This window comes from Chiloscyllium punctatum, chromosome 19 (genome assembly GCF_047496795.1).
Source record: "Chiloscyllium punctatum isolate Juve2018m chromosome 19, sChiPun1.3, whole genome shotgun sequence".
Taxonomy (NCBI): domain Eukaryota; kingdom Metazoa; phylum Chordata; class Chondrichthyes; order Orectolobiformes; family Hemiscylliidae; genus Chiloscyllium; species Chiloscyllium punctatum.
Window position 1 is genome coordinate 42,629,665 of NC_092757.1, and position 1,082,352 is coordinate 43,712,016.

General features: G+C 42.5%; 3 protein-coding genes and 2 long non-coding RNA genes across 20 annotated transcripts; 3 read left to right on the plus strand and 2 right to left on the minus strand.

The window, feature by feature from the left end:
* Positions 1 to 69,953: 69,953 nt before the first annotated feature.
* LOC140491293 (uncharacterized) lies at positions 69,954 to 102,248 on the minus strand. The gene is made up of 4 exons (XR_011963274.1): positions 102,027 to 102,248; positions 97,933 to 98,071; positions 85,755 to 85,851; positions 69,954 to 71,204 (listed from the first exon to the last, which is right to left on the minus strand). It is a non-coding gene; the product is annotated as an uncharacterized lncRNA (long non-coding RNA).
* A 195-nt stretch (positions 102,249 to 102,443) lies between these two features.
* On the plus strand, positions 102,444 to 720,615 carry LOC140491292 (protein CASP-like). 7 transcript variants are annotated; one of them, XM_072589273.1, is made up of 24 exons: positions 102,444 to 102,593; positions 244,007 to 244,117; positions 357,599 to 357,646; positions 399,396 to 399,474; positions 421,096 to 421,233; positions 448,687 to 448,810; positions 455,153 to 455,229; positions 465,540 to 465,606; positions 532,584 to 532,632; positions 533,700 to 533,804; positions 543,183 to 543,371; positions 543,923 to 543,981; positions 552,433 to 552,481; positions 556,333 to 556,429; positions 557,088 to 557,759; positions 567,166 to 567,231; positions 579,805 to 579,906; positions 581,526 to 582,334; positions 584,229 to 584,315; positions 585,140 to 585,305; positions 618,058 to 618,354; positions 643,341 to 643,529; positions 658,611 to 658,875; positions 670,445 to 682,536. In XM_072589273.1, exons 1-24 carry the CDS (start codon positions 102,531 to 102,533, stop codon positions 671,229 to 671,231), a joined length of 4,695 nt encoding a protein of 1,564 aa, XP_072445374.1. In that variant the 5' UTR covers positions 102,444 to 102,530; the 3' UTR covers positions 671,232 to 682,536. The 7 variants fall into 7 exon arrangements, with proteins under 7 accessions (XP_072445374.1, XP_072445377.1, XP_072445379.1 ...); XM_072589276.1 differs by having other exon boundaries at positions 557,235 to 557,759; XM_072589278.1 differs by lacking the exons at positions 557,088 to 557,759; positions 567,166 to 567,231; positions 579,805 to 579,906; ... (5 more) ...; positions 658,611 to 658,875; positions 670,445 to 682,536 and adding exons at positions 690,023 to 690,159; positions 693,061 to 693,124; positions 694,113 to 694,225; ... (4 more) ...; positions 715,231 to 715,295; positions 719,425 to 720,615.
* An 85,783-nt stretch (positions 720,616 to 806,398) lies between these two features.
* LOC140491294 (SH2B adapter protein 2) lies at positions 806,399 to 931,736 on the plus strand. 8 transcript variants are annotated; one of them, XR_011963275.1, is made up of 13 exons: positions 806,399 to 807,097; positions 813,603 to 813,725; positions 820,732 to 820,859; positions 825,579 to 825,692; positions 841,108 to 841,970; positions 875,432 to 875,533; positions 890,426 to 890,517; positions 899,157 to 899,263; positions 900,449 to 900,613; positions 904,709 to 904,902; positions 909,083 to 909,260; positions 912,312 to 912,420; positions 930,344 to 930,373. XR_011963275.1 is itself a non-coding variant. In XM_072589280.1 (12 exons), exons 5-12 carry the CDS (start codon positions 841,134 to 841,136, stop codon positions 930,652 to 930,654), a joined length of 1,986 nt encoding a protein of 661 aa, XP_072445381.1. In that variant the 5' UTR covers positions 806,401 to 807,097; positions 813,603 to 813,725; positions 820,732 to 820,859; positions 825,579 to 825,692; positions 841,108 to 841,133; the 3' UTR covers positions 930,655 to 931,735. The 8 variants fall into 8 exon arrangements, 7 of the variants coding, with proteins under 7 accessions (XP_072445381.1, XP_072445384.1, XP_072445383.1 ...); XM_072589280.1 differs by lacking the exon at positions 912,312 to 912,420 and having other exon boundaries at positions 806,401 to 807,097; positions 930,344 to 931,735; XM_072589283.1 differs by lacking the exon at positions 912,312 to 912,420 and having other exon boundaries at positions 806,401 to 806,902; positions 930,344 to 931,735.
* LOC140491297 (uncharacterized) lies at positions 890,417 to 985,509 on the minus strand. Of its 3 annotated transcripts, XR_011963278.1 has the most exons (5): positions 985,381 to 985,508; positions 939,316 to 939,760; positions 936,957 to 937,500; positions 891,052 to 891,295; positions 890,417 to 890,563 (listed from the first exon to the last, which is right to left on the minus strand). It is a non-coding gene; the product is annotated as an uncharacterized lncRNA (long non-coding RNA). The 3 variants fall into 3 exon arrangements; XR_011963277.1 differs by lacking the exons at positions 890,417 to 890,563; positions 891,052 to 891,295 and adding an exon at positions 934,166 to 934,242 and having other exon boundaries at positions 985,381 to 985,509; XR_011963276.1 differs by lacking the exons at positions 890,417 to 890,563; positions 891,052 to 891,295 and having other exon boundaries at positions 934,959 to 937,500.
* prkrip1 (PRKR interacting protein 1) lies at positions 985,386 to 999,124 on the plus strand. The gene is made up of 6 exons (XM_072589288.1): positions 985,386 to 985,664; positions 986,595 to 986,673; positions 991,044 to 991,144; positions 994,978 to 995,063; positions 995,763 to 995,830; positions 998,665 to 999,124. The coding sequence occupies exons 1-6, from the start codon at positions 985,401 to 985,403 to the stop codon at positions 998,757 to 998,759; spliced, it is 693 nt and encodes a 230-aa protein (XP_072445389.1). The 5' UTR covers positions 985,386 to 985,400; the 3' UTR covers positions 998,760 to 999,124.
* Positions 999,125 to 1,082,352: the final 83,228 nt, after the last annotated feature.

Genomic DNA, 1,082,352 nt, shown 5'->3' on the forward strand with positions numbered 1-1,082,352 from the left:
ATAGAAGGATGGGTTAGTAAATTTCAGATGACACTAAGATCGGCAGAGTTGTGGATAGTGCCGAAGGATGTTGTGGGTTACAGAAGGACATAGATAAGATGCAGAGCTGGGCTGAGAAGTAGCAAATAGAGTTTAATGCGGAAAAGTGTGAGGTAGTTCACATTGGAAGAAGTAACAGGAATGCAGAGTACTGAGCTAAGGGTAAAATTCTTGACAGTGTCGATGAAAAAAGAGATCTTGGTGTCCAGGTGCATAAATCCCTGAAAGTTGCCACCCAAGTTGATAGATTAGAGTGGTGCTGGAAATGCACAGCAGGTCAGGCAGCATCCGAGGAGCAGGGAAATCGACATTTTGGGCAAAAGCCCTTCACCAGGAATCCTGATGAAGGGCTTTTGCCTGAAACATTGATTTTCCTGCTCCTTGGATACTGCCTGATCTGCTGTGATTTTCCAGCACCACTCTAATCTTGACTCTGACCTCCAGCTTCTGCAGTCCTCACTTTCACCCAGGTTGATAGTGTTGTTAAGAAGGCATATGGTGTGTTGGTAGGGGGATTGAGTTTAAGAACCACGAGGTCATGCTTCAGCTGTACAAGACACTGGTAAGGTGTACCTAGAGTATTGCGTACAGCTCTGGTCACCGCATTATAGGAACGATGTGGAAGCTTTCAGAGGAGATTTACTAGAATGTTGTCTGGTATGGAAGAAAGTTCTTCCATGGAAAAGCTGAGGGAACTCGGGCTGTTTTCCTTGGAGAGAAGAAGGTGACTTCATCGAGACATATAAGATAATCGCGGGTTAGGTAGGGTTGACAGTGTGTGCCTTTTTCCTCAGATGGTGATGGCTAGCATGAGGAGACATAACTTTAAATTGAGGGGTGATAGATATAGGACAGATAATGGGGTGTAGGAGGGATGTGGAATGGCCAGCCTACAACAGTAATAGACTCGCTGACATTAAGGGCATTTAAATGGGCATTGCACATATACATGGATCATAATGGAACGGTATAGGTTAGATGGGCATCAGATTCATTTCAAAGGCTGGCACAACATTTGAGGGCTGTAATGTTCTATGTTCTATAACTGCAGATGCTGTAAATCTGAAATATAAACAGAAATATAAACAGAAGTTACTGGTAAAACTCAGCAGGTCTGGCAGCATCGCTGATGAGAAATCAGAGTTAACATTTTGTGTCCAGTGACCCTTTCTCAGAATTGAAATGTTAACTTGGATTTCTTTTTGCAGATGCTGCCAGACATTCTGAGCTTTTCCAACAACTTCTGTTTTTCGTCTTTTGTCTTAGTGAGGCATGTCCGCCCCATGCGTATAGTGTTGGTTTTCAGGAAATGTTGAACTGCTCTTTTACACTTGCTATTGTGTTGCCGTGACTGTTTGGTTTTCAGTTGTCTGAGCTTGAACGTTGCAAGGACCTGTCTGTCAGCAGAATTGTCTCAGTGTATGGATATGCCTTGGCCCAAGTAATCCCAGCATACCAGGCTTTTTTTTTGTTATTTTCCATGCCCTGTTTGTTTCAGGTTTTTTCCTTTTTTTGAATGACTTTTATTTTACTTGAGCAGTCGCAGGCCACTACATCATTGATGGGGAGTTGGGGGATTACATCAAACATGTCCTTGTCAATGATTTGTATCACACTCTCAGAGGTCTTTGAAGTGTTCTCTCCAGTAGAGGCTGATGTTTTTTCTGTCTCTCTAAAAGGATGCCATCCTTACTCCTCTTCAGGCTGAAGCCAATAATATTGGGTCCATACATTGCCTTAGTGGGAAGGAAGAAACCCCAGGTTGTCCTGGTTGTCAGCATGGAGTTGCAGCTCCTTCGCTTTCTCAGTCCTTGATTTCCTCATTCTTCTTTGTTCTTCTGCCTTTGCTGTTGAAGGAGTTCTGCTCCTTGCCTCGCTATGATGTCCTTTTGCCAGGCATGGAGAGTGTTCCTCTTCTTGTCGATGAGATCTTAGATGATGTGGTCATTCTTGAACCAGTCTTGGTGTTTCCTGATTTGGAGATGCCGGTGTTGGGCTGGGGTGGACAAAGTTAAAAATCACACAACACCAGGCTATAGTCCAACAGGTTTATTAGGAAGCACTAGCTTTTGGAGTGCTGCTCCTGGTTGTAACAGCCACCTGATGAAGGAGCAACGCTCCAAATGCTAGTGCTTCCAAATAAACCTGTTGGACTATAGCCTGGTGTTGTGTGATTTTTAACTTGGTGTTTCCCAGTCTTGAGGTTGATTATTTCTTCACTGAGATAATGGCTATCTTCAGCTCTTTTCAGATTTCCTCCACTCCATTAAAATGAACTCTTTGGAGATTTTTGTGAAGACTTTGATTGTTCGCTAACTGGGCTTTTTTTCTGAACTGCTTCAAGTGGCATTTGGTGAACATTGATAAGCAGCTGAGCCAATGGTCCAGTCACCAGTTATCTGCACCAGTCAGGGTTTTGGTAATGACCTCATCCTTGTGATTTTGGAATCAATGATGATGTAGTTGATCATGTGCCAATGCTTTGACTGTGGATGCCTCCAAGAAATCTTGAATTTGTCTTTTTAGTGGATCAGTGTGTTACTAATAACTAGCTAGTGTTCCACATGTTTCATGAGCAGGATAATCCCATTGATATTGCAATTGCCAACTCCTTCATTTCCAATAGTTCCTTTCCAGACTTGGGCATCCTTTGCAACCCTGGCATTGAAGATTCTTAAGGGATGTTGGTGAGGTTGGTGTCTAGGGTGAAGTAGTAGCCTTTTTTGGACTCACTCATGGCATCAGGGTTGGATGCACAGGCTCTCAGGATCATTGCCTGCTGGCTCATGGCAAGTTGTAGACAGAGTCATGAGGTGATTGTTGGTGCTGACAGGGAGCTCTGAGAGTTAGTTATTAAGTTTGTTCTTGATGGTGAATCCAATTCCGCTCATCCTGAGCTGATCCTAGGGATTTCCTCTTCAGAAGAGGGTGTGACCAACACCTTCCCCAGCTGCCCTTCGAGTCTCGTGCAGGACAGTGATATCGATGAAGTGCCTGAGTTCACAGGCAACAAGTGCAGTGCTTCATTCTGGTGATTGTGTTGCTGGTTCATGTAAAAGAACAAGCAAATCCCTCTCTGTTGTACATTGTATGAAGGTCCATGAGGGTTCATTCTTACAGGGAATGGGAAAACATTCCAGGTTCAGAGATCGAGGTTGACTTTGGTTTTCAGATTACAGGTAGGCGAGGTCAGTGGATGTGGTTTTCCAGCCAGGTTTGTGATGGAACAGACTATTTTTAGGGCACCATTCCTAGTTCCTTCCCACTGCGGGGTGAACACAGTGAATTCTGAAGATGGCTGCACGGTCATGAAGACAGCTGACAAAATACTCTCCAGCTCATAAAGTGAAAGTGAATCGACTGAGTTAAACTAACATCACCTGCACACTGGTCAGAAGCTGGCATCTTCCAGATCTCTCAATCCTCTCTCTCTTGCCAAAGGGTTGTGTTGTGCATAGAGGGGCTTTGAATTCCTTGATGCAGAAGCTTTGAGTGGGACATCTTTTAATGTGGGAATGCTGTTGACATCAGCAGACACACTATCCCTGTCCAGATTCCAGTGACAAGGAAACCTCGATGAGCAGGGTGTGCAGAGTGAACTCTGAAGATGGCTGCACAGTTGTGAAGAAAGCTGACAAAATACTCTCCTTGTTCATAATCAGAGAGGCAGACATCACCACCTACATGCCAGTCAGAAGCTGGCATCTTCCAAATCTCTTAATCCTGCCCCTCTGGCCAGGTGGTATTATCACTAGATTATTAATCTGGAGACCAAGGTAACATCCTGGGGACTCGAGTTCGAATCCTGCCATGGCAGGTGGTGGAATTTGAATTCAATAAAATTTTTGAATTTTAATTAGCCTTTATTGTCACATGCACTTGAACGAGTGCAGTAAAAGTTTGTAATGTGGCGATTTTCTGCCATCTTAGGTACAGGATACCTCAGTACAGAATATTTACATAAGTATTATAGACTTGAGATAATCATAAATAAAAGTTCAACATGAGAATAAAGCAGGCTAGCATGAAGCCTTATAGTGCCAGGGACCAGGTTTGATTCCTGCCTCAGGCGACTGTCTGTGTGGAGTTTGCATATTGGGAGTTTGTATGGGTTTCCTCCGAGTGCTCCAGTTTCCTTCCACAGTCCAAATGCTATGCAGGTTAAGTGGATTGGCCATGCTAAATTACCCATGGTGATCAGGGATGTGTAGGTTAGGTGCATTAGCCAGGGGAAGTGCAGGGATACAGGGATAGGGTAGGGGGATGGATTGGGTGGGTTGCTCTTCAAAAGTTCAGTGTGCTCTTGTTAAGCCAAATGGCATATTTCCACACTGTAGGGGTTCTATTAAAAAAAGGTTTTCTTTTTAAAAAGCACTTGAATTTTAGTCTTTTAACCAAGTCTGTGCCAGCCTTAAGTCTCGAGAACACACTGGGATTCAAACTTCAAGGCCTCATTTCCAAACCCCAAGGCACTTACGTGGACCCCCAGCCTCCACACTTGCCGTGTGTAATGACGGTAAGGTGTGTGTAATAGCACAATGTGACTTCATGTAATCAGTGCATCTTCACTTTATGACTTTGTGTTTGTGTGATCGCATTGTTAACTGTATGTAGTCACATGCCAAACTGTACATGTGTCGACACTACAAAAAAAGTTTGTATAATCAAATGGTAAACTATAGTCTGTAATGATGCCATGAAAAGTGTTTGTAGTCATGCTAAGCTGTGCGTGTGATAACACTTCAACTATGTGTGCTATCACACAGTAAACTGGCTGTGTGTAATTTCATTGACTGCATGTCTAATCATTCCAGAAACACTGTGTGTAATTACACTAAAACTGTGTTTGTAATCATACTATAAATTGTATGTAATTACTGCTTTAAAAGAAGTGTATGCTTAATCACACTGTCTAATCACTTCCATGTCTTTAATCTGTCTGTAAACTGTGAATGTAATCACAGTGACTGAGTGTGTCATCACACTGCAAACTGTTTGCAAATACTTGTGAACTGTATCTGAAATCACACTGTAAACTGTATGTGGATAATCACAGCAATTGCTTATGTGTAATCACATTGAACTGTCTATGAGGTCCCCTGTAATTGTTGACTACTTTGATCCCTATCCATAATCCACAACACTTCATAGCTAGGAATGTTTAGTACCCATTTCTGCCTGGTGTGAGTCAGGTTCCTGTTATTGCCATTACGACAACATATTAGCACTCTGTGACTCTCTGTGCGTGCAACTCCCCAATCTTGTGTATTCCTCGATGCTCTCAATTGCATTTCCTATCTGACACTTCTCATGAACCCCTGGATATGTTTACCCTCCCTTTCCATTTCAGGAGAATATACCTGGCTGTACCCAAAACTATTTTCACTTTGAAGTTGGTCCATCATACAGTTACAGTTTTTCCCACCAACCTTTGACTCCAGTCTATTCAACCCAGCTCTGTTCTTGCCCTAGTGATGATCTCCCATTTTTAATAAATCTCACATTGGATTGTCCATTGTCCTTCTTGCCTGTCCACTGTCATCCTAAAACGTGTGATACAATGATCCCTGTTCACTAAACATTCCCAAATGATATTCGATTCAATCTATCCACCTCATTCTCAGGTTTGGGAGTACCTTCTTTCTTATTGGACTGGACTCATTCTGCTAATGGAAATTCTCCTTAACACAATCTCAGAACACTTGCACCTCTGAGGGGCTAGAAGGTTGGGTGAGCAAGTTTGCAGATGATACGAAAGTCGGTGGAGTTGTTGACAGTGAGGAAGGATGTGTCAGGTTACAGCGGGATATAGATAAGCTGCAGAGCTGGGCAGAAAGGTGGCAAATGGAGTTCAATGTGGGTAAGTGTGAGGTGATTCACTTTGGTATGAGTAACAAAAAGATGGGGTACTGGGCTAATGGTCGGATACTTGGTAGTGTGGATGAGCAGAGGGATCTTGGTGTCCATGTACACAGATCTCTGAAAGTTGCCACCCAGGTAAATAGTGCTGTGAAGAAGGCATATGGCGTACTGGCTTTTATTGGTAGAGGAATTGAGTTCCGGAGTCCTGAGGTCATGTTACAGTTGTATAACACTCTGGTGCGGCCGCATCTGGAGTATTGTGTGCAGTTTTGGTCGCCATACTATATGAAGGATGTGGAGGCACTGGAAACGGGTGCAGAAGAGGTTTACCAGGATGTTGCCTGGTATGGTAGGAAGATCGTATGAGGAAAGGCTGAGGCACTTGGGGCTGTTTTCATTGGAGAAAAGAAGGTTTAGGGGTGACTTGATAGAGGTATACAAGATGATTAGGGGTTTAGATAGGGTTGACCATGAGAACCTTTTTCCACATATGGAGTCAGCTATTACAAGGGGGCATAGCTTTAAATTAAGGGGGGGTAGATATAGGACAGATGTTAGGGGTAGATTCTTTACTCAGCGATTCGTGAGTTCATGGAATGCCCTGCCAGTAGCAGTGGTGGACTCTCCCTCTTTATGGGCATTTAAACGGGCATTGGATAGGCATATGGAGGATAGTGGGCTAGTGTAGGTTAGGTGGGCTTGGATCGGCGCAACATCGAGGGCCAAAGGGCCTGTACTGCGCTGTATTTTTCTATGTTCTATGTTCTCTGTCCTTAGCACCACCATAACCCTTGTCTTTATTTGGTTAATTAAACTCCCCCATTATTAATACCCAAAAATTAAACTCCCCTTTATTAATATCCTATAATTAAAACCCCTCATTATTAATACCCTATAATCAAACCCCTCATTCTTAATACCCTATAATTAAACTCCCCATTATTAATATATAATTAAACGCACCTATTATTAATATTCTGTAATTAAACCCCTCATTATTAATACCCTATAATTAAACTCCCTATTATTAATATATAATTAAACGCATCCATTATTAATACTCTGTAATTAAACCCCCCATTATTAATATCCTATAATTAAACTCCCCATTATTAATATATAATTAAACACATCCATTACTCCGTAACTAAACCCCCATTATTAATACCCTATAATGCTTACATTTCTTTGTAGATTTGATCCACTAGTTCATTCCTACCAGTTGTGATAGTCTACTCACCACCTTTTTGATTCTGTAGCTCTAGCCAAATTCTGTCTCTGAACCCTCTTTCTTCACAATAACACAACCCCTCCTCTTTTTCTTCCTTTCCAATCTTTCCTGAACACCCAGCAATCAGGGAGATTTATCATTCAGTACTGCCCTTCCTATGGCAGGTCTCTGTTACTGCCACTGAATTATCATCATCCCACAAGACACCAAGCTGTGCCTGGAATTCCCCAGTTGTATTAACTATAGTCTGTATATGCATGTAGTGTGGCACTGATTTACAAAGTTTTAATTCCTCCCTTACTCTGACTCCACCCCGTTAACTCGCTGTTCTCAATTCTAGCGCTAGCTGCCTCTCCCAGCATTTTGTGCTCCCTGGTAGTATTCTCTCTTGGTCTCCCAACACCTCTGTTGATTTAATTTAAACTCTCCTCAACAGCACTAGCGAAGTGCCCCAAGGATATAATCCATCCAGCTTGCCCAGGTGCCATCTCATTCATAGCCAGCCCCAGTATCACTTTCTAACATGTTACACGAGATAGTCTTAGAATCCCTGTAATGTGGAAACAGGCCATTCGGCCCAACAAGTCCACACTGACCCTCCGCAGAGTATCCTACCCAGACCCATTCCCCTACGCTCTCACCCCTGAACACTATGGGCAATTTAGCATGGCCAATTCACCTAACGTGCATATATTTGGACTGTGGGAGGAAACTAGAGTACCTGGAGGAGACCCACACAGACACGGGGAGAATGTGCAAACTCCATGCAGACAGCCACCCAAGGCTGGAATCAAACCCTGGTCCTTGGCACTGTGAGGCAGCAGTGCTAACCACTGGGCCACCATGCCGCCCCACAGAATTCTTTGGAATACAAATCCCTCCCTCCTTCATTAGTTTTCCAGCCACACATCCATCTGCCTTATCCTACTACTTCTGTACTTGCTTACATGTGGCCTTGCATTAATCTCCAGATTACCCCCATTTTCTACCAGCTCCCTAAATTCTGATTGCAGTACCATCAGGGAACTGAGTACAAGATTTGGGATGTCTTGTTGCGGCTTTATAAAACTTTGGTTAGGCCACGCTTAGAGTACTACATTCAATTCTGGTTGCCACATTACAGTAAGGATGTGGAGACTTTGGAGAGGGTGCAGAAGAGGTTTCACCAGGATGCTGCCTGGATTACAGGGTATGAGCTACAGGGAGAGGATAGAAGAACTCGAGTGTTTTCTCTGGAGTGGCAGGTTCTGAGGGGAGACTTGAAGGAAGTTTATAAAATTATGAGATACATAGATAGGGTTGATGGTCAGAATCTTTTACGCAGAGTTGAAATGTCTAATACCAGGGGACATGCATTTCAGGTGAGAGGGGGCAAGTTCAAAGGAGATGTGAGGGGCAAGTGTTTTACCCAGAGACTGGTAGGAGTCTGGAACATGCTGTCAGGGGTGGTGATGTAGGCAGATACAATAGGGGCGTTTAAGAGACTTTTAAGATAAGCACGTGAATATGTAAGGAATGGAGTGATATGGACCAAGCTCAGGCAGAAGGGACTGGTTTAATTTGGCATCATGTTTGGCTCAACATTGTGGGCTGAAGGGCCTGTTCCTAAGCTGTATTGCTCTTTGTTCTATGTTCTATGTCCCAAGTCTTTCTGCCTGTTGATGTTGTTACAACATGGACCACAACCTCCTTCTGATCTCACTCCCACAGAAGAATGTCCAGCAGCCATCCCGAAACCCTGCTCATCGTGAGGATCCACCAGCAAACCCAAGTCACAGCCTCTTGAAACCAAAGTGTCAGGAACGGAGCTGATGACTCATCTGCATGGTCCTCACCCAGCAGCCTCCTCAGACACGCTGCTGTGTGTTAGTATCAACAGGACTGACTCCTGTCTGGGTGACCATACTGCAGCTGATTTTGAGAAACATAATCATGTTTTACTGGCTGTTGACAAGTCAACATGATTGAGAGCTGTATGACAGCTGACTTGCTACTATTTAGCTGTAATTCTGTTAAGTTAGATGGTACTTATGCCCAAGTTAATGGTGAGTGATGATCAGTGACAGTGTCAGCAAGAAGAATTCACCCGTACAAATCCTAGCAAGACAACCCTTAGCTTTGCCGCATTGAAGTAGGCTGTGAACTTCCATCGGATTTGCCCCACTTCAGAATACTGTACATCTGGGAAAGAAATCCCCATTGACAAAGTTCCAACCTGCTCATTTTACTGGATAATTATTTATCAGAAGTAAGTTTCTGTTTCAGACTGCAGATTTATTTGGACGGTTTATATTGGTTTCACTGTAGTGTTGCACTGAAGAAAATAAATTGTCATAATAAGGAGGCAGAACAGATTGTGGAAGGATTGGCATTAGAAAAATGAATAACCAACAGAGGATGAAAATTACAGGTTTATCCAAAAGCATCTGAAACTGCAAACTCAACACTTGAGCACTGGGGAGGGTAGTAATCCTCAGAAACAGGAGGGTTTAGAGCAGGAGAAGGTAACACTGTAATTTTGGTGATGGCAGCTCTCCTCCACTCCACATTTTCAACTGCAGCTCTGACAGAGGTGACCTGGATACTGGTGAGAATCTTGCTCATTGAAGTTGCTTTGAGTTTGAATATGGATGGACCCCAGAGCAGATAACTATCGTGTGTTTTTAAATTGCTTTGAAGACTTATCGAAAGTAACACGACCAAAATGGGTCCCTGGGCCACACACAGGTGACCTGTGAGTTAGGTGAGTTAGGCTGTCACTGGCCAATGTGAATAGAACCTGCTGGAGCCTCAGTGCCTTCAGAACATGTCTGGGACAATGGCCTAGTGAATAATTCTCCTTCCCACTCAGAGAACTTCAACCAGATAAGGAAGGAGTTAAAATATGTCTGACAACCTATCAAAGGAGGGAGAGCACCCTCATTCACAGCAATGACTGTGTAGTGATGGGATCAACAGTCAGGTCAGAGACATATGGGAGAGAGGGGTGTACAGGAAATGGGCTGTGCGTGGAAGAGGAATGTATGTGGGAGCGGGGAGTACGGGGGAGAGAGAGGTGTCCAGAGAGAAGGATGTAGGCGAGAGGGCTGTACATGGGAGAGGGATGTGTCGGGCAGGGGTGTATGGGAGACAGAGGTGTGCAGGGGAAATGGGTGTACAGGGAAGATTGACATCTACAATTTCCCAATAGAATGCCAGCTACCTGTTAAATTCTGTGGCCACTCGGTAACAGATCCTGCAGAATTCACCATTTAGGCCAACACTTTACCTCCAAATGTCTGAGTAATGGATTCAGGAATCTGCTGCTCACTGACTTGTGTTATATCGGTGAATAATCCCAGCGCAAATACTGGGAACCTTCCCTGAGCCTGGTCTACCTCAACCAGGGTCTCATTGACTGATCTATCATTGAGAATACAAGCACTGTCAAAACAACCAGGAGTTTTGATAAAGTCAGAGCAAGATCCATCCCTCAGTCTGCAGCTGGTGTGAATCCACAAGAAGATATTTGTGTAGATCTGCCTCAGATTCCCTGGAAATTCACACTGAGAAAGCATGCTTATTTGAACTGACAATAAAATACAGACAAGAACTGTCAAAGCAAATATAGCCTTTTGCACATTCAATGTTAGTTTGGAAACAAAAAGGAGTAAGTTTGCCCACCAACTGAAAGTCTATAAAGTAACAGTCCTCCCACCCTGTTCTACATATGAGAAACTTGGACCAGTGACAAAGCAAGAACCTCAATCATTTTCACCTCACCTGCCTTCAGAAGCTTCTGAAAATTAGCCAGAAGGAATAGAAGCTGAGGTGCTCACCCAAGTTAAAATGCCAAGCAACTGCAACCAATTGAGATAGTCACAACTGAGTTGGGCTGGCTACGCGGCCAGAACTCTGACATCTACTTACCAAAGCCATCTTCTACAGAAAGTTCAAGACTGGGATGCACCCTCATGGCAGTAAAAGGAAATCTACCTCACTTAGCAGTTTTGATATTCACTTTGAATCCTGAGAGAAGCTGGTGCACTGTCTTTTGAAAATAAGCGTGTATCAGAAACAAAATGAAAATACAAGGAGAATGAATCCCAAACTAGCACCTTGTTCAAAACTCTACCACATGGTGTTTTCTGTCTAGTTTTCAGTACAATCATCTGGGCACAGACTGACCTCAGCAATCACCTTGGTACCAGTCAGAATCTTAGGGCACAGACTGACCTCAGCAATCACCTAGATAGCTATCAGAACTATCCACACTGAAGAATGAAGAGCAATCCAATATCCAAGACTGTTTTTACTCCATAAAGCCAAGTTCAGGGAACCCCTCTAGCTTACCCAGCCTGTGAGAAATCCATCAATGAGGTGGAGGATACTACAAAAACAGCCCAATGACCACCAGGTATCTCACTGAGCCAGCCCATGGAATAGTGAAGACATTTGGACAAATCTGAAAGAGCCAGTGAGTTGCCCAGGATGTAAGTGTGTCAGCCAGTGTGTAAGAGTGCTCAAAGTTCATGCAGGTCATCACATATTAATGGGTAAGGATTATACTGAGGAACACATCAGTAGATAAGGACTGTTCCTTGTCCTTTTCCAGAGTTTATTTAAACCTTACAATGCTATAATCACTGTTCCCTTCTGACATTTGATCTGCAGAGCCTATCTTATTCTCCAGAAGCAGGCCAGCAATGATTTCTTCCTCATTTTCTTGAACACACTTCAGAAACCCTTCTCCATCTTTTCCCTTTACCCCAGTCCAGATTGGGATAATTAAAGTCACTCATTATAACTACTCACTAGTTTTTATAACTCTATAATTTCAGTGGGAACTTGTTTCTCCTATCTTTCCACTATTTGGTGGCCTATTGAATGGATTTTGTGGTCTTCATTCTTAACTCCTTAACTAGTCATTCTTATCTGTTCTGACCTACACGTAACTCCAGGCCCAGAGTAATATGGGTGACGGATGTAGGTTTGCTCGCTGAGCTGGAAGATTCGTTTTTATACGTTTTGTCACCATACTAGGTAACATCTTCAGTGAGCCTCCGGTAACTTTGAAGATGTTACCTAGTATGGTGATGAAACGTCTGAAAGTGAACCTTCCAGCTCAGCGAGCAACCTACATCCAAAACCTCAACCTGAGCTACAAATCTTCTCAAAACTTGCAAATGTGGGTGACTCTTAACCACCCTCTGAAATGGTTCATGGGCAATTAATAATTGGTAATAAATGATGTGAAATCAAAGAATCAATTAGATTGTAACATTAATGCAAACATGTTGCTGTTTTCGTTTGGAAATTCATTTGGATTACAGTCTTTAGATGGTCAACGTTATGGAGGGGTGGTTATTAACAATTTTTCTTATAATTATATTATCAACTTTGCTCTTGTAAGGCTGTCCTTGTATTCCAGAGGTGTTTTCTTTTCCTTTGTCATGGATAGAACACAGAGGTGAATTACTCTTCTGTCAGTTACAAGGCGCTTTCAATTTTGTTTATTTCCTTTTAAAAATCAGCAGTGGTGTGTTTCCCCAAACCCTGCAGCAAAGTCATATTTTTAAAATGACACACTGAATTTAAAGGTTGAAATAAAAAGGATGGTTTATGCAAATAGATAGGAGTCAGCCTTGGTAGTTGCATTTACTTTTCGATGCAAAGCTGTGTTGATCCATCTGTATTTGGGATTAGTTATGTCATGATATGATGAATTAGTTGCCTGACAGATCATTCCTGAGTAGCAAGTCTTGCTTCCAGGAGCTCAGGAACAATTCTTACAATGACAGGACCTGAGACCAAATTATAGTGTAGGACTCTTATACTTTAACCATCCCTCCCGGCTTCCCTTTTAATCTCCAGAAACACTCCACTTTATCACTGTGAGAATGCACTGGTCACTGGGTGTGTGGGATGGATTTTTCAAACCTTCGATTCCCTTCCAGGGTGTAGCTCTGTGTTGACTCAGCTCTCCCCTGTTATTGTCCCAGTAATTTGAGGGGTCACTCTGTGTCATTTGGCTCACGAGGAAGGTCAATCCGACCAGCAGCAACCTCAGCCCATCTCACTGTGAGGACTCTGTGCTCCCCAGTGCACCCTCAGACTGGAGAGTAGGCAACATATAAATTCCTCCAGCAATATCAATCTTGTATTCCATTTTAGTGTGCTGTATTTTTACAGAGTGGTTCGAAAGTTGTTTTATCCTTTCCAACTTGTGGTAACTCTGTTTAGGCTCCCCAGGAGCATGCTGGGATTCCTCTGGAACTACCTCACAGCCATGAGGAGGCCAGTTTTGGTCTGGTCATAATTTGTATCTGTCTGTGGGGTCAGTGTGGAGCAGACCTCTGGGACCTTCCCTATCAGCTGCCATTGAATCACAAGGTGCTCTTCCTCCCTGATGTTACATCCCACCCTCCTCCCAAATTAGTTTCAATCCTCTCCATTTGCAAAGTCCTCTGAGAGGTCATTGAAGCCAGCTCTGTTATGGGTCAACTCCCCTGTACAGGTTCCATCTCCCTCAGACCCATTCACAATATCCCAGCAATCTAAAGCCCTCCACCCTGCACCATCTTTCCAGCCATGCTTTCATCTGCACAATCCTGCCCCTCTATATTCACTGTATAAGGAAACTGGAGTTATCTGGAGATTACTACCTTTTGATGTCCATCATCTTTGCATCTTTCCTCATTCACCAAACTCTACCACATTCCTGTTTCTACTGACATTGACTAAGACTGCTGGCTGCTCACCGTCCATTCCCCACCCCCTACATGCCCCTGCCTCCACCCCCCCATACCATTTTGAAGCTACAGAAATAGCTGCCTGTTCCCCTCAATATTGAATCACCTACTGCTTTCCCGAACTTCCTCCCTCACTCCCCATTGTACAGCTGAGCCAACCTTAATGGCATTGGTCCCATTCCTGATGAAGGGCTTCTGCCCAAAACATTGATTCTCCTGCTCCTCGGACGCTGTCTGAACTGCTGTGCTTTCCCAGCAAAATATTCCCAGCATTGGTGTCCATCTCCAGTCGAAGCAACACCCTTATCACAGGCAGTGAGACAGCTACACTAAGGAGACTCCTGTGCTACTTACCTGGTCCTCTGTCACTATCTGGATGTTAGCCAGTCCTCTCTGCCTTTACACATATAAACTGTGGGGGGGTGGGGGGAGGTTGGTGATGATGACTATCTTCAGAAACATACTGTTCATGCAGCTCTCAGCCACACAGTGCACTTAAGCCACAAAATCTGGAATTTTATCTCCTCTGGCTGAAGACATGAAACGTGTCCTGGGGTTCCCACGGCTGTGTTTTACAGGGCTGAGGGGGTCTGCCATGCTTCCAATTATTACTCAATTACAAGAAATAAATTTAAAACTTAAATAGACACTCATCAGCTCCTTACCAAACGCCCTCCTTCCCCTTTGCTGATATCAGTTAATCTATAGGTAAATCAACTTCAGTGTTTCTAATTCATTCATAATATTCAAATACCTCAAATTCTAATGTAATTAAATATTAGGTACGCTTCAATATTACCAAGGCTCTTCATTTAGTTCTAACTTTATCCCGTCGATCTGATTAATTAAATACTTATCCAAGGTAGTGTATAAAGTACAAGTTAAAGTTTAAGATTTTATCAAATGAGCTTAGGTTTAATTTCTGTACAATTTAATAAATTTATCTTACTTCATGGGTTGATTTAAGTTAAATTAAATTACTGCTTACCTGTAGACTTTCTCCCTCGTGGCTTCTTATGCTGTGAAGTCATTATGGAATGCATTTTCACCTGCTCCTTTCACAGCAAGAGAGAGACAGATACATTCAGCACTTTCTCAGCCTCATTCTTTCTCTCTGTTCCACTGAATTTGCTCCAGGTCTCACCCTCTCAGACCCCTCCACTCCCTGTCTCACCCTCTCAGACCCCTCTACTCCCTGTCTCACCCTCTCCAACCCCTCCACCCCCTGACTCACCCTCTCAGATCCCTCCACTCCCTGTCTCACCCTCTCCGGCCCCTCCACTCCCTGTCTGACCCTCTCAGATCCCTCCACTCCCTGTCTCACTCTCTCCGGCCCCTCCACTCCCTGTCTGACCCTCTCAGACCCCTCCACTCCCTGTCTCACTCTCTCAGACCCCTCCACTCCCTGTCTCACCCTCTCCGGCCCCTCCACTCCCTGCCTCACTCTCTCAGACCCCTCCACTCCCTGTCTCACCCTCTCCGGCCCCTCCACTCCCTGCCTCACTCTCTCAGACCCCTCCTCACTGCTTGCGTTCCTACGTTGCATTATTCACTGTCTCTTTGACTAAATCAAGGATAGAAAGAGCGAGGCTTAATATGCAAATTCATTTCTCTCACCAACTTGAAAAGACCCTGTGTATTCTTACTCTTTGCTTGCTAACTAATTGTCTACCCATACTGATATGTCACCACGAATTCCACAAATCCAGACTTTCTATATCGGCATATTGTATTGCACTTTATCAAATGCCTTTTTAAATTCTAAATGTTGCTGCCCCTTTCTCTACCCAATTAGTAACATTCTGAAAAAAAAGTTGTCAAACAGTATTTCCCTTCGTAAAACCATATTGACTTGTTCTGATCAGAATGTGAGTCTGGTTATTTGTCATTCTTTAATGTTACTGATTTATTCATTACTTTTGTTTTGCAGATGTTACTGACTCAATCTTGGATTTCTTGCTGTTTTTGACCATGGTGTTGGGCAAAGTGCACTACCATTGAGTCATGAAACTGCCATCGCTGTACACAGGCCAAAGACACACAACATGGTTTGTTACCCGTGCCACGTGATAGAGAGTCGAGGAATAGGGAGAGAGAACAGTTAAATGCGTGGCTACAGGGATGGTGCAGGAGGGAGGGATTTCGGTACTTGGATAACTGGGGTTCTTTCTGGGGAAGGTGGGACCTCTATAAACAGGATGGTCTGCACCTGAACCTGAGGGGCACCAGTATCCTTGGGGGGAGGTTTGCTAGTGCTCTTGGGGGGGGGTTTAAACTAACTCTGCAGGGGCATGGGAACCCAGACTGTAGCTTTAGGGTGCAGGACCTGGAGTGTAGGGAGGTTAGGAATATGGCATCAATCTTAAAGGAGGGTGCCTGTAAACAGAAGAGTGGCTTGAAGTGTGTATACTTTAATGCCAGAAGTATACGAAATAAGGTAGGTGAACTTGCAGCGTGGGTTGGTACCTGGGACTTCGATGTTGTGGCTATTACGGAGACGTGGCTAGATCAGGGACAGGATTGGCTGTTGCAGGTTCCAGGGTTTAAATGTTTTAGTAGGGTCAGAGGTGGGGGTAAAAGAGGGGGGGGTGGCTTTGCTTGTCAAAGATAGTATTACAGCGGTGGAAAGGAAGATGGACGAAGATTTGCCATCTGAGGTAGTTTGGGTTGGGGTTAGGAATAGGAGAGGTGAGGTCACCCTGTTAGGAGTCTTTTACAGGCCTCCTAATAGTCCTCGAATCGTTGAAGAAAGGATTGCGAAGATGATTCAGGAGAAGAGTGACAGTAATAGGGTGATTGTTATGGGAGACTTTAACTTTCCTGATATTGATTGGGAAAGCTATAGCTCAAGTTCGTTAGATGGGTCAGTGTTTGTGCAATGTGTGCAGGAGAGTTTCCTGACACAATATGTAGATAAGCCAACAAGAGGTGAGGGCATACTGGATTTGGTTCTGGGTAACGAACCAGGCCAGGTATTAGCACTAGAGGTAGGTGAGCACTTTGGGGACAGTGACCACAATTCGGTGATTTTTACTCTAGTGATAGAGAGGGATAAGTGTGTACTACAGGGCAAGAGTTATAGCTGGGGGCAGGGAAATTATGATGCGGTGAGGCATGACTTAGGATGTGTGGATTGGAAAAGTAGATTCCAAGGCAAGAGCGTAATTGATATGTGGAACTTGTTCAAGGAGCAACTATTGAGTGTCCTTGATAAGTACGTACCTATCAGGCAGGGAGGAAAGGGTCGTGTGAGGGAGCCGTGGTTTAATAAGGAGTTGGAATCCCTTGTTAAATGGAAGAGGGCGGCCTTTGTAAAGATGAGGCGTGAAGGTTCAATAGGGGCGATTGAGAGTTATAAGGTAGCCCGGAAGGACCTGAAGAGAGAGCTAAGAGCAGCAAGGAGGGGACATGAAAGGTCCTTAGTTGGTAGGATTAGGGAAAACCCTAAGGCTTTCTATAGGTATGTTAGGAATAAAAGAATGACTAGGGAAGGAGTAGGTCCAATCAAGGATAGTAATGGGAAGTTGCGTGTGGAGGCTGAAGAGATTGGGGAGGCGCTGAATGAATACTTTTCGTCAGTATTCACTCAGGAACAGGACATTGTTGTCGATATGAATACTGAGGCACAAATAAGTAGAATGGATGGCTTTGAGATATGTAGAGAAGAGGTGTTGGAAATTCTGGCAAGGGTGAAAATAGATAAGTCCTCTGGGCCTGATGGCATTTATCCTAGGATTCTCTGGGAAGCAAGGGAGGAGATTGCAGAGCCATTGACCTTGATTTTTGTGTCCTCTTTGTCGACAGGAGTAGTGCCAGAGGACTGGAGGCTAGCAAACGTGGTTCCCCTGTTCAAGAAGGGGAGTAGGGATAATCCTAGTAACTATAGGCCAGTGAGTCTCACTTCTGTTGTGGGCAAAGTCTTAGAGAGAATTGTAAGGGATAGGATTTATGCACATCTGGATAAGAATGATGTGATCAAGGATAGTCAGCATGGTTTTGTGAAGGGCAGGTCGTGCCTCACAAACCTTATTGAATTCTTTGAGAAGGTGACTAAGGAGGTAGATGAGGGGAAAGCGGTAGATGTGGTATATATGGATTTTAGTAAGGCGTTTGATAAGGTCCCCCATGGTAGGCTACTGCAGAAAATATAGAGATATGGCATTGAGGGTGAGTTGGAGGTTTGGATTAGGAATTGGCTCTCTGGAAGAAGACAGAGGATAGTAGTTGATGGCAAAGGTTCATCTTGGAGTGCCGTCACTAGCGGTGTTCCACAAGGATCTGTTTTGGGACCATTGCTGTTTGTCATTTTTATAAATGACCTGGAGGAAGGGTTAGAAGGTTGGGTGAGCAAGTTTGCGGATGATACGAAAGTCGGAGGAGTTGTAGACAGTGAGGAAGGATGTGTCAGGTTACAGCGGGATATAGATAAGCTGCAGAGCTGGGCAGAAAGGTGGCAAATGGAGTTCAATGTAGCTAAGTGTGAAGTGATTCACTTTGGTAAGAGTAATAAAAAGATGGATTACTGGGCTAATGGTAGACTACTTGGTAGTGTGGAAGAGCAGAGGGATCTTGGTGTCCATGTACACAGATCTCTGAAACTTGCCACCCAGGTAAATAGTGCAGTGAAGAAGGCATATGGCGTACTGGCTTTTATTGGTAGAGGAATTGAGTTCCGGAGTCCTGAGGTCATGCTGCAGTTGTATAAGACTCTGGTGCGGCCGCATCTGGAATATTGTGTGCAGTTTTGGTCGCCATACTATAGGAAGGATGTGGAGGCACTGGAATGGGTGCAGAGGAAGTTTACCAGGATGTTGCCTGGTATGGTAGGAAGATCGTATGAGGAAAGGCTGAGGCACTTGGGGTTGTTTTCATTGGAGAAAAGAAGGTTTAGGGGTGACTTGATAGAGGTGTACAAGATGATTAGGGGGTTAGATAGGGTTGACAGTGAGAACCTTTTTCCACGTATGGAGTCAGCTATTACAAGGGGGCATAGCTTTAAATTAAGGGGGGGTAGATATAGGACTGATGTTAGGGGTAGGTTCTTCACTCAGCGAGTCGTAAGTTCATGGAATGCCCTGCCAGTAGCAGTGGTGGACTCTCCCTCTTTATGGGTATTTAAGCGGGCATTGGATAGGTATTTGGAGGATAGTGGGTTAGTGTAGGTTAGGTGGGCTTTGATCGGCGCAACATCGAGGGCCGAAGGGCCTGTACTGCGCTGTATTCTTCTATGTTCTATGAGGAGTCTACATCCTGCCCCAGGCCTGCCCCATCTTACCTCAGTCCCTGTGCTTGCTGGGGCCCAAGGTTTTGGGTCTAGATGACACTTCAGATTTCCTCCAGTAGAGTGGTTTACCTGATACACTAATGTTGTCCATCACAGGAACTGGGCACAGATATTGAATTGAAAAATCCATCAGATATTTATTGCATTGTACAATAAGCATTACTTTCCTTAGGCATACCTGAAAATGAAGCCCTCGTGAACATACCACAAGGACTACCTGAGGTCAAACAGCAGTACTGATAAATGCAAATGATATGCAGAGTTAAGTCTAAGCTCTGTAGTCCTGCCACATCTAGTCGTGAACGGTGATGGACAATTAAACAACTCACTGGAGGAGGAGGGTCCACAAATATCCCTATCCTCAATGATGGAAGAGCCCAGCACAACAGGGCAAACAAAAAATCAGAACCGTTCACACTAATTTTCAGCAAGCACAAGTAGTTCTGGGATAACGCGCGTTTCGGCAGCGTGATTAAGCTCCAGAGTTAGGGAACTGTATTTTCAAGAACGCTGTCCTCCATTGGCAATAGTGCGATTCCTGTTTGTGTACTTTGTTCTACACATGCGTGAATGTGCGTGACAAAGTCTTTATGCTGTTCTGCGCATGTGCGATGTCAGCACCAGTCTTCGTGCCAATCTGCTCATGCACCAATGTCAGTTGCCAACAGAGCAGCTTTCTGTGCAAGATACTGTATTGACAGCAGCTTTCTTACATTATTTAATGGACTCTGCTAAATTTACTTTTATTTCATTAATAAATATAATTTCACCCTTCATTCAGACTGGGGTATACATTGTGTGAGACCTTTGGGTGATAGTTGAGTAATTGTGAGTGATATTCTTTGCTGGTCTGTCCCACTTTTCCCATAGGTCCCATTATTTCCATGAAGTGATTTTCTATTAAACGAGCTGTTGCTGGAATGCAACTATGGTATTATAGGAGAACTATCTGACTCGGATAGTCTGACTCAGCCTCCTCCAGTGATCCCCAACATTACATTTAGTAGTCTTCAGCCAATTTGATTTGATATCAAGAGTTCTCTGAAAGTACTGAATAAAGGAAAGGCTATGGGTCCTGACAACATTCCATCAATAATACCTGTGCTCCTGAACTCACTGCTCCTCTCGCCAAGCTGTTGCAACACTGACAATGTGGAAAATAGCCCAGGTATGTCCTGTACACAAAAAGCAGGACCAAATCCAACCCAGCCAATTACTGCGCCATCAGTCTTCTCTTGATCATCAGTAAAGTGATGGAAGTATTAGCAACAGTGCTACCCAGCAGCACTTGCTCAGGAAAAACTTTCTCAGTGAGTCTGGTTTGGGTTCTGCGAGGATCACTCAGCTCCTGAATCACAGCCCTAGTTCAAACATGGACAAAAGAGCTGAATTCCAGTGATGGGGTGAGAGTGACTACCTCGGATATCAAGGCTGTATTTGACTGAATGCAGCTTGAAGGAGCCCTAGTAAACTGGAATGAAGGAGTATCTGGGGTAAAATCGCCACTGTTCCAAGACATACCTAGCACATGGGAAGATGGTTGTGGTTGTTGCAGGGCAGTTATAGAGTCATAGAGATATACAGTATGGAAACAGACCCTTCAGTTCAACTCATCCATTCCAACCAGATATCCTTAATAAATTTCAGTTCCAAGACATCTCTCCAGGAGATCTACAGACTCTCTTGAGAATTAATTACTGCAATTGAGGCATGATCTCAACGGAGTTCTGGTAGTTCGTCAAGTGAAATATTGATCTAAAGCTAATCAAAGATTGTCACACGTAATTTGTTTCTCATTGATCTGTGATCAGGATGTTGGTCTCATGTGGTAGACAAGTGTGCTAAGGTGTTCTAAGTTTGATATAGAGTCCAAGCCAGAAGATTCTTAAAATCTTAACAATTGTATTTTCCACCTTTGAAACTTTGTTGATTTGTGAATTGGATGTAAACTCTTGAATTTTTTGATGATATGTGAATGATGAGTGTTTTTTTTTCATGACTTGGATGATCATTGTTGGGTTTTGATCTCCTTCTACTCTCGTCAGTTTTGTTATCTTGCAGTCTTCTTAGACACTTAATTTGTCACCGCATTTTTGTTGTTTTAAAGATTGTTGCTGTAGTACTGAAAAACTTATATGCCGTTTCATTCTAAGGTTGTGTTATCCTTTACAAATATGGAGATGGTCAAGACTATCAAGTTCCTAGGAGTGACAATCACCAACAATCTGCCCTAGAGATTCACATTGATATGACAGTCAAGTAAACACTGAATGGATCTCTCAAATTTCAAATCTAATGTTGATCTTGCTTTTTGTGCACCTTCTCTGCTGCTATAACTTTGTTCAATCACCCGATGATCTATGTATGTTATTATATGCTTGTACTGCATGCGCAAAATTTTTTCACTGTACCAGTATGTGACAATAATAAATCAAATCAAATCAAATCAATATGGCTTCTTCATAGAGATGAATGAAAGTTGTCCTTTTCCAAGATGGCTGAAGGATTTTCCAATGGTTACATATGTTAACCGTACAGAGCCTGTGCTCTATTCCTTGTGAAATTGTACATGCACATGACCATGAAAGGGGAAGGGGTAGAAGAAGGACTGAGCCGAGGTAGGGGGGACAATAGGTCAGTGGGGGGGAGAACAAAAGAACTCCCAACCCCAGTTCATTCTCTCCTGCCCTACTTTAATCCAGTCCATTCTCTCTTGTTCAATCATTGATTATACAGTCATCCTCTGTCTGGAGGATTAGTAAGGTTAAGTTGTTTTATTTTAATCTCTTTTGGCCCCCTTTAGGGAACTGGAGCTGGAGTTCGATGAACTTTGGATCATTTAGAAGGCTGAGGGGGTGATGGAGGGGTATTATAAGGAGGTAGTCACCTCCAAGTTACAGGATAAAGGTAGCTGGGTGACCATCAGGAGAGGGAAAGGGAATGGGCAGTCAATGCAGGGATCCCCTGTGGCCATTCCCCTCAAATAAGTATACCGTTTTGGATACTGTTGAGGGGGGAGGGGGAGCTTACCAGGAGAAAGCCACAGTGGTAAGGTCTCTGACACTGAGCCTGGCTCTGTGGCTCAAAAGTGAAGGGGTTAGAATAAGAGAGCGATAGTGACAGGAGATTCAATGGTTAAAGGAACAGACAGGAGATTCTGTGGTTGCCAACGAGACTCCCAGATGGTATTTTGCCTCTTGGGTGCCAAGGTCAGAGATGTCTCAGATTGAGTCCACAGGACTCTTAAGGGGGAGGGTGAGCAGCTAGAAGTCGTGGTACACATCAGTACCAATGATACAGGTAGGGAAAAGGATGTGGACCTGAAAAATGAACATAGGGAATTAGGTTGGAAGCTAAAAGACAGGACGAGCACAGTAGTAATCTCAGGATTGCTACCAGTGCCATGGGCTAGTGAGGCTAGGAATAGACAGTGAGTGCAGCTAAACACGTGGCTGCTGGGCTGATGTAGGAGGGAGGGCTTCAGATACATGGATAAAAGGGTTACCTTCTGGGGAGGATGGGACCTGTACAAGGAGGACAGGTTGCACCTGAACTGGAGGGGCACCAATATCCTGGGAGGGAGGTTTGATAGAGCTCTTTGGGAGGGTTCAAAATCATTTAGCAAGGCCTTGGGAATCAGAGCTATGGATCAGAGGATGGGGTAACTGGTGAACAGGCAGATACGAAGTGCAGAGAGTCTGTGAGGAAAGATAGACAATTAATAGGGCAAAGTTGCAGTCAGTGTGATAAGTTGAATTTGTCTATTTTAACGCAAGAAGTATCAGGAATAAGGGTGACGAACTTGGAGCATGGATCAGTACTTGGAACTGTGATGTTGTGGCCAATACGGAGACTTGGATATCACAGCGGCAGGATTGGCTGTTGGATGTTTGGAGTTTAGATGTTTCAAAAGGAATGGGGGGGAGGTAAAAGAGTTGGGGGAGTGGCATTGCTAATCAGAGATTGTATCACAGTTGGAGAGAGGGAGGTGGTACGAGGAGGGTTTCTCTACAGAGTCAGTATGGGTGGAAGTCAGAAACAGGAAAGGAGCAGCACTGTCTTGGGAGCTTTCTATATACCGCCCCAATAGCAACAGAGACACAGAGGAGCAGATTGGAGTCAGATTTTGGAAAGGTACAGAAACAACAGGGTTGTTGTCATGGGTGACTTCAACGTTCCTAATATTGATTGGAACCTCCTGAGTGCAAATCGTTTGTCAGATATGTCCAGGAAGGATTCCTGACTCAATATGTAGATAGGCCTACTAGAGGCCATATTTGAATTTTGTGCTTGGCAATGAATCAGGTCAGGTGTCAGATGTCTCAGTGGGAAAGCATTTCAGTGATTGTGGTCACAACTCCCTGACTTTTACTATAGTCATGGAGAGGAATAGGAGCAGATAGTATGGGAAATTATTCAATTGAAGGAGGGGGAATTGCAAAGCTATTAGGCAGGAACTGGGGCACCTAAATTGGGAACAGATGTTCTCAGGGAAATGCACGACAGAAATGTGGAGGTTTTTAGATTACTTACAGTGTGGAAACAGGCCTTTCGGCCCAACAAGTCCACACCGACCTGCTGAAGCGCAACCCACCCAGACCCATTCCCCTACACCTAACACTACAGGCAATTTAGCATGGCAATTCACCTAACCTGCACATTTTTGGATTGCGGGAGAAAACCGGAGCACCTGGAGGAAACCCACGCAGACACAGGGAGAATGTGCAAACTCCACACAGAGAATCGCCTGAGGCGGGAATTGAACTCGGGTCTCTGGAGCTGTGAGGCAGCAGTGCTAACCACTGTGCCACCATGCCACACCTTTTCAAAATCTGCCTCCCAATCTGCTCCTCCATAGAGAAACCCTCCTTGCCCACCTCCCTCTCTGCAGCTGTGATATTAACCCTGGTTAGGGAACACTTGCTGAGAGTGCTGGATAGGTTTGTCCCACTGAGGCAAGGAAGAGATGGTCGGATGAATGAACCTTGGATGACAAGTGATGTGGAACATCTAGTCAAGAGGAAGAAGGAAGCTTACTTAAGGTTGAGAAAGCAAGGATCAGACAGAGCTGTAGAGGGTTACAAGGTAGCCACGAAGGAACTGAAGAATGGACTTAGGAGAGTGAGAAAAAGCCTTGGCAGGTAGGATTAAGGAAAACCCCAAGGTGTTCTACTCTTATGTGAGGAACAAGAGGGTGGCCAGAGTGAGGGTAGGGCTGATAAGGGATAGTGGACGGAACTTGTGCCTGAAGTCGGAGGAGGTAGGGGAGGTCCTTAATGAATACGTTGCTTCAGTATTAACTAATGAGAGGGACCTTGTCGTTTGTGAGGACAGCGTGAAACAGGCTGATATACTCAAACAGGTTAATGTTAAGAAGGAGGCATTACTGGAAATTTTGAAAAACATGAGGATAGATAAGTCCCCTAGGCCCGACAGAATATACCCTGGTTACTACAGGAAGTAATGGAAGAGATTTCAGCACCTTTGGTGATGATCTTTGTGTCCTCATTGGCCACTGGAGTAATACCAGATGATTGAAGGGTGGCAAATGTTATTCCCCTGTTCAAGAAAGGAAATAGGGATAACCCTGGGAATTTTCAACCAGTCAGTCTTATGGCAGTGGTAGGCAAATTATTGAAGAGACGTCTGAGAGGTGGGATTTATGATTATTTGGAAAAGCATAGTTTGATTAGAGATAGTCAGCATGGCTTTGTGAGGGACAGGTCATGCCTCACAAACCTTACTGAATTCTTTGACAGTGTGACAAAACACATTGATGAAGGTAGAGCAGTGGATGTGGTGCACATGGATTTTAGCAAGGTGTTTGATAAGGTTCCCCATGATAGGCCCATTCAGAAAGTAGGGAGGCATGGGATACAGGGAAATTTGTCTGTCTGGATACAGAGTTGGCTGGCCCATAGAAGACAGAAGGTGGTAATAGATGGAAAATATTCAGCCTGAAGCTCAGTGATCTGTGGTGTTCTGCAGGGATCAGTTATGGGACCTCTGCTCTTTGTGATTTTTACAAATGACTTGGATGAGGAAGTGGAAGGGTGAGTTGGTAAGTTTGCTGAAGACACAAAGTTTGGTGGAGTTGTGGATAGTATGGAGGGCTGTTGTAGGTTGCAACAGGACATTGACAGGATGCAGAGCTGGGATGAGAAGTGACAGATGACGTTCAACCTCAAAAAGTGTGAAGTGATTCATTTTGGAAGGTGGAATTTGAATGTCGATTACAGGTTAAAGACAGGATTCTTGGCAGTGTGGAGGAACGGGGGATCTTGGGGTTCATGTCCATAGGTCCCTCAACGTTTCCAACCAAATTGATGGGGTTGTTAAGAAGATGTACGTTGTGTTGGTTTTCATTAGCAGAGGGATTGAGTTTAAGAACTGTAAGATTATACTGCAGCTCTATAAAGCCCTGGTTAGACCACACTTGGAATATTGTGTTCAGTTCTGGTCACCTCATTATAGGAAGCTTTAGAGAGGGTGTAGAGGAGATTTACCAGGATGCTGCCCGAACTAGAGAGGAGGAGTTATGAAGAAAGGTTGAGGGAGCTAGGGCTTTTCTCATTGGAGCGAAGAAGGATGAGAGGGGGACTTGATCGTGGTGTATAAGATGATGAGAGACACAGACAGGGTGGATAGCCAGAGACTTTTTCCCAGGGCAGAAATTGCTATGATGAGGGGGCATAATTGTAAGGTGATCGGAGGAAGGTTTAGGAGAAATGTCAGAGGTAGGTTCTTTACACAGAGAGTGATGGGTGGGTGGAATGTACTGCCAGTGACGGTAGTAGAGTCAGACACATTAGGGACTTTGAAGCGAATCTTGAATAGGCACTGGGTGATAGTGAAATGTATAGTATATAGGTTAGTTTGATCTTGGAGTCGGATAAAAGGTTGGCACAACATCGACAGCCAAAGGGCCTAAACTGTGCTGTACTGTTCCATGTTCTATGTTCTATTGGAGAAACTGGATTTGATCATTTTCAGATAGAAGCACACACTACATATATTTGGCTTAAAAAGCTGCCTAGCAACAGCTTTTCACTTTGGAGTTGCACACAGAGGTGAGGGGGAGGCCAGTCGCATCAGACATCTGGAAAGTCTGCCAGCCAAAACAGGTCTGTCCCTCTGTCCGTCACCGTCTGTTAGGGAAGAAAACCAGCACTCAAAGATTCTGAATAGAAGAACCTCAAACACAAATATCACCCAGGCCCAACTGACCATCTATCAAACTGTGGATCTTCCACAGGCAACAGCAGCGTGATATATTGTTGCAATCTAAAAGCACTGAAAGAAAGCCATCACATTCCTCCTCTTGTGATTTGAACACCCGATCCACAAGATTTATTTCTTTTTGCTAATGTTTTCCTCCCATGATATTTCTGCAGAACTGTTCGTTCTATTTGTGAATGAATATATGTGTGTTTGGATTTAAATGAATATTGTTTAAGTTTACATAGTAGTAGCTAATAATCCATTTTGTCATTTGTTAAATAATAAGTTTGTTTATAATAAATGTATTTTTGTGTTCTTATGTATTGGTGAAACCTGTTCTGAGTTTCTTTTATTCTCAATAATGGTCATAGTTAGCAAATCCTGTGCATTCAGCTGATCATTTAAGTATTTGTGATGACTCACAGAACACTAGGCTATGATTTCCAGCTTACTCCTCCCATCAGGGTCATGACAAAAGTTAAGGGGCATTATGTGGGAGATGCAGAATCATTGAATGCAGCCAACATGAAATTATACATGGAGTAAGATTGATTGGTAAAGGATAAAAGAGAAGATACCAGTTTCTCATGCTGTAAAATACAATGGCATTGGAAACAGCTCAAACTAACCTGCAGGTGGAGGGGGTGATGCTGATTGATTTATATCCCTGGGCTAAGGCTCAGGCAAAGGAAATAAAGATTGAACTTCCAGCAACTGCCAGACAGACAGCATAAATGGCTGACAATTATGAGCTGATCTTTTTCCCATTTGTCCCAGAAACCCAAGAAGTATAGAAGGTGGGAGAGTGAAAGAGAGGGAGGGAGTCAGGGTAAAGAAAGAAAAGCTGGGAATGTCTCCAGAAGAGACATTTTTCAAACCTGAAGAGAAGGTGCTGAGAACTTAAGTAAGAGACCTCGACCTAAATGTGCTGGACTTTGCTGGAATGCTGGAAACCCTGAAATGCAATGGTATTTGAGAGTACGACTGAAAAAGGAACTCAGAAGGAAACAGCTAAGGAGCAAACTTTAATTATAACCAGGAGACCAGGGGTAAATGTCGTTGAGTGCAGTGTAATTGCTGCTCCATGAGTGCTTGAGAGGTGAATAAGAAATATAAAAGATTTTTGCTCAAAGGATAGGTAGCTCCTTGTCTTTAACTGATACAGCTAAACACATAGCTATATGAAGGAGCTACTCAAACACTTTGTCAGAGAAGAACACAGTTTTACCTCCAGAGCGTGTCATGAAAGGCAAAGCTTTAAGAAACAGGTGGAGAGAATGGAGCAAAGGTTCCAGTTCCTTTGTTCAAAGTACACTTAAAATGTGGCATATTGTTCACATATTGACTGTGAACTGATTTGATTCACTCCTCGGTAATGATTTGGCCAGAGTGAAAGCTATTGTTTCATCTCTAATTTTGGAAAGTTCGCGTGAGGCTAAAGAGGTGGAACAATTACAGGAACATTTTCCGGATATTTTTCCACCATGTGTGGAGACCAGACTTAGACATCACGCCTAAACAAAGTCCATCAACAGAGGTCACTATGATACTGCAATCAAGTGTAAAGAGTAGCCAAAACTTTCTTCAAGGTTGACAATAATTCAAAGGTATTTTACTTATTCACTCGGAGAAGATTGTCATCACTGGCCGGACCAGCATTCATTGTTGTCCTTGAGCAGGCGGTGGTGAGGCCCCTTCTTGAACCACTGCAGTCCATGTGCTGTAGGTAGACCCACAATGCCCTGAGGGAGAGCACTCCAGGATTTTGACCCAGCGATAGTGAAGGAATGGTGATATATTTCCAAGTCAGGATGGTAGGTGGCGGAGTACCCATACATCTGCTGCCCTTGTCCTTCTACATGGAAGTGGTCATCAGTTTGGAAGGTGTTGTCTAAGGATCCTTGTTGAATTTCTGCAGTGCATCTAGTAGATAGTACATACTGCTGCTACTGAGTGTTGGTGGTGGAGGGAGTGGGTGTATGCTTGGTATAACTTCTTCAATTGAGGCTCAGAAATCAGATCTGGAGTTAAGCAAGCTACCATAAGCTGTGTTAAATAGTTCTAGACTGTAATTATACTAGAAATAAAGCTCTGATGAGGAAGTGGAGACATCCTTATAAACCTGAAGACAAGGAGTGAACAATTGTTCATCAGAACGTAAAACTGTCCAACTACCAAAAGAATATATTGCAAGTAACATATGAAATTCCTGTGGCAGGAATGTGGAATATGGAAAACTCAACCATCAATAAAAAAGCATTCAAGCTGACCAAGACTTCATAAGGTATTTGTGCATTTCTGTAAAACATGTTGTGCATGTCAGATAGTGGGAAATCCAACTTTTCAGGTAAACCTAACTTTCCTCTTCCCCTTGCTTCCAAGGGAATAAATCTGCTCTCCACATCCAGTATTTTGCCTCTTTCTTCATGTACTCAATCTGGATCTAATCCCTTAGCTGCTAGTGAACATTTCTCCCGGTTTTGCTACCTTCTTTAAAGCTGTTTTCATATAAATGGCTGTCAAAGACTTTGTTTAGACTTAGAGTTACTTGTGATGATTTTATTCCACAAGATTCTGTGGGCCGCACAATGGCACAATGGTTAGCACTGCTGCCTCACAGTGCTTGAGACCTGTGTTCAATTCCTGCCCCAGGTGACTGACTGTGTGGAGTTTGCACATTCTCCCCGTGTCTGCATGGGTTTCCTCCCACAATCCAAAAATGTGCAGGTTAGGTAAATTGGCCATGCTAAATTGCCCGTAGTGTTAGGGGAATGGGTCTGGGTGGGTTGTGGGTTGGTGTGGACTCAATGGGCCGAAGGGCCTGTTTCCACACTGTAAGTAATCTAATTGTAAATTCTCCTGTTTAAATATTTTCTCTTATCAGCTGTTGTCTTCACAGAGACTAAGAGCATCTTGTGTCTTTTGCAGTTGCTGGCTATTTCTAAAGCTATAGTTTGAAAAGTTGGTCTCCTGAATTTTCTTGTCTTCAGACAATCTCAGGCTCTTCAGTGATCTTCACAACTGGCACAGTTCCTAGGGAGTATATCCGTGTTGTCACCACCTTTTGGATTTGAGGTAGACATTTTGAGGAGAAAGCAAGTTAAGGACAATTTATATTTTATGTTAATTTATATTTTAAATTAACAACATTTTTGAAACTTCATACTAAATACTGTTGTACATGGTAATCATATATTGGGTTCTGATGCATAGTTACATTAAGCACTGACTAATCTATCTTCATTGAGTGCTTATGTCCATCTAGAAAATTACGTGTTCGAATGTGCTTCTACCAGTGTTCTTTACAGATTATTCTAACTCCATCTATACTGTGGTATTTACACCCATTGATGTGCAGCTACATGACATCACAGCAAAGTTGTTCCAAGGTTCAAATGCCCTGACACAGTAATTATCCCTGATGCTTTCTCAGGTTTTACATGTTCATCCATAGTGTCTGAATCTTTTCTGCAGAGATTTCCCTGCATAATCAGAGGAAACACCATTTCTTTAGATTAAGCTAAGCATTCACTGCTTGAGTTTTTGACATCACTTGCTGTTCCAGACCCAGTCCCAGAAATACATTGCCCAGACAGAGCTGGAGCAGCTCAGGGAGACTCCAAGGGCTTCTGTGCAGAAAATCAGGGAAGCACTGGAGGGAGAATCCAGTGAGATCCAGGAAGAGGCGACATCAGGGAAAGTGAGAAGGAAAAATGGAATCGGATCAAGGGAAGCAGGTGGTTGATGGAAGATATGGTGTGCCACAAGGATCCGTTTTGGGACCACTGCTGTTTGTCATTTTTATAAATGACTTGGACGCATTTAAACAGTCCTTGGATAAGCATATGGATGATGATGGGATAGTGTAGGGGGTTGGGCTTAGGTTAGTTCACAGTTTGGCACAAAATTGAGGGCCAAAGGGCCTGCTCTGCCCTGTATTGTTCTATGTTTTACAAAACTTTGCAGGGGAGGGAGAGCAAGATTGGGAATAACCTGAGGAAGAGTGGACATCAGGAAACCAGGAGTGGGAGGGAATGGTGACAGATAAAGAGAATAGAGCCATTAACTGGATGGGTTGATGAGGCACCCATACACAGGAATCAAGAAAGTCAAAAGGGAGGTGTACAAGTTTGTACTCCTGCTATAATATCTGCACACTGCCCGTTAAATAGTCACCTCAGTCCATCATATTTTAGCTGGGATTAAGAAAATCAGTGGCACAATATTGTTGATGTTAACTAATGTGTGGAATGCAGTCACATTTTGTCTGTTATCATGAGATTGTCATAATTGTTTTGGCTGGTTTCTGATTAAATAAGGTTTGAGTGCAGTGATATTCCACTTGATGCCATTTGGTGACAATGGTGCTTTGTCTACCACGTGGGATATCAGTTTCTAGTTACGTGATTGTTCATGAGGGCAAGTGATGCCAATAACAACTGAATGATTATATTTGAGTGCAAATGAAAATTGTTGATAGCAAATTATGTTGAAGCATGTAAAACAATTTCTGATAGGCATTAGTGAGTGAATTGTTTCATGGTGCAGAAAAGGGATCCATTACCAGGAGATTTCTGTCAGAAAAGACTGATGCTGATCACAAACCCACTTAAAGAGAGTTTACTTTGGATAAGTTAAAGCTGCTTCGCTTACATTTCATTTTCAGCTCCCACACTCAAAACAAAGATTCAGAAAGGAGAAGTATCAAGCAGGAGTGTCAGGAAGCAGGAGAGTTGGTGGGAGCAAAAATCAGCAAGACCGTGGATTAGGAACATGAGAGGCCATTCCAAAATGGCATTCCTCAGGTCACGTAACATGAGACCAGACTAGCAATGAAATAATTTTAAGCAAACCTTATAATGCAAACTGGAACAGGTCCTATTAACTAACTGACATGAAATTGAAACAATAAGACCATAAGACTATAAGAAACAAGAGCAGAAATAGATCATTCAGCCCTTTGAGTCTGCTCTGCAATATCATGACAACATGGCTAATCTGATAATGCCTCAACTCCACTTCCCTGCCATTTCCCCACAACACTTGATTCCTTTACTGATTAAAACTCTGTCTATCTCAATATTGAATATATTTAATGATCCAGACTCTGCAGCAAGTAATTCCACAGACTTACTCTCCTCTGAGAGAAGAAATTCCTCCTTAATTCCTCCTTAAATTCCTTCTCATTCCTTACGTGTTCAATCCCTGAAATTATACCCTGTCATCTTACAATCCTACAAGAGGAAACAATCTTTCCACATCTACCCTGTCAAGTCCCCTCAGAATCTTGTATGTTCCAAATAAGTCACCCCTCCTTCTTCTAAATTTCACTGTGTACAGGCCCAACGTACCCAACCTCTCCTCTTCCTCTATACCGGTATCAGGAGAAAGGGAACACTGCAGATGCTGGAGATTAGAGTTGAGAGTGTAGTGCTGGAAAAGCACAGCAGGTCAGGCAGCATCTGAGGAGCAGGAGAAGCAAGGTTTTGGGAAAAAAGCCCTTCATCAGGAATTCTTCATTTTTCCCGATTTGTCAACAGAGTTTTTTGATGCTGTTTAATGAGCTTCACTTTGCAATACGCTAGACTTTTTTGAAGCAATATTTTATTTACACCATCAATGACATGAACTCCAATGTGCATGTTCAGGAATGAATCCTTTAAATCTCCGCCAAGTCTTTCATCCTTTTGTATGAGATATTACATATAATCCAAGCATGGTTTTTTTAGCCTTTGCTCCTGAAAATCCATTACTACAGGAGGAGAAAGATATGGATTGGAGTATCTGAATCATGTCAGCTGCATGTTGTTACTATCCTCTACCTCAACCCACACTCTTTGCCACACGTTCCCTCATTCCCCAGACACCAACTCAGGCTTTCAGCCAAGCAGCAATGAGAGGTTGAAGGATTGGTGTATGGAGTGGCTGAGAATGTGTCCCTTTTGAAGCAAAGAGTCTGAGAGAAACTTGTATAGGCTTTTCCTAAACAGAATGTTTGAAGAATTATCCAGCAAGTACATGGAAATGTCATTCCCTTGTAGCCACCTACTGGAATCTTCTCTTTCAAAGAAGGTCAGGGGAATTCTAAATGTCTTAGCCAATGTTTTTCCTTCAATGAACATCACTTGATGATTTGGTCATTTCTCTTATGCCTGTTTTTTTACAAACTTTTTTTGTTCACAAATAGGCTACTGTGTCTCCTCCATTAGTTTCACTTCAGAAATACTCGAACACAATTCAGGACATCCTATAGCCCTGACAGCCACTGGAGAAATGCAAGCTAATTGTTTCTGTTCTGCCAGTCACAGCACAGGTAGGTGACCGCTTCTCTGGGTTAAGTCAGGGAGAGTTACTAAATCGACGTTTCGGGCAAAAGCCCTTCATCAGGAATAGAGGCAGGGTGCCTGCAGAGTGGAGAGATAAATGAGAGGGGGGTGGGGATGGGGAGAAAGTAGCTCTATTAATCACCTCCATCCCCACCCCCATGTACTCTGTGCTACTTTCTCCCCATCCCCACCCCCCTCTCATTTATCTCTCCACTGTGCAGGCACCCTGCCTCTATTCCTGATGAAGGGCTTTTGCCCAAAATGTTGATTTTCCTACTCCTCGGATGCTGCCTAATCTGCTGTGCTTTTCCAGCACCACTCTAATCTAGACTCTGGTTTCCAGCATCTGCAGTCCTCACTTTTTCCCAGGGAGAGTTGCTGTCTCCACTTACTCAGTGACAGGGATGGCAGCATGAAGGCACAAGGGGGCAGCACAGAACAAGCCTTTGTCAAAGTTGCTGCATGTGACTCGGCCAGAACCACCAATTCCAGTTTGTCTTTAGCAAGCTCAGACATCTCAGCCTTCCAAATATGGCAAGTTCACCAGTCTGTGAGCAGAATCACTGTCCCCACCCTTTCAGATAGCAGCTGCTGCTGATGCTGCCATGGCCAATTCCACCTCCTGTGAACACATCTCTTTCTTTCAATCAGAATACTGTGGATGCTGCAACACTGAGTAAATTTAAGGAGGAGATAGACAGACTTTTAATGAGTAATGGGTTGAAGAGTTGTGGGGAGCAGACGGGAAAGTGGAGTTGAGGTCACAATGACGTCAGACATGATTGTATCAAATAGCAGAACAGACTCGAGAGGCTGAATTCCCTACTCCTTCTCCTAGTCCCATGTTCTTATGTTCTTTACTTGACCTCTGACGGTCCTCTTTCCCCTCGCACCATTCCTTTCTCTAGGTTAATCTCCGCTGCTTTACAGATCATCTGGATGTGACATACAAGCGAGGGAAGCAAGAACAGAAATTGCTGGAAAATCTCAGCAGGCCTGGCAGCATCTGTGGAGAGAAAGCAGAGTTAACGTTTCAGTTCCACAGAAGTTCCGAAGAAGGGTCACTGAACTTGAAACATTAACTCCAATTTGTCTCTACAGATGCTGCCAGACTTGCTGAGATTTTCCAGCAACTTCTGTTTTTGTCACTGATGTCCAGCATCTGCAGTTGTTTTGTTTTTTTTGTTTACCAAGGAAAGCAGATGCTTTTGCACATATACTGTTGAGAGCAGCATTCCTGGTGAAGAACGTGGAAGATGCTATAACAGAGTGTGAAAACTTTCAGACTTAATGTGAAGCAGCAACCCTTCATGCTCTGAAAGTCATCAAGACCAGCAGAGACACTGAATATAACAGACACCTTGCTCAAATCAAGCAAACTGTCCAACAAGATGGAAATCTCCAACTGTTGCAAGAAATAATAATGAAAGGATGACCAAAGAGCATCAAGAAGGAACCCATTGCTGTAGAGCATGTAGAGATGAACTGACAGTCCTAGGTGCCCTATTGTACAAGGAAAACAGAGTCACTATCCCTTTGGGATTGGGAGCAGTGATGCTAAGATACATCAATGCAAATCATTAAGTAGTTGAATCAGGTCTAAGAAAGGTAAGAGGTGTGCTGCACGGGCCAAACATGAGCAACAAAATTAAGGGGCACGTCAGCCAGTGGCAGTGTTTGTAATGTGCACTGAGCAACACAAACTATAGAGTCACTGGTGATCAGATAAGGCTGGATCTCCTCATATTTATATGAACTGATTATCTTGTCACAACAGATGACTATTCTGATTCCTGGAACATGAAGTAGAAGACTTCAAGGACTACTGCTGAGGTTGCTGCTTGTTTAAAAGCACACTTCCGCTGTTACAGTATTCCAGCTTTGCTGCAAAGTCATAGAAGTCTCCAACACAGAAAAGGACCTTCAAGCCCATTGAGTTTGTGTCAGTGAAAAACAGCCATCTATTCTAATTCCCATCTCCAGCACTTGGCCAATAACCTTACATGCCTTGGCATTGCACATCGATATGTTTCTTCAATGCGATGAGGGTTTCTTCTTCCACCACCCTCACAGACAGTGAGTTCTAGATTCCCACCACTCTCTGGGTGAAAAGGTTTATCCTCACATTCCCTCTTGCTCCTTACCTTAAGTATCTGCTCCTCCTGATCATGAATCCCTTCATCAAGGGGAAAACTGTCTTCCTGCCTATTATGTTCCAGATTATTTTATCTCAATTATGTTTTCCCACAGTCTCTTTTGCTCTAAGGGAAATAACCCCAGTCTGTTCAATCTGTCTTTATAACTGAAACTCTTCAGCCCAGGCAACATCTTAGTAAATCTCCTCTGCATCCTCTCAGAGTGCTATTGCATCTCTAAATGTGAATAAGAACAGCAATTCTCTCCCAATAGCTAAAAAACTACTGAAGTCAGAAGTATAATAGGCATGAATGACAAAAAAATTAAGCTGAAATAGCAGAAAGCCGAATTTCAATTTGACGAGACTGTTAAACCATTGATTGGAGAGCAAATCAGGGTACAAACATTCAACAATCTCAACATTCAACAATCTCTGTTCTTGGTCGGGAGTGGGGCCACTATTTTAAGTCAGGAGCAGGTCCTGAGATACTATTCTCAGTTCGGAGTGGAGTCACTGTTCTGAGTTCGGGTTGGGGTCACTGTTCTGAGTTCGGGTTGGGGTCACTGTTCTCAGTTGGGGGTGGAGTCATTGTTCACATTCGTGTGTGGGGCCACTGTTCCCATCAGGGTGGAGTCCAGCCAGAGATGCTCCCATCCTGTAAACAAGTTGTTTAAAATGACATGTCAAATGGAGGTGCAGCTGCCTAGATAAATCAGGGCTATATTACATCTCTTTGTGTCATCTCCAGTTATTACACTGTGTTGGCAATTATTCTGGATGATTGCTGTGCTCAGAGTGTTCTGCTATTGTAATGTTTGTATGTAACATTACAAAGGTTACACATCGTGTACCTAGGACAAGAAACATTTTCAGGTCCTCTCGAAGAGCCTCACTTTATTATTGTCAGATCTCATCCCATGTCTCCCTCTCCTGGGAAAGACAGAAACACAGCTCTGCTGGCAGATCATGAGTTCTCTATTTAAAAAAAAACTCTTGCCTCACAAATCAGCCAATCCCCAGGGCCATGCCCTTATTTTCAGTTGTTTCTATTTTAACATTTTTACCTGCTGTTTTTTTCTTTATTTTGTCACCACATGACTCAGGGATGTTGGTTTCTGAATCTGGTTTCTGAATGGATCTTGAACATGGCGAGGCAATGGGAAGGAGGTCTGAGGGAATGTGCAGATGAACAGCTAAGCAACAGCAAGTGAAAGACAATGTGCTCTCTCATCATGTATGATGTGTTCACTCCACCATGAGATTGAGTCCTGGATGTGATATCCTGAATAAGTAAGGAAGTGATTTTAGGTGAAGAGGTAGAAGCAGAATGAAATGTAGCTTAAGCTAGGTCTGACCACATATCGCACTGCTACAAATGTGAGGTTTATGGATTGCTCCATTCCTACACTGTGTCTTTAATTTAGATTAAATTGAAAGTGGGTCACATGTGAGCCAGGTTCAGAACATGAGATTACATCAGAACCCAACTGGGGTGCCTGGGGTACCAGAGAGCTCTTTGAACTTGGGTACAGGGCAAGGAGCATGGCCAACATGTTCCAGACAGGGGCAAGGGCAGGGTCAGGGGCAGTGACAGGGAACACGGTGCTCTGGTTGGGCCAGGCACAGTACAGAGCATGTGATTTCTAATCCTGGTTCTGCATGTGACTTGTTTTAACAATGGATAGACAGGCAAGTGTTGAGAATGTTCATTTTTTTCCCCTTTCATTAATAGGATGTGGGCATTGCTGGTTGGACCAGCACTTATTGTCCATCCTTAATTGCTCACTTAAGACTCAACCACACATTGATGTGAGTGTGGAGTTACACAAAGGTCAGAGCAGGTAAGACTGTCAGATTTCCTTCCTTAAAGGATATTAGTGAACCAGATGGGTTTTCCCCCTGACAGTCGACAATGGTTTCATGGTCATCTTTAAACTCTTATTTCCAGATTATTATTGAATTCAAATTCCAGCATCTGCCATGGCAGGATTTGAACCCAGGTCCCAAGAACATTACTTGGTACTCTGGATTAATAGTCTAGTGATAGGCCATCACCGAGCCACAGAATAAATAATTATGTTTTAAATTAGTTACTTGGTTCCAAGAAGAATTGTCAATGAGCACTTTTACTTGGATACAACTTCCAGATGGCCTCCTTCTTTAAGGACCACAATTTCCCCTCCCACATGGTCAATGAGCCCTCCAGAGTATCTCATCCACTTTCTGCCCCTCTGTCCTTGAACCCCACCCCTCCAACTGCAACAAGGACAGAACTCCCCTGGTCCTCACCTTCCACCCCACCAATCTCCGGATACATCGCATCATCCTCTGCCATTTCCGTCACCTACAAACAGACTCCACCACCGGAGACATATTTCCCTCCCCACCCCTATCTGCTTTCCGTAAAGATCGTTCATTCTGCGACTCTCTTGTCAGGTCCACACCCCACACCAACCTCCCTTCCCGACATCTTCTCCTGCCACCTCAGGAATTGCAAAACCTACGCCCACACCACCCCACTTACCTCCATCCCAGGCCCCAAAGGAGCCTTCCACATCCATCAGAGTTTTACCTGCACTTCCACACGTCATTTACTGTATCCGTTGCTCCCAATGTGGTCTCCTCTACATTGGGGAGTCAGGACGCCTACTTGCAGAGCGCTTCAGAGAACATCTCCGGGATACCCGCGCACATCATCCCAACCGCCCTGTGGCTGAACACTTCAACTCCCCCTCCCACTCCGCCAAGGACATGCAGGTCCTGGGCCTCCTCCATCGCCACACCCGAACCACCTGATGCCTGGAGGAAGAATGCTCATCTTCTGCCTTGGGACCCTCAACAACACAGCATCAATGTGGATTTCAACAGTTTACTCATTTCCCCTACCCCCACTTTATCCCAGATCCAACCTTCCAGCTCAGCACCATCCTCATGACCTGTCCTACCTGTCCATCTTCCTTCCCACCTATCCACTCCATCCTCTCCGCCCTATCATCATTACCCCCCCACCTCCATTTACTTATTGCACTCCCAGCTTCCTTCCCACCAGCCCCACCTCCCTCTCATGTATCTCTCAGGCTCCCTGGCCCACAAGCCTCATTCCTAATGAAGGGTTCTTGTCCGAAACATCGATTCTCCTGTTCCTCAGATGCTGCCTGACCACACTCAGCACCAGACACCTGACTCTGATCTCCTGCATCTGTAGTCCTCACTTTCTCCAATTTATTCTGTATTCTGCTTTCTTTTGTTTGTGTTTCATTCGATACTGTGTAAATAAATTCTGTTTTTCATAAACTGAGTGGATGGGCCAACTGCATCCCCCCTGGAATATCCAGCTAATACCTATTTAAAACAGCCAGCAAAGTTAGTGTCTTGGATGCCTTCTTGAGATGTTTTTAGGGGGTCTGACCTGGTCCAGGACAAACTGTTTAAGATAATGAGAGACATGGATAGGTTGAGTGCACTCAGTCTTTTTCCCAGGGTTGGGAAATCGAGGGATAGAGAGCATCAGCTTAAGGTTGGAGAGGAAAGAATAAAAGGGAACCTGAGGGACAACCTTTTTACACAGAGGGTGGTACGCATATGGAATGAGCTGCCAGTGGAAGTGGTTGAGATGGATACATTAATAACATTTAAAAGGCATTTGGACAAATATTTACGAACGAGAGGGACCGTATTGTTGAAGAGGAGAGTGTGAAACGGACTGATAAGCTAGAAGAGATGCCTGTTAGGAAGGAAGATGTGTTGGACATTTTGAACAACTTGAGGATAGACAAGTCCCCCGGGCCTGACGGGATATATCCTAGGATTATGTGGGAAGCAAGAGAGGAAATTGCAGTACCGTTGGCAATGATCTTCTCGTCTTCACTGGCAACTGGGGTGGTACCAGGGGACTGGAGAGTAGCGAATGTTGTGCCCCTGTTCAAAAAAGGGAATAGGGATAACCCCGGGAATTACAGGCCAGTTAGTCTTACTTCTGTGGTAGGCAAAGTAATGGAAAGGGTACTGAGGGATAGGATTTACGAGTATCTGGAAAGACACTGCTTGATTAGGGACAGCCAGCACGGATTTGTGAAGGGTAGGTCTTGCCTTACAAGTCTTATTGAATTCTTCGAGGAGGTGACCAAGCATGTGGATGAGGGTAGAGCAGTGGATGTAGTGTACATGGATTTTAGTAAGGCATTTGATAAGGTTCCCCATGGTAGGCTTCTGTGGAAAGTCAGGAGGCATGGGATAGAGGGAAATTTGGCCAATTGGATAGAAAACTGGCTAACCGGTCGAAGTCAGAGAGTGGTGGTAGATGGTAAATATTCAGCATGGAGTCCAGTTACAAGTGGAGTTCCGCAGGGATCAGTACTGGGTCCTCTGCTGTTTGTAATTTTTATTAATGACTTCGAGGAGGGAGTCGAAGGGTGGGTCAGTAAATTTGCAGATGATACAAAGATAGGTGGAGTTGTGGACAGTGAGGAGGGCTGTTGTCGGCTGCAGAGGGACTTAGATATGATGCAGAGCTGGGCTGAGGAGTGGCAGATGGAGTTCAACCCTGCCAAGTGTGAGGTTGTCCATTTTGGAAGAACAAATAAGAATGCGGAATACAGGGTTAATGGTAGGGTTCTTGGTCAGGTGGAGGAACAGAGGGATCTTGGGGTCTATGTACATAGATCTTTGAAGGTTGCCACTCAGGTGGATAGAGTTTGTAAGAAGGCCTATGGAGTATTATCGTTCATTAGCAGAGGGATTGAATTCAAGAGTCGTGAGGTGATGTTGCAGCTGTACAGGACTTTGGTTAGGCCACATTTGGAGTACTGTGTGCAGTTCTGGTCGCCTCACTTTAGGAAAGATGTGGAAGCTTTGGAGAGGGTGCAGAGAAGATTTACCAGGATGTTGCCTGGAATGGAGAGTAGGTCGTACGAGGATAGGTTGAGAGTTCTCGGCCTTTTCTCGTTGGAACAGCGAAGGATGAGGGGTGACTTGATAGAGGTTTATAAGATGATCAGAGGAATAGATAGAGTAGACAGTCAGAAACTTTTTCCCCGGGTACAACAGAGTGTTACAAGGGGACATAAATTTAAGGTGAAGGGTGGAAGGTATAGGGGAGATGTCAGGGGTGGGTTCTTTACCCAGAGAGTGGTGGGGGCATGGAATGCGCTGCCCGAGGGAGTGGTAGAGTCAGATTCATTGGCGACCTTTAAGCGGCATTTGGATAGGTACATGGATGGGTGCTTAATCTAGGATAGAAGTTCGGCACAACATCGTGGGCCGAAGGGCCTGTTCTGTGCTGTATTGTTCTATGTTCTATGTTCTACATGGATAGGAAAGGTTTAGAAGGATATGGGCCAAGTGCAGGGAAATGGGATTAGTATTGACGGACATTTTGGTCACATGGACCAGTTTGGGCTAAAGGGCCTGTGTCCCTGCTGTAGGATTCTAGGACCCTATGACTCAATCCCCTCCAATCCTTCCACCTTTACCACACATCTATGTCTCTGAGTATTGACATCCTACTAAAAGATTAGGTTCTCCTTATTCACTCTATCTAGCAGCCTCATAAGTTTATATTCCTTAATTAAACCGCATTTGTTTCCTCTGTTGCAAGGAAAACAAGCCCAGTGTAGCCGATACAAAATTCGCCATTCCTGGCAAGATTCTCACAAATCTCTTTGTCAATGTCTCTAACGCAATCACATATTTCCTGCAATGAGATGACCAGAACTGCACAAAGTAATTTGTGAGCTAACTAATAGTTCTTACAGCTCTGGGAATAACCTCCATGTTGTGTTCAATTGTTCAATGTTTGTCTATGTGTATCTGCTGACTGTTCTTTCTGCTGTGTGCTGTTCATCAGCCTGTGGGTACGATGACAGAGGAAGAGAAACTGAAAACAGGGTTGGAATATGTGGGTGCTGCTGTCATTTTAAAAGTTTAATTTGTAATTAAATCCTGTCCACATATTGTGTGTTAACTCTGCCTATCCCCAGGTGTAAATAACAATCCCCTTCACTATTATAACCTATGCCCCTGCAAATGGGGGAAAATATCCATGTGAAATCGTGTTTCATTGTTTTTCTACTTTTTAGTAAGAAAGACTGTAATGTTGAACTTTTAAACTTTTGCTTTCATTATTTTTCTGCTTTGTAACTAGGCTTCTGTACCTTAGGTATCTTTGTACCGAAGATGGCATCATAAGTGGTGACTTGTAAACTTTTCACCATACTCATGTGTCAATAGATGTAACTTAATTCAGATCATTTCTCAACCACCTTAACTACCTGTCCCACAACCTTCAGGAATTTGAGGACAAGCACTTCAATGTCTTTCTGTTCCTCTACACTTCTCGGTGCACTACCATTTATTATTTGTTCTTTTGCTTGTTCGATCTCCCAAATACATTGCCTCCTGATCTGGATGAATTCCATTTGCCACATTTCTGCTGACCTGACTCATCTTTTGTTATTTATCTATATCAATAATTTTCTTCCTCACTATTAATCACGCTTCCAATTTTGGTTTCACCTGCAAAGTTCCTCAATATACACCTTATAGTTAACATCAAGTCATCAACATATACCACATTTAGCAAGAGACCCAGTACTGAACGGCACAGTGGCTCAGTGGTTAGCACTGCTGCCTCACAGTGCCAGGGACCTGGGTTTGAGTCCAGCCTCGGGTGACTGTCTGTGTGGAGTTTGCACATTCTCCCCATGTCTGCATGGGTTTCCTTCCACAATCCAAAGATGTGCAGGTCGGGTGAATTGGCCAGACTAAATTGCCTATCGTGTAAGGTGCATTAGTTAGGGGAATGGGTCTGGATGGGTTACTGTTCAGAGGGTTGGTGTGGACCTGTTGGGCTGAACAGCCTGTTTCCATACTTTAGGGAGTTTAATTGGAAATAGCCATTTATTCAAATATCCTTTGTTTCCCAGCCCTGAGACAATTTTGGATCTGAATTAATATTTGGGCTTGAATCCATGAGCTTTTACTTTCATGACCAGCCTGTTATCTAAGGGCTGGTCTAAAGTCTTGTTAAAATCCATGTAAATTACATTAATCTCTTCATCAAAATAATCAACCATTTTAGGCAGAGTCAAAAAGTGTGGTGCTGGAAAAGCATGACAATGCCTTAACAAATGCATGCTGTAGATTATTAATTGATTATTTTTTAAACTAAGTTGTATTCTTTTCCTCAAACTTTTTTTCATTTCATCCACTATTGTGTTTTCTAAAATTCATTCACGAAGTGAGACCATTGCTGCTACCATTGTAAATGTACCTAAAATTCCATTAGGGAAGGAGTTCCAGGATTTTGACCTTGTGTCAGGATGTTGTGTGACATAGAGAGGAGCTTGTCAGTGAAAGCGATTCCATGTGCTTGCACTAAAACCCTTCCCCCCCTCATTCTACAAGTGGTAGAGGTCATGAGTTTGGAAGACTGTGAAAGGAATCTTTGTGAGTTGTTGCAATACTCTGTCCCTGTGCACTAGGGTGTAGGTTAAGCTGGTTGGCCTGGAATTACTCAAATGATCTCTTCCTCCTTCTCTAAGCAGCCTTCCTCTTACAACAACTGCAACAAGAGAAGAGATTGCCTAACAATGACCAAAGGTATTTCATCCTTGCTCTCTTAGTAGCTTGGGGTACACTTAATCTGGACCAGGAGACTTTTCCATTTTCAAAGGATCTAAACTCTTTGATATTTCCTCTCTCACTATCTCTAATCCAACCAAAGTCTCACACTGCTCCCCTTTAACAAGAGTTTCTGCATTGGTTCCCCTATTTTTGTAAAGTGGACACAAAGTATTAATTCCAAAACATGCCCATACCTTTCACTTCTACCCCCAGCGTTAGTTCTCTGTCTCTTACTTTAAATAATTTAAGGAGTAAAAGGATAACTAGAGTCATAGAGTCCAAGAAAACTACAGCTCAGAAAAAGGACCTTCAGCCTATTGTGCCCATGCTGGTCAAAAGTAATCACCTAACTATTCTAATCCCATTCTCCTGCACTCAACCCATAGCCCTTGTTTACTTTGGCATCATAAGTGCACATCTAAATCCTTCTTAAATGTGGTGAGGGTCTCTGCCTTGACCACTTTTACAGGCAGTGAGTTGCTGATTCCCACCGCCCTCTGGGTGAAAACATTCTTCTTCATATCTCCTTTAAAACTTCTGCCCCTTATCTGAAACCTTTGTTCCCTCCATCAAAGGGAAAATTTTCTTCTTGTCTACCCTGTCTATGCCCCTCATCTCAATCATGAGTCCTCTCAATATCCCCACTGCTCAAAGAAAAGCAACCTCAGTCTGTCCAATCTCACTCTCCAGACAAGGGGACATCCTGGCAAATCTTCTCTACACCCTCACCAGCAGAGTCACATCCCTCCTGCAATGTGGATCTCAGAAGAGCACACAATACTCCATAGAGTCAGCGTCATAGAGATGTACAGCACAGAAACAGACCCTTCAGTCCAACTTATCCATGCTGACCAGATATCCCAACCCAATCTAGTCCCACCTACCAGCACTTGGCCCATATCCCTCCAAACCCTTTTTATTCATATATCCATCTAGATGCTTTTTAAATGTTATAATTGTACCAGCCTCCACCACTTCCTCTGGCAGCTCATTCCATAAACATAAAAAGACCCTCTGCATGAAAAAGTTGCCCCTTAGGTCTCTTTTATATCTTTCTCCTCTCATCCTAAACATATGCCCTCTAATTCTGGACTCCCTCACCTCAGGGAAAAGACATTATCTATTTACCCTATCCATGCCCCTCATAATTTTGTAAACCTCTATAAGGTCACCCCTTTGCCTCCGACGCTCCAGGGAAAACAGTCCCAGCCTGTTCAGCCTCTCCCTGTAGCTCAGATCCTCCAACCCGGGCAACATCCTTGTAAATCTTTTCTGAACCCTTTCAAGTTTCACAACATCCTTCCAAAAGGAAGGAGACCAGCATTCACACACTATTCCAAAAGCGTCCTAACCAATGTCCTGTACAGCCGCAACATGCCCTCCAAATTCCTATACTCAGTGCTCTGACTAATAAAGGAAAGCATACCAAATGCCTTCTTGACTATCCTATCTACCTGCTTTTCTACTTTCAGCAGATGAACCTGCACTTCAAGGTCTCTTTGTTCTGCAACACTCCCTAGGACCTTACCATTATGTATATAAGTCCTGCTAAGATTTGCTTTCCAAAAATGCAGTACCTCACATTTATCTGAATTAGATTAGATTAGATTCCCTACAGTGTGGAAACAGGCCCTTTGGCCCAACCAGTCCACACTGACCCTCCGAAGAGTAACCCAACCAGACCCATCTCCCTCCAACTAATGTACCTAACACTATGGACAATTTAGAATGGCCAATTCACCTGACCTTTACGTCTTTGGACTGTGGGAGGAAAACCCAGAGGAAACCCACGCAGACAAGGGGAGAATGTGCAAACTCTACAGAGACAGTCGCTCAAGGCTGGAATCGAACCCGGGTCCCTGGCGCTGTGAGGCAAAAGTGCTAACCACTGAGCCGCCCTTCTATACCACCCTTAAACCCCATCTGCTACCCCTCAGCCTATTGGTCCATCTGATCAAGATCCCACTGTAATCCAGATCTTTCCCACTTTCATTTTTAATTTCATTTTGGCATTTTTTAACTTCTAGCCTCTCTGCAAAATTGAGCTCCTGATGTCTATAAGACATAATCTTCTTTTTATTGTGTGTTTTTGACATCCAGGAGAGTTTAGATTTGTAAATCTTTGTTGGAATATATTTGTTTTGACCCGTGTCTATCTCGTCTTTGAGTTTTTCCCACTGCTCTTCTATTTAGCTTCAACTAATGTTTGAACTCCACTTTTACCAAGTCACACCCTGGCTGAGCAATCCTGACCTTTTCCCAATTTAAAACATTTACTCCTTATCTATCTTTGGTCCTTTCTGTTAATACTCTAAATGAAATTGAAACATATATTACTGCTTCCTCGCTGAAACCCCTTCCATTTGCCCAGCTTCCTTTCCTCATGTTAGTCAGGAGCTGAGCTTTTCTTTATTGTTTTTGCTCTCTAAAGTATTTTAAGAATGCTGTGCTCTCTGTATCTTTTACACTGATGTTATGTACAAGTAATTGAAATCCTTGTCCTATTTTTTTCTGCATTGCTCAGCAATTAGTCCACACATTTCCTCTTTTAGATTCCTGACACTGTTTGAAAGTATCCTGCCAACACTGCTTATTCCTTCTTTGTTGTTCAGTTCAACACAAATTGTCTCTTTTCCTTATTCACTCATGGAATATGGATGTCAGTGGCTGGCCAGCATTTATTGCCCATTCCCAGTCGCTGTTGAGAAGGTGATGATGAGCTGCCTTCTTGAACCACTGCAGCCCATGTGCTGTAGGTTGATCTATAATGCTCTTAGGGAGGGAATTCCAGGATTTTGACCCAGCAACAGTAAAGGAGTGGCAATATATTTCCATGTCTGGATGGTGAGTGGTTTGGAGGGGTACTTGCAGGTGGTGGTATTCCCATGAGTCTGCTGCCCATGTCCTTCTAGATGGAAATGGGTGTGTGTTTGGAAAGTACAGTCTGAGGATCTTTCTGGATTTCTGTAGTGTATCTTGTCGATAGTAGGCACTGCTGCTACTGAGCACCGGTGGTGGAGAGAGTGGATTCTTGTGGATATAATTCCAATCAAGCGGGTTGCTTTGTCCTGGATGATGTCAAGCTTCTTAACAGTTGGAACTGCACCCATTCAGGCAAGTGGGGAGTAATCCTTCACATTCCTGACTTGTACTTTGTAGATGGTGGACAGGCTTTGAGGAGTCAAGAGGTGAGTTACTTGCCACAGTTTTCCGAGCCTCTGACCTGTTCTTGTAGCCACTGCGTTTACGTAGTTAATCAAGTTGTGTTTCTGGTCAATGGTAATGGTCAGGATGTTAATGGTGGGGACATAATGATGGTAACACCATTGAATGTCAAGGGACAGAGGTTAAATTATCTCTTATTGGAGGTGGTCATTGCCTGGCATTTGTGTGGAATGAATGTTATTTGCCACATGTCATCCCAAGTCTCTGTAATATCCATATCTTGTTGCATTTGAACATGGATCTGAAGAGTGACAAATGGCTGTGTAAACACTGTGCAATCATCGGTGAACATCCTCATTTCTGACCTTACGATGGAGAAGGGTCAATGATGAAGGAGCCTGAAGATGGTTGGGCCAAGATCACTACCCTGAGGAACTCCTGCAGAGATGTCCTGGAGCTGAGATGACTGATGTCCAACAACCATAACCATTTTCCTTTGTGCCAGGTGTGACACCAACCAGTGGACAGTTTTCTTCTGAAACCTATTGATTTCAGTTTTACTAGGACTCCTTGATGCCATATTCAATTGAATGCAGCCTTGGTGTGGAGGGCTTTCGTTCTCACCTCACCTCTGGAATTCAGCTCTTTTGTCCATGTTTGTACCAAGGCTGAAATGAGGTCAGGAGCTGAGTGGCCCTAGTGGAACCCAAACTGGACATCACTGAGCAGGTTATTATTGCACAGCTGCTGCTTGTTAGCACTGTTGATGATCCCTTCCATCACTTTACTGATGATCAAGTGTAGACTGGTGGGGTGGGAATTGGCTCGGTTAGCTTTCTCCAGCTTTTTGTATACAGGACTTACCTGAGAAATTTTCCATGTTGTGAGGTAGATGTCAGGTATGTAACTGTACTGGAAGAGCTTGTCTAGGGCAGTAACAAGTTCAGGAGCACAAGCCTTCAGTCCTATTGTTGGAATGTTGTCAAGGTCCACAGCCTTTGTGGTATCCAGTGCCTCCAACTGTTTCTTGATATCACGTGAGTGAATTGAATTGGTTGAAGACTGATATCTGTGATGCTGGGGACCTCTGGAGGAGGCTGAAGTGGACTATCCATTCGACACTTCTGACTGAAGATTGTTGCAAATTCTTCAATCTTTTGCATTGATGTGTTGGGCTCTTCCATCATTGAAGATGGAGTTATTTGTGAAGACTCCTCCTCCAATGAGTTGTTTTTCATTGTCCACCATTCATGACTGGATGTGGTAGGCTTGCAGAACCCAGATCTGATCTGTCAGTTGTAGAATCACTTACTGCTTATGCCATTTGGCATGCAAGTAGTCCTGTTTTATGACTTCACCAGGTTGATGCCTCATTTTTAGGTATGACTGGTCAACATTCTCCTGTCACGTTGACCTGCCACTTCATTGAACCACGGTCGATCCTCTGAATTTATGGTCATGTTTGAGTGGGGGATATACCAGACCGTAAGGTTGCAGATTGTGTTTGATTGTAATTCTACATCTTGACATGGCCCACAGTGCCTCATGCCTTGAGTTGCTAGATCTGTTTGAAGTCTGTGCCATTTAGCAGAGTGATAGTGTCACATAACAAGATGAAAGGTATTCTCAATGTGAAGGTAGGATTTTGTCTCCACAAGGATTGTGCATTGATCACTCTTCCCAATACTGTCATGGGCAATTTGATAAGGATGAGGTCAAGTATGCTGATCCCTCGATTCCCACACCACCTGCCACAGATCCATTCTAGCAGCTATGTCCTTGAGGACCCGACCAGCTCAACCAGCAGCACTGCTGCTGAGCCACCCTTGGTAGTGGACATTAAAATCCACCACCCAGAATACATTTTGCAGCCTTGCTACCCTCAGGGCTTCCTCCAAGGGTTGTTCAACATGGAGGAGTGTGAATTCATCAGTTGAAGGAGGACACGTGGTAATCAGCAGGAGGTTTTCTTGCCCATGGGATCTGAGTCAAATGAAATGTGATGATTGCTCCGGCATATCATCTTTCCTCACATCTGTGATAGTCTCTTTAACCTAGCTGAAAACCTAGTTACCAGGAATTAGTCATGTTTGTATATTTATGTTTAATATATTGACATTTCCATCTTAAAAGTAAGACATCATAACTCTTAAACTTCTTAAACCCTGGTTCTAATCCATCCTCTCAGAATTCAACCTATCAAGCCCCCTCAGGATCCTATATGTTTCAGTAAGATCACTTCCCAATCTTCTACACACCTTTCGATTCGCACTCAACCTATTCAACCAAACTTAGAGCCATAGAATCATAGAGTCCTACAGCACAGGCAGGCCCTTTGGCCCAAACTGGTCTGTGCCGACCAAATTGTCCATCCATGTAACCCCAATTCCCTGCACTTGGTCAATATCCTTCTCGACCTTTCCTATCTGTCTATTTCTCCAAATGCTTTTCAAATGTTGTTAATGTACCTTCTTCAACCACTTCCACTGGCAGCTCATTCCATATGTATACTACCCTCTGTGTAAAAACATTGCCCCTCAGGTTCCCTTTTATTCTTTCCCCTCTAACTTTAAACAGATGCCCTCTAATCCTCGATTACTCAACACTGGGAAAAAGACTGAGTGCATTCACCCTATCCATGCCTCTCATGATCATATACACTTTTATAAGACCCTTCCTCAGTCTCCTATGCCCTAGCTTGACCAACCTCTCCCTAAAATTCAGGCCCGTGAGTCCTGCCAACATCCTTGTAAATTTCTTCTGCACTCTTTCCAGTTTAATAACATCCTTCCTGTTGCAAGGTTTCCAAAACTGAATATAATACTCCAAGTGCGGCCTCACCAATGTCCTGTACAACTGCAGCATAACTTCCCAACTTCCCAGCTTAATGCCTTGACTGATGAAGGCCAGTGTGTCAAAAGCTCCCATGCACAAAGCCATGCTGACTATTCCTAATCAAACCCTGTCTTTCCAAATGTATGCATATCTTATCTCTCAGAATCTTCTCAAGTAACTTACCCACCACAGATGTTAAGCTTACTGGTCTATAGTTCTCAGGTTTCTCTTTTGCAGCCCTTCTTGAATAAGGGCACAACATTTGCTACCCTTGAGTCTTCTGGGACCTCACCTGTGGCTAATGGTGGTGCAAGAATATCAGCCAGGGCCCACGTAATTTCTTCTCTAGCCTCTTGCAGGGTTCTTGGATATATCTGGTTAGGACCAGGAGATTTATCCACTTTCATAAATTCTAATACATCCACCACCTCCTCCACTGTGATATGGACTGTCCCCAAGATGTTGGAGAAAGTGAGGACTGCAGATGCTGGAGAATCAGAGTCAAAAGGTGTGGCACTAGAAAAGTACAGCAGGTTAGGCAGCATCCGAGGAGCAGGAGGGCCAACAGTTCAGGCAAAAGCCCTTTATCTGGAATGTGGTTGGGGGGGGGGCGCAGGGGGAAAGGATAGGGGGAGAGCGGGTGCTGAGAGATAAATAGGGGGTGGGGGTGGAATTAACGGGAAGATAGTTGGGAAGGCAATAGGTGGATGCAGGTGCGAAGTAAAACTGATAGGTCGGTGGTGACAGTGGAGCGAATAGGTGGGAAGGAAGGTGGACAGTTAGAAAAGATCAAGAGGGCAGTGCCGAGTTGAAGGGTTGGATCTGGGATAAGGTGGGGGATGGGGAGTTTTGGAGACTGGTAAAGTCGATGTTGATGCCATGTTGTTGAAGGATCCCAAGGCGGAAAATGAGTTGTTTTTCCTCCAGTCGTCAGGGGGCTTGGATTTAGAGGTGAAGGAAGCCCAGGATTTGAATGTCCTTGGGGGTGTGGGAAGGGAAGTTGAAGTGGTTGCCACAGGGCAGTGGGGTTATTGAGTGTGCGTGTCCCAGATATGTTCCCTGAAATGTTCCGTGAGTTGGCATCCTGTCTCCCCAATATAGAGGAGACCATATTGAGCACAACGGACACAGTAGATGAGGTGGGTGGATGTGCAGGAAAATCTCTGCTGGATGTGAAAAGATTCTTTGGGACATGGGATGGGGGTGAGGGGGGGACTTGTGGGCACAGGTTTTGCACTTCTTGCGGTGGCAGAGGAAGGTGCCGGGAGGGGAGGGTGGGTTTCTCGGGGGCATGGACCTAACAAGGGAGTCACAGAGAAAATGGTCTCTGTGGAACTCAGATAGGGTTGGAGAGAGATATATATCTTTGGTTGTGGGGTCTGATATTAGGTGACAGAAATGGTGGAGGATAATATGTTGTATCCGGAGGCCAGGTGAATTGACCATGCTAAATTGCCCATAGTGTTAGGTAAGGGGTAAATGTAGATGTAGGGGTATGGGTGGGTTACGCTTCGGCGGGGCGGTGTGGACTTGTTGGGCCGAAGGGCCTGTTTCCACACTGTAAGTAATCTAATCTAATCTAGTGGAGTGGAAGGTGAGGACTGGGAGGTTCTAACTTTGTTACGATTAGAGGGTGGGGCTCAAGGACAGAGGTGCAGGAAGTGGAGGAGATGTGCTGGAGGTGTGGTTGATCACGCGGAAGAGGAAATTGTGGCCTTTGAAATTGGAGGCCATCTGGGAGGTACTGGAGTGGAATTATTCTTCCTGGGAGCAGATATGGCAGAGGGGGAGGAATTGGAAGCAAGGGATTGCATTTTTATGGGGGGGGACACGGGAGGAGGTGTAGTCACGGTAGCTGTGGGGGTCACTGGGTTTGAAATGGAGCCGGCCGCCGGAGATAGAGATGGAGAGGTCCAGGAAGGGGAGGGAGGTGTCACTGGAATCTAAAACCCTCCACCCAGTACTATCTACTCAGCCAGACATTCATCTACACCATCCATTTATTTCTGCACTAAATTGTGCATGGCACAGGGAGCAGTCAGTGATTGAGATATCACTTTCTATTTGTTTCCAAGCATTGTAAATCCACCCTCAAACCCTGATCTCTCATTCTACTTCTATCAAATCTATGGTCTTTCTGGTTTGCAAAATGGTGCTGATGGTGTTGTTCGCTGAAATCCTAAGGTGCTGTTTCCAAACTTCTTCCCATGATGATGACATTTCTAACCTGAAAAATTATCATGACCTCCTCACTGAGACCTGTGAAAGCAGGAGTCCATCAGAGCAATGAAATTACTGCACAGAGGCCATTATCCCATCCTCCAAGTCACCTTTTATTTACACATGGAAAGACCTTGACACTGGGCCAGTTCCCTCAGAGTGAAAACAAAACTGACACTGTTGTTCATATCTGTCAGCTAGGGCTCCCTGATTGAACCAGAATAACAGGCACAACCAGGGAACTCATATTCTATAAAGTCCACCTGGACTCATAACAATCATGTTACAATCAGGAACTTGGCTGTCACTTGGGACGGCACAGTAGCTCAGTGGTTAGCACTTTTGCCTCACAGCGCCAGGGACCCAGGTTTGATCCCACTCTTGGACGACTGTCTGTGTGGAGTTTGCATGGGTTTCCTCCCGATGCTCCGGTTTCCTCCTACAGCCCAGAGATGTGCAGGTTAGGTGAGTTTGCCATGCTAAATTGCCCGCAGTGTTCAGGAATGTGTAGGTTAGGTGCATTAGTCAGGGGCAGAGGTAGAGTGGTAGGGGAACATGTCTGGGTGGGTTACTCTTCGGAAGGTCGGTGTGGACCCGTTGGGCCGAAGGGCCTGTTTCAACACTGTGGGGATTCTATGATAACTTGATCAGAGCTCCTCACTGTCCATTAATGCTTCAGATTTCACAATCTACAAATTTTAGTTCACCACCCCCCTCCTTCCCACACTTTGGGAAGCCCTGTCCTTAATGTTCCTGCTTTATGTGAATCCAGCTTTAGAGGTTGTAGTTAAGACATGTGCATGTAATAGATTTATAACTATGGATAATGTAGTCAAATAGCATGGAAAGGATTAATCAGATCAACGGTAGAAACCCATTGTGGTGATGCACTCTGCTGATTATTACACTGTGCTTTGCCTTCCTTGAGATAATAATAATACTGAGCATAATGTAGCTGTGGGAAATGGTACTTCTCAGCTGACAAAGATGATATTATTTTAAGCCACAATACTTCGAAATAACTAATCAATGTTTAACTATTCTGCATGTCTGGAATAGATGGGGAGTGAATAAAACGGTGCAATCTGTGACATTAGACATGATATTGGATAAATGACCTTGTGCTGACAGGTAGGTTTAGAAGGGTCTGAAGACCTGGGAATACAGCAGATTCCCAAGGTTGAATAATTCAACACCAGAGTGTTAATGCAGTAAAATGGCACCATGTGTTCAGACAAGTGCAGTAAAGTTCATGTTAAGGTTGGCAAACAATGAGGGAGTGTGGTCGATGCTGTCACAAAACAGTGATCAGGAAGCACCTGGAGTGAGGGGATCTCGTGGAAGCTTTGAACTAGTTTAAGAGACATTTGCTGGCCAGGCTGCCAGATCTTGAAAGGAGAGATGCCCGCAGTCATTTGCATTGCTATTGTACCTGATTTGACAAGGCTAATTCTGTACTAAACTTGGGGACACATCTACAATTGGCTAATACCAGTTGCCCACCAATGTACTGCACTGGATATGGTAGCTTTAGGCAGATTTATCGTCGTGTAGCTGAGTCTATCACCTACTGGTTTTGATGTTTTGCCTGCACGTACCTCTGTGTGATAGCTTCACTAGATTCACACACAGTTCTGCACTGCACACAGAACCAGGGCAAGACTCAAGGCTTGACGGAATGGGAAAATTAAGGACATGTTGGGTCTTAAGAACAAAGAATATTAATGGAGAGAATTAAAGTAAGTGTCCTCATGGATGACAAATCTTGAGTCAGGACTCACTCTGTCTTAAATTTCACCATAGGAGCACCTCACTGTACAATGAAGTGACCTCAAATGGTGTTGGGCTGGATCTAGACCATTCTTCCTGAAGAAGGGCTCATGCCCGAAACGTCGATTCTCCTGCTCCTTGGATGCTGCCTGACCTGCTGCGCTTTTCCAACAACACATTTTCAGCTCTTGGGCTGGATCTAGCCCTTTTTCTCTAAGTGCAAATTGGTTGGTGTTTTTTGGAGGCTTTCTTACTGAGAGACCAAGTGTGATTTCTTACTGTTTTTTATGAAACTTGCCTCATTACTTCCCCTAACCTATGGCATCCCTCACATCCAATTCTATCCCTATCTACCACACACTGTCTTGAAGCAACTCACCACTTACCAGCTATCCATGAAAACATTGGAATTCCTTGTACCAATGCCATTATTCAAAGTCTGTTTTGTACCTGGACAAGCACTGTCAGTCCACAGATGCCAAGTTCGGTTCCTGACAATTCTCAAGACGTATCAAACGGAAATTGGTGCCCTGCTTTGTGGACACGATCCTGAAGGCCCTGCTGGGAGAGGACGTGCCTTTACCCCCAGGCCCAGCAGTAGAGGCTGTTCCACCAGACCATACCATTCTGGTCCCGGTTGACCCTGGATTAGTGCAGTCTCAGCCATGTGAGGGAATGCGCAGCTCTGTTGGAAGAGGGTCACTGACCCTCCCCACTCCACTAGCATAGATGCCACCATCTTCACTCTGATGCCTCCACCTCCCACCAAGGCTCATGCTCACCCACTCTCACTCTTGCTGCAACATTTTCCCGCACTCACTGTCACCAATCGAACCACGAACCTTGCATTACCTCCGCACTGCCCACTCACTTAGGACACAACCCACCTGCACCAACAGCAATAGCTATACCACCTACTTTCATCTCCCAGGGGACCTGCCTGTCCCTCATTCCAGGGAGAAAACAGCCGAAAAGGGCAGAGAGAGTCCAGGTGGACAGCCTGACATTCACAGAATCATTGAATCCCAACAGTGTGGAAGCAGGTCAATTAACTCAACAAGTCCATACCAACCCTCTGAAGAACACCTCATCCAAACCCACACCCTTACCCTATCCTTGTAATGCTGCATTTCCCACAGCTAATTCACTGAGTCTGCACATCTCTGACACTTTGGGCAATTTAGCACGGCCAATCCACTCAACCTGCACATCTTGGACTATGGGAAGAAACTGAAGCACCCAGAGGAAACTCACACAGACAAGGAGAATATGCAAACTCCACACAGAGAGTCACCCCGAGGGTGGAATCGAGCTCAGATCCCTCGTGCTGTGAGGCAGCAGTCAAAACGCTGAGCCACAGTGTCATTCAAATGAAGAGATATTCAGCCCCAAACAGCTGACTGATTATGTCCAATCACCTGGGCTGGCATCAGAGACTGTCCTTGACTTAGTCATTGTCATAGAAATGTACAGCACGGAAACAGATCCTTCGGTCCAACCCGTCCATGCTGACCAGATACCCCAACCCAATATAATCCCACCTGCCAGCACCCGGCCCATATCCCTTCAAACCCTTCCTATTCATATACCCATCCAGATGCATTTTAAATGTTGCAATTGTACCAGCCTCCACCATTTCCTCCGGCAGCTCATTCCACAGATGCACCACACTCTGCATGAAAATGTTGCCCTTAGATCTCTTTAATATCTCACCCTAAACCTATGCCCTCTAGTTCTGGACTCCCCCACCCCAAGGAAAAGACTTTGTCTATTTATCCTGTCCATGCCCCTCATGATTTTGTAAACCTCTATAGGATCACCCCTCAGCCTCTGACGCCCATGGGAAAACAGCCCCAGCCTATTCAGCCTCTCCCAATAGCTCAAACCCTATAAATCCTGGCAACATCCTTAAAAATCTTTTCTGTACGCTTTCAAGTTTCACAACATCTTTCCAATAGGATGGAGACCAGAATGCACGCAATATTCCAACAGTGGTCTAGCCTGTACAGCAGGAACATAACCTCCCAACTCCTGTACTCAATGCTCTGACCAAAAAAGGAAAGCATACCAAACGCCTTCTTCGCTATCCTATCTACCTGCAATTCCACTTTCAAGGAGCTATGAACCTGCACTCCCAAGGTCTCTTTGTTCAGCAACATTCCCTAGAAATTTACCATTAGGTGTATAATTCATGCTAAGATTTGCTTTCCCAAAATGCAGCACTTCGCATTTATCGAAATTAAGCTCCATTTGCCACTTCTCAGCCCATTGGCCCATTTGATCAAGATCCTGTTGTAATCTGAGGTAAACTATAGACCAGTGAGCCTGACGTCAATGGTGGGCAGGTTATAGAGTCATAGAGTCATAGAGATGTACAGCATGGAAACAGACCCTTCAGTCCAACCTGTCCGTGCCGACCAGATATCCCAACGCAATCTAGTCCCACCTGCCAGCACTTGACCCATATCCCTCCAAACCCTCCCTATTCATATACCTATCCAAATGCCTCTTAAATGTTGCAATTGTACCAGCCTCCACCACATCCTCTGGCAGCTCATTCCATACACGTACCACCCTCTGCGTGAAAAAGTTGCCCCTTAGGTCTCTTTTATATCTTTCCCCTCTCACCCTAAACCTATGCCCTCTAGTTCTGGACTCCCCAACCACAGGGAAAAGACTTTGTCTATTTACCCTATCCATGCCCCTCATCATTTTATAAACCTCTATAAGGTCACCCTTCAGCCTCCGACACTCCAGGGAAAACAGCCCCAGCCTTTCAGCCTCTCCCTATAACTCAAATCCTCCAACCCTGGCAACATCCTTGTAAATCTTTTCTGAACCCTTTCAAGTTTCACAAAATCTTTCTGATAGGAAGGAGACCAGAATTGCACGCAATATTCCAACAGTGGCCTAACCAATGTCCTGTAGAGCCGCAACATGACCTCCCAACTCCTGTACTCAATATCTGACCAATAAAGGAAAGCATACCAAACACCTTCTTCACTATCCTATCTACCTGCGACTCCACTTTCAAGGAGCTATGAACCTGCACTCCAAGGTCTCTTTGTTCAGCAACACTCCCTAGGACCTTACCATTAAGTGTATAAGTCCTGCTAAGATTTGCTTTCCCAAAATGCAGCACCTCGCAGTTATCTGAATTAAACTCCATCTGCCACTTCTCAGTCCATTGGCCCATCTGGTCCAGATCCTGTTGTAATCTGAGGTAACCCTCTTCGTTGTTCACTACATCTCCAATTTTGGTGTCATCTGCAAACTTACTAACTGTACCTCTCATGCTCGCATCCAAATCATTTATGTAAATGACAAAAAGTAGAGGACCCAGCACCGATCCTTGTGGCACTCCACTGGTCACAGGCCTCCAGTCTGAAAAACAACCCTCCACCACCACCCTCTGTCTTCTACCTTTGAGCCAGTTCTGTATCCAAATGGCTAGTTCTCCCTTTATTCCGTGAGATCTAACCTTGCTAATCAGTCTCCCATGGGGAACCTTGTCGAACACCTTAATGAAGTCCATATAGATCATATCTACTGCTCTGCCCTCATCAATCTTCTTTGTTACTTCATCAAAAACTCAATCAAGTCTGTGTGAGACATGATTTCCCACGCACAAAGCCATGTTGACTATCCCGAATCAGTCCTTGTCTTTCCAAATACATGTACATCCTGTCCCTCAGGATTCCCTCCAACAACTTGCCCACCACCAAGGTCAGGCTCACCGGTCTATAGTTCCCTGGCTTGTCTTTACCGCCCTTTTTAAACAGTGGCACCACGTTTGCCAACCTCCAGTCTTCCAGCACCTCACTTGATGATACAAATATCTCAGCAAGAGGCCCAGTAATCACTTCTCTAGCTTCCCACAGAGTTCAAAGTTTGTGAGAAGATTTGTAGCTCGGGTGCTCGTTGTTGTGTACCAATGTAGTATACCAATGTAGTGTACAAAATCCCATGCAAGGACTGCACAAAACACTACATAGGACAAACAGGAAGACAGCTGACGATCCGCATCCATGAACACCAACTAGCCACAAAACGACACGACCAGCTATCCTTAGTAGCCACACAAGCAGATGACAAGCAACATGAATTCGACTGGGACAACACTACCATTATAGGACAAGTCAAACAGAGAACAGCCAGGGAATTCCTAGAGGCATGGCACTCATCCATAGATTCAATCAATAAGCACATCGACCTGGACCCAATATACCGGCCACTGCAACGGACAGCTGGAACTGACAACCGGTAGCAGCAGATTAACAAATCACTACAAATGCCGGAGGAAAGATCACTGAAGCGCTTCACAGGAGGCTCCCAAGCACTGAGGATGTCACCTAGACAGGAGACGAAACATCTGCAACACAAATTCCCTTCCCACAGAGTTCTCGGGTCCACCTTTAACCGTTTCAAGACATCCAGCACTTCCTCTTCTGTAATATGGACATTTTGCAAGATGTCACCATCTATTTCCCTTCAGTCTATATCTTCCATATCCTTTTCCACAGTAAATACTGATGCAAATATTCATTTAGTGTCTCCCCCATTTTCTGTGGCTCCACCCAAAGGCCACCTTGTTGATCTTGTGGGGCCCTGTTCTCTCCCTAGTTACCCTTTTGTCCTTAATATATTTGTAAAAGCCCTTTCGATTCTCCTTAATTCTATTTGCCAATGCTATCTCATGTCCCCATTTTACCCTCCTGATTTCCCTTTCAAGCATACTCCTATTTCCTTTATTTTGGGAAAGCAAATCTTAGCAGGACATTTACACTTAAGGGTAAGCCCGAGGCTGGAATTGAACCCAGGACCCTGGAGCCAAGAGGCAGCACTGCTAACCACTGAGCCACTGTCCTGCCCCACCTTATTGTTGATGTTTTCGAGACTGTTTTTAGAAATTATTGCAGGAGAAAAGATTTGGATTTTTAGATTCTCCTCATTCTGGATAATGCGCCAAGTCATTCTCCCACCATTGGTGAGCTTTTTGAAAACATTGAAGTGCTAATTCTATCTCCAAACACAACATCTCTCATTCGACCAGGGTACAATAGCAGCTTTTAAAGCTTATTATTTAAGGCACACGTTCAGGAAGCTGATTGCGGCTACCAAGGGGGATAATGATGACAGTGTTCTTCAATTTTGGAAGAACTTTAACATCAAGAATACTATTGGCATCATTGTGGGTGATGTCAGTAAGGACTGCTTGCATGCAGTTTGGCACAACCTTCCTTAAAGAACATTATTGAACCAGATGGGTTTTTATGAGAATTGACAGTAGTTATATGGTTACCTTTAGGCTAGCTTTTAATTCCAGATATTTTCATTGAATTCAGATTTCATCATCTGCCACAGTGGGATTCAAACACATTAGCATTCAGAACATTAGCCTGGGTTTCTGGATTAGTTGGATTTGGTGCTTGGCAACGAGCCAGGCCAGGTGCCAGGTCTCTCATTGGGAGAGCATTTCAGTGACAGTGACCACAAGTGCCTCACCTTTACCATCGCCATGGAGAGGGATAGGGGCAGACAGTATGAGAAGGTATTTAATGGGGGGAGGGAAAATTATAATGCAATTAGACAGGAAGTGGGGAGGGAGGATAAATTGGGAACAACGGTTGTACAGGTTAAGCACAACAGAAATGTGGAGGCTGTTTAAGTAGTACTTTTTGGGAGTGTTGGATAACTTTGTCCCACTGACAGGCAAGGAATTGAAAGGTGAAGGAGCCTTGGATGACAAAAGAGAAGCTTCTCCTCAAGAGGATTAGATTAGATTACAGATTCCCTACAGTATGGAAACAGGCCATTCGACCCAACAAGTCCATACCGACCCTCCAAAGATTAACCCACCGAGAGCCATTCCCCTCCTCTATATTTACCCCTGACTAATGCACCTAGCACTACGGGCAATTTGGCATGACCAATTCACCTAACCTACACAATCTTTGGACTGTGGGAGGAAACCAGAGCACTTGGAGGAAGCCCACGCAGGCACAGGGAGAATGTGCAAACTCCACACAGACAGTTGCGAGGTAGCTATTGAACCTGGGTCCCTGGTGCTGTGAGGCAGCAGTGCTAATCACCGTGCCACCCTCTAAGGAAAAAGGAAGCTTTCTTAAAGTTGAGGAAGCAAGGATCTGGGACAGCTTGAGAGGATTGCAGGGTAGCTAGGAAAGAACTCAAAAATGGACTGAGGAGAGCCAGGAGGCGGCATTGAATAAGCCTTGGTGGGAAGGATTAGGGAAAATGAAAAGGTGTTCTACACTTACATGAGGAATAAGCGAATGATCAGAGAGAGGGTAAGGCCAATCAAACATTGTGGAGGGAACTTGTGACTGGAGTCTGAAGAGGTAGGGGCGGTCCTAAATGTGTTTTTTGATTTAGTATTCATGAGAGAGAGAGTGAGAGAGAGACCTTGTTGATAGTGAGAACAGAGTGGACCAGGTTACTATTAACTGATTGAACAGATTGACATTAATGAAATGGATGTGCTGGAAATTCTGGGAAGCATCAAAACAGACAAATCCCCAGGGTTGGGCCAGATACATCCACAGTTACTATGGGAAATGAGGAATGAGATTGCTGCACATCTGGTGATGATCCTTGCATCCTCACTCTCCCGGTGTAGTACCGGATGATTGGAGGGAGGCAAATGTTGTTCCTTTATTCAAGAAAGGGAATAGGGAAATCCATGGGAATTAAAGACCAATCAGTCTTACATCTATGGTAAGCAAGGTACTGGAAAAGATTCTGAGAGATAGGATTTATGTCTATTTGGAATAACAGTTTGATTAAAGACAGTCAGAATGGCTTTATAAGGGGCAGATCATGCCTCACAAACCTTACTGAGATCTTTGAGGATGTGATGAGACAAGTTGATAAAGGTCGAGCAGTGGATGTGGTGCACAGAGAAACCTCGATTATCCAAACGAGGGCGGTATTTAATTCGGGTAATTGATTATTCGATTAATTGTTTCAATGCCTGTCCTCTGGGGCTCGGAGTTTTCTGTTAAATCCGCTCTCCATCCAGGAGACGAGGCAGCAGCAGCACACCACGCGCGAGCCCCTGTCCCCCCCCCACCCCACCCCCGCCACCAAACCCCGTACAACACAATCTCCCGCCCGCCCCTGTCCAACACCGCTCTCCCCCAAACCCCGTACAACACCAGTCCCCCCCAAACCCGTACAACACCATCTCCCGCCCACCCCCTTCCAACACCACCTCCCGCCCGCCCCCGTCCAACACCGTCCCCCACCTGCCCCCATCCACACCATCCACCCCGCCCCCGTCCAACACTGCCCCCCACCCACCCCCATCCAACACCGTCCCCCACCCACACCCATCCAACACCGTACCCCCGCCTCAGTCCAACACTGTCCCCCACCCCTCCGTCCAACACCGTCAAACTGCCCCCCCATCCAACACAATCACCCCGCCCTGTCCAACATCCCTCCCCCCGCCCAACACCGTTCCCCCCACCCCCGTCCAACACCGCCCCCCCGCCCAACACCAAACTCCCCGCCCCGTCCAACATGATCCCTCCACCCCCCTGTCCAACACCAAACCCCCCGCCCCTGTCCAACACCGACCCCCGCCGGCCCCCGTCCAGCACCGTTCCCCCCGACCCCATCCAACACCGTCCCCCACCCGCCCCCATCCAACACCGTCCCCCCGCCCCCGTCCAACACCGACCCGTCCAACACCGGCCCCCTCTCCCAGTCCAACACCGTTCCCCACCCGCCCCCATTCAACACCGTCCCCTCCGCCCCCGTCCAACACCGTCACCCGTCCCTGTCCAACACCCCTCCCCCACCCGCCCCGTCCAACACCATCCCCCCATCCCCGTCTAACAACTACCTGCCTGCTCCCGTCCAATACCGTCACCCCGCCCCGTCCAACACCATCACCCCGCCCCGTCCCCGTCAAGCACCGTCCCCCCATCCCCGTCCAACACCGTCCCCCACCCATCCCTGTCCGAACCTGGCCCCACCCGCCCCCGTCCAATGCCAGCCCCCATCTGCCCCGGTCCATCACAGTCCACCACCCGCCCCCATCCAACACCGCTCCCCGCCCACCCCCGTCCAACACCGACCCCCACCCGCCCCGTCCAACACCAACCCCCCGTCCCCATCCAACACCGTCACCTCGCCACCATCCAACACCCCTCCCCCCGCCCAACACCGTCCCCCCCGCCCCGTCCAACAACGCCCCCCCCGCCTCCGTCCAACACCGAGCACCCCGCCACCGTCCAACACCCCTCCCCCCACCCAACACCATCCCCCCCCCGGCCACCATCCAATATCGAGCACCCCGCCACCGTCCAGCACCCCTCTGCCCGTCCAACTCCATCCCCCCCGCCCCGTCCAACACTGCCCCCCTGCCTCCGTCCAACACCGAACACCCTGCCCCCGTCCTACACCGTCCACCCCGCCCAACACCGACCCCCACTCACCCCCGTCCAACACTAACCCCCCCCACCCTCATCCAACACGAACCCCCCCGCACCCGTCCAACACCGTCACCTCGTCCCCGTCCACCCCCCTCCCCCACCCGCCCCCGTCCAACACCGTCCCCCCGCCCAACACCGACCCCCTCGCCCTCGTCCAACACTGTCGCCCCTGTCCCCCGTCCAACACCATCCCTCACCCGCCCTCGTCCAACACTGTCCCCCCTGTCCCCCGTCCAACACCATCCCTCACCCGCCTCCGTCCAACACCGACCCCCTCGCCCTCGTCCAACACTGTCCCCCCGTCCCCCGTCCAACACCATCCCTCACTCGCCTCCGTCCAACACCAACGCCCTGTCCCCGTCCAACACAGTCACCCCATCCCCGTCCAACACCGTCCCCCTCGCCCCAGTCCAACACCGTCCCCCACCTGCCCCCATCCCTAATAATAAGACCCGTTGTGGTAAGCAGGTAAGTGCTGTATTTTGCTTGTTCTATTCTTTAGACCTAGTTTTTTTTTAAAAAGGTTACTTTTAGAGGGATGGCAGTGAAGGCAGTGCAATGTTCCTCTTGCGACATGTTTGAGGTGAGGGATGCCATGGTCGTCCCTGCTGATTACACTTGCAGGAAGTGCACCCATCTCCAGCTCCTCCAAGACCATGTTAGGGAACTGGAGCTGGAGTTGGATGGACTTAGGATCATTTGGGAGGCAGAGGGGGTCATAGTTCGGAGCTTTAGGGAAGTAGTAACTCCAAAGATTGCAGACAGATGGGTGACAGTGAGGGGGACTGGGAGGAAGCAGCCAGTGCAGGGACCCCCTGCGGCCGTTCCCCTCAAGAACAAGTATACCGTTTTGGATACTTGTGGGGTGGGACGACTTACCAGGGGTAAGCAATGGGGCTCAGGCCTCTGGCACGGAGCCTGTCCCCGTTGCTCAGAAGGGAAGGGTGGAGAAGAGCAGAGCAATAGTTATTGGGGACTCGATAGTTCGGGGCACAGATAGGCGGTTTTGTGGGGGCGAGAGAGACTCAGGTTTGGTATGTTGCCTCCCAGGTGCAAGGGTACGTGATGTCTCCGATAGTGTTTTCCGGGTCCTTAAGGGGGAGGGGGAGCAGCCCAAAGTCGTGGTCCACATTCGCACCAATGACATAGGTAGGAAGAGGGATGAGGATGTTAGACAGGCTTTGGAGCTAGGTTGGAAGCTCAGAGCTAGAACAAACAGAGTTGTTGTCTCTGGTTTGTTACCCATGCCACGTGATAGAGAGTCGAGGAATAGGGAGAGAGAGCAGTTAAATGCGTGGCTACAGGGATGGTGCAGGAGGGAGGGATTCCGGTTTCTGGATAACTGGGGTTCTTTCTGGGGAAGGTGGGACCTCCTATAAACAGGATGGTCTACACTTGAACCTGAGGGGCACCAGTATCCTTGGGGGGAGGTTTGCTAGTGCTCTTTGGGGGGGTTTAAACTAACTCTGCCGGGGCATGGGAACCTAGACTGTAGCTTTAGGGTGCAGGACCTGGAGTGTAGGGAAGTTAGGAACATGGCATCAATCTCAAAGGAGGGTGCCTGTAAACAGGAAGGTGGCTTGAAGTGTGTATACTTCAATGCGAGAAGTATACGAAATAAGGTAGGTGAACTTGCAGCGTGGGTTGGTACCTGGGATTTCGATGTTGTGGCTATTACGGAGACATGGGTAGAACAGGGACAGGATTGGCTGTTGCAGGTTCCAGGGTTTAAATGTTTTAGTAGGGTCAGAGGTGGGGGTAAAAGAGGGGGAGGTGTGGCATTGCTTGTCAAAGATAGTATTACAGCGGTGGAAAGGACGATGGATGAAGACTCACCATCTGAGGTAGTTTGGGCTGAGGTTAGGAATAGGAAAGGTGAGGTCACCCTGTTAGGAGTTTTCTACAGGCCTCCTAATAGTCCTAGAATCGTTGAAGAAAGGATTGCGAGGATGATTCAGGAGAAGAGTGACAGTAATAGGGTGGTTGTTATGGGGGACTTTAACTTTCCTGATATTGACTGGGAAAGCTATAGCTCGAGTTCGTTAGATGGGTCAGTGTTTGTGCAATGTGTGCAGGAGAGTTTCCTGACACAATATATAGACAGGCCAACAAGAGGTGAGGCCATACTGGATTTGGTTCTGGGTAACGAACCAGGCCAGGTGTTAGAATTGGAGGTAGGTGAGCACTTCGGGGACAGTGACCACAATTTGGTGATTTTTACTCTCGTGATGGAGAGGGATAAGTGTGCACTGCAGGGCAAGAGTTATAGCTGGGGGCAGGGAAATTATGATGCGTTGAGGCATGACTTAGGATGCTTGGAAAAGTAGGCTTCAAGGGAAGGGCGCAATTGATATGTGGAGCTTGTTCAAGGAGCAACTATTGAGAGTCCTTGATAAGTATGTACCTGTCAGGCAGGGAGGAAAGGGTCGTGTGAGGGAGCCGTGGTTTAATCAGGAATTGGAATCCCTTGTGAAAGGGAAGAGGGCGACCTATGTAAAGATGAGGCAAAAAGGTTCAATTGGGGCAATTGAGAGTTATAAGGTAGCCAAGAAGGATCTGAAGAGAGAGCTAAGAGCAGCAAGGAGGGGACATGAAAAGTCCTTAGTTGGTAGGATTAGGGAAAACCAAATGGCTTTCTATAGGTATGTCAGGAAAAAAGAATGACCAGGGTAGGAATAGGTCCAGTCAAGGATAGTAGTGGGAAGTTGCGTGTGGAGGCTGAAGAGATTGGGGAGACACTGAATGAATACTTTTCGTCAGTATTCACTCAGGAACAGGACATTGTTGCCAATGTGAATATTGAGTCACAATTAATTGGAATGGATGGCTTTGAGGTATGTAGGGAAGAGGTGTTGGAAATTCTGGCAAGGGTGAAAATAGATAGGTCCCCTGGACCTGATGGCATTTATCCTAGGATTCTCTGGGAAGCAAGGGAAGAGATTGCAGAGCCATTGGCCTTGATTTTTATGTCTTCGTTTTCTACAGGAATAGTGCCAGAAGACTGGAGGATAGCAAATGTGGTTCCCTTGTTCAAGAAGGGGAGTAGGGATAACCCTAGTAACTATAGGCCAGTGAGTCTCACTTCTGTTGTGGGCAAAGTCTTGGAGAGAAATGTAAGGGATAGGATTTATGAACATCTGGATAAGAATAATGTGATCAAGGATAGTCAGCATGGTTTTGTGAAGGGCAGGTCGTGCCTCACAAACCTTATTGAATTCTTTGAGAAGGTGACTAAGGAGGTGGACGAGGGTAAAGCGGTAGATGTGGTGTATATGGATTTTAGTAAGGCGTTTGATAAGGTTCCCCATGGTAGGCTCCTGCAAAAAATACGGAGGTATGGCATTGAGGGTGCGTTGGAGGTTTGGATTAGGAATTGGCTGGCTGGAAGAAGAGAGAGGATAGTAGTTGATGGTAAAGGTTCATCTTGGAGTGCCGTCACTAGTGGTGTTCCGCAAGGATCTGTTTTGGGACCATTGCTGTTTGTCATTTTTATAAATGACCTGGAGGAGGGGCGAGAAGGTTGGGTGAGCAAGTTTAAGGATGATATGAAAGTCGGTGGAGTTGTTGACAGTGAGGAAGGATGTACTGGATTAGTGGTGCTGGAAGAGCACAGCAGTTCAGGCGGCTTCCAACGAGCAGCAAAATCGACGTTTCGGGCAAAATGAAGGGCTTTTGCCCAAAACGTCGATTTCGCTGCTCGTTGGATGCTGCCTGAACTGCTGTGCTCTTCCAGCACCACTAATCCAGTATTTGGTTTTCAGCATCTGCAGTCATTGTTTTTACCAGTGAGGAAGGATGTGTCAGGTTACAGCGGGATATAGATAAGCTGCAGAGCTGGGCAGAAAGGTGGCAAATGGAGTTCAATGTGGGTAAGTGTGAGGTGATTCACTTTGGTATGAGTAACAAAAAGATGGGGTACTGGGCTAATGGTCGGATACTTGGTAGCGTGGATGAGCAGAGGGATCTTGGTGTCCATGTACACAGAGCTCTGAAAGTTGCCATCCAGGTAAATAGTGCGGTGAAGAAGGCATATGGCGTACTGGCTTTTATTGGTAGAGGAATTGAGTTCCGGAGTCCTGAGGTTATGTTGCAGTTGTATAAGACTTGGGTGCGGCCACATCTGGAGTATTGTGTGCAGTTTTGGTCGCCATACTATAGGAAGGATGTGGAGGCACTGGAACGGGTGCAGAGGAGGTTTACCAGGATGTTGCCTGGTATGGTAGGAAGATCGTATGAGGAAAGGCTGAGGCACTTGGGACTGTTTTCATTGGAGAAAAGAAGGTTTAGGGGTGATTTGATAGAGGTGTACAAGATGATTAGGGGTTTAGATAGGGTTGACCATGAGAACCTTTTTCCACGTATGGAGTCAGCTATTACGAGGGGGCATAGCTTTAAATTAAGGGGTGGTAGGTATAGGAGAGATGTTAGGGGTAGATTCTTTACTCAGCGAGTCGTGAGTTCATGGAATGCCCTGCCAGTAGCAGTGGTGGACTCTCCCTCTTTATGGGCATTTAAACGGGCTTTGGATAGACATATGGAGGATAGTGGGCTAGTGTAGGTTAGGTGGGCTTGGATCGGCACAACATCGAGGGCCAAAGGGCCTGTACTGTGCTGTATTTTTCTATGTTCTATGTTCTAACACCATCCACCCCGGCCCTGTCAAACACTGCCCCCCACCCATCCCTGTCCAACACCGACCCCCCACCCGTCCCCGTCCAAACCCATCCCCCACCTACCCCCGTCCAACACCGCTCCCCGCCCGCCCCCGTCAAACACTGTCCCTCCCACCCCGTCCAACACTGTCCCCCGCCCCCGTCCAACACTGTCTCCCACCCATCCCTGTCCAAGACTGTACCCCCCGCCCTCTTCCAACACCAACCCCCTTGCTCCCGTCCAACACCACTCCCCCACCCACCCTGTCCAACTCTGACCCCCCTCGTCCCCTGCCCACAATCGTCCAACACCGTCCCCCGCCCACAATCGTCTAACACCATCCCCCACCCACCCCCATCCAACGCCGACCCCCCGACCGCTCCCGTCCAACGCTGTCCCCCGCTTGCAATCGTCCAACGCCATTCCCCACCCGCCCCTGTCCAACGCCAGCCCCCAACTGCCCCCGTCCAACACCTTCCCCCCCGCCCTCGTCCAATACCGTCTCCCCCACCCCCGTCCAACACTGTCCCCTCCGCCCCCCCCGTCCAACCCCGCTCCCCCGCCCAGTCCAACACCGTTCCCCTGCCCCCGTCCAACACCACCCCCCCTCGCCCCCATCCAACACCAACCCCCACCCGCCCACGTCCAACCCCACTCCCCCCGCCTGCCCCCGTCCCCCACACCCTCTGTCCAACACCGTTCCACCCCACCCGATCCGTCCAACACCGTCCCCCACCTGCCCCCGTCCAACACCGTCCCCCACACGCACCGTCCAATACTGTCCACCCGCCCCCGTCCAACATCGCCGCCCGCCCGCCTCCGTCCCCGTCCCTGTCCCCCACCATCCCCCGCTCGCCCCCGTCCAACACCGATCCCCGCCCGCCCCCGTCCAACACCATCCCCTACCCGCGACCCTGTCCAACACCGTCCCCTACCCGCCCCCCCCAATCCACCACCGTCCCCTACCCGCCACCCCTGTCCAACACCGTCCCCCACCTGCTCGTGTCCAACACCGTCTCCCACCCTCCCCCGTCCAACACCGTCCCTCCCGCCCCCGTCCAACACCACTCCCCCCGTATCCGTCCAACACCGTCCCCCACCCGCCCCGTCCAACACCGTCCCCCACCCGCCCCGTCCAACACCGTCCCCTACCCGCCCCCGTCCAACACCATTCCCCCGCCCCCGTCCAACACCGTCCCCCCGCCCCCATCCAATACCATCTCCTACCCGCCCCATCCAACACCGATCCCCGCCTGCCCCCGTCCAAAATCGCTCCCCCACCAGCCCCAGTCCAACACCGACCCCCCCGACCCCGTTCAACATTGTGCCCCGCCCGCCCCCGTCCAACACCGCTCCCCCCGTCTCCATCCAACACCTTCCCCTACCCGCTCGTGTCTAACACCATCCCCCAGCCCCCCGTCCAACACCAACCCCCCGCCCAAAACCCCTCCACCACCCACCCCGTCCAACACTGTCACCCCGCCCCATCCAACACCACTCCCCCGCCCCTGTTCAACACTGTCCCCCACCTGCCCCCGTCCAACACCGACCTCCCGCCCGCACCCCCGTGCAACACCGGCCCCCCCGCCTCCGTCCAACACTGTACCCCACCCACCGCCGTCCAACACTGCTCCCCCCGCCACCGTCAAACACTGTCCCCCACCCGCCTCCCATCAAACACCGTCCCTCCGCCTCCGTCCAATACCGTCCCCTATCCGCCCTGTCCAACAAGGTCCCCCACCTGCTTGTGTCTAACACCGTACCCCACCCCCTCCGTCCAACACCAACCACCCGCCCAACACCCCTCCCCCACCCGCCCCTGTCCTACACCGGCACCCTGCCCTGTCCAACACCCCTCCTCCACCTGCCCCCGTCCAACACTGTCCCCCACCCGCCCCTGTCCAACACCATCCGCCCCCGTCCAACACCGGTCCCCCGCCGGCCCCCATCCAACTCCATCCCCTTCTGCCCCCGTCCAACACCATCCCGCACCCGCCCCCCTGCCCACCCGCCCCTGTCCAACACCGCTCCCCCCCCATCCAAAACCGCCCTCCGCCCGCCCCCGTCCAACACTGTACCCCGCCCGCCCCCATCCAACACCGCTCCCCCACCTGCTCGTGTCTATCGCCGTCCCCAGCCAATACCAACCCCCCCCCCCCGGCCCCGTCCAACACCCCTCCTCCACCCGCCCCCGTCCAACATTGTCCCCCTCCGCTCCTGTCCAACACTGTCTCCCACACCCCCACCCACACCCGTCCCCCACGCGCCCCCATCCAACACCGCCACCCTGGCCCGTCAAACACCCCTCTCCCACCTGCCCCCATCCAACACTGCTCCCCCCGCCCTCGTCCAACACCGCTCTCCCACCTCCCCCCCCGTCCAACACTGTCCGCCCCACCCGCCCCCATCCAACACTGTCTCCCTCCATCCTCGTCCAACACCGTCCCCCCGCCCTCATCCACCTCCATCCCATTCTGCTCCCGCCCAACACCAACCCCTACCTGACCCCGTCTGACACTGTCCCCCACCCGCCCCCGTCCGACACCGCTCCCCCACCCGCCCCCGTCCAACACCAAGTCCCTACCCAACACCCCTTCCCCACCCGCCCCCGTCCAACACCGCTTTCCCACCCGGCCCTGTCCAACACCACTCCCCCACCCGCCACCCCATCCAACACCGCTCCCCCCCACCCCCCTTGCAACACCATCCCCCGCCTCCATCCAACACCACTAGCCCGCCCGCTCCTGTCCACCCCCACCCAACCCCTCGTCTGCCTCCAAACCCTGTCCACCCCCACCCCTGTTCCCCGCTCTCCCTCCAAACCCATACACCCCCACCAGCCTTCCCCCACCCCAACCCCATCCAAAACTGCCACCCTTCTCCCCTACCCCCGCCCTCCCCGAAACCCCATCGAACAGGGCACTCCTGCCTGTCCGCTCCCACCCCTGCTGCCCCCCTCCCCGTCTGCCACTGTACACACACACACACACACACACAGCTCAGAAGTAGCTCAGTGTGCCCTCGCCAGTTCTAATGACCACTATTTTGAGGAATAGCGAGAAAGTTCTGTCTTCTGTCCTGAGCGATAGTTATCAATATCACTACATTATTATCCATTTCTCTTTTTAAGACAATACTGCAGGCAAAAGTGACCGTCGTGTTTCCTACATTTCAAAAAACTTTGTTAGTTATAAAGCACATGGTCGTGTTTGATGGTCATGAAAGAGGCTATATAAAAGCCAGTATTTCTTTCTATGGACTGTGCGGCATTGGATTTTGAAGCGCACTAGCTATTGTGCAATGAGTGAGTTTTAGCTCCCAGCTGGGGCCATTACATCAGAGGGAAAAGGAATCCCCCTTGGGATCACACCCTGCTGTAAACACGCTCCTTCTGCATCTACTATCTGAACAGGAGAAGTCAGGTCGAGAGCTGTGGAGAAAGCATTGAAGGATAAAAGTGGGAAAATTTACAAAAATAACTTAATTTAAAAAACAAACTAATTAAATTTTGAAGTGTAAAGCATTTACTTATTAAAATTAATTTTCATTGTTAACTGCTAATCACTTCCAGAAAGCAATAATCTAAAGTGAGTAATGTTAGACAGCAACACAACAAAATAAATCGCCATCTGCTAGCACAAACTGAGACTCCTGCCCACACAACAGTTCCCAGTATTGGCTGCCAGTACAATATTAGCCTGCTCATGCATATTTTATGTAAGTGACTGTAATCATATGGTGTAAAGAAACAAGCAGTGACTATATTGGTCTGGCAACAATGCCACAACTGAATGTGATGCTGAATGACAAAATAAGCTACATCAGAAGTGATAACGTGGCAGAAGTGACTGAGTGATGTTAACTGCACAAAACCAAACCCTTTCCCACAAACTCCTCTCTTTTTTGCAGTGGAACAGTCAAACAATTTGTTTGAAAGGTTAACACTTCTACTAATGAGGGGTGATCTTATAGAGGTTTGTAAAATCATGAGGGGCATGGATAGGGTAAATAGTCAAGATCTTTTCCCTGGGGTGGGGGAGTTCAAAACTAGAAGGCGTAGGTTTAAGGTGAGAGGGGAAAATTTTGGAAGTGACGTTTTCACACAGAGGGTAGTGCATGTATGGAATGAGCTGCCAGAGGAAGTGTTGGAGGCTGGTACAATTACAACATTTAAAAGGGAAATCTAGATGAGAATATAGATAGGAAGGTGTGAGAGATTTGGGCCAAATGCTGGCAAATGGGACTAGATTAATTTAGGACCCCTCTGGTCAGCATGGACGAATTGGACCGAAGCATTTGTGCAGCTCTATGACTCTAAATTAAGAAACAAAGTTTTAGTATGGGTTGTACAATAGAGTGCAAACATTGAGATTTATTTCAATTCATTCGTCCTTGCAACAATGCCATGACCACTCAGTTTGTTCATTATTAAAGCTGAGGAAAACTTCTGTAAAACAACAGCAAGCTCTGTCCCGTCTCGGCACAATTCAAATACACATCAAACAAAGAAGCACATTACCATGACTGCCTACATATATATGGTGCTTGTAACAGAGGAACATCCCATGGTAAACAAGAAACAAGCTGAGTTTAATATTGAGCTGAATAAATTGGTGTTAATCTCAGTGTTTCACAAGAATGTAATCAGGCAAAACTTCAACACAGCCACATAAAGAGATATTAGAGTCCAGATTTTAAAGAATATCATCTAGTTTTAAGTAGCTACTGTCTGACATTTTATTTCTGAATTTTTGAAATCAGTTTTGTGCTGATCAAAGTGAGGAACTTTAATAATGATGAATCAAACTCTTTACACTTTGGAGTCCCAATGGCATCAAGCACTTTAGCTTTTTGTTTTGGTTGCACTTTATTTTATTATACTTTATTCATGAACTATCTAAAAGTTCCAAGACATTTTCCTTTCTCTAAAAACAGTGGATGAAGAATCTTTAAATATTTTAAGGTAGAGGTGGATAGATATTTGATTACCATGGGGATGAAAGATTATTGGGGATGTGCAGAAATATGGAGCTGATGGTAAAATCAAATCAGTCACGATCCTGTTAAATCTGTTATGAAGCAGAGATTGACTCTCCTTCAAGAACTAAAACTGAAACACTCAAAGATAAGCATCTCGCCCTATAATCTGTAAAAAGTGTGTGAAAAGTGGTATCACCTGCTTTTCAGCAACTTCTAGTAGCTAAACAAGATAAATCCCTGACACTCCCTTCAAAAATCAACAAGTAACAATTTATTTATCTAACTCTTAACAGCAAACAAATTAACTAATCTATTAACAAAATGAATAAATCCCTTCTAACTACTAACTATTCCCAAATAAAATAAGGATTCTAATGGTATGCTGTTGCAAAAAGTACAAGTCTCACTCATATAACAAAGATTGAATTTAGTCTCTCGAAATTACAGCCAGGTTATGTGTCTTCCAGAATGTTCTGTGCCTTTTTCCATTGTTTCTTCTGTCAGGAATGTCTTCTCTGCCATTAGTACTGTTACCAATTAGATGGTATTCTCTCTAATACATAAGTGACTGTGAGAGCCAGAGATTCTCTCTTGAGAGGTGAGGGCTGTTAGCTCGGCGGATGGCAGGTAGCTCTGGGGCTCAGTCCAACTGCCCCCTTCTTTTATTCCTGTGATGGCATAACAATATTTATTGCATAGGATGGTCCTATGTTGTTAAAATCATCAGATTTAAATTTAATAGGTCTTGGTATCTGAGTGCCTGGTTAAAATTAAATGGCTAAATTCAAAACCTGCTGTCTTGATTAAAAAAAACTGCTGCTTGGCCTGCTAACTGATACAAATGTTTCAATTTGGGCTCTCTGTGCACCTGCAAGCCCCTAAACCGCTGCTCACATTTTAACCTCTAAGCACAGGAAAAAAAAAACACCATCTTTTAAAGGGACCACATAATGCTTCACCTCCCTCCCCAGCATTTATTTTTACACACCAAATTCTAACTTCCTGTCGCCCAATCTACAATTACTCTACCCAACATCACAACACCTCCCCTTTAAAAAAATGAACCACCATTATGAAAAGATGGCTTCATTTTTTATTTCAAAACATTAACTCCATTATATTACTAGATCCATATCTCATTAATCTACAGTTACACATTTTATACTAATTCCAGAGATTTAACATTGAACCCTTCCATTTCTATCTTCCATAAATATATTCCTTTTAAACTCGCAATAAAGCATCCATGATAATATTTCATGACCCACAACATGTACAATCCGCAAATTAAATATTTATAATGTGAGTCTCCAACAAAGTAAGCTGGTGTTCTTGTCCTTAAGTCTCACCAGAAATGTCAAAGGTTTGTGGTTGGTATACACAATTGTCTTTGATGCATTGTTTACTACATAAATATTAAAATGCTGTAAGGCCATTACCAAATTCAATAACTCATTTTCAATGTATGAATATTTCCTCTAGTGCATATTGAGTAGTTTTGAAAAATAACCAACTTGCCTTTCAATTCCATAATCATTCTCCTGTAACAACACGGCTCCAACACTTACATCGTTTACATCAATGGCAACTTTGAAGGTTTTCAAGCACTTTGGTGTGGCTAAAATGGGTGCTGTGGTTAACACAGGTTTTAAATTCTCAAATGCCTCCTGGAATTGTTCTGTCCATCAAAATTTCATGTTATTTTATAACAAATCCATCAATGGTGCCACTGATCTACGAAAGTTTGGTATAAATTTCCTATACAATCCACTCAGTCCTAAAAAAGTGTTGCACTTCCTTCTTTGAAGATGGGCTTTGGAATTCCTCGATGACCTTTGGGGTCGTCCATCCACATCTAACATTGTGTCCTAAGAATGTCACTTCTGCCTTTGTAAATTCTGCTTTTAGCAAATTTATGACCAACTTTGCCTTCTGTCATCTCTCAAACAGCTCTGCCAAGTCTTTAACCATTCTTCCCATGAATGGTTAAAGATCACTAAGTTATTTATGTAGACAGCACAATTAGTCAATACTGCAACTCTGTTCATTAGCCTTTGAAAAGTGACTGCTGTATTTTTCATTCCATAGGGCATTACTTTAAATTGATATAGTCCATTTGGGGTTAAAAAAGCAGAAACTCCTTTTCCTCTCTCTGACAAAGGTACTTGCCAGTAACCATGAAGTAAGTCCAACTTTGTGATGTAAGTGGCTTGTCTACTTTTTCCACACAATCCTCCCAGCCTTGGACTGGGGCATAAGTCAGATTTAGTCACAGCATTGACGTTCTGATAATCTACGTTGAGTGCCATCAAGTTTGGGAACCAACACAATTGACTCGCTTTGACTTGTCTCTATGACGTCTACTTGGAACACCCCTTCCACTTCCTTTTGAACCTGCACTGGTTTGACAGGATTAGGCCTGGGGAAGGGGGTTGTAATCTGCACCGCATTCCCTACATCAATCTCATGTACTATAGCATTAGTCCTCCCCATTCTATTTCTACATAGGTCCTCATAGCACTGTAACAAGTCTCTCTGGCCTGGGGCAGGTAGCTCACTACCCTATCCCATTCCTTGAGGACTTCCTCATTATTCAATTTATTCTGAGGCACATCAAAATCTAAATCATCTGGATTTGATTCCTCACTCTGTGTGGCTGTAACTAATACCTGTTTCTCCGGTTCCAATTCCCTGATATAGTACCATAGTAACATGTTCACATGACATACCCAATAATTTCTTTCCCTAGGAGACAGTAAGGAGTGCAGATCCTGGAACTCAGAATCAACAGATGTGAAGCTGGAAGAGCACAGCAGGTCAGGCAACAGCCAAGGAGCAGGAAAGGCAACCTTTCAGGCTGAAACCCTTCATCAGGACTGGGGAGGGGGAGGGGAGCCCAGAAATAAATAGAGGGAGAGGGGTGGGGCTGGGGTAAGGGTAGGTGGGATGGTGATAGGTGGACACAGCTGGGAGGTTATTGTGATTGGTCAGTGGGAAGGGTGGAGTGGACAGGTGAGTAGGAAGATGAACAGGTTAGAACAGGCCAGGGAGGCGGGGGAGGGGTGGGGCTAGATATGAGATAAGATTGGGGGAGGAGGGACGTTGAAGCTGGTGAAGTCAATTTTGAGGCCATCGGACTGGAAGTTCCCCAGGTGAAATATCAGGTGTTGTTCCTCCAGTTTCGTTTGGCCTCACTCTGATAGTGGAGGAGGCCAAGGATGGACACATCACCAGGGGAGTGGGAGGGGGAATTAAAGTGGATGGCAACTGGAAGGTCGGGTTGGTTAGTGTGTGCCCAGCATAAATGCTCTGCAAACTGCTCCCCAAGTCTGAGTTTGGTCTCCCTGATATAGAAGAGAGCACATCAGGAGCCAATAAATGAGATTAGCTGACATGCAGGTGAATCTCTGTTGGATCTGGAAGGATTGTTTAGGGCCTTGGAAGGAGGTGAGAGGCGAGGTGTGGGAGCAGGTGTTACACCGCTTGCGGTGGCAGGGAAAGGTACTGGGTGTGGTGAAGTTGATGAGGGGTATAGAGTTGACGAGGGAGTCATGGAGTCAACAGTCCTTGCAGAAAGCAGATAGGGGTGGGGAAAAAAATACCTTTTTGGTGGTGGGGGTCTGATTGTAGGTGTCAAATGTTGGAGGATGATGTGTTGGATTCGGAGGTTGGTAGGGTGGTATGTGAGAACTAAAGGGGCCTCTATCCTTATTGTTGTTGGGGAAGGGAGGTTGAGGAGGAAAAACTATGGACCCTAAAGTAGGAGGATATCTGGGATGTCCTGGAATGAAATACCTCATCCTGGGAACAAATGTGGTGGAATAGCATTATGGAATAGCATTTTTGCAGGAGTGGGGTGAGAGGAGATGTAATTGAGGCAGTTGTGGGAGTCAGTGGGTTTGAAATGGATATCAGTGGTAAGTCAGTTTCCGGAGGAGATGGAGAGGTCCAGCCAGGGGAGGGAGGTTTCAGAAATGGTTCAGGTCAATCTGAGGGCAGGGTGGAAGATTTTGGTGAAGTTGATGAACCATTCGAGCACCTCATGGAGTACAAGGCAGCACTGATGCAGTCATCAATACAGCTGAGGAAGAGGTGAGGGATGGTGCCAGTGTAGTTGTGCAGGAGGGACTGTTTCTCGAATCCCACAAAGAGGCCAGCATAGCTCGGGCCCATATGGCTGCCCATTGCTACCCCTTTGGTTGGGAGGAATCAAATGAAAAATTGTTGAGGGTCAGGACTAGTTCTACCAGGCAAATGAGGGTGTCAGTGGAAGAGGTGTGGTTGGGTGTGTGGGAGAGGAAGAAGCTGAGGGCTTTAGGCCCTTTGTGTGGGAGATACAGGTGTAAAGGGGCTGTACATCCATGGTGAAGATGAGGTACTGGGGGCCAGGGAATTGAAAGCTTTGGAAGAGGTGGAGTGCATGGGTTGTGTCTCAATTGTAGATAGGGAGGTTCGGTACCAAAGGTGAAAGAATAGAGTTGAGGTAGGAGGAGAGGAGCGCGGTGGGGCAAGAGCAGGCAGAGAGAATGGGTTGACGGGGGCAGTCAGGTTTATGGATTTTGGATAGGAGATAGAAACGGGTGGAACTATCAGGTTGCAGACTGTAGATGGGAGATCTCCCAAAGTGATGAGGTTGGTGATGGTCTGGGAGATGATGGCTTGGTGATCAGAGATGGGATCATAGTCAAGCGGATGGTAGGAGAAGGCATCAGAGAGTTGACGTCTGTGCTCAGCGATGTAGAGGTCAGTTCGCCATACTACTACAGCACTCCACCTTTTCAGCGGGGTTAATAGTGGGTAAGGGTTGGAGCGAAAGGCAGCAATCCCATGGTTCCCAGCACAAACAGAGGCAGCAATCCCATGGTCCTTGACATGAGAGGAAGCAGCAGCCATGTAATCCTTAGGAGTGGCCAGAGCATCCGCATGGTTAATGGCACTGGGCTGATCTCAGAGAGGAATCGAGAGTGTGGGGCTGGGAAAGCACAGCAGTTCAGGCAGCATCCAAAGAGCAGAGGTGCTGCCATTTCAGGCACAAGCCCTTCATCAGGAATGAGGATCTGATCTCCAGCACCTGCAGTCCTTACTTTCTCTTAGCTGATCTCAGAGAAGGTCATAGCTGAGGCCAGGATGCTGAATGGTTGAGAAGATTTGTGTCTGGAAGTAAGTATAGGAGAATTTAGCATACTTACAGTCCTTAATGTCTGATAGAGTGGAGAAACAGCACTTGTTGAGGGTGTGAATACTTCTGAGCATAAAGAACAGTGGAGGTCCTGTGCGGGTCTGGGAGAGAAAGGCCCTGAGCCGGGGCAAGGCCTACTTCAGGGAGAGAAGGTGTCACCTCATGGCAGACGGTGTGAAGCTGACAATCCTCAGGGAGAATCAGGCACTGGAGGTTTCTGCAGGCACTGAAGGTCCCTGTCTGGCATCTTTACCAGATAATTCACCTGACTTTACATTATCTCAAACTGATAGAGCCTTGCTTTGAAGGGATCTCTTACCACTCACAAAGACACAAATAATTTATCCTCATGGGCAAACGTATAAATTTTAGATTTCTTATCTGCAACTTGCTTCATTGGGATCGGTGCCACCTTCGAATGTGATCTAGCTCGTTCACCTACTCTGTTTAATCCTTCTCTCACCTCAAATTCATAATCCAACTGTGAAATCTCTGACTTCGGACCTATCAACTTTTCTTTAACTAATTTTAAAGGCCCTTTTACTTCCTGTCTGAATATCGATTCAAATAGAGCACACTGAGTTGATTCATTTGGACCATTTCTAAAAGCAAATAATATAAATTAATCCCAATCATTTGGGTAATCCTGACAGTGAGCCCTCAACATGGTTCTTAGGATCTGATGCCACATTTCCAATGCTCCCTGGGATTTTGGATGGTACCCACTTAATGTTAACTATTTTTTGCCTAAAACTCCTTGACATCCTTAAACATTTTGGCAATAAAATGGATTACCCGAACAGACTCTTCCACAACCTTATTTGCCTTGACATTCCATCAGGAACTGATAGACACATCCATTATGGTTAGCAAATACTGGTTCCCACTTTTGATTTTGGGGAGGGGACCCACAAAATCAATTGTAACGTGTAAAAGGTTCTTCAAATGCAGAACTGGCATCAAAGGTGTTGGTTTTATCATTGCCTGTGGCTTTTCTACCATCTGACACATATGACAGGCATAGCAAAATACAACCACATCTTCAATGTAAACCAGGCCAATAAAAATGCTGTTGGATCTTAGCGTTAGTTTTCCTCACTCTTCGATGACTCCTACAGGTAATTTGTGTGCTACCTGCAATACTTCCTGACTGTTCTACTGGCAACACAATCTGGTCAACTTCCATCCATTTCTCATCTGCAATAACACTCCAAGGTCTTCATGTCTGCCTTAAGATTTTATCCTTAACATAATCGCATTCTGGAACACATTCCTTTTCCAGGTAGGCTTTATTGATAGAAACTCTTTATTGTCTCATCTTTTTGTTGTAACTCCATTAATCTTTCAGAGCTAAACACCTCTGCCTGATCCTCAGCCTGCTTCAGTTTTTCCTTTATCATCTCATCAAACATAGTGTCAATTAACTGGACCTCTCAACTCCTTCATCTTCCTCTTTTGTTTTCCCTTCTTGTTTTAACTTATGGCTGTGGGCTCCTGTCACCACACAGCCCAGAAAAATTCCAGGGTATTTTTCTTTTAAATCCTGGTTTTCTTTCAGCTTTTCCACTCCAATGGGCATCACTCCCACCTGCGATCCAATTATATAGTTTCCAAAAATAAACTGAATTCCTGGAATAGCCAATTTTCCATCTCTCTCATTATCACTTCTCCAGTCTTGATTGTACTTTCTCGCTTTGTCTTACACAGGGGAAAACTAACTTCCCTCTATTATTCCAAAAATTACCATTCTCTGTGGCAATATTTTAGAAGGAGTGCAAATATTTTCATCTCTTAGTTTGAGAGACAAACTAGTTTCCGTATCTCCCAATATTTCAACTTCTTTACCTACTCCCCCATTCTACCTGAGTAAATCTTACCCACACAGACAGAATCTTTGAATAGATCAGGCACTATCTTACAATCCAGCTGTGACTAGGCTGTGCAGCCTCCTGTACTTCTCTGCAGATTTCCTTCACTGTTTTAATGAATCCCATTGGTTTAGCCTCTTTTACCATATCCTTTTTCCCAGTGCCTTTCTTCCCAGTGCCAACCTGGTGTTGGGGAATGAGCCCAGCCAGGTGGTGGAAGTTTCAGTAGGGGATTACTTTGGGAACAGTGATCACAATTCCATAGGTTTTAGAATACTCATGGACAAAGATGAGAGTGGTCCTAAAGGAAGAGGGATAAACTGGGGGAAGGCCAACTGTACTAAAGTTCAACAGGCGCTGGGGAACATAGATTGGGAGGAGCTGTTTGAAGGTAAATCCGCACTTGATATGTGGGAGGCTTTTAAAGAGAGGTTGATTGGACTTCAGGAGAGGTATGTTCCTGTGAAAATGAGGGATAGAAATGACAAGTTTAGTGTACCATGGATAACAGGTGAAATTGTGAGTCAAGCTAAGTGGAAAAGGGAAACATTCATTAAGGTCTAGGTGACTGAAGACAGATGAAACTTTGGAAGAATATCGGGAATGTAGGTCCAATCTAAAACAAGGAATTAAGAGGGCTAAAAGGGATCATGAGATATCTTTAGCAAACAGGGTTAAGAAAAATCCCAAAGCCTTTTATGCATACAAAAGGAGCAAGAGGGTAATGAGAGAAAGGGTTGGCCCACTCAAGGACAAACGAGGAAAGATATGCGAAGAGTCAGAAAAAATGGGTGAGATTCTTAATGAGTACTTTGCATTGGTATTCATTGAGGAAACAGACATGATGGATGTTGAGGTTAGGGATAGATGTTTGATTACTCTAGGGGAAGCCAGCATTAGGAGGGAGGAAGATGGTGGGTATTCTAAAAGGTGGACAAGTCCCCAGGTCCAGATGAGATCTATCCCAGGTTACTGAGGGAGGAGAGACAGGAAATAGCTGGAGCCTTAACAGATATCTTTGCAGCATTCTTGAACAGGGGTGAGGTCCCAGAGGACTGGAAAATTGCTCATGTTGTCCCTTTGTTTAAGGAGGATAGCAAGAATAATCCAGGTAATTAGAGACCAGTAGGCTGGACGTCAGTGGTAGGGAAGTTGCTGGAGAAGATACTGAGGCTTAGGATCTAGTCCCATTTGGAAGAAAATGGACTTATCAGGGAAAGGCAACATGGTTTTGTACAGGGACGGTCATGTCTTACCAACTTAATAGAATTCTTTGAGGAAGTGACAAAGTCGATTGATGAGGGAAGGGCTGTAGATGTCACATACATGGACTTCAGTAAGGTGTTTGATAAGGTTCCCCCTGTTAGGCTGATGGAGAAAGTGAAGTTGCATGGGGTCCAGGGTGTTCTAGCTGGGCGGATAAAGAACTGGCTGGGTAATAGGAGACAGAGAGTAATAGTGGAAGGGAGTTTCTCAAAACAGAGAACTGTGACCAGTGGTGTTCCACAGGGAACTGTGCTGGGACCACAGTTGTTTGTGATATACATAAATGATCTGGAGGAAGGTATAGGTGGTCTGATTAGCAAGTTTGCAGTTGACACTAAGATTGGTGGAGTAGTTGCTAGTGAAGGGGACTGTCAGAGAATGCAACAGAATATAGATAGATTGGAGAGTTGGGCAGAGAAATGGCAGATGGAGTTCAATCTGGGCAAATCCAAGGTGATATATTTTGGAAGATCCAATTCAACAGCGAACTATACAGTCAATGGAAATGTCCTGGGGAAAATTCATGTACAGAGAGATCTGGGTGTTCAGGTCCATTGTTCCCTGAAGGTGGCAACATAGGTCATTACAGTGGTCAAGAAGGCATACTTTCCTTCATTGGTTGGGGTATTGAGAACAAGAGTTGGTAGGTAATGTTTCAGTTGTATAAGACTTTGGTTCGGCCATATTTGGAATACTGTGTACAGTTCTGGTCACCACATTACCCAAAGGATGTGGATGCTTTGGGGAGGGTGCAGAGGAGGTTCACCAGGAAAGCCTAGTATGGAGGGTGCTAGGTATGAAGAGAGTTTGATTAGATTAGGATTATTTTCATCAGAAAGACGAAGGCTGAGGGGGGACTTGATTGAGCTCGACAAAATCATGAGAGATATAGACAGGGTGGATAGCAAGAGGCTTTTTCCCAGTGTGGGGGACTCAATTACTTGGGGTCACGAGTTCAAGGTGAGAGGAGAAAAGTTTAAGGGAGATATGTATGGAAAGTTCTTTTCGCAGAGGGTGGTGGGTGCCTGGAATGCGTTGACAGCGGAGGTGGTAGCAGCGGGCATGATAGCGTCAGTTAAGATGTATCTAGCCAGATGCATGAATGCGCAGGGAGTAGAGGGATACAGACCCTTAGGAAATAGGCTCCAGGTTTAGATAGAGGATCTGGATCAGCACAGGCTTGGAGGGCCAAAGGGCCTGTTCCTGGGCTGTAATTTTCTTTGTTCTTTGTTCTTTGTAAACCGCCAGCACTGTGACTTTGTGTGTCCCATCTATTGTCGTGAAAACACCTGAGGCCTTTCACCTCTTTTCCACCCTCTTGGGTTTCTTTTTTCACCTGTGGCAAACTGTTCCCAGTGTGATTTTTTTTTTGTTTTTCATTGAAGGATCTCCCTCTTTCCCAATTTTTATCCCTCATGGAATGAAATTGCTGTCAGAAGCTAGATGTGAATTTATGCACTAATGCGTATTCATCCACTATCTCTGCAGCTTTTCTAACTGTTTTAACTTCTTATTACTCATTATGAGTTCTTATCACTTCTGAAAGTGATTTTTTAAACTCCTTCAGCAGAATAATATCTCTAAGAGACTTATATATCTTTTCTATCTTTAATGCTCTCATCCATACATCGAAGTTGCTCTGTTTAATTCTTTCAAATGCGATATAAGTCTGACCCAGTTCCTTTCTTACGTTTCTGAACCTTGTCTGTGTGCTTCTGGTACCAATTTGCAGGCACTCAAATGAGCCTTTTTCACTTCTTCATATTCTCCTGATACTCCTCTGACAGGACTGCAAACACTTCACTATCCATACCTACCGACATTATTTAGTCACTGGCCCTTCATTTGTTCAGCCACTTTCTCAAATAAGATGAAAAAGGCTTCAAAATCTTTCTCATCAAATTTAGGCAATGTTTGATATTTTTAAACAGATCCCCACAAGGTTTTTGGCTACAATGGGTTTGCTCATTGTCACTATCCTCCTCATTAAACCTACCTTCTACGATCATCTCCATCCCTTTGAGCCAACCTTCCTGTCTAATTGCCAACTTCTGAAGTTGAAACTCTCTCTCTTTTTCCCTTTCTTCTGCTAGGGACTTTTTTTCATTTTCTTTTTCTTCCAATTGCAGCCCTTTAGATATTTTTTCCCCTTCTTCATAGATAGATAGAACATTACAGCACAGTACAGGCCCTTCGTCCCTCAATGTCACCTGGACCTGTGGAGCCAATCTGAAGCCTATCAATCCTGCACTATTCCATTTTCATCCATGTGTTTATCCAATGATCACTTAAATGCCCTTAAAGTTGGTGAGTCCACTACTGTTGCAGACAATGCGTTCCATGCCCCTACTACTCTCGGAGTAAAGAAACTACCTCTGATATCTGTCCTATATCTATCACCCCTCAATTTAAAGCTATGTCCCCTCGTGCTAGCCATCACCATCTGAGGAAAAAAGCTCACACTGTCCACCCTATCTAACTCTCTGATTATCTTATTTGTCTCAATTAAGTTGCCTCTCAACCTTCTTCTCTCTTAACGAAAATACCCTCACGTCCCTCAGCCTTTTCTCACAAGACATTCCCTCCATACCAGGCAACATCCTGGTAAACCTCCTCTGAACCCTTTCCAAAGCTTCCAGATCCTTCCTATAATTATTCCAAAACTGTAAGCAATATTCCAAGCGCAGCCGCATCAGAGTTTTATACATCTGCAGCATGACCTTGTGGCTCCAAAACTCAATTCCTCCACCAATAAAAGTTAACACACCACATGCCTTCCCAACAACCCTTTCAGCCTGGGTGCAACTTTCAGGGATCTATGTATGAGGATGCAGAGATCTCTCTGCTCATCTACAATGCCAAGAATCTTACCATTAACCCAGTACTTTGTATTCCTGTTGCTCCTTCCAAAGTGAATCACCTCACACTTTTCCACGTTAAACTCCATTTGCCACCTCTCAGCCCAACTCTGCTCTGTAACCTGCAACATCCTTCATCACTTCAGCATTCTTCAGCACATTTCCACCGACCTTAGTGTCATCCACAAATTTACTAACCCATCTTTCTATGCTCTCATCCAGATCATTTAAGATTAGATTAGATTCCCTACAGTGTGGAATCAGGCCCTTCAGCCCAACCAGTCCACACCGACCCTCCAAAGAGTAACCCACCCAGACCAATTTCCCTCTGACTAATGCACCTAACACTATGGGCAATTTAGCATGGCCAATTCTTCTGACCTGCACATCTTTGGATTGTGGGAGGAAACTGGAGCACCCAGAGGAAACCCACGCAGACACAGGGAGAATGAGCAAACTCCACACAGACAGTTGCCCGAGGCTGGAATCGAACCTGGGACCTTGGCGCTGTGAGGCAGCAGTGCTAACCACTGAATCACCGTGTTGCCCTTTGTTATTTATAAAATAACAAACAACAGTGGACTCAAAACAGATTCTTGCGGTACGCCACTAGTAACTGAACTCCAGAATGAACATTTCCCATCAACCCCATTCCTCTGTCTTCTTTCAGCTAGCTAACTTCTGAACCAAACTACTAAATCATGCTCAATTCCATTCCTCCGTATTTTGTGGAATCGGCTACCGTGGGGAAACTTATCAAACTCCTTACTGAAATCCATATACATCACATCAACCACTTTAACCTCATCCACCTGTTTGGTCACCTTCTCAAAGAACTCAATAACATTTGTGAGGCATGACCCAAACTTCACAAAACTGTGTTGACTATCCCTAATCAAGTTATTCCTTTCTAGATGATTATAAATTCTATCTCTTATAACCTTTTCCAACACCTTACCCACAAACGAAGTAAGGCTCACTGGTCTATAATTACCAGGGTTGTCTCTACTCCCCTCTTGAACAAGGGGACAACATTTGCTATCCTCTAGTCTTCTGGCACTATTCCTGTAGACAATGATGACATAAAGATCAAAGCCAAAGGTTCAGCAATCTCCTCCTGGGCTTCCTAGAGAATCCGAGGATAAACTTAATACTTTCCAGAATTGCTAACACCTCCTACTTGTGAACCTCAATCCCATCTCATCTAGTCGCCTGTTTCTCAATATTTTCCTCGATAACATTGTCTTTTTCCAATGTGAATACTGATGAAAAATATTCATTTAGCGCTTCCCCTATCTCCTCGGACTCCACAGACAATTTCCCACTACTGTCCTTGATTGGACCTATATTACTCTAGACATTCTTTTATTCCTGATGACACTGTAGAAAGCTTTAGGGTTTTCCTTGATCCTATCTGCCAATGACTTCTCATGTCCCATCCAGGCTTTTCTTAGCTCTCTCTTTAGGTCTTTCCTGACTAACCTGTAACTCCCAAGCATTCTAACTGAGCCTTCACATCTCATCCTAACATAAGCCTTCTTCTTCCTCTTGACAGATTCAACTTCTTTAATAATCCACAGCTCCCATGCTCAACCACTTCCTCCCTGTCTGACAGATACATACTTATCGAGGACATGCAGTTTCCTTCCCCATCTTATGCATCTGAAATCTTGCCCAATTGCATCATAATTGCCTTTTCCCCAGCTATAATTCTTGCTCTTGCTCTGCCCTATCCCTTTCTATTGCTAAAGTGAACATGATTGAATTGTGGTCACTATCACCTACCTCCAAATCTAACATCTGTTTGGGTTCATTCCCCAGTACCAAATCCAATATGGCCTCACCCTTGTTGGCCTGTCTACATACTGTGTCAGAAAACCCTCCTGCACACATTGGACAAAAACTGACCCAACTGAAGTACTCAGATTATCGTTATTTCCAGTCAATATTTTGAAAGTTAAAGCCCCCCATAACAATTACACTGTCACCCTCACTTCTATCCAGAATCATCTTTGCAATTCTTTCCTCTACATCTCTGGAACTATTCAGAGGCCTATAGAAAACTCCAAAAGGGTGATCTCTCCTTTCCTGTTTCTAACCTCAGACCATACTACCTCAGTAGATGAGTCCTCAAAATTCCTTTCTGCCACCGTAATACTGTCCTTGACTAACAATGCCACACCTCCCCCTCTTTTACCATCTTCTCTGTATTCTTACTGAAGGAATTAAAACCTGGAACCTGCAACAACTATTCCTGACCCTGCTCTATTCATGTCTCTGAAATGGCCACAACATCAAAGTCCCAGATACCAACCCATGCTGCAAGTTCAGCCACCTTATTCCTCACTATTCTCAACCTCCAGGACACTGGAACTACAATTTAGGTTCTCATCCCCCTGAAGAATTAGTTTAATCCCACCTGAAGAGCATTAGCAAATTTCCCCCCAGGATAGGTACCCCTCTGGGTCAGGTGTAGACCCATCCTGTTTTGTAGAGGTCCCCCTTCCCCAGAATGTGCCCCAGTTATCCAGGTATGTGAAATCCTCCTCCTGCACCATCCCTGTAGCCACGTATTCAACTCTGTTCTCTCCCTATTCTTCGCCTCACTACCATCACTACCACATGGCACAGGCAACAAACCAGAGATAACAACTCTGTTTGCTCTAGCTCCTTGAATTTCTACCTTAAATCCCCATCCCTTTTTCTATCTATGTCATTGGTGCCTATGTGGACCATGACTTGGGGCTGCTCCTCCCCCTTCCCCCCCCAACATAATCAGAGACATCATGAACCCTGGCACCTGGGAGGCAACACACCAACCGTGAGTCTCTCTCATTCCCACAGAACGTCCTGTCTATCCCCCTAACTATGGAGTCCCCAATGACTAATGCTCTGCTCCTCTTGCCCCTTCCCTTCTGAGCAGCAGGAACAGACTCTGAGCCAGAGACATGTACCCCATTACTTCCCCCGATAGGTCTTCCCCCCCCAACAGTATCTAAAATGGTATCATTGTTATTGAGGAAACAGCCACAGGGGATCTCTGCACTGTCTGCCAGTTCCCCTTCCGTCCCCTGACGGTAAATATCTGCCTTTTTCTTGTATCGGAAGTGTGACTACCTCCCTGTAACTCTCCTCAATAGCCCCCTCCACCTCCCAAATGATCCAAAGTTCATCCAGCTCCAGCTCCAGTTCCCTCACGCGGTTTTTGAGGAGCTGGAGTTGGTTGCACTTCCCATTGATGCAGTCAACAGGGACACTAGTGGTGATCCTTACTTCCCACATTCTGCAGGAGGAACATTCAACTGCACTAACCTCCATTCCCACTATTCTAAATTCCCAAAGAGACTATTGAAAAATAAAGAATAAAAAAAAATGGTTAGCTCAACAATCTGGTTCGAGGAGGAGGATGTGTGGGTGGCACGATCTAAGTAGTGTTTCGGGTAACGTAACCCCCCAGATATATTACTTCACTTTCTCAGCAATCCTGTGTCTGCTCCTGCTCAGCGTGGGCACTGCCTAGTCATGAAGTAAGTTTTTAAAGCAATCATTTACCTTCCCGGAAGCCCCCTGGTTGTCACTCCTGCTCTTCCTGCTGCTAACTAAAAAGACCTGAATGTCAAGGTCAGTCTTTTTTAGGTGGAAAGCTTACCTCCCGGCAGCCCCTGTTCCTCTCTTCCTCTCTCCTTGCTACTCCCTCATCTTCTAACTCCAATTGTCTCATTTGCAATTTAACTTTTTCCAACTCAAAAAAACAAAGTAAACGCTTCAGACCCCCAGGACACTCAGCTAAGAGCATCAAGGGAGCGCTGAAAGGTAGGGGCTAGGACATGTGATAGCTCACCTCGCGGCCAAACACCAGCCCCATCCCAAGATCCAACTATGCGCTTTTTAACTGCAGCACCTTAATATACGCTACTGGAGCTGGAATTACCATGGCTGCTGGCAGCAGACTTGCCCTCCAATAGATCCTCTTTAAAGGATTTAAAGTGTACTCATTCCAATTACAGGGCCTCGAAAGAGTACTGTATTGTTATTTTTCGTCATTACCTCCCCGAGTCGGAAGTGGGTAACTTGCTGCCTTCCTTGGATGTGGTAGCTGTTTGTCAGGCTCCCTCTCCGGAATCAAACCCTGATTCCCCGTTACCTGTCGTAGACACAGAGACATTCGAATGAGTCATCACTGTCACGAGGACTTGCGATCTGCCTGAGGTTATCTAGAGTCACCAAAGCTGCTGGGCGAGCCTGGATTGGTTTTGGTCTGATAAATGTACGCATCCCCGCATGGGTCAGCACTCGTTTGCATGTATTAGCTCTAGAATTACTACAGTTATCCAAGTGACGTTTGGAGCAATCAAAGGAACCACAACTGAGTTAATGAGCCATTCGCAGGGTCACTGTACTGGCTGTGTGTACTTAGACATGCATGGCTTAACCTTTGAGACAAGCATATGCTACTGGCAGGATTACCTAGGTAACCGAACTGACAAACGGCAAGCCAGCAACGGAGTGGGAAACCAGAATGGTGGCTGAGAATGCTGTCAATGACCTCGGTGGGGGTCTATGGAGGCTGGGAGGCACACAGCACACACTGGTCTTGCACACAATGTAAGGGACTGTTCCGAAACCATCGCCGCATACAGGACCGACCACTCACTTTCATCAAGAACCACGTGAATACAGAAGGACTGCACACCAACCCTACTCTGGCAAGGCAGAAGGGCAGGGAGTCTGTGCAACTGGTGTGGAGGGGCTAACAAGCAAAGATGCCGTTGCCACCGAACTCAGAACCTTGTGCCTAAGCCTCCCCGCGAGGTCATCCTGACACCGGGTTCAACTGTTTCACAGGTAACTTCTCATCTGACCCAAAAGCGAGACACCTGAACCAACAGGTCAGACAGAGTATCACCCTTGTGAGGAAAGGTGAGCGCACGCGCGCACACACACACACACACACACACACACAGTCAGCCGGGGGAAAGTGTGTGTGCAAGCGCAGAGAGAGAGTGGGAGCCGCCTCCCTGGTTCCTCTCCCCAGATCCTCAAGCAGGTTCATAGCTCCTTGAAAGCAGAGTCGCAGGTAGAAAGGATAGGGAAGAAGGCGTTTGGTATGCTTTCCTTCAGAGTATTGAGTATAGGAATTGGGAGGTCATGTTGCGGCTGTACAGGACATTGGTTAGGCCACTTTTGGAATATTGCGTGCACTTCTGGTCTCCTTCCTATCGGAAAGATGTTGTGAAACTTGAAAGGGTTCAGAAAAGATTGACAAGGATGTTGCCAGGGTTGCAGAGTTTGACCTATAGAGAGAGACTGAATAGGTTGGGACTGTTTTCCCTGGAGTGTTGGAGGCTAAGGGGTGACATTATAAAGGTTTATAAGATCATGAGGGGCATGGATAGGATAAATAGACAAGGTCTTTCCCATGGGGTGAGAGAGTCCAGGCAGACATAGCTGGGGCCCATTCGGGTGCCCATGGCTACGCCTTTGGTTTGGAGGAAGTGGGAGGATTGGAAAGAGAAGTTGTTTTGGAGGAAGCACATGGGCCCCACCTACGCCTGCCTCTTCATAGGATATGTGGAACAGTCCATCTTCCGCAGCTACACTGGCACCACCCCCCACCTTTTCCTCCGCTACATCAATGATTGTATTGGCGCTACCTCGTGCTCCCACGAGGAGGTTGAACAGTTCATCCACTTTACTAACACCTTCCACCCCGACCTCAAATTTACCTGGACCGTCTCAGACTCCTCCCTCCCCTTCCTAGACCTCTCCATTTCTATCTCAGGCGACCGACTCAACACAGACATTTACTACAAACCGACCAACTCCCACAACTACCTAGATTACACCTCCTCCCACCCTGCCCCCTGTAAAAATGCCATTCCATATTCCTTATTCCTTCGCCTCCGCCGCATCTGCTCCCAGGAGGACCAATTCCAATACCGAACTACCCAGATGGCCTCCTTCTTCAAAGACCATAATTTCCTCTCAGACGTGATCGACGATGCCGTCCACCACATATCCTCCACTTCCCGCTCCTCCGCCCTTGAACCCCGCCCCTCCAATCGCCACCAGGACAGAACCCCACTGGTCCTCACCTACAACCCCACCAATCTCCAAATACATCATATTATCCTTCGTCATTTCTGCCACCTGCAGACAGACCCCACCACCAGTGATATATTTCCCTCCCCTCCCCTATCAGCGTTCCAGAAAGACCACTCCCTCCGCGACTCCCTCGTCAGGTCCACAACCCCCACCAACCCAACCTCCACTCCCAGCATCTTCCCCTGCAACCGCATGAAATGCAAAACTTGCGCCCACACCTCCCCCCTCACTTCCCTCCAAGGCCTCAAGGGATCCTTCCATATCTGTCACGAATTCACCTGCACCTCCACTCACATCATTTACTGCATCCGCTGCACCCGATATGGCCTCCTCTACATTGGGGAGACAGGCCACCTACTTGAGGAACATTTCAGAGAACACCTCTGGGACACCCGCACCAACCAACCCAACCGCACCATGGTGGAACACTTTAATTCCCCCTCCCACTCCGCCAAGGACATGCAGGTCCTTGGCCTCCTCCATCACCAGACCATGGCAACACGACGCCTGGAGGAAGAGCGCCTCATCTTCCGCCTAGGAACCCTCCAACCACAAGGGATGAATGCAGATTTCTCCAGCTTCCTCATTTCCCCTCCCCACACCTTATCTCAGTCCCAACCCTCGGACTCAGCACCGCCTTCTAGACCTGCAATCTTCTTCCCAACCTCTCCGGCCCCACCCCCTCTCCGGCCTAGCACCCTCACCTTAACCTCCTTCCACATATCGCATTCCCAACACCCCTCCCCCAAGTCCCTCCTTCCTACCTTTTACCTTAGCCTGCTTGGCACAGCTCCCTCATTCCTGAAGAAGGGTTTATGCCTGAAACGTCGATTCTCCTGCTCCTTGGATGCTGCCTGACCTGCTGCGCTTTTCCAGCAACACATTTTTCAGCTCTGATCTCCAGCATCTATAGTCCTCACTTTCTCTTAGAGGGATATGGGCCAAGTGTTGGAAAATGGGACTAGATTAGTTTAGGATATCTGGTCAGCGTGGACAAGTTGGACCAAAGGGTCTATTTCCGTGTCATACAGCTCTATAACTCTCTAACTCCAGATGTCAGAAGGCACCAACCAAAATGATGAATCTCCATTGTTGACCATTGGAAAATCCATCACTATCATCAATGTCTCCAGGCAAATTTGGCAGAAAATTCATGCACAGCAAGAGCCCACAAATCACTGTTGAGTTAAGTTAAACAGTAAATTGCTATTTTCCCAGTGTAGTTGACAGATAATTGTTGGAAGAATTTCTCTGTTTGTACAGTCTGTTTTTGTGCTGTATGACTGTGTGACTATATGACTATAACCAGTGGCTTGTAGGTTTGATCTCTCAGAGCATCAGCACTATATGTGAAGGACAACACCTCACACAGTGCAACACACTCCCTCTGAGAACCAGCCTGGATCACCTTCACCAGCATGCAGTGGGACTTAAAGCTACAACCCTCTGACTCCAGCAGCAAGGCCGTGGCAGGCACTCAACAAGTCCATCCTTCCTCTTCATTCTTATGTTAAAATGCCAGAAATTCCATTATGCTCCATAGTCCAGGCCAGAAACTAACATGAGGTGTGTGTTGATATCCAATTCCTTACTCAAAGAGCAGTAACTATAGTGCTGTGGGCTGCTTTAACCAGAAGCAGGCAGGTAGGTATGTTTCCACCAAGATCTCCCCCAGCCCTCTCTCCGGTGCCAGTCATGACTTGGTCAAAACAATATCAAGTCCAGTTCCTATGACTGGTGTTAAACAAAACCTCTTGAGCAACATTTTTGCTGTCGTCCTCTTGTGACTTCATTCGGCAGCTGGAGGATATCGCCCTGTTTTCTGACGGTAACGAGGACACTGAGCTGTCAGCAGCGGCCTGCTTCCCTCTCAGTGACGCCAGGACTTGATAGTAAGTGGGGTTCCGTGCTGCTGTATCCGGAGGGGAAAGGGTTTACTCCGTCCTGGGGCTTCTCACCTCCAAGTTTACAAATCAGGATTGTGACCCAATCCAGACAACTCTAAATTGGAGGCAGTCAGGAAACTTGGAAAATGGAATGGAGTTTGAAACTTATTGAAATAAAAGGAATTAAAATGGAGCTGCAGGGGGGCTTCGTTTGCTGTAGATTTGCAGTGAAATCCGTGTTCAAATATTATCCAAGTGTCAGCAACAAGCGAGAACCAGAGGGGGCAGGTTCGTGCTGGAGAGTACTTTTGGGTGCTATCTGTCCCTCACTGCTCTCGATGTAAACATGGGGCATGACGGCGATGCTCTCCACTTTTAGAAAACACGTTTGGGATTTAAAAGATGTCTAACCATGTTTGTCACAGCAGTACAATTTGAGGAACTTGCAGCAAAAATGTTCAAATAAGTATTTTTGCCTCTGAAAGTAAAATATATCGCATGTGAAATACCTCATAACAGAATATTATAGAATAAATGATCGCATGCAGGTAATCCAGGGGATCCCAAATAAATAGGGCCAATGAAACTAGTTCTCCGTTTGAAATCTGGCTCCTTGTCAGTTGAGGTTTAACGTTGAGAGAACACGCATTGATGAGAGAAAGTTTAAACCTCGAAAACTCCAACTTCGGGAAAAGCATTTTTTTCCTGAATTAATAATCTGTTGGTTTCCAGACAATAGATCAAAGAGTAATGGCTGAATGATCTTTTTTTCTGTTTCAAAATTCAATTGCCCACAGGGTTTACTTTCAAAATTTATTCCTGCCATATGGGGAAGTTGGCAGCAATGAGATGAACTCAGTAACCAGTTCGAGCAATGATTGTGTTGATGAATTGTATCTACTGTTTCTATTGGATATTGCTCCCTTGCTGTACGGGGGCCTGGCTCATTCTGCCAGTCACAGTCTCTTTCAGAGTTTGTTTTAACTCAGTGATTCCTCACCGGCCAACGCTATTGGGGCTGAATCGCTGGGAGGAGTAAGCTTGCTGTTCTGTGGGTGATCTGGATAGTGTAGTTGCCAGTGCATAGACAGCTGATGGTGCAGTCCAAGCTGGTTAAAAAGTTGTAGCATGCTGCTAGTGGGTATCCTTGTGTATGAATCACAGAATGTTGGTCTGTGGGTACAACAAGTAATTAGGGAGGCAAATTGAATTTTGTCCTTCATTGTTAAAGGGATTTTGGTTAAAAGCAGAGAGGTTATGTTGCAGCTCTACAGGGTGCTGATGAGGCCACAGCTGGAGTACTGCATGCAGTTTTGGTCTCCTTACTTGAGAAAGGATGTACTGGCACTGGAGGGGGTGCAGAGGAGGTTCACTAGATTGATCCATGAATTGAGGGGGTTGGTTTATGAGGAGAGACTGGAATTATATTCATTGGAATTCAGAAAAATGAGGGGGTATCTTATAGAAACATATAAAATTATGAAGGGAATAGATAAGATAGAAGTAGAGAGGATGTTTCCACAGAGGTGAAACTAGGACAATAGGTTACAGCCTCAAGACTAGAAGGACTGAATTGAGAAGGAACTTCCTTACCCAGAGGGTTGTAAAGCTACAGAATTCCTTGCCCAATGAAGTAGTTGATGCTACATCAATACACATTTTAAAGCTAAGATAGATACTTTTGAACAATAAAGGAATTAAGGGATACAGTGAGAACACAGGTAAGTGGATCCGAGTCCATGAAAAGATCAGCCATGATCTTAGTGAATGGCGGAGCAGGCTGGTACATCTCTGACTCCTCCCATCCTCCTGGATGTCTCTGTTTCCATTTCTGGGGGTGGGCTGGCCATGGCAAACCCATTGGCTCTCCCTACTTTATATTGTCAAATCTTGCTTCCTGTAAGGACTCCATCCCATTCTCCCAGTTTCTCCCTCTCTGGCACATCTGTTCCAGTGATGTCAACTTTAACAAGGGGCCTACGAAATCTTCATCTTTTTCCTCAACTGAGGATTCTTCGCTACCGTGGTTGAAAGGGCACTTGGACATGGCCAACACATCTCTTACAATTCAGTCGTTATCTTTTCCCTCTCTCCCACAACAATGATAGAGCCCCTTTGTCCTCACTTACCACCCTACCAGTATCCACATTCAAAGTATTAAAAGCCATAATTTCTTCCACCTCCAATGGGATGCCACCACCAGACACCTATTCCCCTGCCATCCCTTGTCAGCCTTCCACAGAGACAGTTCACATCTGGAATCCCTGGTCCAGCCCTCCTCCATTCCCAACATCTCCCCACATCTGGTTAGCATTGCTGCCTCACAAAGCCAGGGACTTGTGTTTGATTCCAGCCTCAGGCAACTATCTGTCATTTGCACATCCTCCCCGTGTCTGTGTGGGTTTCCTCTGGGTGCTCCGGTTTCCTCCCAAAATCCAAAGATGTGTAGATTACATGGATTGGCCAAGCTAAATTGCCCATAGTGTTCAGGGATGTGGAGGCTTGGTGCATTAGTCAGGGGAAATACAGAGCAGTAGAGGAATGGGTCTGGGTGGGATACTCTTTGGAGGATCAGTGTGGACTTTTTGGGCCAAATAGCCTGTTTCTACACTGTAGGGATTCTATAATAATGATCTCAGCAGCATCCTTGCCTGCAATCGCATAAGATGTAATACTTGCCTATTTATTTCCTCCCTCGTCAACATCCAATGTCCCACACCCACCTTCCAGGTGAAGCAGTGATTTACCTGTACTTCAGTCAATCTAGTCTATTGTATTCACTTTTAAAAATGTGGTCTCCTTTAAACTGAGTAGAGGAACATAGACTAGGTGACTACTCGGTAAAATACTGACATTCTATCCGTAAACATGAGTCTGAGCTTCCAGCTGCTTGCCACTTCAGCAGTCCACTGTGTTGCCAACATTTCTGCCACAGGCCTGCTGCAGTGTTCCAGTGAGCCTCAGCACAAACTCACATAACAACATTTCATTTTTCACTTGGGGACCATGCAACCTCTAGGACTCAATATCAAGTTCAATAAATTTACAGCCTGATTTCATCCTTTCAGATTCTTTAAAAAATCCCATATCCTGGTCCTGTTATGAGATAGATTGCCTTTGTCACAGTCACCCATTCTCACCCATTCCTAGGCCTGTTATCACATTACAGGGTATGGGATGCCTTCAGTCTCTGCTACCCTCAACTCTTAATATCACTTATTAAGTGTTCTTCTATCTTGGAAAAAGTGAGGACTGCAGATGCCGGAGATCAGAGTCAAAACATATGGTGCTGATAAAGCACAACCGGTCAGGCAGCATCCAAGGAGCAGGAGAGTCGACATTTCGAGCATAAGTTCTTCATTCAGGGCCCTTCATCAGGAATGAATGAGGAGCCTGAGGTACTTCCTGATGAAGAGCTTTAGCTTGAAATGTCGATTCTCCTGCTTCTCAGATTCTGCCTGACCGGCTGTGCTTTTCCAGCACCACACCTTTAGTTCTTCTGTCTTGGCCTGCTATCCATGATCCCCGTGTTTACCTTCTCCTTTTTGTTTCAGCAGCAGGAAGACTTCCTGTGTGGACCTGGGGACTGACGGGAAGGTAAATCACTATTTAAACCCTTACCTTGAGTGAAGGGGCCCTCTATTTTTATTTCACAAGCAGGAAGAGTGGGAATGTCAACCAGGGGGTTGACGGGAAAGTGAATCACTGATTCAAAAACTTATCTTGTGGAGTACATGCTGAGCAGGAGCAGACACAGGACAGTGAGTAAGTGAAATAATATATTTGGAGGGTTGCTTTACCTGAAACACTACTTAGGTAGTGTCTCCTAATCATCTTCCTCCTCTAACCAAAAAAAATGTTCTGTGCACCAAAACTGGGAAGGTAACTTAGGTTTTTTTTTATTCTTTATTTTTCTACAGTTTCTTTGGGAATTTAGAATAGTGGCAATGGCGGTTAGGGCAGTTGAATGTTCCTTCTGCAGAACATGGGAGGTAAGAGAGACTGCTAGTGTCGCTGCTGACACTCTGCAGGAAGTGCACCCAACTCCAGCTCCTCAAAAACTGTGTTAGGGAACTGGAATTGGAGCTGGATGAACTCCAGATCATTCAGGAGGCAGGGAGGGTTATTGTGGAGAGTTACGGGAAGTAGTCATACCTCAGGTATAAGAAAAAGGCAGATGGGTTACCGTCAGGGGACAGAAGGGGAACCAGCAAATAGTCCAGGGATCCCCTGTGGCTGTTGCCCTCAATAACAAGTATATAGTTTTGGATACTGTTGGTGGGAACGACATACCAGGGCTAAGCCATGGGGTACAGGTTTCTGGCACAGAGTCTGTACCTGTTGCTCATAATGGAATGGGTGAGATGAGCAGAGCATTAGTCACTGGACTGTCCATACAGATAGGAGGTTCTGTGGGAACGAGAGAGACTAAAGGTTGTTGTGTTGTCTCTCAGGTGCCAGTGTTCGTAATGTCTTGGATCATGTTTTCAGGATCCTTGAGGGGGAGCAACTCCAACTCGTGGTCCACATAGGCACAAACGACATAGGTAGGAAAAGGGATAGGGATTTAAGGCAGACATTCATGGAGCTAGGGTGCAACCTTAAAGTGTTAGAACAAACAGAGTTGTTATCTCTGGTTTGTTGCCGTGCCACGTGCTTGCAACGTGGGGAATAGGGAGAGAGGGGAATTGAACACGTGGCTACTGGGATGGCATAGGAGGAGAGTTTTGGATACCTGGATAATTGAGGCACATTCTGGGGTAGGTAGGACCTTTACAAACAGGGTAGTCTACACCTGAACCAGTGGGGTACCAATATCCTGGGAGTGGGGGGGAGTGGGGGGGAGGGGGGAATTTGCTAAAGCTCTTCAGATGGGGTTAAACCAATGCAGGAGAGGGATGGGAACCAAAATTGTAGTTCCAGTGTCCAGGAAGTTGAGAGCAGTAAGGTTAGAAATGAGGTTTCACAGTCACAAGAATTCACCAGCAAACAGGAAGGTGATTTGAAGTATGTTTACTTCAATGCCAGGAGCATCTGGAATAAGGTGAGTGAACTTGCAGCATGGGTTGGTACCTGGGATTTCGATATTGTGGCCATTTTGGAGACATGGATAGACCAGGGACAGGAATGGTTGTTGCAGGTTCCAGGCTTTAGATGTTTCAGTCAGAACTCAAAGAAGATGGTAAAAGAGGGGGAGATGTGGCATTTTTAGTTAAGGACAGTATTACAATGGCAGAAAGGGCATTTCAGGACTTGTCTACTGAGATAGCATGGGTTGAAGTTAGAAACAGGAAAGGAGAGGTTACCCTTTGGGAGTTTTTACAGGCCTCCGATTAATTCCAGAGATCTAGAGGAAAGAATTGCAAAGATGATTCTGGATAGAAGCGAGGATGACAGGAAGTTGTTATGGGGGCTTAACTTTCCAAATATTGACTGGAAATACGATAGTTCAAGTACTTTCAATGGGTCAGTTTTTGTCTAATGTCTCCAGGAGTGTTTTCTGACGCAGTATATAGAAAGGCCAACAAGGAGGGGGAGGCCACATTGGATTTGGTGCTGAGTAATGAACCCGGCCAAGTGTTAGATTAGGAGGTATGTGAGCACTTTGATGATAGTGACCACAATTCGGTTATGTTTACTTCAGCGATGGAAAGGGAGAGGCATATACTGCAGGGCAAGAGTTGTAGCTGAGGGAAGGCATTTATGATGTGATTAGGTGAGATTTAGGATACATAGGATGGGGAAGGAAACTGCAGGGGTAGGCACAATTGAAATGTGGAGCCTATTCAAGGAACAGCTACTGTGTGTCCTTGATACGTATGTACATGTCAGGAGGAAGAAGGCTTATGTTAGGATGTGATGTGAAGGCTCAGTTCGGGCACTTGAGAATTACAGGTTCGCTAGAAAAGACCAAAAGAGAGAGCTAAGAAGAGCCAGGAGAGAACATGAGAAATCGTTGGCAGATAGGATCAAGGAAAACTCTAAGGTTTTTATAGGTATGTAAGGAATAAAAGAATGATGAGGGAAAGATTAGGGCCAGTCAAGGATAGTAGTGGGAAATTGTGCATGGAGTCTGAGGAGATAGGAAATGCTAAATGAATATTTTTCAGCAGTATTCACACTGGAAAAAGACAGTGCTGTCGAGAACACTAAGATACTGCCTACTAGACTCGATGGGATTGAGGTTCACAAGGAGGAGGTGTTAGCAATTCTGGAAAGTGTGAAAATAGATAAGTCCCCTGGGCCAGAGGGATTTACCCTAGGATTCTGTAGGAAGCTAGACAGGAGATTGCAGAGTCATTAGCTTTGATTTTTATGTCATCGTTGTCGACAGGAATAGTGGCAGAAGACTGGAGGATGGCAAATGTTGACCATTTGTTCAAGAAGGGGAATAGAGATAACCCTGGCAATTATAGACCAGTGAGCCTTTCTTCAGTTGTGGGTGAAGTGTTGGAAAAGGCTCTAAGAGATATAATTGATATTCATCTAGAAAGGAATAAATTGATTAGATTAGATTACTTACAGTGTGGAAACAGGCCCTTCGGCCCAACAAGTCCACACCGACCCCCCGAAGCGTAACCCACCCATTCCCATACATTTACCCCTTTACCTAACACTATGGGCAATTTACCATGGCCAATTCACCTAACCTGCACATCTTTGGACTGTGGGAGGAAACCCACGCAGACATGGGGAGAACGTGCAAACTCCACACAGTCAGTCGCCTGAGTTGGGAATTGAACCCGGGTCTCTGACGCTGTGAGGCAGCAGTGCTAACCACTGTACCACCGTGCCGCCCAAATTGATTAGGCATAGTCAACACGGCTTTGTGAGGATGGGTCAGGCCTCATAAACCTTATTGAGTTTTTTGAGACAGTGACCAAACTGGTGGCTGAGGGTAAAGCGGTTGGTGTGGTGTGTTTGGATTTCAGTAAGGCGTTTGATAAGGTTCCCCACAGTAGGCTATTGCACAATCTACGGAGGCATAGGACTGAGGGTGATTTAACAGTTTGGATCAGAAATTGGCTAGCTAAAAGAAGGCACAGAGTGGTGGGAAATGTCCATTCTGAAGTCCAGTTAACAGTGGTGTACTGCATAGATGTGTTTTGGGGCCACTTTCGTTTGTCATTTTTATAAATGACTTGGATGAGGTCATAGTAAATGGATGGGTTAGTAAATTTGCGGATGACGCTAAGATCAGTGGAATTGTGGACAGTGCTGAAGGATGTTGCAGGTTACTGAGGGACATAGATAAGCTGCAGATCTGGGCTGAGTGGTGGCAAATGGAGTTTAATGTGGAAAAGTGTGAGATGATTCACTTTGAGAGGAGCAACAGGAATAAAAAGTACTGGGCTAATGGTAAGATTCTTGATAGTGTAGATGAGCAGAGAGATCTCAGTGTCCGGGTACATAGATCCCTGAAAGTTGCCACCGAGGTCAATAGGGTTGTTATGAAGGCATACGGTGTGTTAGCTTTTATTGGTAGAGAGGTTGAGTTTCAGAACCATGAGGTCATGCTGCAGCTGCACAAAACTCTGGTGCTGCCACACTTGGAGTGTTGCATACAATTCTGGTCACTGCATTATAAGAAGGATGTGGATTCTTTGGAAAGGGTGCAAAGGAGATTTACTGGGATGTTGCCTGATATGGAGGGAAGGTCTTATGAGGAAAGGCTGAGGGACTTGAGGCTGTTTTCATTAGAGAGACGGTTGAGAGGTGACTTAATTGAGACGTATAAGATAATCAGAGGGTTAGATCGGGTGGACAGTGTGAGCTTTTATCTTCGGGATGTTGATGGGTCACACGAGGGGGCATCGCTTTAAATTGAGGGGTTATAGACATAGGACAGATGTCAGAGGTAGTTTCTTTACTCAGAGAGTAGTAAGGGCATGGAACACCCTGCCTGCAAGAGTGGTAGACTCACCAACTTTAAGGGCATTTAAATGGTAATTGGAAAAACACATGGATGAAAATGGAACAATGTCGGATAGATGGGCTTCAGATTGGAGCAACATCGAGGGCCAAAGGGCCTGTACTATGCTGTAATGTTTGATGTTCCTTTCATTTGGCTCTCTCTCTCTCTCTCTCTCTGGATTCCATCTCCACCTTCAACATCAAGAGCATTTTTTTCCTAAACGTTAACTCTGCTTTCTCCCCATTGATGGTGCCGGACTTGCTGAGTTTTGCCAGCAATCTCTGCCTTTACTTCTTCAGTTTGAGCGGATGTCAGTCACCTTTGTTGCAGATATTTTGGGCTGCATGGATCGCAGCTTGGATCATGTTGGCCTGAGACGACCTGCTTGTGGGTATTCCAGTTCCGGGGAGAAGTTCAAACTCTCTGCTTCTGGAATACAAAGGTCTCGAGAGCAGGAGCTGCAACAGAAGAACCAAGAGCTGTGTTAAACTATTAACTGGGTGACGGCTGGTCTGAAGCTTAGCTTCATTTGCTCTCTGTTGCTCTAGACTGACATTGGATGTCCAGACTTAACAACAGGTCCTCGTTTCAGTCTTCAAAGCCTCAGTTACTTCAGCAGCATAAATCTCCTGTATGTGTAAAAATGCGGCCTGATTTCAAGTTTCAAGGACTCTCGGTCCTGTTTTAAGCAGCCCTGTTCCTCCCCATCCATGTTGCCCAGAGGAATCATTACCCCCTCCACCGTGTCTGTGCATTGTGCTTTCTGAGTGAACCCTCTCTCCACTTAAACATCCTTTTGGAAGAAACATTTCCTCCATATCCACCCTATCAAATCCCATCCCATCTCTAGCACATGAATAACAAGGCAAACCTTCTACACTTTATGCAGAAAAGCCATTGAACACGAAACTCGATCTGGGTTTTCTCCCTCCACAGGTGCTGCCAGACCTGCTGAGTTTCCCGAGCACTTTCAGTTTTTATTTCAGATTTCCAGCATCCACAGTATTTTGATTTTATTTGATTTTCTAAATCGCGTCCTGATAAACTAACCCTGAAAGCGCGGTTTACACCTATCTGAAGCCAACTTTTCTCACTTGGTTTTGCAGCCTCCCTTCAGCTCACAGTGACCATGCATTCTCCTCGTCAATTAGTTTTGTACCTCATTCCTGGCTCTTGATGGCGTTTGATGTTGTGGATTTCCAAATTGCTTTTCTCCTCTGCAGTTCCACACCATTGCCTCTTTTGAGTTCAAAACGTCACCACACTTACCTACATAGGACGCAATGTCCCATGGCTTCTCCTAGTCGCTGAATTTTTCAAAGCCCCTTCGCAACTTTTTATAACTGTCTAAATTGCACACTGTCTATTTTAACGTCGTGGCATTTTCAAACATCCCACTGCCAAATGCAGTGAGAAATGGAGGGCCCGGCACGGCTCACGAGGGGACTTCGCTTTCTAAACACAGGAATTTCCTTTATTCCCACTCCCTGCCGGTTTCTAAACTCTCTCTTAGTCTCTAAATCGCACAATGTAAACGCAGTATTGCTGTTTTGTAACATAGGCGATGGGAAATCATGGCAGGTTCTGTGAAAGAGTTGTTTTCCAGATGGTGAAGAGATCACTATCTAGACTCAGCATGGTTTGGCAAGGGATATCTCGGACAAAGAGTGGACTCAATGCTTATAGCAGGAGGCCTGCTCTACAGGGAACCTGTACTAGACATCCCCTCAGGCGGGTCCGCCAGATTCTAATAAATTGGACAGCACAGAAGGAGTTAAAGTCGCTGACTCATCTCAATGAAGCACAGCGGGAAGGATGGTGACCATATGATTATCAATCAGCTTCAGCAGGACTGTGAGAAAAACAGGCGAAAGCTGCGAATGTTTCTATTGGTCACCAAGAAAGGGCCAGGAGCAAGGAAAACGAAGCTTGGTTTCCTTGAGTGGTGCTGGTAGCCATCAGGTTCCTCAGCACAGTTACAGAAAGTTATTCCCTACCACCGGGCAAGACCAGGAACTCGTCAGCAGCCAAGATAGGTCTCCGAGGAAACGTTGAATCTCTCCGTATTACTGCGCACCTTACTGGTTTCAGGAAGAAACTGGGACATGCCGCCTATTCCTCATGGTCACATAGATTGCAATTCCATGGAATTTTGAGGAAATGTATATTGCAAAGCTTTCACTTTCGCCCCTTATCTGTCAGTATCTCCTGTTGAAATGGTGCTGGAGATAACCCTTCCTTGCATTCCAAGAGAAATTCCAACAAAGAGGAAACCGATCGCTGTCTTCATGCCGGGTATGCAGTTGACCCATGTGACACTGCATCAGGAGCAGCAACTGAAGGGAAGTTTTTGACTGGTGGGTAGGTTAGTCGCTCTTAGCAGCTGCCATGGAACTCCAAGAAATCAAGAAGAATGACGTTTAGTTTTCATTCACAGGCTTTGGATGTTATCGGCAAGCCCAGTATTGTCTTTGAGAAGGCAGTGGTTGCAATGTTGAAGGCGGTCCCAAGGTGAAGGAGGATTTGGGTCCAATTACAATGATCTAAGCTGTTCTACTCTATGATGTTAAGGAGCAGGGATGCACACTCAAGGTCAGGATAATATTCGACTTGAGGTGACCTGTTAGTGGATATATACTTCAACTGAAAGTTCATCGAAAGCTCCAGCATATCCTGAAGGGAGTCACCGGGCAGGAAGTCGAAATAAGAATATAAAATAGCAGAAGAGAAGTACGGAACAAGAACAGGCCCTTCGGCCCTCCAAGCCTGTACCGATATGGAACGAGAAGTAGTCCAATCACCCTCGGCCTTGCTCCAGCATTAAATGACTAATCATATATGATCTTTAAAACCATTTTCCTGCACTTTTCCCATCTCTGTTGTTGGTTTTCAAATTTAGAAAACAATCAATCTCAGTTTTGAGCATACTCAGTCACTGAATCTCCACAGCTCCCCGAGGAAAGAAAATTCTCCTAATCTCAGTCCCTTGGTTCTAGATCCTGCAACCCCATTTTCAGTGATAATGAACAAGAACACCTAAGTCCCTTGAAGTTCAACACTTTTCAGACTGTAATCATTTAGGAAATACTTTTTTTTTGCTACCAACATGGATAACCATTCATCTCTCCTCGTATTCCATCAGCCAATTTCTGCCCATTCACAGCTGTTGAAGAATATTTGATTCCTCCTCATAACTCCCAGCCCTGCCCACTTTTGTGATCCAGCTGAAAAAGATATGGGGAAAGATTAAATGTGCTTTATCGAAGTAAACAGGAGGCTGGAAGGACACACCACGTCAGGCAGCATCAGGAGGTGTAGAAGTCAACGTTTCGGGTGTACCCTTTTTCAGGACTAGATGAAGGTTTACACCCGAAATGTTGATTTCTCCATCTCCTGATGCTGCCTGGCTGCTGTGTTGTTCCAGCCTTCTGCGTGTCTACCTTGCATTCCAGCATCTGCAGTTTTTTTTTGTCTCTTATCAAAATAAAGACATACCTAATAGAATCATGAATCATAGAATATTTAGAGCACAGAGGGAAACCATTCAGCCCTATTTGTCTGTGCCACCTCTCTGCAAATACAACTTAACTAGTCCCATTCCCCCGTGATCTTACATTTTTCCTTTAGATAATTATCAAACTCCCTTTGGGGGTAATTATATAGTTAATAACACACCATGGATGCAGCGAACGAAGACTGGAAAAGAGGCGCACCGAAATACGATGAAACAAAGAACTGCGGATGCTGGAGGACTTAAACAAATAAAACCAGAAATAATTGGTGAAACTCAATTTCGTTGAGATATTATAACGAGTTACCAAATAATATTTAAATTCATGGCGGAATATTGCAAGCGTCTGAGATAGGAGAAGGAACAAATAAATGCTCAGAGCTCCCATGCGTCACATGGAGCAGCAATGAGTGGTGGGTGAGGAACAGTGATGACAAATTTCCCAAGTCAAAGATTGTGATCCTGAACCACTTTTGGGCATGTCGCCAGATGAGTAGAATTCTACCTTGATAATCACACACTGTGCAAATGAAAGGCTGAAAATAAAGAGAAAGACTGATGAAAATTTGATTAGATAATATGTTAAACAGCATTAAGACATTTAAACATTCGTGTTGCGCACTTTAAATTTCGTTGAGATATTTTTCAAATGCTTTAAAAAAACCCTAAACTCAATGAAAAGTGTGAAAGTTGTTTGCCCTTTGTAAAAAAAGAATTCGGGATCACATCAGTTCGCTGGTGGCATGGGAGGAATTGGGGATTTGAGGTTAAACTGTGTTCCGAACAGTCAGAACATCTCAAGTGGTTTGCAATGTAGCGCCAAGTCTCTTTGATTAAACATTACGAGTTTTTAAAGGATCATCAATCATAGTCTTAACTTGAAAAAAACACAAATAACTGACATATTTTGGTGTTCCCTTTCTTTATGGAGTCGAATCCTAAGTCCAGAGAAAGAAATCGCAATGTTAGAGTACACAAACACAGCAGGATGCAAAATACAAGCTACTTGGCAAAATAAACAAAACTGGAAAGAAGAAAAATATTTTAGTTGCACATCCAAGAAGCACTCTGTATCGAGTGGTCGCCTTTTTAAATGTTAAAGAAAACATTGGGGTGAAAATGCAGCGGGTTTAAATGGGATGTATCGCTTGCACGATGCAAGCTCCCTATTTTATTTGTTGGTGTGCTCAGCCCAGCGGCTATGGGAGCCGGATCCCGGAATTCGGGATCAGGATGTGGGCGGCCGAGTGACGACTGGCCGGGCAGGTTGGTACTGGTGGATCCGGCTCCGCGCTGTGTGTGAGTGACGTACCGGGTTTTGTGGATCTCCGCCTCCCCCTCCCCCTCCCCCTCCGTGCAGGAACTCCAATCCAGGCTCGCTCTCTATCGCCTCAATATGTCTCAAGATGGCCGCCAATGTGGGATCGATGTTTCAATATTGGAAGAAATTTGATTTACAACTGCTTCAGGTCAGCAGCGGTCGGGGGAGTTCGGGAGGGCGGCACGGCCCACCGGGTAGTCTGGACTTTGGGCCTGGCCGGACAGTGGCGGTATTGGCCGGCTTCGGGCGCCGGGATGCGGGCTTTTTGTGATTGATCAGGAATTGATCCCTCGGCTGCTTTTGTGTTCAATCATCGATCAGCCGCCAGCAGCCAAGATGGCGCCCGCGATCTGATCCGGGCCCTGAGGCCGAGGCCTGGCGGCTGCAGGGGCGCCTTTACCCCACAGTTTATTGTAACTTTTCCGACCGGGGGGGGGGCGGAGAGGGGGAGTCAGGTCGGCTGCCCTGAGGAGGAGGGAAAGTTTGAGCTGTAGCCGGCCTCTTCCCTCCTCCCTCAGAGAGCCAGCACCAAGCGGCTTCCATTTGGAAGCGCGCCGACACCGAGAGCCTCACAGTCGGACGGCTGTCCCCATGGGGAGCCGGCCGGAGGCTGCGACAGGCCGCGGCATTCGCCGGCCGGGTGAAATGTGGAGCAGCGGCCAGGAGTCTGACGGGGCGGCAGGGTCGGGGGGTAGGCGGTCCCCCGGGCTTGAAGTTGCGAACGTGCCCCGGCCGGAGGCTTTCCAAGGCCCTGCTCCTCCCTGACGTCCGGAACTCGGGCGGACCGGCAATGGTTGCGGAGAGTGGCAGGATCTGCTCCGCTCCTCCACTTTGTGTTCAAGCTCGGGGGTTTATGAAAACTTTTTTTTCTAATCAGGCCGTCAGATTAATGAAGAGGGAGTGTTGACGATGAGCCTGAGTGGCTGCCCTCGGCGGCGGCTTGCAGCGTCTCATTGAGGCTCGTTGCAATGATGGACCTCGGCAATAGGGGTAGCTGGGGCAACAATGTGTTCTGGTGGGGTGCGAGATCGGGGATCACTGGATGGAGTTGGGAACAGGATGGGCGGGAGGGGGGGGGGGGGTTCCTACATTTGTTAAGGTGAAGGTTTGGGGATTTGGGACTGGGATAGAGCGCGGCGATAACGATTCCGGGACTGGGATAAGGGGCGGGAGGGGGTGTTGGGGATCCTGGACCTGGACACGGTGCAGGATTGAAAATCCAGAATTGGAAAGGGTGTGGGATTGGGAATACGTGATTGGGGGTAACTGGAACAGGGTGTGAGATTTAGGATGCAGAGCTAGAATGGTGGGAGATTGGGATCTGAGACTAGAACAGGATGTGTCATTGAGGATCAGTAGATGGTTTGTGGGGGGGGGGGGAAACTGGATTGAGAAGCTGCAATTGGAAAGGGTGTGAGATTGGGATGCAGGATTGCTGGTGAGGGAAACTGGGACAGAGTATGGCATTTGGGATCTGAAACTTGAACAGTATGAGATTTGGCATGACAGGATAGAGTGGGGTGTGCATCTGGGACTGGGTATGGAGGATTGGAAAGGGATGTGGGATGGGGCATTTGGAACTGTAAAGGTATAGGGGATTGAGGATCCTGACAGGATACAAGGATTGGGAATGTGGGAAAAGTTGCAGGATTGAGGCTGGGATTGGGAAAGGTGCTTGAATGGGATTTAGGATAGGGAGCGGAATTGGAGATCTGGGATCAGGGCAGAGTGTGGGATTCTGAATCTGGTATTGCAGTCGGTGCAGGTTTGGGGAGCCCTGAGAGGATTGGGTAGGCTGCACTTGGGGCCCGAGGCTGCAGTAAGTGTGGGATTGGAGATCTAGTTCTGGAAGGTGGTGCAGGATCGGTGATCCATGAATGTAATGGGGAGTGGGAATGTAATGGGACTTGGATTGGGGATATGAGATTGGGGACCTTTGATGGAAAGGTGTGTGGGATTGGCGATTCAGGGAAGGAATGTGTTGCAGGACTTGGGATTTAAATTTAATGGAGTGCAGGATTGATTTTCCTTGGCTTTAACAAGCTGAATTGTGGGATTGGTGCTGTACTGTAGGTTTGGCTTTGAAGATCCACAACTGTACACTGGAGAACAAGATTTGATGATCCACTGTTGTAATGGGGAGAGAAATTTGGAGAATTCTGGCTGTAGTGGATTTGGGAATGCCATTGCTGTAATGGGTGTGAGATTTGGATATCTTGTGGGATGGGTCACAATTTGGGAATCTGGTTGCTGTGATGGTGAGTACATTTGGATCCTGTGCTCTAATGGGAACAGGGTTTGGATATCTCATGCTGTAATGGAGAATTAAAGTTTGGGAATCTGTGCTGTTATGGGGAATGGGATTTGTGGAGCTGGTGCTGCAGCCATTGTTTGCACGATTGGAATGCTAGTGCTGCAGTCGGATTTGGGAGGTGATGCAGTAGTAGGGTGCTGGATTTTGGAACTGCTACTGTCGTGGGATTGGAGAGCGGAAACTGCATTTGGATGCAGTGATGGGGATCTGAACAAGTAATGATGTCCGGTATCTTAATTGTGTGCAGCAAGGGCACTTAGTTGCTTGAATATGATGCAGTGTTTGACATGTAGTTCAGTAATGGATTGCAGTATTTGGGCACAGTAACAGCAACAATTTATTAGGAGCCTTTAAGGACTTCATATGTGCATCATAAACCAAAATGTGACATTGAGCCCTACTGAGATATTAAGTGAGATGACCAAGAGCAAACTCGAAGAAATACATTTTCACAAGTGCCTTAAAGAAAGATAGCAAAGTAGAAAAGTTTATGGAAAGTATTCCATAGCTTCAAGCCTAGATACAGGAATTGAATGCTACTATACTATCGATGAAAATATTTTAAATTGGGGATATTCAAGGTATCAACATTAGAGATATGTGAGCTGGACAAGATTACAGAAGTAAACAGAGCAAGGCCATAGGAGAAAGTGAGGACTGCAGATGCTGGAGATCATAGAGCGATTTGAAACCGAGAGAATTTTAAAATCAAGATGTTCCTTCACTGAGTGTGTTAGTTATCAAGAACAACAATAGTTGGGAATTGGAATTTGTGTGAGTTAGGAACAGAGTTTTGGATGACCTCAAGTTTTTGGAGGGCAAAATGTGGGAGACTGGTCAGAGGTGTATTGGAATATTTATATGTAGTAATGGATGCAGTAATGGAGTGAGATACAGGCAATCTGTTATTACAGAATGATGATGCCTGGACATCTTGTATACCAATGGGATGCTGCAATGAGTAACGATGATGAAGTGTACAAAAGAAGGCGATGTGCCATAATGCAATAGAGTAATCAAAATTTAAAGTCATAATGACATAAAATAAGGGGTTCTCCTGTGGTAATGACAGTCAGTAGTATAGTTTGTTTTGAATGGCACTCGTAAATGAATACAATGCTGGAGAGCATCTTTTGCACAGTGACAGTTCTTTGATAAATGGATACAGTGATAGATCTTAGATATAGTAATGGTTAAGCAATTCAGATCAAGTTGTTGGATTAATTGGTACAATAACAAAGCTTTACCAAATGTGTTTATAATGTGTTGTTGCACATTACAGGATCTGGCAAATGAGTACATTAGGTGCAGCTTGGTTAAAGAAACGAGGTTGGGTCAGTTGGTACTGTGCTGAAAATGTGTTGCTGGAAAAGCGCAGCAGGTCAGGCAGCATCCAAGGAGCAGGAGAATCGACGTTTCGGGCATGAGCTCTTCTTCAGGAATCCCTTCTTCCTGAAGAAGGGCTCATGCCCGAAACGTTGATGCTGCCTGACCTGCTGCGCTTTTCCAGCAACACATTTTCAGCTCTGATCTCCAGCATCTGCAGTCCTCACTTTCTCCTCAGTTGGTACTGTGTAGTAATCGTGCTGTGATAAGTGGATCCAACATTCAGGTTCTGGCATTGAACACAAGATGAGTGTTTTTGGATATGAAACTTTGAAGTCCTTCTGGTTGAACATGGTTCTGAGGTTTTGGTTTTTTTTAAGAGATAGACTGAAATGACTTATTTTTGTCTGAGAATAACAATTCACTTGTGCTTGAATTGTGCTTGAAAACATAGTTTGCATGGTATGTGAACAGTCTTGAGACACAGGAAAGCTCTTTTTGTAACTAATCAATAATGTGGGTCTAAGACATCTTTTAATTGTCCTTGTCCAGGTTATTTCAAATATCTTAAGTGAACCAGGCAACTGCAATTGCGAAATAGTTTAACCATGTGTATTTTTGGGCTATTGGTGTTTTCAGCATATGTAATTATTTCAAATTTTTATAGTGCTTAGGCGGCAGGCTGAATCACTTTTTCATTAATCCTCCTCTGTTTGTTTACTGAAGCATACTTTGAAGATGAATTCTGACTAAGCGTGTCTGGTATGATAATCACAGTGCGTGTCTATGTATTGTTCCATACATTTTTACAGCTTTAGTGGGGGTTGGTGTTGTAACCCTTTCACCCTCTGATTTGTTCCCTGTTGCAGAAGCATACAAACATTAGTTAAATATATATGCTAACATTTTGAATATAACTCTTTGGATTTTGAAGATAAATTAACAAAATAAAAAATGATTAAGCATCAACATTTATGAATTTACTTGCAAAAACTACATTAGTTTGGCTACTACAACTCTGCAGCTTGTGTTATTTTAAAATGTTCTTTAAAATCTTGGTATATACTCTTTAATTATAGAGTAATTACCATATGGAGATAACTTCACTTAAAGGTAATGTTCCTGTTAAAAGTAATTTGAATTTGTATTTGGTCATTATGGGGTAATTTCCCCCAGCTGCTCAAGAGTAAAAATACTGATAGCAAAGAATGATTAGACCTGAGCTTCGTTAAACTAGTGTTTTTTATATATAAAATTACTGCAAGTCTATTAGATACTCATACAAGCCTGAAATTTCAAAGCTAGCTTTGGCCATCTGCCAAATGATAATTGCTGAGGTATGGGATGTGAAAGGGGTTTATGCTTGATGAAATAGTTTTTAAAAATTGGGCATGTTAGTTTGATTATTTTCCAAGGCTAATTTTATATCTATTACAGTTAAAAGAAAATGACCATTCTCACTCTAATTCTCTAGTGCAGTTTGTTTTATGCAAACAAACTGTAGTCTTAGCAGAGTGAGAGAGAGAATGAATCTTTCAGCATTATATTGAAAAGCATTGTCATGGTGCAGTGTGGTAAAATTCTATTTCCGTACTATAATTACAATATAGTACATAAAACATACATTTTAATAAATTTATTGGAGTTGAGTAAAGACTGATTACAGGGACAATTCAGAAGTTTTACACATTTTAGCTTCTGAATTTAAGGTAGGGTAGTACTTGTTTTATAGAGGCTATGTTTTGAAATAATATTTATGCCAGTTACTTTTTGAGGTGAAATATATATACGGTGAAGAGACTGCAGTTGGCTTCTAGTTAATTTCACATGTGAAGTTTCTGTTGAAGCAGCTTTGAATTCTAAATATGCATAAACCCTTCCTTGACAAGGCAGAATAGCTGCCTTTGTGTTGAACATTCTTGAGATGGTGAGGCCCCTTGGGCTGTACTTGACACCTAGATGATTGTGAAGTGCTTGGCTGAGGACTATGGCCATCTTTCTTTCCTTTTTGCATTGCACAAAATGAATGAAGAATTTTCGGTTTTGAACTAACATAATGTTTGGATAGATTTTCTGTTGGTCAATGGTTATTTTTAAGAATAGTGAAAATAGTTCAGTAAACTTTCACTTGAGAGTGAGAAATTTGGATTTATTTGTGTTTTGAATTCGCTAAAAGCTGCTCTTGCTCACACAGTGTTTAAGTTTAACCTGCTACTTGGAAATATAACAGTTTAAATTAAAAATACTATTAATAAAGAGTTCCTTTATTTATGTAGATTTACATTACTTCAAGTTCAGATCGAATTCAATTCTGTCAGGACTATTACAGTTTAGAGGAGGTACCACTAGTAATCTGTTGAAATATTAACGATGAACTAATTACAATTTAAATATGAGATTTGTTTTTACAGTTGACTGTTAGGAAGCTGGAGAATCTCTGCTGAAGAGTTGTTGTCAGTGATCTACGGGTACAGAAACAATGCACATTTTGTTTGTGTTTTCTCCCAGTTGCAATCTGGGTTGAAAGATCTTTGTTCTTTGAACAAACATCCACTCTAGGAAACAGCACCTTTGCGGTTTGCAGAACTGTAGCAGACAATGAAATTGTTAAAGTGAATGAATTTAGTATTGTATTAAACATGATTTTCTACTGTTTTTATTTGATACAATATCTTTCATTGCATTCTGTGTATAAATTTGGAAGCATTGTCATGCTTCCAAATTTATGATTTAGATGAGTACAGAGGAACCTCGATTATCCGAATATCAATTATCCGAATGTTGGATATCCGAAGGAGATCTTGTGGTTGCGATAGAAGCATTACATCAATGACATGTTTCCAGCACTGATCATGTCTTTTGTTTACAGTGATTAAACAGGCACCATCCCCAAATTACTTACCTCCTGCCCTCTCTCTCTCCCCCCACACTTTCCCTGGACTTCTACAGAGGGGTGTACCCTAAACCCCCCCCCCCCCCCCCCCCCCCTTCCCCAGATAATCTCTCTAACATTGTCCTGTACAGAGTAAAGGTGGAAACTGTCAAAACGTTGCAGTAAAAAGTTGTGTGTGTGTGTGTATGCGTGCTATTTGGAGACTTCCCCACAAAGGCAGCAGCAGCAGCAGTCTTGTTGGTGTCCAGTCTGGCTGCCCCGGAGAGGGGGAGGGAGTATCGGACGGGGGTGGGGTGGAGGCTCGCAAGAGGTGTGCTGCTGCCTCGTCTCCTGAATGGGGAGTAGACTTAAAAAAAACTCTGAGCCCTAGAGGAAAGGCATTTAATCGATTTAACTGAATAATCACTTATCTGAACGAAATAGTGCCCGCCCATCTCGTTCGGATAATCGAGGTTCCTCTGTACTTGTATTTTCTTCCTCTGTCTCCGCTTTGTCTAAGTAGTGATTTATGTTGAACTTAATTCACGTAGCTATCTGCTATCACATGTATTTCATGCACAAACAATAATTTATATTTAAGTAGCATCTCTAGCTAGTGGAGTTAATTAGCTCAGTTAGCTGGACACCTGGTTTGCAAGCAGAATTATGCTAATATGTGGGTTCAATTCCTGCAGTAGCTGAGGTCACCATGAATGACTGTCCTTCTCACATTGTACCCTTGCCTGAGGCGAGGTGGCCCTCAGGTTAAACTACCACCCATCATTTCTTTTTAATGAGAGAGCAGCCCTATGGTCCTCTGGATTATGGCCTCTTGACTTCTACTTTACCTTAATGTAATGAGATGGCCCAAGGTGCTTTCTAGAAGCTATATGAAGCAAAATATGAGACCAAGCCCAACTATGTGATGACCAAAGGTTTGGGTAATATTAGGTTGAGAGAAGAGTGAGGTAGAGAGAGGGAGAAGTTTGAGGGAGTTCCAGAACCTGGGGCCCAGATAGTTGAAAGCATAATGGACCAGTTACAATTAGGGATGCACAGGAGGCTGGAACTAGACAAGTACCGATATCATGGAGAGGTAAAAGTAACATTTTCTCTAAGGTGTGCAACCGCTGTGGAGTTCTGTCCATGTGATGACACTTTAGCTACTAATTTTGAAAGTTGTTGCAGGAGGTCTACACCAACATAAAAATCAATTTGAAGGAGTTAAAGTGCCAGTGGAGATGAGGTAGGGAGAGTGTAGACCAGGAGAAAGTAGTTTCCACACGCTTCAGTTTGTATGCAGTGTGGAAGGCCGGTTGGAGTATATTAGAATAATTATGCTTGATAGGAACAAGACCATAGTTGAGGGTTTTGGTAGCAGAAGAGTTGAAGTGATGCAGAAACAGACAATGCTACAGAGGCGGGAATGATGTATTGGTCTAGCTTGGTTATTAACTGCTACCGTGCCATTGCTTTCCTAATTATTTGTAGTAGATGCATGCAAGCTTTCATGTTGGTGAGTTTTGAGAAGATTTGTAGCTCAGGTTGAGATTCTGGATGTAAGTTTGCTTGCTGAGCTGGAAGGTTCATTTTTAGACATTTCGTTGAACGAACACATGGATGTGGACCCCATTTACCACCTAAGAACAAAAAACAGGAACTGACATCACTACAGGAAATGACATCACTGACCCAAGGAAACCTAAGCACATAAATAAAAAGCGGGTCACTAACAGCAGTGCTTCACCAGAGGCTTACTGATGATGCTACCTGATATGGTGACAAAACGTCTGAAAATGAACTTTCCAGCTCAGCGAGCAAACTTACATCTAAACTTTAATGTTCCTTGTATGAGCACATCCAAGGCTCCCTGAACTCCAACATATACAGTTTTCGTGCCTTGTTTAAAAAAAAACACTGCTTTCATATTCTTGAACCAAAGTGAACAACTTCTTATGTTATCCTTTTTTCCACTCCGTGAACCTTTTTGTTTTCCCCACAGCTTTGGACACCCTGTTAGCTTTCTGTCATTAGCAGACTTTGATCCATGATTCTCTTTCTATTGATGTTTAAGTCATTATTGTAGATTGAAAATAGCTAAACATTTACTGGACAGCAGGGATCTCTGTTCCTATCTGCTTTGGAAGATCTATGGCAGGTTTGTCAAAGCATTGCAGAAGTGTCATGTCATTAGCTATAACATGGTGGCAAGAAAGATGGCCTAACTGCAGCATCCTCTTTCACACCAATATGTCCAGCATCAAGGTAGCTTCACTGAGCAGAATATGGATTTCGTATACCTGACGCAAGATGCCTGAAGCAATTTTTGTACTTGGAACTAGATCCCATCAGGAGAGCAGTGGAAGTGCTTTTAGCGATGTCCTCAAAGCTAACCTGAGCTGGTAAAACTAAAAGGAGAACCAGGATTGTGACTGACCAAAATGGAGAAAGCTCATTCGGGAAGTCATCAACCAGTTTGAGAAATTTTGGTAGTACATAAAGGAAAAATTGAGGGATTCAAAGAAAGTGCAAAAAAGCTCCAAACGTAATCTGCCGTCCAGGTAGCAGAGTCTGCAGATCATGCGTTGGACACATCAGCCATCTCTGAATTCATGGAACCAGTGTGGAAGCAAGTCATCCTCCACCTCAGGGAATGCCTAAGAAGAGATCCACTTCAGACATCGGTTCCAAATCTACGAGCCCATACCTTGTGTATTATTTTTTTGTGCAGCACCTAATCGAATAACTTTTGGAAATCCAAGTATACTACACTATATACCCTAGTAGTTATAACCTCAACTGCCTTAAGTTTGTAAAGCATAGCGTACATCTTGTAAAACCTCTTGTTAAAGCAAAGTCTTGTTCTAAAATATACAGTGCTTTTCTAACTGTATTGTTAGACTCCGGTCTGTTCATAGTTTTTTAATTGGGTTTTTTGTGCCCTTGGATCCCTTTACGATTGACACAAGGTCTTGCATATATACATTTTAAAGGAAATATTATTTGTATATAGCCTGTATGTTGCTGTGTGGCATGTTCCCAGTTGTTGCGCAGCTGTGTGATTTAAAGAGAGCATTGTGTCAAGTAAGATTGTTCTCTTCAGGACCAGATAGGGCACTAAAGTGTCAATCAGTGATCCTTGCTCCTTTCCAGAAATGAAACTCACTTTGCACTCAAGTGTAAAACTGGTATCTATAATATTATCTATAATATCTATAATATTTTGACCGTCCAGCTCCTCGCCGTAGGACGGCTGTGCCTTTTTGGTGTAGATAGAGAGGTAAAAACAATGACTGCAGATGCTGGAAACCGGAGTCTAGATTAGAGTGGTGCTGGAAAAGCACAGCAGTTCAGGCAGCATCCGAGGAGCAGTAAAATTGACGTTTTGGGCAGAAGCAGTATTCCAGGTGTAGATAGAGAGCTGAACCTGTTTGCTTTTACAAACATACAATAAGCAAGAAAAGACCAGCAGGCCCAATGCGCATTTTCTTGGCATAATAACCTCCATGCTATCTCTATCATTTCTCACAGTCGTACATTCTTCTGGAAGAGAGAAGAAGCATAGGAAGATCTTGGATCTATTTTAAGGAAAAAAAAAGTGATTTTTTTGACCCCCGGAATTGAGGTCCTGATAATGGGTGATGATTGTTCTATTGACACACTGAATACTGAAATGCCACACACAATAACATTTATTTAAGATTGATAACTTTGTGCAAGCAAGTAACTTCGAACAGCTTGTTCTACTAAGTTTTCTTCACTGGAGAGGGGGAATGCGTGCTGACTGCAGTTAGTCAGCACATTGTGAATGTTTCTGTTATCCCAGTCTTAACCTGTGTTGCATGACTTTTAGCTGAGAGAGTTTATGCTTTAGTGAATAGCACTCAGTGTTAAGATTCAAAATTTTCAAGCTTCCCAGCTGCTTTGTCTTTATCTCTGGATCATCTGAGGAAATGAGATGTAATTTGATGGACTCCAGTTACAGCTTTTAACCGAGCAGTTGTATTGGTGTTAATGCCAACTTTGTCTAGCATGACACCAATCTAGTGTTCGTACCAACGTTGATGTTTTAATTCTCGTTTTGCTACTCCCTCGCCCATTTCGAAAGATCTGAGCAATGGTGTGAATTCCATTTTCTATCAACAGAGAACCGAGCACAAAATCTAGGTTAATACTCCTGTGCTGTACTGAGGGGATATTGTGCTGCCACTGCTGCTATATTTTGGTAGATATTAGCTGACAAAGACTCAGTTTAATGCAAAAGACCTTGTGGCACTGTTTGGAGAAGAGTCGGGAACATCTTAGATTTCCTAGCTATTATTTATCTCTTGATTTGCATGGCTGAAGCATATTATCTAGTTATTACCTAATTGTACTTTGTGGACCATTAGTGGTACCATGATTTGCTGGTTTCCTGTATTACACCAGTAATGTAGAACTGGACTGTACTTCAATAGTACTTTATTGGTTTTAAATGCTTTGGGAAGTTTTGAAGTTGTAACATGGACTGTGTGAATGTACTCTTTGTGTGACTTGCAAGATTAAGAGCTGATAGAGGAATCAAATGTGCTTCAGCGCCTCTGTTAATTGGTCACTGAATTTTGTTGAGACAGTATGCTAGCTCCTTCTACTGTCTGCTTCTGATATTTCACTTGTTTCATGACAGTAAAATACTTCAAACTATCCACTGCTTAAACATCCATGTGTTTTAAGGAGGGCCTCCATGGTTTGATAATATCTGTATTGCTTTGCTTTAGAGGTAGATATTCAGTGCTGGGGTATGGCTGAAAAAATTTTAAGCTAAAAGCAAATTTTTGGTAGTGTTGGAATGACATATGCTTAACAAAATGCTGTGTATGAGCATTGTTGTCTTTTTTCTATTGCCGAACAAGTATTCTCAGGGCCTTCGAATTTTTTCCACATGTAGCCTTCCTTCTGTGCTCCTTAAAGTGAAATTCTTAATTTTTTATTCTGCTTTTCTAGTCCACTAAATGCTTCCATTTAACCACTGTCAGCTTCCGTCATACAGGATGGAAACAGACCCTTTGATCAAACCAGTTCATACTGAACATAATCCCAAACTAAACTAGACCCACCTACTTCTCATATCCCTCCAACCTTTCTTATTCATGTATTTATCCAAATGTCTTTTAAACGTTGCAATTGTGCCCACTTTGACTTTCCTAGCTAACGAGGGTTTCCACACTGTTCTTTCACCAGTTGTCCCAGCCCATTACTCTGAAGTTCATTGTGACTTCTCCTTACAGTGCTCCTAAGTTCAGTAAGTTCCTTCTCAGTCAACTAATGAGCTATTCCTTGCCTGAGTTACCGAGAAAATAGGAGCAGGAGTAGGTCATTTGGTCCTTTGAGTCTGCCATGCATCATAATCATGGTTGATCATCTAACTCCGCATCCTGTTCTGCTTTCTCCCCAAATCCTTGTTGCCCTAAGAACTATTTCAAGTTCCTGAAAATTCGAATGTTTGGGTCTCAACTGCTTTCTGTGGTAGAGAATTCCTTAGGCTAACCATGCTTTAGTGAAGAATTTCTCCTAATCTCAGCCCTAAATGGGCCACCTGTATAAGTATGTAAGTTATTTCACTGAGCTTGAAGGTTTGTTTTTGGAAGTTTTGTCACCGTACTAGGTAACAACATTAGTGAGATTCTCTGGTGAAGCGCTGGTGGTATGTCCCGCCTCTTATTTGTAGGTCTTGGTTTCTTAAGGTGGGTGATGTAATTTCCGATTCTTTTTTCTTTTCGAGGGAAGGCAGATAGGATTGTTTGTTTATTGAAGGAGTTCTGGTAAGAATGCCATGCCTTTAAGAATTCTTGTGCATATCTTTGTTCCTTGGACAAAAAGTGAACCGGAAATAACATCACCCACCTTAAGAAACCAAGACTTATAAATTGAGAGGCGGGGCATACCGCTAGCGCTGCACCAGAGACTCACTGATATTATCTAGCATCGTGACAAAACATCTGAAAACAAACCTTCAAGCAAGATTACTTAGGTAATTATCATCAATCTGAGCTGCAAATCTTCTCAAAAAAGGACTATCTGTATCCTTAGACTATGATCCTTGGTCTTGGACTCCCTGGTCATCAGAAACATTCTTTGTAAATTTTCCCTGTCTAGTCCTGTTAAAGTCCTCTAAGTTTTTCTGAGATTCCACACACCTCCCCACCCCCCACCCCCATCAAGTTCTTCGAAACACTGATGAATACAGTCCCAACCAGTCCCATTTCTCTATGTACGTTAGTTTTGCCATCCCAGAAATTGGTCTGGTAAAGCTTCATTGTACTCCTTCTGTTGTCAGAATATCCTTCCTTAGATAAGGAGACTAAATTTGCTCACAGTACTCGAGGTGTGGGCTCACCAAGGCCCTGTACAATTGCAGCACAACATCCCTGCTTCTATACTCAACCTGTCATTGTGAAGGCTAACAAGGGATTTGCCTTCATCACCTGATGCACCTGTCTACTTGCGACAATGTACAGGAACACTCAGGTTTCATTGCACTTCCCCCTTGCCGAATCTGTCGCCATTCAGATTATAATCTGCCACCTTGTTTTTGCTATTCAAACATCTATCACAGCTCCTAAGCAATTTTGTGTTGAAAGCAAAACAATTGTGGGAAAGGTAAGACCATAAGAAATAGAAACCAGTGTAGGCTATTGCAGACTTGGGCCCCTCAAGTCTGCTCCACCAATTAGTAGGATCATGTCTGACCTGACATACCTTGCCCACTTTCCTGTAATTCCCAATCAGCCTTTATTTTCCTACAGATGAAGAATCTATCTATCTCAACCCTAAATGTACATCAGCACTCTGTCCCACAGCTCTCTGTGGCAAGGAGTTACAAAGACCCTCAGTCCTCTGAGAGAAGAAATTCCTATTCATCTCAGTTTAAATTGGCTTCTGTTTATTCAAAGGCTATGCCCTCTGGCTGCAGACTCTCCCATGAGGGAAACAATTTCTCATAATTTCCTTGTCATGCTCCTTAAAAGTTCTTTTTGTTTTAATGAGATTATCTTTTGTTCTTCTGTACTCCAGTGAATAAACCTGTTTAGCCTTTGCTCATAAGACAATCCCTTCATACCAATGATCATCATCATAAATCTTCTCTGAACTGCCTCTAATGAAATTTGGTATTTCCCTCTTAAATAAAACAAAAACTGCTCTCAGTTCTCTAGATGTAGTCTCATCAGCATCTTGTTCAGTTGCTGTAAGACATCTCTACTCTTAAACTCCAAGCCCCTTGAAATAAGGGCCAAAATTCCATTATCCTATCTAATCACCTGCTGCATCTGTGTACTAGCTTTGTGTTTCGTGCACAAGTGCCCCAAGTCTCTGTGGATTACATCTTTTTGCAATTTTTCTCCATTTAAATAATGTGATCTTTGATCTTCTTTCCAAAATGAACAACTTCACATCTTCCCACACTATACTGCCAACTTTTTGTCCATTTACTTACCATTATCTCAGCTGCTTGTATGCCTATCAAAACTTATCTTTCTACCTATTTTTGTGTTGTCTGCAAATTTGGCTATTGTACATTTGCTTTCTTTCTCCAAATCATTCATGTATAATGTCAACAGTTCTGGTCCCTGCACAGATGCTTGTGAAACTCCACTAGTTACAGGTTGCCAACTGAAAAAGAACTCCATATCGCCACTCACTGTTTCATGTCCATTAGCCAGGCAGTCAAAACAGCAAAAGGGATAAATGTGAATTCCTTGCTCCTCTTAAAAATTCTAACCACCAGTAAACTAGCAGAAGCATTTTGGTGGTTAAGTTAACATTTCATATTTTTGGTGAGGATGATACGGACTGAGAATGGAGCTACAAGGTGGCGGGACTTCTTAATGATGCCATTCGTTGCTACTGGGAGTTGTAGAGAGATTATAAAGTCAGCAGCTCAAGTAAAACTGGATAATATTTTGATATTTCTAAGGAACCTCAGTGCTCCTTACCTCTAAAGTAGCAGGATGGTAGTCTAATAATCCACAACTTCCAATTTCCAGAGTTACAGATGAGTCGGATTAAGATCTATGGTGTTCTACCTCCAGATAAGCAATCTTGTAAGTGAGGCAAGAAATGAAAAAAGGTGTTCTTTTTGGATGTTTTGTCTCTATTTGGTGTTTTATATTAACTTTGTGCTTGTATTCAGTACTTGATTGACATTCCTGGAATATAACCTGAGTACATACATCAGTTTCTTTAGAGTAATGCAATTTTGCTTAATGTAGTAAATTTCATGAATAGAACTACAGTATTAATTTTGGATTACCCTATATGTGGTACATGAGTAACTAAATTACTTTGAACAAGATTGAATGTAGCTGTGGTGTTTCCTCTAATCTGTTTAGATACAGATAGGGTTAATGGTAGGTGTCTTTTCCCTAGGATGAGGGATTTCAAGACTAGGTGAGAGGAGAGAGTTTTAAAGACAAGAAGGACAAATGTTTTACACAGAGGGTGGTTCGTGTGTGGAATGAACTGCCTGAGGAAGTGGTGGTGTCATCCCATTTTCCCCCTCAGTTGAAGCAAAATGCTCGGTATAGTTTTACCTTCTTCATCTTTACTCTGGGCCCTGGAGGGAGAGAGAATGGTTGCCCATGTGCGCAGAGACATGAGTTCTCGGTCTTCTCTGGAAGAGCAGTTTCTCAATGAACTATACAGCCATTTTACGTGGATGAGCATCCAGATAAGGCAAGATACATATTAATTGGGTGACGGTTACAATCAGCGAGTGTCAACAGTAAAGATTAAGCCATCTGCTGTTACACAATGAATGTTCTTAACCTTGTTAACTGGCTCTACGTAATGAATACTTTTCTTCACTCTGTTAATGACATTACATACTGAATGCTGCCTCATCATGTTAAATGGATCTACATAATGAATGCTTTTCCACCTTGTTAATCCATTACCCTTGCCTCCAGCACCCCATTGTTAACTGAATTCTTATCTGAGTCATGCTCAGCTGAACTTCTTGTTTCACAAAATGCAAAACTTAACTCTTTCCTTGCCTTTTTATACCTTATACACATTCTTATTCTCTCCTTTTATCATTTCATGATAACCAATGGCACGACCAACTTTCATCAGACTCTTGACAGCCAGTATTTAAGCAAGTTATTGACACGCAGCATACGATGATTATAACAACAAAAAGAACTAATCCGTTACAGTAATTAGTGTTTGAAGAATCCTCCCATGTAGAAAAAAGATTCACTAGTAAAGTTCTTAAATCCACAGTCCTTTGTGACCACTCCATCCCCTTCAAGTTGAGAGGAAATGAGCCAGTTCTCCGAAACTCCCTTTAGTAAAATCCAACCTGAAAAGAAAATTCAGTCTGTTCCTGCATCACTCCTCGGAGAACTTTGATTTTTTGGATAGGTACAGTTAAATGCATCGCAAAACTGAAACTTTCATCCTTGCAGAGATGCTTCAGTTGGAGGATACCAGCACATCTGCGTGTGCAGTGCAGCAACTGCAACTGCAGCAGCAGTAGGCTAGGTGAATGCAGCATTCTTTGCTGCTTCTGCTCTCGCTCTGCTGTTTAAATGTAACAAAGCCAACTGGCTGTTGTGATCTTAGCTTGATCAGTGAACAGTCATATCCCTTAAATGATTGAAAGTGAAGGTAAAGCTCACATGGTTTAATGTCCATAGGAAGGCCACTGACACAATGTGTACCGATCTGCTCTTCACTGTTGCTAGCTTCTTCACTTTTCATGCTCATGACTGGGGAGCTGATTGAATTGCTTGACCTGTGAATGGAGAAACTCTAGAGATGATGTTGCCTGCTGAAATGTCTTTGCATTTCCTCTCTCGTTCCTTCCTTGCCAAGGTGGTTATGAGTTTGAAGAAAGTCACACATTTAATTTCACTAAATTGTGTCTGCCAATTTCAACCTTCTCAGTCGTCTTTGATCTGTTCACTATTTATGACAGTATCAAGCTTTATACAATCCATAAACTTCTAAATTGTACTGCCTAAACAATTCAGCCAATTATAAACAACAATCAATGGTCCTAAAATCAAACCCTTGGGGGACTCCATTCAGGTTATTCAAAACTAATTTTCCTTTAACAAATTGATACTTGGCTAATGTGAATGCTGTCAGGATAAGTATTTCAAAAGTCTGGAACAGCAAGAAAACAACAAAATGTTTCTTGTGTTTTAGCAATTGGAAGAGGCAGTTTCAGTTCAGATTTAAATTTCAAATATTGGTGGGACCCAAATGCAGAATATTTTAAAATATTTTCTCTAAATGAAACCTCCCAAATAAAACAGTTGGATTTACAGTGGCAACTTTGATAGAAATCAACATTCTTTGAATTTGCAATATGAAGGGAGCCAATGAAGTCTTAACAGAAGTTAAGCAGCTTAGCCTCAAGTTCTGATATTCTCTAGAAAATCTTAACAAAACGTCAAACTAAAAATGCATTATTCTTTTTGTAAACACTCTGCACAGCAGCAGCAAAGATATTTTAATACAATAATTTGATCTGACTTCAGTATGACCACTGACCCAACTGTTCCTTTTTAAACAGACATTGTAGAATTTTGAACACGTCAAGGCTGAAGGCACTCAATCAATTTGTTTTAAGGTTACACGTTTGATAATTTTAAGGACGTAATGTTGTACAATTTCAATGTAAAAACAAAATCTGCCCCACTACACAGCCCACAAAACATATTGAATTGAGATTGTGATTCAGACAAGGCAAGACACTTACTTAAAAGGATTTTCTGAGCCAGTATTTTAGCAAAGCGAAGTTTTTAAACATTAACCACTCTGAGCATGGTGCAATCTACATTCTTTTTTCAACCCAAGTATTAGTGCAATCTTAATTTCAGCATTTCTTGTTTCTTTTTGCATCCTCTGACTGAAATTACACTTATAAAAAGAGAAAGCTCTCGCAGCAGACCACATCGCGCTGCAATCCAAGCCACACTCTTCACCCAGATCAAAGACTCACAGAGCCTCAAGTTTTGCCACTGGGGGATTTTCTCACTCTACTCCTCAAGGGGGACTTGAACCTCGCTGAAATGCAGAGGACTCTAACCTCAATTACCCCCCCTTCCCACCCCAGAGGATTGGAACCTCAGTACCGCACAGAGGACTTGAACCACAATTACCCACTCGGGGAACTCAAACCCAGTGTGGGTAAAATGCTCGAAGACACGGTACAAAGGAACCTCAATTATCCAAACAGGATGGGTGGGCACTATTTCATTTGGATAATTGATTATTTGGTTAAGTGATTTAGTGCCTCTCCTCTGGGGCTCGGAGTTTTCTGAAGTTTCCTTTTTCTTCGCTCTGCTTGCCTTGCTCCCCCTCCCTGCCTCAGGGTTTGTTTCTGAGCAGACACACACCTGTGTGTAAGGCACCTGCCCCGCCGCAATCCACCATCAGTTCAATGGAGTTGACACAGCGAGTACTTGCTAAGTTGCTTCCTGTTCTGGAGACTAGGCAGCAGCACACCACATGCGAGAGCCCGCCCCCGGGTCTGTCCTCTCCCAATCCCATCCAACCCTGCTGTCTGTCCAACCCGTGCATCCCAACTCCTGTCAGCCCCCTTGTCAGGGTTTGGGGTACTACCCTGTGTAGAACTCCAGGGAAAGTATGGGGAGAGGGTGGGTGGTCAGTCATTTGTAGAAGGTGCCTGGGCTCCCATCGATTTTTCAAGACTGTTCTTAGCAGCATTTTAGTAAGTGGAGTTCATTTTTAATCATTGTAAACAAAAGACGCAATCAGTGTTGAAACACCTCTTTGACGTAATGTTTCTATCCGGACCTTGAGATCTTCTTTGTATAATCCAAAATTTGGATAGTTGATATTCGGATAATCAAGGGTCCTCTGTTTAGTTTAACTCCTCCATCTTTATTCCAGGCCCTGGAGGGAGAGAGAACAATTGCCGATGTGCACAGAGACATGAGTTCTCTGTCTTAGATTAGATTAGATTACTTAGTGTGGAAACAGGCCCTTCGGCCCAACAAGTCCACACTGCCCCGCCGAAGCGCAACCCACCCATACCCCTACATTTACCCCTTACCTAACACTACGGGCAATTTAGCATGGCCAATTCACCTGACCTGCACATCTTTGGACTGTGGGAGGAAACCGGAGTATCTGGAGGAAACCCACGCAGACACGGGGAGAACGTGCAAACTCCACACAGTTAGTCGCCTGAGGCTGGAAGAGCAGTTTCTCAATTAAGTATATAGTCATTTTAGAAGGACGAGCATCCAGATAAGGCAATATACATATTTATTGGGTGACTATACAGCAGAGTGGGGTGAGGGGGGGGGGTGGTGGGGGTGGAGGTGGCTCACATAGGAGGGGAACAACAATCGGCGAGCATCAACAGTAAAGATTAAGCCATCTGCTCTTACACAATGAATGTTCTTGACCTTGTTAACTGGCTTCATGTAATGAATACTTTTCACCTTGTTAACTGACTTTACATACTGAATGCTATATTGTCGTGTTAAATGGCTCTACATAATGAATACTTTTCTACCTTGTTAACCTATTACCCTCGCTTCCAGCATCCCATTGTTAACTGTAAGCTCTTATCTGATCTGAGTCATGTTTGGCTGAACCTCTTGTTTCACAAAACTCTGAACTGAACTCTTTCCCTGCCCAATATGCACAATACAAATTCTCAGTGGATGTGAGCACAATTACGATGTTGAAAAGACATTTGTATATATTCATGAATCAGAAAGATTTGGTGGGATGTGAGCCAGGAGCAGGCAAGTGAGACAGGTTTTAGGTTGGGATTATGTTTGGCATGGACTGGTTGACCGTAAGGGTTTGTCTCTGTGCTGTATGACTCTGACATGCACAGTCAGTGCAATAAAGTAGGCTGCGTGATCTGCTGGGTATTCTAACATTCTAGGAATCTGTGGGGTCCATCTATCATGTTGCTCTTAGTACTATTTATGGTTGTCCCGTCTTACGTGAGCCATCTCCTCCACTCTACTGCATGTGGCATCTGTGCTCTGCTCTTGCTGAGTGCCAAGTCTGCCTCCTGCTGCTGCTCCTTCACTTTGTCTTCACCATGTTATCCCCAGCATAATTCTGTTATGGTCTATATTGTTTACAAACTAAGTGTGTTACTGGTCTCGATTATATCAAGTGCAAGGGAGGCTACAAGGGAGAGAGCTGATTGATGAATAGTAGGTAAGGCAGCTAAGCCCTTCCAACCTCTATTGCTTATAGTACTTTTTTGGCTTCAAATCTGTAAGGGTAGTCCACGGACTAGAAAAGAAAGGCCACAGATAACTGGTTTAATCTAATATAAAGTATTCTACAAGGTTTAATTTACAGAGGTAAACCATGGCAGGAGAGCCCAGAGTTCGGTTTGCTCCATGTGGCAGGCTGGGAACAGTTCCAACATGCAGAAAGCATCTCCAGCTGCAGCTCTTAGGAGCTTCAGAGGAGGAGCGGTGGATGGGAACACTGTGGAGCATCCGCGAGGCAGAAAGTATCGTGGATAGCATGTACAGAGAGGTGGTCACACCGTAAATCAGACTTTGCAGGCAGGAAGGGAATAGGCGACCACCAGGCAGAGCAAGAGAGATAGGCAGGTAGTTCAGGAATGTCCTGTGGCCATTCCCCATGCAAACAGATATACTGTTTTGGATTTTGTTGAGGGGAATGACGTATTAGGGGAAAGCAACAGCAACTAGGCTCGTTGTACAATGGTTGGTTCTGCTACAGAGGGAAGGGGTTAAAAAGTGTGCCAGCGCAATAGTTGTAGGAAACACTATTGTAAGGGGAATAAACCGGTGTTTCTGTGGTTGCAATGAGACTCCAGGATGGGATGTTGCCTCCCTGCTGCTAGGGTCAAGGATGTCTCAGAGAGGGTACAGGATGTTCTGAAGGGGGGAGGGTCTACAGCCAGTGTTTGTGGTACACATTGTTACAAAGAACATGGGTAATAGGGATGAGGTCTTAAAAGCAGAATAGAAGGAACGAGGAAGAAAGTTAAGAAATCGGACCTCAGAGCCACGTGCTAGTCAGATTGGAAATAACAGGATATACTGGATGAATATGTGGCTGAAAAGATGGTGTCGGGGGAAGGTTTCAGATTCCTAGGGCATTGGCACCAGTTCTGGCAGAGGTGGGACCTATATAAATTGGACGGGTTACACCTGGGCAGTACTGGGATTGATGTCCTGGGGAAGTGTTTGCGAGAGTAGTTAGGGCGACTTTAAATTAATATGCCAGAGGGTTGAGAACCAAGGTAAAGAAGGTGGGAGCAAGGACAAAAAAAAACAAAAGGTAGAAAAGGGAATAAGAAAAGTGAAAGGCAGAGAAACCAAGTACAAAATTCAAACAGGGCTATTGAGAAAAATAGTAAAAAGACAAGCTTAAAGTCAGTGTGCCTTAATGCATTGAGCATTTGCAATTAAGTAGGTGAACCAATCGTGCAGATGGATGGAAATGGGTACGATATAATAATTGAGATTATGGAGACATGTCTGCAGGGTGACCAGGGATGGAAACTGAATGTTCCAGGGTATTCAGTATTTAGGAAGCACAGGCAAAAAGGAAAACAAAGTGGAGTAGTATTGCTTGTTAAAGAGGAAGTTAACACAATTGTCATAGAGTCATAGAGATGTACAGCGTGGAAACAGACCTTCGGTCCAACCCATCCAAGCCGACCAGATATCCCATCCCAATCTAGACCCCCTGCCAGCACTCAGCCCATATCCCTCCAAACCCTTCCTATTCATATACCCATCCAAATGCCTCTTAAATGTTGCAATTGTACCAGCCTCCACCACATTCTCTGGCAGCTCATTCCACACACGTACTACCCTCTACGTGAAAATGTTGCCCCTTAGGTCTGTTTTTATATCTTTCCCCTCTCACCCTAAACCTCTAGTTCTGGACTCCCCGACCCAGGGAAAAGACTTTGTCTATTTATCCTATCTATGCCCCTCATAATTTTGTAAACCTCTATAAGTTCACCCCTCAGCGTCTGACGCTCTATGGAAAACAGCCCCAGCCTTTTCAGCCTCTCCCTGTAGCTCAGATCCTCCAACCCTGGCAACATCCTTGTTTTTCTCTTCGGAACCCTTTCAGGTTTCACATCATCTTTCCGACAGGATGGAGACCAGAATTGCATGCAATATTCCAACAGTGGCCCAACCAATGTCCTGTACAGCCGCAACATGACCTCCCAACTCCTGTACTCAATACTCTGACCAATAAAGGAAAGCATACAAAACGCCTTCTTCACTATCCTATCTACCTGCAACTCCACTTTCAAGGAGCTATGAACCTGCGCTCCAAGGTCTCTTTGTTCAGCAACACTCCCTAGGACCTTACCATTAAGTGTATAAGTCCTGCTAAGATTTGCTTTCCCAAAATGCAGCACCTTGCATTTATCTGAATTAAGCTCCATCTGCCACTTCTCAGCCCATTGGCCCATTTGGTCCAGATCCTGTTATAATCTGAAGTAACCCTCTTCGCTGTCCACTACACCTCCAATTTTAGTGTCACCTGCAAACTTACTAACTGTACCTTTTATGCTCGCATCCAAATCATTTATGTAAATGACAAAAAGTAGAGGGCCCAGCACTGATCCTTGTGGCACTCCACTGGTCACAGGTCTCCAGTCTGAAAAACAACCCTCCACCACCAGCTTTTGTCTTCTGCTTTTGAGCCAGTTCTGTATCCAAATGGCTAGTTGTCCCTGTATTCCATGAGATCTAACCTTGCTAATCAGTCTCCCATGCGGAACCTTGTCGAACGCCTTACTGAAGTCCATATAGATCATATCTACTGCTCTGCCCTCATCAATCCTCTTTGTTATTTCTTCAAAAAACTCAATCAAGTTTGTGAGACATGATTTCCCACGCACAAAGCCATGTTGACAATCCCGAATCAGTTGTTGCCTTTCCAAATACATGTACATCCTGTCCCTCGGATTCCCTCCAACAACTTGCCCACCACCAACTCAGGCTCACCGGTCTACAGTTCCCTGGCTTGTCTTTACCGCCCTTCTTAAACAGTGGCACTACGTTTGCCAACCTCCAGTCTTCCGGCACCTCACCTGTGACTATCGATGATACAAATACCTCAGCAAGAGGCCCAGCAATCACTTCTCTAGCTTGCTACAGAGTTCTCGGGTACACCTGATCAGGTCTTGGGGATTTATCCACCTTTAACCGTTTCAAGGCATCCAGCACTTCCTCCTCTGTAATCTGGACATTTTGCAAGATGTCACCATCTATTTCCCTATAGTCTATATCTTCCACATCCTTTTCCACAGTAAATACTGATGCAAAATATTCATTTAATATCTCCCCCATTTTCTGTGGCTCCACACAAAGGCCATCTTGCTGATCTTTGAGGGACCCTATTCTCTCCCTAGTTACCCTTTATCCTTAATATATTTGTAAAAACCCTTTGGATTCTCCTTAATTATATTTGTCAAAGCTATCTCATGTCTGCGTTTTGCCCTCCTGATTTCCCTTTTAAGCATACTCCTATGTTCTTTATACTCGATCTATCCTGTCTATACCTGACATATGCTTCCTTTTCTTAACCAAACCCTCAATTTCTTTAGTCATCCAGCATTCCCTATACCTACCAGCCTTCCCTTTCACCCTGACAGGAATATACTTTCTCTAGATTCTTGTTATCTCATTTCTGGAGGCTTCCCATTTTCCAGCCATCCCTTTACCTGAGAACACCTGCCTCCAATCAGCTTTCGAAAGTTCTTGCTTAATACCGTCAAAATTGGCCTTTCTCCAGTTTAGAACTTCAACTTTTAGATCTGGTCTATCCTTTTCCATCACTATTTTAAAACGATTAGAATTATGTTTGCTGGCCCCAAAGTGCTCCCCACTGTCACCTCAGTCACCTGCCCTGCCTTATTTCCCAAGAGTAGGTCAAGTTTTGCACCTTTTCTAGTAGGTACATCCACATACTGAATCAGAAAAGTTTCTTGTACGCACTTAACAAATTCCTCTCCATCTAAACCCTTAACACTATGGTAGTCCCAGTCTATGTTTGGAAAGTTAAAATCCCCTATCATAACCACCCTATTATTCTTACAGATAGCCGAGACCTCCTTACAAGTTTGTTTCTCAATTTCCCTCTGACTATTGGGGGTCTATAATACAATCCCAATAAGGTGATCATCTCTTTCTTATTTCTCAGTTCCACCCAAATAACTTCCCTGGATGTATTTCCAGGAATTTCCTCCCTGAGCACAGCTGTAATGCTATTCCTTATTAAAAATGCAAGTATATTAGCTTTGACAATGTGGAGTCTTTATGTGTAGAGTTGAGAAATACCAAGGGGGCAAAAAACATGAGTAGGTGTTATATAAAGACCCCAAAACTGCAGTCGTGATGGCATTGAATAGGAAATTAGAGGTGCATATGGTAAGGGAATATCAGTGATCATGGGTGATTTTAATCTGCACATAGATTGGGCAAACAAATTAGCCACAAAGCTTTCGAGAAAGAATTCCTGGAGTGTACATGGGATGTTTTCTTGAGCAATATGTAGAGGAACCAACTAGACAGCACGCCATCTTAAACGGAGTACTATGTAATAAGAGGGGAATTATTGCCAATCTGTTAAGTTGTTTTACTCCTGAGGTGCTTACACACTTGATGCAACTCCAACACACCTGTGAACAAGCAACCAAATTTATTCAGCACAATATAATACAGTACAGTACAAGCTAGGTGACCCCCTTTGACCCTCTTCACAGGAATGCAAAGTCTGGTCTAAATGAGGCTCTGAACAAGAAAGCACCTCCTGTATAAAGAGGAAATGGAAATGCTTGCAAGTACTCTGGCTGCTCCCCCACAATCACACGCCACTCAAGACGCCTACCCCCCCCCCCAAGTTACTAACAGTCACATATGACCTCAGGTACAATGGCAGGATGAGATCATCCTCAGGGATAATGCAAATGCTAATGTCCTAATCCTGGGGAATCGTGACACAGATGATTTCCTGAGTCTGTGCTTTCCAAGACAATACAGGTGTGACATATCTCCAGCCAGAAAGCATTTCTGAATGGAAGAGATTGAATTGATAGTTTAACTTGACAGTAGCAGGGGAGTAATGTCTAAATTAAGTTCAAATTACAATGGATAGTCATCCGCATTCTTTCATGGCTTTTGTCCCTACCCAAAAACTGCAGTTTAACCCTTTACTGTCCAGAGAGATAGTCCCACTTAATCTTTTAACATTACAAGTCTAGCTGTGTGAGACCCTTTGTGGATGAGCGACCATTACATGATAGAATTTTTTGTCAAGATGCAGAGTGTGCTAGTTGATTTGGAACTAGGGTGCTGAATCTTAATAAAGGAAATTATGAACATTAGAGGTGTGAGTTGGCCTTGATAGACTGGGGAGAGTTAATTAAAGAGATGGCAGGGGATAGGCTATGGCAAACATTCAAGGAATGCATGAGAGAACTGCAAATGTTTATTCCTGCCTTGCTCAAAAGTAAAGTGGGTAAGAGGGACAATCCGAGGCTTACAAAATAAATTAGAGGTAGTATCTGATCCAAGGATTGGATCCAAGGAGCCTGCAGAGTGACCAAGAAAATTAATAGGTCTGAGGATTAGGAGCAGTTTAGAATTCAGCAAAGAAGGACCAAGGAGTTGATTAATAAGGGCAAAATACAGTACGAAATCTAGTTTGTAGGGGACATAAAGACTGACAGTAAGCATTTCTATAAGCACGTGAAGAGAAAGAAATTGGTGAAGACAAATGTAGGTTACCTACAGGGGACAAAGAAATGGCTGAGCAAGTGAATATACGCTTTGGTTTATCTTCACAAAAGAGGTCACAAATCAGATACCAGAAATGTCGGAGGATGCAAGATTTATTGGAGAGGGAAGAACTGAAGGCGATCAGTATGAGCAGAGAAATGGTGCTGGGAAAATTGGGGGGATCGAAGGCAGATAAATCCCCAGGGTCTGATCATCTATATCCCAAAGTACTTAAGAGGTTACTGTAGACTCTGGTTTGGTCCCTGCAGATTGGAGTGTAGCTAATTCCACTTCATTGTTAAAAATGGGAAGTATAGAAAAAAACAGGCGATTATAGACCAGGAAGCCGAACATCGGTAGTGGGAAAAATTCTCAAATCTGTAATCAAGGACTTTGTAGTGGAGCACTCAGAAAGTAGTGGCAGGATTAGACAGAATCAGCATGGATTTATGAAGGGGAAATCATGCTTGACAAATTTGTTGGAGTTCTATGAAGTTGTAGTTAGTAGAGTTGATAAGGGGGAGTCAATCGATGTGGTATATTTGGACTTTCAGAAAGCCTTGACAAAGTACCACGTAAGAGGTTATTGTGCAAGATTAAAGTGCACAGGATGGGGGAAGTGTATTGAGATAAATAGAATGCTGGTTGGCAGAGAGGAAACAAAGAGTAGGAATTAATGGGTTATTTTCAAATTAGGAGAAATTAGGAGGATTGCAGATGTTGGAGATCAGAGTTGAAAAGTGTGCTGCGAGAAAAGGAGGAGCAGGAGAGTTGGCGCTTTGGGCATAAGCCCTATTTGTGATGAAGGGATTATGCCCAAAACAGCGACTCTCCTGCTCCATGGATGCTGCCTGACCTGCTGTGCTTTTCCAATGCCATCTTCCTTGATTTATTGTTAAACTACCAGGCAGTAACTAGTGGCGTGCCAGGGACCCCAGCTATTCACTATATATGTATGATTTGGATGGGTGAACAAACTGTAACATCTCAGTGTTTTCAGATAGTACCAAGTTGGATGGGAGGGTGAACTGTGACAAGGATACAGAGATCCTTCAGCATGATCTGGACAGATTGGGTGAGTGGGCCAATCAATGGCAGATGCAGTATAATTTTGATAAATGTGAGGTTATTCATTTTGGAAGCAAAAACAAGGCGGCAAATTATTACTGTCGTCCCATTTCCCCCTTCAGTCGAAGCAAAATGCTCAGAGTTGATTTACCTTCCTATATTCCAGGCCCTGGAGAGAGAGAGCGCGATCACCCATGTGCACAGAGACATGAGTTCATGGTCTTCTCTAGAACAACAGCTTCTCAGTGAATTATATAGTCATTTTACAGGGAGGAGCATCCAGATAAAGGATCGTACATATTAATTGGGTTACCATTACACGCAATGAGTATCTATAGCAGAGGCCAAGTGGGTGTTCTTAACTTTGTTAACTGGGCTCATACAATGGATACTTTTCCCTTTGTTAGCTGACCTTGCATACTGAATGCTTTCAATATTGTTAAATGGTGACTGCTTTTCCACCTTGTTAACTCATCATCCTTGCCTCCAGCACCCCATTGTTAGCTCTAAGATCTTATCTGACCTGAGTCATGCTTGGCTGAATCTCCTGTTTCACAAAATTCAGAACGTAACTCTTTCCCTGCCTGCTTATATCCTATACGTATTCTCACTACCAGAATGGCTGTAAATTGGGATAGGGGAGTGTGTAACAGGACCTCTGTGTCCTTGTGCACCAGTTGCAGGTGCAGCAGGTGGTAAAGAAGGCAAATGCTGTGTTGGCCTTCATTGCGAGAGATTTTGAGTACAGGAGCAGGCATGTATTGTTGCAGTTATATAGTGCCTTGGTGAGGCCACACCTAGAATGTTGTGTGCAGCTTTGGTTGCCTTTTCTGAGGAAGGATGGTTTTGCTCTTGAGGGAGTCTAGTGAAGGTTTATTGGGCTGATTCCAGTAATGGCAGGATTGACATATGAGGAGAGATTGACTAGGAAGGATTGTTTTCGCTGGAGTTCAGAGACTTATTTTAACAGGACTAGACAGAGTAGATGCAGGGAGGATGTTCCCGATGGTGGGTGTGTGTAGAACCTGGGGTCACAGTCTGATGATTGGGGATAGGCTATTTAGGACGGAGTTGAGGAGACATCCCTTCACCTAAAGAATGGTAAGCCTGTGGAATTCATGGCCACCGGAAGTAGTTGAATGTATTCAAGGGCGGCTAACATTTGGGGCAAATGGGATTTAAGATTTTTGGGAGAAGGCAGGATTAGACCATTGAATTGGAGGATCAGCCATGATTGTGACGAATGGCAGAGCAGGCTTGAAGGGCCGAATGGCCACCTCCTTCTCCTCTCTGCTATGTTTCTAAAGCATCTGACGCACAGAAATAGATTGTACCTGTTGCTGCCTCCCAGGGCATTATAGAACATAGAACAGTACAGCATAGTACAGACCCTTCAGCCCTCGATGTTGTGCTGGTCTTACAAGGGAAGGTTGAAGGACTGATGCAGATCAGATCATTGTTATTTCTGCTGGAGTATGTGCATATGTGACCAGTTTTTGTTAAGAGAGGAGGTTGACAGGTGACATCAGTGAGACATATAAGGTAACCAGAGGGTTAGATCAGGTGGACAGAGAGAGCCTTTTTCCTAAGTTGGTGATGGCTAGCATGAGGGGGCATAGCTTCAAGTTGAGGGGTGATAGATATAGGATGGATTTCAGAGGTACTTTCTTTACTCAGAGAGAGTAGTAAGGGCATGGAACACACTGCCTACAACAGTTATAGGATCAGCTTTTAAATGTTCATTGATTAGGCATATGGGCAAGAATGGAATAGTGCAGGTGAGATGTGCCAGATTGGTTTCACAGGGCAGTGCAACATTGAGGGCCAAAGGGCCTGTACTACACTATGTTCTATCCTACTGTAAGATCAGACTAACCTACATACCCTTCATTGTACTATCTTCCATGTGCCTATTCCAAGAGTCGCTGAAATGTCCCGAATGTATCTGACCCTACTATCACTGCTGGCAGTGCATTCCACGTACCCACTACTCTGTGTAACGCACCGACCTCTGACATCTTCCCTAAATCTTCCTTCAATCACCTTAAACTTATGCCCCCTGTGTGATTCTGAATTGGACGGTTCAGAAAAGTCTTGAGTTGATTCACTGTTGATGTTTTGGCATAAGCAGTAACTGAGCTGTTAGAATTTGCTTATGGTCTGCTGTTCTCAATTTAAGGAGGATGCAGATCAGATCATTGTTATCCCTACTGGAGTATGTGTATATGTGACCAGATAGGCATGTCCTTTAGTACTGTACTGAAGTTGAAATTCATGTAGAATGTCCGCTAATGTTAGTTGAGAACTGTCCACGTCTGTGGTTGCACGTCAGGTCACGAGTATCTTCAGGAAAGGAAGAAATTTAAAATTGTACTGTTAAACACTGGGCTCTGTTATCACTGAAGGACAAATCAGAATTATGTCATGTACTCCGTATCTCAGTACATGAGTAAAATCTAGTAAAATTCAATGAATTTTGAAATAAAATTTGAAAATACTGGCAACAGTTGGCATCTAAGGCAACGTATGTGGAGAATCAAAGCTGATGTCTGAGGTTGATCGCATTTCATTGAAAACTGACCTGAAATATTCATAATTTCTCTGAGGTGTTTGGTAGAATGATTCCAGTACTTTTTGTTATGATTTTGTAATCTTGTTCCTAGGGCGGCAAGGTAGCTTATTGATTAGCACTGCTGCCTCACAGTGACAGGGACCCAGGTTCGATTCCACCTCAGTTGATTTCTGTGTGGAATTTACACATTCTTTCTGTGTTTTCGTGGTTTCAGTATACTCTGGTTTTGTCTTGTGATCCCAAAGATGTGCAGGTTAGGTGGGTTGGCCATGGAAAATGTAGGGTTACAGGGAAAGACTCTGCTAGGGTTGCTCTTCAGAGGGTAATTGTGAACTCAAAGGGCTAAATAACTAACTTCCAAGCCATCGGGATTCTGTGATTTTTGGAATGCAATTCCACCATTCTCCCTTTTTCCCATTTCCAATAATTCCATTCCCCATGTTTTGTGTCTGTCTCTTCTCTGTTCTGAAGACACTGATACTTGTCTGATTTCATGACCACTAGTCTTCTCATACTCTCCCAAATGTTATTCTTGATGGAAGAATCTAGGTGGTCTGTTCAAGTGAGGTAGATTCTGTCCTTTTCTGATACATTCACACAACGTACTTTGCAGCAGAGCCTACTGTATAGTGATCTGGAGTCAGGACATTTTTGCTTTGGCCCTTTGTAACTCAGGGCACTGAGGCCAAAAGTAGTGTGTTTGTCGTTGCTGAGATGAGCCGATGGAATAGTCAAAGGTTTTGGTTTATCCGATGTATTTATCTAATGAAGATCCTAGTAAAACACTTAAATTCTATTAAAAGCTCTGATACATTTAAAGGAATGATTTATAAAAGGAAAATAATGTTGATATTAAGTAATACAGTGAGTTAGAAAGCTGTCTTTTCTCTAAAAGCAACTGCACTTGAGTCTCTCTCAGTTCCTGCACAGCACTGTACTTAAAATAAATTCACCTCATGGCTTTTATATGACTTTCACATAAGAGCTGTAAAGATGATGTTATGAACTCAGGCAGCAAATGAAGTTAACTTGTTTCAGAAAGCTTGATTCCTTTTCTTAAGTTGCCTTTGGTGAATGATCGTTGGGGAAAGAAACATTGTCAGAACTGAGACAACGTTAAAAAATCTCACAACACCAGCATTTGGTCCAGCAGGTTTATTTGACAGTACAAGCTTTAGGAGCACTGCTCCTAAAGTGGGGCAGGGTACGTAGGACACATAATTTATAAATAAAAGATCGAAGTGTCATACAACTGATGTGATGTGTTAACAAACCTAGATGGCTGTTAAGTTTTTAATTACTTAGAATGGGGATGCAGGTTTCGATTGATTGTAAATCCCAGAACTTCTTTCAAGTCACAACAGACATTTGTGAAACATAAATTCATTTCTAGTTTCTATAATGTTGGTGTGGTAATTATACTTCAAGCTTCTATAGTATTTGTGCGAGTGTGAAGTTAGTGGAAGAGAACTGTTTTTGGTAGCTTGAATACTTGTTTCTTTGTCGCGTAAGGTATTAATTCAACTGAATTGAAAAGTGATCATATCTATCTGTTTAGAACTGTGTGAAGCAGCTGATTCATTCAAATGTCGAGTCCTGAATAGGAAGATACCAAATAATTTGATTTCAAGTTTTATGCTTGGAGTTAGTTGAAACACTAACTTTGGCAGTCAATAAACTTGCTGTTTGTTGGATCTTGTACCTTCATTTTGACCTTCAATGAACTGCAAAATCAAAGTGTGACTTTCCCTTTGACAAGCTGAATAGCTAAATGTTGAATTGTTCCTAGATTAGACAGATTTGTTCTTTGTTATCCTGCAATTTAACTATCCTTCTGCCATAAGTGATATATCAAATGAGAAAGGTTGCGGAAACATTTCTAGCAATAATTAAAGTTCTAGCAACCATAGACTGTATACGTAACAGATAAATATTAGTGTCTACTACGCATTGAGTGCCTGAATTGTTAATGTATATTGAAGGACTTTAATGAAAATGAGCTGATATGACTTTTGAAAATGTGGATGCAGCTGATTCCATAACTAATTTTAAATGGGAGTGAAGATAATTGAGGGAGAAGGACTTGCAAGATCACTGCCAAAAAGGAAGAATGTAAGACTGAACACAACTGCTTTTACAAAAAGCCAGCATAGACACAGCGGGCTGAATAACACCCTATATTAAGTTGCAATGAATAATTCAGCCACCGTTAACTTCCTGTTGTAGAGTGACATTACCTTACTGGAGCAGCTGATTCACTGGCACCAGATCAGTGTGCTTCTGTAAAATATCAAGTCAGAGAATGTTATGTACGACTACTTCTGAAAATTGACAGACTTTAAATACTGACTGATACTTCCCACTTAAATGATTGAATAAAAGGATGTTTTGTGCTTTTTTTTGTGGGAAATATTTATCTAACATAGCTTGCAAAAGATTAAACAGCCAACTATTTTGTCCCTTCTTCCACTATTGAACAAACTGATGTGCCCTCCTTAGAGACTTCGTTTACAGCAGGGTGGCGTACAGTGAAATCACTGCAAGCTGCCGTGCTTCTGAGTTCAAACTGGGAGCCCTGTGCAATTCACATTCAGATAACAGTTGTGCATCAAATTATATTGCTAGTTTATAGCTGAAATTTGCATCTAATTTGCTCAAGTAAGTTGCTGTTGGCTTTGAGATAGAAATGCAGGAATAAATTAAAGTTTATTTAATCTGAATTTAAATGTATCCTTTTTTGTCAGTTTTTGTTATGCTGACTGGAGATCTAGCTATGTTCATTGCTAGTGAACTATCAGTGGGTATGTTAACAGTTTTATACTTTGGAAAGTCTGACAACTGATGTAGTGATGTAATCCATATGAACAATAGTCTCAAAAGTAAGTTAAAAATCACATAACACCAGGTTATAATCCAACAGGTTTATTTGGAAGCACTAGCTTCCAGAGCACCGCTCAAGTTGTTATGATGAAGAAGTGGCACTCCAAAAGCTACTGCTTCCAAATCAACCTGGTTTTGTGTGATTTTTAACTTTGTCCACTGCAATCCAACACCATCACCTCCAAGTCATCACAAAAGGAAATACTGGTTGGACAGACTTGGATGTTGAAATGAATGCTGCTGGAGAAAGCTGCAGAAGATTTATATGTTGGCAATTACAAAGGAATTGAGCCAGTTTATAACAGGATTAAGTATTTGATATCTGAATGGCTCATGGGAGCCAACATTTTATTTTAAATAAAATGTATGGTTTGGGTGGATTTTGGACAGAAAATCTTTGTGTCTGTATTCATGTTCTTTTTGTACAGTTGAGCCATCCAGTCATTTAAGGGGCTGATGTGCACGTTGCCCTTTGTGAGGCCTTTCACATTGCTGCACAATTTCAAGAGAACATTGTTGATTGCTGTATTAACATTAAAAGCTGGCTGTAATACTGTGCTCTGTTCAGTACAGTCTGATGAGTTTTGTGATCTTTAAGTGCCTCAAGCATTTATAGACTGGTGTTACCCAAAGATGTCTGTGCTTAGCTCAGACATTATATTTGAGATTGGAACCTAAGGTGACACTTCACTGCAATACTAAGGGAATGCAGTACTGTTGGAGATTCTACTTCCTCAGAAGCCTAAGTAAATTTGGCATGTATACAATGACTCTTACCAGTTTTTATAGATGCACCATAGAAGGCATCTGATCCTGATGCATCACAGCTTAGTATGGCAACCACTCTGCCCATGATTGCAAGAAATTATGGAGAATTGTGAACGTAGCCCAGTCCATCACAAAAACCAGCCTTCCTTCCATTGACTCCATCTACACTTCCCACTGCCTTGGGAAAGCAGCCAATGTAAACAAAGACCCCTCCCAACCTGGTTATACTCTCCTCAACCCTCTTCCATTGGGCAGAAGATAACAACATTTGAAAACACACATTATGTGTCAGAGTTTGCAACAGGGACTGAATAATGCTTCAATCTTTCAAATATTTAATTTGAAGAAATTTCAGCTCACCAATTACTGGATGGTGGAAAAGCCGTATATTAATTATGTGGGAGAATGATGACCATGCTGAGTGTTGTCAACATTAAAATTAAAACATTAAATGAAAACCAGTACTGTGATTTGAAATTCTTTGCCAAGTGTTTCCACTGTTAAAGTTGCCTTCCTTACCCTCACAATAGCACAAGCGATTAGGAGAGACATAGCACTGAAATAAATAATAAGGTATCACGTGGTTAGACAAAAAAGGAATAGCATTGAGGTAAAAATTAGGTTTTTCGTAAGTCTTCCTTAGGCAAATAGTAAAAGGAAGTAAGTGGTAGTGTGGGACCAACTGGGCAACGTAAAGATGAATTATATAGTAGAACCTCGATTATCTGAATGAGGCGGGCCGGGAATATTTTGTTTGGATAATCAATCAATAAGCAAGCCGGTTTGAGTGGCAGTTATCTGAACATTTCTTGGTTATCTGGCAATGCGTGCCATAATCTCATTTAACCAATAACCGATCTATCGTAATCAAGTGACAATTTGAGTGCCGGCTATCGAACATTTCTCGATTATCCGGCAATGCACACCATAATGCTGTTTAACTGAATGCTGAGTTGCCTAGTGCCATTTTTAACGGGCCTTGAGATCTTGTTTGGATAATCCTAAATTTGGATAATCCACATTCGGATAATTGAGGTTATTCTGTTTGTGGAATCAGGAGGTTTTTGATGAATACTTTTTCTGTTTTGGTGAAGATGTATGAGGTTTTGATAAAGAGGTATTAGTAAGACTATGTATTTAAAGTTGCTAAGTGACTACCTCCTTGTGGGATATATTCAAGGATACTAAGGAAATTAGGATGGAAAATTGGAGGGTGAAGGTTATGCCCCTGAAAGGGAAGAAAAATACAGCCATGCATGACCAAAGAAATAAGGGACAGTGTAAAACTAAAAGGTTTTACAAAATGAAAAACAACAGCACAGATCCCGCTGACTGGGAAAAATACAAAGGCCAGTGAAGAGTATAAAGCAGCTTCTAAGAATTACTAAAAGGGATTATAAAAGCAAACTGACCAGTAAGAAGAAATTCTACAGTTACATAAAGGGAATATAGATGGTCAGGAGCAATGTTGGCCCACTAAAGACTGAAGATAGGGATATTGTTGAAGACTGTAGGGAAATGACAGACATGTTGAATAATCACTTTGTCTTAGTATTTACAGTAAAAAAAGGAAGATAGTTTGCTCGAAGCCCTGAGGAAATTAATAGTGGATTGGGAACAGGGCACTGAATAAAATTAATGGAAGTATGAGAAAATGAATGGAATTAAGAGTGATAGATCCCCAGGACCTAATGGCTTCCATCTCATGATGTAAAAGGAAGCAGGGATTATATTGTAGACAGTCTAACTAAAAGCTTTCAGAGTTCGCTCGATTAAGGACCCACCTGGATTGGAAAATTGCATAAGTCACTCTGCTTTTTAACAAATGTGAAGGAGGAAAACCAGAGAATTACAAATAGCTTAACATCTATGGTGGGAAAATTGTTGGAGTTGATAATAAAGTTGGGGTAATTGAACACCTTAAGTTCTGTCTGACACATCTCATTGAATTTTTTGAAGAGCTGACTAACATTGTGGATAGGGGAAAACTGATTAATATTGTTCATGTGGAAGCAGAAGGCATTTGATAAAGGCATCACATAAGAGATTGTGAACTAAGGTAGAAACCCAAAGAATTGAAGGCAAATTACTGATGTGGTTAGGCAATGATGTAAATGTCATTTTCATATGTGCCTGATCTACTTACTTGCTTAGTGGGACTAATTTTACTTGAATAATGAGATGTGGTTTATCATTAGATGAGGTTTATTACAGATGAAATTCTATAAAACTCATCTTTCCCTCTAATTTCCTGAGTAACTTCACAGTTCTTAGATGTTATGCTTTCACATTGGTTTAAAATCACCTTTAGGAGTGAAAGATGGTAAAGAAGTTTATATTACCCCAACTACAGCTGGTTGAACTGAAGTTGAGGCAGTTCTTCCTGTTCCTGCCAATTTGCATATCTGCTTCTTGATGCAGATATTCCCGGGCTCACTATCATTTAAGGAACAGCAGTTTGATACAACAATATAATTTAATGTAATTCAGTTACTCAATGCAAATTGAATTTCTGTCCCAGCAAGTGTGTTACAAAAGACATTACTGGATATTGTAATTTCTGTACTGATTGAGCTGACCCTTGGAATCAGAATGTCTCAAAAACAGTTCTACTGAAACTCGAACAAAAACAAATTGCTGGAAAAGCTCAGCAGGTCTGGTAGCATCTGTGGAGAGAAGTCAGAATTACTGCTTCGGGTCTAGTGATGCTTCCTCAGAACAAGAGTTTCTATTGAAAATGTGATCTATTGTTTCACTTGAAACCTTGCAGCATTGTCTCATCAGCACCTATCAAGACTTGTGTGTCTGCCCAGCATTATCAAAATTGACAGTGAATGCTGCAAGCTTCTTGGATTAATATCTCAGTTCCACTGTCTCATTAACACTTATTCAGTATCAGCATGCTGTACAGTTGACCAGTTTTCCCAGCATGCCATTCAGTTGGCCAGTGTTGTTTTTAGGGTCCTAAAAAGCTGTTGTTTAATTTAAAAAGGACATTTCACTACCTACAATTGGTTATGTGACAGACGACAGAAAGTAGGGATAATGGGTATGTGAAAATTGGCAGGATGTAACCAGTAGTGTCCCTCAAGAATCTGTGTTAGGTCTTCCATTATTTATTAGTGCCTTGGATAATGGCATAAAAATATCATTTATCAAAATATGCTGATTGAAACGTTAGGTGGCATTATAGATTGCATAGATAACAAAATTACAAAGGGCTACAAATTACTAAGTGAATTGATGGAGTTCAGTGTGAGCTTTGGACCAACAAAGATCAGGGCACTTTTGAGATGGTATGAAGTTAATTATAGTGGATGCCTAAAGATACTTCAGTGTTCAGATGTATAGATCTTTATTTTCTACATCTGTTTGTGTCATTTTTATCACAAAATCTACTAGAATGCAGACTTTTATATCTGGAGGACAAGGATGTGGAAGTTATGCTGCAGTTTTACAAAATAATGGTTAGACTCACTTAGAGTACTGTGAGCTGATCTGGGCACCACACAGTAGGAAGGATATAGCTTTGGAGGGAGTACAATGTCAGTTTACAAGATTGGACTTCAGGGTTTTTTTTTGTTCATTTGTGGGGCGGAGCATCCCTGGCAGGCCAGCATTTATTGCCTGTCTCTAATTAGTCTTGAGAAGGTGGTGGTGAGCTGCCTTCTTGAACCGCAGCAGTCTACGTGTTGTAAGTTGATCCTCAGTGAGAGGGAGTTCTAGGATTTTGGCCCAGCAACAGTGAAGGAATGGCAAAATATTTCTAAATCAGTATGGTGAGTGACTTTAAGGGGAATGTGTGTGGTGTTTCCACGTACTGTTGCCCTTGAGCTTCTAGACAGAAGGTGTTGTGTGTTTCAAAGGATCTTTGAATTTCTGCAGTGCATCTTGTAGGCAGAACACACTACTACAACTGCTTGTTGATGATGGAGGGAGTAGATGCTTATTGATGTAGTGTCAATCAAGTGGATTGGTTTATTTTGGAGAGTGTCAAACTAGAGTTCTGGAGCTACTCATCCGGGCAAGTGGGGAGCATTCCATCACAATCGTGACTTCTGTCTTGTAGATGGTGGACAGGCTTTGGGGAGTCAGGAGGTGCAGTATTCCTAGGCTCTGACCTGCTCTTGTAACCAGTTTGTTTATATGGTGACTCCAGTTTAGTGCCTGGTCAAAGATAATCCCCTGGATGTTGATAGTGGGGGATTCAGTGATGGTGATACCATTAATTGTCGAAGTGCAGTGGTTAGATTCTCTCTCTCATTGGAGATGGTCATTGGCTGGTATTTGATGCAAATATTACTTGTCATTTGTGAAGCACATGCGCGGATGTTGTCCACATCTTGTTGCCTGCCACTTCCACACACTGCCCTATTTCCTGGCCAAGAGCTCTGTCTCAGGCTTGCTGCAGTTCTCCAGCAAAGCTTAGTGCAAGCTGGAAGAATAGCACCTTATTTTCCGCATGGAGACCCTGCAGCTTTCAAGTTCAACAGCTTCAGGACTTGAGCTCTCTCATGTCCCTGTCACATCAGACCTTGTTATCACACTGTATGCTATTACACACAAGCCGCTAACAGATTTGGAGATGCCGGTGTTGGACTGGGGTGTACAAAGTTAAAAAATCACACAATACCAGGTTATAGTCCAACAGGTTTAATTGGAAGCACTAGCTTTTGGAGTGCCACTCCTTCATCACCACCTGATTTTTAATCCATTAACAGCAATTCACTCTCCTAGTTGGATGATCATCCACTCATTTGTCTGTCCAATTGTCCTGCCTCTTTGGGCTCTATTCCTACCTATCATTTACTCTTTACCCCATCTCCCAATCCTATATTCTGCACATAAACTGCCATTTTCCTAGTTACCATCAGGTTGAGGAAGGGTCAGTCTGAGATGTTAAAGGGTTAGTTTGTTCTTCAAGACCTTCAAGAAATTGGATGCCTTGGGTTTAGTGTGGTATGTTTCTCCATCTTGCAAGTATAATGTAAAAAATTTACATTATCATTTCATATTACTCAGTAAAATAATTTATTTTATCATCTTCTGTTCAGAATCAATAAGAACATTGCAGTTAAAATTCTGACTACATTCTGTAGTTAAAAAATGATTTGGAACAGATCTTGCCATTGAGGGATGATTTACATTACATTGTTTCTGGAAATGATCAAATTACTGAATTGTGTCTTGAGTGGCATGCAACTATGGAGGAGTAGTTGTCCTGTGGGCTACTGACTGTGATGTGAGATTTTGTATAAAGGAAGAACTGGTTCCTTTGTTCAGAGAGCTTTGCTTTGCAAGCCTTGTGAAGAGTGTTAAGTGATCGTTAAGTTATTTTTCCTCAGGTTCTTACACTTGATGCAATTGTGACACACCAACCTCTGCAACTGTTGAAGTTTATTAAAACTTGTACAAACTAGGTGACCCCGTTTGACCCTCTTCACAGGCATGCAAAATTGCGTCAAAGTCAGGCACTGAACAAAAGGAAAGGTCAATAGCAATGCTTACAGATGCTTGTTGGTGGGTTTGTTGCTGAGAAATCGGTGGACTGTGTTCATTGGGTACCTGTTCTTTTTGAATACACTGTATAGGTGATTTTCCTCTGCTCTGTGTAGTTCCTCTATGCTGCAGTGTGTGGTGGCTCGTTGGAATAACGTTCTGATGCAGCTTCGTTTGTGGGTGTTGGGATGATTGCTTCTGTAGTTCAGTATTTGGTCCGTATGTGTTGTTTTCCTGTAGACGCTGGTTTGAAGTTCCCCATTGGCTGTTCGCTCTATTGTGACATCTAGGAATGGCAGTTTGTTGTTTTCCTCCTCTTTAGTGAATTTTATGCCAGTAAGGGTATTATTGATGGTCTTGAAGCTTTCCTCTAATTTGTTTCATTTAGGGGTGACAAAGATGCCACCCATGTCGCGGATCCAAAATTTGGGTTGGATGGTTGGCAGAGCTATGGTTGTTCAAGTCTCTGCATTACTGTGTCTGCTAAGAACCCTGGTATTGGAGATCCTGTGGGTGTTCCGTTGGTTTGTCTGTAGGTTTTGTTGCTGAAGGTGAAGTGGGTGGTAAGGCATAGGTCCACTAGCTTGATGATACTGTCCTTGCTGGTGAAATTGGTGGTGGTTTGTGTATGTGTCTTTGGGTCTTCTTGGTGTTTCCTTGGCCAGGTTGATGTTGATTGCTGTGAACAGGGCTGTTATATCAAAGGAGACCAATATCCACAAACGAAGCTGCATCAGAACATTATTCCGATGAGCCACCACACACTGCAGCACAGAGGAAATGTGCAGATCAGAGCAAAATCATGTATACAATGTATTCAAAAAGAACGAGTACCCAATGAACACAGTCCGCAAATTTCTCAACAACAAACCCTAACGAGCAAACAAAACACATCCAGAAACGCTAGCCACTGTCCCCTACGTCAAAGACATCTTGGAAGTGACTGCCAGACTACTCGGATCCCTTGGCGTCATGGTAGTCCACAACACACAAAACAGTAGTGAATGAACTTGAAAGACCCTATATAGACAACAAGCAAAACTAATGTCATTTACAAAATACCGTGCAAGGATTGTAACAAACACTACATTGGACAAACAGGCAGAAAACTAGCCACAGGATACATGAACATCAACTAGCCACAAAACAACAAGACCCTCTCTCACTAGTGTCCTCAAATACAAATGAGGAAGGACACTACTTCGACTGGGACAACACATCCATTCTAGGGTCCAGATTAGTGGTGCTGGAAAAGCACAGCAGGTCAGGCAGCATCCGAGGAGCAGGAAAATCAACGTTTCGGGCAAAAGCCCTTCATCAGGAATGATTCCCGATGAGGGACTTTTGCCCGAAACGTTGATTTTCTTGCTCCTCGGATGCTGTCTGACCTGCTGTGCTTTTCCAGCACCACTCTAATCTAGATTCTGGTGTCCAGCATCTGCAGTCCTTGTTTTTAACCTACATCCATCCTAGGACAAGCCAAACAGATACACGCGCGAGAATTCCTAGAAGCATGGCATTCCAACTGGAACTCTATCAACAAACATTGACTTGGACCCGATTTAACACCCCTTGAGAAAAAGAACAGGAAATGACATCACCAACCAAAGAAACCCAAACATATAAATAGAAGGCAGGAATCATCAGCAGTGCTTTGTCTGGGGGCACACTGAAGATGTTACCTAGTATGGTGACAAAACATCTGAAAATTAACCTTCAAGCTCAGCGAGCAAACCTATATCCATAAGCTACTTAAGAAGTAATTTGAAAAGTGACCTTTCTTTAAGTAAATGCATCAGAGCTATGTTCCTCAAATTTTCTGAATTGATGAATTTAAACATAATATTCTCCAATTGTGACTTATGTTGATCGGCATGTCCCTGTACAGTGACCTGTCTGTACGTCTATTTTGTTTTGAGACCAGTTAGTGACTTTACCAAAACACATTCTAGAACAGGATGTGGGAGGGTCGGTATCATAATTGCATTTATTTCATGTTAAAATATACCTGTTTGTTGCCTGGTATTATTAAATCAAGCTGTGGTTTATAGGTTTTCTGGAGTAGGGGGTAGGCAGAATTGCATTTGCCATCTCCCATAGTTTTTAAAGACTTGGGTGTGCTCTTTTAGATTGTTTTTGAAATGTTTCATTCTAGGATATAGCTACAAGCTTATTTTGCTAATGCATATAATGGTGTTGTTAAGTTGCTCAAAAACATTAGGTGAGGATCAAATCACCCAGAATTGCAGGAATTTCATCAAAGGTGTATTGTCGCAAATCTGTGATGCAGACTTTCATATCATACCACGGGTTGTTCTTAAGCTGGACATTATTCCCTTGAACAACAAAAATCTGGTGGGGCTACAGGAATTACCAGTTATGAAACTTGATAGGAGTTTAAGCAGACAGAATTTAATAATATCTGAAAAAATATCTGTGATCTTCTATTGTCCAAAATAAATTGGATAGAGTTTGCTATATTTTGAAGTGTGTTAATGCGCAAAGCTTCAGGAATGTGGTTTGGATGTAATGCTCAGTCGTATTGTGAACAGCCTGCAGGAGGCTTCTAATGTGGGATGGATACAACCAAGTGGAGATATTCAGGCTATAATATGATGTGGCATAATGAAAATTACCTTCATCAATTGGCAAGACGATCCTTTGATAGAGTTATGTAAACGCTACTGCTGGAGGGTGGTTATTTTCTGATTAATTTGTGTTTAAATTGCTAAAATCTGATTTACATAGTCACTTGGCATCACATTCACATTGCAGTGGTATCTCTGGAGGAGAGAGTTTCATTTAGCTTTGCTCCAATTAAAATAGACCTAGGGTCTAACATTTGCAATGCAGAAGCAACTATGAGCACTGCAAACATTAATAGTGAAGCAACTGGTTGTGAAGTTTGCGTGGTGTTACAGGCCAGGCCTGAACCCTCAAAACCTTTTTTAAGCGGGTAACCCAGACCATAACTTTGCTATTTGTTTCAGGTAAGCATATAGTGGATTTTCCCGGTGTGAATTAGCTGGCCAGACTGCCGAGTTTTAAACAAACAGAATTTATTCCCAAAATTATGGAATGAAACACAACGAACCAAAAATAGAATACCCGAATAACTTATCCTATCCAAACCCGATTTGCTGTCCTGACTTAACAATGCTATTCCAGAATATTTGCAACTATCCCAATGTACAAACCCCTCAGCACAAAGAGTAAAATATGACACAAAGCCTTACAGGTTACAAAGTCAGAAGGGCAGAAAGAGGGGGAGAGTGCCCAGTTTCAACTGTGAACCTGACTCAACTAACCCCCAAACTGAACTGACCTGCCCAGCTAGAGAACTGGCCATGCCCCAATGAATCATTCAAACTTCAGACATGATGGAACCTTGGGTCATTTAGATCGTCTCTTTAAAAAAAAATCAGGGACCAGCTTTGTGACAGTGGCAGTTGAAGAGGAAATTTCCAAAGCTGCTACTTTTTTATATTGATTAAATTTCCTAGTGTGGAAACAGGCCCTTTGGCCCAACAAGTCCACACTGACACTCCAAAGAGTAACCCACCCAGACCCATTTCTTTTTCACTAATGCACCTAATACTATGGACAATTTAGCACGACCAATTCACCTGACCTGCAAAGCTTTGGACTGTGGGAGGAAACTGGAGCACCCGGAGGAACCTCGCTCAGACGCTGAGAATGTGCATACTCCACACGGACAGTCGCCTGAGGCTGGAATCGAACTGGGTCCCTGGTGCTGTGAGGCAGCAGTGCTAACCACTGAGCCAAAAGTGGTATTTAATCTTGTCTTTTTACAGAGAATGTTTTTGTACATATTGTTTTACCAGTAGAGGGCCAGGCTAACAATAATTGAAAGTGGAGACAGAAGTTGCTGGGCCAAAATATGTCACTACCGCAAGTTTTTTTCTGAAACTGTTTCAAAAGCCCTAACTGGTATTATGGTATTTCACTGGGCTATAAAAAACTTTGCATTTTTCATTAAATGTACACGTAATTGCTGACCATAGACTTATATACACATATCTGGTACTCAGTGGCATATGAAGATTTGAAAAGAAAACTTGTGTTTCAATTCCCAAGATTATAATAGCTAGTCAAAGACATTGTAGCTCTGATGAGTGTCTGGAATAATTTTGCTTGCAATACCTAGAGTTGAACCAGACAGGCTGATTTTTCTACATCAACTGTGAGAGTGAGATCTGAAATTACATTTGCCAGTGACATTCGATAGTTCTTCAAACTGTGGTTACTTTTTAGCTGTCTTTAATACCTGTGCCTTTGGTAGTGCCAAATGGAATGTGGATGTTGAGAAAATAAAGAATCCACCTGAAGAATTAATGTTAATTGTGTGCTCCTCATTTCCATCCCTACTTTAGAACAATCTCTTATTGGTTCCTATTTTTTAAAAAAAAGTACATTCAGCTCCCTAAACAAATTTCAAAAAGTGTGAAATAATTGACAAATCTTTTTTTTTTGAAAGAACACTCCCACTTTAATATGAACCGATGTCCTGGTATCGTGCTTTATTGTGGGCCAATGTTCTCTCAGTCCTTCTGAATATATTCAATATTTTTGACAAGGGTGGTCAAAATCTCCTATCCTGTGTAAATTTGACTTCATTCTTGACCTGTAGAAAGTCACAGTCATAGAGTGTGACAGCATGAAGATAGGCCCTTTGGACCAAACTGGTCCATGCTGAACAAAAGGTCCATTCACGCGAACCCCATCTCCCTGCACTTGGCCCATATCCTTCTAAACCTTTCCTATCCACGTATTTGTCCACATACCTTTTAAATGTTGTTAATGTACCCACTTCAACCACTTGCACTGGCAGTCAAGAATGTGGTGCTGGAAAAGCACAGTGGGTTAGGCAGCATCAGAGGAGGAGGAGGAAAATCGATGTTTTGGGCAAAAGCCCTTCATCAGGAATGAGGCTGTGAGCCTAGGGGATGGAGAGAGAAATGGGAGGGGGTGGAGCTGGGGGCAAGGTAGCTGAGAGTGCAATAGGTGGATGGAGATGGGGGTAAAGGTGATAGTTTGGAGAGGAGGGTGGTGCAGATAGGTGGGAAGGAAGATGGACAGATGGGGCAGGTCATGAGGACGGTACTGAGCTGGAAGGTTGGAACTGGGATAAGGGGAAATGATTTCTGGTGAAATCCACATTGATGCCCAGGGTCCCAAGGTGAAAGATGAGGCGTTCTTCCTTCAGGTGTTGGGTGGTAAAGGAGTGGCCACTACACTGGCAGTTCATTCCATATGTGTACCACCCTCTGTATATAAAAAAAATTGTCCCCCACATTCCCTTTTATTCTTTCCCCTCTATGCTTAAATGAATGCCCTCTCAACCTCAACCTCAATTCCCCATCCCTGGGAAAAAGATGGAGCATTCACCCTATTCATGCCTCTCATGATCTTATACACTTCTATAAGGTCCCCTCTCTAAAGAAAAAAATGTCCTAGCTTGTCCAACCTCCTTGAGTCCAGGCAACATCCTTGTAAATTTCTTCGGCACTCTTTCCAGTTTAATAACATCCTTCCTATAACAAGGTGACCAAAAGTGAACATAATATTCCAAGTGCGGCCTCACCAATGTCCTGGACAATTGCAACATAACTTCCCAACTCAGTGCCCTGACTGAAGGCCAGTGTGCCAAAAGCTGCCTTCACTGTCCTGTCTAACTGTGACTCCACTTTGAGAACCACGCATCTGAACTCCACGATCCATACTGTTCAGTATGAAACTCCTACCTTGATTTGACTTTCCAAAATGCAAGACCTCACAGTTATCTATGTTAAACTCCATTTGCCATTTCTTGGCCCACTTCCCCAACTGATCAAGGTCCTGCTGCAATTTCTAATAGCCTTCCTCACTGTTCATGATACCGCCTATTTTAGTATCATCTGCACACTTATTTATCATGCCTTGTACAGTCTCATCCAAATCATTGATATAGATGACAAACGGCAGTGGGTCCAGTACCGACTCCAGAGGCACTCCACGAGTCACAGGCCTCCATCAAGCCAATTGTGTATCCAATTTACCAGCTTGCCCTAGATTCCATGTGATCTAACCTTCCAGAGCAGCCTACCATGTGGAACCTTCTCAAAGGCCTTACTGAAAGACTGCGTCTACTGTCCTCCCCTAATCAATTTTCTTCATTAAAGAGCTCTCACAAATTTGTAAGGCACGATCTCCCATGCACAAAACCATGCTGACTACTCCTAATAAACCCTGTCTTTCAAATGCATGTATATCTTATCCCTCAGAATCTTCTCAAGTAACTTACCCATCACAAATGTTAGGCTTACTGGTGTATAGTTCCCAGGTTTTCCTTTGGAACCCCGTCTTGAATTAGGGCACAGAATTTGCTACCCTTGAATCTTCTGGGACGTCACCAGTGGCTAATGATGATGCACAAATATCAGCCAGGTTCCCCCGCAATTTCTTCTCTAGCCTCTTTCAGTGTTCTTGGATATATCTGGTCAGGACCAGGAGATTTATCCACCTCGATACATTATAATACATCCACCTCTACTGTGAGATGAGCTGTCCCCAAGATATCACCACTAACTTCCCCAGGTTTCCAAGTCTACACATCTTTCTCTACAGTAAACACAAAGGAGAAACATTCATTGAGGAATTCGCCATCCCCTGTCATTCTACACATACATGTCCATTTTGGTCCTTGAGGGGTCCTATTCTCTCTCTAGTTATAACTTGTTCATGTTTGCAAGTATCTTATTTACCTTATATACGTCATACTGCCCAGATGATTTCAGGCTGTGATTACAAATCTTTTAGCTTGTTGGCCCATAGCCCAGTTTGCTGTTTATTGTCCCTGTAGCCGTTGCCGTTTATATACCGTGTACACACATTCAGATCAACCTCCTGTGTATTTTATCCAGGATTCTCTGAAGATATTTAGTCATGTGTTTATTCATTTTGTTTTGCATTATGAACGGTCTGTTGCTATAGTGTTTGTCACTATAAATGGCATTAAGTAGATATGTTCATTTTATCCTTTTCTTTAACAGCACCATTAGGCGAGATAAAAGCAACCAGTCTTTGTCTATTGACAATTGCAGATATTATTGGGCTTTGTTGATCCTTTCTAATCTTTTGGAAAGTTTCTGTCAGCAGCAAATTATTTGAGAACAAAGATTGTGTGTTTGGGAGCATGATAAAGGAGAAACAATTGCACTAATATATATTCAGTATAAATGAGATGGTTATTCTGTCACTGTGCATATTTGTTATTACTATATTTCTATATTAATCTTTTTGTTAGATTAAATTAGATTACTTACAGTGTGGAAACAGGCCCTTCGGTCCAACGAGTCCACACCGACCCACTGAAGCGCAACCTACCCAGACCCATTCCCCTACATTTACCCCTTCACACTACGGGCAATTTAGCTTGGCCAATTCACCTAACCTGCACACTTTTGGACTGTGGGAGGAAACTGGGGCACCCAGGGGAAACCCACGCAAACACGGGGAGAATGTGCAAACTCCACGCAGGCGGTTGCCTGAGGCGGGAATTGAACCTGGGTCTCTGGCGCTGTGAGGCAGCAGTGCTAACCACTTCTATTCAGACCAAGTACTACTCATGCCATTCAGTCCTCACTGTCTAAATCAAAATCTTCAATAAACTGACTGGGCAACACAGGTATGTTTGGTTATTTTTGGTGTTGGTTTGTCTCTTAAGAACAATCATAATTGTGAGACTTGCACTGTTTGTGAAATTTGTGCAACAGAGTCGTGTTGTATTGCATATCGTGTTGCAGTGATGCATTGATTCAAAAGGACTTCAAAAAGTCTTAACTCCTTTTGTTTTCCCCTATGTACCTAACTAGAAGCTACCAAAGAAGATTAGATGTAAATCTTCAGAACCAAAAGTGAAATATATTAGATTTTCATTATTTAAAATTCTCAATATAAAATTTCAGGTACTTGTGGAAGTCAGTTTTTGTGAACAGAAACTGAGGATAAGAGTGGCATTGTGTATATTGCAGGATGATGTCACACGGGAAACTAGGAGATGGATCCTTATTGTCTGACGTGTGGCCGTTTGAGCAAGAGTCTGTTATGTGCCCAAATTCTTAGGAAAGTGAGAATTAATTGAGTTACTAATTGTAAGAGCAAATTAGATGAATCTGTGTCATTAATGCTTTCACTGAAGAAATTAACACCTACAGGAAATGAGAGCAGAAAATTTAGGGAAAAGGAAAAATCTGTATCTCAAGAAATCTAGTTGGTGAGTTGTTTTTGAATTCTAGACATCAAAAGATGTTCGTACTTTCTTCTGGCGACCTAATGTGAATCAAATGGAAAAGACGTGCCTGTCAGATAGAAATGAAATTATCTCCTTATTGTGAGGCATAGAATTGTATTGGCAGGGCTTTCGAGCCAGCTGTCAACCTGTACCACATGACTGAGAACCATAACTGGGAGACAGTCAAGGGAAGAAAACTGCTTTTTCTCCCCCCAAAATGTAAGTAATCTAAACTAATCTAAAATTAATGAGCCAAATGGGCGGCACAGTGGTTAGCACTGCTGCCTCACAGCGCCAGAGACCCGGGTTCAATTCCCGCCTCAGGCGACTGACTGTGTGGAGTTTGCACTTTCTCCACGTGTCTGCGTGGGTTTCCTCCGGGTGCTCCGATTTCCTCCCACAGTTCAAAGATGTGCAGGTCAGGTGAATTGGCCAGGCTAAATTGCCCGTAGTGTTAGGTAAAGGAGTAAATGTAGGGGAATGGGTGGGTTGCGCTTCGGCGGGTCGGTGTGGACTTGTTGGGCTGAAGGGCCTGTTTCCACACTGTAATCTAATCTAAAAAAAAACTAATCAATCTAAAAAATACCATCCGAGAACAAAAGTCTAATCAAAAGATTGTTTTGCTTACAAAGCAGTGGTACTTGGGCCAAAGTATTTGCTTCTTTGACTCTTGGTCTGTACTAGATGAAGTTAGAAGGATGAGAGGGACCTGACTGAAACTTACAGAATACTGAAAGGCCTGGATAGAGTACACGTGGAGAAGATGTTCCCACTAGTAGGAGAAACTAGGACCGAGGGCATACCCTCAGAGAGAAGGGACAACCCTTTAGAATTGAATGCAGTACTAATGGCATATCGGACCATATTCTATTCTAAGGATTGTACCACCAAATCACATATTGAATTTAATTAAATTCTTATTTTTAATCATTCCCATTTCTTATTTGCCTCCTAAATGAGGAGATGAGGCCTAGTGGTATTACTGGTGGACTGTTAATCCATAGATCCAGAGTAGTATTGTAGGGATCTGGATTTGAATATGATGAAATTTGAATTCAGATCTGGAATTGAGTCGAATGATGACCGTGAATCCATTGTTGAGAAAACCCCATCTGGTTCATCAATGGCCTTAGGAAAGTAAACTGCCTTCCTTCCTTAGTCTGACCTACAAATGACTTCAGACCCACAGCAATGTGGTTGATTCAAACTGTCTTCTGAGCAATTAGGGATGGGCAATAAATCTAGCCAGTGACACCCATATCCTGTGAATGAAACAAAATTATCCCCACGTCATAGAGATGTACAGCACAGAAACAGACCTTTTGCTCTAACTTACCCATGCTGAGCAGATATCCTAAATTAATCTACTCCCATTTGCCAGCACTTGGCCCATATCTCCTCTGAACCCTTCCTATTCATATACCCATCCAGATGCCTTTTAAATGTTGTAATCGTACTAGCCTCCACCACTCCCTCTGGTAGCTCAGGCCATGCATGCACCACCTTTGTATGAAAAGGTTATCCCTGAGGTCCCTTTTAAATCTTGCCCCTCTCACCTTAAACTTATGCTATCTAGTTCTGGACTTTCCCCTCCTGGGGAAAAGACCTGGTCTAATTCACCCTATTCATGCCCTTCATGATTTTATCAACCACTATAAGGTCACCTCATCCTCTCACCGTCCGGGAAAACAGCCCCAGCCTTGGCAGCCTCTCCTGAAAGCTCAAATCCTCCAACCCTGGCAACATCCTTAAGTCTTTTCTGAACCCTTTTACAACATCCTTTCTATAGAATGGAGACTAGGATTGCCCACAGTGTTCCAAAAGTGGCCTAACTAATGTCCTGTGCAGCTACGCCATGACCTTCCAATTCCTATACTTGATGCTCTGACCAATAAAGGAAAGCATTACCAAGTGCTGCATTCACTATCCTATCTACCTGTCTTTGTCATGTCCCATTTTAGTTTTCCACATATGTTTTTCTTGATTCCAACACTGACTATCACAGTCCAAACGTTTTCTAGTGTGCATTGCTAATGCTATTTATTACTGCTTCTCCTAGAAGGAGACTAACTTAGTCTTGGAATAATTAATTACTTGCATTGCACCATATACAGTACTTAATGCAACCTGCAATCTTTTGAGCATGGTGGAAAAATTCCACCTCTTGTTAGTTGTGATGTCTTTGGTTATATTTTGCTCCCATTAACTGAGAAACCTATGTTTTCTAGTATCTAAATTGTATTGGAGTTTCACTGAGTAATGTGAATGCTAAACCTCATTAGAAACCTATTCTAGCATTGCTCGTGTGTTGCCAGTAAATATCAGTTCTGGAAAACAAAACCATTCTTTGAAAATACTTGCTCCATTTGTTAAGATGGACTGATTTCTAAAGTAATCTTGTCAAATTCTGATACTTGATTTGAAGACTTTTTGAGCTACATTTTCCTTAACTGTAACTGGCTTTAATTGCTTCACCTCTGCATCTTCTTCCCCTGTCACAATTCTTCAGTGTTAAGCCCCGTTTTGGGCTACAGCCATGCATTGACATTGGGAATGAAGGTGTATGCAAGTGCTGAACTAAGAACAATAATGTAAATAATTAGCTATTTATACTGATTGAAATATCATTCTATTCCTCATGTCCCTTTATTGCATGCAGCTTTGATTTAGTCTTCTCTCTCCAATTTGTTTTTTGCTATAAACATTTTTCAAATCAAGTAGTTAGGCAAACAGTCCATGGCCAAGGCCAACTTTTTGGCAACTTCAGTTGCTGAAACTCTGCAAGTGAATTGCATATTAGTGGGTCATTTTGAGGCTGCTTACAGTAGGTTGTATGGTTTCACTTCTTTCTATACATCAAGCTGATCGCTGGCAATTTCTCTTCCTAACTTGCATATTTTTAAACTTATTTCTCTTGGTACTTAAGCTAACCTTTTTTGTACTTCAGTTGATGTTGCCTCACTTGGCGACATTATACACTTTTCACTGTATGCCTGTACTTCTGGTCATGAATTCATGTAACAATAAAATCTAAATGTAAAAGAAATCTTGTGACAACCTAGCTCAACTGTTATCCTTTTCCTTGTGTTACCCATGACCTTGTAGCAACATAATTCACAGTCAACATGCCTAGTGATATGTCATTTGATATACCGGTGTTGTCTAATCTTTGTGTTAATCTAAATTGTACAAGCAGTTTTAAGATTGATGACTGACAACTCCAAAAGTGGTATTATAATATGTTATAATGTCCAACTTTCTTCACTCCAGGGAAGGTCTTTCAAAATATCCTTACTAACAACATTACAGGATCACTAATAACATAGAAGTTTATAAAATAGAGAAATACAGATAGAGTTAATGGTGGTTGTCTTATCCCTAGGATGGGGGATTTCAAGTCTAGGGGGCAGAGAGGGAAGGAACATTTAAAAAAGACATGAGAAGTAAATTTTTGATATAGAGGGTCGTTTGCGTGTTGAATAAACCTCCTGAGGAAGTGGTAGATGCAGGTTCGATTACAGCATTTAAAAGACGTTTGGATAGATAGATGAATAGGAAAGGTTTGGAGGAATATAGGCCAGGAGCAATCAGGTAGGACTAATTTAGTTTGGGATTATGTTTGGCATGGACTGGTTGGACCGAAGGGTCTGTTTCCATGCTGTATGACTTTATGAAAGAGCAGCATTTATGGAAGTGACTCAACAATACCTCTAATCATGCCAGCGTTATTCAAAACTCATTAAAGGATTTAAAAATAGAAGTACTATTGACTGTATTTGCTCTTTTTGTACTGTCTAACCTGTCTGGTTTCACTAAAACAACATATCTTGTCATTGTTTGTGGGACTTTGGTTGAATAAATTGCCCACCATATTACACGTTTTATATCATCACTATATTTCAGAAATATTTCATTATATGTCAATGCTTTGAGAGATTCTGAGGTGATGAAGCTTGAATTACAAATGGTATTTCTCTTCTGCTTTTCTGATGGTGGGAGATTTGATTTTAAAGCTGATTGATTGGAGCTTTTGGATGCAATAGAAGTGAAACTGATCCTGGCAAATTACAGCACATCTCATTTTTTTCTTTCTAATTTTACTTCCATTTGTTGTTTTAGCCAAAGTATGACATTTTCATATGAATTGAATTCTGACAGATTAGGAATGACTGTAAACTGGTATCTGGCTTGGCACCATTATGAGCCATTGTGGCTCACGTATCTAATTTTAGTGATTAGATTGTCCCTCAGGCAATTAGTTTCAAAATTTGACTTGCCAAAGCCAAGAAATAAAATTGTGGACAATCAACTAAGGCAACAAAACTCTTTAGCTTCACAGCTGCCACATCATTATTTGATGTAAAAACATTATTTTCTCTGATTCCCTGATCACTGGTAATGAATGTATATTAGCCTAGACCTTGGAAATACTTAGAATAAAAACTAGAGTCAAGGACAAGAAAAGGTAATTTGGTCAATTGAAGTGCATTCTGACATGGTACCCAACAATAATTTAACCATTTAGAACATAGAACATAGAACAATACAGCGCAGTACAGGCCCTTCGGCCCTCGATGTTGCGCCGATCAAAGCCCACCTAACCTACACTAACCCACTATCCTCCATATACCTATCCAATGCCCGCTTAAATACCCATAAAGAGGGAGAGTCCACTACTGCTACTGGCAGGGCATTCCATGATCTTACGACTCGCTGAGTGAAGAACCTACCCCTAACATCAGTCCTATATCTACCCCCCCTTAATTTAAAGCTATGCCCCCTTGTAATAGCTGACTCCATACGTGGAAAAAGGTTCTCACTGTCAACCCTATCTAACCCCCTAATTATCTTGTACACCTCTATCAAATCACCCCTAAACCTTCTTTTCTCCAAAGAAAACAACCCCAAGTGCCTCAGCCTTTCCTCATAGGATCTTCCTACCATACCAGGCAACATCCTGGTAAACTTCCTCTGCACCCGTTCCAGTGCCTCCACATCCTTCCTATAGTATGGCGACCAAAACTGCACACAATATTCCAGATGCGGCCGCACCAGAGTCTTATACAACTGCAACATGACCTCAGGACTCCGGAACTCAATTCCTCTACCAATAAAAGCCAGTACGCCATATGCCTTCTTCACTGCACTATTTACCTGGGTGGCAACTTTCAGACATCTGTGTACATGGACACCAAGATCCCTCTGCTCTTCCACACTACCAAGTAGTCTACCATTAGCCCAGTAATCCATCTTTTTATTACTCTTACCAAAGTGAATCACTTCACACTTAGCTACATTGAACTTTTGTTTGCAGATTCCTCTAAATACTTGTCATTCAAAGTTTCTTGTCATAAGCTGTAAAATTTACTTTTTTAAAAAAATTATGCTTATAAGTGCTACTTTGCTGGATGCCTTTGAAGTGTAAATCTGAGTTTTCTATTTCTGTGCTGTTTGATATCTTCTAGAGTCAGTGGAATTCCCCCATGTCCCTTTACTGTAACCACTACTTTTTCTATACTGCTTGTGGAATTCCTATGGTAAATCAGAGGTTACATTATTTTTGTTTTGTGGTGCGTTACACATGATCAGGGTGCTACCTTTAATATTTTGCAATCAATACTTGGCTGTTACAAAAAGAGGGCAGCCCAGAGAGTGTTGAATATATGTTTCATTTCCTATTTAAATAAATTCAATCTCTTCTAACTAGACAGTGAAAAGATTGTGTTTCAGAGAGCTTTTCTCATTAAGTGGAAAATATGCTTTTGAAACATAATATCTTGTACCATAGTTGTCAATGTGTACATACCAAGTTTTCAGGAAAATTACATTGATGCACAGTCGATTTGTTTTATCAATGATGTTTGAAGAAAAATGTCAGGATATAGAGGAATGTACTCTTAAAAAATGCTATGAGATCCTTCTATTTGAAAAGGGCAGATGGGATTTTGCTTTAATGTTTCATTTAGAAAATAACCCCTTGAACAGAGCAACAATATGTGCTCTTCTCTGCAGTTGGAATTGAACCCTTGCTGATTTGACCCAGAGTTGATGCTATCCACAGTTGATCATGAAGTGAGACTTTGAGAGGGCATACAATACACTTACTTATCTCTGAATTTCCACAGGATGTTCGTGCCACCTCTTCATTGATTATAGAAAGAACCTTAGGTGAACTCCTAAATGAGTACCCAAGAGAAGGATATGAAGGATAGTGAGGTTAGCGTGGCGCATGCTAATATGCTAGGGCATTTTGAGATTGAGAAAGAAGTAATGTTGGGTCTCTTGGGCTCTAAGGTGGATAGGTCCCCAGTCCCTGATAGTACCTACCCCAGGTTATTGAGAGAGGCAATCCTCACTAACCATTGGAAAAGTCCTGAAGGACTGGCAACTAGCCAATGCTCTTCAAGAAGGGAAATAGAGATAATCCAGGAAACTACACATCAGTGAGTCTCTCGGTGACTGGGAAACTATTGGAGAGAATTCTTAGTGATAGGATTAACATGCATTTGGAAAATATGGCTTTGTGTTGGGCAGGTTATGTCTTACTAACTTAATTGAATTTTTCAAGGAGTAGACGAAAGTTGATGAGGGTAGAGCAGTGGGTTGTCTACGTGGATTTTAGTAAGGCTTTTGATAGGTACCTCACCGTAGGCTCATCCAAAAGATTAAGATGCATGGGAATCCACAGTGACTTGGCCACTTGGATTCATAATTGGCTTGCCCACAGAAGGCAGGATATAGTGGTGTGTTTCTGGTTCAAGTCAGTGACTTAGTGGTATTCTGCAGGGATCCATTCGAGGATGTTGACTGTTTGATTTATATTAATGACTTGGATGAAAACATTGATGGGTGGGTTAGTAAATTTGCAGACAACACAAATATCGGGCAATTTGTAGATAATGTAAAAGAATACAGCGGGATATAGATCAGTTGCAGATATGGATGGAGAATTGGCAGATGGAGTTTAATCTGGGCAAGTGTGAGGTGCTGCACTGTGGGAGATCAAATGTTAAGGAAAAGAATACATTTAGTGGCAGGACCCTGAAAGTATTGATGAACAAAGGGATCTTGGGATTCAAGACCATTGCTTCTTGAAAGTGGCCACATAAGTGGATAAAGAAGGTAAGGAAGGCATATGGCATGCTTGCCTTTCTTAGCCAGGGCATTGAGTACAAGAGTCAGGATATTATGTTGCAGTTTTGTATGACTTTGGTTAGGCTGCACTTAGAATATTGCATTCAATTCTGGTCATCACGTTACGGGAAGGATCTGGAGGTTTTGGTGAGGATGCTGAAGAGGTTTAATAGGATGTTGCCTGGATTAGATGATATGATTCTGTTCGCCGAGCTGGGAATTTGTGTTGCAAACGTTTTGTCCCCTGACTAGGTGACATCCTCAGTGCTTGGGAGCCTCCTGTGAAGCGCTTCTGTGATGTTTCCTCTGGCATTTATAGTGGCTTGTCTCTGCTGCTTCCAGTTGTCAGTTCCAGCTGTCCGCTGTCCTGGACCCAATATACCGGCCACTGCAGCGGACAGCTGGAACTGACAACCGGAAGCGGCAGAGGCAAGCCACTATAAATGCCGGAGGAAACATCACAGAAGCGCTTCACAGGAGGCTCCCAAGCACTGAGGAGGTCATAGAACATAGAACAATACAGTGCAGTACAGGCCCTTTGGCCCTCGATGTTGCGCCGATCCAAGCCCACCTAACCTACACTAGCCCACTATCCTCCATATGCCTATCGAATGCCCTTTTAAATGCCCATAAAGAGGGAGAGTCCACCACTGCTACTGGCAGGGCATTCCATGAACACTCAACTCGCTGAGTAAAGAATCTACCCCTAACATCTGTCCTATACCTACCACCCCTTAATTTAAAGCTATGCCCCCTCGTAATAGCTGACTCCATACGTGGAAAAAGGTTCTCATGGTCAACCCTATCTAAACCCCTAATCATCTTGTATACCTCTATCAAGTCACTCCTAAACCTTCTTTTCTCCAATGAAAACAGCCCCAAGTGCCTCAGCCTTTCCTCATACAATCTTTCTACCATATCAGGCAACACCCTAGTAAACCTCCTCTGCACCCGTTCCAGTGCCTCCAAATCCTTCCTATAGTATGGCGACCAAAACTGCACACAATACTCCAGATGCGGCCGCACCAGAGTCTTATACAATTGCAACATGACCTCAGGACTCCGGAACTCAATTCCTCTCCAATAAAAGCCAGTACGCCATATGCCTTCTTCACCGCACTATTTACCTGGATGGGAACTTTCAGAGATCTGTGTACATGGACACCAAGATCCCTCTACTCATCCACATTACCAAGTATCCGACCATTAGCCCAGTACCCCATCTTTTTGTTACTCATACCAAAGTGAATCACCTCACACTTACCCACATTGAACTCCATTTGCCACCTTTCTGCCCAGCTCTGCAGCTTATCTATATCCCGCTGTAACCTGACACATCCTTCCTCACTGTCAACAACACCACCGACTTTTGTATCATCCGCAAACTTGCTCACCCAACCTTCTAGCCCCTCCTCCAGGTCATTTATAAAAATGACAAACAGCCATGGTCCCAAAACAGATCCTTGCGGAACACCGCTTGTAACTGCACTCCAAGATGAACCTTTACCATCAGCTACTACCCTCTGTCTTCTTCCAGCCAGCCAATTCCTAATCCAAACCTCCAACTCACCCCCATTGCCATACCTCCGTATTCTTTGCAGTAGCCTCCCATGGGGAACCATATCAAACGCCTTACTAAAATCCATATACACCACATCTACCACTTTCCCCTCGTCCACCTCCTTAGTCACCTTCTCAAAGAATTCAATAAGGTTTGTGAGGCACGATCTGCCCTTCCCAAAACCATGCTGACTATCCTTGATCACATTATTCCTCTCCAGATGTTCATCAATCCTATCCCTTACATTTCTCTCCAAGACTTTGCCCACAACTGAAGTGAGGCTCACCAGCCTATAGTTACTAGGGTTATCTCTACTCCCCTTCTTGAGCAAGGGAACCACATTTGCTATCCTCCAGTCTTCTGGCACTATTCCTGTAGACAACGAAGACATAAAAATCAAGGCCAATGGCTCTGCAATCTCCTCCCTTGCTTCCCAGAGAATCCTAGGATAAATGCCATCGGCCCAGGGGACTTATCTATTTTCACCCTTTCCAGAATTTCCAACACCTCTTCCCTACATACCTCAAAGCCATCCATTTTATTAATTAGACAGGGGGCGAAACGTTTGCCACACAAATTCCCAGCTCGGCGAACAGAACCACAACAACGAGCACCCGAGCTACAAATCTTCTCCCAAACTTTAGACAATATGAGGTATAATGAGAGGCTAGAAAAACTAGGGTTGGTTTCTCTGGAGTGGTGGAAGCTGAGGGAATACTTGATAGAAGTCTGTAAAATTGAGATGCATGAATAGCTTTGGCACTTTTTCCCAGAATGGAAATGTCTGATACGAGGAGGCATGCATTTAAGTTTGGAGGGGGAAAGTTCAAAGGCGGTGTGAGAGGCAAGTTTTTTTCACCCACAGCGGTTGGTGTCTGGAACGTGCTGCCAGGTGTGGAGGCAGATATGATAGGGGCATTTAAGCACATGAATATGATGACTCTTCAATGTTGTCTTGCTCTCTGTCCATGGATGCAGCCTGGCCTGCTGTGATCTCCAGCATTTTTGTTTTCAGTATAGATTCCAGCATCTGCAGTAGTTTGCTCCCAGTCAGTCAGTTTCCGTGGAGTGTCTCTCTTTGAAGATCTGTCAGATAATCCCACTCCTTGGGGTTGCACTTTGACACGGAGTGAAGGCTTGTTTTCTCCCATTGCCAACATGAGCTCTAGTGGTGAGTGTGTTGCTCATAATAGGACCACTGATGCTAGACAAATTAAAAGGTAAGAGCCAGACTAAAACATAGGCTATGGAGAACCTTAAGTTGCTGTGCATGAGGTGAACTGACAATGTGATTGAAGCCTGATTATTATTGAGTTTCCTGTGTCACTAGCCACAGGAAACTCAAGTTACTTGAAGTAGAGAGTGGATAAACACAGATTGGAAGGTAAATGTCCACCCAATCCTCACTTCAATAGCATACGTGTCAGATTCTCAACTGCAAAAGAAATCGATGCAAATGGTTGATTGACTCATCCATTCTACCACACAAATAGAAATTTCTGAACACACAACTGTTCCCTCAACTTTTTGGGGAGAGACTACAAATTTTTGTTTGGGGTTTGGAACTTTGTTTGAAAAGTGAACTTGTTAGTTCTCTCCACAAATGGTGACTCCTCTGTAAAATGTTTTCTTCCATTTGATGTTCTTTACAGCTTTCCAGCATTATTTTAGACTGGGGTGGACAAACAGACCCCACCACCAGGAATATATTTCCCTCCCCACCCCTTTCCTCCTTCCGCAAAGACCGTTCCCTCCGTGACTACCTGGTCAGGTCCACGCCCCCTACAACCCACCCTCCCATCCTGGCACTTTCCCCTGCCACCGCAGGAACTGTAAAACCTGCACCCACACCTCCTCCCTCACCTCTATCCAAGGCCCTAAAGGAGCCTTCCACATCCATCAAAGTTTTATTTGCACGTCCACTAATATCATTTATTGTATCCGTTGCTCCCGATGCGGTCTCCTCTACATTGGGGAGACTGGGCGCCTCCTAGCAGAGCGCTTTAGGGAACATCTCCGGGACACCCGCACAAATCAACCACATCGCCCCGTGGCCCAACATTTCAACTCTGCCTCCCACTCTGCCGAGGACATGGAGGTCCTGGGCCTCCTTCACCGCCGCTCCCTCACCACCAGACGCCTGGAGAAAGAACGCCTCATCTTCCACCTCGGAACACTTCAACCCCAGGGCATCAATGTGGACTTCAACAGTTTCCTCATTTCCCCTTCCCCACCTCACCCTAGTTCCAACCTTCCAGCTCAGCACTGTCCCCATGACTTGTCCGGACTTGTCCTACCTGCCTATCTCCTTTTCTGCCTATCCACTCCACCCTCTCCTCCCTGACCTATCACCTTCCCTCCCCCATTCACCCATTGTACTCTATGCTACTTTCTCCCCACCCCCACCCTCCTCTAGCTTATCTCTCCCCGCTTCAGGCTCACTGCCTTTATTCCTGATGAAGGGCTTTTGCCTGAAGTGTCGATTTCGAAGCTCCTTGGATGCTGCCTGAACTGCTGTGCTCTTCCAGCACCATTAATCCAGAATCTGGTTTCCAGCATCTGCAGTTATTGTTTTTACAAAGTTAAAAGTCACACCAGGTTATAGCCCAACAGGTTTATTTGAAAGTACAAGCTGCTGCTCTGCTCTTTTATCAAGTAGTTATTGGAGTAGAATCATAAAACCCAGAATTTATTGCGAAAGATCATAGTGTTATACACTGATGCAGTATATTGACCAAATGTAGATTACTGTTAAGTCTTTCATCTTTTCGAATAGGCTGCAGGTTTTGATTCATTAATATGTAAGTCCCAGGACTTCTTTCAAGTCACATTCCCAAGATAACTTAGGGCTTTATATAAAAAACAGTGACATCTCACCTCAGACAATGTATTAAAGGTGTGAGGCTAGAGTCTGTATGTATTCCAATCTGGAGTCAGACTGGTTCTGTTTCCAAAGTAGGAATTTATAAAATGTCACATGGATTATAAAAAAAATTGACTGACTGCCGACAGATTGTGTGCTTTATGAACTTTTGTAAATCAAAAAAGGTTTTTGTAATTTATTCTCTTTACAAGAGCTTAATTTCACTGGTAGATAGAGTTAATAGTTTCAATAAATTACTATATATTTGCTCATAAACTTTATTGACTTTTTACTGCTAAAGATGGTTGAATTGATTGTTGGTTAGTTTCTTTATTTGCATATTTGTCATTTGCTACTTTATTCCAAGGTTTACAAATTAATGCAAGAAGGACATTAGATTTCATGATTCCGGGTCTGGTATTATGATACACCAAGCTTTATAAAAGAATATAGGAAGATAATGTGTGTATTACATTTCAATAGTGTAATATATTTATTAACTTTGCAATCGAAAGAGGCTTGGCTGGTTAGCAGAATTTCTATTCATGGATAACGATTGCAATCTGGTTGGTTAAAGTAGTAAGCAGCTGGCCTGATTGTATGAATTTGACAGATTTACGTTTACCAGTATTGTTACGCTATCGTAAGAGCAGCATTGATTCTGGGTATCTTGACCCAATTAAAGAATTAGGCACTGAAACTATTTTGACATTTTCTTAAGTTTACTTGTTGTGATTTTAGTTTTGGTTACAGAATATTGTAACCATTTGGGCTAGTTTCATAATTCCCAAATTCAGTATCAGCTGCGAAATGTCTTTGTAGAATGGTGGAATTTGAATTCATAATAATCTGGAAATAAGAGTCTAATAACCATTGCCTATTATCATGAAAACATAACATTGTTTTGTTTTAAATTGGTTCACTAATGTCCTTGGAGGAAATCTGTTGTTTGAATCCGGTCTGGCCTTTGGGCAATTAGGGATGGCCTAGCTAGTGACCCCCAAATCCCATGAATGAATGAATTTTACAAAAAGAAGTCCTAAGTTTTTATTGAACATAAATGTAAGAGTGAAAACTTTCTAATTGCTTGGAATAGCACATTGATTTCAACAATGGACTCAGTAAAGTGGAGTAAAAGGTGAGCACGAAATGACTGTGGCAGGTAAATGAAGAATCAGAATTGGCGAGGTACTTCAGAGTAGTTGTATGGAGATGCCCAAGTTAACATGATTATAATATCTTTGCAGTTACGAGTGAATAGTAGATAAGGTGGGAGGGGCTGGAGATTGAAATGCTGAAGTGTGTTGCAGTGAAGTAAAATGCAAAAATATTGTAGTAAAAAAAAAATTCATGTTCAGATTGTACTGTCTCAGTCTTACAGGAAGCTGTGAATATTTGATTAGTAATTAAACAAGAAATAACAAAGCAGGTGGCAGTGTTTTTAATAGCATAGGGTATTGATGATTCTGTACAGTGATGAAAATTAGGAATGCTGGTCCTTGTCTGGGATGAAAGGTCATTGACCTTCAATCTAACCTCAGCTTTGCTGTCCTCAAGATGCTGCTGGTTTCGAGCAGCATTACCTGCTTTCAGATTTTCAGCATCCACACAGAATATTTTGCTTCTGCTGGATTGAATTATGATATCTGAATTATGATGTTTGGGCCATTAATGGTCCTGTCTGTGAGTGTACCAGCAGATTGCACATCCAAGTCGAAGTGGAGGAGGCCATTCAAAGAAATCTAGATGGAAAGTAGCTTTGTCTCAAATCTTTGAATATCGCAGAAGATGTTCCATGTAAGCAAGTCTCTATTTATAGGACAAATCTCAATAGATTTTACTATTGATATGTTTAATTCTGCTCTAGGGATCCATTTTTGTTTTACCACTGGTGTCATGAAAACTCCCATCTTGATTTCTAATAATTGAAGTTTGAAGCACAGAGTAGTAGGGACAAGGAAAATCTCAAACACGTCTGTTATTTAGTGGATATGCTCGTTAGAAGGTCAACAGATCACTTGAAACAAGGGAATGTATTTTTGAGAGGGATCAAGCTGGCCATTGGAATCCTTGCAAAAATGATATGATGTTACTTGCCCAATAATTATTACCTCCTTTCTCCTGTTGTGAAAGTATCTGCTTAACATCAGCTCCTGACAATACAGTTGAGATTTGAACCAGTTGAGATGATCCCAGTGGCCAAGTTGTGCCCTAGAACGTAACTGAACACTAAAACCTGTAAGCATAGTTTGCTCTCCAAGTACGAATAGTTTTCTGTATCATACATTTAAATATAAAAACATTTACAACCCTAAAACTTTTCTTAGTCTCAAAATAAACTAGTTTTGTTTTAAATTTGTGTGGTGAAGTCATACTGCAGTTTGGAATGGGTAGATATTGCTGCTGTAACATTAGTCTTTATTTCTGATATTTGGAGTCAGTGTCTAATACTGACTAAACAAAGAACTCTAACATATACAGCACTTCACTTTAATCTAGAGACAGGACATTTAAACTATTAATAAAAAGAACAGACATTCTGGTTGGTTTTTAAATTTATTTTTATTTTTTGAAGCCAGACTTGATTTTCAATTGCATGTTTTTGTCCAGACTTTATAATTTAGGTGAATTAATGACCATAAAACTTGAAAGATATTTAAAGAATGTAAAAGTTGAAGAGTTGATAATTATATCCAAAACACAACACCCTATATGTTCCATGATCTTACTGCTCTTTCAATGAATCGTCACCAGATTTAAGAGTAAAGTAGTACTTGTTTTTATGATTTAAAAAAAAACATTTTTGAAGTATAAAATTAACTTTTCAACTGTAAATTTTTGAAAAAACATCTTAAAGCTTCAAAATCTGATTTTGAATTGCTGTACATTGACCTCATGTCAGTTTAATCCAGGGTGTTATGTATAGTTGCTAACATGTACATTTAAGTTTACCGAAGATTACATTGAATTTACAACGTTGAAAAAGGATACGCCGCCTATACATGATCTATGTTGGTGTTTATTTGTCAGACTAAACATTGTCATTTTATTGTCATCACACACCTCTTTATTCTTTCCTTCTTGCTGACATCATGTGGGTGACATATGCAGGTATTTATGGCAGCTTATAGTGTCAGCTTAACCCATCTGATAGCTTTCTCAACTCTAAGTCAGAAGATGGTCAGTCCAATGTGGAATCCAGGACTTGAATGCAATTATCCTAGATTGATTATTGCAAGTACATTATTTTCAATAAATTGATTGTTTGTTTAGAGGAAACTGGATTTTTCCCAGTGTCTTGGCCAGCATTCCTTCTGTTCTAGTTACAAGTCTGCCATGTACCAGTACAACGAGACAGATAAGCTGGTCAGTCATTTAGTTTGTTGTTGTCGAGTCACTGAACTGTGTGAAATGCTTTGCTAATCTAAACTACTTTTAAATTAAATTAGTTGCTTGGTACTTCCAGGTGATGTACAAAACACAATATAAATTTAGGAACTTAGCTTGAAGCCATTTGGAGGTCGTTACATTGCTTGTAAATATCAGATTGTAGATCAGAAGAACCCAGGTTGAAATGCCTGGTTTCCTCTGCATTTATTTCAAAGATTATTTTACATTTCTAACAAAGCATGATGCCATATAATGGATCACTGTAGTGTTGCGATTTTAACTAGGAGAAAGTGAGAGACTGCAGGTCAGAGTCAAGAGTGTGTTGCTGGGAAAGCACAGCAGGCCAGGCAGCATCCGAGAAGCAGGAGAATCGACGTTTTAGGCATAAACCCTTCGGGAATAAACCAAAATGCAGCACCTTGCATTTATCTGAATTAATCTCCATCTGTCACTTCTCAGCCCAATCTGAGGTAACCTTTTTTGCTGTCCACTACACCTCCAATTTTGGTGTCATCTGCAAACTTACTAACTATACCTCTTATGCTCGCATCCAAATCATTTATGTAAATGACAGAAAGGAGAGGACCCAGCATCGATCCTGTGGCACACCACTGGTCACAGGCCTCCAGTCTGAAAAGCAACCCTCCACCACTACCCTCTGTTTTCTACCTTTGAGCCAGTTCTGTATCCAAATGGCTAGTTCTCCCTGTATTCAGTGAGATCTAACCTAATGAGCCAGTCTTCCATTGGGAACCTTGTCGAACGCCTTACTGAAGTCCATATAGAGCACATTTACCGCGCTGCCCTCACTAATCCTCTTTGTTACTTCTTTAAAAAACTCAATCATGTTTGTGAGACATGATTTCCCACGCACAAAACCATGTTGACTATCCCTAATCAGTCCTTGCCTTTCCAAATATATATACATCCTGTCCCTCAGGATTCCCTCCAACAACTTGCCCACCATTGACATCAGGCTCACTGGTCTATAGTTCCCTGGCTTGTCCTTGCCACCCTTCTTAAACAGTGGCACCACGTTAGCCAACCTCCAGTCTTCCGGCACCTCATTTGTGACTATTGATGATACAAATATCTCAGCAAGTGGCCCAGCAATCACTTCTCTAGCTTCCCACAAAGTTCTAGGGTATATCTGATCAGGTCCTGGGGATTTATCCACCTTTATGCATTTCAAGACATCCAGCATTTCCTCCTCTGTAATATGGATATTTTTCAAGGTGTCACCATCTATGTCCCTACATTCCATATCTTCCATATCCTTTTCCACAGTAAATATTGATGCAAAATACTCGTTTAGTGTCTCCCCCATTTTCTGCAGCTCCACACAAAGGCCGCCTTGCTGATCTTTGAGGGACCCTATTCTGTCCCTAGTAACCCTTTTGTCCTTAATGTATTTGTAAAAACCTTTTGAATTCTCCTTAATTCTAACTTCCAAAGCTATCTCATGTCCCCGTTTTGCCCTCCTGATTTCCCTCTTAAGTATACTCTTACTGCCTTTATACTCCTCTAAGGATTCACTCGATCTATCCTGCCAATACCTGACATATGCGTTCTTCTTTTTCTTAACCAAACCCTCAATTTCTTTAGTCATCCAGAATTCCATATACCTACCAGCCTTTCCTTTCACCATGACAGGAATATACTTTCTCTGAATTCTCGTTATCTCATTTCTGAAGGTTTCCCATTTTCCAGCCTTCCTTTTGCCTGCGAACATCTGCCCCCAATCAGCTTTCAAAAGTACTTGCCTAATACTGTCAAAATTGGCCTTTCTCCAATTTAGAACTTCAACTTTTAGATCTGGTCTATCCTTTTCCATCACTATTTTAAGTCTAATAGAATTATGTTTGCTAACCCCAAAGTGCTCCCCCACTGACACCTCAGTCACCTGCCCTGCCTTATTTCCCAAGATATGTCAAGTTTTGCACCTTCTCTAGTAGGTACATCCACATTCTGAATCAGAAAATTTTCTTGTACACACTTAACACATTTCTCTCCATCTAAACCCTTAACACTATGGCAGTCCCAGTCTATGTTTGGAAAGTTAAAATTCCCTATCATAACCACCCTATTACTCTTGCAGATAGCCGAGACCTCCTTATAAGTTTATTTCTCAATTTCTGTCTGACTATTGGGGAGTCTATAATACAATCCCAATAAGGTTATCATCCCTTTCTTATTTCTTAGTTGCACCCAAGTAACTTCCCTGGATGTATTTCCAGGAATATCCTCCCTTAGCACAGCTTGTAATGCTATCCCTTATCAAAAACGCTACTCTTCCTCTTCTCTTGCCGCCCTTTCTATCCTTCCTATCTCATTTGTATCCTGGAACATTAAGCTGCCAGACCTGCCCATCCCTGAGCCATGTTTCTGTAATTACTATGATATCCCAGTCCCAACGTCCCCACCTTACTAGTTTAAATCCTCCCGAGCAGCTCTAGCAAATTTCCCTGCCAGTATATTAGTCCCTTTCCAATTTAGGTGCAATCCATCCTTCTTGTACATGTCACTTCTATCCCAAAAGAGATTCCAATGATCCAAAAATGTGAATCCTTCTCCCATACACCAGATCCTCAGCCATGCATTCATCTGCTGTATCCTCCTATTCCTGCCCTCACTAGCTTGTAGCGCTGGGAATAATCCAGATATTACTACTCTCGAGGACCTCCTTTTTAAATTCCTGCTTAACTCTCTGTAATCTCCCTTCAGAATCTCAACCTTTTCCCTTCTTATGTTGTTGGTTCCAAAGTAGACAATGATCTCTAGCTGGCCTCTCTTCTCCCTTGAGAAAATTTGCACCCTCTCTGAGACATCCTTGATCCTGGCACCAGAGAAGCAACATACCATTCTGATTTTTTGCTGCTGGCCACAGAGACATCCGTCTGTACTCAGACTAGAGAATCCCCGAACACAATTGATCTTTTGGAACCCGACATACCCCTTGTTGCATTAGACCCGGTCTCAATACCAGAAACATAGGTGTTCATGCTACGTTCCCCTGTGAATCGCTCACCCCCTACATTTTCCAAAACAGCATACTTGTTTGTAATGGGAATAGCCACAGAAGATTCCTGCACTAGCTGCCTATCTCTCTTAACATTTCCTGGAGTTAACCCATCTATATGACTGTATCTGAGATTTTCTCCCCTTCCTGTAACTACCATCTATCACATACTGTTGTTGTTGCAAATTCCTCATTGCCTCTAACTATCTCTCCAACCGATCCATTTGGTCTGATAGGATTTGCAACCAACAACATTTATTGCAGATATAATCTGCAGTAACCCTTAAACTCTCTGTAAATGCGCACATCTGATAAGAAGTGCATATTACTCTACTAAAGGCCATTTTTGCTCCTTCACAATCTACAGACCCAGAAAATAACACAGTCTTATTCCTCTACAAACACTGCCCCAGGTTAAATTAATGGCTATGGCTTATATTTTAAGTTTAATCAAGAGACATATCTCAAAAAATATGTTATCAAGAAAGAACCCACTCTACTCACTACTGCAGACTTTCTGTAGGCCACACTTAAAACAATTCACTTATCTGTTTCTGTGCTGTGAACTTCGCCCAAACAGTTCCTCCAAGATAAATAGTGAATTTCGCTGGTTGTTAATTTTCCCAGACGCACCCAGGTGTTCAGTGATACATGAATTCAAACGGCAAAGGCAGTAACTGTGCAGGTTCACTGCTGTGAGAGTTTATTTCTCTCTCTCTGTCCTGCACTGACTCACCATGTGCTTCCTTTGTCTGTTCTTATCCCTTTTAAAACTGCTGTTGTTTTGCCTTTTGTTTCCAAAGTTCCAAAACAATGCAACAGCATATAAAACAGTAATTGCTGCTCCTAGAAGTTGAGGAAATCACCTCCAGCACCTAAAATACCTCAAAAAATGGAGCAGCTGTTACAGCCAGGAATCTTTCCTGTCCTCCATCTTGGATTACCCAGAATCTTGTCATGTTTTTATTCTGACTTTTTGCCATTACAAAATTGCACCCTGATTTAAACAAATGTTTTCAGGATATTTGTATAAATTAGTGTTTGAAGACTGCAGTGCTTTCTGCTTTACAGGTTGTGGAAAGGACTTGCTGTTTTTAATAGCATTCTTGAACATTAGCTGATATTAATAATCAAATGGCAGAAGTACTTGGTTGTGAGTTATGTTGTGAAATTACCTCATTATGCCAACCTGTTAATTGGTAAATTGATTGAACTGACAGATGTTCTAACAGTAGAAGAAATTGAATGCTAACTGTAAATGGTTATCACAGTTAGACATTCAAAGAACTTAACATAGTTGTCATCACCTTTCTTGGAAATATCAGTATTATTATTTGGGCAGATGCGGAGTAAGCATCAGAAATAGCAACTGCTTAGTTTGCCTTTGGCACTGGTTTTTTAAATAAGAAAATAGCCCAGGACATCAGAATTCTCTGCTGCTTGAATATGATCATAGACTGTTTAACACCCATACGAATCATTGAACTCCATTAATAACACCTCAGCCAGTGTTCCTTTGGAAAGGCAGTAACTTTGACAGTGCAGCAGTCTTTCACAACTTCAATGCCTGAATCAATTTTACACTTAAATCCAGGAGTGTGGCTTGAACACACAGCTGCAAAAACAGGTAGAGGGACAGGTAGTATTGGGGAGATGGGGAAACTGTAGAAGGATTTAGACAGATTAGGAGGGTGGCAAAGAAATGGCAGATGGAATACAACGTGGGAATGTCTGAGGTCATGCACTTTGGGAGGAAGAATAGAGGCATGGTTTATTTTCTAATTGGTGAGGAAATCCTGAAGTGCAAAGGGACTAGGAGTTCTAGTCTAGAATTCTCCTAAGGTAAACATGCAGGTTGAGTCGGTAGTTAGGAAGGCAAGTACGATGTTGGCATTTATTTCGAGAGGACCTGAATATAAGAATAGGGATCGGTTTGAAAAGGCCCTGGTCTGACCACGTTTAGAGTATTGTGACGACATTTAGAGTATCATAACAATTGTAGACTAAACAATTCTTCAAGCCTGCTCAGATATGGCTGATCTTTGACCAGAACTCACTTTCTCTCCCATTTTTCCATGTGCCTTGCCTTTCCATATTGATGTACTTCCCAGAACTTTTTCCTGGTGTGGCTCTATTTTAATGCTTCACACTGTGTGACTTCAGAGTGAAAATTTGGTCGGGGTGAGAGTTGTTCAATGGTTGTTGAGCAAGTAGAATTGCATTCTTTCATGACTTGGTCAACTAGGAGATGAACATTTAATTAGTATCATGAAATTTGATCAAAATTTGTGCTTGTGACTTCAGGTCAACAGCACTATAGCTACTATATTCAGTTAGCTACTATGTTCAGTATTTTTAGTTCTCATTTTCAAAACCTTTTGCAGCCACAAGGCTAAGCAAAGCTGTTGCTGTTAGCTGCGTTCTCTTCTATTCCCAGTTGCATTTTCTAGGCTTAAAGAGATTGGTGATGCAGTAAGTACAACCAATTGTGAAAAACTGGTGCTGCACAAATGAGCTAATAAATGTTGTAACATCTGGTATCTAAGTTGATTTGATACAGTAATTTGCTGTTACTCCATTTGTGCTGTGGTGTTTCTGACACTAGTCAGCTGAGCTGCCATGTAGCAGTACATAGAGCTAAGCTCTGTTACTGCATGTATTGCTGAGTAATGTGGTTTTCACATTGCTAATTTATACAGTCTTTATCTGGTCTCTGGCTAGGGGTGCATGAAAGAAAATTATGCGCACACAGTTCAGTTTGTTTTCAGTTGTAATTCGAACTGTTAAACTGGACAAGCACGATTTCTGTAGGTGTGCTGTTTTAGAGTGTAAGTAGGCCAAGTTTGGAATGTTCACTCAGCAAATTTCAAAAGTGCCAGTTCTATGGTGCAAGTGGGATGTTAAACACCAGTGTCATTTATAATTGCAATCTAAATGGAAACTGTAAGATAGAAAAATAGTTTATCAGAGTGCTCATTTCACTGATTGGATGGTACATTTACTAGATTCCATACTGCACAAGAAATTTACTAGATTTGTAGCTCCTCTTTTTACCCAAGTACAATAATAAAGTATTTAGAAGATGGATGAGCTTGCACCCAAACTTTGTGAATGAAAAGCAAAATTAGTGCACAAAAATAGTTTTGAACAAATTAAAATGAAATGAAATAGACTGAGAAATTGAACATGACAACTAGAAAAATAGCACATTTATGTTTCTAATACTCAATAAAACCAGAAAATGTACAGATTAATTATAAATGTAGAACTACTGCCAGCACAATCCCACTCATTTATTATCAGTGTACTGAAACAGTCCTGATCAAAGTCACAAATGACATACTCCGGAGCTGTGACCATGGTAAATTACCTCTTCTCATTCTTCTTGAGTACATCATTTTTCTTATATCATTTTTCTACTCCTAATCAAATGCTGGGCCCTGCTGTTGCTCAGATGCATGATTTCCTATCCAATTATACACTAACTGAACTCTTTCTAATTTTTTTTAATCATTCTGATTGGCATGTTATGATATACCCCTGCAGAAGGAGGGACTTTTGTCCGGACTTTCTGACCCAAATGTAGGAACGCTGCTGCTGCACCACGAGAGTCCTTAGATAATGTCCTTTCGGTATTGACTATCTCAATTCGATATTGAATTGAATCATTGATGTTCCTGTTTCGTCATTTAACTCTCTTTAACATTGCTTCCTCCTCTGAATCTTCCACATCCCTGGTATGTTCTGGAGGTGTGTTAGCCTAAAACTTTCATGAGCCTGATCAGAATTCTTTTAAAAAATTACAAGATTGATATAAATGTATTTTGAATGCCAGATGCATTGAATTTGCCAGAATCTTGTCCCAGATTCTTGACTATCACAAAGCAAGTTGGACAGAAGTTTGAAAAGCAGAATTTAATTCTTGATTTTTTGCCATTACTTCAGTAGTCCATCCTTTACTGGTTAATTAGTCTTTACTATTAAGCTATGACACTTAAAATTTGCTTTGAACATTGTATTTAGGTTGAAAACAAAATGGATATATATATGAGCATATGTATTAGAAGCCAGAGTAGGCCATTTGGCCTCTCAAGCCAGCTCTGCCATTCAGTAAGATCAAGACAAATCTGATTGCTGCACATTTCCGCCTACTCATGTTACCTTTCAACCCATTGCTTATCAAAATTCTCTCCATTCTCTGCTTTCAGTATCTTTTGAGGAAGGATGTTCCAAAGATTCGTGACCCTGTGGGAGAAAAGAATATCTAACCCCTGCCTTAAATGGGTGACACCTTGTTTTTATAATGTGACCCCTGCTTCTAGATTCTTCCGGAATGAGAAACGTAATTTCCACAATTACCTTGTCACCAACAATAAGCATCTTGTATGCTTTAATCAAGTTGCCTGTTTGTCTTCTAGACTCCAGCTGAAGTCAAACCAGGTTTGTCCAGCATTCCCTCAAGACAAACTGTCCATTGTAGGTATTAGTCTAGTAAACCTTCTCTGAACTGCTTTCTCTGCATTTTTATTTTCTCATCAACCTGTTCAGAGTTGCAATTACACACCTCTGGAGCAGGTGGGACATAAACCTGAGCTTCCTGGTACAGCAGTAGTGACAATACCACTGCACCACAAGAGCCCTCTTTCAATGCATTTTAAAAAAACTATTTTTCTAATTGACCTGCTCACATCTGGAGCAGATAGGACTTGAACCCAGGCCTCTCAGTCCAGGGGTAGGGACAACCAGTGCACCACAAGAGCCCTCTTTGAATGCATTTCTATTTTAAACACCTGGAGGCCATATGTTCACTGCTTTTGGTCACAATATGTTAATGAAGAAAACTCAAATTTATGTAGCATTCTACTGCTTTGAAATATCTTAAAACACTTCACAAGTAATTAAATTAAATGTGACTTATTGCAAAGTTTTTAATAATCAAACAAACAATTGCCTAGTTGAACGTGAGTTATAAAGAACAGCTCATTTAGAAATTTCCAAGATATCTGTCTAAGTTTCCTTTCTTGCTCCAAGAAGCTATATTTTTCCATTTCTTTAGCACCATACTTTAGGTTGGGGCAGTGATGACTTGTGACTTCAAAAAGTCAGTGAAGGTTTCAAAGTAAGAGTATCACAATGAGTTGCCTCCAGTTATTACTTTTGAGTGGCATAAATGTTGAGTATGTGTTCTTTGTCGTTCCTTGCTTGAAGCAGCTACTTGGAAGAGCCCATGGAATTGAAGGGATCAGTGTTATAATACAATGCAATAGGTTTCTGTCTTGAGGAATGATTTTACTCTGATCTATGCTACTACCTTCCCTAACATTGATGTTTCAGGTTGCTGTTTAAAACATTCGTTCTGGTGTTCATTTCAGTGAAGTACAATCATCCTGTAAAGAAATTTAATATTTCGAAGATCATTAAAATCTTCTCAGAATATGTGCAAGTGGATATATTTCCTTTCACTCCACACTGCATCCCAACCCTTCTCTAAAAATTAGCATTCTAAAGTTAGATTTAAAATAAAAGTAATGCTCACATTCTTAGAAAATGTCATACTTCTGGTTAGATTGCTGAAAGAAATTTTCCAAGAACAACGCCTGTTATTTTAATTGATGATGCTTGAATATGAGTTAGTCAAAAGGTTTTCCCGTGATCAGTGACTTGGAATAGCAGCCTATTTCCTTTGTTGTTGTGACGGAGTCAATTTCTTAAAGTCTGCAGCAATGTTGAAGTTAACTATTTACCTCAATTTGTTTATAAATTTCCTTATGTTAAACTGAGCTAATAAGTTGATTGAGCTCATTGCATTAATATTCAATTCTGATTAACATGATTAATGTACAATGCCAAAACTTGCAACATAGTTTGTACATTTAATATGCTATTTTCTGTGTTTTATTTATCTTAAACTGAAATTACACCTTACACCCTCCTCATCTGAAAATTATTGATTGCTGTGTAATGAAATTATATTATAAACTGCAGCCATTTCAACAATCGAATATGTTTCAAATACTTTGCCTTCCATTTGATTTTATCTGATTTACAAAATCATGTCATTAGTTTAATTCATCTACCTTCTATCATCTTAATAAAGCTGAAGTACAGTTTATTTTTGTGTTACCATATATTGTCTTAAGTTATTTAACTGAGTCTTAATGTGTCTTTGAATTGATCCAATTTTATTTAAAAAAAAAACTGATTTTAAGAATTCAGTGAATTTTCTTTGTTTCATATGTTGATATCAGTCAGACTCTGGCATTTACAGTATGCAATGTGTATGACATTGTCACAAACAAAATGGCACCTATGTTTCTGAAGGTTCACATTGATGATTTTGAATGATTTACTGTACACCATACTCTATTCTCTGGATATGAATTTTACTAAATCTGATGTCATTATTTATCCAAAGTATTTCTGTGTTTCCTAACCATACCAATATAATTGGTTTAAAGTACATTGGAAACTTGAATCTAACGTCCAGTCCAAAGGGAATCCTTACTATGAATATGAAAAGGAAAAAAAGAATCAGGACATTGTTGATGGTTAATGCAGTCCTTTCACCTTGAAGATAGAGCATAGCTGCTCCAAACAACTGAACTAGACACTATAGATCATTACTGTTAAAGCAATGCAGTAAAAGGAACTTGTAGTTTTAATATTCAAAGTAAAGCCTAGAAAAAAACATGAATGTTTGGAAATTAAAAAAACAACATATTTTGTGATTTTAAAAACAGCTTTATTAAAAGTTTTGGGCTAAACAGGCTCCTTGGCCCTCCAATCCTGCGTTGATCCAGATCCTCTATCTAAGCCTTTTGCCTCTTTTTGAAGGATCTGTATCCCTCTGCTCCCTGCCCATTCATTTATCTGTCCAGATGCGTCTTAAATAACGTTATCTACTACCACTGCTGACAACATATTCCAGGTACCCACCACCTTCTGCATAAAGAACTTTCCACACATAGCTCCCTTAGACTCTCACTCACTCACTCACTCTCTTCCTTTCTCTCTTTCTTTCTTTCTTTCTTTCTCTCTTTCTTTCTCTCTTTCTTTCTCTCTTTCTTTCTCTCTCTCTCTCTCTCTCTCTCTCTCTCTCTCTCTCTCTCTCTCTCTCTCTTTCTTTCTTTCTTTCTTTCTCTCTCTCTCTCTCTCTCTCTCTCTCTCTCTCTCTCCGTCATTCTCTCTCTCTCTCTCTGTGTCTCCCCCCCCCCCCGTCTCTCTCTCTCTCTCTCTCTGTCTTCCCCCCCTCTGTCTGTCTCTCTCTCTCTCTCTCTCTCTCTCTCTCTCTCTCTCTCTCTCTCTCTCTCTCTCTCTCCCTGGCACCCCCACCCCACCTTGAACTCATGACCCCTAGTAACTGAGTCCCCTACTCTGGGGAAAAAGCTTCTTGCTATCCACCCTGTCTATACCTCTCATGATTTTGTAGAACTCAAATCAGGCTCCCCCCTCAAACTCCATCTTTCTAATGAAAATAATCCTAATCGGCTCAACCTTTCTTATCTAGCACCCTCCAGACCAGGCAACATCCTGGTGACCCTCCTCTGTACCGTCTCCAAAGTATCCACATCCTTTTCGTAATGTGGCAACCAGAACTATCCGCAGTATGTGGCCAAACCAAAGTCCGATACAACTGTCACATGTTCTGCCAACTCTTGTACTCCGTACCCTGTCCAATGAAGGAAAGCATGCTGGGTGCTGCCTTTGTCGAGAGTGTGGTGCTGGAAAAGCACAGCAGGTCAGGCAGCATCCGAGGAGCCAGACAATCGACATTTTGGGCACAAGCCCTTTATCAGGATGAAGGACTTGTGCCTGAAACATCGATACTCCGGCTGCTCAGATGCTGCCTGATCTGCTGTGCTTTTCCAGCACTACACTCTCGACTCTGATCACCAGCATCTACAGTCCTCACTTTCCCCTCTGTGTGCTTTCTTGGCTCCTCTTATCAACCTGCGTTGTCCCCTCTGGGTACAATGGACCTGAATAGAAGATGCATTTTGGGAAAGCAAATCTTAGCAGGACTTATACACTTAATGGTAAGGTCCTAGGGAGTGTTGCTGAGCAAAGAGACCTTGGAGTGCAGGTTCATAGCTCCTTGAAAGTGGAGTTGCAGGTAGTTAGGATATGCATCACCTTGCATTTGTCTGGATTGAACTCTATCTGCCATTTCTCTGCCCAACTCTCCAATCTATCTATATTCTGCTGCATTCTCTGACAGTCTCCTTCACTATCTGCTACTCCACCAAACTTGGTGTCATCTGCAAACTTGCTAATCAGACCATCTATATACCTTACTCCAGATCATTTTACATATATGTATCACACGCACACGCGCACACACACACACACACACACCTCCCTTCCACTACGGCTCTATCTCCTGTTGCCCAGCCAGTTCTCTATCTATCTAGCTAGTACATCCTGGACCCCATGCAACTTCATTTTCTCCATTGGCCTAGCATTTGGTCCTGACGTACCTATAGAAAGCCTTCGGGTTTTTCTTGATCCTATCTGTCAATGACTTCTCATGTCCCCTCCTGGCTCTTTTAGCTCTCTCTTTGGTCTTTCATGGCTAACTTGTAACTCTCAAGCGCCCTAACTGAGCCTTCACGTCTCCTTCTAACATAAGGAGGGATATGGGCCGGGTGTTGGCAGATGTGACCAGATTGGGTTGGGATATCTGGTCGGCATGGATGGGTTGGACGAAAGGGTCTGTTTCCATTGCTGTACATCTCTATGACTCTAATAATTATGAGCCTTCTTGCTCTTGACAAGAGATTCAACGTTTTTTAGTAAACTTTGCTCAACCACATCCTCCCTGTCTGATATGTACGTACTTATCAAGGACTTTAGATGAGTCAGCTCTTGTTCAATGTGAGCAGTATGTAGACAGGCCAACAAGGGATGAGGCCACATTAGATGGGTAATGAGCCCGGCCAGGTGTTAGATTTAGAGGTAGGTGAGTAGCGATTGTGACTACAATTCAGTTACGTTTACTTTAGTGATGGAAAGGGATAGGAAAATGTTGTAGATGGGGGAAGAGACAATTATGATGCAATTGGGCAAGATTTAGGATGCATAGGATGGGGAAGGAAACTGCAGGGGATGGGCACAATTGAAATGTGGAGCTTATTCAAGCTTATTCTACTTATTCAAGTAGATGTTCCTTGTAGAACTCCAAGTAGAACTCCACATTTCAATTGTGCCCATCCCTGCAGTTTCCTTCCCCATCCTATGCATCTTAAATCTTGCCCAATTGCATCATAATTGCCTTTTCCCCCATCTACAACTTTTTCCTATCCCTTTCCATCACTAAAGTAAACGTAACTGAATTGTAGTCACAATCGTTACTCACCTACCTCCAAGTCTAACACCTGGCCGGGTTCATTACCCATCTAATGTGGCCTCATCCCTTGTTGGCCTGTCTACATACTGCTCACATTAGATGAGTCAGCCCTTGTTCAAAGTACTCGAAGTATTATATTTTCAGTCAGTATTTAGAATGTTAAATGCCCCATAACAACTACCCTGTTACCTTAGCTCCTATCGTCTTTGCTTTCCTTTTGTTGTCCTGTTCTCCCTTCAGTCGAAGCAAAACCCTCAGACACACAGTGTGGTTTTACCTCCTTCATCTTTATTCCGGGCCCTGGAGGGGGAGAGAACAATCGCCCATGTGCACAGGGACTTGAATTCGCAGTCGTCTCGAGAACAGCATTTTCTCAATGAACCATATCGTCATTTTACAGGGAGGAGCATCCACATAAGGCAACATACATATTAATTGGGTGACCGTTACAATCAGTGAGTGTCAGTAGTAAAGATTAAGCCATCTGCTGTTATACAATGAATAACTGGCTTCACATAATGAATACTTTTCACCTTGTTAAATTGACCTCACATACTGAATGCTACTTCATCTTGTTAAATGGCTGTACATAATGAATGCTTTTCCACCTTGTTAGCCTTGCGCCCAGCACCCCATTGTTAATTGTTAGTTCTTATCTGATCGGAGTCCTGCTCAGCTGGACTCTTGTTTCACAAAACCTCAGAACTTACCTCTTTCCCTGCCTGCTTATACTCTATATACATTCTCACTTTCCTCTACATCTCTGGAACTGTTCAGAGGTCGAGAGAAAGCTCTCAACAGAGGACCTCCTTTTCTGTTTCTAACCTCAGCCCATACTAGTAGATGAGTAGACAAGTCCTCAAATGTCCTTTCTGCCACCATACTACTGTCCTTGACTAATAGTGCCACACCTCCCCCTCTTTTACCATCTTCTCTGTGTTCTTACTGAATCATCTAAATCCCGGAACCTGCAACAGCCATTCCTGTCCCTGCTTTATTCATGTCTCTGAAATGGCCACAGCATTGAAGTCCCGGGTACCAATCCATGCTGCAAGTTAAAGAACATAGAACATTACAGCACTGCTGCCTCACAGCGCCTGAGACCCGGGTTCAATTCCCGCCTCAGGCGACTGACTGTGTGGAGTTTGCACGTTCTCCCCGTGTCTGCGTGGGTTTCCTCCGGGTGCTCTGGTTTCCTCCCACAGTCCAAAGATGTGCAGGCCAGGTGAATTGGCCATGCTAAATTGCCCATAGTGTTAGGTAAGGGGTAAATGTAGATGTAGGGGTATGGGTGGGTTACGCTTCGGCGGGGCGGTGTGGACTTGTTGGGCCTAAGGGCCTGTTTCCACACTGTAAGTAATCTAATCTAATCAATACAGGCCCTTTGGCCCTTTATGTTAGAACATAGAACAATACAGTACAGAACAGGCCCTTCGTTGTGCGAACATTTGTCCTAGCTTAAGCACCCATCCATGTACCTATCTAATTGCCGCTTAAAGATCGCCAATGATTCTGACTCTGCCACTCCCACAGGCAGCGCATTCCATGCCCTCACCACTCTCTGGGTAAAGAACCTAACCCTGACATCTCCCCTATACCTTCCACCCTTCACCTTAAATTTATGTCCCCTTGTAACACACTGTTGTACCCGGGGGAAAAGTCTCTGACTGTCTATCTATTCCTCTGATCATCTTATAAACCTCTATTGAGTCACCCCTCATCCTTCGCCATTCCAATGAGAAAAGGCCTAGCACTCTCAACCCACCCTCATACGACCTATTCTCCATTCCAAGCAACATCCTGGTAAATCTTCTCTGCACCCTCTCCAAAGCTTCCACATCTTTCCTAAAGTGAGGCGACCAGAACTGCACATAGTACTCCAAATGTGGCCTAACCAAGGTCCTGTACAGCTGCAACATCACTTCACGACTCTTGAACTCAATCCCTCTGCTAATGAACGCTAATACACCATAGGCCGCCTTACAAGCTCTATCACCTGAGTGGCAACTTTCAAAGATCTATGAGCATAGACCCCAAGATCCCTCTGCTCCTCCACCTTACTAAGAACCCTACCCTGTATTCCACATTCTTATTTGTCCTTCCAAAATGGACAACCTCACACTTGCCACTCCTCAGCCCAGCTCTGCATCATATCTAAGTCCCTTTGCAGCCGTCAACAGCCCTCCTCACTATCCACAACTCCACCAATCTTCGTATCATCTGCAAATTTACTGACCCACCCTTCGACTCCCTCTTCCAAGTCCTTAATAAAAATTACAAACAGCAGAGGACCCAGAACTGATCCCTGTGGAACTCCACTTGTAACTGGGCTCCAGGCTGAATATTTACCATCTACCACCTTCGACCGGTTAGCCAGTTTTCTGTCCAACTGGCCAAATTTCCCTCTATCCCATGCGTCCTGACTTTCCGCATAAGCCTACCATGGGGAACCTTATCAAATGCCTTACTAAAATCCATTTACACTACATCCACAGCTCTACCCTCATCCACATGCTTGGTCACCTCCTCAAAGAATTCAATAAGACTTGTAAGGCAAGACCTACCCTTTACTGTCCCTAATCAAGCAGTGTCTTTCCAGATACTCATAAATCCTATCCCTAAGTACCCTTTCCATTACTTTGCCTACCACCGAAGTAAGACTAACTGGCCTGTAATTCCTGGGGTTATCCCTATTCCCTTTTTTGAACAGGGGCACAACATTCGCCACTCTCCAGTCCCCTGGTACCACCCCCGTTGACAGTGAAGACGAAAAGATCATTTCCAACAGTTCTGCAATTTTCTCCCTTGCTTCCCACATAATCCTAGGATATATCCCGTCAGGCCCGGGGGACTTGTATATCCTCAAGTTGTTCAAAATGTCCAACACACCTTCCTTCCTAACAAGTATCCCTTCTAGCTTACCAGTCCGTTTCACACTCTCCTCTTCAACAATACTCTCGTTTGTAAATACTGAAGAAAAGTACTCATTCAAGACCGTATCTCTTCGGTCTCAATACACAGTCTCCCACTACTGTCCTTGATCGGACCTACCCTCGTTCTCGTTGTGTTGCGCTGACCTGTCATACCAATCTGAAGTCCATCTAGCCTACAGTATTCCATGTACGTCCATGTGCTTGTCCAATGACAACTTAAATGTCCTTAAAGTTGGTGAATCTACTACTGTTGCAGGCAAAGCAGGCTCCTACTACTCTCTGAGGAAAGAAACTACCTCTGACATCTGTCCTATATCTATCACCCCTGAATTTAAAGCTATGCCCCCTCGTGCTTGCTGTCACCATACTTGGAAAAAGGCTCTCCCTGTCCACCCTATCCACCTCTGATTATCTTATATGTCTCTATTAAGTCACCTCTCAACCTTCTTCTCTCCAGTGAAAACAGTTCCAAGTCCCTCAGCCTTTCCTCGTAAGATCTTCCTCCATACCAGGCAACATCCTAGTAAATCTCCTCTGCACCCTTTCCAAAGCTTCCACATCCTCCTTATGATGCGGTGACAAGAACTGTACACAATACTCCAGATGCGGCTGCACAGTATGTTCACCTACAGTGTTCACCTACCTCCAAGTCTAACGGGCTCATTACCCAGTACCAAATCTAATGTGGCTTCGCCCCTTGTTGGCCTGTCTACATATTGTTTTGTACAGCTGCAGCATAACCTCATGGTTCCGGAACTTGATCCCTCTATTAATAAAAGCTAAAACACTGTATGCCTTCTTAACAACCCTGTCAACCTGGGTGGCAACTTTCAAGGATCTGTGTACATGGACACCGAGATCTCTCTGCTCATCTACACTACCAAGAATCTTACCATTAGCCCAGTACTTTGCATTCCGGTTACTCCGACCAAAGTGAATCACCTCACACTTGTCCGCATTAAACTCCATTTGCCACGTCTCAGCCCAGCTCTGTAGATTATCTATGTCTCTCTGTAACCTATAACATCCTTCGTCACTATTCACAACTCCACCGACCTTAGTGTCATGTGCAAATTTACTAACCCACCCTCCTATGCCTTCATCCAGGTCATTTATAAAAATGACGAACAGCAGTGGACCCAACACTGACCCTTGTGGTGCACCACTAGTAACTGGACTCCAGGATGAACATTTCCCATCAACCACCACCCTCTGCCTTCTTTCAGCAAGCCAACTGCTATATCTCCCACAATTCCATTCCTCCGCATTTTGTACAATAGCCTACTGTGGGGAACCTTATCAAACGCCTTGCTGAAATCCATATACACCACATCAACCGGTTTACTCTCATTTACCTGTTTGGTCACCTTCTCAAAGAATTCAATAAGGTTTGTGAGGCACGACCTACACTTCACAGAACAGTGCTGACTATCCTAATCAAATTATTCTTTTCTAAATGATTCTAAATCCTATCTCCTGTAACCTTTTCCAACACTTTACCAACAACTGAAGTAAGGCTCACTGGTCTATAATTATCAGGGTTGTCTCTACTCCCCTTCTTGAACACGGGAACCACATTTGCTAAACTCCAGTGTTCTGGCACTATTCCTGTAGACAGTGACGATTTAAAGATCAATGTCAAAGGTTCGGCAATCTCCTCCCTGGCTTCCCAGAGGATCCTAGGATAAATCCCATTTGGCCCAGGGGACTTATCTATTTTCACACTCTGCAGGATTTCTTATACCTCCTCCTTGTGAACCTCAACCACACCTAGTCTAGTAGCCTGTATCTCAGTATTCTCCTCGGCAACATTGTCGTTTTCTAGAGTGAATACTGTCGAAAAATATTCATTAAGTGTTTACCCTATCTCCTCTGACTCCACACACAACCTCCCATTACTATCCTTGATTGGCCCTAATCTTACTCTCGTCATTCTTTTATTCCTTAAATACCTATAGAAAGCCTTAGGGTTTACCCTGATCCTATCCGCCAACAACTTCTCATGTCTCCTCCTGGCTCTTCTGAGCTCTCTCTTTAGGTCTTTCCTGGCTACCTTGTAACCCTCAAGCGCCCTAACTGAGCCTTCACATCTCATCCGAACATAAGCCTTCTTCTTCCTCTTGACGAGAGATTCCACTTCTTTCGTAAACCCCGGCTCCCGCGCTCTATAGCTTCCTCCCTGACTGACAGTTTCATACATATCTAGGACACACAGTAGCTTTTCCTTGAATGAGCTCCACATTTCCATTGTGCCCATCCCCTGCAGTTTCCTTCTCCATTCTATGCTTCCTAAATCTTGCCTAATCGCATCGTAATTGCCTTTCCCCCAGCTGGAACTCTTGCCCAGAAGTATAGACCTATCCCTTTCTATCACCTAAAGTAAACATAACAGAATTGTGATCGCTATTACCAAAGTGCTCACCTACCTCCAAGTCTAACACCTGGCCGGGCTCATTACCCAGTACCAAATCTAACGTGGCTTCGTCCCTTGTTGGCTTGTCTACATACTGTGTCAGGAAGCCCTCCTGCACACACTGGACAAAAACTGACCTATCTATAGTACTCGTACTACAGTGTTCCCAGTTAATATTTGGAAAGTTGAAGTCCCCCATGTCAACTACCCTGTCTTTCTCACTCCTATCGAGAATCATCTTTGCTATCCTTTCCTCTACATCTCTGGAGCTATTTGGAGGTCTATAGAAAACTCCCAACAGGGTGTCCTCTCCTTTCCTGTTTCTAACGTCAGTCCATACTACTTCAGTTGATGAGTCCCCAAACATCCTTTCTGCAACTGTAATACTGTCCTTGACCAACAATGCCACACCTCCCCCTCTTTTACCATCTTCTCTGTTCTTACTGAAATATCTAAATCCTGGAACCTGCAACAACCATTCCTGTCCCTGCTCTATCCATGTCTCCGAAATGGCCACAACATCGAAGTCCCAGGTACCAACCCATGCTGCAAGTTCAACCACCTTATTTCGGATGCTCCTGGCATTGAAGTAGGCACACTTCAAATCAACTCTTGCTTGCCGGTGCCATCTTGCGTCCCTGAAACTTGATATCGGACCTCCCTACTCTCAACCTTTTCTATACTCTAACTACAATTTTGGTTCCCATCCCGCTGCTGGATTAGCTTAAACCTACCCTAACAGCCTTAGCGAATTTCACCCCCCCCCCCCCCCCAGATATTGGTACCCCTCTGGTTCAGATGAAGACCATCCTGCTTGTAGAGGTCCCACCTACCCCAGAAAGAGCCCCAATTATCCAAGAATCCCAAATCCTCCCTCCTGCACCATCCTGTAGCCACGTGTTCACCACCTCTCTCTCCTTATTCCTCGCCTCACTAGCACGTGGCACTGGCACAAACCAGAGACAACAACTCTCTTCGTCCTAGCTCTAAGCTTCCGTCCTAGCTCTAAGCTTCCATCCTAGCCTCCTGAATTTCTGCCTTAAATCCCCATCTCTCTTCCTACCTATGTCGTTTGTGCCTGTGTGGACCACGACTTGGGGCTGCTCCCCCTCCCCCTGAAGAATCCCCAAAACACGATCAGACATCACAAACCCTGGCACTGGGAGGCAACACACCAATCGTGAGTCTCTCTCATCCCCACAGAACCTCCTATCTGTCTCCCTAATTACGGCATCCCCAATGACTACTGCTCTGCTCCTCTTCCCCCTTCCCTTCTGAGCAGCAGGGACAGACTCTGTGCCAGAGCCCCGTGTCCCATTCCTTTCTCCTGGTAAGTCCCCCACCACCCCCCCTGCACTGCCTGCCGGTTCCCTTTCTGTCCCCTGACTGTAACCCATCTGCCTTTTTCTTGTACCTGAGGAGTGACTACCTCCCTGTAACTCTTCTCAATAACCCCCTCTGCCTCCCGAATGATCCGAAGTTCATCCAGCTCTAGCTCCAGTTCCCTAATGCGGTTTTCAAGGAGCTGGAGTTGGGTGCACTTCCTGCAGATGTAGTCAGCGATGTAGTTCACCCACCTTGTTCTGGATACTTCTGGTGTTGAAGTAGACATTTTTCAAACATGAGTCTCCCTCATTCCCACAGAACCTTCTAACTGTGCACCTAACTATGGAGTCCCCAGTTGCTAATATTCTGGTCTTAATCTCCCTTTCTGAGCAACAGGGACAGATACTGTGCCAGCGACCTGTATCCCATGGTTTACTCTGGTATGCTCTCTTTCCCCCCCTCCCCCCTCCAAACATTATCCAAAACTGTATACTTGTTATTAAGGAGAATGGGCAGAGGGGATCCCTGTAGTGCCTGCTGGTTCCCTTTCTATCTCCTGACTGTAACCCATCTGCCTTCTTCTTGCACCTGAGGTGTGACTGTCCTCAATAATCCCCTCCACTTCCTGAATGATCTAAAGTTCATCCAGCTCCAGTTCCCTAATGCAATTTGAGGAGCTGGCTTTTGGTGGACTTCCTGCAGAGGACATCAACAGGGACACTAGTGGTGACCCTTACCTTCCACATTCTGCAGGAGGAACATTCAACTATGCTAACCTCCATTCCCACCATTCTAAATTCCCAAAGTGACTGTTGAAAAATAAAGAATAAAAAAACCTTCAGTTTGGTGCACAGAACCTTTTGTTTTGGTTAGAGGATGGGGCTGGGTGAATGGGAGACACTACCATGTTTGAGTAAAGCATCCCCCAAATATATTACTTCACTTACTCAGCAGTCCCGTATCTGCTCCTGCTCAGTGTGCACTCTGCCTATTCACGAGGTAAGTTTTTAAATCAGTGATTCACCTTCCTGGCAGCCCCCTTGTCTGTTGCTTCCGCTCTTCCTGCTGCTGAACACAAAATGGGGGCCCGAGGTAAGTTCGAAGCAACAGTGTGGTTTGAAGCTTTTATTTGAATCAACCAAACTTCGTGATGCAAGGGTATGTCTCCCAATGTTTGTCCAGTATTTTGCAGTATTTTGTGAGGACAAATTTCATGTTACTGTTTGTTATTTACACTAAAAACTTGGATGTGAGTGTAGAAGATATAATTAGGTTTGCAAGTTACATGAAAATTGGTGTTGATGGTGAGAAGGATGGTCTTAGGCTCCAGTTGATCAGCTGGTAAATTAGACAAAGGAATGGCCGACAGACTTTTATTCTGATAAGTGCGAGATGATGGATTTTGGGAGGTCCACTAAAGGAAGGATATATACAATGAATGGTACATCCTGAGGGAGTCCTGAGGATCAAAGGGACCTTGGTGTACAAGTCTATAGATCCCTGAAGGTGTTAGCACAGGATGGTGAAGAAGGCATATGGGATGCTTGCCTTCAATTAGCAAGGGCGTAGAATATAAGAGCAAGGAACTGTTGATACAACTTTATAAAACATTGGTTAGGCCACAGATGGAATATTGTGTGCAGTTTTGGTCACCGCACTATCAAAAGGGTGTTATTGGACTGGACAGGGTGCAGAGAAGATTTACTAGTGTGTTGCCTGGGATGGAATGTCTCTGTTGTGAAGAGAGACTTGATAAGCTGGGTTTGTTTTTCTTGGAACAGAGGAGGCTGAGGTAGATTAAGGTGTACAAAATTATGAGAGGCATTGATAGAGTAGATCGTGAGAATACTTTCCCCATGGCAAACTAAGACCAGAGGGCAAAAGTTAAAGGTGAGGAACAAGTGGTTTAGAGGAGATCTGAGAAAAAATGTTTTCACCCAGAGGGTGGTAAAAATGTGGAACGCACTGCCTGACAGGGTGGTGGAGGCAGATGCTCTTGCCACATTTAAGAAGCATCTGGACGAGCACTCAAAGTGCAAGGATATACCTGCACTATGCTATGGAAGAAGTGCAGGTAAATGGGATAAGTGTAGCTTTCTGTTTGTTGGTTGGCATGGTGGGCTGACGAGTCTGTTTCTATTAGGTAAAAACAATGACTGCAGATGCTGGAAACCAGATTCTGGATTAGTGGTGCTGAAAGAGCACAGCAGTTCAGGCAGCATCCAAGTAGCTTCGAAATCGACGTTTCGGGCAAAAGCACTTCATCAGGAATAAAGGCAGTGAGCCTGATTATCTCTCCACGCTTCAGGCTCACTGCCTTTATTCCTGATGAAGGGCTTTTGCCCGAAACGTCGATTTCGAAGCTACTTGCATGCTGCCTGAACTGCTGTGCTCTTCCAGCACCACTAATCCAGAGTCTGTTTCTATGTCGTATGACCCTATAATTCTATGATTATATTGTAACTGTTTAATATGTCACCTGTTAGAGAAATAAAACAGATTGTTTTCATAGAATTGCAGATTAATTACAGTGCAGTATGAGGCTATTTGGTTGATCATAATAGTACTGGCTTTCTGAAAGGGGCAATTCACCTAGTGTCACTTCCCTGCCTTCCTCCTGTCGCCCTTCCACATTCTTTCCTTTCAGATAACTGTCTTGAAAGTCTTGACTGAACCTTCCTACACCACACTCTAAGGCAATGAATTCCAGATCCTAAACACTAACTGCATAGAAATGTTTTCTCCTCCTGTTTCCATTGCTTCTTTTCTCAAATATTTTGAATCCGTGCTCTTTGATTCTAAATCCTTTCACCAATAGTAACACTTTCCCCTGTTTAGACCCCTTCATGATTTTGATTATCTCTATCAAATCTGCTGTTTGGATTCTCTTCCCTGAGAAGAACACTTCCAGATTTTTCAATCTGTCTACACATATGAAGATCCTCTTGCACTCTCTCTGATGGCTTTTTCCTAAAGTGAGGTGCTCAGAACTTGATGTAATCTTTATTCCTTGTTTTGTGCATTTTGTTGCATATAATAAAACCTTAGTATGCTGTGTGCTTAATTAATTCCGGCCTCAACTTGTTCTTCCATCTTTGGTTATTTAAATATACCCAGGACTCCCTGGTCTTGCGTTCCCTGTAGAATTGTGCCCTTTGTTTTTTTTGTGCTGATCCTGTCAACCTAAACTAAAAATATTCCGCCTCATGGAAATGGGGATGTGAGTGCAGGTATGTAATAAATTTACATGTTAAAGGAAACTTGTTACATTCCTTAATTCCTGTTGTTGTAATAAATAGATATTGGTGATACGTATCTTTTCTCTTTTGGGAATCTTTGTGGATGTCTTTTATGTATGTCATTTCAATTAACTCACTGTCAGCATATATTACTTTGGACAAATAAAATCTTCTAGAAATAAATGCAGCTGTTATCTTTTCCTTTGTGAAACTAACCATGAGAACTGTGACATTGAAATATTTCAAACAGTTTTTTTTATTCGCTTGTGGGATGTAGGTATCTCTAGTTGTCTTTGAGAAGGTTTGGTGACTTGCCTTTTTGAACTGCTGGAGCTCATATGCTGTAAGTTGACCCATAATGCCATTAGGGAGGGATTTACAGGATTTTGATCCAACAACAGTGAAGGACTGGCAATATATTTCGAGGTAAGGATGATGAGTGGCTTGGAGGGGTATTTGCAGGTGGTAGTGTTCCTGTATCTGCTGCCCTTGTCCTTCTAGATAGAATTGGTCATGGGTTTGGAAATGCTGCCCAAGAATCTTCATGAACTTTTGCAATACGTCTTGTAAACAATACACATTGCCGCTACTGAACATCGGTGGTGAAGGCAGTAGATGCTTGTGGATATGGTGCCAAACAAGCAGGCCGCTTTGTCCCGGATGGGTTCAAGTTTCTTGAGTGCTGTTGCACCTGCACGTGTGCAATTGAGGAGCATTCTTTCACTTTTCTGACTTGTGCCTTGTAGATGGTGGATGGGTTTTAGGGAGTCAGGAGGTGAGTTATTTGCTGCAATATTCCAGCTGCTGATCTGTTCTTGTAGCCCCACATTTATGTGACAAGTCCAGTTGAGTTTCTGGTCAATGCTAACCCCAAAAATGTTGATATTAGGGGTTTCAGTGATGGTAACATCACTGAATGTCAATGGATGGTGATTAGACCATTTCCAATAAGAGACAGTTATTGCCTGGCATTTGTGTGCTCTGAATGTTACTTGCCATTTGTTAGTCTAAGACTGGATATTGCCAGATCTTGTTGCATTTCAATATGCACTGTTTCTCTTTCTAAGGAGTAGCAAATGGTGCTGAACATTGTGCAAACATCCCCACTTCTAACCTTATGATGGAGGGAAGGTCATTGATGAAGCAGCTGAAGATGGTTGGGGACTGCAACACTATCCTGAGGAACTCCTGCAGAGGTATTCTGAAGCTGATATAACTGACCTCCAGCAGTCACAACCATCTTCCTATGTGCCAGTTATGCCTCCAACCAGCAGAGAATTTGCCCTGATATCCACTGCTTCCAGTTTTGCTAGGACTCCTTGTTGCAACACTCAGTTGAATGTCAAGGGCTGTTGCTCTTACCTCAGATGTGCAGGTTAGGTGAATTAGCCATGCTAAATTGCCCATAGTGTTAGGTGTATTAGTCAGAGGGAAATGGGTCTGGGTGGGTTACTCTTCAGAGGGTCGGTGTGGACTTGTTGGGCCGAAGGGCCTGTTTGCACACTGTAGAGAATCTAATCTAATCTAATCTCACCTCTGGAATTAAACTGTTTTGTCTATATTTGCATCAAGGCTGAAATGAGGTCAGGAGCTAAGTGGTCCTGGTGGAACCCAAACTGGACATCACTGAGCAGGTTATCGCTGAGCAGGTGCTGCTTGACAGCACTGTTAATGACACCTTCCATCATTTTACTAATGATGGAGAGTAGACTGATGTGGTGGTAATTGCATAGTTTGGATTGGTCCTGCTTTTTGTGTACCCAGGATGTATTTGTGCAATTTTCCACATTGTCGGATAGATGCCAATATTGTGACTGTACTGAAAGAGCTTGACCAGGGTGTGACGAGTTCTGGAGCACAGGTCTTCAGTCCGATTGTTGGAAGATTGTTAGGGCCCATAGCCTTTGCAATATTCACTGCCTCCAACTGTTTCTTTATCAGGTGGAGTAAATCAAATTTGGCTAAAGACTGGTATCTATAATACTGGGGACCACTGGAGGAGGCCACCATGGATTATCCACTTGGCAGTTCTAGCTGCAGATCCTGTGAATGCTTCAGCCTTTTCTTTTGCACTGATATGCTGGCCTCTTTCATCATTGAGGGTGGGGATGTTTGTGAAGCCGCCACCTCTAGTGAGTTGTTTAATTGTCCATCATCATTCCTGATCAGCTGAGGGAAGTTTTTTACACAGGGTGTTTCGTGTGTGGAATGAACATCCTGAGGAAGTGGTGGATATGTGTCATTTGCAAAGTTGCATACATTACCAATCTCTGGTGGACACTTTCACGGAGAAGATTGTCCTACATGATGTTAGTTGAGAATTACAGCATTTTGAGCTAACGCAACAAAAACAAACCATTATAATTTGAAGGCAGTTGTGTTTGCAAAGCGTTGCTGCACACGTCCTTTACAGTGGTTGCAGTCTCCGGAGATGTCAGCAAGATAATGTTGGTAAAGTGCTGCACAGTATCTTACATACTGCAGATTCAAGGTGAACAGCCCAAATGAAGATTTTTTTTTCGGGGTCTTTATTTGAGGAGAAGGAGAAGTTAGTGCTGGCCAGAAGAATGCAAACAAACGTGATCTGAATTATTTTATGCTGACACCTCTCAGGTTCAGACTGGCACATTTATAATTTGTACTTTGGCCATCTCAAAGCAGAAGAATGCTTCTAGAGAAGAAGGGAAGAAAAAAATTGATAGGGGATGGTAAATGAGATATATTAAATAATATTATAGCCTTTACACATCTTCCAGTAAGAAGTAATTTGAGAATGAAACCTGAAGCATCACATAACATCGTCCTAGGCACTAGGAAAATCAATGGCAGAAACCATCCTGTCAATCATGCACATTCCTCATGACAAATATCTGGGGGTTAGTGCCAAAATTGGGAGAGTTGTCTCAAGAACTAGTCAAGCAACAGCCTGACAAATTGATACTCACTGAATCAGAGCTCACAGACTATGTCCCAGGCACAACCATCACCATCCCTGGATATGTTCTGTCCCACGGGCAGGACAGATCCAGTAGCGGTGGGCAACACAGAATGGTATGCAGTTGAGAGGGAGTTGCCTTCAACATTGACTCCATGCCCCATGAAGTCTCTTGGCTTCTGGTTAAACATGGACAAGGAAACTTCCTGCTGATTACCACACTTCCCTGGCTGATGAATCCGTACTCTTCCATATTGAATAACAGTTGGTGGAAGCATTAAAGGTGGCTGGGCACAAAATGGATTTCAACGTCCACCACCATGTTTAACCAGAAGCCAAGAGTAGCTCAACAGTATTACTAATCCGAGCTGGTAGGGTCCTAGAGGACATAGTTATTAGACTAGGTCTGCGGCACGTGGTGAGGGAACCAACAAGAGGGAACATCATCACTGTGTAAAGGTCCACCAGAGATTGGCAATAGATGCAACTTTGCAAGCGACACTCTTATATATGGACTGAAACACATTGATTTTAGTCAGTGACTATTTGTAATATGAATCCAGTTTTCTTCGAAATGCCGTACAGTTTAAAAGCAATTAGTTGATTTGCACTAAAAACATTAGAGTTGAAATTCATTCCATTAACAAACATTTCAAACATAATATTGGTCCGTGTATTATTAAGATTTCACACATGCTAACAGTATGAAAATTTTTGGCTATCCCTACTTCAATCACTTGCACTATTGCATTTATTATTACTACTATTTTAGCTTTAGTTCTTCCAAATGTGTTAACTTTCTAAGCTGCATATTTAGGGCAATATTTTTTCACAGAAGCACCCTGTCTTAATTCTCAATGATACTGTTAATTACCCAAAAGAAAATCAGTGTTGGCAGCCTTTTTAATTCAGATGCAGTAAAAGCGTTAATGTCAACATCATGTTGCATTAATGCTTTTCATGTCCCAACATTTTTCACAGAACTGTTATTGAAAAATAAATGTAGAGCCAAAAGAAGAGATATTAGAAAGGGCACCTGAAAGTATGGTCAAAGAAGTTGTAAGGGAATCTTGAAGCTAGGGAAGGAAATTGAGAGAATTGCCGAACGTAGGAATTAGGCAGCAAAGAATATAACTGTTAATCATGGAAAAGATGTGGCGACCTTAGGGTAAAGGTAGACTCAGAGAAGTGTAGCTTTTAGGATTGGATTCTAGGGCTTGCAAGAGAGTTTGAAATCACTAGAATTGCAGAGGCTGAGGGAAGGAAGGAGAGAAAGAAGAAAACAGGGTAAAGCTTGTGAAAAGAATTGTGGGTGCTGAGGATTTTAAAGAAGAGATTAGTAATAAATTAACACAAATAAATACAATACATAATTTCTGGGGCAGTCAGACATTGTGTGAAAGGGATGATTGCAAGGACCTAAATGTTATTTTGAAGGTCCATATGCTTGACAAAATGTTGGAATGGGAAGAGAAGTAATGTTAGTGATGCTCTGGCCAAGGTTGGATAAGTGTAAGTGAAATGAAAGTGTAGTTCTATAGAGTTGGAGACACTATGTTGCTGTCACTGTTGCAAAAAATATTTCATTTAAAATGATTTAACTGCTTTACATGTCCTGTTTGAAGCTAGATAAAGAGTTCCTGACTGAAATGGAGGAAGTTGCTATTGAATATTTTGTAATGAATGTTTTGCTTGAGTGGGGAAGGGAAAAAGGAAACAGTGCAGGCAACTGTCTTTGTCTTGGTGCCCACAAAGTCCTTACCACACAGAGGTGAAGATAAAGGAATCGGCAAAAATCTGATGGCACAGTTAATTTTGGACAAAAGACATCTGGGGTTGCTTTTTTTCTTCCCAAAGAAATGTATACTTTTGGAAAAGAATAATGAGGTTTGATAGATCTGGATATCGTTCAGCTAAATCTAGCATTATTTAATTATCCTTCAGAGAGAAAGTTCTGAAGAAGACTTGAAATATTGGTGCTGCCAGACCTGAATTTCTACAGCATTTTCTGTGTTTGCTGCAAAGATCCCTTCTTGAGAAAAAAAAAATTCTTCTCATCTCTGTTTTAAAACTGATTTTTAAACTGTGTCCCATAGTTTCTCTCACAAGGGGAGAGCTTTAAGCATTTAAGGTTTAAATGTTTAAGCATTCACCCTATCAAGCCACCTCAGGATCTTGTATTTCAATTAATTGTCTATCCTTCTAAACTCCAATGAGTCCAATGTAAAACATAGAACAATACAGCGCAGAATAGGCCCTTTGGCCCTCAATGTTGCGCTGACTTGTGAACTATTCTCAGCTTGTCCCCCTACACTATCCCATCGTCATCCACATGCTTATCCAAGGATTGTTTAAATCTCCCCTAATGTGGCTGAGTTAACTATATTGGCAGGTAGGGCATTCCACGCCCTTACCGCTTGACCAACTTTTCCTGATAAAATGATCTGTCCTATCCACAGCTGAGGATTTGCCAAGTTAAACCTTCTTTGAATAACCTTTCAATGCATTTGCAAAGTTACTTAAATATGGCAAATAAAACTGTGTGTAGTAATCCCGAAGTAGCCTCACCAGTGCTTTATTCAATTGTGACAAAAGGTCCCTACTTTTGTATTATAATAACAGAAAGTGCTGCAGAAACTCAGATCGAGCAGTGGCTGTGCAAAGGCATCCCTACTTTAATATTCTGCTCTCCTTGCGGTAAATAACAGCCATTTGGCTTACATAGAGCTGTACAGCATGGAAAGAGACATTTTGGTCCAACTCCTCCATGCTGACCAGATATCTAAAATTAATCTCGTCCCATTTGCTGGTATTTGGCCCATATCCCTCGAAACCCAACCTATTCACATATCCATCCAGATGCCTTTTAAACGTTGTAATTGTACCAGCCTCCTCCACTTTCTTTAGCAGCTGATTCCATACACACACCACCCTCTCCATGAAAATGTTCCCCCTAAGGTCCCTTTTAAATCTCACCCCCTCACCTTGAACTTGTGCCCTCTAGTTTTTGGATTCCCCCACCCTGGGGAAAATACTTTGTGTATTTACCCTATCCATGCCCCTCATGATTTCACAGATCTCTATTGGATCACCCCTCAGTGTCCACACTCCAGGGAAAATAGCCCGAGCCTATTCAACACTTGTTCTTTTTTTGTGACTCACTTATGCGGACGGCCACATCCCTTTATATCTCAGAGTTCTGCAATTTGTGAAGTAAATCAGAATTGTTAATGATTCTTGGAATAAGTACTTTGATTATTTGGCCTCAAAGAACCAAGAATATGTATGTTTCCTTGTGTTTTCAGTGAAAGCATAGGTTTGATTTTCTTAATCAAATGGCCAACAGTGTGTGTTGTCATTGAGGATAAAACAAAAATGAAAAGAGCAAACCATGAATCCGGATACTGTACTTTAAAAAAAACTTACCACATTAAACCCCAAATGTTTTTCACAGTCAATTAAATGCATATGGCATGGAGTCATTGTTCCTTTAAAGGCTTTTGGTTGTTTGTGAAATCTTGCTCTTTGCATCATGACCGTTGTTCAGCAAGAAGGGACTATATTTCAAAAGTATTTCATTGTAATTTGAAAAGCCCTGAGGATATGAAAAGCACTTCACATTCCTCCCAAGTAAATTTAGCATTCAAATTGCACACAGCAAGAGGACACACAAGCAAATTAGTTAAATGACAAGTGATTTATTACTTGGGGGTATTGGTTAACGAAGAAATTGACCAGAAGAGCTCCCTCCAACTTGTGCCATGTGATCTTTGGCATCCATCTGAGCAAGCAGAAGGGGGCTTTGTTTAATATTTCATCTGAAGGATGGCAACTGTTGATTTGTAACATTGATTCAGTCCTGAAATGATGACCTAGATTATATTTTCAAATTGCCGCTAAGGGCTTTATCCCACAATCTTGTGAATGGAAGTAGGATATGGGGTTTATTATTTTAGAATTTAGGTACAATGTGTTCTAAGAATTTCTGTGCTGATAATGTACATTTTAACGAGAAAGTTACTGATGTAACTCTGGGAGTATCATCAGTTGTGTCCCAACTACTTATGGACAAATTTAAATATTTAAGTACTTTGTAGACAAGAAGTCAAAATAATAGGGTAGTCAGGAAGTAACAGTGTTGTTGCCCTAGGCCATGAGCTAACATTGTTTATAACATGGCATGGCATTGTGTTTCAGTAATTTTGGATGAGCGTAGTTGATTAGAAGAATTGTGATATTTAGCTCTGCTGTTTGTGTTAAACTTTGTTGACAGGAAATGAATGTGTTGTGCAAGATGCACAGGAAACCTAGCATATGACAGGGGCATGCACCACCCCACTGACAGCATGCATTTATTGTTAGAATAAATGAATTAGTTTTGACTGATTGTGGTTTAAGCACACAGTAGCATTGGCTTTTTTCAAATTCATTAGTTATTATGGCCAGGTTTGAAAGTTTTGTTCAGGAGATTTATATAAGCAGGAAATAAGGTTCCTAAGTCAAAAATAAAAGAATAGGAATGTTAAGAGTTGAGATTTACTCTTCCCTCATAGTGTACTGAGGTACAATGTGAATTCATTTTTTGGTATTCCTCATCTATAGTTGTGGCCATAATGTGAACATTTTATTGTACATCATGTTATGGAAGATGTTTGTTTGCAAGTTTGATATATTGAGTCCATGTCTTGAGCAAAGACTGCAAACCCCAACCAGCTACTCAAGCAGATGAACAACGACAGATCAGCAGTTCAGTAGTTTGAGACTGCATGACTTGGTGGCTGACCAGTGAACATAGTAGCCCCTCCCATTGTTGTTATGATCCTGGACTATCAATTTTATTACATTTTATTAAAAACCACAATACTAGGTAATAGTCCAGCCTAGGGTTGTGTGATTTTTAACTTTGTCCAGCCCAGTCCAACACTGGCACCTCCTTATCAATTTTATTATGATCAAGTTAGGTAGGGACCACTAACATGATTTCAATCCACAAGATTCCACAGTTTTGATTAGACAACAATACTACAGTGTTAGGACAGTAATCAAATCTATATTTGTACAATGAATATTCTAAGACTATGAATTAACATTGGTAATTATGATTTAGAGATGTGGGTGTACAAAGTTAAAAATCCCACAACACCAGGTTATAGTCCAACAGGTTTATTTGGAAGCACTAGTTTTTGGAGCACTGTTCCTTTGTCAGGTGGTTGTGGAGTGTAAGATCGAATTTATAGCAAACGTTTACAGCAAAAGTACATCACACTGTAAACTTTTGCTATAAACCTGTTGGACTATAACCTGGTGTTTTGTGATTGTTAACTTGGTAATTATGAGTAAGAGACTGTGATGAAACGCCACACAGTGGACATCAGATAGCAAATGTGACCAAGATAGATCGCATGGTTTCACATCAATTCTCAGTTAATGACACAATGGGTCACCAAACCTCATGAAACTTCAACATTTGATAATTCTTCACTTTTACTAATCTGGCCTTAAAACTCTCACTTGATGATTGTTCCATCAAAAAATGACTCGAGCTCGTCCTGGGATAATCGATCACTTTTCTTTCATGGATCTATGCACTCCTGAACTCTGGAACTACACTTCAGCTGTGGTTCAGAAACACAACTCCAGCTCTTCACTAACTGGTAGCTTCATTAAGCAAGTCCTACTCCTGAATTGTTTTCTGAAATTCGACACATGCTCAAACAAATACTGCCCTTGAGCTTTTCAATCACCACTCTCTCTTCTCCAGTGAAGGTATTAATGCTCACAAGCTTCTTCTGAGTACTCTCAGCTTCCCCCAAAGTAAAACCAACAACCTTCCCACTTTCTCAGCTCTCCAGGACTACTTCTAAGTTCTTGCTACAATGCTTTGTTGCCTACAAATTCCAATAATCATTTCTTGAGTTTTAACAGTACAGAACCATTCAAATTCTTTTGACTTCTCACTGAGTTCTTTACATCGAATTTTTTATGCCCCAGAGGACAGTTAAGAGTAAACCACTTTGCTGTGAGCTTGGAGCCACTTGTACGCTAAACCAGGTAAGGTACCCAGTACATTATCTAGGTCTTTGGGTTAACTGTCCAGCGATTAATACCATTAGGCCATCACGTCCCCATTTGTGTAGTTAACCTCAACATTCCTCATGTCTATGTTACATGTTCTCACTTAATGCTTGTGACCCTTATACTCGATTACTGTTGACCTGTCCTGAATGACCAACTAAGCATATGTCCCTTCCCTATTGTTGAATAGAATTGAATGTTATTAAAATTTTGGAGAAGTGAAAATATCACTCTTGGAATTAAGTGCACTCTGAAGATTACATTCACATACAATGTTAGAAATGGATTTCATCGCACCAGAATAGACAGCTCATGTTTTCTGTGCCAGTTGAATTGTGCTAATCACTTGTCATTGCTGCCTTTGGCTTCTGTTTATGCTCTGCTTTGAAACAGTGTTCTTTCCATGGCACAACCCATGATAAAATTTACCGACACCCGGACTGTCCAAGTGTTAAGTTTTCCCTAATGCCTGCCTTTTCATTTATGCCCCTTCATTATTCGGAATTGTAATTGTAATTCTTAGAGCCATTTTAAGAAATCTTTGCCATCCCTCTCCTTTTATGCCCATACCTATTTATGTCTTCACTGAAGTTTGGCAACCAGAATTGGACACAATAATCTAATTGGAGCTAAGTTAGTTTTATATGTAATTAATATGTATTTGTAAAAAATGAAACATTGCTTTTTGTAATCTATTAAAAGCTGTTGCTTTGTCTTGCTTTGCAATCATTTAATTCATTAACAAGCTAGATAAGCTGTTTGTAGCCTATGATAAACAGTGCAACTTGTCTCAGTTGGAAATGATGGGACCCAGGGAGATAGTGAGGAATGAGATCAATCTGAGACTGGTACAGTTGGGAAAGGGAATGAGTCAGTCAGGATGGGTAGGAACAAAGTGGAGAACAAGGTAGGACTGATAAACTGCAAGAGGTCTTACGGGGAAGGCAAAAGAGCTCAAGGCATGGTTAGGAACATGGAACTGGGATATCATAGCAATTACAGAAACATGGCTCAGGGATGGATAGGACTGCCAGTTTAATGTTCCAGGGTACAAATGCAAAAGGAAGGATAGAAAGGGGGGGCAAGAAAGGAGCGGGAGTGGTGTTTTTGATAAGGGATAGTATTACAGCTGTACTTAAAGAGGATATTCCTGGGAAAACATCCAGGGAAGTTATTTGGGTGGAACTGAAAAATAAGAAAGGGATGATCATGTTATTGGGATTGTATTATAGACTCCCTATAGAGAAATTGAGTAACAAATTTGTAAGGAGATTTCTGTTATCTGTAAGACTGATAGGGTGGTTATGGTAGAGGATTTTAACTTTTCAAACGTAGACTGGGATTACCATAGTGTTAAGGGTTTAGATGGAGAGGAATTGGTTAAATATGTGCAATAATTTATTTCTGGTTAGTGTGTAGATGTACTCACTAGAGAAGGTGCAAAACTTGACCTACAGCAAGGGCAGGTGACTGAGGTGTCAGTGGGCGAGAACTTGGGGCCAGTGACCATAATTCTATTAGTTTTAAAATAGTGTTGGAAAAGGACAGACCAGATCTAAAAGTTGAAGTTCTAAATTGAGGAAGGCTACTTTTGATGGGAATAGGCAAGAACTTTCAAAAGTTGATTGGGGGAAGATGTTCACAGGTAAAGGGATGGGTGGAAAATGAGAAGCCTTCAGAACTTACGTAATAACACTCCAGAGACAGCATATTCTTGTTAGGGTGAAAGAAAAGGCTGGTAGGTGTAGGGAATGCTGGATGATCAGAGTAATTGAGGTTTTGGTTAAGAAAAGAGGAAGCATATGTCAGGTATATAGTATAAAGGCAGTAGGAGTATAGTTAACAGGTAAATCAGGAAGGCAAAAAGAAGACATGAGATAGCTTTGGCAAATAGGGCTAAGGAGAAACCAAAGGGTTTTACAAATACATTAAGGACAAAAGGGTAACTAGGGAGGGAATAGGGCCCCTCAAAGATCAGCAAGGCAGTCTTTGTGTGGAGCTGCAAGATTTGGGGAGATGCTAAATGAGTATTTTGCATCTGTGTTTACTGTGGAGAAGGACATGGAAGATGTGGAATGCAGGGAAATAGAACATAGAACATTACAGTGCAGTACAGACCCTTTGGCCTTTGATGTTGCGCCAATCTGAAGCTCATCTATCCTACATTATTCCGTTTTAATCCATATGTTTATCCAATGACCATTAAAGTTGGCGAGTCAACTACTGTTGCAGGCAGTGTGTTCCACGCCCCTACTTCTGAGTAAAGAAACTACCTCTGACATCTGTCCTATACCTATCACCTCTCAATTTAAAGCTATGTCCCATCGTGCTCACCATCACCATCCAAGCAAAACGGCTCTCACTGTCCACCATATCTAACCCTCTGATTATCTTTTATGTCTCAATTAAGTCACCTCTCAATCTTCTTCTCTCTAATGAAAACTGCCTCAAGTCCCTCAGTCTTTTCTCATAAGACTGTCCCTCCATACCAGGCAACATCCCAGTAAATGACCTCTGAACCCTTTCCAAAGCTTCCACATTTTTCCTATAATACGGTGACCAGAACTGTATGCAATTCTCCAAGTGCGGTTGCACCAGAGGTTTGTACAACTGCAGCATGACCTGGTGGCTCTGAAACTCAATCCCTCTACTAATAAAAACTAACACACTGTATGCCTTCCTAACAACTCTATCAACCTGGGTGGCAACTTGCATGGGTCTATGTGCATGGACACCGATATCTCTCTGCTCATCTACACTACCAAGAATCTTACCATTAGTCCAGTATTCTTCATTCCTGTTGCTCCTTCCAAATGGAATCGCCTCACATTTTTCAGCATTAAACTCCATTTGCCACCCCTCAGCCCAAGTCTGCAGCTTATCTACGTCCCTCTGTAACCTACATCACTGTCCTTCATCGCTGTCCACAACTCCACCGACGTTAGTGTCATCCACAAATTTACTAACCCATCCTTCTATGCTCTCATCTAGGTCACTTATAAAAATGACAAACAGATCCTTGCAGTACATCGCTAGTAACTGAACCCCATGACAAACATTTCCCATCAACCACCACCCTCTGTCTTCTTTCAGCTAGCCAATTTCTGATCCAAACTGCTAAATCACCCTCAATCCCTATTTTGTGGAATAGCCTACTGTGTGGAACCTTATCAAACACCTTACTGAAATCCATAGACACCACATTAACCACTTTACCTTCATCCGCCTGTTTGGTCACCTTCTCAAAGAACTCAATAACGTTTGTGAGGCATGACCTCCTCTTCACCAAACTGTGTTGACTATCCCAAATCAACTTATTCCTCTCTCGATGATAACTCCTATCTCTTATAACCTTTTCCAACACTTTACCCACAACTGAAGTAAGGTTCACTGATCTATAATTACCAGGGTTGTCTCTACTCCCCTTCTTGAACAAAGAGACAACATTTGCTATCCTCCAGTCTTCTGACTGTATTCCTGTAGACAATGATGACATAGAGGCAAAGGCTCAGCAATCTCCTCCCTGGCTTCCCAGAGAATTGGAGAATAATTCTCATTTGGCCCAGCAGACTTATCTATTTTCACACTTTCCGGAATTGCTAATACCTCCTTGTGAACCTCAATCCCATCTACTCTAGTACCCTGTTTCTCAGTATTCCCCTCGGCAACACTGTCTTTTTCCAGTGTGAATACTAACGAAAAGTATTCATTTAGCACTTTCCTATCTCTTCAGACTCCATGCACAACTTCCCACTATAGTCCTTGATTGACCTTAATCTTACTCTATTCTGGATTAGTGGTGCTGGAAGAGCACAGCAATTCAGGCAGCATCCAAGGAGCTTCGAAATCGATGTTTCGGGCAAAAGCCCTTCATCAGGAATAAAGGCAGTGAGCCTGAAGCGGGGAGAGATAAGCTAGAGGAGGGTGGGGGTGGGGAGAAAGTAGCATAGAGTACAATGGGAGAGTGGGGGAGGGGATGGAGGTGATAGGTCAGGAAGGAGAGGGTGGAGTGGATAGGTGGAAAAGGAGATCGGCAGGTAGGACAAGTCTGGACAAGTCATGGGGACAGTGCTGAGCTGGAAGTTTGGAACTAGGGTGACGTGGGGGAAGGGGAAATGAGGAAACTGTTGAAGTCCACATTGATGCCCTGGGGTTGAAGTGTTCCAAGGCAGAAGATGAGGCGTTCTTCCTCCAGGCGTCTGGTGGTGAGGGAGCGGCGGTGAAGGAGGCCCAGGACCTCCATGTCCTCGGCAGAGTGGGAGGGGGAGTTAAAATGTTGGGCCACGGGGCGGTGTGGTTGATTTGTGCGGGTGTCCAGGAGATGTTCCCTAAAGCGCTCTGCCAGGAGGCGCCCAGTCTCCCCAATGTAGAGGAGACCGTATTGGGAGCAACGGATTCAATAAATGATATTAGTGGATGTGCAAGTAAAACTTTGGATGTGGAAGGCTCCTTTAGGGCCTTGGATAGAAGTGAGGGAGGAAGTGTGGGCGCAGTTCTGTGGTGGCAGGGGAAAGTGCCAGGATGGGAGGGTGGGTTGTAGGGGGGCGTGGACCTGACCAGGTAGTCACGGAGGGAACGGTCTTTGCGGAAGGTGGAAAGGGGTGGGGAGGGGAATATATTCCTGGTGGTGGGGTCAGTTTGGAGGTGGCGGAAATGTCGGCGGATGATTTGGTTTATGCGAAGGTTGGTAGGATGGAAGGTGAGTACCAGGAGCGTTCCGTCCTTGTTACGGTTGGAGGGGTGGGGTCTGAGGGCGGAGGTGCGGGATGTGGACGAGATGCATTGGATGGCATCTTTAACCACGTGGGAAGGGAAATTGTGGTCTCTAAAGAAGGAGGCCATCTGGTGTGTTCTGTGGTGGAACTGGACCTCCTGGGAGCAGATATGGTGGAGGCGGAGGAATTGGGAATATGGGATGGCATTTTTGCAAGAGGTAGGGTGGGAAGAGGTGTAATCCAGGTAGCCGTGGGAGTCGGTGGGTTTGTAAAAAATGTCAGTGTCAAGTCGGTCGTCATTAATGGAGATGGAGAGGCCCAAGAAGGGGAGGGGGGTGTCAGAGATGGTCCAGGTAAATTTAAGGTCAGGGTGGAATGTGTTGGTGAAGTTGAATTGCTCAACCTCCTTGCGGGAGCATGAGGTGGCGCCAATGCAGTCATCAATGTAGCGGAGGAAGAGGTGGGGAGTGGTGCTGGTGTAATTACGGAAGATAACTGCTCTACGTAGCCAGCAAAGAGACAGGCATAGCTGGGGCCCATACGTGTGCCCATGGCTACCCCTTTGGTCTGGAGGAAATGTGAGGATTCAAAGGAGAAATTGTTAAGGGTGAGGACCAGTTCGGCCAAACGAATGAGAGTGTCAGTGGAAGGGTGCTGTTGGGGACGTCTGGAGTGGAAAAAATGGAGGGCTTGGAGGCCCTGGTCATGGCGGATGGAGGTGTAGAGGGATTGGATATCCATGGTGAAGGTGAGGCGTTGGAGTCCGGGGAAATGGAAGTCTTGGAGGAGGTGGAGGGCATGGGTGGTGTCTCGAACGTATGTGGGGAGTTCCTGGACTAGGGGGGATAGGACAGTGTCGAGGTAGGTAGAGATGAGTTCAGTGGGGCAGGAGCATGCTGAGACAATGGGTCAGCCAGGGTGGTCAGGCTTGTGGATCTTGGAAGGAGGTAGAACCGGGCAGTGCGGGGTTCCTGGACTATGAGGTTGGAAGCTGTGGGTGGGAGATCTCCTGAGGTGATGAGGTTCTGTATGGTCTGGGAGATGATGGTTTGGTGATGGGGGGTTGGGTCATGTCGAGGGGGCAGTAGGAAGAGGTGTCCTCTAATTGGTGTTTGGCTTCAGCGGTGTAGAGGTCAGTGCGCCAGACTACCACTGCGCCCCCTTTATCCACTGGCTTGATGGTGAGGTTGGGATTGGAGCACAGGGATTGGAGGGCTGCGCGTTGTGAGGGTGAGAGGTTGGAGTGGGGGTGGGGGGTAGACAGGTTGAGGCGGTTCATGTCCCAGCGGCAGTTGGAAATGAAGCGGTCGAGGGCAGGTAATAGGCCAGCCGAGGTGTCCAGATGGATGCAATGTGTTGGAGGTGGGTGAAGGGGTCCCTTAATCTTACTCTAGTCATTCTTTTATTCCTGACATACCTATAGAAAGCGTTAGGGTTTTCCTTGATCCCATCTGCCAATGACTTCTCAGGTCCCCTCCTGGCTCTTCTTAGCTCTCTCTTCTGGTCTTCCCTGGCTAACCTGTAACTCTCGGGAATTCCCTAATTTAGCCTTCACATCTCATCCTAATATAAGTCTTTTTCCTCTTGACAAGCGATTCATCCTCTTCAGTAAACCACGACTCTCTCGCTTTACTACATCCTCTCTGACTGACATTTACATACTTATCAAGGACACACCGTCGATCTTCCTTGAATAACCTCCACTTTTCAATTGTGCCCATCCCCTGCAGTTTCCTTCGGTATCCTATGCCTCGTAAATCTTGCTTAATCGCATCATAATTGTCTTTCCCGCAGCAATAATTCACGCCCTGCAGTATACAGAGGATCCTCGATTATCCAAACAAGATGGGCGGGTATTATTTCATTCGGATAATTGATTATTTGGTTAATTGATTTCCTCTGGGGCTCGGAGTTTTCTGTGAAGTTTGTTCCCCGTTCAGGAGACTAGGTAAAAGTACACTGCGCGTGAACGCTTGCCCCCCAACCTTGTCTGCTCCCACCAACCCCCCAACCCTGTCCGCTCCTGCCCCGAACCCTGTCCGCTCCCACCCCAAACATCCCCACCCACCATCCGACACCCGTCCATGCCTCCGAGGTATCAACCCGTGCTTCAAGTTGCATAGGACATCGGTGAGGCCACTTTTGGAATATTGCGTAGAATTCTGGTCTCCTTGCTATCAAAAAGATGTTGTGAAATTTGAAAGGGTTCAGGAAAGATTTATAAGGATGTTGCCAGGTTTGGAGGATTTGAGCTATAGGGAACGGCTGAACAAGCTGGGGCTGTTTTCTCTGGAGTGTCAGAGGCTGAGGGGAGACCTAATAGAGGTTTATTAGATCATGAGGGACATGGATAGGATAAATAGAGAAAGTCTTTTCTCTGGGGTTGTGAGACTCCAGAACATAAGTTTAAGGTGAGAGGGGAAAGCTATAAAAGCGATCTAAGGGGCAACAATTTCACACAGCCAGTTGTGCTGGAATGAGCTGCCAGAGGAAGTAATTGAGGCTGGTATAATTGCAATATTTAAAAGGCATTTATATGTGTATATGAATTGGAAGGATTTAGAGGGATATGGGCCAAGTCATGGCAAACGGAACTAGATTTGGTTAGGATATCTGGTCAATATGGACGAGTTGGACATCTCTGTGACTCTATCCACTCAGAACTGGAACCACAGAGAGGGATGAATTAATATAAAAGTTGAAAGTTAAATTTAAATTTGCATCTTTGTTTACTAAATACCTCTGGCATATTTACCTGCTTTCAAAATTTAAAGTTAAATGAATAGAAATTAAGCATGTTTAAATTCAGAATTTTATTGGGAACCTGCCTCCATGTTTAGTGATACAAGCTTTATGAAACTGCATTTAAATGAAGAATTACTTGTATAGTGGTTTCTAATATCATCTTACATGTATGTTTGTGCAATACAGCTTTTTGATCTTGTAAAGCAGAATTTAAAATTGTGTTAACTTGTGTTTGCTGTGGACTTATAGCTGCATTTATGGTGGATAGATGCATTTTTATAAGTTGACTTCTTTATGTCTCAGTAGGCAATCCAAAACAATGTGCCAGCAGTAATATTTATGTTTTGCAGCTTCTAGAATGCAATGTTTTAGAAATTAGTTTAAATGTACCTAGGTGAGATATTACAATAGCTTCATCCCTAGTTGTGCAAAGTCAGGGCATTGTTATCATTGCATATTCCAATTTTGTTGACATTTTAGTAAAAATATTTGCTATATTGCTACTTCTTTTATACTCCATGAATTATATCTTTTTTTAATGTAATTTCACCACATTTTATATTCCTACGAAACCAAAGGATTTTATCCCAAAACCTGGGGCTATATTTACGCTCTTTTATTTGTATTCAACCAGTTGCCTACCCATTTGAAACCCAGCCTTATAATTACTGCACTTCGGTATCATCTCAGGATTTACAGCTGCTGGGTGTATAAATCTATTGCTGTAGATTTTGGGGGGGAAACTGTTAAATTGATCAATTGTAGCAGCAGTATGCACTTCTAATTGGACTGCCTACAGTATGAAATGTAATATTGGGTTGAGCTAATGATGAGAAAATTTGATTGTGAATTCTTCGTAAGTTCTGTTTCGCTCTACTTGGTTATATCTAATAATTACATTTCTTTCATCTTAGGAGAAGAGTGGTTCCAGAATGTATGTCTCTCTTCCAGAACCAATTCTATTATATATGGTTCAACAAAATAAAAATCAGGGTTACTCGTTACTTGCTGAGTCTATAGTAGAGTTTGTCCTCTTGATCATGCAAATTGAATACAACATTAAAGATTATCCCACTTCTTATCACTGTTTTATTGTTCATGTTCCATGAAATTGCCCCATTTCATTTTTATTTGCAGTTAACCATTCTATTTTGTTATACCTTCATGAGTCTCAAATCTATTCTCTTCCTTGTTTTCCTTTGCCTTTGACTGACCAGTCCTTTATTATATTCTGATCAAGTCTCCCCTTGATGGCCATAATTTGGTAGACAGTTTGAAGCTACTATCCTCCTCCTAAACTCCATTTTTATATTCTCCAGCCTTCCCCTTGTGTCCGATCAGGACCCAGGATGACTGAGAATAACCATAGTAATCTACCTATGATCGTAGAGTTTTACAGCATGAAAAGTGGCCCGTAGTCCATTGTATCTGCACTGATTAGCAAACACCTATCTACTCTTATTCCATTTTCCAGCAGTTGGCCTGAGCCTTGTATTCAGTGATGTTTCAGGTGTGCATTCAAATACTTTTAAAATATTGTGCGGGTTCCTGCTTCCCACAACCCTCTGGGTGGAAAAAACCTTGCCTAAAATCCCTCTAAACCTCTTATCCCATACCTCAAGTATATGGCTCCTAGTTCTTAATATCTTGACTTAAGGGAAAAGATTGTTCCCATCTACTTCCTCTATGCCCCCTGATACTTTTGTACATCTTAGTCAAGTCCCCTCTCAGTCTTCTCTGCACTAAGCAGAACAGCCACAGCCTGTCTAGTCTCTCTTCGTAGTTGAAATACTTCAGCCCAGTCAACATCCCAGTAAATCTCCACCTTTTATTGTGCAAAGACATCTTTCCTACAGCGTAGTGACCAAAACTGCACACAGGATTCCAGTTGGCTAACGTTTTTGTAGCTCCATCATAATCTTCCTGCTCTTGTGTTCAATTCCCATTTGGAAGTTAGACTATTACAGTATCCTCATGCTCACCATTCCTTTCTGTGCTACTATCTTAAAAGCAATGTGCTTTCTGAAAAGATTCTGTAGTTACCCTATTTCCTTGTTCTCAAGTGAAAGACCAGGAATTAAAGAGCTCATGGTGAAGTTTGAATTCATCATCTTGCTTGTGCAGAAAAAGTCCAGTGAAAACGAAGAGAAAATATGTGCAGATTTGTAAACCTGTTAAGGAACTAGAATGTTTCCCTGGGGTTCATTTTGGAAATTAGCTAAGATTTTATATTGATGTAAGAAAAGCTTTCTCTGAAATAAATTTCCTTTCTGTATGTGCAATTTTGAGACACTATTTAATCCTTCTTTATGGATTTTAAATCATAGAATCCTAACAGCGTGGAATTAGGCCATTCAGCCCATCAAGTCCACATCAACCCTCCAAAGAGCATCCCACCTGACCCAACCTCCTGACCAATCCCAACCTCCTACCCAATTCCTGTAACCCTGCATTTCCCATGACTAATCCACCTAGCCTGCGCATCCATGGACACTATGGGCAATTTAGCGTGGCCAATCCACATAATCTGCACATCTTTGGAGTGCGGGAGGAAATCAGAGGACCCTATGCAGATGTGGGGAGAACGTGCAAACTCCACACAGACAGGTACCCGAGGTTAGAATTGAACTCAGGTCCCTGGTGCTGTAAGGTATCATCAGTGCTGACTAATGAGCTACAGTGTCATCTTGAATCAGTCAATATTAACTAGTCAGAATGGTATACAACCATTTTGCATCCGTGTCGCCTTATATGGTTGATGGCACAAACAAATTTGGTTTTGCACTCTGCAGGCTTGCTCCGTATTAATTTCTTGAGAGAATGAGATAATTTGTCCCATTAACCATAAATACTGAGTAAATGATGGCAAGAATTCTAGCAGAATGACTCCCTTTTGCTCATGAGGAAATAAAGGAAAACGTTGGCTCATACAGTTTTATCTCCCTGCCCTGACTGTAACTGTCTATATACAGTGCTTTTCAGTTTTTTCTTTGAGAAAGGCATATGCAGCTATTGACAGGCTTGACTTTTTTTTACAATATTCTTCACATACCTTAAGCAAAATGCCAAGGGGTGACACTGTCAACATGTCATTGGTGAAATAGAAAGTTGAGTGATATAAATTGACATAAGTTAGCCTTTTAATCCCGTCTTTCATTTTGAATTATCATTGTGTGTCACTCGTGTTACATATAAATGTAAAGAAGGAAAGATTAGCTCATTGAAACAAAAAATTATTTTTATACCAAAATATTTAAGGTTTTGTGGCTTTGCTGTAGTATCTTCTTGTGTGTGTCTTTCTGTGCATTTAAAATCAGTGATTTTTAACGTGCTATACATCTGTTTCAAATTTTATGCCAGGGAGAGTACCAAATTGGAAATTAAGAAATACAAGATGCATGGGGATCCAGGGTGAAATTGCATAGGAAACATGGAAATGATTTTGTGGAATATGATCAAAATTGCTCCAACATTGATCTTTTTTACTGAACTTTGAAGCACGTTTTTTCTGAAAAAGACAAACTAAATATTCCCAGCCAGAGGTACCTGAACTTGTGACAGGAATACTTGTAGTTTATTGAGATACTTGATGAAGGAGCAGCACTCAAAGCTGGTGCTTCTAAATAAACCTGTTGTACTATAACCTGGTGTTGTGTGATTTTTAACTTTGCCTGCATTACTTTGCAAAACCTAGAAAGGATCATTCCCAGTGATCAAGTGATAAAAACTCTTGAACTATTAAGGTGTTATATTACATTGCTCCACTGTTTAGCAATTTTCTATGTACTGTAGGTGTCTCATTAAAATAGATGAATGCAGGAAATAATATGAATAACCTGCTCATAATGTGCCTGTTCTGCAGTGACTGCTGTAAAGTAGTTTGCTTGTGCAAATGGTTGTCTATAAATAGTTGCAACTTTTGAAAATCATTTATCACTTAACTGGAATAAATGCACTAAATTCCCTGTGAATTTTGGGATATTTTCTTGAATCAGTATTTATTTGTTGAAAGGATTTTATTTAAATGCAAGTTTGTAATGTAGCAGCCAGATAGCAGATCAAAACATGTAAGTTAAATATCTATGTTAACTATCGTGACAGTTAAACAGTTTTGAGGGCATTACAGAAAAGTTGTCTGCGTGAATTCTGTCTTTGAAGAAGCATCTCCCTATAGCTATACTTCAAACTGTTTACATTCAGGTTTTTAATGGATATTGATATCTGCTAGACAAATGGTAAAGGTGAATTATCTTAATGTTTAATTTTTCAGTGATGCTTCAAATAAATTTTAGCTAGGAATATCTTTCCTGCTGATGCAACAGTAGAAAATAAAGTTTCTTTTTATTAGAAAATATTAAGTAAGATTAGGGATGATAATGAGAAATAAGATATTGGTTAAAAAGGGAATGGTGGGTAGAGAAGTGAAAATCATACTAACATAAAACATGAATGGGTACATGTGTCTGAAATTATAGTACAAAGGCAAACTGCTGTGTGCAGAAAAAGGTGATTTAACATTTCATTGAGTTACTGAATACATAGTGATGCAAGTAGTTCGTGGCAATGGGGTCTCAGATCATGAGTCTGCCTGATGTTGGAATGTCTATTTCTCATTGGTTTACTGAGCCAATTCAGTCAGTTGATGTCCTGATGCAAAGAAATATGGAATGAGCACCATAATGATGTTTCCATGTTCCCCTTTTTTTAGATTAGATTAGATTACTTACAGTGTGGAAACAGGCCCTTCGGCCCAACAAGTCCACACCGCCCCGCCGAAGCGTAACCCACCCAATACCCCTACATCTACATCTACATCTACCCCTTACCTCACACTACGGGCAATTTAGCATGGCCAATTCACCTGACCTGCACATCTTTGGAGTGTGGGAGGAAACCGGAGCACCCGGAGGAAACCCACGCAGACACGGGGAGAACGTGCAAACTCCACACAGTCAGTCGCCTGAGGCGGGAATTGAACCCGGGTCTCAGGCGCTGTGAGGCAGCAGTGCTAACCACTGTGCCACCGTGCCGCCCTTGTTGCATGCAAAGTCTTCATTAGGCCATATGACTTTGATTTGATCTCCACTAGCTCTGAGTGGAGAGAAGATTAAAGAAGCAAAAATGTGGACTTGATACTAGCATTGTTAGAGGTTTCTGGGTTACAATAGATTGAAACAGATTGAAACTTCTCAACTTTACCTGATATTGCAACCCATTCTATAAAGTCAAGGTTATAAGACTAAGAAGTTATTTTTACTAATTTTCTTTGAATTTTCCATATTTGAACAGGTATAAAAATATTATTTTGGCAGCACGCAGGCCCATTGATTTTGTAGAGGAAATACAAAACATTAAATTGTCTATTTTGTAAAAATGCAACGTAAGGCATTTTGATACAATTAGTATTGCAAGGAGAGTGGGTGAGATGCCATTGCTATTAACAAAGCAAACAAACCCACAACGAAATAATGAGTGAAATGATATAGCAAATCATCTGAGTCAAGTAATGGGTGGATCACCTGGGCCAGAGGTGAGGAACCTTTTCATGTTGGAAGGCTGCATTATGTTAGTTGTAATCTAATAAGGCTGCATCCAAGAAACTTCAATTATATATTCTTCAAAATTCACATTTTTTTAATTGTGGTGGTCAGTCTGTGAGGATTATTTCGTTGAATTTTCTTTTACTCTCTGGTATTTTAAATACATTCATTTTAAGATTTAAATAAAAATAATAAAGGACGTTAAAAAACATATTAATAAAAAAATAAAAGATTTGTTCTGCAAAATTTGGATTCATTCAAAAGGCCTAGAAGGCCGCAGGTTCCCCACCCCTGATCTGGGCATTAAAGAAACAAAAGGTGTGTAACTACTGAAAAGGAATGGGTAGGCTGGCATAATATGGGAAATTGAGCATAATTGCAAACATTGTTGTAACATTAAAACAGAGTTCAAAGCAGGACTATTGTTAAACTTTGAAGACCACAGGTTCACTGTTTAAGCTAAACATTTATGGTGTGGTAAAGGAGACCGATGAGGTAGGCAAAGTGTATAATTGTTCAGATTAATTTGATCCGCATAAAACAGAACAAATCCAATTAACTCATCAGTAACCTCACCTGTGCTCCATTTAGGACTTGCTGAAGTATTTAGCTGTAGACTAAATTGCAGCCTTGATCTAAACATCAATATGAGAGATGAATTCCAGAGGAGGGGTGAAAGAAATCTGAAGAGTCTTACATCTAGGCAATAGTTCTTAAGGGATGAGCAAAACTATTACAGTGGGAAGTAGATTGAAAACTCCACAGGTTGAGGTCATACCAGGCACAAAGGATACTAGTTCTAGGAGGTATTGATTGTCAGAAGCCAATCACTTCAGACCCATTCTTAGTGTCCTAGGTCCAACCATCTTCAGCTGCTTCATCGTTGACTATCTCTTAACCTTAAGGTAACAAAATGTAACAAAGCCATTTTGAAAGGTTTCAAATTTCACCTGCCTTCAATGTCACATTTTGTTTCAGTAAGTTGAAATTAGTTGAGTATGATGCTGCAGATACTTGACTTGAGATATTGATCTTTTCCCTTTGAAGTTCCATTTTCTTGAAAAAACAAATTAACTTCTTCAGAGATTTTTTTGACACACCTCTGGAGTAGCTGGGACTTGAACCCAGACCTCCCAAAGCCAGGGTGAAATTAACATGACTGTGAAGTTGTGTTTACAGTAGAGTATGTTTATATTGTGTCCAAACATATTAGAACACAGCTTGCCTGAAACAAATGCAGGTCTTTGTCACATAAGCACTTTTATAAAAAATTGCCTCCTGCTTTCAGGATTTAAAAATTACAGGAGCATGTAATGTCAGTACAAAAAATTGTTAATCATCTTCGTGTTGTTGACTCAACATCCAGAATGAATTTTATCCTTGGTAGTTTTGAGAAGTGACCATAAAATTTTGTATGCACAGTTGCCAAGATAAGTTGTGACATGCTGCTATTCTGACTGAAATTATGGGCTGGTTGTGCCATTTGATAACAGTGGATGTAGCTAGGACCAAGGAAGTAACTGATAAAAGGGTAACTGGGGAGAGAATAGGGCCCCTTAAAGACCAGCAAGGCCACCTATGTGTGGAACTGCGGGAAGTGGGGAAGATACTAAATGTGTATTTTGCATCAGTGTTTACCATGGAGAAGGATACGGAAAATATAGAACATAGGGAAATAAATAGCGACATCTTGAAAAATGACAGAGGAGAAGGTGCTGGACATCTTAAAATGTATAAAGGTGGATAAATCCCCAGCACTTGATTGGGCCCCTCGCTGAGTTACATGTTTGATTGATAGCCATAGGTGAGGTGCCAGAAGACTGGAGGTTGGCTAACGGGGTGCCACTATTTTAAAAAAAGGTAGTAAGGGAAAGCCAAGGAACTATGGACCGGTAAGCCTGGCATCAGTGGTGGGCACGTTGGAGGGAATCCTGGAGGCAAGATTTACAAATATTTGGAAAGGCAAGGACTGATTAGGAGATAGTCAACATGGCTTTGTGCGTGGGAAATTGTGACCCGCTAGCTTGATTAAGTATTTTGAAGAAATAACAAAGAGACTTGAAGGCAGAGTGGTGGACATGATCAATATAGAATTCAGTAAAGCGTTCAACAAGATTTTTTTTGGTAGACTGGTGAGCAAGATTAGATCACGGAATAGAGGAAGATACAGAACTGGCTTGAAGGTCAAAGACAGAGGGTGGTGGTGGTTGCTTTTCAGACTGAAGGCCTGTGACTAGTGGTGTACCACAAGCATAGGTGCTGGGCCCACTGCTTTTTGTCATCTATATAAATGATTTGGATGTGAACCTAGGAGGCATAGTTAGTAAATTTACAGATGACACTAAAACTGGAGGTGACATGGACAGCGAAGATGGTTACCTTGGAGTACGATGGGATCTTGATCAGATGTGCCAATGAGTCAAGGAGTGGTGGATGGAATTTTATTTAGATAAATATGAGATGCTGCATTTTGGAAAGGCAAATCTTAGCAGGACTTATACACTTAATGGTAAGGTCCTGGGGAGTATTGCTGAACAAAAAGAGACCTTGGAGTGCAGATTCATAGTTCCTTGAAACTTGTAGATAGATATGATGGTGAAGAAGGTGTTTGGTATGCTTTCGTTTATTGGTCAGTGCATTAGGTATAGAAGTTGGGAGGTCAGATTGCAGCTGTATATGGACATTGGTTAGGCTACATTTTTCATGAAATTCTGGTCTCCCTGCTATAGGAAGTATGCTGTGAAACTTGCAAGGGTTCAGAAAAGATTTACAAGGATATTCCCAGAGTTGGAGGATTTGAGTTATAGGGAGAGGGTGAATAGACTGGGGCTATCTTCCCTTGAGCATTGGAGGCTGAGGGGTGACCTTATCGAGGTCTTTTAAATCATGAGGGGCATGGATGGGGTAAGTAGACAATGTCTTTTCCTTGGGGTGGGGGAGTCTGAAACTAGTGAGCATAGGTTTAAAGTAAGATAGGAAAGATTTAAAAGGGACCTCAGGGGCAACATTTTCACACAGAGTGTGGTGTGTGTTTGGAACAAGGTGCCAGAGGGAGTGGTGGAGGCTGCTACAATTATAACATCTAAAAGGCATCTGGATGGGTACATGAATAAGACGAGTTTAGAGGGACATGAGCAAAATATTGACACATGGGACTAGATTAATTTAGGATATCTGATCAGCATGGACAAGTTTGACCGAAGGTTCTGTTTCCATGCTGTGTACCTCTATGACTCTGATAGAAGTGGGTACCCAGCAGTGTTCTGGACTGGCTATTGAGGTTTGCCTTCGCCTTAGCTCCACTTACCATGGCATGAGTGTCGATTTTACTCAATTGCAGAGTATCACCATTGTCTTAAGTTTTGTCTGAATTGTTTCTGTTATTTCACAAGAATGTCAGGAAGAGTTGTAGTTACAGTTAAATTCTCATTATCTGACATTGCTCACACAGGAATGCTCCACCAACCATCATCACCAGCTTCTGTAATTGGTGGAGGTGGTTTCTAAACTATTTCTAGGTTTCAAAATACAGTATTTCTTGTGAAACCCTGGTGCTGTCATTTTCACCCACATTCATGTAATGATTAAAAACTGCACATGCAGCATTTGTGACTTAGAAGTGGTGCTCATAAGGAACTTAACACAAAATCAAGAACTGGGTCAAAACAGATTAAGTCCTTATTGAAGTTCTGCAGTATTCTTACAAAATAACAGGTGGCAAAGTGCTTGTCTAGACTGTTTACAGCCACAGGACCAAATAGTGTTTTGAATATTGGCAGTTTTTAATCAAATGTAACAGGCCTCCAATTTACTCTATAAAATACTAATTTTGTCAGTCTGAAGTGCTTGTAAAGAAACTGGCTGCAATCAAACTCCTGAGCAGTTGAATTTGCCTGCACTGTCCAATTCTAGTGGGGCCTGTATAAGGTCAATTCTGTTTTATAATGATGTCACAAGCAAGTGAAATTACTGTCTATGAACCATCAATTCATAATTATGAAGGTACTTTGGTTTAACCATTAAAGTTCTATACATTCTTTTCTGCTTTTCTTCACTTCTTCTTTCAGACGTAACTCAAAACTGATTTCAAACTCTTGCAGATGTTGCCAAAATAAGCAAGCATTTAATATTTTTGAACGTGTTAACATCTAAACGTAGCTTAGACCTCAGACTGCTAATATATCATGATTGTAGGTACATAATAATGAATTATCACAGCATGTGCAACTTTGAAATAAAGTTGATGTGCTGTAATTGTTGATATATATTTCATCCAGTAGAATAAAAAATAATGTACAACCTTTTTGCAAAATATCAACATTTAAAATAAAATTTTGAATGTAATCTTTGATTCATGTATTTTTCTGCTTTTATAGTTGAATATTTAAAAAAAAAAGCATTGTTTAAAAAAGGAGTAGCTGGCTCCTGAAATTAATGACCATTCAGACCAGGAAGAGTTAACTTTAGTATATGACCTTCCTGATGAAGGGCTTTTGCCTGAAATGTCAATTTTCCTGCTCAGCTGCTGCCTGACCCGTGCTTTTCCAGCACCACACCCTCGACTCTAATCTCCAGCATCTGCAGTCCTCACCTTCGCCCAACTTTAGTATATGTTGTGTTAGCAGTTTATTTGCGGGATTTCTAAAATGGTGCATTGTGGATCTGCATGCAGAATGATGTGCATACATGGAAACATAGGAAGCGGAGTAGGCCATTTATCCCCTGGAGCCTGTTCCACATTAGATTAGATTTCCAACGGTGTCGAAACAGGGCCGTTCAGCCCAACAAGTCCCCACTGAACCCCGAAGAGCAACCCACCCAGACCCATTCCCCTACATTTACCCCTGACTAATGCACTTAACACTACCGGCAATTGAGCATGGCCAATTCACCTGACCTGCGCATCTTTGGACTGTGGGAGGAAACTGGAGCACCTGGAGGAAATTCACGCAGACACGGGGAGAATGTGCAAACTCCACGCAGACAGTGGCCCGAGGCAGGAATTGAACCCAGGTCCCTGGCACTGTGAGGCAGCGGTGCTAACGACTGAGCCACCATGCCGCCCCAATATTCTTTACTTTAATGTAAATTTAGCTATCTCAGATTTTAAAATTAATAGCTGATCTAGAATCCATTGCTGTTTGTGGAAGGGAATATCAAGCCTTCTACTCTTTTTGTGTAGGAGTGCATCCTAAAATCTCCTGAATGGTCTGACCCTTTTCTTAGAGTATGCCCCCCAGTTCTCGAACCTTCAACCAATAGAAATATCTTTATCTACCCTGTCTTTTCCTGCTGAACACTTTGATTGGTTCACCCATTAACATTCTAAATTCTAGAGAAAATGGGCCGAATTTATATAATTTATCCTCATAACTAGACCCCTGAAATCCAGCTATCATTCTTGTAAACCTGTGTTATAATGCCTCCAAGGCCAATATATCCTTTGTGCCCAGATCTTTCAGTGCTCCTCATGGGGTCTAACCTGGGTTTTGTACAGCTGCAGCATAACAGTGTAATCCTTGTATTCCACTCCTCTAAACATAAAGGCCAGCATTCCATTAGCTTTCTTGATTAAAATGTCACAAACAGATGCCAAAAATAAAGATCTTTTCACTTGAACCCCAAAGTCTCTTTGGACATCCACTGCATTTACTTCATATCATCATAGAAAGTACCCTGACTTATACTTTGTCTTTTCCAAAATGACCTCACATTTGCTGACATTGAATTCTATCTGTCACAGATATGAACTCCAACTGCCATAGGCTTTTTCATAGCTGCTAACGATCTGATGAATAGTCACTGGACTTGAAACGTTAACTCTGCTTTCTTTCCACAGATGCTGCCAGAGTTTCTCCAATTTCTGTTTTTGTTTCAGATTTCCAGCATCCACAGTTCTTTGTTTTATCCTTGTGAGATACCACTGGTCACATCTTGCCAATATGAATACTAATCCATTGTTTTTTTTTGTTGCCACTTTCCCAGCCATGTCAGTATTTTGCCTTCAGTTGCATTTCTGCCTTAGTGAACAGTATCAAATTCCTTATGAAATTCCATATAAATAACACCCATAGACTGTCCCTTGTCTACTACCTTAGTTATATCTTCAAAATGTTCAATGAGATATGTTGGGCATGACTGATCTGTCATGAATCCATGCTGGCTGGCCCTGATTAACTAAAAATTCCTGTTGCCAGTTCCTAGTAGCCACTGCATTTCAAAGTGTTGCATTATAATATTATGTTTTGGTGTGAAGAATATGCCAAACAAATGAAAGTATTCGGTGATGTGATAGCAGGCACCAATCTGTGTATACAGCCTTATCTCAAATGCTTTGGATTTCTGCATGGGATAGTTTCTTGTTTTCAAAAAAAAATACTGCACGTGTCCCTCCGCTCAAGTTGACAGTAGTTTTGCTCCCTATAATAAAGTGACAAACAGTTTAGAGAAATCAGTGTCAACAAATTCAGCTACTAACCACAATTAACATTTAAGTAACTTTGTCCACATCAATATTATTTAAGAACAATGTCTTATTTGCTAAGCTACATTATATTAACTTGAGCCACTTGTAATTATTTGAGTATTTCAACTGTTTTTAATGACTAAATTTCCCCTTGCCATGTTTATTTGCATTAAAGATCACACAACATCAGGTTATAGTGCAACAGGTTTATTTGGAAGCACGACCTTTCAAAGTACTGCTCCTTCAGCTATCTGTGGAGCAGAGCCATAAGAGACAGTGTTTATAGCAAAAGATGACAGTATCATGCAACTGAAATGACTGGTGCTCACCCCTGTCTGGTGATTATTGCGGTGTCCATTCATCCATTTCATTCCACCATCAGACTTACCATGGACTACTCTTTAGTATCTGTCTCATTTTTGGACACATGCATCTCCATTAAGGATGGCCACCTCAGTACTTCACTCTACCGCAAACCCACGGATAACCTCACAATGCTACACTTCTCTAGCTTCCACCCTAAACATATTAAGACAGCCATCCCCTAAGGATAAATGCTATGCATACACAGGATCTGCTCAGATGAGGAGGAACGTGACAGACACCTAAAGGTGCTCAAGGATGTCCTCATAAGAAGAGTACGATGCTCAATTCATCGATTGCCAGTTCTGATCTGCCACAGCGAGAAACTGTAATGACCTCCTCAGGAGACAGACATGGGTTGCATCTGATTGGGTGCCCTTTGGTATTCAGTACTTCCCGGGAGCCGGAAAAGTAGGCCATGTTCTTCACAGCTTGCAACACATTATCACTGAGGATGAGCACTTTGCCAAGACCTTCCCTACACCTCTGCTTCTCGCCTTTAAACAACTGCCAAACATTAAATAGACTATTGTTCGCAGCAAACTGCTCAGCCTTCAGAACAACATTGACCACAACACTGTACAACCCTGTCATGTCAACCTCTGGAATACATGTCAGAGTGTTGACACAGATCCCACTACACGGCAGGTACTTGTGACTCGGCCAACATTGCCTATCGCATACGCTGCAGGCAAGGATGCGAGACATGGTACATTGGCGGGATCAAGCAGATGCTACGACAACGGATGAATGGATACCGTGCAACAATCACCAGACAGGGGTGTTCCCTCCCCGTCAGGGAAGACTTCAGTCAGGGACATTTGGCCTCGGGTAACTGTCCTCCAAGGCAGACTTTGAGACTGGCAAAAATGCAAAGTGGCCGACCACAGGTGTTTCTCTCTCTCTCTCTCTCTCTCTCTCTCTCTCTCTCTCTCTCTCTCTCTCTCTCTCTCTCTCTCTCTCTCTCTCTCTCTCTCTCTCTCTCTCTCTCTCTCTCTCTCTCTCTCTCTCACTAGCACACTCATACATACTGACGCAGACCCTCTCTCATACACGTTTGTGCATCCCCCACATTCTCACCCATGCACACACCTCATAGATTTATACTGCAACACATACACACACACACACACACACTACAAAGCTTGCGCACACGCAAACATACTCTGTCAACATTCTCTCTCTCATGCATACACACACAGATATAAGTTTGTGGGGTGAATTTAGATTTGCAGAATTATATTTGCAGATACATTCTATTTTGCTCAAAAAATGCACAATCTGCAGGCTTGTAATATTTTGTAAATTGCGCTTTGGAAATAGAACCAGTCTGACTCAAGATTGGGATATAGACAAACTTTAATCTCATACCTGTAATGCATTGTCTGAGCTGAGGTGTCATCTTTCTTTATAAAACCTTAAGTTATCTTGACAATGTAACTTAAAAGTAATTCTGGGATTTACAAAGAATGATCCGAAACCTGCAACCCATTCTAAAAGACTTAACAACAATCTAGGTTTGTTCAATATATCATTTCCGTTGCATGACACTAATATCTCGCTATAACCTCTGTGTCTTATGGTCGTGCTCCACAACTACCTGAAGAAGGAGCAGCCCTCCGAAAGCTATTGCTTCCAAATAAACCTTTTGGACTATAACCTGGTGTTGTGTGATTTTTAACTTTGTCCACCTCAGTCCAACACCGGCACCTCCATATCATGTTCATTTGAATTAGAGTCATAGAATAATTTGAATTCTTCAGTACAGAAGACAATTTTGGATTACTACGAGGAGACTCTGCACTATTTCCCAGTTGCTGCACATTGTTTGTTTAATGTATTATGTGCATGTTTCACCCACAAAAGTAAAACCGCACAATTTCAGAGAAATGGCATGGATGCTACCTGCTATTACTAATTTGGTGTCAAGCTACATTTTTTTTCTACCAGTGTGTAAAAACTGCCAACGAAGCTTTGGTACTTAGTGTACAAAACGAACATGGGATTCTGTGGAGATCATAACAAGAAACTTTACGTCTTCGAGTAGAGTAAACATAGGAATTCATTACTCGGTATCTTACTGTGATATATCTGACTCTGAAAAACATTGGATCTATCAGCACTTAATGATTCCCATCTTGATAAGCATGATAAGCCTTTGATTCATATTTCAATGTAAAATACATTGAATTTTAATTTATCTAAACCGATGTATATTTTTATGAAGGATTAACCAAGATGAAAGGTACGAGTCACTGTCAGTAAATAAATCAGCAGAGATTACAATTTGTATCTTCTAAGTGTGACTGACCTAGCAAATTAAGAAAACATGTTGTAAATGACCAAACAAGTGGGAATCTGATGATATCTGCTGTCTTTTGCTTCCCTGCACGTACAACTACTGTGATTCTGCCTACTGTAGCCACACTTGCTTTCCGCAGCTTTACATAACAGCATAAGATGCTTTCCTGGGACTAGAAACTACTGTGAAAACCACTTTCAGTGGTGGTTTTAGCTGTGAATAATTTAACAAAGCTGCTTTATCTTGTGGTCCCTAAGATGTTTTGCGCCTTAGGTTGTACTTTACAGGGCGCATGTTGTAAAGTTTTCACACCACTACTTTCCACTCCTCATTGATAGCGAATGTTTTCAGCTACATGCTGCAGAATTTTCCTACACTCAATGTTTTCTTTGCAATCATGTTATTGACTGCACTAGACGTAAATTAAGCAATTTAAATAGTCTGAGCAATCTGTGCTTTAACTGATAAGAGTTTGTCTTCAGTTGTTTTGAGAAAACTTTTCAGTCATAGAAATCTACAACACAGAAAAAAAGCCCTTCAGCCCGTTGTATCCTCACCTGTCAAATACCAACCATGCAACTATTCTAATCCCATAGTCATGTCATAGAGTTATACAGCATGGAAACAGACTCTTCAGTCCAACCAGTCCGTGCCAAACATAATCCCAAACTAAACTAGCCCCACCTGCCTGTTGCTGGCTGATATCCCTCCAAACCTATGCTATTCATTAACGTATCCAAGTGTCGCTTAAACATTGTACTTATACCTGCATTCACCACTTTCTCTGGAAGGTCATTCCACATGCGAACCACCCTCTGTTTAAAAAATAAATTGCCTCTCATGTCTTTTTAAAATCTTGCTCCTTTCGCCTTAAAAATGTGCCCCCGAATCTTGAAATTCCCCGTTCTAGGGAAAAAGACAACTACTATTAACTCTATGTATACCCCTCATTCCTTTATAAGCTTCTGTTCGGTTGTCTCTCAACCTCCTACGCTCCATTGAAAAAAGTCCCAGCTTATCCAGCCTTTCTTTATAACTCAAACCTTCCAGACTTGGCAACATTCTGGTGAATCTCTTCTGAACAGCCTCCAGTTTGATAATATCCTTCCTATAAGTAGGCAACCAGAACTGCACACTCTATTCTAAAAGAGGTCTGACAAATGCCGTGTACAACCTCAACATGACTTCCCAATTCCTATACTCAAAGGACTCAGCAATCAAGGCAAACATGCCAAATGCCCTTTTAACCACCCTGTCTATATGTGTGATGCAAGCTTCAAAGAATTACGTAACTGCACCCCTAAGGCCCTCTGTCTTGTATGCCTTGGCATCGCAAGTGCACATTTAAATGCACCTTAAATATTAGGAGGGTTTCTGTCTCTGCCACTCTTGCAGACAGCGAGTTCCATATTCCCACTATCCTCTGGGTGAAAAGCTTTTTCTGCTCATCTGTAAACCTCTGATCTTATCTTAAATTGACAACCAATCCGTATGAACACATTTCTTTCCTGAGTCGTCCACAGATCAGAACACTAAACAGGATACTATAAAGTAGCCATTCATAAGTACAAGAAATGGTTGTATGTCAGAATTTTAAAATTACATGCCTGTATGGGATTATGCTTGCAGATGTGAGCATTCATAAGTATGAGTATTTGTAAGTCAGATGTTCATAAATCGGGAACTCCCTCTATGGCCCCTGGTAATTGATGCCTCCATCAAGTGGAAAAGCTTCTTCCTATCTACCCTGTCTTTGTGTCTCTCAATTTTGTACATTTGTCAATCTCCTCTGCTCAAAGAAATCAGCCCCAGTCTGTCTAATCTCTTGATAACTGAGACTCTTCAGCCACGCAACATCTCGGTAAATCACCTTCTCCAATGCTGTCACATCTCTTGAATAACGTGGATTCCAAAACTTGCTCCCAGCAACCAAAACAGAAATTGCTGCAAAATCTCAGGTCTGGAAGCATCTGCAGAGAAAAATCAGAGTTTCTCTCCACAAATGTTGCCAGACCTGCTGAAATTTTGCAGCAATTTCTGTTTTTGTTTTTCATTTCCAGCATGCATAGTTCTTTTGTTTTTTTTTACAATTTTGCAGCTGTGGCCTAACCAGCATTTTATAGCAGTTCTAGCATAACTTTCCTGCTCTTAAGCTAATAAAGGGAAGTATTTCATATACCTTTTTAATCACTTCATCCACCAGTCTTCATACCTGAAGGGACAGCTGTACATGCACACCAAAGTCCCTCTGATCCTCTGCTTCCCAAGGTCCTACCATCCATCATGTGTTCCATGTTTGTTTGTCCAACACCAAGAGTACATAGAGTCATACAACTGAACAGCATGGAAGCAGCCTCATCCCTGCCAACCAGGTATCCTAAATTAATATTTCCATTTACCAGGATTTTGCTCAAATCCCTCTAAACCCTTCCAATTCAGATACCTTTTAAATGTTGTAATTATACCAGCCTCCACCACTTCCTCTGGCAGCTTATTTCACATGTATGAAAACATTGCCCCTGAGGTCCCCTTTAAATCTTTGCTCTTTCACCATAAACCTATGCCTACTAGTTTGGTCTCCCCAACTCTGGGAGTAAAGACCTTGTCTATACACCCTATCCTTGCCCCTCATGATTTTATAAACATCTATAAGGTCACCCCTGAGCCTCTGACACTCCAGGAAAAAAGCCTTTTCAGCCTCTCCCTAAAGCTCAAACCCTCCAATCGTGGTAACATATTCTGAACCCTTTCAAGTTTCGCAATATCCTTCCTAGACCAGGAAGACCAGAACTGAATGCAGTATCACCTCATGTATCTGGGTGGAATTCCATTTGCCATTGATCAGCCCATCTGAGCAATCCGTCTATATCCTCTGTAATCTAAGGTTGTCCTACTGTTTATTTACCACTGCACTAGTTGTTTGTTTCATCTGAAAACTTACTACTCAAGCCTTGTACGTTCAAGTCTAAATCATTTATACAAATGGCAACAGCAAGGGCCCCAACATTGACTCTATGGAGCTCCAGTGGAGACAGACTTGCAGTCGGGGGAAAAAAAAATCCCACAACAATCGGCACAGTGGCTCAGTGGTTAGCACTGCTGCCTCACAGCACCAGGGTCCCAGGTTCGATTCCAGCCTCTGACGACTGTCTATGTGGAGTTTGCATAATCTCCCCATGTCTGCGTGGGTTTCCTCCGGGTGCTTTGGTTTCCTCCCACAGTCCAAAGATGTGCAGGTCAGGGTGAATTGGCTATGCTAAATTGCCCATAGTGCTAAGTCCATTCGTCAGAGGGGAAAGGGTCTGGAAGGGTTACCCTTCGGAGGGCCGAAGGGCCTGTTTCCGCACTGTAGGGAATCCAATCTAATCTAGTCGAATCATTTTGTTTGCTACCACTCAGCCAGTTGTGAATCCAATTTTTCCAAATTTCCTTGGGTCCTGTGGGCTCTATTGCTTCGCTGTCAGTCTCCCATATGTGAGACCTTATCAAAAAACTTTGCTGCAGTCCAAATTGACTATACCAAAAATATTGCCCATATCTATACGCTTGGTCACCTTTTCAAAAAATTTCAGCAAGTTAGTCAGACACCGCCTATCCTTAACAAAACTATGCTGACTGTTCTTGGTAAATCCCTGCCTCCTCAAATGCCAGTCCCTCAGTAGTGCTTCCAATAGTTTCCCCACCACTGAATTTTGACTGGCCTATAGGTTCTTGATTTATCTGTTGCTTCCTCCTTGAATAATGATTCCACATTTGCTGTCCTGTAGTCCTCTGGCACCTGTCCTGTGATCAGAAATGAATTGAACATTTTTTTGCAAGTGCCTCGCTCAAATTGGGTTATATTTCATCTGACTCTGGAGAGTTATTTGCTTTTAAGCCTGCCAGACCACTCAATCTCCTCTCTGTCTTTGCTAATTCTTTAATGATATCGTAGATTTTCTCCCCACTGCTTATATGCAGATCTTCCCCCTCACTTGTGTGCACTAATACAATATTTTGTATTTTGAACTATTCATTTTGAACCCTACCCTCTGTCTCCATGTGCAATTTTCCCTTTGTTCTGAAATGGGTCCCCATTATCTTTTACCCTTAATGTACCTGTAAAACAACTTAGGATTTTCCTTCATTTTGCCTGCCAGTATCCTTTTATGGCCCTTTGAGCTCTCCTAATTTCTTTAAATTCCTTCTTGCATATTCTGTACTCCTCCAGGAATCTGCTATTTTGAGCCCTCTGTATCTGCCATAAACCTCCCTTTTTTCTCTTAGACCAATGCTGTATAGCCCTTGATATCCAAGGTTCATAGGATTTGATGGACCCACCCTTTTCCTTTATTGGCCCTGTATTCTCCCCACCTCCTAGAGTGGCACGGTGGCTCAGTGGTTAGTACTGCTGCCTTGTCGTACCAGGATCCCAGGTTCAATTCTAGCCTCGGGTGACTGTGTGGAGTTTGCATATTCTCCCCGGGTCTGCGTGGGTTTCCTCTGGTTTCCTCCCACAATCCAAAGATGTGCAGGTCAGGTGAATTGTCTGTGCTAAATTGGCCATCGTGTTAGGCGCATTAGTTAGAGGGAAATGGGTCTGGGTGGGTTACTCTTCAGAGGGTTGGTGTGGACTGGTTGGGCTGAACAGCCTGTTTCCACATTGTAGGGAATCTAATCTAATCCTCTTGTACGCACCCCATGTAATGAAACAGATTTACAGAAACATATCTGCTCCCAGTCCACTCTGGCCAAATCATATCTGACCATACTAAAATCAGTCTTCTCCCATCTTAAAACTTTCATTTCAACCCTATTCTTGTCCTTTTCCATAATAATCTTGAAACTGAGTTATGATTGCTATTTGCAACATGCTGTCCCATTTGTACTTCAACCGTTTGCCATGCTTTATCATCTAAAACTAAGTCCAGGTCTGCCTCCTATTTTTTGGATTCTTCTACATACGGGCTTAAAAAGCTGTCCTGGATGCATTTTAAGAATTCTACTCCCTCTACACCTTTCACGCTTTGACTACCTTAGATAGTGTATGGGATGTTGAAATTCCTTACTATCATTGTGCTTTTACTTTTACACTTCCCTAAAAATTTTCCTAATATCTACTCTTCTTTTTTTCTTGAACTGTTTGGGGGCCTACTGTACAATACCAACAATATGATTGTTCCTCTTAATGTTTTGTATTCAAACTATATAGCTTCATTTGAGAAGCCTTCTGAGATGTTCTCCCTCCTTATGTGACATTACTAGGTGCTACATTGCCATAATCTATAATGGAATCACTTCACCTTTCTTTATGTTTGCTGGTCTTTTGATGGATATATTCAACCATATATACATAAAATCATAAGAAATAGGAACAGGAGTAAGCCATCTGGCCCCTCGAGCCTGCTCCGCCACTCAGTATATCATGCCTGATCCGACACTCTTCATGTCCATTTCCAACCCTATCTCCATAACCATTGATCTCCCTGCTGATCAAGAATCCATTTATCTCAGCCTTAAACATACAAAAACACTGTCCCCACAGCTCTTGGTGACAAAAGAGTTCCAAAGACACACAACCCTCTGATCAGAAATTCCTTTTATCTCAGTTTTAAATTGGCCCTTCTATATTCTGAGACTTTGCCGACTGATCTGAGATTCTCCCATGAGGGAAAACATCCTCTCAGCATTTACCCTGTTGAGCCCCTTAAGAATCCTATATGTTTCAATGAGATCACCTCTCATTCTTCTTAATTCTTTGCACATAAGGCAGCCTCTTCATACCAGGGATTATCCTAACGAACCTTCTCTGAATTGCCTCAAATGAAATGATATAATTTCTTAATTAAGGAGACTAAAACTGCTCTCAGTACTACAGATATAGTCGCACCATCACCTTGTACAGTTCCAGTAAGATGTCCCTACTTTTATACTCCAATCTTCTTAAACTAAGGGGCCAATATTCCATTAGCCTTCCTGATTATCAGCTGCACCTGTGTGCTAAGTTAATGTGTTCTGTGTGAAAGTAACCTCAAATCCTTTTGTGTACCAGCTTTTTGCAGTCTTTCTCCATTTAAATAGTACTCAGTTCTTTTGTTCTACCTTCAAAAATGAAAAACTTCATTTTTTTTTACATTATACTTCATTTGCTAACTTTTTGCCCACTTAGTTTATCCTCCCTCACTATTTCCTGCCCATGAACCAATCTTCTATCCATGTCAATATAGTATCTCCAACACAATAAGTTTTAATGACTTATCCTTTTATGAGTTAGCTTAGAACATAGAACAATACAGCACAGAACAGGCCCTTCAGCCCACGATGTTGTGCCGACCACTGATCATCATGTATGCACCCTCAAATTTCTGTGACCATATGCATATCCAGGAGTCTCTTAAATGTCCCCAATGACCTTGCTTCCACAACTGCTGCTGGCAACGCATTCCATGCTCTCTCAACTCTGTGTAAAGAACCCGCCTCTGACATCCCCTCTATAATTTCCTCCAACCAGCTTAAAACTATGACCCCTTGTGTTAGTCATTTCTGCCCTGGGAAATAATCTCTGGCTATCGACTCTATCTATGCCTCTCATTATCTTGTATACCTCAATTCGGTCCCCTCTCCTCCTCCTTTTCTGCAATGAAAAAAGTCCAAGCTCAGTCAACCTCTCTTCATAAGATAAGCCCTCCAGTCCAGGCAGCATCCTGGTAAACCTCCTCTGAACCCTTTCCAAAGCATCCACATCTTTTCTATAATAGGGCGACCAGAACTGGATGCAGTATTCCAAGTGCGGACTAACCAAAGTTTTATACAGCTGCAACAAGATCTCACGACTCTTAAACTCAATCCCCCGTTAATGAAAGCCAAAACACCATATGCTTTCTTAACAACCCTGTCCACTTGGATGGCCATTTTAAGGGATCTATGTACCTGCACATCAAGATACCTCTGTTCCTCCACACTGCCAAGAATCCTATCCTTAATCCTGTACTCAGCTTTCAAATTCGACCTTCCAAAATGCATTACCTCGCACTTATCCAGGTTGGATTCCATCTGCCACCTCTCAGCCCATCTCTGCATCCTGTCAATATCCCGCTGCAGCCTACAACAGCCCTCTATACTGTCAACGACACCTCCAACCTTTGTGTCGTCTGCAAACTTGCTGACCCATCCTTCAATCCCCTCATCCAAGTCAGTAATTAAAATTACAAACAGGAGAGACCCAAGGACAGAGCCCTGTGGAACACCACTCACCCCAGACTTCCAGGCAGAATATTTTCCTTCTACTACCACTCGCTGTCTTCTGTTGGCCAGCCAATTCTGTATCCAGACAGCTAAGTTCCCCTGTATCCCATTCCTCCAGACCTTCTGAATGAGCCTACCATAAGCTTGTCAAATGTCTTTTGGAAGTCCATATTTAACACACCAATTGGTTCCCCTCTATCCACTCTGATTGAGATTTCCTCTGAAAATAATTAGTCAGATACGATTTTCCTCTCATGAAGCAATGCTGACTGTACTTGATTAGGTTATGATTTTTCAAATGTTCTGTTATTATGTCCTTAATAACTGATTCCAATATTTTTCTGACAATAAATATTAGGCTAATCAGTCTTTCTGCCTTGCTCTCCTTTTGAATAACATTGATAGTTTTCCAATCCTCTTGTACTTCTCCAGAATCCAAGATTTTAAAAAATGTATAAACGGTGCATCCACTATCTCTGAAGCTACTTTTTTTTAAGAATCCCAGGATGCAAGTCATCTGAGATTGATCTGCCCTTTAAATCAATTAGTTTTTCTAATGTTAATTCTAATGATGGTAATTCCTTTTTTTTTGGTATTAATGAGGTGTTCAAAGTATCTTGCACCACAATCACTGTTGCAAAGTATCTGTTTAACTCCTCTGTCACTTCCTTGTTTCCCCATAACGGCCTCCCAGATTCATTTTCTAACAGGGCTATCTTCACTTTGACATCTCTCTTCCTTTTTACTGAGTTTTGAGAAGATTTGTAGCTCAGGTTGAGGTTCATTTTCAGATGTAGCATGGTGATGAAACGTCTGAACATGAACTTTCCAGCTCAGTGAGCAAACCTACATCTCTTCCTTTGTATATATTTAAAGAAGCTAATTGTCAGCTTTTTAAATTCCTTGCTAGTTTGCTCTCATAGCTTATGATCTTTGTCTTTATCTTTTTAGTCCTCTGCGGAATTCTGAATTTACCCCAATTTTTAGGGCTATCATTGACTTTTATGCCCTTAAATGCTTTTTATTTCAACTTAATACTCTCCTTAACTTCCTTGGTCACCATGGCTTGCTTACCCCTCTTGAGCATCTTTCCTTCTAACTGGGATGTACTCTTGCTGAGAGTCATAAAGTCTCTCCTTAAATGTCTGTCACTCCTTGCTTATTGCCATTCCTGCTAATCTATCTGCGTAGTTCACTTCAAACCCTCTATCCTCAATTTCAATATAAGTTAGTTTCTTTAAGTTAAACACAGTTGTTTACGATTCAAGTTTCTCACTCAAACTGAAAATTAAATTCTATAATGTTATGGTCACTAATTTCTAATGGATCTTTTACTCTGAGATCATTAAACCTGTGTCATGACCCATTATCAGATCCAAAATAGTCTGCTCCTCATTTCCATGACACGTTTGTCTAGGAAACTGTCCCTAAGGTACTCTATGGACTGATTATCATAGCTACCCATTCCAATTTGATTAACTAATTGACATGAAGATCAACATCATCCATACGTATTGCTCTGTTGTTTTCCTGCTCATACATTTTATTGACTTATGGACTTTTCTACTGTTGTGTGTCTGTACGCCACTCTTACCAATGTCTTCTTTCCCTTGCTGTTTTTTCTCACCTTTGGCTAAATGGACTCTGCATTATCCGAGCTCATAATCACTCACAACTGTCCTCATTCAATCTGTTATTAAATGCGCTACGCTACCACCTTTTCCATACCTCCAATCTTTCCGAAAGGTTGTATATCCCTGAATGTTAAGTTCCAGTTTTGATCTCCTTATAACTGTAAACGCTTTGAGACCATATTTATTTACGTGGATTTTTGTTGCTGGTTCGTCTACCTTATTCTGAATGCTTTGTGCATTAAGGTACAAAGCTTTTAAGCTTAGTCTATAATTAACTTTCCCTACACTTTGTTTCCTTGTCACACTACAAACACTTGCATATTGCGTCCTTTTTAATTTCTGGTGACAATCAGCCATATCTGCAATCGGACCTTCTCCTTCTTTACCTTTGATTTTCTAATTTTCCATACAACTGAGGATGTGCAGTACGCGCACACACACATGCACGCAATTTAAATCCTATCTACACATCCATAGCATAATACATAGATCATTTATCTGATAAAAGTTTAACTGCTCCCATTGGATAAATACCATGTTGTAACTCCCAATTTCTGTTTTCTCTTGCCCTCGTACTCTCAATTTGAGGTAGTTATTTTCTGTCACTCTGTACTTTGAAACTTGCATGTTCAAAGACAGTCAATCAATCATGTGTAAGTTCTTCATAGCGAGCTTTTATTCTCAGCTACACGCTTCACTGGCTGGCCAGCATTTATTGCTGGTCCCTAGTTGTCCTTGAGAAGGTGCTGGTGAGCTTCCTTATTGAACTACTGCAGTCCAAGTGCTGTAGGTTGACCCACAATACTCTGAGGTCAGTGAATTCCAGGATTTTAATCAGCGACAGTGAAGGAATGGCGATTATGTTTCCAAGTCAAGATGGGAACTTGCAGATGATGGTGTTCCCATGTATTTGCTGCCCTTGCCCTTCTACATGGATGTTGTCATGAAAGGAAAATAGTGCAGAAGCTGGTGATCTGAAGAGAGAAAGTAAGTTGTCTTTTGAACTGAAAAGAAAACTTCGGAGCTTTGTGTTTTGTGCTATTAAAGAATGGGGGGAGGTGCAAGTGAAACAAAGGAAGTTCCGGAAAAGATTTGGAGCGTGAGAGAGATGACAGAACAAGGATGCCATGGATCAAAAGGCAAAGAGAATGGTAATAGTCTTTCAGAACAACAAAGCATTTGTTCTGAGTGGGTGTTAATAGCAGAATAAGCTGCTGTTGCTGCTGGAAGTCAAACTAAAAATAAAAAAAACACTATCAAATACTGGATTTATGCCTCACTACCCCCCTCCTATTAATGCCAGGTGTGTGAACAAATCACTGGCACACCCATGGGATAACCCATCTCAGGTATCATAGCAGAAGCAGTTATGCAGAGACTGGAACACACTGCCCTTCCCTTGAGCCAGTCAAAGCTGTGGATTTGATATGTAGATGATATATTTGTCATCATCAAAAGCACTAGGTTAGAGGAAACACTGACTTATCAACATTTTCATCGGTGTAAATTCACCAGAGAAGAGGAAAACAGTGATCCACTTCCATTTTTGGATGTAATGGTGGAAAGAATGACCAACTGTGAATTCCAAAACTAAGGTGTACAGGAAGACAACTCACACACAGACCAAATCCTTAATTTTAATAGCAACTGTCCCAACGTCCACAAACAGAGCTGTGTCAGAACACTATTCAAACCAGCAATAACGTACTGCAACACTCTGGAACTACACAAAAATGAAGAAGAACATATCCGCAAAGTTTTTGCAAACAACAGATACCCAGTCAACATCATCTCCGATGTTTATGGACCAGACAGTGGTCACCCTACCTTACATTAAGAACATCTCAGAAATGATAAGATTTCTATGACCACTCAGGATCATGATAGCACGCAAACTCACTGCTACATGTTTCCTGATGAAGGGCTTTTGCCCGAAACGTTGATTTCGCTGCTCGTTGGATGCTGCCTGAACTGCTGTGCTCTTCCAGCACCACTAATCCAGTATTTAGTTTTCAGCATCTGCAGTCATTGTTTTTACCTCACTGCTACACTATGCCAACTGCTGTCAAGGATGAAAGACCCTATGCCCATAACACACAGATCGAACATAATGCACAAAATTCATGCTGTAACTGCCACAAACATTACATTGGACTTACCAAACGTAGACTAGATACATACACACAAAAACCATCTGGCAGTGAAACGTCACGACCAATTTTCACTCATTACTATACACTCAAACAAGGACGGCTATCAATTGGATTGGGATAATTTAATCATCTTGGGATGAGCTAACCAAAGACAGAGACACAAATTTCTAGAGGTTCTCAACCTGCAACATTTTCAACAGATATGTAGAAATGGACTCTACATACGAACCACTGCAGAACAGGACTGGAAATGCCACAACCCACTGTAACTAACCAGGCCAGGTAAATACTGAGCAGAGTAATTCATTGGAAGGCTCATTGAGGATGTTACTTAGCAGGATGACAAAATGTCTACATACAAACCTACCAGCTCAGTGAACAAACCAATAATTGTAAAATAAAAATTGCTGGAAAATCTCATCGGGTCTAGTAGTATCTGTGGAGAGAAAGTAGAGTTAATGTTTGGGGTCTAGTGACCCTTGTTTAGAATGGAATAAAAATCAACTTTGACTGAAAGCAAAATGTGAGAATGAGATACAAACAAGGACAATGAACAAAAAAAAATTGAAATGTAGGATAGAGTTGATGATTTGAAGTTGATAACACAGTGTTGAGCCCAAAAGGCTGAAATGTGCTGAAGTGGAAAACTGTTCCTCCACTTTGCGTTGGGTTTCACTGGAACAGTGTAGTAGGCTGAGGACTGAAAGCAAGCATAGAAAAAAAAGATGGTGTATTGAAATAGTAAGATTGGGATTATGTCTTGTTGTCTGGGGATAATCTACAAAGTGCTCACCCAGCCAGAGTTTGATTTCCTTATTGGAGAGGAGATAGCATTGTAAAATAGCAAACATAGACTACTGTGCAGATTGAAAGAAATTACCACTTCACCTGGAATGAGTCATTTGGGCTTTAGGCAGTGAGAATTGTGGAGGCTATAGGGTAAATGCTACATTTCCTGAGATTGCATGGGAAGGTGCTGTGGTACAGAGTTGAGGAATACGAGGATGTTGTGAGGGGAACTGTCACAGATTCATAGAATCCCTGCAGTGTGGAATCAGGCCATTCAGCCCATGGAATCCACAACAACCCTCCAAAGAGCAACCCATCCAGACCCATTCCACTACCGTATCCCTGTAACCTTATATTTCCCATAACTAACCCACCTAGTCTATACATCCCTGGATACTATAGACAGTTTAGTGTGACCAATCCACTTGACCTGCACATTTTTGGACTGTGGGAGGAAACCAGACTACCCAGAGGAAACCCATGCAGACACTGGAAGAATGTGCAAACTCCACATGGACAGTTACCTGAGGCTGAAGTCGAACTGAACCTTTGGAATTTTGATGGGAAGGGAGGAGAAGACATATTTGCATGTCATGCAACTTCTTTTGCTCTTTCAAAGAGGCACTAAGTTAAATGTGATTTAAGAAACATCTTTTTGTACCAAGAATATTGCTCAAAGTATTGGGAATAATTTACATAGGGACGATAACTGTTTTCTTGAGCCAAGAATGGGTGCCTTGAAGGCTGTGTTACATACCTCGTATAAGGTGAAGGGCATCTCTTCAGTACTGGAGGGGAACATGGAGCAGGTGAATGAGAAAGCAAAGTTCCAGTTGCTATGGTCCATTTTGATAGCAACAACATAGGTCAGACTAAGAAAGAGATCCTTCTGAGGAAGTGGGGCAATGAGGGCCTAAATTACTAAACAGATCACAAGTAATAATCTCTGAATTACTTCCTGAGTTATGACCAAATTGACATGTGCTAACTAATATAAGAATATTAAATGTGTGTCTCATGAATTGGTGTGGGAGAAATTAATTTTTACTCATGGACCACTGGCATCAGAACAGGGAAGAAAGCTGTACTACTGGAACAATTTTAACTTGATCCCTGCTGAGACCAGAGTCCTGGTAAGTGGTATAATTTAAGGTGGTAGAAAGGGTGGGGGAAAAAAGTTACTAAGAGGGAAAGTATCCTGGGGTGGGAGAGGGGCGAAGAGATGGGAGATTTGGAAAGTTATTGTGAAAGAAGAAGACCTAGTGCTAGGTAACAATACAAAAAAATGATTACCAGAAGTGTGACAGGAAGGGACAGAGTGCATAAGGATGAATGCACCAGTAAATAAGGTCATTGGGGAAAGTAAGGTTTAAAAGACAATTAAGGATCTTGATCAGGTGGGCCAATGGGCTAAGGAGTGGCAGATGGAGTTTAATTTAGATAATTGTGAGGTGCTGCATTTTGGAAAGGCAAATCAGGGCAGGACTTATACACTTAAAGGTGGAGAGTGTTGCTGAACAAAGACACCCCGCATGGAAGTTCATAGTTACTTGAAAGTGGAGTTGTAGGTGTTTGGGATAACGAAGAAGACATTTTGCATGTTCTTTTTTATTGGTCAGAGAATTAAGTATAGGAAAGTCATGTGCCTGTACAGGACATTGGCTAGGCCACATTTTGGATATTGTGTGCAATTTTGATCTCTCTGCAATAGGAAGGATGTTGTGAGGCTTGAAAAGGTTCAGAAAAGATTTACAAGGATGTTGCCAAAGTTGGAGGATTTGAGTTACAGGGAGAGGTAGTTCTTCTATAATGCGATTGTTGCATTCTTGTGTAACCCCGTGTTATAGAAAAAAATCATGCTTTAGAAACAGTGCTTAAAGTGTTGGTGATGTAATCGTGTTACAGCCAACATACATTTTAGAGGTTCGTGCTTTAGAAACAGTGTCCCTAATTTGTCAATTGCGTTACGTTACGATGGATTTGTGTTAATGAAATGTGCATTAGAGCAGAACTACTTGTATCTGCGCCAGTCATATCAATCTACAACTTTGTAAAGGGAACAGAACCCATCTTGCATGTAATTTGTTAGTTAAAGTGGGGATATTACTTGATTCCCTCTGTTTGAATTATTTTCCAGAATCATGAAGTTGCAACCCATTGCAAAGGAGTGGTACTTATTGATGCGTACCAAGAAATGGTCAGTTGTCCCACAAAAGCAGTCTGCTGTTGACAGAGAATCTGTTTTTTCTTAATGGTGTTGAAGGACAAATATTGATCAAAATTTCAGCCATGCTCTTTTTTGAACGGTACTGTGGGATCTTTTATAACCACAGATGGACAGATTGTTTATTGATTTAATGTCTCATGCAAAAGTACTGCTGCCAATGTAATGCTCCCTAAATAGTACAGTGGAATATATAGATTTTGTATTCAAGTCTCTGGATTAGGGTTTAAAACCATGTTATTCTGGCAGAAAAACTGCCACTGACTGAGCCTTAGCTGACACCCTTTCTGTTTTTGCCATCTTGCACTGTCTGGGATTCTCCAGGCAGTGTGCTCTAGCTTTTCATTGATTATCAGAAATAAAGTTTATCCAACACTTTGTTTCTGTAAGTCCAGGTGGACGTCCTGCTGTAGGATGCTGAAGAAAGCTGCAATATAGCTATGGGCCTATATGCCTTCAAGTCTTGTCTTCTGTACTACAGTTTTATTTGTTGGACAAAATTTCCTCAACTAATGTTATGTACTAGTTTAACAAATGGTTTCTGAAGTTCCATATTAGCTACATTTATGCAACTACTTGTGAATTCAGATCTCAGCTTGGTAAATTGTGAAACTAAGCTTATTAAATCTGAAATTGAACTACAATCTACAAGAAGTAACAATTGGCTGGATATCATAATCTCTGACCTGATTTGATTGACCTGAGTCTGGGCAGATGGCCAACCTTTGCTTTCCTTTAGATTTTTAGGTAGCTTCTGAAAATATGAACAGTGCTGGGACTTGTGCTTGGAAGGAATGCCAAGCCTATTTTCTGTGTTTGATTTTTATCAGAGGCAGCACTCTGAAGGAGGTCAGGGTATGAATCATAGTCAAGAGTGTAGTGCTGGAAAACTACAGCAGGTCAAGCAGCGTCCGAGGATCAGGAGGATTGACATTTCGGGCGAAAGCCCTTCATCAGGGTGCTGACCGTGGCCATGGCACAGTGGTGATCCAACTGCTCTGGGGGAGGAGAGGAGAAAGTGTAGAAAGGCAATAGCCGCAGGGGATTTGTTCATGAGGAGAGCAGACAGCTGCTTTTGTGGTAATAGCCATGACTCCCAGGAGGCTTCCAAGGTGCCAGAGTTTTGGAAAGACTGCAGGAAGCTCTGAAGGGAAAGGAAGAAGTCATGGTCTGTTGGGACCAATGATACAGGAAGTAAGAGAGATGAGATAATGCAAGCAGACTTCAGCGTGTTTGGTAGGAAATTGAAAAGCAGGAGTTCACAGGTAGTAATCTCTAGATTACTCGTGGTGCCATGCAGTAGTGAGTATAGGAAGAGAAGGAATTCATGCAGGTGAATGCATGGTTGGAGAAATGGTGCAGAAAGGGGAACTCTAGATTCCTAAGGCATTGGGATCATTTCTCGGGGAGCTGGGACTTGTACAAGTTGGATCATTGACATCTGAACGGTATCCTTTCAGAGAATGCTGCTGGAGCAGATTTAAACTAGTTTGGCAGGGAGATGGTATCCTGATTAGTAGGCAGAGCTGAATAGCGTATGACCAAGACGACTGAAAGATGGGGAGGGTGGCAGTCAAACATTCATGGATATAGATTGTTTAGATAAGATAGAAGTTGGTGGCGTGTGAATTTTGAGGTTGCAGTATTGATGAAGGAATCAATTATAGCAGTGAGGAGGCATTCTACCTTTAAAGATCATCAATTAAAGGCCAAAGTAAAAAAGAACACAGAAGAGGCACACACAGAGACATTGTATCAAATATGTAATTGAAATGTGAAAATAATAAGGCAAGAATGTAGGGAACTTTAACTATTCACATATTAATTGGGATAGAACAAGGAACAAAGAAAATTACAGCTGATCCAGACCCTTTATCTAAACCTGTCACCTATTTCCAAAGGATCTGTATCTCTCTGCTCCCTGCCCATTCATGTATCTGTCTACGTACATCTTAAATGATGCTATCGTAACTACCTCTACCACCTCTGCTGGTAACACATTCCAGGCAGCCACCACCCTCTGTGTAAAGAACTTCCCACGTATTTGTCCCTTCCACTTTTCCCTTCTCACAGTGAACTCATGACCCCTAGTAATAGAGTCCTCCACTCTGGGAAAAAGCTTCTTGCTATCCGTTCTGTCTATATCTCTCACGATTTGTAGACCTCAATCAGGTCCCCATCAACCTCTGTCTTTCTAATGAAAATAACCCAAATCTACTCAACCTCTCTTCCTAGCTGGCACCCTCCATACAAGACAACGTCCTGGTGAACCTCGTCTGTACCCTGTCCAAAGCATCCATTTCCTTTTGGTAATGTGGCGACCAGAACTGTACGCTCTATTCCAAATTTGGCCAAAGCAAAGTCCTATACAACTGTAACATGACCTGCCACCTCTTGTGCTCAATACCCCATCTGATGAAGGAAAGCATGCTGTATGCTTTCTTGACCACTCTATCGACCTGCATCACCTTCTTCAGTGTACAATGGACCTGAATACCCAGATCTCTCTGTACGTCAATTTTCTTAAGGGTTTCTCCATTTACTGTATCGTTCGCTGTTGAATTGTATCTTCCAAAATGCTTCACATTGCATTTGTCCAGATTGAACTCCATCTGCCATTTCTCCGCCCAACTCTCCAATCTATCTATATTAAGCTGCATTCTCTGACAGTCCACCTCACTATCTGCTACTCCACCAATCTTTGTGTCATTTGCAAACTTGCTAATTTGGAGAAAGACTGTGAAATATTAGAAAAAATTAACAGAGAGAAAGAGTTTATATTATTGGATTTAACAGTTGATATGTCCACAGGCTTAAAAGAGATGTATGCCAGGCTATTTAGGGAGGCAATGGGTGAGTTGCTAGAAGAATGGAGGATCACTAACATTGCCCAATTTTTGGAAAAGGGAGGAAGGTTTTGACCTGGAAATTAAAGGCCAGTCAGTGGAACCTCAGTGGTGGGCAATTAGAATTCTGTGGGATAGAATATCCCACAGCACTTGGAGAGACTCTGATTAATAGGGAAATTCAACATAGATTTGTTTTGGAAGGATCGTAGAGTCAGAGATGTACAGCATGGAAACAAACTCTTTGGTCCAACCCCTCCATGCCGACCAGATATCCCACCCAATCTAGTCCCACTTGCCATCCCCCTGGCCCATATCCTTCCAAACCCTTTCTATTCAGGTACCCATCCGGATGCCTTTTAAATGTTGCAATTGTACCAGCCTCCCCCACTTCCTCTGGTAGCCCATTCCACACGTGCACCAGCCTCTGTGTGAGAAAGTTGTCCCTTAGGTCTCTTTCCCTTCTCACCAAAAACCTGTGCCCTCTTGTTTTGGACTCCCCCACCCCAGGGAAAATACCTTGTCCATTTACTCTATCCACGCCCCTTATGATTTTATAAACCTCTATAAGATCATCCCTCAGCCTCCGATGCTCCAGGCAAAACAGCCCTAGCCTATTCAACCTCTCCCTATAGCTCAAATCCTCCAACCCTGGTAACATCCTTGTCAATCTTTTCTGACCCTTTCAAGTTTCACAACATCCTTCCAAAAGGAAGGAAACCAGAATTGCACACAATATTAAAAAAGTGACCTAACCAATGTCCTAAAAAGCTGCAACATGACCTCCCAACTCCTGTACTCAACACTCTGACCAATAAAGGAAAGCATACCAAATGCCTTCTTCACTCTCCTACCTATCTGCGACTCCACTTTCAAGGAGCTATGAACCTGCACTCCAAGGTCTCTTTGTTCAGCAACAATTCCTAGGACCTTACCATTAAGTGTATAAGTCCTGCTAAGATTTGCTTTCCGAAAATGCAACACCTCCCATTTATCTAAATTAAACTCCCAGTTGCCACTGCTCGACCTATTCGCTCATCTGATCGAGATCCTGTTGTAATCCGAGGTAACCTTCTTCGCTGTCCACTACACCTCCAATTTCGGTGTCATCCACAAACTGACTAACTATACCTCTTATGCTCACATCCAAATCATTTATGTAAATGATGAAAAGTAGCGGACACAGCATCAATCGTTATGGCACAGGTCATAGGCCTTCAGTCTGAAAAACAACCCTCCACCACCACCTTTGAGCCTGTTCTGTATCCAAATGGCTAGTTCTCCCTGTATGCCATGAGATCTAACCTTGCTAATCAGTCTCCCATGGAGAACCTTGTCGAACACCATATAGATCACATCTACTGTTCTGCCCTCATCAATACTCTTTTTTTTTACTTGAAAAAACTCAATCAAGTTTGTGAGACATGATTTCCCATGCACAAAGCCATGTTGACTATCCCTAATCAATCCTTGCCTTTCCAAATACATGTACATTCTGTCCCTCAGGATTCCCTCCAACAATTTGCCCACCACCGAGGTCAGGCTTACTGGTCTATAGTTCCCTAGCTTGTCCCTACTACCTTTCTTGAATAGTGGCACCACGTTAGCCAATCTCCAGTCTTCTGGCAGCTCACCTGTGACTATCGATGATACAAATATCTCAGCAAAGGGCCCATAATCATTTCCCTAGGTTCTCACAGAGTTCTCAGGTACACTTGATCAGGTCCTGGGGATTTATTCACCTTTATGTGTTTCATGACATCCAGTACTTCTTCCCCTATAATATGGACATTTTGCAAGCTGTCACCATCTATTTCCCTACATTCTATATCTTCCATGTCCTTTTCCACAGTAAATACTGATGCAAAATACTCGTTTAGTATCTCCCCCATTTTCTGTGGCTTCACGCAAAGGCTGCCTTGCAGATCTTTGAGGGGCCCTATTCTCTCCGCAGTTACCCTTTTGTCCTTAATGGATTTGCAAAAACCCTTTGCGTTCTGCTTAACACTCCCCTTCCTTTTCTTGGCTTCTTGTTGCATTTATATCCTGGAACATTAAGCTGCCAGTCCTGTCCATCTCTGAGCCATGTTTATGTAATTGCTATGATAGCTGAAAATGTGTTGCTGGAAAAGCGCAGCAGGTCAGGCAGCATCCAAGGAACAGGAGAATCGACATTTCGGGCATCAGCCCTTCTTCAGGAAAGGATTCCTGAAGAAGTGCTGATGCCCGAAACGTTGATTCTCCTGTTCCTTGGATGCTGCCTGACCTGCGCTTTTCCAGCAACACATTTTCAGCTCTGATTTCCAGCATCTGCAGTCCTCACTTTCTCCTCAGTAATTGCTATGATACCCCACTCTCATGTTCCTAACCATGCCCTGAATTCATCTGCCTTCCCTGTTAGGCCTCTTGCATTGAAATAAATGCAGTTAAAATTATCAGTTGATTAGATTACTTTGATTAGATTACTTACAGTGTGGAAACAGGCCCTTCAGCCCAACAAGTCCACACCAACCCACTGAAGAGCAACCCACCCAGACCTATTCCCCTACATTTCCCTCTTCACCTAACACTACGGGCAATTTAGCATGGCCAATTCACCTAACCTGCACATCTTTGGACTGTGGGAGGAAACCGGAGCACCCGGAGGAAACCCACGCAGACACGGGGAGAATGTGCAAACTCCACACAGTCAGTCGCCTGAGTTCTACCTTGTTCTCTGCTTTGTCACTGCCTACTCTGACTGTTTGACTAGCTTCTTTTCTCAATTGTACTAGTCTCCGATTGATCTCTTTCCTCACTATCTCCCTGGGTCTCCAATGATCCTAAAATGTGAATCCTCCTCCCATACACCAGCTCCTCAGCCATGCATTCATCTGCTCTATCCTCCTATTCCTACCTCACCAGCTCGCAGCACTGGGTGTAATCCAGATATAACTATCTATAAGGACCTCCTTCTTAAATTTCTGCCTAACTCTCTATACTCCCTCCTCAGAATCTCATCCTTTTCCCTTCCTTTGTCATTGGTTCCAATGTATACAGTGACCTCCTGCTGGTCCCTCTTCTCCCTTGAGAACATTCTGCACCCTTTCTGAGGCATCCTTGATCCTGGCACCAGGGAGATAAACATACCATTCTGATTTTTTGCTGCTGGCCTTTGCCTAGAGAGTCCCCTAACACAATCTATCTTTTGGAACCTGACGTACTCCTCATTGCATTAGAGTCAGTCTCAATACCAAAACTTGGCTGTTTGTGCTGCATTCCCCTGAGAATCCATCACTCCCGACATTTTCCAAAACAGCATACCTGTTTGAAATGAGGATAGCCACCTTTCCTGGCGTTAACCCATCTATGTGACTGCAGCTTTTCTCCCTTCCTGTAACTGCCTTCCATCACATGCCCTTGCTCTTTTAAATTCCTCATTGACTTTAACTGTCGCTCCAGCTGATCCATTCGATCTGTAATATGTAAACTGTCCCTAAACTCCCACATCCGACAAGAAGAGGCTAAAGGCCATTTTTCCTTTTTCGAATCTGAGGACCCGGAAAATAGCACCGTCTTATTCCTCTACAAAATGCTGCTCCAGACTAACTTAATGCTTATGGCTTGTATTTTTAAGTTTAATCAAGAGACATATCTCAATAAAACATATAATCAAGAAAGAACCCACTCTATTCTCAACTCCAGACTTACAGCAAGGCCACACTTAAAACTTGTTTGACAAATTTGATGAACTTTTTGAGGAGGCACTCACGTGTGTTAATGAGGTTAATGCATGTCATGTGATCTCTCTGGACTTTAACAAAACTTCCAATAAGGTTGGATACTGATACTGCAAACTGATCAAGAAAGTAAGAGCCCATATGAACAAAAGCAAAGTGGCACTTTGCCTATTAAACTTAATCCCAATCCACTATTTAAGAAAGGTGCAATCTTGGTCAAGGCTGAAGATAACAGGAAGATAACAGGAAAGTAACTGCTGGCTCTATCAGATAAAATATATAATTTGAAATTACTCACATGTACGGATAAATCCAAAGAAGGCGTACAGTTGGACAAAACATTAAAGATTAGTCATGGGCACATATAATTCAGGTAAGACATGGACTTGGCATAGAGACTGGCCAGCTGCAAACTCTCACTGGTAATAACCTTTGGGTTTAGTTATAGAAATCAGGGTAGTGAAAGACAGTGATTGAGATGTCTCCAGTCGTTAAAAGTATGTGTTATTTGTTTAAGTACTTAATAAATGAATTGTGGTTTTATAGAGCTCTGTGTCTCTGCTGTATCATCATCTATGTATTAAGTGTTGTTTCTCAGAGATGGACACCAGCAAGAACAAAAACACCGTGAACAACAGATGTAATGTATTTTGGGAAGTGGACGGTGCTAACAAGTACTAGCAATATGAATAATTAGAGCCCTGGAAAGTACTGAAGATTCAGAGGGCCCTTTGGTGTGCATATCCACCAAACCTTGAATGTATCAGATTAGGTGGAAAAATGGTGAAGAAGGCATTTGGAATACTTGCCTTTTAGCTGAGGAATTCAAGAACAATGATGTTAACAAGACCACAGCTGGAGTACTGTATGAAGTTCTGATCTCCACATTATAGAGAGGATGTAATCGCACTAGAAAGGGTGCAGAGGAGATTTATCACAGTTCTGCATGGACTGGAGAGTCTGAGCTACAAAGAAAGATTGGATAAACCGGGATTGTTTTTCTTGGAGCAGAGAAGGTTGAAGTGGGTGGGCATCTGGAATTTGCTGCATGAAAGGATGATGAGGTCAGAAATTCTTGTAATATTTTTAGCAGTATTTAGATATTTACTTGCATTGTCATAGCCTTCAGGTCTATGAGCCAAGAGTGGGAAAATTGGATTAGTGAAGTCCTTTCATTGTTGCCCAACCTGAACATGATGCACTGAAAAACCTCATTCAATAAATAGGTAAAAACAATGACTGCAGATGCTGGAAACCAGATTCTGGATTAGAGTGATGCTGGAAAAGCACAGCAGTTCAGGCAGCATCCGAGGAGCAGGAAAATCGATGTTTCGGGCAAAAGCCCTTCATCAGGAATACAGGCAGAGTGCTTGAAGGGTGGAGAGATAAATGAGAAGAGGGTGGGTTGGGGAGAAAGTAGCATAGAGTACAATAGGTGAATGGGGGTGGGGATGAAGGTGATAGGTCAGGGAGGAGGGTGGAGTGGGTAGGTGGAAAGGAAGATAGGCAGGTAGGACAAGTCATGGGGACAGTGCTGAGCTGGAAGTTTGGAACTGGGGTGAGGTGGGGGAAGGGGAAATGATGAAACTGGTGAAGTCCACATTGATGCCCTGGGGTTGAAGTGTTCTGAGACGGAAGATGAGGCTTCCTTCCTCCAGGCATCGGGTGGTGAGGGAGCGGCAGTGAAGGAGGCCAAGGACCTCCATGTCCTTGGCTGAGTTGGAGGGGGAGTTGAAATGTTGGGCCACAGGGCGGAGTGGTTGATTGGTGCGGGTGTCCCGGAGATGTTCCCTAAAGCGCTCTGCTAGGAAGCGTCCAGTCTCCCCAATGTAGAGGAGACCGCATCGGGAGCAACGGATACAATAAATGACATTGGTGGATGTGCAGGTAAAACTTTAATGGATGTGGAAGGCTCCTTTGGGGTCTTGGATGGAGGTGAGGGAGGAGGTGGGGGCGCAGGTTTTACAATTCCTATGGTGGCAGGGGAAAGTGCCAGGATGGGAGGGTGGGATGTTGGGGGTGGGGGGTGGGGAGGGAAATCTATCCCTGGTGGTGGGGTCCGTTTGGAGGTGGTGGAAATGTCGTTGGATGATTTGGTTTATTCGAAGGTTGGTAGGGTGGAAGGTGAGTACCGGGGCGTTCTGTCCTTGTTACGGTTGGAGGGGTGGGGTCTGAGGGCAGAGGTGCGGGACGTGGACGAGATGTGTTGGGAGGCATCTTTAACCATGCGGGAAGGGAAATTGCAGTCTCTAAAGAAGGAGGCCATCTGGTGTGTTCTGTGGTGGAACTGGTCCTCCTGGGAGCAGATCCGGCTGAGGCGGAGGAATTGGGAATACGGGATGACATTTTTGCAGGAGGTAGGGTGGGAAGAGGTGTAATCCCGGTAGCCGTGGGAGTCAGTGGGTTTGTAAAAAATGTTGGTGTCAAGTCGGTCATCATTAATGGAAATGGAGAGGTCCAGGAAGGAGAGGGAGGTGTCAGAGATGGTCCAGGTAAATTTTAAGGTCAGGGTGGAATGTGTTGGTGAAGTTGATGAATTGCTCAACCTCCTCGCAGGAGCACGAGGTGGTGCCAATGCAGTCATCAATGTAGCGGAGGAAGAGGTGGGGAGTGGTGCTGGTGTAACTATGAAAGATGGACTGTTCTACGTAGCCAACAAAGAGACAGGCATAGCTGGGGCCCATACGGGTGCCCATGCCCACCCCTTTTGGTCTGGAGGAAGTGGGAGGATTCAAAGGAGAAATTGTTAAGGGTGAGGACCAGTTCAGCCAAACGAATGAGAGTGTCGGTGGAAGGGTACTGTTGGGGACGTCTGGAGAGGAAAAAACGGAGGGCTTGAAGGCCCTGGTCATGGCGGATGGAGGTGTAGAGGGATTGGATCTCCATGGTGAAGATGAGGTGTTGGGGGCCGAGGAAACGGAAGTCTTGGAGGAGGTGGAGGGCGTGGGTGGTGTCTTGAACGTAAGTGGGGAGTTCCTGGACTAGGGGGGATAGGACAGTGTAAGTAGGGATGAGTTCAGTGGGGCAGGAGCATGCTGAGACAATGGGTCGGCCAGGGTGGTCATGCTTGTGGATCTTGGGAAGGAGGTAGAACCGGGCGGTATCAGAGTCTATTTTCCAAAAAAAGAGAGACAGTCATTCTTCTTGTCAAGTTTGACAAAAACAAAATCCTGTGTAGTTTGTTAAAATGTGAAACATTGCTAGCTTATGGATGATTTATTGAATCAGCTTTAGGTTTTGAAAGTGTTGAAGTAAATGCATTGCGGAGCAACTTTGTGAACTTTAACATCCTGGAAAATTCAAATTTTTCACCTTGGAAATATTAACCAGGAAATATTTGATCCTTCAAGTTATTTAAATAATAAGCATATTTTCAACTTAATTTGGCCTCAATACAGGAGATTGCATCTTTTCTTCACAAATGCTGGAGATCACAGCAGGTCAGACAGCGTCCATGGAGAGAGAGAAAGCTAATGTTTTGAGTCTTAATGACCCTTTATCAGGGCTGAAGTGAAGTGTGGGGGGGAACAGCATTTATACTATAGTTTGGGGGGGAGAGGGTAGTGGGGCTAGGGTGCTGGTGGAGAAGAGATGTTAATATTTCAGATTAAATGATTGGAATGTGAGAATGACTGAACAATGGTGTGTCTCCTGCCAGACTTGAAAGAACAGTAACTGGGATTGGTGGAGGGGAGGACATGACATGTTAAGCTAAAAGGTAGGGAAAAAAAATGGCTCGCAATTTAAAGATTTTAAATTCAATATTAAATCCAGAAGGCTGTAAAGTGCCCAGTCCGAAAATGCAAAGTTTTTGTTCTAATTTGCGCTGTGATTAGCTGGAACACTGCAGTGTGTTGAGGACGGATGTGGGCATGTGACCAGGAGACTTTGTTAAAATGACTGGCTACCAGTAGGTCAGGATCCAGCTTGCGCACAGGCTGGAGGTGGTCTGCAAAGCAGTTACCCAGTCTGCGTTTGGTTTCTCTAATGTAGAGTAGCCCCCATAAGGTGCAGTGAATATAACACACAAGATTGGAGGAGGTACAAGTAAAATGCTATTTCATCTTGAAAGACCGTTTAGGCCCATGCATGGTGAGCAGGGAGGATGTGAATAGCTAGGTGTTGGACCTTCGTGGTTACATGGGCAGGTGCCGTGGAGAGAAGCTGGTAGTGTTGGTTGTTGTGGAATGGACTTGCATGTCCCGGAAGGAACGATCCCTGTGAAATGCAGATGGGGGAGTGAGGGGATGATGTGTTCGGTGGTGGCGTTCTGCTGGAGTTGTCTGAAATGGTGGTGAATGATCCTTTGAATGTGGAGGCTGGTTGGATGAAAAGTGAGGATGAGGGGAACCCGTTCACACTGTTGTCAGTGATGGGAAGGGGCAAGAGTGGAAGCATATGGGATTGGTTGAATGCGATTGAGAGTCCTGTTAATCACAGTGAGTGGGAAACCATGATCTTGGAAGAAGCAAGACATGTCAGCAGTGCTGTTTGGAAGGTGGCATTATCTGAACAGATGCAACATAGGCAGAGGAACTGGGAGAATGGGATGGAGTCCTTGCAGTATATAGGGTGTGATGAGCTGTAGTGAAGGTAGCTGTGGGAGTCACTGGCTTTGTAGTGGATATTAGTGGACAGTTTAATCCCTGAAATTGAGACACAGATGTCAAGGAAAAGAAGTGAAGTGTCGGGAATGATTGATGTGAAAGTTATAGAGGGGTGGAAATTAGAGGCAAAATGAATGAAGCTCCTGGTGGGAGCATGAAGCGGCACTGAAGCAGTCATTGATGTATGAGAAAAGAGTTATAGGAGGGTCCCAGTGTAAAATTGAAACAGGATTGTTCCACATACCCCATAAAGATTTCTTCTTGAAGTAGCTAAATTGTTTGGTGCCCTTAAAATACCAGAAACTGAATTCTATTTGGCCTTACTTACTCACTGTCTCTCAATGTCTGACATTTTGGTGTTTTTTTTTGCTGAGTGCAGCATATGAATTGCAACTATTTTAGTAGGTTTTAAACAGGTTGAGAAATGTATGCTCAAATATTGTGATGTCAATAAACAAAAATAGAGAAACATCAGTTAATGAAAATTGTATGAGTGAGGAACAAACGGTAATGACCCACAGGAGCAGAATTAACAAGCACTTGTCATGTGGAGCCTATTTTCATCAAGAGCTCCTTCTACTTCATTTGCTATTTGTGTTTTCGATTTGTTTTTCTCCTCATGTCTTTTCTTCTTCCATCAACTGTTTTGCTTCTCTTTGCTCTTGTGCTACTTCTCTGGTTTTTATTCTCTTGAAACTCTTCACAATTATACCTCCCCACTAACATTCTTTGTCTCACCCCTTGCAGTTCTCTGTTTTCTGTTTTTGCTCAGGAATTGACCTTTACTGTTGTCACGTTACCAGTGGGTGATCGGTTCAGACCTTGTTAAATATCATACATTTCATTCAGAAGATCAGATAGAATCCTTCACTGATCCAGTACTTTGGGATATTTCCCTTGTTTCTGTTAAAATAACAAATTAATTGCAGAAAATTAATGCTTGTACTCCAAACTCCATTTATTGCCATGCAGATTTTAATAATGTAGGTCTTGTTTTATTTTCATACAATACTACACATTTTTTCAGCAAGTGATAACTAATGCTTCTCCAAATAGTTTAAATCATTTTCTGATGGAAATGCATTATACATTAGGTGTAGAAAGAGGTCAGCAGAAATGTTTGCCATCCTTTATTGTACTTGTTAAATCTTCTGTATTTTGTGCGCATTTCTTCTTTATTTTCTGACTTATTACCATTGTCTCTGAGGGTAAAGACTCAAGCTGTGCTGTGGCATCATATACATAGATAACCCAGAGATATGTCACTCATGTCCAGTCCTGATGTTGGATTGTACCCTAAGATATGTGTTTTAGCAAGTTTAACGACAAAGCTCATTCCACCCTCACCAATATTCAGACATGTGCAATTTTCATCGAACTCCTTGGATCTGGACTAGAAATGCTGGCTGACTTCCCCTTTCTTAGCCTAGGGCAAGATTTGCAAATTTGCTTCTACAGACACCCTGCTGCGATGAGCTAATTCTCAGTATAAATCAGGATTGGCTTTATGGTCTGAGTTGTTTTGTACTTAATTGCTTTTCCAAAATATGTCTAGTTGTTGGACCTACTCAGAACCTCATCCTAAACCAGTGCCAGTTCCATTTCATGATTTCATTTTTTTTTACATTTGTGCAGAGAGAACTTGATGCCACTGCTACTGTGTTGGCCAATCGACAGGATGAAAGTGAACAATCCAGAAAACGACTTATTGACGAAAGTCGAGAATTTAAGAAGAACACACCAGAGGTAGGTAAAGGAAAGGCTTTGCAGGTTGTTATTTGAAAGTGAGTGAATTAATGCTCTGGTTACCAGGTCTGACTTAGAAATGGCAAACTTATTGAAATCTTGGTGCTGCCATCAGTTACTTTTTACCAGAAATGTAAACTTTATTAGTGCTGTAGCATAATTGAAGCCTGGAAATCCCATGTGAAAATGTTAGTGTACCAGCTCCTTTGAGGATTGTTTACCCATTACATTCATCAGTTTCTTTTGTCCTGTCATCAGCTGCATTTAGTTTTCAGTCCTTGGGCACAGACATTTACAAGTTCTTTTGTTTAAAACTACAGCAAGTGGCGGGTGACTTCTTGTTTTCAAGCAATGAATGTTTGCTCCTTTCTTGAAAGCATTGTGTTAAGATGAATTGCAGTTTCACTGGCCCCTGGTATTTTGCTCAAGCATTTATGGTTTGGGAGTTTGGAAAGAGAAGGAATATTACAGTTCAGCTCATGTTTAGCAGTGGTATCCACGTGAATTACTTTTTGTCTGTATAGGTAGAAAAATCTGGAATGCTGGCTAATTTTTGCTCACTGGTTTTCTAGAAGTGCTAATTGTAGCACAAACTGGAGTGTGATCATTGTGATTCATGTGGTGTAATGTCACATTAAGATGTGTATTTACTAACTGAACCATCTTCGGTAGAAAGGAGAGTTGGGAAGAGCACATTGTAAGATAGTTTCAGAAACTTCGTTCATACCGGAATTTTCCATGGAATGGATGCCATTTCTGACCAGTGGGGCAAATGCAGATCTGTAATGACAACATGTTACAAGAAAGTCATAATATAAATATGAATTGTTCCACTGTGAATTTGAAAGCTCTATATTCTTTCAGTTTTGGCCTGTTGTACACCCTCAATTCAAATCACCCTTCTGCATTGCCAATGACAGTCATGTCTTGCTAGGTTTTGAACCCTTGACCTGTTACCTTATTTCCATTAAGATTCTTCTTAAAACCTAAATTTGTGATCAAATATTTGGGGAGGTTCTAGCTCATGATAAAAATACAAGCTATTGTTGACTTAACTTCTTCCAAGTAATTATCTAGTGAAGCGGGCACACCATACTTTTTCTCTTCTGTACGACACCACTGCTGAGATGATTATTGTATGAATGCATCTGTGCCCTTCCAGCTATATCATCAGTGCATTATTACCACTGTGTACTAAACAAATCCTGCTGTTAGATTTTGTAAGCTGCAATATTCTGCCCAAGTAGTCCTTCCTTATTGGCCATATTACAACCAGACTCTTAGGCTGCGTTCAGGAAAGATTGTCAGAGGCAGAAGGGAGCGAGATAAGGAGTAATGGGTATGACTGAAACAAAGCTTATATTTAACCAAGACTTAAAGCTACTGGTGACCATTTACATGCAGACAGGAATGTCAATGACCTGAAGTGAGTAAAATAAGTCCCAAGAAAATAAAACCCACTTCGGATTGAAGTCTTCAGAAATGCCCAATGTTGGAAATATAATTGTTGTGATGTAAGTAGTGGAAGAATAGCAAAGCTGTGACATCCATGTATATCAGAATTCTCTGAGTAGCAGTTACCAGCCTTTAAATTGTGATTATAGTGGAAACTATTTCAAAATTAGTTACTAAGCAAAGTATGAGAATATGGTTTGGTTGTGATTATGGTAGAAAAATAAGAAAACATGAGCTTTATGCATGTACAGAATTCCACTTCAAACTACATCTCATTTAATTTTTATTATGTAGAATTCCTGATCCTGGCACAAAATATTCCTCCGTTATTGAGACTAAATACAGTTAACTCGCAGCCAACCTCCACCTCTTACTCAGCAGGGTATTCAGATAAATCAATCATTTTCTTGTAAAATATGATTTGCCAAGTTGTGTACTGTTCTAACAGATTGAATTGCATGTGAATGTTTAACTTGACTAGAACATCAGCTTTTGTAAATCCTTTGTTGATGAAGGCCTGATTTAGACAAGATTTGCCTTAGTTTGGTAGTTTATCAGCATTTAAATACCAGCAGAAACATGATTAACAAATATTAAATAACTGATGAGACACCGAATAGGGTGATGTTTTGTGGTTAGGGTGAAGAGGTAATATTATATCAGTTGAGATAGAATGAAAGTCAGTGAATGGAAAGCAATGCCAAAGATTAAATAGGGTGGATGGAGGAGAATTAGAAAATAAATGGAAAGATGCTATAGAATCGTAGAATCCCGACAGTATGGAAGTAGGCCGTTTGGCTCAATATATTCACACTGACTTTCTGAAGAGTAACTCATCCAGACCCATTTCTCTACCCTATTACTGTACATTTACCCCTGACTAATGCACCTGAACTACACATCCCTGAACACTGGGCAACTTAACATAGCCAATTCACCTAACCTGCACATCCTTGGATTGTGGGAGGAAGCGAATCTCACACACTGGGAGAATGTGCAAACGCAACACAGACAGTCGCCCAAGGCTGGAATTGAACCCGGGTCCCTGGTACTGTGAGGCAGCATTGCTAACCGCTGAGCCACTGCGCTGCCCATAATTGCAATTGGATGCATGCAGTGAATTAGGAGGTGAATTTGAAAGAAGTTATATTTAGAAAGATATTGTATAGATGGGAGTTATATAGAACATGGAAAAGGGAAGGTCCACCTAGAATCAGTTGGTAGGCTTTTCAGGGAAAGTATTTCCACTGCAGAACTTTGCTTATTATTGTAAGTGAAGGAGTGTGCATGAGGAATGCAAAGTTCTGTGTCATTTACGTTACTTACAGTACAAAGCCAAATTCAAATTTGGTTCATAAGCTTTTAAATTGCAATAATATGGAGTCTATGGTATATGAAATCGTGACATTTCTTGATCAAAGTAACAGTGCTGTGTTAGTAATAAGAATAATTCCTGTGTTGAACTTGATATAGAATTAAATAACAGCACTAACATTAAGAAAGTTGACATTCTTAATTACTCTTTCCCCCCATTCCTTTAGTTAACTAAAAAGCAGTCAAAACGTCGCAGTTCAATTTAAATCTATAGTTATGAAGATTGAATTAGTTGTTTTTTTGTTGACATCATCATGGGTATGAGGTGTGGCAACAGTTATCATCCAACTGACCACAATCGCCTACAGAACCAAGCAAGTATCAGATTACATCTTGATGCAAAGTTTTAGTGTTATATCATAACTATAATGTGGAGGTGCTGATGTTGGACTGGGGTGGATAAAGTTAAAAATCACAATGCCAGGTTATAGTCCAACAGGTTTATTTGGAAGTACTAGCTTTTGGAGCACCACTCCTTCATTAGGCAACTAGTTATCTGATGAAGGAGCAGCACTCTGAAAGCTAGTACTTCTGAATAAACCTGTTGGACTATAACCTGGTGTTGCTCGATTTTTAATATCATAACTATAGGCAGTATACATGAAAACAAGAAGTAATTTGATGACTGCAATCATTTTGAAATTGAAAGGGCTTCCATTCAATTGTATTACAGGTCCTTGGATGTCCTAAAGTTCATCAGACTCAATTGATTGCTTTTGCATTGCAGTCACTATTATGGCAGCAAATGTAGCAATCAATTTGCAATTAATCTGTTGTGATGATGTTATTTAAAATAGTTGAAGCTTTGGTGACATAGCATTCAGCGGCACCTGAACTTTCTTTTATTTTGTGCTCTGTTCCAGATTTTTGGTGTTCTCTCTGAAGCATTCAGTGCCCTGTTTAAAACTATTCCAACTCTTCTCTGTGATTAGATTCGCTGAAAGCATCCCAGTAATGAGTAAAGTGATTGTAGTAAAAGCAAAATACTGCAATTACTGAAAATCTGAAACAAACACAATTCTGGAGAAACTCGGTGGCTCTGGCAATGTCTGTAGAGGGTGAAACAGAATTAACATTTTGAGTGGTATGAATCTATTGTGATTTGGATTCAAAATGGCAACTCTCTTTTTCTCTCTCCACAAGCTTTGCCAGACATGTTGAGTTTCTTTAGCATTCTCTGCTTGTTTGAAATAATTGGACTAGTAGTAAATCATTAAACTGATTTTATTTTGTAGCAAATAGGTGACATATAAGCCAGTTAATTGAAAAGCATTTGTAACTTTCATTGCTCCCTAATATCTCAGTGATTATGTGGATTCAGACGTATTCAAGAACTGATCTCAAACTTCTGGTAATTCAGTGGATTAGTTTCAGGCACTTCAGTTTCCAACTATTTACCATTCCACAGCAAACTGTGAGATAAATGTATCTCTAAGGAATTACCGTGTAATTGGTGGGTGGCACGGTGGCACAGTGTTTAGCACTGCTGCCTCACAGCGCCAGAGACCTGGGTTCAATTCCTGCCTCAGGCGACTCTCTGTGCGGAGTTTGCACATTCTCCCCGTGTCTGTGTGGGTTTCCTCCGGGTGCTCCGGTTTCCTCCCACCATCCAAAAATGTGCAGGTTAGGCGAATTGGCCATGCTAAATTGCCCGTAGTGTTAGGTGTAGGGGAATGGGTCTGGGTGGGTTCCGCCTCGGTGGGTCAGTGTGGACTTGTTGGGCTGAAGGGCCTGTTTCTGCACTCTAAGTAATTAAAAAAAAATGGTTCTTATCAGTTTACCCTACAGCATTGGCACATATTGCTGCAAAGTTAAAAATCACACAACACCAGGTTATGGTCCAACAGGTTTATTTGGAAGTACAAGTTTTTGGAGCGCTGCTCCTTCATCAGGTAGCTAATAGAGTTAGAGAGTCATAGAGCTGTACAGCACGGAAACAGAACCTTCGGTCCAACCTGTCCATACTAACCAGATAACCTAACCCAATCTAGTCCCACCTGCCAGCACCAGGCCCATAATCCCTCCAAAACCTTCCTATTCATATACCCATTCAGATGCCTTTTAAATGCTGCAATTGTACTAGCCTTCACCACTTCCTCTGGCAGCTCATTCCATACGCGTACCTCTGCATGAAAAAGTTACCCCATAGGTCTCTTTTTTTTTATCTTTCCCCTCTCACCCTAAACCTATGCCCTCTAGTTCTGGACTCCCCAACCCTAGGGAAAAGGCTTTGACTATTTATCCTATCCATGCCCCTCATGATTTTGTAAACCTCTACAAGGTCAACCCTCAGCCTGCGACGCTCGAGGGAAAACAGCCCCAGCTTGTTCAGCCTCTCCCTATAGCTCAAATCCTCCAACTTGGCAACATCCTTGTAAGTCTTTTCTGAACCCTTTCAAGTTTCACAACATCTTTCTGATAGGAAGGAGACCAGAATTGCATGCAGTATTCCAACAGTAGCCTAACCAATGTCCTGTACAGTCGCAACATGACCTCCCAATTCCTGTACCCATTATTCTGACCAAAAGAAAGCATACCAAATGCCTTCTTCACTATCCTATCCACCTGCGACTCCACTTTCAAGGAGCTATGAACCTGCACTCCAAGGTGTCTTTGTTCAGCAACACTCCCTAGGACCTTACCACTAATTGTAGAAGTCCTGCTAAGATTTGTTTTCCCAAAAAGCAGCACCTCACATTTATCTGAATTAAACTCATATAACCATTCTTAACTGGCAATTTATTCATGCCTAGCAAAAAACTCACTATGTCACTTGTCGAAAGCATAAACGATAGAGCGAGATCTCTTGAAGTTGAGATAGGCCTCACTGGAATTCTTGTTTTGATTTTACTATATAACTTACCACAGATCACATCATTCAGACCACTGTCCAGAGCGTTTCTTTCTTATTTTCATTTATAGAGTCATAGAGATGTATAGCATGGAAACAGACCCTTCAGTCCAACTCGTCCATGCTGACCAGTTGGGACAGGGTCTTGTCCACTAGCTACCTGACGAAGGAGCTGTGCTCCAAATAAACCTGTTGGACTATAACTTGGTATTGTGTGATTTTTAATTTTGTCCACCCCAGTCCAACACCGGCACCTCCATATCATACATATTGCTGCAGCATGTGTTTTTGTACTAGCTGGGAAGGTCCTCAGATGTTGTTATGAAACTGTTATAACAAATCTGCACAGGTTGGTAATACAGTTTTGCACTTGCTGGCCAGTACAGACCTGGAACTCTCTATACTACAACAGAGAAGAGTAAGATGGGACTTTCTAAAAGACACCACTTATTAAGATTCAGTGACAACACTTTATTCATGACCTTATCAATGCCTTGTCATTGGCTTCTTTTATTTTAAGTAGTATTATGCATGGATTTTGTTTCCTATTCAATATTTATTGTGCAAAACAGTGCTGCCATGGGCCTCAGATCATCCATTTCCTCTACTTTCCTCTTATTTCTTTACTTCTGGTTTTCTGCACCATTGTATAATTAAAATTTAGAAATGTAGGAAGTAGGAGCAGGAGTGGGCCATTTGGCCCTTCGAGTCTGCTCAGGCATTCAATATGATTATGGCTGATCACCCAATTCTGAAAGCGGTTTCTCCTCCTACCCTTTGAGCCTTTAAATTGCAAGAACTATATTTACATAATTCTTAAGAATCTTCAATTCCTGGCCTCAAATTTCCTGTGGTTGAGAATTTTCTAAGCTTACTACCATCTGGGTGAAGAAAATTCTCCTCATCTCTGTCCTAAAAGGCATGCCCCATATTCTTAGTCTGTGACCATGGTTCATGATCCCATCCCCGATAAGAACCCTCTCATTCTTTTGAACTCCAGTGAATATGGCCCTAACCGATCCTGCCTTTCCCCGTACCAGCCATCCCAAGAATCAGTTTGGTAAACCTTTTTTACACTTCCTTAATACTTCCTATGATAAGAAGACCAAAGCTGCATACAATATTCCAGGTAGGGTCTCGCCAATCCCTCGACAGTTATAGCAAGAACGTCCTGCTGTTGTACTCTAATCCTCTTGCTATGATGGCCAAGAAACCATTTGTCTCCTTCACTGCCTGCTACACTTGCATGCTTACTTCCAGCGACTGGTACATGATGCCTCACCCTCATCCCCAGTGGGAGGTGACAACCTCATGGTAGCATTGCTGAACTGTAATCCTGAGATCCAGAAAATGTTCTCAGGACCTGGGTTTGAATCCTGCTATGGTAGATAGTGGAATTTAAATGTAATAAAAATCTGGAAATAAGAGTCCAACGATGACCATTGCTGATTGTTGGGAAAAATCTATCTGGTTCACTAATGTTCTTTAAGGAAGCAAACTACCATCCGTATCTGATCTGACCAACATGTGACTCCAGAGCCACAGCAATGTGGTTGACTCTTAACTGCTACCCACAATTAAGGATATGCAATAAATGTTGGCGTTGCTAACCACGTTGTCGTCTTGTGAATGAATTAAAGACAAGTTATTGCTATTCTGATAACAACATGCCTTACTGTTTTTGCCACCAAAGTGGATAACGTCCCATTTATCCATATTTAAATCCTTCTTTAAAACAGCCAATGTTTTGGCTTCACTGCAGTTTGAAGCAGAGAATTCCATAGGCTCACTACTCTGGGTGAAGAAATTTCCCCTCATCTCTGTTCTACATGGCCTACCCTATATCCTTCTAGTGTGAGAAAGTGAGGATTGCAGATGCTGGAGTACCAGAGTTGAAAAATGTGGTGCTGGAAAAACACAGCAGGCCAGGCAGCATCCGAGGAGCAGGAGAATCGATGTTTCGGGCATAAGCCCTTCTTCAGGAATGAGGCTGGTGTGCCAAGCGGGCTGAGATAAAAGGTAGGGGGGAGGGGCGCTGGGAATACGATAGGTGGTAGGAGGTTAAGGTGAGGGTGATATGCCGGAGAGGGGGTGGGGGCAGAGAGGTCAGGAAGAAGGCTGCAGGTCAAGAGGGCGGTGCTGAATCTGAGGGTTGGGACTGAGATAAGGTGGGGGGAGGGGAAATGAGGAAGCTGGAGAAATCTACATTCATCCCATGTGGTTGGAGGGTTCCTAGGTGGCAGATGAGGCGCTCTTCCTCCAGGCGTCGTGTTGCCATGGTCTGGCAATGGAGGCGGCCAAGGACCTGCATGTCCTTGGCGGAATGGGAGAGGGAGTTAAAGTATTCAGCCACGGGGCGTTTGGGTTCCTTCTATATCCGTCGCAAATTCACCTGCACCTCCACACACATCATTTACTGCATCCGCTGCACCCGATGTGGTCTCTGTACATTGGGGAGACAGGCCGTCTCTGGGACACCCGCACCAACCAACCCAACCGCCCCGTGGCTGAACACTTTAGCTCCCCCTCCCACTCCACCAATGACATGCAGGTCCTTGGCCTTCTCCATCGCCAGACCCTGGCCACACGACACCTGGAGGAAAAGCGCCTCATCTTCTGCCTTGGAACTCTCCAACCACACGGGATGAATGTAGATTTCTCCAGTTTCCTCATTTCCCCTCCCCCCACCTTATCTCAGTCCCAACCCTCGGATTCAGCACTGCCCTCTTGACCTGCAATCTTCTTCCCGACCTCTCCGCCCCCCACCCCCTTTCCGGCCTATTACCCTCATCCTCACCTCCTTCCACCTATCGTATTCCCAGCGCTCCTCCCCCAAATTCCCTCCCCCCTATCTTTTATCTCAGCCCGCTTGGCACACCAGCCTCATTCCTGAAGAAGGGCTTATGCCCGAAACGTCGATTCTCCTGCTCCTTGGATGCTGCCTGACCTGCTGTGTTTTTCCAGCACCACATTTTTCAACTCCTTCTACTGTGACCCAAGAAGTAGATCAGGACACACTTTCCCTTCTGGTGTGGGGGAACTTCTTTGGATACAGTACTACCCCACTATTAATATATTAATTCCTGTTTCACCCACTTTCATACATATCATTGTTGTGGTTGGACACATGACTTTGCATGAATTGGCAGCTTCAAAATTTCAATACAATTGACCTATTAATCGGAAGATTAGGTGTGGCCCGAGATGGAATTAGTTTTATTGTTGATTGCTGCAGCGATGCAGAGAATAAAAATTTAGCAATCAAATATGGTGTTGAACGTAGTCTTCATTATTTGAGGATTTTATTTTTTAACTCTTAGTCTCTTGTTCATCCCTAGCTCTCTTCAGCTCACCACGAGCCTTTGAGTTGTATTTGAGGTCCTGTGTCCTGAAACGTCCTCCACCTCCCTATGCTCTTATAAATTCAGTTTGAGAAACCACTCAACTTGTGGTTAGCCTCTTGGTTCAGCACTTTTTTTTTGTTCTATGTTTACATCAAATGAGGTTTTCTGGTATTAAAGGCGCTATCTACGTGTAATTTATTTTTGATGGCACTTCTGAAAATTAGTAATGGTGTGGCATGTTACGTTGAAGATTATCTTGAAGCGTAAATTTGCCAATGTAGTTTGAAGCAGTGTCTGGACGTTTTTATCTCTGATTGCTGGGGTGTGAGCTGTGCTGCTCATTCATGATTTTTAGTTTAAATTCTTGTTGTCGCTGAAAAGAAAAGTTCTTGATTTAGCTTTTGTTTGTATTAATACAGTGAAAAAGTTTGGAAGGTCCCTGGAGCATATTAAGCTTTACTGTAAGATGTTTGAGTTTTCAAGAAATATTTTTCTGCCTGAGGAATAGCTGGAGTGATGATAGAAAACTGGGACAGTTGCAGTCTGCTTTTACTCAGCCTTGTCTTCAAAAACTTAATAAATCTAACTTTTTTTTCATCTAAAAGCTTTCTGTAATGATTTATATTTGTATTTTATAATACATTGTCACATTAATATTAGAAGTGTTTAAATTGGCATGGCTTATTCTTTGGAATCCAGCTGTTCCCAGAATATCCTTTTGATTATTTAAAAAATGAGCTTAAATCACCTGCTAAAGCTACAACCAGTTTATCAAACAATAATGAATAGCGTGAGTCACCACAAAAAGACTAGAAGACTATTGCCTGGAGACTGCAAATTACCACATTACAAATTGCACTGAATCCTCTGAGTTCTCTTGACAATAGCATTGTAAAGTACTGTAGCAGATTTCCATCTAAGTACAACTATCTTTCTTTTGATCTGTTGAAATATTAATCTCTGATGTAAAAAAAATTCTTCTACCGTATTAGTGGAATTAACCTGTGTGCATTTCAAGCAAATGCTTTGAATTTATGCATTGAAGCAGGCCACTCAGCCCCTTGATATTGTTCCATTCTTCATCTAGAACATGAGTGATCTAAATGAAACTCCATTTATCTGTTCTGTAGTTGCTGTTACGGTTGCCTAACAAATCTTGTCAGTTTTGGTCATAAGATTTTCGTTAACACTGAGAGAGAGAATACCAGATTTTCAGTATCCTTTGTAAGGGGTGATTCTTGATTTAGTTCCTAATTGACTCAAACTCTGGAACAAGCTCCACTTAAGATTACGCCCATACATTTCGGCTTTATCCAATAGAAGGAAGTTTCTAATATTTTATCTCGTCTGTGCGCAGCACTTTCATCTCTGAAAGTTATAGAGTAACACAGTATGGAAACAGACCTTTTGGCTGAACTCATCCATGCTGACCCAGTTTTCCTAAACTAAACTAGTCCTATTTGCCTGCATTTGGCCCATATCCCTCTAAACATTTACTATCCATGTATCTGTCCAAGTGTCTTTTAAATGTTGTAATTTTATTCACCTCTACCACTCCCTCTGGCAGCTCATTCCATATGTGTACCACCCTCTGTAGGAAACGTTGCCCCTCAGGTCCCTATTAGAACATTTCAGATTTAAACTCTTTTGTCACTTTGAGTACTTATTCTAAGAATGTCAGTATACTATTGCAAAATGCTACTTTGTCAGAGAAAATAAAATTAGGAGTAGGCTCTTCAGCCATCTGCCATTCAAAATAATCATGACCAATCATCCAACTCAGCACCCTGTTCCTGCTTTCTCCCCATACTTTTTGATCCCTTTCGCCTTAATTATATCTAACTCCATCCTGAAAACATTCAATGATTTAGGCTTAACTGCTTTCCATGGCAGAGATTCCACTGCACTGTAGAGTCAAAGAGATGTACAGCACAGAAACATACCCTTCAGTCCAACTGACCATGCCGACCAGATATCCTAAATTAATCTAGTTACATTTGGCGTATGTCGCTGTAAACCCTTCCTATTTGCATACCGTCCAGATGCCTTTTAAATATTGGAATTGTACCAGCCTCCACCACTTCCTGTGGCAGCTCAATCCATACACCACCATGAAAAGGTTGCCCCTTAGGATCCTTTTAAATCTTTACCCTCTCACCATAAACCTCTGCCCTCTAGTTTTGGACTCCCCCACCCCAGGGAAAATACATTGCATGCTTACCCATCCATGCCCCTCTGTGGATGAAGATGTTTCTCCTCATCCCAATCTTAAATGGCCTACTCCATATCCTTAACTTATGTAACACTTGGTTCTGGATTTCCCAGACACTGGGAACAGGCTTTGGGCATTTAGCTTGTTTAGATGTTGGATTTTCTATGTTTCTGTGAAATCTCCCCTTCGTTTTTCTAAACTGCAGTGAGTATACTTCTAACTGATTCAATCTGTCTTTGTGCCAGGGTGGCATGGTGAATCAGTGGTTAGCATGCTGTCTCACAGTGCCAGGGACTGGATTCAGTTCCACCCTCTGGCATCTGTTTGTGTGGAGTTGGCACATTTCCTCATCTGCATGGGTTTCATCAAGTGCTCTGGTTTCCTTCCACAATCCAAAGATGTGCAAATTGGGTGGATTGGCTGTGCCAAATTGCCCATAGTGTGCAGGAATTTGCAAGCCCTGGGAAATGCAGGGTACAGGGATAGGGTGGAGGTTGGTCTGAGTGGAATGCTAGTCAAAAGTGAGGACTGCAGATGCTGGAAACCAGAGTTTAAATCAGAGTGGTGGTGGAAAGCACAGCAGGTCAGGCTGCATTGCAGGAGCAGGAAAATCGACGTTTCATGCAAAAGCCATTCAGAGGGTTGGTGTCGACTTGATGGGCTTGATGGTCTGCTTCCAAATTGTAGGGATTCCATGCGTCTGCCATCCTAGGAATCAAACTAGTAAGCCTATGTTGCACTCTCTTCATAGCCAGAAAATCCTTCCACAGATAAGATGACTGAAATTGTACACAATATTCCAGGTGTGATCTTGCCAAGGCCCTGAACAATTACCACAAGGCATCACTGCTCCTGTATACTTGAAACCTTTACTATGAGGGCCAACATACCATTTGTTTTCTTCACTGTCTGCTGGACCTGCATACTTAGTTTCAGTGACTGGTATACAGAGACAACCAGGTCTAGTTGTACCTCCCTCTTTCCCAATCTGTTGTCATTCAGATAATAATGTGCCTTTCTATTTTTGATATTAACACGGATAGCCTCACATTAATCAACGTTATACTTGATCTATTATGCATTTGCCCACTTGATTAACTTGCTCAAATCACACTGAAGCATTTCTTCATCCTCTTCAAGTTCACCGTCCCACCTACCTTTGCATTGTCAACAAACTTGGAGACATTGCATTTAGTTCCCTCATCTAACCCATTAATATATATTGTGAATTGGTGGAGTCCAAGCATTGATCCCCACAGTACCCCACTAGTCACTGTCTATCACGCTGAAAAATATAGTTTATTTCTACTCTTTTGTTTCCTGTCTGGCAACCAGTTCTGTATCCATTTCGTTACACTACAGGTCATTCTGGTTGAAAGCGAATTGGTTATAACGCAATTGACAAATTATAAATGCTGTTTGATTAATGGGGACTTTTCACTGAATGGGTATAGTGATGTTCTATAGTGATCTTCTACAATGTGATTTTCTACAGTGGTTTTCCAAAGTGCAATTTTGTTTATTGCAAAGCAACGCAATTGTCACGTTATAGCAAAACAACCTGTATGTATCCCCATTCCATGCACTTTAACTTTACTTGCTAACCTCTTATGTGGAATCCTATCGAAAGTCTGGAAGTCCAAGTAATTCGCATCCAGGTTCATAGTTCCGTCTTATCAACTCTACAAGTTCCACCCTCTCAAAATTTCATTATGTTTACTTGAGCATGAGCTTGAGCATATCTTGAGCATGATATATCTTTCATAAATTCATGCTGAGTCTGCTCACGTTGTTTTCCAAGTGATCTGTTAAATGCTTGATGATAGAGTCTAGCATTATCCCTCCTACCAATGTCGTGCTTTTAGTCCATAATTCCGTTTTTCTCTTGATGTCCTCTTTTAAATAATGTGGTTTCATTAGCTACCCTCTAATTCATAAGAAGTATTCCTGAGTCTCTTTTTGAATCTTGAAAGACAACTGCCAATCCACCATTTCCAGGACCTCTTAGTTCAATGCTCTGGGATGTAGGCCTGAGATTTATCAATCTTTAAACCCGTTAGTTTCCCCAGCACCATTTTCCTACCAATACTGATTTTCCATAGTGTGGTTTTGTATAGTGCAAGATTGCACTAGACTGGTGTTCTCCAACATTTTTAGGACATTATTTGTGTCCATGTTTGTGAAAACAGAACCAAGTATGTATTTAATTCGTCCTTCTTTATTCCTGATTGTAACTACCCATTTCTGGCAGTGAGGTATCTACATTTGTCTTTACTAATCTTTTTCTCTTCACATCCCTGTAGAATGTTTTTACAATAAGTTTCTATGTTCCCCACGAGCTCATTCTCATACTGAAGTACTCCCATCGTAATCAATGCTTTTGTTCCCAGTTGTTGAAATTTAAAATGCTTAAAGTCCTCAGGTCCACAGCATTTTCTGGCCAGTTTTTATGCACCTTTGTTGGATCTAATATAAGCATTAATTTCCTTTGTTAGCCATGTTGAAACCACCTTTTTTTTTTATCTTTGTGGCTGATGGAATGAACAATTGTTGCAGTTCTTCCGTGCTTTCTTTAAAAGTTTGCCACCACCTATCCACTATTATCCCTTTAAATAACGTTCCTTAATTTATCACAGCCAGCTCATGCCTCAAGCCATTGTAGTTTCCTTTATTTAGATTCAGGACCTTAGTCTGAGAAATAAGCATGTCACTCATGATTTTAATGATGACCTGTTATAATATGGTCAATCTTCCCTATGAGGTCTTGCATAACTCGATTACCAATTATTCCTTTCTCATTGCCCAAAACTCAGTTTAGGGTGGCCTGTTCTCTAGTTGGTTCTTCAATGTATTGATTAGGAAAACCATCCCATACTCACTGAGAAATTCTTCCTCTATCAAAATCTTACTCATTTGATTTTCCCTAATCTATATGCAGATTAAAGTTGCCGTAATTGTAGCTATATCTTTATTGCCTGCACCTCTAATTTCCTGTTTAATGCCTTCCTCAATATTTCCACTACAATTTGGGAGTCTATATTCAGCTGTGGTATTGAAGAATTAACTTGCTCTGCTGACCTGCCGGAAATTGGATGTCCCGGTGCTTAATAAAATTTGGTTGTTGGTCACAAAAGTTGGCGTTTGCAGTTGCATGAAGTGTGTAAGGACCTCAGGGAAAAAAAAACTTAACACAGACAATTATCATTCTTTAGTCACTGGTGTTTCTTAGCACTATCCATACACATTCCTGACTATTGCATTAATTTACTCCACTTCCTTTAACTTTTCTCACTGTCCCTTCGGGTACTGAGTTTTGAGATGATTTGTAGCTCAGGTTGAGCTTCTGGATGTACGTTTGCTCGCTTAGCTGGAAGGTTCGTTTTCAGATGTTTCGTCACCATACTAGGTAACATCTTCAGTGAGCATCTGGACGAAGCACTGGTGATGTAGCTTGCTTTCTATTTGTGTATTTGGGTTTCCTTGGGTTGGTAATGTCATTTCTATTCATGATGCCATTGCCTGTTCTTTTTCTCAGGGGGTGGTAAATGGGATCTAGGTCACTGTGTTTGTTGATAGAGTTCCGATTAGAATGCCATGCTTTTAGGAATTCTCGTGCGTGTCTCTGTTTGGTTTGTCCTAGGATGGATGTGTTGTCCCAGTCGAAGTGGTGTCCTTCCTTATCTGTATGTAAGGATACTCGTGAATTCCTAGAAGCATGGCATTCCAACCGGAACCCTATCAACAAACACATTGACTTGGATCCCATTTACCACCCCTGAGAAAAAGAACAGGAAATGACATCACCATGGGAAATGATGTCACCACAGGAAATGGCATCACTGACCCAAGGAAACCCAAACACGTAAATAGAAAGCGGGCTACACCACCATTGCTTCATTCGGAGGCTCACTGAAGATGTTACCTAGTATGGCGACGAAACGTCTGAAAATGAACTTTTCAGCTCAGCGAGCAAAGCTACATCCTTTCCTTTCTGAATATTGAGTTGCTATCCCTGGTCACCCTGGAGCCATGTTGCTATAATCTCAATTATGTAAGAAATTCATCCAGTTTATTGTGAATGTTCCACGCATTAAAATAATGCCCTTTTTAGGCTTACCTTTTTAACATTCTTTATCCTGTTCACATTATATTTCACTGGTCCTGTTGGATTCTTGCCACTGTATTCTCTGCCTATTACTTTTATTATTTCTTATTCTGTCTTTTGTTTTTGTGTTCTCTCCCCATTTCCTTTCCAAATCTGTCTCCCTTTAGAGGTTCATATCCTGCCATTTTAGTTTAAATCCTTCCCAATTGCATTTGTAAATCTCCCACAGAATTTCAGTTCTGGTCCCCAAGGTGCAACTTATCCAGCATATATTGGTCCCACCTCCCTCAGAATCTGTTCCAATGGCCCTGGAATCTAAAACATACACTCTTGCACCATTTCATTTAGGGGCAGCTTGGCCTAATGGTATTATCGCTAGGCTATTAATCCAGAAAATCAGCTAATGTTCTGGGGCCAGGGTGTGATGGTGGAATTTAAATTTAATGAAAAAATCTCTTCCTAAGAATCTGCTGATGACCATGAAACCATTATTGATTGTCAGAAAAACTGCTCTGGCTCACTTCAAGAAAGGAAATCTGCCATCCTCACCTGATCTGGTAACTCTTGCTAATGTAGTTGAATCAGTCACTACAAAGAAATGAAACTGGATAGATCATAGAACATAGAACATAGAACAATACAGCACAGAACAGGCCCTTCGGCCCACGATGTTGTGCCGAACTTCTATCCTAGATTAAGCACCCATCCATGTACCTATCCAAATGCCGCTTAAAGGTCGCCAATGATTCTGACTCTACCACTCCCACGGGCAGCGCATTCCATGCCCCCACCACTCTCTGGGTAAAGAACCCACCCCTGACATCTCCCCTATACCTTCCACCCTTCACCTTAAATTTATGTCCCCTTGTAACACTCTGTTGTACCCGGGGAAAAAGTTTCTGACTGTCTACTCTATCTATTCCTCTGATCATCTTATAAACCTCTATCAAGTCACCCCTCATCCTTCGCCGTTCCAACGAGAAAAGGCCGAGAACTCTCAACCTATCCTCGTACGACCTACTCTCCATTCCAGGCAACATCCTGGTAAATCTTCTCTGCATCCTCTCCAAAACTTCCACATCTTTCCTAAAGTGAGGCGACCAGAACTGCACACAGTACTCCAACTGTGGCCTAACCAAAGTCCTGTACAGCTGCAACATCACTTCACGACTCTTGAATTCAATCCCTCTGCTAATGAACGATAATACTCCATAGGCCATCTTACAAACTCTATCCACCTGAGTGGCAACCTTCAAAGATCTAGACCCCAAGATCATAGACCCCAAGATCCCTCTGTTCCTCCACCTGACTAAGAACCCTACCATTAACCCTGTATTCCGCATTCTTATTTGTTCTTCCAAAATGGACAACCTCACACTTGGCAGGGTTGAACTCCATCTGCCACTCCTCAGCCCAGCTCTGCATCATATCTAAGTCCCTCTGCAGCCGACAACAGCCCTTCTCACTGTCCACAACTCCACCTATCTTCGTATCATCTGCAAATCTACTGACCCACCCTTCGACTCCCTCATCTAAGTCATTAATAAAAATTACAAACAGCAGAGGACCCAGAACTGATCCCTGCGGAACTCCACTTGTAACTGGGCTCCAGGCTGAATATTTACCATCTATCACCACTCTCTGCCTTCGACCGGTTAGCCAGTTTTCTATCCAATTGGCCAAATTTCCCTCTATCCCATGCCTCCTGACTTTCCGCATAAGCCTACCATGGGGAACCTTATCAAATGCCTTACTAAAATCCATGTACACTACATCCACTGCTCTACCCTCATCCACATGCTTGGTCACCTCCTCGAAGAATTCAATAAGACTTGTAAGGCAAGACCTACCCTTCACAAATCCATGCTGGCTGTCCCTAATCAAGCAGTGTCTTTCCAGATACTCGTAAATCCTATCCCTCAGTACCCTTTCCATTACTTTGCCTACCACAGAAGTAAGACTAACTGGCCTGTAATTCCCGGGGTTATCCCTATTCCCTTTTTTGAACAGTGGCACAACATTCGCTACTCTCCAGTCCCCTGGTACCACCCCGGTTGCCAGTGAAGATGCGAAGATCATTGCCAACGGTACTGCAATTTCCTCTCTTGCTTCCCACATAATCCTAGGATATATCCCGTCAGGCCCGGGGGACTTGTCTATCCTCAAGTTGTTCAAAATGTCCAACACATCTTCCTTCCTAACAGGTATCTCTTCTAGCTTAAAAGTCCGTTTCACACTCTCCTCTTCAACAATACGGTCCCTCTCGTTCGTAAATACTGAAGAGAAGTACTTGTTCAAGACCTCTCCTATCTCTTCCGACTCAATACACAGTCTCCCACTACTGTCCTTGATCGGACCTACCCTCGTTCTCGTCATTCTCAGGTTTCTCACATACGCATAAAATGCCTTGGGGTTATCCTTGATCCTATCCGCCAAGGATTTTTCATGCCCTCTCTTAGCTCTCCTAATCCCTTTCTTCAGGTCCCTTCTGGCTATCATGTATCCCTCCACTGCTCTGTCTGAACCCTGTTTCCTCAACCTTATGTAAGCCTCCTTCTTCCTCTTTACTAGACATTCAACCTCCCTCGTCAACCAAGGCTCCCTCGCACGACCATTTTTTTCCTGCCTGATAGGTACATACATATCATGGACACGTCATATCTGCTCTTTGAAAAAGTTCCACATTTCCACCACATCCTTCCCTGACAGCCTATGCTCCCAACGTATGCTCCTCAAATCCTGTCTTACAGCATCGTAATTTCCCTTCCCCCCAATTGTAAAGTCTTCCTTGTTGTGCGCACCTATCTCTCTCCATAACCAAGGTGAAAGTCACAGAATTGTGGTCACCATCACCAAAATGTTCACCCACTAACAAGCCCACCACTTGTCCCGGTTCATTACCGAGTACCAAATCCAATATGGCCTCCCCTCTGGTTGGACATTCTCCATACTGCGTTAGAAAAGCTTCCTGGACACACTGCACAAAACACGGCCCCATCCAATCTACTTGATCTAAAGAGCTTCCAATCAATATTTTGGAAGTTGAAGTCGCCCATGACTACGACCCTGGGGCTTCTGCACCTTTCCAAAATCTGTTTCCCAATCTGTTTCTCCACATCTCTGCTGCTATTGGGGGGCCTATAGTAAACACCCAACAAGGTGACTGCACCTTTCCTATTTCTGACTTCAGCCCATACTACCTCCAGAGGCAGATCCCCCTCAAACTTCCTTTCTGCAGCCGTTATACCATTTCTAATTAGCAATGCCACCCCCCCTCCTTTTTTACCACCCTCCCTAATCTTACTGAAACATCTGTAACCAGGAACCTCCAACAGCCATTCCTGTCCCTCATCTATCCATGTTTCCATGATGGCCACAACATCGTAGTCCCAGGTACCGATCCACACCTTAAGTTCACCCACCTTATTTCTGATACTCCTTGCGTTGAAGTATACGCACTTGAGCCCATCTCTGCGTCCGCAAGTAGTCCCTGTCAGTGCTACCTTCTCCACAGCCTCCCTACAGTCTTGGGCATCCTGACACACAGCTAGCTTACTTGCTGGACTACAAGTCCGGATCCCAACCCCCTGCCAAATTAGTTTAAACCCCCCTGAAGAGTACTAGCAAACCTACCCCCCAGGATATTGGTGCCCTTCTGGTTCAGGTGCAACCCGTCCTGTTTGTACAGGTCCCACCTTCCCCAGAATGCAGTCCAATTGTCCAAATATCTGAAGCCCTCCCTTCTACACCATCCTTGCAGCCACGTGTTCAACTGCACTCACTCCCTATTCTTTGCCTCACTGTCACGTGGCACCGGCAACAACCCAGAGATGACGACTCTGTCTGTCCTAGCTTTTAGCTTCCAGCCTAACTCCTTGAGCTCTTGAATGACCTCCCCACCCCTCTTCCTACCTATGTCGTTGGTGCCAATGTGTACCACGACTTCTGGCTGCACACCCTCCCCCTTAAGGATTCTGAAGACACGGTCCGAGACGTCTCGGACCCTAGCACCCGGGAGGCAACAAACCATCCGAGAGTCTCGCCCATGTCCACAGAACCGCCTGTCCGTCCCTCTAACTAGAGAGTCCCCTATAACTAGCGCTCTCCTCCTCTCCCCCTTTCCCTTCTGAGTCTCAGAGTCACAGACCCCTTCACTGCAGCTTACACCTGCAAGGCTGTCCCCCCCATCAGTTTCCAAAGCTGTATACTTATATTTTAGGGGAACGACCACAGGGGAACCCTGCACTGCCTGCTTCTTCCCCTCCCCACCTCTAACTGTTACCCAGCTACCTCTGTTCTCCGGCGTAACTATGTCCCTGTAGCTTCTATCAATCACCCTCTCATCCTCTCGAATAATCCTCAGTTCATCCAACTCCAGTTCCAGTTCCCTAACTCGTTCGGTGAGGAGCAGGATCTGACTGCATTTCCTGCAGACGAAGTCGGCAGGAGTATCGGTGGTCACCCCTACCTCAAACATCCTGCAGGAGGAACATTCCACCGCCTGCGCTGCCATGACTGGACACTTTGTCTCCAAAAACAAGAACACTGAGTCAATAACACTGAGTCACTTACCTGTGGACTTTAAAGTTAGGTTAGAGGAGGAGGGTGGGAGGGAGGCCCTACAAAAGTAGGACCTGGGGTCTAGAACACACCCACTGAAATACTAATCACTTGCCTTCCCGCCCAGCTATGCGCTCCAACCTCACTTCCGCTGCCCGCTACAGGTAAGTAATTTTGAAACAAACTGTAGTCTCCCGGGTTCGCTTTTACTCGGCCGCTGCTCCCACTCAAATGACCGTTGGTGATTAAAGGGTGAGTATTTATACTCACTGTTCTCCTTCCCGGCTGCCCCTCTGTTTGCCGTCACTTCCTCTGCTGCTCCCGCTCTTTTTGTGAAGAGAGAGCAAAAATAAACACCGCTGCCCGCTACAGGTAAGTAATTTTGAAACAAACTGTCTTACCTTAGCTGTAGTCTCCCGGGTTCGCTTTTACTCGGCCGCTGCTCCCACTCAAATGGCATCTGGCATCGGCCTAGATACTGGAATAGATAGCACAGAAACAGCTTTCCAACACTGCAAAATCCTCTTTCCTAAAATCTGGGGGCTGGTGCCAAAATTGGGAGAACTGTCTCTCAGACTAGTTAAGCAACAACCTGATGTAGTAATTCTTACAGAATCATATTTTGCACAGAGTGTCCCAGACACCACCATCACCATCCCTGGATATGTCCTGTTCCACTGGCAGGACAGATCCAGCAGCGGTGGCGGCACGGTAGAATACAGTCTGCAACATTGACGCTGAGTCTCATGGCTTCAGGTTAAACATGGGGAAGAAAACCTGCTGATTACCACATACCACCCTTCCTCAGATAACGAATCCATACTCCCTCCATGTTGAACAAGCACACTGAAGTTGGCAAAATGTATTCTGAGTGGGGGATTTTAAGGTCGACCTTAAACAGTGGCTTGGCAGCAACAGTACTGATCAATCTGGTTAGGTCTGAAAGGACATAGATGCTAGACTAGGTCTGCAGCAGATGGTGTGATAACGAACATGAACTAAAATCACACCATCACATCCTTACCAATCTGCTAGTTGCAGATGCATCTGTCCATGACAATATTGGTAAGACTGACCACAGTACAGTTCTTGTGGAGACAAAGTCCCACCTTCACATTGAGACTACCTTTCATTGTGTTGTGTGTTACTATCACCATGCTAACCGGAACAGACTTCAGAAAGATTTAACAACTCCAGTCTGGCCACCCATGATGCGCTGAGTGCCATCAGCAGCAGCAGAATTACACTCCAATACAATCTGCAACCACATGGCCTGGCATATCATTTACTGAACCATTGCCATAAACCAGGGAATCAACCCTAGTTCAGTGGAGAGTATAGGAGGACATGTCAGGAGCAGCACCAGGCATACCTAAAAGTGAGGCGTCGAACTAATGAAGCTACCAAGCAGGAAAACTGTGCCAAACAGCAAATAATAGACAGAGCGAAGAAAGCAGAGTTGAAAAGTGTGGTACTGGAAAAGCACAGCAAGTCAGGCAGCATCCGAGGGACAGGAGAATCAATATTTTGGGCCCTTCATCTGGAATGTGGGAGGAGGAAGGGGGCTGAGAGAGAAATAGGAGAGTTGGGATGGGGCTGGGGGGAAGGTAGCTGGGAAGGCGATAGGTAGATGGAGGTGGAGGTGATGGTGATAGGTCGGAGGGGAGGGTGGAGCAGATAGGTGGGAAGGAAGATGGACAGATAGGACAGTTCAAGAGGGTGGTGTTGAGTTAGAGGGTTGGATCTGGGATTGGATGGGGTGGAGAGTTGAGGAAGCTGGTGAAAACAACATTTTATGTCGTGTGGTTGGAAGGTCCCAAGGCGGGAGATGAGGCGTTCATCCTCCAGGCTTGGAGTTGGCAATGGAAGAGGCCCAGAACTTGCATGTCCCTGGCAGAGTGGGAGGGGGTGTTGTAGTGGTTGGCCACAGGGCGGTGAGTTTGCCGTGTGTCCTGGAGATGTTCTCTGAAACGTTCCTCCTGCCTCTCCAATGTAGAGGAGACGATATCGAGAGCAATGGACACAGTAAATGAGCTGTTTGGAAGTTGAGGAAAATCTCTGCAGAAAATGGACTGTTCCATGTACCCGATGAAGAGGCAGGCATAGCTGGGTGCTCATGGCTACCCTTTTCGTCTGAAGGAAGTGGGAGGGTTCAAAGGAAAAGCTGTTGAGGGTGAGGACTGGTTCCACTAATCAAATTGAGTGTATCAGTGGAGGGGTACTGGTTGGATCGATTGGGCTAAGAAAGTCCACCACCAATAGATCAGATTTAAGCTCTACAGTCTTAGTACATCTGGTTGTGAATGGTAGTGGACAATTAAACAACTCATAGGAGGAAGAGGTTCCACAAATCTCCCACACTCTCTGATGGAAGAGCCCAACACTTCAGTGTAAAAAGGTAAGACTGAAGCATTTGCAGCAATGTTTAGCCAGAATTGCCATGTACATGTCCTATCTCAGCCGCCTCCAGTGGTTCCCAGCATTCCAGTCTTCAACCAATTTAATTCACTCCACTTGATATGAAGAAATGCTGCAAAGGCTATGGACACTGACAACATTCTGGCAATAGTACTGAAGATTTATGCTCCAGAACTCATCACTCCCCTAGTCAACCTTCTCCAGTTCCGCTACAATGCTGGGATATACTCAACAACGTGAAAAATTGCACGGGACAAAATGCGTCTTTTACACAAAACGCAGGACAAATCCAACCCATCCAATTATTGTCCCATCAGTCTACTCTTGATCATCAGTAAAGTTATGGAGGTGTTATTAACATTGTTATCAAACAGTACCTGCTCAGCAATCAGTTTGGGTTCCTGGGTGAGGTAAGACTGACATCATGGCTACATTCGACCAAGTTTGGTATCAAGAAGCTCTCATGAAACTGTATGGGGATTTAAATGGGGAGCAAACTCTCCCCTGGTGTGATAGCTGGCATATCATAAGGTGGTTGTGGTTGTTGGAAGAGATTAGAGTGGTGCTGGAAAAACACAGCAGGTCAGGCAGCATCTGAGGAGCAGGAAAATCGATGTTTCAGGTAAAAGACCTTCATCAGGAAGTCCTTGATTCCTTCATGAAGGGCTTTTGCCCGAAATGTCGATTTTCCTGCCCCTCGGATGCTGCCTGACCTGCTATGTGTTTCCAGCATCACTCTAATCTTGACTCTAATCTCCAGCATCTGCAGTACCCACCTCTTTCTGTGCTTGTTGGAGGTCAGTCATCACAGCTTCAGAATGTTTCTTCAGGAGTTAACGACCTTCCCCTATTATAAAGTCAGAAGTTGGAATATTCACAATGTTCAGCACCATTCATGACTTCTCAGATACTGAAGTAGTCATTAGTGAATTGCAGCAAGATGTGGATAGTATCCAGCCTTGGACTGACAAGTGGCAAGCCTTGTCACAATTCACTAGCTTCCAAATCTACCCAATCCACCACCTCATCCCAGGCCCAGCCCTCCTTTTCCATCCAGCCCCCTTCACCTGACCTGTCCATCTTCCTTCCCACCCATCCACTCCAGCCTTCCCACTGACCAATTCCAGCCACCACCTACCTGCACCCACCTATCACATTCCCAATGCTATTCCCCCAGCCGCATCCCCTCCTTCTACTTATTTCTCAGCCCTCTTTCCCTCCCCAGTCCTGATTAAAGGTTCTGATTTGAAGCATCGACTGCCCTTCTCCTCTAATGCTGCCTGACCTGCTATGCTTTTTCCAGGTTTTTATCCACCCTGACTCTCCAGCATCTGCAGTCCTCACTATTCATACCACACAAATGTCCATTAAGAGATTATTTAACCACCGCCCCAATGGTGTTACGAATCACTGAATCCCCGACTATCAGTATCCTTGGGGTTACCACTGACCAGAAACTCGACTGGACTTGCTACATAAACACTGATGACAAGACCAGGTATATTACAGTGAATAACTCACCTCCTGATTCCTCAAACCCTGTCCACCATGTATAAAGCACAAGTCAGGAATGTGAAGGAATACTGTCCACTTGTCTCAATGGGTGCAGTGCCACCGCTTAAGAAGCTTGACACCATTCAGGTCAAAGTAGCTTGCTTGATTGGAATCACATCCACAAGCTTCCCCTCCAACACTAATGCTCAGTAGCAGCAGTGTGTACTATCTACAAGATGCACTGCAGAAATCCAGAAAGGTCCTTAGACTGCACCTCCCAAACGCGCAACCACTTAGATCTAGAAGAACATGTGCAGCAGCTTCATGGGAATACCTACGCCTGCAAGTTCCCCTCCAAACCACTCACCATCCTGACTTGGAAATATATTGCCGTTCTTTTACTGTCGCTGGGTCAACATTATGGAATTCCCTTCCTAATGGCATTGTGGGGCAACCTGCATAATATGGATTCCAGCGCTTCAACACTGTCTCTAGGGCAATAAATGCTGGCCAGCCAGTGATGCCCATGTTCCATGAGTGAATTTCTTCTCTGAAGAGTACAATAGCAATCTTGAGCTTGCCACCTTTGAGGACCTACATTTTAATTTGTTTTGTAAGTGCTATTGCCAGTGAGGTAGACAAAGGGACACCGAATTCGGATTGTCGTTCAACTTGATTTTTATTAATAAAATTATTAAAAACATTGAGAATTTCCCAAACTTCCAACAATATTTACTCTCCATCCAGCTATGTCTGTCTGAGAAAGAGATATTACCCGCAACAATCCACTTGTTAGAAACGTTTTCCATTCTGATGTAGGACTGCCTCACTTCCATGAAGGTGGGTCTCTCAGGTGAGGCTGGAACTTCTCCTAGGTTGTTGCACAATTCTTTGCACGAGTCTTCACTGTGTGGCCTTCTGGTGTGTGTTTCTATAGAACATAGAACACCAGTGCAGTACAGGCCCTTTGGCCCTCAGTGTTGCGCTGACCTGTGGAACCAATCTGAAGCCCACCTAACCTACACTATTCCATTCTCGTCCATATGCCAGCCAATGATCATTTAAATGCCTTTAAAATTGGCGAGTCTACTACTGTTGCAGGCAGTGCATTCCACACCCTTACTACTCTCTGAGTAAAGAAACTATCTCTGACATCTGACATATCTCTATCAGCTCTCAACTTAAAGCTATGTCCCCTGGTGATAGCCATCGCCATCCAAGGAAAAAGGCTCTCACTGTCCAATCTATCTAACCCTCTTATTATCTTATATGTCTCAGTTAAGTCACCTCCCAACCTTCTTCTCCCTAATAAAAACTGCCTCAAGTCCCTCAGCCTTTCCTCGTAAGACCTTCCCTCCATACCAGGCAACATCCTGGTAAATCTCCTCTGAGCCCTTTCCAAAGCTTCCACATCCTTCCTATAATGTGGTGACCAGAACTGTATGCAATACTCCAAATGTGGCCGCACCAAAGTTTTGTACAGCTGCAGCATGATCTCATGATTCCCAAACTCAATCCCTCTGCCAGTAAAAGCTAACACACCGTATGCCTTCTTAACAACCCTATCAACTCGGGTGGCAACTTTCAGGGATCTATGTACCTGCACACCTAGATCTCTTTGTTCATCCACACTACCAAAAATCTTACCATTAGCCCAGTACTCTGAATTCTGCTACTTGTTCCAAAGTGAATTACCTCAAACTTATCCGCATTAAACTCCGTTTGTCACCTCTCAGCCAGCTCTGCAGCTTATGTCTGTCTCTCAGTAACCTACAACATTCTTCGTCAATCTCCACAACTCTACCGACCTTAGTGTCATCGGCAAATTTAATAACCCATCTTTCTATACCCTCATCCAGATCATTTATATAAATGATGAACACCAGTGGACCCAAACAGATCCTTGCGGTACTCCACGAGTAACTGAGCTCCAGGATGAATATTTCCCATCAACCACCATCCTCTGTCTGCTCTCAGCTAGCCAATTTCTGATCCAAACCGCTAAATCACCCTCAATCCCATGCTTCTTGCACATATTTTGTGCAAGAACCTACCTTATCAAACGCCTTACTGAAATCCATATCCACCACATCAACCGCTTTACCCTCATCCACCTGTTTGGTCACCTTCTCAAAGAACTTACCCTTTCCTTGCCAAATGTTCTTTGGCCTTTGGCCAAAGAAGTCATGAGTGAGGTTCAAAGCATCCAATGGAGTCATGCTAATACTGTTCACCGTTGCCACACCAGGGAGGTAAAACGTGCACAGCCTCAGTCAGTGGCTGGAAGTCATGGTGCCAGAAAATCTGAGTGACCAATACAGTCTGCCATTTCTTGATTTCCTGTTACTACTATTCCAGGCTCATTCTCTAAGGCACTGATGTTCACTCTTCCTTTTTATATACTTAAAGAAGCCTGTGCTATTTTTTATATTACTTGCTAGCTTACTCTGATTATTTCTACATATTGTACTGGCCAACTTTTGTTGGCTTTTGAAACTTTGAGCCCAATTTTCTGACTTGCCCGTACTCTTTTTGTCACATTGTGTTTTTTTTTCACTTTTAATTTGATGCTATCCTCAAGTAGCTAAGTTAACCATGTTTGGCTTATCCCCTTTCTAGAATCCTCCTCCTTCACTAGGGTATATGTTTGTTATGAATCATGAATTATTTTCTTAAAGATCTGCTGGTGTTCATCAACTGTCTTTTCTGTGGAACTCCTTTCATAGTACATTGCAACCAACTCATTCCTATATAAGTGCCCTTATATTTATGCTTAGCTCTGTATTTTCTGACCAAAGTTTCTCACTTGTAAACTGAATGCTTATGTTATGGCCACTGTTTCCTAGGGAATCTATTACTCTGAAATCATTTATTAATCCTGCCTCATATTATACATTATCAGATCCAAAATAGCCTGATCTGTGATTTGATCCATAGCTTAATGTTTCTGAATACACACATTCCTTTTAGCCTGTTTGATTTTCCCAATTTATGTGAAGATTGAAGTCACCCATGAATAGCATACTGATTTTTTAAATATGTCTTTATTACATTTGATTTCTTTTGTGTTCTGTGGTACAAGGACTGTTAGGTCTTTAGATTGTTGTCTTCCTCTTGTTATTTCTGATCTCCACCCATGTGAGTTCCACACCTTCCCATCCAATCATTTCTTGGTATCATACTTATTCCATCCTGTACTGACAATGCTACCTCACCTGCTTGTCTTCCTGCTTGTCCTTTTGAAAAGTCACATACCACTGAATATTTACTTCCTAGCTTTGATAACCTTATTACCAGGTAATGGCAAGAAGATCACCCATTAACCTGTATTTGTACCATTGATTAATTGAGTTTTGATCTGAATTGCATCAAAACAAAAGCCATTAATTTTCCCTTCCAACTTCTTTTCACTTTGACCTTATTTCCCTATTTGCAGGTTTTTTTGTTAACACTGTTCCTTCCAGTCCCACTGGGTATCGTTGCTTAAATTGCTGCCTACAATATTGCCATACCTTTTTTTTGTTGACTGTTTCCCTTTCCAGATCTCTCTACCCTCCTCAGCCGATTTTTACCTTCGCTCTTATCGGTTTAAATTCTTTCAGCAGAACCTCTTTTCTAGTCCTATCAATGTTGTTCGTACCAAAGCGGATGACAGCAACCAGATCCCCCTCTTCCCATTGCAAATTTCTCTTCAGCCTGGGACCGTCAGGAAGCACAACATTTGAGGCACGTACTCACGGCTGCATTTCCCTACCTCTACTGTGTTCCTATTTCTCCCCATTCAAAGGCCCCATATTCTACAATGTTGTTGTCTGTTTGCATATCTACACCGCAGTCCCAACTCTTGTTCACATAGCTGCCACAAACTTGTGATTGTTGCAGCATCGGCCCCGCCGGTCATTGTCGAATACTACGCTTGGGTACTCATACCTGCCTCACTGTAGTCATGCACTTGCATTCCTGAAGAAGGGCTCATGCCCGAAACATCGATTCTCCTGCTCCTTGATGCTGCCTGACCTGCTGCGCTTTTCCAGCAACACATTTTCAGCTCTGATCTCCAGCATCTGCAGTCCTCACTTTCTCCTTCCTGATCACAGACAAGTTTTGAATTACCTCATCTGAGGACAGCGGTGTGTCCTTTCCTTTTCCTTGATATGACTCAGTATCTGCAGGTTGAACTCAGCTCAGAACTGAAGTTCATCAAGCTGCAACCACTTAACCAGAGTCATGTTTACCTTGGATCACCTCAGGGTCAGCACCACCCACAATATGCAGTAGCATCTTGCTATGCAATTATTAATTTCACAAGGAGACCAGAATTGCACGCAGTATTCCAAGAGTGCCCCAACTAACTTCCTGTACAGCTGCAACATGACCTCCCAACTCCTATATTCAATACTCTGGCCAATAAAGGAAAGCATACCAAACGACTTCTTCACTGTCCTATTTACCTGTGACTCCACTTTCAAAGAACGATGAACCTGCACTCCGAGGTCTCTTTGTTCAGCAACACTCCCCAGGACCTTACCATTAAGGGTATGAGTCATGCTAAGATTTGCTTTCCCAAAATGCAGCACCTCACATTTATCTAAATTAAACTCCATCTGATCAAGATCCCATTATAATCTGAGATAACCTTTTTCGCTGTCCACTACACCTCCAATTTTGGTGTCATCTGCAGACTTACTAACTATACCTCCAATGTTCACATTCCAAATCGTTTATATAAATTACAAAAGATAGTGGATCCAGCACCGACCAGTGGTACTCCACTGGTCACAGGCCTCTAGTCTGAAAAACAACCCACTACCACCACCTTCTGTCTTTTTACCTTCTGTCTTTTTACCTTCTGTATCCAAATGCCTAGTTCTCCCTTTATTCCATGAGATCTAACATTGCTAATGAGTCTCCCATGGGGAACCTTGTCGAACGCCTTACTGAAGTCCATATAGATCACATCAACTGCTCTGCCCTCATCAATCCTCTTTGTTACTTCTTCAAAAAACTCAATCAAGTTTGTGAGACATGATTTCCCATGCACAAAGCCATGTTGACTATCCCTAATCAGTCCTTACCTTTCCAAATATGTGTAAATCCTGTCCCTCAGGATTCCCTCCAACAACTTGCCCACCACTAACATCAAGCTTACTGGTCTTTAGTTCCCTAGCTTGTCCCTACTACCTTTCTTCAATAGTGGCTCCAGGTTAGCCAACCTCCAGTCTTCTGGCAGCTCACCTGTGACTATCGATGATGCAGATATCTTAGCAAGAGGCCCAGCAGTCATTTCCCTAGGTTCCCCCAGAGTTCTAGGGTACACGTGATCAGGTCCTGGGGAAGTATCTCCTTTATGCATTTCATGACATCCAGTACCACCTCCTCTTTAATATGGACATTTTCAGGATGTCACCCTATACTTCCCTACAGTCTATATCTTGCATGTCCTTTTGTACAGTAAATACTGATGCAAAATACTCGTTTAGTATCTCCCCTATCTCCTGCAGCTCCTGCCACCTTGCAGATCTTTGAGGGACCCTATTCTCTCCCTCGTCATACTTTTGTCTTTAATGTATTTGTAAAAACCCTTTGGATTCTCCTGAACCCTATTGCCAAAGATATTTCATGTCCCCTTTTTGTCCTCCTGATTTCCTTCTCAAGTACACTCCTACTGCCTTTATACTCTTCTCAGGATTCACTCAATCTATCCTGTCTATACCTGACATATGCTTCCTTCTTTTTCTTAACCAAACCCTCAATTTCTTTAGTCATCCAGCATTCCCTACACCTGCCAGCCTTTCCTTTCACCTTAGCAGGAATATACTGTCTCTGCACTCTCGTTATTGCATTTCTGAAGGTTTCCCATTTTCCAGCTGTCCCTTTGCCTGCGAACATCCGCCCCCAATCAGCTTTTGATAGTTCTTTCCTAACACCATCAAAATTAGCCTTCCTCCAATTTAAAACTTCAACTTTTAGATCATGTCTATCCTTTTCCATCACTGTTTTAAAACTAATAGAATTATGGTCGCTGGCCCCAAAGTGCTTCCCCCACTGACACCTCAGTCACTTGCCCTGCCTTATTTCCCAAGAGTGGTCAAGTTTTGACCTTCTGTATTGGTACATCCACATACTGAATCAGAAAATTGTCTTGTACATACTTAACAAATTCCTCTCCGTCTAAACCCTTAACACCTTGGCAGTGCCAGTGTTTGGAAAGTTAAAATCCCCTACGATAACCACACTATTAGTCTTACAAATAACTGAAATCTCCTTACAAATTTATTTCTTAATTTCCCTCTGACTCTTAGGGGGTCTATAATACAATCCCAATGTGGTGATCATCCCTTTCTAATTTCTCAGTTCCATCCAAAAACTTCCCTCTATATAATTCCGGGAATACTCTCCCTCAGTACAGCTGTAATGCTATCCCTTATCAAAAATGCCACTCCTGCTTATTTCTTGCCTACCTTTCTGTCCTTCGTTTTGCATTTGTTTCCTGGAACATTAAGCTGCCAGTCCTGTTCATCCCTGAGCCCTGTTTCTGTGATTGCTATGATATCCGAGTCCCATGTTCCTAACCATGCCCTGAGTTCATCTGCCTTCCCTGCCTCTTGCATTGAAATAAATGCAGTTAAATTTATCAGTCCTACCTTGTTCTCTGCTTTGTCATTGCCTGCCCTGACTGGTTGACTCGCCTTTGTTCTCAACTGTACCTGTCTCAGATTGATCTGTTTCCTCACTATCTCCCTTGGTCCCACCAATCCACCTTACTAGTTTATATCATCCTGAGTAGCTCTAGCAAATCTCCCTGCCAGTATATTAGTCCCCTTCCAATTCGGGTGCAATTCACTTCTACGCCAGAAGAGATTCCATGATCAAAAAATGTGAATCTTTCTCCCCTCCCCTCAGCCATGCATTCCTCTGCTCTATCCTCCTACTCCTGCCTTTACTAGCTCATAGCACCAGGAGTAATCCAGATATTACCTCGAAGACCTTTTTAAGTTCCTGCCTAACTTTCTATATTCTCCATTCAGAATCGCATCCTTTTCCCTTCCTATGTTGTTGGTTCCAATGTGTACAATAACCTCCTGCTGGGCCCTCTTCCCCTTTGAGATCATTCTGCATCCCCTGTCTGAGACATCCTTGATCCTGGCACCAGAGAGGCAACACACCATTCTGATTTTTCACTCCTGGCCAATGAAACGTCTGTCTGTGCCTCTGACTAGAGAGTTCCCAAACACAGTCGAATGCTTGGAACCTGACGTACCGCTCATTACATTAGAGCCTGTCTTGATACCAAAAACTTGGTTGTTCGTGGTACATTCCCCTGAGAATCCATCACCCTCTACATTTTTCAAAACAGCTTACTTGTTTGAAATGGGGATAGCCACAAACGATCCCTGTGCTACCTGCCTACCTCTCTTACCTTTCCTGGACTTAACCTATCTATGTGATTGTATCTGCGGCTTTTCTCCCTTATAACTGCCAATCATCAATTCCCCCTTGCTCTTGTAAGTTCCTCATTGCCTCTATCTGTCGCTCCAACCAATCCATTCGATGTGATAGGATTCGCCACCAACGGCATTTATTGCAGTTTCGCCACCAATGGCATTTATTGCAGTTTTGCCACCAATGGCATTCATTGCAGTTTCACCACCAACAGCATTTATTGCGGTTTTGCCACCAACAGCATTTATTGCAGTTATAATCTTCAGTAACATAAACTCTCCCTCAGCTCCCACATCTGACAAGAAGGGCATATTACTCTACTTAAGGCCATTTTTGCTTCTAACCATTCCTGAAACACCTATTTTCCTTCTCCTTCCCCTCCCACCCCACCTTTTTCCCCACCCCATCTTCTCCCCATCTTCCTTGCCCCTGCACCTTCCTCCTGCCCCTTCCAACTCCCCCTCCTCTGCTCCTTGCCTCTTTCCACCTTCCTCTCCCACTTCCCCACCCCCCCCCTCCCCAACCTTCTCCTTCCCACCCTACCCCAGCGTAACCCGTGTGACACTGCTCTCTCTTCCTGATCCTTCCCCCAACTTGCCCACCTCCTGACCCGCACTATGTGTTGTGGTTTGTAACTGGGCAGTGGAGTTGGGTAGCTTTTACTTATAGCCAAGCCAGAATTCAGCTGAAAGTTATTACTGTCTTCTCATTTTTCCCAAAACGATTTTTCCTTGCATGAAGGAAACGTAAAATGAATGCTGATGAGGTATCTTTCTCAAGAATTGCTTGAATTGTAGCTCTAATGTGAGAGAACAGAACAAATTGGAAACGCTTGTATGAAACTTGATTAATCAGAGATGGAGAAGCATTAGGATCTACTTGCTCCCTTGCTACAGCTGCTGTCAAACAGGTCTGGTTATGTGCTGAGATGATTAGAAGTACCATTTGACTTTCACTAAATGTTGTTGGTGAGAGAGAGAGACTATGACTTAAGATATTTAATAAGAGTTCATTTTTGGGCTTGGAAAAGCTCAAGAAAAAATCAACAGTCAACAAGCATATGGGATAAGTATAGGAAAAGTAGAAGCTGAGGAATATGATCAACTTTTGCTTATTCATATTCATCATGAGGCATCAGTTTCAGCAGTTTGCTTCCACTTAAATTCAGTGAGAGCATACACAATTAATTTGAAGCAAAAAGATTGAGTTTTTACATCTGCATGCATTTTCTACATCAGTGCTGATGGTGCCTAGTGTGATGTCTCAGTGAGCTCTCTCGGCTCCATCGATATCTTTTGTAGCCTCAGACTGCTTGTTTAACATTTGTTGTGAATGAACTGTAACTTTCTTTTTGTTAAACAATTGAAAGATTGAAACCATTGTTTTTGTTCTCCTGTTGCTTACTCCATGCCCTCCACACCAAACCCACAGCACTCCTTGGCTATTGCCTGAGGCTAAGCAAAGCTTGATGCATCCTCGACACCTCTTTTGATATCAAGCTGATTTCTGACCTTGTGCACAGTGAACTGCCAACATCCACCTTGTGACCATGTGCATTTCCTCAGCTGCCATTGAAGCATTAATCTGTGCTGTTGCTTTGATGCAGAAAATATACCGGGGGGGAATGTTGCGTGAATTGTTCGCAAACGTCCTTTAATCACCCATGAAAATTTGTTTGGGTGAGTAATCAGGGAAAACTCACTCCTTAAATTGAATGAAAGGGAATGGCAAGAAGTTGCTCCTCCAATCACAGACCGGTTCTCTCCCATGCTAGCAGCTCATAGGGAGCCTTGCAGTGACAAAGAGAAGATGAAAGTATTTTTGAATGAAGGGACAATGAACAGTTATGAAAATGAGTAAAGTCTTTTTAGTTGAGGCTTGGACTGGAGACCATCTTTAATTGGGGCCTGGATTGTAGACTGTTTTTAGCCAAGACCTGAATTGGGGCCAATTTTACTGAAGGCCGGACGTAGCCTGAAAACATTCTCAAGGAAGCCTTGATTATTTTACCTCTAACTGATTGACATCATTAATATTCAGCTACTATAGCTATCTTGTGACTGGGCTTCTGAGCCAACACCACCTTCAAAAAGCTCACCTAAAACTTTGTTGTCTGTATTCTGTTCTTGTTTGCTCACCATCCACCTTATCCTGTTTTAGCTTTGATTCTGGCATTAGATGACAATTGGGAGTCAGTGGGTAAGACTCTTACCTCTGAGTCAGGTTTTAGATTTAAGTTCAACTCCAGGACTTGAGCGTAAGAATCCAGGCTGACATTTCAGTCCATTCTATCGACAGAGTACTGCACTGTCAGAGGTGCTGTCATTTAAATGAGATGTTAAACTGAGAATGTCTCTGTTCAAAACATTATGGAAGGTCCTAAAACATGGCTACTTTAGAAGTAAATATTATCGTTCTCTTTTCTTTAAGGATCATTTGATTGTAGTGAATAAACTGTCATGTTATTGTGCAATTCTGTTAATGAAATTGATCAAAAATTGTGTAGAAAAAATATACTGGGTCAATAGTAGGTATTAGGATAATCAAAAATGTTACAGAGGAAAGTGTAGTCTTAAAATTTGGTGTAATCCGTCAAGTTCAATGTTACTGTTGTGTGGCAAAGTTGTGTCAACTGAAAATGGCTTGTTATGTAATCTAACTTGAAAAGCCTTTTCATGTTCCAGTTATATAAGTGATTCTAGCTTTGTCACATGCACACTTATGAATCATGGAACTCTGCAGCCAGAAGAGAAAAGTCAGCAAAAGTATAAAGGAGACATACAGAGGAGTACAAATACAGTATGATGCTTCTTTGAGGTGAGGAGGGAAATAGGGAATTGCCATTAGCATGAAGAATGTGCTATAAAATGAACATCGCTGACAGTGTGAATATAGTAATTAGGGCTGATGTATTGGCAACATGCCTGAGCTGGCTGACTAGAATTTAACACTGTTAATTATAACTGTGTTAACACATAGTGTGGACAGTTATCAGGGAGGCACTTATGTAGCCCAGCATGCAAACCACACTAATGCATTTACCTACTGATATTCGTGCAGTGCAATCTGAAGGGAACCTTATTTTGCTCCTATGGAAACGTTTGGTGTTAATTTTTTATGTGTCCAAAGGCTAATGAATCTCTGTGGTGCATTTTAAAGCCTTTGTCCTTAGAGTCCCTGTCACACAGAACACCACGTGAAGAATATTAAATGCGTTTTTTTTGCCTTTCGAAAACATTCTCTATCTGATTACTTGTTCGGTCAATGCCAGCAACATTTGTTATTGTACATGTAGTTTTGTCTCAGCAGTATAATGGTGCAGCAATGCTTATCCGACTAACTTATCTGATGTGTGGTTTGAATCAATGCCTGAGACCTAAAGAACAAGGAACCAGATGATGCAAATATTAATTACAGGTTAATTGGATGTGAGTTGGTTGAACAAATCTGAGGAGCTAATAAGTGTAAAATGTATGAAGTATGGCTAACTGAAATAAAGCTCTCACTAAAAATGTCAACTTGAACCCTACTTAAATAAAGTTATCTTCTAGTGTATAGTACTAGCCACCTACTTCTGGTGCACTTTGCTAATAATTGCAAGAAAGATTTTGGGCAGTATGGCACTCATTCTGAAAGTATTGTATAAGACAGGTGTATCTAATTTAATAAAGTGTAGTGAACTTGCATGCTGTACAGATTGCAACAATTGCAGGATCAGAGAAACTACTGAAAAAATAGTTTGCCATAGGGACAGCAATTTAATAATTAATCCTTGCCAACCAAAATAAGGGTACTGGTTATGAAAATCTTAAAACAGGTCAGACAGAAGCTATGGTGAGAACAGACTTGTTAAAATGCCTCTGATATCATTCATTGCTTTTTTTAGATTAGATTAGATTCCCTCCAGTATGGAAACAGGCCCTTCAGCCCAACAAGCCCACACTGACCCTCTGAAGAGTAACCCACCCAGACCCATTCCCCTACCCACCCCTATATTTACCCCTGACTATGGGCAATTTAGCATGGCCAATTCACCGACCTGCACATCTTTGGATCTGCACAGGTTGAATTTGGATCTGGGCAGAATTATACCAGGACCTACCACTTTTTGGGCTTTTAACTCATGTTCCTTTCTCACAACTAAAATCCTTGTCCTTGGTAGTTAAAGTTCTGCCTGTATACGAGAATTAGACTTTTGTGTTTCTTGGAAAATAGTATAATTCAAATAGGATGTGGATTTACTTCTTTTCCTGGTATTTGCTTTTCCAAAGCATCAGCAAAGTACAAATTTTGAATAATAGTCTGTATCAGCAGTGGAGGGTAGTGTGATGACCTCACTTTAATACTCAATATTGTTAGGGTTAATTGCTTATATTCAAAGCCTTGATTCTGAAACTTATAGTGATTGCAATAAGAACATGTAGGTTAATAATATAGTCTCTAACTATAATTTAGGTTCATGACTGTGGCATCAGACATGACTCTACAGTTTCCTATGTGCATATTATCAGTTACATTTTTGTTTAAAATTTTATCAATACCAGCAAAGCAGCAGCATGATTCTATCAGTAGCCCACAACAGTTTGATTCGGCAGAATCGACAAGATTTTCTGAAATGATGGAGGGTGATGTATTAGCATGGATGGAGAATTAGTTAATGAAAGAAATCAGAGTAGGAATAAGCAGGACATGTTTGGGATGGCAGGATGTAACTAGTGGAATGTTGTAAGGTTTAGTGCTTGGGCCTCCATTGGAATGCAGCTTATACTCATTGACTTAGATATAGGGACCAAATACAATGTGATCTAGTTTGCTTATAGTACAAAGCTAAATGGGCCATAAGTTATGAGGAGGAAGTAAGGATTTGGCAAAAGGATAGACATCATGTCAGACTTTGGACCAGAGGGTGGCAGGTGGAGGATAATGTGAGGAAGTGTGGAAGCAATCAACCACTTTTGTTGGAAGAATGAAACTTCTTTGAAAGGTAAGAGATTGGTAAATGTTAGTATTTACAGAGATTTAAGTATCTTCGGACTTGAATGGGAGAAAATTAACTGAAACAATGTGGAAGCCAAATGGTATGTTGGCCTTTACTGTGGGATTAAAGTCTAAGAGTGAGATCTTGCTGCAATTACATAGAGCTTTGGTGTGACTAGACCTGGCATACTGTGTACAATTTTGATCTTCATACCCACGGGTGATCTTCATATCTCCAAGGAAGGATATGCTTTCCTTTGAAGGGATGCAGCAATATTCAGCAGATTGATTTCTATGTCAAGAGGGCTATCATATGTACAGATATGCAGGAAAATCGGCCTGTTTCTTTGGAGTTTAGCAGGTCTTTTTAATGTAAAATTCTTAGAGCTTTGACAGGACAGCTGAGAGGGGGTTTTCTATATCTAGAGAAGCTAGAACTAAAGTCATTGTCTCAGGTCAAGGGGCTAGTCATTCAGACTGGATAAAGGGAAATTTCTTCTCCTGGGGTTATGAATCTTAGAATACTGTTTTCTAGAAAGCAGTTGATGTTCATTTGATACTTATGGCTGAGGTTGATAGACTATAGGTCAATAAGGGAATAAAGAGAGTTTGTAGGACTCTCCTCCTTTGCAGGACGAGACTGCAGTATATTTCCACTATTGGGAAACCTTATCAACTGGGCACAGTGGCTATCTTTCTTTCATGAGAAATATGCCACTGAAAGGTTTTCTTTCTGATATGAAGGATTCCTGATTACTGTCTGCCATCGTATCAGTGCTGAGTGTGACAACTGTACTACAGTATTTCTCTCCTTTCACATGAACTTTATTATGCATGTTTGAGCAGTTGTCTTCCCTTTGCCACTGATGTCTATGCTACAGGACATACTGGTAAGCATGCCCCATTGTTCAGTGTATTCTTTTCATATGACCATTCAACTTTCAAAGTTACCTGACTTGTACATCCTTTCATATATCCAATCTCAGCATTTCCTATTGCACACTGTTTGATTTGCTTCATTACAAAAAAAACTACGTTGATATGTTTCTGAAATGAAAAATGAAACTTTTACACAGTTATAGTTGTAGAGGATCAAAAATACAACAACGTTAATAGGTCTCTTCAAATAATAATTTCTGCATAATGTAGCACCCCAGATTAACCTGTTTTATCCTGATATGTGGTACTTATTGAGATTTATGAAGGAACGGAAGGTTCCTGATTTCAATGAAATCCTTGATTCACTGAATGCCAGTTGTAGAAAGGTTTTGTTTTAAAATTAGAAGAACATTGATTCTCAGGTTTCTTCATTATAGTAGGACATGCCATGACACCCCTCTGAAGCAGATGGTCTTGAACCCTTCTGATAGTACCATGTGTGTTCATCATGAGTTGAATTTTCTTGGCATGTGTTTGCTTTCCTGTACTCTTGGGAATTTCAGTAATTGTTTTGCAGCCAATGCAAGATTGAGATTTACATATTTTCCAGCTCAGTGCAATTGAAGACATGTTCTGTGTGTTTTGTATTGCTTTCTTAACAGTTCAACAGCAAAGGTAGTTACTAATTCTAAAGGATGCATCATGTCTTAATAGCGTGCCTCAGAATTGTTACAGTCACTGAAACTTACAGTAACTGAAGTTTAATGTGGAATATTGTGGTTTGAAATTAGTTTTGTGTAACAGTATCACATGATTTAATGAGTAGTAATGGAGTCAGTGCTTTTATATATTTATTTTAAGACTGTTATAAATTTCAACATGAACTATGTGTCACACAGTGATTTTGGTATTTTTCCTGCTCACTAAGTGAAAACAATTGTTTTTGGATAGCACAGCAGATGTTCTAAAGAGAATGAGTTTTACGGATCATTATGACTTTTTATGTGCTAGTTAAGGTCTTTCACTTGGTCATGCAAAATTACATCCCAAGCATTAGTAAGAATAGTATAGTTGTATTGTTATACTGGAATATATATATATTAGTACCTGAACCAGTTATCATCAGACATAAAAAAATATTGTGACATATTTACTTTGAACGTAGTATGTAGGGTTGTTAAGTTGGTTGATCATAGTGATTAAGTTAATGAATTGCTTATCGGCCATGTTCAGTGCTTTTATGTTGGGAAATTGAATAGTGAGGGTTGTAAAGTACACACATTCTGCTCTGCAATAAAGCTCTTTTCACAGCTGCTGGTCATTCTTTTGCCAAACAAATTCTGGAAGCAAATGTAAAGTTTAGGCATCACTGTATCATTTTACTCCACCCTCATTGATTTCAGAATAATGATGTTCTTTAACCAGACAGTTCAAAATGCAACTTTCTGTACTTAGTGTTGGATACATGTCGAACAATTTATAATGTCAGTATTTTTTGAATGAAGCGTGCATTTATTCTTAATTTGCTGCTGTGCTCTGTTGTTCCTCCTTCTTAAGGTGGTAAGGACAAGTTCATCGAGAGGGCAAATGTATGGTAGTTGAAATATAATGTAGATAAATGTGAGGATATCCACTTTGGTAGCAAACCTAGGAAGGCAAATAATTACTTGAATCCGGTTTTTTCTTCTTTATTGACTCAAATATTGTCCTGACCATTGTCTGAGTGTAGATTTAGATTCCCATTAAGTTTCAAGGGTAGATAAGTTATTTGGAAGAAATAATTAGTTACCAGGAATATTATATTGATTGTGTGATTAGAGGATTTATTGAAGCTTTTGGGTAGGTTCCAGGGCCTTCCAGAAGTTATTCATCTGTAGTTTGAATGCACTGTGGAATACTTAAGAGAGGTTGAATTACTTTACCACATTGCTGCACTTCAGTAATAACTAACTTTTACTGTTAATTTTTTACATCAGACAAGTTACCTGGGTAATCTTGGGCTTTTTTCCAGAATGCAATGTGCTGGTGCATGCATAAATGAGTAATCTTGCAATTTATGCAAGTCAAATGTTCATTCACTGTAATGTTTGTATTTAGTATAGTATTAGATGAGAAATACGCTTTCAGGCTCAATATATTTTCTTCACTTACTACCCAGTCATAAAGTCATATTGCATGGAAACAGACCCTTTGGTCAGCACTGACAAGTTATACCAGACTTTCCATTTTGACCTAGTTCCATTTGGCCCAGGGCTGAGGAGTGACAGATGGAGTTTAATTTAGATAAATGTGAGGTTTTGTATTTTGGTAAGGCAAACGAAGGTAGGACTTATACAGTCAATTACTGGATTAGTGGTGCTGGAAGAGCACAGCAGTTCAGGCAGCATCCAACGAGCAGCGAAATCAACGTTTCGGGCTTTTGCCCGAAACGTTGATTTCGCTGCTCGTTGGATGCTGCCTGAACTGCTGTGCTCTTCCAGCACCACTAATCCAGTATTTGATTTTCAGCATCTGCAGTCATTGTTTTTACCTTATACAGTTAATGGTGGGGCCCAGAGAGTGTTGCCAAACAAAAAGACCTTGCAGTGCAGGTACATAGTTCCTTGAAAGTGGAGTCGTGGGTAGACAGGGTGGTGAAGAAGACATTTGGTGCACTTGCCTTCAATTGTCAGAACATAGTGTATGGGAGTTGGGATGTCATGTTGCAGCTGTACAGGACTTTGGTAAGGCCATATTTAGAATACTGCGTACAATTTTGGTCGCCCTGCTTAAGGGAGGATGTTGTTAAACTTGACAGTGTGCAGAAAAGATTTACACAAATGTTGCTGGATTGGAGAGTTGAATTATAGGGAGAAGCTGAATAGGCCGGGACATTTTTCAATGGAGTGTCAGAGTCAGAGACTGACCTTATAGAGGCTTATAAAATCATGAGGGGCATGAATGGGGTGAATAGCCAAAGTCTTTCTGCTATGGTGGTGGAGTCCAAAACTAGAGGGTATAGGTTTAAGGTTCGAGGGGAAAAATTTAAAAAGAACCTGAGGGGTAACTTTTTTCATACAGAGGATGTTGTATGTATGGAATGAGCTGCCAGAGGAAATGGTGTAGCCTGGTACAAAATCAACATTTAAAAGTATCTGGGTGGTATATGAATATGTATCTTGGAGAGTTTCTGGAATCTTTGAATAATCTTGCAGTTTATGCAAGTCAAATGTTCATTCACTGCGATTTTTAAACTGCTATCGGCTGCATGACACTCTAGATCACCGGCATCACTTATAATTCCCAACTACTGTTGCCATTGAATTAGATGAGCTTCTCAGATAGCTCTGAAGGTGAATGTACTGAGCTTTGGATGTCTTTCCAGCATTTCTACTCGACTCAAAGAATGGTGACTTGGGTGGAATTCTGGAGGGCTAGAGCTAGGGAGAGATCGAGATGTTGCGGAACGTATCAAAGTAGGGAAAAAGGAATGAGACTTGCAAGAAACAAATATTTATACATTTTCTTTTGAAGTTTCCATTCTAAAAGATGATTTTGATGTTTATACTAAAACTTGCTTAAAATCAACAAGCAGTTACTGCATAGGAGGTTGCATTGAAAGAGAAAAAGGTGACAGAATAATATGAAAAAATGGAAAATAGGATAGTCGGCATTTAACTGGTAATATAGTTGATAATTTTGCTCTAGTTCTAAAACTGCTCTTTTCCTTTTATAGTTCTGTTTTCACTTGGGTATTTGATAGTTTTACATGCTCACATATAGAATACATTTATTATGCCTTAATTCAGTACTCCAACAGAAATTTCTGTGCAGTGAATTAGATTGAGAGCTTGAATACTTTCCCTGTGGAATTCAGTCATATTGAATGCAATGCGTCTAGGGTATCAGTCATCAGTCACTGTCTAGCATTGCTGTCTGCAATCAATCAGTCATAGTGTCAGCTGGTCATGTCTTTGTTAATGTGTCTTTTGTAACATTCAATCAGTTGTGTGTTAACACTGTTATGCGGATGCTTGTGTTTTTGGGATGAAAAAAGAGCTGATGATTTTAAGAGGAAAGGAAAATAGCTGTGTTTGCTTCTCTGTGAGAAAAATAATTTGTCAGAATTGATGCAAATAGTTTCTATCAGCAGTGTGAATACTCTGTACTGGAATTACAGTATAGTGAGTGATATCAAAATCAGTACATCAGTGACCTGTATTGAAAATTCTGCATGTTTAGGTTCCATGTAGATAAATGATGGACACTTGCTGTTGATTTTGTTTCATACCGCAAATCTTTTCTAGATGTAACTCAGCTGTAAAAATTCCTTCTCAAAGTTAGCTTGTGGGGTATCATGCTTTTCTTAATGCAGTTGTGTCATTAACAAGACTATTTAAAAAAAAACTTGTCTCTATTCTATATTTGAGCTGTTTAATTAAAATGAGGAATGCAGACCAGCTTGTGGTTTATAATACTTAAGTATCTTGCAGGCCTGTGAACGCCTGGTACAATTTAGCAGTTTATTCTATCGAAGGATTGTATTCCAACTATATTTTAGATTTGCATTTATGGATGTGCCTCTCTAAAACTGATTAGTAATAATAGCCCTGTAGAAACGTTGACTTCTCCACCTCCTGTTGCTGCCTGACTTGCTATGTTCTTCTAGCCTCCTGCTTGTCTACCTTGGAATCCAACACCTGCAGTTTTTCTTTGTCTCTGACCTAGTAACAATAGTGGGAAATTAGTACAAGGAAACTTTTAAGCTACTTTCAATTGTGTTAAGCTAATAAAATCCTTCAGATTAGTTTGAAATTGATCAGATGTGGTGGCATTTAGAGTCATAGAGATGTACAGCATGGAAACAGACCCTTCGGTCCAACTTGTCCATGCTGACCAGATATCTCAACCCAATCTAGTCCCACCTGCCAGCACTTGGCCATATCCCTCCAAACCCTTCCTATTCATATACCCATCCAGATGCCTTTTAAATGTTGCAATTGTACCAGCCTCCACCACTTCCTCTGGCAGCACAATCCATACAGGTACCACCCTCTGCGTGAATTTTGAAAGGGTTTACTTAAGTACTTTGTTGATAAGATTTATTTGTATTTCATATTTTATGAGTTTCCATTGCCATTTCTTTTACTTCTAGTCTCACCTATTTCAGTCTTACTGCAAATTTTGTTTGAAATGTCAGGAACAGTTTTCAGTAGAAATATATTGTATTAGCTGTGTTTATCCTTATGCACCTTTTGGAGTTGCAACAGGGTTTTCAATTAGGGGTGCAGATATTGTAAACACAGGCTCTCTTATTTTGTTTGCATGTCATAATTACAAAATGGTTATACTAGGGCAGTGGTTCTCTCATTGATCATTAGATTGTCAACAGTCACTATTCGTGTAAACGAGAACAGGCCATTAGGCAGCCAGAACCCCTCCACTATTATATCATAGGTGCCCTTTGGGGCTCTTATAGTGCAGTGGTAATGTCCCTGCCTTTGGGCCAGAAAGCCTGAGTTCAAGTTGCACCTGCACCAGAGGTATGTCATAACACATCTGAACAAATTAGTACAGAAGTGTCTATCATGGATGATCTACACAGTAATTCCTCTTTTGGTTTATATCCCTTGTAACACTTTTCTAACCAATATTTTTTATTCTTTAAACACAATGTGTGTCTAGAATAATCAGTTCTAAATGGCCCTCTCATTCTGAAATTATCCAGCAGAGAATAATGCTTTTTTGCACCTGTGTTATAATTTTAAACATTTTATTTAGATCATCCCTTTTAACCTGAAGAGGTTACAGCTCAAGCTATGCAATCTATCTTCATAATTTAACTCTTCAACCTAGTATTCTGGTGAAATGTCTGAAAGACTAATATATTTTTTGATGTTTACCATTGAAAACTGTCCAGATCCAGGCTGTGTGCAAGTAAGGCATCAATTTCTCACTTCTGTGTCCAATCACCTTGAAATTAAAACTAACATTCTATTAGCCTTTTTAATTACTTTTTGTGTCTGTGCACTGGCTGTTAGTGACTTATGTGTTTGGAGATGTAAATCCCTTTGTACCTCCATAGCACTTTGGTTCTTCCCATTAAGAAAGTATTTTCATTTGACTTTCTTGGATTGAATGTGGATGAGCTTGCATTTTCCCACATTGGAAATATTATGCAGATGAAATTCAATTTACTTAATCTGTCTATGTCGCCTTGTAACAAGTTGACCTCTTTTCAAAATATCCCATGCCTGCTAACTTACTGTCATCAACCAGCTTGGATTTATGACATAATTTCTTGTTTCAAGTCATTGATGTATATGGTGAAAACTGGCAGCACAGACTCCTAGAGAGAACCACTTCTTATACTTCATCAAAATGAAAAGAGATATCTATATTTAGATGCCACCTTTCATCTCAATGTTCCCAAATGTCAGCAAAGTACTTTTGAAGTTTAGTCTTGTAATATAGGAAATGTAGGAGTTAATATGTTGACATCAAACTTCCATAAAAGTAATATTTTAATAAGCAAATAATCTATTCTTTTGAATTGATTGAAGATGTTTGAAAACGTAATTTGCTCTGCTTTCATGTAAAGATCTTTATAGCTAATTGAAGGAGCATATGGAACTTAATTTAAAGTCTCACCAGAAAGATGGATCCTTCATCATCCTTTTTACTGTACTGGAATTGCGCCTCAAGTCAAGGTGTGAGATTTGAATCCATAACCTTCTGACTTCAAGACAAAAGGGCTGCTAAATGAAAAACAGCTAATGTGTGAATCATGTGAATATCAGTGAAAATTCCCTTATCCTTTCTCTCTTCGTTCTCTCCTCCCTCCAGATACTTGCCAGCTCATGTCACAAAGAATAGCTCCATGTGTTTATCGTGAATACTCACTTATGAATCCTTAAAGAAGGCCTACTGAAAAATTCAGATCAGCAACATTGGCAGACACCCTCCCCCATTTTACCGTGGAAAGAAAGAAAACATGGCTCGATTTCTGCTTTTTAGTTGAATGGTTCTGATTTGGGTTATATTATCTGCATTTTCCCCCTACTCCCACTTTTGATTTATTATTCATGTTGGGATATAATTTTACAAGACTCTGGCTCTCGTCAGTATTTTATTTCAAATGCTTATTCTTTCTGTATGAGCCTAGGGAGTAGTCTGTTTGATTGTGACAGCATCACAGTTGAGCTTAGTCCAATGAGGCATCACTGCTTAAAAATTAGCAGTCACTTATTTAATGCAGAGATAAGGCGAACATTTTTTTCTGAGGGTAGTGGTTCTTTGGAACATACTTCCTCAAAAGGTGATGGAGGCAGAATCCTTGAAAGTATTAGTAGACAAATTCTTGATAAGCAAAGGTTATTGAGTGTAGGCAGGAATGTCGTAGTTGAGGATGAAATCCGATTAACTATGATATCGAATGGTGGAGCAGCCTTGAAGAGCTCGAAATAGCTTTCTCTTGTATTTCATATGCTTGTATATATAAATTCTCAGCCCAAATTCTCCACTTTTCCACACTTCTTTTCCAAAATCTGTGATCTGGAAGGGGTGCCTGGCTGATGCCCACCCCCATCTCTTTTTGCATGAGTCACTGAAGTTAACTATACTGTTGTTTGTAGTGCTGTTACCACCTGAGTAACCTTGAGAGTGAATTGGAGACTATAACCTGCAAACTCAAGGAGCACATTTATCTATTGAACAAGGAAAGTGAAAGATGAAGCTATGGTTTTTACTTCCTAAAACCTTAAGCACTGATGACTATACTGCAGCAGAGGTCACTAAAATTGATTCACTTATTAACACTTGCAACATCTAACCAAGGCAAAGTGTTTACTCTTACAATAGGTAAGGATTACATGCAGACATAACCCTATGATGCCAAATGGGCATTTATCCATTGCCAAAATCTTTATGATGCCTTACCAGTTTCGCGAGATGCTAAGCTGCAGAGTAGTTGTGCACAGAGGGTTTACCAAGCTGGTGTGACGTTCCTGCTAATCAATGTATGTGATGAATAGGTAATTTAGTACCTTGTGATGTATAAACCACCACTGGGTAGCTGCATGGAGAGAGAGCAAACTAATGTTTCGAGTCTAGATGACTCTTCAGTGTTAGCTTGCTCTCTGTCCGTGGATGCTACCTGCCCCATTGTGAGCTCCAGCATTTTTGTTTTCAGTACGGATTCTAGCATCTGGAGTAATTTGCTCCTACACTGGCTAGCTCTTTGAATTAGCCCTCAGACAGTTGCACTCCATTATCCTGACCTGGGCTGAAGGAGATCTCTGATGGCTCGTAACCATAAACAGAACTTTAGAGAAAGTGTTGATCTTGAGGCTTGAGATAGAAGGCATCCCTCAGTATTTCATTCAGTGCTGGGGAGAGGGGGCAGCAGGAGGTCATTGTACGCATTGGAACCAATGACATAAAAAGGGAAAAGGTTGAGATTCTGAAGGGAGATTACAGAGTTAAAAAGGGAATTTAAAAAGAAGGGCCTTGAGAGTCTGGATTACTCCCAGTGCTACGAGCTAGTGAGGGCAGGAATAGGAGGATGGAGCAGAGGAAGGCATGGCTGAGGAGCTGGTGTATGCGAGAAGGATTCACGCTTTTGGATCATTGGAAGCTGTTTTGGGGTAGAAGAGACCTGTACAAGAAGGACAGATTGCACCTAAATTAAACGGGGACTAATATACTGGCAAGGAGATTTGCTAGAGCTGCTTGGGAGGATTTAAACAAGTAAGGTGGGGGTGGGCACCAGGGAGATAGTGAAGAAACAGATCAATCTGAGACAGGTACAGTTGAGAACAAAGGTGAGTCAAACAGTCAGGGCAGGCAGGGATAAAGCAGAGAACATGGTAGGACTGATAAATTAAACTGCATTTATTTCAATGCAAGAGGCCTAACAGGGAAGGCAGGTGAGCTCAGGACATGGTTAGGAACATGGGACTGGGATATCATAGCAATTACAGAAACGTGGCTCAGGGATGGACAGGATTGGCAGCTTAATGTTCCAGGTTACAAATGCGACAGGATGGACAGAAATGGGGGCAGGAGAGGAAGGGGAGCAGCGTTTTTGATAAGGGATAGCATTACAGCTGTACTGAGGGAGGATATTCCTGGAAATAACATCAAGGGAAGTTATTTGGGTGGAACTGAGGAATAAGAAGGGGATGATGATCTTATTGGGATTGTATTATAGACCCCCTAATAGTCAGAGTGAAATTAAGAAACAAATTTGTAAGGAGATCTCAGTTACCAGTAGGACTAATAGGATCGTTACAGTAGGGGATTTTAACTTTCCAAACATAGACTGGGACTGCCATAGTGTTAAAGGTTTAGATGGAAAGGAACTTAAGTGTGTAAAAGAAAATGTTCTGATTCAGTATGTGGATGTACCTACGAGAGAATGTGCAAAACCTGACCTACCCTTGGGAAATAAGGCAGGGCAGGTGACTGAGGTGTCAGTGGGGGAGCACTTTGGGGCCAGCGACCAGAATTCTATTAGTTTTAAAATAGTGATGGAAAAGGATAGACCAGATCTGAAAGTTGAAGTTCTAAATTGGAGGAAGGCCAATTTTGACAGTATTAGGCAAGAACTTTTGAAAGTTGATTGTAGGCAGATGTTCGCAGGTAAAGGGATGGCTGGAAAATGGGAAGCCTTCAGAAGTAAGATAACAGAAGTCCAGAGAACTGTTAGGATGAAAGGAAAAGCTGGTAGGTATAGGGAATTCTGGATGACTAAAGAAATTGAGGATTTGGTTAAGAAAGAGAAGGAAGCATATGTCAGGCATAAACAGGATAGATTGAGTGAATCCTGAGAAGAATGTAAAGGCAGTAGGGGTATACGTAAGAGGGAAATCAGGAGGGCAAAAAGAGGACATGAGATGGCTTTGGCAAATAGAGTTAAGGAGAATCCAAAGGGTTTTTTTTACAAATACATTAAGGACAAAAGGGTAACTAGGGAGAGAATAGGGCTCCTCAAAGGTCAGCAAGGCGGCCTTTGCGTGAAGCCGCGGGAGATGGGGGAGATACTAAACGAGTATTTTGCATCAGTATTTACTGTGGAAAAGGACATGGAAGATATAGACTGTAGGGAAATAAATGGTGACATCTTGAACAATGCCCATAACTCCAAAGGAGGAAGTGCTGGATGTCTTGAAACGGGTTAAGGTGGATAAATTCCCAGGACCTGATCAAATGTACCCTAGAACTCTGTAGGAAGCTAGAAGGTGAGGTGCCGGAAGACTGGAGGTTGGCAAACGTGGTGCCACTGTTTAAGAAGGATGGTAAGGATAAGCCAGGGAACTATAGCCCAGTGAGCCTGACGTCAGTGGTATGCACGTTTTTGTAGGGAATCCTGAGGGACAGAATGTACATGTATTTGGAAAGGCAAGGACATCTTGATTGAGTTTTTTGAAGAAGTAACAAAGAGGATTGATGAGGGCAAGGCGATAGATGTGATCTATATGGACTTCAGTAAGGCATTCGACAAAGTTTCCCATAGGAAACTAGTTAGTAAGGTTAGATCTCATAGAATACAGGGAGAACTAGCCATTTGGATACAGAACGGGTCCTAGGTAGAAGGTGTACAGGTGTACAGGTGGTGGCGGAGGATTGTTTTTCAGACTGGAGGCCTGTGACCAGTGGAGTGCCACAAGGATCGGTGCTGGGCCCTCTACTTTTCGTCATTTATATTAATGATTTGGATGTGAGTATAAGAGATATAGTTAGTAAGTTTGCAGATGACACCAAAATTGGAAGTGTAGTGGACAGCGACGAAGGTTACCTCAGGTTACAATGGGATCTTGATCAGATAGGCCAATGGGCTGAGGAGTCCCAGATGGAGTTTGATTAAGATAAATATGAGGTGCTGCATTTGGGAAAGCAAATCTTTGCAGGACTTATACACTTAATGGTAAGGTCCTAGTGAGTCTTGCTGAACAAAGGGACCTTGGAGTTCAGGTTCATAGCTCCTTGAAAGAGGAGTCGCAAGTATGCTTTCCTTTATTGGTCAGAGTATTGAGTACAGGAGTTGGGAAGTCATGTTGCAGGTGTACAGGATATTGGTTACGCCGCTGTTGGAATACTGCGTGCAATTCTGGTCTTCTTCCTATCGGAAGGATGTTGTGAAACTTGAAAGGGTTCAGAAAAGATTTACAAGGATGTTGCCCAGGTTGGAGGATTTGAGCTATAGGGAGAGGCTAAATAGGCTTGAGGCTGTTTTCCCAGGAGCTTTGGAGGCTGAGGGGTGACCTTCCAGAGGTGTATAAAATCGTGAGGGACATGGATAAGATAAATAGACAAAATCTTTTCTCTTGGGGTGGGGGAGTCCAGAACTAGAGGGCATATGTTTAGGGTGAGAGGGGAAAGATATAAAAGAGACCTAAGGCGCAACATTTTCACGCAGAGGGTGATAAGTGCATGGAATGAGCTGCCAGAGGAAATGGTGGAGACTAGTACAATTACAGCATTTAAAAGGCATCTGGATGGGCACATGAATAGGAAAGATTTGGAAGGATGTGGGCCAGGTGCTGGCAGGTGGGATTAAATTGAGTTGGGATATCTGGTCAGCATGGGTGAGTTGGACCGAAGGGTCTGTTTCCATACTGTACATCTCTATGACTCTATGACTTGAGGGTTGGTTTGGGAACGGTTATTTTGTCTTTGCTTGTCAAGGCTGGAAGTGTTTAGGGTGTTAAGTTATAGAATCATAGAATCCCTACAGTGTGGAGGTAGGACATTTGGCCCATCAAGTTATACTGACCCTCTGAAGAGCATTTCACCTGGACCCAAACCTCTATCCCATCCCTGTAACCTTGCATTTCTAATGACTAATCCACCTAGCCTACACATGTTTGCTGTGGGGGTAAACCGGAGCATACAGAGGAAACCCGTGGAGACATGGAGTGGATGTGCAAACTCCACACAGGCCTAAGGTAGAATCAAACCTGGTTCCTTGGTTCTAAGGCAGCTCGTGCTAACCACAGCCACCTGATGACTGAATTCTTATTTTTACAGCTAAGGCAAACTGCTGGCTGTAAAGTTGAAATCCTAAATAGTTGCTTGGGATTTGCGAAACATTGCATGTTAGCAGCCTGCATCTGAAATTATTATTGTTTCAATTTTGCTCAATCATTTCTTGTGCCTTTTGCTGAAGTACATTGAAATTCTCCATATTCTCACTCAAATCATTCAACAATTCCTTGTATTTTACAAGGTTTATACAACTTGGTGTAATTTTATAGCTGGAGGAATAGCATTTTGATATAAACCAGCGTTGCTCTCTTTTATGTAAAAGATCACAGTTCACTAAAAATCATTATGTTTCATGCCTTCACTGCTGACAGCTGTTGCAGCTGTGCTCCGTATTTCATATTGACCACAAGCTCCTGGTTCAGTACAATGACTGTATGTGTGTTGTTCTCCGAGCAGGCAGATTCCATGTGCAGAGCAAGCTTTTATCTTCACAGATCCTGCGGAGGTGGCAGGCTGTTGACAGTATAATAATACTCCAATTTGCCAACTTTGAATTGGATATAAATTGGTCACTTTCCTAATATGAGGGCATACTAATTGTTGAAGGAGGAATCTTTGGAACTCCAGTTCTAATAATACTTGCAGTTTTTCTTGTCTAGGTATACCCTTGTGTTATATGCTTTATATTTATAGCTTTATTTTGTTTGTAATTTTGCAACAGAACGATACAGCACAGTGACTGGATCTTCAGCCCATCAAGGCTGCGCCAACACTTAATAATGAACAGCTAAATTTCTACATAAGTTGCAAACTTTGAATAGCTATTTTAAGAACAGACTGTGTGTTATTGGTCGTAAACAATTCTGTAGGCAGGAGGAAACAAAGGAAGAGATTTCCGCAATATCACATCAATTATTTTTCATTTTAACAACTTTAGATGACTTGCAGGAAACTCAAGACACTTGTTTCTGTCATTGAGGGAACATTTGAACATAGGATAGGCATGAATGGCTGCCAAAGTGAAAAGTTTCCTCTCTAACCTCCCATCCAAGTTTGAAATGTTGTTTGGCTGAGCAAAGGATGTAATCAGTGAATCTTTATTGACTATATATTGTCAGTGCATCTCACTTGACCAGGTTTAATCTCTGATATGTTTTAAAGTTGCATTTCTTTTTTGCATACCTGGAGAGTATGTGTGTTTGCGTGCATCGATGAAAAGTAGGATGGTAGTATTGGTCATCTGTAGCACTTTAAAAACTTTTTTACCAGGGTATATTTTGGCAATAAAACCACTTCCTATGCGTTTAACCCAAAACTACTTGTCTGGCTAATTTTTTTAACAAGACTATATGCATATTGAATTGGTGATATCGCACCCTTTTAAATTTAAATCTCCACTGGAACCAGCTGCGGAGTGGGAAAGGGAGAATTCAGTTCATCCTTCATTGCTTGATCATAATACCAGCATGGAGACAGATATGCCAAAAGGAGTTGTTACCAGGATGTCGCCTCTCTAGGGCAGAAGTAAACTTAGCACCTGAGAGAAATAATATTCCAAGTAGAATGATTACTGGACAATTAATCGTTGTCACTATCTATTAAGGGCAGCTTATTATTCTTCAGGATGACAGAAAAGATTTGGAAAAGAGTCACTTTCTATGTTCAGTTTTAAAACTGTATGCATTCTCTCAGGTTTATAAAATTCTATACAAAAGATTATTAAATAGAGTTGTTTTCCTTTAAACAATAATATTTGCTTATCTAGATAGTTGAACATTTTTTAATTTATTCATTGGGTATGGTCATCAGTGATTAGACTAGGATTTGTTGCCCTCGAGAAAGAAGTGGTGAGTCACTGTCTTGTAAGCGCATTCACAGTGTTGTTAAAGCACTCTAGCAAATTTGTCAAACATGATTTCCACAACACTGTTTACTGTTTGATTGCATTAAACTTTTTAAGATGTTCTCCTGTTTCTTTCTTATGAAATGAACTGTAACTTGTTTTGCAATGACAGATATTAAGCTAATTAGCCTATAGATTCCTACATTCTGTCTCCCTCCTTTATTGAACACAGCCATCACATTAGTGGTTTTTCAATTCACTAGAATCCTTTAGCAATCTAGTGAATTCTGAAATATTTCAACCATTATCTTTGCAGTCACTTCCTTTAAATCACTTGGGTGCAGGTCATCAATTCTTAGCGACTTCTCAGTCTCTGGCATGTTAGCTTGCCAAATGCATTGTCTGTCATGACGTTGATAAGATCTTTCGTCCCATTAGTACCTTGTTAAACTGTTATCTTTGGGATGTTCATCTTGTCCTCACCATGAAGACTGGTGGAGAACATGGCTTTAAATGATCTGCCTGTTCTGTGTTCCATGTTATTAATTTCCCTTTAGCTCACCCATGGTAGTTGTAGTGCCCTTCTTACCGCCTAAATTATTCTGATTTATACAGCGAAATAAATCTTTGGGGGCTTATAAATGACTCCCACCTATGACTTTTTACCCTGTTATTTCTCAATAAACTAAAGCCCCCTGCCACTGGCAGTTGCTGCCTTTTGAAGGCTTGTTCTTAGTCTCCTCCTAGCTTCCCAAAATCTGCCTATAGGACCTCATTCTCTTTTTGGCTTAAGTTGTTTGTGGTGATGTGGACCATTTACAACTTCTTAGATGCTGAAGCAGGCTTTGTCCGTATATGGCAAGACATGAACAACATTTAGGTTTGACCCACAGATGGACCAGGCAATGACCATCACCAGCAAGACGGAATCCTAACTTTTGTCCCTTGGCATTCAGTGGTATTACCATCACTAAAAACCCCTCTGTCAACATCATGGGGTTTTCATTGTTCAGAAACTTAATTAGATTAGCTATACAAATACTGTGGCCACAAGAGCAAGTCAGAGTTAAGCAATTCTGTCTCCCCAAAGTTTGTTCATCATTTAAAAAGCTCAAGTCGGGAATGTGCTGGAAAGCTACCCACTTGCCTGGATAAGGGCAGTTCCAACAACATTCAAGAAGCTTGATACTACCCAGGACAAAACAGCCTGTTTGATTGACATCCCATCCACATCATAAAACAGTGTATATCATCTATCAGATGCAGTGCAGTAACACATCACGGCTTATTTCACATTTTCCAAACCTGTGACCTGTACCAGCCAGCAGAACTAGGGTAGCAGATCTTCACTTTCAAATCCTACATCCTTCTGACTTGATACTAAATTGCTGTTCATTTCCTGTACGGGTCAAATTCCTGAAACTTCCTTCCTAACAGTCCTGTAGTTGCATCTATTCTTATGGACTGCATAGGTTCAAGGAGGCAGTTCACCACCACCTTGTCTAAGATACTTCGTGATAGCTGTGGTCTAGTCAATGACACTCAAACTCATGGAAGAATAAAAAGATTATAGGGCATTCAGTGCAGAAGGATATAGGTTTTCCTGTACTTGAATTCTAAAGATGTGTTTGCAGGCTGGCACAGCCATAAATTAGGAATCCAAATGGAATCTGGCCTTCACTGCAACTGGAGTTTAAATACAGGGACATTTTGATACAGAAGTACAGGATATTGGTGAGGTCCAAATGAGAGTACTATGTGCAAGTTTGGCCTCCTTACTTAAAGGATATATATGTGCTTTGGAAGTAGTTAAAGAATTTACAGTGCAAATATAAGGGAAGTTTATTCAGTTTAGGCCAATGCTTATTGGCATATGTAAGAATGAGAGGTGATCATATTGAAATATCAGGGGACTTGACATAACAGTGCTGATAAGATGGCATCAATTTTCTGATCTGGTTGTAATCATTATTCCTGACTCAGCTCAGAAAAATAAAATCCCACTTACCTGTGGAGGAGTTTTCTGGGCAAACGTTTGGACCTAAGAATGCTCTGAACCAGCGCAATTAAGTTGGAAGACTCCATGAAGGCAGCTGTGGAATGGGTTGGTGCTGAAAACATGCTCTTGGAGTCATAGAGTCATAGAGTCCTATAGCATGGAGACAGACCCTTCGGCCCAAGCTGGTCCATGCCAACCAAAATGTTCATCCATGCTCACCCCATTTCTCTGCACTTGGCCCTTTCCTTCTAATGCCTTTTAAATGTTAAAGTACCTGCTTCAACCACTTCTAATGGCAGCTCATTCCATATGCTTATATCTTCATTCACAAACATATGAACAAGGAACAAGGGTAGACCACTCAGCCTCAGATCATGACTCATCTGATTTTAACTTCAACTCTGCATTTCTGTAAATTCCCAATAATCTTTCATTCCCTCAGTAATCAAGAATCTTTCTACCTCTGCCTAAAAAAAAATAAAAATTCTGCATCCACTGCTTTTTGAGGGAGGGAGTTCCAAAGACTTTCAACTCTGAGTTTCCTCATCTCTTTTAAATAGATGCCCCTTAGTTTTAAACTATGATCCAGATTCTCACAGAAGAAGGAATGTGCTGTCAACATTCACCAAGTGAAGCCCCTTCAGGATTTTGTATGTTTCAATTAACTCATTCCAGAATTCCAGAATATACAGGCCTAGTCTGTCTTGCCTTCCTCATAAGGCAATCCACTCATTCCAGGTATTTATCTTGTGAACCTTTTCTTTTTGTACTCTACCAGTACCCTGTATAACTGAAATACAACTCATAGTCAATTCCGCCTGCAATAAATCATAATATTCTGCTAGCTTTCCTGATTATTTGCTGTACCTACATACAAATATTCTGTGATGCATGTGTTAAGACAACTATATCTCTGAGCTCTGCAACTTATTTTTATTTCTCCGTTCTTTTAAGGGACAGGTTTACATAGGATCTGGATCGGTGCAAGTTTGGACGGCCGAAGGGCCTGTTCCTGTGCTCTAATTTTCTTTGTTCTTTGTATAACCATTTAGATAATGTGCTTCATTTTATTCTTTCTGCCAAAATGGACAGTTTCGCACTTGTCCTATATTGTACTACATTTCCTAGATCTTTGCCAACTCCCTGAACCCATCTGTATCGATTTGTAGGCTCCTTATGTTCTCTTCACAACTTACTTTCCAACCAATCTTTGTGTCTCCAGCAAATTTAGCGACTATATCTTTGATCATTTATCCATATCATTTATTATGACTCTATACAAATTTTAAAAAACTGATGCATCACGAACACTGTGGCACACCACTATTGACGTGTGCTCTGGAGGCAGGAAGCATGTTTCTGCTGATGGGTGAGTGCTGAACCAGGGGACACAGCTTAAAAATACGGGGTAGACCATTTAGGACAGAGATGAGGAGAAACTTCTTCACCCAGAGAGTGGTGGCTGTGTGGAATGCTCTGCCCCAGAGGGCAGTGGAGGCCCAGTCTCTGGATTCATTTAAGAAAAAGTTGGATAGAGCTCTCAAGGATAGTGGAATCAAGGGTTATGGAGATAAGGCAGGAATAGGATACTGATTAAGGATGATCAGCCATGATCATATTGAATGGTGGTGCAGGTTTGAAGGGCAGAATGGACTACTCCTGCACCTATTGTCTATTACTTATTCATACTCGCTGCTTCCTATTAGCAAGTCAGTTCTTCCATCATTGCCAAAATATTGCTCTGTCCACCAGGTCTCATGACTTTAACACAGATGTGGGGGACGTCATTGGAGTGCTCCCAGTTCCAGATAATTGCTCAGCAGCGGTTTCAATTTCCTAAGAAATTTCCACCAAGTAAGCTATGTCAGGACTTTCACATGGTCCCAACATGCAACTCCAGACTCTGCTTCAGCAGCGACAGCCTTTTATCTGAAGATCTGTTTGCTCATGTGGGGGGCACAGTCCAACAATCCTGTTAAGATGGAACTGAGGCAGAATTCCTTCATTCAGAGGATCTTTAGTCTGTGAGTTCAGTCTCATAGATAACAGCGGAGGCCAGATGATTTCATTCAGTCTTGAATGTATTCGGATAAATTTTTGACCAACAGAAATTACACTGAGTTATGAGTGATGGACAAAGTGTAGTTAATCAGATCAGCCTAACGTCATTGAATGATAAAGCGGGTTCGGCAGGCCACATGGCATTCTCTTCTCTCTTATATTCTAACAGTTTTATGTCTTGTTGTCTGTGCCTTTGATCAGCTTAGAGAAGAACCTGTGTAAAAGACCATATCTAAACCTGATTACACAGATTATACTCCAGAGTTACATTATCATACAAGTTGTTTATTGAGCAATATGTATCAAATTGTACAAAGATATAGTGCTCGGATTGTTTGTGGAAGTATTTGACACTATTGATCTCAAGAAGATACTACTGGAAACCAAAATTGGAAGCAGCAACTTTAACTCTCACTGCCTTTTTGATCTATGTTCATGTCCATTTAATTGTCTTAGTCTCACAAAGAGAGTGAAACAAAGATTTTGAATGATATAGGCTTTGGGTATGTTTACTCTAATTTATGATTTTAACCAAGCCTCAGTTGACAGTCAGAATATGTGTTCCATGCCTCGGAATGTCTATTTTAAACTTAAATATGACCATACCAATTGGGACTAATGTACCATTGACTTATCAAGAATTTTGTTATTTGAAAAGAAAAAGAAAAGAAAAAAGATCATTGTGTGTTTTTTTTTCTGTTTCAAGTCCTGATGATTGAGAACCATTTCTAATTGAGTTGGCCTTGACAACTGGCTGCATTTTATTACTATTGCTTTAGACTTTATCACAGAATACATTTAATTTGGATTTGCTCTCTTATACAAAAGTGCTGTTATGATGAATATTTCTCATTCTCAGAACTTAGCTGCGTCCTTGATGTAAATCCTACCTAAAGCCAGAGACAACTGAAGGGTTTTTTTGTTTACCTAATAGAAACTTTCTTAGATTAGTTTGTGCATGCAATCTTGTTTTAAATCATTAGGAAAGTATGTGCTTGCCTAAGAAGAGAATTATTATGTCAGGTATGAGAAAAGCATGTAACTGAAATGTAACTGCTACAATATGTCTTGTAATTCAGGGCTGTTCTAAAGCATTTAGATCATAATTAACCTTATCAATGGCTAGTTTACAATGTCAAGTATAGAAATGTTTTGAAAGGACAGGTCATTATAATCTTGCGGCTTTTGTCTCATGAACCAATCCCAGATAGTTTCCTAGAGTCATTTTTCTAACACCATTTGACAACAAAATGCACTTGGGATGAAAGAAAAACCTGAGGCAAAAATTTCGGCTTCAGGAACTGTCCTGAAGGAGACAAATGTAGATTTCGTGTTCCCATGAGCAGCAATGGTTGATGGCACAGAGTGAGGGAGTTATTTCTGTTTCATTACAACATTTCATCTGAGGATAAACCTGCCTTGTGATAATGTCTGGAATGCAAAAATCAAATGGTGAAAACAGCAGCAATAGGAGATCCAAAAAAGTGGAGCAATTTTCCTGGTGGTCTAGCAGTTAAGATTTGGTGTTTTCAGTTGTACGGCCTGGGTTTGATTTCTTATCAGTGAATGACAACGTATCGCTTTGGGACAAACTTCTTCTTGTTGACAATGCATAGCTCTAGTGGAATCAGTGTGAGTTGAAGTTTCACATCAGAGCTATGAATGCCATTTACTGTCTTGCTGAGTACAAACATAGAGTGTGATAGAGGAAAGAGAAGCATTGAGAGAGATTGGAAAGCACTGACTATCAAGATGGTGGCCATGATATGGAGGAGCTGGTGTTGGCTTGGGTACACAAAGTTAAAAGTCATGCAACACCAGGTTATAGTCCAGCAGGTTTGTTTGAAAATAGGAGCTTTTTAGTGTTGCTCCTTCATCAGGTAGCTAGTGGGGTAGGATCATAGGACACACAATTTATAGTAAAAAAAATCAAAATGTCGTACAACTGATGCGATGTATTGAACAAACCTAGATTGCTGTTCAGTTCTTCATCACTTGGAATGGGGATGCAGCTTTTGATTGATTGATTTAATATGTAAATCCCAGAACTTCTTTCAAGTCACAGTCCCGAGATAACAAGGTTTTATCAGTATATAAGAAAAAGGTGACATCTCAGCTCAGACAATGCATTAAAGGTGTGAGGTTAGAGTCTGTCTGTATCCCAACCTGGAGTCAGACTGGTCCATTTCCAATGTAGGAATTTGTAAAATGTCACATTGACTGAATGCCTTCAGACTGTGTGCTTTTTGAACAAAGTAGAATGTATCTGCAAATACAACTTCACCTCATAGACTTGTGGTTGTGTGTATGTGTTTGAGAGAGAGAGTGTGTTGGTGTGTGTGGGGGAGAGGGAGAGAGTGTATGTGCATGCTTGATAGAGTGTCTACGCAAATGTGACAGTGAATATGCCTGTGAGAGGGTGTGTATGTGAGTGTGTGTGAATGAGAGAGGGTGTGTATGTGTGTGTGTGTGTGTGTGTACGCGCGCGCGAGGGCGCACTTATGTGTGAGTTTGTATAGTGTAGTGAGGTCACCTGTAATGTGACATGAATCGAAGATCCCGGTTGAGGCTGTCCTCATGGTATCAAACTTTGGAAATAAACCTTTTGGACTATAACCTGGTGTTGTGTGATTATTAACTTTAGCAAGATGGTGGTGGAGGATGAAATCTGGATGGCAGTGTGCCTGATGTTCAGACTGGTGCAAATATCACTCGCTATCAATCACAGCTGCTTACTCAAAGCTGCACGTCAAGCCGGATGGCCTCTTTGTGTTGTAAATTTCAAACCTTTTCTGTTTCCTAACACTGCAGTTACCTGTTTCATGGTCAGTCTGTTATTTTATAACCCTCTGCTTGTCTTCCTGACCACCTAGACTGCATATTTCAGGTATGTGAGCACATTATAGAAATACAGAAGTGTTACAGAACTGATCACTCAGTAACTGTTAATCTGCCTTAATAAACTCTTTAATTTCTGTTGCTGACTGAATGAACTGTTAATCTGTCTGCTGAGTGAGAGTGAAAATATTAATAGATAATAATATATAGGAGCAGAATTAGGCTATTTAGCCCATTGAGTCTGCTCTACCATTCGATCATGGCTGTTATTTTTCTCAACCCCATTCGCCTGCCTCCTTCTTGTAACACTTGATCCCATTACTAATCAACAACCTATCTGTTGCTGTCTTAAAGGTACTCTATGACTCTACCTCCACAGCCTTCTGCAGCAATGAGTTCCAATGAATCTCTCCTACTAGTGAAAATATTATCTCCACATCCATTCTATCCAGGCTCCTCAGTATTTTGTAGGTTTCAAATAGAAAGAATATTATTAAACTGGAGAGGGTTCAGTAAAGATTTACCAGGAGTGGAGGGATTGAGTTATAAAGGTAGGCTAGATAGGCTGTGACTTTTTTTTCCATTGTAGTTGAGGAGATTGAGGTGTGACCTTATAGAGGTTTATAAAATCATGAGAGGCATAGCTAAGCTGAATAGCAAGGGTCTTTTACCTGGGGTAGGAGAGTTCAAACCTAGGGGGCATATTTTTAAGGTGAGGGGAAAAAGATTTAAAAAGGACATGAAAGGCAACTTTTTTACACAAAGTGGTGCGTGTGTGGAATGGGCCTCTAGAGGAAGTGGTGGATGCAGGTACAGTTAGAACCTTTAAAAGATATTTAGATAATTATTCAATAGGAAAGGTTGAGAGGGCTATGGGCCAAACACTGGCAGATGGGCTAGTTAAGTTTGGGAATATGGTTGTCGTAGACTAACTGGACTGAAGGGCCTGTTTCCACGCTGAATGACTCTATGACTTTTATAATCAGACTCATTCAGATTCTGATCAGTAATTCTTACCAAATCTTTTTCCTCTTTTCTGCCTCAGCCAATGGAAATCCTTCTGTTAGTCACTGGCTTAAAATGTACCTGCTGTATAACTGATACAGGTTACCAAACTACAAAGGTTTCACTTATGCCCACCCTTTGTTACTAAGGAGAAATTGGAGATTCAGGGACAAGCACATTTATGTTACATGTACATTGGTTAATTGCTATATTTTTATTTGAGACTGAAAGTAATCAGTTGACGAAGTACATTTCCTCGCCTTACCGAAAATTGGATTGAGCGGCATTTTGTTTTGGATATCCTTTGTGATATATTCACAGCTAAGTATCATGTAAACTTTTCTAAGTACTTATTTCAAAAGAACTGCCCTGTTGAAAATTCATACAGTATTACTTTGAGAAGTCAATCAAATTTGGGTCTTATTTAGTAAATGTAGAATCATAGAAGATAGGAGCAGGAGTGACCAATTTAGCCCCTCGGGCCTGCTCTGCCATTCAATATGATCATAGCTGATCGTTGAGCTCAATACCCTAATCTCTCTGTCCCCACCTCCACAACATCCCTTAATCCCTTTAATCTCAAGTACTATATCTACTTCCTTCTTGAAAACATATAATGTTTAGGCCTGACCACTCTGTGGATGGAGAAATTTCTCCTCCACTCAATCCTATGCTTTAACCCTGGTTCTGGACTCCCCCCAACATGGAGGAAACCCTTCCTGCATTTAACCTGTCTAGTCCTGTTAGAATTTTATAGGTTTCTATGAGGCCCCATCCTAATTTTTCTAAAATTCAGTGAATAGAATCCTAATGGACTGAATCTCTCAGAGATCAGTCCTACCATCCCAGGAATTAGCTTTGGTAACCTTCTCAGCATTCCCTCTATAGCAAGAACATCCTTGCTCAGACAAGGAGACCAAAAATGCACAATATTCCAGGCCTCATCAGTGTCCTGTATAATTGCAGCAAGATATCCTTGTTCCTGTTCTTGAATCCTCTATGAAGGCCAACATGCAGTTTAACTTCTTTACGGCCTTCTGCACCTGCACGATTAGTCTCAGAAACTTGTGTGTGAGGACACTCTGGTCTCATTGAGCATTCCATTCTCTCAATTTACAGCCATTCAAATAATAATGTGAGTACAAATTTAAGGAAAAAAATACTTCCAAACATTAGTATTCCTGTGCCTGGACATTTGTTTTATTTACAACAAACTGTAATCCTGTTCTTTCCCTTCAACAGCATCTAAAGCAAAAATGCTTGTGCATAAAATTAGTTTAAACAAAACTTTCCATTAAGAGTGCTGGGATTTGTTACATATTAGAGGAGAAAGTGAGGACTGCAGATGCTGGAGATCAGAGCTGAAAATGCATTGCTGGAAAAGCACAGCAGGTCAGGCAGCATCCAAGGAACAGGAGAATCGACTTTTCGGGCATCAGCCCTTCTTCCTGAAGAAGGGCTGATGCCCGAAACGTCGATTCTCCTGTTCCTTGGATGCTGCCTGACCTGCTGCGCTTTTCCAGCAATGCATTTTCAGCTTTGTTACATATTAACTGTTTTCTATGTGCTCATACTTTTGTATAGCCAATCATTTGATTTTCTTGGAAACCCTGCTTGTCTTTGTATTTTGTGCGTCAAATTGTGTTCATGTAGAACAGGCGTGAGTTTTGAAAAATAAAAAGATGGACTCTGAAAAGTTAGGGCAGTAATTGAAAACCAATCTAAAGAGCATCGCCTGACTTTCAAGTTAAATTTAGTGTTTGTTTGAAGAACCCTTAAACTATTTGCAAATTGAGAATGGGAATTTGAATGCAAAATTTATTTATAAGTAAAGACCTATTAAATTGTGAGTTTTAGCAGTAGATATTGTGATCGCTTGTTTTTTTGCTATTAATACCGATGCTATCACAGACCATTTGAAATATTTTTATACCTTTGTTTAAGCATCTGTTTTGAAGACAGATTTTGGATGAGTCATTTGAACTTGTGTTCAGTTATACAACATTCTGTGTATAGTACTGTATATAGCCATTTAGAACTGAGATGAGAAGAAATTCCTTCACCCCGAGAGGGGTAAGCCAGTGAAATGCTCTGCACAGAAATTGATTGATGCCAAATCATTGAAGATTTTCAAGATGTTTGATAAGCTAATCCAGGAAGGAGGATGGGAAAAAGTTGTGGTTGAAAGAGCTGCTCCTTTTATTTTTTTGAGGCATTTTCAGTGGTGGAGCTGATTTCCTTGAATTCTAGGAGCAGTAATTACTGTTTTATAAGCTGTTGCATTGATTTGGAACTTTGGAGGAAAAGAAAGATCAAAATAATGGCACTTTAATGTAAGGCAAATTTGTAAGAAAATCTTAGTTACTTGCAAGAATAATAGAGTGGTTATGGTAGGGGATTTTAACTTTCCAAACATAGACTAGGACTATCATAATGTTAAGGGCCTGGATGGAGAGGAATTGGTTTAATGTGTACAAGAACATTTTCTGATTCAGCATGTGGATGTACCCACTAGAAAAAGTGCAAAGCCTGACCATCTGTTGGGAAATAAGGCAAGGCCGGTGACTGAGGTGTCAGTGGAATGTACTTTGGGGCCAGTGACCATAATTCTATTTGCTTAAAATAGTAATAAAAACAGAAGTTGCTGGAAAAGCTCACCATGTTTGGCAGCATCTGTGAAGAAAAATCAAAGTTAACATTTCGAGTCCAGTGACCCTTACTCAGAATACCGGACCCGAAATGTTAACTTTGATTTCTCTTCACAGATGCTGCCAGCTGTGCTGGGATTTTCTAGCAACTTCTGTTTTTGTTTCTGATTTACCGCAACTGCAGTTCTTTTGGTTTTATTTAGTTTTAGGAGTACACTGAAGAGAAAGTTATCAAGTAGGGTTAAGAAGAATCTGGAGGGATTCTACTAATACATTAATGACAAAAGGGTAACTAGGGAGAGAATAGGGCCCCATAAAGATCAGCAAGGCTAATCCCATTGCGAACTGCAGTGACCACATCAGCAAGTGTTGGTTGCTGGAGGAATTTTGGCTCAGAATTGATGAGCTGGAGTCTGAGCTTCAAACAGTGTGGCACATCCGGGAGGGGTGAGTTACCTGGATGCTTTGTTTCAGGAGGTGGTCACACTTGTAGGTTAAGTACCTCAAATTCAGTCAGTGATCAAGGATAGCAAAGTGTGACTGCAAGTGAGGCAGGTAGAGGGATACTGCATTCTTAAACAGAGGAGCCTCAGCGCTTGACCTTGTCCGTCAAGGATGTGGAGCAGGCTCTGTAGAGAAGATGAGCCAGCTGACCACAGCACCATAGCACAGGAGGCCTTTCAAGAGGGAGGAGCAAAAAGGCAGGCGGATTTGTAGGGGATTCTATAATTCAGAGAATACAAGGTATCCTTTGTAAGCAGGATAGAGAGTCACACATGGTATGTTGTCTGCCTAGTGCCAGGATGAGGGACGTCTCTGATTGGCTTGAAAGGATATTGGACAGGTAGGAGGAGGATCCAGATGCTGTGGTCCACTTCGGGCCAAACAAAGTAGGCAGAACTAGGAAAGAGGACCTGTTTAGGGATTGTCAGGAACTAGGGACTAAATTAAAGAACACGTCCTCAAGGGTTATAATCTCTGGATTACTGTCCGAGCCATGTGCAAGTTGGCATTGGTACACAAAAATAAGAGAAGTAAGCACGTGACTAAAAGTGTCGTACAGTAAAGATAGGTTCCCTTTAATGGGGTGCTGGCATCAGTATTGGAACAGGAGGTTCTGTATCATTGGGATGCTCCCTGTTTGAACTGAAATGTTCTAGTAAAAAGGGTAAATTGGTAGTCAATAGGACTTTAAACTAAAAGGGTAAAACTCCAAGGAGTATAATCGCCAATGAAAAACAAGGCAGCAGTTTAACATCTGTGGGAGTGAATTCAACTGCACAGAAAAGTATGAAAAGAAGGGAGAACTAAGAGTTTATTAAAGTCTCCAGCACACAGTATAGGACAGTGTGTTGGGAAAGGGCTAGGAATCAAACTTCAAACACACTGTCATTCGTTTATCCAATGAGAAGAGGGACAGTCCATACAGGACTGAAAGTGTTGTATCTCTATGCATGGAGTATAAGGAATAAGGTAGATGAGCTTGTGGTGCGGATTGAAATTGGCGGGTATGATGTGGTGGGCATCACAGGGCCTAGCTGCAAGGGGGTCAAGACTGGGAGCTAAATATCCAAGGGTATACATCTTATCGAAAAGACTGGCAGGTGGCAGAGGGGGTGTGGTTGCCTTATGAGTAAGAAATGAAATTAAATCAGTAGTAAGAAACAACCTAGGGTGAGATGATGTAGAATCTGAATGGGTAGAGTTCAGAAGCTGCAAAGGTTAAAAAAAACTTGTGAGAGTTATGTACAGTCCTCCAAACAGTAGGGGCATAAGATACAACAGGAAGTAGAAAAGATATGTGAAAAAGGCAAGGTTATGGTGATCATGGGGGATTTCAATATGCAGGTGGACTGGGAAGGTCAGGTTGGTAGTGGACTGCAAGAAAAGGAATTTGTGGAGTGTGTACAAGATGGCTTTTTGAAGTTCACGAGGGAATTGGCAATTCTAGAATTTGTGCTGTGCAATGAGACAAACTTGATAAGGTGAAGAATCTTTAGGAGACAGTGACCATAATATGATTGAATTTGAGAGGGAGAACGTGGACTCAGATGTAACGGTATTACAGTTGAATTAGGGAACTACAGAGGCATGAGGAAGGAGCTGACCAGTTTTGACTGGGAGAGGAGCCTAGCAGAAAAGACCATGGAACAGCAATGACAAGAATTCCTAAGAGTAATTCAGGAGACACAGCCAAAATTCATCCCTAGGAAAAAGAAGCATATTAAATGGAGAATGAGGCACCAATGGCTGACAAGGGAAGGCAGGGACAGTGTAACAGCAAAATAGAAAGCATACAATGTGGCGAAGGATCGCCTACAAAGAGCAAGAGAGATCAACGAGAAAAAATAAGGAGGGAGAAGATTGAATATGAGGGTAGATTAACCAGTAATATAAAAGAACATTGCAAGAGTTTCTTTAGATATAAAAATGGCCAAAGAGAGGCAAAACAGGACATTAGACCTCTGGAAAATGGAGAAATAGTAATGGGGAACAAAGAAATGACTGAGGAACTGAATAAGTATTTTTTTGTCAGTCTTCACAGTGGAAGATGCAAGTAACATCCCAAAAATTCAATAAAGTCAAGGAATAGAGGTGAGTATGGTGGCCATCACCAAGGAGAAAGTGCTAGAAAAAGTGGAAGATCTGAAAGTGGATAAACAACCTGGAACAGGCAGACTATGCCCAGACATCTGAAGGAGATAGCTGAAGAGATAGCGGAGGCATTAGTGATGATCTTTCAGGAATCATGGAGTCAAGGAGGATCCCAGTGGACTGGAAAATCACTCATGTAAGCCCCCCTGTTTAAGAAGTGAGTAAAGCAAAAGACAGGGAATTAGAGGGCCATTAGCCTGACTTAGGTCATTGGTAAGTTGTTGGAGTCCATTGTGAAGGATGAGATTTTTGAATACTTGGACGTGCATGGTAAAATAGGGCAAAGTCAGCATGGTATCATCAAGGGGAGGTCAGGCCTGACAAATCTGTTAGAATTCTTTGAGGATATAATGTTTCGGTTAGGCCAAGGAGAGCCAATAAATGTTGTCTACTTGGATTTCCAGAAGACCTTTGCCATGGTGGCACTCAAGAGGCTGCTGAGTAAGATAAGGTCCCATGGTGTTTGAGGCAAGGTGTTAGCATGGATAGAAGATTGGCTGTCCAGCAAAGAAAGCAGAGAGTGGGGACAAAAGGGTCATTTTCAGGATGGCAGCCAGTGACTGGTGGTTTTCTGCAAGGGTCAGTGTTGGGACAACAACTTTTCACATTATACATTAAGGTGAGAGGAGAAAGACTTAAAAGGGACCTCAGGCAACTTTTTCATGCAGAGGGTAGTGTGTGTCTGGAACGTGGTACCAGAGGAATTGCACCTTTTAAAAGCCATCTGGATGAGTATATGAATAGGAAGTGTTTAGAAGGATATGAACTAAATGCTGGCACATGGGACTAGAATAATTTAGGATATCTGATCGACATAGATGAGTTGGCCTGAAGGGTCTGTTTCTGTGCTATACAGCTCTATGACTCTATGTTTGATACAGTTGTTAGGGCTAAGGGATTAAGGGATATGGGGAGAAAGCTGAAACAGGATGCTGAGTTTGATGATCAGCAAAGATCATTTAGAATGGTGGAGCATTCTGGAAGGGCTGAATGATTTGCTCCTGCTCCCTATTTTCTATTTTTCCCCGGGTACAACAGAGTGTTACAAGGGGACATAAATTTAAGGTGAAGGGTGGAAGGTATAGGGGAGATGTCAGGGGTGGGTTCTTTACCCAGAGAGTGGTGGGGGCATGGAATGCGCTGCCCGTGGGAGTGGTAGAGTCAGATTCATTGGCGACCTTTAAGCGGCATTTGGATAGGTACATGGATGGGTGCTTAATCTAGGATAGAAGTTCGGCACAACATCGTGGGCCGAAGGGCCTGTTCTGTGCTGTATTGTTCTATGTTCTATGTTCTATGTTCTATGTTTCTATACATTGCCTCCCATTGCTACTATTTCTAAAGTATTCTAAACATTGAGGTAGAATCAAACGTAATGGTACCAAAGCAAAATACTGTGAACTGGAAATTTGAAATGAAACACAAAATGTTGAAAATTCTCAGCAGAAACTGTCGAGACAGAAACACAGAATTATAATGTGTCTGGACGAGCAGATGAGATAAATGGTGAATGGGCATGTGTGAAAGGAGCAAAAGAAGCAGTGCTTGGTCTACTTCTGATTACCTAGAAGGCAAATATGCCTCAGAAATTTGAAGAATAGGTGAAGTTAGATGTCTCCGGTTGCTACTATGCAGTAAACCTAAAGTGATTTTCTCCATTAACAGGATACTGTCAGCAAACCAGAAATACATTGTCTACCACAAAGTCTTAGAGATGTACAGCACGGAAACAGACCCTTTGGTCCAACTTGTCCATGCCAACCAGATATCCCACCCACCTGCCAGCACCCGGCCCATATTCCCCCAAACCCTTCCTATTCATATACCCATCCAGATGCCTTCTAAATGTTGCAATTGTACCAGCCTCCACCACTTCCTCTGACAGCTCATTCCATACTCATACCACCCTCTGCGTGGAAAAGTTGCCCCTAAGGTCTCTTCTATATCTTTCCCCTCTCACCCTATGTCCTCTAGTTCTGGACTCTCCCACTCCAGGGAAGGGACTTTGTCTATTTATCCTATCCATGCCCCTCATGATTTTATAAACCTCTATTACGTCACCCCTCAGTCTCTGGCACTCCTGGGAAAACAACCTTAGCCTATTTAGCCTCTCCCTATAGCTCAAATCTTCCAACCCTGGCAACATCCTTGTAAATCTTTTCTGAACCCTTTCAAGTTTCATAACATCTTCCCAATAGGAAGGTGACCAGAATTGCATGTAATATTCCAACAATGGCCGAACCAATGTCCTGTTCAGCCACAACATGACCTCCCAATTCCTGTACTCAATACTCTGACCAATAAAGGAAAGCATAAATGAATAAAGTAATATAAATTTGTGTTGGAATGATACAGGCTGTATTGGCTGCAAGTCCCAACAAATAGATTTTGGAGAATTCTGGTCTCTGCTACATTCCCAAGGCAAATCACCACCATCGTGGCCCCACCCCGGACTAATTACACTCTCCTCTTCCTGAACTGCATGTTAAGATTTGACAGTTCTTACTGCATATCTATGCCAACAATGGCTCAACTAATCTGCATTCTGTTCATGTTGTATAATTTGGTGTCTCTTTTTGCCAAGTTTTGTTCTTGTGTAATGGTCGAGACTTCAACTTCTTGTCTCCTTTTAACAATATTGAGGAAAACGGAACTGAAAGCAAGGGGATGGAAGTCCAGAGTAATGTTTTTTTCTTGTCCATGCAAGTGAGTTATTGCTGGTTAGGCCAGCATTTATTGCCCATCCCTGATTGCCCTCAAAAGGTTGTGGGGAGCTGTCTTTTTGAACCTCTGCAGTCCTTGAGGTGTAGGGGATACCCACCATACTATTAGGAAGGGGCACCGGCCCAGTAACAGTGAAGGAATGGGTATATAGTTCCAAGTTTAGATGTAGAGTGGCTTACAGCAATAAAGTCATAAAGTCGTACAGCATGAAACACAAGACCCTTCGGTCCAACTAGTTCATACCATGTTCCCAAACTAAACTTATCCTACCTGTGTGCGCTTGGCCTATATCCCTCCAAACATTTCTTATTAATGTAATTATCTGAATGCCTTTTAAAGGTTGTAACTGTACCCGCATCCACCACTTCGTCTGGAAGTTAATTCCACACACAAACCACTTTGTGTTTTAAAAAAAAACATGCCCCACGTGTCTTTTTCAAATCATTTTCCTCTCACTTAAAAAAAAAATGCGCCTAGTGAAAAAGTGCCATTCATGATTTTATAAACTTCTTTATGGTCACCTCTTAACCTTCATCACTCTTGTGTAAAAAGTCCCAGCCCATTTAGCCTCTCCTTATAACACAAACCCTCCGTTCTTGGTAACATCCTGGTAAATCTCTTCTGAATCCTCTCCATTTTAATAATATCCTTCCTATAATAGGGAGACCAGAACTGGATAGTCCTTATGGGGAACCGCATAGTTGAGGTAGTTGTAGGAGTTAGGGAATAGCAATATTTGTATACTGTCTTTTAAAAACTTCAACTTTGCTTTAATACTCTATCTTTCTAGATGGGTACTTCCTGAGCGATTTCCTAGTGGAAAGGGTTATAGGGAGGTATCAACTGTTTTAAACCAGGGTAAAGAACAAAGGGGCATAATTTTAAGGTGAAGGGCAAGAGATTTAGAGGGGATTTGAGGAAAGCCTTTCTCACTTAGTGGTGGTGGGGATTTGGAATGCACTGCTTGAAATGGGAATAGAGATGAGAAATCTCACAACTTTTAAAAAGGACATGGATGAGCGCTTGAAGTGTCGTAATGTTCAAGGCTATGGGCCAAATGTTAAAAAGTGGGTTTAGTGCAGATAAATCAGCATAGGACTGAATAGGCTGAAGTGCCTGTTTGCTCCATGCCTCTGTAACTCTATCTGCAGTCAGTATTGAGCTCTGGCAAGATTTGGATCACTGAACATTACCATGTGATATTCCCTGTTTGCTGACAAAATGAGTGTAAGGGTAAGTTCCTCAGGCCCTGTTACAGTCACTCGCAACGAACCTTTAGGTACAAGGTAGAAATAACAGAAATGTTTTTAGAGTCATTTACAGCATAGGAGGAGGCCATTCAGTTTAGTATCAATACTGGCTTCCAGTAGAGGAATCCAATCAGGGCCACTGTTTCTCTAATGCACTTCACTTCAGGTTTATTTGGATTGTGCAGACAAATTTCTTTTGGAATTGTTCAGTGTCTCAGCTTCACTACCCTTGTGGACAGCAACTTCCAGATCATTACTAATGACTTCTTCAAAACAAAGTTCTTCCTCACATTCCTCTTGTATTCTTTTTTCAATTTATGTCTCTAGTCCTTGTGCATTCCTTCAGACCAGTTGGATAAGAACAGATTCCCTTTGTCCTCTTTAGACAAATCAACCTATCATAAAAAAAGATACATTATATTCCTTTTTTCCAGTTGCACGTATCCTTGTCACAGTATGCCCAACAACCCACCTGTAACACGTGGACTGCAGTGGTTCAAGCCACTATATTGTCAATAGCAAGTAAGAACAGGCAATAAATGCTGGCCATCCAGTGACGCCCATGTCCCATGAGTGAATTTTTTAAAAAATTAGAAATTGTTTTACAAAGAAAGCAGCAATTAGCTTACTGCTGCTAGCTGCCCATTTCAATTTGGAGATCTCTCCCATTCTCCAGAATGTGTTTTAAAACTTCAGTATCTATCCTCAACCTTTTCTTCTTCTTGTTTAGTTGAGTGTACCTTTATTCTATTGTGAATCATTATTGATGTAGTACTTGGGTGGGTATTGTTGCTGAATTCCTTTTTAGAATTTCTAAAAATATATTTTTCTAAGAAAAATGCCATGTATACTGCCTAATCGAGAGCGAGTCTCCACCTCAAAGGTACTTTTTAACTACTTTTCTGATCCTTTTAGCTTTGCAGGCTAAAGGGTAACATTTAACTTCCTCTCTGTGAAAGAAAATTTATAAACCCTCCTGCACTTGAGAACCCATCACGGAGATTTGCATAAGACGCATCACTAAAATCAAGTTTCATGTTTCTGGCATCTTCCAGTGATGGAAATTTCAAAGCATAATGATCCATTTTTAGTTGTTTCAATGATTCGTTTCCGTAAATCATATCTTCCACCTTGGGATTTTTCTTAACTACGCTTGGAAGCTGGCCTTGCTTGGATGCCCAGCCAATTCACCTCTCCAATTAGACATTGCAGTTCTTCCATTTCAGTTTTGGAAGTTACTTCAACTTTTTGTGAAGCCCTACTTTGACTAATAGCAATGGGGCTAACATTTTCCAACTAAGATTGCTGATACAAAGTGGCATTTGATCCATTCTGCCTGATTTCCAATCCAATGTACTTAAAACCTTGAGAAACAGGATTTCTAATTTTTAAGTCTGCTTTAAGCTTATAGAATCCTTATTGTGTGAAAACAGGAAATTCAGCCCGTCGAGTCCACACTGATCCTCCAAAGAGCATCCCATCCAGAGCCACCTATTCCTGAAGATAGAGCAATTTTAATATGAAAGACCTTGCTGAGAAGTACCAAACTCTAGAGGCATCATATAGGCCATTTTCTCATTTAGTTAACTTCCAGATTATCCCCACTGCATTTGGTGCCTCTTTTTGAAGACAAAGAAACACTTGCCTCCTAAGCCTTATCTTCCTGCAGAACTGATTGACATATACTTGAAAGTATTCATTGCTAAGAGTTGGAAATATTTCAAAATTGCTTTTCTTTCAGTTGGAAAATCAATCCATATACCTTACCTTCCCAGATTTTCTTCAAAATTTCGTGCAACCTGCTTTAGCATTATAGGTCCCATCATGGGACATTTTCCAGTGCATTTTCACTTCTGCCTCCCGTCTGCTTTCTCTGTATACACCCCAAATTCTCTTTAGCTTTGTTGTTCAAGTTGTTTGACCTTTTGTATTAATTTGTATTCTAGTTTGTTCGTGGCCACTAAACCTTCTTAATCACGTGGTCTTCTGCTCCTGATGATAGTCATGATTTATTTATAGTACAGAATTTCTTGTCATTGTTGAAATTACACTTTTCATGCTGTATTTTTCCTGTGGATTTTCCTCCTCTACTTATAATTGCATTACTCCATTTGACTTGAGGTATCTACTTTTCGCCATTGCCCTTTGGGGACTAATGGTCTTATATTGACCATCAGAACTGATTTTGTTCATCATCAAGCCATGAAAGTTTGATTTTCATAGCTGTGCAATATTTGGGTATGAGATGTACCTGGTTCTTCAATATTTTCTGTAACTGCTTCAGAAGTTAACTCCTGCAAATTTGTAATCCGTCATAAATAATCTCAGAATTTCTCTGAACAAACTGATTTCTCTACTATACAATTATTATTTTTGTGTCTTTATTAATAATCTTCACCAGTTCTCTCTTATAACAAACCACATCTCCCAGATTGGAACTAGTTTCTTATGGCCTTTACCTTGTATATTAAAGCCAACTGAATTCTTTCTCAGACTTCAGTTTTAATGAAAGCCTTTTTGCCTGCATGTGGTGCATTCAAATACTTACAAGTATTTACAGCCCACATTAGTGTCGATAATTTATAGTTTGGCTGATTTGCCAAAATTTTATGAAATATTTTGTCTATTATGGCATACTTCGTTTCACATACCTCATTGTTAACAGGCTTTCTGCTGCATTCATAACTATTATGTTCATATTAGCATACATCTCTGAATTTGTCATGAGCAAACTCTCTTCTTCATCAGTGATCAGTGAAAAGTTTTGCTAATTATTCAAGCCCAGGCCCTATCCACTTTTTCCATTACCTTAACCACAATTGTTTTCTTATCTTTGCTGTGTAATGTTATTGACTGACAAAATCTGCTTGCTAAATCTGCAACACGTAAATTGAAAATGCTTTTTTCTGTAGCTCATACCATTACATCTATGATAACTACCTCATTGGAATCTAAAGGGCAGGGTTACAGCAGATTGTGATAGTATCCTTTGATATTTCTGACAGATTTCACATCTCATCTGTCATCCTTTCCTAAGAGTTTTAATCCTTTGGAAGATGGATGAACAAATTATCTATGTTGCTTTAAACACAATTGACCTCTGTCTTTCAGATTTCTACTCCCTGATGTCAATAACACTTGTTTAATTTTGTTAGTAGAGAGTTTATGTTCCATTAAGTGAATCCGTTAGTGTCCCAATTGTGAAAATTGCGAATTCTTGGATTTCCCAAATATAGGATCTTTGTCATTCTCCGGATCTAGTTTCATCTGGGTTTTCTTCAGCAATGATCTTTTTAATAACAAAGGCAATTCACTAAACACTGCATCTGTGTGAATAACATGATTCATTTAAGTTATCTTACAAGGAATAATCACTCTTATCAAAAATTTTTTTAATGTTATCACCTCCAAATCTGAAATTCAAATTCCTTGTGCTTGCTCTGATCCTTTTTATTCGGAGAGTCTTGATAGTATTTTAACTGGTCTATTCCTCACTCAGTAAACGTACATCCACTGTCCAATGTGGCAGCAATACATTCATTAATAGGCTGAAACTTCTTTTGACCAGTACATTGCCCTCTCCATGGTCTGTATCTCCATCTTCTTCCTCTAAATCCTCCATTTCTTTGGTTATGAATGCTTCATCAAAGCATTTAATTTAATTGTTATAGTGGTGCTTTGATCTACACCTGAAACATCAATTGACTATGTCTGAAGTATTTCTGAGGTTAATTTGCTTATTGTAAATCCAAATTCTATTTAGTTCTCAAATTTATGACCCTCATTTCTGTTGTCTTTTCTATTAGTCATTGTATTGTCACCGATGAAAGGTATCTGGATGATCTCACCAATTTGTTAATGCTCCATTATTTTCTGGATATTGCTGATTGCCATTTTGTGGTACGAATGTAGGTGGGAAGCAAAGGTTTTCTGAGAATTTTTTTTAACAGCTTCTGACATTTGTTACAGTAGTTTATATTTACCTGCAAAGTTAATTCTTGTCAAAACTAGAATTCTTCCCAAACTAGATATTTTGACACGATTCAATATGCCACCAAAGACTGGGGAATTTTCAAATGAAGTTTCCAAATGACTCGGCCTCAACAGCCCCCTGTAGGGGCTGAATTCCACAGATTCATCACTGTCTGAGAGAGAACCCTTTTTTAAAATCATGTTTTAAATGGGTGCTCCTTACTCTGAGATAATGCCCTCTGGTCCTACATTCTCCCACAGGGAAAACAATCTCTCCGTATCTACCCTATTAAGTCGCTAAGAATGTTTCAAGAAAGTCTCCTCTCATTTTTCTAAATGTTAGTATAAACTTAACCTTTTCGACCACTCTTCATGAAGAAATCCACCCCCCCAAACCCAGGGTCATCCTGGGGACCAAAACTGTTCACAGTGTTATCTAACTAATGGCTTATATAGTTGCAGCAAGACTTCCCTATTTGTACACTGTACCCTCTTTGAAATAAAAAAAAGTATTGCCTTCCTGATTACCTGCTGAATTTGGATACCAGTTTTTTCTAATTCATATATTACAATTCTTAGATTGCTTTATACTGCAGCTTTCTGCAGTTTTTCCTTGTTTAAATAATGATCTTTTCTATTCTTCCTACCATAGTGCATTGCTTCATGTTTTCCCACATTATATTGTATGAGCCAAGTTTTTGCCTACTCAGTTAACCTGTCTATATCCTTCTGTAAGCTCTTTGTATCATTCTTACAACTTGCGTTCCCATCTCTTTTTGAGTTATCGGCAAATTTGGCAAAGTTCACTTGTCAAATTCAATTCTAAATTTGGGTAAAAGTAGTGACTTCTGATGACAGTGGAGTAGAATTCTGAAGGCACTGCTGAGTCTAACAACGAACTGGAGCAAAGTCAACGTATTGAGTCATTCTTGTGAAAATTCACTTCCGTTGAGCATGTTGATACTCATTTTGGCCTGTAGCCAGTCATAGCAATCACTGGCAGGAATGGGTGGAACAGCTGCATAACAATCTTTGATGTTATGTAACATTTTAATGCTATTGTTCATTTATAATGCCAGCAGTACCTTCTATCCATATAGACTTGGTTGCACTGGTATGTGACAGTGATTTGGCACCGTCAATGCTCTATTTTTCACTTTTTATCCTTTTTAAACACGCATTTAATTTCATCTAGATAGCAGAGGGTGTAACTGCGACCTAGGTCTCAGAGTTTTGAGATCAGTCTGGCGGGGATAATGGTGTTGAAGGCAGAACTGTAGTTGATGAGCAGGATGTAGGTGTCCTTGTTGTCCAAATGTTCCGGAGATGAGTGCAGGGCCAGGGAAATAGCATCCACTATGAACGTTTAATGTTGATAGGCAAATTGCAGGGGATCGAGGCAGGCTAGGAGAGTAGAGTTGATGTGGGCCATGACCAGCCTCTGGAAGCAGCTTATGATTGTGGAGGCCAGAGCCACTAGCTGGTAGTCATTAAGGCATGTGCTTCCTTAGGTACTGGGATGGTGGTGGTGGTGGTCTTGAAGCAGCTGGGGACTTGGGCTTGTAGGAGGGAGAGGGTGTAGATTTAGAATTCCAACTGTGTGGGAACAGACCCTTCAGCCCAAGTCCACAGTGACCCGCTAAAGAGTATCCCATCCAGACCTTTGACTCATGCACGTATAACCTATCCCTGAACACTATCGGCAATTTAGCACGACCAGTTCACCTAACTTGCACATTTTTGGATTGTGGGAGCAACCAGAGGAAACCCACGCAGACACGGGACGAATGTGCAAACTCCACACAGACAGTCATCCAAGTCTGGAATCGAACCCAGGTCCCTGATGCCGTGAAGCAGCAGTGCTCACTACTGTGACCGTCGAGGATGAAGATGCCAATGAATACCTCTGCCAACTGATCCACACAGGATCTAAGTGCTTAGCTGGGGACTCTATCTGGGCCTGTCACTTTTGTTGGATTGACTCCCAGGAGGACAGATCTGGTGTCTGCAGTGATGACAAAGGGAACACGTACGTCCAGGGCTATTGGGGAAGGTGACACCACACTGCTGGCATTCTCCTCAAACCAAGCATAGAAAGCATTGAGCACATCAGGGAGGGATGTGTCTTTGTCCGTTATCTTGCCCTGCTCCATTTTGTAACCCGTTCTGTTGTTTAGGTCTTAGCACAGGTGGTAGGAGTCAGTAAGGTTGTTTTGGGTCTGTAACTTGGTCTGGTACTATCTCTTGGCATCTCTGAATTTTAAGAGGTCATATCTGGATTTTCTGTCTAGGTCTGGGTTGTCCGACTTGAATACTGCATGCCTGGTCTTCAGTAGGCAGAGGATTTCCTGGTTCACCCAAGGTTTCTGGTAGGGGAATACCCAAATGTGTTCTCTTGATGTAAATTTGAACATAATGTGGTAGTGAACCAATTGCCAAAAAGTGCATACTCATCCATTTGTGGAAGTCATTATGATTTGGTGTAGTAACTTCTCAATAAGCTTCATAATCCTGGGATTTCCACCCTAACAGCTATTTTGAGTGTACCTACTTCACGTGGACTGCAACACCCAAAAAGGTGGCTCAGAATTGGGATGGGCAATAGATGATTAACTTTTTACAAAATCCCATTATGTTGAATTTTCCTTAAAAATTAGTATTCGGGAGAACAATTTCTAGTGTTGACCATAACTTGTTCAAATGAAAGCAACTAGAGCCAAATCAGCATTGATGCCCATCTAGTCCCTATCAGCGATTTATAGTGCAATCCAGTTTGACCCATTCCTTATCTCTATTTCTGTCTAAAATTTGCTTTGGAGATCATCGGTGATCTTTACTTCCCTTATTCTTATGGGCATTAACTTCCAGATCATTGCCACTGATTTGTTTAAAAATGGTGCTTCCTCATTCCACTCGGATCACTTGCCCGTAACTTCAAAGCAGTGTCTCCTCATCCTTCTGAAATCAACTATTTCTTAAGAGTGATGGAGATGTACAGCATAGAAACAGACCCTTTGATTCAATTTGTCCATGCTGACTAGATACCTTTAAAATAATCTAGTCCCATTTGCCAGCATATGGACCATTTCCCTCTAAACTCGTCCGACTCATATACTCATCAGATGCCTTTTAAATGTTGTAATTGTGCCAACCTCCATCACTTCTTCTGGTAGCTCATTCATAGACGCTCAATCTTCTGCATGGAAAAGTTGTATGTGTGTTGCTGGAAAAGCACAGCAGGTCAGGCAGCATCTGAGCAGCAGGAAAATTGACATTTTGGGCTGGATCCCTTCATCAGGAATGTCCCTTTCACTTAAATCTATACCCCATAGTTTTGGACTCCTCTACCCTGGGAAAAAAGACCTTGATTATTCACCCTATCCATGCCCCTCATGACTTTATAAACTTCTATAGGGTCACCCCTCTAAAGCAATATAACCTCCCAACTTCTATATTGAATGCAATGACCAAGCACACCAAATGACATCTTCACTACCCTGTCTACCTGCAACTTCAAGGAACTATGAATCTGGACTCCAAAGTCTCCTTTGTTTGGCAACACTCCCCACGTCCTTACCATTAAGTGTATAAATCCTACCCTCCTAAGCAGCCTCTCCTCAGCTCATCTGATCGAGGTCCATTTGTATTGTGAAGTAACCTTCTTTGCTGTCCACTATACCACCAATTTTGAAATCATCTGCAGACTTACTAACCATATCTTCTATATTCACTCTCTCACTTTATCTAATTGTAAACTTTTCTAGAATCATAAAATTCCTACAATGTGGACAAAAGCCATTCATCCCATTGAGTCCATGCCAACCCTCCAAAGAATGTTCCATCCAGAACAACACCCTACCCTTTCCCTGTAATCCTACATTTCCCATGGCTCATCCATCTCCACATACCTGGATACTATAGGCAATTTAACATGGCCAATCCACCTAACCTGCACATCTTTGTACTGTGGGAGGAAACCGGAGCAATCAGAAGAAACCCATACAGACATGGGGAGAATGTGCAAATTCCATACAGACAGTCACCCGAGGTTGGAATCGGACCTAGGTCCCAGGTGCTGTGAGACAGCAGTGCTAACCCCTGAGCCACTGTGCTGCTCCACTTCTGTCAGATCTCCCCTCAATTGAATCCCACCATGACAGGCAGTGGATTTTGAATTTGGTAATTATCTGGAATTAGAGTGTCTGGGCAGTTTAGGATGGGCAATAAATGCTGGCCTAGCCAGTGATGCACTCATCCTGTGAATGAATCAAAAAATAACAATCTCCTTTTCCGTGCAGGAGTACAACCCAGTTTCTTCAGGCTGATCTTGTAGCTAAATTCTTTCAACCCCGAAACCGAGTAAGGTCACGTCTAGTGCCCTTCAGAAGAAGATGGTTAGATGCTACCTTCAATGATAGTGAATTCCTCCAGGTCCTGGAGGGTTTTCACAAACATAAGTTCACTTTTATAGATGATTATCCAGGGCTGTCAGGAAGTCTGAGGCTTGTTTGAAGGGTACATTTGAACGTCTCAAAAAGTGTGCATCTTATTTTCATTCACCATTTGCAATTTAAGCCTGTAACAGCCAGATTTCCTGGATTTGTAAAGCTGATGGCTATAGGAAGACAAGGGCAGTGTACTGTATGTTGGATTCAGGAGCTCAGTGCTTTTGCAGGTACCTGCTGAATTCAATGCACATGCATTCATATATCACCTCTTCCGTTCCACAGACTGAAACATGCATGTAAGGAGGTGGACATGTCTGATCATGTGGTTTATTCTTCTAGGGTTTCCCACCTGACTGGAAATTAGTCTTAATTGAGTTGTCACAGGCCACAGAGCTTAAACCTTCACAGCACACAGAAGACCTGACTCTTGCATTCTCTGTCCACCACTAATCCCTTCCACTTTCCTTCTAATTGTTCTAGAAGTTGAAAACCTACTTTTACACCTGATATGTTCTTCTTGGATGTACAAAGGAGTATGTTGTTTAACTTATTTGCATGCACCTCTCTGGGTATGTTGAAATTTAGATAAATTTCCTATTCTGGCTGTTAAATAATGCAAGTCATTCAGGATTCTCTTATCAACAGTTAAATCTGACAAAAAGAAAACTGATTCACATTGTGCTGCTTCCACACTGTCAGTTCTACTATGGTTCAAAATAGGATTATTCTGGTTCAAGACTCTATTGTATTCATGGAAAATGAGCCAAAACATAAAAGGGCTTTCTATTAATGGAAAGTGAGGAAATGAGTTACAGAATAGGTCTCATACTCCATGGAAGAGTGCCAATCCCACACTTCTGTTTTCTGTCTAATGCCTATATAATGTAGACCTGGGTATCGTGGACATGATATTACCAAAACATGGAGGATTTGGCAAACATAATGATTGTCATTTCAGGGGGAAGTGTTTGTGACAGGCTGATAGAACACCATGCGAGAAGTATGAAGGAAGCAAGTAATGGAAATAAACTGAAGGATCTGAATGCTTGGTGAGATTTAGGACTTCAAATACATGGTTCGCTAAGTGTTTAAGCATTGCTAAGGTGTTTGTATAAGGTTAGATGGCAGTTTTGTTTTCCGTGTGCTGTCTTGAGCATCCCATTTGAGAAAAGCTATAGAGACCATACGTTCATCAGGATGATGCCAGCAATAGAAGCTATAGTTATACAATACTTGAAAGACTGGATTAATTTCCACGATAGAAAATGTAAGAGATTTTTAAACATATGAGGTGTCAGATAGGATTTATTTAATAGGCTGCTTTCTCTGGCACATGAAGAATTATCAGCTGAAAGCCTCATACAATAAAGAGAGGGATTAGGAGAAAATATTTGATCTGAACTTGGGTACAACATGTAATATTTTTAAACTGAGCAGTGGAAATGGTGATCTTGGTATATTTCAGGGCAAAAAAATAGATAAATATTTGAAGAGACAAAATTATGAGACAAACGCAGGGCACTCATAGAATGGTAGTAGATTACAGCACAGAATGTGGCCACTTGTCTCCTACTTCTAGAGCTGACTCTGAGAAAGCAGTTGTTTAGTCTCATGGCCATGTTTAGTCCTCCTTGTTCCCTGCTTTTTCTAAGTAGCCCTGTGAGTCCTTTATCTTCAACTACCCATTGAACTCCCTTTTAAAATGATGAATGAAACCAGTTTCTATCAACTTCAAGAATAGCATTCCAGACTTTGACAACGTTCATCCAAGGACCCCTAATTTTTCCTAGATCTTTTGCTGGTGATATAATATTTATAAGCAGTGATTATTAACTGACTTGTTAAAGAGCATAGTTTTTCGCTAGCTATTTTTTCAAACCCTCTCATCTTGAAAATCTCTATTAGATCAATTGTTAACTTACTTTAGTCCAAAGAAGTATTCCTAATTCTTTCATCTCTTTCAGCCTTGCCTCAGAATTGAAATTCCTCAGCTCTAATAACCAATTTAATTTCCTTTCTAAGGTTTTTTACAATATTTCCCCAATACTTCAGCTGAAGCTGAACCAAATGCGTTATGGAATTCTCTTCGTTTAGCTTATTTTTGGCTTCGCTTTGCACAGGCTTCATGTGATGAGTGATTCCTCTGTGTATTTTAAATTTCACTGGTTCTTAGCAATTCTGTTCACAATTTTGTTCAGTTTTGTGACCATCCTTCTGCATGACATTACACAATTTAATATTTTGTGAACTTGTTGGCTTTATATACTTATCTTTGCAATAGTATATTACAAATCACTAAATCTGAAGACGAAAATATATTTTTTGGCTTGAAGTTCTCCACATTTTCTGCATTTTCTCTCTGTTCCATCACTTCTCCCACACAAGATAATTTAATGAGTCATGGCAATTAAAGCGGATTTGTCACAAATAATTCACTATATTGTGTCAGTTTCTCTGGCTCCTTTCAGAAAGCACTCACCATAGTTAATTATTAAAACTGTTCTACTCTCTTGATTCTGCAATATCTTATAACTCAGAAACCTTGTGTATTTGATTTTAAAATGTTTCCTGATGTGGCTTATAGATGTGGTGCTTGTAGATTTAGAGTCATAGAGATGTACAGTACGGATACAGACCCTTCTGTCCAAGTCGTCCATGCTGACCAGATATCCCAATCTAATCTAGTCCCAATTGCTAGCACTTGGGCCATATCCTTCCAATTCATCCTTCAGATTTTGAACAACTTGAGGATAGACAAGTCCCCCGGGCCTGACGGGATATATCCTAGGATTATGTGGGAAGCAAGAGAGGAAATTGCAGTACCGTTGGCAATGATCTTCTCGTCTTCACTGGCAACTGGGGTGGTACCAGGGGACTGGAGAGTAGCGAATGTTGTGCCCCTGTTCAAAAAAGGGAATAGGGATAACCCCGGGAATTACAGGCCAGTTAGTCTTACTTCTGTGGCAGGCAAAGTAATGGAAAGGGTACTGAGGGATAGGATTTACGAGTATCTGGAAAGACACTGCTTGATTAGGGACAGCCAGCACGGATTTGTGAAGGGTAGGTCTTGCCTTACAAGTCTTATTGAATTCTTCGAGGAGGTGACCAAGCATGTGGATGAGGGTAGAGCAGTGGATGTAGTGTACATGGATTTTAGTAAGGCATTTGATAAGGTTCCCCATGGTAGGCTTATGCGGAAAGTCAGGAGGCATGGGATAGAGGGAAATTTGGCCAATTGGATAGAAAACTGGCTAACCGGTAGAAGTCAGAGAGTGGTGGTAGATGGTAAATATTCAGCCTGGAGTCCAGTTACAAGTGGAGTTCCGCAGGGATCAGTTCTGGGTCCTCTGCTGTTTGTAATTTTTATTAATGACTTAGAGGAGGGAGTTGAAGGGTGGGTCAGTAAATTTGCAGATGATACAAAGATAGGTGGAGTTGTGGACAGTGAGGAGGGCTGTTGTCGGCTGCAGAGGGACTTAGATAGGATGCAGAGCTGGGCTGAGGAGTGGCAGATGGAGTTCAACCCTGCCAAGTGTGAGGTTGTCCATTTTGGAAGAACAAATAAGAATGCGGAATACAGGGTTAATGGTAGGGTTCTTGGTCAGGTGGAGGAACAGAGGGATCTTGGGGTCTATGTACATAGATCTTTGAAGGTTGCCACTCAGGTGGATAGAGTTTGTAAGAAGGCCTATGGAGTATTATCGTTCATTAGCAGAGGGATTGAATTCAAGAGTCGTGAGGTGATGTTGCAGCTGTACAGGACTTTGGTTAGGCCACATTTGGAGTACTGTGTGCAGTTCTGGTCGCCTCACTTTAGGAAAGATGTGGAAGCTTTGGAGAGGGTGCAGAGAAGATTTACCAGGATGTTGCCTGGAATGGAGAGTAGGTCGTACGAGGATAGGTTGAGAGTTCTTGGCCTTTTCTCGTTGGAACGGCGAAGGATGAGGGGTGACTTGATAGAGGTTTATAAGATGATCAGCGGAATAGATAGAGTAGACAGTCAGAAACTTTTTCCCCGGGTACAACAGAGTGTTACAAGGGGACATAAATTTAAGGTGAAGGGTGGAAGGTATAGGGGAGATGTCAGGGGTGGGTTCTTTACCCAGAGAGTGGTGGGGGCATGGAATGCGCTGCCCGAGGGAGTGGTAGAGTCAGATTCATTGGCGACCTTTAAGCGGCATTTGGATAGGTACATGGATGGGTGCTTAATCTAGGATAGAAGTTCGGCACAACATCGTGGGCCGAAGGGCCTGTTCTGTGCTGTATTGTTCTATGTTCTATGTTCTATGCCTTTTAAATGCTGCGCTTGTTCCAGCCTCCACCAACTCCTCTGCCAGCTCATTCCATACACGCACCACCCTCTATGTGAAAGAATTGCCCCTTAGATCCCTTTTTCTATCTTCCCATCTAACCGTAAACCTATGTCCTCAAGTTATTGGTGCATGCTTGGAGGGCCGAAGGGCCTGTTCCTGTGCTGTAAGGTTCTTTGTTCTTAGTTCTAGACTCCTCCACCCCAGGGAAAAGACCTTGTCTATTTATTCTCATGATTTAAAAACCGGTGAAAGGTCACCCGTCAGCCTGCGATGCTCCAGAGAAAACAGCCCCAGCCTATTCAACCTGTCTCCTATACCTCAAATCCTCCAACCCTGGCAACATCCTTGTAAATCTTTTCTGAACACTTACATGTTTCACAACATCCTTCCGATAGGAAGGAGACCAGAATTGCATGCACAATTCCAAAAGTGGCCTAGATTGTATCCGATACACCCGCACCATGATTTCCCAACTCTTAAACTCAACACCGCCTTCACTATCCTAACTACCTGCAACTGTACTTTCAGGGAACTATGAACCTGCACTCCAAGGTCTCTTTGTTCAGCAACACTCCCCAAGACCTTGCCATTAAGTGCATAAGACCTGCTCTGATTTCCTTTTCCGAAGTGCAGCATGTCACATTTATCTAAATTAAAGTCCATATGCCACTCCTCATCGGCCTATTGTGCCATCTGATCAAAATCCCAATGTACTCTGGTAGCTTTCTTCGTTTGCGTACACTACACCTCCAATTTTGATGTCATCTGCAAAGTTTAGTAACTACATCCAAGTCAGTTATATAAATGATGAAAAGCAATGGACCCTGTCTAATTATGTAACCCTAAATTGGGTTACTAGGAGTAACTAGAACTTCACATTTATGGTGGTTCAGGATATTTGTTGTAAATTGAATACAAAATTAGATTAGATTCCCTACAGTGTGGAAACAGGCCCTTCGGCCCAACAAGTCCATACTGACCTTCTGAAGAGTAACCCACCCAGACCCATTTTCCTCTGACTAATGCACCATAACACTATGGGCATTTTAGCATGGCCAATTCACCTGATCTGCACCATCTTTGGACTGTGGAAGGAAACCCACGCAGACACTGGGAGAATGCAAACTCCACACAGACAGTCACCCGAGGTTGGGATTGAACCTGGGACCCTGGTGCTGTGAGGCAGCAGTGCTAACCACTGTGCCGTCCCTTCGATATTTTCAGAGACTGAGTGATTATACTTCAACAGCCAGTTTTGGATTAACTTTATATTTGGTGAAGGAAACAAATATTTTTTGACATACTCTTAAACTAGTCTAATGAAGAAAAACTACAAGATGATTCAGTAAATCTATAATCGAGCCAACCAATGTTCCTTGTGCTGTCATTGTAGAATATTAGTAGTTCTGTCACAGTTACAATGTTTGCAATAAGGATTGCCTTTTGTGAACTTTGCCCACTAATTGTGTAGTTTTAAGGTTTGAAGTACATTTCTAATGTAATTGGAGTATGGAATACTGTATTTCGGTCCAACTTAAAATATCCCGTGCTATGTAGGGTGATGGTTTTGGGGCAGTTCGATTTTATTTTGTTTGTTTTTCTCAGCTTGGTCATTTATTTTCTTAATTTTGGTTTGAGTGCCTTGTTGTTTCTGTAAATAATTTAAGTAACTGGCTAAGGAGTGGTTTCCCAAATGCACATTTTAAGACACAGTAGGGTGAAATCCTGGCTATTGCATTTCAAGAGTCTGCAGGTAACAAAAGCAGAGAATTATTCCTAATTTAGTTTATAATGCTTCGAGTGTTAGAAACATAGGAGCTAGGATAGAGAATAAGCAATTCAGCTTTGCCATTTAACATAATCATGGCTAACCTTATCCTGGTCTCACCTCCACATTCCTGCCTGTTCCCCATAGCCTTTTATCCCACCTTTCATCAGAAACATATCTATTACTTTCTTGAATCTACTGATTGATTGATTCTGCCTCTATACATTTTAGGGCAATGAGTTTCACACATTCACTACACCCTGAGAGAAGTAGTTTCTCTCATCTCAGTTTTGAACCTATCCTCTCACTGTATGACCTCTTGTTCGAGACTGGACAAATATTGCCCTTTGTGAGACAATGTCCATCTTATCAATCCCCTTAAGCATTTTATATACCTCAATCAGATCTCATCCACCCTGCCAATTCTTCTGAATGCAAGTGAATTTACGCCAAAGCTATTCAACTCCTCATACCACAGATGTTTCATACGTGGAATTAACCTTGCAAACCTCCTCTTAACTTCCTTCAGTGCCACTACATCCTTCCTCAAGTAGAGGGACCAAGACTAGACACAGTACTCCAGCTGTGGTCTCACTAATGCCTATATAATAGTAACAACACTTTACTTTAATAATCCAGTCCTTTTGCAATAATTGCCAGGACTCCATTTGCCTTTCTCATTATATGCTACACCACATACCCACTCTCGATTCATATACAAAGACACCCAGATCTCTCTGCACTGATGCACTTTGAATCTGCTTCCCATTTAAATAATAACTTGCCATTTTATTTTTCAGGCCAAAATTGACAACCTCACATTTAAGCACATTAAACTCTGCCGGATTCTGGCCCATTCTCCTCGCCTATCAATATCTCTTTATCTCCTCATCACAGCCTGCTTTCCCACCTATTTAGTTTCATCAGTGAATTTTGCTATGTTACTCTCTGTCCCTGCTTGCAGATTATTTATATCAATTACAAATGTTTGAGATTCTAGATTGGGTTAGATATCTAGTCAGCATGGACGAGTTGGACTGAAGGGTCTGTTTCTGTGCTGTACATCTCTATGACTCTAACCAAACCTTGCCGCTCCTGCGGTTACAATTTGCCATCCAGAGAAGGACCCATTTATCCCAACCCTCTGCTTTCTGTCAGTCAGCCAATACTGTATCCTTAGTAAACAAACAGGATGCTGGAAGAACACAGCAAGTCAGGCAGCGTCAGGAGGTGGAGAAGTCTATGTTTCAGGTTGAGACCATTCATCAGGTCTTACCCCTTGCCCCCTGGGATGTAACCTTCTGGATCAGTCTTTTATGCGGCACCTTGTCAAATGCCATTTGGAAGTCTAGATATACCATGTCCACCGGTTCCCTGTTGTCCACCTTGCTGGTTACATTCTCAAAGAACTCCAGTTTGTCAAGCACAACTTGCCCTTCCTGAAACTGTGGTCACGTTGGCGGATTAAGCTTCGTTTTTCCAGGTGTTCATCCCATTGGTGCAGGCCATCAGGCCCTGGGGACTTATCTTCCTTTAATCCCATCAGTTTACTTAATACCTTCTCCCTAGTTATAGTAATTTCACCAAGTTTCTCTGTTGTAATTGGAGTTTTTGGGAAGAAATTATTATCTTCCACTGTGAAAACAGGCAAAGTATTGGTTTAATGCCACTGCCATTACCTCAGAAGGGCCAACATTTTCTTTCACCTTTCTCTTCCTTTTTATATGCTTACAGAAGCTTTTGGTGTCAGTGCATATGTTTTCTGCCAGTTTCCTTACATAGTTCATCTTGGCTCTTGATTTTGTTTTTAGTAACCCTTTGATGTTTAAAGTTCTCCCAATCCTCCAGAGTGCCACTAACATTTGCAGTATGGCATGTAGTAGTTTTTGTCTTTATCTTAATATTGACTTCCTTATTACTCCATGGATGATTTTCTACCTTATAATGATTCCTCTTTCTCTCAGGGATATACTTTGAGAGGTTCTTTTTAGATGTAGATGCTGATGAGGGATGATTTGAAGATGCCGGTGTTGGACTGGGGTGTACAAAGTTAAAAATCACACAATACCAGGTTATAGTCCAACAGGTTTAATTGGAAGCACACTAGCTTTCGGAGAGACGCTCCTTCATCAGGTGATAGTGGAGGGCTCGATCGTAACACAGAATTTATAATAAAAATTTACAGTGTGATGTAACTGAAAATATACATTGAAAAATTGATTGTCTGTTAAACCTTTCATCTGTTAGAATACAGTGATAGTTTCACTTCTTTCATGTGTAAATCACAAAACCTTTTTTTTAAAAAGTTGCATTTTTGGGTTAGCTGTTAACAATGGTGATAGCTAGGCAATATGTTGAAGGTGTTGGCCCCCTGTGTTCTCTGTCTATGCCATGATGTTTAGATTGATTCTAATCTAAAAAGTGAGATAACGGTGTTTTACATAAATTCATGCAGTTTTTGAGCTCAGAGTTCTACATGAATGCATGCAGTTTTTGAGCAAAGTACAATGTAACTCTGCAAGTACAAATTCACCCCACAAAATATATGTGTGCATGTGGGTCTTTGTCTGTGTGTGTGTGTGTGTGTGTGTGTGTGTGTGTGTCTGTCTGTCTGTCTGTCTGGGTGGGGGTTGTGAGTGTGAGAAAGTGTGTGTGTAGTGAGTGCAGATTGTCTTAAGTCTGTGAGGGGATGCATGTGTGAATGTGGGAATGTGTGTGTCTATAAGGGTGTATGTGGGTGTCTTTGTGCGTGTCTGTGTGTACCTGTGTCTGTGTGTTTGTGAGAGTGTGTGTGTGTAGGAATATCTGTGTGTGTGTGTGTATAGTGCAATGGTGATCACCTGTAATGTGACATGAACCCAAGGTCCTGGTTGAGGCCCTCCCTATGGGTACCGAACTTAGCTATCAGCCTCTGCTCAGCCACTTTTCTCTGCTGCCTGTCCCGAAGTCCACCTTGGAGGATGGTCCGAGGCTGAATGTCCTGGATCACTGAAGTGTTCCCAACTTTTTAGATTAGAATCAACCTAAACATCATGGCATAGACAGAGAACACAGGGGGCTAACACCTTCAACATATTGCCTAGCTATCACCATTGTTAACATCTAACCCAAAAATGCAACTTTTTAAAAAAAAGGTTTTGTGATTTACACATGAAAGAAGTGAAACTATCACTGTATTCTAACAGATGAAAGGTTTAACAGACAATCAATTTTTCAGTGTATAATTTCAGTTACATCACACTGTAAATTTTTACTATAAATTCTGTGTTACGATCGAGCCCTCCACTACCACCTGATGAAGGAGCGACACATAGAACATAGAACATAGAACAATACAGCACAGAACAGGCCCTTCGGCCCACGATGTTGTGCCGAACTTCAAACCTAGATTAAGCACCCATCCATGTACCTATCCAAATGCCGCTTAAAGGTCGCCAATGATTCTGACTCTACCACTCCCACGGGCAGCGCATTCCATGCCCCCACCACTGACATCTCCCCTATACCTTCCACCCTTCACCTTAAATTTATGTCCCCTTGTAACACTCTGTTGTACCCGGGGAAAAAGTTTCTGACTGTCTACTCTATCTATTCCTCTGATCATCTTATAAACCTCTATCAAGTCACCCCTCATCCTTCGCCGTTCCAACGAGAAAAGGCCGAGAACTCTCAACCTATCCTCGTACGACCTACTCTCCATTCCAGGCAACATCCTGGTAAATCTTCTCTGCACCCTCTCCAAAGCTTCCACATCTTTCCTAAAGTGAGGCGACCAGAACTGCACACAGTACTCCAACTGTGGCCTAACCAAAGTCCTGTACAGCTGCAACATCACCTCACGACTCTTGAATTCAATCCCTCTGCTAATGAACGATAATACTCCATAGGCCTTCTTACAAACTCTATCCACCTGAGTGGCAACCTTCAAAGATCTATGTACATAGACCCCAAGATCCCTCTGTTCCTCCACCTGACCAAGAACCCTACCATTAACCCTGTATTCCGCATTCTTATTGTTCTTCCAAAATGGACAACCTCACACTTGGCAGGGTTGAACTCCATCTGCCACTCCTCAGCCCAGCTCTGCATCATATCTAAGTCCCTCTGTAGCCGACAACAGCCCTCCTCACTGTCCACAACTCCACCTATCTTTGTATCATCTGCAAATTTACTGACCCACCCTTCGACTCCCTCATCTAAGTCATTAATAAAAATTACAAACAGCAGAGGACCCAGAACTGAACCCTGCGGAACTCCACTTGTAACTGGGCTCCAGGCTGAATATTTACCATCTACCACCACTCTCTGCCTTCGACCGGTTAGCCAGTTTTCTATCCAATTGGCCAAATTTCCCTCTATCCCATGCCTCCTGACTTTCCGCTAGTGTGCTTCCAATTAAACCTGTTGGACTATAACCTGGTATTGTGTGATTTTTAACTTTGATGAGGAAGAGTGGTGATATGGAGGATGCACTTTGTAGAAATAGTCTGTAGGATCATTTAAGCCATATTTCACCATTAAACAATGAAGTGGAAAAGTAGGAGGATTGAGAATCCAAGCATTAAAATACCATGTCAAGACACTTGGAAGAATCCTGCATTTTTTGGCAACACTTATTGAAGTACGATCACTATGTAATTTTTGGACTCAATAAACTAGAAGATTATTGAGCAGTAAGAGAGTATGTGATGCAAATTTATGTGGATGATGGCTGCTATAAGGAAATAACAGCAGTTTGGCAAAATAAAGGGAAAGCTGTCAGTGCAATGTACAGACTTCCAAAAGGCAATTAATAAGGTCCCAAACAAAAGATTAAAATGCAAGACAAAGAAAGGCACATGCAGTTATGATATATGGGCTGTAAAGTCCCTAATAAAATCAGATGCTGTTCTTTGAACTTACATTGTGTTTCACTGGAATATTGCAACAGGCAAAGGACAGAAATGTGAATGTGACAGCAAGGCAGTGAAATAAAACGGCAAGCAACCAGAAGCTTGGTGGTTGAGGATGAATAAGAATACAGGAAGTTTGAGAAAGTGTAGGTCCTTCCAACTGAAAAGAGGTGTTCTACAAAGCGGGCACCTACTCTGCTCTGTTCTTCACAATGTAGATGAAATAGCATTGTAAACAGTAAATGCAATGTGCTAAATTGAAAGAAATACAATTTGACGAGAATTCAAACTTCCAGCTGCAGTATTTTGCTTGTGTATTGAAAGTTGACAATAACTTGCCCTTTGAGAATAGTGACAGAATGTGGCAGAGGATTTTCAAAGTGACAAATTACTGTCTCTGTATAGTCATGGGTTCTGAACACTTTCGCCATCACTTAGGACAGTCACAAATATATCTTATTAGTTATATTGTTTATATGTTTTGTTATTCTTATTGTAAAGTATATCATCAACAATTGGTAATAGAGGAAATAATTAAATACCAGATGTGTAAATAGTGGGTATTCTTGAACAGATTATAGACAATAGGTGCAGGAGTAGGCCATTCTGCCCTTCAAACCTGCACCACCATTCAATATGATCATGGCTGATCATCCTTAATCAGTATCCTGTTCCTGCCTTATCTCCATAACCCTTGATTCCACTATCCTTGAGAGCTCTATCCAACTTTTTCTTAAATGAATCCAGAGACTGGGCTTCCACTGCCCTCTGGGGCAGAGCATTCCACACAGTCAGCACTCTCTGGGTGAAGAAGTTTCTCCTCATCTCTGTCCTAAATGGTCTACCCCATATTTTTAAGCTGTGTCCTCTGGTTCGGCACTCACCCATCAGCGGAAACATGTTTCCTGCCTCCAGAGTGTCCAATCCTTTAATAATCTTATATGTCTCAATCAGATCCCCTCTCAGTCTTCTCAACTCAAGGGTATACAAGCCCAGTCACTCCAGTCTTTCAGCGTAAGGTAGTCCTGCCATTCCAGGAATTGACCTTGTGAATCTACGCTGCACGCCCTCAATAGCCAGAATGTCTTTCCTCAAATTTGGAGACCACAACTGCACACAGTACTCTAGGTGTGGTCTCACCAGGGCCCTGTACAGCTGCAGAAGAACCTCTTTGCTTCTATACTCAATCCCTCTTGTTATGAAGACCAGCATGCTATTAGCCTTCTTCACTACCTGCTGTACCTGCATGCTTACCTTCATTAACTGGTGTACAAGAACACCCAGATCTCTTTGTTTGCATTTGGTCATATTGTAGTTTAAAAGTGACCTGTAAATAAAGTGATTTTTAGGAGGCTTCCATTCATTTACTGCTGATCTAGTTTATTTTTGACCATCTTTGAAGGTTCAAGGAGGGGTTCGGGAGGGCATGCCAGGAGCAGCACCTGGCATACTTAAAACTGAGATGTCAACTTGGTGAAGCTACAAAACAGGAGTACTTGCTGCTTATGCTGTGTGGCATACAAGTATTAGAGTTAAGCAATTCCAGAACCAACAGAACAGTTCTAAAACAAAAACAAATTGCTGGAAGAACTCAGCATGTCTGGCAGCATCTGTGGAGAGAAAAAGAGTTAACATTTGAGTTCAGTGGGGTCACACCTACTGAGTTTTTCTAGCGATTTCTGGATATATTGTTTCAGATATCCAGCATCCACAGTTCTTTGTTTTAGGACAGATCTGAGCTCTATGGTCCTGTCATCCCCATTTGTGAATGGTAGTGGACGATTAAACAGGGAGAAAGTGAGGACTGCAGATGCTGGAGATCAGAGCTGAAAAATGTGTTGCTGGAAAAGCGCAGCAGGTCAGGCAGCATCAAAGGAGCAGGAGAATCGATGTTTCAGGCATAAGCCCTTCTTCAGGAATGAGGAGGGTGTGCCGAGCAGGCTAAGATAAAAGGTAGGGAAGAGGGACTTGGGGGAGGGGCCCTGGGAATACGATAGGTGGAAGGAGGTTAAGGTGAGGGTGATAGGCCGGAGAGGGGGTGGGGACGGAGAGGTCGGGAAGAAGATTGCAGGTCAAGAAGGCGGTGCTGAGTCTGAGGGTTGGAACTGAGAAAAGGTGGGGGGAGGGGAAATGAGAAAGCTGGAGAAATCTGCATTCATCCCTTGTGGTTGGAGAGTTCCTAGGCCGGAAGATGAGGCGCTCTTCTTCCAGGCGTCATGTTGCCATGGCCTGGCGATGGAGGGGGCCAAGGACCTGCATGTCCTTGGTGGAGTGGGAGGGGGAGTTAAAGTGTTCAGCCACGGGGCGGTTGGGTTGGTTGGTGTGGGTGTCCCAGAGGTGTTCTCTGAAACAAGGAGGTGGCCTGTCTCCCCAATGTATAGGAGGCCACATGGGGTGCAGCGGATGCAGTAAATGATGTGTGTGGAGGTGCAGGTGAATTTGTGACGGATATGGAAGGATCCCTTGGGGTCTTGGAGGGAAGTGAGGGGGGGAGGTGTGGGCGCAAGTTTTGCATTTCTTGCAGTTGCAGGGGAAGGTGCCGGGAGTGGAGGTTGGGTTGGGGGGGGTGTGGATCTGACGAGGGAGTCGCGGAGGGAGTGGTCTTACTGGAACACTGATAGGGGTGGGGAGGGAAATATATCCGTGGAGGGGTCTGTTTGGAGGTGGTGGAAATGATGAAGGATGATATGATGTATCTGGAGGTTGGTGGGGTGGTAGGTGAGGACCAGTGGGGTTCTGTCCTGGTGGCAATTGGAGGGGCGGGGTTCAAGGGCGGAGGAGCGGGAAGTGGAGGAGATGCGGTGGAGAGCATCGTCAACCACGTCAGAGGGGAAATTACAGTCTTTGAAGAAGGAGGCCATCTGGATTGGTCGGTATTGGAATTTTTCCTCCTGGGAGCAGATGCGGCGAAGGCAAAGGAATTGGAAATATGAGATGGCATTTTTACAGGGGCAGGGTGGGAGGAGGTGTAATCTAAGTAGCTGTGGGAGTCAGTTGGTTTATAGTAAATGTCCGTGTTGAGTCGGTCGTCCGAGATAGAAATGGAGAGGTCTAGGAAGGGGAGGGAGGAGTCTGAGACGGTCCAGGTAAATTTGAGGTCGGGGTGGAAGGTGTTAGTAAAGTGGATGAACTGTTCAACCTCCTCATGGGGGCACGAGGTAGCGCCAATACAGTCATCGATGTAGTGGAGGAAAAGGTGGGGGATGGTGCCAGTGTAGCTGTGGAAAATGGACTGTTCCACATATCCAACGAAGAGGCAGGCATAGCTGGGGCCCATGCAGGTGCCCATGGCTACTCCTTTGGTTTGGAGGAAGTGGGAGGATTGGAAAGAGAAGTTGTTCAGGGTGAGGACCAGTTCAGTCAGTCGAAGGAGGGTGTCAGTGGAAGGGTACTGGTTGGTTCAGTGGGAAAGGAAGAAGCGGAGGGCTTTGAGTCCTTCGTGATGGGGGATGGAGGTGTATAGGGACTGGATGTCCATGGTGAAGATAAGGCGTTGGGGGCCGGGGAAGCGAAAATCATGGAGGAGGTGGAGGGCGTTGGTGGTGTCCCGAACGTAGGGGGGGAGTTCTTGGACTAAGGGGGATAGGACCGTGTCGAGGTATGCAGAAATGAGTTCGGTGGGGCAGGAGCAGGCTGAGACAATGGGTCGGCCGGGGCAGTCAGGTTTGTGGATTTTGGGCAGGAGGTAGAAACGGGCGGTGAGGGGTTGTGGGACTATGAGGTTGGATGCGGTGGATGGGAGATTCCCTGAGGTGATGAGGTTATGGATGGTCTGGGAGATGATGGTTTGGTGGTGGGAGGTGGGGTCATGGTCACGGGGGGCAGTAGGAGGAGGTGGCCGTGAGCTGGCGTTTAGCCTCAGCAATATAAAGATTGGTGCGCCAAATTACCACCGCGCCTCCCTTGTCTGCCAGTTTGATGGTGAGGTTGGGGTTGGAGCGGAGGGAGCGGAGGGCTGCACGTTGAGAGGGTGAGAGGGGTGGACAGGTTGAGGCGGTCAATGTCGCGGCGGCAGTTGGCTATGAAGAGATCGAGGGCGGGTGAGCGGCCAGCACGGGGTGTCCAGGTGGATGGGGCGCGTTGGAGGTGGGAGAAGGAGTCGTCAGAGGGTGGGCAGGAGTCCTGGTTGAAGAAGTAGGCGCAGAGGCGAAGGCGGCGGAAGAAATGCTCGATGTCTCGCCGCGTGTTGAATTCGTTAATCCGGGAGCGTAGGGGGATGAAGGTGAGGCCTCTGCTAAGGACTGATCTTTCATCGTCAGAGAGGGGGAGGTCTGGAGGGATGGTGAAAATACGACAGGGCTGGGAGCTAGGACCTAGGACCTAGTGTGGGACTGGAGCTGGGAGAGGGGGTGGGGATTGGCGTGGGGGCGAAGATCGGCATGGGGGCGGAGACGAATGCAGCGTGGTCATTGTGCAGGCAAGTGACGTCACTGGGGGCGGAAGTAGCTGCGGCAATGGCAACTCCCAGGGGCGGACGTGGCTGCGGCGAATGCAGAAACGGTGTTGTTCCCGGTGGTTGTGGACTCTGCGGCGGCCGCGAATCTGTCGGTGATGGACTTCCTGGCAATTGTGGAGGTGGTTGTCTGGACGGCGACCGCGGAGGCTGCATGGTCGGTGGGGGCAGAAGTGACGTCATGGTTCGCGGCAGTTGCTTCCGGAGGCCGATGAAAGATTCTGGAACGGTTGAGGAAATGTCACAAATATTCTCATCCTCAATGATGGGGGGAACCCAGTGCATCAGTGCAAAGCTGAAGCATTTTTAGCTAGAAGTGCCACGCTCATGATCCATGTTGGCCTCCTCCAGAGGATCCCAGCATTATAGATGCTAGTCATCAGCCAATTCAATTCACTGCTATAAAGAACTGGTTGGAGGCGCTGGATACTGCAAAGGCTATGAGCTCTGGCAACATTCCAGCAATAGTCCTGAAGACTTGTGCACATGAACCTGCCACACCTCCTCGCCAAGCTATTCTGGTCTAGAAAATTGCCCTGGTATGTGCTGCATGCAAAAAAGCAGGAGAGATCCAAACCAGCCAATTATCACCCCATCACTTACTTTTCATCATCAGTAAAGTGATGGAAAGTGTCATCAGCAGTGTTATAAGCAGCCCCTGTTCACTGCCACCCATTTTGATTCCACGAGGGCCACTTAGCTCCTGACCTCTTTATAGCTTTGTTCAAATATGGACAAAAGAGCAGAATTCCAGAGGTGAGGTGAAAGTGACTGCTTTTGACATCAAGGCCACCTTTGACTGAGTGTGGCATCAAGGAGCCCTAGCAAAACTGAAATCATTGGGAGCTGGGGATAACGATCCGTTGGTTGGAATCATACTTGGCACAGAGTTCTGGTTGTTGGAGGTCAGTTTTCTCGGCTACATGTTATCTCTGCAGGAATATTTCAGAGAGGTATTCTAGGGCTAAGCCATCTTTGACTGCTTCTTCAACGTTTTTCCTGACACCATAAGGTCAGAAGTGGCGATGTTTGGTCATGTTTGCACATTTCAGCACCATTCACGACTCCTCGGATACTGATGTAGTAATTGTCTAAATGCAGCAAAACTGGGACGTGGTTGGGCTGAAAATCGGCAAGTAACATACCATACAGAAATGCCAAACAATGATCATTTTTAATAAGAGCATTCTAATCATCGGCCCTGAAACTTAATGACATTACCATCACTGAATCTCCCGACATCAACATCTGGTGGTGGTGGTGGTGGGGGGGGGGGGTTACCATTGACCAGATCCTAAAATGGACTAGACATTTGAATATATTACCTGCAGGAACAAGTCAGAGGCTATAAATGCTGTGGTGAGGAACTCACTTCCTGACTTTCCAGAGGTCGCCTACCATTTACAAGGCACAAGTGAGGAGTGTGATTGTATACTCCTGGTTTGCCTAAATGAGTAGAACTCCAACAATATTCAAGCTTGACAGTATCCATGGCAAAGCAACCTGCTCGATTAGCACAACATCCACCACTGACACTCAATAGCAGCACTGTTTATGGTCTACAAGATGAACTGCAGATATTCACCAAAGCTTCTTAGATAGCACTTCCCAAACCTAAGACTATTTGCATCTAGAAGGCCTAGGAAAGGCCTAGTGGTATTATTACCAGACAATTAACCCAGAGACTCAGGATCAGGAACAGTTTAAGGAGCAGTTGTTGCAAGTGATGAATAAATATGTCCCTCTGAGACAGGCAAGAAGTGGTAAGCTAAAGGAACCTTGGATGACGAGAGTGGTGGAGCTTCTCGTCAAAAGGGTAAAGGTAACTTACATAAGGTGGAGGAAGCTAGGGTCAAGCTCAGCTCTAGAGGATTACAGGCAGGCGAGGAAGGAGCTCAAAAATGGTCTGAGGAGAGCCAGGAGGGGGCACGAGAAAGGCTTGGCAGAACAGATTAGGGAGAACACAAAGGCATTTTACACTTATGTGAGGAATAAGAGAATGGTCAAAGAAAGAGTAGGGCCGATCAGGGATAGCATAGGGAATTTGTGTGTGGAGTCTGAGGAGGTAGGGGAAGCCCTAAATGAGTTTTTTGCTTCGGTCTTTACGAAAGAAACGAACTTTGTAGTGAATGAAAGCTTTGAAGAGCAGGTGTGCATGCTGGAATGGATAGAGATAGAGGAAGCTGATGTGCTGAAAATGTTGTCAACCATTAAGGTTGACAAGTCACTAGGCCCGGACCAGATTTGTCCTCGGCTGCTTTGGGAAACGAGAAATGCAATTGCTTCACCACTTGCGAAGATCTTTGCATCCTCGCTCTCCACTGGAGTCGTACCTGAGGACTGGAGAGAAGCAAATGTAATTCCTCTCTTCAAGAAAGGAAATAGGGAAATCCCCAGCAATTACAAACCAGTAAGTTGCACGTCTGTCGTCTGCAAGGTGTTAGAAAGGATTCTGAGGGATAGGATTTATGACCATCTGGAAGAGCATGTCTTGATTAAATGCAGTCAACACGGCTTTGTGAGGGGCAGGTCATGCCTCACAAACCTTATCAAGTTCTTTGAGGATGTGACTAGAAAAGTTGATGAGGGTTCGAGCTGTGGATGTGGTGTATGTGGATTTCAGCAAGGCATTTGATAAGGTTCCCCATGGTAGGTTCATTCAGAAGGTCAGGAGGAATGGGATACAGGGGAACATAGCTGTCTGGATACAGAATTGGCTGGCCAACAGAAGACAGCGAGTGGTAGTAGAAGGAAAATATTCTGCCTGGAGGTCTAGGGTGAGTGGGGTTCCACAGGGCTCTGTCCTTAGGCCTCTACTGTTTGTAATTTTTATTAATGACTTGGATGAGGGGATTGAAGGATGGGTCAGCAGGTTTGCAGACGACACAAAGGTTGGAGGTGTCGTTGACAGTATAGAGTTGTAGACAGTAGACAGTTGTAGGCTGCAGCGTGACATTGACAGGATGCAGAGATGGGCTGAGAGGTGGCAGATGGAGTTCAACCTGGATAAATGCGAGGTAATGCATTTTGGAAGGTCGAATTTGAAAGCTGAGTACAGGATTAAGGATAGGATTCTTGGCAGTGTGGAGGAACAGAGGTATCTTGGTGTGCAGGTACATAGATCCCTTAAAATGGCTACTCAAGTGGACAGGGTTGTTAAGAAAGCATATGGTGTTTTGGCTTTCATTAACAGGGGGATTGAGTTTAAGAGGCGTGAGATCTTGTTGCAGCTGTATAAAACTTTGGTTAGACCGCACTTGGAATACTGCGTCCAGTTCTGGTCGCCCTATTATAGGAAAGATGTAGATGCTTTGGAGAGGGTTCAGAGGAGGTTTACCAGGATGCTGCCTGGACTGGAGGGCTTATCTTATGAAGAGAGGTTGACTGAGCTCGGACTTTCTTCATTGGAGAAAAGGAGGAGGAGAGGGGACCTAATTGAGGTATACAAGAGGCATGGATAGTCTGTGGCTATCGACTCTATTTCCCAGGGCAGAAATGAACTAACACAAGGGGTCATAGTTTTAAACTGGTTGGAGGAAAGCATAGAGGGGATGTCAGAGGCGGATTCTTTACAAGAGAGATGTGAGAACATGGAATGCGTTGCCAGCAGCAGTTGTGGAAGCAAGGTCATTGGGGGCATTTAAGAGACTCCTGGGCATGCATATGGTCACAGAAATTTGAGGGTGCATACATGAGGATCAGTGGTCGGCACAACATCGTGGGCTGAAGGGCCTGTTCTGTGCAGTACTGTTCTACGTTCTCTGTTCTAAATCCTGCTGTGAGCAGTAGCCATTTTAAGGGATCTATGGAATTTGAAATTTTAAAATAATCTGGATTTAAGAGTCTAATGATGACTATAGCAAAACAAAGAAGTATAGGTGCTGGAAATCTGAAACAAAAACAGAAATTGCTGGCAAAACTCAGCAGGTCTGATGAATAATCACTGGACTCAAAATGTTAACTGTGCTCTCCAGAGATGCTACCAGTTGCTCCTGCTGAGTTTCTCCAGCAGTTTCTGTTTTTCAGCCATGAAACTTCTGTTGATTGTCAGAAAAACCCAACTGGTTCACTAATGTCCTTTAAGGAAGGAAATTGCAATTCTTGCCTGTTTTAGTCTACATGTGACTCAGGCCTGTAGCAATGTGGTGACTCGTAACTGCCCTCTGGGCAATAAATACTGTCCCAGCAAGTGAGACCCACATCCAAATCAAAACAAAAACAAGGGCAGCAGATGGATGCAAATTCCCCTGCAAGCTATTCACCACTCTGATCTGGAAATATATTGCTATTCCTTCAGTATCACTGGGTCAAAATCCTTGAATTTTCTCCGTAATAGAATTGTGGAACTATTGACAGCATAAATGGACTGCAGATGTTCAAGAAGGCGGCTTGCCACCACCATCTCAAAGGTAACAAGGATGGGCTATAGCTATTTGGTGTTATCCACATCCTGCGAATGAATCAACAAGTATAAAATTGTATCTTAAAGCTGAGAAAAATGTAGTCTTAGTGCTTGTTTTTTTCAAAACCTACTCAGCCTTTGTGATTTAAAAATAAGACATCACAATGGCAGTTGTGGCATCTGACTAGGAAATCTTAAATAAATTATAAAAGAAAATGTTCATAATGTGACAACAGCAACAGACAAATGTACATCGTACAGGAATCAGACTGCAACAGGGCTTTGTCTTAGTTCTTGATCCTCGAATTTTGGCAGGAATAGGATTTATTGTAAGGGTTCATTGTGAGTCCAAAGATGTAAACTCAATATTTTCCCATACACGTCTATCTCCCAATTTCTCACTTATAAATGAAAATAACAGGTCTGTGCATCCGTAAGAAGCTTAACAGGCTTGTGTTAATTCTGATAAAATTGAAATGTAAATCAAATTTTATTATTTAATGGCGTCAGAAGCAACATTACTGCTTTCTATTCGTCATATTTTCTACCCTCTCAGGTGAAGTGCTACCAGTTCAGCACTTTCAGTTTTGTAAAGGAAAAATAAATATATGATAAACAATAATCGAAACAACATCTTGTTACCAGAATCCGGGATGTCGTAAGCTAAGAAACTGTCCAGAAACAGTTTGGTCCAGTATTTTCACTCAATTTGATTTTTCATATTCACATTAGTGCTAGAATTGTTTGCAACATCAGTCAGTCTGATATTAGTTGAGTTAGAACAAAGAACAAAGAAAATTTACAGCCCAGGAACAGGCCCTTCGGCCCTCCAAGCAAGAGCCGATCCAAATGTACTGTCTAAACCTGTCGGTCAATTTCTAAGCATTTGTATCCCTCTGCGTCTCACCTACTCATGCATCTGTCCAGACGCATCTTAAATCTACCGAGCCCACCTCTACCACCTCTACTAGCAACGCATTCCAAACGCCCACCACCCTCAGTGTGAAGTACTTGCCGTGTGTATCCCCCTTAAACTTTCCACCTCTCACCTTGAAAGCATGACCTCTCTTTATTGATGATTCGGAGATACCAGTGTTGGACTGGGGTGTACAAAGTTAAAAATCACACATCACCAGGTTATAGTCCAACAGGTTTAACTGGAAGCACAATTTTGCTTCCAATTAAACCTGTTGGACTATAACCTGATGTGTGATTTTTATCTCTTTATTGAATCCTTCACCCTGGGAAAAAGCTTGTCTTTATCCAACCTGTCTATACCCTTCATGATTTTGTAAACCTCAATCAGGTTCTCCCTCAATCTCCTTTTTTCTAGTGAAAATAAACCTAACCTACTCAACCTCTCTTCATAGCAAGCACCTCCCATACCAGGCAACATCCTCGTAAACCTTCTCCGCACCCTCTCCAAAGTGTCCACATCCTTTTGGCAATGTGGCAACCAGAACTGTACACAGTATTTGAAATGCGGCCGAACAATTCTTGCACAATTTTAACATGACTTGCCAGCTCTTATACTCAATACCCTGACCAATGAAGGCAAGCATACTTATATGCTTTTTTGGCCACTCTATCCACCTGTGCAGCAACCTTCAGGGTACAATGGACCTGCACTCCTAGATATCTCTGCCCATCAACTGGAGAGGGTACTGAGAGATAGGATCTATTTATACTTGGAAAGGAATGAGCTTATTGGTGATGGGCAACATGGTTTTGTGTGGGGGAGATCGTGCCTTACCAACTTGATAGAGTTCTTCGAGGAAGTGACCAAGTTGTTAGATGAAGGAAGGGCTGTTGATGTCATATACATGGACTTTAGTAAGGTGTTTGATAAGGTTCCCCATTGTAGACTAATGGAGAAAGTGAAGTCACATGGTGTGCAGGGTGTTCTAGCTAGATGGATAAAACTGGTTGAGCAACAGGAGACAGAGAGTAGTAGTTGAAGGGAGTTTCTGGAAATGGAGAAAGGTGACCAGTGGTGTTCCACAGGGGTCAGTATCGGGGCCACTGTTGTTTGTAATGTACATAAATGATCTAGAAAAGGGCACTGTTGGTATGATCAGCAAGTTTGCAGATGACACGAAAATTGGTGGAGTAGCAGAAAGCATAAGGGACTGTCACAATACAGGAGGATATAGATAGACTGGAGAATTGGGCGGGAAAGTGGCAAATGGCTTTCAATCCAAACAAATGTGAGGTGATGCATTTAGGCAAGTCTAATTCTAGAGCGAATTATACAGAATTAAGGAAAATTCCAAACAATTTTATTCTTATATAAGATGCAGGCGGATAACTAAAGAAAGGATTGGTCCACTAAAAGATAATGAAGGAAGGCTGTGTGCTGAACCTGAGAGAATGGGTGAGATTCTACATAGAACATAGAACATAGAACATAGAACAATACAGCGCAGTACAGGCCCCTCGGCCCTCGATGTTGCGCCGATCAAAGCCCACCTAACCTACACTAACCCACTATCCTCCATATACCTATCCAATGCCCGCTTAAATACCCATAAAGAGGGAGAGTCCACTACTGCTACTGGCAGGGCATTCCATGATCTTACGACTCGCTGAGTGAAGAACCTACCCCTAACATCAGTCCTATATCTACCCCCCCTTAATTTAAAGCTATGCCCCCTTGTAATAGCTGACTCCATACGTGGAAAAAGGTTCTCACTGTCAACCCTATCTAACCCCCTAATCATCTTGTACACCTCTATCAAATCACCCCTAAACCTTCTTTTCTCCAATGAAAACAGCCCCAAGTGCCTCAGCCTTTCCTCATACGATCTTCCTACCATACCAGGCAACATCCTGGTAAACTTCCTCTGCACCCGTTCCAGTGCCTCCACATCCTTCCGATAGTATGGCGACCAAAACTGCACACAATATTCCAGATGCGGCCGCACCAGAGTCTTATACAACTGCAGCATGACCTCAGGATTCCGGAACTCAATTCCTCTACCAATAAAAGCCAGTACGCCATATGCCTTCTTCACTGCACTATTAACCTGGGTGGCAACTTTCAGAGATCTGTGTACATGGACACCAAGATCCCTCTGCTCTTCCACACTACCAAGCAGTCTACCATTAGCCCAGTAATCCATCTTTTTATTACTCTTACCAAAGTGAATCACTTCACACTTAGCTACATTGAACTCCATTTGCCACCTTTCTGCCCAGCTCTGCAGCTTCTCTATATCCCGCTGTAACCTGCCACATCCTTCCTCACTGTCTACAACTCCTCCGACTTTTGTATCATCCGCAAACTTGCTCACCCAACCTTCTAACCCTTCCTCCAGGTCATTTATAAAAATGACAAACAGCAATGGTCCCAAAACAGATCCTTGCGGAACACCACTAGTGACGGCACTCCAAGATGAACCTTTGCCATCAACTACTACCCTCTGTCTTCTTCCAGAGAGCCAATTCCTAATCCAAACCTCCAACTCACCCTCAATGCCATATCTCTGTATTTTCTGCAGTAGCCTACCATGGGGGACCTTATCAAACGCCTTACTAAAATCCATATATACCACATCTACCGCTTTCCCCTCATCTATCTCCTTCGTCACCTTCTCAAAGAATTCAATAAGGTTTGTGAGGCACGACCTGCCCTTCACAAAACCATGCTGACTATCCTTGATCACATCATTCTTATCCAGATGTGCATAAATCCTATCCCTTACAATTCTCTCTAAGACTTTGCCCACAACAGAAGTGAGACTCACTGGCCTATAGTTACTAGGATTATCCCTACTCCCCTTCTTGAACAAGGGAACCACGTTTGCTAGCCTCCAGTCCTCTGGCACTACTCCTGTAGACAAAGAGGACACAAAAATCAAGGCCAATGGCTCTGCAATCTCCTCCCTTGCTTCCCAGAGAATCCTAGGATAAATGCAATCAGGCCCAGGGGACTTATCTATTTTCACCCTTGCCAGAATTTCCAACACCTCATCTCTACATATCTCAAAGCCATCCATTCTACTTATTCGTGCCGCAGTATTCATATCGACAACAATGTCCCGTTCCTGAGTGAATACTGACGAAAAGTATTCATTCAGCGCCTCCCCAATCTCTTCAGCCTCCACACGCAACTTCCCATTACTATCCTTGATTGGACCTATTCCTTCCCTAGTCATTCTTTTATTCCTAACATACCTATAGAAAGCCTTAGGGTTTTCCCTAATCCTACCAACTAAGGACCTTTCATGTCCCCTCCTTGCTGCTCTTAGCTCTCTCTTCAGGTCCTTCCGGGCTACCTTATAACTCTCAATGATTATTTTGCATCAGTGTTCACTGAGGAGAGGAACGTGATGAATCTTGAGATTAGAGATATTGTTACAGAAATCCAAACACATAGCCAGCTTTTCAATCTTCTAGCCTACTTTTGAAGTTCAGAGCAAATTTGTTTTTGCTTCTTAAAATGCATCTTATCAGCAATTTACAATTTTTTTCTCATGGTCTTTTTTAATTACCTTAAAATATACATTTTGGTGGTAGGGCTGGAGGTTGACTGGGGAAAAATCTATTTTAAGATACAGCTGATTGTCAGTTTTTCTTGTCAATTAATTCCAATAATGCATGAGACAAATTATAACAGCAGTGGTTCGGAAGCATTGTGTAATTATTTATGTCTGTCAAGGAGACCTTTAACATTCAGTATATGAGTTTTAAAATTTAAGACAAATTTAGTGCATGAGCCATGTTCCCGACAATTGAATCAGACTTGCCAATATTTAAGCGTTTGCATTCAAGGAAGTATGGTATTTCCTTGACAGAAAACCTTTATTTGAAACATTGAGCAGCTGTACTCTATTAAGTGCATAATCACTTCCTTCTAACAGTGTGCTGTAGCCATCTGCAGATTGTGGTTTAACTGTTTAAGAACTATTAGCTTATATTTCAATTCCAATTTCATGTAAAACATTATACATTTAACAGTTGGATTACAATATTATATAATAATCATTATATAAAGTGCACAAAGCATATCCTGCGGAATCAGAGTCTTTTGAATATGATAGCACTTTGCAGTGTGGTAGAAAGATTAATCTTAAATATTTAGTGATAATGTTAGCAAAACCTGGAAGAAATCATCGATTAATAACAATTTTTCAGTTGATGTACCACCAATAAGGAGTAGTCATCAAGAAATGTTTATGTTTACCTCCTATAATCATACCTTGTTATTGACTTTTCCACTTATTTGATGCTGCTGTATTACCTTCTCATTCATTTTGGTCCTTCTCTTACCTCTCTGAGCAATCTCCTCAATTCCTCTTTTCCTAGATCTGTTGTTACTTAAGCTCATCCTTAACCTTCTATTTATATCCTCTTCCAGACCCACTTTGCTTCAATACTAGCAGGTAGTGACAGATTCAAGGCCCTTTCACACACTGTACTTTCATTATTCCCCCCTTACGCTATCAGTTTTCCACAAAAAGACTAACTTTAAAAAAACAAAATGACTTTTTTTAAACCAAAAAGTAAACCTTTTTGTCTTGCCTGCTCTGTGTCCTAAGTATTGGCGATTCTGTCTCACGTGTCATCACTTAACTGGTTATCAAAAAAATTAGTTAGCTTCAAAATTCATTTGGTATTTTGAGAATTGCATTAATATGAAATTAAAATGTGTTTTCTTCTTCTTCCCCTCCCTATCTCCTCTCACTTTTTACTGTGATGTTTTCTTCCCCAGTTTAATGGACTTAGAACATAAGAACTAGGAGCAGGAGTAGATCATTCAGCCCCTTGAGCTTACTCTGCAATTTCATATGATTATGGGTGATCTCATCTTGACCTCAAGTCCACTTTCCTGTCCGGTCTCCATAACCCTTCAACCCATTAATTACTAAAATTCTATCTGTCTCTTCCTTTACACTTACTCAGTGTTCCAGAATCCACCATATTCTGGGGTATTGAGTTCCACAGAGTCATGACCCTTTGAGAGAAATACTTTCTTGTTATGTTTATAGTCGTGTCACATTTGTCAAGTTTATAGAGCACAAAATATACACTCTAAGAGTTTATCGATTTGACTTCTGTGAGGTTGTTCCTTAATTATAATGTGTTGCGAGTGCAGATGAAGTAAGATGGGACAAGAAAAAAATCAGCACAGAGTGGTTAGACAGAATTATCTGTGTTAGTAACATAAATACTATGTAACAACTAATGATCACAAAGTGCTAAGAGCCAAAGAAAAGTTTTCCAATAATACCAATTCTGGAAAATTAGATATGCACACGGGCACTAGACAATTACACATTGAATTTATAACCTTAAAAGGTGTTGATGTTGATTTGTATTTCTATGCTGATGCCCAACTCCTGTTTACCTTGATGTGAATGTAGAAGCTGGGGCATGGTCTGTTATAATCCTTAAGCTAGTTGGCAAAAGAAGCAGAAAGAACCAGAACCAGTCAGAGTGAAACATAGGTGTGTATAATCTCCTGACTCTACTCCTCTGTCAGTAATTGTCTCTTTATATATGTTTAAGTAACTATCCAATTAATAAGCCTCATCTGTATGTATATAATTCCTGACGAAGGGCTAATGCCCAAAACATCTATTCTGCTGCTCCTTGGATGCTACCTGACCTGCTGTGCTTTTCCAGTGCTACACATTTCAGCACTGTATGTATTTAATCACAATTGAGACATTGGTAGTGTCCCTGTCTCAGAGCCTAGTGACTCTGGTTCAAGTCTCACCTGCCCCAGAGGTGTGTAAAATAATTTCTGAACAGGTTGATTGAAAACTATCTATAATTCACAATTGTTATGGTGCAGAAAGATGCCATTTGGCCCATTGTGCCTGCACTGGTTCTTCAAGCAAGCATTATTACTAATTGCCAATTTTCTGCTTTTTCTTCACACCTTTGCACACTATTTCTGTTCAGAAAAAAAGTGACCAGCAATATGTTATCTGTTCGCAGTAGATTCAAACACAAAGTTTCTCAGAACATGGAAATTTCTCACTGTGAAACTAGTTTTCCCTCTGCAAAAGGAATGTTTGACAATGGGGTTGGAAGAGAGATTTGTTAGTTGGTATTCGAGACAAGGAAGGGAATACATTTTGCATCTTGATACTTGCTTGTCTGTAACAGTGGCCATATATGTGGTTCTTATTGCAAGGCATAAACTGAGGTGCATTTGGTTGTTATTTTGAATTTAGGGATTAAATTTAGGGATTATTTGACCTTCTGTGAAATATGCAAAAATAAATGCATTGTTTGTTAATAAGTATTCTTACCACCAGTCTTACAACATAACGGGATGATTTACTGGAAAACTAACTGAGTGGTGTTGACTATATGAAAGCATGTTTATGACTAAGATGAGCAAAAACAGCGTTGATGTTCTTTTTGATGTTTGCCTGTATGCAGCCATGCTGGATCTTGAAATAAGTCATATCATATAAAGGCTGTATACGATCAGTAACACCTACCTAACATTTTGCAAGTTTCAATTTTCATTACAATGGTAGTGTTTTGACATGAAACTCACAGATACATATGTACCAAAACCTGCTGCAAGAATTCACTACAAAGCAGTTTCAAGATTTGTTGGCATTTATGCATGGGAAATTGGAAAAAAAATCAGTCAAACTGCCCTTTTTGTTTATTACAGTTGAAATAATTTCTGAGAAAAAGTTGCTGTTTTTCATTATTTAATATTCAGCCCCCCCCGCCTGCCCCGCCCCAAATATATAGGTTGATTTAAAACATTTATCTTTTTATATTGCAGAATTGTCTCTTGTGGAATCAGTGGTATCAGTAGATCACTTTAAAGTTTGAAGAGCTAAGCAGTAGTCTGTCCAATCCCATGGAGCTTTTGGAGTAAAATTATAAACAGCAATTTGTACTTTACCACCATATGTGCTGAGAGCTGTTTGGATTCCTTGCAGTTATTGTTCAGTTGTAGGCGCTGCACACACTGAATGAGTCCAGAGCAGCACCAGGTGTTGGTCTTTCATTATTTTGTTTAGAATAACAAAGAATGTGGAATGCAAAAAGGGTGAGATGCCAGTAGAGGTTTGTCATTGTGTGTGAGAGATAGGCCATTTCATAAATAGAAAGTGACAGCTGGGCTAATGATGTCACCAAAGAAGGAACAACTGCACTGTATTTCATTATCTCCACTGTATTGAATCTCGGAACACTTGCTAGCCAGAGTGCATCTGGATAAGGAAAAGAACATATTGTCAGCAAAGTCGATTAGAAATGTAGTGGGTATTTATTACTGATAAAAATTTGTTCAATATCTTAGATTGTGTAGTGGGCAGAAAGCCATCTTGTAGGTCCAAGCAAATCAGATAAGAGACGTAAGGGAATCCCAGACAATACAGAGATTGGATGTCTTAGCTAGTGATTGAAGTATATTGGAAACATATATGTATCAGTGATGCAGGAACAACGGTGACTTAGAAGCTTATAGTTTGTATAACATGCCCATGTCGCATTTTCCATTCAAATTGAGAAGTGCGAAACCTTCAAGTTGTTTATCTCATCTTCTGATTTGATGTTATGCACTGTCAGCAGTCATTGACAATTGATATCCAGTGTTGTAGTCTCTATAAACAGAAAGGGTACTTGAGAGAGATTCTAATCAGTTCTCTCATTCATTCTCTCTCACTCTCAATCACACATGTGCACACACTCTGCATTTTATAAACAAAAAAATTGCATAGACACTGGATTTGACTCAACCATAAATTTGTTGATTAAAATAAATCTTCTGACATTTGATACAAATCACTTCACCTGTTGTAAATACCACAATTCCTTTATTCATCCAATTTCAATTCCTCCATGATTTAACCTTGGTTCCCACCCAAAACGTGGTATACCACAAGGATCAGAACTGGGACACTTTTTGGTTGTTATATACATAAATGATATAGATAAAAATGTGGAGGGAATGTAAAGCAAATTTGCAGATGACACCGAGATTGGTAGAGTGGTTAATAGTTGGTTACAGAAAGATATAGCTGGATTGATCAGATGGGCAGACCAGTGGCAGATAGTATTTAACCCTGATAAGTGTGAGGTAATGCACTTCAGAAGAAGAAACACAATTAATGGCAGGACACTGGGTAGCTGAAAGGGACAGAGGCATCTTAGTGTAATTATTCACAGATCAAGTCGGCAGAGCACGTGAAGAGGATTGTTAACCAAACATTGTGGGCGGCACTGCTGCCTCACAGCGCCAGAGACCCGGGTTCAATTCCCGCCTCAGGCGACTGACTGTGTGGAGTTTGCACGTTCTCCCCGTGTCTGCGTGGGTTTCCTCCGGGTGCTCCGGTTTCCTCCCACAGTCCAAAGATGTGCAGGTCAGGTGAATTGGCCATGCTAAATTGCCCGTAGTGTTAGGTAAGGGGTAGATGTAGGGGTATGGGTGGGTTACGCTTCGGCGGGGCGGTGTGGACTTGTTGGGCTGAAGGGCCTGTTTCCACACTGTAGGTAATCTAATCTAATATGGAAAACTTGCTTTCATTAGTTGTGCCACAGAATATAGATCAAGGAGGAAGTGTTGGAGTTGTACAGTGCATTGGTCAGGGTCCAACTGTAGTACTGTGTGCAGTTCTGGTCACCAGGAAGGATGTGATAGAGGGGGTGCAGAGAAGGTTTGCCAAGACGTTGCTTGGGATGGAGAAATTGAGGTCTAACGAGAGACGAGATAGGCTTGGATTGTTTTCTTCAGATCAGAGAAGACTTAGGGAGACATAATTGAGGTACATCAGATTATGAGGGGTATTGCAGGGTGAATAGGAAGCATTTGTTCCCCTTGGTTGAGGGGTCAGTCATGAGCAGGTGTGGCTTTAAGGGAAGAGGCAAGAGATTCAGAGTGGATTTGAGAAAAACTTTTTTCACTCAGCAGGTGGTGTGAATCAAGAATGGACTGCCTGGGAAAATGGAAGCTGAAACTGTACAACCTTGAAAAGATATTTGGATGAGTACTTAAAATATAACATTCAAAGTTATGGGACAAGTGCAGGAAGTTGGGATTAGCTATTTATAGTTGTAATTATGTATTGCAGACTCAATGGACCAGAGTCTTTCACGCACTGTATGAATCTAAAATGCGCAGTCACTGTAACTTAACAGAAAGTAGCTTCTCCCAAAAGATTACAGGAAGACCTCATGTTTCTGCCCAAACTGTATCCAACTCCGATCCAAACCCCTGAATTTAAACTTACTTTAAACTCTGAGCCCAGTACCCCCTGGATTTGGCTGAAAACTTGTAAGTCTCTATGGGAGTGTCCGGTGGGAACCAGATCAGCTGATGGAATAGGTAGTGAAACAGCCAGATACAATGTGCAGGGAATCTGTGAGGAGAGAGAGGGCAAAGATGCAGTCTGTGTGATGGGTTAAAGTTTAGCTATTTTAATGCAAGAAGTATCAGGAATAAGGTTGATAAACTTTGAGCATGGATCAGTACTTGGAATTGTGACGTTGTGGCTATTACGGAGGCTTGGATATCACAGGGGCATGATTGGTTGTTGAATGTCCCAGGTTTAGATTTTTCAAAAGGAATGGGGGACTGGAGGTAAACGACGTGGGGGAAGTGCATTGCTAATCAGGGATAATATCACAGCTGCAGAAAGGGAGGTCATCGAGGAAGGTTTGTCTACAGAGTCAGTATGGGTGGAAGTCGGAAACAGGAAAGAAGCAGTCATTTTATTGCGAGTTTTTTACAGCACCCCCCCCCCCCCCAGCAACAGAGACAAGGAGGACCAGTTTGGGCGGCAGGTTTTGGAAAGATGCAGAAATAACAGGGTTGTTGTCATGGGTGTCTTTAACTTCCCTAATATTGATTGGAACCTACTTAGTTCAAATCGTTTGGATGGAGCAGTTTTTGTCAGGTTTGTCCATGAAGGATTCCTGACTCATTATGTAGACTAGAGCGAAGGCCATATTGGATTTGGTGCTTGGCACAAACCAGGCCAGGTGTCAAATCTCTCGGTGGAAGAGCATTTTGGTGACAGTGATCACAACTCCCTGACCTTTACTACAGTGATCACAACTCCCTGACCTTTACTATAGTTATACAGAGGGAGAGGAGCAGATGGTATGGGAAAGCATTTAATTGTGGGAGGGGGAATTACAATGCTTTTTGGCAGGAACTGGGGGCATCTAAATTGGGAACAGATGTTCTCAGGTAAATGCATGACAGAAATGTGGAGGAAGCACTGTTAGTGCTAGACAGGTTTGTCCGACTGAGGCAAGGAAGGGATGGTAGGTTGAAAGAACCTTAGGTGACAAGGGATATGGAACATCTAGTCAAAAGAAAGAAGAAACCTTACTTAAGGTTGAGGAGGCAAGCGTCAGATAGGTCTCTAGAGGATTACAAGGTAGCCAGGAAGGAACTGACGAATGGGTTTAGGAGAGATAGAAGGGGGGCATGAGAAAGCTTTAGCAGCTAGGAAGAAGGAAAATAAATATAACAGAGTGGTGGTGACAGGAAATTTTAATTTTACTGAGATTCACTTAGTTTTAGAGGTCTGGATGGACCAGAATTTGGAAGGAACATGCAGGAGGCTTTTCTAGAACAGTATATAAGTAATCCAACTCAGGAAGGGGCCATTCTGGACCTGGTGTTAGGAAATGCGCCCAGCCAGGTGGTTGAAGTTTGTGTGGGAGATTACTTTGGGAATAGTGACACAATTCCATAAGTTTTAGAATACTCATAGACAAATATGAGAGTGGTCCCAAAAGAATAGGGCTAAATTGGGGGAAGGCCAGTTTTCCAAAGTTCAAAAGGAGCTGGGGAATGTAGATTGGGAACAGCTGTTTGAAGGGAAATGCACATTTGATATTTGGGAGGCTTTTAAAGAGAGGTTGATTAGAGTGCAGGAGAGATATGTTCATGTGAAAATGAAGGACAGAAATGGCAAGGTTGGAGAACCATGGATGACAGTTGAAATTGTGAGATTAGCTAAGAGGAGAAAGGATGTGTATATAAGGTCAAGGTGACTGAAGGCACACAAAGCTTTGGAAGAATACCTGAAATGTAGGACCAATCTGAAATGAGAAATTAAGAGGGCTAAAAGGGGTCATGAGAGAACCTTAGCAAGCAGGGTTAAGCCTTTTATTCATACATAAGGAGCAAAAGGGTTACTAGGGAAAGGGTTAGCTTATTCAAGGAGAAAGGAGGAAAGATGTGCTTGGAGTCAGAGAAAATGGGTGAGATTCTTAATGAGTACTTTGCATCAGAGGACAGGGACATGGCAGATGTTGAGGTTAGGGACAGATCTTTGATTAGATCAAGTGGGCATAAGGAGGGAGGAAGTGTTGTGTATTCTAAAAGGCTTTAAGGTGGACCCAGGTCCGGATGGGATCTATCCCAGGTTACTGAGGAAAGCGAGAGAGAAAATAGCTGGGGCTTTAACAGATATCTTGGCAGCATCCTTGAAAACTGGGGAGGTCCCAGAGGACTGAAGAATTGTTAATGTTGTCCCCTTGTTTAAGCAGGGTAGCGGGGATAATTCAGGTAATTACAGACCTGTGAGCCTGATGTCAGTGATAGGGATGCTACTGGAGAATATACTGAGGGGATAGGATCTATTCCCGTTCGGAAGAAAATGGGCTTATCAGTGATAGGTAGCATGGTTTTGTGCAGGGAATATCATGTCTTACCAACTTAGTAGAATTCTTTGAAGAGGTGACAAAGTTGATGAATGAGGAAAGGGATGGAGATGTCATATATGTGGATATAATTTGATCAGGTTCCCCAAGGTAGGCTGATGAAGAAAGTGAAGTCGCATGGGGTGGGTGTTCTAGCTCGATGGATAGAGAACTGGTTGGGCAATAGGAGACAGAGTAGTAGTTGAAGGGAGCTTCTCATAATGGAGAACTATGACCAGTGTGTCCCACAGGGATCCGTGCTGGGACCACTGTTGTTTGTGATATACATAAATGATTTGGAGGAAGGTGTAGGTTGCCTCATTGGCAGGTTTGGTGGCACAAAGATTGGTGGAGTAGCGGACTGAGAAGGGGACTGTCAGAGAATACAGCAGAATATAGATAGTTGGAGAGTTGGGCAGAAAAATGGCAGATGGAGTTCAATCCAGACAAATGTGGATTTGTACATTTTGGAAGATGCAATTCCAGAGCGAACTATATAATAAATGGAAAAGTTCTGGGGAAAATTGATGTACAGAGTGATCTGGGTGTTCAGGTCCATTGTTCCCTGAAGGTGGCAATGCAGGTCAATAATGATCAAGAAGGCATATGGCATGCTTTCCTTCAAGAGTTGGTGTGTCATGTTACAGTTGTATAAGATTTTGATTCTGCTACGTTTGGAATACTGCGTACACTTCTGGTCACATTACCAAAAGGATGTGGATGCCTTTGAGAGGGTGCAGAGGAGGTTCACCAGGATGTGAACCTGGCATAGAGGGTGTGAACTGTGAGGAGAGATTGAGTGGATTAGGATTATTTTCATTGAAAAGAAAGAGGTTGAGGGGAAACCTGGTTGAGGTCTACAAATCATGAGAGGTGTGGATAGCAAGAAACTTTTTCCCAGAGTGAAGGAACCAATTACTCGGGGTCACGAATTCAAAGTGAGAGGGGAAAGGTTTAGGGGAGAAAGTCATGGAAAGTTCTTCATGCAGAGGGTGGTGGGTGCCTAGAATACGCTGTCAGCGGAGGTGGTAGGGGCGGGACTGATAGTTTCATTTAAGAAGTATCGAGACAGCTACACGAATGGGTAGGTAGCAAAGGGATACAGATCCTTAGAAAATAGATGGTAGATTTAGATAGAGGATCTGGATCGGCGCAGGCTTGAAGGGCCGAAGGGACTGTTCGTGTGCTGTAATGTTCTTTGTTCAAATGCCTAAGACATTCTACACTTACATGAGGCACAAGAAGATGGTTAGAGTGAGGGTAGGGCCGATCAGGGATTGTGGAGGGAAATTGCACCTGGAGTCAGAGGCTGTAGGGGTATTCTTAATGAATACTTTGTTTAAGTATTCACTAGTGAGAGGGACCTTGATGTTTCTGAGGAAAGTGTGAAACAGGCTGATATGCTCAAACAGGTTGATGTTAGGAAGAAGGACGTGCTGAAAACTTTGAAACATGTAAGGTTAGATGAATCTCCTGGACCATGTGGGACATACTCTGGGTTACTACAGGAAGCAAGGAAAGAGGTAACTGCATCTTTGACGATGATCTTTGCGTCCTCACTGTTCACTGAAGTAGTGCCAGTTGATTGGAGGGTGGCAAGTGTTATTCCCTTGTTCAAGAACGGGAATAGGTATAATCCAGGGAATTACAGACCAGTCAATCTCCTGTCTGTGGTGGGCAAAATATTGGAGAGGATTCTGAGTGACAGGATTCATGATTACTTAGAAAAGCAGAGTTTGATTAGAGATAGTCAGCATGGCTTTGTGAGGGGAAGATTATGTCTCACAAACCTTATTGAATTATTTGAGGATGTGACAAAACACAATCATGAAAGTAGAGCAGTGAATGTGGTGTATATGGATTTTATCAAGGTGTTTGGTAAGGTTCTCCATGAGAGACCCATTCAGAAAGGGTCCATTTCCACGTATGGAGTCAGCTATTACAAGGGGGCATAGCTTTAAATTAAGGGGGGGTAGATATAGGACTGATGTTAGGGGTAGGTTCTTCACTCAGCGAGTCGTAAGATCATGGAATGCCCTGCCAGTAGCAGTGGTGGACTCTCCCTCTTTATGGGTATTTAAGCGGGCATTGGATAGGTATATGGAGGATAGTGGGTTAGTGTAGGTTAGGTGGGCTTTGATCGGCGCAACATCGAGGGCCGAGGGGCCTGTACTGCGCTGTATTGTTCTATGTTCTATGTTCTAAAGTAAGAGGTATGGGATACAGGGAAATCTGGCTGGCTGGATACAGAATTGGCTGGTCTATAGAAGACAGAGGGTGGTAATAGATGGAAAGTATTCAGCCTGGAGCTCGGTAACCAGTGGTGTTCTGCAGGGATCTGTTCTGGGACCTCTGCTCTTTGTGATTTTCATAAATGACTTGGATGAGGAAGTGGAAGGGTGGGTTAGTAAGTTTGCCGATAATTCAAATGTTGGTGGAGTTGTGGATAGTGCGGAGGGCTGTTGTAGGCTGCAACGGGACATTGACAGGATGCAGAACTGGGCTGAGAAGTGGCAGTTGGAGTTCAACCTTGAAAAGTGTGAAGTGGTTCATTTTGAAAGATCAAATTTCAATACAGAATACAGCGTTAAAGGCAGGATTTTTGGCAGTGTGGCGGAACAGAGGAATCTTGGGATCCATGGCCATAGATCCCTCATAGTTGCTACCCAGCTTGATAGGGTTGTTAAGAAGGCATGTTGACTTTCATTAGCAGGGGATTGGGTTTAAGAGCCGTGAGGTTATGCTCAGCTATATCGAGCCCTGGTTCGACCATACTTGGAATATCGTGCTCAGTTTGGTCGCCTCATTATAGGAATGTTGTGGAAGCTTTAGAGAGAACGCAAAGGAGATTTACCAGGATGTTGCCTGGACTGGATGGCAAGTCTTATGAAGAAAGGTTGAAAGAGTTGAGGCTTTTCTCATTGGAGTGAAGAAAGCTGAGAGTGACTTGATAGAGGAGCACATGATGATGAGAGATATAGATAGAGTGAATAGTCAGAGACTTTTTCCTAAGGCAGAAATGGCTATCACAAGGGAGCATAATTTTAAGGTGATTGAGGAAGGTTTAGGGGAGATGTCAGCGTTGGTTCTTTATGCAGAGACTGATGGGTGTGTGGAATGCATTGCAGATACATCAGGCATGTTTAACTGAGTCTTGGATAGGCACATGGATGATAGTAAAATGTAGGGTAAGTAGATTTGTTTGATCTTAGAGTCAGAGAAAAGGTTGGCCCAACATCAAGGGCCAAAGAGCCTGTGCTCTGCTCTGTTGTTCTATGTTCATCATTCCTACTGGTGAGAATTAAGGTCTATGAGCAAGGCCAACCATTCGTGACTCTTGTCGGTGACTCCAAACCCTGCAGGAATGCATATAGCCCCCAGTATGGCTGAACATTCCGTTATTTATTGTAGGTCTGAATCAAGTTGACCAATCCTGACTCTTCCTCTGACTGCAGTTCTCAACTCTTTACTTGTCTTGTTAATGATGGTCCTTGTCAAAAATTTATAAACATATAATGAACGCTTTAGCAATTAAGTTTTTGTTGTCACGTGTACTCAAGTGTAGGAATCCAGGATTATAGTGAAAAGTGTATAAAGTCGCCGTTCTCTGGGCATCATCTTAGTTACACACTAAGATTCATACCATCATAGAATCCCTACAATGCAGAAAGAGGCCATTTGGTCCACTGAGAGTGCACTGACCCTCTGAAGAGCATCCCTCTCAGATCCAGCCTCCTGTACCTATCCCTGTAACCGCACAGTTACTGTGGCTCACCAACCTAGCTGCACATCTCTGGACCCTAAGGGACAATTTAACATAGTCACTTGGTGTGCAGGCAGTGAGAGATAAAACAACAGGGCACTAGGATGTGTGTGCAGAATGAGATTTAGCCAGTAGCAGGTTGCTGATTGTTCCATGCAGTTGTGACCAGCGTGGATGGCCGAGGTAAGCAATCTGACAACTCTGTGATTGGAGTCTGAGTAACTAAACAGCTTGCATATGTGAATGGGACAGGGGCTAAAGATCTCCAGCTTGTAAATAGCAGAGTCTATTTCAACCTTTCTGTCGCAAAGTAACTCAAACCTGGATACGATCCGGTTTCTCCCACAATTTGCTCTTATCTGCTGCCTGGGGACATAATCTAGAGTCGTGCGAGCTCACTTGTATTAGAAGAACATAGAACATAGAAAAGTACAGCGCAGAACAGGCCCTTTGGCTCACGGTGTTGTGCCGATATTTAATCCTAATTGTTTTAAATTGTTTATATCTGTCAATTGACAATTACACCGAATGCATTTCGTGTTATTATCATTTCAGAAAGTATATTGCTTAATAAATCAATATGAGATGATATAATACAAGGTGAATAAGGGAAATGATATAGCAGATTGTGTATTAAAGTACTGTTTGCTCATTAATTGTTTTTTTATATTTCCTACCATCCTGATCCATCACCACTTCCCCTACTCCTGCACTCTTCCTCTCTAACTACAGGATTTAAGGAAATTGGTGGCACCATTACTGAAGAGTTTCCAGGCAGAGGTGAGTCTCATTTCACACTTTGTAAGACCAAACAAGGTAATAGTTTAAAGAGACAACTTTTATTGGTGTTTATAGGATATCAATTAAAAAGAAAATTTCCAACCGTATAAGCCATTAAATTTCACCACTTCATTCATGGTCCATTATTAAATTATATATGGAGTATATTAATAAGTACAGAATGCTTACATGCAGAACAAATCCGTTTGGCCTATTCTGACTGTGCTTGCGAGAAATGAACCACTGTACCTAATCCCACTTTTCAGTATTTTGTCTGTATCCTGCAAGTTACAGCTTTAGCAGTAGATATTCAGACACATTTATGTAAGTTGTAATACCTGTTATTAAAGTTTATTCTGTCATGATTTTTGATAATTAAAATTATCTTTGTGTTTATTTATAATTTGGTACTCAGTCAGAGCTGCTTGTACTTGCTTTGGTATTTCTAAGTTAGCTGATGATTTGATGTTAGGAGGGAAAGCACGTTGTGGGGAGCATGCAACAAGACTAAAAGAATTTAGATGGATTAAGTGAATGTGAAAGAACGTAGCAAATTAATATAATGTGGAGGAATGTGAAGTTATCCATTTGGTAGAAATATTAGAAAATCAGAATATTTTACAAGCTTGGAAATCGGAGGATTCTTGTTGCTGTTGTAAATGAATCACAGAAAATCAATGTGCTATTGCAGCATGCAATTAGGAAAGAAAATGGCATGTTCTTCATTGCCCCAGATGGATTTATGTATCAGAATATTGAAGTCTTGCTGCAATTTATAGAGAGCTTTCGTGATACCATGTAGTGTATTGTTTCCGTTTTGTTCTCCTTCCATAAGGAAGGATATTGGAAGATGCGCAGCAGACATCAGTAGGTTGATTATTAGGGTGAGGGATTTTCCAGGCAATATTAAGTAGGCTTACTGTAATTTCCCTCTAGTTCAGAAGAATGAAAGGTGATCTTGTAGAACTATAACATTCTTAATGGAGTTGGAAGTTGATGTTTCCCTGAGTAGGGCTTCTCTACTGTAGTGTGCTTAGTTATTGAGTCAATTCAAATCAGAGATCCACAGAACTTTAGATACTGACGCAATCAAGAGGTATTCCAATAGTGTGAGAAGATATTGCTGAGGGAATAAATTTGCAATGATTATCATGAATGGTGAAGCAGGCGAGAATGGTTGAATGGCCTGCTCTGCTTGTTTCTATTCCTTATGATTTTATGGTTTTTAAATTTCTTTCATAGAACCTTGCAAGATGTCAACGTTTGTAAATACGCTTAAGTTTCAATTGTACAAAATTCTTTTGATATATATGGAACTCTATTTATTATTAAGCAGGAGAGGGTTCAGAAGAGATTTACCAGGATGTTGCTGGGAATTGAGTAATAAAGAAAGGATGAATAGGCTGGGATTTTTTTTCCCACTGGAGTGTAGAAGATTGAGAGGCGATCTCTTAGAAGTTTATAAAATAATGAGAAGTATAGATAAGAGTTAATAGTAGTTGTCTTTTCCCTAGGATGTGGGATTTCAAGATAGGGGGCACATTTTTAAGGTGAAAGGAGAGCTTTAAAAAAGGTATGGGGGAAATCCTTTTTACAGAAGATGGTTTGCATGTTGGATGAACTTCTTGAGAAAGTGGTGGATGCAGATACAATTACAACATTTAAAAAACATTCGCATAGATACATAAATTGGAAAGGTTTGGAGGGATATGGGCCAGGATCAGGCAGGTGAGACTAGTTTAGTTTGGGATTTTGTTTAGCATGGACTGGTTGAACCGAAGAGTCTGTTTTCGTGCTGTATGACTTTATAACGCTGTGTAGATCACATTGTGAGATATTGTTTGGTGGAAAACACTTCTATGTGGCATTTTATGACAAAACCCATGCTTGGCTGTTTTGTATCTGGTAGCAATCTCTAATATCCTTTCAACAGGAGGATTTTCTTTCCACGTCAGTTTTAGCACTATGTTTCATCTAGGTTTATTTATGTTTAGGTTATTTTTTTTGAGTTCTGCTTGCTTATAGGTCACTGTGGAGGATCAGTCATATATCCAAATAAGAAAAACACTGGATTTCTTTGCACATGAATGGGTTATATTTTTATGTTTAAACCTGAATGTGATTTTTGGATACTGTAGGTTTGAAAATGCATGAAAATTCCTTGAATATTATTTAAATCGAACAAGTTGTGATGCATTTCTTCTGATAATTGTACATGCGGGAAGCAGATACAAATTTATTTCTTAATAAACCTTCAAATGTTCAAGCATTTTTAATGCAAGTTTCTTACATAGTTGCTTTAATTTGAAATAAAGTTAATAAATATTATCAAAATTCCTTTTGTTCTTTATAACGCTTTTCATATTCCATATTGTTCTGGTTGAAATTTCCATGCAGTCTGTGTCCTTCAGCAATTACTGCTATATAAACAACGAGTCCTTAAGTGGGAGGGGGAGCAGCCCGAAGTCGTGGTCCACATTGGCACCAACGACATAGGTAGGAGGAGGGCTGAGGATGTTCGGCAGGCTTTCAGGGAGCTAGGTTGGAAGCTCAGAGTTAGAACGAACAGAGTTTCTGTTTTGTTACCCGTGCCACGTGATAGAGAGTCAAGGAATAGGGAGAGAGAACAGTTAAATGCGTGGCTACAGGGATGGTGCAGGAGGGAGGGATTCCGGTATCTGGATAACTGGGGTTCTTTCTGGGGAAGGTGGGACCTCTGTAAACAGGATGGTCTTCATCTGAACCTGAAGGGCACCAGTATCCTTGGGGGGAGGTTTGCTAGTGCTCTTGGGGGGGAGGGGGTTTGAACTAACTCTGCCGGGGCATCGGAACCTAGACTGTAGCTTTAGGGTGCAGGACCTGGAGTGTAGGGAGGTTAGGAACATGGCATCAATCTCAAAGGAGGATGCCTGTAAACAGGAAATTGGCTTGAAGTGTGTATACTTAAATGCAAGAAGTATACGAAATAAGGTAGGTGAACTTGCAGCGTGGGTTGGTACCTGGGATTTCGATGTTGTGGCTATTACGGAGACATGGGTAGAACAGGGACAGGATTGGCTGTTGCAGATTCCAGGGTTTAAATGTTTTAGTAGGGTCAGAGGTGGGGGTAAAAGAGGGGGAGGTGTGGCATTGCTTGTCAAAGATAGTATTACAGCGGTGGAAAGGACAATGGATGAAGACTCGCCATCTGAGGTAGTTTGGGCTGAGGTTAGGAATAGGAAAGGTGAGGTCACCCTGTTAGCAGTTTTCTGCAGGCCTCCTAATAGTCCTAGAATCGTTGAAGAAAGGATTGCGAAGATGATTCAGGAGAAGAGTGACAGTAATAGGGTGGTTGTTATGGGGGTCTTTAACTTTCCAGATATTGATTGGGAAAGCTATAGCTCAAGTTCGTTAGATGGGTCAGTGTTTGTGCAATGTGTGCAGGAGAGTTTCCTGACACAATATGTAGATAAGCCAACAAGAGGTGAGGCCATACTGGATTTGGTTCTGGGTAACGAACCAGGCCAGGTATTAGAACTAGAGGTAGGTGAGCACTTTGGGGACAGTGACCACAATTCGGTGATTTTTACTCTAGTGATGGAGAGGGATAAGTGTGTACTACAGGGCAAGAGTTATAGCTGGGGGCAGGGAAATTATGATGCGTTGAGGCATGACTTAGGATGTGTGGATTGGAAAAGTAGATTCCAAGGCAAGAGCGTAATTGATATGTGGAACTTGTTCAAGGAGCAACTGTTGAGTGTCCTTGATAAGTATGTACCTGTCAGGCAGGGAGGAAAGGGTCGTGTGAGGGAGCCGTGGTTTAATAAGGAATTGGAATCCCTTGTTAAATGGAAGAGGGCGGCCTTTGTAAAGATGAGGCGTGAAGGTTCAATAGGGGCGATTGAGAGTTATAAGGTAGCCCGGAAGGACTTGAAGAGAGAGCTAAGAGCAGCAAGGAGGGGACATGAAAAGTCCTTAGTTGGTAGGATTAGGGAAAACCCTAAGGCTTTCTATAGGTATGTTAGGAATAAAAGAATGACTAGGGTAGGAATAGGTCCAATCAAGGATAGTAATGGGAAGTTGCGTGTGGAGGCTGAAGAGATTGGGGAGGCGCTGAATGAATACTTTTCGTCAGTATTCACTCAGGAACAGGACATTGTTGTTGATATGAATACTGAGGCACGAATAAGTAGAATGGATGGCTTTGAGATATGTAGAGAAGAGGTGTTGGAAATTCTGGCAAGGGTGAAAATAGATAAGTCCCCTGGGCCTGATGGCATTTATCTTAGGATTCTCTGGGAAGCAAGGGAGGAGATTGCAGAGCCATTGGCCTTGATTTTTGTGTCCTCTTTGTCTACAGGAGTAGTGCCAGAGGACTGGAGGCTAGCAAATGTGGTTCCCTTGTTCAAGAAGGGGAGTAGGGATAATCCTAGTAACTATAGGCCAGCGAGTCTCACTTCTGTTGTGGGCAAAGTCTTAGAGAGAATTGTAAGGGATAGGATTTATGCACATCTGGATAAGAATAATGTGATCAAGGATAGTCAGCATGGTTTTGTGAAGGGCAGGTCGTGCCTCACAAACCTTATTGAATTCTTTGAGAAGGTGACGAAGGAGGTAGATGAGGGGAAAGCGGTAGATGTGGTATGTATGGATTTTAGTAAGGCGTTTGATAAGGTCCCCCATGGTAGGCTACTGCAGAAAATACAGAGATATGGCATTGAGGGTGAGTTGGAGGTTTGGATTAGGAATTGGCTGGCTGGAAGAAGAGAGAGGGTAGTAGTTGATGGTAAAGGTTCATCTTGGAGTGCCGTCACTAGCGGTGTTCCGCAAGGATCTGTTTTGGGACCATTGCTGTTTGTCATTTTTATAAATGACCTGGAGGAAGGGTTAGAAGGTTGGGTGAGCAAGTTTGCGGATGATACGAAAGTCGGAGGAGTTGTAGACAGTGAGGAAGGATGTGGCAGGTTACAGCGGGATATAGAGAAGCTGCAGAGCTGGGCAGAAAGGTGGCAAATGGAATTCAATGTAGCTAAGTGTGAGGTGATTCACTTTGGTAAGAGTAACAAAAAGATGGGGTACTGGGCTAATGGTCGGATACTTGGTAGTGTGGAAGAGCAGAGGGATCTTGGTGTCCATGTACACAGATCTCTGAAAGTTGCCACCCAGGTTAATAGTGCAGTGAAGAAGGCATATGGCGTACTGGCTTTTATTGGTAGAGGAATTGAGTTCCGGAGTCCTGAGGTCATGCTGCAGTTGTAAAAGACTCTGGTGCGGCCGCATCTGGAATATAGTGTGCAGTTTTGGTCGCCATACTATAGGAAGGATGTGGAGGCACTGGAACGGGTGCAGAGGAAGTTTACCAGGATGTTGCCTGGTATGGTAGGAAGATCCTATGAGGAAAGGCTGAGGCACTTGGGGTTGTTTTCATTGGAGAAAAGAAGGTTTAGGGGTGACTTGATAGAGGTGTACAAGATGATTAGGGGTTTAGATAGGGTTGACCATGAGAATCTTTTTCCACGTATGGAGTCAGCTATTACGAGGGGGCATAGTGGTAGATATAGGACAGATGTTAGGGGTAGATTCTTTACTCAGCGAGTCGTGAGTTCATGGAATGCCCTGCCAGTAGCAGTAGTGGACTCTCCCTCTTTATGGGCATTTAAACGGGCATTGGATAGGCATATGGATGATAGTGCTGGATTAGTGGTGCTGGAAGAGCACAGCAGTTCAGGCAGCATCCAACGAGCAGCGAAATCAACGTTTCGGGCAAAAGCCCTTCATCAGGATGATAATGGGCTAGTGTAGGTTAGGTGGGCTTGGATCGGCGCAACATCGAGGGCCAAAGGGCCTGTACTGCGCTGTATTGTTCTATGTTCTATATCTGAAACAATTTTTCAGACTTGAACAAAATCCTTTTGTCTCTAGCAGGCCTAGTTTCAGAGCAGTTTAATATTGAATTCCAGTTTACAAACCCACAACTGTAATGGACATAAGCATGTTTACACCTCTGAGTGATTCCTTTTTGGTAGCTCTTGTTTAGATCAGTGGCTGGAGGGCCTAATTGGTGGTGGGGAAATGTTATTTTTCATGGGGAGATTAGACGATTTCATGGTAAATCATTGTTCTTGTTCGCTGATTGCAGTATTAATGGTTGCTGTGGAGGAATCAATTTTGTAGATTGTTGATCACGTAATTGGATTGAAGCAGTGTTTGAGATCAAGTGGAGCACTGTGGTATAAAAAGAATTTCTAAAATTAATTTTTTTTTGTCAGGAAATACAGTTTGCTAGTTGATAGTAAGTAACTTGCTGAATGTGAATATACATGATGTTCTGAGAATTGAGTAGAGAGTGGGCATCAATGTCCTCATCTGATCTTAAAACACATTCACTTTTCCGTATTGGGAGACCAGAGCATGACTTTGTGATTTCCTTGTGAGTTGCACAGACTTGTGTTTAAGATTATTGGGGTCAGGAAACATGTTGAGCATTGCCAAATTAATTTTATGATCATCTACGTGCTTGGCACTATTTTGTCAAAGCCTCTCCTGCTGTGTGACTTGAGGCTGCCTTTTTGCATACCTTTTGATATATGGCCTAACCCCATGCTTGACTCTCTGAGTATGGATTCTAATTCTATCTGAGTTCTGAAACCATTCTTATCAGGCTCCAGGCTGCCTGCTTGAGATGTCCCTTGTTCCTGCTCACATTAAGCTGTTGGTCATGTTGAGAGGCAATGGTGACGCTACTTGCTGCTATCTGCCATGATCAGTTCAGTGTAATTGCTCCTCTTGGTCCTTCTCCTCCTACTGTTCCAAGCTCCATCATGACTTACACCCTGACGGCTGTAAGTAACATTTAGCAGCACTAAACTAACTTTTTTTCTTGTTGAAACATAAAACAAGAAAGTCTAGAAAGGAGTTATCAAGAAACTATAGAAAACTTTCAATTTAGGAACTACTCTTGAGGACATGCCTGTGACACTGCTTTTGAATTCTAGATTTAGTTTACTGACTGAGTTTATATTTCCCATTTGTGATTGACATATTTCTCTGGATCATTAATTAATATCTTTAGATCACAACTCCAGAATAATAACCACGATTATACTGTTCCCTGTGCATGACAGTATTTGTTTGGCAGATGAACTTCTCATGCTTGAAAGAAGTAGAATAATTTGTTATTCAGTTAGTTATTGTTTATGTGGAGTGAATAATTCAATTTGAATTGCTGCTTTCCTCTTCTAAGAATCTGTCAAAGGTATGAAAGAAACTTTTATTTGCTATTTGAATTTATGGTTAACCTGATTTTGTGACCTTTGGTGTGCAGTGTCAGGAGTTTCATACAAGCAGTAACTATTACCCTAGATGGGGCTGCAGATGGCACATGACTGTCCTTGGAGCTTCAATTTGACATGTTCCCTCTTTGAGATTTATTGTGTAATTTTTCAGTGTTTATCCTTAAGAAAGTGCTCTTTTTGCATTACTGATGCTTAATAATAGGGCTTCACCTGTATGCAATTTGATATAGATGCACTGCTTGGAATCTGAGAAGATATTGACAACATACTCTCTATCATTATTATACTTCAGATTTCTTAGAGAAATTAAAGCATGCGGGATTAAAGAGATATAGTGGCAGCATGGGTACTCAATTGGCTAAGAGAGAGAAAACAGCAGTAATGATGGGGATTATTTTTCAGATAGGAAGTAAGTCACTATTAGGACCCACTGTTCTTTATGATGCGTATTGTAGAGCATGCAGATGATTTAACATGTGAATGTAATGAACAGTTAGTAAGGTAATAGATTTCAGCAGGACACAGACAGCTGTTCACTTCAACAATGAAATTTAATGGACAGAACCGTAAAGTGATAAATTTGGCAGTATTAATGAAGTGAAGCATTATAAGCTAGATGTTACGATTTTAAAAGAGGTGCAGGAACAGACAGCTTGAGAATGCATGTTTTGTAAAAACCTCTTTTATTTTGGATTGTGGACTTTAAAACAGTATCTTCCCATGTTTTAAATGAAAAATTGTGGAAGAATATGTTGCTGTTTTTTTTTAAAAACGTTACCTGAACACATTGTATGTTCTATCTGCAAAGTTGTCTTCTTTGAACTGTAGGGAAGATGCTGCACACCTCAGCACGAGTGTGGTTCAAGGAGCGACTTTGCCCAGTGACTGATGGTCGATTGTTTTGTCAACCAAAACCAGTTGTGTGTAGTCAGGAGGATTAAGTGTTGAAATGGCTTCTTGATTCATTCCTGGGCAAGTGACTACAGCTTTGTGTTTGGACAATACAGCTGAAACATCCAGTCTATGAAAGAGGATTTATTTCTCTCACTGTCCCCTCAGTGTGCGGCGAATCAAAAGAAAATTCTGAGCAGCTGCTTCCCTCTGTTTTCTCTGTAAATTCCCTTCTTGGAAGGAAAAATGGATAATCCATCTTCAGAGACAATGAAGGGCTGCATCCTCAACCACTGAATGTAAGATTGAGAATTTGTATATCCAGAACCAAATCAAGGACTCAAAGGGAATTGAGGAAAAATTGCTGTTTGTAATCTGGACTGGTGCCAGAATTGTGTTTCACCGACTTTTCTTGTTTCTTTCCCTTATCTTGTCTCCTTATAAGTTTGTATGTGTACAGGAATGTAAAGTGTTAAGTCATCCCTTTGTGTTTCTTTTCTGCCATTGCTTAAATCAATCTGTTTGCAATAAGCAGTTATTTTCTGACTACATGCAGAAATCTGTTGAGTATTTTCTTTTAACCTGCATTTATCAGTCAGGTAAATTGGGGACTTTGGAGAATTTTGCTAAGTCTTTTCATATCTGTGACAACTCTTGGGAACAGTGGGACTTGATTGCCAGTGCATAACCCCAGTGAATTATGATAGTACTAATTGTTGCAGTTTTTAAAATGACTGGTCAAGTCGGAGAAGATTGAGTAACCAGAGAACATAGCTGCAGTCGGTAAAAGAACTAGAGAAACAGGAGGAACCTTCATTTTTACGCACCAAGTAGTTTTGATCTGGAATGTACTGCCTGAAAGGATGGTTGAAGCACTTGCAATCAGAACATTCAAAAGAGAATTGGATAAATCCATGAATGTAAAGGATTGCATTGCAATGGGGAAGAGTAGGGAAGTGGGATTACGTGGATAACTAACAAGAGTCTGGCACAAATATGATGGACTGACAGCTTTCCTGTGTCTTTACTCTGTGATGCTATATCAGCACTCTTCAATCCTTGCTCCCCCCACTGTGACCTAATTTCGAAGCCTATAAACCATGTGTTTGGAAAATCTGTGGAGTGTTGGGAGGTTGAAGAGATCTGTGAGAGTGTTGAAGGGAACGAAATATTTAATCTTCAGGGATTTTAAGCAATCTGCCCTTTTCTGGACTGCAGTGGTGAACATGACTTTTGGAAGTCCAGTTGTATATCCTCAGTGCTCATGATTGAGAGGACTGGATGTGTAATGTTGGCATTTAGACATAATGCGAGTAAGGTTGCAGATCTAGGAGGAGTAGATAATATGGGTCATGATGAGCTGTATTACCTCGTCCAGAACCATAGAAGCAATGGGCAGAGCAGGCACTCAGAGGTGCATGAGAAAGCTAATCTTTGGCACCATATCATTGAGGAAATTATCAGTCTTTTGAACAGGATCCCTTGAGAGATGATGGAACAGTCTGTGGTTATTAATTTAAATAAAAATTAGATTCATTTTAAAGAAAAACGATTTGGATATCTTCTAATTTTTCTGTTCAGAGATGTTGTTATGTACCTCTAAAGCCAGTGGGACTTGAGCTCATGCACTTGATCCAGAGATAGGGTCATTACCATTGTGTCACAACAGCCCTAATACAATGTAGATATTTTATTCAACCTGTTCAGACATGTCATGACACAACTCTGAGGCAGTTGAAAATGTGGTGCTGAAAAAGCACAGCAGGTCAGGCAGCATCCATGGAACAGGAGAATCGACGTTTTGGGCAAAAGCCCTTAATCAGGAATGAAGCTTCTGAGTCAAGGGGGTGGAGAGATAAATAGGAGGGTGGTGTGGCTGGGGAGAAGGTAGCTGAGAGTGTGATAGGTAAATGAAGAGGGGGGTAATGCTGCCATGTTGGAGAGGAAGGTGGAGCAGATAGATGGGAAGGAAGATGGACAGGTAGGACAGGTCATGAGGATGGTGCCAAGTTGGAAGGTTGGATCTGGAATAAGGTGGGGAGGGAAAATGAGGAAAACTGGTGAAATCCACATTGATTCCGTGTCATTGGAGGGTCCCAAGATGGGTGGTTAGGGTTTGGCGATGGAGGATGCCCAGGACAGCATGTCCTTGCCGGAGTGGGAGGGGGAGTTGAAGTATTTGACCATGGGACGGTGGGGTTGGTTGGTGCGGATGTCCTGGAAATGTTCTCTGAAGTGATCTGCAAGTAGGTGTATTGCCTCCCCAATGCAGAGGAGACCGCATCAGGTAAAACTGCACTTCCACATGGATGTGGAAGGCTCCTTTGGGGCCTTGGACGGAGGAGTGGGGGGAGGTGTGGGCACAGAATTTGCAACTTCTGCGCTGGCAGGGGAAGGTGCCAGGAGGGGAGGGTGGGTTAGTGGGGGCGTGGACCTGAGACAAGAGAGTCGCAGAGGGAATGATCTTTACGGAAAGTGGATGGGGTGGGGAGGGAAGAATAGGTGTCTATTGATCTATGTATCCCAAGATTTCTAACAGGTTTTCCTCACATCTTGATTTGTTGTAGTTTAATCGATAGTGTTTTATTGCTATGAATTTTCAACAAGCCATTCTTGAAGAAGTAGGCAACAACCAGGGTGGTAGAAGGTGAATGTTGATGTGGTCTCTTTCGACTATGATTTTTTTTCAAAGCAACAGTTCCCACATTTTACACTCTCGAGCATGTTATCCAGAATTTTAGTGGTTTATTTGACAGTCATTCCAAGTTCTTCCACTTTTGATGGATAAGCCTCTAAGTGTCTGGCATTTTGAGTCCCACTTGAAATGGCATCTACTTTCTTGTTTAGTGACATTCATTGGGTTGTTCTGGCATCATCCTGCCATTAGGGGCCCACCATGTTTTGTCTTCCTAAATTTGTGGATGAAAGCCAACCTTGGGGTTAAGCTGGCCACTAAGTCTTTTATCTGGTGTTTGGGTTATATATTTTAGAGATCATTCCTAAGTTTTGCTTAAAAATGCGCTTGAGCTTCACTTGTCTTAGATCATGATTGTAAGGTTTGGTTAAGAAAAAGATGGAAGCATATTTCAGGTATAGACAAGATACATCGAGTAAATCCTTAGAAGAGTATAAAAACAGTAGGAATATACTTAAGAGAGAAATCAGGAGGGCAAAAAGGGGCCGTGAGATAGCTTTGGCAAATGGGGCTATGGAGAATCCAAAGTGTTTTTACAGACACATTAAGGACAAAGGGGTAACTAGGGAGAGAATACGGCCCCCTCAAAGATCAGCAAGCGACCTTTGTGTGGAGCGGTAGGAGATGAGGGAAGAAACTAAATGAGTATTTTGCATCAGTGTTTCTGTGCTGTACATCTCTATGACTATTAAAAAAAATATGTATTTGTATTTTTCCTGTGTTTCTACTTTTGAACTGAAGTCAGTAAAGAACTGTATTAAAACCAGGGTTTGTTGTAGTATTGCCGCATGTTTTGAAAGTCAGTAATTTTTCATTTGAAGCATTTAAACAATTGCTTGTTTGAGCAGTTGTTACAATGTAGTTGCAGACGAACTGGAACCGAGGGGTTTGTGTATAGATGAGTCTTTGGTTGATACAAGTAAATGATTAATCTGTGGATTAATAACCAGTTGACAAATACCTTCTGTTTGTCAATAACTCTGTAATTGGCTCTCAGGCACCTGAACATGTTGGGGCTGTGAACAAAATATAGAGAAGCTTTCAGATTACCACCCTCTTAGAAGTTCTCTTTGTTCTTTGCAGTAAAAGGCCCTTTATACCTGAAGAAAATCAGTTTATCTTTCAGAAGATCAACCGTCAGAAGTTGTATTTTTAATTGATAAGTTGGAGATCTTTTATGAGTGAACCATCAGATTTATTTCTGCACCCTTTTTTTTAGATTGCTTACAGCATGGAAACAGGCCCTTTGGCCCAACAAGTCCACACCGACCTGCCGAAGCGCACCCACCCAGACCCATTCCCCTGTACCTTACACTACGGGCAATTTAGCATGGTCAATTCACCTAACCTGCACATTTTTGGACTGTGGGAGGAAACCGGAGCACCCGGAGGAAACCCACGCAGACACGGGGCGAATGTGCAAACTCCACACAGTCAGTCGCCTGAGGCAGGAATTGAACCTGGGTCTCTGGCGCTGTGAGGCAGCAGTGCTAACCACTGTGCCACCGTGCCGCCCACAAAGGAAAGTATCCAATGTACCTACTGAACGATGTTATTTACCTGTCTCGATACCTATAGGGATATTGACATCAACTTCAGGATCACTCTATTCCACACAGACAGTTTGTCAGAGGTTGGAATTGAACCTGGGACCCTGGTGCTGTGAGGCAACAGTGCTAATGATTGAGCCACCATACCGCCCTTGTGAACAGGAACTGCAGAACTGGCTTTCTCAGTTGATTTTCTCCATCTGTAACCCGCAGCACCTCACATTTTTGTTTCTTTCTTTTCTTTTTTTTTCCCTTTTTACCCCTACACTACCTTCTAACTGCGGTAGTGCTTATTTTTTCCCCAGCACCCATGTTGTGTGTGCAGGTGTGAGACACCGTGAAAGACACAAGGTGCGCGAATCTTTATTCAAATTTCCACCACCAGGATACCGATGGTTCGTAGATGTTTACCCGTAGCTGGAGACTAATTTATTGTAATAATGAGAAATTTTGTGTTAAGTACCAAACTTAGGTCTGTGCTTTGTTAAACGAGATGTAACAGTTAGGTAAACTAGAGAATTTTACATACTGTTTAACGCCTTTAAATGTTGTGATGACTCCAGGAACAGTGGCACTTGATTTTCAGTGCATTACCCAAGCAATGCATAAATCTTAAATCCAGTAAATTCCCTGTGGAGATGCAAATCCAAAAGGAAGAATTGTGATGGTAAAGTTAGCCTAAATGATGATTAATTATTGATGAAACAGTTTAAAAGATGTCTGTTTCCAGCTTCTAGTATGGTTACAGACCACAAATATTCCTATTCTACTGTTCAGTCTGTGCTAACTTATCTGGTATCAGCTGTAGCACAAATGGGATAGAGACAGGAATAAGTTGTTCAATTAAAATCTCCACTCCTAGTGGCTTTCATAATGATGCTGGATGACCATTGGATTATGGTGGAATTCTGTCATGATTAACAGCCGGTCTGTGTTGCTTTTTTGAAGATGGTTTAAAGTACTTTGCAATCAATGATAGAACTTTGACTTGGAGCCACTATTTTAATGTAGGAAGTGGTTTATTCATTCCTCGTTGAAGGTGAACTGCGTTCATCATTCATTGAAAAGCATGATCACGTATGCATGTTATTGTTTCAATGTACGTTTAGATTGTTGTCTATTCAAGAGTGAACTGCTGGGTTTAAATTTTTTAAAGTTACCCAAATATTGGCTGCACCGCCATTTCTCAGCAGCAAACAAAAATTGCAGTCAAGGAAATGTCAGATGGCTTCCTATTTCAAGGACTGCAATTTCCCCTCCCACAATAATCTTCAGTACATCTCTTCCACTTCCCGCAGCTCCACCCTTGAACCCCACCCCTCCAACTGCAACAAAGATAGAACACCCCTGGTCCTTACCTTCCACCCCATTAAGGAAAACAACCAACACACTGCCATTCCTAGATGTCACAGTAGAGCAAACATCCAATGGGGAACTTCAAACCAGCGTCTAAGGAAAACAACACATATGGACCAAATATTGAACTACAGAAGCAATCATCCCAATATCCACTAACGAAGCTGCAGAGCAGAGGAAAATCATCTCTCCAGTGTATTCAAAAAGAACACGTACCCAATCAACACAGTCTGCCGATTTCTTAGCAACAAACCCAAACAAGCAGACAAAACACGTCCAGAAACTCTAGGCACACTTCCCTACATCAAAGACATCTCTGAAATGACTGCCAGACTACTCAGACCCCTTGGCAATATGGTAGCCCATAAACCCACCAACATACTAAAACAACAGCTAATGAACTTGAAAGACCCTATACAGACAACAAGCAAAACTGATGTCATTAATGAAATACCTCACAAGAACTGTAAAAGACATTGGACAAACAGGTAGTAAACTAGCCACCTGGATACATGAATATCAACTAGCCACAAAAACACATGACCCTCTCTCACGAATATCCTAACATATGGATGAGGAAGGACACCACTTTGACTGGGACAACACATCCATCCTAGGACCAGCCAAACAGAGACACGCATGGCATTCCAACCGGAACTCTATCAACAAACACGTTGACCTGGATGCCATTTTACCACCACTGAGGAAAAAAAACATGAAATGACATCACCACATGAAATGACATCACCAACCCAAGGAAACCCAAACATATAAATAGAAAGCAGGCTACATCACCAGTGTTTCATCTGGAGGCTCACTAAAGATGTTACCTAGTATGGTGATGAAATGCCTGAAAACGAACATTCCAACTCAGCGAGCAAACCTACATCCAGAACCTGAACCTGAGCTGAAAATCTTCTCTAAACGCGTTAATCTCATTAATCTCTGGATATAGGTACTATCCTCTGCCATTTCTGCCACCTACATTCAGACCCCTACTACCAGAAATATATTTCCCTCCCCACTCCTATATGCGTTCTGTAGAGACTATTCCCTCCATGACTCTCTTGTTAGGTCCACGACCCCCCACCAATCCACCCTTCACACCCGGTACCTTCCTTGCCACCGCAAGAGGTATAAAACATGCACCCTCACCTCAGTCCAAGACCCCAAAGGATCTTTTCACATTTGGCAGAGATTTTCCTGCACATCTCCCATCTCATCTGCTATGTCTATTGCTCTCAATGTGGTCTCCTCTACATCGGCAAGACAGGACCCCAGCTCACGGACCATTTCAGGGAACATCTCTGGGGCACATAATCCAAACATCCCCACTGCCTTGTGGCCGACTACTTCAACTCCCCCTCCCACTCCCCCAAAGACATGCAAGTCCTGGGCCACCTCCACCACCAAATCTAAGCCACCTGACAACTGGGGAAGAACACCTCATCTTTCACCATGGGACCCTGCAACCACATGGTTTCAATGTCGACCACTAATTTCCAAATCTCCTCTCCCCCCACCTCATCCCAGATCCTACCCTCCAACTTGGCACCGCTCTTTTGGCCTGTCCTACCTGTCCATCTTCCTTCCCACATATCCGCTCCACCCTCCCCACTGAACTATCACAATTAAACCAACCCCCCCCCCCCCCCCCCCCCCCCAACCTGCATCCACCTATCGCCTTTTCAGCTTCCTTCCCACCCTCCTGTTTACCTCTCATTCACCTTCCCCTTCCACATTCCTGATACAGGACTAATGCCCAAAATGTCGATTTTCCTTCCTCAGATGCTGCCTGACCTGCTGTGGTTTTCCAGCGCCACACTTTTCGAATCTGACTGTCCAGCATCTGCAATCCTCACTTTCTCCTAGTAAACAAAAGTTGTACTTCATCTTTATTACTAAACTTAATGCTAACTTAAAGTTCCAAATTATGCTTCATGAAGTGGACTGAGAAACTGAATATCACAAGTGCATGGATAAAATCAACAAAGTAATTAAAAACATATCTTTCCCACAGATGGTTAGATTTGAAATGCAGGAAAAGATATAACCATACTTACAATCGGAAATTAATGTTTGAAGAGGAAGCCAAATTCAATTTTGACCAGATATCTTAGGGATAAGTTCATGGGCAGAAGGGAATTGCAGAGTTGCTCTATAAGGGAGGAGACACATGATTCAGCTTTGTATTATTTATTATACATCTAATACTAGTTAACTTAATGTAGCCAGGCCAACCAAAATTAGAGTAGAGGAGTTTTTATTTGTCATTTCTACCATATACAACTGATACAGTAAAAACAAGACAGTGTTCCACCAGGATTAAGGGTGCTACATTGACAGCACAAACTACACACTTGTACACAAAAAAATTTATAAAAGTGCAAAACACGCAAGTTACAATGTAATAGAAGAATGATAAATAATGGACATTTTTCTCGCAGTGATATGAAAGAAATTCAGATGGGAAAGAGTCTGATTATACTGTGTTAAGGAGCCTGATGGCTCTGGGGGAGAAACTGTTTGCACAGTCTGGCCATGAGAGACTCTATGCTCCAGTATCTTCTGCTAGATGGCAGGAGGGAGAAGAGTTTGATGGGGGTGTGTGTGGGGTCTTCTGCAATGCTGTTAGCCTTTCGGATGCTGTGTGTGGCGTAAATATCTGTAATGGAGGGAAGAGAGACCCCGATGATCTTCTCAGCTGTCCTCACTATCCGTTGCAGGGTCTTAATATCCGAGACGGTGCAATTCCCAAACCAGACAGTCAGAATCTTTAAATTAGCAATGGCTGTTTTTAGTTAGTTTATTACTGATAAATGTGTTTATAATGGAGAAAAGAAATTGCAAGAAGTTTAGATTTGGGACTGGGTTCAATGCTGGTAAGCAATTTAGACTTAATTGAAAAGTTGAGATTCTGCCAGTTCTTTGTGAGTAAGGAAGCTTTTATCCATTTTTGTTTACCAAAGAAATACTGAATTTGTTTGTAAATATGACCAGTCCAATATTTGTTCTTAAACAGGCGAGGTCTGAAGCATAGACCAACTTTGAGAAGATGAGCATGTAATTTCAGTAATGAAATCCTGCGCAGCTACCAGTGATCTCCCAGCAGACTCTGCTTGCTTACCTGTGCATGGGTTTTGTGCCTTCATTCGCTTTCAAGTGGGAAAAGCTATACATGTGCAACAATTCCTATTCAACTTCACTTCTTTTTTGGATGGTCTTCCTACTAGTTCTTACATAACTGGGGGAAAGTTGCTGAAGGTGTTACCAAATAACACAGTGGTGTGAGCCTTCATTTCCCTTCCACTTCTTCTGACGTCTTGTGAGACCACTACTCAGAGTAGTTTAATATGAACTGAGATCATGAGCATGAGCAATGATGGCCTGGTTTGTGTATCAGGCATCAAGCCCATCTGATGTACATAGATGACTATAATACATATTTTGACCAGAGTAACATTGATGGAATATACAATTTTCTCTGAGAGGCAGATTACACATTATCCATTCTTCTGGTGATACCAGTCCATGTCCATTATCCAGCTCCTGTTCTTGTGCACAGCATCCTCAAATCCTTGCTAACTGATGATGTTTGTTTCTCACACTTGATACAGTACTTGACCAAAGATGCTTTAGGCTCCTAATGGAACTGACATGTGCTCAAAGTCGCATTATGCCAAATCTCTCAGTTAACCTTTCCAATTTAGGAATGCTGTCAGTACACAACGATATTGCTGACATTTTCATCTTTTCACAGAAAAGAGATCATGAAGAAATTGTTTTCATTATACTGGAAATACTAAAGTATTAAGTTGGAATATTATCATACTATAATATATTTAAGAGCAATGTATAACATTTTATAAAGGCATTAACATAGAAAATAGTCCCAAGGCATTTCATAGGCATGTAAGCACCAATAAATGGAAGCCAAACCACATTGAGATGATCACTTGGTTGTAACTGGAAAAAAAGATAAATTTTGTTGAAGCTTTGCATCTTATACTCAATAGGGCAATTCACAAGAATATTAATTTTAAGAGGAAAACCAACATTTATACTGTTGGAGAGTTTTGATTGGTTGGCGAGGCATCTCCAGTGGAGACGTTGCCAAGGAGAATACACCAATTAGTTAGCATTAGGTTTCTCAATAGTTTGACCAAAAGATGAGCCTGCTCCACGCTACAGCTATAGAGAAGCAACATGAGTAGTATTCGTTATTAAGGGGATTCTCTCTTCAAACCAAGAATATATTCTGCCCATTAAACAAACAAATTCTATATGAGCATTAGTGCCAGTGTGATGCCAGGTACATAGGCCATATGTCCAGAAAACCAGTAGTTGATATCAAACAACATACCACTTTGGCTGTCAGTTAGAAACGAGGTACTAACTACCCAATCAGCCCATGTTTTCAAAACCCACGACACAGTATCCAACATTAGATGTGATTCTACAGGTGGACAACATTTTGCTGTATAATCCTGAGTGTGCAAATATTTGGGCTTACAACCAATTAAGATTGTTCATCGGGCACTTGGCGTGGCAAACATACATGTACTGTGAGCCACATAGGCTGCTTGCAATGAACTGGATCCTATGTACACATGTTGCACCTGTTTAAACTCAGCAAAATAGATGACAGACATTCTCTGGTTCATTTCTCATGGGAGTACCTCAACCAGTCAGGCAACCTTGCCTGGTTTAAGATTCAAACAAAGTCTGGCAGTTAACTGTTAATCATAATTGTCATGGAGCAAGCACCAGTTAACGTGCTTACCAATTTCTTAAACTCTGCTAAAAAGCATTCAACAAATCAACAATCTGGCAGTATAAATGTTGTTTTCCCTTAAAATTACTATTTTTGCAAATTCCTGAAGAAGGGCTTATGCCCGAAACGTCGATTCTCCTGCTCCTTGGATGCTGTCTGACCTGCTGCGCTTTTCCAGCAACATATTTTTCAGCTATTTTTGCAAATTGTCAAGATGAAAAATATTGACAAAATGTCTCTTTACAGCAGCACTCAAATAATGAGATATTAGGGACCAAATATTACTGACCAAAAAATTGGTCAAATTAATAGATTTTAAGGAGAGCCTTAAAATGAGGAAATGAACAGCAACTCCACAATTTGATTGTGGAGTTGAGGTGGCCGAAGGCATGAGGCGTGACTGCTAATGATATGACAGGGAGGATGCACTGGTGCTTAAAAGACCAGAGAATGGGATTTGGAGAGTTCAGACTTGTGTAGGAAGAAGCTCCTTGACTGCCTTTTGGAAGGTTGGAAAGGATTACAGAAACTGGGAGTAGTGAGAATGACGACATGGAAAAGAATTTGAATTTTGAGGTATTATTCAGGGTTGTGGATTGACCAAGGCAAGCAGAAAATAGGCTGAGATGTATGTTAATAATGTGGTACAAAAGCAGAATGCTGGAGAAACTGAGCAGGTCTGGCTGCCATTGTCGAGATGAACAGATTTGATTCTTCAAATCCAGTCTGACTTCTTCAGAACTCGAGAAGTGGGAAGTGGAACAAAAGGGAAAGTGGAAAAGTTGGAGGGCCAGGGACCTTTACTGGCTTTTCCCCAACTGAGAACTTGGATTTTAGGCCCATCCATGACCTTTTCCAGAACAATCTTGAATCTAATGAAGTTCTGATTGCTATCTGCAAATGCTTCCTCAGTGATACTTCAACCTCTTATCCAGCTTCATTACCTACAATGAAATCCAGGACTGCCCTCCCTCTTATAGGACCTTCTTTGTACTGGCTTAAAAAGCTTTCCTGATACATTATAAAGAATATGGTTTCCTTTAAACCTTCCACTGTATGATTATGCCAGTTAATGTTGAGGAAGTTGAAAGTCCTCTGCTGTCACTAGCCTGTTATTTTTATATTTTGTACAACCACAGTGTTTTCTTTGTTAAAGAAAATGATGACTTGTCGGAAGCACCATTGTGCAAGGTGAACAGGTGAGATGGAGAAGTTGGGAATGTAACATTTGGAAATGATTGTGATGATGAAGTAGATGGTTTTTATGATGGGAGGACACAAGCTTGTTAAGCTGCCTTCTGGGTGAAATATAGAGTTGTGGTAGTAAGCAGTTTGATTACAAATCTTGCAACTAAAATGAAATTGGTGTCAAAGCCTCATAGCTAATCGCTCCAGTCTACTCAAATATTAATTAGAAAAAAGTGTCACTCATCCAGGACTTATGTCAGACAATGTGGTGAGACAGGTCAGGGCTGTACATGTAGAAACTGACCTTCTGAGTATGAGTGATGTTGCCAAGTGGATTGGGAGCAGATGAGGAAAACGAGGGAACCAAGGATAGATTTTTGTGTTAATCCAGAGCCAGTGGTGTGACATCAAAAAAAGATAGTATAATTAGAGATGCTCTGTTTCTGATTTCATAATTAAGGGTGAAGCCAAGGGGAGGAGCAGATATATTGAGCAGGAAGCTGACTTGTTGAAAATTGTTGGTATGGTAAATTGTAAGATTACAGCAAGGATGTAGGGAAAAAATGTACAATGGTCCAAGTCACAGTTGTTGTCATTTATGCCTTTTAGTTAAACTCACTTTTTAGTACCTTTAGAGGCAGTAATCTGACAGGAAAGGTTCAAACCTGACTGTGGGAAGGTTGGACTTCAATTTAGGAGATAACCAGCTGTACAAAATATTCATGAGCAGAGAGGTTGAGGATAGATTTATTTTCAAAAGGAGCACAGGGATAATTTGAGAAAGAGGAGGAGGAGATAGTACCTGAAGACAGAAAATTACAAAGGACACCTAATATAGGGTCAACTGGTGATATTAAATGGTTAACAATTAAGTGTGAATGAGCCTAAGACAACAGGATGTTTAACAGCAAGCCAATGCTGAATTAGGCAGAGGAAGACTTTGCAGGGTTTTATTTCTTTCTCTTCTGGACCGTTTCACTATGCAGAAGCCAACTCTCCACTGGGGGAAAACATTGGACTTTTTTGTTTCTTTGAAAATCACCAATGAAATAAAACACCCAATCATGTGAACCCAGTTCTTTAATGTTATCTTAAAATCAACCTGTTATAACTGAGGCAGGTGGAACTTTAACCCAGACCTTTTGACCTAGGGGTAGGGACACTGCCACTGCATCACAACCAGCTTTTTTTTATATTTTCTCATCAGCCTGTTCAGATATGCTGTGGATATTTTCTGATCATAGACATGTTCATAGATATTATTACACTGCTCTGGAAAGGTGAGATTTGAGTGCAGGCTTCCTGAGTCAGAGTTTATTACTGTTATATAGCATATTACCCAATATGTCACAGGAACCCATCGGAGATGTTATGACACACTTCTGGGATTTTGAACCTGAGTCTTCTGGTTCAGAGGTAGGTACATTACCATTGTGCCACAACAGCCCCAAGAACCAGCTTTTAATTACAAAATGCAAAGAGAGCCATTTGCTATCCATCAACTCTTTGGAAAAACGAATAGAAGCATGGACTACTTTCTAAACGGTGAGAAAATTCGTAAAGCCAAAGTACAGAGGGATCTGGGAGTGCTAGTTGAGGATTCTCTAAAGGTAAACATGCAGGTTGAGTCTGTGATTAAGACAGCGAATGCAATGTTGTCATTTATCTCAAGAGAGTTGGAATATAAAAGCAGCGTTGTGCTACTGAGACTTTATAAAGCTCTGGTTAGGCCCCATTTGGAGTACTGTGTCCAGTTTTGGTCCCCACACCTCAGGAAGGACATACTGGCACTGGAGCGTGTCCAGCGGAGATTCACACGGATGATCCCTGGAATGGTAGGCCTAACATATGAGGAACGGCTGAGGATCCTGGGATTGTATTCATTGGAGTTTAGAAGATTAAGGGGAGATCTAATAGCAACTTACAAGATAATACACGGGTTGGAGAGGGTGGACGCTAGGAAATTGTTTCCGTTAGGTGAGGAGACTAGGACCGGTGGACACAGCCTTAGAATTGGAGGGGGTAAATTCAGAACAGAAATGCGGAGACATTTCTTCAGCCAGAGAGTGGTGGGCCTGTGGAATTCATTGCCACAGAGTGCAGTGGAGGCTGGGACGCTAAATGTCTTCAAGGCAGAAATTGATAAATTCTTGATGTCACAAGGAATTAAGGGCTACGGGGAGAATGCGGGTAAGTGGAGTTGAAATGCCCATCAGCCATGATTGAATGGCGGAGTGGACTCGATGGGCCGAATGGCCTTACTTCCACTCCTATGTCTTATGGTCTTAACTCAGGAGTTTATGGCTGATCTTCATAGGGATCTGTACATCTAATAGTGACACAAGAGTTGTGCATATATATATATATATATAGTAGATATGAGGAAAAATAGAGAAGAAGATGCATTTGAAATCAGTTCAGGAGGGAGCTGGAGAGATTGCTTGCTTTGTTTAGCAAAAGGAGGAGTGTGTTGGAGTGAAGGCATTGAGGCAAATGTATTGGTCATCTCAGTTTTAATAATCATGAAATCTGTGATCAGTGAGTTATCGGTGTAATGGAAATGAGGTACTGGTGACAAGTGTTTCCAGGACGATCTTGGAAGAGTGGGTGATTTGGCAGAGGAATGAAGTGTTTGAAAGCTCATGTAGTTTGTGCAGGGATGTGGAATATCTAGTCAAGAGGAAGAAGGAAGCTTACTTAGGTTGAGGAGGCAGTGATCAGACAGGACTGTAGAGGATTACAAGGTGGCCAGGAAGGAACTGAAGAATGGATTTATGAGAGCTAGAAAAGGGCATGAAAAAGTTTTAGCAGATAGGATTAAGGAAAATCCTAAGGCATTCTACGCTTAAGTGAGGAACAAGAGGCTGGCCAGAGTGAGGGTAGGGCCGATCAGGGATAATGGAGGGAACCTGTGCCTGGAGCAATAGTCGGTAGGGGAGGTCCTTAATGAATACTTTGCTTCAGTATTCACTGTTGAAATGGACCTTGACATTTGTGAGGACAACATCAAACAGGCTGATATGCTTGACAGGTTGATGTTAAGAAGGAGGATGTGCTGAAACCTTTGGACAACATAAGGATAGATAGGATGGGTCAGATGGGATATACCCAAGGTTACTACAGGAAGTGAGAGAAGAGATTACTGTGCCTTTAGCAAGGACCTTTGTGTCCTCACTGTCCACTGGAGTAATGCCAGATGATTGGCATGTAGCAAATGTTATTCCTTTGTTCAAGAAAGGGAATGGGGATAATGCTGGGAATTATAGACCAGTCTTACGTCTGTGGTGGGCAAATTATTGGAGAGGATTTTGAGAGACAGGACTTGCGATTACTTGGAAAATCATAGTTTGATTAAAGATAGTCAGCATGGCTTTGTTAAGGGCAGGTCATGTCTCACAAGCCTTATTGAATTCTTTGAGGATGTGAAAAAATAATGTTGATGAAGGGAGAGCAGTGGATGTTGTGTATATGGATTTTAGCAAGGTGTTTGATAACGTTCCCCATGGTAGCCTCATTCAGAAAGTAAGGAGGCATGCGGTACAGGGAAATCTGACTGTCTGGATACAGAATAGGCTGGCCTATAGAGGACAGAGGGTGGTGGTAGCTGGAAAGTATTCAGCCTGGAGCTTGGTGACCAGTGGTGTTCCACAGGGATCTGTTCTGGGACCCCTGCTATTTGTGATTTTCACTTGGATGAGGAAGTGGAAGGCTGGGTTAGAAAGTTTGCCGAAGACATTCAGGTTGGTGGAGTGGTGGACAGTGTGGAAATCAATTGTAGGCTGCAACGGGACATTGACAGGAGGCAAGCTGGGCTCAGAAGTGGCAAATAGAGTTTAACTTGGAAAAGTGTGAAGTGTTTCATTTTGGAATTTAAATGCAGAATCCAGGGTTAAAGGCAGGATTCTTGGCAGTGTGGAAGAACAGAGGGATCTTAGGATCCATGTCCCCAGATCCCTCAAAATTGCCACCCAAGTTAATAGGGTTGTTAAGAAGGCATATGGGGTGTTGACTTTCGTTAGCAGGGTTATGCTGCAGCTCTAAAGAGTCCTGGTTAGACCCCATTTGGAATATTGTGTTCAGTTCTGGTTGCCTCATTATAGGAAGGATGTGAAAGCTGCAGAGATGATGCAGAGGAATGTCACCAAGATGCAGCCTGGACAGCAGGGCATGTCTTATGAAGAAAGGTTGTGGGAGCTAGGGCTTTTCTCACTGGAGCAACGAAAGATGAGAGGTGACTTGATAGTGTTAACAAGATGATGAGAGGCATAGATAGAGTGAATAGCCAGAGACTTTACCCCAGGGCAGAAATGGCTATCAGAAGGGCGCATAATTTTACGGTGTTTGGAGGAATGGTTAGGGGAGATGTCAGAGGCAGGTTCTTTACACAGAGGGTGGTGGCTGCATGGAATGCACCGCCAGCAGTGGGAGTAATGTCAAGTACATTAGGGACATTTAAGCAACTCTTGGATAGTCAGATAGATGATATGAAAATGAAGGATATGTAGGTTAGATTGATCTTAGAATAGGGTAAAAGGTTGGCACAACATCGAGGGCCAAAGGACCTATACTGTACTGTTCTATGTTCTTTGAAATCCTAAGCCTTTTTTGTAGAACTGGTAAAATCTTCCTGCATGCTAAAACTGGTGAATTCAGTAGATCCTATCAGTGGTGTCTATAATGGTTATAAGCCATGATTTTAGGGACTGTAGATTATTTTGTGAAGGAAAACAGCTTTCAACAAAGCATAGAATTTCAAGACCGAGAATGTACTGGAAGTAAGACATGTTAGTTCTGCAGGAAGACAATGGGTGTAATATTATCATTCTCAGACAATGTCAATGATATTTATATATGGTAACAAGTCAACAATGAAATGCAGTAAAGTGGATTTTCTTGTGGAATGCAGTATTCCTGGTAGTCATATAATTAATATAATTTTACCCCAGTTATATGCAGGGTTTTGTGTCTCCTCCTTAGACCTGTGGAAGGGGGAAACTGTAATTTAACTAAAATAAAGTCTGGTGTGTTAATTTAGTCAATAAGTGGAAATTATTATCTTTGTCAAATGTTACCTTACAGTTATTACCTCAAGCTTCATCAAAATGTGACTTTTATTTTAGACTGTTACGTCCAGCAGGTAATATCTTCAAAACTTCATCTTTGACATAATTAATTTTCAAATACCAGCAATCAGTCCAAATCTTTTGTTTTCATATTGCCTCTCTGGATTGACTTCTACCAAATTATGTTGTATTAAAGAAGCTTGAGCTGGAGTTTTGACCTTTTTTTCCATCCTCCAGGAGAACTGAGTTTCTCAATCTGCCTATGAAATTTCTAGCTAGTATGACTTTGAGGCAGACTTCAGGAGAGAGGTGTCTAAGGTATTGATATGCATGGTGTGCATTTCATTCTACATTCCTGTACAAGTTATGGAGAGGGACAAAGCTGGTATACAGATTCACCTTCTAAATAGGGACACGGCGAACTTTGATGGAAGTAGGCAGGAGCTTGATCGACAGGGGTTAATTTGAGTAATTTGTTTGCAGGCAAAGGGACCTCTGGCAAGTGGGAAGCCTTTAAAAGTGAGGTATCTATAGTTCAAAAGTCTATATGTTCTTGTGAGGGTGAAGGGCAAGATTGGCAAGAATAGGGAACCCTGGGTGACAAGATATTGAGGCCTCGACAGAAAAAAAGGAGGCATGGCTCAAGTACTGACAGCTGGAATCAAGGGAATCCCTAGAGGTACATAGAGGAGTTTACTGAAGAAAGAAATCAGGAGGGCGAAAAGGGGGGTACGAGATAACAATGGCTGAGGAGATTAGGGTGAATCTGTAGAGGCTCTTACAGTATATTAAAGGAAAAAGGGTAACTAGAGAGAGAATAGGACCCCTCAAGGACCAAAGTGGATATATATGTGTAGAACAGCAGGAGATGGGTGAAGTCCTCAATGAATATTTCTCAGGTGTGTTTACCATGGAGAAAGACATGAAGACTTGGGAACTTGGGGAACTTAGTGGTGATATTTCGGAGTGGTCCATATCACAGCAGCAGAGTATTGGATGTATTAGAATGTATGAAGATGGATAAATTTCCTGGTCCTGACCAGTTATATTCAAGAGCATTACAAAAGGTTAGAGAAGAAATTGCTGGGGTCCTGGCTGATATTTTTGCATCATTGTTAGCCACAAGGGAGGCCCCAGAAGATAGGCGGGTAGCGAATGTTGTGCCATTATTCAAGAAAGGCTGGAGTAGGGTATGTAGGTTAGTTTGAACATAGAATAGGTCAGCAGAACATTGAGGGCCGAAGAGCCTGTACTGTTCTATGTTCTAACATCTGTAGTGGGTAAGTTACTTGCGAAGTGTATGAGAGATAAGGTATACATGCATTTGGAAAGACGGGGTTTGATTAGGAGTAGTCAGCATGGCTTTGTGTGTGGAAGATCATGCCTCGCAAATTTGTTAGAGTCCTTTGATGTTGTGACCATGAAGCTTGATGAGGGCAGGGCAGTAGACGTGGTCTATACAGATTTCAGTAAGGCCTTTGATAAGGTTCCACATGGTAGGCTACTAAGGAAGGTTAGATCACGTGGAATCGAGGGGGACCTGACAAATTGGATGCATATTTGGCTTGATGGTAGGAAGCAGAGGTTAATAGTGGAAGGAGGCCTGTGACTAGTGGTGTACGTCAGGGATTAGTGCTGGGTCTGTTACTGTTTGTTAAATATAACAAAATGATGTGGGTGAGAATGTATAAGTGTTATGGATGAGGCCAAATCCCCTCAATAATTTCAAACAGATAGCCCAGACCTTAACTTTTCTAGTTGTTTTAAGCAGGTGTAAAGTGAATATTCCAGGAGTGATGCAGCTGGCCCAACCGTTTAGTTTTAACCAAAACAAAATTTATTTACAGGCTACTGAATAAGGCATGAACGAAAGAGAACCAAAATTAGAATAGCTTAACCTTTCTGAAAACCCACTCGACTCTATTGCCACTGCAAGGTTTGTGAAGGTTTGTAGCTCAGGTTGAGGTTTAGGGTGTAGGTTTGCCCGCTGAGCTGTAGGTTTGATATCCAGACGTTTCATTATCTGGCTAGGTAACATCATCAGTGGCGACCTCCAAGTGAAGCAAAGCTGTTGTCTCCTGCTTTCTATTTATATGTTTGTCCTGGATGGGGTTCCTGGGGTTTGTGGTGATGTCATTTCCTGTTCATTTTCTGAGGGGTTGATAGACGGTATCTAGATTTGTGTGTTTGTTTATGGCGTTGTGGTTGGAGTGCCAGGCCTCTAGGAATTCTCTGGCATGTCTTTGCTTAGCCTGTCCCAGGATAGATGTATTGTCCCAGTTGAAATGGTGGTTTAGTTCCTCCATGTGCAGGGCTACGAGGGAGAGAGGGTTGTGTCTTTTTGTGGCTAGCTGGTGTTCGTGCATCCTGGTGGCTAACTTTCTTCCTGTTTGTCCTACGTAGTGTTTCTGGCCGTCCATGTTTGAAATTTTTGTAGACGACGTTGGTTTTGTCCATGGGATTGGGTACTGGGTCTTTTAAGTTTGTTAGTTTTTGTTTGAGAGTGTTGGTGGGTTTGTGTGCTGCTAGGATTCCAAGGGGTCTTAGTAGTCTGGCTGTCATTTCTGAAACTTCTTTGATGTATGATAAGGTGGTTAGAGTTTCTGGCTGTGTTGATCTGCTCGTCGTGGTTTGTTCTTGAGGAATCTGCGGATTGTATTTTTTGAGTATCCATTCTTCTTAAATACGTTGTATAGGTGGTTCTCCTCTGTTTTCCGAAGTTCGTCTGTGCTGCAGTGTGATGTGGCTCGTTGAAATATGTTCTGATACAGCTTCGTTTGTGTGTGTTGGGATGGTTGCTGGTGTAGTTAAGTATTTGGTCAGTGTTTGTCGGTTTTCTGTATAAGCAGGTTTGTAGTTCTCCGTTGTCCGTTCTTTCAATTGTGACGTCAGGTTTAGTGAGGAGGATCAAGCTCCTGGTAGTCAGATGCTTAGTGAGAAGCTGTTAAAGTATGTTCAAACATTGCCTAAATTTGATGAGAAGGATATGGAAGCCTTTTCCATCTCATTTGAAAAGGTAGCTAAACAAATGCAATGTGGGTTTTGTTGATCCAAACAAAACTTGTAGGTAGAGCTAGTGACGTATTTGCATCCCTATCAGACGAGGTACCTGGGGAATATGAGGTGGTGAAAAAAGCCATTTTATGTGCATATGAGCTTGTACCAGAACCCTATAGACAACCTTTCAGGAATCTAAGGAGGGACCCAGGTCAAACCTATATTGAGTTTGAAAGGATGAAACAGAATAATTTCGATAGATGGATAAGAGCTTTAAATGTCAGGCAAGCCTCTGATGCCCTAATAGAGGTAATTATTTGGGAGGAATTCAAAAATTCACTGCCTGAAGTATTGCAAACTCATAAAGTCATAGAGCTGTACAACACAGAAATAGACGCTTCAGTTCAACCCATCCATGCCGACCAGATATCCCAATCCAATCTAGTCCCACCTGCCAGCACCCGGCCTATATCCCTCCAAACCTTTCCTATTCATATACCCAGCCTTTTAAATGTTGCAATTGTACTACCCTCCACCACTTCCTCTGGAAGCTTATTCCGTACACGTACCACTCTCTGTTTGAAAAAGTGGCCCCTTAGGTCCCTTTTATATCTTTCCCTCTCACTCTAAACCTGTGCCCTCCAGTTCTGGACTCCCCCACCCCAGGGAAAAGACTTTGTCTATTTATCCGATCCATGCATGGATGGGTGCTTAAGCTAGGACAAATGTTCAGCACAACATCGTGGGCCGAAGGGCCTGTTCTGTGCTGTATTGTTCTATGTTCTATGTTCTATACCTCTCATGATTTTGTAAACCTCTATAAGGTCACCCCTCAGCCTCTGACACTCCAGGGAAAACAGCCTCCGCCTATAGCTCAAATCCTCCAACCCTGGCAACATCCTTGTAAATCTTTTCTGAACCCTTTCAAGTTTCACAACATCTTTCCAATAGGAAGGAGACCAGAATTGCACGCGATATTCCAACAGTAGCCTAACCAATGTCTTGTACAGCTGCAACATGACTCCTATACTCAATACTCTGAACAATAAAGAAAGCATACCATGTGCCTTCTTCACTATCCTGTCTACCTGTGACTCCACTTTCAAGGAGTTTGAATCTGTACTCCGAGGTCTCTTTGTTCAGCAACACTCCCTAGAACCTTACCATTAAGTGTGCAAGTCCAGCTAAGTTTTGCTTTTCCAAAATGCAGCACATCGCATTTATTTGAATTAAAAACTCCATTTCCCACTTCTCAGTCCACTGGCCCATCTGATCAAGATCCTGTTGAAATCTGAGGTAACCTTCATTGCTGTCCACTACACCTTAATTTTGGTGTCATCTGCAAACTTACTAATTATACCTCCTATGCTCACATCCAAATCATTTAAATAAATGATGAGAAGTAGTAGACCCAGCACCGATCCTTGTGGCACTCCACTGGTTACAGGCCTCCAGTCTGAAATACAACCCTCCACCACCACCCTCTGTCCTCTACCTTTGAGCCCGTTCTGTATCCAAATGGCTAGTTCTCCCTTTATTCCGTAAGATCTAACCTTGCTAACCACCCTCCCGTGGGGAAACTTGTCAAATGCTTTACTGAAATCCATATAGATCATGCCCACCGCTCTGCCCGCATAATCCTCTTTGTTTCTTTTTCAAAAAACTCCCGTCAAGTTTATGAGAGATGATTTCCCATGCACAAAGCCATGTTGACTATCCCTAATCAGTCCTTGCCTTTCCAAATATGTGTACATCCTGTCCCTCAGGATTCCCTCCCAACAACTTGCCCACCACTGAGGTCAGGCTCACCGGTCTATAGTTCCCTGGCTTGTCCTTACCACCCTTCTTAAACAGTGGCACCACATTAGCCAATCTCCAGTCTTCCGGCACCTTACCTGTGACTATCGATGATACAAAATATTTCAGTAAGAGACCCAGCAATCACTTCTCTAGCTTCCCACAGAGTTCTAGAGTACACCTGATCTATTCCTGGGGGTTTATCCACTTTTATGCATTTCAAGGCATCCAGCTCTTTCTCCTCTGTAATATGGATATTTTTCAAGATATCACCATTTCCCTACATTCTGTATCTTCCATGTCCTTTTCCTCAGTAAACACTGATGCAAAATACTCGTTTAGTATCCCCCATTTTTTGTGACTCCAAACAAAGGTCTGCTTGCTGATCTTTGAGAGGCCCTATTCTCTCCCTGGTTACTCTTTGTCCTTAATGTATTTGTAAAATCCCTTTGGATTCTCCTTAACTGTGTTTGCCAAAGGTATCTCATGTCCCCTTTTTGCTCTCCTGATTTCGCTCCTCAGTATACTCCTACTGCCTTTATACTCCTCTAAGGATTCACTCGATCTATCCTATCTATACCTGACATATGCTTTCTTCTTTTTCTTAACAATGTGGAAGAGCAGAGAGTTAAAACAGCAAGGTTAGCCGCTGATGATTATGCGCTGGCCCATAAAACATGGTTTGGCTTCCAGAATCAATTTCAGTCCATGAGGGACAGAAACTGAGGCAAAGAGAAATCCTAACATGGAAAGGGAAAGGTAGATCTCAGGGAATAAGTATAACTTAGCACAGGATAAAAATGAAACCCTTGAGGGGGTCAAAGAAATTAACAGTGTTTTCATTGTAATAAAGTGGGCCACACAAAATCAGTGTTGGTGGGCTAGGAGAAAGCCAGATGTAGGAAAACCAGACAATCCTGAAAGTTTTGTTGGACTAGTAACAAAAAGCACAAGAAAAGTTAGACAACTGCCTCAGAGTGTACAAGATGATCAGAGGTTAATTAAGGAGGAAGTGCCAGATCTGCTTACAAAAAATACATACAAGGGTAAAGTTTATTCACATAGGCCAGGAGTAGTAGGTAAGGAGGTTACAATATTAAGGGACACAGGATCCTCTCAGTCTGTAATTTTAGATTAGATTTCATTACAGTGTGGAAACAGGCTCTTCGACCCAACAAGTCCACACCCACCCGCCGAAGCGCAACCCACCAATACCTCTACATTTACCCCTTACCTATCACTACGGGCAATTTAGCATGGCCAATTCACCTGACCTGCACATCTTTGGACTGTGGGAGGAAACCGGAGCACCCGGAGGAAACCCACGCAGACACGGAGAACGTGCAAACTCCACACAGTCAGTCGCCTGAGGCGGGAATTGAACCCGGATCTCCGGCGCTGTGAGGCAGCAGTGCTAACCACTGTGCCACAGTGCCGCCCACAATGCTGTAATGCTGAAGGATGAGAAACTATGTAATCCTGAGGGACTATTGCCAGAAACAGTACTGATAATAGGGATTCATGCTGAGACAAATAGTGCTCAATTATGTAATGTGAGGTTAGAGAGTCCAGAAAATAGTAGAGCATTTGTGGTAGGACTACTGAACAAACTCTCAGCTACAGGAATACAATTTGTCCTTGTAAATGATACAGCTGATTCACTGGTAGGTGTGCTGCCTACTCTAGTTGAAGAGCCAGTGGAGACACAGGCAACTGAAGACATGGAGAATGTTTATCCAGGAATTTTCCCAGATTGTGTAGTCACAAGATCACAGAGACACAAGCTGAAGCAGGAGAGATCAGAAGGCACAAATATGGAAACTGACGTAGTGTTATCCAAGACCTCCTTTGATCAGATACGTGGCACAGAGAAGGAGTAAATAGGTAAACATGCCAGTACCTTTAATTCTACGAAGATGATTGAATTACAGCAGAAAGATGAAGAGTTAAAACAGTTACATCAAAAGGCATTTACAAAGAAAGAAAGTGAATACATTCTTGTGTGTTATTATTTAACAAATGATGTCTTAATGAGGAAATGATGACTATCATACATTCAAGCAGATAAGAAATTGCCAGAGATTCATCAAATTATTTTGCCAATAGGGTATAGGGTGCTGCGAGTGGCGCATGACGACAACTTGGAGGTCATTTAGGGCTGAGAAAAATACAGGCTAAAATTCAAAGGCATTTTTACTGGCCTGGACTACACAGAGATGTAGTTGAAGTTTGCCAGATGTGTCATATATGTCAGCTAATCAGAAAACCACAGGCAGTAATAAAACCGGCACCTTTAATTTGAGAAACCTTTCCCAAGAGACTTGATAGATTGCTTAGGTCCACTACCTCAAACAAAAAGTGGGAATAAGTATTTATTAACAATAATGGATGTGTCGACTTGATTTCCAGAGGCACTCCCATTACGGAACATCACAACTAAAAGGGTTGTAGAAGAATTACTTAAAATTTTTACTAGATATGGACTGCCAGTAGAGATCCAGTCAGATCAAGAATCAAACTTCATATCCAAATTCTTCAAGGAGTTTATGGATAACTTGGGAATAAAGCAATTCTAATCTACTGCGTATCATCTGGAATTGCAGGGAGGGCTAGAGAGGTTTAGTGGACTTTATCAAATCGAGAGGAAACTGAGTGAGGTGAACTACTTGATAAGGACTCCAGACAGGAAGAAATCTCAGTCTGTGTCAAGTGAATATGCTCAAAAGGTATTTTGATAGGGAAGGAAAGCAAGAGGAGAACGTATTAATGATTTACAGCACAGACGGAAGAACCAAGTTCAGAGGATTCTGAATTGGGCAATCCTCAAATCAAATTGGACAATGAGGAAGTTGTCAAAAATTGGGATAATTGAGTTACCTTTCCACAAGAAACTCAAAATGAGATGAAAGAGGTATTACTCTGACGTGGGGAGATATGCAGAAATGAAATGGGAAATACAAACCTAATTATGCATGATGTAGAGACAGGAGATGCTGTTCTAATTAAGCAACATCCTTATAAGCATAACCCTCTAAAGTTGGCACAGGTTCAGAAGGAGATAGAGCGCATGTTCCAAGATGGCATAATCGAAGTGAGTTACAGTGACTGAAGCTCACCCACAGTCATGGTGCCAAAGCCAGATGGTACCCAACGGTTATGTGTGGACTATTGCAAAGTCAGTGTCGTTACAGAGACTGATGCGTATCCAATTCCACTTCAGAGGACTGTGTTGAAAAAGTGGGACAAGCCATTTACATTTCTAAGTTGGACTTGCTCAGGGGCTACTGGCAAGTACCTCTATCACAGAGAGGAAAGTCAATTTCGGCTTTCTTAATGTCAAATGTTCAAAGTCATGCCATATGAAAAATGCACCAGCCACATTTCAGAGACTGACTAATAAAGTCATTGCCGGATTACCCAACTTTGTGGTGTAGATTGATGACCTGTTGATTTTTAGTCACTCATGGAAGGAGCATTTACAACACTTATCGGACTTGTTCGATCGACTTCGGAAGGCAAGCTTGGTAGTAAGCCTAGCTAAAAGTGAATTTGTTAAAGTCTACATTAGGCTGATCTTTAATCAGTAAAGGAGTTACGGGTTACAGGAAAAGGGCAGGAAAGTGAACTTGAGGACTAAGTCACCTTCCTGGGCCATTTATTGGACATGGACAAATGGGTCCATGTGATGCAAGAGTGAAAGTAATTGGGGAATTTCCCATATGGTTGATGAAAAAAGCAGTACTACGGTTCCTGGGTTGTGTGGATTTTATTGCAAGTTTGTGCCGAGCTTTAGCTCTCACCGGATTTTTAAAAAAGGGCAAAAGTTTCAGTGGACAGCAGACTGTCAAAAGGCATTTAACAGCCTAAAAACTGTGTTAACCACTGCCCCAGTATTAGCCACACCTGATTACATGAATCCTTTCAAGATGGCTATCGATGCCAGTGATGTGGGTGTCAGGGTGTTGCTACTGCAGAAGGACAATGAAGGGATAGAAAAACCATCTGGTATTTTTCCAGGAAGTTGAACGTTCATCAACAGAAATATTCATCGGTGGAGAAAGCAACTTTAAGCTTGGTATTGGCATTAAAACATTTCAATGTTTATATTACAGCAATGCAACTGAGACAATCATAGACACTGATAACAACCCATTGACATTTGTGGAAAAATTTAAGGACAAAAATGCCAGACTGTTTAAATGGAGATTGAGTGGCAATTTGACAGTTGTGCATATGGCAGGTAGCGAAGATGTGATTGCCGATGCGTTATCGAGACTCGAATGAGATACGGAGGTGGTCGGTGGTGGGTGTCAGTGGCCTGAATTTGCATGTGTTTGTGGATGTTTGCATATTTATACAGAGTTGAAAAGGATTTTGAGAGGCCTTTTGTTTATATGTAAACAAACGAGACTTCAGGTCAAAGTGGTCATGTTTTAGAAGTGACCTGTATAATGAAAGGGGAGTGGTCAGCTCATTAGCTGGCTGAGCAGTTTTAGTTCAGTCTTGAATTGGGAAGTTCAACAGGGAGCTGTGTGGAAACCTCTCTTTTCTGCCCTTCAACTTCAACCAGTAAGCATGTGTTCCATTTATACTGGTTTTTAAAGAGAGTTTGCTTATTTGGGACTGTTGTGTATATTCAGAACAGCATAATTAAGTGTAGTTGGATAGGTTGAGTTCTTTGGGCTTCTTTATTCTGTCCTTTGTGTTTCATTGTGTACTTTGTGAATAAATTTTTGTCTGTTTGAAAATCTTGTCATCAGCCTAGCTATCTTACTCCGGGTAATTTTCACTGTACACTTACCGAAACAAATTGCAAAGTTATGGTCTGGGGCTGTCTGATTAAGAATGTTTTGAGTGGTCTGGCCTCGTCCATAACAGGTATGAGAAACTTCTTTCTGAAACTGTTAACATCCTACGCAACAATTTTCTGGCTATCTGTAGTAGGACTTTGTTAAGTATACCTCATACTTTCCACTCTTTCAGTGAGTATGCTGGAGGGGATTTGTACATATCAATATTTATTTTGATAGATTTTAGTCAGTGAAATAATTTTCATGAGACTTTTTTTCTTAACAACTGAATTTTTTTTTCCAAACAAAGTATTTACAAAAATGTAGCTCATAACATTGGTTTGTTTATCAGTTGACTTGTCTTTTGAGACATTTATTACTTCCATTAATATTTTTCTTCTGCAGTCTACAATCTCTCCCAGAAAACCTGGGCTGATACTTTTGCCAGAGCTGTCTCGTTTGCTTAGTTGGCATATAGACTGTGGTTAGTAAAGACATTGCCATGGAGAATGCACTAGCTCGACGATGGTTGACAGTTAACTGCTACGCTTTGCTTAAATTTAAACTGGGCAGGTTGACTCTGTATGATTAAGGCATTGCCTTGAGACATGAATGAGAAAATGCCTTGTGTAATTTTGTTCGGTTGATATAGATAACTGTGCAGAATGTTTCAGAGAACACCTCTGGGACACCCGCACCAACCAACCCAACCGCCCCATGGCTGAACACTTTAACTCCCCCTCCCACTCCGTCAAGGACATGCAGGTCCTTGGCCTCCTCCATCACCAGACCATGGCAATACGACGCCTAGAGGAAGAGTGCCTCATCTTCCGCCTAGGAGCCCTCCAACCACAAGGAATGAATGCAGATTTCTCCAGCTTCCTCATTTCCCCTCCCCCCCACCTTATCTCAGTCCCAACCCTCGGACTCAGTGCCGCCTTCTTGACCTGCAATCTTACTGACCTCTCTGCCCCCACTCCCTCTCTGGCCTATCACCCTCACCTTAACCTCCTTCCACTTATCGCATTCCCAACGCCCCTCCCCTAAGTCCCTCCTTCCTACCTTTTATCTTAGCCTGCTTGGCACACCTTCCTGATTCTTGAAGAAGGGCTCATGCCCGAAATGTCGATTCTCCTGCTCCTTGGATGCTGCCTGACCTGCTGCGCTTTTCCAGCAACACATTTTTCAGCTCTGATCTCCAGCATCTGCTGTCCTTACTTTCTCCTACATTTTCTTTCTATCTGCAATAGATAGGGCTCTGTATATCAATATATGTAGTAGCCAATATGTACAAGAGAGCCTAACTTATTCAGTTGGTTTTTAGCATAATTCTTCTCTCATCATGATTATTTAGCAAATGTTGCCTAACTTAAAAATTGTATCTGATATTGGAAGTACAGTTTTGAGTTTTGCAAGCATGGGTTGATTGGGTAGGGTCAGTACTTTGCCTGTTGTGATCCTTTTTTTATATACAGCCCACAAGTCTTTGAAACATACACTTTAAATGCATACTATCATGCTGGTACTCAAATTCATATATGTGTTAGTTATTCGCATGGAGGGCAGAATATCTTTTAGTTAAACGACAGGTTCCTGCATCAGTCATGTTGTTGCTGTAAAGAAGCATGTGGAATAGCTAGCTTCACCTGTTGCTCAAATTGTTTGAAATATCTTGCTTTACCATGGTAATCTGGCATTTCTGACATATCTCGGGTCTAAAGGCCTTAGGCTTGTTCATGCTTTTGCCTGTTACATATTGAGAAAGGGGGAGGTGATGGTGTAGTGTTGTTGTTGCTGGACTGGTAATCTAGAAAGCCAGGTAATGTTTTGGAAACTGGCTTTGAGTATCACCATGGCAGATGCTGGAATTTGAATTCAATGAAATGTCTGAAATTAAAAGTTTAGTGATGACCGTGAAGCCATTGATGATTGTATTAAAAACCCACCTGGTTTATTAATCTCCTTTTGAGCTAGAGAAGGTAAATTGATATCATAACCTGGTCTGGCCGAGGTGACTCCACAACAATGTAGTTCACTCAAAAGGGCCCTCTGAAATGGCCTGAAATGCCCTTCAGTTATATCGAGTGCTAAAAAGTCCCAAACAAGGGAACCAAGCACCAGAAATGACAACAATAAAGTTAGCCCTTGATTCTGTGGGGAAAAGTTATGTGGCTGTACAAATGGACTGCAATAATTCAAGAAGGCAGCTCATGACAGCTTTCAAGGGTAACAAATGCAGGCTCAGCAAGCAATGCCCAAATTCCATGAATAAATGAATAGTTCTGATCAGGGTAGCTACTGGCTTGCAGGATGGTTTTGATTATCCTAACTTTAGTATCTGCTTGCATGGTGAGCAAGTAGCTTAGACTCTAATTATGACATTGCCAATAAGGGTAGTCTTATAGTGTATGAAAGTGTAGGAATCACAAAGACGAGTGAAGGTAGCTTTGGAGTATGCAATTCATGAGACCTCTGGCAGATTTCTCAACTAGCATATCAATGGAAGTGAGCAGATTTGAGTGTTCCATTTCAAAGGTGAATTTAGATACAGGGTGTAACCCATTAAGGTGCGTAAGGGACTTGTCTATGCACCAGTGGATTCAAATATTGCAAATGTTAGAAAAATGTTATGGATAGGAGGTTAAGTGTCATTCCATCAGGTTCATTTCTCATGGAACCCAACAATGGTGTTAGCAAGAGCTGAGTCTAGAGGGGATTTCGTGGCAGCACCATTTATTTGGACATAGTTGGTTTTGTCTGGTCCCTGAACCCTGCTGTATACCAACCTGTGACTGAAAATTGAGTAAAATGGTAATTTTGTACTTAATTTAACATCTTTAACTTCATAACAACTTTGGGAATAAAGGGCTTGATTTTCAGTGCACTACCCCAGTGAATTTTGACAAACAAATCAAAAATGGGAAGGAAACTTTCTGCTGATTTGCCTCTTACTGCTATCCTCGACTGATAACTATTAAGTATAACCCCTTGACTTTCAGTGGCATTATCATGCCTGAATCTCCTACGGTCAACACCAGGAATTTAATATTAGAGAAGAAACTGAATTGGTGCAGCCATGTAAATAATGTGCAGGGCAGAGGCTGGAAATGCAGTTCTGAGTAACTCACAACCTGTCTCCCACTATCTGTCCATCATCTACAAGGCACAAGCCAGGAATTCGAGCCATTTGCCTAAATGAGTGCAGCTCCAAAAACACTCAAGAAGCTTGACACCATCTAGGATAAGCAGTCAACTTTAATGGCACCCCATCCACTTCATTTCGAATTCACTTAATTAACCACCAGTACAGTGACGGTAATGTATATCATTGACCAGATGGACTGCCATAACTCACCAATTCTCCTTCGACAACAGCTTCCAAAGTTAAAATTCCTACCATCTAGGAGGACTAAGGCAACAGATGAATGCGATCACCACTCCATGCAAGATACCCTACAATCCACATACCATCCTGACTTGAAAATATATCTTAGTTCTTTCACTATCACTGAGTTGATATACTGGAGCTCCCTTCCTAACATCTCTATGATTGTATTCCTGCACCCAGTGGCAATTAGGGATGGATAATAAATACTGGCTTGTTCATCGATGCCTATGTTCGATGAACAAATAAAAATAAACAGCACTAATCTACATATACACTCAGTTGAGTGTGCATTTTAAGTGTGTTTTTCAAAGACCTGAAGAAGGGCTTATGCCCGAAACGTCGATTCTCCTGCTCCTCGGATGCTGCCTGGCCTGCTGTGTTTTTCCAGCACCACATTTTTCAACTCTGGTACTCCAACATCTGCAGTCCTCACTTTCTCAAAGTACTGACCCTACAAAATCATCTACATCCATTCTTCTCTGCTACTTAGCTTCCTCCACAGTACTCTTTTGAATGCACGATCTTGTATTTACCTAGTTCTTTTCTTCGATCCCCAGCTCTTGTTCTGTTCTCAATCTTTGTTTTCCTGGTCACTCAGTTGTCAACTAAAGTCTCTCATTACTGATATGCTGTTAGTCTATCTGTCTCGCACTGTTTCTTTAACATTCATCAAAAAACAGACACCTGAAAACTGGTCCCAGTGACTTAACTGGCTTAACCAATCAGGTATAAAGGTCTATCAGTCCCTCAGCTGCTTTTTATTTTAAAAAAGTACATTTTAGCTGTGCATCATGGAATCTTAATATAAATTTCAACCACAAAGTGCTGAAATACAGAGTATGCGTTTGACTGCATTATGGTGAAAAAAACCTCAATGCCTTTTCTGACTAGAAAATGTTTATAAGAAGAAATCTCTACAGTCGTGTTGCTTATAAGGGAAGAGCGATCAGATTTTTATTCAAGATGTTTGTAGTTCAGTTATATGGAATACTATGACAGGGTTTGGACTTTGCTCCCCCTCAAATGTTTGAATTTTGAGATTAACACTTTATTGCAGTGTGATTGAATGTTTTCTGTCTTAAGGCAGAATGCTACAATTAATTTTTGATTTAAATGTTGTCTTTTATTGCTTAATGATAAAATGTTTACTAAACTAGAAAGAATATACTTGGAATTACTTTCAGACTGTTCCATTGTGTATGAAATGAGATATATTTCTTCTGAGACCAGGGAGTTATTCAGTCCTGTGATTACGTCAAACAGAGTCTTTTGTTCATTTATTCTGGCCCACGCAGAGCAGTTTAGAATATTTTGTTCGCTCCATTAAAGAATTGAGTGGGAGCAGTTTCAATTAGTGTCAGTTTTCTGGTTGCTTTGAAACTTCTCAGTGCAAGTACTTAAAGTTTTTACAGTCTCAGGTCTGAAAGATTCTTAATGAAGCTTTACCCATTAAGCTGTATCAATAAAAAGTAATGATCACTTTTTAGGGAATCTTCAAATTCTGGTTCAATTATTAAAGTTATAAAATTCCTGAAGAAGGGCTCATGCCCGAAACGTCGATTCTCATGCTCCTTGGATGCTGCCTGACCTGCTGCGCTTTTCCAGCAACACATTTTCAGCTCTGATCTCCAGCACCTGCAGTCCTCACTTTCTCCTCAGTGTAGTGCTATATTTGGCTACTAAGCCATCAGAGATGTGGCATCATTTTACAAGCTATACATTCTCCTGTGATAGCCACTTCCATGCTGCTTAGGCATGCAGCTGTTTTGTTTTCACAGTTTATTTTTCTCAGGGTTAATGCACAAATGAAGTTGTTTGTTAGAAAAAAGGTTATATCTAATTAAAATGTAATTACTGATGCCACCATAAAGCACCATGAAATGTTCCTACATTCCCTGCACCACTGAACTGTCTGTTGGCTAAAAATATGGTAACACCAAATCATGGAAAAGTTTTTGGTTGTGATGCTAAGCAAATGGGCTCCTGAAAAAAATTTGAGAATCAGCAAAGAGGAGGTTTTCATTTTCTTTCATGTAATGTGGACTTTATTAGCCTTAAAGTATTGGTAGGCACCCTTCTGGACGGTACTCTGTGTTTTGGTGCAACTGAGTAGCTTGCAAGGCCTTTTCAGAGTGATTGCTGTGACTCTGATTTCACAGTCAGGCTAGGCTGGGTAACGACAGCAGATTATGTCTCCTGACTGGACATTAGTGAACCAGATGCAACAATTTGGTAGCTATATTTTCATCAAATGATGTAGTTTATGAGCTCATGTTTCCATACTATTAGTTCACTTTTCTGGATTACTGGTCCAGTAACATAGTCATTATTCTATTGCTTCTGTTTGTTAGAAAGTTGTTTGGTAAATTCTTCATGATTCCTGGCAGAACGAAAGAACTGGGTGTCTTGCATTTACATTATGCATCCCTTTGGTCAGGATTATGAGTTACTCATTTCAAAAATGCCTTATAATTGGCAAAAGATTAAACCGACAGTGAAAGAACATTTAATAAGTAAGGCATTTATTTGACTGGTATGAGTTTCTTTTAATAACCTATTATGTTGTTGAATGTACTAAACGTCAATCTTATCTGTCTTGAGTATTGAAGTCTTAGTGTGAGGTAGCGTGAATTGCAGATCTAGGAGATGATCAGCTTCAGATATTTTTGGTTGGACGATTTTTGGTCAGGTTGAAAAACCAGTAAAGCCATATTGGAGGAAGAACGAGAGAACGGCTAATGAATTTTTTTAAGAAATGTTTTTGTGTGGCTGGGTTACTTAGGGATTTCAACAGCTGTTCAGCTGATTTGCTGCTGAGTAATTGTTTTTGGAAAAGAACTAGCTGATGTTCTTGCTCCTTAATGTTACTGAAATCCGTTATGACCAGCATCATTTTCAACTAGGTGATGGAATTTTATTTTTAGTTTTGATAATATCTGACCAACCTGGGAGAATTGAGACACTAACATGGCAAAAAAAGACTCCCTGACTTAGATTGTTGCTTCCTATCCCAAAAATCTATCAATGGGTAAATGGAATTGAGGTATAAAGCAACAATAATATAATTGGTTTGTGAGCCTGCTTGCCAACCTTTGTCCCTAATGTCCTTTAGCAATAATATTGTCAAAGAAGTAGAAAATGGTGGAAACACTGAGCAAGCTAGCAGGGAGGAGAAAATAAATAGTGTATTTGATTCTGCTTGAAGATTTTTCTTCAGAACTGGGGAGATAATAATGCTGAAGAGTTTTTAAGCAAGTTCAGAATGGCGGCAAAGAGGAGAAGGTACATACTGAGAGGGGGAGGTCTGTAGTAGTACAAAGGGGAAAAAAAAGATTAAATATCCTTTGTGGCTCTGAAGATCAGAACTTGAATATCTTTTCTTCCCTTCTTGTTTCTGAGTGTTGGGCCATGGATGTCCATTGGATTTATTCATGCTTATGTGCACATTATCACTTGCCATTGTCGTCCTAGGAATATTTGTAAATGTTCAATAACATTATCTGATTTGAATGCACACGGTTTTTTTTTCCCTCTGAAACTTGGGAGCGCAAAGGTTTTGTACTACAAGACCTTGTATAGTGCCTTTAATATAGTGAAATGTCCTAGGGTGCTTCACTGAAGTGTTATAAAACATTGGGCAAAAGAGATATTGGATCAGACGCCCAAAAATCTAGTCAGGGGATATGTTTGAAGAAGCATCTTAAAGGAGGAAAGTGAGACGAAGAGGTATACAAAATGAATTCCAGAGTTTGGGACTGAGCAACTGAATGCACTACCACTGATGATGGAATGGTTATGCCTGGGAATTCATCAGAATTAGGGGAGTGCAGATAACTCAGAAGGTTGTAGATTTGGAGGAGATTACAAAGTTAAATTTACAAATAGTTAAAACATTAATTTAAAATTAATAAAATATAGTCAATGTCTGTGGTTTTAAGGAAAGAGTGATGGTTTTTTTAAATGAATATTTTTATTGTTTGTTTCAGATCGACGCCCTAAGTAAAAGAAGCAAAGAAGCAGAGGCAGCCTTTTTAAATGTTTACAAAAGATTAATTGATGTTCCAGGTATGTTTCCAGAATTTAGTTTCTGACATGGGTCAGCCTATTTCCTGTCACTTCTCTAGTTTTGGGAATGTTTTGTTTTTGTCTTTTGCTCTCCCTGGAATTTGATTTCTAAATTAGCTCAGGCATAAATCTTGTTGATCTGAAATCATTTACAATGGACAGCTGGTATAGGTAAAAAAACGATTCACTACGACCAACTGCAGTCTAAAAAGCCATGGCAGTTTGAGGTACGTAATGTTGAAGCTGAGCTGATATTGTAAAGGGAAAGGCATCTACTTGATTTTTATTGTGTCCATTAAGTTCCACTATTGTTCCAGAAATATCTAATGGCATGGTGAAAGAGATGTTCCTTTACCATGATTTCAGTTTAAATATTGATGTAAATTGTTTTCTGCAGTTTAGGTAAAGCGCTAGCAAGATTTTATAATTTTCAGAGCCCTTAAGAAAATTTGCAGATGGCATCTGTTAAAAAATCACATGAATTTCCCATACTATTCATGCAGAAACAGCAGGTTTTGATGTCTATGCATTTGTATGTGTTTTGTTTATTATTTTAGTTACAACATTGTCAGCACCATTTACACTCCACCTTATTCAAATTTCTTTAAAAGTTTCTGTATTGTATAATCTTCAATTTTTTTTTGCCCTAACTGTATTGGCAAGAACTTGGGGCTTAATGTCTGTGATGTTATATTATGCACTGTGTTTATATAGAGTTCCGATCCAAATTTCTCTGTTCCTTGTTTTCCTCTGTGCTCTTCCCAGCCAGTCTCAGTAGGTCAGCAGGCGAACCACTCAGTAAATCATAGCTGCTGTGGTTAGGAGTTCTCATCATGATAACTCACATTGCAAGCTTGTAATATGTTTGATATACGAGCACAACCGTATTAGTTCCAAGGTTTTTAGAGTAAAATATTGTTTTAAGCAGCCTGTATTGACTGTGACCGACCTAGAGTGCAGCTGTGTGTGACTCCATGAAAGCTTATTTCTCATTTTAGAGTTTAAAAGAAATGCAGAATAAAGAATATATTTCTCATGGTTCTGATCAGCTACTTATTTTAGAAAACACAGCCATGTTGGCTGGGTAATAGACTCCCTTATTACGGTATTAATTGCTGTATGAATAAATTCCAGCTGATTCCTCTTAATGCAGCAGCTGAGTTAATTTAGTGATTGTCTAATTACATTAGCTCTTAAGATCCCAACTCTCCAAGTCAGGAACACATCTGAAGCTGTGACATCATTGGATGAGCTGTGTACGGATGTACACGACAAGGATCTATCCGTCATCTTTGGGAGCTAGTGATGCAGTTATCCATATTACCATTTCTTCAGATAGCAGTAGAGATCTTCCAGATGTTTATGTGCAATCTGCAACTGTATTGGCTTTTGAGAAGAATACAATCTGCTGGCAGTTTCAACACCAAATATTATTGGTTATTTGTCTAACTTAATTTTTACCAATGTAAACTATTTTTAGAGAACAAAAAGTAATGCTACAGACAAACTGTATAATGCCTGTAAATTTATAACAATATAGAATATGATATTGTAACTTTGCTTTATTGGATAACTTGCCTTTATTCAAATGTGTCTGGGAAGTAGACATTATGCAGAGTAAGAATCAAATGTATATTCCATTCCAAATGGTCGATGCTCAGCGAACAATAGGCTCTAAGAAACATGTAAGATGTTTGCCTTTTTAAGGATGGTAAATTTTGTTATCTTAATGCGACTTTCTCCATGCTGTTGGTACCATTTCTCTTCCTTTTCCTTTGTTTGTTCAAGTTCTCACTTTTTTACCTTTACAATGTTCAGTACGTCACCATTTCTGTTCACCTCTCTCTCTTTGTAGTTTCTTTATTTCGCAGAACTTGTTTGGTGTGCTTACCTTCAATGCTCAGACCTTTTGAGTATCAGAGTTGGGCTGGCATGTTGAGGTTCTGCAAAGATATCGTGAGGCCTCTTGTGGTGTTCTGTGTTCAGTTCTGGTCACCCTGTTAAAGAAAGGATATTGTTGAACTGGAGAGAGTTCAACGAAGATTTTCCAGGACGTTGGCAGGAATGGAGGGTTTGAGTTATAAGGAGAGGCTGGGACTTTTTTTCATTGGAGTGTAGGAGGTTGAGGCATAACCTTATAGAGGTTTATAAAATCATGAGGGGCATAGATTAGGTAAATAACAAAGGTCTTTTCCCTCAGGTGGAGGAGTTCAAAGCTAAGGGACATATTTGTAAGATGGGAGGAGAAAGATTCAAAAAGGACATGAGGAGCAACATTTTTTTTACACACAGTGGTTCGTGAATGGAATGAACTGACAGAGGAAGTGATGGATGCAGGTACAAGTTACAATGTTTAAAAGACATTTTGATAAGTACATGAATAGGAAAGATTTGGAGAGATATGGGCCAAATACAAGTAGGTGGAAATAGTTTAGTTTTGGAACACAGAGTGAACTAGTTGGACGGAAGGATCTGTTTCGATGCTGAATGACTCTGTGACTCTTTCAGTTCGATTAGATTAGATTCCCTCAGCATGGACACGACCACACTGACCCTTCGAAGAATAATCCGCCCAGACCCATTTTCCCTCTGACTAATGCACCTAACACTACAGGCAATTTTGCGTGGTCAATTCACCTGACCTGCTAATCTTTGGATTATGGGAGGAAACCGGAGCACCCGGAGGAAACCCACGCAGACACGGGGAGAATGTGCAAATCCACACATACAGTTGCCCGAGGCTGGAATTGAACCTAGTTCTGCTGCTGATCCCTTTAGATTGCACCACCTTTGCCTTCTACCTTTGTCCACTGCAAAAGAAAAGAGAACCAATGTTCTACTTTTGTATTTTTTATTCATTATGCTCTTACTTTTCTATTTCTTTCCTTTTTCTGACTACCATGGATCTTTTTGTTTTGTGTCCCCCATTTCCTCTCTTGTTTCTCTTCAGTATATTCCCACATGTTCCCATTTTTCCCACTTTTCCTCATTCTCTTATAATTTTTCCTCTGTTTATTTAGTTACATTTCACTTTATTTGCTTTCCTTTAGACTTTCTTATCAGTGTGCCAATAGTTGCAAAGCAGTGAAAATAGTAATCAGATATTATCAGTAGTTAGTGTTTAGATTTACTTGTAGCTGGCACATGTGATTTGACAAACACTTTAGTTCCGCTCTTTCAACGTATCACATAAAATATTTGCTCTTGTATTTTATATAGATTAGATTAGATTAGATTCCCTACAGTGTGGAAACAGGCCCTTTGGCCCAACAAGTCCATACCGACCCGCCGAAGCGTAACCCACCCAGACCCATTCTCCTATATTTACCCCTTCACCTAACACTACGGGCAATTTAGTGTGGCCAATTCACCTGACCTGCACATTTTTGGATTGTGGGAGGAAACCAGAGCACCCGGAGGAAACCCACGCAGACACAGGGAGAATGTGCAAACTCCACACAGAGAGTCGCCTGAGGCGGGAATTGAACCCGGGTCTCTGGCGCAGCGAGGCAGCAGTGCTAACCACTGTGCCACCGTGCCGCCCAGATCAGGTAAAGAAAACGTCCTGAAGAACAGTTGTAATTCAGACACTGTTAACAGCATCCAACATTCCACCCAAGTGCTTCATCAAGATTGAAAGAGCTTCAATACTTCTATTCTCAGATTTGGCACTTAGATTGGTGCATCAAGTCTCACTCACTCCATCCTGAATGTGCCAGAGCATGCTGGAACATTGTCCCTTTCTCTCAGCATCACTGCAGCCTGCACTGTGCTCTCTGGTGCTCTGCACCATGCTAATACTCTGTGGTTCTCTGCAACCTTCAGCATGCCCAACGTGGTCTGGGTTTTTGCACCCTGCGCCATGCCCAAAGCTCTGTGGTATTCTGCAGTCTGCACCATGCCTCATGGTGTTTGGTTCACTGCACCATGCCCAGTGCTCTCTTGATTTTTGCAGCCTGCATCATGTCGGATACGATCTGCACCCTGTACCATGTCTGCTTTTCTGCAACTTGTACAATGCCCAGTGTTCTCTGGTTCACTGCATTCTGCCCAGTGTTAGAAACATGGGAAAAGTACTGCACAGTATAGGTCCTTCAGAGCTCAATGTTGTGCCGACCTGTTATCCGAAGATCAATCTAACTACGTATCCTTCATTGTACTATCATCCATGGCCTATCCAAGAGCCGCTTAGATATCCCGAATGTATCTGATTCTACTACTACCTACTGGCAGTGTATTTCATGCATGCACCACTCTCTGTGTAAAGAACCTCCCTTTGACAACTCCCCTAAACTTTCCTCCAGTTGCCTTAAGATTATGCCCCCTCGTGATAGCCATTTCTGCCCTCTGAAAAAAGCCTCTGGCTGTCCACTCTATCTATAGCTCTCATCATCTTCTACACCTCTATCGAGTCATCTCTCATCCTTCTTCATTCCAAAGAGAAAAACCCTAGCTCACTCAACCTTTCTTCATAATTCCTGCCCTCCAGTCTAGGCAGCATCCTGATAAATCTCCTCTGCACCCTCTCTTCCATATCCTTCCTTTAATCAGGAAACCAGAACTGAATGCAATATTCCAAGTGTGGTTGAGCCAAGGCTTTACAGAGCTGCAGTACAACCTTGTGGCTTTTGAACTCATTCCCCTGCTAATGAAAGCCAACACGCCTTCTTAACAACCCCATATCAAATTGGGTGGCAACTTTGAGGTATCTATGGATGTCGACTCCATGATCCCTCTTTTCCTCCACATTGCCAAGAATCCTGCCTTTACCCCTGTAAACTGCATTCAAATTTGACCTTCCATAATGAATCACTTCACACTTTTCCAGGTTGAACTCCAGCTGCCACTTCTCAGCCCACCTCTGCATCCTGTCAATGTTCCGTTGCAACCTACAACAGCCCTCCATATTATCCACAACTCCACCAACCTTTTGAGCTCTCGGCCAACTTACCAACCTACCCTTTCTCATCCAAGTCATTTATTTTAATCACAAAGAGCAGAAGTCCCAGAACCGATCCCTGCAGAACACCACTGGTCACCGAGCTCCTGGCTGAATACTTTCCATCTACTGCCCTCCTCCGTCTTCTATGGGCCAGCCAATTCTGTATCCAGACAGCCAGGTTTCCCTGTATCCCATGCCTCCTTACTTTCTCAATGAGCCTATCATGGGGAACTTTCTCAAACATCTTGCTAAAATCCATGTGCACCACATTCACTGCTCTACCTTAATCAATGTGTTTTGTCACATCCTCAAAGAATTCAATGAGGTTTGTGAAGCATGACCTGCCCCCCTGAGAGCCGTGCTGACTATCTCTAATCAAGCTATGGTTTTCCAAGTAATCATAAATCCTGTCTCTCAGAATCCTCTCCAATAATTTTCCCACCACCGATGTTAGACCGACTGGTCAGTAATTCCCAGAATTACCCCTACTCTCTTTCTTGAACAAGGGAATAACATTTGCCACCTTCTCATCATCTATAGTGGACAATGGGGATCGCCAATGGTGCAGCACCATTTTCCCTCGCTTCCTACCGTAACCATGGGTATATCTGTCTGCCTACAGGAGACTTACCTATCCTCATGTTTTTCAAAATTTCCAGCACATCCTCCTCCTCAACATCAACATGTTTGAGCATATCAGCCTGTTTCACACTGACCTCACAAAGGTCAATGTCCCAGTAGAGTCCTGCTCACTATTGAATTTATGAAGCAACGTATTTAGTAAGGACCTCCCCTACCTCCTCTGACTCCAGGCACAAGTTCTGTCCGCTATCCCTTATCAGCCCTACCCTCACTCTGAGCATCCTTTTGTTCCTCACATAACTGTAGAATGCCTTGGAGTTTTCCTTAATCCTACCCACCAAGGTTTTTACATGCTTCTTTTAGATTAGATTAGATTAGATTACTTACAGTGTGGAAACAGGCCCTTCGGCCCAACAAGTCCACACCGCCCCGCCGAATCGTAACCCACCCATACCCCTACATCTACATCTACCCCTTACCTAACACTACGGGCAATTTAGCATGGCCAATTCACCTGGCCTGCACATCTTTGGAGTGTGAGAGGAAACCGGAGCACCCGGAGGAAACCCACGCAGACACGGGGAGAACATGCAAACTCCACACAGTCAGTCGCCTGAGGCGGGAATTGAACCCGGGTCTCTGGCGCTGTGAGGCAGCAGTGCTAACCACTGTGCCACCGTGCCGCCCACTAGCTCTCCTTAAGTCCATTCTTCAGTTCCTTTCTGGCTACCTTGTAACCTTCTAGGGCCTTATCTGATCCTTGGTTCTTGAACCTTAAGTATGCTTCCTTCTTTCTGTTAACTAGACATTCCATCATTCTTGTCATCCAAGGTTCCTTCACCCTACCATCCCTACCTTGCCACAGCACTCGCAAGTGCTTGCCAAGCAACCTCCATATTTTGTTTGTGCATTTCTCTGAGAATATTTGTTCCAGTTTATGCTCCACAGTTCCTCCCTAATAACATTGCAATTCCCCCTCCCCTAATTAAATAGTTTCCGATACAGTGTGCTCCTATCCCTCTCCATGATAATCGTATTCTCTGGTTCATTGCTCCATACCCAATACTGTCTTGTTTTCTGCAGTCTGCACTATGCTGAATAGTCTCTGGTTCTGTGCAGCTTGAACCATGCCCAGTGATCTTTGATGCCCCGCACCCTGCCCAGGTCTCTCTGGTTCTCATGTCCATCATGCCCAATGCAGTCTGCACCCTGTACCATGTCCAGTGCTCTCTGCTTCACTGTACCCTGCCCAGCATGCCCTCTGCTTCACTATATCCTACCCAGGGCGCTCTCTGCTTCACTATATCTTTCCCAGGGTACTCTCTGTTTCACTGTACCCTGCCCAGCACGCTCTCTGCTTCACTGTACCCTGCCCAGGGCACTCTCTGCTTCACTGTACCCTGCCCAGGGCACTCTCTGGTTCACTGTACCCTGCCCAGTATGCTCTCTGGTTCACCACACCCTGCCCAGTACGTGCTCTGCTTCATTGTACCCTGCCCGGTGTGCTGTCTGATTCAGCGCACCCTGCCCAGCACGCTCTGTGGTACACCGCACCCTGCCCAGCACGCTCTGTGGTACACCGCACCCTGCCCAGCGCGCTGTCTGGCACACCGCACCCTGCCCAGCGCGCTGTCTGGCACACCGCACCCTGCCCAGCGCGCTGTCTGGCACACCGCACCCTGCCCAGCGCGCTGTCTGGCACACCGCACCCTGCCCAGCGCGCTGTCTGGCACACCGCACCCTGCCCAGCGCGCTGTCTGGTACACCGCACCCTGCCCAGCGCGCTGTCTGGTACACCGCACCCTGCCCAGCGCGCTGTCTTGTTTAGCGTGCCCTGCCCAACACGCTCTGCGGTTTAGCGCACCCTGCCCAGCGTGCTTTCTGGTTCACCGCATTCTGCCCAGCACACTGTACACCATCCTCATTGGTTTTTTGGTTCACTGCACTTTTCACCATACCTCATGTTCTCTGTTTTGCTGTTCATGGCACCAAGCCTAATACTCGTTCACTGCACCCTACGCCATGTCCAGTGCTGTCTGATTGCCTGCACCATGCACAGTGCTATCTGGTTCTCTGTATCCTGTATCATGCCCAGTGTTGATTATTCCCCTCTCATTCTTATCTCCTTTACTGCCTGGTGCCTGTCTCCTTCATCCCCAGAGGCCTGTTCTTTTGAGGCCATTATTGATTTTAAAGGATGTTAGGCAAATAGGACCTGAATTCTGCTTTGCCTTCTTGCTTCCTTCTTGTATTTCTTTTAATTCATCTGGTTCTGGTGGTTTATTAACCTTTAGTACAGACTGCCTGTCGAATATTTCCTCCTTATCAAAATTTAAACCCTTCCAGTGTGAGCCGTCACCTCTTCTACTTTTTCATCTGGTCTAAGGTCATCATCTTATTTGGTAAATTCAGGTGCGGCATGTCTCTATGCATAAATCCACCTCTTGATCCTTGATCTGCTGCACTTCTCTTTTTGATATCCTTTAACTATTTATGGGTCAATAGAAAATTTTTGGATTCCTTTTTATGTTGGCTGACACTCACTCTTTGCTTCTGTAATTTATCATAAATGTACTTTTTAATACTTCATTTTTATCTCTTTCATTCTTCTAGAGAGATCTGAATTGTTTTTCCTCCCTTTCTCCTTCATGCTATTGTGCTTTGGCTATAGCCACATTATTTTTTGTTCAAAGGCACCTAATATTTCAGTTGCAGTTTTCTCTGCCAGTCTTTGATTTTGGTTTATTTGGGCTTGGTCCACACTCACCCCTTTGAGTTTGGTTTCCCCTCAGTTAATTGCTCTTATTTTGGCGTATTCCTTCTCCTTTTACATAGCCAACTTAAACATTAGGATACAATTATCATTGTCCTCTCACTATTCCCCCACTAACATTTGATCAACTTGGCACATCTCAGAATGAAGTGTTGTATCTTCTGTCTCCAATGTCTATTATTCTGTAAATAAAATTCCCTTGTACACACACTTAGATCCCTTGCTTGTCTCTTTCTTTTATATGGGAGAAAGTGAGGACTGGAGATTCCTGATGAAGGGCTTAAGCCTGAAACATCGATTCTCTTGCTCCTTGGATGCTGCCTGACTGGCTGTGCTTTTCTAGCACCACACTCTTGACTCATTCCTTTATATGACTACTATCCCAGTCTGTATGATTAATATACTCCATTAGAGTTATTATATAATTCTGTAATTTGCTGTAAATTCCGAATAAATCTGTTTCTCAATATGTTGATGGCCTGTATACTACATGATTTTAGTTCCAACTAGACTCTGTCCTCCTCTGGGACATCCTGTCTTCAGCATTCTAATATTTTCCTAAAGGACTCCCGATGGACTGCAGTGGTTTAAGAAAGCAGTCACCACTTAAAAGCAATTAAAGATGGGCACCAAATGCTGGTCTTGGCAGTGACACTCATCTTTATGTAAGAATTAAGAAGAAATAAATTGCTTTCCTTTCTTCTGTTTTTCTGCAGAACACCTAGTATCTAGGAATATTCAATATACTTCTTTGAGACAGGCCTCCATTGTTAGTGTGGCATCATTTTTCCGTGTGGCTATTTGCATTATGACTTAGCAGTGTTAATCACTGCACACTTCCATAAATGCATAGTAATCCTAACTTAGACTCTTTCCCTCCTATGTTGAATCAATCTAAAACCTTATAAAGCCTACAATTCATGCTTTGTGCCCCTACCAATATTATATGTACTTTGATATGACTATATAGTATTGACTCCTGGTTTCCACAACCCTACCAAGTCAGTTGAATCTTCTCAATAGCACTGACAAACCATTCCCAAGAAAGCTGATCTGGGCTTCATTTAGGTGCCACCCTTCCCACCTGTACAGACAGCTGCATTGTGATATGGCATTTTCCCTGCACCTAGGGGACGCCAAATATATTGACAAAGCCTACTGCCCAGGCTGTAGCATTGATCTCTTTATGGGGAAATGTTATGAAACTGAGAGATCTGGCACAAATTGCATTGCTAACAGCATTGATGTATTTGTTGGTTGAAGTTTGACTGACCCCATATAAGCCCTTAATGGATCCTTGGAAGCAGCTTGTCACTTTAATGACCAAGGGTTAGAATGGCTACCATCCCTATAGGTCTGGCGCTAGCAGCTAGCAAAGTTTTTTGATGGTGCCCAAGGCATTCTTGGTCTATGATGGCAACACATTTGGCTTACCTAAAGGAACTTGCAAGTAGGACAATGGTCTTGGTGCCTCCCATATCTTCTGTGCGTCCTGAAGGGACCTTTAGCTACAACTTCATTCCTTCTCAATTTCTCTTTGCCTTCGTCACATTGTGGCTACAGTAAAGATGCCTGCTGTGGCTGGATCCATTGGTCATAGTTCCAATAACCTGTATGGGAATATTAGAAACATAATAAGTTCTTGTGAATTCTGACTGCTCAAGTTACCGTCACATCCAAGTGACAGTTTAGCATAGTCCTCCATACAGGGACATGAAGAACTTTGAAAAGGACAGCTATGGAATTCCTCTCCATGGACCTTATTCTGATGTGTACAGTAGTATAAACAAAGTATGAGATTGTAAGTGTGGCAAGATTACTGAACCCCATTACCCAGAAAGGCAAAATGCATATAAGCACATGTTGACAAATGCTTACAGCTCAATGTGAAAAGAAATCAGCTCTAATCCCTTGTATAATCTGGATGATCTTTGTGAATTATGTCCTGCAGGTGAAACTTTTAATATGGTTTCACAAAGATTACCGTGGTCAATTTGAAATTACCAGAGATGTGGTAAAGATTACTTGCGGCCAGGACTTATGGCCAGGGCATTGTTGAACACTGCAAGCATTACTCGTTCAGTGTACAATGATTACTTCAACTTGTGTAAATAAAACAAGGAATTGCAGATGCTGGAAATCTGAAACAAACAAAAACAGAAATTGTTGGCGAAGCTCAGACGTCTGGCAGCATCTGTAGAGAGAAAATGGAATTAGTGTTTTGAGTTCATGACATTTCTCAGAAAATGGGCCACTGGACTTGAAAACAGTGACACTGCTTTCTGTCCACAGATGCTGCCAGATCATCTAAGTTTCTCCAGCAATTTCTGCTTTTGTTTGTCTTCAACTTGTATCATTTAAGTAGCTGGTTAATGAAATTGCTCTTTGAAGAGCGTCATATCGCTTAAGAATAGAGCCTGCATATTCAGACAGAAAGAAAACACTTACTCCAAAAACTCAGGCTGAGATTCCAGCTATTTTCCATTTCCATCGCACGTTTGTGATTCGCACAAGGATAGAAAGGTACACAGATCACTCTTTGCTGAGTAAGTCGCAGGCTCAACCTAGGGCACCTCTGAACATTCATATTCCTTTCTTCTTTGCATTCACTGTTGACCTCATCAGATCTGAGCTTTCACATGTTCCCATTTGCTTTAATTTATGACCATCTCGTACTGCATTGTCCCCCTGTCAAAGCCAACATAATAGTAACTGTCAATGATTCTCTCTTTCCAATAGTAATTTATAGAACATAGAACATAGAAGAATACAGCGCAGTACAGGCCCTTCGGCCCTCGATGTTGCGCCGTTCAAAGCCCACCTAACCTACACTAACCCACTATCCTCCATATACCTATCCAATGCCCGCTTAAATACCCATAAAGAGGGAGAGTCCACTACTGCTACTGGCAGGGCATTCCATGAACTTACGACTCGCTGAGTGAAGAACCTACCCCTAACATCAGTCCTATATCTACCCCCCCTTAATTTAAAGCTATGCCCCCTTGTAATAGCTGACATAGAACATAGAACATAGAAGAATACAGCGCAGTACAGGCCCTTCGGCCCTCGATGTTGCGCCGATCAAAGCCCACCTAACCTACACTAACCCACTATCCTCCATATACCTATCCAATGCCCGCTTAAATACCCATAAAGAGGGAGAGTCCACTACTGCTACTGGCAGGGCATTCCATGAACTTACGACTCGCTGAGTGAAGAACCTACCCCTAACATCAGTCCTATATCTACCCCCCCTTAATTTAAAGCTATGCCCCCTTGTAATATGTTGTAATATGTTCTTCCAGTGCACTAACACCTCCCACTTTATATGTTGAGTTGTCTCTGTTCACGATTATTATCCAGTTTGCATTCCAGCACATTGCGTCCAATCCCTGCAATTGACTGAAGGGTGGCTGGACTATCGACTGATGACTGCCAATCTTTGTGCTGGTTGCAGTGGATCTACGGGACTGATAATAGTTCAATCCCAGTACTGCAGTGAAACAGATCTCATCCTGACCACCCTACCCAGGTGATTGACCTTATCCAAGCACCCAGAGTGAGATGAGATGCTGCCTTTGACTGACTGTGGTGACACTCCCTTCTTGACTTGCCCATGGACTTTGAGACATGGCCATTTGCTTAGAGCATGTAAAGTATGTTTACTGCATAAGCTGCTGTTAACATACTGTAGGCATGACATTAATACAGCACAATGCCACACTGCAACATCTCCACCTCCTCAACTGATCACTGCTGATAAGCATGAAGGCTGCCTGGCTTTGTGTCAATGCTAGTACTGAGTGTGTAAGTTCTGAACGAGATGGCAAAGCACAAAAAGGCAAGGCAAAGATGTTGTGAGCATCTGAGTAGGTGCTATCCATGGAGCATGCCCTGAGATGCTGGGGACTACCATCCAAGATAGAGGACTAGAGGAGCATGTAGTGACCTGCTCTGACTTCCATCCCAGGAATGGCTGCTATCTAGTTACTCTGTGCCCCATGAAAGAATAGGTGATTGCTTGTCAGTGCACTGAGAAGAGGTAGCAATGAGATGTAAATACATGGAAACAAGCTTCTCGCCACTCACTAGTGAGATTGTTGTCTCATCATTCAAATCTAGAGTGGAAAATCAACCTTTTGGTTTCAACATGAGAATCTTATTTTTACAGTCTAGCATTACCCATGTTGTTTAGAGGTGGGGAAAATTCAGTCCATTGACATCAAGGACTGATATCAGTATAAACTATGGATTAAACTTGGAATGCAACTCTGAATGCAAGCAGCATCATAGAAATGTTATAATTGAAAAATTGAGCCTTTATATTTAAAAATAAATAATAATTGTTCTTGGGAAATACTGAAATTTGTTCATTGTGAAAAATGTTTAGAATTCACGTGTTTCATTGCTGTTGAGAAAATGTAGTTAACTTGCATTTCCATGAAAATAATTCTGTTTCTTCTATTAAATTATCCCCAGATACTGTGACAATAAAGATGAGATGGGTAGCAGGCACTTTTAGTAAAATTTAATTTCAGGAATTACTGAAAATGTGTCAAATATAAAGAATACAATGTTTGTAAAATTATATAATTCAGCTGAAATAGCATGCAACCCTGATGTATGCAAATATCAGCTGTCTTCATGTTTTCCCCAGATTCTACTTTCCTAATATTCACCAAAGTTTAAATCTGACAGTTTGAGTGCAACTGTGATGCATCCAAATGTCGTTTGTATGCAAACACTTCTCCTGAACATGTTAGTGAGGCATATCTGCAGAATTGCATACACATTGTGACTTTTTCTTTAGTATCATGTATTTCATAGAATCATAGAACGCCTACAGTCTGATAACAATGTGGAAACAAGTCCACACTGACCTTCCGAAGAGTAACTCACGCAGACCCATTCCCCTACATTTAATCCATGACTAATGTAGCCAATCTATGTATCGCTGAACACTGTGGATAATTTATCGTGGTTAATTCACCTAACGTGCCCATCTTTGGATTGTGGGAGAAAACCGAGCACCCGGAAGAAACCCATACAGACATGGGGAGAATGTGCAAACTCCATACAGACTGTTGGCCAAGCCTGGGTCCCTGGCACTGTGAGGCAGCAGTGCTAACCACTGAGTTACCCGTATAAAAATAAAGAACCCTTTTGGCATAAGTGACAGCGGTGGGTATTTGTCTGCATCAGTAGTCAGGAAAGTTATGCCTCTTGATTTATACTTGCCTTCTTTCTAACATGCAGCCACATGTAAATAGTAACTGCATGATTATCATTAAAATTATAACATAGATTGAAACATAAGAAATACACAACTCTTTAATGCCAAGCTTGCTCAGCCTTTGTTTCTGAATCAGAAATAATCTTTTAATATTCATTGCAATTTTTGTAATTGCAACACAATTAATGTGGCCTTCCATTCTGAAGAAATCAGACAAGACTCCAGTCATTTACTCTGTTTCTCTTCATAGATGTTGACATAACTGCTGAATTTCTGTTTTTTTATAAAAGTGGCAAAATGTTTTTTTGATAGTTTCCCAATGGTGCAGGTAGCTCAAAAGGAACCAACCTGATTTATTAGCCTTTACGCTTTGAGTGGGGATCTTTCAATAATATAGGCCACTGCATTCACTGCCTTGGATGACAACTGCTGATGTTCCTTTACTCAAGTTTATATGTCAGCTTTGTCTCAGTTGGTGGCACTGTTTCCTCTGAGTCACAGAGTTCAAGTCCCACATCAGGAGCTGAGCACAAAATTCAAGGCTGACATTCCAGTGTCATTCTGAGGGAATACTACACTATTAGAATTACTGTCCTTTGGGTGTTGGGTTATGACGAGGTACCTCTGCCTTCCCAAGTGGCCATAAAAGATCCCGTGGTACTATTTTGAAGAAGAGTGAGAAATTATCCCAGGTGTTCTGATCAACATGTTTTCCTCAAAATCATTACAAAAGAAGATGATCTGATTATTATCATATTCCTGTTTGTGAGAGCTTACTGTTGCATGGCTTCCTCCATCATAACAGTGACTGCACTGAAAAAGCCAAACAATGGCTGTAATGTGGTTTGAGAAGACTGGTAGTCATAAAAGGCACTATAAAATGGATGTCTTTCCTTTCTGGGCTGTACGTAACAAAGTAAATACATTCCCTTCAAAAAAGAATGCTTATAATGTAGGACTGATTGTTGCATAATTGTTGATCTGGAAATAAACTAGCGTGCATTATTTTAACCTCATTTGTCTTCCATTTAGTATCTTAAAAAAAGCATCAATCCTCATCTGTCACATTTACAGATCATTATCAATTCCCAATTTTACTCCTTAAAACAATAATCTCAATTTTTTTACACATATCTCTTATTAAAACTGACAGCCTAATTAGCCTGTCTGTTATACACAAAAAGTTATCTTATACAGTAATTCTTCTCTGTAAAAATAGCTTCTGGACTTTCACAAGTAATTTCAAAGGCATCTTGACCCCTAGTTCCCATACTGTCTTCCTCTCAGATTGAATACAGATTATCGTGACTTTTGGGTTCAGATACTGTGGCAAGTTTGCAGATGATTTTCACACTGGTCATTCCTCTCCCATTGGATCAGCTGAAGGAATTACTGCAGATGGAAACAGGCCATTTGGCATTTTGAGTCTACGCCGACCTTCTGAAGAGCATCCCACTACCCTATCCCTGTAATGCTGCTTTTCCCATGCCTAATTCACCTAGCCTGCACATCCCTGGACACAATGGGCAAAGTGGCACAGCCATCCACCTGACCTGCACATCTTTGGACTTTCGGAGGAAACCAGAGTACCTGGAGGAAACCCATGCAGACATGGTAGGGTTAGGGGGTGGAGGGGGAGGTGAACATGCAAACTACACACAGTCACCCGAGGCTGGAATTGAACTCTGGTTCCTGGTGTTGTGAGGCATCAGTGCTAACCACTGAGCTACCGGAACCCTCTTGTAGTGCCAACACATGTGCCTCGATCAGGATCAAGCTTGATCCACTTGGACACTGTCAATCTGTTAGAAAATATTTGGGGAAAGATATTTTTAAATTTGCATTTGTTATTTAAAAAAAGGCAAGGCAATAGGCTACATGAATTTGTAGAATGTGTAGTACAGTTAATTGTTGTTATTAATGCCTTTTTTAAAAAAAAGGAAAATTTGCATTTATTTAGAAAAGCAAAATATTGCAGTTGCTGGAAATCTGAAATAAAACAGAAAATTCATGAAATACTCAACAAATCAGGTTAGATCTTTGAAGAGAAACAGACGAACGTTTTAGGTGGATGATAACCCATCATCATCATACCCACTGAGCATTTCAAGTGCTTTCTGATTTTGTTGTATTTATATTAGGCTTTTCTTCTGAACACTTTTAACCAATGAAGTACTTTTGAGTTGTCATTGTTGTCATGATAGCCAAATCAGGATATTTGGGAACAATGACAGGATCGTTATTTATCTCACACGTCAGATTAGTTTTTATATTGTATAGGTGTACTTTTGTGTCAGGCATGTCCTCAGCAAGTGTTTGCTCATTCCTCCTTTACAACAAGTAAACAAGCGTACAATGTCAGTACCAGGTTAAGGTTGTAGGCTCATGGCCACTACTCTGCAAGTGAACCAACCGATTTAGAAAGTTTCCAGGCCACTTGCAGGAGAGTCTGGCAGAGCACTAGCAGGGCTAATTAAAAATCAATGATGAAAAAAAGAGAAAAAGCAACTTAGAAGTTGAGATTTTGATTTTGTACCACATCCAGAAGTATTTGATGCAGGATATTGTCCTTTAAGCTGCTTCTGATCCATGATTCAACTGTGAAAGGACGACTGAAATAAGAGAGTAAATATATGATGATGGAAGATCTGGGACAGATAGAGTTCTCTGCAGTCATGAGCTATGTTCTTCCAATTCCTTACTTTTCTGTGTAGACTGCAGAAGTCTTTGTGTGTCAGTGACTTCTAAAATCGGAAGTCACTGCTGGAACTGGCTTTGGCACACTGATTGGAGTATGCGAACTCTCAGAGCATGACACTCAGCTTAGAGGGAATATTAATCATGAGTCCCGAATGCTGTGTTGCCTGCTCGGTGCCAGACTTAAGAACATCTCAAGGCTGGAGAAGAGGTGGGAAAAGAAGGATCCATTTGTTATCATCCATCCTAGTACTAATGACATTGATAGGTCAAGGGCGGAGGTTCAGATAGAGTCAGGGAGACAGGGCCTTTGGCCCAAACTTGTCCATGCTGACCAAAATGTCCATCACTGCTAACCTTATTTCCTACATATGGCCCAGATCCTTCTAAACCTTTTCTATCCATGTATTTGTCAAAATGCCTTTTAGATGTTGTTAATGTGCCTGTCTCAACCACTTCACTGGCAGCTCATTCCATATGTTACCTCCCATCAGCTTCTCTTTTATTCTTTCCCCTCTAACTTGAAACTGATACCCTTTAGTCCTGGGAAAAAGACTGAGTGCATTCACCCTATCATTGCCTCTCATGATCTTTTATGCTTCTGTAGGATCCCTCCTCATTTTCCTCCGCTCTAAAAAAGAGTCCTAACTTGCCCAACCTTTCCCTACAATTCAGACCATTGACAACATTCTTGAAAATTTCTTCTGCACTCTTTCCAGTTTAATAATATCCTTCCTACAGCAAGGTGACAAAAACTGAAGAGAATAATCCAAGTACAACCTCACCAACATCCTGTACAACAGCAACATAACTTCCCAACTTCTATACTCAATGCCCTGACTGATAAAGTCCAGTGAGCCAAAAGCCGCCTTCATTTCCCAGTCTGAAATCTTCATTTCCCATTCTTGGTTTCATGCACCTGAACTCCACAGTCCCTGTGTTCCACTACACTCTGTAAAGCCCTACCATTCACCATGAAACTCTTACCTTGATTAGACTTTCCAAAATGCAAGACCTCATGCTTATCCAAATTAAACTCCATTTGCCATTCTCAGTATACTTCCCCAGCTCCTCAATGTCCTGCTGCAGTTTCTGATAACCTTCCTCACTTTCCACGGTACCACCTATTTTCGGGTCATCTGCAGACATACAAATCATGCTTTGTGCATTCTTGTCCAAATCATTGATATAAATAACAAACAGCAATGGGCCCAGTGCTAAACCCTGAGACACTCCACTAGTCACAGGGCAAAAAGGGGAAATGAGATAGTGTTGGCAAATAGAATTAAGGAGAATCCAAAGGGTTTTTCCAAATATATTAAGGACAAAAGGGTAACTAGGGAGACAATAGGGCCCCTCAAAGATCAGCAAGGTGGCCTTTGTGTGGAGCCACAGAAATGGGGAAGATACTAAATGAATATTTTGCATCAGTATTTACTGTGGAAAAGATATGGAAGGTATAGACTGTAGGGAAATAGATGGTGACATTTTGCAAAATGTCCATATTACAGAGGAGGAAGTGCTGGATGTCTTGAAATGGGTAAAGGTGGATAAATCCTCAGGTCCTGATTAGGTGTACCCGAGAACTCTGTAGGAAGCTAGAGAAGCGATTGCTGGGCCTCTTGCAGAGATATTTGTATCATCGATAGTCACAGGTGAGGTGCCGGAAGACTGGAGGTTGGCTAACGTGGTGCCACTGTTTAAGAAGGGCAGTAAAGACAAGCCAGGGAACTGTAGACCGGTGAGCCTGACCTCGGTGGTAGGAATCCTGAGGGACAGGATGTACATGTATTTGGAAAGGCAAGGACTGATTAGGGATAGTCAACATGGCTTTGTGTGTGGGAAATCATGTCTCACAAACTTGACTGAGTTTTTTGAAGAAGTAACAAAGAGGATTGATGAGAGCAGTAGATGTGATCTATCGACAAGGTTCCCCATGGGAGACTGATTAGCAAGGTTAGATCTCATGGAATAAAGGGAGAACTAGCCATTTGGATACAGAACTGGCTCAAAGGTAGAAGACAGAGAGTGGTGGTGGAGGGTTGTTTTTCAGACTGGAGGCCTGTGACCAGTGGAGTGCCACCAGGATCAGTGCTGGGTCCTCCACTTTTTGTCATTTACATAAATGATTTAGATGCGAGCATAAGAGGTACAGTTAGTAAGTTTGCAGATGACACCAAAATTGAAGGTGTAGTGGACAGAGAAGAAGGTTACCTCAGATTACAACAGGATCTGGACCAGATGGGCCAATGGGCTGAGAAGTGGCAGATGTAGTTTAATTCAGATAAATGCGATGTGCTGCATTTTGGGAAAGCAAATCTTAGCAGGACTTATAAACCTAATAGTGAGGTCCAAGGGAGGGTTGCTGAACGAAGAGACCTTGGAGTGCAGGTTCATAGCTCCTTGAAAGTGGAGTCGCAAGTGAAGGTGGCGTTTGGTATGCTTTCCTTTATTGGTCAGAGTATCGAGTACAGGAATTGGGAGGTCATGTTGTGGCTGTACAGGACATTGGTTAGGCCACTGTTGGAATATTGCGTGCAATTTTGGTCTCCTTCCTATCGGAAAGATTTTGTGAAACTTGAAAGGGTTCAGAAAAGATTTACAAGGATGTTGCCAGGGTTGGAGGATTTGAACTATAGGGAGAGGCTGAAAGGCTGTTTTCCCTGGAGTGTCGGAGGCTGAGGGGTGACCTTATAGAGGTTTACAAAATGATGAGGGGCATGGATAGGATAAATAGATAAAGTCTTTTCCCTGGGGTTGGGGAGTCCAGAACTCGAGGGATAGTTTAAGGTGAGAGGGGAAAGAGACCCAAGGGGCAACTTTTTCATGCAGAGGGTGGTACGTGTATGGAATGAGCTGCCAGAGGATGTGGTGGAGGCTGGTAGAATTGCAACATTTAAGAGGCATTTGGATGGGTATATGAATAGGAAGGGTTTGGAGCGATATGGGCTGGGTGCTGGCAGGTGAGATGAGATTGGGTTGGGATATCTGGTCGGCGTGGACAGGTTGGACCGAATGGTCTGTTTCCATGCTGTACATCTTTATAACTCTATGACTCCAGTCCGACAAGCATCCTTCCACTATTACCCTCTGCTTCCTGCCTTGCAGTAAATGGTAGAAAGTGTTAAATGGGGAAGGGTTTGCGAGAAAATATAGGCTACAGAGCAAAACAATATGGTTGCTTTGTAGTATATCCATATGAATGACAATACTCAGTGGGACGAGAAGGGGGCATAGTGTACGACCATAGAAGAACAGCAACAAGTCAGGTCAAGGGGGATAAAATAACAAAAAGGCAAAAATATTGGCCCTTTACATGAATGCACATGGTGTGCAGAACAAGGTCAATAAATTGATTGCTCAAATAGAGATTAGTAAGTATGCGACTTTTCAAAAGGACAGGCAGGAAGGAAACAGTGGTGCATAACTTTATTATTGAGGGATAGAATAAATACAATAGCAAGAAATGACCTTGAGTTTTCAGATATAGAATCAATGTAAATGGAGGTGAGAAATAATACAGGAGAAGACACTGATAATAGTAGTCTATAGACACCCTAATAGTAGCTATATGGTAGGACAGAGAATAAATCAGGAGATATTGAGGGCATTTACAGAAGGCGAAATGTTAATCTTGTGTAACTTTAATCTTCGTGTAGATTTTGAAAGTCACATTTACAGAGGGTAGCCACAAATAAGGATCAATAAAGTGTATTTGGGATAATTTCTGAGAAACTATGTTATGAATTTAACTAAGGATCAGCCTATTTTGGATCTGGTGGTGTATATTGAGGCAATTTCAATAAACAATCACAAAGTAGTACAAGATATCCTAAAAAAAAAGTTGCAATAACATGACAGAATTTAACATTAAATTTGAGAGCTGAAAACATGGGTCAGAAACAGCAGTAACTTAAATAACGGTAATGACAAAGGAATGAGGGTAGAGCTCGTTGAGGTGGATTTGCGAGGGTTTAGCAGCAAAGCTAGTTGAATTATAGTGACAGACATTTAAGAAAATAGTTTATTGCTCACAACAAGGATAATCCCATTGAGAAAGAAAGTTTCCAGGAAGAGCATAAACCAACCACGGTTGACCAGAGAAGTTGAGGATAGCATCAAATAGAAAGAAAAGATATACAAAGTGGCAAAGCCAGAGGATTGGAGAAGTTTTAAAGGCAAATGAAAAGATGACTGAAAAAAGTAAAGAGGGAGAAAATAAACTTTGAGTATTATCTGTAAGTAATTTCAGACATCTGGCAAGAGTTTCTTTAAATATATAAAGAAGCCAAAATGAAGATTTGCTCCTGAGGAAATAAGGCCAGGGAAGTAGTAATGGGAAGCAAGGAAATGAAAGAAGAGTTGAATAAATAATTTCCAACAGAGTACAAGACACAAGTGGCATTCCAAAATAATTAAGGGGCAAAAGAAAGAAAGAAAATAAATATGCTACTTTTTCTCTCATAATAATTGTTAGGGAACTAAATGGAGCTAAACATCGATGAGTCTCTTGGACCTGAAATGATACATCCAAGGATACCAAAGGAAGTAGCCACTTGGATAATGGCTATACCTTGGTAGTAACCTTCTAAAAATCCTTACATGCTGGAAAGGTCCTGGAGGATTGGAAAACTGCTAATGTAGCACCTTTTTTCAAACAATGAAGGAGACAAAGTGCAGGTGACTATTGACCAATCAGCTTAACATCTGTTATTGGGAAAATGTTAGTATTGTGTAATAGCAGAGCATTGAGATATATGTCATATAATCAGGCTGTGTCAGCATGGCTGCTTGAAGAGCAAATTATACCTGACCAAATGATTGGAATTCTTAAGAAGTCATGATTTGGAGATGGAGTGTACGAAGTTAAAAATCACACAACACCAGGTTATAGTCCCACAGGTTTATTTGGAAGCAGTAGCTTTGGGAGCGCTGCTCCTCCATTAGGTGGTTGTGGAGTATAAGATCGTAAGACACAGAATTTATAGCAAAAGTTTACAGTGTGATATAACAGAAATTATATATTGGAAAAGACCTGGATTGTTTGTTAAGTCACTCATCTTTTAGAATGAACAAGTTGATTTCAGTTCTTTCAATTGTAAATCACAGAATTTAAAAAAAATTACATTCTCAAGTGAACTTTAACAATTGGTGTCACGTATGTTTTTCCTTTTGTTGGTTCCCTCACCCCTTGCCGTAGACCCATTCTAATCAATATGTCCTTTAGGACCTGACTGGAACTCGAGAGCATAGAATGAGAGGGGAAAAATTTAAAAGGGACCTACATGGCAGCTTTTTCACACAGAGAGTGGAGCATGTATGGAATGATTTCTTCAGTTCTAGTGTGTCTGATTATCTGTGATGATTTTCCCTTCTGTTGTTGCTTTGTAGATCCTGTTCAAGCGTTAGATCTAGGACAACAACTCCAGCTCAAAGTCCAACGTATGCATGATATTGAAACAGAGAATCAAAAGCTGCGGGAAACGCTTGAGGAGTACAACAAAGAGTTTGCGGAAGTCAAGAATCAGGGTAAGGATTAGGAACTTCCACTTCATATTACATCTGTAAATGCTGGTTGTTTCTTTCATGGTTGGATGATGATATCATTGCCTACATGACCTGTGATATTAATAGTTTCTGTTTGAGGAGCCTGGTTAGAATCTAAGAGACATAGAGTCTATGCAGTGAGTTTATTGTCCGTACCAGGGTAACAGCTCTCTCCCCAACTTCCATTTGTTACCCTATATAGATATTTTCTGATCAACCTGTTCAGAGATGTTATTTTGGAGCAAGTGGGAATTGAACCCAGGCCTCCTGGCGTAGATGCACGGACACTATACTGCACTACAAAAGCCCTACACTCTATCTTGTATATCAAGGCATCAATTAGTAGACATCACCTGTAATGTTGACTAAATATTCTGTTTGGGACAGTGGTTATCATGCAACATTCTATGGACAATTTTTTCTCAGATTGTCCTTTGCATACAATTTCCTTCATAATATTGGACAAGTATACCTTCATATCCGTCATTTCTAATTTCAACAGCTAAGGTACTTCTAAATACTGTTTTTATTTTCTTACCTTATAGCTCAGTGAACATCACTTTATAATTCTTTCCCATCAAGAACAGAATAAACTTTGCCCTAGTTGACTACCTTTGAACAGTAAAAGCTTGCAGCATGCTGCTGTGTAGAGGGACCCTGGGTGTTCTTGTTTACGAATCTCAGAAGGCTGGTTCACAGGTGCAAAGGTAATTAGAAGACAAATGGAATTTTGTCCTTCGTTGCTCGAGGGATTGAGTTTAAAAGCAGAGAAGTGTGTTACAGGTGTGAACAGAGTGCTGGTGAGGCCATACCTGGAGTACTGCATGCAGTTTTGTCCTCCTTACTTGAGAAAGGATTCACTGGCACTGGAGGGGGTGCAGAGGAGATTCACTAGGTTGATTCAGGAGTTTGAGTGGGTTTGTTTATGAGGAGAGAATGAGTAGACTGAGATTATATTCATTGGAATTTAGAAGAATGAGGTGGGATCTTTTAGAAACACATAAAATTATGAAGAGAATAGATAAGATAGAAGCAGGGAGGTTGTTTCCATTGGCAGGTGAACCGAGAACAAGAGGGAAAAGCCTCAAAATTAGGGGGTGCAGATTTAGGAGAAATTGAGGACTGCAGATGCTGGAGATCAGATTAAAAACGTGTGGCACTGAAAAAGTACAGCAGGTCAGGCAGCAGCCGAGGACGAGGAGAGTCGACACTTCGGGCATAAGTCCTTCATCAGGAATACAGATTTAGGACTGAGTTGGGGAGGGACTTCTTCACCCAAAGGGTTGTGAATGTGTGAAATTCCCTGCCCAGTGAAGTAGTTGAGGCCTTCTCATTGAATGTTTTTAAAGCTAAGTAGGTCGGTAACAGTTTCATTATCTTTGTGTCAAGCAAAAAATAAGGAACACATTTTTGTGCATCCTTTAGCTGTTACTTTATAGATTATTAAAGTGGACAAATGGATCACAACATGCATTGAAAACCAAAGTTTGCCTCTGCCTGGAGCACAAAGTATTTCAAAAATATCAACATTAATTGCAGTGCCCTCAATATTAAAACTAACACTGGGAAATCAATTGTTGCATCTGCAGAGAAAGAAGCATCTTTGGCAGTAAAAATAGAAATTTACATTGGTTAGCACTGCTCCCTCACAGCGCCAGAAACTCAGTTCAATTGCAGCCTTGGGAGTCTGTATAGAGGTTGCATGTTCTCCCTTTGTTTGTGTGGGTTTCTGCCAGATGCTCTAGTTTCTTCCCAGAGATGTGCAGGTTAGGTGGATTGACCATGCTAAATTGTTCAGTGATGTCCAGGGATGTGCAAATCAGGTGAATTAAGTGTGAGTTATGGGAATAGAGTGAGGGTCTCAGTCTGGGTGGGATACTCTTTGAAGGGTTGGTGTGGACTCAATTTGCTGAATGGTCTCTTTTTGCACCATAGGGATTCTATGATGTATGATTTTTCAGCAAACTTTAAATTCATCAGTTTCTCTCTGTAATTTTCCGCCATGATTGATCTCTGAAAACAATCAGTCATACTTAAAGGATTTTTGTCATTTGCCACCAAATTATAGAGCACAATAACACATTTCCTACATGCACCGGCACATTGTTTGACCCAGATATATGCTTCAGAGCATGGCAAGCTGCTTTTTCAATCTATCTGGGGAAGTTTGCAGATGTTTCAACTGACTTCCTCAAGGAGCTATCAGTTCAGTTTCAAATTCAGCAATGAAAAGTTGAACTACTGTGGGCACAGTCTTGATTTTGCCTACGTCACTCCTTGCTAAAATTGTACTGCAGTTTTTGCTGATGCTGAATGTAGACTATAATATAACCAGTTCATTGCATTAAAAACTGTGTAAGTCCTTTGATCATTAAAAATGATACAAAATCCCATTGATCTGTCTATCATGATATATCTGCTTGATATAAGTTATTTTGTAAAAATGTCAGCTGATTGTGACAAGTTGGGTGCAACCTTTACAACTGTGGAAGGAGTAGGTAAAGCCTCCTGTCATTGTATGTGTGAATCCTGAATGTGGGGCTGGGGTGAGACCTGGGATGTCTGCAAATCCATGTAGTTGTCAAAATCGAAGCTTGTTTCCAAAAGAAAAACTGAAGAAGGAAAAGGATTCACTTCTTGCAAAATTTCAAATTGATTGTTTAACATCAATAAACAAGACCTTACAATTAATAAGGCCACATGTTAACAATTAGAGGAATAACCGAATGAGGACAATTTTAGCTGTCTAGTCCATTGCCTTTCATTCAGCATGACATATTTCTGCAGCTACCAATACGTGCAATTATATGCTTTCCTCCCCAATAAATACACTATTTGCTCCTCCTTGGTAGCTCCTCTTATACAACTTTCAGCCCTGTTCCGCGTCCCAGGAATGCAGACTTGAATGCCTGTATGTCTCTACACTGAGGCCACCCATCACCACTTTGTGTGGAGCCAGCATGTTATATGTGTTTGATTCAGGACAGATGTAGCAGCTGAAATGGCATCGTGAGATGCTGTATGCCATCAGCAGTGGCAGAATTGTAATAAACCAAAATCTGTAATGACCTTGTCCAGAGTATCCTGTACTCTTTCATTAATATCAAATCAGGAGAGCACTCATGGTTCAATGAAGAATGTGAAGAAGCATTCGAAGAATAGTATCAAGTATATTTGAAAATGAGGTATCAACTGAGTGAAACTGCAACTTAGAACTAGATTAGAGCTAGAACTTAAGCTGCTGCTTCTGCTGTTTAATTATATGTAGAGAGGGCTAAAACATCCAACAACCCATGGATTCAATCAAAGCTCTGCAATTCTTCCTCATCCAGTCATGAATGGCTATGGACAATTAAGGAAATAACAGAAGGAGACAGCTCTACAATCACTCAAACCTCAATGATAATGAATCCTTGCACATCGTTCTCTTGTCAAGGGGAAGAAGAAGGCTTATGTTAAGATAAACATGAAGGCTCAGTTAGGGCATTTGAGAATTACAAGCTAGCCAGCAAAGACCTAAAGAGAGAACTAAGAAGAGCCAGGAGGGGACATGAGATTTCATTGGCATGTAGGATCAAGGAAAACCCTAGAGTTTTCTATAGATATATTGGGAATAAAAGAATGACTAGAGTAAGATTAGAGCCAGTCAAGGACAGTAATGGGAGGTTGTGCATGGAGTCTGAGGAGATAGGGGAAGTGCTAAATGAATATTTTTCATCGGTATTCACACTGGAAAAAAGATAATGTTGTTGAGGAGACTACTGAGATACAGGCTACTAGACTAAATGAGATTGAGGTTCACAAGAAGGAGGTGTTAGCAATTCTGGAAAATGAGAAAAGAGATAAGTCTCTAGGGACGGGTGGGATTTATCCTAGGATTCTTTGGGAAACCAGGGAGGAGATTGCAGAGCCTTTGGATTTGATCTTTCTGTCATCATTGTCAACAGGAATAGAGTCAGAAGACTGGAGGATAGCAAATGTTGTCCCCTTGTTCAAGAAGAGGAATAGAGACAACCCTGGTAATTATAGACCAGTGAGCCTTACTTCAGTTGTGGGTAAAGTGTTGGAAAAGGTTATAAGAGATAAGGATTTATAATCATCTAGAAAGGAATAAGTTGATTAGGGATAGTCAACATGGTTTTATGAAGGGTAGGGTGTGCCGCACGAATCTTATTGAGTTCTTTGAGAAGGTGACCAAACAGGGGGAAGTGGGTAAAGCGGTTGATGTGTTGTATATGAATTTCAGTAAGGTGTTTGATAAGGTTCCCCACAGTAGGCTATTGCAGAAAATATGGAGGCATGGGATTGAGGGTGATTTAGTGGTTTGGTTCAGAAATTGGATGGTTGATAGGAAATGTTCTTCCTGGAATTCAGTTACTAGTGATGTACCACAAGGGCCTGTTTTGGGTCCACTGCTGATTTATCATTTTTATAAATGACCTGGGCATAGGAGGATGAGTTAGTAAATTTGTGGAATGACATTAAGTTCGGTAGAGTTGTGAACAGTGACAAAGGATATTGCAGGTTGCAGAGAGACAGAGATAAGCTGCAGAGCTGGGCTGAGAGGTGACAAATGGAGTTTAATGTGGAAAAGTGTGAGGTGATTCACTTTGGAAGGAGCAACAGGAATACAGAGTACTGGGCTAATGGTAAGATTCTTTGCAATGTAGATGAGCAAAGCGATGTCCGTGTCCATGTACCTAGATCCCTGAAAGCTGCCATCCAGGTTGATAGGATTGTTAAGATGGTACACAGTGTGCTAGCTTTTATTGGTAGAGGGATTGCATTTCAGAGCCATGAGATCATTTTGCAGTTGTACAAAACTCTGGTGCAGCCGCACTTGGAGTATTGCCTACAGTTCTGGTCACCCCATTATAAGGATGTGGAAGCTTTGGAAAGGGTTCAGATGTGATTTACTAGGATGTTGCCTGGTATAGAGAGAGGGTCTTTTGAGGAAAGGCTGAGGGACTTGAGGCTTTTCATTAGATAGAAGAAGGTTGTGAGGTAACTGAATTGAGACACATAAAATAATCAGAAGAGTTAGATAGGTTGGACAGTGAGAGCCTTTTTGCTCGGATGGTGATGGCTAGCATGAGGGGGACATAGCTTTAAATTGAGAGGTGATAGATATAGAACAAATGTCAGAGGTAGTTTCTTTACTCAGAGAGTTGTAGGGGTGTGGAACGCCCTGCCTGCAACAGTAGTAGACTCACCAACTTTAAGGGTATTTAAATGGTCATTGGATAAAAATATGGATGAAAATGGAACAGTGTAGGATAGATGGGCTTCAGATTGGTTCCACCGGTTGGCGTGAAATCGAAGGCCTGTACTGTGCTGTCATAGAATAGAAACATAGGATCCCTACAGTGTAGAAACAGGTCCTTTGGCCCAACAAGTCCACACCAACCCTCCAAAGCGTACCCCACACAGACCTATTTCCCCTACCCTATATTTCCCCTGACTAATAACTTACTCATCCCTGAAGCACATCTTTGGATTGTGGGAGGAAACCGGATGTTCTGTGTTCTGTGAATATCTGTCCAAAAGACAAGGCAGAAACACTTCCAACCATCTTCAGCTTTTTGTGTCAATTGGATGATCTACTTTGCCTGCCACCTGAGTTCTCCAGCATCACAGGTGCCAGTCTTCAGCCAATTTGATGCATTGAACATGATATAATTGCACACAGCAAAGGCTATGGCTCCTGGCAACAACCTTGTGATACTACTGAAGACTGATGCTTCAAATTTGGCTTCCTCCTGGTCAGGGTCTTCCAGTACAGTTACAATACTGACATTTCCTTGACAATATGAAGCTTATAATCTACATGCAAGAAATCAAATCTGACCAATACTTCATCATAGAGTCAAGAGTCATACAGCATGGATATAGATCCTTCGGTTCAACCAGTTCATGCTGAGCATAATCCCAATCTAAACTAGAACCGCCTGCCTCTAAGCATTTCTTAATCATGTACTTATCCGTATATCTGTTAAATGTTGCAATTGTATCCACATCCACCACTTCCTCTGAAAGTTCATTTTACACACGAACGACTTTGTGTAAAAAGATTGCCCCTCATATCCTTGTTAAATCTTTCTCCTCTCAACCTTAAAAATATGCAGTTAAAAACACACAACACCAGGTTATAGTCCAACAGGTTTAATTGGAAGCACACTAGCTTTTGGAGCGACGCTCCTTCATCAGGTGATTGTGCACCCTTGTCTTGAAATCCCCCACTTTCAGGAAAAAAAAACCTTTATCTATACCTGGCATGATTTTCAAACCTTGATAAGGTCAACTGTCAAACTCCTATGCACCAGTGCAAAAATGTTGGAGCTTACCCAACCTTTCCTTACAACTCAAACCCTCCATTCCCAGCAATATCCTGATAAAGCTCTTCTGAACCGTCTCCAGCTTAATAATATTTTCCCAAAACACAGGGAAACCAGAACTGGACAGAGATTTCACCAGTTGGAGCTATATCTTGTGCCAAGAAAGATAATGTCGGTTTTGGTGACCACACGTTTCCAAGGACATCCCTGCAGTTCATGATGTCATGTCCCAGTCAAAATTATCTTCAGCTGTTTTATCGATAATCTGCCCTCCATCATAAAGTCAGAAATGGTGATGTTTGGTGGTGATTGTGCACTCTGTAGTACCATTTGCAATCCTTTGTTCCTGCCTACATGCTGAAAGACCTACACCACATCCAAGCCTGTGCTGTTAAGTGAAGAGTAAACTTCATGCTAATCAAGTACCAGACCATCTCGAACTAGAGAGCATCTAAACCACCATCTAGTGACCTTTAATTATATTACTATTGCTGAATCTGACATCAATAGCGTATGGAAGCACAATTGACCAGAATCTTAACTGGTCATATTAGTAGTATGATTGCATTATCCTTGGAATTCTGTAATGAGGATCTGATCTCATGATTTCCACAAAGTCTCGTATGGTAATTATATCCTTTAATGCAAATTAAAGTGTACCAGAAAAGCACAGCAGAGACGATGACCTAGTGGTATTATCAGTAGAATATTAATCTGGAACTCAGCTAATGTTCTGGGGACTTAGGTTCGATGGAATGGTGGAATATGGCAGATGGTGAAATTTAAATTCAGTAGAAAACATAATCTGAAGTTAAGAATCTACTGAGGGCCATGAGACCATTGTCGATTGTTGGGAAAACCATCTGGCTCAGTAATGTCCTGCATGGAAAGAAATCTGCCATCCTCACCCACATGTGACTCCAGACCCAGAGCATTGTGATTGACTCTGACTTTTAACTGCTCTTTGATATAGCCTTGCAAGCCAGTTGTATCAATTACAATGAAGTCTCAAAGAAATGAAACTGACAGACCACCTGGTCTTGACCTAGGTACTGGAATAGAAAATGGGAGAAACAGCCCTGTTGATCCTGCAAGTCCTTATTAATACCTGGGGGCTAGTGACAAAATTTGGGAGAGCTGTCTGGTAGACGAGTCAAGTAACAGACTGATACAGTCATACTCAGAGAATCATACATTACAGACAATGTTGTAGACACCACCACCATTTTCCCTGGGTATATCTTGTCCCACTGGCAGGACGGACCCAGCAGAGGTGGCAGAGCAGTGGTATATGCTTGGAGGAAGTTGCTTTCGGAGGCCGCAATATTGACTCCAGACACCATGAAGACTCACAGCTTCAGTTTAAAGATGGGCAAGGAAGCCTCTCGCTGATTATCAAATACCATTCTCCCTCTGTTAATGAATAAGTACTTCTCCATGTTGACTATCATTTGAAGGAAGCACTGAAGCGGCAAGAGTACAAAATATATTATGGTTGGGGATTTCAATATCCAAGACTAAGACTGGCACAGCAGCAGCATGACTGATTAAACTGATCGGGTCCTAAAGGATATGTTTACTAGAGTGGGTCTGTGCCAGGGTGTGAGGGAAAAACAAAAACAAATTGCTGGAAAAGCTCAGCAAGTCTGGCAGTGTCTGTGGAGATAAATCAAAGTTAATATTTTGGGTTGAATGATCCTTCCTCAGAACTGGACATTGAGCAACTAGAGTTTCTGAGGAAGACTCACTCATAGAGTCGAGGAGCCCTATAGCACAGAGACAGGCCCTTTGGCCCAAACTAGTCCATGCTGTCTAAAATGTCCATCTGCACTAACCTTATTTCCCTGCATTTGGCCCATACCTTTCCTATCCATGTGTTTGTCTAAATGCCTTTTAAATATTGTTAATGTACCCGCCTCAATCACTTCCTCTGGCAGCTTAATCCAGAAGCGTACCACCCTCTGTTAAGATTAGGTTAGATTACCTACAGTGTGGAAACAGGCCATTTGGCCCAACCAGTCCACACCGACCCTCCGAAGAGTAACCCACCCAGACCCGTTTCCTTCTGACTAATGCACCTAACACTACGGGCAATTTAACATGGCCAATTCACCTGGCCTGCACATTTTTGGATTGTGGGAGGAAACTGGAGTGCCCGGAGGAAACCCACGCAGTGTTAAAAAAAAAAGTTACTCCTCTGGTTCCCTTGTATTCTTTCCCCTCTAACCTTAAACCGATGCTCACTCTATTCGTGCTTGTCACAATCTTATACATTTCTATAAGATCCTCCCTCAGTCTCCTATGCTCTAAAGAAAAAGTCCTAGCTTGTCTAACCTCTCCCCATAACTCACACCATTGAGTCCTGGCAACATCCTTATAAATTTCTTCTGCACTCATTACAGTTTAATAACATCCTTCCTATAGTAAGGTCACAGACCTGAAGAAAATACTCTAAATACAACCTGACCAACGTCCTGTACAACTGCAACATAATTACCCAACTTCTACACCCAGTGCACTGACTGATGAAGGCCATTGTGCTAAAGGTCTTCTTCACTGCCCTGTCTATCTGTGACTCCACTTTCAGAGAACTGTGCACCTAAATTCCAAGGTCCCTTTGTATCACTACACACCTTAAAGCCCTACCATTCTCCATGAAACTCCTACCTTGAATTGACTTTCCAAAATGCAAGACCTCACACTTATCTATATTAAACTCCATTTGCCATTTCTTGGTGCACTGATCAATATCCTGCTGCAATCTCTGATAATCTACCTCATTGTTTACGATAATGCCTATTTTAGTGTCATCAGCAAACTTACTAATCATGCCTTGTACATTCTCATCCAAATCATTGATATGGATATCAAACAGTAACAGGCCCAGCACTGACCCCTGAGGTACACCACTAGGCACAGGCCTCCAGTCTGACAAGCATCCTCTGCTTTCTACCAACAAGCCAACTTTGTATCCAATTTGCCAGCTCTCCTTGGATTCCAAGAAATCGAACCTTCCAGACAGGCTTACTATGTGGAATCTAATTAAAAGCCTTACTGAAATCTGTATGCACTATGTCTACTGCCCTGCCCTCATCAACCTTCCTGATCACTTCATTAAAGAACTCTAACTTGACCTGAAACTTTAACTGATTTCTCTCTACAGATCCTATCAGATCTGCTGAACTTCTCCCATGATTTTTGTTGTTGTTTCTGATTTACGCCATCCATAGTTCTTTCAGTTTTTAAAAGGAAAGAATATACTTGACCTCGTGCTTAACAATCTGCCAGCTGCAGGTGCACTTGTCCATGGAAGTCTCAATAAAAGAGTGACTGCTGTGCAGTCCCGCTTTTACATTAAGTGTTATGCAGCATGATGACCATGCTAAATGGGACAAACATCAAACAGATCTAGCAACTCAAGATTGGACATGCATGAGGTGCTGTGGGCCACCAATATTAGGATCACACTCCAGCACAATCTACAATCCAATGGCACGGCATATCCCCTACTCAACCATTACCAATTAGCCAGGGTATCAACACTAGTTCAATGGAGAGTGCAGGAGGGGTGCCAGGAGCAGCACCAGGCATATCAAAAAATGAGGTGTCAGCCTGATGAAGCTACTAAACAGGATTATTTGCATGCCAAACTGTGTCAGCTGAAAGTGATCGAGCTAAGTGATTCCACAATCAATTGATCAGACCTAAACTCTGCAGTCCTGCCACATCCATTTGTGAAAGGTGGTCGACAATTAAACACACAGTTGAGAAGGAAGCTTAAAAAATATCCCCATCCCCAATGCTGAATGAATGCAACACACTAGGGCAAAAGATAAGCTGTTACTAGGGGACACAGCTTTAAATTAAGGGGTGGTAGGTATAGGACAGATGTTAGGGGTAGATTTTTTTCTCAGCAGGTTGTGAGTTCATGGAATGCCCTGCCAGTAGCAGTGGTGGACTCTCCCTCTTTATGGTCATTTAAGCGGGCATTGGACAAGCATATGGAGGTTATTGGGCTAGTGTAGGTTAGGTAGGCTTCGGTCGGCGCAACATCGAGGGCCGAAGGGCCTGTACTGCGCTGTATTTTTCTATGTTCTATAAGGCTGAAACATTTGCACCATCTTAAGCCTGAAGCCCCATGTGGCTGCTCCACTTTGACCACCGCGACTTGTCCCCAGTATTACAGATACAGTTGATTCTGCCAATACCCATGTTTCTTGACTGCAAATTGGCTTTAACGCATTTGAAGAATTTAGACCGTTGTTGTCGAACATGAACTTTCCTTTCCTGTATTGGCAATAACACAATTCCAGCACCATTAGTTTAAATGACACCTTCTTGCCATAGCACTAAAGACTTAGGCTTCAGAACTTGCCACTCTCCTAGCCAAACTGTTCCGGAACAGTTACAACGCTGGCATCTTCACAACAATGTGGACACTTACCTAGGTATAGCCTTGTGACAATACAATGGCTTTCAGAGCTGTATTTTATCCTTTCTTCTATATGAAGAAAGGTTCTGACAAAGGTGACAGGCAGTCTGCTCTGAAGCCAATAATGTAAACAGTTTATGCAAAGTTGAAGCAATGGGAGTAGCCTGAATGGGTGTGGTTGAGCTATCACAGTTTTAGTTTTGAAGCTGCATTTGGAAGCTATAGTTCATCCCTCTGTGCTGCTCTCTTTTGGAGCTTTCTCTTGATGTTTTTCCTGCTAGACTGGAGAGTTGCCTGTTAAATAATCAATTTTAATGAGTTTACCTTTACTAAGGGTGTGTTTATGGGATGTTACTATGTCGAAACAGTTACTGCTCAGTAGTTAAATAATCTATTATTCTGTTAAAGTTTTCCAAAAGAGTTAAGTTATTCCGATTTCTTCTTTCTTTTGTTGTCTTTTTAACGATTATATATGAATAAAATGTGTTTTGCTTCAAGACTGGCAGTTTGACCAATCGAATTGCATCTGAAATGCAGTGCCTCACACCTGTGTTTAAAATAAGAAAAAATTAGGCTATCTTCTTAATATATTTTTAGAATATTTGGTCTGGTCAATAACACTCCTATACACAAAAAACAGGACATATCCCACCTGGCCAATTACCACCCCATCACTCTTAATCACTAGTAAAGTGATGGAAGATGTAATCAACAGTGCTGTCAAGCAGCACCTGCTCAGCAATAACCTGGTCAGTGATGCTCATTTTGGGATTTGCCAGGGCCACTCCATTCCTGACCTCATTGCAACCTTGGTTCAAACATTGACAAAAGAAGTGAGGTGAGAGTGACTATCTTTGGCATCAAGGCCACATTCAACTGAGTGTGCCATCAAGGAACCCTTGCAAAATTGGAATCAAAGGGACAAGCTTTCCGCTGTTTAGAGTCATACCTAGCATATAAGAAAATGGTTGTAGTTGTTGGAGATCAGTCCATATCACAGTTGGGGGAGGTGTTCGATGTACTAGGATATATAAAGGTGGATAAATCTCCTGATCCTGACCACATATATCCAAGAACACTGCAAGAGGCTAGAGAAGAGATTGTGAGGGCCCCGGCTGATATTTTTGTATCGTCGTTAGCCACGGGTGAGGTCTTGGAAGACTGGAGGGTAGCAAATGTTGTGCCCTTATTCAAGAAGGGCTGTAAAGAAAAACTTGGGCATGATAGACCAGGAAGCTTAACGTCTGTGGTGGGTAAGTTACTTGAGAAGATTTTGAGGGATAAGATATACATTCATTTGGAAAGACTGGGTTTGATTAGAAATAGTCAGCAGTGCTTTGTGAGTGGGAGATCATGCCTCACAAACTTGTTAGAGTTATTTGATAGTTCCGAGCGGCATGGTGGTTCAGCAGGTAGAACTGCTGCCTCATAGTGCCAGGGACTGGGGTTCAATTCCAGCCTTGGGCAGCTGTCTGTGTGAAGTTTGCACATTCTCCCCGTGTTTGCATGGGTTTCCTTCAGGTGCTTTGGTTTCCTCCCACAATCCAAAGATGTGCAGTAAGGTGAATTGACCATGCTAAGTTGCACATATTGTTCAAGAATGTGTTGTTTAGGGGAAATATAGGGTAGGGGAATGGGTTTGTGTGGGATACTCTTTGGAGGGTCATTGTGGACTTATTAGTCCAAAGGGTCTGTTTCCATACTGTAGGGATTCTATGCTTCTCATTGACCAGGAAGGTTGATGAGGGCAGGGGTTAGATGTAGTCTATATGGATTTCAGTATGGCCTTAGATAAGGTTTCACATAGTAGGCTGCTCTGGAAGGTTAGATTACATGGAATTCAAAGGGAGATGGTGATTTGGATTCAAAATTGACTTGCTGGTAGGAAGCAGAGGGTAATTGTGGAAGGATGCTTGTTGGACTGGATGCCTGTGACAAGTGGAGTGCCTCAGGGGTTGGTGCTGGGCCCATTGCTGTTTGTTATCTATATCAGTAATTTGAATGAGACTGTACAAGGCACGTTTAATAATTTTGGAGATGGTACTAAAATAGGTGGTAATGTGGACAGTGAGGAAGATTATCAGAAATTGCAGCCGGACATTTATCAGATGGGGAAGTATGCTGAGAAATGGCAAATGGAACTTGATGTAGATAAGGCTTGTATTTTGGAAAGTAAGTCAAGATCGAAATTTTGTGGTGAATGGTAGTGGAACAGAGAGATGATGGAGTTCAGGTTCACAATTCTCTGAAAATGGAGTCACAGTTAGAGAGGGCGGTAAAGAAAACTTTTGGCGCAGTGGCCTTCATCAGTCAGGGCATTGAGCACAGAAGTTGGGAAGTTATGTTGCAGTTTTGTAAGACTTTGGTGAGGCTGCACTTGGAGTATTATGTTCAGTTTTGGTCACCTTGTTATAGGAAGGATATTATTAAGCTGGAAAGAGTGCAGAAGAAATTTACAAGGATGTTGGCAGGACTCAATTGTCTGAGTTATAGGGAGAGGTTGGACGAGTGAGGGCATTTTTCTGTGGAGCATAGGAGACGGGGGGGGGGAGGGGCGGGGGGGACCTTTATAGAGGTGTACAAGATCATGAGAGGCATGGATAGGATAAATGCACTCAGTCCTTTTTCCCAGGTTGGGTAATCAAGAACTAGAGGGCATTAGTTTAAGGTTAGAGGGGAAAGAATAAAAGGGAAGCTGAGGGGCAACTTGTTTGCACAGAAGGTGGTATGCATTTGGAATGAGCTGCCAGCGGAAGTGTTTGACACAGATACATTAACAACATTTAAAAGGCATTTGGCCAAATACATGGATAGTAATGGGTTAGAAGGATATGGGCCAAATACAGGGAGATGGAGTTAATCTGGCAGACATTTTGTTTGGCATGGACAAGTTTGGTCCAAAGGGCCTGTCTTTGTGCTATAGGACTCTATGACTCTGTGATCTCAGCTCCGGGACATCTCTGCAGTTCTTCAGGGTAGTGTCCTAGGCCCAACTATCTTCAATTGCTTCATCAATGGGCTTGCCTCCATCATCAGGTCAGGAATGGGGATGTTTGCCGATGATTGCAAAATGTTTAACATCATTCACAGCTCCTCAGATACTAAAACAGTCAATATTCACATTCAGCAAGATCTTGACAATCTCCAGGTTTGGGCTGACAAGTGACAATCCCTGCCACTTGAGATTAAATGGTATTCCCATCATTGAATTCCCCACTATCAACATCCTTGGAGATACCATTGACCAGAAACTCAGATTCATCACAAAAACACAGTGACTACAAGAGCAAGTCAAAGTCTCGGAATGCTGTTGCAAGTAACTCACCTCCTTACCACCCAAAGCCTATCTACCATCCCCAAGGCACAAGTCAGGAGTGTGATGGAATGTTCTGCACTGCCTGGATGGATGCAGCTCCAACTGTGTTTAAGTTTGATACCATTTTGCTTAATTGGCACCACTTTGCCACAAGCATCCACTTTGTCCACCACCAATGCTGAGTAGCAGCAATGTGTACTATCTGTAAGATGCACTGCAGAAATTCATTACAGATTTTTAGTCAGCACCTTTCAAACTCATGCCCACTTGTATCTAGGACAAGGACATCAAAATACATGGGAGCACCATCACTTGCAAGTTCTCCTCCAACCCACTCATCATTTTGACTTGGAAATAAATCACCATTCCTTCACTGTCGCTGGGTCAACCTGCTGGAATTCTCTGCCTAAGGCCATTGTGTGTCAACCCACAGCATATGGACTACACCAGTTGATGAAGGCAGCACACTATCACCTTCTCAAGGGACAACTAGGGATTGGCAATAAAATGCTGGTCAGCCAGCGATGTCCATGTTCCATTGTTAAATAAAGTCAAACAGTTGAAGAGATTAGAAGATATTTTTTTCTTGAAGAAGCTTGATTAAGTACTTTCAAAAAGAATTTAGCTGTTTTATTCATAAAGTGCGCCATTATCATCCCTCCAGGCAGTCCCTTGAAACCCAGGTTAACTTCCTTTCAGCCTGGATTTGCTGACCCTGAGGTGACTAAATAGTCTACCGCTAGAGGTTCCTGATGAGGGGCTTTTGCCCAAACGTTGATTTTCCTGCTCCTCGGATGCTGCCTGACCTGCTGTGCTTTTCCAGCACCACTCTAATCTAGACTCTACCGTTAGATATCTGTATATCCTGGCACAGGCAAAGTGAATCATATTTGAGAACGGGTTAGTGGGGCGCTCAGGTTTTCATACTTTCCTCTGCTGTTTGAATTAGGGCCTGCTTGGTTGGTACCATCACTGAAGTTTCTTCTCCAGTTTGGGAGATCCAGTGCAGGATATTTCTATACATCGGTGCGGTTTTTTCCCTTTTTTTTTCATGTAAGCCTTTGAAGATGTCCTTAATTTTTTTTTGTTCGTTCGTTTGTAACTCATTGCCATGGTGAAACTTGGGTAGTGAGCTTATTTTGGAAGTTCTCTGTCTGCCCACGCAATGTAACTGATTGACAGTAGCCAGTGCTTCGACGCTAGGGGCGTCTATTTGAGAATGGGCCCTGCACTTGAAGTTTTAATCCTGTTATTGGATTTGCAGGAATTTGTTGATAGTATTTCTGGCATCTGAGATTGAGGGATTTGAGATGTCTATGAGGCAGCTTACGCCATGAGCTTGGAGCAAAGTTTGTAGTCTTTGTCATCAGATGCTGTGTTCCTCAGGCAGCCAAAGGCAGGACTACCATACTGGAAATGATGATGAATTTTATTTTTGATGTCTGCATTTCTTGAAAGAGGGCTTCCAAGGTATGGGAATTGATTCACATCCAGTGGCTGATTGCCAGTCTTAATAGTTGGGCGGTGATGTGTGGTCAGAACAGTTGGTGGAAGATTTTTGTTTTTCTGGATATTTAATGTAAGGATCATGCTCTCATTTGCCTCCTTGAATATGTTAACAGTTTGTAGCTTGGCCTGTGAGTGTGTGCACCCAAGCATACATACTGCAGCTTGATTAACAGTTTTCTGCTCAACTTAGAACATACAACATGGAAGATTACAGTGCAGTACAGACCTTTCAGCCCTTGAAACCAATCTGAAGCCCATCTAACCTACACTATTCCATTCTCGTCCATATGCCTATCCAATGATCGTTTAAATGCCCATAACGTTAGTGAGTCTACTACTGTTGCAGGCAATATGTTCCACGCCCCCAATACTCTCTGAGTAAAGAAACTACATCTGACGTCTGTCCAATGTCAGTCAGCCCTCATTTTAAAGCTGTGTCCCCTTGTGCTAGCCATCGCCATCCGAGGGAAAAGGCTCTTACTGTCCGACCTATCTAACCCTCTGACTATCTTTTATGTTTCAATTAAGCCACCTCTCAACCTCCTTCTCTCTAACGAAAACAGCCTCTCGTCCCTCAGCCTTTCCTTGTAAGACCTTCTCTCCATACCAGGCAACATTCTAGTACATCTCATCTGAACCCTTTCCAAAGCTTCCACATCCTTCCTGTAATGCAGTGACCAGAATTGTACCCAGTACTCCAAGTGTCGCAGCACCAGAGTTTTGTACAGCTGCAGCATGACCTCATGGCTCTGAAACTCAATCCCTCTCCCAATAAAAGCTAACACACTGTATGCCTTCTTAACAATCCTATCAAGCTGTGTGGCAACTTTCAAGGATCTATGTACCTGGACACCGAGATCTCTTTGCTCATCTACACTACCAAGAATCTTACCATGAGCCCAGTACTCTGCATTCCTGTTACTCCTTCCAAAGTGAATCATCTCACACTTTTCTGCATTAAACTCCATTTGCCGCCTCTCAGCTCAGCTCTGCAGCTTATCTACGACCCTCAGTAAACTGCAACATCCTTTGTCACTATCCTCAACTCTAACAACCTTCGTGTCGTCTGCAAATTTACTAACCCATCCTTCTATGGCCTCATCCAGGTCATTTATAAAGGACCCAAACAGATTCTTGCAGTAAACCACTAGTAACTGAACTCCAGGATGAATATTTCCCATCAGCGACCACCTTATCTCTTCTTTCAGCAAGCCAATTTCTGATCCAAACCACTAAATCACCTTCAATCCCATGTCTATGTATTTTGTACAATAGCTTACTATGTGGAACCTTATCAAACAATCTACTGAAATCTATATACACTGCATCAACCACTTTATCGTCATCCACCTGTTTGGTCAACTTCTCAAAAAACTCAATAAGGTTTGTGAGGCATGACCTACCCTTCACAGAACTATGTTGACTCTCCCTAATCAACTTATTCCTTTCTAGTTGATTATGAACCCTATCCCTTATAGCCCTTTCCAACACTTTACCCACAACTGAAGTAAGGCTTATAGGTCTATAGTTTCCAGGGTTGTTTCTACTCCTCTTCTTGGACAAGGGAACAACATTTACTCTCCTCCTGTTTTCTGGCACTATTCCTGTAGGCAATGTTGACATAAAGATCAAAGCCAAAGGTTCTGCAGTCTCCTCCTTGGCTTCCCAGAGAATCCTAGGATAAATCTCATCTGGCCCAACTTGTAGCAGCTTCATTCCAATGGGAAGCTTCATGCATATGGAATGGAGTATTGCAGTGAGGAAGATGGAGTAGGGATTTGGTGTGACGACACAGCATTACTTGACCCCATATTGTACACATCTTGGGTGTGTGGCGGATCATCAGCGAGGATCATGGCTTGCAAATTATCTTATCATTGGCAGAGCATGGTGTTGGGTTTCTGCAGGGAGCCAAATTTGAGAGGGATGATCTGTAGCCTCTTGGACGACAAAATCAAAGGCTTTGTAAGGTCAAAGGAGGCCATATATGAATGTTGCTGTGGCTCTGAACACTTTATTTGGATTTGCATTGCTGTGTATGTTATGTGCACTTTGCCTTTTGACGGACAGAATCTGCATTACAACTCCTGTAGGGTTGGGAGAAGGTAACTAAGGAAGGATTTTGCAACAACCTTTCAATGTGGCAGATAGTGGAAAGAGCTGTCTGTAATGACCACACTCAATATTATCTCATTTCCTGAACTTGGTCATAATTAACGCATCTCAGAGTTCCTTCCAGATAAGGGAGACAAGAATATATATCAATGCAAAGAGTGCATCTCTACCATATTTCAATATTTTGTCAGAGATTCCTACACTGCACTTGCAGCCTTGTTGTTTTCTGCTGTTGGATAGATTTTTAAAAACATGTCGGGTTGTGGTTATGCTGAGGTGGTTGTGCTTAGTATTATTTTCACCTCTCAGGTCTTCGCTCTCTTAGGTCTCTGGGTGTTTGGGCTGCAGATGGCCTTGACTATGCTGAAGAATCCAAGCGCACCATGACTGCCAGTGAGTTCCTGATTTTCCTATGCTCTTCCGCCCACCATCTGTCAGTCACGGAATTCCTATTGGACTTCTGTCTTCATTTGTCAATAGACCTATATTCTTTCCCGTCGGATTTGGTGGTGTTTCAGTTCAGGAACAGCTTGCATTTGTGATTTAGCAGTTTCTGGATTTCCTGGTCATTCTTGTCAAACCACCTGTGACATTTCCCATTAGAAAAACCAGGAGTCTCCCCACAATTGTTGTTTATGATGGATTTAAGGGCAGGCCGAGTATTATGGACATTTTGTGGTTCTTTCCTTTGTGGTTCCTTAACAATGTTTGTTAAGCATTGTCAAGGTTGGCTGCAGCTGACGCAATAGCTGACACTGATCCTTAATATCAGTATCCGTGCCATTTCTCACAGCCATGGATACACCCACAGACACTTACACTCTCTCTCTCTTCCCTTTGTCACATATGCATTCACCTTCCTTTCTGCCCTCATGCATGCAAACATTTCCTGTGACCTGGATGGCCTTGTTGTTGGGCTTCTCCTGTCAGGTGCGATTCTTTTACTTTACCAAACTTCCACGTAGATTTGTTGTCATTGGTAGTCACATGTACATTTATCAGCTCCAGTCCTCTGTGTGCACCAGACTCCACCCACTAAATCACCCCTAGATTAATCAGGGCAGTGAAAGCAGGCAAAAACCTGGTGTTATGCAAGTAGCATTAGATTACATAACTTGTGTGCAGAAGAACTGGCACAGATTTCATGCACCAAATGGCCTGTTAATGTGCAGTAATGTTCTAAAATTGTATTCTACAAAACTAATTTGCTGTTATAAGTATTGAAGGTCATTGAAAGATATATCTGACTATTAAGCAGTCTACAGTGAAAACTTAGCTTTTTAACGCCTTTTATTTGATTTGTGAAAATATAGGTGTAGTTGCAACCCACAGAATTCACTTATTGTATAGCTAGTGATAAAAAATACACATGCAGGATTGGAATTCCTTATAGTAAGGTTGGCAAATTGTAAGTTTGTAAAACGTATTTGTTCTTTCTCAGACAAGATTTTTCTGTTCCAGGCTCAGCGTAGAAGTTGTGATGATGAGATTAGTTCATTTATTTCCTGTTAATGTATATTTGTAAAATGAGTACAAAACTTCCCAAGAAACTTAATGGAACATTTAGACTAGCTGTAGTTTTAAATCACTTGGGTCCCAGAAGCCTTTTCTAACACTTTATTAAACAGAAATTGTCATTCTGCAAAGACTAAATACTGTAGGTGCAAGAAATGTGAATTATGAACAAAAACTGCTGGAAAATCTCAACAGGTCTGACAGCATCTCTCGAGAGAAGGAAACAAAGTTAATCATTCACAGTATATCACAGTAAAAAAAAGATAACCACCTCAAACATTTCAGGTGAGACTGGAAAATGAGAGTTAGGAAAAAGTGTCAAATTTGATCACAGAGTTGGCCAGAGTACCAACTGAAACACCGTAAGTGGTGTTAGTGCTGCTACGTTAGAGAGAGAAAATGCAGACACATGCTAGCAGTAAGTGTGCATGGACATTTGGCGCAAACAGAATTGTAAGTGATGCCTCCAGAATTCAGATAAATGAAGAAAGGTTTGCATTTATCTTGCGCTTTCAGTGACCACTGAACACCTGAAAAGACTTTATGGCTAATTAAGCCCCTTTGAAATGTCGTAAATGTTTTGCACTCAGCTCTTATGAACAACAATGACATATCAATGATCAAGTAAACTATTCCTAAGCAATGGTGATTGATGGGTAAATCTTGCAGGTCACTGGAGATAACTGCTCAGCTGTTCTTCAAGGCAGACGAAAAGGCAGACGAGAGTTCATTTTGATGTTTCACCTGGATTATAGCACCTTTAACAGTACAGCAGTCCCTCGCTGCAGTTGCCAGCTGATGTTTGGACTTTGGAGGGGGTTTGAGGGGACAGGGATGTTTCTAAAGCGTGAGAAAGGTGACTGGATCAGATGAGACCTGAAATTGTGCTTTCCTGATTGTGGGTTCAAATTCAGAGAAGATCAGCAGCATGTTTGTGGCTGGACAGCCCTCATGATGTCCTATGGTGTTATTTAACTTGGAATACATTTGTCATTATGAAACTGCTTATATTGAATTTTTTTTTGAAATTATGTACCAACCTCAGAATCAAGTCAGCAGAGCATGAGAATGTCATAGCACCAAATTTACAAAGTTGCCATGCAACTGTTTGCTTGTGCAGTTGTGTCTGATAAGTTTTCTTGTTGAATTTTTGGGCAAAAGGCAGGGGAGCAGTAGAGTGACAGCTTAAATGGAGGCTTGGGACAGGCAAGATCCAGTCTGACTTGAGGGTTGGTGAGGGATGTGGATTGGGGTCAGGGCCACCGAGGTTGGGATCCAATTTGAGACGGTGCCCTGTAGCCCATCAGCTTTTACTTCATTGGCCAGTCTGCCATGTGAGGCCTTGTCAAATGCTTTACTAAAATCTACATAGACAGCATCCATTGCACTACTATCACCAATCCTCCTTGTCACTTCCTCAAAGAATTCAGTCCAATTTGTTAAGCATGACCTTCCCTTAACAAAACATTGCTGACTATCTCTAACTTGTCCATGCCTTTCCAAGTGACAGTTTTTCCGATTTCTCAGCGATTATCCTAGCAACTTGCCCAACACCAAAGTCAGCTAACTAGCCTATAATCGTTCGGCATTTCGTTTACACCTTTTTTACACAGTGGAACCACATTTGCATTCCCCCAGTCCTTCACTTGTGTCTAGTGAGGATTGGAAAATACTCGTCAGAGCATCTGCTATTTCATCCCTAACCTCCATCAACATGCTAGGGAACAATCATCTGGTCTTGGCAACTTACTCACTTTCAAAGATTCCAACTCCTCTAACATTTCCTCTTGCATTACGATAATTTTGTCCAATATTTCACACTGCTTCTTTTGGATATCCTCATCACCCCTGGGAATTTGTGTTGCAGACATTTCGTCCCCTGTCTAGGTGACATCCTCAGTGCTTGGCAGCCTCCTGTGAAGCGCTTCTGTGATCTTTCCTCCGGCATTTGTGGAGGTTTGAATCTGCCGCTTCCGGTTGTCAGTTCCAGCTGTCCGTTGCAGTGGTCAGTATATTGGGTCCAGGTCGATGTGCTTATTGATTGAACCCGTGGATGAGTGCCATGCCTCTAGGAATTCCCTGGCTGTTCTCTGTTTGGCTTGTCCTATAATAGTAGGGCACACCTCACCTCACCTGTGCCCACACCTCACCTCCATCCAAGGCCCTAAAAGGTCATTTTCAAATCCAACAGAGATTTTCCTGCACATCGTCCCACCTCATTTATTGCAAATGTTCCTCTCAATGTGGTCTCCTCTACAGCAGGGAGACCAAGCGCCAACTCGCATTGCGGTTCAGGAAACATCTCTAGTCTGCATGCACCCAACAACCCACCACCCTCTGGCCAACCACTTCAACTTCCCCTCCCATTCTCTCAAGGACATGAAAATCCTGGGCCACCTCCACCGCCAAATCAAAGCCACCCGCCGACTGGAGGAAGAACACCTCATGCCTTGGGACTCTACAACCACATGGCATCAACATTGACTTCACCAGTTTCTAAATCTCCCCAACCCCCCCATCACCTTATCCTACATCCAAACCTCCAACTCGGCACTGCCCTCTTGACCTGACCTACCTGTCCATCTTCTTTCCCACCCATCCACTCCACCCTCCACACTGACCTATTACAATCATCTCTGACCTCCACTGGAATCATGCATATATGTAAACAATGAGATGTGCACTTAGCTTTCTATCTAACCTAGCTAGAAATTACAGTGATGCATTCATGACTAAAGTGAAGCTAATAACATAGGAAATGTAGACAAGTAAAATTTAAATTTGAAATAGACCATAGAACATAGAACATAGAACAATACAGCACAGAACAGGCCCTTCGGCCCACGATGTTGTGCCGAACTTCTATCCTAGATTAAGCACCCATCCATGTACCTATCCAAATGCCGCTTAAAGGTCGCCAATGAATCTGACTCTACCACTCCCACGGGCAGCGCATTCCATGCCCCCACCACTCTCTGGGTGAAGAACCCACCCCTGACATCTCCCCTATACCTTCCACCCTTCACCTTAAATTTATGTCCCCTTGTAACACTCTGTTGTACCCGGGGAAAAAGTTTCTGACTGTCTACTCTATCTATTCCTCTGATCATCTTATAAACCTCTATCAAGTCACCCCTCATCCTTCGCCGTTCCAACGAGAAAAGGCCGAGAACTCTCAACCTATCCTCGTATGACCTACTCTCCATTCCAGGCAACATCCTGGTAAATCTTCTCTGCACCCTCTCCAAAGCTTCCACATCTTTCCTAAAGTGAGGCGACCAGAACTGCACACAGTACTCCAAATGTGGCCTAACCAAAGTCCTGTACAGCTGCAACATCACCTCACGACTCTTGAATTCAATCCCTCTGCTAATGAACGATAATACTCCATAGGCCTTCTTACAAACTCTATCCACCTGAGTGGCAACCTTCAAAGATCTATGTACATAGACCCCAAGATCCCTCTGTTCCTCCACCTGACCAAGAACCCTACCATTAACCCTGTATTCCGCATTCTTATTTGTTCTTATTTGTTCTTCCAAAATGCTTCCAGTGCTACCTTTGTGTTCTGAATTTCTTGGTTTCCCTGCTCGTCCAACAGACTCTTTTGAAGTCAGTGATGTAGTGAGATTGGACACATTGGATTGTTTTCCTTAGAGCAGAGGAGATTGAGAGGACTCTTTTCTGAGATACTGTCGGAGAATGTTCCAATTACAAAAAGAGGTCACACACAGATCTTGTGAAATTGATGAATATTGGTTTATTTCTCAGGATATGGTGGGAAGAGAAAGTGACAGGACTGGCACAGTTAAGTCAAGGATTCTGTTATCTGAGCTGCAGACACATTTTTTGTAGTGTGTTAATTACAATACAATATGAATTAAATTACATTCAATGGAAAACAATCAGTTGTCCGGTAGTAGCCATCAGGTATCAATTGTGACAGGAGGTTCCGTTCCTCTGCTAGAGCAGGTGCTAATGTCCAATATCCTGGTTACAGTAGATCTGCAGGGTGATGTGCATTCTTGTCAGGTATCTGGATGCCACTCAGTCTAGGTAGGCTTTGTAGGGCTTCAGTACTTGAGGAGACTAGGGATGCCTTCGGGGCTGCAGGAGCAGTGATGCTATTATGAGGTAGGAAGTCTGTTATTAGATCATCTCAGGAGTGTATTCCTTCAGTCTGAAAGCTGTTTAGGTAATGTCTTGTTTTGCTGTTTAGTTCCTGAGCTGGTTGTTGTCAGATTGAGGTATTATGGGTATGTTTCGTTAAGAACAGACATGTTTCCTGTGAGCAAGTAGTGGGCAGGCAGAGTGGTTTATCTTTTCTCCTACAGATATGTAAAATTATGAGGGGCAAAGGTAGGGTAGATAAGAAAAAGCTTTTCCCCTTAATCAGTGACCAGGCGATCTGGATTTAAGGTAAGGTACAGAGGGTTTACAGATGTGAGGAACAAACTTTTCATCCAGAAAGTAGTGGGAATGTGGAACTCTCTGCTTGTAAGTGTGTTAGAGGTAAAAAAAAACCTATAGAGGGTTTAAAAATAATTTAGATGCACACTTGCGATGCCAAGGCATATAATCATATGGGAAAGGGCTGGAAAATGAGATTAGAGTAGTTCGGTGGTTGCTTTTGACCAGTGCAGATACAATGGGCTGAAGGATCTTTTTCTGTGATGTCGATCTCTGTAACTCTTTTATACTTATATACTCTGCATTGTCAGCCGATAATGTATTTCACCAAAGAAACTTCTCCTACCATGTGATCATACTGGATTCCCTTGCATTCTTAATGTTTAGTGGTAATCATGCAGGAACTGGCCAAATGCAAGAGAGGGGATGTAGTACCTACTGCTGCTTCTGCTGATTTGAACATTGCACCAGGGTTACAACTCTGCCCTTAGATTGGGCCCCAACTTTCGGTTTTGGCAAGTACTGCTCCTTGGGTCTTAGCTGATTGTTCAAGGCTGAACATTTATGAGAAGTGAAAGGGGTGGTTATGTGTGAGAAAGTATCACAATAAGCATTCGACACATTCAAGTGAAAGGAAAATAAGAAAGTCAGCAGGTACTTGTGCAGCAAGGCAATATGGCTAGATCTCAAGAATATGAAAGTTGAAATCACAATGTTGGGGGTACATTGTGGAGATAGAGGAGAGAATATGTGGACAGATTTTGGAAAGATATAAAAACAGCAGGGTTGTTGTGGTGGGTGATTTTAACTTCCCCTCTTGATCAGGGAAGGGGTTATTCTGGATCTGGTTTTGAGAAATGAGCCCTGCCAAATGAACAAAGTTTCAGTTGGGGAGCATTTCAGGAGTAGTATCTATAATGTCGAGCCTTTTAAGATACTCATGGATAGGGCCAACAGCAGTCCTCGGGTGAAGGTGTTAAACTGGAGGAAGGCGCGCTACAACAAGATTAGGCAGGAACTGGAGAATTTTGATTGGAGGCAGTTGTTTGAAGGTAAATCCATATTGGAAATGTGGGAGTATTTCAAACGGCAGTTGATAAGAGTTCAGAAGCTGCACATTCCTGCGAGAATGAAGGATAGGTATGGCAAGTTACATGAACCTTGGATGATCTGGGATGTTATGATTTTGGTCAACAAGAGAAAGGAAGCATACATAAGGTCTGGGATGATGGAACTGACGAAGTCCTTGAAGTATATAAGGAAAGTGGGAAAGGAAACAAAGAATTAGAATGGCTAAAAGGGGTCATGAAAAATTGTTAGCGTACAGGACTAAGGAGAATACCAAGGCTTTTTATATGTATATAAAAAGCAAGAGGGTAATCAGGGAAAAAGTTGGCCCACTCAAGGACAAGGAGGGAATCTATGTGTGGAGCCAGAAGGGATAGGTGAGTTCTTAAACGAATACATTTTGTCGGTATTCACCAAAGAGAAGGAATTAGTGGAGGATGATTTTGGAGAAGGGAATGTCGAATTTCTACGCCGCATTACTATTAAAAAGGAAGAAGTGTTGTGCATCTTAAAAAGCATTAAGGTAGATAAGTACCCAGGTCCTAATGGGATCTATCCCAGGAATATTGAGGGAGGCAAGAGAACAGTTCACTGGGGCATTAACAGACATCTTTGTATCCTCCGTGGCCACAGGTGAGGTCCCAAAGGACTGGAGAATAGCCAATGTTTCCCCATTGTTTAAGAACGATAGCGGGGATAATCCAGGAAATTACACCTTTGAGCCTCACCTCAGTGACTGGGAAATTATTGGAAAATATTCTCAGGGACAACATCTAAATGCATTTAGAAGCAAATTATAGTGATAGACAGCATAGTTTTGAGAGGGGTGATTGTGCCTCACTGACTTAAATTTTTTGAGGAGGTGACAAAGATGATTGAGGGAAAAGCAGTTGATGTTATCAGCATGGACTTCAGAAATGTCTTTGACAAAGTCAGTCATGGCAGATTGGTACAAAAGATGAAGTCACTTGGTATCAGGGTGAGCTAGCAAATGGATACAGAACTGACTTAGTCATAGGAGACAGAGGGTAGCATGGAAGGATGCTTTTTGGAATGGAGGGTTGCAACTATTGGCGCTCGACAGGGATCAGTGCTGCTCGTGGTGTACTACAAAAATGATTTGGAGGAAACTGTAGCTGGTTTGCAGTTGTTACAAAGATTGATGGAGTTGCGGGCAGTGAGGAGGATTGTCAGTGGATACAGCTGGATATAGATCATTTGGAGGCATGGGCAGAAAAATGGCAGATGGAATTTAATATGAGGTGATGCATTTTGGAAGGTCAAATGCAGGTGGAAATTGTACAGTGAAAGGCAGAACCCTTAGTAGTATTCATATGCAGAGGGATTTGAGTGGGCAGGTCCACAGGTCACTGGAAGTGGCAGCGCAGGTAGATAAGATAGTAAAAAAGGCCCATGGCATGCTTACCTTCATTGAAAGGGGATTGAATATAAGCTTGGTAAGTTGTGCTGCAGCTTTATAGACCTTGGTTAGGCCACACGTGGAATATTGCTTCCAGTTCTGGTCCCCACACCACCAGAAGGATGTGGATGCTTTGGAAGGGGTACAGAAAAGGTTTTCCAGGATGTTGCCTGGTCTGGGGGAATTTTAGCTATGAAGAAAGGTTGGATAGACTGGGTTTGTTTTAACTGGGATGTAGGCGGTTGTGGGGCAACCTGATAGAAGTTTTAAGATTTGTGAATGGCTTGGATAGAATGGAAAGTACGAGGCTTCTTCTCAGAGTGGAGCGGTCAGTTAGTAGGGAACATAAGTTCAGGGTGCGGGGAAGTTTTCAAGATATGTGCGAGGCAAGTTTTTCACACAAAGAGTGATGAGTGTCTGGAATGTGCTGCCAGGGGACATGGTGGAAGCAGATACAACAGCAGCATTCAAGAAACACCTGGATGCATATATGAATAGGAAGGGATTAGAGGGAAATGGATCCTGTAAGTAAAGACAGTTTTAGTATGGAAAGGCAAAATGTGTCAGAGCAGGGTTGGAGGGCTGAATAACCTGATCCTCTGCTGTATTGTTCTTTGTACTAAGGGAAAAACTGTTCCCATAGCTGGAATTTTTGAGAACCAGATGACGCTGATACAAATTGAGTGGCAAAAGAACCAGTGGTACCATGAGAATAAGTTTTTTTGCAGTGATTGATTAGGATCTTGAATGCCCGAAAGCCTGACAAAGATAGATTTACTTGTGTCTCTTTCGAAAGAGCATTATATAATGACCTGAAGATAAACGTGCAGGATTATGGAGGAAGGCTGAGGATTGGGATTAGCTGAATTTTTTGTTTGTAGATAGCTATTCCAGATTTGACAGGCTGAATGGCCGCCTTTGGACTTGTAACCATTTTGTGATGCATTTGTGGTTGACTATGTTGATAGGCTTCCAAGATCAAAAGTTATAAATGGCTTTGCGATCTTTAGTGAACAGAAGCTAACTTGAGTCTAGTCAATAAAGTGGTATAATATTTTGACATTGATTTTCTCATGAGTCATTTCAGTGGGCCAAGAGTATCCTTTAAAGCAAACTCTATTGATCGTTCATAACCTAACCATTTGAACTTCAATTTAACATTTAAGGAATAATGGGACTCCAAAGGGACTAGTATCAATTGATTATATGTCAGGTTTGTAAAGCTGCAGTTTAAATCATGGCACGTTTTCAGAGTACAGGAAAGCTCCTCATGTAGAACTGCACAATAACTGTGTAAACGCTTCTTGTTTTACAGAGGTTACAATAAAAGCACTTAAAGAAAAAATCAAAGAATATGAGCAGACCTTGAGCAGCAGAGCAGAAAGCCTTGCACTTGAAAAAGAGCAGAAATTGCAGAATGACTTCACAGAAAAAGAAAGGTGAGTTAATGCCTCTTTTTTTTCATTCCATGTTTTGCACAATTTGTTTTTTTTAAAGTTTATTCTCTTGGAGGCAGGCATTTCCTGTTTCTGGTTGAGGAATTCATCAGATGATAAAGCTGTTTCCCTGATCGTTTTCATTTTTGAGACCATTGACTGGCTGAAATAGGGACATCTGTTTCTACTCCATAATGCGTGCAAGATGCATCTCTGACTATGTGTGACATGTCACCGAAAGGTTTAGTGAAAAACTGATGAAACATGTCTCCATGTGGATGCTACAGCTATGAAGCTAGTTCTGAAAAATATTTAGTGGGACTTAATTCTGAGGTTAGATATGCTTGCCAAACAACCCCCACAATCGAGAATACTGTCAGAATATTAGAGCAGCCAGACTCGCAACACAGCTTGCTTCCGTGATTACATTTTTTTTTACTGTCACTTGTCAAAGAGGCTGGCGATTTTGTTCTTAAGACAGCATTATTTGCTTGCTGTAAGAATACTGTATTTTATAAAATCACTCTATGATGTATTAAAAAAGCATAAGGACTGTGGATTGTGAGACAAGGTTTAATTTCTTTAATGTTTGGATACTCAACTAGCATTAGCTGTTGGTGATGAAATGTAGTACTAAATGCCGGTGATATCCCCATCCAAAGGCAGCTGGAGAAAATCAGAATTTCACATTCCTCCCCCAGACTAAGATTATCAAACATTAGGGATGTGTTCACCAGGCACATTCATCTGTTAGAATTCAGTTGATCAGTGCTTTGTGAGGCGCACGTATTGTATTAAATGACATATTGCTATCATAGAATGGGTTGATAGTAAGGACTAGTGACAGTGTATTATTCATACATCCATTGAAATACAGGTATTTTTGAACTTAATCCGTCTAGTAGTTCTTTTCAGTTGATTTTAGGCTGTTTTGTTCACTGGTGCTGCAGCCGAACATTGTCATTAATTGTTCTGTGGGAATTATGCTTTACGTTGCTTGTGTATCTGTTTCTCATTTTACTTTGTTTAGTGATTTACTTTACCTGCCAGAAAAAAATCAAGTCTATAGCTACACAGCAAGTATCCATATTAAAAGTTTCAATGTTGAAATCTTTCAGTTCCAAAGTTGTTAGTAGCTCTTTTTTTCATGTCAATAGGTAGACATCACCATTCCCTTCCACAACTCTCAGTGTTATCATAGTAATTTGGCGCAACTGTTGCTGTCATGCCCCTGGTTAGGCCTACAGTTATATCAATTACTCAGTACCCAGATCTCCACATCCCAATTGTAGTTTCAGGGCATCCCGCAACAAAAATAATGGTTTGTAGATTTAGTTGGGAATGGGATTGAAACGATACAGCTACTGTTACATAAATTGGTTGGAGTCTTTGTTTTGTCTGGCCAATTGTGTGTCTGTGTGTTGTGATAATTAACTGCTGTACAGTATTTGACTTTGCTGCTCTTATCTTGGAGTTACTTTCTTTACTAAAAACTGGGGATCTGATAATCAGCAAGATTTATATGAACTGTCTTCTACTGTGACTTTTCTATTATGCAGCAGAGATCACAGCCTGGGGCTCCTATAAGAAGGAAATAATATGCAGCATAAAACTTGAGCTCACTCCCAACTAGTATTGGAAAAATATAGATGTAGTTTTAACTTCAACATACTCTTTGCTAATATTCACCAGTACAACGGATTAAAGAAGGGGAGAGTAAAATAATAGTCAGTTCTGCAGTAACACAATGCGAATTGGCTATAACGCGATTGAAGAATTTAGACTGTAATTTGAAGAACGTGAACTTTCCCTATCTGTATTGGCTATAACGCAATTCCTGTCCTAATAGTTTAAGTGGTTCTGCTATTACACAATTTTCTTACAACGCAGGATCGCACGGGAACAGAACTATTGCATTATATCAGAACAGACTGTATACCGAAAATAGTATCATTCTTCCTTTCAGAAAACCATGGAACTTAAGTTCCTGCAGTATTTGTCCTTTTGTGGCACCTCTGGTGGCTCAGGAGTTGTTTTGAAAGTCAGGAGTAATTAGAATAGATTAGATTCCCTACAGTGTGGAAACAGGCCCTTTGGCCCAACAAATCCACTCCGACCCTCCGAAGAGTAACCCACCCAGACCCATTCCCTCTGACTAATGTACCTAACACTATGGGCAATTTAGCATAGCCAATTCACCTGGCCTGCACATCTTTGTGATTGTGGGAGGAAACCGGAGCACCCGGAGGAAACCCATGCAAACGCGGAGAGAATGTGCAAGCTCCACACAGTTGCCCAAGGCTGAATTCAAACCTGGGACACTGGTGCTGTGAGGCAGCAGTGCTAACCACTGAGCCACCATGCTGCCCAAATTCTTTGTAAAGTGTAAAAGTTATGAGCTGAAATGCTCTGCAATCTTTATATTTGGAGATAACCCTGTCAGAGTGTTTTAAGAGGCTTTGTCCTCAAGCTTTTTGTGATGTAACAAGTTACAGGAACAATGCAGCATCTTTAACACACAGGAGCAGAAGCACGCCATTCAGCCCATCGAATCTACTACAGCACTCAGTGAGATCACATCTGATCTGAAATTCATCAACTCCATCTTCCTGCATTTTGCCCAAAACCCTTGATTCCTGTATTGATTAAAAGTGTATAACTCCTTATCAAATGGCTTCTGAAAATCCAAATATGTTACATCTACTACTACCCTTATATCTCTTATTTTAATACATTTTTCATGCGTGATTTTCCCTTTGTGAAGCCATGTTGACTCTGCTTGATCATTCTATGCATTTCTAAATGCTGTGCTATTACATCTTTTATAATAGACTCCAATAACATTTTTCCAATAACAGACATTATGCTAACTAGCATCCGGTTACCTTTTCTTTTTGCCTCCTTCCCAATTAAAAGAAAGGTATTACATTAGCAGTTCTGGAAACATAGAAAATCGTGCAGGAATATACTATTCAGCCCTTGGAACTTGCACTACCATTGAATATGATCATCGTTGATAATGTAATTCTAGTGTCCCACTCCTGCTATCTCGCCATATCCCTTGATCCCTTTAGCTGCAAGGGCCATGCCCAGCTCCGTTTTGAATATATCTAACAAGCTGCCCCCAACAGCTTCCTGTGGCAGAGAATTCCACAGGTTCACAACTCTCTGAAGGTCTTCCTCATCTCAGTCCTGAATAGCTTACACCTTATTCTTAGACTGTGACCCCTAGTTCTGGACATCCCCTCAACATAGGGAACATTCTTCTCGCATCTAGCCTGTCCAGTCCCATCAGGATTTTATATCTTTCTATGTGATTCCCCCCTCTCCATTCTTCTAAATTCCTGTGAGTACAAGACCAGTCGATCTAGTCTTTCATCATATGTCTATCCCAGGGATCAGTCTGGTGAACCTTTGCTGGACTCCCTCAACAGCAAGAATGTCCTTCCTCAGGCTAGGAGACCAAAACTGCACACAATACTGAAGGTGTGGCTTTACCAAGGCCCTGTATAACTGCACCAATTCTGTGGAATGTTCCTGGTTATTCTAGACGTGTAATTGTCTCATCAGCGTGTCTCGCAAAAGAAGATTTAGTGGGCTCTCAGGTTAAAATCCCAGTGTGCTGTTTGACAAATCTACTGGAATGTTTCAAAGCTATAACTGGTAGAGTCGAGCAGTGGGTGTGGTTTACTTGGATTTTCAGAAGGCTTTCAGTATAGTCCCACGTAAGAGATTAGCATGTAAAATTAAAGCACATTGGTTTGGGGGGAGCGTACTGACATAAATACAGAACTGTTTGGCAGACAGGAAAAGAAAGATATGAATAAATATCTCTTTTTCTGAGTGGCAGATAGTGGGATATTACAGGGACCAGTCCTTGGATCCCAACTGTTCACAACATACATTTCTGATTTAGATGAGGGAACTAAATGTAATATCTCCACTTTTGCAGATGACACAAATCTGGGTGCAAGGGTGAGCTGTGAGGTGGATATGGAGATGCTTCAGTGTGATTTGGATAATTTGAGTGAGTGGCCAAATGCATGGAAAATGAACTATAATGTGGATAACTATGAGGTTATCCATTTTGTTCGCAAAAACAGCAAGGTGGGATATTATCTGAGTGGTGATAGATTGAGAAAAGGGAAGGTGCAATGAGACCTGGGTGTCCTTGCTGAAATTAAGAACACAGGTGTAGCAAGCAGTAAAGAAGGCAAATGGTATGTTGGCCTTCATAGCGGGAGGATTCAAGTACAGGAGGCAGGGATGTCTTGCTACATTGTACAGGGCTTTAGTGAGTATTCTATGTCGTTTTGATCTACTTATCTGAGGAAGGATGTCCTGGCCAAGGAGGGAGTGCAACAAAGGTTTACCAGACTGATTCCAGGGATGACAGGACTAAAATATGAAGAGAGACTGAAATCAGTTAGGACTTTGTTCACCAGGGTTTAGAAGAATGCCTTGGGGGGAGTTTCATAGAAATCTATAAAATTCTAACACGACAAGGCATGGTAAATGCAAGGAAGGGTGTTCCCAATGACTGAGAGGCCCAGAACCAGGGATCCCAGTCTAAAGATATCGATAGAATTTAGGCCTGAAATGAGAAATTTCTTCACTCAGAGAATGGTGAGTCTGTGGAATTCTCTACCACAGAAAGTAGTTGAGGTCAAACTACTGAATGTTTTCAAGAAAGTGTTAGGTACAGTTCTTAGGGCTAAAAGGGTGAAAGTGGAAACAATTTATTGAGTTCGGTGATCCTATTGAATGGCAGGGCAAGCTCAAAGGGCCAAATGTCTTTCTCCTGCTCCTTGTTTTCTGTGTTCCTATGTTTTCTAGAATTTAAAGATTCTTGGTAGATCATTACCACCGTATCTACTACTTTGTAGCTGTGTCTTGCATACTGCATTTCATCAGGGAACTTATCAATCTTTATAGCCTTATTAGCCGCTTGTTAGAAAAACTCTTCTGGTTCACTAATGTCCTTCAGGGAAGCAAATGCCATCCTTCCCTTGTCTGGCCTACATGTGATTCCAGATCCACAGCAATGTGGTTGACTCTTAACTGACCTCTGGGCAATTAAGGATGGACAGTAAATGCTGGCCTAGCCAGCAACAGCCTCATCCTGTGAGCACCTTTTCTCTAGTGATGGTGTTATGAAGATGTGAGTGTACTGTACCTTTAAGAGAGTAAAAAGCTGTCAGAACTACCGAACAACACAAAGTGTTCTGAATAAGATACAGTGTAACATGTGGTCCAGCTCCTGGGATAGCTAGGGTAGCTGGTTGCCTGAGACAAAAAAACAGATTTGAATTAGGTCAATCAGTTTAAATGATATCCCCAAAAATTGCCAAACTCCAATCAAGGTTGAATTAAGTATATTGACAATCTTAAAAGCCAATGACACAATCTGATGCTTTAGGGGTATAAGACCAGGGAAATTGAGCAGTTGAGAGGAGAACTGTCACGCCAAAAGCATGTTGAGACTGCCTGATAAATAGCTCCCTTTATTGATCCGTGACCTGTGAAACATAATCCCCAAGAAGAAGAAAAGAAGACACAGGAAGATCCAAATAGAAGGTTTGACAGCTGGCTGGTTTTGAAAATTTGAATTTTTGGTAAATCTTAATCGGGAGTTTTATCGGACTAGTATTGTAGAAGGGAAGATAAAAGATAGGTTAGAGGAAGGAGTTGTATGTAGTTGGTAGTTAATTATTCTCCGTTATGCTTGAAGAAACAAAGTTGTTAATTTTTACTTTAAGTAGTTCTTGGCCTCTCGAATTTTCACAGATTACCGCACAGGATAAATCTTTTCTAGGTTGCTGGTTTAAATTAAGCAGAAGAGTTTACTCCGTGTCATAACAGTAATTATTGTATTTATTTCCACTCCTCGTTTTACCCCTTGATTATTTAGTAATTTCAGAATGCTATTAGTGTTTTCTATTGTTAACATCAGTGCAGGATATTTATTCCTGGTTCCTCATAATGACCAGTTGGATTGAAGTACAGATGCCATTCACTGCTGGTTATATCATTGTGCTGTGTGCTTATAATTTTTCTTTGATTGCTCTATCAATTTTCTTTGTAATGGAATTTTGAACAGTGAAGTTAAAAGAAACTGAAAATAAATTCAACAGTAATGGCTTTGAAGTGAAATTATTGTCAAGAGTGGTTTAAAAGCAAAACAAAAGGAAAGTGTTTATCCTATAATACATGAAACGATGAAGGATCAAAGAGAATAACTTCTCAATGAAGCTGTAGCCTTTCTTGTACAGAAGATGCGTTATTGAAGTTGCATCGATTGTGGACTCTTTTGATCATTCTCTTAATATTTCATTTATCTTGCAGGAAATTACAAGAGACTCAAACATCCTTGGCCTCCAAATTTGAGGAGGCTGATCACAAGGTTCAAGTTTTACAGACAGGTAAAAGAATGATTTTGACCCCATGGTCAGGGCTTCATGTGACTCACTGTTTGCATGGTATATGCACATTCTAAATTAACATAAAACAGAACAGTACAGCAAAGGAACCTGTTGAATATATTAAAATGCTTTTACAGACATATAAATCATTTACAAAATGTAAAAGATTAAAAGTAAAAGCCACAATATTTCAATGCTAAAATTTCTGGTAGAATGAATAATTGGAACGTGCAGTTAAGTATAACTGGACAAAATAGTTATTGTATCCAACTTGTTAAAAAGCATTCATGGATATGGGTGTTGATGGTGTGCTAGTATTTCTAACCCATCCCTAATTGCTGTCAAGAAGGTGGTGTGTTGCCTTCTTGAACCGTTGCAGTCCATTTCATGTAGGTACATTCACAAGCTTGCCCCAAGTAATTTATTTTGCACATCATTTGTGACAGTATATTTATTTGTTTACAAATTTATTGCTTTTAATGGATTTACTGCTACATGTTAAGGATGTTATTCTTTAAGAACAACTTGTACCCAACCCGGAATATCTTTGAGGGCAGATGAATGGGGATCTCTGGTACTCTATATGTGATACTTCCCCTACAGTTGATATTTTGAATAGTAAAGGTGCATCTAGGCAACAGCGATTATAATAAGGTAGAGTTTCACATTCAGTTTGAAGGGAGATATTTCATTCTAAGACTGGTGCTTTAAACCTCAATAAATGTAACTGTGACAACATGAAGGCATTGCTGGCTGAACTGAACTGGGAAACTGGCTTAAAAGATAATACGATGGATGTGCAGTGGCGTGCTTTTAAGGAGGTACTTAAAGCAAAGCGTTATCCCAGTTAGAAAGAAAATCTTTGCATCATCTGTGGCTAAGTAAGGGTGTTAAAGATAGTATGAAATTAAGAGAAACATCTTATAATTCTATGAGGTGTGCTTAGATCAAGTAAAATGTAGTGGTTTAGAATACAGATTGAGTATGAACACCACAAAAACAAAACCAATGGTAGTTTGAAAGAATATATCGAAAGAAACTAGAATGTAGATTGAAGTGGGTAATGCCACACTGAAGCAAATGGTTTGTCTGTTCAGGACAAATGATTGGAAAAGATAGAAAATGTGAATAAGAACTTAGAAGAAGGAACGCAATAGCCAAAAGTAATTTTGGGAAGATGAAAGACATGCTAACAATAAGTAAACTCAATATTGGATCAAGGAAAAACTTGCATTCTTTCCTGTGGGCCTTTGAAATGTGTCTTTTAAAACATATGCCAAATATGCTAACTCAGAATAAAATATCCCCCAGGAAGTAATGATCATAGCATGATGGAATTTAATATTCAGTTTATGAGGAAGAAATTTGGGTCAGAAATAACTGTGTTTAACTTAAGGGGAATTGCAATGAAATGAAGTAGAGTTAGCTAAAATGAACTGGGTGGTTAGATTAGCAAGAATGACAATAAGCAAATGTTTAAGGACATTTAAGGAGGCAATTTATGACACTGCAAAAGTCCATCCCACTAAGGAGGAAAGATTCTAAGAGAGGGATAAACCAACCATGTCAAACCAATGAAATTAGAAGAAAAAGCATGTAGGATGACTATCAGAATCCAGCAAAGGAGGGCTAAAAAGATAATTTAGACAACTAAAATAAAGCATGATGGCAAACTAGTGAGGAATATAAAAACTGACAATGAGAGCTTCAAGTATATAAAAAGGGAGAGAGGTCATAGTCCAATAAGACGCCTCAGAAAAATGAATATGGGGTGATAGTTATGGAAAACAATGAAATGGCAGAGGACTTAAATAGTTTGCATCAGTCTTTATGATAGAACATCCCATTAATACAAAAGAATAAAGGGGAGGAATTAAGTACCATAGCTGGAGAAATAGGATTAAACAAATTAATGTGGTTAAAGGCAGATAGGTCTCCTGGCAGCTTGGTGGCTCAGTGGTTAGCACTGCTCCCTTACAGCACCAGGGACTTGGGTTTGATTTTAGCCTCAGGTCTGTGTGGAGTTTGCACATTCTCCCCGTGTCAGCATGGGTTTCCTCCAGTGCTCAGGTTTCCTTCCACAGTCCAGAGATGTGCAGGTTAGGTGGATTGACCATGCTAAATTGCCCACAGTATCCAGCAATGTGCAAGTTAGGTGTGTTAGCCCTGGGAAATTCAGGGTTACAAGAATAGGGTGGGAGGGTGTCTGGATGGGACGTTCTTTGGAGAGTCGCTGTAAACCCGATGGGCTGAATGGACTGCTGCCACACTAGGGTTCCTGTGATTTTATGATGGCTTGCATCCAAGGATCCCAAAAGAGGTAGCTACAGAGATAGTGGATGCATTGGTTGTAATTTTCCAAAACTCCTTGGAATACAGAGAAGTACCAGAGGATTGGAAAACTGCCAGTGTTGCACTCCTACTGAAAAAGGCAGGGGAGCAAAAAGCAGGTAACTGTAAGTCTGATTAGTTTTGCATCTATTGTTGGAAAGGTGTTGGAATCAGTAATTAAGGAAGTAATAGCAGAATATTTGGAAAATCGTAAGCCAGACAAGCATAGCATAACTTCATGAAAAAGAAATGTCTGATTAACTTATTTGAGTTTTTTTAAGGCAGTCTTAACTAGAGTGGATAGAGAGAAATAAGTAGATATGTTAAACTTGGACTTCCAGAAGGCATTCAACAAGGTATTTCTCAAAACGTTAAGTCATAGGATAAAAGCCCACAGTATTGGATGTAGTACATTGGCGTGGATAGGGAATTGGTTCATGGATAGGGAACAGTGAGTTGGGATAAAGGTTTCTGTTTCAAGTTGGCAATCTGTAACCAACAGGGTTCAGTGCTGGGACCAAAACGTCTTATAAGATAAATCGATGACTTAGAGGAAGGAAGCAAAATGAACGTAGTCAAATTTGCAGCTGACACACCTAGCTTAATCATAGTCATAGAATCAAACAGTACAGAAAACAGACCCTTTAGTTCAACTCATCCATATCGACCAAGTTTCCCAAACTAAACTTGTCCCACTTGCCCACATTTGGCTCATATCTCTCTCAACCTTACCATTAATGATCTGGATGAAGGGACTGGGGGCATTCTAGCGAAGTTTGCCGATGATACGAAGATAGGTGGACAGGCAGGTAGTACTGAGGAAGTGGGGAGGCTGCAGAAGGATCTAGACAGTTTGGGAGAGTGGTCCAGGAAATGGCTGATGGAATTCAACTTGAACAAATGCGAGGTCTTGCACTTTGGCAAAAAGAATAAAAGCACAGACTACTTTCTAAACAGTGAGAAAATTCGTAAAGCCAAAGTACAAAGGGATCTGGGAGTGCTAGTCGAGGAATCTCTAAAGGTCAACATGCAGGTTGAGTCTGTGATTAAGAAAGCAAATGCGATGTTGTCACTTATCTCAAGAGGGTTGGAATATAAAAGCAGCGTTGTGCTACTGAGACTTTATAAAGCTCTGGTTAGGCCCCATTTGGAGTACTGTGTCCAGTTTTGGGCCCCACACCTCAGGAAGGACATACTGGCACTGGAGCGTGTCCAGCGGAGATTCACACGGATAATCCGTGGAATGGTAGGCCTAACACACGAGGAACGGCTGAGGATCCTGGGATTGTATTCATTGGAGTTTAGAAGATTAAGGGGAGACTTAATAGAGACGTACAAGATAATACATGGCTTGGAAAGGGTGGATGCTAGGAAATTGTTTCCGTTAGGTGAGGAGACTAGGACCCGTGGACACAGCCTTAGAATTAGAGGGGGTAAATTCAGAACAGAAATGTGGAGACATTTCTTCAGCCAGAGAGTGGTGGGCCTGTGGAATTCATTGCCGCAGAGTGCAGTGGAGGCTGGGACGCTAAATGTCTTCAAGGCAGAGATTGATAGATTCTTGTTGTCTCGGGGAATTAAGGGCTGCGGGGAGAATGTGGGTAAGTGGAGTTGAAGTACCCAGCAGCCATGATCGAATGGCGGAGTGGACTCGATGGGCCGAATGGCCTTACTTCCACTCCTATGTCTTATGGTCTTATGGTCTTATTTACCTATACAAATGTCTTTTAAATATTGTAACTGTGCCTGCATCTACCATTTCCTCTGGTAGTTTATTCCACATAACGATTTATCGTCTGTGTGAAAAAGTTCCCCCTGAAGTCCCTTTTAAAATTTTTTCTCCTTTCACCTTAAAAATGTAACCCCCTGCTTTGAACTCCCCCACCCTAGGGAAAAGACTTTTGCTATGCACCTTATTTGTGCCTCTCATGATTTTATCAACCTCTATTAGGTCACCTCTCAACTTCTTACGCTCCAGTGAAAAAAAGGCCCAGTCTAACAAGCCTATCCTTATAACTCAAACCCTCCAGTGTCAGCAACACCTTGGTAAATTGCTCTGAACCCACTTCAATTTCATATCCTTCGTATAATAGGGCAACCAAGACTCTCTTCCAAAAATGACCACAACAGCATCATATATAACCTCAATATGGTGTCCCATTTTCTCTTATACCCAATGGTCTGAGCAATGAAGGCAAGCATGCTAAATGCCTTCTTAACTACTCTACCTACTAATGATGCAACTTTCAAAGAACTATGTACCCGAGCCTCTCAGTCTCTCTGTTTGACAATATTACCCAGGGCCCTGCCATTAACTGTGTAAGTCTGGCCTTGTTTGTTTTACCAAAATGCAACACCTCATGTTTATCCACATTTTTAAACAAATCAATATGAAGCCTAGAATTTGTAATTAGCACTAAAATTGATAATTACAGGGAAAGTTAATGATTTGAGTGAAAAAGCTTTTGTTAGGAGCAATGTTTCAGGCAATGGCATTAGGTTACAATTTCATTTCAAAAGAAACATAGAAACATAGAAAATGGCTGATCATGCAACCTAAGTTGCTCGGTAATGAGCCAGGGCAGGTGTCAGATCTTGCAGTAGGAGAACATTTTGGTGATAGTGACCACAACTGCCTCACATTCTACATAGCTATGGAGAAGGAGAGAAGCAGGCACAATGGGAGGATATTAATTGGGGAAAAGGAAACTATGGTAGTTTCAGACGTGAATTGGGAAGCATGGACTGGGAGCAATTGTTCCATGGAAAGGGCACTATAGACATGTGGAGACTGTTTAAGGAACAGTTGTTGTGAGTGATGCATAAATGTGTTCCTCTGAGACAGGCAAGAAGGGGTAAGATAAAGGAACCTTGAATGACAAGAGCAGAGGAGCTTCTCTTCAAAAGAAAGAAGGCAGCTTACGTAAGGTGGAGGAAGCAAGGATCTAGCTCAGCTCTACAAGATTACAGGCAGGCGAGGAAGGAGCTCAAAAATGGTCTGAGGAGAGCCAGGAGGGGGCACGAAAAAGGCTTGGCAGGAAGGATTAGGGAGAATCCAAAGGCATTATACACGTGTGTGAGGAATAAGAGAATGATCAAAGAAAGAGTAGGGCCGATCAGGGATAGCATAGGGAATTTGTGTATAGAGTCTGAGGAGGTAGGGGAAGCCCTAAGTGAGTTTTTTGCTTCTGTCTTTACTAAAGAAAAGGACCTTGTAGTGAATGAAACCATTGAGGAGCATGCTGGAATGGATCGAGATTGAGGAAGCTGATGTGCTGAAAATTTTGACAAGCATTACGATTGACACGTCGCCAGGGCCAGACCAGATTTGTCCTCGGCTGCTTTGGGAAGCGAGAAATATGATTGCTTCGCCGCTTGCGAAGATCTTTGCATCCTCGCTCTCCACTAGAGTCGTACCTGAGGACTGGAGAGAGGCAAATGTAATTCCTCTCTTCAAGAAAGGAAATAGGGAAATCCCCAGCAATTACAGGCCAGTCAGTCTCACATCTGTCGACTGCAAGGTGTTAGACAGGATTCTGAGGGATAGGATTTATGACCATCTGGAAGAGCATGGCTTGATTAAATGCAGTCAGCATGGTTTTGTGAGGGGCAGGTCATGCCTCACAAACCTGATCGAGTTCTTTGAGGATGGGACTAGACAAGTTGATGAGGGTCGAGTAGTGGATGTGGTGTATATGGACTTCAGCAAGGCATTTGATAAGGTTCCCCATGCTCGTTCAGAAGGTCAGGAGGAATGGGATACAGAGAAATTTAGCTGCCTGGATACAGAATTGGCTGGTCGACAGAAGACAGTCAGTGGTAGTGGAAGGGAAGTATTCTGCCTGGAACTCTGTGGTGAGTGGTGTTCCACAGGGCTCTGTTCTTGGGCCTTTACTCTTTGTAATTTTTATTAATGACTTGGATGAGGAGATTGAAGGATGGGTTAGCAAGTTTGCAGATGACACAAAGGTTGGAGGTGTCGTTGACAGTATAGAGGACTATTGTAGGCTGCAGCGGGACATTGACAGGATGCAGAGATGGGCTGAGAGGTGGCAGATGGAGTTCAACCTTGATAAATGCGAGGTGATGCATTTTGGAAGGTCAACCTTGAAAGTTGAGTACAGGATTAAAGACCGGATTCTTGGCAGTGTGGAGGAACAGCGGGATCTTGGTGTGCAGGGACATAGATCCTTTAAAATTGCCACCCAAGTGGACAGGGTTGTTAAGAAAGCATATGGTGTTTTGGCTTTCATTAACAGGGGGATTGAGTTTAAGAGTCGTGAGATCTTGTTGCAGCTCTGTAAAACTTTGGTTAGACTACACTTGGAATACTGTGTCCAGTTCTGGTTGCCGTATTATAGGAAAGATGTGGATGCTTTGGAGAGGGTTCAGAGGAGGTTTACCAGGATGCTACCTGGAATGGAGGGCTTATCTTACAAAGAGAGGTTGACTGAGCTCGGACTTTTTTCATTGGAGAAAAGAAGGAAGAGAGAGGACCTAATTGAGGTGTACAAGATAATGAGAGGCATAGATAGAGGTGATAGCCAGAGACTTTTATCCCAGGGCAGAAATTGTTAATACGGGGTGTCATAGTTTTAAGCTGTTTGGCGGAAAGTATAGAGGGGATGTCAGAGGCGGGTTCTTTATGCAGAGAGTTGTGAGAGCATGGAATGCGTTGCCAGCAGCAGTTTTGGAAGCGAGGTCATTGGGGATATTTAAGAGACTGCTGGACATGCATATGGTCATAGAAATTTGAAGGTTTGTACATGAGATTTGCCTTACATGAGGATCAATGGTCGGCGCAACATCATGGGCTGAAGGGCCTGTTCTGTGCTGTACTGTTCTATGTTCTAAATACCCCATTCCTATTTTCTCTCCATACCTCTTTGATCCCTTTAGCTGCAAGAGACATGTCCAGCTCCCTCTTGAATATGTCTAATAAAGTGACCTGAACAGCTTCCTGTGGGAGAGAATATCACAGGTTCACACCTTTCTGAGTTAAGAAATTCTTCCTCATCTCAGTCCTGAATAGCTTACCCCTTATTCTTAGAATGTGACCCCTACTTCTGGTCAGTCTACCCCCCATTTCCCCATCAGGAACAACATTCTTCACTGGCCTGTCCAGTCCAATCAGGATTTTATATGTTTCGACGAGATCCCCCTCATTCTTCTAAATTCCAGTGAGTACAAGCCCAGTCGATCCCGCCTTTCTTCATAGTGTCAGTCCTGCCATCCCAGGAATCAGTCTGGTGAACCTTCGCTGGACTCCCTCAGTAGTATGAATGTACTTCCTCAGATTAGGAGACCAAAACTGTACACAATACTCGAGGTGGCATAACTGCAGCAAGACATCTTTACTCCGATACTCAAAGCCTCCTGCTGTGAAGGCCAGCATGCCATTAGCTTTCCTCACCACCTGCTGTACCTGCAAGCCCACCTTCAACAACTGTTCCACCATGACAGCCAGATCTTGTTGCACCTCGCCTTTTCCTAAACTGCCACCATTCAGATATTAATCTGTCTTCCTGTTTTTGCAAACAACGTGGTCAACCTCACATTTATCCATCTTATTTTGCATTTGCCAAGTACTTGCTCAACGGTGGCACAGTGGTTAGCACTGCTGCCTCACAGCGCCAGAAACCTGGGTTCAATTCCCACCTCAGGTGACTGTCTGTGTGGAGTTTGCACATTCTCCCCGTGTCTGCGTGGGTTTCCTCCAGATGCTCCGGTTTCCTCCCACAGTCCAAAGATGTGCAGGTTAGGTGAATTGGCCATGCTAAGTTGCCCGTAGTGTTAGGTGCAGGGGTATATGTAAGGGAATGGGTCTGGGTGGGTGCGCTTCGGCGGGTCGGTGTGGACTTGTTGGGCTGAAGGGCCTGTTTCCACACTGTAAGTAATCTAATCCAATCTAAAAACCCACCCTGCAGCCTCTTAGTATCCTCCTCACAGCACACACTGCCACTCAGCTGTCATCTGCAAGTTTGGAGAATAGAGAACAACCTCGATTATCTGAACATCAATTATCCGAATTTCAGATTTCCGATTAAGGTCTCAAGGTCCAATAAAAATGCTATCCATTATCTGAATAATCAGAAATCCGAACTCTCAGTTATCTGAACAAAGTACTTCCCACCCGTCACGTTCGGATAATCGAGGTTGTTCTGTATGTGGAAATGCTGCCTCCTCTCGATACTGGGTACATTTCTAATACTACAGGTGACAGTTTAGAGGATTTTCCTTTCATCCTGCATTAAAAAATGTCATTTTGATTTTAAAGCCTTTGTTCATCGTCAAGAGGTTCTAATTATATTTCCTGTGTTTTAATATTATGAATGGGGGAGCTAGTCAAGGCACTTTGCTGCTTCGAAGTGGATTGAAATTAAACCTTGACTGGCCAGATGGTGGCCATTGCTGCGTACAGAATATGAAGTTATTCAATGAAATGAATTTTCTATTGTCAACAATCATGTTTCTAGTGAATATAGGTCCTGTGATGTTATAGTGAGATGTCACATTGGATAGCTTGTATGGAAAATTGAAAAATTCTATCTTGGTACAATTGGGTTATTGAATTAGATTAGATTCATTCTGTCATGAACAATCTTGGACTTAAAAGTTGATATTGGGTTCCCAAAAAAGGTAGTATTCTCTCATGCAGCTAGCATGACACCTCCCCACCACTAAAACCTGAGAGAAAAAAGAAATTGAATGTAAACTGAGTTTAATAGTAATGTCTAGAAGCAATTTATTGTTTATTTAGCTATTTAAGAACTAAAAATAACATGAATTCTTCCTTCAAGTTGTGGAAAGCATGCCAATTTATTTTTAAGTTGGTTTGTTTAGGCCCAGTTACTCTTGCAGCTAAAGGCAGCCTTCTCCTTAAATTCAATCAACTGCTCATTCCATAATATTCATTATACTACTTGACAAACGTGATTTCAAACAGCTTCAAAGACTCTAGAACAAAGAAAAGCTGAAATTGCTGGAGAAACTCGGCAGGACTGGAAGTATTTGTGGATTTAAAAAGAGGCAGTCTTCGGGGCAGGCAACAACACAAAATGGTCAAGCACAGGCTGATATCCGAGTTCGGTACCCATGAGGGTGGCCTCAACTGGGACCTTGGGTTCATGTCTTACTATAGGTGACTCCATTGCACTACACACTCTCTGTCTGTCTGTCTCGCACGCGCGTGCGCGCGCACACACACACACACACACACACGTGCACACACACACGTGCACACACTCCTGCAAACCCATACATTCACGCAGACACTCTCTCATACACAAGCTGTCTCTCATATGCTCACACATACACACCTCCCCACACTTATACCCCTTTACACTCATACACATACACTCTCGCACAGACACACACACCCCACATGCACACATATGCCTATAAGTTTGTGGGGTGAACTTGTACTTGCAGAATTGCACTTTATTTTACTCAAAAACTGCATGAATTTATACAAGATTCTGTAAATCCCTTTTTTAGAAATAGAATCTGTCTGAACATTGAGGCACACCAAATAGACTTTAACTTTACCTTCAATGCATTATCTGGGCTGACATGTTAAAGTTCACTTGAGAATGTAACTTTTAAAATTTAAATATGAAAGAACTAAAATCAGCATGGTCATTCTAAAAGATTAGAGACATAAACAATCCAGGTCTTTTTCAATATATCATTTCAGTTGCATCACTGTAAACTTGTGCTATAAATTCTGTGTCTTACGATCTTATACCCGACAACCACCTGAGAAAGGAGCAGCGCTCCAAAGCTAGTGCTTCCAAATGAACCTGTTGGACCTGGTGTTGTGTGATTTTTAACTTAGAGTTAACATTGTGAGGCCAGTTATCCTCTTTCAGAATTCAAAAGATCTCTATTTATTAAACAATTAACTGCATGATCAGCTGAAAATGTTTCCTTAAACCATTCCATTCTTGGCTTTTATTGAAGCTATTTTTCTTTTGCAGCCCTGGAATCAACTCAGACTGAGCTATTTGATTTGAAAACAAAATATGATGAGGAGTCAACTGCCAAGTAAGTGTAATGAAATGATTTAAAACCAAAGCAATTGAAAGTATTTTTAAAAATGGTTGTTCCATACGTTCAAAATCTTGAAGTTGAAAACACACAGACACAGAGCTATGACATGGCTCATGATAACTAGATAAAATGCTTTTATTTTTAAAAAAAAACAGGGCCATTAAGTAATTAATGCATGGTGTTTTCTATTCTGAAAATGAACTTCAGTTCCCCTCAGTCTAATTGTTATTGAGATCACACTACGTGTGTTAAACCAGTGTTTGATTGCTATTCACAGTAAAAATCAAAATCATGGGTTTGTCTTTTGTAAAATCTATTTGGAAAAGTCATTTAAGGTATTTAGATGTGTAAGCTCAGGCTCTTTGCTGTTCCTGGAAAGTTTCCTTCCGCTTTTTTTTGTCCATTTTTCAAAGTGTAGCACACATTTAAGTGTCCTAAATGAAAAATGTGTGCTGCATTATCATGCTTTATTGTGCTGTTGCTATCTGAACCAGCATTGCTACAGTGAGGGACTGCTTTATCACATTATTTATTATCAGGGCACTAATTTACTATGATTAATCTAATTCTGCTTTAATTATATGACATTGTGGTTTTCAACCAGTGTTTTGATCATCACATTCCATGATTTGTATTTGTGAAAAGTATAAATGAGTGACCTCGATTATTAATATGTGTTCAATTAACAAATATCTGTCTCTGCATTATACCTTTTATAAAACTCTGCAGTCACGTACAGATAGTTCTCCTGTAATGCCATAGTTGCATTCGTGTGCGATGCTGGGTTGTGGAAAATGGTGCATTAGAAATAAAGCGATCTAAGGGAAAAACAGGATTGGGGCAAATCAATACAAATTTTAACAAAAATAGTAGTTAGCCTACCACAAATGATAGTACAGTCTAGCTAAATGTTGACCTGTTGTAATTGACCTGTACTGCATAGTGCAATTCATGAGAATCTTCAACTGATTAATCTTGATTGGCATCTATTCCTGCTGGATGCATTGCATTCTAGCCAGTCTTCTGAACCCATCAATGCACAAGTCAGATCTTAAAATGAAACTTGCCTTGATAGATCAAGGGCTGAATCGTCATTTCTTTCGCTAAGTGTCAGTTTTGTCAAGTTTCATATCGTGATGCTTGGGGACGTCTATCACCTTATTTTACAAAACTAGCCTGATTTATTACCTAGCCCACCCTTCAGTGCCCCTCTCACACATTCTATCATTATCATTCCATGTGCAATTTCCAAAACAACTCACCACTTCCTGGATATCCCAGAATTGACCAACATCTGTGGTGCAGCACCATCTTTAAAAAGACATTGTGCATTCAGACAACTACTATCAGTCCGAAGCTGCCCTGCACGGTTCCTGACATTGGCCCTGGACATGGCAGACAATGGAAAATTGGCGTCTCTCTTTGTGGACAGGGACATGAAGATGCTACTGATAGGGATGGGGTGAGGTAAAGGCAGGATGCTCTTTTCTCCCAGGCCAACAGAGGATGCCGTTCTATTACAACCATGCTAACCTGGATCAGGGTTACCATCCAGGCCAGTGCAGTCTCAACCATCATAGGAATACACAGAATGTAGGAAGGAGATCAGTGGCCTTCTCCACTCTGCCAGTGAAAGTGCCACCATCTTCTCGTTGACACTTCACACTTCATCTTTGCGATTGTACCCATCATTTCCTGCAACAACAGCTTCCCCACTCTCTCTCATCCTTACTAGCATCTGACCCTGACTAACCCTGAACCTCTTCTGTACAGCCTACAGTTTGGGGATGTTCCTCAGGACATCCCCACACATACAGCAAAAGTAGCAGTGTGCCAACCCACCTTTCTGTCCCTCACCCACTATGTACAAAGTTTCTTGAATCTAACCACCCTGACTGACCATGTCCAAGCCCCTGTACTAGTCACTTTTTTGCAGTTGATTACCATAGTGATTAGTCATTGAAATAATTTCATATGAGTCTACAGATATTCTTTAATATCTAAACATATTTCTTAAATAAAAAGAGAGAAGAAGCTCTTAATACAAACAACAAAGCCAAGTTTCAAGCTGCTCCTCAACACTGTCCTTTTACCGTTAGTCAATTGCACTCTTAGTTCAAGTCACATTCTTAAATTAACAGATTCCTCCCAGCTTCTTGTCCTGCGACTGGAGAGACATTTTCATAGAATCCCTACAGTGCGGAAACAGGCCCTTTGGCCCAACGAGTCCACACTGACCCTCTGCAGAGTAACCCATCCACACCCATTCTCCTACCGTGTTACTCTACATTTCCCATGACTAATGCATCTAACCTACACATTCCTGAACACTATGGGCAATTTAGCGTAGCCAATTATCTAACCTGCACATCTTTTGGTTGTGGAAGAAAACTGGGGAATCCAGAGGAAATCTGCACAGACACGAGGAGAATAGAACATAGAACATTGCAGTGCAGTAAAGGCCCTTCAGCCCTTGATATTGCGCCACCCTGTGGAACCAATCCTGCACTATTCCATTTTCATCCATATGTTTTTCCAATGGCCATTTAAATGACGTTAAAGTTGGGGAGCCTACTACAGTTGCAGGCAGTGTGTTCCATGCCCCTACTACTCTCTGAGAAAAGAAATTACCTTTGACATCTCTCTGATATATATCACACGTCAATTTAAAGTTTTGTCCCCTCGTGCTTGCTATCACGAAGGAAAAAAGCTCTCATAGTCCACCCTATGTAACCCTTTGATCATCTTAGATGTCTCAGTTAAGTCACATCTCAACCTTCTTCTGTCTAACGAAAACAGCCTCAAGTCCCTCAGCTTTTCCTTATAAGTCCTTCCCTCCATACCAGGCAACATCCTGGTAAATCTCTTCTGAACCCTTTCCAAAGCTTCCACATCCTTCCTATAATGCACTGACCAGAACTGTACACAATATTTCAAGTGCGGCCGCACCAGAGTTTTGTACAGTTGCAGCATGACCTCGTGGCTCCAAAACTCAATCCCTCTACCAATAATAGCCTTCTAAAAACAACCTGGGTGGCAACTTTCAGGGATCTATGTACATGGACACCGAGATCTCTCTGCTTATGTACAGCACCACGAATCTTACCATTAGCCCAGTACTCTTTATTCCTGTCGCTCCTTCCAAACTGAATCATCTTACAGTTTTCAGCATTAAACTCCATTTGCCAGTTCTCAGCCCAGCTCTGCAGCTTATCAAGGTCCCTCTGTAACCTGCAACATCCTTCAGCACTATCCACAACTCCACCGACTTTAGTGTCATCTGCAACTTTACTAGCTCATCCTTCTACGCCCTCATCTAGGTCCTTTGTAAAAATGACAAACAGCAGTGGCACCAAAACAGATCTTTGCGATACACTGCGAACATTTTCCATCAACCACCACCTTTCTTTCAGCTAGTCAAGTTCTGATCCAAACTAAATCACCCTTAATCCCATGCCTGCATATTTTGTGCATTAGCCTACTGTGGAGAACCTTATCTAATGCCTTACTGAAATCCATGTACACAACATCAACCACTTTACCCTCATCCATCTGTTTGGTTACCATCTTAAAGAATTCAATAAGGTTTGTGAGGTACAACCTATGCTTCATAAGACTGTGTTGGCAATCCCTAATCAACTTATTCCTCTTCTGATGATTATATATCTTATTTCTTTTAATCTTTTCCAACACTTTACCAACAAACGAAGGAAGGCTCACTAGCCTATAATTATCAGGTTTATCTCTACTCCCCTTCTTGAACAAGGGGACAAAATTTGCTATCCTCCAGTCTTCTGGCACGATTCCTGTAGATAATGACGACATAAAGATCAAAGCTGAAGGCTTTGCAATGTCCTCCTTGGCTTTCCAGAGAATCCTAGGATAAATCCCATCCAGCCCATGGAACGTATCTATTTTCACTTTCCAGAATTGCAAATACCTCCTCCTTGTGAACCTCAATCCTGTCTAGTCTAGTAGCCTGTATCTCAGTATTCTCCTCAACAACATTGTCTTTTTCCAGTATGAATACTGATAAAAAATATTCATTTAGCGCTTCCCCTATCTCTTCTGACTCCATGCACAACTTCCCAGTACTGTCTTTGATTGATCCTAATCCTTCTCTAGTCATTCTTTTTTTCCTGATATATCTACAGAAAGGTTTTCCTTGATCATACCTGCCAACGACTTCTCATGTCCCATCCTGGCTCTTCTTAGTTCGCTCTTTACGTCTTTCCTGGTTAACTTGTAATTCTCATGCACCCGAACTGAGCCTTCACATCTCATGCTAACTAACATAAGCCTCCTTCTTCCTCTTGACACGAGATTCAACTTCTTTAGTAAACCACTGCTCCCTTGCTTGACTGCTTCCTCCCTGCCTGACAGGTGTACACTTATCAAGAACATGCAGTAGCTGTTCCTTGAATATGCACCACTTTTGTATTGTGCCCATCCCCTGAAGTTTCCTTCCCCATCCTTTGCATCCTAAATCTTGCCTAATTGCATTATAATTGCTTTTCCCCCAAGCTATAACTCTTATCCTGCATTATATACATATCCTTTTCCATCAACAAAGCAAACATAACCGAATTGTGGTCACTATCACCAAAGTGCTCACCTACCTCCAAATCTAACACCTGGCCCGGTTCATTACCCAGTACCAAATCCAACATGGCCTCGTCCCTTGTTGTCCTTCTACTTACTGTGTCAGGAAACACTCTTCCACAGATTGATCATAAACTGACCAATCTAAAGTATGCGAACTATAGTATTTGCAGTCAATATTTTGAAATTTAAAGTGCCCATAACAACTACCCTGTTACCCTCGCTCCTATCCAGAATTATTAGATTAGATTCCGTACAGTGTGGAAACACGCCCTTCAGCCCAACTAGTCCACACTGACTCTCCGAAGAGTAACCCACCCAGACCCATTTCCCTCTGACTAATATTCCTAACACTATGGGCAATTTAGCATGGCCAATTCACCTAACCTGCACATCTTTGGACCGTGGGGGGAAACCGAAGCACCCGGAGGAAATCCACGCAGACACGGGGAGAATGTGCAAACTCCACAGACAGTCGCCTGAGGCTGGAATCAAACCTGGGACCCTGGTGCTATGAGGCAGCAGTGCTAATCACTGAGCCACTATGCTGCCCCATGTTTGCTATTCTTTCCTCTACATGTCTGGAACTACTTGGAGGCCTATAGAAAACGCCCAACAACGTGACCTCTCCTTTGCTGTTTCTAACCTCAGCCCATACCACCTCGGTAGATGAGTCCTCAAACATCCTTTCTGCTACCCTAATACTGTCTTTGAATAACACCGCCACACTCCTGCTCTTTTACCATCTTCTCTGTTCTCACTGAAACATCTAAATCCCGGAATATGCAGCAAGCATTCCTGTTCCTGCTCTATCCATGTCTCTGAAATGGCCACGCCTCCACACAGACAGTCAGCTGAGGCTGGAATCAAACCTTGGGTCCCTGGCGCTGTGAGACAGCAGTGCTAACCACTGAGCCACCGTACCACCCAGACTTCGCTGTATTAAAAAAAAGTCAGCAGTTCACATCACGTTTAATAAACCCGCGTTATAGGAGAACTACATGAAGCAGAATGTAGATTAACTACATGGGGCTTAGTAGTAGTGGTTAGGAGGCGCACCTGGGTTTCTAACAACAACTGAAATTTACTAGCGAGTTTTGAGAAGGGATTTTGAGATTTATTGTGGAGAGGAATCTTAGGGTTTGGAGAGTGGAATATTTGTGTTTTTTTACTGGGTGTTTTTGACATTAGGGTAGTGGTGGAAAGATCCCAGAACTTAGAAGCATTAGGGTCGATACTGAAGTCAGGAACATGCAAAGGGGTGGAATCTCATCACCCTGTAAGGCTATTTCAAGATTGTCAATTACTGATGAAAGATATCTTTGTCTTAGAGTAGTGAAGGAAGATGTCTGCAAAAAAAGTTCTAAAATTCATCTCACACTATGTTCCTTGTCCTGATTTGATCTATTTTACCAATCCTTAACTACAGTGTACTTGAAATGAAAGGGAAAGAAATGCTTTCTGCAAAGTAACTTTCTTATGCAATATCCAAAACATCAGTAAGAGAGGATTGTGCTATTTGTGCCCGCCTCTCCCCTATGTTTGAAGTAAAACTTGTGCAGTTTAATATACCAGTCACAGTAGACAAAGTAAATATTACAGTACATGATTAAGAGTTCCTCTCTAGCCCATTTGGAAACAGTTGCTGGTAGTGCAATCAGCTATTATGTCACAAGAAATGCAGCAATGACAGGATTTTACTGACACAATGAGAGATTGGACATGCCATGCAAACTCAAGCTGCAGAATTCCCTGAGGCCAGGAAAGTGAGAGCTGGAAGTCAGAGTATAGATTTCAATGCTAGGTTTCTTTGAGAGGCTGAAACCCTCATGTAAAACTAGAAGGTAGCTCCTTAAGCACATAAAAGACAATTTTGTCAAGTTTCATCATTCTGAAAGCAGTATGATTTTCTTCATGTTCTAGTTATTGATATGTCAAAAGAAATGTTTTAAATGATTTTATAACCATGTTTGGTTAGCATTCGTCTCTTCTGATACATTGCTGTAAATGTAAATTCAGTGAATGCAATTGGATGCACAGTTACTCAAAAGACAATTTGCTTTAACTTTTTCAAAGCTGTGCCAACCTTAAGAGTTCCTGCAATAGTTTACTAAGTACTGTAATGTTGTTATAGAACATAGAACATAGAACAGTACAGATCAGAACAGGCCCTTCAGCCCACGATGTTGTGCCGACCACTGATCCTCATGTATGCACCCTCAAATTTCTGTGACCATATGCATGTCCAGGAGTCTCTTAAATGTCCCCTATGACCCTGCCTCCACAACTGCTACTGGCAACGCATTCCATGCTCTCTCAACTCTCTGTGTAAAGAGCCCGCCTCTGACATCCCCTCTATACTTTCCTCCAACCAGCTTAAAACTATGAACCCTCGTGTTAGTCTGCCCTGGGAAATAGTCTCTAGCTAGCGATTCTATCTATGCCTCTCATTACCTTGTATACTTCAATTAGGTCCCCTCTCCTCCTCCTTTTCTCCAATGAAGAAAGTCTGAGCTTGGTCAACCTCTCTTCATAAGATAAGCCCTCCAGTCCAGGCAGCATCCTGGTAAACCTCCTCTGAACCCTCTCCAAAGCAGGACTTATGAAAGATCACTACAACGTCCAAGTAGACTGCACAGTTTATTAACCCAGCCACAACTCTGTTCATGAGCCTGTTCTTCATTCCAGAGGGCATCACTTTAAACTGATATAGCCCATTTATGGTTACAGATACAGAAATTTCTTTTGCCAGCTCTGATAAATGTACCTGCCAGTAACCATATATTAAGTCCAACTTGGTGATGTAACTGGCTTATCCAACTTTCTCTGTACAGTCCTCCAATCCAGGAATTGGAGATGAGTCTGATTTTGTAACGGCGTTGACCTTCCGATAATCCACGCAGAATTGTTGAGTTTCATCCAGTTTGGGAACTAAGACGATCTGCAAACTCCACTCGCTCTGGCTTGGTTTGATGATGTCCTCGTCGATCATGGCCTCCACCTCCATCTGGACCTGTCTGGCTTTGGGAGGATTAAGCCGATAGGGGTATTGTTTTATCAGAGCAGTATTCCCTGCATCTACTTCATGTACAATAGCATTAGTCCTCCTCATCTGATGTTTCATATGTCCTTATACTGCAGTAACAAATCTTTCAGCTCCATTCTGTGCTCCTGAGACAGATACCTTATTAACCTATCCCACTCCTCAAGGACTACTTCATTTTTTAATCTGTTTTGAGGTACCTCAAAATCCATATCATCTGGATTTGAATTCCTCACTCTGCGGGGCATTAACTAACACCTGTTCTTTCTTGCTAGTGTACTATGATTTCAGCATGTTCACGTGACATACGTGATACCGTTTTTTCCAATCTGGCATCTTTACTAAATAGTTCACCCGACTCAACCTTTTCTTAATTTGATTGGGACCATTAAACCTGGCTTTGAAGGGATCTCCTATCATTGGTAACAGTACTAATACATCATCCCCTTGGGAAAACTTTTGAGTTGCAGAACTTTTATCCACCACCTGCTTCATTCTATACTGTGCCCTCTTTAGATGCTGTTTAGTTAACTCACATACTTGGTTTAATCTCTCCCTCACACCCCCGATATATAATTAATTGTGAGATCTCCGACTCTAGTCCTGTTGATTTTTCTTTCATTAATTTCAAAGGGCTTCTCACTTCATGACCGAATATGAACTCAAAGGGAGTAAACTGAATAGATTCATTTGGGGCATTTCTAATGGCAAACAATATGAATGTTTATCCCAATCATTCGGGTAATCCTGACAGTATACTCTCAACATGGTCTTCAAGGTCTGATGCCATCTTTCTAAAGCTCCCTGTGATTCAGGATTAAAGTGCTGTGTACTAAGCTATCCATAAACACAGAGCAGTAAAATTTGACGCTTGGTCCAACTGAATCTCTCTGGGTAGCCCATACTGTGCGAAGAAAGCTACTAATTTCTGTACTACTCTTTTTGCTTTGATACTCCGTAATGGAATTGCCTCCAGAAATCTGGTAGACACATTCATTATGGTTAACATATACTGGTTCCCACTTTTATTTCTCTGGATGGGACCTACACAATCAATTATAATCCGTGTGAAAGGTTCTTCAAATGTGGGAATTGACAACAAAGGTGCTGGTTTTATTACCGCCTGTGGCTTACCCACCATTTGGTATGTATGAAATGTATGGCAAAAGTTAACCATATCCTTGTGCATTCCAGGCCAATAAAAATGTTTTTGTACCTTAGCCTGAGTCTTTTGTACCCCTAGGTGACGACCTACAGGTAGTTCATGTGCTACCCGTAACAACACCTGTCTGTATGCTACCAGCAACACAATCTGGTTCACTTCAGCCCGCTTCTCCTCTACGTTAACCTGCCATGGTCTCCATTTCCATCTTAGAACTCTATCTTTTAGATAATAACCCTCCAGAATATTCTCTACCTCGTTTTCAGAGTATGCATCCACATAATATCTTTTATTGTCTTGCAGCTCTTCAAATTTTCTTGGCGTTTCCTTTACTAGCTTCACTAATGCTTAGCTTCTTTTCCCACATCTTTTCCCACAGTGCCTTTCTTTAATGACCAGCACTGTGTCTTTACGTGTCCCACTTTACCACAGTGGAAACACCTGAGGTCTTTCACCTCCTTGCCACCCTCTTGGGCTTTTATTTAATCTTGTGATAAATTTTTACCAGTGTTCCCTACTCTTGGTTTAGTAGTGTAAGATCTGCCCTTCTCCCAACTTTTTGTCCCTCACAGGACGAAATTCTGGCCAGAAGCTTGTCTTTTGCCCCAACACATACTCATCTGCTAATTCTGCTGCCCTTCTCACTTCCTGCACTTCCTGTTCCTCCACGTGAATTATTACCATCACTGAAAGTGAATTCTTAAACTCTTCCAGCAGAATAATCTCTCTGAGAGCCTCAAATGTCCTATCTATTTTCAAAGCACACACCCATTGATCAAAGTGATTTATATTTAATTCTTTCGAACCCAACATAAGTCTGACCTGGTTCCTCCTTTGTGTTTCTGAACTGCTGTGTGTGTGCTTCTGGTACCAATTCATAAGCACTTAAAATAACCTGTTTAACCTATTGACACCTCATCTGAGAGTGCGGCAAATACCTCACTAGCTCTGCCTACCAATTTAGTCTGAACTAGCATTACCCATAAATCCTCAGACCACTCCATCTGCCTCGCAAATTTTTCAAATGAAATAAAGAAGGTTTCGACATCTTTCTCATCAAAATGTGGCAGAGTTTTAATCTCCATCCTGTCAACCTTACTGACTACATTGCAACTTCTCACGTTCAAATTCTCTCTCTTTGCTCAGCTAAGAACTTTCTCTTTCTTCCTCCCCTTTTCTTTCTCCCTTTCTTCTCTCTCTCTTTGCTCAGCCAAGAATCTTGTCTCTCTCTTTTTCCTCTCTCTATCTCCTCTCTCCCCCTCTCTTCTCTCTTCTTTCTTTTTCTCTCCCTCTCCTTTCCTCTCTCTCTCTCTCTCTCGCTCTCTTTTTACCTTCTAACTCCATTTTCCTCAATTGTAATTTAAGATTTTCTACCTCTGCTGCACTTGTCTGTTTATCTGACGCACAATTTCAGCTTTACTTTTGTCCTTGGTTAAACCCAAATCTAACTTATTTGCTAATTCTAAAAGTATGGCTTTTTTCTTTCCTTCTAGACTTTTTTGGCAAATTTGAGAACTATCTTCAAATCCCGGAACCTCTTTAGCAATTTTAAGAACCATTTCTCTCACTTTTAATTTAATAGACCACAAGTCACTGAAATTAAACAAATTGTCTCACCTACATTTTATTTAAAGATCTCAGACACTAACCTGTAAGTGTTTAAATCTGCTGGGATTTGTTGTACCCTGAAATCTATTCAAATCTGTCTAAACCAGTTCAAGTCAAGAACCGGAGCCCCCAAAACCCTCCTGCTTAATTGAAAACCAGTTCACCCACAACTTCATAACAAATGGCAACCCTGTATTTTATCGGACCCCAAAGTACACTTTGCTCCCCAGGAATACATACCTTTAAACAGAAATTTTTAACAACGCAAATTCCCCAGTAGCTAGCTTCGAGTGTAACTGTATGACATGTATTGGCAGTTATGATGAAAGAACTTCAAATGGCAGAAGAGTCCTTTGTGGAAATTCTGCCTGTACATTTGCATGTACAATGGGGGAAAGGACTTTCAGATGTTTTAGTTAATTTTGACCCATCTACTAAAAATAATGAATTCAAAGCCCATTCCCAGCAATAATCAGACACACAGCCATATAGTATGAAATTCAGAGGCACATGGTAATGTGGAGACAATAAGGAAGAGAGCAAGGGTGTATCATTTTAAAGTATGTTTAATTGTATTAGGCCTGGGAGAGATGGTGCTATGGAGAGCTCAGTGACATGCCTTTAAGGAGGTTATCAAACTGGGGATATTCCTTGGAAGGTAAGACTAGAAGTGAAGTATAACCTTCATAGGACGAGATTAGGGACAACAATGTTACATGGAGTGTCACTTGTTATTTTATAGACAAGAAATTTAATCCCGGTATATCGCTACTTTATCTTTTATCATAGGACACACTGATCTCTAAGAACCCAAACACAGCACAGAGTTAAGCAATAGTGTTTTGTGAAAGTCTGTGATGAATTATTTTTGTCGTATTTTCTTGCACTCACAAGTGTGCAATATGTGAATTGTAACATTCAGAGCATGCATAGTTGCTAGAGTTGCCAGGTAGCAACATTTAATTCTGCCTGGTAGTAAAGGCGAGGCTATTCCAAGTTTTTCAATAGGTCAGTCACTGCAATTCAAGATCATTGAAGTGGAGTTCAAAAATTACAGGCAGAGTTGGAGAAGGACTCCATGTTGGAAGTGCTGTTTTTAAAAGCTGTGATGCTGTTAAACTACTACTAAACTACACCGGTTTTGTGTAGCATGGATTCAGAGAAGTCTTACAATAGTTGGTTTAGTTCTGTTTAGTAAGCACTCAGCTGCAGGAGTTCAGAAAAAGCCATGTGCCAATAATAATTCAGTATAACTGAGAAGCAGGATTGAAAATCATTGCTGGATATATGATTGTATTAGGCCTGAGAGAGTTTGTACTGTGGAGAGTTGAGTGGCACACTTTCGAGGAGGTTATCAAACTGGGAATATTACTTGGAACCTTCATAGCAACTGAGCAATGTTAGAGCTCAAAATAATTGAATAGAATCTGTACAGTGTGGAAGCAGGCCAATTAGACCCATGGTGTCCACTCTAACCCTCCAAAGAGCATTCCACCCAGACCAAACCCCTGACTCTGTCCCTGTAACCCTGCGCTCCCCATGGCTAATCCACCCAGCCTGCATATCTCTGGACAGTGGGCAATTTAATATGACCGCTCCACCTAATGTTGCACACCTTTGGACTGTGGAAGGAAACCGGAGCACCCAGAGGAAACTCACACAGATTCAGGGAGAATGTGCAAACTCCAAACAGACAATTGCCCAAGGTTGAAATCAAACCCGGGTCCCTGGCACTGTGAGGCAGCAATGCTAACCATTGAACCACTCTTGCTAGAACTGGTAATAGTTGTATAAAGTTTGCTGTTCGTGAGAAGCTGGAGTTGTGCCTGTAAGGGAGTATAATTTGCAGAGTGCAGAGAAGTAGATTAGATTAGATTAGATTCCCCGCAGTGTGGAAATAGGCCCTTCGGCCCAACAAGTCCACACTGACCCGCCGAAGCGTAATCCACCCAGACCCGTTCCCCCACACCTACCCCTTCACCTAATACTACGGGCAATTTAGCGTGGCCAATTCACCTGACTTGCACATTTTTGAATTGTGGGAGGAAACTGGAGCACCCGGAGGAAACTGACGCAGACACGGGGAGAATGTGCAAACTCCACACAGAGAGTCGCTTGAAGCAGGAATTGAACCCGGGTCTCTGACACTGCGAGGCAGCAGTGCTAACCACTGTGCCACCGTGCCGCCCTAAGTGTAGACTCAGGAAAGGAACGCCATCAACCAGAACAAGAACAGTCATTGAGACTGCCCATGATTGAGTGGCTTTGTGAGGAAACTTCAAACCCAGATTAGTGTGAAGTGAAGAATTGTGAATCACTTGTAAAGTTTCATGAGATTTGATGACCCACTAGGCAAATAATGTTGGAATGAGAGAAGGTGGTGGTAGTGCTGACAAATCTGTGGGATTGATCTTGATGGTTTTTGCTATTTGATGCATGCTATGGGATGTTTGATCATATTGAACATGTTAATTCTGGATTTACGAAAAGTTGTATTGTAGATTTTTTTTGTTGTTCTAATGTTGTACAGTAAAGTTCATTGTTCATTCAAAACTGTTGAATTTTGTGTTACTCCTATAGTGTGCCCCCTGAATCTCACACGTTGCCTTCTTTAAAAGTAAAAGTTGCCAATTCCTAGCCAGGTCTTAACATAAATTTGGTTATTTGGTCTGAGATTATAAGTCTAAATGTTGTCTCATTCGAAAATGTAATTCCTGTGCTATCACTGATGAGTTCACAGTGGTTACTTAGCAGGCTGGAAAGGTATAAATAAAATCATGAGGGGCATTGATAGGATAAATAGACATAGTATTTTCCCTGGGGTGGGGAGGTCCAGAACTAGAGGGAATAGATTTAAGGTGAGAGGGAAAGATATAAAAGAGACAACGTTTTCATGCAGAGAGTGTTGTATATGGAACGAGCTGCCAGAGGAAGTGGTGGAGGCTGGTATAATTGCAACATTTGAAAGGCTCTGGATGGGTGTATGAATAAGAAGAGTTTAGAGGGATATGGGCCAAATATTGGCAAATGGGACTAGATTGGGTTGGGATATTTGGTCGGCATGGATGAGTTGGACTGTAGGATCTGTTTCTGTGCTGTACATCTCTATCTCTATGACTATGACTGTGTCTATATTCCGGCACCTTCACAGGGACAAAATGATGGAATTTTCTCCCCAACAGCAGTCTACCACACCAGGTGGACTGCAGTGGTTCGAGTAGATGGCTTACCACCATCATCTGCAGTGTAATTAGGGGTGGAGAATCATTGCTGGCATTGCAATCAACAAACAATCAAAAAGACTACAGGCATTCTGGCCTCAATATCCTTTTTGTGTAGATATTTTGAAGTGTTGCAGATATGCAAGGATGACACTTATGACATATAATTGATAGGAATTGCTCACATGTTTCCATCTTAATGGTGATATAGACTCTGTTGATAGGTAGCTATCAACACATTTAGCTATGTGAAACTGTTAACTTCCTAGATCACAGAACCATATAAATTCAGAGGAGACCCTTTGTCTCATCAAATCCATACTGCCAAAAAGTCCCACTAGTCCCAGTTTCCCACACTGGGTCCACAGCCTTGAACGTTGAAACGTTTCAGGTTCTCAACTAAGTAATTTTTAAAGGCTTTAAAGTTTCCTGCCTCACCTGTCCTCACAGGCAGTGTAATCCATCACCTTCTGATCTTGTTGAAGTATTCAAGTATTGTTTCCATTTGTACAATTTGACTACTTACTTCCCTTTCAAAACTTAGGTTCTTCTAAATGGAATCCTGTGTGACTCAGTGGTTGGAAATATCCTTTCAACTCTGGATTTGGATCCAAGATCTCACTTAGATTGATGTGATCCATCCATTATTTGTTGAGATGCTCCATTTTCAGTAGTGATAGGTTATTGAGTATGCGGTGTGTTCCTGATTTGAAAAATTATAAATAAATTCAAACTGTACAGGAATCCATGCTGTGCACAAGTCCATGGTTAATTCTAACGACTTCGTTAGACTGATTGGTTACTCCAAATTTCATGGTCCACTCCAAATGAATCTACTTTTATTTGAATTTATCCTGGTTTGAACAAGCCACAGTAGCTGGTTTTCCTTGGCTATCTGATTTTGTCTTGCTGGCAAAGGCCATTTAATTTGAAGTATTTGAGTCTGTTAAAATCCACATATGGGAAAGCAATCAGCAGAGTATGGGCCACTGTACATGTGATAATATCCTAAACAGTTTTTGTAATGGAATCTTGAATACACCTGTTATAATCAGCCATTTTCTTCGATACATACACTAATGTTCAACATTTAACAAAGTGCATGAATGGGAAAAATGGCTAAGGAGCAAACTATCATGGTTGTACCAGCAATACTAGGGGAAAGGATAGTGCTGCTAATTGGGAATCCTGAACCATCTAGACTTTTTTATGATGCCAAGAGTAACTTAGAAAAACAATTAAATAAACTTTTCTAATTGCCCTTTCGGTAGCCTGGCAGCGAAGAGACAGAACTTTCCTTAATAGTTGACAACTGTGATGCCTATATGAAATTCTGGTGTCAGAAAGCAGAGAACATTGCATTTAAATATTCAGAATTCATTGCATCTCTGATCGCAGTTGACGAGCTGCCACGCGCACCATTAGACATCTGTAAAGCTCAATACACCAGCCCTATGCTACAACTGCTAGCAAAAGAAGTTTTGAATCCATTATCAGTGTTGATGAAAAAGTCCTAATGTCCACCTTGCTTTTTATAGAAATGGCTGATATAAAAGCAGAAGATGCTGAAAATGCAGCCTGTTCGGTAGCCTCTTAAAGAGGAAAGATACATACATTGATTACATGTAGCTTGTTCATCTAGGTTGAAGGTTAGATGAGCAGGCACTTTTACCAGATGTGAAAGTGAACTAAAGTATAGTGTTGGCAATCAACAAATACACCAATCTCAGCAGGCAGTTTATGGATTAAATGTGCTGTGAGTACTGAATAAAAGCTGTTAATCAGAAAAGAGCATTTGTGCAACCTTCTAAGGCTAAAAAGGTGTTAAAATAGAATGTAGAATAAAAGGTCACGGAAAGTCCAAATGAGCAAAATGCAATTAACGTCACGGATTTCTTTGTATAAGCCTTTTTTAGATCATCACATGCCCCAGTATTTTTGCATTGTTATGTCTTTTATCATCTCATTGATGATTTTGAACATACCTGAAAGTTTTCCATTAAACACTTATGGAAGGCTGTTTCCATCCCTATGAATAGTTTGTTTTTTGATTCTCACCTCCTCCTCCATCGTCTCCTTATTTTCTTTGTCATTGTAAATTGCATGTTTGTTTTCAGACCTTAGTTCTGATGAAAGAATGCACACTCTACATTTCCAACATCTTTTATTTTTATTTCCAATTTCCAAACATTTACAGTTTTACCTTCTTTGTTTTTGCGGGGTTGTGGTGCCACTGGAAATGAGAGTGAGCACATGGCCTAGGTACGTGGATTCAGTGAGCAGCTAGAGGTTGGGGAGGAGTTTGTGCCATTTGATTGTGCTTGTTAAATCGTAGCCAATAATAGGGACCAATTTCCGAATGGAATGTTTCCCTTGTATAAAATACTTGGACAGATGTGCTTTTGCAGGAATAGAACACAGAACAGTACAGGCCCTTTGGCCCACGATTTTGTGCCAAGCATTTATCTTAAGATCAACCTAGCTAAACACCCCTCAATTTATTGCTGTCCATGTGTTTGTCCAGCAATCGCTTAAATGTCTCTAATGTCTCTTACTCTACTACCACCGCTGGCAGTGCATTCCACGCAACCCCCCCCCCCTTGATCTTTCTCAATCTTATAATGTTGTTGCTGCCATTCTCTAGTCATCCTCCTACACTTCCTTCTCTCATCTGTTCTGGAAAATTTCCCCATTATTAAGTGCAGTGATGCTTGTCTCATTGAGGTTCTTACAAAAGGGGTCAGATGTCACCTTTGGATCATCTTGTACTCACTGTAACAGCTGCAACCTTCTTTCACTACCTTTCTTGGGTGTTTTATTCAGGGGATGTTGTGGTTTTTGCTCATTTCATGTATTTCTTCCTTTACACCCTTTCCATTATTTAAGGTCGGCTGTATACCCCTAATATCTTTATCTTATTGCATTGCACTTCTAAGTCCTTTTAGAGTTATGTCCTTTCAGGTAATTTCTGATAAGCACGGCTATCCTACAAAACCTCTTTTCCCAAGCTTTTCTCAAATCTCTGTAGCCTGAAAATTTTCAAAGCCAATCCTGACCTATCTGCAAGCCATATTTTATTTATTTCCTCACTGCTAATCTTTGAATTCTTTCCAGTTCTTTCAATGTTTTGTTGATGATGTTGTAGTGTTGCAGACAATTGAGTATGTTGTTAGTTTTGTAATTCCTGCCTTTTTTAGACATGTCACAATTGCTTCTTATAACATTTTCTGCTTATGGAATATTTCCCAGAATTATATCTTTTTTAAAGCTCTGATCTTTCCTTTTCTCCCTAGTCTTTAAATGGAAATGATATCCATCCAACCCTCTTTCCTTTAAATAATTTAACATCCTTCTTCAGTTCTGTTTCTACTCAAAAGTTAACTGGTGTGGTTAATAAATTGTGTTTGAGGCAAGTCGTCACAGCACAAACAATATAATTTCTGTTGTCTTTATAAATTCCAGTAAATGACATTTGAAGGTGCCCCATGCATCAGTTTTTTTCCCCAAGTTATGAAGTATAGTACTTCTGACTTTATATTAGTGTTATTTTGAAAACGTAATTAATAAATAGAGTCATAGAGATGTACAGCATGGAAACAGACCCTTCAGTCCAACCCGTCCATGCTGACCAGATATTCCAACCCAATTTAGTCCCACCTGCCAACACCCGGTCCATATCCCTCCAAACCCCTCCCATATACCCATCCAAATGCCTCTTAAATGTTGCAATTGTACCAGCCTCCACCACTTCCTCTGGCAGCTCATTCCATACACATACCACCCTCTGTGTGAAAATGTTGCCCTGTAGGTCTCTTTTATATCTTTTCCCCTCTCACCCTAAACCTATGCCCTCTAGTTCTGGACTCCCCGACCCCAGGGAAAAGACTTTGCCTATTTACCCTATCCTTGACCCTCGTAATTTTGTAATTTTGTACAAGATTTACATACTTGTAAATCTTTTCTGAACCCTTTCAAGTTTCACAACATCTTTTCGATAGGGAGGAGACCAGAATTGCACACAATATTCCAACGGTGGCCTAATCAATGTCCTGTACAACATGACCTCCTAATTCCTGTACTCAATACTCTGACCAATAAAGGGTAGAATTACATTTATTTGATGTTTGAATTTATGCATTAGGTGTGTTTTACTCACTTTGTGAAGTCAGAAATACAAAATTTTCTTGTCATTCGAGATGGTTGTTCACATTTTTTGCATACCTTTATTTCCATTTTTGCTTTATTCATTCATAGGGCGTTGGCAGCTTGCACAGTGGTTAGCCCTGCTGCCTCATAGCACCTGGGACCCGGGTTCGATTCCAGCATTGGATGACTGTCCATGTGGAGTTTGCACATTCTCCCTGTGTCTGTGTGCTGCTGAGTGTTCTGGTTTCCCCCCATAATCCAAAGATATGCATGTTAGGTGGATTGGCCGTGGTAAATTGTCCCATAGTGTCCAGCGATGTGTAGATGGAGTGGTAAATGTGGGATACTCTTTGGAGGGTCGATGAAGACTTAATGGGCTGAAAGACCTACTCTGTAGGGATTGTATGATTCTTCATTGATTCTATGTGGGTGGTGCTGGCTAGGCATTTATTGCCTACCTTAAGAGGACATTTAAGAGCTAACTACTTTGCTGTTGGTGTGAAGTCACATGTAGGCCGGACAAAGTAACGACGGCAGATTTCCTTCCCTAAAGGACATTGATGAACTAGTTGAGTTCAATATAACAATCAACAATGGTCACATGATCACCATTAGACTAGTTTTCCTTTTCAGATTTCTCTAGAATTCATATTTTAGCATCTGCTATGGCGAGCTTCAAATCCATGTCTCTAGACCATTAGCTTGAGGTTCTGAATTACCAGTCCAGTAATGTTAAACTACCACCTTGACTTTTTGCATGTTTTACTTCATATCTCTTGATGCCTTAATTTGTTACAAGGTTCACAGATGCTTAAGAAATGAAATACCCCTTAGGAAAAATGTCAAATGTTTCTTGGCTACACATCTATTTCTCAAATTGTCATTACTTTGGAAATCGAATAAGTGTTATAATCCAGTAGAGGATTTTACAAATTCTAATACAGCTGTCAAAATGCAATTCAATTTAAGGTGTATTCTTTGAATTTGACGCATTCATATACATAAGCAATAAATTTTTCAATTCAGGCCAACATAAAGATACATACTGCACTTGGTTGTGTTCGGACTGTTGCATGGGGAAAGACAATTTATTTGCAGTGGAACAAAAATAAATTTGCATGTTGAAGGTTGGAAATTTTATATAGAGTTGTACAGCATGGGAGCAGATTCTTACATCCAAGTCATCGATGCTGTCCAGATAGCCTAAATTAACCTAGTCCCATTTGCTAGCATTTGGCCCTTATCCCTCTAAATTTTTCCTATTCATATACTCACTCAGGTGCTTTTTAAATGTTATATTTGTACCAGCCTTCACCCCTTCCTCCAGCAGCTCATTCCATACATGCACCACCCTCTCTGTGAAAAAGTTGCTCCTTAGGTTCATTTTATATCTTTCTCCTCTCACCTTAAACCTATGCCCACTAGTTTTGGACTCACCTACCCTAGGACAAAGACCTTGGCTATTCAGCCTATCCAGGCGTATCATGATTTTACAAACATCTATAAGGTCACCACTCAGCCTCCGACATTCCAGAGAAAACAGCTCCAACCTATTCAGTCTCTCCCTAAAGCCCAAAACCTCCAACCCCAAAACCTCCTTGCAATTCTTTTTTGTACCTTTTAAGATTAACAATATCTTTGTTATAGCAGGGAGACCAGAATCGAATGCAGTATTCCAAAAGCAGCCTGACCAATGTCGTGTGCAGTTGCACCATGATATCCAAACTCTTATACACAATGACCAATAAAGGCAAGTGTACCAAATGTCATCTTCACTACCCTGTCTACCTGTGACTCCCATCTTTAAGGAACTATGAATCTGCACCCCAAGGTCTCTTTGTTCGGCAAAACTTTCCAGGTTCGTACCAAAGTGTATATGTCCTGTCTTGATTTGTCTTAGCAAAATGTGGCACCTCCCATTTTTCTAAATTAAACTCCATCTGCCATTACAGACCCTTTGGCTCATTTGATCATGGTCCCTTTATACTTTGAGATAACCTTCTTCACTGTCCACTGCACCACCAATTTTGGTCTCCTCTGCAAACTTACCAACCATTCCTTCTATATTCACATCAAAATCATTCATATACAGGCCTACCGCTGTATCCGCGGTATTGTTTTCCATGGTTACAGTTACCCTTGGTTTACTGCAGCCTGAACCAGGGACCAGGGGCTGCCAGGAAGGTGAATTTTCCATTTAAATGAATGAGCTCGCTCTTATCCGCAGTTTTGGGCTTCCATGATAGGTTTGGAACATATCCCCATGGGGGATACTGTACATAACAAAAAGCAACAGACCTAGCACTTTTCCATGTGGCACAATGCTGGTCATAGGCATCCAGTCTGACAAACTGCCCTCCACCACCATCCTCTGTCTCCTACCTTCAAGCCAATTTTGTATCCAAGTGGCTAGCTCTGCCTGGATTCTATGTGCTCTTAACTTTCTACTGTGTGGCACCTTGTCGAACGCCTTGTTGAAGTCCATTTAGACAACATCCACCACCCTGCCTTCATCGATTTCTTTGTTATAATAAGTGAAAGGTATTTTTCTGTCTTCAGGCAGTTCTGCAGTTCCTTGACTTGAAATAGAAAGATGGGGATCCAAGCATAGGTTTTAGTCATAATTTGGAGATGCAGGTGGTTGTGGAGTGCAATATCACAAGACACAGAATTTATAGCAAACGTTTACAGTGTGATGTAACTGAAATTATATATTGAAAAAAATATGGATTGTTTGTTAAAAATCACAACACCAGGTTATAGTCCAACAGGTGTACAGTGGAACCGCGATTTTCCGAATATCAAATTATCCGGAGGAGATCTTGAGGTCCTGATCGAAACATTACATAAAAGGGCTGTTTCAACCCTGATTGCGTCTTTTGTTTACAATGATTAAAAGCAATCTTGGCTCACTGAAATGCTGCAGAGAACAGTCATGGACATTGGTGGGAGCCCAGGCACCATCTCCAAATAGCTGACCTCCTGCCCTCTCTCCCTCTCTCCACACTTTCCCTGGAGTTCTACATAAGGGTGAACCCTAAACCTCCCTTCCCCAGATATTCTCTCTAACATTGTCCTGTACAGGGCAGAGGTGGAACTTGTCAAAATCTTGGCAATCTTACTATTGGTATCTCCGGCTGCCCTGGAGGGGGAGGGGAGGCTGATGGGAGCGGGAATGCAATGGGCTTGGGGAGGAGCAGAGCGGTGGGGGGGTCATGGATGGGGGTCGGACGTAGGGGCGGTGTTGCATGGTGTTGGGGGGGGGGGCGTAGGCGGGGTAGACTGTGTTGAGGGGCGGGGACAGGATTGGGGGTAGGCAGGGTGCGGTGTTGGATGGGGTAGGGGTGGGCAGGGGCTTGCACATGGTGTGCTGCTGCCTAGTCCCCTGAACGGGGAGCAGACTTAACAGAAAACTCTGAGCCCCAGAGGAGAGGTATTGAATCGATTAACCAAATGATCAGTTATCTGAACGAAATATATGCCTGCCCATCTCGTTCGGATAATCGAGGTTCCTCTGTATTTGGGAGCACTAGCTTTTGGAGTGCTGCTCCTTCGTCAGGTGGTTGTGGAGTATAATATCACAAGACACAGAATTTATTGCAAACGTTTACAGTGTGATGTAACTGAAACTATATATTGAAAAAGATCTGGATTATTTGTTAAGCCTCTCATCTTTTAGAATGAACATATTGGTTTCAGTTCTTTCATATGTAAGTCGCAGAACTTTTTAAAACTTACATTCTCAAGTGACCTTTAACAACTTGGTGTCATGTCGGCCGAGATAATACATTGAAGACGTGAGGTGCCCTGTGTGAGACTGTCTGTGTCACAATGGTTAGACTGAGTCTAATGTAAAAAAAAGATTTACTGAACCTTACACCTTTCACTACCACCTGATGAAGGAGTTTTTCCAGCAATTTCTATTTTGTTTTTGTTTCTCATTTCCAGTATCTGCAGTTCTTCCATTTTGATTTGGAATTAGTGTGGGGTTTGGTGCATCTGTCTGCATCTGTAATCATCATTAGGCTATAAGTGGCTGTTGGCATATCTTGCTTTAATTCTTTGGGGTTTGGAGCTATATTTTGATGAAACTGTGAGGAAGAGTCCTTCAGTTTGACAGCATTTTAATAGTAGTTGGTGGAGTCTTGCATTGTTTACATACTTAAAGGAGAAAGTGAAGACTGCAGATGCTGGAGATCAGAGCTGAAAATGTGTTGCTGGAAAAGTGCAGCAGGTCAGGCAGCATCCAAGGAACAGGAGAATCGACGTTTCGGGCATCAGCCCTTCTTCAGGAATGAGGAAAGTGTGTCCAGCAGGCTAAGATAAAAGGTAGGGAGGAAGGACTTGGGGGAGGGGCATTGGGAATGCGATAGGTGGAGGGAGGTCAAGGTGAGGGTGATAGGCCGGAGTGGGGGTGGGCGCGGAGAGGTCAGGAAGAAGATTGCAGATCAAGAAGGCGGTGCTGAGTTTGAGGGTTGGGACTGAGACAAGGTGGGGGGTGGGGGGGGGGGGGGGGGGGGGAGGGGGGGAATGAGGAATGAGGAAACTGGAGAAATCTGAGTTCATCCCTTGTGGTTGGAGGGTTCCCAGGCGGAAGATGAGGCGCTCTTCCTCCAACCGTCGTGTTGCCATGGTCTGGCAATGGAGGAGTCCCAGGACCTGTATGTCCTTGGTGGAGTGGGAGGGAGAGTTGAAGTGTTGGGCTACGGGGTGGTTGGGTTGGTTGGTCCGGGTGTCCCAGAGGTGTTCTCTGAAATGTTCCGCAAGTAGGCGGCCTGTCTCCCCAATATAGAGGAGGCCACATTGGGTGCAGCGGATGCAATAGATGATGTGTGTAGAGGTGCAGGTGAATTGGTGGCGGATATGGAAGTGTCCCTTGGGGCCTTGGAGGGAGGTAAGGGGGGAGGTGTGGGCGCAAGTTTTGCATTTCTTGCGGTTGCAGGGGAAGGTGCCAGGAGTGGAGGTTGGTTGGTGGGGGGTGTGGACCTGACGAGGGAGTCACGGAGGGAGTGGTGTTTTGGAACACTGATAGGGGAGGGGAGGGAAATATGTCCCTGGTGGTTGGGTCCGTTTGGAGGTGGCGGAAATGACGGCGGATGATACGTTGGAAATGGAGGTTAGTGGGGTGGTAGGTGAGGACCAGTGGGGTTCTGTCCTGGTGGCGGTTGGAGGGGTGGGGCTCAAAGGCGGAGGAGCGAGAAGTGGAAGAGATAGGGTGGAGGGCATCGTCGACTACATCTGGGGGAAATTGCGGACCTTGAAGAAGGAGGCCATCTGGGTTGTTCGGTATTGGAACTGGTCCTCCTGGGAGCAGATGCGGCGGAGACGAAGGAATTGGGAATATGGAATGGCGTTTTTACAGGGGGCAAGGTGGGAGGAGGTGTAGTCCTCCCACCCAGGTGGCCACCCTCCTTCTTAAACTTGTGCCCACACCTCCCCCCTTACCTCCCTCCAAGGCCCCAAGGGACACTTCCATATCCGCCACCAATTCACCTGCACCTCTACACACATCATCTATTGCATCCGCTGCACCCAATGTGGCCTCCTCTATATTGGGGAGACAGGCCGCCTACTTGCGGAACATTTCAGAGAACACCTCTGGGACACCCGGACCAACCAACCCAACCACCCCGTAGCCCAACACTTCAACTCCCCCTCCCACTCCACCAAGGACATGCAGGTCCTTGGATTCCTCCATCGCCAGATCATGGCAACACGACGGTTGGAGGAAGAGCGCCTCATCTTCCGCCTGGGAACCCTCCAATCACAAGGGATGAACTCAGATTTCTCCAGTTTCCTCATTTCCCCCCACCCCCCCCCCCCACCTTGTCTCAGTCAAATCCCTCGAACTCAGCACCGCCTTCCTAACCTGCAATCTTCTTCCTGACCTCTCCGTCCCCACCCCACTCCGGCCTATCACCCTCACCTTGACCTCCCTCGACTTATCACATTCCCAATGCCCCTCCCCCAAATCCCTCCTCCCTACCTTTTATCTTAGCCTGCTGGACACACTTTCCTCATTCCTGAAGAAGGGCTGATGCCCGAAATGTCGATTCTCCTGTTCCTTGGATGCTGCCTGACCTGCTGCGCTTTTCCAGCAACACATTTTCAGCTTGTGTACATACTTACAAAAGATGAAAGATAAGTTGTACATTGAGTAGCAACAATCGTTAAAAACAGTGAATAGTAATTTTTAAGGAAATGCTTGCATAATATAAGAAAACGTAAGAACTCCACTTTGCCAGAGTTAAAAAAGACAAAAGAGAGGACTTAAGCAAGGAAAGGATACTTGCATTTACATGGTACTTTTCACAATCTTAGGACAATCCTAAATGCTTTCCAACCATTGAATATTTTTGAAGTGTAGTCACTGTTGTGCAAATAGATTACTGAAGTGCAGAAAGGAATATTTTTTAAAAACCTGCTTGGGATTTCAAAGCTAACAGCAAATTTCCATAAATCTTTTAATAGGAAGAGAGTGGTGAGGTGGAGTGAGAGCCCATTAAAGGCTGTTGGTACTTAGGCAGTAATAAGGAAATAAATTCTTAAGCGAGTACTTTATATTTCTTTTCGCAGTAGAAAAGGACAATGAAACATCAATGAAATAGAAACTTACAAAATGTCAATGGCAGGAAGTCACTTGTATTTAAAATATTAAAAATGGTTGTGGTTAACAAATGAGAATGACAATAGAGACACCTCCAGTTCCCGATGAATTCACTTCATGGTAGTAAATGAAACAGATGGGGGAATTATAGATATATTAATTAGGATATATTAAACGCTCTCTAGATTCAACATTGTGCCATTGGATCGGAAAAAGTACCATTCCATTATTTAAGAGGAACAAGAAATTAAGGAGGTTCAAGTCAGGTTAACATAGTTCTGAATAAGTTACTGATATCTGATGATAAGTGATGATGCAAAAGTAGAAATTGTTTAGAGAAAGTCAACATGAATTTATGCGGAATAAGTCATGTCTGACTGATCTAGTTGAATATTTTGAGTGTTGTGAGCAAGGTGGTCAAAGATATGAACTGTCATGCGCTCTGTATGGAATTTCATGAGAAATTGATAAATGTTTCACAGGGTTATTAAGAATAATAAAAGTCCACAGAACTGGAGACACAATTGGTTGACAGGGTAGGAGATATGATTAGGGATAAAGGAAATACTCTCTAATTGGCAGAATATGTTGGTACTGCAGCCTCAACTTGTTATCATAAGTGTCAATAGTTTGAGTAAGGGGTTAGAGAGTCATATGTTCACAAATGATTGCAAATTGAGAGGCACAATAAATTTTGGAGATGTGTGCAGGAAGCTACAGAGGAGCATAGATAAATTAAATGAATGGACAATATTATGACAGCTAGAGTTGAATGTTCTGAAGCATGAGGAATTTAGGTGATTCACTACATTGACAGATTGTTAAAAGCTAGGAAGATGGAATGCAAAGTACACCACTTGGAAACAGTTACAAAACTGTGTAGAAAATGTACTCATAAAGGCAGATGGAATAACCATCTTTTTCATGGAAATTGGAACACAAAAGTGAGAAATTACACTTCAGTTGTAAAGTCCAATGGTTAGATCCTACTAACTAGGGAACTGTTTTCAGTTTTAGACGTCAAATTTAAGAAAACATATAGTTTTTAGAGTTCAGATTCACCAAAATAATACTAGGGGTTAAAGGGATTAGGTTATCTGGAAAGATTGCATACATTTTGTGTTTAAAAGCTTGAAAGCTGATCTATTTAAGGTGTGTAAATGATAACCGAATTCAAAAGTGAATACATGGGAACTGTTTACTCCAGTAGAAGAATTCAAATCAAGGAGACACGGTTTTAAAATTAAAGTGAAGCCTTTTAAGAATTAAATGAAAGATTACTTTTTGATTCAAAGAAAGGAATTTGGAATGTTCTCATTGAACATACTTTAGAAACTGGGGATCAATTTGTTTTTTAAGGTTGGGAATGATAAATGTTCAGGAGAAAGTGAGGACTGCAGATGCTGGAGATCAGAGTCGAGAGTGTGGTGCTGGAAAAGCACAGCAAGTCAGGCAGCATCCGAGGAGCAGGAGAATCAGGGCTGATGAAGACCTTATGTCTGAAACTTTGATTCTCCTGCTCCTCGGATGCTGTCTGACCTGCTGTGCTTTTCCAGCACCACATTCTTGACAATGATAAATGTTGAAGTGACAGTATTAACTGGAGTTGTAGATGAGGGTAGTCTGCTTGGACTTCAACAAGGCTTTTGATAAGATGCAACATGGGAGACTGATAGCAAATGGAATCCAAGGAAATTTGGCAAGTTGTATCCACAGTTGGCTGTTTACGAGGAAAGAAGGTGTTGGTTGGGGGTGTTTTTCTGACTGGAAGTGTGTGTCCTGTGGCATCTCCCAGGGGTCAGTATTGCGGCCTTTGCTGTTTGTGGTTTACATCAATTATTTAGACTTGAAAGTAGGAGGGGTGATCAGTAAGCTCACAAATGATGTAAAAATTAATGGTCTGAGAAATAGTTACGAGGATAGCCTTAGATTACAGGAGGGTATAGAAGGACTGATCAGGTAAGCTGATTAGTGGCAAATGGAATTCAGTCCAGAGAAAATGGGTGAAATTCTTAATGAGCACTTTGCATCAGTAATCACAAAGGAGAGGGACATGACAAATGTTAAGGTTAAGGATAGATGCTTGATTACTCTCAGTCAAGTCAGCATAAGGTGAAAAGATGTTTTGCATATTCGATAAGGCATTAAGGTGGTCAAGTCCCCAGGTCCGAATGGGATCTATCCCAGGTTACTGAGGGAAGCGAGAGAGGAAGTAGTTTAACACATATCTTTGCAGCATCCTTGAACATGAGTGAGGTCCTGGACCTCTGGAGAATTGCTAATGTTGTCCCCTTGTTTAAGAAGGGTAGCAGGATAATCCAGGTAATTATCGACCAGTGAGTCTGACGTCAGTGGTAGGGAAGCTGCTGGAGAAAATACTGAGGAACAGCATCTATTTACATTTGGAAGAAAATGGGCTTATCAGTGATAGGCAGCTTGGTTTTGTGCAGGGAAGGTTATGTCTTACCAGCTTAGTAGAATTCTTTGAGGAAGTGACAAAGTTGATTGATGAGGGAAGGGCTGTAGATATCATATGCATGGACTTCAGTAAGGCATTTGATAAGGTTCCCCATGGTAGGCTGGTGGAGAAAGTGAAGTCGCATGGGGTCCAGGATGTACCAGCCAGATGGATAGAGAACTGGCTGGGCAGCAAGAGACAGAGAGTTGTATTGGAAGGGAGTTTCTCAAAATGAAGAACTGTGACCACTGGTGTTCCACAGGGATCCGTGTGGGGACCACTGTTGTTTGTGATGTACATAAATGATTAGATTAGATTAGATTCCCTACAGTGTGGAAACATGCCCTTCAGCCCAACAAGTCCACACTGACCCTCCGAAGAGTAACCCACTTAGACCCATTCCTCTCCCCTGTATTTACCCCTGACTAATGCACCTAACTGTATGAGCAATTTTAGTATGACCACTTCACCTAACCTACACATCTTTGGACTGTGGGAGGAAACCCAAGCACCCGGAGGAAACCCATGCAGACACAGGGAGAATATGCAAACTCACACACACAGTCGCCCAAGGCTGGAATCGAACCTGGATCCCTGGTGCTGTGAGGCAGCAGTGCTAACCACTGAGACACCGTGCCGCCCTATCTGGAGGAAGATAGAGGTGATCTGATTAGTAAATTTGCAGATGACACTAAGATTGGTGGAGTAGCAGAAAGTGAGAGGGACTGTCAGAGAATGCAGCAGAATATAGATAGATTGGAGAGTTGGGTGGAGAAATGGCAGATGGAGTTCAATCTGGGCAAATCCAAGGTGATGCATTTTGGAAGATCCAATTCAAGAGCGAACTATATGGTACATTGAAAAGCCCTGGGGAAAATTGATGTGCAGAGAGATCTGGGTTTTCAGATCCATTGTAGCCTGAAGGTGACATCGCAGGTCAATAGAGTGGTCAAGAAAGCATATGGCATACTTTCCCTCATTGGACAGGGTATTGAGTACAAGAGTTGGCAGGTTATATTAGAGTTGTATAGGGCTTTGGTTCGACCACATTTGGAATACTGCATTACCAAAAGAAAGTGGATGCTTTGGAGAAGTTGCAGAGAAGGCTTGCCAGGATGTTGCCTGGTATGGAGGGTGCTAGCTATAAAGAGAGGTTGAGTAGATTAGGATTATTTTCAATAGAAAGATGGAGATTGAGGGGGGACCTGATTAAGGTCTACAGAATCATGAGAGGTGTAGACAGGATGGATAGCAAGAAGCTTTTACCCAGAGTGGAGGACTCAGTTGCAAGGGGTCACGAGTTCAACGTGAGAGGGGAAAGGTTTCGGGGAGATATATGTGGAAAGTTCTTTACACAGAAGGTGGTGGGTGTCAGGAACGTGTTGCCAGCGGAGGTGGTAGAGGCCCACACGATAGTGTCATTTAAGATGTATCTAGACAGATTCATGAATGGGCAGGGAGCAAAGGGATACAGATCCTTAGAAAATAGGCAACAAGTTTAGATAGAGGATCTGGATTGGAGGGCCAAAGGGCCTATTCCTGTGCAATAATTTTCTTTGTTCACATAACTGTGAAGTGATGCACTTGGGCAGGTTAAACAAAGCAAGGAAATGCAAAATGAACAGTAAGACCCTGGGAAGCACAGGATTAGAGAGACTTTGGCATGAATGTCCGCGTGTAAAGTATCAGGACAGGTAAATAAAGTAGTTAAGAAGACATGTATACCTGTCTTAGTCTAAGGATAGTGTTTAAGAGCAGAGAACTTATGCTGGAACTGTATTTACAATAGTTAGGACATAGCTATAGTATTATGTGCAGTTCTGGAATCTATATAGTAATCTATCATAGGAATTATATGATAACACTGGAGAGAGTATAGAGGAGATTTACGGAGGATGTTGTCTGAGCTGGAGAGTTTCAGTTATTGAAGAGACAATGGACAGTATGGGTTTGTTTTTTTTTAGAGAAGAGGAGACTGAGAGGGGACACGATTGAAAGCTATAAAGTTATGAGGGGCAGAAATTGTGTAGATAGGAGGAAACATTTCCCCTTCACAGAGAGGTTAATGACAAGGGGCATAAATTTAAGGTAAGAGGCAAGAGATTTCAATGGGATGTGAGGAAGATCTTTTTCACCAGAGGGTAGTGGGAATCCAGAACACACTGTCTGTAAAAGTGTGAGAGGCAGAGACCCTCAATATTCAAGAAGTATTTAGATATCCACTTGTGATTCTGGATTAGTGGTGTTGGAAGAGCACAGCAGTTCAGGCAGCATCCAAGAATTTCGCTGCTCCTTGGATGCTGCCTGAACTGCTGTGCTCTTCCAGCACCACTAATCTAGAATCTGGTTTCCAGCATCTGCAGTCATTGGTTTTATCCACTTGTGATGCCAAGGCATACAAAGTTATGGGCCATGGGCTGGAAAATGGGATTAGAATAGTTAATTGGTTATTTTTGACTGGCGTGGACATAATAGACTGAAGCACCATTTTCTGTGCTGTATATCCTTTGGATTCTGACTCTGTATCTCCAAGGAGTTGAGGTACAGCTCAACTCTGATCAAGTTGTATAGCAGGATAGATTTGAAGGGCACACTGAATGTGAAGATTGATGTGTTTTTTTTCACCCTCTTTCAACTTTTCATGATGCAGTTACTGTTCAAGAATGTGGAATTTAGCAACAGAATATATTGTTATTTTCTTGCTCTCAAAGGAGTACAGTGAAGGTTTACCAAGTTGATTCTGAGAATGGCAGGACTGACATTTGAGAAGATGTTGACTAGTTTAGATTGTCTTTACTGGAGTTCAGACGAATGAGGAGGAATTCCATGGAGACTTTTAAAATTCTAACCGGACTAGACAGGGTAGATGCAGGGAGGATGTTCCTGATGGTGGGTATGTCCAGAATCAGGGATCACAGTCAGGATTTGGGGTAGATCATTTAGGACGGGGATGAGGAGACACTTCTTCATCCAAAGTGTGGTGAGCCTGTGGAATTAATTTCCACAGGGCATAGTTGATGCTAAAACATTGAATGCATTCAAGAGGCAGTGAGATACAGCTTAGATTAGATTAGATTACTTACAGTGTGGAAACAGGCCCTTCAGCCCAACAAGTCCACACTGCCCCGCCGAAGCGCAACCCACCCATACCCCTACATCTACCCCTTACCTAACACTACGGGTAATTTAGCATGGCCAATTCACCTGACCCACACATCTTTGGACTGTGGGAGGAAACCGGAGCACCCGGAGGAAACCCACGCAGACACGGGGAGAATGTGCAAACTCCACACAGTCAGTCGCCTGAGTCGGGAATTGAACCCGGGTCTCTGGCGCTGTGAGGCAGCAGTGCTAACCACTGTGCCACCATGCCGCCCAACTCTTGGAACAAATGGGATCAAAGTTTATGGGGAGAAAGCAGGATTAAGTGATTGAGTTGGACTATCAGCCATGATGGTGATGAATGGTGTACGGGGCTCAAAGGGCTGAATGGCCTGCTCCTGCTCCTATCTTCTATGCTTTTATATTTCAGAGCTGTAGCTGCAACGTCTGTGGTTTTGTTTGAATGTTGTTGAATGCTGCTGCTTTACTGTTCCCAACAGGAGATATAAAATAGGTCTGTACTCTGTCACTATGTTCAAAAATATCCCACAGTGAAAGTGATGAAACCATTTGATCCTGTTGCATAGAGAACTTTTTTTTGCATGTGTGATTAGACTAGTACTTGACAAGTCTGTTACGTCTGAATGACATTAATTAAATGCAAAGCTATTATCTCCATGCAGCACTGACTAACTCTGTTCTTGGCAGTACAGTGTTCATAATGCTATGCACTGTCAAGAGTATGAACTCTGGATTCAAACCAGCATGAATACTGCACTTGTGCCAGTTGGGGGTCTTGTTCCAGTTGTGTGTCTTGTTCCAGTTCAGCTGTGCAAGCTACAACTTAGACAGCTAGCCTTGATTGTCCTTCCTTACTGAGCTCTGTAACTGGCTGGCAGTACAGATGTTAAGAAGGCAACATCAGTTGCAGTGCACATTAGCAATCTTAGTAGCAGCAATTAAATTGTATTAATGATGTAGAGGAACACACAGTAAGTATCATCTTGCATCCCTTCCTATAGGCTGTCAGTAATTTCACAATAAACGTTTTTAAGAAAAACCACAACTTAGAATAGTAGACATGACTCAGAATTAGCAATGGGTGGGTGGAATCTAGAGGTCAACTAGAGGAATTTACTATCTTTCTCGGGCTGGAAACAGAATGTGTTGACGATAATAATTGGATGATTAATTGTGGACTTGCATCCTTTAATGCATTTGAAATTACTTTCTCAGTATCAGTTAAGGCTTTTATCACCTGAGCACAACTTAGACAAATGCATTGCTTCATTTTCATATAATGTGTGAAATTAACCACTAAATAAAAACTGACCAGTTCAAGAATTTTTCACTTCAACTTACGAAGAAAGTTCTTGAAGAAATCCTAGGACTTTTTTCGGGTGATTGGGGAGAAGGAATGCAGTGTGGAAGTGGGTGAGTTCTAATCATTTTAATTCCACTGTTGGCGAGTTCTCCATCCCCATCCTGAAGTGATGTATTTAATTATTTTCATTTTTGAATCACTATGAATATTTATTGTTTGTTTCAAAGTTCGTGAGTCAAAACACTGTTTTCCTATTCCCTGGTGTTTGGTAAAATAATCTATGTTTAAGTATCCACTTCCTAATCGTGTTATTGAATAATTTGTCCATTGGAACAGATTAGCAGAGGTACAGCAATATGGTTCCCCTGCCCCCACTACACAGCCCCTACCGATTCATGGAAAGACAGCCTTGATTGTTTAATGAGGATTTGCATTAAATTCAGGACTTTGGGGGCCTGTAGGTTAAGTTAAATAGCCTTTGTGTTGATCCAAACAAAGGAACGAATGCATATAGAAATTTGCGCTGGAAACAAAATGATTCCCTCTTGGGTTTCTAACACTCTGCCACAGTCACTGGTCCATTGAGGTTCTCCTCAGACCAGACAGTATATTTGCCACAAGTATTAATAACATTGCAAAATGATGTAACCCATTCATGATTGCGAATGAGAATGAGATGCAGGAGTAATACCATGACAAATTCACTCAGAGTATTCGGCAGAAGTTTCAGATTTCACATCAAAAGACATATCAGCAAACTGATTGTGAGTAGTTTGGAAATTTACAAATTTACAAATTTACAAATTTACAAATGCTGTATCTAAAGTTATGCAGCTTCTTAACACCAGGCAATTTTACACTTCTAAGAACCAGGAATTGAACTTCGTTACCAAACTGTGACTGACAGAATGTCTGAAGTAACCTTCAGACTGATTCACAATACTAAGGATCACCAATATAATACTCTGCGCCATGATATAGCAGCAGCAGACATTTAAATGGCAAATACTCAAACTGCTAACCTGAAGGCGCTTGGGAAATTTTCAGCTTTGGGTTATCCAGAGCTGTACTTATTTTTGAAAAATAATTGAACTTCCCTCTTAAATAGGTGGACATATATTTAAAAATACTTTAACAATAATAGTAATTGGAAGACAGACCAGGATGGTAGAAAAATCAGATTATTTGGATTACTAAATAGTTAAGAACTAAGTACATTTTTTCTTAATATGTTATGGAAAGAAGGTAAAGCAATTGTACATATCCTAGAAAATAAGAATTTAAATAGGAAAGGAGCAAAGGGCTATGGGACAACAAATAAATCTCTGAAGGTCACAGTAATAAAATCAAAGTGCTGGAGAAATACAGCAGGTCTCTCAGTGTTTATGGAGAAAGAAATAGTTAATGTTTTGAATCTAAAGAGAATTCATTGGACTAAAAACATTAATCTATTTCTTTCTCCACATGTTGCCAAACCAGCGAAGTTTCACCAGCTCTTCGTTTTTCTTTCAGATCTCGAGCATCCTCAGCATTTTGCTTTTATTTAAGATGGCAACACATTTTACAAAACCATTAAAAAGAGAAAATAAACAATGATGTTTATTTCCAGATCAATAGAATTAGAAACTAAAACAGAAATTCTTCTAAAATAATCTTGGTCAGACCCCATTTGGATTACTGCTTACAATTCTAATTTCTTCTTTAAAAATGATGTGGAGATGAGAGCAAAGGTACAAAGAAGTTACAAGAATGTTACCAGAAATGTGTTATGCCTATCAGAAGAGAGTGAACAGAGACTGTATCCTTTCTCTTGAAAAGAGAAGGCTGACGTGTAGAAATCTTTAAAATTATGAATTGGAGGTGCTGGTGTTGGACTGGGGCGTTAAAAAAAAATCACACAACACCAAGTGATAGTCCACCAGGTTTATTTAGAAGCACTAGCTTTCGAAGCACCGCTCCTTGCAACCACCTGATGAAGAAGCGGCGCTCTGAAAGCTAGTGCTTCCAAATGTTGGACTATAACCTATTGTTGTGTGATTTTTAACTTTAAAATTATGAAAAGTTTTGATCGAGTGGATATAGAAACATTTTTTCTCTAGGCCAGAAGAGTAAAATGAAGCACCTAGATATGAATTTCAAAATAAACTTGTTTAGCAAGAATGTGGAACTAGTGATAACAAAGAGTGGTTGAAATGAAAAGTCTAGATACATTTAAGGCCAGGCAAAGTAAGCACATGAGGCAACACTTCAATAAGGAAAGAGGAAAGAAGTTCAAGTAGACCATAAATATTTGCATAGACTGACTGGGATGAATGACTTGTTTCTGTTCTGTGTATCTACATAATCCTACGTAAGCACAATATTCATGACTGATTCTAACATCAGTCATGGGATCATCTGGGCCAACAATAACTCCTTATATTGCACCACTACAAAAAACTGAATAAAAATACCAAAGGTAAATAATGAAGGAAAACTAGTGCAAAATATAAAAATAGATCGCAAAAGCTTTCATAAGTATATAAAAGGAAAGAGAGTAACTAAAGTGAGTGTTGATTCATTAAAGGATGAGACTGAGGAGTTAATAGGAGAGGATCACAGAAAAGGCGAAGGCACTGAATCAATATTTTGCCTTAGGTTTCATGATTAAAAAAAACCTTGTATCTTGCCAATAGTAACAGCTAATACAGAAGTTATCGAAAGGGAAAATGTACTGAGCAGACCAGTTAGATTGAAGGCAGACAAATCTGCAAGGGCAAAGGAGAAAGTGAGGACTGCAGATGCTGGGGATCAGAGCTTAAAAATGTGTTGCTGGAAAAGCGCAGCAGGTCAGGCAGCAACAAAGGAGCAGGAGAATCGACGTTTTGGGCATAAGCCCTTCTTCGAAGAAGAGCTCATGCCCGAAATGTCGATTCTCCCACTCCTTTGATGCTGCCTGACCTGCTGCGCTTTTCCAGCAACACATTTTTAAAATCTGCAGAGCTTACATCCAATGGTCTTAAAGGAACTGGCAGCAAAATTCCCAGGATGCGGGAAAGGTTCCAGTGGGTTAGAAGAATGCTAAAATAACACCCTTACTCGGAAAGGGAGGCAGACAGAAAGTAGGAAACTTACAGGCCGGTATTGTTGAGAAATTGTTAGACTCCATTATTAAGGAGGTGATAATCTCACATTCGTAAAGTCAAAACACAATCCATCAGAGTCACCATGGCTTTATGAAGGGTAAATTGTGTTTGACTAATGTGCTAGAGTTCTTTGAAGATCTAACAGGCAAATTAGCAGTGAGGATCCTGAACAAATTGTACATCTGGACTTCCAGAAAGCATTTAATAAAGTGCAGCACAAAAGGTTAATATACAAAGTAAGGCCACATGGGTTAGGGGTAACTTATTAGCTCAGGTTGAGGATTGGATAATCATAGAACATAGAAGAATACAGCGCAGTACAGGCCCTTCGGCCCTCGATGTTGCGCCAATCAAAGCCCACCTAACCTACACTAACCCACTATCCTCCATATGCCTATCCAATGCCCGTTTAAATACCCATAAAGAGGGAGAGTCCACCACTGCTACTGGCAGGGCATTCCATGAACTTACGACTCGCTGAGTGAAGAACCTACCCCTAACATCAGTCCTATATCTACCCCCCCTTAATTTAAAGCTATGCCCCCTTGTGATAGCTGACTTCATACGTGGAAAAAGGTTCTCACTGTCAACCCTATCTAACCCCCTAATCATCTTGTACACGAAAATCAATAGAAAGCAGGAGAATTAGGTCTTTTTCTGATTAGTAAGAGATTACTAGTCGGGTACCACAGGGTTCGGTCCTCAGACCCCAACTATTTATAATCTACATGAAGGACAGGTTGCACTTAAACTCGAGGGGCACCAATGTTCTGAGCGGGAGATTTGGAAGAGCACTTCTGGAGGGTTTAAACTGGTTTGGCAGGGGGATGGGAACCAGGGCTACAGATCCGAGGACAGGGTAGTTATTGAGTGGGCAGAAATAGAATGCAGAGTGTCGGTCAGGAAGGATATACAGTTGATAGGGCAAAGTGATGAATTAAAATGTGTCTCTTTCAGTGCAAGGACTGTCAGCAATAAGAATGATGAACTTTGAGCATGGATAAGCACTTGGAACTGTGATGTTGTGGCAATAACAGAATCATGGATTTCACAAGGGCAGAAATGGTTGCTGGATGTTCCAAGGTTTAGATTTCTTAAAAAGAACAGGGAGAGGGGTAGAAGAGGAGGGGATTGTGAATTAGAGAGTGCATCACAGCTGCAGAAAAGGAGGTTGTTGAAAAGGAGGATTTGTCTACCGAGTCATATGGGTGGAAGTCAGTAACAGGAAAGGAGCAGTCATGTTAATAGGTGTTTTTTATGGACCCCTGATTGGACAGCAGATCTTGGAATGGGCAGATGAAACAGTTGTTGTTGTTATTGGTGACTTCAACTTCCCCAATATTGATTGGAACCTCCTTATTGCAGATGGTCTGGATGGAGCTGATTTTGTCAGATGTGTCCAGGAAAGATTCATGACTCAATATGTCAATAGGCTGACTGAGGCAAGGCCATATTGGATTTGGTGCTAGCAACGAGACAGGCCAGGTGTCAGATCTGTTGATGGGGGAGCATTTCAGTGACGGTGACCACAACTGCCTCACCTTTACCATAGCCATAGAGAGGGAAAGGAACAGACAGTTTGGGAAGGTACTTAATGGGGGGAGGGGAAATTATACTGCTGTTAGAGAGGAGCTGTTGTTCTACAGGAAATGCATAACAGAAATTTGGATGCTGTTTAAGGAGCATTTGAGTGTTGGATAACTTTGTCCCACTGAGACAGGCAAGAAGTGGTAAGGAGCCTTGGGTGACAAGAGAAAAGGAACTTCTCATCAAGAGGAAGAAGGAAGCTTACTTAAGCTTGAGGAAACAAAGCTCTGGCACAGCTTTAGAGAATTGCAGGGTAACTAGGGAGAAACTCAAAAATGGATTGAGGAGAACTAGGAGGGAGCACCAAAAAGCCTTGGCGGGAAGGATTAGGGAAAATCCAAAGGTGTTCTGCAAGTACATGAGGAATAGGAGAATGATCAGAGAGAGGGTTGGGCTGATTAGGGATTGTGGTGGGAACTTGTGCCTGGAGTCTGAAGAGGTAAGGGAGGCCCTAAATGAGTTTTTTGCTTCAGTATTCATGAGAGAGATCTTATTGATAATGAGAACATCGTGAACCAGGTTAATAGGCTTGAACGGATTGACATTAAGAAAGTGGATGTGCTGGAAATTTTGGGAAGCATTAAGGTAGGTAAGTCCCCAGGGCCGGACCAGATGTATCCAAGGTTACTATGGGAAGCAGGGAATGAAATTGCTACACTACTGACGATGATCTTTGTACCCTCATTCTCCATGGGAGTAGTACCGGATGATTGGAAGGAGGTGAATGTTGTTCCTGTGTTCAAGAAAGGGAATAGAGAAATCCCTGGGAATTACAGACCAGTCAGTCTTACGCCTGTGGTAAGCAAGGTACTGGAAAGGATTCTGAGAGACAGGATTTCTGAATATTTGGAAAAATACAGTTTGATTAAAGATAGTCAACAAGGCTTTGTGAGGGGCAGGTCATGCCTTACAAGCCTTATTGAGTTCTTTGAGGATGTGACGAGACAAGTTGAGGAAGGTCAAACAGTGGATGTGTTGTGTATGGATTTCAGTAAAGCATTTGATAAGGTTCCCCATAGTAGGTCCATTCAGAAAGATGGGGGGTGTGGGATACGGGAGATTTGACTGTTTACATGTAGAATTGGCTGGTTGAAAGAAGACAACGTGTGATAGTGAATGGAAAGTATTCTGCCTGGAGGTCGGTGACCAGCGGTGTCCTGCAGGGTTCTGTTCTTGGGCCTCTGCTCTTTTATAGTTTTTACAAAGGACTTGGATGGAGAAATGGAAGGGTGGCTTAGTAGGTTTGTCAAGGACACAAAGGTTGATAGATAATGTTGGGGGCTGTTGCAGACTCCACCAAGGCATTGACAGGATGCAGAGATGGGTTGAGAAGTGGCAGATGGAACTCAAACTGGATAAATGTGAAGCGATTCATTTTGGAAGGTTGAATTTGAATGCTGACTACATGGTTAAAGACAGAATTCTTGGCAATGTGGAGGAAATGCAGGATCTTAGGGTTCACATACATAGATCCCTCAAAGTTGCCACCCAAGTTGATAGGGTTGTTAAGGAGGCGTATGGTGTTTCAGCTTTCATTAACAGGGGGATGGAGTTTAAGAGCCATGAGGTTTTGCCACAGCTCTCTAAAACCCTGGTTAGATCACACTTGGAATATTGCATCCAGTTCTGGTTGCCTCATTATCGGAAGAATGTAGATGCTTTAGAGAGGGTGCAGATGCTACCTGGATTGAGGGCATATCTTATTAAGAAAGGTTGAGTGAACTAGACCTTTTCACACTGGAGAGAATAAGGAAGAGAGGTGACTTGATAGAGGGGTTCAAGGTAATGAGAGGCATAGATAGAGTAGATAGCCAGACACTTTTCCCCAAGGCAGAAATGGCTGTCATGAGGGGGCATAATCTTAAAGTGATTGAGGAAGGTAGAGGGGAGATGTCAGAGAGTGGTGGTTGTGTGGAATGCACTGCCAGCAGTGGTAGTAGAGTCAGAGACATTAGGGACATTTAAGTGACAGTTGGATAAGCACATGGACGGCAGTAAATTGGGGTGTGTGTGGGTTAGGTTGATCTTAGATTAAGCTCAGCACAACATAGTGGGCCGAAGAGCCTATACTGTTCTATGTTCAGTGTTCTATATAAGTGACATGGATGCAGCGATACAAGATACTATCGCCAAATTTTCAGATGACACTAAAGTAGGTGGGGAAAATAAGTTGCAATAAAGAAATAAGAAATATACAAATGGATATGGAGAGGTTAGGTGAATGGGCTAAAATTTGGCAGATGAAGTTTATTGTGGATAAGTTTGAGGTTATCCATTTTTGTTCAGAAGAAGAAAAAGGCAATTTATTATCTAAATAGAGAGGATCTTCAGTGTACAGTTTTACTCATGAGCAGAGATTAAGCAATTTAGGCTAATACTGTGGAAAGTTTAGAAGAATGAGAGGAGATAGTGAGAGAGATATATAAAATCCTAAAGAGGAATTGACAAAGGTAGATGTAGAGAGGATATTTTCTTTTGTGGGGCAATCTAGAACGCAAAGTGCTAGTCTTTGGATAAAGATTTAAAGCAAGGATGAGGAGAAATTACTTCTCTCAAAGAGATATGAATCTGTGGAAATAACTACCCCAGAGTGTGGTGAATGCCGACATATTGAATAAATTTAAGGAGGAGACAAATTTTTATTTAGTAGTAGGTTAAAGTGTTAATGGATAGTGGCAGGAAAATGTAGTTGCAGCTGATGGGATCAGCCATGATCACATTAAGTGGTGAAGCAGACTTAAGAGTCAAAATTGTTCACTCCTGTTCCTTGTTTTTATATTCCAGTAAACTTAGTGAAGCATCCTAGGCCACGCCACAGGGACAGTGTAAAATAGTGTGACACCAAACCGCATACAGAGATATTAAGTAAAAATCTTAATCAAGAAGTTAGATTTTAAGGAGCATCTTAAAGGAGACTGATGAAATAGACAGGCAGAGAGATGTACTGAGAGTATTCAAGTGTTTTGGGCCTAGGCAACTGAAAGCATAGCTCCCAGTGGGGCAGATATTAAAATCAGGCGACCAGAATTAGAGTAGCACAGATAGACCAGTGCCTTGTGGACTGAAGAAAGAAGTTAGAATAACAGAGCGGTACTGTAGGTCACCGAAAACTATGATAAGTGAATGTAACGTGCTCCAAGTTAAGACATGAGCAACAGAGTTTTGTATAATCTTGTTTATAGAAGGTAGAGTGTGGGAGACCAGCCAGGAATTTCTTGAGACCAGAGGCTGGAAGGATGCTTGTGAAATTTAGTTGCAATTTGATCAATTCTTTTAAGTTCATTATTCTAAGACAAATCCAGGTAGTGCTAGCTAGTTGTATTCTGCTGGGGTAATTTACCGTGAAATTACTTGGATGTTTTCTTGGATGGATCATTAACCAGCTTTTTCTGAAACAAAAAAAATTGTAACTGTAAAAAAAGTAACATTTTACGATTTTGTAATTTGTGTATAAATGTTGCCTGTGTTAATTTTGCTTCCGCAGATCCTCCTCATAAATAAATTAGAATGGCGGTTTAGTCCATCCAGAGTGATTTAATATTGATAATATTTTCTGCCTTCTGCATTTTTGTGAACATCGTTTGGGAAACAGTTAACTTGGATTGTGATAAATTGTTAACAATGGCTTATGTAATTCTGTGTAGTTTATGGCAGTTAAACCTAGAAGAAAATGTTTCCCTTCTGGTTTTCGTTTAGTTACGTTCTGATTTGTAGTGTATGTAAAGCTGTCAAAAGTTCAATAGCGAGTACAGTTTAGATTTGATAGCTGCCCAGAAACGTTTCATTGGCCATCTTTTGTGTGGAGGTGTTCTTTCCTCCTAAATCATACCACTTTGTTATGCCTTCATAATGTATTGAAGATAGTTCAAGAAATCTATGCAGTGTGACCCACCAGTGAAAGTTCAGTGCCAAATAGCCTTTTTGCAGTTTGTGGGGTGTTTATAGAGTCATAAAGTTGTAGAGTCATAGAGATGTACAGCACAGAAACAGACCCTTTGGTCCAACTCGTCCATGCCGACTAGATATCCTAATCTAATCTAGTCCCATTTGCCAGCACTTGGCCCATATCGTTCTAAACCCTTCCTATTCATAGATGCCTTTTAAATGCTGCAATTGTACCAGCCTCCACCACTTCCTCTGGCAACTCATTCCATACACACACCACCCTCTGCGTGAAAATGTTGCCCCTTAGGTCCCTTTTACATCTTTCCCCTCTCAAGCTAAACCTATGCCCTCGAGTTCTGGACTACCCTACCCCAGGGGAAAGACTTTGTCTATTTATCCTATCCATGCTCCTCATGATTTTATAAACCTCTATCAGGTCATACCCCTCAACCTTCCAGGGAAAAGAGCCCCAGCCTGTTCAGCCTCTCCCTATAGCTCAAATCTTCCAACCCTGGCAACATCCTTATAAATGTTTTCTGAATGCTTTCAAGTTTCACAACATCCTTCTGGTAAGAGGAAGACCAGAATTGCAGTTTTCCAAAAGTGTCCTAACCAATATGCTGTACAGCTGCAACATGACTTCCCAACCCCTATACTCATTGCTCTGACCAATAAAGGCAAGCATACCAAACACCACCTTCACAGTCCTATCTACCTGCAACTCTACTATGAACCTGCACTCCAAGGTCTCTTTGTTCAGCAACACTGCCAAGGATGGCATGGTGGCACATTGGTTAGCACTGCTGCCTCACAGCGCCAGAAACCCAGGTTCAATTCCCGTCTCGGGCAACTCTCTGTGTGGAGTTTGCACATTCTCCCTGTGTCTGTATGGGTTTCCTCTGGGTGCTCTGGTTTCCTCCCACAGTCCAAAGATGTGCAGATTAGGTGAATTGGCCATGCTAACTTACCCGTAGTGCCAGGTGAAGGAGTAAATGTAGGGGAATGGGTCTGGTTGGTTTTGCTGTTCGGAGGGTCGGTGTGGACTTGTTGGACCGAAGGGCCTGTTTCCACACTGTAGGGAATCTAATCTAATCATTAAGTAGGTAAGTCCTGCTCTGATTTGCTTTTCCAAAATCAAGCACCTCGCATTTATCTAAATTAAACTCCAATTGCCACTCCTAAGCCAATTGGCCCATCTGATCAAGATCCCATTGTACGCTGAGGTAACCTTCTTTGCTGTCCACTACACCTCCAATTTTGGTGACGTCTGCAAACTTACCAACCATTACTCTTATGTTCTGATGAACCAGCTGATCTTTTCCTACCATCAATGTAATAGAATTTAATTTTAGTTCTAACAAGCTCATGTGCTGATATAGTTTCAGGAAAGATACATGTTTGAATGTAGGAGAGCATGAGTAGCAACATGTTATAGCAACATGATAACACTGTTATCAATACCTTTTGTGGAAAATACATGCCTAGCACAGCTCTTCATGTGGTGTGAATGATGCAGATCAGTCAAATAGTAGAACATTGCAGCAACAGTAGAAACGATCTGTGGGTGATATTGGTAAAACACATTCCTGTAACTGGAAAATGCACTGCATGTACAATTTTGGTTCTGTGACTGAGTACCCAGTATAGATTTATAATAAAGTCTGTAAGAAAGCATATTGCAGCACCAGTAGTATGATTCGTCCACAAATTTGGGATGGAAAGGGGCATGTTTGCAAATAAATTGCTCCCATTATGATAGAAAATTGAAAAGGTGTTTAGGAAGGTAAAGTCATTAGAGGAGTGGAACCATTCAGAAATGCGCGTGATAAGATTATAGGCATAGAGAAGGAAATAGCAGATTTATTTTAATGAAAATTTTACTTTGCTCCAGAGTGAAGTGTAACCTGAGTTTAGGCAATCCTTCTTGCATTTATTAATAGCAAGCTAGTAAGGAACAGAAAATGATGTGCAGCGCTGAATAGTGGAGGATGTTAATGATGACGTTATACCAACACCTGTTCCAACACCGACACCTCCATGTGATGGTGACCATCGACATTATGAAGTTAGTGATGGAGAGGGGAAGACTGAAGATGTTGTTAAAAGGTATTGTGCTTTTATTCAGAAAAGGATAAGCCAGGCAGCTTTTGTTCAATTTGTAGCTGAAAATGACAAGCACCCATGATTAGATTTAACATGATAAAGAACATCGGAGGTGGGCTATAATTTAATAGACTGCTTTTTAAGAAACCTGGGAGAAAATTAGGGGCGATGATATCAATAGGTGGACAAGCAGTAAACGTTTGGATAAATTAATCTTAGTAGGACTGCCAGAAGGCGGCTAGCCTTTTGCTACAAGGATGGGTGTCAGGACTAATTTTCTTCTCCATTTACAAACTATAAATAAGTGCTCTGACTGTAAATGTACATGAGTCCTTATCAAAGTCTGTTGATGGAACCCAATTGGGAATAAAAATGCAAGAGACCACTAAAGAATATAAAGCAGATTAGATAAATAGGCAGATAATTGACAGATGCACTTTAAACAGAACAATGAAAGTTGATAACATTTTTGGAAACAAAGAATAAATAATGCACCTGCATGGTAACATTTGTAATGCACTGCAGTCTAAACGGCATCTAAATTGCTAAGATATTTATTTCTTTTTAAAGTGAGTACATAGATTTTGAAGAAAGCTCATAGACTTATAGATGTTTACACCCATAAAGTAGACCATTCGGCCCATCGTTTCTGTGCCGGTCAACGAGGATCTAATTATCTAATCCCATTTTCCAGCTCTTTGGCCCGTAGTCCTGGAGGCTTTGGTAATGTAAGTGAATATCTAAATGGTGTTTAACTGCTATGAGAGTTTCTGACTCAGGCCCAGTTCAGACTCCTTCCACCCTCCAGGTGAAAATATTCTCCTCAACCTCCATCTTAGTCTTTGACTTTTTATATTAATTCTATGCCCTCTCCCTACTTATTGACCTCTCTACTAATAGAAAAAGTGCCTTTCTATCCACCCTGTGGTTGTCCTTCATAATCTTTTATGCCTTTATCAGGTCCCCTACCAACTTTTGCTGCTGCAAGGAAAACAACCCCAGCCACCCAATCTTCCCTTATCGCTTAGACCCTGTAGCCCAGACAGCATCCTGGTAAATCTCCTCTGCACCCTGTCTTGTGTAATCATATCCTTTCTGTAGTGTAGTGACTAAAATTGCAAACAGTACTCCAGTTGTGGCCTCACTAACATTTTATACAATTCCAGCATAACCTCAAAGCCCTTCCATTCTTTGCCTCAGCTAATAAAGGCAAGTATCCCATATACTTTCTTAACCATCTTCCCTGTTTTCAGTGATCTGTGAATCTTCAAACCATGGTCCGTCTAAGCTTCAATACTTTCCAAGGCTTTTTCGTCCATAGTGTCACTCATTCATTCATCCTACCATTTATTTAATACCAGAACCAGGCCCCACAGAACCACACTGGAAACAGACATCCAGCCATGGAATCATTACTCCACTGTCACTCTGCTTCCTGCCAGTCAACCAATTTTGGATCCAGCATGTCACTTTGCCTTTGATCCCATAGGCTTTTACTTTCTCGATCCATCTGCCATGAACTTTTGCTAAAGTCTGCGTACTTTACTTAAAATGTGTTAGCCTCAGCACTACAGGTTACCTCCTCAAAAAATTTGGTCCACTTCGACAAACTTCCCACAACAAATTCAGGCCATCTGTTCCTGATTAATATGTGTCTCAAAACACAGGTATATTCTGTTATTTAGAATTTAGCTATTAATAAGCTAACTATTTAACTTTAAATTGCAAAGGATGAAATGCAAAACAATATTCATGATTTCATGATGTTTCAGGAAGCTTGAGAAAAAAAAGACAGCAATAACTGATTACAAACCATGCTGTGTATCATAGCATCAGAATGACAGTATAAAGCCATGAGCAGAAAGATGTGAATAAGTTCCACTCTGCAAGTAATCAATCTGCACTATCCAGTATATGTTCCCTGAAAAGGATATTTCTTAATAATTACTAGAAGAACAGGAATAGAAATGCGTCATGTCATAGAAACAGGAGTTGAGTACCCAGTTGTGAAAGAAAATATTAAAATTAATTGTCATTGATAGACCTCCAACTACCAAAGTGGTTTAAGGAAAATGTTCAACAATTTCCTGGTTGAGAGACTGTTTGTGGAAATATGACCTGTCAGAGTATCAATTTTTTTAAAAATTCAGTTATTGTGGGAGGAAGAGACTTGGGCTTTACAAGGAATGTGCCCTTCTTTGCAGTAGACCATTCTCATTTGTTATTTGTTGTTTCATATACATGTATCTGAAATGTCAAAATAATTAACAAGCTTGAAAAGTATTATTTTGACATTTAGTTTCCCCAAAATTACCTAAGGTGCAATAAGTTACACTCAACCTGTTGAACACAAAACATTGGTGCTGACAGTGTCAAGTGACAGTGAAAATATGAGCCATTATTATTAAAACATAAAACACTCAAGGCACTAATTATATTGATTGTTATTACATTTTTATTGTTCTTTGACAAGTCCTGTCATTTTAATGAATTCTTGTAGATGATTGGATGCCATTACTAAGACTGGGCAAGAGAAAATCCTGTTACTTTTTCATCACATCTAACACATTGAGTAGCAAAGCTGTTGATACCTTCCCTTTATTCTGTGCACTTCAATTAGACAACAAAACCCAACACAAATCTACTGTCAATACTTGTATGAATAAATACAACTGAAATAATTACATTTCAGGAATTAATATTTATTGGCACAATCTTAAAAACCTACTGGGAAAAGTGCTGTGACACATTGCTGATTGCCCCTCCTGTTTTGTCCGACAGTATTCAGTGCCATGTTTTTATCTAATGTTTGAATAACTTCATGTTGGTAAAACCTCTACCTAGAATGCTGCCATTGTGACCCATTAATTGTAAACTATAATTCCAGAATCCTGAATTATTATGGATGCTTTAATAATCTAGGAATGAATTTTGTAATGTTTATCCAGCAAAAAATATATTCGTAGCAAAAGTCATAAATGGTGCTACCAAGAAATTGAATGCAAATTAATTTGCATTAGGTTCAGTTAAAAGATTCAACCAGTTTAGAAGGCGAATGATTAAAATCTAGATTTCTTCGTGTAGACTTATTATTTCTGTCACTATTTCTTTTGTTACAGTAAAAAGGTTTGAATATTTCTGCTAGGTATTGGATTGTTCAATACAGTTCCTTCCAATTTTTCAAGTTTCACCATTATTATTTGTGATGAAGTTTAAAAATCGGCTTTTGAACAGAAGTATTTTGTAATGCCGAGTCTCCTATATTTCATCTATATTTATCATAAATATATATCATTAGAACAAAGCCTAATGTATGGGGTGGGTGAGACAGGCTGCAGACGGTGAAATTAGATCATGCGTTTGACTTCAGGGCTGTGACATGACTTTGTCTATGACTGTCAGTGGCAGCATTGTAAGAAATATTTGTACAAAAAAGACAGACTTAAGCTAATTTTTTTTTAACTAGAGAGAGTTTAATTCAGTAATTTTTCATAGCCTATTTGCCCTTTAATTCTTGGAGGTTGTATTGGTTCTGGAATGCTACTGATTGTGAGAAAAGACTGTGGGGTGTCTAATATTTTCCCAGTCAGTACAGCAAACCGGCAGAGCAGAATACCGTGGAATGCCTGGGATATGAATTTTTAATATACTGCTATATAACACAGTCCTTGCAGCACAGCTGCATTATTCTCCTGAGCTTACAGATTTTATGCTTTACTGAACAGAACATGTACTGGGGGCTTAGTACTTCAGTTTGTATTAACCCTTAGATTACTGACTGTGCAAAAGTTAATTTCCCTGTGGACCATAAGCATGTACTAGATGGAAGATCTTAAATAATGCAGTTCTGTTAAGGTTATCATTAGGGAATTACTGGAATAATATGTGACTACTGCTGTAGTACTAGCTACTTTTCCCAGACTGCAATGTGAAAACCTTTCTAAATCCTAAAGAGACCTTAAATAAAGAGTGCATTTATTATTTTTGACTCTTTAGAGTTATTTTTGACAGAAAACTTACCTTTTTCTAAATCCTGCAGTTTGAATAATTAGATGTCAGTGGCTTTTTTTCATCATAAATTGATGTTTTTCCTGTTATTAATAAGATTTGTTTGGTTCTTGGAATGTCTTTGGTTAAAAAAAATGTTTATTATGCCAGAATTATGTGGGAAAAACTGTAAATGACTTGTTTTATTGATGTATATGTATATCTACTACTCTGTGTGTTAACTAGAATCAATTACTATATTATGCTGGAAGTAATGGGCATTGTGACTTCTTTTAATGTCACATGAAAGTGGACATTATAAAAACAATACCAAGATTAGTTTGAAATTCTACTGTTGAAAAAGTGAAAGAAAATACTTTATCAAGTGTTTAACATCATCATATTTGAACAGATCATCTCCAATAATATTTGCTGCCAACTGATGGCTAACTTTTCCAGTACATACTATATACTCCAGCCGTAGCTTTGAATTACTGTGTTAGGTTGAGTTTAAATGTAAAGTTATTTAAGTGCTGAATGTATCTTGCTTGGAGCGAGCAGTTGTTTTCAATATTATATACCAAATGACAGGAAATAAATCATTGAAGAATGGTTTGTTTTCCTCAGTATAACATAGACCTTTCTTTATATGCACTGATAATTTTCTGAGCTGTACATTCTAAACATTTCTATATTTTTAAAACCGTAGTCTGTTCTTAGATTGAATAATCTCTTACCAAGAGATTCTTGGAGGTTGTAGTTGTTCAGGCATGCTACTGATTACCAGAAAGGACTGTGGGGTGTCTAATATTTTCCCAGACAGTGCAGCAATCAGGCAGACCAGAATACCGTGGAATGCCTGGGATATGAACTTTTAATATACCGCTATATATCAAAGCCCTTGCAGCACAGCTGCATTATTCTGACCTGAACATTCTAAACATTTCCATAGTCTTAAAACAGTAGTTTGTTCTTAGATTGATTAATCTCTTACCAAGAGATTATTGATCAAATAATCTCTTACCAAGAATTTCCATTTACTCTTTGCTTAAATTTGGCAAAATATGACCAAATTGATTTGGGGGTTATCTCTTTCTGACTGTATTGATATTAACTTTGACTTGTTTAACCTTTATTTCTGATTCGCACAAATGATTCCACATACTTCTAAGAAACTGGCAAGGGGAGTTCATTTCTGTACAGTGATATTCCACAATATAAATACTTAGCAGGAGTAATTATAACCTCCTGTAATTGCATCAAAACATTTGGAAACCACTTTATATAACTAGAATAGTTTAGTACAATTCATAGGATATAGTTTTGCAGAATATATTCCCATAAGTAGATGAACAGTTAGTGGATGAGTGTACATAATATTAAAAATTCCATGACAGAGTTCCCCATATTGGGATTTGGTCTCCCAAGTGGTGGTGTGAGCTAAAATTTGGGGTTGTAAGGACTGAGACAGCATTGGCTACAATGTAACTTAACAGTTGAACCAGCTGTCCTTCTGCTCAACAGGCCCCTGTTGTCTCATTCCTCAATCTCTTGTCTCTCAGTCCTCAATTTCTGCTCCCAGTCCTCACTCCCTGTTTTATCAGTTTTCATTCCCTGTTCTCTCAGTTCTCACTGAGGGAATATGACAATTTTCAAGCCTCAAAGTGGGGTCACAGTGGAAAATAAGGGCAGCAGTATAGGGCTTATTTACCAGCTAAGAAGGGATAAACATAAATTTTACAAATTTTTGAATTTATATTTATTTTTAACTATTTAATCACAATGAATTACAAACTGCATATTGAATTTTTAACATATCAGGGATTGGCTTGACATGAGACGAGTGTGATTAAAGCTCCAATGATTATCAGATTATGTTAATGTCTTGTTTATGTTTTTAAAAAATAGTATTGCTATATGTTGTTGCATGTGAAAATGCTGAAAAAAATGATAGCTAAAGCAGCTGTGAGAAAAGCATATAGGTATGGAACAACTGGGTTGAAATCGAGCATGCAGCACTGTAATAATGGTCACACATTTCGACGAATGAATTGACTTGGTTTCTAAAGGGAAACATGTAAAGTTATTATGATTGCAGATTTAGTTTAAAAATGCAGTTGCGCCGACAAACGCCTACTTGAAACTGAACGGTCTGCAAAAACATGCATCCAATAGTCACAGTGCAATATTCCATTCTCCTGTTACACCAGTGACTTTAATGTATCTCTGAATGATACTATTAATACCTACCTATACCAGCAGTCCCATGGAATCTAAATACTGTTTCACAAATAACTTCATGGCATAGTATTGTTTCTGTTTTTTAAATAACCCCTTTTATAACCCTTAAATGATGGGATTCTTCTTACTCATTCATGGAATGCAGGCACCAGCTTTCTTGAACTGCTGCATTCTGTTTAGTTTGGGAGCACCTTCTTTCTTTCTGTTCTTCTCCATCTCATCCCCCTACTCCCATTTCCTCTCTCCTGCTCACCTCTTTCCATTCCCCCTCTCTGACTGTATAAGTTAAGACTCCTACCAAGTGACGATGAATGAAAAGCAATACATTTCTGAGCCAGAATTGTAAGAAAACTTGGAGACATGGTGCAGGTGATTGTGTTTGCATACGCCGGCTATTCATTTTATTCTGGGTTGTTTGTGGGTGTGAAAGGCTTTGCAAAATAAGCCGTGCTTAGTATTCTGCAGTAGATTTTAGAGATGGTACGCATAGTTGTATGCTAGTGAATGTGTAAGGAGTGGATAGGTCATTATCATAGTCACGTAGAATAACTTAACGATGGACAGGGTGCCAGTTAAAGGAGCTGCTTTGTTCTACATCTCGTCGTGCTAGTGCTAATGAAGTTAGAGTTAAAGTGTGGAGAATATTCTGTCACACTCTTGACTCACGCCTTGTAGATGGAGAGAGATTTTGGGGATTATTGCAGACAACCCAGTCTCTTGAGTTGGTTTTGTTGTCACAGTATTGGCCTGTATACAGCAGTCGAGAGTGTGATGCTGGAAGAGCACAGTAGGTCAGGCAGCATCCGAGGAGCAGGACAATCAATGTTTCGGGCGAGCCCTTCTTGTTGATTTTAACCTTTTCGCCTATATACAGTGGTTTGTTCACATAATGTGGCCGTAATATGAGTATGTTTGAAGTCAAAGTATCTAATGCTATAATAGTAAACTGATTTGATGGTTAGATGTTAAGGTAAATTTGCTAAAATAATCATGATTTGGAGATGCCAGTGTTGGACTGGAGTGTAGAAAGTTAAAAATCACACCAGTGCCGCACCTGATGAAGGAGCAGCGTTCCGAAACCTAGTGCTTCCAATTAAAGCTGTTGGACCATAGCCTGGTGTTGTGTAATTTTTAACTTAGCTAAAGTAAGGAGCATTGCTTAATGTTAACCTCATGATCAGTCTAATCTTGCTGCAGTTAAAAATTGGGGTAAGTGAAAGGGAAATGGTCTCAGTTATCGCTCCCTTTAAATGAGTATGTAACAGCCTAAATTGGTGTGTTTTGCTGTTTGTACCATAGCAATATCTGAAATAGAACTTGGGTTTTTTGTGGGAAAAAAATCATTAAATCAATTTACCGTAATATTCCTGAGGTTGTTCACACACAATTGGATGTAATAATTTAACAACTTATGCATTTATCATCATTCTGTTTCATATCAATTTAGAATTATATCATAAAGTTATTTAGTATTCCGGTGGTAATAGAACTTGCCTAAGCCGGGAGTTATTTTCCATCAGTCTTTCGTAGGTCAAATAACTTGAAGCTGCAAGCGAAGTACATCAAATGTAATGTGAAAATGGAGATATAATAGGTTAAATCTGGAAAGTGACACATTAACCTGAGAAAACTCAAAAGGACTAATGCAAGGTGTGAGTCTGCAGGATTATTCTAAACATATTTGTGCGAACAGCAGTTATACAGCGTACAAATGACCTGCAGGTTAACCTCTAATTTTCAACAGCAGTAAATGGAAAAGGTCAGCCCTGCAATTCTGCTTGTACTGTCAGCTCTCATATTTCTGGAGTGTTCTGAAACCGAGTAAGACAGGTAACCGAGGCACAATTTTAATGAAGCATTTGTCTTTGTCAGTTTTTTTCTACAGTTCCTTTTATTTCCATGTTATAAAGTGCATTATACTTTTTGAACTTCATTTTTTTTATTGTTTTTAGTAATTACCCGAGGCAACTTGTTCAGCCGTTCAAATTTATAAGCAAGATTCTGCAATACATTATTAAATATTGAAAAATATCAAACATGGGCATGGTCCTACAAAATAACCTCAAATATTAGTGTTTTTTTTAATACATTACAGTGCCAAAAAAAAGCTGCGACAAAAAAAATGGCAAATAAAGGTATTTTCAGTAGTCTGGGGAATATCTACTAACCAGGAGATTCCTCATTGCTTCTAAAATTGTATAGAGTATTGTAAGTTTGATTGTAATTAATATTGAGACGTGTATTCAAGAAGAACTCAAAAATGGCTACGGCAACACTCCTGTTTAAGAAGGGAGGGAGGCAGAAGATAAGAGACTGCAGACTATTTAGCCTGACCTTGGCCATTGGTAAGATATTAGTGGCCATTAATATGGATGAGATTGCAAAGTACTTTGAAATGCATGGTAAAATAGGGCTGAATCAGCACAGCCTTTCAAAAGGATGTCATGTTTGACAAATATTTTAGAATTCTTTCAGGGGGAAATGAGCAAATTTGACAAAGGAGAGCCAATAGACATGATCTAGAAGGCCTTTGACAATGTGCCACTCAGGAGGATGCTAAATAAGGTAATAGCCCATTGTGTTAGGGGAAAGGTATTGATATGGAGAGACTATTGGCTGATTAATAGAAGGTAGAGAGTGGAGATAAAGTTGTCTTTTTTAGGATGGCAGTCAGTGACTTAGTGGAGTGTTTGGACCACAACTATTTACATTACATTAACCATCTGGACAAAGGAACTGACAGTATTGTTGCTAAGTTTGCTGATGACACAAAGATAGGTGGAGGTACAGGTTGTGTTGAGGAAGCAGAGAATTACACAAGAACTTGGGCAGGTTGGGAGAATGGGCAAAGAAATGGCAACTGAAATGCAATGTGGAAAATTGTGAGATTATGCACTTTAGTAGGAAGAGGCTGAGAAGAAAATGAGGAGTGCGGATGTTGGAGATCAGAGTTGAAGAATGTGGTGCTGGAAAAGTACAGCTGGTCAGGCAGCATCCGAAGAGCAGGAGAATCAATGTTTTGGACATAAACCCTCCTGATGAAGGGCTTATGCTCGAAATGTTGACTCTCCTGCTCCTCAGATGCTGCATGACCGGCTCTGCTTTTCCAGCACCACACTCTTCAAGAATAGAGGCTTAGATTGTTTTCTAATAGGGGAAAGGCTTTTGGAAAGCTGAAGCACAAAAGGACTTTGGAATCCAGTTCAGGATTCTCTTAATGTCAACATACTGGTTTGCTTGGCAGTCAGAAAGGCAAACACAATGTTGGTGTTCATTTCAAGAGGGCAAGGAAACAAGAGCAGAGATATACTGCTGAGGCTGTGTATATCGCTGGTCAGACCGCCCTATATCTAAAGACGGATCTGCTGGTGTTGAAGTGGGTCCCAAAGACATTCGTAAGGATGATCCTGGGGATGAAGGGCTTCTTATATGAAGAGTGTTTGAGATCTTTGAGTCTGTACTCAATGGAGTTTAGAAGGATAGGGCCGTTCTGATTGAAACTTGCAGAATATAGAGAAGACGTGGAGAAGATGTTTCCACTAGTAGGAGAGTCAAATCGAGTGCACAGACTCAGCATGAAAGGGCGAGCCGAGATGAGGAGGAATTTCTTCAGCTGAAGGTGGGTTAATCTGTGGAATGGAAGGTGGTTATTTTGTGGAATTCATTTTTGCAGAAGGCTGTGGAGGCCAAGTCATTGACTATATTTCAGACAGAGGTTGATAGGTCTTTGATTAGTAAGGGCATAGTGGTTATGGGGAGAAGACAGGAGAATGGGTTTGAGAAATATATCAGTGAAGATCGTATGTTGGAGCAGACTCACGGACTAAATGCTTTAAATCTGCTTCTATATCTTTTTGTTTTAAGGTGTTTTGTTGGCATCAGAATATTTTGCAGTTTTTTTGAGAAAACTAATCCCAAGAAATTAGTTTACTGTCTGAGAAGATTAAGTATTTCCTAATAATGTGATCACAACCAGCCTTGCAAATCATTTTATGTACAGTATTACTTTTCTGTACCTATGATGAATGGTTGTTGAGGAGTTTTTGCAAGAGTTAATTGAAATGCATTAGGATTGCATTATTGAAAGTACTGTTTGCATTCTGCTAATGGCAGCGCAAATAAGGGATTATAAAATTTCACCAGATGTTTATTTTGTTGTTTTTTTCCAATGAGAAAACAAAGAAAATTTATAGCCCAGGAACAGGCCCTTCGGCCCTTCAAGCCTGAGCTGATCCAAATGTACTGTCTAAACCTGTCGCTGAATTCCTAAGCATCTGTATCCCTCTGCTCCCCACCCACTCATGCATCTTAAATGAATCAACTGTGCCTGGCTCTACCACCTCTGCTGGCAACACATTCCAGGCACCCACCATCCTCTTTGTAAAGTACCTGCCACGTATATTCCCCCTTAAACTTTTCACCTCTCACCTTGAAAGCGTGACCTCTTGTTATTGAATCCTTCACCATGGGAAAAAGCTTATCTCTATCCACCCTGTCTATACCCTGCCTGATTTTGTAAACCTCACTCAGGTCCCCCCTCAATCTCCTCTTTCCTAATGGAAACAAACCTAACCAACTCAACCTCTCTTCATAGCTAGCACCAACCATACCAAGCAACCTCCTCGTAAACCTTCATTGCACCCTTTCTAAAGCGTCCACATCATTATGGTAATGCGGCAACCGGAACTGTACACCGTATTCTAAGTGCGGCCGAACCAATGTCTTTTACAATTTTAACATGACCTGCCAGCTCTTATACTCAATACCCTGTCCAATGAAGGTAAGCATACAATATGCCTTCTTGAGCACTCTATGAATACGATGTACCCAACTGCCGCCGCAACACTGACCGCCTCAACCTGTCTACCCCTCTCACCCACTCCAACCTCTCAACCTCTCAACGTGCAGCCCTCCACTCCCTCCGCTCCAACCCCAACCTCACCATCAAACCAGCAGACAAGGGAGGTGCGGTGGTAGTTTGACGCACCGATCTTTACATCGCTGAAGCTAGACGCCAACTCGCGGACACCTCCTCCTACTGCCCCCTTGACCATGACCCCACCTCCCACCACCAAACCATCATCTCCCAGACCATCCATAACCTCATCACCTCAGGAGATCTCCCATCCACTGCCTCCAACCTCATAGTCCCCCACAACCCCGCACTGCCCGTTTCTACTTCCTGCCCAAAATCCACAAACCCGACTGCCCCGACCCATTGTCTCAGCCTGCTCCTGCCCCACTGAACTCATCTCTGCATATCTCGACACTGTTCTGTCCCCCTTAGTCCAAGAACTCCCCACCTATGCTCGGGACACCACCCACGCCCTCCATCTCCTCCATGATTTTCACTTCCTCGGCCCCCAATGCCTTATCTTCACGATGGACGTCCAGTCCCTACACACTTTCATCCTCCATCACGAAGACCTCCAAGCCCTCCACTTTTTCCTCTCCTGCCGACCCAACCAGTACCCTTCCACTGACACCCTCTTTCGACTGACTGAACTGGTCCTCACTCTTAACAACTTCTCCTTCCAATTCTCCCACTTCCTCCAAACCAAAGGAGTAGCCATGGGCACCCGCATGAGCCCCAGCTATGCCTGCCTCTTCGTCGGATATGTGGAACAGTCCATCTTCCGCAGCTACACTGGCACCACCCCCCACCTTTTCCTCTGCTACATCAATGATTGTATTGGCGCTACCTTGTGCTCCCACAAGGAGGTTGAACAGTTCATCCATTTTACTAACACCTTCCACCCCGACCTCAAATTTACCTGGACCGTCTCAGACTCCTCCCTCCCCTTCCTAGACCTCTCCATTTCTATCTCGGGCGACCGACTCAACACAGACTGACTGACTCCCACAGCTACCTAGATTACAACTCCTCCCACCCTACCCCCTGTAAACACGCCATCCCATATTCCCAATTCCTTCGCCTCCGCCGCATCTGCTCCCAGGAGGACCAATTCCACTACCGAACTACCCAAATGGCCTCCTTCTTCAAAGACCGCAATTTCCCCTCCGACGTGGTCAACGATGCTCTCCACCGCATCTCCTCCACTTCCCGCTCCTCCGGCCTTGATCCCCGCCCCTCCAATTGCCACCAGGACAGAACCCCACTGGTCCTCACCTACCACCCCACCAACCTCTAGATACATCTTATCATCCTCCGTCATTTCCGCCACCTCCAAACAGACCCCACCACCAGGGATATATTTCCCTCCCCATCCCTATCAGCGTTCCAGAGAGACCACTCCCTCCGCGACTCCCTCGTCAGGTCCACCCCCCCCCCCCCCCAAACCAACCCAACCTCCACCCCCTGCAACCGCAAGAAGTGCAAAACTTGCACCCACACCTCCCCCCTCACCTCCCTCCAAGGGCCCAGTGGATCCTTCCATATCCGTTGCAAATTCACCTGCACCTCAACACACATCATTTACTGTATCCGCTGCACCCGATGTGGTCTCTTCTACATTGGGGAGACAGGCCACCTACTTGCGGAACCTCTGGGACACCCGCACCAACCGACCTAACCACCCCGAGGCTGAACACTTTAACTCCCTCTCCCACTCTGCCAAGGACATGCAGGTCCTTGGCCTCCTCCATCGCCAGATCCTGACCACACGATGCCTGGAGGAAGAGCACCTCATCTTCCGCCTAGGAACCCTCCTATCACATGGGATGAATGTAGATTTCTCCAGCTTCCTCATTTCCCCTCCCCCCACCTTATCTCAGTCCCAACCACTGGATTCAGCACCGCCCTCTTGTCCTGCAATCTTCTTCCCGACCTCTCCGCCCCCACCCCCTCTCTGGCATATCACCCTCGCCCTCACCTCCTTCCACCTATCGTATTCCCAGCGCCTCTCCCCCCCCCCCCCCCCCCCCCCTACCTTTTATCTCAGCCCACTTGGCACACCAGCCTCATTCCTGAAGAAGGGCTTATGTCCGATACGTTGATTCTCCTGCTCCTCGATGCTGCCTGGCCTGCTGTGTCTTTCCAGCACCACATTTTTCAACTCTGGTTTCCAGCATGTGCAGTCCTCACTTTCTCCCTGTGCTGAAAGCAGGCCAAGTCATGACTGAGAGGAAAGTAATTTAAAATTATTGCATTCTGAAGGCTGCAGAGTCCTCAAGTGAAAATTAAGATGCAATTCTTCTGCTTCCGCTGAGCCTTGCTGGAGTACTACAGTAAGCCCAAGTCAGAGATGTTGACCATGGAACACGGTAGTGTTTTAGAGTGGCGGACAAATGGATGCTCACTGTCACCTTTGCAGGCAGAACATAGGTGTTCTGCAAAATGGTCATCCAGTTTGTTGTTTATCTCCCCAGTGTAGAGGAAGCCACACTGTGAGCAGAGAATACTACTGACAAGATTGAGTGAAATGCAAGTAGATTACTTTATCTTGTATGTCTGAAGCCTTAGATAATAGGAGGGAGGAGGTAAACCAGTGTGTGTATGTATCTGGTGATGGTGTTCTGCTGGAGGTGATGAAAATAGTGGCTTATGATCCTTTGGATGCAGAAGCCTGTGGGGTGGAAAGTGAAGCCCAGGGACTCCTAGGGTTTGGGAGCAAAGAGAATGAGGGAGGGCAGAAGTGGGAAATGGTTCTGACAGGACTAAGGTCCCTGTCAACCATAGTGATGGCGAATCCTCAGTTGAGGAAGTAGATGGACAGCTCTGAGGCTCTCCTGTAGAAGGTGACATTATCAGAACAGATGTGCTGGAGATAGAGAAGCTGGGAGAATGGGATGGGATCCCTACAGGAAGCAAGATGTGGGGTTATATAGTCGAGATAACTGTGAGAATCAGTGGGTTTGTAATGGATATCGGTAGCCAGTCTATCCCAGAGAATACTACTGACAAGATTGAGTGAAATGCTTTATCTCGTATGTCTGGAGCCTTAGCTAATAGGAGGGAGGAAGGGCCGAGATGTCGAGAAAAAACTCAAAGATGGACCAGATGAAGTTGAGGGAAGGGTGGAAATTAGAAGTGATAATGATACATTTTTCCAATTCCAGATGAATTAAGGGGTGGCGTGGTGGCTAAGTGGTTAGCACTGCTGCCTCACCACACCAGGGACCCAGGTTCAATTCCAGACTTGGCGACTGTCTGTGTGGTGTTTGCAGATTCTTCCTGTGTCTGCATGGGTTTCCTGCAGGTGCTCTGGTTTTCTTCCACAATCCAGGCTAGGTGCAGGGTTACAGGGATTGGGTAGTGGGTGGGTTCAAGAGTTTTTTATTTATCAAAATAAATTAGAACACACAGTTTTGTGTTTAAATTCTTGCATGATATTACTTCTCCCAAACTTTATAACCTTATCCAGTTTACAGTTGTTGCTTAATTCTTCATTCTGTGGTCTTTGGCCATCAGTGCCTTCTTGCTCCTCTCACTCTGCCCGTTGGTAGCCATGCCTTCAACTGCTGGGGCCCCGGATTTTGAAATTCCATCCCTGATCCTATCTACTTTACTTCCTCTTCTACTTTAAGATCCACTTTGTTCTGTACTGATATTACTGTTTCTTTGGCTCAGTATCCAGTGTTGGGTTGATTAAGCCTTTGTGAAGAATCTTGGGATGTTTCTGTTCATTAAAAGTTCTACAGAAATATAAGCTGTTGGTTTTGCAAAGTGGTTACAGCAATCATAAGAATCTTTGAAAAGTGTAAGAAGTATTTTACATTGAAGTTTATAACCCACCCCAGAAAAACATTGATAGCGTCATTCTCATTTTTATTGCCAAATAATTATTTTTAAATCTTTTAGCCCCAATCCTCATGTTATGTTGGGTTTTAATTGCAAGCACAATTGCTGCTCAGCAAAAAATGTATCTTTTAACTGGTGCAAATTTGCAAACATTCACTTGCATTTTGATCTCTCAGTAATGTTATTTCCACATCTGTCGGTTTCAAGGCTGGTCGGAAGCTTTAATGCAACTCCAATTTTGACACACATAATTTATAAACCGTGCCACTTTGTACATTTTGTTTACCCTGCAAGATTTGTAATCATGTCTGTGCTGTGTACAACAAACAAAGTTAGCATTGGATTTGGTAGTGTGGTGGTTATGTTATGAGGCTAATAACCTAGCAAACTTGCATTTCAATTTCACTATATCAACTCATGGTGGGGTAGTTCTGTATGTTAGATAGGTCGTGAAAATTGTCAGGATAGGTGATCTTTGTTCAAAAGAGATGTAGAGTTGGTCTTGTAGAGATAAAAAATAGAAGAGATAAGTTTATAGGATCCCCAACAGTAGTTATTTCTGTAGGACAAATTATAATGGAATAAATAAATCGGGGACATAAGAAATTTGCTGTAATAATCATGGTTGTCCTTAAATCTACATGTAGATGTAGAAACAATTTCTAATTGTAGTACATTCTAGAGTTGACCCGACAGCAGGATGTCGAGATCCGGTAATGAGAAGTGAGATGGGATTATTCACTAACTTCATGGAAAAGGAGTCTCCATGTGACAGCAGTCATGAAATAGAATTTAATGTTTAAATTGAAAGCGAAGAGTATGGTCTGAGTTTAGTGTTTCAAACCTGAATAAGACGAGTATGAAGGCAAGTAATTAAAGTGAACTGACAAATTAAGCTAAAAGGCAGAACATGGACTTGCAGTGGCAGGCTTTGAAGAAGATATTTAATAACTTTCAGCACAGATCTATCCTAGTAAAAAGGAAAGATCCTTTGAACAAAGTGCATTACCCATGGTTAAATAAGGATATTAAGGATTGTAAACACTATGCTGAAAGAAAATACTGAAAGAAACACTATACAAATGTTTAAAATAGGTCAAATATTTAAAATGGAGAGACATTGAAGAATGGGGTGGTATAAGAGGAACCTCAACTATCCAAAGGACATGGGCAGGAAGGGTTTTGTTTGATTATCCAGCATTCAATTAACCAATTTCGGATAAGATAGTTAGCCATGCATCAGGACCTGGCTATCTTGTTGGGATGTTCCGAAGTTTGGTTAATTAAATGTCGGATAATCAAGGTTCCTTTGTATAAGGATCTGGGTGTCCTGGCACATGTGTCGTATTATGTTTATATGCAGGTACAGCAAGTGATCAGCAAAGCAAATGAAAGTTTGATGTTTAATTCGATGGCAGTGGAAGTGTGAATGATTTACTACAGCTGAACATAGCTTTCATGAGATCATATCCAGAATGCTGTGTACAATTTTGGTGTCCTTATTTGAAAGAAATGTAATTGCACTAGTAGCAGATCAGGGAAAGTTCAGTTGGCTCACTTCTGGGGTGAAGGGCTTATTTTAGGAAAAATGATTGAACTGTTTGGGCCTATTCATGTCAGAGTTTAGCAGAATGAGAGATGACCTTACTGAAACATGTACGAAGGTTTGTGTGGGAGACTCTAGGATTAGCAGACACAGTTTAAAGTGGAAACGAGAGGATTGTTAGTCTGTGGAATTCTCTTACTCAAAACCCAGTGGAGGCTGGATCATTGAATCTATTCAAGAATAAGTTAGGTTTTTAGTATATAAGGAAGTTGAGGATTATAGATGCAGTCAGAAAAGTGAAGCTGAGATCATAGCCAGTTTAGCTGTGATTTTACTGACTGGTGGAGCAGGTTTTGAAAAGCTGAATGAACTGTTCCTGCACTACTCCTGCTCTGCTTTCTGTCTTGAAGCCAACTAACAATCCTTTCTGCCATTTGTCCCTGATTCCATATTCTCTGAAATTATGTCCCCGTGTTTGCATGGATTTCCTCTGGGTGCTCCAGTTTCCTCCCACAGTCAAAGATGTGCAGGTTAGGTGAATTGGCTATGCTAAATTGCCCATTGTGTTCAGGGATGTGTAGGTTAGGTGCATTATCAGGGATAAATGTAGAGTAATGGGAATTGGGTTTGGGTGGGATACTCTTCGGAGAGTCATTGTGGGCTTGTGGGCTGAAAGGCTTGCTTCCACACTGTAGGGATTCTGTGATTCTATTCTATGAAATAAACCTTCCTTCCAATCCTATAGCTCCCTTTCCAGCCCCACCACTGACCCTTCAAGCCAGCGACCAATTGGACTAGAATTTACAAAACACTTTGCACTTCAGACTTCTGAATTTTCTACCCATTTAGAAAATATCACTACTTTTGAATTCCATCCTACAAATAAAACCTAGTGCAATTTTAATGTGTTTGGCATCCCTTCTAGAGTTTGATGTATTTGTACTTCAAGTTCCCTTTGATTCCTCGAACGCTGTTAAAACAAGTTAAGTGACCACTCTATTCTTCCTGCTAAAATGTTTAATTTCACATTTATCTATGTTGAACTTCAATTATCAACATGAAAACAGAAAATGCTTCAGAAACTCATCAGCTCAGGCAGCCTCTGTGGAGGAAGAAATAGAGTTAACATTTCAAATCCAAAGACAACTCCTCAGAAGGCTTCATTTCAGATCTCCAGCATCCACTGTAGTTTGATTTTATCCATTTCCCAGTTGTTTGCCCATGCTGTAATTTCACTGGTGTCCTCCTGTAATTTGTTGCAGTTCCTCCCGCACGCCAATTTGATGTTGTCCCAAATTTTAAAGTTATGTTTTTAATTATAAATTACAAATTGTCAATATAAATGCTGATCTATAGATCCTTGTAAATTCTCATCTTCTTCCATTACAATTAATACTCTATTCGTGCTCTGCTTTCAGCCTTGGAGTCAACAAGAAATCCTTTCTGCCATTTGTCCTTGATTCCATATTCTCTGAAATTACTCATTAGTCTATAATGCAGAACCTTATGGAAATCCAGATAAATAACATTACAGCATTATCATTGTCTATAATTCTAAACAATTTACCTGCAGAGTTTTGCAGACAGTTGCATTTGTTAATGCAACTATTATAGTGTGTGTATTCCCTGACATGCAGTTTCAGTGTGTTTGATTAACAGTGAAGCTCAAAGCAGCTGCCTGACCCTGTTGTCTGCTTCCCACCATCTTGAGAGGGAGCAGTAAAGAGAACGGTGCCTGGCAGTAAACAATGAGGGGAAACATGGGAAGGGAGTAGAATCAGAAAGAAGTAGGAAGTGAGGTAATGGTGGAGTGGATAGAGATTTGAGGAGTGCACTTCCATGGTGGAGAAAGCAGGCAGGAATGGGCAATTAATGCTAGATAGCAAGTGAGAAGTGGACAATAATGATATCAGTGGCAAGAGAAACCACACATGGCAGAGAATTGATTGGGAGCCAGGTTCCTGCTCATCCTTTTTAGCATTTATGGACATCTAAGGCTATTGAAAAATTATAGTCTTCTTCTCTCTCTCTCTCTCTCTCTCTCTCTCTCTCTCTCTCTCTCTCTCTCTGTGCTCCCTCTCTCCTCCTCTTCCTATCCCCTCCATCCCACTCCCACAAACTGCTCTGGGTTAAAATTGATCCTTGGTCTTTATTCCTTATATATAATACAACTTCAATCTAAAAAATTAATACAGCATCCCTATTAGCATGATTTATAGATGTAACGTTTATGTATTCTTAAGATAAAATCTGCCGTTGTCGTACAAATTATCAGCGACCAAGTCCAGTTGATGGAATTCCTTACTGTGATATCAACGTTTTAGATCTTAAACAATTCATGAACCATGTTTTGCACACACAGCCATTCTATAAATCTACTACAGTTATTAATTGTTAGTTTTGTGAATGGTATTATCAAATTTCACAAATTAACATGACCATTTAACAGACTAATAGTTTTTCATTGTATTTTAAAGGTTCACATGTACATTGCAACTCCAATACATAATCTGATTTATTACCAGAGTCTGGACTCATGTTACCTTCATCTGTGCACCCTTAAGTGAAGGGACGCAGATTTAAAAGGGTATGCTGGACAACTGGTTTGGTCATCTCATTGCCAGATTTGACTGAACTATTTACATAAAAACATAAGAAGTAGGGACAGGAATAGGCCACCTGGCCTGTTGAGCGTGTTCTGCTATTCAGTAAGATCATGGGGGGGTTGATGTGGATTCAGTTCCACTTACCCACCCACTCACCATAACCCTTGGTTCTTTTACGCTTCAGAAATCTATCTATCTTTGCCTTAAAAACCTTCAACGAGGTACCCTCAACAGCAACTAAAATATTACCAAGTCCTACTGTTGTCTGCTGGGCTGTTCACTATTGCATGATTATCCTGGAATGCAAAAAATCACCTTGGTTTCTATTTTTAACTGCATACCACCTTCCTGTTGTCTTGAATCGCCTGCCCCCTACTCTTTGCCTCAACACATGCAAGGAGGTCATGGATTTGCATGTCATGAAGATTAAGGCATTCTAGTAATTTATAATCCCTGCAGTGTGGAAACAGGCCATTTTGGCCCAACAAACCCACACTGACCCTCTGAAGAGTAACCCACCCAGATCCATTCCTCTACCCTATTACTCTACATTTCCCCTAACCATGCACCTAAACTACACATTCTTGAACACAATGGGCAATTTAGATTAGATTACTTACAGTGTGGAAACAGGTCCTTCGGCCCAACAAGTCCACACCGACCCGCCGAAGCGCAACCCACCCAGACCCATTCCCCGACATTTACCCCTTCACCTAACACTACGGGCAACTTAGCATGGCCAATTCACCTAACCTGCACATTTTGGACTGTGGGAGGAAACCAGAGCACCTGGAGGAAACCCATACAGACACAGGGAGAATGTGCAAACTCTACATAGACAGTTGCTTCCTTATCCTGTTTTTAAATCATATAAGTTTCCTTCAGCAGTCTTCCTTCCCTAACCCTAAACTTGTATCTGTTTCTAGTTTCTTTCATAGTTTTCCCTGTGCACTCCGTGAAATCATCTTATATGGGAGACCTACCTGAACAAATCCTTCCAACCCTCCAAGATGTCTATACTCCTCTAATTTTGGTGTCATGCGTTTCCTATTATAACTTGTATATGTACCTTCAGTTGCCTCGGCTGTAACCTTTGAAATTCCCCTGCACCTCTCTGTCACTTGTTTTCCTGTTTAAAGCAAATGCTTACTGACTGCTGATTACCCTCATTAATCTATATTGTTAATGGTTTTCCCTGTTCAGGTGTTCTATTTCTCTCCTTTAAGCTTACTATCATTGCTGCTCTTACCAAAAAATTGTTCTTGCAAGCTACTATCCCATCTTCAACCTCCCTTTCCTCTCCAAGTTCTCAAAGGTGTTGTCACCTCTCAATCTCCAACTCTCAAAATCCATGCCATTTTTCACACAATTTCTCTAGTCAGATTTCTGCCCTCACCACAGTGCGAAACTGATCTTATTGAAGTCACAATGACATCCTCAATGACATTGCGATAAAGGTAAACATCCCCCCTTAATCCTTTTGACCTGCTTATAGACTTTGACATAGTCGACCACACTATCTGCCTCCAAAGAGTCTCCATGTCATCCATATGGGGAGAATTACTCGTCTTTGATTCCATTCTTATCTATCTAATCAATTGTATTAGTTTCTCTTCCTGCTCCTGCAATATTACTTATGATGTCATTTAAGATTTGGCTCTTCGCTTCTCCTAGTTTCTACTTACTGGCTGCTCGTCAACACTTACCTGACAGCACAGTGTTAGATTTCGCATATAAGCTGACAACATCAGCTCTTTTTCGCCACTACCTTCATTGACTATTCCACTGTTGCTAGACTATCAGACTGGTTGACTGACTTCCAGTCCTGGATGAGCTGAAATTTCCTGCAGTTACCAAGAAGACTAAAGCATTTTTGTTTTCGGGCCCTGCTCCAAAATCTGTTTCCCAGCTGCTAACTCCAATCCTCTTCTTGGCAGCTATTTAAGATTAAGCAAATCTTTTTCCAGTCTTGGTGTCACATTTGATGCCAACTTGACCTGCAAACCTCATTTTGTGCAATCATTAAGACCACCTCCATAATATCACCTAGGTCTGTTCCATTTCAGTTTATTTGCTGAAATCCTTATTCATGCCTTAATGCTTCTTGAATATTCCAATATACTTCCTGCTCTCCATGGAACAGTTTCCCTTACGTGAACTTGAGATAATCTGAAACTTTGCCTATGTCTCACACCAAACCTCTTCCACCTATCACCCCTTGATCACTGGAATTGAGTGATAAGGAGATACTAGATAGGCTTGGATTGTTTTCTTTAGACCAGAGAAGATTGAGGGGTGGGGGGGAGGGGAGGGGGGTATGATTGAGATGTAAAGATTGTAAGGGGAGGAGATTCAGGGAGATTTGGCAAGAAAGTTTTTCCCTCAGCGGTGAATCTGGAATGTACTGCTTAGGAGGGTAGCGGAGGCTAGAAATCTTACAACCTTTACAAGATATTTGAATGAGAACTTCAAAGATCACAGCATTCAAGGATATGGGACAAATGCAGGAAGGAAATTGGGATTAGTGCACTTTTAGCGGTAGTTATGGCAGTGCAGACTCTGAGCCAGAGGATCTTTCCTGCACTGCATGGATCTAGTCATAGAGCCATAAAGATCTACAGCACAGAAGTAAATGCCTGTGAAGTGAACTGATGTTTTACATTAAATTAATAAATGATGCCCATGTACCATGAGTGAATTTTTTAAAAATGCCGCTGTATAACTTTAAATTGGTTGTATGGTGCCGTAGTGAGTGAGAAAAGCCACACCATGGTCATGCAGTGTTCCATGTCCACCATTGCTGGTGGTGCCCCAAGAGCAAACTGAAGTCATGAAGATTGTCAGTGGTTTATAGTGAACATAAAATTTGCTTTGGAGCTTTACATGGACTGACAACTTGACTTCATTTTAGTTATCAAGATCAGGTGCAGGATGATATCCAAATATTCCCTACTTTTATGACATCAAATGATATGTACAAAACAATCTTGATTATCCAAACATCAATTATCCAAGTTTTGGATTATCTGAGTAAGATTTCAAGGTCCAGTAAAAACATTATCTGTTATCTCAACGGTCAGTTATCCGAACAAAATACTCCCCACCCGTCTCGTTCAGATAATTGAGGTTGTTCTATAATTTCTTAAAAACATATTACACAGTGCAGTCCTTAGAACAGCTTGGTCAACCTATATTGCTGATAGCACTGTTGATGACACCTTCAATCACTTTACTAATGTTGAAGGAAGTGATTACGGGCAATAATTAGTCAGATTGGACTAATTATGCTTTTTGTTGACAGGATAAACTTGGACAATTTTCAGTATTTTTGCTTAGATGTACCATTCACAGTTCCTCAAATACTGAAGCAGTCTGTGTCCGTGTGCAGCAAAGCCTAGATAGCAGCAAGGTTCGTAAGTGGCAAAATAACTTTCTCAGCACAAAAGTGCCAGGCAACAATCAACATCTAGGAGTTAACATTAGTAAGGAACATTAATAAGTAACTGAACATATTAACATTTTAAATACCATGAGTAGGTCAATGGATAGAAATTTTGAGGCGTTTCTGCCTCTTGGTGCCTGTTGCCATCCATCAAGCATATGTCAGAAATCTGGTGGAATATTCTCCACTTGTCTGGATGAGTACAGCTCCAACAACACTCAAGAACCTTGGTGCCATCTAGGACAAATCAGTCTGTTTGGCACCCATTCACCACCTTCAGCATTCACTCAGCATGATTTGTTTCACAGCACCTTCAAATCCCAAGATCTCTACCACCTGGAAGGTCATGGACAGCAAATGCATGGGAATCCCACCAAGCTAAATGCCATCCTGTCTTGGAACTACAATATTGTTTCTTCACTGTTACTAGGTCAAAATTCCAGATCTTCCTTCTATCATTGTGGGTGTAAGTAAGCCACACACTATCACACTCACACTCAGTATTTTGATGTAGGTTAAAACTCATATTTTCCCACAAGAGTGCAATGCATTGCTTGTGTAGTCAAATTTTGAATTTATTTAAAAAGAAAAGTTGCCAGTGGTTCCTAACTTTGTGGTTTTGTCTTACTATCCATGTGGTTTAATTTTACTTCAGTACTTGGTATAAATTTTATTTGACGTTTATTGTAATACTGTGCAGATTATAGGGTATCTGCTGCAGGTATTCGCTAATGATTTGAATCCTGACATGTGTAAAAGAATAATAGAACTCAATATTAAATTGTTCCCAGGTGATAGCTTCTTTGAAGGCAGTGTCATTTTCAGTTTTCAGAATTTACAGCAAGGGCTTGGTAAATAGACAAGTGATAACGTTAGATGCTAACAGGACTTTTGGACTGAGCACTGAATGCTTGAAACTTTTTCAGTGACCTTATACAAGAATTGGTCCCTAAAATTATAGCCCAGGGGCATGAACAAACCAGGATCTGTACGAAAAGTTGGAAGTCCAGTGAAGTGTCTCAAGAGAAATTATTTTTGTAATATTAGTCACTTGGATGCATGTTTATTTTTAATGCATAGATATTGTTGGTAATTTATAGAAAAGGCTTGTTTTTTTTATCTTCAATTTAGCATAAGTGATTTCTACTTAATAAATGAGCTGTCCAATGTGTGCCTGACTGTGAGGGTGCTGGAAGATTGCATGTGTTTTCATCTACTTTTTATGAAGAGGAAAGAAAGTTCTGGGTGAATTAAATGAGGCAAAAATGGAAAATCTTAATCAGATATGTTGCTTTATATTATTTCTTTTAAAAGTAAAATCACTGAGAACAGTGATATTGCTGAAGCTTTTCAACAAACACTGAATACCAAATATCAAATAATTTCAACAATTTAACGAAGGGATTTAAATTAGGGAACAACTGACCAATTCCATTCTGTGGATCGGCTGTATGTTTTGAGTATGTTAATTTAAAGAAATCCACCTGGTGCTCAGTATCAGAAGAGAATAAAGATTCTGTCTCTTAATCATTTGTCTAATCTGTTATGTCAGAAAATTCAGAATTACAATAGCTTAGCTTTAAATATCAGTCTTAATCTAAGACCTGATACAGAAATTTGATGCCATTAAATATCTTAATGATGTAAAATTTGACTGGTGCTATGGGAAAGAGATGATTTGATGTTGTAATTTAAAGACTTTTTGTGAATAGCCACAGCGAATATGTTGTTTTGTTACTGTTCCAACTTGCTATGCACTGTTTTTAGTGATTCTTATCAAATAAATGTTACTGCCTTGCACCTCAAAACTATTTGAATGAAGATCTGTCAAAAGATAACCGCAAATGTTAATAGGCCTGTTATATAGTACTGTTGCTCTCACTGTTTATGTTCATTTTACCAAGGCTGAGGGCTGTACAGAGCTAAATCTGATCTTTGGTTTGGCCTTTGTTACCTAGCTAACTGCTACTGGGTTCAGTTAAGCAGGAATAAAATTGTATATATGCGAGTTATTTTCCTGTGTTGGGTTCTCCTGTGTAATGCACGTTTTTGTAAATTCCCTTGTGCAATGCTATGATTTGTTCATTGCTCCCAGTGTGATATACTTTTCAGACTTGAAAGTTTACTTCCAGCTTCCAGTACGTAATTCATATAGACTCCTGCTGGCCTCAAACAATTAGCCTAGTGAGAAACATAATCTGTGAGAATTGCTGTCAGGTAATAGAGTGTCTGAAGTTGTCTGTACAGTTATAATTGTGATTTGTTTGTCTAAAAGCAAACAAATAAGATGGGCGTAGATACTAAGCATATTTGTATCTGGCCCTAAATATAACATCTGGACAAAATTTCTCCTTGACTGTTCCACTGAGGACATTTCTATACTTAATGAATATACCTGGGGGTGTGCCATTATTGTGTGGACCTATTGGTATTGTGTTCAGGATATTACTTCATTAATTGTTGAATCTCTTACAGAGCAGATGAAATTGAAATGATCATGACAGATCTGGAAAGAGCCAATCAGGTAACTAATTTTTAATGCTTTGACTAATAATTTGCTTAGGTCAGTTGACCACCCCCTTCCCCTTGTCCCTCCCTTCATCAGTTTGTCCCTCCTCTTGTTTCCTCGTACACCTCCCTGTCCCATCCCCTCTTTGTACCTCCTCATCCATTCCTTTCATCCAATAAGCTTGCCAACTCCTCTTATCCCCTCCCCTCGTCAACTCATCCGTCCCCATATTTTCTCACCCACTTCCCTTATCACTTCATTCCCTCACGTCATCACCTTGTCCCTCCCCTCTGATCAACTCCTCCTCCACTCCTTGATCTCTTCAATCCCCCTTTTTTTTCAGCATCCTGACATGCCCTTTCCTGCCCATCCCCTCTTCTACTACTAATATATAACTTTATTCCTCAATTGTCTCACCTTCACCTTCCCACTGTCGTTCCCTAGAGGATCCCCTCCTCTCCTCTCCCAATCCATCCCAACCCACCCCTTCTTTCTCCTATCTTCTCACTCATCCTCTCCCGAGCCATCTTTTCCAAATAGTTTCCACCTCTCCTCTTCTCTTCCTTCCCTCCTCTTCCCACCCTCCCCTCTCCACCCCTCCTCTCCCCTCCACTCCCCACCCACCACTCCTCTCCCAGTCATCTCCACCCTTCCTGTCCCAGTCATCCTCAACCCTCCTCTCTCATTCATCTTCAACCCATCCCCATCCCTCATCTCCCATTCCTCCCCTCTCCCATACCAAGAGAAAGTCCCTTTTGGTCTCATCTGTGGAAAAGAAATTGAAAATAAAATGTCGTTCCACTTGTTTTTGTTGCGTCTCAAAAACTCGCTGAGCTGCAACATTAATATCAGCAGGGATTCCTTGCTCCTGGCATTAAATTACTGTCATAATCACTCAATTATTTCCTCCTTGTACTGTTTAAAATGAATATCCATCACTTTCAGTATTTTCTTTTTACATTTATTAGGTTGACTGTTAAGGAAAATCTGTTATAGTCACTGACGCAGAAATTGCCTAATGGGCCTATATAATTTGTCAGCTGTTGAATGAGTGTGTTTTGTTTCTTTTCCCTTTCCTTCAGAGGGCAGAGGTGGTTCAGAGAGAAGCAGAGGCTTTGCGTGAGCAGCTTTCCTCAGCTAACCAATCCCTGCAGTTGGCCACTCAGATCCAAAAAGCTCCTGATGTGGTAAGGCATTAACATGATGATTTGAATGAAGGGTTGACTGTTGCACACATTTTTGACTTAAGAGCTCTCTAAATCACTTTCCAACTGTAAATCTATTAATTTTCGATCAATTTTCTCCATTAAAGATTAACGTACCAATGATAGTTGTGCAGTTGAACTGAAAAAGATGGTAACATGGTTAAGATATAACTTAAAATGAAGAGAAATGTCTTCAAGGCATCTGGATGGGTACATGAGTAGGAAAGGTTTAGAGGGATATGTTCCAACTGCTGGCAAATGGGACTAAATTAATTTGGGATATCTGATTGGCATGGACTGAAGGGTCTGTTTCTGTGCTGAATAACTCTATGACTGTAAGAGGCTGAGACAATGACACCAACCTTGACACAGAAAAATTTATTTTTTTTTCTATCTTGTTAACGTTAAATTGTTAAAAATGTGTTAAAATAACTGAATTCTAGAATAACTGTTCATCCATGTGATTCAGTGGGATTGTAATCTTAATGTCTGGTTTTCCTAACTTTGAACATGTACTGACTAGACTTAGCATAATTCTCAGGCAGAGGCTGCTTAGCTTGACCTCATGTACCACGTTTCGCTCAGCCATATCAGTCTACCTGCAACAAAAACTTCATTGACCTTGCAGGTGACTAACTTCCAATCTTAAAAGAAAATGACTAGAAAATGACATTTGAACTTTTCACAATCACCATATACTATTGCCCCAAAAGCTATCTTTAAAGACTCTCTTTCCTTGACAGAGGCCTTTTTCTTCCTCCTGGTACTACAGTGTCACTCTGCCTCTGTCTGTGAGACAGCAGGCATCTCTTTCAGGTGGATGTTCAAACCTCAACAGAGTTAGAACAGATCTTCTTGCGAGGAAGTGAACTCATTTTGTGAATCAGAATTTAAGCTAAGTTAACAGTCATCTAGGCACCAGAATGAAACATTAGAATGGAGTTGCAACACCAAAATCTGCATTTATTTGGTGTACTTAACATGATGAAATGCCTAACACACTTCACTGGGGCATAATGAAGCAAGATGTAACATCAAGGCCTTACAGCAACTGACCTAATTTTGATCAAAAAGTTATACGTTAAAGGACAACAGAGGGAAAGAATTTCATAGCTTAGGGTTTAGGCAGTTATTGGCAAGTGGACCAATGACAAAACATTTAAAATTGTGGATGCTCAATTGATCAGAGTTAGATGATCACAAATATTTTAGAACAATGAAGTACTGAAAGACATTATAGAGGTAGCAAGGGTCGAGGCCATGGGTGGACTGAGAAACCAGGACTTGTATTCTTAAATCAAAGCCTTGTTTGACAAGGGGTTGGTCTGGGATACTAAGCATAAGAATAATGAATGACTAGGACACAGCTAATGGAAATTTGAATGACCTCGAGTTTTTAAAAGGTAGAATGTAGTAGTCCAGCCGGGAATACATTGGAATAGTCAAGTCCAGAGGTGAGGATTTCAGAAATAGATGAGCTAAGATATGTGCAGAGTCGGACAATTTTATGGTTTGAAAATCAGTTTAGCCTTAATGCTGTAGATGAATAGAAGCTGTTCTCAGACTCCAATATGTCAACCACGTTGCAAACAACTGGGTTCAGCCTCAATTGCAGGGAGAGTGAAGTAGCCGGTAGCTAGAGACTAGCATTAATCATAAGGACCAAAGATGATAGTTTCCAGCTTCCTTATCTTTAATTGAAATAAATGTCTGCTCATTCACCACTGGATATTAGACAATTTGTCTAATAATCTAATAACAATGACGGGAGAAGTGATTCTGTGATAGGTGTCATCAGTGTATCTTGAAAACAAATGCCTTGATTTTTGATAACATGTCAAGGGCATCATGTAGACAAGAAAGAGAAGAATTGGTCACGATGTAGGAGAAAGTGAGGACTCCAGATGCTGGACATCAGAGTCAAAACGTGTGGCTCTGGAAAAGCACAGCAGGTCAGGCAGCATCTAAGGAGCAGGAGAGTTGATGTTTCGGGCATAAGCCCTTCATTAGGAATGTTTCACAATCTAAATGAGCACAGGCAGGAAGGAATTCCTGAAGTCTTTATGTAAGAGAACATTCTTGATCAGAGCATTTGTTGCCCAACAAGAAAGGAAACAGTGTGAGATCAAATTTCCAGGAAGCAGGTAGGATAAGAGGGGTTATTTTAGTTATGAAAAGGACCAGAAAATTCAGTGATTGCGAAGATATCTGACCAGATAAATTTGAATCAAGCATTGATGTGTAAAACAACTAGTTCAAAATGGGAAACTTTTAAAGAATGTATAGCTAAGAATAGCACCGAGAGACTAGGCATCTTAGGAGATGGTTGAAATGGATCATACATAATGCGCCACTTGTATGATATTGATTTCCACCTCATCTCTTACGCAGTCTAAGAGTAATCCCAGAAGACCCTTAGGATTACCATAGAAATGCTCATAAAACTACAAGGTGTTGAAAACAATCCTGCTATCCTTGTATGGGAGCCTGCAGTCTCTGTGACATAAGCAAAATCCTGCAATGTATCATGCTTGATAGCACTCAGTCAGCATAAGCAAAACAACAATAAGTTCAGAATTCTTTTCCTCACTAATTTACAGCCAAGTTGTAACAGTGTCACTTTCATGTTCACTCCTTTAAGCAGACTTCATAGTCTATATGATCTGAAATGTATCCTTCCCAATATCATGTAAACAACGCACCAAGCTGCTGGTATATCTCATGTTGCAACGTGATCTCTCCTTGACAGATGATGGACTAATGAACACCTGAACTTACTTGCAGCACAGGCTTTGAACTTGTAATGTGTTTATTTACATAACATGGTTCAACTGCATTTTGAATATTTAAGAGTAGGTTCTATTTCTTTGCCTTATTGTAACATTACCCTAAAACTCATTTTCTGTAAAACAAAGACCACTTACTGTAGGTTTCCATTGAATTAACTTCCACGACCAAGTTGACTCAGGCTTTAAAACACCATAAGGCTGCAAAGTTTTAGCTGCTCTTGCCACATTGCCTTTTTCTGTGCATTGCTATCGAAGACTGAGATGATACATCTGCTCATCAACCACCCAGTATACAGAGTGAATCAGCCAGCCATTGACCCTGACCTTTTCAGAGAAGTTAGAAATAGATGTTTGTAAATGTAAGGTTGGAGTTGGCTATTTTTTGAATCATGACCCAAGGTTTAGTACAGTGCTTTGTGAATTGCATGGAAAGCCCTCCGAAATTGCTGCACATTATTGAGACAATGGAGTCGCATCTATCAATAATACTTGATATTTGCAAATATGAATTATGGTTCCCTGAAATGATAAATTTGTAACAAGTTTGCACCACTATTATGTTGTTAGTGACAAGTTTGTTCTTCTCCTGTCAGCTGACAGATCAGAATTATAGCATCTGCTCATCTTTGTGTGAATTGAAGTTGGCAATAACCTAAGATATGATTCAAGAAGTGTAGAAAGTAACGTTTAAAATGAGAAAAGTTCATTTTGTCACAGGATTTATACTTTGTTATGAAGTAATAATAGTCCTCTGTCAAACATAAAAGAGACCTTGTTGAGGGAAAAGCCCCAATACAAAGCCAGAGTTCTGCGCAGCAGGATTAAACACACCTGTATTATAATATTCCCATTCTACCACAGGCATACATTTCAAATCGGAAATCTTGAGCTTGTACACTGGTACTTCTTAGCAGTAGGGTTATAGAGATGTATAGCATGGAAACAGACCCTTCGGTCCAACCTGTCCATGCTGACCAGATATCCTAACCCAATCTAGTCCCACTTGCCAGCACCTGGCCCATATCCCTCCAAACCCTTCCTATTCATAAACCCATCCAAATGCCTCTTAAATGTTGCAATTGTACCAGTCTCCACCACTTCCTCTGGCAGCTCATTCCATACACGTACCACCCTCTGCGTGAAAATGTTTGCCCCTTAGGTCTCTTTTATATCTTTCCCCTCTCACCCCAAACATATGCCTTCTAGTTCTGGACTCCCTGACCCAAGGGAAAAGACTTTGTCTACTTATCCTATCCATGCCCCTCATAATTTTGTAAACTTCTATAAGGTCACCTCTTAGCCTCCGATGCTCCAGAGAAAACAGCCCCAGCCTGTTCAGCCTCTCCCTATAGCTCAAATCCTCCAACCCTGGCAACATGAAAGTAGGCTAGCCAGTAATATTAGAAATAATAGTAAAAGTTTCTTTCAGTACATAAGAAACAAACGACAGGCAAAAGTAGACATTGGGCCACTTCAAACTGATGCAGGGAGCCTAGTGATGGGAGATAAGGAAATAGCAGGAGAACTTAACAAGTACTTTGCGTCAGTTTTCACAGTGGAAGACATGAGTAATATCCCAAAAATTAAAGGGTGTCACGGAGCTGAGTTGAGTATGGTTGCCATTACGAAAGAGATAGTGCTAGAAAAGTTAAAAAGTCTTAAAATTGATAAATCTCCTGGCCCCGATGGGATACACCCTAGAGTTCTGAGAGAGGTTGCTGAGGAAATAGCAGAGGCATTGGTTCAGATCTTTCAAGAGTCACTGGAGTCAGGAAAGGTCCCGGATGATTGGAAGATGGCTGTAGTAACCCCCTTGTTCAAGAAAGGATCAAGGCAAAAGATGGAAAATTATAGGCCAATCAGCTTAACCTCGGTTGTTGGTAAAATTCTAGAATCCATCATTAAGGATAAGGTTTCTAAATTCTTGGAAGAGCAGAGTCTGATTAGAACAAGTCAACATGGATTTAGTAAAGGGAGGTCATGCCTGACAAACCTGTTGGAATTTTTTGAAGAGGTAACAAGTAGGTTAGACCAGGGAAACCCAGTGGATGTGGTCTATCTGGACTTTCAAAAGGCCTTTGATAAGGTGCCACACGGGAGGCTGCTGAGCAAGGTGAGGGCCCATGGTGTTCGAGGTGAGCTGCTGGGATGGATTGAGGATTGGCTATCTAACAGAAGGCAGAGAGTTGGGATAAAAGGTTCTTTTTCAGAATGGCAGCCGGTGACGAGCGGTGTCCCGCAGGGTTCAGTGTTGGGGCCACAGCTGTTCGCATTATATATTAATGATTTGGATGAGGGAACCAGGGGCATTCTAGCGAAGTTTGCCGATGATACGAAGTTAGGTGGACAGGCAGGTAGTACTGAGGAAGTGGGGAGGCTACAGAAGGATCTAGACAGGTTGGGAGAGTGGTCCAGGAAATGGCTGATGGAATTTAACGTGAGCAAGTGCGAGGTCTTGCACTTTGGCAAAAAGAATAAAAGCATGGACTACTTTCTAAATGGTGAGAAACTTAATAAAGCCAAAGCACAAAGGGATCTGGGAGTGCTAGTCGAGGATTCTCTAAAGGTAAACATGCAGGTTGAGTCTGTGATTAAGAAAGCGAATGCAATGTTGTCTCTTATCTCAAGAGGGTTGGAATATAAAAGCAGAGATGTACTACTAAGACTTTATAAAGCTCTGGTTAGGCCCCATTTGGAGTACTGTGTCCAGTTTTGGTCCCCACACCTCAGGAAGGACATACTGGCACTGGAACGTGTCCAGCGGAGATTCACACGGATGATCCCTGGAATGACAGGTCTAGCATATGAGGAACGGCTGAGGATACTGGGATTGTATTCGTTGGAGTTTTAGAAGATTAAGGGGAGATCTAATAGAGACGTACAAAATAATACATGGCTTTGAAAAGGTGGATGCTAGAAAATTGTTTCTGTTAGGCGAGGAGACTAGGACCCGTGGACACAGCCTTAGAATTAGAGGGGGTCATTTCAGAACGGAAATGCGGAGACATTTCTTCAGCCAGAGAGTGGTGGGCCTGTGGAATTCATTGCCACGGAGTGCAGTGGAAGCCGGGACGCTAAATGTCTTCAAGGCCGAGATTGATAGGTTCTTGTTGTCTAGAGGAATTAAGGGCTACGGGGAGAGTGCTGGCAAGTGGAGCTGAAATGCGCATCAGCCATGATTGAATGGCGGAGTGGACTCGATGGGCCAAATGGCCTTACTTCCACTCCTATGTCTTATGGTCTTATCCTTGTAAATCTTTTCTGAACCCTTTCAAGTTTCACAACATCTTTCCGATAGGAAGGAGACCTGAATTGCATGCAATATTCCAACAGTGGCATAACCAATGTCCTGTACAGCCACATGACCTCCCAGCTCCTGTACTCAATACTCTGACCAATAAAGGAAAGCATACCAAACGCTTTCTTCACTATGCTATCTACCTGCGAGTCCACTTTAAAGGAACTATGAACCTGTACTCCAAGCTCTCTTTGTTCAGCAACACTCCCTAGGACCTTACCATTAAGTGTGTAAATCCTGCTAGGATCTGCTTTCCCAAAATGCAGCACCTCGCATTTATCTGAATTAAACTCCATCTGTCACTTCTCAGCCCATTGGCCCATCTGGTCAAGATCCTGTTGTAATCTGAGGTAACCCTCTTCGCTGTCCACTAAACCTCGAATTTTGGTGTCATCTGCAAACTTACTAACTGTACCTCTTATGCTCGCATCAAAATCATTTATATAAATGTCAAAAAAAGAGGAACCAACCCCCATCCTTGTGGCACTCCACTGGTCACAGGCCTCCAGTCTGAAAAACAACCCTCCACCACCACCCTCTGTCTTATACCTCTGAGCCAGTTCTGTATCCAAATGGCTAGTTTTCCCTGTATTCCATGAGATCTAACCTTGCTAATAAGTCTCCCATGGGGAACCTTGTCGAACGCCTTACTGAAGTCCATATAGATCACCTCTACTATTCTGCCCTCATCAATCTTCGTAATCCAAGATGGGGGACGGGAAAAATTTCTGGCTGTAAGAGCTGCTCTTTTTTTTTGAGGTATTTTAGGTGTTGGAGGTGATTTCCTCAAATTCCTGGAGCAGCAATTACTGTTTATATGCTGTTGCATTGTTTTGGAACTTTGAAAAAAAAAGTCAAAACAACAGCAGTTTTTTAAAAGGGGGAAGAGGAGGTATAATTTTACCATTTGAACTTCGGACCTGCAGCTACCTAAAAAGTGGATATATTTGGATATGCTGTGTATATTGATAACATTTGGATTTCAATATAACATTTATAAATAATAATCAGTTGAGGTACAACCTATGTTTCTGAAGGGGTATTTCAAGAAGCCTTTGAGTCATAGAGGTCTATGGTATAGAAAAAAAGCCCTTTGACCCAATGAGCAACCACTTAATTATCCTAATTCCGTTTTCCAACACTTGGCCTTGTATATCTTGACATCACAAGTGTACATCTAATTACTATTCAAATATTATGAGGGTTTCTGAGTCTACCAACTTCACAGAAAGTTCCAGATTCCCATCACTTTCTGGGTGAAGCAATCTTTCCTCACATTTCCCCTAAACCTTCTCCCATTGCCTTAACTTTGTATCCACCCACTCATTGATCCCTCTATCAGAGGGAAAGGTTTCTTCCTGTCTACTTTGTCCATGCCCTTCATAATTTTGCATATCTCAATCATGTCCCCTCTCAGCCTCTTCTGCTTCAAGGAAAACAACCCCGGTCTGTCAACGCTGATCGAGTTTCTAGACTCGAAACATTAGCTTGCTCTCTCTCCATGAAAGATGCCTAACTTGCTATGATCTCCAGCATTTGTTGTTTTCCTTAGTCTGTCCAATCTCTCTTCATAATTAAACATCACCAGCCCAGGCAACACCCCTGGTAAATCTTCACTTCACTCTCTCCAGTCTATCACATCCCTTCTATAAAGTGGATTCCAGAACTGCACATAATACTCTAGCTCTGGCAAGGATGACCACCTTTCTCCTAAATACTCTGCCTCAACTGATAATGCCAAGAATCCCATGTGCCTTCTGAGCCACTTTGGCGTAACTGTCCTGCTATTTTAAGGGACCACTGGACATGTACACCAGGGTTCTGGATTAGAGGTGCTGGAAAAGTGCAGCAGTTCAGGCAGCATCTGAGGAGCAGTAAAATCGACGTTTTGGGCAAAAGCCCTTCATCAGGAATACAGGCAGAGAGCCTGAAGGGTGGACTGATAAATGAGAGGAGGGTGGGGGTGGGGACAAAGTAGCGTAGAGTACAGTAGGTGAGTGGGGAGGGGATGAAGGTGATAAGTCAGGGAGGAGGGATGAAGGGCTTTTGCCCGAAACGTTGATTTCGCTGCTCCTTGGATGCTGCCTGAACTGCTGTGCTCTTCCAGCACGTCTAATCCAGAACCAAGGAGGAGGGTCCTACTGTTCATTGTGTATTCCCTTGCCTTGTTTGTTCTGCCCAAATGCATCACTTCGCATTTATCTAGATTAAATTCCATTTGCCACTGATCAGCCCATCTGACCATCTATCCTTCTTTAATCTAAGGCTGTCCTCTCTCTTAACCGTCCCACCAATTTTCATATCATCCACAAACTTACTTATCAACCCTCCTACATTCAAGTCTAAATTGTTTTTATATACCACAACCAGCAAAGGCACCAACACTGATCTTTGCAGAATCCCTTCAGGCACAGGCTTGAATCACAAAAACACCTGTCAACCATCACCCTCTGCTTCATGCCACTCAAATCAGTTCCATCCTGGGAAGGGTCACTGAATCCGAAACATTAACTCTGCTTCCTCTCCACAGATGCTGCCAGACCTGCTGAGAGTTTCCAGTAATTTCTGTTATTATAACTACAGTCAATTAACTACAGCCATCTGAGCTATTCTTGGAAACAATGTTTATTATATTGGGTTTATGATGTGCAAAATAAACACAGTTAGGCAATTGGTTTTGTTTTGACTTCAAAGCAGCAAAATCAAGTTTTATAATTTGGTTTAGACGAAACAAGCGTACAATTCAGTTCAGTGTAATCAGTCACCTCAGCAGAAGACATTTCTAGTCTTTGGAGTTTATAAGCCAGTAGACCTTAAATAGAAGTTTTCAAATTGTTAGAACTGAAAAAGTTCAGGCCCTCAGAATTGTGTAAGATGCATGCCTCAGGCTTGGACGGAATTGTAAAATTATCTCCAGAGTCCATGGAAAATAATCTGATAATGGGATATTTCAGTGATCACAGCATTGACTAACATATAAACTCTTTTAAGGGCAAAGTAATGAATACATTCCTTTGTTTGTGTAATAAACTTATGTTCTGTTGTTTAAGAACTTTTGCAGCCTCGTGTGAATAGGCTTCAGTGATTCGTCGTAACTTTAAGGAACAGTGAAAATTAAACATGTAATCTTTCAAGCCATTTAATTCTGGGTTCTAACTTGATCAGTTTACTATCAACTGGGATACATTTCCAAAGGTGCAAAACATTTAGTATGGTACTAAAATAATTTCAGGAAAGCTACAGTTCATACAGAACCTGTGTTCTGGTTATTAGGAACAAGCTATCGAAGTGCTAACACGATCAAGTCTGGAAGTTGAATTGGCAGCAAAAGACCGTGAGATAATACAATTAGTTGAGGATGTACAGAGGTTGCAGGCAAACCTGACCAAACTTCGTGAGACCTCAGCAAGTCAGGTCTCACAACTGGAGCAGCAGCTCAGTGCTAAGAACAGCACACTCAAGGTAAAAAAAACACTCAATTTTCAAATTATGGGCATTATCAAATAAATGTTAAGGGAGCAGACTTCAGATTGTGCTTTTAACCTATAATTTTTGAAGCAAGTATAATTTTTTACCTTACATGCATGTCAACAGATTACTTTTGCAAATGCCTGCCTGTTCTAGACTTGCTTAACTTATTTAATTTGCACAGACGTTGAATCATTAGCAATTGGGTAAGTTCTGGTATATTACTATGGTGAGGAGAGTATCTAATTCAGAGCTCATTGCGGAGGAAGAAAAGTAACATAAAGAAATTCAAGAATTTGTAGACCAGGTATGAAACTGCTATTTCCAATGAACGTATAAAATTATTTTTACTTCTTTGAAAGGTAGTATTTTAGGAAATGGGCTGAGAGCTATATGATTGAACTTTTGTACAAGTTTTCTGATACTATCATGAAATTATCAGTCTTATTGTGAGTTTGCAGAATTTCACTTCTGTGCTGTTGTGCTGAACAGTAAATTACTGCACTTTTAGTATATTTTATAAATCATTTCCATCTATTTTGAAGCATCTAGAGGAAAAGCTGAAAGGACAGTCTGACTATGAAGAGATTAAAAAAGAGCTGAGGTGAGTGTTAATTCAGTATGAGACTTTCTATACATCTTGTGAAAAATAGTAGGAAATTTAGCTTGAAACGTGAGCTGTCATTCACTCGTATTCCCAGAATCTACTTAGCTTACTTCCCTCTCCCAAGTCTGACTTCCCTGTGTACACTGATATTTACATACATTCTGTTCTGCAAAGCTCTCTCAGAAGTACACTTAAGGGGTGTGAATTGGAAGCGTACGTCCATAATTTCCTGGGACCTTCCGTAGGTGACTTTGCCAAGACTTGACATTTGTCCTTCAGGGGAGCACTGAATATGAATATCAGTCAAAGGCAGGAAATGATTTGGACTGTTGCCATCATGAGAACATGTGATTGCTGGATCATCTTCTGAAAATGTCTTTTATTGTTGAAATTTTCAATAGAAATTTGTTTTCAGGGCATTTACTTCTTTCTTCGATTTATTAGGTCTGTCAAGTATACACACTTTCCAAAGGCTCACATGAGGCAGCATCCAAACTTGTAAAACTATATTACTGTATTGCAGTTACATTAGAATCGTTGAACCACTGTGTCTGTGTCAGCTTTTTTTAAAATTAACCCTACTCCATTATTTATTCTCCCATCACCCCAAAATGTTTCTTGTTTCCAGTATATAACCAATTGCTTTCGAAATCTACATTCACTACCTTTTATGGTAGTGTATTCTACCTAACAAAAATAAATCCAACTAACTCATTCATCTGTTAAGACCTACTATTTTCTTTTAAAGATTATTTATGGTAGTACTTATCTTCTTGAGACGTTTTTCTTTCCATATTCCATTTATTTTTCTCATTGAAATGTTTCAGGACTTGAAAGGTTTTTTTATTCATTTAAGAAATTAGTCTGATCATAAAAATGAGGTATTGGTTCTGGTCTTCAGTGTGCATTGTGATTATAGTGGTTTATAAAAATCATAAGGGGCATGGATAAGGTGAATTGCCAGCATCTTTTTCCCAAGGTAAGGGAGTCCAAAACTGGAGGGCATAGGTTTTAGGTGAGAGGGGAATGATTTAAAAGGGATTCAAGGAGTAGAATGAAGATGCAGAGGGTGCAGAGAAACTACCTGCCAGGGGAAGTAGTGGAGGCTAGTACAATAACAATAATTAAAATGCAACTGGATGTGTATGAATAGGAAGGGTTTAGAAGGATATGGGCCAAATGCTGGCAAATGGGACTAGATTAATTTAGATAATCTTGTTGGCATGGATGAGTTGGACTGAAGGGTCTGTTTCCATGCTGTGCAACTCTATAACTCTTAAGTTGTGATAGACTGGGCAATAATCATTTGAATTTCAGTCAAAAGTATTTTCCCCATTAATTTATTGAAAATGAAATGAATTGGCATCTGAGGATCTCAACAAAAGGAGTTGTATCCTGTAGCTTTGATCATAAATTCGTAAGATATAGGAGCAGAATTAGGCCATTCGGTCCATTGAGTCTGCTCCGTCATTCGATCATGGCTGATAAACTCATAACCCCCATTTTCCTGCCCTCTCCCCATAACCCTTCAACCCATTGCCAATTAAAAATCTAACTCCTCCTCAAATTTACTCACTGACTAGCATCCACCTCTTTTTGGGGCAGTGAATTCTACAGATTCACAACCCTTTGGGAGAAGTAGTTTCTCTTCAAGTCTGTTTTAAATTTGCTATGCTTTATCCTCAGACTATGACCTCTCGTTCTAGATTGCCCCACAAGACGAAGCGTCCACTCCTCATCTATTTTATCTGCACCCTTTTCATCTTGGATCAATTTGATCACCTCTCATTCTTCTAAATTCCAGAGAGTATAGGCCTAAACTGTTCAATCTCTCTTCATGCGACAGACCTTTCATCCTTGGAATCAATCCAGTGAACCTTTGAGTAGTATTTTGACAGTATTAATTTACAATTTTCACACACACAAGTCTTTGGATGAAATATGGAAAATGCTTAGGCTTACAATGCAGCAACACTTGCTGTACAGTTCAACAAGGTGATTCTTCTTTAACTAGTAGTCACTTTCCACAAACCGCTTACTATATGGTGGCTTTTCATCGCTGCCGTTGCAGTGTTTCATGATACCGCAGCCAAATTTGCTGACAGCACAAGGATAGACAGGAAAACAAAGACGTGAGGGCAGCCTACAAAAGGCTATTGATAATTAAAGTGAGTGGGTAAAAGTTTGTTAGTTGGAGTATGATGTTGAAAAATGTGAAGTAGTGGGAAGAATAGAAAGGCAGAATATTATTTAAGTGGAGAGTGACTGTAGAATGCTGTGGTTTTTAAAGCCATGAGTGACTTTGTACATGGAACAAGTCATATTACTATTGTGCAAAACATTGGTGAGACCACAGGTGGAGTAATGCATACAGTTTTGCTCTCCTTATTTAAGGAGAGATCATCTTATTCTTCTCAGGCAATTCCTTGTTCAAGGATGACATGCTCTGTGTGAAAAATGACTTCTCAGATTTCTGAAGAGTCCAGTACATGCCCGACACACTCTGTCACAGGTGAAGCAGGCAGTGTCTGGAAAAATAGGAGGATGGGATGCCCAGCTTGCCACATGCTCCTTAGTCTGTCACACTTGACTTCAGTTTGCTGTCAGTCTTCAGACTCAAGGTGTTTAGATCCTTTCCAGATACTTAGCCTCCACTTTGAGCAGCCTTGGACCAGGGTTTTCGTTGGTGTCGGTATTTCCCAATATTGTTGTAGATGTTGCACGTTTTCAAGAAGGCTTTGAGGATGTCTTTGAAGCATTTCTTTTGCTCTCCTCAGCAGAAGAAATCCATTGGCTGATTAGGTACACCATTGTCACTTTTTTTAATTGGTATGTTGAACCTCTGAGTAGTGTACTTAGATTGGGAATCTCTTTTCAGGCATGTGAATAATGGAGCTGATTCATTGTGTGTTCAGTGCTTTGATACTGGGGGTATTGGCCTGAGTGAGAAATCTGTCAGCGGTGTCCTTGCCAATGGATTTGCAAGACCTTGTGGAAGCAGCTCTGATGGCACTTCTCCATGGTTTTGAAGTACCTGTTGCATATAGTCAATGTCCCTGAATTATACAAGAGGGCATGCACTACTATTACTCTGTAAACAATGAGCTTGTTACAGAGTTTGAGGACTTAGCCTCCATGCAATCTCTTCGTCGGCTGCTTGAAGGCTGAACTAGCACAACAAAGGTGCCAATGAGCCTCGTTGTCCTTTCTGAAGGTAAGATCTCAAGGTATGGAAAGTTATCTAAATTGTCCTAAGATTTGCTTGTATATTTTGAAATTTCAGAGGCAATGCAATGTGACAGGAACAGGTTTCACGGAATCAAAAACTTTGGTAGAGGACCTGTGTCTTAAATATGTAACTAAGGCCTATGCTCTGTATGCCTCGGAGAAGGTGTTGATGATGATTTGGAGCTCAGCCTCTAATGACTGCAGACACAAGCAAATTGACATTCCATAATTCAGTGATAGAGAACGAGACTACTTTAGCTGTGGCCTTCAGGCAGTGGATGTTAATTCTGTAGATTAGCTCCACCCCAGCAGGGAGCTTGTTCAGGATGAGGTGGAACGTTGCAATGAGAAAAATGGATAAGAATGAGATTGAATTTTTTCAAGAAGGTGACTACAGGTGTGAAGATGAGGGAAGTACAGTTTATGGACTTGAGAAAGGCTGTTAGCAAGGGTTAGCATGGCAAACTGGCTAAGAAATTAAAAACCTATGGAATCATGCACAATTTCACAAATTGGATTCAAAATTGCCTTGAATTGCCTAGGAAGCAGAGGGTGATGGTCGAACAGTGATTTTGTGTCCATTACCGTACCACAGGGTGAATCCTTTGCTGTTTGTTGTGTGCATAAATGATCGAAACAGGAAGGTAGTTCACAGATGACAGGAAAATTGGTGATGTGGTAAATAGCAAGAAGGAAAGCCTTAGACAACAACAAGATATAGATGGGCTGAACACTGGCAAATGGAATTTAACCCGAAAAGTGTGAGATGATACATTTTAGGAGTACTAATAAGACTAGAGAGCACAATGAATAGAAAGGTCCTAGTAAATATAGAGCATTAGAGAGACCTTGGTATAAATGTCCATGGAGCCTTGAAGACAGCAGGACAGATGGAGAAGATGTTTAAGAAGGCATATGGGATACATACATTTTTCAAGGCATTGAATGCAAGGACTAAGGAAGTTGTGATGGAGCTGCATATAAAATAATTAGGCCACAGTTGGGGTACTGTGTGCAGTTCTGATCGATACGCTATAGGATGGATGTGATTGTATTCGAGAGAATGCAGTGGAATTGGCCTGGGCTGGAGAGACTCTGTTATGAAGAGAGACTAGATAGGTTGTGATTGATTTCCTGAGAGCAAAGAAGCCTGAGGGTGGAACCTGATTGAAGTATACAGAGCTTTGAGGGGCATAGCCATGTTGGTGCAATGGCCCTGCTTGACCCGGGTCCAAGCATGAATTGATAGGATTACGGCTTGTATGTCATTATGGGGAAGACTGAAGATAGTGACAAATTCTTGATGGCAGCTAAAACGAAGGAGAAGACTCCATAATCTCTCATGATTACCCATATCTAACACCTTCATGAAATCAAAGAAGGCTATATCCAAGAATTAGTGCTGTTCTTGTTTTCTTTTGTCGTTGCCATGCAATTAAAGTCTGTTGTGCCCCTTAGAGGGCAGAATCTGCATTGTCACTGTAAACCTGTGCAGTATCAAGGCACACTTCAACTGGACAAACAGTTCCATGGCATGCCTATTTTTTGCAGCTAGTTTGATTGCTCATAAATAAAACATTTACCAGTAGAAATGGAGACTCTGAGTGATCAGTGAGGGTCCCCTGCATCCTACTCAGAGCATGGCTGTCATTGATCCAGCCACTATCTCGTCATCTGTCATGGTACATATTCACCCCTTGTGAGATCACCGGTGTCCAGGTCACAGAGAAGAAGCCTATTGCTGACAGTCTGATCTTTTTTGAAGATGGTCTGAGGAGAGATATTCTTGCATTGGAAGCAATTCAGGAAGTTTCACTTTGCTGATCCCTGTAATGCAGAAAATGTCCAGGTCGGGTTTATGGTCTTGGGAAATTAGAAGAATGAGAAGTAAGTTTGTATGTGACTCCCGAGAGGTCTTGTTAGGGTAGTTACTAAGAATGATAGACCAAAAGGGAAAAGCTCATTTAGGAAGGACCCACAGAGGTCATTTCTATTTGTGGTTTACATAAATGATTTGAACTTGAAACAAGGTTTGGTCACTAAGTTTGCGCATGATAACAAAAATTGATGGGGTGATTAACGTCAGGGAAGATAGCCTTAGATTACAGAAGATATAGGTGGGTGGGTCAGAAGGGCACGTAGGCAGGACAAACAACTCAATGAAGTACATGGTGAACAATAGAACCCTGGAAAGCACCAAGGGATCTTGGTGAATATGTCCAGCAGGCCCTCAACTTATCAGCATAGGTTTATAAAGTAGTGAAGAAGGCCTATGGGATACTTGACTTTATGAGTAAAGGCAAAGTGTTTAGGAGCGGAGATTTTATAAAATGACAGATGACAGCTAGAATTTTGTGTCCTGTCCTGGAATCTATATTATAGGAGGGATATGATTGTACTAGAGAGGAAATTGGAACTCACTGCATGTAAGAGACCTCATAATATTTCAGAAGTATTTAGATGTGCACTTGTGATACCACAACATAGAAGGCTATGGGCGAAGTGCTGGAAAATGGAATTAAAGTGTTTTTGAGTAATATGGATAAAGTAGGCCGAAGGATCTTTCTCTGTGCTGTAGATCTCTACGATTTTAAGACTGCAATCAGATCTTATATATGGCAGAACAGGCTTGGTGGGTCAAATGCCATATGCCTGTTCTTATTTCTTACTTTGTTTTGATATGACTCATCTTAACTAATTCGATGAAAGTATAAATACTTCACTATTTGTTCATTTAAAAATTAAGCATCTTTTCAAAAACAAAAGCCAATGTTCAGATATGGAAATCTACTCCCCACAATTTCTTATTTATTTGAAGGAAGATTTGGGTCAGATCCTGGCATCTAGGTAGCAAAGCAATTCCTTCTCCTCTAGAAATTGATAGTTCTTCTTGCTTACTCTAGTGCTCTGTGCAACTTACAACAATCATTTAGAAAACAGAAATGGCTGTAATGTCATGAGATAAGTTGTTTATTAGTATCTAGCAATGTAGATGTTTGTTATGACTTTCATATTTGTGGACTTCTATGGAGTGAAGCTCAGTGGAACAATTTAACTATGAAATACAATTGTTATTTTGTAACTGTTTGAACAATTAAAATTACATACCCCTGCTTTGATGCATGTTTCATCCTTCAATGGCAGTAATAATTTCAGTAGAACTGTGTGGTTTCTTAGTGCAGAACACCAACAAAAAAAAGCATTATTGGTCAAGTTGATGAGAAAGGCAGCATATGCAGATTGGATCAGATGATGATTTATTTTACCATATATAATGTGAATACAGAATAATAAAAGTTGTTTAATATTCTGGTAGTCATGTTGTATAAAAACAGTTACTCAATGGTAAGTTGGGTAACAAAATTATTTTTGAGTTTTGCCCTGCATTATCATCTCTCTTGTCATTTAATCTCTTCTGCCTTGTATCCTATTACCGATCTTTCCATTTATTCTTTTTCCTATAGTCCTCCGTTTCACCTGCTTAGAACCGATTACCTTCTAACTTGTTCAACTTCTGATGACAAATCCTTTGACCAAAATATATTAACTCTGTTTCCCTGCTCAGCAATCCGCTGGCCCTCCTCTTGGCACATTCTCACACTTTTTCCTTTCATAGAAGTATAGGATCTAGGAGCAGGAGTAGTTCATTTGACTCTTCTAGCTTACTCTGCCATTCAATATGGTTATGACTAATCATCCAACTCAGTCCTCTCTTCTCATTTCCTCCTCCTTCTCATGAGGATTAATGACTTTTGCATGAGTTGGGTCTGGTGAGGTGTGTCTCTGAACTGGCTCAGAACTCGTATGTAAGCTACATCTTTTCATTTTCTCATTCTTAAACTATCAAAATGGTGCAGGATTATGGCGACAAATGAAAGCTTTTCACTGTACTTTATTATATTTTGCTGTTCTCAAGCTTTTGCATTGTTGCCTTTGAAGACAAGATTTGGTACAGGATCTTATGCTAATTTTAGATTAAATTGGTATTAACAACAGCACTTTCTACAAATGTCCCTTTAATATGATAAACTGTCCAAAGCTCTTCATAGAAGCATTATCAGTCAAAATTTGACACTAAGTCAGATGTTGACTTATTGAGGCAGGTGACCAAAGATTTGGTCGAAGAAATAGATTTTAACTGTTATGTTAGGAAGGATATAATGCAGAGAAATTTAAAGGTTATACGCACAATCTGTTTCTTGTGAGAAAAGTGTGTCATGACAAGAAGTTAGTGAATTATCTCAAAACTCTAGGAGCTGTCGCACATTCTTCTATATTGGGCTCCTTTGTGCTAATCCAGTGATTTGAAAATTGAAAGGGTGGCCCACTGATGTTCCCTTTAATGAGTGTTCTCAAAATTAGATGGTTGCTAATTGTGAGGTTTCCTATAACTGCAAGATGGTCAAAAGTGTGTTTGTAGAAAAGTTGTCAAAGTAAATAGTTAAAAATGTGTATTTTTCACTGTCAGAATCAGTCCTCATTTTTGTTTTTATGCGAGTTGGTGCTCGCTTAGTGAGCAACAATAACTTGAATCTATATATCACCTTTGATTTTTGTAATATATTCAGGATGCATCACAGGAACAGATTTGTTTCCCTTTAAATTGAAGCACATTGTGAGAACCACATCTGGTGTATTTGCTCTTGCTCCTAATTTGTTACTTAATACATTTTTAGTTCTGGAATTATGGTTTATGAAGATTTATTCCTGTATTCTGTACTGAGACATAGAGTACGACAAATGAGTATTCTAATGTTTTAATTAGAATACTGTCACATTTTGATTTTATTACGTAATTCATTACCGATCGAGAAAGTTCACATTTGTAACTGATCTTCCATGAAGGGTTGAAAGTGTTGCAGTCAGCATGGGTGACCTGAAAGCTTTTGATAGTGTAAAAGTTACCTTCTTATTAACTTTTATATTTGTCCTCTTAAAAGCCCTGTCGAATTACATTTATAGCTACATGCTCAAATTTTAACATTGCTTTATAAATTCGTTAAGTTATGTGGAAGTGTTTATTGGTGAAATTAAAAGCTTAATTTGTAACCTGGCACATTAATAACTTAGACAATTTAAACAATTCTTCTCTTTTGTATATTGATACCTGGAAGTGTGTGTTATTACTCCTACCATCCTTATTAATGTAGTGATATATTTGAATGTTGTTTGTGCCAATTCAAGAACATGATTAAACAATAATTTTCCTCCTGTTTCCAGTATCCTGAAGTCAATGGAATTTGTAGCATCAGAAGGATCTGGGTCACAGGTAAGTTCTGTTGGAATTTAATAATTTGTTGTATTTAATGTATAAATTCCAAGTTACATAATATTATAACACATAATGCTTAGGTGCTATCCATCAATACAATAAAATGATGTTAGACTATTAAATTTCTCAGAGAATATTTGGACTGGGTGAGATGAGTTATAGATTTATAGAATTATAGATTTGAAACTTTTAAGGATCAGAGTTTTGGACAAATAATCTCACATAGAGTCATAGAGATATACAGCATGGAAACAGACCCTTCGGTCCAACCTGTCCATGCCGACCAGATATCCCAACCCAATCTAGTCCCACCTGGCAGCACCCGACCCATATCCCTCAAAACCCTTCCTACATGTTTTCATAAAATGCCTGGATTTTGTTCTACTGTGTTAGCATTGTTAATCATACATGGGTGTACCTCAGTCAATTCCCATCATTGTTTAAAAAGTGGTCAAACTAGGATACTGCAGAGACATTTGCATTTAACAGTTGCATTCAAGAATTCATAGATGCCACCTAAGATGTTCTTTATAGTGATTTAATGAAAAAGACGCACAACTTGCAAATATCATGATCAAGATAAGGACAGTAATAGGCAGCAAGAGAACATAGCTAGTGGAATGGGGAGACATATGGCAAATAAAGTTTAATGCAGAAAAGTGTCAAATGATTCATTATTGTGGGAAGAATGCGACACAATTCTAAAAGTGGTTTCTGACAGAGGCCTTGGCAGTATGTGAGCAGAAATCATTGAAGGTTACAAGTTAGATTGTAAAAGGAGTTCAGAAGGCACATGAGATCCTCAGCTTTATAAAAAGAAGCATAAGAGACAAAAGCAAAGTCAACATGATGAGCCCTTATGAAACTCTGTTTTGGCTTCACTGGGGTTTTGTGTCCAAATCTGGGCATCACACTTAAAGAAGGAATAAGAAGATTTTACAAGGGTTTAGAAATAATTTAGGAGAGTGGTTCCATGGGTGAGTTTCTTCTGTTACAAGCATAGTTTAGAAAAGAATAGAGTTGTATTTCTTAGAGAAGAAAAGGTTGAGAGGAGATTTGGTAGCACAATTCAAAATCAGAAATCATACATACGGCTGACAGAAATGATTCCTAATGATGGGAGGATTGAGATGATATCGATTCAGTGTGATTGCTAAAAAAGTAAACAGCAGCAGGAGGATTTTTTGTAAACAGTGATTGATTAGAATTACAATGTGCTATCTGGGACTGTGTCAGAAGCTAATTAGGGCTTCCATAGGTAGTTTGATAGCACCTGAAGAAAATATTCTCAGGGCTGTGAGAAAGAGACAGGAGTGTGGGACTTGCTTAGTTGTGCTTGCAGAGAGCCAGCATGGCCATGAAAGACTGAATGCCCTCCTTATGTAACTCCTGTAACCCTTCTGTGATTCATGTTAATGATCATTAATAAAACTTACCACTGAATTTTAGGTTTGCCGATAACTTTCTAACACTCCAGAAGTTTGTTTGCACTGGTATTTCAAACAAGAAAAGGCAATGCTTAATTTTTTCTGAGAAGCTGTCAGCTGGAATAATTTGCAATCATGTATAATACTGTAATTGTGGGAAAGCTTAGGGAATTTACAGAAAATTGATTGAACAAATATTTGTGTTTTTGAAAGCTGTACAGGAACCAAGTCATCTTCGCAGAATTGCAATGAGTTGGCAAAGAGTTGCAAAGCATATTTATATGCAGTGCGTTGACTAAAAATGACTCATTCTCCGTCAGTTACAATAATTTAAAAGTATAACCAACCGTGACTTTAAGATTGTCTTTACATGCCTAGTACCTGCATATGCAATGCCTTTACAATTCCTAACACAAACGTTTTACTTATCTCTAGTATTTAAGTGCAATGTGATTAACCTCCAACTTATGCTTTGAATACTTTTTAAAGTAAATACTAGGTCAGACTAAGAGGAGGGTATTACAAATCCCACACAAGTTGAATACTAAGCTTTTAAATGTTAATGGTAATCCAAATTTTCTTTACAAGTTGTACTTTTACAGATTGATCTTTTGCACCTGAACTGATGAAATTTGTTATTTTGCCCTTACACATCTAGAGCATAACATCAAATGGTACCTTAAACAGAACATAATCTGCATTTTCATTGCTTTGATCAGATTTTCAGGGAAAGATAAAAGCTAGTCTGAAAACAGCATTCTGTGGAAAGCACTAATGTCTTTAGAATTTTAGTGGTCAGCAGACAGGAATGTTTTTGATACATTGCAGCTCATAAGCCACAAATGTAGGGGTAAGATGCAGAGGAGTTTGGCTTGGGTGAGAATGAGATGATCGGATTTCATTTCCCATTTATTATTATTGCTAGTTCCATTTAAATTAAATAAACAAATTTTGTTTGCTGGTCAGTTTTTTGTGGGGACAGTTGTAGAATTTTTAAGGGTTTTTAACCAGTGGGAAATTCTTCAGTTATAAAATGAGTTATAAAAGCATCTATTTATACATCAAAAAAAGTAGAAAGCACTGATAAGCAAATACTGCATAGCATTTTACCATTAGACGAGTATTACATTGGAAGCTTCATTTCTTAATGAAAATGCCATCTTGTCATGGTAGTGAGAAAAAACTTCAACATAGCAGGTGTAGCTGGGGCCCATCCGAAGGACTCAACATTGAGTTCTCCAATTTCAAATAACCTCCCTTCCCAGCCCCTCCTCCTCCTTCCACTCCTCCATGCCCACCAACTGGATTCATTCCTCCCATTGACGAACCAGGTCGTACTCTCTACCTGTCTTTACTTATCCCCACTTCACCACCCTGCCCCTACCACTCCCTGTATCTGTGCCCTCCTCTACACCCACTCCTGTCCTGAAGAAGGAATACACCCGAAACGTCGACTTCTGTACCTGCTGATGCTGCCTGGCTTGCTGTGTTCTTCCTGCCAATCTTATTATGGTAATCAAACCAAGTGTAACATTTGTGTTAACTATAGTAGTATTAAATCATGTGATTGAATTTTTTGATTCAAATAATATCAACAGTTTTTGTTTCTTCTCCAAATCTGAAATTGTGAATTTGTGATGGTGCCCAAATTGACTCGAAACCTTCACATACTTTAATATAGAGCATCATGTCTGTAAAAGTAACTTAGACGTTTGATGGTAAGATTTTAAAAGCCCTTACCCACCCACAAACAAACCTCAAATCTCACTCTTTGTTTGCTAAATTTGCTCATGAATAAAATTCAGGCAATAGCAGAATCATCAAACTCTGACAGTAGGTATTGGCATAGGCTGGATTTTGGGGATGCAAACATAAATTAATGTTTCTAGAATGTAAAGGTAATCTGCTTGATTGTTACAGGACAATGTAAGGTTTATTTGGAAAGTGAAGAATTGGTTTAAAATAATCTTCTTTTGAACTTCAAGATAACATATTCTTGCTTTGCTTTATTTTACTAATATAGTACATATTCTTAGAATGCAGTTTTTTTTAGGGCAAACTGCAGAAATTTTATTCCTTTGCCAAAAGCTTGAAAGGGCATGAAAAGTTGATTTGTAAAATCTTTCTTTGTCTGCCAAAGGAGAAGAATGTACATTGGTTCCTTCATAATGAGATAATACACATTTAGACACAATGTACATCATTTCATCTTGTATGTTTGTCAGTAAACAAAAGGTTTACCAGGCACTTTATAATGATAGTGCACCTTTAAAGGATTTCTCTTCTGAAAGAGGTTGCCTTGGGCTAAATGTCTGCCGTTAATTTTGATTCTTAATGAATCCTTGATTAAGCAAGATGAGTACTGAAATATCACGCATTTAACATTAAGTAAGTTTGACTCCATTACTGTTACTTTATCAGGATGCATCCAAAACCCTCGAGGTACTTCTGCTGGAAAAGAACCGCTCATTACAGTCTGAAAATGCAACTCTGCGTATCACCAACAGTGACCTTAGTGGTAGGTCTTTGTGTTTGCAGCTCACATTGCTGTGCTTGGGGAGTGTGAGGAGCTGTCCTGACATCAAAGCCTGCACTAGTGCATGGCAACAAGATTAATGTATATTACTCTTTCCTAAAGTACTAAATTGTATTTGTATACTTGTACAGACTGGGTAATAGGAAGAAGCTTTCAGACCTCGGAGACAATGTTTTAATAAAAGACCAGATTTTGCCTGAGTTTTTATCTTGATGCATTTGGGTATAAAAGCTGTTTTTTTTCCTCATTGGTTTATGTCTGAGTATATATTCAATAGTGATTACAGAAGTTAATTAAATGTAATTAATGTCATTTTGTATTGCTGCAATTATCTCTCTGCGTAGGGTTTTATATCTGTTAAACTAACACATTGCCTGACGGTGGCACTTACACTAAGTAATGCTTGGTATGGGCTGCTTAAATGCTTGTCAGGGATTCTTCAGGCTGCCATTTACAAGAAAGGTACAAACAACAAATGCATGACATCTGTCTTTGGGGGCTAGTCTGGCATACTCAAATTTGACCAGTTGCGTCAGTTGAAAGCCCTTTGTTAACTTGCAATTTTGGGCTAAAGTTTGCTATTTTTCATGGTTTTACTTTTCACTCCCCCATAATGCATTGTGTTTGGCCTTTCTTGTAGGGTCAGCTGGGAGAAATGGGAAAGACCGACCTGAGAGTCTGCGCCCTTCGACCTCACCATCCTCCCCTCCCTCTAAGTTGCTGCGCAACGCGAATGAGCAGGCTTCCAGTGCTAATGGTACGCACCAATTCTCACCGACGGTTTTAGGTCAAGATTTTTTCAACTCATCATTGACAAGCTCCCCGTTTCCCCTGGCCTCTGCAGGGAAATTTGCACTAAACTCACTTCTTCAGCGGCAGCTAATGCAGTCCTTCTACACCAAGGCAATGCAGGATGCAGGAAGCACAACCATGCTTTTTCCAACAGGTCCCTACAGCACAAATTCCATATCATCCCCAAGCCCGATCCAGCAGAGTTCTGACTTAAATGGAATGATCCCTTCACCCAGCCAGTCAGAAAGTGCTGGAAGCATATCTGAGGGCGAAGAGCTGGACACTGCAGAAATTGCACGGCAAGTTAAAGAGCAGCTGATCAAGCACAATATTGGCCAACGGATATTTGGACATTATGTACTGGGGTTGTCTCAAGGCTCTGTAAGTGAAATACTGGCCAGACCCAAACCATGGAATAAATTGACTGTTCGAGGGAAGGAGCCTTTTCACAAGATGAAACAGTTCCTGTCTGATGAACAGAACATTCTGGCCCTGCGGAGCATCCAGGGCAGGCAAAGAGGTGGGTGATGACTATAATCTTTTTCATTCAAAATATCTTAAAGATATATTATTCCTGCAGTTCTATTTCAACTGATAAAATACTAGATGGTTTTGTGCATTCTGTTCTGGTACTGGCTTTGTCAAATATGATGGGAACTGGGATTTTTTCTATGCCTTCTCATAGCTGCTCACCTGATAGGACAGTGAATAACTGCAATGCCCAGTTTTGTACTATAGTACATGGTGTATTGTGGGGTTGCTGATTGCAGAGTGAATATGAAAGTTAACCTCACAAGCCATTGGCTGAGAAGATGAAAAGTATCAACTAGAATTCCTGCTTATGATTACAGTCCTGAGTTGCGTAAAACACAGGGCAGGAATAAATGGCCCAAAGTGTAGTCTACAGTTCCAAATGATGATAACAGATCTTCTGTTTCACCATCACTTTGCAACACACTCCTCATATCCTTTGATTGGTGAGACACCAGAAATCTATAGCTTTCTCGGTCTTAAATTTATTCAGTGATGGAGAGTCCACAACTCTGCTTACTTTGAAATTGTGCCCCTTTGGTCTTGAGTACCAAGGACTGTCAAGTTTCTTTCTACTCGAGAATGTTTCAATGAGATTACTTCTCATTCTTTTAAAGCCTGACAATGCAGACCCAATTTACTCGACTTCTTATCATAGGACAACTCATTCATCCCAGGGACAAATCCATGAATTTTGGCTCCAGAGCAAGTGTTACGCAAGTGTTACTGAGCTGAAGATGTCTTAAGGTCACACAAGATGTCTTATGCTTGCAGACCTTCACCCAACCATAAGTAACACCTACGATAGTTACAAGAAGAACACTATTCAAAACTACTCTCCAATATATGTTTGAAGGAGTATCATAGAAAGGGATTTCCCATACTTAAAAATCAAAACATGTCATAATGGACAACATAACTGAGAACTCAGTAACTGAAAGATTCAGAAACTGGACTTAACTTTGATCGTGCTACATCAAAATTCTGTTAGGACCTAAAAGAAATCCTGTGTCTTTAAGCTGTTCTGCTGATTTGCAGAGTGTTGGAATGTAACACGTTTTATTTCCATCCTTCAGCATGATTATTTTAATACATTTCCAGAATTGATAATTTTGGGGAGGACAATGTCGACTTAGGGCACTGGTATTTCATTTGAATACTGAAAGCATTTATAAACCTGTACATTGATAACATCTCAAACTCCTAGGAGAAAGTGAGGACTGCAGATGCTGGAGATCAGAGCTGAAAATGTGTTACTGGAAAAGCGCAGCAGGTCAGGCAGCATCCAAGGAGCAGGAGAATGGACATTTCGGGCATGAGCCCTTCTTCAGGCTCATGCCCGAAACGTCGATTCTCCTGCTCCTTGGATGCTGCTTGGCCTGCTGCGCTTTTCCAGCAACACATTTTCAGATCACCTGGAACTCTCCCTAGTACGTGTAAATTAACTATGCTGCAGAATCTGCAGACTATCCACAAACACCCTTCTGTCTTTTCTAGTGGTAAGGATATGTTTTTACCTTGCAATAAGTTCATAAAATAACATGGAAACCTGTTTTTCTAATGAAATAGCTGTTCTGTCTTTACTGTAAAAGCCTATGGCTCAAATCTCAGGGTGTGATGTTTATTTGAGCACAAAGTCATCCCAGATCTGTTAGTTCCATTGTCCCTAAATGTGTCTACATTCTCAATATGATGTAGTTTCAGATCTTGCAATTTTCTTGCAAATTAAGTCAGTCTCAATGCCTGGTAACAGAAATAAAAGTGTAGAACTAGAGCGTAAACCTTTTATTTGAAAACAATTTCATGATACAGAGAAAATAGGCTTTCTATACTTCAGTTGATATATCTGTGTTATTGGGCCATAAAACCCCAGGGTCAATCTCTGATGTATTGAATTAATTGGTATCAAGCAGGGTCTTGATTATTCTTAGTTTAAGAGTAAGTCTTGGTCATGGGTTCTGGCTCCTGTTGGTATCAAGCAACCACAGCTGGCAATAAGGGGAGAATGGATGTGGGTGAAGTTGGTGAGGCTTAGTTAAATTTTTTCTCTTCCTCCTGTTCCCCTCTTCTGTGAAATACATAGTAAGGCCTCGAGTCAAAGGTGAAAGGTGAATGTCGACCGTTCAGTGACTGTATCTAGTGGAGGCAGATGCTGGCAAGGGATCAATGACTTCAGTAACCATAAAATCATGGCAACAAATAAAGAAGCCATTTAGCCGTTTATGTCCATATTGGCTCTCTATAAGAGCAACACATCTGGTTCCTTGCCTTTTCCTTGGAGGCCTGAAATATTTTTCTTTTCAGATGATCCTCAAACAACAACTGAACCAGCTTCTGATTTTCTATTAGGCAGTGCACTCTAGATACTAACTTGCTTTTAAAAATTTTTAAAGTTTTTTTCCTTCTGTCTGTTTTGGTACTTTGGCCAGTCAGCCTAAATTGGTGTTCCTTAGTGCTTGTCCCTTCTGCTAGTGGAAACAATTTCTTTCTATTTACTCTCTCAAAACTTAAATGACAACAGTCACAATTATTCCAATCTATCTGTGTAACTGAAGCACCTCAGAGCTTAAAGTAGCTTCAGTTTTTTTCTGCACTCTCTGTAATGCCTTAATGATCTTTCAAAAGTGGGGTGTAGAGATTTGGATACAATATTCTAGTTTCAGGTTGAACCAGTGTTTATAAAGGTTTGTCATTAGTTTGTTTTTATAGTCAATTTCTCTGTTTATAAAGTCCAGGTATATCTTTTTGTCTATCTGCCACTCTTCAAATTTGTGGTGTTAAACATGATTCTTCTCCCCCTACAATCACTCTAGAATTTTATTGTTTATTTTGTATTGTCTTTCCTCGTTGTTCCTACCAAAATGAATCTCTGCATTAAATGTTACCTGCCAGTTGTCTACCCGTTCCATAAGCTTGTCTGTGCCCTGTCGATATCTGGACCTATTGCTGTCTCATTCACAGTTCACAATACTTTGATGCCCTGTATACACCAAAGTCTAGGTCATTTATCTAATTCTTGTACTGATCCCTGGGAAAACTCACTGTATGCTTTGCTAAAGTGTTAAAAGTTACTTTCTATTTCCCATCATTTAGTCAACTTGGTAGTGCAATCCGTGCAGCCACTGTCCCTCTTTTCATACAGACTTCAACTTAGCTGACAATCTGCTAAATGACACTTTACCAAACATTTTTTGGATGTCCTGTACATCAACTGCATTATCCTCATCAACCATCTTTATTACCTCATCAAAAAGCTCAATCAAGTCAGTTGTACATAATCTGTCCAAAACAAATCCATGTAGGCTTTACTTGATATATCCTCCCTTGTTCAAATGATTAATAACTTTATCCCAGATTATCATTTCTGACAGATTTCTTACCACATAAATTGCTGGTTTTGCCCTTTCGTCCTTTTTTGAATAAAAATAAAAACAGAAATTCAGCAGGTCCAAAACATCTGTGGAAAGAGAAACCAAGTTCAAGTATTTAGTTGAATTTGATGAATTTTAATTTGGATTTCCAGCAGCTGCAGTATTTTGCTTTTATGTAACATTTGCAGTTTTTCAATCTTGTGGCACAACTCCTGTGTCTAAAGAGGTTTGGCAGATCATTATCAGTGTCATCATGATTAGATTACCTCTTAATGTTTGACATTCAATGGTTAGCAAATCTCGTCTCTGAATCCTGTTTTTGTAATTTAAGTTTTGCTATAATTTTGGTGAATCCGTACTGTACTCCTTCAAAGGCAAAATCATACTTGGTGAGGTATGGTGCCTAATCCTAACCCAGATCACAGTGCAACATTTGACTAATCAGAATTTGTCAATTCATTGCCTGTTTAATGAACAGTGTTGGATTGGTAAAGACCATCTGGTCTGTTGTATCCCAGGAAAGGTTTAGAGGGACATGTGTGAATCACAGGCAAAGGGGACTATTTCACTTTGGGGAACCTGATCAGCGTGAACGAGTTGGGCCATAGGGTCTGATTCTGTGCTGTATGACTCTATGACTCTTTGTATATTTGTAATTCATTGTGCTTTATAAGATATACTGTCCATCCCAACTGAAACCATGTGATCTCCTGGAAAAATCAGAATCAAATATACATCAAAAGCAAGTTGGAGTCATTACTGCACAGAAGGACACCATTCAGCACTTCAAGGTCCATGTTGGTTCTTTGTAGAACAATCCAGTTTCTACCAAGTCTGGCCCTGCAAGTTTGCTTCCTTCAAGTGTCCATCCAGTTTTCTGGAAATCAGTATTTTGGAAAATATTGATCATCATTGTCTTCCAAATTATTGCACAGCTTTTTTAGTTTCTGTATAGACTCATAGAGATGTTTTGTTTCATAAGGTATGAGATCTGAAATCTGTTGCCAACCTATCGTTTCTGAATATCAGTCAACCTATGGCATATGAACCACACAGATTCAAGAAGGCCGCATAATGCCTCCTTCTCAAGGAAAACTAGGATGGGCAGTAAATGTTGGCTTGTCGGCAATGCCCACGTCCCAAGTGTGAATTTAAAAAGATGTTGAGTTGTAAACTAACCTTATAGTTCAATATATTAAGCACTTGGTTAGCAGTGTATAGATTAGTACAGGCAATTTGACTTTCAAGCTATGTTTCTTCATAAATCGGTACTTTAAAATAAAGAGAAGAATGCAACTTGCTGACTGGTTAATTATATAGAATTCTGGAATTCACTTCCTCATGGCATTGTGGGTAAACCCACAGCAGGTAGGCCGCAGTGGTTCAAGAAAACACTCCCCACCACCTTCTCAAGGGCACTGAGGGATGGGCAATAAATGCAAGTCAGCCAGCAACACCCACATCCCTCAACATGAATAAATTTTAAAAACAGCCATTCTGACTGGTATTTTGATTTTTTGCCAGTAGTATGTTCCTTGACCTGCATTGATTAAAACTAATTAGGAAATGGAGATTTGTTGAAATGAATTGTTTGGAACATTTCTCAGAACCAAGTCTACCCCTGACTAATTTCTCCCCTTGAAAAATGCATACACGTTTTAAATATGTAGAAGTCTGTTTGCTTTAGTTCTTCTGTTTTAATCCCAATCTGCACAGTGCAGATAGATTTGCACTTCATAATTCCACTTTGTCTTGATGCCTCACTGGTATCATAATCCAACTTCCATACCCTAACAGATTAATTCGAGGTCTCCTCCAGTGTACACTTCAAAAGGATTGCTCCAGTCACCAACAGTCACTGTGTAAACATTGGTGAAATGAAAAGTAAAACATACGTCAAAGGAAAGGACTGAAAATTCTGAAACATAGGCTGGAAATTGCTGGAGTGTAAGAAAATGAAAAGAGCGAAGACTGTAATGTTTCATGAAGATAAGACAACTAAATGTAAGACGAGGACTGGTACAGGGAATCAAGGGATATGAGGATGGGGCTGGAAAGTGGACTTAACATTAAGTTTAGATATTAATCATTAAAGTTATTAATCATTTGAACAAGGGAGGATATATCAAGTAAAGCCTACATGGATTTGTTTTGGACAGATTATGTACAACTGACTTGATTGAGCTTTTTGATGAGGTAATAAAGATGGTTGATGAGGATAATGCAGTTGATGTACAGGACTCTCTTTAAACCTCAGCTTGAGTCTGCTTGTAGCTCAGGGTGCCACATTAAAGGGAGGAGATGAACACATTTCAGAGAGCACAAGAATGATGCCAGGAATAAGGAATTTTGGTTATAAGGATAGATAGAACAGTCCCAAATTCTTCACTTTGGAGATAACAAGAAGAGATCTGATACGAGGTTTTCAAAATCATGACCGGGCTGGATAGAATGAATAGGGAGAAACTGTTTCTACTTGTAAAGGAACAAGAATGAAGCAGCGTAGGTTTAAAGTGATTTGCAAGATGTAAATGTGAGAGGAAAGTTTTTTCACACAAGTAATTAGGTTATAGAATGCACTGCCTCCTTTTGGGGAGAAGAACAAAGCAAAAGCCATGAATATTGCATGGTCACCAATAAATTTAATAGAATTTTTTTGGTTGAGACAGGTTCAGTTGAGATATTCAAGACGCCCTTTAATGATTATTTGGAGAGATAATGTGCACAGCTGTGGGGGAAAAACAAATAAGGATTTAGAACTTGGTAATGATGCTCATTTGAAGAGCTGGTGCAGATATGGGCTCATTGACCTTTTACATCCTAACACTGTGATTCTGTGATTTTAGCTTTTAAAAAAGTTGACAACATGAAAGCAAATTCTGAACAGCAGATAAGACAAATCAAAGCTTGATAAAGATTTTTTTATGGCTACTTAATAATTGAAACAACCCAGATTCCAAGTAGTGTAACAATTTCCATGACTAAATTATCGTATCATTTATAGGCACTGCACTTTCTGCATTCTCCCACCTAGAACAGAGATAAGCAACTGTTTAAATTCATAAGGCTTCTGGTATATTCCTTCCTCATATAATACACAAACACACAGCTGTGTGCACTTGACAGCCTGAAGGCTGCTGTGTAGAGAACCATGATATTTAATTGTCAAGTACATTGGTAAAGCATTGCCTCACAGAAAGCTGCTGTGAGACTTCTCATGGATTTGTTGTACTTTTGAGTTTAGAGCTTTTCTTGTTGAAAGTCAGTACATGTATAGGTATTGATTATAGCAACAGGAGCTTTGTGAATAGAACACATCAAAAATGAAAAGACTGTACTCCACATTTAGAATATGAGCCATGAGTGTACTCAAGGTCTTGATTATTTTTCATGCAGTATTGGATTAAGCTACATGACCTGGAAAAGGGCAGCATGGTAGCTCAGTAGTTAGCATTGCTGCCTCACAGCGCCAGGGAACTGGGTTCGATTCACATCTTGGGTGACTGTGTGTGGGGGGTTTGTACATTCTCCCTGTGTCTGCATGGTTTTCCTCCCACAATCCAAAGATGTGCAGGCCAGGTGAATTGGCCATGCTAAATTGCCCATACTGTTAGAAACAATAGTCAGAGGTAATTATAGGGGGATGGGTCTGGGGTGGGGGGGGGGGGGCGGGGCGCGGGGCGCGGGGCGGGGGGGAGGTTCTCTTCGGAGGGTTGATGTGGACTTGTTGGGCCGAAGAGCCTGTTTCCATACTGTCGGGAATCTAATCTAATTTTTTTAAAAAAGCATTGTTTTAGTAAGAGAACCTGAGTGTTAGAATCAGAAGCTTTGTTTTTCTCATTTGTGAAAATCCAATTGATTTTAAATGTAATTGTTGTAATTTTGTCACTTAACACACTTCTTCAAAAAAAAGGCCTTCTTCCTAATTTGTAGATACCATTTTTATCAGTTGATTTTTGTATATATTTGTGTTCAGTGAGGTATTTTCTTGTCAGTTCCTGTCAAACATTGAAGTGTTTTGTTTTCCATATTTTCTTGTGGATTACACATTACAGGAGGACATTAATCAATGCAAAACCTGTACTGGGCCTTGGTGCACACTTGGAATACCGTTTGCAGATCTAGTCAAAATAGAGGCATTTGAGAGGGCGGTGGTGAAGATTTACAAGGACAGTCCTAGAAATGTGTGGATTTACTCATCAAGAAAGAGTTGACAGGATGGCTCTCAACATTTCTTGAAAAAAAAGTTGAGGTATGACCTAATAGAGGTCTTTAAAAATTTTGAAAAGTTTTGATAGAGAATGCCTCCTTTTGGGGAGAAGAACAAAGCAAAAGCCATGAATATTGCATGGTCACCAATAAATTTAATAGCATTTTTTTCACCCAGAGAATGGCAAGAACTTGCAATGATCTGGCACAGGGTATGGTTGAATGGATAGTGCAGATGTATTTAAGGGAAACTAGACAAACATGAATTGAGAAGGGAATAGGTGGTTACAGTGGTACATTTAGTTAAGAAAAAAGTTCAAGCAAAAGCATCGACATATACTGGCTGCTCTCAAGAAGCTTATTTCTGTTCCATATATTCTGTATAATGACATCTTGTGCTGTGAAGATCACAAATGATGTAGAGAACCATCCAGAGGTATATAATAAAACTGAAAGTTAAATTTTACTAATGCATGAACTTCCAGTTGCAAAAACTAGTTTTAGTAAGAAGAAACCGTGTTACTGTTCTTGCTGCACAAGGAACCAAGGAGAAATGTGCATTGTAGAGAAGTCACAATATTTTTTTCTATATTATTTATTTATGGGATGTGAGCATCATTGCCTGCATTTGTTGCTCATTCCAAATCACTTGACAGCTTGTGAGCAAGCTTGAGCTTGTATCGAAGTATCATAGTGAATTATTGAACCAGTTGACAATGGAAAAAGAAATATGCCCATAAACTCTCTCAAATTTTCTCCATTCAGGAAGATAATATCTAAACTTAATGTTAAGTCCACTTTCCAGCCCCATCCTCATATCCCTTGATTCCCTTAGAGCCCAAATGTTTTGATTGTATTCGTCATCTGAGTATCTGCAGCCCTGTTAAAGAATTTGAAAGAATCTTCTGAATGAAGAAATTTCTCATTTTTAGCACTAAATGGCTGAACACTTTTCCTGAGGCTATAACCTCTTCAGTAACTGGAAAACGGAGACTCAGTGTCTACTCTGTCAAGCCTTCTTAAGAAAAGTGTTTTGGTGAAATTATTTCTTCTCCTAAACTCCAGATAACATAGAAACAAAAACAGAAATTGCTGTTAAAAATTCAGCAGGTCTGGCAACACCTGTGAAGAGAAAGCAGAGTTAACATTTCAGGTCCAGTGACCTGATTTGTTCTCATAGCTCTGCCTTCTCATTTCAAGAACCAATAGTGAACCTTTACTGCAGTAAGGCAAGTTTATGTTTCTTTGTGTTCAGAGAACAAATCTGCAGACAATATTCAAAGCCTTATAGAATTTCATGAAGATTTCCTTATTTTTTCACTCCATACCATTTGTAAAAGGTTAAACAAAGCATTTGCCTTCCTAATGGCTTACTAAATCTGCATGTTAACTTACCACAATTCATTGACGAGCATATCCAAATACTGAGTATCAACATTTAGTAGCTTGCAGCTTTACAGAATCATTTGCCATTGAACAACCTTTATTTAGGTTAGAAATAGGTAATGAAAATGCATTAATTGCGGAGAGTGTAAGGAGGCCACTGATATTTAATATCATGGTTATTGATGCTCATTAAATTTTAAAATGATTTTGTGCCGACAAGAATCATCATGACATCTGTCATAAAGCTCAACTGCTGTTTTCGACCTTCCTCCCTCCACCAAAAACACAGTCCATTGAAATAATCAGTGACAGTATATATTGTGTGTGCCCCAGTATGTAGCATGCTAGGTCTTTTGCTAGGTCACTGTAAAGAGACAAAAAAAAATTCCCCCTTGTTTTTTATTCTTATCGAAACTTGTTTTTTAACAGAGGTTCCAGGCCAGAACATACAAAGAGTGTTGCAGGAAGTAAAGAAACGAAGATATGGTTCAGAAGGTAGGTCCTGGGATGTTCTGTTAATTACAACCAATAGGATTCATGTAAACATATTAACTACACAAAACCCAAGTGATGTGGTCTAATACTGGCCTGGAATCTGCTGGAAAACAGATAGTGTAAGTATAAAAATCAAGGCATTCACTCCTTAAAGCTGCAATGAGCAACTATTTGATACTTGTCTTTTAAATCTATTTTTGAACTAATTTATTCTCCTTGAACTGCATGTTAATGCACCTAACTACTATTTATTTTAGTCATTTCATTTGAACATCATTTGTAAATATTTCTAAATTTAAAGAAAAAAATAATTTTGGGTTTATGACTGAAATAGCTGGTTAAGTGACTCAGAGCATGGTTGATGGAGGTTATTGAAGAGGTAGGGAGTCTTCGGGTCTTCTTGATGAACAGTTAAAACTGAGCAGAGTGGAAATTGCAGGTTTTACCTCTCAAAATCTTGAGCATGCTGAAATTATTCAGAGAGAGGTGGGTGTATTTAAACAAATTAGATTGAAAGGGCATTGCAGCTTTAAGTGACAGTTCATGCAAGTTACGGTTGTGACCTCATGAAGCATACGGTTTGAATTATTTCTGAGGGTCTTTTACCAGGGATATTCACAAGACTGAAGTGTTCTTTGTTGGCTGATCAACAGGTTGCCTAAAATATTGTTGACCAGTTGAGGTGTTTACAAATTCTTATGCTCCCAATAGTTTCCAAATACTTTTGGTAATGATGAACATTTAACACATTCTGGTCAGCCTTTTGATAACCTGGAATGAAAAGATGGATTAAAGTGGAGAATTTAATCTAATGATGGCCATGCGTTACTTTTAGAAAAATTATAACCTGAATATGTAATTATTTTAAACCTCAGCAGTACAGTCTTTCTGACTAAGTCACTGTACTTGTGTTCAATTTCAGGGAAATCCCTACATATTTTTTGAAAAGGTTCACAAATTCTCATTTTATTTTACTAAAATAAATGCAGAGTAGTACCAATTAAGTCAGTTATTGATTCTGTTAATATCAAATTTTTAACTCTAGCATCCTAGTTTCCAAATGCTGAAGCAGAGAAGTCAAGTGTTCTTCCACAATGTATTGGTTGCCATGCTTTTGAATAAAAGTACACCTCCAAAGTAATATGTTGTCTGTGAAACGCTTTGTGATGTTTCAATAATGTATGAAGTGCTACATAAATCCAAGTTATTTTTAATGTGTCTGAAGTTTAGCTTACATTTCAGGAAAATGCATCGCTTGTGTACTTTGAAGTTTTCCTGGTGTTGTTTTTGTTGGATTTAATGTGACCTCACAGTTCATTAAATGAATCTGAAATGGGAATTGGAATGGATCACAGTGTGCATAGAGTGCTGTATTCAGGATGGCATAGTTCTGTTAGCTCTCAGACTGAGCAGATAAAATTCACCAAAGTGACAAGGAGCTCTTTCTTCGCACAGTATAAATATTCGTAATTTTTCATGTTCTTGTTTTAGATTAGATTAGATTAGATTAGATTACTTACAGTGTGGAAACAGGCCCTTCGGCCCAACAAGTCCACACCGCCCTGCCGAATTTTTAGAAAAATTGAATAATAGAGTTCTGTTAAGAAATCTACCTCTGGTGCAGCACAAAATAGTGTGATGTCAGATCAGTCACCTGTTCTTCAGACAGGTAGATTTGTGGAAGTCATTGCCACAGCAGGCTGTAGAGGCCAAGTTACTGGTTGTATTTAATACAGATATAGATAGGTTCTTGTTAAGTGGGAGGATTAAGGCAGAGAATAGGGTTGAGAAACATTTCAGCCATGATTGAATGCCGGAGAAGACTCAGTGGGCTAAATGGTCTAATTCTGCTCCTATATCTTATGGTCTTATGCATAATTTTTAATTCCATTGTCTTTCTACCGCTCGTGTCTTGAAGCCATTACACAATAGACAACTACATAAATCCTATCAAATTGTAATACATGCTGATTAAACCCATTTTTGTCATTACAAAATTGCGATTAAAGCCCTGGAATGTCAGCATCATGAGCTTTTTGAGCAATAAAAGTTGGTGACCTAGAATATCCAGCTGTTCCTAGTAGGTGAGTTTCAGCAGTTCTTATTTGGAACCATACATGGAAAGCTTATAGGAGAAGTAATGTCTTTTACTGAGTAATAAACTAGAAATAGGATAACCAGACACTTGCCTTACAAAATATGCCTCCTTCTGGGTAATTGATTAGCATGGCTTCGAAACCACAGGCTTTCTGTACCACTGAACCTGTGCTCTCCTGAACTCTTGACAACTTCAGAACAGCATGAAGTTGTGATTCTTTTTGGCACAACAGTCTTTTACAACTTAAAAGAAATGCTCCTACATCTATGAAATAGCTTTTGTGAAATAATAAAGCTTTACCAGCAAATGAGCTAAACATATCAAACAAGGAACAAGAGTAGGCCACTCAACCCTCGGAGCCTGCTCCACCATTGAATAAGGTCATGGCTTATCTGATTTTAACCTCAACTCTACATTCCTGATACCTTTCACCGCCTTGGTCAATCAAGATTCAAACTACCTCGAAAAATATTGAAATTATATATCCACTGCATTGTAATTCATTATTTTTTCAGCACATTACACAATGTTGGGTTAAGCATTTATCTTGGTCTAAGATAAACCCAGCCAACACACCCCTCAATTTACTGCTATCAATATGCTTGTCCAGCAGTCACTTAAATGTCCCTACTACAACTGCTGGCAGTGCATTCCATGTACCCACCACTCTCTGCGTAAAAAAACAATCTCTGACATCTCCCCTATACCTTCCTCCAATACCTTAAGAATATGACCCCTCGTGACAGCTATTTCTGCCCTGAGGAAAAGTCTCTAGCTATCAACTCTATCTATGCATCTCCTTACCTTGTACACCTCTATCAAGTCACCTCTCTTCCTCTCCAGTGCGAAAAGCCCTAGCTCACTCAACCTCTCTTTGTAAGACAAGCCGTCCAATTCAGGCAGCATCCTGGTAAATCTCCTCTCTAAAGCACCTACATCCTTCTTATAATGAGGTGACCAGAACTGGACACAATATTCCAAGTGTGGTCTAACTAGGGTTTTAGAGAGCTGCAACAAAACCTCACGGCTCTTAAACTCAATCCCCCTGTTAATGAAAGCCAAAACACCATACGCCTCCTTAACAACTCTATCAACTTGGGCAACTTTGAGGGATGCTGCCTCATGGACCCCAAGATCCCGCTGTTCCTCCACACTGTCATTGAGGAATGAAATTCCAAAAATATTCAACTGTCAGAGAGAAAATATGTTTTCTCTTCTCAGTCTTTAAAGGGTGATCCCTTATTTTTAAACTGTGACCCGTAGCTCTAGATTCTCCCACAAGAGGAATCATTCTTTTTGCATCCTTGGAATCACTGAAATCCCTGTCTTGTGGTAGAACATTCAAACTGTTCACTTAACATGTACATTGCAGGCTGTATTTGGAGAGCATTACTTTGAGCAAGACCAGCTCCTTCTGATTATCACAAGTAATATTCACAGATTTATAAACTTCTAAGTGCTTTACAAGATGTTTTTGAAGGCTGGAAGGGAGATGTCAATACAGAGGTTGGAGTGCCATTTAATGGGGGTGATATCAATAAAAGTTTGGACTGAATGGAACATGGAACGAGAACCAGGCTTATTTCTTAGAATTGAGAATGCGTGTGGCAGTGTATGACTGGAGGACATCTCAGATATTGGAATGCATAAGACCATGCTAGTATGCAAATTATTTAGTAATGTAAATGAGAAATGGGATATGGGTACTGTGGGCTTAGTGTGGATGGTGTGCAGTTGAGAGCAACATTTAAGTTGTGGTTTATGCAAACTGCAAGTTAACATTGTAAGGAGAGTTGTGAAGTAGTGCACCTTTGAAGTTGTTAATTAAGTTGAGTAAGTTAGGCAACAAACTTTCTCCTGCATAAAATTGCTGGTAATTTTGATTTTACTTGAGCTGGTTTAAATTTGTAGAGTGAAGCCTTTTTGTCATTATCTAACTAACAACAGTCATCCCTTATAAAGCATTTTAACAACTGACAGCTTTTAAAAAGAAAACCCTGTCACAGTACAAAATAGCACTCTAAGCTGAAACCAAATAAAACTAAGATGTTAGCAATGTGACAAACAAGAGAGACAATATTCTATCTCTCTCATTTCTCAAGTGACACAAGCCTGCTACGTTAATCTCATATTGATTTCTGTTGCTTCTTATTTGACATAATTTGATGTGACTCGTTGCATTCAATTTTCATTTCTGACACTTTTAATTTAGATGTACTGTCATTAGCAGCACAGTAATTCTGTTTAATGGGACACAGTTATGATCCTTTCTCAGTATAAATTTGTGCTGCTACATGTTCTTTATTTTGTAACATCTGATGCTAAATTTTGTTGATCCCAAGATTTATTAAGTTAGCTCAGGTTTGCACATTAGACACAATAGTTAGTTTGACCAATATTTTTGTTTAGTGACAATATCCAATGGCACTTGTGGCCATGATTGTATTTTTGGTGTACATGTCATTCTTATTTTTATCTATTTCATCCATATGCTTAAATTGCTGTTCTCTTTTTACCTTCCATTTAACTCCGAGACCAACTGCTCATGATCAGTAAAAGTGCAGTATAGTTGCGGAACATGTTGGAATGAGTTCACACATTTTTCTTTGATGGTTTGCAGTCTGTTCATTAGCGAGGGAGAAATAGGTTTGTTGGTGGCTAATCTCTGCAATACAGTATTAACCATACTCAACAGGTTAGTCTCCTAGTGTGAATCCTGATGTATACTGAGCTAGCTTCTCTCAAAAGGCTGAAATAACAGTACAGACAGTTAAGTTTGTTGCAGTTAGGGAAATGTCCTTGTGTCCTGTCACTATCCATTGACCTTTCTGGAGATTTGATAATTAATAAGGCGAATATTGGGCTTAGTTTTGTTGCCCTGGTGCAGCACAGTTGTTAGCACACTGCCTCATAGCACCAGGTTCGATTTCACCTTCAGGTGACTGTCTGTGTGGAGTCTGCATGTTCTCCCCATGTCTATGTGGTTATTCATAGGATGCTCTGGTTTCTTTCCATCGTCCAAAGATGTGCAGGCTAGACTGGCCGTGTTAAGTTATCTCATAGTGTCCAGTGATGTATAGAATAGATGGATTAACCAAGGTAAATATGGGGTTACAGGGATAGGATGAGTGAGTGGATCTGGTCAGGATGCTTTCTGAGGATTGGTACAGACTCACTTTTGGCCAAATGGCCTTTATCTGTATTGTACCGATTCCATGAACTCTCACCTTGTGAGATCATATAAATTAATTGATGTCCAGATTGAAATATTGAGGGGATAAATTAAATTTATTTATGTGTTGTGGGTAAAAGATCAGCTCAAAAGTTTCTGGGGTGACCAGAGTTAGATCAGGGGAACTGAATTCTGAAAAGGCCAAATGTTTGACGTGTGGTGCAGTAAGACCTATATTCAAGTGTCTTTTCCCATAGGATAAGTACTGATCTCAAGAAAACAGCTTCTTACCAAACTTAGCAACAGGGAATCCCTGCTATTTATTAAAGATGCATGTGGGGTTGCCCCAGCATACACACACATCCTACTGGTGTGCACTTTGGCATAGTGACCTAATAAAAGGTAAAGTTGCCATAGTCTTACCAGACCATACAGCAGCTCTTTCATCAGAGAAAAACAGCTGTTGGTGGTTTAACCTGAGGGCTACCATGCCTCAGGTGAAGGGAGAAATAACCTCAGCCATTGCAGGAATTTAATCCATACTGTTGGTGTCACTCAGTATCACAAACCAGCCTTTCAGCCAATGAACTGAACGGTCCCTTGTGTCATATACTGGTAAGCACTCATGGAAATCTAGAAATTATGTGTGGTACAAAGAGATTTAAAAGCAGGTAACAAACTTCCAGAAAAACAATGTTTAATCAATCAAAAAGAAATACAGGTCCCAAATGAGTTCTATTTTGTGTGTTTGTAGGCATTTGCAAGGAGGTGCTAAAAAAATGTATTGCCAAAATGGTGGCTACTGGAATTCAAGTCTCTCAGTGTTTGTGACTTTGGATGGAGTTCATTTCTAGTAGCTATTGATTAAGCTTCCCTGCTAGAACCCTTAAGCCCACTTGTCATTCTACAGCAGGCTTCCTCAGTCGTGGTGAGTTGTCTGCCTTCAATACTTCGATGTGATGCAGCTGTTTCTGACAATTGAATGTTACTGACCAGGTACTATATATGGGCTGAGGGTATCATGGTAGCTCTTCTATTGGGCTCACATCGAAGAACGTAAGGAAGGGTGTAGGCGCCGGTTTAAGTGAGGATGAGAAACAAGCCCTTGAGCATTGGAAAGAAATGTTCCGCTAATTCCCTGGCACACCCAAGGCAGGCTTCAAAGGCATTTTCAGGCATGCGAAACCTGTCATCTTTATTAATATCAAAACTGTGTTTGTGATGCGTTCTCTTGACATTGAAGTCATGGAAGTACATCAGTGCTGTCAGTTGTTAAATAGCTGCAGTACATTGTTAGTTTTAGTTATTTTCAGTGAATAACTAATTATCTGCTCCGCGCCTGATACATAATGTGTATGAAACAAAATGAATGCTGCATTGTTGTTTAGCCAAATACATCAGACATCTGGAATACTGATTCATTGTATATCATAGCCAATTGACTTATTTGCAGCTTTTTTAGTTTATTTGGGATAATGAATCTTGATAAACCCTTTGATCCATGTTGCTTTATATTTTGAGTTGAGCTCAGGTTTCTTGCTGGCAAGTGAAGTAAAGGCAAGTGCAGGGTTATATCTGAAGGACAGACAGGGTGAGCCGCATAGAGATGATATCGTAGAGATCTATAAGATGGATGGAACAAGCAAGAGAACACAGCATGCATGGAGTGTTCTTGGTCTGTAGTGCATTAACAGATGATTTTGGACGCTGAAGTACAGACAGGGCTAGGAATAGGAAGGACTTTGTGCTGTCCACTGACACAGATGTAGCTAACCAGGAATGAAGTTAATCATTTTGAGTTGGGAAGGAGCATGACAGAGCAATTAGAAAATTCTCTTGTGAACGAACTATGCAAGTAATATGTGCTATTTCTGTAATGAAGTTAATTTTTAAGAATGAGGTGAGACAGAATTTCTAAATGCCAGAGACCTTATTTTAATGAATCAATAACAATTAGATGTGCTAATGCAGAGACAGCCCTGGAATCTGACTGGTTGACATTCTGAAATGCGTTTGGTTGAATGGATAGGCTGACAGAGCAGTTGACTTAGGGGTCCGTGTGATTGAAATTGCTCGCAGTATCAGCTGCCTCAGTTGAGAACGTCATCTCCTCGGAATCAGGAAATTGTGATTTCAGAAATAGAGACATGCATTGATGACAATTTAATAGCACTGGCAGCTTTCAAGAATAAGGCTGCGTGTGTTTGCGATACAGTAGGTTGCAAAGACAGTTCTGCGTTGTCTGATTAGTGAGATGGAAGGGAGTAACGGCCAGTATGTAACTTCCAACCTTGTCTTTTTTTTAGAAAAGTAATAAGATGAATGGCTGGAAGTTCTGAAAAGTCAGAAATTGATCTAGAGCTGTGTAACTGAGTGGCGGTTCTCAATTATTCCCTATTGTTTAAGTAAATAAAATATTATTCTGTTTGCAGCTGTAAATGAGGTTTTGCACCTGTTTGTAGTAATTGCCTACTGAGTTGCATCGGTGCACAATTCAAATCCCTATGTGTGCAGTCATTAAAGAAAACCTGCAGTGAACTATACGTTACACATCAAATTTATTGTTGGTTGTTATTGTTTTGGGATGAGTATGTAGCACTGCAGTATTTGCATAGTAAACAGGTCCACAGATGTTCAAGCACATCGTGAAAGATGCTTTATGAAAATATTAATGATGGAAAAGTACAAATATTGATTTCAAATAGGCTTTCAATTCTTAGTTTGATTAAAGCTGGTCAATGGCATAGAATTAATAAGGTATTCAAGTCTCCTATTTTCTGGTTATGTCTTGTGTACCTTCTGCTCCTATTACATTCCCTGTCGCTGAAGTTTTTAAAAATAAACAAAGTACTCCAGAAGAAGAGGTCGTTACATCTGCTCCCTTTTGGAGAACAAGCAATTTTTCACTGCCCCGCTACCTGATGTATTTTACAGGATTAGATTAGATTACCTAGAGCATGGAAACAGGCCCTTCAGTCCAACAAGTCCACACCGACCCTTCGAAGAGCAACTCACCAAAACCCAGTCCATATATTTACCCCTGACTAAGACACCTAACACTATGGGCAATTTAGCATAGCCAATTCACCTGACTGTGGGAGGAACCCGGAACAACCAGAGGAAACCCAGGGAGAATGTGCAAACTCCACACAGACTGAGGCAGGAATTGAACCTGGGCCCCTGGCGCTGTGAGGCAGTAGTGTTAACTGTAGGTTGTACTAGGAATGTGAAGTTACTATGTTCATTTCAGTTGCAGATAGTGTTTAGGGTGTGGTCTGCCTAATCCAGAAAATAATTTCACCAGCTGAGTATGTGCTCTCCTAAAGAGCTGTGGCCTTGATTCCGACCTGGTCTTGCTGAGTATTAAATCAGAGAGTGTTGTGAGAGGATTGCAGCCTTTCTCACATCACAGAGAGGCTGAGGACTGAATGAGATATGGAATTGTAATTTGCAATTTGGTGTGAATTGAATAGTCCTCCCATTACTTTATGAAGTTGGGGAGTAGAATGAATATTATGTGAAGAAGACTTTTCTCCCCAACGATTGCATTAATTTAATGGGAAAGCTTGTTAGCTGTAGGAGTAATTGAAGTGTCCACAATGTGCAAAACAGAGTTAGCAACATGAATAAAATGATTAACCAGCCAAAATCTTGCTTTTTGTTACTTTGAGTAACTTCAGTAATATTTTTAAACTGAAGTTCCCATGGTCTGTCTCTGAGTGCTGGAAATGAATTATTTTGTTTTGAAATATTACCTGATAAACTGTAGGCATATCCTCGAATCTGAATTCACGCAGTCTACATTATAATTTAAATGGTAACTCCTCTTGAATCAGCACAGTCCGTTAGTCCAATAAGAATGGATTTTCTTCTCAACCTTAAAGCATCTTTTCCTCCATTCAGATAATATTTAAACAGATAGTGAAAGAAAAGAGATGAAAAAAAGAGAAGAAATGTGTTTCTGTATAAGAGAGAGAGAATCAGGGAGAGCCCCAGTGCAGCATGAAAACCATACAGATTATACTAACTCAATTTTCTATTTATGGTTCAAATACAAATAAGTCAAGAGAAATGGTGCTTTCTTTTGTGGGTTTGTGTGAAAATGAAATTAAGGCAAATTAAACAATTGGTCTGAGTAAGTTTCTAACTAAGCTACTGTATAAAAGCTAGTATTTAGTCATAGCATTCTAGTGTGGAGAAACGTAGTCTTGTTGTTTATGTTTATGATTTGAAAACAATTTAACATCTTCATCTATCTATTGATGAATTCAAAATCCATGGAAATATATAGTAAATGTGGACATACAAGTTGTTCTGCTGTAACATGATAGTTGTGTTCCTCTGTAACCCCGCTGTGGAGATCGCTAATAGAAAATCGCTGTATCCATTCAGCAGAAAGTTTGTGTCATCCAAGCAACGTCCACAATTCATCAATCATATTATAGCCAATTCAGGCTGATGAAACGCACATTATAGCAGAACGGCCTATAGGAATAATGATTAGATATATTTAAACTGGTTAGACAGTAATTACATCCTCCCACCAGTATTGTTGCTACTTTACAATAAATGCTGGAATATAGTTTTGAAAAAAAAAGAATTTTGTCTGCATTTTGTTCCAATAACTTTCTGCTCTTGAATCCTGCTTCACCTGACAATTTACGCAAGTTCTTGATTTCCTTTGTTTGGGTGGCACAGTGGTTAGCACTGCTGCCTCACAGCACCAGAGACCTGGGTTCAATTCCCGCCTTGGGTGACTGTCTGTGTGGAGTTTGCGCATTCTCCCTGTGTCTGCGTGAGTTTCCTCCAGGTGCACTGGTTTCCTCTCACAGTCCAAAAATGTGCAGGTTAGGTGAATTGGCCATGGTAAATTGCCCATAGTGTTAGGTAAAGGGGTGAATGGATGGGTGGCGGGTCGGTGTGGACTTGTTGGGCCAAAGGGCCTGTTTCCACACTGTAAGTAATCTAATCTAATCAAATTGCCCATAGTGTTAGGTGAAGGGGTAAATGTAGGGGTATGCGTGGGTTGCAAAAGCAAACTGAATATTGCCTGTTTCCTAGTAAAATTCTAAACATAGCTCTTACTTCCTGTAGATATTGAATGTAATTTCTGAGCTCCAATGCATAATTTAAAAAAACCTGTTTGTCAACACACCACAGCGGCCCAATGTAAATGTGCAAAGTCACATTTCGTGCAATGTATAAATCAAGTACAAAATAATTTCTCAAACATGAATATTCTTGTGTAAAATTAACATTTGATACAATTGTTTGCATAAATTATTATTCACAATGACATTACAATCTTGTTTGTGCTTTGATGTCTTTTATTGTCTCCAGTTAACATTTTAGAGGAAAGTTTAGCCAGGGCACAAACTTGATCATTTTCAGTAACTTTGTGTCTAAGTCATGTCATTCGACTTCTGTAAAAGCAGTGTAGTGTTCCAAAATGCTTTAGCAACATCCACATTATAAAACGACCTGTATCCTCCTCCTATCTTTTGACCGATGTTAGTTTGTCTTTCAAATTAAACCTATAGAACAAATATCAAAAACCTTACGCAGAAAATATTGAAAATGTTATAAAATAGCTGTATATGAATGAGGGAGAAAAATGAGAAAAGAAAGCTTAGACTGTGCTGATTCAACAGGAGTTACCATTCAAATTATAAACACAAAAAAAAATTACCTAAATCCGAAGACAGCTAATGTTGAAGAGACACTGGACTCAAAACTTTAACTCTGCGTTCATCCTACAGATGCTGCCAGACCTGCTGAGTTTTGCCAGCGTTTTCTGTTTCGATGTCCAGCATCCACAATTCTTTGTTTTATTCCAAGTCAACATAAGGTTTTGTACCTGATTAGATTTTAACATTCAGTTAAGTTATGAAAGCTAAGAAAAAATTTATTGCATGTGAGGAGAATTAGAATATGTAAATGATCCCCACCGTCACTAAAGCTTCCATGGTTGGGCTAGACTGCCTTTTTCCCCACCTCAAATGCAGTTGCAGCATCACAGAATTATTACAACACAGAAGGAGGCCATTCAGCCCATCATGTCCACACTGGCTTTCTGTAAAAGCAAATAAGTTCCCCCCCCCCCCCCGACCTTTTCCCCTAGCCCTGAAAGTACTTTACCTTCAGGTGCAATCAGATCCCATTTTGAAAACCTTCTACCGCAATCCCAGGTAGCATCAATCCACATTCTAACAACTCTCTGCATTCGATAGAACATAGAACATTACAGAGCAGTACAGACCCTTCAGCCCTCAATATTGCACCGACCTGTGGAACAAATCTGAAACCCATCTATCGTCCACTATTCCATTTTCATCCATATGTTTATCCAATGACCATTTAAATGCCCCTAAAGTTGGCAAGTCCACTACTGATTGTAATTATTATTCTCATGTTGCTATTGATTCTTTTGCCAATCACCTTGAATTGTTGTTTTCTGGCTCTCAATCCTCCTGTCAGCAGGAACAGTATCTTTTTGTAGCTGTATGGACCTTGTCTGATTTTGAGCACCTATATCAAATCTCCTTTCAATCTTCCCTAAAATGAATAACTCCAGCTTTTTGTGTAACTCCATGTAACAGAAGTCCCTCACCATGGCACAGTTCTCTCAAAATATTTTCTACATTCTTCCAAGAAGTTTTAAAGCCTTTCTTAAAGTATTCTGCCACTTTAGTATCAGCCTACATAAACATAGAAAGTATCAGAGTAATAACCTGGCGGGTCTGGCAGCATCCATGACAAGAGAAACAGTTTAGATTTCAAGTGCTTCTTTCTAAAGAAGTGTCATATTGAACATAAAGTATTAACAAATGCTGCCAGACCTGCTGAATTTCTCCAACTTTTTACTGTTCTTGATTCAGATCTAAGCAGTGCCATGCTTTACCAGCATAGATAACTTGGGTCTGTTCCTGTACTGTAAATTTTAAGTCTCTCACCCTTTAGCTATCATGTGCATTCAACCAAAAAGACATTGAAAATCCTTAAATAAAATCAGCATTACAAATTGTCAAATCTCCACTTAATCCAAAGTGATTCTGGATGATGGCAGTGAGTGTGTAATTGAAGAAAAAGTAGGTTAATTCAGCTTTTCAAAGCTTTTTGTACAGAATTTGAATAATGTACTGGGCAAAAATCTGTTCTTAAATTTGCTTTTACAAGTTAGTTGCTGTTAACTAGAAGCAATGAAAGAGTAAAAGTAAATTTTGACTTTGTTGTACTATAAATATATTTCTGTTGGCTAGGAACCCCTTCCTTTAGTCTTCACTTGCAATTTTTATGTCTTCAGGCAATATCACAACGCGGATCAGAACCCCTGAGACTGGCTCTGATGAAGCCATTAAATCCATTCTAGAACAGGCCAAGAGAGAACTACAGGTGCAAAAAACTGGTGAGTACATGAAATCATAGATACATTGGACCAGACCTGGTAGACCTACATTGCTTCCTTCAATATTGGAGGCAGAGACATCTTTAAGTTAAAACTGAGAAGTTTTTGTACGTAACCAACCAACTTCCAAATTGTGACTTAAACTAATGAACCTCAATGTGCCAGTCTCTCATGTAACACAAACCTATTACTTTACTGAGGGTTTTGAACCTTCAAAAGAAAATACTTGTTTTGGAAAAATGTTTGCAACTGAGAAAAATTGTGTCCTTTTAGTATTATGACTTGCATGTTAATCATTTCAGTTACAGAATTATTTTCCAGTATATGTTTTTTGTTTAAGGTATGGAAGTCTGAATACTAGTGTAGGTTTATGTTACATAAGCAACTGACACACTGAGATCCATTTATATTTATATGGAAAATTACTTGCTGAAATGCTGAACCTAAGTGTGTTGTCTTAATGTACTCTGCCAATTAGGAATTGCTGAGCTAGAAATGAAAATAGTTACATTGTCCTCGATCTCGGGTGCAGTTTTCATAGAATCGTAGAATGTTTGCAGCATAGAACAAGAATATTTGGCCCTTCATTTCCATGCCAGCTATCTGTAGGAGTAACTTGGTCAGTGTCACTCCCTTCTCTTTGCCTGAGGCCCTACAAATCTTTGCTCCTCAGGTCCTTATCCAATTACCTTTTGAAAGGTATGATTAAATCTGCCTTTGCCACACTTAGCAACAGTACATCCCAGATCCTAACTTCTTGCTGTGAAAGTAGCATTTCGTAATGTCACCATTGGGTTTTTTTCACTTTAAATCTTGCTGTTCATCCTAGTGACAAACCTATTCCCAACGTTCTCTGCCATAAGATTAATTAAACCAGCTTCTCTAATCTATGCAGGTAACTCAAGTTCCTCATCCCTGGAACCATGATTTGAACTACAAAGTTAGAAATCACACAACACCAGGTTATAGTCCAACAGGCTTATTTGGAAGCACTAGCTTTCGGAGCACTGCTCCTTTATCAGGTTGTAACTGTTTTTTGCAACGTCTGAAAATCCTTCCAAGACTGTGGTCAGAAATAGACACAAAGTTGAGGCTGGATCAGTATTTTTTAAAGGTTACTCTATACCTCATTCCATAAAATTCACCACCTCACATACCTTAGATAAAAATAGAAAGTGGTGGAGAAACTCAACATATGTGGAGACAGAAACCAACTTAATATCTCGAGTCCAATGTGACTCTTCTTTGAAACCCATATACATTGTTTTCCTTAATCTGCCCTGGCACATTCAGCTATGTAAGCATGTATGTCTCCTGCTGTTACTACACCATCTTTATAATTGCATGTTAATTCTAAATGGCTTCTCTTTATTTTTCCTACAAAAATGCAATCACTTCATATTTGTCTGCATTAATTTCATCTTTCACATGTCTGTCCATTTTCCAGGTATTGAAGTGTCATTTCATATTTCTTTTTCCTGGCAGATTTTCTGTATTGCTATAATTTCTTCTATGATCTTTAAGATTGTAGACAGCTGCCAGAATCTCAGAACAGATTCCTAATAAAACTGCCACTGTTTAAAGAAGGTTTTGAATGTTTTTTTTATTTTGTGTTGCAGTTGATTCAACTCAACCACCCTGTACATCGAGCAGTGGTGGTTCAGATGAAGCAATTTGGTCAATATTGGAACAGGCCCGGCGTGAGATGGAAGCTCAGAAGGCAGGCCTTGAGCCGACACCAAAGCCAACACCAGTTCCTCAAGCTGACTTAGCCCTCCATTCATCCAAAGCAGCATCATCTTCCTCATTCTCTTCCTCACTGATAGCCATGAAAAAGCCTTTCATGGTGGATTCCAGCAACAACACAACACAAACATCTCATGGATTTAAAAAAGAAGCGTTACATGACTCATGCTCCTCAGAGCACCATGGGATAGCAGACACACCCCAGAATATGCTCAAGCAAGTTAAAAATGAGCTGGGACGAAGTAGTATATGGAGGGACCAGTGGTGGAATACAGTTTGTCCTGACAGAAGAAATTCCACTTTTTCAGAAGATGGAAGAGCAGAGGAAGCTTGTAGTGGGAGAGAGAGGATTAGTAATCCAAACAGACTGGAGCGAAATGCTTTGCAAGGACCTGCAGCTTCTGACCACTGGAAAGACTGGCAAAATGCGGAGTCGCCTTATTCTCAAGCATCTGATATAGGCACAGTGGCTGCAAGTAGCAGTGTGACTCCACAAAGCAGTCCCCTGCCTTCTTCACCTCTTGTCCCTGTCTCAAAACCACACAAGCCCTCTGTCCCACCATTAACACCAGAACAGTATGAGATCTACATGTACCAAGAAGTGGACACAGCTGAATTGACACGACAGGTGAAGGAAAAGTTGGCCAAGAATGGGATCTGCCAGAGGATCTTTGGGGAAAAGGTAAATGATTTCTAAAAACACCTTTTTTTATTCAATTTAGTTTTTTTCCAACCATTTTATGAAAATTTAATGAATATTGTTAAGACTAATATCCCCTTCCAAAATTTCTAACTTGCGTTCAGAATGCAAAAGCTGTTTCCTTCCAATAAAAATCATCATAAACATTGAGTCAACCATTTTGACTTATATTCCACCAACTCTGGCCTACTATACAACCCCTAGTTATTTTGTCTATGACTATTGGCAGCAATGCTTATTGCTGTTTAGATTCTTAAGCTTCAAACTTCACTCACATACCTCTTTAATTCTTCACTTGTTTCTCCTCCTCAAAAATGCACGAAACTACATTTTTAACCAAGATCACTTATTCTTTCCTTCATAATACAATCAGTTTGAAATATCATATTGCACTCCTATGAAATGCCTTGAGTGTTTTGCTACATTTTCTGTTGGGTGTTTTAAAGGAGTTACCTACAGTGCCCAGGCCAATGTTTATCCTTCAATCAATATCACATGTATTTGTGGAATCTTGCTATAATAAAGGTAAAGTGGCAATAGTCCTAGCAGACTATAGAGCTGCTCTTTCAGAATGAGAAAGATAAATGATGTTGGTTTAACCTGAGGGTCACCATGCATCAGGCCAGGAGAGAGGTTGAGAAGACTGGACTTTTATAGTAATCTCAGCTGTTGCAGAAATTGAACCCATAGTGTTGACATCACGCTGCATTGCAAACCAGGAGTCTATCTAACTGACCCCCAGGATCTTGCTGAGCTGAAATTAGTTGCCATGTTCCTTACATTATGTCAGTGATGACATTTCGGAAAGTATTTAATTGGCTGTAAACGGCTTTGGCATATCTAGTGTTTGTGTGAAATGCTACATAAACACCAGTCTTTTTTTTCATGAAAATGCCCTGTGTAAACACATTATTATTGTTATATTGGACCATGTTTCCAACAAAAGGTGCTTTAGATATTACTTAATGGCTATTTAAAAGTAACATTATTCCCATGTTATTAAGGATTGTTGAATTCTTTTTTTCTGACATGTTCCAAGTACTTTAACCTAGCCCTGTTCCCAACTGAACAGGTCTATAATATCTGCTTGCTAATCAGTTGCTAACCTTGCTGTAACACTCAGCTCAGGCTAGTTTACAAAGAATAATGCTATTAACAGTTTTGTTAGACTATCCAATATGTTTGTCAATAGGCTGTTATCGTTGCATTGTTCCTCATTTGGTATATCTGCTTGCTCAAACCCAGTTCAAGATATTTACGTAATGTCCAGAAGTTTCAATATGAGAACCACAAATGTAGCACTGTTTGGGACTGACACCTTTCGTTATTGTGATTGAAGTTTACATACGCATGTTCCTCAACAACAGTAAAATTAAGACAGAAAATTCCTTCTTTTGGAGTGACACAAATCTCCAGTTAGCCAAATTACTGGCACTAATTATCTTGCCATTAAAATGCAGGAAACATATTATTGTTCTAAATTAATTGATATGTAATGGTACATTGCCTTCCCAAAATAATCTGGCTGTTTAATATCTGTAGGTTAACTGGAGAAAGGGCCATTGCCAGTGCCAAGATTTAATATCTATCTCTAGGAATAAGTTGCACTCAGCACTAGAAGTGGGAAACTTTGACATATTCCATTACTGATCATCAGCTAACCGGTATACCAAGTTCAGAGGTTTGAAGTTCTGATTGAGTTTGTTTTTTATGTGACCACATGAGGGTGGAACTGTGAAAAACAATCTTTCATGTTCCCACATCAGAAGGTGTGGTTTCTATTATACAATGGTTCTGGCTTTTCAAACAATGTCATAGCACCAGTGTGATAACACTTAGAAGGGAACGATTTATCATTCTAATTGTCATCACTCAGGTGTTGCGTCTGACTACACAACCAATCAGCTCCGCACCGACCACATCAAATGACCACAGTGGAGCATGCAGCACTGGAGCAACTCCGGTAAGTCCCTGATTAATTCTTAAGAAAGTCCATCATCTTGTTACAAGAAATGTTGTAGGCCAGAACCATTGTATAAACATTATAAAAAAAGCAAATAGTAAAACATTATAATGGTGAAATCATACCTAGTTCACACATTTTTATCAGTTTTGCTTCATAAGGCCATTGTCTGCCATTGTAAAATCTTACATAACACCAAGTACAGCACAATATCCTGAGTTTATGCAGGAAATGCAGAGGCTGGATAAATTTAAGGCAGTAAGCAGTCTGGGATCTACTGGCTTTGGAGCTTAAATAATTTAAGCAGTTGTCTTGTATTTCACTGAGCTAGTTGATAGTTTGACGTTATCAATATAGTGTTGCATTGTAAAACTCATTTTCTACCACAAAAAGGACAGAACTAGACCATTTTATTTTGTTTAGTGACTGACACACTACAAGAAAGGAAGGGAAAAATGAGTTTTAGAAGCCAAAGAAGAAATAAACGCAAAGGCAGAAAAGCAATTGAAATTCTGGAAAGCAACAAATTGGTATGAAAAATGGAGTAGGAAATAAATAACACCAGTGGTCCAAATTACTGCCAGAAAATTGATGCTTTCCTTATAGCTGTCTGCGCCGGTGACTTTGAAATCTGGATCAGTAACCCTTCGAAATAACTTGTGATCCTTGAAATGGCTTTCAACACTTGGATGCATTTTGCATGTTTATAAATATAATGTCTTGTAACACTTATTTTCTATTACCAAAACCAAAAGAAATTAGGAGAAAACAATTACTCACAAAATTCTTTGTTTTTCTTTGCCATGCCCTGATCTTTTTCTTAGGTTTTGGGTCTGTCACAAGGGAGTGTTAGTGACATGCTGTCTAGGCCCAAGCCTTGGAGTAAATTGACTCAGAAAGGCCGAGAACCCTTTATTCGCATGCAGCTGTGGCTGAATGGCGAGCTGGGGCAAAGCGTGCTTCCATCCCAGGTCCAGCAATCAGGACAAGGTAGGTCAGAGAGACGATATGTGTGTGCAGTCTTAAACTGTGGACAGAATTGTTGACCAGTATCTTGGTGGCTGCTTACAAAGCCATGGCAACAGGGTAATTACATTTCGTATCTTTTAGTTCAAAAAGCTATTTTCCTGTTCTCTCCCTATACACTACATATTTTTCTTTTGTAATAATCAGCTTGTGATACTTGTACTGTATTAGTCAATTTAATATTGATTGCTGTGAGTGGCAAAGTATTCTAATTATTTTTGCATAAAGCAAATGCTTTCTAATCAGAAGAGTGCATACTTGACAAATGAATGTCCTTATAAGTAAAGTGAGGTGGTGCATTTCGCTGGGAAGAATAAGAAGGCAACTTACTCATTGGAAAATATGAGTCTAACCAGGGGACAGGAGTAAAGGGATCTAGGGTACCTCTGCACTAATCACTGTGTAAATCTGCAAGTTAAAAAGGCTAAAAAGAAAGTGAACAAACCATTAGGTTTCATCTCTAAAGCAATAGAATTGCAAAACAGGTAGGTATATTAAACTATGATAGAACCTTAGTTGAACTACACTTGGAGTCATTAAAAGCATTCAACTCATTTATACTGTTCTGACTGTGGAGCAAACCAGTCAGATCACCCCTCTGCTCAGTTCCTGAAGCCCTGCAGGTTTGTTTCCTTCAAGTGTCCATTTAATTTCCTCTGCCTACCACTTGTAGGCAGAGGGTTCTAGGAGATTGCAACTTCCTACTTAAAAGTATAGGTATTATAGACCACTGAGCCTTACTTCTGTCGTAGGAAAGGTGTTGAAAAGGATTATAACAGATAAGATTTATAATCATCTAACAAGCAACAATTTGATTTCAGATTGTCAACATGGTTTCGTCAAGGGCAGGTCGTGTCTCACAAACCTCATTGAGTTTTTTGAGAAGGTAACCAAGCATGTAGATGAGAGTAGGGCAGTTGACATGGTGAACATGGACTTCAGTAAAGCCTTTGATAAGGTTCCACATGGTAGGCTGTTGGAGAAAATGCAGAGTCATGGGATTGAGGGTGATTTAGCAATTTGGATTAGAAACTGGCTTTCTGAAAGAAGGCAGCGAGTGGTGGTTGATGGAAAATATTCAGCCTGGAGTCCAGTTACGAGTGGTGTGCTCGTAACTGGACTCCACGTTTTGGAACCACTGTGGTTTGTCATTTTTATAAATTACTTAGACGCAGGCATAGATGGATGGATCAGTAAATTTGCAGATGACACGAAAGTCGGTGGAGTGGTGGACAGCTTGGAAGAATGTTACAGGTTGCAGGGGGACTTGGATAAACTGCAGAATTGGGCTGAGAGGTGGCAAATGGAGTTCAATACAGCTAAATGTAAGGTAATGCACTTTGGGAAGAATAAAAGGAAGGCAGAGTACTGGATCAATGGAAAGATTCTTGATAGTGTGGATGTGCAGAGGGATCTTGGAGTCCATGTACATAGATCCCTGAAAGTTGCCACCCAGATTGATAGTGCTGTTAAGAAGGTGTGTTAGGTTTCATTGGTAGAGGGACTGAGTTCCAGAGCTGCAATATCATGTTGCAACTATACAAAACGCTAGTGTGGCTGCACTTGGAATATTGTGTACCGTTCTGGTTGCCATATTTCGAGAATGATGTGGAAGTATTGGAAAAGGTGCAGAGGAGATTTACCAGGATGTTGCCTGATCTGGAAGAAAGGCTGAGAGACTTGGGTCTGTTCTCATTGGAAAGAAGAAGGCTAAGAGGGGATTTGATAGAAACACACAGGATGATCAGAGGATTAGATAGGGTGACAGTGAAAATCTTTTTCCTAGGATGATGATGTCAGCTTGTACGAGGGGCCATAACTATAAATTGAGGGGTGAAAGATTTAAGACAGATGTCAGAGGCAGGTTCCTTACTCAGAGAGTGATAGGGGTGTGAAATGCCCTACCTGCCACATTAGGGAGATTTAAACAATCCTTGGATAAGCACATGGATGATGATGGGATAGGGTAGGGGGAGCGAGCTTAGAATAGTTCACAGGTCAGCACAACATCGAGGACCAAAAGGCCTGTTCTGCGCTGTATTGTTCAATGTTCTTTCTCAACTGCTCACACAGTTGTCCAAAACTTTAAATCTGTGTCCCCTCATACTTACACTTCACCAAAGAGGTGTAGATTTTCCTTGTCCATCTTGTCTAAGTCTGTCATAAATGTATACACTTCCACAAATATACCCTCAAACTCCTTTGTTCCATGCAGAACAACCCCAGTTTATAACTTAGAAATTTCTACATCCATAATAAGATGTCTTTTGCATCTGTCACCAATTTCCTAAAATGTAGTGATCTAAATTGAATGCAGTGTTCTAGTTGGGATCAAACCAGAGCTTTTCAAAAGTTCAATACAATTTTCTGCTTTGATTTGTCTTTGTGCTCACTCAGAAAATAAGCTCCAGATCACCGTCAACTTATTCTCCAAAGTATATGAGAGAAATTGAGCCTTTCTGGAAAGATGTGGAAAGTAAGGTCCTATTCCAGTCAGCTCCCACAAAATCAAATAATCAATACCCTGCCCTCCCAGAAAATTTGTTGATTGAGGTCAATGTTAAATTCCTGGATTATTGTGATTCTCCTGACAAAGGCACACGTGGACAAGAAACTTCATTCTAGCCTCTACCGTGTTAGCTCACCCTTCGCCTAATGGAGAAAAAGCATATTTGAGGCCAAGGATCTGAAAACCAATACTTACGTTTGTAGTACTCCAGGCAGCAGTGATCCCTGCACTGCAAATTGTTTGAAGACTTGGGCAACCTGCAGCAGGCATCTGAAAGCATGAAGAAATATCACCAGCGGTGCCTTCAATTCTGGTAACAAAAGAGGCAGTCCAACAGCATCTTACTTAAAGATGATGACAGAGTAGCAAGGCTGCATGTGGGCTCTTGAGCTAGGGCTCATCTGCTCCCGTCTGCTTTCTTTATTTTTCAATTGTCTTCTGCTTTTTTCCTTTCTCTTGTGTTTTTTCATTAATTGTTATTCCTTGTGCTGCGGGTTAATTGGCGACATCGACATGGTAGCAACAGTGGGCCACATGTGAAACGGCTGCAGCCTTCCAGCAGTTAGAGGCGACGGTGGACGTGGCTTCTCCTGGCAACTGGAGATGGTGGTAGCAGCCAGGACGTTCTCCCGGTCTTCGACAGCAAAACCCCTTCAGGGATGAGAGGGGCAGTGGACCTTTCAAGATGATGGTGCCAGCAAGGCAACATCTCAGAGGAGGGCAACTGGAACAGGACTCTTGGTGAGGTGGCAGCCAGCTTGGCAGTGGAGCCAGGGACTCCTGGTTTTAAGTGAGGCGGTAGTGACAGCAGGGCCAGGAACTTTGAGGTTGTGGTGAGAGTGTGGGTTTAGTACGGGACCTGGCATTGGTGTTGGTGAAGTGGGCTCAGCAACGAAGAGATATTGCTTAAAGAGTGGCGACTCCCTACATTGGTGGGTCTGGTGCAGGAAAGGTGGAGGTGCATGTATCATTGGTGACCTGGCTCTGGACTCGTAAGTGGAGGTGGCAGAAAGACAATAAACTCTCTTTTATCTAGATCTTTTTGTTATTTCATTCTTTTTATTCTTAAACTTTTCAAAGTAGAGCCCGATTGTGGTGACAGTTGAATTTGAATTTTGCTATATTATTCACTGTAAAATGCAAATGACAATACATCATTCAACATCAATGTCCTCTCCCAAGAAATGTGACCAGTATCTAAGTGTACTCATTTAAAATCAGCTCCGCTGGGCAGGACATTGAAATAAAAATAGGAATAGAAGTAGGCCATTCTACCCATCATGCCTTGTTCTGTCATTCAACACGATCATGGCTGATCCTCTATCTCAGCACCATATTCCTGCTCTCACCTCATGCCCTTTGACACCATTAGTCTCTAGAAAGCTATTTCTTTCTTAAATACATTTGCTGACTTGGCCTCCACAGCTTTCTGTGGTAAAGAATCCTACAGGTCGACCACACTCTTCATAAAAAAAGTTTCCCCTCATCTCAGTCTGAAATGGCCCCCTGTGCTGAGACTGTGTTTTATATTCCAGACCCTCTGTCCGGTGGAAACATCATCCCTGAATCTAATCTGTCCAGCCATGTCAGAATGTATGTGACTCAATGAGAGCCCTTCTCATTGTTCTGAACGCCAGTTGATCCAATCTCTCTTCAGGGAAACCTTACCATCCCAGGAATCAGTTTGGGCTACCTTCGCCGCAGTCCCTCTATGGCTAGGTATTTTTTCTGAGATAAGGAGATCCAAAAGCCACATCGTACACCCGTGTGGTCTCACCCAGCTCCTACAACTGCAATAAGATTTCCTTGTTCCTGTACTTTCATTTCTACAAAGAAGGCCAGCATGCCATTTATCTTCCTAACTGCTTGCTGCATCTGCATGCATGTTTTTGATTACCAGTGTATAAGGACACCCAGGTCACTTTGTACATTAATCTTTCCCAATCTAGTAACTTTCAAATAGTATTCTGTTGTTATATTTTAGCTACCAATATGGACAACTTCACAGTGATCCTAGTTGTACTATGACTGCCATGTGTTTGACCTCTCACTCAACTTGTCTAAATCACCTTGAAGCCATTTTATATCTTCCTCCTCACTTTCACTTCCCTTTTTTTGTTGTTAGAAAACTTGTAAATATAACACTTGATCCCTCATCCAGCTCATTAATATATATTGTGAACAACAATGACCTAAGCATTGCCCCAATGCCCCACTTGTTACCACATTCCTATCTATATAACTCATTTACTCCAACTCTGTTTCTTGTCTGCTAACTAATTCTGAGTCCATGGCTCCATTCCATGTAATTTAGTTTGGCAATAACCTCTTATCAAAAGCTTTCAGCAAACTAAATACATCACAACCACCGATTCTTTCTTCTATTCTGCCAGTGACACCCACATTCTCTCTATTCAGTTCCAATTCTTGCATCTCATTATATGCCTGACACCAGATTTCCAGTGCAACTGTGATATTCCAATTTTATCACAGCAGTTGACTCCTGGGAGACAGTGGAACAATTAAGGGATGTTCTCAAAATATTGGACTTATGAGCAATCTTGGAACCCATTGAAACAGAGTGAACGCAAATCATTCTTGACCCTGAGGGACTGTCCAAGAAGAATGCATTATAAAAACGATACAGAGACAATGGAGAAGGTGTAAAAATTGATTGGTTGATACCGTATTGAAAGGTTAGATCTGTCAGGGAAGATTGATACATCTGGGGTTCATTTCTCTGGAAAGGACAAAGCTGAGATCTGACAGTAGAGGTCTATATTTAGAGAAAATGTTTCCACATAATATTTTGACACTAAAATTGAGACTATTCTTTCACTGTCTCTGCCATTTCCTCAGGCCGTGGCTTTGAATTCACCTCTTTTTGTGGTGTCTTTTCTATTAGTTGTCACAGATCTTTCTTCTTATAATAGGTCTTTGTGTGGCTAGGTATTATATTTTGTTTGAAAACTTTCCCTGAAATGCTTTTGAATGGTTAATTAATTTAAGGGTGCAATATAAAATACAATTTATTGTTTTTGTGATCAAAACTAGTGGATATAAATACAACACAGCCATAAGAAAACCCAAAGGAATTCAGGAGAAATGTCTTCATTGAGAATGGTGAAAACATATTACTTGCAAAAGGATGCTGAAGCGAATAATATTTGAGGAAAATCTCAAAAGGAAGAAGGAAAAAGATTATGTTGGATGGGAGGAAGATCATGGGGAACATAAAAACTGGCATGGATTGGTTGGACCAAACAGGCCTACTTTGTTCTGCAAATTTTCAAATACTTTAAAATCTCGTCTATGTGATGTTTATCTTGATATTACTGGTCTTCATGTACCACTGATAGGAAATAACCCTGTTTACCGTGACTTTTATAAATTAATCCCTATAATCTTCCCATCAATCTAATCTGTTGGAGAGAGTCTAGTTACTGTTGCCATTTTTCAGAATTCAGACCCTTCTGGTAAATTGCATGTTATACAGAGAAATTATCCATCTCCAATAGTGACCATCCCAAGTTTGTGCCATTCGACGCACCAAGCACCATAATCTCTTCTGTGAAATGTTTTTTGACATTTATCCTAAGCAATTGTTTAGACATTAGTTTTATTATATCTTTATAGCATCAAAATCTTCGTAACTATAGAGGCAATGTTCTGGTTGTAAGTTTGCTCATTAAGCTGGTAGATTGGCATTTCATCACCATGCTAGGTAACACCATCAGTGAGCCTTAGATGAAGCTATTTATGTGTCTTGGTCTGTTGTGGTGGGTGATATCACTTCCGGTACTTTTTCTGAGGCGTTAGTAAATAAGGTTCAGATCTATATGTTTGTTAGTGGAGTTCCGGTTTGAATGCCAGGCCTCCAGGAATTCCCGTCCGTGTCTTTGTTTAGCCTGTCCCAAGTTGGATGTATTGTCCCAGTCGAACTGGTGTCCCTCTTCGTCTGTGTATGGATGCTAGTGATAGTTGGTCATGTCTTTTGATGGCTAATTCATGCTCGTGAATCCTGTTGGCTCATTTCCTGCCAGTGTAATGTTTGTTGCAGTCCTTGGACCACCAAAGGACATGACCCACTATCACTAGTATCCATACACACAGACGAAGAGGGACACCAGTTCGACTCGGACAATACATCCATCCGGGGACAGGCTAAACAAAGACACACATGGGAATTCCTAGAGGCTTGGCATTCAAACTGGAACCCCATTAACAAACATGTAGATCTGAACCTCATTTACCAACCTTTCAGAAACAACCAGAAATTATATCACCTACCACAACAGACCAAGACACAAATAGCAAGGGAGACAGGAGGCTCACTGATGATGTTACATAGCCTGGTGACAAAAAGTCTGAGAACAAATCTACCAGCTCAGCGAGCACACTTACAACCTGAGCCACAAATCGTTTCTAAAATCACAAGGCTATGTTCACCACCTTTTCCTCCGATGACTGCATCAGCACCACTTCGTGCTCCCATCAGGAGGTTGAACAGTTCATCAACTTCACCAACACATTTCACCCTGACCTTAAATTCACCTGGACCATCTCAGACACCTCTTTTCCCTTCCTGGACCTCGCCATCTCCATTAACAGTGACCAACCCAACACTGACATTTTCTGCAAACCCTCTGACTCCCACAGCTACCTGGATTACACCTTCTTCCATCCTGCCTCCTGAAAAAATTCTATCCCTTATTCCCAATTCTTCCGCTTCCACGCATCAGCTCCCAGGGCAACCAGTACACACCAGATGACCTGCTCCATTAAAGACCGCAATTTCCCCTCCCACATGGTTGATGATGCCCACCAACGCATCTCATCCACTTTCCGCACCTCTGCCCTTGAACCCCACTCCTCCAACCTCAACAAGGACAGAACCCCCCCCCCCCCCCCCCCCGGTCCTCACCTTCCACCCCACCAACCTCCATATACATTGCATTATCCTCCACCATTTTTGCCACCTACAAACAGGCCCCAACACTAGAGATATATTTTCCTCCCCACCCCTATCCGCGTTCCATAAAGACCGTTCCCTCAGCAACTACCTCGTCAGGTCCACCACCACCCTGCGCCCCCCCCCCCCCATACAACCTACCCTCCCCTCCTGCAACCTTCCCCTGCCACAACAGGAATTGCAAAACCTGCGCCCATACCCCCCCACCAACTTCTGACCAAGGTCCCTAAGGAGTTTTTGGCATTCATCAGAGTTTTACCTGCACTTCCACACATGTCCGTTGCTCCCAATGCAGTCTCCTCTACATTGGGGAGACAGGATGCCTACTCGCAGACTACTTCAGAGAATATCTCCGGGACAACCCATCTCCCCGTGGCCGAATGTTTTAACTCCCTCTCCCATTCTGCCAAGGATATGCAGGTCCTGGGCCTCGTCCATTGCCCCTCCTTTAACGCCCAACGCCTGGAGGAAGAACGCCTCATCTTCCACCTCGGGACACTTCAACCCCAGGGCATCAATGTGGATTTCATCAGTTTCCTCATTTCCCCACCCCCCACCTTACCCCAGTTCCAACCTTCAAGTTCAGCACCGTCTCATGACCTGTCCCACCTGGCAATCTTCCTTCCCGCTCTATCCTCCCCTCCGACCTATCACCTTTTCCCCACCTCCATCCACCTGTTGCACCTTCTCTCCAGCCCCAACCCCCTTCCATTTAACTCTGCACCCCTGAGGCTCTCAGCTTCAATCCTGATGAAGGGCTTTTGCCCGAAATGTCACTTTTCCTGTTCCTTGGATGTTGCCTGACCTGCTGTGCTTTTCCAGCACCACACTCTTGCCTATGTTCTCCTGGTTGCTGAGTTTCTCCACTGATAGCAGAACTTTGTAGAGATGCTAAATTTGATCATTAATTTATAATAAACTATCTGATGACAGCCAACGTAGGTGGTTAGAATTACTGAAGACTCAAAGAGGTGGTATTTAGCCTCTGAGGGACCTTAGTTACGCTTCAGTTGCGTTCTGACAAAAAAATTTGATTGCACTCATTTTCTGGGATATGGTGCAAGCAATTCCTTGTGATGTGAGCTAAGACAAACCTGATATTAGATTTTGGGTTTCATTACTGTTGAGGTAAACTGTGGGTTAACTGAGGGATCTCAACAATGGAGTGAAATTGCCAATCAATCGCTGCATTTGCAGTAGCTGTCAACAGAAATAATTAAGGGTGGGGTAGGGCCCTGAGGAGAAAAACAACAATACTTGGAAATTAACATGCTGGTTGTATTAGGGCTTCATTTTGATGTATACCAGCCGAGTTGGGCCAATATGTGCCATTCACACATTTTACTGCATTTTACCTCTTGCAGCCTTTGGCTGTTAAAAGAAACTGCACTGGCTGGGTCAGCAGCTGAGTTCTATAATGTGAATTCAGAGAAAGTTTTACAAACTCCTGTCAGTGCTACAGTTGAATTACCCTGTTGCTTGTAGATTGCAACAGACTGCACATCCATATGACTTGCCAAATGCTGCTTGTGCCATACCTTTTGATATTATCTAGCCATGAAGTGGGAGTCTTAAGCTCCTGGAAGGCTCCTAATTTGCATGTGTTAAAAAACCTATTTCAGGCATTGATGCTGATTTCTTTGGCCCAGATCTGCAGGTCAGTATGTTGTCTCATTATAGAAAAGTTTTAAAATCATGAGAAGAGTGAAGCGCAGATTCACTGTGCTGTTACCAGAGTTGAGAGGTTGCAGTGAAGAAGATAGACTTGATTAATTATGGCAGCAAACAAATTAAAGCTCTACAGTTACTGGAAAGTTGAACAAAAAAATCCAAAAAGCAAAAAAGCTTAAGTAGGATCTATGGGCAAATTAAAATGTTAACTTTTTGCAATATACTCCTTCCCGCATTCTGATATCATTTTATATTTATAATGCTCTAAGTTTATTACTCTTTTCACAGATACTGAATGACCTGATCAGCATTGGCAACATTTTCATTTGTCCTGAAATATTAGGATTTTTGTCACTGGAACTGAGAAGGTTAAGAGATATTCCTTGAGAACGTCTTTTAAGATTATGCTTGTTTTGAAGTCACAGTAGATTACAGGACATAGGTCAACCTGGCATATCAAGTTGACCTGATATTTTTAGTACTTAAGTGCCATGTTTCAGCATTTAATTTGTACTTAAATCAATCCTTCCCAAACCTCTCCTCTCAGGTAATAATTCCCTCCGGTTATTTGGATTTTATCAATTTTGAAAATGTAGTTTTTTTTAAAAAAATTAATGAATTGCATTGTAACTGTATGAACTCCATCATGCCCTGAAGAAATATCATTGTACTTTATAATTACATAAACAATGAATTGCAGAAACCGTATTGAGAATTTAAAATCACAGAATCCCAACAGTGGGGAAAGAGGCCATTTAGCTGATCGAGTCTGCACCAACCCTCCAAACAGCATCCCACCTTATTGTCGTAACCCTGCATTTACCAAGGCCAATACATCTACCCTGCACATCCCTAGACACTAAGGGAAATTTAGCATGGTCAATCTACCTAACCATCTTTGGACTGTGCGCAGAAACCATAATACCTGATAAAAAAACCTATGCAGACACAGGGAGAATGTACAAACTCCACACACACTTGAGGTTGGAATCAAATCTGGCTCCCTGCCGCTGCGAGGCAACAGTGCTAACCACTGAGCCAACATGCTGCCAATTTGTAAAATGTACAATAAGATAAATTTTAAATATTATTAACCAGGGTGAAAAATGTTTCTTGCAGTTTAACTGTGAACTGTATAATTATCCAGCAGTCAAAGCTCAGTGTGTGTACAAATTAACATGTAGGCTGTGAGATTATCGTAACTGCAGTAATTTTTCAATGATCATGGTATTCACTGAAACACAAGGTAGGGATATTGTGCATGCAACTCAAATTTAAGTTGGGTTTCAATATATGTCTAAAAAGTGTCATTGACTTGTAAAATAGATGATTAGTTTTTGTATTAATGATCAAGTATAATTTCAATTTATTTGAAAGCTAAAATATGAGTTTTCCTGGAGTTACGAATGTCAATTAGTGTAAAACAGAAAAACAATCCCCTAATCTGCAGTACATTAAAAGAAACAAGGACGAAAAGGACAAAATATTTCCAGTGGCTTCAAAAATATGTTTGGTGTACTCTCAGTTCCTTTCCAGGGTACAGTTAGACGGAAAGTGATTTGTTTTATTTTCATTTTGTATACATGTATTTTGCAAGGCACCAGAACGAACTGGATTTAATCAAAGTATTCCTTCTCTCCAAAAGGAGAATTTGGCTTTGCCAACTTGCTTTGTAAATGGTAGATGGTCCCTCAGTTCTTTCCAATGGAGACAAGTGTGTTAGCATTTATATTGCTGGTTGCAGCTTGATTTGAGACATAGTTAAAAATCACACAACACCCAGGTTATAGTCCAACAGGTTTAGTTGGAAGCACACTAGCTTTCGGAGCGCCGCTCCTTCATCAGGTGATAGTAGAGGACACAATTCGAAGGCACAGAATTTATAGCAAAAATTTACAGTGTGATGTAACTGAAATTATATGTTGAAAAATACTTTGATTGTCTGTTGAGTCTTTCATCTGTTCAAATACCATGATAGTTTCACTTCTTTCATGTGTAAGAAACCTTTTTTGTTAGCCCCCTGTGTTCTCTGTCTATGCCATGATGTTTAGATTGATTCTAATCTAAAAAGTGAGATAACAGAGGTTTACATGAATGCATGCAGTTTTTGAGCAAAGTACAATGTAACCCTGCAAGAACAAGTTCACCCCACAAAATATATATGTGCATGTGGGTCTTTGTCTGTGTGTATGTGTGTATCTGGGGGGGAGTTGTGAGTGTCTGTGAGAGAGAGTGTATATGTGTGTGCATGAGTGTAGAGTGGTCTAAGTCTCTGAGAGAATGTGTGTGTGTGTGTGTGTGTGTGTGTGTATGTACGTATGTAGTGGTCACATGTAGTGTGACATGAATCCAAGGTCCCTGTTGAGGCCCTCCCTATGGGTACCGAACTTAGCTATCAGCCTGTGCTCAGCCACTTTTCACGGCTGCCTGTCCCGAAGTCCAAATCATGATTTGAGACATGTTATACTTGGGGTATAAGACAACCCCTATTTCCTGAAGGATTTGTGAAGCTTCAAAGACAGACTTATATACCATATAATAAATATTGCATTTATCTTTTAAGTTGTCAATGAGATAGTATCAAAAGGGCATAAATTACACAATCTTGAAACAAGAATTGAAGAGAAGGTAAAAATTGATAGTTTGCAAACAAAAAACTTCGAATGTAGTGGATCAGTATTCTCTGTCACAACCACTACTGTAGTAATTTACATATGTACTGATTAAAAAGGAAGTGAGAGTTGTTTGATTTTTAAAAAATTGTTAGATATTATGATTGCAGGTCAGAGAGCAGTATTAAGCTAGGAGGCTGTTGGAGACTGGTGTAGTTCTGGTCTATTTCTGAACTATTGAATATTGTTTCTGTGTTATAAATGACTTCAGTGTTTCTGAGTTATGAGATGGGAGTGGTAATTCTCAATAAAGCGATAGGTACTAAATCTTTAACAGGGTGCCAAAATACCACGGCATCATATATAACTATCTCAAGAGTCTAAGTTGAATTAAACCCTAGACATTTGGTCTCAGGCTTTTGTGTCTCAGGTACATTTGCTCCACTGACAATACTGATAAATGATAGCTAGCAAGAAAAAAATGGAATATGTGCTGCTCCTCTGTTCGTTATGTCCTGCTTTTAAGCAATTGTCGTATATAGTGAGCATTGCAACAACACTTTCTGATTGTATCAGTTCATTCTTCAAACATTGTCGCGATCATTGAATAGTGGATAGTTTTTCAGTTGGAAACATCTGACATATAATCAATGAGAAGGTTGGAGGTTTTACACAATCATGACGAACTGTTACAGTTTGAAGTCTTTAAAACATTGAGGCTAGCATGATTTGACTCTTTAAGATATTTTGACTTTGATAATGATAGATAACATTTCTGCCAAAGCAACAAGAAGTCGAGGAACAGAATACTCATAAACTGATTTTCAAAACGGAATTGTTCTTCAAAAATTACAAACTGTCCAAAACGCCATCAGTTGCATCCTTACCTACAATAGGTTCCTTATTACCCTCATGGTCAACTGACCTTCACTGAGTCTGAATCGCGAGCAATTTCATTATTTTTGTTTTCATCCACACGTAACTTCCTGACCCCAGCACTGCAGATCCCTACAACTTGAGTCTGCTGTATGTTCCTCTTCACACCCTTAATTTTTCCAATTATGGTTTCACTTGCAATTCCTTTCCTGTCTTTTGAATGAAATATTGTCAACTGTCTGCTCAGGTAGATATAAAAGAATTCCCTTCCTGAGTCTGTATTTTCAAATGAACCTATATTGCACATTTGTTCTGAGGAATCTTGCTTACAGATATTTTCATACCCGTTTTTAAAAAGCAATTGATGTGCGAAACAGAGTCCATCTCCACTTTCCAGGAAAGCGTCTGAAACTTTAATATACTGCTCACTAGATCTTTATGTTGAATTGGGTATAGCAGCTTTATGCTTCAATAAATTTAATAATCCTCTGATGGAACATAGAACAGGAACTGATTTGCATTCCTTTTCTTTGTTCTTCCCAGAGTATTTCAACAGTGGAAGGTTAATTATTTCTCCATCACCCCTCCCCCCAACTTAACAACTTTAATTTTGTTTTTCTTTTCTCCATTGGATATCCAGGATTGATGCTGTGCTTGGTCTATCCCAGTGCTGCACCATAGTTAGCAGGACTAAGTGTGTGAGAGTGCTTGAAATGCTTTTCCCTCTGGTTTATTCCCCTTCCTAATGGGAAAATTCTAGAAACCTGCCTGCTACTTTACCGTCTGTGCTTTGACTACTGTTTCGAGAGAACATCTGAATGATTCTCATTTTTAATAAGACGGGGTAACCTCCCTCAAAGTTGGGGAGTTGTCTTGGATAGTGAAATGGCAATATTTGCCACAAAAATGCATAGATTTAATTATTTTGAACAGTATGTTGCAAGGTAATTCCAATTTGATTTATGATTAGTTAGAATGGTAAGGCTGTGAAATGAAATGGGTTTTAAACTGTACATATGAGAAAGCGATTTCAAATGCTTATGCAGATCAGTCACACTTAGTACCTTAATATAACATCTGTATTAGTAATTACATTTCTAACATTTCTTCCAATATACTTACTGTTGAAGAATGTTTGAAAAAAATGTTCAATTTGTAGTAAGAATAAAACCGTGACAATGAAAAAGGCTATTAATATCTAACACAATAGGAAGAAGTTATTTCTTAGTCGCTAAGATTCAACCGTGCAGTAAGGTATCTATGTTATTTAGGCTGTTCAGTGAACTAGATCCTGACCTGCTGAACTCAATTTTAAGATGCAGCTGCAGTGACCCGCAGGGAGCCTGAATTTTATGTTTGTTTAGTTTGTCCCCAGATATCATTCGTCATTCCTCTATGCGCTAGCACTGCATTGCCTGGTAATGGGAATACCCAGAGGAGCCGTATAAAGCATTAACGCAGCAGAAAGTGCCTAATTAGAATTGGTATTGTTAAAGGCATTGGTATTACTCTGAATAATTTGTCTTGCTTTAGGGATTCATAAAACTTAATCCCTTTTTAATAAAAGTATAAGAAGCTCCTTTTTTGCTATTTCATATCAGAAAGACAAAATTAATCTATAGTTTCTCTTCAGGGTAAATTAATATGTGAGCAAATCCCTTCAAAAAGCACTAAAGTGCTAGTAAGTAAATGTAAATTACATGAAGGTAATTAAAAAAAATCCCCTTAAAACAGTTGCATTGCACTAACGTCAATAATGTCTGAAGAAAATGATGGAACATAAAATACTACATACAGTTAAGTTAAAGATTTAATATGAACAATTCATCGCATCAATGACCATCAAAAACAAATTCTTTTCAACTTGAACATTTCAAAAATCTATCACAATAAAGCAATTAGGTTGATGGAGGTACGTTACATATTTATATAAAAACAGCGAAAACTAAATATTTGTTTTCTTTAGTCATGATTCACTGAGGCATTTATGAACATGTCATTATCTCTTTTCATGCACCTATTCCCCCCGCCCCTCCTCCAACCACCACCACCAAAGCAACCATTTTAGCAACCATTTGAACTCCCTTGGTGTCACGTAATATTTCCCAGTTGGGTGAGTGGGCGCCTGCTTAGTACCCATCTGCTGTCTACAACTGCATTATTTGGAACACCTTCCAAATTCTCCTTTCATTCCATTCCTCTGTTTTCATGGATTTGAAGAGTTTCCTCGATTCACTCTAAGATGTGGCAAAGTCAGTAACTTGAATTGTGGAGCATTTTGAAAGTGCATTCATGTTCAAGCATTCTTTGGCTTCAATATTACGATATGTTTGACTGCTTTAACCAGTGTTATTCTTTTTTGCTTCAAGACTGCAAATTGGGACACAATGATAGCACTAGACCTTGAAATTATGCAAGTGCAACATTTTCCACTATTAAATAATTGATGACTAATTTCTCATATTACTATTTATAGTGTTCTAGTTTAAATCAACATTTATTTCACACATGATAGCCCAGTTATTTGTATCTTTACTGTTAAAGTTTTAAAAAAAATCTGCTATGCAGTTGCTAGCCTGCTGTAAAGGTCACCTATCTTTTTGTTTGTAACTCATCCTTGTTTGTGTGGTTGAATGAAGAATTTAGACTTACACCGTGATGCCTAGAGGTGGGCGAGTTTGAGGACTCCCCAGGCGCAGAGAAAGATGTTGTAATCAATTACCACATCATAACACTGATACATGATAATTACTGAATGTTCCTCCAGAGATAGCACAGCATTTGGCTGGCATGCAGTCCTTTATGGTTGGATGCCTGATTAATATGCAAATAATCGTCCGATTGCATGATGAATGCAGTGGAAGAGTGTACTGATAATGTGATCAGTGAGGCAAAGAGATGATAAATTGCTTTTACTCACTGCTGTTTTTGGTTTGCATAAAGTATCTTCATTTTATAAATGTTTGATCAAAATTAACTACAGGAGTGTTTTATAATGACCTATAGGGACAACATTGCCAAGAACTTTATGTAAATTATGTGTTCAGAAATGTAATATGCCCATAATAGACTTAAGAAGGCATCTGGTATTGTGCTTACTCTAGACAGGTTGCCTAATGATTTTTAAAATTCATTCTGCCCAGCACGTTTTCCCTGCAATTTTATGGCATGCTTCCTCTCTGAAGGCAATAACTCCCTTACTGTGATATCATTGCATTGATACCAGATGCTCGACAGTACCTTTCCTGACTGCCTTATCATTCTTGTGTGAATTTCAGCAGATGATGACAGGAGAGGACATTGCAGCCAGATCCTGTCTGTTCATATACATGCACTTCTGGAAGAGGTTCCTGCAGCTAACGTTGGAATCAGAATCCTGACCAATCATTCTTTCTTAATGCAGAGCCATTGCTCCTGATTTGTTGCTTTTTTGATTAACTATTGCTCTAACAGAGTTCAGCAAACCCAACTTCTTAATCTAAAATCAAATGCTAAATTAATTTTTTTATGGTGGCACTGCACTAGATTTAGTCTGAGGCCAAAGATTATGAATTTTATTGTTGCTGAAAAAAGACAAGTTGTTGAAGCTTTTTGTTTCATTAGGACAATTCACAACGAATACCTGTTTAAAGAAAAAACAACCTTTCGGAGAAAGTACTTATTGGTTGGTAGGTGGCCTATGATTAGTAGAGGTGTTGCAGTTGAGGACGAGTTGATTGATAATCAAAGGCCAAGTGCTTAAATTTTAGACCAGGTAGGATAATGGTTGCCAGGACATGCTAGTCAAGCCAGAAGGACATTTTGCTTAGCTCTTGAATGTGGTATTTGAATTTTACTGCTGATGTGATGCTAGATATGTAGGCCTTACGTCCCAAAGACTAGTGGATCATACCAAACAGCATATTCCTTAAGCTGTTCAGAACCAGCAAGTTACTGACTATACCCAGCCAGCCAACACTTGCAGAATTTGCAACACAGTGTCCAACATTACATATACTTCTTATAATTGGACAGCATTTGCTAAGTAATCCTGACTGTAAAGATTTATGCTAACAACCAATTTGGAATTGTCATTTAGGCTTGCATATCCTGGAAGCTATGAGTATTAATACACTGTTCTTTGCATATAGAAAGAAAGTATACACACACTGTGCCTGTTTTAAGTCAGCAAAATCATTGACTGTACTGAATCTATAATTCAATTCTCAGGGGAATACCTTGATGATCAGAGTTAACCTGCCTAGTTTAAAATTTAAACAATGTTTGACATTTATTTGTCAGTCATGTTACTGCTGGATTGGTATTTCTTGTGAATTGTGTTGATGAGTGAAAGATGAAAATATTCAGCACTGTGTCTTTTTTCAGCAATTCTTAACTTCTGTACTACCAAAAAAGTATTATGAATTTTCATGAGGTGAATTTCAAACAATCTGTTTTGCAATTATCACTATCTGAGTAAAATTATACAAGGGTATGGCAGCATCAAAGCTGATAAACACATATTACATGTTTTATGTTCTTCTTTTGTCACATATAATTTATACCTATTTTACTTAGTTTAAATACCTTAACCTTGTTTTGTCCGGCGTGTGATTATATATTTTTATAATTATATTTCAATTTCAATTTTTAAATTCTGAACTAGTGCTACATGTATTTTTGTGTGTCTAAACAAATTTAATTATTAACTTCTAAGTATTTTTGTAGCCATAGTGATGTCTTTTTTTAAAAAAAAGGTCTGTGTGTACGTGTGTTTTGGAGGCTAATGGAAATTTTATTTATATTGGGAGGGTTTACGAATAAACAAGGTAAACCGTGTAGTACAATAAGCAGTCAGATAGCAGATTCTGAAGTGTTTTTCTGGGCTTAGGGGAAACACCCATCTCAAACAAAAGAAGTTCTTTTTTACAATACAGTTTGGGCAGTTCTACAAGGTACTTTGACTCTACCTGGAGGTGTAAAGTAGCTGCCCCTGAAAAAAGGAGAAGATAGCTTAGAATTATAAAAATAGGTTACCTTGGTCCAAGATGTTTAGTTTAAAAATTCCAGACTAGAAATATTTGGTAAAAACCCTGGAGGGGTCATTTGAAGCTAAGAAATTTTAGATTTAGTTATAGGACAAACACAAGAATGAGGCTATCAGATTCTCACAGACAGGAATTAAAGTCACAGCTAAGTTAAAACTTACTTGAGATCAGAAGGAGTTGTCTTTCTGGTGTCTGAGTACTATAGTGGTAGGTTGTTCAGATCATATTTTGACTGTTTCAAAATCTATAAATGTGTACTGTATATAAATAGGTTCATAAATTTATCTTCATGTCTTTTGCATAATAAGCCTCTGTTTTATTGTTAAAACCAAATTCGCAACATTGCGAATTTGGTGTTTCAATGAGAGACCACCTCATTAAAATCAAAAATTAAAAATGAACCAATTTCAGCCCTGAACCTGACGTGTCCACTAATAACATTTAGTTGGATTATAACAACTTGTACAATTGTTCAAACAATGATGTATGTAATTATAAGGAGAGGCATACTGTTCTTATTGTGAAGATGGTTGTGAGGTTGAGGGCCAGAGCCCATCTAGGAGGGTTGTGAAATTAAATTCAAGAAAACAAGTAGTGTATGAACTGACACCAGAAGTAATCTGCTTTTAGATTGTTTTTAAAATCCAACTGACTTGTAAATGTTGCTCATTTATAGGAGCCAAATATCACCAATAGCTTTTAATGTCCTCAAATGTGTCTTAGTGTCAATCAACAGTAAAAACTCACTATTTAATTGATATGACAAAACCACTGCAAGTGGGGATACATTAAAGTTAAACATTCAGTAGATGTGGCATTAAGTTTCCTGAGTATTAATTTAAATTAGCATTGTGGTCTCAGGTCAAATACAGTCAACGACACCTGACTGCCTCCCTAAGTGATAGAATGGTATTCTTCCCTGTTGAACAGTAGCAAAGTGAATACAAAATTAGGGGAGTAATAAGAAACAGAGAGTATTGTCATTCAATACTTTTCAGGCTGGAGAAGAGTTTATAAAACATAGTTCCCAGGTTTCCGTTTGACATGCTTTTCTTAATGTACATTAACGATTTAGATCTTGGTGTGCAGGGGACAGTTTCAAAATTTGCAGATGACATGAAACTTGGAAGACTTGTCCACTGTGTGGAGCTCCAAAAGGACTGTGACAAGTTGGAGTGGGTGGACAGGCTGATGAAGTTCAATGTAGAGAAATGTGAGGAGATGGAAGAACATTGAAAGATAATATAAAGTGGAGGGTACAATTCTAAAGGGGATGCAGGAGCAGCGGGATCTGGGAGTATATGTGCACGGATCATTGAAGGTTGTAGGATAGATGGAGAGCAGTAAATAAAGCATGGAGTATCCTTGACTTTATTAATAGGAGCATAGAACATAAGAGCAAGGAGGTGATATTGAACATAGTACATGTAGACCTTAGCTGGGGTATTATGTGCAGTTATGGCCACAATATTATAGGAAAGATGTGAATACGTTGCAGAGAATGCAGAAGCAATTTACAAGAATGGTTCAGAAATTAGAAATTTCAGTGATGAGGAAGTTGGGCCTGGTCTCCTTGGAGAGAGGAAGGCCAAGAAGAGATTTGGTAGATGTTTTCAAAGTCAGTAGTGGGCTGGATAGACTGGGTAGGGAGAAGCTGTTCCCACTCATAAAAGGAACAAGAATGAGAAGGCACAGATTTAAAGTGATATGCAAAAGAAGCAATAATGATGCGAGAAATATGTTTTCATTTAATGAGTAGTGAACTCAGTGAAGTACACTGCCTGGAAACGTTGTGTAGGCAAGTTCCATTAAGGCATTCAAGAGGGCATCAGATAATTATTTGGATGGAAATAGTGTGCAGAGATTTGGGTCAAAAGAGGAGATTGCCTCTTGGTAATGATTAGAGCCAGTGAATAGGCCAAATATCTTCTACAGTGTAACTTATACCATAACAATTCTATGAACATTACTTGGAGAAAGCTCTGAAAGAAACATTGTACTGTGCCTCAGGAGCTTCGATGTCCACTACCAGTGACTTGAGGTTACCAAGTCCTTGAGGACTAAGAGGCCTTGAGGCCTTGTGTCAGGTGATGTCTTGCAGACAATATCAGGCTTCCATATCAAGGATACACACCATTGTGTGGGGTGACTCCGTTATTTTGGAGTCGGACAGTCAAAGGGTAGATCCAGTAAACCAAACAAAATGCTTATGGTGTCCTGCAAGTCACCACCACACTTTGCTTCTCAGTTTCCACTAAATAGTGAGACCAATGCTGAGTATTACGGGTTGTGCCAAGACGAGCACAAAGCATACCTTAAAATAACCTTAATGTGCTGCGTAGGGTTCCCTGCATGTTAAGTACCAAAGACAAGAGCAGACTGTAGTTGCGGCCAAACAGTCTTACAACAAACAATTTGGAGAAAAAAACTCTTCAGGCTATCTCATCCAGCCAAGTCCATTGGTAAACAGGCAGCAGCTGACAAAGAGAAATACTTCATGGATCCCCATCATCAACCAAGCTGGAGTCCAGCACACAGAGCAAAAGGTGTGGTTGAAATATTTGTAGGCAAAATGATGGTGTCATGACTCACCAAGATTGCTTAGACATAGCGTTCTCTCCCTCTGTGTGACTTCATCCACTGAGGAGAGCAATGGCAGTAATATTTTGGGAGCACGATTACATTTTCTTGAAGTCACAACCATTGTAACCTAGGAGTATATATTGGGTGGGAAGCACTCAGCTCCACTTTGACAATTTCAGTGTGAATAAACAAGGTGGATACTTAACAGATCCCAAGTAGCAGTTTGCCAGCACCAATTGCTCTACACTATCTCCTGCCTGATTCAGAAATATCACACCCATGTGTTTGAATAAATTTCCTGTCTTTTGCAAAACTGAAATAATATTGTAAACTTTAAACTTGTGAAAGGAATAACTTTTGAGAGAAGATTAACTGGGATTTATCTTGAGAAACATGTCCAATGTTGGTTTAATGTTGGTGGTAAAGTCTCACCTCTGAGTCAGAAGGTTTTAGCCATACTCAAGGGATTTGAGGATGTAATCCAGGCTGCCATTGAGGGAGTGATGCATTGTCAAGGGTGTTGTCTGTTTTGCATGCAGTGTTAAACCAAGGTGTGATCTTCCTAACCAACACGATTAATGCTTGGTTCAGAAAACCAGCACTAAAAACCCAAGATTTTTATTAAAGCTTTTGAGCAAACAGCTTTATGTAAATAGCTGCTGTGTTTTCCTATACTATCAAAATAATTTCATTGGCAAATAATTTCATGGAGATTTTGTGGGTTGTGAAATGCACAACGTAGTGTAGCTAACAAAGCTTTGTTGGCCAACAGAGATGCTTCATCTGAAGTAATAGCACTAACATACAAGAAAATTAAGTCAAATCAATAATCTTTTTATTATAAAACCTTTTCTATTTATAATTGTTTTTCTGTTATACAGCACAATGTAAATTAAGTCAACCATTAAAGTTGTATAGCATTGTTGCAATTATTTCTTCCCAAAGCCAGTAACTTTGGCATATACAGGCTGTGCAGACATCTAATGATGTCTGCTGTGTGCCAAGGATTCTAGCTACATACCTGGCAGGAACCTGGAATAAAAGGTGACTAATAGAGACTGTGTGAATCAAGCAATGCAGCAGGTAACAAAAACAGAGATTGCTGGGAACGCTGCAGGTCTGGCAATATCCGTTAAGAGAAACTAGAGTTAATGTTTTGGGTCAAGTCACCCTTCCTTAGAGCACAGTGTTCTGAGGAAGGGTCACCGAACCCAAAACACTAACTCTGGTTTCTCTTCACAGGTGCTGCCTGACCTTCTGTGCTTTTCCAGCAACATATGTTTTTGTTTCTGATTTACAGCGTCCGCAGTTCTTTTGGTTTTTAATACAGAAAGTAAACTGCTATAAATCTTAAATCGTTTTCATAACTGGCAAGAGAATAACTATTTTAAATGTTAACACAGCAAAACAATTAATGGTAAGAAATTACTTGATCCTGAAAAGATTATGATAAAAGTGAATAATGTACTGTTTTTGAGTTTATTTGATGTTAATTTTGAGAATTTGTAGCTAGAAGAAACCTGGCATTTGCAAACAAAATTCTGTTAGGTTATTCCCACTGCTAATGGCACTGAATGTTTGTGTTTGCTTATCTAGACTTTTACGTTGGCTGTAATAAATTCCCTGCAGATCTACCGTGGAGGTTGTGGTCTGCATACAAGTTTACCTACAAAGGTACAGGCAGTTGCTTTATTGGAGATGGTGTCCTAGTGACTGTATCACCAGTGCCAACATCTCTGGATTTTGCATTTGGTGGTGGCCTGGTATTGACAGTAGTTATGTAAGTCAACGTACTTCCAATTAAACCACCAGTGGAATTCAGGCACATTTACATGGAGAATCGGGGCCTTCTCATTCTTTATGCAGACAATAGTGGACTTGTTTCCATTCAAGACCCCAGGTCTATAGAGATATTGTAGTGTTAACTGCTCTGATTTTTGCTCATTGAATTTAAAAGAGATTCATGAAATTTATCCATCACATTGCATTATAGAAAACATCAGTGTTGTCATATCCCTTGCAGAAACTTTTTTTAAGGAAAAAGATTAGGATTTTTTTCACAAATGTAAAATAAATTGACAAATTTATGCGATTAAAGGCTTAAAATATCATACTAATTATAGAAAAAGCATCTTGTTTGCTCATGAAGCACTTTATTTAAAGCCTTTCTTTCTTATTAGCTTACAGGTTTGGTTTGTATGCAGAAATATTACCAAAGTTCTCAAAGGACAGGGGGGTGTTTAGTATGTTTGAGAACTCAGTTATTAACAAATAGATTAATGTAAGATAAACAAATGGGCTAACTTTTGCCAATCAACATCGATGACAATGGAATTCACAAAAAGCTCTGTGTTTGTATATTTCTTCTCTGCCATTTTAGTAACCAGAACAATGATTATGTCTGGCAGCATATTGCTGAATGCTCTTCTGTTTCTTTATAATAATTCCTTTTCTTGCAAATGCACATTGTGCCTTGTGGCATGCCAGCAGTAAAAATGTCAGTTGCAATAATTATTTCATGGTGAAAAATGCTTGCAGACATCATCATCGCGATGCTCACAATAATAAGAAATGACTTTATCCTGACTTTAAATAGGCAGAAAATGAAAACAGTCAAGTTTATTATAGAGAACTTATCCACTGGTTTCTGAGACTTAGTCAAAGAAAGAACATGGAAAGTTTTAAAGCAGCTGGTTTGAAATAGTAATCTAGTAGGACTATGACCACTGGTGATATATCAGAGTCTTTGTTAATTTAATGGTTGTAAATTCACATCAGATGTGAACCTTCAACTACATCTCCCTTACGGGTGTTGGGGAGAAACAAAATCAGTAGTTGGTGAGCAGTAAAAGTGATTTGCTCCATAATATGCAAAGGAAGTCATTGAAGCAAGAATCCTGAGTGTAACCTATTTGAATTTTCAACCAAACATCCCTGTAGTAATTGCATTCAGGTAACTATTACAAATGCTCAGAGCTGAAAATGTGTTGCTGGAAAAGCGCAGCAGGTCAGGCAGCATCCAAGGAACAGGAGAATCGACGTTTCGGGCATAAGCCCTTCTTCAGGAATCCCATTACAAATGCTCAACCCAGTGTTAGCTTATTTGAGTGATGTAAAAAAATATACTAGAGAGTATTGAGGAAACACATTGGGAAAAGGTGGATAAGGCTTAAAATTGGACTCAGGAATCATACTGCTTGATTAACTTGTGTTGTTTCAGTACAATGGAGGCAGCTAGAAAATACTGTGCTGCATGTTAAATTTATACAATAACACCAAGAGCTCTACGCACCTCATAGGAGGCACAAGTTTGTACAAAGCTAAAACTGTCAAAGATCATGCAAAATATTTACAATGTTGGAAAATTGAAAAAAAAATCAAATTTCTGAAAAATTCTAGTATGAAGCATCCTCAATGGAAAAACAAACAGTTAATATTTCAGAACAGAACATTAAAAAGGTTTCCTACATCTCTTAAAGAGGAATAACACATTGACAGTACCAGGTGTTGAAAATAGCTGGAGAAGTGGGTCTGCCTTGCAGAGAAAAGAATATGGTACAGTGGGGCAGAGAGAGGCACCATGTTTCCCAGAATGGTGTTCTCATGAAGGGTTACCGAACCCAAGGCATTGACTGTGTTTTCTCTTGACAGATGCTGTCGGACCAGCTGTGTTTCTCCAGCAGTTACTACGTTTGTTTCAGATTTACAGCATCCACAGTTCTTTGTTTTATTTTACCAAGTTTCTCAGATATAGCAGGGGAGGCCTGAATGCAAGCGTTGGAGAGGAGTGTGAGTTTCCACAGAAACTAGCAGGTCCTTCAGAAAGATGTTGCAAAGGCAATGAGAGCAGCAAGTCGATATGGTCAATACAAATAGTATAGTCTGTGGGACCCTTATTGCATTGTAGGAACGTGTTTGATGGCCTCACAGGAATGATTTGCCTTGTTTACTGAATTCATCCTCAAATGCTCTATCCTTGTAACTGAACCATTGACTTCATCTCTTTTGCACATCCCCTTTCCCCATAATCCATAATTTCTTCTCATATGCAAGCTGAATACAGTGGCAAACTGGCACATCTGACTTCCCCACCATTCCTCACCAGACTCCTACCTTTGGGTCTTTCTCCTTTCAAATCCATAAGAGTGTAAATAAGAAGAGCAGCAGGGTATTGATGAACAAACAATGTCACTTGATCTCACGATGACCTCACCACTACAAATACTAGCACACACAATTCTTAACATATAGGCTCGATCTGTCTATGTCAAGTTATTAAATGAGACAGCCAGTTGGTGCCTCCATCACCACCTCTGCCTACCTCTGTTTCACTTGCTCTGTCTATCTTTCCTCTCCCCACTGAGATCAATTTCAGAAGCTCTGACTAAAGTCATGCAGTCGTACCTTAGTGTCTTGCAAGCCAGCTTTCTGCTATGCAGGCTAAGACCAGTGCCATCATGAGTGCAGATATCAGTGCTCAAATGGAGCTTTCAGGGTGTCTCAGCATTCCAGCAATTTGTTGTGTAACAGCTGAACAGTTTTCTTAAATGTTGAGCTATGTCACATTGTTTCTGTGAGACATGAACCATCTGCCCTGACTAAGGATTACTTTTTTGTCCCATTATTGCTACTGCACAAATGTCTGTCTGCCAGCCAGCTATTCAGGACTGCTGCCGCCAGTGCCCAGATGATGCAGCTTGCAACTAGACCCTCAATGCCAGAGCTGCTCATGGGTCCCCCGCAAGGCCACCTGCAGTTCACTCTGTTGAAACTGAATGGCCTTCTATCTGTCATACTAAGCCCACTGGGATCACACAACAAAAGAGCACTATGCTAAGCAAAAACAAGTACTAATAGAATGCCCAAGAATGATTAGTTGATTTTGGTGCAACATTGAATCAAACACAAGAGAATGCTGGAGAACCTCTGCAGATCTGATAACTTTATTTTTCTCTACATATGCTAACGTTTTGAGTCTGGTATGTTCTTCAGAATATTGAATGATTTGTTTAAAAGGTTGCCTTGTTTAGAAATGTTGTGGCTAAGAGAACAGAGGGACAATAAGGTGTGAGACTATACAATTGAGTATTAAAGTTGTGTTTGTTGGTTACACAATCAAAGGAAGATAAGAGCAGGACTAAGTCATTCAGTTGTTTGCAGCTGCACCACCGTTCCAAATAATAACTGATTGTCTTCTCGTTGCCATTTTCCTGTGCTGTTCCCATTTCCCTGAATGTCACCAGTATTCTGAAATCTATCTATCTCTGTCTTGAACATACTGACTGAGCTTCCACAGATCCTTGAGGTAGAGAATTCCAAAGATTCACCACTTACTGAATGAAGAAATTCCTCTTGATCTCAATCCTAAATGGCTTGCCTCTGATTGTGAGACTTTGCCCTCTGGTTCTTGACCTCCAAACTAAGGGAACCATCCTTTTTATCTCTGCCTGTTGAAGAAATTTCCAGCCTCGGACCTTGAGCATTGACAAATTTTATTGCATGATACCATCGGGAGCACCTTTCCAAAGTGCCCCCAATCACTTTATATATTTCAACAGATGCCGAGCTGACAGTTTCTCAGGACTGTATTGTTTTCAGACCTTGAGTCAATACATGCTCCAGACACTGCATTCACCCGTTGGTTTGTGAGTTATGTGGAAAAGCAGAAGTTATGTGGTTGTTACAAAATGTTCTAGCAGGCTAGGGGCCACCCAGGGCAAGGGGCCAAGCCAGGCGAGAGCAATATCAGGACTGACTAAAATGGCTGCAAACAAGCAGGCCAGCAAAAAACACAGCTTCCACACTACCATGTCAAGCCCCTTAAGAATTTTGTAAGTTTCGATGAGATCATTTCTCATTCTTTGAAACTCTAGAGAGTGCAAACCCAGTCTTCTCAATCTCTCCTCAAGGCAGTCCCATCGCCTCTTGAACCTCCCATATACATCTTCTGTGAAGACTATATGCTTAGATAAAAAGACCAGAACTGCACCCAGTACTCCAAGTGCTGTCTCACCAAGGTTCTATACAATTGAAGCATGCCATCTTTAATCATTTACAAATCCATGTGATGGAGGTAAATATACTATTTGCCCTTCTGATTGCCTGCTGCACATGCATGTTAACTTGAATTCTCTTTGCATCATTAGCATCATCACAGTGCAGATTTCTCACTTAGACTGGTTTCATCTCCAAATTTGGAAATAACACATTTAATCTCCACGTCGAAATCATTGACCATAAGTAATAGGAACAGGAGTAGGCCATTCAGCTCCTTGAGTCTGCTCCACCAGTCAAAAGGATCAAAGTTAATCTGACAATCCTCACAACTTTCCTGCCATTTCCCTATCACCTTTGATTCTCTCTACTAATCAAGAATCTATCTTTTCATATAGATTGTGAAAAGATGAGGCTCCAGCACTTAATCTTACAATATCTCATTAGTCACACCTATTTATTCCTACACACTCTATTTTCATTCCATTAACTAATCTTGAATCCAGACTACTATATTTCCCCATCCCATGTGCTACAATTTAGTTAACTAACCTGTGTGACGCTTTCTGATAATTCAAATGCATTGTGTCTGCAGATGAGGTGACTGCTGACAACCCAGCCAGAAAGAGAATGTCCTGTGAGTGTCCTTCTTTTCTTCTGCTCTTCTTCACTACCACCACCTGCTGCTGCACCTCAGCTTGTTTGGTGTAGCTCTGTTGTCAAGTGCTCTGCTGTCAGAAAAGAAGAAGATACTGCAGATAATTACATTACGTGATATAGTCTCCAGTGAGTGATCCAGGATCTTGACACTGGGTCCAGGCAGCACACCTTCAACCCAGTGGTCTGCCCAGTGATGTTCTGTGCAGCAACATTACTGTCAATATATAAATGTCTGACTTTTGTATCCAAGTCATGGACCAAGTGGTCCCTAGATGTCCATGTTGCCAAGGTGGCTCAAATTCTGAGAGAACATTGGAATGGTGCAGAATAAAAGCGTCATTGCCACCACAAGGTCGCCTGATATTCTCCTGTATGATGAGTTTACCATGGTTACACATCAAATGAGAAAATTGAATCCTTTGTGGTTGCAATACTTCTGCATATAGGTACAGTGGTTACAAAGTGACATGTGTCAGTGATGGAACCCTTTACAATGGGGAAGCTCATAATACTGTACATGTGCGTACTCTGGCATCTTCTCACTGGCCTGAGAGAACCTAATGTACTTGCTTCTCCTGGGCATAAGGAGTGTCAGTCAACTTTGGTATGCAAGCTGGGACCAGGTCAACGTGTCACATGCTACAACTTAGACAAATCCCATTGTAAGGATATTAGTTATCGTGCTGCTTTCACAGCCACTGCTGGTGCTATTCTTTTCCCTACTCCAAAACAACAGACGTCATCCAGGTTGAAGTAAGGGAAATATTTTCCTGAAGGCTTTCGATGGATAATGCCTTCTCCTGTTCCTCCCTCAGTCAACAGCTTATTTTTCTCTGTGTTGCCCTTCAAAATCTCCTGTTATGTTGCAGGCAAAGAGGTCAGAAACTGCTGAAGCTAAGATTGGGAACAAGTGACTCGAGCAGAAGCCCAAAACTCAGAATCAAGGCCTTCATCATGAGCAATATCACTTTTCACCAAATTCAACTTTAAACTTCATTAGAAAAATGCACAGTTCTCAAAACACAGTTCAATCCAGTGGAGTTTGATTAGGAAATAACCTGAGAGCAATTGATGAGCTCTTTAAATAGCACAGGTGGTTTGGAGAGGATGGGAGGTGCAGTCCTTTCTGCTGTTGAATATGTGTTAGGCAGTGCAGTGATAGCTGAAGTGATGAGGTCCAAAATGGAAGCACTGGCATCAAACCAGTGTAATGTGCTGGTGATATTTTATGATCAGCATACCGTTCGTGCTTACACTTAACAACAGTGCTAATGTCCTCAACAAGTTGATGTCCATTGCAGGATGTAGAATAAGATACCAAAACGTGTTCATATCACCAAAACTATAGGCACTATGATCCTACGATTGGCTTATTATCCAAGCCCTTCTACCCTTTACCCTATTGTCTGTGAATTCAACCACATAGGACTCGCGCTAGTAAGTTTTCTTCATCAACTCCCTCTCCTCTTTGTTCATAATCCTCTGTCTTTGTTTCTGTCACTCTTAATATTGTCTTAGCTTGGCATCAATTTCTTTATACCTTCCTATGTTAACAACATTGTACAAATGCACGTTGTTATAAAATAGCAATTATTTATCTTGAGTATGTCCAACTGAACCCTTTACCCCAAGTGAGGGAGGAAAAGTCAGTACAGCTAGACCCTGGTTACTTATTGTATATAATGTGAATACTTCTATATAACAGATAGTAAAACTAATTTTATATGTTTAAGGTGGTAGAGCCTTGCTCCACCTTTCCTCTGTCCATTGGTTAGCAAATGCTTTCTTCTTGAATAAATTAATAAACTCGCTCCATCTTTTCCGTATAACAGTGAATACAACTAGTTCCCAATGATTCTGTATTCTAAATTGTAGAAATTGCTCTCCTCCCTCCCCTCCCCTCCTCGACACCAAATTTTCTGGACTATTAAAAGTTTGATTTCCTTATTGACTTACTGACTTGAATTGAAAATTGGTTGGCTGACAGGAAACAAAGAGTAGTGACAAACGGCTCCCTTTCGGAATGGCAGGCGGTGACCAGTGGGGTACCGCAGGGATCAGTGCTGGGACCGCAGCTTTTACAATATATATTAATGATATAGAAGATGGTATTAATAGTAACATTAGCAAATTTGCTGATGATACAAAGCTGGGTGGCAGGGTGAAATGAGAGGAGGATGTTAGGAGATTACAGGGTGACCTGGACAGGTTAGGTGAGTGGACAGATGCATAGCAGATGCAGTTTAATGTGGATAAATGTATGGTTATCCACTTTGGTGGCAAGAACAGGAAGGCAGATTATTCGCCAAATGGAATCAAGTTAGGTAAAGGGGCAGTACAAAGAGATCTGGGTGTTCTTGTTCACCAGTCAATGAAGGCAAGCATGCAGATACAGCAGGTAGTGAAGAAAGCTAATAGCATGCTGGCATTCATAACAAGAGGAATTGAGTATAGAAGCAAAGAGGTTCTTCTGCAACTTTACAGGGCCCTGGTGAGACCGCACTTGGAATATTGTGTGCAGTTCTGGTTGAAAGATTGGAGCGACTGGGCTTGTATACCCTTGAATTTAGAAGACTGAGAGGGGATCTGATTGAGACGTATAAGATTATTAAAGGATTGGACATTCTGGAGGCAGGAAACGTGTCTGCTGATGGGTGAGTCCTGAACCAGAGGACACAGCTTAAAAATAAGGGGTAGGCCATTTAGGACAGAGATGAGGAGAAACTTCTTCACCCAGAGAGTGGTGGCTGTGTGGAATGCTCTGCCCCAGAAGGCAGTGGAGGCCCAGTCTCTGGATTCATTTAAGAAAGAGTTGGATAGAGCTCTCAAGGATAGTGGAATCAAGGGTTATGGAGATAAGGCAGGAATAGGATACTGATTGAGGATGATCAGCCATGATCATAATGAATGGTGGTGCAGGCTCGAAGGGCAGAATGGCCTACTCCTGCACCTATTGTTTATTGTCTTGTTGCAAGTCAGGATTACATTGATTGAGTTTTTATTGTAAAGCTTGGCAAAGTAGTTTGTTTGGGCCACGCAGAATGCCCCTTACAAAGCAACAGTAACACATGGTAAACATGGACGCTAGACTTAAGCTAGGGGCTCCAGACACAATCTCACTCCATCTCTCCTGATTAACAGATAATACACTGAGCTGAAAAGGGAGCACAAGCTTCTGTGTTCTGATGGAATTCATGGTAGTGCCTCATCAGGAATGGTAGCATCAGTGCAAATGCACTTTTAATGAAGAGGAGAAATTAGATGGGAGGTTAGATTTGTTCAAAATACAAGAGGAGGAAGGCAAATGGCTGTATTTTGTTCTGTATTAAATCCCATTAACATCCTGTTTCAGGTTTGGCAGAACTCAACACAGCAATATCTTATTCGGGTATTCTCAGGTGTTTAGACAGCTTCGTTTTGTGGCCAGTTGCCAAAGTGCAATTGTTTTTAGTTTGTCTTCTAAAAATACAAAAAAAAATTAGAAAAACATGCTCATGAGATTTATCAATTGTGTTCTTGACCGAAGGAAATGAGCAATAACAGAAGTCAGAAAAAAAATCCCCATTGAATGTCATTAACCAAGCAGTGGTATGTTTGACCTTGGTATAGGTTAAAGGACATGGACCTCAGTAAAAATATCTTCATCATGCAGGAGTTTCTGCCATCTCTGACACCATACAGTGAGGAAGATGGATGATCTGCCAAACTACTCCCTCGCATGGGTGAATTAGGAGCAAATTTGGCACATAATTCTCTGGTTGCTATGATTAAAAAGATAGCTTTAATCAGAATGGTGTCCTGGATTTTCATTCAGACTTTTAAGGATAAATGTTACATGGGAGAATTTGTAATGTTCTGGTTGTTAAGCTACAATATAATTATTTTACTACAAATTACATTTCAGTAAGTAGCACATCAAATTATATTAAATCTATACCTATTTGGTTTTTTCCCACCTCAAATTTAAGATGTTAATTCATTGCCTTCAGATTAGGGAAGTATATAATATATATATAATAGTCATTGTTATAGATAATCGGCCTGTTTATCAATCTGATAACTGTTTTGGCTGTGTAAGGGATGCCAGGTTGTGTCGTCTTCTGCCAGTTTATTTCTTCCACTGAAATAAAGATATTTACTCCAACATTGACCAAAGACTTCTGAATATAGCTTATATTCATGTACACATATTTTGTTATGGTTCAGTCTTTGCTGTTAATCCTCCATTGTGAAATATATGACTATATTTACGATTGACCATAAAAAAAATTCTAAACAATTGTTTCATTTTCTTGGCAGTGTCAACATGAGATTTTCAGTTCATTTTTTTGAAAGCATACTACATCATCACATTTTATGATATCATACTTTGTGGGTACCTCATACAACCCAGACTGTATCCCATTTGTAACTGAAAAATTAACTGTAACTTAAATAACCAAACTGACTTGTTACAAAAAAAATTATTCACCACAACTTTGAATTATTTTCTTATACCTTTTGAAGGTCATGATTGTTTTAGATCAAGATCGAAATTAATGGATTTATATAGTGCAAGCTATTATGATGATAAAAGTTGTAAAGTTGTCTCCTTCAGTCTTTGCATTTACCATTATAAATGTTTTCAGGAATGTGATATTTCAGCTTTCTTCTTTGGCCTTATTAAAGCCCCATGCATTCTATAACTCTGTTCTAAAATTCCTGAGGTATTTCTGTTACAGAATCTTTTAATGCACAGAAGGAGGCCATTCAGCCCATCATGTTAAAAGTTGAAAAGTTCACTCCTTCAGTCTTTGCATTTACCATTACAAATGTGATATTTCAGCTTTATCATAAAAGTAAAATTTCTGCTTGCAGCTACTCTTCTTTGAGTTCATGCTCAGATTTCCCTTTACCTCTTCCCAGTGTTCTATACTTGAAGTGCACAGACATTTTTCCTTCTCTATTCTTTTTCACTCTGTTTTGACAACTTTGCCCTTCTATATTTCACTCCCTGCTGGTTGCTGTGAGTGCTGACTGTACCTCGATGTCCAGACACAGTGTTGGCAGACTGGTTGTAGATGGCATTGACTGCAAGTATTCTGAGATCACACAGTATATGCTTAAGCATCCCCATTGTGCATCTTCCCCCTCAATCAACTAAGCAGAAACTTTGCTTGACGTTCCTGCATCTAACCCAGCAGTTTTGACATCTGTCACATGAGTTTTACAAAGAAAAGGAAAGTGAGTGGATGGTTGAGAGAAATAACCTTGCTGGGCTACTAGAGGGAACAGGGGAATAGGAATGACTGCAACATGGAGAGTGGGCATGGATTAGATAGAACATGTGGCCTCCTGTGTGCTTTATACCTTCCTAACCTGTGTGGCATAGCCATTCACTGAATTAACTGTTTGAACTAATGGGGTAAATAAAAGTAAAATATTGTGGATGCTGGAAATCTGTATTAAAAACAGAAATTGCTGGACAAACTCAGGTTCGGCAGCACCTGTAGAGAGAGAAACAGAGTTAATGGTTCAAATTCAGTGTGACTCCTATTCAGAACCAAAGAATTAGCTGTGTCTCTTTCCACAGATGCTGCCAGACCTGCTTAGCTTCTCTAGTACTTCCTGGTTTTGTTTGAACGAATGGAGTTCTCTTAAACCTGCAATTGCATTTCTGATTTTATTGCTGTAAAAGATCAAATAAAATTCAAAATCTTTGGTGACATTTTGCTTAAAAGTCTGGGGTTGTCTACAGTGAAATATAGGCTAAAATGCTTTGCAGCAAAGAAAACAAAACTTTCATACTTTTCATTTTGTTCACTTATTTTAGAGATAACCCCAAAGACCTCGGCTAGTTGCAGCCCAGCCCCTGAATCTCCAGTCAGTTCTGCTGAATCAGTGAAGAGTGTGGCTGAAATACCTTCACAGCAATCCACAGCCACAGAAGGTAGTAAGGAGATCAAACCACCCTGTGAACAACCTTCGAACGATCCTCAGGTTCTATCATCACTGCCAATTTCTGGTCAGTCAGCATTAAGCATTCAAGAATTGGTGGCCATGTCTCCTGAACTCGATACGTATGCCATCACAAAGAAAGTCAAAGAGGTGCTGACAGACAACAATTTGGGTATGTAAAAGCATATCTTTAAAAGAGAACCTCTGAATCCGTTCTACAAACTGACAGCTTATATAAAAAGCAAACTTTTTTTGATTTATATTTCCCAAACTTTATTGCATTATCAAGTTTGTTCTCATAGCTAAATTGTTTATCAAACTATTTTCATTATCCCAATTTTTATATTAATAGTGCTATTCATTTTAAAATTTCATTTCATAACTGCTGTATGCCTATAAACAAATGTATTTTATGAGAATCATGCTGTCTGTTTCTTTATATAAGATACTGACAAAATCATGTGACATCTGTACAGATTTTCAACAGCAAATTGGGTCTGGGGCCAGTTGGCTGTCTTGATTGCCAGTACTTTGTTTTCTTGTCTGTATCTATCTATTGACTTGTGAAAATGGTTTACTTCCTCCACACCTCAGCATTTATATTCATTTCTAGAACAGTTATGATGCTATTGAGATAATGCAGGACATTTGACCCAATAACCTCAAATGATATTTAAACTTGGCTATTCCCACAAATGGTTGTCAGATTCCATTAATAGATCAGGCCCCAGTTCTGGCATGGTGGATGTGACCAGAATATCATGAATATTTGTTGTATTTTATTTAAAAATAACATTGTGAGGCATTATGTCATCACAGGAAGTTTTTAAAAAAGATAAGGTCCATTGCTGGATCATTCCTTTGGAAGCAAAGGAGCAGTTTGGAACTACAAGAATAGTAAAGAAAGAACTTATTTTTAGGAAATGGCTTTTATGTTGATTGGCTATCCCCTTCTGGCCCATAGTTAATGAAGTGCAGCCCTCAAGATGTTAACAGCAAGGTTCCACACACAGCAATGAGATAAATAACCAGAAAATTATTTTTTGTTGATAATATGTGGGGAAAATGTCTACTAGAATGCCAGGTAATATCACAGTGTTCTTTGATCTCAACCAGAGAGTGTTTGCATCTTATTCTAAAGACACTGTAGTACACGCGTTGTAATGGATTGAAGGTCAGTCTGGAATGTAGGCTGATGTAGATGACTAGGTCGTGACTCCGAGCTGAAATTGCTTTTACTTAGCTGTTAATAGAATGTCATCTCTACTGCTGCAGGTGATTATATCAAACTGGTATCAGCTCATGTTTCAATGCTATAAATCTTTTTATAATTATTCACCTATTTATTGCTGAAGGCAGTCCTCAAAAATGAATGGTTATTGATATGCCAAGATGCCCATATTGGCATTTGAATGTGGTGGTACAGTTGGACATAATCACTTAATCTGGCATAAGAAAATGAAGAGACAAATTGAATAATGACACCCTCTCACCAATACAGGTGTTACATTAATGTCTCTCAATCTTATTGTGACTTTCAACATGCCTATTCTAACACTTATTTATTGATTGTGTTGGTATAAGACTAAATTTGAGGATACTTAAATTAAAAGTTGTTTGATATTACCATGATATCTAGACCACATAGGATGCAGTTTAAACCTTGTGATTGGATGCTGTTTAATCTAGTGTTTTGCACAAGTATATCACAGAATAACCCTTGAAACACGAGCAAGATGTTTGTTGCGATTGGCCTGCAATTGCATCATGCACCATAATAAGAGCTAACCTCCATTTATCAGTTTGTCAGACGTCTGCTGGGCAATGATTGGCCTCTGTGCTGTTAAATGCTGAGGCTGCAGAATGAGCTCTTTCATCAAAGCACAGGAGCTCTTTGTTGCCAAGGACATTTCTGCCAAATGGAGGTCATACAGAGTGTAATATACACTGTATGTGTTATTCTCCAGTAATTTACTACAGGATCTGTCACATGGCACTGTCACTCCTCAGGTCAAACATCAATGCTTTTTCATACCCCTCCAGACTAACACGAGTTAAACTCTTTGATGTTAACATTGAAATTATAACATCAAAAATATGGAATATATTGCTAGCACAATGAAAGCACTGTTCCAAACAAGCTTCTAAGATTCATCAAGTGACCTCTGTTGACGCTTGTGGAGAAAGATCTCTGATTTTAACTTTGTCAAATTACTCTAATCAACTGTAACATTGTAGACCTCCCGTAACAGGACCAGTCTCTCCACTCCTAGCTGAGAAAGCGTCGTTTTTTCAATATCAGATTAACACAGTATGTGTAAGACTGATTATCCAAATGATCAGTCAGAAATGTATCAAATAACTAGAGTAACTTTCGTGCAGATTTCATAGTTGCAGTTTTTTGTAGATTCGTTCTCAGTGGAAATACTGCATGCAATTCAATCCCATTTTTTATTATTGTGTACATTATAATCAGTGTTGTGAAAATCAATTGTGTTTTCAATAAGTATAAGTTAATTCAAACACACATTCAGTGGACAAATAGTCAACAAGGTAATTGTCCCTGAGCTCAGTTGTAATTCAGCATTACTTTTAGTTTATTAGTGTATTTAGAAAATGTTTAAAAGATACACAAGATTAATTATAAAAATGAAGTCAGTATCTGTAATCATTCAGAACAAATTTATTTTTCATTCAGTAGCCATTCCAGCCGAAGTGGAATGGTTTTGTGTCTCTGTGTATATACAAGATCTAATAGTTGCATGATCAGATTTTGTTACTGTTGTGTGTAGTAGTTTTAGTTGTTTCTAGCTAAGGTCCTACTGTTGGGGTTTGTATTTAATACCATTTTTTAATCCTTTTTAATGCTTATGGACAACCAAGAAACAGGAGGAGAATGTTTTTGAGATTTCCTGTATTTTCTTTAATTTCTTCCCTTAACATTTCTGTTTTATGTTTTAAATTGGTGAACGTGAAAAGTGTCAGTTAAAGCAAAAAGAGCATTCTGTCACTTCTTGCATTATGTGCAAATTACATCTGTTCGAACATGAATCAGATACAGAGCAACATTCTGTCTGCATTGCTTCATCAGACATTCGCACGTCAGGCATTGCACTAATGTAGGCAATGTTGCTCCAACCTCAAAGCAGTGCCTTTTAGGACACTTGCATTTGTTTAATTTCTAGATTTATTTAATTTTCTCTATTATTTGTCCATTTTAGTATAAATAAGAAACATCTTTAGGGCATTATTTCTCATGTACATGATGTAAGTATTATAAAAGGAAGTTGAATAAACAGTTTATAATGGGAAAAATACAGTGCTGTATTTACAAGCTACACTTTGGAGCTATCATTCGGGTTCTTTGCTATTTCCAATGGTTAAAAATATAAAATATTCTTTCTTTGCTTCACTCTCTTTTGTTTTAATTGTTCATATTTTCTGAAGAGAAAATCCAAAATGGGAGGGCTGCTTAAAAGTTAGAACTGGGCATTCAGGATGAAATTAGGAAAGATATTTTCAGTCTATGGGTCATGGGAATGTGAAGCAAAGACAGGTGAATAAGTATGATCCAGGTAAAGGTTCATCTTGGAGTGCAGTTACAAGCGGTGTTCCGCAAGGATCTGTTTTGGGACCATTGCTGTTTGTCATTTTTATAAATGACCTGGAGGAGGGGCTAGAAGGTTGGGTGAGCAAGTTTGCGGATGACACGAAAGTCGGTGGAGTTGTTGACAGTGAGGAAGGATGTATCAGGTTACAGCGGGACATAGATAAGCTGCAGAGCTGGGCAGAAAGGTGGCAAATGGAGTTCAATGTGAGTAAGTGTGAGGTGATTCACTTTGGTATGAGTAACAAAAAGATGGGGTACTGGGCTAATGGTCGGATACTTGGTAGTGTGGATGAGCAGAGGGATCTTGGTGTCCATGTACACAGATCTCTGAAAGTTGCCACCCGGGTAAATGGTGCGGTGAAGAAGGCATATGGCATACTGGCTTTTATTGGTAGAGGAATTGAGTTCCGGAGTCCTGAGGTCATATTGCAGTTGTATAAGACTCTGGTGCGGCCGCATCTGGAGTATTGTGTGCAGTTCTGGTTGCCATACTATAGGAAGAATGTGGAGGCACTGGAACGGGTGCAGAGGAGGTTTACCAGGATGTTGCCTGGTATGGTAGGAAGATCGTATGAGGAAAGGCTGAGGCACTTGGGGCTGTTTTCATTGGAGAAAAGAAGGTTTAGGGGTGACTTGATAGAGGTGTACAAGATGATTAGGGGTTTAGATAGGGTTGACCATGAGAACCTTTTTCCACGTATGGAGTCAGCTATTACGAGGGGGCATAACTTTAAATTAAGGGGTGGTAGGTATAGGACAGATGTTAGGGGTAGATTCTTTACTCAGCGAGTCGTGAGTTCATGGAATGCCCTGCCAGTAGCAGTGGTGGACTCTCCCTCTTTATGGGCATTTAAACGGGCATTGGATAGGCATATAGATGATAGTGGGCTAGTGTAGGTTAGGTGGGCTTGGATCGGCGCAACATCGAGGGCCAAAGGGCCTGTACTGCGCTGTATTGTTCTCTGTTCTATGATCTCATTGAATAGTGGAGTATGTTTTGGAGGTCAAACGTAGGAGGTCACTCCTACTTTGTATATTACTAACCACTCCACTTTGACACATATCTATCCATGGCACTCTATCCATAGCACTTGCCCAATCATCTTGCATCTCAGCAATCATTGGACAAGAGCTCCAACCACCCAGTTGTCACCTCACCTGACTGCTGCTTCTGGTCTGCCTATCATCTTCCTCATGCCCACAGCAATCCAAAGCTATTGCAGGCCAGATCTCATTGATATTAACTTCTTAAAGGATACTTCAGTTCTGAAATTACAAACCTAACTAGCATACTGAATGTAGAATCACAAGAGTAGGCTATTAGGCCTGTCCTATCTTGACCAGCTGTCTCTGAGAGCAATTCACCTAGTGCCACTAAGCACATCAATATTTCATTTCAATGTAATGATCCAACTTTCTTTTCAATACTATGATTTGCCACTGCACTCTACAGCAACGCATTTGAAATATGAGCCATTTGCTGTGTAGAAAATGTTTTCCTCATTGTCATCATTCCTTTTGCCAATTACCTTACATCTGCAGCCTCTGGTTCTTGATCTTTCCACCAATGGAAACAGTATCTCCCTGTCTACTTTATCTAGACCTGTCATGATTTTGAATACCTCTACTAAATCTTGAAGTTTCTCAAGACGACTATAATCTATCCCCATGACATCACAGGGGCAGGAATTATTGGATGTTCCAGAATTTAGATGTTTCAGAAGGGATGGCCGGGAGGTAAAAGAGGTGGGGACTGACATTGCTAATCAGGGATAGTATCAAAGCTGCAAAAAGGGAGGTCATTGAGGAGGGTTTGTCTACTGAGTCAGTATGGGTGAAATTCAGAAACAGGAAAGGTGCACTCACTTTTTTGGGAGTCTATAGAAAAGTCCCAATAGCAACAGAGACACAGAGGGGCAGATTAGGAGGCAGATTTTGGCAAGGTACAAAAGGTTGTTGTCATGGGTGACTTTAGCTTCCCTAATATTGTTTGAAACCTCCTTAATGCAAATTTAGATGGAGCAGATTTTGTCAGGTGTGTCCAGGAAGGATTCCTGATTCAATATGTAGATAGGCCGACTACAGGGAAAGCCAGTTGGATTTGGTGCTTGGCAACAAACCAGGTCAGGTGTCAGATCTCTTGGTGGTAGAACTTTTCAGTGATAGTGAAATGACTTTACTATTGTCATGGAGAGAGAGACAGGAGCAGACATTATGGGAAAGTGTTTAATTGGGGGAGGGGGAATTACAGTGCTATTAAGCAGGAACTGTGGAGCATAAGTTGGGAACCAATGTTCTCTGGGAAATGCACAACAGAAATGTGGAGGTTGTTTAGGAAGCACGTGCTGCGAATACTGACTACATTTGTCCCACTGAGGCAAGGAGGGGATAGTAGGATGAAGGAACCTTTAATAACAGGAGTTGTGGAATATCTCATCAAGAGGAAGAAGAAAGCTTACTTAAGATTGAGGAAGCAAGGATCAGGCGGGGCTGTAGAGGGTTACAAGGTAATCAAGAAGCAACTGAAGAATGGACTCAGAAGAGCCTTGGTGGGTAGGATTCAGGAAATCCCCAAGGCATTCTACAATTATGTGAGGAACAAGAGGATGGCCAGAGTGAGGGTAGGGCCGATCAGGGATAGTGGAAGGAACATGGGTCTGGAGTCGGATGAGATGGGGCGGTCCTTAATGAATACTTTGCTTCAGTATTCACTAGTGAGAGGGACCTTGTCGTTTGTGAGGACAGCGTGAAACAGACTGATGTGCTCAAACAGGTTGATGTTAAGAAGGAGGATGTGCTGGAAATTTTGGAAAACAGTAGGCGAGATAAGTCGCTTGGGCAAGATGGGATATACCCAAGGTTACTACGAGAAACAAGGGAAGCGATTGTTGCATCTTTGGCTATGATCTTTGCGTCCTCTGGAGTAGTACCAGATGATTGGCAAATGTTATTCCTTTGTTCAAGAAAGGGAATAGAGATAATCTTGGGAATTACAGACCAGTCAGTCTTACATTGATGGTGGGCAAATTATTGAAGAGGGTGCTGAGAGACACGATTTATGATTATTTGGAAAAGCATAGTTTGATTAGAGATATTCATAATGGCTTTGTGAGGGACAGGTCATACCTCACAAACTTTATTGAATTCTTTGAGGGTGTGACAAAACATATTGATGAAGGTAGAGCAGTGCATGGTGTATATGAATTTTAGCAAGGTGTTTGATAATGTCCCCCATGGTGGGCTCATTCACAAAGTAAGGAAGCATGGGATACAGGGAAATTTGGCTGTCTGGATACAGAATTGGCTGGCCCATAGAAGACAGTGGGTGGTAGTAGATGGAACGTATTCAGCCTGGAGCTTGGTGACCAGTGGATTTCCACAGGGATCTGTTCTGGGACCTCTGCTGTTTGTGATTTTCATCAATAACTTGGATGAGGAAGTCAAAGGGTGGGTTAGTAAGTTTGCCGATGATACAAAGTTTGGTGGAGTTGTGGACAGTGTGGAGGGGTGTTGTAGGTTGCAGTGGACATTGACAGGATGCAGAGCTGAGCTGAGAAGTGGCAGATTGAGTTCAACCTGTGAAAATGTGAAGTGATTCACTTTGGCAGGTCGAATTTGAATACAGAATACATGGTTAAAGGCAGGATTCTTGGCAGTGTGGAGGAACAGAGGAATCTTGGGGTCGACATCCATAGATGCCTCAAAGTTGCCAACCAAGTTCATAGGGTTGCTAAGAAAGCATATAGTGTGTTGGCTTTCATTAGCAAGGGGATTGAGCTTAAGAGCCGCAAGGTTATATTGCAGCTCTGTAGAGCCCCGGTTAGACCACATTTGGAATATTGTGTTCAGTTCTGGCTGCCTTATTATAGGAAAGGTATGGAAGCTTTAGAGAGGATGCAGAGGAGATTTACCAGGATGCTGCTTGGACTGGAGGGCATGTCTTATGAAGAAAGGTTGAGGGAGCTAGAGCTTTTCTCATTGGAGCGAAGAAGGATGAGAGTAGACTTGATAGAGGTGTACAAGATAATGACAGGCATAGATAGAGTGGATAGCCAGAGATTTTTCCCAGGGGGGAAATGGCTATCACAAGGGGGCATCATTTTAGGGTGATTGAAAGAAAGTTTAAGGGAGATGTCAGAGGTTGGTTCTTTATGCAGAGTGTGGTGGGTGTGTGGAATGTACTGCCAGCAATGGTGGTAGAGTTAGATACATTAGGAACATTAAGCGACTCTTGGATAGGCACATGGATGATAGTAAAATGAAGGGCATGTAGGCTGGTTTGATCTTAGAGTAGGATAAAAGGTGAACACAACATTGAGGGCCAAAGGGCCTGTACTGTTCTATGCTCTATAACTGAAGGTCCTCAATCCTAGAACAATTCTCATGAATTTTTTCTAAATCTTCCTTCTGAATGCCTTTTTAAAATGTGATGCCCAGAACTGAGCTGATTATTTCAGTTGAGGCAAAAGAAACTCTCCAGTGTTTCATACAAGGTTGGTCAAAATTTTCTTGTTACATGATACAGCGGAGAAGGGAGCCATTCAGACCATCTTGCCCATGTCGATCCCAAAACACCCATGCCCTTTCTGCACACGGTCCCAGCCCTGTAACTTAGAGCAGTTGAGGTGCAGATCCAGGTGCTTCATAAAGGCGTTTAGAATCTCTGCCTCCACTTCTGATTCAAGCAGTGAACTCCAGACACCCACCACCCTGTTGCATTAAAAAGGTTTTCCTCACGTTCTCTCTAATTCTTCTGCCACTTAGCTTGAATCCCTGGTTTTTGAACTCTCAACCAAGGGAACACGTTCTTCCTATCTACTCTATCTCTACCCTTACAATTTTATGCACCCCAATCATGTCACCCCTCTGTTCCAAGGAAAGCATCCCTTTCCAATCTCTCTTTGTAGCTACAGTTCTTCAGCCCTGGCAATATTCTAATAAATCTTCTCTGCACTCTTTGCAGAAGAATTACATCCTTCCTGTACTGTGCTGACCAAAATGGCATAAAGTATTCCCATTGTGTCTTCATCATTGTCTTAAACAGTTTCATCATTATATCCCTACTTTTGTATTCTATACCTCTGCCAGTAAAGGAGAGCACTCCGTAAACCTTCTTTACAACTTTATCTACTTGTACTGCTACCTTTAGGGACCTTTGCACTTGCATGCCAAGATCATTCACTTCCCCTACCCCCTCATTATATTCCCATTTATTGTATATGCCAGACTGCCATGCGAGGCATGGAAGTACATTGCTGGACCCTGGTAGAGATATTTAATACTTCTCTGACTACAAGTGAAGTGCCAGATGACTGGAGGACAGCTGATGTATTTCCTTTGTTCAAGCAGGGATATAACAGATAATTTCAGACCCATAAGTAGTCAGTAGTGGGGAAATCATTGGAAAAGATACTGAGAGACAGGATTAATTGGAAAGGCAGAGATCATCTCTCCAAAGGCAACTTTGTTGGAGGGACTTCCTGTCCGACTAATTTAATTTTAATTTTTACTTTTTTAAATTTCAAGTTGTTTGAAGAGTTGACTACAGATTTGGTAAGGGTAGTGCTGTTGATGTGGTTTAAATGGACTTCAGTAAGGCCTTTGACAAGGTCATATCTGGAAGGCTGGTCCAAAAGGTAATAGCCCACGGAATCCAAGGCAAGTTGGCAAACAGGATCCAAAATTGGCTTGCGAATTGGAGGCAAAGTGTGATTGGGGAGGGTTGTGTTTTGTCATCTGAAATCCACGACCAGCAGTGTACTACAGAGGTAGAGTTTGGGCTGCCTGCTGTTTCTTATGTATAGTAATGACTTGCATGTAATTTTAGAGATCCATAGTTAATTGATAATCCATAGTTTATCAATAACACACAAATTGGTGATGGTGTCATGAGGTTGGCCTGTGATGTTGATCAGCTAGTAAATTGGGCAGAGCAGTAGCAGATAGAGTTTAATTCTGATAAGTATGAGATGACGAATTTTGGAAAGTCTAAGGGAAGGATTTACACAATGAATGGTAGGTCCCTCGGAGTACTGAGAAACAATGGTACCTTGGTGGAAAGGTCCATAGATTCCTGAAAGTGCCAGCATAAGTAGTGTGAAGAAGGCATATGAGATATTTGCTTTTATTAGAGAAGGTGTGGAATAGTGGAGCAAGAAAATGTTGTTACAACTTTATAAAACATTGGTTGGGCCACAGATGGAATAGTGAATGCAATTCTGGTCATATCCCTATCAGAGATGCTGCACAGGAGATTCATCAGGATTGTGCCTGGGATGAAAAGTCTCTTTTGAGGAGAGGCTGGATAGGCTAGGTTTGTTTTCCTTGGAGCAGAAGTTGTTGAGGGGGGTATCTGATTGAGGGATACAACACTATGAAAGGCATAGACGGAGTAGATTGTCAGGATCTTTTTCCCCATGACAGACAGTTTAATTGGAGTTTCTGAGCAGTTCATGCCTAAGTGCTGCAGCATGCAAAATTAAGGTTCTGCATTGGCCAAAAATGGGTGCTAAACCAAGCTCAGAAGGTTACATAATGAAACTGAAAGAGACAGACCACAGAAAAGTCTGTAGAGGAACCCAAGAATGTTGAACTAATTTGATTGGAGGTTACTGCTGTTGATAAGAATGAGGAATATGTCTTGAAATATTTTCAGTGCACTATAATTTGTGAATAACGAACTTCAAGAGGCCTGCAAGGACATGTTAAAGGGCGAGATAAGGGGTTCAGAAGTAATGGGATGAATTAGGACAGAATGTGGAAATACTGCAGAGGTGGCAAATGAGCAAAATAGCTCTAGGCTTGAGATATCCTGCTGAAGAAATCTCTTGAATTATCAAAATTTTGATGTGAGCTTTCCACCTTGTCCAGATCTTGATGGCAGCTAAACAACTGGATCACAGAGAAACATTTGAGGAATCAAGAGCAGTTGTGGAGAAATAGATCTGTGTGTTGTTGGCATAGATGTGGAGGTGGGGTATGTATCACATAGACAAGGGGCATTGATGGAGCTTTGGGGCATTGTAAAGGTAACCGTATGGAGGATGTGAGAAGTTCTTATATAGATCTATAGCCAGTTGGGATCTATCCCAGGTTACTATGAGAAAGCAAGGGAAGATATACCTGGGGCATTAGCAGATATCTTCACGTCTTCTTTGACCATAGGCGAGGTTCTAGAGCACTTGAGATCAGCCAATGTTGTTCCCTTGTTTAAGAAAGGAGACAGGGATAATTCAGTAAATTACAGGCCGATGAGCCTGACGTCTGTGATGGGGCAACACTTGGAGAAGATACTGAGGGACAAGATATATGCACATTTGGAAGAAAATGGCCTAGTTAGTAACAGGTGGCATGGTTTTGTACAGGGAAGATCGTATCTCACCAACCTGATTGTATTTTTTGAAGAGGTGACAAAGATAATTGTGGGAAGGGCTGTGGTGAAGTTTATATGGACTTTAGTAAGGTACTTAATAAAGTCCCACGTGGAAGATTTGTACAAAAGCTAAAATCGCATGGGGTTTGAGGTGGGCTGGCTAGATAGATACAAAACTGGCATGGCCATAGAAGACATGAGGTAGCCGTGGGAGGGTGTCTTTCAGAATGATAACTGGTAACTAATGGTGTTCCACAGGGATCAATCTAAGGCCCTCTGTGGTTTGTAGTATCTATAAATGATCTGGAGGAAAATGTGGGTGATCTGATCAGTAAATTTGCAGATGACACGAAAATTGGTGTTGTTGACAGTGCTGATGATTGTGAAAGGATACAACAGGATATAGATTGGCAATTTGGGCACAGAAATGACAAGTGGAGTTTAATCTAAACAAATGCAAGGTGATGCATTTTGGAGGATCAAATTTAGGTGTGAGTTATACTGTAATTGGCAGAACCCTTAGTGACATTAACATATAGAAGGATCTGAATGTGCAGGTCCAGTTTCCTAAAAGTGGCAACACAGGTGGCCAAGGTGATTAAGAAGGCATGTGGTATGCTTACCTCCTTCAGCCAGGACATGGAGGATAAGAGTTGGTAATCTATGTTGCAGCTATATAAAACCCTTGTTAGACTGCATTTGGGGTATCGTGTGCAGTTTTGGTCACCATAGACATGGAAGCTTTGGAGAGACTGCAGAGAAGGTACATCAGGATGTTGCCTGGTCTTGAGAGCATCGGCTATGAGGAAAGGTTAAAAACACTGAGATTGTTTTCACTGGAAAGATGGCAGCTGAGAGGAGACCTGATAGAGGTCTACACAATTATGAGAGGCATAGATAGGTTGGATAGTCAGAGGCTTTTTCCCAGGGTTCGAGTTTCAATTACTAAGGCGACACAGGTTCAAGGTGAGAGGGAGTAAGTTTAAGGGAGATGTGTGAGGGAGGTTTCTCATGCAGAGAGTGGTTGGAGCCAGCTGCCAGAAGAGATGGTGTAAGCAGACATATTGACGACATTTAAGAGGCATCTGAATGGTTACATGAATATGGAGGGAATAGAAGGATATGGACCAAATGAGGACCGAGGTTTGTTTTTTAGTTTAGTTAGGGGATGATGATTGGCACAAGCTTGGAGGGCCAAATGGCTTGTTCCTGTGCTGTACTTCTCTATGTTCTCTTTTATTCTTTTGAGATTTTAAGAGGGTAGCATGATCAGAAACAAATATAGAAGTTGTGGGAAAAGCTCAGCAGGTGTGCCGACATCTGCAGAGAGAAATCAGAGTTACCATTTCGGGTTGAGTGACCCTTCCTCAAAACAGACCCAAAGCAGGCCCTCGATCCAAAACATTAATTCTGATTCCTCTCCGCAGGTGCTGCCAGACTTGCTGAGCTTTTCCAGCAATTTCGGTTTTTATTTCTGATTTCCAGCATCCGCAGTTATTTTGGTTTTTATTTGGATGGAATGATCCGTTGCGTGTCTAATGTGTTTTTATCAGTCAGTTGCACCAGGAGATTTCTGTGGTGTGGTCACACCTGATGGGTTCCAATTACATCCTCATAGGTTCACAACTGGTTGGCTGCTAGTGAGTTTAACCTATCCTTGTGTAGATCGTAGCCACTTGTGTTTTTTGTTGTTGGTTCATGGGATGTGAATGCTGCTGGGTGCGCCAGCATTTATTGCCTATCCCTATTGCTTTTTAAACTGACTGGCTTGCAAGGATGTTTCAGGGGCCAGTTAAAAGTCAGCCTCATTGCTGTGCATCTGGAATCACATAAAGGCCAGACCAGGAAAGGCAGATTTCCTTCCCTAAAGGACAGTGATGATCCAGATGGTTTTTTTTAACAACAAGTGACAATGGTTAAATGGTCATTATTAGACAAATTTTTAATTCCAAAATTTCATTGAATATTCAAAAATTAATTCAAATATTGACATCTGTTATTGTAGGATTCAAACCCATGTCCCCAGAACTAAATTACTGTTCTGGTAGCATTAGCAGTGCACCACAGCCTCCCCTAAAATTCTTTCCATCAGAGGTTTGTGCTTCTTTTCTGAGAAACCTATGGCTTCGGTTTATGAAACTTCCTGGACCATCATTCAACTTTCAACAGAGTAACAGCCTACAACCCCAAATTTTTATGTGCAAGCATCTCAATTTTTTTTTATTAATAGGAATCCTTGCTTGCAGAGTGTGACTTTCTTTCTGACCCCTGGTCCTTTTCTATTTACTAGATTAGATTAGATTACTTACAGTGTGGAAACAGGCCCTTCGGCCCAACAAGTCCACACCGACCCGCCGTAGCGTAACCCACCCAGACCCATTCTCCTACATTTACCCCTTCACCTAACACTACGGGCAATTTAGCATGACCAATTCACCTGACCTGCACATTTTTGGATTGTGGGAGGAAACCGGAGCACCCGGAGGAAACACACACAGATACAGGGAGAATGTTCAAATTCCACACACAGAGTTGCCTGAGGTGGGAATTGAACCCCGGTCTCTGGCGCTGTGAGGCAGCAGTGCTAACCACTGTTAACAAAATGTACTTCTGTTAACAAAATAGTAGTGATAGTTTTCTGAGAAAAGTTTTTACAAGTAGATGAAATAGCTGGAATTTGTTTTGTTTCCCCACCCCCCACCCCCCCACCCTGGATAAAATCTTCAAAACAAGAACAAGCGTAACTGTAATGTTAATGTTTATGACTATCTTTAAAGGTTTCTTTATTTCATAAGTTTGTCTTCCTACTTCTGTAATATTATATATTATAACTGTTTTAATTACTTTGATTCCACATGATTAGAGCAAATATGTTTCAACTTAGTCAGAATACAAAAATAACCATCCAAAAAATAAAAAAAATGCTGGAAGACTAAAGGTATGGCGCAACTGAAATAAATTGTTTCAGCAAGTAGAATCATTTCCAAGTATATTTGTGTTCTGAAAATTATTAGTAAAATGTATCATGATTTAATATTTTAGTTATTATGTTTCGACCAGTTACGCGTAAGGCAAATATTCTTAATTTTCAAGGAACCAAATAGAAAACAGCTATTTTACTTTCACAGACAAGTTGCTAGAGAAAGTCAGCAGGTGTAGTGGCATATGAGAGGAGAGAAAAACAGAGCTAATGTTTTGAGTCTGTAGTTCTTTGTTTTATTTTAGTGAAATACTTTACCTTATTGTATCTCTGATTAACCGATTTCCAGATCTCTTTAATGATGAAAAGAGCTATTGAAAGGATTTGTAAAGAAGTTTGAAAGAAAGCGAGAGAGACAATGCACTGAATGCATCCCATAAACTATCAACCCACCCTCCAAACTGTGTCGCTTCTGACTTACTGTGAACAGCAATGTGGAAATCTGCTAATGCTGTTGCATTGCTTATTTCTCTTCCACAATTATGTTTTCCAGTTTTCTCCTCTTTGTCCTGTTGTATCCTTCTGACTTTTTTGCATTTTTTAAAATATAGACATTAACTTTACTTTGACCCAGAAAATATTTCCACATGCAAGCTAGCTAGTATTAGCTAGAGTATATATATATATATTATAGAGAGAGAGAGAGAGAATATGGTTACAATCTGTTCACAAAGACTTATTAGCTGTAAGAATTCCCAGTAGTTCTTGTGCCATTTAAGCTATAATCTTTCTTTCTAACACAGCTACAAAATGCTGGCTGGTTAGTACCTTTTCCCAGTTTGTTTGGTGATCTACTTCTCCTGTACTGAATCCCTTGATGATGTTTTGTAAAGATTGTACCACAGGGACGAGGTGCTGGTCAGCCATTATTCCTGTGTAAACATTGAATGGGAATGTTAGCAGGCCAAGCAACTGTGAAGCTTGCACCGTCACACCTGATCCTGCCTCTATAATGTTCATGTGCTTGAACTTATAATAGATGCAGTTGAGGCAAAAGTGTGAACCCATGTCATTTTACCCCTCTGTAGACCAAAGCTTCTGACACTAATGATAACACTCTCTACCATTGCTCCAGTAAAGGTCAGTCAATCTATGACCCTCTGTGTGTATAGAACTGAATCTAGTAGTTTTGTTTTATGTTGCATGTTCACTTTGTATCTGTGTGGAGAACAAAAGAGTAAATAAAGTATTTTTCTGGTTTTTAAACAAACTGACAGTTAAAGTTACTAATAGAAATTTTCAAATATACCATTTTTTGATTAGCTAGTAGTCCTAGATTACTTGATCCTTCTTAATTACAAGAGATCTTCATACCCAGAATATCCAGATCAAATCCATGAAAGACAATAATTGAGATTGTTGTCTGACTGAATTGATAACTGAACCGTATTGTGGCTGTGGTGTTTGACGTAATGATGCATTCAATCTGCAAGTTTTTATTCTTTGGCTTAATGCTGAGTGCTGGCAGATAATTCAGAATCTGCTGTTGATGTATGTATGTATGTATATATGTATCTATGTGACTACTTGGCACTTTGTGTAAGCAAAGTTGTATGTTGCTATGCACCATTGAATTGCATAATAAAAACCAAATACCATGAAAATAGCAAGCATGTAAAAGAAAATGTTAGAAATATTTGACGTTTAATCGTGGTGGACACGGTGGCTCGATGCTTAGCACTGCAGTGTCATGTTGCCAGTGACCCAGGTTCAATTCCACTCTCTGGCGACTGTTCATGTGGAGTTTGCACATTCTCCTCGTGTCTGCGTGTGTTTCCTCCCACAGTCCAAAGGTGTGCAGGTCAGGTGGATTAGTTATAGGCAATGCAGGGTTCATGGTGGGTATGAGTGGGATGTTCTTTGGGAGGATAGATGTGGATTTGATAGGCCAAATAGCCTGCTTCAACACTGTAGGGACTCTGTGATTCTCCGAATTTATTATTTAGCTGTTTTGAAATTTGTTAGTATGAATAGGGTCTATTGGAAAGTTCAATGTGTTGCATTTTCTGAAAATAAACAAGGAAATATGCACTTGAATTTCTTTTCTTATTCTGAATATATTTGCTGCCCTTGGAAATGGGGCCATAGACAGCCTTCGGCTATGATTGGCAAAAGCTGAAACCACTGGCTTACTGAAATGTGCTTCTGATAGCAGTGGGCCCAGGGATTCCACAGCAAATGAATGAAAGATGTGGTGAAAACATAAACTGCACAAGGGTTTATTCCCCAGGAAATTACAAAGAGAAGGTACTGTGTAAATTGTTCCAACACATCTTATCTTTGGGAACTTAAAAACAGTTCCCCTGGAACTCATCAACATTCAGAACAGATTACATCTAAAATGAAAACTGCAGCGATTACCGGTCAAAAGAAGTTCACATAGTCATTAACAAGAAACTAAAAATAACACTTAGTCATGTGATCATTTTATACTTAACAATAAAAACAAGAAAACTTTTATGCCGACAACGATAAGGAAAAGTAGTTGATTTTTTTAATCTAACCATTTAACAACAGAACTTTAGTAAATTTTCTATGATATAAGCAAATCTCATTCCAAAATTGAGAATAGTAAGTTTTGTCAGTAGAGCATAATTTGTTGGCGTTTCTCTATTTATGTGATGTTAATTCTAGCAAGATAAACAAAATGGTGCTGCATTGAAAGATTTGTAATCCTACTAAAGTAGCATTGTCAATACTTTTGATAATTTTTCTTCCCCCTTGTTTCTTCCTGGCTATTTTCCCACTTTTATCTGTTGTTTCGTTTGCATCACTTGGCAGTGACCAGTACTGAAAACAGTCAAATTTAAATAAGATTAAGATCAAAGTTCCGTTGTATTAGTTCATGAAGAGTTCACTGCTTTCTGGCTTGCTGCAGGAAATGTGATCTGGTAAACATTCATCCATTTTTGGAATATAAGAACTTTTAGGAATGGCAATAAAACCTTCATTTTTATGAAATAAACTCTTGTTTCTCAGTTTATGCCACAATTCCTTTTTAATCTGTAACAGTGTCTCATTGCTTCCCGGTTACACTCAGGATTCTTGCTTCAATGGATTTCTTTGCAACTTGTCTCTGTCACTCTATACGTGAACACATTATGGTTGACTGTTTCTACATCTAATGCCATAGCTTTTACCCTTTGAACCCATCAGTATATTGAACACAGTTTCTTGGATGATTTTTGTCCATTTTTATCACCTTGAAAGCAGTAATTAAATCACTTCAAAGTCAGTTGTCACAACAGAAAATGAGCACAGTGTGGTGCTCACTCAGTTCTATGCTGCCGTGTCAGTCTTGATTTTTGTGTGCAAGGCTTAGTGTCACTGATAGTGAGTCATTCTGACATGCATGGAAACAATGCTGCCAAACCTATCCTAGTGGAGGGGCACAGCTACCCATTAATGATTGATAACCTGTTACAGAGCCATGCATTTAAATGATCACTTCACTGGTTGCTTGTGTTTTTTTACGAGAAATCACTAAACCAGTACGGGCCAAGTCTTATATTGGATTAAATTGCCTATTTGAATTGGCATTGATTCATTGAGTGTCACTGATTGAAGAGTTTAAAATGGTGGCAGCAATAATGAAGTCTGTTCTGTTATTGGTGTTTAAATGGCAAAACTATACCTTAGCTGGTGTTTGGGTAGCTTATCACCTTGCTGCCTGAATGTTAATCTGACACAGCAGATCAATTAATTTGGTAAACTGCCTTTCATTGCTTCCATTGATTTTGGAGGAGTAATATTTTAGCAGGAAATCCCCAAAGCTGTTCGAAAATTTATTGCACTTGATTGTTAAGTGCAAATGGTTGGACTAATTTTCAGGTAAGTTGTCTGAAACGAATATCATTAATAGAACTAATTTAAAATAACCACAAAAAGTAGGTTTTCCATCCTTTCATTAATTTCGTTCACTGGTAATATTTCCTTTTGAAGTTCTTCTGTTTAGAAAGTGAGGACTAGTGATATCATTGGCTTTTTTTTGGAAGGGATTGTTAAACCCAGTACTGAAAGGGTGCTCAGTTAAACATTTATTCACTACACTTACAAATCAGTTATTGGTAACTTTACAGTCCAATAGTCTGACACAGCATGGCAGCTCCTTCAGAAGAGCCAGGATGGCAGTACCAGTGGCTGTGAAAGTGACTGCGGTCATTAACATTGCATTTGCATTTGGTTTCTTCAGGCTAAGCAGGAGAAACGTGTAGTATCTCACGATCACTTTAATGTAACTGATGTATTCTATTTATTGAAATCCGACGGTATTTCATATTCTTTCGCTCGAGAGAAACGGTCAGAAGATTGCTGGTTTGTTCATGAATGGTGCCATAAGCTGCACACGCTGGTAGGTGCTGCATATCTACTAGGACCTAAACTACAAACAAAAGTGATCCTGTTCCAACATTATCCAGCTGCTGTGTGACCAAATGCAGAGAATCACTGTAGGTTAATCCTCACTATCCAATCAGAAGTCCTTATGCCTTCATTCTGTAACAGTCTGCTGTGTCAACCCCATTTGAGTTAGAGTAGCAAATGCTGCTTGACTACAAAAGATGTCCATAGAAGGCATGGTTGATGACTCCAGTCTGCAATTCAAGCACATGTTACAGCATGCATACAGTGAAAACATTTTTGCTGCTCAGAGGAGCCCTACAGTATCAGCATAAACGGTTCCATACTTGTCATATCTGCTACGTGCTGCACATCATATCTCATTTTGAGGGGACAGTCGTTGTCACCTATTTTAGGGTGACCAAGTAATGAGGGGGAGTAATAGGGGCATGAGGACAAGAGGAGAAAAGCTCTCAAGCAAGAACATCTATGAAATATTCATTTGTCATTGATACCAGTAATCTCCACTCTAATTCCCCTTTCTCAGATAGCAATAGTACTTTATTTTTACATGCTTTTATATGCAACAGTAAAATGCATATAAGTTGCCATTAGCTGGCACCATTTTAATGACATAACTTATATTAAAAAATCATACAAGGTTCGGACAAATTTTGTTTTTTTGTTCCATCAATGGCTTCCTGATTTTCAAAGTGACTACAGGACACTGCCACACTCTGTAGCTGCCAAAGCTGTCCCTGAGGCCACAGCACCAAAGAGAATGTACGCTGAAGCAGCCCCCACTACCAGTGACCAGACCCAGAACTCCGCCTCTGCCAAAGCAGCCTATTGCTGCCAATACTACAGCCACCACCGTAGCCAGGAGACTGTCTCAACTCTCCAGGACCGGAGCCCATCTCAACTTCCAAGAACTGATTTGACTGTCCAAACGAACTCCAGGGGGCAGAGAGATCACTCACCAAAAAATTGTTCACTCTGCCAATGTTGCAGATGCCATCAAAACATCAGAGATAAGGAATGGATCCATATGCATCAATGCTGGAACATATTCCCAAGCTGTGCCTGCCATGGCCATGAGGAATGAACAAGACCCACCACTCAACTGCTCCTCGCAACCTATCTCCATTGCAGCTTCAGAAAGAAGAATGATGAATTTGATTCGAAAGTTAAATGAAGAAAATAATTATAAAAAAGGATATCGTCAGTCATGTGAGAAGGGATAGATGAGCAAGACTCCAAACACCATCTACCCTGCTGCCTCCATCATCTAACAGTTTCATGTATTACTTTCTATCATTGATCTTCCTTAACATAGTTGGGTTTTAGTACAGAAATTTAAGCTACCACAAGACATCTCAAACCAAATTTATAAATTAAGTGATCTCGTATTCACGAGTAAACTAATCATACTTGTGAATCTCCTTAGTTGTGGTTCTGTTCACCGAGCTGGGAATTTGTCTTGCAAACGTTCCGTCCCCTGTCTAGGTGACATCCTCAGTGCTTGGGAGCCTCCTGTGGAGCCTTAGTGTCCGTCTTTTCTAGTTCTCTGATGTTGTTTTATCCTAACAATTGCAGCATAATTAGTGGAATTCTGCTGACTTTCAGTGGATGGAACCGAAGACTGCACTGGAGGCTGAACACTGGCAGATGGCAGTGGGGAGAAGACAAATGTTGCTTTTCTGTTGAAGGACAATAGGTTCGTGCTCCATGGAACTCACTGTCACTCCCTAGGCATGCACTTCAGCAGTCTGAGGGAAGCTGTTCGGACTGCTGTAACACTCTGTACTACCCTCCCATAATTGTGCAACTAATCAATGTAAGAGTCTCTTTTACATGGGTGCCAGCACCTGCTGCAGCTACAGGGCACCTTCCCTTAAATTCCAATCTCTTTGCACCCTCATTCACAGTTAGCTGCAGTCTAAATCTATACAGGGCAGTCTGAGTTTCCATGCAACATCCAGTGCTAGGCAGCTCTTGTGTGTATTCTGCATTGGTTGGCTCATTGAGTGGAATTGGCTATCACTTCCATGCTGAAAAGAATGGGCTTCAGGTCCTGCGCCACATCCTGTATTAGGTTGACAGAGAACTTCCTCACGCTCTTTGAATTAGACTGTTGGCTTTCTGGTAAGCTTTGCATTGCAATGTACCTATCCATTGCATTCTTTTATAGTTTACCCATCAAATTGCTTTTATGCAGCTGTACTTGTTTGCACCCTTGTCTTCAGGAAAACTGGAAGCTACATTATTCTACTCTCAGTCATGGCTGCAGTCTACTTTCTTCCTGTACCTCACCAGATGCACTTTCTACCTCTGTATCATGCTCCTAAATTACCTGAGCACCACTATGTGAGTTGGTGATTACAAGTGTAAAATTGAGTCAGACTGTGTCCTCTTCATTACTGTCTACTTGCTATTTCTCCACTGCCTGGGTTGTTTTCAATTTTGGTATTTAAAATGAAAAAGTCATAAGTAACATTACAGTGTGGAAAGTAATTGATGCAGCTTGCGAATCACAGGAGATTGATGAGATGGGGAAGTAGTAGGTTTTCAAAAAGAAAATTAAGCATAAGGTTTATGATTTGAGGCATGCCATTGGCCAGAACCTCAGCAATCAGCTTCTTAGTGGTAGTCTGCATCATTTCCTCCATATGGATTAGGAAAGATAGGTGTTCCTCTTCTGGTTATCTCCTGTTATATGTAACCTCGTTCTGCAAAAAGGAAGGGAATGTGCCACTGATCATGATGAAAACTTTGGGTGTACCCTGTAAGGTGTGAGAGAGAGACTTGGAAGTAGTGCTACATAATTGAGAGGACAGTCCTGATACAGGTTGTCAGTAAGTGAATGATGGGGATGTATGATAGGCTCAGCTGTTTCTGAGGATAGTGCTATAGTTGGTGGGATATGACAGTAGAATTTGAAATCACAGACCCTGACCACTTAGGTGAGGTCATAACCTTCTTGCAGCACTCCTTCCAAATTCTCAGTGCTAAACTGTTGCCATTGACCTTCATGGCTGTCAACATCCATTGACTTCTCATCATGAATTGGACTCTATCCTGTCGAGTTACAGGATATTGTTCCTACTTGCCGCTTCCACCAAAAAAGCCTCCAAAGCTGTATCAAAAAACTTTGGAAGTGCACTCTCCCATAATTGTGTAACTAATCGATGTAAGAGTCTCTTTTACATGGGTGCCAGCACCTGCTGCAGCGACAGGACACTTGCCCTTAAATTCCACAAGCTAACCTTAAATGAGATATCCAATCCCAGTAGCTATCTCTTTTAATGCATCCAGCTGAACAACACTAGCTGGTCACAGGAAACATTGATATAAGTAGGTATTACAAAGTTCTCATTTTGTTGAAGTGTTTGGCACACATCAGGTATTGTAATCTCTGTCCACATTTTTGGTGGCTTTTTGATTTAGTCCTTCAAGTTATGTTTGACTTTAAGGCTTGAATTTATCACCCAACATTTATTATTTGATGGAATGAAAGTTAAATTGCGTTTGGTGCACATCCAGACTTTGTGAATTTACCACAATGCAGAACTGACGTCTTAAAAGAATAGGGGACCAGAAAGCATTAATGGTGCAGTGATACCACAGTGAGGAGACAACTTTTATGGTGCAGTGATATCGGAGTGAGCACACAGCAGTTATGGTGCAGTGATATCGGAGTGAGCACACAGCGGTTATGGTGCAGTGATATCGGAGTGAGCACACAGCAGGTGTGGTGCAGTGTTATCAGAGTGAGCGCACAGTGGGTGTGGTGCAGTGTTATCGGAGTGACTACACAGCAGGTGTGGTGCAGTGATATCGAAGGGAGCGCACAGTGTGTGTGGTGCAGTGATATCGGAGTGAGCACACAGTGGGTGTGGTGCAGTGATATCGGAGTGAGCACACAGCGGGTGTGGTGCAGTGATATCGGAGTGAGCACACAGCGGGTGTGGTGCAGTGATATCGGAGTGAGCACACGGTGGGTGTGGTGCACTGATATCGGAGTGAGAGCACAACGGGTGTGGTGCAGTGATATCGGAGTGAGAGCACAACGGGTGTGGTGCAGTGATATCGAAGGGAGCGCACAGTGGGTGTGGTGCAGTGATATCGGAGTGAACACACAGCGGGTGTGGTGCAGTGATATCGGAGTGAACACACACTGGGTGTGGTGCAGTGATATCGGAGTGAGCACACAGCGGGTGCGGTGCAGTGATATCGGAGTGAGCACACAGCAACTGACCCACCATCGCAGACTGCTCACCCTATCACTAAATCACATTCGCTGACTGCTCACTCTATCACTGCGCCACCATAGCTCACTGCTCACCATCACTGACTGCTCACTCTATAGAGAAGAGGTGTTGGAAATTCTGGCAAGGGTGAAAATAGATAAGTCCCCTGGGCCTGATTGCATTTATCCTAGGATTCTCTGGGAAGCAAGGGAGGAGATTGCAGAGCCATTGGCCTTGATTTTTGTGACCTCTTTGTCTACAGGAGTAGTGCCAGAGGACTGGAGGCTAGCAAACGTGGTTCCCTTGTTCAAGAAGGGGAGTAGGGATAATCCTAGTAACTATAGGCCAGTGAGTCTCACTTCTGTTGTGGGCAAAGTCTTAGAGAGAATTATAAGGGATAGGATTTATGCACATCTGGATAAGAATGATGTGATCAAGGATAGTCAGCATGGTTTTGTGAAGGGCAGGTCGTGCCTCACAAACCTTATTGAATTCTTTGAGAAGGTGACGAAGGAGGTAGATGAGGGGAAAGCGGTAGATGTAGTATATATGGATTTTAGTAAGGCGTTTGATAAGGTCCCCCATGGTAGGCTACTGCAGAAAATACAGAGATATGGCATTGAGGGTGAGTTGGAGGTTTGGATTAGGAATTGGCTCTCTGGAAGAAGACAGAGGGTAGTAGTTGATGGCAAAGATTCATCTTGGAGTGCCGTCACTAGTGGTGTTCCGCAAGGATCTGTTTTGGGACCATTGCTGTTTGTCATTTTTATAAATGACCTGGAGGAAGGGTTAGAAGGTTGGGTGAGCAAGTTTGCGGATGATACGAAAGTCGGAGGAGTTGTAGACAGTGAGGAAGGATATGGCAGGTTACAGCGGGATATAGAGAAGCTGCAGAGCTGGGCAGAAAGGTGGCAAATGGAGTTCAATGTAGCTAAGTGTGAAGTGATTCACTTTGGTAAGAGTAATAAAAAGATGGATTACTGGGCTAATGGTAGACTACTTGGTAGTGTGGAAGAGCAGAGGGATCTTGGTGTCCATGTACACAGATCTCTGAAAGTTGCCACCCAGGTAAATAGTGCAGTGAAGAAGGCATATGGCGTACTGGCCTTTATTGGTAGAGGAATTGAGTTCCGGAGTCCTGAGGTCATGCTGCAGTTGTATAAGACTCTGGTGCGGCCGCTTCTGGAATATTGTGTGCAGTTTTGGTCGCCATACTATAGGAAGGATGTGGAGGCACTGGAACGGGTGCAGAGGAGGTTTACCAGGATGTTGCCTGGTATGGTAGGAAGATCCTATGAGGAAAGGCTGAGGCACTTGGGGTTGTTTTCTTTGGAGAAAAGAAGGTTTAGGGGTGATTTGATAGAGGTGTACAAGATGATTAGGGGGTTAGATAGGGTTGACAGTGAGAACCTTTTTCCGCGTATGGAGTCAGCTATTACAAGGGGGCATAGCTTTAAATTAAGGGGGGGTAGATATAGGACTGATGTTAGGGGTAGGTTCTTCACTCAGCGAGTCGTAAGATCATGGAATGCCCTGCCAGTAGCAGTAGTGGACTCTCCCTCTTTATGGGTATTTAAGCGGGCATTGGATAGGTATATGGAGGATAGTGGGTTAGTGTAGGTTAGGTGGGCTTTGATCGGCGCAACATCGAGGGCCGAAGGGCCTGTACTGCGCTGTATTGTTCTATGTTCTATGTTCTATGTTCTACTCTGCCACCATTGCAGACTGCACACTTTACCACTGCACCACCATCACTGGCTGCTCACTTTGATATCATTGAACGAACAGTGCTATCTAATCACTCTGATATCAATGCACCACACCCGCTGTGTGCTCCCTTCGATATCATTGCACCACATCTGCTATGTACTCACTCCGATATCACTGCGATGGTGGCGCAGTGATAGGGTGAGCAGTCTGTGATGGTGGGTCAGTGATAGAGTGAGCAGTCAGTGATAGTGGCGCAGTGATAGAGTGAGCAGTCAGCTATGGTGGTTGAGTGATAGAGTGAGTGGTCTGCGATGATCGTTCAGTGATAGGGTGAGCGGTCTGCGATAGTGATTCAGTGATAGAGTGAGCAGTCAGGGATGGTGGCGCAGTGATAGGATGAGCTGTCTGCGATGGTCATTCTGCAATGGTGGTTCAGTGATAGAGTGAGCTGTCTGCAATGGTGGTTCAGTGACAGGGTGAGCAATCAGCGATAGTGGTTCAGTGACAGGGTGAGCAGTCTGCGATGTTGAAGTGTTGATATAAACTACTCGCATGAAAATTACTCTCAACAAATTGCTGCAGTGAATGACCGACCTGTTTTTATAATATTTTGATGATCTTGCTTTCAATGGACACATTATGTTTGGGAGGATTCCAATCTGGTACTTTGTTTTGGTGGGCATTAACTCTCCCACAGTCACCTACTAGCCTTCACTGATAGAGAAAATGGAATACAACTGCCTTAAAAAATCCTGCAAACTCCTTATTCCCAATTCTGGCAAAAGTCCTGGTTTGATTTAAGAATTATCAATATAAAACTGCAAAATGTTTTTGTATAACTGGTAAAATGTAGCTTTGTGCCTCAGTAGGCTGATTGTTTTCTGTGTCCCACCAACAGGCCAACGTCTGTTTGGAGAGACCATCCTTGGCCTGACACAAGGTTCCGTGTCTGATCTGCTGGCACGGCCCAAACCCTGGCACAAGCTGAGCCTGAAGGGAAGGGAGCCTTTTGTCCGCATGCAGCTCTGGCTCAATGACCCAAGCAATGTTGAGAAGCTGATGGACATGAAACGAATGGAAAAGAAAGGTAAATGAATCAACATATTAAACTGAACTTTAGTGGACCAGTCCTTTGTTACAGTATTAAGTCACAGACTGTTTAATATTCTTTTTTGCATTCTCCATTGTTAATGGCCATGAACTGGTAACACTTTTTCATATTTTTGTGCAAGTATCATTAAATTTAATTGACTTCCTTGGACTTTTGGGTTTTTGAATTCAGAAAAAAAAACAAAAAAAATTTACTGTTTTTTTTGCTGCTGAGCCGTACACTATTCAAGAAAGGAGCACACTTAAAGTCACTAATTATATATATATATAAAATATAAAAATTATTCCAGCCCCATTCCAAGCCTGTCACCTGAGTCTTTTAATAGCACATAACATTCCAGCTTTCCCAGGTGTAAAGGAAGCAGGGGCAAAGGAAATTATTCATTTAAGGAGGGATTAAACATCACTTGCTCGCTCAAATTTAGTTTTTAATTTGTTGAAGTTTTCAGCATAAACTCCTATTGAGGAGTATGTCAGGAGTGACCGTAAGAAAAAAGATATTTGAGCTCAAAGGCCTTGTGGTCTTTTGGCATACAGCTATTTTAGTGCCTTCTCTACTCAACAATCAGGAAAGATCCATTGTCAGTGTGAACATTAAATGTCCTTTTGCAGTTCAAGCTTTGCAATAAAGCCTGTGTCTTTTCTAACTTGGTATTTGTGCAGTTTTGCAGATTTGGAATGCTGATTATTGAAATAAATGCATTCATTAATGTTTCTCAATGAAAACCCCATTCTGTTTTTCATGGTCCTATTGTATTCGGTTAGCAAAGGGCAAAGAATTCAAATCTAAATTTAAACAGTGACGTTTTTGGAAGTGAATGGGGAATTAGAGATCAGTGTTATAGCTGCAGTTCTTCTTTGACATGTTTAAAATAAGGCAGTTCCACCGTGAGGGGATATGTTTGTTTTCAGGTGCAATGTGTGGTTTTACCTCACCATTGTGAATTGAAGCTTTATTGTGTAAAACTGAATTAAGAAGAAATGGAGTGCCACCTACTGGACTGGTCATAACAGGCATTTGCTCAAAAGTTGTTTGTCCAGTCAGTGCTCAGTTAGCCCGTAGCACAAAATTGGGAATACATTACCAGGTGCAGGGACTCAGTGATGAAGGAAAGATATAACAGGAGGAGAATAATTTCATTTTAAACAGAAAGAAACAAACTTTATCATAAACAATTAACTTTTCCATAAATAATCTGCGGCAATAACTTAGTATTAAAATGGTAAAATTAAAGCTACTCAAAATGCATGTTCTTATTGCATGCTTTGATTAGTTTTTGCAATGATCGGCTTATATTTATAGTCTTGGTGGTCCTTGGTTCAGAATTAGCTATGACAAGTTGTGAGATTGAATTCAATAAATGTAGTCATACATGGGCTAGAAAATAGAAAATAAGAATATTGCTGGTATAATAAAAAGTCACTGGTTTATTAATGGAAGACGGCCTACCAGATCTACTCTCTCTGTATTGTTGACATAATACCAACAAGGCAAACTAGTAAAGGGCAGTGATACTGTTTTACCAGTGTCACTGCTTCCCAAGAGCAACTTAACTAATAATCATTTAAATATTGAGCAGTGTGCAGTTATGTTATTGTAAGAGTGTAATTTGATATATTTGCCTTTGGCATTGCGAAAAAAAGACATACTTTATTGAAACGTTTTCTTTTGCACTCATCAGGACAGTTTACAAGAATACCAAGTTGGAGGTAAAGCCAACATTTATATTTTGAGAGGAGAGTGCTGTCTGCTTGGCAAGTAGCTAGGACTGGCATTACTATCAGTCATTATTAACAGATGCGTTCTTGATGCTGAGCCTCTACCAACCAGATTTTAAAAATTGGCTTTCCAAATAAATTGGCATTCTTGAAAATTGCCTGATGCGTGCAAAATGAAAAGTTTCAACAAAGAGCATTTTTTCTACAAAACTCAACTTGTGCACCACCTTTCTCACAGTTGCACTGGACATCAGGTTAAAAATTTAAGATTTGTGTAATGAGGTAGAATTCTGTGACACCATAACAGGGTTTAATATGCAAGGAGGCAACATGCAAATTTGCTTTCAAAATATCACAAGTAGCCAGGCATAAAGCAAAGATGGATATGGAGAGTTCAAGAAAGTTTACTTTCATACCACATATGCTGTTCCATGCTCCAGGGCTAAATGGTTGCAAGTGGAGGCATCTTATTGAGAGTAAGAAAGATGCAGACTTTGATTGGAGGAGCAAATGATTGTGAAAGTGAATAGACTCTGAAGTGCTGCTCTTCGAATTACAGGTTCTGTCTATTCTATACTAGCTGCTCCAGCTCCTCCAATCACAGCTTCCCTCCATTGTGATCTTTCTGTTTGGTGGAGCAATGAGGGCAGGAATGAGGGTCACATGTATTTGGTGGAGGTGGAGCAGCAGCAGCAGAGCAATAAGTGAAGACCACGTTCCACTGCAGGTAAAGCAATTCTGGTGGTGTCACAGAGGGGACAGGAGAAAGTATGTATGTTGGGGAGAGAGGCAGAGAACCAGAGATACTGAGGAAGAGGACAACTTGGAGAGGAACCAGAGAAAGAAAAGGCATGGCCAAAATGCCGTATTGTGCACTCTCACACTTAAAAATTATTTTTGTCAAGTTGTATCAATGATTCCCCAACTTTAAACCTCATTAATCTAAAATCCTCCTCTTGGGTCTGGCTGTTTACAATGTATTTCTGTGATACCCAAAAGAAAGTAAAATCTGTTCCAAGGGCTTTCTTCTCTTTTATATTTGTCCAATATATTATTTTGAGAGTAAGATTTAAAGCAGTGCAGGAGAAAAAATATTGTCATTAAAAATCCATTTTATTTTGTTTGCCTTAGATTTTTAAAAAAGAAATTCTGCTTTAGAAGGGTCAGTATGCATTAAAGCTTTTTTAAAAGCTGTGTGTGAGTTGCGCGTTTGTGTGTAGGTGTGTGTGTATGAGAGTTGTGCGGGTGGGTGTGTGAGATTTTTGTGTGTGTGGGTGGGTGTGTGAGATTTGTGTATGGGTGGGTGGGTGGGTGAGATTTGTGTGTGGGTGGGTGTGTGAGATTTATGTGTGGGTGGGTGTGTGAGATTTGCGTGTGTGGGTGGGTGTGTGAGATTTGCGTGTGTGGGTGGGTGTGTGAGATTTGCGTGTGTGGGTGGGTGTGTGAGATTTGCGTGTGTGTGTGGGTGTGTGAGATTTGCGTATGTGTGTGGGTGTGTGAGATTTGCGTATGTGTGTGGGTGTGTGAGATTTGCGTATGTGTGTGGGTGTGTGAGATTTGCGTATGTGTGTGGGAGTGGGTGGGTGTGTGTGAGTTGTGAGTGGGTGGGTGTGTGAGATTTGCGTATGTGTGTGGGAGTGGGTGGGTGTGTGTGAGTTGTGTGTGGGTGTCTGTGAGTTGTGTATATGTGTGGGTTTGGGTGGGTGTGTGTGTGAGTTGTGTGTGGGGGTGGGTGTGTATGAGTTGCGTATGTGTGGGGGGGGTGGGTGTGTATGAGTTGCGTATGTGTGGGGGTGGGTGGGTGGGTGTGAGTTGTGTGTGTGTGGGTGTGTATGAGTTGTGTATGTGGGGGTGGGTGGGTGTGAGTTGCGTATGTGTGTGGGGGTGGGTGGGTGTGAGTTGCGTATGTGTGTGGGGGTGGGTGGGTGTGAGTTGCGTATGTGTGTGGGGGTGGGTGTGTATGAGTTGCGTATGTGTGGGGGTGGGTGGGTGTGAGTTGCGTATGTGTGTGGGGGTGGGTGTATATGAGTTGCGTATGTGTGGGGGTGGGTGGGTGTGTGTGAGGTGTTGGGTGGGTGTGAGTTGTGTGTGTGTGGGTGGGTGTGAGTTGTGTGTGTGTGGGTGTGTATGAGTTGTGTATGTGGGGGTGGGTGGGTGTGAGTTGCGTATGTGTGTGGGGGTGGGTGGGTGTGAGTTGCGTATGTGTGTGTTTATTAAACTTTGATGTATATAAAAAGTTAGAAGTCCAGTTGATTCATTGGGACCTACAGCACAGAAGAAAAGGCACTTTGGCCTATCGAGTCTGTGCCAATCAAAAACATTCAGCAAGCTATTGTAATTCTATTTTTCAGCATTTGTCCCTTAGCTTTGTACACCTTTGTATCGCAAGTGCACTTATAAATGATTCTTAAATGTTATGAGGGTCTCTCCCTTACTGGCAGTGATTCCCATCACCATCTGGGTGAAAAACTCCTTCCTCAAACCCTTCTCTAAACTTTGTAAACTTCAAATATATGCCCCATAACCATTGAACCCTCCATCAAGGTTTCTTCTTGTCTATGCCCCTCATAATTTTATTCATCTCAATCACGTCCCCCATCAGATTTCCTCTGCTGCAAGGTTAACAACCACAAGCTGTCCAGTCACCTTTCATCACTAAAACATATCAGCCCAGGCAGCGCCCTGGTAAATCTCCTCTGCACCTTCTCCAGTGCCATTGCTCCCACCCTATAATGTAGATTCCAGAATTGTACACAATTCTCTGGCTGTTGTCTAAGCAATGTTTTACACAGTTTCAGTATAACCTCCCTTGGAAGAAGATACTCAAGGCATTGTTATTAAGTTTGCAGATGACACAAAGGTAGGTGGAATGACAGGTTGTGTTGAGAAGATGGGGAGGTTACAGAAGGACTTTGAAAGCTGGGAGAATGGGCTATTAGAGTAGATTATTTTCTAAATGGGAAAAGGCTTTGGAAATCTGAAGCACGAAGCGGACCTAGTTCAGGATTCAAGGTTAACATACAAGATCATTTGGCAGTTAGGAAGGCAAATGCAATATCAACTTTCATTTCACAAGGGCCAGGAAAAGAGAGGCTGGTTAATGCTCTGATCAGACTGCATTCAGAATATTGTGAGCAGTTTTGGGTCCCATATCTAGAGAAGGATATGCTGACCTGGGAAGGCGTCCAGAGGAGTTTTACAAGAATGATCCCAGGATGAAGGGCTTAACATATGAGAACTCTGGGTGTGTACATGAAGGGGTTCAGAAGCCTGAGGGGTGGAATCTCATTGAAACTTAGATATTGAGAAGCCTGTATTGGTTAGATATGGCAAAGATGTTTCTACTAATAGGAGGGACAAGGATCTGCGGGCACAGCCTCACAGTGAAGGGATCACCCTTTAGAATTGAGATGTGGAGGAATTTCTTCAGGCAGAGGGTGATGAATCTGTGCAAGGCATTGAATATATTTAAGACAGAGCTGGATAGGTTCTTAATTAGAAAGGGATTAAGGGTTGTGGGGAAAATGCAGGAGAATGGGGTTGAGAAACATATCAGCCAGAGCGAGGCAGATCTGCTTGACCAAATTCTGCTCCTGTATCTTATTGTCTCACTGCTATTGAACTTTATGCCTTGTCTGATAAAAGCAAGTAGCTGAAAATGTGTTGCTGGAAAAGCGCAGCAGGTCAGGCAGCATCCAAGGAGCAGGAGAATCGACGTTTCGGGCATGAGCCCTTCTTCAGGAATGGCTTGAGATTCCTGAAGAAGGGCTCATGCCCGAAACGTCGATTCTCCTGCTCCTTGGATGCTGCCTGACCTGCTGTGCTTTTCCAGCAACACATTTGCAGCTCTGATCTCCAGCATCTGCAGTCCTCATTTTCTCCTCCTAATAAAAGCAAGTAACCCATATGCCTTTTTAACCACTGTATCTACCTTTCCTGCTACCTTAAGGAAACGATGGACATGCACTCCAAGGTCCCTCTGATCCTGGTGCTTCCCAGGATCATCTTCTGATTCAAAAGAACTCAGTCAACTGAAGAAGGACAAAGGGTTATGTCTGGATGCGGATGGGTGAATGAAAGATAATGGTTTAACAGTTTTGAGATTCTTGGCTGCATGCCCAGCAATGAGTCTCTCATTTCTTCAACATTCAAAGTAGCCCTTGAGAAATCTTTTTTTTTTAAAAATGCATGCATCATAATGTAGTTCACAACTACATTAAACAAACAGAAAATGTTTGAGCACCCAGCAGGTCTGGCAGCACCTGTGGAGAAAGAAACAGTTAATGTTTTGAGTCTGATATGACATTCTTCGTATCTATAATTCTTTTCTTAGTTCATATGAATGATACAGGATTATTACAGCACTTGTATGTTGCGCTTTGATTATAACTTGTGATGTTGATTGGTTTTGGTGCAAATGTTATGAATGTATAGCTGCATTATGAGTTTTGGAGAATGAATATTACAATACATTATGTAGCGCACTTGTTGCAGATGAATTGTAGCCTGTGCATAGCAATGGTTCTCTATGAAGTCCACAGACCTCAGAAGCTCAGTTTTCAGAGCGCATCTGTAAAATGCTGTTATAGAGAGAATTGGCTTGTGGGTGGATGACATGTGAGTGACTGTTCAGGGAGCCATGGCCAGAGCTTAGATCTCATCACAACAGTGCTATTCAGGGCAGCCTGCTGTTGGTTAAAATGCTAAGCTTTTAATATATGCCCTTCACACAGTGATCAAGTAGATGTTCATGGTGTCTGTGGCTAATACTGCAGTGTCATTCAAGGAAAGGTCAAAGCTTGAAAAGTAGACCCAGATCATCCTTCAGTGAGTTTTGTGGTCATCAAATTGTATTTTTAATTAAATAGGATTTTTAATAGGTGCTTTGGGGTGTCATTCTGCTATTCTTTCCACTTTCCACTTCAATGGATAAGGACAGCAAGTGCATGGAAACACTATGACCTATAAGTTTCCCTGCACATTCTTTAGAACTTTAGAAAGATTAATGTTTGGCACTCCAGTGACTCCACACCAGCTTTTCAAGAGCACCTAGTGCAGGGCAAGAAATGTTGGGTTTACTATCAATTTGTATTTCTAGTCTCAAGTTTTTGAAACTTTTAGCTATCTTATGACAATGATCATTGGTATGGCCAGTACACAGAAAACTATTGTTTATCAGTAATATGTCTATTAATGTGGCATGTATGATGCTAAAGCATGTCAATGAACTCCACTTGAAGGGCTTTGATTAAATGATCACTCCAGATTTATTGACTCTAGTTTAGAATTAATAACTGAGTTATAGTACACAGTTATGTCTTTGCTATCAGAGATACATCTGGCCTATGTATCTAGTACACTTAGTCATTCTAAGCCTGGAATTATTTAGGAAATTGTGTTAAGTATGCACCAGATATGCTGGAAAATTTTCACCATCTTTAAAATATCTTTTTTTCCCATAATTTCTGTGTATCTGCCACTCTTCTTAAAGTCCATTTCCACCGTCCATTGATTGTCAAGAGCATATGAGATTTACTGGATTTGTCTCCAGCCCAACGTCTTGACACTCTTCCTGCTTTGGTTTACTGCTTAGTATTCCATATCTCTCTTTTGCCTCTGTGACTCCATCTTCTAGAACTTTACTTCACCTTTTCTTGCTAATTGTCATTTCAGATACCTCCTCAGCAGTTTCTTCTGTGACTAATCTCATTCCTATATCTGCTTAGTATGCATCATTATTCTGAAGAGAAACATTTTGAATTGATTATGCACATCAAAGTTGACAGGCATAAACTGTTGTCTTGTTAAACATGCAAACAAGAGTTGGGAGTTCCTGAAACGCCTAAAACGTCAATTCTCCTGCTCCCTGGATGCTGCCTGACCTGCTGAGCTTTTCCAGCCCCACACTCTCAACTCTGATCTTCAGCATCTACAGTCCTCACTTTCTCCAAGAATTGGGAGTAGCCCATTCAACCTATCGAATCTTCTCTGCCACTAAATACAATCATAACTAATAATACTAATAAGATTTGTTGCTCATAGCTACCTTCTATCTCTCTCTGGACTCTGATACCTTGTGACAGCTCACGTTTTCATGATAACTGCATCAAAAGTTGAGCCAGAAGCAAGGTGGTAATATGAAGGAGAAATAATAGAAGGTTAAGATGAACAAAATTTAATGATCTGTAATGTGAAGGGGACTGGAGTTCAGTATAAATTGCATTCAGTGATGATTTTATCTTACAATCATCTGTAGTACTTACATTGTTTAGTTGATAGTCTAGATTGAGTAGTCATTACTGTTCATTTGGTAGTTCACTTGCAATGAATAACCTATTCACATGGACTCCTTTAACAGTTCCTGTGTGACACATGATTAGTCACAACATGTTAAGGAGCAAACACAGAAGTAAAGATTATTTAGAATGTGCTTCCATGACATGGCATGGCTCAGTGATTAGCACTGCAGCCTCTCAGCACCAGGGACCAGGTTCGATTCCAGCCTCAGCCGGCTGTCCTGTGTGGAGTTTGCACATTCTCCCTGTGCCTGCGTGGGTTTTCTCCGGTTTCCTCCCACAGTCTAAAGATGTGCCGGTTAGGTGAATTGACCATGGTAAATTGCCCATAGTGTTAGGTGCATTAGTCAGAGGGAAATGGGTCTGGGAGGGTCACTCTTCAGAGGGTCGTTGTGGATTGTTGGGCTGATGGGCCTGTTTCCACACTATAGGGAATCTAATGTGCGTGGCACAGTGGCTCAGTGGTTAGCACTGCTGCCTTACAGCTGCAGGGACCTGGGTTCAATTCCCACCTCGGGCGACTGTCTGTGTGGAGTTTGCACGTTCTCCCTGTGTCTACATGGGTTTCCTCTGGGTGCTGCGGTTTCCTCCACATTCCAAAAATGTACGGGTCAGGTGAATTGGCCATACTAAATTGCCCAGTGTTAGGTGCATTATTAAGGGGAATGTAGGGGAATGGGTCTCTTTGGAGGGTCGGTGTGAACTTGCTGGGCCAAAGGAAATGTTTCCATACTGTAGGAATTCTAATAAGAATCTGATAAAAATAAAGCACACCGTTATTGTTTATTGCAATGACTTTCAAAGATAGAATAAGCCTTTTAAATTACTGAATTGTTTTTTGGGTAGTAAATAAGATTACCCATCCAATTATATTTACTTCCTCATAAAATATGTCAGAGTAAATCTCAGCAGTTGCTCCTTGAATATTTTAATTATTAGCTTAATAACAGCATAACGCCTTTAACTAATAAAACATCCTGAGATACCCCACAGGGCTTTTCAAACAAAATATTTCACTGAGCCCCGTAGGTAGATTTTTAGGGTAAATAGCCAAAAACTTGTTCAAAGTAAAAGGGTTTTGAGAAATGTCTTGCAGGAGCAAGGGAAGGTAGAGAAATGGATAGACTTATGGAGGGAATTGCAGAGTTTAGGATCTCAGCAGATGAAGGCACAACCATCATTGGTGAAGTAATCCAAATCAGAGATGACTAGGAATGCAGGTATCTCTGGGGCTCGTATTGTTTTGAGACATTGCAGAGATAGGGACAGTTGAAACCATAGAGAAAAAGGACAAGAATTTTTACATTGAGCATTGCTTGTATGATAGTCAAATTAGTGATGATTGGGATTTAGTGACAGTTCAGATATGGGCAGCAGAGTTTAGGATGGCTTCAGGTTAATGGAATGCAATAAGAAAAGCCATCCAGACCTTTGTTACAACAGCCAAGCCTGGTGATAACAAAGGCATGCATGAGAGTTTCAAAGCATGGAAGTTGAAGCAGGGTTCAATAGTCAGTTGATGTGATGGAAGTGAAACAATGTAGTCTTAGTGATCGTATGATTACACATTTGAAGATTCGTGTTGAGCTCAAGTATGACACTGCGGTTATTAACAGTCTGAGTCAACTTCAGACAGTTACCAGGAAGAGGGATGGAGTCAGTGGAAGCAACAACAGGCAAAGGCTTCAGTCTTCCAATCCTTCGGTACATAGCATTTTTGCTCATGCAGTGCTGGATGTTGAATAAGCAGTCTGATAATTTAGAAACAGTGGAGGATTGAGAGAAAGTAAGTCAAAACACGGTCTAGTCAGCATATATGTGAAAATGAACACAGAGTCCTCAGACCACGGAACAAAAGGCAGTACATAGTTTTGAATCTAGAGGAGACCAGAGGATCCTTCAGGGACTCTGGAGGAAATGGTGCAGGAACAGAAGAAGAAGCCACTCATAGTTTTCAGGCTATGATTGGATAGATAAGAATGGAGTGAGGAGAATGCCATCTCGCATAGCATGAGAGGCACTGGAGGAGGGATAATATGATCAACTCTGTCAGAGGCTGCTGACATGTTGGTTAGAAAAAACGATTTGCCTTTGTTGCAAATCCATAGGATGTCATTGGTTGCTTTACTGCTGCAGAGGTGGAAACCTGATTGGAGGGATTCAAAATAGTTTCAGGAAACATGGACATGGGTTTGAAAAGTAACACACATTCAAGGAATTCATAGAGGAAAATGAGGTTGAAGAAAGGGGCATTAATTTGAAATATGTCAAGGCTTAGCTTCTTAAGGAGAGCAGTGCCCACAGCAACATTTGAGAAGAGAATGATACACCCGAAAGCGAGAACATTAATCAACGCATCAGGAATGGAATTTACTTAGTTGGTAGTTAAGATGGAAAGGAGCTGAGAGAGATGGAGGTGAACCTCAGGGACAAACTGAGAATCTCAGGGAAGGCATGAGCAATAATTAGAGAGAGACAAGACAAAGAAATGAGTTCAGTATTGGGGGAGGAGAGCCTCCAGGGAAATTAGGCTCAGGAGGCTACAAAACAGGAGCAAGTTAATTTTATGACACTACTTTTATATTAAACAGCAAATTATTCATCTAATTTTCTATGGATGGATTCTGTATTTCCTTCAAGCCAGCAGCTCAGAATCATTGCCTCGTGAAGTGGATTGCTCATTCCTTGTTGTTGGATGAAAATTAGGTGTGCAGAAGAATTGATGAAAGGCTAAGAAGAAATGATTTAATGAATTGTTATGACCTAGAATGTTCTATCTGAATGTGTGGTGGAAGGAGATTCACAAGTAAAGTTGAAAAGTAAATTAGCAAATAGAGTCATAGAGATGTACAGCATCTCGTCCATGCCGACCAGATATCCTAGATAAATCTAGTCCAATTTGCCAGCATTTGGTCCATTTCCCTCTAAACGCTTCCTGTTCATATACCCAACCAGATACCTTTTAAATGTTGTAATTGTACCAACCTCCGCCACTTCGTCTGGCAGCTCATTCCATATGCACACACCACCGTTGTGTGAATATGTTGCCCCTAAGGTCTCTTTTAAGTCATTCCCGTCTCGCATTAAAATTATGCCCTCTAGTTTCGAACCCCACCCCCCACCCCACCCCACCCCACCCCAGGTAAGAGACCTTGTCTATTTATCCTATCCATGCCTCTCATGATTTTATAAACCTTGATAAATTCACCCCTCAGCCTCCAATGCTTCAGGAAAAATAGCCCCAGTCTATTCAGCCTCTCCTTATAACTCAAACCCTCCCCAAACTTGGCAACATCCTTCTAAAACCTTTCTGAGCTGTTTCAAGTTTCACAATAGCAGGGAGACCAGAACTACACACAATATTCCAAAAGTGGCCTAACCAATGTCCTGTACAGCCGCAACATGACCTCCCAACTCCTATACTCAATACTCTGGCCAATAAAGGCAAGCATACTAAATGCCTTCTTCACTATCCTATCTCTCTGTAACTCTACTTTCAAGGAACTATGAACCTGCCCTGGTTTGCCTTTCCAAAAAGCAGCATCTCTCATTTTTTTAACTTAAATTTCATCTGCCAAACCTCTGCCTGTTGGCCCATCTGATCAAGATCCCGTTGTAATCTGAGGTAACTTTCTTTTCTGTCCACTACACCTCCAATTTTGGTATCATCTGCAAACGTACTAACCATATGTGTTATGTTCACATCCAAATCATTTATATAAATGATGAAAATCTGTGAACCCAGCACCAATCCTTGTGGTCATAGGCCTCCAGTCTGAAAAGCAACACTCCACCACCATCTTCTGTCTTCTACCTTCAAGCCAGTTCTGTATCCAAATGGCTAGTTCTCCCTGTAATTCCATGTGATCGAACCTTGCTAACCAGTCTCTCATGAGGAACCTTGTTGAATACCTTACTGAAGTTCATATAATCATGTCCACCACTCTCCCTTCAATCCTCTTTGTTACTTTTTCAAAAAACTCAATCAAGTTAGTGAGACGTGATTTCACACGCACAAAGCCATGTTGATTATTCCTAATCAGTTCTTGCCTTGCCAGTCCTTGTAAACCCTGACCTTCAGGTTCCTGAAGAAGGGCTTATGCCCGAAACGTCGATTCTCCTGCTCCTTGGATGCTGCGCTTTTCCAGCAACACATTTTTCACCTCAGGATTCCTCCAACTTGCCTACCACTGATATCAGGCTCATCAGTCTATAGTTCCCTTTCCTTACTACATTTCTTAAATAGTGGCACCACGTTAGCCAATCTCCAGTCTTCTGGCACCTCACCTGTGATTATCAATGATACAAATATCCCAGCAAGGGGTCCAGCTATGGCTTCTCTAGTTTCCCACAGAGTTCTAGGGTACACCTGGTCAGGTCCCAGGGATTTATCCACCTTCATACACTTTAAGCCATCCAGCACCACCACTGCTGTAACATTGACATTTTTCAATATGTAGCTATTTCCCCAATTTTTTATTCTAAGATTCTAGATTCCTTACTAGATTCCCTACAGTTTGGAAACAGGCCCTTTGGCCCAACAAGTCCACACTGACCCTCCGAAGAGTAACCCACCCAGACACATTTCCTTCTGATTAATGCACCTAACACTATGGGCAATTTAACATGGCCAGTTCACCTGACCTGCACATCTTTGGACTGTGGGAGGAAACTGGAGCACCCAGAGGAAACCCAGGCAGACACTGGGACAACGTGCAAACTTCACACAGACAGTTGCCCGAGGATGGAATTGAACCTGGGACCCTGGCACTGTGAGGCAGCAGTGCTAACCACTGAGCCACTGTGCTGCCCTTTATCTTGTATATCTCTTCACAGTAAACACTGATGCAAAATACTCATTTAGTATATCTCCCATCTCCTGCGGTTCCACACATAGGTGGTCTTGCTGATCTTTCATGGGCCCTGTTCTATCCCTGGTACCCTTTTGTCCTTAATGTTTTGTAAAATCCTTTTGGATTCTCCTTAATCCTATTTGCCAAAGCTTTCTCGTGTCCCCTTTTTTGCACTGCTGATATGGATAGGGTAAATAGACAAGGTCTTTTCCCTGAGGTGGGGGAGTCCAGAACTAGAGACCATAGGTTTAGAGTGAGAGGGGAAAGATATAAAAGAGACCTAAGGGGCAACTTTTTCACGCAGAGGGTGGTACGTGTATGGAATGGGCTGCCAGAGGAAGTGGTGGAGTCTGGTACAATTGCAATTTTAAATGGCATCTGAATGGTTATATGAATAGGAAGGGCTTGGAGGGATATGGGCTGGGTGCTGGCAGGTGGGACTAAATTGGGTTGGGATATCTGGTTGGCATGGACAAGTTGGACCGAAGGGTCTGTTTCTGTGCTGTACATCTCTATGACTCTATAAGTATACTCCTACTGCCTTTAAACTCTTCTAAGGACTTACTCGATCCCTGCTGTCTATGTCTGACGTATGCTTCCTTTTTTTTGACTGAAACCTCAATTTCTCTAGTCATCCAGCATTCCCTACATCTACCAGCCTTGCCTTTCATCCTAACAGGAACATACTGACCGTGACCACTTGCTATCTCATTTCTGAAGACTTTCTTTTCCAGCTGTCCCTCTACCTGCGAACATATGCCCCCAATCAATATTTGAAAGTTCTTGCCTAAAACCATCAAAATTTGCTTTCCTCTGATTTAGATCTTTAACTTTTAGATGCACTCTATCCTCTTCCATCGTTATTTTAAATTAATAGAATTATGTTCGCTAGCCCCAAAGTGCTCCTCAGTCACTTACTCTCCCTTATTTCCCAAGAGTAGGTCAAGTAGGTACACCCACATACTGAATCAGACTGTGCACACTTAACAAATTCCTCTCCATCTAACCTTTTAACACTATGGCAATCCCAGACTATGTTTAGAAAGTTAAAATCCCCTACTAAAACCACCCTATTATTCTTATAGTTAACTGAGATCTCCTTTCAAATATTTTTCTCAATTTTCCACTGACTATAGATTAGATTAGATTAGATTACTTACAGTGTGGAAACAGGCCCTTCGGCCCAACAAGTCCACACCGCCCCGCCGAAGCGTAACCCACCCATACCCCTACATCTACATCTAGATCTACCCCTTACCTAACACTATGGGCAATTTTAGCATGGCCAATTCACCTGACCTGCACATTTTTGGACTGTGGGAGGAAATCGGAGCACCCGGAGGAAACCCACGCAGACACGGGGAGAACGTGCAAACTCCACACAGTCAGTCGCCTGAGGCGGGAATTGAACCCGGGTCTCCGGCGCTGTGAGGCAGCAGTGCTAACCACTGTGCCACCCACAAAGTGAAAAGGAAATGTATATGGAGCTCTGGGAAAACAAAGAAAGTGGGACTGATTGGGTGGTTCATTCAAAGAGCCAGCCTAGGATCCTGTCCAGTTCTGTGATTCCACAGCACAACCACTAACCTGGCGATGGAGTTATTAATGAACCCTCCTTCCCTTTGACTATTATCTGGTCTTGATTAAGTGACTTCTGTGCCATTCTAATGACTTTAAGATGGTAGAGCAGAAGTAGATTATCCAGCCCAAGCAGTATGCTCTTCCATTCAATGAGATCATGGCTGATCTGATATTCCTCAAATCGACTTGCCTGCCTTTTCCCCATAACCCTTGATTCCTCTGCTGATTAAAAATCTGTGTATCTCAGTCTTGAATATACTTAATGACCGAGCCTCAATAGTCCTCTGTGGTAAAGAATTCCATAGATTCACCACCCTCATAGAGAAGAAATTCCTCCCCATGTCTTAAATGTGCAACCTCTTATTCTGAGATTATTCCCTTTGGTTCTGAAATCTCCCACAAAAGGAAACAACCTCTCCACCTCCACCTTTTCAAGTCCCCTAAGGAATCTTCCATGTGGTGAAACTTCAGGTTCTAAACTCACTTAAAACCAAGAATGTTTGATGAATACTTAGTTGTAAGATTGATATGTTTTTTTTCTTTAAAAAAATTAAAATATTGCTTTTTCTTAACAATGAGATGAACTGGAAGTTTAATTTTTTGTTTCAGCCTACATGAAACGCCGACATAGCTCAGTGAGTGACGGTCATGGTAGTGACTCTTCAGTTGCTGGGCTTGACTACAGTCAGAGCGCCAGTCCCCAGCCACAGGTTCATCTGAAGAAGCCTAGGGTGGTGTTGGCCCCTGAAGAGAAAGAAGCTTTGAAGCGAGCTTACCAGCTAAAGCCATATCCATCCCCAAAAACTATAGAAGAACTTGCTGCTCAGTTGAATCTGAAAACCAGCACTGTCATCAACTGGTTTCATAATTACAGGTGAGTGCCTCTTTGTTACTTGACTTTCAATACAAATGTCCTTAATATTGAGCACAGCAAGTCAGTGAATGAGAAGCATTCAACAATTTGCACAATGTGCACACTGAAAGGCTCAATAATCAATGCTCATTTCAGGAAAGCTAGGTTTTGTGTAAGTGAGAGAAAGAAAAGACATCCATGAAGAGATTTGTAGAGAGCATTGTAATTTCCACCTAATACTGGCAGATCTACAATACCCAGCTGCACTCTGACACCAGACAGAAAATTTACAAGGAGCCACTATTGAGGCATGAAGGGAACAAGTATAATCAAATAAAGAAATATTGCACTTCTTACAATCTCCAGATTCCTCAACATACTTCACAACCAATGAACTGTTAAGCCCAGAGGATGGTGCAAATCAACTGCAACAGGAATGAAGAGACAAGTAGCAAATAGAGAGAAGTCTGAAGTGATGTATTTTTCGCAAAGAGATGGAGAGTGACAATACAGACCTAATGGCACAGTTCAAAAGTTTAAGCACTGACCAATGGATCCGAGTACACAGATTTGCGAACACACAGGACATGTTGGGAGAGCCATTAGCAAAGTATCTCGGATTTCTTAAATAGAAATTTTGAATACTAAAGCAGGGAAGATTTACAAAACCTTTACAAAAGCACCAGTTAGGCCATAACTAGTACTGGTTACCACTCTTCAGAGAGGATGCGAGGACATTTGAGAGATTGCAGAGGACACTTACAAGAACGGCTCGAGGAATGAGAGAATTAACTATAAGGTTGGAGAAACGTGGTTTGTTCTCCTTGGAGAAAGTGAGGACCCTGCCACTAGGGATATATTTCCCTCCCCACCCCTATCAGCATTTCAGAGAGTCCACTACCCCCACACCCCACGTCTCCCTTGTCAGACCAATCCCCCACCACCACACCTGCTCACACCCCACTCCTGGCACCTTCCCCTACCACTGCAGGAAGTGCAAAACCTGCACCCACACCTCCCCCTCACCTCCGTCCAAGACCCCAAAGGATTCTTTCACATCTGACAGAAATTTACCTGTAATTTCATCAATGTCACCTACTGCATGTGTTGCACCCGATGTGGTCTCCTCTACATCAGGGAGTTAGGACGCCAATTTGTGGTTCATTTCAGAGAACATCTCTGGGCCACCCGCACCAACCCTACCACTCCATGGTTGAACACTTTAACTCCCTCTCCCACTCCACCAAGGACATGCCCCCCCCCATCTTATCCCAGTCCCAAGCCTCCCAACTCGGCAGTGCCCTCTTGCCTTGTCCATTGTCTTTCCCAACTATCCGCTCCACTTGTCTCTCCAATCTATCACCTTCTCCCCCACCTTCCTCTATCTATTGCATTCTCAGCCCCCCAACCATCCCCCCTCCTATTTATCTCTCATCCTCCCGGCCCGCAAGCCTCATTCCTGATGAAGGGCTAAAGCCTGAAACGTCGATTCTCCTGCTCCTCGGATGCTACCTGACCTGTTGTGCTTTTCCAGTGCCACACTCTCAACTTAGTTCTCCATGGAGCAAAGAAGTGATTAAAAAGAGGTGTACAAGATTATTACTGGTTTGCAGGGATAGGTAAAACCTGTTCCCATTAGCTAATGGTCATCGTTAGCAATGATTCACTAATGATTGTCACCTAGGAAATTCTGTATCCTGTCATGGGTCCTTGTGTTGTTGATGAGCCCATCCGAGAGCTGCATCTTTGTCCAGACATTTGATGGGTGTTTCTGGGAGGTGGAATTGGTATTGGTACATCAACTAGGAGAAACAGATTTAAAGTTTTGGGCAAGAAGTGCAGGAGGATGTGAGGACAGTTTTTGCAGCAAGCGGCCGTCTGTAACTTGGTGCCCACAAGGATGTTGGAAATGGAGATGGTGAATAATCTCAAAAGGAAATTAAGTAGGCACTTTGGTAATTGAGGGGAATAAACTTGGTAGAGTGTAATGGACCTGGACCGATAATGTTGAGTTAATAAAAAATAGAAAGTATTTGAAAAACTCAAGGTTGCATAGCAACTGTGGAAAGAAGGAAAGAGAAACAGAGTTGTCTCAGTTCTGAAACACGAGCTCTTGCTTCTGTGTCCAGGGATAATTCTCCAAGGTTAAAAAAAAAGATAGTAATGTTAAAATTAAAGAAATGGTGTACATAGACAAAATGTTATTGGACAGAAGATGCCATCAAAAAGGGCATGATTTGAAATTACTGAGCTCATAATTGTAAAGGCTGTGACGTTCCTGATAAGACAATGAAATGTTGTTCCTCAAACTTATGTTAAGCTTCTTGATGAGTTAATCTGCTTTGGTGGTGTTTGTTGAGGGAGCGGTGTAAGTCTGAACATGAGTCATGCAGAATTGATGCAGAGGGAAAGATTGGTTGGTCTAAAATTACTCACCCCAAATAATGATGCTTTCAATATGTCCCAATTCCTGAAGAAATGTTGATTCTCCTGCTCCTTGGATGCTGCCTGACCTGCTGCACTTTTCCAGCAACACATTTTTCAGCTCTGATCACTAGCACCTGCAGTCCTCACTTTCTCCCAATTAGAAAGTGGTCTGGTTCTGTCTGAAGGCAAGTGACAGCATACTCCAGAGGGTCCTTGCTGACTGGAAACAGACAAACCACTCATTGCTCAAGTCCATTCTTTCCATTATGTTCCCTCGTGCTCCCCAATCTGTTCAAATGAAACTGGATTGAAATAGGAATGTAAGACAGTCCTTTAGTTATTTCGTATACCCATCACCTCTAAGTCTGTGCTGCTGTAAACTAAATAGGCAAAGGCAAATCTTCTCAATCAACTTCTCAGAAATAATCGTCAGGTTGATAGGCCTAAAGTTCCCTGGTTCAGATTTCTTCTTTCTCATTAGCTAACTCAAGTCTACATAGAGTCACAGAGTCTTGGAGTCATACAACATTTAAACAGACCCTTCGGTCCAACTAGCCCAAGCCAACATGTTCCCAAACTAAACCAAACCCACTTGCTTGCATTTGGCCCTTATCCCTCCAAATCCTTCCTATTCATTTACTTATCACATTTCTTTTAAATGCTGTAACTGTACCTGCATCCAGCACTTCCTCTAGCAGTTCATTCCACACATAAATCACTCAGTATGAAAAAAGTTGCCCCTCGTGTCCTTTTTAAAACTTTCTCCCGTCACGTTAAAAATATACCCTTTGGTTTGAACTCCCCCACCCTAGGGAAAAGACCTTTACTATTCATCTTATCTATGTCCCTAATGATTTTATACATCTGAGGTCACCCCCCCAACTTCCTAAGCTTGTGAACAAAGTCCCAGCCTATCCAGCCTAGTTTTAAAAATCAAACCCTCCATTCCTGGCAACATCTTGGTAAACCTTTTCTGAATCCTCTCCAACTTTATAATATCCTTCCTGTGGTAGGGCAACCAAAACATGCACACGGTATTCCAGAAGAGACCTAACCGATGTCCTTTACAACCTCAACATTATATCCCAATTCCTATACTAAAAGTGTGACCAATGAAGGCGGGTGTGCTGAATGCCTCCTTAACCACCCTTGTCCACCTGTGATGCAAATTTCAAAGAATCATGTACCTAAACTCCTGGATCTCTCTGTTCTGCAACACTACCCAAGACCCTGCCATTAATTCTATAAGTCCTGCCCGTGTTTGTTTTACCAAAGTAAATACCTCACATTTATCCAAATTAAATCTACAATCTGCCACTCATCAGCCCATTGACACAATTTTTCATGATCTCTTAGATAACATTCTTCACTGTCATCTGCAAACTTACTAACTGTGCTTCCTATATTCTTATCCAGGGTCATTTATATATATGACAAACAAAAATGGACCCAGTACTGATCCCTGTAAAATGCTGCTGGTCACAGGTCTCCAGTCTGAAAAACAAGCTTCCACCACCACCCTCTGTCTCCTACCATCAAGCCAGTTTTGTACATGAACATGAAGTATCCCTGACTGTATTAAGCTATTGCACCTTTCCCATCTTTTTAATCATTCTGGAACAGATAACAATCTGGAACTGAAGCCTAGGGAGCATAGCAATGTTGTCACTGAATGAATAATCTAGAGATTTAAGGCTAATTACTGGGGAAATGAGTTTGAATTCCACTGTAGCAGATGTTCAATTTGGATTTAGTTATTAATGTGGAATTAAAAGCCAGTCTAATAATAATCCTAACCCTAACCCTAACCCTAACCCTAACAATCATTTTTGATTGTTATTTTGAAAAAAAATCTAATTCACTGAAGTTCTTTGGGGAAATATATGTTACATAAAACATCAGAGGTTATAAGGTTGGTTAGACAGAGTCCAGGCATATGCTTTTCCAGTCAGAATTGTGTTCTAACTCCCTTATGCCAACAACACTTTTACTTGTCCTCTGTGTATACATGTTAAATTCTCACCCAGTTACACTACTCTGGAACAGATGGGACTTTACTCCAGGCCTCCCAACTCGGAGGTAGGAGCATGCCACTGCAGCACAAAAACCCTTCTCTCACCCTATTATTTGTTAATTAACATATGATCTTCATCTATTCCATGTCAAACTCTACGAAATGATAACATGCATTCCTTACTTGGTCTGATCTCTGCATTACTCCAAATGCAGAGAAATATGGTTGACTCTTAAATGGACTTTGAACTGCCCTAACAAGCTAATCAGTTGCATCTAACTGCTGCAAAGTCAGATGAAAGAAATGAAACCAATGAATTACCCAGCATCAATCAAGGCACCAAAAGCTCTAACCTTGTCAACCCTTTTTAGAGCTCCTTACTAACATCTGAGGGATTGGAAGAGCTGTTCCACAGACTAAATAAGCAACATCCTGACATAGTAATTCTTGCAGAATCATATCTTACAGATAATATCCCACACATCATTAACACCAACCCTGGGTACATCCTGAGCCACTGACAAAACTGTCAGAGGTGGCAGTGCAGTAGTATACAGAAAGTTGCCCTGGAGTTTTCAGCATTGACTTCAGACTCCATGAAGTCTCATGATATCAAGTCAAATAATGGGTCAGAAAGCTGCCTACTGATTAGCACATATTGCTGCCACAGCTGATGAATCAGTACTCCCTCCAATGTTGAAGTCCAGTTGAACGTCATATTGAGGCTGGCAAGAGGTCAGACTGTATTTCGTATGGGGAACTTCAATGTCCATTAGTAAGAATGACTTAGCAGCACCACTACTGACTGAGCTGGCAAGTCCTAAAGGACATTGCTTCTAGACTGGGTTTGTCACAGGTCGTGAGGTAACCAGCAAAAGGGGAAACCTTATTTGACCTTGTCCTCAATTTGCCAATTGCAAATGCATCTTTCCATGTCTGCATTGGTTGGACTAATTACCATGTAATCTTTGTGGAGACAAAATCCCATTCTCACATTGAGGATACCATCCATCATGTACATGGCAATACTGCCATGGTGAATGGGTTAAATGTTGAATGTATCAAGCAACACAAGACTGTGGGCTATCAGCAACCGCAGAATTGTAACATCATAGTCCAGCAATTCCCCATCCTATCATTACCATCAAGCCAGGGGATCAATGAAGAGTGCAGGACAATGTGCCAGAAACAACACCAGGCATACATATCGTCACTGGACGAATAATCTAGAGACCTAAGCATAATTACTGGGTAAATGAGTTTGAATTCAATGATGGCAGATGATCAATTTACATTCCAAATAATATAAGCAGCAAATAATAGATATATATCTAAGCAATCCCACTTCCAATGAATCAGATCTAAGTTCTGTAATTCTGCAACATTCAGTTGTGAATGATGTGGACAATTAACTCGCTGGAGGAAGACGTTCCACAAATATCCCCTGTTCAGTGATGATCAGTGCAAAAGATGAGGCTGAATCATTTGCAAGCCTTAAGTGCTGAGTGAATGCTACATCACAACCTTTTCCTGATGTCCCATTTCAATTCTGGCCATATGACATGAAGAAATGATAGAAGATACTAGATGCTGCAAAGGCTTTGAACCCTTGACAACATTCTAGCAATAGTGCTGAGGACTTGTGCTCCAGAATCACCCATGCCCCCAGTGATGCTGTTACAATCCAGTTACAACACTAGTATCTCCAAATAATGTAGAAATTTTCTCAGGTTTGTACTGTTCAAAAAAAGCAAGACAAATCCAACCCAACCAATTACCACACCGTCAGTATACACACAGTCATCAATAAAGTGTGATCAACTGGTACTATCTGGCTTCACCTGCTCAATGACACCCAGTTTGGCTTCCACCAGGGCCACTCAGCTCCTGACCTCATTACAACCTTGGTTTAAACATGAACCAGAGGTGAGGTGAGAATGATCGCCTTCGTCATCAAGGAGCCCTGGCAAAACTGGAATCAATGGATACCGGGGGCAAACGCTGCTGGTTGGAGTCATACCTAGCAGGATGGGATATGGTTGTGGTTGTTGGAGATCAGTTTTCTCAGCTCTAGGGACATCTTTACAGGAATTTCTCAAGATAATTTCCTTGACCTGACCATCTTCATCTGCTTCATCTATGACCTTCCCTCCATCATAAGGTCAGAAATTATGTTCGTGGATGATTGAAAAACGGTTAGCACTATTCACAACTCCTCAAATACTGAAGTAATCCACCTACAAATGAATAAGACACTCAAGTCAACATCCAGATTTCAACTGACAAGTGGCAAGTAACATTTATATCACAAAAGTGCCAAACAATGCCCATCTTCAAAAAGAGAGGATCTAACCATAACTTTATGAATTTTAATGGGATTGCCATTACTGAATTCCTCACTATCAACACCCTGTAGGTTACAATTGGCCTAGAAACTGAACCAGACCAGTAATGTTGGGACTTCTTTCATCTTTGAAAGTTGCCACCCAGGTAAATAGTGCTGTGAAGAAGGCATATGGTGTACTGGACTTTAATGGTAGAGGAATTGAGTTCCGGAGTCCTGAGGTCATGTTGCAGTTGTATAAGACTCTGGTACGGCCTCATCTGGAGTATTGTGTGCAGTTTTGGTCGCCATACTATAGGAAGGATGTGGAGGCATTGGAACGAGTGCAGAGGAGGTTTAACCAGGATGTTGCCTGGCATGGTAGGAAGATCGTATGAGGAAAGGCTGAGGCACTTGGGGCTGTTCTCATTGGAGAAAAGAAGGTTTCGGGGAGATTTGATAGAGGTGTACAAGATGATTAGGGGTTTAGATAGGGTTGACAGTGAGAACCTTTTTCCGCTAATGAAGTCAGCTGTTACTAGGGGACACAGCTTTAAATTAAGGGGTGGTAGGTATAGGACAGATGTTAGGGGTAGATATTTTACTCAGCAAGTTGTGAGCTCATGGAATGCCCTGCCAGTAGCAGTGGTGGACACCTCCAAGACAACGCATCTATCTGCAAGTTGCCCTCCAAATCACACAGCATCTTGACGTGGAATTATATTGTCATTCGTTCATCATTGCTAGATCAAAATCCTGGATCTCTCTCCAGCACCAATATGGTGTAACTTCATGTGGACTGCAGAGACTGAAGAAGATGCCTCATCATCACCTTCTCAAGGGCAATTAGGAATGGAAAATAAATGTTGGCCCAGCCAGCAGTGTGTACAACCTCTGAATGAAATTTTAAAAATTCAGTGCAAAGTACCCTTCATTTTAAATATAAACATGCTTGATGCAAACATTTTTATTTAGCAGCTCTGCATAACCTGAGAACCATTTTCAATCATTCCTACTGTCTCTGAGTATCCACTTATAATTCATAATAGTCTTCCAGTTGTAGCCGAAAAAGCTTTTGCTATTATTGCAGACCATCTTTCCCAATCATTTCTTGTCTATCCTGTTGGCTATTTTTGTCTCTCTCAATTGTACATAGGACCTCTCCCTGCTCTCCGAGTTAAATTCTTTTAAGGTGTAGAATATTTTCTGTTTCAGGCTGATTTCTGGAACAAGTACTATAAAAGGTAGATTAAAAATGCAGCCATTAGACGAGAGAGGCTGGTTTCTTCCAGTACATAAAAGATGGGTTTTTGAGATTTCCATCAGTTTTGTGATGTATTGTTTTCGTCCCATTTGCTGCAGTTAGTCTGCAGCAAGACTGTATGTCTGGTCCCAGGCTGCCTATGAGTGTTACATGGGAGATTTGCCAGAAGAATTTTAATCGTTTGTTGCAGTGAAGTAATGACCTAGTTTCCTGGCCTGAAGACCAGTCTTGAAAAGCGAGGATATTTACCTTAACTAGAATAATTTTTTTGTTTAGATTTCACAAAATCTGATGTGTAAGTGCTGATGATGTATTTTGCTTTTGTTTTTTAGAGGCTTGAGAAAAGTTTAACAGTGAAAATTAAATAAGTCAGTTTGCTACTACAGCAATGTAAACTAGTTAACTGTTGTTATGAACATTTTGGATTATGTTCTGTATAATTGTAGTCTTTATCTTAATCTAGCCTTGCAGGAATCTTTAACATTGTTGTTTGGCATACTCATCAGAAACATAAGATAATGATAATTAAATCAGTCAATGTTGCTTTCATCTGAGCCTTCAGCTCTGGAATCCCTGCCTCCCACTTAAATCTCTCCACTTCTCTATCTTTCTCAGTTCCTCGAAGATGCAATTGACCAAGCTTTAGGTTATCTGTTGCAGTATCTCTTTGTTTGTCTCTATGGCAGTAGTTTATTGATGATTTGTCTGTGAAGTGTCTGAAGTGGACAGGCAGGAGGTAGGAGAAATGCTAGACAGCATCAGGAGGTGGAGAAGTCGATGTTTTGGGTGTAACCCTCCCTTGTGTTAGGTGTGCTATAGTCAGTGCACCTTACCTCATACGATGAAAGTAATACCCTTGAGATTTGCCTCCAATTGAACTGAACCCTTTCAATGTTATAACCATTAATTTCAGTATTGGGGCACTTCAGACTGAAGACAGGCCTGAGTATCACAGTGGTGAACTGCTGATATGAATACCGAAGGCATGACACATGCCTATAACACATCAGATACTTTCATCGCATCTCAAACTCTGTTGCAGGTGTGAAAAAGTTTTAATAACATAGTGAGGTTCATTGTGAAAAGCTGGTACAATTTTATTTGCAGATAAATGAAATTCTAAGTCTTGCAACTAGGAGCTCAGGACTTGAAAGGATAGTTTTTTCCCCCTGCCTAGGGAATCCAGAAAAAAAGGGTAATGATACTGGGTAGGCTATTTTGGACTGAGATGAGAAATTTCTTCACTTAGAGGGTGGTCAACTTTTGTAGTTCTTTTAACGCATGAAGGTGATGGAAGCAAAGTTACTAAACAGCTTTAAGAATGAAATATATTTCCAGAGACTAACAGAGCAGGAGGATGGTGCTATGATCATGTTGAATAACTGAGATGGTTTGATGGGTAGAATGACTCGGTTTTTCCATTTCCATGTAAGAACCTAACAATTTGCTAGATCATTCACTAATTACTATCATCTTCAATAGGTGCCCATCTACAAGAGCTACTTCATATCCTTAAGAAAGAGACGAGTGTATGAGTTATAGAGTCATAGAGTCATACAGCATGGAAACAGACCCTTCGGTCCAACCCATCCATGCCGACCAGATATCCCAACCCAATCTATTCCCACCTGCCAGAACCCGGCCCATATCCCTCCAAACCCTTCCTATTCATATACCCATCCAAATGCCTCTTAAATGTTGCAATTGTACCAGCCTCCACCACTTCCTTTGGCAGCTCATTCCATGCCCGTATCATCCTCTGTGTGAAATGCCCTTATGTCTCTTTTATATCTTTCCCCTCTCACCCTAAACCTATGCCCTCTAGTTCTGGACTCCCCGACCCCAGGGAAAAGACTTTGTCTATTTATCCTATCCATGCCCCTCATGATTTTGTAAACCTCTATAAGGTCACCCCTCAGCCTCCGACACTCCAGGGAAAACAGCCCCAGCCTGTTCAGCATCTCCCTGTAGCTCATCCTCCAACCCTGGCAACACCCTTGTAAATCTTTTCTGGACCCTTTCAAGTTTCACAACATCTTTCCGGTAGGAAGGAGACCAGAATTGCATGCAATATTCCAACAATGGCCTAACCGATGTCCTGTACAGCCGCAACATGACCTCCCAACACCTGTACTTAATACTGTACAATAAAAGAAAGCATACCAAACACTGTCCTATCTACCTGCGACTCCACTTTCAAGGAGCTATGAACTTGCACTCCAAGGTCTCTTTGTTCAGCAACACTCCCTAGGACCTTACCATTAAGTGTATAAGTCCTGCTAAGAACACCAAATGTTCAACTTTCAATGAATTACACTTTGAGAAATCCATTGAACTTCTGTTCAGAGTCTGATGTCTTCTATGTAAAAAGCTAGTTTTCTAACCTCCACTTTAATTTCTGTGCTTATCTTAAAGTTGACCCTTGTGTCACTCGTGGAAATAATCAACAGCTATTTACCCTTACGTAAACATTCATAATGTTGAATAGCAGCAATTTTTATAATTATGTAGCAACTTTAAATCATGGTAGAGCCAAACAAAGAGACCAAGGGGTCAGGTTTGTATTTCCTTGCAAGTGGGGTTGCAGGGTAGGGTGGTGAAGTAGGCTTTTGATACACTCTCCTTCATTGGTCAGAACATTGAGTACTGCAGTTGAGACATCATGTTGCAGCTGTACAGGACATTGGTCTGGCCACTTTTAGAATACTGCATATAATTCTGAGAGCCCTTCTGTAGGAAGGATGTTGTTAAATTTGAGAAAGTGCAGAAAGGATTTATTAGCATGTTTCCAGGACTGGAGGGTTTGAGCTATAGGAAATGGCTGAATAGGCTGTGGCTTTTTACCTTGGAGAGTCAGATGCTAAGAGGTGACCTTATAAAGGTTATACATTCATGAAGGACATGAACAGAGTGAATAGCCAAGGTCTTTTTCCAAGGGTGAGGCAATCCAAAACTAGAGGGCATATGTTTAAGCTGAGAGGGGAAAGATTTAAAAAGGACCTGATAGGCATGTTTTTGACACAGGTAGTGGTGCATGTGTGGAACAAGCTGCCAAAAGAAGTGGTGTAAGTGGGTACAGTTGCAACATTTAAAAGGCACATGGATGTGTACGTGAATAGGAAGGGTTTAGAGGGCTATGGGCCAAATGCTGGCAAATGGGACTACGCCAGGCTGGAATGTTTGGTCGGTTTGGGCAAGTTGGAGCAAAGGGTCTGTTTCCATGCTGTATGATTCCATGACTGTAACTAAAGGTACTTAACTGGATCATTGTAAACCTAAGCATGATACTGAGCTCTGTGAATATTTTATTAGTTAAAGTTATCAGAAATCTTTTCGGAGAAGTAGTTTTTAAGAAGCCTGTAAACAGTAAAATGAGGTAGAGAGGTGAACATTACAAGAAGGGGATTCCAGAGTTTAGATTTAAATGCCTCTACCTTTGGTTAACCTTGTACCTATGTGTCTGTTCCTTAGAGGTCTTTTGTAAATGTAATAAAAGTTCAGGAAAATCTCTGGAATAAGTAAGTATTGTTTAATAATTTATTCATATATTGTTATGTTTCAGGTCCCGCATTCGAAGGGAGCTGTTCATCGAAGAAGTGCAGGCAGGGCCTCATGGTCAAACAGGATCCAGTGGCTCTCCATCTGTCAGAGGAAATAGGACAGGACACAGCTCAGAAGGAGAAAGCTGTGATGGAGGAGACTTGGAAGCAGTGACTGAAGAAAAGGATAATGCCATGGGAATGGAAAATTACAGCACGGGGTGTGTAACCCCTAAGGAAGGGCAGATGGAGTCAGTTTGCGATGAGGATGCAGAGTCTGTTGTGCAGCCTGACATTAAAGATGCCACAGTGATTGATACAAAGGACTCGTCCCATTTAGAAGGAGATGCCATGGTATCTCCTAATGCTGAGAGTGAAGATGAGGGCATCATGAAGCATCCGGGCCGAAATAAGAGATTACAGCGAGAAGCACATGTGTCAGGAACATCCCTGGAGGAATTCCAAACAAACCAGCCTTCGGCCCAGTCAGTTGTAGAAGAGGACAACTCTACCTCATCCGCCTCCACATCAGCAACTGTAGCAGAGACCTCCCGAGATTTGAAAGAAGATACCTCTTTGATGCAGCAGGCGAGCATTGGAACGAACACAGATTGCAGAGGCACCACGTCCTCTTCCGCAAAAGGCTTCCAGAAAGGCCTGTTCAACTTTTCTGACACCCCCTCGCCTGCCCAAAAAACAAGCCTGCGTGAGAACAGTTTAAGGCGTAAGAAAGCAGCAAACTTGAACAACATTATTCATCGTTTGGAGAAAGCTGCAAGTCGGGAAGAGCCCATTGAATGGGAATTTTGAGATTAAATTATTAATTATGCACAACTCCTGAGAGTTAGGTATTAAGAGACCTTGGACATTCTTTACTCATTTTATCCTGTCACGCACTTAATGCCCTGCAGGCCACAGGGCAAAAATGCCATAGGCCAAGGTGCATATAGAAAAGGAGAGCATTAAGTTCCGTTCATCATTGCATTTTCAAAGCAAGAGTTGAAACATGCAGTTAAGCTTTTGTACCCCGAAGTGTTTTTGTGTCATGACTGATTTTCAAACTGTCTGGGATTAACTGTTACAGCTTTGCCTTCTCCCTCCGCCAAGTGGGCTTCAAGCAGCGACACCCATCGGCTAAAGAGGGGTCTCCTTTGCCATAAAATGGCAGCAGAGCGATATTACACTATTAACTTCTTAACCAGAAAAAGATTGGAGAATTTTCAAATGACTAGAATTTTGTAGCTGTTCAGTTGCCACTGAGAGATTGCACAGTCATCTGACTCTAAACACACTAGTTTGGTTTCTTAGATATTTTGAGAATTCTTGCTGTTTTAAACTTTGAAAGAGGAAAAAAAACACATTTAGTCCACTTATTTTTTAAAAAAAGGTCACGTTTAAAAAAATTGTCAAAAAAGATGTGGTAGGTGAGTTAGTGTTTTCTTGTATGTGAATTTAGGATAATGATATGTAGTGCACATTGTTTCATAGCTTTAACTGACTCTGGTTTCTCTGCAGGCCAGGGTTTGTTTAATACACTCCATTTTAGGCCAAATCAGGACAAGATCTGAACCTAGGTATTTTATAACCTGCTTTTTAACCTCTAAACCACAAAGCACGCTGATCAGACCTCATATTGTCTTTATGTGTGTGAGAGAGTGTGTGAGAGAGAGAAAGTTGTGTATGTGTGAATTCTTAGGTCTGACTGATTTCATACGTACCAATGCACATTTAAAGTGCGTTACTGCCACCCTTTTCTCAATAAGCTGTGTCATCAGTAAGGCATGTATGAGTTAGCTTGTCACAAGTTACATATTTTTTTCTTGCCATATCTTTAATTAAAACTAACAGTAGATGATTTCAGTATACAAGAATATTTTTGTGCTTATTTATAGGTGCTTTTTTTTCTATCCATTGTTAGGAAGGGATGAAAGGGAGCAAGTCTTGTTCTAGATGGTCAGACTGCCGGCAGTATTTGGGATATTTTACAAGTTTCACTGGATAAATATTGGCTCCTTGACATCTTTCAAGCTCCAAAATATTGATTAGACGTTGTTTCTCAGTGTAAATTGCATCATGATTTTTGTGTTGGTCTTTTAGGTCAGAATCCATTGAAGTAACTGTGTAGCACAATCATAACCTGTCATTTTAATTATAATATATGAATTCTGTTTTCTATAATAATTATGGTTGAGGAGTTATATACCTGATATTGCACCGCAGTGAGTTGTGTGTAGTTTTGTAGCAGATTATGACTGTTTATAGGGAAAAATGCATTACCTGCATGATATGTTAAATAATCATATATTTCATACATAAAACTGTACACGTAGATTGAGCACTTAGCTGTTAAGTACAGATGGTGCTGATTCAACTCCAGCTAGTCATAGGGAAGGGCTCTAGGAGGCTGCCAGGCAGTAAGTTAGAATGAATCCTTCAAATATATGTTCACAAGAGAGTATTCCTCAATATCAAGCTGTATATGACAAATAGGGCAAGTTTCAATTACTATTCACCAGCCAGGTCCAAAAGGATGAGTGATGCACAGAATCTACTTCTTTTGCTCTGTTGGGCAGTTCTGAGGAAAGATCAGGGATAATCCTGATATTTCCCTACCTCCTGAAGAGGAGTCCACTCTGTAGTATGATTTGCCCAAAGATCAGAATCTCAGTGAATCAGAGAACTGACCATTCCCTCCCATTCTGATCTCTGTATTGCCCACTACACACGCTTGCCCCAGTTAACCAGAGAACAAAAGGTAACGCTGCACTTCATTAATGTATTAGTTTCCTGCCCTACGACTACTTTTAGTCTTTGCACTTGAGACTGTAGTGAATAAAATGGTGATCAAACAGAATATTTCAGAACAATTGACACTTACCATACACAGTTTTCTGTTTCCAACCTTCTCTAACACAAGCATTAGACTAACTGCTGTAGCAGCACTACTGCTCCTTGTAATTCTGCACCATAATTTGCGTATCACTTAAACATAATTTTGCACAATATAATATCGTTGGATGTTTGCCCTTGGTTGCAGATGAGGAAGGCTATTGCCAGACATCGTGCCCGAGTTGGCATCCTTATGAAGAAAGGAAGGAGGATCAGGGACTAGGCCCACGTTTTTGACAATGTTCTCATTTTGCTAACTTGGCAAAGAAAAATTTCATAAGTAAATATCTTTGAGGAATGGTAGCCTGTCCACCTGTTGTTTCATCCTCTTCTAAAGCACTCATGTCCCTTCTTAACATAGTCTACTTTGTAATGTGTGCTTAAGACTGGACAACTCAGGAAATTAAAACTTAATTGGAACATAATATAATCAATGTAAATGTAACTTGAAGCTTCAGATTTTGATACTGTTTCTTAGAATGTAATAACTTTATCCCAGGAACGTTTACAGTAGTGTCTGTTTCTGCAGGGTCCACACAGGGGATTTAAAAGTAGCTGTACGGTTGTCCCAGAGCCACTGTAACACAGTGATTATTGCAAAAACTTGGAATAGTATCGAAAGCCGACATCTTGCTGAGATATTATTTTTTAGAACATTGTCTATACAGCCTACATAGAATGATGAAAGGAATGCTGTATTAGCAGCAGTGTTTTTTTGCAGGCAGACATGTGGTTTTATTCATTTTAATCTTTATTTTGTCCCTTATGTATTCCATAATTAATCATAGTTTTTGCCTCTACATTGTCATTGCTGTTTGAGTTTTAGTATTGCGTGGTAATTCATAAGACATACAATGCTCATTATAATTTGTACATAAAACTAAGTTTAATAACTACAAACTGCAGATCACTGCCTTAGAAAATGTGTAGATCCTAAAAGCAAATATTTTTCATTGATATGCAAGACTTAGCAGTCAATAACCAGAGTTGTTTGAGTTTAATTCTAATGCTATTGGAATGAAGTATCCTCTGTAGAAAAGTCTTAAAAATATTTTATTTTTTATAACTAATTCCTGAAGCTGATTTTCTGAGAACAATATAGGCATTTTACTTTATTTCCATTTTCTTAATTTATTCATTTGGAATTTAGGTCCAACTGATTGGGAAATCTATACTTTTTCTTTTTAGAACCATAAAAAAAAGTTCTGTTCTTCCTCTCTGTGATAGAAATCCTCCCTCCCATTCACAATCACTTTTAGGCTGCTTCAGCTGGAAGATTTACAATTCAGGTGATGTGTTTCAGTTTCATTAAGTGAATATTAATCTGTTAAATATATTCCGATGCTGTGTTTCAATTTGCATTTAAGGGGATGGTTTCCAGGCATTTTATATACAGTATAAATATATATATATATTCAAATTAAAGTTTTACTTTTTTTTAAATTTAGATAGTTTGGTGGAAGTAGTAAGCTTTATTTCATTTGACGATGTACATCCTTTTAATCTCACCAGATAACCTGGTCAGAACAAGAAATTTGTAACGTACAATTTTGGTAGTATGTATTTATGGATTTTGTGTTTAATCCAATGCCTTCTGAGGAACCTAGCATTAATTGTGGCCCCCCTCTAATTTTACAAACTTGAAATACTTGTAAATTTTGCTTGCAAACAATTTGGCAACAAAGCTTTTCGGTTCTCAAGAGTGAAGTAATATAATTGGAAAATTCCAAACACATTGGCAGCCATAGATCTGTTTAGCAGTAAGAATGGAGGGAATCACATACTGAGCTACATCCCCTGTTTAAAAGGTCCTAAAAAGCTGACTGGACTTGGTGGCATTTTCCACTGTCATTAATTGATGCCTGTTATATTTGTGCTGCTGCAGTATTATAAAATATTTGTAATTCTGATAAGTTTCAGTTCTACAGAAAAGCTGGATTCTATTTGAAATTTTAAATCCTATGCTGGGGTACTTTGTATGAACCATTTCCATCTACTTCCTGAAACCTAAGCTTGTTACTCATAAAGCCTGCCATCAAAGGCTTTGCATTGAAGAGTTTTGTCCATTAGATACTAGGTTGAGACTATCAACACGCATTCCACTTTCAGCCCACATAGCTATCAGGAAATACCAATCTTTGTAACTCTCCCTGCCCTAATCTTTGCTTTGGGTGACTTTGCACCCAAATCTTCTGAGATTGCTGTCTGCACTATCAAGCCACCTTAAGAGATAATGATTAAAGCAGATATTCCTGTGAACCCTTGCTCAGTTTGTGTATGCTGGCATTGAATGCTAAAATTTCAAGCTACTTCAAATAGTAAGAAGCAAAACAGCAGAACTGATTGTGTGCCTTGATTAGGATAGTACGCTAGGAGTGAAAGAGTCAAACTCTGTCATACCCATAGGTCACTTTGATTGCTGTCACTGACAGAAATACATGCAACAGCCAAAATAATTGGAATACATTCCCCCAAAGCACTTAGAGCATATTTTATTAAGAATATATTTTTAAAATCTGTTGTGATACAATTATGTAAGCACAAAATTTGTAAAGTCAGAACTTACGGAAGGAGAATAAATTCTGTTCAGAGCTTTAGAGGTATTTTTCTATAAAACCCTTCCTGTTGGTGGCTTCGCCAACATATTTTGGTGAACATTTTCTCTCAAAAGCACTATTATAAAAAGCAATACTGACATTCCATAGATTTTTAATTGTAACTTTTGTAAAAAAATCTTTTTACTCTGAATTCTTTAAAAGATGCTTTGGAACTGTTTGCTGTTCAACAGCGAAAATGTACTCAATTCTGCGTGACTTGGAATAGACAAGTACAGAAGCCCAGTCATAGATTGGGGTTATACCTGTGCTAAAATTCCACGTGTAAATAAATCTTTGACTGTACGTTCTGGGAATTGGCCACCTTTTATTGGCAATACTTTTCTATTGAAGTAACACATAGCGTACACTACGTCATTTTCATGTAGCATGTTGATATTTTGGGATCCAAAACCAGCCATTTTCTTTGGCAGGGTCTGCTTCGCAAAGAACATAGTTGTCAATTTTTATTGAATCTGTACATTTTCTACATTGCAATCAGAGTCTATTTTTCACTTACTTCTTGAAACTGTTTTCTCAAACTTAAAGTAGTCTAGATTCAACTTTACATTTAACCTCAAAAGTAAACTTGTTCTTCAATCATGATTTATTTAAGAACCTTTAAAAAGATTGGTAGACTTCCTGAGAATGTGCTTTACCATTATTGCTTCCAATGTAATTATTATGCATTTTTTCAAGCACTGTTGTAATTCTTCATCAAATCAGAAGTTTTCTGCTGTCTGTTTTTAAGATGACACAAAATTGGCATTTTTTTATAATGTATCCAGATTATAGCATTAATGGTTTAATTAATGTGCACTTCTTGCACATCTAAATCTTCCTATTAAAAACAAAATACTGGAAGTACTCAGTATCTGTGAAGAGAGAAGCAGTTAATAGAACATTTTAGTTCAAAAAAGGTGAAAGGTAATCAACCTTAACTGTTTTACCCTCATTATCCAGATGCTGCCTGACCTGCTGAATATTTCCAGCATTTTCTTTATTTATCGCAGATTTCCAGTTTACACTGTATTCTGCATTCAATAAGTTTCCTGTTATTGATTTCATAATTTAGTATTTAGAAACATAGAGAAATGGGATTGACATTAGCTAAATGTGTGACGTAGAATGCAGTTTTCCCAATGAGCTGCCAATGATAAAAATGGTATTTTAAGGAAGGAATCAGATAAGTACTTTAGAATTAGGTTGTTTTTAAGCACTTACCTGCACCACGTTTGGAGATGTTTTCTTTTCAGTTAACATTTGAGTTTTTAAATCTGTGAATTTTGAATCAGTAACACCATTAATCTAAAGAATATTCTGTTCTAATAGCTGTCATTGCCACTAGTATGCTTGTTTATCCACCTTCAGTGTGAAATGTCTCCCTTAGGATTTACTTGGTCTGTATTGGATTAGTTTGTGCTGCATGGCCAGAAAATTAGAAAGGATTTTGCCCATATTCACAACTGCTGCTTTTAAATTTACTTCAAAGACAAATTGAGTCGGTTGATTGAAGTAACTACAAAATGACCAAGTTCCTGTAATTCTTCTCTTTGGTGTGGAGAGTCAAGGCTTTCCTCAAACAATTAAGAACTCAGACACAAATCAGTACTCTCCCTCTGGGATTGAAGTGCTGCTCCATTATTTATTTAGTTGACTGTTGCATTCTGTTTCTTCTTACTCCATTCTATTTTTATTCCTTCATTGCCATCTTCAATGATTTATTTCATCATTGCTCTCTTCCATAAAACTTCAACTCTCATCTTTATCAGAAAAACAAAAATGCCCAGTGCATCCCTTGGTATTTGTAACATTTCAATCAAAAGCTGCCTAGCTCTCTTTACATAAAAAGTTGACTTTAGAGAGCAAGCTTTTCTCTTAAATAGCAAGTTATATTTTGACCTTTTGCTATTTGAAAATCAGGAACGGAAGGTTGATTTGAGGCAAGTGAGCCCACCATTGCTTCATCGGTAAATAATGTTAGGGTTTTTTGAAATAGCTAACAATAGATCAAATTAATATGTTTCACTTAAAGGACTTTATTTGCAGGAGATACTTAGTTCCTTCCATTTTCTATAGTCCTAATAACCTTGATTTTTTTTCTCTTTGAGGAATGTATCAATAAAACTCACATAGTACAGTTCAGTCAACTGACAAATTCATCACAGATACAATTTTCCTGTACCTTTCCCCATATGTAAATGTATAACAAAAGGATTTTATATTAGAGTCAGTGACTGTTTTGATAAAAATGAATAAAAATAACAAATAAAATGAAGAGAAATATAGCAAGCAAAATACTTTCAAAACCAGAATTGTTGGATGACATACACAGCCTTTCAACACCCAAGAGGGGCAGTCTTCGTGTCCCTCAGGAACCTCCTCATTTTGGCCACTTGTTTATCTGCCCCTGCACCCCATCCAGCCCCAAACATCCTCATCCCGTCATAGCTTTATCCACTTCCTTCCAAAACCACCTCAATCATCATGTTGAGTCACAAGTTACTTCGTTTTCTGCATTCTACCCATTAGCATTGAGTGGCAACTCTACCATTTTCCCCAAACTATATATATTCTTAAAACCCCCATGGGTTTTCGCCTATACTTTTGGTGATCTCTTCAAACTGCCCAAGTCATGTTTTTTGACTATTTGGAATGTTGTAATGGCGCTATATAGAAGTCAGGATTTTATTGTTGTATGTTGCTTTAGAAAGGGTTAGTTTCTCATGTTTTATCGACAAACGTGAAGTATTTATTGTATTCATTAAAAGCTAAGCTGTGGACAGGATTTGCTGAATGCTGAGAACTAGCAGCAAATATATAGCCAGGGTCACAAACTTCAAATGAAGCTTCTTTTCAATTTAATATAGGGATCACTGGCAAGGTTGCCATTTATTGTCAATTTTTTAGTCATGCTAAGAAAGTGAAAGTGCATCTTGTTCAACTTCAGTTTACTGAAGTACTTTGATGCAACTGAGCAGCTTGCTTTGGAAGTGAAATCATGTTCGTTGGAAACTGGAGACACAAAAAGGACAGCTGGGATAAAGGCAAGCAGGGCTCAAGTGACCCAGTTAAGTTTTACAACAGTCTGGCAGCTTCACAAGCACCGATGGCAGATTTTTCTTTCTTCTAGCTTTATTAAGCTGAATTTGAATTCTTCAGTAGCCATGGTGAGATATGAATTCATGTTCATATGGATTTTAATGTCCAAGCTTCTCGATTATTTGTTCAATAATAATTACTACATTATCATACCCAGCATATCCAGAAGTTTATAATTCACTTCCAGTTTATGCATCTAGAATATCAGATTTTTATAACCTGCTGCTTCTGATACCCATGATAGGCTCCCTGAAAGCTCCGTTGCAGTTTAACCTGTTACAAGGACTGTAATTTATTGAAAACTTATCAGTCACTAAAAGATTTAAGATCTGGCCTTTTAATAGTTTGATAATGTTGAAAACCAGTTATTAGTTAGCTAGTAATCCATTTAAGCAACCAGTAGCAATACAGTTGTTTTAAAGATTTTGATCAATAATAGGGATGTCAGTAATTCCTAGTATTTGAAACGTAAAGCTCCCTACTTGTCAAAGATTCCTCTATCAATGCTTTCTCTATTTCAATCGATCATTTTGCATTTAACACCAATGAAACCCACACTGTTTGAAACAGAGCATCTACAATTTCAATGTATTCATATTTATACTTACTATAGACTCCCCTCAAGGCTCCATTGTAGTTTAGCCTGTTCCAGCAAATGGGTTGCAGTCCATGGAAGAACTCCAAAATAGTTTCAGTAGGCAATTTGTACTGTTTGTGGTTTTAACAAACTCTCACCCATTCTTTTTACAAAAAGGAACCATTTTGTGGTCAGAAAATCTGTTTTGACATAGTACTTCCACTGGAGACAGTTGCACTGAGTTTGCAATTGTCGGAGTGTATTGATCATGATGGGTAGGATATGCTATGTGTCTCCAGGGGGTCTCTCTTTCCCTTGCTTATGTAGGCTCAAGTTTTCATTTTTGAGTTATTTTGGCACCAGGATGTTCAAGATTCATCTAAGGTTTAAAGTTTACTGAGCTGTGTTTTATAGATATAAAGTGTTGCAAGGTTACTAAAGCAAGAAATGAAAATGATGCAGTTACACATGACTAGCTACCATAGCCAACAATAACTGGGTGCACCATATGGTTTCACACCACTTTGTACTGATTGATGTGTATGTTAGAAGCTACTTTTGTTGGAATCCCTAAAGATATAAGAATTTGAAGTCTGGTTTATTTTTCCAGAATTCTTTTTCTCATTCTTTTTCTAGTTTTCTTCACGAGCACACATCACTTTTCAGATGAGCAAGAGAGGACAGGCCACAGGTTTAATGAGTAATGTATAATATTCACATAAAATGGATAGTATCACATTGACTCCTAAAACACCAGGAAGGCACAATTCCTTGTGTTAATGACAGCACTTGATTTATTCGGTCGATAAGCATTCAAGCTGGCTCTGAATGTCTCCACACTGGCCATCTGGTGGCAGCTGTACTTCCTGTGGGGTAGGATTAATAAAGTCAAGATGGATTGTTTTGCCAAGTTAGGTGGCATTAGCTCAGAGATATCTAGCTGAGAACAGGAAAGATTTAACAATCTGAATCATTTATTTAATGGATGTGATAAAGGCTCAAATCTGCATTTTCTTTAGTGGAAGAAACAGCCGTTTCTTCAACAGCTCAGGACTGTTGACCAAATATTTACCAGTGAGCAATGCTTGTATCATCGAAGTTGTGAGAAGCTTGGTTTAGCACTAGCGCTTGGGGAAGAAGGGAATTTAATGAGTTGTAAGATAGCATTGTATCCCAGGTTTGGAAGTGTTGGTATATCCAGTGCTTGCTTACTGGTCTTAGTATGTACCTGCTTCCATGTCTTCACTCCAAACATTACTTCAGTGCTATAAAAATGTCATCTGAGCCCTACATTCAGGTATAGCAATCCTATTTTCAGATATAGCAAGGTACAAGTATTGTGGGATCTGCTTTAGATAGATGTGGGATCAAATTCATTGTCCCTATACCAAGTGGAATTCACCCTGAAAACAGATATCACTGGACTGTTTAAATATACTTCGGAACAAAGGCTGTTAGGAAATTCTGAATTTTAATTTGTATAGAATGAAGAAAGATTGTACGACTGTTTCAGGGCCCACTTTGCCCAAACCTACACCATGCTCAGAGTTAGCAGCCCATATGTGAATAAAGTGACATTCTTGATTCTACCTTTTTCTCATTTATAAATCACCTTGTTCTGTTTGAAGGCTGCTGTCCTGACGGGATTTTTTAAAAATAATGTACTGCAGTGCTCACTACCAACAGTTTGAGTTTATTTTGGTTGGTTGCAATAGAATAGCATCTATTGCTATCCTCTCAGGCATGAGTTATTCATGCTCCTTTAGTGAGGACGAGTAAGTTAACATGTCAGCTGTCATTCATTCAACTATGATCAGTAACACCTGAAGGGTTCTTATGGTGCAGTGACAGTGAGTGACCCTACCTCTGGGTCATAAGGTTCAAGTTGCTCCTGCTCCGAAGGTGTGTAATAACGTCTCTGATCATGTTGATTAGAAAATATTTTGATTACACTTGAAATTTTAACTTACCACCTCTCTGCTTAAATGCTGACTGATCTGCTGAGTGTTTCTAGCATTTTTGCTTTCGTATTTTATCATTTGCAGGTTTTATCTTTTGAATTGTAAAGTGTTTAATAGCAGATGAATTTAATTTATTTCTGCTGAGTTTGGCCAGTTGACAATATCCGTTACTTTGCATGGTCATAATTTTTAGCATGTACATCTGATTATGGTTCATAAGTTTAAGTGAGACAGTGGTTGTAACTTTTGTTTCAGCCTCCTAGAGCCTCCTGCAAGTCAAGTTGTTGAATACGGAGTAGAAAGAAAAGAAGGTTTTATTTACAAAGTTTTTTTTTAATTGAGGGAGGTGATGGGAATATTTGGAACTACTCATGAAGCATTTGTGCAATAATGACTTGCCACTGATAGACCATGTCTGAATTGCTCCATGTAGTACTGCAGCACATGTGTATAAAACACTGACTTGGACTATTTTAATACGCTTATTGTCTTTACTCCCTCTGCTCTCCCACCCCACCCCAAGTGTGTTGTGGTGTCTTACAGTTTAGCAGTATTTCATTTTTTTTGCCATCACGCACTAAATGTCTTAGACTTTTCTAGAATTTGCTATTCACAGGTAGTCACAAAAAAATTTCACAAATAATAAACCCAGTTGACCAAAAAAAAATTGTAATTTTTGTACACACAGCTTTACACCTCCCATTTTCTTCACTGTGATCCATGTTTCGTAACTGTTTTTTCTTGGTATTTGTTAGAACTGGTTGAAACTTTTCTGTATGGCAGGCAGTAGTGGAATCTACTCCCTCCATTGGCAGAACTAGCTTTTTTTTCTGTCTCTGGTGATTAGCCATATAGCATACTCTGTTCTCAGCACTGTAAACAGTCCCTATATGATATGGAGAAGCAATATCACTGTATGAAACTCACATGATGTATTATTCACTAGCACCCTAGGTGTGATAATTGAAGTAAATATCTTTTATACAAACACAGCAATGGCCTGCATTGTCTTTATTTATGCATAATCCCTTGACAAAAAACACTTTTTTACATTACACAGAGGTCATATGGTTGCATGTTATTTCTGCTGTCATTTTAAGATTCTTTCTTTGGCTATAAGTCTACTCTTTTTCCAGGTATAACAACACTCACTGTAACCTTGTTAGTTTAGCACTCATGGCATTTGTGTCCCAGCTGGCAAGTTCATACTATTTTTGTTTCATATTGTGGATCATATTTATATCTTCACTAACTAGGAGCAGAAGTCCAGTTGTTCTCTCCATACAGTAAAGGCTTGAATGTTTTGCACCTGCTAGATGAAAATCTTCTGATCAATAGCTTAGGCCATTCTAGTTATAATCCGGTAAGCGTCTCCAACCTGCTTATACTTTTAATTTCAGTAAGTGGAAATATCTATTTTTAGTTGACAAATTATTAAATTGAAATTAGTATTATTCTTCAGTCTGAATCAGATGTGTTGACCTTAATCCTAGGAACACTCTGTCTAAATGTGGTTTAAGACGGGCAGCAGGGATAGGCCAGGTAAGTAAAGACTAGTTAGTCTGACATCAGTGGTAGGGAAATTATTGGGAAGATGTCTGAGGAACAGGATTAATCAACACTTGGAAAAACAGAGATTCATCAGGTATAGTTAGCCTGGATTTATTCGATGGAGATCCTATCTGACTTAATTAAATTTTTAAAAAGGTTCAATAAATATATTGATGAGGATAGCACAATTGATGTGGTTTACATGGATTTCTGTAAGGCCTTTGACAAGATCCCACATGAAAGGCTATTCCAAAGATGAGAGCCCACGGGATCCAAGCTAGTTAGCAAACTGAAACCAAATTGGTTTGCAAATAGGAGGCAAAGGGTGATGAAAGAGGATTGATTTTGTGATTGGAAGCTTATGACTAGCGGTGTTTGTCATTTACATTAATGATTTGGACGTGAATGTAGTAGATGTAATTAGTACGTTGAGATGACAGGAAAATTAGTGATGTTATTGGACGTGAAAAGTTTGGTCTCAGGCTATGGCCTGATATTTAACAGCTGGTAAATTGGGATAGGTAATGGAATTTCATCCTGATAAATGCGAAGTGATTCATTTTGGGAGGTCTATCAAGAGAAGCATACACACAATGAATGATATGTCCTTAGGGAGTACTGAGGAACAAAGGGACCTTGTTGTACAAGTCCATAGGTCCTTGAAGGTAGACAGGATGGAAGGAGGCACACAGGAATTTTGTCCTTGTTAGGTGGGGCATAGAATATAGGAGCCAGCAAGTCTTGTTACGACTTTATGAACTGTTGGTTACGCACCTTACACAGACACACCCCACTCTCACATGCTCCCATTGTGCCCAGATGCATAACAAATTAAGAAATGAAGTACCACAATGCAGCAAATTCTGGACCATTATTTGGAGGTCAGCTGTGGCTCATGTGGTAGGACTGTAAGCTCTGAGTTGGAGTTCTTTGTTGTCCACTTCTGTAAAATGTTCCTATAATTTAGGCTAACCTTCCTTGTCCAATACTGAAGGTGCGCTGGATTGTTGGATGTTAAAAAGGAAGTCCCATATCTTTTCAGAGAGGGCTTTCTTTGAACAAAAGCAGGGATGTTCTCACTGGTGAACTTGGCAATGTTTCTTCCTCAATTAGCATTAAAAATAGAGGACTGAGTCAAGTATTTCAGTAACATCTGTGGAAGTTGAGTGTGTGTGATTGTCAGTTGTGTTTCCTGTATTACGATGGTGGTTACACTTCAGAAAGTATATAATTGCCTATAAAGCCCACAGGGACATCCTGAGGCCATGAGAGGTATTCTTTAAACCATGTCTTTATTTCTTTCATGAAACACCACACTCACAGAATTTTATCACCCTGACAGTCACCTTATCAGGTGGCTGGATATGGGTAGGAGGGAACAGAATTCCTGATGGCAAGTCTGAAAGACCAAGTTTCCCTGCACACAGTGGGGTTTTAACTCTTTGGAGGCATGTTTTTGAACTTTGCAGGTTCTCCATCTAGAAGTCAGTCTGATTGCCAGAGTTGGTTTATGTTCAGGTGGGGAGGACTCAACATCAAGCCACAAGGGCAGTTAGGGTCAGTCAGCACTCTTGTCAGTCAACTTTGGGATGGGCACAAGGGAAACATTCCTGCTGCTTCCAACTCTTGAGCCATGCTGGGAAGATAGTGACCTTCTCCCCAAAGCATTCCTCCTATATTCAGCTGCTGCATTTCTTGGCTGAAATAAATGTGCAAAGCAGCCCAAATAATTGGAAGCCAGCCTCATTAAAATACTAAATTGCCAGCTGCATCCGTGGACTGAATTGACTGTCCACCTCCTGTCCTGCCTCCCGTATACTCACAAAGAGAGTGCGTTCAGTTTGAGTTTCAAGTTGGTAGAATTTTAAAATTAACCCAATCTTAATCTTTTCCTCTTTGGTTCTAAAATTCATGTCAATTTTGTTTTGTGAGTGGGTTTTTAATTTGGTGACATAAATTGACCCATTACTGAGTCTTTACTGAAACAGACTTAGCAACTTGCATCATTTCACTCAGTGAATAGCAGTTTTGTACCCAACTTAGTAATAATGATTCAGAGTCTAGAATTCAATCTACTTTTTATCTTTAGTGTAAACACTCAGAAAAGTTAGTGTCAAAGCATTTCTGCTAAAATTCAAGATCCTCCCGAAGACATGGTCCTCACTTTGGTCCAATGTCTACATGAACTTCTTCAAATGCTTTCGTGGTAGGATATTGTTTGGACAGTACCTGGAAGCTGTGCTCATCTCTAAGCAGTTACAAGCCTCAGAACTCAGGACCTTACTCCTGTTCCTCACTACCTAATTTTCTCCCTCTTCTATTGTTGGTGGATTGCATAGTAGTGGATACAAAATATTACTTTATGCAGAAGCTGCTTTTCAGTACAGGGTGCAAGAAAAATATATCAAGAACAGAAAATGTCAGTCACAGATGCAGTTACTGACTTAAAGCAAATGGGTTTCCCATCCATTTGAAAATGAATTTTCTTTAGATGAGGCTGTAAAATGACTTAATGAGAAAGTAAGTTTAGTGCAATTGTGGGAAAATATAAGCTTTCTTGTATTTGATGCCTATTCTGTTTTGTTCTGCAGTGAATTGAAAGCAAGAAATGGTGTATACTGTGTAAAGATGGTTGGTGCTTCTTGCAGTGCACCACCTGCTGCCCAGTGACAGGACCTGCACGCTGCTTTATTTTCAGAATCGAATCTGCATTTACACTTACTTTCTTCAGCTCTTTCAAGTGGTATTTAGAAAAGTGGCATAAAGACCTGCACCCTCATGTGTTTATTAAAGTAATTAAAAGTTTTTGAGTTGCCATTCATGAATTGAGGCTTTATTTGCTCAAAACAGACAGAGGCTCCTTCATCCTAATCAGAAAATGTAATATCTCTCTTGAATTTCACAATAACAGTTTTAGGGAGTCAGCTGTAGAAATTATCAGTGATGGTATTGATGATTAAATTTCAATGTTAAAAAGGGATGCATGTGCACAAAATTGGCTGTGAACAAAATAAGTATTGGAAATGTACTCCAACAAGGTCTGCTTTAAGTGTTCTATTACCCAGTCTGTATATACCATGTTTAAGAAGTCTCTGAATTGTTGCATTTTGTAGCATGTTTACATTTATAGAAATTTATTGTTGATTCAGACACAACGTTAACTATTATTTTAATCATGGAAGTCACTGCCCCTTTTTGTTCAGAGGTAAGATTGATTTTTCTTCTCAAAACTCACAATTTGCGAAATATTAATTTACTGGGTCCCTATCTTTTCCAAATTTATTTTCTTCAGTGACAGATGTTTGGCATGTTTCAATTTTTCAGATGTATTAAATTTGAGGGACTCTTTAATGATATTTATCTTATTCTTTAAATTGAATCATTGAAAAAACATGAGACATCGGAAAGTCAGTTTGCTTTTTCATCAAGCCAATAATAAAGTGTCACATAAAAGGTTACCACACAAGATAAGAGATTATTGTGTTGGGGCTAAGACATCATCATATAGATAGGCTAACAAAAAGGAAACAAGAGAGTTGAGACAAATAAGTCATTTGCAGGAAGGTAAATAGATTCTAGCTGCAGGGATCAGTGCCAGAGCTTGGTTTTGCATTTGTTCTTAGAATGTGGCCATTGCTGGCTGAGCTATAATTCATTGCCAATCCCTAACTACCCTAGAAATGAGTGATTATTCTGTCATTTCAGAGGACAGTTAAGATAGTTGTAGGTTTGGAGTCACATGTAGGCCATACAAGATGAGGATGGCAGTTTTCTTTCTCTAGGATATCAGTGACCCAAATTGATTTTTACAACAATTCTAGCATGGCCACCAGTTTGCCTTTTTTTTAAATTATATTTGAGTTTCACCACATGCCAAAGTGGGATTTTAACCTATATCCCAGAACACAGGCCCCAGAGATAGTGCCATTATACTCCCACTCCTTATCTTATTTGTGCTCTGGTTTAATCACTTAAATGAAGGCAATAAGTATATTGCAGCCAAATTTGCTGCTGGTACAAAAACAACAAGGACAGCAAGTTGTGAGGAAAGGTTGGGGTAAACTGTTCAGAGCTTAGAAGATTAAGACTGGATATTATTGTAACATATAAGATTCTGAGAGGCTTTCACTGGGTGGATATGAAGAGAACGTTCCTTCTCTTGGGAGAAGTCTACAACTGGGTGCAGAGTTTAAAAATAAAGATCTGCCATTTAGGACAGACATAAGGAGGAATCCCCTCTCTGAAAGTCACTGTGTTTAGATGTCATTTGAGGCTACGCTGCATAATGTATCCCAAGTTGAGTTAGACAGACTTTTGATTAACAAAAATTGAGGGTTATTGAAGCACAGGCAGGAAAGTGGAATTGAAGCTACAATTGGTTCAGTCATGATTTTGTAGAATGTTGAAGCAGGTTGGAAAGTTTGTGTGGGGCCTACTTCTGTTCCTATTTCTTATGTCAAAGAAAGGCAGAATTCAACAAAGTAACTACTCATTTCCGAGCATATATTTAATTTAGAATTGTTGTTTAATCTGTTAAACAGTTGCCTTAGGAAAAGCATGACATTGCAGAAATCTAGGTCTAGAAAATTTTTATGAATGATTAGTTATCTCCATTAACAGGTAGAAGTACATATATTTGGCTGATCTGTCCAGATATTAATATATAATAAATGATTCCAGAAAAAGGTAAAGAACAGCATAGCTGAAGAAAGAATTTTAAATTGACTGAATCTATTTTAACTTTTTAAATACTTAGTTAATGATTTTTAAGGGAATTTCAGCTCAAGGAGTTGAGTTGTGAATATCACAGGATAGAATCTGGACACTTGTTTACGTGACAATGGCTACAGTGGTGAATAAATGCTACACTGCTTTGATTTTCAGAGGTGGTCACACTTTGCATCTTAGTTAATCTCCTTACTGAAGTAAAAGGGATACAGTTTCCAGTTTATTAATCTAATCATAAAGATGATACACTAATGATTCCTGTCATTGAAAAAAAAACAGAAATGTACGGGTAGTCAGTCAGCATCTCAGAAGAATGGAAAATCAGTGTAGAAATCTCAGGGTGGAAGGAATTGTAAGTCCATCTATGCATTCTTTCTGCTATCCTAGTAATGTGCTTTTCCTCAAAATCATATATTTAAAAAGATTTAAACTAATTTAATATTCAAAATTGTTCCAGTAGCCATTCAATCTGCTCGCAAAGTAATGTTTTGTTGGTTCCTACTTAAATATTTGTCTTCTCGTATTAAGCTCATTCTCTCAATCTGCCATCTTTTGCCAATGTAGAAAAGCCTTGACTGATTTGCTTCCTCAAATGTTATTATTGTCCCTTAAATTTTCTTTCTAATAAATTGTCCTGAATCTTTGAATATGTTTCATTCCATAGCCCTTTTGATGTAATACCTATTCATCCTTGTTCCAATTTAATTTCATTCTTTCTGTGAATTTCAAAGCCATACACAAAATTGGTCTGCTGAGCCTTCTTATCATGAAGACATAGAAGGTTATGGAATAAAAGGAGGCAATACATCTGTTGTACTTTGTTGAAAAAGCAGTCATGTTTAGTCAGACACATTCAATTTTTTTTGTCATAATCATAGAAATTACTCATCCTAAAGTAATTACAAAATCAGCTTCCACCACTTTTCATGTAGGCTTTCTAGTACTTCCCATCTGTCCTCCGTCCTCATCTAGTGTAATCAAATATTCCACTAATTTCACTGTTGTTTGATATAATATCCTATTCCTGATAGGTGTCAGTGATTTCAATTAATTTTCTAATCTCTTAAGCGTTAAACATTAAACTCTATTTTCCAATAACATGCCCAAATTCGCAACAGCTCACTTGATCAGATATTTCTCCTATTTTGCTATCTGCAAAATTTGAAATGATAATGTTGATGAATATTAGTGTTAACACTATCCCTTGCAAGATCATACTCTTCATTACCACCTAACATAGAATACTTCTCATTTAGATAGACCCTGTCAGACCATCTCAGCACATTGAAGCCTGTAGTATGATTAGTAATTAGTTTGGCATCTTCTCAATAATCCTGCTCAACTTCACCTTCTGTCACTTTATTAAAATACTCCATTTTCTGGCATGACCACCATTTGTATTTCTGTGATTGTTCTTTCCAGTTTACTTAAATCTCACCAAGTCATCCAATGTGTTTGATTCAAGAATTGTTCCTAATACTTAAACACAATATTAAAAATGGCTGAAATAAAAGTCTGAAATAAAAATAAAACTATTGGAAAAGCTCATCATGTCAGGCAGCATCTGTGGTGATAAACAGTGTTAACATTTCAGTCCAGTGACCTTGTAACAGAACTGAAGAAAGATAGAAATGTAATATTCTTAAAACTGCCATTGGACTAACTGGTCTGCAGTTACCCTGCAGTCTTCTGCAGTTTCTTCTTTTAGTGAATTCACTGCATTTCACATTGTACTGGCTTTTGGCATGGTTTTTCTTTTCCAACAGTACTCAAAGCACACCTTCATGATTCACATCTGGCCTTTTCAAGTATCCGATTATTGATATGGATGTTTCATCCCTCATTCTGCCTTTGCACTTCCTACTCTTTTCATCGTACATCTTGATTTAAATAACTCCTTTAACTTAGCTACTTTATCCACATGCCAACATGTGTTCCTGTTGCCAGTGACCTTTTATTCTAATGCGATTTCCTTTTCAAACTGTTCTTTATTTCCTTATCAGTTGTAATTTCTTGTGCTTGTGTTGCCCTCTTAGTGTTTTCTTTCCACCCTGAGTCTTTCCATATGCTAATCAATTCACACCATGAAATAACCTTATTTTTCCCCTTAAATGTTGACTCAGATGTTGAAAATCTTTTAATGTGTGTTTCAGATTATGATTCATGTTAATGATTTGTATTGCTGCTGTGTTACTGCAGCTCGCTGTGCTGAGTTACAGATGCAGTTCACTGAGGCTGTGAAAACCACGACAGGACAGAAGGAGCTGATCATAAAGCTGGAACAAGACCTCAGCACTATCCAAGCAATGTCCTCCCTGCAACGCCCTGATACTGAGGTACACAGATTTCCATGGGTATGGGTGATGTATTGATGATACCGTGGCCCACAAGTGCTGAACAGTCATCATCTCCTACATAACCAACTCCCTTTGACATTCAACAGCATTACCGTCAATGAACTTTGCAGCATTCTGGAGGCCATCATCGTCCAGAAATTTAACTGGGCCAACCATGTGAATACTGTAATCAAAAATAGCAAGTCAGAGGCTGAGTAATCTACAGTTTGTAATTCACCTCCTGTCTCCTTAAACTCCACAAGGCTACAAATGAGGAGTGTGATAGAATACCACATACTTGCTGATGACAAAGTTTTCCTCACCACCGCTAGTACTGCTATCATTCTACATGTCCAATGTCCAGTAGTAGATGAGGACAAGTATTGGAAACACCAAAGCCATTGTCTTCAGTGCCAGGCAAAATCTCCACTCCATACAGCCACCTCCTCCCCACTCAATGGCTACTGTCTGAGGCTATTCACAATCTCAGTATCATTTGTGACTCTGAGATGGGCTCTGACCATACATCCACTCGTTGCTCAGCATTGCTCACACTACATAATGGGTGGCACAGTGGCTCAGTGGTTAGCACTGCTGCCTCACAGCGCCAGGGACCCAGGTTAGATTCCAGCTTCTGGCGATTGTCTGGTGTGGAGTTTGCACATTCTCCCCGTGTCTGCGTGGGTTTCCTCCCACAGTCCAAAGATGTGCAGGTTAGATGAATTCATCATGCTAAATTGCCCATAGAGTTAGGTGCATTAGTCACGGGTAAATATGGGGAATGGGAGTGGGTGGGTTACTCTTCCAAGGGTCAGTGTGGACTAGTTGGGCCGAAGGGCCTGTTTCCATACTGTAGGGAACCTCAACCTGATCTACTCTACATTTAACTTTCAAAACATCAATCTATTGAGCTTCTCCCTCAACTCATCTGCTGCTGAAGCCCTCATCCATGCCATTGTTGCCTTTAGACCTATCATTGCTGACCTACAGTAGCTCCCAGATAAGCAAACTCTCAATGTTAAAATTGTACTTTTGAAATCCTTTAATGGACTCAACCCCTCCTTATTGCTGTGATCTCTTCCAACCCCACAGCCTCTTGAGAAACCTGAACTTCTCTAATTCTGGCCTGTTGTACATGTCTAGGGTTACATCTCACTTGGGTATTGCACTGGAAAACAAAACAGCATATTTATAAATAAATACATTATTGCTAGACCAGAGTTCCAGATAATATTCTGTGGGGTTGTGTTTGAATTCTGCCATGGCAGATGTTGGAATTCAAAATGCTGGAATTAAGAGTTAAGCAATAGCTATGAAACCATTGTGGACTATCTGAAAAGTCCATCTGGTTCATGACTGTCCTTTCAGAGGAAACTATCATCTCATCTGGTCTGGCCTAAATGTGACTCCAGACTGTCAGCAGTATGTTGACTCTTGACTGCCTTGTGGGCAATTAGGGATGGATAATAGATGCTGGTCTAGCCAGCAATGCCCACACCACATGAATGAATAAAAAATGTGAACCATCTTACAATAACTTTACTAGTTAAAGCTGTAACCCACTTATAAAATGTTCCCTCTAGACACACACAGAGATATACAAAACAAAACATGGGTGTTTCAAGTGGAGGGAAAATCTGGTAATGCAGCTCAATCACTCCTGATCCACGGGATATGTGAGGTGATCCTGCTGGTTAGAATGTTGCTTCTTGATATTTGCACAAGACACTGAGTGACTGGTTCACACTTATAAAAAAATCTCTGACTTATTAAGTAAAAGTCATAGCTTACAGCAACTGTTGCGAGGAAATAAATTTGCTATCTTCAGACTTGTGTTGTTTTTACTGCAGAGCAAAAACAACTGCTTGAGGTCTGCTGTTTCTGACTGAACATTCTTTCCACCAAGCTGTTCAGCCATGTGGGAGCCAATCACAGTTTTTGGCCAGCAGTAAGCCAATGTCAAGGATATAACTGGCCATTACTCTAAGGCTAGTCAGCTATTTGTTGGTGGCTGGATCTCATATATAGCTCCACCTGGCTCCCCCAGCTCATTTGTAACTAGGCTTTCCCCACTATTTGAACCCACAGCTGTATAAATAGCACTTACACTTTTTTTTGTTTTAATTCATTCTAAATGTGGGCATTGCTGGCAAGAGTATTTATTGTCCGCCCCTATTTGCCCAGAGGACAGTGTCTGGAATCACATGTCGGTCAGACCAGGTTAGGATGACAGATTAAACATTGGTGAACCAGGTGAGTTTTTCCAACAATTGACAATGGTGTCATGGTCATTGTTAGATTCTTAATTACAGACTTGTATTGAATTCTCATTGTACCATCTACCATAGCAAAATTCAGGATTCAATCCTCAGTCCCCAGAGAGTCACCTGAGTCTCAGGATGAATGCTCTTTCAATGATACCGTTAGGCCATCACCTTCCTGAAAGTCAGTAACTTGCTTTTAAAAAGTGCAGCAGTCATTCAACAAAAAAATCTTTATTTTTTAAATCAGTCCTTTCCCCACTTCAGTCCACAATCAAATACTCAGAAAAATAATTAGGTAGTCTTCACATCCAGTTTCTGTGACTCCAACATTGATAGTCTTGTATACAGCATCAGTGTCTTAAACTTAAGAATTTTCTCCTTGAATCTTTCTTACTGTCCACTTCACTACCTTTTTTTGCTCTAAAATAAATCGCAGCTCTTGTCCTTTCCCCTAGCTTGCATGTTCCAATGTGGGAAAGCCTGTTTATGAGCATTCATTAATTTAGTGTTGCTCCATTGAATATTTCCCTAAATCCAAGCTGTTAAACTTTAATAGTGCCCACGGGTGTATAACTGTGGTCTAACCAGCATCTTATTGCTGAACTGACTGAAAATTCTGGTTTCTCACTGATCTCAGGGAGCAGATCTGAGCAACATGGGAAAGATTCCAGAACCCATCAAAGAAGCTACAGCCCTCTTTGGTAAGAATTGAAAAAAACAAACAAAATACCTAGTGTCTGAAACAGATGTTTTCATAAAGCTAATGATAGATTTTGACTGTTAAAACAAGCTGAATGTAAGACATTGAAGTATTTGTGATCAGTTGATATAAATATTGAATCTGATATACTGTTGTTTCTTCTTACAAATCCTCAACTGTATTTTTTCAAATTTTATTAGTTGTGAGATTAATAATAATTTGCATTTATGCAATGTTTTTAATTACATTGTATTTCACGGAGAAACATATCTGACAAGCAGTTGTGGGGAAGAGTTGAAGGAATATGACATTGAATGGATATAAGTCAATCAAAGAGAGAGGCAGGGATGTAAGAGAGAGTTTAGTGAGATAGCTTCTTGTAAATGGAAAGAAGTCTTGGGTAGACTAGAGATAATGAGCTGAATGTGGAGGGTCAGAGAAGCCATTAATGGAGCTACACATTGAATGGTGATGCCTCTCTTAACATTCTGTCCCTCCCTCCCTCCCAGCTTTGAAACTGCATTTGTTGGTGGTTTGTGCTACCTTAACGAGGTTTCTTCTATTTTGTGTAGCTGTGGTAGAGTTAGTAACCCTCCAGACTCTCCTGCTGTCTTAATTGTAAACAGCCCAGGAGAAAAAAAATCATAGAGGTACTAAATATAATTGTGTGTGTGTTTTCTTTGAACATTTTTGTTTGATATAATAATATCCAAAGCAAGAAAGACTTGGCAGGTTGACTGTTGGTTTGGAGTCATTCAGTCTGTAGTGAAGACACACTTAGTTTTCCAGTTACCCACAAGGATAAATATCAATGACCAATGGGCTTGTGGGCTGGGATGGATTGTAAGCAGGATGTCTTTCAGAATACATTGACCGTGGTTGGAATCTCTAACCTGTGCTGAAGAAATTGGTGCTTTAATATAATGCAAAGGGATTCCTTTTAACAAATGTTTACAAATATGCTCACTAACTGTGTTTCTGTGTTGAAGGTTCTGGCCCTTTTCCAACCTCCGAACTTCCCCAGGGACAGATGGACTCTCTGCTTTCCATCATCTCAAGTCAGAGAGAAAGATTTCGAGCCAGAAATCAAGAGTTGGAATCTGTACGTATGCTACAGCACTTCATACTGTGTAGAATTTCTGAAAAGAACTCCATGTTTTTCCACCTGTGAGGAATATTGGATCACAAAGCAGCTGGACCATAGAAGTGACGGGCTTGAAAAAGGCCATTTGATCCATCATGCTCATGCAACAACCAAACACAAAACCCACAGACCCTTACTTTACAGTAATTTTGTCATAAAAGTTGAAATAATTTCTGTCCCAACTTCTTCCTGGGGAAAATATTCCTGATTTCACTGCACAATTTTATCTACAGAACAATGTTTTTCCTGAAGTATTTTTCCCACACACTTGGTGACAATCTTAACCTACAACCATTCATAATCTTAAAATTTTTAACTAAGTCTCATCTCAACCTTCTCTGACCAAGTGAAAATAATCCTTGACTAAACGGTGAAAATGAGCACAAGATTTGTACAATGCTAATAAATTGGCCTTTTAAAAGTCCAGATCTTCCATGCAATTTTGGTTAATTTGCAGATTTCCATCCATCATTTTAATTTGTCCGGGAGCTGCTGAACCAGAAACCTCCAAGTGTGACACTCAAGTGTTGATTGGATTCAATTTCTGCAGAGCAGTACATAGTAATATAAGAAATGGGGATTAGAGCAGACTGCTTGAAGCTTTGAGCCTGCTTCACCATTCAGTGATATCAGATTTGATCAGCTACACCCCCACGTCCCCGACTCACATGTATCCAAAAAAACTCAAACTCTGATTTAAATGTATTCCATGAGTACACATCTGCAGATTAATGATGCAGGGGATTTCAAAGATTCACAACCCTTTGAGTTAAGAAATTTCTCCATATCTTCATGCTGAATGATCTGCCCTTTACCCTGAGACAGTGGCCCCTTGTTTGAGATTCCCGAACTCAGGCATCCTTCTAGCAGGTACTGGCAAACACCTTTAAGTCTTCATGCATGTCAATGAAGTTACTTCATTTTTGTCCAATCAATCCTTAATGACAGCAGTGCTCAAACCGGATGCCTCCACAAGGTTTTATGTTTGTCTTTCTGGAGGAGTAGGGTCTTGGTTGTAAAGAAGCTATGCAGAGCACATGGTCAACTAAAGCAGGCTATTTGCATTGGCTTGTGTCATCAGCAGTACTATCTAGCAGCACCTGCTCAGCAGTGACCTACACAGTGACATCCAGTTTAGGTTCCACTATGGCCACACAGCTCCTGACCTCATTTTAGATTAGATTAGATTCCCTACAGTGCGGAAACAGGCTCTTCGGCTCAACCAGTCCACACCAACCCTCCAAAGAGTAACCCACCAAGACCCATTTCCCTCTGACTAATGGGCAATTTAGCATGGCCAATTCACCTGACCTGAATATCTTTGGACTGTGGGAGGAAACCATACTACCCAGAGGAAACCCACGCAGAAACTGGGAGAATGTGCAAACTCCACACAGACAGTTGCCTGAGGTTGGAATTGAACCTGGGACCCTGGTGCTGTGAGGCAGCTGTGCTAACCACTGAGCCACTGTGCCCCCCCACCCCCAGCTTTTAGCCTTGGTTCAAACACGGACAAGAGAGCTGAATTCCAAAGTTGAGGTGAGATTGACAGCCCTTGACATTAAGGCCACATTTGACCAAGTCTGGCATCAAGAAAAATTAGGGGATCAGGTGGGGTGAACACTGCATTGCTTGGAGTTTTACCTGACACATACGAAGGTGGTTATGACTGTTGGAGGTCATCCAGGACATCTCTGCAGGAGTTCCTCAGGGTATTGTATTAGGCCCAACCATCTTCATAAGATCAGAACTGGGAATTTTCTCTGATGATAGCACAGTTTTCTCAGATAGTGAAGTACTCTGTGTCAAATGCAGAAAGATCCGGACAATATCCAAATTTGAGGTGATAAGTGGCAAGTAATACAAATGCCAGGCAATTACTACTTCCAACAAGATACATTCTAACCATTGCTCTTGGCATTCAATGGCGTTACCATCACCCAGTTCCCCCACTATCAATACAATAATGCTACCCATTAGGAGGTCTTCTTTCTCCCTGGTTTGTCATTATCAGTTCCCTTGTTTACCAAATTGTCCTTCTATCCAGGGTCTGTATCCACCTATCGTATCCGCCTTTACCCCCACCCATCCTCACATCTCCAGCATATATACAAGTAGTTCTCATATCAAGCGTGTTTTGACAGTGTGACTTAGCTATAACGTTGTTGAAGAATTAGGGAACGATATTTTCGAGAATGCATGCACCTGTTTGCAATAGTGTGATTCCAATAGCAGTCATTTTGCACGCTTCATTCTGCTCATGCACCAATGTCAGCACCGAAGTCCGTGCGCTGTTCTGTGCATGCACTAATGTCGGGTGCCGTCAGAGCATGTGAGAGGTGCAACGCCATTCATTCCATCTTAAAAATTAAACTAATCAGTGTTCATTGCATTCCCTGTAAAATGAGAACATTCTTGTATAATTCCTGTATAAGCCGTGTATATTTCCTGCAGGACTGCCTTACTCTTATACATATCATTTGCTTTTCTAATTTTTTCTTATACCTGCATATCTCACAATCTACTCCTAAATTATCATTTTTTTTACAACAATGGAGAGGCATAGTGGCAAGAATGTTAGCATTCTCCTCTAAAACCTGCAACTGCCTCTCAATTTTCCTGAGGACAGAAGACAAAAGAAAAGTGGAAAGCTCTCGTGGTGATTCATCCTGGACTTCTTCATTTTTATCTCCAGCTTCCACTTCCCCTTCAGCATCAACCTACATAGAACATAGAACATTACAGTGCAGTACAGGCCCTTCGGCCCTCAATGTTGCGCCACCCTGTCATATTAATCTGAAGCCCATCCCACCTGCACTATTCCATGTAAGTCTATTTGCCTGTCCAATGACGACTTAAATGCACTTAAACTTGGCAAATCTACTACCGATTCAGGCAAAGCATTCCATACCCTTACTATTCTCTGAGTAAAGAAACTACCTCTGACATCTGTCTTATACCTATCTCCCCTCACTTTAAAGTTGTGTCCCCTCATGTTTGCTGTCCCCATACTTGGAAAAAGGCTCTCCCTGTCCACCCTATCTAACCCCCTGATTATCTTGTATGTCTCTATTAAGTCACTTCTCAACCTTATACTATATCCTTCTATCGACAACTCCACCAACCCGAGCGTCATCCACAAATTTACGAACCCACCCTTCTAAGACCTCATCCAGGTCATTTATAAACCTGTTGTAGATCAGCTGTAGAGAGATCATCACAATGGGACTCGGGCAGGTCTTCAATATCCTCACTTTCCACTTCTTCAAAGCCAACCTACTTTTCATGGGCAACACAATGATGTTTGGTTTTTGGGAGTTGCTGTGATGGTTTGCATTCTTTAAAATCTTGAAAAATAATCTGGGAATATCTGCATCCAAATTGCATGCAGGCAGTCCTTACTGACATCACCCCAGGCCCCCACAATAATGTCAGTGGCATTCCTGATGTTAAAGCTATTCCAAAATTGAAGAACACTGTCCTTATTATCCCCATCAGTAGCTGCAATCAACCTCTTGAAAATGTATCTTAAGCAATAAGTTTTAAAAGCTGATATTGCCCCCTTTTCCATGGGTTGAATGAGATAGGTTGGGTTTGGAGGCAGAAAAAGCAACTTGATGTTTTCAGAAAGCTCACCAATGACGGCAGAGTGGCTTGGCGCATTATCCGGGATGGGGAGAGCCTTGGAATCCAATTTTGTTTGCCTGCAATATTGTCTAAAAACATCTTCCAAACATCAACAGTAAGGTCAAAAAAAAAATTTGCCTCATTGTTCCATCTTTTTTGCTTGACCAGAAATAGATGTCTGGATTGGACTTAAGGTAAACTTTCAAGGCTTAGAGATTGGCAGAGTGGTACACCATCACAGGCTTAAGCTTGAAGTCCCCCCAGGCATTGGCATGCTGCCTGACCTGCTGTGTTTTTCCAGCACCACACTCTCAACTCTGATCTCCAGCATTTGCAGTCCTCAATTTCTCCCTGGTACCCAGCAGCACAGTCATACGATCCTTTGCCACCTTAAAGGCTGGAGCATGTGCTTCATTCTTAGAAATGTAGATTCTTACTGGCAATCGCTTCCAGTATAAACCTGTCTCATCCAAATTAAAGATTTGATCTAAGGTGTAGTCATCTTCATCAATTAGATGGCACACAGACTTGTTCCAGCTAGCTTTAATCTTTTCAGCATTCCCTCTAATGGTGCACAAGGTAGACTCCCTCATTCTGGTTAAGTGAGTTACAGATCATTCTCCTATAATGCACATTTCGTTATCATGAATTCACTATATCGTGATTGACAAATTAGGGGCATTGTTTGTAAAGCACAAACCTTTAAAATGTGCATTGGCTGTGACAGGATTACATCACCAACACTTTAAGCGCTGTTTCTAAAGCACGATTTTTCTATAACACTGGAATGCACAAGGATGCAACCAACGCATTATAGAAGAACTACCTATCAAAAGCATTGTTCTCATCTGCACACCTGGTCACTTCTTTGGAAAAAATCAATCAAGTTGGTCAGACATGACCACCTCTGAACAAGCCATGCAGACTGTTCTCAATCAATCCTTGTCTCTCCAAATGCAGCTTAATTCTGTTCCTCAGAATTGCTTCCAATAGTTTCACCACCACCAAGGTTAAACTGACTGGCCTATAGTTTCCTGATTTATCCCTTGTTCCCTTCTTGAATAAAGGTACCACATTAGCTGGCCTCTAATCCTCTGACACCTCTCCTGTGGCCAGGGAGGATTTGAAAATTTTTTGCAAGTTTCACTTTTAGTTCCTCCCTTCCCACATTCAAACTGAGATACATTTCATCCGGCCCTATCTACTTTTAAGCCTGCCAGATACTCAGAACTTCTGGAATGTGGTGGCCGAATCACCCACACCAAACAACCCCACTATCCCATGGCCGAACACTTCAACTCCCCCTCCCCACTCCATCAAGGAAATGCAGGTCTTGGGCCTCCTCCATCACTACACCTTTACCACCTGATGCCTGGAGGAAGAATGCCTCATCTTCTACCTTGTGACCCTCCAACTACATGGCATCAATGTGGATTTCACCAGTTTCCTCATTTTCCCCTTACCCTATCTTATCCCAGTTCCAACCTTCCAACTCAGCACCACCCTCATGACCTGTCCAAACTGTCCATCTTCCTTCCCACCTATCCGCTCCACCCTCCTCTCCGACCTATCACCATTACCCCTATCTCCATTTACCTGTCGCACTCTCAGCTGCCTCTCCCCCAGCCCCCAACTCCCTCTCATTTATCTCTCCATCCCCTTGGTTCACAAGGCTCATTTCTGATGAAGGCCTCTTGCCCGAAATGTCAATTCTCCTGCTCCACGGATGCTGCCTGACCTGCTGTGCTTTTCCACCACCACAATCTCAATTCTAACCTACATACCTGTTGCTTTACTGTCATCCATGTGCCTATCCAAGAGTCGCTTAGACGTCATAATGTCTTGACTCTATTACCACCCCTGGCTGTGCATTCCACACACCCATCACTCTCTGTGCAAAGAACCAAGGCGGCACGGTGGCACAGTGGTTAGCACTGCTGCCTCACAGCGCCAGAGACCCGGGTTCAATTCCCGCCTCAGGCGACTGACTGTGTGGAGTTTGCACATTCTCCCTGTGTCTGTGTGGGTTACCTCCGGGTGCTCCGGTTTCCTCCCACAGTCCAAAGATGTGCAGGTCAGGTGAATTGGCCATGCTAAATTGCCCGTAGTGTTAGGTAAGGGGTAGATGTAGGGGTATGGGTGGGTTGCGCTTCAGCGGGGCGGTGTGGACTTGTTGGACCGAAGGGCCTGTTTCCACACTGTAAGTAATCTAATCTAATCTAAACCAACCTCTGACATGTCCCTTAAACCTTCCTCCTTAAAATGGTGCCCCTTGTGATAGCCATTTCCACCCTGTGGAAAAAAAACCTCTGGCTATCCACTCCATCTATGCCTGTCTTCAACTTGTACACTTCTATCAAGTCACCTTCCTCGCTCCAATGAGAAAAGCTTTCTCAATCTTTCTTCATCAAACATGCCCTCCAGTACAGGCAGCATCCTGGTAAATCTCCTCTGCATCCTCTCTAAAGCTTCCACAATGTTTTACTTGTCATTCGGATTTCAAAGGCAATAATTAATCTGCTGTATGTATCCTTCTTAATACTTTGGGAAACGGTTTTACCAAACCTCTATTTGGCACTGGTTTACTGTGGTATCCTTACCGAACCTGTCATTTTGTGTTCCAGGATAACCGTATGATGCAGCAAACGTTGCATGCACTTCAGAACGAATTGGACAATCTGCGTGCTGACAATATCAAACTCTATGAAAAAATCAAATTCCTGCAAAGTTACCCTGGCAGAGTGAGTGTAATCTTCAAAACATGATGGAAACTTATAATGTGTTAACCTGTTATTGCAACAACCAACTACCTGTAAAAAGAGTAAGGCTAATCCAGATTAAGTACTGGCCTTACACTGTAAGTGAGGAAATATTTTTTCATAGTTTACTTTCACTCTTAATGCCCCAACCCCTTTATTTACACACATGATCATTATGAGTCTGTTTTACAACACTGGGTGTTTATTGCCCACAAGACCATTTATTTACAGAGATTAGAAATAATCTTGTTTCAGTAAGTGGCATTCTAGGGTTTATCATAATTCCAGGGCACTGTGTCCATTATTCTGTAAATAGCAGTAAGAAGTGGTGTTTATTTTCTAATTCCAGCCGATTAATTACCAGATTTATTGAATTTAATTTTCTAATTTACTGTGGTTAATTTGAACTCTCATCCTTTTGGGGTTCTGGTTTAGTACTGACACTATAGTACCTCTGTTCATTTACCTGCGTTACAACATTTCTCTTGTAAGTACTTTTGAAATGATGTCAATTATAATAGGTTGGAACATCCTAAGACCATGAGAGGCAAATTGTATAAATCCAAATCTCTTTTTTTTAATCTAAATATTTCTGTAATTTCATCTCAGTCAGTTTTGTGGAATTTCAACTTAAAGGCATTGCCAAAAATGGCATACTCTGTCAGTAAGAGTTATGGACATATTTTAAATTAGACATGAAATAGTTTGATTTTAAACAAACAAGTAGATTTATACAGTATAGGTCTTTATATGCAGGTGACCGAGATGAGATAACCAATTGTTCTTGAAAAAGTTGTTCTGCAGTGTCACCTAATAGCCACAGCCTGAAACAACATTATGGTAGTTAACAAAATAAAATTAAGTGGACAGCAAAGTAACAAGAATTTGCCACAATAAAGTGACAGAGAAGTACTGTATGACCAAAAGTCATGACACAAAGAAAGGTATTTGGTTAGAAATTATGCATTCTATGCAAGCCCTTTAATAATCTTCGTGTGGTCTTGTGTGATATTCATTAAATATGGGACTGTGGTTTCTGTTTTACATTTTTCTGTTGTTGTCTCATTGCAGTTTCTCTCTGTCTTTCCTTAATAATAATGAGGAGAGATTTGAGATGCCAGGACCATTTTCACAGCAGTAGTGCGGGCTAGAAGAAGATTTAGTGGTGACTTAAGTGATGAAGTGTTTATTATGAACATGAGTGACAAGGAAGTTATGTTCACTTCAATATAAACTTTACTTGAATAAACATTTGTCCTTTTTAAGCTGTTTTTAAAAGCAGAAGGAAAATGTTCCAGTAATTCAGCTAATTATACTGATGGACAATATTTCCACCACTTCTAGTGGAATTGAGTTGTAATCAACAGCAGTTTAGATTTACAATGTGTTTTATTATATTCATGGCATTGACCCTTCACAGGATTGTAAAAAAGCAAAATTAAACAGTTAGTCATGTGCTGTTGGGCATTTGGCCAAACGCTTAGAAGGTTTGAGGGAGCACCTTGATTTGGTTCAGACTGTCTTCTTGATGGCCCTGCTCCATAAGGACTGACCTGCATTTCAATCAAAGTAATTTTATAATGGAATTTCTGAAAGTTTAGTCTTAATCAGCTTTATCACAAAGCTTCAGTTGTAACTCATTGTGAGTATTAAGCATAACTGAACTATCATCCATAATCATTGATTATTCTATAAATATGCAAAATAAAATCATAGTTCACAAGAGATTCACTTCTATGACAAATAGTTCTTCCCTTGGTGATAGTTAAATTCAATGGTAAAGGCGAATTAGAGGGTGTAAATTGAGTATTAACTTGTTTTACTAAATAACCTGCCTCCTGAGATGAAATTCTGTTACTCAACTTGTACTATGCGATGCATTGTAACAGAGTACACAAGCAAAAGCGATTAATCAATTTTGTAAATTTGAGCTGCCAGACATGTTCATGCATACCCACCAGCATTTTGCATGCCTCCCTTATGTGTATATGGCTGAGGACACTATTGGTACTTTACGTATCGCATTTTTGTGCTTTTATTTTAATCTGTTTTGGGGAATGTGGAAAGAAATCTATGTATGAAGGTACAGAATGTAGATGTTGATGAACAGAACATTTGATGCCCAACGTTTCAAATGTGACATGCTTCAGTTAGAGTAAGGCTTCCTTCGTTTTGCTTGAATGATTTATCTGAATTACTCATGGGTCGAGCAAACATTTTTTCCCATCAGTGGATATGTCCTTTTGAGTGTCTTTCAGTCAAAATATCCTAAATTACCATTGCCACTTCCTCCATTTGCCTTCTAAAAATTAGAAGAAAGTGAGGACTGCAGATGCTGGCGATCAGAGCTGAAAAATGTGTTGCTGGAAAAGCGCAGCAGGTCAGGCAGCATCCAAGGAGCAGGAGAGTCGACATTTCGGGCATAAGCCCTAAGGATGATTTAAACCTTCATTTGAATTCTGCTTGTCACATTCTTCTTATTTCTTTGGCTGTCCTCATGTCACCATCCATATCATCTCCCTCAACTGTGCCCATGGATATAGTCACCTATCAGTTTGCTACCCAATGAGAACTGTCCTCCATATCAACTTCTATCCACACTTAAATAGCTGCTTTGCCTTATCACTTTAGTCATTAGCAAAGCTATCACAATCATTTCTTAAACGCCTTCCGGTCCTTTTTATCCTGAGATAAATTTGCTGTTATCTTCACCATATTTAGCAAACTTTAGTTCTCAACTCACTGTTGCTTACCCTTCAATCACCCGAGATGGCTTTAATCTGTTGACTTGGTAAACAGAAGAGCAAAAAAAATTGGAGCAGGAATAGGCTGTTCAACCCTTCAAGTCTGCCTTACCATTCTGTAATATTGCAGCTGATCTTTCCCAGGCCTCAACTTCTCTTTCATGCCAGCTCCTCATAGATTTCAACTCCCTAATATTTCAGAAATCTATCTTCATCCTCTTTGAATACTTTGTAATCTAGTCTCCACTACTCTCTGGGGTAGAGAATTCCAGGCACTCACTACACTCTGGGAGAAAAGAATCCTTCACATCTCAGTTTAAATGAGTACAACCTTACTCTGTAACTATTTACCCTAGTTTCAGATTCCCCCACAAATAGAAACAACATTTCAATATCCTTGTATCATGTATATTTCAATAAGGTCAGCTCTCATTCTTCTAAATTCAAATGGATAAAGGCCTATCCTGTTTAGCCATTCTTGAAAAGTCAAGCCCTTCATCCCAGGGAATCAGTTTTGTTAATCTCTTTTGAACTGCCTTCAATGCTAGTATATCATCTCTTAAATACGGCAACCAAAATTGTACATAGGAGACCAGGAGCAGCCTCACCCTGCGCAGTTGTAACAAGACCTCCCTTTTTTTAAAACTCTAAACCCTAGCAATGAAGGGCAAAACTTCATTTGCCCACTTAGTTATTTGCTGCACGAACATAAAAATAGTTTGTGTTTCACATAGATCCCTATGTGCTGCATTCTTTGAAGTCTCCTTCCATTTAAATAATAGTCTGCTCTTTAATTCTTCCTACCGAAATGCTTTCACTTTCCTACAATAAACTCCACCTGCTAAATGTATCCTTACTCACTGATCTACTTGCAGAATCCTTCTTTCTTCCTCTCACATGCTCTCCCACCAGTTTTTATATATTCAGCAAATTTCAATATAGAACATGATGCCCCTCCTCTAAGTCATTGATAAAATAGTAAAAAGAAAAGTAAGGACTTAACCCTGTGACACTCCACTAGTTAGATCTTTCCAAACTGAACAAGCATTAATCCCAACTCAATGTCTTAAGTGTGTTAGCCAGTCCTGGATTCATGCTATTACCCCAGTCTTCTGTCTTGAGCAATAACTTGTTGAAAGCCTTCTGGAAATCCAAATACACTGATTCTGCCAATTACCTTTCATCAACTCTACCTGTTATATCCTCCAAGAAGTTTAGCAAATTCCTTTTCATAAAACCATGTTATAGGATCAAGGATAACCCCAAGGCATTCTATGCGTATGTGAGAAACCTGAGAATGACGAGAACGAGGGTAGGTCCGATCAAGGACAGTGGTGGGAGACTGTGTATTGAGTCGGAAGAGATAGGAGAGGTCTTGAACAAGTACTTCTCTTCAGTATTTACGAACGAGAGGGACCGTATTGTTGAAGAGGAGAGTGTGAAACGGACTGATAAGCTAGAAGAGATACCTGTTAGGAAGGAAGAGGTGTTGGACATTTTGAACAACTTGAGGATAGACAAGTCCCCCGGGCCTGACAGGATATATCCGAGGATTATGTGGGAAGCAAGAGAGGAAATTGCAGTACCGTTGGCAATGATCTTCTCGTCTTCACTGGCAACTGGGGTGGTACCAGGGGACTGGAGAGTAGCGAATGTTGTGCCCCTGTTCAAAAAAGGGAATAGGGATTACCCCGGGAATTACAGGCCAGTTAGTCTTTCTTCTGTGGTAGGCAAAGTAATGGAAAGGGTACTGAGGGATAGGATTTACGAGTATCTGGAAAGACACTGCTTGATTAGGGACAGCCAGCACGGATTTGTGAAGGGTAGGTCTTGCCTTACAAGTCTTATTGAATTCTTCGAGGAGGTGACCAAGCATGTGGATGAGGGTAGAGCAGTGGATGTAGTGTACATGGATTTTAGTAAGGCATTTGATAAGGTTCCCCATGGTAGGCTTATGCGGAAAGTCAGGAGGCATGGGATAGAGGGAAATTTGGCCAATTGGATAGAAAACTGGCTAACCGGTCGAAGTCAGAGAGTGGTGGTAGATGGTAAATATTCAGCATGGAGTCCAGTTACAAGTGGAGTTCCGCAGGGATCAGTTCTGGGTCCTCTGCTGTTTGTAATTTTTATTAATGACTTAGAGGAGGGAGTCGAAGGGTGGATCAGTAAATTTGCAGATGATACAAAGATAGGTGGAGTTGTGGACAGTGAGGAGGGCTGTTGTCGGCTGCAGAGGGACTTAGATATGATGCAGAGCTGGGCTGAGGAGTGGCAGATGGAGTTCAACCCTGCCAAGTGTGAGGTTGTCCATTTTGGAAGAACAAATAAGAATGCGGAATACAGGGTTAATGGTAGGGTTCTTGGTCAGGTGGAGGAACAGAGGGATCTTGGGGTCTATGTACATAGATCTTTGAAGGTTGCCACTCAGGTGGATAGAGTTTGTAAGAAGGCCTATGGAGTATTATCGTTCATTAGCAGAGGGATTGAATTCAAGAGTCGTGAGGTGATGTTGCAGCTGTACAGGACTTTGGTTAGGCCACATTTGGAGTACTGTGTGCAGTTCTGGTCGCCTCACTTTAGGAAAGATGTGGAAGCTTTGGAGAGGGTGCAGAGAAGATTTATCAGGATGTTGCCTGGAATGGAGAGTAGGTCGTACGAGGATAGGTTGAGAGTTCTCGGCCTTTTCTCGTTGGAACGGCGAAGGATGAGGGGTGACTTGATAGAGGTTTATAAGATGATCAGAGGAATAGATAGAGTAGACAGTCAGAAACTTTTTCCCCGGGTACAACAGAGTGTTACAAGGGGACATAAATTTAAGGTGAAGGGTGGAAGGTATAGGGGAGATGTCAGGGGTGGGTTCTTTACCCAGAGAGTGTTGGGGGCATGGAATGCGCTGCCCGAGGGAGTGGTAGAGTCAGATTCATTGGCGACCTTTAAGCGGCATTTGGATAGGTACATGGATGGGTGCTTAATCTAGGATAGAAGTTCGGCACAACATCGTGGGCCGAAGGGCCTGTTCTGTGCTGTATTGTTCTATGTTCTATGTTCATGTTGACTCTTGATTGTTTGCATTAAAACTTTCTGAATGTCCTGCTATTTCTGCTTAATAATGGACTCTTAACATTTTCCCAATGTCAGGCTAATTGGCCTGTTGCTTCCTGCTTTTTGTTCCCCTTCCTTCTTGAACAGGGGTGTCACATTAGCAGTTTTCCATTATGCTGGAACCCTCCAGGAATCCAGTGAGTTCTAGAATATTTTGACCAATGCCTCCACTATTTCTGCAACCATTTCTTTAAAACTGCTGGGTGTAGGCTATTGGGTCTTGGTGACTTAACTGTCTTTAGTCCCATAAATTTGTCAAATTATTTGTCCCTCATGTGCAAGATCATTCCTCCCATTCATATGTTGTTTACCTGTTATCTTTCAGATGTTTATAGTGCCCTCTACCATGAAGACTGCGCAAATATTGGTTTAAATTATCTGCCATTTCCCTGCCCCCCTGTTATTAATTTCCCAGTTGTACCCTTCGTAGGTACTGCACTTACTTTAGCTAGTCTTTCTTTTCGTATATCTGTAGAAGATATTGCCATTTGTTTTTATATTTTTTGTCAATTTACTTTCATATTCAGTTTTCTCCTTCTTTAATAACTGTGTAGTCAACTGCAGCTGGTTTCTAAAAACAAAAAAGTCCCAATCCTCTAAGGGGAGATCATGTCTGATCAACTTGATTGAATTTTTTAAATACGTAACCAGGTGTGTAGGTGAGGGAAATGCTTTTGATGTAGTCTACTTGGATGATGGTTCAGTGGTTGGCACTGCTGCCTCACAGTGTCAGGGACTCCAGTTCCATTCCAGCCTAGGGTCTGTGTAGAGTTTGCACATTTTCCCCATGTCTGTGTGGGTTTCCTCCGGGTGCTCTGATTTTCTCCCGCAGTCCAAAGATGTGCAGGTTAGGTACATTGGCCATGCTAAATTTTTCATAGTGTCCAGGGATGTGCAGACTAGATGGATTAGCTGTGAGAAATGTGGGATTATTGGGATACGGTAGGGGGTCTGGGTGGGATGTTCTTCGGAGGGTCAATGAGTTGAATGGCCTCTTTCAGCACTTTTGAAGATCCTGCGTAAAAGGCTGAATGCTGTTCACAGCCCATGGGATCCAAAGAAATATTGCAAATCATATTCTTGATGAAATGACCAATGATCAGGGGACATTGATTTAAGGTAAGGGGCAGGCCTAAATGAGAAACGTTTTCACTCAGGTGGTGGTGGGAATCTGGAATTCACTGCCTATAAATATTGTAGAGGCTGAAGCCTTCATAACGTTGAAATGTTTTGATGTGCACTTGTGATGCCAAATCAGACAAGGCTATGGCCAAATGATGGAAACTGATTAGAATAGAACAGTACAGCACAGAAACAGACCACCATATAAATGCTAGTCTAGACTAATCCCATGCTCCACATCCCTCTATTCCCTGCCTGTTCATGTGTCTGTCTAAATGTCTCTTCAAGGGTGCTGTCGTATCTGCTTCTACCACCTCCCCTGACAACACGTTCTAGACACCTACCACCCTCTGCGTAAAAACCTTTCTTTGCTCATTTCCTTTCAACTTTCCCCCTCTCATTTTATGCCTGAAAGTATTTGACATTTCCAATCATGGACTCAGTCCATGTCTCTCATAATTTTATATACTTCTATCAAGTTGCCTCTCGGGATCGAAGTGTTGGAGTCTATTATAAAGAATGTAAAAGCAGAGCACTTAGAAAAACATAATATAATCAAGTGAGTCAGCGTGGCTTCATGAAGAAGAAACCATGCCTGACAAATTTGCTAGCATTCCTTGAAGAGGCAACAGGCAGGATAGATAAAGGAGAACCAGTAAACGTTCATAAGGTGTTCAACAAGGTACTGCACCCAAAGCCACTTAATAAGGTAAGAGAGGGTGGAGCCTGGTGCATTACGTCAGCATGGAGAGAGGATTGGCTAACTAACAGAAGACATTAGGGGTAAAGGTGCCAATTTCAGGATGACAAACTACAACCAATGGGTCAGTGCCATAGGGGCACAACTGCTGGGGCACAATTATCTACCATACATACAAATGCCTTGGATGATGGAAGACTATCGCTAAATTTGCAGATGACACAAAAATAGGTGGGAAGGCAAGCAGCAAAAGTAACATCAAGGAGGGATGTAGACAGGTCAAGCAATTGTTAGATAGTTGCTTTGACCGCAGAATGGGCCAAAAAGCATTTTTCTGTGCTGTACTTCTCTATAACTACTGTTCTCTGTCTCCCATTCTCAGCCCACTGCATCTACAGCCAAAACAGCAGCTCTTCCCTCACTGCACCAAATTCTCCACTTTCCAAAATGCTAATCTCTCATTCTGTCTGGAGGTGCTATCTTTATGGTTGCTTCCTCCATATAAGCAAAGGTGATAGAGAAAGCAGTTCTATGTAGCTACATGGTTCAATATTAAAGATTGTATATTATTGATCAATAAATAATAATACAGCTGTTGGTATGTGATTGGATGGATTGGTGCCATGCACCCTGGGAAAGGTGACAATTTATAGCCTTAAGGTGGTATGGGGAGTTGCAGGGAAGAATATGGCAATGCAAGAGAAGCAAAATTGAACCAATTTCTAAAATATTAAGACAGGTAATTCATCCATCTTTGTTTGTTGTATTGGGTAGATGATTGATAGGTGTAAGAAAGAGTCAACATTTATATAGCTCATTTCACAGTCTCAGCCCATCAGAAATGCCTAACAACCGATGAAATACCGTACAATGAGCAAGCTACTTAGCCGCTGTGGATTATTGATAATGTAGCTGGAGGAATGCAGATTAACAGATGCCCTATTTCCTGATGTTATTGATTTTGCAGGGAGCAAGCAGTGATGACACTGAGCTGCGTTACTCCTCTCAGTATGAAGAGCGTCTGGATCCCTTTGCCTCTTTCAGCAGAAAGGTGGGTCTTTCCAACAAGGAAGCCACTTTGCTTTACCGTGGGAAATGCAGGAGCCTAATTGTCAGTTCCATTACTTTCTACAGTTATAATGGAAAGTAACTGATTCTTGTGAAAACTAAACATGATTCTACAGTCAACCCATGGTTTACAATCTGCTTGTCCTATTTCATGAAGGACCAATTTTAACCCCTCGCTTTTGCCAGTATTTTAATTCTAGGGTGTTGGGAGGAGTGTTAAACCTTAATTCCAAGCAGCAAGGGTGTCATTGAAATGTTTATCTGTGCTTCTGTCATGTGTTTGCCAGCATCACCTAGAACAAACCACAGAGGGCCCAAACGTAATTGATTTTAGCCTGCTAAAGGGTTCCTCTTGGGTGAGGTAGTTCAGGATAGTTCCTCCAGACCTAATTCACCATCAGTGAAACCCCTCACTGTCAATATCCTGAACATTATATTTGACTAGAAACTAACTGGACTTGCCATATCCAGAGGAACCTTGATTATCCAAAGAATGTTGGTGGGGAATATTTTGTTCGGTTAATCGAATGCTGGATAACATAGTTTAGCCAAGCATTGGGACCTTGTGATCTTGCTGGATAATCCATAATTTGGATAATCAGGGTTCCTCTGTAAATGCAGTGGTTACAAGCCACAGGTCAGAGGCTAGGAATTGTGGAGACAGCGACTCAACTCTGACTTCCCAAAGCTTGTCCATCATTTACAAAGCACAAATCAGGATATGTTGGCAAACTCCCCACTTGTCAATATAAATGCAGCTCCAATAGTACTCAAGAAGCTTGATATCATGCAGGACAAAGCAGCCTGTTGATTAAGACCCAATCCACAAACATTCACTCCCTTTACCACTGACACACAGTAGCAGTAGTGTGTGCCATTTCCAAGATGCATCTAGAATTTTGCTAAGGTTCCTTAGACAGCACCTTCCAAACCCACAACTACTTCCATCTAGAAGGACAAGGGCAGCAGATACATGGGAGAACCACCAGTGATGCCCACATCCAGTGAGCGTATTTTTAAAAATTGGGAAAACAAACCCAATTTGTTTTGTCAGTGCCTTCAAATCTGTATTCTCTGCTGTCAATGGAAGCAATTCCTCATTATTTTTCCAATAAAACCATTCACGATTTTGTACATGTATCAAATCTCCCCTTAACACTAGCTTCTCCAAGTTCACCCCACAACTGAAATCCCTCATCCCAGGTACAGATCAGTAAGTCTCCTCTTCACCCTGTCTTATACTCCTAAAGATGTCACAATGCCTGAGGCCAAGTCAGTGTTTTATAAAAGGATGCCTGTTCATAGTGGAGCAGGTAATGAAACTGAATTGGATTGAAGCTGGTGCTAGCTACATCTGTTGTAACCCTGAGCGAGTTGGATACTGTTGAAGTATTTTTTTCTCAAACGATATTGCAGGTGCTCAAAATTCATTGCTGTGAAATGACCCTGGTCATGTTTCAAGAAAAGTGTGTGTAAATCTTCAAAGTTCATATTACCTCCCTTTACAAATTACCTAAAAAGTGTGCATTAGAAATATGTCACTTGATTTTTAATGGTTCAATCCCAACCGAAAATGACTCCTTAATAAAAGATAGAAGTGTTTGGTGACTGTCTGGTCTCTTATACGCTTTTCTGGTACTGTATCTAGGAGCGTCAGCGCCGATATCTGAGTCTCAGCCCCTGGGATAAAGCTACTCTGAGTATGGTGAGTGCAGTTCACTTTCAGCTGTTAAAATGATTGGAACTCTTTATTTTGAAAGCTCTATAAAGCCTTTTCTTTTAATTTCAGGGCCGTGTCATCCTTTCTAACAAGTTGGCTCGCACTATTGCTTTTTTCTACACAGTGCTGCTGCACTGCCTGGTCTTTCTTGTAAGTGGTTTTATTAAGCTTCAGTGCTGGTGTCTGTACTGGTGCTACAATCAATCAGATGTACCAATGCAATAGGGCAGAGAGTTAGAGCATAGTTGCTGCTGGTATGACAGAGCAGAACTCATTAGAAACCAGAGTGACAGAACATAACACACTGTTTCAAGCTGCTGTAAAACAGAATATTGTGGTGCTAAGTTAACTGCAATTGAATACAGAGTGGGGCAATAAAACTACAATCATTTGTAGTCTCGTACCTCCATAGTAATTCCAGATTCAGCTGCTGCTCTTGTGCACCGGCCTATTCAATAGTAATTTATAGGGTAATGACTTTATTTAAACTTCCAAGCTTTCATTGATGACATAGTGTATTAACTCAGTCCCACTAAGTTCATAGTTGAGAGCAGGTATCCTGACTATTGTGTGTGTTTGTTCCTTTTGTATTCAAGATTTGCACACTCCACAGATCTGTTAAATCAGTGTATCTAGTTAATGACCACATCATTTACTCTAACAGTTTCTCAATCCATACTGCCGTGTGACACACTACCAGTGCCCCTATCTGACTGCTATGGGACACACTGCCAGTGTCCCTATCTGACTGCTATGGGACACACTGCCAGTGTCCCTATCTGACTGCCGTGTGACACACTGCCAGTGTCCCTATCTGACTGCTATGGGACACACTGCCAGTGTCCCTATCTGACTGCTATGGGACTCACTGCCAGTGTCCCTATCTGACTGCGATGGGACACACTGCCAGCATCCCTATCTGACTGCTGTGTGACACACTGCCAGTGTCCCTATCTGACTGCTATGTGACACACTGCCAGTGTCCCTATCTGACTGCTGTGTGACACACTGCCAGTGTCCCTATCTGACTGCGATGGGACACACTGCCAGTGTCCCTATCTGACTGCTGTGGGACACACTGCCAGTGTCCCTATCTGACTGCTATGGGACACACTGCCAGTGTCCCTATCTCACTGCTATGGGGCACACTGCCAGTGTCCCTATCTCACTGCTGTGTGACACACTGCCAGTGTCCCTGGCTGACTGCTATGGGACACACTGCCAGTGTCCCTATCTGACTGCTGTGTGACACACTGCCAGTGTCCCTGGCTGACTGCTATGGGACACACTGCCAGTGTCCCTATCTGACTGCTATGGGACACACTGCCAGTGTCCCTATCTGACTGCTGTGGGACACATTGCCTGTGTCCCTATCTGACTGCCATGTGACACACTGCCAGTGTCCCTATCTGACTGCTGTGTGACACACTGCCAGTGTCCCTATCTGACTGCTATGGGACACACTGCCAGTGTCCCTATCTGACTGCCGTGTGACACACTGCCAGTGTTCCTGGCTGACTGCTATGGGACACACTGCCAGTGTCCCAATCTGACTGCTATGTGACACACTGCCAGTGTCCCTATCTGACTGCTGTGTGACACACTGCCAGTGTCCCTATCTGACTGCTATGGGACACACTGCCAGTGTCCCTATCTGACTGCTATGTGACACACTGCCAGTGTCCCTATCTGACTGCTGTGTGACACACTGCCAGTGTCCCTATCTGACTGCTGTGTGACACACTGCCAGTGTCCCTATCTGACTGCTTGGTGACACACTGACAGTGTCCCTATCTGACTGCCGTGTGACACACTGCCAGTGTCCCTATCTGACTGCTGTAAGACACACTGCCAGTGTCCCTATCGGACTGCTATGGGACACACTGCCAGTGTCCCTATCTGACTGCTGTGTGACACACTGCCACTGTCCCTATCTGACTGCTGTGTGACACACTGCCAGTGTCTCTGACTGACTGCTACGGGACACACTGCCAGTGTCCCTATCTGACTGCTATGGGACACACTGCCAGTGTCCCTATCTGACTGCTATGGGACACACTGCCAGTGTCTCTGACTGACTGCTATGGGACACTCTGCCACTGTCCCTATCTGACTGCTATGGGACACACTGCCAGTGTCCCCATCTGACTGCTGTGTGACTCACTGCCAGTGTCCCTATCTGACTGCTATGGGACACACTGCCAGTGTCCCTCTCTGACTGCTATGTGACACACTGCCAGTGTCCCTATCTGACTGCTGTGTGACACACTGCCAGTGTCCCTATCTGACTGCTGTGGGACACACTGCCAGTGTCTCTGACTGGCTGCTATGGGACACACTGCCAGTGTCTCTGACTGACTGCTATGGGACACACTGCCAGTGTCCCTATCTGACTGCTATGGGACACACTGCCAGTGTCCCTATCTGACTGCTATGGGACACACTGCCAGTGTCCCTATCTGACTGCTATGGGACACACTGCCAGTGTCCCTATCTGACTGCTATGGGACACACTGCCAGTGTCCCTATCTGACTGCTATGGGACACACTGCCAGTGTCTCTGACTGACTGCTATGGGACACACTGCCAGTGTCCCTATCTGACTGCTGTGTGACACACTGCCAGTGTCTCTGACTGACTGCTATGGGACACACTGCCAGTGTCCCTATCTGACTGCTATGGGACACACTGCCAGTGTCTCTGACTGACTGCTATGGGACACACTGCCAGTGTCTCTGACTGACTGCTATGGGACACACTGCCAGTGTCCCTATCTGACTGCTGTGTGACACACTGGCAGTGTGTCACACAGCAGCCAGTCAGAGACACTGGCAGTGTGTCACATAGCAGTCAGATAGGGACACTGGCAGTGTGTCCCATAGCAGTCAGATAGGGACACTGGCAGTGTGTCCCATAGCAGTCAGATAGGGACACTGGCAGTGCGTCACACAGCAGTCAGATAGGGACACTGGCAGTGTGTCCCATAGCAGTCAGTCAGAGACACTGGCAGTGTGTCCCATAGCAGTCAGATAGGGACACTGGCAGTGTGTCACACAGCAGTCAGATAGGGACACTGGCAGTGTGTCACACAGCAGTCAGATAGCAGTCCCTATCTGACTGCTGTGTGACACACTGCCGGTGTCCCTATCTGACTGCTATTGGACACACTGCCAGTGTCCCTATCTGACTGCTGTGTGACACACTGCCAGTGTCCCTATCTGACTGCTATGGGACACACTGCCAGTGTCCCTATCTGACTGCTATGGGACACACTGCCAGTGTCTCTGACTGACTGCTATGGGACACACTGCCAGTGTCTCTGACTGGCTGCTGTGGGACACACTGCCCGTGTCCCTATCTGACTGCTATGGGACACACTGCCTGTGTCCCTATCTGACTGCTATGGGACACACTGCCTGTGTCCCTATCTGACTGCTGTGTGACACACTGCCTGTGTCCCTATCTGACTGCTGTGTGACACACTACCAGTGTCCCTATCTGACTGCTATGTGACACACTGCCAGTGTCCCTATCTGACTGCTATGTGACACACTGCCAGTGTCCCTATCTGACTGCTATGTGACACACTGCCAGTGTCCCTATCTGACTGCCATGTGACACACTGCCAGTGTAGTTGACTCTAGTTGCCCTCTGAAATGCACCAATCGAGGCACTTATTTCAAGCAGCAATTCATGATGAGCAATAAGTGTTGGCCTAGCCAGCAATGTCCCATCTCCCATGCGCAAACAATAAAATCCTGCACGATCAATATCCTGATGTCATAGACCCATGGTACAGAAAGGTTGCTAAAGGTGAAGCAAACTCCCCCAAGCTGCCGTCTAACATTTAACACGCAAAATCCCAGTGGCCAGTTATGATTAATGTTCTTGTTCCAAACCAGCTCTCACTGCCTGTGTGTTAGTGATTTGTTCAGATATCTCTCTTGTATCCGTCATATGCTACAGCTCCACAGTATGGATCCTCTCGATACAGATTGTGCTGATTAAACATATTTCAGAATCTAATTAAAGTCAGCAAATTTAGTATCTCACCTTGGAATTTGCCGATTGTTTGTATGTGCGTTAAAGGTCATGCTTTACCTATTATCTGTATTTTCCAGGTGCTGTATAAGGTGGCTTGGAGTGAAAGTGTGGGCAGAGATTGTGTTGCCTATTGTGCAAAGAAGTAAGTATTCTAACACTTTGGAATGTCTGCTTTATTCATATCAGTGTTACACCCAGAACCTTCATTAGTGAGCTTATTTCACTTTATTTCTCCATTCTTCACCGTTGGGTATTTCAGTTCAGCTTCAAACTCTTCCTAAATGTTTTTTTTTACTTGAATTTCCTCTGCAGGTTGTTTCTGCAGAATGGTATCATGAAAATATGGGAATACTTTCAATAAACAGCAGTTTTTATTTCAAGGATAAGTTGTTTTAAGAGACAGCAGTTGAAAGAAATAACAAAAAAGAACCAACTAGGTCACTCTAAAATCTACTGAAAGAACCTAAGAAATTTAAAGAACAGGAAATATTACTGAGCTCAGAACAGCAGCCTTTTTTCCATAGATCAACATGACTTCCCTGCCTTCTCTCCATATCCCCCAAACCCCAGTCTCTATTGAAATATACCTGAATTTCCTTTCACCTCAGTTTTAGTCTCCACTTGCCTGTTTTAATAATTCCTCAATTCTCTTGTCCTTTGGGGAAAATTACCTTCCAACTCCCTCACTTACTGCTGATGCTCAGTAATTATTCAGGATTTAAAGGTATGCATTTAGGAAATAATTTTCCCGGGTTATCTTCAGAATGTCAGTTGGAAACCTCAAAATTTGTAGAAAGAGCCCCAACTTCCTCAACCTAACCTCGTGGTTAAAAATCACATCACACCAGGTTATAGTCCAACAGGTTTATTTGAAAGGAGCAGAAAGTGAGGTCTGCAGCTGCTGGAGATCAGAGTCGATAAATGGTGCTGGAAAAGCACAGGAGGACAGGTAGCATTCGAGGAGCAGGAGAATTGACATCTCAGGCATAAGCCCTTCATCAGGAATGTGGGTGGGGGGAACGTGACTGAGAGATAAGTGGAAGGGTAGGGCGAGGGAGGTGGTAGATGGGAAGGCAGTTGATTAATGCAGGAGGGAGGTGATAGTGGTAGTCGGAGGGGAGAGTGGTGCGGGTAGGTGGGAAGGAAGATCGGCAGGTAGGACAGTTCGAGAGGACAGTGCTGAGTTGACGGGATTTTGTGTAACTAAAAGGTCAAAGATTAATTTAGAAGCAAAATACACATGAATAAAATGTTTCAATATAATCAATAATCATAGGAGCTTCATCAGCAAGGAAAGGATCATACACGTATGTAACTTCAATAGTCATGACGCACAGACTGACACAAATGATACTATCAGAGCAATACTTGTACTGAATATTGATCTGAAAAGATAATTTCCGATTAATATGATGAAGGACAGTGCTCCAAAAGCTTGTACTTCCAAATAAACCTGTTGGACTATAACCTGGTGTTATGTGAATTCTAATTTTGTACACCCCAGTCCAACACCAGCGCCTCCAAATCAAAACCCCGTGGTGCAATTGCCAGCTATTTTGAATGAAACCTTTTCTGCTCACCCTGAAGGCTAAATACAGACTTGTTGGCCAAAGAGCATGTTCTGTACTGTATGATCCTATGAAGTAGACCCACAATCCTGGATCGAAATCCAAGAAACCTCACCTGGTAACATTATGTGACCTTCACTACACCACCCAGGGATTCAAAGGCATATTCACCACTAGCTTCTCAGGTACACCTTGATATGGACAAGAACTGGCCATTGACATCCACATCCTGAGTTTGATTTTTGATTTAATTAGGTGACTACAACTGCGTGCAGCCCTTCCAGAAAATAATCTGAGCAGTGTCTCAGCTTTCTGTCATGCAATCTCTATAACTCCTGGATCTTTTCCTGTGCTCCATTTATCATGTGCATTCCCTCTTCTGACTCGTAAGCTGAGGGCAATTACAGTCCAATTGCTTTGGAGTCTGGTTTCATTGAATTACTTTGATATCAATCTGAAAATACCTTTTCAGATCAATATTCAGTACTAGTATTGCTCTGATAGTATAATTTGTGTCAGTCTGTGCGTCATGACTATTGAAGTTACATACGTGTATGATCCTTTCCTTGCCGATGAAGCCTCCTGTGATTATTGACTATATTGAAGCATTTTGTTCATGTGTATTTTGCTTCTAAATTAATGTCTGATCTTTTAAAATCTTTATCTCTGATTTTGACCTCTTCCCAATAAATTCAATCATCATAAATGTCTCTGAAATAGTCCAGTCTTTATAATAGCTGAATTTATGTGCTGCCTGATCCTTAAAGAACATCTATAATGACAACAAGTAAGGGACCTCTCCTATCATTCATAAGATTACCAATTCCACATGAAGGTTGTTTTATCTACATTTCAGTAGTTTCTCACTTTGCTCGAGTTCAAACACAATAAATGTCCCTTTCCCCAATGACATCCAGTCACTTCTTTCCTTCTCCATCTGCAGCATGAGGTAACCCATCCAATTTGGGGAGCTAAAGCCTGATGTTCTGAGCCAAACATTCCTAATGAAGGGCTTATGTCTGACATTGACTCTCCTGCACCTTGGATGATGCTTGACCTGTTGTTCTTTTTCCACACCACACTTTTTGACTCAAATTCCCTCAAATACAGCACCCATTGCAGCATGCACATAGAGGGCAGATCATGCAATGAATTAAATTTAGGAGACACTGACAAAAGCATTGCAAATCCCAGACATCCACCTTCCCAAACTGACCAATGCTGGAGTTTTCCTTCTCACTGTTGCAAACTAATTGGTAGAAATTGATTGCTAATTCTCAACAATTCCATTTCCATGTTATGAGAATGGTAGAAGTCAAACAGGATGAATCTTGGTCTTTTCTGGCTGACCCTTCATCCCTGTGCAGCCTGAGGATCTGGTCCTCTCCATTGCTTCACATCACTCAAGAACCTCCTCCTGCAGAGCACTGGTTCCTGCCTTTCTTAAGCCTCACTGTTATTCCCATCTGAAAACAGAACAGTACAGAAGGGTATAGGCCCTTCAGCCCTCAATGTTGAGCTGACCTTTTATTCTCAGATCAAACTAACCCTTCATTGTACTGTCATCCATGTGCCTATCCAAGAGTTGTTTAAATGTCCGTAGTGTATCTGACTTGACTACCACTGCTGGCAGTTCATTCCATGCAGCCACCACACTCTCTCTAAAGAACCTACCTCTGACATCTCCCCTAAACCTTCCTCCAGTCACTTTAAACTTATGCCCCCTCGTGATAGCCATCTTCCCCCTGGGAAAATGTCTCTGGCTATTCATTCTATCTATACCACTCATCGTCTTGTACACCTCTATCAAGTCCCCCCCTCATCCTTCTTCACTCCAATGAGAAAAGCCCTAGCTCACTCACCCTTTCTTCATAAGACAAGCCCCTCCAGTCCAGGCAGCATCCTGGTAAATATCCTCTGCACCCTCTATAAGGCTTCCACATCCTTCCTATAATGAGGCAACCAGAACACAGTATTCCAAGTGTGGTCTAACCAGGGCTTTGTAGAGCTGCAGGATAACCTTGCGGCTATTAAACTCAATCCCCCTGCTTATGAAAGTCGACGCACCATACGCCTGCTTAATAACCCTATCCACTTGGGTGGCAACGTTGAGGAATCTGCACTTTTTCATTAAAGATGCCAGGTGGCCTCCTTCAGTCAGCACCACTTAGAAGATAGACTATCTGAGCATGATATCAGTGCTGTTTGTTGGAGCTTGTTGTGCACAAATCACCAACCATATTACCTAACATCGAGATAGTGACCTCTTAATGTATTTAATTGGTTGCAAAGCATATTGAGATATCCTGAGGGGTTTTGAAAGATGCTGTGAAAATGGAAGTCTTCCTTCTCATACAGTTCAACAGTGGGATTTATTTTGAGTGTGTGTGTGAGAGAGAGAGAGAGCGAGAGAGAAAGATTCAGTTGTTTCTTCTGGGCACTGTTAACAACATTGGCTATTCTCACCCAAATATATTAGTGGGTTTGCATATTATTATTGACATGATCAATGTACATTTACATTTTTACGTATTTATTTATATTTTATACAAATGTTGATGTATTCATCGTTGGTCAGTATCTAAAAGTGATGTTAATAAGTTGCTACATATTTGCCCTTTGCAGCTTCAGTCAATGCTGAACATTCTGTGTGGTGTTGTGAATATTCTCAGTGCCAGTGATTTGTCCTTTTCCTTTCTGTAGGTATTCTGACCATCTGCACAAGTTCCATGAGAACGCTGATGCAAGGGATATGTGGCAGTGAAGCAGAAGTTCTGGGTGACCTGAGGGTAGTGCTGAATGACTGGACTCTAGCAGTTCTGTCCTTGGATAAAGTCTTGCTTAGATGCCTTACCACACCAGTGTAGTTCAGTATTTTATTTCAGCAAGCCAGGAGAGTTTGGGGCTGCATTCCTTTGATGCATCTTTACACAAGAAATTTGGTTTTTACTTTCCTCCACGAGCAGTAAAAAACAGCTCATCGACTAAACATGATTTGATTTGCAATCTTTTTGCTTTGCTTCATAGTTGTTTCATTGCAAATAGCCCTGTATCAGTTGATCATATGCTAAGACTGTATTGCTGAGTGTATTGTACACATGAGAGTGCATGAATTATCAAGACAAAGGGAAGTACTGAGCTTCTCTGCTCGCTTTCTACAGTGATTCTGTAGAAGCAGATCTTGCACTTGCAAACCTGCCTCTTCAAAATTCTAAATGCCTTTAGTCTATTATTGAAATAGACTATAACTTCCCTAACTTCAAGATTGCAGCAATTATATTAAAAATGATTTTGAATAACGTTGATTTAATTAATAACAATTTTGGTGTAACTGAAAGGTTGTGTGTGTAATAACCCTACTAGAGGTGAATTACTTGATGGTTCATTTAAGGGCAGTGGGGGAGCTACTTCAGCTTAGTGAAAGCTCTGTGTTTTCATGTCAACAAATCTGACACTGCAGCCTTCTCATTTCCAGCTTTTACATCACATCATTCATATTAACTCAATAGTCACAAGTATCATCTTTAGTGTTAAATAAAGATATCTGTGCAAGCGTACTGATAGATCTGAAGGAAGTGTGATTGTTCTCTGCCACAGGCTGCTAAGGGTCAAATGAATGGAAAAACTGGTCAGCAAAATTCTAGTAAAAAGTGTCAGCCTACAATTTGCTGGGAGTATGCAGTCAGCAGATTGTGCGTTTCTGTTACAAGTTCTGTTCCAGTGAAGAAGCAGTGTGGGTATATTGTGAGCTATTATGTTATAAATGTGCAACTCCATCACTAACCACTCTCAAAATCCAAGTACGTGTGCTTGCTTACTGCTACCTAATGCTGTTCTGGGTAACAAAGTGAACACTTCCAGCCTTGAATAAATCATTTGACATCTGTAGTTCAATATTGCCTTGTTCATTTTCAACTGTTGTCACAACGTGGCTTCGCAATGATTTCTGAATTAACCTTTTTAAAGCTACAAAAACAAATGGGACGTTGAAAATAATTTGAACATAACACTGATGGAAAAGTCTGAAATGCTGTTAACCATGCTGTCATTTCATCACCCCACAACCCCTCTGATTTTAGACAAGGAGTCCCCATGGACAATGTGGTATGTAATCCAAATAGAGCCAAATACAGCATGGAAACAGACCCTTCGGCACAACTCGTCCCTGCCAACTAGATATCCTAACCTAATCTAGTCCTATTTGCCAGCACTCAGCACATATCCCTCTAAATCCTTCCCATTCATATCCCCACACAGATGCCTTTTAAATGTTGTCATTGTACTAGTTTCTACCTCTTCCTCATTCCATACACACACCACCCTCTGTGTGAAATATTTGCCCCTTAGGTCCCTTTGAACTCTCTTCCCTCTCACCCTAAACCTATGCCCTCAAGTTCTGGACTCCCCCACCCCAGGGAAAAGTCCTTGTCTATTTACCCAAGCCATGCTTCTTATGATTTTATAAACCTCTATAAGGTCATCCCTCAGCCTCCGACGCTGTAGGAAAAACAGCCCCAGCCTGTTCAGCCTCTCCATAGAGCAAGTGATCTGGAGATATGGGCAGCTGATGGAGTTTAAATTTACTTAATGAAAGATAAAGGTGATCATGAAATTATCGATTGTCGTAAAACTCCAACTGGCTCATTAATCTCCTTGGGAAAGGAAATCTACCATCTTTATCTGATCTGATCTCGCATGATTCCACACTACAGTGATGTGGTTGATACGTAACTGTCCTGTGAAATGGCCGAACAAGCAACTTGTATTCCTAAGAACTTAAGAACTAGCAGCAGGAATAGGCAATTCAGCCCCTCAAGCCTGTTCCACTATTTGAATACGATCATGGCTGATCCCATCTCAGCCTTGACTCCACTTTCCTGCCCTCTCTCCATAACCTCTCCCCATGTCTGTGTGGGATTCTGCCAGATGCTTTGTTTTCCTCACACAATCAAAAGATGTGCAGGTTAGGTGGATTGGCCATGGTAAATTGTGATGCGAAAGTGAGGACTGCAGATACTGGAGATCTGAGTGAAGATTAGAGTGGTGCTGAAAAAGCACAGCAGGTCAGGCAGCATCCGAGGAGCAGGAAAATCAACATTTCGGGCAAAAACCCTTCATCAGGAATGAGGCAGGGTGCCTGTGGGATGGAGAGATAAATGGGAGGGGGGTGGGGCTGGGGAGAAGGTAGCTAAGTGTACAATAGGTGGATGGAAGTGGGGCTGAAGGTGATAGGTCAGAGAGGAGGGTGAAGCGGATAGGTGGTAAGAAAGGTTGGCAGGTAGAACAGGTCATGAGAATGGTGCTGAGCTGGCAGGTTGGAACTGGGTAAGGTGGGGAGTGAGGGGAAATGAGGAAACTGGTGAAGCCCTGTCGTTGAAGTGTTCTGAGGTAGAAGATGAGGTGGTGAGGGAGTAGCGATAGAGGAGGCCCAGGACCTGCATGTCTTCGGCAGAGTGGGAGGGGGAGTTGAAATGTTTGGCCACGGAGCGGTGGGGTTGATTGGTGCAGGTGTCCCAGAGATGTTCCCTAAAGCACTCTGCGAGAAAGCATCCAGTCTCCCCAATGTAGAGGAGACTGCATTGGGAGCAACATACAGTAAATGACGTGTGTGGAAGTGCAGGTGAAACTTTGATGGATGTGGAAGGCTCCTTTGGGGCCTGGGATGGAGATGAGGTGGGAGGTGTGAGCACAGGTTTTGCAATTCCTGCAGTGGCAGGGGAAGATGCCAGGACAGGAGAGTGGCTTGTTTGGGGGGGGGGCGTAGACCTGACCAGATAGTCATGGAGGGAACGGTCTTTGCAGAAGGCAGAAAGGGGTGGAGAGGGAAATATATCCCTGGTGGTGGGGTCTGTTTGGTGGTGGCGGAAATGTCGGTGGATGATTTGGTTTATGTGAAGGTTGGTAGGGTGGAAGGTGAGCACCAGGGGATTCTGTCCTTGTTGCTGTTGGAGGGGTGGGGTTTGAGGGTGGAGGTGCGGGACTTGGATGAGATGCGTTGGAGGGCATCTTTAACCACGTGGGAAGGGAAATTACGGTCTTTAAAGAAGGAGGCCATCTGGTGTGTTCTGTGGTGGAACTGGTCCTCCTGGGAGCAAATACGGCGGAGGTGGAGGAATTGGGAATACGGGATGGCATTTTTGCAGGAGGTAGGATGGGAAGAGGTGTAATCCAGGTAGTTGTGGGAGTCGGTGGGTTAAATTGCCCATAGTTTTCAGGGATGTATAGGTTAAGTGCATTAGCAATGGGAAATGCTGGGTTACAGAAAAAAGTTAAGGAGATGGGTCTGGATGGGATGCTCTTGGAGGGTCTGTATGGACTTGTTGGGCTGAATGGCCTGTTTCCACACTCAGGATTTTGTGAATTTAAAAAAATTATCTCACCTTTGGAATCAATCTCGTGAACCTCCTCTAAACTCCCTTCTTTGCAACTACATCCTTCCTCAGAGACCAAAACCGTACATGATGCTCCAATTACAGTCTCGGTGATGTCTTGTACAGTTGCAGCAACACTGCCCTATTCCTTTAGCAATAATGCCAACATTTTATTTGACTTTATTAGCTGATTAGTTTTCTGTGATTCATACACAAAGATGCCCAGATCCCTTTGCACCAAAGCACTCAGAAATTTATTTCCTATTAGATATTAAATTTCCTTTCCATTCTTCTTACCAAAATGACTAACCTCTCACCTATCTACACCTGCCAGATTTTGGCACATTCACCTAATCTATCCATATTCATCTTTTCATGTTTTATTTCCTATTTGCAATTTACTGTCCCACCTATTTTAGTATCATTTACAAATTTAGCTATAGTACTTTCTTTTCCTGCATCCAAGTTATTCCTACAGATTGTAAATAGTTGGGGCCGATGAACCAACCCTGTGGCTTGTGGAATACATACATTCTATCCATAAAAATGACCCTGACCTTCCTGCTACTTCAACACACCACCATGTTCCCTGCAGCCTTCAGGACATAATATCAACTTCAATAATTTCGGACCTGAGCACCTTCCATGTCCTCACCCTGACCCCCACACATCAGGCCTTGTCAGCACATGGGCTGCTTTCATCACAGCCAACCCATTTACACTCACTATTAGCTAGCAGCTTCTCTTTCTCCCCAGCTCACTGTTCCTCATTTCTTTCTCTACCCAACTGCTGTTTTTTTTTTCTCTCTCTCTCAGCTCCATCTGCACCTATTGTTTACTCCCCCTTCCAACCCATCCCATGTTCAGCATATATATTTTCTGAAGTTGAAGGCGTATACTGTACCTTTAAGAGAGAGAGAATGCTGTTTTGTGCTGAGATGTCTGTCATATGAATAGCTAGCAGTCTCAGAGTATACTGGAAAATTGAAAATATGTAATATTTGGCTGTGAAATAAATACCTGAGTTGTTTTCACAACAATTCGAATCTAACCGATTAGCTTAAATTATACCCCAGGATACCAAAACCCAATTGAGTTGACTTTATTGTTTTTTTTGCCAATCTCCAACCAAGAGATGATCTGATGTTTGAATTGAATTTAATTTATTGTCATGTGTACCAAGGCCCAGTTGAAAGCTTTGTCTTGTGAGCAATGCAGGCAGATCACATAGTTAAGTAGCATAGATAAGTAAATAATAGGTAAACAGCAGCAAAAACCAAAATACAGAAGAAGCAGACATTTTGAAAGTGTGACATTGAGACCACCTGCCATTGACAGAATAACTGCCAGCAAAACAGTCTCTATCAAAGGTCCTTTTTTCATATGAAATATTAGATTAGATTACTTACAGTGTGGAAACAGGCCCTTCAGCCCAACAAGTCCATACCGCCCCGCCGAAGCGCAACCCACCCATACCCCTATATCTACCCCTTACCTAACACTATGGGCAATTTAGCATGGCCAATTCACCTGACCTGCACATCTTTGGACTGTGGGAGGAAACCGGAGCACCCGGAGGAAACCCACGCAGACACGGAGAGAATGTGCAAACTCCACACAGTCAGTCGCCTGAGGCGGGAATTGAACCCGGGTCTCTGGCGCTGTGAGGCAGCAGTGCTAATCACTGTGCCACCGTGCCGCCCACATGGTTAGTTAAATTAAACATGAGAGAAATGGCTCTTAAAATTGCTAAAGAGTATCTGGGGTTTGAAGATGATTCCCAAATTTGCTAAGGACGTTTAGAAAAATAGAAAAAGGCCATACCTTTAGAATTAGCAAAGAGGTTAGAACTGGGTCTTACCAGGGACAAAAATAAAGCTGAAATTGTAAGGGAGTTAATCAAGCACTTAGGTGTTTCAGAGAAACAGACAAGTGCAGTAGAGTTAGAAAAACCTAAATTACAATTGAGGAAAATGGAGCTAGAAGATAAAGAAAGGGAAAGAGAGAAAAGATCCTTAGCTGAGCAGCGCAAGAGAGAATTTGAACTTCAGAAGTTGCGAATTTGTCAGGAAAGTCGAGTTAACAGGATGGGGATGATGAGAGAAGGTAGTGATATATACAAATATGTTAAAACTGCCACATTTTGATGAGAAAGATGTCAAAGCCGCCTTTATTTCATTTGAAAAACTGCCTAGGCAGATGGAGTGGTCAGAGAACTGGATAATGTTAGTTCAGACTAAGCTCGTAGGCGAGCTAGTGAGGTATTTGCAGTGCTGTCAGATGAGGAGTCAAGAGGTTATGAAGATGTCAAACTGGCTATTATGAGTGTTTATGAATTGGTACCAGAAGCATATTGACAGCGGTTCAGAAACATAAAGGAGGAGCCAGGTCAGACTTATGTTGAGTTGGAAAGAATTAAACAGTAATTTTGATAGATGGGTGCAGGCCTTAAAAATAGATAAGACCTATGAGGCTCTAAGGGAGATTATTCTGCTGGAGGAGTTTAAAAAGTCACTTCCAGAGATGATAAGAATTCATATGGATGAACAAAGTTCAAGAGCAACAGAGATGACAGATGAATATACATTGGTGCATAAAATGAAATTTAGCTTCCGACAGGAATTTCATCCTGTGAGGAATAGAAATCGGGAGGAGAGATCCTACACTACAAAACAAAACGTAGAGCACATTGGTAATAGTTTACCACAGGTTAAAAAAGAAGCCCAAGAGGGTGAAAAGGAGGCAAAAGGCCTCAGGTGTTTCCACTGTGGTAAAGTGGGACATGTCGAGGAGCTGCAGGAGAGTGCACAGCCTAGGCCAGGGCAGGGTATGGAGTTAGTGCATGTTCACTGTAAAGACTTTGCCTCTGTGGATACAGTTTACTCAGAAAGAATTGGGGGAGAAGGGAAAGACATTATAATTTTGAGAGATACAGGATCTAATCAGTATCTAATAGTAAGAGATTAATGTGTTTGCTCTCTTTCTGGCCTTGCACCCAAAAGAGTGATAATTTCTGGGATTGAATTAAATTTATTGTAACGTGTGTCAAGGCACAGTGAAAGGCTTTGTTTTGCGAGCAATACCTGCAGATTACATAGTTAAGTAGCATGGATAGTAAATAATATGTAAACAGCCGCAAAAACAAAAACACAGGTACAGGCAAATGCTAAGAGTTTGTGAGTCCATTCAGTATTCTAGCAATAGGGTAGAAACTGTTTTGAAACGGGCTCGTGCGTGTGATCAGGGTTCTGTACCTTCTGCCAATGGTGCAGGTTATAGAAAAGCATTACCAGGATGGGATGGATCTTTGAGAATGCTGGCGGCCTTTCCTTGACAGCGGGCCTGGTAGATGGATTCTATAGATGGGAGGTTGGTCTTTGTGATTGTCCAGGCCGAGTTCACCACTCTCTGTAACTGTCTCTGATCTTGAATGGTACAGTTGCCATACCAGGTAATGATAATTCCAGACAGAATACTCTCGATGGCACATCTATAAAAGGTGCCAAATTTCCTCAGCTGCCTGAGGAAGAAGAGACGTTGTGGGGATTTTGTAACCAGTGTGTCCACATGAAGAGTCCAAGAAAGCTTGTTGTGGATGCCCACTCCCAGGCGCTTGACACTCTCCACTCGTTCCACCTCTGTGCTGTTAATACGTAGGGGGGCATGAGTAACATCCCGCCAAAAGTCAATAATAAGTTCTTTGGTTTTGCTGGCATTGAGAGCTAGGTTGTTCTCAGTGCACCACTTTTCCAGGTCTTCCCCCTCCCATCTGTAGTCTGTTGCGTCGCCATCTGACATTCAACCAACTATGGTGGCATCATCAGCGAACTTGTAAATGGCATTAGTCTGGTATTTGGTGATGCTGTCATGGGTATACAGTGAGTACAGTACGGGGCTGAGCACACACTCCTAGGGGGCTCTAGTGTTGAGTGTTAGTGAGGATGAAATATTGTCCCCAATCTTCACTGATTATGGCCTGTGGGTCAGGAAGCTGAGGATCCAGTTGCAGAGAGTGGTGCTTAGTCCAAGATAGAACCGAGAACATAGAACAGTACAGCACAGAACAGGCCCTTCAGCCCACGATGTTGTGCCGACCACTGATCCTCATGTATGCATCCTCAAGTTTCTGTGACCATATGCATGTCCAGGAGTCTCTTAAATATCCCCAATGACCCTGCCTCCACAACTGCTGCTGGCAACGCATTCCATGCTCTCTCAACTCTCTGTGTAAAGAACCCGCCTCTGACATCCCCTCTATACTTTCCTCCAACCAGCTTAAAACTATGACCCCTCATGTTAGTCATTTCTGCCCTGGGAAATAGTCTCTGGCTAGCGACTCTATCTATGCCTCTCATTATCTTGTATACCTCAATTAGGTCCCCTCTCCTCCTCCTTTTCTCCAATAAAAAAAGTCTGAGCTCAGTCAACCTCTCTTCATAAGATAAGCCCTCCAGTCCAGGCAGCATCCTGGTAAACCTCCTCTGAACCCTCTCCAAAGTATCCACATTTTTCCTATAATAGGGCGACCAGAACTGGATGCAATATTCCAAGTGCGGTCTAACCAAAGTTTTATAGAGCTGCAACAAGATCTCACGCCTCTTAAACTCAATGCCCCTGTTAATGAAAGCCAAAACACCATATGCTTTCTTAACAATCCTGTCCACTTATGTGGCCATTGTAAGGGATCTATGTACCTGCACACCAAGATACCTCTGTTCCTCCACACTGCCAAGAATCCTATCCTTAATCCTGTACTCAGCTTTCAAATTCGACCTTCCAAAATGCATTACCTCGCATTTATCCAGGTTGAACTCTATCTGCCACCTCTCAGCCCATCTCTGCATCCTGTCAATGTCCCGCTGCAGCCTACAACAGCCCTCTATACTGTCAACGACGCCTCCAACCTTTGTGTCATCTGAAAACCTGCTGACCCATCCTTCAATCCCCTCATCCAAGTCATTAATAAAAATTACAAACAGTAGAGGCCCAAGGACAGAGCCCTGTGGAACACATTCACCCTAGACCTCCAGGCAGAATATTTTCCTTCTACTACCACTCGCTGTCTTCTGTTAGCCAGCCAATTCTGTATCCAGACAGCTATGTTCCCCTGAATCCCATTCCTCCTGACCTTCTGAATGAGCTTACCATGGGGAACCTTATCAAATGCCTTGCTGAAATCCATATACACCACATCCACAGCTCGAACCCTCACCAACTTTTCTAGTCACATCCTCAAAGAACTCGATAAAGTTTGTGAGGCATGACCTGACCCTCACAAAGCTGTGTTGACTGCATTTAATCACGCCATGCTCTTCCAGATGGTCATAAATCCTATCCCTCAGAATCCTTTCTAACACCTTGCAGATGACAGACATGAGACTGACTGGTCTGTAATTGCCGGGAATTTCCCTATTTCCTTTCTTGAAGAGAGGAATTACATTTGCCTCTCTCCAGTCCTCAGGTACGACTCCAGTGGAGAGTGAGGATGCAAAGATCTTTGCAAGTGGCGAAGCAATTGTATTTCTCGTTTCCCAAAGCAGCCGAGGACAAATCTGGTCCGGGCCTGGTGACTTGTCGATCTTAATGTTTGACAAAATTTTCAGCACATCAGCTTCCTCTATCTCTATTCATTCCAGCATGCACACCTGCTCTTCAAAGGTTTCATTCACTACAAAGTTCGTTTCTTTCGTAAAGACAGAAGCAAAAAACTCATTTAGGGCTTCCCCTACCTCCTTGGACTCCACACACAAATTCCCTATGCTATCCCTGATCGGCCCTACTCTTTCTTTGACCATTCTCTTATTCCTCACATAAGTGTAAGATGCCTTTGTGTTCTCCCTAATCTGTTCTGCCAAGCCTTTCTCGTGCCCCCTCCTGGCTCTCCTCAGACCATTTTTGAGCTCCTTCCTCACCTGCCTGTAATCCTCTAGAGCTGAGCTTGACCCTAGCTTCCTCCACCTTATGTAAGTTACCTTTATCCTTTTGACGAGAAGCTCCACCACTCTCGTCATCCAAGGTTCCTTTAGCTTACCACTTCTTGCCTGTCTCAGAGGGACATATTTATTCATCACTTGCAACAACTGTTCCTCAAACAGTCTCCACATGGCTAAGTTTAATAATCAATCTCAAGGGGATAATAGTGTTGAAGGATGAACTGTAGTCAATGAGTAGGATTCTTAGATGGGTTCCCCAATGTAAGATCAGGTTGGAGTGCCAACTCAAGACTGGGGAAGTAACTGTGGGAGTGAGTGACAGTGTCAGTTCTAGGAATACAGTTGATGGTTGGGAACAATTTGGCAGGATCCAAGGTGGGAGTGATACCCCTTGTTGTGGAGAAGCCAACGGAAGACCACGGAACTGAGGAGTTAAAAGAAAAATACCCTGGAATTTTTAAAGCATCTGTAGTGACATGATCCCACTATGATAAGTCACAGTATGAAGAAAAAAACTCAAGAGAAAGACAAAGGAATTAAGGTTCAGTTAGCGGACACCCTGTTTGACATAATGGTGCAGGAAAAGCCAGAGGGTCAAACAGAAGAGTTTAGTCATGAAAAGCTAAGGGACTTACAACAGAAAGCTGGGACAAGATGTGTAAGTATGATACATATTCAGAAAAGGAGACAGAATATATTCGCGTTGATTATTATGGCAGTAATGTCACACAAACACTTTAGATTCCCTATGGTGTGGAAGCAGGCCCTTCAGCCCAATAAGTCCACACCAACCCTCTGAAGAGTAACCCACCCAGACCCATTTCCCTCTAACTAATGCACCTAACACTACAGGCGATTTTGCATGGCCAATTCCCCTAATCTGCACATCTTTGGACTATGGAGCATCCAGAGGAAACACACACAGATATGGGGAGAATGTGCGCGCTCTACATAGACAGTTGCCCGAGGCTGGAATTGAACCTGGGTCTCTAACGCTGTGAGGTAGCAGTGTTAACCGTTGAGCCACCATTCCACCTGAAAGAAATGGGAAACAGCAGAGGTGAAAGATTCCAAGATGCTGAGCAATGCTGCCTGATTCCACACTGCAATTCACAGAAACCATCGCCAGGAAAAGCAAGGAGCAATCGGACAGATCTGTTTTACCAATGAATGAAACATTCATATTCTGGTTTTATCCTGGTGGTGTTCTTTTAAAAGTCGGTTTAGAAACCATAACACTGTGATGGCCGGGAAACGAACCCAGATCAACTGCTTGGAAGGCAGCCATGCTCGCCACTATACGACTATATAGCGACTTAAAGATAGAATCCTAAGACGAAAATGGAGACCGCGGCAGGTTAGTGCAAACAGACAAGAAGTGTAATAGGTAGCACATGACTTACATGTAGGAGGTCACCTAGGTGTAAGGAAGATCCAGGCTAAGGTACAAAAGCATTTCTATCGGCCTAGAATGTACAAGAATTGGGGCAGCATGGTGGCTCAGTGGTTAGTGCTGCTGCCTCACAGCACCAAGAAACCCAGGTTCGATTCTAGCCTCGGGCGACTGTGCGGAGTTTTCCTGTGTCTGTGTGGGTTTGCTCTGGTTTCCTTCTGCAGGCCAAGTGAATTGGCCATGCTAAATTGTCCATAGTGTTAGGTGCATTAGTCAGAGGGAAATAGGTCTGGGTGGGTTACTCTTTGGAGGGGCGGTGTGGCCGAAGGCCCTGTTTCCACACTGTAGGAAATCTAATCCTAACTTTTGCCGAACATGTCATACATTCCAAATGGTAGGTAAGCCACAGGCAGTAATAAAATTAGCTCCTTTGTTGCCAATTCCCACATTCATAGAGCTGTAGAGATGTACAGCACAGAAATAGATCCTTTGGTCCAACTTGTCCATACCGACGAGATATCCTCACTCAATCTAGTCCCATTTGCCAGCACTTGGCCCACATCCCTCTAAACCCTTCCTATTCATATACCCGTCCATTTTAAATGTTGTAATTGTACCAGCCTCCACCACTTCCTTTAGCAACTCATTCCATACATGTACCACCCTCTGTGTGAAAAAGTTGCCCCTTAGGTCCCTTTTATATCTTTCCTCTCTCACTCTAAATCTATGCCCTCTAGTTCTGGACTTCCTCAGCCCAAGGAAAAGACTTTGTCTATTTACCCTATCCATTCCCCTCATGATTTTATAAATCTCTATAAGGTCACCCCTCAGCCTCCGACACTCCAGGGAAAACAGCCCCAGCCTAATCAGCCTCTTTCTATAGCTCAAACTCTGCAACCCTGGCAACATCCTTATAAATCTTTTCTGAACCCTTGCATGTTTCACAACATCCTTCCGAGAGGAAGGAGACCAGAATTGCATGCAGTATTCCAAAAGTGGCCTAACCAATGCCATCTACAGCTGCAACATGACCTCCCAACTGCTTTATGCAATGCTGTAACCAATAAAGGAAAGCATACTAATCGCCGCTTTCACTATCCCATCCTATCGAAGAACCTTTCACGCGGGTTATGATTGACTGTGTAGGTCCGCTCCAGAAAACTAAAAGTGGGAACCGGTACTTGCTAACCATGATGGATGTGTCTACTAGATTTCCAGAGGCAATTCCATTACAGAGTATTAAGGCAAAAAGGGTGGTAGAGGAGTTAGTAGCTTTCTTCACGCAAAATGGGCTATCCTGAGAGATTCAGTCAGACCAAGGATCTAATTTTACAGCTAGACTGTTTAAGGAAGTCATGGAAAGCTTAGGTATACAGCACTTTAAATCAAATGTGTACCATTCTGAATCCCAGCGAGCTTTGGAAAGGTGGTAACAGACCCTGAAGACCATGTTAAGAGCGTACTGTCAGGATTACCCGAACAATTGGGATAAAGGTATCCCATTCATATTGATGCTATTAGAGATGCCCCAAGTGAACCTACTCAGTTTACTCCCTTTGAGTTAATATTTGGACATGTAGGGAGAGGGCCTTCGAAATTAATTAAAGAGAAATTGACAGGACCAAAGTCAGAGATCTCACACTTGGATTATGTATCAGAGATGAGGGAGAGATTAAATCGAGTAGGTGAGTTCACTAACAGCACCTGAAGAGGGCTCAGCATAGAATGAAGAAGGTGGCAGATAAAAACTCAGAAATTCAGACGTTTTCCCATGGAAGTGAGGTATTAGTATTGTTACCAGTGGTAGGAGATCCCTTCAAAGCCAGGTTTAGTGATCCCTATCAAATTGAGAAAAAGCTGAGTCACGTAAACTATCTGGTAAAGATTCCAGATGGGGAAAAACTGTATCAGGTATGTCGTGTGAATATATTGAAACTTCTGTAATAGAGAGAGGGAACTGGAAAAACAGGTGTTAGCAATGCCCTGCAGAATGAGAAATCAAATTCAGATGTTGTGGAGTTTGATGTGCTTCAAAATACATTAAACAATGAGGACATCCTTGAGGAGTGGGATAGGTTAGTAACTATCTGTCTCAGGAGCAAAGAACCCAGTTGAAAGGCTTGTTGTAGCAATATGAGGACAAATGCAGGAATAAGATGGGGAGGACTAATGCTATTGTGCATGAGGGAGAAGTAGGGAATGCTGTTCCAATAAAACAACACCCCTACAGGCTTAATCCTTTCAAAGTCACACAGGTCCAGAAGGAAGTGGATGTGATGCTCAATGAAGATATCATCAAACCGAGTCAGAGCGAGTGGAGTTCATTGATCATGTTGGTTCCCAAACCTGATGGAACTCACCTATTTTGTGTGGACTATCAGAAGGTCAACACCGTAACAAAATCGGACTCATACCCAATACTGAGATTGGAGGACTGTGTAGAAAAAGTTGGGCAAGCCAGTTACATCACAAAGTGGTTACTGGCAGATATCTATCAAAGAGAGCAAAAGACATTTCTGCATTTGTAACTCCAAATGGGCCATATCAATTCAAAATGATGCCTTCTGAAATGAAAAACCACATTCCAAAGACTCATGGACAGAGTTGTGGCAAGGTAACAAACTGTGCAGTCTATCTAGATGATGTAGTGATTTAGTAACTCCTGGAAAGATCACATGGTACAGTTGGGAGAGCTCTTTGAACGATTAAAAGAAGCAAAACTGGTAATAAACTTAAAAAAAAAACAGAATTCTCAAATTCCTGGGACTTAAGATTGGTCATGGAAGGTTGACCCTAAGGAGCAACGAAACGAAGGCTATCAAGAAATTTCTACAACTGACCTCAAAGAAAGAGGTGCTTCACCCGTTGGGACTAAACAGATTCTATCGGAAGTTTGTTCCAAACTTCAGCAGTATAGTGGCACTGTTAACAGATTTACTGAAGAAGAACACAAAGTTTTAGTGGACAGAACAATGCCAGGAGGCATTGACAATTTAAAACCAGTGCACCAGTTTTAGCTACACCAAATTTGTTGAAACCCTTCAAAGTTGTATTCAATGCCACTGATATAGGAGCTGTACTGCTACAAGAACGATGATGGAATTGAATGGCCAATTAGTTACTTTTCAACAAAACTCAACACCCAACAGAGAAAATACTCTTACCATCAAAACCGAATTATTGGCTTTTGGACTGGCCTTACACCATTTCAATGTTTATGTGACGAACTATGTGTCAGAGATACATCAGTGTACTCTGATCACAATCCCCTCACATTCCTGGAACAATTTAAAGACAATAATATGAGGCTATTTTGCTGGAGTCTTACATTACAGACTTTTAATTTACAAATTAAAATTGGGGTGGCTCAGTGGTTAGCACTGCTGCCTCAGCGCCAGAGACCCCAGGTTTGATTCCAACCTCAGGTGACTGTGTGGAGTTTGCACATTCTCTCTGTGGAGGAGAAAGTGAGGACTGCAGATGCTGGAGATCAGAGCTGAAAATGTGTTGCTGGAAAAGTGCAGCAGGTCAGGCAGCATCCAAGGAACAGGAGAATAGATGTTTCGGGCATCAGCCCTTCTTCAGCAATGAGGAATGTGTGTCCAGCAGGCTAAGATAAAAGGTAGGGATGAGGGACTTGGGGGAGGGGTGTTGGGAATGCGATAGGTGGAGGGAAGTCAAGGTGAGGGTGATAGGCCGGAGTGGGGTGGGGACGGAGAGGTCAGGAAGAAGATTGCAGGTTAGGAAGGCGGTGCTGAGTTTGAGGGATTTGACTGAGACAAGGTGGGGGGAGGGGAAATGAGGAAATTGGAGAAATCTGAGTTCATCCCTTGTGGTTGGAGCGTTCCCAGGCGGAAGATGAGGCGCTCTTCCTCCAACCGTTGTGTTGCCATGGTCTGCCGATGGAGGAGTCCAAGGACCTGTATGTCCTTGGTGGAGTGGGAGGGGGAGTTGAAGTGTTGCGCTACGGGGTGGTTGGGTTGGTTGGTCCGGGTGTCCCATATTGGGGAGACAGGCCGCCTACTTGCGGAACGTTTCAGAGAACACCTCTGGGACACCCGGACCAACCAACCCAACCACCCCGTGGCTCAACACTTTAACTCTCCCTCCCACTTCACCAAGGACATGCAGATCCTTGGACTCCTCCATTGCCAGACCATAGCAACATGATGGCTGGAGGAAGAGCGCCTCATCTTCCACCTGGGAACCCTCCAACCACAAGGGATGAACTCAGATTTCTCCAGTTTCCTCATTTCCCCTCCCCCCACCTTGTCTCAGTCAAATCCCTCGAACTCAGCACCGCCTTCCTAACCTGCAATCTTCTTACTGACCTCTCCGCCCCACCCCACTCTGGCCTATCACCCTCACCTTGACCTCCTTCCACCTATCGCAATCCCAAAGCCCCTCCCCCAAGTCCCTCCTCCCTACCTTTTATCTTAGCCTGCTGGACACACTTTCCTCATTCCTGAAGAAGGGCTGATGCCCGAAATGTCGATTCTCCTGTTCCTTGGATGCTGCCTGACCTGCTGCGCTTTTCCAGCAACACATTTTCAGCCCACATTCTCCCTGTGTCTGTATGGGTTTCCTCCCACAATCCAAAAAATGTGCACTTTAGGTGAATTGGCCGTGCTAAATTGCCCACAGTTTTAGATGCATTAGTCAGGGGTAAATGTCGGGAAATGAGTCTGGGTGGGTTACTCTTCAGAGGGTCAGTGTGGACTTGTTGGGCTGAAGGGCCTGTTATCAATTAAAGTATCAATAAGATTGAGCAGATACCAATGTTTATATATGTGTGTGTGTGTCAGAGAATTGTCCAGTAGTATGATCATCTCAATTTCACTTTTAAACTTTAACAAGCACTTAGGGATGGATCCTTCCCAATGATGCTTACATCCTCGAAATGTATCAGAAAAGATGATCCTGTCTTTTCCTCCAAGAACCTTCCTTTCCCACAGTAAAGTACCTTCTCTGATCAGCACTGTCACCACTTTTCTGTTTAATAATTTCACTGCCTTGCATCTTTTCTGAACACTTTATACCCTTTTATATGAAGTAGCCAAGTCTCTGTCTTTGAGTCACATTCCCCTTATTGCCACAATGTTATATTCCCACATGGTCACATGTACTTGTAGCTCAGCACCATTAATTACTTTATGTATTTACATCATTGCATTTTAAACCTGTTAGTAATATACTTCTAGAATTTGTCCTATCTGATTTCCATTGCCAGTACATTTCTACATAATGCAGGTAATATCCAGCATTGTTCAGGTAATTAAAAACTTACTGCCCACAGTCCAATTGTTATTGTGAACCTCTTGGCCCCAGGTTTAGTGAAGTGGTTGGAAAATCTTTCACCATTATGCTCAGGAAGTCACTATCCTTGTTAAAGCACGGGGTTGGCACTTGGAAATTATGCCCAAAATGTCGATTCTCCTGCTCCTCGGATGCTCCCTGACCTGTTGTGCTTTTGCAGCACCACATTCTCGATCTGGAAATTACCTAGATATTGAGTTCCCAATCCTGATTTTGAAAACCACCCCCAAAGGATTCGATGAGACTGCAACTAGGCACTGACTTATCATATCTTTATCTGACTTACTTGCAGTTAGAATGTTGTCTAACCTGAAGTACGTCAAAGTGCTGTTGGTAGCAGGAACTACAAAAGTTGATGAATACCAATGATTTGACCCTTATTTCTTTAGCGTTTCAGCATTATGCTGTCCAAAAAATTGTGTTTTTTATCCTTTTATCATGGGTGGGGTGGGAGCTGGGGTGGAGGTAGGGGGGAACCTATACAGAACAACCTCGGTTATCCAAACATCAATTATCCAACTTTTGGATTATCTGAACAAGATCTCAAGGTCCCGTAAAAGAATTATCAGCTATCTGAACAATCAGTTATCCGAATAAAATGCTCCCCGCCTGTCTCGTTCAGATAGTTGAGGTTGTTCTGTATTTTTGCAGCTAAAATTTAATGTGCAATGAGAAAGCTTTGGCAAATAAGGTTAAGGAGAATCCAAAGGGTTTTTACAAATGCACTAAGGACGAAAGGGTAACTAGAGAGAGGATAGGACCCATCAAAGATCAGCAAGTGTGGAGCTGCAGGAGATGGGGAAGATACTAAATGAGTATTTTGCATCAGTGTTTACTGTGGAGAAGGATATAAAAGATCAGAATGTGGGGAAATAGATGGTGACATCATGAAAATGGCCATATTACAGAGGAAGAAGTGCTGGATGTCTTGAAATGCATAAAAATGGATAAATCCACAAGACCTGATCAGGTGTACCCTAGAACTCTGTGGACAGATAAGGAAATAATTGCTGGGCCCCCTTGCTGAGATATTTGTAACATTGATAGTCACAGGTGAGGTGCCGGAAGACTGGAGATTGGCTAACGTGGTGCCACTGTTTAAGAAGGGTGGTAAGGAAAAGCCCGGGAATTGTAGCCCAACATCGGTGGTGGGTAAGTTGTTGGAAAGAATCCTGAGAGACAGGATTGACATGTATTTGGAAAGGCAAAGACTCTTTCTGGATAGTCAACATGGTTTTGTGTGTGGGAAATCATGTCTCACAAACTTGATTGAGATTTTTGAAGAAGTAGCAAAGAGGATTGATGAGGGCAGAGTGGTGGACGTGATCTATATGGACTTCAGTGAGGCTGGGAGACTGGTTAACAATGTTAGATCTTGCGGAATACAGGGAGAACTAGCCATTTGGATACCGAACTGGCTTGAAGTTAGGAGACAGAGAGTGGTGTTGGAGGGTTGCTTTTCAGACTGGAGGCCTGCGACCAGTGGAGTGCCACAAGGATCAGTGCTGGGTCCACTACTTTTTGTCATTTATATAAATGACTTGGATGTGAGCATAGGAAGTAAAGTTAGTAAGTTTGCAGATGACACCAAAATTGGAGATGTAATGGACGGCAGAGACGATGGAATTGGGAATATGGGATATGTGGAACAGTCCATCTTCCGCAGCTACACTGGCACCACCCCCCACCTTTTCCTCCGCTACATCGATGACTGTATCGGCGCTGCCTCGTATTCCCACGAGGAGGTTGAACAGTTCATTAACTTTACCAACACCTTCCACCCTGACGTCAAATTTATCTGGACCGTCTCAGACTCCTCCCTCCCCTTCCTAGACCTCTCCATTTCTATCTTGGACGACCGAATCAACACGGACATTTACTATAAACCGACCGACTCCCACCCTGCCCCCTGTAAAAACGCCATCCCATATTCCCAATTCCTTCATCTCTGCCGCATCTGCTCCCAGGAGGACCAGTTCCAATATCAAACAATCCAGATGGCCTCCTTCTTCAAAGACCGCAATATCCCCCCAGACGTGGTTGACGATGCTCTCCACCGCATCTCCTCCACCTCCTGCTCCTCTGCCCTTGAACCCCGCCCCTCCAATCACCACCAGGACAGAATCCCACTGGTCCTCACCTACCACCCACCAACCTCCAGATACATCGGATCATCCATCGTCATTTCCGCCACCTCCAAACGGACCCCACTACCAGGGATATATTTCCCTCCCCTCCCCTATCAGCGTTCCGAAAAGACCACTCCCTCCGCGACTCCCTCGTCAGGTCCACACCCCCCACCAACCCAACCTCCACTCCCGGCACCTTCCCCTGCAACCGCAAAAAATGCAAAACTTGCGCCCACACCTCCCCCCTCACTTCCCTCCAAGGCCCCAAGGGATACTTCTATATCCGCCACAAATTCACCTGCACCTCTACACATCATTTACTGCATCCGCTGCACCCAATGTGACCTCCTCTATATTGGGGAGACAGGCCGCCTACTTGCGGAACGTTTCAGAGAACGCCTCTGGGACACCCAGACCAACCAACCCAACCACCCCGTAGCCCAACACTTCAACTCCCCCTCCCACTCCACCAAGGACATGCAGGTCCTTGGACTCCTCCATCGCCAGACCATAACAACATGATGGCTGGAGGAAGAGCGCCTCATCTTCCGCCTGGGAACCCTCCAACCACAAGGGATAAACTCAGATTTCTCCAGTTTCCTCATTCCCCCTCCCCCCACCTTGTCTCAGTCCCAACCCTCGAACTCAGCACCGTCTTCCTAACCTGCAGTCTTTTTCCTGTCCTCTCCGCCCCCACTTCACACGTGGCCTATCACCCTCACCTTGACCTCCTTCCACCTATCGCATTTCCAACACCCCTCCCCCAAGTCCCTCCTCCCTACCTTTTATCTTAGCCTGCTGGACACACATTCCTCATTCCTGAAGAAGGGCTCATGCCCGAAACATCGAATCTCCTGCTCCTTGGATGCTGCCTGACCTGCTGCGCTTTTCCAGCACCACATTTTCAGCTCTGATCTCCAGCATCTGCAGTCTTCACTTTCTCCCATATAAAGAAGCAGGCATTTTGAAATTTAGCCAAACAGCAACCAACTGCCATCACCAAAGTATCTGCTAGCAAAGCACTCTCTATCAAAGGTACCTTTTTAATATGAAACATCTTTGCACCACGAGACCAAAGACAACCCAGGGAGATCTACATCCAGAGCAAGGAGGACACCGGAGACAACAGCTGCTCTCTGGTTTTGAAATTAAGTTTATGTAATTTAAATACGGGTGGTTATTAAAGCAGTATATTGTAGAATTGGAGACAGATAACAAGCAGTTAGGAGAAAAGTCAATTAGAGTTGTATATAGTTGTTGTTTAAAGTCCACTTTTAGAGGTAATGAGTAAATTGATCATTTTTTCTTTAAATATTGGAATTTGGGAGTTCTCTTTTACTCATATTTTAACAGATCAGGAGGCAAGGTGAGCTTTTCTGGGTTTTTGGTTTAATTAACAGAAGGGTTCACCGCTGTGTTGTAACATTTGGGGGTTCGCCTGTGGATTTGGACAGGTTTAGATAGATCCTGTCTGAGATTTGGACAGTTTTGCACAGATTTGGGCTACGAAAGATCCCAGCAGATTTAAACACTTGCCGAATAATGTCCTAGATCTTTAAATAAAACATAGGTGAGACAGACCATTTGTTTAATTTTGGTTACTTGTAGTTGGTTAAATTAAAAGTGAGAGAACTGGCTCTTAAAATTGCTTAAGATGTTCAAGGGTTTGAAGATGATTCCCAAATTTGCCAAGCAAGTTTAGAAGGACAGAAAAAAGACCATACTTTTATAATTAGCAAAGAGGTTAGAATTGGGTTACCCAAGGGCAAAAAAAAGAGCAAAATTGTAAGGGAATTACTCAAACACGTAGGTGTATTAGAGAAACAAACAAGTGCAGCAGAGTTAGAAAAACTTGAATTAAAGTTGAGGAAAATGAAGTTAGAAGATAAACAAAGAGAGAGAGGAAAAAGGGAGAGAAAAGTAAGAGAGAGAAGGTTCTTAGCTGAGCAAAGACAGAGAATTTGAAATTCAGAAGTTGTGAATTAGTCAGGAAAGTCAAGTTAACAGGATGGGGATGAAGAGAGAAGGTACTGATATAAACAATCTGTTAAAACATTGCCACATTTGAACCCTTCTGTTAATTAAACCAAACACCCAGAAAAGCTCACCTTGCCTCCTGACCTGTTAAAATATGAGTAAAAGAGAACTCCCAAATTCCAATATTTAAAGAAAAAATTATCAATTTACTCATTACCTCTAAAAGTGGACATTAAACAACAACTATATACAACTCTAAGTGACTTTTCTCCTAACTGCTTGTTAACATTTTGATGAAAAAGATGTCAAAGCCATCTTAATTTCATTTGAAAAATTGGCTAGGCAGTTGGAGTGGTCAGAAAACGTGTGGGTAATGCTGGTTCAGACTAAGCTGGTAGGCAGAGCTGGTGAGGTATTTGCAGCGCTGACAGACAAAGGGTCAAGAGATTACGAAGATGTCAAACAGACTATCTTGAACGCTTATGAATTGGTACCAGAAGTGTATAGACATTGATTCAGAAATATAAAGAAGGAACCAGGTCAGACTTATGTTGAGTTCAAAATAATTAAACATTGTAATTTTGATAGGTTGGTTAAAAATAGATAAGACCTATGAGTCTCTAAGAGACATTAGAACATAGAACATCACAGTGCAGGATGGGCCCTTCGGCCTTCAATGTTGCACCAATCTACAAAACTGATCTGAAGCCCATCTAACAATTTTGTTTTCTTCCATATGTCTATCCAATGACCATTTAAATGCCCTTAAAGTTGGCAAGTCTACTACGGTTGCAGGCAGGGCATTCCACGCCCCTACTATTCTCCGGGTAAAGAAATTACCTCTGACATCTGTCCTCTATCTATCACCCCTCAATTTAAAGCGATGCCCCCTCATGTGACCCATCAACATCCTGAGGAAAAAGGCTCTCCCTGTCCACCCGATCTAACCCTCTGATTATCTTATATGTCTCAATTAAGTCACCTCTCAACCTTCTTCTCTCCAACAAAAACACCAAGTCCCTCAGCCTTTCCTCAGCAACATCCCAGTAAATCTCCTCTGAACCCTTTCCAAAGCTTCCACATTCTTCCTGTAATGCAGTGACCAGAACTGTACACAATACTCCTATTGTGGCCGCACCAGAGTTGTGTACAGTTGCAGCATGACATCATGGTTCCAAAACTGAGTCCCTCAACCAATGAAAGAACACACCGTATGCCTTCTTAACAACCCTATCAACCTGGGTGGCAAATTTCAAGGATCTATGGACATGGACACCGAGATCTCTCTGCTCATCCACATTACCAAGAATTTTACCATTAGCCCAGTACTCTGCATTCCTGTTACTCCTTCTAAAGTGAATCACCTCACACTTTTCCACATTAAACTCTATTTGCCACCTCTCAGCCCAGCTCTGCAGCTTATCCATGTCCCTCTGTAAGCTACAACATCCTTCTGCGCTATCCACAGTTCTACTGACTTTAGTGCCATCCCATTCTTCTGCACCCTCATCCAGGTCATTTATTAAAATGACAAACAGCAGTGGCCCCAAAAGAAATCCTTGTGGTACACCACTAGTAACTGAGCTCCAGGATAAACATTTCTTATCAACCACCATCCTCTCTCTTTTTTCAGCTAGCCAATTTCTGATCCAAACCGCGAAATCAACCACAATCCCATGCCGCTGTATTTTGCGCAATAGCCTACTGTGGGACACCTTTTTAAATGCCTTTCTGAGATCCATATACACCACACCAACCACTTTACCCTCATCCACCTGTTTGGTCACCTTCTCAAAGAACTCAATAAGGTCTGTGAGGTACAGCCTACCCTTCATAAAGCCGTGTTGAATATCCCTAATCAACTTATTCCTTTCTAGATGATTATGAATCCTTTCTAACACCTTACCCACAAGCGAAGTAAGGCTCACTGGTCTATAATTACCCGGGTTGTCTCTACTCCCCTTCTAGAACAAGGGGACAACATCTGCTCTCCTCCAGTCTTCTGGCACTATACCTGTAGATAATGATGACATAAAGATCAAAGCCAAAGGCTCAGCAATTTCCTCCCCTAGCTTCCCAGAGAAGCTGAGGGTGAATCCCATCCAGCCCAGGGGACTTACCTATTTTTACAGTTTCTAGAATTGCTTACACTTCCTCCTTGGGAGCGTCAGTCCCATCTAATCTAGTAGCCTGTATCTCAGTATTCTCCTTGACAACACTATCTTTTTCTACTGACAAAAAATATCCATTTAGTGCTTCCCCATCTCCTCTGACTCCATGCACGACTTCCCATTACTATCCTTGATTGGCCCTCGTCCTACTCTGGTCATTGTTTTATTCCTTATATACCTATAGAAAGCCTGAGAGTATTCCTTGATCCTATCTGCCAATGACTTCTCATGCCCCCTCCTGGCTCTTCTGAGCTGTCTTTTTTTAGTCTTTCCTGGATAACCTGTAACTCCCAAGTGCCCTAACTGAGCCTTCACATCTCATCTTAACATAAGCCTTCTTCTTTCTCTTGACAAGACATTCAACTTCCTTAGTAAACCAGGGCTCCTGCACTCAACCACTTCCTCCCTGCCTGACAGGTACAAACTTACCAAGGACCCCCAGTGGCTATTTTGCATGAGGTAGAAGTAAGGAATACTATTCCAATAAAACAACACTCCTAGAGACTTAATCCTTTCAAAGCCACACAGATCCACAAGGAATTGAATGCAATGTTGAATGAAGATTATCATTGAGCCGAGTCAGAGTGAGTGGAGTTCACCAATCGTGTTAGTTCCCAAACCTGGTGGGACTCAATGATTTTGTGTGGACTTTCAGAAGGTCAACGCTGTAAAAAAATCAGACTCATACCCAATATCAAGATTTGGAGGACTGTATAGAGAAAGTTGGACAAGCCAGTTACATCAGAAAGTTGGAATTACTGTGTGGTTATTGTCAAATACCTTTATCAGAGCAAGCAAAAGGTATTTCTGGGTTTGTAACCCCAAATGGGCTATATCAATTCTAAGCGATGCCTTTTGGAATGAAAAACATACCCACCATATTCCAAAGACTCATGAACAGAGTTGTGGCTGGATTAACAAACTGTGCAGCCTATCTGGATGATATAGTGATCTTTGTGAGTCCTGGACAGATCACATGGTATAGTTGGCAGAGCTCTTTGAATGATTAAGAGAAGCAAAACTGGGAATAAACTTAAAGAAAACAGAATTTGCGAAGGCTCAGGGGATATTCTGAAGACATAACATCGGTCATGGAAGGTTGACCCCAAGGAATGCAAAGACAAAGGCCTTCGAGGAATTTCCACAACCAACCTCAAAGAAAGAGATGCTTTGATTTTTGGGACTAAGCGGATTCTACCGGAAGTTTGTTCTAAACTTCAGCAGAGTAGTGGCACCACTAACAGATTTACTGAAGAAGAACACAAAGTTTCAGTGGATAGAACAATGCCAGGAGCCATTTGACAATTTAAAAGCAGTGTTAACCACTGCATCAATTTTAACTACACCTAACATTTTTAAATCCTTCAAAGTTGCAGTTGATGCTAGTGACATAGGAGCTGGAGCTGTACTGCTCCAGGAAGATGGGGATGGGATTGTACAGCGAGTTGGTTACTTTTCAAAGAACACCCAACAGGCAAAATACTCTACCATTGAAAAGGAATTATTGAGTTTGGTATTGGTCTTACAACATTTTAATGTTTATGTGACAAACAATGTGTCAGAGACGGTTATGTACATGGATCACAATCCTCTTACATTCTTGAAGTGATTTAAAGAGAAGAATATAAGACTATTTTGTTGGAGTCTGAGGTTATAGACTTTTAATTTACAAATTGTAGATGTTGTGAGTCATAAGAATGTGATAGCAGATGCATTATTGCTGATTTAATGGATTAAGTATAGATAAGATTGAACAGATACCAATGTTATATATGTGTGCAGAAATTGATATGAACTTAGATTAATGTCCTATGTATTTCATGGCAATGGGGTTAAGAATTAGAAAAAAAATGAAGCCATCTTTTCATTATGATTTTTTTTCTTAAGGGGCAGGTGTTATGAAATTGAAGGCACGTACTGTACCTTTAAGAGAGAGTAAAAGCTGTTTGGCACTGAGAGCTTGCAGGCACCTGTCATGTGACTGACCAGCAGTCTCAGAGTGTACTGGAAAATTGAAAATATGTCACATTTGACTGTGAAACAAATGTCTGAGTTTTGGTTTCTCTGTTTTCGCAACAGTTCAAACTTAACCAATCAGTTTAAATTATGCCCCAGAATACTAGAACACAATCAAATTTGAATTTATTGTTTTTGCCAACCTCGAACCAGTGAGAAGATCCAATGTATCGGGTATAAAGAAGCTGGTGTTTTGAGTGTTAGTCAGAGAGCAACCAACTACCATTGCTAGAGTAACAGCCAGCAAAACACTCTGTATAAAAGGTACCTTTTTCATCTGAAATATTTTTGCAGCAAAAGACCAAAGACAACCCAGGGAGATCTCCAGTCAGAGGAAGGAGGGACACCAGAGACAACCGCTGCTGTCTGGCTTTGAAATTAAGTTGATGTAATTTTAATACGGCTAGTTATTGGAACAATATATTGTTGTAGAGTTGGAGGCAAATAACAAGCAGTTAGGAGAAAGGAGGCTTCCAGTTGTAAATAATTGTTGTTTAATGTTCACTCTCTGTTACTCATATTTTAATAGATTTTAATAAGCTTTTCTGAGCATTTGTTTTAATTAACAGAAAGATTTACCACCATTTCATTAGACCATGAAGGCAGAAGCCTGGTTAAGATTTACTAAACAACCCATGTGCCATATTTCACACCTGAAGCCTCACAAAGTACCAGGCAACTGCTTTGTGTAGACTTGTAGATTCCCTGTTATCTTTTTTTAAATCCCTGCAGAGCAAGACCAAGGGAGGACAACAGACACAGAACAGCAACCACTGCAGTCTGTGGAGGGAAACGCTTGTTTTTTTTTCCTGCTAGCTACCAGGCAGAATGTTCAGAAAGTTTGTCTATTAGTTAAAAAGTAGAGCTATCTTGAGAATGTAAGTTAAAAGCAGTTCTGGGATTTACATACCAAAGAACAGAAACTAGCATATCCCATTATAAAAGATGAAAGTTTTAATCTAAGACTGTTTACTATATCACATCTCCATGACACTGGGCTCCTTTGGCTATAGATTCTGTGAGCATGGTTTTAATCTCCATACCCACCTGATGAAAGAGCAGCGCTCCGAAAGCTAGTGCTTCCAAATGAACCAATTGGACTATAACTGTGATTTTTAACTCTGTCCACCCCAGTCCAATACTGGCTCCTCCAAATCTTGGAGGAAGCATTAAGGATGACAAGGGCATAAAATGTACTTTAGGTGCGGAATTCCAATGTCCACTACCAAGAGTGGCTCAGCAACGTTGAGCTGGTCGGATCCTAAAGAATGTAACTACTAGAGTAGTTCTGTGACAGGCAGTAAGGGAAAAACATACTTGACCTCATCCACACTGATCTACCAAATGCAGATGCATCTTTCTATGACAGTATCTGTAAGAGCGACCACTGCACTGTTCTCATGGAGCAAAGTCCCTGCTTCACGTTCAGAATGACCTCCATCATGTTGTGTGACATTATCACCATGATAAATGGAACAGACTTGAATAGGTTTAGTGACTCAAGACTGGGCATCCATGAGGTTCTGTGGGTCATCAGCAGCTGCAGAATTGTACTCCAGCACAATCTGTAACCTCATGGCCTGGCATATCCCACACACGACCATTACCATCGTGACAGGGGATCAACCCTGGTTCAGTGGAGAGTGCAAGAGATCACGCCAGGAGCAACACCAGACAGACCTAAAAACAAGGTGTCAATCTGCTGAAGCTACCAAACGGGACAACTTGCATGGCCAACAGCATAAGCAGCGTGTACACAGCAGCATCCTGTTAGTGGCAAACACCATGTGTTCTATAGGAACACATTTCACATCCTCAGGATGTCCAATGAAGCATGGTCTCTTTCCAATATATAGAGCAAGGTATTACCAACAGCCTTGAGGTAATTTTTTTTTGGCTTAAGGTTCACCCTCACTGTCCTATTATACCCTAAGCTGAGTTTCCACTACAATAACATCATGAATTCCCACCTCAGTAATATCATGAATTAGGATTATCACAGTGTGACATACTTGCACGTACTGGAAACTGCAATACATTAACACACCAGAGCTTGTTCTTTCAAAAACGCATGTAATCTTGTGCCTTCAACATAACAAAACAGGTGACAACCATTCATGCGCAGGATGTCTGATTTCATCTGCTGCTGAGACCATCTTTTATCCTTCGGCTGCCCTTTCCGTTACTATTCCAATTCTCTCCAGGCCAGCAGCCCACCTTCTGATATAGACTTGAATTGATCCAAAACACTGCTGCTCATCATCAAACCTACACCAAGACCCAGTCATTCTTCACCTCTGTGTTCACTCACTGATCCACAGTAGCTCCCGACCCAACCCATATCTCAGTTTTAAAATTCTCATCATTGGTTTTAAATTTCTACGTGGTTCTGCCATAATCTGTATCTCTGGTGGTCCCATAGACCTCCAAGAACTCTGCATATTTTCCCCATTATGTGTTTCCTGCTAACTCTTTCAATCATGCACCTAACCTAATGTCTCCTTCATTGTCTCAGTGTCTGGTGTTCCCTGTAAAGACCCTTGGGATATTTTACTGCATTAAAGTTGCTACATAAATGCAAGTCTTTTTTTTAAAAAGAACATTGAACTATATTCAAAAAGTTGTATCCCTGACTGAAGATAGCCAGTAAGGTTTTCAGTGGTACTGTAATGCCAAACATGATGAAATTATTAAGCTACACCCGAGTAGTTCTATCACTAGACTCAGTGTGCTACATCACAGAAGCTCATATCTCCACTGAAAAATTGGGTCACAATTTCAACTAATTGGAAATGTGTTTTTAACTGTTGAGACAGAAAACCATTTTTATTCATTTGAATGGATTTTTGGCATTGGACTAATTTAATTAACACGACATGATTGAGCTGACTGCTGTGGTAAACTGCACAAAGTAATTATCCACTTCATTCAGCTCAGCATTTTGTGCTTGAAAGGCTTAAGAAATCACTGCAGTAAAATGAATATAGTTTGCATTTCATCTCATTAATTGTGAATCACATTTATTGAACACAGTTGGATGATTCAAATTATTTGAAGTAGGCCAGTCCTTTGACAAATAAGATGATTATCTGAGCACAGCGCTGTACTAATGTTGGGTGAAACAAATTCAATTCGGTGATGGGCATGTAATCTCAAATTCCATCAGTCTGACAAAGACCTTTTCTTTGGTTTGGTCTGCACTATGGTAACCAAATAATAATGTATAATTAGAATGAATATTATTTCTGTAGTCGTGTTATTTAAAAGCTGTGACACTTAATCTTAAAGAACATGATTAAAACAAAGACTAGATAAAACATGTACACAATTCAATTCCCCAGATGTAATGATAGCTTCTGAACTTGAACTGTGAATTTGAGCTGTGCATTTTGCTTTCAAAAGAATTATTAAGTAACCTGCTGAGTGACACCCAGTTTGGGTTCTGCCAAGATCAAACTGTTTCTGACCTCATTACAGTCTTGGTTCAAACATGGATAAAAGAGCTGAGTTCCAGAGGTAAGGTGAGAGTGACATCAAGACCTCACCTTAATGTGTGCAGCATTATGGAGCCCTAGCAAAACTGACATAAATGGGAATTGCGGGGGGGAGCTCTCTAGTGGTTAAAGTCATATCTGACACATAGATGACTGTGGTTGATGGAGATGAGTCATCTCAGCTACAGGACATCTCTGCAGGAGTTCCTCAGGGTAGTGACCTAGGCTCAACCATCTTCAGCTGCTTCATCAATGACCTTCTCTCTATCATAAGGTCAAAAGTGGGGTATTTCCAACTTTTGCACAATGTTCTGCACCATTCACAACTGCTCAGACACTGAAGCAGCCCGTGTTCAAATGCAGGAAAACCTAGTCAGTAATCAGCTTCAGCTGCTACCTGCTTCACTGTCATTTGGATGCCAAAGCAAAACCAGGCAGTGTGCTTTAATGACACAGAATTGGATAGAATATCCTTTATTGTCATGTGTACTCCAGTACAGGGGTATGGTGAAGAGGTTTTACAATGGCTGCCTTAAATGGTGCCATCTTAGGTACAAGCCTGAGATACAAAAGAGGAGTAAAAGGAAAAGTGGTAGCATTACTTACAGTATCTAAAAAATGAATTAGAAATAAAGTAGTTATAACATTGTTAAAGGATTGACATTACAGTCTGGTCAAGGATTTCAAATAGACATTACATTGCAACAGCTCAGCGAGAACATGGTCTGACCACCTGCACCAGGCCCCGGTCCAACAACTGTCCCACTCCACACCAGCACTCAGTTACACCAAGGTGGGTTACACTGCTGCAGGACTTGCTTTCCCATGCGTTGCTCCAGGGTTCATTTCCTCTTGCTGCTCTGGGACTCGCTACTCCTCGTTGCTCCAGGACTCACTTCCCTTTACGCTGCTCCAGGACTCTGGTTTTCTCTCCTGCTGCTCCAGCACTGCTTCCCCACACGCTGCTGTGGAACTGCTTCCCCATGTGGTGTCCCAGGACTGCTGAAAACCGAGGAAGAAAGGAAAGAAAGATAAAGAACAGGCAGGCACAGGAGCTCCGGGTGAAGTGTCCTACTCTGCCGCCATCTTGCTGGACATCTATCATTTTGAAGTGCTTTGAGAGGTTAGTAATGACACACATCAACTCCAGCCTCCCAGATTTCCTCAACCCACTATAATTTACTTTCCGATGTAATAGGTCCAAAGCAGATGCTATCTTCCTGGCCTTACATTCATTATGGAACATCTGGATAACAATGACATCTATTTATTGACTTTAGTTCTGTGTTTAACACCATAATTAACCAAATTTATCTCCAAACTCCCATACCTAGGACTATGCTCCCACATCTGCAAATGGATCCTCAGCTTCCCAACCTGCAGATTTCAATCAGTAAGAATTGGTGACCAAACCTCCTCCACAACAATCCTCAGCACTGGTGCCCAGCAAGGCTGCATACCCAGCCCCTTACTGTACTCCTTATACACTCACCACTGTAGCCAAATTCTGCTCTAACTCCATTTACAAATTTGCTGATGCCACCATTGTAGTGGGTTGAATCTCAAAGTACAGGAAGGAGACAGAGCTTAGCAGAATGGTGCAAAGACAATTTTTCCCTTAATGTCTGTATCAATGGTATTGAGGTGGAGATGGTCAAGAGCTTCAACTTCATCAGAGTAAACATCAATAATGAACTATCCTGGCCCATCCACATCGCTACTACGGTCAACAAAGTGCATCAACACCTCTACTTCCTCAAAAAGCTAAATAAAATTTGGCATGTTCGCGATGACTGTTATGAATTTTTACAGATGCACCATAGAAGGTATTCCATCCAAACGCATCACAGTTTGGTATAGTAACTACTCTGCCTAAGACTGCGAGAAATTAGAGTTGTAAACACAGTCCAGTCCATGATGAAAATCCACTTTCCTTCCATTGACTCCGTCTATACTTCCTATGGCCTCGGGAAAGCAGCCAACATAATGAAAGACCCCTCCAATCCTGGTTATACCCACTCTCATTGGGCAGAAGATACAGAAGTTTGAAAAGATAAACCATCAGATTCAAGGACAGCTTTTTCCCTGGGGTTAACAGACTCGTGACCTCTGATACACTAAAGTTGATCTTTCTCTGCACCTTCTCTGGAGCTGTAATACTATTCTGCATTCTGTTCTATTATCCTAATACTTGTGTAAGGTATGATTTATCTGGATGGCATGCAAAACAATACTTTTTACTGTATTTCAGTATGGGCCAATAATAAATCAAAAATAATTGATTATCTCACCCACTAATTGGAAAGAAAATAAACTCCAATTGTCACTGTCAGTCAAACAGTCTTTATTTCTCATTGACAATATTTTGTAACCTACAAGCAGAAATTCTATGTATTTATTTAAGAAATAGAGACCACATTATGACCATAGATACCAAGTATCATAATTGGAAGGGAGGAAACAATGACGTTTTATTTATATTCATTCTGGTAAGAGGGTGTTGCTGGCTGGGCCAGTATTTATTGACCATCCCTGATTGGCCAGAGGGAAGTTAAGAGTCAATGTAACCTAGACTACAGGATTAGATTAGATTACTGACAGTGTGGAAACAGGCCCTTCAGCCCAACAGGTCCGCACCAACCCTCTGAAGAGCAACCCATCCCCCTACATTTACCCCTTCACCTAACTCTACGGGCAATTCAGCATAGCCAATTCACCTAACCTGCACATTTTTGGATTGTGGGAGGAAACCAGAACACCCGGAGGAAACCCACACAGACACAGGGAGAACGTGCAAACTCCACACAGACAGTTGCCTGAGGTGGGAATTGAACCCAGGCCTCTGGTGCTGTGAGGCAGCAGTGCTAACCACTGTGCCACCGTGCCGCCAGGATGGCAGGTTCCTTCCCTAAAGAATGTTAATGAGCCAGATGGGTTTTCCCAACAGCTGTCAATGGTCATCATTAGACTCTAAATTCCAGATTTTTATTGAATTCAAATGTTACCATCTGCCATGACATGACTCAAAGGTTGATAAGTCCCCGGGTCCTGATGGTCTACATCCCAGGGTACTGAAGGAGGTGGCTCTAGAAATCGTGGATGCGTTGGTGATTATTTTCCAGAGTTCAATAGTTCCTGCGGATTGGAGGGTGGCTAATGTTATACCACTTTTTAAGAAAGGTGGGAGAGAGAAAACAGGAAATTATAGACCAGTTAGTCTGACCTCAGTGGTGGGTAAGATGCTGGAGTCTATTATAAAGGATGAAATTATGACACATCTGGATAGTAGTAACAGGAAAGGTCTGAGTCAGCATGGATTTATGAAGGGGAAATCATGCTTGACTAATCTTCTGGAATTTTTTGAGGATGCAACTCTGAAGATGGACGAGGGAGATCCAGTAGATGTAGTGTACCTGGACTTTCAGAAAGCTTTTGATAAAGTCCATCATAGGAGGTTAGTGAGCAAAATTAGGGCACATGGTATTGGGGCAAAGTACTAACTTGGATTGAAAATTGGTTGGCTGACAGGAAATCTGTTTCTGCTGATGGGTGAATGCCGAACCAGAGGACACAGCTTAAAAATACGGGGTAGACCATTTAGGACAGAGATGAGGAGAAACTTCTTCACCCAGAGAGTGGTGGCTGTGTGGAATACTCTGCCCCAGAGGGCAGTGGAGACCCAGTCTCTGGGTTCATTTAAGAAAGAGTTGGATAGAGCTCTCAAGGATAGTGGAATCAAGGGTAATGGAGATAAGGCAGGAACAGGATACTGATTAAGGATGATCAGCCATGATCATATTGAATGGTGGTGCAGGCTCGAAGGGCAGAATGGCCAACTCCTGCACCTATCGTCTATTGTCTATTGTCAAACCCAGGTTCCCACATTACCTGGGTTTCTGGATTAATAGTCTCTCAATAACCCCACTAGGCCACTGCCTCCTCATGGTCCGAGGCCATTGTGGTGTTTAGCATATTTCAGACGACTCTGAAGTCCCTGAAAAATTTATCGTTTTGCTCAAGGAGGTGGAGCCCTAAGCAGGAATGAGACAAGAGAGAAGGTTGAGGCTGGTACAGATGTTAAAGAGAACAAGTTAAATAGACAAGACAGCCAAGAGCAAGGCAGGGAACAAGGGAAGACTGATGACTTAAATTGCATTTATTTCAGTGCAAGAGACCTGACAAGTAAGGCAGATGAACTCAGGGCATGGATAGGTATATGGGACTGGGATATTGTAGCTATTACAGAAACATAGCTGAGAGAGGGACAGGACTGGCAGCTCAATGTTCCAGGGTACAGATGCTATTGGAAGGATAGAAGGTGAAACAGAAGAGGAAGGGGATTGGCACTTCTGTTAAGTGGAAACATTACAGCAGTACTTAGGATATTCCTGAGTGATCAGCCTGTGAAGCCATATGGGTGGAACTGAGAAATAAAAAGGAGGTGATCACTTTGATGGGATTGTACTATAGGCAAACCCAGTAGTCAGCAGGTAACTGAGGAGCAAATATGTAGGGAGATCTCAGACAGTTGTAAGAATAATGATAATAGGGAATTTTAGCTTTCCAAATATAGACTGGGACTGTTAAGGACTTGGATAGGGAGGAGTGTGTTATGTATATTCAAGAAAAATTTCTCAATCAATCAATACCCATACTAGAAAATGGGTAAAACTCGACCTCCTCTTGAGAAGTAAGGCAGGGCAAGTGACTGAGGTGGTAGTGGGGAAGCACTTGGAGACCAAGTTCTAAATTGGGGCAAAGCCAATTTTGTTGGTATTGGACTGGAACTTTCAAAGGTTGTTTGGGGGGGGGGCGGTGCGGTCACTGTTTGCAGCTAAAGGGATGTCAGGCAAATTGGATGTTTTCAGAAGCACGATAATATGAGTTCATGGCCAACATGTTCCTGTTAGTCTGAAGGGAAAGGATGACAGGAGTAGGGAATACTGGAAGACTAGAGATATTGAGGCTCTGGTCAAGAATAAGAAGGAGGCATATGTCAGGTATAGACAGATGGGATCAAGTAAATACTCTTTGGAGGATGGAAATGTAGGAGTACACTTCATAGAGTCATAGAGTCAATGAAGCACAGAAACAAGCCCTTTGACCAAACTGATCTATGTCGACCAAGATATCCATCAACACTAACCCCATTCCCTGCACTTGGCCCATATCCTTCTCCTGTTTTTTCCTGCTCCTCGGATGCTGCCTGACCTGCTGTGCCTTTCCAGCACCGCACTTTTGATTCTAATCTCCAACATCTGCAGTATTCACTTTCACCACATCCTTCTTAACCTTCCCTAACCATGTATTTGTTCAAATGCCTTGTGACTATTAATGTACCCACATCAACCACTTCCATTGACAGTTCATTCCATATGCGTATCACCCTCTGTGCAAAAAAGTTGCCCTCAGGTTCCCTTTTATTTTTTCCCCCTCTAACTCTAAACTGATGCCCTCTACTCATTGATTCCCCAACCCTGGGATAAAGACTGAGTGCATTCACCCTATCCATGCCTCTCATGATCTTATACACTCCTATAAGATCCCCCCTCAGTCTCCGCTCTAAGGAAAAAGTCTTAGCTTGTCCAACTTTTCCCTATAACTAAGACCCTTGAGTCCAGGCAACATCCATATAATTTCTTCCACACTCTTTCCAATTTAATGAAATCCTTCTTATAGCAAGGTGAGTCAAACTGGACACAATATCCAAATGCGACTTCATCAACATCCTGTACAACTGCAACATAACTTCCCAACTTCAATACTCAATACCCTGACTGATGAAGGCCAGTGTGCCAAAAGCCTTCTTCACTGCCCTGTCTACCCGTGACTCCATTTTTGGAGAACTGTGCACCTGAACTCCAAGGTCCCCCTGTTCCACTATAGTCCTTAAGGCCCTACCATTCACCACGAAACTCCTATCTTGATTTGACTTTCCAAAATGCAAGACCTCACACTTATCCATATTAAACTCCATTTGTCATTTCTTGGCTCAGTTCCCCAGGTGACTTCCATCAGGAAGGCAAAGAGTGGATAAGAGACAGCTTTGGCAGATAGGGTAAAGGATAATCCAAAGAGATTCTACAAGTATATTAAGGACAAAAGCATAACAATGGAGAGAACAGGGCCCCTTAAAGATCAATAAGGCCATCTATATATGGAGCCATAGGAGATGGGTGAAATCCTAAAAGAATATTTCTCATCAGAATTTACTGTGGAGAAAGGCGTGGAAGTTAGGAAACTTGAGAAATAAATAGTGATGTCTTCAAAAGAGTACACATTACAGAAGAGGAGGAAGTGGAGGTCCTAAAATGCATAAAGACAGAAAAAATCTCCAGAACCTGATCAAGTGTATCCCACAACATTATGAAACTAGGGAAGAAACTGCTAGGTCCCTAGCAGATATTAGTATCATTGACAGCAATGGGTGAAGTGCCGGTCGCCTGCAGAGTGGCTAATCTTGTGCCACTATTTAAGAAAGAGTGCAAAGAAAAGCCAGGAAAGTATAGATCGGTGAGCTTAATGTCAGTGGTGAGTAAGTTGCTGGAGAGGATTCTGAGAGACAGGGTTTACGTGTATCTGGAAAGGCAAGGATTTATTAGGGTCAGTCAGTATCGCTTTGTGCATGGGAAATCATATCTCAAATTTGATTGAATTGTTTTGAAGAGGTGACCAAGAGGATAGATAAAGGCAGAGTAATAGACACTGTCTATGTGGACTTTAGGAAGACCTTAAATAAGGTTCCATATGGTGGACTAATTATGGTTGAAAAGTGTGGTGCTGGAAAAGCACAGCAAGTCAGGCAGCATCCAAGGAGTGGGAGAATTGATGTTTCAGGCATAGCCCTTCATCTGGAAGGGCTTATGCCCAAAACATCAATTTTCCTGCTCCTCAGATGCTGCCTGACCCCTCTGCTTTTCCAGCACCACAATCTTGACTCTGATCTCCAGCATCTGCAATCCTTATTTTCTCCTAGGGTCTTATGAGATCCAGGGCAGGGCTTACACAGTTAATAGTTGGGTCCTGGGCAGTATTGTCGAATGGAGAGACCTAGGAGTGCAGGTAATAGTTCCTTGCAAGTGGCACCACAGGTAGACAGGGTGGGGGAGATGATATTTGGCACACTTGCCTTCATCAGTCATTACGTACAGGAACTGGGACATCATGTTACAGCTGTACAAGACATTGATTAGGCCACATCTGGAGTGCTGCGTACAATTCTGGTTGCCCTGCTACAGGAAGGATGTTATTAAACTGAAAAGGATGCAAAAAGGATTTACAAGGGGGTTTACCAAGTTTGGAGGGTTTCAGTTATAAGGAGAGGCTGGATAGGCTCAAACATTTTTCCCTGGAGTGTAGGAGGCTGACGGGTGCCATTGTAAAGGCCTTTTCCCTGAGGTAGGGGAGTCCAGAATGAGAGTCGATATGTTTACGGTGAGTGAGAAAGATTTAAAAGGAGCATATTTTCCACACAGAGGGTAATGAATATATAATGCATATATGGGCTGCCAAAGGAAGTGATAGAGGCAGGTACAAATACAACATGTAAAAGACATTTGCATAGGTACAAGGATAGGAAAGGGATATGGGCCAAACGCAGGCAAATGGTACTGGTTCAGTTTTGAAAGCCGGGTCGGCATGGACCAGTTGGGCTGAAGGGCCTGCTTCTGTTCTGTATGACTCTAGAATGCTATGACTATCTAGAAATTTTGGACAGTGGGGATCCTGTCGTGTTTCACAAAATTCAACTCCAACTTACACTCTACATGTACAGGCCACATGTATTTGTACTGATGGAAGTTAAACAGGATACAATTAGCAGCAACTTACACGAGAACAGGAAATTATCTCAATCGTTTGAATCATCTTTGTTCAGCCTTGAAGAAGCTTTATTCTAGTTTCCCTTATGCTCATGCAGTTCATTAACCTTATACACCATCAGCATCATAATGAGCTCATGAATTCTTCAAATGCATATCCACCAGGAACTGAAGAGTCAGAGGGAAGAAAGGCTGTGAGTCCTTGTGGATGTCAAATTAAAACCAGTCAGTATTGACCATGTGTTAGCTGAAGAATTGGAAGTGGAACAGATTTCACATGCAGCAAAAAGCAAACCACGGTCACTGAAATAGTGTGTCTGTGCAAGCAAACACAACTCAAAGGGCCAACTCCTGCCTATTCCTTTGTCTCTATGTAAATCTGTTGTAAAAGATTCCAGCAGAGAATGAGAGCAGCTTCCTGACACAATCACAATTACTTCTGTTGCAAGTTACAGAGAGTGGAGGAACATAACACAAACTCTGCAGAAAATCCATTGCTGTTTCAGTTTATGTCAGGATAGAAATCTTCGTTGGAGATTTTCAAAATTGGCGCAGGTTTGAAGGGGTGACATTCCAATTCACCATTATGTTTTTGAATGGAGGAGCAGGTTTGAAGGGCTGGATGTGCTGTTTGTGCTCCTATTTTATATTTACATGTGTTTTAGCAATTTGCAGAGAAAATGGAGGTCGGACAAAGGGGAATTGTTTGTAAGGACAGAGGAATGAAGGGCTGAAATTTTGGAGGGAAAGAATGAAAAGAACCAGATTTCAAGGAGAGAGGAACAACAGCTGAAGAGAGAAAAAATCATTTCTAGAATTGGCAAGTGTGAGACTAGGGGGGGAGGCATGGCAATCAGCAGTGTAGCAGCAATCACGGTGAGAGAGCAGAAGGCAAGTTCAGAGAGAGCCTGAGGGGAGGAGGAAGTGAAAGTTATGACAGTAAACTTTTTATTAACTAGCAAATATGGAAACAGGAGTGTGCCCACTGATCAAATATTCTGGGTAATCAAGAGGTCCACATAACCAATGTAAGAACACCCCCTAAGTATTAGAAACATAGTGCAGGGGGTATACACATCACTGTTATACTTTATTGACAGCATAAGTCAGTTAAATAATATGCAGCTTTGCCTTAAATAAAACTTAGCAGCAGAGAGACCAGGCTAATCCATTGAACCTGTAATGGGAAAAGCTTTATTGAAGCTTTTTAATTAAGGAAGGTCAATATGGGTTTCTTAGAGAAAGTTTGTATTTTTCTAACTTTTTCAATGAGGGTTGAACTGTTAACAAATATGGATTTTCCAAGAACTGTTTGGTAGAACAAGCTCGTCAGCTCAACTGAAGCTCATGAAATAGCAGCAACAGTAACAGTATGGTATGGAATTAGCTGAACCACAGGAAACAGAGTCAAGGTGAAAAGTTGTTTTCAGGCCTGAAAGGATGTACACCAATCCCTATAGCCAGCAGTGGGGCCTGCTTTCCTTCATAAATAAGCCTCAATTTCAAAGTTTTCAATTGACAAAAAACTTCAAAGTGTTTTGAACTGTGAGGTAAATAATGATAAACTTTAAGGGACATGGAAACAAAGGAAGGCTGTTCAAGCCTGCCCCACCATTCTAGATCGTGGCTGTGCACAGGTTATGACAATGGATGAATGAACACCGCACAACAACCCACTAGGTAGGGGTATTCCCTCCCACTTGGGGAACACTTCCGCGGTCAGGGACATTCAGCCTCGGACCTTCGGGAGACCATCCTCCAAGGCAGACTTTGGGACAGGCAGCAAAGTGGCCAAGCAGGGGCTGATATCCATGAGGAGGGCCTTAACTGGGACCTTGGGTTCATGTCACACTATAGGTGACCCCACTACACTATACATTCTCTCTCACACACACACACAAGGACACTCACATACAGCCTCCTTCATACACAAGTTCTCTCTCATACATGCACATATTCACCTCCCGCACTCACCCATGCACACACCCTGTCACAGGCTAATACTCCATCACACCCACACACATACTTTACCAAGCCTGCATATAGGCAAACCCACACTCTCTCATGCACTTACACTCACATGTACACACTCACTCTGTCTCTCTCTCCTCCATGTGCACACAAGTGTAAGTTTATGGGGTGAATTTGTCTTTGCAGATGCATTCTTTTTTGCTCAAAAAGTACAGAACCTGCAAGCAGTCAATGCAGACAGTGAGTCCATATAATGTTTTCCACTTGAGAAATGGAACCAGTTTGACTCAAGATTGGTCTGACTCACGGCTTTAAGGCATTATCTGAGCTGAGATCTCACCTTTTCTTATAAAACCTTACAGTATCTTGAGAATGTGACTTAAAAGAAGCTCTGGGATTTACATATTAAAGAACCGAAGCCAGCAAATCCATTCTATAGGGTGAAAAACTTAACATTCTAGGTTTGTTCAATGTATATTGTATCACTGTAATCTTCTGCTATAAATTCTGTGTCTTATGGTCCTGGTACACAACCACCTGATGAAGAAGCAGCACTCAGAAAGCTAGTGCTTCCAAATAAACCTGTTGGACAGTAACCTGGTGTTGTACGATTTTTAACTTTGTCCACCCCAGTCCAATACTGGCTCCTCCATATCATTCTTCCGAGATGTTAGCCCTGGCCCTCTCAAGGTGTGACCCATCCATCTTCTCGAAGTCTCACCTGCCCTGGGATTGGTGCCAATCCCTCAGCTCGAGGTTGTCCATTTGAACCAGAGATTAGGCAGATCATTTCTCTCAAAAGGTTGGAACTCTTTTCCTGAAAAGAGGCTGAGAGCAGAGTGCTCGAATCCCTTTCGGCAGAGATAGGAAGATTCTTGTTAAGCAAGGGGGTGAAATATGATAAGAGATTGGTAGAAATGCAAATACACAATCAGATTAGCTGCAGAGCAGGTTTGGGGAGATGAGTAACCTTATTTCTACTCCTCATTCATGTTTGATTAACACTGCTCCTTACAAATGTGCCCTCTCTGGCCTTGTGGTGATGCAGCTTTCTATTGGTACTGTTTTCAGGTCAATGGTTGTCTGTCACAAGGACCAGATATTCTTACTCCTCAAGAAAATTGCATTTCATCCCTTTACAAGTGAGCAAACACTTTGATGTAATTCCATATTTTCTTTATGGTTGTGATTTCGTACATGTCTTTGCTCTTGTACTCTGTGCCTCCATTTAGAAAATCCAGGATGCCACTTGCCTTATTAATCACTTTTCCAGCCTGCTGTGCCATGTTTTGTGAACATTCCCCAGTCATCACTCTGTTTCTGCACCTCCCCAGTGATTCCTCTGTTTCTGCCTCCCTTTAACATGTATAGCCTTTATGTTATACTTCCCTGATTAATTCTGCTTCTCAAAATAAACCACTTTGCATATCTCTGTAATAAATTAATCTGTGCAGTCCAGCAGCCTTTGCCCTTTTGAGGTTTTTCAGTATCCACCTCAAAGTTCAAAACACCATCATGTTTGTGAAATGCACAAACATTGAAATTATGACCTGCAGGAGCAACCAAGTCCAGGTTATTTATCATGCAGTGTTTTAGAACTTAATTTATTGAGGTTTCATAATTTGCTTTAGGAACTTTGTCTTCATGGATTCGAAAGTCCTAACTTGTGAAGCTTGTTACATTCAGTAAGCATTTTAATGTCAGTGACAAAAATCACCACCGCTGAGTAACTAGATTGCAAGTGATTGAAATTCAGTTTCATAAAAAATAAATACAACTATTTATTCATTATGTTGGAGTTCCTTGGTAAGCTTCTTTGTAAATTAAAACAAAAGTCACATTTAAAAGCTTTTAAAATCTGTCCTTGTGCCCAAAACAACCAGTTTAATTTTTAAAACCTCCCTTAAGGACCATCAATGATTGCAATTAGCAGAAATTCTTAATGGTGATCAATCCATCCTTGGGTCATGGCTGGTTTAATGCACAGAACTTGCTGGACCAGCAGAATCGATGGTTGAAATACAAATTGCACTTAAGCTAATTTGTGTTTAAAATTCCAGTCATTTGCACTGGTTACATCAATTCCAGGCAAAATGCATCAAGAAAACCAACGGAATTGAGCAGAAACTGCAGACCGTGAGATTTAAATGTGAAACTAGCTGGATCCAGTAATTTTTGCTTCACCATTGTCACTCAGTATCAGCCATGTGTACCTTCTACAAGATGCACCAAATTCCTCCAACAACCCCTCCCAAATCCATGACCTCTACCCCTTCGATGGAGAAGGGCAGCAGATACAGAGGAACACCACCACCTGCACCTTTCCCTCCAGGCCACTCAGCATCCCTGACTTGGAAGTCTATCACCGTTCCCTTCACTATTGCAGGGTCACAATCCTGGAACGCCCTCCTTAAGGGCATTGTGAGTTTCCTGTGCCCCAAGCTCTGTGGCAGTTCAAGAAGCAGCTCACCTTAGAAGACTGAGAGGGGATCTGATTGAAACGTATAGGATTATGAAAGGATTGGACACTCTGGCAGGAGGAACCATATTTCCGCTGATGGGGGAGTGCCGAACCAGAGAACACAACTTAAAAATATGGGGTAGATCATTTAGGACAGAGATGAGGAGAAACTACTTCACCCAGAGAGTGGTGGCTGTGTGGAATGTTCTGCCCCAGAGGGCAGTGGAAGCCCAGTCTCTGGATTCATTTAAGAAAGAATTGGATAGAGCTCTTAAAGATAGTGGAGTCAAGGGGTATGGAGATAAGGCTGGAACAGGATACTGATTGGGAATGATCAGCCATGATCATATTGAATGGCGGTGCAGGCTCGAAGGGCTGAATGGCCTACTCCTGCATCTATTATCTATTGTCTATTGTCTATTGTCAAGGGGCAATTAGGAATGGGCAATACGCAGCCAGTGATGCTCACTGTGAAGAAAGTAGTCTGTGAGGAAACTATCTAAAGAGGTTATTGTGTTTCCTCATAAACCTGTTAACCAGTCAGAGCACAATTGTTAATTGCTTATCATTTTTTTAAAAAAACAAATCATTTTACAACAAAATATGGTCTTTGTAAAATGTCACAATTGTTAGCCAACCTCTTATGGCATTTCTCCCTGTTTTCAGAATAAACAGTTATTCTAAACATTTTTTTTAACAAATGACATAACATATCAAACAGTGTCAACAACTCAAATGACAATTTCATATTTGAGGCAAAAGTGAGGACTGCAGATGTGGAGATCAGAGTCTAGATTAGAGTGGTGCTGGAAAAGCACAGCAAGTCAGGCAGCATCCGAGGAGCAGGAAAATCGATGTTTTGGGCAAAAGGACTTCATCAAGAATGAGGCAGGGAGTCTCTGGGGTGGAGAGATAAATGGGAGGGGTGTGGGGCTGGGGAGAAGGTAGCCATGAGTGCAATAGGTGGATGGGGGTAGGGATGGAGGTGATAGGTCAAAGAGGAGGGTGAAGCGGATAGGTGGGAAGGGAGATTGGCAGGTAGGACAGGTCATGGGGATGATGCTGAGCTGGAAGGTTGGAACTGGGGTAAGGGGGGGAGGGGGGGAGGGGAAATGAGGAAACCGGTGAAGTCCACATTTCATATTTGGGACTGTCATCCATAAAGACCAATTACAGTTCATCAAAATTGTAGTTGTGTTCCTAAAAGTCATGACTACAAATGAAACAATTTTAAGTGAATCATGACTTCCCTTTGGAATCAATGATAAAGCTTGAGTTAAGTTCCTTTGGACATTTCGTACCTGGGAAAAAAATGTACAAATTGAAATAGTGTTTTCTTTTATGGGAATATCTCTCATACACAACGAGCACAGGAAAATCTACTTTTATTTGATGGAACTTGCATCGAGGCCAACCTAAGGATTTGACTCAGAATCTCTCAAAGATCAGCAAGGCAGCCTTTGTGTGGAGTCACAGAAAATGGGGGAGATACTAAATGAATATTTTGCATCAGTATTTACTGTGGAAAAGGATAAGGAAGATATAGACTGTAGGGAAATAGATGGTGACATCTGGCAGAATGTCCATATTACAGAGGAGGAAGTGCTCGATGCCTTGAAACGGGTAAAGGTGGATAAATCCCCAGGAACTGATCAGGTGTACCCGAGAACTCTGTGGGAAGCTAGAAGTGATTGCTGGGCCCCTGGCTGAGATATTTGTATCATCGATAGTCACAGGTAAGGTGCCGGAAGACTGGAGGTTGGCTAACGTGGTGCCACTGTTTAAGAAACGTGGTAAGGACAAGCCAGGGAACTATAGACCAGTGAGCCTGATGTCGGTGGTGGGCAAGTTGTTGGAGGGAATCCTGAGGGACAGGATGTACATGTATTTGGAAAGGCAAGGGCTGATTAGGGATAGTCCACATAGCTTTGTGCATGGGAAATCATGTCTCACAAACTTGATTGAGTTTTTTGAGGAAGTAACAAAGAGGATTGATGAGGGCAGAGTGGTAGATGTGATCTATATGGACTTCAGCAAGGCATTCGACAAGGTTCCCCATGGGAGAATGATTAGCAAGATTAGATCTCACGGAATACAAAGAGAACTAGCCATTTGGATATCAAACTAGCTCAAAGGTAGAGGACAGAGGGTGGTGGTGGAGGGTTGTTTTTCAGACTGGGGACTGGAGTGCCACAAGGATCGGTGCTTTGTCATTTACATAAATGATTTGGATGTGAGCATAAGAGGTACAGTTAGTAAGTTTGCAGATGACATCAAAATTGGAGGTGTAGTGAACAGCGAAGAGGGTTACCTCAGATTACAACAGGACCAGATGGGCCAATGGGCTGAGAAGTGGCAGATGGAGTTTAATTCAGATAAATGCGAGGGGCTGCATTTTGGGAAAGCAAATCCTAGCAGGACTTATACACTTAATGGTAAGGTCCTAGGGAGTATTGCTGAACAAAGAGACCTTGGAGTGCAGGCTCATAAGTCCTTGAAAGTGGAGTCGCAGGTAAATAGGATAGTGAAGGCGGCGTTTGGTATGCTTTCCTTTATTGGTCAGAGTGTTGAGTACAGGAGTTGGGAGGTCATGTTGCAGCTGTACAGGACATTGGTTAGGCCACTGTTGGAATATTGTGTGCAATTCTGGACTCCTTATTGGAAAGATGTTGTAAAACTTGAAAGGGTTCAGAAAAGATTTACAAGGATGTCGCCAGGGTTGGAGGATTTGAGCTATAGGGAGAGGCTGAACAGGCTGGGACTGTTTTCCCCTGGAGTGTTAGAGACTGAGGGGTGACATTTTTGAGGTTTACTAAATTATGAGGGGCAAATAGGCAAAGTCTTTTCCTTGGGGTCGGGGAGTCCAGAACTAGAGGGCATGGGTTTAGGGTGAGAGGGGAAAGATATGAAAGAGACCTCAGGGGCAACCTTTTCACACAGAGGGTGGTACGTGTATAGAATGATCTGCCAGAGGAAGTGGTGGAGGCTGGTACAATTGCAACATTTAAGAGACATTTGGATGGGTATATGAATAGGAAGGGTTTGGAGGGATATGGGCCGGGTGCTGGCAGGTGGGACTAGATTGGGTTGGGATATCTGGTCAGCATGGACGTGTTTGACTGAAGGGTCTGTTTCCTTGCTGTACATCTCTATGACGCTATAGAACATAGAACATAGAACATAGAAAAATACAGCGCAGTACAGGCCCTTCGGCCCTCGATGTTGCGCCGACCGAAGCCCACCTAACCTACACTAGCCCAATAACCTCCATATGCCTATCCAATGCCCGCTTAAATGACCATAAAGAGGGAGAGTCCACCACTGCACTGGCAGGGCATTCCATGAACTCACAACCCGCTGAGTAAAAAATCTACCCCTAACATCTGTCCTATACCTACCACCCCTTAATTTAAAGCTGTGTCCCCTAGTAACAGCTGACTTCATTAGCGGAAAAAGATTCTCACTGTCAACCCTATCTAAACCCCTAATCATCTTGTACACTTCTATCAAGTCACCCCTAAACCTTCTTTTCTCCAATGAGAAAAGCCCCAAGTGCCTCAGCCTTTCCTCATACGATCTTCCTACCATGCCAGGCAACATCCTGGTAAACCTCCTCTGCACTTGTTCCAATGCCTCCACATCCTTCCTATAAAATGGCAACCAAAACTGCACACAATACTCCAGATGAGGCCACACCAGAGTCTTATACAACTGCAACATGACCTCAGGACTCCGGAACTCAATTCTTCTACCAATAAAGCCCAGTACACCATATGCCTTCTTCACAGCACTATTTACCTGGGTGGCAACTTTCAAAGATCTGTGTACATGGACACCAAGATCCCTCTGCTCATCCACACTACCAAGTAGTCTACCATTAGTCCAGTAATCCATCTTCTTGTTACTCCTACCAAAGTGAATGACTTCACACTTAGCTACATTGAATTCCATTTGCCACCTTACTGCCCAGCTCTGCAAGTTATCAATATCCCGCCGTAACCTGCCACATCCTTCTTCGCTGTCCACAACTCCACTGACTTTCGTGTCATCCGCAAACTTGCTCACCCAGCCTTCAAGCCCCTCCTCCAGGTCATTTATGAAAATGACAAACAGCAATGGTCCCAAAACAGATCCTTGTGGAACACCGCTAGTAACTGCGCTCCAAGACAAACCGATACCATCAACTATTACCTTCTGTCTCCTTCCAGCCAGCCAATTCCTAATCCAAACCTCTAATGCACCCTCAATGCCATACCTCCGTAGTTTTTGCATTAGCCTGCCATGGAGTACCTTATCAAACGCCTTGCTAAAATCCATATACACCACATCTACTGCTTTACTCTCGTCCACTTCCTTGGTCACCTTCTCAAAGAATTCAATAAGGGTTGTGAGGCACGACCTGCCCTTCACAAAACCATGCTGACTATCCTTGATCACATTATTCCTATCCAGATGTTCATAAATCCTATCCCTTACAATTCTCTCTAAGACTTTGCCCACAACAGAAGTGAGACTCACTGGCCTATAGTTACCCAGGCTATCCCTGCTCCCCTTCTTGAACAAGGGGACCACATTCGCTATCCTCCAGTCTTCTGGCACTGTCCCCGAAGACAACAACGACATAAAAATCAAGGCCAATGGCTCTGCTATATCCTCCCTAGCTTCCCAGAGGATCCTAGGATAAATGCCATCAGGCCCAGGGGACTTATCTAATTTCATCCTTTCCAGTATTCCCCAGACCTCTTCCCTATGTACCTCAAGGCCATCCATTCTAATCACTTGTGACTCAATATTCACATCAGCAACAATGTCCTGTTCCTGAGTGAATACTGACGAAAAGTATTGATTTAGTGTCTCACCAATCTCCTCAGCCTCCACGCACAACTTCCCACTCCTATCCTTGACTGGACCGATACCTACCCTAGTCATCCTTTTATTCCTGCCATACCTATAGAAAGCCTTTGGGTTTTCCCTAATCCTACCAACTAAGGACTTTTCATGTCCCCTTCTCGCTGCTCTTAGCTCTCTAGAACATAGAACATAGAACAATACAGCACAGAACAGGCCCTTCGGCCCACGATGTTGTGCCGAACTTCTATCCTAGATTAAGCACCCATCCATGTACCTATCCAAATGCCGCTTAAAGGTCGCCAATGAATCTGACTCTACCACTCCCTCGGGCAGCACATTCCATGCCCCCACCACTCTCTGGGTAAAGAACCCACCCCTGACATCTCCCCTATACCTTCCACCCTTCACCTTAAATTTATGTCCCCTTGTAACACTCTGTTGTACCCGGGGAAAAAGTTTCTGACTGTCTACTCTATCTATTCCTCTGATCATCTTATAAACCTCTATCAAGTCACCCCTCATCCTTCGCCGTTCCAACGAGAAAAGGCCGAGAACTCTCAACCTATCCTCGTACGACCTACTCTCCATTCCAGGCAACATCCTGGTAAATCTTCTCTGCACCCTCTCCAAAGCTTCCACATCTTTCCTAAAGTGAGGCGACCAGAACTGCACACAGTACTCCAAATGTGGCCTAACCAAAGTCCTGTACAGCTGCAACATCACCTCACGACTCTTGAATTCAATCCCTCTGCTAATGAACGATAATACTCCATAGGCCTTCTTACAAACTCTATCCACCTGAGTGGCAACCTTCAAAGATCTATGTACATAGACCCCAAGATCCCTCTGTTCCTCCACCTGACTAAGAACCCTACCATTAACCCTGTATTCCGCATTCTTATTTGTTCTTCCAAAATGGACAACCTCACACTTGGCAGGGTTGAACTCCATCTGCCACTCCTCAGCCCAGCTCTGCATCATATCTAAGTCCCTCTGCAGCCGACAACAGCCCTCCTCACTGTCCACAACTCCACCTATCTTTGTATCATCTGCAAATTTACTGACCCACCCTTCGACTCCCTCATCTAAGTCATTAATAAAAATTACAAACAGCAGAGGACCCAGAACTGATCCCTGCGGAACTCCACTTGTAACTGGACTCCATGCTGAATATTTACCATCTACCACCACTCTCTGACTTCTACCGGTTAGCCAGTTTTCTATCCAATTGGCCAAATTTCCCTCTATCCCATGCCTCCTGACTTTCCGCATAAGCCTACCATGGGGAACCTTATCAAATGCCTTACTAAAATCCATGTACACTACATCCACTGCTCTACCCTCATCCACATGCTTGGTCACCTCCTCGAAGAATTCAATAAGACTTGTAAGGCAAGACCTACCCTTCACAAATCCGTGCTGGCTGTCCCTAATCAAGCAGTGTCTTTCCAGATACTCGTAAATCCTATCCCTCAGTACCCTTTCCATTACTTTGCCTACCACAGAAGTAAGACTAACTGGCCTGTAATTCCCGGGGTTATCCCTATTCCCTTTTTTGAACAGGGGCACAACATTCGCTACTCTCCAGTCCCCTGGTACCACCCCAGTTGCCAGTGAAGACGAGAAGATCATTGCCAACGGTACTGCAATTTCCTCTCTTTAGATCCTTCCTGGCTACCTTATAACTCTCAATCGCCCCAATTGAACCTTCACGCCTCATCTTTACATAGGCCGCCCTCTTCCCTTTCACAAGGGATTCCAATTCCTTATTAAACCACGGCTCCCTCACAAGACCCTTTACTCCCTGCCTGACTGGTACATACTTATCAAGGACACCCATTAGCTGTTCCTTGAACAATCTCCACATATCATTTGTGTTCTTCCCTTGAAGCCTATTTTTCCAATCCACGCCTCCTAAGTCATGCCTCACCGCATCATAATTTCCCTGCCCCCAGCTATAACTGTTGCCCTGCAGTGCACACTTATCCCTCTCCATCACTAGAGTAAAAGTCACCGAGTTGTGGTCACTGCCCCCGAAGTGCTCTCCTACCTCCAAGTCTAACACCTGGCCTGGTTCTTTACCTAGAACCAAATCCAGTATAGCCTCACCTCTTGTTGGCCTGTCTACATATTGTGTCAGGAAACCCTCCTGCACACATTGGACAAACACTGACCCATCTAACGAACTCGAGCTATAGCTTTCCCAGTCAATATCTGGAAAGTTAAAGTCCCCCATAACAACCACCCTGCTACTTTCACTCTTCTCCTGAATCATCCTCGCAATACTTTCCTCTACTTCTCTCGGACTATTAGGAGGCCTGTAGAAAACTCCTAACAGGGTGACCTCACCTTTCCTATTTCTAACCTCCGCCCAAACTACCTCAGATGGCAAGTCTTCCTCCATCACCCTTTCTAGTGCTGTAATACTATCCTTGACAAGCAAAGCCACACCTCCCCCTCTTTTACCCCCATCTCTGATCCTACTAAAACATTTAAACCCTGGAACCTGCAACAGCCAATCCTGTCCCTGTTCTACCCACGTCTCTGTAATGGCCACAACATCGAAGTCCCAGGTACCAACCCATGCTGCAAGTTCACCTCCCTTATTTCTTATACTTCTGGCATTGAAGTATACACATTTCAAGCCACCTTCCTGTTTACAGGCACCCTCCTTCGAGATCGATGCCTTGTTCCTAACCTCCCTACACTCCAGGTCCTGCACCCTAAAGCTACAGTTCAGGTTCCCATGCCCCTGCAGAGTTAGTTTAAATCCTCCCAAAGAGCACTAGCAAACCCCCCCCCACAGATACTGGTGCCCCTCAGGTTCAGGTGTAGACCATCCTGTTTATAGGAGGTCCTACCTTCCCCAGAAAGAACCCCAGTTGTCCAGAAACCGGAATCCCTCTCTCCTGCACCATCGCTGTAGCCACGCATTTAACTCTTCTCTCTCCCTATTCCTCGACTCTCTATCACGTGGCACGGGTCACAAACCAGAGACAACGACTCTTTTCGTTCTAGCTCTGAGCTTCCAACCTAGCTCCCTGAAAGCCTGTCTAACATCCTCACCCCTCTTCCTACCTATGTCGTTGGTGTCAACGTGGACCACGATCTGGGGCTGCTCCCCCTCCCTCTTAAGGACCCGGAAAACACGATCAGAGACATCACGTACCCTTGTACCTGGGAGGCAACATACCAATCGTGAGTCTCTCTCGCCCCCACAAAACCGCCTATCTGTGCCCCTCACTATTGAGTCCCCAATAACTATCGCTCTACCTTTCACCACCCTTCCCTTCTGAGCAACGGGGACAGGCTCCGTGCCAGAGGCCTGAACCTCGTTGCTTACCCCTGGTAAGTCATCCCCCCCACAAGTATCCAAAACGGTATACTTGTTCTTGAGGGGAATGACCGCAGGGGGTCCCTGCACTGGCTGCTTCCTCCCACTCCCCCTCACTGTCACCCATCTCTCTATAACTTTCGGAGTAACTACTTCCCTAAAGCTCTGATCTATGACCACCTCTGCCTCCCGAATGATCCGCAGTTCATCCAACTCCAGCTCCAGTTCCCTAACACGGTCTTGGAGGAGCTGGAGATGGGTGCACTTTCCTACAAGTGTAATCAGGAGGGACGTCCATGGCATCCCTCACCTCATACATGTTGCAAGAGGAACATTGCACTGCCTTCGCTGCCATCCCTCTAAAAGAGAAACTTTAAAAACTAGACCTAAAGAAACAAACAAGCAAAATGCAGCACTTACCTGCTTACCACAACGTGCTTATGACTCTCTGCAAACCAAGCTAGTGGCAAAAGGCGCAAACCCTCCTCTCACTTTCACTCCATCCCTTGCTTCAAATCCATTTGATTTGTTTTAGGGAGAATTCACTATGAACAGTAGAAACAAAACGGAAACTTCTGGAACTATGCTATTAATAGATAATGTATATAGAAACTACTGAGAGCATTCAGTGAGTTTGATAGCATCTGTCAAGAGTGAGGGATCATGGTCTGAGAGACTTTAAAGTAGTGAAGGAGGTCACTGTGAGGTGCCAATGGCAGGGAAGGTGACCTCCCACTCAGCACCAAATCAGCACCAACTCATGACCAACTAAGGGTTTCTTCCCACTTCTGCTACCATTAGCAGGGTGCCCTCTGCCAGCCTCTTAGCAGGTTTTAGCAGATAGAGCCTTTGATCCATGTGTGCCCAGTGGCTACTCCTGATGCCCACCTTCACCAACATACCGCAACCCTGGGCCTGTCTGACTGATAGGTTATTGCTGACAAGATGTACTCAATGATCACTGAAGCAGGATCAGCCATCATCTCACCACTCTCAGCTTGACATCAGCAGGAATACAGTCACCCCAATGTTTCAAAGCAATGACCTTTCCTCAGAACTGGGAAAAGGTAGAAATAGAATGGATTTGTTTTACCAAAATGTAATACTCGTATTTATCCAAATTAAACTTCTGCTATTCCTCAGCCCATTGACCCAACTGATCGAGATGTCCTTATTCATTAGTCTACTACGCAGAATTTTATCAAAGACTTTACTAAAATCCAAGTAAACAACTTAGATCTACCACCCCACCCTCATCAATCTTTTTGGTTACATCCTCAAAAAACTCAAGTTTGTGAGACACGATTTCCCTCGCACATGATCATGCCGACAATCCCTAATCAGTCCTTGGCTATCCAAATACATGTAAATCCTATCTTTCAGAATCACCTTCAACAACTTACCCTCCACCACTATCAGACTCACAGGTTTATAGTTCCCAGGGGCTAGGCCATTTCAGAAGCAGTTAAAAATTAACCACAACACCATGGGTCCAGAGTCACATGTAGGTCAGATACCAGGTTAAAGTCCAACAGGTTTATTTGGAAACACTAGCTTTCGGAGTGACGCTCCTTCATCAGGTGGTTGTCACCTGATGAACGAGCAGTGCCTCCTAAAGCTAGTGCTTCCAAATAAACCTGTCGGACTATAACCTGGTGTTATGTGATTTTTAACTTAGATTAAAATGAATCAGCAATCTCTCTTGAAAGATTATTGGAAAAACTTCTAGAAATACATCAAACAAGAGATAATATCATAGAACATGAGAGTTTCCCAGAATACAAGAAGTTTGTTAAGATATGTTTTATTTTCAGAAAATTCAGAGATTGTTCCATATTCTGATCCTGTGGATGATATATTTGAGCATTTGGATCAAATCAACAATTCAGCAATATCCCAAAGCCAAGAACAGACAATGACTGTCACTCAATCCTGACACCAGGAACGAGACCCTCTCTCAATGCCTGACCAATACTATGGGAATATGCTTGATTTGTGCTATCTCCAAGACTGTTACTTACTTATGTAGAGAGTAAACATCAGCAAAGAATGGTTAGGCCAAATAGCCTGTTTCATTGTTGTACTTCTTGTGTAAGATCAGAGCTGCCTATTCCTAAGGTATTGATTGCAACTCAAAGACTAATGATGAGTTTATAATAAATAGGACTGTGATATTTGTGATGAGAAACCAAGTCCTTGTAGATTTATCTCTCCTGTCAAAGCTGTGAAATGTTGCTGAGCATCGTTTTAAACAGAGAACTGCTACTTCAGGATGTGAGCCTTCAGAATAGCTTGTATGTAACCCAACTACACAGAATGACATTTATAAGAAAATTGTCACCTTCGAAAGGTTACATCCTGTGAGTGAACAGATCAAACAATTCACATAATATTAATTCCATGAGAAACTCAATGAAAGCTGACAGGAATTAATTTGAGTATGTGTTACTATTCAAGAGATTAACAAAATTTGAAAGATTTCAAAATGCACAGCAGAACAAAATCCCATCTGTTCTCTCACACCATCACATTGTAAAGAATCTAAATCTAAAGAAATCTCTTTCCTATCAATTTAAACTAACTACGCCTTCACAGTTTCCATCCTAGAGGTGTGGGCCCTTTGATCTTGACCACTCCCGCAATCTTAAACTTTATCAGTTTTGAATGACCAAGTTAAAAGTCACACAACACCAGGTTATAGTCCAACAGGTTTATTGGAAACATTAGTTTTTTCGGTGCTGTTCCTTCATCAGGTGGCTGTGGAGCAGGATCATAAGGCACAGAATTTATAGCAAAATATTACAGTGCCATGCAACTGAAATATATATTAAACAAACCTGGATTGCTGTTAAGTCGTTCATCTTGTAGAACCCATTCTAAAAGTTGAAAGACTTGGCATGATCCAGGTTTGTTCATATATCATTGCAGTTGCATGACACTGTGATCTTTTGCTATTAATTCTGTGTCTTATGATCCTGTTCCACACCTACCTGATGAAGGAACAGCGCTCCAAAAGTTAGTAATTCCAAATAAACCTGTTGGACTATAACATGGTGTTAGGAGAAAGTGAGGATTGCAGATGCTGGAGATCAGAGTCGAAGTGTGTGGTGCTGGAAAAGCATAACCGTTCAGGCAGCATCCGAGAAGCAGGAGAATCAACAGTTCAGGCATAAGCCCTTCATCAGGAAATAACCTGGTGTTGTGTGATTTTTAATTTAGTCCACCCCAGTCCTTCACATCTTGAATAACCAGTACAGGTCTCTCATCAAACACACTAGGAGCAAGTGAGGACTGCAGATGCTGGAGATCAGAGCTGAAAAATGTGTTGCTGGAAAAGCGCAGCAGGTCAGGCAGCATCCAAGGAGCAGGAGACTTAGCACAATCCAGGTTTGTTCATACATCATTGCCCAAAACGTCAATTCTCCTGGAAACTCCACCAACTAAACTCTTCCACTGAGTTAACTCACTTCTCTCACAACTCTGAACAATCTCCTATTACTAAAGAGATTATACTTGTGTTTGACTTCAGTCAGGTTCCTGCTGAACTGAATAGCTTTCCAATCCTTGCCTTTTTTAAGCTAAAGTCAATTCTTAATAGTTTTAAGCAAGCTAACGTTTTCTCTCTTAATCGTAAATCCCCATCATATAAACAAACATCCATTAACACTCCATGATACATACTGGTTTAATATCATGGTTCTGGAAAGACTGACCTCTTTAATGTTTAAGCTCCCAGAAAAATAGATCTACACACCATGTTTAAGATCCAAAATCATACAAAATGGTGTTAATATTTATAAATCAATACACAACTTTCATCACAATATCGAGGGTGTAGTGACTTTCTGGAGGATACACTATCATTTAATAATATCCCTCCACACCCTGGCACATTTTCTATTCGAGAAAGACACCAAATGCACAGCAGAAACTGGTTCATGAACAATACTACCCCGAATGACAACAGCAGCACTATCCCTGCAACCTCCTCAAGTCGCAATCCAGCTGGATTTGGATTCCCTCATTTTTCCTGAGTCAGCACCATGGAATTCCCAATAGCTGCGACTGTAGGAGCACCATAATTCCTGGTTCAAGGATATCCCCATCACGCACCCTCTCAGATAGCAAGGGATGGTCAGTGGATGCCAACCTGGCCCACAATCCAGAAATTAATTTCCACATGAAATGTTAATATTAAAAAGAATTGACTGAAAATTGTAGCATAAGGAAGTCAATTTTTGAATCTTGCCATAAGCACGATTTTGACCACCTTTTCGATAGGTTGTATTTCCTCCTGAGTTTGGGAACAGTAAGTGGGTCCTGAGTTTGGGAACAGTAAGTGGGTGGTGCTGAAGTTGGGATTGTCAGAACCACATCCCCAGGGAGAAGTGATTGGGGCAGAACCTCATTTTAAAGTTAGGATTTTCAAACAGCAAATGAATTTACACCGAGACAAGCTTCTGTTCAATTAGGATCAGCGAGCTGAATCCTGTGGCCTAAAGGCCAATGGGAATCCAGCTCTAAGTGAGCAACAGGGCTTGCAGCCCTTTTTTACAAATGTTCAAACAAAAAGAAAGGGGTTGGGGGTAGAGAGAGTGCCCTTCTACAGGGCAGTCTTTGACAGAGGCCCAACCCAGACACACAGGGAGGGGGGATCTGGAAGTCAGCATTCTGTTCTCACCCTGACCTCTCTGCCCTCGGCCTGCACAGCTCTAGTGAAGCTCAACATAAACTCAAGAAGCATGTCTTCATCTGATTAGGCACTTCACAACTCTCTAACTGACTTTGAGTTCAACTCTTTCAGGCCAAGAACTCAGGAGAGGGAGGGGCTGGGGGTGCAGCCCCAAGTTGTGGTCCACATAGGCACCAACGGCATAGGTAGAAAAAGGGATGGGGATATAAGGCAGCAATTCAGGCAGCTAAGGTGGAACCCTAGAGCTAGGACAAACAGAGTTGCTATCTATGGTCTCTTGCCCATGCCACGGGTTAGCGAAGCAGGGAACAGGGAGCGAGAGAAGTTGAACACATCGCTACAGGGATGGTGCAGGAGGGAGGGTTTCAAATACCTGGATAATTGGGGCTCATTCTGGGGGAGGTGGGACCTCTACAAACAGGATGGTCTACACCTGAACCAGCGGGGTACCAATATCCTGGGAGTGGGGGTGGGGGGGAATTTGCTAATGCTCTTCAGGTGAGGTTAAACTAATGCAGGAGGGGGATATGAACATAAATTGTACTTCCAGTGTCCAGGAGGTTGAGAGTAGTGAGGTCAGAAATAAGGTTTCAAGGAGGCAAGAGTGGACTGGCAAGCAGGAAAGGTAGTTTGAAGTATGTCAACTCCAGCGCCAGTAGCATCCGGAATAAGGTGGGTGAACTTGCAGCATGGGTTGGTACCTGGCATTTCGATGTTGTGGCCATTTCGGAGACTTGGATAGAGCAGGGACAGGAATGGTTGTTGCAGGTTCCAGGATTTAGATGCTTCAGTCAGAGCACAGAGAAAATGCTAAAAGAGGGGAAGGTGTGGCATTGTTAGTCAAGGGCAGTATTCCAGTAGCAGAAAGGACATTTAAGGGCTTGTCTACTGATGTAGTATGGGGCTGAGGTTAGAAATAGGAAAGGAGAGGTCACCCTGTTGGGAGTTTTCTATAGGCCTCTAAATAGTTCCAGAGATGTGGACGTAAGGATAGCAAAAATGATTCTGGACAGGAGCGAGAGTAACAGGGTAATCGTTGTGGGGTCTTTAACTTTCCAAATATTGACTGGAAATACGATAGTTCAAGTACTTCAGATGGGTCAGTTGTTGTCCAATGTATGCAAGAGGGTTTCCTGACACAGTATGTAGATAGGCCAATGAGTGGGGAGGCCACATTGGATTTGAACCCAGCCAGGTTTTAGATTTGGAGGTAGGTGAGCACTTTAGCCATAGTGACCACAATACGGTTATGTTTACAGTAACAATGGGCAGGGATAGGTATATACCACGGTGAAAGAGTTATAGCTGGGGGAAAGGCAATAATGATGCGATTAGGCAAGATTTAGGATGCATAGGATAGGGAAGGAAACTGCAGGGATGGGCACAGTTGAAATGTGGAGCTTATTCAAGGACTAGCTACTGTGTCTTTGATAAGTGTGTACCCATCAGGCTGGGAGGAAGCGGTCAAGCGAGGGAGCCGGGGTTTACTGAAGAGTTTTTGTCAAGAGGAAGAAGAGGCTTATGTAAGGATGAGATCTGAAAGCTCAGTTAGGGCGCTTGAGAGTTACAGTTTAGCCAGGAAAGACTTAAAGAGAGCTCAGAAGAGCCAGGAGGGGACATGAGAATTCTTTGGCAGATAGGATCAAGAGAAACGCTAAGGCTTTCTATAGGTATGTCAGGAATAAAAGAATGATCACAGTAAGATTAGGGTCAATCAAAGACAGTAGTGGGAAGTTGTGCGGGGAGTCTGAGGAGATAGGGGAAACACTAAATGAATACAGAGGGACCTCGATTATCCAAATATCAATTATCCAAATATCGGTTGATCCGATAGAAACATTACATCAAAGTGCTGTTTCAACCTTGATCGCGTCTTTTGTTCACACTGAGTAAAAATGATCTCAGCTGACTGAAATGCTGCCGAGAGCAGTCTTGGACATCGAGCCCAGGTACCATCTCCAGATGACTGCTCCCACACTCTCTCCCTTTCCCCATACTTTCCCTGGAGTTCTACACAGGGGTGAATCCTAAACGCCCTTTCCCCAGATATTCTCTCAAACATTGGCTTGTACAGGGCAGTGGTGGAACCTGTCAAACTGTTGTAGTAAAATGTTGTGTTTGTGGCTGTCTGAGTGTGTGTGTGTGTGTGTGTGTGTGTGTGTGTGTGTGTGTGTGTGTGTGTGTGTGTGCATGCGCCTGTGCTGTTTGGAGACTTACCTGCCAAAGGCAGCAGCTGTCTTACTGGTGGTTTCCACTGGCTGCCCAGGAGAGGGAGCGGGGTGCACAGGGGCGGGGCAGGGGTGCACAGGGGGCGGGGCAGCCAGGGGAGGGGCGCGGACATGAGCCGGACAGTGGGTTTGGCAGCTGGGGGGGGAGGTGTTGGACGGGTTTGGGGACATGCGGAGGGTGGTGTTGGATGGGTTTGGGGACAGGCAGAGAGTGATGTTGGATGGGTTCGGGGGGCGGGCAGAGGGCGGTGTTGGAGGGGTTTGGGGGCAGGCAGAAAGCGATGTTGGATGGGTTCGGGGGGCGGGCAGAGGGCGGTGTTGGAGGGGTTTGGGGGCAGGCGGAGGGCGATGTTGGATGGGTTTGGGGACAGGCGGAGGGCGGTGTTGGATGGTTTTGGGGCGGGTGGAGGGGAGTGTTTGATGGGCTTGGGGAGGGCAGAGGGCGGTGTTAGATGGGTTTGGGGCTGGGCGGAGGGTGGTGTTGGATGGGTTTGGGGGCAGGCGGAGAGTGGTGTTGGATGGGTTTGGGGGCGGGTGAAGGGCAGTGTAGGACGTGTTTGGGGACAGGCGGAAGCGGTGTTGGATGGGTTTGGGGACAGGTGGAGGGTGGTGTTGGACGGGTTTGGGGACAGGTGGAAGGCGGTGTTGGATGGGTTTGGGGGTGGGCGGAGGGCGGTGTTGGACGGGTTTGGGAACCGGCGGAGGGTTTTGTTGGATGGGTTTGGGGGCGGGTGGAGGGTGGAGTTGGATGGGCATGGGGAAAGGTGGAGGGTGGTGTTGGACGGGTTTGGGGACAAGCGGAGGGTGGTGTTGGATGGGTTTGGGGACAGGCAGAGGGTGGTGTTGGATGTGTTTGGGGGTGGGCGGAGGGTGGTGTTGGATGGTTTTGGGGGCGGGCGGAGAGCGTTGTTGGATGGGTTTGGGGGCGGGCGGAGGGCGGTGTTGGACGGGTTTGGGAACCGGCGGAGGGTTTTGTTGGATGGGTTTGGGGGCGGGTGGAGGGCGGAGTTGGATGGGCATGGGGAAAGGTGGAGGGTGGTGTTTGATGGGTTTGGGGACAAGCGGAGGGCGGTGTTGGATGGGTTTGGGGATGGGCGGCAGGCGGTGTTGGATGGGTTTGGGGGCGGGCGGAGGGTGGTGTTGGCTGGGTTTGGGGGCGGGCGGTGGGTGGTGTTGGATGGGTTTGGGGGTGGGCGGAGGGCGGTGTTGGATGGGTTTGGGGGCAGGCAGCGGGTGGTGTTGGACGGGTTTGGGGGCGGGTGGAGGGCAGTGTTGGACGGGATTGTGGGCGGGTGGAGGGCAGTGTTGGACCAGATTGTGGGCGGGTGGAGGGCGGTATTGGACGGGTTTGGGGGTGGGTGGACAGAGGGCGGTGTTGGACGGGTTTGGGGGTGGGTGGACAGAGGGCAGTGTTGGACGGGTTTGGGGGTGGGTGGAGAGCAGTGTTGGATGGGTTTGGGGGTGGGTGGACAGAGGGCGGTGTTGGACGGGTTTGGGGGTGGGTGGACAGAGGGCGGTGTTGGACGGGTTTGGCGGCGGGTGGAGAGTAGTGTTGGACGGGTTTGGGGGTGGGTGGACAGAGGGCGGTGTCGGACGGGTTTGGGGGATAGGCGGAGGGCAATATTGGATGGGTTTGGAAACAGGCGGAGGGTGGTGTTGGACGGGTTTGGTGACAGGCGGAGGGTGGTGTTGGATGGGTTTGGGGACAGGCGAAGAGTGGTGTTGGATGGGTTTGGGGACAGGCGGAGGGCGGTGTTGGGTGGGTTTGGGAGCGGGCGGAGGGTGGTGTTGGATGGGTTGGGAGACAGGCGAAGGACGGTGTTGGACAGGCTTGGGGACAGTTGGAGGGCAGTTTTGGACGGGTTTGGGGACAGGCGGAGGAAGGTGTTGGATGGGTTTGGGGGTCGGCCGAGGGCGGTGTTGGATGGTTGTGGGAACAGGCGGAGGGTGGTGTTGGAGGGGTTTGGGGACAGGTGTGGGCAGTGTTGGATGGGTTTGGGGGCGGGCGGAGGGTGGTGTTGGAAGGTTTTGGGGGGCGGGCCAGGGGCGATATTGAGGGTGTGGGCAGGGGGCATTGTTGGATGGGTGTGGGGGCGGGCAGGGGCACGCTTTTTGGGGCTGGCGGGAGTCAGGGGCTCGCGTGCGGTTTGCTGCTGTCTAGTCACCTGAACGGGGAGCAGACATTACCGAAAACTCCGAACCCCGGAGGAAAAGCATTGACTCGATTAACCAAATAATCAATTATCTGAACAAAATAGTGCCTGCCCATCTTGTTCGGATAATTGAGGTTCCTCTGTATTTTTTGTCAGTATTCACACTGGAAAATGACAATGTTGTCGAGGAGAATACTGAGATACAGGCTACTAGACTAAACGGGATTGAGGTTCACAAGGAGAAGGTGTTAGCAATTTTGGAAAGTGTGAAAATAGATAAGTCCTCTGGGCTGGGTGGGATTAAGGTAGAGCTGGGTGGGATTTATCCTACGATTCTCTGGGAAGCCAGGGAGGAGATTGCTGAGCCTTTGACTTTGATCTTTATGTCATCATTGTTTACAGGAATAGTGCCAGAAGACTGGAGGATAGCAAATGTGGTTCCCTTGTTCAAGAAGGGGAGTAGAGACAACTCTGGTACTTATAGACCAGTGAGCCTTAGTTCAGTGGTGGGTAAAGTGTTGGAAAAGGTTATAAGAGATAGGATTTATAATCATCTAGAAAGGACTAAATTGATTAGGGATAATTCAACATGGTTTTATGAAGGATAGGTCGTGCCTCGCTAAACTTATTGAGTTCTTTGGGAAGGTAACAAACAGGTGGATGGGGTGCATATGGATTTCAGTAAAGTGTTTGATTAGGCTACTGCACAAAATACGGGGGCATGGGGATTGAGGGTGATTTAGCGGTTTAGTTCAGAAATTGGCGAGCTGTAAGAAGAAAGAGGGTGATGGTTGATGGGAAATGTTCACCTTGGAATTCAGTTACTAGTGGTGTACCACAAGGATTTGTTTTGGGACCACTGCTGTTTGTCATTTTTATAAAAGACCTGGATGAGGGCTTAGAAGGATGGGTTGTTAAATTTGTGGATGACACTTAAGTCTGTGGAGTTGTGGATAGTGCAGAAGGATGTTGTAGGTTACAGAGGGGCATAGATAAGTTGCAGAATTGGACTGAGAGGTGGCAAATGGGATTTAATGCCGAAAAGTGTGAGATGATTCACTTTGGAAGGAGCAACATGAATGCAGAGTACTGGGCTAGTGATAAGATTCTTAGTAATGTAGATGAGCAGAGAGATCTAGGTGTCCATATAGATAGATCCCTGAAAGTTGTCACCCAGGTTAATAAGGTTGTTAAGAAGGCCAGTGGTATGTTAGCTTTTATTGGTAGAGGGATTGAGTTTTGGAGCCACAAGTTCACGTTGCAGCTGCACAAAACTCTGGTGTGGCCGCACTTGGAGTATTGCGTACAGTTCTAGTCACCGCATTATAGGAAGGATGTGGAAGCATTGGTAACGGTTCAGAGGAGATTTACTGGGATGTTGCCTGGTATGGAGAGAAGGTCTTATGAGAAAATGCTGAGGGATTTGAGGCTGTTTTCGTTAGAGAGAAGAAGGCTAAGAGGTGACTTAATAGAAACATGCAAGATGGTCAGAGGATTAGACAGGCTGGACAGTGAGAGCCTTTTTCCTCAGATGGTGATGGCTAGCACAAGGGGATATAGCTTTAAATTGAGAGGTGATAGATATAGGACAGATATCAGAGGTAGTTTCTTTACTCAGAGAGTAATAGAGGCATGGAACACCCTGCCTGCAACAGTAGTAGACTCACCAACTTTAAGGGCATTTAAATGGCCATTGGATAAACATATGGATGAAATTGGAATATGTAGGTTAGATGGGCTTCAGATCGGTTCCACAGGTTGGCACAACATCGAGGGCCAAAGGGCTGTACTGTGCTATAATGTTCTATGTTCTATATTAACACCTCCCCCACCATCACCTCCCCTACCGCCCACCAAAAATTTGGTTCTGTTTTCTTTGTCAAGTGGTAGTTTGTATCTTGCTTTCATTACTTTGGAGAGAACTGATGATTATTCTGTCATACACACTCCTGTTACTACTTTACTACAACCATTACCATTGCCTTTATCTTCTGTTACTTCATGCTTCTTGCTTTCTCTGTGTTCTCTCTCCCTCCATTCAATAGTATGATTTGAAGATTTGCAAGTTTTGAGAAGATTTGTAGCTCAGGTTGAGGTTCTGGATGTAGGTTTGCTCACTGAGCTAGAAGGCATGAACCTTCCAGCACAGCGAGCAAACCTACATCCATGATTTGAAAATATCTACAACACACATTTCTAAATTCTTCCTCTCTCAGCACAGTAATTTTTACCTTGAAAATTAATCCTGTTTCTCTGTTCACAGGCAAGTCTTTCCAGTATCTTCAGTTCTGATGTTCGGGAGGGCCTGGAGGCTTTGGTGCAGTACTGATCTGCCCCATTCCAGCAACAAACTGGAGACTGAAATTGTTTGAAACAACACTGACTGCAGAAGGTTGTAAATCACTAAACTGAAAGACAAGATTTTGTTCCTCAAGCTTACCTTGGACCTCGTTGGAACAGTGTGGGAGACCGAGGACAGAGAGATCAGAGTGAGATTGTGTAAAGAATTAAAATGACAGACAAGCAGCATTTTGCAGCCACACTTGGTTTTTTTTTAGCAGTTTGGAACAGATCATTCCTAGCCTTGTTATTTGGTATTGGAAATTATCTGTTTTATGTTTCCTACATGGAGCTTTACCATGTTATGAAATTTAAGGGAGCAATTCTAAACTAATCTGGCAGAAATTTGCTCACATAAGGTCTGTGATGGTTTTGCACCTAACATGATGCTATTCTATATTGACGTCAACAGGGATTAAAATAGCTGGGTGAAAAATCAATACTTGACCCTGCTTTCTGACAGATGGAATAAATTAAACTGACTCCCCCACCTCCAGCCTCCTAAACTCATCTTCAATGATACTCTCAATGAGCTGAAATGCCTGCCCACTCCCATCGGGATGTGAGATCTTTGTCAGCCCTGAACTAATTTCCTTCTGAGGGACCACAATCTGCAAATGACAGCCTTCTGACACCAATATTTTCTGCTTCCCTCCCCACCCCACTACCCCAACACTCCAAACTCCATTGCCTCCCACACATTCTCCCATGCAGAATGATATCAAAAGATGCAAGATATTGTTCCACAAATATAAATATGCTGTTCTCATTATCCTGCAGATTTGATTAGTGTGAATAGGAAGAATATATACCAATTAATTCATAAGCAAACCATAAAAGCAAGTAAGGTAAAATCCTCCTCCCCCTCCTAATAACGGATATGTCGAGTAAACTCCTGGCAATAACTATTTGACTCATTTTAAAGAAATCCATTTTGAAATGAACTGGATCAATAGCTGTTGAAGACAAGGTCTGAGCTGGAAAAGTTAAATATGGACAATAGGCAATCAGTTATTCTGTTTTTAGTCTTCATTTCGATACTGCAGGGTCTGTTGACAGTTTGGTTAAAATGCAGAGAATCAGGGTCAGTGAGATTACATTGATGTATTCCATTAGTTGCTTTGGGGAGTCATCAGATATGTCTTTCGTAAAAGCTTGTCTTCGTCAAGAGTTTTCTTCCCACGCATTGATAGGCTGTGCCTAAAATCATACATTAATGTTCAAATCTATCTTGGATTTACCCTTCGCTATCTCTGTGACCCTCTCCAGTAATGCTTGGGTGCTGGTGAAATTTTGCAATATCCTGAGGCTGTGTGAATGCAAATTCTTTCCTCTTTTCTTCAAATTGATACAGGCATAAATTAACATAGGAACGGGGAAGGCTATTCCACCCTTCACATCTGTTCTATCAGGGTGGATCTTTTACCTCAACTCCAGTGTCCCGTTGTTGATTCCTTATCCTTACGAGTAACAAGTGACTTCCTGCATCTATGGATTTTTGGGCGAGAGCCTTAGATTTCCCATGTCCTTTGATTTAGATTTGCTTCCTGATTTCATTCTGAAATGACCAGGATCTAATGCTAGGATTGTGCCACCTTTTTCTGGACAATCTCACATGTTAGCATTTAACTGCCTCAATTAAATCAACTCTCAATCTTTTATATTTGAGATTACAAGTTCATAAATCTTGTTCTCACAAGTTAACCTTTTCTGACCTCTTTCTGTCCTGCACATTTTGTGATTAAGTGAAGTGGCAGTGTCCGATCTTTCAGATGTGAGGGTTTGGATTACAGTCATTGACATTACCTCTCAATCTCCTTTGACCTTCCTCGAATTTCACCCTGAGAGTGGGATTATCACAGCGAAACATTTGGACATTATACCAGTGCTGTGTTGAACATTCTCATGTAGCCTTGCTAACTTGCCTGAAGCAAAACCTTACTGGAGATTTGATGGTGATAACTGCAGACATGATGTTGCTTTATATAAATTTCATTTTGTGCACACAAGTCAGCTCATCACAGTGAGTACAGGGAGAGTGTGTGTTTCCATTAACACCACGAGTTCTCAAACAAATATCAGTGGAAGCAGAGGAAATAGTTGTTATATGGTTTATCCAGTCAGCCCTTGCAATCTTTTACCACATCAAGACGTCATGGCTTCCCTGTATAAATACATAGCTTGACCCTTTGGGCTTGCTTGATCATCAACTGCATCATTCATTGGGTGCCTGTGTGCAATAGATGCATCAAGTCATAATGCTCCCATTGTACAATACACTGCTTTACTATCTGGGATCCTCCTGTGTAATACATCTTTCAGTTCAATGGGACCCTTCGGCCAAAACACTGTATGGTTTCAAGAAGGGGTTTGATATGTTGCTAAAGCGACCATGGGATATGGGCAGGACAGGGGAAGCAGGAACAGGCTTTTCAACTGGATAATCATCCATGATCATACTGAATGGCAGAGCAGGCTCGAAAGGCCACAAGGTCTACTTCTGCTCCTATTCTCTACATTATGCATTCACATTGGGATCCTCTTGTGTAAATCATCCTTCCAGTCATTGCAATGCTCCTGTTTGTCCTACCCCTCAATAGAAGGATCCTTCTGTGGAAAGCACTGCTTGTACTCACTTGTAGAATCATAGGATCTGTACAGTGCAGAAAGAGGCCATTCAGCCCATCATGTCTGCACTGATACTTCAAAGACCTTCCCACCCAGACTCAGTCTCATACCCTGTCCCTGTAATGTCATGTTTATCACAGTTAATCCACTTAACCTGCATGTCCCCGAATACTATAGATAGTTTAGCATGGCCAATCCACTTAATCCACTTTGGACTGTGGGATGAAACAACAGCACCCAGCAGAAACCTGCACAGACACAGGGAGAATATGTAGATTCTATAGGTAGTCACCCAAGGCTGGAACTGAACCAGTTCCTAAGTACTGTGAGGCACTTGTAACACATTTAGCAGGATTGAGACTCCCTTGTGTAATACACCCCATCCACATTTATATATAATTTTCTTCCCGATAAGAGATTCATCTGTGTAATCTTTTTCCATTCAATGAGATCCTCTTGTGTAAATCACCACTCAATTTGTTGGGATTCTCCTGCACACTATTCCTGATGAAGGGCTTTTGCCCAAAACATCGATTTTCCTGCTCATCGGATGCTGCCTGAACTGCTGTGCTTTTCCAGCATCACTCTAATCCAGAATCTGGTTTCAACATCTGTGGTCATTGTTTTTACCTATGACAGCACACTGTTCAGCTGTCTGACTGTGACCTTTATAGGGGTTATCACAATTCTTCTCAGTCAGAGCACTGATGAATTCACAACTTGACATGTGTCTTTTATTCCCACGGTTACTAGGCCACATTCGTGCTTTAAATGGAAAGTTTTCATAAACAAATGAGAAGACAACAAAGTATTTATAATGTCATGAGTGAGAATGTCAGAGCTGTCCTTGATGTGACAAAGTCATCTCTTCAACTTGGTGAACAGAACCACAAATATCATGGGCGAAGAAGTCAACCATTAAAATGCAACTTCAGAAAGTCTGCTTATACAAATGTACCAAGAATTAAATTGAATTTACAGCTGAGAAACATATAAACCTCCCCTTCCTGACTTTATCCCATCCTGTCAACATTACTTTCTATTCCTTTTCTCATCGTGTATTTCTCTAATTTCCCATTAAGTGTATCTATTCCCCGCAATTACTTTTGTCATTGTGAGTTCCACATTCTCACTGAACAAAGATGCCCTCCTGAATCTTATTGGATTTATTAATTGCTATCTTATGTTGACAGAAATGTTGGGAATTTCTTTCTTTCTTTGTACAATCACAGAATGACAGAATTATTACTGTACAGAAGTAGGCCATTCAGCCCCTTGTGACAGTGCCAGCTCTTCAAATGAGCCACTCAGAGAGTGTCACTTCCAGCCTTCTTCCTGTAACCTACATTGAATCTACATCCATTTGAATATTTAAATTGATTTTGATATTGAAGAAATAAACTTTAACAGACCTTAAAAGCCTTCACATATTAGAAATCAGAATGAAAACCTAAACGTTAAATTTGAGTCAAAAAGATAGTGCAATCTCTGTCTCACTGAAGGCTGAAGATATGTTCGGAGAAAAGGTGGCTGATTCATGTTCTTGGAGTGAAAGTCTGTCACACCTTCAGGTGTAAATTATCACATCTTTTCTCTTTATGAATCTGCCTTGTTATGTATTTCCAGCATTTTTATGCTTTGTTAAGTCAGTTGCACTGAGAAGAAGGTTAGAATATACTTTGTCATCATCACTGTGTCATTTTTATTTACTTCAGAACTAATGTATAGAGTCAAATTTAAAGACTTTGGAGAATCATACAGCATTGAAACATGCCCTTTGATCCATTGTTTCTATGCTAGCCAACAAACTCCAAACTGCACTAATCCCATTTACCTCCCCTTGGCCCATAGTCTATTATGTCCCCTCAGTTGAAGTGCTCATACGGGTGTTTCTTAAATGTTGCAAATGTACGTGCCTCCACCACCCACATGTTCCACATTTCTCCCTGGGTGTCTGGGTGAAATAAAAGTTCTCAAATCTCCTTTAAACTGCTAGTACTTACGCCTCATCTTAAACTTACGCCCCCTGGTCTTAGACTTGCCTGTCATGGGGAAAAGATTCTCACAATCTACTCCGTCTATGACTTTCATTATTTTGTATCCCTCAATCAGATTTCCCCTTAGCCTCCTCTGCTCTCGGGATAACAAACCCAGCCTATCCAGTGTCTCCTCACAACTGAGCTTTTTCATCATAGGCAACATCCTGGTGAGTCTCCTGTGCAATCACGTCCTTCCGATAATGCGGCGGTCAGAACCATACACAGTACTACAGCTATAGCCTGACCAATGTTTTATAAAGTTGTACTTGCTCCTATATTCTATGCCCCAGCTAATGAAGGCAGGTAACCTGTATGCTTTCTTCACCACCCTGCCTATCTATGCTGACACCTTCAGGGATCTATGGGCCTATATACTCTACCAAGGTCCCTTTGTTCCTCAGCATTCCCTAGGGATCTACCATTCATTGTGTATATCCTTCCCTTATTAGACATCCCAAAATGCATCACTTCACACTTATCAGGATTAAATTCCATCTGTTATTGCTCTGTCCAACTGATCAATACCAGGCTGTAGCCTGAGACCAACATTCTCACTTTTAACATCACCAATTTTTCTGTCAAGTTTTGTTTAGTAGTTTGCACCTTCCTGATTTGATGTGACTGTTGGTATTCAGAATGAACATTTTTCATCCCTACATTTAGATGGCAACCCAGAGATTCATCCCTTGCATTCCACCAGCTTCGCAGGTCTGAAATCCAGCCTCACAGGAGCTTCTTCAGCCACACACTGGGGAAGAGTACAAACAACATTTTCATTTTAAAATTGAATGTAAATTTCAATTTGTGGTTCGTTTCACGTTTTGGCAACATAGAGAATATCATGTAAATGTAAAACAATTCAATCTAACAAGCAATGTTCTATGAGGTATAAAAACAACTATTCTTCAGGGTGACATATAAAATATTTTCCACATTCTATAGAGCCCTTCAGGATATCCTCTACCCCAGCACCTGTAGTGTTGGGCCATGTATGCACTGCTCCAAACAATGCCATGGAAACTCTGAATCATACTCCATTCAGAAAAGTTCCTGTGTGAAACAAAGAGAGAAAATGAAAATGCCTGTGTATCAGGAGCAAGAAAGGTCAAGTCTTAGGGAATGGGTGTTGCCCTCAGATGACTTATAATTTGTTCAGCAATCTAGGTTATAATAGCACATGTTAATTTTCACTGTAACAGACATGCAATGATGGGCCGAAGGGCCTTTTCCCATGCTGGAAAAACTCTACTGCTGTCCAGTAAACCTCCATGTTAAATTTGGCCACATATAACAAAAGCTTTGCTTCCCAAATCTTACAAACAATCACAGGTCACCCAAATCCACCACAATCTTTCACAACACATTGACAACTCTTACCGCCGGAAGGATGTTCGGTCCTGGAGGATGTGCAACAAAGATTAGCCAGACTGATTCCTGGGATGGTGGGATTAATGTATGAAGAGAGACTGAATCGGCTAGGATTATATTCTCGAGAGTTTAGATGATGAGGCAGGATTTCATAAAAACCTACAAAATTCTAAAAGGACTAGAAAGGGAAAGGGCAGGAAAGACATTCCCAATGACCAGGGAATCCAGAACTAAGGGTCTTGCTTTAAGGATACAGGGCAGGCCGTTTCTGATTCTATGATCCTCTAATTTAGGACTGAAATGAGGACAAATGTCTTCACCCAGAGATTAGATTAGATTAGATTAGATTACTTACAGTGTGGAAACAGGCCCTTCGGCCCAACAAGTCCACACCACCCCGCCGAAGCGCAACCCACCCATACCCTTACATCGACCCCTTACCTGACACTACGGGCAATTTAGCATGTCCAATTCACCTAACCTGCACATCTTTGGAGTGTGGGAGGAAACCGGAGCACCCGGAGGAAACCCACGCAGACACGGGGAGAATGTGCAAACTCCACACAGAGAGTCGCCTGAGGCGGGAATTGAACCCGGGTCTCTGGCGCTGTGAGGCAGCAGTGCTAACCACTGTGCCACCGTGCCGCCCAGAGAGTGGTGAGCCTATGGAATTCTCTGCTACAGAAACTGGTTGAGGTCAAAACATTGAATGTTTTTGAGAGGAGTTAGAATAGTTTTTAGAGCTAAAGGAATCAGAGGGTATGGGAGAGAAAGTAGGAACAGAGGACAACTTGGAAGATCAGCCACAATCGTATTGAATGGTGGAGCAGCAGAAATGGCTGCTCCTATTCTAATGTCCTATGTTTCTAATCCAACTAAGACCCTCATAGCCTATCAAGACTCATCAGGAAGTGCACCAGACAGGTTTTGGTAGGTCAATGTGGTGTCTGCCGCATGGGAGTTTGGTTCACAAATGGAAATTGACCAGTTGACCATTAAAATTGTTGTTTAAGCAGTTGTTAAAGAACGTAGTTTATGTGTGGCTGTCTGGTGGGGAAAGAAGCTCTTGCCTCTAGTGGTTAAACCAATCATTGATAGTAATAAAGACCAATATTTATGTAGCACCTCTCACTTGAGAATGTGCCGAAGTCTCTCTTGTAGTGACAGAAACCCAAGTCTGAGGTTATAGTTTACTGGTTAGAGACAAAAAAAATTGCAGATGCTGGAATCCAAAACAGTTAGGCAGGAGGCTGGAAGTACACAGCAAGCCAGACAGCATCAGCAGATGGAGAAGTCGATGTTTCAGGTGTAACCCTTCTTTAGGACTGGGGGTGGGTGTAAAGGGAGCTGCAGATAAAGGCGTTTGGGGGGGTGGGGAATGCAGGGTGGTGAAGTGGGGATAGGTGAAGACAGACAGAGGGTACGACCTGGTTGGTCAATGGGAGGACTGTATCCGGTTGGTGGCAGAGAGCAGTAGAAGGGATGGGGAGGGGTTGGGAAGGGAGTCGAGAGATGGGGAGGGAGGATATTTGATATTGGAGAACTCAATGTTGAGTCCTGCAGGCTGTAGGCTGCCCAGGCAGAGGAATGGGTGTTGTTCCTCCAATTTGCGGTGGTGGTTCATTTTGGCAATGGAGGAGGCCAAGGATGGTCATTTTGGAAAGGGGGAATTGAAATGCATGGAGACTGGGAGGTCCAGTCAGCCCCTGTGGATCCAGCTGAGATGCTCAGTTAACCGTTCCCTAGGCTTACATTCGGTCTCCCTAATGTAGAGAAGACCACACTGGGAGCACCTGATACAGTAATCTCGGTTGGAGGAGAGGCAGGAAACCCTCTGTCCCATCTGGAAGGACTGTTTGGGTCCCTGGATAAAAGTGAGTGGGGTGGTGCACCGACATCTTTTCTAGTTGCAGGAGAAGGTGAATCGGTGGGAAGAGTGGCACAAACCAAGGACTATTGAAGGCACCAGACCTTGTGGAAGGCAGAGAGAAGTGGGGAGGGGAAGATGTTCTTGGTGGTGTGGTCTAGTTGGAGCTGGTGGAAGTGTTTGAGGATGATGCATTGGATGCGGAGACTGATGCAGTTGTAGGTCAGGACAAGGGGGACTCTGTCTTTATTGAGCTGAGGGGGTTTCGAGCAGTGGGACGGGGAATGGAGGTGGTGCGGTGGAAGCTGTCTGGATGACTGAGGAGGGAAAAGCATGTTGTTCCAAATAGGTGGACATCTGGGAAGCTCCTGGTTAGCAGTGATCCTGGCACTCCTACACACTTTGAAAATATGTATTGCTATGAACCAGACCAAATCACCTCAAAATATTATTTATTTATAGAGTCATAGAGATGTACAGCATAGAAACAGACCCTTCGGTCCAACCTGTCCACGCCAACCAGATATCCCAATCCAATCTATTCCCACCTGCCAGCACTCAGCTCATATCCCTCCAAACCCTTCCTATTCATATACCCATCCAAATGCCTCTTAAATGTTGCAATTGTACCAGTCTCCACTACATCCTCTGGCAGCTCATTCCATACATGTACCACCATCTGCGTGAAAAGATTGCCCCTTAGGTCTCTTTTGTATCTTTCTCCTCTCACCCTAAACCTATGCCCTCTTGTTCTGGACTCTCTGATCCCAGGGAAAAGACTTTGTCTAAATATCCTTTCCACGCACCTCATAATTTTTTAAACTTCTATAAGGTCACCCCTCAGCCTCAGGCGCTCCAGGGAAAACAGCCCCAGCCTGTTCAGCCTCTCCCTATAGCTAAATCCTCCAACCCTGGCAACATCCTTGTAAATCTTTTCTTTAGTTATATAAATTACTCAATGTGCAGAGAATTCTGTGATACTTTAAGAAGATGCTTTATAAATTCTACTTTTCTTTCTTTCAGTCACTGCTACAACCTTGCAACAAGCATATTGATTTCTCAACACATACTTTGCATGATTATATTTGGGAATCATTAAAAGCTCCCATTGCCAACCAAATCTGGCTACATGAGAGTGCTGGTAATGGAGATATTAGTAATTATTAGAGATAATTTTCTTTTGTCTATTTGGAAAGGAGCATTCCAAACACTAGGAAGATTTAGGAGGTAAAAACAATGACTGCAGATGCTGGAAACCAGATTCTGGATTAGTGGTGCTGGAAGAGCACAGCAGTTCAGGCAGCATCCAAGTAGCTTCGAAATCGACGTTTCGGGCAAAAGCCCTTCATTCCTGATGAAGGGCTTTTGCCCGAAATGTCGATTTCGAAGCTACTTGGATGCTGCCTGAACTGCTGTGCTCTTCCAGCACCACTAATCCAGAATCTAGGAAGATTTATGCTGGTCAGTATTTCTAATGAAACAATTAACATGTCCATAAGCATAGAAGGAAGCAGGCAGAACATACTTCAGGGTGGTTTAAGAAAATACAAATCTGAAGATATTATTTGGTCCACTCTCGTCTATGTGACTACAGACCAGCCTGTTCAATAATATGAAGAGGGGAGACAGTTTGTTTATGGCTCCTTGATAACTGAATTAATTAAATAATTTACATCGCCAAATCATTTAGTATCCTGACAAAAGATTCTTCAACATTTATCCCAAAGATTTATGAAAATCAAATACAGTATAGTACTGTAGTAATGTATATTGCTATATGAAAAAAATCAAGAATGATAAGTTGCTAAAGACAAAGGATTCTAACATATGAACCAATAAAGGTAATCATTCCAGTTGTACGAATAGTGAAAAAGCTCTTTATGTTATTTTCAATTTGGAAACAAAAAGTCAACTGATTATCAATGTTTAATTTGTAAAATTCTCAAATATAACTAAAGCTAGACAAGCAAATCAAAGGTTATGGCAGGGACAGGTAAGAAACGATATTAAGATAACCTGGGCTATAATGTTTTCTTATTAGATTAGATTCCCTACAGTGTGGAAACAGGTCCTTTGGCCCAACCTGCCCTCCAAAGAGTAACCCACCCAGACCCATTTCCCTCTGACTAATGCACCTAACACCATGGGCAACTTAGCACAGCTAGTTCACCTAACATGCATATCTTTGGATTGTGGGAGGAAACTCATGCAGACACAGGAGAATATGCAAACTCCACACAAGCAGTCACCCAAGGCTGGAACCGTGCCACCCCACTTATTTTAATGGTAAATGAATGGTTTTGCATTCTAGGTGCAGCTCGACTTGACAAACTACCAGATTTGAAGCAAAACACACTCTATTCGTATATTATAGTAAAAATACAACTAAAGAAAGAAGAATTTGATTCTATTGGAAAACTTTGCAGAATGATAGATAATTTAACTTCTAAACAGTAACTGCTTCAATATAATATCATCCCATAAACATATCCTTGGCAAAAGGCAAATCCAGAAAAACAGATTGTCTCACATGCAACTCTAGCAGCAGAAATGGAACCCCAGCTTTTCACTGTGACTAAGAAAGGAAAAACCAGCCCAAGACTCTAGCAGCAACTGCTACTGAAAAACGAGAAGTTAAAACCCCTGGGTCTGTGGGAGTTTGCCCAATCCATTTGGGCTGCTTCTATTGTTCTAAGACACAAGGCCTCACAAGCTGCTTTCTTTATGGGCTTTCAATAGATAGCTCATACCTCTGCCTTCAAACCTCTCTTCAAAAACAAAACGGGACAAATTCACTTTTTAAAGCATATCTTGTCTCAGGTACTTTAAAGCTCTGGTAAAGGATTATCAGTAATTAATTTCACAATATATATTAAAACTGAGAGGTGCATTCCAAAACAATCTCCCCATCCCAGTCAACTTGTCCTCCATCTCAGTGTCAATCTGTCACACCACCTCCAGGTGGAGGACACATTGCTCATAAACCTGCCCCCTTGACCATGACCCCACCTCCCACCACCAAACCATCATCTCCCAGACCATCCATAACCTCATCTCCTCAGGAGATCTCCCATCCACCGCATCCAACCTCATTGTCCCACAACCCCGCACCGCCCGTTTCTACCTCCTGCCCAAAATCCACAAACCTGACTGCCCCGGCCGACCCATTGTCTCAGCCTGTTCCTGCCCCACCGAACCCATCTCTGCATACCTCGACCTGTCCTCCTTAGTCCAAGAACTCCCCACCCACACCCTCCACCTCCTCCATGATTTTCGCTTCCCCGGTCCCCAACGCCTTATCGTCACCATGGACATCCAGTCCCTATACACCTCCATCCCCCATCATGAAGGCCTCAAAGCCCTCCGCTTCTTCCTTTCCCACTGAACCAACCAGTACCCTTCCACTGACACCCTCCTTCGACTGACTGAACTGGTCCTCACTCTAGACAACTTCTCTTTCCAATCCTCCCACTTCCTCCAAACCAAAGGAGTAGCCATGGGCACCCGCATGGGCCCCAGCTATGCCTGCCTCTTCGTAGGATATGTGGAACAGTCCATCTTCCGCAGCTACACTGGCACCACCCCCCACCTTTTCCTCCGCTACATCAATGACTGTATTGACGCTACCTCGTGCTCCCACGAGGAGGTTGAACAGTTCATCCACTTTACTAACACCTTCCACCCCGATCTCAAATTTACCTGGACCGTCTCAGACTCCTCCATCCCCTTCCTAGACCTCTCCATTTCTATCTTGGGCGACCAAATCAACTCAGACGTTTAATATAAGCCAACCGACTCCCACAGCTACCTAGACTATACCTCCTCCCACCCCGCCCCCTATAAAAACGCCATCCCACATTCCCAATTCCTTTGCCTTTGCTGCATCTGCTCCCAGGAGGACCAGTTCCAATACCAATCAACCCAGGATGGCCACCTTCTTCAAAGACCGCAATTTTCCACCAGACGTGGTCAACGATGCCCTCCACCGCATCTCCTCCACTTCCCATTCCTCCACCCTTGAGCTCGCCCCCTCCAATTGCCACCAGGACGGAACCGCACTGGTCTCACCTACCACCCCACCAACCTCCATGAACAGCGTATCATCCGCCGTCATTTCCGCCACCTCCAAACAGACCCCACCACCAGGGATATATTTCCCTCCCCTCCCCTATCAGTGTTCTGAAAAGACCACTCCCTCCGTGACTCCCTCGTCAGGTCCACACCCCCCACCAAGCCAACCTCCACTCCCAGCACCTTCCCCTGCAACCATAAGAAATGCAAAACTTGCGCCCACACCTCCCCCCTGACTTCCCTCCAAAGCCCCAAGGGATCCTTCCATATCCGCCACAAATTCACCTGCACCTCCACACACATCATTTACTGCATCTGCTGCACCCGATGTGACCTCCTCTATATTGGGGAGACAGGCTGCCTACTTGCGGAACGTTTCAGAGAACACCTCTGGGACACCTAGACCAACCAACCCAACCACCCCGTAGCCCAACACTTCAACTCCCCCTCCCACTCCACCAAGGACATGCAGGTCCTTGGACTCCTCCATCGCCAGACCATAGCAACACGACGGTTGGAGGAAGAACGCCTCATCTTCCGCCTAGGAACCCTCCAACCACAAGGGATGTACTCAGATTTCTCCAGTTTCCTCATTTCCCCTCCCCCCCACCTTGTCTCAGTCCCAACCCTTGAACTCAACACCACCTTCCTAACCTGCAATCTTCTTCCTGACCTCTCCGCCCCACCCCCACTCCGGCCTGTCACCCTCACCTTAACCTCCTCCCACCTATTGCATTTCCAACGCCCCTCCCCCAAGTCCCTCCTCCCTACCTTTTATCTTAGCCTGCTTGGCACACTCTCCTCATTCCTGAAGAAGGGCTCATGCCCGAAATGTCAATTCTCCGGCTCCTTGGATGCTGCCTGACCTGCTGCGCTTTTCCAGCAACACATTTTCAGCTCTGATCTCCAGCATCTGCAGTCCTCACTTTCTCATAAACCTGACACCAAACTCCTGAAGCATCTGTTATATCTGGAGCTCAGTCATAGCAGAAAGCTTCCAGAAAGACAGTGGAAATACTCCAGGGCATCCTCAAAGCACCCCTGAAGGGGTCATGCATCCCTGCTTCCTCATAAGAGGTTCTGGCTTGGTCCAACCGAAATGGAGAGAGTTTATTTGGGAAAGTACTTATTGGAAACACAGATGTGAAGTCAAGGTGTCAGAGGGAGCACACAAACCTCCAAGCATCAGATCGATGTAATCCACTTAGCACCAGCTGCTGGCTTTCATATGGCAGAGTTTCACAGATTTTGCACTGGATTTAGCAGTTGTTGCAAGTGTACTCAGATAGATATGAAGATCTCTATTACGAGAGCCTTTTACTGATTGATGTACAATATATACATAAACAGGGAGAGATCCCTGACTTAGATAACCACCACGTGACTTGATGTCACTGCTATCCTATTGACAGCTACTTCCTATCTACCACATCAGTCATCTCTGAACCCATCAAACCCCAGTGCAGGTAAATCATCCTCAATCCCAAGGGACTGTCTGGGAAGAAGGTAAGACACATGGTGAATAAGTTGCAGATAGCATATTTCACAAAAGGTTTTGTGATAATGACTACATAAAGTGATGGTGGTGTTTGAGCGATAAATACATAAACCGTGGGCGGCACAGTGGTTAGCACTGCTGCCTCACAGCGCCAGAGACCTGGGTTCAATTCCCGCCTCAGGCAACTGTCTGTGTGGATTAGATTAGATTCTCTACAGTGTGGAAATAGGCCCTTTGGCCCAACAAGTCCCCACCACCCCCCTGAAGAAAATCCCACCCAAACCCATTCCCCTACATTTACCCCTGACTAACACACCTAACCTGCACATCTTTGGATTGTGGGAGGAAACCCAGGGAGAACGTGCAAACTCCACACAGACAGGTGGGAATCGAACCCACGACCCTGGTGCTGTGAGGCAGCAGTACTAGCCACCATGCCACCCCCATGGAGTTTGCACATTCTCCCTGTCCCTGTGTGGGTTTCCTCCCACAGTCCAAAAATGTGCAGGTTAGGTGAATTGGCCATGCTAAATTGCCCATATTGTTTGGTGAAGGGGTAAATGTAAGGGAATCAGTCTGGGTGAGTTGTTCTTCGGAGGGCCAGTGTGGACTTGTTGGGCCAAAGGGCCTGTTTCCACACTGTAAGTAATCTAAACCACCCTTGCTGTTTTTCAAAATAGTGCCAGTAAGATCTTACACATTTACTTGAGAGGGCAGGCAATCACTTAGTTTAGTACACGATGTGGAGGAGCAAGTGTTGGTTTGGGGTGAACAAAGTTAAAAATGAGACAACACCAGTTTATAATCCAACAGGTTTATTTGGAAGTACTAGCTTTTGGAGCACTGCTCCTTCACCTGATGAAGGGGAGCACTCCAAAAACTAGTGCTTCCAAATAAACCTGGTGACCTATAACCTGGTGTTGTGTGATTTTTAATTTGGCTTAGTACCTCATCCAAAATTTGTGGCACCTCCACAACAATGTCTTGTGCTATCCTAATGTGTTAGTTTAGATTTTATGCTCAAAGTCTCTGGAGTGGGCCTTGAACCATTAACTTTCTGAGTCTGGGAAAAGAGTGCAATAAGTTAAGCTAAGGCAAAAAGATGATTTTAGTACAGTAGTTCAGAGTTGAGATGCTTGCCCAGATGTTCTTGAATGGAAGTTTCTTGAGCGCAGTTGTGAGATCCACAATATAGGAAGGATGTGAATGTATTGTACAGAGTGCAGAAGCGATTTACAAAACTGGTTCCAGGGTGAGGAACTTCAGTGATTGAAGAAGTTGAGACTATTCTCCTTTGAGAGAAGAAGGCTAAGAGGAGATTTAATTGAAGTTTTTAAAACCACCAGCAGGCTGGATAGAGTAGATAGGGAAAAACAGTGATAGGAAGAGGACATAGCTTCAAGGTGATCTGCAAAAGAAGCAGGATTGAAGTGAGGAAAAACCTATTCACTCAGTGAGTAATTTGGGTTGGAATGCACTGCCTGGAATTGTGCTGGAGGCAGGTTCAACTGAGGCATTCTAGAGGATTTGGATGATTATTTAGATAAAGATATGTGCAGGAATATGGGGAAAAAGCCGGAGATTGGCACAAAGTAAAAATGCTCAATGAGTGAGCCAGTGCAGGCACTAGGGGCCGAATGGCCTCCTACTGCACCTTGGAGAAAATGAGGACTGCAGATGCTGGAGTGTCAGAATCGAAAAGTGTGATGCTGGGAAAAGCAGCAGCCAAGGAGCAGGAGAGTCAACCTTTCAGGCATAAGCCCTTCATCAGGAATGCTCCTCCTGCACCAGACTATTTCAGAGATTGTGTGATATGGTCAGAAATCCTCGTGACACAGGTAACTGTTCTTGGTATTGTCTGGATTAGAGGTGCTGGAAAAGCACAGCAGTTCAGGCAGCATCTGAAGAGCAGTAAAATCAACATTTGCACTGCTCCTCAGATGCTGCCTGAACTGCTGTGCTTTTCCAGCACCTCTAATCCAGAATCTGGTTTCCAGGTATTGTCTGGTCCAAAAGCTAATTCTTTTGAAGACAATGCTGCAGTGAATGGTAGTTCTGAGATGTCCCTGTTGTCAGTGTATAGAGTTCTCTAAACATTCTAATGGCTTCAGAGAGCAGATTGAGAAAACTGAAAAGTACATAGAGCATTATTATATAATTTGTTGATCGAGTTTGACACTTCAAAACATTAATGATTAAATCTGATGGCCTACTGTTTGACTGTAGCTATGAAAGGACAAGTTCAACTTCAGCTACCTGGTGGGAGGTTGACTCAACCAGACTGGTAGCTTAGATTAGATTACTTACAGCGTGGAAACAGGCCCTTCGGCCCAACAAGTCCACACCGACCCGCCGAAGCGCATCCACCCAGACCCATTCCCCTACACCTAACACTACGGGCAATTTAGTGTGGCCAGTTTACCTAATCTGCACATTTTTGGACTGTGGGAGGAAACCACACAGACACGGGGGAGAATATGCAAACTCCACACAGTCAGTCGCCTGAGGCAGGAATTGAACCCAGGTCTCTGACACTGTGAGGCAGCAGTGCTAACCACTGTGCCACTGTGCCACCCATGAGCTTATATCTACTCACTGCTGAAGTCAACTAAAAGTTAACGCAAGTGACAAATCTGATACTGTGAGTGTCCCAATGGGCAGGTTAGAGTCAAGATCAACGTATGTGGAGACACCTTGTACTACACTGGATTTATAGCACAATAGTTCAAAGTTCATAGTTTAACCTGTCGCCTATTATCCAGCCATATTTCTCACGATTAGGGACACCGAACAAACTCAAGTATTGGTAGCACAATGAAAGAAATATCGAAGAATTTATTTTACTTCAGTATTTACCAGGGAAACCTCCAGTTCATGATGTTAGAAGGTAAAAATGTATAAAGATATTTCAGTTCACAAGTGGAGATGTTTGATAAACTGGTAACTAATCAAACCAAACATACAGAGGATTAAAATCCTGGTCCAGGTACATTGCATCAATGCTTGTTCACAGAAGCCCACAAAGAGGGGGAGGAAGAGCAGAGGTAGACCATTCAGCCCATCGAGACTATTCCACCAATCATTCAATAAGATCATGGCTGATCTGATAATCCTCAACTCCACGCTCCTGCTTTTTTGCCGTAACCCTGCCTCCATTATTGATGAAAAGTCTCAATCTTGAATACTCTTAACGTTAATTCAGGACAAATTTAGGCATCATTTGGGCAAATGCAGGTTAGTTAAGGAAAGCCCAGATAAAAGTACATTGTGTTTAACGTTTTTGGAGTTTTTTGATGAAGCAGCAGGGACGGTTGATGAGGGTAATGCTGTTGATGTGGTATGTGTGAATTTCTAAAATACATTTGATACAGAGCTGCACAACAGACTTGAAAGCAAGGCTCGAGCCCATGGAAAACAAGGGACAGTAGTAACATGGATAGGAAATTGGCTGTGGGACTGGAAACACTATTAGATTAGATTCCCTACAGTACGGAAACAGGCCCTTCGGCCCAACCAGTCCACACCGACCCTCCGAAGAGCAACCCACCCAGATCCATTTCCCTCTCACTATAATGCACCTAACACAATGGGCAATTTAGCATGGCCAATTCGCCTAACCTGCACATCTTTGGATTGTGGGGGGAAACCAGAGCACCTGGAGAAAACCCATGCAGACACGGGGAGAATGTGCAAACTCCACACAAGCAGTCACCCAAGGCTGGAATTGAACCCAGAGCCCTGGCACTGTGCGGCAACAGTGCTAACCACTGAGCCACCGTGCCAAACTTTCAGGAAATGGGAATTGGTTTGTCGAGGAGTTCCCCAGGAATCAAAGTTGGAACCAGTGCTTGAGATGTATTAGTGATCTTGACTCTGCTGTAGGCACAATTTCAATTTTTGCAGAAGATTCACAACTTTAGAAGCATTGTAACCTGTGAGGAGGATAGTATAGAATTTCGAAAAGACATTGACAAGTTGGTAGAATCGGCAGACAAATGGCAGATGGAATTTAATATAAAGAGGTGTGAAGTGATTAAGTTAGGTAGGAAGAATATCAAGAGACAATACAATAAAGTGTAAACATTTAAGGGTCTGAGTGTGTGTGGGTATGTGTATCAGTCATTGAAAGTGGTAGGACAGATTAAGGAAACAGTTAATATATCATACAGTATCCTGGGTTTTTATTCATAGTGATAGAGAGTACAGGACCAAGTAGGTAATAATAAACCTGTATAAAACATTGTTTTGGCCTCAGATGTAATATTATGTCCGAATCTAGAAGCTGCCTTTAGGAAGGATGGGAAAGCATTGGAGAAGGCACAGAAAATATTGACAAGAATGGTTCCAGTGATGGGAAAGTTCCATTCTGAAAATAGATTGGAGAAATTAGACTTATTTTCATTGGGGAGGAGAAAACTGAAAGGTGGTTTGATCAAGCAGGGTCTGGACTGAACAGGTAAAGAGAAACTGTTCCCATTTGTGGAAGGATCAAGAACAAGGGGACACAGCTGGAAAATAATCTACAAAAGAAGCAATGGAAACACAAAGAAAAACTTGTTCTCACAGCAACGGGGTGGGTCTGAAATGCATTACCTGAGCATATGGTGGAGGGAGGTTCAAAGGAGACTTTTGTGAGAGAATTGGATTATATCTGGAAAGGAAGAAAATGCAGGACTATGGGAACAAGAGATAGAAGTGGTACTGGGCAAACTGCTCATTCATAGAGCCAGCGCAGATATAATAGGCTGAATGGCCTCCTTTAGTGCTGTAACAATTCTGTGGCTCTCTGCTGAGTGGATAGTTAGTGTGATTCCTGTATATAAAAAGGTTTGGGAAGGAACACATCAAGGGAACTATAGATCAATTAGCTTACCATCAATAATAGGAAAACTAAATGATATTTTACTCAAATATTCAATAGAAAAACACATTGTAATGAATTGTAATGTAATGATGAAGAATCATTCATGGATTCCATGGATGTAACATAGATTCCAAAAAATCTTTAGATTAGATTAGATTACTTACAGTGTGGAAACAGGCCCTTCGGCCCAACAAGTCCACACCGCCCCTCAGTCAGTCGCCTGAGGCGGGAATTGAACCCGGGTCTCAGGCGCTGTGAGGCAGCAGTGCTAACCACTGTGCCACCATGCCGCCCACAAATTTTAATCTCCTGTCAGTTTTAAACCAATTGCAATGTTCGAAGTAGTGCAAAATGCAAGACTAACTCTTTGAAATCACTATTCCAAATCTGATGCCAAGTTACAAATAAAAACTTATATCTGTGAAATTGCCAGTCTATTTATATTCCTGCATCTTCACACATCATAACTAATAGTGACAAAGTGGCCACAGATTTGGAGACAGCTTTCAGAGACCCGTTATACAGCATCACCTGAGACAAAGTAAGACAAACAATCCAAAATTCCCGCGATAACAAGAGATTATGAGGAAGAAGATGATGTGTACTTATTTATTATATGGATAATACAACTGCGATCCAGGGAAATGTGGAATGTTCAGAGGGAAATTGAAAAATGAAATAAGAGAAGCAAAGAGAGAGTATGGGAAAAGACTGGCAGCTAACATAAAAAGGAATCCAAAAGTCTTCAATAGGCATCAACATAGTTAAAAGATGGTAAAAGCAGAGATGGGGCTGACTGGAGACCAACGTGAGGAATTATACATCAGGGAGTAGTACAGCTGAGGTATATAATGAATACTTTGCATCTTTCTTTAATAAGGAGCTTGTTACTTGTCAGATCATGATAGTAGAATTTCAACATTGATAAAGAAGATGTGTTGGATAGGTTATCTATACCCAAAGGTTGATAAGGCATTAGGACCTGATGAGATTCATCCAAGGCCTGCCTCTTGAGGACAGTGGGCCCAATCAGAAGCCCAACATCCCCAACTGGAATTTCCTTCCATGCTTTCAGTCCTCTTTGAATGAAGAACTTCCTGTCCCTACTGCTGAAAGCTGCCGCATTCAACTGGAGGCCTTTGATCCTGTGGGGAAGGAGTGGGGGAATTCAGCTACCCATGAACAAAATGCTGAGACCCTGAACAAATGGTCATTAATGGGCAATTGGAATATTTTAATTTATTTGTTGCCTCTTTTTGGTGGGAAGTCTGTTGGAATCTACCCGTGCCCTGATAAAATACCCCAGTGGTGGGATCTTAGTGGCAGTTCAAGTATTTCTCTGATAACTTTATCAGCCCCTCCATCATGATCCCACCCATCGGGTTCAGGTAAAATTCTTCCCCTCTAACTTTTTTCTCATGTTTATCTTCCACCTCATCCTAAAAATCTCTTCTGATTCATAAACTATATGTTATGACAGACCACCCAACACCCCACTCCCCTCACGATTCCAGACCCAACTGTTTCTCCTTAGATCTGTAAACAGTGCCACATAGTCAAGCAGTGGTGGAAAAGCAGGAAAATGCTGCAAACATTTTATGAGATAGCGTAGAGGCAGGATATGCATGTGGTGAATCAATAAGTGTAAGCTTCCAAAGCAAGGGCCCAGGACAGCACTGTTGTCAGCTTCATAGGAGGCAAGGTTATTCTTAAGGTCTGCTACTCAAAACTGATGGATCTAGCTATAGAGGAACATTGATAGGTATGCAGAATGAAATGTTTGGTACACTCTGCCAATGGCCAGGAGCATGGAAGATTCCAGACCTTCTTAGTACAGAACTCTACAGAGATTAAAAGCAAAGATGACTATAGAAGATTCAGAGACAAAATGGAAAAACAAAAACAAACAAGAGAAGGAAAGACAGAGACTGGCAGCTAACGAGAAAAGGGAATCCAAAAGTCTTCAAGAGGTATAGAAATAATTATCTGGTGGTAAAAGCAGGAGGTGGACTCATCAGTTGGATGAGGAGCAATAGCTTCCAATGCAGCACAACAGAAGCCAGATAGTGCATTTGACCTGCAGTGGAAATCCAGAGGGAAGTCAAGCAAGGCTAACTTGCTATCGCACCAATCAGATTGCTGCATTCTTGACTGCAGATCCCAGTACTTATTGAAAATGGGAAGGGGAATCCCGGAGCCAATCAGCAATCTGTCTTCCAGTGGATCACCAGGATGGATGAAGTGTCGTACCAGGGGGTTCCAGTGGCCCAAATGGAACACAGCCTCCTGTCCTCTCAGGATGATCCTTTGCTGCCACTCTGCTAGTGCCCCTATTGTTGTCTTTCAGCCAATCCAGCCTTCTCCAGCCAGAGCTGAATGAGGATGTCCTTTCAGGCCACCTGCAGTTTCCCCCAGCAGGAGTCAGCAGCCAGGCTGCAGTCACTGGAGTAACTCTGGTTAGGAGCAGTGGGAACTGGGAATTGCTACCAGTTAGGTCCTAAGGGTGCTGTCTGCTTCTGAGGGCTGGAAGGAAGGTGGAGGTAAGAAAGAGACAGCAAGATGGAGGAGATGAAGGATGTTGCAAATGGGAGGTGGGAAGAAGGGAGCTACAAAGAGGACAGAAAGATCTTCTGTTTTTAAACTTATCAACTAACTGAGAGTTAGGAAAACTTAAAATCATTGAGGTATTTTAAGTATATTAAAGGAAAAAAGAATAACTAGAGAGAACAGAGCCCCTCAAGGATTAAAGTGGACATTTATGTGTATTACCTCAGGAGATGGACAAGGTTCTCATTGAATATTTCTCCTCTGTGTTTACCATGGGGAAAGAAATGAAGACTTGGAGCACTCACAGTGGAACATAGACCATAGAACATAGAAACATACAGCACGGAACAGGCCCTTTGGCCCACAATGTTGTGCTGAGGATTAATCCTAATCTAAAATAAAATAACCTAACCTATGCATCTCTCAATTCACTGCTACCCATGTGCATGCCCAGCAGTTGCTTAAATGTCCCTAATAACTCTGCTTCCACCACCACCACTGGCAACACATTCCATACATTCATAACTCTCTGCGTAAAGAACCTTCCTCTGACATACCCTCTATACCTTTCTCTTAATATCTTAAAACTATGACCCCCTCGTACCAGTCAATCCTGCCCTGGGGAAAAGTCTCTGGCTATTGATTCTATCCATGCCTCTCATTACCTTGTATATCTTGATCAGTCACCTCTCTTCCTCCTTCTCTCCAGAGAGAAAAGTCTGAGCTTATTCAACCTCTCCTCATAAGGCAAGCCCTCCAGTCCAGGCAGCATCCTGGTAAACCTTCTTTGCACCCTCTCCAAAGCCTCTGTATCTTTCCTATAGTAGGGCAACCAGAACTGGACACAATATTCCAAGTGTGGTCTCACCAGGGACTTGTAGAGCTGTAGCTAGACCTCGCAGCTCTTAAACTAGATCTCCCTGTTAATGAAAGCCAAAACATCACATGCTTTCTTAACAACCCTATCCACTTGGGTGGCAACTTTGAGTGATCTATGTACTTGAACGCCAAGGTCCCTCTGTTCTTCCACACTGCCAAGAATCCTGTCTTTAATCCTATATTCAGCACTCAAGTTCGACCTTCCAAAATACATCACTTACGGATCTAACCTGCTCTGGGAGGTTAGATCACATGAAACCCAGGGCCAGCTGGCAAATTGGATACAAAAATTGGCTTGATGGTAGGAAGCAGAGGATAATAGTGGAATGATGCTTGTCAAACTGGAGGCCAGTGACTAGTAGAGGAGGTGTTGGATGTATTAGGATAAATCTTCTTGTCCTGACCAGATATATCCAAAAAGGCTAGAGAAGAAATTGTGGGAGCCATGACTGATATTCCTGCATCATCGTTAGCTATGGGTTAGGTCCCGGAAGACTGGGCACTAATGTATGGTGTGCCGTTATTCAAAAAGCCTGCAAAGAAAATCCTGGGAACTATAGACCAGTGAGCTCCACATCTGTGGTGGGTAAGTTACTTGAGAAGATTGTGAGGGATAAGATATACATGTATTTGGAAAGACGGGTTTGATTAGGAGTAGTCAGCATGGCTTTGTGAGTGGGAGATCATGCCTCATAAACTTGTTAGAGTTCTTTGATGAAGTGACCAGGATGGTTGACAAGGGCAAGGTGGCTGATGTATGGATTTCAGTAAGGCCTTTGATAAGGTGCCACATGGTAGGCTGCTCTGGGAGGTTAGATCGCATGGAATCCAGGGCCAGCTGGCAAATTGGATACAAAAATTGGCTTGATGGTAGGAAGCAGAGGGTAATAGTGGAAAGATGCTTGTCGGACCTGAGGCCAGTGACTGACTAATGGAGTGCTTCAGGGGTTGGTGCTGGGCCCATTGCTGTTTGTTATCTACATCAATGATTTGGATGAAAATGTACAAGGTATGATTAGTAAGTTTGTGGATGACAGGCAGCATTGTGGGCAGTGAGGACGGTTAGCAGAAATTGTAGCAGGACCTTTATCAGCTGGGGAAGTGGGCTGAGAAATGGCAAATGGAGTTTAATATAGATAAATGTGAGGTCTTGCATATTGGAAAGTCAAATCAAGGTAGGTGTTTCACGGTGAATGGGTAGGGCCTTTAGGAGTGTAGAGGTACAGAGGGATCTTGCAGTTCAGGTTCACAGTTCTCTGAAAGTGGAGTCACAGCGAGAAGGGCAGTGAAGAAGGATTTTGGACACTGGCCTTCATCGTTCAGGACATTGAGTATTGAAGTTGGGAAGTTATGTTGCAATTGTCCAGGATGTTTGTGAGGCCGCACTTGGAATATTGTGTTCAGTTTCGGTCACCCTGTTATAGGAAGGATGTTATTAAACTGGAAAGAATGCAGAAGAAATTAACAAGGATGTTACCTGGACTCAATGGTCTGAATCTTAGGGAGAGGTTGGACAAGCTAGGATGTTTTCTTTAGAGTGTAAGAGGCTGAGGGGCGACACTATAGAAGTGTATAAGATCGTGAGAGGTATGGATAGGGTGAATGCACACAGTCTTTTTCCAAGGGTTGGGGAATCAAGGACTAGAGGGCATCAGTTTAAGATTAGAGGGGAAAGAATAAAAGGAAACCTGAGAGGCAACTTTTTTCTACACAAAGGGTGTTACGCATATAGAATGAGCTGCCAGCAGAAGTGGTTGAGGTGGGTACATTAACAACATTTAAAAGGCATTTGGACAAATACATGGATAGGAAAGGTTTAGAAGGATATGGATCAAGTGCAGGGAAATGGGGTTAGTGTGGACTGACATTTTGTTCGGCATGGACCAGTTTGGGCCAAAGGGCCTGTCGGTGCTGTAGGACTCTATGACTCTATGATTATATGAATAATGAAGGTAATGAATTCCTTGCAAATGAATGTGGAACCTGCAGCTTAAGGCTGCATATGTTTAATATCTATTATGTGGGGAAGATGTAGTGAATGCTGTTATAGTGAACAATGTATCAATTGTTAAACTTAAATGTGAAATTGAGATCAGAGGTGCATTAAAAAGAATAGCAACTGCCTGGTTATACTGATCCAGCTCTGTGTTTATGCAATAGAAATTTGTTCTTTGCAAATTCACTAGCCAAGGGTGCTGACCTTTTTTTATTATAAAGAAATGTCTTGTTAGTTATTTTGAATAAAAACCTTTATTGCTAACTTTATGTCAATTATTTGGTGCCACTTTAAATATTATGTCCGGTAAATTAATCCGAAAATCAATAAATAGCCATCAAGAAAATCTTCAGACTCCTCAAAAATAAATTGACATAGGGCCATGTTCAAACAAGTGGAGTTGGTTGCATAATATGAAGAACCACCACTTTTGTCCTCCTCAGTTGGTTGCTGTGTAGCTGGTGACAGGTGCCTCACGGACACACAGAATTGTGACAGTACTGAGAAGGCTATTCAGCTTTGCTGAACGTATATAAAACAGTTTAGGATTTGGTGACTATGTATAAAATTATGAAGAATTTAGGTAGAATGATCCAAAATGATTTCCAATAGCTGAAGGACTATTCCTGATGAAAGGCTTTTGCCCGAAACGTCGATTTCGCTGCTCCTTGGATGCTGCCTGAACTGCTGTGCTCTTCCAGCACCACTAATCCAGAATCTGGTTTCCAGCATCTGCAGTCATTGTTTTTACTACCTTGATAATCAGATGACTCAGATTTAACTTCAGAAATTGATTGGCAAAGGAATAAGAGAAAATTATTTTACAGAAACATTGTTTAGGGTCTGGATTGCACTCCCTCACTGATCCTGTGGTAGATACAGATTCAAATTAGTGATCAGTTGGAGAAACAAGTGAGGAAAGAATACATTAAGGTAGGCAATACTCCCTCTAACTTGTTTTCGGTGCATGGGACCTCTGAGGTCTGTTTGTGGCATCGATTTCCAAAACTGATTGTCAAACCCAGAACCTCATACCCCCAGAGGTTAGAGGCTACATTGTTGGTTTCACTGACCAGATTGCTCATGGAAAGAACTGGCACAGATTGGTTTGGTAAAATGAGCTCTTTCAATGTTGCATTATTCTATGCTATAGGACCCAAGATGCATCATGAAGGTACAACTAGTAAGGGTTAAAGCCTGGGCAGAAATGGGCTGTTTTGGATATTTCGTCCCTTTTCTTCTCCTCAATTTGTTGCTGTACCGTTGGTGACAAGTGCCCTCAGAGTCACACAGAATTGTGACAGTGCGGAGGAAGGCCATTCGGCCGTTTGTGGCCAGGTCAGTTCTCCAAATGAGCATCTTCCATCCTGCCATTCCTTCATCCTGCTAATCCTGCACATTCTTTCTTTTCAGGTCACAATCTCATTCTCCCCATGTTTGTAGAGCATGCAACAGGCCACCATGAGCTCCACCATGTTGTGCAGGTCACCCACAATGATCTAAGCAGTGGTGATACTGTCTAAGCTCCCAATCCATCTGCTTTATTATATTTCATATATCAGCTTGAGCTTTGCCATTTGCACAATGCCCACATATCTTTTGGCTCTGTTGTCAAAGGGTAGCCTCTGTTGCCAAGTACCACACTTGGGTTTGTCTCTCATACAGATGGCATACTGGCATCTACCCAATGAAGACATCATGACTGCAGCAGGTATTTTACACACGTTTCACAATCTATGATCATGCACTCACTGGATTTGGAGGAAGTGGGATTCTTTCTAATTGCTGTTCCTCTCTGAATTCACCTTTATCAGCCACAGAATGACGTTTATTCTGCAGAATGAGGAATCTGCAAACACCACAAAGCTACATGTTCGCTCTTCTCTGACAGGAAAGGATGCAATATATTCCATGTTCCTGGCATAGCACTTAAGTGACCAGCAAACGACAGCTGCAGGATGCTGCAAAGATCTTGATGTATGAAGTTCATCACCATGCTCACCTTCAGAACAACTGACAATGTCACCTTTGCCTTATTCTGAGGTTAAAACAGGTGTTAAATTTTAAAAAGAATTTTCTTTAAGTGGAAATATCATACACATTATTCCTTTGTAAGGTTCCAATAGGAGAATGAGTCCCTGAATGCCCTGAGAAGCTGTGTCCCTATCTTTCTCCCTCTTCCAGCAACTTGTCTTGCTCTGTGGTGACTACTATTCTTTCTCTAAGCCATGCTGCATTCTATAGAGGACACCTGTATGTGCACCTATGTTTGGGAACCCACAATCAGTCTGAACAGTAGCCATCAGCTGCCCTGTGAACCTCAGCAACTGTTGAGAACTCTGGAAACAAGAAAACAGTTCCATATCTACAGCCAATACAGATCAGTTCCTAATTAACGAAAAGTAGTTGATAATCTCTTCATGTAACCTAGTGTTTGAGTCTTCCTTGCTACTGGGTGGCATGTTCAGCGTCGTGAGGTTTAACCAAGTCATTAGCCTGGATTTAAGTTTCTAATTGGCAGCATTAGTGTCAAACTGACTGGTATCCAAGTGCAGCTTATGATGCAAATTTCAAAAAGGTGGACTAATACCTTCACCAGTGGTCAGTCTGGATCACAACACTCTGTGAAAGCCCATTCAGAGTCAGGGACAGGCAATTGTGGCATCGAGATGGCAAGATTTGTGGTCTTGCGAGGGCAATTCTGGTTTGAGATGTTTTTTAATTCAAAGTTTAGAGATGTTATGACATACTTCTGGTGCAGGTGAAACATGTACCCAGACCTTTTGGCTCAGAGATAGGGATACTACTATGGACCTAGAGAACCCATTTAATTCTAATCCATGTTCAGGGAGGTATCTTCACTTGACCTGCTGTCTCTAATCATTCCTGGTCATCCTGAAGCCAAATAGGAAGGAAACACTCTCTGCTCCCTGACTGGATGAATTTTATTGAATTCTATCTTTTACAAAAACTTTGCCCAGTCCCCATTAGAGTTTATTAAAGTTGTTGAGAAAATTTCAAAAGAAATAACCTGATTTTTCAAGATCTGGGAAAAGAACAGTAAAAGTTGATAAACGACAATCCTGGTGGAAAAGCAATCCCAATTTCCATTAATCCTAACTCCTTTCCCGATTTCCTGGGATTATAGTCCAGGAACAGATGAGCACTGCACCCCATTGGCTGAGCCAGATACCCAATCGAAGGAGTAGAATGGGGAATCTAGAATCCCGCCTATTGAGTCCCATTGAGCGATGACTCTTTACAAACGGGTTAATATCGATTTACCAAAGGGTTGGGCATCGAGGATGGTTTTCGACCACAGCCTATACATCAACAGACTCAGGAGATGGCAATCATCAGAGAACTAGCTCCATACGAACTGCTTTGGTAACTCAGACATAGATTGGGAATCAGCTGAGGACATGTGTACAACAACATCTGAGGGGAACGCCATTGACTGGCCCTTAGCATTTGGCAAACACTGTTTGATTTGAATTAAACTTTGTTTTTTGTCAGTTGCCGCCGAATTCCTCAGCTGTGATATCATTAAGGAGGCAGCTGTTTTGTGCTGAGTGAAAGAGAGAGAGAGAGAGAGACACCCGCCCCCAAAAGCCTGGACTGGCCAACATTTATATCCCAGCAGTGCGCAGGACCGAATTGAAACTGACAGGGACATTACACAGGAAATTAACCAGCCCCAGTCATTGCTGGGTCAAAACCAGCTGGCAGGAGCGGGAGGCCAGCAGTGCAAACATCTGGAACCTGCACTGGGCGTGAGTAAACATAGAAGGAGCAGTGTCGTGAAATCATTATTTTGTTTTGAAGAGGCGAGCTAGCTGAAAAGGCTGTGATATCTCAGTAGCCATAGTTACAATGTGGGACAGCCGGCCGCCTCCATCTGTGATGCAGTTCCATCTTTACAGGGATGGACGGGAGGGGAAAAGCGTGGGATATTGTAACAATGCGTGGTGAGTTACCTTTATAAACTGTGTGCGGACTAAAATTCTGTGAGGGTGGGATTCGTCTTTAGCCACAAGTCACAGAGGATTAACCCCAGATTTAATTACTTCCCCTTCCCCACCCCCTTAATAAACATTGAGCACCAGTGGAAGACAGGAACCGATCAACGTTGAAGTTATTTTTCTCCTGAAACAAAAACTACATTCAAAACAAAAATTCCAAACATGCAGGAAGCATCACAATGAATTTGTATAATTAAAGATGGGTTTACAATGGCAATAGTTGAAAAGGACCCAAGTGCTGGTTGTGAATGTATTTGTGGCCGTACCCTGTGTTGAATTGTTCACTATTTCTGCCTGCTAATTTCTGTCTTATTCTCCTGAACTCTTGAGTCACAAGGTGAAAGGGTTTTACAGGATGGCTGATCATGTTAATAGATAGTTTTATATTCGTAGCGAGGAGCAGTGACTTCACCATCTCCTTCAAACCTCTTTGCACTAACAATGCCACAGCACATCCCTTCTAACTTTGTGTGGGGGTGGGGTGGAGATGGGTGTGAGACAGCCGTGTGAACCTTATCTATTTGTATTAATGGGAATCTCCTCTTGTACATTGCATATTGAAAATATCTTTTTTGTAATTGTCCAATCCTTGCCTTTTTTTTTACTCTCTCCCAATGTACACTCTCTCTATGCCCCTTATCCTGACTGTATCTGTGTTTTCTTTTAAGATTCCCCCTTTTGTGTAACTTCTGTTTTACTCTGATGTATTCCTCCCTCTGCATCTTTCTTCTACATCCCAGTGAATAGGCACACAATAATTCAAGAGGTGAGTAGACTGTGGTTTTTATTGGGACAAAGATGGATAGAAAGAACTGGAAGTTAAGCTATAATTATATAAAAATCTGTTGTGTTGTATTCAATTCTGACTTCTGTATCTCAGGAAGGATATATTGGCCTTGGAGAGGATGAGATGCTAAAAGGATAGATTGCACAAATGTGCCCTTTTTCTTTTGATGACAGAAGATTAAACAGTGATCTATTTGTAGAATTTTAAAACAATTAAGGGATTGATAGAGTAAATCAATAGAAACCATCAATGGAGTCCATAAAGAGATGGTATGACCTTTACAACTGGAGACAGACTGTTCTGTTTAGTGGGAATTTCTAACTCTTTTCCTCCAAAAGCAGCTGAGACTAGAACAATCTTCACTGATGTTGATGGATTTTGTGAGGACAGGAGATGAAAATGAGGAAGTTAAGTGGATGGAGAAAGCAGTGGGGAGGATCAGCCAGGGTCTGTATGATGGAATATTTTTAAGGGGATGAATTGCTATTGTCCTGTTCCTATGTCCTCCGTCCCTTTTTTAAAAATCTGTGCCCTCGTTTGGTTTCAGTTTGCGATCTCGGTGTCAATTTTGACTCCAAAATTGAGCTTCTGACCACATGCTATCACTGAAGCCAAAGATTTCCACCTGTAAAGCCTTGCCAGATCAATTCGAAACTGGTGTGGGGCAACCATTCCTAACTTTCAATGCAGTCATGGCTGATCTGGTTGTGGTTTCAACACCACTTTCCCTTAGCCTCCTCCCTGCTAAACCTTGACCCCATTGCCTATTAAAGATCTTCTGGGGGCTGAGACAATGGGTCGGCCGGGGCAGTCAGGTTTATGGATTTTGGGCAGGAGGTAGAAACAGCCAGTGCGGGGTTGTGGGACTATGAGGTTGGAGGCAGTGGATGGGAGATCCTCTGAGGTGATGAGATTATGGATGATCTAGGAGATGATGGTTTGGTGGTGGGAGGTGGGGTCATGGTCAAGGGTCATGGTCATTCCTGAAGAAGGGCTCATGCCCGAAACGTCAATTCTCCTGCTCCTTGGATGCTGCCTGACCTGCTGCGCTTTTCCAGCAACACCTTTTCAGCTATTAAAGATCTGCCCAACTCCGCCTTTAAAAATATTCAATGACCCAGTGTCTATTCATTGCAGGGGAAGAGAATTCCACAGACTCTAAATCCACAGAGAGAGAGAATCTTCCCTCCTTTTCCATTTCACACAGTGTGAGAATTAATCTTTTTGGGATCCTGTTCTTGGAGGGGAGGAAAGAGGTGAGAAAAAGATGCAGCCTGTACAATTGAAGCTCTTGGATATGACATCTTTTTGAGCAAGGTCCCTTCTAGGTTTAGTGCATACCTGACGTCCAACTTTGGTCCTGTCTCAGCTTATCTGCTGCTGAAACCCACATCCATGTCTTTATTCCAATTTGCCTCTGACTGTTCTGTCCTACTGTACCCTCCATAAACTGAGATATTCAAAACTCTGCTATACCAATGACTGAATTCACATCAAATCCCTTTCACCTAATTACCCTGCACTCACTAACTTGGACAGATGGATGGATTCCAAAGATCTGTATCGATTTTGATCCTCTCTGGAGATTGATCTGTGTTGCTCCTAAGCCTCTGATTCATTCACCATCTGAATGACTTCCTCTAGATTCTTCACACTGCCATAAATCTGACAGACTCATTAGTAATCCCTACAACAATTCAGTCTCCTCTTGAACTCTGACCTTAAATCCCTATGGTTGCACCTCTCCACAAACCTGCAGAAATCATTTAAGGAAATTGTCTGTGGATTTCTTGGGTGTGCGTCCTTCTGATAAATTTTGCTCTTCTAAGAATTTTGTTAGTTATGAGATTAAAGTAACTGTCAAAGGTTTTTGGTATGTATTTTTGAATGTGCCTCTTGTTGCTTTTATCCCTTGTTTAAAAAAAATACACCTTCTGCTCTCCTCCTAACTGGACACAGGATTGTAGTCAGTTAACCAGTTTCTGATTATGTACTCAGTTTCTAAATTATTTTAAGAGTTTTTTTAGTCCAGAATATCAAATATTGAAGTCTGTGTCTCCTAGCTCTGAAATGAAATCTTGGTAACAACTATTCCTGATGCCATGGCTTTGTAATCTGATTAGGTATTGTATCCTTTTCTTTTAAATAAAAAAGGATATATTTTAGGTTAGATTACTTAGTGTGGAAACAGGCCCTTCGGCCCAACAAGTCCACACCGCCCCGCCGAAGCGCAACCCACCCATACCCCTACATTTGCCCCTTACCTAACACTACGGGCAATTTAGCATGGCCAATTCACCTGACCTGGATATCTTTGGACTGTGGGAGGAAACCCACGCAGACACGGGGAGAATGTGCAAATTCCACACAGTCAGTCGCCTGAGGCGGGAATTGAACCCAGGTCTCTGGTGCTGTGAGGCAGCAGTGCTAACCACTGTGCCGCCCCCTCCCATGGTTTGGTGTTGCACTGGAGGGTTTTCCAGTTCTTTGTCACTTAAGGACTGATTAGGGAAAGTCAATATGACTTTGTGCATGGGAAATCATGTCTCCCAAACTTAATTGAGTTTTTTTTTGAAGAGAAAGGCAAATCAGGGCAGGACTTGTACGCTTAATGGTAAGGTCCTGGGGAGTGTTGCTGAGGAAAAAGAGACCTTGGACTACAGGTTGATAGTTTCTTGAAAGTGGAGTCACAGTTCGATAGGATAGTGAAGAAGGCATTTGGTATGCTTGCCTTTATTGGTCAATGCATTGAGTATAGGAGTTGGGAGGTCATGTTTCAGCTGTACAGGACATTAGTTAGGCTACTATTGGAATACTGCATGCAATTCTGGTCTCCCTCTTATCAGAAGGATGCTGTGAAACTTTCAAGGGTTCAGAAAAGATATACAAGAACATTGTGCGGGATGGTGGGTTTGAGGGAGAGGCTGAAATGGCTGGGGCTGTTTTCCCTGGAGCGTCAGAGGCTGAAGGGTGACCTTACAGAGGTCTATAAAATCATGAGGGGCATGGATAGGATAAATAGAGAAAGTCTTTTCCCTGGGATGGGGGGAGTCCAAAACTAGAGGGCATAAGTTTTTTTAATAGGAGGGGAAGATTTAAAAGGGACCTAAGGGGCAATCTTTTCATGCAGAAGGTGGTGTGTATTTGGAATGACATGCCAGAGGAAGTGGTGGAGACTGCGACAATTACAACATATAAAAGGTTTCTGGATGATTACATAAATAAGAAGGGTTTCAAGGAATATGGGCCAATTGCTGGCAAATGGGACCAGATTTACTTAAGATATCTGGTCATCATGGACAAGTTGGTTGGAAGGGTCTGTTTCTGTGCTGTATATCTCTGTGACTCTATGACTCTCAGTAATGAAGAGAATTGATGAGGGCAGGGTGGTGGATGTGATCTATTTGAACTTCAGTAAGGCATTTAGCAAGGTTGGATCATGTGGAATGCAAGGAGAATTAACTATTTAGGTACAGAACTGGTTTGAAGGTAGAAGACAGAAGGTGGTAGTGGAGGATTGTTTTACAAACTAGAGGCCTGTGACCAGTGATATGGTACAAGGATTGGTGCTGGGTCTACTGCTTTTCTTCATTTATATAAATAATTTGAATGTGAATAGGAGGTATGGTTAGTAAGTTTGCAGATGACACCAAAATTGGAGGTGCAGTGAACAATGAAGACGGTTACCTCGGAATTAAACAAGATCGTGATCGGATGTACCAATGTGTGAGAAGTGGCACTTGGAATTTAATTCAGATAAACGTGAGGTGCTGCATTTTGGAAAGGCAAATCAGGGCAGGACTTATGCACTTAATGGTAGGGTCCTGGGGAGTGTTGCTGAACAAAGGGACCGTGGAGTGCTGGCTCATAGTTCCTTGAAAAATGGAGTTGCAGGTAGATAGGATTATGAAGAAGGCGTTTGGTGTGCTTGCCTTTATTGGTCAGTGCATCAAGTATAGGAGTTGGGAGGTCACGTTGTAGCTGTTCAGGACATTGGTTCGACCACGTTTGGAATACTGCGTGCAATTCTGGTCTCCCTGCTGTAGGAAAGATGTTTTGAAACTTGAAAATGTTCAGAAAAGATTTACAGGGATGTTATCAGGGCTAGAGGGTTTGAGCTATAGGGGAGGCTGAATAGGCTAGAACTACTTTCCCAGGAACATTGGAGGCTGAGGGGTGACCGTTATAGAAGTTTATGAAATCCCAGGGGGGCATGGATAGGATAAATAGACAAGGTCTTTTCCCTGGGGTTTGGGGGTCCAAAACTTGAAGATATAGATTTAAGATGAGAGGGGAAAGATATAAAAGGGACCTCCAGAGCAATCTTTCACACACGGAGTGGCATGTGCCTGGTATGAGCTGCCAAAAGAAGTGATAGAGGCTGGTACAATTACAATACTTAAAACCCATCAGGATGGTTTTAGAGGGATACAGACCAAACGCTGGAAAATGGGACTAGATTAATTTAAGGTATCTGGTTGGCATGGACGAGTTGGACCAAAGAGTCTCTTTCTGTGCTGTAGATGTCTATGACTCTAAGTGAATTATTTCTGCATTATGGTGACAATAATGTGGGATTTCTAATTCCTGTCTTAAGCAGCTGTAATGGGACCTCCTGAAAGATATCCATGTTTGTCCATAATTGGTCAATTCTTAAAATCACTCATTGTTTTCTGCTTTAAATAACTGGATTCATGATCTTCTCCCCTCAGTGTTCTCCGATTGAGAGTTTCTCTTGTGGTTCTGTTCATTCCTTTCTTTGGACTTGCTGTGCTTAGTGTAATCTGTGCATGAGTGGTGATACTCAAACTGAACTGCAGCTTGTTTTTTTTCACATTATTGCCCTTTTCAGCCTGATTTAATGCTCCATTGAACGCTACGGCATTGTTTGGAGATTTTTAGTTTTATTTCATGCATGCTCTGTCTGTTCACATAGCACTGCTCCCACAAACCACTGCACTGTGCTGTAGCCTATACCTTCTGCACATTTCCTCTGTTCCAACATGTCGTTTTGTCCTTTTCTGAAATGCTTCCTGTCAATCATGGAAGCATTGTTCAGTGTTGAATGTCTTTGCAAGGGGTTTTAGAGTCCATTATTCTCCAGAATCAGCAAGATCTGATTTCCTTGAAATCTTCTTGGTTAACAGCGTATTTATTTCAGTGTTGCTGCTAAATTAAATCTCATGCTGATGACCAGGTTGTGTTGCCGTTCTCTGTATATTCCAAGTGAGGGGAATCTTTGGTGTGCATGATCCACTGTGTACCAGGGTAGTCACATTGTGGTCCACAAAGACAAGTATTGCAGAGTAAATAAGATATTGTTGAATCGCATTTTGCGACTATTTACATGGTCTAAGAATGGGTTCTACATTACTACCCTTCAGACCCAGGGATAACTGTTCTGGAGCTTATAGGAACTGTAGTCCTGGTTGCAGGGGAGGATGGGGTGTGTTGTAGAATGCTGGGAGGTTGATTAAAGGAGTCCCAGGGCCACAATGTGGGTGGGGTGGGTGCATCAGGAAGTTGTAACCCAGAGTCTTTCAGCACACTTGGGAAGATTGTAGTGATGGTTTTCATTGATGGTGATTTCAAATAAGTACTTGCTCTAAGGTAAGGATTTTGTATTCCACGTTTACAGCTTTTTTTTTCTCTCTCTATCATCAGTGTGGGTTTTCTGTAATACAGTCCCAGCTGGGAGTGGTGCAGCCTGATGGTTTTATCAGAAGAGTTGAGGAATTTCTAAACTCTCAGTTTAGATTTGCAACGTTTGAAGCACGACATATGACCGTGAGTTAATGGTCGGACATTTGTATTACATTGAAATATTAATGCGTTACTTAGGGGATCTTGAAGGTCCAGTTTTGGAAAATATTCCTTCATTTTACTTTGACACAGATGAATTTTGAATCACACCAATGCATTTCTTTCTTTTTCCTTTGTATATTTCTGGATATGAAGCTTCCTGAAACTTTCACTGTGATTTTAAAGGAAACAAGACAGATATTTAATGACAATGTGAAGATATTACATTTTAATTCTGGTAATATTATAATAATTTAGTTGCTAGATTTCATCTCAGCCAGCTAGTTTTTAAAAAAAATATTTTTACCGAGTGAAAGCCTTACTAATCGTGCAATGCATGGAGCATCGATTCACTAGATTGATGGTTGGTTTTATTCATTAGCAGGGTGTGGCATTGCTGGTTAGAATAACATTTATTATTCACCCCTCATTGACCTTTTTGAAGGTGACAGTAAACTGGCTTCTTTAAAACTGTGTAATCCCATGAGATGGTTGAAGAGGATGGGTTGGTAAAGTTGTGGATAACACTAAGGTCGGTGGTGTTGTAGATAGTGGTGAGGAATGTTGCGGGTTACAGAGAGACATAGATAAGCTGCAGAGCTGGGCTGAGAGGTGGTAAATGGAAATTAATGTGGAAAAGTGTGAGGTGATTCACTTTGCAAGGAGTAACAGAATGGGCTAATGGTAAAATTCTTGGTAATGTGGATGAGCAGAGAGATCTGTGTCCATGTATATAGATCCCTGAAAGTTGCCACCCAGGTTGATAGGATTGTTAAGAAGGTATATGGTGTGTTAGCTTTTATTGGTAGAAGGATTGAATTTTGGAGCCATGAGGTCATATTTGCAGCTGTACAAAACTCTGGTGCAGCTGGATTTTGGAGTATTGCGTACCGTTCTGGTCGCCGCAGAAGGACATGTAAGTATTTGAAAAGGTGCAGAGGAGACTTACCAGGATGTTGCCTGGTATGCAGGGAGGGTCTTATGAGGGACTTGAGATTGTTTTTGTTGGAGAGAAGAAGGTTGAGAGGTGACTTAGCTGAGACATATAAGATAATCAGAGGGCTAGATAGGGTGGACAATGAGAGCCCTTTTCCTCTGGTGATCGCCAGCACAAAGGAACATAGCTTTAAACTGAGGGGTGATAGATATAAAACAGATGTCAGAGGTAGTTTCTTTACTCTGAGAGTAGTATGGTCATGGAATGCCCTGCCTGCAGCAGTGGTAAACTTGCCAACTTTAAGGGCATTTGATAAATATAGGGATGAGAATGGAATAGTGTCGGATAGATGGGCTTCAGATTGGTGCAACATCATGGGCCGAAGGGCCTGGACTGCACTGTAATGCTATGTTCTATGTTTGAAATTTGTGCAGTGTATCTTGGATGTATGCACCGCTGCTAATGAGCGTCAGTGATGCAGAGGGTGGATATTTGTGGATGTGGCACCAATCGAGCAGGTTGCTTTGTTCTGGATGGTGTCAGGCTCTTTGTGTTGCTGGATCTGCAATCATGCAGACAAGTGGGGAGTATTCCATCCACTCCTGACTTGTAATTTGCAAATATTTGTCAGCCTTTGTGGAGTTAAGAGGGGAGTTGCTCACTGCAGAATTCTTAGCCTCTTACAGCTTACATATGTATATGGATAGTTCCATTCTGTTTCTGATAAATAGTAACCCCAAGGATATTGAGAATGGGAGTTCAGTGATCGTGATGCTGTTGAATGTTTATGGGTGATAGTTAGGCACTATCGAGTTAGAGATGGTCCTTGTCCGGCATTTATGTGGTGCAAATGTTAAATGGCCAAACAAGGATCTTGACCAAATCTAGTTGCATTTGAATGTGGACTGCATCAGTGTTAGAGGAGTTGATAGTGCAATTGTCAGCGAACATCCCCACTTCAGACCTTATGACAGAGGGAAAGTCCTTGATGAAGCAGCTGTAGGTGGTTGGGCCGAGGACACTACCATGAGGAATGTCTGCAGAGATTTCATAGAGTGGAGATGACTGTTCTCCAAAATCTCTGGACCCTACAAACTTTGTGTTGTGTGTGACGACAACTAGCAGAGCTTTCGTTCTGTTGCCTTAATGTCATGGTAATCATCCTCCTCTCCACTCTTCAGTTCAGCTCAAAACATTCTTTTTTTTTTCTTTCAAACACCAAATCAAAGAATATACCATGCTGAAGATAAAATGAAGAGCAAGTTCCTTTGATTATTAGGCTAACTTTCTGTGATTGTATGCATTTTTAAAATTATTTTTTTCTTTGAATTATCATCAGGCCAACTTATCTCTGCAAGTGAAATGTGCACAGCAGCTTGAAATGATAATATATTAATTATTTAGCAAGCTAGAGTGAATATTCTGCATTGAGGTCTTTAGGTAGATCTGAAACTCTCCAATGTTCCAAATATTTCACAGCACTTATTCTCGCCCACTGGATGGAGGACGATAAAGAAACTTTGTTATAAATAATAAAGGACAAGTTGTGTTATGTAAGGATCACAGAATCTTAATGTTAGCGATTTCAGCATATTCATTCTGTTTTAAAAAAGACTTTCTCCACTGAGATGGCTGAAGAGAGTGTGCATAAGGGAGAGTTTTGTTTTCCTTGGTCTATTTCTGGGGAAGCTGGGATCTGTGCAAGTCCAACAGGTTGCACTTGAACCCAAATCGGACTGCTATTGTTTTGGAGTGGTAGGGGTGGGGATTGTTAGTACTGTTGGTGAGGTTTAAACTAATTTGCCATGTGGAAGGGGGATAGAGCGTGAAGGTACAGCATGGGGTGATGTCCAGAGAAATGTAGAAGAAAAACCAATTCCATTTGGAAGGCAGAGTGTATACAAGTCTGGATGGCATTTATTTTTAATGCAAGGAATCCTGCTAGTAAGGCAGAGGAGCTGGAGGGTGTTGCAAGGGATGTGATCTCATTACCAAGGTTGAGGGATGGGCAGGACTGGAAGCTCAATTATTCTTAAAAAATAGCATTTTCAGGCAAGGTGAAGGGCTGTAAAAGAAGACATGGAGTTGCAGTTTTGATCAAGGTGGCACGGTGGCTCAGTGTATAGCACGGCTGCCTCACAGCGTCAGGGACCTGAGTTCAATTCCCGTCTCTGGCAACTGTCTCTGTGGAGTTTGCACATTCTCCCTGTGTCTGTGTGGGTTTCCTCCGGGTGCTCCGGTTTCCTCCCATAGTCCAAAGATGTGCAGGTTAAGTGAATTGGCCATGCTAAATTGCCCGTAATGTTAGATGCATTAGTCAGGGTAGAATGTAAGGGAATGGGGCTGGGTGAGTTGCTCTTTGGAGGGTCGGTGTGGACTTGTAGGGCCGAAGGGCCTGTTTCCACACTATGTAGGGAACCTAATCTAATCTACTACAATAATTTAGTGATGATATGTCAGGTAGTCCCTCAAAGGAGGCCAAATGAGTACAAGTTTAAAAACAAAATGAGAGCATTCACATTGTTGGAAGCGTGTATAGACTGTCAGACAGTTCGAGATAAAAGGATAGAAGAAAAATGCAGGAAAACCTCAAATGTAAAAATAATAAGGGGTTTCAAACCCCCTCTCCCTCCCCCTCCCCCAATATTAACTGGAATAGATAGAATATGAGAGGCTTAGAAGGCACTGAATTTTTAAACTGCACCCAGGAGAGCTTTTTAAGCCAGTTCATAGAAAATGCAACAAGAGAAGGGCCAATGCCAGACCTTGTTTGAGGGAATGAAGCCAAGTGGTAAGTGTCAGAACAGACCATTTCTATGGTAGTGACCAGAACTGTGCAATTTTAAGCTAATTATAGAAAAGGGCAAAGTTGGACCAAAAATAAATGTTCTGACTTGGAGGAAGGCTGATGATAGTTTTAATAAGGTAAGACAAGATCTGGCCAAAGTGAACTGGGAGCAGCTACCTGCAGAAGAATGCACATGAGAGTGCAGAGATAGACATTCAAAAGGGTAATAATGAGAGTGCAGGCTATGTAAAGATGAAAGGTGGGACTAATTAGGTTAGATTACGTAGTGTGGAAACAGGCCCTTGAGCCCAACAAGTCCACACCGTCCCCCCGAAGCGCAACCCACCCATACCCCTACATCTACCCCTTACCTAATACTAGGGGCAATTTAGCATGGCCAATTCACCTGACCGGCACATCTTTGGAGTGTGGGAGGAAACCGGAGCACCGGGAGAACGTGCAAACTCCACACAGTTAGTCACCTGAGGCGGGAATTGAACCCGGGTCTCTGGCGCTGTGAGGCAGCAGTGCTAACCACTGTGCCACCGTGCCACCCACAAATGTGTGCGGTGAACCCCGAATGTCAAGGACTTGGTTAAGGAAACAAAAGGGATACTGATGGAAGACACCAAGGTCTCAAAGCCGCAGTAACACTAGAAGAATATAGAAAATGCAGGGGTTTACTTAAAGAAATTAGAGTCAAGAGGACCCAGGAGAAAACCATGACAGGCAAAATAAAGGAAAATGCAAAGGCACCTTATAAGATTATTGGGGGCAAGAGGATAAACAAGGTAAAGTAGGGTCCATTAAGGGGGAGGCATGGTAGCTCAGTGGTTAGCACTGCTGCCTCACAGCTCCAGGGACTTGGGTTCAATTCCTTTTGGTGTTTGTGTGGAGTTTCCACCTTCTCCTTTTTGTTTTGGATGGGTTTCCTCCCATTAGTCCAAAGATGTTTTAAGTTAGGTGGATTGGCCATAGGAAATGCAGGGTTACAGGGTGGGTCTGGATGGGATGCTCTTCAGAGGATCAGCATGGACCTGATGGCCTACTTCCACACTATATTCACTACAGTGTGGAAACAGGCCTCTCGGGCCCAACAAATCCACACCAACCCTCTGAAGAGTAACCCACCCAGACTCATTTCCCTACATTTACCCCCTGACTAATGCACCTAACACTATATGGGCAATTTAACGTGGCCAATTCGCCTGACCTGCACATTTTATTTTTGGAATGTGGGAAGAAACCCACGCATACACAGGGAGAATGTGCAATCTATAGGGATTCTATGAAACGAACTAACTGTGTGTGGAGTCAAAAGAGATTTGTGATTTATTTTTACTTGATATCTGTATTTTGTGTAGAGAAGGATGACGTAGGCACAGAAACCAGGGTTGTGGCGGTGGGTGGGTGGGGGGTGGTTCTGTGACATACTTGAACAGAGGGAGGAGGCACTAGTGGTTTTAGCAGGTTTGAAAGTGGATAGATCCCAGATAAGATGTATGACAAGCTGCTGTGGGAGGAGAGGGAGGAGATTGCTGGGGCCCTGACATTAGTTTTTGAATTCTCTCTGACCACAGGAGTGGTGCCCCAGAGGACTCTGGGTTGGCTAATGTGAGGTCCTTATTCATGAAAGATGGTAGGGACAAACCAGGAACCAACAGGGCAGTGAGTCTCCAATTTGTTTTCAGGACACCTTTGGAAAAAGATTCTGATGGACAGAATTAATTTCCATTTGGAGAGACCAGGATTGATCAAATATAGTCAGCATAGCTTTGTCAGGGGGAAGATCATGTCTCTCAAATTCGATAAACACTTTTAAGGAGGTGACAAGACATTTAAATGATGTTACTGCAGTTGATGTATTCTGCATATAATACTTCAGTAAGACTTCTTTTAACAAGGTCTTGCAAGGCAGACTGGTTCAGAATGGAAGAGCCCAAGGGATCCAGGAGTTTTCCAAATTGAATCCAAAATTTATTTTAGAAGCAGGAAACCGAGATGGTCAAAGTGTGTTTTTGTGACTGGAAGCCTGTGTCCATTGGTGTACCACAAGGTTCAGTGCTGGGTCCCTTGCTGTTTTGTTTTAATGATCAGTAGGTTCACAAATGACAGGAAACTTGGTGATGTGCTAAATAGTGAGGAGGAAAGCCTTAAACAGTCAGAAGATGTCACCTGGCTGGTCAGATGGGCTGAACAGTGGCAAGTGTGAGGTGATACATTTTGGGAGGACTAATAAGATCAGGGAAAACGATGAACAGTAGGACCCTGGGAGGTACAGAGAATCTATGTCCGTAGATCCTTGAAGCCAGCAGGATAGAAAGTGGTTAAGAAGGCATTAGAGATACATGCCTTTATTGGTCAAGGTATTGAAAACAAGAACTAAGGAGGTTGTGATGGACTATACATGTTAATTGGGCCCCAGCTGGAGGACTGTGTGCAGTTCTTGTTGCCACACTTTAAGATAGATATGATTGTATTAGAGAAGGTGCAGAGTAGATTCATCAGGACGTTACCTAGGATGGAGCGATGAAGAGAGGCTGTGATTGCTTTTCTTAGAGCAGAGGAGGTTAATCCCACTTTTTGTTTTGACTCTCCATACTCTTTAGTATCCTGCACATTATTTTCCTCCCCCTCCTGCTCTGCACTTTCAATATTGCTCCCCTTATTCTAATCCTACTCTCCTGCTCACTCCCTCCACTCTTTGCCATCCCATCCAGTTTAATCCCGCTCCCATCATGCCATTCCATATTGCTCTTTTTCATGCTATCAGCTCCTTTTTTAAATTTCCAGAGAATACCAGACCTCTTTGCAAGGAATTTCTTTCCAACTTCATCTTTTAACTCTTCTTTGAAGAAATATATTGCAGTTTATTCACAGCCAGGCTCAGCAGTGGAAGGAAGTTTTGCAATTTTGATCCTTCTCATTAGCTCCACTGTTACGTGTGACTAAAAGTTCTGCATTTGTTTCATTTTGTGGACATTAGCAGAAGTGCTGGTTGTTAGCACTTTGTGGTTTGGAGATCAGGAAATCTCAAGGAAGTGGTTGTGTGCTCTATGGACCCAGGTTCAAACCTCACCATAGCAGATACAGACGATGGGATTTGAATTCAAAGAATCTGCAATAAAAAGATGACAATCGTCATAAAAATCCAACTTGTTCATTAATGTCCTTTTTAGTGACAGAAGTCTGCCACCCTTATCCAGTCTGGCCTATGTATGAGTCCAGATCCACAAGAATGTGGTGAACTCTTATCTGCTTTCCAGGGCTGAAAATGTGTTGCTGGAAAAGCGCAGCAGGTCAGGCAGCATCCAAGGAACAGGAGAATCGACGTTTCGGGCATCAGCCCTTCTTCAGGAATGAGGAAAGTGTGTCCAGCAGGCTAAGATAAAAGGTAGGGAGGAGGGACTTGGGGAGGGGCGTTGGAAATGCAATAGGTGGAGGGAGGTCAAGGTGAGGGTGATAGGCCGGAGTGGGGTTGGGGCGGAGAGATCAGGAAGAAGATTGCAGGTTAGGAAGGCGGTGCTGAGTTCGGGGGATTTGACTGAGACAAGGTGGGGGGAGGGGAAATGAGGAAACTGGAGAAATCTGAGTTCATCCCTTGTGGTTGGAGGGTTCCTAGGCGGAAGATGAGGCGCTCTTCCTCCAACCATCGTGTTGCCATGGCCTGGCGATGGAGGAGTCCAAGGACCTGCATGTCCTTGGTGGAGTGGGAGGGGGAGTTGAAGTGTTGGGCTATGGGGTGAATTCCCAACGCCCCTCCCCCAAGTCCCTCCTCCCTACCTTTTTATCTTAGCCTGCTGGACACACTTTTCTCATTCCTGAAGAAGGGCTTATGCCTGAAACGTCGATTCTCCTGTTCCTTGGATGCTGCCTGACCTGCTGCGCTTTTCCAGCAACACATTTTCAGCTCTGATCTCCAGCATCTGCAGTCCTCACTTTTCTCCTCTGCTTTCCAATGGCCTTGAGAGCCACTACAGAGTTGTCTCAAATCACTAAAAAGTCTCAGAAATAAAGCAAACTAACCACCAAGCATTGACCTAGTCACTAGAAGTAACAATGGTAAACTCATTCCTATAACCCCCCCCCACCTTTGCTGATGCTGCAACTGGGAGAACTCTTTCTTAAACTAGTCTCCTAAGCCAGCACTTCCCAAATCCACGACCAGTACTGAAGCAGTGGATATATGACACCATTACTTGTGAGTTCTCCTCCAAGTAACTCACCAGCCTGACTTGGAAATATATCACCACTGTTCCTTTATTGTCGCTGGGTCAAAATCCTGGAACTAGGTGAATTTGAGGACTGGACATTAGTCGAGTGTGATTACTGAAAATGCACAGCAGGTCAGGCAGCATCCGAAGGGCAGAAGAGTCGACATTTTGAGCAAAAGCACTTCATCAGGAAATCGTTCTTGACCAAAATCCTGGAACTCCCTCCCGAGGTATTGTGGAGCAGCAGCATTTAACTAGATTTTGATGCTTCCATGTAGTTAGTAGAATTTGAACTCCACCTTCTGACTGAGTTAAGAATACTATCTATTGAATTGCATCAACATACAACATTAAATGGTAACATTTCAGTATTGCTCATGGTGATAAAGTAATGATACTTATCCAAGAGTTTCAGTGATAACTTGTGTAGTCCTGTGTTGATCAGACTGGTGGTATGGCAGTTATATTGTATTGGCTTTGTTATTTCTGTGATACAGATGCAAATTTTGTTGTGATAATGATACTCCTACAAAAATGGTAATTGTCTCTATTAGCACCTGAAATTATAAGATTAACAGAACAATTCTCAATGAGTATCCTTTTCTTGATGTATCAGAGACCTGACCAGGCAATGTAGGAAACCAAGGTAGGAGGGCCAAGTGTGACAATACAATTGCTCTCGGGGGGGGTATATTTTGGCCTGTTTTTATTTATTTATGAAGAAAGATTTGCTCTGCTCCAAAGGCAATAAAGTAAACAGTTTGTGAGGCCATGTCTTGTTTTAAGTTGGAACAATGGAAGCAGCCTGAAAGGGTGGGGTCAGGCTCCCACAGAACCAGGATTTTCGTTTTATCTTTCAGTAGTAGTTGCTACTGGGGTCTTGAAGCTAGATGTGGAAGTTACTGTTCCTCTCCATTACAGCTAAAAGCTGGAGTTTTCTTCCTGCATATAAGACAAATCTATTTTGTTGAATTTGTCTTTGCCAAGAGGATGTTTGTGGGATGTTACTATATTGGAACAGTTACTGTTTAGGAGTTAAATAAACTATTAATCTGTTAAATTTTCCAATTGTTAAGTATTTCCAATTCTTTCTTTTGATGTATTTTAAGTATATTGCATGAATAAAGTGTGTTTTGCTTTTAAGACTGGCAGTTTAGCCACTCAATTGTGCCTGGAATGCAATGCATGGGCACTTGGCTTTAAAACAAGAAAAATTAGGATTTCATCTATCTTGTTAACATGTTTTTGAGGGGATTTGGTCTGGTCTATAACATGAGAAGCAGTTTTATTGGAAACTATCACTGCCTATGCATCCTTTAGTGCTTTCAAACTTACCAAATAAGTGCCCATTGGTGGGTGGAAAAACTTGGCTGTTTCTCTTGTCTTCATTCGTGAGTGCTCCCTCACTAAACATTCATTCAACCTTAACAGAAGCATCATATCGAAGACCACTGTGTGATGCCTGAATGGGTGGCCACATTCATTGTGTTAGAGTCATAGAGATGTACAGCATGGAAACAGACCCTTTGGTCCAACCCGTCCATGCCGACCAGATATCTCAACCCAATCTAGTTCTACCTTCCAGCACCCGGCCCATGTCCCTCCAAACCCTTCCTATTCATATATCCATCTAAATGCCTCTTAAATGTTGCAATTGTACCAGCCTCCACCACATCCTCTAGCAGCTCATTCCATACACATACTACCCTCTGCATGGAAAAAGTTGCCCCTTGGGTCTCTTTTATATCTTTCCCCTCTCACCCTAAACCTATGCCCTCTAGTTCTGGACTCTCCGACCCCAGGGAAAAGACTTTGCCTATTTATCCTATCCATGCCCCTCATAATTTTGTAAACCTCTATAAGGTCACCCCTTTGCCTCTGATGCTCCAGGGAAAACAGCTCCAGCCTGTTCAGCCTCTTCCTGTAGCTCAGATCCACCAACCCTGGCAACATCCTTGCAAATCTTTTCTGAACCCTATCAAGTTTTGCAACATCTTTCCGATAGGAAGGAGACCAGAATTGCGCACACGATTCCAACAGTGGCCTAACCAATGTCCTGTACAGCTGCAACATGACCTCTCAACTCCTGTACTCAATAGTCTGACCAATAAAGGAAAGCATACCAAACACTGCCTTCATTATCCTATCTACCAGCAACTCCATTTTCAAAGACGTATGAACCTGCACTCCAAGGTCTCTTTGTTTAGCGACACTCCCTAGGACCTTACCATTAAGTGTATAAGTCCTGTTAAGATTTGCTTTCCCAAAATGCAGCCCCTCGCATTTATCTGAATTAAACTCCATCTGCCACTACTTAGCCCATCTGGTCTGGATCCCATTGTAATCTGAGGTAACCCTCTTCGCTGTCCACTACACCTCCAATTTTGGTGTCATCTGCAAACTTACTAACTCTGCCTCTTATGCTCACATCCAAATCATTTATGTAAATGACAAAAAGTAGAGGACCCAGCACCGATCCTTGTGGCACTCCACTGGTCACAGGCCTCCAGTCTGAAAAACAACCCTCCACCACCACCCTCTGTCTTCTACCTTTTTGAGCCAGTTCTGTATCCAAATGGCTAGCTCTCCCTATATACTGTTTCAAGACATCCAGCACTTCCTCCTCTGTAATCTGGACATTTTGCAAGATGTCACCATCTATTTCCCTACAGTCTATATCTTCCATATCCTTTTCCACAGTAAATACTGATGCAAAATATTCATTTAGTATCTCCCCCATTTTCTGTGGCTCCACACAAAGGCCCCCTTGCTGATCTTTGAGGGGCTCTATTCTCTCCCTAGTTACCCTTTTGTCCTTAATATATTTGTAAAAACCCTTTGGATTCTCCTTAGTTTTGGCAAATAGAATTATCTCCTGTCCCCTTTTTGCCCTCCTGATTTCCCTCTTAAGTATACTCCTACTTCCTTGATACTCTTCTAAGGATTCACTCGATCTATCCTGTCTATACCTGACATTTGCTTCCTTTGTTTTCTTAGCCAAACCCTCAATTTCTTTAGTCATTCCCTATACCTACCAGCCTTCCCTGATAGGAGTATACTTTCTCTGGATTCTTGTTATCTTATTTCTGAAGGCTTCCCATTTTCTAGCCGTCCCTTTTTTACCTACGAACATCTGCCTCCAATTAGCTTTCAAAAGTTCTTGCCTAATACCGTCAAAGTTAGCCTTTCTCCAATTTAGAATTTCAACTTCTGGATGTGGTCTATACTTTTCCATCACTATTTTAAAGCAAATAGAATTATGGTCACTGATCCCAAAGTGCTCCCCCACTGACACCTCAGTCACCTGCCCTACCTTATTTCCCAAGAGTAGGTCAAGTTTTGCACCTTCTCTAGTAGGTACATCCACAGACTGAATCAGAAAATTGTCTTGCACACACTTTTTAAGAAATTCCTCTCCATCTAAACCTTTAACACTATGGCAGTCCCAGTCTATATTTGGAAAGTTAAAATCCCCTACCATAACCACCCTATTATTCTTACAGATAGCTGAGATCTCCTTACAAGTTTTTTTTTTTCTCTCTCAATTTCCCGCTGACTATTGGGTGGTCTATAATACAATCCCAAAAAGATGATCATCCCTTTCTTATTTCTCAGTTCCACCCAAATAACAACTTCCCTGGCTGTATTTCCGGGAATATCTTCCCTCAGCACAGCTGTAATGCTATCCCTTATTAAAAATGCCACTCCCCCTCCTCTCTTGCCTTCCTGTAGCATTTGTATCCTGGAACACTTAAGCTGCCAGTCCTGCCCATCCCTGAGCCATGTTTCCGTAATTGCTATGATATCCCAGTCCCATGTTCCTAACCATGTTGATTAATAGTATTGCCAATCTTCTCTTGGGAATTGGAATGTCTCATTTCTTGTGTTTTTATTTACAGGACAAGGCACCCTGCAACAACAGTGATAGAAGAAGGAGGTCTTTAATATTGACCCCCACAAGAGTGGGGAAAGACCAGAAATGCTTGGAAGCATGGCCATGCTGCATCCTTGAGGTTTGTAAGTTCCTTCCTGTCACTTGCTGATGACTGTATTCACTGAAGCAACACAAACCAGGAGCAGACCATGACTAGGAGCACGCCATTCAGGCCCTCCTCAAACTTGCTGTACCCTTCAATTAAAATCATGGCTGGCTACTCCACATTCCCTCCTACTCCTGAGCACCTTTCACTGTTCATTTATCAAAAACCTATGTACCTCTGTTTTAAAAACAAGCAAAGATTTGCTTCCACAGTCTCTCAAGGAAATGAGTTTCAAAGACTTTAGATCTGAGGAAAAAAAAATCTCCCCTCCCTCTTCACCACCCGCTCTCTCCTCGGCTGTTTCAGTCAATGGTGTCCACAATTTAAAAAAAACAATCAATTAAATCTCCATTTCAGTGGGTTTTTTCAGCTCCATTCTCTCCATGTGGTAACTTTTCAATCCACTGTACTGTACACAAAAGGCTTGGAATGTGTTTGGAACCCCAAAAAGGTCATAGATGCTGCGAGTCTATTGACTGAGATGGTAAATAACACATAAGGGTTTCTAGGGATAAGGCATAAAGATACATTAAGTGAAGTCAAGCAGTAAATTGGCCATTATTCAATTAAATGTTGAAATAGGCTGATGGGCTGAATGGTAACCTGCTTTTTGATATTCCTATAGCATGATATTTTCACACAGATGTCTGAATATGATTGTAATTCATTACTTATTGCTGAAATCTCATTCAGACTTCACCACAGTTCTTCAACTGTTGTTAAGCAATATATTATAATAGCATTAAGAAACTGGAGAAATATTAGCATATTTATAAAGATTTGCACTACCTGCTGTAACACTGATCAGAATCTGACATTGGAGTGTGTGGGGCTGATTTCCCTTCCTCTTGAAGGCAGTGTATTTTGGACAGGTTGTCTGCCTGTGTTGTTCTTTTGTCTGAGGCATTCCATTTTCTTTAGGCATCAATGATCTGTTTGTGTCATGAACTATTTTAAATGCATGGCCCGGTCCAAATCCTTGCTTTTGTTTTTGTGAAATCTTATGCATTATGTTGAACAACATTTGATCTTCTGTACGATCACAGACCAGACAGCTCCTGCTTACAACCTGCCCTTTAGATTCCTACTCTTTGCAGCGTGCCTGGTTGACTAATCTATAGATGATTGTAGTGTGCACAGCTTGAGTGGGAGAAATTGCAGCTAAACAGACTCATTACATCACCTAGCTAACAAAGGGGCCATTCACTGGGATTATCTTTAGAACAATCAATCTGAAATTTCAGTGTTAACTGCTCGGTGGAAGTTGAATATGGTTATAATGCTCAGTTACTATTGAAAACAAGAGTTTGCACGTACCCGATATTGGGCCTTGGGTCGATCTTACTGTACACTTGCTAGATCTCCTGAAACTGTTCAATGGTGAAGAGGACTACAATTTTGGGTCATTGTGTTCTGACAGCAACCTTTTGGGTAAGTGTTCATGGTTGGGGGGTGGTGTTGGTGGTGGAGTGGAGTCCACTGGAGTCAGTATTGGCCCTTTTGGATATAACATTTCCCGACCCCTCTGCTCCACATTCAAACACTGTTCTAAACTTGTGCCTGTTAAGTTTCCTGTAAAGTTAAACATTACGGGAACCATATTTTTGAAGATAACTGTTGCATTGGGTTATGGGTGGTGGATTAATATAGTGCTGCCACTAATTCTCCTTTTCTATGCTATGTCTACTTATCAGTGGATAATTACAGGATTCATAATAATAGAGGATAGATCACAGTAAGTCTTATCGAGAAGATCACTTGCCTTACATGACATGAGGTAGTTTTGTGCATGCTAGTAATATGTACAAATTAAGTTGACTAACTGAACATAACTACTCCTGACTATCAAGAGTCAGAGATGACATGTCTGTCTCCATTAGGACAGTATGCTAAAGTGCCAGATTCTTCATCCAAAGGCTGTGCGATTTATTAGCATATTGGGTGGAACTTAATGCAACTTCAATATTAACTCTTCCACAGTCATTGTCTTCCATAACATCTCGGCATAAGCTATTTTTCCTTCCACAGTTAACATCTATACACCCGTGTATAAGCACTTACCAAGTTTCTATCTTCAAAAATGCAGGCAATCTGAAGGTTGCACAATTCTTCCAGAACACATTCCCTCTGAACTGGAATATTTGTAGCTCTTTGGCTTAAGATTGGTTGGTCTTGATTCTGATCTTACAAATGATTTTCTATACCGACAGCTCCTGCTTAAAACCTTTAGATGCCTACTCTTTTTCAGCTGCTATATAGATGATTGGTGTATAATTGTAGCGTGCACAGCATGAGTGGGAGAAATTGCAGCTAAATTGATTCAGCCTCTCCGTATAGCTCAAACCCTCCAACCCTAGCAACCTCCTTGTAAATCTTTTCTGAACCCTCAAGTTTCACAACATCCTTCCTAATAACAGGGAGGCCAGATTTGAAAGGAATATTTCAAAAATGGCCTAACCAATGTCCTGTACAGCTGCAACATGACCTCCTAAGTCCTATACTTAATGCACTGGTCAAGAAAAGCAAGCATGCCAAACGTTGCCTTCCTTACCCTGTCAACCTGTTGATTTGCTTTCAAGGAACCATGAACCTGCACCCCAAGGTATCTTTGTTCAGCAACACCTCCCCAGCACCTTAGTGTGTAAGTTTCTACTGTTTTGCTTACTCATTGTGTTGACTTATCACAGTCCTCTAGGCTATTTGTAGGTTCTGTTGCTCTCCTCAGGTCAGGTTGCTCTTCTCCTCTCAGGATCTGTCTGTGCCTTTTCTGGTTTCTGCTCCCCAATATAATTTGAATAGCTTTCTCCAAAGTTAACTTGTTTGGACTGTAAGAAAATTGACAAATATATCAAAAATGCTACAAAACTTGCTGCCTCTTCTGACGTCAAAACTATCAGAACATTTTTTAAATTAGTCTGAAATCATTAATAAAATTATTTACAGATTCCCCTAAATACTGAGCATTTATGACAAATCTTGCTCTTTCAAGAATTTTGTTTGGTCTCTCGGTTGACATTTTAAATCTGTTCAAAAATATCTGTGCCTCCTTTGTTTCGGTGATTAGTAATGTCATCTGCTATAGGATCCAATTAATACATTAGTATAGTGTCCAGTTCAGCTTCAAACTTAATCCTTAATTTTGAAACCTATCCATATATCAATAATTATTTTCTCTAAGATGTCCAGTCCCTGTTTGGCCAATCTTTGACATTGACTCTGGAAGTATTGTTTCTCTATACATTGCTTCTTCCTCTGTTTATTTTTCTTCTTGCTTTTGACTCATGAGGTATGGGTAGAGTGAATGCACTCAGTCTTTTTCCTAGGATTTAGGAATCTAAGACTAGAGGGCATCAGTTTAAGGTTAGAGGGGAAAGAATAAAAGGGAACCTGAGGGGCAACTTTTTTTTTGTGTAGAAGGTGGTACACATATGGAAGGAGCTGCCTGAAGTGGCTGAGGCAGGTTCATTAACAACATTTTAAAAGACATTTGGACAAATACATGGATAGGAAAGGTTGAGAAGGATATGGGCCAAGTGCAGGGGAATGGGGTTAGTGTGGACCAGTTTGGGCCAAAGGGTCTGTCTCTGTGCTGTAGGACTCTGATTCCATGAATGCATCTTAAATCTTCAATATCTCAATGCTGTTTGTAACTTGCTACATATTGTAGTCTTGCATTAAATTCATGTTGTTTCAAGTTTGTTGCATTGATGTCTGAAGACATCTGTAATATAACAATGCTGCAATATTTTCTTTGCTAGCTTTCAAATTATGCATTGTGGCAATACTGGATGAAATTCCCCAACTGAGCTTCAGTTAGCCAATGAACTGTGCTATGCTCCTACTTGCATGTTTAAATTGGGTTCATATCAACGCTGCACCTCTATGTAGTTTACTATATAGAGATAATATATAAATTTTAGATTTGCTGCCTTCTGGAGGCTTTCTCTTGTCCTCTGCAGTTTAAGCTCTACAATTGATGGAAAACACACTTCCTATTTTCCATGGCTCAAACCATGATACATGTCACCTTGCACAAAACTTAAATGAAGACCTGTAGTTATGGTCTTAATAAATCTTGCTGACAATATTGTGGTTCCAACATTCTAAAAATCTTACACTTTTTCTTCCTCTGTTAAACTTGCTCTTCAAATCTTTTACAATTTCTCTTTAGTTGTTCCAAATGAAACTGCCCCTTTTCTGATACAGTGGGAACAAATTACTGCAGATACTGGAATCTGGTGATCACAGTGTGTCAGATAGCATCCATGAAGAGAGCAAACTAATGTTTTGAGTCTAGGTGAATCTTCATCTAGACTGAAACATTAGCTTGCTGTCTCTATGGATGCTGTCTGACGCACTCTGATCTCCAGCATTTATTGTCTTTCTGATGTAGTAGCCTTGCAAGAAATTAATTTTCAGGCTTTTGTTATATGGAGCTCACTTGTGATAGTATCAATGCTGGCTTTGCAGGATAAGTACACCCTTTTCCTTATAGCCTTTCCAGCTGGGGGTTATTTTTTTTGTGTGTTTGTTTTTTTTTTGCACGGCACTGTTATTGTAACTTTTTATCCCTAACTCTTGAGACCTCCAGCTTTACTTCTGGAGATCGTCCATTAGAACCACAGTGCTTCCCTCTCTAAGAAGTCTGACTCGCTTGTACTTCCTTCCGAGCCTGCGCTGATTTCTTGTGTCTCTGATCTGAAGTGCAGATCACCTTCTGGAGTTTTCATTCTGCTTCTCCCACGAGTGCTGCGAACTACTTGTTGGATTTGTGTGCTTCACCTGCTGACTGGCTGCCTAGGTTTTCATAAAGTGGTATGTTTTTAAAGTGTTAAGTTCTTAGTAATTTTATTTCTGCAATGATGCCACTGCTGATCACCATATCATATTGGACTCTGGATGGTTGAAGTACTGCCACTGGTCTGTCTTTTGAGTCTAAGGGCCAACCTTTATTGTCAGTGGTGAGCCTTAACCAGAAAAAGCACTTGTTTTACATAACAATACATTTAGGTCAGAGATTCGTTTGCCAAGCTGGTGAGGTTTGCTGCAGACTTTACATCATTAGTGCATCTTCAATAATGTGGTCTATCCCACCTGGTATTTGTGTCTCTGCTTTTTTGGTACTTCCAGTTTTGTATGTGGAGTCCAGTTCAACATATTTATTCATTTGAGTTCCAGTTGGAATGGCAGGCTGCAAGGAATTCTGTTTTACCTGTGCTATGATGGTTACATTGTCCCCATTTGTGTCCTTCATTGTCTGTGTGGTTGGAAATGAGGGAGTATCGGTCATGCCTGACCATGGCGATTTGATGTTTGTGCACTCGTATGTTAGTTAATTGAGTAACGATGATGAGCAATATTCCCTTTGATCTTTTTTGGGGTGTGGACCTTTTTCTGGGGTCTATGCATGGCATGGACCTCCAAAACTAATTAGGCTTCAGAGGAGCCTCAGCTTAGAGGGAACGTTGACAATAAGTGCATGCTACATTGATTAGTTAGGCCTGTTTACTTAAAATTATCAGGACCCAGGGGTGACATGTCTGTCTCCATTAGGACCTCCTGCTAGACTGCCAGATTCTTCACCCAAAGACTGTGTGACATCATCAGATTGGGTGGAGCTTAACACAGCTTCAACATTTTAACTGTTTCAGAACCATTACCTTGCACAACAGTACCAGCCTCACAACAAGCATTCAAAGGGAGCACATGATATCAAACGGGCACAAGGCCCCTGTTTGCATAAACAAAGAGGAAATTTTGATTCACCTGCGTACCTTTAGTGTTTTACTTTTTACAGGTGTCTGTGAATGCATGCTCTTCCTGCAAGACCCATTGTGGAGAAACATTTTACATTTTAACTGGTGAGGGTATCATAAGCTCCAACAGAAACATTTGAACAGTGAAAACCAATAGACCAGAACTTCTGGCATCTGATAACTTTTTAATCAGGGCATTTAATGTTGATTTTATATGGTTGGGGAGCTGAAGACTCCTTTTTTGTTGTGGTTGTCCCAGGAATGTCACGTTCCCCTTTCACGTCACTGTATGGGAGTCTTGACATCCATAAGGTTTCTCAAACCGTGCTGAAAAACAACAACTTCACGCAGTTCGGGTTGGAAAGTGGAACTGGAAACTGTGTAGTAGTGAGAGGAGGCAATGTCTATTTATAGCTCCCACTTATCTCTGGAGCTGAAAAAAGGCAAAGGGTTTAATGGTGGTGCCAAGAAATACAGATGTGACAGATAATATCTGAAACTGGAGGAAAGTTAATTACAGCACCGTCTGTGTTTCCAACCCGTTACACCCAGAATATTCCACTATTCCCACATTGATTTTAATTTTAAATGAGTTGTTTGACCTGAAATATTACTATGTTCAAATATTTATATAACTTTCTTTAATTTGAATGAAAGAAAATGAATAAAAACTAGTTTTTGGTTCTCATGGGGCTGCACATTGTAAGGTCAGTAGGATCTAGTAAATCTCTTTAAATAATGCTTTCAATTCAACACTGAGCATGTGTCCTTCCACGATCTGGGTGAAGCCCAGTTCCTCTCTGAGGAGGCAATGGCCAAGTGGTATTATCACTAGGCTATCAATCCAGAAACTCCGTTCATGTTCTGGAGACCTGGGTTTAAATCCCATTGTGGCAGATGGTGGAATATGAATTTGATAAATGATCCTTAAATTAAGGGTTTGATGATGACCATGAATTTGTTGTCAATTGTCAGAAAAACCCATCTGTTTCACTCCTCCATTATGGAGGGCAAACTGCCATTTTTACCTGCTGTGTCCTACATGTGACTCCAAACTCTCTAATGTAGTCGACTCTGACTCTTAAATGCTCTCTTGGTAGTTGGGGGTGGGTAATAAATGCTGTCCTGGCCATGAGTGAATAGACAAAGAAAGTCTGTGTGTTCACCATACTTGAAAAATGTGGTGCTAGATAAACACAGCAGGCCAGGCAGCATCCGAGGGGCAGGAGAATCGACGTTTCGGGAATAAGCCCTTCTTCAGGCTTTACCCGAAACGTCGATTCTCCTGCCCCTCGGATGCTGCCTGGCCCGCTGTGCTTTTCCAGCACCACATTTTTCAACTCTGGTCTCCAGCATCTGCAGTCCTCACTTTCTCCCTGTTCACCATACTTAGCAAGTTAGTTAACAATTTGAAGATATGCTTAATATCTCTTTCCTGTGCGTTTGATATCACACTGTATGAACTTTTTCTTTCGTCAGTTCATATAGCCACCTCACTCTTTTTTAATGCTTTGCTGCTGCTGTACACTCCGATGACCAGAACCAGCTGACAGTTATTGAGCAATAATCTTTTTTCTCTCAATGGTATGTGATGTGATATCCCTTCCCCTATACTAGGCTGACACTCTATGGGACCATTCAAAATGTTTTGGCTGTAACTGGCAATCAAGGAAAGGTCATCATAGTCCATAAAGTGCACTTTTATTCATTAAACTTGTGGACACTGGTCCAGTGCAATGAAATAAATTTTGGGGGTGAGTTCTCAAGTGGGCGATTATTCCTGCCTGTGATAGTGGTCATGTATGATGTGCCTAAGGTGTTTCCACTGACACTCCACCTAGAAGCAACCATAGACAAACTGCTGGATAAAAATAGACCAAGGCACTCCACCACTGGTTCATCTAATCTCCTGATACCATGTGACAACGCCTGTGGCGATGGTGACTTGCCACAGCTTTTCATTTACAACAGGCTTGGACATGAGGGGTTGGATTTTAGGGTAGGCATTGAGATGCTATCATTTCGCTCCCATATAGCTCCTGACTTTGTGCAGATGGCATGCGAACAGGACGGGCAATGTGTGTGGGGTGGCACTCCATTGCTCACAGGCCTCCGATCTGAAAAGCTACTTTCCACCACCCTCCATCTTCTATCTTCGAGCCAGTTCTGTATCCAAATGGCTAGTTTTCCCTGTATTCCATGAGATCTAAGCTTGCTAACCAGTCTCCCAAGCTCCTACTTCGTCATGATTTTGCTACAGGATAACTTATCGAAGGCTCGGGTATTGGGACAAGGAGTTCATAACTATGCTCCTTTTTCCTGAATCCTTTTCCCCATTTCAGAGTTTAGGACAAGTTTTAATAACATAATGCAATATTGTAGTTTCAGATTGGGAAGCATGTGTTGGGGAGGGAAAGCAGTCTCTTGGTGTACCGGTGAATGAAAAATGCATTGAAGGATTTGACCTTCAAACCACAAGTTGAGAATAGCATTTATGAATTTAGTGTGAATATCCAGCCTGATCTGGGAAGGAAGCAGAAATGTACAAAAGCAGGATGGAAAAACATGACCAGTGGTTTACAGTAAATTTGTTATGATTTCAAACAGCTTTTGAATCTTGTAAATATTTTTCTGGGAAAAAAATGGCAAAATGCTGGAAATCTAAAATTAATTCAAGAAATGCTAGAACTATTCAGTAAGTATCGATCGTAATTTTAATCCTTCTCTCTCTCCTCAGGAAACTGATCACATTAGGCATATGGTCTTGGATTAATGTCCTGTCTGATTTAGATGTGGTGGGTGTAATAGTACACCATTCTTGTTGTATCATGCTGTGAGGAATCATGTGAATGATTGGGGTGTGATGTAAACTGTGATTATAGGTTAGCATTGTCCTTGTATCACCATGTTCCAAGTATCACTTAACTACAGTTCTGTACCAATTTGACAGGACATCTTTGTTTTTCAATTCTGTCCTCCTAGAAACGAACTTCAGTGTTTTGTTGGGTTTTTTTTCGATTTTGTGAACTTGGATCTTTCTGTCGCCCATTTGAACAATTATTTTCTGAGGACTATGGGGTCTCTTCTTCCTACTAAAATGTTTCACCTCTCTCTCATCTTTACTGAGGTTCCTCATACATCCATTTTACAAGTTTATTAATAACACACTGTTTTTTGTCACAGTTCCTCTCCTTTAATGTGAACTACACCTCAACCCTGCCAACAGCTTGGCATTACCTACAAAATTTGAAATTATCTTCGCAAAAATAAAATTGATTCAGGAGTTAGAGTGGATGTGATCATTTCTCTGGTTCATTTAACAAAGATATCACTGGAAGCAAAACCCAGCAGTTGATGAATTTAGCAGATACTTCGGTGCTTTTCAACTGTTCTGTGGCATTGACACATTTGGCTGCACATGTCAAGAACTTCATAACAGCAACCTTTCAGAATACAAATTCTGCAATTTTCAGACTATGCCCTCTTGCGGTCTGATAATAATATAACACTGCAATTCATAATGGTCCTCCATCTTTGATAAAGCTATAGTCTGCCCCATGTATTTCTCTATTGAACGTTTCCTGTCTGATTGGTCTTCAGTGTTATCTGTGTTGATGCTGTGAATAGCTATACTTATTAGTATCACACTCCGATCTCCTGACTTCTGGCCAACTGGGCCCAAAGTTGAATCTGCCTGGCTCCAGAAGGGCAACTCAAAGTAAAATTGTTGTCTTTGATCTGTATGATGTCCTCCCAATTGCCAATAGCTGCCACAAATTCAGTACCAATCCATCCATGAGCACCCTCCAATGCTTAATATATGAGGAATGTTTGAGGACTCTGGGACTATACTTGATGGAGTTCAGAAGGGTGAGGCGGGGGGGGGGTGGGGGGAAATCTGATTGAAACTTACAGAATACTGAGCAGCCTGGACAGAGTGGACATTAGGAAGGTCTTTCCATTGGCAGGAAAGACTAGGACCAGAGCACACCGCCTTAGAATAAAGGGAGATAGGGAGAAACTTCTTCAGCCAAAAAGTAGTATATCTGTGGAGTTCATTGCCACAGAAGACAGGTCATTGAGTATATTTAAATCGGAGAGAGTGTTTTGATTTGTCATGGGGATCAAAGGTTACATAAAACATAGAAAAGTACAGCACAGAACAGGCCCTTTGGCCTACTATGTTGTGCCGATGTTTAATCCTAATGTCAATATAATAACTTGACCTACGCACCCCTCAACGCACTGCTACCCATGTGCATGTCCAGCAATCGCTTAAATGTCCCCAATGACTCTGCTTCCACCACCACCGCTGGCAATGCATTCCGTGCATTCATAACTATATGCGTAAAGAACCTACCTCTGACGTCTCCTTTATACCTTTCTCCTAATATCTTCAAACTATGACTCCTCGTACCAGTCAAACCTGCCCTGGGGAAAAGTCTCTGGCTATTGACTTTATCTATTCCACTCATTTATCTTGTCCACCTCGATCAGGTCTCCTCTCGTCCTCCTTCTTCTCTCTAGAAAGAAATGTCCGAGCTTATTCAATCTTTCTTCGTAAGACAAGCCCTCCAATCCAGGCAGCATCTTGGTAAACCTTCTTTGCACCCTCTCCAAAGCCTCTCTATCTTTCCTATAGTAGGGCAACCAGAACTGGACACAATATTCCAAGTGTGGTCTCACCAAGGACTTGCAGAGCTGTAGCTAAACCTCGCAGCTCTTAAACTCGATCCCCCTGTTAATGAAAGCCAAAACGCCATATGCTTTCTTAACAACCCTATCCACTTGGGTGGCAACTTTTGAGGGATCTATGTACTTGCACACCCAGAACCCTCTGTTCCTCCACACTGCCAAGAATCCGGTCTTTAAATCTATATTCAGCATTCGAGTTCGACCTTCCAAAATGCATCACTTTGCATTTATCCAGGTTGAACTACTTCTGCCATTTCTCAGCCCAGCTCTGCATCGTGTCTATGTTGCGCTGCAGCCTGCAGTAGCCCTCTATACTATTGCTGACTCCTCCAACCTCTGTGTCATCTGCAAATTTACTAACCCACCCCTCAACCTCCTCATCCAAGTCATTTATAAAAAACTACAAAGAACAGAGGCCCAAGAAGAGAGCCCTGCGGGACCCCACTCAACACTGACCTCCAAGCAGAATACTTTCCATCTACAACCACTGTCTGCCTTCTGTTAGCCAACCAATTCTGAATCCAGATAGCCAAATCTCCCTGTATCCCATACTTCCTGACTTTATGAATAAGCCTCCCATGGGGAACCTTAATAAATGCCTTGCTGAAGTCCATATACACCACATCCACTGCTTAATTTATGAGGCATGACCTTCCTTCACTAAGCCATGCTGACTGCCTTTAATCACACTATGCTTTGCCAAATAGTCATAAATCCTATCCCTCAGAATGCTTTCCAAAACTTTGCTGACCACCGATGTAAGACTGACTGGTCTGTAATTGCCAGGGATTTCCCTATTACCGTTCTTGAAAAGAGGAACAACATTCGCCTCCTTCCAATCCTCCGGTATGACGCCCGTGGAGAGTGAGGAGGCAAAGATCTTCAGCAGCGGCTTAGGATAAATTTTGTCTGGCCCTGGGGACTTATCAATCTTAATGCTTTCCAAAATTTCCAGCACATTAACTTCATCAATCTTGATCTGGTCAAGACTGTATCCCAGCTCCTCAAAGTTTTCATTCACAACAAGGTCCCTTTTTTGTTGGTGAAAACTGAAGCAAAAAGCTCATTTAGGGATTCCCCTATCTGCTCAGACTCCACGCACAAGATCCCTCTGCTATCCCTGATCAGCCCTACTTTCTCCCTGATCGTGCTCTTATTCCTCATGTATGAGTAAAATGCCTTTGGGTTCTCCCTACTCCGTCATGCCAAGCCTTTTTCGTGCCCCCTCCTGGCTCTCCTCAGTCCATTTTTGAGCTCCTTTCTACAAGCCTGTAATCCTCTAAAACTGTGTTTAGATCCTTGCTTCCTCCACCTTACGTAAGCTGCTTCCTTCCTTTTGACGAGAAGCTCCTCTGTTCTCCTTATCCAAGGTTCCTTTAATCTTGCCCCTTCTTACCTGTCTCGGAGGAATAAATTCGTGCATCAGTCACAACAACTGCTCCTTAAACACATGTCTGCTGTGCCCTTTCTGTGAAACAATTGCTCCCTGTGTGTAGTTCTGAACTCCTATCTGATAGCATTATAATTTCATTTTCCCCAATTAAATATCTTCCCTCGGTGACTGTTCCTTTCCCTCTCCAAGGCTGTGCTAAATGTGAGGCAGTTGTGATCACTGTCACCAAAGTGCTCTCCCACCGCGAGATCTAACACCTGTCCTGGCTCATTGCTGAGCACCAAATCCAAAATGGCCTCTCCCCTCGTCGGTCTGTCTACATACTGAGGAAGGAAACCCTCCTGAACACACCTGACAAAAACGTCTCCATCCAAACCATCTGCACTAAGGAGGTTCCATTCGATATTGGGAAAGTTGGAATCACCCGTAACAACAACCCTGCTACTTCTGCATTTTTCCAGGATCTGCCCACCTATGAGATCTTCAATCTCTCCACTTCTATTAGGGGGGCTGTAGAAAACCCCCAATGCAGTGGCTGCTCCCTTGCTGTTCTAACTTCCACCCATACTGACACCGTAGACAAACCTTCCTCAACAACCTTTTTGTTTCTGTAGCTGTGATGCACTCTGATTATCAACGTTCTAAACCCTGGAATGTCAAGTAACCATTCCTGCCCCTGTGAAACCCACATCTCCATTATAGCCACAACATCATAGCCATACGACAGGGAGAAAGTTTGAGAATGGGATTGTGAAACTTTATCAGCCATGATTTGAATGGCAGACCAGACTCAATGGGCCAAATAGCCTAATTTCTGCTCCTACATCTTACACCCCTTTATGATCTTGATGTCAGCTAGCAGACTGGCACTTTCTGGATGTATGTGTGCAACACACTCACATGTAGAGAGATCCCTGCACATCTTATTCCCTTTAGCACTGCCTCAGTATAATACTTCCATCAAACTTCAAGCATGTTCCCTTTGGCTGTGCTGAAGTGCACAGTTTGCTGATCGTTCTGGGATCAGAAAAGTCCTTTCGGCCACAGCTGATCGAAATTGAAACTTTAGAATTGTTAGGTGAATTTACAACAACTGGCAGAATCTAAAGTTGTTTGGGGTGTAAAAACGACCTCTGATAAGACCATAAAATACAGGAGCAAAAGTAGGCCATTCAGCCCTTTTGCATCTGTTATTCCTTGAAATGATGGCTTGTCTGATAATCCCCAACTCTACTTTCCTACCTTTTCCTATAACCCTGGATTCCCTTACTGATTAAAAATCTGTCCATCTCAACCGTAAATATACTTATTGACAGTCATAATATTATGATTCTCCAACTCAGTCATCCAACACACATTGATCCTACCTGGGTTCTTTAAAGATCCTTAAGGCCTCTCTAATTTCACCATGTACTTTTGTGGGAGCTCTTGGTTGACTTGAAGAGACTTCAACCTACCATTTAAAAGACAACTTCTTTCTATTGTAAGTGCTAAACAATGCTCTCCGAGAGCTAAATGCAATGGTGTGCTACCACGTTTTCACAAATAAAGCAAGTGTGAAAGCTTCTAATAAGATGGCCCACTGTCTGCTATCAGCAATATGACAGGCAGCACATTTGTGCTGAACAGGCTTCAGGCCTTTTCCAGAATGAAGTTCTACAACAACTGAAAGAATGTCAGATGGAATGGCGAAAAAAAAACCTTAAAACTACTGAAATCGACAAATAGGAAATCATCCAGCCCATCCTGTCTATTGGTGACAGATTTATCTAAAATTAGCAAGCAGTTCCTCAGCTTCTAATATTGCTAATATTATAAAATAAGAATTAAATGTTTCCTAGATTTGTTGGGAATTTTCAGTGTATGGGAATAAAGATAAATACAACTAGAAATAACCATGGTTCAATAACATGAGGGATTTACTGTATAAAACTTAACTAGGAGCATTGACTGGGTGAGGACAGGGCCTGTCTGAGTCATGAGGCAAATAACCAATTGATATTTAATGTGTAAACTATGCAATAGAACCTGGGGTCGGCATTGAAAACTAGTGACATTCTGTGGGGATGAGGTTCAGTAAAGTCAAGTCGCTATAGCCTTACCAGACCATAGGGCTGTTCTTTCATTAGAGAGCGCCGACTGGGTGATTTAACTTGAGGGCCACCAGACCTCAGGCAAGGGGAGAGGTTGAGAAGGGAAGTTCCTCATGATAACCTCAGCCGGTGATGGGAATTGAGCCTATTGGCATCGTAGCAAACCAACCATCCAGCCAACTGAGTTAACACCAAATTTTAGCCTTTGAGATATTAGAACGATCACATTGAGAATTTTGTATGTTAAAGAGAAACTAGAACATGGTGATATTTATAAGAAAATCTGCTGCTATCCTGGATGCGCTTTACTGTTATCAAACTCGAACATACCCTGCTTGTCTCTGATATTGCATTATCAGCAGGGAAGTAGCTATTTCCTGCGTGATTTGTTTTAACATTGTGCAATAAGCAGTTGCTATGTATTCAGAAATATAAAATATGTATATATTTATACACTACTCTTTGGTCAGCAGATGTTACATCTTCGCACATCCCTTTTCTTTGCTTGGTTAAATTATCCCTCACCAATCTGCTCCTCCAATGACAAACATTTAGCCAGCTCGTGACTTTCCTTGAATAATCTCACATGCATCAGTGGACACAGGGAGAATTGGTGATCTGTTTCTCTGTGGTCCTGCCTGCAAAGAAGCAGTGGGAGGTAGAAGTCACAAAAACAAACGCGCAGAGAGGGGGGGGGGAGGCGGAGCTGAACGTGAGTAGCTGCTGTTCGAGCTTATTTCACAGCCAGTAAATTATCAATGTGTTTCATTCTCCTACTGTGAGTGTTTTATTTCCCTTTTTCCCCCCCTCTTCGCTGTTTTGAACACTGAAGTGGGCTCTGATCTCATTCAGTTAATATTTCTAATGAGCAACCATTGAAATGTTTGGTCACAGTCAAGTGAGAAATCACGGATCCTTATGGCAAAGCTGTTTCGAGGAGTTCAACTTATTTCAGAAATCATTATTCCTTTTTTTAAGAAAAAGGAAGAGATCTTGTTCAAAGTTTATTGTGGAAACCTTTGAAATTTGATACTTCAGTAATTTGGCAGAAGAGCTCTGGTGGGGGATGGGGTGGTTAAATGAGAGTGTTTAAATTATGCAGTGGCTTGTTATGACCTGGAATGTGCTGCCTGATAAACTGACACTAGTTAAGTTTCAAGAGAGAATTAGAAATTAACTTACAACTGAGAATATTTCCGTGTAGTGAGGAGAGGGGGCTGGGGAGTTAACTCTCGTTAACTCTTTGAAAGAGCTAGCACAGACACAATGGCCCAAATGGGACAGTAAGTGTCCATGTGATTCAGGGATCCTTTTGGGGCAACACTGTGGTTCTGAAACTTGTTGTTCACCTCAAAGCACTGAGCTACCAATGTGTTGGTTTGGTGCTCACTCTAAGATTACCCACAGTAACCATGTCTCTCTCTCTCTCTGTCTCTCCCCTCCTTGTACAGCTTAATTGGGCTTCAGTGAATTCGCCATGAATGGTGACTCTGAAAGTCCGAATTCCCTACAACACATTCCAGACTGGAAAGAGTTTTGTGAAGTGCAGGCACGAGCTGCAGCGGCTGAATTTGCCCAGAAATTCCGGATATTTATCAGTGAAAATCCTCACCTCGAGTGCCCAGGGATAGAGACCACTTTCTCACAATACTTTGCTTCCCATTTTGTGGAATACTTTGCTTCGGAAGTAAACAGGCCATACCTGTCAGACTCCCCGATCAAGTCTACAATTGCTCCATTTTCAGACATCCAGAATTGCCAGCTGCCTTATGGTAAAGAAATTCTCCAGAGGAAAGAGAATTCCGATTCCCTTGAGAGTATAGACAGCACATTGAACTCCAGCAGGTACTTGAGGCAGGCGCAGGTCTGGGACATGTCGAACTTTGGCCATTCCAGGAGTTCAGAGGATGTTTCTGGCAGGCCAAAGTTTAAGAAAGGGTTTTCTCTGCGGAACATGAGTATGTGTATGGTCGATGGAATGAAGGAGATTTTACAATGGCGCTCCTCTGCCGAGCCACTGCTCGATGTGGGGCAGGGCAAAAGGTTAATCAGTCAAGATCCCTCAGGGAATAAATCGGAAAGTGAGGCCCGGGACAAATGGAGCCACAAACTAGAACGTTTGCGCTTGACACGAACCTCATCTGCTAAAGTGGAACTCCTGGATATTCAAAGAGAAGGCACTTTGAGGTACATGGTAGCTGATGACTCTAACTTGGTGAGCAGTACGCAGTGGCAGAAGTGCCGACTGTTGCTACGAAAAGCTATGAGGCTGGAGGGAGAACGCTTCCTCTTGGAGTTTTATGTACCGCCAAAGGTAAGATCCGAAATTCTTATCAACAGGGTCCTGGATGTGTGAGAGCTGGAACTTAATACCCATGTCTGGGAACAACCTAGCCAAATGTTCTCAGGGATTAAAGAGTTAAATTATGGTGCACAGACTTTTGTCCAGAGGTTGAGCTGTGATCTGATGGAGGTGTTTGAGAGTAAAGGTGTTTCACGGGGCAGATAGCTTCCGAAAGGAGATGCCAGAGCAATTTTAAAATCCAAGCTGGCCTTTTAAACTGTGAAGCAGCTTCTTTCCTAAGTTGTAGAAACCTGATTTGTCTCTCCTTCCAAAATACTATTCATACTGGGAATCACTTTTTTCTGACTGAGGTTGATGGAGGTCAGAGTATTGAAAAATATGGCCATTAAATGAAACTGCTCAGTCAGAGGAACTGACTCCAGACGCTGAGTGCTGTTCCTGTGCCTGATAGACTGCAATAGTTCTGGATTGATTGATTGATTGATTGATTGATTGATTTTTTTAAAATTTAAATACTGCCTTGAAAAAAATGCAATCATAGAGATGTACACCATGGAAACAGAACCTTTGGTCAAATTCGTCCAAGTAGACCAGGTAACCTAAATAAATCTAGCACCATTTGCCAGCATTTGACTGATCTCCCTCTAAAGCCTTCCTAATCATATACCCATCCAGATGCCTTTTAAATGTTGCAATTGTACCAGCCTTCACCACTTCCTCTGGCAGCTCATTCCACACACGCACTACTCAGCGCATGAAAAAATTGTCCCTTAGGTCCTGTTTTAAATCATTCACTCTCACCTTAAACCTATGCCCTCCAGTCAAGGGATAAATCTGGCCAGAAGGATAATGAGTGAGACAAAAGGAGATATTCACTCGGAATGAGAATGCACAAAATAGGTGCAAGAGTAGACCACTTGGCTCTTGGAGCCTCCTTTCCAATCCCTATTATCATTGCTTCAGTGTCTCTGTCTCTGCACATTCCCCTTGATTCTCTGAAAGGCCAAAATTCAGCCTTGTATATAATCAACAGTGGAGCATCCAAAACCATCTGAAGCAGAGGATCCCAAAGATTCATAACCACCTGAGGGAAGAGATTTCTTCTCCTCTCAAACTAAAATGATTGGTCCCATATTCTGGAACTCTGTCCTCTGTTTCCGATTTGTGGCAAGCAACTTGCTATTGTCTCTGCTGTTAAGACCCTTCACAGTAAGAATATAACTGGATATGGTAAAGTCTCTTAGCATCTCTACATCTGGACCAGACTGTCAGGATTCAACACCCACCTGCCCCAGGTTGAGAGAAACAGAAGGATAGGCCCCCTTGAGTTTGTTCTACTCTTCAATGTGATCATGGCTGAATTGATTAGCTTAGCTCCATTTTCCTGCCCACCCCTAAAAAGTCCTGGACTGCTATTTCAATTAAAAATCTGACAAACTCCATTTTGAATAGATTCGGTGGTAAAGTCTCTACCGTTCTATGTGGAAGTGAATTCCAAAGGCTACTGGTCCTCTGAGAAGGAGTTCCTCCTCTAAATAAAGGATATTCTACTCTATTCTTCTCACTTTTAAATGACGCACTAGCTAATTTTTCAAGTATGTCCCCAAATTGTTGATTTCATATCTTCTCAGCATCCACTCTCTATCAAACCACTCCTCCACATCCCCCCCCCCCACCCCCGAATCTTAACGTCTCAATTCGATCATCTCATTCTTGTAAACTCCAATTAGTATAGGCCCAAGTACCTTAAGTAAGGAGATTTAAAAACTCCCACTCTTCTAGATGGGGTGTCACTAAGGCATTCGCAGTTATAACAAGACTTTCCTATCTTACACTCTATCAGCCTTGCAGTAAAGGCCAACCTTCCATTGGATTCCTAACTGATGAAATTGGTAATGTTTTATGATTTTGTGTACAATGCCACCCAGATCCCTTGACTGCAGTATTTTGCAGTCTCGCTCCATCAGAATAGTCTTTTGTTTCACTATTCTTCCTGTCAAAGTGGATCACCTCACACTTGTCTGCATTATATTCCATCTGTTGAATCTTCACTTATTTACTTAACCTATCTGATTAGTCTATATCCCTTTGCAGACTCCTTGTATCCTCTTCCTATCCAGGTCCAATGCAACTGCTGGATGAACTAGGCAGTTGACGAGGGGCGGTGGGGTTTGGGGCAGGTGGGTGACGAGGGGCAGCAGGGTTTGGGGCAGGTGGGGCACAAGGGCAGCAGGGTTTGGGGCAGTGAGGCACGAGGGGCATTGGGATTTGAGGGAGGTGGGTGGCAAGAGCTGATGAACTCCTCAATACGAAACACTGGAACCGAATGCTGACCGGTGATATAGCACGCTGCTCAAAGGTCAGGAGCAGCAGGACCCATTCCCAGTTTCTGGCACAGATCTTCTTGTCATTTTAATTATCATCAGTTTGGCAATGGATAATATACTAATAACTTTTCTACTTTTGAAGAACTTCTTCGAGCCATACAGCATGGAAACAAACCCTTTGACCTGACTCCTCTATGCCAACCAGGTTTTCCAACACTGAACCAATCCCACTTGCTTCCGTTTGGCCCATATCCTTTGAAACCTTTCCTAGCCATGTATCTGTCCAAGTGTATTTTAAATGTTGTAATTGTACTTGCCTCTACTATTTCCGCTGGCAGCTCCTTCAATATATGCATCACCTTTTTGTGAAAATTGCCCCTTGAGTCCCTTTTAAATCTTTCCCTTCTCACCTTAAAATGATGCCCTCCAGTTTTGGATTCCTCTATGGTGAGGAAAAGACCATAAGACATAGGAGTGGAAGTAAGGTCATTCGGCCCATCGAGTCCACTCTGCCATTTAATCATGGCTGCTGGGCATTTCAACTCCACTTACCCGCACTCTCCCCGTAGCCCTTAATTCCTTGTGATATCTAGAATTTATCAATCTCTGCCTTGAAGCCATTTAGCGTCCCAGCCTCCACTGCACTCTGCGGCAATGAATTCCACAGGCCTACCACTCTCTGGCTGAAGAAATGTCTCCGCATTTCTGTTCTGAAATGACCCCCTCTAATTCTAAGGCTGTGTCCATGGGTCCTAGTCTCCTCGCCTAACAGAAACAATTTCTTTGCATCCACCCTTTCCAAGCCATATATTATCTTGTAAGTTTCTATTAGATCTCCCCTTAATCTTCTAAACTCCAATGAGTACAATCCCAGGATCCTCAGCCGTTCCTCGTTTGTTAGACCTACCATTCCAGGGATCATCCATGTGAATCTCTGCTGGACACGCTCCAGTGCCAGTATGTCCTTCCTGAGGTGTGGGGCCCAAAACTGGACACAGTATTCCAAATGGAGCCTAACCAGAGCTTTATAAAGTCTCAGTAGCACAACGGTGCTTTTATATTCCAACCCTCTTGAGATAATTGACAACATTACATTCGCTTTCTTAATCACGAACTCAACCTGCATGTTGACCTTTAGAGAATCCTCGACTAGCACTCCCAGAACTCTGTACTTTGGCTTTACGAATTTTCTCACCGTTTAGAAAGTAGTCCATGCTTGTATTCTTTTTTCCAAAGTGCAAGACCTCGCATTTGCTTACATTGAATTCCATCAGCCATTTCCTGGACCACTCTCCCAAACTGTCTAGATCCTTCTGCAGCCTCCCCACTTCCTCAGTACTACCTGCCTGTCCACCTAACTTCGTATCATCAGCAAACTTCGCTAGAATGCCCCCAGTCCCTTCATCCAGATCATTAATATATAATGCGAACAGCTGTGGCCCCAACACTGAACCCTGTGGGACACCGCTTGCCACCGAGACCTTGGCTATTCACCTTAGTTATGCTCAAACCTTCTAGTCTCAGTAACATCCTGGTAAGTCTTTTTTTTTTTGCATCCTTTCCAATTTAATAACATCCTTCCTATAGCAAGATGACCAGAATTGTATGCAGTACTCCAAATGTAGCTTTCCCACTGTCTTGTACAGCCGTATTATGACATCCCAACTCCTGTATTCAGTACTCTGGCTGATGAAAGGCCAGCGTGGTATTTAATCTCCCAAACATCACTCCCTAGTTATTAGTTCTTTAATTCAATGTGACCTATTTGAAAGTAAATCTAAGTTTAGCAAAAATTGCCAAATGTGGTGTTCTATCTGAATTAAACAAGCTCAATTAATGAACATGTTTCTCAAAAAATTTCAGTTGTGCATGTTAACTAACTCGGTAGAAAAGATTGGTTTTGCTAGGGTCCTTGTGGAATAAATTAGTGAAGGGCAAGTCAGCACAGTGAGATTTTAGTTTCTGATGGTTTACAAAAGTTTAGTGTGTGGAGGGAAAGCAGGAACAGAATTTCCAAAAAGTTGAGAGATCCAAATGTTTCCTTGGCTTGTGTCAAATTCCCTGTATTTAAGGCCAGTGAAGACTTTAATTCCCACAGCAGCAACTCCAGTTGAAAGAATTCCAACAAGCAATAAATTGCAAACCAACTGACATTTTAATTCCGAGATGCTGTGTGAATGAATACCGATTGAGAAAGATTTGATTCTGACTTTCAGTTCTGGTATATTTAAACCTGGCTGTCCTGCCTGATGAATAGATTTTTCTAGTTCCTGGACAGCATTGCACCTTTCAACCCCCACTGCACTTGGGTGGTAATGATACTGGTTGGGTTTGCCCGATCAATCAGTATTTATCAGCTACTGGCACCACAGTGACTTACTGCAAACAGGAGCTGTTTCCAACCCATTATAGAGGTAAAAACAATAACTGCAGATGCTGGAAACCAAATTCTGGATTAGTAGTGCTGGAAGAGCACAGCAGTTCAGGCAGCATCCAACGAGCAGTGAAATCGCCGTTTCGGGCAAAAGCCCTTCATCAGGAATAAAGGCAGTGAGCCTGAAGCGTGGAGAGATAAGCTAGAGGAGGGTGGGGGTGGGGAGAAAGTAGCATAGAGTACAATGGGTGAGTGGGGGAGGGGATGAAGGTGATAGGTCGGTGAGGGGTGGGTGGAGTGGATGGGTGGAAAAGGAGCTAGGCAGGTAGGACAAGTCCGGGCAAGTCATGGGGACAGTGCTGAACTGGAAGTTTGAAACTCCCCCTCCCACTCTGCCGAGGACATGAAGGATTCGACGTTTCGGGCAAAAGCCCTTCATCAGGAATAAAATTGCCCGAAACGTCAATTTTGCTGCTCGTTGGATGCTGCCTGAACTGCTGTGCTCTTCCAGCACCACTAATCCAGTATTTGGTTTCCAGCATCTGCAGTTATTGTTTTTACCTCGAGGACATGGAGGTCCTGGGCCTCCTTCACTGCCACTCCCTCACCACCAGACGCCTGGAGGAAGAACGCCTCATCTTCCGCCTCAGAACACTTCAACCACAGGGCATCAATGTGGACTTCAACAGCTTCCTCATTTCCCCTTCCCCCACCTCATCCCAGTTTCAAACTTCCAGTTCAGTACTGTCCCCTTGACTTGTCCGACCTGCCTATCTCCTTTTCCACCTATCCACTCCACCCTCCCCTCACCGACCTATCACCTTCATCCCCTCCCCCACTCACCCATTGTACTCTATGCTACTTTCTCCCCACCCCCACCCTCCTCTAGCTTATCTCTCCACGCTTCAGGCTCACTGCCTTTATTCCTGATGAAGGGCTTTTGCCCAAAATGTCGATTTCGCTGCTCGTTGGATGCTGCCTGAATTGCTGTGCTCTTCCAGCACCACTAATCCAGAATCCAACCCATTACAGCCCACTCATACTAACACAGGACTTAGCAGCAGAGTGTTTGATAAAATCATGGTCAATCTAATTATCGCCTCAACTCCTCTTTGCTACTACTAAGGAGCACTTTCAATCATAATATGACTGAATTTTACATAGTTTAAAGGATAGAAATATGGGTGCAAACCTACTGTTTTGAATTTATACAAGGGTAATTATGAAGCCATGAAAGCAGACCTAGGGAAAGTGAACTGGCAATTTGGGTTAAGGGTCAATAGAAAAGTAGCAGCAAACATCTAAAGGGATATTCCAGAAAGCACAGAATAGATACGCTCCAACAAAAAAAGTCAAAAATAATATCAAACATGAAGGATATATAGCTGTGCAAAATGTGCAACTGGACAGATTATAAAAACAGCAAAGAATTATTAAAAGATTAATAAGGACGGATAATGGAGTATTAGAGTTGGACAGACATATTAAAGAATTTCTATAGATTAGTGTTAAGAAAGAAATGAACCTATGGAATTTTCTGCCATGGAAAATGGTTGATACCAAAATAAGGAATGTTTTTGAGAAGGAATTAGATCTAGTTCTTCAGCTAAAGGGATCAAAGGTTATGGAGAGAAAGTGGGAACAGAGTAATGAGTTTGATCATAATGAATGACAGATCCGACTCAAAGGGTTGAATGACCTACCTCTATTTCTATGTTTGTGTTAAAAAGGTAAGTATTGATCCTAAATGCGCATGGGGAACGTTAATGGTGGATAAGGAGTTGGCAGATGAATTGGGCAGAGATTTTAATATCAGTCTTCACTAAAGAGGATATACGTAGCGTCCTAGAAAAAGCCTTCACTTGGGATTTGAAAGGTAAGGAGGAACTCGGGGAAAATTACAATTAGCAGGGAGGTAATACTGAGTAAAATGTTGGAACTGCGAGTTGACAAATCCCCAGGTCCTGATGGTTCTTGACCAAGGGTGTTAGAATAAGTCACAGGCAGATAGCTAATGCATCAGTTTTAATTTTCCAAAATTTACTCTAGTTTTTCTCCAATCTAAAAGAAACAATGTAACTCATTTATTTAAAAAGGGAGGGAAGTAGAAAGTAGAGAACTACAGGCAGTTAGTTTACCATCTATCAAAGGGGAAATGTTTTAAGCTATTAGCAAAGATGTTACAACAAAATTCCCAAAGTTCTCATCTTGCTTCTCATTGTCCTCTGTGTAGTCTCAACCCCTTTGTTTTTTCAAAGGCATGGTGACTCACTCCAAGTTGCAACTACTAAGTCAGCTTTTTACTCCAGTCATTAACACTGCTTCAGGAAATCACTTTCTATCGATTGTCAGATAACTGCTGCTGCCAAGCTGTTTCTATTAAGCTAGGGTTTTTAATTAGCCTGCAGTATTAAAGTTTTAGGTCAGACTGTAGCTGTTAATCTAAATTAAAGATTGATCAAACCATACCAGAACTATCCCAACCCCAGTATACACTTTGTCCCGGTCTCTGCTTTGTACAGTCTCAAAGACTTGTCTAATGTCGTGCTGTGATTAGAATCAAAGTTTATTGAAGCTTTGTTTTGAGCTGAGGTTGCCCACAAAGACATTTTTTTTCAGTCTCACTTCTCCATTGTTTATTTGATATTTTGGGTTGAACTGGGATTGGAGCAGATTTCCACTTTTGGTTGGGTTCTCCTTCCATAGGTAGTAAAGAGGAGGAACAGGACTTAACACTTGCCCAAGTATCTCCCAGGTAACCAACTTCTTCCTGCCCTTGACCATATTTGAAAATGGAGTTGATGGTCACAAAAAAATCTGGAAAATCTACTCTGAAGATATGACACTTTTGACATAGAAAGCCATGTAGCTAGATTGCCAGTGCAATGGGAGAAACATCTACTGTAGCTTAGGCTGTAGGTATTTTTGCTTAGAGAAATAACATAACATAAAGATGTACTTTGCAGCAATTCATGATACAAAAATGATTGGGGATTTTTAGAACTGAATGAAGAAGATAAGTTTCAAATAGATCTGAGGAATAATACCCTGCAAGAAATTTTTTGTCTTTCCAGTAAGATAGTCATTCAGCACTGAAAGAGACCCTTGGCCAAATTTGCTTTAAAAGTCACGTTCGGGAATACAGGAGCATGAAAACTTAGCCATTCTTCCCTGCCCCTTGCCCAGGCCTATCGATCTTCAAACTAAATTCACGTACTAGCTTGTATACACACCCATAGCTTGGTTAAGAAAGATCTATCAATCTCTGTTTGAGATGAAAATCTTTTCATTTGTTCATAAAAATGTGGATAATACTGAATGGGCCACCATTAATTACATCTCTCTATTTGCCCCGTAAAAGGTGATGAGTGGTTGCCTTGAACCACTACAGTCTTTGGGATGTAGGATCACCCACAATGCCATTAGGAAGGGAATTCCAGGATTTTGACCAAGGGACATTAAAGGAATGTGAGTCAGGATGGTGAGTGTCTTCGAGGCAAACTTGCAGATAGTGGTGTTCCCATGCATCTGCTGCCCTTGTCATAGAGTCCTACAGCATGAAAACAGGCCATTTGGCCTAAACTTGTCCATGCTGGCCAAAATGTCTGTCCATCCTCACCCTACTTCCCTGCACTTGGCCCATTTCCTCCTAATTCTTTTCTATCTATATATTGGTCCAAAGGCTTTTTAAATGTTGGTAATGTACCTGCCTCAACCACTTGCACTGGCAGCTCATTCCATATATGTACCACCCTCTGTGTCCATCTAGATGAGAGTGGCTGTGGGTTTGGAAGTTGCTATTGAAGGAACTTGGTGAGCCATTGCAGTGCACCTTGTAGGTAGTACACACTGCTACTGCTACTGAGCATTGATGTGGAGGGAATGGATTTTTGTGGATGTGGTGCCAATCAAGCGAGCTATTTTGTCCTGGATGGGGTCAAGTTCCTTGAGTAGTGTTGTTAGAAAATAGGGAGTATTTCATCACATACTCCTGACTTGTGCTTTGTAGATGGTGGGCAGGCTTTGGGGAGTCAGGAGTTGAATGAATCGCCACATTTGATCTTGCACGAACTGCCATTTGCAGAAGTGATTTTCAAACTTCTATTACCCTTGCTATGGGTAAAGGTTATCTCTCAAATGTAGAAATATTCAGCCTAAATGATTACACGACAGCAAACTCTAGAGAGAGATGGTGCAGTTTTGTGCTAAACTGGAGTATAAATAGTTAACAAGCTGTTAAATAAAAAAGTAATCCCCATGGACTTTAGTCTGTGTAAATCCAATCAAGTTGACAACTTCTTTGAAGAATCCAAACCATGATAACAGACTTGTGTGTTAAAATGTTTCCTAATTTCAATCCTAAAAGGAGGCTGGGATTTTAGATGATATGTTTCTGGCCCTGGATTTCTCATCCCAGCAGAAATATTTTCTTTTTATCCGGTTCCTTCAGCATCTTGAAAACTTGGATCAAGTCATCTCTTAACCACTCAGAATCCAGGAATCACCTCTAATTGGTGTAAGTTTACAACATAATTGAATCCTTGGAGTCCAGTACTATTTTGTTAAATCTACATTGCACTTCCTCCATATTGCTTAATGTCTCTTGCTGAATGTCTCATGCCCAGAACTGCTCACAGTTACTCCTCCAGGTGTGGTCTGGTCACAGAGTTTAGTTGTAACTGGGCTTCTGCATTCTTGTATTTGCATTCTTTTTTGGTATAAAGACCAGCATTTCATTAGCATTCCTGATTAAATTCTGAATTTTCCGTGACGTTTTAATAATCCATGTAGTTGGACCTCCAAGACTCTTCTTTTTTTTTTGGATCTTGACATTTTCATCATCTTTCTAAGTTCTCTTGAGACCTTTTTAAGGTGCAACGTACAGTGGAGGTGATGGTGTCATGGTCATGTCACTGGAGTAGTAATCCAGAAGACCTGGTTAATGTTCAGGGCAGTCCAGTGCTCTAATGGTTAAAGCACCTGGCTTTGGTTTGGAATGAACTGTTATCAGAAGAATACAGCATTGAATCCTGCTGCTGCAGTTGTTCTTTATGGTTGGTGCCTGGTTTTGAGTCTTGTTTTGGGTATATCAATATACCATACTAGATTACAAGGGGTCCTGGCTTCAAATTGTGGACAATGCCTCATGTAGTGTCAGCCATTTTTAAAGACACCGGTTAGCAGTGGGTTGAAGACCCGACGCAGAGTTCAGAGAGTTAGGAGGGAAATTTACAAAGCAGAACCTCAAAAACAATCATCTCAGGATTACTCCTACGTGCTAGTGAGCATTTGGAGTTGATGAAGTGAACATACAGCTGGAGAATTGTTTGGAGGGAAGGCATCAGATTTCTGAGGCAATGGAACTGGTTCAGGGACAGGTAGTGTCTGAAAAACTAGATAGATTGAGAGTAACGGGACTAGGACTGATGCTGTCGGAGATTTGGTAGTGGTTTTATACTGTCTTGTAGGAGGGATGAGAATCTGAGGGCTAACCCAAATTGGAAGGAAGTAAATTTGAAAATCTTCCAGGGAGACTAGACAGCAGGTGAAACAAAGCCAAGAGTTGTGTATGTTTAGAATGTGAAATGATGTCAAAAAGACGATGTTCAGGATAATTTCCCTGAATGCACATAGCATTCATAACAAGGTCGACAATCTAAAGACACAAACAGGGATACAGCAGTATGATCTAATTGTGTTACAGAAGCATGGCTACAGGTAAATCTCTTCTGAACCCTTTCAAGTGTAGAAGGCTGTTTTCGGGGCTGGAGGGTTTGAGCTATAGGGAGAGGCTGAACAGGCTGGGGCTGTTTCCTTAGTGTGGAGGTTGAGGGGTAACCTTTTATAGAAGTTTATAAAGTTATGAGGGGCACGGATAGGGTGAATGGTCAGATCTTTTCCCTAGAGTAGGCGAGCCCAAACTAGAGGGCATAGGTTTGAGAGAGGAAAGATTTGTAAGGGATATAAAGGGCAACTTTTTCACAGAGGGTGGTGTGAATATGAAATGAATGCTGAAGGAGGTGATGGAGGCTGGTACAATACAACTTTTAAAAGGCACCTAGATAGATATAGAATGGTTTAGAGGAATATGGGCAAAATGCTGGCAAATGGGACTAAGTTAATGTAGAATATCTGGTCAGCATGGACGGGTTAGACCGAAAGGTCTGTTTCCATGCTGTACATCTCTATGACTCTATAACTGTTTGTTTACTGTAATCCAGATGTGATCTGACTAATGCCTTATACAGTTTTAGAAAGACCTCCATATCACACTATCCTCCATTCCCTTAGAAACAAAGACCATCATTCTGTTTGCCTTCCCTATTACTACCTGAACTTGAATGCTAGCTTTTTGTGCTTTGTGCCCGGGGGTGCCCAAATCCTTCTGTTCTGTAGCTTTCTTCAGTCTTTCTCCATTTAAGTAATATTCAGCTCCTCAACTCTTTTTGTCAAAGTGTATAACCTCACATTTTCTCACATGCCACTTTTTTGCTCAATTCTTTTAACATCTACCATCCTCACTACTTGCCTTCCCACTTATTTTTGTGCAAAGCTGGTGACCGTACATTCACTTTTCTCATCCAAGACATTAATATGTTATAAATAACTATGGCCTCAGCACTGATCCCTTTGATACTCCATTATAGTTGCCATCCTGAAAATGCCCTCCTTCTCCCAACTGTCTATATTCTATTAGTTAACCATTCTCTATTCATTGTAACATACTATCCCCCAGCTCCATAAGCTCTTATCTCAGCACGGTCCCAGTGAAACCCTCTCACCAGAACAACTTGCTTCTATCCCGAATCCCTGCAGGTGGCACGATTAATTAATAGGGCAGTTAAGAAGGCATAGGGGACACATGTCTTTATTAATCAAGACAGTTTTTTAATTCTAAAAATATACTTTTATCATAAAAATATCTTTAAATACATAAATAGTAACTAGAATAGTTCGATTCTGTGGAGTCCTTTTGGATATTGAGAGCAAACAGACAGTGGAATTTGACTCTCCTGACAGTTCCTATAACCCAAAGACATTTCTTTCTTATGCAAAATACTATTTACATACATTTGAGGCACTGGGAGAGTCTGATAACTAATGGACCCCCATTGTACTTTGGTGAAAAGACACAGTCTTTCTCCACTGTGTCTTGACAGCAGCTGCCCCAAGCTTTAGTTCATCCCTCAGCATGTAGTCCTGGCCCTTGGAATGGACCAGTCTGCAACACACTGTCAGGGTCAACTCCTTGCTCTGAAAGACCAATGGGTTTCAGGCAAACCAAAGAGTATCTTTCACCAAGTTGATGGTCCTCCAGGAGCAGTCAATGTTTGTCTCCGGTGTGCGTCCCAAGGATCAGACCAAAGAGCAGAGAGTCTTGCATGACAGAGCTGCTTGGGGCAAACTTTGACAAGAACCACTCCAGCTCTCTCCAGACTTTCTTTGCAAAGGCACATTCCAGAACATGTCTGTCAATCTCTACTCAGGGGCAGCATGTGGTGGCACACACCGATTGGCCATACCCGAAAGATCTGACCGGTAGTGCCCTCCTCATCACCAGCCAAGCAATGCCTTGGTGCTTGTTGGAAAGCTGTGACGTTGAGGCATCCTGCCAAATTACTTTGATAGTTGTTCCCTGAGCAGACTGACAGGATCCACCCTCTCCTTTTACTGCAGGGTCTCTAGGATCCTATGAACTAGCCACTTCCTAAAGGACTTGTAGTCAAAGGTGAATTTTCCCTTTGCACATTTCTCCACAAAGGACAGATGATACAGAATAATCCAAGTACTTGGAGCATTCTACGGTGCCAAGGCCAGTCCCATCCTTTGCAACATCAGGGTCAGGTAGAACCTCAGTATGGAATGATGCTTGATGTTTGTATACTGAGGGTCTGTGCACCGCCTGACACAGCCACACACCAAGGTGGCCATTAGGATGAGGGTAACATTGGGTACATGCTTAACCCCCATCCAAAGCCCTGTACATGGTGTCCCCATGGACACTGTCCATCTTTGGCCTCCAGATGAATTGGAAGATGGTTTGGGTGACTGCACCAGCACAGTGTCTGGGAATGGGCCAGATCTGTACCATTTGCAACAACAGACAGAGTGCCTCACACTTGATGACCAGGTTTTTACCCACAACAGCGAGGGACCTTAAAGCCTGTAATATCCTATCAAAGGCCTTCTCCTGCTCCAGGCTGATGAGGCAGGAGTCCACTCCCCTGTCTTGCATGGAGATGATTGTATCCCTGAGGAGAGCAAGGCTGTCTGAGATCATCCTGCCCGGTATAGTGCAGATGTGGTCAGGGAGAATCGCCAATCCGAGAACAGACCTGACCCGGTTAGAGGTGACCTTAGGCAGGATTTTGTAATCTGCATTCAGCAGTGAAATTGGGTGTCAATTTCGAATGTCCTCCTCCTTCCTTGTAGATAAGGGTGATGACACCTTTCTTCATGGATTCACACATGTTGCCTGTCAGAAGCATGCAGTCGTACACCTCCAGCAGGTCCTGGCCAATCAAGTCCCACAGAGTTGAATACAACTTGGCCAGTAAGCTGTCGCTTCCATGGGTTTTATTCTTTTCTAATGGCTCGAGGGCCTTGGTCAGCTGATCCCAGTCTGTTTTGGACCAGATGCCTTCAAATTATTTTAAGAAGGTAGCCTAGACTCTAACTTAATCTTATTTTAAAGGCATTTGTGAAGTGGGTGTTCCAGGTATGATGCGACTAGTTAAACTACTTGGCTTTAAGCAAAACAGAATTTATTTAAACACCTGGGAACCATAGACCAGTGAGCCTATCTTCTGTAGTGGGTAAATTACTTGAGAAGAATATGAGAGATAAGGTATAGATGCATTTGGAAAGGCAGGGTTTGATTAGGAATAGTCAGCATGGCTTTGTGAGTGGGAAATCATGCCACACAAATTTGTTAGAGTTCTTTGATAAAGTGACCAGGAAGATTAATGAGGGCAGGGTGGTAGGTGTAGTTTATATGGATTTCAGTAAGGCTTTTGACAAGGTCCCATATGGTAGGCTGCTCTAGAAGGTTAGATCGCATGGAATCCAAGGCGAGCTGGCAAATTGGATACAAAATTGGCTTGATGGTAGGAAGCAGAGGATAATAGTGGAAGGAAGCTTCTCTGACTGGAGACTTGTGACTAGTGGAAGGTCTCGGGGGTTGGTGCTGGGCCCATTTCTGTTTGTTATCTATATCAATGATTTGGATGAGAACGTACAAGGCATGATTATTAAGTTTGCAGATGACACTAAAATAGCAGATATCTGGGACAGTGAGGAAGTTTATCAGTAATTGCAGCTGGGGAAGTAGGCAAATGGAGTTTAATATCGATAAGTATGAGGTCTTCCACTTTGGAAAGTCAAATCAAGATAGGAGTTCCTTGGTGAATGGAAGGGTCTTAAGGTATGTAGTGGAACAGTGGAATCTAGGAGTTCAGGTGCACAGTTCTCTGAAAGTGGACTCACAGGTAGACAGGGCAGTGAAGAAGGCGTTTAATACACTGGCCTTCATCAGTCAGGGCACCGAGGATGAAAGTTGGCAAGTCATGTTGCAGTTGTACAGGATGTTGGTGAGGCCGCACTTTGGGTATTGTCTTCAGTTTTGGTCACCCTGCTATGGGAAGGATGTTATTAAACTGGAAAGAAATTTACAAGGACGTTGCTAGGACTGAAGGGTCTGAGTTACAGAGGGAGGTTGGACAAGCTAGGGCTTCTTTCTTTAGAGCGTGAGGGAATCTTATAGAAATGTATAGGATCATGAGGCGTGGATAGGGTGAATGCAGTCAGTTTTTCTCCCTAGGGTTGGGGATTCGAGGACTAGAGGGCATCAGTTTAAAGTTAGAGGGGAAAGAATAAAAGGGAACCTGAGGGGCAACATTTTTATACAGAGGGTGGTACACATATGGAATGAGCTACCAGAGGAAGTGATTGAGGTGGGTACATTAACAACATTTTAAAAGGCATTTGGACAAATACATGGATAGGAAAAGATAGAAGGATCTGGGCCAAGTGCTGGGAAATGGGGTTAGCGTGGATGGACATTTTAGTCGGCATGGACCAGTGTGGGCCAAAGGGCCTGTCTCTGTGCTGGATGACGCGATGACTCGATGACCCTATGACGACAGTTGAAGCTGATCAAATGAACAAAAGAAAGTGGAACTTTTAGAATAATGTAACTATTGGAAAACGTAACCGACCTGATACAGTAACTATTTTAATTAACTGTTCCAATACAGTACCATTGCATAAACACCTTGGCAAAAAGTTAAATTCAAGCACAGCTTCTTACAGGCCGTAGGGAGCAGCATCCAGAGAGATTTCAGAAGAAAGCCAGAGGAGTTCTTTACTGCAGCTTACAACTCACTTGGATTCTTGCGTCTTGTGACTGCGACAGCTAAAAGCAAATTAAATAAAACCTGAACTGGGAGAACTGGCCGCTCCCCTTCCATTGTTAAACTAGACACTTCAGTACCTCTGCATTTATGACCTCTCTTCTTAAAAGAAAATCAAGGTAAAAAATAACCTTTAACTGATAGCATCGTCGCACTTCCCTCCTCAAAATAAAATGAACCATGAGTATACAAAGATGGCTTCATTTTAAAACCCGTTAATCTTACTCTGTTAGTACACTACAACACATTGACTCTAAACGTACAAACATTCATTACTGCATTCTATTTCCATCCGTTTACACCTCCGTCTTTTTTCATCCAAGTCTCGACAACACATTGGCAATTATGATTTCACATCCTGCCACATGCATAATTTTCAAATTGAATGGCTGCAATAATAAACTCCATCCAAACAATCTGGAATTTTTGTCCTTAAATTTCTCCAAAACCTTTAATGGGTTATGATCAGTACATACAATTGTCTCAGATACATTACTGGCAACATAAATGTGGAAATGTTATGCCAACACCACGCTAAAGGTCTCCTTCTCAATTGTGGAATATTTCTGTTGATGAATGTTCAGTTTCCTGGAAAAATATCCAGTAGGTCTTTCTATCTTCTCATCTTCTTGTAAAAGTACAACACCGACACCCACATCACTCGCTATCTTGAATAGCTTTGCATAATTAGTTGTGGCTAACACTGGACCAGTGGCTAATACAGTTTTCAGGCAATCACATGCCTCCTGACAGTCTGCCATTCACAGACATTTTCTGTACTACTTCAATAAGTCAGTGACTGCTAAACTTTGCAATGAATTTCTGAAAAAAAACACTCTGTCCTAGGAATTGTAGTATCTCTTCGTCAATGGTATGGGGAAACTCCCTAATAACCTTTTTGTTTTTACATTCTGTGCAGCCATTTATCAGAATCCGATAACATAAGCCAGGGATGTAACTTGGGCTTTAGCGAATTTACTCTTAGCCAGGTTTATCACCAAACCTGCCTCCTGAAGTCAATGTTCCTTCCATGTGTGACAAAGTCTTCAGGTCATCAATGTATCTCTCACGATTAGGTAATCCAGAAATGACTCTGTTGGTTAGTTTTTGAAATGTGGCTGATGCATTTTTCTTACCAAATGGCATTACTTTAAATCGGGACAATCCATTTGGTGTTATGAAAGCCGTAACTGTCTTCGCTCTTTCAGATAAAGCTATCTGCCAGTATCCTTTAAGTAAGTCCAACTTAGAAAAACAAGTTGCTTATCTCACCTTCTGAATACAGTCTTCCAAATGTGGAATTGGATATGGATCAGACTTTGTAACTGTATTGACTTTGATATCCCACACATAACTATTAGGTACCATCTGGTTTTGGTACCATTACTTTGGGTGACCTCCAGTTACTGCAACTCCCTTTTTGATGATGTTGTCTTGGAGCATGTGTTCAATCTCTTTTTGAACCTGTGCCAACTTTAGAGGGTAAAGTCTATAAGAATGTCGCTTAATTAGAACAGCATTTCCTAATCTATGTGATAGTAATAACTCTTTCAGGTCACTTCAGTTTTCCTTTGGAAGATAACTCAATAATTTATCCCAATTTTTGAGAACTTCCTCATTGTCCAATTTAATTTGAGAAATGTCCAATTCAGAATCTGCTGAACTTGGTTCTTCACTTTGTGTTATAACCATTAACATATTCTCCTTTGCTTTTCTTATCTGTCAAAATACCTTTTGAGCATATTCACATGATATTTCTTTCGATCTGGAATCTTACCAAATTGTTCACCTCACTCAATCGCTTTTAAATTTGATAAGATTCACTAAACCTTGCTTTTAAAAGTTCACCTATCATTGGAAGCAACACTAACACTTTATCTCTGTTAGCAAAATTGCAAGGTTTTGATTTCTTGACTGTTTCCAGTTTCATTATATGCTGTGATATTTTTAAATGCTGTCTAGCCAACACCCCAGCTCTATTTAATCATTCTCTAAAACTTGACACAGTCCAAATCTGTGGTCTCTGAATTCTGACTCCCTAATTTCTCCTGAATTAATTTCAGTGTTCCTCACACCTTATGCCTAAAAGCTAATTCAAATAAACTGAATTTGGTCAATTCATTCAGTGCATCCCTAATGCCAAAAAGTATAAACTTAATTCCTTTATCCCAATCCTCGAGATCGTCTTGACTATAAGCATTTAATATGATCTTTTAAAGTTTGACACCACCTTTCTAATACTCTCTGCAATTCTGGATGGTATGTAGTGGATTTGAATTGTTTTGTTCCTAAGCTGTCCAAAAACTTCCTTGAATAATTTTGATGTAAAATTTGACCCTTGATCTGACTGTATCTGTATCTCTGTTGGGTAGTCTATATCTAGTGGAAGATTTGAGTACCTCTTCCACAATCCTTTTAGCTGTGATATTGCATATTGAAACGGCCTTTAGAAATCTAGTGGACACACCAATTATTGTTAACAAATACTGATTCCTAGTGTGTTTTTTTTCAAGGTAGGTGTATTACATAATCAAACTTGACATATAAAAGGTTCCTCAAATGCAGGAATGGGTATTAAATGTGCTGGTTTTATTACTGCCTGACGTTTTCTAATTACCTGACATGTATGACTTGTCTGTCAAAAGTCAACTACATCCTTATGAAATCCAGGCTAGTAAACATGTTTTTGTATTTTGGCTAAAGCTTTTCTTACTCCTAACTGACCAGCAATTGGTAATTCATGTGCTACTCACAACACCTCCTTTCTGTAATACAACTTGATGAACTTCTGCCCATTTCTCATCTGCCTGAATATGTGATGGTCTCCATTTCCTCAAGAAGACATCATTTTTAAGATAGTAGCACTTGGGAATACATGCAGATTCTTCTGTGTATGCTTTTCAATACAATTGCTTCTGTTTTTCATCTTTCTGTTGTAACTTGGTTAATTTCTCTGAGCTAAAATTATCTACTTTGTCCTCCACCTATTCCTGTTTTGTTTTAACTATTTGATCAAACATGATCTCTGACAATCCTACTTCAACTTTCTTATCTGTATTCTTTGATTTCTCCTCCTGCTTCAGTTGGTAGCTTTGTTACCTTGTTACCACAGTCAGGAAAAATCCCAGGATATACTTTGCAATACCTCCATTGCCTGATTCTCCAATGGCGCTTCAACCTCATTAGGCAGCACTCCTACCTGTGATTGAGCTTCTTCATTACCAAAGACACATTGTATTCCTGGAGCTGAGAGTTTCTCCAGTACTCCTCCCACCACTTCTCCACTTTTCATAGGATACTCTAACCTCACTCTACACATGAGAGCATTTCTCATCTCACCATGAATTCTATATACTAGCACTTCTGGCAATAGTCGTTCTGAGTTACATATCTCCTCATCTCAACATCAAAGATCGACATGATCTTGTGTCTGTTAATACTGTAACTTTGCTGGCTGCTGCTGTGAATAATCCTTACTTTCTCAAGTTAAATGGTTAAAGAAGATCTGGCACTTCCTTATCAACCAACCAGCCTCCACTATGCTCTTCTTTATCACTTTAACAAATCCACTGTTTTCCTATGTCCGTCTTGGTAGTGCTTTTTTTAAACTACCAACACCATGACTTCATGTGACCTATATTATTGCAGTGAAAATACCGGAGTTTTTCAACTTCTCTTCCTCTTCATGTGTTTCCATTTTACTCTGATAAGTTATCTTCACTGAGATCTACTTTTCCCTTACCACCTGAGGATTTCTCTTTTTTTTATATCCCCCCCCAAATTTCTATCCCTCACAGATAGACATTGATGTCAGAAGCCGTACTTTAATTTATGAACAAATGCATAATCAGTCATTTCAGCTGCTAATCTTGCCATTTTAACTCGTCTTCCACATAAGTTCTCGCTACTTCAAGAAGTGACTTTTGAACTCCTTCAAAATAACCTGTTGGACTATAAACTGAGTTGTGATCTTTAACATTGTACACCCCAGTCCAACATTGGCATCTCCAAATACAAAATAATTGTCTCTTTGAGTGTCATATATATTTGATCTATTTTTAATGCCCTTCTCTATTTATAAAAATTACTTTGTTTGATCCTTTCAAACTCGATGTACGTTTGACTAGGGTCCCTCCTTAGATTCCTAAAATGTTGTCTGTCGGCTTCTGGCACAAGCTCCTATGCACTTCAGATGGCTTTCTTCACCACCTCATACTCCTCAGATACCACATCTGACAGTGTTTCAAATACCTCACTAGCCCTACCTACCATCTTTTTTCAGATCAACAAAACCCACATGTGCAATGACCACTTCATTTTTATTGGAGTAGATTAGATTAGATTCCCTACAATGTGGAAACAGGCCCTTCGGCCCAACAAGTCCACACCGACCCTCCGAAGAGCAACCCACCCAGACCCATTCCCCTACATTTTACTCCTTCACCTAACACTACAGGCAATTTAGCATGGCCAATTCACCTAACCTGCACATTTTTGGACTGTGGGAGGAAACCGGAGAACCCGGAGGAAACCCATGCAGACACTGGGGGAATGTGCAAACTCCACACAGTTGCCCAAGGGTGGAATTGAACCTGGGTCTCTGGCGCTGTGAGGCAGCAGTGCTAACCACTGTGCCACCATGCCACCTTTTATTTTTAGTTTAGATTCCCTACAGTGTGGAAACAGGCCCCTTGGCCCAACCAGTCTACACCGACCCTCTGAAGAGTAACCCACCCAAGCCCATTTTGTTTAGTCATATTCTCAAATGAAATAAAAAAGGCTTCTACATCCTTTTCATCAAATTTAGGCAATGCTTGGATATATTTAAACAGATCCCCACCAGGCCTTTGGTTATGATTGGTTTGCTCATCATCACTATCCTCCTCACTAAGCCTACTTTCTACCTTCACTTCCATCCTTTTAACGTCAACTTTCCTGTCTAATCGCCATCTTCTGATGTTCGAATGCTCTTTCTCCCTTTCCTCGGTCTCTTTTTCTCTTTCTTCTGCTAGGTCCTTCCTTTCCTTTTTTTTATTCTGCCAGAGCGATTCTTTCCTTTTTCTTTTTGTTCTGCTTTTAACCATAATTCAAACTGTTTCCGTCCTTTTCATGTTCCAGCTGCTTCATTTGCAATTGAACTCTAACCATTTCCAAAGATTCCGATGGCGTTTTCAGCAAATCTTAAATGTTGAGCTATTGCTGTAATTACCTCCCTTTTTCTCACAGCAGGCAATCCCAACTCCAGCTTGTTTGCCAATTCCAACAGCTTTGTCATGCTCACCGTTTGTAAAGCCCCCAAAGTCACTTCTTCCACTCCCAGAAAACTCTTGAGTGAAAGAGCAATCACTACACAAAGCACTGTTTAAGCCAACTGAATACAACACCCGAAACAAAATTCACGAACACCTACCACTCGGCATCTTTGAGTCCAACAACCCTAAACCCAAAGTGGAACTACAGAATCAATCCTGGCAAGTGCCCCCAGTCTGTTATGGACCAGGCCAGATCCCCTCACAATATTTTAAGAAGGTTGCCTAGACCCTAACTTCCTCTTATTTTCGAGGTAGATGTGAGGTGTGTGTTCCAGGTCTGATGCAGCTGGTCAAACCATTCCGCTTTAAACAAAACTTAATTTATTTAAGTACTACAGTTGAAATACAAACAAAAGAAAGCAGAATTTAGAATAACTTAACTATTGGAAAACCTAACCAACCCCATACAGTAACTATTGCTAATAAACTGTTGCAATGCAGTAACATCCCATAAACACACCCCTTGGCAAAAAGGTAAATTCAAATGCAGATTCTTACAGGTAGCAGGGAGCAGCAGTCTGAGATTTCAGAAGAAAGCCAGAGGAATTCTTTACTGCAGCTTGAAACTTCCCTGGACACACTCTCATCATGTGACGGCAACAGTTAAAACTAGAAAAATACCTGAACTGGGAGAACTGGCCACTCCCCTTCCATTGTTAAACTAGACACTTCAGACCCTCTGCCTTTATAGAACATAGAACATAGAACATAGAACAATACAGCACAGAACAGGCCCTTCGGCCCACGATGTTGTGCCGAACTTCTATCCTAGATTAAGCACCCATCCATGTACCTATCCAAATGCCGCTTAAAGGTCGCCAATGATTCTGACTCTACCACTCCCACGGGCAGCGCATTCCATGCCCCCACCACTCTCTGGGTAAAGAACCCACCCATGACATCTCCCCTATACCTTCCACCCTTCACCTTAAATTTATGTAACACTCTGTTGTACCCGGGGAAAAAGTTTCTGACTGTCTACTCTATCTATTCCTCTGATCATCTTATAAACCTCTATCAAGTCACCCCTCATCCTTCGCCGTTCCAACGAGAAAAGGCCGAGAACTCTCAACCTATCCTCGTATGACCTACTCTCCATTCCAGGCAACATCCTGGTAAATCTTCTCTGCACCCTCTCCAAAGCTTCCACATCTTTCCTAAAGTGAGGCGACCAGAACTGCACACAGTACTCCAACTGTGGCCTAACCAAAGTCCTGTACAGCTGCAACATTACTTCACGACTCTTGAATTCAATCCCTCTGCGAATGAACGATAATACTCCATAGGCCTTCTTACAAACTCTGTCCACCTGAGTGGCAACCTTCAAAGATCTATGTACATAGACCCCAAGATCCCTCTGTTCCTCCACCTGACCAAGAACCCTACCATTAACCCTGTATTCCGCATTCTTATTTGTTCTTCCAAAATGGACAACCTCACACTTGGCAGGGTTGAACTCCATCTGCCACTCCTCAGCCCAGCTCCGCATCATATCTAAGTCCCTCTGCAGCCGACAACAGCCCTCCTCACTGTCCACAACTCCACCTATCTTCGTATCATCTGCAAATTTACTGACCCACCCTTCGACTCCCTCATCTAAGTCATTAATAAAAATTACAAACAGCAGAGGACCCAGAACTGATCCCTGCGGAACTCCACTTGTAACTGGACTCCATGCTGAATATTTACCATCTACCACCACTCTCTGACTTCGACCGGTTAGCCAGTTTTCTATCCAATTGGCCAAATTTCCCTCTATCCCATGCCTCCTGACTTTCCGCATAAGCCTACCATGGGGAACCTTATCAAATGCCTTACTAAAATCCATGTACACTACATCCACTGCTCTACCCTCATCCACATGCTTGGTCACCTCCTCGAAGTATTCAGTAAGACTTGTAAGGCAAGACCTACCCTTCACAAATCCGTGCTGGCTGTCCCTAATCAAGCAGTGTCTTTCCAGATACTCGTAAATCCTATCCCTCAGTACCCTTTCCATTACTTTGCCTACCACAGAAGTAAGACTAACTGGCCTGTAATTCCCGGGGTTATCCCTATTCCCTTTTTTGAACAGGGGCACAACATTCGCTACTCTCCAGTCCCCTGGTACCACCCCAGTTGCCAGTGAAGACGAGAAGATCATTGCCAACGGTACTGCAATTTCCTCTCTTGCTTCCCACATAATCCTAGGATATATCCCGTCAGGCCCGGGGGACTTGTCTATCCTCAAGTTGTTCAAAATGTCCAACACATCTTCCTTCCTAACAGGTATCTCTTCTAGCTTATCAGTCCGTTTCACACTCTCCTCTTCAACAATACGGTCCCTCTCGTTCGTAAATACTGAAGAGAAGTACTTGTTCAAGACCTCTCCTATCTCTTCCGACTCAATACACAGTCTCCCACCACTGTCCTTGATCGGACCTACCCTCGTTCTCGTCATTCTCAGGTTTCTCACATACGCATAAAATGCCTTGGGGTTATCCTTGATCCTATCCGCCAAGGATTTTTCATGCCCTCTCTTAGCTCTCCTTTCTTCAGGTCCCTTCTGGCTATCCTGTATCCCTCCACTGCTCTGTCTGAACCTTGTTTCCTCAACCTTATGTAAGCCTCCTTCTTCCTCTTTACAAGACATTCAACCTCCCTCGTCAACCAAGGCTCCCTCACACGACCATTTCTTTCCTGCCTGATCGGTACATACATATCAAGGACACGTCGTATCTGCTCCTTGGAAAAGTTCCACATTTCCACCACATCCTTCCCTGACAGCCTATGCTCCCAACGTATGCTCCTCAAATCCTGTCTTACAGCATCGTAATTTCCCTTCCCCCAATTGTAAAAACTTCCTTGTTGTGCGCACCTATCTCTCTCCATAACCAAGGTGAAAGTCACAGAATTGTGGTCACCATCACCAAAATGTTCACCCACTAACAAGCCCACCACTTGTCCCGGTTCATTACCGAGTACCAAATCCAATATGGCCTCCCCTCTGGTTGGACAATCTACATACTGCGTTAGAAAAGCTTCCTGGACACACTGCACAAACACCGCCCCATCCAATCTACTTGATCTAAAGAGCTTCCAATCAATATTTGGGAAGTTGAAGTCGCCCATGACTACGACCCTGTGGCTTCTGCACCTTTCCAAAATCTGTTTCCCAATCTGTTTCTCCACATCTCTGCTGCTATTGGGGGGCCTATAATAAACACCCAACAAGGTGACTGCACCTTTCCTATTTCTGACTTCAGCCCATACTACCTCCAGAGGCAGATCCCCCTCAAACTTCCTTTCTGCAGCCGTTATACCATTTCTAATTAGCAATGCCACCCCCCCTCCTTTTTTACCACCCTCCCTAATCTTACTGAAACATCTGTAACCAGGAACCTCCAACAGCCATTCCTGTCCCTCATATTATCCATGTTTCCGTGATGGCCACAACATCGTAGTCCCAGGTACCGATCCACGCCTTAAGTTCACCCACCTTATTTCTGATACTCCTTGCATTGAAGTATACGCACTTGAGCCCATCTCTGCGTCCGCAAGTAGTCCCTGTCAGTGCTACCTTCTCCACAGCCTCCCTACAGTCTTGGACATCCTGACACACAGCTAGCTTACTTGCTGGACTACAAGTCCGGATCCCATCCCCCTGCCAAATTAGTTTAAACCCCCCCGAAGAGTGCTAGCAAACCTACCCCCCAGGATATTGGTGCCCTTCTGGTTCAGGTGCAACCCGTCCTGTTTATACAGGTCCCACCTTCCCCAGAATGCAGTCCAATTGTCCAAATATCTGAAGCCCTCCCTCCTACACCATCCTTGCAGCCACGTGTTCAACTGCACTCTCTCCCTATTCTTTGCCTCTCTGTCACGTGGCACCGGCAACAACCCAGAGATGACGACTCTGTCTGTCCTAGCTTTTAGCTTCCAGCCTAACTCCTTGAGCTCTTGAATGACCTCCCCACCCCTCTTCCTACCTATGTCGTTGGTGCCAATGTGTACCACGACTTCTGGCTGCACACCCTCCCCCTTAAGGATTCTGAAGACACGGTCCGAGATGTCTCGGACCCTAGCACCCAGGAGGCAACAAACCATCCGAGAGTCTCGCCCATGTCCACAGAACCGCCTGTCCGTCCCTCTAACTAGAGAGTCCCCTATAACTAGCGCTCTCCTCTTCTCCCCCTTTCCCTTCTGAATCTCAGAGCCACAGACCCCTTCACTGCAGCTTACACCTGCAAGGCTGTCCCCCCCAACAGTTTCCAAAGCTGTATACTAATTTTTTAGGGGAACGACCACAGGGGAACCCTGCACTGCCTGCTTCTTCCCCTTCCCACCTCTAACTGTTCCCCAGCTACCTCTGTTCTCCGGCGTAACTATGTCCCTGTAGCTTCTATCGATCACCCTCTCAGCCTCTCGAATAATCCTCAGCTCATCCAGCTCCAGTTCCAGTTCCCTAACTCGTTCGGTGAGGATCAGGATCTGACTGCATTTCCTGCAGACGAAGTCGGCAGGAGTATCGGTGGTCACCCCTACCTCAAACATCCTGCAGGAGGAACATTCCACCGCCTGCGCTGCCATGACTGTACACTGTCTCCAAAAACAAGAACACTGAGTCAATAACCTGTGGACTTTAAAGTTAGGTTAGAGGAGGAGGGTGGGAGGGAGGCCCTACGGAAGTAGGACCTGGGGTCTAGAACACACCCACTCAAATACTAATCACTTGCCTTCCCGCCCAGCTATGCGCTCCAACCTCACTTCCGCTGCCCGCTACAGGTAAGTAATTTTGAAACAAACTGTCTTACCCTAGCTGTAGTCTCCCGGGTTCGTTTTTCCTCGGCCGCTGCTCCCACTCAAATGACCTCTCTTCAAAAAAAGCCAAGGACAAAATAACCTTTTTAAAGTGACTGCATCGTCACAAGTCTCTCCTGCATGCTGTCATCTAAGGCCTCCATGATAGAGAGCAGGACTGATTGGGACGCTACGCTGTCTGTGGGATCATGTCACACAGTCTGGTACTCGAGGATTTGCGGATCGTCAGGATGTCAAACTGAGATGACCTTACCAAGCCAAACTTCTTCCTTGAGGCTGCTGATAAATCAAGGCATAGATTATAAGAGCAGGGAGATGGAGCTGTACAATACTTTGAGTTAGGCCGCAGCTTGTGTGCAGATCTGGTCACCACACTCTTTGAAGGATGTGATAATACTTCAGGAAGTGTGGAGGAGATTCACCAGGATGTTGCCTGGGATGGAGTGGTTTAGCTATGAGGAAAGACTGAATAAGCTCGGATTAATTTATTAGGAGCAAAGGAGGTTGGTGGGGACTTGATAGAGCTGTATAAGATTGTGGGACATGAACAGGGTGAATAGGAAGCAGCTTAGTTGAAGGATCAATCCAAAGGGGCATAATTATAAGCAGATTTAGAGGAGATTTGAGCTTGGTGGGAACCTGGAATACACTGTCTGGGAAAGGTTGTTGAGGTGGGAAACCTCCCAACCTTCTAAAACGTACATAGGTGAGCACTCAAAATATCATAACATTCAAGTCTATTGGTACAGTGTGGCAAAATGGGACTAATGTCAGTGCAGACTCTTCTGTGCCAGTGCCCTATGAACTGAAACCCATATGGCCTTTAAGCCATATCTTTATCTCCTTATATTTTATTTACTGTTGCTCAGGTCATAATCTGGAGATTACCATCTGCATTTTAGATTAGCTCCTGACTAAATGTTCCAAATGTTTCAGCAAAACCTCATTTGTAACCCTAACCAATGTGGAGGACAATAAGTGGATCTCTCCCCTCCTGCTCCAAATTCTTCTCCAGTTCCCAAGGAGATGTCCTTAACCCTGGCACAAGGCAGGCAATACAGCATTCAGGACTCATGCCCATTACTGCAGACAGCAATATCTATCTCCCTAATTTATACTGTCCCCCTACCACTACTGCATTCCTGTTTCCTGCCCCCACTGTACCACAGTACCATTGTCAGTTCACTCATTGTCACAGCAATCCCCACTCTCATCCTCACAGGATGCAAGAACCTCGTCACATTTGGATAATTGCAGGGACTGAGGCTCTTTGAGAACTGCTCATTGGGTCCCCAAACCTGCCTCACTTATAATCGCACCTTTCCTGTTGCTAATCATAGACCAAGATTCAATGACCTAATTTGAGGGGTGTGACTGTCTCTTGGAGTAAAGTGTCCAGGTTACCTTTCCCTTCCCTGATATGGCACAATATCTTCAGCCCAATATTAAAACTGATCTGATTGAAATCTCTCTAACAAGCAATTACAGAAAAGCTGATTTTTCCTTGGGAAATGCAGATAAATCAACAAAACTGTTCCTCAACAAAAGTGGCAAGTTGACATAGAAATAGTCCCGGGAAGCTTGTCCAGTATGGATTGAAGCTCCTTCTGTCGAGAACAAGACCAGTGTGTATTTTTGGACTATCCTAGCTGTGATAATGTTCACTTTGACTCTGTTAATGATAGAAGGCACTCTATTCTCTGGCTTTTCCAGAGTGGCTTCAATTATTTTCAGTCACAAAGTTCTGGTATGTTGTTATGTACAGCAATGTATAGTATAGGTATTCTTCAGAACTGTTCATAGACACAGTGTTGACTGGAGAATTCATAATTCCTCAATACTGCATGAAAGCTAAGATTGGGCTATTGTGAAAATCTTGCTGGATTAAACAGTGCCTCCTTTGTTCACCTTTTTACTACAATTTAAAAGCCTACAGAGAATGATGTCCTCATAGACTTAAGCATTCCCATCAAGTGCTGTTGATAGCTATCACAGTTTTATTTGCCAGCTCAGTAACAGATTAACAGTGGCATTTCATCTTATTTATGCAGAAGCTGTCTCTTTTTAACATTCTGTGACTCTTCACCTGCACATAATTCATTTATTGTCTGGAAAATGAAAAATACCACAACTGGCAAGGGAGCCTTTAAGCTTCAGTACCTATGGGGATCGACAGGGCGATAGAGATTTGTTCTGAAGAGTACCAGTGACACCTTTTTATGGTACAAAAGATCCTTTTTTTTAAACTACGGTCTCAAATTGTTTTGCATATATGTTTCTGCCTCTCATTTGAAATTGTACCATTTAATTCATTGTTAGAATCCACACTGATTTTTCATTGGAGTCATAGAATCCTACAGCATGAAGTCAGGCCCTTCAGCCCAAACTGGTCCATGCTGGCCAAAATGTCCATTCACGCTAATCCCATTTCCCTGCACTTGGCCCATATACTTCTAATCCTTTCCATAATATCCAAATGCTTTTTAAATGTTGTTAATAAATTATTTTTATTTTCTTCTTTTGTTAATTTTGGTGAGTTAAAGTTGAATTTTTGGAGTGTGGGTGACCGCTTGTGTTAGAATAACAGACCAAACACTCTTTTTGTTTATTTGTGAGGCAGGACCTGGAAATTAATTGAAGGCTGTTCCTCATCAAAATGGTTCTATAGACATTTCATCTAACAGCTAGCAGAAGTTGGCTATTAGACGAGGAATATGGTGACAGTGTTAGCACTGCGGCCTCAGTGACAGGGGTCCAGGTTCGATTCCATCCTTAGGTGTTTGTTTATGTAGAGTTTGCAAACTCTGTCTGCAAGGGTTTCCTTCGGGTGCTTCTGTTTCTTGCCACAGTCCAAAGTTGTGTAATCCAAAGGTTAGGTGGATTAGCCAAGCTATATTGCCCATAGTGTCAAGGGATAGATTTAGGTGAGATAGATTTAGCCATGGGAAATGCCATGTTACAGGGATAGGTGGGGGTGGTGGGTCTGGATGGGATGCTCTTTGGAGGGTTGGTGTGGACCCAATGTGCGGAATGGCCTGTTTCCACACCATAGGAATTCCATGGTCAAGATGTTTGTACTTGCCGTGAAGGGAATGTCGCAGAGATTCACTGAGCTGATACAGGGAATTGGCAGTTTTGTCTGAGGGGAGATTGGTTTGACTCGACCTGTATTCACTAGAGTTTAGAAGAATAAAAGGGGATCTGCTTGAATTGTATAAAATTTTAATGGAACCAGACAGACGAGGTGCAGGAAGGACCCTTTTCCTAACTGAGTCTAGAACTGGGATGGAGACTCTCTGGATACAAGAGTAGGCAATTTAGGACTGAGCTGTGGAAAAATCTGTTCACTCAGAGGGTAGTGAATCTATGGAACTCTCTCCCACTGAAGGCTGTGAAGGCCAAGTCACTGAATATATTCAAGAAATTCTTAGATATTAAAGACATCAAAGAAATGGGAAGAATGTGGGACCATGACGTTAGATAATTAATTAGCCATGATCATGTTGAATGATTGAGCAGTCTCACATGGCCAAATGGCCTACTCTTGCTCCAGGTTTCTGATTTTGAAAGTTCATACACACAATATCAACTCACAACTCTGACCAACTCTGTCCATTAGTTTATCATCGGTTAAATATGATTTGACTTTAATAAATTTGTGCAAGCTGTCATGTACTAAACTAAACAGTTGATTTTCTCTTTGGTTATTGACACTGAAAGTTTCCCTAACATTGACAAATTGGCTAACTAGCCATTAATTGCTGGGTTTATCCCTTTGCCCATCTTTAACATTTACAGTCCTCCAGGGATCTGACACCACCCCATATCAATTGTCGAGGTAGAATTTCCACCCTTCCATCCTTCAGATACCTAAAATGCATCACAACTGGATCTGTGAATGATTCCATTTTGAATGCTGCCGAGCATCAAGTTGCTCCTCTTTTTGTTTTTTAAAATTATATAAAATGTCTCTACAATTCCATTATTGATACATTGGCAACATCCTTTTGCTTTAAAACAGATACACAGTATTCATTTGCAGGTAGCTCGATAACGTGATGGTTGCATTCTTGTGCAAATCCGTGCTTTAGAACCAGTGCTTAGTGTTGGCAATATACTCACGTTACAGACAACACACGTTTTAAAAGTTCACACTTTGCCAACAGTGTCCCCAATTCATCAATCGTGTTACAGTGAATTTGCATTAATAAAACATTCATAGCTAATGTATTACAGGTAGTTTTGCTATGAAATCTGTGTCCATAAGTTCATCTCCTTTTGATCCCTCATCAGTCTGGCCCTTTCTCATAATATATCAATAATATAGAATCCCTACAGTGTGGAAACAGTCCATTCAGCCCATCAAGTCCACAGTAACCCTCCAAAGAGTATCCCACCCTATCCCAGTAACCCAACATTTCCTATGACTAACCCACCTAGCCTCCATGTGACTGGACATCCTGGGCAATTTAGTATGGCCAATCCACCCAACCTGGACTGTTGGAGGAAACTCACTGCCTTGACACTCTTCCCATCCTCTGTAATCTTCAACAGCACCTATAGCCTCCCCCCAACCCCCGGATTTCTGTAATCTCCTCCAGCCCCATAAACACCTTCCTAACTCAAACCTCCCCCTGCCAGTATGCCCCTCCCTATCTCTATAAGCTCCTCCAGCCTCGACACCCAATTTGTGTGATCTCTTCCAGCCCCATCTCTGTAACTTCCTTCAGGTTCTACACCCCACCCTAGACCAAACCTCTTCCCACACAGATGCAGGAAGAACGTATAACTCCGCACAGTCATCCAAAGATGGAATCGTGCCCTGGTCCCTGGTGTTGTGAGGCAACAGTGCTAACTAAGCCACTGTGCTGCCCACGAATATTTATGAACATTTTTGCACTCCACTGTATATTAGATCCCAATTTATTCTTATTATCTATTATTGTCTGTTGTCCTTTTTTTAATTTTTAGTCTTCTTTGCCTGCTGTAATGTGAAAAGTTCCAGTCTCCCATTGAAAATAAAGCCTGCGATCCCCAGCATTACTTTAGTGACTCCACCCAGCATCCTCTCAACAACCTTCCCCATTCCCTGATGTAAGATGCCAGTAACCATTTACACTGCAGTCTAACAAATGCTGAATATTTGTTCAGGGTTTAAATTCTATATCTCTATTGATAAGATTTCTACTATGTATCATTTATTTTACAGCTTTGTCAACTTCTCCCACTTACAAAGATTAGGTAACTGAGCTCTCCAGTCACTTTGCTCCTTAATTCCTTCCTCAGTTTTACCATTTAGTGCATGTTTCCTCTCTTTATTCTTTCTCCCAAAATAGATCCTCTGCCCCCACCTCTTGCATACTAATTAAATGTTACCTGCCTGAATCATCCTGAATGTAAGCTTCTTGAATTACTAACCTGTTTGTGACTTTTAGATAAGGTGAATGACGAGGGCCTTTTCCCTATGGTGGGCAAGTTCAAAACTAAGCATATTTTTTAAGGTGAGAGCGGAAAGATTTAAAAAGGGAGCAACTTTTTTTACAGTGGTTGGCATGGGGAATGAACTGCCAGAATAGATAGTGGATTCGGGTATGGTTACCATGTTTAAAAGACTTTTGGATGAGTTCATGAATAAGAAAGGATGGAGGGATACGGCCCAAACGCAAGCAGATGGGACTACTTTAGTTTGGGAACAGTCATCGTGGACTGGTTGGACTGCTTCAGTGCTGTATAACTTCCTTGAACTCGTCATCACCTATACAACTCCGTAATCATGTCACATGTCACATTCTCCCCGTGTCTGCGTGGGTTTCCTCCAGGTCCTCCGGTTTCCTCCCACAGACCAAAAATGTGTAGGTTAGGTGAATTGGCCATGCTAAATTGCCCATAGTGTTAGGTGAAGGGATAAATGTAGGGTAATGGGTCTGGGTGGATTGCGTGTCGATGTGGACTTGTTGGGCTGAAGGGCCTGTTTCCACACTGTAAGTAATCTAATCTAAAGCAAAAGCCAAGTACTGAGGAGGCTGCAAATTAAAAAGGAAAATAGAAAATAGTGAATAAACTCAGCAGCAGTGAAAAAAGAAACAAAATAAATGTTTTAGGTCAAGGCTCTTTCATCAGAAAGAATTCAACTGGTTCTGATGAAAAATCTTTGACTTTGGAGAGAGAAACAGTTAATATTCAGATGTTACCAGACACGCTGAGCATTTCCAGTATTTTCTGTTTCTTTTTTTACATTTTTTTTGGTGGATTTGCCAATTTGATATATTTCTAGGTCCAAATGCAAATTGTTTTTAAATGTATTAAGAGATTGCAGAACTGACTCTGGAACATCACTGCTTCCACAGGTCCAATCTGAAAACCATTCGTTAATCATAGCATTCAGTTTACTATTCATTAACCAGTTTCCCCTTCCAATGCTGTCACATTCCTTTTTACAACTATGTTTTTATTATTATCTGATTTAGTTTAATAAATCTATGCAGGATGACAGGTTGACAGTAATCCATCCAGTGCAAGGACACCGACTAGAGGTTTTACAACAGTAGTTTGCATGATATCCCAGTTGCTAACTCCAGAACATGATCACGGGCTTTGCAATCCCTAGTATACTAATATTGCATCTCCATCATAGAACTGAACAACACTGAAAAGTCAAACAAACATCATTTCAAATCAAACACGTGCATATAGTTACAATGCTTTTTTTTAACTCTTTCTAAATTGATTACAAATGAGAAGTTTTGAGAAACAAGTACAGTATGTGAGGATGTCGTATGTAAATTTTTCATGCTCAAAACCTGTAACAGAGAATCAAACCCTGTTCCACTCCAATCCATTTTCTTGTCCATTGATAATGGATAAACTGCTATCATATCAGCAAGATTGCTGTCTGACCACTGACAGATGGAGAGAGTCAATCAACACTCCTCTCTGATGTGACACAGTGATGTTGGTGGAAATGGTGACGATATCCGAGCTGACATTTGTGATCAAGAAGATGTAAGAAATTGAAAAAGAATTAGGCCATTTTTCTTCTTGAGCCTGCCCTTCCATTCAAAGGCTGATCTGATTGTGGCCAGGATTTCTGGTCTGCCTGATATGACCGGAGATTCTCCTGTTGTATTAAGGATCTTTCAGTCTCAATTCTGGCTGGACAACAGGGAAAACGATGAAAGTGACAAAGTAGGATGAAATAAAATTGAACTGATTTAAAATTCTGAAGTATGACATGTATGAGCTGGCAGTGGAAGTGGTAGAGCTGAGTACAATTACAACATATTTTAAAAGACATTTAGACAGGTACGTTATTAGGAAAGGGTTTAGAGGAATATGGGTGGAATGTATGCAAATGTGACTAGTTCAGTTCAGGAATCCTGGCCAGCATGGGCGAGTTGGGCCAAAGGGTCTGTTTCCATGCTGTTTGATTCCATATGGAAGTCGTGATATGGAGGTACCAGTGTCAGACTGGAGTGGCCAAAGTTAAAAATCACACAATACCAGGTTATAGTCCAACAGGTTTATTTGATAGCACAAGTTTTCAGAGTGCTGCTCCTTCATCAGGTAGCTAGCGGGGCAGGATCATTGGATATTGATTGTTCACTATAAATTTTAAGTTACATAAAACTGATGTGATGTTTTGAACAAACCTAGATTGCTGTGAAGTCTTAATCATATGGAATGGGTTGCAGGTTTCGATTCATTAATCTGTAAATCCCAGAACCTCTTTCAACTCACATTTTTGAGATAACTTAAGGTTTATAATTATAAGCTGCATCCCCATTCTAAGTGATTAAGACTTAACAGAAATCTAGGTTTGTTAAAAATATCACATCAATTTTATGACACTTTGATCTTGTGCTTTAAATTCTGTGTCCTATGGTACTGCCCCATTAGTCACCTGACGAAGGAGCAGCACTCTGAAAACTAGCACTTCCAAATAAACCTGTTGGACTATAACCTGGTGTTATGTGAATTTTATCTACATGGATAGATAATATGGTGTTGGAAAAAGCACAACAGGTCAGGCAGTGTCTGAGGAGCAAGAGAGTTGATGTTTTGGGAAGGCCCCTTTATCTATGACTCTGTATGGATGGTGGGTAACTCTGTTCAGATAATCTGGCTTGAGCTTTCCTGTAATGTCTCAAGGACTACCTAGAGAAGAATTACTTGGTCAGTGTCTGAACTCTGCTAGATGCTTTGAAGTGATTGGTGACACATAATGACCTGAGCCTTTCTTTAACAGTCTACCAAGCCCAGAGTCAGCATCCCACTCTCTGCAATTGTCAAGGTCAGGACTACAATGCCGCTAGAAATGCCTGATAAGGACAACACCTTTGTGCTGAAGGTAAGTGTGGGATGTACGGGAAAGGGTGATTGTGTGACTACCCAGTGGCCTCATATCAGGTTTATACCAAAGCAAGAATGCACATCTTTTCTTATCGAGCAGGTTGATCCTTCTTGGCATTGTTCAGAGGTTTTTATTGAATATACATTTGAACCATTTGTGTTTTGTAAGATGCATATTTAAATATTTTCTGCCTGCTCATATTCTTCAGTTATTTCCGTAGCTTGGTTGATTAAAAAATCTGATTGAAACTGGAATCATTTTGAGATGTGGTGTTGTGCAGATATAAGACATTAAGGCCATCTCTCAGGCAACTAGGATCTCTTGGGTTCTTTCTACCTACTGTGACTACAGCCCTCGATGTTTCATTCTGCAATTCAATTTCCCCTTCAGTATCCTCTGTTCCAAAGAAAATAACTCCAGACTATTTAATTTTTACACAAAGCTCAATTCTCCAGTGGAGGCAACATCCTCATAAACCTCTACTGTGTCATTTATAGTAAAATCATATTTTTCCTACAGCACAGAGACTAGAGTCGCACACAGTATTCCATCTGTGAACTAACTAGAGTTTTATACAATTTGAGCATAACCTCTCAGCTTTTGTATTTTATGCCTCACAGGTTATGTGAATGTGTATTTCAAGTTCTCTGTTCCTCTATACTTCTCAGTTTCTTCCCATTTATTGTGTTTCCTTATCTTGTTAGCCTCAAATGCTTTATCCCTCACTTCTCCAACGTGAACTCTATTTGCCACTGTTCTGTTCATCTTGCTACTCCATTGATGTCTTCCTGCAGTCTACAACTTTTTGTCATGACCAAGCAAGTATCATTGGAGAATTTCTCATTCATGACTTATTCTAGTCCAGCTCATTGATAGATATACAAACCGGAAGGATTCAGTGCTTAGTGGTGTGGAGCTCCTGGAAACAACCTGATGGTCTCAAAAACACCTTTAGCCTGTTTCTCTTTGCTTCCTGCCTCTGAGTCAATCTTGGACAAACTTTGGAGCATCCCCTGTGCTCCAACTAACCCTAACCCCCTCCTATTAAAAACATTAACTATATAAGAATAATGTAGAATCAGAGATTTATATATATGAAATAATCTTTGATTAGAAATGAGGACTGAATGACATCACTAGGTGTTAGTCCAACAACCACCTGATGACGGAGCCACGCTCAAAAAACTAGTGCTTCCAATTAAATCCATTAGACTATAACCTGGCGTTGTGATTTTTAACTTAGTCCAGTTGGCCACTGTCCTTACCCTTGCCTTTTCTTGATACAAAAATAAAAACACGAATTTCTGGAAAAGCTCAACAAGTCTGGCAGCATCTGTGGAGAGAAATCAGCGTTAACATTTCTGACCCAGTGAGCCTTCCTCAGAACATGCCAAACTGGGCTTTGCTGAGCACATGCTGCTTGATAAGCACTGTTGATGATCCCTTCCATCACTTTACTAATAATCGAGAGTAGATTGATGAGGCATTGATTGGCTGAGTTGAATTTGTCCTGCTTTTTATGTATAAGACACACCAAGGTTATTTTTCACATTGGTGCCAGTGTTGTAGCTATTTGGAATGGAATTCTTTCCAGAAATCAGACTATTGAGAGAGACCATAATAAAATATTGAACCAGAATTAGGCCATTTGGCCCATTTGGGTTTTCTCCACAATTCGATCAAGGCTGATGTTTCTCAACCCTGTTCTCTTGCCTCTTCCCTGAAACCTTTTGATCCCCCTGACTAATCAAGAACATAACCTCCTCTCTCTTAAATACACTCAATGACTTGGCCTCCACAGCCTTTTGCGGCAATGATTCACCACCCTCTGGCCAAAGAAAGTCCTCCTTATCTCAATTCTAAAGCATTGTCCCTTCACTCAGAGACTGTGCCCTCGGGTCCTAGTGTCTCCTATTAGTGGAAATATCTTCTCCATGTCCAGTCCACCCAGGCCTCTCAGTTTTCTGTAAATTACAATGAGATCCCCACTTATCCCTCTAAACTCCATTGAGTGCAGACTCCGAGTCCTCAACCGCTCTTCATATGACAAGCCCTTCATTCCTGGGATTATTCTTGTAAACTACTTTTGGACCCCTCCAAGGCCAACACATCCTTCTTTAGATACTGGGCCCAAAACTGCTCACAATACTCCAAATGTGGTCTGACCAGAGCCTTATCCAGCCTTAGCTGTTTTATATAAATGTTCAGCATTTATATCCCTGCTGTTAAAAATCACACAACGCCAGGTTATACTCCCAACAGGTTTATTTGGAAGCACTAGCTTCCGAAATGCTGCTCCTTCATCACACAACCCACCTGATGAAGAGGCAGTGCTCCGAAAGCTAGTGCTTCCAAATAAACCTGTTGGACTATAACCTGGTGCTGTGTGACTTTTACCTTTGTCCACCCCAGTCCAGCATTGGCTTCTCCAAATCATCCCTGCTGTTGTATTCTAACCCTTTCAAAATGAATGCTTACATTGCATTTGCCTTCCTAACTGCCAACTGAACCTGCTTGTTAACCTTAAGAGTCCCAAGTCCCTTTTGTGCTTCAGATTTTTTGACACCTTTCTCCATTTAGAAAATATTCTATGCCCCTATTCTTCCTACTGAAGTACATAACCTCACACTTTCCCACTTTGTATTCCATCAAGATTGAAATTACAGGCAGAGGTTAGCTAAGCCTGAAACTGCTTATGAGTTCTTTTCTGGTGTTACGAACACTCCAACTAAAGATGTCAGTGAATCAAAACCAGAAATTTTAGCAACGTTTCAGAGATTCTGTATTGATTCATGTCCGTGAATGGGATAACTGAGGGGCCATCATCAGGTCAAGTAGAGTGAGTATTAGTGATTTTCTTTTTAAACCAAACTGGTTTAAGAGTCATATCATCTGAGATTCTTTTGTTGACTTCACAGGAATGTTCACACAAATGGGAAATGTGACATTCTAAGGAGTTGCTGAGTCCACTTTTGGTCTGGTAACTGCTGAACATTTATATAAAACAGTCAACTTGCCCCCTCTGTATTCGGTGGACAAGAACCTAGCAAAAGTCCATTTGTTTAAAAAAAGGAACTTAAGCAAGATGATATCATTTAAAAATAACTATTTAGAATCTCTCACTTCCTATCTTCTGGGCATTACAAGTAAATCTGGCCTTGTAACAGTGCCTGTTGCATAATTTCCTCACAAAGACGTGACTAAATGTCGAGAGGGAGTTCTCGTGAGCTCATTCCATGCAACAGGATGGTTCCACATTCCCAGTACCGGACTCTCTGTCTACACAATGATAGTTTTTTACGTTTAATTAACAATTTGTCCGTATTCTCTCTGCAATGTTGTCAGTGCTTCAATTCATTCCATACATGTTTGGTTGCCCTTAACATATAGGGATACTGGGGTCAATTGTTAAACAGCCCACCCCTCCCCCACCCTTTCACATCATCTAACTCAGTAACATCAGGGATTAAATCTGAGAGTTTTGATACCGTATGACTCAATTATTCACTTTCTGAACTATTGGGTTTGTCAGTGGAGCCAATTTTAAATGGTTTAAATAAGAATTTGTGGGTGAGTGTGTGTGTATGTGTGTGTATATTCAGACATTATCCCACCAGGAGCAGTGTAATTGACTTCAGGCAAGGATTTCCTGACTTGACTGTTATAATTAAATGTCTACATGGTTTCCTGGCAAGCATCAATTAATGATACATTTAATGGTCCCTGATGGGAAGAATCTTTTTTGCAATCTCAAATCAAAATCAGTGCAAAGAAACCATTGAAATGCTGAAAAAAACCACAACAGACCTTTAAACCAAGTGAACATGTTGATAACCTACTTCCAGCTGTTCTTTAACGCAGCAACTGCTTTAACTTTTAGGCTAGTCACGTTTTTCTTAAATGTATTTCTTCCTTTTTTGTTGTCATAGGTTCAGCACACAATTTACAAAAAATAGTCAGTAAAACATTGAAGATTGTCTGTCTGTCTGTCTGTCTGTCTGTCTGTCTGTCTGTCTGTCTGTCTGTCCTCCGCCCTCAATTCCATTACAACCTTGATCCAAATGTGGAGGAAACAGCTGATCCCCAGAGGGAAGGTGACAATGACGGCATTCGATAGAGGTTACATTGGACTGAGTGTAGCATCAAGGAGTCTGGCAAAACTGGAGTAATTGGGAGTTGAGGGAAAACTCTCCACTGACTGGGATTATACATCCTAATAAAGAAGATGATTTTAGTCATTGGAGGCCAATCAACTCAGTTCCAGCACATCAGGAGTTCTTCAAGATAGCATCTTAGGCTCAACCCCGTTATTTCGCCTTGCTTCCATCATAGATTCAGAATTAATGATGTGCAATCATGAGCCAACAACGTTCAGCACCATTTGCAACTCCTCACATTTTGAATCAATTTGTAAACACATGCAGCAAGACTGGGGCAGCGTTCAGGCTGTGGCAGATAAGTGGCAAGAAACATTGGTATTGCACTAGTACCAAGCATTGACCACCTGGAGATCGAGAGAGAATCTCATCAGTGGCATTCCCATCACTAAAACATTTACTTTATCAACATCCTGGTGGTCATCACTGATCAGGCAATTAATTAGATCAGGCATATAAATATAGTGACTATGAAAGCAGGTCAAAGATGGGAAATTCTGATGGGGAGTACCTCCCGCTCTAAGCCCTTTACAGCCTGCCCATTCCCTTTTTTTTGTCTAAAAAATTCATTCATTGAGCTTGGGCATCACTGGCTGTGCCAGCATTATTGCCTGTACTTAGTTGAACATTGTGTGCAGTCATCGGCAACATTCAGTTCTGACCTTCAATAGAGACAAAGTGTGAAGTTTGACTCCCAAAGTAGTGTAGAATTTTCCCACTAATTCCTATTGATTGCAGTTTTGCTAGGTCACAATTGGTCAAGTGCAGCCTTGATGTCAGTGTGTCTGTCGCACTCTCCTCACCTTTAGAAATAGAATTAGCTTTATTGTCAATTGGACTCAATGAGTACAGTGAAAAGTCTGTATGTTGCCACTTATAGCGCCTTCTTAGGTACCTAGGCACACCTTCTTTAGTTATGAGATTTTAGAAAATAGAGGAAAAAATGTCCAGTGTTGCAGAAATAAAAGTTCAGAACAACAGTCTTCCAACCTGGACCACATTGGGACCTAGCCTTCAGTCTGCAACAGGCCCTGGCTCCAGACTGCACAAGGCTTCATCTTGAGGATCACTTTAGACTGCCACGCATGACTGAGAGCGCCACACCGGGAGGCCACTACACCCACACCGGGAGGCCACTATAGGAGGTCACCACACTATACTGGGAGATGGCTACCAGAGGCCAGGAAGTCATCACACCATACTGGGAGGCCTGGATTTGATGCCAAAGGCCAGGAATCATCATCTCTGGAATTCAGTTCTTTTATCTGGGTTTGAACCAAGGATGTAATGACTGACTATAGCAAAAGCTGAACTAACTCATAGGTAACTCTATACCCGAAACATCGCCTCTCCTGCTCGGATGCCGCCTGACCTGCTGTGCTTTTCCAGCCCCACACTTTTTGACTCTGACTCTCCAGCATCTACAGTCCTCACTTTCTCCTAACTCTTAGTAAGTGTTCGGTTATTGCTGAGCAGGTGCAGCTTGATAGCACTGACACCTTCCATCACTTCACTGATGATTGAAAGTAGACTGGGGCAGTTATTGGCCAGATTGGATTTGTCCTGTTTTCTGTGGACATACCTTGGTAATTTTAGTATTGTAGCTGTACATTTGTTGGAAAAATATAGTCATCAGATGTGGGCATTACTACCGTCCATTCCTAACTACCCTGGTTAGATCATTTCAGAGTGGAAATGAGAGTTAACTGTGTCACTGAGGGTATGGAGTCACATAAAAGATGGTAGATTTCCTTCCCTAAAGGATGTTAATGAACCATAATTTATTATTAGACAACCAATGATGGTTACATGGTCACCATTAGGATAGCTTTTTATTTCCAATTCTTTACTGAATTCAGGTTTCACCATCTGTTGTGGGGTTTGAACACCGATCTCCAGAATATTTGTCTGTCCAGTGACGTGACCACTACGCCACTGCCTTGCTGTTAGAGCATTTGTGTTTTCATTACTATTGCCAAATTATTGTCAGGGCCCATAGCCTTTAGAGTATCCAGTGTCTCCAACCATTTCTTAATATCACAATGCACTGAGTTAAATCAGCTAAAGACTGCAATCTGTGATGGAGAAAGCTTTTATGATAGGCTAAAATGGACTGTCCACCAGACATTATGAAAATGGTGGTGTGGGGGATTATACTGGGCCATGAGGTTGCAGATAGTGTTTGATTGTAACTTTGCTGCCATTGATGGCCCACAGTGCCTCATGGAGGTCCAGTCTTAATTTGCTAGATCTGTTTGAAGTCTGTGCCATTTAGCATGGTCATAGTGCCACACAACACAATGGAAGTTATTCTCAATGTAAAGGTAGGACTTTGTCTCCGCCAGGATTGTGGTGGTCACTCTTACCAAAACTGTCATTGTCAGATGCAGTCAGCAGACTGGTAAGGATGAGGTCATGTATGTTTTTTTTCCTCTTGTTGCCTGTTCCCTCGACACTTGCTGCAGACCCAGTTTAGCAGCTCTGTTCTTTAGGACCTGACCAGTTCGCTCAGCTGCGCAACGAGCGAGCAAGCCACTCTTGGTAATAGACGTTAAAGTCCCCCATTCTGCATCCTTGTTCTCCTCAGCGGTATTCAATATAGAGGAGTACTGATCCATCAACTGAAAGAAGGCAGTAGCTGATTTTCTTGTCAATGTTTGACTTAATGACTTCATAGGGATGCAGAGTCAATGTTGAGGACTCCCAAGGCAACTCACTCCTGACTGTATATTGCTGTGCTAACACCTCTATTGCTTCTGAACCAACCAGGGGGACATTATTTGAGAGGTATGATTCCAGGAGTATGACTGTTGGGCTGTTGCTTGACTGGTCTGTGAGACAGTTCAGCATTGACAGGACTGAGTTTATTGTTGTCCTCTCCAGTGTAAAGGTGCTGCCAGGTAGGCTGTCTGGTTTCATTCTTTTGAGACCTTTTTGTGGTTTAATACTACTACTTTGAAGTGGCTCTGAAGACCATTTCAGAGGGCGGTTAAGGGTCATCTGCATTTCTGTGGGTCACATATATGTCACATTTCCTTCTTTTAACAATCAGTATGTGGAATTTAAAAGTCTAAATGTTATAAAATTGAAATATCATAACCTGCTGCTGTGGGACTTAAATCCAGGTCTTGAGAAATTTACCTTTGTATCTGGACTACTCAGCGAAAGTGGGTACTGCAAATGCTGGAGATTAGAGTGGTGCTGGAAAAGCACAGCAGGTCAGGCAGCATCCAAGGAGCAGGAAAATCAATGTTTAGGGCAAAATTCCTTCATCAGGAATGAAGGTTTTTGCCCGAAATGTTGATTTTCCTGCCCCTCTGGAATACTAGTCCAGTGATTAAACTACTCTATATCAATTCCCTACAATTCCCCCATTAGAGCTGAGTGAAATCTATTTCCTACATATTGGGCAAGGTATGTAGATTTAAAGACTAGACAGAAAAGTCATTGCAGAGTCTAAATGATGATGAACTATAGGTCAAAGCCTAGACCATAGAGGGATGTTACAAAATCTCATTTATCGCAATATCTTGTCCAAGACAGATTAAGCTCTTGCTGTTCTGGTGTTTCTACTGTCCAAATGCTAATGTATTGTTGAGTTGTACAGTTCCTTTTGCTGTAATTCATTTGCATTAAGCCATTTTAACATGAGTCTTTGTTAACATGGTGAAAAAAAGACTGACCGCTTCCAGCTGTAACTTTGACTTCTGGCCTGTCTCAGTGTATACATATAAACTGAGTCCGTGTCTCAAAAAATGCATTGTGTTTACTGTCCTCGGAACTATTACAGATTGAGGCCATATATCACAAGGTCCTGGTCCAATAGGAAGACGGTCATTGCTGAAATGTCAATGGAATTGTGCGTTGGGGCCATATGGAGGTCCTGGTGTTGATTCCATGGGAACTGCTCAGGAAGTGGGAACATCAGTTGAGCAATTGCCAAACATCTGGAACCCTCTGAGAAAAGCTCTCTGTTCTGAAATAGAGATGGTTCTGACTTGATCACTTTCTTCATTCATCAGGAGAGCAGAAGATTTTAAAACTTGCTTTATTTCCTCAGTAATTATAAAATGAACTCTCACTCACCACTTTCTCCCCAATGAAAAACCTCAAGTCAGCAAAGTGAACATTGAGATGCTAGTCGATAGATTGGAAACAGTACTCTTTCCTCTAATTATGATCTATTACTAATTAATATAATAAAGCAAAGCTCTTATGGTCTCTCTTTGAGTGATCAGTCAACCCACTCCTTCCATTGGTGTGATCTTCAGTGGTATGATGTGAATATGAGATGCTCTATATTGATTCAGGTCATGGAGCTGGATTCAACATTTGGATAGCTTACCGTCCACATACACTTTCACACAGTCATAGAGTCCTACAGCATAGAGACAGGCCCTTCAGCCCAAACTGATCCACGCCAACTAAAATGTCCATCCTCGTTAAACCCATTTCCCTGCACTTGGCCCATATCCTTCTCGACCTTTCCTGTCCATGTATTTGCCCAAATGCCTTTTTAAATGTTGTTAATGTACCCGCCTCAATCACTTTTCTGTTGGCAGCTCATTCCAAATGCGTACCACCCTCTGTGTAAAAATGTTGCCTCTCAGGTTCCTTTTTATTCTTTCCCCTCTAAACTTAAACTGATGCCCTGTAGTCCTTGATTCCCTAACCCTGGAAAAAAGACTGAGTATGTTCACCCTATCCATGCCTCTCACGACCTTATATACGTCAATAAGATCCCCCCTCAGTCTCCTATGCCCTAAAGAAAAAAGTTGTAGTGAGAGTTTGGACAAGCTAGAACTCCAGACCCTTGAGTCCTGGCAACATCCTTGTAAATTTCTTCTGCACTCTTTCCACTTTAATAACATCCTTCCTATAGCAAGTTGATCAAAACGGAACACAATACTCCAAGTGCAGCCTCACTAACATCCTGTATAACTGCAACATAACTGGATATAAGTTGCTCGCTGAGCTGGAAGGTTTGTTTTCGGACATTTTGTTACCCTACTATGTATCATCATCAGTGAGCCTCTGGTGAAGTACTAGTGATATAACCTGCTTTTTATTTGTGTGTAGGATTCCTTGGGTTGGTGATGTCATTTCCTGTTCTTTTTTCTCCAGGGGTAGTAAGGGGATCCGAGTCAATGTTTTTGTTGATAGAGTTCCAGTTGGAATGCCATGCTTCTAGGAATTTTCGTGCATGTCTCTGTTTGGCTTGTCCTAGGATGGATGTGTTGTCCCAGTCAAAATGGTGTCTTTCCTCATACATATGTATGATACTAGTGAGAGTGGGTCATGTCTTTTTGTGACCATTTGATGTTCACGTATCCTGGTGGCTAGTTTTCTGCCTGTTTGTCCAATGTAGTGTTTGTTACAGTTCTGCCAACCATCCAGCCCAAACTTTGGGTCTGCCACGTGGATGACACCTTTGTACTTGCTAAATGAAACAAATTAGAGAAAACCTCCAAAACCATCAATAATATCCTTACTGGCATAAAATTCACTAAAGAGAAGGAAAACAACAGCAAACTGTCATTCCTTGTTGTCACAGTAGAGCGAACAGCCAGCGTCTACAGGAAAACAACACATATGGACCAAATATTGAACTACAGAAACTATCATTCCAACACCCATAAATGGAGCTGCCTAGAACAATGTTTCAATGAGCCACCACACACTGCAGCACAGAGGAACTATGCAGAGCAGAGGGAAATCACCTATACAGTGTATTAAAAAAGAATGGGTACCAAATCAACACAGTTCGCTGATTTCTCAGCAACCAACCCAAACAAGCAGATAAAACCTCTCTCTCTCCTACATCAAAGTCATCTCGGAAATTACTGCCAGACTACTCTGACCCCTTGGCATCATGGTAGTCCATAAATGCACCAACACACTAAAACAGCAGCTAATGAACTTGGAAAATCCTATACAGGTAACAATCAAAACTAATGTCATTTACAAAATATCTTGCAAGAACTGTAGCAAACACTGCATTGGATGAACAGGCAGAAAGCTAGCCACCTGGATACATGAACATCAACTACCCACAAAAAGACATGACCCACTCTCACTTGTACCTTTTACATCCAGATGAGGAAGGCCACCACTTTGACTGGGGCAACACATCCATCCTAGGACAAACCAAACAGAGACATGCATAAGAACTCCTAGAAGCATAGCATTCCAACCGGAGCGTACTCAACAAATGCATTGACTTGGATCCCATTTACCGCCCCCTGAGAAAAAGAACAGGTAATGACATCACCAACCCAAGGAAACTTAAACACATAAATAAAACGCGGGCCATACCACCAGTGCTTCACCAGAGGCTAACTGATGATGTTACCTAGTATGGTGATGAAATCAAACCTTCCAACTCAACAAGCAAACTTACATCCAGAATCCCAACCTGAACTACAAATCTTCTGAAAACTTGTAACGTAACTTCCCAACTTCTCTACTCAATTCCCTGACTGATATAGGCCTGTGTGCCAGAAGCCTCCTTCACAGCCCTGTCTACTCTCTGCTTTCAGAAAACCGTGCACCTGAACTCCAAGATCCCTCTGTTACACACCACTCTTTAAGGCCCATTCACCGTGAAACTCCTACCTTGATTTGACTTTCAAAAATGCAAGATCACACACTTATCTGTATTAAGCTCCATTTGCTGTTTCTTGGCCCACTTCGCCAGTTGATCACTTCCTCATTGTCCATTATACAGCCTATTTTGGTGTCATCTGCAAACTAATTACACTTTTTACATTCTCATCCAAATCATTGATATCGATAACAAACAGCAATGGGCCCAGCACTGACCTCCTGAGGTACACCACTAGTCACAGGCCTCCAGTCTGACACTATTATCCTCTGCTTCCAACTATCAAGCTAATTGTGTATCCAATTTCCCAGCTCCCCCTGGATTCCATGCGATCTAACCTTCCAGAGTAGCCTATCATGTGGGACATAGTCTATATGGATTTCAATAAGGCTTTTGGCAAAGTTTACTGCGCTTGAGGCAAATACTTTTAGATAAATTTAATAGCACTTCAGAACAGATACATGATTAATAACATTATAAGTAATGCTGACAAAAGATATATATTTATTGAAAGTTTTGCTTTACTTTGTCAGGACAACTTGGCAAGAATACCAGTTCAAAGGGAAAACCAGCATTCATACCACATAAGAGGAGAGTTCTGTTTGGTACATGAATTGAGACTGCAGAAGTGTTGCCATGAAAACTGCCTCCATTACTTTTGATAATGAGCCACCTGGCTTTATTTATGTTTAAAACTAGACCGATTCAATCAGGAAATTGCCCTGTGAGATATGCCAGTGAATAATTGTCAACTATTTTGTGTTGAAGCACGTACGGTGGGTTGATTTTTTTTCTATCTGCAAAGAACAGTATGGTGAAAGTCTTCTCCAGCTGAGTTGCTAATGGGGACCTGTCCCTGTAGTTGCATGAGGAATGGTCCATTAATCAAATAGGGCCATTTGGTCCTATAATCAAATAGGTTTGGTGTTGAGTGAGGCTGTTTCTTTAAACCTGCCTTCAAAGTTTAGACTTCTTCCTGCCAGACCAGTGGGTGATGTGTGCTGCAGTGCTCTCTCTGTATGTTGATGTTGTTTGGCGCGACATCACATGTCAATACCGGATCTTTCTTGGGAATCACACTGTCGTGCTTATAGCTGTTTCCTCACGTCTCTGAAAGCTGCAGCTGTATGTGACTATTTCCAAGGCTGATCCTTTTTTGTTTAAGGAGTTGATGCAAAGGTGCCAGGATGGAGGCTAGGTTATGTATGAACTTTCTGCAATAATTTACCAGCCCAAGAAATAACCTAAGCTACTGGATGTGAAAGCTGGAGCATTTTTTTTGATCATCCTCCCTTTATCTTCCAATGGGTATAACCCAGTCTTGTTAACTCTGTAGCCCAAGTAGGTCACTTGGGGGACCCAGAGCACTCATTTTTTTTTCCCTTCATAGGTATGCACCTGCCTTGGAAAAATGCCTTGGGACTATATCCAAATTCTCTTAGTGTTTGTTATTAGTGTTTGCTGTTATTAGGATGTCATCTAGATAAATGGCCATCTGCGGTAAACCTTGCAAAATGCCCTCCCCTCTGCTGAAACATGGCAGACAAGAACCCAAATGGCAGTCTTGTATATTGGTACAAGCCCTTATGGGTATTAATTGTAAGATCTTTCTGGGAATCTTGATCTAAACACCTTTGCGAATAGGCCTGGTTCACGTCCAGCTTCGTGAAGGACAGCCCCACTGCCAGCTTTGCATGTTAATCCTCTGTTTGAGGGATTAGGTAATTAACCAGCTGTGAGAAGTGGTTTACCATTCATTCAAAATTCCCAGAAAGACAAACTGACCTATCAGGCTTTTCACAATCATTGGGTCCGGTGCTGCCTATTCTGCAAATCGGAATGGTTTGATTTTTTTTTTCCCTTCTTTCTTTAGCCTGTCAGGCAAATGGCATTGAGCAGGTCTTACAGAATCATGGAATTGTTTTCTTGTCAACGTGCAAGAGGGCCTTGGATCTTCTGATGGTTAAGTCTGCACGGAAGGTCTAGGGACTAAGGTAGCTACTCTTTAATTGAAACATGTTAAGCTAATCTAGGTGAATCTTTCACAACCAATTTTGCCCCATCTAGCTTGGGCCTGAGCCTTTTACTACAGTCACTGCTAATTGAACCTCGGAAGAGATCAGAACTGAAGTTGTATCCTTAATCTGTAGAAATTCCCCGGTATAGGTTCTCAGCCTGCCTGAGGTCTTGCACAGAGTGAAGGGCTGGACTCCAGAGTAAATTTTACTAAGATTTCCTGCAATCACTGATACGGCTGCACTAGTATTGACCTCCATTAGAACTGGGTGACTGTTTAACTAGATGTTTATCTTCCTTGGTTCTGATTTCAATGTTGCTAAGCAATTTAACTGATCTAAAGCAGATATCGGTGGACATGCCAAGATGTGAGCTGTCCTGAATATCGGCCTGTGAATTATCTTACTCAGTTTAGGTCTAGTAGGACTCTTGTGATATTCCAAGTCTGCGTGTTGGCAGCAACTACGATGGCTTTCTAGCCAGGATCCTGAAGGAAATTTTAAACTTTTGACTGAGGCTTGGCTCTCATTTGCGGTCTTGCAATGGGCCAACCTAGAGTCTGTCTGATTAGGATATGTCCTGAGTGAGGCTATGCAATTGCCTTCACTCAAGTGATATTCTCCAAGCTCATTCAGAGTGGTAAGGGTATCCACTTCTATTGGAATATCCTGCAACTTGTATGTTCTACTTGGTGCAATTTCCAATGATAAAGCCATTGCCTAACCAAAGTCTATTTGGGCTTCAGCTTGTAAGTGTTCTTGCATCAATAATCAAATGTACCAGATGGTCTCACTAAGAATTAAACCAAAGTCAGAGGTTTCTACCAATTGTCTTAATACTTTTGATTAGGTTACTAAAATGTAACCTAGTCTAATGTTACAACCAGATGCCAGTAAGGTTCCTTGATTTATCAGTATTCGACACAGGATGTCGCAAACTGTTAAACTCCCAGGTGAGGAGGGATGAGCTGGCCCTTTACTTATTTATCCAACCCCTTGGTTAGCTGCAGCAGATAGATTTCAGAAAAAGTCACTTTCTTGAGGATGCCTTTTTCCTCGACTCAAACAAAAGTCTGTTTGCAAAGGAGCCAAATTAACCAGGCTTTAACAAGAGGTGAATTTATTACTTAGTAAACCTCGGAATAATTAGTAATGCAACATTCAAAAACACAGATTAGAAATGAGGAGAGTCCAAAAAGTAAAGTGGGAAAGGAAGGTTAAATTGATCAGCCTCTGAGTTGTTCAAGGACACAACATTGTGGACATTATTGCATTGCAGTGGTAGTGTTGATATTGGTAGGTGAACAGTTGATTTTCAAGATTTTGTAGGCTGGTGGAAGCTACTTTATGCTGATTCCTTTCTTGTTAACTGATCTAAAGCATTTAGAGAGAGAAAGTTTCTTTACCTGCGATACAGGGTTAACTAGGGATAGCTCTTCAACTGTGACCTTCACAGCACACTAATGCTACAACCCAAGCAGGCACACATGGGTGCATTCAGTCCCAGTAGCCCACTGAATGCAACAGAATTGAAAGAGGTATTTTTAACTATTATCCTTGTGTGGTCTTCTAAGGGAAAAATGTAAACTGTGCTTTTGTTGGTGGATTGCTGCTGAGCAGGGAGTCATCAGTTCCTTGTTACCTTTGTAATCGCAAGACTTCACAGTCCAGTCTGCTTGAAGTTTCTTCGATATATTTAGGTGTTAGGTCCCCTTAGTCCTACGTGGAATTGTTTTTACACCTGCAGTTATTGTCTCTGTAGAAATCCCGTTTTTCAAAAATCACACACGTTTTGGAATTGAGGGTTAAAAGCCATTTTCTAGATGTGGATGATGGAACTCAAAATCTAGTCAGGAGAATGTACTTTTGACCCACAGTCAAGTAGCTGGTATACAAATGCAAGGTCATACAGTTGTGTTGCTTGACCATTACCTACTTTAGATAAGGGTAGCAGCATTCTGCTGACAAATTACCATAGGATAAAGTGCTGCCGAACCACAGACTGACTTGTCCTCAGAAACGGTACCTAACACTGTGAGAATATGTATGTGATTTTATTTTGGTGTGAGATCCTATTCCACTGGAAAGACACTTGTGATTTGTTCTGGAACAGGTGGAGAATGGTGCCGAGTATATCCTGGAAACAATTGACTCCTTACAGAAACACTCCTGGGTGGCTGACATTCAGGACTGCATGGATCCCGGGTAAGGGTCATTTTTCTGCTCCGATATCAGGATGTACAGGAGGATTCTGTGGAAATATTTTGCATAAAAGCACCAACATGAGATGTGATTATTGAGATTGCTATTATTTATTACAGTCGTATTTCACTTTGGCAAGTATTACTAAATGGGTGACAGAGTTAGTACTCTGTTGTCGAGGCTGCCCATACGTTGTCACCCATTTTGTCTTCCTGTTGAAGGTGAATGGGAACCCATTTTGTCGCTGGTATGTTGTTCAACTTCAAATGGTTTCACAGGGCAGCACTTTGAATTTTAGAAACCATTCTCAAAATAATTGATCTGAGGGGAAACGCCCATTGGATTCTCATTTTTCTTGCTCGCACTACATGTATCTGGAGGTTCAAGAATTTTACTATTAAAGGAGCTAGACAGTGTGACATTGTCAGCAGCAGCAGCAGGAAGCAATTCTAATGTAAGTTCATGGAAGTCTACCACCGACTAGCAGAATCATGCAAAGATCACAGAGAACAGTCAAACATTCACAGTGATACTTGCCTGCAGAGGGTAATGAAGGCCTCCTGCAAAAGGAGATGATAGCCAGTATGATGAAGCCAGAGGGCTTGTATCTTCATAGAACTAATGAAGGGGCATCATTGGTTTTACTCACTCGCAAGCGTGCACGATCACAAAGAATGAGCCTTTATTGATTTTCCACTGTTTAAAATCTGCCAATGGTCAGCATCATTAGAGTTTTTCAGGATTCTGGTAATAACTCCCAATCATTAACAAATCTGTGATCCTTGGGGTCAAAAGAGAAACTGATTAGTTCTTATTGAACCCAAAAAATTGTAGTACGGGTGTTTCTGGGTCTTTTTATTTTTAAAAAAAAATCCTACATACTTTCTGGATTTCAGCATAACCCCGTGGTTGGCTTGTCACATTCCCATTCCCCACGATGTCTGGACAATTTTTGAGTAGATACCCATTAATGTTATCTTTATTAATAATAATATCTTTTGTAATTTTTTTCGTTTACTGCATCCAGCCTGTATAGAATTTCACTTGTAATTCACAGCAGGATTTCGGCAGTGATTCCGAAAAATGGAGTTTAGTGAACAAGTGATTAAGTGAGTTATACTTTGCTTGGATTTTCTGTACCATTTCCTGAAAAGGAAAAGAATGAATCTCTAACCATTGAAAACCACTATCTTTATTGCCTGACTGTCTGCCTCCACAATTGCAAGATCTCAGAGGCACAGCTATAGCCACTGCTGAAATAATTCGTTGCCATGACGTCGATGTCTGTTGCTTCTCAAGTGTTCTCTTTCCCCAAAACTTTCCCTTTGATTATTTTCTTGATTGGAAAACAAGAGGATAGTTAGGATTAGGGTCAACTAAACCTGGAAATTGTTGCAGTTGGACTACTCGACCTCAGTCATGCCCCTCATTCTGCAAATCCAGTACTAGACTTAGGTCTCTCTTTTCTATAACACTATCCAAGGCCCTACTTTTAATTGTAGAAAATGCCTATGAGTTCAGATACATAATTCTTTGAAGTTTGCCTCACATTAGACAGGGTGGTTAAGAAGGCGTTTAACACGCTTGCCTTCATTGCTCAGACCATTGAGTATAGGAGTAAGGACATTATGTTGAGGTTATGCAAGACATTGGTGAGGCCTCTTCTGGAGTACTGTGTCCAGTTCTGGTTGCCCTGTAATAGGAAAGGTATTATCAAGCTGGACAGTGTTCAGAAGAGATTTACAGGATAATGCTGGGAGTGGAGAGTTTGAGTTATAGAGAGGTTGGATAGGCTGGGACTTTTTTCACTGGAGTGTAGGAGGTTGAGAGGTGACCTTATACAGGCTTATAAAATCATAGATAAGGCGAATGACTGATAGGTTGGTTCCAGGACTTCAAGACTAGGGGCATATTTTAAGATGAGAGGAGAAAGACTTAAAGACACGCGAAGCATTTATTTTACTTAGTTGTGTGTGTGTGTGTGTGTGTAATGAACTTCCAGAGGAAGTGGTGGATGAAGATAACAGTTACAATGTTTAAAAGAAGTTTAGAAGGAGGTATATGGGCCAAGTGCAGACAGGTGGGACTAGTTTATTTTAAGATTATAGTTGGCATGGACAGGTTGGACCTCTGTCACGCCTCTTGCACTGTGACTCCTAGTGCTGGACCTCTGTGCATGTTGAGGTGTGACAGTCTCCATCATGAAGCTCTTTTCAGTTGGGGAAAAATGTGGACACTGGCTTCGTGGTCTTGCAGCCCCAGTTGCATTTGTCTTTTCTAGTTGATTTCACCAGAACACTGGTTTTCCTGTCAACTACGATTCCAAGGCCCCTCTCCCTTCAATTAACTCATTCTTCTGAGGTACTGATTCTTGGATCATGTCTTGAGTGTTGCCGCCATTTCTTCCAGTTGCTTGCTGGTGCTATCCCAGGATTTAAGGCTTCTCCCTTTGTACAACAATAATACCTCTTTTGTGATCTCTGTCATGGTATTCTGTAAGTTTGTAGAAGGGCCAAAAATACAAATTTTTGACAGTGGTGTGATTTCAGTGGTTTGCAGTTTGTGGCAATGATTGGTAGCCTAAACAAAGTGTTCTTTATTGAAGGGATTCCGAAGAACTCTACATACACATTACGTGCTGATCTACGCTGCTGTGCTCTGACTACTGTGCCACATGTTAAGTTGTAACGTTTCCCATGATAATGTTAACAGTTTGTCAATCTGTTTCATCAATTTGTTAAACTATATGCACTGAAAAGCAACAGCGTGGCATCCATCACACCTCCCACACACTATGGTGAGAACCTAGCCTGCTATCTTTATTTTGCTTCTTGCTTAATTAATTAGGTTGTGAAATTATCACTCAACAATTAGCTAGAGTTGTGGAGTTTAATTAATTACATTATAAGGTTAATATTTATTAGTTTCTCCCTGTACTACTTTCAACTTCTGCCCCAGTTTAGAGGGGGAAGAAGAACTTAAAACTCACCAACTATTGGTCTGTGCTCCCTAATTATTGGCTCCAGGCTTCGGCTCTTGGACCTTGCTGTGTCTGGTTCCCTCTTTTGGACAACCTTTTTTGTGAAGGTCAGAGCTGTGCTTCTCCTTCGTTGCAGCAAATTGCTAGATTCAAGGATTTAAACATTCAGTCTTACTTCACTCAGTCTCCACTGCCACCTTTGTGCAATGTTTTTCATGCACTGCCAAATCTCCTGTGTTTACAGCAGCTCAGATTCCTTTAAGGATTTGAATAGTTTTTGAATCCTTTCAAAAAGAGAAATCCAGTCACACAGACAAATGAGCTACTCTCACTGCATTCTGTATGTAGTCATAGAGACAACTGAATGAATCTTCACAATACATGTTTTTATTTTGACTGAGAACTTCATCTCAAGTGTGTCTACTTTTAAAATAGTATTTTCACTGAATTAAAGAACTGTATAAAAGAGGAACTAAAGAATAATGTTTCAAAGCATCCAAATTCCCACAGTCACCAGGAATGTGGTGTTTATAAATCATGAGTAAATAGAAACCTTTTATCCAAACTCTTGCCATATCGATGATCCACTCCTTTCAGATTCACGCCTTTTTTTGCTGGTCTTGTCTACACTTTTTCTCTCAGTGTCAATTTGCTGTTTATTTGTTAAATTTTCACTGATTCAGAATCGTTGATTTTAATTCATTTGACACATTGCACACACATACAAACTTGCGCTCTCTCTCTCACACTCCTGATCAACAATTTTCTCTCTCACCAGGATCTAGTAACTCTTCAGATATTTTCAACAACTCACTGATGAATTCGAATTTATGGAACTTAATGTTGTTTTGATCACAGGATATCTCTCAAACCCCTCTATCGGATCCATACATCCATCTCCATTTCACATTGTTTTGTGCATGTTCAGCGTTCACAATTTTAAGTTGTTCTGCATATTATCATAAATGACCCTATCCTTTGCATCTTTAGCCTTGACCTGGAAATATTCCTTGTAAACATTCTGTAATGTACAAATCTCTACTTAGCTGCCATAGTCATGTGACATCTACCATAAGACACATGCCCTGTGGGCAGACATCTTGCATTTCACTTGAATGAAGTCCTCGTGTTGAACACACACCTGTGTTGTATGGTTTCAGAAGTAAGATTTTTCCAAAGCCAAATAAAAAGAAACAGTTATAGAGCTGTGAGCTGCTATTGTGGGTGGAAAAAAGAGAAAACAAAAATGACAGTGAAATCACAGCTTAAGGAAAATGCCTGTTCAAATGACTGGGAACATGAGACCAAATTAGGGGGTTAGATAGGGTTGACAGTGAGAACCTTTTTCCATGTATGGAGTCAGCTATTACAAGGGGGCATAGCTTTAAATTAAGGGGGGGTAGATATAGGACTGATGTTAGGGGTAGGTTCTTCACTCAGCGAGTCGTAAGTTCATGGAATGCCCTGCCAGTAGCAGTAGTGGAATCTCCCTCTTTATGGGTATTTAAGCGGGCATTGGATAGGTATATGGAGGATAGTGGGTTAGTGTAGGTTAGGTGGGCTTTGATCGGCGCAACATCGAGGGCCGAAGGGCCTGTACTGTGCTGTATTCTTCTATGTTATATGTTCTATGTTCTAAATGGGAAATTCTATCATAAGCAATAGCAGAATTATACAATACAACAGATTTTTTAAAATGGAAGATACTTTAAAATCTTTTGAAGATGCATCTTGAGTTTCAAGCAAACTCTTTCATATGAACAATATGTATTCAGTATTAGGGAACATTTATTACTAAGTTTGCAGGAGCCTCTGAATATGCACAATTAAATGATGAACTAATTAGAGACAGGATTGTATTAAGAATAAGGGATCCAAAAGTGAAAGCTGCCTACTGTAAGAAGAGACACCCTGGAAAGCTCAGAGTACACATTGACTCAAAGGATTGGAATAAGGCCCCAAAGAGATACCACTACTGCATGCCAATCATTGAGAAATTTTGCTACAATTTGCAAAGGCTTTACCATCTTATATGGGTAGGTTGGTTAATGGCAAGTGAAACTGAGCACAACAGCTTTCTAACTCATAGCGTCGTGGTTTCAGTGAAGGTGAGATGGTGCAGAAAAAGTGGCAATTTTCGTTGCAGTGCGGTGAATTGACTTATGCCTAACCACCAGGTCCATGGCAGAGTACTTAACAAGAAGGTTGAACAATTTTTCATTATTTCTTTATTTTTCTGCCTTTATATTCTGTTTTGGTTTATTCCTCTGTGTTTTAAGATGGTGCCAGAGAGTGACGATACTAGACAACACTTTTTGTTGTATTTTGTAACAAAATACACATGACAAGAAATCAAATCAAACTATTTCTGAGCACCCTTTAGGAGATACAGATGGGTGCATGTGCCATTTGGTATTTCCATTGCTCTGGAAGAATGTCAATGCAGATTTTATGAGAAGAGAGATGTTAAAGTGCATCCATTTCAGTCACCAAGGAATTGTATCAGGTCTGAGGAAGGTGCTGTACTGGCCAAACATGAGTAACAAAATTAAGGGGCACATCAGCCAGTGCAGTGTTTGTAATGTGCACTGAGCTATGCAAACTAGAGAGCCACTGGTGATCCATAACATCCCAAACGGACCATGGATAGGACTGGGAGGAGATCTCCTCATATTCACACAAACTGATTATCTCTTATCAGTAGATTATGAATCTGATTGCTGGGACATGAAGTAGTTGACTTCAAGAATTACTGCTGAATTGTTGAAGCACACTTGAGTTGTTATTGCATTACCAACATTGTCATAAGCGATCAACAGCACGCATCATCTCCACACTATGCCCAGTCAAATGGAAAGGCTGAGGCAGGAAGGAAGATTGCCAAAGGACTCCGAAATTGAGAAAATCTCACACCGATCAATACAAGACAATCCTTAGTAACAGACCTACTGAAAGCCTAGGTAATAGTCCAGTACAAAGACTAATACACTTCAAATAGCTAAAAACCGACCGAAGCCAGACGTAGCAATCAGTATGAGTGAAAGTACCCAAGTGAAATGACACAACATGGGAAAAAATAAATAAATTTGATTTGTGTGTAGGTGTGGGACACAGTGAAAGACACAAGGTGTACAAATCTTTATTCAATTTCCACCACCAGGAAGAAAGGAAACACCCGAGTGGCCAGTGACAAGCAGTGACTCCACATCAAAAGGCAATGCTGTGTAATCAAACAGTGAAGGGGAGGGCAGGGATTAAATCAAAATAGAGTTGGAGGGGGCAATAATACACTCCACTTCCTAGGTGCTCACCTCTCTGAACAGCTCAAGGATGTTGGTGGACACATCAAATTTTATTTTGACAAAATTGCATAACTATTGCCAGATTTGGACTGCCAGTCAGGGTACAAAGATTCAACGATCTCAACAAAACTATGTGTGGCAACTTCAAGAAGTTCAGCAGCTTTTTCCAAGAATGGTCCAGTATACTTTAGTGGAAGAGAGTAAGAGCTAAAGGGCCTTCCCTGTCCTGCCTACAAGCTTGATCAGTCGGAGACATTTTTGAGATAGGACCTCATTGATTGACCTCCAACAATCACAACTGTCTTCCTAAATGGTCTACCTTATACCCTTAGATTGTGATCCCTTGTCCTGAACTCCCCAGTTGGGAACATCCTTCCTGTATCTGCTGTGTGTCTTCATGTAACTGAATAGGTTAATTCTCTAGAGACATGGGCAGGACATTGCATGAGGTAATGGAGTGTAAGCTATACTTCCTTTCCTACTTCCACTTCATATGATCATTGAGGAGTTCAGACTTGAGCTGTGGTGCAACTTACTGGATATACTGTCACCAAATTAAACGATAGTGGAACACCGTCCCCTTGAATTATTATTTTCTCTCTGATCCTTGCATGGTACTGGTTTTCAGAAGTGGAAATCAGTGCAGGAAATGGTGCTGGCATGCTGTGTAGCTGTGTGCCTGGGGCAGGACAGTGTAACAACTCTGGTAAAGGGCTGAGAAATCATGGGAGAGCTGCAGGATTGCTGTTGTCCATACAGTCTTGTTGAATTGATCACAATTCAGTGGCATATCAAAAAACAATAAATGGGAGCAACTTCCCACTGGAACCTTATTCCATTTTCACAACCAGCAAGTCCTAGTCTTCCTTCCCTGTATTGCTTTGGAGGGATTTTTGGAATGACTGGCAATCTGCCCGTGACTGGCTGGCTGCTGGAGGTGGTCCTAGCATGAGCAAGAACTTCGTGATAGCATTGCTAAAGGGATTGTCGGAGGGGTGCTATGCTATCTGATGGACCATCTGTATCCTACTTCAGCTGATGCTGTAATTGCATGACCCCTGTATGTAAAGAAGACCAGTGTCTGAGCATTGAATCTTCCAGCAGACCTTGGGCTTCATGATAAAAACCCTGTGCTGCAAATGGTGACCTAGAGGGAACTTACTTATCACATGAATTGGATGTCTTTGCAATGCTATAACAGTAATCCTACCTCAAGAGTCTCTGGGAGTCTTTTCTAAGTAGGGTCAATTGTACTTTAGTGGAGGAGGTGCAAGAGTTGTACAGTCTTACCTGTTCTGATCAACAACCTTGAGGATCAGTCAGGGAGATCTTTGAGATTGGACCTCATTGATTTTATCAGTTCTATAATGTGTTGCCACTCAGATCAATAATTGTAATGAAGTAGCAGGGCATGAGCAATAGCAGTACCTGTCAGGGTCTACAAGCTCAGTTACTGGAGAGGAAACATGCCTGGTCTCTCAGAGAGTTGCAGGGATGTGATGAGCTCTAATCATTCAATGGTGAGTGACAGACATCCCAGGTCAAGTGGTCCACCAATGCACTGGAACTATGCACTTCTGTTGCTGATACATCTGCAGCAGGATCTGGGGAACTTAAAGGGTCAGGTCAAGCTGGAGGACTAATTTGCCGAAGGGTTCGGAGGTCTTAGAGAGGTGTCTGTGGCTAAACTGAACATTACTCCAAGACCCTCTGCCTTAAGGAGGCTCAGTGGTTAGCATTGCTGTCCTGCAACGCCAGGGACCCGGGTTCAATTTTGACCTTGGGCAACTTTCTGCGCAGAGTTTGCACATTTTCTTTGGCTGCTTCAGTTTTGTCCCATAGTGCAAACCTGTGCAGGTTAGGTGGATTGGCCATTGTAATGGGATAGGACGGGGAGGGTTGGATTGCACTTCACAGGGTTGGTGCAGACCTGATGAGTTGAATGGCCTCTTTCTGCACTTTAGGGATTCTATGCTTCTCAGTTCAGGGTCTCCTTGGGGAAACCTGTCAGACTATCCCTGGAGAATCCTGGTCTCCAACAGTCAGTGGTGAATGGAAGGCAAGTGGGTTTACCTTCAGTCATTGACATGTGCACGCTGTGAGTGTGGAAAAGCTGAGGAGATGCTTGAGGAGGAGGGGTCATCAGATTGTACACTCCATTACAGGCCAATCTTCCTGCTGTTTCCAACACCGCCTCACTCCAATCTAAGCCAATGGCTTTCAATTGGTTAAGGCTCATCGTTACTTTTTTCTGAAGAATTCACATTAAATCTTTAAAACACAGCTATTTCCATATGCAAAGGTAAAGTTTACTCAAACCCAAATGTTCAATTTTGTCTGAGTTTTGCTTTCCTTTGCAGTGACAGTGAAGAGGACTTGGAGCTGATTTCTTGTCCACATGCCGTGAGCATGCCAAGTAGAGAATTACCCGCAATCCCTCCGTGCAGTTGTGACTTCCTGACAGAGGGTAAGTGGTTATGGTCCCTGTTCCTCTTGCCCTCCCTTGGAACTGGCTAGATAGTTAGTGCTCCAGTGGTTCAGTGGTTAGCACTGCTGCCTCACAGCGCCAGGGACCTGGGTTTGATTCCAGCCTTTGGCAACTGCGGAGTTTACACATTCTCCCTGTGTCTGCGTGGGTTTCCTCTAGGTGTTCCAGTTTCCTTGCAAGATCCAAAGAGGTGCAGGTTGGGTGAATTGGCCATGGGAAATTGTCCAAAGTGTTCAGGTTAGGTGCATTGATCAGGAGTAAATATAGGATAATAGGGTAGGGTATTGGGTCTGGATGGGTTACTGTTGTGAAAAATCGGACTTTTCTGGGATTTGCTTGCGACTCCCTGAATGAGACAGGAATGTGTCTCTTCCCACACTTTCTCATGTGAAATGGCTGGATAACCATGAGATATATGAAGCCAGATGAACATGAAGCAGAAGGGTGTCGACGGTTATACGGATATTGCTGAGGAAGGATGGGAGTGTCTTTTTTCTGTTCTGTGCTTCTGAATTGCACCTACTTTGTTTGGGGGTGTTTGACTCTGTAGTTAAACTGTGGGTGCTGGCAATCGGAAACAATAACAGAATCTGCTGGAATCGAGTCCACTGTAGTCACTGCTCAAAGAATTACTTTGTGAGCAAGTTTCAAGATGTACATTGACTTTGCCCTATCTGTAGATGTCACATTCATCTCTCTGGCTCCATGCTGGATATAGGAGAGGAGATGTTGACAGACCCTCAAGCATTACTGCTTGGAGGATGCTTCAAGTGAAAATATTGGGCTCCTACCCCAGTAAGGTGCCTGACCATTTATCAGGGAGATCCCAGTGGTACCTCTCCCCTGCATAATCCAGTAATGGACCTAACAGGTCACTGCTGCCAAGGAGAGACCTGTTAGCCTCTGCCCTGCTCAGTCCACCTTGATTAAGACCACTTAGAGGGAATCTACTTTTGCTCCCTGTTCTGCTTCCTGACCTGCCCCCATGCAACTGGTAAAGTTTTTGGTCCAGTGGGTTTACACCCATTCCACCAAAAGTAGATTCTAAGCTGAGGGTGTATAGTCAACCTGAAGGCTGATTTTAAAGTGTGTGAGTAGCCATTGCAAAGTCAGCTGCCTCCTGGGACGCAATGATACAGTCATATACTATCCTCTGTGTCTCAGGTGTTACCCAAATGCCTGAAAAGATGTGCACGAACCCAGATGCTGCTGTCACTGTCTCGCACGTCAGACCAAAGGAACCCCAGATACCGGGACTTCTCGCACACGTCCCTCTGGAAAACTTCCTGCAGGCTCTGCATTCAGAAGCTCTGAGCAGCACATCAACAAGTAAGACCTGGGTCATTGTGATACTGGCTGGCATTATTGCATTGGCAATATAGAGATACTACTGGGGATTCTGCTGATTGAGTAAACTGATTTCACCATTCATGTCTCCTCTTTACATATTGGGGCATTGGGATTTAATGAATGTTAGGGATCTGGGTTCGTCGGGCAAGCTTACAGAGCATCCAGGTAATGGCAGCCCCTTCGTTATTTGAACTAGAATGTTCTTTAAGTTCTGGACTGGGTTATTTCAGTGAAAGATCAGTAACCAAAGAGTCAATATATAGGCTATCTGTTTGAACATCGGGACATCAATAGGAATGGAGGTATAAAGATTATTGGGAAAGAGCTGAAGAAAGCAAGTGGTTCTAAATAGCTGGGGTCAGTGTTGGCAGAAAATGGAAGTATGGAAATTAAGCAAGGCATTAGCTCTGGTTAGAGTACAGTTGATTCTGCTATGATTCTTTAATGCGATTGAAGAATTTAGACTGTTATTTGTAGAACACAAACTCCTTACCTGTATTTCGGCTATAATGTGATTCAGGTCCCACTAGTTTAAATAGCACAGCTATTGTGTGACTTATTTTATTATGCGAAATTGCGTGTTCTATCAGAGTCGACTGTAATTGGAAGAAGTGTGGTATAGTATTATGTGTCATTGGAACTGTAAGGGAGAGCCTACAAGACAAGTGGGAAAGTGGCTGTGTTACACAGTGCAGAAGATTCAGCAACATTGAGAGAGAGGTAACAGCTAGGTACCAATGTGACACAGACACCGAAACCGAAGTAGATGTGTGGAATAAGAAGAACAGGAGGAAACCTGGAACCAGCACATGAGGGTTAATGAAGAACTGACAAGTGATATAGAAGGGAGATCAACCAACCCCCATTGTGGCATCATGTACAGGGGGACTAAACTATGCGAAGTAATAGTTATTTTGGTGAAAATGTAAGAACTAACCCACAATGAGTACTCTAAAAATTAATGGTTAAAGCAAATAGTTGTGAGAGTAATTCCATCAGCCTGGAGGCATTGAAAAACTGCAAATTCAGCACCTATGTCTTGATTAGAGATCGTTTTCACAGTATATCTGGCAGTTGCTGACACACAACGTGGCAACAGCTCTTGAATACAACATTGGAGCTCCTGGTCGAGGTGGATCTGAGAAGAAGGGATGTCCTACACCTGGGTGAGAGAAGAATACCATTTCATCGTCCTCTACCTGTTTTCACCTCAACCTGCACCTTGTGCAGACCCTGAGTTTGACCCTTTGGCCCAACTGCTTGTAATTAGCATGCAGCAATTCTCAATTAATTTTGAGCCTTCCTGTCCCTTGTGATCCGTGTGGAGACTAATAACTTGTTAAAACTTTCAAGATTTTTACTCTCTCAAAGAAGCTCGGATAACATAAAATAAACATTTAAAAACTGTAATGTACAAAAACAAAGACAAAGGTACATATTTGCATTCACTAACTGACAAGCTGAAAAACTTCTTCAGTAACACTTTTGCACAATTCCACATTTTTCCTGATCTACAGCATTGCAGGAACAATTCCACAGTCACTTGCATCTCCTCAGGGGAGGTTCAATTCTCCCAACATGCCACACTGAAATTTCCACTATCCTTCAACAACAGTTCCATTCATCTTGTGTTTTGCCAGGTATAATTGCCACCCGCGTAGCACACCGTAAGCAATCTCCATTGCTTAAATCTTCAAGAGCCCTATTGGTTCTCTCCCATTTATAAACGGAAATCAAACTCCAAGGGCATGCTGCTTAGTCATTGACACCATTCGTCCTGCTTCAGCTGAGCACAAGCTTGTCTCCAAAACCTCAAACAACAGCTATCCTTTTTATTCCAAAGTTCAGTGAAAGGGAGTTAAAATTGCTACTCCACTTCAGGGTTTATGTTTAAGTCTCTCTCCCCATGGCAACAGGATCACACAGACATGTCTCCGAGCTGAGGTGTTTATCTGGGGTGGTTTGTTTCACTTTGAGTCAGAGTACATTTCAAAACATAACAATCTTCTAAGGTTCAGTATTCAAAGCATCCTCTTTCCCTGAAAAGCTGGTGCTCTGCCTGGACTCATCTCTTCCTCCTGTTCCCCCTCAAGACCATTCAGGACCTATAGCAAAATTTCCGTTGCCTCTTGACTACTGTAAGGTGTTCAATAAAGTGGAAAATATAAGAGATATCCCTTTCTTAGAGAATTTCCAAAATAAATGTTGCTTGTAGCGAAGTCTTGACAAAATATCTTGAGTTTCTGAAATACTCTCCTCATTATTCATCACTGCTGGAGCACCATGAGATGATGAGTATCCCTTTATATAATATTTAAGTCTACATGACGACCATGTATCCTCCCAGACAGCTGTCACTGATGGGAAGGTTCTGCAATTAAAACATATTTGTTAGACATTGCTTTGGGCTTTGACTCTGTGTGAAAGGGACAAAGACACTGAAATGGAACCTCTGTCTAGGTGATCCTAGACTTTACACACTCCTGATGAAGGACTTATGCCTGAAACATCGATTCTCCTGCTCCTCGGATGCTGCCTGACCGGTTGTGCTTTTCCAGTGCCACATCTTTTGACTCTGATCTCCAGCATCTGCAATCCTCACTTTCTCCTTTACACATCAAATCCAGCAACACAAACCAAGCTGAACCAACCTGAGGGATACATGAGGAGTAGTGGGGCATTTCTTTGTAAACCCAGCTCAGTACCAACAGTGTTTAGTTCAAACTCAATAAAGGAGATTTTTACAGAATGATAGAAATTACAACACAGGCAGAGGCCATTTGGCCTCTCAGGCTGGTGCTCTCTCCTGTAACTGTATGTTCTTGACCTCAATAGCTACATGTGATGATCTATTCCACGATCAAGTAGCCCTCAGTTTAAGAGCTTTCTCCTTGTTTCCTCCAATGAGCATCCTTATTTTCCATTCTCTATTTCCGCATTCACAGCCAGTGACAGCAGTCTCTCAGAACGATCTCCCTTTTTCACTCTCATTTCTTTCCTGGATGCTCTTACCTCTGTGTCCCTTCCTTCCAGCTTCTCCTGATCTTGGTAAAGCCCACTCGAGCTCTTAGTCCCAAATCCCCAGTCTTCTGTTCCCTCAATTTTCCAATCTCCCTTTTCTATACCCAAACTCCCATTCCCAGTCCCTCCCTCTCTACCCCGATCCCTAAGTCCTTAGTTTTCTCTCTCTGATGAGGCCAGTGGCTCAATGGTTAGCACTGCTGCTTCACAGTGCCAGGGTCCCAGGTTCAATTCCAGCCTTGTTCAGGTTAATGTAGATTACTCATGGGAGATGCAGGCTTACAGGGATGGGGTGGGGCTGGATGGGATATTCCCTAGAGTGTCGGTGTGTATTGATGGGCCGAATGCTTCCACACTATAGGGATTCTGTGACCAACTTCCACTCTGAGTTGCCCTTTTCATCCCCAAGTAGAATCTCACTCTCTCCACTGGAGTGCCCAGTGAATCCCCCTTCACATCTTTTCTCTCAAGCCACCATGTACCAACCTCTCTCTCTCTCTCTCCCTCTCTCTCTCTCCTCCGCGCCCCCCCCCGTGCTGCTTAATTTCCTATACTGCCCTCAGTGGTGTGGAGGGTTAATATCAACAAGCTGATGGCTTTCCCCAGTGCAACAGGTGACCAGGGGTTTGCTACTGGGAATATAAATTGTGAAGAGAACCCATACTGCCAGCCGGACAATCCTGAGGTGTTGGTGTGAATGTAGGGCAGGCTAACATTAAGATTAAACTAATAAGAGGCGAAGGTCATCTTCGCACACAATGTCGACATGTGGAATGGCCAACTGACGAGTTAGTGGATGAAGCGCTCCAAATCATTTGAGAAACTGCTCAATGCTGTAATGGGGAAAGCGTTAAATCACCCAGACTGGACGAACCCACACTGGCCAAGTGATATCCGATCCATATTGTAGAGACTAGAGCAGCTCCAAATCTTCAATTGTTGCTCCTAATAGCTGGACAATGGTACAGAGCTAAAGTTTATGACTTTTGAACGAGCTGTTCTTCAATTGTTAACTTGTATAGAAACTGGATTATCTATTTTTTTTAACTGCAGGTGAAGAGGATCAGATAGATACTGAACTTCAGCTCTCCAGTTACCCCTGGTTCCATGGGACACTGTCACGGGTAAAAGCTGCCCAATTGGTTCTGGCTGGAGGCTCAAGGAGTCATGGCTTGTTTGTCATTCGCCAGAGTGAGACACGGCCAGGTGAATATGTGCTGACCTTCAACTTCCAGGGCAAGGCAAAGGTAAGGGAACAGAACACCTAGCAAATTAGAAACTGCAAATTCGAACAACTCACTGCATTAACAGTTATTATTTTCCTATTGTTGTTGGTCCTTTTGCCAATCACCTTGGCTCTCCACCCTCCTGTATCTTTTTCTGTCAGCCATATGGACCCTTTCTGATTTTGAACACCGATTTTATAAAATCTCCTTTCAATCTTCTCTGAAAAGAACAACTCTAGCTTTTCTATCCATGTAACAGAAGGCCCTCACCATGGAACAATTCTCATAAATTCTTTCTACACTCTTCCAAAAATTTCACAGCCTTCCTTAAAATATTCTGCACAAAATTGAGGCTGAAACAGAGTTTTTTTTAATTAGATTAGATTATTTACAGTGTGGAAACAGGCCCTTCGGCCCAACAAGTCCACACCGCCCCGCCGAAGCGCAACCCACCCATACCCCTACATTTACCCCTTACCTAACAATACAGGCAATTTTAACTTGGCCAATTTACCTAACCTGCACATTTTTGGACTGTGGGAGGAAACCGGAGCACCCGGAGGAAACCCACGCATACACTGGGAGAACGTGCAAACTGAGGTGGGAATTGAACCCGGGTCTCTGGCGCTGTGAGGCAGAATTGCTAACCACTGTGCCACCGTGCCGCCCATGAAACATATTTGAAATTCTGACTGGATGTAACAAGTTAGATGGAAAGAGACTATTTTCAGTGATTGGGGGGTTATTGAGGAGGTTAAGAACAAGGGGATGGAGTGACAAGATTAAATAGGAGAAATTTAGGAAAAAGAACTGGATTGAGAATTTTTTCAAATGCATGTTACGACGGACTCTCTAGTCCCATTGCTTCATGAATCTCTCAACATAAAATAAAAATACCTTTCTGGTTGCCATGATCATAAATTAGTTCAGAAAAGATTTACAAGGATGTTGCCAGGGTTGGAGGATCTGAGCTACAGGGAAAGGCTGAACAGGCTGGGGCTGTTTTCCCTGGAATGTCAGAGTCTGCGGGGTGACCTTATAGAGATTTATAAAATCAGGGGCATGGATAGGGTAAATAGACAACTTGGGATGGGGAGTCCAGAACTAGAGGGCATAAGTTTAGAGTGAGTGGGGAAAATTTTAAAAGGGACCTTAGGGGCAACTTTTCACGCAGAGGGTGGTGTGTGTGTGTGGAATGAGCTGCCAGAGGAAGTGGTGGAGGCTGGTACATTTACAAAATTTAGAAGGCATCTAGATGGATACAGGAAGGGTTTGGCAGGATATGGGTCAAATGCACCGAAGGGTCTGTTTCTGTGCTGCACATCTCTATGACTCTGACTCTAAATACCTTCTCTATATCAGTTTTTAAGCAAGAAGATCTGTCAATGAGAATTCTTAATAAATAACAATTATGTTTATTATGAGGCCTTTTTAAATCCTTGGGTTTATAAATAGAACATAAAAGCAAGGAAGTGATGCTACATCTCTGCAAATCATTGGTCAGACAACATTGGAGTATTGTGTTCAGTTCTGGGCATCTTATTTAAGGAAGGATAGTAAAGCCCTGGTTTGAGTTCAAAGGAGATTTACATAGAACATTGCAGCGCAGTACAGGCCCTTCGGCCCTCGATGTTGCGCCGCCCTGTCATACTAATCTGAAGCCCATCCCACCTACACTATTCCATGTACATCCATTTGCCTGTCCAATGACGACTTAAATGTACTTAAACTTGGCGAATCTACTACCGTTGCAGGCAAAGCATTCCATACCCTTACTACTCTGAGTAAAGATACTACCTCTGACATCTGTCTTATACCTATCTCCCCTCACTTTAAAGTTGTGTCCCTTTGTGTTTGCCGTCCCCATACTTGGAAAAAGGGTGGACAGGTAGAATGATACCAGGCATGAGGTATTTTAGATACAGGGAAAGGTTAGAGAAATTAGGTTTATTCTCCTTGGAACTGAGAAGATTGAGGTAACTTTATTGAGGTGTTCAAAATTATGAATGATTTGGAAAGGGTAAAGGATATTCTCTTTCCACTAATTGATATGAGTAAATAGCAATCACTATTTCAAGACAGTCTGCAAAACAGCCAGGAGTGAGATGAGGCAAAACTTTTTTAGTCAGATTTGTTAGGATTTGGAAAGTGCTGCTTGGGAGAGTGGTGGAGGCAGATTCCATGGGAGGTTTCAAAAGAGAGCTAGTCATATATTTGCAAGTTTTGACATTAAAGGGCTACAGAGATAGGGCTGGAGAATGGGACTAGCTGGGTACCTCTTTCAGGAGCTGGTGCAGACACAAATGGCTGCCTTCTGTGTTGTAAAATTCTGTAATTCAATTATCAAAACAAACTGTACTCAATAAAGCTGAAATAATTGTTGTATATACAGCCAGTAATATAGAATTAAATTTACTTATCCCTCTCAATATCCCCCGAAAAAACTAATGAAACATTTCCAAGGTCCACAGTGGACTTTCAATGACCACTTTCAAAGAAACCATTCCAGGTATTGACAGAAAACTTGAAATAAATTCATTTTACACAATCATTCAAGATTCAAGTCCTATAAGCAATATTGAATATAAAACATCTTTGTTATGCCCCCATACTCCTTTGTGGAGGAGGGTAATCATTTTGCTGGAGCTGGGCTGGGCCTGTGATTAATGACACCTTGGATGTGTGGTGAAGTTCTTCAATTGGGAACCAAAAATGTACAGCCATTGACCATGTCCTTCTTACCTTCTCCTGTATCTATCTATCAATCAATCAACCACAGCTATTGGTAGTTTCAATGGCAAAAAATATCTATGCACTTAACATCTTTTAATCTCATAAATACCTGCAAAACAAACTCTTCAAAGAAAGATCAGGTTATTAACAGTAATAACCATGTCAATCAAACAGAACAGGCAAGTGGTTAGCACAGCTGCCTCACAGCACCAGGGACCTGGTTCAATTCCAGCTTCTGGTGACTGTGCAAATTCCACACAGACATTCTCCCAGTGTCTGTATAGGTTTCCAAAGATGTGCAGGTTAGATGATTTTGCCATGCTAAATTGCCCATAGTGTTCAAGGATGTGTAGGTTAGGTGCATTGGTTAGAGGAAATGTAAAGTAATAGGGTAGGGGAATGCATCTGGGTGTGATACTCTTTGGAGGGTTGGTGTGGACCTTTTTAGGCCAAATGGCTTGTTTTCACATTGGAGGGATTCTATGATTCTAACAATCACTCCTCTGAAAGCAGTGTCAACATTTCCTGCTGAATTAAATTTGATTAACCAAACAAAATGTGTTCTTTGGATGATAGAGGTTCTTCTATATTGTCCATTCTAAGAGCTTTGTTAAAGTTTCATAAAGAGAGTATTTGACAACTCTATCTATAGAAGCAATTAGAATAAATAGCCAGATATGTTTTGCCACTTGGCCTTATGATGAATGCTTGAATATTTAAAATATCAATCCAAGAGAATGTATTTATCACCTGTATGATTTTGAACACCCATATCAAATCACCTCTCAAACTGTTATATCCATCAGTGTAAGGTTAGGGACACCAGCCCTATTAAGCACCTTGCGGATGTGTTTAATAGGCTGTGGAGATTAAGCAGCAATATTCAATGAGAGTTCTGGTAAAACACTGTATGGCGCATGTTGGTGTACAGCTATTGACTTCAAAGTAGTAAGAAAGTTTCTCTAGGGCTTAAAGTAATTGGGCCTTGAGGGGAACTTTTATTTGATTGTGCACATTACCTTTAATAAGGCTATATGGACACTTTCTCAGATGTTTCTCTGAGGTGTTGCCTATTCTCATACGCACAGCAGGTTCCAAAATGGCTGCTGTCTGTTTTTCTCCTTCACACCGAAAAGGCTGTTCCTGCCTCCCAGTTACAAATGGGGCTTGAGGTCATCCGTGCATTCAGAGTGTTTAATTTACAAATACCATTACTTATGGCTTGAGATAAGGACATGGAATTTATTTGAGCATTGGGTTCCCAGTCCTATGTTAAAATTCTAGTCTTATTCAATATTTAAGAATAGGTGGTTAGAGTAAAGGAGGGATGTAGAGAGTAGGGATTAGGGCATTGATTATGAGGAGGATGAACACAACCAGTTAGCTCAGTGTCCATGCTGTATTTTAATGTAATTCTCTGCATCTTCCAGATAATGGTATAACAAGCTTTCTTTTTAAATTTGTGTAGCACCTACGCCTGTCTTTGAATGAAACTGGCCAGTGCCATGTTCAGCATCTCTGGTTTCAGACCATCCTCGATATGCTGAAACATTTTCATACTCATCCCATCCCCCTGGAGTCTGGAGGTTCTGCTGACATCACTCTCCGTAGCTACGTACTTGTCACAAAACCCACCCCAGTCCCAGGTAAGAATCACTGAAAGGACTCTCGGGGTTTTGGAGTTGTTTTTCTTTTAAAGAAAATGTTAGTTTGTCTTCCATCGAATAATCTTCTCTGATATTTAAGCTACTGCTGGACGTGCACATGGATATCAGTGAGTTGAGGGGTGTGTAGATTAAGTTATTATATTTTACATTCGGATTAAACCTCGGCACAACATCGTGGGCCTAAGGGCCTGTTCTGTGCTGTACTTTTCTATGTTCTATGTTCTCTCACTGTGAGACATGCCCTCTCCTCTCCTAAGTGATGTTTGTAAAACATCAGCTTGATTCCACCTTCTTAGCTGCCCTTATTGATCATCCTGCTTGAACTGTTTCACCATTGGCAATTCTACCTTCAGCTGCCTTGGCTACAAGCTTTGGAATTCCCTCTTTACCTCTCCCTACTCCTTTCTAAAAGCTGTTTAAAGTCAATCTGTGACCGAGTCTTCCCTAATATCTCCTCCCGTGCCTTGGTGTCAGCTTTTGTTTATTCGCTTGCCTGTGTAACTCCTTGAGATGCTATGTTTAACGTGGTATAAAATGTAAGTTGTCAATATTATCTCCCAAATGTCAATTTAAACAATTATCCCCTTGCATGCAGGCTCATTGGTTTCAACGATGGGAAAGTTATTGGTTTGATTCCATTTTGGAGAGTTCATGAAATCTGTAGTAGTTTGGTTGTAATTAATTTGTCATGATTTCTATTGTTGCTTGTGAAGGGAAAGGCAACACAGTGAAAGACTGTAAAGAGGCTTTAACCTCAATGACAACCACCCCCCGTCCAAACTATTTTGCAACCCTTAGTGATAATTCTGGCCCTTTGCCATTACAAAGCTGATCTAGGAATGGTGAGCCAAATGCAGAGCCCAAATGGAAAGTTAAAATTTACCCCCATAGCCCCACTCTGCACAATTTTCAGCGATACATTTAAGATTCTGACAAGAACTTAAATAGTTCTCTGCCATCTCAACTTGCAAATTATTTACTCATTTTCACAATGATCTTTGGTCTGCTCCTTTGCTTGTAAAAGGACTTGCTTCCCAGCCCCCTGTCAGCCCTCTGTTTCCTCCCACTATTTCTTGGCTGTGTCAAGATCTCTATGGGTTGACTTGAAAGGGATTAAACTGCCTCTGCCAGTCTTTGATGTTACTGTTTCTGACAGAGCTCTAATTATAATTAGAGTCAAACAGTCATAGAGATGTACAGTACGGAAACCAACCCTTCAGTCCAACTCATCCATGCTGACCAGATATCCCAACCCAATCTAGTCTTACCTGCCAGCACCTGGCCCATATCCCCTCCAATCCCTTCCTACTCATATACCCATCCAGATGCCTTTTAAATGTTGTATTTGTACCAGCCCCCACCACTTCCTCTGGCAGCTCATTCCATACACGTACCACCCTCTGTGTGCAAACATTGCCCCTTGGGTCTCTCTTATCTCTTTCCCCTCCGACCCAAAAACCTATGCCCTCTAGTTCTGGACTCCCCACCCCAGGGAAAAGACTTTGTCTCTTTATCCTATCCATGCCCTTCATGATTTTATAGACCTCTATAAAATCGCCCTTCAGTCTCTGATGCTCCAGGGAAAGCAGCTCCAGCCTATTCAACATGTCCCTATTGCTCAAATCCTCCAACCCCAGCAACATCCCTGTAAATCTTTTCTGAACCCTTTCAAGTTTCACAACATCCTTCCGTAATTCCAAAAGTGGCTTAACCAATGTCCTGTGCAGGTGCAACATGCAACTCCTGTACTCAGCACTCTGACCAATAAAGGAAAGCATACCAAATGCAGCCTTCACTATCCTATCTACCTGCGACCCCACTTTCAAGGAGCTATGAACCTGCACTCAAAGGTCTCTTTGTTCAGCAACACTTCCGAGGACTTTACCATTAAGTGTATAAGTCCTACTAAGGTTTGCTTTCCCAAAATGCAGCACCTTGCATTTATCTAAAGTAAACTCCTTCTGCCACTCCTCAGCCCATTGGCCCATCTGGTCAAGATCCTGTTGTAATCTGAGGTAACTTTCTTCGCTGTCCACCACACCTCCAATTTTGGTGTCATCTGTAAACTTACTAACTGTACCTCTCCATGCTCACATCTAAATCATTTGTATAAATGACAAAAAGTCGGGGACCCAGCACCGATCCTTGTGGCACTCCACTGGTCACAGGCCTCCAGTTGGAGAAACAACCTACCACCACCACCTCTACCTTAGAGCCAGTTCTGTATCCAAATGGCTAGTTCTCACTGTATTCCATGAGGTCTAGCCTTGCTAACCATCTCCCAAGGGGAACCTTGTTGAATGCCTTTCTGAAGTCCATATAGATCATGTCTGCCACTCTGCCCTCAACAGTCCTCTTTGTTACTTCAAAAAAACTCAATCATGATTCGCTCTGTTTGTTGCTTCAAGGAAGGCTTAATAACCCAATCCTCAATGATTTATTTAAGAGTTGCTAACAAAACGCATTGTTGGCCATACCTATTTTCATGATTTTCAGCAGTACCATTTAGTTAGAGAAGTTAGAAAACTTCCACTCATGAATCAGCTGATACACTACTTAAACGAGGAATGATGGCTTAAAGTTTCAGAATCCCAAACCCAACAGCACCTTGTCAAAATGGCTTGGCACAAGATCCTGAAAATCAATGTACACCTGATCTCCAACTTCTCATGTATAACAACTTGGGGCACATCCCTTCAACAAGTTAGAGATGTTCTATAGCATTTGAACACACTTTGAGCGGCTGATTAGATGTCATGATAAAATTGCACAAAAGAACTGAAAAGGTAGGCAAAGATATTCTTAGAAGGTTCAGATTATACTGGCCACCAGGTCCAGGAGAGAGAGATTCTAATTGTTAAGGAGACAAGCAAAACTCTTCGAAGGAAGAGGTGTTCATGAATTGTTGCAAAGAAATTAACATAAGAACCACCACCAAGTTAATGCAAATTATATTCCATATGCCATGCTGACAAGGAGAATTTCCACAGCACTTTTCTGCCTTAATCCAGACTTTTCTTATGTTTAAAGGCATGGTTTGCACAAAGTAGGACACAGAGTGCAGCACAGTTGGACCCTCTCCCAGATCATGAAGAGATCTTTGTTTTATATGGGAGGGAGCCTCTCAGAGTTTGGAGGGGTACGTATCACATTCCTCAAATCCTTCATGATATTTAACATCGACATGTCCATGTACACTATGCACAAGTGCATAATATTGCATGAACTGTCAGCAAAATACCCAATGCATAGTTGTGCTTATGTACCCATAATCGCCATCTGCCATTTTCATAGAACAAGAGGAGCTAGGTGGACTTGTGTTGCCCATCACTACCACCCACACCTTCATTAAGGTTTGGACCAACAAAAGTTCAAATGGCACTGGAGCCAACAAACAAAGGCAGGTTGCAGAAATGAGGCTTGAATTTCCTTGAGTATAGAAGATTGAGGGATGATTTCATCAAGGTGTTTGTGATAAAAGAACTCGATAGGGTGGTGAGGACAGTCTAATGCAAGAGTACATAAACTTAAAACGATAACAGTATAATTCATGAACTATATCACACGGTAGTGAAAATCTGAAACTACTTTTGTCAAGAGACTGTTGAAGTTGGAGGTCAATTGAAACTTCAGAACTGAGGTGGATAGACTTCTGTTTGTTAAGAGTATATAAATGTTTATAAATTGTGGAAACAAGATGACGAGATAGAGTTAAGATACAGTTTAACCATAATCTAATTTTTAAAAATTTAATTGTTGGATGTAATTGTCTGACAAGCATTTGTTGCTCATCACCGTCTTGAATACAACTGAGGCTTGTTCAGCTGTTTGAGGGTGGTTAAGAGTTAACTACATTGTGGGTCTGGAGTCACATGTCAGTCAGACCGGGTAAGGATGGCAGAGTTCCGTCGTTGAATGACATTAGCGAACCTGATAACTTTTCAATAATAACTGACCATAGTTTCATGGTCACTATTACAGAGAGTAACTTTTGACTCCATATTTTGTTGAGTAAATTGCATGAGGTACTGTGAAAAATTTAAACCCATGTCCCCATTATGAATCCAGTGGCAAACTCCCTGACAAGTTTGAGAGCAGTGAGATGGACATTCCTGATCTTCTGTTTTCCTAAGAATCTTTTGCAGTTCAAACTCCAAAAAGGAGGCATGACCATAAGGATGGAATAGGACTTGGGTTTGACATTTGGTCTTGTGAGCTTGCTATGCCGTTCAATAATATCTTGTCTCCGTTAACTCCAATTGCCTGCTTTGTTCTCATCTTGCTTGCCGCACAACAACCTATGATCCCAATCCTGAATAAACGTATTCACTACAAAGGTTCACAACCCTCTATATGCCTAGAAAAAACACTTTTGGATCCTCTTTTGTGTTAGCTTTTCTCATGTTCTCTTTGTTTCACTTATTTGCCCTTTCAATTCCCATCTAAACTTCAATGTTTGATCTGGTTTTATCCGTAAGCACACTTTATTTACCTAATTTTAATTTCTGTCTCATGTTGTCCAGGGACCTCTACCACCACCTGCAAATATTCCTGAATTATATATACTTTAAAGACAGGCCATTGTTTAGTTACATTATTACTGCTAAGTTTTGATTTATCTGCCTGTGGTCTGATTTGAATGGATGATCATCAGGCAGTAACCTGAGTTTCCAGTTCAATGGCATTAGTACTATACCACTACCTCACATCTGAAACTAGGAGAAATGAACATAGATACTTATTAATAAACTGAATTAAGATTTCAGGAGAATCCCATTTATTTAATGTGGTGAGAAGGTGATACTTACTACAACAAGGCATAGTTGAGACAAATAGCATAAATACATAAGTACTTGAGGGAGAAGGAGATTGATCATAGAATCCCTACAGTGTGGAAGCTGGTCATACCAACCATCTGAACAGTATCACGACCTGCCACCTATCCTGCATTTCCCATAGCTAAGTGGCACGATACGGTGGCTCAGTTGTTACCACTGCCTCACAGCGCCAGGGACCTGGGTTTGAATCCAGCCTCTGGTGACTGTCTGCGTGGAGTTTGCACATTCTCCCCATATCTGTGTGGGTTTCCTCTGGGTGCTCCAGTTTCCCCCCACAGACCAAAGATGTGCAGGTCAGGTGAATTGGCCATGCTAAATTGCCCGTAGTGATAGATGCATTAGTAGAGAGTAGGGGAATGGGTCTGGGCGGGTTACTCTTTGGAGGGTCGGTGTGGACTTGTAGGGCCGAAGGTCCTGTTTCCACACGGTAGGGAATCTAATCTAATCTAATCTAAGCAACCTAGTCAGCACATCCCTGAACACTATAGGCAATTTAGCATGGTCAGTCCACCTAATTTGCACATCTTTGGACTGTTGGAAGAAACTGGAACACCCAGTGGAAACCCAGGCAGACATGGGGAGAATATGCAAACTCCACACAGACAGTCAACCAAGGATGGAATTTAACCCAGGTCCCTGACGCTGTGAGGCAGGAGTGCTAACCATTAAACCACTGTTCTGCCCTACAATGGACATACAGATAGAGAAAGGAGCCATGTGTAGAATATAAAACCTGACAGATTCTCAAGAATGATAGAGAAGGGATGTAAAACTGGAACCCCAGGGATGATACAAATTGAAACATGAAAAGCGTTTTTGATAAATGTTGTTCATGATTCAGTAATGCACCAGAATACAGAGTATGGGGAAAGCTGTAACGGAAAAGAAAGTGTATGAGGATAGAGATATATGAAAAAAAAATTTTTTTTTCATTATTCAGTCATGGGGCATGAGCATTATTAGCTGGGTCAGCATTTTTACAACATCCATTAATGCCCTTGAGCAGGTGGTAGTGAGCTACCTTCTTGAACGTTGCAGTCCCAGTCCTGTAGGTAAACCCACAATGCCCTGAGGGTGGAATTGTAAGATTTAACCCAGCAACACTGAAGGAATGATGACATTATTTCTAAATCTGGATTAGTTGTGCTGGAAAAGCACAGCAGTTCAGGCAGCATCCAAGGAGCATTTGGTTTCCGGCATCTGCAGTCATTGTTTTTACCTACCTGACATTATTTCTAAGTCAGGATGGTGAATGATTTGAAGGGAAACTTGCAGATGATGGTGTATCTGCTGCCCTTGTGATTCTTGATGGAAGAGATCATGGGTTTGGAATGTGCTGTCTAAGGTGCCTTAGTGAAGTTTCACAATGCATTTTGTAGATTGTGCGCGTTATTGCCATCATACCCTGACTCATTCCTTGTACGTAGTGGGCAGGCTTTGGGACTGAGTCCCAAAGCCTTTGACTTGATCTTGTAGCCACTGCATTTATGTGGTGGGTCCAGTTCAGTATGCAGTCAATGGTAATCCCAAGAATGTTGATAGTGGGGATTCAGTAATGGTAATAATTACAATTGAATCACAAGCGGCAATGATTCTCTATTATTGGAGATAATCATTACCTGGCAAACGTGTGTTGTAAATGTTACTTGTTATTTGTCAGCCCAAGCCTGGATATTGTTCCAAATTGGTGAACATCCCCACTTGTGTTTTTTATGATGGAGGGAAGGTTGTTGATAGAGCAGCTGAAGATGTTTGGGCCTAGACAGTACCCTGAGGAACTCCTGCAGAGATGTCTTGGATCGAAGATTACTGACCTCCAACAACCACAACCATCTTCCGATGTGTCAGGTATGACTCCAACCAGGGAGAGTCTTCCCAAACCCCCGCCAGTTCACATTTGATTCCAGTTTTGCTACAGCTCCTTGAATCCCCACTCCATTAAATGTGGCCTTGATGTGAAGGCTGTCACACTCACCTCACCTCCCCTCTGGAATTCAGCTGTTTTGTCCATGTTTGAATGAAGGCAGGAGCTGAGTAGCCCTGATGGAGCCCAAACTGGGTATCACTGAGCAGGTTAATGCTGGGTTAGTTGTAAGTTGTGGTTGTTGGAGGTCAGTCATCTCAGCTCCAGGACATCTGCAGGAGTTCCTCATAGTAGTGTTCTTGGCACAACCATCCTGACAGCGCTGTTGATGACATCTTCCATCACTTTACTGATGATCAAGAGGAGATTGATGGAGTGGTAATTGGCCAGGGTGCATTTATCCTACTCTTTGCAGTATTCAATGCCTGCAGCTGTTTCTTGATGTCACATGGAGTGACTTGAATTGATGGGAGACTGATGACAATTGGAAGAAACTGAGGTGGATTAATAGCTTGCATAATGAAAAGAAGTTTGATGTTGATGGGGATTTTTGGGGGTTGGTTAGCAAGGCTAAAATATTAAATTAATATTTGAATTAAAACCAGAAAATACTAGAAATAGCAGGTTGAGCAGCACCTGCGGAAAGATAAGTAAAGTTAATGTTACATATCAGGATCTTTTGCCAGGGCCACAAAATAGTGACAGAGGAATAGGAAAATTAGGATGTAAATGAGATACATAAAAGGTTGACAGGCTCAAAGTAGAAATATCACTGGCTCCGGATGGGAAATAAAGATGGAAATTGCACAATTGTTCAATTCTGCTCAAACATGAGAGTAGTGCCAGAGGATTGGACGATTATAATTGTTATAGCCCTGTTCAAGATGGGGAGAGAAAAGAGCCCAGCAAGTTCAGAAGGTTTTTGTCAGAGTTAGTGGGTAAACGTAAAGAACAGGGGATTGGCAGGGATTGAGAATTGGTTGACAGATAGATAGAAAACAAAGGGATTAAATGGGCCTTTTCCCAGCTGTATCACCAGGGTCAGTGCTTAGAGCCCCAGCTATTGACAATACATATAAATAATCTGGATGAGGGAACCAAATGGAACCTATCCAAGTTTGCTGACAATGCAAAACTGAGCAGAACTGACAGTTGTGAAGAGGAGGCAAGAGGCTTCAAGGTGATTTAGATAAGTTGAGTGAGTGGGCAAACACTAGCAGATGCAGTACAATGTGGCTAAATGGGAAGGTGTATGTTTTCATGTGAAAAACAGAAAGGCTAAGTGTTATTTAAATTATGGTACATTGGAAGTCTGGATATACAATAAGATCTGGGTGTCCTCCTACATCTGTCTATGAAAGTAGACACACAGATGCAGTAAGCAATTAGGAAGGAAATTGTATACTGGCCTTCATTACAAAATGATTTGAGTTCAGAAGTCAGAAGGTCTTACTGAAGTTATACAAGGTCTTGATTAGATTACATCTGGAGTAGTGTATGCAGCTTTGCTATCCCTACCAAGAAAGGATATACCTGCCATAGAGGGAGTGCAGCAGGGGTTCGCTGGGCTGTCACTGGGGATGACATGACTATCTATGTGAGTAGATTGGTCTGTCTGGGCTTGTTTTCAGTAGGGGTTAGAATGAGGAGAGAGGATCTGATTGAAATGTATAAGATTCTGACCGGGCTGGGCAGACTAAATGTAGAGAGGATGCTCCCCATGGCTGTGGAGTCTAGAATCAGGGGATTGTTTCAGGATATGGTATTCCCCATTTAGGACTGAAATGAGGAAACATTTCTTCACTCAGGGTAGTGACCCTGTGGAATTCTCAGACACAAGACTGTGGAAGCCAAGTCATTGAGTATATTCATGAAAGAGATGATTTGAGCAGGCTCAAAGGACCAAATGGCCAACTGCTCCCGGTTTCTCCAATGTTTCTTTCAAGAGGCAAGGATGTGAAACAATCCAAGACAAAATTGAAAAATATGAATGAATGAATTAAAATTAGAATGGCTATGTTAAAAGTTATCTAGGAGAAAGTGAGGACTGCTGGAGATCAGAGCTGAAAAATGTGTTGCTGGAAAAGCGCAGCAGGTCAGGCAGCATCCAAGGATCTCCTGCTCCTTGGATGCTGCCTGACCTGCTGCACTTTTCCAGGAACACATTTTTCAGCTATGTTAAAAGTTATGTTTGACTAAATTTGATTGGGCTCTTTAATCAAGTTAGGGAGAGGGTTGATGAGGAAGTCGATGATGGAGGATTTCCAGACATTTAATGGGATGTGAGGCTCACTGGCTAACCCCAGCATTTATTGCCCAGAAGGCAGTTAAGAGTAAACCACATTGCTGTGGTTCTGCAGTCTTATGTAGACTAGACTAGGTTCATGCAGTTCATGTATATACAATTTTTCAGAAGATGACTTAATTAAGTAGTTGTCATGACTAGCAGGCATATCTACAGTGTGATCTGTGAACTGTCAAGTAATTCATTCAGCTCCCTTCTAATTTGTCTGATTCATGTTAAAATAGATCAATAAAAACTTTCCTTTAAATAGGTTGGACGTTAGTTTATTACTAGCTATTCCTGAAAATTCTTTGAGACTAAAGGTATTAAGTAAACTATTGCAGAGACAACGATGTAGATAAAGATAAATGCATACTAAACAAAAGAATATTTTTAAAGAGAGAGACCCCTAAGTCTCCATAAAATATGACCAGAGCCCACTGGTTGAATTTTTTTTTTCCAAACTGAAAAGGTTAACCCTTTAAGTCAGGTTCAGCAGTTTCTTTTCTTTCATTCATTCACAGGCTGGGCCAGCGTTTATTGCAAATATCTGTGGCCCTTCAGAAGATGGTGGAAGCTGCCGCCTTGAATACTGTAGTCCTTGGGGCTTTAAGACATGTACAATGTTGTTAGGGAGGGATTTTCCAGGACTTTGACCCAGCAATACTGAAGGAACAGTGATACATTCCCAGGTCAGGATGGTGAGTGGCTTGGAGGGGACCTTACAGTGGTCGTGTTCCCATGTAGCTGCTGCCCTTGTCATTCTCAATGGAAGTGGTCATGTGTTTAAAAGGTATTGTCTGAGGAGTCTTGATGTGTTGCTGCAGTGTGATTACATAGATTTCTGAAAGGCATTGAACTTTTAAGACAGTGAGATGACATCATGATATTTGAAGCTATTGTATAAAAGGTGTTATTTCTGTAAATTCCATGAGTAGGCAGTTAGTCAATAGGCAAGCGGTCAGCTAGCCTACCTATAATGACCCAAAACTCGTCAACTCTCTCTGTAATTTAACAGTTATCTCCGTAAACATGCAGTTCAGACTGCATACAGTCTACAATATCACAAGTGTGCATAGTTATAATAAACCTCCATTTATCTAACTGAAATATGAACCCAGCTGTCTGGTCTTTCAGAATCCACCTTTGTGTTAGCACAGTGAAGTCCATGATCATTTTTTAAAAAAAGATTTTCAGGTAGCCATGCTAAATCGATGTGCTCGTCCTCTAAGCAGCTGTCACCAGCTGGTTTACTCTCACCAGCAACTCTCATCCACACAGATCTAGAATCAACACTTTTACCATCTAACCACATGTACACAGTGCACTGTGATAATAATGGAGAAAATGGTACAAAAACATAATCAATGAATCTACAGTTATCCCACCTTGAACCAAGACAAAACATCAGAGTTAGAGATTATTGCACAGATTTGTGGGTTTATACATTGGGGAAAATACAATGTATTTTCACATTGTGAACAGTCCAGGTCACATGACATTGTCACAAGTAATGGCAAAATGCTACAGTGAAACAATCAACGCGTCTGAGTTATACATGACCAGCCGTCTGTCAGAAAAGGTGATAATTCTGATACTGACAGTATCACACCTGATAACAAGCAGACATCTTGAAACCACAATATACACACATCCACAATAACCAATAGCTTCACCCAGTGGTGTGCTACATAATCCAGTTGTGATCATTAAGTATTAGATTAGATCTGATCATATTTATGTTCATCAAATTGTATTCTTAATATGTAATGATGACACTTGTACACTGATGCCATTTATTAGAACACGTTTCCTATTCTTCAAAGGGAAGGGGGATGTTGTATTAATACACAGATCTCAAAGGCACAATATCTGTAAGACAGCAAGGAAACATCATAGTTGTGGCAGCACTACACTTGTTACTAGATGTGGATAACAGTGACAGCAAGTATGAGGCTTAGAAATGAGCTAAGATCAGCGAACAGGTTGCTCTTCAGACTGGAGGCAGGGAAATAGGATTTGCTGTTATCATTTTAATATCCATTAATGACCTAGACTTGCATATTATATACAGGGTATAATTTCAAAGTTTTCAGATGACAAAGTACTTGTAAGGAGCTAACAATATGGAGGGTAATAACAGTTTTCCACAGGATATAAACTGGTGAATTGGGCAGACATAGATTTAATTCTAAGAATCTGAAGTGATTTGGTGCACAAATGAGAGGCAATATAAATTAAATGGTACAATTTTAAACATGCACATTGGTGTATTAATCAATGCAAGAATTACCAGAGCAAATCTTTATTCGATGCTGGTTAGGCCCCAAGAGGGTATTGTGAACACCACATTTTAGGGAGGAAATCAAAAGCATGTAGAGAGTACAAAGATTTACTGGAGCAGTATTTGCAACTAAAGCCTTCAATTATGTGGTGAGATTAGGTTGCTCTTATAGCAGCTAAAATTAAGGGGAGGTTTGGTTGAGATGTTAAAAATCATGAAAGGTTTTGGTGGGAAAATGAAAAGCTCAATAACCACAGGACACAGATGTAAGGCAGTTAGGGGGAAGAGAAACCGGTCATAAATGAGGGAACATAAGTGGCTGGCCCATAGAAGACAGAAGGTGGGAGGTGATGGAAACTATTCAGCCTGGACCTTGGTGACCAGTGGTATTCCTTAGGGGATCTGTTCTGGGACCACTGCTCTTTGTGATTTTTATAAATGACTTGGATGAGGAAGTAGAAGGGTAGGTTAGTAAGTTTGCCAATGACAGTGGAGTTGTGGATAGTATGGAGGGCTGTTGTAAGTAGTAATGGAACATTGAGAAGGTATAGAGCTGGGTTGAGAAGTGGCAGATGGAGTTCAACCTGGGAAAGTGTGAAATCATTCACATTGGAAGATCGAATTTGGATGCAGATTACAGGGTTAAAGACAGGATTCTTGGCACTGTGGAGGAACAGAGGGATTTTTAGGTCGACGTCCATAGATCCTTCAAAGATGCCACTCAAGTTGATGCTGAGAAATATGTTGCTGGAAAAGCACAGGAGGTCAGGCAGCATCCAAGGAGCAGGAGAATCAACGTTTCGGGCATAAGCCCTTCTTCAGGCTACTCAAGTTGATGGGGTTGTTAAGAAGGCATATGGCTTGCATTCTGGATTAGTGGTGCTGGAAGAGCACAGCAGTTCAGGCAGCATCCAAGGAGCTTCGAAATCGACGTTTCGGGCAAAAGCCCTTCATCAGGAATAAAGGCAGTGAGCCTGAAGCGTGGCAAGATAAGCTAGAGGAGGGTGGGGGTGGGGAGAAAGTAGCATAGAGTACAATGGGTGAGTGGGGGAGGGGATGAAGGTGATAGGTCAGGGAGGAGAGGGTGGAGTGGATAGGTAGAAAAGGAGATAGGCAGGTAGGACAAGTCATGGGAACAGTGCTGAGCTGGAAGTAGGGTGAGGTGGGGGAAGGGGAAATGAGGAAACTGTTGAAGTCCACATTGATGCCCTGGGTTGAAGTGTTCTGAGGCGGAACACTCCACCCTCTCCTCCCTGATCTATCACCTTCATCCCCTCCCCCACTCACCCATTGTACTCTATGCTACTTTCTCCCCACCCCCACCCTCCTCTAGCTTATTTCTCCATGCTTCAGGCTCACTGCCTTTATTCCTGATGAAGGGCTCTTGCCCGAAACGTCGATTTCGAAGCTCCTTGGATGCTGCCTGAACTGCTGTGCTCTTCCAGCACCACTAATCCAGAATCTGGTTTCCAGCATCTACAGTTATTGTTTTTACCTATATGGCTTGCATTAGCAGGGGGATTGAGTTTAAGAGCCACCAGGTTATGCTGCAGCTCTATAAAGCCTTGGTTAGATGACGGTTGGAATATTATGTTGCCTCATTATAGGAAGGATGTGGAAGCTTTAGAGAGGGTGCATAGGAGATTTACCAGAATGCATATCTTAAAGGTGGAGAGAGCTAGGACTTTTCTCATTGGTGTGAAGAAGGATGAGAGGTGACTTGGTAGAGGTGTACGAGATGATGAGGTATAGAGTAGATAGCCAGAGACCTTTTCCCAGGGCAGAAATGACTATAACAAGGGGGCATAATTTTAAGGCAATTGGAGAAGGGTTTAGGGGAGATGTCAGAGGTAGGTTCTTTACACAGAGTGGTGGGTGGAGTGCACTGCCAGTGGTGATAGTAGAAATCTCCATTAGGGACATTTAAGTGACTCTTGGATAGGCAGTATCTAGCGACTTGGATAATAAAATGTAAGTTAGTCTGATCTTAGAGTAGAATAAAAGTTCAGCACAACATTGAGGGCCAAATTATTGTCCCGCACTGTTCTATGCTCTATGAAAGAAAAATACACAGCATATTATTATGACGTAAATTCACTGGTTGTAATGATTATAGACATAGATTGAATAAGAACTTTCAAATAGGAATTGGATTAATACTTAAAAGGGGGAAAAAAATTGTAGGGCCCTCAGGAAAGAATAAGGAAATTGGACTCATTGAATTGCTTATTCAAAGGACTGACATGCATACGATGATGCAAGTGGCAGCCTCATGTGCAATTTTACATAATCTCTTCCGTACCTTAATATTCTGTTAAAAGTCTCGCACACCAAGTTATAGTCCATCAGGTTTATTTGGAAGTTCCACATAAACCTGCTGTACTATAACCAGGTGTTGTGATTGTTAAATTTGTCCACCCCAGTCCAACACCGGCACCTCCACATCATTTAATATTCTGTGGCTAAACTGAAACTGCTCTCATAACTGCAAGCAAATGATAATTCCTGCATTAGCAGGTTTTGCAAAGGTGTAACATATACGTCACATTACATTTGTTAGATGGTATGATATTACGCTAATGGTGTGTCAAAGTAATACCCCTCCAAATTCTCACTCACTTTAATAGCAATCTAAATCTCCCTTCGATATTTTCTGATTCGCTTTTGGTTATTTCGAACATATTGCCATCACCTCCGGTTGTTCACACTGAGCTTCAGTCCCATTATGTAGAAGAGAGTGTGCTTGGGGCAAATGCATCCTTCAGTTAAGCAGATTCCTTAGTACCTTGCAAAAAAGCTCTCGGCAGATTTTTGTATTTCTTACTAAGCATCAGAATCAAAATGAATTGACCTAGTTTTTATAGGGGAATCTGCATTGCGGCTCCTCTTGTATGTGGAAACAATTTAAGGTGGTTACACATTTAATCCTAAAATGTGAGGGCAATAATAGGATTTTACTTTTAGTAGTTTTACAAATTGGACGTACAACAGTTGGCTGATCATTAATATGTGGTGAACTATTCTGGTCTGAAAGTTGACCTGTCCTATTGTTTTTGAAATGCTATAGAAATTTATTTTTATCCCCATTCAGGTTAACTTAAAAACATCACTAATTGAGATATTGCTTTGCAGAGGTTATAGTTATTGAGACACTGAATGGGATTTGATCTTACTAATGAGATTTACAGGTTGTGATGAGGGAAGCACTGACAGCTGTGCGCATGTTCTGCATATTAGATTGTAAACTTTGTGAATTTTAAAGCAACTTTGTGGATGTCTATGTTTAGTCTGAAGTATGTCTGAACAGTGGAACATTGTGACTGATGGTTACTGAGCTTGGAGTTTGCAGTCTGTCATTGTGATGTGTGCTGGGGAAAGGTGTTGCTTATTCTTGGTTCCTGTGAAAAATCTGAGTGAGAGGAAACTGGAATCAGCGTTTGTGTGAGTAAACCTCTCTTAATCCACAGGGTAGACATATCCAATCCCAAGTAAGGTTTAACCAAGAAGAAATATTGGAATTTGTATTCTTAAAGAAAAGAGAACAAAATTGTACATTTGATTTCATTGTATGACCTCACCAACAATCTAAACAGCTCTAGCAAAACATCCCAACTTTTATATTTCACTCCTGTTCCAGAAGGGACAATGTTCCATGTGCCTTCCGAAGCACTCGCTGCATCTGCTTACCAACTTTATATGATTTATGTAAGAAGACAACAAGATATCTGTTTAGAGCTCTGCAAACTCTTTCCATTTAGCTAATAGACTGCTTTTCTAATTACGGCCAAAATGAACAAGTTCACGATGCTCCATCTGCTAAATCTGTGGCTATTCACATAACCTATCTATACCTCCTTTTGCAGATTCCTTATGTCCTGTTCACAACTCACTTTCCTATCCATCGTTATACCATCAATACATTTAGCTCCTGTACCTTCAGCCAGGTTATTTATCTAGGTTGTAAGTAACTGAGGCTCCAGAGCTAATGTCTACAGTATTCCATTGGTCATATACTGTCAACTCAAGTGACCTACTTATTCCCACTCTTTTCTTCCAATTAGACAACCAATCCTCCATAGCCTATTCTGCCATTCAATAGAATTGTTTTAAAGAATTCCTACAGTGCGGAAATAGGCCATTCAGCCCGAGTCCACACCAGCCCTCTGAAAAGTAACCCACCTCAACCTGTTCCCCTGACCTATTGCCCTACATTTACCCCTGACTAATCCACTTAACCTACACATTCCTGAACACTATGGGCAATTTTAGCACGACCAATTCACCTAACCTACACATTTTACAACTGTGGGAGGAAACCCACACAAACATTGGGAAAATGTGCAAACTCCACACATGTGGCCCAAGGCTGGAATTGAATCCAGGAGCCTGGTGCTGTGAGGCAGCAGTGCTAACCACTGAGCCACTGTGCCACCCGTAATATCATGGCTGATCTTTTCGTGGACTTGGCTATACTTAGCCACTCACTCACCATAACCCATAGCTCCTTTAGTGATCAAAACTCTTTCCATCTTTGCCTTAAAAGCATTCAATGAGGAGCCCTCAGCTGCTTCACTAGGCAGGGAATTCCACAGCTTCACAACCCTTTGGGTGAAGAAGTTCCTCCCCAACTCAGTCCTAAATCTGCTCACCCTCATTTTGAAGCTCTCTTGTTCTGGTTTCACCTGCTAATGGAAACAACCTCGTTGCTTCAATCTTATCTATTCACTTCATAATTTTGTTTCTGTAAGATCCCCCTTCATTCTTCTAAACTCCAATGAATATAGACCCAGTCTACTCAATCTCTCATTATAAGCCAATCCTCTCAACTCCGGAATCAACCTAGTGAACCTCCTGTGCACCTCCTCCAGTGACAGTACATCCTTTCTCAAGTAAAGAGACCAAAACTATATACAGCACTCTAGGTGTGGCCTCACCAGTATCCAATACAGCTGCAGGATAGCCGTTTTTAAACTCCATTCCGCGAGCAATGTAGGACAATATTCCATTTGCTATCTTAATTACCTGCTGCACCTGCAAAACCTACGTTTTGTGATACATGCACAAGGACACCCAGATCTCTCTGCACAGCAACATGCTGCAATTTTTCATCATTTAAATAATACTCCATTTTGTTGTTGTTCCTACCAAAATGAATGATCTCACATTTACCCACATTGTACTCCATCAACCAGACCCTTGCCTACACATTTAACCTATTTATATCCCTCTGCACACTTTGCTCTACCACTTATCTTTGTATCATCTGTAAACTTTGACACGCTACACTTGGTCCTCAACTCTAAATCATCGATGTAAATTGTAAACAATTACAGTCCTGACACTAATCCCTCAGGCACACCACTCGCCACTGATTGCCAACCAGAAAAATACCCATTTTTCCCCTCTCTTTGCTTTCTGTTAGTTAACCAAACTTCTATCTATGCTAATACATTACCTGTGATGTCACGCACCTTTATCTTATGCAACAACGTTTTGTGTGGCACACAAATACACATACTAATATGTTGCCCCTTACATCACGAGCCCTGGGAAAATGCTGCAAAGGTCATTGGGAAAGAGGAGGTAGCTCAGATACTTGAAAAGTTTAAATTTGATAAGGAAGTATTTATTGTGTGTCTATATTTAAAAGTCGGTAAACCACCAGGACCAGATGTAATGCACCCAAAGATACTGAGGGAAGTGAGATTGGAAATTGTGGAGGCACTGACCATAAATTTCCAGCCTTCTTTAGACATGGATAGTGTCAAGGAACTGAAGAATTGCAAATGTTATGTACTTGTTCAAAACAATAACATCAAGATAGGCCCAGCAAATACAGTTAATCACTTAACGTCAGCAATGGAGAAACATCCAAAAACAATTCAGGACAAAATTGGCAGTCAGTTTGGAAAATATAGATTAATTATGGAATATCAATATGGATTTGTCAAGGGCAAATTATGTTTAATGAACCAACTAACTACTTCTTCATAAAGTTAACTAAAGTAATAGAGAGGATGGGTGAAGATCGCGCTGTTGATGTGGAATACATGGATTTCCAAAAAGGCATTTGATAAAGTGCCATGCAACAGACTTGAGCAAAGTTGGAGATCTGGGAATAAAAGGGACAAGAGAAACACAGATAGGAAATTAGCTGAACAATAAGAAACACTAAATAGTGATGAATTATTGTTTTTCAGAGGGGAGGATGGCTGTAGTGAAGTTTCTCAGGAGTCAGTAATAGGGCCCTTTCTCTTCCTGATGTTTATTAATGACTTACTCTTTGACATACAGGACATAATTTTAAAAATTGCACATGATATGAAATATGGAAGCATTGTGAACTCTGAGAAGGATAGTGTAGAACTTCAGAAAGACAGACAGGATGGTGGAATGAGGTTTTGAGATATGTGCAGTGATTCATTTTGAAAGAATGTTTAGGAGGGGTAGGCGGGTGGAAACTATAGACAATGATGGGTACAAATCTGAAAGTGGTGCAGAACCAGATGAACCTTGAGATATATATATAATATATATATCTGCATAAATCACTGAAGATGGCAGAATCATTTGAGAGATAGTTAATAAAGCAGACAAGGGTATAAGAGCAGAAGGAGGCCATTGAGTCTACTCCAGTGTTCAATAAGATCGTAGCTGATCTGATAATCCTCAACTCCACTCTCCTGCCTTTTCCCCATAATTCTTGATTCCCTTCCTGATTAAAAATCTGTCTATCTCCACCTTGAAGACACTGACCCAGCCTCAACAGCCCTCTGAGGTAAAGAATTCCACTGATTCAGCACTCTCTGAAAGAAGAAATTCCTTCTCATCTCTGTCTTAAATGGGTGACCTTTTATTCTGAGATTATGCCCTCTGGTCCTAGACTGTATGACATAGGTTAAAAAGACAGAATTTGTTTCCTGTAAAATCCCTTAAGAATCTTGTATGTTTCAATAAATTCATCTCTTATTCTTCTGAACTCTTATGAGTACAGGCCAAAACTACTCAACCTCCCCGCATACAAAATTAGCTCCATACCTGGGATCAGCCTCACAACCTCATCTGGACTGCATCCAATGCCAATACATCTTTCTTTAGATAAGGACCCCAAAAATGTTCACAATATTCCAGTCTTGCAAGTTTTATTAAGACTTCCTTATTTTTATAGTCTCATTTCTTTTGAAATAAAGGCCATTAGTCCATTTGCTTCCACTATTACCTGCTGAATTAATATGCTGTTTGTGAATCATGCAAGGACTGCCAAATTCCTCTGTTCTGTAGCTTTCTGTAGTCTTTCTCCATTTATATAATGTCGAGTTCCTCTCTTCTTCCTACCAAAGTGCATAACCTTACATTTCCCCCACATTATATTCCATCTACCAAGTTTTTGCCCATTCACTTAAACTGTCCGTATTCATACAGCATTCTTCTCTTTTAGGGCACGGAGTATAACAACAAGGCAGTTATTGTAAGCCTGTGTAAGACTTAGTCAAGATTAGAGTGGTGCTGGAAAAGCACAGGAGGTCAGGCAGCATCCAAGGAGCAGGAAAATCCCGCATTTAGTTATCGACACCTCACTTTAGGAATAGAAGGGAATAGAAAGAATACAGAAAACATTCACAAGAATGTTTCCAGTGATAAGGAGTGACATAGTTAGACTGGAAAAGTTGGAACTATTTGCCTTTTGAGAAGAGGTGGAGAGGAGATTTGCTCGAGATGCTCAAAATCATCAAAGGTCTGGGATCGGGAGAAACTATTCCCAATGGTGTAAAAATCAAGAACCTGAGAACACATATCTGTGGTAATGACAAAGGAACCAAGAATGACATGAGGAGAACCGCTTTTACATAACGAGTCATTTGGATCTGGAATATGCTGCCTAAGGCTTTCCAAAAAGGAATTAGCAAATTGCCTGAAAAGGAAGAAAGTGGAGGGCTATGGGAAGAAGGCAGGGACTAGGTAAATTACTCCTGCAGTGGGTCAGTACAGATCTGAAAGGCTGAATGGCTACTTTCAGTGCAGTAACAATTCTCTGATTTTTTAGCAGCAGACAGGCTTTGCTTTGGCGGCTTGTGGGATTGGTGTCCTATCCTGCTGATAATGCTTATATCTGTTTTTGTATCTCTAAGGACACAATTTATAGTCATGTATGTTAAGCTGCAATTTGCTAATTCTTGGCCCACCTCCCAAAATAGTCCATTCTTTTTATAGCTTATCTTTATTAATCATTCCACTGTAGCTGTAATCTGCAAATCCTGAAATGAGGCTACTCATTGATCAATTTTTGCCCATTCACTTAAACTGTCCGTATTCATACACATCCTTCTCTTTAGGGCACCAAGTATAACAACAAGGCAGTTATTGTAAGCCTATGTAAGACATTAGTTGGCATCCGGAGAGCAGGAAAATCCCGCACTTAGTTTTGACACCTCACTTTAGGAATGATGTGAAGGGAATAGAAAGAATACAGAAAACACTCACTCACCAGAATGTTTCCAGTGATAAGGAGTGAAGAGAGTCAATTCCAGTGAATCTCCAACTGCCTAGAATCCTATATAGTTACATATACTCTTGATTTCCTGAGCCACATTTGATATAGCTCAGCATTCTGCCACTAATATTGAATCCACTAACTCTTTTTCTGCAAATATGACATAAGGTACCTTGTCCAAAACTTTAATTTCATCACATTGGGGCAAACTGTACTTCCCTTTTAAGAACACAATGGCTCTTGCCTATTAGTTTAAATCTCAGTAAAAATTCCATGATCCTCCAATACCCTGCCCTCAATGTGACTTTTTTTTTTCACATTTTCTTACTCTCCAGTTAATATTGCCAAATTGGTCACCATCTCAAATCCTCTCTCTTAGCCAATACTTAAGTAAGTAAAGCCTCATTGTTAGCTTCCTTGACACCATATTGCGGCTCTTTCTCAGACTGAAACGACTTGTTTTACTGTTAACTAACCAAACACATTTTAATATCCATCTCCACCTCTTTCAGCCAAGGTCCAAACTGGCACTTGGGAACATTACAAGAATAAGAAACAAATAGCTGTTTGTATCAGTCCAAAATCCCTTTTAATCATCTTGGTGCAAAATTAGTCCATGTCGTAACATAAAATCTCTCGATACTTCAGAACAGGTTTGAATGACTGAAACAGAATGTTGAGCTATGTCACCAACCATAACATCTGACATTGTATCTTGAGCAGCTTCATTCCCTGGTTAGGCTTGAGTTGAGTTTGAGTCACCAGTTCAAAAAAGAATGCTTTCAAACTCTGGAAGATAGAACTAAGGAAAAACCAGAGGAAGGAAGCAGCTTTTGAGAAGGGAGTGAGGGGCTATGTATAAAGTACAAAATGGAATAGAAATCTTCAATCTGGAATTTCATTTCGTATCATTCTGTGAATTTGAGTCAAGGAAGCATTGTTTCAAAGCAGTAAAGACAAAGTAAGGTTCAATAGCAGGAAGGATTTATTCACAAAGTGATCATTAACTATGGTGATCCATCAGTATAAGAAAATGGGGTCATTGAAGAGGCAGTTGAGTACAGTGATAAATCTGTCAGCCACATTCATCATCTACTTTGTGATCTTTACCAAAAAAAAAGGGATGGAGATGGTTCAAACAGAATTCCATGACCGGTGACAGAAACTCTGAAAGCCTTTGGGAAAGGCTGGAAAAGTATTTCTTTCTCCATCACAAATCATTTGCCTGATGTATTTGAAAGTCCATGGGGAATCCCGATGTAATAAATCAATCTTACAACCTATTTTGTTATCCCTTACAGAGATGAATTCTGCACACACTGCCACACCTCCAGCCGCCCCTACACAACCCAACTGCAGAAGTGATGCCCATCAATCACAGCACTACTTTGCCAACTCTGTAGCTGGCAGCCCTCATTCTGCTGCCCAAGTTGAAGGGACATCAGCCAACATTCATTCAGCACACCCCAGATCAGACGCGTCCATCTCTGTTCGTGCCAATAACTCCGAACGTCTACTACAGTCTCAAGCATCATCCTCCGAGGACTACCATGACAGCGATGGATCAAGGAATCGATCGCGAGCTGTAGAAAATCAATATTCCTTCTACTAATATCAAGAAACACAATGTAGCAGACTTCTGGGATTGTCTACATAGAAATAGGGATAATTGACAAAATGCATCTGCTCAACAAAAGTGGAGAAGTCAGGGCAAAGAGACTGTATTCCTATCATTTGACAGTCGAATAATGAAAATGGAATTAGGGTTAAATGTGAATTATCAGGTGTTTGCCATATTTGGTTCAGGGCAATTGGCAAAGACTGATTTTGCTAATTAATTATGGTCTTTATATATATATTTGTATCTGCACTTTTCACGATTACTGTAAAGAGAATCTCGATGGACTGTGCACAGTCGGTGAGTTAACATTGAATTGTCTTTCTCATTGTTTCATCTGTAGTGTTGCTGTTTATAGTGAGCCTGCTGTTGTTATAATCAGATAAAGATTTAGCTTGTCTGATATTTCTTTGTCCTGTTATCTTTAGCAATGGAATGCTGACTGATTTTAAAGTGAGCAGTTTTCTTAAGGTCTAAATGTGATTTGAGCTATTGAACTGTGCTGCTGAGATCTGATGAGAAATAAGTATGTTCAAGTGAGAGGAACTGTTAATGTCAAATCGCTGCTGTGTCTTAGTAGCTCTAACATTTGGAGTACCAGGGTCCTTGTAGCAATCATTAAGTAGCACGTTTGGGTGAATCTTGCTTATACCAACTCCAGGATATTTGATCTGTGTGTTCCATTGGAGGAGATAACATTACCATTGTCCAAATAGTCAAGACTCAACTCAGTGAGGGAGTGATTTTGGTAAGAGTCATGAAGAATTTGCACAGTCCAGTCTCCAATGCTAGATATCTCACAGGAGACTTGTAAATACCACTGAATGAAAGAGCCAGAAAGCAACATTTATAACAATGAAACTTCGAGTCTATATTCACTGCAAGTATTGTAAACTTAACACATATTTCCTTCTGGCTCTATTTGTACTCGTGATGCTGATTTGCAATTTTGAGAATTTTATGAAAAAGAATGAACCAAGATTTTTACTGTCTCAAAGATTCCATAAAACCTGTTTTGTGATCCCAACAAATAAACATGTACTGTGTTGAGTAGTTAAGAGGGTTAGTATTGTATAAGAGAGTTTACTTTGTATTATTAACAGACACAATGCACCCAAAATGTAGTAATGTGGACTTCAGTGCAGGCCAATGAGAATGAAGAAGGGCCTGCAGTTCCCACAACTCTTAATTCATTTTCTTTTCCTGGGTGCAATTCTCCTGAAATCAGTTAAACCAGTGCAAAAGATTGAAGAATTTCAAGCAAAGATTTACCTTCAGTATAAACAAGTATCCTGCAATTTGTTGTACTAGTTTAAAAAGTAAGGCACTGGAATCCAGTCCCTCCTTTTAAACCAGTCATGACCCCAGATAGATTTGGTCACCTGGGTAGATCTCTGCTAGTTCTGCCCCCCATTTTCAGGCTTTTGAGGATGCTTTTAAAATAAAACTGATATTTTTACCTGTAAGGGCCACTTTTAAAAAAACATTAACATTAAAAATATTAAGAAGCCAGTAAATAATTCTGCATAGCATTTAAACTCCATTTCATAGAACATTAGAACATACAATACACTCATCCACCTGTACACCCTGTGCTGGTCTGTTACCCACCCTCCATCTCTTCATTTCTAACTACCATTGGGACATTGACCGCCTCAACCTGTCCACCCCCCTCACCCATTCCAACCTCTCACCCTTGCAATCGGAAGTCCTCTGCTCAAATCCCAACAACATCACCAAACCAGCAGAAGGGGGTTGGAGGAAAATGACACAGTGGTAGTTTGGCACGCTGACTCTACACCAACTTGCGGACACCTCCTCCTACTGCCCCCTTGACCATGACCTCACCTCCCACCATCAAACCATCATCTCCCTCATCACCTCAGGGGATCTCCCACCCACAGCCTCCAACCTCATAGTCCAGGAACCCCGCACTGCCCAGTTCTACCTCCTACCCAAATTCACAAGCCTAACTGCCCCAGTCGACCCACTGAATTTATCTCTGCGTACCTTGACACTGTCCTGTCCCCTTTGGTTCAGGAACTCCCCACATGCCCTCCATTTCCTCCATGACATTTGTTTCTACTGGCCCCAACGCCTTTATCTTCTCCATGGACATCTAGTCCCTGTAAACATTCATCTGCATGACAAAGGCATCTAAGCCCTCCGTTTCTTTCTCTCACACCGATCCAACCTTCCACTGACGCACACATTCCCGCAGACCAAAGGGGTAGCCATGGGCACCTGCATGGGCCCCAGCTATGCCTGCCTCTTTGTTGGGTATGTGGAACAGTCTATCTTCTACAGCTACACTGGCTAAAACACCATGCACCTTCTTAACAACCCTATCAACTTGGGTGGCAACTTTGAGGGATCTACATACATGGACCCAAAGGTCCTGCTATTCTTCCACACTGCCAAGAATCCTGTCCTTAACCCTGTATTCTGCATTCAAATTTAACCTTCCAAAATGAATCACTTTGCATTTATCCAGGTTGATCTCCATCTGCCACTTCTCACCCCATCTCTGCATCCTGTCAATGTCTTGTTAGTTGCAACAGACCTCGATACTATCTACAATACCACCAACCCTTTGTGTCATCAACAAACCTACCCTTCCACTTCTTCATCCAAGTCATTTATAAAAACTATAAAGAGCAGAGGCCCAAGAATAGATCCCTGTGGGACACCACTGGTAACTGACCTCCAGGTGGAATACTTTCTATCCACTACAACTTACCATCATCTTTTGGCCAGCCAAATTCTGTATCCCATACCGCCTAACTTTCTGAATGAGCCTACCATGGGAACCTTCTGAAATGCCTGACTGAAATCCATATACACCACATCCACTGCTCGACCTTTGTCAACTTGTCTTTCACAGATTGCAGTGGTGGTGCCTAGGCCAGCATTGCCCATTCCTAATTGCCCTTCAGATGGTGATGAGCTACCTTCTTGAGCTGCTTCCAATTGCTGCTGATATATCCAGTCACGTTCATAAGGAACTTCTAGGACTTCGATCCAGTGGCAATGAAATGTTACAGGGTGGAGTCTGGTTTCAAAAGGCGAACAATCAGGTTCCTGATGGTGATACCAAAGTTTGTGACTACGTTCACTGACTGTTGAAGACAACTTGAGCTTCCAGATGGCAGGCATCATAACTGGAAATCCAATTTTTTTAATGTCAATAGTTGAAAATATGACATCAGGATTTCCTGATTTAAGATGTTTACTCTAGCAAAATACTGAAAGTACTATTAACTAAAAACTACCTTTGTATGCTACTTGTAATATAAACCATGGAAAAACATTTTTCTTCTCCCAACCTCTTATACGCCGCAAATTGACGTTACACTGTCCTATGTGTGGACATCAGATTGAATCTGGGAAAATAGAAAGAGATTCTTTGCTCCAGTGTGTTACTCCTCTTCCTTTCCTTTTTCTAGCTTCATAAATTTTAGCTCTTAAAACTGTCTATGGCTCTGGAAACTTCCTTTCCTTCTGGCCCAAGTTAGTGGACTCTTCCAGCCTTGTTTTAACTCCTCTCAAAGTTGATCTTTTTAACCGAGCACATGTCGTCACCTGTGGAGTGATCATAGAGAGCATTTTCTTTTTAGTTACTCCAATTTTCTTGGATCTGTCGTGACAGTCTACAAAAACCTGTGACCTGATCATGAGGATGGACTCCTCTGTATGCACAATGGCTCAGTGGTTAGCACTGCTGCCTCACAGCACCAGGTCCCAGGCCTCGGGCGACTGTCTGTGTGGAGTTTGCACATTCTCCCCGTGTCTGCGTGGGTTTCCTCCGGGTGCTCCGGTTTCCTCCCACAGTCCAAAGATGTGCAGGTCAGGTGAATTGGCTGAACTAAATTGCCCATAGTGTTAGGTGCCTTAGTCAGAGGGAAATGTGTCTGGGTTGGTGTGGATTTGTTGGGCCGAAGGGCCTTTTTCCACGCTGTAGGGAATCTAATCATTCTCCACGTTAGATATAACATCCAACTGATTCACACTATGTAGAAATGCTAATTGGCTATCCTTCAGAACCCAACGTTCTTTCACCTTAGAACAAATTAGACACCCAAAAAACAATTGTTTACAATCTGATGTTTTAAATTATTTTCTGGGACCTCAAAAAGTTCCATTCTCTATGTTTGGTTGCCATTGTGTCAAAGCTTGAGTTACTTTGTACCTCATTCCCAGTAAAACTGTCTTGCCCTTTTTGATCTCTACCCAATCACCCAGGCATAGTGTCAGAAATAAACTTCAAAACAAGCCATATGACAAATCTTCAGTTAAACTTTCAATTTGAAGTCAGTGTCAAAACACAACCTTTATCAATGTATGCAAATGAGTTTGGTGATCTGAGCAAAAGAAATCAGTACAAAATCAACACATTCATTAATTTTGGCAGAATCACTTGGCCTAGGCATTCCTGGAAGCTGAAAAATTACCTTTCAAATTATTTGAGTTTACAATGCAGGAGAAGGCTTTTCGGCTTACTGTGTCTTTCCTGGCTCTTTGCTGGAACAATCCAAACTGAATATAACATTTCTTCAATATCCTATTGTGACCAGTTTTATACCAAGTCACTTCTGGTTTTGATTAGCAATAATAGATACAAGCCAACAAATGTAATACCATCACTTGCAACAGCCTTCTTGAGGTGCTGTGGAGTGAAAAATGATTTTGATTAGAAAAAGCTCCAATTTAAACCTTCAGCAATTTTAGGAAACGGAATTAGGAGATGTTTTGAAGGCTCTTTCCAGTGGTTTCCATTTTTGTACAGCCAAATACGAGCTTGATGCTGGTGACTTCCAACATTCCTTTGTACTCTATTAACTTGCAGAACCTGTGATCAAAGGTTGGTGTCAACAGGACTGTCTCTGGGTCAGTGAGAATGACAGTGTGTCAATAGGTTGGTCAGGGAGTGGATCAGTGTATGAGTTCTTGGGTCTGTGGGTTAGGAAGTGGGTCATGTCAGTGTCTTTGCTTCAGTGAGTCTATCTGTAGTTAGTGAGTGGGTATGATGATGGAATAGTATGAGAGTTAATGGGTGTGTCGGTGAATTAGTGACTGAGAAATGAAGAGTGTGAGAGTGGATGTGACTATGGGTCAGTGGGTGTGACAATGGAAAAACGTGTGATTTAGTGGTTGTGTTAGCATGTGGTCAGAGAGACAGTGTGTCTGTGGATCAGTGCATGTGTCAGTGGGACAGTATGTGACTGAATCAGTGAGTGCATCAGTGTGGGTGTGCTTCAGTTACTCAGCGATGTTTCAATGGGTGAGACGATGGAATAGTGTGAGAGTTAGTGGGTGTGACAGCTGGTCAGTAAATGTGACAATGGGTCAGTAGGTGTATCAATGGGTCAGTGAGTGTAACTATGGAATCATGTGAGGTTAATGTGTTTGTTAATGAGGTCAGTGGGTGTGAAAATGAGTCAGTGATGATGGATAGTGTATGAAATAATGGATGTGAAAATGCATTAGAGTGTCAAGAAGTGTAACCACGTAATCGTGTGAGAATTAGTGGGTGTGAAAATGGGTCAGTCAGTGTGACAATGGGTTGGTGGGTGTGATGATGGAATAGTGTGGGAGATAGTGGGTGTGATGATAAGTTAGTGACTGTGTCATTGGGTCAGAAATGATGAGAGAGATAACATGGATTGATGGATCAGTGAGTGTGATGATAAAATAATGTGAGGTTGTGGAGTGATGATGGGTCACAAATAAAAACCAAAATTGCTGAAAAAATTCCACAGGTCTAGCAGCATATGTGGAGAGAAAGTAAAGTTAATGTTCCGGTGTGAATGGGTCTGGGTGAGTGTGATGATGGAATGGTGTGAGAGTTTGTGGTAGTGTGGATTGGTCAGTGAGTGTTTTGATGGAATAGTTTGAGAGTTTGTGAGGGTGTTGATGGGAACGATTTTGAGTGAATAGGGGTATTGGGTATGCCAGCAAGTTATTGGTTTCTCTCACTGTTTTATTGTATGTGAATACCAATTAGCCATGGTCACACTTTAAATCTTTGAGTAAACCAATGCATAAATGTACAATTCACTGTATAATTGCCTTGAAACTCAGGTTTACTCAGTTTCAGGCACCCACAGGCAGTGGAAGAGTCTTGAATTCATTGGCATAAATTATGTCAGGCTGCTTTAAACAAACCAACATTAATTCCATAGATAAACACTGTCAGGAGAACTCATAAATCAATGTTTTTCAGCTAAACACCTTGAGCTGTGTTGATATGGAAAAATAATTGCAATCTTTGAATAAGATTAACAGTGTCCACTTACCGCAATAAAAATAGAAATAATTCTGAGTTTTACGTATCGTACCAGAACTTTGACTTCAGTGTTACATCTTTTACTGAGTTTCCCTGGAGCAGAGAGAATTCATGCAGGGTTTAGTGACCTGGCCAGCAATCAATTCACATTATAAAGATGCAGGGCTCCACTGAGGCTTAAAGTTGCTAGTGATTGGACGAATAATGTTTGGATTACAGGCCAGTACTGCCTAGAGCATTCCTTCAACACCTCAACTCACAAAGACAGGCAAGGGCACACTACACAACCCAGAACATTTTAACAGCAAGAAAAATTCATTGAAGCATAAAGGATGTGCATCTTTCTGGTTTTCTTGTTTGCAATCAAGAATGTTTACATTAACAGAGCACCAGTAGAACAGAGAAATACTGATTTTTTTTTTTGTTTAGAGAAGAGCTGATAGCATATGGGCCCATTGAATTTTACAAATAACATTCCAGTTCCATTCCTCTCATGGTATTTTGTTCCAATGACATCATGTGGACAAATGCAAAGTGTTGAAAATGCTGAATATCTGAAATAAAAATTGAAAATGTTGTAAATAATCAAATTTAAAAATCTTTTTCAATATATAATTTCATAAGTCTCTCATCTTTTAGAATGACTAACAAACAAATGGGATCTTTTTCAATATATAATTTCAGTTACATCACACTGTAAACCTTTGCTATAAATTCTGTGTCTTACGATCTTATACTCTACAACCACCTGATGAAGGAGCAGCGCTCCGAAAGCCAGTGCTTTCAAATAAGCCTGTTGGACAATAACCTGGTGTTGTGTGATTTTTAAATTTGTCCACCCCAGTCCAACACCAGCTCCTCCACATCATGTTGGACGATTACCTGGTGTTGTATGATTTTTAACTATTTACACCCCAGCCCAACACCGGCTCCTCCATAATGTAAATAATCACATTATACAGAAGCTGTGGGGAGAAAAAAATTAAAGTTTCACCTCAATGATACAATGTCCTGTACCTCCATCATCCATGTTGGCTACATTATTCCAATTCCTATGAACAGATCCCATCAATGTATAATTTTAAGTTTAATTTATATTTTGTATGTTGCACATTAAAAGGGGGAGGCATGGCTTTGTTTCAGTTTTAAGAGCCATTCTTGTGAGTTTGGTGCTGATGAGTCTGGAGGCTTATTGGCACACAGAAATCTTTAATATGGTTTTATAACTCTTAGAATGAAGCAATGGGATGGAGTTGTTTTGTGCATTAAAGAAGAAGGATAATCTGTGGTGTTGCCCAGAAGTGTTTGAAGGTCAAAGATGCAAAGAAAACCCCAGAAAGGAGTCAGTCAGAGAGTCCATGCATGTGTCCCAGAGAGTGAGGACATGAGCATTAAAGTGTCTAGTAAGAAATGCTGCAGAGTTGTAGGAAGCTTATTTTAGGGAACTCATGTTTGCTGTGAGCTAAAAGCTAACAAGGAAATTAGCTTTCAGTTTGTTTAGGTGTCTAAGGAAGATATACAAGCTGAAACATCCAAACTATAAACAGCCATTCAACCCTTCAACCAATCAATGTGATCATGGCTGATCCACTATCTCGTTGCCATATTCCTACTTCCTTTCCAGACCCTTTGCCTTTAAAAGCTAAATATTTATCCACTTCTTTCTTGAATATATTCAGTAACTTGGCCGCCAGAGCTTTCAATGTTAGAGAATACCACAAGTTGGGTAATTCTTTGAATGGGGAAATTTTTCCTCACCTCAGTGCTAAATGACCTGCCTGAGACATTATCCCTGATTCTCGATTCCCCAACCAGGGAAAATCATCCTACCTGCATCTACCAGCCCCTTTAGAATTTTATACATTTGTATAAGATCCCTTCTCATCTTTCGAAACTCTAGTATATAGAGGCTCAATTGAACCAATCTTTCCTCACAGGACATTACCGCCATGCCTGCCATCAGCGAGGGAACCACCACTGCACTCACTCTATGGCAGGTAGATGCTTTCATAGGGAGGCCAAAACTGCATACAATACTCAAGGTGCAGTCTCACCAAGGTCTTGTGTAATGGCAGTGAAACATCTCTACTTCTGAATTCAAGTTGTCTTGTGTTACGACACGGGATAAACTCTCCTACTTAATTTAAAAGCAGCAATACAGAAAAGATTTATCCCATGCAGTTATCTGCAAAAACTTGAGTGGTCAAGAACTATGTAAAGTGAAAATTAACAACTTTCGTTAATTATTCTCTGTTATACTTTAAAAAATAATCACAATTTACAATTTCTTTCTATAACCTATCTTTTACCTTCCCTTCTATAATGCTAGTCTGATAAAACTCCCAGTTAAGATTTACAACACTTCTTACCTACAGGCAGCTGGAAGTTTTTTTCTTCAGATCTGCCTGCGTCTTCTTTTCTCCTTGTTAGGAATTTCTGCGTCACAGGTTACTGATCAAAAAGGCACATTTTAAGAGAGCGCGATTTTTCAAGCAGTCTGGTACATACTGGTCTTGGTAGTTCTCCTCTCAACTCTTCAATTTTCCCCCAGTATTATACCTCAGAGCATTGATTGCGTCATTGGCTTTTAAGATGATCAATATATTCAACTCAAACTTGATTGGAAATTGATTTTTTTTTCAGGGTATAATTTAACCGATTGGCTGAATTTGAATTTGGTTTTCTCTCCAGGCCACTCAGTGAGTGCTGTTTGGTCTTAAACAAAATGTTACTTTGTAAATTCTCCCGCACTCGGTGTATTTGCCAAGTCCTTCACTCTCTTAAAGGTACACCACATCTTCGTAACACCTCCACCTTAAGAAAAAAATGAAACATCATAATGAAAAGATGGCTTCATTTATTTTACCTTTTAAAACACATTACCATAACATACAGATAACTCTAATATAAGTTCACCTTAGCTTTTCCCCCATATACCTGTATATGTATATCATTAAATAAAGACAAATCTCATCTAAACTCAATCAGTTAAATCCTTAGTTTATTAGCCTTCCTTGGGCTTCTCCACAACAAGGGGTGTCACTCCTACTTTGGATCCTGCCAAATCATTCCCAAGAAAAAACTGAATTCCTGGAACTGATACTCTGTCAATCACTGTTACTTCCCCAGTCTTAAGTTGGCACTCCAACCTGATCTTACATAGGGGAAGGCTAAATTTCTGTCCATCTATCCCACAAATTACCACACTCTCAGGTAACAGATCAGAAGGAGTGCATATTCGCTAATCCCTTACAGTCAGCGACTGGTTAGATCCTGTTCTCTCAAAATGATAACTTCTTGTCCTTTTCCCCCCTGTTCTTTCTGAGTAAACTTTACCCACAGTGGTGAATTCTTTGTAGCGATCAGGTACTAACTCCATAGCCAGCCCCTGCTTGGATTGTGCACTCTCCTGCAGCTCCTCGGCTCTTCTTGGGGTCTCCTTTACTACTTTCACTCATGCCACTGGCTTAGCTTCTTTTCCCACATCTTTTCCCACAGTGCCTTTCTTTAATGACCAACACTGTGTCTTTATGTGTCCCACTTTACCACAGTGGAAACACCTGAGGCCTTTCACCTCCTTTCCACCCTCTTCGGCTTCTTTTTTGTCCTGTAGTAAATTCTTGCCAGTGCTCTCTACTCTTTGTTTCGTAGTATAGGATCTCCCCTTCTCCCAACTTCTATCCCTCAAAGGGCGAAATTCTGGCTGGAAGCTTGTCTTATGCACCGACATGTACTCATCTGCTAATTCTGCTGCCCATCTCACTTCCTGTTCCTCCACGTGAATTCTTACCATTTATGAAAGTGAATTTTTGAACTCTTCCAGCAGAATAATCTCTCTTAGCCTCAAATATCCTATCTATTTTCAAAGCACACACCCATTGATCAAAGTGACTATGTTTAATTCTTTTGAACTCAACATATGTCTGACCTGGTTCCTTCTTTGTGTTTCTGAACTGCTGTCTATATGTTTCTGGTACCAATTCATAAGCACTTAAAATAGCCTGTTTAACCTCTTCATAATCTCTTGACACCTCATCTGTTCGTGCAGCAAATACCTCCCTAGCTTTGCCTACCAGTTTAGTCTGAACAAGCATTACCCATAAATCCTTGGACCACTTCAACTGCCTCGCCAATTTTTCAAATGAGATAAAGAAAGCTTCAATATCTTTCTCATCAAAACGTGGCAGAGTTTTGAAATATTTACACATACCTTCTCTTTTAATCTCCATCCTGTTAACTTGACTTCGCTAAGTCGCAACTTCTCAAGTTCAAATTCTCTCTCTTTCTCTCTCCCTTTCTTCTCTCGCTCTCTCTTTGATCAGCCAAGAACCTTCTCTCTCTTTTTTTCCTCTCTCTCCCTTTGTTGATCTCCTAACACCACCTCAACTGTAATTGACGTTTTTCTAGCTCTACTGCACTTGTCTGTTTCTCTGGCACACCTAAGTACTTGAGTGACCCTTTTACAATTTCAGCTTTACTTTTGTCCTTGGTTAAACCCAAATCTAACTTATTTGCTAATCCTAAAAATATGGCCTTTTTCTTTCTTTCTTAACTTTCTTGGCAAATCTGAGAATCATCTTCAAATCCCAGAACCTTGTTAGCAATTTTAAGAGCCATTTCTCTCACATTTAATCAATCAACCACAAGTCACCGAAACTAACCAAATTGTCTCACCTGCACTTTATTTTAAGATCTAGGACACGAACCTGCAAACGTTTAAATCTGGGATTTTTCGTACCTCCTAATCTATTCAAAACACAAACCCAAGCCCCCAAACTGTTACAACATGGAGTAAACCCTCCTGTTTAATTTAAAACCAGCAACACAGAAAAGATTTATCCCATGCAGTAATCTGTAAAAAACCTCGAGTAGCCAAGAACCATATAAAGTAAAAATTAACAACTTTTTTTCTTAAAGTATATCAGAGAATAATTAACTAACCACTATTTACAACTTATTTCTCTAACCAATCTTTTACCTTCCCTTCTATAATATTAGTCTGATAAAACTCCCAATTACGGTTAACAAAATACTTCTTATCTCAAAACCAAGCAGCTACAGGTTATTTTCTTAAGATCTTCCTGTGTTTTCTTTCCTCCTTGTTAGAAATTTCTGTGTCACAGGTTACTGATTGAAGGTACTTTTAAAAGAGAGCTATTTTTAAAGCAGTCTGGTACACACTGGACTTGGCAGTTCTCCTCTCAACTGTTCAATTTTTCCCCAGAATTATACCCCAGAGCATTGGATTATGTCATTGGCTTTTAAGATTGTCAATATACTCAATTCAAACTTGATTGGAAATTGGTATTTTTTCAGGGTATAATTTAACCGATTGGCTGAATTTGAATTTGGTTTTGTCTCCAGGCCACTCAGCGAGTGCTGTTTGGTCTTAAACAAAATGTTACTTTGTAAATTCTCCCACACTCGGTGTATTTGCAAAGTCCTTCACTCTCTTAAAGGTACATCCACATCTTCGTAACACTCGCAATGAAGGTTAACAGATCAATTACATTCTTAATTGCTTGCTGTATGTCAGTTCTATTATAACACATGTTTCTTTATCGTGAGTTGACTATAACACAATTAGTCCATTGTTGGTAGAACACGTACTACCCTTACCTGTATTGGCTATGACCCAATTCTGCTCCCATTGGTTTCAATGGTGCTGCTATTATGTGATTTTCTTATTACGCGGGATTGCATGGGAATGGAACAATCACATTATATTAGAACAGACTGTACCTGTCTGCCTACATTCATTGACTGGTGTACAAGGACATCCAGATTCTTTTCTATATTCACACTTCACATATCACCATTTAAATACTATTCTGTCTTTCTGTTTTTCACACCGAAGTGTATGACTTCATATTTAGCCACATTGCACTTCATCTGCCATGTGTATGCCCACTCATTCAACTTGTCTGAAGTCTGGAACCTCCTTGATCCTCCTTACAGCTCACAGTCCTGCTCAGTTTTGTGTCCTGAACAAATTTGTTTCCCTCTTCCAAGTAATTTATATATTTCATAAATAACTGGGGCCTAAGCACTGATCATTGCAGTCCCCCATTAGTCACTGCATGCCACTTTTCAAACACCTATTTCTTCTCACTCTCTGTTTTCTGTCAGTCATTAATTTTTGAACCACATCTATATGTTAGCTCCCACCCTATGTGCTTTAACAATGCTCAGTGCCTTGATTCTAGATGCATTTTGCCTTGTAACATTCATAGACTCAGAGATGTACAGCATGGAAACAGACCCTTCGGTCCAACCCATCCATGCCCACCAGATATCCCATCCCAATCTAGTCCTCACCTGCCAGCACCCGGCCCATGTCCCTCCAAACCCTTTCTATTCATATACCCATCCAGATGCCTCTTAAATGTTGCAATTGGACCAGCCTCCCACCACTTCCTCTGGCAACTCATTCCATACACGTACCACCACCTGTGTGAAAATGTTGCCCCTTAGGTCTCATTTTTATCTTTCCCCTCTCACCCTAAACCTATGCCCTCTTGTTCTGGACTCCCTGACCCCAGGGAAAAGACTTTGTCTATTTATCCTATCCATGCCCCTCATGATTTTGTAAACCTCTATAAAGTCACCCTCTCAACCTCTGAAGCTCCAGGGAAAACAGCCCCAGCCTATTCAACCTCTTCCCATAGCTCAAATCCTCCAACCCTGGCAACATCCTTATAAATCTTTTCTGAACCCTTTCAAGTTTCACAAAATCTTTCCAATAGGAAGGAGACCAGAATTGCACACAATATTCCAACAGTGGTCTAAACAATGTCCTGTCCAGCCGCAACATGACCTCCCAACTCGTGTACTCAATACTCTGCCCAATAAACAGTGAACACACAGTGAACACGGAGAACAGTGAACACGGAGAACAGTGAACACAGTGACCACAGAGAACAGTGAACACAGAATGAACACGGAGAACAGTGAACACAGAATGAACACGGAGAACAGTGAACAGAGAGAACAGTGAATACAGAGAACACAGAGTGAACATAGAGGACAGTGAAAATAGAGAACAGTGAGCATAATGAACACACAGAACAGTGAACACAGAACAGTGAACACAGAACAGTGAACACAGAACAGTGAACACAGAACAGTGAACACAGTGTGAACATAGAGAACAGTGAACACAGAGAACATTGAACACAGTATGAGCACAGAGAACAGTGAACACAGAGAACAGAGAACACAATGTGAACACCGAATGAACACTGAGAACAGTGAGCACAGAGAACAGTGAGCACAGTGAACACAGAGAACAGTGGAGAGTGAACGCGGAGAACAGTGAACAATAAACACAGAGTGAACACAGAGAACAGTGAACACAGTGTGAACACGGAGAAAAGTGAACAGGGAGAAGAGTGAACACGGAGAACAGTGAGCAGTCAACACAGAGAACAGTGAATACAAAGTGAACATGGAGAACAGTGAACAGTGAACACAGTGAACACGGAGAACAGTGAACACTGAGAAGAGTGAACAGTGAACACAGAGTGAACACGGAGAACAGTGAACACTGAGAAGAGTGAACAGTGAACACAGAGTGAACACGGAGAACAGTGAACACTGAGAACAGTGAGCAGAGTGAACAGTGAACACAGGGTGAACACTGAGAACAGTGAACACTGAGAACAGTGAACACATAGAACAGTGAGCAGAGAACTGTGAGCACACAATGAACACCGAGAACAGTGAACAGATTGAACACGGAGAACAGGGAAAACAGGGTGAACACGGAGAACAGTGAACAGAGTGAACACGGAGAACAGTGAGCACGGAGAACAGTGAGCACGGAGAACAGTGAGCACGGAGAACAGTGAGCACGGAGAACAGTGAGCACAGCGTGAACACGGAGAACAGTGAGCACAGAGAACAGTGAGCACAGAGAACAGTGAGCACAGAGAACAGTGAACACAGAGTGAGCACAGAGAACAGTGAGCAAAGAGTGAACACGGAGAACAGTGAGCACACGGAGAACAGTGAGCACGGAGAACAGTGAGCACATGGAGAAGAGTGAGCACATGGAGAAGACTGAGCACGGAGAAAAGTGAACATGGAGAAAAGTGAACACGGTGTGAGCACGGAGAACAGGGAGCACGGAGAACAGGGAGCACGGAGAACAGGGAGCACGGAGAACAGTGAACACGGACAACAGTGAGCACGGACAACAGTGAGCACAGAGAACAGTGAGCACAGAGAACAGTGAGCACAGAGAACAGTGAGCACAGAACAGTGAACACAGTGTGAACACGGATAACAGTGAGCACGGAGAACAGTGAACACAGAACAGTGAGCACGGAGAACAGTGAACACGAAGAAAAGTGAACACGAAGAAAAGTGAACACAGTGCGAGCACGGAGAACAGTGAGCACTGAGAACAGTGAACACAAAGAAAAGTGAACACAGTGCGAGCACGGAGAACAGTGAGCACAGAGAACAGTGAGCACAGAACAGTGAGCACAGTGTGAACACGGAGAACAGTGAGCACAGAGAACAGTGAGCACAGAGAACAGTGAACACGGAGAACAGTGAACACAGAGAACAGTGAACACAGAGAGAGCACAGAGAACAGTGAGCAAAGAGTGAACACGGAGAACAGTGAGCACATGGAGAACAGTGAGCACATGGAGAACAGTGAGCACGGAGAACAGTGAGCACATGGAGAAGAGTGAGCACGGAGAAAAGTGAACATGGAGAAAAGTGAACACGGTGTGAGCACGGAGAACAGGGAGCACGGAGAACAGGGAGCACGGAGAACAGGGAGCACGGAGAACAGGGAGCACGGAGAACAGTGAGCACGGAGAACAGTGAACACGGACAACAGTGAGCACGGACAACATTGAGCACGGACAACAGTGAGCACAGAGAACAGTGAGCACAGAACAGTGAACACAGTGTGAACACGGATAACAGTGAGCACTGAGAACAGTGAGCACTGAGAACAGTGAGCACTGAGAACAGTGAACACGAAGAAAAGTGAACACGAAGAAAAGTGAACACGAAGAAAAGTGAACACAGTGCGAGCACGGAGAACAGTGAGCACGGAGAACAGTGAGCACGGACAACAGTGAGCACGGACAACAGTGAGCACGGAGAACAGTGAACACGGACAACAGTGAACACGGACAACAGTGAACACGGACAACAGTGAACACGGACAACAGTGAACACGGAGAACAGTGAACACGGAGAACAGTGAACACGGAGAACAGTGAACACGGAGAACAGTGAACACGGAGAACAGTGAACACGGAGAACAGTGAACACGGAGAACAGTGAACACGGAGAACAGTGAACACAGAACAGAGAACAGTGAACACAGTGAACAGTGAACACAGTGAAGAGTGAACACAGAGAACACAGTGAGCACAGAGAACAGTGAGCAAAGAGTGAACACGGAGAAAAGTGAACACAGTGTGAGCACGGAGAACAGTGAACACGGGGAACAGTGAACACGGGGAACAGTGAACAGAGTGAGCACGGAGAACAGTGAGCAGGGAGAACAGTGAGCAGGGAGAACAGTGAGCAGGGAGAACAGTGAGCAGGGAGAACAGTGAACACTGAGAACAGTGAACACTGAGAACAGTGAAGAGAGTGACAGAGAGAACAGTGAACAGAGAGAACAGTGAAAGTGGAGAACAGTGAACGCGGAGAACGGTGAACAATAAACACAGAGTGAAGACGAAGAACCATGAACACAGAGAACAGTGAACACAGTGTGAACATGGGGAACAGTGAACACAGAGAACAGTGAACAGACTGAACACAGAGAACAGTGAACACAGTGTGAGCACAGTGAACAGTGAGCACAGTGAACACAGAGTGAGCGCAGAGGACAGTGAGCAAAGAGTGAACACAGAGAACAGTGAGCACGGAGAACAGTGAGCACGGAGAACAGTGGGCACGGACAACAGTGGGCACGGACAACAGTGGGCACGGACAACAGTGGGCACGGACAACAGTGGGCACGGACAACAGTGGGCACGGACAACAGTGGGCACGGACAACAGTGGGCACGGACAACAGTGGGCACGGACAACAGTGGGCACGGACAACAGTGAACAGTGAACAGAGTGAACACGGAGAACAGTGAGCACAGAGAACAGTGAGCACAGAGAACAGTGAGCAAAGAGTGAACACGGAGAAAAGTGAACACAGTGAGCACACGGAGGACAGTGAGCACACGGAGAACAGTGAGCACAGAGAACAGTGAGCACGGAGAACAGTGAGCGCTGAACACTGAGAACAGAGAGCACAGAGAACAGTGAGCACAGTGTGAACATGGAGAACAGTGAACACAGAGAACAGTGAACAGAGAGAACAGTGAAAGTGGAGAACAGTGAACGTGGAGAACAGTGAACAATAAACACAGCGTGAAAACGAAGAACCATGAACACAGAACAGTGAACACAGTGTGAACATTGAGAACAGTGAACACAGTGTGAACATTGAGAACAGTGAACACAGAGAACAGTGAACAGACTGAACACAGACAACAGTGAACACGGAGAATATTGAACACAGAGTGAACACTGAGCAAAGAGTGAACACGGAGAACAGTGAAGAGCTGAGAACAGTGAGCAAAGAGTGAACACGGAGAACAGTGAAGAGCTGAGATCAGTGAAGAGCTGAGAACAGTGAACACGGACAACAGTGAACACGGACAACAGTGAACACGGACAACAATGAACACAGAGTGAGCACAGAGAACAGTGAGCAAAGAGTGAACACAGAGAAAAGTGAACACAGTGTGAGCACGGAGAACAGTGAACACGGAGAACAGTGAACACTGAGAACAGTGAGCACAGTGTGAACACGGAGAACAGTGAGCACACGGAGAACAGTGAGCACACGGAGAACAGTGAGCACACGGAGAACAGTGAGCACGGAGAACAGTGAGCACAGTGTGAGCACGGAGAACAGTGAGCACAGTGTGAGCACGGAGAACAGTGAGCACGGAGCACAGTGAGCACACGGAGAACAGTGAGCACGGAGCACAGTGAGCACACGGAGAACAGTGAACGCGAGAACAGTGAGCAAAGAGTGAACACGGAGAACAGTGAAGAGCTGAGAACAGTGAAGAGCTGAGAACAGTGAACACGGACAACAGTGAACACGGACAACAGTGAACACGGACAACAGTGAACACAGAGTGAGCACAGAGAACAGTGAGCAAAGAGTGAACACAGAGAAAAGTGAACACAGTGTGAGCACGGAGAACAGTGAACACGGAGAACAGTGAACACTGAGAACAGTGAGCACAGTGTGAACACGGAGAACAGTGAGCACGGAGAACAGTGAGCACACGGAGAACAGTGAGCACGGAGAACAGTGAGCACACGGAGAACAGTGAGCACACGGAGAACAGTGAGCACACGGAGAACAGTGAGCACGGAGAACAGTGAGCACAGTGTGAGCACGGAGAACAGTGAGCACGGAGAACAGTGAGCACAGTGTGAGCACGGAGAACAGTGAGCACGGAGAACAGTGAGCACGGAGAACAGTGAGCACACGGAGAACAGTGAGCACACGGAGAACAGTGAGCACACGGAGAACAGTGAGCACGGAGAACAGTGAGCACACAGAGAACAGTGAGCACACGGAGAACAGTGAGCACGGAGAACAGTGAACACGGAGAAAAGTGAACACGGTGTGAACACGGAGAACAGTGAACACGGAGAACAGTCAGCACGGAGAACAGTCAGCACAGTGAGCACGGAGAACAGTGAACACAGTGTGAGCACAGAGAACAGTGAGCACAGTGTGAACATGGAGAACAGTGAACACAGAACAGTGAAGAGAGTGACACAGAGAACAGTGAACAGAGAGAACAGTGAACACGGCGAACAATGAACAGTGAACACAAAGTGAACATGGAGAACAGTGAACACAGAGAACAGTGAACAATGAACAGAGTGAACACGGAGAACAGTGAATACAGTGTGAACACGGAGAACAGTGAACACAGAGAACAGTGAACAGAGTGAACACGGAGAACAGTGAACACAGTGTGAACACAGAGAACAGTGAACACAGAGAACAGTGAACAGTGAACAGAGTGAACACGGAGAACAGTGAACAGAGTGAACACAGTGTGAACACGGAGAACAGTGAGCACGGAGAACAGTGAGCACGGAGAAAAGTGAACACGGAGAAAAGTGAACACAGTGTGAGCACGGAGAACAGTGAGCACGGAGAAAAGTGAACACAGTGTGAGCACGGAGAACCGTGAGCACGGAGAACCGTGAGCACGGAGAACCGTGAGCACGGAGAACAGTGAGCACGGAGAACAGTGAGCACGGAGAACAGTGAGCACGGAGAACAGTGAGCACGGACAACAGTGAGCACAGAGAACAGTGAGCACGGACAACAGTGAACACAGTGAAGAGTGAACACAGTGAAGAGTGAACACAGTGAAGAGTGAACACAGTGAAGAGTGAACACAGAACAGAGAACAGTGAACACAGAGAACAGTGAACACAGAGAACAGTGAACACAGAGAACAGTGAACACAGAGAACACAGTGAGCACAGAGAACAGTGAGCAAAGAGTGAACACGGAGAACAGTGAGCACACGGAGAACAGTGAGCACACGGAGAACAGTGAGCACACGGAGAACAGTGAGCACATGGAGAAAAGTGAACACGGAGAAAAGTGAACACAGTGTGAGCACGGAGAACAGTGAGCACGGAGAAAAGTGAACACAGTGTGAGCACGGAGAACCGTGAGCACGGAGAACAGTGAGCACGGAGAACAGTGAGCACGGACAACAGTGAGCACAGAGAACAGTGAGCACGGACAACAGTGAACACAGTGAAGAGTGAACACAGTGAAGAGTGAACACAGAACAGAGAACAGTGAACACAGAGAACAGTGAACACAGAGAACAGTGAACACAGAGAACACAGTGAGCACAGAGAACAGTGAGCAAAGAGTGAACATGGAGAACAGTGAGCACACGGAGAACAGTGAGCACGGAGAACAGTGAGCACACGGAGAACAGTGAGCACACGGAGAACAGTGAGCACATGGAGAAAAGTGAACATGGAGAAAAGTGAACACGGTGTGAGCACGGAGAACAGGGAGCACGGAGAACAGGGAGCACGGAGAACAGGGAGCACGGACAACAGGGAGCACGGACAACAGGGAGCACGGACAACAGGGAGCACGGACAACAGGGAGCACGGACAACAGGGAGCACGGACAACAGGGAGCACGGACAACAGGGAGCACGGACAACAGGGAGCACGGACAACAGGGAGCACGGACAACAGGGAGCACGGACAACAGGGAGCACGGACAACAGGGAGCACGGACAACAGGGAGCACGGACAACAGGGAGCACGGACAACAGGGAGCACGGACAACAGGGAGCACGGACAACAGGGAGCACGGACAACAGGGAGCACGGACAACAGGGAGCACAGAACAGAGAACAGTGAACACAGAACAGAGAACAGTGAACACAGAACAGAGAACAGTGAACACAGAGAACAGTGAGCGCGGAGAACAGTGAGCGCGGAGAACAGTGAGCGCGGAGAACAGTGAGCGCGGAGAACAGTGAGCGCGGAGAACAGTGAGCGCGGAGAACAGTGAGCGCAGAGAACAGTGAGCGCAGAGAACAGTGAGCACAGAGAACAGTGAGCACAGAGAACAGTGAGCACAGAGAACAGTGAGCACAGAGAACAGTGAACACAGTGAAGAGTGAACACAGAGAACAGTGAACACAGTGAAGAGTGAACACAGAGAACAGTGAACACAGTGAAGAGTGAACACAGAACAGTGAACAGTGAACAGAGTGAACACGGAGAACAATGAGCACAGTGAACAGTGAGCACAGTGAACAGTGAGCACAGTGAACAGTGAGCACAGTGAACAGTGAGCACAGTGAACAGTGAACACGGAGAACAGTGAACACGGAGAACAGTGAACACGGAGAACAATGAACACGGAGAACAGTGAACGCGGAGAACAGTGAACGCGGAGAACAGTGAGCGCGGAGAACAGTGAGCGCGGAGAACAGTGAGCGCGGAGAACAGTGAGCACGGAGAACAGTGAGCACGGAGAACAGTGAGCACGGAGAACAGTGAGCACGGAGAACAGTGAGCACGGACAACAGTGAGCACGGACAACAGTGAGCACGGACAACAGTGAGCACGGACAACAGTGAACACAGAGAACAGTGAACACAGAGAACAGTGAACACAGTGAAGAGTGAACACAGTGAAGAGTGAACACAGTGAAGAGTGAACACAGTGAAGAGTGAACACAGAACAGAGAACAGTGAACACAGTGAACAGTGAACACAGAGAACAGTGAACACGGCGAACAATGAACAGTGAACACAAAGTGAACATGGAGAACAGTGAACACAGAGAACAGTGAACAATGAACAGAGTGAACACGGAGAACAGTGAATACAGTGTGAACACGGAGAACAGTGAACACAGAGAACAGTGAACAGAGTGAACACGGAGAACAGTGAACACAGTGTGAACACAGAGAACAGTGAACACAGAGAACAGTGAACAGTGAACAGAGTGAACACGGAGAACAGTGAACAGAGTGAACACAGTGTGAACACGGAGAACAGTGAGCACGGAGAACAGTGAGCACGGAGAAAAGTGAACACGGAGAAAAGTGAACACGGAGAAAAGTGAACACAGTGTGAGCACGGAGAACAGTGAGCACGGAGAAAAGTGAACACAGTGTGAGCACGGAGAACCGTGAGCACGGAGAACAGTGAGCACGGAGAACAGTGAGCACGGACAACAGTGAGCACAGAGAACAGTGAGCACGGACAACAGTGAGCACGGACAACAGTGAACACAGTGAAGAGTGAACACAGTGAAGAGTGAACACAGTGAAGAGTGAACACAGTGAAGAGTGAACACAGTGAAGAGTGAACACAGTGAAGAGTGAACACAGAACAGAGAACAGTGAACACAGAGAACAGTGAACACAGAGAACAGTGAACACAGAGAACAGTGAACACAGAGAACACAGTGAGCACAGAGAACAGTGAGCAAAGAGTGAACACGGAGAACAGTGAGCACACGGAGAACAGTGAGCACACGGAGAACAGTGAGCACATGGAGAAAAGTGAACACGGAGAAAAGTGAACACAGTGTGAGCACGGAGAACAGTGAGCACGGAGAAAAGTGAACACAGTGTGAGCACGGAGAACCGTGAGCACGGAGAAGAGTGAGCACGGAGAACAGTGAGCACGGACAACAGTGAGCACAGAGAACAGTGAGCACGGACAACAGTGAACACAGTGAAGAGTGAACACAGTGAAGAGTGAACACAGAACAGAGAACAGTGAACACAGAGAACAGTGAACACAGAGAACAGTGAACACAGAGAACACAGTGAGCACAGAGAACAGTGAGCAAAGAGTGAACACGGAGAACAGTGAGCACACGGAGAACAGTGAGCACGGAGAACAGTGAGCACACGGAGAACAGTGAGCACACGGAGAACAGTGAGCACATGGAGAAAAGTGAACATGGAGAAAAGTGAACACGGTGTGAGCACGGAGAACAGGGAGCACGGACAACAGGGAGCACGGACAACAGTGAGCACGGAGAACAGTGAGCACGGAGAACAGTGAGCACGGAGAACAGTGAGCACGGAGAACAGTGAGCACGGAGAACAGTGAGCACGGAGAACAGTGAGCACGGAGAACAGTGAGCACGGAGAACAGTGAGCACGGAGAACAGTGAGCACGGAGAACAGTGAGCACGGAGAACAGTGAGCACGGAGAACAGTGAGCACGGAGAACAGTGAGCACGGAGAACAGTGAGCACGGAGAACAGTGAGCACGGAGAACAGTGAGCACGGAGAACAGTGAGCACAGAGAACAGTGAGCACAGAGAACAGTGAGCACAGAGAACAGTGAACACAGAGAACAGTGAACACAGAGAACAGTGAACACAGTGAAGAGTGAACACAGAACAGAGAACAGTGAACACAGTGAACAGTGAACACAGAGAACAGTGAACACAGAGAACATAGTGAGCACAGAGAACAGTGAGCAAAGAGTGAACACGGAGAACAGTGAGCACACGGAGAACAGTGAGCACGGAGAACAGTGAGCACGGAGAACAGTGAGCACACGGAGAACAGTGAGCACATGGAGAAGAGTGAGCACATGGAGAAAAGTGAACATGGAGAAAAGTGAACACGGTGTGAGCACGGAGAACAGTGAACAGTGAACAGAGTGAACACGGAGAACAATGAGCACAGTGAACAGTGAGCACAGTGAACAGTGAGCACAGTGAACAGTGAGCACAGTGAACAGTGAGCACAGTGAACAGTGAGCACAGTGAACAGTGAACACGGAGAACAGTGAACACGGAGAACAGTGAACACGGAGAACAGTGAACACGGAGAACAGTGAACGCGGAGAACAGTGAACGCGGAGAACAGTGAGCGCGGAGAACAGTGAGCGCGGAGAACAGTGAGCGCGGAGAACAGTGAGCGCGGAGAACAGTGAGCGCGGAGAACAGTGAGCACGGAGAACAGTGAGCACGGAGAACAGTGAGCACGGAGAACAGTGAGCACGGACAACAGTGAGCACGGACAACAGTGAGCACGGACAACAGTGAGCACGGACAACAGTGAGCACGGACAACAGTGAGCACGGACAACAGTGAGCACGGACAACAGTGAGCACAGAGAACAGTGAACACAGTGAAGAGTGAACACAGTGAAGAGTGAACACAGTGAAGAGTGAACACAGAACAGAGAACAGTGAACACAGTGAACAGTGAACACAGAGAACAGTGAACACAGAGAACACAGTGAGCACAGAGAACAGTGAGCAAAGAGTGAACACGGAGAAAAGTGAACACAGTGTGAGCACGGAGAACAGTGAGCACGGAGAACAGTGAACACGGGGAACAGTGAACACGGGGAACAGTGAACACGGGGAACAGTGAACAGAGTGAACACGGAGAACAGTGAGCACAGAGAACAGTGAGCACAGTGAACAGTGAGCACAGTGAACACAGAGTGAGCACAGAGAACAGTGAGCAAAGAGTGAACACGGAGAAAAGTGAACACAGTGTGAGCACGGAAAACAGTGAGCAAACGGAGAACAGTGAGCACACGGAGAACAGTGAGCAGGGAGAACAGTGAGCAGGGAGAACAGTGAGCAGGGAGAACAGTCAGCACGGAGAACAGTGAGCAGGGAGAACAGTGAGCAGGGAGAACAGTGAGCAGGGAGAACAGTGAGCAGGGAGAACAGTGAGCAGGGAGAACAGTGAGCACGGAGAACAGTGAGCACGGAGAACAGTGAGCACGGAGAACAGTGAACACGGAGAACAGTGAACACGGAGAACAGTGAACACGGAGAACAGTGAACACAGTGTGAACACGGAGAACAGTGAACACAGAGAACAGTGAAGAGAGTGACACAGAGAACAGTGAACAGAGAGAACAGTGAAAGTGGAGAACAGTGAACGCGGAGAACGGTGAACAATAAACACAGAGTGAAGACGAAGAACCATGAACACAGAGAACAGTGAACACAGTGTGAACATGGGGAACAGTGAACACAGAGAACAGTGAACAGACTGAACACAGAGAACAGTGAACACAGTGTGAGCACAGTGAACAGTGAGCACAGTGAACACAGAGTGAGCGCAGAGGACAGTGAGCAAAGAGTGAACACTGAGAAAAGTGAACACAGAGAACAGTGGGCACGGACAACAGTGGGCACGGACAACAGTGGGCACGGACAACAGTGGGCACGGACAAAAGTGGGCACGGACAACAGTGAACAGTGAACAGAGTGAACACGGAGAACAGTGAGCACAGAGAACAGTGAGCACAGTGAACACAGAGTGAGCACAGAGAACAGTGAGCAAAGAGTGAACACGGAGAAAAGTGAACACAGTGAGAGCACAGAAAACAGTGAGCACACGGAGAACAGTGAGCACAGAGAACAGTGAGCACGGAGAACAGTGAGCGCTGAACACTGAGAACAGTGAACACTGAGAACAGAGAGCACAGAGAACAGTGAGCACAGTGTGAACACGGAGAACAGTGAACAGAGAGAACAGTGAAAGTGGAGAACAGTGAACGTGGAGAACAGTGAACGTGGAGAACAGTGAACAATAAACACAGCGTGAAAACGAAGAACCATGAACACAGAACAGTGAACACAGTGTGAACATTGAGAACAGTGAACACAGTGTGAACATTGAGAACAGTGAACACAGAGAACAGTGAACAGACTGAACACAGACAACAGTGAACACGGAGAAGATTGAACACAGAGTGAACACGGAGAACAGTGAACGCTGAGAACAGTGAGCAAAGAGTGAACACGGAGAACAGTGAAGAGCTGAGAACAGTGAGCAAAGAGTGAACACGGAGAACAGTGAAGAGCTGAGAACAGTGAGCAAAGAGTGAACACGGAGAACAGTGAACACAGAGAACAGTGAACACAGAGAACAGTGAACAGAGTGAACACGGACAAGAATGAACACAGAGTGAGCACAGAGAACAGTGAGCAAAGAGTGAACACGGAGAACAGTGAACACTGAGAACAGTGAGCACAGTGTGAACACGGAGAACAGTGAACACTGAGAACAGTGAGCACAGTGTGAACACGGAGAACAGTGAGCACGGAGAACAGTGAGCACGGAGAACAGTGAGCACACGGAGAACAGTGAGCACACGGAGAACAGTGAGCACACGGAGAACAGTGAGCACACGGAGAACAGTGAGCACGGAGAACAGTGAGCACGGAGAACAGTGAGCACGGAGAACAGTGAGCACAGTGTGAGCACGGAGAACAGTGAGCACGGAGAACAGTGAGCACACGGAGAACAGTGAGCACACTGAGAACAGTGAGCACGGAGAACAGTGAGCACGGAGAACAGTGAGCACAGTGAGCACACAGAGAACAGTGAGCACACGGAGAACAGTGAGCACGGAGAACAGTGAACACGGAGAAAAGTGAACACGGAGAAAAGTGAACACGGAGAAAAGTGAACACGGAGAAAAGTGAACACAGTGTGAACACAGAACAGTGAACACGGAGAACAGTGATACACGGAGAACAGTCAGCACGGAGAACAGTCAGCACAGTGAGCACGGAGAACAGTGAACACAGTGTGAGCACAGAGAGCACAGAGAACAGTGAGCACAGTGTGAACATGGAGAACAGTGAACACAGAGAACAGTGAAGAGAGTGACACAGAGAACAGTGAACAGAGAGAACAGTGAACACGGCGAACAATGAACAGTGAACACAAAGTGAACATGGAGAACAGTGAACACAGAGAACAGTGAACAGTGAACAGAGTGAACACGGAGAACAGTGAACACAGTGTAAACACAGAGAACAGTGAACAGAGTGAACACGGAGAACAGTGAACAGAGTGAACACAGTGTGAACGCAGTGAACACAGTGTGAACACGGAGAACAGTGAACACAGTGTGAACACGGAGAACAGTGAACACAGTGTGAACACGGAGAACAGTGAACACAGTGTGAACACGGAGAACAGTGAACACAGTGTGAACACGGAGAACAGTGAACACAGTGTGAGCACGGAGAACAGTGAGCACGGAGAACAGTGAGCGCTGAACACTGAGAACAGAGAGCACAGAGAACAGTGAGCACAGTGTGAACATGGAGAACAGTGAACACAGAGAACAGTGAACAGAGAGAACAGTGAAAGTGGAGAACAGTGAACGTGGAGAACAGTGAACAATAAACACAGCGTGAAAACGAAGAACCATGAACACAGAACAGTGAACACAGTGTGAACATTGAGAACAGTGAACACAGTGTGAACATTGAGAACAGTGAACACAGAGAACAGTGAACAGACTGAACACAGACAACAGTGAACACGGAGAATATTGAACACAGAGTGAACACGGAGAACAGTGAACGCTGAGAACAGTGAGCAAAGAGTGAACACGGAGAACAGTGAAGAGCTGAGAACAGTGAGCAAAGAGTGAACACGGAGAACAGTGAAGAGCTGAGATCAGTGAAGAGCTGAGAACAGTGAACACGGACAACAGTGAACACGGACAACAGTGAACACGGACAACAGTGAACACGGACAACAATGAACACAGAGTGAGCACAGAGAACAGTGAGCAAAGAGTGAACACAGAGAAAAGTGAACACAGTGTGAGCACGGAGAACAGTGAACACGGAGAACAGTGAACACTGAGAACAGTGAGCACAGTGTGAACACGGAGAACAGTGAGCACACGGAGAACAGTGAGCACACGGAGAACAGTGAGCACACGGAGAACAGTGAGCACGGAGAACAGTGAGCACAGTGTGAGCACGGAGAACAGTGAGCACAGTGTGAGCACGGAGAACAGTGAGCACGGAGCACAGTGAGCACACGGAGAACAGTGAGCACGGAGCACAGTGAGCACACGGAGAACAGTGAACGCTGAGAACAGTGAGCAAAGAGTGAACACGGAGAACAGTGAAGAGCTGAGAACAGTGAAGAGCTGAGAACAGTGAACACGGACAACAGTGAACACGGACAACAGTGAACACGGACAACAGTGAACACAGAGTGAGCACAGAGAACAGTGAGCAAAGAGTGAACACAGAGAAAAGTGAACACAGTGTGAGCACGGAGAACAGTGAACACGGAGAACAGTGAACACTGAGAACAGTGAGCACAGTGTGAACACGGAGAACAGTGAGCACGGAGAACAGTGAGCACACGGAGAACAGTGAGCACGGAGAACAGTGAGCACACGGAGAACAGTGAGCACACGGAGAACAGTGAGCACACGGAGAACAGTGAGCACACGGAGAACAGTGAGCACGGAGAACAGTGAGCACAGTGTGAGCACGGAGAACAGTGAGCACGGAGAACAGTGAGCACAGTGTGAGCACGGAGAACAGTGAGCACGGAGAACAGTGAGCACACGGAGAACAGTGAGCACGGAGAACAGTGAGCACACGGAGAACAGTGAGCACACGGAGAACAGTGAGCACGGAGAACAGTGAGCACACAGAGAACAGTGAGCACACGGAGAACAGTGAGCACGGAGAACAGTGAACACGGAGAAAAGTGAACACGGTGTGAACACGGAGAACAGTGAACACGGAGAACAGTCAGCACGGAGAACAGTCAGCACAGTGAGCACGGAGAACAGTGAACACAGTGTGAGCACAGAGAACAGTGAGCACAGTGTGAACATGGAGAACAGTGAACACAGAACAGTGAAGAGAGTGACACAGAGAACAGTGAACAGAGAGAACAGTGAACACGGCGAACAATGAACAGTGAACACAAAGTGAACATGGAGAACAGTGAACACAGAGAACAGTGAACAATGAACAGAGTGAACACGGAGAACAGTGAATACAGTGTGAACACGGAGAACAGTGAACACAGAGAACAGTGAACAGTGAACAGAGTGAACACGGAGAACAGTGAACACAGTGTGAACACAGAGAACAGTGAACACAGAGAACAGTGAACAGTGAACAGAGTGAACACGGAGAACAGTGAACAGAGTGAACACAGTGTGAACACGGAGAACAGTGAGCACGGAGAACAGTGAGCACGGAGAAAAGTGAACACGGAGAAAAGTGAACACAGTGTGAGCACGGAGAACAGTGAGCACGGAGAAAAGTGAACACAGTGTGAGCACGGAGAACCGTGAGCACGGAGAACCGTGAGCACGGAGAACCGTGAGCACGGAGAACAGTGAGCACGGAGAACAGTGAGCACGGAGAACAGTGAGCACGGACAACAGTGAGCACGGAGAACAGTGAGCACGGACAACAGTGAGCACAGAGAACAGTGAGCACGGACAACAGTGAACACAGTGAAGAGTGAACACAGTGAAGAGTGAACACAGTGAAGAGTGAACACAGAACAGAGAACAGTGAACACAGAGAACAGTGAACACAGAGAACAGTGAACACAGAGAACAGTGAACACAGAGAACAGTGAACACAGAGAACAGTGAACACAGAGAACAGTGAACACAGAGAACAGTGAACACAGAGAACAGTGAACACAGAGAACACAGTGAGCACAGAGAACAGTGAGCAAAGAGTGAACACGGAGAACAGTGAGCACACGGAGAACAGTGAGCACACGGAGAACAGTGAGCACATGGAGAAAAGTGAACACGGAGAAAAGTGAACACAGTGTGAGCACGGAGAACAGTGAGCACGGAGAAAAGTGAACACAGTGTGAGCACGGAGAACCGTGAGCACGGAGAACAGTGAGCACGGAGAACAGTGAGCACGGACAACAGTGAGCACAGAGAACAGTGAGCACGGACAACAGTGAACACAGTGAAGAGTGAACACAGTGAAGAGTGAACACAGAACAGAGAACAGTGAACACAGAGAACAGTGAACACAGAGAACAGTGAACACAGAGAACACAGTGAGCACAGAGAACAGTGAGCAAAGAGTGAACACGGAGAACAGTGAGCACACGGAGAACAGTGAGCACACGGAGAACAGTGAGCACGGAGAACAGTGAGCACACGGAGAACAGTGAGCACACGGAGAACAGTGAGCACATGGAGAAAAGTGAACACGGTGTGAGCACGGAGAACAGGGAGCACGGAGAACAGGGAGCACGGACAACAGGGAGCACGGACAACAGGGAGCACGGAGAACAGGGAGCACGGACAACAGGGAGCACGGACAACAGGGAGCACGGACAACAGGGAGCACGGACAACAGGGAGCACGGACAACAGGGAGCACGGACAACAGGGAGCACGGACAACAGGGAGCACGGACAACAGGGAGCACGGACAACAGGGAGCACGGACAACAGGGAGCACGGACAACAGGGAGCACGGACAACAGGGAGCACGGACAACAGGGAGCACGGACAACAGGGAGCACGGACAACAGGGAGCACGGACAACAGGGAGCACGGACAACAGGGAGCACGGACAACAGGGAGCACGGACAACAGGGAGCACGGACAACAGGGAGCACGGACAACAGGGAGCACGGACAACAGGGAGCACGGACAACGGGAGCACGGACAACAGGGAGCACGGACAACAGGGAGCACGGACAACAGGGAGCACGGACAACAGGGAGCACGGACAACAGGGAGCACGGACAACAGGGAGCACGGACAACAGGGAGCACGGACAACAGGGAGCACGGACAACAGGGAGCACGGACAACAGGGAGCACGGACAACAGGGAGCACAGAACAGAGAACAGTGAACACAAAACAGAGAACAGTGAACACAGAGAACAGTGAGCACGGAGAACAGTGAGCACGGAGAACAGTGAGCACGGAGAACAGTGAGCACGGAGAACAGTGAGCACGGAGAACAGTGAGCACGGAGAACAGTGAGCACGGAGAACAGTGAGCACGGAGAACAGTGAGCACGGAGAACAGTGAGCACGGAGAACAGTGAGCACGGAGAACAGTGAGCACGGAGAACAGTGAGCACGGAGAACAGTGAGCACGGAGAACAGTGAGCACGGAGAACAGTGAGCACGGAGAACAGTGAGCACAGAGAACAGTGAGCACAGAGAACAGTGAGCACAGAGAACAGTGAGCACAGAGAACAGTGAGCACAGAGAACAGTGAACACAGTGAAGAGTGAACACAGTGAAGAGTGAACACAGAACAGAGAACAGTGAACACAGTGAACAGTGAACACAGAGAACAGTGAACACAGAGAACACAGTGAGCACAGAGAACAGTGAGCAAAGAGTGAACACGGAGAAAAGTGAACACAGTGTGAGCACGGAGAACAGTGAGCACGGAGAACAGTGAACACGGGGAACAGTGAACACGGGGAACAGTGAACAGAGTGAACACGGAGAACAGTGAGCACAGAGAACAGTGAGCACAGAGAACAGTGAGCACAGTGAACAGTGAGCACAGTGAACACAGAGTGAGCACAGAGAACAGTGAGCAAAGAGTGAACACGGAGAAAAGTGAACACAGTGTGAGCACGGAAAACAGTGAGCAAACGGAGAACAGTGAGCACACGGAGAACAGTGAGCAGGGAGAACAGTGAGCAGGGAGAACAGTGAGCAGGGAGAACAGTCAGCACGGAGAACAGTGAGCAGGGAGAACAGTGAGCAGGGAGAACAGTGAGCAGGGAGAACAGTGAGCAGGGAGAACAGTGAGCAGGGAGAACAGTGAGCAGGGAGAACAGTGAGCAGGGAGAACAGTGAGCACGGAGAACAGTGAACACGGAGAACAGTGAACACGGAGAACAGTGAACACGGAGAACAGTGAACACGGAGAACAGTGAACACAGTGTGAACACGGAGAACAGTGAACACAGAGAACAGTGAAGAGAGTGACACAGAGAACAGTGAACAGAGAGAACAGTGAAAGTGGAGAACAGTGAACGCGGAGAACGGTGAACAATAAACACAGAGTGAAGACGAAGAACCATGAACACAGAGAACAGTGAACACAGTGTGAACATGGGGAACAGTGAACACAGAGAACAGTGAACAGACTGAACACAGAGAACAGTGAACACAGTGTGAGCACAGTGAACAGTGAGCACAGTGAACACAGAGTGAGCGCAGAGGACAGTGAGCAAAGAGTGAACACTGAGAAAAGTGAACACAGAGAACAGTGGGCACGGACAACAGTGGGCACGGACAACAGTGGGCACGGACAACAGTGGGCACGGACAACAGTGGGCACGGACAACAGTGAACAGTGAACAGAGTGAACACGGAGAACAGTGAGCACAGAGAACAGTGAGCACAGTGAACACAGAGTGAGCACAGAGAACAGTGAGCAAAGAGTGAACACGGAGAAAAGTGAACACAGTGAGAGCACAGAAAACAGTGAGCACACGGAGAACAGTGAGCACAGAGAACAGTGAGCACGGAGAACAGTGAGCGCTGAACACTGAGAACAGTGAACACTGAGAACAGAGAGCACAGAGAACAGTGAGCACAGTGTGAACACGGAGAACAGTGAACAGAGAGAACAGTGAAAGTGGAGAACAGTGAACGTGGAGAACAGTGAACGTGGAGAACAGTGAACAATAAACACAGCGTGAAAACGAAGAACCATGAACACAGAACAGTGAACACAGTGTGAACATTGAGAACAGTGAACACAGTGTGAACATTGAGAACAGTGAACACAGAGAACAGTGAACAGACTGAACACAGACAACAGTGAACACGGAGAAGATTGAACACAGAGTGAACACGGAGAACAGTGAACGCTGAGAACAGTGAGCAAAGAGTGAACACGGAGAACAGTGAAGAGCTGAGAACAGTGAGCAAAGAGTGAACACGGAGAACAGTGAAGAGCTGAGAACAGTGAGCAAAGAGTGAACACGGAGAACAGTGAACACAGAGAACAGTGAACACAGAGAACAGTGAACAGAGTGAACACGGACAAGAATGAACACAGAGTGAGCACAGAGAACAGTGAGCAAAGAGTGAACACGGAGAACAGTGAACACTGAGAACAGTGAGCACAGTGTGAACACGGAGAACAGTGAACACTGAGAACAGTGAGCACAGTGTGAACACGGAGAACAGTGAGCACGGAGAACAGTGAGCACGGAGAACAGTGAGCACACGGAGAACAGTGAGCACACGGAGAACAGTGAGCACACGGAGAACAGTGAGCACGGAGAACAGTGAGCACGGAGAACAGTGAGCACGGAGAACAGTGAGCACAGTGTGAGCACGGAGAACAGTGAGCACGGAGAACAGTGAGCACACGGAGAACAGTGAGCACACTGAGAACAGTGAGCACGGAGAACAGTGAGCACGGAGAACAGTGAGCACAGTGAGCACACAGAGAACAGTGAGCACACGGAGAACAGTGAGCACGGAGAACAGTGAACACGGAGAAAAGTGAACACGGAGAAAAGTGAACACGGAGAAAAGTGAACACAGTGTGAACACAGAACAGTGAACACGGAGAACAGTGATACACGGAGAACAGTCAGCACGGAGAACAGTCAGCACAGTGAGCACGGAGAACAGTGAACACAGTGTGAGCACAGAGAGCACAGAGAACAGTGAGCACAGTGTGAACATGGAGAACAGTGAACACAGAGAACAGTGAAGAGAGTGACACAGAGAACAGTGAACAGAGAGAACAGTGAACACGGCGAACAATGAACAGTGAACACAAAGTGAACATGGAGAACAGTGAACACAGAGAACAGTGAACAGTGAACAGAGTGAACACGGAGAACAGTGAACACAGTGTAAACACAGAGAACAGTGAACAGAGTGAACACGGAGAACAGTGAACACAGTGTAAACACAGAGAACAGTGAACAGAGTGAACACGGAGAACAGTGAACAGAGTGAACACAGTGTGAACGCAGTGAACACAGTGTGAACACGGAGAACAGTGAACACAGTGTGAACACGGAGAACAGTGAACACAGTGTGAACACGGAGAACAGTGAACACAGTGTGAACACGGAGAACAGTGAACACAGTGTGAGCACGGAGAACAGTGAGCACGGAGAACAGTGAGCGCTGAACACTGAGAACAGAGAGCACAGAGAACAGTGAGCACAGTGTGAACATGGAGAACAGTGAACACAGAGAACAGTGAACAGAGAGAACAGTGAAAGTGGAGAACAGTGAACGTGGAGAACAGTGAACAATAAACACAGCGTGAAAACGAAGAACCATGAACACAGAACAGTGAACACAGTGTGAACATTGAGAACAGTGAACACAGTGTGAACATTGAGAACAGTGAACACAGAGAACAGTGAACAGACTGAACACAGACAACAGTGAACACGGAGAATATTGAACACAGAGTGAACACGGAGAACAGTGAACGCTGAGAACAGTGAGCAAAGAGTGAACACGGAGAACAGTGAAGAGCTGAGAACAGTGAGCAAAGAGTGAACACGGAGAACAGTGAAGAGCTGAGATCAGTGAAGAGCTGAGAACAGTGAACACGGACAACAGTGAACACGGACAACAGTGAACACGGACAACAATGAACACAGAGTGAGCACAGAGAACAGTGAGCAAAGAGTGAACACAGAGAAAAGTGAACACAGTGTGAGCACGGAGAACAGTGAACACGGAGAACAGTGAACACTGAGAACAGTGAGCACAGTGAGCACACGGAGAACAGTGAGCACACGGAGAACAGTGAGCACACGGAGAACAGTGAGCACACGGAGAACAGTGAGCACGGAGAACAGTGAGCACAGTGTGAGCACGGAGAACAGTGAGCACAGTGTGAGCACGGAGAACAGTGAGCACGGAGCACAGTGAGCACACGGAGAACAGTGAGCACGGAGCACAGTGAGCACACGGAGAACAGTGAACGCTGAGAACAGTGAGCAAAGAGTGAACACGGAGAACAGTGAAGAGCTGAGAACAGTGAAGAGCTGAGAACAGTGAACACGGACAACAGTGAACACGGACAACAGTGAACACGGACAACAGTGAACACAGAGTGAGCACAGAGAACAGTGAGCAAAGAGTGAACACAGAGAAAAGTGAACACAGTGTGAGCACGGAGAACAGTGAACACGGAGAACAGTGAACACTGAGAACAGTGAGCACAGTGTGAACACGGAGAACAGTGAGCACGGAGAACAGTGAGCACACGGAGAACAGTGAGCACGGAGAACAGTGAGCACACGGAGAACAGTGAGCACACGGAGAACAGTGAGCACACGGAGAACAGTGAGCACACGGAGAACAGTGAGCACACGGAGAACAGTGAGCACGGAGAACAGTGAGCACAGTGTGAGCACGGAGAACAGTGAGCACGGAGAACAGTGAGCACAGTGTGAGCACGGAGAACAGTGAGCACGGAGAACAGTGAGCACACGGAGAACAGTGAGCACGGAGAACAGTGAGCACACGGAGAACAGTGAGCACACGGAGAACAGTGAGCACGGAGAACAGTGAGCACACAGAGAACAGTGAGCACACGGAGAACAGTGAGCACGGAGAACAGTGAACACGGAGAAAAGTGAACACGGTGTGAACACGGAGAACAGTGAACACGGAGAACAGTCAGCACGGAGAACAGTCAGCACAGTGAGCACGGAGAACAGTGAACACAGTGTGAGCACAGAGAACAGTGAGCACAGTGTGAACATGGAGAACAGTGAACACAGAACAGTGAAGAGAGTGACACAGAGAACAGTGAACAGAGAGAACAGTGAACACGGCGAACAATGAACAGTGAACACAAAGTGAACATGGAGAACAGTGAACACAGAGAACAGTGAACAATGAACAGAGTGAACACGGAGAACAGTGAATACAGTGTGAACACGGAGAACAGTGAACACAGAGAACAGTGAACAGTGAACAGAGTGAACACGGAGAACAGTGAACACAGTGTGAACACAGAGAACAGTGAACAGTGAACAGAGTGAACACGGAGAACAGTGAACAGAGTGAACACAGTGTGAACACGGAGAACAGTGAGCACGGAGAACAGTGAGCACGGAGAAAAGTGAACACGGAGAAAAGTGAACACAGTGTGAGCACGGAGAACAGTGAGCACGGAGAAAAGTGAACACAGTGTGAGCACGGAGAACCGTGAGCACGGAGAACCGTGAGCACGGAGAACAGTGAGCACGGAGAACAGTGAGCACGGAGAACAGTGAGCACGGACAACAGTGAGCACAGAGAACAGTGAGCACGGACAACAGTGAACACAGTGAAGAGTGAACACAGTGAAGAGTGAACACAGTGAAGAGTGAACACAGAACAGAGAACAGTGAACACAGAGAACAGTGAACACAGAGAACAGTGAACACAGAGAACAGTGAACACAGAGAACACAGTGAGCACAGAGAACAGTGAGCAAAGAGTGAACACGGAGAACAGTGAGCACACGGAGAACAGTGAGCACACGGAGAACAGTGAGCACACGGAGAACAGTGAGCACATGGAGAAAAGTGAACACAGTGTGAGCACGGAGAACAGTGAGCACGGAGAAAAGTGAACACAGTGTGAGCACGGAGAACCGTGAGCACGGAGAACAGTGAGCACGGAGAACAGTGAGCACGGAGAACAGTGAGCACGGACAACAGTGAGCACAGAGAACAGTGAGCACGGACAACAGTGAACACAGTGAAGAGTGAACACAGTGAAGAGTGAACACAGTGAAGAGTGAACACAGAACAGAGAACAGTGAACACAGAGAACAGTGAACACAGAGAACAGTGAACACAGAGAACACAGTGAGCACAGAGAACAGTGAGCAAAGAGTGAACACGGAGAACAGTGAGCACACGGAGAACAGTGAGCACGGAGAACAGTGAGCACACGGAGAACAGTGAGCACACGGAGAACAGTGAGCACATGGAGAAAAGTGAACATGGAGAAAAGTGAACACGGTGTGAGCACGGACAACAGGGAGCACGGACAACAGGGAGCACGGACAACAGGGAGCACGGACAACAGGGAGCACGGACAACAGGGAGCACGGACAACAGGGAGCACGGACAACAGGGAGCACGGACAACAGGGAGCACGGACAACAGGGAGCACGGACAACAGGGAGCACGGACAACAGGGAGCACGGACAACAGGGAGCACGGACAACAGGGAGCACGGACAACAGGGAGCACGGACAACAGGGAGCACGGACAACAGGGAGCACAGAACAGAGAACAGGGAGCACAGAACAGAGAACAGGGAGCACAGAACAGAGAACAGTGAACACAGTGAGCACAGAGAACAGTGAGCAAAGAGTGAACACGGAGAACAGTGAGCACGGAGAACAGTGAGCACGGAGAACAGTGAGCACGGAGAACAGTGAGCACGGAGAACAGTGAGCACGGAGAACAGTGAGCACGGAGAACAGTGAGCACGGAGAACAGTGAGCACGGAGAACAGTGAGCACGGAGAACAGTGAGCACAGAGAACAGTGAACACAGTGAAGAGTGAACACAGTGAAGAGTGAACACAGTGAAGAGTGAACACAGAACAGAGAACAGTGAACACAGTGAACAGTGAACACAGAGAACAGTGAACACAGAGAACAGTGAACACAGAGAACATAGTGAGCACAGAGAACAGTGAGCAAAGAGTGAACACGGAGAACAGTGAGCACACGGAGAACAGTGAGCACGGAGAACAGTGAGCACGGAGAACAGTGAGCACACGGAGAACAGTGAGCACATGGAGAAGAGTGAGCACATGGAGAAAAGTGAACATGGAGAAAAGTGAACACGGTGTGAGCACGGAGAACAGTGAACAGTGAACAGAGTGAACACGGAGAACAATGAGCACAGTGAACAGTGAGCACAGTGAACAGTGAGCACAGTGAACAGTGAGCACAGTGAACAGTGAGCACGGAGAACAGTGAACACGGAGAACAGTGAACACGGAGAACAGTGAACACGGAGAACAGTGAACGCGGAGAACAGTGAACGCGGAGAACAGTGAACGCGGAGAACAGTGAACGCGGAGAACAGTGAACGCGGAGAACAGTGAACGCGGAGAACAGTGAGCGCGGAGAACAGTGAGCGCGGAGAACAGTGAGCGCGGAGAACAGTGAGCGCGGAGAACAGTGAGCGCGGACAACAGTGAGCGCGGACAACAGTGAGCGCGGACAACAGTGAGCGCGGACAACAGTGAGCGCGGACAACAGTGAGCGCGGACAACAGTGAGCACGGACAACAGTGAGCACGGACAACAGTGAGCACGGACAACAGTGAGCACGGACAACAGTGAGCACGGACAACAGTGAGCACGGACAACAGTGAACACAGAGAACAGTGAACACAGAGAACAGTGAACACAGTGAAGAGTGAACACAGTGAAGAGTGAACACAGTGAACAGTGAACACAGAGAACAGTGAACACAGAGAACACAGTGAGCACAGAGAACAGTGAGCAAAGAGTGAACACGGAGAAAAGTGAACACAGTGTGAGCACGGAGAACAGTGAACACGGGGAACAGTGAACACGGGGAACAGTGAACACGGGGAACAGTGAACAGAGTGAACACGGAGAACAGTGAGCACAGAGAACAGTGAGCACAGAGAACAGTGAGCACAGTGAACAGTGAGCACAGTGAACAGTGAGCACAGTGAACAGTGAGCACAGTGAACACAGAGTGAGCACAGAGAACAGTGAGCAAAGAGTGAACACGGAGAAAAGTGAACACAGTGTGAGCACGGAAAACAGTGAGCAAACGGAGAACAGTGAGCACACGGAGAACAGTGAGCAGGGAGAACAGTGAGCAGGGAGAACAGTGAGCAGGGAGAACAGTCAGCACGGAGAACAGTGAGCAGGGAGAACAGTGAGCAGGGAGAACAGTGAGCAGGGAGAACAGTGAGCAGGGAGAACAGTGAGCAGGGAGAACAGTGAGCAGGGAGAACAGTGAGCAGGGAGAACAGTGAGCAGGGAGAACAGTGAGCAGGGAGAACAGTGAGCAGGGAGAACAGTGAGCAGGGAGAACAGTGAGCAGGGAGAACAGTGAACACGGAGAACAGTGAACACGGAGAACAGTGAACACGGAGAACAGTGAACACGGAGAACAGTGAACACGGAGAACAGTGAACACAGTGTGAACACGGAGAACAGTGAACACAGAGAACAGTGAAGAGAGTGACACAGAGAACAGTGAACAGAGAGAACAGTGAAAGTGGAGAACAGTGAACGCGGAGAACGGTGAACAATAAACACAGAGTGAAGACGAAGAACCATGAACACAGAGAACAGTGAACACAGTGTGAACATGGGGAACAGTGAACACAGAGAACAGTGAACAGACTGAACACAGAGAACAGTGAACACAGTGTGAGCACAGTGAACAGTGAGCACAGTGAACACAGAGTGAGCGCAGAGGACAGTGAGCAAAGAGTGAACACTGAGAAAAGTGAACACAGAGAACAGTGGGCATGGACAACAGTGGGCACGGACAACAGTGGGCACGGACAACAGTGGGCACGGACAACAGTGGGCACGGACAACAGTGGGCACGGACAACAGTGGGCACGGACAACAGTGGGCACGGACAACAGTGGGCACGGACAACAGTGGGCACGGACAACAGTGAACAGTGAACAGAGTGAACACGGAGAACAGTGAGCACAGAGAACAGTGAGCACAGTGAACACAGAGTGAGCACAGAGAACAGTGAGCAAAGAGTGAACACGGAGAAAAGTGAACACAGTGAGAGCACAGAAAACAGTGAGCACACGGAGAACAGTGAGCACAGAGAACAGTGAGCACGGAGAACAGTGAGCGCTGAACACTGAGAACAGTGAACACTGAGAACAGAGAGCACAGAGAACAGTGAGCACAGTGTGAACACGGAGAACAGTGAACAGAGAGAACAGTGAAAGTGGAGAACAGTGAACGTGGAGAACAGTGAACGTGGAGAACAGTGAACAATAAACACAGCGTGAAAACGAAGAACCATGAACACAGAACAGTGAACACAGTGTGAACATTGAGAACAGTGAACACAGTGTGAACATTGAGAACAGTGAACACAGAGAACAGTGAACAGACTGAACACAGACAACAGTGAACACGGAGAAGATTGAACACAGAGTGAACACGGAGAACAGTGAACGCTGAGAACAGTGAGCAAAGAGTGAACACGGAGAACAGTGAAGAGCTGAGAACAGTGAGCAAAGAGTGAACACGGAGAACAGTGAAGAGCTGAGAACAGTGAGCAAAGAGTGAACACGGAGAACAGTGAACACAGAGAACAGTGAACACAGAGAACAGTGAACAGAGTGAACACGGACAAGAATGAACACAGAGTGAGCACAGAGAACAGTGAGCAAAGAGTGAACACGGAGAACAGTGAACACTGAGAACAGTGAGCACAGTGTGAACACGGAGAACAGTGAACACTGAGAACAGTGAGCACAGTGTGAACACGGAGAACAGTGAGCACGGAGAACAGTGAGCACACGGAGAACAGTGAGCACACGGAGAACAGTGAGCACGGAGAACAGTGAGCACGGAGAACAGTGAGCACGGAGAACAGTGAGCACGGAGAACAGTGAGCACAGTGTGAGCACGGAGAACAGTGAGCACGGAGAACAGTGAGCACACGGAGAACAGTGAGCACACTGAGAACAGTGAGCACGGAGAACAGTGAGCACACAGAGAACAGTGAGCACACGGAGAACAGTGAGCACGGAGAACAGTGAACACGGAGAAAAGTGAACACGGAGAAAAGTGAACACGGAGAAAAGTGAACACGGAGAAAAGTGAACACAGTGTGAACACAGAACAGTGAACACGGAGAACAGTGATACACGGAGAACAGTCAGCACGGAGAACAGTCAGCACAGTGAGCACGGAGAACAGTGAACACAGTGTGAGCACAGAGAGCACAGAGAACAGTGAGCACAGTGTGAACATGGAGAACAGTGAACACAGAGAACAGTGAAGAGAGTGACACAGAGAACAGTGAACAGAGAGAACAGTGAACACGGCGAACAATGAACAGTGAACACAAAGTGAACATGGAGAACAGTGAACACAGAGAACAGTGAACAGTGAACAGAGTGAACACGGAGAACAGTGAACACAGTGTAAACACAGAGAACAGTGAACAGAGTGAACACGGAGAACAGTGAACAGAGTGAACACAGTGTGAACGCAGTGAACACAGTGTGAACACGGAGAACAGTGAACACAGTGTGAACACGGAGAACAGTGAACACAGTGTGAACACGGAGAACAGTGAACACAGTGTGAACACGGAGAACAGTGAACACAGTGTGAACACGGAGAACAGTGAACACAGTGTGAACACGGAGAACAGTGAACACAGTGTGAGCACGGAGAACAGTGAGCACGGAGAACAGTGAGCACGGAGAACAGTGAGCACACGGAGAACAGTGAGCACACGGAGAACAGTGAGCACACGGAGAACAGTGAGCACACGGAGAACAGTGAGCACGGAGAACAGTGAGCACAGTGTGAGCACACGGAGAACAGTGAGCACACGGAGAACAGTGAGCACACGGAGAACAGTGAGCACACGGAGAACAGTGAGCACACGGAGAACAGTGAGCACGGAGAACAGTGAGCACGGAGAACAGTGAACACAGTGAGCACACGGAGAACAGTGAACACAGTGAGCACACAGAGAACAGTGAGCACACAGAGAACAGTGAGCACACGGAGAAAAGTGAACACGGAGAAAAGTGAACACGGAGAAAAGTGAACACGGAGAACAGTGAACACGGAGAACAGTGAACACGGAGAACAGTGAACACGGAGAACAGTGAACACGGAGAACAGTGAACACGGAGAACAGTCAGCACGGAGAACAGTCAGCACGGAGAACAGTCAGCACGGAGAACAGTCAGCACGGAGAACAGTCAGCACGGAGAACAGTCAGCACAGTGAGCACGGAGAACAGTCAGCACAGTGTGAGCACAGAGAGCACAGAGAACAGTGAAGAGAGTGACACAGAGAACAGTGAACAGAGAGAACAGTGAACACGGCGAACAATGAACAGTGAACACAAAGTGAACATGGAGAACAGTGAACACAGAGAACAGTGAACAGTGAACAGAGTGAACACGGAGAACAGTGAACACAGTGTGAACACAGAGAACAGTGAACACAGAGAACAGTGAACAGTGAACAGAGTGAACATGGAGAACAGTGAACACAGAGAACAGTGAACACAGAGAACAGTGAACAGTGAACACAGTGTGAACACGGAGAACAGTGAACACAGTGTGAACACGGAGAACAGTGAACACAGTGTGAACACGGAGAACAGTGAACACAGTGTGAACACGGAGAACAGTGAACACAGTGTGAACACGGAGAACAGTGAACACAGTGTGAACACGGAGAACAGTGAACACAGTGTGAACACGGAGAACAGTGAACACAGTGTGAACACGGAGAACAGTGAGCACGGAGAACAGTGAGCACGGAGAACAGTGAGCACGGAGAAAAGTGAACACGGAGAAAAGTGAACACGGAGAAAAGTGAACACGGAGAAAAGTGAACACGGAGAAAAGTGAACACAGTGTGAGCACGGAGAACAGTGAGCGCGGAGAACAGTGAGCGCGGAGAACAGTGAGCGCGGAGAACAGTGAGAGCGGAGAACAGTGAGAGCGGAGAAAAGTGAGCACAGTGTGAGCACGGAGGACAGTGAGCACGGAGGACAGTGAGCACGGAGGACAGTGAGCACGGAGGACACCGAATGAACACAGAGAACCGTGAACACGGAGAACCGTGAACACAGTGAACACAGTGTGAACACGGAGAACAGTGAACACAGTGTGAACACGGAGAACAGTGAACACAGTGTGAACACGGAGAACAGTGAACACAGTGTGAACACGGAGAACAGTGAACACAGAGAACAGTGAACAGTGAACAGAGTGAACACGGAGAACAGTGAACACAGAGTGAACACGGAGAACAGTGAACACAGAGTGAACACGGAGAACAGTGTGAACACGGAGAACAGTGAACACAGTGAACACAGTGTGAACACGGAGAACAGTGAACACAGTGTGAACACGGAGAACAGTGAACACAGTGTGAACACGGAGAACAGTGAGCACAGTGTGAACACGTAGAACAGTGAGCACAGTGTGAACACGGAGAACAGTGAGCACAGTGTGAACACGGAGAACAGTGAGCACGGACAACAGTGAGCACGGACAACAGTGAGCACGGACAACAGTGAGCACACGGAGAACACCGAATGAACACGGAGAACCGTGAACACGAAGAACCGTGAACACGGAGAACCGTGAACACGGAGAACCGTGAACACGGAGAACCGTGAACACGGAGAAAAGTGAACACGGAGAAAAGTGAACACGGAGAACCGTGAACACGGAGAACCGTGAGCACGGAGAACCGTGAGCACGGAGAACAGTGAGCACGGAGAACAGTGAGCACAGTGTGAACACGGAGAACAGTGAGCACGGAGAACAGTGAGCACGGAGAACAGTGAGCACGGAGAACAGTGAAGAGAGTGACACAGAGAACAGTGAACAGAGAGAACAGTGAACACGGCGAACAATGAACAGTGAACACAAAGTGAACATGGAGAACAGTGAACACAGAGAACAGTGAACAGTGAACAGAGTGAACACGGAGAACAGTGAATACAGTGTGAACACGGAGAACAGTGAACACAGAGAACAGTGAACAGTGAACAGAGTGAACACGGAGAACAGTGAACAGAGTGAACACAGTGTGAACGCAGTGAACACAGTGTGAACACAGTGTGAACGCAGTGAACACAGTGTGAACACGGAGAACAGTGAGCACGGAGAACAGTGAGCACGGAGAAAAGTGAGCACGGAGAAAAGTGAGCACGGAGAAAAGTGAACACAGTGTGAGCACGGAGAACAGTGAGAGCGGAGAAAAGTGAACACGGAGAAAAGTGAGCACGGAGAAAAGTGAACACAGTGTGAGCACGGAGAAAAGTGAACACGGAGAAAAGTGAACACGGAGAAAAGTGAACACGGAGAAAAGTGAACACAGTGTGAGCACGGAGAACAGTCAGCACGGAGGACAGTGAGCACGGAGGACACCGAATGAACACAGAGAACCGTGAACACAGTGAACACAGTGTGAACACGGAGAACAGTGAACACAGTGTGAACACGGAGAACAGTGAACACGGAGAACAGTGAACACAGTGTGAACACGGAGAACAGTGAGCACAGTGTGAACACGGAGAACAGTGAGCACAGTGTGAACACGGAGAACAGTGAGCACAGTGTGAACACGGACAACAGTGAGCACAGTGTGAACACGGACAACAGTGAGCACAGTGTGAACACGGACAACAGTGAGCACAGTGTGAACACGGACAACAGTGAGCACAGTGTGAACACGGACAACAGTGAGCACGGACAACAGTGAGCACGGAGAAAAGTGAGCACGGAGAAAAGTGAACACAGTGTGAGCACGGAGAACAGTGAGCACGGAGAACAGTGAGCACAGAGAACAGTGAGCACGGAGAAAAGTGAGCACGGAGAAAAGTGAACACGGAGAAAAGTGAACACGGAGAAAAGTGAACACGGAGAAAAGTGAACACAGTGTGAGCACGGAGAACAGTGAGCACGGAGGACAGTGAGCACGGAGGACAGTGAGCACGGAGAATACCGAATGAACACAGAGAACCGTGAACACGGAGAACAGTGAGCACGGAGAACAGTGAACACAGAGAACAGTGAACACAGAGAACAGTGAACACAGAGAACAGTGAACACAGAGAACAGTGAACACAGAGAACAGTGAACACAGAGAACAGTGAACAGAGTGAACACAGTGAACACAGTGTGAACACGGAGAACAGTGAACACAGTGTGAACACGGAGAACAGTGAACACAGTGTGAACACGGAGAACAGTGAACACAGTGTGAACACGGAGAACAGTGAACACAGAGTGAGCACAGAGAACAGTGAGCACGGAGAACAGTGAGCACGGAGAACAGTGAGCACGGAGAACAGTGAGCACGGAGAACAGTGAGCACGGAGAACAGTGAACACGGAGAACAGTGAACACGGAGAACAGTGAACACGGAGAACAGTGAACACGGAGAACAGTGAACACAGTGTGAGCACGGAGAACAGTGAGCGCGGAGAACAGTGAGCGCGGAGAACAGTGAACACTGAGAACAGTGAGCACGGAGAACAGTGAGCACGGAGAACAGTGAGCACGGAGAAAAGTGAGCACGGAGAAAAGTAAACACAGTGTGAGCACGGAGAACAGTGAGCACGGAGAACAGTGAGCACGGAGAAAAGTGAACACGGAGAAAAGTGAACACGGAGAAAAGTGAACACAGTGTGAGCACGGAGGACAGTGAGCACGGAGGACACCGAATGAACACAGAGAACCGTGAGCACGGAGAACCGTGAGCACGGAGAACCGTGAGCACGGAGAACAGTGAGCACGGAGAACAGTGAGCACGGAGAACAGTGAGCACGGAGAACAGTGAGCAAAGAACAGTGAGCACTGAACACTGAGAACAGAGAGAACAGAGAACAGAGAGCACAGTGTGAACATGGAGAACAGTGAACACAGAGAACAGTGGAGAACAGTGAACACAGAGAACAGTGAAGAGAGTGACACAGAGAACAGTGAACACAAAGTGAACATGGAGAACAGTGAACACAGAGTGAGCACAGAGAACAGTGAGCACGGAGAACAGTGAACACAGTGTGAACACGGAGAACAGTGAACACAGTGTGAACACGGAGAACAGAGAGCACGGAGAACAGTGAGCACGGAGAACAGTGAACACAGTGAACACGGAGAAAAGTGAACACGGAGAAAAGTGAACACGGTGTGAGCACGGAGAACAGTGAGCACGGAGAACAGTGAGCACGGAGAACAGTGAGCACTGAACACTGAGAACAGTGAACACTGAGAACAGAGAACAGTGAGCACAGTGTGAACATGGAGAACAGTGAACACAGAGAACAGTGAAGAGAGTGACACAGAGAACAGTGAACGTGGAGAACACTGAACGTGGAGAACGGTGAACAATAAACACGGAGTGAAAACGAAGAACCATGAACACAGAGAACAGTGAACGCAGTGTGAACATTGAGAACATTGAACACAGAGAACAGTGAACAGACTGAACACAGACAACAGTGAACACGGAGAAGATTGAACACAGAGTGAACACGGAGAACAGTGAACGCTGAGAACAGTGAGCAAAGAGTGAACACGGAGAAAAGTGAACACAGAGAACAGTGAACACAGAATAGTGAACACAGAACAGTCAACAGAGAGAACAGTGAACAGTGAACACGGCGAACAGTGAACAATGAACACAAAGTGAACATGGAGAACAGTGAGCACAGAGAACAGTGAACAGTGAACACTGAGAACAGTGAGCACGGAAAAAAGTGAACACAGTGTGAGCACAGAGACCAGTGAGCACGGAGAACAGTGAGCACACGGAGAACAGTGAGCACACGGAGAGCAGTGAGCACACGGAGAGCAGTGAGCACACGGAGAGCAGTGAGCGCGGAGAGCAGTGAGCGCGGAGTGCAGAGAGAGCGGAGTGCAGAGAGAGCGGAGAGCAGTGAACACAGTGTGAGCACGGAGAACAGTGAACACAGTGTGAACACGGAGAACAGTGAGCACGGAGAACAGTGAGCACGGAGAAAAGTGAACACGGAGAAAAGTGAACACGGAGAAAAGCGAACTCAGTGTGAGCACGGAGAACTGTGAACAAAGAGAACAGTGAGCACTGAACACTGAGAACAGTGAATACTGAGAACAGAGAGCACAGAGAACAGTGAGCACAGTGTGAACATGGAGAACAGTGAACAGAGAGAACAGTGAACACACTGAACACAGACAACAGTGAACACGGAGAAGATTGAACACAGCGTGAACACGGAGAACAGTGAACGCTGAGAACAGTGAGCCAAGAGTGAACACGGAGAACAGTGAAGAGCTGAGAACAGTGAGCAAAGAGTGAACACGGAGAACAGTGAACACAGAGAACAATGAACACAAAGTGAACACGGAGAAAAGTGAACACGGAGAAAAGAGAACAAATTGTGAGCACGGAGAACAGTGAGCACACGGAGAACAGTGAGCACACGGAGAACAGTGAGCACGGAGAACAGTGAGCACACGGAGAACAGTGAGCACACGGAGAACAGTGAGCACACGGAGAACAGTGAGCACACGGAGAACAGTGAGCACAGTGAACACCGAATGAGCACAGTGAACAGTGAACATGGAAAACAGTGAGCACGGAGAACAGTGAACACGGAGAACAGTGAGCACAGTGAACACCGAATGAGCACAGTGAACAGTGAACATGGAAAACAGTGAGCACGGAGAACAGTGAAGAGAGTGACACAGAGAACAGTGAACAGAGAGAACAGTGAACACGGCGAACAATGAACAGTGAACACAAAGTGAACATGGAGAACAGTGAACACAGAGAACAGTGAACAGAAAGTGAGCACAGAGAACAGTGAACACAGAGAACAGTGAACAGTAAACAGAGTGAACACGGAGAACAGTGAACACAGTGTGAACACGGAGAACAGTGAACACAGTGTGAACACGGAGAACAGTGAGCACGGAGAACAGTGAGCACGGAGAAAAGTGAACAGGGAGAAAAGTGAACACGGAGAAAAGTGAACACGGAGAAAAGTGAACACAGTGTGAGCACGGAGAACAGTGAGCACGGAGGACAGTGAGCACACGGAGAACAGTGAGCACGGACAACACCGAATGAGCACGGAGAACCGTGAGCACGGAGAACAGTGAGCACGGAGAACAGTGAGCACGGAGAACAGTGTGCACGGAGAACAGTGAACAAAGAGAACAGTGAACAAAGAGAACAGTGAACAAAGAGAACAGTGAACAAAGAGAACAGTGAACAAAGAACACTGAGAACAGAGAGCACAGTGTTAACATGGAGAACAGTGAACACAGAGAACAGTGAAGAGAGTGACACAGAGAACAGTGAACACAGTGAACACAGAGTGAGCACAGAGAACAGTGAGCAAAGAGTGAACACTGAGAAAAGTGAACACAGTTTGAGCACGGAGAACAGTGAGCACGGAGAACAGTGAACACAGTGTGAACACGGAGAACAGTGAACACAGTGTGAACACGGAGAACAGTGAGCACGGAGAACAGTGAACACAGTGTGAGCACGGAGAACAGTGAGCACGGAGAACAGTGAACACAGTGTGAGCACGGAGAACAGTGAGCACGGAGAACAGTGAACACGGAGAAAAGTGAACACGGAGAAAAGTGAACACAGTGTGAGCACGGAGAACAGTGAGCACGGAGAACAGTGAGCACGGAGGCCAGTGAGCACGGAGGCCAGTGAGCACACGGAGAACACCGAATGAACACGGAGAACCGTGAACACGGAGAACCGTGAACACGGAGAACCGTGAACACGGAGAACCGTGAACACTGAGAACCGTGAACACTGAGAACCGTGAACACGGAGAACCGTGAACACGGAGAACCGTGAACACGGAGAACCGTGAACACGGAGAAAAGTGAACACGGAGAAAAGTGAACACGGAGAAAAGTGAACACGGAGGACCGTGAGCACGGAGGACAGTGAGCACGGAGGACAGTGAGCACGGAGGACAGTGAGCACGGAGGACAGTGAGCACGGAGGACAGTGAGCACGGAGAACAGTGAGCACGGAGAACAGTGAGCACGGAGAACAGTGAGCACGGAGAACAGTGAGCACGGAGAACAGTGAACAAGGAGAACAGTGAACAAAGAGAACAGAGAGCACAGAGAACAGAGAGAACAGAGAGCACAGTGTTAACATGGAGAACAGTGAACATAGAGAACAGTGAAGACAGTGACACAGAGAACAGTGAACACAAAGTGAACATGGAGAACAGTGAGCACAGAGAACAGTGAACACAGTGAACACAGAGTGAGCACAGAGAACAGTGAGCAAAGAGTGAACACTGAGAAAAGTGAACACAGTGTGAGCACGGAGAACAGTGAACACAGTGTGAACACGGAGAACAGTGAACACAGTGTGAACACGGAGAAAAGTGAACACAGTGTGAACACGGAGAAAAGTGAACACAGTGTGAACACGGAGAACAGTGAACACGGAGAACAGTGAACACGGAGAACAGTGAACACAGAACAGTCAACAGAGAGAACAGTGAACAGTGAACACAATGAACACAAAGTGAACATGGAGAACAGTGAGCACAGAGAACAGTGAACAGTGAACAGAGTGAACACGGAGAACAGTGAACACTGAGAACAGTGAGCACGGAAAAAAGTGAACACAGTGTGAGCACAGAGACCAGTGAGCACGGAGAACAGTGAGCACGCGGAGAGCAGTGAGCGCGGAGTGCAGTGAGCGCGGAGTGCAGTGAGAGCGGAGTGCAGTGAGAGCGGAGAGCAGTGAACACAGTGTGAGCACGGAGAACAGTGAGCACAAAGAACAGTGAACACAGTGTGAACACGGAGAACAGTGAACACAGAGAAAAGTGAACACAGAGAAAAGTGAACACAGAGAAAAGTGAACACAGAGAAAAGTGAACACGGTGTGAGCACGGAGAACAGTGAGCACGGAGAACAGTGAGCACGGAAAACAGTGAGCACTGAACACTGAGAACAGTGAACACTGAGAACAGAGAGCACAGAGAACAGTGAGCACAGTGTGAACATGGAGAACAGTGAACACAGAGAACAGTGAAGAGAGTGACACAGAGAACAGTGAACAGAGAGAACAGTAAAAGTGGAGAACAGTGAACGTGGAGAACGGTGAACAATAAACACGGAGTGAAAACGAAGAACCATGAACACAGAGAACAGTGAACGCAGTGTGAACATTGAGAACATTGAACACAGAGAACAGTGAACAGACTAAACACAGACAACAGTGAACACGGAGAAGATTGAACACAGAGTGAACACGGAGAACAGTGAACGCTGAGAACAGTGAGCAAAGAGTGAACACGGAGAAAAGTGAACACAGAGAACAGTGAACACAGAACAGTCAACAGAGAGAACAGTGAACAGTGAACACGGCGAACAGTGAACAATGAACACAAAGTGAACATGGAGAACAGTGAGCACAGAGAACAGTGAACAGTGAACAGAGTGAACACGGAGAACAGTGAGCACGGAAAAAAGTGAACACAGTGTGAGCACAGAGACCAGTGAGCACACGGAGAGCAGTGAGCGCGGAGAGCAGTGAGAGCGGAGAACAGTGAACACAGTGTGAGCACAGAGAACAGTGAACAGTGAACACTGAGAACAGAGAGCACAGAGAACAGAGAGCACAGAGAACAGAGAGCACAGAGAACAGAGAGCACAGTGTGAACATGGAGAACAGTGAACACAGAGAACAGTGAAGAGAGTGACAGAGAGAACAGTGAACAGAGAGAACAGTGAACACGGCGAACAATGAACAGTGAACACAAAGTGAACATGGAGAACAGTGAACACAGAACAGTGAACAGAAAGTGAGCACAGAGAACAGTGAGCACAGAGAACAGTGAGCACAGAGAACACAGAGTGAGCACAGAGAAAAGTGAACACAATGTGAGAACAGAGAGCAGTGAGAACAGAGAGCAGTGAGAACAGCGAGCAGTGAGAACAGAGAGCAGTGAGAACAGAGAACACACACACAACAGCGAACACACACACAACAGCGAACACACACACAACAGCGAACACACACACAACAGCGAACACACACACAACAGCGAACACACACACAACAGCGAACACACACAACAGCGAACACACACACAACAGCGAACACAGTGAACAGCGAACACAGTGAACAGCGAACACAGAGAACAGCGAACACAGAGAACAGCGAACACAGAGAACAGCGAACACAGAGAACACCGAGTGAGCACGGAGGACGGTGAGCACGGAGGACGGTGAGTACTGAACACTGAGAACAGTGAACACTGAGAACAGAGAGCACAGAGAACAGAGAGCACAGAGAACAGTGAGCACAGTGTGAACATGGAGAACAGTGAACACAGAGAACAGTGAACAGAGAGAACAGTGAAAGTGGAGAACAGTGAACGCGGAGAACAGTGAACAATAAACACAGAGTGAAGACGAAGAACCATGAACACAGAGAACAGTGAACACAGTGTGAACATGGGGAACAGTGAACACAGAGAACAGTGAGCACAGAGAACAGTGAACACAGTGAACACAGAGTGAGCACAGAGAACAGTGAGCAAAGAGTGAACACTGAGAAAAGTGAACACAGTGTGAGCACGGAGAGCAGCGAGCACAGAGAGCAGTGAACACAGTGTGAACACGGAGAACAGTGAACACGGAGAACAGTGAACACGGAGAACAGTGAACACGGAGAACAGTGAGCACGGAGAACAGTGAGCACGGAGAACACGGTGAGCACGGAGAACACGGTGAGCACGGAGAACACGGTGAGCACGGAGAACACGGTGAACAGTGAGCACGGTGAACAGTGAGCACGGTGAACAGTGAGCACGGTGAACAGTGAGCACGGTGAACAGTGAGCACAGAGAACAGTGAGCACAGAGAACAGTGAGCACAGAGAACAGTGAACAGACTGAACACAGACAACAGTGAACACGGAGAAGATTGAACACAGAGTGAACACGGAGAACAGTGAAGAGCTGAGAACAGTGAGCAAAGAGTGAACACGGAGAAAAGTGAACACAGAGAACAATGAACACAAAGTGAACATGGAGAACAGTGAACACAGAGAACAGTGAACAGTGAACAGAGTGAACACGGAGAACAGTGAAGAGCTGAGAACACTGAGCAAAGAGTGAACACGGAGAAAAGTGAACACAGAGAACAATGAACACAAAGTGAACATGGAGAACAGTGAACACAGAGAACAGTGAACAGTGAACAGAGTGAACACGGAGAACAGTGAGCACAGTGAACACAGTGTGAACACAGAGAACAGTGAGCAAAGAGTGAACACGGAGAAAAGTGAACACAGAGTGAGCACAGAGAACAGTGAGCACAAAGAACAGTGAACACCGAATGAACACGGAGGACGGTGAGCACGGAGGACGGTGAGCACGGAGGACGGTGAGCACTGAACACTGAGAACAGAGAGCACAGAGAACAGTGAGCACAGTGTGAACATGGAGAACAGTGAACACAGAGAACAGTGAAGAGAGTGACACAGAGAACAGTGAACAGAGAGAACAATGAAAGTGGAGAACAGTGAACGCGGAGAACAGTGAACAATAAACACAGAGTGAAGACGAAGAACCATGAACACAGAGAACAGTGAACACAGTGTGAACATGGGGAACAGTGAACACAGAGAACAGTGAACAGACTGAACACAGACAACAGTGAACACGGAGAAGATTGAACACAGAGTGAACACGGAGAACAGTGAAGAGCTGAGAACAGTGAGCAAAGAGTGAACACGGAGAAAAGTGAACACAGAGAACAATGAACACAAAGTGAACATGGAGAACAGTGAACAGTGAACAGAGTGAACACGGAGAACAGTGAGCACAGTGAACACAGTGTGAACACAGAGAACAGTGAGCACAGAGAACAGTGAGCAAAGAGTGAACACGGAGAAAAGTGAACACAGTGTGAGCACAGAGAACAGTGAGCAAAGAGTGAACACGGAGAAAAGTGAAAACAGTGTGAGCACGGAAAACAGTGAGCACACGGAGAACAGTGAGCACGGAGAACAGTGAGCACAGTGTGAGCACGGAGAGCAGTGAGCACGGAGAGCAGTGAGCACGGAGAGCAGTGAGCACGGAGAACAGTGAACACAGTGTGAACACGGATAACAGTGAGCACGGAGAACAGTGAACACAGTGAACAGTGAGCACTGAGAACAGTGAACACAGTGAACACCGAATAAACACAGAGAACAGTGAGCACGGAGAACAGTGAGCACGGAGAACAGTGAGCACGGAGAACAGTGAGCACGGAGAACAGTGAGCACGGAGAACAGTGAGCACGGAGAACAGTGAGCACGGAGAACAGTGAGCACGGAGAACAGTGAGCACACGGAGAGCAGTGAGCACGGAGAACAGTGAGCACACGGAGAGCAGTGAGCACGGAGAACAGTGAGCACGGAGAACAGTGAGCACGGAGAACAGTGAACACTGAGAACAGTGAACACTGAGAACAGTGAACACTGAGAACAGTGAACACTGAGAACAGTGAACACTGAGAACAGTGAACACTGAGAACAGTGAACACTGAGAACAGTGAACACTGAGAACACCGAATAAACACGGAGAACAGTGAGCACGGAGAACAGTGAGCACGGAGAACAGTGAGCACGGAGAACAGTGAGCACGGAGAGAACACGGAGAACAGTGAGCACGGAGAACAGTGAACACGGAGAACAGTGAACACAGTGTGAACACTGAGAACAGTGAGCACGGAGAACACCGAATGAACACGGAGAACAGTGAACACGGAGAACAGTGAACACAGTGTGAGCACGGAGAACAGTGCGCACGGAGAACAGTGCGCACGGAGAACAGTGCGCACGGAGAACAGTGCGCACGGAGAACAGTGCGCACGGAGAACAGTGCGCACGGAGAACAGTGCGCACGGAGAACACCGCATGAACACTGAGAACAGTGAACACAGAGAACAATGAACACGGAGAAAAGTGAACACAGTGTGAGCACGGAGAACATGGAGAACAGAGAACAGTGAGCACAGAGAACAGTGAGCACAGAGAACAGGGAGAACAGTGAACAGTGTGAACACTGAGAACAGTGAACACGGAGTGAACGCTGAGAACCGTGAACCCGGAGAACCGTGAACCCTGAGAACCGTGAACGCTGAGAACCGTGAACCCGGAGAACCGTGCACCCGGAGAACCGTGCACCCGGAGAACCGTGCACACGGAGAACAGTGCACACGGAGAACAGTGCACACGGAGAACAGTGCACACGGAGAACAGTGCACACGGAGAACAGTGCACACGGAGTGAACACCGAATGAACACTGAGAACAGTGAGCAAACAGTGAACAAAGAGAGCAGTGAACAAAGAGAGCAGTGAACAAAGAGAGCAGTGAACAAAGAGAGCAGTGAACAAAGAGAACAGTGAACAAAGAGAACAGAGAGCACAGTGTGAACATGGAGAACAGTGAACACAGAGAACAGTGAAGAGAGTGACAGAGAACAGTGAACAGTGAGAACAATGAAAGTGGAGAACAGTGAACACGGAGAACAGTGAACAATAAACACAGAGTGAACACGAAGAACCATGAACACAGAGAACAGTGAGCAAAGAGTGAACACAGAGAACAGTGAACACAGAGAACAGTGAACACAGAGAACAGTGAACACAGAGAACAGTGAACACAGAGAACAGTGAACACAGAACAGTGAACACAGAGTGAACACTGAGAACAGTGAACACAGTGTGAACACTGAGAACAATGAACAAAGAGTGCACACGGAGAACCGTGAACACAGAACAGTGAACACAGGGAACAGTGAACACAGAGAACAGTGAACACAGAGAACAGTGAGCAGTCAACACAGAGAACAGTGAACACAGAGTGAACACGTCGAACAGTGAACAATGAACACAAAGTGAACATGGAGAACAGTGAACACAGAGTGAACACTGAGAACCACTAGTGAACACAGTGTGAACACGGAGAACAGTGAACGCTGAGAACAGTGAACAAAGAGTGAATACTGAGAACAATGAACAAAGAGTGAACACAGAGAACCGTGATCACAGAGTAGACACGGAGAACCGTGAACACAGAAAACAGTGAACACAGAACAGTGAACACAGAGTGAACACTGAGAACAGTGAACACAGAGTGAACACTGAGAACAGTGAACACAGTGTGAACACTGAGAACAGTGAACACAGTGTGAACACTGAGAACAGTGAACACAGTGTGAACACTGAGAACAGTGAACACAGTGTGAACACTGAGAACAGTGAACACAGTGTGAACACTGAGAACAGTGAACACAGTGTGAACACTGAGAACAGTGAGCACAGAGAACTGTGAGAAAAGAGTGAACACGGTGAAAAGTGAACACAGAGTAAACACTGAGAACAATGAACAAAGAGTGAACACGGAGAACCGTGAACACAGAAAACAGTGAACACAGAGTGAACACTGAGAACAGTGAACACGGAGAACAGTGAACACGGAGAACAGTGAACACAGAGTAAACATGGAGAACAGTGTGAGAAACAAAGCTCACTCACTTCAGTAATTTCAGTCCGAGGCAAGATCTGAATCAGTAGTGTCATTTATTTTACTCTTGCAAGAGGGTGTGATGTCCACTGTCTACAAGGCAGGGACACACACACGCACAGAATTCAACTAATTCAACTATTTATGTAATTTGTTTTTTTTTTAATCCCATTGCTCCTCCCCGTTTACATCTTCCACTTCCCTAAAACCGGCCCCCATTACTCCTGTTTACCTCTTGCCTTATCCGGCCTTGTCTGTGACAAGATGCTTATTTCTGGCCTCACAAGACTGTTTGACCACATCCTGCTGTGGCCCATTGTTAGGTATATCCTTTCTTCACCATTATCTACTCCCTCCATCTGTGCTTTCCCCCAACCATACTGATCCTTATGACCTTTTAATTGGGGTGTGTTCTTGTGTTTCTGTAAAAGTGGGAAACAGTTGCTTATAACTACTGCTTGTGCAAGCATATCTGGCTTAACCTACATCCTCACAGCACCTTATCTATTTGTCTGCAACATCTACCATTGTTTTGCAGTCACATTTCATTCTTGCATACAGTTTTAGCTAATACAAAAACAATTATGTATTTCCTCCACATAGTTTGCATTTTTGTTGATTCAGCTCTTCGTTGAAACAATTACACACTGGTGTGAGTTCATTTACCTTGCATAAGTAATTATAATTGCAGAAGTAACACTACTTTACCTATATCCCTGAACAGTGAACACAGAGTGTGAACATGGGTCCTGTTTCTCTGTAAACACTTACCAAGGAGGACTATAACTGTCATGGGTGAGTTGAGATCTGGTTTGAGTGTGGAGTTGAAGGTTAAATCCCCGGATGTTGAGACGGTTGCCCCCAGCTGCAGAGGGAAGGCGCGGGTGGTTGACGAACACAAACATAGAGCGGTAGTGCGCGTGCGCGGCCCGGGCTGGGCAGCGATGGCGGACCGAGCTAAACGGCCGAACAAGAAGCTGCTTCAGCCGCTCGTCATCCCGCGGAATGCGGCCGAGGAACAGCGGTTAAAGCTGGAGCGGTTAATGAAGAACCCGGTTAGTGAAACCACACCCGGACCCGGGGCACGGCAGATTGTATATATAATATGTACAATATATAATAGTGTGTGTGCGCGCAGGCGCGGCTCTGGGGAGAGGAGAGGATCCCCCCTCCCCCTCCCTCCCTCCCCCCTCCCCCCCCCCCCTCCCTCCCTCCCCCCCCCCCCCTCCCTCCCTCCCCCCCCCCCCCCTCCCTCCCTCCCCCCCCCCCCCTCCCTCCCTCCCCCCCCCTCCTCCCCTCCTCCCCTCCCCCCCCCCCTCCTCCTCTCCCCCCTCCTCCTCCTCCTTGTGGCACTCCACTAAGTACAGCTTGCCAAACTGAAAATACCCCATTACACCTCCTTTTGCCACTCTTGTTTTCTCCTTCATTTCTTAAATGACAGTATTGCATTTGCTAATTCTAGTCTTTTAGTTCTTTTCTGGAATCTTGGAGAATCATAACCAGTGCATCCACTATCTCTGCAGCTCTCTTGAACCCAAGGATAGCTCCTGTGGGTTTGGGTTTTAGTCACTTAAATTTCTCCAATATGTTTACTGTTAATAATAGTTATTTCATGTCTTTGCATTTATTAGTCTCTTGAATATCGTCCACATTTCATATGAGTTATTTCTTGAAAAGTTTATCATTGTTCATTTAGCATCATAGCTTCATTACTGTTAAACTTCCCAAGTCTCTTTGTGTTGCAGTTTTCTGTAGTTTCTCTCTATTTAAATAATACTGTTTTTGTTCTCCCTTTCAAAATGAACAACTTCATGTTTTCCCGCATAATACTCCATTCGTTGTGCTATGTTAAGTGAGAAGGAGGGAGAATTCTGCTAACAGTATGATTTTCAGTGCTTTTCTGGACCCTGTGATAAATTGAGAGTATGTAGGAATCACTTTGAAAGATTTGATATTAATGAAAATTTTCCATCAATTCCTTGTAGGAGAAGCAAGTACCAATCTTGGAAAAACCCAAAGACTGGGCTCCACGGCCACCACCCGAATTTGTTCGTGATGTCATGGGTAAATGTTGGTCTTTATCAATATTTCTGCTACCACGTTATACTCCAGTTCCTTCTGCTCTGAAACAATTATTTCCATTAATGCAGTACCTTTCCAAGGGATCTTTCTTCAGGTTGTCTTGGGAATCTGTGTAGTCCAGATGCCAAATTTTTAATCTCTCTGCACAGAACAATTACTAGGTATTAGATATTGAGGAATATGTAAAATTATATGCAGTGATGTTTGTTAAAAGGGCATTCAAACTTTTAGAGAGCATTGTAGCTGTACTCAAACCTGTCTGATATATCTCTGTAACACCCTGACCTTGGTTAAGTATTAACCAACTCGTAATTGAATGCTGCAGCCCAGTTGGCTTCCCTCCTTCTCTTCAACTCCTCACCCCACCCCTCACCACCCTGCCTCCCAAAACCAAAACCACCACCACCATCCAAAGCTGTCGGGACCCCTGTGAAGTCAGATATATGAATAGGAGCAGAGGAAGCCATTCAGCCCCTCAAGCTGCTCTGCCATTCAATAAAGTCATGGCTGATCTGACGTAACCTCAACCGTACTCCCATCTACCCCCGATAACCTTTCAACTCCTTAGCAAAATTATCTACCTCTGGTATTTAAAAAAAAATTCAAAGCTTCTGCTTCCACTATCTTTTCAGGAGGCAAATTTCAAAGAGACATGACCTTCAGGGAAAAAAAAGCCTCTCTTTCAAATGGAGATCCCTGAGTTTTAGACAGTGAGCCCATGTTTGATATCCTCCCACAAGGTAAAAACTTCTCTCCATAGTTCAACTATAGTACTAACTGAGATCAGCGAGCAACTTTCTAGGACCGTGCAGCTTCCCCGGCTAAATGCGTGAAGTATCTTCAAGGTTTATGAAAAGAAAATGTCTTGTTATGCTGTCTTTCCCAGCTCCTTGGGTTTTTCTGGTTAATGTATTATCTTTGCTGGTTACAGCGATTTACTCCTTTATGTTCTTGAAGGACTCAGTGAATCAGTGACTTTCAGTATGACAAGAAGGCATGTAATTGAGATTTTTTTGCAGATGAGGTTCTGTTCTCCTCCCTCTTCTGTAATGTGCTAGATTTATAGAGTCATAGAGTAATACGACATGGAAACAGGCCTTTCAGCCCAAACTGGTCCATGCTGACTATGCTGCCCACTCAGCTAACTCTTATCTGCCCTCATTTGGTCCATATCCCTCTAAACCATTGCCATCCATATACCTGTCCAAATGTTTTTTTAAATGTTGCTATTGTACCTGCCTCAACCACTTTCTCTGGCAGCCCATTCTATTTACACATCAATCTCTGCAAGAAGAAGTTGCCCCTCAGGTCCTTCCTAAATCTTTCCCCTCTTGCCTTAAAACTATGCCCTCTAGTTTTCAATTCCCCATCCCTGGGAAAAATATTATATGCATTCATCCTATCTATGACCCTAATGATTTTATATACTTGAATAAGGTCACTTTCCTACATTCCAAAGAATAAAGTCCTATCCTGGCCAACCTCTCTCTATAACTCTCCCTAGTCCTGGCAACATCATTACAAATCATCTTTGCACCTTTTCCAGTTTAACTGTGTCTTTCCTATAATAGGGTGACCAAAACTGCACACAGTACTCCAAGTGCGGCCTCACCAATGGCTTATACATAATGCCTCAACTCTTATGCCCAGTGCCTCGACGGATGGAAGCCAGCATGCTAAATGCCTTAATCACCACCTTGTCTACCTGTGACACTGCTTTCAACAAACTATATACTGGTATTCATAGGTCCCTCTGTTCCATGTGACTCCTCTGGACCTTACCATTTACTGTATCAGTCCTACCTTGATTTGACTTTACACCCCTCACTGTATTGAATTGCGTTTGCCAATCCTTAGCCCACTTTCCCATCTGATCAAGATCTCTCTGTAATTTTTGACAATCTTCCTTGCTATCAACAATACCTCCTAATTTTGTCATTTGAAAACTTTCTAATCATGCCTTGTACCTTCACATCCAGATCATTTATGTAAATAACGAGTAACAACAATCCCAACACCAACCCCTGTGGCACACCACAATCACAGGCCTCTAGTCCAAAAAACAACCTTCAACCATCACCCTCGAGCCAATTTTGAATCCATCTCCTTTCTGGTAATTTGTGTACAGTCCAAAACTTGTCCATTTGTTTCCCTTATTTCCTTAGCATCCATGGTTCTCTCCTCAGTGAACGCTGAGGAGAAATATTCATTGAAAATCTCCCCCATCTCCTGTGGCTCTGCACATAGATGACCATGCTAATCTTTCCCAAGGCTCTGTTTTACTGTTAGTATAGCTATAGAACCTCTTGGGATTATCTTTACTCTTGTCTGCCAGATCCATCTAATACCCTCTTTTTGCTCTTCTGATTTCCCTCTTAAGTGTGCTTCTACACTTATTATAGTCATCTAGGGATTCACTTGCGCCCAATAGCTTAAACCCAATGCACGCTGCCACCTTTTTCCTGACCGTTGCCAGCTTTTACCTCTATCCTAACAGGGACGTTTTATCCCTGGACTCTTGACATCAAATTTTAAAAGACATCTATTTGCCAGTCATTCTTTTTCCATCAAACAGACTCACCCAGTTGACCTCTGCTCGATCCTGCCTAACGGCCCCACTCCAGTTTAGCACCTTAACCTGTGGACCTGTCCTATTCTTTTCCATAACTATGTTAAAACTGAGTCTGTTATGGTCACTGGACCCAAAGTGCTCTCCAGTCACTTGCCTGACCTCGTTTTCAAAGAGGAGGTCCAATGTCACATCCTCCTAAGTAGGGCCTTCTACATATTGATTTAGGAAACTTTCTTGGACACATTTGAGAAATTCTGCCTTTTACACTCTGGGTGTCTGTTCCATGTGTTTTGAAAAGTTTTTATTTGCAACTTTAAAATGATTAGTAATGTTGGCACTGGTGAAGGAGGATGACCTATCCAATAAACCTGTTGTATTTTCTGTTTACAAATTATGATGGAAGTGAGAGGTTGTAAAATAATCCAGAGATAACCTTCGGAAAATAATTGGACCCAGAACAATATAAGGTGGAGTAGTAATTGGGCTACACTTCAACCAAGTCACCCCTTGCTCTAAACTCCAATGGATTAACCCTCATTTGTTCAACTTATCCTTAAAATAACTAGCTCATTCCAGATATCAATCTAGTAAACCTCCTCTGAACTGCCTTTGGTGCATCCTTCCTTAGTTAAGCCCAAAATTGTACATGGTTTTCAAGATGGTGGTGTCACCAATGCCCTGTATAACTGAAGCATGACATAATTCTTTCTGTGTTCAATCCCTCTTGTATTAAAGGCAGCATCCATTAGTTGCCAAGGTATTTGCTGTACCTTAATACTAATATTTTGTGATTTGAGTACCACAGCACCTAGATCCTGCTGCAGCTCAGAATTCTGTAAACGTTATCCATTTATGTAATACTTTATTATCCCTGCCAAAATGAACCACTTCCCATTTCCCACATTATACTTCATCTGCCAGATTTTTGTTTCGAGATAGATGAGTCAATTCTGGGTAGCAGCCAAATGTAATAGTTTTAAATGATGAACAATAACTTAAAAGAAATGCAGATGGTGTTCGTTCAGTAAAGTATGATCCAAAGTTAGAAAGCTTCAGGCATGTAATTGGCATTCATTGCAGGTAAGGTACTGTTCTCCTCTATCACCTGCGATATGTCATTGTTGTCTTATTTTGATTTACTGCGACGAAATGATGCTTTCATTTTTCCCTTTTTGTTGCTTCAGTTCCAAGAGCAATGTGAACTGGTGATTGGATCAACTGAAGAACTTGTGGTGCTTCCCTCCTTTTCCTTATTGTCTTTGAATGTACATCTGGACTTCTGTCCTCAACGTAGAACCCCTGCAGTTTATTTAAGAATGGAATGTAAACCTAAACCAATAACCAACCTGTTTCGTGGACAAATATTTGAAAAACCAGAAATATGAAGAGATTTCTGCCACCATATCTCCTCCTTTGTGTACTTTAGCAAAATTGAAACTTCTATAACTAGACATTAATAATGGTTGGTCATATCGTATAATCTTCAAGTAGGGAGAGTTACAGCTTAACTGATGTTTTGAAACTGTTCGAGATATTCTCAACAGTGATTGTGGTCACTGTTCCACATTCTGCGGAGCTACCCGTCAGACACTGAGTGTCGCCCAGTCATATTATACTCTTTTCTTTTTGTGTGCAGGTACAGATGCCAGCGTACAGTTGCTATGTGATTGATAGTCTTTTACATCAAACATTAATAGGATGTTTTGATTTAAATGGTAACGTTCTGTTTTACTGTACACCCTTTTCTCCACATTGTGTCGTCATTCTGCTCTGATAATAGGATCAAGTGCTGGTGCAGGCAGTGGAGAATTCCATGTTTACAGGCACCTGCGGCGAAGGGAATATATGAGGGAGGAGTTCATGGAAAAGCAGGCAGCACAGGTGTGTGATTCTTTCAATACTGCACATAAAATGAAAGCAGTGTTGGTCTGAACTCCAGGATCAGTGTACTTCCTAACTGGTGTTTGAGATTTCAACCATTCAAATCTATTGCTGTGTCAAATGCAGTGGTTTCATTGACTGTATGTGCTGCAGTCTGCTTGCAAGTTAATTTTACACTACTCTCGAAACTGTCTGTAATGTGCATTGCCCAAGTGGTTTCAGAGAGTCTGTGGTGAGTGTGAGTTTCATATCCTAGCCACTGGCAGTACTGTTAGGATGGTAGTTTGGAGACCAGAGTTTTAGATTAGAGATCTGTTTTGTTAAAAATCTTTTAACAGTGATCATTTCTCAGCATTCAGCGAATGGGTAATTGATATTAAACCTCTCCTGGGAAGACTGATGCCATTATTTTCAATTCCTGTTGCCAACTTCATTGATTTCCTTGCCAATTGTCTAGAATTTAACTCAACTGTTTACAAACTCTGAGCCTTGTTTGAATATCAGTGATATTGACACTACCAGGAAGATTCCCCTATTTCCAAATCGCCCATCTCCGCCTTTGACTCAGTCCATCTGCTGAAATGTTTGCCCATTTCTTTCCTACATAGAAACATAAAATAGGAGCAGGAGTGGACCGTTGGGCCCTCTAAGCCTGTACTGCTATTCAGTATGATCATGGCTGATCATTTTACTTCATACCCGCTCTTGCCCCATACCCTTTGATCCCATTAGCCGTAAGAATGATATCTAACTCCTACACAATGTTTTGGCCTTAGTCACTTCCTGTGACAAGAAACTTCCACAGGCTTACTACTGTCTGGCTGAAGAAATTTCCAATTGTCTTAGTCCCAAATGATCTTTCCCATAACCCTACGCTGGTTCTGGACTATCCCCGGCCATTGGGAATATCTTTTGTTTATCTTGTCGATTCCTATTAGAATTCTGTTCTCTGAGATCACCCTTCATTTTTCTAACGATCCCGTCTCTCTTCACACACTAGTCCTATAATCATATGGTAAATCGTCATTGCACACCCTCCATCACAAGAACATCCTTCCTCAGATAAGGAGGCAAACACTGCACACACTATGGTCTCACTAAGGCCCTCTACAATTACAGCAAAACATCCCTGCTTCTGCATTCATATCATGTCACTATGAAAACCAACATACCATTTGCCTTCTTTATGGCCCGCTGCACCTGCAAGTTCAGTTTCAGTTCTCATTGCACCTCCTCCTTTCCCAATCTATCACCATTCAGATAATAATCCACCCTCCTGTTTTTGCTACCAAAGTGGATGTCTTCAAATGTATTCACATTGTCCAAATTGGTACGCTCCTCCCAAACCTATGTGATTTAATTTTACACGCTAATCTCTATTATATAGGACCTTATCCAGACTCGACTATTCCAATGCTGTCATGGTCAATCATGCACATTCTCTCAACCTGAAGTTGCAACTGGTTCCTGTGCCCTTGTTGTAAGTCAATCACCCAACTGCAGCGCCTCTCCACCCCCAGTTAAGTGACCTGTCCTGTCTTGCAATGAAACAACAAAAATTCCCATCCTTCTTTCAAATCCCTATTTATGTTCACCCTCTCTGCTTTGACCCACTTGGGAAAATGTGCCCCACCATATTTTAGTGTCACCACAACGTTCATGATTTAATCAACGTACATAAAGTCTCTGTCTTATCTGTCTGAAGGAATCTGGTTAACAGAAAACACTGACCAGGCTCCCCTGTTTAACAAGAGCTCCTGTTTGTTCTAAATAAGTAAATGCCCATCATATACTTTATTGTGGACAGCATGGTAGCTCGGGCCATTGAGTTTGCACATTCTCCCCGTGTCTGTGTGGGTTTCCTCCGGGTGCTCTGGTTTCCTCCCACAGTCCAAAAGATGTGCAGGTTAGGTGAATTGGCCATGCTAAATTGCCTGTAGAGTTAGGTGCATTAGTCAGGGGTAGATGTAGGGGAATGGGTCTGGGTGGGTTGCTCTTTGGAGGGGCGGTGTAGACTTGTTGGACCGAAGGGCCTATTTCCACACTGTTGGTACTCTAATCTAATCATACGTAAACAGCTATGAATTATCAACAAATGCCTGTACAAGCTAAAATTCCCACCTCCTTTTAAAATCCCTATAGACAGACACCGACATAGAATAAAATGTGTGCGTAGTAGATGGAGGAAAGAAAGGTAAACACACACTTCAGTAGCACCGGTCTGCAAGCTTCAATAATTTGTTCTATTTCCCTTCCGAGACTTTCTGTTCTCGGGAGTCCATTCTTTCCAGATTTTTAGTTCTTTGCTAAAGACACATGATTTACGCATTGATGGCCCTAATGGAATTCTCACTAGGCTACTAATCCTGGGTTTGATTCCTGCAATGGCAACATTTGAATTCAATAAAATAAAATCTGCAATTAAGTGTCTAATGATAATGAAACCACTGCAGATTGTCAAGAAAACCATTTGTTTTACTAACGTCCTTTTAAGGGAGGAAATTGCGATCTTTACCCAGTATGGTCGACATGAGTCCAGACTCTCAGCAATATGGCTTACTTGTAATTGGCCAGCATTTGTTGTTCATTTCTAATTGCCCTCAGGGCAGTTAGAGACGATCAATGAATGCTGGCATATTTACTGCAGTTAGCATTCTTTGTATGAATAAAAAAAAGTTCACTTTCATAGCTGTTGAGAGGCAACAGCTCAGTGAATGGAGGGAGAGAATAACTGTCTCCAGATTTGAGTTAGTTACTGTAGAGATACAGAGACAGACCCTGCCTAGTCTAATAAACCTTCTGTCATTACTGTTCACACTCACTGTTCAACTGCTCAGGAACTAGTAAGTGAGTTACTGTCAGGCTAATGACCTTTAGTATGCTCAGCTAGTCATAATTACACAAGCCCACAGCCCACCAATAACTAGCCAATTCTCATTCTGCACACACTCTGGTGCCATGCCATGCCATGCCATGCCACAACATCTTATCTCCTGCAAAGCAGTAGTGGAAACACTATCTGCAATGGGTGCTAGTAACTTATTTTTAAAAGTCACCAATGTCTGCTCCAGTCTTTGTGTTTTAATAAGTCATTTTCCATTTTGTCCACAATCAAAAAAGATGCAGCCCTTCCACTCCCTGTCTCTGTCATCTCCTCAAGCTCTGCAACTCCTCTAATTCTGGTACCTCTGCATCCCAGAGAGCTGTGGGCTGAATCTTTGAATTAAAGGCTGAGAGATTTTGAACATAATAAAGTCATGGATTATTGGCAATTGATAAGAAAGTGGAGTTGAAACCAAGGTCAAATTCACTATGATCTTGCTCAGTACCAGAACATCTCAAAAAGCCAAATGACCAACTCCTCCTGTTTTTAGATGAGTTGTTTCTCCTTCGAAATGTGAACATATCCTGTAGCTTGGGTTAATGCTCTTTTGACAGTGAACTTTGAAAAAACACATTTTATGTATTGAGAAGATTTCTCACAATGAGCTTCGCAATACTGACCTGTTTGGGGGAGCAGAGTAAGAAAACTGCCTAGGAGATAGGGGGCATTCCAACTGAGTGGGACGCTGACTGAGGCAGGAGTTAAAGCCCGGAGGGAGGGAGGTTAGGAATATGTTGGATGATATATCAGCGAGAATTGTAATTCTGATACTGCACCCATCTTTAGAAATAATTGATGTGACTAAACCATCCAAAGAGGCTTCAGGCTATCTGCTCTTATGAATATAATGAATATAATCTTTTTCTATGAAATGAACTGTGAACTGAGTGTTATTACATGGTTGTGTTGGTGCCTGCATCATTCATTTTAATGATTTGTTACTTTACAGCAACATCTGGAAGAAGAATTTCAGAAGAAACTGGACAGCAATCGAAAAGTGGCTGAAGAGAAGACCGAGAAACGCAGGAAGAAACGGTAAAAGCCGCCAATCTTCTCCTGGATCCAGGAGACCCTGTCAAAAATTACATTACAGTTTATCTCTCATTTCCAATTCAATGGAATCGTGGCAGTGAGAGGTCAGAACTGCCAGCCTGTCATACCTGATGAAGGGCTTTTGCCCGAAACATCGATTTTCCTGCTCCTCGGATGCTGCCTGACCTGCTGTGCTTTTCCAGCACCAAGTTCTCGACTCTAATCTCCAGCATCTGCAGTCCTCACTTTTGCTTATCCTGTCATACCTGTTCTGTTTGATTCTGCTATGTGTTTTAGGAGTTTCTATCAGTTATTGGTGATGGGGTCCACTGATGGATTTGTAATTAAGCTACTCAGTAAAATTACTGTAGGGTCAAGACCCTCCTTGTATGGAATTTGCTGATCCAGATTGGGGCTATTAGTGCCACAGTTATCTTGAACCAATCTACGCTCACTAGGCACTGCAACCAACTTTAGTGAGAATCTGAAGATGCTGCCTTGTTCTCCAAGCAGGAATTCAATTGCACTTGGCAGAGGGGAAAAAGTTGTAGATCATGGGTATATTTGCGCCCATCATTAGCCAATTTAATTAATGACGTACTGGCTGAAAGCAAAGCCTTTTATCTGGATTGAGAAGAATGAATTCAAAATTTTAAATGTAGGTATAAGGAGCAAATTACTAACTTATTTTTCTCAATACAGTCAGAAGTTAAAGGAGAAGAAGCTGTTGGCAAAGAAAGCCAAGCAGGACTCTACAAAAACCACAGAAGGTGAGCTGGGCTCCATTTCTGATTTATTCTGGGCTGCATCAAAATCAATGCCTGGAATTCTTTCAGGAAAAGTAGTTGTTGAAGGTTCCATCAAAACTCTTGTTGCTTATTCTGTGCCTGAAATGCAGCGCCTCGAACCATTTTAAGAAATGAAACTGGAAATGCTTGGCTGCAAGTGTGGGGAGAGAAACACTTAATGGTTCAGGTTGTGGCCTTTTCATCAGGTGATCTGTTTAGGAAACGTTGCATTCTCTTTATTTTAAACTCCACAATTCTACTGCTAGTCCTAAGTAGAGAGACATGCTGAGCCAGGCTCTAAAAGGTAATGCAATTAACTTAAAGCTGAATTTTTCAATGTGGTTTAGTACATTATTTAGAAACCTGTTAACTTCTGATATTTAATAAAAGTTTTGTAATGTTAGTTATTATACTGATATGTGACTCTTAATGTTGAAGGAGGACCCCATTTCTACAATTTATCTCCATTTAAATTGTTTTACGCTTTCTTACTCTTACCAAAGTGGACAAGTTTACATTTTCATCTATTCCTCTGCCAAATTTTTGCCCCGTCATTTGACCCCACTATTTCTTTTGTTAATACACTTTCTTGGGCTACTAATATGCTTGCTTACCTATTTTGGTTTGTCGGAAACCTTAGTAATTATTTGTTCAGTTCCTTCAATCCAGTCACTGATTTATATTGTAAATCTCTATCTACCTGAAAAAAAAACCCTTTGGTTTCCATTACACACACTAAAACACCAACATTAGTTTCATTTACTCTTTTTTTTGATTAAAATATTTGGAGAAGCTCTTACTATCTGTTGGTTTTCAGTCATACTTCGCTTTCACTCCCTTTATTATCCTGATAATCATTGTTGGCTAGTCCTTAAAGACTGCTCCAACTGGTAAGCTTCCATTAGTCTCTGCAGTTTCATGCAACACTCCCCTTAACGTCCCTATATAGTCACAGTTGATTCATCCTTGTCAAACAACTTTTCTTTCTCACTGGGGTGAATCTTTGCTGAGAGTTATTAAAAGTCTGCAATTACAAATTCACTGTCCTACCTTTTAATCTCACTTCCCAGTTCACTGTAACGAGCTCTGCCTTCATACCCTCTTTTACTTTGTTAGGTTTAAAGTTTTATCTGTGGCATCACATTTCTCCCCTTCAGACCGAACATGAAATTCTATTATGTTGTGACCGCTGTCATCCAGAGGCTTCTTTATAATCATTGATCAATGCGGTACTGTGGCACTTTACAAAGTCTAGAACAGCCTGCTCCCTGTTTGACTCAAGAATGTTCACTGTCCTGAATAAAATGAATTCATTTTCCAGGCTATCTTTGCCAATCAGATTCTATCAATCCACATGTAGGTTAAAGTCACCCATGGTAATTGCAGTGCATTTCTTTCATCTTCCATTTATTTTTCTCTGTATTCTCTATCCAACCATTGGGGGACCAACAATCTGCTTCCACTAGGGATCTCTCACCTTTATTTCTTATCTCTATCCAAACTCATTCTATGTCACTGTCAGTGGCATGGTGGCACAGTGGTTAGCACTGCTGCCTCACAGCGCCAGAGACCTGGGTTCAATTCCTGCCTCAGGCAACTGACTATGGAGTTTGCACATTCTCCCTGTGTCTGCATGGGTTTCCTCCGGGTGCAGGTTAGGTGAATTGGCCATGCTAAATTGCCCATAGTGTTGGCTGAAGGGATAATGTGGGGAATGGGTCTGGGTTGGTTGCGTTTTGGCAGGTCGATGTGGACTTGTTGGGCTAAAGGGCCTGTTTCCACACTATAAGTAATATAATCTAATCCTCAGTAATCTAATCTAATCTAGTCTTTGAAGTTAAGGCCTGACCTCAGTTCTGAATTAAGGTTGTCTTGAACAAACAGAGCAATCTCACCACTTTTTCTTAGCTTTCTGTCATTCCACATTCCCTTCAGCATTCAGAACCCTGGCTTGGTCACATTGCATCCATGTCTCTCTTTGTTTCTATCTGTCTTAGCGAGCCATCCCTCTATGCACTCAGGTACAGGCTTTAAACTTTTTATTTAAAAAAACTTACAATCTCTGGCCTTATCTGCTGATGTGCTGAGGCTGAACAGGCTGGGGCTGTTTTCCCTGGAGCGTCGGAAGCTGAGAGTGACCTTAGAGGTTTACAAAATTATGAGGGGCATGGATAGGATAAATAGACAGTCTTTTCCCTGGGGTGGGGGAGTCCAGAACTAGAGGGCATGGGTTTAGGGTGAGAAGGGAAAGATATAAAAGAGACCTAAAGGGCAATTTTTTCACGCAGCGGGTGGTACGTGTATGGAATGAGCTGCATGGGGATGTGGTGGCGGCTGGTACAATTGCAACATTTAAGAGGCATTTGGATGGGTATATGAATAGGAAGGGTTTGGAGGGATATGGGCTGGGCGCTGGCAGGTGGGACTAGATTGGGTTGGGATATCTGGTCGGCATGGACGGGTTGGACCAAAAGGGTCTGTTTCCATGCTGTACATCTCTATGACATTGCTGACTTTGTTAGTAATTGTAATCCTAAACCAAATTGATAGCTTGCGGTATTACTTTATTGTCTCCCTTTACCTCGTCATATCTGCCATCACTTCATTTCTCTTTAGTATCCCAGATTTTTGTTAGGAGCTGATCATTTCTTTATCTGTGAAGAAGAAAGAGTATCAGACAGCACTTTTGTTCAGGCAGACAATACAATTGTTCAGGCAGACAATATAATTGCACAATTATGACAAACATTCTGAGATAATGGTTGAACACTGAAGTATCCTTTTGTGAATATCACTTTCTCTAATCTGTCCTCTAGGCTCTGAAAATTCCAGCAGTGAGGAAGAAGAGAACAGCCCCAACAATAAGGTGGACGACTGTGAAGATCCAAGCTTTGTAATGGGTGGTCGGTGACCTGAACCTCCCTGAAACAAGAACTCTATCAACACAGTAGCATGTGACTGTGGGGGTTTGTGATTTGGATACTTCTGGTTCCAAATACAAACAGCAAATGGCTAAGATTCCCAACAGGTCTGACAGTATTTAGAGAGTTACAGCTGTCTGTCAGACCAGAATTCTTCTACTTTTTGATTCCTGATATTGGCTGCATTTTTGCTTTGAACTCCTTTCTCAGCACAGGACCAGCAAATGACCTACTTTTAAAGGTGTGAAGTAATTTTTCTGGAACATTTAATTTTCAAATAGAAACGGAGTTGCTAAGTTTTGATTCTCTTGTACATAACATACAAAGTAAACATTTTATATGTCCAAAGTTTTAATGAATGTATTTTATGACTATTTTTGTAAATGCTAAATCTTTTTTGTTAACAGAACAAAGTATAAGATTGACTGTTTAAAATCTTTCTTGGAATGTGAATTCTATGAATCCCTAATTCATAGACTTTCAGACATATTATAGATCAGAAAGAGATCATGTAGTTGGGTACTGATCTCTTTTAGCTCCTGACTTTAAAGGGAGTGCTGTCACTAATCTGAAGCCCCATACACAGTTTTGTATTCTCTGCAAAGTTACTCTGCAATTCCTCTCAATCTTCAAGTGTGTCATGAAGCCAAACTATCACTGAATCAGCATGGCCTAATAATCAGCGAATGGGATTTTAAATCTCAATTCTCTAGCATTCAGCTCCCAATCAAACTCTCATCTATCCTAAATGTTTCTTGCTTCTTGCAGTACTGTCATAAAGGTTCCTTGTATTTCGATACAACAAAGTTGTAGTTAGCTGAATTTACAATTCTGACCTAACTGTTTTGAAGCTACAATTGAAGGAGTCAGTGGCACTAGACTCCTGCACTAGGCAGCAGCTTCCTCAGTTGATATTTGTATGGTTTAGTGGGTAGCACTTACCTTAATGCCTGTGGGTCAAGTCTTACTCCAGAGATGAATACATAACCCTGTATGATTAGATTGTATTAGTCTTCTGTATGAATTGTTACGTCAGATTTAATTTGCTTTTTCAGTTAGGGGTAAAAAAAAATCACTTACTCTATTTGAAAGAAGAGTGGGAAAGTATATATCCTTCAGCCCACATTACAAAGAAATTCGTGTTATTGAAATTTTTATTTATGGTAGATTGGTGTGGAAAAACAAACCAGCTGATTGTTGCAACTTTACAACAATGACAACATGTCAATTACTTCATTGACTCTAAAATGAGTTGCCATATCCTGAGGGCAGAAATCGTGCTATATTGTCCTTGTGCTAGGCATTTTTAGGATGTCTGGATGGCAGGAGGGTTCACATTTTGGCTGCTCCTGTACATGTTCCAGACAATCAATACCTCCATCACCCCAATCTTCATACTGTCTGGATTTTGAGCTGTTTTCCAATGCAAGATGAGTTTTGGAGGAATAGGGCAGCATTGTGGTTCCATGGGAATTGTCTGATAAAGAATGATGTAGCCGATTGACATTTCCCTATCAAGAAAGTGGGGCAAAAGGATAATTTAGGTAAATGATCTGTTGATGTTGTGGTGAGGATGTTTAGTGAGGAGAGAGTGAGTTTTGACCCTCCCTCTTCTACTATTCCAGTGACCATGCTGTCTAGGTTTTGACATCATCAGTACTCTGTTCCATTTATACCAGATGATCAATGCTGATCTTACCACTTACTGCCCTGATCCAATGAACAAATGAGAAAGTAGAAGGAAGAATGAAACACAGTACAGCATAGAAACAGGCTCTTCTGCTCACCAAGACTGCACTGACACATCCCTTCCTAAATTTAAAAACTTTTGCCTCTGTGTGGTCCATATCCCTCTATTCCCTGCCTGTTCATTTCCCTGTCAAGAGGCTGAAAGGAGAGATTTTAAAGACATGAGAACCAACTTTTTTTTTTACACAGGGTGGTTTGCATATGGAATGAACTTCCTGAGGAGGTGCTAGATGCAGACATAATTACAACGTTTAAATGACATTTAGATAAGTACACGAATTGGAGTGATGTGGGCCAAGAGCAGGCACGTGGGACTAGTTTAGATTGGGATTATGGTCGGCATGGATTGGTTGGACCAAATGGTCTGTTTCCATTCTGTATGATTCTATGACTATCTGCCTCCACCAACTCCTCTGACAATGCATTCCAGGTACTTCCCACCCTCCTGTGTGAAACAAAAAACCGGTCTTTCACATCTCCAGGCTAAATGGCCTGTTTCCATTCTCTTGGGATTCTATGATCTTCTTAAAACTTTCCCTTTTTTACCCTAAGCCTATGTTCCCTAATGATTTATATTTGTACCCTGTGAAAAAAGACTCGTGTCTCTTCTATCCATGCATCTCATTATTTTGTATATATCATCGGCCGCCACCTTTTGATATCCGAGTAAAAACAAACCAAGTTTGTCCAATCTCTCCTCCTGGCTAGTACCCTCCGAACCAAGCAACATCCTGGGAAATCATTTCTGTCCCCTCTCCGAAGTCTGCACGTCCAAGAACAAAGAAAATTACAGCCCAGGAACAAGCCTTTCAGCCTCCAAGCCTGCGCTGATCCAGATCCTCTATCTAAATCTGTCGCCTATTTTCTAAGGATCTGTATCCCTCTGCTCCCTGCCCATTCATGTATCTGTCTAAATACATCTTAAATGATGCTATTGTTCCCACCCCTATCACCACCACCACTGGCAACATGTTCCAGTCACCTCCCCCACCCTCTGCCTAAAGAACTTTCCACGCATATCTTCTCTAAACTTTTCCCCTCTCACCTTGAATTTGTGACCCCCAGTAAACAAGTTTCCCCACCCTGGGGAAAAGCTGCTTGCTATTCACCCTGTCTATGCCTATCATGATTTTGTTGACCTCAATCAGGTTTCCCCACTCAACCTCTGTCTTTCTAATGAAAATAATCCTAATCTACTCAAACTCTCTTCTTAGCTAGTGCCCATACCAGGCAACATCCTGGTGAACCTCCTCTGTACTGTCTCCAAAGCATCCACATCTTTCTGGTTATGTGGCAATCAGAACTTCGTGCAATATTCCAAAAGTGGCCAAATCAAACTCATGACTAGCATAGCCTGCCAACTCTTGTACATCCTCTGGTCGTGTGTGGTCTTACTAAAGTTATATACAGCTGCAACATGGCTTGCCAATTTTTATACTCTGTGACTTGACCAAGTATGCTATGTGCCTTGTTGACCACCTTGTACTCTTGTGTTGCCGTTTTCAGCGAACTGTGGACCTGTAAACCTAGATCCCTCTGTATGTTGATGCTATTAAGCGCTCTGCCATTTACAATACCTTCCTACATTAGACCTTTCAAAATGTATCACCTTGCATTCATCCAGATCAAACTCCATCTGCCATTTTTTCACCCAAGTCTCCAGCCTATCTGTATCTGGCAACCTCCTCACTATCCACAGTTCTCTCAATCTTTGCCATCTGCAAACTTACTAATCAGGCCATCTACATTCTCCTCCAAATCATTTATATATATTATCAAACAGAGGTCCCAGCACTGAATCCTGTGAATAACACTGGTTACAAATTTCCAGACAAAGAAAAAATCCCTTCCACCAGCACTGTCTTCTATGCCAATATTGTATTCATCCTACCAGCTCACCCCAGATCCTATGTAACTTTACCTTTTGTATCAACATGCCATGATAGACCTTGTCAAAGTCCTTGCTAAAGTCTATATCCTCACTTTCTCTATATAGCAAACATGTACCACCTTGCCCTCATCAATTATTTTTGTCACTTCCTCAAAAAGCTCAATCAAGTTTGTGAGCTGTGATCTTGCTGACACAAAGCCAAGCTGTCTGTTGCTAGTAAGTCCATATTTGTTTCCAAATGTGAGCTAATCCTATCCTTAAAAATCTTCTCCAATAATTTCCCTCCCAATGATGTAAAGCTCACCCGCCTGTAATTTTCTGGAGAATGCCTTATACAAAGGAATGACATTGGCTATTCTCCAGTTCTCTGGGACCTCTCCTGTGATTAAAGACCAATACAAAGATTTCATATAGGACCCCAGCAATTTCCTCACCTGCCTCCCTCAGCATCCTGGGTTACATCCCATCAGATCCTGGGAACCTATCTACCTTTAATGCTTTTCAAAACACCCAACAAACGTTTTATAATCACATGATCTAGAACACCAACATACCCCTCCAAAGACTCACCATTTACCATGTCATTCTCCTTTGTGAATACCAATGCAAAGCATTCATTAAGAATCTCACTGACATTCTCCAGCTCCACACATACATTCCCTCCTTTGTCCTTAAGCCCCCTTTCCTTATTCACCCACTTGTTCATTAAAGATCTTGGGATTTTCCTTAATCGTGTTTTCCATATGCATTTCATGGTATCCTTTAGCCTTCCTAATTCCTTATTTGTGTTCTTTCCAACTATCTTTGTATTTTTCAAGGGCTCTGTATGCCTCCTTTTTCTTTTTGACTAAGCTGTCAATTTGTCTTGTCATTAAATAATTTTGCCATCCTTCCCCTTCATTGTCACAGGAACATGGTGATCCTGAGCTGTAATCAACTGGTCTTTAAAAGATTCACACTTGTTAGATGTAGATTTACTCTTAAACAGCCGCACTCTAATCCAGTCAGTTCTGCTATAATGCACGTTTTTCAACACGAATTGACTATAACGCAGTTGAAGAAGTTACACCATTATTTGTAGACCGTGAACTTTCCTTACTTATATTGGTTATAACGTGATTCAGTCCCATTGGTTTAAATGGTGCTGCTATTATGTGATTTTCTGATAACATGCGATTGCTTGGGAATGGGACTGTCATGTTATATGAGAACAGACTATATGTTCTCCAGTTCCTGCCTAATATTATCCTAATTAGCTTTCCCCCAATTTAGTATTTTGACCTGAGGAATACTCTTATCCTTATTTGTCAATAACTTAAAACTTATTGAATTATGCTCACTGTTCCCAAAATGCTTCCCCACTGAAACTTTGATCACCTAGTCAGGTTCTTTCCCCAATACCAGGTCTAGTATACCCAGTTCCTGAGCTGGGCTATTTGCATACTGTTTCAAGAAACTGAAGGTGGAGAGATCTTGTAACAATGTAATTAACACATGGTATTACCTCAGGAAGACTCCATAGTTATCTATAATAATGTCAGTGAGTCACAAAACGAGCATCAGACTTGTAACGACCCTGTGAATGGAAGTACAGCAAATCAAATCAAATCAAGGAGAAAGCCTATCAAGCTGGAACATCTGCTGAAAACAGCGATCTGGAACAAAGGTGGTTTCTTGTGAAATGTACATGTAATATGTAGATGAAGAAAATTGTATAAATAAACAAGCCCAAACTGTATTTGATGAGAAGTCCAGACATTCCTTTGAGGACTTGACTTCTCCCAAAAGTTTTGTCAATACACTCTGTGTTTGACCCACTATCAATCTGAGCTTGGTAGTATTTTACCAACAATAAAACCATCCTTCACATGCCTAACGTATTCCTCCCCATCCAAGCCCCTTGAACTAATTGAGTCCCAGTCGCTTTGACATTTTTCCATAATCTGCACCTCTTTCTCCCACTGGCTGTTGGGGAGGTCTGTAGTACAATACAAACCATGTAATTGTATATCCCTGTTCCTGAACTCCATCCATATGACCTCGCTTGATGAGCGCTCCAAGATGCCTTCCCTCAGTACAACTGGATATTCTCCCTAATCAGTAATGCAACTCCTCTCATATCCCTCTCTATCTTGCCTGAGATACTTAAACCTGAGAATGTTAAGCTGGAGGTCTTATCCCTGTCTCAAACAAGTCTCTGTATTAGCTATGACATAATAGAACATAGAACAATACAGCACAGAACAGGCCCTTCGGCCCACGATGTTGTGCCGAACTTCTAACCTAGATTAAGCACCCATCCATGTACCTATCCAAATGCCGCTTAAAGGTCGCCAATGAATCAGACTCTACCACTCCCTCGGGCAGCGCATTCCATGCCCCCACCACTCTCTGGGTAAAGAACCCACCCCTGACATCTCCCCTATACCTTCCACCCTTCACCTTAAATTTATGTCCCCTTGTAACACTCTGTTGTACCCGGGGAAAAAGTTTCTGACTGTCTACTCTATCTATTCCTCTGATCATCTTATAAACCTCTATCAAGTCACCCCTCATCCTTCGCCGTTCCAACGAGAAAAGGCCGAGAACTCTCAACCTATCCTCGTACGACCTACTCTCCATTCCAGGCAACATCCTGGTAAATCTTCTCTGCACCCTCTCCAAAGCTTCCACATCTTTCCTAAAGTGAGGCGACCAGAACTGCACACAGTACTCCAAATGTGGCCTAAACAAAGTCCTGTACAGCTGCAACATCACCTCACGACTCTTGAATTCAATCCCTCTGCTAATGAACGATAATACTCCATAGGCCTTCTTACAAACTCTGTCCACCTGAGTGGCAACCTTCAAAGATCTATGTACATAGACCCCAAGATCCCTCTGTTCCTCCACCTGACCAAGAACCCTACCATTAACCCTGTATTCCGCATTCTTATTTGTTCTTCCAAAATGGACAACCTCACACTTGGCAGGGTTGAACTCCATCTGCCACTCCTCAGCCCAGCTCTGCATCATATCTAAGTCCCTCTGCAGCCGACAACAGCCCTCCTCACTGTCCACAACTCCACCTATCTTCGTATCATCTGCAAATTTACTGACCCACCCTTCGACTCCCTCCTCTAAGTCATTAATAAAAATTACAAACAGCAGAGGACCCAGAACTGATCCCTGTGGAACTCCACTTGTAACTGGACTCCATGCTGAATATTTACCATCTACCACCACTCTCTGACTTCGACCGGTTAGCCAGTTTTCTATCCAATTGGCCAAATTTCCCTCTATCCCATGCCTCCTGACTTTCCGCATAAGCCTACCATGGGGAACCTTATCAAATGCCTTACTAAAATCCATGTACACTACATCCACTGCTCTACCCTCATCCACATGCTTGGTCACCTCCTCGAAGAATTCAATAAGACTTGTAAGGCAAGACCTACCCTTCACAAATCCGTGCTGGCTGTCCCTAATCAAGCAGTGTCTTTCCAGATACTCGTAAATCCTATCCCTCAGTACCCTTTCCATTACTTTGCCTGCCACAGAAGTAAGACTAACTGGCCTGTAATTCCCGGGGTTATCCCTATTCCCTTTTTTGAACAGGGGCACAACATTCGCTACTCTCCAGTCCCCTGGTACCACCCCAGTTGCCAGTGAAGACGAGAAGATCATTGCCAACGGTACTGCAATTTCCCCTCTTGCTTCCCACATAATCCTAGGATATATCCCGTCAGGCCCGGGGGACTTGTCTATCCTCAAGTTGTTCAATAGTTAGACGTATTAATCCAAGCTTTAAGTTCATCAGCTTTAGCGATTGTGCTCCTTGCACTAAAACAAATCCACCTCAGACCGCCAGTCCTGCTGTGTTCAGTAATCTCTCTCTATTGTTCCTCTTAGCCGTACTGGCCTTAATCTCTGACTCCTCCTTGGTCATTTCACTTGCTGACCAATTCTGGTTCCTGTCTCCCTGCCATACTAGTTTAAACCCTCCTGAGTGGCACTAGCAAACCTAGGATATTAGTGCCCATCCAGTTTAGGTACAACCTGTCCTACTTGCACAAATCCCACCTGCACCAGAAGACATCCCAATGATCCACATACTTGAAGCTCTTCCTCCTACACCAGCTCTATAGCCATGTAGCTGATGTACCATCTTTATTTCTTGCCTTACTGGCATGTGGCACAGGGAGTAATCCTGAGGTTACAATCTTACAGGTCCTGCTTTTCAACTTCCCCATCTCCCTTTTTGTTGATACCATTGGTTCCAATATGGACCGTAACCTCTGGCTGTTTGCCCTTCTCCTTCAGAATGTCCTGTGGCCACTCACAGACAGCCTTGAATCTGGTACCAGTGAGGCAATATACCATCTTGGAGTCTTGTTCACAGCACAGTAATACCTATCTGAGCCCCTGATTATACAGTCCTCTATCACTACTGCTCACCTACTTTAAATATTTGCTCAAAACTTTATACTTTGAGTAATCTGAAAGCAGGTTATTCTCAGGAGCAAATGAGAGTTGTTTAGGGCTGCAGCTAAACTTGCTGTCAGTAGTTTCAATGCAATTGTAAAGCTGTACTCATGAATATAAGGGCAAAAAGAGACCATTTGGCCTCCCGAAACCCATTTCACTATTCTGTAAATTCATGATACATCTGATTATCAACCTCTACTTTTTGTTCTCAATTACTATTTTCCTCAATTCTGTTAATGCCCAAAAAATTTGAATACACTTGAAAATTGTGAGAAATAGATCAAATCCATGAATTCTGTTCTTAAACTTCTCTTGGAGGAGAACGGGCTCAGCTTCTCTAGTCTCTGCACATTACAGAAGTCCCTCATTCCTGGAACGTTTCCCATAAATCTTTTCAAAGCCTTCACCTCAAAGAATAATACAGCACAGGAACAGGCCCCTCAGCCCTCCAAGCCTGCACTAACATATTTTGCCCTTTTATATTATAACCATCTTCACTTACAGGATCTGTATCCCTCTATTCCCTTCATATTCATGTATTCATCCAAATGCTTCTTGAATGCTGCTATTGGGTCTACTTCCACTACCTCCATTGGCAGCATGTTCCAGGCATTCACCACCTTTTGTGTGTAAAACCTGCCTCACACATCTCTTTTAAAAACTTGTCCCTCACACCTTGAACCTGTGCCCCCTAGTAATTGACCCCTCTACCCTGGGAAAATGCTTCATACTTTCCACTCCATGCCATTCACAATCTTAGAAACTTCTTTCCAGTCAGCCCTCAAACTCCTGCATTCAAATGAAAGCAAACCCAGTCTGTCCAACTTTACCTCATAGCTAAAATCCCCCATGCCAGGCAACATCCTGGTAAACCTTTTCTGTACCCGCTCCAAAGAATCCACATCCATCCGACAGTGTGGTGACCAGAACTATGTGCAATATTCCAAGTGTGGCCAAACTAAATTCTATAAAGGTGCAGCATTACTTGTCTTCCAATGAAGGCAAGCCATGAACCTTTTTACTGCCTTGTTTACCTGAACTGCCATGTGATCTGTGGGCCTGCACTTCCAGATCTCTCTGCATATCAATACTCCTAAAGATTCTAATATTCATCCTTCAAGAGTAAGGTCCAAAATGGGATCTGGTTGAGGCTAAACTTGTATCACAACATCCTTGCTTTCAGACTCTCTAAAGTCCATGTTCTCTTTGTCTTTTTAAAACTATTTTCTCAGCCTATCTTGCCACCTTCCAATGGCTTATGTACATACATACCCAGGGTGTCTATTTTTCATCCCTCTTTTATTTTATATTGTCTCTCTTTTTACTTCCTCCTGAAATGTATTGACCATCATCTGCCACATGCCAGGTACACGGGCAGGAATCACAGGTCCCAGCACTGCTCCTGAGCTAGGCCACCATAGAACCTGAAAAAGTACAGCACAGAACAGGCCCTTCAGCCCACGATGTTGTACCAAGAATTAATCCTAATCTAAAATAAAATAACTTAACCTACACACCCCTCAATTTGCTGCTGTCCTGGTGCATGTCCAGCAATCGCATAAATGTCCCTAATGACTCTGCTTCCACCATCACCGCTGGCAACACATTCCATGCATTCACAACTCTGCATAAAGAACCCACCTCTGACATCTCCTCTATACCTTCCTCCTAATATCTTAAAACTATAACCCCTCGTGCCAGTCAATCCTGCCCTAGGGAAAAGTCTCTGACTATTGACTCTATCCATGCCTCTCATTACCTTGTATACCTTGATCAGGTCACGTCTCTTCCTCCTCCCCTCCAGAGAGAAAAGTCCAAGCTTAGTCAACCTTTCTTCATAAGACAAGCTCTCCAGTCCAGGCAGCATCCTGGTAAGCCTTTTTTGCACCCTCTCCAAAGCCTCTGTATCTTTCCAACAATAGGGCGACTAGAACTGGACACAATATTCCAAGTGTGGTCTCACCAGGGACTTACAGAGCTGTAGCAAAACCTTGCAGCTCTTAAACTTGACCCCCTGTTAATGAAGGCCAAAACACCATATGCTTTCTTAACAACCCTATCTACTTGGGTGGCAACTTTGACGCATCTACGCACTTTGAACACCAAGATTCCTCTGTTCTTCCACACTGCCAAGGATCCTGTCTGTAATCCTATATTTAGCATTCAAGTTTGACCTTCCAAAATGCATCACTTCGTATTTATCCAGATTGAATGCCATCTGCCATTTCTCAGCCCAGCTCTGCCTGCCTATGTTGCGCTGCAGCCTGTAATAGCTCTTGATGCTATCAACGGCACCTCCAACCTCTGTGTCATCTGCAAATTTACTAACCCACCCCTCATCCTCCTCATCCAAGTCATTTATAAAAACTACAAAGAGCAGAGACCCAAGAACCCTGTGGGACACCACTCAACACTGACCTCCCGACAGAATACTTTCCATTTACAACCACTCTCTGCCTTCTGTCAGCCGGCCAATTCTGAATCCAGATAGCCAAATCACCCTGTATCCCATATTTCCTAACTTTATGAATGAGCCTACCATAGGAAACCTTATCAAATGCCTTGCTGAAGTCCACATACACCACATCCACTGCTCAACCTTCGTTGACCTGTCTTGTCACCTCCTCAAAGAACTCAATAAGATTAGTTAGGCATATGCCCCTCCAGTTCAGGTGCAACCCATCCTTCATGTACAAGTCCCATTTTCCCCAGAAGGCACCCCAATGGTCGAGATATCTGAAGCCCTCCCTCCTGCACCAGCCTCGCAGCCACGTGTTAAGCTGCATTCGCTGACTGTTCCTCACCTCACTATCTCGTGGCACTAGTAGCAAACCTGAGATCACTACTCTACTCACCCTGCTCCTCAGCTTCCAGCCTAACTCTCTGTAGTCACTTTTCAGATCCTCAATCCCTTTCCTGACTATATCATTGGTGCCGATATGTACCACGATTTCTGGCTGTTCTGCCTCCCCTTCAGAATCCTGTAAACCCGATCGGTGACATCCTGGATCCTGGCGCCAGGGAGGCAATATACCTTCCGGGAGTCCCGTTTCTGGCCACAAAATCTCCTGTCAGTCCGTCCAAGTATTGAGTCTCCTAATAGTAGCGCTTTTCTGTCCTCCCCCTTCTGAGCCGCAGTGCCAGGCTCAGTGCCAGAGATCTGACAACTATGGCTTTCACCATGGCAACAGCCTCTTCTTCAGCTGACTCAGTGTCGGCAGGAATCACTCAGTGCCCTCTTCCATATAGTTTCCCAGTCAACCTGATCAGGCGTGTTATGACACATCTTTGGAGCAGGTGGGACTGGAACCTGGAGCTCCTGGTTCAGAGGCAGGGACATGGATTATTGCACCACAAGAGCCCTCCAGCATTTGTTATATATTTAGTTTGTAAACCACCAACTTGGATCACCATGCTTCCAACCGTTCAATATCCAGCAGCTCCCATTAAGGGCAATACAATAACATCAAAGGTGCAAGACAGGGAGACATGGTTAAATCAAAATGGAATTGGAAGGGGCAGTGTCCTCTTCTAGATATTTTCTGTCAGAGCCCTCTTTTTTTTTATATTTTCAGAAGTGTTATCACACATAACTGAATGTAGTTTTGCCATCAGCAAATCACCTTGGTTTGTTGTATCTATTAACCATCATCAGTAAATCACCTATGCTTCCAGTTGAATAACGTATGTTTAAAGCCTTAAAGGACAATGTACCTCTTTTTTAATATCCTGAAGTGCTCGTGCACAAGAGTGAACGTTTTTTTTCCCAAATCACCCTGACATTTTCTCTTGTATCTAACAGGTAACCACCACCAGTAAATCACCTACGTAGTCAATTAAATATTTACATGCAAAGGCCACTAAGGGCAATGCAAGCCATGAAAGGTGGTGGGGTGGGGTTAAGAAGAGTGGAAAGGGACTAAATCAAAATGGAGTTGGAGATAAAGCACCATGGGCACCTCTTGCTAAAGGCATCAAGAGCATTGCTGGACACCACATGCCCCCTCTCCAACAACACCCAGAAACTAGTTCCCTCTTCTAATATTTTTTAACCTATTTTTCAAATCAACCTGTTCAGTGTTGTTATTATACACTTTTGGAGTGGGTGGGACTTGAACCTGGGCTGTCTGACAGAAGGCAGAGAGTTGGGATAAAAGGTTCTTTTTTGGAATGACAAGTGGTGCCCCTCAGGGTTCAGATTTGGGGCCGCAGCTGTTCATGTTATATATTAATGATGTGGATGAAGGGACTGGGGGCATTCTGGCAAAGTTCACCGATGATATGAAGTTAGGTGGACAGGCAGGTAGTTCTGAGGAGGTGGGGAGGCTGCAGAAAGATTTAGACAGTTTAGGAGAGTGGTTCAGGAAATGACTGATGAAATTCAACGTGAGTAAATGTGAGGTCTTGAACTTTGGAAAAAAGAATACAGGGATGGACTATTTTCTAAACAGTGAGAAAATTCATAAAGCCAAAGTACAACGGGATCTGGGAGTGCTAGTCCAAGAGTCTCTAAAGGTTAACTTGCAGGTTGAGTCCGTGGTTAAGAAATCGAATGCAATGTTGTCATTTATCTCAAGAGGGTTGGAATGTAAAAGCAGTGATGTGCTACTGAGACTTTATAACGCTCTAGTTAGGCCCCATTTAGAATACTGTGCCCAGTTTTGGGCCCCACATCTTGGGAAGGACATACTGGCACTAGAGCGTGTCCAGCGGAGATTCACACGGATGATCCCTGGAATGGTAGGCCTAACATACAATGAACGGCTGAGAATCCTGGGATTGTATTCATTACAGTTTAGAAGATTGAGGGGAGACGGGTGGACACTGGGAATTTGTTTCCGTCAGGTGGGGAGACTAGGACTCGTGGGCACAGCTTTAGAATTAGAGGGGGTCAATTTAAAATTGAAACGAGGAGACATTTCTTCAGCCTGTGGAATTCATTGCCTCGGAGCACAGTGGAGGCCAGGACATTAAATGTCTTCAAGGCAGAGACTGATAAATTCTTAATCTAGCAAGGAATTAAGGGATACGGGGAGAGTGCAGGTAAGTGGCGTTGAAATGCCCATTAGCCATGATTAAATGGCGGTGTGGACTCGATGGGCTGAATGGCCTTACTTCCACTCCTATGTCTTATGGAACCTGAGGTTCCCAGTCCAGAATTAGGAGCACTACCACTGTGCCACAAGAGAGACTTAGTTCCTGCTTGTAAATTTAAAAAAAATTTAACCTATTTCCCTAATCAACCTGTTCAGTTCCTGGGGCGGCACGGTGGCACAGTGGTTAGCACTGCTGCCTCACAGCGCCAGAGACCTGGGTTCAATTCCCACCTCAGGCGACTGACTGTGTGGAGTTTACACATTCTCCCCGTGTCTGCGTGGGTTTCCTCCGGGTGCTCCGGTTTCCTCCTACTATCCAAAAGTGTGCAGGTCAGGTGAATTGGCCATGCTAAATTGCCCGTAGTGTTAGGTGTAGGGGAATGGGTCTGGGTGAGTTGCGCTTTGGCGGGTCGGTGTGGATTTGTTAGGCCGAAGGGCCTGTTTCCACACTGTAAGTAATCTAATTTCTGTAATTTTAGCTCCTTTGACTTTAACCTATCTACAACATCTATAAGAAGTTTGCAAAAGGCACTCTTGAGTTTACTGCAGTAAAGAAATGTCTCTATTTGATGCCAATGTATTCTTAGGCGAATCAGATGAATTTTCAAGGATTAAGAAGTTCCGTCTGTCAAACAGTCAAAAGGCTGAGTGAGGGGTTTGTGATTAGAATTTTGCCTGAAAGCTGTGAAACACCAACTTTATTCAATTTTTTTTATTCAACCTTTTCAGAGATGTTATTACACATTTCTGGAGCAGATGGGTTTACTCACCAATCTTCATCTATGTTAATACATTAACTTCAGTCCCATGAGCAGGATCTTACATAGCAACTGCTTATCTGGCCCTGATTGAATAGTGAACCACTGACTCATCTAATTGCACCCTCAAAAAACTGTACTGGCAGATTTATCACAGATTATCTTTGTGAAGGGCTCTCCTCTATTATTCAGTGTTGACTCTGCCTTTTCACAATGTAACTTCCTAACTGTTTTGTTAACACCTCCCTAATTTAGTATGATGAAGGTTCGTAATGTTAGTGTTTGGAAACGTGGTCCTAATACGAAGGAAAAATTGATGTTAGTTTTGAACAATGAACTTTCAAAGTAAATTCTAGGAAATCATTAGATAAATACGCAGCAAGCCCCCTGGGGTGACTGCTGTGAGCTGTTTCCTGAGTTGAGTTTTATAATTTAGGTAGGAGGGGAGGGGCAGAAGCAGATTTATTGAGAGACAACAGCAGAGGTGCTCTTAGCAGTAATCAGTCAACCGAGATAGGTGTCGGCCTAGTGGCATTGCTACTTGACTATTAATCCAGGATAAAAACAATGACTGCAGATGCTGAAAACCAAATACTGGATTAGTGGTGCTGGAAGAGCACAGCAGTTCAGGCAGCATCCAACGAGCAGCGAAATCAACGTTTCGGGCAAAAGCCCTTCATCAGGAATAAAGGCAGTGAGGCTCACTGCCTTTATTCCTGATGAAGGGCTTTTGCCCGACACGTCGATTTCGCTGCTCGTTGGATGCTGCCTGAACTGCTGTGCTCTTCCAGCACCACTAATCCAGGAACCCAGGTCATGTTCTGGTTTGCTGGTTTGAATCCCTCCATGGCAGATGGTGGAATTTGCATTCAAGAATAATCTGGAAGTAAGAGTCTAATGATGACAATGAAGCCCCGGTTAATTGTCAGGGAAAATCCATCTGGTTCATTAATGTCCTTTAGAGAAGGAAAGCTGTTGTCCTTACCTGGGTTGGCCTTACATGTGACTTCAGAGCAATGTGGCTGACTCTTAACTGCCCAGCGGGCAATTAGGGTTGGGCAATAAATGCTAGTCCAGCCAGCCACGCCTTCCTCCCATAAATGAATAAAACAAAAACAGCTGGTGAAACTCTCCTGAATTACTATAAGGATGTGAAGGTGTCAGAGGGGAGATTGTACAAATGTACCAATTTGATGCAGAAATTAGCTGATTGGCTTCTTGAGCTTGTTCGGCCATTCCATTAGGTCACGGCTGCTTTGTCTGCGTTTGATTCAGTGCCATCCACTCCCAAAAATCTTTGATTCCCCTGCCTAAGAAAAGTGTATCCACATCCATCTCAGAAATTTTTTTATATAAGATTAGTTTAGATTACTTACAGTGTGGAAACAGGCCCTTCGGCCCAACAAGTCCACACCGCCCCGCCGAAGCACAACCCACCCAGACTCATTCCCCTACATTTACCCCTTACCTAACACTACGGGCAATTTAGCATGGCTAATTCACCTAACCTGCACATCTTTGGACTGTGGGAGGAAACCGGAGCACCCGGAGGAAACCCACGCAGACACAGGGAGAACGTGCAAACTCCACACAGTCAGTCGCCTGAGGCGGGAATTGACGCAGGTCTCTGGCGCTGTGAGGCAGCAGTGCTAACCACTGTGTCACCATGCCGCCCATGGCCATGACTCCATGGCCTTCTAAGGCAGAGTTTCAAACTTACATTGCACTCTGAGGGAAAAATAACTTTCATGCCTGCCCTAAGTGGGCAGCTCCCAATATTGAAACCGTCCCTCCCCATTCTAGACTTACCCATTAATCAGAATTGTAAACATTGAAGCCCCAAGGCAGACCCCCCTGTGGGACCTCCTTTATCCTGCCGATCTGATAAAGAGTGATTGAAGCATTTTCTCTGTTTCCTGGCATCCAGCCAGTCATCTATCTGTGCTGGTATGTTACACCCCCCTCCACCCCACCACACTATGAGCCCATACTTTAACAATGTCTTCTCATGAACTTTCTCAAATGCCTCTGGAACTCCAAGTATAGTACATCAATCAGTCCTCTGTATTCACAGCATGTATTCAAAGAACTCAATAAATCAGTTAATTGTGATTATCCTTTGATGAAACCAAGCTGACTCTTTGTGATAACATTGAATTTTTCTAAGTGCCCAGCTATAACCTCATTGATGATCTATTTTAACACCTAAAGACACAAGCCAGTGCAGTCGCTCAGTGATTATCAGTGCTGCCTCACAGCACCAGATGCTCAGTTTAATTCCACTCTCAGGCAATTGTCTGTGTGAAGTTTGCACATTCTCCCCATCTCTGCATAGGTTTCCTCTGAATGCTCTGGTTTCCTCCCACAGTCCAAAGATGTGCCAATTAGGTGGTTTGGCAATACTAAAGTGTCCAGGCATGTGCCGGCTAGGTAGGTTAGCCATGGGGGATATAGGGATACGGTAGGGGGTGGGGTCTGGGTGGGATGCTCTTCGGAGGGTCGGTGTTGATTCGAAGTGCTGAATGGCCTGCTTCCACACTGTAGGTGAAGGTGTGGGTCCCAGTCGGGACCCCTCGGCTTCAAGACCGGTCAAAAGAATCAACGGAATGCCGTCTGTATAAAGCAATGATTTGGAGGTGCCGATGTTGGACTGAGGTGTACAAAGTTAAAAATCACACAACACCAGGTTATAGTCCAACAGGTATCTGTTGGACTATAACCTGGTGTTGTGTGATTTTTAACTTTGTATAAAGCAAAGTCATCAGTTTGATAAAGTAAGACAACACAATTCTGTCCAGCAACACAGGGGTTAAAGCTTCTGTGCTCCATGGCAAAATTGCGCAATTACAATTGAACAATAAGCATTTTTATATGCTTTTTGAGAGACAGCACAGCCTTAATTACGAGAAAAGACCAATCAATGTAATATGGTGACAGGATTGACAACAGGCTTATCCAATGATATTTCCTGGGAAAGAGTTCTTGTTTCATGTAAACCATCATCTTATGCTAGGAGTTCAAGGTTAGTTTGAATGATCAATTAATGTGTCATTACTCATTTTACGAAAACTCCAATGTTTGCCTTATTTTCTATTACAGCTAGTTCAGTAAAGCAGTGGTACAGGTTCATAAAGTCAAATCATAACTTGCAGCAATTTTGTTGTGTTATTTTAAATTGAAAAGCTATTTTGTTGTTACTACAAACCTATGTATATGTGTTGCTTCAGACAACAGCCAGGATTCAAATTTTGAATCCTCATAGGGATTCTATTGCCACCCGGCCCAAAAGTTCCCCTGATTTATGCCTCTCCCTTTTTGAGTAGAGAGAGGTCATATTTCCTACTTTCCAATCTGATGGAATCATTGTACAATCTAGCAAATTTTGGAAGCTTAACATGTATCCAGCCCATCCAATAGCTCATTAGTCACCTCTTTTAAAACCGTGGGAGGAAACTCAGTTGGATTCAGAGATTTATCTGCCTGCATATCCACCCATTTGTTTCATACTGTTTCCCGAGTGATTGTAATTTCACCAAATTCCTCCTTCCCTTTCACCTCCTGACTCACGGGCAGTATTGAAATGATTATTGCAATCTCTGTAGAAAAGTCAGAAGTTAAAAGTTAATATTTATTAATTTTATCTACATGTTTATTTTCTACAATTAGCTGCCCATTCTCACTTTCCAGCAGACCAATGCTTACTTTAATTATTCTTTTCATAGAAAAATAGATACAGGTAAGTAGCTCCATTCAATGGAATCATGGTAGATCCCCCATCTTAATGCAATATTCTCGTTTGATCTCATGTTCTTGATGCTTTTAACATCCAAAACTTATCTATCTCTTTGTTGAATATATTTGGTGACTTGGTGTCTTCTATGGTAGAGAATTCCACAGGTTCACTACTGTTTGAGTGAAGAAGATTTTCTAATCTCAGTCCTAAGTGGTCGATCTCATATTCTGAAATTGATTCCTTATAAATCCCTGAGGGAATTCTTGCTGTTGAGTTTCACATGTCTAACTAGTTTCCTCTCATATATTTATTCCTTCCTCCTGATTAATCTTTTGGTTTTCTCTGGCATTTTTAATATTTTGACCAATCACCTGAACTACTATCCACCACCACTTAAATTGATGTTTTTCTTAACTTTTCAGTTAGTCATTGATACAGAGTCCTTCCCTTTATAGTAGGAACATACTTATTCTGAATATAAATGCTGTTTAAAATATGAGGTTAAAAAACCCATGTTAAGTAATAAATAAGCTCAGATAGCAGTTGTTTAATAGATTTCAGGAAAAGGCATTAACTAAAGAAAGTAGCATTCATTGAATTCAGAGATTTGCCAAAAACAAGCTGTTTTTGAATGCACCAGCTGAATAAGAAACTGTGTGAATAACCCTTCACCAAGGTTGAGTGAGTATAAGGTTGGTGTTGGGGTGAAAGAGTTGAATTTTCTGGATCTTATGAATATATGATGTGACTGTTTCAAGTAGTTCTTGAATGGTGGAACAATATTGTTTTGTGGAATAAACTTTGATAATCTAATGTTAAAAGTACCCTGTGCAGAATCTTTGTGAATATGTTCAGTGATTGACTGTCATGGTAACATGGTAAGAAAAAGAATAGTTATGGTCCAACAATCCAAGTTTCATGCTGGGACCTGACATGTCCAGTATTACAATCATTTTGTTTCATTTTAGAATTCTTTTCAAAACATCCAGATAAGCATCCTTTATTTTAACATTTTTCCAATCACTAGTATCCAATCACTGTCGTTCAATACCCTGGAATGTCTAGGGGATTTATCATCTCACAATCCAGTTAATATTCCAAGTAATATTTCTTTACTAATAATAATTTACTTAGTGCCATAGAGACCTACAGCACAGAGACAGGTCCTTTGGCCAAACTGGTCCACACTGACCAAAATATCCATCCACACTAACCCCATTTCCCTGCACTTGGCCCATATCCTTCTAAACCTTTCCTATCCATGTATTTGTCCAAATGCCTTTTAAATGTTGTTAATGTACCGACCTCAACCACTTCCTCTGGCAACTCATTCCATATGTGTACCACCCTCTGTGTAAAAAAGTTGCCCCTCAGGTTTCCTTTTATTCTTTCCCCTCTAACCTTAAACTGATGCCCTCTAATCTTCAAATCCCCAATGCTGTGAAAAAGACTGAGTACATTCACCTTATCCATGCCTCTCATGATCTTATACACTTCTATAAGATCTCCCCTTAGTCTCCTACATCCAACGAAAAATGTCCTGACTTGTCCAACCTCTCCCTATAACTCAGACACTGGCAACATCCTTGTAAGTTTCTTCTGCACTTTTTCCACTTTAATAGCATCCTTCCTATAACAAGGTGACAAAAACTGAACACAATACTCCCAAGTGTGGCCTCACCAACATCCTGTAAAACAGCAACTCCTAACGTCTATACTCAATGCTCTGACTGATGAAGGCCAGTGTGCCGAAAGCCTTCTTCACTGCCCTGTCTACCTGGGACTCAATTTTCAGAGAACCATACACCTGAACTCCAAACTCCCTCTGGTCCACTACACTCCCTCAGACCTAACGTTCACCATGAAACTCCTACCTTGAATTGACTTTCCAAAATGCAAGACCTCACTCTTATCTATGTTAAACTCCATTTGCCATTTCTCGGCCCACTTTCCCAGCTGTTCAAGGTCCTGCTGCAATTTCTGAGAACCTTACTCACCATCCACAAACTACAATTTTAATATCATATGCAAATCAACTAATTTTGTACATTCTCATCCAAATCATTGATATAGAGAACATTAACAATGGGCCCAGTACTGACCACTGACACACTCCACTAGTCACAGGCCTCCACTCTGACAAGCATCTTTGCATTATTACCCTCTGCTTCCTACCATCAAGCTAATTGTGTATCCAATTTGCCAGCTCACCCTGGAATCCATGCGATCTAACTTTCCAGACCAGCCTACCGTGTGGAACCTTATCAAAGGCATTACTGAAATCCATATAGACTACATCTACCACCCTGCCCTCATCAACCTTCCAGTTCACTTCATCAAAGAACATTAACAAACTTGTGAGGCATGATCTCTCACTCACAAAGCCATGCTGACTACTCCTAATCAAACCCGGTCTTTCCAAATGCATCTTATCCCTCAGAATCTTCCCAAGTAATTTACCCACCACAGATATTAGGCTCACTGATCTATAGTTCCCAGGTTTGTCTTTGCAGCCCTTCTTTGACACAACATTCACTACCCTCCAGTCTTCCGGGACCTCACCCATGGCTAATAATGATGCAAATATATCAGCCTGGGCCCCTGCAATTACCTCAGTTTCACAAGTCCTTTGGTCACCTATCATTTCTGGGAACTTTTCTGTGAGAAGGCAAGAAGTTATTTTCTCTGCTATTTCCCTATTCTCATAAATAATAAGTATTCCTGTCCCCACCAGTCTCATGTTTCAAGCTAATATTTTCATTTTCACATATTTTTACATTCCACCTTTATGCATCTTACTGTTTGCATTACTATTTTATGCATTACTATTTCTATTACTCCCAACATTTTACAAGTGCTATATCTTTACCAATATTAATTCATTTAAGTCTGCCATTTTCACTAAACATTTGGTTCCCTACTATGTCCAGAATGGTTTTCATAACTTCTCTCATGAAGGCAGATCCAAAATATTTAATAGTTTAATTCCACTATCATTTCCTCACTCACTTCTATAAAGCGTCATGCTCCAAGAGACAAGTGTATTTGTGATTAGGCCTTTTAATATCATTCTATAATCCAGAATATTTCAAATCCAATAATTGTTTTGGTCACAAGCATTACTGTTTGAGAGGTCACAATATCTTTCAGATAGATACACTATATATAATGGTGGGATTTGAACCTGGGCTCCCAGAACATGTCTTGGATACATAATCCAGCAACAACAACACTAGACCATTGCCTCCCTTAAATGTGTACATTGATATCATGGTTTGTGTTGCAAATAACCAGTATTTTGTGGTGTGTAACATTTTGACAGTTAGCACTGCTATTCAATTTTTAGCCACAGGGGGGTGCTGTCTACCATGAGTGTTGTGGATGCCAAATATTATTACAGTCCATAAGATCATAAGACTTAGGAGCAGAATTAGACCAGGAAGTCCATTGAATCTGCTCCGTCATTCAATTATGTCTGATATGTTTCTTATCCCCATTTTCCTGCCTTCTCCTCATAACCCTGATCAAGAATCTATCTATCTCCATTCAAATCCAGAATTGCCTGTTCCCTAGTGGGGTCTACCACAAATTACTCAAAACAAATCTCATAGATATTCCACAAATTTCTTTTCTTGGGATCTGTTACCATCCTGATTTTCCCAGTGCATTTTAAAGTCATGATTACTGTAAAAGGCCTTTATTCCTGATGAAGGGCTTTTGCCCGAAACGTCGATTTCGAAGCTACTTGGATGCTGCCTGAACTGCTGTGCTCTTCCAGCACCACTAATCCAGATTATTGTAAAAGTGCCTTTCTTACATGCTTTTTCTATCTCCCGATTTACTTTCTGCCCTGCATCTTGACTATAGGCTAGGAGCCTGTACATAACTCCATCTGGATCCTTTTTCCTTTGTGGCCTCTCAACTCTGTCCATACAGTTTCTATGACTTCAACCCTTTGTCACTCAGAGTCACGCAGATATACAGCACAGAAACATACCCTTCAGTTGAACTCATCCATGCCGACCAAATATCCTAAATAAATCTAGTCCCATTTACCAGCATTTGGCCATATCCCTGTAAACCTTTCCCATTAATGTCCCCATCCATATGCTTTTTAAATGTTGCAATTGTATCAGTCTCCACTACTTGCTCTGGCAGCTCACTCCATATATGTACCACACTGTATGAAAAAGTTGTCCCTCTTTCCCCTCTCACCTTAAACCTATGCTCTGACCCCAAGTTTTCCCCTGACCCCAAGAAATAGACCTTGTCTATTTACCCTATACATGCCCTTCATGATTTTATAAACTTTTATAAGATCACTCCTCAGTCTCCAATGCTCCAGGGAAAACAGCCCCAGCCTATTCAGCCTTTCCCTATAGCTCAAATCCTCCAGCTCTGGTAACATCCTTGGAAATCTTTTCTGAACCCTTTCAAATTTAACAACATCCTTCCTGTAGCAGGGAAACCAGAATTGTATGCAGCAATTGTCTGGCCAATTAACGAAAGCATATCAAACACCTTCTTCACTGTCCTATCTACCTGCGACTCCACTTTCAAGGAACTATGAACCTGTATTCCAAGGTCTCTTTGTTCAGTCACACTCCATAGGACCTTACCATTATGTGTATAAGTCCTTCTCTGATTTGCCTTTCCAAATTGCAGCCCCTCACATTTATCTAAATTAAATTTCATCTGTCACACCTCAGCCCATTGGCCCATCTGATCAAGATCCCATTGTAATTTGAGGTAACCTTCTTCGCTGTCCACTATACCTCCAATTTTGATACATCTGTAAACTTACTAACCATAACTCTTATGCTTACATCCAAATCTTTTATATGAATGATGAAAAATAGCAGACCCAGCACCAATCTTTGTGACACACTGCTGGTCACAGGCCTCCAGTCTGAAAAGCAACCCTCCACCACCACCCTCTGTTTTCTAACTTCAAGCCAGTTCGGTATCCAAATGGCTAGTTCTCCCTGTATTCCATGTGCTTTAACCTTGCTAACCAGTTTAACATGAGGAACTTTGTTGAACGCCTTACTGGAGTCCATATAGATCACATCCTTCTTGCTATAGATCTAATTTCATTGCTTACTAACAAGGTAACCCCATCCCCTCTGCCCTTCTGTCTGTCCTTTCCATAGAACATGTATCCTTGGATAACTAGTTCACAGCCCTATCCCATTACAGCCACATCTCTGGGATATCCACAACATTGTACCTGCCAATTTCAATCTGTACCACAAGGTTGTTTCCTTGTAACATATACTGAATGCATTTAATTACAACCCCCTCAGTCCAGCGTTGACTGGCCCTCCTTCTCGTAGTTGTCCCCTTCTCTGCTGTTCCTGAAGTTAGGTTCAGTACCCTTTCCATACCCTCTGTCCAATTACTTGTTCTGGAGATTTTTTTTAAAACTCTGCGGAGCCCTCGCCTCCTTTAACTAGTTGAAAGTCCTTGTGACTACCCTATTTAGCCGTTCTGCTCAGATCCTGGTCCCAGATCGGTTGAGGTGGAGCTTATCCTAACGGTATAAATCCTTCCTGTCCCAATACTGATGTCAGTGTCCTACAAAATGGAACCCCTCTTTCCCCTCACACCACACCTTTAGCCACGTGGTTCCTTACCTAACCGCCAACGTGCACATGACTCAGATAATAATCCAGAGATTACAACCTTTGAGGTCCTGCCTTTTTAATTTTGTTCCTAATTCCTGATATTCCCCAAACAGGACCTCTTGCCTACTCTTGCTAATGTTGTTGCTGCCAACATGGGCCACAATAATTGGATCCATCCCCTTCCCCCCCCCCCCCCCCTCCCAGGAAGACAATACACCATGTGGGACCTCAGTCCTGCTCATACAGGATGCTGCCATCCATCCCCCTCGTTACTGAATCCCCCAGCACTATCAGGTTTCTTGGTGCACCCTCCAGTTGAATGACTCCCTGGACTATGCTGCAGTGGACAGTTTGACCATCCCCCCCCCCTTCAAACTTTTCCTTCTCCACACAGGAAGCAAGATACCTCCTACCCTCTGTGGGACAAGATCAAGAGCTGAGGCTCCTCCAATACACCTTCCAGAATCCTTGTTGTCACATCGTCCTCTCCCTGACCAGTTTGAAATATTTAAGCTACAGAGTGCGACTGTCTGGAACCCAGCATCAAGGTAACTCTCCCTCTCCTGGATGTGCTGAGATTCCAGCTTATTCAGTCTGAGTGGCAGATCCTCAAACTGTAGACATGGCTTACAGGGAGATCCCCCAGCTCCTGTCATACAAGATACACAAATCACTTGGACTGTCATTTCCAACTTAGTTAATAGTGTTTTACTTTTTGTTATAAAAGTTCTCAGCTTATCCCAACATTATTATATTCCTTTCTGAACCCACTACTATTTAAGGTTAGTTCCTAATACCAGCCAATCAGACCACAGCTTCTCTGTGTCAGAATTATACTCAGACATGAAATTTCACTTAGTTTGCAACAACTTCCTTATTTTTGTGCTCAGAGCATCTATTTGCAAAACCAAAGCTGAAACAGTTACTATTTTAATTGTGTTATCAAATTTTCCATCTGTCTATAAACACTTGTGCCTGTGAGTTCCCAGGTCTCTCTGTGATGAGCGCTCTAAACCCCCCCCCCCCCCCTCCCCCCAGTACCATATGAAATTGGAACATTTCTATTGTCGAAGGTCCAGTATTCTGCTCATGAAATCTTGTCTCGGGAACCTGCCACAACTCTGATCCAGTTCCAAATCCACCCATATCCAGGAGGGTTTTGTAGCTTGGTCTGCATCCAGCCTTGTTCCTTGATTTTGAGTTCAGCTTCAGACCCCCTCTATCACCATCACCCACTGAATCCCACCTCTCGGAGGAGGTATAACCTTCATATAATTACAAGTTACTATTAAATTCTTTGCCTCCTCCCTGCTTTCTTTCTCAATCAATTCACATTTCTCCACATTAAATTCTATTAGTCTGCACCAGCTCCTTCTGATGTCTGTAACCATCCTCTTCACTGTTTCCATTTCCAGTTTTCATGTGATCTGTTAACTTTGAAATGATTCCCTGTGCACCCAAGACCAGATCATTAAAACTAACTCTGGTCTCCATTTAGATTCAGCTCTGGTAATTCCCCGAAGTTACTCTGCATTGTTTCATCCGATATTGTTTAAAATTATGACTTTTGAGAATGTGGGGGTGTCAAACATTTAATTTCCACAAGATGGAGCGTGTGAACTTCTCAGGAGCTATTTGAAAGTTGCATTCAGTCGTACGTGAACCGTGGTTAGCTCAGCAGCTCAGGTCGCTAGATTGGCATGGTGCCAATCAGTGCAGGTTCAATTTGTGCACCAGGACCTGTCTCCTCAATGGAGTGAGATGTCTCCCTGACCTTTACTATAGTCATGGAGAGGGCCAGGAGCAGACAATATGGGAAAGTATGTAATTGGGGGAGGGAGAATTACAATGCTATTAGGCAGGAACTATGGAGCATAAATTGGGAGCAGATATTCTCAGGGAAATGCACGACAGAAATGTGGAGGTTGTTTAGGGAGCACTTGCTGTGAGTGCTGGGTAGTTGTGTCCAACTGAGACAAGGAAGGGATGGTAGGGTGAAGGAACCTTGGGTGACAATGGATGTGGAACATCTCATGAAGAGGAAGAAGGAAGCTTACTTAAGGCTGAGGAGGCAATGATCAGACAGGGCTCTAGAGGATTACGAGGTGGCCAGGAAGGAACTGAAGAATGGACTTAGGAGAGCTAACGAAGGGGGCATGAAAATACTTTAGTGAATAGGATTAAGGAAAATCCTAAGGCATTCTATGCTTAAGTGAGGAACGAGAGGATGGCTAGAGTGGGGATAGGGCCGATCAGGGATAGTGAAGGGAACTTGTGCCTGGAGTCGGAGGAGGTAGGGGAGGTCCTTAATGAATACTTTGCTTCAGTATTCACTAGTCAGGAGGAAGTTTGTCTTTTGTGAGGACAGCGTGAGCTGATTTGCTAGAACAGGTTGATGTTAAGATGGAGGATGTGTGGGAAACTCTGAATAACATGAGGATAGATAAGTCCCCAGGGCCAGAGAGGGAATACCCAAGGTTACTTCAGGAAGCAAGGGAAGAGATTCCTGCACCTTTGGCAATGATCTTTGCATCCTCACTGTCCACTGGAATATTACTGGATGATTGGAGGGTGGCAAATGTTATTCCCTTGTTCAAGAAAGGGAATAGGGATAATCCTAGGAATTACAGACCAGTCAGTCTTACGTCGGTGGTAGGCAAATTATTGGAGAGGATTCTGACAGAAAGGATTTATGATTGTTTGGAAAAGCATAGTTTGATTAGAGATAGTCAGCATGGCTTTGTGAGGGGCAGGTCATGCCTCACAAACTTTATTGAATTCTTTGAGAATGTGACAAAACATATTGATGAAGGTAGAGCAGTGGATGTGGTATATATAGATTTTAGCAATGTGTTTGATAATGTTCCCCATGGTAGGCTCATTCAGAAAGTAAGGAGGCATGGGATACAGGGAAATCTGGCTGTCTGGGTATACAACTGGCTGGCCCATAGAAGAGAGAGTGTGGTAGTAGATGGAAAATATTCAGCCTGGAGCTCGGTGACCAGTGGTGTTCCACAGGGACCTGTTATGGGACCCCTGGTCTTTGTAATTTTTATAAATGACTTGGATGAGGAAGTGGAAGGGTAGGTTAGTAGGTTTGCCGATGACACAAAGGTTGGTGGAGTTGTGGATAGTGTGGAGGATTGTTGTAGGTTACAATGGACATTGACAGGATGTAGAGCTGGGCTGAGAAGTGGCAGATGGAGTTCAAACTGGAAAAGTGTGAAGTTATTTACTTTGGAAGGTTGAATTTGAGTGAAGCTTACAGGGTAAAGGCAGGATTTTTAGCAATGTGCAGGAACAGAGGATTCTGGGGGTCCATATCCATAGATCCCTCAAAATTGCCACCCAAGTTGATGGAGTTGTTAAGAAGGCATGTGGTATGTTGGCTTTCATTAACAGGAGGATTGAGTTCAAGAACCGCAAGGTTATGCTGCAGCTCTGTGGAGCCCTGGTTAGACCACACTTGGAATATTGTATTCAGTTCCAGCTGCCTCATTGTAGGAAGGGTGTGGAAGCTTTAGAGAGGGTGCAGAGGAGATTTACCAAGATGCTGCCTGGACTGGAGGGCATGTCTTATGAAGAAAGGTTGAAGGACCTAAGGCCGTCATTGGAGAGAAGGATGAGAGGTGACTTGATAGAGGTCTACAAGATGCTGAGAGACACAGACAGGGTGGATAGCAGAGTGGGTTTTTCTCCTGTCATCCACGGTTCATGAATCTTGCCCTTCCTATCCATTGCCTTCAACAGGACATGGTGCTGGAAGAGCACAGTAGTTCAGGCAGCATCCAAGTAGCTTCGAAATCGACGTTTCGGGCAAAATCCCTTCATCAGGAATAAAGGCAGTGAGCCTGAAGCGTGGAGAGATAAGCTAGAGGAGGGTGGGGGTGGGAAGAAAGTAGCATAGAGTACAATGGGTGAGTGGGGGAGGGGATGAAGGTGATAGGTCAAGGAGGAGAGGGTGGAGTGGATAGGTGGAAAAGGAGATAGGCAGGTAGGACAAGTCTGGACAAGTCATGGGGACAGTGCTGAGCTGGAAGTTTAGAACTAGGGTGAGGTGGGGGAAGGGGAAATGAGGAAACTGTTGAAGTCCACATTGATGCCCTGGGGTTGAAGTGTTCTGAGGCGGAAGATGAGGCGTTCTTCCTCCAGGTGTCTGGTGGTGAGGGAGCGGCGGTGAAGGAGGCCCAGGACCTCCATGTCCTCGGCAGAGTGGGAGGGGGAGTTGAAATGTTGGGCCACGGGGCGGTTTGGTTGATTGGTGCGGGTGTCCCGGAGATGTTCCCTAAAGCGCTCTGCTAGGAGGCGCCCAGTCTCCCCAATGTAGAGGAGAACGCATCGGGAGCAACGGATACAATAAATGGTATCATGCTCAGTGACTTCCGCCACCACTAATATCATTTATTGTATCCGTTGCTCCCGATGTGGTCTCCTCTACATTGGGGAGACTGGGCGTCTCCTGGCAGAGCGCTTTAGGGAACATCTCCGGGACACCCGCACCAATCAACCACACCGCCCCGTGGCCCAACATTTCAACTCCCCTTCCCACTCTGCCGAGGACATGGAGGTCCTGGGCCTCCTTCACCGCCGCTCCCTCACCACCAGACGCCTGGAGGAAGAACGCCTCATCTTCCGCCTCGGAACACTTCAACCCCAGGGCATCAATGTGGACTTCAACAGTTTCCTCATTTCCCCTTCCCCCACCTCATCCTAGTTCTAAACTTCCAGCTCAGTAACTGTCCCCTTGACTTGTCCGACCTGCCTATCTTCTTTTCCACCTATCCACTCCACCCTCTCCTCCCTGACCTATCACCTTCATCTCCTCCCCCACTCACCCATTGTACTCTATGCTACTTTCTCCCCACCCCCACCCTCCTCTAGCTTATCTCTCCACGCTTCAGGCTCACTGCCTTTATTCCTGATGAAGGGCTTTTGCCCAAAATGTCGATTTCAAAGCTCCTTGGATGCTGCCTGAACTGCTGTGCTCTTCCAGCACCACTAATCCAGAATCTGGTTTCCAGCATCTGCAGTCATTGTTTTTACCTTCAATGGGACATGTCTATTCTGCATCTCAAATGTGGACTTCCCTTCAAATAGCTGCGTCCAATCCCCATTTCCCAGCTCCTGCCGAATTTCAATATAATTGGCTTTGGCCCAGTTTAGTACTTTTCCCTTAAGACCATGCTGATCTGTCTACGAGTATTCTAAAGCTTACAGAATTGTGGTCCCTATTCCTAAAGAAATCCCCCACTGCAACTTCTACCACCTGGCCTGGCTCATTCCCCAATACCAGGTCCAATATGGCCCCTTCCCTTGTCGGACTATTTACATACTGCTCTAGAAAACTTCCCTGGATGCTCCTTACAAATTCTGCCCCATCTAGACTTCTGACACTAAGTGTATCACAGTCAATGTTGGGAAAATTAAAATCTCCCATCACCACCACCCTGTTGTGTCTATATCTTTCCATAATCTGTTTACCTATTTGTTCTTCTACCTCACGCTCACTGTTAGGAGGCCTGTAATACAGCCCCAACAATGTAACTGCACCCTTCTTATTTCTCAGCTCTACCCATAATGCCTCAATACTCAAGCCCCCCATAGAGTTCTCCTTTAGCAGAGCTGTGATATCGTCCCTGACCAGCAATGCAACTCCTCCCCCACTTTTACTTCTCACTCTGTCCTGTCTGAAGCATCTATATCCTGGAACATTTAGTTGCTAATCATGCCCTTCCATCAACCAAGTCTTTGTGATTGCGATACTCCCAGGCACTAATCCAAGCCCTAAGTTTGTCTGCCTTACCCACTATACTCCCTGCATTCAAGTATATGCACTTCAGGCCACCAGTTCTTTTGCGTTCATCCTCTCTCTGCCTACTCTTCCCCTTGGTAATGCTAACTTCATGATTCTTACAGTCCCCAATTTCCACCTCACTGTCTACTAGTCTTCTCTTCTGGTTCCCTGCCCCCTGCCACGTTAGTTTAAAACCTCCCCAATAGCAGTAGCAAAAATTCCCCCCAGTCTGGTTCAGGTATAGACCATCCAATTTGTAATAGTTTCACCTTCCCCAGAACCGGTCCCAATGTCCAACAAATCTGAACCCCTCCCTCCTACACCATCCCTCAAGCCATGTGTTCATCCTGTCTATTATTTCATTTCTATGCTGGCTAGTACATGACACTGGTAGTAATCCCAAGATCACTACTTTTGAGGTCCTCCCCTTTAACTTCTCCTCTAGCTCCCTGAATTCTGCTTTCAGGACCTCATCTCATTTTTTACTTGTATCGTTGGTGCCTACATGCACCAAGACAACTGGCTGTTCACCCTCTTCTTTCAGAATACTCTGCAGCCAATCGGTGACATCCCTGACCCGAGCACTTGGAAGGCAACATACCATCCGGGAGTCTCATTTTTGGCCACAGAACCACCTATCTACTCCCCTTACCATAGAATCCCTATGATTATGACCCCATGAGTCTTTTTCCCATCTTTCTGAACAGCAGTGCCCACCATGGTGCCATGATCCTGGCAGCCGCTGCCCTCTCCTGGTGAGCCATCTACCCCACCAGTATCCAAAGCGGTTATACCTGTTTTGGGGGGAGATGACCGCAGGGGACACCTGCACAGCCTTCCTACTCTTTTTCTACCTTTTGGTCACCCATTCACTGTCTCCCTCAGCAATTCTATCTGTGGTGTGACTGATTCACTAAACATGCGATCCACGATCTCCTCAGCATCGTGGATGCTCCACAGTGAGTCCATCCACAGCTCCAGAGCCGTCATGTGGTCAAATAACAGCTGCAGCTGGACACACTTCCTACAAGTGTAAGAGTCAGGGACATCAGCCACGTCCCTGAGCTCCCACATCAAGCAAGAGGCATATGCCACGGGTCTGAGGTCCCCTGCCATTGTAAGTTTAGTTTTATATCAGCTAACTAAAACCAAACAATGCACTTAAATATATGAAAGCAAAGAAAGAGAAATAAAATTAAAAACTTACCTTACTATAGATAGGTCAGTTTTTGTCCAGTGTGTGCAGGAGGGCTTCCTGACACATATGTAGACAGGCCAACAAGGGGCAAAGCCACATTAGATTTTGTACTGGGTAATGAGCCCGGACAGGTGTTAGACTTGGAGGTAGGTGAACACTTTGGTAATAGCGATCACAATTCTTACAGAGTCTTTTTCTTCTGGTTAGAGGAGGAGGGGGGGTTGCAGGAGGGAGATACTGCACGTGTAGTATCACTGGTTTAGCTGCTGCCCAAATATTTAGAACATAGAACATAGAACATTAAAGCGCAATACAGGCCCTTTGGCCCTCGATGTTGTGCCGACCAGTCATACCAATCTGAAGCCCATCCCACCTACACTATTCCATGTACGTCCATATGCTTGTCCAATGACGACTTAAATGTACTTAAAGTTGGCGAATCTACTACCATTGCAGGCAAAGCATTCCATACCCTTACTACTCTCTGAGTAAAGAAACTACCTCTGACATCTGTCCTATATCTATCACCCCTCAATTTAAAGCTATGCCCCCCCCCACCCCCGTGTTTGCTGTCATTGGCCCTAATCTTACTCTCGTCATTCTTTTATTCCTTAAATACCTATAGAAAACCTTAGGGTTTACCCTGATCCTATCCGCCAACAACTTCTCATGTCTCCTCCTGGCTCTTCTGAGCTCTCTCTTTAGGTCTTTCCTGGTTACCTTGTAACCCTCAAGCACCCTAACTGAGCCTTCACATCTCTCCTAACATAAGCCTTCTTCTTCCTCTTGATGAGAGATTCCACTTCCTTCGTAAACAACTGCTCCCGCGCTCAACAGCGTCCTCCTTGCCTGACAGGTACGTACTTATTTAGGACACACAGTAGCTTTTCCTTGAATAAGCTCCACATTTCTAATGTGCCCATCCCCTGTAGTTTCCTTCTCCATCCTATGCTTCCTAAATCTTGCCTAATCACATCATAATCACCTTTCCCCCAGCTGTAACTCTTGCCCAGAAGTATAGACCTATCCCTTTCTATCACTAAAGTAAACATAACAGAATTGTGATCGCTATTACCAAAGTGTTCACCTACCTCCAAGTCTAACACCTGTCCGGGCTCATTACCCAGTACAAAATCTAATGTGGCTTTGCCCCTTGTTGGCCTGTCTACATATGTGTCAGGAAGCCCTCCTGCACACACTGGACAAAAACTGACCTATCTATAGTACTCGTACTACAGTGTTCCCAGTCAATATTTGGAAAGTTGAAGTCCCCCATGACAACTACCCTGTCTCTCTCACTCCTATCGAGAATCATCTTCGCTATCCTTTCCTCTATATCTCTGGGACTATTCGGAGGCCTATAGAAAACTCCCAACAGAATGACCTCTCCTTTCCTGTTTCTAACTTCAGCCCATACTACCTCAGTTAACGAGTCCCCAAACATCCTCTCTGCAGCTGTAATACTGTCCTTGACCAACAATGCCACACCTCCCCCTCTTTTACCATCTTCTCTGTTCTTACTGAAATATCTAAATCCTGGAACCTGCAACAACCATTCCTGTCCCTGCTCTATCCATGTCTCCAAAATGGCCACAACATCGAAGTCCCAAGTGCCAACCCATGCTGCAAATTCACCCACCTTATTTCGGATGCTCCTGGCGTTGAAGTAGGCACACTTCAAACCAACTTCTTGCTTGCCGGTACCATCTTGCGTCCCTGAAACTTAATTTTGGACATCCCTACTCTCAACCTTTTCTATACTCTAACTACAATTTTGGTTCCCATCCCCCTGCTGGATTAGTTTAAACCTACCCCAATAGCCTTAGCGAATTTCTCCCCCCCCCCGGATATTGGTACCCCTCTGGTTCAGATGAAGACCATCCTGCTTGTAGAGGTCCCACCTACCCCAGAAAGAGCCCCAATTATCCAAGAATCCCAAACCCTCCCTCCTGCACCATCCCTGTAGCCACGTGTTCAACTCCTCTCTCTCCCTATTCCTCCCTTCACGAGCACGTGGCACTGGCACAGACCAGAGACAACAACTCTCTTCATCCTAGCTGTAAGCTTCCACCCTAGCTCCCTGAATTTCTACCTTAAATCCCCATCTCTCTTCCTACCTATGTCATTGGTGCCTATGTGGACCACGACTTGGGGCTGCTCCCCCTTCCCCTTAAGGATTCCCAAAACATGATCAGAGACATCACAAACCCTGGTACTGGGAGGCAACACACCAATACTCGTACTATTGTGTTCCCAGTCTGCTGCTCTGCTCCTCTTCCCCCTTCCCTTCTGAGCAGCAGGGACAGACTCTGTGCCTGAGCCCCGTGTCCCATTCCTTTCCCCTGGTAAGTCCTCCACCCCCCCCCCCCGCCCCCCCCCACCCCCGCACTGCCTACCGGTTCCCTTTCCGTCCCCTGACTGTAACCCATCTGCCTTTTTCTTGTACCTGAGGAGTGACTACCTCCCTGTAACTCCTCTCAATAACCCCCTCTGCCTCCCAAATGATCCGAAGTTCATCCAGCTCTAGCTCCAGTTCCCTAATGCGGTTTTCGAGGAGCTGGAGTCGCGTGCACTTCCCGCAAACATAGTCAGCAGGGAGTCTAGTGGTAACCCTTACCTCCCACATTCTGCAGGAGGAACATTCAACTGCCCTACCCTCCATTCCCACTATTCTAAGTACCCAAAGAGACTGTTGAAAAAATAAGGAATCAAAACAAAACTTGTTACCTTACCAATCTGGCGCACAGGTCCTTTTCTTTTGGTTCGAGGAGGAGGATGGGTGGGAGACACTACCCGAGTAGTGTTTTGGGTAACACAACCACACAAATATATGACTTCCCAGGAGTCCATCGCTCCTCCCTCACACCTCTCGGCAAATGGAGGCCCGACTCCCGAGGTAAGCCCCTTTTAATGCGGGAAAACTCACCTTCCTTACCTTCCCTCCTAGTCACTACGTCATTTCCACTCTGTCTCCCGTTGCTCCCAGATAGGAAAAAAAAAGTCATCTAAGAAAAATTAACAACGGCAAAATTCACAGCTGACCCTGGAGAAACTTGTGAGGAAAAGCTCACAGCACCGGAGCAGCTAATTGTTTTCTTAAAGCGTGACCTTACTTTTTTTATATAAATTTACAATAGTGAGTGGAGTGAGTTCCTTTTTAATTATATGGTTAATTGAGATCTGTCTCTTGATTAAACTTTAAAAATGTAAAACGTAGGTACTAAGTTAGCCTGGAGCAGTGTTTTTTAGAGCAGCAAGACTGTACTATTTTCTGGGTCTGTAGATTGTTAAAGTGCAAAGATGGCCTTTACCAGAGTGATATGTTCTTCCTGTCGGATGTGGGAGATTAGGGAGAATTTCCACATTACTGATGATTAGGTCTGCAGCAAGTGTGTTTGGTTGCAAATCCTTTCAGATCACATGGATCAGTTGGAGCAGCAGTAAGAGGCAGTGAGAAGTTTACAGGAGCTAGGGGGTGTGACAGACAACAGTTGCAGGAAGGGAGATAAATCCAAGGTACAGTCAGGTAGATGGGTTATCTCCAGGAAAGGCAGGAGAGGGAGGCAGGTAGTACAAGAGTTTCCTGTAGCTATCCCCATCTCAAACAGGTTTGTTTTGGAAAATGTAAGGGGTGATGGACCCTCAGGGGAATGTAGCACTGTTTTCTGGTACCAAGACTGGCTCTAATGAAAGGGGGGGGTATGTCAGGTTCCAAGCGATCGATTGTGATGAGGAACTCTTTAGTCAGAGGCACAGACAGGCATTTCTGCAGTCGACAACAAGACATCAGAATGGTGTATTGCCTCCCTCATACCAAGATCAAAGGTATCTCAGAGAAGGTACAGAATATTCTCAAAGGAAAGAGGGACCAGCAGAAGGTTGTGTTCACATTGGAACTAACCACGTAGAAAGAGAAAAGGATAAGATTCAGAGGAGAGAATACAGGAAGTTAGGCATGAATTTAAAAAGGAGGTCCTTGTGGGTAGTTATATCTGGATTAGTCTTGGTGCCATGAGCTAGTGAGGGTACGAACAGGAGGATGGAGCAGATGAATGCACGACCAAGGAGCTGGTGCAGGGGAGAAGGATTCACATTTTGGGATCATTCGAATCTCTTCTGGGGTAGAAGTGACCTGTAGAGAAAGGTCACTTATAAAAGAATTGCACCTGAAATGGAAGGGGTCTAATATACTGGCAGGGAGATTTGCTAGAGCTGCTCAGGAGGGTTTAAACTAATAAGGTGGGGGACCCCAGGGAAATATTGATGAAAGAGATCAATCTGAGCCTGGTACAGTTGGGAAAAGGAGCCTTTATTTATTTATTTATTTATGACATCTGGTCAACATGGACAAGTCGGACCATTCCCGTGCTGCACATCTAATTAACTCTATGATGTGTGTTTTAATAAAACAAAGAATTATGGATGCTGGAGATCCGAAACAAATAAGAACAGGAATTGCTGGAGAATCTCAGGTGGTCTGACAGTATCTGTGGAGAGAGAAACAGAGTTAATATTTTGAGAGCAGTTTTGAGCCAATACATGGAATAGATCGCTTTCAGCGCAACCAACATATTTTTGACTCCTCATTGACCCCATTATCACTGATCTAACTTCTATTCATTCCTGGCTTACTATCAACAATCTTTGATTTGATTTCATTGGATTTAAATTATTGTAGTCACATGTACCTAAGTAGAGTCATAGAGATGTACAACATGGAAACAGACCCTTCATTCCAACTCGTCCATGCCGACCAGATATCCCAACCCAATCTAGTCCTACCTTCCAGTACCCGGCCCATATCCCTCCAAACCCTTCCTATTCATGTACCCATCCAAATGCCTCTTAAATGTTGCAATTGTACCAGCATCCACCACATCCTCTGGCAGCCCATTCCATACACGTACCACCCTCTGTGTGAAAAAGCTGCCCCTTAGGTCTCTTTTATATCTTTCCCCTCTCACCCTAAACCTATGCCCTCTAGTTATGGACTCCCCGATCCCAGGGAAAAGACTTTGCCTATTTACCCTATCCATGCCCCTCATGTTTTTATAAACCTCTATAAGGTCACCCCTCAGCCTTCGACGCTCCAGGGAAAACAGCCCCAGCCTGTTCAGCCTCTACCTATAGCGCAAATCCTCCAACCCTGGCAACATCCTTGCAAATCTTTTCTGAACCCTTTCAAGTTTCACAACATCTTTCCAATAGGAAGGAGACCAGAATTGCACACAATATTCCGACAGTGGCCTAACCAATGACCTATACAGCCGCAACATGACCTCCCAACTCCTGTACTCAATACTCTGACCAATAAAGGAAAACATACCAAACGCCGCCTTCACTATCCTATCTACCTGCAACTCCACTTTTCAAGAAGCTATGAACCTGTGTTCCAAGGTCTCTTTGTTCAGCAACACCTGGGACCCTGGTGCTGTGAGGCAGCAGTGCTAACCACTGAGCTACCGTGCCACCCCACTTACTCCTTTTCTAACACACCACTCACAACCGCTGTCATCGGCTTAAATATCACCTTTTCCTAGCTGCTATCATTCCGAAGAAAGGTCACTGGGCTCAAAATGTTAACTCTCTTTTCACTTCACATGCTCCCAGACCTGCTGAGTTTCTCTGACAATTTCAGCTTTCATTAAAGGCAATGTGTTAGCTTGACCAGGTGAAAGTAAAAAGGGTAAACTAATTTTGTTTGAAAATGTTTTGATCACTGCAAGAATGAGAGAGAGAGAGAGAGAGTGAGAGAAAGAGAGATGGGTATTTTTAGGGGAAAGGCCAAGCGGAAGGTTTTAACTCGTGAGCTGCATGGACTTGGAAGTCCAAGTTTGAAATGTTGGAGTGACAACTGTTTACATCAGGTCAGGTGCCTTACTAAGGTCACAGCCAGATCAGCTACCATCTGATTGATAGGCTGTTGGCTCAAGAGACGAAATGGTCGACTCCTTTCTCTTACATTCTGTTTGTGTAACAAGTTGTACCGATTGGAATGAATGAATCTGCTGATAACTCTGTGTGTTCACTGTGTATGTGTTTGTTTACAGTAACATTGCTCAATAACTCTTACCAAAGCTTGATCCAACATTCACTTCACTGTTGTTCAGGTTGAGGTTTGTGCATGTGTAAAAGGTGTGAGTAACTGGCTCAGATGTTACTTCACTGTAAGATCCCTCTGCTGTACGTTAGCAGACAGCAGGATGAATCAGCTCATACTGAAGAGAAAGACACTCAATCCTGTTACAGCAGCCAGTCAATGGGAGGCCAGTTGAACAGGAAACCCCAGATCAGCCTGACTGAAGGGAATGACAAAATCACTTGACAATAACAATCTTGGGCAATATTGGATTATCTCATCACATTTCCTTGGTAGCAGCTGTTTGCTGATAAACACATTTTGATTCATAGATTTTTTTTTACTGAATATAATTAGTAATTTAAAGGGAGGTGATGACCTAATGGTATAATTGTCAGATTATTAATCCAGTGACCCAGGGGTAATGTTCTGCAGCCATGGGTTTCAATCACATCGTGGCAGATGGTGGAACTTGACTTCTATAGAAATCGGACCCCAGTCATAGAATCATACAGCAGGGAAACAGACCCTTCAATACAACTCATCCACGCCAACCAGATATCCTCAAGCAATCTAGACTCATTTGCCAGCACTTGGCTCATATCCCTCTAAACCCTTCCTATTCATATAGCCATCCAGATGCCTTTTAAATGTTGTAATTGTACCAGCCTTCACCACTTCCCCAAAGGAGGTGGTAGAGGCTGGTACAATTACAGCATTTAAAAGGCATCTGGATGGGTATATGAATAGGAAGGATTTAGAGGGATATGAGCCAAGTGCTGGCAAATGGGACCAGATTAATTTACGATATCTGGTCAGCATGGACGAGTTGGACTGAAGGGTCTGTTTCTGTGCTGCATATCTCTATCACTCTATAAGATCAAAAAGACCTTGGCTATTCACCCAATCCATGTTACCCCTCAGCCTCTGACCGTACAGTGAAAAAAACTCAACCTATTTAATCTCTCCTTAGAGTTCAACCAAACCCCCTGCCCCGCCACACCCACCAGTCTCAACAACATCCTTGTCAATTTTTTTCTGCCCCCTTTGAAGTTTCACAATATCTTTCCTATGTAGGGAAACCAGAATTGTATGCAGTATTCTAAAATAGCCTCATCAATGTCCTGTTCAGCCGCAACACGATGACCCAATTCCTAAACTCAATGTTATGACCAATAAAGGGAAGCGTACCAAATGCCTTCTTCACCATCTTGTGTACCTGCGAGTACATTTTCAAGGAGTTGGGCACCTGCACCCAGTCTCTTTGTGTGGCAACACTCTCCAGGTTTCTACCATTATTTTGTATTTTTTAATATCTTCCTGAGACTGTCATTCAGGTCTACAGCCCAGAAAAAGGCCATTTAGCCCACTTAACTCTTCTAATCCCATTTTCCAGCACTTTGTCCCATAGCCTTGTTTGCGTTGACGGAGGAGATGCTGGTTTTGGACTGGGGTGGACAAAGTTAAAAAGCACACAACACCAGGTTAAAGTCCAACAGGGTTATATGGAAGTACGAGCTTTCAGAGTGCTGCTCCTTTATCAGGCAGCTAGTGAGGCTATTCAGTATGGTTTCCAGTCCAGGCAATGTCCTGGGAAATCCCCTCGCTCACCCCCCCACCTCCCCCACCTCCAGTGCTATCACATCCTTCTCAAATTTGTGGATTCCAGAGCCACATACAATATTCCAGTTGTGGCCTAACCAACATTTTATACAGTTCCAGCATAATTTCCCTGCTCTTACATTCTATGCCTTGATTAATAGAGGCAAGGATACTATGTGCATTCTTAACCACTTTATCCATCTGTCCTGATACCTTAAGGGACCGGTGGATATGCCCTGCCCTTCTGATCCTCGGTGCGTCTCACCGTTCTGGGTTTCCTCCGGGTGTTCCAGTTTCCTCCCACAATCCAAAAATGTGCAGGTCAGGTGAATTGGCCATGCTAAATTGCCCGTAGTGTTAGGTGCAGGGGTAAATGTAAGGGAATGGGTCTGGATGGGTGGCGGGTCGGTGTGGACTTGCTGGGCCAAAGGGCCTGTTTCCACACTGTAAGTAATCTAATAAAATTACCGCTGTGGTCCTAATTCATCACGGATTCCCTCATCTTGTTTGTCCTGCCTAAGTACATCACCTCATGTTTATCTGGATTGAATTTGCCACTGATCTGCCTGTCTGACCAGCCTGTCTATATCTTTCTGTAATCTAAGGCTATCCTTCTCATTATTTACCATCCATCAGGTTTTTTAACATCCGCGAACTTAGAGCAACCCATTTAACTTCAAGTATAAATCATTTTTAAAAATAACAAACAAGAAAGACCCCAACACTGATCCCTGTGGCACCCCACTGGACACAAACATCCAATCAGAAAAACACACCACAACCATCACCCTCTGCTTCATAACATTCAGCTAATGAGGAATCCAATTTGCAAAATTTCCACAAATCCCATAAGTTCTTATATTTGCTATCAGTCTCTCAAATGCAGGACCTTGTCAAAAGCTTTGCTGAAATCCAAGTAGACTACATCAAAAAGATTGTCCTCATCTATACTCCTGGTCATCTTTTCAAAAAATTCAATCAAGTTGGTCAGACATGACCTCCCCTTAACAAAGCCATGCTGAATGTTCTTGATTAATCCCTCCCTCTCCAAAATGCAGATTAATTTTATCCCTCATAATTACTTCCAAAAGTGTCCCCACCACCCTGGTTAGCCTGACTGGCCTATAGTTTCCTGATTTGTCCTAGACTCCCTCCTTCAATGACAGTACCACATTGACTCTGCTCCTGTCCTCTCTCATTATCCTGACGGCCAGAGAGGAATTGAACAATTTTTACAAGTGCTCCTGCTATTCCTCCCTTGCCTCATTCAACACACTGGGAATCATTTCATCTGGCCCTGAATATTTATCCACTCTTAAGTCTGCTGGATACTCAGAAGCTCCTCCCTGTCTTTGCTAACTTCTTTAATTGTATGACAGATCTTCTCCCTGATTTCAATATGCATATCATTCCTTTCACTAGGCTACACCGATCCAAAGTATTCATTTAGGTCCTAAGCTAAATCCTCAGGGTGCAAGCACAAATTGGGTGGCACAGTGGTACAGTGGTTAGCACTGCTGCCTCACAGTGCCAGGGACTTGGGTTCAATTCCCGCTTCAGGTGACTGACTGTGTGGAGTTTGCACATTCTCCCCGTGTCTGCGTGGGTTTCCTCCGGGTGCTCCAGTTTCATCTCACAGTCCAAAAATGTGCCGGTCAGGTGAATTGGCCAGGCTAAATTTCCTGTAGTGTTAGGTGCAGGGGTAAATGTAAGGGAATGGGTCTGGGTGGGTGGCGGGTCGGTGTGGACTTGCTGGGCCGAAGGGCCTGTTTCCACACTGTAAGTAATCTAATAAAATTATCGCTGTGGGCCCTTCTCTTTCCCTCGTTATCTGTTTACCTGTAAAACAACTAAGGATTTTCCTTCATTTTACCTGCTGATATCTGCCATGTCTCTTTCAGAACTCATAATCTTCTCTTACGTTTTTTGCACATTATACACTCCTCTAGGAGCTTCTGCCATTTTGAGCCCTGAGTATCTGCCATAACCCTCCCTTTCTCTCTTAGTCCAAAGCTGTCTATCTCTCAATATCCAGGGTTCATAGTATTTGATGGCCCCGCCCTTTTCTTTTGTGGATCATCTTGGTCCTGTACTCTCAATATTTCCTTCTTGAATGCATCCCATTGTCCTAAAAGTATCTGCTGCATGTTCACTCAGTCAAATCAAAGCTAAAGCTTATTAAAAGCAGCCTTGCCCCAGTTTAGAACCTTGATTTCAGGCTCATTCTTGTGTTTGTTTTTAATTCACTCATGGGGATGTGGATGTCTCCAGCTAAGCTAGCATTTATTGCAAATCTCTAATTGCCCAGAGGGTTGTTAAGAGTCAACCACATTGCTGGAGCCACACGTATGCCAGACCAGGTAAGGATGGCTGATTTCTTTCTCTAAAGGACATGAGTGAACCACATGGAACTTTCCTGATTATCAGCTGTGGGTTCATGGCCATTATTAGTCTCTTAATTCCAGATTCTTTACTGAATTCAAATTCCACTCTGCCTTGGCAGGATTTGAACCCTGGTCCCCAGAATATTTGCTGAGTTTCTGGATTAACAGTCTAGCAATAATACCACTAGGCCTTTGCCTCCCTTGTCCTTTTCCAGAGCAATCTTGAATCTAACTTAGTTGTGATTACTGTCTGCAAAATACTGCTCCACTGATATTTCAACCACTTACCTAGTTTTGTTACCAAAATTAAATCCAGGACCACCCCCGTTTTGAGAGACCACCTACATACCAGCTTCAAAAGCGGTCATTGAGTCATAGAGGCCTATAGCACAGAGACAGGCCCTTTGGCACAAACTGGTCCATGCCAAACAAAACATCCATCCATCCTAATCACATTCCCAGCACTTGGTCCATATCCTTCTAAATCTTTCCTATCCATGTATTTGTCCAAATGCTTTTAAAATATTGTTAACGTTCCCGCCTCAACCATTTCCTCTGGCAGGTGATTCCATATGTGTATCACCCTTCGTGTAAAAACATCACTCGTCAGGTTCCTGTTTATTCTTTCCCCTCTAACCTAGTCCTTCATTCCCCAGCACTGGAAAAATGACTGAGAGCATTCATCCTATCCATGCTTTTCATATGATCTTATACATTTCTATAAGATTCCCCCCTCAATCTCCTATGTTCTAAAGAAAAGAAGTCCTGGCTTCCTATAACTCAGACCATTGAGTCCTGGCAACATCCTTGTAAATTTCTTCTGCACTCTTTCCAGTTTAATAACATCCTTTCTGTTGCAAGGGTGACCAAAACTGAACATAATATTCCAAGTGCAGCCTCACCAACATCCTGTACAACTGCGACTATACTCATTGCCCTGACTGATGAAGGTCTGTGTGCCAAAAGCCTTATTCATTGTCCTGTCTACCTGTGACTCCACTTTCAGGGAACTGTGCACCTGAACTCCAAGGTCCCTCTGTTCCACTACACTCCTTAAGACCCTACCATTCACTGTGAAACTCCTACCTTCATTTGACTTTCCCAAATGCAAGACTTCACATTTAACTATATTAACCTCCATTTGCCATTTGTCAGCCCACTTCCCCAGCTGATCAATGTTCTGCTGCAACTTCTGATAACCTTCCTCACTGTCCATGATACTACCTATTTTAGTGTCATCTGCAAAATTACTAATCATGCCTTGTACATTTTCATCCAAATCATTGATATCGATAACAAACAGCAATGGGCCCAGCACCAAGCCCTCAGGTACACCAGGCCTCCAGTTCGACAAGCATCCTTCCACTATTAACCTCTGCTTCCTGCCATCAAGCCAACTGTATATCCAATTTTCCAGCTCCCCCTGGATTCCATGTGATCTTCCAGAGTGACTTACCATGTGGGACCTTATCAAAGGCCTTACAGAAACAATACTACATCTACCACCCTTGGATGCAAATAGTTTTGGATAACTTAATAGCACTTCAGAACAGATACAAAACCAATAACATTATAAGTAATGCTGACAAAGAACATATTTGTACATCTATGTTCTAAAGAAAAGAAGTCCTGGCTTCCTATAACTCAGACCTCATCAACTATCCTGGTCACTTCATCAAAGAACTCTAACAAATTTATGTGGCATGATCTCCCATTCACAGAGCCATGCTGACCACTCCTAACTAAACCCTGTTTTTCCAAATGCATGTATATCTTATCCTCAGAATCTTCTCAAGTAACAAGAACTAGAGGGCATAGGTTTAGGGTGAAAGGGGAAAGAGATAAAAGAGACTTAAGGGGCAACTTTTTCATGCAGAGGGTGGTACGTGTATGGAATGAGCTGCCAGAGGATATGGTGGATGCTGGTACAATTGCAACATTTAAGAGGCATTTGGATGGGTACATGAATAGCAAGGGTTTGGAGGGATATGGGCCGGGTGCTGGCAGGTGGGACTAGATTGGGTTGGGATATCTGGTCTGCATGGACAGGTTGGAATGAAGGGTCTGTTTCCATGTTGTACATCTCTATGACTCTACTTAGGTACATGTGACTACAATTGCTAACAATGATGCAAAAATATCAGCCAGGGCCCCTGCAGTTTCTTCCCTAGCCTCTTGGATATATCTGGTCAGGACCAGGAGATTTGTCCACCTTCTCACATTCTAATACATCCAACACTGCGATATGGACTGTCCCCAAGATATTGCCACTAATGTCCCCAAGTTCCCAAGTCTTCATGTCTTTCTCCACGGTAAACACAGCGAAGAAATATTCATTGAGGACCTCGCCCATCTCCTGCTGTTCCACATATTCATGTCCACGTTAGTTTTTGAGGAGTCCTACTCCCTCTCTCGTTATTATTTTTCTTCAATATACTTAAAAAAAACACTTTAGATTCACCTTAATGTTCTCAGCCAAGGCTATTTCCTGCCCCCTTTTCGCCCTCCTGATTTCCTTCTTCAGTAAACTCCTGGATCCCCTTTGTATCTCCAGGGGTTTCCTTGATCCAGCTGCTTGTTCCTGAGCCATGCCTCCTTCTGTTTTCTGGTCAAAGCCTCAATATCTTTTTTAATAATCACACAATACCAGGTTATAGTCTTCGGGCTTTGGACTTCAGGACAGGAAACAAGTTCGGTACCTATGGAGAGGGCCTCAACCAGGACCTTGGGTTCATGTGACACTACAGGTGACCCCACTGCACTACACACACACACACACAAATAGACAGACACATAGACACAGACACACACACACTACACACACACACACACACACACACACAGAATTAAACTCCATTACACTCACACACATACACACACCCTCTCACAGACACTCATAACACCCCCCACCACACACACACACACCCACATGCACACATACACATATAAGTTTGTGGGGTGAATTTGTACTTGCAGAATTACATTTTACTTTGCTCAAAAACCATATAAATCCAAGTAAGATTCTGTAAATCCATGTTTTAGATTAGAGTCAGCCTGACCATTGTGGCATAGACAGCCTCACAGGAAGTTAACACCTTCATTACCTTATCTGGGCTGACATTGACACCAATTGTTAAAATGCACTTGAGAATATAACTTTCAAAAAAGTTCTGTGATTTACAAATGAAAGTACTGAAACCCACATTCTAAAAGATGAGAGACTTAACAAACAAACAGAATCTTTTTCAATGTATAATTTCAGTTACATCACACTGTAAACATTTGCTATAAATTCTGTGTCTTACAATCTTATTCTCCATAACCACCTGATGAAGGAGCGGTGCTCCGAAAGCTAGTGTTTCCAAATAAGCCTGTTGGACTATAACATGGGGCTGTGTGATTTTTAACTTTTGTACACTCCAGTCCAACACCAGTGTCTCCAAATCATCAATATCACTTGTCATCCAGGGTTCCCTATTCCTGCCAACCTCGCCCTTCGCCCTTCGCCCTTCACCCTCACAGGAACATACAGACCTTGAACTCTAGCTATCTCAGTTTTAAAGGCCTCCCACTTGCTAGACGTCCCTTTGCCTGAAAACAAACTACTCCAATCAACCCTTGCAAGCTCCTGTCTCATTCCACCAAAATTTGCCTTGTCCCAGTTTAGAACTTGAACCTGTGGACCAGTGTTGTCCCTCTCCATAACTATTTTAAAATTAATAGAACTGTGATCATTGGTCACAATCTGCTCCTCCATTGTCACCTCCATCACCTGTCCTGCCATATTTCCCAAGAGTAGGTCAAGTTTTGCCCCTTCCCAAGTAGAACTCTCTGTATACTCCTTGAGGAAACTTTCCTAAACACATTTAACAAATTCCACCCCATCTAAGCCCTTAGAACACTGGCAGTCCCAGTGCATGTTGGGAAAATTAATCCCCTACTAATGACAACGGTATTATTGCTGCTGCAAGTCTCCCTGCATATTTGTCCTTCTAATTCCCATTGATTATTTGAGGGCCCATAGTACAACCTTAATAATATCGCCATCCTCTTCTTGTTTCTTAGTTCCACCACAAAGCCTCACTGGAGATTAATTCAGTTATTTAATCTCTGGTAACTGCTGGGATACTCGCCTTAATCAAAAATGCAACTCCCCCTCCCCTCCTTCCACCACCTCTGTCCACCCTAAGGCACTTATACCCTGGCACATTAAGCTGCCAGTCCTGTCCCTCCCTTAGCCGTGTTTCTGTAATGGCTTTAAATCCCAGTCCCACGTACCTATTCACGCTCTGAGTTCATTGGCCTAAACTGTCACCCCTCTTGCATTGAAATAGGTGTAACTTAATCCAACAGGCTTTCCTTGCTCCCTGTTGTGTTCCAGCCTAACCTGTCTCCTCATGTTGCAATGTCTGATTACTGGTCCTGCTTGCATTACTGGTCCTGGTTCCACCCCCACTAAACCTCTCATTCTGTGACTATCTCAGTTACTGTTGGGGAAATGGAAATCCCCTGCTCTCACGACCCTATTTCTTTCACACTTCCCTGAAATTTGTCTAAATATCTGCTCTTCTGTTAGGGCACCTACAGTGTACTCCCAGCAATGTGATTGTTCCTTAGTGTTTTTTAAATTCTAACCTATATGGCTTCATTTGAGGACCCTTCGAAGATAGAATCCCTCTCTCTTGTGATAGATTCCCTCATCAAAATTATGACATCTCCTCCTATTTTTCCTCCTTCCCTGTCTCTCCTGAAGACACTATCTCGGAATATTGAGTTGGCCAATCTACCCTTCTCTCAACGACATCTCAATGACAGCAATGACATCATTACCCCATGTTTTAATTTGTTTCTCTAACGTATCTGCCTTCAATGATAGTCACTGGTTCAGAAAATAATCAAAAGCCCCACAGGATAGAAACAGTTAGGATCTTGCCTTTCAACCTTGATACTCTGTCCCCTGTGTGCAGGTTTACACAGCATGATTAATGCCTCTGTCACAATGTTTCTGGTTATATTTCCTTGAACTTTGACCCTATAATTCCAACTCTTGCAGGGAGTCCCTTTGGAAAGAAAAATGACTCTCTTACTCACTTCACATCTCAATGTCCTCGAATTTCACAGCCTAATCTGATAGTTCCATTCCTTATTTTAATAGTACACATCAGACAGGTTCACTCTGCCCTGGGCCCCCTATCCAATTATAATCAGGCTAAGGTTCAGAAGCATCTTTGTACATGCTCCATAATTCCATCATCATTTACAGTCTTAGCAGGTGTGCAGCACGGAAACAGACCCTTTGGTCCAACCTCATCCATGTTGACCAGATATACTAAATTAATCTAGTCCACTTTGCCAGTAAATGGCCTATATCCCTCTAAACCCTTCCTATTTATAAACCCATCCAGATGCATTTTAAATGTTGCAATTATACCAGCCTCTTCCTCTGGCAGCTCATTCCATACACGTACCACCCCCTGCATGAAAGCGTTGCCCCTTAGGTCTCTTAAATCTTTCCCCTCTCACCCTAAACCTATTCCCTCTAGTTCTGGACTCCTCCATCCCAGGGAAAAGATCTTGTCTATTTACCTATCCATGCCCTTCAAGATTTGTATAAACCTCTATAAGGTCACCCCTCAGCCTCTGATGCTCCAGGGAAATCAGCCCCAGCCTCAGCTTCTCCCTATGGCACAAATCCTCCAACTCTGGCAGCATCCTTGTAAATCTTTTTTGAATCCTTTCAAGTTTCACAACATCCTTCCTGATTAGATTAGATTCCCTACAGTGTGGAAACAGGGCCTTTGGCTCAACAAGTCCACACCGACCCTCTGAAGAGTAACCCACCCCCCTCTGACTAATGCACCTAACAACTATGGTCAATTTAGCATGGCCAGTTCACCTGACCTGCACATCTTTGGAATGTGGGAGGAAACCAGAGTACCCGGAGGAAACCCACACAGACACAGGGAGAATATGCAAACTCCGCACAAACAGTCACCCAAGGCTGAGAATCGAACCTGGAACCCTGGCGCTAACCACTGAGCCACCTATAGGAGGGAAGACCAGAATTGCACACAATATTCCAATAGTGGCCTAACCAATGCCCTGTACAGCTTCAACATGACCTCCCAACTCCTATACTCAATGCACTGACCAATAAAGGAAAGCATATCAAACACCTTCTTCACCAACCTATGTACCGGTGACTCCACTTTCAAGGAGCTATGAACCTGCACTCCAAGGTCTCTTTGTTCAGCAACACTGTCCAGGACCTTACCTTTAAGTGTATAAGTCCTGCTCTGATTTGCCTTTCCAAAATGCAGCTCCCCCTTATTTATCTAAATTAAGTTCCATCTGTGACTCCTCGGCCCATTAGCCCATCTGATCAAGATCCCATTGCACTCTGAGGTAACCTTCTTCGCTGTCCATTACACATCCAATTTTGGTGTCATCTGCAAACTTACTCACTATACCTCCTATGTTCACATCCAAATCATTTATATAAATGATGAAAAGCAGTGGAACTAGCACCAATCCTTGTGGCACTCTACTGATCACAGGCCTCCAGTCTGAAAAGTAACCCTCCACCACCACCCTCTGTCTTCTACCTTTGAGCCAGTTCTGTATTCATATGGCTAGTTCTCCCAGTTTTCCATGTGATCAAACCTTACTAACCAGTCTATCATGAGGAACCTTGTTGAACGCCTTACTGAGGTCCATATAGATCACATCCACCACTCTGCCCTCATCAATCCTCTTCATTACTTCTTCAAAAAACTCAATCAAGTTTGTGAGACATGATTTCCCACGCACAAAGCAATGTTGACTATCCCTAATCAGTCCTTGCCTTTCCAAATACATGTAAATCCTATCCTTCAGGATTCCCTCCAACAACTTACCCATCACCGATGTCAGGCTCACTGCTCTATAGTTCCCTGGCTTGTCCTTACCACCCTTCTTAATTAGTGGCACCACATCAGCCGACCTCCAGTCTTCCGGCACCTCACCTGTGACTATCAATTATACAAGTATCTCAGGAAGGGGCCCAGCAAACGCTTCCCCAGTTTCCCACAGAGTTCTGGGGTATACCTGATCAGGTCCTGAGGACACATCTTGTGCATTTTAAAACATCCAGCACCTCCTCCTCTGTCATATGGACATTTTTCAAGACGTCACCCTCTATTTCCCCACATTCTGATCTCCATGTCCTTCTCCACAGTAAACACTGATGCAAAACACTCATTTAGTATCTCACCAATCTCTTGCAGCTCCACACAAAGGCTGCTTTGCTGATCTTTGAGGAGCCCTATTCTCTCCCTCGTTTCCCTTTTGTTCTTAGTGTATTTACGAAATCCCTTTGGATTCTCCTTAACCCTATTTGGCAGAGCTATTTGTCTTTTTTGCCCTCCTGATTTCTCTCAAGTATACTCTTCTAAGGATTCACTGATGTCTATACCTGACATATGCTTCCTTTCTTTTCCTAAAAACCTCAATTTCTCTAGTCATCCAGCATTTGCTACACCTACCTGCCTTGCCTTTTACCCTAACAAGAACATACTGTCTCTAGACTCTTGTTATCTCATTTTTGAAGACTTCCCATTTTGCAGCTGTCCCTTTACCTACAAACATCCATCCTCAATCAACTTTTGAAAGCTCTTACTATCAAAATTGACCTTCCTCCAATCGAGAAATGTTTCTTTTAGATCTGGTCTATCCTTTTCCATCACTACTTTAAAACTGATAGAATTATGGTCACTGGCCCCGAAGTGCTCCTCCACTGACATCTCAGTCACCTGCCTTGCCTTATTTGCCAAGCTATGTCAAGTTTTGCACCTTCTCTACCAGGGACACCCACATACTAAATCAGAAAATTTTCTTGTACACACTTAACAAATTTCTCTCCATCTAAACCCTTAACACGATGGCAGCCCCAGTCTATGTTTGGAAAGTTAAAATCCCCTACTGTTACCACCCTATTGTTCTTCTGAACTGAAATCTCCTTAGAAATTTGTTTTTTCAATTATCTGCTAACTATTGGGGGTCCATAATACAATTTAATTAAGGTGATCATCCCTTTCTTATTTCTCAGTTTCACCAAATAACTTTCCTGGACATATTCCCAGGAATATCCTCCCTAAGTACAGCCATAATGTTATTTCTTCTCAAAAACTCTCCTCTCTTGCCCTCCCTTTCTATCCTTCCTGTAGCATTTGTATCCTGGAACATTAAGCTGCCAGTCCAACTATATCAGTCTGAAACTAATCAATCAGTTTCCTCACTGTCTCCCTGGGTCCAGGCTAGCCCCCACCCCGGTCCCTACCACACACACACAAACACACTCGTTTAAATTTTCCCGAGCAGCTCTAGCAAATCTCCCTGCCAGTAGGTTAGTCCCCTTCTAATTCAGGTGCAATCCGTCCTTCCTGTACAGGTCATTTCTACCACAGAAGAGGTTCCAATGATCCAAAAATGTGAACCCATCAGGAATTCCTTTTTAAATTCTTGCCTAACTTCCTATTTTCTCCCTTCAGAATCTTATCTTTTTTCCTTCCTATGTAGTTAGTTCCAATGTGTACGACAACTTCCAGCTAGTCCCATTTGACAATGTTCTGCGCTCCCTCCAAAATATCCTTGACCCTGGCACCAGGGAAGCAACACACCATTCTGATTTCTTGCTGCGGGCAACAGAAATACCTGTTCATGCCTCTGACTCGAGAATTCCCTATTCCAATTGACTGCTTGGAACCTGACGTAACCCCCCTTTGATTAGAGTCACTCTTGATACCAGAAACTTGGCTGTTCATGCTACATTCTCCTGAAATGCCATCTCCCCTATAATTTCTAAAACAGCTACTTATTTAAGATGGGGGAAACCACAGGAGACTCCTACACTATCGGCCTTCCTCTCCTACCTTTCCTCGTGGTAACCCATCTACCCGACTGTATCTGCGCTTTTTCTCCCTTTCTATAACTGATATGCATCACACCCCCAGCCCCTGTAAACTCCTCATTGCCTCTACCTGCCGCTCCAACTGATCCATGCAATCTGATAGGATTCGCAACCAAACACACTTGCTCCAGACATAATCATCAGTCACTTGGAAGTTCTCCCTAGTCTTTCACATCTGACAGGAAGAGCACACCCAGTCTACGAAAGGCCTTCTTTGCACTTTAACAATCTACAGACCAAGGAAATAGCACAGACATACTGCTCTAAAAACACTGCTTCAAGCTAACTTTGCATCTAAGTTTTACGTTTTTAAATTTTCAGACAAGAGACAGATCTCAGTAAAACATATAACCAAAACGAACCCACTCGGGGAATCCAATTTGGTGGTATCGTGTTAGGATCATGTTTGCTGGGCTCCACGCCATAACACCAACCTGACAGAGCTTGAAACTGTGGCATTGACTTTATTGTGAGTAAAAACACAGTAAAGGAGCTGAAAACCTGAAAAAAATGACACCTTTATTCCTGCAGCTGGAGAATGCCAAACAACGGAGGAAGCTTGCCAGGGACTGGGGCCACAGCCCAGCCTACTGAAGTATCGGGCCTGCTTACTCACCAGACCCTGGTTGAGGAGCTGGCCAAATCTCGCAAGGTCCTGGGGAGGCAGATCAAGGGAACAATCAAAGAGAAGCTGGCTCCTGTACCTGCTTTGCTGCAAGACCTGGGAAAAAGGACCGATGAGCTTGATCACCGGGCTGCAGGGGTAGTGGCAGAGACTGTCTCCTCCAAGAGCCGATTGAAGCCCTGGAAACACAGGTCTGAGATCTGTTGCGTTTGGTATATGATCTTGAAAGAAGAAAGAACCTGCGCATTGTTGGCATACCGGAGATGACGGAAGGTGAGAGGTCGGTTGAGTTCTTCATGAAGTGGTTCCTGGAGTTCCTTGGTTTGGAGGCTGAGAAGGGAAGGACAACAATTGAGGGAGCCCACTGGATCATGGCACGAATGCCACCCACACCATCATTAAAACATATAAGGTTCCATCATTATATAGACAAGCAGAGGGTCATGGAAGCCTTCAGAGCCCAGGGGAGGGATTCGAGGATGTTGGTATGTGGTGGCTCCAGGGTAGTGTTTTTTTTCAAGATTTCTCGGTGGCAGTAGTCCGGAAAAGGATGTCCTACGATGGTGTCTAGAGGAGATTGAGAGAGCTTGGGATCCAGTATTCTTTAAGATATCCAGCAGTGTTTCGAATCAATCTCAACGGATCCATACATTTGTTCGACTCGCCAGAGGAAGCGAAGAACTTTGTGAACATGTTAACTTAAGCCGAACGGCCGAATAGTTGGAAAGGACAGAGCAGTTCGGGTTTGTTCTTCTCTGAAAAGGACTTGGTGGAGTCTCCTTTCTGGTAATAAGCTGCATTAAATGATGTCCGGAATGAATAGAGTATTTATCTTTAACCTTTAAGTTATGTTAAGGGATGGGTGATATATTTATTTTTAGTTTCCTTGTCTACAGTACTAACCTTGTTCTTGGTGGGTTTTTTTCTTTTTAGGTTGCCGGTGTATGTGGCACAACCTTAGCTGGTAGGAGTTGAGAAGGTGGTTGGGATGGTTATAGGATTGTGGGATGTGTAGGTGCCTTTTTGAATAGGGGGGTAAATTCCTCTAAACAGTGCTTTGGCAATTTTTTGTTTTTCTGTTTTTGTTGTATATAGGTTTTGTAATTTTTGTAGATTTGTTGGCTGGAGTTATTTTAGTCTGTGTAGTTTTTGGGTTTTGTGGATTCTTTTGCATTAAAACTCAGCGATCTGTTCGCCTTCTTCCTCTCTGGAGTCTACATGATGCTATAGAAGGTTATGACTAAGGATGGGTTTAAGTGGTGTACCTGGAATATTAAGGGGAGTCATTCACCTGTCAAGAGGAAGAAGGTACTTTCCAGCCTTAAAAGGGAGAGGGTGGATGTTGCCTTATTACGCACCTGAATGATGCAGATCAGTTGAAGCTGAAACAGAATGTGTATGACCGGGTTTATTTTTCATCTTTCAATACAAGGAGCAGAGGGGTGGTCACTTTAGTTAGAAAGAATCTCCTATTTAAATTATTACAATGTATTAAAGACACACACGGGAGATTTGTAATCCTTAAATCTTTGATACATGGGAAAGAATCTTAAATGTTTACTGTCATCTGGCCCACCCCTTAAGATCTTGATAGATGTACTTTCTGGATTGGTTAACCTTGCATCTCAACATATTATCATAGGAGGGAATTTCAGTTGTCTCATAGACCCTGCGGTGGACAGATTGCCCAAAGGCCAGCTGATGTCTTTTTCGTGATCTAAACAATTAAGGGATTTGTGTGCATAATTGGGGTTGGTAGATGTTTGGAGGCACCTTCACCCTACTGGCAGGGACTTAACGTTCTTTCGAACCCACATAAATGCCATACCAGGATTGATCATTTTCTGACCCCCACAACACACCCGGGCTCAGTGGTGTCAAGTACAATCAGCAATATCACTGTTTCATATCACACCTCACTGTATTTAATGGTTAAGACTAAGGATACTGTGGTAGGCTCGAGTAGGCAACTGGATCTCTTCATCCTCAAGGATAGCAAGCGCATTGAATTCTTTTTCCACTGAGTTCAGGGCTTTTTTAGATATTAATTCAGGCTCCGCCAGTAGCCCATCCATTCTCTGAGAAACAGCTAAAGCCTATGCTGGGGGGGTTGGTTATTTCCTATTCAGCCAGTAAGAAGTGGCAGACAGGTGAGCAGCAATGCTTGCTCAAGATGGGTCTGAAAGGAGCTGAAAAGGCATATTTTGACATTTTCTCGCAGGCTAAACCGCAGAGGATCATGGTGCTTCGATCTACACTGAACTCCATGCTCATATGGACAGCCAAGAAGGAGCTTACGTTTGCAAGTCAAAGGTTGTTTGAGCATGGGGATAAGCTGGGCAAGTACCTAACGTACCTTGCCAGGAAAAGGAGTTTCCCCCAGGCCATTACCTCGATCAGAGAGGACACTGGAAATTTAACCTAAGATTCTTAAAGGATTAAAGGGGTGGCACGGTGGCTCAGTGATAGCACTGCTACCTCACAGCGCTAGGAACCTGGGTTCAATACCTGCATCGGGTGACTGTCTGTGTGGAGTTTGCACAATCTCCCCGTGTCTACGTGGGTTTCCTCCCACAATCCAAAGATGTGCAGGTTAGGTGAATTGCCCATAGTCAGGGGTAAATATAGGGCAGGGGAATGGATCTGGGTGGGTTACTCTTAGGATGGTCGGTGTGGACTTGTTGGCCCAAAAGTCTTGTTTCCTAACTGTAGGTAATCTAATCTAATCAAAAATAAATGCAAGATTTCAGAAATTTTACTTGAACTATACCAATCTGAAAGCTGTGAGAGTGGGCAGGTTAGGATGGAGTCCTTTTTTTAAGAATTTGGACCTTCCCGGAGTGACCCCTGAACAAGAATCACTCCTCAATGCCCCACTGTCAGATTAAGAGGTGCAGGAGTCTATGAGGCAGCTCCAGAATGGAAAGGCGCCAGGTACTGACAGATTCCCCAGTGAGTTCTATAATTTATAAGTATGTTGTCAGGGCCAATGCTTAGTGTGTTTAATGACTCACATAGTCATGGCCTCCTCCCACCATCTCTAAGAGAGGCGAACATCCCTCTCATCCTTAAAAAAAGGGAAGGCCCTGGAGGACTGTGCTCCCTATAGGCCCATTTCACTCCTGAATGTCGACTTCAAAATCCTATCTAAGACTCTGGCATTACTTCTAGAGACTGTACTGCCCTCCATCATTAAGGAGGACCACATGGGGTTCATAAAAGGTCGCAGATCGACGGATAATGTCCGTTAAGGTTCCTTAACATGATCCAAGTATGTCAACAGTGATCGGTACAGGGATTGGTGATCTCCTTAGATGCAGAAAAGGCATTTGACAGGGTCAAGTGGCCATATCCTTTCTATACTTTAAAGCGGTTTGGCCTGGGTGAGACCTCCATCAGGTGGGTGGAGGGTTTGTATAGTGACCCTCTTGCTGCAGTCCTCACCAATGGAGTAGGGTCAAGCAATTTTAATATTTGTAGGGGCAGTCAACAGGGCTGTTGCTTATCACTGTTGCTCTTTACATTGGTTATCAAACCGCTGGTGGAGGCAACATGTAGGGATCCCAATATAACTGCTTCAGAAATGGGAACTAAGTCACACAAGATCGCACTGTATGCGGATGACGTTATTGTCTGCTTATCAAACCCAACAGTCTCAGTGCCACACCTGATACAATGCATCAATCTGCTTCGGGGTTTCTCGGGTTATCAGATCAACTTTGCAAAGTCAGAGGCCATGCCCATGCGTGGTCTCCTGAGAGTGTCTGATCCTGAGGGATCCCTTTAGATGGTCGAGGGAGGGCTTTCTCTATTTAGGTATATTTATTACTCCTGTTTTTGATTGGCTAATTTAAAGCCAAGTTTGCCCATTTATTCGACAGAATCAAGCAGGACCTTCACAGACGTATGGCGCTTCCGATCTCTTGGTTCGGTCGGATAGCCCTTGTTAAAATGAACATTCTACCCCACCTGTTGTATCCTATGCAAATGCTTCCTTTGTTCTTCACTAAGCAAATATTGAGAAGACTGAATGGCTGGCTCAGTTCTTTTATCTGGTATCTCCAGCGGCCCCTAATTAAATCAACCAAATTGCAGTTCCCTTACAGACTAGGAGGAGAGGGCCTCCCAGATATCAAAAACTATCAGTTAAGCTCAGTGCTATCTTACTAGGGGACCCTCACTCACTTTGGTTGGACATCAAAGCATCTCAGGCAAGATGCCCCTTACTAGCCTGTTCTTGGACAAAAAGAGAACAGTTAAGGAATATTGTCGTAAACCCAATAGACATCAATACTGTCAAGGTGTGGAGGGAAAGGTGTCAGGCTGAGGGCAGTATTGCCAAAACATCATTTCTGACACCCATAGTTAGTAAGCTGGGTTTTCAGCCAGGGATGATAGACGCTGGGTTTAAACTATGGACAGTTAGGGGTGTGTCTTGCCTGGGTGATTTATGCTAAGGAGATATATTGATGTCCTTAGACCAATTGGCTCGGAAATATGAATTCAGGATTGGAGTGGTGCTGGAAAAGCATAACACGTCAGGCAGCATCCGAGGAGCAGGAAAAATCGATGTTTCGGGTAACTGTGCTTTTCCAGCACTACTCTAATCTTGACTCTAATCGCCTGCAGTACCACTAAAAAAAAGGTCTCATTTGCCAAATAAAGACTGTTCGAACTTGGAGATAAGCCTGGTAAATATCTGGCTTATTTAGCTAGGAGGAAAAAAGCCTCCCAATCTATTACCTGTGTTAGGGAGAAGACTGGTATGATTACCCATGATTCGAAAAAGATCACTGCTAGTTTTAGGGAGTATTTTGAAGAGCTATATCGGCTGGAGGGGAGTGAACATAGTGCAATGGGAATGCAGCCTTTCTTTGAAAATCTGGACGTCCCCAGTGTGAGTAAGGAGCAGGCTTCCCTTCTGAAGGGAACTAACAATACAGGAAATGCAGGAACCAATAAGACATCTACAAGGTGGCAAAGCACCAGGGCCAGATGGATTCCCAACTGAATTTTATAAAGAATTCATAAACATATTAGTGCAGCCACTTCTGGGAATGTTCAAATACTCTTGTACACAGGATTGTCTGCCATCTACTCTCAGGGAAGCTAGTATCTCCCTTATTTTAAAGAAAGGGAAGGACTCCAAAGAATTCAAAGTTTGGGAGAAGATTTGTAGCTTGGGTGCTCCACAACGACCCCAAAGAATGTACTTTATATAGACCAATCTCGCTACTGAATGTAGATTTCAAAATTTTATCAAAAATGCTGGCTCTGAGGTTAGAGAAGGTTTTGCCCCATATTATAAAAGAAGACCAAACAGGTTTTGTTCAGGGCCACAGCTCCTGTAACAATATTAGGACAGTACTGAATACTGTACAGGTATGTCAGCAAAGATTGATTCTGGGGTTGGTGGTCTCCTTCGATGCAGAAAAAGCCTTTGATCGGATAGAATGGCCGCATATATTTGAGGTTCTAGCGCATTTTGGTTTGGGGGGATCCTTTGCCAGATGGGTAGCAGTACTGTATAAAGATCCTAAGGTGGCAGTCATTACAAACGGTATTGAGTCAAATAATCTTAATATTAGAAGAGGTAGTCGACAGGGGTGCCCCTTATCACCATTGCTACTTACGTTGGCGATTGAACCATTAGCTGAAACTATCAGAAGAGACTCTGAAATAGTAGCACCAAAGGTGGGAATGGGGGAACATAAGATTGCCCTATATGCTGATGACATCCTTTTATTCTTGGCCGAACTGGAGAAGTCTATTCCCCCGCTGATCCAAACAATTAATTCATATGGTAGTTTTTCGGGTTATAGGATCAATTTCACAAAATTGGAAGCCGTGCCGGTCGGGAGCTTAGTGGAGATGCCTAGTTTGAAGGATAAAATGCAATTCCTGTTTAGGTGGTCACCAAAAGGTTTTCTGTATTTGGGAATTTTTATTACCCTTTCCTTCCTCCTGCTATATAAGGCTAACTTTGTACAATTACTAGAGAGAGGATAAAGCAGGACTTGCAGCGATGGGATGGATTACCATGGCTGGGCCGAATAGCTCTGATTAAGATGAATATCCTTCCCCAACTGCTATATCCCATGGGGATACTCCCATAATTGTTATCTAGACAAGTATTACGGAGGATTGATGATTGGCTAGGGTCCCTTATTTGGTGCCATAGACGTCCTCTAATTAAATTTACTAAATTACAGCTTTTTCAAGTTGAGGGAGGGGTGGATATTCTGGATTTGAAGAAATATCAAATATGTGCTTTGTTAACATATGTTGGTGACTGGGTACGGGGGAATTCAGAATCGATATGGCTTGATATTGAAGCCTCACAGTCAAAATGTCCTCTAGTTAATTTATTACTTATGGACAAGATGAAATCCGTGACCCAGCAATGCAATAGTCTAATTAGATTGAACACGGTGAAAGCCTGGAGGATAATGAGACAAGACGAGGGCAATTAGTTTCAGACTTCGCCATTTACCCCGTTGGTAGGAGCCCAAGGATTTAAACCTGGGGCAATGACTCCGGCTGTAAAACATGGGCGAACAAGGGAATTCTATGTTTGGGAGATTTGTTCGAGGGAGAGGTCTTGATGTCATTCAGTCAGTTAAGTCAGAAACATGGATTATCCAATAAGGACCTTTTCTGATACCTATAGGGCTATATACAGAGGAAGGTCACACTCCTGGCCCAATGTTATAAATCAGATGTGGAGAAAAGGGTACTTTGGTGTATGGGTACTCTTTCACTTAGTACTTCATAATATTGTTGTGGTTCTGTTCGCCGAGCTGGGAATTTGTCTTGCAAACGTTTTGTCCCCTGTCTAGGTGACATCCTCAGTGCTTGGGAGCCTCCTGTGAAGTGCTTCTGTGCTGTTTCCTCCGGCATTTATGGTGGCCTGTCTCTGCCGCTTCCGGTTGTCAGTTCGAGCTGTCCGCTGTAGTGGCCGGTATATTGGGTCCAGATCGATGTGTTTATTGATAGAGTCTGTGGATGAGTGCCATGCCTCTAGGAATTCCCTGGCTGTTCTCTGTTTGGCTTGCCCTATAATGGTAGTGTTGTCCCAGTCGAATTCATGTTGCTTGTCGTCTGTGTGTGTGGCTACTAAGGATAGCTGGTCGTGTCGTTTCGTGGCTAGTTGGTGTTCGTGTATATGGATCGTTAACTGTCTTCCTGTTTGTCTGATGTAGTGTTTTGTACAGTCCTTGCATGGGATTTTGTACACTACATTGGTTTTGCTCATGTTGGGTATCGGGTCCTTTGTCCTGGTGAGTTGTTGTCTGAGCGTGGCTGTAGGTTTGTGTGCTGTTATGAGTCCTAGTGGTCGCAGTAGTCTGGCTGTCAGTTCAGAAATGCTCCTGATGTATGGTAGTGTGGCTAGTCCTTTGGGTTGCGGCATGTCCTCATTCCGTTCTCTCTCCCTTAGACATCTGTTGATGAAATTGCGAGGGTATCCGTTTTTGGCGAATACTTTGTATAGGTGTTTTTTTAGATTAGATTACTTACAGTGTGGAAACAGGCCCTTCGGCCCAACAAGTCCACACCGCCCCGCCGAAGCACAACCCACCCATACCCCTACATTTACCCCTTACCTAACACTACGGGCAATTTAGCATGGCCAATTCACCTGACCTGCACATCTTTGGAGTGTGGGAGGAAACCGGAGCACCCGGAGGAAACCCACGCAGACACGGGGAGAATGTGCAAACTCCACACAGAGAGTCGCCTGAGGCGGGAATTGAACCCGGGTCTCTGGCGCTGTGAGGCAGCAGTACTAACCACTGTGCCACCGTGCCGCCCACTTCCTCTTTTTGTAGTTCTGGTATGCTGCAGTGTGTTGTGGCCCTTTTGAATAGTGTCCTGATGCAACTTCGTTTGTGTGTGTTGGGGTGGTTGCTTTCATAGTTTAGGACTTGGTCTGTGTGTGTGGCTTTCCTGTAAACCTTTGTGGTGAATTCTCCGTTCGGTGTTCTCTGTACCATCACGTCTAGGAATGGGAGTTGGTTGTCCTTTTCTTCCTCTCTAGTGAATCGGATTCACACACAAACGAAGTTGCATCAGGACACTATTCAAAAGGGCCACAACACACTGCAGCACACCAGAACTACAAAAAGAGGAAGAGGAACACCTATACAAAGTATTCGCCAAAAACGGATACCCTCGCAATTTCATCAACAGATGCCTAAGGGAGAGACAACGGAATGAGGACATGCCGCAACCCAAAGGACTAGCCACACTACCATACATCAGGAGCATTTCCGAACTGACAGCCAGACTACTGCGACCACTAGGACTCATAACAGCACACAAACCTACAGCCACGCTCAGACAACAACCCACCAGAACGAAGGACCCGATACCCAACATGAGCAAAACTAATGTAGTGTACAAAATCCCATGCAAGGACTGTACAAAACACTACATAGGACAAACAGGAAGACAGTTAATGATCCGTATACACAAACACCAACTAGCCACGAAACGACACGACCAGCTATCCTTAGTAGCCACACACACAGACGACAAGCAACATGAATTCGACTGGGACAACACTACCATTATAGGGCAAGCCAAACAGAGAACAGCCAGGGAATTCCTAGAGGCATGGCACTCATCCACAGACTCTATCAACAAACACATCGACCTGGACCCAATATACCGGCCACTACAGCGGACAGCTCGAACTGACAACCGGAAGCGGCAGAGACAGGCCACCATAAATGCCGGAGGAACAGCACAGAAGCGCTTCACAGGAGGCTCCCAAGCACTGAGGATGTCACCTAGACAGGGGACGAAATGTTTGCAAGACAAATTCCCAGCTCGGCGAACAGAACCACAACAATGAGCACCCGAGCTATAAATCTTCTACCAAACTTTGAACTTCATAATATTTACAGAAAGGCCGTGCTCTGGGGGAGATGGAAGGACTCTGTTACACGTGGAACCGAGAATTAGGACAGGACATTTCACCGGAGATATGGGAAGATATCTGGGGGAATGTAAGGAAAATTTCAGTATGTAACAGAGCACAGGCTATGCAAGTGAAGATCTTACACAGGGCTCATATGGCACCAGAAAGGCTAGCTACGTTCAAGAGAAGAGTATCACCAGAAAGTCCCAAAATACAAAATTAATAATGGTATTCTCACACATTGTTATTGGTCACATTGTAAGATCCAAAGATATTGGAGTGCTATAATAAGGGAGTTAAAGGACATTCTGGGGACTGAAATTAACATGGATCCAGTAATTCTTCTTTTGGGGCTTTCCCTCTCTGGGAGAAAATGGGAAGAGACTGTTTAATATCCTTGCCCATTGCCAAGGAAGAACATTTTACCAAATTGGATGTCAGAAAAACCACCAGGTTTCATGGGGTGGTGTAGGCTGGTGATGGAGCATCTCCCCCAGAATTACCTCACAAATATGGTGCACCACAAAATGGAACAGTTTTATAGGACGTGGCAGCCTTTTCTAAATTACTTGTCGGCAATATTAGTCAGGGCCATGATATAGCCGTGGGAACCTGTATGGGTGCCAGTGGGGCCCCAGGAGGAGGAGACTGGAAGGAAAAGAATATGGGTACTGTAGGGGGTACTCCCAGGGAGGGGACCCTCAGTGGAGGTGTGATGAGTAAGACAGAACAAAGTAGTAAGACATTATATAATTTAAGTAACTTGAATATAATTCAAGCTAGTATTTATTGAATATGTTTGTAGTTCAGTTTTAATTAAGTAGATAGGTTTGTTTTGGTAGAATAGTGGGTTGTTTAGTAACAATGGTACTATGTTATGGCCTTGTTCTTTGTTCTGGTTTTTTTCTGTTTTGATGCTGTTTTTTTTTCTTTATATATAAATGTTTTTAAAAGATTTTAAAAAGCTTTTCAATAAAAATATGTATTAAAAAAATATGAATTGCCCAGTAAGGACCTCTTTCGGTTTTTATAAATTAGAAATTTCATACAAAAAGTCACTACACTTCTAACTGATCCTTATAGGTCTGACATGGAGAAGAGGGTGTTGAGTGCTGAGGGTACATTATCTGTTAGCAACATTTATCATCTATTGGGAGAGGGTCTCTTGGACGAGACCGAACAGCTCTGTAAGGTATGGCAGAGGGAACTGGATATTGAGATCTCATCTGAAATATGGGAGAATTAGCACTGCTGCCTCACAGTGCCAGAGACCTGGGTTCAATTCTCGCCTCAGCCAACTGTCTGTGTGGAGTTTGCACATTTCCCCCTGTGTTTGTGTGGGTTTCCTCCAGATGATCCAGTTTCCTCCCACACTCCACAAATGTGCAGGTTAGGTGAATTGGCCATGCTAAATTGCCCGTAGTGTTAGGTGGAGGGGTAAATGTAGGAGATGGGTCTGGGTGGGTTGCTCTTCGGAGGGTCGGTGTGGACTTGTTGGGCCGAAGGGCCTGTTTCACACTGTAAGTAATCTAATCTAGTCTGGGAAAATGTAAGAAGGATTTCAATTTGCAACAGGACCTACAACGTGTGACTGAAGATTCTCCATTTGGCCCCAGACTGCCTCGCTAAATTTAAAGCGAGATCATCTCCAATGTGTCCTAAGTGTAAAGTGAGCGTGGGCACGCTTACTCATTGTCTTTGGTCCTGCCACAGACTGCAGGCATACTGTGGTAGGCGAAGTAGAGAAGACCTTGGGGATGGAAGTGGAGATGGACCCAATAGCTGTTCCTCTTGGCTTTGTTAATTCACTTTCATTAGATGCACAGAAAAAAAGGCTTTTCAGTATCCTCACTTTTTATGCAAGAAAGGACACTCTATTAGGGTTGGTGTTGGAAAATCCCCTGGGACTGGCAGGCTGGTGTAAGCTAGTCATGAAGCACATCTTACGAGTGGACTTTCTTACGAGTATGGTGCACCATGAACCTGAGAATTTCTATAAGACATGGCAGTCCTTTTTGGACGACCTGGGTACAGATTTGTCTACCATACTCATAAGAGCCTTTATATAGCCATGGCAATTCTATGTAATGAATCTGGTATCCAGAGGGGAGGAACTACGAACATATGAACATGTATAAACTCATGCGCTCGATGATTGAGGGCTATTGCTTTGTTTCACTGAGCTGTGTTATTGTTATTATTATTACTGTTAAGATTTTCCTTTGTGGATTAGTTATTATTTATTTATCTCTTTAATTAGTGGGTTCATTTTTTAACATTGGTTTGAATTGTTTAGTTTTGTATTTGTTGTAATATTCAAAAAAAACTTTTTTTTCAATAAAAAATATATTTATTTAAAAAACCCACTCTACTCACTACTTTAAAAAAGTTACACTTAAAACCCATGCAGTTACCTGCTCCTGTGCTGCGAACTCTCCCACACAGGTTCCTTGAAGGTCAGTTGTGAATTTCCTTGTTTGTTCATTTTTCTTTGATGCACTCCAATGTTCAAAGATACTTGAACTCAAACAGCAAAGGCAGTAGTTGTGCAGATTCACTGCTGTGTCAGGCAGCAGTATAGGTAGGTAGGTAGGTAGGTTGGATGGTTGATTGGTTTCTTTCTTTCTCACTCACACACACAGTGTGGTCCCTGCCTTTATCTCTCTTCCTCCTTTTTAAAGCACCGTTGTTTTGATCTTTTTTTCCCCAAAGTTCCAAAACAAGCAACAGCATATAAAACAATAATTATTGCCCCTGGAATTCGTGGATATTCACTCTAACACCTAAAATACCTGAAAAAAAGGAGCAACTCTTATAGCCACAATTTTTTCCTGTCTTCCATCTTGGATAACCCAGAATCCTTTTGCCCCATCTGAGTCTAACTGGCCTGGCCTTGCTTTAAATATGTGGATAGATCCCAATTCCAAGCCGTACTAAGAGAGTGTAGTATTGCTGAAAAAGGTGCCTTTTGGGTGTTTCCTGAGTATTTGAGCTTGTGGCTGACTTTTCCTGCCCTAATGAGGGGCTGAATTATGTCATGGGAACAAGAAGAGAAATGGCTGGGTCCCACATCTGGAATTTCTGCTCCCATCTCTGGAAGCAGCCACTTCCTCAGGAAAAGACCAGCACTGACTGCTCACCATTGAAGTAGTCACTGAAGTAGCTGTTTGAGGGATGTTAAAGCCTGTGTAAAGCACGCCAGCTCACTGCAGTCAGGGATTTGCTTTATTGTTGTCACATGTACCCAGGTACAGTGAAAGATTTTGTTTTTTCAAGCAGTACAGGCAGATCATAGCCAACAAGGACATACAGGTCACAGGGTGCTTAGACAGAGTGAGGCAGACAACATCAATATTAGCAAGATCAACATTAGTTGAAACCAGAGAAGTTCAATCTGCAGTGTAAAAATAGCTGGAAAGAAGCTGTTCCTGAACCTGTTGGTACATGTGTTCAAGCTTCTGTACATTCTGCCCGATGGAAGAGTTTGGAAGAGAACATTAGAACACAGTTACAACAGTGAAAATATGCTGAAAACTGTGCTTAAGGTAACTCCAGCATTGCTTCACCTGGACAAGCATCTGAGAAAGTCTCAGAAGTCCCCTCACTCTCTTCCCCCCCCCCCCACTCTCTTCCCCCCACTCTCTTCTCCACCCACTCTCTTTCCCCCCCCACTCTCTTTCCCCTCCACTCTCTTCCCCACCCACTCTCTTCCCCACCCACTCTTTCCCCACCCACTCTCTTTCCCCCCACTCTCTTTCCCCCCTCCACTCTCTTCCCCCACACTCTCTTCCCCCGCACTCACTTTTCCCCCCATTCTCTTTTCCCCTGCACTCTTCCCCCCCAACTCTTTTCCTCCCCACTCTTTCCCCCCCACTCTCTTCCCCCCCACTATCTTCCCCACCCACTCTCTTTCCCCACCCACTCTCTTTCCCCACCCACTCTCTTTCCCCCCCATTCTCTTTCCCCCCCACTCTCTTTTCCCCCCACTCTCTTTCCCCCCCACTCTCTTCCCCACCCACTCTCATAAAACAAAGAGATAGGAGCGTGCTCCTTGGGCACACATGGACAACCTGGACAGAACAGGCTTCAGCCCATTCAGCCAGACCTGAGCGATCTCTCCCTCAAGAAAGAGATTCTGTCATTGGACATGGGTACAACTCCCTCACTGTGTAGATCAGAACATGCCGAGGTGCTGCAGCTGCCTCACTCACCTTGAGGAAGATCCAGAGGCAGCACCAAGGAGCAGGAGAAGGTGAGAGAATAACCCGAGCTCCTTGTGGAACAGGTTCCTTTTTCCAGGAGATGTGGCTTATGAATCCCAGTGAAATGTGGATTTGAAATGTTGTCCAATGGTGACAATACAACCATTGTTTTTTGTCATAAAACACATCTGGTTTCACGAATGCCCTTTAGGGAAGAATGTCTGCTGTCCTTAGCTGGTCCAGCCTACATGTGACTCCAAACTGACAGCCATGTGGTAGACTTTTAATTGCTCTCTGAAGTAGCTGACTGAGCCACAGAGTTCAAGGGCAATTTGGGTTAGGTCATAAATGCCAGCAAGGCCCACATCCCATGAATGAATACAAAAAAGATGTGGTGAAATCTTCTCACTCCCTGGGCCTAGTGATATGATTTCATCCCAAGATGCCGAATGGGGCCAACTGCAATAGTAAGAAAGAGTAACTTTTCTGAGGATGCTATGTCACAACAGACTGGTTCACCAGATACCAGAACAGGTGGGATTTTTGAGTCAGGGTCTCAATTCTATTTACTACCCACATTACAGCATTAGCTACAGAGAGCATTTGTTAGGTAGTTAAGAAGGCAAATGGGACACTCACTTTCATCAGTCTTCACATAGAGTATAAGAGCAAGCAAGGAAATAATGTTGGAGTTGTACAGAGCATTGGTCAGGCCACAATTGGAGTACTGTGTGCAGTTCTGGTTGCCTCACTACAGGAAGGATGTGATAGCACTAAAGGAGGTACCCAGGATGTTCACCATTGGCAGATCCAGCAGCCTGTCAGCTGAAGGACCTTTAGTAGCTGATGCTGGAACACTTGCCTGGCAGGGGCTGAAACCCAAAGCCTTCATATGCGCAACGAAAGAACATTCTCCCCATCACATGGCCATGGTCAACTGGCTGCACTCTCCAATGGCAATGGGAAGAACATGATGAACTCTCTGTAGCTAATGCTGTAATGTGGGTAGTAAATAGAATTGAGACCCTGACTCAAAAATCCCACCTGTTCTGGTATCTGGTGAACCAGTCTGTTGTGACATAGCATCCTCAGAAAAGTTACCCTTTCTTACTATTGCAGTTGGCCCCATTCGGCATCTTGGGATGAAATCATATCACTAGGCCCAGGGAGTGAGAAGATTTATCGGAAACCAAAAGGAGCCTTCGTCATTTCTCACTGTCGGTTTTGAGAAGTGAGGATTCCATGTGTACCTCAACTCCCTGATGCTTCGACTGTTACTAGGGCTGTGAGTCCAGTGGGGACACAAGGTCTCACTTTGTTTGCCAAGATGCAGCCGACTACTGAACTGTACCCAGGTCTGTCAGCGCTCTCTGCAGGTACTGATACCCTGTGCCATCTGCATCCATGTGCTGGTTGGTTACGGTTAGATTCCTGATGAAGGGCCCCAGCCCAAAACGTCAATTTTCCTGCTCCTCAGAAGCTGCCTGACCTGCTATGCTTTTCCAGCAACATGGTCTCAACTCTGATTTCCAGCATCTGCAGACCTCACTGTCTCCTATGGTTAGAGGATGTCACTCTGGTCACCAGAGGTCAAGATTGAAATATGGAGCTGCCTCTCCTGACTGCTGTGACATCCTGATGTTGGGGTTATTACAGTAAATCTGATTACATAATCAGATACACGTCAATTATGCTCCCCCCTCAGTCTTCTCTGCTCTGAAGAAAACAGTCTAAGTCAAAATGTGTGGTGCTGGAAAAGCAAAGCCAGTCAGGCGGCATCAGGATGAAGAGATTCTGCTCGGAACGTCGACTCTTCTGCTCCTCGGTGTTGCCTAACCGGCTTTACTTTTCCAGACTTTTCGACTCTGATCTCCAGCATCTGCAGTCCTCACGTTCTCCTAGAAAACAATCTAAGCCTATCTAGTCTCTCCTTATAGCTCAATTTCTCCATCTCAGGCAACATCCTGGTGAACATTCTGGGTACCTCCTTTAGTGCTATCACATCCTTCCTGTAGTGAGGCAACCAGAACTGCACACAGTACTCCAATTGTGACCTGACCAATGCTCTGTACAACTCCAACATTATTTCCTTGCTTGCTCGTATACTCTATGTGAAGACTGATGAAAGTGAGTGTCCCATTTGCCTTCTTAACTATCTAATAAATGCTCTGACGACTTCAGGGATCTATGAAAAATTACCCTAAGGTCCCTCTGTTACTCTAAGCTACCCAGTGACCTGCCATTCATTCATTACTCCTTCATCTTGTTTCTTCTTCCAAAGTGCATCACCTCACACTGGTCAGGGTTAAATCCCTCCTGCCACTGCTCTGCCAATCTGACCAACCTATCTATATCTTTATGTAACCTACAACTATCTTCCTCGCTACTAACCACTCCACTAATCTTGGTGTTGACTGCAAATTTGCTCAACATTTTCATCTATAACATTTATGTATATAACAGACAATAAGGGTCCCTGCCTCCAGTCACTCAAACAACCCTTTGTAACCAATTACTAAGCCTGGTCAGAGGAAGATTGGGTTGACCTGTTCCTTAGAGCTGGCCCTTCACAGACTCCAAATCAGCAATGGACCCTGGCCTGGGTTTAAGAGTTCACACAGGAGTCCCTTTATCCTCAAGTCTCTTAGCCAGCAGTGACATCAGCAATGTTTGCAAATATGCACAGCTCAAAGTTCATGTAATAATTCCAGCATTGCTGACTAATTCCCCAGTTCTTACAGCATAAAGATACTTTAGGGGAACTGGGCCTTCTCTTGACCCTGAGAAAGTTTCGACCAGTCTCCAAGCATGTTGATATGGCAAGTGCCAGGTCTGACTTTAGCTCATCTCTGCCTCCCCATCATGTCAGTGGGTCTGCGAGTTAACAGGATTGTGACACTGGGGAATCTCCAGACTTCAAACATAAAATCTGCCCTGTCTACCTCCTCAGGTGGAGGTACAAGATCCCCCATGGCATGATTTAAAGAATGGAGTAGTGCTCCAACACTTCTCCCTTGCCCAACACCTTGAATTGAGCTTTCACCTCATGTGAGATCTTACTGTGTACAAATTCACTGCCACTTTTGTCTCCACAGCAATAATGAATATATTTCAAAATATTCAATTAGCTCATAAGCTTTCTGGGTTATCCTGAGTTCCTGAAAGGCACTAGAGAAATACAATATTTTCTTTTGCTATAATTCAAGGATTCTGCATTTCGATTAACCCCTAGGTTAAAAACTCAAATAATATTTCTCACCTGAGCTTTCTGTGGCCACAAGGGCTGTAAACAATACTTGACATGAATTCCTAAACCTTATATTTTCGGAATGATACTTTCTGGAATTCCAACAGCAACTTTATTGAGAAATCCGAACGTTTGATGTTGCATTATGAGATAGATGTAAACATTTGATTCTTGATTGTATGCCAAATTATTTTTCCTGAAAGCAGCCTCCTCCCATTCAGTTGCCAGTAGGTCCCTTATGAATGAACATAGGGGACAATTTTATTGTGAGACTGTGGGAGGTGAGTAGGGGTGACATTGGATTCATAACAAAGAGACGCAATAAACTGTAAAATCTGCCTGATGACTGGGGAGTCCAGTACCTGGGTTACAGCCTGAGTCTACAGGCTGGGCGGTCTGGAAACAAGATGGGGAGAGGTTTTTCAGCCAGAGAGTGGTGAGCCTGTGAAATTTTCTGTCACAGAAAGCAGTTGAGGCCAAACTTTCAAAGAGGAATTAGATATAGTTCTTACAGCCAGAGTATGGAAAGCAAGAACAGGGTACAGATCGGCCATGATCATAATGAATAGCGGAGCAAATTTCAGGTCTAAATGGCCTACACCTGCTCTAATTTTCTATGTTTATAGAATAAAACTCCCAAAATACATTACCTTAAAAGCAGGACAAATACTATCCCAGAAAGAAACAATATGCTGCCTTGCATAGAAGACCACAAGAAGACCTTTGGCTCCTTTATAGAGTGGGGGGTCTGCACTGGGTTTCAGCCTAATTATTGCTGAAACCATTATAACAACAGGCACGTTTCAGGCTCATGATGATTGCGTGCATACCTCCTGCTTGTTTTATTTGTAGGTTTGCATTCCTGAATTTGGTGACTCATGCCTGTCCTGAATTTGAGTAAAGTGCCTGTCCATCTGACAGTGATTACATCATCTCCTCAGGCAAACAGTAACTTTTTAGTGTCTGATACCAGAGCTGAAAGTTTTGGATTTTTGGCAGTTTCAGAGGGATGGTCATTGCAAAACAAAACATCCATGATCTGAAGTCCTGAGAGCAGGTCACTTTACTGCAGAACATTGGTGTCATCCATGACAGACATTGAGTTAAATGACATAGGCTGCCTTTTAAGGGATAATAAGGTAATTGCAGGTGACTCACTGGATATCTTCTGGTGAATTGTCTATAAATAGGAGCATGGTGTTCATAAAACCAGGAATACCTTTTCTCAGTTCAATAGAGTGCACCGGAGAGTAACTGAGAGCTGCTGGAATGGATTTCAAAGGCATCGATTGCTGTAGCTGAAGAACAGCTCAGGAGAGATTCAAATTCCATCTGTCCTGGTGTTGAATTATCCTGTCTTAAGGGGAAGCCCAGCGCAAACTCCCAGCCTCAAGGTGAAGCCCAGCACAGACTCACATGCTCAAGGTGAAGCCCAGCGCAGACTCCCTGACTCAAAGTGGAGCACAGGGCAGACTCACATGCTCAAGGTGAAGCTCAGCGTGAACTCTCAGCCTCAAGGTGAAGCCCAGCGCAGACTCCCAGCCACAAGGTGAAGCCCAGCGCGGACACCCAGACTCAAAGTGAAGCCCAGCGCAGACTCCCAGCCTCAAAGTGAAGCCCAGCACAGATTCCCAGCCTCAAGGTGAAGCCCAGCATGGACTCTCAGCCTCAACGTGAAGTCCAGCATGGACTCCCAGCCACAACGTCAAGCCCAGCGCAGACTCCCAACCTCAAGGTGAAGCCCAGTGCAGACTCCCGGCCTCATGGTGAAGCCCAGTCCAGACTCCTGGCCTCAAGGTGAAGCCCAGTGCAGACTCACAGCCTTAAGGTGAAGCCCAGTGCAGACTCACAGTCTCAAGGTGAAGCCCAGCGCAGACTCCCAACCTCAAGGTGAAGTCCTGCACAGACTCACAGCCTCAAGGTGAAATCCAGCACAGATCCCCATCTGCGCTGGGCTTCACCTTGAGGATAGGAGTCTGTGGTGGGCTTCACCTTGAGGGTGAGAATCTGTGCTGGGTTTCATCTTGAGGATGGGGGTCTGCATGAACTTCACCATGAGGCCGGGAGTCTGCACCGTGCTTCACCTTGAGGCTGGGAGTCTATGCTGGACTTGACATTGAAGCGGGGAATCCATACTAGGCATCACCTTGAGGATGGGAGTTTCAGCACAGATTCTCATCCTCAAGGTGAAGCCCAGTGCAGACACTTATCCTCAAGGTGAAGCCCAGCGCAGACTCCCAGCCTCAAGGTTAAGTCCAGCGCAGACTCCCAGCCTCAAGCTGAAGCTCAGCGCAGACTCCCGGTCTCTTGGTGAAGCCCAGCACAGACACCCAGCCTCAATGTGAAGCCCAGTACAGACTCCCAGCCTCAAGGTGATGCCCAGCGCGAACATTCAGCCTCAAGGTGAAGCCCAGCACAGGTTCCCAATCTCAAGGTGAAGCCCAGTGCAGACTCCCATCCTCAAGGTGAAGCCCAGTATGGACTCCCAGCCTCAATATGATGCCCAGCACAGGCTCCAAGCCTCAAGGTGAAGCACAGTGCAGACTCCCAGCCTCAAGATGAAGACCAGTGCGGTCTCCCAGCATCAAGCTGATGCCCAGCGCGAACCCTCAGCCTCAAGGTGATGGCCAACGCAGACTCCCATCCTCAAGGTGACACCCAGCACAGACTCCCAGAATCAAAGTGAAGCCCAGCACAGACTCTCAGCCTCAAGGTGAAGACCAGTGCGGTCTCCCAGCCTCAAGCTGATGCCCAGAGCGAACCCTCAGCCTCAAGGTCAAGCCCACCGCAGGTTCCCAGCCTCAAGGTGATGCCCAGCACAGACTCCCAGCCTCAAGGTGAAGCCCAGCACAGACTCCCAGCCTCAAGGTGAAGACCAGCACAGACTCCCAGCCTCAAGGTGAAGACCAGCGCAGACTCCAAGCCTCAAGGTGAAGCCCAGCACAGACTCCCAGCCTCAAGGTGAAGACCAGCACAGACTCCCAGCCTCAAGGTGAAGCCCAGTGCAGACGACCAGTCTCAAAGTGAAACCCAGCGCAGACTCCCATTCTCAAGGTGAAGACGAGCGCAGACTCTCAGCCTCAACATGAAGCCCAGCACAGACTCCCAGAGTCAAAGTGATGCCCAGCGCAGACTCCCAGCCTCAAGGTGAAGACCAGCGCAGACTCCAAGCCTCAAGGTGAAGCCCAGCACAGACTCCCAGCCTCAAGGTGAAGTCCAGCACAGACACCCAGCCTCAAGGTGATGCCCAGTGCAGACTACCAGCCTCAAGGTGCAGCTGAGTGTGGACACCCAGCATCAAAGTGAAGCCGAGCGCAGACCCCCACCTCAAGGTGAAACCCAGCACTGATTCCCAGTCTCAAGGTGAAACCCAGCACAGACTCCCATCCACAAGGTGATGCCCAGTACGGACTCCCAGCCTCATTGTGAAGCCCAGCACAGACTCCCATCCTCAAGGTGAAGCCCAGTGCAGACTCCCGCCCTCATGGTGATGCCCAGTACGGACTCCCAGTCTCAAGCTGTAGCCCAGTACAGACACCTAGCCTCAAGGTGAAGCCCAGCACAGACTCCCAGCCTCAAGGTGAAGACCAGCACAGACTCCCAGCCTCAAGGTGAAGATCAGCACAGACACCCAGCCTCAAGGTGAAGCCCAGCGCACACTCTGTGCCTCAAGGTGAAACCCAGCACAGACTCCCATCCTCAAGGTGAAGCCCAGCGCAGAATCACAGCCTCAAGGTGAAGTCCAGCACAGACACCCAGCCTCAAGGTGAACTCCTGCGCAGACTGACAGCCTCAAAGTGAAATCCAGCGCAGACCCCCATCTGCGCTGGGCTTCACCTTGAGGATAGGGGTCTGCATGAACTTCACCATGAGGCTGGGAGTCTGCACCGTGCTTCACCTTGAGGCTGGGAGTCTGTGCTGGTCTTGACATTGAAGCGGGGAGTCCGTACTGGGCATCACCTTGAGGATGGGAGTCTCAGCACAGATTCTCATCGTCAAGGTGAAGCCCACCACAGACACTTATCCTCAAGGTGAAGCCCAGCACAGACTCCCAGCCTCAAGGTGAAGCCAAGCGCAGACTCCCAGCCTCAAGGTGAAGCCCAGCGCAGATTCCCAGCCTCAAGGTTAAGCCCAGCGCAGACTCCCAGCCTCAAGCTGAAGCTCAGCGCAGACTCCCGGACTCATGGTGAAGCCCAGCACAGACTCCCAGCCACAAGGTGAAGACCAGCACAGACTCCCAGCCTCAAGGTGAAGCCCAGTGCAGACGACCAGTCTCAAAGTGAAACCCAGCGCAGACTCCCATTCTCAAGGTGAAGTCCAGCGCAGACACCCAGCCTCAAAGTGAAGCCCATCGCAGACCCCCATCTTCAATGTGAAGCCCAGCGCAGACTCTCAGCCTCAAGGTGAAATCCAGTGCAGAATCACAGCCTCAAGGTGAAGTCCAGCACAGTCTACTATCCTCAAGGTGAAGCCTAGCGCAGAACCCCAACCTCAAGGTGAAGCCCAGCACAGACTCACAGCCTCAAGGTGATGCCCAGTGCGGACTCCCATCCTCAAGGTGAAGCCCAGTGCAGACTCCCGGCCTCATGGTGATGCCCAGTACGGACTCCCAGTCTCAAGGTGTAGCCCAGGACAGACACCCAGCCTCAAGGTGAAGCCCAGCACACACTCCCAGCCTCAAGGTGAAGCCCAGCACAGACTCCCAGCCTCAAGGTGAAGACCAGCACAGACACCCAGCCTCAAAGTGAAGCCCAGTACAGACATTCACCCTCAAGGTGAAACCCAGCACAGATTCCCAGTCTCAAGGTGAAGCCGGGCGCAGACTCCCAGCCTCTACGTGAAGCCCAGCACAGACTCCCATCCTCAAGGTGAAGCCCAGCGCAGAATCACAGCCTCAAGGTTAAGTCCAGCGCAGACTCCCAGCCTCAAGCTGAAGCTCAGCGCAGACTCCCGGTCTCTTGGTGAAGCCCAGCGCAGACACCCAGCCTCAATGTGAAGCCCAGTACAGACTCCCAGCCTCAAGGTGATGCCCAGCGCGAACATTCAGCCTCAAGGTGAAGCCCAGCACAGGTTCCCAATCTCAAGGTGAAGCCCAGTGCAGACTCCCATCCTCAAGGTGAAGCCCAGTATGGACTCCCAGCCTCAATATGATGCCCAGCACAGGCTCCAAGCCTCAAGGTGAAGCACAGTGCAGACTCCCAGCCTCAAGATGAAGACCAGTGCGGTCTCCCAGCATCAAGCTGATGCCCAGCGCGAACCCTCAGCCTCAAGGTGCTGGCCAACGCAGACTCCCATCCTCAAGGTGACACCCAGCACAGACTCCCAGAATCAAAGTGAAGCCCAGCACAGACTCTCAGCCTCAAGGTGAAGACCAGTGCGGTCTCCCAGCCTCAAGCTGATGCCCAGAGCGAACCCTCAGCCTCAAGGTCAAGCCCACCGCAGGTTCCCAGCCTCAAGGTGATGCCCAGCACAGACTCCCAGCCTCAAGGTGAAGCCCAGCACAGACTCCCAGCCTCAAGGTGAAGACCAGCACAGACTCCCAGCCTCAAGGTGAAGACCAGCACAGACTCCCAGCCTCAAGGTGAAGACCAGCGCAGACTCCAAGCCTCAAGGTGAAGCCCAGCACAGACTCCCAGCCTCAAGGTGAAGACCAGCACAGACTCCCAGCCTCAAGGTGAAGCCCAGTGCAGACGACCAGTCTCAAAGTGAAACCCAGCGCAGACTCCCATTCTCAAGGTGAAGACGAGCGCAGACTCTCAGCCTCAACATGAAGCCCAGCACAGACTCCCAGAGTCAAAGTGATGCCCAGCGCAGACTCCCAGCCTCAAGGTGAAGACCAGCGCAGACTCCAAGCCTCAAGGTGAAGCCCAGCACAGACTCCCAGCCTCAAGGTGAAGTCCAGCACAGACACCCAGCCTCAAGGTGATGCCCAGTGCAGACTACCAGCCTCAAGGTGCAGCTGAGTGTGGACACCCAGCATCAAAGTGAAGCCGAGCGCAGACCCCCACCTCAAGGTGAAACCCAGCACTGATTCCCAGTCTCAAGGTGAAACCCAGCACAGACTCCCATCCACAAGGTGATGCCCAGTACGGACTCCCAGACTCAAAGTGAAGCCCAGCGCACACTCTGTGCCTCAAGGTGAAAACCAGCACAGACTCCCATCCTCAAGGTGAAGCCCAGCGCAGACCCCCAGCCTCAAGGTGAAGCCCAGCGCAGACTCACAACCTCAAGGTGAAACCCAGCGCAGAATCACAGCCTCACGGTGAAGTCCAGCACAGTCTACTATCCTCAAGGTGAAGTCAACGCAGACACACAGCATCAAGGTGAAGCCAAGTGTGGACACACACCATCAAGGTGAAGCCCAGCGCAGACCCCCAGCCTCAAGGTGAAGCCCACCGCAGACCCCCAACCTCAAGGTGAAGCCCAGCACAGACTCACAGCCTCAAGGTGAAACCCAGTGCAGATTCCCAGTCTCAAGCTAAAGCCGGGCGCAGACTCCCAGCCTCTAGGTGAAGCCCAGCACAGATTTGCAGCCTCAAGGTGAAGCCCTGCGCAGACTCCCAGCCTCAAGGTAAAGACCAACGCTGACCCCCATCCTCAAGGTGAAGCCCAGTGCAGACGCCCAGCCGCAAAGTAAAACACAGCGTAGACTCCCAGTCTCAAAGTGAAGCCCAGCGCAGGTTCCCAGCTTCAAGGTGAAGCCCAGCGCAGACTCCCAGCCGCAACATGAAACCCAGCGCAGACTCCCATTCTCAAGGTGAAGCCCAGCGCAGACTCCCAGCCTCAAGGTGAAGACCAGTGCGGACTCCCAGCCTCAAGGTGATGCCCAACACGAACCCTCAGCCTCAAGGTGAAACCCAGCGCAGGTTCCCAGCCTTAAGGTGAAACCCAGTGCAGTCCTCCAGCCTCAAGGTGAAACCCAGCGAAGACTTCCAGACTCAAAGTAAAGCACAGCGCAGACACCCAGCCTCAAAGTGAAGCCCAGCACAAACTCTCAGCCTCAAGGTAAAGCCCAGTGCAGACTCACAGCCTCAAGGTGAAACCCAGGGCAGACTGACAGCCTCAAGGTGAAGACCAGTGCGGTCTCCCAGCCGCAAGCTGATGCTCAGCGCGAACACTCAGCCTCAAGGTCAAGCCCACCGCAGGTTCCCAGCCTCAAGGTGACACCCAGCACAGACTCCCACCCTCAAGGTGAAGCCCAGCGTAGACTCCCAGCCTCAAGGTGAAGCCCAGCATAGACTCCCAGCCTCAAGGTGAAGCCCAGCACAGACTCCCAGCCTCAAGGTGAAGACCAGCGCAGACGACCAGCCTCAAAGTGAAGCCCAGCGCAGACTCCCATTCTCAAGGTGAAGACCAGCGCAGACACCCAGCCTCTAAGTGAAGCCCAGCGCAGACCCCCAGCCTCAAGGTGAAGCCCAGTGCAGACTCCCACCCTCAAGGTGAAACCCAGCACAGACTCCCATCCTCAAGGTGAAGCCCAGCACTGAATCACAACCTCAAGGTGAAGCCCAGCACAGTCTACTATCCTCAAGGTGAAGCCCAGCGCAGACCCCCAGCCTCAAGGTGAAACCCAGCACAGACTCCCATCCTCAAGGTGAAGCCCAGCGCAGATTCACAGCCTCAAGGTGAAGTCCAGCACAGATTACCAGCCTCACGGTGAAGTCCAGCACAGTCTACTATCCTCAAGGTGAAGCCCAGGGCAGCCTCCCAGCCTCAAAGTAAAACCCAGCGCAGACTCCCAGCCTGAATGTGAAAGCCCAGCATCAACTCTCAGACTCAAAGTGAAGCCCAGCACAGATTCCCAGCCTCAAGGTAAAGCCCAGCGCAGACTCCCAGCCTCCAGGTGAAGCCCAGCGCAGACTCCCAGACTCAAGGTGAAGCCCAGCACAGATTCCCAGCCTCAACGTGAAGTCCAGCATGGACTCCCAGCCACAACGTCAAGCCCTGCGGAGACTCACAGCCTCAAGGTTAAGCCCAGCCCAGACTCGCAACCTCAAGGTGAAGCCCAGTGCAGACTCACAGTCTCAAGGTGAAGCCCAGCGCAGACTCCCAACCTCAAGGTGAACTCCTGCGCAGACTGACAGCCTCAAGGTGAAATCCAGCACAGACCCCCATCTGCGCTGGGCTTCACCTTGAGGATAGGGGTCTGCATGAACTTCACCATGAGGCCGGGAGTCTGCGCCGTGCTTCACCTTGAGGCTGGGAGTCTGTGCTGGTCTTGACATTGAAGCGGGGAGTCCGTACTAGGCATCACCTTGAGGATGGGAGTCTCAGCACAGATTCTCATCCTCAAGGTGAAGCCCACCACAGACACTTATCCTCAAGGTGAAGCCCAGCACAGACTCCCAGCCTCAAGGTGAAGCCAAGCGCAGACTCCCAGCCTCAAGGTGAAGCCCAGCGCAGATTCCCAGCCTCAAGGTTAAGCCCAGCGCAGACTCCCAGCCTCAAGCTGAAGCTCAGCGCAGACTCCCGGACTCATGGTGAAGCCCAGCGCAGACACCCATCCTCAAGGTGTAGCCCAGTACAGACTGCCAGCCTCAAGGTGATGCCCAGCGCTAACCCTAAGCCTCAAGGTGAAGCCCAGCGCAGACTCCCAGCCTCAAGGTGAAGCCCAGCGCAGACACCCAGCCTCAAAATGAAGCCCAGCATAGACTCTCAGCCTCAAGGTGAAGACCAGTGCGGTCTCCCAGCCTCAAGCTGATGCCCAGCGCGAACCATCAGCCTCAAGGTCAAGCCCACCGCAGGTTCCCAGCCTCAAGGTGATGCCCAGCGCAGACTCCCAGCCTCAAGGTGAAACCTAGCACAGACTCCCAGCCTCAAGGTGAAGACCAGCACAGACTACCAGCCTCAAGGTGAAGACCAGCACAGACTCCCAGCCACAAGATGAAGACCAGCACAGACTCCCAGCCTCAAGGTGAAGCCCAGTGCAGACGACCAGTCTCAAAGTGAAACCCAGCGCAGACTCCCATTCTCAAGGTGAAGTCCAGCGCAGACACCCAGCCTCAAAGTGAAGCCCATCGCAGACCCCCATCTTCAATGTGAAGCCCAGCGCAGACTCTCAGCCTCAAGGTGAAGTCCAGTGCAGAATCACAGCCTCAAGGTGAAGTCCAGCACATTCTACTATCCTCAAGGTGAAGCCAAGCGCAGAACCCCAACCTCAAGGTGAAGCCCAGCACAGACTCACAGCCTCAAGGTGATGCCCAGTGCGGACTCCCATCCTCAAGGTGAAGCCCAGTGCAGACTCCCGGCCTCATGGTGATGCCCAGTACGGACTCCCAGTCTCAAGGTGTAGCCCAGGACAGACACCCAGCCTCAAGGTGAAGCCCAGCACAGACTCCCAGCCTCAAGGTGAAGACCAGCACAGACACCCAGCCTCAAAGTGAAGCCCAGCGCAGACACCCAACCTCAAGGTGAAACCCAGCACAGATTCCCAGTCTCAAGGTGAAGCCGGGCGCAGACTCCCAGCCTCTACGTGAAGCCCAGCACAGACTCCCATCCTCAAGGTGAAGCCCAGCGCAGAATCACAGCCTCAAGGTGAAGTCCAGCACAGATTACCAGCCTCACGGTGAAGTCCAGCACAGTCTACTATCCTCAAGGTGAAACCCAGCACAGACTCCCATCCACAAGGTGATGCCCAGTACGGACTCCCAGCCTCATTGTGAAGCCCAGCACAAACTCCCATCCTCAAGGTGAAGCCCAGTGCAGACTCCCGACCTCATGGTGATGCCCAGTACGGACTCCCAGTCTCAAGGAGTAGCCCAGTACAGACACCCAGCCTCAAGGTGAAGCCCAGCACAGACTCCCAGCCTCAAGGTGAAGCCCAGCACAGACTCCCAGCCTCAAGGTGAAGACCAGCACAGACACCCAGCCTCAAAGTGAAGTCCAGCGCAGACCGCCATCTTCAATGTGAAGCCCAACGCAGACTCTCAGCCTCAACATGAAGCCCAGCACAGACTCCCAGACTCAAGGTGAAGCACAGCGCAGAATCACAGCCTCAAGGTGAAGCTGAGTGTGGACACCCAGCATCAAAGTGAAGCCGAGTGCAGACCCCCAGCCTCAAGGTGAAACCCAGCACAGATTCCCAGCCTCAAGGTGAAGCCCTGCGCAGACTCGCAGCCTCAAAGTGAAACTCAGCGCAGACTCCCAGACTCAAAGTGAAGCCCAGCGCACACTCTGTGCCTCAAGATGAAAACCAGCACAGACTCCCATCCTCAAGATGAAGCCCAGCGCAGACCCCCAGCCTCAAGGTGAAGCCCAGCGCAGACTCACAGCCTCAAGGTGAAACCCAGCGCAGAATCACAGCCTCACGGTGAAGTCCAGCACAGTCTACTATCCTCAAGGTGAAGTCGACGCAGACACACAGCATCAAGGTGAAGCCAAGTGTGGACACACACCGTCAAGGTGAAGCCCAGCGCAGACCCCCAGCCTCAAGGTGAAGCCCACCGCAAACCCCCAACCTCAAGGTGAAGCCCAGCACAGACTCATAGCCTCAAGGTGAAACCCAGTGCAGATTCCCAGTCTCAAGCTAAAGCCGGGCGCAGACTCCCAGCCTCTAGGTGAAGCCCAGCACAGATTTGCAGCCTCAAGGTGAAGCCCTGCGCAGACTCCCAGCCTCAAGGTGAAGACCAACGCTGACCCCCATCCTCAAGGTGAAGCCCAGTGCAGACGCCCAGCCGCAAAGTGAAACACAGCATAGACTCCCAGACTCAAAGTGAAGCCCAGCGCAGGTTCCCAGCTTCAAGGTGAAGCCCAGCGCAGACTCCCAGCCTCAAGGTGAAGACCAGTGCGGACTCCCAGCCTCAAGGTGATGCCCAACACGAACCCTCAGCCTCAAGGTGAAACCCAGCGCAGGTTCCCAGCCTTAAGGTGAAACCCAGTGCAGTCCCCCAGCCTCAAGGTTAAACCCAGCGAAGACTTCCAGACTCAAAGTAAAGCACAGCGCAGACACCCAGCCTCAAAGTGAAGCCCAGCACAAACTCTCAGCCTCAAGGTAAAGCCCAGTGCAAACTCACAGCCTCAAGGTGAAACCCAGGGCAGACTGACAGCCTCAAGGTGAAGACCAGTGCGGTCTCCCAGCCGCAAGCTGATGCCCAGCGCGAACACTCAGCCTCAAGGTCAAGCCCACCGCAGGTTCCCAGCCTCAAGGTGATACCCAGCACAGACTCCCACCCTCAAGGTGAAGCCCAGCGTAGACTCCCAGCCTCAAGGTGAAGCCCAGCTTAGACTCCCAGCCTCAAGGTGAAGCCCAGCACAGACTCTCAGCCTCAAGGTAAAGACCAGCGCAGACGACCAGCCTCAAAGTGAAGCCCAGCGCAGACTCCCATTCTCAAGGTGAAGACCAGCGCAGACACCCAGCCTCTAAGTGAAGCCCATCACAGACCCCCATCTTCAATGTGAAGCCCAGCACAGACTCTTAGCCTCAACATGAAGCCCAGCACAGACTCCCAGACTCAAAGTGAAGCCCAGCTCACACTCTGTGCCTCAAGGTGAAGCCCAGCACAGAATCACAGCCTCAAGGTGAAGTCCAGCACAGATTACCAGCCTCAAGGTGAAGCCCAGCGCAGACCCCCAACCTCAAGGTGAACTCCTGCGCAGACTGACAGCCTCAAGGTGAAATCCAGCGCAGACCCCCATCTGCGCTGGGCTTCACCTTGAGGATAGGGGTCTGCATGAACTTCACCATGAGGCCGGGAGTCTGCACCGTGCTTCACCTTGAGGCTGGGAGTCTGTGCTGGTCTTGACATTGAAGCGGGGAGTCCGTACTAGGCATCAACTTGAGGATGGGAGTCTCAGCACAGATTCTCATCCTCAAGGTGAAGCCCACCACAGACACTTATCCTCAAGGTGAAGCCCAGCACAGACTCCCAGCCTCAAGGTGAAGCCAAGCGCAGACTCCCAGCCTCAAGGTGAAGCCCAGCGCAGATTCCCAGCCTCAAGGTTAAGCCCAGCGCAGACTCCCAGCCTCAAGCTGAAGCTCAGCGCAGACTCCCGGACTCATGGTGAAGCCCAGCGCAGACACCCATCCTAAAGGTGTAGCCCAGTACAGACTGCCAGCCTCAAGGTGATGCCCAGCGCTAACCCTAAGCCTCAAGGTGAAGCCCAGCGCAGACTCCCGGACTCATGGTGAAGCCCAGCGCAGACACCCATCCTCAAGGTGTAGCCCAGTACGGACTCCCAGCCTCAGTGTGATTAGATTAGATTAGATTAGATTAGATTACTTACAGTGTGGAAACAGGCCCTTCGGCCCAACAAGTCCACACCGCCCCGCCGAAGCGTAACCCACCCATACCACTATATCTACCCCTTACCTAACACTACGGGCAATTTAGCATGGCCAATTCACCTGACCTGCACATCTTTGGACTGTGGGAGGAAACCGGAGCACCCGGAGGAAACCCACGCAGACACGGGGAGAACGTGCAAACTCCACACAGTCAGTCGCCTGAGGCGGGAATTGAACCCGGGTCTCTGGCGCTGTGAGGCAGCAGTGCTAACCACTGCGCCACCGTGCCGCCCCAAGGTGATGCCCAGCACAGGCTCCCAGCCTCAAGGTGAAGCACAGTGCAGACTCCCAGCCTCAAGATGAAGACCAGTGCGGTCTCCCAGCATCAAGCTGATGCCCAGCGCGAACCCTCAGCCTCAAGGTGATGCCCAACGCAGACTCACAGCCTCAAGGTGACGCCTAGCACAGACTCCCAGACTCAAGGTGAAGTCCAGCACAGACACCCAGCATCAAGGTGAAGCCAAGCGCAGGCCTCCAGTCTCAAGTGAAGCCCAGCACAGAATCCTAGCCTCAAGGTGAAGCCCAGCAGATTCCCTCCCTCATGGTGACGCCCGGCGCGAACCCTCAGCCTCAAGGTGAAGCCGAGCAGTTTCCCAGTCTCAAAGTGAGGCCCAGCACAGACTCCCAGCCTCAAAGTGAAGCCCAGCACAGACTTCCAACCTCAAGGTGAAGCCCAGCACAGACTCCCAACCTCAAGGTGAAGCCCAGCACAGACTCCCAGCCTCAAAGTGAAGCCCAGCACAGACTCCCAACCTCAAGGTGAAGCCCAGCACAGACTCCCAAACTCAATGTGATGCCCAGCGTGAACTCTCAGACTCAAGGTGAAATCCAGCGCAATATTCCAAGCCTCAAAGTGAAGCCCAACGCAGACTCACAGCCTCAAAATGAAGCCCAGAATGAACTCTCAGCCTTAAGGTAAAGCCCAACGCAGATGCCCAGCATCAAGGTAAAGTCCAGCACAGACTCCAGGCATCAATGTGAAGCCCAGTGCAGACTCACAGCCTCAAGGTGAAGCCCAGCACAGACTCCCAACCTCAAGATGAAGCCCAGCGCAGACCCCTAGCCTCAAGGTTAAGCCCAGCGCAGACCCCCAGCCTCAAGGTTAAGCCCAGAGCAGACTCCCAGCCTCAAGCTGAAGCTCAGCGCAGACTCCCGGACTCATGGTGAAGCCCAGCGCAGACACCCATCCTCAAGGTGATGCCCAGTACAGACACCCAGCCTCAATGTGAAGCCCAGTGCAGACTCCCAGCCTCAAGATGAAGACCAGTGCGGTCTCCCAGCATCAAGCTGATGCCCAGCGCGAACCCTCAGCCTCAAGGTGATGCCCAACGCAGACTCACAGCCTCAAGGTGACGCCCAGCACAGACTCCCAGCCTCAAGGTGAACCCCAGCACAGACACCCAGCCTCAAAATGAAGCCCAGCACAGACTCTCAGCCTCAAGGTGAAGACCAGTGTGGTCTCCCAGCCTCAAGCTGATGCCCAGCGCGAACCCTCAGCCTCAAGGTCAAGCCCACTGCAGGTTCCCAGCCTCAAGGTGTTGCCCAGCGCAGACTCCCACCCTCAAGGTGAAGCCCTCGCGCAGACTCCTGGCCTCAAGGTGAAGCCCAGCACAGACTCCCAGCCTCAAGGTGAAGTCCAGCACAGACTCCCAGCCTCAAGATGAAGTCCAGCACAGACACCCAGCCTCAAGGTGAAGCCCAGCACAGACACCCAGCCTCAAGGTGAAGCCCAGCACAGACTCCCATCCTCAAGGTGAAGCCCAGCACAGACACCCAGCCTCAAGGTGAAGCCCAGCACAGACTCCCAGCCTCAAGGTGAAGTCCAGCACAGACTCCCATCCTCAAGGTGAAGCCCAGCACAGACACCCAGCCTCAAGGTGAAGCCCAGCACAGACTCCCAGCCTCAAGGTGAATCGCAGCACAGACCCCCAGCCTCAAGGTGAAGCCCAGTGCAGACTTCCAGCCTCAAGGTGAAGCCCAGTGCAGACTCCCAGCCTCAAGGTGAAGCCCAGTGCAGACTCCCAGCCTCAAGGTGAAGCCCAGTGCGGACTCCTGGCCTCAAGGTGAATTCCAGTACGGACTCCCAGCCTCAAGGTGAAGCCCAGTGCTGACTCCTGTCCTCAAGGTGAAGTCCAGTGCGGACTCCCAGCCTCAAGGTGAAGCCCAGTGCTGACTCCTGTCCTCGAGGTGAAGTCCAGTGCGGACTCCCAGCCTCAAGGTGAAGCCCAGTGCGGACTCCTGGTCTCAAGGTGAATTCCAGTACGGACTCCCAGCCTCGAGATGAAGCCCAGTGCACACTCCTGGCCTCAAGGTGAAACTCAGTGCGGACTCATGGTCTTGAGGTGAAGTCCAGTGCGGACTCCCAGCCTCAAGGTGAACCCAGCGCAGACTCCCAGCCTCAAGATGAAGCCCAGTGCGGACTCCTGGCATTGAGGTGAAGCCCAGTGCGGACTCCTGGCTTCGAGGTGAAGCCCAGTGCGGACTCCTGGCTTCGTGGTGAAGCCCAGTGCGGACTCCTGGCTTCGAGGTGAAGTCCAGTGCGGACTCCCAGCCTCAAGGTGAAGCCCAATGTTGACATCTGACCTTGAGGTGAAGTCCAATGCGGACTCCTGGCCTCAAAGTGAAGTCGAGTGCAGACTCCCAGCCTCGAGGTGAATTCCAGTACCGACTCCCAGCCTCGAGGTGAAGTCCAGCGCAGACTCCTGGCCTCGAGGTGAAGTCCAGCGCAGACTCCTGGCCTCGAGGTGAAGTCCAGTGCAGACTCCCACCCTCAAGGTGAAGCCCAGCGCAGACTCCCACCCTCAAGGTGAAGCCCTGTGCGGACTCCTGGCCTCGAGGTGAAGCCCAGCGCAGACTCCCACCCTCAAGGTGAAGCCCAGCGCAGACTCCTGGCCTCAAGGTGAAGTCCAGTGCAATTATTTTTCTAATTTGTATCTAAGGTGGCACCAAAAATGACAACTTGAAACACTTTTCACTGTACTCATGTATCCCTGTCGTTGACTACATACGACAATAAACCTCATTCTAATTCATAATATAGTTATCACTGCCTGCAGTGATTAAAATTAGGAATACTCAAGAAGCCGAAATTAGATGAGCACAGAGATCCCTGTGAGAATCATGGATCTGGGGTGATTACAGACATTAGCAGAGAAGGTCAAGAAGAGATTGAAGATAAGGTTGAAAATTTTGAAATCAAAATGTTGCTTGAGCTGGACTCAATGTAGGTCAGCAAGCACAGGGGTGAGAGGTCAACAGGCCTTGTTGTGAGTTAGCAGCAGAGATTGGAATGATCTGAAGCTCACGGAGATGGGAAGATGGGAGACAAGCTAGGACTGCTTTGGAATTGTTAAGTCTGGAAGTAACAAGGACGTTCATGAGGGTTTCAGTAATAAATGAACTGAGGTAGGTCTGAAGTCAGCAGACCTTAATGCAGTTGCAATTTGAGAGGTTGAGAGCTTATCTTGAGATCAGTTATATTGGTTCTAATGATTGAAACCTTTTGTGCAGGCTCAGGCCAATATTCTAGTTGGTGGAGCTCAATTTTGCCACCCTCCATCAGCTGTGTTTTGGATTTATGGTTGTGGTCTTCTTATGATCTAGTGGGAGTGCACCTAGAATGTATCAGGTGAATAAAATGCTGTCAGGCCAATAACCTATCCTGAACCACCTCATCATACAGTGAGTGAGCAAGGCATCCGTTCGAGCACCCAATCTTAGCCGAAGGAGGGTCACAGTGGCCAATTATAACTCATTTAAGGCTCTCTATCTGCCTCCATTGCTGTGAAATGCTGGCAGTCGCAGTGGGAAGGCTGTTGTCTGTTGAAAAGGCAGAAAGGAAGGCGCACATAATGAGGGCATCATTGGTCCCCAGGATTTTGTCCCTTATACTTTGTTCCTCCCTGTGTGACCTTCAAAATTCACTTCCATTTCTTCTTTCCTCCCTTAGTGCACAGACTGAGCCACTCCTGCCTTTCCAGAAGCTGTGGTAGTCTTCAGCTCAGGGTCTGCCCACAGTTCCCACTATATAAGTCTGGACTGGTCCCAATAGTCCACGAGGGCAAAGGTCCCTGTCCACAGAGGGTGGGAATTGCACCCTCAACTTCTTTAAGAACAAGAGGGGGTCATTCAGCTGGTCTCAGTATTCTATCGCAGGCGTTTTAAAAACTGGTCTCTTTGGACCTGACATTTCTTCCTGAAGTGGGGAAGCAGTGCACCACTCCCCACTACCCCCTTCACCCCCCACTCCCAATTCAGAACACTGACTGGGTCATATTGGTGGAGGTGGGCCTTTGCTGGGTTCCAGGGTCACATGTTGAGCCTTAATTGGCTTCCAGTGTCTGATGCTGGGCCTTCACTAGATTCCAGTGTCTGATGCTGGGCCTTCACTAGATTCCAGTGTCTGATGCTGGGCCTTCACTAAATTCCAGTGTCTGGTGCTGGGCCTTCACTAGATTCCAGTGTCTGATGCTGGGCCTTCACTAGATTCCAGTGTCCGGTGCTGGGCCTTCACTTGATTTCAGTGTTGGATGCAAGGCCTTCACTGGATTCCCATGCCAGATGCTCAGTCCTCACTGGATTCCAATGTCATGTCAGTGGTGAATTGCCTTGTGCTGTGTTCAATCAGGACATATTGCTGCAGCAGTGAGCTGTTTACTGGCCAACCAGAACACGTCACCACTGGAGTAAATGTACAGCGTGATGTTAAAATATTGATTGCTTCAGGAAAACATTGAATGATAAACAGCACGGTCACACAGCAAATATGTACACAGAATGTTTCTGGAATCACAATAACATCTATCTGCAAAATGTGTTGGAAAGCAGTGACGCTCATGATCTGTTCCCCACAATGTTGTTTTGTTATTCAGTGCATGGCTGACTAAAATTTATCATAAAATATGCTGTTTAAGAAATTCATTATTTTTACAGAGATTGGAGGGATGACACCGGCTTTGTGTTTGAAGTCCATGTTATC

What these genes read in the sequence shown, in the direction of transcription:
- prkrip1 (XM_072589288.1), top strand. Translation starts at nt 985,401, where the DNA reads ATGGGTGAGTTGAGATCTGGTTTGAGTGTGGAGTTGAAGGTTAAATCC. An exon ending in AGCGGTTAATGAAGAACCCG is followed by an intron (nt 985,665 to 986,594) that starts GTTAGTGAAACC and finishes AATTCCTTGTAG; the next exon opens with GAGAAGCAAGTACCAATCTT. An exon ending in ATTTGTTCGTGATGTCATGG is followed by an intron (nt 986,674 to 991,043) that starts GTAAATGTTGGT and finishes CTCTGATAATAG; the next exon opens with GATCAAGTGCTGGTGCAGGC.
- LOC140491292 (XM_072589273.1), top strand. Translation starts at nt 102,531, where the DNA reads ATGGCCGCCAATGTGGGATCGATGTTTCAATATTGGAAGAAATTTGAT. An exon ending in TGAAGAGTTTCCAGGCAGAG is followed by an intron (nt 357,647 to 399,395) that starts GTGAGTCTCATT and finishes TGTTTGTTTCAG; the next exon opens with ATCGACGCCCTAAGTAAAAG. An exon ending in GCTGACAGACAACAATTTGG is followed by an intron (nt 618,355 to 643,340) that starts GTATGTAAAAGC and finishes TCCCACCAACAG; the next exon opens with GCCAACGTCTGTTTGGAGAG.
- LOC140491294 (XM_072589280.1), top strand. Translation starts at nt 841,134, where the DNA reads ATGAATGGTGACTCTGAAAGTCCGAATTCCCTACAACACATTCCAGAC. An exon ending in CAGGACTGCATGGATCCCGG is followed by an intron (nt 890,518 to 899,156) that starts GTAAGGGTCATT and finishes TTTCCTTTGCAG; the next exon opens with TGACAGTGAAGAGGACTTGG. An exon ending in AAAACCCACCCCAGTCCCAG is followed by an intron (nt 909,261 to 930,343) that starts GTAAGAATCACT and finishes TATCCCTTACAG; the next exon opens with AGATGAATTCTGCACACACT.